General features: G+C 44.7%; 1 protein-coding gene across 1 annotated transcript; it reads right to left on the bottom strand.

Annotated features, from left to right (window-relative positions):
* Nucleotides 1-460,820: 460,820 nt before the first annotated feature.
* LOC147690293 (coiled-coil domain-containing protein 170-like) lies at nucleotides 460,821-1,099,615 on the bottom strand. Its single transcript, XM_086937932.1, has 13 exons — nucleotides 1,099,330-1,099,615; nucleotides 1,028,554-1,028,624; nucleotides 1,026,754-1,026,799; nucleotides 900,054-900,182; nucleotides 844,739-844,995; nucleotides 804,172-804,316; nucleotides 771,959-772,144; nucleotides 656,587-656,904; nucleotides 603,263-603,463; nucleotides 569,610-569,783; nucleotides 546,824-547,063; nucleotides 462,161-462,397; nucleotides 460,821-461,696 (listed from the first exon to the last, which is right to left on the bottom strand). Exons 1-13 carry the CDS (start codon nucleotides 1,099,471-1,099,473, stop codon nucleotides 461,466-461,468), a joined length of 2,379 nt encoding a protein of 792 aa, XP_086794058.1. The 5' UTR covers nucleotides 1,099,474-1,099,615; the 3' UTR covers nucleotides 460,821-461,465.
* Between the last annotated feature and the right edge of the window lie 53,818 nt (nucleotides 1,099,616-1,153,433).

Raw genomic sequence — 1,153,433 nt, 5'->3', positions numbered from 1 at the left:
CCATGACCGTTGAGATGTGGCAATGGGACCTCATTAAATGCCTGACTGAGATGCTTCTTCTTTTTGAGGTCTTCACACGTGCAGTCAGCAGGGAGGACTGTACTATGAGCCAAGCAATCCCATTGTTGTACATGCTTGAGCAAGAGCTGAAGGAGGTGTCTGAAACATATGAAGGTGTGAAAGGAAAACGTGAAGCATGTAATTTTGCGAAGTCCTTAGCCGGCCGCTTATCTGAGAATACAAGGATTCAGAAAAAGATTTTGTCACATCAACATTACATTACTGCCACAATTTTGGATCCACTGTACAAATTATTTGTGAACAGTAATGCAGTAATTCCTTTTTCAGAAGGGGATGTTTCCAAGTACAAAACTGTAATAGCCAAGGAAGCCACTGATTTAGAATGTGAACGGCTCTCAATTAGAGGCCTGCCAGTGCCAGCCCAGGACAGTGCAAGTACTACTGAGCATCCTACAGAGTCAAATTCTTCTTCTCAGCATGCGAGCAGTGCGTTTGCTTCCCAGCAGTCACCAACACAAACATTAACAACAACCGCACCAACAGGATCTGATTCATCAGACACAAGCAAAAAAATAGCTGCTTGGTTTTTACAGAAAGGGATGGGGAAGTCTGTTGCTGTCGCAAAGCAAAAAGAGGACGAGCAAACCAGAGCACAAATGAACATTGAGCGGATGGTCCAGGCCTAACAGGTGTTCATGGAGCAAAGCCCATTGGTGTATTGGTATAGGACAAGAAGCCAATGGCCAGTGCTCAGCAGGCTGGCGATAAAGTATCTAGCTTGCCCTGTTGCAAGTGTCTCTTCTGATCGTGTGTTCGGTGCTGCTGGTGCCATTGTGACTGTGAGAAGGACCAGTCTCTCACCCAAAAGCGTGGAGAGGTTAACCATGATAAAAATGAATCAGCACTTGATACCACCAGACTACAAATTCCGTGAATCTCAGCTGGAAGAGAAGAGCGAGTCGGAAGAAATAAGTAGTGGGTTACAGGACCTACTTCTGTCAGAAGAACCACCAGGGTTTGAGGACGAGCTCCTCTTCCCTGACAACTAGGCTTGGAAATTGTTACATTCTCCCTTCCTTTACTTCTCCCTTCCTTATTTGTGTGTATCTGTCTTTCTGACTCAAACCTGAAAACCAACACCATCTTCCTTTCTCTTTTAATTATCTATTGGTGTTGCACATCTGAGCATTTACTGTGCACTCCACTCATCAGAGTCCTGCTCCATCTTCCTGACTCACCCTAAATACATTTTACATCTTGCCATACTTTGGATGGAGATGGACAATAGTGCAATAATGTCGCCTCTAACAGTCCCTCCATAACAAGTGAAATGTATATGACTACAGCCATCTTCTGTTTTGTTTCCAATCTGAAATGCATCACTGTCTTAAGGCTACACCTCTGTCTGCAGGCATACACAACTCTTCAATGTCAGAACTTGAGCAGGGCTCAAAAATTAAAGTAAACTCGTCATCACTTTCAGAAGGCTCTGCTGCATCTGTGATCTGACAGCCACAAAGAAGAGAAATGAGAATACATGATCTACATCTGACGCTGATGGACATCCAACTTCCCTCTGTATTGGGTCTATTCTTTATTTGAAGTGAATCCCAATATATGGTTTGCTTTGTTTGGCGCTTTTTAAATAAGCTATATGTTTTATAGCCTTAACAACGCCCACTGACTTGGTTAGTAGTGTTCGTTTTGTCCACTGGAGCACACCAGGCCCAGCTACAGACCCCCATAGTGTGTTTTTTGTTTTTTTTACATTTAATGGTAGGGGGACTTCACCCTGGGTAGGTCTTTAAATATTTTCCCTCTGGCCCTCCTTCCCTGTTGTGTTTAACAAAGAAGAGAAAGACAGGTATATGAAATAAATGATGCCATACATTGCATTGGCTGCTTGCTGACTCAGAGCAAATGTGCATGAAGTAGAAGTATACTAGTAGTTTCAAAGTGCTTGTGTCTCAAGTGATGGTCAATGTTTCCATGTTGTTTAATAATATGTATCCAATTGTACTCCTACTACTGCAGGTGCAGTCTGGACTTAATCGTAGTCACTCACTACAGACTTAGTGGCTGTTTTTGGTCTGTTGGAGAACACGTACATGTGCCACACCGGATGATGACCACCATACCATCTTTGCACGCTGTCAGTCAGTTTGATCAGAGATGATTGATGGAATATGTTCAGGAAGTGGAATACAAGGTAAACACACAACCAATCAACAAGAAGCACAGCAGACCTAGGCTACATGTGTGTGCAGTGGTGGAATGGAATAGTGGTATGATTGACTGACATTTGCGCATTGATTTACATTAATCACTTGTTTTGGAAATACTAGGTTGATGTATATGCCTTTTGTCTGAAACTCTGAAAAATGTAGGTAAATGGAGTTTGGGCCACAGACTCACGTCCCGGTGTTGTGGTGTGGCCCTGTAACTGTTCTGTGCTGGCTCCTATCTTGTTGTTCTTTTCGATGATTGCTGTGCAACTAGAAGAGTAGAGTTAATAAATGTATCCAAGCAGCCTCAGTCTGAAAATCTTCTCGCTCACGAGTCTTGTCTTTTTTGCACTACACCGTAATTGATTTTTATGTTTTCATTGTTAACTTATTCTGTAATACCCCATTTCTTCTTTCATCAACACTTACAGGCCGGCCTTTCACCCAGCGCTATTATACATGGAGCAACAACTCACACGTACCTTACCAATCCTCCTCATCATCATCCTGCCAGAGGCGCCCAAGAATGATATAATCAATCAATCAGTCACAACAGTGTCCATGGAAGGGAGGAAAAACGAATGACGAGATACAACTACACATTTGTCCCTGGATAATACATTAACTTTAGTATCATTTTCATATTTTTCTTTGATACCTTTTTCCTCTTCATTTATTTTACGCTTGAGTTTGGTAATTGATTGTTCACTTAAACTATCTCAATTTTGTTTGCTAGCTTTCAGCCCGCTACATCAGGTATTACGGTTTCTCAGAGGGTATACAGCCTAGGCAAAAGTCATATCATATCATAAGAAGTACTTCCTTTGAATTGTGTAGTAGTAGTTAAGTAATTACCACTTATTATTAACCATCAAGTTAATAATAAACCTTCATCGTGCATCCATTTCGTTGTTCTTAATTGACTTTACATTTATTGGGGAATTGTGGATCAGCAATCATCGTCTTCATTGTTTTGCTTTTGTTGTCTCCATGCGTACTGTTTTTCTTTGTCAAACCTTTCCTCAAACCCCCGTTCCCATCCATTCATCAAACCCTAACCCTCTTTCCCCGGCTGTGTGGTTTTATATTGAGGTGTGATGTTACTACATTAATTCTACACCAACAATTGATCACACGCTTGCTGGGGCAGATGTGGTGAAACCAACACAAATGAAATCAAATGTCAACAAGGCAGGGCGAGGATCTTCTTCTGCTTGCCCACCCAAGCTCACTTTATGTAATCGTGTACCAGGCAATTAATTTCCCAAAGTGACCCAACGAATAAATGTAAATCATTGCTGGCATTGTTTGAATTTAATTTTAGAGCATTTACGTTTACGATTTGTATTGTGTTTTAATGACTCCAACGCAACTACCGTTATCTTCTTCTACTTTTTCAGTCCCCGACACCATTGATTTCTTTGAGTTCGTTTAGCAGTTGCAATATTGTTTGTATTTTTTGTCTGTATTATGTACTGTAATTTTCTACTTCTCTCACATTCTTTCTCAGGCAAATGACTGTCTCTTTGTTTTTGTTTTCCAATGTTAGTGCCAGTGTCTAGGAGTCTAGTCTACTACTACTATCACACAAGCACGGCATATTCTCCGTTGTCTTGGGAAACCATGCAGCCCTTGCGGTGCCAAACATAATCATCATCAATCACAGGTAAGAAGAGAAGTTTGCTGGGAGGTATAATGGAGGAGAGGGTGGTAGTACTAATGGGACAAATATAACTGAGTGAGGGGCACAGCATCTATCTGTTTGCATGTTACACATGTGGTCAATTAACAAAGTATTTCAATCAAACACTGGCCGCTGCCCTGCATCTAGAGTAAACTTTGTGACGTACAACAGTAACCCCACCACAAAACAACATCATATCATATGTGTAAGTTGAAAATAAATAACATTTATTCATGTATAAAAATATCCTCCTATCCCACCCCTATCCCCACCCTAACCCCAACCAATGTCCAAGTCCAAAGAATGTCCCACAAAAATAACCCCAACACCCAATTCCCACCCACCAACAAAAGTATTAAAAAAGGGGCAAATCAACAGGGTCCGGGTCCATTACAATTGGCAGGCTTTGTGGTGTTTGTACACAATGAAATTACGTGCTCCTCTAATTGGTCCTCCAGCTTGGCCACCCGGAGGAGAAGTTGTTGCCGAAATGCACGGCACCTACATTTGCATCCATGCTGTGTGAGGGTGACAGATGTTAAATGCCGGCGGTGAGCGGCTGCCTGGCCGCGGCGCCGTACTCCTGCAGGTGGAGCCTTGCTGGGGCCGAATGCATTGGAAGAGGCAGCAGCTGCTGCCGCCGCCTCTTCCTCCTCCTCCTCAGCCTCAGCCTCAGCCACCAGCTTGCGGTACTCCTCCACAATGGTCTGCAGTTTCCTTTGTCGGACCTTGGCTGCCAACTCCTTCCGCGATAGTTTTGAGGAAGGAGTATGAGTATCTATAAAAAAAGAAACAGAATTGTAACTGAAACTCTTCATAATTAATTCAACAGTACATTGTGGCATAGTAGCACTACCAAGCGCAGTACATACAATTAGTGTCAACTTCTAGTATCTATCTAATCTGTCCTCCTGCTTCCCCTGCCTGTAGCATTTGTTGAAGTTTTTTCCGGCATTATACTTGCCAAAGTACTGGGTGGCCTTGAGTACACATAAGAACAAAAGTCTTTTTTGTATCTCCTTTTAATTTTTCAAAGTAAGACTCTGCTTCCAGTGAAAGTCTTCCCCTATGATGAATACAAATACATTTAGGGGGCATCCACCCATTAAAAATAAATGTCTATCATTCTTTATTATCGGCTTAGCTGGTTTCACTTTCACCAGCAACCACCCATGCGTCCACTCCTTCCTTGCCTAGAGTTTCATTGACACAAACTCCGCTCATGATTCTTGCTATCCACTGTATCCATGCACCCATATTCTTTTGCCCAACCAGGCCTGCATTTTCTTTGACCTTCCAGTTCTACCCATCCTTTAACAACCCATGCATCCGATTCATATCAGCCATGCGAATGAACCTTCCAAAGTATCCTTCTATGGTAGTTAGTCTTATTATTACATCTCTTTAGTCCTTCCTCCTTCCACCCTAGTTCACTTCTTTCCCTTTTTGTTCAACACATCCCTCAAGGTCATCTGATCTGACTTTTAGTCTTCTCCATCAGTTTCACAGCTGAGTTGGAGTCTGATGGAAGAGGCCTTGTTTACTCAACTACAAAGGGTGTCTTCTTCAACCATTGTATATTGTCCAGTACAACTTCAAATTCATACTTTCTTAATAAGTCTCATAGCACAGTGAGGAAAAAAATGTCCCCTTCCACCTAGTAATGCAGATAAGTAATGAATATAACTTACCACCGCCCACCACTGAAGTTTCCTCCCCCACTGATGCTCCTGCAGGTGCCGCAGCCTCTGTCCCCTCCTGGATGGCAATCGCATCGCCGCTGGCCCCGTCGGCACTGGTGGTTGGTAGTGATTGTGCACCTATAAAAGCAAGTACACCTTTTTAGATGCCTGCACAGCTGCCCCTATTTTACTAGTTGTACTTTTTTCACCAGGAAGGAAGATTGAAAAAACAGTTACGTACAACATGAATCGTTGTGACAGTGTAATTAGTCCAAATTGCATCCTAATGTACAGCAGTCACATTAGACAGAGTTTAGTTTTAATTTATTAGATGGTCCCTAGGGTCATCTAATCTACTCCTACTCTAGTCTTTGGAAAGTTAGCCTGAGCCATATAACCATTTTTAGATCCGGGTCTACTGCTTTGCCCATGTTACCTCGCAGCTTGTTGCACAGTAAGAAAGACACCATTGAGGCCACATGAGTGTTGCATACAATTGACAAACCAGTATTGTTAGTCCCTTTTGCTTATCCATAATGTTGCATTTTTTGCCATGACTGCTAAAAACTGGCATAGTTGTATTCACTGTCTAACGTGCAACATTTTTCTCATACGCAGATGAGAAGAGAAGATTGCCTTCTACGAAACAAGGGATTTGCAGAGCTTTCGAAAGATGCATGTGTAACCACTAACAGTATACGTTCAACGGTGAGAGGTCTCCCACAATTCACACATTTCTCTATCGTGCACTAGATGTACAAAATGTACAGTATTTAATCTTCTTCATTTTGCATGGTGGAGCAGGATGTTTTTCATGGAAATACTTACAAGTTACAACAATACAAAGCTTGTTATCAAAAAAATAAAGTTTTTGAACTTGCACATAGACTCTGTGGTATATTTTCAGTGTCTGGGGTGTTGTGGACTGAAACAAGTGAGTGAGCGAAAGGGTCTTCTTCTGTTCTGGCCTGGGTTGTGTTATAAAATCATTGGGTATATATATATATATATATATATAACTATCTTCGTGTGGGGGTCGGGAGTGGGACAAATGACTATGACCGAGACACTTAGGTAGGTAGACTAGACGGTCATTGGATTATGGGTTCTTCTGACTGAGTTCTGTGACCAGGGTGTAAGGTCCAACCTCCCTATCACCAACATCAACAACATCCTATTTTCTTGTGCATAGTTCTTTATGTGTATGTGCAGACAATAATAACCACAACAGTAGTAGAAGTATACTAACTGAACAAAAATTAGTAGGCAAACATCTGGTTGTGCATTTTTGTTGGTGGGAATTGACAAAGACTGGAGATTACAGAGGACAACGCAAAAGACAGGAGTGGACCCAGTGGCTACAGGTATTCTATCACAGCTTTATTCACAAGAATACCTTAACTAAAGAGTGGCCAACAGGGAAAGCTTAGCTACACACAGTCTAATAGTAGTAGCACATAGAGTCTTGGGGGGGCAGAGGCACTTTGAAGGAACTGAAAGTCAGGGATGGCATTGGATAGTTACCCAAAATTTGGAAAACAAATTTAAGACCAAAGAAGGTTTTGCTAACATTGAATTAGGAAGGAGGATCAATAGGTTGGAAAAATAAGGTGCGTTAAAAAGTTAGGGAAATATAATTGTTAATAATATAAGCACTGTAGGACTTACTGGGGCCAGCAGCAGGATCCTCGGTAGAGGAGCGCTCCTCTTGTGGTTGTCCCGCCAACTCGGACCCGTCTTCTTGCCCTTGGGTGGTGCTGATCATGTAAGAAACATTAAAGAAAGAGAAACATTAAGTGCTGTGAAACAAAGAACTCATTCAAAAATCCTCTCAAACATTTTAGGGAACAACAATTCCAATAAAATTGACTTTGTAGTATAAATGACTACTGGCTTGCAAGATCCGCAGACCGTCTACTTATAGAACACTAATCAAATGTGCCATAAACATTCTGATTGCAGAATATACTAACGAAGCCAGTACCACCTGACCTACACCACCTATTCAAGAATCCAGACGGGCCAATTGTTCAGTAAGTCGGCATTTCAATTTTATTTTTGCCCGCAAACATGCATAGATGATGAGATGGAGGACACATGCATAAATGTGTACATACACATAATTGCTGGTTGCTTGCGTCAGAACTGCTACTGACTCACCTGACCATGCTATTGCTATGCTAAGCCTACCACTCAGTAAACAAAGTCAAAATGGTTCTATGGAGGGGTGGGGTAAATAAGAACTAACTAAGCATTCCTTGACAGAGGAGGCGTCATGCAGACCGTTAAAAAAATATGAACTAATACTGTCCATCCACCACTATTTCACTAAAGGACAATGTAAGGACTAGACTCTAGCAATAGCATCAACTAACTTCAGTTCTCTAAAAACTCTAACATCAATAATCAGCAGCCCAAGCTAGCGCTAAGTTACAAACCAGTAAGAGAAGTGGCGAGCAGCACTTGTGTCATACAATAACAGAAGAATTTGAGACGGAATTGATCTGCAATGTAACTAAGCGCACCAGTAACCGTGTTACTTATTCGTCCAAGAATTATACACAATGCTTATACCACTATGATATATATTAAATAATCAATATTACTAGCTACTCACCAAGCCCCACGACTTCAACACCTAGCAGGTCCAACAGGTCCTGCTCCCGGTCCAGAATGTCTGCCCACCGGTGGGCCAGCTGCTGGTGGGTGCGCCGGATTTCCGAGCGACGGTAGACTGCCCGGCGTACCTTCGCCCACCAGCGGTGACGCTCCTCTGGGAGGTAACCGGACCCTGGCCTGCTGCCTGCTGCCAAGGTCAAGGGGAGGTGGCACCGGATGAAAAAAACCAGGGCGGCCACCTCCGCCTCCCCGAAAAGATTCCGGGCCTGCACCCCTGCAGGTCACATTCTGCCGCAAGGCAGCCGGCTCTTGGGCGCAGGCGCCTTGCCCTTCGAGCCGGTTCTGCTGCTCCCCTTTGCCATGGTTCTGGGGTGGAGGTGGAGGTGGAAAAGAAAAGTTAGAACAAAAGGAAAAAAGTTAGGGGGAAGAAGTAAGAGCTTAAATAAAGAAGTAAAATAAAACAGTAGAAAAGTTAAAAAAAAGGTGGAAAAGTAGAAATAAAATGCAAAATATAAACTTAGGGACAGAGAGAGATAGATGAGAAGTAAAAAAAAGTAAGAAAAACTGTGAAAATAGGTAAAGATTACACAGATATAAGGTGGATAGAAAACTAGGCCCAGAACCATAGCATAGAGTGTGAAAAACAAGATGGCCGCACCCATCGCGACCACGTGGGTAAGTTCGCGCGAGATTTCACGCGAACACGCACTTTGTCAGTGTGAACAAGTAGTTGTGTTCCCGAACAAGACGTGCACCGCACGAACGCGTTATTCGCGACCCGGAAGAGGAAATAGGGGGCGCGGGCGGGCGGGACAATTGAAAAAAGAAGATGGCCGCACCCATAGCCCACCACATGGGTAAGGTCGCACGCTACAATCCCCCGAACATGCAGACAGCGCCCCGAACACGCACTACGCGCTCCCGAGCAAGAAAAACAAGCTACTACGCAAGCTCGCGTAGTGCGAGAACGGCTTCGCGTAGCTTCGGGTAGCGCGACTACGCGTACTACGCCCACCCTTAGTCATAGGTGGATCTTCTAAGTTCTCCGCCATAAGTAAAAAGGTCAACAACTTAGAAAGATACAGGAAGCATTCTAGAGAAATGCTGCTCAGCATACGCTCTTTACAAAAGCATGAGGCAAAAATCCATAATCTCCGGTTAGATGCTTTCCAGGATCTTCTATTTGTTAAAGAAACGTGGTTGTTCGAGTCTTCTAATCCCACTATCGCCTTTGCCATACCCTCAGGATATAAAGTTCTGAGGAAAGACCCACTGACAGGGAAAGGAGGGGGCATTGCCATCATCTTTAAACAAGAGCTAGACTGCACCTCTATCATGGCAGACCTTATTGAGGGCGCGGAATGCTTTGGTTTTCGTTGTACCCTATCCCCCCGGCAATGTATAGCGGGGATCTTGATTTACAAGCCCCCCGGGGGCCTCCGGCAGTTTTATTAACTCCATCAATGAAGTCATCACTCCTGGTGGCCTTCAATCTACATATGGACAGAACCCTGGAAAGAACCCTGGATCTCTATGAAAATTCTTTGTCCGAAACAATGTCGGCATGCATATTCCCTCTCCCACATATAACATAGGCCATATTCTTGTCCAGAATTTCTGCAATATGGAACTGGAGGCAGATCTTCCGACCTCCATCACCTGGTCTGGCCACCTTCTTATTAATTTAAAGAAACCTAGCTCAGGTTCTGTTATCCCGCCCAAAGAGATAAGGGCGCAACATAATTACAGAGCCTTCCACAAACTACCCTTTCCTGTGCTGGTGTAGGCTCTAGATTATTCCGTCCCTGCACTACTCGGTAACCCCGAAGTAGATGCCCCTGCACTTGAATCCTGGCTCAGGTCCAACATAGAGGTGGTAGCCTCTTTGACCTCCTGCACCTGCAGGAAGACCATTCTCTTCGACCCTTGGTTCAATGAATCCCTCAGAGCCAATAAAAGTGATTGTAAAGGGCTTGAAAGAAAATGGCGCAAACTCTACACACCTGAGGATAAGATGACCTATATGGCTGCCTTAAAATTCTATTACCTACAGGTGAAAGAGGCTAAAAAGAGCTAACTGCAGGCTAAGATTGAGACTGCAAGCAATAAGGGAAAGGACATTTTTAACATTGTAAAATCCTTCACCTCCTTCAGGCGGTTAAGAAGGAATCCCTGCATTTGGCTGATTGGACCGGTCTGGTGGCCCTACCCCATTCATAACAAGATTGTCACAATCCAACAGTCTTTCTCCAGAGATACAGGGGAGGACCCGGCACTATATCAAACTCTGATCAAAACGCCTGGTTCCCTGCATCCCCCAGCATTATTAGGGCTCCCTGCTATACAATTGGACGAATCGCTCACATACCTCAATGGCCTCAAGTCAGGCTCTCCAGTAGATGCCTCCCTATCCAAATTACTAACATCTCTAGTCTCTAGTAATAACTCCACAGTTAACAAGGTGCTAAACTCATCTCTTTCCACCGGCAAGGTGCTGCACATTTGGAAGCAGGCAAAAATCTTACCGCTATTTAAAAAACCTTCTGACGACCCGAAAGATCCTGTAAACTATTAGCCTATTTCCCTCCTCCCGGCAATCTCTAAGGTTCTAGAGAAACATGTCAACATAGCGATTTCAGGTCACGCAGAAAATCACAACCTACTGCGTAATACCCAATCTTGCTTTAGGGCCAATTATAGCACAAAGACTGCTCCTTTGGAAGTGACAAATCACTTAAATAAAAGAATTGACCTGGAGGGCAGAGCCATTCTCATATTGCTTGACCTGTCGTCAGCATTCGACACGGTCCCTAATGAGCGACCTCTTGATAGACTGAGGAACTTTGGCATTGGTGGGACGGCACTGGCCTGGATTACTTCTTTCTTGTAAGACAGATCTCAGGAAATATGGGTGCCCCCTTTTTCACCCGCCATACCTGGCATGAATGCAGGAGTACATCAGGACTCCATCCTTAGCCCTACTCTCTTTAACTTATACATGTCCCCACCTGCACTCTTTGCAGAAGCCAATGGCGCTAAGAACATATAATATGTGGATAATACTGAACTGATCGTCTCCTGCGGCAAGGGAGCGGACTTTGATGGGGACAAAATCAGATCTTGTCTCACAAAGGTGTTTAACTGGCTCAAAGCTAATCAGCTGAAATGTAACCCTGACAAATCTGAGATTGTCTTCTTCGGCCAGCCCTTTGTGAGCAATTGAGTCTCTGATGGCCTGAGGAGTTGTCCCCTCCCATCGCAGCCCAAACCATAGTAAAGAAATCTCAGCATCTTCATAGATAGTGCCATCTCTGTGAGGTCCCAGGTCCCAGGTCCAGGCACTGGTAGGCACTTGTTTTGGCATGCTTTGTATGTTAAAAAAGTTCCTCCCGCTTCTTCCACCTGACATCAGGAAAATAGTGGTACAGACTCTAGTGACTTCTAGACTGGATTAAGCCAATATCTTGTACCAAGGCTTACATGGTTACCTCCTCCAGTGCCTACAAGTGGTGCAAAACACAGCGGCCAGGGCAATTCTCAGGCCTAAGCCCAGGTCTTGTATGGCCCCTCACCTTAAGGCCCTACACTGGCTTCCAGTGAAGGAAAGGATTACGTTTAAGGCCCTGGTGATATTCTTCAAGGCCCTTCTTGGCAAGGGTGACAGCTATCTCCACAAACGCGCTGTATGCTACACACCAGCCAGGCCCTTAAGATCTTCCTCCTCTGACCTCGCCTGCATCCCCAAAGTAGCTTGACCCATATTGGGTGCAGATCTTTCGGGTATCTGGGGGCTCAAGCGTGTAACCAACTACCTGCCTCTCTGAGAGCTACAACTGATCTAACAGTTTCCATGAAACACCTCAATACTTGGCTCGTTAAGAACAAGTCGTGCCTTAGGGTCCTATCACACATGTACCTCTAGCAGCGGGACACTCTTGTATGAGTACCTGTGCGCATTACAAGATCCTTTCATTCAATCATTGTATTTCCACAGTCTCTCTTATCTGTCCAACATGGTTGGTTTATTGCTACTGCCCCCCCCCCTTGCCCTCCTTTGTCTTGATGGAATGGGAATCAGTTTCTCAATTTGAGGAATCTTGGTTTACCATCACATGGGCACATTCCCTCACTTATAGGTCTCTAGTCTTAGGCTGATGGATCTTTGCAGTTGTTTTAGAGAAGATCAAGAACTGAACATCACATAAATTATAGTCACAATTTCTAATCTAATTTTCAGTCAATAAGGAGGGTTAGGTATGAGTTGAAGGGTTTTATTATTCAAATCCTTTGTTAGTCATCTTAGTTAGGATTCAAGTTAAATTCATCAAGTTTAGGCATTGAAATGTTATTAGAAATCAATACCCAATAAGTTAGCAATCATTAAATTGTAATAAAATGCATTAAGCACCTCCTATCAAGGAAATAATCCATATTCTAGGAATCAGGGGAGAGTGGTGTAAGTCAGCACCCTGAAAGGGTTCTTGTTCAAGAGAGTGAGAGTGCAAGCATAAAGCTTTGAAATATAAAGCAATTTAATAAATCAAAAATCCATCAAGCAGAACTTCCCATAAAGAGATGTTCAAGAAACTCAGTATAGTCTCAAAACTGTGTGAACTTTGGACAGAGTAAGTGGCATGGAATAATGGTCTGGAAAGCATTAACCTACTTTAGAAACACGCACTGTTATAGACAGCTCATTCTGAAACTTTTGCCAATTGTTATGTCTTCCGTCTCCAGTCAACCACTCAGCTTTCAATGCTTTCCTGGGAACAGGTTCTCCCCTCTTCTTCTCACTGGACTACAACAGTTCACAGACAGTTGAATCATAGCTAGGTTTATGTGGGTCATTTTTTCATTCAGGTCTGCTTTCTCACATGCAAACCTACATTTCTAACCTTCTAATATATCAAGTGGTTCATTTGTTAACAATGATCTATGTAAAAATGTAAACACCTGTATTAATGAAAAGAAAACGTTAGCACAGTAACCATTCATATTCTTTACAAATGCTGCAACTCGTTAGATGAACTTCTCCATTACCTCTTTAAATGACAAAAACTAAGGATGAGTTAACAGTGATATTTGTTAAAGCAGAAACATTTTGAAGAATTATAAAAAAACATGAATGCAACTATTATTTATTAACAAACAACATGTTCATGGAGAGGATAAGATATAGACATTTATCAGTGTTTAAGCATTTCTAGTCAGGTCAACTTTTCAGTTAATGTTGCTATAGCAATTTGAGGTCGAGTGTGTGTGAAAATGGTTGCCTACTATACTTTTCTCATTTTAAAAGAACTTTATTTTCATTAAAGCTTGCACGTTAATTCCTCACATATATTATAAATAATATTATTTTCACAATATTATTAAAATGGACCCTCGGTCCGTTCTGCTGCCGTTGCCCATCCGGCCTGCCTAGCATGGTCAACTTACTGCCTCTGCCCTGCCGTCTGCCTCCCCACAGTGTTCTAATGAAGAACTAGATTGCTAACATTCTCATACATCCAAATAGACCCTGTTAGAGGCAGGAAACTACCGATTTTTTAAAGCAAAAATGTGCTCTCTTTTGGCTGTCTCCTGCCTAAAATTGCTTCTCTTTCATTAGAAGTCCCACTCCACTGCCACCCAAGTGAGCTTTAACTGTAGGATTAATCAGAAGGATTATCCATTGCAGGCAACTAAATGGAAATAAAAACACTGCATTAGTGGTTTATATCAAAGTTTTATAAAGGATTGAGACCAGACTACAACATGATGGCACAACAAAGAACTCCTGAAAGTAATAAAATAACAAAACATAGCAATAGTGGTAACTTGAGTAATGGGGAGCTGCTATTCAATTAAAACTAACGTTATGAAATTCTTGAGTCATAAAAAATTGATCCACGGAAATAATCTGTCCGCCACTTGCAGTTCCTTCTGATTCAAAGAAATTGTCCGTAGGGAAAACTCACCCCCATAAACCCATTTCAGTTTCACATCCTGCTGTGGCAACACTACATTTATTACTCAGTTATCTCTAGATTGTGAACAAAGAGGACACCAAAAGTTGCCCTGAGGTGTCGATGACGTTTCGATCCTAATTACTGAGGATCATCTTCAAGACCAGGTTACTAATTTGGAGGTGCTGTACAAAAAAAGGGTAAGGAAAATGAGTAACATGGGAAGGGACGGGACGTAAGCGCTGCATGAGAGGAGAGGGTAAGGCAACACCCAGAGGAATGGAAAGTGAATCACCGTGGAGCACTGTGCTTCCAACAGCTAGGGAGGAGTACGCTACATTGATAACATTCTCTTACTATGGAAGGGCTCAACTGACAACCTGGACACCCCTATTATTTGGCTAAACCAGTCCCAACAACATCTAAGGTTTACGTCTGACTGCAGACCCAATAGCCTCCCATCCGTGGACATCACTCTTCATGCCAAAGAGGGCAAGATTGGAACTACCCTTTATAGGAAACCCACGGAACGCAACACCCACTTACATTACTCATGCTACCATCCATGAGAGGTCTCCGTGATGGTCTTCCCTACGGACAATCTTCGAATCAGAAGGAACTGCAAGTGGCAGACAGGCTATTTTTGTGAAGCAGCTATCCTCTCAAACAAACTGGTCCAGAGAGGCTACCCCTCATGCTTGTTATCCAGAGCCTGCAAGAGAGCTTGGTACTGTCATCATGAGCACCTCCTTAACCCAAAGGAAAAACATACCAACACTTGCATTCCATTTGTCCCCACTTTTAGCCCTTGCAGCAATCAGGTTAGCAAGATTATCAGAAAGAACTGGCCCATTCTTTGCTCCCTCAAACCCTTCCAGGAACCACCTTTATTCTCCTACAGACGAGGCGAACATCTTTCAAACCATCTTGTCCATGCCATCGTGTGGCCCACCAAACCATATCCTCAGGAATCACTTACTACCATGTGGGGGCTCCCACCAATTGACAGACATTATAAATGCAAAACTACAGTGTTTGCTGCCTTCCAGTTGAAACGAAAGAGTTCACCACTAACACCATTACCCACAAACCACAAACCTTCACTAACTGTCAGGTGGCGCTCCGCAGAATTTGATTGATGCCAGTAAGGGTCCACCTCCAGACGTTACCAACACCCTGAGTATATATACATACAGGGTGTTCGAACAATCAGGTGAGGGAAAAAAGGAAGGGGAGGGAACCGCTGGGAAGGAGACCTGAAACAACAAAAGGCAAGTATAAGAACGATGCATAGATATAGTCTACTCTCATATAGTCTCGCTAGTAGGGGAATTGTACCTGTCGCAAAAAAGGTCTCAGTGGAAATACAAGAATACATCCAAGACCATCTTTCAGGTTCTATAAGCAATGGAATGGAAAGAAGATTTGTAGAGCGCGGTGGCTACCCTGAGGCGTCCTAGCGCTCACAGAATTATGAGCAGGAGGTGTAGGCAGAGGAGCTATTCCAGATATGAGAAGAGTAAGGTCTTTAGGTGCTTACGGAAGGATAATAAGTTGGGTTCTGCACGTAGGTGGAGGGGGAGGGAGTTCCAGAGCCTTGAGGAGTTGAATGAGAAGGCTCGGCCTCCACATCTGGCCTTTTGGATCTTAGGGACTGCCACTAGGAATGAGGTCGATGATCTAAGCTGTCTTGCGGGGAGGTATGGGATGATCAGGGGATGGTTGATAGAGGGACCCAATTTCCAATAGGCTCGGTGGGTAGTACATAAGGTCTTAAATTCAATTCTCCGTCTAACTGGCAGCCAGTGTAAGCTCCTCAGTCCGGCCTTAGCCAAAGGGTGACAGGGGATTTGGAGTAATGTGCGGGCTGCACAATTCTGTACGATCTGTAGTGTATTCAGGGTAGACTGGGGGCACCTAAATATAGGACATTTCCAAAATTCAATCTAGAAAAAATAAGTCCCTGAATCATTATTTTCCCGGCTTCGAAGGGCAATACAGGGAGAATCTTCTGTAGCAGCCTAAGCAAGCCAAAACAAGTCGCCGATCACTTGGTGGCTTGGGCGTTGAAATTAAGGGCTTTGTCGAACCAGATGCCTAGGCTCTTAATTTGGTCCTTAGGCGAATGGGGAGTGCCAAGTGAGGGGGGCCAGAGTAGCTTAAGAGCTGTAGGAGAAGGGTTGCCTAGAGCATTACCTCGTTTTTTTCGCTGTTCAGTTTGAGGTATGACATGGTCATTCAATTGGAGACCACTTCCAGGCAGGTTCTGAGATTGTCAGGGTTGGATTCCAGTTGGTTGAGGGACACCACTAGCTGGGTGTCGTCCGCGTAAGTTATGATTTTTACTCCGAACGGACGGACAACCTCAGCTAGTGGTTCCATATAAACATTAAACAGCGTCGGGCTCAGGGAAGAGCCCTGGGGGACGCCGCAAACAAGGGTTTTACTCAAAGATGTAGTGTTGCCCTCGAACACTTGGAAGGAGCAATCGGAGAGAAAGGATTCTAGCCAGGACCTGGCCTTGTCTGAACCCCGATGTTCGCAAGCCGCAGAAGTAGTGTGCTATGGTTGACAGTGTCGAATGCGGCACTTAGGTCCAGGAGGATAATGGCTGCTGAGCCCCCCTGGTCCAAGATCGTCCGTTCCTCCTCCGTCACTGCCAATAGCGCGGTTTCAGTCCCATGTTTAGGCCGGAATCCAGTTTGTGAGTCGTCGAGCATATGGCTAGATTCGATGAACTCTACTAGTGCGGTATTGATGTGTTTTTCGAGTATTTTGCTCACCCAAGGGAGAAGGGAGATTGGCCGATAGTTTTTTGGGTCTGCCTGGTCCAAATTAGTTTTTTTAGGAGGGCCCTGACCATGGCCCACTTCCAGGGAAGTGGGACTGAGCCTGAGGTTATGGAGGAGTTGAGTTGGTTCAGTACAGTTGAGAGAATTATTATCATTTACCATTTCCAGGGTGCGTGGCGGGGCCGGGTCATTGGGAGAACCTGATTTTACCTGTAAGACCATGGAGTTAAGTGTAGCGGGAGTGATCATGGGAAAGGATTGCAGGGAAGGGGTGGGGTGAGTCTCAGTGGTAGGGATAATCGCTATCTGGGTAGAGACGAGACTCGTCGGAAAGGAGGAGTAGATAATTTGAATTTTTTCAGAAAAGTAGTCAGCTAACTTGTTACAGCGAGCTTGTGCGTTGTAGGGGTCAGGGGGCTGTTCTCGTCATTTTAAAAGGGTCTTTGCGATCCGATAGATTTCTTTCGGTTTGGAAGCTGCTGAATTGATTTCCTCTGCAAAAAAGACTGACTAAGCAGATTTAATCTCCCTTTTGTAGGTCATAATCATTTCTCTGTAGATGGCTTTACTGGCGGGGGAGAACTCCAGTCTCCATTTCCTTTCGAGACATCTGCACTTACTTTTTAGTTCGCGCAGTTCGGGGGAGTACCAGGGGCAGTCTTAGAGTTCCGCTTCGCCTCCACCTCCTCAAAGGAAGTACAGAGTCTAGGGAATTAGTAATCCACCAATTAAAATCCTTGTTTGAGGAGGTGTGATCCGGGTTAATAGGGGGTCTGGTGTTATCCAGGTTTAATCGCCAGTCATGCACAGGGAGCTTGGACCAATTCCTCTGTAGAGGTAGATTTATTTGTTGCGGCTGGTGGAGGTTGGGAATAGTCCAAGTAAAGGAAATAAGATGGTGATCGGACCATGGGATGGGGGAGGGCGTACGTACTTCCAGCCCCGGGCAGTTACTAAAAAAAGGGTCAAGAAGATGGCCTTTTATATGGGTGTAGCTAGCTACTCGCTGAGTGAGTTGTAAGGCTGCTAAGCTGGTAATAAAATGAAGGGCAGTAAGGTTGGAGGTATCATCCAAATGAATATTGAGGTCCCCGAGGAGGGTGAAATTAGCTGGTGTGGTCACTAGGCTATCGACTAAGGGGGGAAGGATGTCGATAAAATTTGCCACCGTTCCAGGTGGGCGATATAAGAGGATCCCAGATAGCGTATTGATGGGGAAGAGATCTAAAGCAAATATTAAGCTTCCACAGCCCGGAATAGGGGAGTGGGAGATCCGACATTGGAACGAATCTCTAAAAATAATGGCTTCTCTGTTTTGCGGTCCTCATGAACCACTTGGTATCCCTGTGGGATGGCCTGAACCAGATCTGGTTAAGACTCATCAGTCAGCCAAGTTTCGGTCAGGAAAACGGCATCTGGGTTGAGATCCTGAATGAGAAGGTGAATTTCTAGGGAGTGCTTCACGAGGGATCTACAGTTTAAAAGGAACATCTTGTATTTGTCCATGCGGGTGTTGCTAGTGGGAGTAGGCTTAAACTGAAAGCTGCACAATGGACAGATAGTTTGAGGGACGGCCGAGTGCCAAAGGTGATCACATGAAGTGGAGGATTTACCCCTAAGTTCATGGAGATCCCTTGCGCTGCAGATCTTTCTTTCTGGTGCCCGAGATGTAGGAGGTATGGCCCCTTGCCCTGGTTGGCAGGGGACGGGCGTTGACGGGCTTGCCTTTGGCACTCTGGTGGCGCACCCGCTGCGCGCGGCCGCTGCGCGGCCGCACCATTGGAAGAATATGATCCCTAGAGAGGAGGGGTCAGGGGGGCATGTCTCGCTCTCTCACCGGTCCGCCCTCCACTCAAACAGCCCTCAGCTGCGGTGAAGCGGGGTCGGAGCGGGAGGTTTGCTGCATCAAGACTTGGGTCCTTGATTCCAGGAGGTAGTAGGGGTTTTAAAAGAGGGAAAGTGCAAAGTGTAATTTAAAAACAAACACAAGATGCACTCTGGACAATTACAATGATCCTGTGTATTCCACAATCCTTAATGTAAATGAAAGTAAAGTAACAGGAATGACTTCTTCCTCCAATAATAGAAACACTCAACAAGGAGTTTTCTTGTAACCGGTGTTTTTTCATGTAAGGCAAAGAAGCAAGATTCCACAGTCAACAGGTTAACTTCACCAGAGCTGAGAACCCTTTATTGTGTTGCATTCAATAATGAGAACACTGTAACGCTTAGTTGCGACCACCCCAGCGCTCAGTAGGAAATAAACAAAGAACGTATATTTAATCAAATAAACTTGTACACCGGTAACGCGTAGCTGCGACCGCCACGGCGCTCCGGTAAGATAAAACAGAGTGAAAGTGCAATTAGCCCAGTAACGTGTGGCTGCGACCACCACACGCTCTGGTTAAGACAATGAGGTAAAGAATCCAGCAGGCCGGTAACGCGTGGTTGCGAACACTACCGCGCTCCGGTACTGCCAACGGAAACACTAAACAAATAATAGTCTGGAGAACAGCGGGGAGTAGTTATAATCACTACCACGCTCTGCTCTAATTTAGCACGCGAGCACAATGGACCCACTCAGACGAAGAAGGCACAAACAGACAAGATACGGTAACGCTTAGCAACGCTACCACGCTCCGCTCCACAAGGCCTTCTGTTACTCACTACGAACAGCAGACTCATCTCAGGACGATGATCCCCATGATCCCGCAGGGTACAGGGCGAAACAAGACCGGCCGACAGCGAACTCCTCTGTCCGACCGGCAATCAGGAAACAACAGAATTACATGCACCCTCCTATGCGCAGACTCGCCTAAGTACTTCCTTGTCATCAGCATCATGGGAATTGTAGTATTTTGCTGTAACCGGGCAGGCGCAGCTAGGTCCTCCTAGCGCTTCCTTGGGCCAGGCTTAGCAGGGAACCTTAGATGAAAAGAACGCACTGCTGCAGGGGCATGTACATCCTGACACTGCTCCCATGAGTCGTCCTCAGCTGCATACCCCTTCCATGACACAAGATACCACAGAACCCATCTTCTGTACTTGGAATCCTTGATGCTTCGAACTTCGTACTCTAACCTTCCATCACAGAGCACCGGCGGAGGGGCTCGCCTCTGTGCGGACAGGGCCGGTTTAAAAAAATTGCAATGAAACACCGGATGGATTCGAAGCGTACCTGGTAGCTTCAGTTTATACACCACTGCATTGACCTTTTTTAGAACTACATATGGACCGATGAATCTGGGATGGAAAACACTCCTCTGCTTGAAACGAATGTTTCTTGTAGAAAGCCACACTTTATCCCCCACCTGATATTCTGGCCCGTCCTTTCTATGCCTGTCCTCCCACCTCTTGTAGTCTCTTTTTGCTTTAAGGAGATGGATCCTGATTTGTTTATGTACTGAGTGCAGGCGTTTCAAGAGGGCCAGAACAGACGGTTGTTTCTCCACCGCTTCCGGAATGTTTATGGGCGGAATTTTTTAATCAAAACCATATGTTGCACAAAACGGTGAGACTCCCAAAGAACTATGCCAAGCATTGTTGTAAGCCACTTATGCTAGCCACAATAGGGACACCCATGACTCCTGAGCCTTATAAGCATAGCATCGAAGGAACTTCTTTAGGGTTTGATTAAGTCTCTCCGTCTGTCCATCTGTTTGTGGGTGAAAACTAGTGGAAAGCGCAGAAGTGATATGAAGGGCCTGACACCAGCTTTTCCAGAACCTGGCTATGAATTGATCCGAAACTATCACTTCCGGCAACCCATGTAGACGAATTACGTTGCTCAACAATAATTGAGCAGTTTGTCCTGCTGTAGGCAGATTATTACAAGGGATAAAATGCCCCAACTTGGTGAGGCTATCAATGACTACCAGTATGGCTGTATTTCCTTGATCAAGTGGCAAACCTGTTGCAAAATTCAAACTGATATTCTGCCATGGTTTTCGGGGAGTAGGCATTGTCACTAGTTTTCCTTTCTTTTTTCCTGTTTCGCTCTTGGTTCTAGCACATACCTCACAGTGAGCTACCCAAGAAGAAAGATCAATTTTCAATGTATTCCACCAAAAATACCATTGTACTAAATGAACAGTCTTATGTATTCCGGGATGTCCTGCCACTGGGGAATCATGACACCATGAAAACACTTGCTTCTGTAACCCAATGGAGGGTATATATAATTTATCGTTAACAAAAGGAAGCCCCTATTCATCTTGCGTCCTCTTTCCTGTGAGACCCAAGACAACCATTGTACGGGGGTCTTCATTCGCTTGATCTGTTCCAAGAAGACTTCAGCTTGCACCACACATATCACTTTTGCAGGTACTACAATGGCCTCTAATGTTTTATCAGTGGATTCATCAATGCTCAGTTGTCGAGAAAAAGAGTCTGCCTTTCGGTTTTCCGCACCTGGTCTGAAAGTAATGACAAAGTCGTACTCTGCAAAGAAGAGCATCCACCTCATTTGTCGTGGAGTGAGATGACGTGCGGTCTTCATTTATTGCAGATTCCTGTGATCTGAATACACTGTCACCGGAAAAACAGCTCCCCACAAATGCTGTCTCCATTCCTGAAAGGCCTTTTTGATAGCCAACAACTCCTTTTCAGCAATAGTATAGTTTCTTTCAGCTACACTTAATTTTTTCGACAAATAGGCAACTGGTTGGAGTTGGCCGGTGACTTGATCTCTCTGTGATAATATAGCACCAACGGCTTCATCAGACGCCTCCACCACGAAAGGATATTCTGGTTTGGGATGGACCAGTACCAGAGCAGAAAGCCTGCTTGAGATACTCAAAAGCTGATTCTGCTTCAATAGACCATTGGAAGGGAACACCTTTTCTGAGGAGACGTGTAAAAGGAACTGCTATCCGGGAGAATCAAATAATGAATCTGCGATAGTAGTTCGCAAAACCCAGAAATCACTGGACGTCCTTCATGTTTCTAGGGGTAGGCCATGTTTGTACTGCCTGTACCTTTGTCTCAGACATGTGCAAACCTTTTGGGCAGAGCATGACTCCCAAAAACTCTACTTCTGTCACCCCAAACTCACATTTACTCAATTTTCAGTATAAACAGTGATCTTGCAGTTTCTGCAAAACGTTTCTCACTTGGCTAGCATGTTTCTCTACCTCCTCAGAATATATCAAAATGTCTATGTAGACCACCACACATAAATCCACATAGTCTTTCAAGACATCGTTTAAAAAGTACTGAAAGGCGGCTGGGGCGTTACATAGGCCGAATGGCATGACAGTATATTCGTAGAGCCCATAGTGTGTCTTGAAAGCAGTTTTCAACTCATCCCCTGCGCGTACTCTAACCAAGTGATATGCGCCTCTCAAATCCAGCCTGGTGTAAATTCTAGCATTTCTCACTTGATCGAGTAACACCGAGATTAGGGGCAAAGGATACCTGTTACGCTTGTTAAGCATGCGATAGTCCACACATGCTCTCAAGTCCCCATTCGCTTTAGCTATAAAAAAATAAAGGAGAAGCATCTGGTGAACGGGAAGGTCTTATGAATCCTATCTTTACATAGTGATCCAAATACTCCTTTAAATGTTTTGTTTCAGGTACAGACAAGGCATACACTCTGCACGACAGAAGGGTAGCGCCTGCAATCAGGTCTATCCTGCAGTCATACTCCCTATGGGGGGGGCAACTGTTCGGCCTGGGTTTCGCTGAAAACATCTTTGTAAGACTGGTATTCAACAGGCAAGATCACCTCTCGTTCTGCTGTAGTTGCCACTATGTACGGAATCATTAATGGTAAGATATCTCTTGATTCTTGGGGAAGGAAATGTTTTTTGCAGTCCTCAGATAGAAACTGTACTGTTTTGGTCTTTAAGTCAATGGATGGGTTGTGGTGTCTTAACCACGGCATTCCCAAAATGACTTCATATCGTGGGGCTTCAATGATGTTTAGAGACAGTTCGTCTCTATGTCTACCCTGATTAACTGGAACAGTTAAGACCACCACTTCTGTTTGTTCTGTAATAAGCCCAGACTTCTAAGATTTGCCATCGACGGCAACCACCTTCTCAGGTGTCTCCCTTGCTACCCGATTCAAGGCAAGGCTTGTTACAAACCCACTGTCAATAAAGTTGCCTGTAGCCCCTGAGTCTATCATTACCAATACCTGATGGTAACCTTGATTGCTTTCCAAATTCATTGGAAGGACTATATGTGATTCTGTGTCACTGATGGCCATAATGGACAAAGAAGGGATCTTCCAAGTCTTCTCCTTACTTGACTGTTCCCCACCTTCATCAACAGAACTCACCGTTGACAAAGCTATTGTTTTGTTTCTAGACCAACCCACCAAGGACTTTGATTTAGCGAGGCATTCTCTTACGTAATGACCTTTTTTTCCATAGTACATGCAGAACCCCTGCACTCTGTGACTCTCTCTTTCCTCTTTAGACAAAGGGGCTCGAACAGCTCCTATTTTCATAGGTTTGCTACCTGACTCGGAGGATGCTGTGGGTTTTCGAGGGACGGTTTCAGACCTATAAAACCCTCTACCCCATTTACGTCTTTTCCCACCTCTCTCTGATAACCTCCCATCAAGCCTTAAAGTCAGATTTATCATGTCAGCACAGGGTACAGGTTGTGAGTCTATTTGGGCAAAGATGTCCTTTAAACCTTCCCTTAACCCCTGATAAAACAAGGACATACGCTTTTCTTCTGGCCAAGCAATCTCGGCCACCAACCTCTTAAAGGTGGTTAGATTTGTTACAAGATCATTTCTACCCTGTTTGAGTTCGAGCAACTCCTTATCAGCGCTGAACGTTGCAGCTCTCCGGTCAAAGACTCTCTCAAATTCTGTCCTGACAGCTGGCCAGTCGGACAATACTGCATCATTGTTCCTTACTAGAGGGACAGCCCAGTTAGCCCCATCCCCAACCAGGTACGAAATGGCAAACGCTACCCTAGAGTGGTAATTAGGGAATGACGCAGGTTTGCATGAAAAGTGTAACATGATTTGTGTCAGAAATACTTGAGTTTTTGAAGGATCCCCTGCATATCTTTCTGTACTAGCCAAAGGAATTGGGGGCGGAAGTGTACCCTGTATTTGAGGATTTACTGTAGCAACATCAAACAGGTTCCTAGTTAAGTTTTCAACTTTTTCTATTATGGCAGCTGTCTCCGCCTTAGAGGAGGCTAACTCTTGTTGTACCAAGCTTGGAGAACATCCTCCATGGAAGCCATTACTACGATCAACCAAATCGGGCAGAGCGATATTCTTGGGCGTGTAATTCTGTCAGGTGGCACTCCGCAGAATTTGATTGATGCCAGTAAGGGTCCACCTCCAGACGTTACCAACACCCTGAGTATATATACATACAGGGTGTTCAAACCATCAGGTGAGGGAAAACAGGAAGGGGAGGGAACCGCTGGGAAGGAGACCTGAAACAACAAAAAGCAATTATAAGAACGATGCATAGATATACTCTACTCTCATATATTCTCGTTAGTAAGGGAATTGTACCTGTCTCAAAAAAGGTCTCAGTGGAAATACAAGAATACATCCAAGACCATCTTCCAGGTTCTATAAGCAATCACAAGATGCACTCTGGACAATTACAATGATCCTATGTACTCCCCAATCCTTAATGTAAATGAAAGCAAAGTAACAGGAATGACTTCTTACTTCAATATTAGAAACATTCAACAAGGAGTTTCCTTGTAATCAGTGTTTTTTCAGGTAAGGTAAAGAAGCAAGATTTCACAGCCAACAGGTTAACTTCACCAGAGCTGAGAACCCTTTCTTGTGTTGCATTCAATAATGAGAACACTGTAACGCTTAGTTTGGACAACCCCAGAGCTCAGTCTATACTACTATAATAAAGGAAGAACTTTCAGCCTTTGAGGCGGGTAAACTCGGGAACCACAGCGCCAATCCACACACCCGATACATCGTTGGAATTGTCAGGGTGTGTAGATGGTTATAGGCTATATAAATAAAAAAAAAGTTATTTAAAATATTTACAGTAAAAAAAAAGTAGTCCCTCCGAAGTAGCGCCGGCCGCGACGTGCGTGCTCACATCAGGAGCGCGGGGAGGAGCGGCGTCCAGGAGCGCGACGAGAAGCGGCGGACATGGCGCGGGGGCGGAGCGGTGATGTGAGGAGCAGCGGACAGGCCAGCGGCGGTGCGAGCAGCGGACAGGCTGGAGGAGCGACGGCTGAGGTAAGGGAACAGCGGACATAGTGCGGGGAGGAGCGGTGACATGAGGAGCAGTGGACAGGCCAGCGGCGGTGCGAGCAGCGGACAGGCGGGAGGAGCGGCGGCTGAGGTAAGGGGACCCATGTGGGGGCAGGCGGGGGAGGGGCTGGGTGGGGGACGGGCTGGGGCCCGGGCTGCTGGAGAAAAGAGAATGATCCCGTGTTTTTATGGTGAAACAGCAATCATGTGAGGGGACCCATGTCGGGGCAGGCAGGGGTCGGGGCAGGCAGGGGTCGGGGCAGGCGGGGGACGGGCCAGGCGGGGGACGGGTCAGGCGGGGGCCCGGGCTGCTGGAAAATGTTGGGGCGGGCGGGGGTCGGGGAAGCCTGTTGCTCCCGGACAAGGTCGGGACGGGCTCCTAGTAGGAAATAAACAAAGAACGTATATTTAGTCAAATAAACATGTACACCGGTAACGCGTAGCTGCGACCGCCACTGCACTCCGGTAAAATAAAACCGAGTGAAAGTGCAAGTAGCCCAGTAACGTGTGACTGCGACCACCACCACGCTCTGGTTAAGACAATAAGGTAAAGAATCCAGCAGGCCGGTAACGCGTGGTTGCGAACACCACCACGCTCCGGTACTGCCAACGGAAACACTAAACAAATAATAGTCTGGAGAACAGCGGCACGTAGTTATAATCAAATACAACAACTAGAGAGAGAGGGAAGAGACAGGACACTCTCAGTCCTCCAGGTAATTATTATAAACAACAAAAGAGTGTCATCAGAGGAGGTTTGCGCAAAGCACAGTGAATGAGAAGAGATATAGAAATCAACCTCTAAGAGAGTCACTTAGGGATTTCTTAAGAAGCCCTCACTCACCACCCTGGGTGGTGACATGCTTCATCATCGGGCCCACCAGGAGAAGCCAAATGCCTCCCTAGTGTGCTGCACGGGGTCCGGTTGAAGGTATCGCTAGGTGCTGAGCGGGTGTTTGGCATTGCGGGCGGTGTGCCATTGTCGCCACCACCCCCCTCCCGAGACCCATGGGGTGTGGATCTTTTAAATAACAAACCACAAGTTCCTCATATTTCGAAGGAACCCTCACTTTTTCTGGTTTGTTCTTTTTGCACTTAATTTTACACTCAACTTTTTAACTTTCACGTCCTCTGGAATGGGTGGGCCTTAGCGCGCCCACACCACCGAGGTACACAGTTACATGGTCCTGATGAAATCCCAGTAAAATCAATACACATAAGGGTAGAAACATGTCGACCCCACTCTAAGTGGAAAATACCCAACACATTAGGTAAATTTCCCGACACATATATTTTAACCAATGCCTGGCTAGCCACAGAATAAAGTTTTTTGTCTGGTATAGCTTATTAGCATTTTTTAACTCACTTATTTTTTCACACTATTGTCACGAAAAACCAGCTCCGCAGTAATCTGGCATTGCAGCACACTAGGGAGGCATTCGGCTTCTCCTGGTGGGCCCGATGATGAAGCATGTCACCACCCAGGGTGGTGAGTGAGGGCTTCTTAAGAAATTCCTAAGTGACTCTCTTAGAGGTTGATTTCTATATCTCTTCTCATTCCCTGTGCTTTGCGCAAACCTCCTCTGACAACACCCTTTTGTTGCGTAGTTATAATCACTACTGCACCCTGCTCTAATTTAGCTCGCGAGTATAATGGACCCACTCAGACGAAGAAGGCACAAACGGACAAGATACGGTAACGCGTAGCAACTCTACCGCGCTCCGCTCCACAAGGCCTTCTGTTACTCACTGCGAACAGCAGACTCAGGTCAGGACGATCATCCCCACAATCCTGCAGGGTACGGGGCAAAACAGGACCGGCCGACAGCGAACTTCTCTGTCCGACCGGCAATCAGGAAACAACAGAATTGCGCGCACCCTCCTATGCGCAGACTCGCCTAAGTACTTCCTTGTCATCAGCATCATGGGAATTGTAGTCTTTTGCTGTAACCGGGCAGGCGCAGCTAGGTTGGCCCTTACACTAACTGTTGATCATCAATTGTGATCTATGCCATACGCTGTCCCTGCCAACTTGTCAATACAGGCTAAAGTACGCAAATGATCAAACAGAGGATAATTCAACACAAACTCAGCATTCATTGCAGGGTTATGACAGCCCCGTTGGTGTTACACTGACTAGAATAAAAACACACTGAAAATGTTGTGACATGGCAGGTCATAGACCAGCGTAGCTTGACACCTAGGGAGGTCAACCTCTAAGCGCTTTTCGACAGAAGCAAATGCAAATGGATTACAAGATGTTACTCAGTGACCCAAGGGTTAAACACCCTCGACGAATGGAATAACACCATACAAAACTTAGACCAAACCTAATTCCTACTGAGCAATTACATACATACCACCTATGTTTGCCCCACCAGTTGGATTCAGACTTACACATGCATTACCCACCTAACTGACATGTATGACTCCTTCCAATGTACTCATATGGGTAGATGCATCAACGTTGTCATTTGCGATTCCTTATTTGCGAAAAATAAGGAATCGCAAATAAGGAATCGCAAATGGCAATGCATCATTTATTTCGCAATTTTATTGAGAATCGGTAAAAATCGCAATTTTTACCGTATCGCAATAAAATTGCGAGTTTCAAATAGCGAATTCGCAATTCCCATTCATTCCTATGGGCTGAAATGCCCATAGGAATGAATGGGAATTGCGAATTCGCTATTTGAAATCGGAATTCAACAAAGCATTTCAAGGGTGGAGAGGGGGGTCCAAATGACCCCCCCTGCACCCATGAAATGCCCTTTTACCTGTAAGTTACATACACACATGTCCTAAGGACATGTGTGTCTGTAACTTAACAGTTTAAAAAATGCATTTTTGTGCGTTTTTAAACAATTTTTCAAATTACCACGAGGTTCAACTTCGTGGTAATTTGCACTTGCAATTTGTAAAATCACAAATGTTTTGAGAATGATGCATTGCATTTAAGGAATCGCAAATTTGCGATTCCTTAAAAGCAATCGCATTTTTGGAATTCGCAAAAAATAGCGATTTTCCAAAAATGCTCGATGCATCCCAGAAACCAATTTAGGAAGTGCAAACGGCCGATTTTTGCGATTCGCACCGTTTGCACTTCCTAAAAAGGTTGATGCATCTAGGCAATAGTGCCTATATGTCTACCTAACGCATGACAAAGTTTAATGCTATTCAATGTCCCTACCAATATAATACAGTTCACTGTCATGTACCAATACTATGTGTATCCACTGTATGCATGAGCCACATTCTTGTGTTATATATCATCCATACTTCATTTCTGCATACATAAATCGATATGCGCCACATTAGTGTGTTAAATATCAGCCACACTTCATCTCAGCATAAATGAATTCATTGCTGGTCTTGCCAATTTTCCCTGAGCCAATCGGCAACTGTCATTTTTACTGCAAAGCGGCAACTGTCATTTTTACTTCATGGATCATGTTCTAACGCGCACAGATACTCATGAGTGTCCCAGCGCGGAGCCACAGGTGAGAGAGAAGAGAGGGGACTGAAAGGGAGGAGGACAGAAAAGCCAAATTAGACAAACAAGTGGGTCTTCAGTTTCCGTTTAAACAGTGCTGTATCCTGGATAGAGCGAAGTTCAAGGGGGAGTGCGTTCCAGGTCGAGTTGGCCTTCACAGTCAAGGAGCGATCTCCAAGCCGCTGAAGCTTGTAACGAGGAACTCGGGCCAAGCGAAGGGACTGAGAGCGAAGAGCACGTGCAGGAAGATAAAAGGAAAAGCGTCTCTGGAGGTGTATAGGGCCAAGCTTATGGAGGGCACGATGGGCCAAAACCAGAACTTTAAACCTGACTCTGTGCGCCACAGGGAGCCAGTGGAGAGAATTCAAATGATGTTGTACACTGATCCTAGACGAGATGCCTATCAGCAGTCTAGCCTCTGTGTTCTGCATGACATGGAGTCACTTTAACAAATAGGCCGGGATGCCAATGTAAAGAGCGTTCGCATAATCCAAGCGAGACAAAATCAAGGCGCAGACTACCGTCTATATTGCTGCTTGCCGAAGCAGTTGGAAGAAACTCCTCAGGGTTTTAAAGAGACCAAAGCAGCAACCAGTCAGTTTGTTAATGTGTGTTGAAAAAAAAAGGGACTCATCGAACCACACCCCCAAACATTTTAGCAGGCTGACCCGTGGAAGATGGCAGCAATGAGCCTGGAGGTCACAAGAGTTGGCGAAAGTTAGATGGAAATTTGCCAAACAGCAGAATCTCTGATTTTTGTTTGTTGCATTTCAGCTGGGCATCCGCCAGCCAGCTGAAAAGTGCAGCAAGACAGTGCTGAGCCATTGTAACAGAAAGCGAGATCTTATCCCAGGTAAAAAGCAACTGTGTGTCATTGGCGTAGGCCATAACCTTAGCCCCTAACTCCTCAGCTAAATATATCAGAGGTGTGATATAGATATTGAAGAGGAGAGTGCTAAGGACGGAGCCCTGTGGAACCCCGGTCATGGCTGGATGAGGAGGGGAAGAACACGGGGGAAGCCAAATCTGCTCGATACGGTCTTCCAGGAAGGACTTAAGTCATGCCCACACTGTGCTGGAGACTCCAATCCACGCTAACCAAGCCAGGATAAGATCATGCGGCACAGTGTCTAACGCTGCGGAGAGATCTAACAAAACAAGAGCCACTCTTCTGCCAGCGTCCAAACACTCCGAATGGCTTCTGACACCTCTCCTAGTACAGTTTCAGTGCTATGAGTGGATTGAAATCCAGATTGTGCAGGGTGTAATAATGCCTCACTCTCCACAAAGTCTGTTAATTGTTTATTAACAATTTTCTCACAGACTTTGGCGATGGCTGGTAGAAGAGAGATGGGGCGGTAGTTTACAGAGTTTCTATGATCCAGATCCATGCATTTCTTTAATTCTTTAATTTTTTCCTTCACTCCCCTGGGTCCCCCGTCCTGGTTCTCCTTTTCCCCTCTGTCCTCTTCCTTGCATACTCCTTAGCCTTTCCCGCCCCCTCGAGCCCGTTTCTTCCTTGCCAGTTACCTGAATCCGGCGTACCAATTACTGAACCCGCCCCTCATCCCTATCCCATCCTACCAGTGACGTTGTTAAGTCACAGGTACACATCTCGTTCCTTAAACTTCTGCGCGCAAACTGACACTCACACGGATGCTCCGGACCGATCACGATGTGACGGCACTCTGCGGATCCACTCGCCGACCCGGAATACTCACCACAAAGACTCGCGCCCTGTTATGCGCTAGTAAGTAAGTCCTTTCCCCCTCCATTACCACTCTGCCTGAGGTCCTTCCATGGACCCCACTTCCACCTAACGCTGCCCTTCTCTTCAGTTTTTAGCGCCCGCTCCACGTGCTGCCTGACAACCGGCCAGCGCCCAAACTTTTTGTTTTCATTAATTGCCTACTTATGATGGCCTGACTACTTGCCTCTTCACACGGTTGGTTTCCCTTGACCACCAGCCTGCCAACTGACAGGCCGATAAGTTTAGCGTGCCTTCTTTCCCGCTCATGCTCCCATTGTACTGGTTAATCCCTTTACATCTCTTCTGAATTAAATTATGTTTTTCAGCTCCTACCCATCAATACTCCATTCCCCACGGACAGGATCCACATTCGGACCTGCAACTTACTCCATCCTTTGATTAACCTTGGTGAGTCTACTACCCCATCACACCAGCCCATTCACCATTGCTCATGTTGGACCCCCTAACGCGCTCTTTGATCCCACAGACTCCCCCTGGATTTACTGCTCCTTAGCTGTTGGAAGCACAGTGCCCCACGGTGATTCACTTTCCTCATCCCTTCCACATTCCATTCCACTCCTCCAGGTATTGCCTTACCCTCTCCTCTCACGCAGCGCTTTCCTACCTTCCCTCAGCTGGGAACGCCTTCCTGTCTCTCTGCACATTGCGCCTTTCTCCCGTTCCTTCCCATGTTACTCATTTTCCTTACCCTTTTCTTGTACAGCACTTCCAAATTAGTAACCTGGTCCTGAAGATGATCCTCAGTTATTAGAATCGAAATGACGTCGACACCTTAGCGTAACATTCGGCGCCTCCTATTGTGGTCCACCCAAACCATTTATCTGTACAAGCTCCTGTAATTCACTACCTGTGGACCATAAATTCATAGTCTTTGTATATAAACACCACATTCATATTTTGCGCCACCGCTGTGTCACCTGCGCCGTTCACCATTGTGTCACGATCACGTGTCACAAAGTGCCTTCGCGTTACTCACGTTGTTTTAACCACATACAGTGCTGATACAACTGTTCCCCTACCTTGCCTTACCCGCTTTTTTCTTGTTCCACTTATTGTGTGTATTCATCAAAATACAAGATGCCTTCGGTACGTTCCAATAAATTATGAGTCTCTCTTCTTTCTTTTTCCTGCAATGTGTTAATCATGCCTAATTATTTGTCTTTCTAAATAATACATTGTTGTTTATTTATATTAGAGTTCTGTCCATTGGCAAATTTTCCCATGCTAATACATTAATGGGTTTTGATAAACATAAATCTATTTTGGATCATCCAGATACTCCTGGAACATCCTGAGGATGGTCATTGGTACTGCCACTTGTTCAACCTCTTTTTCCATCTCCTCTACACTGGACTGAAGCCTTGCCAATTGAAACCAATGCACTGCAGAGGTTGGGTCCAGTCCTTCTGTGGCTATTGTTGCCAGTGTTCTGGTGGATGCCATTGTTGGCTGCTGTGAGACAAGACTGCCCTTTCTGGAAGTAGAAGGTGGCACCACAGAACTGTGGCTGGCTCTAAGTTCCAGCCATTCTTCTTCCAGGTCTCCGGCTTGCTCAACAATCCGCCTCTTGTATTTTGAAAAATCCTCTTCAGAAAAAGAAATGAAAGTGGGCAGAATTTTTTTGTACGATGGATCAAGTAGTGTGGCACAGATGTACTGTTTGGACAAGATGATTTCATTTTGCAGCCTTCCTTTACAAGTCAAGCGAAAGAGTAAACTCTCAAGGCATGCAATTCTGGGTTTTCATTCTCACGTGTGGGGTGAACCTTTCAGACACCTTCTTTACCTGGTCCTGTAGCAGATGCAACAACTGGATGCCTTGGCCCATCGTAATGTCCTCCTTTCTAGCTTCCCGTGTGAAAACCGCCAAAGGAGTAGCATCTGTTTCAGGCATTTGACTAGGCCCCATTTATCCGCATCCATGGTCATAGCTGCCCCAAAAGCATCCCCTCCTCTTTGAATGACATGGTCATTGATCTATTTCCACTGCTCAAATAGATGTTGCAACATGTAATAGGTCAAGTTCCAAAATGTTGCCACCTCCTGAGCAGGGCTTTAACTGGTGCTCTATTAGCACGCTGAATAATCCGCAACTGCTTTCGGTCATTTAAAGAATAGCTGAAATTAGTTCCGATTCTTCTGCAAGTAGTCACTATGTTGTTGACTATGTCTTGTTTTTTGAGATAGTCTTACACCACCAGGTTGATGCAATGGGCCAAATACAGTACCCTGAAATAGCCACCATCTGACATGGCCTTAACTATGTTACTGCCATTGTCTGTGGCAACAAATCTAAATCTCAGACCTTTCATACACCTTGCTGTTAAATTTGTCCATGACGAACATGGCCACAGTTACATGCCTCAAAATACTCTTAAAAATGTCTTGTGTGCCAAGACCTGCAGATATCTTTTGCATTACCCCTGCAAAAGAGATCCAATATGCAGTGCTGCATATGTAATCAGTCACCTGATAACTAGTCCACATGTCTGTCCTCAGGTGGATAGTGTGGACAACACTTTTCTGGAAAGCTTGTCCAACCAACTGCAGCACATCGTGATGCAATGCTGGCATGGCAACTTCGGCAAAATAGGTCCGACTTAGAACCTTCAATTTCGGGTAGATGGCTGTCATAAATTCTAAGAATCCCACTCCTTCCACAAAAGAGAAAGGGAGGAGATCCAGTGCTAAAATGTTTAGACAGCTCTCCTTTGTACAAACATGCAGTTGAGTGGTTGTGCTCATAGGGCCCCTCCTAAACATGTCTGCAAAATTGTCTTGCAAAAAGAACAACAATTCCAAGGACCAGTTAGAGAAGAAAATTCACTTGAAAAGCCTCTCAGCTGCTTCTCAAACACAAAAGCTGCTCAAGTGGTTTGTTCGCGGTTGGCATTACATTTGCACTGTCATGGCCGGAGGCAGTGCAAACGAGTGTGTAGTTTTGCGCTAGCTCGTTAGCGCCCTGAGATTATTGTGGCGATTGCAAAAGACCGCCACAACAAATCTCAAGTGCAGAAATTGAAAAAAACCTCTGCTTCATGTCTGGGAAGACAGAATTCAAGAATTCAGTGCTCCTCTGCGGAGCGAGAGTGAACAAATTCCATAAACTCCGTGAGCGGAGCAGAGTTCTACGCGAGGGCCTATACATTAATTACATTGCACTTTAACTTCGAAAAAAGGTATTTGAGCTGTACTTTGTTACTCCTGCAAGTGGAACTAACTGCACAAAGTAATTGAGCTGCAATCGACTAAAGCGTACGGTCTCACCCTAGGAAACTAATGGAGGCTACGCTAAATCCCTTAGTCGCAAACGTGTATGTGCAGGTGTATTTGCTGTTTCCCAAGTAGTGCTAGTTATTATAATTTTAGGTTTATGGCATTATATACACAATAAAGAGCTTAAGTATACTCACGCACCCTCAAATGCCAAATCCTACTAGTATGTAGGCAATATGGATGCTAGGGATTGCTATGTATGTATGCAATCAGTTGTCGACGGAATAACCTCTCATAACATTCCATTGACATATGCGATTTCCTGAAGTTTATTGATGAGGTTTTTTTTACGGGAAAGGTAATTTCCAATAGTATTACGCAAACCAAGATTTAGTTTTTTCAGAAGTTCTTGGGCTAAAACACTTGAATACACAGCAAGATGCTAAAAATGCTAAAATAATGAGACAATTCTGTAGACCCATTAATGTAGCTGTATTGTAATTGCATTTATATAGCTCTTACTACCCCTGACAAGACGTCAAATTGCTTTTTGGGCAAGTAGCACACCACTTCTGAACCCATAAAGGATTAATGGTGAACTAGTATTGTGAAATATGAAAGTGATTTGAGTGGTGGATATGTTAGTCAGTTATTTGGAATGAGAAGGGTAGTGAAGGGATAGAAGAGGGAAAAAGGTTTGAATTTATATAGCACCTGCTACCCCTGATGAGATGTTGAAGTTCTTTTTCGGCGAGTAGCAGGCTACTCCGGAACCCATGCGGCACTCAGCGTTTGTAAATTTTAAACAGCTTTTACTTTATTTCTCCAGCTCGGACCGAGCTGGAGAAATAAAGTAAAAGCTGTTTAAAATTATTGATTGGGCCTTGATCAGGCCCCATTGCAGAGCACCCACAGTTGAGCGCATAGAGCCTGAGGATCGCTTTGGTGGAGAATATATATATATATATATATATATATATATATATATATATATATATATATATATATATATATATATATATATATATATATATCCACAACTCACTTCCACCATCTGCCGCTCCTCATTTTCCCGGGTGCTCCTTAACACACTGTGGAGTGCGTACAATATCTCCAAACACGCAGCTCGAATCCCCGAGCTGTTCCACAAGTAAGGACACTCCAGCCAATTTTCTTTGTCTCTGCGCTTGGTTTATTTTCGCGCGCACACTCAGTCAACAAACGCGTTTCGGCGTTGCCGCCTTCGTCAGTAGAAGGAGGCTTGGGATGAGTAAAAGGGGGTAAAAGGGAGGTGGAGGGGGATGAGTCAGAGAGAAGGGTTTAGAAAGGCTTGTTTTGGGGGATCGTAATGGTAAAAGGGGTATGAGATGATGTAAGGAGGGGTAGAGTAGGGAAAAGTCTAGATTATTTTGGGGCTCATAGTAGTGGTATGGGGTTTTGGATGAATGAGAGAGTGGAGGTAGAGGATATATTGATAGCGGTATGGGTGAACAAAATGGGGTAGTACATTAGAAAGAGTTGTAGAAAGAGGTTTGAGATGATTCAGAGTCAAGGTAGAGGCTTTATTGAGAGCGGTATCGGGTGAAAAATAGGTGAGAGCATTGGATATGCTGAATTAGGAGTAAAGTAATAAATATATATATCCATAACTACATGGAAGGTATCTAGTTTCATAAAGGAAGGTAGTATATATAGATTAAAGATGCATTAAATAAACTCTGGCTTTCAAGTGTTACTGTAAGTTAAATTAATGGTATTTATTTATTTATATATATATATTTTGTAAATCAATAGTGAGACAGTTGTAGATAAATAGTTATGATAAAAGATGTACTAATTTATGCAGTCACCTATATACATGTTGAAAACATAGAATAATGTAACTAACAGTGATAGGTACATTTGTTAAGCAGAAATAATTAATATAAATATATTTTTTAACATAATTATTCTACATGTTTATACAAAGCAATACTCATAAATAGGTACATATCTATAGTACAAATAAATGCTTATGTACAGAGAGATATGCTGAATATTTCTTTTTGCGTATGGTGGTTATGTGGGGAAGAGCTAATTCTTTTCTAGTTTTCTGAAGATATTGTGGTTATCCATGGATCTTATGCTGGGAGGTAACGAGTACCATAATTTGGCTGCTTGAAGAGAGAATGATGTGCCATTCATGGGCTTTTCTTATATCTTGGGATTTTTTTACGCGAGGTGAGGTTCCTTTGTTGAATGTGTTTGTTGATTTTGTTCCTTATGAAGAGTGGTCCTGTTCCATGTATCACTTTGTGGGTGATGCAAAGCAGTTTGAACTTGGATGTTCTGGCATCCGGTTACCAATTCTTGGCTTTCAAGGCAGGGGAGATGTGGTCTTGTGGTTTTTGTATGTAAGAGTAGTCTGGCCGCTGAGTTCTGAATCTGTTGTAGTCTTTTCATGGTAATTAAAGGTGCTCCGTGGTAGAGGCTATTGGCGTAATCGAGTTTAGACAGAACAAGGGAGATGGTAGCCTGAACCTTGTGTGGAAACCCCAATGGGGGAATATTTATTGGAGAGTTTTTATAGTAACAGAGCTTGATCTTGCTAGTTTGTCCACTTGAGCATTCATCAATAGAATGGAGTCCATGATCATTCGAAGGTTCCTTACTTCCTTACTTCCTTCGATACTTTAGGCAGTGTTCCCAGATCATCAGGCCGCGTGGCAAGCAGGTCATAATGTTTTCAATCGCCACACGTGATATTTCCATTTTGGTAGCATTCAATTTGAGATGGCGCTGGGCACTGCTTATGCACACCGGAACAACTTAACTTGTTTCTTGACAAGTGTAGAGAAGAAATTCATTGATTCTGAGGAAGACGGAAGAAGAGATCTTTTAGCTAAAGCTGCAAATCATTCAAATATTCCACTCTGGGCAAAGGAAGAAAGTGAACATAGAATAGTGGGAAACATGGCTGCATTGGCTCTAGATTGGCAACATAAAGGGAAATTATGAATCGCTATTAGAAAGTCCACAACTAACACCAATTTTGAAGGAACGAGTGAATGGGACCACACTTCTGAAGTTAGAGGAAATTGAGTTTCATGTTTAGATGGAGGAAGTCCTGTGTTTCCTGGAGTTTATTACATTTATGGGAAGAGTGCTTTTTATGGGTTACCCATGAGATAGCATGGAATGTGTTATCTGGGAGTGGTTTTTCCAAAGATTAACCATGTGGATCAAATTGAGGACTCTACTTGAAAGAAACATGTGAGGACAAAGAGGAGAGCTAATACCAGTGAAATAGTAGGTGCCATTTTTGGCACTTTGATTCCAACTGTAGAAGTAATAGTCAACTCACAAGATTATAAAGCCTTCTACTGTAGTTGACAAATTGGCTGCCAGTACAAGATTCCTAGCCATAGATGCAGAAATGGTTGCCATTAGATCAATGGTTTTGCAGAATAGACTTGCTTTAGATGTCCTTCTTGGGAAGGAGGGTAGAGTCCATTGGATGTTGAAGGTTCAACAATATTGTACCTACATGCAAGACGAAAGTAAAGACCTGAAGAAATATGTTAGCAACATTATTGACTTGAAGAAAGATTTGAAGGGGTTAACCAAAACTGGTGCCTGGAAAGCAATAGGGAAAAGAGTTTCTGCTAAAGGCAGATGGTTTGGAAACTTAGGGAGTGGAATTGTTGGAACCTTCTATAGACCCTAAGTCAGTGTTTCCCAAACTGTGGTCCGCGGACCCCAAGGAGTCCGTGACACATTCCCAGGGAGTCCGCAGGCAGCAGTTTTAAAAGCACTTGAAAGTATCTTGTATAATTAGCAGTTTTCAAACAACAATAAAAGTGTCAAGATAATACCAGTGATTATTGTACCTGCTGGGGAGAGATTCAAGTTGTGTCCAGCTAATTATCTGAAGTAGCACAGAGGGTTAACATGCCTACTGCAAAGAACATGTATAATGCATTTTAAAAAAGAGATTATTTTGGTACTGTGCAGTTCATAAGTGACAATCGTAATCTATCACAGTGAGCTATAAACTGTCATCAAAGAGCTGCTTGCAAACTGCAAGGTACAAGTTAGTGACATGTTTTTCCCATCTTTCGTTATCCTGATACTGCTAAAAAGTTTTATTAGGGTGGAAATGCATTTTTATTGTCAAAGTCCATGCTAACCACTGGGTTATGTTCTGAATCCTAAATGTGCATTTTTCCAGACCAAGCACTTTATAAAAATGCCTACCAGTATGAATGACGTGAATTCTACACCTTGAAGTCCCCTTTGCCTTATGTGACATTTTCTATACACTGATTTACATGTATGATTCACTGTCTCTATTTTGTAACTTCCATTACAAAATGTCATTTTTTAAAAAGATTGTTTATGTGCACGAAGAGTCATCTTCCTGAACATAAACAATCAAAGGCGTTTGGCAAAAAACTAGGAGAATAAAAGCATTTCTCCTTCTTTCGCCAAGTTGAGACCAGGTTTTCCGTGGTCTTAATGTTGTCGCTGCCTCCTATTTACGCTGCCCTTGTTAATAGGGGGCAGTGTCAAAATCAATGGGTGTTGCGGTGGAATGCCCACTGCAACACCCACTGCCTCCCCCTTTCACGCTAAGCATTGGGTAAAAGGAGATGTTATTTACAAGCCAGCGTTAAGCCTGGTTAAGTGGCTTAACGCTGCCTTGTAAATAAAGCGAAGCCCCTGCCGCCATGGGAACATCGCAAAAAGTGACATTCTCATGGTGATAGGGGCTTGTAAATATTCCCCTAAAATACCTACTAATCCGAGTATTTGTTTTGTGTGCACACGTGTTTATTATTTTTTAATTACTATTTTGTTTGAATTTCAAATCCTACAAACTGCGTGGGGGTCCCCGGCTTCCAGTGGTGACTCAATGGGGGTCCGCAGGAGTCAAAAGTTTGGGTACCACTGCCCTAAGTGATAATCGTTCTTTGTACTTTTCAGTTTTTTGTGAATATAAAGGGGTACAGACTTGCACAAGTGATAAGTGGAGCAAAGAGAAGAAGAGCAGATGTAGAAATAGAAGAGACGAAGTCAGCTCTATGATGACATGAAAATGTTGGAGCATTCCAGAAGGAACATGACAAAGACAACAAATGTAAAACATCTGAAAATATATTGATGTCAATCAATCAATCATATGGTACTTATAAAGCGTTGCTTGTCACCTATGAGGGTACTCAGGTGCTGTTCTGCGGAGTCAGTTGAAGAGCCAGGTCTTGATTCCCTTCCTGTAGTGTGTCAGCAAGTGTAAAGTGCAGAGATGGAAGGGAAGGGGGTTCCAGGACTTGGCAGCGAGGAAGGAGAAGGAGGGTCCTCGGGTGCAGCAGCAGTGGATGCATAGTACCTGTGCAAGGGTGAGGTGAGAGGAGCGGAGGTTTCTGGAAAGTAGGCGGAAGATCAACAAGTGGTTCATGTTGGTGGGGTCTTGGTCATGAAAGGTTTTGTAGGGGTGGGTCAGGAGCTTGCATTGCCATCTTTTCTCCATGGGTAGCCAGTGGCGGTCTTTCAGGTGCTGGATGATGTGGGTTCTCTTCGGCAGATTGAGGATCAGTCTGGCTGCTGCATTCTGGATCGTCTGGAGTCTTCTCATAAGTTTGATGGTGGTGCCTGCATAGAGTGCATTGCTATAGTTCAGCCAGCTTGTGATGAGGGCCTGCATCACAATTTTTGTGGTGCTGATGGGGAGCCACTTGAAGACTTTGTGGAGCATAGGCAGAGTGTGGAAGCAGGCTGAGGAGACATCGTTGGCCTACGTTTCATGGATTTTTTGCTGTCCAGGATGATGCCGAGCTTGCAGGCGCAGTCTTTCGGAGTGGGGTTGGGTCCTAGTTCCAATGGTCACCAGGAGTCGTTCCAGTGGGAAGTGTGTCTGCCGAAGATCAGTACTTCAGTTTTGTCCATAAATAACTTCAGGAAGTTGTTCTACATCCAAGCTGAGACGTTCTTCATACAGTTGAGGAAGCTGGTCTTTGTTGTGATGTGGTCCACAGAGAGCGAGAAGACGATTCATCGGCGTAGGAGATGATGCTGATGTTGTTGGTTCTGAAGATGTCCACAAGTGGTGTCATGTAGATGTTAAAGAGAGTTGGACTGAGGGATGAGCCTTGAGAGACACTGCAGATAGTGAGTATGGGTTGAGAGGCGAAGGGAGGGAGACTCATTCTCTGGCTGCACCATGTGAGAAAAGAAGCCACCCATTGGAGCAGGTCGCCTGTGATTCCCATCTGTGTGGTGGGAGATGGTGGCGAAGGCTGCACAGAGGTTGTGAAGGATCAGGGCAGCTGATTCTCTTCTGTTGAGTAGGGTGCAGTTGTCATTTGTGCAGCAATCGGGCTGTCTCTGTGCTGTGGTTTGCTCTAAATCCTGATTAGGAAGGGTCCAGCAGGTTGTTTCTCTGCAGGTGTTTGGTCAGTTGGAGGTTGATGGCCTTCTCCAGAACTTTGGTGGGAAACAGGAGCAGTGAGATGTGGCTGTAGTTCTGGAGCTAACTAGGGTGTGTAGTGTGGTCTGTAGAGGGTTTCTTGAGGAGCTGTCTGACCTCTGCATGTTTCCAGGTATCGGAGAATGTGGCTGTGGCGATGGAGGTGTTGAGTTCTCAGGCATACCTATCAGTGTACCATCTTATTATTTTCCCAATGCAAGTAAAACATGAACTAAAAGTACTAAAGGATATTACAATCAGATATATTGAAATGTGCACACACATGTTAAATGAGCATTACTGAGCTTAATGTCTTAAAGTTAGCTATTGCTCAGAAGGTCTATATTCCTATCTGTTGCATTTTCTTGAACTTCATTGTCTTGCTATTTCTGCTGACTCGTTTCTTTGCACGTGTCCTCAGGATCTGTTAGTTTACAATTGATACTTCTTTGTAATTGTGTTAGATACATTACTTGGGATTGGAATGCTGAAGACGAGCACATGGGAAACCTGTGGATAAAGAAATACCAATTGTGCTCTGGTTTGAGGTCTCTGGTTTGAGGTGTTCCTATAACAAGTAGGGGACTTATCCCCATGTTGCAGAGTGAACAATGTGAATACTTACAGAGAATGAAACAAATACAATTGACCTTTTATTGATGATGCAACTAAAGGGGAGGTGCCAATGGAGTCTATCACTAATAAGTTATTGTTTGCCCTGGACGAAGTGGCAGATGACTTCGGACTTTCTTGCTGACCACATGCTAAACTTATATTGCTAAACCCCTTTTCTGCAGTTTATGCAGGACTTTCCTTGGACTCTGACATGAACCAAACATTTTATGCCATTGCCCCTTAAATGGAGTTCAAAGGACAATTCCTTATGTCTCTTTATTTCCCTGAAGGAGTGTGTAAACTAATGCTTATTTCAACTTATTGAAGACTCTTGACCCAGCTTCTAAAATGCTTATGTAGATATTGTTCCTACTCTTGTGTCTCATTCCTATCGTATTCTGTAGGTTTGCTACCTTCTAAATTCTGAGCATTCTTGTGCCTAGATTTTGCAATTGGACCATTTAGATTACTATTGTATAGAAAGGATGCTACCAAATTATTCTCTGGACAAAATATATTAATGTTACTGTTCTGAATAGTAGCAGCTGGGTTATTTGTTTGTTAAATTTGTGTTCCCCTTAACTTCTTCAGGAGGCTTGGCCTTCCTGATGCCATATTGTACTTGTATAGTATGGTCTTGAGAGTGATTTATGTTGATTTGATTGTTAACTTGTAGAAACAACACCTTTGAAACTGGCGATCGATTCCTGGTCCTCATTGTGTAGCCAGATGGTTGCACTGTTAATATAAATTTAGTTGATTAGACAAGGAGTGCTAACTCTCTTTCCCATCAGTGAGACGAAAAAAGATTTATCGGAGGAACAAGTTAGTAAGTAAATAAGTTTGAGTAAATGATACAGTAGAGGTAAATCCTCAGCATCCAGTGGGCCCAGAATGTGTGATTAAATATGCTGGTTCAAATCCAAGCCAATATAAGCAGTAAAATTAGAACTTTAGTCGATATATAAATTGATATTTTTTAAGGAAATAATCATTGTGTAGTAACATAGTCCACACTTGTAGGATGTAGCTTAAGTAGGTTTATTCAAGTAGATAACATGTAGCTCAGATCCTGTACAGCAGCCTCACCAGGAGCAGCCTGCTTGCTGCTCAGCCCTTCCACCAACTGTCACCACTCATACCAGACACTCAAGCATTCCGCTCTTGGCCCACACACCAACATTCCACACAGAACACTCACACTGGCTGAGCAGCTCGGAACAAGATAACATAGAACATAATAAAACAACATGAACATACAACACTATCTCCTTCCTATAAAATAGAAGAATAATGAAACGAAACTTTAAAAACTATAAACAACAATGTACACAAAAGTAAATGATCCATAACCCAGGGATGAACAGTAGAAACCACATACCTAGAGGGAAAATAACCAAAGCAGGAGGAAAGGTACATAAGAATTACCCATCCTCCTCCTTTATTAAAGAAACAAAAACGAAAGAATAATGTGTATACTTCCCATGTACGGAGAACAAACATATATAAATGTGGAAAAAGGGACTAAAATCCAAATTCCTGCCCCAAATAAGGGACCCAAGGGGCCAAAATCCCATTGAAATGTAGTGAATACCTACAGAGAATGAAACAAATACAATGGACTTTTTATTGATTATGCATCTAAAGGGGAACAGGAATTACAGATGTGGCTGTAGTTCTGGAGCTAACTAGGGTCTGTAGTGGGGTCTGTAGAGGGTTTCTTGAGGAGCGGTCTGACCTCTGAATGTTTCCAGGTATCAGAGAAGGTGGCTGTGGCGAAGGAGGTGGTGAGTTCTCAGGCAGACCTATCAGTGTGCCATTTTATTATTTTCCCAATGCAAGTAAAACATGAACTAAAAGTACTAAAGGATATTACAATCGGATATATTGAAATGTGCAGACACAAGCTAAATGATCATTACTGAGCTTAATGTCTTAAAGTTAGCCATTGCTCTGAAGGTCTATGGGGCATATTATCAAGGGGGTTTATCTTCGCTTTTTTGGCTTCAAAGCCAAGAAAGCGAAGATAAAATTATCTCCTTATTACCTAGCTTTCGCTAACACCAGTTAGCGACAGCTAGTAGGAGATAGCGACCGTCTTGGGCCCCACTTTGCATGTCAGTGATATTTATCACTAATGACATGCAAAGTGGGCGTGCCAAGATGTTAGCGACTGGAAACAGTCGCTAACATCGCTATCTCCTATTACCAACTTTTGGAGATATTTGCGTTAAGCACAAATATCTCCAAAAGCTAACACCTGCCCTGAGCAGTTCTTAGCCATGTTATCCAATGGGAGGTGGATAACATGGCTAAGAGCATTAGCTCGGTAATGCATGAATATCGCAGACTTTTCAGCGATATTCATGCATTGCGGCCGATTTTTATCGCATTTGCGATAAACGTTGGTAATACCAAGGTTTATCTGCGATAAAAATCGCCGCAGCTCAGCGGTAAATTTTTGTCTCTAACCAAGCAATAGCGATAATTATCGCTATTGCTTGGTAATATGCCCCTATATTCCTATCTGTTGCATTTTCTTGAACTTCATTGTCTTGCTATTTCTGCTGACTCCTTTCTTTGCACATGTCCTCAGGATCTGTTAGTTTACAATTGATACTTCTTTGTAATTGTGTTAGATACATTACCTGGGATTGGAATGCAGAAAACAAGCACATTGAAAACCTGTGGATAAAGAAATACCAATTGTGCTCTGGTTTGAGGTGTTCCTATAACAAGTAGGGGACTTATCCCCATGTTGCAGAGTGAACAATGTGAACACCTACAGAGAATGAAACAAATACAGTGGACTTTTTATTGATGCTGCAACTAAAGGGGAGGTGCCAATGGACTCTATCACTAATACGTTATTGTTTGCCCTGGACGAAGTGGCAGATGACTTCCGGCTTTCTTGCTGACCACATGCTAAACTTATATTGCTAAACCCCTTTTCTGCAGTTAATGCAGGGCTTTCCTTGGACTCTGACATGAACCAAACATTTTATGCCATTGCTCCTTAAATGGAGTTCAAAGGACAATTCCTTATGTCTCTTTATTTCCCTGAAGGAGTGTGTAAACTAATGCTTATTTCAACTTATTGAAGACTCTTGACCCAGCTTCTAAAATGCTTATGTAGATATTGTTCTTACTCTTGTGTCTCATTCCTATTGTATTCTGTAGGTTTGCTACCTTCTAAATTCTGAGCATTCTTGTGCCTAGATTTTGTAATTGGACCATTTAGATTACTATTGTAAAGAAAGGATGCAACCAAATTATTCTCTGGACAAAATATATTAATGTTACTATTCTAAATAGTAGCAGCTGGGTTATTGGTGTGTTTAATTTGTGTTCCCCTTAACTTCTTCAGGAGGTTTGGCCTTCCTGATGCCATATTGTACTTGTATAGTATGGTCTTGAGAGTGATTTACCTTGGTTTGATTGTTAACTTGTAGAAACAACACCTTTGAAACTGGCTATCGATTCCTTATCCTCATTGTGTAGCCAGATGGTTGCACTGTTAATATAAATTTAGTTGATCAGACAAGGAGTGCTAACTCTCTTTTCCATCAGTGTGATGAAAAAAGATTCATCGGAGGAACAAGTTAGTAAGTAAATAAGTTTGAGTAAATGATACAGTAGAGGTAAATCCTCAGCATCCAGTGGGACCAGAATGTGTGATTAAATATGCTGTTCAAATCCAAGCCAATATAAGCAGTAAAATTAGAACTTTAATCGATATATAAATTGATATTTTTTAAGGAAACAATCATTGTGTAGTAACATAGTCCACACTTGTAGGATGTAGTTTAAGTAGGTTTATTCAAGTAGATAACATGTAGCTCAGAATCTGTACAGCAGCATCACCAGGAGCAGACTGCTTGCTGCTTAGCCCTTCCACCAACTGTCACCACTCATACCAGACACTCAAGCATTCCACTCATGGCCCACACACCAACATTCCACACAGAACACTCACACTGGCTGAGCAGCTTGGAACAAGATAACATAGTACATAATAACACAACATGAAGATACTATACATTGTCATGGCTGTCTGTATTCAGCTGCCTTCACAACTGTTCAGCTGAGTAACTACTTTCCTAGATGACTGCTGAGTAAACCATTCTTAATTTGTTTTTAAAAAAATCAACAAACATAAGTGCAAAGGTATTTTCTTAGAAGACGCCCACCACCAGTGTTGCTGAGTGCCAAGGTAGCTGAAAGGCAAGGCTGTCTAGTCTTGATTCAACCTCATGCCCCTTTCGTCCTCCACCATCTGGCTCTTGCAGATTCTTTTTTATCCCTGCTTTCTCCATTTGTTCCTGTTTTCATATCTTTCACTTTCTTTTCCTCTTGGTCCTTACTCTCTTTTCTGACCCTTTTTTTTTTTAACCCAAAGGTCATGTTTACTGACGCAAAATAAGTGTTGGACCCTAAAGTAAGAGCTGGTGGCCATCACCTGCACCTACTGGCTCAAATTATGCATTGGGGTGAATATACCCCTCTGTCCTCTTTCATTCCTCCTTTCTGTAAGGAAGCCACTCTAGATACATTTTCAATGAAGCATTACCCTGTCCTTCATTTGTGAAAGAATAAGTGCAGAGGTTTACTTAGAATCCCTCCTTCTTTGCCTCTTTTGTGTTTTTCTCTCTTTTGCTCTGTGTCTAAATCTGATGAGGAAAAATATGGGCTGGTACCCAGAAATTTACTGTTGGTGGGGCCTATCTCAAACTACCGGATCTAATTAAACATTGTAATTGCCCTGCATCTCCACTCTTCCAGGTGTTTCAGTGCTTTTTGATCTGGCTACGTTCAGCTCTCTGTTGCTGCACCTTCTTCCCTTTGCAAAGATGACATTTCTGAGCTGTGCTCCACAGTATGGTGGATGAGCCAGAAAAACTCAGCCTCATCTCTAACTCCGGAGGCATTCTGGCTATAGTCTTCTACATATGAGATACTCTGGGACATATGTATAAGAAATTGGTAGAGCGCGGGTTAGCTCTAAAATTGCTCCGTCACTTTAGAAATGCAGGGCTGTGGCGTATTTACAATATTACGGTGCACCCCTATGTTTCTCCCTTTGCCAAATTCAGCTGCTTAGCGTCAACCCAGGCAACCTTGCACTATAGTGCATGGGTGCCTGCATTGAGGGAATGATTGTTTATGTGCAGGAAGATGTCCCTTCCTGCACATAAACAATCCAAATGGTGATTTGTAACTTCTATGTGTGCTGAATTCTGCAGCACATATAGAAGTTGCAAATCGTCATTTTTTAAAAATGATTGTTTATGTGCAGGAAGGCACACCTTCCTCCCCATAAAGAATCCTTAATCTCTTAAGCGCTGCGCCTATACCAGCGGCCGACGGCACCACTACCTCTGGAGTGCTGCCGTCGGCCGTTGGACGTTCCAACTGCACCAGCGCAATGGAACGTTCAGCACTGGAGCTGGACGTTCCAAAGCAGCTGAGGTATTAATGGCAATGTGTTGTTTATATGTGTGCTAAACAATGCAGCACAACAGAAACAGCAAAAGCGAGAAGAAATAAAGTGTTTCTCCTCATTTCGCCATGTTAAAACCAGGTTTTCCCTCTGCTTAATTTTGGTGCTGCCTCCTATTTACACCACCCTTGTAAATAGGGGGCAGTGTCAAAATGAATGTGTGTTGCGGCGCAACACCCACCTCAACACCCATTGCTCACCCCTTTCACGCTAAGTATGGGGAGAATGGGGGTCTTATTTACAAGGCACTGTTAAGCCTCATTAAGTGGCTTAAAGCCGCCTTTGTAAATAAGGCGAAGGGTGTATCGCTACAGTAACGTCACTAAAAGTGATGTTCCTGTGGCGCTAGGGGGCTGGTAAATATGCTACTCTGTCTCCAATGAACCTATGCTCCAACTACACAATTCAGTCCTATTTATAAATCTATCACAAATGTTTATTTCAGAAGCTATTCTATAAAAATATGACTTTCATTTAGATAACACTTTTTGTCTAAAACTATTTGTAATCTCATAACAAGAACATCATAAAGTAATACATCATGTAGCAAGTAAAGTGCATCTGAGCCTTTAATAAAGACGGATACATGCTGAAAATAATCGAGTAACCCTAAATATAAGGAAAGGATTATTTATGAAAAATGCCCCCTCCCACTAGATTTAAAAGTGTGGTAATCAGAAACTGCAATTTAATATATGAGGAAGGAGGGAGGAATTTGTCTAATGCAAGTCATTAAAGTACTTATAAACAGTAACACATGTCTAAACAGTTGTGCAAAAAATAGATCTTAAGGATGACAGAACTAGAAGTCTGCTCATATAGAAATCTGCTGTTTGCAAGAAGGTGTGAGGATTTTTGAAGTTGATAAAGTGATATTTTTAGCATACGAATAAACTAGCCCAACACATTGTAACTTGCCGTGAAATTGGATTTTTATATTCCATTGTAGAAGTGGCTAATTCATTACAGCAAAATTTCAGGATTGGAATTATGTATTCAGTGTAGGTAGAGCTATTAAACACTGAGTCATTAAACAGAAGATTCACAACGTTCAATCATATGATTTATAGTTCTGTATGTAGGATCAAAATAGCTACTCATTGGTATTATCCAAAATAGGTTATATCATAATTTTTTCATTCAATTATGTGATATATATATATGTATATATATATATATATATATATATATATATATATATATATATATATATATATATATATATACACATAATTCACTGAAAAAAACATTGGTTTCAGGGGCGTTATAGTTAGTTGGACATTTCACTCGTACAAAATCATTGAAATTCCCCCGTTATAGTTAGTTCAGTTAACTATACCTCGCGCGCCCGCAATGCACTTCTGATGACGTCACATATTGCATCACTCATGACATGGTCAGTGACATCCCTGATAATATCACTGATGACATCTCAGGTCGAACACAGAAAAACCAAAGGAAATGATGGACGCAACGTTGACAATACAAGCACTCACCCCCAGTCAACTGATCTGGGTTTAATCCATCACCGTTCTTTAGCCCACTCTGCCACCCCAGGTCAGACATGGCCATATGCAAATCAGTCTGACCCTGTGACACATGGGAACAGTCCAGCCCGAACTGCCAAGCCATGCCTTCCCTGAACCGGAAACAAGCTCCCGAGGACCGGTTTCTGGCATTTCAGCCTTCTTCAGCCTGGCTTGCTTGAATCCAGTGGCAAAGTGAGCAAGGGACTCACGTCTGAGCATACCCTGCCAACTTAGGGAGAACAAAGATGACATCACTGATGACTGTTCCCGTGGGGCACAGGGTCAAGACTGATTTGCATATGGCTGGGTTCAAACTGGAAAGGCATGGTGAGCAAAAAAACGATGGATTTAGGCCCAGATCTCTGTACTGGGGTGGATGTATGACATTGTTCTGCATTCTGTCCATCACCTGTTATTTTTGCATTTGTCACCCTGAGTGGGACGGGTATGCTCAGACGTGAGTCCCGTGCTCTCCATGCCACTGGAATCAAGCTATCCAGGCTGATGAGGGCTGAAAGCTCGAAACCGGTCCTTGGATGCTTGTTTCCAGTCCAGGGAGGACCTGGCTTGGCAGTTTGGGCTGGACTGTTCCCTTGGGACACAGGGTCAAGACTGATTTGCATATGGCTGGGTTCAAACTGGGAAGGCATGGTGAGCAAAAAACGATGGATTTAGGCCCAGATCTCTGTACTGCGGTGAGTGTATGACATTGTTCTGCATTCTGTCCATCACCTGTTATTTTTGCATTTGTCACCCCGAGTGGGACGGGTATGCTCAGATGTGAGTCCCGTGCTCTGTATGCCACTGGAATCAAGTTATCCAGGCTGATGAGGGCGTAAAGCCCGAAACCGGTCCTTGGGACCACGCACACAATTCAGCGAGGATATCCCCGACTTCATCAGCCCGCATGCCCTCCCCTCCGCTGACTACATCCTCCTGGGGGACATCAACTTCCACCTGGAGAACAACAACGACCGCAACACCATCACCCTGCTCGACAACATGCCCAACCTCGGTCTCAAGCAGCTGGTGTCCACCCCCACCCACCTCGCTGGACACACACTCGACGCCGTCTTCTCATCCAGCAAAGACATCGCCTTCAGCCACGCCACCGGACTCCACTGGACGGACCACAGCTGCGTCCACTTCACCTTCAAAAGAACGACGATCCACCACCACCAGCAACAGGTTGCTCGAAGAAGCTGGAACAAGATCACAGCCGACCAGCTCGCCGCTTCCCTGAGCCAGCACCCTCCCGCCAGCTCAGCGAACCCCAGCCAGGCCGCCGACAACCTCACGAAGTGGATCAGCAACTGCACGGACGAACTCGCCCCACTGAGGACCCCGCCCAGCAGACCCGGCAGCAAGAAGGCCCCATGGTTCACTGACGAACTCAAGACCTCCAAGAAGAACTGCCGAGCCCTCGAGAAAGCCTGGAGAAGGGAACCAACACCGGACAACATGACCACCCTCAAGCTTGCCACCCGGAAGCACCACCAACTGATCCGCGCCACCAAGAAAACTGCATTCAAGGACCGGCTGGACAACAACGCACACAACTGCAAGGAACTCTTCAACATCGTGAAAGAGCTCTCCAACCCCAACGCCGGAAACAACGACATCACCCCATCGCAAGACCTCTGCAACTCCCTCGCCTCCTACTTCCACAACAAGATCGCGGACATACACAACAGCTTCAGCACTCAACCGACGAACGCCACAACCGAACCACCGCCCCCCACCACCACCCTCCGCGCCTGGACTCCGATCAGCACCGAAGACACCGTCCGCATGATGAACTCCATCCACTCCGGATCTCCAACCGACCCCTGCCCTCACCACGTCTTCAACAAGGCCGACGCTGTCATCGCACCCCACCTGCGGGACATCATCAACACCTCCTTCGACACTGTCACCTTCCCGGAGAGCTGGAAGCACGCCGAACTCAGCGCCCTACTCAAGAAACCTACAGCGGACCCCACTGAACTCAAGAATTACCGCCCCATCTCACTCCTCCCGTTTCCAGCCAAAGTCATCAAGAAGACCGTCAACAAACAGCTGGCCGCCTTCCTCGAGACGAATGGATCCCTCGACCGCTCACAGTCTGGCTTCCGAGCCAACCATAGCACCGAGAGCGCCCTCATCGCTGCCACCGATGACATCCGAGCCCTGATGGACAACTCAGAAACAGCGGCCCTCATCCTCCTAGACCTCTCCGCGGCTTTCGACACTGTCTGCCACCGCACCCTAATGCAGCCCCTCAGCAACGTCGGAATCCAGGAGAAGGCACTGGAATGGATCATCTCCTTCCTCGACGGAAGAACACAGAGAGTCCGTCTACCACCGTACAAGTCAGAGGCCACCGAAGTTATCTGCGGCGTCCCTCAAGGATCCTCGCTGAGGCCCACCCTCTTCAATGTCTACATGAGCCCCCTCGCGGACATTGCACGCCAACACAACCTCAACATCATCTCCTACACGGACGACACCCAGCTGATCCTCTCCCTGACAAACGACCCCGCCGCCGCCAGAGCCAACCTTCACGAAGGGATGAAAGACGTAGCCGAGTGGATGATGACCAGCCGCCTGAAACTGAACTCAGACAAGACGGAAGTCCTCATCCTGGGCTCCTCGCGCTCCACCTGGGACAACTCCTGGTGGCCCCCCGCCCTGGGCACCGCACCCAAACCGACAAACCACGCACGCAACCTGGGCTTCATCCTGGACTCCTCCCTCTCCATGACCAGACAAGTCAACGCCGTCTCCTCGTCGTGCTTCAACATCCTGAGCATGCTACGGAAGATCTTCCGGTGGATCTCCACCGAGACCAGGAAGACGGTCACCCAGGCCCTCGTCACCAGCTGACTGGACTACGGCAACGCCCTCTACGCCGGAACCACCGTCAAGCTCCAGAAGAGACTCCAGCGGATCCAGAACACCTCAGCCAGACTCATCCTCGACATCCCACGACACAGCCACATCTCCGGACATCTGAGAGACCTGCATTGGCTCCCCGTCAACAAAAGAATCACCTTCCGTCTCCTCACCCACGCACACAAAGCCCTACACGATCAAGGCCTGAGCTATCTCAACAACCGCATCAACTTCTACGCTCCCAAACGCCATCTCCAATCAGCCAGTCACGCCCTCGCCGCCGTCCCCCGCATCCGAAGAACGTCAACAGGAGGAAGGTCCTTCTCCTACCTGGCCGCCAAGACCTGGAACTCCCTCCCGACCGACCTGCGCCTGACCCAAGACCACCTCTCCTTCAGGAAGAAGCTCAAGACCTGGCTGTTCGAGCAGTAGCAGCACCCCGCCCCCCCAAGCGCCTTGAGACCCTCCGGGTAAGTAGTACGCTCTACAAATGTCTTTGATTGATTGATTGATTGATGTTTCCAGTCCAGGGAGGACCTGGCTTGGCAGTTCGGGCTGGACTGTTCCCATGGGGCACAGAGTCAAGACTGATTTGCACATGGCTGAGTTCAAACTGGAAAGGCATGGTGAGCAAAAAAACTATGGATTTAGGCCCAGATCTCTGTACTGGGGTGAATGTATGACATTGTTCTGCATTCTGTCCATCACCTGTTATTTTGTTATTTTTGCATTTGTCACCCCGAGTGGGACGGGTATGCTCAGACGTGAGTCCTGTGCTCTCCATGCCACTGGAATCAAGCTATCCAGGCTGATGAGGGCTGAAAGCCCGAAACCGGTCCTTGGATGCTTGTTTCCAGTCCAGGGAGGACCTGGCTTGGCAGCTCGGGCTGGACTGTTCCCATGGGGCACAGGGTCAAGACTGATTTGCATATGGCTGGGTTCAAACTGGAAAGGCATGGTGAGCAAAAAAACGATGGATTTAGGCCCAGATCTCTGTACTGGGGTGAATGCATGACATTGTTCTGCATTCTGTCCATCACCTGTTATTTTTGCATTTGTCACCCCGAGTGGGACGGGTATGTTCAGACGTGAGTACCGTGCTCTCCTTGGCACTGGAATCAAGCTATCCAGGCTGATGAGAGCTGAAAGCCCAAAACCGGTCCTTGGATGCTTGTTTCCAGTCCAGGGAGGACCTGGCTTGGCAGTTCGGGGTGGACTGTTCCCATGGGGCACAGGGTCAAGACTGATTTGCATAGGGCTGGGTTCAAACTGGAAAGGCGTGGTGAGCAAAAAAAAACGCCGAAGAAAAGCACATCTGATTTATCAGGGTTGCACTTGAGGCTGTTCTGCTGAAACCAGTCGAAAACAGCCCCAAGGCACCCGCGGATGCTCTCTCCGTTGAACTCTGCCCCCTTTCGACAAGTGAAAAGGAGCTGGGTGTCATCGGCGTATGACATGATCCGAGCCCCAAAGGACTCTGCCAGCACCGCCAGAGGGGTCATGAAGATATTAAACAGAGTCGGGCTGAGCACCGACCCCTGTGGGACTCCGACCTCCAAAGGTGGCACTTCGGCAGAGTAAGGGGGGGCCCAGACCATCTGCCGGCGACCAGCTAAATAAGATCTAAACCAGCTCAACACCGTCCCTCTCAGACCGATCTCATGAAGTCTGCTGAGGAGAGCCTCATGAGGGACGGTGTCGAAAGCCGCCGTCAGATCTAACGTTACCAGCATGGCTCTTCCACCTGAATCCAATACTTCCTTAATGGCTTCATTAACCTCCAGAAGTGCCGTCTCGGTGCTTAGATTGGATCGAAAGCCCGACTGAGTGGAGTGCAGCAAGCCATGAGTTTTGAGAAAAGTTGAGAGGTATCCACAGTGAAGCCCAGTATCCACAGTGAAGCCCAGAAACTCCAGGGACCTGGAAAGAGTCAAAACCGATTTTTCTTTGTTGATGATGAAGCCCAGGCTTTCTAGAAGATCCATTACTGTCTTGAGATCTTGAGATATTTGGGAAAGTTCTTGTGACATAATGAGAATGTCGTCTAGATAGATGATCAAACAGATACCCCTTTTTCTTAAGTATGAGGCGATTGGTCTAATAACCTTGGTAAAGCACCAAGGGGCGATTGGAAGGGATTGGAACTGATATAAGTGGTCTTTCCAGAGGAACTGGAGAAAGGGTTGATGGATTTCGGTCATAGGAATGGTGAACTAAGCATCTTTTAGGTCCAATTTTACTAACCAATCTCCCTCCAGAAGATCTCTCAGAAGATGGATCCCCTCCATTTTGAAGTGTCTGTAGGAGAAAAATGTGTTCAGATGTCTTCAGTTTATCACGGGTCTCCAACCCTTGTCTTTTTTCTCTACAAGGGAGAATGTGCTTATGAATCTGAGCAGAGAAACTTCTATAATTGTTTCTTTTTGGAGCATGGAGGAGATTTCTTCATCTATTATTTTCTGTTATTTCTGTTGTTCCGAAGGGAGTGGGAAGACAGCTAAGTCTATTCTAAAAACCCCTGACGATATTTAAGACCCATGGATCCTGAGTGATCAGTTTCTAATTCTAAAAAAGAACTTGAGTCTCCCTCCCACCTTTTTGGGGAAAGAAGGAGTTGTCGGAAGGGGAAGAATACTCACTTGGTGGTTTGTTGTTGATGGACGGTCCACGGGATCTGAATGCTTTGGATCTCATGCTTCTTCCTCTCTGGGGATAGAACTGAGAGCTGTTGAATTGCTAAAAGCCTCTTCCGAAACCCCGTGATCTTGAGGATGGTCTTTGGTTAAATTGGCCGGAAGAGAGGCCCCTTCTTCCGGCCCAGTCAAAAATGTTATTATTAAAGACCTTACGCATGTTCTGTTGGGCCTTATCCAAGGCCGTGAAAGTTGCAACATATTTGCCAAGAGACTTTATAAGATCCTCTCTGAAGACTAAACCCTTAGGGTTCTGAGAAATCTCTTTATCAACCATGTCGGAGAGTTTTGGGTTTATTTTAGTTAGGACAACTCTCAGCATTTAAGCTAGCATTGGCATTTCCAAGAAGAATTAGAGCTCTTTGGCTCCAGCCTCTGATCAAATTAGTATTAAGGGGGGTGTCATTAATATGGCTCTTTTCCCCTGCATCGATAATCCTGGCTAGTGGGCCCAGGATGTAGATGGGTCAGGAGGATTAAAAAGGTCTTGATCATCGTCGTCATCCAAATCAAGAATATATTGGTTGGGTGTACCAGATAAATTATCATCATCATTTTCAAATTCATTGTCTCCCGTAAATTCATGCGCACTCGGATATTTTGTGCCGCCAAGGACACCCAGATATTGTGTGCCGTAAGGGACACCAGAATATGTTGTGCCGCGAGGGACACCCAGGTAGTTTGAGGTGTGAGGACCTCCTTTTGTACTTGAGGTGCTGAGACCTCTCATATACAGTAAGGGGCTGAGACCTCCCATAGTGCTCTTAGGTGTCAAATATTCTATATTTTTACTTTTATTTTATTTTTTACCCCTCACATTAGAAGTGTCATCATTGAGAGTTACATTGAACTCCTCCTCCTCGGAGGGCAGTGACCTTTTTGAGGATATGACCTTTTTGAAGGTATCAAACATACAGCTTTCCATCTCGCTATGTAGGAGCTTCTTGAAAGCTTCATTCTCCAAATTGGCTGTAGGGGCAGAAGCGCAATCCGACTCTGAGTCAGACATGGCGCAGGATAGGAAGTAGGGTATAAGTGAAAGAATAAAAAACATTCAGATTTAAGAGGAGTTATACACTGAAACAAAGTCAGCTGGTAAAGTGACAGAGATTAAAATGAAGCAAACGAGGCAGGAAATGTTAATAGGCAAATGAGGCCCCGTTTTCTTAACTTTTTTATTTTGGTTGTAAAAAACGTAAATCTTGTGGTTGTAATGAGACAGGAAGCAGCTGATCGCGTAGTCCGACGAGTAACTCACACTCGTTTTTGACTCGCGATCAGCTGCTGCTGCAGGTAGCCATGGGAACCGGTATCTTGCACTGGGAAACCATTAAGCAGGAGTGCGTGGGATAAAGAAGAAGAAAGGGCCTTGGCAACGCGAGTACGCAACGTCGCGGTTGCCAAGGTTCATTCCTTGAATCTGTAAGCATTACACGCTTGCTCTCGGGAAGCAGCGTGCAACGCGAAGGGAAATCATAAGAAATGCCTCAATGAGCAGAGAAAATGGGTATTAGGCCCGAAGAGAGGCAGTCGCGTGGAAGGCGAGGTAAGAGCTCTTCTAGAAAGGCAAAAACAAAAAGGCCCGTTCATAAAGGAAAATGGCTAGAAAGCTATATACTTACCAGCGCTGTGGATAAAACGGTCAAAACACTGAATACACATGAATTACATCGTATCTAAGTAAATAAATACAAAACATTATAAGCATTAGCCGGAAAGGTGGGGAAAGAAATAAGGGGGCTTTCCATAAATTGGAAATCGTTGTGGAGGCAGGCAGTGGGAAGGGTAGGGGGGTTAGTCAATCATACAAAAGGGAAATTATATCAAACAAAGTCAATCAAAGGTATAAGGAAATCATAAATGAAGGGTACTTATTTGCTCAGAGCCACATTTAAAAGAGGCAGATAGATGTTGGCTCATGCCCTTTATGTATTTTCAATGTTCTTTTATGGAACCTTCCTATTGTGATGTATATGGCTGCTTAGAGACTGAATTAAAAGATTATGCATAATATAGCCTCCGTTCTTGTAATGAAATTGCCGGTCGGGCACGTAAGACTATGTCTAATTCTTAAGTTTTAATTATGACTGAACATCTTTGTGCAATTGCTGGATGAATTATTATTTTCTACAATAGTAATTTATTCACTACCAATGAACTTCTATTGATTTCATCATTTAATTTGTTATAATGTTATGTTTTATATTATTGCAATTCATTCATTATTATGTTTTTCTACACTCTCCGCCTGCTATCTAATTTATATGATTTGTGCTTTTATGGGTTCCAAGCTACCCGAATAAAGTTTATGAACTGAACTGAGATAAGTACCCAATTATACACAACAGCTGTTGAACAAAAAGGGGATCGCGGGCGGATCGCCACCGCCATGCGTGCGGTGGAGATCCTCCTGCGATCCGACCCAGCCTGCCACCTATTGCCCCCCGCCATATTACTATGGTGGGGGGACCACGGCAGATGGAAAGACTGTCCACCGTTTTTCCGCCCGGTCAACAAGTCGACCGGGCGGAAACACAGGTTAATATGGTGGCGGTGTCTGTTAGACACCGCCAGCCACATTACTATCGAGGCGGAAACATGCCTTTGACGCCATGGAAAGGCATGCAGGAATTGCTTGTGGGGGCCTGTTGAGGGCCCCCAGGGACTCTGAGGGGTGGGGGATGCACACCATGCACAACATGGCAGGCACTGCGCGGTACCTGCCATGTTGTGCATGGAAGTGCACTACATGCCTTCCTGGCATTGTGGTGGGTGATGCTGAGTGCACCGCCCGCCACAATGCCAGGAATGCAGGATGCGCCCACCACTGTGGCGGGCGCATCTTAATGGCCCCAACGGGAACCCGCCATCCTAATTACCCCCAAATTATTTAAAAGCAATTCATAATCAAATACAATGATAAAGTGAAGGTGCATTGAAAAAAGTGTAAACCTCAGGTGCAATCAAGGATCACAAAAAATTTGGGATTATAGCTCCACATATGTACTAATGAATGTTAAAGCCAATAAACTGAAGATATTCAATTATAAAATAAATATTTCTGTCAGGTGGTGCAGTCCATTTTATAATGAGTGGGTTGAAGTTTCAGCCCTTAAGGTTAAATTGACCAGGGCCATCTTCTTGAGGACAGAATGTCAAGAGACATTTAGAAAAAAGCAACCTACGAAAAACAAAAAGGACACTAGTCACCACTACTATATGTAGGGTCTTGGCAAACCGGGTACTCTCCAATAACCCCACCACGCACGGAGAGTAATTTTACACGTCTTTATCCCGCTGCTACTAAGTTATTCCCCTGCGTGGAAGGCAGAACTCAACATTCTAAGCCTGCCTTCAAATCACCTCTCCAATGCTTACGTCACAGGCCTACAGTGTATAGGGGAAATCAAAAGAGTTCCAGCGTTCTTTATTTACAAGACACTACGTTTCCTGGCTTGTTAAATTAAAAGTTACAACTTTTTAAAACAGATAAAAAATAAATAAACAAATAAATAAAATAGCTACATAAATTAATACACAGATAATTATAGATATACTGGCAATTGCAATTCTTCAATTAAGCGCCATGGCGCCTGAATCACACGTCCTGATCGGGTCACTGAAAACCGGGCACTGGCAGTCAAAGTGCACAGGTGAAGTGGAATTATCAGCAGACGCAGAGTCATCAACAGTCTGTCGGGACCCAGTCTCTACAATAACGTCAATGTTTGTTGAGTGATAGGCCACAAGTCAAAAATGAAAGGTATCTATCATGAGGGACTTCCCAGGATCTGAGTAGACATCATGTGTTTTTTGGTGTTAGTGATGGTAAAGGTTTCAGCCTCAAAAGGAGCATCAGACTTTCTTGTTCACTGTTGTCTTACAAGCACTTGATCTCCCCTTGTAAAGGTGACGTCATCTGTCAGCAAATATTTTCATCTGCTATTTGTGACCTAGGGGCCCGATTCACAAAGGCAATCTGAAACAAAAGTCTAACATTATGACTTTTGGTATTCACAGAGGTCATTTATGAGTCGTATCTTTACGTCCGCAGGCGGGCTGTAATCTCCAGATTGGGCCGTACTCTCCGGCTCGGGTTGGATAAAGTGTAATCAATGGTCCGGAATTACATTTTTACCAAAAGGAACATTAGGAAAGTGTTCTAAATGGTTGAAAAAGTCATAAAAATCAGTTTTGGGCAGGGAAAAGGGTTTAGCCCGACACTACATCATATCCCAGAAAAGCCTCTGGGCGATATGCACGGTGTAGTTTTTGCGTGATTTTGAATGCTTCACAGATTTGTCCTATTATTTTGCTTTGAAAATGCCCACATCTGTCTGATTCAATTGTGACTGGAAAACCGTAACTAGGTATCAGTTCCCTCAGTAACAATTTGGCTACAGTGATACTATTGTTTCTACGTGCAGGATAAGCTTCTACCCATTTTGAAAATAGGCAGACAATGACGAGGACGTACTTCATTCCTCGACAGGGGGGTAACTGAATAAAGTCAATTTATAATCTTATTAAAGGACCTTCTGCTTTTCTAATTGTACTGGTAAAACTACTGTTTTCTTTCCGGGATTAAATTGCTGACATATTAAGCACCTCTGGCAGAGTGCCTCTGCTATGTTTCTGAATTTCGAATTGAACCATGTCTGTCTAAAAACACAGATCATTGCATCTCTTCCTAAATTGGTATCTCTATGTATCAATCTAGCCATAGGAGCAAGCATGCAGTCTGGCAACACAGGCATATCATCAAGGTAAACAATGACACCATCCTCATTCCTCCTCAGGCAACCACATTTTCTCCACCTTTCCTTTTCTTTTGGTTCGACTGCATCCTGCAAATCTCTCAGTTCTTCCCATGTTTTTATGTCTTCAAACACCATAAGTTGGCAGTTGTTTCTGCCTACCCCCAAATTTCTGTTGATTGATATTTTGTATTTAACACAATGTTGGGCCAGTTGGTCAGCATATCAATTACCTGCTGTCACTTTGTCATCGCCAGATTTGTGAGCAGCACACTTGACCACTGCCAATGCTTTTGGTAACTGGATTGCTCCCAGTAATTCTTGCACAAAATTTCCATTTCTGATAGGAGTACCTGAAGAAGTCAGGAACTCTCTTTGGAGCCACAATTGGCCAAAGTCATGCTCAACCCCATAACCATACTGACTATCAGTGTATATGGTTATTTTCATGTTTTTCCCAAATTTACAGGCTTTTGCCAATGCAACCAATTCGGCTACTTGCAGACTTTACTCCATATAAATAGGCTGCTACTACTGGACCTCCTAAAGTTCACACCGCATTTAACACAGACCAAACTATCTATAATTAGAATTACAAATATCGTATAGCTATGAATAAGACAGAGAATCATTTAGAAATCGAAAATTAAAGGGAAGGAGAAAAAAAAGGAACACGCTATTTTAGATCAACAGACTTTCACAACTTCACTAAAGGCGGGTAAAGACAGGGAACATGCTAATAAAAGTAGACTTTCGAAATTCACTAACGGTTCAAAGGAAATGAAACCTATGCAATTTGATTTATCCAGATGTGCTTATTAGCTGAGGGAGGGTAAGAATGGAACATAAACTATATAAGAAAATGATTTAGCATTTGACTAAAGGTAGGTAGAAAAGTGGAACATGCTAATAGACAATGCATGAATATCTCATTTATAAAGGACAGGGGAGAAAAGAAACATATGCAATTTTGCTTTATTCGAGACGTTAGGAAGGCAAGTTTAGATAAACAAACACCCACACAGACTTTATATTTACCTAGGATAAAGTGAAGACCAACCCTGGCCACGGGTCGGTTTGGAAAGACGGGAAAGGACCCTCAAGGACTTAGGTGCCAGTAGGCGAGCAGGTACAGCTCTTGGACAATCAGGACAGGATAACCCCAGAATTTGGATCAGGACCGGGTTCCCCAAAGGGTACGACCAACACCCGCAGCTTCGGTTGCAATGCCTGCGCTACCCCCTCTCTGCAAGGAATCTGCCAATAACCCCGATTGAGTTTTCAAAACTCCCAGCAAAGTGCTTCGCGAGCACTTTAAGTCTGCATAAACCCGAATGGGTTTCTCGGACCTCCCAACAGAGTGCTTCGCAGCTCTCTGAGTTCAGTCACCTATAGAGTGCGTTGGGTCAGTGACAGGTCAGTTATTCGGACAAGTCGGCAATTTCTCTAGCTAAACCTAGGATAGTTATACTGTTTTTCGGGTCAGTGTACCACCCCCCAATGTTGCAAGTGTAAGGATCCCCAATTTTGATTGGATAAAGGAGGAGGTTAAGTCATCACACCACCTAAATTTTAGACTTTCTCAGGCTTAATATTCAGTTTTTGTACCCACCCTTTAAATTCTAGTTTTCCATGACATATGTTTTACAGTGAACAATGGGGTATACAGCTGTTATTAAAAATTTTAACAAATTCTAGTACAGTTCAGCTTCTTCGGCTAGGTTGTAGTTCAGGTTCCCAGGAGCATCTTGGTCGTGGCTGCCAGTTGGCTGGGTTCCACTGCTGCATGGCTTTCTTTACCCCCATCACGTGACTGGTACCATACAGTCTTCCAAAATGGGGTAGTAAGCACCTCCAAGGCCCAAAGAATACGATACATGAAAAGCAAGCGAAAACAATTTAGAAACACAGAAATAAAAGATTTCACTGTATACCATGAATGGCTATACTATATCCCTTACTTTATAATAACTATAGCGTTATGAGTAAGTGCAAAACAAACAGATTTGCAAAAGCAGCAATGCAAGCTCAGAGCATGTGAGAACACAAAGCAGCCATTTTCAGCTGTATTGCGCATGAGCAACAAATTCCCACCAGAACTGCGAGAACGTCACGTCACATGGGTATAACCGAAGCATGTGCAGACTAAATTCCCACGTAGCAGCAACCATTTTAATGGCAAGCATATTACAATTAGTAGACACATAAGCAAGCTTTACTGGGACACACTGTGTAGTGTAAAAATGAGCAAAATCAGTAAGACAAACAGGTTGATTTAGTCTATTAACAATTATTTGAGGTTCTTGATACAAGCAAGTCGCTTAATGTGCGAATCCTTGCTCCATCACCCCAAGAAAGGTGACATGAATAACTGTGCAAAGTACAGAGGGATAACTCTTCTATCAACTCCAGGCAAAGTGTTCAACAGAGTAATTCTGAACAGAATGAAGAAACAAGTCGACGCTCTGTTGCAAGACCGTCAAGCTGACTTCCACAAAGATAGATCCTGCACAGATCAGATTGCAACACTGCCTATCGTCATTAAGCATTTGATGGAATAGAACTGCCCCCTCTGCAGAGACCCTTTGAAAACCAAACTCCTCCACCAATATGGTGTGACAGATAAACCCATAAGGAACTCTTACAAGAGAATGACCTGCAAGATAGTCCATGGAGGGAAACTCATAGAAGACTTCCAAGTAAGCACTGCAGTCTCCCAGGGTTGTATGCTCTCGCCTTTTCTCTTCCTGCTGGCCATAGACTAGGTCCATGAAGACATCTACAGCAAGGATGAAAAATGGGACCCAGTGGACACCTTGGACACAGCTTGGTGACCCGAACTTTGCTGACAACCCGTCCCTATTCTCCCATATCATCTACAGATGCAAGAGAAGAATAACTATGTGGCAGCAGCATCAGCACAACTTGGCCTCAACATCCACAGAGGAAACCCAAGATCCTGAAGGCTAACACGGCCAGCACAACTGCTGTTAATTTTTGTAGGTGATTCACTGGAAGAGGTGGAGGCCTTCACCTACCAGTGAAGTGTCTTATGCAAGCAAAGTGACAGAGGCACTGATGTCAAATCAAGAATCTGCAAAGCAAAGGTTGCCTTCATTCGGCTAAAGAAGTTCTGGAGCTTCAAGGACCTAATGCTGCAAACCAAGATCAAGCATTTTAACACTAACTTAAAATGTGCCCTTCTGTATGTAGCAGAAACTTAGAGGACAACAGTGATCACCACCAATGAAGTCCAGACTGTCATCAACACCTGTCTGAGGAAAATCCTCCAAATCCTCTGGCCGAACAGCATCAGCAACAATGATCTATGGCAGCAGACTTTCCAACTCCCTGCTCATGAAGAAATCAAAAAAAGACGATGGGGCTGGAAAGGTCACACCACCTGGCACCGAGGCCTTTAGGCTGACTGCAAGGTGATGGATTACCCCTGGAATCAGATTGAAAGAAAAGCTCTCGAACAGAGATGGCTGGAGAGTCCTGGTTGATGGTCTATACCCCGAAAGGGGTAATAGGCAAGGGTAAGTAAGTAAGCAAGTACTGGCTTATTGGAGATAATTATTGGCATAAGGAAGGGCATCCATGGCAAAATGCCGGCTCATACATGCCAGAAGTAATTCTTGGCATGGGCCCCTGTGGGAAAAGGCCGGTACTTGCATGTGGAGGAAATTCTTGCCACAGGTGCACCTGTAGCAAAATTATGGTGCTGGGTCAATGGGGGCAATTATTTGCATTGAGGAGGGTGCCCAAAGTGGAATGCAGACCCCTAATTAATGCAATAATACTTGACATAAGGTGATACCTATGGCACGATTCTGGTGCTCGCATAGTAGAGGTAATTTCTTGGTAAGAAAGGGCAATTGGGGCTGAAGAGGCGGGATGGGTGAAGCAAACCATGCTATGAAATATGAGGTCATTTTGACACACAGCCACCCATAGTATAGGGGCAGTATCAGTGGCAACATTCTGGTACTGGAATATTAGATATCATTTTTGGCAAAAGGAGGATACCTATAACGAAGAGTTGGCATTGGCACAATAAAGATAATAACATATGGGGGACCTCTGAAGACACATTTTGGAAAGATCACCAACCCCGACTGATGGACAACCCTAAAATGTGCAAAGTTAGTGAGTTTCAACTTAACCAATTTGGAACTCCCCTAATAAAAATCATCAAACAAACCTCAAACGTGCCAATGAGCAACCAAGTGAGGCTATTTATTTATGTTTGCTGTTTGACATCAAGTTCATCTGTTAGCACTTTTGAAAAGTACTGATTAAAAGCGCATGGACAACCTTTTAGCGAAAAGGCTAATTTGCACATTCTACACGTACTTGAACACGTCCGTTTGTAAAACAATTTTCAAGAAATATGTGAATTATTTTTGCCCGTGTTTTCAAAGAAACGTGTAAAATATTGCCTGTCCTGACATTTTAAATGCACACGTGTACCATTGAACGTACAGCTTAGAAGTAAACATATTTACGACGTGTTTTAAACTACCTCCAATGACATTATATTTGACATTTTGTTGGGTCAATGATTCATCTCTTTAATGTTTATTAGTGCATTTGCTGCAGTCTATTCTTCGGATCTCTTTTCGCTGGCATTCTCAACGTCAAGCTTGTTTCCCCAGCACCAGCTCAGTTTCAGACTTCGCTTCTCGCCTCCAGCAGAAAAGGTACTTTTGACTGTCAGCGTTTGCCAGCAGTCTTATCCTTGGTTTCGACACGTGGAAGCATGTAGCGAAAGAGTTTCGAGATATTTCCAGGCGCTGGTGTTAAACTACCTAATGCATCTTCTGAAAACTGTCCAAAACCTAATGTGTTCCTTATTTACAACAAAAGAAAGCTTGCTGCCTGTTTCCCGGGACTTGTATTCTGTGAGCTTGAAACTCAAACAAATTGAAACGTTCTAAATATTCAATGCAATGAATCAATGATGTGACTTTTATGGGCTTGCGTGGGGCGAGCTCTGCATTGCGTGAAAATATTTTAATGTATGCAAGATGGCTGTTCCCACGCAAAATCATTACAAGTCAAACACAATGGTATGATGAGTCAGGCAGTGTTGTGCAATGGTTCAACTGCACCAGAAACCTAAGCATGCTCCTACCAGGTGCACAAACCCACGCAATTCCATCTGTATATGGAGGAATTAGCCTCAACATGTGTTGGGATTCTGATCTGTACATAGTTACCATCGGTGCACCTGTATATTGTCATCTGGCAGCATGAGGTAATAAGGTTCTGCAATGGAATGGAGTGGCTGTAAAAAAGGCCAGTAAGAGAAGATCTGATGGATGCGAAGGGTACACACCTGGCAGGCCACTCCATAGACCTAATCTTTTCTAATATTGACCATTTGACTTGTAACCCTCCGGACCCCCTCACATGGACAGATCACTCCATGATCATGTTTTCCATCCAACAGCTGTGTCCGAAGAGTTTAGATATAAATGTAGGACAAAAACAAGAGGCGCGCAGACCATGAAGAAACCTTTCTGTAGAAGCCTCTAACGAGGCTTTTTACCTGGAATCATCAAAGAAGGACATGGAAGCATCCAAGATGTTGGAAGATTTCAATGCCGCCTTTGTGACAGCTTTGGATTCCGTGATCCCACAAAAAAATGATGGTTCTCTTCAACGGCTGCCTTCAGTCCTATGGTATACCATGGAGCTAAAGACTGAAAAATCCAAATGTAAGAGATTGGTGAGACTCTGGTGAGTTAGTAAGTACCCTCAAATCAGACTATGGTACAAACAGTTTCTATCTAGTTATCATCTGAATTTAAAATCAGGAGGGGGGCGAGGCTTGGCGCTGATGGAGGTGGTCACCTGAGTGCTGGGCTCCGTGTTCAAGACCCTATCAATTCTGTAACACTGGCTCTAGAAACCCCTATTTCCCCCTGAAGGGCGGAGGAAAAATCTCCCCTGCGTTGGAGCCACGGAGCGACGCTCGAGGAACCCTGGGGACCCGAGGAAGATCGCTGGTGCGCTGGCCGGGGCGCCACCGAGATCGCAACCAAAATGGCGGCCGCGAGGAAGCTTTGAGACCCCGAACGGCCGCGATCGCAGGCCGGCTTGTGGGCGCTTGGGCTTCCTGGTTTCTGCACCGTAGCTTGGCGGCGCCCTTTGCGGAGCAGCTGGAGATCAGGAGAGCCGGGCGTGATGACCAGAGGAAAGCACCGGCCCATTTCTGGAGGGCCCCGTCATTGAATCACAGGCTGCTGCCGCGGGGGCTGTGCGGTCGGACCCCCCCCACCAGGTATCAACTAAAGCAGCAGCGCTGTTTTAAAGGGACAATTGGAACACAAATCACCGGCAGTGCTGTCCCCCGAATCGGGATCCGGGAAAACTGAGCCCTGCTGCACACAACAGCGGTGAGGGCCGCGGGCCACCCCCAGGGCTGCCGGCTGACCCCGAGTGTGGAGAGAACCTCGGGATTCCCCCGGGAGGAGTCGGGGACTGATCTCCTGTGCGGCCATGATTGAGGCATACTGCTTAAGGTGAGGGCATCGCGGGGTGCCTGAGGGGCGCGGACCTGGTGGTGCATGAAGCAAAAGGCAGTAGACTGCTCGGCTGGACTTAGGGGCCGCACTGCGTGCGAACTGAAGTACACTTGGTCCAGGGCGAGATCTACGCTGGAACCCAGCCAACTGTTATACCCATAGGGGGAACCGGTGTTCTTGCCACATGACCCCAAAGCTGCTCTGGTCTCTGGAAATCGGATCATTATCAGGAACCGTACTGATCTAATCTGAACTGCTGATGCTATTAACAGCGTGATTGTGGCCCTGACGATTGCCGCCTGAGGCCGCCTTACTGTGCTGGTTCCGGTGGCTCCTGCGCTCGATGTGCCTGGATTGCAACTTGGATGGACGATGTTGTGAAGGCTTGGGAAGCTGGATTGTGCAATGTCCCTTAATCCTGGACTACAACGACCTTTACACTAGAGGCGAAACGAACAGCAAACCCCCACCATGGGGAAGCTTAAAGGAAACAAAAGCGGCGCCCAGCCAGCGTCGGACACTGAGGCACCTGATAAGGGGGAGCAATCTGACCCCGGACAACTGCGAGACCCCCAATTACAGCTTCAATTGGACAAAATACTGACTGCAATAGCAGATTCTCGCACGGCGCTACAGCAAGATATCGCGCAAGTGGCCACAGGACTGGGTCTACTGAGGGCCGATCATGGAAAACTGGCCAACAGAGTTAAAATAATTGAGGGTACAATCCATACCCATGAACCAGCGCAAAAAGACTTCAGAGCCACTATAACCAATGTGCTGGACCGCATAGACGCGCTGGAGAGAAGGGCGGAGGATGTCGAAGGACGCAATCGCCGGAACAACATCCGGTTAGTGGGCCTACCGGAGAGAGTGGAAGGGCAGGACATGGTACACTATCTTGAGAACTGGCTCCAAACGGTGGTAGCGCCGGAGGGTCTGTCCACCTTCTACACTCTGGAACGGGCACATAGAGTTCCGGCTAAGCCACCACAACAAGGACGTCCCCCGCGCCCGGTGGTAGCCCGATTGTTACACTACCGGGATAGAGACTTACTGCTCCAGAAAGCAGGGACCCTATTGGCTTGGCTTGCTAGCCCCACGAAAAGAGGCTCCCCCATAGAGACCATGGGTACAGCGGAAGGAGAAGAGGTTTACACCCAGAATGAGATTTTACAATGCTTTACGAGCTATTATGAAAACCTCTACAAAAGCAAACTAGTGACCGGTAATCCGGCCGTGGACGTCTTCCTGGAAGGGCTTGGCTTCCCTGAACTAGATCATGATCTGAGCTAGGAGAAATACAAAGCGCCATAAAACACATGGCACACAACAAAACGCTGGGTTTGGATGGATTACCCATAGAGTTCTATGGAAAATACACCGACCTGTTGGCGCCAAGACTGTTAGAGGTCTATATGGAGGCAAAACAATTGGGACGGTTACCACAATCTATGCGAGAAGGGTTAGTGATACCCTTATTAAAACCAGGGAGAGAGAGCGGGAACACAGCATCATATAGACCATTATCGATGCTGACCACTGATTACAAAATACTGAGCAGCATCCTGGCATCTCGCCTGTTACAACACATGAGTGCGCTAGTTCATGAGGACCAAGCTGGTTTTATACCAACGCGGAATACGACCACGAACATACGCCGGTTGATGCGATAATTAGAGGGCGACTACTCAGAGGCACGACAACCAATGATATTGTCGGTTGACATAGAGAAAGAGTTTGACAGCCTTGAATGGGAATATCTTTACAAGGTACTGAGACGCTCCGGAGAGGGAGAGGATTATCTGGGATGGGCGAAAGTACTGTACACTTCGGCGGTGGCACGCTGATATCGTCTCAATACCCGGTGGAAAGAGGCATGAGGCAGGGATGCTCACTATCTCCATTGCTGTTCGCTTTAGCAGTGGAACCCCTCGCGATATCGATCAGGACGGGAGGCCACTATGGGGGACTGCAAAGTAGGGTTGGACAACAATATATATCGTTATATGCGGATGACCTTCTGCTCTTCCTTGAAGATGCCGACAAGGCAATGGCGGGAGCCGAAAATTTACTAACAAGCTTCGGAGAAATATCCGGCTTGAAAGTAAACTGATCCAAGACTTGCTTGTTTCCGGCGCGACAGGGGGAGACCCAACCCTCCATGATTGGAGCAGTGAGATGGGAGCCCGACTGCATGAAATACTTAGGTGTGTACATTTACCACACGACAACTGCTTTGTTGGAGGGAAATATTGGCTGCGGAATAAGGGCATTGAAAGGTAGTATGGCCTTTTGGGCTACTCTCCCACTGTCGCTAGCAGGCCGGATAGCACTACTTAAAATGATAGCACTTCCAAGGCTCTTGTATTACTTTAGGACACTACCAGTATGGGTACCTGGCACTACCTTTAAACTTCTAAAGTCCTTGATAGTGACCTTCCTTTGGGGTGAGGGATGGCGAAGGGTAGCACAAGCAACGTTAATAAGACCTAAAACAGAGGGAGGACTGGCGTTCCCAGACTTTGAGCTGTACTACCTGGCAGCCCAACCGCAGATTTACACACAGGAAATAGCACGAGAATTCAGAGGACCGGAGCATAAAAGGGGCTGAGGTATACCTCGCCATGTCCTCTCTTTCATAGCGCTACAGCAGAAACTGGATCTTAGGGATCTAACGCAAGAGGAAAAAAGGATCAGATTGTGCTGGAACCGTTCACAATGTAAGGCAGGTGTACTACACCCGTACGCCCCAGAAATCCCAATAGGGATGCTAACGGTGCTACCGCACGGTGGCGATTGGTCGCAGTTGCAGGCCTTGGAAGAGGCGGGAGTCCAAATGCTTGGAGACCTATATGAAGACGGAGCGCTATTACCGTACCAGACACTCCTAGAAAGATTTGACTTACCAAGAGGGTTTTTTTTCGCTTCATGCAGCATTGACAAGAGCGATACATACACACTGGAGGGAAGGGCTGATAGAACCAAGAACAACAATGGCTTGCCAATATACTATGATGGCAGCAGGATCTTTCAAGGCGGTCACGTGCTTCTACTCCAGAATGCTCAATGAAGGACTGCCGCCTCTAGAGGCGCTGAAAGGAAAATGGGAAACAGATATAGGGAAAGACATCCCGAGACGGCGTGGGCACAGATATTACGGAGGGCCTGGAAGAGCACATGGAACGCAAGATTCCAACTAGTGCATTTCTATATCCTCCACTGTGCGTACCTGACACCAGGGAAGATTAAGAAGATCATATGCTATGGACATGCCCAATGTTAGAGCTCTACTGGAAGGAGGTGAGAGACACTCTGAATGCGGTAACAGAACGGGGTTTAGAATTTGATATGGCCGTAGGTGTCCTGCATTGGTTCCCCCACACCCCCAGGAACAAGATCACAAGTAAATTTATAGATATGGGGCTCATACTGGCAAAACGCGAAATTACAAACCACTGGAAGGCAACAACGGGGCCAAATAGCACTAGATCGAAGAACGAGTTTCTCAAATGGGCCAGTAGCGAAAGTGAATTGAGATTCCAAACTGCGTGTAGACAATGCAATGAAAAAGCACCAGAAACAGCTACGGCGTGGGACGCGTTAGTGCAGACACTGCGTGACTATGGAACACAAGAGGAGGAAGTAGAATAGTAACATGATTGGAGAATATCCCCGGGACATGATGGGCACATCACATAGAACAATACCCGATCATTCCTGTGCACACATATTATTACGGCTAGAGCCAATTGAAAGCATCGGTGGTGGGGATGGGGGGAGGTGGGAGGGAACATAGGGGAGTTCATTTGTAGAATAGGAAAGGGCATATTGGGGCCTAGTCTATAATGGAGTACTGTGTACATTAACTGGATCGCATCCTAGCCTACTATTGTGTATGTAGCTAAGGGGGTTTGCATAGTGAGCTTAGAAAAGCATAGGAAATGTACATGATTTCGTATGATGTGTGGAACAAAACCCAATAAAATACGTTTGGAAAAAAAAAATGAATTTAAAATCAGCCAGACGTTTGTTTATTATAAACCAAATTGAACACGCCAGTAATTCCCCCAAAGCCCTCTTTAATATAGTATGCCCACAAGTCTGTAGACAATCCCCAATGGAATCTCAAGAATTTTGCAATTCGTTAGGAATCTATTTTCAAGAAAAGCTACTTAATATTTATGCAAACTTTTCATCTTCCGTCTTTCAAGACCTTGAATCGTCTATTAGACCAGAGGGCTTAGAAAAGATGTCAGGTAGTACCCTAGACTGCTTCGAATTAACCACGCTTGAGGAGGTTTCCAACGCACTGTCCTACGCTAAATCCGGCTCGCCTCAAGATCTTTGCCCTCCAAAGATAATGGCTCTCTTAGCCACTAGTTGTGCCCCAGCAATTCAAAATATTTATAATCATTCAATACAATCAGGTACTATTCCAATAACATGGAAGGAAGCGTCCGTACACCTAATATTGAAAAAACCTACGGCTGATCCTCGAGAACTCAGCAACTACCGCCCTATATGCCTACTACCCTTACTAGGCAAGTTGTTGGAAAGTATAATAAACATGCAGCTAAGTCTGTTCCTGGAATCCTATAATATTTTGGATCCCTTGCAATCTGGCTTTCGACCAGGTTTCAGTACCAAGACCTCAATCCTGGCCGTGACTGATTCCCTTAGGCAGACAATGGAGGCTTAAGGATCAGGAGAACTGATCCCCTTTGATCTCTCTGCGGCGTTTTATACCATCTCACATTCAAAGCTCGCGGAGAGACTAGTCTCCTGTGGCATCCAAGGGGCAGCCTTGAAATGGCTGCAGCACTTTATGTCAGACAGAACGCAAACCATCATGTTAGGGCCATACCTGTCAGAAAAAATGTGTCTGGATAGGGGTGTTCCTCAGGGCGCCTGCCTAAGCCCGACTTTATTCAACATATATATGGCCCTTCTGGCAAAAATCGTAGAACAGGTAGGCTTTGAGATCATTTCATATGATGATGATACTCAGCTTATGTTTACTATCGGCCCTAATTAAGAAGCAGAGAAAACTCGGTTCTCCGTCGGAATTTTTGCAATCTCTAGTTGGATGACGGAGAACTGCCTCCAGTTGAACCCTGGAAAAACGGAGGTCATGCTAATGGGGACAGCCTCAGCTATCTCGTTGGATGAATGGTGGCCCTCACAATTGGGTGCAGCCCCGTTCCCAAACAATGTGTTAAAAACCTAGGCCTAAAACTGGACCAGACATTAACAATGAAATACCATATTGCTGCCACTACCAGCTCCTGCTATTATAGTTTTCGTCTACTTCGCAAAATCCAATCCTTCCTTACATGTCCACCAATCACCGTAGAACTCTAGTTCAAGCTATGGTGATTAGCCGATTAGACTATGGTAATGACCTGTTGGTGGGAGAGACCCAGCTCACCAAACTAGAAGTGATCCAGAACACTGCGGCCAGAATGATACTGAATCTCCCAGCAGGTTCCCCCTCTGCCCCCTTGTTGAGAGAGTTACATTGGTTACCCGTAAGGAAGAGATCATATTTAAAAATTTGCTGTCTCACTTATAATGCTCTGAAAGGTAGAGGCCCTCATTATATGCAAAAGAAACTCGTAAAACATGTACCGTGCAGAAGTCTTAGATCCAGTACACTAGGCCTTCTACTGGTAGCCCTTATACGTCTGAGTCGCACAGGGGGAAAAGCTTTTTCGTATCTGGCCCCAAGATACTGGAATGAACTACCTTGGGCCCTGCGTAAAATCTAGTATACAGCACCTTCAGGAAGCAACTAAAAGCCTTCCTGTTTAAATTCTTGCGGCTGGTTCGATTTCTAGTTCTCAGGTCATATTTCTAGGCAAGCCCCGGGTGAGTAGAGCGCTATCGAAATAACTATAACATAACATAACTTTCTGTGCTGTTATGAATAAATCTTCATGAAATCAAAATTACTGGTCTTGGACTGAATTTAACAAGTGACGACGAGCTTGAGGAATACTTGTTACCCTTATACAGCACAGGTGCAGTGTTATCTCCTACAGAACTCAGGGTTTCCTAATCGCTTGGATGCAAATATTGCAAACAATAGTGATTGCTAAGTACCTTGGACTTTGGTACCAACGTTGTGGTAATGTACTGACTTTTATCTAACTCTGTGGCTATACCGGACGCTAAGGGTATCATTACGATGTCAAATGGAAAGCCTCCGCCCGACAGTCGGAATCTCCTCAACCGTGTCAGAACCCTTCTGAATGACTCGGTCAGTTTATAATCCGCCCGACCGATTACGATGTTCGCAGTCCGAAAGTAAACCGCGGTCATTGCAAATCATTTATGACTGGCTCTCGGAGTATTCATGTTGGTCGGTACCGTATCATGCACCTCTATCGACAGCGTCTCCGACCGCACGATTATGATGCCGATTTTCAACAGCCTTTATGAGTCGGCCCGTCCGACACGGAAATCCTCTTGGAAAGTGACTTTGGGATGCCCCTGGTTCTGAGTCAGTGTCGGGGGAAGGCTTTCCCTTGACATTGTAATGAGACACTATGTCTCATATCTTATCTTCGAAAAAAAACTGACATCTCTAGAACCACTCTTAGCTAATTATATCAGTGTAATTTCATCTTCTGGGTCAATTCAAATGTTGTTTAAGCCCATTCAAGAATTACGGCCTACCGGATTTGTCAGTGTGAGGGTGTGGCATGAATAAATACCTTGGAGGTAGCCCATGTGGCTGCACAAGCAAGTCAGCAGCACGAGGCTTTGGCGCAGGATTGTTGAGTTCCTTGTAAGTGGCGTGCATGCCAGCACGAGCGCTTGGTCAATGTGCTTGTGACCACTGTACGAGTGTTCCCATCCTTGCCAACCCTCGCAAGTCTTCTGCGTTCAATGCACTTGTGCTGCATTGATTTATGGTGATCTGACAAGCTCTACGAACTACTGAAAATGGTACTAAATATTTTTTCGGCCATTTTTCTTTTTCAATAAGTGCAGTTTATGTCAATTCAGTGATTTGCACACTATTGATTCAGCGAAAGCTGTGTAAAATTATGGGTACAAACGTAATTTACCTACCACACTATAAACTCAAATCCCCATAATATAATTCACAACACAGAGTTTGGGTCCATAGAAACTCTACTTCCACTAACAAATCATAAGGACCTCCGATAGATCTTTGTAAGAGGCTAATAGGGACTCAGATAATTAGAGACGGTAAGCCATTCTGTCATGAGGACCTGTAATGAAGAAATGCCTATTTAACAACAAAAATAAATATCCATAACTTGACAATAATATTCATCAATAAGTAAACAAACTCAGTATATTTATCAAGGCACTTTTATCTAATCATCCAAAAAGAATGGTCAATACACATAAACACATTAGAATTTTAAGTACATGGTTTCTCAATTGAATACAGATAAACTCACAATACAATCCCAGTTTAAAGGAAAATACATCATAAATCAAATAACTGGTGCAAGGAGAGAGAGAGAGAAGAGAAAGAATAATCATGCATTGCAAGTTCAATATGCAATTTCAGAAATAATAAGAACCAAAATTCAGTTGTAGAATCATGACCAAGATGAAAAGATGAACTACGCAGCGGGCAATAGTCTGGAATAATTAACCCTTCTGCCGAAACGTTTAGCCTGCTCAACTTCACCAACTGAGGAAGTGCAGGAAAAATCAGGAGAGTTCAGTTCAGGATAGTTAAAATTTGGACTGACAGCATGTCACACCCAAGAACTGCAAGGAAATAGCTGCACACTTCCTTTTCCCACAAAGTTTTTATACCTCAAAATGTTCACAATTCCAGCCCTCAAATGTGGCTTATTGCACAATTTTACATGATTCTATTAGTTGGGATCCATGGAGTGATTGTGGATTGATCATTCTTCAGCCCAAATCGTCCGGAACCTACACATAATACCTTTATTCTCTGTCCATAGTTTTCTAAGAATGTACAATATTTAATTTCACCTCGGTAATAGGAAACACATTTTCAACTCAACACGTGCTCGCTTCGGAGTTAGCTTGCAACCAAAATGTCACATTTAGTCGCAGAGAGAGAATATTCAGACTGTAAAAAGAAACTTCAGTGATAATACTTGTAACCAGAGTAATCAAGTCAGCATTTTATTTCTATTTCGAAGGAAATAATGAAAGACAAAATACATTTTTCTAAGACCTACAATGGAAGGACATAATACATTTCGAGGCCTACATTGGATACTTAAAAACATGTTAACTTAAAATGCTTGAAGAAAACATAAACACCTAAGAATCTAATATATCTAACATTTCTCTATTTTCCATAATCATAATCTAATCATATTTCATTAATAAACCAACAGTTTCTCTTTACAGTTTCAGATTTACATTTTAAGACAACATAACAAAACACATTTCAATAGAGCAATCCTTTCAAATCATATCTTGCTAGAAATCCATAACTGCCTTATTACTTTTCACATTCTTATCATAACACATTAGTAGTTTTCCCCTCTCTGTCGTAAATCTGTGCAGATAGTTTTATGCTACAGTGATTTGCACACTATATTCAATATCAAAGTGTAGATTCTGGTGAAATGTGTTCAGTGATTTGCACTCTGTTGTCAACAGCAACTACATTCTGGGGTTTCCTCTTCCAGTGATCTGCACACTTGTCTTTAGCAGATCACATTGTATTGTTTTTGTGATTTGCACACTTGAGTTCTCAGTTATCTCCAACTTATTTATGTGTGGCTTAAAAAATAGTATCTTTATCATATGCATCAGTGATTATATATTTAAAATCCCTATTCTTCAATAAATCAATCAATCAAGAGCTTGTAAAGCATGCTACTCACTAACCATGTGCGGAGTTCGCGGATTTGCACTACACACAGCTAGACGAAGTGCAAAAAAAACTCTGCCGCACTACGCGGAGCTCCTCGAGCGACAGAGTACAGTAGAAACAAAATGCTGTTCGCGGTGATTACAAAGTGCCGGATGCTTGTCCGCACTGAGCAATCATTGCGAACAGCAACATGCACAGCGCAAGCCTACCTTTTCTGCCACTCGAGTTGATTTTTACTCGAGCTGCAGCTTTCTCAACACGAACGGGCAGTTTCTCAACGATCATACGCTACCACTCGCAAGGAGAAACCTGACCTCCGCATTGAGAAATCTCACGGGAGGTGGATTTTCCTCGCTCGCACTCACCAACTTGACGTTGGGGAACTCAGCGCGAAACAGAGTTTTTCGGAACTCCGCAAGCTCTGCGTTACGCAGAGTGTGGGAAACTCTGCAAGCTCCATGAACAGAGCAGAGTTACTACACCACCCAGGGTTACTTCTCACCCGTGAGGGTTTCAAGGCACGGGATGTGCAGCTCCGGGTCAGCCGAAGAGCCAGGTCTTGAGGCTCTTCCTGAAGGTGTGCAGGATAGGGGAGCGCCTGATGTTGTCTGGGAGCTCGTTCCAGGCCTTGGCTGTGGCATAGGAAAATGTTCTTACATCTGCTCTCGTTCTGGGGATGCGCGGGGTCTCTGCTATGGTGAGGTCGGGAGAGCGGAGGTTTCTTTTGGGTACATGGAACGAGATTCTTTTGTTGAGGTATTTGGGTCCAATGTTGTGGAGGGATTTGTAGGCTTGGTGAGTAGCTTGAAGGTTACTCTCTCCTCAACAGGGAGTCAGTGGAGGTCACGCAGGTGTTGGATCAAATGCTCATGTCGTGGGGTGCCGAGGACGAGTCTGGCTGCGGTGTTCTGGATGGTCTGGAGTTTGTGTAGCAGGGATTCGTTGATTCCAGCATAGAGGGCGTTTCCGTAATCCAGTCTGCTAGTTATGAGTGCATGGGTGAAGGTCTTTCTGGGTTCTGGGGGATCCACTTTAAGGTGTTGCGGAGGATGCAGAGGGAGTTGAAACAGGTGGAGGTGACGGCGTTGATCAGGCGAGTTATGGTGAGGGTGGAGTCTAGAATGATACAGAGGGTCCGGGCGTGGTCCGTCGGGTGGGTGGGTTTCTAAGGGTGGAGGCCCACCAGGTGTTGTTCCAGGGGAGGGGGAGGGTCCAAGGATGAGGTTCTTCTCCCAGTTAAGCTTTAGACAGCTGTTGCTCATCAATGCTGCAATATCTTTCATTCCTTCCTGAAAGCTGAGTCTGATGTCTTCGGGGTTCTTCATGAGGGAGAGGATGAGCTGGGTGTCGTCAGCATAGGATACTATGCTGAGCCTGTGCTGTCTGACGATGGCGGCGAGGGGGGCCATGTAGATGTTGAAGAGTGTGGGGCTGAGTGATGATCCTTGGGGTACTCCGCAGTTGATCTCTGTGGGTTCGGAGAGGAAGGGTGGGAGTCTGATCTATTGGGTTCTGCCTGTGAGAAAGGAGCAGATCCAGTCGAGGGTGGTTCCTTGTATGCCGGCGTCGTGGAGTATGCCTGCAAGAGTGCAGTGGGAGACGGTGCTGAAGGCTGCAGAGATGTCTAGAAAGATGAGGGCCGCAGTGCTGCCCTGGTCGAGTAGCCTTTGGATGTCGTCGGTGGCAGCAAGGAGGGCGGTCTCAGTGCTGTGGTTGCTGCAGAATCCAGACTGGGAGGAGTCTAGGATGGCGATCTCTTTGATGAAGGTGGTCAGCTGGGCGTTTACAAACTTCTCAGTGACTTTGACTGCAAATGGAAGGACAGAGAGGGGCCGGTAGTTTTTCAGGTCAATCGGGGCACCAAGGGTTTTTTGAGGAGGGGCTTCACTACAGCCCACTTCCATGTCGTCCGGGAAGATGCCAGATCTGAAGGTGGCTTTGATGGTGCGGCGTAGTTTGGGTGCAATGGCGGCAGCGGCTCTGTGGAAGATGTTAGGCAGGCAGAGGCCTGTGGGGGCTCCTAAGTGGGTCCTCTTCATGGTCGTAGTGGTGTCTTCAGTGGTGACCGGTGTCCAGGTGGTGATGGTGGGCTGGTTGTCATTGCTGGAGGGGATGGTGGTTTCTGGAGTCTGTTTGCTGAAGTTGTCGTAGAGGGCCTTAATTTTCAGGTGTAAGTAGGAGCCAAGCTTGTTGCAGAGGTTCTGGGATGGTGTGATGTCCATGGCTACATTGGAGGGCTTGGTGAACTGCTGGATGATGTTGAAGAGGTCCTTTAGGTTGCTGGCGTTGGTGAGGATTTAGTTCCGTATGAAGGTCCTCTTGGTGCCTCTTATGAGTTGGTGGTGTTCTGTCATGGTGTGCTTGTAAGTGGTCTGGTCTTTGGTGGTTTTGCTGTTTCTTCACCGTTTCTCGAGATATCTGCAGGAGCGTTTGGCTTCTTGGAGGTCAGTAGTGAACCAAGCGGCCTTCAGGGTTTGTTGTCTGTCAGTGTGGCACAGGGGTGCAAGTTTATCTGTGCAGCTGGTGATCCGACGGTGTAATTCCGTGGCTGCATAGTTGGCGTTGGTTGTGGCAGAGGGGAGGTCCAGGATGAGGGAGGAGTTGAGGTGTTCCTCTGTGATCTTGCTCCAGTTCCTTTGTGGTGGGCAGGGGCGGGATTGTGTGTGGTGGTGGTTCTAAAAGAAAAGTGTACGCAGTGGTGGTCTGTCCAGAGGGGCTGCGAGGTGTGGCTGAAGTGGAAGTTGGTCCCTCCTTCGAAGATGGGGTCGAGAATGTGTCTGGCCTTGTGGGTGGGGGTGGTGACGAGCTGCTTCAGTCCGAGGTTGGCAAGGTTGTCCAGGAGGGCGGTGGAGTCGGGGTCTCTGCGGTTGTCAAGGTGGAAGCTCAGGTCTCGGATGAGTGTGTCGTCTGGGCAGGTGATGGCGTTGGGTGCAATGAGGTCAGCAATGCCGGTGATGAAAGGAGCATTAGGCCCAGGGGCTCTGTAAGTGAGGATGCCATGTAGCGTGTTTCTGGGGCTGGTCAGGATCTGGAAGTGGAAGTGGAGATGTTCAGTGTTGGAGAGGGAGTTGCTCATGCTGGAGATGGAGAGTCGGAGGGGACTCTTGTGTGCAATGGCGAGTGCTCCTCCTGGGTAGTGGGGGCGGTCCTTTCTCTGGATCTTGTAGCCATCGTGAATGGTAGTGGTGATGTCAGGACCGGAGGCAGCGTTTGTCCATGTTTCCATGAAGAATGCGACATCTGGGGAGAGGGTGTCGAGGAGGTCCCAGATGTCTACGACGCATCTATGCAGGAAGCGCACATTGAGGAGGATGCATTTTAGACCTTTGGTGGATCGGGCTTCCGGCATGGGTGCTGTGTATGGTGAAGGAATATCTGCAGTGTGGGCAGGAGAACTGGCCGTGGCTCGTGTTCGGCATCGACAGCTGGCAGCTGTTGTTCTCTCTGGGATTGAGTGCATGGGGGCAGCTGGGTTGTAGTGGTGGAAGGTCAGAGATCCAGGGTACCTGGTGCTGGTCATGGTTAGCTCACAGACGGGCTTGTCTTTGGCGCGTCCACACAAAGGCCGCCAATAAATAGTGGTAGAGGGAGGTAAGTGCAGCTGGGAGGCTGGATGGGAAAACTCGCAGGGGTCACGAGGCAGCAGCGGCAAAAAAAACGACGGGAACAGGACGGAGGTGGGGGAGATCAGGGGCCAAAAGCGTAGAGGCAGCAGAAGACTATAAACAAGAAATAAGGAACTAGAAATGAAGCAGAATAAGAAATAAGGAAAAAAGGAAGTAGAGAAATAAGGCACAATAAAGAAAGAAAAAGAAATAACAGGGCCACAGCAGACTTGAACCTCTGCCAGGCGCAGAGGTGGAAGGGGCAGCAGCGTGGCGGCTCAGTCAGCGGAGCTGCACGGGCCAAGAGCTCGGTCCTTGACCAGAACCATTACAATGCTGTTTGAGCCTCAAACAAAATTTCTCCAGAACAAAGGAGATTCACCTATTCCTTGGATGTGATGGAAAGAAGAATTTTTAACTTAGATGAAAGCTAAAAATGATGATGATGATATGTCTAATGAACGCAAGAAAAATATTCTCTAACATTGTTTAGGTTCAGACGTACAATTGATTTTTCATGCTTTATCACAGGTTCCTCTTGAGCCAGAGGATGATACAGACTAAATTAATGTTTTTCAAGAGGCGTTATTGAGACTAGAGAATAGATTAAACCCCACCGTGTGTGGCTTTGAACAGATTCAAATTTTATACTAAAGAAGTGAAGACCGTTTTGATGAATTCTTGACTGCTTTGCAAGGTTTAACTCTACATTGCAATTTTGGAGCAATAACTGATGATCAGATAATAGTTCATGCGAAAAGAAGGAAGGTCCAGGAGCAATTGTGGGTCATGGGGGATCCAAAGTTGCAGGATGTAATCACTATGCCTAAGGCACTAGAACAATCTGAGAAATGGATGAGATCTGTACATGAGTCTAAAAAGGTAAATAAGGATGCAGCTGATGTTGTGTGCACCGTAGGTGTGGATAATGGTTCTTGGACTCATGGGGGGATTGTAAAAAATATATATGAGTAATACAATAGAGGTACAACAGACAGGTACAACAAGTTTGAGAGTGAAAGGTATGTGAGAAATGAAAAATTCTCATGTTATCATTGTGGCAGCACGGTTCATATTGCTTTGTCACCTCAGTGTCCTGCTATTGGCAAGACATGTGTGAAATGTGGCAGGATTGGACATTTTGCACTAGTGTGCCAGGATTTAAAAAAATATAATCCAGGAAACAAGAATAAGGTTTCTTACTTGAATAATGGGAGGTTGGTAGATGAAGGAAGAGTTGGACATGGAAGAGAGTATGTAGAGGAACATGATGGTGTAAGAGGTGTTGTTTTGTCTATCTCTGATGGTGTGGGGAAAGATGTGGAAGTTAAGAATTCTCCTAAATGCATAGTAAGGGGTTGATTACTTTGCCGTAGTAAATGGCTGCGACCCTCGGTTGGAGCCATTCCATTCGGAAAGCCACCAGTAATCCCAAGGGTGGCTCTATCTGCCCAAAGGATTACAATGTTGGATTCCAACAGCGTTTCTGTGCTGGACTTTTTCACACAGAAAGGCTGTCAGAAGTCAACTTTGAGGGCCCCCAGCAGGCCCCCTATTGGAGGTCGAGGGGGCACCTTGAGGTGCCTGCCACTGGGTGCAGGGATTAACGGTACCTTTTCTCTTTACAATGAGAGCATGCATTCCAGTTGGAATGCATGCTCCCATTGCAAAGAATAGGAGTTCGACCGGACACTGTTCGGTCGCACCCTAATGGCTGGGTTGGGACCGCCGACAGGTGGTCAGTTGATTCCAATGCCGAATCGATGTTGGACGGACTCAGGTCCGTCCGGCATCAAAATCGGGCCCTTAGTGTTAGAGGCATTGATCACGAGTTGATGGCAGATTCTGGATAACCTTGTACAAAAGTTTGAGCAAGTATGGGTCATGGATAATGTAAAACTGTAGATTACATAGAGACAGATATTTAATTTAAGGGCAGGAAGGCATTTATGAAGTTGTATGTGGCACCTAAGGGAGTGAATGTCCTGGGCTGGAAGGACCAGTGGAAGTTGGGAATAATACTTAATCCTGGATACCATGAACATTTATTGGTAATGGAGAGTGAAGAGGATCCTGAAGGGATTGCATCTAGATTTACTGAAGTATTCAAGGAAAAGCTTGTAAGATTGGAAGGTTATCCCCGGGAAATCAAGCTCAAGACGGTGCGAAGCCATTGTTACAGAAACCATGCAATGTACCTGATGCAGTGTACTTACCAGCTTGGGTTACTCATAAACTATTATACTCACTAAAAATTCACATATAAAGCTGGTAATTACTACTGCGATCAATTTTGATATTCTTGTGTGATTATTTTAACTTTACCAATTTTACCAACCCTATCACCTTAGGATTTAATTTCCTCTGGTCAGTAGATCAGGTTGTTAGTTACATCGGTAAAATGTCATTAAACTTTTTTCTTCGAATGACCACAGACTCAAGAGAGGCTTTAAAATTGTTATCTAATCAATAATTTTGAGAGTCAAATGCCAATACACGTCATACACCGTACACCGTACTAATAATAATCAAAATAGAACAAATAAGTCTCAGTTAAGATCTCATGATCTCATGATGACGGAACCTGGAAAGGGTGGAAACAGAGAGCAGTACTAGGACACACTACACAGAACTATATTTACCTAGAATGGTGTGAGGACCAACCCCTGGCCAAGGAGCTGGATAGTGACCCCTGAGTCAGTCAGGCGCCAAAGGATCAAGACAGGTTCAGGTTAGGATAGGTGACCTCTTCTAGATGCAACGCCAGTGTCGCACCCCTCTATGGCACTACTCCCCTCGATTCTTCCCCTTCTTCAAAAGTGCTTCCTCAATTTTCTTTTGCGTTCCCCTTCTAGATGATCGGATTCTTCTTCAGCAATGTCTCCGTCTCTTTTCTCTCTTTCTCATGTCTTCTATCAAAGTGCTCGGACAGCATCTCTGACCTCTGTGGCATCCGCCGTCATCTGCGTCGGTGATGGGTCTCTGTGTCATCTACCTGACTAATCCTACCTTAGTTATACTATTCTATGTGTATGTACCACCCCCAATGTTTCCATATTCGTGAAAACCCCTACTTCTGATTGGACAAGGAGATGGGTAGAGATCATCACACCATACTAATGAAATGCTTTTTCTTAAGTTCTTTGTTCATTATTCCCGCCCCTTTAATTTACTTTCCCAAGCTTTATTCCCGCCCGCATTTCACATTATGATCAATCCATTGTATACAAATTTTGACTTCTTTCCTTAACTCTTCGGGTCGAGAGGTGAGGTTCCCAAGCGCTTCTTGCTAGAGCAACCTTGGCTGAGTTTCAATTTGTCTCATCATGGTTCCGGACGGACTTTGGGTGCGCTTGCGCGCAAGTTACATAGGATAGGGATTTCATTCACCCTCCAGGCCCAAATACGAACTAATAATAAAGTTAGAAAAAGACATGTTAGAATACAAAAATTAGGGGGGGCGTGGCTTCAGAGCCGTTGGAAATGGCCGCTGATCTTGGGAGCTCCGCCGAGACGTAGGGGCTTGGAGCAGCTCCAGGACTTCTTTCCCGACTTGGACCCACTTCCTTCTGCAATAACGCGTCGGAAGGTGGTCTGCTCCTGATGCGCTGGTCATTTCTTGGTGGGTGAGCCCAGAAACGATCTTTTGACTCTTTTCCTATTTGCCTCAGCATAATGTCATGGCCGCCATTTTGTTTATCGGCGCTGCCTCTATTTTCCGACCACACAACTTGAGGAGTTTATTCTTGGAGGATTCAACGCTATTTTGATCATGGCAGCTTTCTGTTTTCTGTTTTTTGCTATTTTCGACCAGTTTCTGTATCAGCGCTGCTGTTAATTTCTGGTCAATCAGCATGAGGAGGTTACTCTTGTGGGAGTCAGCGCTCTTTTGGTCAGAGCATCTTTCTGTTTCTGTTTTTTGTCATTTTTAGTCTTGTTCTTATACAATTATTCTGGGCTTTGGCAGTTGGAGGTGCTTGTGCTCTTCTACAGTTAATATTTTTGGCGCAGCTATAATTCCAGTGTCATTCTCTACATCTTCTCCACAGCAGGTTTCTTTCTTTTGTGTGGGTTTTATGGCTGCGCTCCACAGCAATCGTAATACGCCCTCTCAGCCTTCTGAAACGAGGATGGAGGATTTTAATCCATTTACTGTTCTTCAAGACTCTGTGGAAGATCAGGTTAAAGAGCCTAATGTCTCTAAAGTGGCTGTTTCCCGTACAGGGGCAAAACAAAACACTAAAGTACCTTCTACAACAGTGTCTACCTCTGGTAAGCGGATCAAAGTAAACCCGCCATCTCCCACTAACCCTTCCTCATCACTCTCTATGGAACTTCTACTTGAGGAAATTTGTGCTCTTAAGCCACATATGGAAGAAACTAACACCCGTCTACAAAATTTGGAATTGACCTGGTCAAGTACGGAGCAGAGAGTTGGAGATTTGGAGAGTTGTGTCGACTTGGTACAAAACCTCACTAACCAACTCCCCACTATGTCCAGCGAGATAGCCCATCTCAAGCAGCAGATTGAGCAGTTGGAAAATCGCAATCGACGTAATAACTTACGTATTTATGGTTTGGCTGGAGGTCTTGAGGGTCCAACTCCGAAATCATTTTTTCAGACTTTTTTGTCAACACTTGTGGGCTCCCTGACACTCCAGTCTTGAATATCCAACGTGCGAATCGTCTTGGCCCACTTCCTCATTCTTCATCATCTTCAAAACCCAGAGGTGTCATTTTGTATTTTCTAGAATACACCGATTTGCTTAAAGTCCTCCAAGCTGCTAAACAATGTGGGAAGATCATTTGGCAGGGTTCTACTCTCTTTTTTGCTCAAGACTACGCTAAGACCACTGCTGATCGTCTGAAAAGATTTTTGGAATTCAGACCAGCACTACGTAGCTTGAATGCTAGATATGGCTTGTTCCATCCGTGCCTCTTCAAAGTCACATATAACAACAAGACAACAGCTTACGAAGATCCTGAATTACTTCAACAATTTCTGAACAATTGCAGAGTGGAGTCCATGGAAATTCCTCCCCCATGATAGACTGCTTAGTCACTGTTTGATAATGTTTTGTTCCTATACAGCCTCATTACCCACCTTCCATTTTTGTGTCATTAATTCCTGGTCCTTCTCCATTTGTGTCAAGTGATCCCTTAGTGATATCATTATCATTATGTTCCTTGCCCTATGTGCCCTTTTGTTGTTTCAGTAAACCATTGCTGTGTTTGTTCCATGATTTTTCTTTCTTCCTCATTTTTTTTTTAGGTACCTGGTTTGTGGTCCCTCATCGTCTTTCACCACCTTTGTCTCTCCTGAAAGCTGTTCTCTTCCTTGCGGCCTTGTTTTGGAGCCTTCTGTTCGGCGTTCCATTTCCCCTATGTGGCACCACCACCCCTGTTCTTCTTGTTTTTCTCCTAGTATGTCTTTTGTTCCAATATCTCTTCCTTTGTTCATTTCTTCTGTTTTGTGTTCTCATGTTTTTGTACTATCTCTCTACTATTTCTATTGCTATACTTTATCCTTTTATCTATCTTTCTTTCTTTTTCTTTTCCTTCTCTTCCTCTGTCCTATTTTCTATTTATTCTCACTTTCACATTTTTTCTTCTACTGTAATTTCATATTTTCTTTTTTCGATGTTTTATTTCCCTACTTTCTTCTCCTTTGTACCTTATCTATTTTGGTTGTATTGCTTCTGCTTGTCTTGGATTTATTTTTTGCTACTGATTATGCTAATTGTTACATTGTTCTAATATTTTTAGATATTTTTCAAATGTTGTAGATGTCAATTAATGTAGTTTCATGGAATGTTAGAGGTTTGGGGTCTCCTATTAAGAGACAACGTGCTCTTTCTCATTTAGCTCATTTGAAAGCAGATATAGTATTACTACAAGAAATTCATATTAAGGATGTTGAAATTTCTAAGTTACGTCGTAATTGGGTAGGTCATGTTTTTGCTTCACCTGGTTCAGGTAAACGTAATGGGGTTGCAGTTCTGTGCCATAAACGCTTGAATATTCACCTTATCACTCAAGATACCGATACAGAAGGACGATGGGTAGTTGTTTTGTTATTGGTTAACAAAATTCCTTTAACTATTTTTAATATTTATGCTCCCACTGTGCAGGATAAATTATTTTGGCCTCAAATCCTTTCCTCATCCATGCAATACACTGATGATTATTTTATTCTTGGTGGGGATTGCAATACGATTATGGATCCGTTTTTAGATAGGAAGTCCAATTCCCGTTTTTCCCCATCTCAGGTTCATACCCAATTTAGAAACACTATATCCCAACGGTCTCTTGTTGATTCCTGGAGACTTTGCAATCCTACCTTACATGAATATACATTTTTCTCCCCCGTTCACTCTTCCCAATCACAAATTTATTATCTTTTTATTTCCAAAGCTTTGACACAACATATCACTCACTCTGACATTGGTTCTATACTAATTTTGGACCATGCTCCTGTATCCTTAGATCTTGACTTACTCCCTCCTATTAAAGGTACACGACGATGGAGATTTAATAAATCCCTCCTTTTGGACTCAACTTTTACTGCTGCTTTCCTTGACTTTGCCCCACGCTTTTGTGCTGAAAATGAAACTTCATACGCATCCCTTCAATTCATTTGGGACACCTTTAAAGCTGCTTCTAGAGATTTCATCATTTCCTATGTTGCCAAGAAACGACGCCTTGAACATCAATCTTTAGCCTCTTTAACTTCTCAAATTAAACAACTTGAACATTCTTATTATTCCACCAGAGCCTCTTCTGTCCTCAATCAACTTATTAATGCAAAACTTTCATTTAATAAATTATCTACCAATTCTGCCAATTTAATCTTACTTAAATCTAGTGCCAAATTCTACTATACACAAAATAAAACTGGTAAGGTTCTCGCCAATTATCTTAAGGTTAAAAAACAACGCACGAAAATTGATTAGATTGTTTCTTCTTCCAATACCATCCTCCACAAAGACGAAGATATTTTGGAGGAATTTACAAATTTTTACCAAAATCTCTACACCCCAGAATCTCCCCCCTTACACTCTGATATTGATGCTTATCTATCCTCTATCCCTCCCCCTCCAGTGTCGGATGTGGATTTTTCACCCCTAGATAATGACATTGTTCCCAAGGACATTTTGGAAGCCATTCATGTTCTGAAAAAGGGCAAAGCCCCTGGTCCAGATGGATTTTTGATTGAATTTTATTCCCATTTTTCTTCATTTCCAGTTCCTAAACTTCACCAATTATTTTCCTTTTTTATATCTTCTCAGAAATCTGAAGGCTCTTTTCAGGAAGCTCTAATTTGTCTTCTTCCCAAAGATAATAAGGATCACACTTTATGTAAAAAGTATAGGCCTATTTCTTTAATCAATATAGTTTATAATTTTTTTGCCAAACTCTTAGCATTACGTTTAGATAAAATTCTTCCCCAACTTATTGGTAGAGAGCAATGTGGTTTCATCAAGGGACGTCATCTTTCAGATAATACTCGCCTTTTCTTTAACGTGCTTAGTAAATCCCCTACCTATTCTCATTCTTTGGCTGCTATCGCATTAGATGCTGAGAAGGCTTTCGATAGAGTCAACTGGTCATTTATGCTTTCTACTTTATCTTGGTTTGGTTTTGGTTCTAAATTCATTTCTTATATATCTTTGTTGTATTCTTTTCCTAGATCTTTTATTTTTGCTAACAGTCTTGTTTCTTCTTCTTTCCCTCTTTTTCGAGGTGTTCGTCAGGGTTGTCCTCTTTCTCCTCTTCTTTTTATTTTAGCTTTAGAACCATTTTTGTCAAGGATTAGACTAAATAATGATATCACTGGTTTTCCTTATGGGGACAATCATCTGCAGCTCTCTGCTTATGCAGATGACATTCTTTTATTTATTTCCCGTCCTCAAACCTCTATTCCAGCTTTCTTATCTGAAGTCTCTTCTTATGCAGCGGTTTCCGGTTATAAACTTAATGTTGATAAATGTGAAATTCTTCCTCTTAATAAGTATTGTTTTCATGTTGATTTTTCAATTTCATCTTTTCATTGGAGTCCCTCTAAAATAAAATATTTGGGTCTCTGGTTTACTCCTTCTATTAAAGATACAGTAGCCTTAAATATTAAAAATCTGCAAACTACATTAACAGACTCCACGGCCAGATGGCACCCTTTATTCTTATCCTGGTGGGGTAGATTAGACTCCATTAAAATGATGTTAGTTCCGATAATTATATTTTTTCTCTCTAATCTTCCTGTTAACCTTCCATAGTCTTGTTATAAGTCCATTTATTCTATCCTTTCAAAATTTCTGTGGCAAAACAGGAAAGCTAGGATGTCTTTTGCCAAACTCAAGCGTCCTAAACATTTAGGTGGAGTTAATTTTCCAGATTTCTCCTCTTATCATACTTCTTTTTTCCTTTCCCATTCAGTTCCTTTTTTAATGGATTCTACCGATGTTATTTCGTCTTCTCCATTATGGGTTGCAATCGAATCTTTCTTTTTTCAACCATTTACATTTAAAGAATTTATTTCTCTACCACTTATTCCACTGAAGATGTCGCTTCCTATCCTTAAGAATTCTAGGAAACTTTTTCTTCCTCTCTTCTTCAATGGTCTTGATGCCCGGACTCGTTTTTTACAATCTCCCATTTGGTACAATCCTCTTGTTAAAATCAAAAATAGAACGCTCTTTTGGAAGGACTGGCATTCTCTTGGTAATTTTTGGATTCATCAACTCTTTCAGGATGGTGTTTGCCTTCCTTTTTTGTCTCTCCATTCTTGTTTTTCTCTTCCTCATTCTTTTCTTACTAAATACAACTTATTGAGCACTGCTTTTCAATCTAGTTATGATTCTTTTTCTGCTTCCTCCGCTTCTGCTAAACCTTTTTCTCTTACTATTCCTTCTCTCTTGTCTTCTTCTTCAGCTTCACAAATCTATAAACAATTGCAAGATGTTCCTCTTATTCGTGATAAATCTATAACAGAACAAGATTGGGAATCCGATCTAGAAATTTCTTTCTCTATCCCATTATGGCACAATATATGGAATAATCTAAGGAAATCATCTAGGGCAGCTAATACCACTCAAACGTTATTTTTCATATATAACAGAATTCTAATCACTCCATCCAAACTACATGCTATGGACCCCTCTATCCCTCCTACTTGTTGGTCCTGTTCCAATACACATGCTGACCTCAAACACATGCTTTTCACTTGTCCTCTAATTCATATTTTTTGGTCCAAAGTATGGCAACAAATTAAAATTATTTTTTCCACTCAATTTCCATTTTCACTTACCCACATTTTTCTGGGCAGTTTATCTGACATATGGTCTTCCCAGACTTCTAATATTTCCAATATTGACGTTCTCTTAGCGGTGGCTTTTCAGCAAATCACTAAGTCTTGGAAGGATACGTCAAATATCTCTTTTCAAGCTTGGTGTTATGGTGTTTGCTATAATCACAGACTAGACAGAGCATATGTATATCCTATTCATCTCGCTATCAAACAGGATTTATTGTGGTTACCAATTACTAATTTTTTAGATATATCTGCTCAATTTTTTCCATTACATACCCCTTCTCGTGAAGAAGTACCTAAACCCCCATGATGTGGTTATTATAACTTTAATTACTTGTAATAATTGATTGCTTTCTTTTTACTCTATGATACGTTTATGGAGAAGCCTTACATGTTTTATGCTTATAATATATTTTATATGCAGTTTGTTCTTTCTTTTTTCCCTTCCTGGTTTCTTCCTCCTTTTCTTTCTTTCTCTTTTTTCTTTGCTTTTTCTTCTCCCTATACCGCATTGTACTACTTTCTTTTTTGACTTTATTGCTTTTCATTTTGTATTGCTGATATTGTAAATTTCTTTATTGCAATCTTTATTTTCAATAAAATTCCTTTCGAAACTTAAAAAAAAGAAGACAAAAATTAATGAATGCACTGTATACCACTTATTCCTACTCTAATCCCATTAAATTATTTAACCTTTTGCATTAACAATTTTAAATAAATGTGCAAGGTTTAGTTTAAACATAGCATGTACATTAACATGTGAGTTTCAGGTGGCCATCTTAGTAGCTATTGCGCAGCTGCAAAGTTTTCCCACCAAAGCAAAGGACGTCATGCCACGTAAAAGCATAAAAAAAAATCCTGTGTTTTCGGCAGCCATTTTAAGTCACTCAGGTTATTTATAAGTAATACACATAGGCAAGCTTCCCCTAGATTCTGTATAAAGAAGGTAATGCAATATTAGTATTATGAACATGTTGATTACAGTATTACACTTTATACAGGAGGATTACATCTGAGCAAGTCTCTTTCATACGAAACCTTGCTCCATCATACCTATCAATGTGATGGAGGAGTTAAAAAGTATGCTATTGGAAATGATGAATGAAGTTGTGATAGAGGTGATAGAGTCATTTGAGTGGGTGTCTCCCATAGCTTTTGCCCATAAGGCAGACAATTCTTTGAGGCTTTGTGTGCACATGAGAGCTGTGAATGCTAATATTGCTGTTTCCAGCTGCAACTGCCTCTCTCTACACTTTCTGTGGTAGCTGCATTGGCGCCCGAGATGCTTCCCTCAATCTAGGCAGCGAAAAAATGTCCCAACTGCTGCCACCCATGTACCTGTGAGTGTTTCCCTGGCGTGGCGTGTCGTTGGCTTCCTCCCCTGATTTCTGGCTGGGTTCTACAGAATTTACAAGCCTCCATTCGATGGTGGAAATCTTGGGGACTGAGACCGGAGCCCTCCATCCCGGCGGTGGTGAGCATGTGGCGGAACACTGCATGCAGCCTTGTTTTTGTCTTGGTCCGCCAACCAAATTTATGCGCCTCAAGGCAGATTTTCCCATCGGGATTCCTCACCGACATCTTATCCGTGGAGATGGTTTTGGTACATGACAGCCATATTGTCCCTTTTCTTCTGGCCCTCTCCACAGCAAGATCACTCCAGCTCAGAGAATGAGGCCAGCCACTGGTGCTGCAATGCAGTGACCCCGACCGGATTAAAAATCTGCCTACATGACTTGAATGGGTCCCATGATATTAACCTTTTTTTTAATAGCAGGTATGCAGGACTTGAATTAATTACTACAACAGGCTCAATGCGCCATCGCCCACCACCCTTTTTGTTCATCCTTTCCTGCATTTGTATTACCCCTTAATTCTATTTTCTTGTATATATTACTAGCAGCCCGTCCAGACGTTGCCCGGTTATGAATTGCTGCCGGCCAGTAGTATATTGTTTTGTAGGATTTCGTTTTGATAGCATTTCTTATCTGTGACAGGCCTGTGAAACGCTCCGATTCACGGTGCACTGCTGATGCACTTAAGAGTGCGCGTTTAGTAGTGTGTGCACTCGAGTTTCTCTACTTTATTTTTCCTTGCAATATTATATAGCACGAACTCGACAACATGGCATGAGCACAATTTACATTACAGAAATACACATTTATTTGTGGTAGGCACGGGGAGACAAAGCGATTTGTCTGGAATCACAGGATGTTGAGCTGATGCCGAGATTCGAACGTAGCTCCCCAGCTCTAAAGTTCGCAATTCTAGAACTTGTGGCGGGAGGTGTGTCTACAAGTGTATGTCGGTGCTGGCCATCAATGAGAGAGACCTGTGCATTTTTCAAATGGGTGGTGAAAAAATATGAGTATGTTGCTGGAGATGAGACCGCACTGCCGATCGGTAAGCCCTGCCATTGTGCAGCCGCCATTACTCACGGGATTGTCCGGAGTTTACCATTCGTATTAAAGAGCCAGCATCGTCTGAGCCCCTTATACTTCGGCCACCTTGTTGGCTTGAAACTTGATTCATCCTTAGCACTATTAAGTGCTCAGAGGTTTTTGAACCGTGGACAAGTTTCATAAATCGAACAAAACATTACGAGTACACCAAATTGAGTCACGACAGGGGTCCCGGCTGGGATCTCTGTAAGTTGCTTTTATTCACCTTTATGACGGTGTCACTGTCCTTGTGTATATACAATTACCAGCAAATCGCAGGTGCCCCATATACAGTCAGTCCTGAAGAGACCTTTTATCCATATAAGGTCGAAACGTCGTCGACAACTTGTAAAGAAGCAGACCGTTTTTTAAGTTGTCATTATTGGTCAACTTGAATATTAATTTTGTAAATGAACCAATAGGTCTCTATCTTTCTTTTCAAAAAACGAATTTACAATAGATTCCCTATGTTATTTTCCTTTCTTGTATGAATTTTTGTAAATAAGTTGTGTTTTTTGTTTAAAATCATTCACTTGGGACACAAATTCACTGTTTTCTATTTGTATAAGTGTATATAATATGTGTATATTGTCTATATGTGTAAAATCAGTAATTAATTTGGCTGGTATTCAAATATATTCTTCCAGTGTATATACCACCTACTTGCCTTTCGTCTGTTTTCAAATCACCTACATTGCCATTGTGCAGTAACATTACCATATTATTTGAGTAATTTTCCACAGGAGCCATTGTTTTTGTAGAAATACTTTACCCAGGCTCCCAGTGAGTAGGGTTCCCCTGTTAAATTCCTAGCTGGAGATGTGGGCCGCCGTGCCACCAATGTACTTACCGGGAGAGGGTAAACACCCATTATTCCGCAACTTTCTTTCCGCATACCATCACTCCGCATACTTTCATTACGAGAGTACCATGACTCCGCAATGCCATTATAATGCATGGCATTACATTTTATATGCTTTTACCACGCATACATTTACAACGAAATTCGTTGTAAATGCATGAATGGTAAAAGAATGTTTTTTTTTAATGTTTGGATAAGGTAAGTATGGGTATAGGGGTATATGTTTTGGGGTACTGAGGTATATGTTTTGGGGTGTTTGGGTATTTTAAGGGTTCAGATATAGTTTTGGGTTATGGGGTACAGGGGTAGTTTTAGGGTTTAGGGATAGGTATGGGTTTTGGGGTACACAGGTATTTTTAGGGTTCAGGGCTAGGTTTGGGTTTTGGGGTATAGGGGTATTTTTAGGGTTCAGGGGTAGGTTTAGGTTTTGGGGTACAGGGGTATTTTAAGGGTTCAGGGCTAGGTTTGGGTTTTGGGGTATTTTTAGGGTTCAGGGCTAGGTTTGGTTTTTGGGGTACAGGGGTATTTTTAGGGTTCAGGGGTAGGTTTGGGTTTAGGGGTACAGGGCTATTTTAAGGGTTCAGGACTAGGTTTGGGTTTTGGGGTATAGGGGTATTTTAGGGTTCATGGGTAGGTTTGGGTTTTGGGGTACAGTGGTATTTTTAGGGTTCAGGGCTAGGTTTGGGTTTTGGGGTACAGGGGTATTTTTAGGGTTCAGGGGTAGGGTTGGGTTTTGAGGTACAGGGGTATTTATAGGGTCCAGGGCTAGGTTTAAGTTTTGGGGTACAGATGTATTTTTAGGGTTTAGGGATATGTTTGGGTTTTGGGGTACAGGGTATATTTATAGGGTTAAGATGGGTTAGTGTTTAAGGGTGTTGGGGTATTTTCAGGAGTAAGGGTGATTTATGATTATGGGGTGCAGGGGTATTTAAAGGGAGCAGGGTGGGATTAGCACACAATATGAGACATGGCATGAAGGGCGGAACGTACCACACACCCCCAGCATTTGTCACGCCCCCAGCACACGCCCACAGCACAACGTAGAGACGCCCACAAGAGACTACTTTGCTGGCATGGTTCTTTTACCTTTTAAATGTATATGGTGGGCGTCTGCATAGCCTATGTCCTTCTGCTGCAACTGCCCTTTCCAACGCTGTATTGGGTGTTGTGATTGGTGCTGTCGTTCCTGAGATTACCCGCCTCAAAGGTTTGGGCTCTCTCTTTATTATATTAGTATGGATTCATAATGTTTGTTGTTGTGTATTCCACCCTATCCTATTTATCTGATATACTCATATGTAACTAATGTAACTATCATGTCCTCATCTATGTAATACGCTCTGATACCTCCGGGTCTAGCTAGTGCTATAAAAAACTCTACAAATTAAAATAAAATAAAAATTGTGGTAAACTGTCACCGGTTTCCCAATATAAATGAAGTCATTTGCATGTTAGAAGGCACAAGATTGTTCTCTACACTAGATTTAAGGTCAGTGTACCATCAGATTGAGCTGACTGAGGGTTCTCATCACCTGACAGCATTTAGTACACCACAGGAGTTGCTCCAATTTAAGTGTTTGTAATTTGGATTAGCCTCTGCGGTTCACTGACAGAATATCGAGAAAAAAATATTGAGGAAAGAATATAGAATACAAACATATCGACTGCCATACGTAAAAAGGTAAACATAAAAATATCAAAAAATATATTGTTTACAATAATATAGCTGTATTAAATATCGATTTTTAAATATATATAATTTAAAATCTTAAAATAAACATATAGTAAATGCTAACATTAGTTTATAAAAATAAAATATATTTAAATGCATTTTTTAACAAATAAACGTACTTTCAAAAATGTAAACACACGTACATATATACATATATAAATAAACGGATATTTTTAATAATAAAATGTAAAAAAATCTAAAATAATATCATATTATCAAAAATATATGCATACATATTTAAATATACCAAAACCATAAAATATTAAAAAAGAAAACCAATTTAAGTTCAAATAAAGAGTAAACACTTAGGGCCTCATTACAATGTCGACAGTCGGAATTTCCTAGACTGAGTCGGAACACTTCTGACCGACTCAGTAGGTTTACAATCCGCCCTACCGATTACGATGTTTGGGGTCGGAAAGTAAAGCGCGCAGTTTTTCGAATTCGGTTTTGACTGGTTTCTCGGAATATATGGGTCACTCGGAACCGCATCGTGCATCGCTACAAACAGCGTTTCTGAATGACCAATTACAAGCCTTTCCGAGTTGGCCTGTCCTCCGGTTGAGGGCCGAGGGGGTACCTAAGGGACTTCCCTGTAAAACCCTCCACTGTGTGGCAGGCATCATGGGATGTCTGCGACAGGGTACATGGTTTTCCACACACCCCCAAAAACCCCAAAGGAGCCTGTGTTGTCAGGCAGAACTCAGGCTCCCACAGGGAACAATGGGACTCCGACCGAACAGTGTTCGGTCGTACCGTAATCAGTCGGGCGGAACCGCTGACAGCGAGTCGGTCGGTTCCCGAATATGAGACGGTATCGGGCAGAAAGTTTCCGCCTGACATCGTAATGAGGCCCATAATTGTTAAAATGTAATTATAATTAATTGACAAACAAAAAATATTGAAATTTTTAAATATTATTATAATAAATAATACACATAATTAAATTAAATTGCAACAACATCAAATAAATGAATAAATATTAAAATAAATACATATAAATTTCCTCCTACATTTAAAAACATTTTATACTATATAAATATATATAAGTATATATTGTATATGTGTATATATATATATATATATATATATATATATATATATATATATGGTGGCGCAAGTTAAGAAACTCAGTACCATAACTGTTATGTTATGTTATGTTATGTTATGGACATTTATAACGCGCACAGCTGCTCCAGCAAAGGAGCGTCCTGGCGCTTGACAAGGTGACAACATAACGCAGCTAAAAGAGGCAACAGACTGAGAAGAGCAACAATTTAAGAAAATAAAAAGGTCTTAATGGCCATACGAAATGAAAGAAGATCATCAAGGGCACGGATCTTCAAAGGAAGGGAGTTCCACAAGGCCGCAGCGCGTACTCGAAATGAGCGGCCACCAGCCCGACTAAGCTTGAACCGGGGGACTACTGCAAGTTCATGGCCCAGCGAACGTAAAGAGCGAGCAAGAACATAAGGAGACAGAAGATTCAAAAGAATCTGGGCAGGAGAGCCCTTAAGGATCTTATGAGAGAAACAGAGCACTTTAAATTGGATTCTCTGCTTAACCGGCAGCCAATGAAGGGAGCGCAGAGTATTGGCAGCGGAACAGAACCTGGGCAGACCCACCGCTGCTCTGGCTGCCGCATTCTGCACACGTTGTAAACGAGTGATTTCAGCCTGGTTTATCCCTACCAAGAGGGAGCTGGCATAATCAAGCCGGGAGATCACCGTCGCCTGCACCACAAGCTGCCTGGTCGGGGCGTCAAAGAATTTTAACACTGGTCTAAGGCCACGCAGGATGCCGAAGCAGCATGCAGCAGTTCTCTTCGTGTGGCAGACAAAGCTAAGGGCAGGATCTAACCACACCCCGAGATTTTTTATCTCCGAAACCGGAGTCGGGTTGGGCCCAAGCTCTGGAGGCCACCACATATCGCCCCAGAGTTCCGCTTGATTGCCGATGATCATGATCTCTGTTTTTTCTGCGTTCAGCTGGAGACAGTTGGAATTCATCCAGCTGGCAACTGCCCGAAGTCCATTCTGGAATCTTGGGGCATCCGAACGAAAGTCCCCGCTGAGCGGGACCGCCAGCTCGGTATCGTCAGCGTACGACACCATAGTCATGCCCCACTGCTTGACGACATCAGCCAGCGGCCTCAGGTATAGATTGAACAACGTGGGGCTCAGCGAGGATCCCTGAGGGACCCCAAGGTCCAGAGGATGAGATTTTGACTGATGGGGCGGAATGGCCACGCAAAAGGATCGATCGGCAAGAAAAGAGTGGAACGACTGAAGGGCAGGACCAACGACGCCAGCTTCCTCCAAGCGCTGAAGAAGAATCCTGTGCGAGACGGTGTCAAAGGCGGCGCTCAGATCTTATAAAACAAGCGTCGCCGTTTGACCCGAATCTAGCACAGTGCACAGGTGTTCCACCATATAAAGGAGGGCTGTCTCCGTGCTGTGACCAGCACGGAAACCGTTCTGCGTGGCGTCCAGGATATTGGCTCGCGAAAGATGGTCTGAGAGAGCCATATTCACATGGCCCACCACCCTTTTTGTTCATCCTTTCCTGCATTTGTATTACCCCTTAATTCTATTTTCTTGTATATATTACTAGCAGCCCGTCCAGACGTTGCCCGGTTATGAATTGCTGCCGGCCAGTAGTATATTGTTTTGTAGGATTTCGTTTTGATAGCATTTCTTATCTGTGACAGGCCTGTGAAACGCTCCGATTCACGGTGCACTGCTGATGCACTTAAGAGTGCGCGTTTAGTAGTGTGTGCACTCGAGTTTCTCTACTTTATTTTTCCTTGCAATATTATATAGCACGAACTCGACAACATGGCATGAGCACAATTTACATTACAGAAATACACATTTATTTGTGGTAGGCACGGGGAGACAAAGCGATTTGTCTGGAATCACAGGATGTTGAGCTGATGCCGAGATTCGAACGTAGCTCCCCAGCTCTAAAGTTCGCAATTCTAGAACTTGTGGCGGGAGGTGTGTCTACAAGTGTATGTCGGTGCTGGCCATCAATGAGAGAGACCTGTGCATTTTTCAAATGGGTGGTGAAAAAATATGAGTATGTTGCTGGAGATGAGACCGCACTGCCGATCGGTAAGCCCTGCCATTGTGCAGCCGCCATTACTCACGGGATTGTCCGGAGTTTACCATTCGTATTAAAGAGCCAGCATCGTCTGAGCCCCTTATACTTCGGCCACCTTGTTGGCTTGAAACTTGATTCATCCTTAGCACTATTAAGTGCTCAGAGGTTTTTGAACCGTGGACAAGTTTCATAAATCGAACAAAACATTACGAGTACACCAAATTGAGTCACGACAGGGGTCCCGGCTGGGATCTCTGTAAGTTGCTTTTATTCACCTTTATGACGGTGTCACTGTCCTTGTGTATATACAATTACCAGCAAATCGCAGGTGCCCCATATACAGTCAGTCCTGAAGAGACCTTTTATCCATATAAGGTCGAAACGTCGTCGACAACTTGTAAAGAAGCAGACCGTTTTTAAGTTGTCATTATTGGTCAACTTGAATATTAATTTTGTAAATGAACCAATAGGTCTTTATCTTTCTTTTCAAAAAACGAATTTACAATAGATTCCCTATGTTATTTTCCTTTCTTGTATGAATTTTTGTAAATAAGTTGTGTTTTTTGTTTAAAATCATTCACTTGGGACACAAATTCACTGTTTTCTATTTGTATAAGTGTATATAATATGTGTATATTGTCTATATGTGTAAAATCAGTAATTAATTTGGCTGGTATTCAAATATATTCTTCCAGTGTATATACCACCTACTTGCCTTTCGTCTGTTTTCAAATCACCTACATTGCCATTGTGCAGTAACATTACCATATTATTTGAGTAATTTTCCACAGGAGCCATTGTTTTTGTAGAAATACTTTACCCAGGCTCCCAGTGAGTAGGGTTCCCCTGTTAAATTCCTAGCTGGAGATGTGGGCCGCCGTGCCACCAATGTACTTACCGGGAGAGGGTAAACACCCATTATTCCGCAACTTTCTTTCCGCATACCATCACTCCGCATACTTTCATTACGAGAGTACCATGACTCCGCAATGCCATTATAATGCATGGCATTACATTTTATATGCTTTTACCACGCATACATTTACAACGAAATTTGTTGTAAATGCATGAATGGTAAAAGAATGTTTTTTTTTAATGTTTGGATAAGGTAAGTATGGGTATAGGGGTATATGTTTTGGGGTACTGAGGTATATGTTTTGGGGTGTTTGGGTATTTTAAGGGTTCAGATATAGTTTTGGGTTATGGGGTACAGGGGTAGTTTTAGGGTTTAGGGATAGGTATGGGTTTTGGGGTACACTGGTATTTTTAGGGTTCAGGGCTAGGTTTGGGTTTTGGGGTATAGGGGTATTTTTAGGGTTCAGGGGTAGGTTTGGGTTTTGGGGTACAGGGGTATTTTAAGGGTTCAGGGCTAGGTTTGGGTTTTGGGGTATTTTTAGGGTTCAGGGCTAGGTTTGGTTTTTGGGGTACAGGGGTATTTTTAGGGTTCAGGGGTAGGTTTGGGTTTAGGGGTACAGGGCTATTTTAAGGGTTCAGGACTAGGTTTGGGTTTTGGGGTATAGGGGTATTTTAGGGTTCATGGGTAGGTTTGGGTTTTGGGGTACAGTGGTATTTTTAGGGTTCAGGGCTAGGTTTGGGTTTGGGGGTACAGGGGTATTTTTAGGGTTCAGGGGTAGGGTTGGGTTTTGAGGTACAGGGGTATTTATAGGGTCCAGGGCTAGGTTTAAGTTTTGGGGTACAGATGTATTTTTAGGGTTTAGGGATATGTTTGGGTTTTGGGGTACAGGGTATATTTATAGGGTTAAGATGGGTTAGTGTTTAAGGGTGTTGGGGTATTTTCAGGAGTAAGGGTGATTTATGATTATGGGGTGCAGGGGTATTTAAAGGGAGCAGGGTGGGATTAGCACACAATATGAGACATGGCATGAAGGGCGGAACGTACCATACACCCCCAGCATTTGTCACGCCCCCAGCACACGCCCACAGCACAACGTAGAGACGCCCACAAGAGACTACTTTGCTGGCATGGTTCTTTTACCTTTTAAATGTATATGGTGGGCGTCTGCATAGCCTATGTCCTTCAGCTGCAACTGCCCTTTCCAACGCTGTATTGGGTGTTGTGATTGGTGCTGTCGTTCCTGAGATTACCCGCCTCAAAGGTTTGGGCTCTCTCTTTATTATATTAGTATGGATTCATAATGTTTGTTGTTGTGTATTCCACCCTATCCTATTTATCTGATATACTCATATGTAACTAATGTAACTATCATGTCCTCATCTATGTAATACGCTCTGATACCTCCGGGTCTAGCTAGTGCTATAAAAAACTCTACAAATTAAAATAAAATAAAAATTGTGGTAAACTGTCACCGGTTTCCCAATATAAATGAAGTAATTTGCATGTTAGAAGGCACAAGATTGTTCTCTACACTAGATTTAAGGTCAGTGTACCATCAGATTGAGCTGACTGAGGGTTCTCATCACCTGACAGCATTTAGTACACCACAGGAGTTGCTCCAATTTAAGTGTTTGTAATTTGGATTAGCCTCTGCGGTTCACTGACAGAATATCGAGAAAAAAATATTGAGGAAAGAATATAGAATACAAACATATCGACTGCCATACGTAAAAAGGTAAACATAAAAATATCAAAAAATATATTGTTTACAATAATATAGCTGTATTAAATATCGATTTTTAAATATATATAATTTAAAATCTTAAAATAAACATATAGTAAATGCTAACATTAGTTTATAAAAATAAAATATATTTAAATGCATTTTTTAACAAATAAACGTACTTTCAAAAATGTAAACACACGTACATATATACATATATAAATAAACGGATATTTTTAATAATAAAATGTAAAAAAATCTAAAATAATATCATATTATCAAAAATATATGCATACATATTTAAATATACCAAAACCATAAAATATTAAAAAAGAAAACCAATTTAAGTTCAAATAAAGAGTAAACACTTAGGGCCTCATTACAATGTCGACAGTCGGAATTTCCTAGACTGAGTCGGAACACTTCTGACCGACTCAGTAGGTTTACAATCCGCCCTACCGATTACGATGTTTGGGGTCGGAAAGTAAAGCGCGCAGTTTTTTGAATTCGGTTTTGACTGGTTTCTCGGAATATATGGGTCACTCGGAACCGCATCGTGCATCGCTACAAACAGCGTTTCTGAATGACCAATTACAAGCCTTTCCGAGTCAGCCTTTCCGAGTTGGCCTGTCCTCCGGTTGAGGGCCGAGGGGGTACCTAAGGGACTTCCCTGTAAAACCCTCCACTGTGTGGCAGGCATCATGGGATGTCTGCGACAGGGTACATGGTTTTCCACACACCCCCAAAATCCCCAAAGGAGCCTGTGTTGTCAGGCAGAACTCAGGCTCCCACAGGGAACAATGGGACTCCGACCGAACAGTGTTCGGTCGTACCGTAATCAGTCGGGCGGAACCGCTGACAGCGAGTCGGTCGGTTCCCGAATCTGAGACGGTATCGGGCAGAAAGTTTCCGCCTGACATCGTAATGAGGCCCATAATTGTTAAAATGTAATTATAATTAATTGACAAACAAAAAATATTGAAATTTTTAAATATTATTATAATAAATAATACACATAATTACCTAAATTGCAACAACATCAAATAAATGAATAAATATTAAAATAAATACATATAAATTTCCTCCTACATTTAAAAACATTTTATACTATATAAATATATATAAGTATATATTGTATATGTGTATATATATATATATATATATATATATATATATATATATATATATATATATATATATGGTGGCGCAAGTTAAGAAACTCAGTACCATAACTGTTATGTTATGTTATGTTATGTTATGGACATTTATAACGCGCACAGCTGCTCCAGCAAAGGAGCGTCCTGGCGCTTGACAAGGTGACAACATAACGCAGCTAAAAGAGGCAACAGACTGAGAAGAGCAACAATTTAAGAAAATAAAAAGGTCTTAATGGCCATACGAAATGAAAGAAGATCATCAAGGGCACGGATCTTCAAAGGAAGGGAGTTCCACAAGGCCGCAGCGCGTACTCGAAATGAGCGGCCACCAGCCCGACTAAGCTTGAACCGGGGGACTACTGCAAGTTCATGGCCCAGCGAACGTAAAGAGCGAGCAAGAACATAAGGAGACAGAAGATTCAAAAGAATCTGGGCAGGAGAGCCCTTAAGGATCTTATGAGAGAAACAGAGCACTTTAAATTGGATTCTCTGCTTAACCGGCAGCCAATGAAGGGAGCGCAGAGTATTGGCAGCGGAACAGAACCTGGGCAGACCCACCGCTGCTCTGGCTGCCGCATTCTGCACACGTTGTAAACGAGTGATTTCAGCCTGGTTTATCCCTACCAAGAGGGAGCTGGCATAATCAAGCCGGGAGATCACCGTCGCCTGCACCACAAGCTGCCTGGTCGGGGCGTCAAAGAATTTTAACACTGGTCTAAGGCCACGCAGGATGCCGAAGCAGCATGCAGCAGTTCTCTTCGTGTGGCAGACAAAGCTAAGGGCAGGATCTAACCACACCCCGAGATTTTTTATCTCCGAAACCGGAGTCGGGTTGGGCCCAAGCTCTGGAGGCCACCACATATCGCCCCAGAGTTCCGCTTGATTGCCGATGATCATGATCTCTGTTTTTTCTGCGTTCAGCTGGAGACAGTTGGAATTCATCCAGCTGGCAACCGCCCGAAGTCCATTCTGGAATCTTGGGGCATCCGAACGAGAGTCCCCGCTGAGCGGGACCGCCAGCTGGGTGTCGTCAGCGTACGACACCATAGTCATGCCCCACTGCTTGACGACATCAGCCAGCGGCCTCAGGTATAGATTGAACAACGTGGGGCTCAGCGAGGATCCCTGAGGGACCCCAAGGTCCAGAGGATGAGATTTTGACTGATGGGGCGGAATGGCCACGCAAAAGGATCGATCGGCAAGAAAAGAGTGGAACGACTGAAGGGCAGGACCAACGACGCCAGCTTCCTCCAAGCGCTGAAGAAGAATCCTGTGCGAGACGGTGTCAAAGGCGGCGCTCAGATCTTATAAAACAAGCGTCGCCGTTTGACCCGAATCTAGCACAGTGCACAGGTGTTCCACCATATAAAGGAGGGCTGTCTCCGTGCTGTGACCAGCACGGAAACCGTTCTGCGTGGCGTCCAGGATATTGGCTCGCGAAAGATGGTCTGAGAGAGCCATATTCACATGGGCCTCCGCTACTTTTGCAGGCCACGGAAGGAGCGATATTGGACGGTAGTTCTCAGGTTTACAAGGGTCCAAAGAAGGCTTCTTCAAGATGGGCATAACCACCGCCTGCTTCCACTTGGCGGGAACCAGACCTGAGGCAAGCGAGAGATTAATCAGAGAACAGACCGGTAAAAGACCGAAAGACGACGGGTCTCTAAACAAAGCCGGTCTTAAAGGGTCTGCCGGTGAGCCAGATTTAATTTGCTGAGCCAATTTCTTGAAGCTTTCAGGTAATAAGCAGGGAAGAGTATGCAGAACATCATGCACTTGAGGGCTAAGAGAGACTCCACAATGCGGCATAGCAGTAGGAAAGGCTCGGTAGATGGCTTGGACTTTTTCAAGAAAAAAGGCCGCCAAGGTCTCACACTGTGAAATGGAGCAGGTTTCATTCACAGAGGGCTTTTTTGCCACCAGATCTTTAAGAGCCGTAAAGATGGTTTTAGATGGATTCGAGCTGTTGCAGAATTCAAGAGCATAGAACGCCGCACGAGCCCTCCAAACAGCGCGGTGGTAGGATTTAATGGTGGCCAGATACAAGGCTTTTTTACTAGTATCATATGTTTTCCGCCCTTCTCTTTCAGCGCGTCTACACGTACTTTTTAATGCACGCAAGGACCCATCATACCAAGGATTAGGGTCCCTTGATCGCATTTGCCCAGAGTCACCGGAATAAGGGAATCAAGGGCCCGAGTGACCCATTCACAGAAGTGGTCATAGCCCATTTCCACAGTGTCTGATGGGCCTAACGGGTCCTCAGACAGAAGGCGATAAAAATCCTCTAGCTTTAGTTTATTCCAGTGTCGTCTAGGGACAACTCGGACCGTAGGTTTAAGAGGGTGCTCATGCAATGGGCACTGAATTGTCACCAAGGAATGATCAGTCCAGGCCAGGGGGGTAGGGGTAGTGACCCTGGCCTCTTCCAGGTTCGTAAAGAAAGGGTCCAGAGTATGTCCTCCTATATGAGTGGGATATGTAACCAGTTGCGACAATTGGAAGGCCTCAAGATCAGCCAGAGTACTACTCACAGCAGGAGCGGTCAAATTATCGAAATGGAGATTCAAATCCCCAAGAATGGAGAAATTGGCACACCCTACAGCCAGTGTACTAATAGCATCTGGAAGAGCCTCCCTGAACGCCACGTCACTGCCTGGAGGACGATAAATCAGCATGCCAGAGAAAGAGAAGTTGGGGGTGATGGAAATCTTAAACGAGGCACTTTCACAGTCAGAAATTTTAAGGCCTCTCCAATCACAGTGGTAACAGGACCTGACGGCAAGCGCTATTCCCCCGCTTCTAGTTGAGCGATTAAGAGTGTACACCGAGTACTCAGAGGGGAAGGCCAAATTAAGAATGGCCGTGTCAGCCTCTTGCAAACAAAACAGGTGATGGACCGAATGTGGATCAATGTCACACATTCAACCCAGTCCAAAGATCTGGGCCCAATTCCATCGTTTTTTTGCACTCCACACCACCCTGGGTTAGACAATGGCGATATGCAAATCAGCTCTGACCCTGTGCCCCATGGGAACAGTCCAGTCCGAACTACAAAAGCTATGTCCTTCCCAGAACGGAATCAAGCATCCGAGGACCGGACCGGTTTCGAGGTAACACCTCTCATCAGCCCGGCTAGCTTGACTCCAGTGGTGTGGAGTGCCTGGGACCCACGTCTGGGCATCCCCAGCGCACTAATGGCGGAATTTGCAAACAAAACAGGTGATGGACCGAATGTGGATCAATGTCACACATTCAACCCAGTCCAAAGATCTGGGCCCAAATCCATCGTTTTTTTGCACTCCACACCACCCTGGGTTAGACAATGGCGATATGCAAATCAGCTCTGACCCTGTGCCCCATGGGAACAGTCCAGTCCGAACTACAAAAGCCATGTCCTTCCCAGAACGGAATCAAGCATCCGAGGACCGGACCGGTTTCGAGGTAACACCTCTCATCAGCCCGGCTAGCTTGACTCCAGTGGTGTGGAGTGCCTGGGACCCACGTCTGGGCATCCCCAGCGCACTAATGGCGGAATTTGCAAACAAAACAGGTGATGGACCGAATGTGGATCAATGTCACACATTCAACCCAGTCCAAAGATCTGGGCCCAATTCCATCGTTTTTTTGCACTCCACACCACCCTGGGTTAGACAATGGCGATATGCAAATCAGCTCTGACCCTGTGCCCCATGGGAACAGTCCAGTCCGAACTACAAAAGCCATGTCCTTCCCAGAACGGAATCAAGCATCCGAGGACCGGACCGGTTTCGAGGTAACCAGTTGCGACAATTGGAAGGCCTCAAGATCAGCCAGAGTACTACTCACAGCAGGAGCGGTCAAATTATCGAAATGGAGATTCAAATCCCCAAGAATGGAGAAATTGGCACACCCTACAGCCAGTGTACTAATAGCATCTGGAAGAGCCTCCCTGAACGCCACGTCACTGCCTGGAGGACGATAAATCAGCATGCCAGAGAAAGAGAAGTTGGGGGTGATGGAAATCTTAAACGAGGCACTTTCACAGTCAGAAATTTTAAGGCCTCTCCAATCACAGGGGTAACAGGACCTGACGGCAAGCGCTATTCCCCCGCTTCTAGTTGAGCGATTAAGAGTGTACACCGAGTACTCAGAGGGGAAGGCCAAATTAAGAATGGCCGTGTCAGCCTCTTGCATCAAGGTCTCAGTGATACAGAAAATATTGGGTGACTTATCATTAATAAGGTCATAGATCGCTTGGTAGTGTTTCACCAGCGACCTAACATTTAAATTCCAAATACTAAGCTCCTGCAGAGGACGTTTGGTTCTAGGAACTGGAACCTTACCCATACAACGGGGAAGGGCGGGGGTACCAAGCGACCACCTACCGCAGGCACACTCGTAGGGGCCACACATAGGGCTCATCAGAGCCACATCACACCCAGAAAGTCGCTGTCTAATGGACACAAGAGCATCCCTCGAATAGCTGAGCATCGCAACCACCAATAGGCCAAAGAGCGGAGTCCTGCCCTGTCCAAAGCGTCCGGACGCGGACAGGCGTAGACGGGCAGGACTCTGGCACCACTCAGGCACAGCGAAGGCGCACCCGCTGCGTGATCCCGCTGCGCTTCGTAGGGAGCATTAAGTAGGCGCCCCTCTCTACATCTGGCGCGCTAGAGCACTCGCAGAATATGCCTCCTACTCAGCCCACACCACTCAAAGATGGCGCCTAAAAAAGATCCCCACCCCAGGAACCGGACCCGCTCTAAAAAGCGGTGAGTATGCCGATTACAATGCAAGTGAGGGGAGAGATAAATCCCTAGTTCAAATCAGGGGAAAGGCAACAAAGTAAAACACAAATAATGAACTATGAATTTAAAGAAGAAAATAACAAATCAAGAGAGACAATATGGGCAGCTGATTAAAAAATTGAAACAAAATGAGCAGATTATCATAAGGAATTCTGATAAGGGAGGAAACTTGGTTCTATGGCCACGCAATGACTATATGGAAGAGGCCTATAGCCAGTTAAACAACACAGAATGTTATCGGAACGTGGCCTACACAAGATTTAAGAATACACAGGAAGCACTGTTTGCACAATTGCTGGCATGGAAGAGCTTGGGACTTTTAAATATGAACGAATTCAAATTTTTAAAGAAAGAACATCCCATGGTCCCGGTTATGTATTTCATACCTAAAATACATAAAAATCCAACGAAGCCTCCGGGACGTCCGATCATAGCAGCATGTGATGGCCTGTTAGAGAACCTATCTAGATATATAGATTCATTTTTACAGAACTTTGTCAAGGGCCTCAAATTCTTTGTGCAGGACACTAGTGATTTCCTTATTAACATTCAACACATTAAATGGCAACCATCCTTTTTAATGTTGGCACTCGATGTTTCGAGTTTATATACATGTATAAAGAACCAAGACGGCCTAAGAGCTGTAGAATATTTCCTGGCCAACAGGCCCATATCCTTTGCTCAGCACTCCAAAATGATTTTCAAAATGCTTCAATTCTGTCTTGATAATAATTTTTTCCTATTTGATGGCAAAATGTATCAGCAGATCCAGGGTGTTGCTATGGGGGCCAGCTTCTCCCCCAGTTACGCCTGTTTGTTTATGGGTTGGTGGGAGGAGCTGGTCCTAGGGCAGCAACATGAGCAAGCATATAACAGGAGTGTTATTACATGGTTGCGGTATATTGTCGATTTGTTTATAATTTGGGACGGAGATCTGACAAGCGCAACAGAGTTCATTGAAAAGTTGAATGATAATACAGTTAACCTCCATTTTACAGCTAAAATTAGCAAGTCTATGGTAACCTTTCTCGATGTACAGATCAAGGTAGAAGGGGATAAACTGACTACTTCCTTGTACCGGAAACCCACGGCAGGCAATACTTTACTGCATGCCTCTAGTGCTCATCCGTCCCACTTAATCAGGAGCATTCCGTACGGCGAGATGCTCCATATAAGACGGATTTGCAGTGAAGAAGAAGATTGTAAAAATAAACAACAAGAATGTAAGAACAGGTTTCTTAATAGAGGGTACAGCTCCAAGGTGATAGAGTCAGCTATTAATAAATCTAAATCACTGTGTAGAAAGGATCTGCTGGAATATAAAAACAAACAAAGAGAAAAAACTGGACTGGAGGAACCAGTTAGGCTTATTCTTAACTTTTCCAGACAAGAAAAGCAAATTAGAGGAATTGTTAGAAAAAAATGGCCCATTATCAAAAGTGACCCTATAATAGGAGGCGCCTTACCTTTGAATCCTTTGGTGTCATTTAGAAAAACAAACAGCATGGGGTCCTCATTGGTAAAAAGTAGCATAGAGGCCAGGCCTAAAAATAGCTGGTTAAGGGCAAGAAAAGGCTTTTTAAATGCTCTGTGTGCAAGGCATGTCAATATGGAGAAAACACCACCAGTTACAAAACAGCCTTTGATCCGGGCATTGACAAAATTAATTTACATTTGACGTGCAAAACAGAATATGCCGTCTATGTGCTCACCTGTAGTTGCAATCTGAAATACATAGGAAGTACAAAATTGCCAGCACACAAAAGGATCTTGCAGCACATCCAAACTATTTGTAATAATGAGGAAAGCTAAATATCTAAAATACTTTGTGATTGATGCCATACTTCCTACTAAGAGAGGTGGTAACAGGGAGGCCAGATTAAGGAGTCTTGAAACATCATACCTATTAAGATTTGACTCCAAGCACCCTAAGGGTTTGAATAACACAGAGGATCTGTATACCTTCCTGCAATGAATTCTTTTTAACTGTTTTTCAACTTGCTTGTACATATAATGATGATCTAGATGTATATTTATCTTTTATTGTTAGATAAGCACATTATGATGTAAGGATATTTTTACACATACTGGTCGGAGTAGAAACTGAGAACAGAGCCTGAGTAGTTGGATATATAACAAAAACAATTGTGTAATATTTGATTAATTTTCTCCACTGTTACTGTTCTTTTAATTAGTGAGGAGGATTTTAGGACATTACTATTTATATATTTTATTGACTTAGGGTTAGATTTTAAGGATTATTGTATAGAAAATATTTGATATTTCTAGTTATTAATAATGGTTTATACTGAATTGATCCTTGATGAAATGATAATGTAGAATTGATGTCCCATTGTCCTTTACACTACACTTTAAAAGAATCAATCACAGGTCACTTTTTATAACAGTCTTGCTCATGCGACAATAGGATTGTTGTATTTATACTATCACAGGTTTGCACATTTACTTATTTATTTTTTCACTTAGAATTTAGGGTGTTTTTAGACATAGTAGAATACCTTGGTGTCTTTTAATGCATTTATGCTGTTATAATTTCATTGAACACAATAATTGTATCATGTAGAGAAAGTTTTCTTAAAATGGATGAAAAATTATGCATTTATGCAGACACTGATGAGATTGAAAGGACATATAAGCAAAAAGTATTTTTTCTATGTCTATTAAGCTATGTCTGCACTAGCACTTTATAAGGGACAAGAAAAAGCAAAGAGATGTCATGTGATCAAGGGAGGGATCTCCCGAAACGCGTCATGGCGGCATTGGCAAAATAAAACATTGCACTGAAGATATTTGTGGTCCACGCTGGTCTTTTCAACGTGAATTGAAGCAGCAAGGCAAGTTTGGATTCATATATATATTTATATATATACATATATATATATATATATAGGACTACAGAAGTATTTAAAGCAGAGGTCCGTGCCGTTTGCAGAATAGCAGTGGAGGAAGGCAATGATGCCTAAATATATTATGCCTGTACCGCTGTCCAATTAAAGGCCAATTCCTGGACACCTGTGTGGCCCCTTCCTTCTGTTCGCGCTGGAGGCTGTCTTATATAATATATATATATATATATATATATATATATATATATATATATATATATATATATATATATATATATATATATATATATATATATATATATATACGCTCCCTGTCCCACTGGGAATCGCGGGCGGGTGCGGTATGCGGTAATGGGCGCCCGCAATAACACAACGCTCAGCTTCAGTACTTGTTTTCCAAAGAACCACACTCGTGGAACCAAAATTGTCGGTGCTCACACCATGAAGATTTTAATCACAGACTTTAACAGACGCGTTTCAGCATCAAGCCTTCATCAGTGTCAGTTACATTGTGCGAATTAGCCTGGGTATTAATGCAAACATTCACAAACATAGTTGACGGACTTAGTTATTGCTTGGGGTCGCGCCATCTTGGAACATGTAAGTACATCGAAATCTCCTTACGCGCTCCCTTAGCCTCAATGGAAACCTCGATTTAAATATCGCCGTGTATCGGCATAGCTCCCCGCATTGCCACATTACGGGGAGATTCAAAAGGGGCGTAAAGCCTTACAGCCCCCAATTTCGAGATTTACAACTGTCCATCAAGCCATGTATTGGCAAGTTTTCACTTTCCCATACCATTCCAGCTTATTTTAAACAGGTGCATTTGTCACTCACAGTCCCATAACCCAATTAATACATTCAACATGTTTCACCATATATTTACAAGTGTTCATATTCGATATTTCATGATTTTCCTAATGTTTACTCCTTTCTCGCCCACCTCTTCCCTGTGCTCTTCCCAAAACCTAAATCACTTGAAATATTTCGTGATAGATGCAATAATCCTCAATAAGAGAGGAGGTGACAATGAAAAACGCCTACGCCAACTGGAGTCAAAATATATAGTCATGCTCAACAGTAAACATCCGGGGGGTTTGAACACAGGGGAAGATCTGTGCAACTTCCTATAGTGGCCATTTCATGCTTAGGTTACCTATGCGCCTGTATCTGACATAGGGCCTCAGTATAAGCGGTGAATGTTAATCTATATGGTCAACTAGAATTCCAATTTGAGTACATAGTCTTATGGATTTGTCCACATATACCTTAATATCTCCTTTCTGTCAGTTGTTTCAGAACTGTCCAGTGTAGCCTGAACTAGATCAGATTTATAAAGCAAATGTTTATGTATAAGCAACTTGGGCATACAGTGTATATTTTGTTGAAATTGTTTAATTGCACTTTTTCACTTTAGCACTTTATTATTCTGAAACGCACACCATTACGGATCTCATGATATTTATATGAGAAGTTCCGTTTTTAAGCCTTCACCTTTTAATTGGAGTGTCCCACTAGTAACACTTGACCATCCTTGTACATTTAATGACGAGTAGAGAAAACTGGGCGTTGACAAACACATTATTGGTTGATCACTGGGGAGCTTAATGGTTGGCTAATTCTCATATTATTGGCCACATTTCTGCATTTATCCCAGGTGACATAATCTAGTTCGAGGTATTTTACACAAATATTCCATACCAGGTACCAAGGGGTACGGTTCAAATATGGAATTATATCTTGAATATGATGTATTATATCGTCTGTTCTAATTCCCAGACAATCATTGTATACAATTGATTTTCTTTTGTAAATATGTGGATATATTCAGTTTTGTGTTTCCAAACGTATTTGTACGGACATTGCCCCCTCGTCTCAAATTAATACATGATAACATCACGTTTTGTATATATAGTGCATCGAGTCGATTGACTAAAACAAGATAATGAGTTCATTTCTATTTTTTTATTCATATCATAAGGAGATATACAACATCAGCGCATTGTACATTCATAATTGTTACATTCTCCAGTTACTTATTAAATTTGTCGAATTTGTATATATCTTGAGTAAGGTTTCACACGGTATGCCTATGTTTACTTGTGAAATGTGCCATAACGTCCTTCTTTTGCAAGTATGTTAAAAACACTTGTTTTGTGATATGTCTTTATCTGATTATACCCGATGCAACTAAATCAATGTAATTTATTTGTTGATTTATGAGATGGTCTATGCACACATTCGTATCTCACCAAACACCATTACAAAATGGCGCCCGCTATTTGGGCTAGGTATGTGACTTTATATGTGAGTCCACCAACTATGTTTAGTTTTTGGTTAAGGCGCGAAATTCAAATGTGCACTAATTTTGTATATATGTGTGACCTCCACTTCACTCGCTCATCAGTGAGCAAGGACGTAAGTCCGAAACGCGTCTGATGACTGGCGCCACCTTCACCATTTGATTGGCAATAAATCTTTTTGCAAAGAAGTCTGGTTTGCGGTGATCATTCAAGGAGTCTGTGAACGTGTGTGCTGGCTGACGGCTGCCGCCGGCAACGGGTTGGATTTCATATATATATATATATATATATATATACGCTCCCTGTCCCACTGGGAATCGCGGGCGGGTGCGGTATGCGGTAATGGGCGCCCGCAATAACACAACGCTCAGCTTCAGTACTTGTTTTCCAAAGAACCGCACTCGTGGAACCAAAATTGTCGGTGCTCACACCATGAAGATTTTAATCACAGAGTTTAACAGACGCGTTTCAGCATCAAGCCTTCATCAGTGTCAGTTACATTGTGCGAGTTAGCCTGGGTATTAATGCAAACATTCACAAACATAGTTGACGGACTTAGTTATTACTTGGGGTCGCGCCATCCTGGAACATGTAAGTACATCGAAATCTCCTTACGCGCTCCCTTAGCCTCAATGGAAACCTCGATTTAAATATCGCCATGTATCGGCATAGCTCCCCGCATTGCCACATTACGGGGAGATTCAAAAGGGGCGTAAAGCCTTACAGCCCCCAATTTCGAGATTTCCAACTGTCCATCAAGCCATGTATTGGCAAGTTTTCACTTTCCCATACCATTCCAGCTTATTTTAAACTGGTGCATTTGTCACTCACAGTCCCATAACCCAATTAATACATTCAACATGTTTCACCATATATTTACAAGTGTTCATATTCGATATTTCATGATTTTCCTAATGTTTACTCCTTTCTCGCCCACCTCTTCCCTGTGCTCTTCCCAGAATTTCTTCCCGTTATAACAGTTGCTGGCTTGTGCCTTATAAGTTATATCTAATTGTGATAAAGAGTAGGGTTGGCGGGTTATTCAGGGGAAAACTAGGAATTACTAAAGGGAAACAAATTATACTATAATGAACGTATCTATTATTTTCAAGTAAATACCTTATTGCAGTTCCAATTGTTCCACCTAAACCAATTCATAGTTGTATAGTTCTCAGATTTAGAATTAAAATTCAAATAGTCAGTAATCATACAATCTGGGGTCAGTCACTTGCTCAGCTCATCTAATTAATTATTTTCCCAGATGAACAGCCAGTTCTTCTCCGCTGTTCAATCCCAGTGGTACCTTGGTCATAAGATCTATAATGTACCTGGATTCCAGGCGTCTCAATTTCTTGAGTCTATCCCCTCCTCTTGCACACTCGGGCACAAAGTCCAGGCCAAAATACTGCAGCTTACTCCTATCGCTCTGATGTAATTGGTCAAAATGTCTTGCGACGGGATATGCTGGGTCTGCTTTGTCAATTGCCCTTAGATGTTCAAGGACCCTAATCTTAAGTTGGTGGATCGTGCTCCCAATATATTTTAGGCCACACGGGCAGACCAGACAGTAAACTGCATAGTTAGTGCTGCATGTCATAAACTTGTCGATGGATTTGGAAATACCCACGCCAGGAATCTCATATTTCCACACCCTTTTACTTCCTATACAGGCTTTGCATTTCCCGCAGGGGTAAAAAAACCCCATCTCTGCAATTCTGCCTGTCTTGGGGATGATTTTTTCGAAATGGCTTTTCACCAATGAATCTTTCAGGGACCTTGCCTTTCGGTAAGAGACTAAAGGTTTAGCTGGGATGTCATCCTTTAGGATTGGGTCAGTTTTCAGAATATGCCAATTTCTTTGCAATATTCTTCTCAAGTTCATAGATTCGCTGGTATATGGTGTTATCAAGCGAAATTTTCCTTCATTACTAGATTGTTCAATTATTGGTTTTGGCTTCAAGAGATCCTCTCTTTTGATTTTTCTGACTTTTTTCAGAGTTTTGGATAGAGAGACAGGGTCATATCCTCTTCTACAAAATCTCTCTATGCAACCCTCTGCTGCCAATTCGAAGTCCTGCTCCCTGCTGCTGTTTCTTTTTAGCCTGAGTAGTTCACCATACGGGATACTTTGTATCAATCTCATAGGATGATTGCTGTCAGCTCTAAGGATGGAATTGCCTGCCGTGGGTTTGCGGTATAGTGAGGTGTGCAACCCATCTTTATCCACACACACTCTCAGGTCTAGGTAGTCAGCTGTAGTTGAACTAACCGTTCCCGAAAAGTGCAGGTTGCAATTGTTGTCATTTAGAACTTCTATATATTGATACGCCCCCTCCATCGTCCCTTGCCACATGATGAAGAGGCCGTGATTATATCTAAACCACCTCACCACCTTCCCTGTCTCCCGATCTGGAGTGCCATGGGCACCCGCTCCTCCCACCAGCCAACGAACAAGTTCGCATAGCTGGGGGCAAAGCAGGTGCCCATCGCAGTCCCAGATACTTGTGTGTACAATTGGTCATCGAACAGGAAAATGTTGCTCGTTAGACAGAACTCTATAAATTCCAGCAACATGCAATTGTGTAGAGCAAACCTGGCAGGCCTCTTGTTTAAGAAGTGCTCTACTGCTACCAGACCCAATTCATGCTTTATATTGCTATAGAGACTTGTTATGTCTAGTACCAGTATCAGGTACGATGGGTCCCATACTATATCTGCGATTTTCATCAAAAAATCTTTAGTGTCTTTTACGTGGGATTTCAGCTGAGTCACCAGGGGAAACAAGAAACTGTCTATAAACTTTGACATGTTCTCTGTTAGTCCGTTGATAGATGATACTATTGGTCGACCCGGAGGTTCTATTGCGTTCTTGTGTAGTTTTGGGCAGGTGGTAGAAAGTGGGAATTGTAGGGTTGTTGCTGCGTAGATACATATTTTCTTCACTTCCCAGCATTAGTTTCCTGTACCATTTATTGACCAATTCATCATATCTCCTTATGCCATCATTGTATTTGCTCTCGTCTGTTTGTTGGCAATATTGTCTATCCGAGAGCTGTCTTAGCGCTTCTTTATGGTAGTATTCCAGGGTGAGTAGCACCACATTGCCGCCCTTATCTGAGGGCTTGATTATAGTATTTTCATCTTTCTGGTGATTTAGCAGCGCATCTCTCTCTTGATGGTCGATGTTATCGTTTCCCCTTAACGTTGTTCGTTTGCCTCTTAAGGTCACCAGATCTTTCAGAACAGTCTCAGAGAAGGCGTCTATCGCATCCCATGGCATTACGGGACAGAATGTTGACATTGGTTTTAGTCCGCTTTCTTCTCTCTCCTGTGTGATGTCATTAATTATTGCTCTGTCGATCATGGTGTTACCTTGTGAGCTTTGTGTGTTCCTTTCCATCCTTAGATTTTCAAAATTTTCTATCCCTCTTAGATTTTCACAGGATAGAATATCAGTAGCAGTTAGTCTTTTGTTGGCAGGTTTCGGTCCTTTGGTTGATGTTCTTAGTTGGTGGTATTTATGTAATTTGAGTTTCCTTACGAAAGCGTGCAGGTGAATCCTCATTTGCGTATATTCACTTTTATTGTTTGGGCAGAAGCTTAGGCCTCGACTGAGTAAGTTTTTTTCTGCCTCCGTCAATGTTCTCTTGGATACATTGACCACCGTAAGATCATCTGTTTGCCCGGCGGTCATTATTTGTTGGTTTTTCTTCTGTTCCTCCATGTCTGGGCCCTTCCTTTTCCTGCCACCGCCTGCCCTCCGTGTTCTCCTCCTGCTCCGTTCTCTGGAGGTTTGTTCTTGCCGCCTCGCAACCATGCTTGGCGGATTACTGTACACTCGTTGTGAAAAGGAGGAGGGGTAGGGGTTTGTCATCCTTTCTGCTTCCCGGCTGTCGTTCTTTTTCTTTGTTCCTCCACCGCCTCACTGTCGGTGACTTCCGATTCGATGTATTTACTGGCGATACCGTGCCCTGGGCTCTTTTACGATCCACCTCTCTCCTGGGTGCGTCGTATTTCTTGGCAAATGTTAGTATTCTGCCACAAAGGTAGTCGTTTTCATCCCTTGTATATTTTTCTTGTTTACGTGTTTCAATACTTCTCTTTGATAGTACTGAGTCATTAGAAGCACTATATTTCCGCCCTTATCGCAAGGTTTGCATACAACGGTCCGATCTTCTTGTAAGCCTTTTCTTGCCTCCCTTCTGTTTTTGAGTGATGTTGCTCTTAATTATTCTCTTGACCTTTCTAGTTCGCACTTTATTAAGATCTTTGGCTACAGTCTCTGTGAACACATCGATTGCATCCATGGGCCTCTGTGGGATAAATTTGGATGATGGTTTAAATGGACTACAAGGGCCCACTTGAGTCATTCCCAGTGGTTCTGCTCTATTCATCTCTGTAGATGTCCTTTCTGTGGGATTATCTTCATTTTGTAAACCTTCCAAAGACAGCCAGTGTCTCCAGATCGTTAACCGTCAAAATGTCCATAATCATGTCTACATTGCTGTCTTGTGTCCCTCTACGCCCATATCTTTGCAATTTAAAGTTTGATTTTCCTAGAAAACTTGAACAACCAATTCTTGTCTGGGTGTATTCAAATCTTTTAGAGGGACAAAAAGTGAGTCCTAACCGCAACACTGTTTCTTCTGTTGCATCCAATGCTCTTGGCGCCAGATTTACAAAGGAGAGATTTTCAGTTGTTAGCGCTTGTTACCCTGTTTGCCCCGAGTAACCCATGGTGAGGCACTGTCGTTGCCTGTTCCAGCTGCCCCTCCTCGTTCTGAAGTTGCTGTTTGCTGTGGAGGTTTTCCCCTCCCTCCTCTGCTCCACGTTTGCCTGATCAACCTGAACTCCTCGTTAAAAGGGGTAGATGGTTCCTTTGCTGCGGCTAGTGGTCCACTTTCCTCACTTGATAATTCTGTGTCCATCACATCTGATTCAGATGTCTCTCTCTGTTCTGCATGAGCGTGGTTTCTGTTGCTTAACAGTTGCCTGCGTGGGGCATCAAATCTTTACGCAAGAGTGAGGACACGCCCCAACTCATAATCTCTTGCGTCCCGTTCAAATTTATCTTATTTCCTTTGCTCGATTTTTTTTTCGTAACTGGATAGGCGTTTCTTCATTCCTGACTTTAATTCCTCCTGTTAGTTTTTATCATCGATCTTGGCAATTTCACTCTCTAAAGTATTAATATCTTGTAAAGCACATTCCCGATCACACTAGCATCCTGTTTGATGAGTTAGCTGTTTGGTCAGCCCATTCCTCTAGCAACAGGGGGTATGGGTTCTCATACGCTGGAACCGTGTAAATGTGCAATCCACGCGGTATGCATTGAACATCAATGTAGTTTTAGAGGGATGTTGCCTCCAACCATTTTCTAATTTCCTTTTAATACAGTTTTTCTAGTCTGTTAAATTGTGCTTTCAGTTCGTCTCCAACGTGCGTTGCTTGACCACCTCCATTTTCTCTTGTTTGAGAATCTCTATTTCTTTTAAATATGTCAATTGCCGCCTCCCGGTGCGCCGCTTCACTAAACATGCCAAAAATGATGTGTCACCAATACACTTAATCTCGTACTCTTGCTCCCTTGACCTGCTGCCTTATTGCAACCAATCCAAGTGTATATATTTATACAGTACTTATTATATATATATATATATATATATATATATATATATATATATATATATATATATATATATTCAATGAAAAAACCATAGGTTATAGGCCATATATAGTTAGGAATTAGCATTTACAAAACCTTATTTTACTCGCATAAAACCATTGAAATTCCATATATAGTTAGCTAACTATAAGCGCTAACTATATATCGCGCACCCGCAATCCACTGCTGATGATGTCACATATTACATCATTCATGACATGGTCAGTGACATCACTGATGACATCACTGATCACAACATCCAATGATTGTATGTGTCTGTAAAGTTTAAATATGTTTCACATATTGAAGAATGAGTGGATGTATAAGTGTCTGGATGAAGAATTTAGTAGGTGCATGACTGACTGTATGAGTGAGTGATTAAATGTGTCTCACTGAGTACATGGGTTAGTGACTAAACTGTCTTAATTCGTGCATCAGTATGTTTGATGTTGTGTAAGCTGCTGCATGTGTTGATCAGTAGCTATAAGAGTGGCCATATGGGTTATTGATTGGTTGCCCAAATATTTGAATGGGAGGCTGAGTGTGTGTGTGGGTGGCTGGGAGGTGCGTGACTCTGTGCATAGATGTGTAAGCAGTTGATTCACTAGGAGTATGAGTTCAAGAGTGCATGTGGAAACAGCTATATGGGCGGTTGACTGTGCATGGGTGTGTTGGTGAGTGAATGGATTTCTCATTGCTACATGTGCAAGTAAGTACGTATGTAAAACACAATACATGTGAGAGTTGAGATATATAAATAACTGAACATAAGAGCCAGTGAATGTGTGAGTGGCTGTATCGATCACTGTGAGCTTGTATCAGGGATTATATAAGAGAGTAAATATGTGTTATTATATGTTTGAATAAGTAAGATGTGTATAACTGTATAGTTGAGGAAATGGAGGTGTGATTGATTCTTTGCATGACTGACTAGGTGTGTGAGTAACTCCATGGATGAGTGACAGTCTGTGAGTGTCTGTTTATACTGAGTGTATGTAAGGTTATATTAGAGTCTGAAGAGGTTCATTGTATTATCACATGAGTGATGTGATCAGTGATGACAAATGAGATGTCATCAGTGATGTCATTTGAGTTGTCATCAGTGATGTCATTTGAGATGTCATCATTGATATCATTTGAGTTGTCATCAGTGATGTCATTTGAGATGTCATCAGTGATGTCATCAGTGATGTCACTGACCATGTCATGAATGATGTAATATGTGACATCATCAGCAGTGGATTGCGGGTGCGCGATATATAGTTAGCGCTTATAGTTAGCTAACTATATATGGAATTTCAATGGTTTTATGCGAGTAAAATAAGGTTTTGTAAATGCTAATTCCTAACTATATATGGCCTATAACCTATGGTTTTTTCATTGAATTTTCAAGGTTTTGTAAATGCAAATTCCTAACTATATATCCACTATAACCTATGGTTTTTTCTGTGAATTTCATTGGTTTTTTAATAGCAAATATGAAAAGCTTTAAAATGTCAAGTACGTGATAGATAAAAACATTTTCGTATTTATGCACGCTGATGTGCTTTGAACGCTGCCCCCCCCCTCCCCTCCGTTGTAATCCGTCGTACCTCCTTGTCTCTCCATTTGATTGATTGTTGTCCAAGCATTTACTGTTTTAGAATTGGTTCTCTTTGGATCATTCTCTATTTACAAACAAGCACAAAGTCGCAATACTCTGTTTAGTCTTTGCAGATAGTGAAAAATCGTGTAAAAAAAATAAAAGTAATCGAGCAAAATCAGTAGGCCACTAATTGGATCTCTTTTTGACCTCGCTAAAATAGAAATATTAGGAACAACCCTTCTTGAGAAATACGAAAATAGTGACATGAACTGAGCTCCACACCATGAGGGCTGCAAGACAGCTCGGCTCCATCACCCATCCCGCACAAAATAATGACAAACCCTATGCAAATATTAAAAATATAGACAACACACCAGCAAAGAAACAGGGTAAAACATTTTATTAAAAAACTATTTACATAACGTTGGTTTATAAGATGATGTCAGTAGTGGACCGATGTGTGAATAGATCGAAAACAGCACAAGGCTCCAAGATCCGGATAGCAAGCTCCTGGATGTTGGGTGCCATAGTTTAGAGTTCTGAATTTCAGCCTTTTTCAATGCCTGTGCTTTGTTGAATCAAAATGGCGGCTTGACACAAAGCTGACTCAAGCGTTGCTACTGATGCTATGCAGACCAAAACTGGTTTTCAGTTTGTACATTTTTCTAGATTTTTCAATCCAAGTTTGGTTGACTTTGTAGAACGATGGCTTCAGATTTTCAACATACGGTGTGGTGGCGCTGACTGGGAGGGGGCGCTTCGCTCCTGCCCCCTCCCCAAGTAAGATTTTCATACGTGAAAGTACGTTAATGGTTTTGGTCCCTGAGATGCTTCGATGTCACTACCATTCTCAAATAGCATAAGTTCTAGATGTTGGGTGCCATAGTTAAGAGTTCTGAGCAGCGCTTGTAACACTGTCTGAAGCTTATTTCCACCTACTGCAGCTTCACTATTCTCAAAGTAAGTGAGTGTCGTTTGTGGACCTGACTGCATTAGAAAACAATGTGATATGTTACCTTCCTAAACAGCTTGACGGAGGCCCCTGAGGGACGCTGTGATGGCCATGGACTCGGAGAAGACGCTTGGCTCCGACACCCTCCCCAAGTCTTATAGCACTGGTGTAGCCTGAGATCGCCCCCGACATAGGCGGCCGGCTCCCGGCGGTACTTTTTGCCTTTTGATGACTCTTCAATTCTGGACCTTGTCCCACAATCCGTTTGACCTGAAGACAAGCTGTAGTGGGGCGCCCCTTTATCGTTTTAGTTGCCATTCCGCCCGCTTTTGCTACACTGTGCCTCTTCCGCCATTCAGCTGTTTTCCGCCCGCTCTTGCGACTACAGCGTCTCGCTCACCATGTAGTTGAGATGCGCCCGCTCTTGCGGTGCAGCGATAGGCGGCTGCCACAGGACTCTCAAAATGGCGGCCGGCTCTTCGGTTTTGGGCCTGGTCCACTAAAATGGCCCTGGGACACCTTGGAACTCGGACGCTTGTCTGCTAGGGCTTGGGTCCCATTCTCGAAAAGCGTCCCCTCAGCCGTGAAGATTCTACAAAAGTCTTGGGGGCCTCCGACTCCCGCAGGCTTCTGGTGGGGAGCGGCTGCCATGATTGCTCGTGGAATGGCCACGACGGAGCTACGAGATGGTAGTGGTCTCATGCTGACGCCAGCTTTAGTGTGAAACATCCAGAAACACTGTAGACTACCAATTCGATCAGTTCCGGTAGCGCCCCAACATGACCCGGAAGAGAAGAACTTGCCCTCCCCTCTTTGACTGATGGTTCTTGTTGCCTGTCCCCTCTGTTGTCATTTAACAGAACTTTTTGGACTGCTGAAAGGGGTTGTGTTCTGAACGCTGGTTGGTGGAGACATTTAGACTATATTCTTGACCTACGTTGTCGCGTAATGCGTTTTATGACACGCCGCGTTAGCGCACCCGGAAGTGATCCGAGGCGCGGCGCGCAGCGCGTAACGTAAGCATAACAGGTCATGTGACTTGTTAATAAAACTTTTCATTGGTTCATTTTACTTTTGTTAATTTAATGATGAAAAGCTTGGTCTTATGACCTAAAAATTACGCTTTTTATTATTTTCGAACAATATTTTTTTTTCAAACATATGTTATAATATTCCAGGCTAATGTACTTTCCCGGAAAATTTACAACTGTCTTGCAAGTAAAATATATTCCTTTTTCGAGAAAAAGGGCGTTTCTTCCTTCCATGACGGAGCCGTTGAGTAAAAGAGATTCGGCCTGCTGTCTTAGTCGCCGATACGCCTGATTATCAGATTCTTATCGATCACTTTATGTTGCAGACATGAAAAACACAACTGCCCTTGACCATTTATCTTTACTGCGTTCCTACATATTATACCTTTTATCCGTCATGTAATTGGACTGCTTTATTTCACTTGCCTTTTACTGATTCGAAAACAGTCACTAAAAGTAAAAACTTTACAAATGAAAATACTACTACCGTGTTTTGTTTTAAAAACCTTTATTGTGAAAATGTCAGTATACAAATACGGGCCTATAACCACGTGGGCCGGCCACGGAGCAAACTCAAATCGTATATGATGAGGAGACATTTACACTGTAGAAGAACGTAACGAGCGGGCCATTAGGTGACAAGAACAAAGGTGTCTAACAGTTGCGGAATCGGTGGACGTACATTTTGTAATTAAAATACGACAGGGCCACTTACAATAACATTTTCTAGATATACATTTGCGGGCAAAGAGTTACGAGTCCCATTTATACCGGCGCCATTTTGGGCGAGGCCGGGCAGGTCCAAGATATAGTCAAAATGTCTCCACCAACCATCGGCCAGACCAGAACCCCTTTCGGCCCTTTATGTTACAAGATGGTGTCTTCTATTCAGAAAATATTGGTGGCAGCATTTTGAAAGGAAACAGAAACAGCCGTTCTCCTAGTGAGTTTCACATTGTTACATTTAGGAAGAATGTTGAAGAGTAGTATGTGGAAAATCTGAAGCCATTTTTCTACAAACTCTCAATCAGACTTAGATGGAAAAAAAAACCTGAAGAATGTACAAACTGAAAACCAATTTTTGTCTGTATAGCACCAACAGTAACGCTTGAGTCAGCTTTGTGTCAAGCCGCCATTTTCATTCAATCAATAGCGTCCCCCTGCACACATTCAGGGACCTGGTCGTGTCTTTAGATGAAACGCATTGTAGGAAAAGAAGCAGAAAGGAAAAGGAAAAAATTTCCGCCGGACCTAGTGAAGCTGCAGCAGGTGCAAATAAGCTTCAGACAGTCTTACAAGCACTGCTCAGAACTCTCAACTGAGGCACTCAACATCCAGGACTTGCCATTCGGATCTTAGCGCCTTGTATTTTTGTTTTGTTCTTGATGGAGGGGAAACAACAAAAAACAGGCATTGAAAACGGCTCAACTGGAGCAAAAAAAAAATTACTTCTTGGGTGCATTAGGGCATTTATGATTTTCGAATGCCGTATTCATCAGGTTGATGCTCATGTTGCCATAGGACAGCATAGCACCACAGTGTATACAAGTTAACTTCATATGTTCAGATGAGGCAGGTGGCATATTTAGCATTCACCTTCTTTGATCCAGGAGGGATGGAGAAAAACTGCCAGATGAAACTTGAAACTTGGCCATCCAGATCTCGGCGCGTTCGACTCACTGTACCGCAACAGTGACCGCAACTCAGCTGGACACGCCGTCTTTCGGCGCAGCATTGTAGGATGGCCACACCAGTGCGGCAATTTGCTAGACACCACCTCGGTGCCATCCGGATCTCGGCGCGTTCGAGTCACTGTACCGCAACAGTGACCGCAATTCAGCTGGACACGCCGTCTTTCGGCGCAGCATTGTAGGATGGCCACACCAGTGCGGCAATTTGCTGGACACCACCTCGGTGCCATCCAGATCTCGGCGCGTTCATTCATTCAATAGCGTCCCCCTGCACACATTCAGGGACCTGGTCGTGTCTTCAGAAGAAATGCATTGTAGGAAAAGAAGCACAAAGGAAAAGGCAACAAGTTCCGCCGGACCTAGTGAAGCTGCAGCAGGTGCAAATAAGCTTCAGACAGTTCTACAAGCACTTCTCAGAAATCTCAACTGAGGCACTCAACATCCAGGACTTGCCATTCGGATCTTGGCGCCTTGTGCTGGTTCCGACCTATTGACACATCAGTCCACTACTGACATCACCTCATAAGCCAACGGGGCACCCCACGCCGACTTCCGGCGCAGCATTGTAGGATGGCCACACCAGTGCAGCCACTTGCTGGACACCACCTCGGTGCCATCCGGATCTCAGCGCGTTCGAGTCACTGTGCCGGAAGAGTAACCGGAACTCAGCTGAACACGCCGTCTTTCGGCGCAGCATTGTAGGATGGCCACACCAGTACGGCAATTTGCTGGACACCACCTCGGCGCCATCCGGATCTCGGCGCGTTCGAGTCACTGTACCGCAACAGTGACCGCAATTCAGCTGGACACGCCGTCTTTCGGCGCAGCATTGTAGGATGGCCACACCAGTGCGGCAATTTGCTGGACACCACCTCGGTGCCATCCGGATCTCGGCGCGTTGTGCTGCCTTCGGCCTATTCGCACATCGGTCCGCTACTGACGCCGCCTCACGTGCCAACGGATTTTCTACGCTTTTTGTAGCCCTATGTCGCATAACAGGTCATGTGACTTGTTTATAAAACTTTTCATTGGTTCATTTTACTTTTGGTTTCCTAAAGATGGAAGGCTTGGTCATATGACCTAAAAATAACACTTTTCATTGGTTTAGAACATTTTTTTTTCCCAAACGATGAAAGCCCCACCTTGTTTCTGGATCATTCAGACTGAAGCTGGCGTCAGCATGAGAGCACCACCATCTCGTGGCTCCGTCGTGGTCATTCCGCGAGCAATCATGGCAGCCGCTCCCCACCGGAAGCCTGCGGGAGTCGGGGGCCCCCAAGACTTTTATACAATCTTCACGGCTGAGGGGACGCTTTTCGAGAATGGAGCCCAAGCCCTAGCAGGCAAGCGTCCGACTTCCAAGGTGTCCCAGGGCCATTTCAGTGGACCAGGCCCAAAACCGAAGAGCCGTCCGCCATTTTGACAGCCATGTGGCAGCCGCCTATCGCTGCACTGCAAGAGTGGGAGCAACTCCACAACATGGTGAGCGAGACGCTGTGGCCGCAAGAGCGAGCGCAACTCAGCTAGATGGCCGCCACCTGGGGAGACCCGTTCACGCCGCCTCCCCCCCCCCCCCCGGGCCGCCGCACGCCAATTTTCGGAGCAGCATTGTAGGATACCAAAACCAGTGCGGCAGTTTACTGGACATCACCTGGGTGCCTGTCGTACATGTTGTGTCAGCCATGTGACACTGGACACAGACCGCTACTGACGAGGCCTCCCCCCGCACCACCCGGGACGCCCCACGCTGTTTTTCTGTGCTGCATTGTAGGATCCCTAAACCAGTGCGGCACCCAGGCGACATCACCTGGGTGCCGTCCAGAACTCTGCACGTTGTGCTGCCTTGGGACTATTCGCACAACAGACCGCTACTGACGAGGCCTCCCCCCGCCCCACCCGGGACGCCCCACGCCAATTTTCGGAGCAGCATTGTAGGATCCCTAAACCAGTGCGGCACCCAGGCGACATCACCTGGGTGCCGTCCAGAACTCTGCACGTTGTGCTGCCTTGGGACTATTCGCACAAAAGACAGCTTCTAACCATTGTTGCTTTTTGTGTTAATAAATGTTTAAATGTTTTTAGTTTTTGTTCTGTTCATTATCGTTAAAAGTTAATAAAGTTTTATAACCTTAATTTGTTGGAGTGTTATCTATTTTTTGAAAAACGGGTGAATGGGGCCTTGAATCGGGTTATTGTCATGTGTGGGCTTTGGAAGTGTGCTGCTGCAGGATCGGACATTTCAAACTCAAATGCACGTTCTTTTTCTTACCTTTCCGAAGCATGGAGCGCAATAGCAAGCAGAGAAAGGGTGATGCACGTGTTGAACACTACCTGACCTGGCAAGTTGCTGGCAGTGCCCCCCCGCCCGCTCCTGAAAGAGGGCACACACACACCGCCGCCCCGAGTACTTCAGAAATCTTTAAAAGACCATGCGCTTGTTCATGAGGCTTAAATGGTTTATCACCTCTTCTAGAACCCCTACATCGACCCTCTGACGTTTCATGGAAAAATTACCATGTAACACAATACCAAGCCCTATCAGCTGAAACCCCCAAGGAATCGTGGGGCATATTAGCAAGGGGGTTTATCTCCCCTTTTTTGGCTTTAAAAACCATGAAAGCGGAGATAAAATTATTTCCCTATTATCAAGCTGTCGCTAACACCAGTTAGTGACACCTAAAAGGAGATAGCGACCATCTTGGGCCCGGCTTTGCATGTCAGTGATACTTATCACTAATGACATGCAAAGTGGCGTGCCAAGATGTTAGCGACTGGAAACAGTCCCTAACATCGCTACCTTCTATTACCAACTTTTGGAGATATTCGCACTAAGCGCGAATATCTCAAAAAGCTAACACCTGCCCTGAGCAGGTTTTAGCCATGTTATCCAATGGGAGGTGGATAACATGGCTAAGAGCATTAGGTCGATAATACATGAATATCGCTGACTTTTCTGCGATAATAGCAAGGTTTATCTGCGATAAAAATCGCCGATGTGCGGCGATAATTTTTGTCTCTAAACAAGTTATAGACAAAAATTATCGCTAGTTGTTAGTAATATGCCCCCGGGTTTTTGCTTGCAGAAATCGGGAGGCGGGAGACTAGCACTGAAATCAGTACTCACACGCCTGAATCAGGAGGATTGGCATGTCTGAATTCTCTACAGCTGGGGCCATAAACTACATCCGCAGGGGTAGGTGATAGCCTGGGACCAGCCTGGCATCTAAAATGGCTGCCGTGCACGACAAAATTGTGGCATTCGAAAAAAGGCAAGATGGCGCAGCCGCTGGAAGAGATGTATCAACATATATCAGCCTCCTCAGCCACCCTCAGGAAACATAGGGGATTAGGATACGTCTCCCGCACCCCCTTATACCTAGTAATTTAATTTACGAAGCACAAAATGGCGAATTCCCGTTTCGCTACCAGTTTGCGGCCCAGTTCGCGGCCCGTGAAGCGCTTCTACCGTGAAAAATCATTTTTTTTTTATTTTCCCCACGGGACCCTTTAATAACCCCAACAACATTCCTAGGGGGTCAAGAGGGGGATACCTTGCCCCCTTTCATTAAATTCCCCCTTAGTTTTTCACCTTTTCTTCTCTCTCGATCCTACCGAGAGACAAGATGGCGGCCGCTCCGGACTGTCACGCAGCAAAAAAAAAAAAAAAGCTCACGCACAGCCGCTGGAAGAGATGTATCAACATATATCAGCCTCCTCACCCACCCTCAGGAAACATAGGGGATTAGGATACGTCTCCCGTACCCACTTATAACTAGTAATTTAATTTACGAAGCACAAAATGGCGAATTCCCGTTTCGCTACCAGTTTGCGGCCCAGTTCGCGGCCCGTGAAGCGCTTCTACCGTGAAAAATCATTTTTTTTTTCTTTTCCCCACGGGTCCCTTTAATAACCCCAACAACATTCCTAGGGGGTCAAGAGGGGGATACCTTGCCCCCTTTCATTAAATTCACCCTTCGTTTTTCACCTCTTCTTCTCTCTCGATCCTACCGAGAGACAAGATGGCGGCCGCTCCGGACTGTCACGCAGCAAAAAAAAAAAAAAAGCTCACGCACAGCCGCTGGAAGAGATGTATCAACATATATCAGCCTCCTCACCCACCCTCAGGAAACATAGGGGATTAGGATACGTCTCCCGTACCCACTTATAACTAGTAATTTAATTTACGAAGCACAAAATGGCGAATTCCCGTTTCGCTACCAGTTTGCGGCCCAGTTCGCGGCCCGTGAAGCGCTTCTACCGTGAAAAATCATTTTTTTTTCTTTTCCCCACGGGTCCCTTTAATAACCCCAACAGCATTCCTAGGGGGTCAAAAGGGGGATACCTTGCCCCCTTTCATTAAATTCACCCTTCGTTTTTCACCTCTTCTTCTCTCTCGATCCTACCGAGAGACAAGATGGCGGCCGCTCCGGACTGTTTAGAATGTTGACAGACACCGGAGAGCCAATCAGCTTTCTGCGCTCAAAGTTCCGATAAGCGAAAAGTAAGCGGACCGGATCGCTGCCCAGAGCGCTGTTACAGATATATATCTTGATTTAAACGTTAATTTCTCAAAAACTACTGGAGCACATATATTGAGACCTAGCAAAGGCACATCGGGCTAACAGTCCCTACAATTTTGCCAAGTTTCGTGCAAATCCATTCAGCCGTTCGAGCTAAAAGTGAGTCCAACCGCCCTATGGAAAACTCAATGCAAAAAACGCGTTTTGGGACCCCCCTTTTTTCTCAGCCCCCCCTTGACGAAACCCCACCAAATTTTCAGGAGCTGCTCAGAAACAAAATGTGCCATTTTCCTGAAAATTTCAGCCGATTCCATCCACAAACGCCAAAGTTATTAGACATAGAATTTTCAAAAGTCCCATAGGGAATTAATCCTAACTATATATACCTACTGGCGATAGCCAGTAGGTAATATATATATATATATATATATATATATATATATATATATATATATATATATATATATATATATATATATATACATATATATATATATATATATATAACAACTAAAAAACAACTTGAGCTACAAAAGGATTGTAAGAAAAGAACATTAGACCAGCATAGCGGAATACCACATGCTCATCAACAAATGGCATCAAAAAGGCATGTTGGAAAAGGAAGAATATGCCTTTCTTGAATGTACACAACCACATTTGCCGACCTTTTACCACCTCCGGAAGATACATAAGAACAAAGTAAGCCCTCCAGGTCGTCCTATAGTTTCATCTTTGGGCAGCCTAACTGAGAACATGTCACCATTTGTAGATTACTTTCTGTTTGATTCTGTCACCCAAATGGTCTCCTATATGTAGGACATAAAGACTTTTTGAGGCGGATTGAAGGTATTGCCTGGGAGACAAACTTTGTGATGATGCCACTCAACATCTCAAGTCTCTATACCAGCATCGAACACAAGAAAGGTCTTCAGGCCGTGAACTACCTTATAAATGGACAATCACTGAAATTCATTGAGCATAACAGGATGCTGATGGAATTTGTTGACTTCTGTCTCAATAATAAAAAAAAAATGTTTCAGGATCAACTGTTTAGACAGATACGCGGTACAGCCATGGGCACCTGCTTCGCCTCCAGCTATGTGAATCTTTTTGTTGGCTGGTGGGAGAAGATGGTGGCTTGGGCCCACACCAGTGATGAGTGAACCTGTAATGTCATCATTTGGAACAGGTACATCGCCCACCTTTTCATCATCTACAGGGGTAGTGAAAAATCAGCAAAGGATTATCCAAGAGTGCTCAATGAGAATGATCTGAATCTCAGATTCACAGGTGAAATAAGTCAAACATCTGTGAATTTTCTAGACTTAACAGTATTCGCAGCAGATGGTAGACTATGCACTTTCTTGCATAGGAAGCCAACTGATGAAAATTCCTTGTTGCATGCAGGCAGCTGTCATTTAGATAAAATAAAAATGAGCATACCCTATGGTGAGCTCTTACAGATTAAGAGAAATTGCACCAGGGATTGCAATTTCCAGACAGCAGCTGAAGAAAGCATGCAGAGATTCAGGACAAAAGGATATCATAGGAATTTTCTAATTCAAGCTAAGAATAAGGTGCCTACAAAATCTAGACTGGAGTTGGTCAATGACAACTCGCAAACTAAGGGGGTCATTAGGATCGCGGACGGACTTGAGTCCGTCCGCGACCCCAGAGCATGAGGGAACGTCCGCATGGGCTGCGGCGTTCCCTCTGTGCAGATTAGGATGTGACCGCCAGGGTGGCGGTCACATCCTCTATTTTTAACATTGCTGCGGGTGGAGCTTCAAGCTGCACCCGCAGCAATGTTAAAAATGCATGCACAGCATTTGCGTGCACAAAGCGGCAGGCACCGCGCGGTGCCTGCTGCATTGTGCACGCAAATGCAGGGGGGTACCATAGGTACCCCCCATGTGCACCCCCCACCCCCCACTACACCTAGGGGGCCCGCAATGGGCCCCTGCAGTGCAGTTACACATGCTTTTCCACGGCGGAAAAGCCGCCGCGGAAAAGCATGTTTCCATGCACATCCTAATCTGGCTGAAGGTGTCTAAGAGACACCTTCACCATTTTAGTGCTTTTTCGCCGCGGTTGTAAGCCAGCCGCGGCGGAAAAGCTGCGGACCTAAACCATGACCCACCAGCCATCCTAATGTGGCGGTGGGTCCTGGTGGGTCCGCAGAGGATTTTCCGCATCCTCCGGGCCGGCGGTGGCTTCCGCCGGCCCGGAGGATGCGGAAAATCCTCCATCCTAATGACCCCCTAAGAGCAGAAGCAAGAGATAGATAGACCGTAAGACTGATCACAGACTACTCAAGCGATGCAAACAACATTAGAAATGTGTTAAGAAGAAACTGGCACATCCTATAATCAGACTCTATGACTCTATGATCCTTGCTCCATCACATGATGGAGCAAGGTGTCGGAGAGAAGAGACTTGCTCCAAGCAATCCGCTTGTTTAACTCACTAACAAGTTATTAATAAAGTTTTGTGAATACTAATACGCATTTACATGAACACGCGGGTTAGCAAAGCTTGCGAATGGGTGTACTAACTCAGATAACATTGAGGAAGGACTGATACCACTTTAAAAGGGAAATCTGTTTGATCATGCGTCAACTACATCTACGTAGTATGATGAAGTAAGGCTTGGAGGGAATTCTGGTGCATGAGCAGAAGCTATTAACATGGCGGCTTGAAGACTCGCATGCATGGCACCTGCTTATTTGAAACTAGAGCAAGCTATTTTACTAATGCTAATGTGGGGATAAGTCTAATAAATAAATTGGGATAGGGTAGAGGTGGGTGGTATACAGTGTAACCACTTATTTTGAGAAATTGACATCTGTCATTCAACTTTTATCATTAGTGCGTATTTGGGCCTTTCTCGCATAACTGAATGAGCTGAATGATGCGAAGTCTGCGCATGCCCACAGAGGGAAGTCATGAAGGTCAATGACACAGCAATTGAAAGGGAGCCAAGATCGAATGCTACAGCCTGGGAACGGATGGAGCAGGGTTCAGCAATGAAATGTTCTATTTATCGTAGTGTCATTAATGTTTCAACATTGAAACATGTAGTGTGTGAGAATATAATTTATGAATAAAAAGTAAGGAGTTGGGTTTATGAACAATGGTTTAACTGAATTTAGTGTCAGGTAAGCATGGTGTGATAAAGACCCCCCTTTGCCAGACCAATAAAATTTTTTATTTTACAATATTGAAACATTAATGGGTGGAACATGCAGAAAGAAAGGTATAATTAAGATAGTTGTAGTTATTTAGTCAGATCGGAGGGCGCTGAATGTCGGGAGAGATGCTGATGATGTAAGATGCTGATGAAGAACTGATTGCAGAACCTGAAGCAGACATTTTCTATCTTAATTTAATTGGGTTAGATCTGAAGATCGCGAGAGAATCTCGAGGAGGAAGAGAGTGTCAGAGAGGGGCATGGAGCAACCGTTGGTATCTTAGAGAGGGTAACTATCATGTCCTGATTCCTGTCCTGAAGTATTTGTCTCCTGAATCTATCTCAGGGGACCCCCACCAGCCCTTTGGCCAAGGGGTTGGTCTTCCACACCATCCTTGGTAAATATATTTTCCTGTTATTTGTTAATGTTTTTGATCTTTTCTCTCTGTCCTCTCCCTTTCCGGCATCAATCATTGCATGTGTCAGAGATAAATGTGTTCTGTCTATTAATTGAATTTTCTCTCCTACGAATGATGGTGACTGCACTGTATTGAGATTGTTCACATGAAACAAACATTCAGATAAAGTTTTGAAAACTTCTTGAGTCTGTAGTGATTTTTTTAAGAAGGTATAGAAACGTTAGTTAGTTAATTATCGCCATCAACTAGTTTCAACCAATTGTCTGCGAAGGGTTAGTTGAAAATTGAACAGAGGTTTTGAATAAATGAATTCTAAGCAGTTTGTACATTTTTATACAACTTGAACCCCCCAGCGGTTTAACCACTGTGTGTTTTATGGGCCCAGGTGAGTATGTGGTAGTGGTGTATCTGTTGTTGGTGGACCGCTGGATCAGTTTTCTGGTAGCAGAGCTATGGTTATTATTGACTAGTTTGGTGATATGTATTAATTATTAATTATCGATTTATGTTTAACAACTTGTTTTATGTTGTCCAGAAGCACAGGTACAGTGGATACTTGGGCATTCTGGGAATGGAATTTTGAATAGCGGGTGGTGACAGAAGCCATACTGCAGAAGGCTACTCGTCTGTTTCCGTAATACTGAGAAGCTATGGAGTGCTGACAGTGTTACATTAGGGACTATATTGTGTAGAAGTAGAGTGCAGTTGATAACAAAGGGTGTTACAAGAGGGACCTAAGCCATATTTCGCAAAAGGGGTATCGCTGAAGTAGAGACGAGTACTCCCCGAGCTTGAATGAAGGGTAAGTGGTGTTACTCGCAGTGAAAAGAGGTACTTATTTACTTCGGAACAAGTCAAATCTATTCTTTATTTAGTGGTGCAGACAGAGTAGCACTGTTTTAATGTCGTTACTAGCAAATTTTGATTAAGAAAAGTTAAAGAAAAACGTTTTTGTATTAACTTTTGAAGGGAGGGTCAGTTGCAGGAGTTATACTGACGTCACAGAGAGCCGCGCTGGGATTAGCCGAAACAGCGGGTGTGAGAAGGGAGCAGATTGTAAAGGGAGGGTCAGTACTGAGAAGCAATGCTGATGTCACAAAAAGGACACGCTAGTATTGGTTAGAAGAGCAGTGCAAGCCTGAGCTTTGATTGGTTGCTTGATAGAAGCTTTGCTAGGATTGGTTAAAAGAAAATTGTATGTTGGATTCTGATTTGATATTTGGTGTGAGTCGCGCTGAAATAGTACGAGACATAGGTAACAGAACTCAAGAATTTACGGAAGACGCTTTCATATATCGATCATCTAGATTGTATGGAGAAAAGAGGAAGATGTCCTTAATAAAGAAAATTAAGAATTTCTTTAAGAAAGATAAGCCTGTGTTGACTAGAGAGGGAATACCTGTTCTGCCACCAAAGACGCCTGCTTCATTTATGATGATGGAAAGAGGATATCATACTTGTGTATGGCTGGAGAATTGGATAGAGTATACCAAATGGTTGGAGAATTGGATAGAGTATATCAAAGGTGATGGTGTTCTAGCTTTCCCCGAACATGGTAAATTTTATGGGAGAATTCATTCTTCAGAATTTGAGAATCAGAATGAACGATTTAGAGCCAAGACCTAGGTTGACTCAGTATGAGGCTTTGGAAGAATGGGAAACTGAGGCATTTGAACGAGAGAAATTCAGAGGTGGAAAGAGATTGAGAGCATTTTTACCTAGATATCCATATGAGACATGTGAGGATCAGATGCAACAATGAAGAAAAGTTTATGAAGGTTTATATCCGGTGTTAATGGCAAAAGAGAAGTCCGGAAGCAAGTGTGAAGAGAAGACAAAACACATAAATATGTCAGGGTATGGAGATGATGAGTTATTGGAGTATATTTTAATTAAAAGCCTCCACCATATCAAGAGGTACCGAGTAGGGTCATCCCGAGTTCTCCAGTGTTGGGTACACCATTGGTTCCACAGATTCTTCATGATACATCAAGTGCTAGAGTATTGCAAGATAGCAGGAGAGAAGCTTTAAACAAAACTAGAGAAGAGTTAGTAAAGAAAATAAGTCAGTTGCATTTAAATACTGAAGCGTTGACAGTACCAGTGACAATTGGTCCCGTGATCCCATTGTATGGTGATAAAAAGAGTAGTCTAAAACCACAAATTGTATTAGTACCCTTAAGTAATTTTAGAAAAGAAATAGTGATGTCTGATGATCAGGTCAGTGAGAGCAATTTGGTTATTTCATTAATGGATCTTCCAATTATGGAACCTTTAACTGAGACCCCAAAGAAAGTTATACCTGAATAGATGAAAGAATAGGTAACAGCAAGCTTTAGTGGAGTGGGAGGTTCAACGATTGTTACTTCAGAGGATTTAGGGCCATATGTATCAACATTCCGTTTTGCGATTTCTAAATAGCGATTTTTAAGGAATCGCTATTTAGAAATCGCAAAATTGGTATGTATGTAGAAATTCGCTTCTTTTTAGCGATTCCTTAAAATTCCTTAATTGCGATTAGCAAATTGCTATTCGCAATTAAGGAATAATTTCCCATTCATTTCTATGGGCCAGGAGGCCCATAGGAATGAAGGGGAAATTTGCGATTCTCAATTTACTTATCGCAAATTGAGAATATTTTCAAGGTTACACCCTGTTGCACCCCTGAAATCTGCATGGGTGCACATGTGGTGCACATACATGCCCTAAGGGCATGTATTTACGTCACATGGCACTTTGAAAAATGGAAAAATATGCATTTTGAAAGGAATTCGCAACTTACCACCAACTAAAAGTTGGTGGTAATTTGCGATTCCTTAAGGCCAATTTGCTATTTTTTTTGGCTTCTTACATTGCATTTAAGGAATCACAAAATTTGAAATTCCTTAAATGCAATCGCAAGATAAGGAATCGCAAATTTTGCGATTCCTTATTTTTCAAGCAGATTCCCTTGATGCATACCATTAGTCCAAATTGCATTCGCAAACGCCAAAATTCTGCGAATTTCGGCGTTTGCGAAGTCAATTTGGCTTGATACATATGTCCCTTAGAGAGATGGGCACAAGGAATAGAAAAACGAAATTCACAACCAAAAGTCATAGATATTAGCAGATTGAAAGTGGATTTGGAAGAAATGATAGCTGGTAATGTAAGCAGAGAAAGATTGAACATTTATAGTGAAGAAGAACTGTTGTTTTTGTGTAAAAGCATAACTAGAAGAGCAAACAATGTTCATGAGAAGTTAACAGAGGTTTTTCAAAGATTGGAATAGATATAGAGAGATCAAAGTTGTTGCAGAAACCATATCGAGTGGAGTTTACTGAAAAGGATTTAGAAAGCATAAATACTTCTGGTAAGAGACTGCAGATAAAAGAATTAATGAATATTTTGAGAAAATGGGAGAACATTGATAAATGGAGAACTAGATGGACAAAAAAGAAAGAGGAAGCACAAGCTAAAGAAGCATTGTCTGCATTTCCAATGAGAGAATCAGAAAAGGTTGAAAGGGTATGTCCAATGAGGGAGGTAACTGGTGGTGGATATGTACATGTTCCTTGGAGCAGACATGATATTTTGTCATTTACAAATGATTTTCCACAGTTGAGAGAGAAACTTGTTGAATGGTAAAAGCAAGTGGAAAGGTTTGTGAAAGTTTCAAAGGTATTGTTGAAAGATTTGGATGGCTTATTTGATATTGTAGTTCCTGCTGATTTATGGACAGAGTGTAAGATTACAGTTGATTGGCCGAATGAAGAGTATGCAAGAGATTCCAAAACAGGAGTCCCATCAGAAGAGGTGATAAAGAAGTATCACCAAGTGATTACTTTCTTGAAAGGGAAAATCCCTCCTAAAGAAACGAATCGGATGAAAATAGACAGAACAACAAAAGAACCTAAGGAGTCTGTGCATGCTTATTATGACAGGTTGTTACAGGTGTTTAAGCAGTATAGTGGCTTTGAAAATATTGGTGATAAGGATATGGGACATTTTGTGTATTGGTTTGTGTATGGTTTGAAACCGGAGATTAGTCAGATGATTCAGCAGCACATGTTGTACTGGCAAAGGAAGACGATTGGCGAGATATTGAAATATGCGAAGTATTGCAGCGACGACATTGATGCAAAATATAGAAAGTTAAAAGAGAAAATTATGTGGGCACAAGTGAAGTTGGCAGATCAGCAAGAAGCAAATTTAGTGGCTCTAACGGAAAATCAGATGAAAGAGCAGAGTCAGAGTGAACAAGTGTTGAATGGTAGTAAAGGAAGAGCATGAATGAGTAAAGAGGAAGCAAGGAAGAAATTTCCTTGTCATGCGGAAAGCAATGACATTGGAAGAACGAGTGTAAGACTTTTCAGAATAATAATGGGGCAAATCAACATTTAAATCCGCAGATGCAGAATGAAGTGGTTGTGAACTAGCAACAGCAGCAACAGGTAGTTACTCCACAGTATCAGGTGCAACAAGCTCCTATGCCAAACCATGTGAACATTCAAAAATAAAGTGTGAACACCAGATTTCAAGGAGAAAATATTAAGAAAAACCCTGTGGTTTCACAATATTTTTGCAGAATGATAAAGATGACTCTGACTATGTGTAATGACGGTGCCTGGGGGGGGAGGAAGAGGCGTGCGTGCTTGGTGCATGCTTGCGGGTAGATCACACAGGTCCATTTATTGATGGGAAAGTTAAAGGTAGTGACATCACTTTTCTATTGGATACTGGTGCTACCAGGTCTACTGTGAGAACAGCAGACATCTCAAACCTACACCTCTTGGGAGAGACTACCAAATTTTAGGAGTATAAAACAAGCAGATTAGAATCCCAGTTATAAGACCAATGGAAATGCTTATTGGAAATTTTAAAGACATGCATTGGTTTGTGGTGTGTGATTCAAGTCCAGTGATAGGTAGAGACCTACTGTGCAAGAGGAACTGCACAATCTATTATACTCCTGATGGTGTTGCTGTTCAAACACCTGATGAGGACATTCTTTACAAAATGTTACTAGCTAAGCAAGGGACAGAAGTGGATGAGATGTTTTCATTAATGACTGAAGATGAATTGCCAGAAGAGTTGAAAACCACAGTAAATCCAGGAGTGTGGGAATTTTCAGGAAAAGAGATAGGGTTAATGACAAATGTTGATCCAGTAAAAATAGTGGTGAAAGAAGGTGCAGTTTATCCAAACACAAAGCCTTACAAAATGAGTTCAGAAGTGAAGGCAGGAGTTGCTCCAGTGATTGAACAAATGACTGAGCAAGGGATTCTAAAAGAAATAGTAGGGACTCCTTGTTATTCGCCAAGAATAGTGCAAGATTTGCAAAAGAATAATAAGATTCTGTTTAAGAGGAGTCAAGTCTGCACAAGTAGCCGTATTGGTGGCCTTAAGAAAGGCATGTAAAATTGGGAAAAATTGGAAAGTAACAATACGTATGGACAGCCAGTACGGGTTTGGGGTTGTACATGGCTTTGGCCAGCTCTGGATGCAGAGCGGACTTCTGACTTCTTCAGGTTCTCCTATGAGAAACAGCAAAAATGTGAAAGAATAGCTGGAAGTATTACAATTGCCAAACGAAATAGCAGTGGTCAAATGTGCTGCACACCAGTCAGGAAAAGACTATGTGACGGCGGGCAATAGATATTATGCCAACCAAATTGCTCAATATGCTCAATATTGTGCCTGAAACGAATCAGCAATCAATAAGAAAAATGGAAAATGTCAAAACCAGCTGCCAACTGATGTTTTTCTCAGCATTAGAAAAATGGGATGAGGTCAGACAACTGCAGGAAGAGGCTGAAGAGAGAGAGAAAGAAATCTGGATAAGATCAGGCTGTACAAAAAGGACAGAAGATCAAGTCTGGGTATACTTAGATGGCAGACCAGTCATGCCAGACTGCCTGCTCTCCCAAATGGCAAGAGTATACCATGGAGCAACACATATAGGCAGTGATTCAATGACCACACTTTTCGGACAGAATTGGTATAATCCGAAGTTTAGGGTAGTCGCAGAGAGCCTTTGCCAATGATGCTTAATCTGTCAGCAGCAAACCCCAGGTAGAAAGACAGTGGTTGGCTTGGGTAAAATTGGAAAGGCAGAAAGACCCTTCACTAGATCACAGTTAGATTTTAACGAGTTACCACCATGCAATGGACTGAAATATGTTTTGGTCATAGTGTGTTTGTGTTTGTTTTCAAGATATCCCACTAGAAGAAATGACAGTTTGACAGTTGCAAAATTATTGCTGAGGGAATTGATACTGAGATTTGGTTTTCCAGTGACTTTGGAATCAGATAGAGGATCTCATTTTGATTATGAGATAATCCGATTAATCTGTGCTGCATTTATTATTGAACAAAAACTACACTGTGCTTACCGTCCAGAGGCTTCTGGAGTAGTTGAACAGCTAAATGGCACAATTAAATCAAGATCAGGGAAGGTGTGTGCATCCAAAATGCTGAAATTGCCAGATTCTCTGCCACTCATACTAATGGGTCTCAGGAGCATCCCTGACAGAAACACAGGATTAAGTCCACACGAAATCCTGATGGGAAGGGCAATGAGACAAGCATTCATTACTGGAAATTAATGAATGAATGTAACTGATGATTTGGTATTAGACTATTGCAAAGGATTGGCTGATCTGGTGCGTTCTGTCTCTCATCAGGTTGGAGAAGACGCAGTTGCAAGGCAGCCAAGTCAAGCGCATGATTTGAATCTTGGAGATTGGGTGTTAGTGAAGAAAGACACCAGAAAATCGTGTCGAGCAACGGGTGGGGGGGTGGGTGAAAATAGAATATTTGAGTAATGACATAGATATCATGTATTGTATTATCTTCTTCTTTATGTTTGACTCTGTTTTTTATGTCATTTCTCTAATAAAAATTAAAAAAAAAAATAATCGTGTCTAGCACCCTGGTGGGATAAACCATGACAAGTCATACTAGTCACTACAACAGCAGTGAAGTGTGCAGGTTTACCCAATTGGATTCATGCTAGTCATACCAGAAGAGTATCAGGTCCACCTGAACAGCAAGAGCAGCAACTGACTGAACAAACTGAAAAGTCAGAAGCTGAAGGTGGTGAAGCTGAAGAATCTAGAGAAATAGATACCAACAGGCAAATAGATTATGAGCAACCCAGTACAGGTCAAGAAGACTGGATACCAGTGATTTAAATACCTGAAGTTGTTATCAAAACAAGAAGAAGAAATAATACAGAGAGACAGGAAAGTAGAAAGCAAAAGACAGAGAAAGAAGTACCTATTTATTTATTTATTTTCTTATATAGCGCAGGATTCGACCCCCAGAAGGGTATCTCCGTGTTTGCGCATAAATACAGATGTTGGACTGATAATCAAATAAATGTACTGCCAGTAGATTATAGGGTGGGGTATAGATGGGTCTTAAGGACCTTCCTGAAGGATTGGAAATTCAAATTAGTCTTTAGGGCAAGTGGAAGTGAGTTCCAAAGAATGGGGCCTTTATAAGAGATTGCACGTCCTCCCTGTCTTGCCCTCTTGATTCTAGGGACCTGGAGCAGTTGCTGATTACTTGAACGCAGGGAGCGTCCAGGACTGTAAGGAATGAACTTGTCCGTTAAGTATTTGGGGCCTGTACCAAAGAGACATTTATGTATAGTACAGCAGATTTTATATTTAACCCGTTGCCGAACAGGCAGCCAATGAAGGTTATCCAAGAGCGGACGGGAGGGAGCCCTGGGCAGAGCATTAAGCACTAGCCTTGCAGCAGTGTTCTGGACCATTTGCAGGCGGTTGAGTTGTTCCTCATTGGCAGAGATGAACAAGCCATTACAATAGTCCAATCTACTGACCACCAACGTCTGGACCAGAGTCTTACGATGATTGTCAGGCAAGAATGGAAAACACGTCGCAAATGTCCGATGGTATGGAAGCATAGACCAGCGACTTGATTGGCATGTTCTTTAAGTACCAGTGCCTGATCCAGACGTACACCAAGATTTTTAAGGGTCTGTTTTGGGCTTGGCACTGGCCCAAGATCTGGAGGCCACCATTCTGGGGACCAGAAGAGCAGGGTGTCTCTGAATAACATCACCACTGTTTTGCCTACATTGCATTGAAGGCAATTCGCAGCCATCCAGTTTGAAACCGCCCTCATACCATCCGCAAAAGATTTCCTTATTGCTGGAGTGAGGGACTGGAAAGGGAACAGGAGTTGGGTGTTGTCAGCATAAGACACCGGGGTGAACCCATATTCTCTCACAATGCCAGCCAAGGGGGCCACATACACGTTAAATAGTGTGGGGCTTAGACATGAGCCTTGTGGCACTCCCTTGGTGAGCTCCCTAAAGATGGAATGAAGGGAGCCCAGTCTGACACCTTGTGAGCGACCTGTGAGAAAGCTCTCTACCCAGGACAGTGCCACACCTCCAATGCCTATCTCCCGCAGGCGGCCGATAAGGATCTCATGTGACACCGTGTCGAAGGCAGCGGACAAATCTAACAGCACCAGAATCAGCGAGCCCCCTCCATCTAGTGTCATCCGGATCATATCGGTCACTGAGAGGAGGGCAGTTTCGGTGCTGTGATTAGGTCTGAACCCTGATTGCGAGGGATCCAGACCTCCCGCTGCCTCGATGTATTTTGACAAACAGGTGTTTACATGCTTCTCGACCATCTTGCTAAAGTATGGCAAGAGGGAGATGGGTCGGAGGTTGGAAAGATCCATCCATGGGTGTGCCGTGTTCTTACGTATTGGGTTCACCACCGCTCTCTTCCACTCCATAGGTACCCGCCTTTCCATGTGTGGTAAATAAATGAATTACCCTGTCATAATTTCTATACATTAACAAGGGTCATGCATATAATGAGAGGCAGAGTCCGTGGTGTCCGATTCAAAAGGGCTTTATTCACTAACTGCAGTTAGAGGAGAATCGGGTTCCATCACCACTAAGGTTCAGGAAGGGTCGTCATCTGACGTTTATTCACAGAGTACATCATTTATAGTTCAAACATACATTAACTTGCATAGAGAAGGTGGAGCAAGTGAAAGAGAGAGAGATAAGAACACATAGGTGTGAAAGAAGGTGTACATGTGGGCGTTCCCTTGATGAGTCATAAGGTGTGTCATAGGTGGGTGGGTACATGGAGGGGGTCTGCATGGCAACTGGAACCTTTACCCTACTTGTGTGCGTAACCTAGTCATGACGTGTAATTGACGTGCAGCTGGGGAAAACAGGAGGGGCTAACTTTTGTGTTAGTAGAGAAGTCATGGATGTCAGGGCGACCTGTACCTCTGGCATTATCTGATATCTTGAGTTCGGAGGATGTATTATCTGACTTAAAGGTCGCTTGAGCAAAGGCTGCTCATCAATAAACGCTAGTGTGGGCCTATATTTCTTCGCGTATAGCATGGGGGCTGTGGGCTTTCTATGGATGCGAGCTCTGTAAATCACTTGAATGGAGACAGAAAGGCTAGGCCCTATCTTCTGCAGGCGGAATATGTTTACCCTTTTCATTAGGCAGGAATGTATTTCTGTGGAGCGAAGCAGATAACTGTAGGCATAACACTGTCTTGGCAGGCCTGGCTGGGCACCTCTCGGCTAAGCAGGAAGTATGCAAGAGGTCAGGGATTCATAGCCAGACTGCAGCTTTCAGAGTGTCAGGAGGCTTGGAGCCTCGGAGCCTGAATTCGGGTCCTGGCTCGGCTGTGCCACAAAACGGGCGCATCTCGATATTTAAACGTGCACCATGTAAAGACATTGGCAACATAGGCTTTAAGGCAGAATTATCATTTCTTTCATGGAGGGCCTGGTAGTTGACATGCTAACGTTGGACGCAAATGCAGATGCGTCTTCATTTCGGCCACAGAGGGAAAATGCATGGATGTCATGCACATACACTGAACGTTGGGGTACACGATAGGGGACATACTTGGCCATATAAAATTTCATTTACCTCATTCCCTCCTTGTCCCCTACGTTCCCTTCAAGTCACATCTATTTGCATAAGACCTTGTATATGGTCATACTGCATCATTTGCTCTTCTTTTCTTTTCTGGATACGTGGATTGGGAATACAGGCAGTGGCGCACAAGCCGCAAATTGCCGGGCCACATTGCAAACAGAGACAACAACTGAATATAACAAACAGTATCATTCCTAGGAACGTTAATACTGTCCAGCCCCATCCTGATAGTATACTCCAGAGCCAACTGGACCATGTCCATGGATCTTGATGCATCTTGTGAGCTATCTTATGGAGTCTTGTTATTGCTGCATACACGGATGGCGCATTATTAGGAATAAACACACAACAACTGGAGCCGATCACTCTACAAGCTCCGCCCCTATCTGCCAGGATGACGTCAAGAACAAGGCGGTTCTGAAGAACAACAAGTCTCATAGCTGACTGCTCCTCTGTTAAGTTCGCTAGAGCAGATGCAGTCTCATTTACTACTGCTTCAAGTGTTCTTGTTAACCTGCGTATAAGTTTACTGTTTTGGACGGGACCTATGAAGCAGAAGTATCCTTTAACGAAATCTGTATATTGCTCCCAAGCTGTCTCAGTCTGATCAACAACTGGGGAATTGATCTCCCTCCTGTGTCTAACATGTACTAGTCGGGAATCTCGATGATAATGGGATGGGGCTAGAAAGACTGGTGGCAACAGGAATGCTATATAACACGTCCCAACCCAGTCTAAAGGCAGATGTACATAGGCTGTCTGACCACAAATGAAATAGGAATGGTGGGAAGCTTTGAAAGTAGACTTTCCTTTATCATTGAACTCGATTACAGTATTACAATCACTGTGTCCTAAATGTACTGATCCTTGCCTTGTAACGCATAGTTCACCTTTTACTGGTAGGACTGATATGAACGGTGGACCTGTGTTTTTCTCGAGCTGGACATTTAAAATCATAAAGTTAAGGGAAGCATTTCCTTGTTCGTACACTTCATTTTCTAGATCTGTTCCTTTCCTCTGGGGAAAACCATCTTTATCGGGAAAACATGCTTTATTCGTAACTGTATTCAGGTTTCCATATATCCATTCATCCTTGTTAACTATGGACTTTCTGTCTAATGATGTCATTAAAGCAAACCATGCTCCACACGAACCATTGTGGGAGAACGGGAAAGGAAAGAGGGGCAGAACTCCCTTCGTTTTCTGGTAAGGTGGGAGTCGGCCACATACCCAGCAATTCGTAACATTGCTGGCCTGATGAGAATGGTGCAACATTCGAATAAAAGTATTGTTGCACAGTGCTAGTCGATATGATAGTTCGTGGGGTGGCAGGTCACTGAATGTGTGCTCTGTAGTGTCATTGAAAGAAGAGTGCATATGTGAAGCAATAGGAGGAAAGAAAACATGTAGCGTTAAACTGATACATATAACTGATATGCTTAGAAGGAACATAATAATCAGAGTTATTATACATCTGCTGCGTAGGGTCTTGCAGTATTTCTCTCTCTTATCTCTCTGTCTAGTACTATTCTGGCCTACGATCTTATACATGTCAGGAACCTGTCTAACCGCTTCACCCGAGGGGGACTTAAACAATTAAACGCTGTCTGACTTACTAGACCGTAACTTGGATTTATACTCCTGTTGCAGAGTTTTTTCTAGCAAAGGGGGCTTTGAGTCACTGGTTTCGAGGCAGTCCTTAGTTTTGATAACAGAGTCTGTTAGTCCATGGAGCTTTTTTATGTGCTGGGCATGGATCCAGCCCTTTCTTCCCTCGACCTTGACGGCAGTCCTCGTTGTAAGCAATACCAGTTTCGGTGTTTTCCAGCGGGGCTCGAGAGGGCTTGAACGGTCAAAATTCCGAATGAGAACAACGTCACCAGGAACGACGGTGTGCTCCTTCACTTGGGTGTTGTCGGGGAAGGCGGCTGCAACCTGTGAACGACAAGAGAGGAGTGCAGACATCAAGGAAGCCAGGTAATCTGTCAGCATATTACTGTCAACATCGATAATTCTCTTGGGCATCGGAGTACCCCACATATTTGGGGGCCTACCAAAAACCACCTCGTAAGGGGACAGTCCTGTTCTGGAATGGGCTATCATACGCATGTAAAAGAGGGCAACCGGCAAGGCTACCATCCAATCCACGCCTTGTTCTGCACAGACCTTCGCTAACTTTGTTTTAAGTGTCTGATTATGTCTCTCGACTAGTCCGGCTGCCTCTGGATGTCGTACACAATGGAACTTCCACTGGTACCCTAACAGAAGAGATACTTGTTTCATTAATTCAGAGAAGAATGGCTTCCCGTTATCTGAGTACACGACACGTGGCAAACCATAGCGTGGAAAATACTCTCGAACCAACTGCCTGGCAGTTGTTACAGCAGTGTAATCTGGGACTGGATATGCTTCTGTCCATCTGGATAGTGCACATACAACTACTCGGACATATTTGTATCCTCGACATCTGTCCATCTGGATATAATTCATCTGGAGGACTTCAAAAGGGTGGTCAGGGGGATGGAATCCACCTTGTTCCACCGGAATGCCTTTGCCTGGATTGAACTGGCAACAAATCATGCAGGTGCGTACTTTCTGCGAAAGATTTAGTACAAATTTGACCTCAGGTCCAATCAAAGTACTCAAGGGGGCGATCTTTTTGGCGGGTAGAAAATCATCCGGAGACCCAGATTTTATATGACTGATAAGGTTGGAAAAATCAGTATCATTAATTAATGGGAAGGTGGTAAATGAATGGTCCCCAGATATGGGTGATTTAGGTGGGTCGAGAGAACTGTTCATGATACTGGAGGCTGCCATGATTTTATCATAGATCGTATTTATTTTGTTCTCAAAAAACAGAGAGATGTCACAGAGAGGCTGGGAAAAATCATCCAAACTTTCACAGGCCATTGGTTTGACAAAGGTCTGTAGTATTTTGTAGAGTTCTTTAGAGGAGTTACCTGCTTCCTCAAGTTGCTGGATAAGACTGTTTTTCCTTGCCAGCCTAATGTTTTTATAGTAATTTGATTGGGCCTCTTGATGTGCCTTTTTATTCTCCTCAGTTTGGATTTTCCTCCATTTCTTCTCTATCTTTCTGCATCCCTGTTTCTCTACTCTAAGTGCTTCAGTATACCATATTTCGCGCTTAGAGGTGGGGTGTTGTTTATGTAGTTTTAGCGGTGCTAGTATGTCTGCTGCTTTTGTAAGGGATTCAATGAGTTTGGAGAGAGCCGAATCCACATTATCTATCTCAGTGAAGATTGGTCTCTTCCATACTCTCTCTAGCTCTTCTACTGTTATCTTTTGCCATTGTCGTCTCCAAATTGGTAGGAGCGGTGGCTTATGGGAGGATTTGGATACACCCAGTAAGGAGAATTCCACTAAGTAGTGGTCAGACCAGCTTATTTGGGTAGCAGGGTAACATCGTATATTGGGGCAATTGGAAAAAAGTATGTCCAATGTGTGACCTCCTATGTGTGTAGGGCCCTTGTTATACATTTCAAGGCCCAGAGTAGAAAGATCGGCTAAAAATGTTAAGATTTCTGGGGGCGAAGGGGTATCGACATGAATATTAAAATCACCCAAGAGAATAAAATTTTCTTTCGCTTTAAAATACGGTGCCAGTACTTCCACGAGAGATAGGGTAAAGTCTGACATAGGTCCTGGAGGGCGGTACACTAGGGCTCCTTTCCAAAAGGTTTTTGCATCAGAGCTTATTTTAAAAATCATAATCTCCATTGATGGACAATGGAATTGCTCCAGTATAGCAACCTTCAATTCTTCCTTATGTAGAATGGCTAATCCGCCCCCAATTTTATTAGGGCGATCACGATGTAAAAACTTATAGCCCAACGGAACCCCTAACGTTATCGCGGGAACAGTATGAGGCTTCATCCAGGATTCAGTTAAAAAGCAAATATCAGGCTGTAGAGAAAACACAAGGTCCCATACTTCCAAATGGTGCTTAGGCAAAGAACGCACATTCAATAAAAAAACTCTTCAGACCGCATTCTAACAAAGGTTTCAGTGGCTTATCTCTAACAATTGGTACAGTGTGGGATGCCTGAAACTGACAATTTATGCAGGAAAAAGGACCCTCTGGACATGGCCAAGAGTCTCTATTGCATCCTTTAAGGGGAGTGGTGCGTAATTGTGTTAAAAAGTTACGAGAATTCTAGGTGTCCTTGTAGTAGAGAAGGACCCTTGAGGAGCAGAGCCCATGGCCCCAGGCCCCGTCCTGTCGCGGACGGGCGCAGACGGGCTACTCTTTGGCTCCTCTTAGGCGATCCCTTAGGCGTTCCCCTGCGTGCGACCGCTGCGCGCTCAGAGTGGTGGGATGGCTATATGTCCCTCGCATTAAGGGAAACTAGAGCGCTAACCGCTCACGGGGCGGAAGTGTGTCTGGCTCTTGCCTGTCCGCCCTCCGCTCTACGGTGCTAATCACTGAGTCGGAACGAGGCGTGCAGGCTAGCAATTGAGCGCAGAGTCCCTGAGAATCTAGTTGCGAGTGAGTAATAAAATTAGATTTACATTATAATGTTGCAAAAAATGATTAGCTTTTAAAAAGCGCCCGTTTAAAATTCGCACAACAATTATATTGATTCAAACAGTCTCAAACAGTCTTCTTTGCAGCAGCGCTAGTTGGTATCATAAGTGGGAGGGGGAGACTCTGCCACCGCCTTTACCTTTACCTACTCAGGAAGAAATAAACAAAGCTAATGAGAATCCTGAGCAGGGACAGAAAGGAGAAGAAGAACACGTTCATGCGGAAGAAGAGCAAATTGAAATAAGACCTGAACAGGATCAGATAGGGGGAGAAGAACAGGTTCAGGAAGAACAAGAACAAACTACAGAAATACCTGAACAGGACCAGTTAGATGTAGAGGAACAAATACAAGAACAAGTGTAAGGAGAACAAAATATAGGAAATACGGAACAAAGACAACCAGAAAGTGAGAGAGAACAAGAGCAAATTGTGCCTAGACAAAGTGAAAATAAAAGAATCTTAGAGAAAGACGGAGAAGGTGAAAGCATAGTTGAGGTCAAAAGAGTTAGAAAAGGTGACAATTGGCCAGCTGAAGTTAAAAGACTAAAATATTATTTAGGAAAATCAAGGAAGAACCCAGAGCAAGTAAATGAGGTTTCAAGTCAAACAGAACCAAAGAAGTCACTAGCAAAGTCCACACGAAGAAGCCCAAGATTGAGAATTTTGAAAAGAAAATATAAGGGTCCTGAGTGAACATACATCATACTCGAAGAGTTTGAAAATGTAGATTTACATGAAGAATCAGAGAGACCCTCTGTCAGTCAGATTGATGAAAGCAAATTGAGACCACCATAAGATAAAGTTCACATTCTTCCTTTAAATTGATTAAGAAAAGAAAAGAGGAAAAGGATATTTCCTTTGATTGAAAATGGCAGAAGCTAAAGTCACTGAACAACCAAAACGAGGTTGTAAGCAAAAATGTTGTAGAGCTTGTTTATGTAGTATTTTATTAGTAACATGGACATGGTTATTTTTACCAGCGGTGGTACCTTTATTAATGGTAGCTAATAATAGAAACAACACAGTCACTGATGAGAGAATAGATACCAAAACAGAAAGCACTAAAACGATGCGCTGTTTAGGCAAGATGGCGTCCACTGGATGGACGTGTGAGTGAGGAGCTCCCAACTGTTTTCCCCCGCCCTCAATATTCTGCAGTTAATAGGTCGAGAAAAACTGTAAAAACGGTACAAATTGAGGAGAATGAATGGAGGCAAAACAAACAAAAGGCAAGAACATAGAATCTAAAAGTAAAAACTGTTAGAAGGCACGGAAAAGCGCCGAAAATAATCAGGAATCGCATGTGAAGGTTACCTCGGCAAGGTGCGCTCACCTGCTGCACACACCTGTAGGAGTTGGAGGAATCGGCAGCAGGAGTAGCATCGGAAGGGCTGCTGGATGGGTGTGTTGGCGTGCGGTAGAGGCAGCGAGGAGTTGGAAATCGGTGAGGCTGGTGGTTTGACTGGGTTTGCATGAAATGGCTGCGTTGGCAGGATGGGTTGATGAGGGGGTTGAAGCGGTAGCGAGGAGATGGAAAGCGCTGTGTATGCCTGTGAACTGTGGACTTGGAGGAAGTTATTGAAACTGGCAGTGAGAGAAGCATCGGCAGAGGAGTTGGAGAGCGGCCGGCTGGTGAAGGTTCAAGTTGCGAGTGCGCCTGAGTGGGGGCACACTCTTGGCATATCTTTGGCTCTAACAAAAAGAATAGTTATTGATTTTGTGGCTGGGGGTCAGTGCTAACAGCTATTGAGTGTTGCTGGGCACTGACATGCCTCCCAAAACGGCCTGTGGAGGGAAAATCAGCTCTGTTACTGAAGCAGTGAATATGGCAGCACTTGTTGGGCACAATGTTAAGTGACGCTGGAGGGCGCAGAAGGGGTTATGGAGAACTCGCTGCAAGGAGGTGAACAAGGGGTAAAAAAGTACCCCAGATATTCCTAGCAGCAAATAGAAAAAAACCAGCTAACCCCTCATGTGTCTAAGGCTGCAACAGAGGAAAAAGAAGATGGTGGAAATGGCAATATCGATAATGATATAGCACAGGGGAAATTGGTGGAAAAGGATGTTTCACAGTGATAAGCAGAGATTAAAGAGAATGTCATAGATACTGGCCTAGTTTTGGGAGAGTTAGCTGCAGTGACTGAATTAAGTATGATGACAATGGGGCTTCAAGAGCAGAGCAGACCATTGGAGTGATTCAGGTGAGCCATTTTTTTCCCTGTCAGACCCTTCGGATTTGTCGGACAATGAGTGTGAATCAGGTATTAAATCAGGTTCTTTGGAGGAATCAGTAATGAGTATTGGCAGCCATTTGAATAGTACAAATCTGGAAGATGAAAATTTCTAGGTAACTATGGTGCGCAAACAAGTTCTAAATAAGGAGCAGGGGGATCGGCCAGAAGTAACTAAGAACTTGTTGTGGGATTTCTCCTCCTCAGTTGAAATGACCCCTGAAACTAATAAAACTGATGAACGAACCTAGGGCGGCCCAGTAGAGAAACCAGACTATGAGCTCTCCCTGGAGTCAATGTATCGATGTATTTCAGATCATAGAGTGGAGACCTGTACAGAGAATGCCAAAACCCACACGGCGTGTCGCAAACTTCAAAATACAGTCAGAAGGATTGCTAAAATGTGCAATTAATTTACTGAGAGGATGAATGAGGATGAGGCAAGAATCTCTACACTGGAGGATTAAATGGCGGCGCAGAAGGTGGTTACAGAAGATATAAGTCTACATAGAGATAACATACAATCTAAGCTAGTGGCCTTAGTGAATAGGCTACGGAGGAATAATCTCAGAATTTTAGGGGTGCATGAGGGGATTGAGGGACAGGACGTTCGCAAGTTTGTGGTGGAGTTATTTGCAGAGGCCATTTTTTAGTTGGCAGGGTGGAATTGGGCTACTGAAGTGCAAAGGGCACAAAGGTTCCCATTTAAACAGCGGGCTGCGAAAGCTGGACAATTTGATCTAAGACCACGGGTGATTTTGATTTGTTTGAACAATTTTTTGGTTCGCCAGGCCATTTATGATCTTGCACGGCCTGATAGAAAGAGGGCGGGGAAGGGCACGCAATTTTTTGTAAGGCCCGATTATTGTCATTAAACGATGGAGAAAAGGTGGCAGTTGCGCCAGTTATTCACTCCCTTTCAGGGAAAGGGGGCACAAGCTTTTTTGTTGAATTCTGCCACACTTAAAGTAATTTCTAAGGGCCAACGCTTCTTTATCTCAGAGATGCAAGCTAAAGAGTATTTGAAGTCTTTTTTTCTAGCTTTGAATTAATGGTACATGGGGACATAGGAAGATGTATTAGGTTGTGGTATCACAGGTTAAGGAAGTAATGTATGTCTCTGTGTAATGTAGCAAATGTTTGGTTTTGATTATAATTTAGGCAGGAACAAGTTGGAAGGGTGGGTGAACACAGGGCCACTAACTCACTTTCCATCATAAGGGCCAATGGCCCCATTGCCTATGTAATAGGGAGAGAGTGGAGGGAGGGAGGGGGTTTGTTGGGGCACGAGGGTGGTATTGAGTGAGGCGTCTGGGTTGGGGACCGGGAAATGGGGAATGGGGGAGGGAATGGAGTGGGGTAAAAATTCAATCCATAATGATAAAAACATGACATTTTTGAGTTGCTTTATTGTTATCAAAACTATGATGTATATACTGGTAAGTTACAGTATAAGACATGGTAGATAAAATGAGGGATTATGGGCTACGTGTTTGTTTGTTCAATGTTTGTAGCCGAATAATAACAGTAAAAGACAATAGGCTGCAGCTGATTTGTGCTAAATGAAACCTGATTTAGTATGTATCCAGGAAACACATATACCCTGGGGTAGGCGTATGATGCTGAAAGAATTGGGATTTAGTCTAGTGGTGACATCCCAGCAGTTTGTCAATGGCAACTAGGCTGGCGAGGGTGATTACCCCTTTGGTTTCTATACATCAGCATGGGTTTATACCCACCAGGAGCACAGTCAACCATATAACTAGAGTAGTTGCCTTGAAAGACTATGCAAACGTACATCAAGCTAAGCTGGGATTGATATTCCTTTGCGCTGAGATGGCGTTTGACTGTGTCTTCTGGCCTTTATTGTGGGCAGATTTATATAAGATGAGGTTTGACCCGTGATATATTCGAGCTTTTCATACCATGTATATATCACCCAAAGCTAGAATATGTGTACTGGGTAAAGAATCGGAGTCAGTGCTTATAACAAGGGGAACAAGGCAGGGATGCCCTGCTCCCCGCTGTTATTTGCATTATATATTAGTCTGTTTTGAAGTATGCTTGAAAGCAGTAATATGATTAGTTCTATGACCTATGGACAATATTCAGTTCAAGTATTAGCTTACTCAGATGATATTGTGGTGGCAACATTGGACCCACTGCAAACGGTTGACGAGATAGAAAGGCTTGGCCAAGGATTTGGGGAAGTGTCTGGATATAAATTAAATCTGGCAAAAACTCAGATTGTGTCTACAATGGGGAGTTGTCCTGGGGAACCTCGGGCGGTGGGGGAGGCTACATATCTGGGTATAAAAATCAGGATGGATTTACAGCAGCTAATAGATGTTAATTGGAAAAATATAGTTGCTGGGGTTCAGCAGCTGTTAAACCGATTGGAGTGCCTTCATCTGACGCTAGTGGGAAGGTGTAATGTCCTCAAGATGTGTATACTACCTAAGTTCATATATTATTTTAGGGCAGTACCATTAGAGCTAACTCGCTTGCAACTTCAAAAAGCACAAGCTATTGGGGATAGGTTTTTGTGGGGGACAAAGAAAAGCTAGGAGGGCTTTAAAGTACATGATGCTACCACGGGATCGTGGGGGGTGGGCTGTTCCCAATTTTGCTTTTTAATATTATGTTTGTCTCTTTCAAATATGAGGGTTATGTTAACAGGGGAGGAAGTTGAAATGGTGGCAGAAACACCATCAATATATCAGCTGTTGTTGGCGTCAGAGGCGAGAAATTGTCTATTTACATTTTTGAAGTTAAGCTTTTATAAAAGAACGCAATTCAAGGTGGTAATTGCAGTATATAAAGCTTGGAAGCTGTTTAGAAAGAGAATTGGGTTAACAGGGAGTTGTTATTATACCCCCATAAATACCACCTCAATGCTCCCGCCTATATTTTGCGACTTAAGAATGGAGAAATGGAGAGCAAATGGGATTAGGCAACTAGGCAACTTTTTTGAGGAGGAAGTATTTGTCTCATTTCAAATGTTATCAAATAGATTTGGGCTGCAAAAAAATAAGTTCTTCAAGTATTTGCAAAATCAAGATAATTTTTTGAAGCAGCAAGAGCAGAGGGGGAGGGAAATTTGCCCTCTCATTGAGGCAGTTAGGCGGGAGCTAAAATAGGTGTACTGTGTTAAATATTGATGGATGTACAGCAAGATGACATGGAGATGCAAGATAGGAATTGGTGTTCCCGGTTACATCAAGATTGATTGGATATGCAGGAATCAATAGATGTTGCGGGAAAATCTATTTCCCCGATAATTTGAAAGCCAAACATTTTAAGACACTATTTAATTTGTAACATACACCTTTGAAAATGATGAAATGGAGAGGCATAAATGATGGGAGATGTTTTTGGTGTGCGACAGAAAGTGCGGATATTACCCATATTTTTTTGGGTGTGTGCAGCTGAATCCATGGAAGAGACATATTGAGGGGTTTCTATCAGAGATTATGGGGGTTAATGTACAGATGACGATGGATATAATGCTTACAGGAATTGGGGAATCCCTCAAACCAGGGAAAGGGTGTTATACATTCAGATACTTGATATTCATAGCAGTGGCAGTAGCTAGGCTATGTGTAGCGGCGCTGTGGCTGCAACAGGAAGCTCCCTCTTTTGAAATGTGGTGGGCCAAATTTTATAATATCTTTAATTTGGACTCTAGTTTATATTCTTTGAAATCAATGAAAAAACAATGTTTGGGTATTCAGATATGGGGCCCGATGATAGAGCATATGAAATAAGAAAGCTATATAAGAGATATAACATGTATTGGTCTGTCTGATTTTTTTATTAATTGTTTTATTTACGTGTATATATGGTAGGGGGACGTGAGAGCTTATGTATTCATGTAATTGATTTGAATTGCTATTTGTCATGGATTGAATAAAAATGATCAAATATAAAAAAAAGTACTAAAATAAAATTAGAACAAGTAGAGTGGAGAAGTGTGACTCACTGGTTAGAGGAGGCAGACCTGGAAGCAGAGGTCAGCCCGGTACCAGGGTTCAATTCCCGGCTCGGCGGGGTCTTGAGTCCTAAAATGTCCATGGGCTCGACAATTCTCGCTCCGGTGCCTACTCGATTCACGGGTTCACACTCTGCAACTCTGGGCAATAGCTTGCTTAATCTCCACAACCGCCCCTCGCGGCGGGATGCCTGGCTTTCACCTTGCGGATACCCTGCCGGGGTTATCTCACAGGGGAATACCAGGACAGGTTCCCTAGGCAAGCGCTTAGAAACCGCTCGGTGATTTGCGCTATATAAATTCCTGTACATTTACATTTACATTTACAGATGAAGCTATGTATTTTCATGATGGGCCTAATAATGATTCAACTTTGAATGTGTTTACTAAATTGTTGTTTCAGTATGTAGATAAAATGGAGATTAGTGATTGTTACGTCTGTATGAAATTACCCACATCAGTATCAGAAGGGGTAATTGATCACCACATTCCTTAAACATATGGTGTGTCATGTAGTGTATTATCAAGTTTATTTTATATAATCAGAAAGTTACAGTATTTCTATTCTAATATAGACTTAGTATTTTCAGAATTACCTATATGAAAGAATATGAATCCAATATTTAGTAGTAAGGATGCACAGTTCATGGGTGAATTTTATTTAACAATGAGCCCCATAGATATATTACAGGCACACATGAATAATCTAACATGTATATTATGTGAAGAAGAAAAGGAGTTTCTTAATTTAGTTGAAGAAATGACACAGGATTTGGCAAATAAAGCTGCTGAACAGAAAACCCATGTACCTCCATGAGTTGGGAAAGAGGGAATTCATGCAAAGAGTGAGGCTCATGTTGCAATGTCCCTAGACTTTGTGAAGAAAGGGAAATGTTGTCTCCATAGATTAAGGACAGAGTATAATAATGTTTTCATTGGTTCCAGTGAATGTGAACACAATTTCCTAATTATAGGGGATGGAGACTAAAAGGGGGAACTGATCCTATATTTTCAGGCATTTATTATGTATTCAGAAATATTGTTTATTATAGATTACCTGCCAGATGGTAAGGTAGCTGTTACTTTGGAATAGTATTTCCAAAAATTGACCATGTGGACAGAATCAATGGAGTCAATGAAATATCTAATGGACTAACACAAATTAAGAAGGCTAGTTTTTCTGAAATATTGGGTGATACATTTGGTGCACTGATACCCTCAGTTGGAGTTGTTCTGAATTCACACAAAATTCGTAAATTGTCAACAGTAGTTGATCGTATTTCGACTGATACTGCTAGAGGATTCTTGATGATCAATACAGAAATGGTTGCAATGAGATCTATGGTTTTACAGAATCTTCTTGCTCTTGCTATTTTATTGGTAAAAGAAGGAGTCTGTGAAATGTTGAAAGTTCAACATTGTTGCACCTACATACCTGATAAAAGTAAGGAAATTAAAGGGTATATTAAGAATATTATAAGAATTCATGAAGACTTGACCCAACTGCAGGTTGACGGTGTTTGGGAAAGACTAACAAAGAGTATTACTGCAATTGGGAAATGCTATTCTGACTTTGGAAACAGTTTCCTAGGACAAATAATATTACCAGTAGTTATAATAGTGACAATAGTAATGATCACATACAAGTGTTGCAAGGGTAAAAGAAAAATGAGAATACATGAGGGAAAGGAAAGAGGGAGAAAGAGAGAATATGAGGAAATTCAGCTAGAAGAGATGAAAGGGAAAATATGTAAAAGAATGAAGGAATTAAAAGGAAAAGAATTAAAGGATGAAAATATGAACAGGAAAGAGAAAAAATTAGAATTGTTGATGTTGGCATCTGGTTGGGATGGGTAATTTTGTGATGGCTCAAAAATGCCATCAGTGAGGGGATTGATGGAGCAAGGTCTCGGAGAGAAGAGACTTGCTTAGAGCAATCTGCTCGTTTACCTCACTACAAGTTATTAATAAAATTTTGTGAATACTAATACGCATTTACATGAACACGCAGGTTAGCGAAGCTTGCGTATGGGTGTACTAACCCAGATAACATTGAAGAAGGATTAATATCGCTTTAAACTGGAAATCTGTTTGCACATGCATCAACTACACCTATGTAGTATGACGAGGTAACGCTTGGAGGGAATACTGAATGAGCTGAATGACGCGAAGTATGCACATGCCCACTGAGGGAAGTCATGAGGGTCAATGACACAGCAATTGAAAGGGAGCCAAGATCGAATGCTACAGCCTGGGAATGGAAGGTGCAATGTTCAGCAATGAAATGTACTATTCACCGTAGTGTCATTAATGTTTCAACATTGATACGTGTAGTGTATGAGAATATAATTTATGAATAAAAAGTAAGGGGTTGGGTTTACGAACAATGGTTTAACTGAATTTAGTGACATGTAAGCATGGTGTGATGAAGACCCCCCATTGCCGGACCAATCAAATTTAGTATTTTATGATATTGAAACATTAATGGGTGGAACATGCAGAACGAAAGGTTTAATTGAGCTAGTTTTAGTTAGTTAGTCAGATCGGACGGTGCTGAATGCCGGGAGAGATGCTGATGCTGATGCTGTGAGATGCTGATGAAGAACTGATTGCAGAACCTAAATCAGAAATTTTCTATCCTAATTTAATTGGGTTGGAACTGAAGATCTCCGAAGAATCTCAAGGAGGAAGAGTGTGTCAGAGAGGGATGTGGCACAACTGTTGGTATCTTAGATAGGGTAACTATCCTGTCCTGTTTCCTGTCCTGAAGTGTTTGTCTCCTGAATCTATCTCAGGGGACCCCTACCAGCCTTTTGGCCAGGGGGTTGGTCTTCCACACCATCCTTGGTAAATATATTTTCCTGTTATTTGTTAATGTTTTTGATCTTTTCTCTCTGTCCTCTCCCTTTCCGGCATCAATCATTGCATGTGTCAGAGATAAATGTGTTATGTTTATTAATTGAATTTCCTCTCCTATGAATGATGGTGACTGCACTGTATTGAGATTGCTCATATGCAACTATAATTTTGATAAAGTTTTGAAAACTTCTTGAGTCTGTGGTGATTTTTTTAAGGTATAGAAAAGTTAGTTTGTTAATTATCGCTATCAACTAGTTTCCACTAATGGTCCATCGACCAGAGGAAAGAACTTGTTGATCTGCGAAGGGTTAGTTGAAAATTGAACAGAGGTTTTGAATAAACTAATTCTAAGCTGTTTGTAAATTTTTTATAAAATGTGAACCCCCCAGCAGTTTAACCACTGTGTGTTTTATGGACCCATGTGAGAATGTGGTAGTGGAGCAGCTGTTGTTGGTGGACTGCTGGATCACACAGACAATTGACCTGCCGCCGTTGGAAAAGTAACAGGCTTCTTTCCCTGCGGTAAATCAATGCATGTAAGAATAGCCATAAAGTCCTGTCATATGATGTACCGGATCTGGCGGTACCTAAGAAAATCAGGAGGTTCATGAATTGTAATACGAGCCACACAGTGTATTGTTTGGTATGCCCGTCTGACTTAGGATACATTGGCAGCACCATACATCCAACCAAGGTGCGCATTGTGGAGCATCTCAGAGCAATTGCCAACAAGGATGTAACATATCAGGTGGCAAGACACTTTGAAACTCATCATAGAAAAAACAGGGATCCGTTGAAATTCTTCTGCATGGACCATGTGCTCCCAAACATAAGGGGAAATGATAGACGACTGCAGCTCCGCATACTACAGTCAAGGTATATCATCTATACCCAAACCAAAATACCATGGGGGTTAAATAGTGGGGAAGAAATGGTGATACACCTATAAATTCAGCAATTTCAAGATTAGAGTATTCACTTCATGAGTAAAAGATATGAGATTGGGAATCGTGTGAGACATCACATGAAAAAGTAAGACTAGATTGTAACACCAGTTACGCATTGTAAATTGTGGGGGGTGAACATTTGGCTATACCCATACAGGGTTGAATAGGATAATAGGGATGCTCGCACCTTTTGCAAAAACGATGCCTTAGTAATTTGAGCCCATTCAGGGCTGTATAATGTCACATCTTTTCTGCAGATTAGCTGCGGTTCGATGTGGAGGTCTTAGAGTGCATATTGACATAGGTTGAAATATGTATAGACTGTTATATAAAGGGCACAGTGATACTTGCACACTTCACATTCAGGGCGACATTGTAAAACACTGGTGTTCCATACACTGCAATGTGATTGTATTTGCATGCTATACAATTGCAGACAGTGATGGACAGATGGATGACTGGTGTCCGTTGTTGATGTAAAAAATAATATGTGTATTTATTGATGCTGTTTTTCGGCGCTTGCCATTATTGACAAAGGCGGTAGCCGAAAAGTGTCTGAGTGTATTCGAACCCCAATAAAAACTGGGCTAAACAAATCCCAATAAAAACTATCTACACAAAACTAAAACATTGGTCCATAAAACTCCTATCATAATTTATAAGATTAGCAGCATAAACAGAGACCATAGGTTTCAGGCATGTTACAGTTAGAAATTAGCAGTTAAAAAAACCTTAGAAATTCACTGAGAAAACCAAAGGTTTCAGGGGCGTTATAGTTAGTTGGACATTTCACTCGTACAAAACCATGGAAATTTCCACGTTATAGCTAGTTCAGCTAACTATAACTTGCGCGCCCGCAATGCACTGCTGGTGACGTCACATATTACATCACTCATGACATGGTCAGTGACATCACTCATGCCTTCACTCATGACATCTTAAATGACATCACTGATGACATCATCTTTGTGATAGAGTGGCAAACATCCTCTCACCCTAATATAACCTTTGATACACACACCCAAAAATACAATCTAAAATTTAAAAACAATGGACATACCAATACCAGTTACAACACACCTATTCAGTAATTCCAAGATCTATACACACATCCACTCATTCACCAACAGGCCTACACAGTCACTCATACATGTACTCACTCATCATATCTACTCATATACCTATACATCCTGTTATACACTGCCACTCCTCCATAGAGTTACTCACACACATAGTCTCACATGTAAAGTATCAAACATCCATTTACTTGCATATACAGTTATACACACACCACCACACTTACTTCTACAGACACCTACACATACTTACTCTCTTAAACCATCACTTATAAAAACACATACTTATTTATACAGGAACTCTTCCAATCTCTCACTCTCACATATACTCCCTTATATATACAAATATTGACATATACTAGTTTAAAACATATGTAGTTACTCATAAAGACACTATTGAGACAGTCATTCACTCACTAACACACCCATACACACACTCATCCACCTATACAGTCCTGCAAACATACTGTCTTCACACATACAAACTGTGACTCACTCATTCACGCATCTACGCACTAAGTAATACCCCCCAGAAAAGTACACAGACACTCACACACTCATACTGATACAAAAAAAAAAAAACTAATAACCCATATAGATAATCATGTAGCTACTCACCAACACATGCAGCCACTTATACACAAAGTGAGAGACTGATACAGATATTTACATATTTAAACATTACTCACTAACCCATGTATTCACTAAGATACACTTAATCAGTCAGTTATACAATCAATTTTACAAAATAAAAGGATCCATTTAGACACTTATATACCCATTTATTCTTCCATTGAACTTAAGATATACATATATGAAACATATTTAATATTCCGAAAAACACACATTCACTGGATGATGTAATCAGTGATGTCATTTGAGATGTCATCAGTGATGTCATGAGTGATGTCACTGACCATGTCATTTTTTTTTTTTTTTTTTTTTTTTTTTAAGACGTTTATTAATGTTCAAAGGTACAGTACACATAGCAAAGCCTACAACCCTGCGGGCCGGCTGCAAATGAACGGTGAATCGTGGGGGTGTGGGCCATCATAAAAAGGGCATGTCATTGCGTCCCTTGTGTCCCCGGTGTGCTAGGACATGGAGAAGATAGTCACATTTTCTTAAGTCAAGAAAGGAAAAGTCCATAAATGACGCCTTATTTTTCATTTTTTTCTAGAACTGAGCCATGAAATCGGCAAACTAAACAAAACAGTTCGTATCGGTATGTCCCAATGTTCCTATCGCGGCTTCCCCACTCGAAGTCCGTCCCACTGGCACGGTGTTAGTAGGTGCCACCTCTGAACGGTGTGTTGTTTACCGATGCTGTTACAGTGCATCCGGAGGTCAGAGGTGTTCGTGCGCAAGTGTGCCTGAACCTGGAGTGGGACAGCCCCTGCGGGCCATGGTGTGTCATCGGTCGCCGGCCTTGTTAGTGGAGCATGTGGCATTCAGGTGGAGGAGCCTCGCTGTCGGTGTGGCTATCAGTGTCTACGCCTGCAGCCGCCATCTGTAGTGCCGTCAGCGGCTTCTGCCCACTTCAACACGAGGGGTCAGAGAGGCCACCGTCCATGAGCAGGGGTCCGATACTGCAAACATGTAAACATATGTGTGATAGTGGGTGGGGGGGGGGTGGAGTGTGCTTGCGGGGGCGACGTCAGCAACTTTGTGCTTGGGGCGCGCTGCTGGGCAATGGCCGCTGATGGGCGCCTGCGTGGGCGTTGGGTCGTATCCGAGGTTTACGCGCTGGCTGTTTCTTGTCTGTGTCAGGGGGGGGGGGGGGGGCACCGCTTGCGATGATTCCTGCGATACAGCATTAGCCTCTGTGACCCACCTCCGGCTTCACCCAGTCTACGTGAGCCCCCTGACAGTGCCCTCCCCCTTCAGGGACCCCAGGATGCCATCCCAGAGCTGAGCTATCGGGAACTGCCGCAGGCCCGCTATTTCTTCCCGGTGGAGCGCCGTGCCTTCCGCCCCGGCCCAGTTTGTAAAGGATGCGAACCAGTGTTTTGGGGTAGGCGGTTCCCGCCGTTTCCAGTGTCGCGTAATCAGCCGTTTGGCCGTAACGAGGCCCAGATCCCAGAACCACGCCTGCGTTTTGTTCAGCTTGGTTCTTTTATAGAGGCCGAGAATGCACGCCTCCCACGTGTCCGGCAGGCCCGGGCCCGTGCTGTGATTCAGGAGTGAGGTCACCTCCCCCCAGTACGTGGTCAGGGTTGGGCAGTGCCAAAGCATGTGCAGGATATCTGCGCCTAACAGGTCACATCTGGGACAAACGGCAGTGTCGACCGCAAAGTATCTGTTTATTCTATCTGGCGTTAGGTATGCCTGGTGCAATATGTACAGTTGGATGACACGGAAGCGGGAATTGCGGGGGATGTTCACGGGGCTAGCTAGTACTAGGTTCCACTCCTTGTCCGTCCAATCCCTCCCACGGTGCGCCGCCCATTTAGCCCTGATCTGCTGCGTGGGTTTTGCGTGTGGATGAGAAGCGCCTGCGCTAACCAATGCGTGATGTGCGAGCCTCTGCCCATTACATGTAGATATTGGACCAGGTGGTGCATCGGCGGTTCATCCTGGATGTCACCCCAGGAGTCAGTGTATGCCCGCAGTACCGACGCATGGAGTAGGAACTGCCCGGCCGGGAGTCCCGTGGTGTCAGATAACTCCGCAAATGAGAGCAGGGCCCCGTCAACATACAGGTCACCCATGGTCTCTACTCCAGCCGTGACCCAGTGGTCCAGATTGCGCTGCGTAACCATCCCGCTCCTCCTGGGGGTGCCCAGCAGGGGGAGGGCAGGAGCATATGGCCTGGTATTTTGCGTCAGCTTCAGGCTGCGGAGAAAACATTTGCGGGCCACGGCCACATGCATGGGCAGGGGACGGGGTCCCTTGGTCAATGGGTGAAACAGGGCGCAGGTCTGGGGATGCGTCCACTGGTAGTCCGCAGTGGCCGTATCGTCCAGATGTGCATCGCTGAGCCAGTACGTCACCCATTGGAGCTGTGCGGCCAGGTAATACAGCTCCATGTTGGGGACAGCCAATCCTCCCTCCGCGGTCGGGGAGTACAGTTTAGCCAGCGCCACTCGAGGTCGCCCCGTGTTCCAGATCAAGCCACGAAGCATTGATTCCAGATCGCGGAATATCCGCGTGGGGACATACGTGGGGATATTCGCGAAGTGATATAGCAGCCTAGGGAGCGCTATCATTTTAGTAAGAGCTATGCGGCTGGGCACGTTCAGCGGAAGTGTTTTCCAGAAGGACATCTGAGCTCGCAGCGAAGAAATGGCGCGCACCAGGTTGCCCTCCAGTAAGTCCTGTGGGTCTCTATAGATGTGCAGTCCTAGGTATTTAAACGTGGTCGGGTACCAAGCGAGCCTGGCCCCTCCAAGATGCACATCGCATTCCTCCTGATCACGGCTAAACGAGTATGCCCCGGACTTGGCCCAGTTGACCCTGAGGCCCGAGACCTCTGCGAAGGTCTGGAAGACGTCCGATAGCTCGGCTGGCACCGCGGTGAGGTCCCGCACATAGAGCAGCAGGTCGTCTGCGTAGAGTGAGACTATGTGTGTTCCGTCAGCCAATGGGATCCCCCATTCCGCTCCTCTGCCCCGTAGCAGAGCTGCTAGTGGTTCAATGGCTAAGGAGAAGAGGAGGGGGGACAGGGGGCAGCCTTGCCTGGTGCCTCTACGCACCCCGATCTTCTCCGACAGCAGCCTTCCCGTCCTCACTCGGACACTGGGTCTCTGGTAGAGCAGACCGACCATGTCAGCAAATGCATCTCCCACCTCAAATCTGTCCAGCACGGCTCCCAGGTATGGCCATTCTACCGAATCGAAGGTCTTCTCCAGGTCCAGGACCAGGCACCCCGATCTAGGCCAATACGTCAGAGCCGCTTCCTGAATCCGGAAGAGGCGGCGTAGATTACGAGACGTGCTCCGCGCCGGCATGAAGCCATTTTGATCGGCGTGTACCAGAGTTGGTGCCTCCAGGGCCAGGCGGCGGGCCAGGAGTGAGGTGAAAATTTTATAATCAGTATTTAGCATGGCCAACGGCCTATAGGACCCCATGAGTGCGCCATCTCTGCCCGGCTTCAGCAGCGAGACCAAGTTTGCCTCGTTAAGCGAGTCTGGGAGTGCTGATTCTTCCATTGCTGTATTATACAGCTTGAGCAACTCCGGAACCAGCGTGTCTGAACACGCCTTAAAAAATTCGGCGGGCAGTCCATCCGGGCCAGGTGATTTGCCGTTGGACAGTGCGAAGATGGCCTCGCGTATTTCGTCCGCGGAGAATGGCGCCCCCAGGGCGTCCTGCTGTGAGCCTATAAGGGAGGGCAGCGGGATGTCCGACAGGTATTCTGCTATGTAGGCCGCAGTTACTCTCAGTTGCGACTTGTATAGGGCCCGGTAGTGTCCCACAAACGCTTGGTGTATCCTATTTTGGGTGTACACTAGTTCTCCCTCAGCCGTGCGGATGACGGAGACCGGCTCCGTGCGTTCCTCCTGCCTGACTAACCAGGCCAATAGCCTACCTGGCTTGTCACCGTGCTGGTGCACTCGCGCCGAATGGGCCGCAAAGTTGACGTGCCGCAGCCGTTCCAGTAGCGTTTCGTGCTCCGCCCGGGCCGCCTGCAGCCGGTCACCTGCACCCCCCACCGCCTCCTGCTCCCCGCCGAGTAGGTCCGCCTCCACCCTGCGCAAGTCCTCCTCCAACTTCCACCGTATGCTCCCCTGAGTGCTCAAGCAATGTCCCCGTACCACCACCTTGAATGCGTCCCACTCTACTCTCGGGGAGGATGCTGTATCTGAATTGTCTTCGAAGTATTGCGCTACGCTGGCCTGCAGGGAATCTCTAAAGGGGGCGTCTAGCAGTAATGCAGGTTGCAGTCGCCACGTGGGGATTGGCGGGCGCGGGGGTTCCCAGGCCATGTGCAGTGTATGGGGGTTGTGGTCGGAGTGTGTCCTACCCAGGTATTGTGAGTCAGTGATATGGGGCAACATGTCCGCTGACACCATGTATCTGTCGAGGCGAACATGTAATGCATGTGCTCCCGAGAAGTATGAGTACACCCTAGTGTTCGGATTGTGCGCACGCCATGCATCTTTCAGACCCCACTGCGTCGCCCACTGTGTGAGTGTCCTCGTGGCCCCCTGGGATGTCGCCTCTGGCCTCGGCGGGACCGAACGGTCCAGCACTGGGTCTAGTACCGCGTTATAGTCGCCCCCCAGGATCCATGGGACGCCGTGCCAGGGCGCTAATTTCCCTGAGATACGCGCCAGGAAGGTGCCCTGATCCGTGTTTGGAGCGTAAATGGACGCCAGGACCACTGGTTGCCCGTCTATGCGACCCTTCACCAGGACATACCTCCCCTCCGCATCTATGTGTACTTCCGACATTACGAAGGGGGTTCCCGGCTTTACCCATAGCAGTGCCCCGCGGGCGTACGAGGAGTATTCGGTGGCATACAGTTGTCCCCTCCATCTCCGCCTCAGCGCTGTCACCTCCGCCCCACTCAGGTGTGTTTCCTGCAATAGCGCGACCTGCACGTTCTGCCTCTTCAAGTAGGAGTAGATTTGGTACCTGCGCGCGGGTGTGTGCATACCTCTAATGTTCCACGTGCATATTTTTATGGCAGACATTTCAGCAATACACATTCCCCCCTGACCCTCCCAATAGCAGCGGCATCACCAAAGGCCCCAGCAGTGGCTCTCCCAGCTCTTCCGTTCCCACCCCCCACATCACACTCAGCAAAGTTTGGGAAAACATAAGGACAGGGAAAACAAACAGTAAAGAACAACAACCAACAGCGGGCTAACCCCACTAAAATACCAAAAGGGCAGTGGCGGAACGGGCCACCGTCCATACTCTCAAGAGAGAGGAACATTCTTACTTTGTTTAAGGGGCAGTGTGTGCTAAGCACAAGTTCGGCAGGATGGATATATAGTCAGTTTAGGGGAAGCAGGCCGCTTCCCTGAGCCATACAATACAGGACAATAGTGGCCGCCCACTGCGGTCCAGTGCTCCAAGTTGCCCATCCTGTGTGCGACCAGGCGCAGATGCGTGCTAAAAGGCCACCCCTTCAGTGCCCTCCCAGCTTACCACTAGTGCCATAAGGGCATTACTCACTGTTCCAGGTGTCCACAGTTCGATCAGCTGGCAGGGGGGGGGGGGGGGGAGGTGGCCCCTGCAGTGGCGGGCGCCGATTGCGCACCATCGTCCAGGCGGCCACTGCCAACCCTTCCCTCGTCATGGCAAGGCCAGTGCAGACATCCCCCGTAGGGTCAGTGGATCAGGTCTGAGGTTTGCGGCGTGACGATGGGCAGTTCCATCGAGATCTGTGAGTTCGGGATCCCGTATATGGCCTCGTCGTCGTCGCTAGGTACCGGCTGTTGGCCGTCCTCCTGGGCCGTCTCATGGGAGGATGAGTTGCTTATTTGGGAGACCTTCTGCAGTGCATCGCGTTGTTCTCGGAGCATCTGGTCCAGTGTGGGGGAGAGTCCCGCCCCCTCCTCCGCGTGTTGGGACTGTTGGGTCCTGTGCCTGCGGCGTCGTCGCGGTGCTCGCGGCCTGGTCCTCGTCTCGCCTCCGCGAGAGTGTTTCGGTGCTGTGTCCGTGCCTCCGTCCAGCCACTCGTCGGCCTCCTCGGGTGTGTTGAAGAAGTAAGTGCTATCTCCCGCCACCACTCTCAGCTTGGCAGGGAATAGTAGGGAGTACTTGAGGCCCGCGGTGCGTAGTCTCCTCTTCACTGCCATGAAGTCGTGCCTCTGGCGCTGCACCTGGATGGTGTAGTCGGGGAAGAACATGATCGACGCGTTGTCTATGCGCACCTCGCCCAATCGCCGTGCCTCTCGCAGCACCGTGTCTCTGTCCCTATAGTTCAGTATTCTGAAGAGCAACGGCCTCGGGTTGGCGCCGGTGGTATAGGGTCTCGTTGGCACCCGATGTGCGCGCTCCACGACGAAGTGCGGTGACAACGAGCCTTCGGGCAAAAGTGTCCGCAGCCAGTCTTCCACATGTTCGGTCGGGCGGGCCCCTTCCCATTTCTCCGGAACCCCCACAAGTCTGATGTTGTTGCGTCTCGCCCTCCCTTCCGCGTCCTCAGCCCTGTCCTCCAGGAACTCCACTCTGTTCAGGAGGTCCTGCACGTGTCTGTCTGTCTGGGTGACCTTGGGCTCGATCTCCTTCACTGCGCCTTCCAGGGTCTTGGTTCGGTCGGACAATTTCCTATGGTCATCACGCAGGAGGGTCAGGTCCACTGCGACCCCATCAATTTTGGACTCCAGGGAGGTTCTAGTTTGCTGGAGGGACTGCTCCATCCGTTCCACCGCTGCCAGCACGCTGTCAAGCCTCGCAGCCAGTTGCTCGGCGGCCATTTTGTGTACCTGTTTGTCCGTCTTCCCCTTCGGCGGGGCCCCTCCAGTCCCAGTGCGGGTCCGCACTCCCCCGGACATGTGCGGGTGGCGCCTGTCCTGCAGGGTCGGCCCCTGGCGTTACTCCAGTGACGGTGTCCCCTGAAGTGCTGCGCTCCTGGGTTGGGGCCCCGCGAGTGCTGGCTGGTCCCTCAGGTTAGGCCGTCGTTGTTGTCCCCTAGGGGGGGGGGGGGGGTCCTCCAGCGGGTGGCCTTGTGTGGGGGCCTCGGCGCAGGCGGGGGGGTCCTGTCCTCTCCTTCGCCCGTGCTCGTCCCTGGCGGTCTGTGGCCGCGCCGGTTGCCCTCCGGAGCGCTAGCGGGTCACGGCCCTGCCACTCCGCCCCAGTTGTAGTGGGGGCCGGGGGGGCCAGCACTGTGTGTGAGTCCGAGGGGTCCAGGCGTCGCGAACGGGTCTGGTCACCAGTTCCGGCCCGGGTCACAGCCTCTCGTGTGCCTCGCTGACCTTCGGGCAGTAATTATCCCCGTGGGGGGGCCCCGCAGGCGGGCCCGGCGTGGAGCACACCGTCGCGAGTCTCCGTCTCAGGGGGGGGCGGTCAGCCTGTCTCCGGCAGTGGTGTGGCGACCAGGCGAGGGGAGGGGCGGTCTGCCGTACTGCGGGTCTTGGGGCCGCAATGCCCGGGCTGTCGCTCCGCGTGGGCTCCTCTATGCTGGTGGGCGCAGGAGGGACTCACCGGGTGGCTCCGATGGCTGCACAGTGTCTCGGAGAGGGGCCCCCGCTGGTCGGGGCCGCCACGTCACCGGCGCCTCTCCGGGGTCGATCTCCACGCCTCGCCTGCCCCAGATGTGCCCCAGGTGTGTCTTCAGGAAATCCAAGGAGCCCGCCAACTCGCAGGGCAGCAGTCGCGCGACGGCCGCGATGTGGGGGCTGGGGGCCCACTTTCCGCTTGGTCCGGGCCCTCCGCTGGAGTCCTGCTGCGAGACAAGGCGATCGCCCGGCCACCGGAGGTTGCTCACAGCGCGGCAGCAGCCGGCCAGGGGGCCGCGGACAGTGTGGTGTGGCCTACCAGTTGGGGCCTGTGAGCTGGGCCCAAGCCTCGGTCTCCCGTAGTTGCCCCGCCGGCCAGGTGTCAGCGGATCCCGCAGGAGGTCCGCAGGATAGGTCGGGGTCAGCCTCGTCGGAGCCCCGAAACAAAAGTCGGCCAGATTGCCGAGGAGAGCTCCGGGAAGGTCCGCCAGCAGTTTCGGGCGGCTAGGGTTAAATGTGGCGGAGAAACGGCTCAGGGAAGGGGAGCTTAGCACGGAGCTCTACCCTAGTGCGTCCTCCGCCATTGCGTGCTTAGCCACGCCCCGTCACTGACCATGTCATGAGTGATGTAATATGTGACGTCATCAGCAGTGCACTGCGGGCGCGCGAGTTATAGTTAGCTGAACTAACTATAACAGGGGGATTTATATGGTTTTGTACGAGTGAAATGTCCAACTAACTATAATGCCCCTGAAACTCATGATTTTTTCAGTGACTTTCTAAGGTTTTTTAAATGCTAATTACTAATTATAACGTGCCTGAAACCTATGGTTTTTTCAGTGTATATACGGTTTGACCAATGGGGAAGATTTGTACAACTTCTTATGAATTATGAGTCTCTGTTCATGCTGCTAATCTTTTAAATTATTGTATGAGTTTTATGGACCAATGTTTTAGTTCGTGTGGATAGTTTTTATTGGGATTTTTTTAGCTGTACTTTTACTGGATTTTAACTGGTTTTACTAGTTTTCTGATGCATCTGTTAATACTTGTTCCATTAGTATTTTACAGTGGACATATTTAAGATCGATTGACAGTGTTTAATTTATTTACAGTCTCAGATCAAACAATTCAATGACACTTTATGATGAGATGCTTTCTGGCTTTGCACAAACTTGCACTCAGCACTTTATATTGTAAGGATTATTGGAAATATTGGTGTCCTTACCACTTGCTGCACTATTTTAAAAGCATTTTTTCAGAAAATTTGCAAACTACTCATGCATTTATTGGTAGAGTTGCATTTATGTTATTTGGTTGGTATGCACCCTTTTTTATAGCAATTTTCTGTAACACATTTATAAGCACTTAGTACTTTTTGCTTGATCAACAGATATCATATTGCAAGATGATGTTTTTTTAAATGCGGGTCTAACATAATGGATATAAATATACTAGGGGCACTTGCCCAGTATTTCTAAGGTGTATTTAAACATGAATTTGCATTTTGGTTATATGATATAACCAGGTTTTAACAAACATGGATCAAATTAGGAACATTTATGTAATAAAATAGATTTCTGAAATGTTGTTTGTTTTAATTGGTTTTTAACCTTACATCATCAAATTGTGACAATAGTCTGTTTTCTAACTCCATGATATTATTGGGAGGAGCATATGTTAAGCACAATAGTATTTAAGCACATGGGTGGTCGGGACACGTCATGCGATCAAGACCGGGGTTCCCGATCGAAACGCATCATGCTGCTGATGGAGAAATAAAGCACCGAAGATAAACATACCTGCTGTGTGGTGTTCCGTTCCTGGTATGCTGTTCTGAAAATAGAGCGCCTAGTTATCAGGACTGCGTTGATGATATATATATATATCTGTATATAAAAAAATTATATAAATATATATATATATCACCAACGCAGTCCTGATACCTAGGCGCTATCTATAACCTACGGCCGCCAGTAGGTAGTTATAGTTACAACCTAGTTTCCATAGGAAAAGCATTTTCTGATTTGCTTATAACTTTGGCACCGTTTATTGAATCTTTATGATATTTTCCAAACAGTTGCACTTTTTAGGTCAGCTCCTATCTTTGAAGTTTGGGATTTATTCATCAAGCGGGGGCTGAGAAAAAGGGGGGTCCCAAAACACGTTTTCCCCATGTTAATTTCATAGGAAATTTTGCAACGAGCTACAGTGCGAACTGCTGAATGGAATTACCCCAAATTTGGCAGAAAGGTATAGCTTGGTTCAGAAAGTGACCTTTTTTTTAAAAATGGTGTAAATTCGTTCAGTGGTTTTTGAGAAATTCAAAAAATAAAAGTAAAAAAATAAATTTCCCTTAGGAAACTTTGTGCAAAGCTACAGCAGAAACTGCTGAACGGAATTACCCCAAATTTGGCACAAAGGTAGTGCGTGATTCAGAAAGCGACTTTCTTTTTAATGGTGTATATCCATTCAGTAGTTGCTGAGAAATCAGAAAAATAAAAGTTTTGATATCTGGGCAGAGCCTAATTCCCGTGCACCAGCTTCACTGTGATTGGCTGCCAACACTCCAAACCAGGATGTGTCGGCAGCCATCTTGTGGCTCTGTAGAAGCGAGTCATTAGAGAAACAAAGGTAGAAAATAAGAGAAGGGGGCAGAGTAGAAACCCCCTGACCTCCTAGGCCTGGCCAGGGGTCCCAGAAGGACCCACAGGGCCCACAAACATTGTTTTTATATTTTTTTAAATCAGCGCACTTCACGATGGGGTCGCAGGTTTCTGTGTTTATTTTAATGAGACCCCGAGGTGGGTAGGTCCCGGGGGCATTTCTTAAAAAATAATAGCGGGGATCACTGGGGCTGCAGGTACCCGGTGGGGTCCCTGTAGTCTAGGGGATTCACTCATGTTGGGAGGGGGGTTGCGCGGCCCCCCTTATGGAGCTCTCCATCTGCTCATAACTTTGGCGTCCTTAAACAATTCTGTACAAAATGTTCTAAAAGATTTCTCATTTTTGATCAATCAATCAATCAATCAATCAAAGACATTTATAGAGTGCACTACATCCCCGTAGGGTCTCAAGGCGCTACTGCTCGAACAGCCAGGTCTTCAGCTTCTTCCAGAAGGAGAGGTGGTCTTGGGTCAGGCGCAGGTCGGTCGGGAGGGAGTTCCAGGTCTTGGCGGCTAGGTAGGAGAAGGACCTTCCTCCTGTCGTCGCTCTTCGGATGCGGGGGGCGGCGGCGAGGGCGTGGTTGGCTGATCGGAGGTGGCGTTTGGGAGCGTAGAAGTTGATTCGGTTGTTGAGGTAGCTCGGGCCTTGGTCGTGTAGGGCTTTGTGTGCGTGGGTGAGGAGGCGGAAGGTGATTCTTTTGTTGACGGGGAGCCAGTGTAGGTCTCTCAGATGTCCGGAGATGTGGCTGGTTCGTGGGATGTCGAGGATGAGTCTGGCAGAGGCGTTCTGGATCCGCTGGAGTCTCTTCTGGAGCTTGGCGGTGGTACCGGCGTAGAGGGCGTTGCCGTAGTCCAGTCGGCTGGTGACGAGGGCCTGGGTGACGGTCTTCCTGGTCTCGGTGGGGATCCACCAGAAGATCTTCCGTAGCATGCGTAGGATGTTGAAGCACGCCGAGGAGACGTTGTTGACTTGCCTGGTCATGGAGAGGGAGGAGTCCAGGATGAAGCCCAGGTTGCGTGCATGGTCTGTCGGTTTGGGTGCGGTGCCCAGGGCGGGAGGCCACCAGGAGTTGTCCCAGGCGGAGGGAGAGGAGCCCAGGATGAGGACCTCCGTCTTGTCTGAGTTCAGTTTCAGGCGGCTGGTCGTCATCCACTCGGCAACCTCTTTCATTCCTTCATGCAGGTTGGCTCTGGCGGCGGCGGGGTCGTTGGTCAGGGAGAGGATCAGCTGGGTGTCGTCGGCGTAGGAGATTATGCTGAGGTTGTGTTGGCGTGCGATGGCCGCGAGGGGGCTCATGTAGATGTTGAAGAGGGTGGGGCTCAGCGAGGATCCTTGAGGGACGCCGCAGATGACTTCGGTGGCCTCTGACTTGTACGGTAGTAGGCGGACTCTCTGTGTTCTTTCGTCCAGGAAGGAGATGATCCATTCCAGAGCCTTCTACTGGATTCCGACGTTGCTGAGGCGCTGTACTAGGGTGCGGTGGCAGACAGTGTCGAATGCCGCGGAGAGGTCTAGGAGGATGAGGGCCGCTGTTTCACCGTTGTCCATCAGGGCTCGGATGTCATCGGTGGCGGCAATGAGGGCGGTCTCGGTGCTGTGGTTCGCTCGGAAGCCAGAATGTGAGGGGTCGAGAGATCCATTCATCTCAAGGAAGGCGGCCAGCTGCTTGTTGACGGTCTTCTCGATGACTTTGGCTGGAAACGGGAGGAGCGAGATGGGGCGGTAATTCTTGAGTTCGGTGGGGTCCGCTGTGGGTTTCTTGAGTAGAGCGCTGAGTTCGGCGTGCTTCCAGCTCTCAGGGAAGGTGGCGGTGTCGAAGGATGTGTTGATGATGTCTCGCAGGTGGGGTGCGATGACAGCGTCGGCCTTGTTGAAGACGTAGTGAGGGCAGGGGTCGGTCGGCGATCCGGAGTGGATGGAGTTCATCGTGCGGATGGTGTCTTCGGTGCTGATCAGAGTCCAGGCGTGGAAGGTGGTGGTGGGGGTGGTTGTTCGGTCGTGGTGTGCGTTGGTTGGTTGTTGAAGCTGTTGTGTATGTCCGCGATCTTGTTGTGGAAGTAGGAGGCGAGGGAGTTGCAGAGGTCTTGCGGTATGGTTTGTTGTGGGCTGTCATCATCAGAGAGTGTATAGGAAAAATTTGGGGCCCCTGCCTTAATGGATGAACCCTGGCAAGGTAAAGTGTTTTTTGAAAAGACTAGAACACACCGGGTTCTGTGTACTAATTGCTTCTGAGTATATTAGACATGAAAGTAATGATTCATTTTCCACCCAAAAAGGTCTTATTTGATGTTATTTATTTTTTACGAATCTTTGATATTCTTTTCTATTTACGTATCTCTTTTTCTATCTCCTTATTTTATCTTTTTTATCTCTTTTAGTTATTTTGTTTACAAAAAGACATTTACATATACAAAAACATTGAATTAGTTTCACATAAAATCCGAATTATATAAAAAACATCATTCCTGTTTGAAATTTCATATAAACGCAGAGTTAATTCCTTCTACGCGTTTCGGCGGTCGCCTTCGTCAGGAATTCTGCTTTGATCTTTAATGTCATGCCCGTGGCTAAAATGATGAGAAAAATGATACTTTAGCATCTTTCTTCTTTACAATTATATTTTCATAATCATGTCTGACATTTTACTTCATTCTGTTGTATATCTTGAAAAAATTCTAAATTCATCTTTAACTATTTACGCAAGTCCCTAAGTGATCAGTAAGCCTGCAATTGGCTAGGTGCTGTCATATCCACAAACTTATACGGTATTGTGTGCAAAGTTATCATGTTCAATTTGATCATTTTTGTTGGATTTCTCTGTACTGTTACATAAAACATACATTTCTGTCTCTTTTGCATTTGAGATTAATTCAACATATAGATTTTAGCCTATTGCTTGCAGATGGGAGCTTATCAGTATGGAATACTGTTTATCTGGTGTCTAAGGAGCCCCTGGAATACTCCAACTTGAGAAAAAAAGGGGGGGGGGGGATTGTTACCTATGTACATAATTACTTTTTTTTCCCGTATGTAGACTCGTAAAAAGTAATACCTTAATTATTTGGACTTCGTGGTTTTCGCAAGTTTCGCTTTTAAGGTTGGTGTCAAAGTACCATGGGACCAGGTTTTGTTTCTGAAAGAAGGTTGAATATTTATAAAACCTATTGCCCTTTTATAACATTTTATACTAGATACATTTCGCTGCCTCGATTACCTGCAACGTGAGTGTTCTTTAACTGTTTATACGTATATATCCATCTCGAATCCGATGTGGCTTTTCCTATATTACTGGCGTCGGCGCTCTGGATATGTATAGGTAGTCCCCTGCATATTGGGACACATGGACAGAAATTCTGTTTATACCTATGGATCTAGCTGCATGTATAGTCCTCTAGTATTTATTAGTTATAGGTTACCTTAATAAGATCAAGTTAGCTGCTTCTGTCTGGTAGGTTAGTTTTCAATTTTCAATTTCCCTTAGCGTCTTCAATGGCCAAGTTCCTTTTAGAGTTTGTATTTTAACCTATAAGTGGAGGTACAGGGAGATTATAATTGACCCAAGTTTCAGCTTGTGAGTTGATATGCTAGATTTATTTTACTGTTATACCACCCTTACCTTTAAAAGTTGTTGGGTACTAATGGCTGAACCAGATAAAATGAGCTCTTCTTGTTAGCAGGAGTTGTATTTATGAAAACCTTATTCTGTCTATAGGAGAGGGAAAGAAAAAAGTTTTTTGTCTTTAGCTTCTTTTGTTTAAGGTCAAAGGTTACCCTAAAGCCTAATTATTATCTACAACTACAGTGGGAGCAAGAACCTACCTGATATTTGGGATGGCTTCGTCTTTACAGGTCCTCCGGTTCAGGATTGGATTCCTAATGTGTCTAAAGGGCTTGCCCCTTTATATAGCAGGCTTTTTGGCGCCAAAATTACGTGTTAATGGCAACCTCTCACGTGATTACGAGCCGAGGTGGTGCCTATTGATTCCATCTATTTTTGTACTAATGGTTCCGCCATCTTGGTCTAGTTTTTTCAAATCTAGGTCTGTGTGAAGGGTGACTCAGATCAACCAATTGCGCCTGTATTTTGTTATCATTTTATCACTTTAGTGCTTTTTCTTATATAGATTGGTTTGCGCACGTAGCAGCGCTCTCGGTCAGCGATTTTAAAACGAATTCCGCTTTTCTATAATGTTGTTTACTATTGGCAGGTGGTGTTCCCAATTATTGCGAAGCGGGCACTAGCTTATTACCGTGGTAGTAAGCGCCTATACTCAGCGCCGATTACTGGTAAGATGACACTGTACATGTTGTCCCACGTGATGATCAAGAGTTCACACGGGACTCATACAAGCTGGGATCTCATTGGTTTCTAATCGCTTGGTCTGTTTCTACTGGAGCTTAGGTAAATGGGTCCGCCATCTTAGTCTAGTCATCCCGGTACTGAGTTTATATGAAGGATTACTGGGACAAACAAACCACTTATGTTTGTCGTGCCTTTCGGCCTTCACCTCCCTTATATTCTTATCCTATAGTCTGAAATGCGGACATAGAGACGCCGCCCAGTTAGCAAATTTTAATATCATTCCGTTTTCATTTGATGAGGTCTATTTACAATTAAACTTAACCAAATTTCTGTTTTAATCGTATGGGAAATTTTTCTTCCAATTGAACTCTGCATATACCAGTCTTTACACCTAAGATGTTTTGGTTATATATCTCATGTTAAAGTTAATATTATTAACGTTATTATTATGTCTGTTAGTGAAACCAGGGTGGTGATGAGATATTATTTTTTGAGAAGGGGTTACTGCCATCTGCAGGCAATGTAAGGCATTTACAGAATTACATCCACAATCCAATATGCATTATATACAGTTATTATTCTACATGTAAACTGAATGTACAATTTCTACAATCTTGTTCTTTTATTTCTCAGTGCTATCCTTTTTCCTAATTGTAAGCTCCACGGTTGTCATAGGATCGCTTGCTCCCACGGAATCTCCGCATTTAATCCGCTAGTGGCCGTCCCCAAAACAAAAATCCAGTATACCTCTCTCATCTTCCGGATTTTATCCTGATCTTGCCCTGTTCTTGGGTGTATTCTTTCTAGAACGAACCATGTTATGTCTTCAGGTGTGTGTTCTTCCTCTAAGAAATGACTGACCATGGGCGCCGTCAGCTTTCTTGTTCTTATTGCTGACCTATGCTCTGTTAATCTCACATTTAAAGCTCTCCCTGTCTGACCTACGTAGCCTTTGCCGCAAGGACAGATGATGAGATATACTACATTTGTGCTCCTGCAGTTGTTAAGGTCAGACGGTTGTATCAGTTGTTTATTAAAGGTTAGGCTTGTGCCCTCTATGGCTGTTCCACAAGATTTGCAAGTCGAACATCTATAGGTACCTACTACTGGTTCTAGATTGGTTAATGATTGTTGTTTAGGGTCAGGTTTGGTGACCATTCTGGATCTCACTATATGGTCCTTGAGTGTTTTATTTCTTTTGTATGCAAAGATAGGTTTAGGCAATCTATCTTGCTTGGGGACATTGACATTAAGAATGTGCCAATTGGCACTCACTGTCTGTCTGATTCTTTCATTAATACTCGAATGCTTTGTGACGAACACTAGTTGGGGAGTGTTTTTCTCTGTTTTCGGTTGTAACAGTGTCTGACGGTCAAAGAACCTAGCTCTTTTGAATGAATCCCTTACTAATTTTCTAGGATAACCTCTGGCTAAAAACTTATCTTTCATTGCTGTTGCTCTGATGTCATAGTCCTGTATGTTGGTACAGTTGCGCCTCAGTCTTAAGAATTCCCCGAATGGTACGCTATTCTTTTGGATGGTGGGATGAAAACTGTCATAGTGGAGTAATGTGTTTTTAGAGGTAGGCTTGACAAACAAGTCCACTATCAGTGACTGATCTTGATGTTTTATCTCTACATCCAAGTACGAAACTTGTTGTCTGCTTGTGTGGTGGGTGAATTTGATGTTATTGTCACAAAGGTTTATCCATTGAAGATATTCTTCCAACGTGTCTTCATTATCAAGCCAAATGAAGAACACGTCGTCGATATATCTAGCCCAATTGCATACTGATTCAAAAAATGGGGTTACCTCATTAAATACAAATTGTGATTCAAAATGGGCCATGTAGATATTTGCAATGGTGGGGGCACAAGAGGCCCCCATGCTGACTCCTTGTGTTTGTTTGTAAAGTTTGCCGTTAAATTCAAACACGTTGTCATTCAGAACAATGTTCAGACATTCAAGTAGGAAGACACTAGGGCACTGTATCTGATATTTCTGTATAAACCAACGTGTAGCTGTTAAAGCTCCCGTTATTGGGATGTTGCTGTATAAGGCAACTATGTCCATAGTGACTAAGATGTTGGCCGTATTACAAAATGGTACATTCTCCACAGTGTTTATGATGTGTTTCGTATCTTTTACATGTCCCGGGATGTACGCTACATGTGGGCACAGGATCGAATCTATGTATTTAGCCAGAGGTTCCGTTACAGAACCTATGGTTGTTACAATAGGCCGTAGAGGCGGGTCTCTTATATCTTTATGCACCTTGGGGATACCATAGATGCTCGCTAGTCTTGGTTTGTCAACATTTAGATAAGTATTTTCTTTGTCGCATATTTCATTGTTTCTTACTGCATTGCTGGTCACTCGTCTAATTTTCTTTTTTATTTCTGTGGTCGGGTCTTTGGTTATTAGGGCATAGAAATGATGATCACTCAACATTTCTTCCATTTTGGCTATGTATCTCGCTGTTTCATATACCACTATACCTCCACCTTTATCACATGCTTTCACTGTGATACTTTGATCTTGTTTAATCATGTTCATTGCCTCATATTGATTTTTAGTGAGGTTAAACTGTGGCCTGGGAGCATAATTGGCAATGTCTGTGAACTTTGCGTTCATGATTTGCTCAAAGATTGCTACTTGAGGAGGCACCTGTTCCAAAGTTGGTGTGAAGATGGATTTGGGTTTTAGACCTGATAGATTGATAGGTTCCTGGTCTGGATCTTTGTTTAGAAAAAAGAACTTTAATCTTATTTTTCTAAGGAACGTCTGAAGATCCCTGAATAAGTCAAATTTGTTGAGTCCCGAGTGAGGGGCAAATGAAAGTCCCTTCGATAGTAAAGTAATGGTATTGTGTGGAAGACTATGTGGTGTCAGATTAAAGATGGGCAATTGATCTAATTCCTCCAATATCTGTTGTTCCTCGTCTCTAGGTATTGGTCGTATCCCATCTCCTGATGTGCCGGGTACTGATATTCTGGAGGTGGAGGGTTCTGAAATGTCTGATGGTATTGTGGTCTCCAATTGGACCGTCTTGGTGGGCGCTGTCCTAAAAAAGGTCGTCTACCTTGATATCTTGTATTTGCTCTACCCCTTTGGTATCCTCCATCATATGAGGCTCCATCGCTGTCAGTACCTGAGGACTCTGAGAATGTATTTACTCGCTTTCCATATCTGTTTTGTCTATACCCCCAGTTATCTGCCCCATTGTCTTTATTGGTGTAGAAGTTGTCCGATAGATAGGGATATACTATTTCTTTCTTAAAGAATTTTATATCTTTCTGCAGTTTTTCTGTTTTTCTTTTTATGAGGTAGTCGGTATATGAGTTTAAATCCTTCTCTATATCATCAAGTGTCTTTTTTACGTCTTCCACTATTCCTGATTTTTTGATTTTGTCTTCAAGTTCCGCAATTTCTTGTGCCAAATCTTGTAGCATTCCTTTAGATGTTTCCACTATCAACATCATGTAGTCCCTGGAGCACCTGTTCGATATCATGGACCAGCGCTCCAGGAACTCTTTGATATGTGTGAATAAACCTGGGATGTTTCGTATTCTGAGTCCCTGTGGTATGACCCCAGCTTTAAGATATTGGAGCATGAAGTGTCCATGCTGTTCTATACGTTTTAACTTTTTTCTAAGCCCCAACAGAGTATTCACATCCTTATTTTTGTCTTGACCTGCAGTGGAGGATTCTCCAAATGAAACTGAACTCCCCACCATGTTGGCATATTGCTCATCTGTAAATCCAAATGCTGGTAATTTGGCCATCACTACACTGTTCTGTTTTTAGTCTATGTTTGATTAAACCGTTAAGTTATAATTCTTATATTGCTCTAGTAGATATGTGTGCACCTTGGCCCGAGGCTCACCTACAACTTAGGAATTCACTGGTTTTAGTTGATTAGATTTGACAATTATTTGTCTTTCTGATTTAAAGCTTATGACCCCTCACGGACCTGCCGCGAGTATATTTGTATAGGAAAAATTTGGGGCCCCTGCCTTAATGGATGAACCCTGGCAAGGTAAAGTGTTTTTTGAAAAGACTAGAACACACCGGGTTCTGTGTACTAATTGCTTCTGAGTATATTAGACATGAAAGTAATGATTCATTTTCCACCCAAAAAGGTCTTATTTGATGTTATTTATTTTTTACGAATCTTTGATATTCTTTTCTATTTACGTATCTCTTTTTCTATCTCCTTATTTTATCTTTTTTATCTCTTTTAGTTATTTTGTTTACAAAAAGACATTTACATATACAAAAACATTGAATTAGTTTCACATAAAATCCGAATTATATAAAAAACATCATTCCTGTTTGAAATTTCATATAAACGCAGAGTTAATTCCTTCTACGCGTTTCGGCGGTCGCCTTCGTCAGGAATTCTGCTTTGATCTTTAATGTCATGCCCGTGGCTAAAATGATGAGAAAAATGATACTTTAGCATCTTTCTTCTTTACAATTATATTTTCATAATCATGTCTGACATTTTACTTCATTCTGTTGTATATCTTGAAAAAATTCTAAATTCATCTTTAACTATTTACGCAAGTCCCTAAGTGATCAGTAAGCCTGCAATTGGCTAGGTGCTGTCATATCCACAAACTTATACGGTATTGTGTGCAAAGTTATCATGTTCAATTTGATCATTTTTGTTGGATTTCTCTGTACTGTTACATAAAACATACATTTCTGTCTCTTTTGCATTTGAGATTAATTCAACATATAGATTTTAGCCTATTGCTTGCAGATGGGAGCTTATCAGTATGGAATACTGTTTATCTGGTGTCTAAGGAGCCCCTGGAATACTCCAACTTGAGAAAAAAAGGGGGGGGGGATTGTTACCTATGTACATAATTACTTTTTTTTCCGTATGTAGACTCGTAAAAAGTAATACCTTAATTATTTGGACTTCGTGGTTTTCGCAAGTTTCGCTTTTAAGGTTGGTGTCAAAGTACCATGGGACCAGGTTTTGTTTCTGAAAGAAGGTTGAATATTTATAAAACCTATTGCCCTTTTATAACATTTTATACTAGATACATTTCGCTGCCTCGATTACCTGCAACGTGAGTGTTCTTTAACTGTTTATACGTATATATCCATCTCGAATCCGATGTGGCTTTTCCTATATTACTGGCGTCGGCGCTCTGGATATGTATAGGTAGTCCCCTGCATATTGGGACACATGGACAGAAATTCTGTTTATACCTATGGATCTAGCTGCATGTATAGTCCTCTAGTATTTATTAGTTATAGGTTACCTTAATAAGATCAAGTTAGCTGCTTCTGTCTGGTAGGTTAGTTTTCAATTTTCAATTTCCCTTAGCGTCTTCAATGGCCAAGTTCCTTTTAGAGTTTGTATTTTAACCTATAAGTGGAGGTACAGGGAGATTATAATTGACCCAAGTTTCAGCTTGTGAGTTGATATGCTAGATTTATTTTACTGTTATACCACCCTTACCTTTAAAAGTTGTTGGGTACTAATGGCTGAACCAGATAAAATGAGCTCTTCTTGTTAGCAGGAGTTGTATTTATGAAAACCTTATTCTGTCTATAGGAGAGGGAAAGAAAAAAGTTTTTTGTCTTTAGCTTCTTTTGTTTAAGGTCAAAGGTTACCCTAAAGCCTAATTATTATCTACAACTACAGTGGGAGCAAGAACCTACCTGATATTTGGGATGGCTTCGTCTTTACAGGTCCTCCGGGTCAGGATTGGATTCCTAATGTGTCTAAAGGGCTTGCCCCTTTATATAGCAGGCTTTTTGGCGCCAAAATTACGTGTTAATGGCAACCTCTCACGTGATTACGAGCCGAGGTGGTGCCTATTGATTCCATCTATTTTTGTACTAATGGTTCCGCCATCTTGGTCTAGTTTTTTCAAATCTAGGTCTGTGTGAAGGGTGACTCAGATCAACCAATTGCGCCTGTATTTTGTTATCATTTTATCACTTTAGTGCTTTTTCTTATATAGATTGGTTTGCGCACGTAGCAGCGCTCTCGGTCAGCGATTTTAAAACGAATTCCGCTTTTCTATAATGTTGTTTACTATTGGCAGGTGGTGTTCCCAATTATTGCGAAGCGGGCACTAGCTTATTACCGTGGTAGTAAGCGCCTATACTCAGCGCCGATTACTGGTAAGATGACACTGTACATGTTGTCCCACGTGATGATCAAGAGTTCACACGGGACTCATACAAGCTGGGATCTCATTGGTTTCTAATCGCTTGGTCTGTTTCTACTGGAGCTTAGGTAAATGGGTCCGCCATCTTAGTCTAGTCATCCCGGTACTGAGTTTATATGAAGGATTACTGGGACAAACAAACCACTTATGTTTGTCGTGCCTTTCGGCCTTCACCTCCCTTATATTCTTATCCTATAGTCTGAAATGCGGACATAGAGACGCCGCCCAGTTATCAAATTTTAATATCATTCCGTTTTCATTTGATGAGGTCTATTTACAATTAAACTTAACCAAATTTCTGTTTTAATCGTATGGGAAATTTTTCTTCCAATTGAACTCTGCATATACCAGTCTTTACACCTAAGATGTTTTGGTTATATATCTCATGTTAAAGTTAATATTATTAACGTTATTATTATGTCTGTTAGTGAAACCAGGGTGGTGATGAGATATTATTTTTTGAGAAGGGGTTACTGCCATCTGCAGGCAATGTAAGGCATTTACAGAATTACATCCACAATCCAATATGCATTATATACAGTTATTATTCTACATGTAAACTGAATGTACAATTTCTACAATCTTGTTCTTTTATTTCTCAGTGCTATCCTTTTTCCTAATTGTAAGCTCCACGGTTGTCATAGGATCGCTTGCTCCCACGGAATCTCCGCATTTAATCCGCTAGTGGCCGTCCCCAAAACAAAAATCCAGTATACCTCTCTCATCTTCCGGATTTTATCCTGATCTTGCCCTGTTCTTGGGTGTATTCTTTCTAGAACGAACCATGTTATGTCTTCAGGTGTGTGTTCTTCCTCTAAGAAATGACTGACCATGGGCGCCGTCAGCTTTCTTGTTCTTATTGCTGACCTATGCTCTGTTAATCTCACATTTAAAGCTCTCCCTGTCTGACCTACGTAGCCTTTGCCGCAAGGACAGATGATGAGATATACTACATTTGTGCTCCTGCAGTTGTTAAGGTCAGACGGTTGTATCAGTTGTTTATTAAAGGTTAGGCTTGTGCCCTCTATGGCTGTTCCACAAGATTTGCAAGTCGAACATCTATAGGTACCTACTACTGGTTCTAGATTGGTTAATGATTGTTGTTTAGGGTCAGGTTTGGTGACCATTCTGGATCTCACTATATGGTCCTTGAGTGTTTTATTTCTTTTGTATGCAAAGATAGGTTTAGGCAATCTATCTTGCTTGGGGACATTGACATTAAGAATGTGCCAATTGGCACTCACTGTCTGTCTGATTCTTTCATTAATACTCGAATGCTTTGTGACGAACACTAGTTGGGGAGTGTTTTTCTCTGTTTTCGGTTGTAACAGTGTCTGACGGTCAAAGAACCTAGCTCTTTTGAATGAATCCCTTACTAATTTTCTAGGATAACCTCTGGCTAAAAACTTATCTTTCATTGCTGTTGCTCTGATGTCATAGTCCTGTATGTTGGTACAGTTGCGCCTCAGTCTTAAGAATTCCCCGAATGGTACGCTATTCTTTTGGATGGTGGGATGAAAACTGTCATAGTGGAGTAATGTGTTTTTAGAGGTAGGCTTGACAAACAAGTCCACTATCAGTGACTGATCTTGATGTTTTATCTCTACATCCAAGTACGAAACTTGTTGTCTGCTTGTGTGGTGGGTGAATTTGATGTTATTGTCACAAAGGTTTATCCATTGAAGATATTCTTCCAACGTGTCTTCATTATCAAGCCAAATGAAGAACACGTCGTCGATATATCTAGCCCAATTGCATACTGATTCAAAAAATGGGGTTACCTCATTAAATACAAATTGTGATTCAAAATGGGCCATGTAGATATTTGCAATGGTGGGGGCACAAGAGGCCCCCATGCTGACTCCTTGTGTTTGTTTGTAAAGTTTGCCGTTAAATTCAAACACGTTGTCATTCAGAACAATGTTCAGACATTCAAGTAGGAAGACACTAGGGCACTGTATCTGATATTTCTGTATAAACCAACGTGTAGCTGTTAAAGCTCCCGTTATTGGGATGTTGCTGTATAAGGCAACTATGTCCATAGTGACTAAGATGTTGGCCGTATTACAAAATGGTACATTCTCCACAGTGTTTATGATGTGTTTCGTATCTTTTACATGTCCCGGGATGTACGCTACATGTGGGCACAGGATCGAATCTATGTATTTAGCCAGAGGTTCCGTTACAGAACCTATGGTTGTTACAATAGGCCGTAGAGGCGGGTCTCTTATATCTTTATGCACCTTGGGGATACCAGCTAGATCCATAGGTATAAACAGAATTTCTGTCCATGTGTCCCAATATGCAGGGGACTACCTATACATATCCAGAGCGCCGACGCCAGTAATATAGGAAAAGCCACATCGGATTCGAGATGGATATATACGTATAAACAGTTAAAGAACACTCACGTTGCAGGTAATCGAGGCAGCGAAATGTATCTAGTATAAAATGTTATAAAAGGGCAATAGGTTTTATAAATATTCAACCTTCTTTCAGAAACAAAACCTGGTCCCATGGTACTTTGACACCAACCTTAAAAGCGAAACTTGCGAAAACCACGAAGTCCAAATAATTAAGGTATTACTTTTTACGAGTCTACATACGGGAAAAAAAGTAATTATGTACATAGGTAACAATCCCCCCCCCCTTTTTTTCTCAAGTTGGAGTATTCCAGGGGCTCCTTAGACACCAGATAAACAGTATTCCATACTGATAAGCTCCCATCTGCAAGCAATAGGCTAAAATCTATATGTTGAATTAATCTCAAATGCAAAAGAGACAGAAATGTATGTTTTATGTAACAGTACAGAGAAATCCAACAAAAATGATCAAATTGAACATGATAACTTTGCACACAATACCGTATAAGTTTGTGGATATGACAGCACCTAGCCAATTGCAGGCTTACTGATCACTTAGGGACTTGCGTAAATAGTTAAAGATGAATTTAGAATTTTTTCAAGATATACAACAGAATGAAGTAAAATGTCAGACATGATTATGAAAATATAATTGTAAAGAAGAAAGATGCTAAAGTATCATTTTTCTCATCATTTTAGCCACGGGCATGACATTAAAGATCAAAGCAGAATTCCTGACGAAGGCGACCGCCGAAACGCGTAGAAGGAATTAACTCTGTGTTTATATGAAATTTCAAACAGGAATGATGTTTTTTATATAATTCGGATTTTATGTGAAACTAATTCAATGTTTTTGTATATGTAAATGTCTTTTTGTAAACAAAATAACTAAAAGAGATAAAAAAGATAAAATAAGGAGATAGAAAAAGAGATACGTAAATAGAAAAGAATATCAAAGATTCGTAAAAAATAAATAACATCAAATAAGACCTTTTTGGGTGGAAAATGAATCATTACTTTCATGTCTAATATACTCAGAAGCAATTAGTACACAGAACCCGGTGTGTTCTAGTCTTTTCAAAAAATCATCAGAGAGTGTTACATACTTAGCTCTCACAGTTACCACTCTATTATAAGTTAATATTCAAAACCCAAGAAGCAGAGCAGGAGACGTTCTCTTTTTTTGTGCTTCTGAAATGGTTAAGGTGTTGTAGTTTATTCGTATTTTGTGTGGTGATGTTGAGCAATGCATCTATTTTGGGTAGTTTTATGAAGGAGCAGAAGGCCTATGACATACTTAAGAAAAAGTATTCTTTATTAATATAGAGAGTGGCATTTTTTAATCCAGCATCTAAACATACAGCTGCCTGTTGAACATTATTGTTTTTTGCATTTGATGATGGTGAAAGCGGTGTGAGGGCACTCAGTACCGCCCGGTGCCACCCCTGATTTCTATGTGGGATTCTACAATGCACAGACATTTACCCACTAATTAGCAAGCTGTTTGACTTCTAAAAACGACAGCATTTGTTTTGCCACTGTTTGTTTTGAGTTGCCTATGACAGGTGTGCGTCTGCTGCTTCCAGCCAACAGCAGACGGAGTACTCTGTTGTGTTACTTGAGGGCGGTCTGCCTGCCAGCTCAGGGGCATATTTATGAGAGGGTGGCATCACGTTTGCAGCATGCAATGTAGTACATGCGTGTCGCACACCTCTTAGTTTGTCAGCGTAGCTTTGAGGGGCTCTAAAAATACTGAGGAATGAAAAATAGAGCAAATCGCTGTGCTGCATTACTCCTCCCTGGATAAGAGTTCCATTGGTGTTGTGTGGGTGTTTCCATACAACGCCTATGGTTGTTGGCGCATTGACAGATTACGGCAAAGAGATACGCCTTTTCAGAGAAGGTGTAACAAGGAGAAATATGTTTATTTCTCCTTGTTACTTCCTTTTTCTAATTGTGCTGCATTTTATTTGTGTCCCATCGTATTTACTTTGCATGTTAATCTCATTGGATGCACAAGCCAATAGTTCGACTACTACGGTGAATAGCAGGGGCGAGGGTTGACAGCCCTGCCTCATCCTCGACCGAACTGGAAGATCTATGATATTGTCCCATTAACCCGATTGCAATGCTAGTGCGGATCTTTCGTAAAAACGGGCGGGGCTGAGTCGGTCGTTGGACGTGCGCAGCACTACGCAACGTCCAACGGCCGACGGCAGCACTTGAGGGGTTAAATCTAAATCTTGTAATGGGGTCTGTGTACAATAATTGGACCAAAGATGTGAATTCCGGTACAAATCACATCTTCCATTTGACCGCCATCAGATATGGCTATTTAAACAAATCAAAAGGCCTTTTCGGCATGCAGCGAATATATCACCATGTGTTCATTTTTGTCTGAGGCTTTATGCAGGACACCATATAGACATTGCGGATTGTGCGGCTTTGATATGTGGGGCCTGAATTCATCCACTACCTTGTAGAGGCAGGTGGAGGATCTTGGCCAATATTTTGGTCTCTATATACGATGAAGGCATGGTCCTATTGGAGGTGTATTCATCCACTGGTTTCTCAGCTTTTTAGATTGGGACGATATTGGCAGTGCCGAGATCTTCTGGGAGGGAGCCTCCCATTGGGACTCATTGAACACCTGTGTGAGAGGCACACATAGATGCTGTCCGATATATAAACATTTCAGGTGATAGGCCATTTGGACCAAGAGGTCTACCACTTTAGAGATGTTTGTTGGCTTCTGCCACCTCAGGCGGTTCAATATTTTTCTCAGGAACTGCCCTACCATCAGGGTGAGATACTTGGTATCGGTAGATCCTACAAAATTGTAACAGTTGAACTGTGGTCATGTCACTGCTGCGTGATATAGATTTCCCAGGTATTTTGGCTAAAGTCTCTGCAATGTCCAAGGCTGTGTAGACTGCATTTCCCTGGGCTATATGCACACCCCTCGCTGTCCTGCCTCTCCTGCACCAGCCAATCCTAGAGCAAACATGCCTTATTACCCTCCTCATACAGCTTGTGTTCTTGGCCACCTAAATGTGAAAGAGGTGGCCGCCACATTCAAATCTTCCAAACATAAGCACTCGTCAGACTCCGGGTTTTGCGAGTTGCCTGGTGTGAGCGCGGGAGCAGGAGAGCAGCAAGTTGCAGCGTACGCAGCTGAGCCAGCCGAGCTGCGGGTCAAAGAACTGGGAAACTTGATTTGGACGCAGTGAAGTTTTAGATTTATTAACAATAAGGGAGAAACAGGTGCCCACCAGCCAGCACGACTTCCACTCCAGGACACTAGTAGGAAGATAGCCCTTTCACGCTCCCTGTACCCAACACCACTTCAGAGGTATGCCTTTAAAAGCTAGTCCATCGGCTTGCAGCTGTCTACCTTTGCGAGCTAGTACGCTTCTGTGATTGTACCTCTGCGAGCTACCACGCTGCTGTTCCTTTGGGAGCGGACAGCTCGTAGTTCTGCCTCTGTGAGTTGAGCAAACGGGCCGCAGTTGTCCCTCTGTAAGCCTGGGTACGAAGCGTTCATAAGTCTTACTATATGAGCATTGAAAAGCCATTTTGTGATTCAGTCCGTTAGCTGGCATCTGTCCGAGGCATTTCTGAAAACATACCGGAGCTCTGCCTGTGAGAGATACCCCTTTCACGCTTCGTCTCCCCACATCAGCAGGTAACGCACCCTCTTCCCTCATCACTAGCATACCGTCAACAACCTTCTTGGGCCCGCAAGTCTCCCTCTGCGAACCACTGGTGGGCTCGCACCTCGTCCGGTGCGACTTCTTGGGCCCACACTTTTATGAGCCAGTCCACCGGTTTGCAGGTCTCCGAGAAGAGATGCAATGGAGGCAACGATGATGCAGGGCGGACACCCAACACTACTGCGACATTCCCCAGCAGTAGCTGCTTGTCCGCCATCCCCGAGCATCCCCCACAAACAAATGTGACAGGAACGGTTTTAAATGTGGATCCTAACAAATCGGCTGGTGTTGTAGTTTTAATAAAAAAAATGCTTGTGAGGTTGGGCAAATAAGAATCAGTCATGTATGGATTTACATATAAAACATTTTATTAAAACTAAACAACAACAAATAAAACTATGTGTGTAAAATATTTTATTAAAAGAAAACAACAACAAATAAAACAATCTATAGCCATGGCGTGTCATCCCTCAACAATTTGTGAATCACAGCCTGCAAGACAAAAAGAAAAATAGGATGGTGCGTATGTGTTCTGCAAAGGAGAGAGAAAGAGAGGAAGAGTGAGATACAAGGAAGATAGAAAGAGAGAAACAGTGTGAGAGAGAGGAAGAGGGAGAAAGAGTGAGAGAGAGGAAGAGAGAAAGCGAAAGAAAAAGAGAGAGAGGAAGACAAAGAAAGAGGAAGAAAGAGAGGATGACAGAGAAAGAGAGAAAGAGTGAGAGCAATAGAGAGATACAAGGAAGGGACAAAGAGAGAAACAGTGTGAGAGAGAAGAGAGAGAGGGAAAGAGAGGAGAGAGAGAAAGAGTGAGAGAGAGGGAGAAAGAGTGAAACAGAGTTAGAGAGAGGTAGAGAGGGAGAAAGAGTGAAAGAGAGGAAGAGAGAGAGAGAGACAAAGAGTGAGAGAGAGAAGGAGAGAAATTTTAAGAAAGAAAGAAAGAGTGAGATACAAGGAAGAGTGAAAGAAACAGTGTGAGAGAGAGAAAAAGAGAGACAAACAGTGTGAGAGAGAGGAAGAGAGAGAGAGAGCGAGGGAGTGAGAGAAAGAAAGGATGAGAGAGAGAGGAAGAGACAGAGAAAGAGAGAAAGTGTGAGAGAGAGAGAAAGGGAAGAGATGGAGAGGGAGTGTTGACACTGGAGAAAATCTTCGCAGCACACCTTTGGGTCACCGTTGTGTCTCCAACCACGTGCCAGGACATACTGCACCCTCAAGTTTAGTTATTTGAAAGATAGTATAGAATTAGTAATTGCAGACTATATACAACTGCACACGAGTAATTCTCTGTTTCGGCTCTGTGCACCCAGGCTGCTGCATCTCATCCACTTCCATTGCCCAGAGGTGTCTAACAGCCGCACCCAGGCCCATATTATCAAGAACGGCGATAACATTATCGCCGCTTTAGCGGAAGGAAACTGCTGCAAAAGCGACAATAAGGGGCTTGATAATATACCCTTGTGCATTCCCATAGAAGCCCAGGTTTGATGTCCTTCACACCAGAACCTGGGCTTCTATGGGAATTCTCAAGGGCATTTTATCACGCCACTTATTGCTGCTTTAGCAACAGTTTCCTGCTGCTAAAGCGGTGATAATGTTATTGCCGTTCTTGATATTATGGTCCCCAGTCTGCTGTGGCCCATACACTTGCAGTGACCAGAGGTGTATAACAGTCACTGCGCACCCAGGCTGCTGCACCCCATGCACTCCCACTATCCGGAGGTGACTGCCTGCGCAAGCAAGCCTCTCTGCTCACCTTCCGCCACTGGCGTGTGCCGAAGAGAGTCGACGACGGGCCAAAGGAACCTCCTTAGCCTCAGTATACGCGGTCAACAGAGCTCACAATTCAATCTGGGTGTTGATTGCCAGGATGGCCACGCATCATCGCAGGTTCTACGCGTGTTCAGCTCTGGTGGTGTTGGGGAGGATGTCAATTTGTGAATCAGAGCCTGTTAGATAAAAAGCAAGATAAGATTGTGCATCATGAGTCCATCAAAGGAGAGAGGAAGAGAGAGAGAGAGAGAGAGAGAGAGAACGAGTGAGAGAGTGATACTGGAAAAATCGTTGCAGCTCACCTTTGTGTCACCAGTCCAACCACGTGCCGGGACATAGTGCACCCTCAAGCTCCTACATCTGAAAAATAGTACAGAATTAGTAATTGTAGGAAAGACCAGTAAGCAGGAATGAAGAGACAGAGAGGGTAATTCTCTTGATCTGGTTTAATCCTCAGAACATCTTTTGTAAGCAGCAAGTATAAAGCAAGAATGGCCGAACCGCTGTTCACTTCCACCTCCCAACCTTCTCAAATTCAAAACGTAACATTCCCAAAGTGACGCAAGACAGCCACAAGCTGTGAGAGGAATGTCACGCTCGTGTCTGCATGCTTTGAAGTTCCCAACACACCATACCTCTTTAAAAAAAATCAGAGAAAGGAAAGTTCATCAAAATTTGATGGTAAATGTAAGGGTACAAAGTATGAAAAAAGAAATACTCAATTACTTTGCTTCAGATGTGGGAACGACGGACATTTGTCCGACTGTAAAAACTGCCCTGCTATTGGAAAACTTGTTCAAAATGCAATAAGAAAGGGTAATGGCAGGGTATATACGACTGCGTACGCCTAAATCGCTACGCAGCCTTTCTGCATCCAGGCTGCTGCACCCCATCCACTCCCACCGGCCAGAGGTATCTGCCTGCCGCTGCGCACCCAGGCCTCACTGCTCACCTTTTCATGGTCATGGCAACCTCCACATCATGCAGCTCCGCTCTGCAAGGTAATAGGTCTCACATTGGGTACTGAGTCTTGATATGGCCATGGCAGAGGACATACTAGTGCACCTATCATCATCACAGGTTGTACACCTGCTCAGTGCTTGCAGTGCTACTAACTCAGTGAGAAGTGAGGCCATGTACTCTAAACTCTAAAATGGCATAGCGTGCGTGCGCCCGGTCTTTTATATTAGCAGGGTCAGGTGTCCTGTGATGCCTGTGGTGGATGGGTGTGGTGTGTGTGTATACCAGCCGTGAGGGAGTGGCTGTGGCATCAGTGTTGCCAGACTCGGCTGGAACACGCACACTTGGGCTATATTTTTCTGGTTGTGTGGTAAAATTTTGGTTTGTGCTAGTTGCCAGATTAGAAATATATATACAACACTCCAGCAAAGTAGTATCTTATATCGCTTTATTAGATAAATATTTACTTGGCATACTTATGCAACATCAATTCCAATGCATTCACTGCCTGCTTGAAGCTGTCCCTGCCCCTCCTTCCCTAAAGTAGCAATATTGGGCTAGTTTTGGCTACCTTTTAGTTGGCTTTGGGCTATAGAAAGCTTAGAAAGTCTGACAAAACTGGATGCGGGTGTCTGTGTTGGAGTGCAAAAGCCAAAGTGTCACTCTGTGAGCCAATTCCCACAATATGGCTAACATGGAAGGTACGGGGAATTACTGACCCTATATTAATCCATAGTTCCACACAAGAAAGATGGTGGACATTAGATATCTGTGTAGATATGAATGTTTATTGCACATTCAGTGGAGTGTTGCAGCTGTAGCAATACAGGGCCATGGTGTGTTGAAGTTTCAGTTTTTGGCACCTGGAGGGCAGACAATTAGACACAAGGTCGTTGTTGGAGTTAGGCTTCGCCAACATATGTACTTATACAATCACTCCACCAATCCCCTCAAACTTATAAATTCACTATACACTCTCCTTGCAGTACTCTAATGATGCAGTCTCTAAGTACCTACTTGTACAATGACAGAGACAAAGTTATATAACTAAAGTTTTCCCCTATTGTCAAAGGTAAGATGGTTGCACTATGTAATGTGGTAGGGCCTAGGGGCAGCATGTTGCATACATAATGAACACACGAACATAGATAGATAGTGCAACTGGGTCCTGGCAAGTGCGCTTGACTCCTTTTTATTAACAGGGTCACATTTGTAGTGACGTCTGTGGTGAATGTGTGTGGGGTGATTGTAAGCCAAACCTCCATGAATGGTTAGTGGTGGCAACAAGTACAACAGTAATCATTGGATCAGACACAGAGATTCAATCATAAAGGGGCAATGATTTGTGCTGCACTAAGATACGGGTACCAGATATGAAATCATACAGAAAAGATTCTATTGTAAAGGGTTCATGACTTGTGATACACTGAGGAAGGACAGCAGATGTGAAATTATACACAAAATATTGTATCAGACAGGGTGCATGAGTTCTGCTGCACTGAGGTAGCGACATCAGAAGCATTCAGCATGTGAGCAGTCAGCGATGATGCGTGGTCCGGGGGGCCGCACTGGGAGCAATCTCTCTTGCCTATTCGACTATAGGTTTAAAGAAGAAAATAATTAGATATTAGCATTTAAAAAACCTTTAAAATTCACTGAAAAAAACATGGGTTTCAGGGACGTTATAGTTACAAATTAGCATCTAAAAAACCTTAGAAATTCACTGAAAAAACCATAGGTTTCTCGGACGTTATAGTCAGCTGGACATTTCATTCATACAAAACCATAGAAATTCCACTGTTATAGTTAGTTGAACTTACTATAACTTGCGCCACCACAATGCACTGCTGATGACGTCACATATTACATCATTCATGACATGGTCAGTGACATCACTGTTGACATCATCCACACGACAATCCGATGCACCTTCTCACACCCTAACACGACCTTTGATACACCCCATGTAAAATACAGAGTTCCATTTTCAAAACTATCGAGACACCAAAACCAGTTACTACAAACACACTCACTATTTCCTAGGTCTACAGACACATGTACTCAATCACGCATACAACCATTCATACATGTAGGTATGATCAATAAAACACTATCATATACACTCATGCAGCTATACAGACACTGACGCACCACAATTCATCCTACTCACTCATGCACTCATCGTAGTCAGTCATGGAAAGAATGAATCATAGTTTCATTTACTCACCTAAACAGTTATACACACACCACGTCATTTATTTATACAGATACTAACGCATACTTACTCTCATATAATCACTAATACAAGTATACACTGGTCCATACAGCCACTCTCACAATCACTGACTCTCACATATAGTCATTTATATACTCCAACTCTCACATACACTGCCTTTTACATATGTTGTTACTTGGACATGGACCACAGAGACATCCAACCTTTCACCAACACATCAATACACACACTCACTTGCCCATAAAGCTGTTTCCGTATGCCCTCTTAAACTCATACAGCCAGTGAATCAACCACTCACATATCTATGCACAGAGTCACACACCTCCCACCCACGCACACACTCAATAACACATGTAGACACTCATGTAGCTTCTGACCAACACATGCAGCAGCTTACACAAAAACAGACATACTGATACAGACATTCAGTCAGTTTAGTCACTAACCCATGCATTCAGTAAGACACATTTAATTACTCACTTATACAGTCAGTCACACACCTACTAAATCCTTCATCCAGACACGTATACATCCAGTTATTCTTTAATAGACCTTAGCATATATATAAAACATATTCAAACTTTATAGAAACACACATTCACTGGATAATGTAATCAGTGATGTCATCAGTGATGTCATTTGAAATGTCAACAGTGATGTCACTGACCATTTCATGAATGATATAATATGTATCGTCATCAGCAGTGCATTGTGGGGGTGTGAGTTACAGTGGTCACTTCATTTGTATGAGTGGACATTTCACTCATACAAATGGTTTTGTATGAGTAAAATATCCAGCTACCTATAACATCCCAGAAACCTATGTTTTTTTCAGTTAATATATATATATATATATATATATATATATTCAACAATAATGACGAAGTTCTGCCTGCGCCTCTTTGACAATGACGGGCCTCGACGGGGTTTCGTCCTACCCCTTAAAATCCAAGAAAACACTGTCTCTTTCCTTCGTACGACAGAAAGTCAAGGCCCAATACTGCTTTTCAAGTGATTTTATTCGGCAACAACACCCAACGCGTTTCGCATCCTTCGCCGCTTGCTCACGAGTGACAGGTTGTGTTCTTACAAATAAAGATATATACAAAAAAGAAAACGGAAACTTAGTCATGTGACTATTCATGTGACTTTTCAACAGTGAAAAAATACTCTCTCATCAGACATTGCCTCATGTCTCAATTTACATTTTTCACTACAATTAATGATTCATATAACATCATTAACGCTTTACATTTGTTTAGTGATTAGAGTTATTATAGCCATTTGCGGGAGAAAAAACGCTTGGTAGCGCGTTTGCAGGACTACATTTCCCATAGTTCATTCTGATTGTAATCCACATTTGCTAAATTTGTTGCACAGTCATATATCATGCATTAAACAATATTGATATTCTGTTGTCATGTGTTTCCTTCAACACGTTCATTTACTGAATTCCGTCATTCAGTAAAATGTCCATTGACACAGATCATTTTAGTTTATATAGATATGCCATAAGGCCCCAGTGGGCAATTATTACCACAATGTTCGCCAATGTTTCATAGCAACAATATAAGTAGCCCATTGTACATCGTATCGTCTCCTGACACATTGAGCCCCAGTGGGCTTAACCATTCAGATTCTTGTTCCATATAGTAATAGTTTATAATTAACTTGTCTCACGCAGTTCTTAATGCACCCTTGATCACTCTTCACTTTTGGCTTTCATTCATGTTCACGCATTCCGGAGTGAATAAAGGTTCATATGTGACCTGAAAATGAGAGAGTATATCTATTAAAATTTGAACTCAACAATTTTTCAAAAGATTAAAAAATTTCCTTTCCGCAATTTCATAGAAGACAGCAAAGTTCATGTATACATCATATTTAACACTAGCACAGTTATTATCCTAGGTGAGATGCCAATCCCTCATCTGCATTGTGTCCTGATGGAAAAAGTGTTTGGAATCCGATTATAAACCTGGATTCCAGTCTTCGCAATTCCCTCACCCTGTCACCACCTCTTTCTCTCTTTGGTATACAATCCAATACCACAAATGATAGTAAATTTGTGTTTTGGTTGTGTTCATTGTAGAAATGGCGGGCAATTGGGTATTGTTTGTCATGGTGATTTATAGCCCTCAGATGCTCAAGTACTCTTTTCTTTGCTTTGTGTACGGTACTCCCTATGTAACTTAAGTTACATGGGCATCTGAGGGCATACACTGCATACTCCGTCTCGCATGACAGATGTTTCCGAATTTTGAATGGCTTACTGTTGGCTGATAACTTCACTGATTTGCAGTTCTTATTGTGTTTACAGGCCTTGCACTTGCCACAAATATAAAATCCCTGTATTGGATTTGTTTTTTTGGTTGGTGAGAATGAAGTCTGTCGTTCTCAGTAAATCATGTACATCCAACAAGGGCAGAGACTGTCAGTTGATTCTTTTGTGTTCTACTGCAGCTTCCCAGAGTGTTCTAAAGAACAACTAGAGCGCTTACAGCCTTACTTATGACAAGAGTATGGCACACCTGAACCCATCTTGATTGGAATAAACTGGTAACACTTAAAACATTTAATTTAAGAAGGAACAAAATGATGGGGTTCATTTTGTCATATAAATTATGGTTAGGGCTGTAGAAAGAAAAATTAAGACATATTCCAAGTGTCATCCCAAATATTTTCCTGTTATATTTCAACAGGAGCTGCCTGTCAGTTGATGCCTTTGTGTTCTACTGCAGCTTCCCAGAGTGTTCTAAAGAACTGTCATATGGATACTTCGTTACATATATTGCGTTAAGTTAGCATGAGTGCATTACATGTTTAAACAGCCTTTTTTCCTTCGGCTTCAGTTTTGCACACGACACATACTTGTTGTTGTCGCCTTCACCCTAGAAGCGGTGAGGTGGTTTATTTGAGAATAATATGTTATTTCTATGCTATCAGCTTTGCCTGGTACACTTGGTACAACTGTCTGCACACTGAGAGCTGCACACTCTGAAATTAACCTAACACAAGGTTGCTGGGAGGCTTGATCCTCGCACCACATTAGACATAACACAAATAATGTTGATGCCAACATTTTGGGCTCTGCGCGGGTTTAAGATAGAGTTACACAGAATGAACGTAGACACTTGGTGCTGCGCATGAAGAGAGCTGGTAGCTGTTGATGTGAACTGCTCCTACTGACATTGAGAGGTATGGGGCCGCCCTGCTAAAGCCCGAATGAGACCTTCTTAGATATAATATAATATGCTAGATAGGGTGCGCGAAATATAGGTGATATAGATTTCTATAGAAATTGCATTAGAATATGCTAGCACCTTTTGCTTACTATGGATTAGTGACTATGCTGCTGACTCTGATTTTTATAATCTGCATTTTGGTATTATACAAGATACTGCGTTTGAGAACTTTGCATTGAATAATAAATATTTCAAACTTGCACTTGTGTTCTTTGACTCTCAGTTTTGGTTTGAAATGATTATCTAACGAAAGAGTGTTCATGTGTTCCACGACTCCTGAGGTATTCTAAAGATCATGTTCTGGTTTGTCTAAGACATGGATCATTCCATAATGATCCATGAGACACTGTAGCTAGCTAGGTAAAGAGATTTCTGACACTGAGATGAGTTTTTGGATCATCCTAACTCACTGAGGTTCTAGATCTCTATGCACAGTTCTGTGGGAGAACGGAAACCCTGCTACATGGCGCCCAACGGATTGGTTGGCCGTATTTCATGACACTCGAGTAGTATATCATTCATACCTTGACGCCTTCATTCCCGTTTCCGGTAAACGGCGGTGTCGGAAAACCTACCTGTTTTTGAAATAGGTCTTTTCAAGCTTGAATTCTTCTAAAAAAGGTTTCTTTGAATCACTACCCAGTTGTGCTACAAAGTGTTCTTTGTCTTTTTTTCTTCTTCCTGTGCTAACATGGCAGTGGAAATAGCGCAGCATAGCCGCGTCGCGGTTCGCGACCACTTGCGGGGTTATAATGTACCCGCGGAAGGCTTAGCTGTGGTTCTAGTAGTGAGTGCGGAACATGCGTACCCGTACGAATTGTTTTATTCCTGGGTGACATTTCCGGAAGTGGACGCTAATTCGGGTGTCTACCATTCATACACTGCCACGGATGTACCGGCGGCTTATGCTCCGTACAGAACACTGGAAGTACCTATAGACGCTTGGCAGCACGGAGTTTGGTTTGGTGGCGCCCTACCCCATTCTTTAACGGCTCCGAGGTTAGGTCCCTTATCCATTCCGGGCACAAATTGGCCCGCTTTGGGTGGATTTACTCCTCATCCTAATCGCACCACTTGTAATGTAGCTGACCTGCGGCGTCTTCATGAGGTCGCGGTTGGAGTGATTAGAGCGCTTGTTCATTACATTGGTCGTAATATTCATGGCGCAGCCCCCGCAGGTGCGCAGCTTCGAGCAGAACAGGCTGGTTTGAAAATCAGTCCTGTCTTGGTGAATTCCGTTATGGGCAGAAAGCCAGACAATAATGGAAAGGGGCGACCACTCGGTCCCCCCGAACGTATGGCAGAGTACCTCGATCCCCCCGGGAAGCCATTTTGGGCGGGAGGCGCGTCTCAGCTGGTATGCCCGAAGCGGCGTAGCCGGGGCGCGCTTTTTCCCGCCCTAGAGTGGGCTGGCCTAGACACTGACGCTGCTGGCCACGCCCTCGGGGCAGGCAGGGGCGGGTTTACGCCCGCCCTGAAGACGGATAAAAAGGGACGCAAGACCTGAAGGCATCCTCTTGTTCCTGTGCTCTGAAGCTGCACCTCCTCGCTGTACGAGAGCTCGAGACGGAACAAAGAGCCAATTTTGAGCGTTTTAATCGTTCTTGTTTGTTTTACAGTTACTCTGTTGGAGAATGCCGAAGAAGGCGGGAAAACGCATGACTACTGAACAGATGCTGCGTATTCTCATGAAGGAGATGTCCGAACTAAAGAAGCGGGTGGATAAGAACGAGGAAGGGGGACCAAAACGTCCTTTGGCGGGAGCAGCCCCGGGAGGGAAAAACAAGAGGCCCAGGAGGGGAGCAGCGGGAGAAGACATCCCGGGTCCCAGTGCCCCGCTCGAGGCACCAACTCCCGTGCCGGAGGAGGGGAATCCGATACCCGTTGTGGTCACCCCCGTGTCCGAGGACGATATGCCGCCCGAGCTGGCAGCACAATTGGCAGCGTGGTTGGGTAAAGGTAACGAGGGCGCCACGGCTGTCGACGCGCAGGCGCTGATGAAGCAACTGCGTGAGTAACGGGAGGCAGCCAAGGTGTCCGTGCCGGCTGCAGTAGTGGACAAGACACCAGGGACGGGTGCGACCGCAGAGGCAGCGTCCGGTGCAGGTAAGCGGCCATTGCCGATTGCGAGGGATGAGTCAGCACCCTCTCGTAGAGAAAGATTGGGTCAACATGTTCCTTTGGCGATTAAGGAAAAAATTTGGGCAGGGGAATATGTGAACATCTTCTTGTTGCTTGTTGATCATTATGAGGTGGAGCATGTTAAGGGTCAGAAGGATCTCATGCACCCGAGTGTTTGGCGCGCGAAAATGGCCGCCTTTAAAGTGAACGAGAATATTGGCAATTGGGGCAAGGCATGGGGAATTTTTACGTCGATCTTAGGGGAACGTAGGCCTGAGTTGCTTTCCGAGTTGCCAACCTATCAGTCGCGAATCATGGGGTACTCGACATCACACCAGGGTAACCATTGGTTCTGCTACGACAATCTGTTTAGAAAGGCGAAGGAGCATAACAAAAGCTTAACCTGGGATTGTTACGATTCTTTGACATGGGATAAAATGAAGGAGACGGGTATGGGGGGGACGCCCTTTCGTTCAGGTACGGGTACCGAAGAGTACTCGAGACCTGCCGGCAATACAGGAAAAAGGGGGTTCTGCTTTAATTTCAACAGAGGTAAATGTACTAGGCCACAGGGATCGTGTAAATTTAAACATGAGTGTAGTGGATGCGGGTCGTCCCATCCTGAGTCCACGTGCAGAGCCAAAACGGGTGATAATGGGGGGAGAGGAGGTGCCAAACAGGTCTAATATAGTCCGAGGGGCGCCTTTACCTACCCCGATTGATACCTTGGCGATGATTCCCTGGCTCAGTGAATACCCGGATCGTACTTCTGCTGGGGTGCTGCGGAACGGTTTTTCGTATGGTTTCCGCATCCCGGTAGGGGACTTTCAGGGTGTGGAAAAGTGTAAAAATCAACTTTCCGTCCTGCAGCATACGACCGTAGTACAGGATAAGATCCGGAAGGAGGTGACTCGTGGTCGGGTCGCCGGCCCGTTTAGTGTACCCCCGGTCCAGAATTTTGTGTGTTCCCCTTTAGGGGTGGTCCCCAAGAAGGATCCAGGCGAGTTCCGACTGATTCATAATTTATCAGCTCCACGTGGTCTTTCTGTAAACGATGCAATAGATCCAGAAGTGTGTTCGGTGCGGTACGCATCCTTCGATGAGGCCGTAGCCATTTTGAATCGCCTGGGGCCCGGGGCGCTGATGGCGAAATCAGATATCGAATCAGCGTTCCGACTGCTCCCGGTACACCCAGACGACCAGCGTCTCCTGGGATTCATGTTTCAGGGTTGTTATTACATGGATAGGTGTATGCCGATGGGGTGCTCTATATCTTGTGCCTATTTCGAGAAATTTAGTAGTTTCCTACAATGGGTCTTCACACAGAAGACGGGTTTCCAACATGTAATGCATTACCTTGATGATTTTTTGTTCCTTGGGGCAGCCGGGGATCTCGAATGTGGCCAGGCCTTGGCCGAATTTTGTGTATTAATGAAACAGTTTGGTGTGCCATTGGCACCAGGTAAGACGGTGGGTCCTGCGACTTGCCTTGAGTTTCTAGGGATCGAGTTAGATTCCAGTGAGGGTTGTTTTCGATTGCCAGCTGACAAAGTGGGGAAGTTCAGGGCAACTCTGCAAGTATGTATAAATGCATCTAAAGTTACGCTGCATCAACTACAGCAGTTGGTGGGACAGTTGAATTTTGCCCTGAGGGTGATACCAATGGCCCGCCCCTTTTCCCGGTCAATTTCCCAAGCTATGGGCGGCCTAAAGGAGGGCCATCATCGCACGAGACTATCGGCTGAAGTCCGCCAGGACATGCGTATTTGGTTAGCATTTCTGGCGGATTTTAATGGTCGAGTGGTCTGGAACAAACCAGCCGTGTCCTCTGACGAGCTGGGGCTATGGACAGATTCAGCAGGAAGCATAGGTTTTGGTGCCATCTTTGGCACAAAATGGTCGGCACAGAGATGGCCGACATGGTGGCATGACAGTGGTCTGACAACTAATATTGCTTTCCTGGAACTTTTTCCCATTTTGGTGGCCCTGAGAACCTGGCCCGAAGGGTTCAAAGATCACTCTGTCATATTTTGGTCTGATAATATGACCGTGGTTGAGTGCATCAATAGTCAGGCAGCACGTTGTAAACTGATTTTAAGGCTGCTCAAAGAAATTGTTTTACTGTGTATGCAACTGAATGTGCTATTCAGAGCAAAACATGTCCCAGGGGTAATGAATCAGGCGGCTGATGCACTGTCTCGTTTTCAAATGCAGGCTTTCTCGGGTTTCCTTCCCTCAGCGGACCCAGAGCCGGCACCCTTTCCCGAAGCTCTCTGGTCTCTCGGTGCCCCGAACTTCGTCACCTCGTGGGAGAGAGTCTAGCACCAAGGACGAGGAAGGCATACGAAGGGGCGTTTCGGTCCTATTTAGCCTTTTTGGGGACTGATAGAGAGCGGCTTTGGGGTCACGAGGAATGGGTAGTGAATTTTCTGATGTCATTACGTAGGGCTGGGAAATCGGTGGCTACGGCCCAGAGGCATCGTGCTGCCATTTCCTTTGTTGCCAGAGCGCACGCTATCCAGGACCCGACAGCGTCTTTCGTTGTACAGAAAGCGCTGCGTGGGTGGCAACGCCTTGAGGGTCGCAGAGTAGATGAAAGGCGCCCGATAGGTTTGGATAGATTGTCCCAGTTGTTGGCCACACTCCCGGCCACATGTTCATCTCAGTTTGAGGCGGTGCTGTTCCGAGCCGCTTTTTCGCTAGCATTTCACGGGGCGATGCGGGTAAGCGAACTAGTTGCAAGGAACAAACTGGATGTGGCAGGGGGTTTGTGCCAGGAACACGTTCAGATCAGGGGTGAAACAATGACTGTCTCCTTTGTAAGGTCCAAGACTGATCAAGATGGGATGGGTGACTGCGTAATCATACGCAGGATTCCCGGGTCCTCCATGTGTCCGGTAAAGTGTTTAGAAGATTACCTAGCACGAAGGGTGGCATCATGGGGGGGGACTTTGTTAAGACACGCAGACGCCACCCCACTGACGAAATTTCAGTTTCAGCGGGTGCTTGCGATGTCAATTGCCGCTGCGGGCTTGAACCCGGGCGAATTTGGGACCCATTCCTTTCGGATAGGGGCTGCTACGGAAGCTACAGCCAGGGGTCTTAATGTTGAACAAGTGAAACGAGTGGGGCGTTGGTCCTCCAATTGTTATAAGAGATACGTGCGGTTGCACATGTTGTGAAGCTGTAATAATGTACTCACGCTTCTTGTTTTTGTTTGGTTTTCAGTTACGCAAGCCTACGAGGCGGGGCGGACTATGCAGTCGACCCAACACCGGGCCAGCGGTCAGACATCACCGGCTGTGAAAAAGGAGGTGTGGGTCGTGGGCCACTCATACGTGAGGCGTGCCGCGGACGTATTCAAAGCAGGTGATATGATTCACGTAGCTGGGGAATACGGGTACAGGGTGTCCTTCCACGGAAGAGGCGGTCTCTGTATTGACCAGTTTCAGTCATTTTTCGAGGGTCTGTTAGGGCGGACGAGGTCACCGCCGGCTATAGTTATAGTGCATTTAGGGGGCAATGATTTGGTCACCACCGGTAGACGACTTCTCCTGGAGGCAATGCTTTCCACTGTAAGTTGGTTGGCGAGGAGAGTTCCGGGGTGCACAATTGCGTGGTCCCATATGATCCCACGAAAGGTGTGGCGGGGGGCTATTTCTATTTCCGCTTTGAATCATTCTGTTAGAAAACTTAATAACAAAGTGAGTAGGTTGTTCCGTTCCAGGACATTGCATTCTATTTCGCATGGCTGTATTAATGATGACAGTATGTATTTGGGGGATGGTGTGCATTTGTCTCGGGTGGGGAATGAGTTACTCGTAGGAGACTTCTTAGCATGGTTAAAAACGTTACAACATGACCTTTAGGTAGGAGCTTTGTGGGGGGGTCCGGATAGCCGGTCAACTATCCGGCCTGTGGCGGTAAGGTCATGATCGGTGAGCACTAATTGGAAGATCCCTATGAGTGGGCGTCACCCAACACGGATGGGAGCGCTCGGGAGAGGTGGCCTTTGGCCCCTCAACGGGGAGGCGGTCCCTTCTAAGGATGGGTCGCCGAAAGAAAAGGAAAGGCGGTCAAGGCCCCTTCCTGTGTAGGAGGGGTTACAGCCCCCTCCTGGGGAATTTCCCGGGGCCAGTAACGTCTGCGACGGCAGATGTGGTAAGTTGTGCGGGGTTTGGGGGGAGGTCTACGATACCTTCTAGATAACCTCACACGAGTCCTCGAACGACCTTTAACTGGCGTCGAGTTTATTGGTGCCCCCGTCAAGTCAAGGGAAATTGGTAGTTTGCACTTGAGGTACGCCTCAGTGCTGTCGCCCCTCCCAAGTGGGGGGGGTATTTCTGGTTAGGGATCTTGACACCGGTTACGACCTTGCCGTTGGCCCTTAAACGTTAGGATGTACAATTTCAATATTTCAAGAAAATGTTTTGTAGGATGTTAGTTCGGCTAGGAGAACCTCTGTATTAGAGAATCTGTTAAGGTTAGCCAAACATCGCAATGTGGTAATGAAATTGTACATTAATATGAACTGTTTAATGTTTTAATATTTTGTTTTAATAAATACGGCCGGGAGGGTCACTCCCTCCCTCTTCCAAAAACTTTAAGAGCTGTTTCCGGTTTCCCTCCTTTGGGGATTGTGTTGAGAGGGGGTGGCGGGTATCTCAGCCATATGGAAAGGGGCGACCACTCGGTCCCCCCGAACGTATGTCAGAGTACCTCGATCCCCCCGGGAAGCCATTTTGGGCGGGAGGCGCGTCTCGGCTGGTATGCCCGAAGCGGCGTAGCCGGGGCGCGCTTTTTCCCGCCCTAGAGTGGGCTGGCCTAGACACTGACGCTGCTGGCCACGCCCTCGGGGCAGGCAGGGGCGGGTTTACGCCCGCCCTGAAGACGGATAAAAAGGGACGCAAGACCTGAAGGCATCCTCTTGTTCCTGTGCTCTGAAGCTGCACCTCCTCGCTGTACGAGAGCTCGAGACGGAACAAAGAGCCAATTTTGACCCACCCACCAGCCCCTGAGGACAGCAGGTTGTTTTGAATAAAGTTTGATGTGGTAACTCTAATTCTTTGTTTACAGGTATGATTAGTATCGTGATAACGTTGAATATGCAATAAAGAATGGTCAATTTGTGGTATGTTTTGCAAATAAAGTAATCCTGCTTTAGTGTTCATCAGTAAGCATGTTTTAATAAAGTGGTTGTTGTTACTGTCTTTCAAGTAATTGAGTCATTTAGTAATTTAGTTAGAATTGTCGTATTTATTTTGGTCGGGCGGTAAGGTCATGATCGGTGAGCACTAATTGGAAGATCCCTATGAGTGGGCGTCACCCAACACGGATGGGAGCGCTCGGGAGAGGTGGCCTTTGGCCCCTCAACGGGGAGGCGGTCCCTTCTAAGGATGGGTCGCCGAAAGAAAAGGAAAGGCGGTCAAGGCCCCTTCCTGTGTAGGAGGGGTTACAGCCCCCTCCTGGGGAATTTCCCGGGGCCAGTAACGTCTGCGACGGCAGATGTGGTAAGTTGTGCGGGGTTTGGGGGGAGGTCTACGATACCTTCTAGATAACCTCACACGAGTCCTCGAACGACCTTTAACTGGCGTCGAGTTTATTGGTGCCCCCGTCAAGTCAAGGGAAATTGGTAGTTTGCACTTGAGGTACGCCTCAGTGCTGTCGCCCCTCCCAAGTGGGGGGGGGTATTTCTGGTTAGGGATCTTGACACCGGTTACGACCTTGCCGTTGGCCCTTAAACGTTAGGATGTACAATTTCAATATTTCAAGAAAATGTTTTGTAGGATGTTAGTTCGGCTAGGAGAACCTCTGTATTAGAGAATCTGTTAAGGTTAGCCAAACATCGCAATGTGGTAATGAAATTGTACATTAATATGAACTGTTTAATGTTTTAATATTTTGTTTTAATAAATACGGCCGGGAGGGTCACTCCCTCCCTCTTCCAAAAACTTTAAGAGCTGTTTCCGGTTTCCCTCCTTTGGGGATTGTGTTGAGAGGGGGTGGCGGGTATCTCAGCCATAGGATGATTTTCCTTACTGGCTTGCCGAGAAATTCGACCAGCTGGAGGCTGTGTTTCCTAATACGACTCCGGGTGAAAAACACCGGATTCTTACGCTTAGTTTGCCAAAAGATTTAGCCCCGGAACTTGTTGACTGTGAGACATGGGGTAAGACTTTTGCAGCGGTTTACTCGCGGTGCTTTGGCACACCGTCAGTGTCGAACCTGTCTGCGATCCTCAAACGTGTTCAGGATGATCACGGACCTGAGTCGGCGGTTGAGTTGGGTATGCGCCTGAACGGTTCATTTGAGACAGTTTGCGGTATTATCCTTGCCAATGTAAAAGGGGATGCAGTGAACTTTCAAGTGGCCAATGGTCTGGCGTTAATTCCCGATGCCGAGAAACCCCGTCAGCTGGCAAGAATAATTGTGGCGGCTTATAAAATGGTTGGCCGCAATTCTAAGGGTGCGAAGGTTTTTCTTGAAAAAGAAAAGAAGCAGCCCCAGGGGTAGTCTTCGGAAACAGGTGGACAGCCCAGGTCCAAAAAACAAAATTGGCCTAAAAAGCAGAATCAGGGTAAGCAACAACAACAACAGACACAGGTCTCGAGTCCGGCGCCTTCACAACCTGCGCAGTCAGAGCGAGTTTATGAATTGCGCGATCGCGCTACAATTAAATCGCCTGACAGATATCAGGCATCTGACCAACGCTCTCCTCGTTCCTTTCAGGACTCATCGGCTCCGTCAACCGGTGGTGGAGGGGGCGGCAGGGGCAGGGGTGGTCAGCAAGGACGTGGCCAGCCCCGCACGCGAAGTGAAGGGGACCAGCGGGACGACTCTACGCCAAAGAGACCGCAGTTTGCCAAGAAGAAAGTCGCAGCCTTAACGGCGCATCGATATGCCCCAGATAGTGAGAACGCGGCTTCGGAATCTGACGTGGGCTCTGACCTTGCTGGACAGCGCGGCGGAGATTACCATAGTGAGAGAGGCCCTCCGTCCACTGTTGAAGGTGACAGCGACTGACACTTATGTTGTAATCGAAACAGCTGATACACATGTTGCTCCCCCTGAAAGACTTTTTGAAATTGTCCTGTTAATTGAAGGTGACATGCAGCGAACTGTAAAAGGGGTATTTTGGGAAAATCTTTCGGATACGTATGACATTTTGCTTTCGGAGGCTGACTGGCCCCCACCTTTTGTTCTCGCAGCTCCGCGAGGGGAGGAGGTGATCCTCCCCAGTTTCGCGCACACTGTATCGAGAGTGGAAGCGCTGCATTTTGCAGAAGAGTGGGCTCTGGCGCTTGCGCCGGCTGTGTACCGGAATCAGTGTGGCTGGGATAAATTGTCCCCTAGCCATGAGATTCCGTTGCGGTCACAGCCGCAGCCACAACCCCAGTATCCCATACGGCGTGAAGCTAAGGCTTCGGTCGCGGCTATCCTTGAACAATTGGAATATCAAGGTGTAATTGAAACGTGTGTGTCACCAATGAATAATCCCCTTTTTACTGTTAACAAGCCGGACGGCTCATATCGTCTGGTTTTGGATTACCGGCATTTGAACTCGCATTGCCGTAACTGTGCAGTACAGAATACTCACGGCTCTGCCCTAGTGAATAGTCTTGAGCGTAAACGGTTTAAAACCACGCTTGACATTTCCAATGGTTTTTATGCACATAGATTAGATGGTCTAAGTTCCCAATGGACCAGTTTTACTTGCGGCGGCGTACAAAAAATGTTTAAACGACTCCCAATGGGATATAAAAATAGTCCTGGAGTGTTTTCCGCCCGCATAGTCTCTCTTTTGGAGAGTTTCGATCCAGTTGCATGTTCGTATGTGGATGACATTTATCTCACAGACGATGAGCTTTGGGTACATCTGTGTCGAGTGAACAGCATAATTTGTAACTTTGCAGACATGGGTTACAAGTTTAACTTTGCGAAATCACACATTGCGGAGTACACAGTGTTGTTTCTAGGTTATGAACTTAACCATGAAGGAAAGGGATTGGCTCCTCATTTCCTGGAGAAGTGCGCGCAGTTGCGCTCTCCGACAACGCTGAAAAAATTACAGTCTTTACTGGGTTTTTTAAATTTCGGGAGGACATACATTCCGGAATATGCCCAGCGTATCAAGCCTTTATATGCCTTGGTACAACCATCTTTTTCCAAATCATGCTGGCTGCCTGAGCATTCAGCCATTCTGCAGTCTTTGCAGGCTGATGTGCTCACTTCTGACTACTTACAGACCCGTGATAACCAGACCAACCTGGTGATAAGAATTATCCCTGGGACGGTGGGTTTCACGTACCTGACTTTTAATGAGGGGGATACTGTACCTATTGCTTACAAGTCACACTTGTACACTTCGGCTGAACTGCGTTTTTCCACTGTGGAGAAAGTTTTAATGGCTGTGCAGATGGCAATTCTTAAAGAACGTGCCCTGTCGCAGGGAAAGCGCATGTTGGTTGTTACCCCGTGTCCTGCATTGGAGGCGGTCACGAAAGCCAGTGTACCTAATTCTAAAGCTTTGCACCCTCGGTGGATTCAGTGGGCTACATCCTTGACATCTCAGGATGTCACGTTTATTTTTGACGCCGCTTTACGGTCGCAGGAGTATTTACAGTATGAATTTGTTCATCCTGCTCCTTTAGCAATGCGGCCGTTGGAGGATTTCCATTGTATCATTTACACGGATGGTTTGGCGCAGGTTGCGCATGGCTCTAAACATGCCTACGTTTCCGCTTGCGCCATTGTGGTCGGTGCCATGGTGAACGATGGGTTCCAATCCAGTGTCGTGCACACGCAGACGCTTGGAGACTGCACCGCACAATTAGCAGAGCTCCGTGCTCTTATGCTCGCATTGGAGTACGCAGATCCTAGTGTGACGACTTTAATCGTAAGTGATTCTTACTACTGTGTCCAGTCTTACAATGAGAACTTGTTCTTTTGGATTCAGAATGATTTTTGTGATTCCAAAGGTAGCACAATAAAACATAAAATGATCTGGGTCCGAGTCGTGGAACTTAAAGAAAAGCTGCCGCTCGTGTTTGTGATTCATACTCTCGGCCACCAGCGCGTGGGAGTCCACGCTGTTGGCAACTCGCTTGCTGATGAAGCAGCGAAGTCAGCGGTATCAAAATACTTAGTTGCAGCAGTCACGAGGTCCAAAAGCAAAATAGATGATGACATCTTGGCGGCTGTTGCTGCCACAGCGAAGGGAGGTAAATATCCTGCGGGGTTCCCTTCGAAGTACACATACCACTTAAGTCCCGATAAGGTTCCTTATGTGAAAATTCCTGAAGTTGGGGAGCGTCTAGTTCCCAACTCGGATCGCAGAGCTTCTCTGATTACAGCGGCTCATGAAGGTGTGGCGTCTGCGCATGCGGGCGTCTCAGCCACTGTATCTCAGCTACAACAGAGGTTCTGGTGGCGGGGACTGTACAAACAGACGCGCGATTATGTCCTTATGTGTGACATTTGTCAGCAGATCAAGCCTTCTACTGCTGCGCGTCCGCCTCAGACACAGTTGTACATCTCTAATAAACCACTTGGATGTGTTTATTTGGATCACTGCGGTCCTTTTTCTTCTGATACTGCGTATAAATACATCTTAGTAGCAGTTGACTCATGCACACGCTTTGTGTGGTTATGGCCGCATCGCAGCGCTGATTCACGGACTGTCATTAAGGATTTGCGTGTCTTTGTGGGAATCTTTGCTTGTGGTGCTTTCCATTCGGACCAGGGTCCGGCTTTCGCCTCTAAGGCGTATAAGGATGCTATGGTTTCGTTGGGAGTACAGGTGAAGTTTTCAAGTCCCTACAGGCCTGAGGGCAATTCTGTGGTAGAAAGAATGAACCGCGACTTAAAGCAATCTTTGACAGCCCGAGTTATAGGCACTGGTAGAAACTGGCTGACCCACCTCTATGGCGTGCAGCGTGCGCTTAATAATCTCCCTAGAAGGTCTCTGGGTGGGCGGACCCCATACGAAATGCTCTTTGGTATCAAGATGTACGTCCCTGACCTTGATGGTGCAGACTGCGAGGCCCAGGCCGCGGCCTTTGACGTAGATGAACATTGCAATGTTTTACAGGATCTACAAAAGACCAGAGACAGTCTGGCAAAGGAACACTTGCCCTCCACGTCGGATGATGCGTTGCAGATCCCGGTAGTTGGCTGGCTACCCCAAGTTGGAGAACTGGTTCGAGAGAAGATCGATAACAAAAAAGAGTTTGGTCCCTCATATCGAGCGCCGGTTCGAGTCCTTGGAGTGAAGGGCACAAGAACAGTCATTTTACCACCACTTCCAGGTCGTAAAGAAAACAGATTTATTTCTATTGACAATGTCAAGACACACAGGGTGGCCGATTCTTCATAGCATGACACCGGCTGTATCCTGTCCTTCCATGGTGAGGAACTCTGTGCTGGCTATTACATCTGGTGCAGATCAGGAGGTGTCCCTCGAGATGCCTGCTATATCAAGTCCTTTATTAAATACTATTCCTATTACTAACATTGATGAGCTGACCTATGCAGAACCTGCTGAGTTATCTATGTCCGATATACAAGCTCGTTTGGCTAACCAGTCCAGATTCTCTTTTGACTCTGATTCGGAACTTTCAAAGAAACCATCGACTATTGCAAAATATGCCACGTTGTTTAAAAAACATTTTTTAGTTCCACCTTGGACATACATTTGGCTGATACTATTTTCATTTTATCTTTTTATGTCAATTGGTTTTGTGTATTATTTTTTCCGTCTGATTGATGGCCATTATGTAAAAGAAAGAACAGGAATTCGGTACCTTAATGGAACATTGGCCCCTCTCTCCTCCTCACATTCCGCACACAGACTAAAGAGAGACTTGAAAACTGTAAAGATTACTGCTTGGCCTGTCCTTGATGGGATTGTGTGGGATGCGGTTAGGTTTCAGATACATGGCCCCACAGAAGTTATTAATGTTCCTAATGTGCTTAGAGTAAACATGGGAGATGTGATTAAGCAAAATATTCGTTCTGATGATTGGGATCTTCAGGCCGTAGAAGCATTGTTCTCTGATTTGAAATATTATGCGGCCTTTGATGATGAGGATTTATATTTAGATTCTGTCAATTATGGTGATTTGTTTTGTTACCAACATTATGGAAATCATTTCTTGCACAAGACAAGTTCCAGGCGGGTTCCTGTGAATTACACTCAGTGGGAACATTGCCCTACTCCTTTACAGGGGAGCTCAAGTACGTTACTGGGGAAATATTCTTACTTTACAGATTTTAATCAATCAAATCCGGAGTCATTTTATTTTAAAGTGAACCAGAAATTCATGCCCAAAGTTAGATTAACTGACACAAAATTGTTGTATTCAAAGTCCTTTCTAGAAAGGTTATCTGTGGATGGCTATGAGTTATGGAAGGATGCTATTGACCTTAAATCGGTTTGGGGTACCAAAGATTGGCAGGTACAAGGCACTGAGGCTTTGCATCGTGCATGTCTCATCCCGAATCACATGTTGTTTTTAAATTCGACTGTTTCCCAAACAACATGTTTTGGATTGGCTACATCTAAAAAATTAAATACCCCTACTATCCCTGATTTGGAAGAATATTCGGGTTGGAGTAATTTCACTACATTATCCATAGGTGAGATACAAGCACTTATGCAGAATTCCTCCTTTAATATTTCCAGTTTTGATCCAGTTGGGTGGCTTTTATGGCAAAGAAGCTCTGATTCTTGCCAACGTCGTTTTTTGGGTTTGTCTGAAGGTTTTACACACATCAGGCCAGATCCCAGGTTTGACACAGATCACACGGTTACAACGTATTCAGTAGGCAAATTGTGTCAGAACTGGTTACAACATTCCACTTTAGCTGCAGTTAAACTGCATCTGTCCCAGTTGAATGAGAATATAGAGCTAAATGATTTTATAAAAGGCCCGACTATGGGTAGGTCTAAACGCTTTATTTATGCTGTTTACAATGAAATTTGAAAATTTTCACAAGTCGAAGCAGCTAAACGCCTGAGGGCTATTGATCAAGCCAATTTGGAAAAAGTGCTTGCAGTGGTCGATAACAGTATTAACACGCTTTCTTCCAGAATTTACACATTGGATAATATTGTTTCTTCTGTTGTTGATATTGTACATGATGAAGTGTCCACGTTATACCATGGTCAAAATCAATTGCGTTCTGTAATGCAGTTTGCCTGGACTCTACAGACAATTAAGGCTGGTCGAGTTCCCTGGACCTCATTGAACGTTTCATCCCTTTTCGCCCCTTTTAATCTTACTGAAAAACAGCGCATGCTTTCAATGCGTGATGCATCATTTTCTATGTTACATATTGAGAAGCTAGAATCCTTACCTTTCTCTGTTGCTGAAACCACTACTGCCACGTGGCTTATTCATGGTTTAATTACATTACCATTTCCTTTATATAAATTTACTAACTGTATGCGGTATATTGCTATAGGACGATATGAGCCACTAGGCAATGCATTCCTACATGAGGCATGGTCATTACCATACACATACAGATGTCTGAAGGATGGGAAAGAAGTGAATCTTAATGGTGAGGAATGCACACAGTCACCTGACCATTCATTAATATGCAGCCACATTCAGTTACACGGTTCTTGTAATCAGGACCGACCAAATTTAGCATGTGTTTTAAAAGGCACGCCAGTTCCAGCAGTGGTTCCCACATTTACATTATTAGCTAATGGTAGTTATTTGCTTTTAAACAACGAATTATGTTGTGGTTTATTAATTGGTGTGGCTTATGTGGTAACTGTATCAGAGCGTGTGGTGTGCTGCAAGAATGTTCTATACCCACCCACGCATGGGTCTTTAGATGTCTCCATCTGGCCACGGATTCCAACCTTGGAAGCAAAATTCAATGGTTTAAGCAGAATAAGGGCCCTTTTGTCTCAAAAACAAGTGACCCTGAGTTCGGCCCGGGAAACTTATGTCCTTCACATAGCCAACACCCGCACAGAGGTGCAGGCGCTTTTAAATACTGATTTGCCGTTTCATTTCTGCGAGCTGGTACACCAGATTTTTAATGCTTCTTCAACGACTGGGCTGGCACATTTTTTCAAGTTAGTGAGCAGTGGCCTCGTGACTACGTTTGAAAAAGCTTTTGGTATCATTCCCACGTTTTTCCACACTATTTTTTCGAGTTTGTTTGGTGGACTACCTGTGTTGCTGGCTGTAGCCGCAGGCATTCTGTTGGTGTTTTTCTTCATAAAACATGGATGCCCAACCTGCGCAAGACGCCGTTCAACGCCTCCTGACACTGTGCCGTAATCGGATGCTCAATTACTATGGAACATTGCCGCTTGCAGCATTAAGCACGGCCTATAGATTGTCATTTCGGTTCACCGACTTCACGTGTGTCCAACCTGTGTTTCACTGCCTGAGCTGCGAGTTCGATTGGGCCATTGATTTGTGCCTATGCTTGAGGACTGCTCCTGACGTCGATTTTGATCAACTAATGCGTCCCGTGGTGCCTCATGAGCTGATCTGTTCTGGCGAAAGAGTTATGGCCTTGGCAGCGATAAATGGAGTTCTGGGCCAATGGGAGATCTCTGCAGCGGCGGATGCCTTTCTGACACACAGCGATCTGGTGAACCCACCGAGTTGTCCTCTGACGTTACAGGAGGATCCGATGCTGGAGGAGCACGTATGTTCTTTCCCATTGCTGAATTGGATTGCTGAACTATTTTCGGATGATGGCAGTGATTTCATACTGGAGGCTGTTGCAACTTTCTTTGCATATACTTTCCAATCATGACATGCCTGAAGGAGTGCTTTGTTGTGAAATATGACTTTCCCCTCGCTGAATTGGAGGGATGGACTGTGTTCAGCTGATGGAGAGTTCAAGCATGTGATGTCGCTGAGGATAACGTCAACATGGCACATGACTTTGGATATCGGATAAGTGCCTTAAAATTTTTTTTTCTCTCTTACAGACATTTGGATTGATGCGGCCTGGTCCTACATTTCATAATTTTGAGACCTGGCGAATAACTTTTGGTTCGAAAGTTTTGTTTTTATTTTTAGACTTGAGGCCACTGTAGGCATTCGTACATATGCATTCATACATAATTTTTTAGCTTATTTTAGCTCAAGATTATTGAACTTTGCTTTCAATCTTTGTATCTGGTTTAGTATTGCCTTTTCCCTTATGTTTGACTGTGCTCGGACCAATGGGGGGGTGTCATATGGATACTTCGTTACATATATTGCGTTAAGTTAGCATGAGTGCATTACATGTTTAAACAGCCTTTTTTCCTTCGGCTTCAGTTTTGCACACGACACATACTTGTTGTTGTCGCCTTCACCCTAGAAGCGGTGAGGTGGTTTATTTGAGAATAATATGTTATTTCTATGCTATCAGCTTTGCCTGGTACACTTGGTACAACTGTCTGCACACTGAGAGCTGCACACTCTGAAATTAACCTAACACAAGGTTGCTGGGAGGCTTGATCCTCGCACCACATTAGACATAACACAAATAATGTTGATGCCAACATTTTGGGCTCTACGCAGGTTTAAGATAGAGTTACACGGAATGAACGTAGACACTTGGTGCTGCGCATGAAGAGAGCTGGTAGCTGTTGATGTGAACTGCTCCTACTGACATTGAGAGGTATGGGGCCGCCCTGCTAAAGCCCGAATGAGACCTTCTTAGATATAATATAATATGCTAGATAGGGTGCGCGAAATATAGGTGATATAGATTTCTATAGAAATTGCATTAGAATATGCTAGCACCTTTTGCTTACTATGGATTAGTGACTATGCTGCTGACTCTGATTTTTATAATCTGCATTTTGGTATTATACAAGATACTGCGTTTGAGAACTTTGCATTGAATAATAAATATTTCAAACTTGCACTTGTGTTCTTTGACTCTCAGTTTTGGTTTGAAATGATTATCTAACGAAAGAGTGTTCATGTGTTCCACGACTCCTGAGGTATTCTAAAGATCATGTTCTGGTTTGTCTAAGACATGGATCATTCCATAATGATCCATGAGACACTGTAGCTAGCTAGGTAAAGAGATTTCTGACACTGAGATGAGTTTTTGGATCATCCTAACTCACTGAGGTTCTAGATCTCTATGCACAGTTCTGTGGGAGAACGGAAACCCTGCTACAGAACAACTAGAGAGCTAACAGTCTTACTTATGACAAAATGATGGCACACCTGAATCCATCTTGATTGGAATAGACTGGTAACACTTAAAACATTTAATTTAAAAAGGAACAAAATGAGGGGGTTCATTTTGCCATATAAATTATGGTTAGTACTGCAGAAAGAAAGTGTAGGGCAGGGGTCTCCAAACCGGTCCTGGAGGGCCGGTTCCATGCCAGATTTTTAAAATTACTACATGTATCTCAATGGGGATATCCAAAAAACTGGCATGGATCCGGCCCTCCAGGACCGGTTTGGAGACCCCTGGTGTAGGGCATGTTTTAAGTGAGATCTCAAATCCTCTTCTATTTCATTAGAAAATTCTGACTCGCAGACTGAAACAATCACTTTCAATTAGGCATGGGCGGAAAATCCGTTCCGCTCGCGGATTTTGCGGATTTTCGGGAAATCCGCAATCCGCGAGATTCGCGAATCTCCCGCAAAATCCGCAAATCCGCGAGCAGCGGATTTTGCTCGCACTGCTCGCACTGTTCGCGTGAGTTCGCGTGAGTTCGCGCCCCGCGAATAAGTGCAAAATTGCAGAAATACGATCTTAGCAAAACTGAAAGTAACTACTTACCAGGTTCAAAAGTTCAGGCTCATCATTAGTAGCCATTTCCTGTAGTGCTTCCTGAGGGGCCCCTCCAGAGTTCAGTTGCCAGTTGAAACTATTATGTGACCCTGCTCTGAACCTCAGAATAGTTACACATATGCCACAAAGGTCCTGAATTACAGCTAAGGGAGACAAGCAGGAGCCAGGCTGGAAGTTAAAATCCATTAATCAGCCCCTAATTCATTATTGTCAGTTGGGGCAGGGCAGGTGTTGTAACTAATTTTGCAACAATGAAAGCACTTAGCAAGTGCAAAAGATCACTAATCAGGGCGCACTAAGGAAGCAGGTGCCAGCTAAAAAAATATTCTGTGACACATTAATCAGCCCCAAATTAATTCAGGTCACTTGAGGCAGGGAAGGTGTGCTTTGCTTTGCCGAAAATAATGTACACTGGACAACCAGAGGGTGTGGTGATGAAACAGAGGGTGGCATGGGTGGGCCAGAGGGTGGCATGAGTAGTCAGAGAGTGGCAGTGGTGACAGAGAGTGGCAGTGATGAAGAAGAGTGTCCCAAACAGGCTGGACACGTAGAAACAACAAGTTCGCAAAACTTGCGACCCGACAGGTAAGTTCGCAAATTGCGAAATTGTGAAAAACCCTCGCGAACTGGCAGAAACACGGGCGAACACAAAAAAAAAAAATCAGCAAATTCGCGGGAATTCGCGGATTTTGCGGATTGCGAATCCGCAAATCCGCAAAATTCGCGAACGCGAGATCCGCAAAATTCGCTCATGCCTACTTTCAATACCAGCAGTAGACTTCAAGTTAACTCCCTGGTGAGCAGTAGCTTTACTACAGTGATCTAATGAACAACTAGAGTGCTAACATTCAGAATTTATGGCAAATGTGTGACACATCTGAATGCCTCCTTGATGGAATCAAAGTAAAAAACTGAAAGCATTTCCTACTGAGGAGGCTGCAGTAAATGAGGAAATTAGGAAATGTCATAACAAATAACTCTCCCATGATGGCCATGTGAGACGACCTCCCGAGGACCCCTACCTGGAGGCCGCCCTCCCCCTCACGTACCTTGCCCGGCACCACCGGGACTGACTCCATGCCGCCAAAACGCCATAACAGAGGCAGGAAGCAGAACACCAGCCATCACCAACGAAACCCCGCCCTTCTCTCTCCCACAGGGACCAACCCGAGTGACAGGTCAGGAGGAACCATATCACGCTGACCCCGGAAGTCCCGCCCCAAAGGCAGAGCCAGCACAGGATAAAACCGGGGATCAAACACAACACGTCGTCGGAGTTTCGTGGCAGGACCCTCTGGCTGGAGACGGAGAAGGAGAACAGACGTGCGAAGAAGACGTGTGGACAGAAGAGTGGTGGAGTCCCAAGGAGGTGGCTGGAGAGCGGCCGTAACTCACTGGAGAGTTACGGCGGACCGCGTGAGTGTCTTTTGCCTTCTTTATCCCTACTCATTAGGAGTCCGTGTTAAAGTCCCTGTAAATAATCCCTCTCTCCATAGTCTCACCGCCCCTGCACTGTACAATACGTATATAGCACCTCACTCAAAGACCCCTTCCGTTACTCTCACGCCCCGCCTCGGCACCCTCTCTATTTTCCCGGCCTGTATTCCGTACTCCCGGTACCCTCCTCCCCGCACTGTCTCTTTCCGCCCCTTCTTGCACTACCCGGGTGACGGTGGGCAGTTGTGCCTTGTTGACTGCTGGATAGGACTAACGGTCCCTTATTTTTTCCCTCTCTTCCGGTCCTCCTTGGATCCTCCCCATCATCGGAGCCATCCTCGGACCGTCGGCGGACGCCGAGAAGCAGAGAAGAACCGTACCAGAGTCCATCGCCTGGAGCCTCACTTTCTGACTGTTGGAACTATCTTTACTGTTCATACGAAATAAAAGTCCAGTATTGCCCACTACATACGGCCTCCTCGCCTGCTTTTCCGGCCCGCTACGCTCACTCCACCACAGGCCACCAGAGAAAAAAGAGCCCAAATGTTGCACAAATATCACCCAGATGTAGCCCACATATAGCCAAATGACAGAAGTGTGCAAACCTTTTTTATTTTTAGTTTTTCTGCAGTTTTATATAGTGCATACTGGTCAGGTATTGGAGCGTTACATCTTACTTGGACCCCTTATTGCATATTTTGCACGAAGTACATGAGATTGATCTTGCGAAACATTGAACTTTACGATTCTCTTAACCTGAAGTTGCTCTGAACCGGGCTTTGTAACACTGGTTTTTACCTACTGGTTTTAATTAATTCTCACTGTATTGTATTAGGAAAGAGGATTTACTGTTTTTATGTACGCTTTTATGATCTATGTTTCTAAATCAGATTGAATAAAGTTTAATGAATTCTATGGCAGGACGGAGGCGAGGATTATGCATATCTTTCCTCACTTTATTTGCATAGCAGTTCAAAGTAAACGTAACACAAGAATCATTAAACAAAAGACTACACAACCCATGAACCATTAGGGGGGTAGTCTCTAAGGCAACTATAGTCCAATCCTATCACAGTCCATTGTATATAATATTGTGACGTCCCTTCCGCTTCCTCTTCCTTCACTGCTCATCAGTTAAGTGCATTCCTTACATTCTTGGCTTAATCTGACGTTGTTGCCGTTTGTATAGCAGATTCTTGTGCACGTTATTAGCATTATTGCCTTGATATTGTTTCATATTCCCTGTGCAGCAGGCACTTGCCCGAGAGCGTTCTCCCCCTCGCAGTTTCTCCCGCTGTGTTCTCTGCGCGCAGTAAGATCCTGTCTGGCGCATCTGGTCCGAGCAAGGCAGCTCCGTCGAGTGCACCGGCTGGTCTTAACGCGCGTTTGGGAATCCGGTCACTCCTTTAGTGTCCGCTCGATTCCCGACCAACCCTCGCCTAATTTTGACACCACTATGCTGTGATTTCCCCACATGGCCACGTTAGTGACCAGCGCCACCTGGTGGTGGTAATTGGTATTGCGCCTCAGTCTATTCTTATAACAGCTTCGAGGAAAGCCCAGCTGTTGGAGCACCGACGAGGAGGCTGACTTAAGGATTTTAAGGGCATTCGTTCTGTGCTCACACCCTCTGCTATCATGTCTTCTCCAGAAGACCATTTTTACTCCTCCTACTAGGATGTGGAGGAGGAATGGCCCCCCAACTTCTCTCTCCAGCAGTGGACCAAGCCCTCTCTCTGGCTATTTCTAGGGCGCTGGCTCCGCTTATGGATCAGGTTGATAAGCTGGCGAAAACCATCCCTGGGGTGTTCAGTGACCCAGATCTGGTGGTGGCAGGTCCTAGTAGCTCCCAGGTGGGGAATAAAAGAGCCGTTAAGCATAAGGTGGGGCACTTGGAAGGATTTGATAAACTTATGGAGACCTTCCTCAAGAGTGCACGAACGCTAAAACATGCACCCTGCCGGGAGGAGGAGGAGTCCGGAGAAAATTGCGCCGCTGTCACCGATAATGTAGACTCCGACGGCGGGTTTCCCTTAGAGGGAGAGGGTGTATCGGAGGATGATTTCTCCTCCAATTAGGATAAGGACTCGGGGTGTCCCTGACATCCAGAGTCCCCTGACATCCAGAGTTCCACTCCTCTCAGTCCCAGGTTGGGAACAGGGTCCACTCGGACATGTTCCAACCTACCCAAATTTACCATCCTAGGTCGGCAGAGTGGACCCCTGACACCAAAGTGGCAGAGTATGTGGTGGGGAAAATTCATCAACCACTTGACAGGGAGGTCAGGAATAGGATGAGGGGAGAATGCCCAAGCCCTCACTCAAGGGGAAGGTGGCACACACGCCTGAAATTGATGAGAAACTTTGTACCTTTATTTCCAAGTATATAAGTGATCCCATGAAAGGAATTGATAGGTCTTGGACGTGGTAGGCCCTGGACCCAAATTATTCAATTGTTGGAGTGAAGATCCCCCTTGTCCACGGATATTGTGGCTGGTTGGGCGCACTACCCTAAACCCTAAAACACTACCCCCTCCACTACCCAAACACCACTGCACTACCCTAAACCCTACAACACTCCCCGCATCACAACACCCTACACTACCCAAACATAACAGACTACCCTAAGCCCTAAAACGCTACCACCGGCACGACTCCCTACACTACCCAAACACCATTGCACTACCCTAAACCCTAAATCTACCCCCAGCACAACCCCATACACTACACAAACACTACTGCACTACCCTAAACCCTACAACACTACCCCCAGCACGACCCTCTTCACTACACAAGCACCAATGCACTGCCTTAAATCCCAAAACAGTACCCCAGCATGACTCCTACACTACACAAACACCATTGCACTACTCAAAACCATAAATCTACCCCCAGCACAACCCCATACACTACACAAACACTACTGCACTAGCCTAACCCCTAAAACACTACCCCCAGCATGACCCCCTACACTACACAAACACCACTGCACTACCCTAAGCACTAAATCTACCCCCAGCATAACCCCCTATACTACACAAACACCACTGCACTACCCTAAACCCTAAAACAGTACCCCAGCATGACCCCCTTCTCTTCCTAAACACAACTGCACTACCCTAAACCCTAAAACACTACCCCAGGATGACCCCCTACACTACACAAACACCACTGCACTACCCTAAACCCTAAAACATGACCCCCTACACTACACAAACACCACTGCACTACCCTAAACCCCACAACACTAGAACCCAGCACGATCCCCTACAGTACACAAACACCATTTCACTACCCTAAACCCTAAAATACTATCCCGTACACTACACAAACACCACTGCACTACCCTAAACCCTAAAACACTACCCCCAGTACTACCCCCTGCACTACACAAACACCATTGCACTACTCTAAACCCTAAAACACTATCCCAGCACTACCCTCTACACTACCCAAACACCACTGCTCTTCCATAAACCCTAAAACGCTACCCCCAGCACAACCCCCTACACTACACAAACACCACTGCACTATCCTAAACCCTAAAACATTACCCAGCACGACTCCCTACACTACCCAAACACCACTGCACTACCCTAAACCCTATATCTACCCCCCCAGCAGGACCCCCAACACTACCCAAACACCACTGCACTACCCTAAACCAAAAACCACTACCCCCATCATGACCCCCTACACTACACAAACACCACTGCACTACCCTAAACCCTAAAACACTACCACCAGCATGACCCCCTACACTACTCAAACACCACTGCACTATCCTAAACCCTAAAACACTACCCTAGCATGACCCCCTACACTACCCATACACCACTGCACTATCCTAAACCCTAACATACTACCCACAGCACGACCCCCTACACGACTGCACTACCCTAAACCCTACAACACTACCCCAGCACGACCCCCTACACTACCCAGACACCACTGCACTACCCTAAACCCTAAAACACGACCCCCTACGCTACCCCAAAAAAACCCACGCCCAATCCCCCTTACCTCTCACTCCTCGTGTTTCCTCTTTCCTCGTGGTTCCTGCTTCACCTCGTCTATGACCGGTGGTGCACGCCATTGTGAGGACACTGGTATAAGGTAAGGTATAAATGTATTTGCATAGTTAATTAAAACCGTTGCAAAATGCCAACATCAATGGAAAAGAACACAATTTATATACATTTACAACGCATTCCTTCATAATTATTAATTTTAAAAGCTTCTAAAAAATAAACAGAATGAGATTTCTAAAATGAAGCCGCTTTAACAGCGAAATGTATAATTTCTGTCCAATTGCTGCCACAGCATTCCAGACCATCCAACCAAGCTTTTTGCCGACCATTGACAAGCCCTTCTGACCTTGACGAACCACCTCTCTTTTCCGTATAACATGCCCTCAGGTACTGTACTGTCCGATCTCCGCGTACTGCAGATGTAAAAATTACTTTCTTTGAGGGGAATTTCTTGACATTTGCCCATGTGTTCCCCACATAAATTCCTTAGGCCTCCATTCCAGGCATTTTACTATCGCACAGTTTCAGATACTTCACCGGGCTGCAATTCAATTGTGGATCGTTCGGTGCAAAGCATGCCAGTAGAGCTTGCCTCCTGGTGCGAATTCCCCACTGATTAAAGTGTCGCCTCAACAGTTGTTTCCGTTCTTTAAGCAGTTTTTTGCAGGAGCACAGTAAATGCAGCAGATCTTCCGATGCTGAACCACATAAGCATCACGCAGTGCCCGCTTTCTCTCTTAACCAGGGAGGAAGATGTTGACTGCAGGTTAACAGCCCCAGTCTGTACTTCATGAAAGCAATTTTTATATTCTTGTCATACCCCAGATTGTAATAGGCTTGGGTGGCCGACCAGCCGCGGTCGGTAGTAGGAGTTCCTGCAGGGCGGTGATTTGGGGAGGGGGAGGGGCAGAGTGGGGGTAGTAATGTATGGATTACAGAGTTTAACAGGTAAGTAAACATATAAATAAATAAAACACATTTTGTTGCGCGCACTGCATCGCATTTGGTGATGCAGTGCACGCAACGAAATTCATTTTATTCATTTATATGTTTACTTACCTGTTATACTCCGTAATCCATTCATTACTATCCTCCACCCTGCCTCTCCCCATCCCTACATCACCGCCCTGCAAGAACTCCTACTACCGACCGCGGCTGCGGCCGACTTCCTATATGTCTTTAATGTCATCCAGCCATGGGCCCTTTTTGTCAATGTGGCCTTGTCCTCCAACAAGGAAAGGTGTTTCACTGTTTACAACACTAGTTTTTTTAAAATAATAGTGGTTGTTGATGTTTCCCAAAGCTGACATAGGCCCAACCCATTTAAACTGCTATAAAGATATTCCGCGGAAGGTGATTTGGAATGTTGTTCTATCTCCTTCCATAGCTGTTCATTTAGTGTACCATGTGGAGCTTTTCGTACTTTGTACTATGCAATGATGAATGCTCCTTGCCGTACAACTGTTTGTTAATGAACACCAAATTCAAGCCTATTTTGTGCTGGGGAGGTGTGTTTGGGCAGCCCAAAGATGATCCTATATACAGTTGTTACTACGGTGTCAAGAATTTTAGCGTCTCGGCCTTTCTGAGCTTCGCTGCCATAGGTGATTGTTGGCAGCAGTTTTGCCCGAACTACCTCAATCAAAGGGAGGATCGATGGCCCCGTTAACTTTGAATTTAGTGTCTTTAAAGTGGAAGCCAGTATTAGGCCTTTGCGCCTAATGCTATTCTGTGATGCGAAGCGACCCCCGCTATCCAACTTCACGCCCAGGTATTTGTTTTTTACTGTATCCTCAATTTTAGTTTCCCCCCAAAACCAGGCTCCAATTTGTCTCCTTTTTTCCTGATTATCATGGTTCTCATTTTAGCCAAGTTGATCGTTAGGTAATTTGCTTTAGAGAAGTCCTGAGTTGCCTTTAGGAGACGTTGTAGCCCTACTTTTGTTTTACTAATCAGGACTATGTCATCCGCATACAAGAGGCATGGTATCAAAATATCTCCTAGTTTTGGGGCATGTGAGTTGCAGTTGATCAGGAGTGGCACTAAGTCAGCTATATATAAGTTGAAGAGAGTCGGTTCTAAGGCGCAACCTTGTTTCAGCCCTTTAACCGGTGGGTTGCGCCTCGACAGGAAAGTTCAGTCACCCAACTTCACCTGCAGCCATGTGTCCGTGTGCAAGGTTATTAGCAAATTTAATAAGGGCTGTGGCAGCCCCCATCTGTGCAGCTTGTACCATAATTTAGTGTGATTGACATGATCAAATGTGGCCTTATAGTCAATAAAACATACGTATAGAGGTGTCCGTGTGTCTTCAGCCTTGTCCATAAGCATTGCCTGCTTAGAATGTTGGCTGTAGTCCCGACTGATTTTACAAACCCAGTTTGTTGTTAAGGTGTTGCAGATTTGTCTGTGGCCCATGTCTGGAGATCCTCTAATAATGTACCAGTAAAATATTTTCCCTCACTGTCTAATAAAGCCACTAGTTGTTAGTTATGTGGGGCCGACTTTTCACCAGATTTGAAAATTGGGGAAATGATTGACCCTTTCCAAGATTTAGGCAGGGTGTTTAGCATCCTAATTTCTCTAAACAGTGGTTCCAGTGCTTCTGCCCAGTAGGTTGCCTCCTGTTTGTATAAAGCTGGTGGTATTCCATTTGGGCCAGAGGCACCTTCCCTCCTCCCCTTGCCTATCTGCCGTTTAATTGCTGTTGCTTGAGTTATTTGCAATTCCTCAGGTGATAAGCCTCCCCTTCTATTCCCAGAGTTGATCGTGTTACTTTCTGCCCCATCCTTGTTGGTTATGTGGCGGTCTAGTTCTTTTTGACTATTTTGATCCTGTTCACTGAGCTCACTGTTTTGTTGGAAGTGGAAACTTAGATATTTGACCCAATCTTCCTCTGCGATGTTTGAAGAGATGCCATCATGATTTTGGTGGATGAATTGATTTATAGTATTCCAGAATCTGGCACTATTATTATGTTTAACCTCCGCAAATATTTTTACCCAGAATTCCTCCTCCATGGCTCTGTTGACATTCGTTTTCAGTTTTTTCAGATCTGCCCTTTATCTCCGTAGTAATTCCAGTTGATATTTGTCATTGGGCTTGTGCCGGAGGTGTCTCCAAGATCGATAGATATGTTTTTTTGCAAGCTTGATTTCTTGCTTTGAAGAAATCGAAATAGGTTTCGTGCTGCTGAACCTTTGCTGGTTAAATGGTTTGATCTTGGACGCGTATACTTCCATCATTGTTAGGAAGTCTAGCCATTTCTGAACTTCCCCTTTTCCAGCTCCAGCACTAAAGTGCTGTTTAGCATTTTCCAGCATCTTGCTGTCAGCAGCTAACGTACATTTTATTCTTTTTAAGTCGATAGTGGTGTATGTCCCCTGTGGCACCGGCAACGTTCAAATGCTGGTGTGATGGTTCTTAGCTCTATTTCCTGCAGCTGATGATCGCTGTCACCTTTTTTGCCTAACCGAAACGATGCAATTCGTTGAAACAAACATAGGGAGATAAAGGTACAGTCCCGTATTGAGTTTGTTCTGTTAGAGCTGAACAAAGTAACTGGAGGGTTATCTTCAGCTGTTTTACCATTTAATGCCCTTATATTTAGATGTTTTTGATGGAAAGGATACGGTTACAGCTAATGATGATTGAGTTTTAGGACCACAAGTGCGGGCAGTGTGAGTAATTGTGTTTGCAACATGTATGACTAAACTTCCTTGCAGGCGGCCAAATTTTGCAGTCTTTGTTGCTCCTTTGTAGAAACGTAAAAAACCTTGGAAATGTGGCAGCTCCAATGCCCAGATTTCTTGCAGAGCTACTATATTGAAGGCCCTGACATAGGTAGCAAATTCCAGATCTGCTATTTTATTAAGGAGCCATTTACATTCCAGGAGCGAAGCCTTACTAACCCATCTGCGTTGGCCCTCTGAGAGGAGCAGAGATCTCGTCAATCCTTTTGATTATTTGTGGTTCTCGAGATCCAGCTTGTATCAATTTCCCATTCCTGAAATGTAAGGGGATTAAGACAAATTCTCGGTCCCACCAGCTGTTGTAATATGTCCATGTTGCAGTGCCCTATTGCTCCTTTTAGTACCAACATGACTTGTTTATTTCCAGTCCCCTCAGTTCCCCTCGTAAGCTGTGGGTTTAACGGATCTTGATAGCCTGGTTTGGTATACGGAGCAAGGATTATCCCCCAAGACTTTAGAATCGCACTTTCCAGGAGAATTTTATGTACAGTTATTGAGGTGGTCCATGTTGCTCTTGTTTTTTCTCCTGCCGAGTGATCCATACCTTTAATGAACTCTATTGATTCCAGGCCTGTCGTCCTTATCTCTGACAGAGATGGTATGTGGGATAGGAGCCACAAAATATTTCCTCAGTCCAAGACGTCGTACCTTCCTTTAGAGCTGTATTCTGAGATGAACCAAATGGCGTTTGTTTCATTCCCTCCTACCCCTTTGAGTACATTGTATTGGCCTGCTGTGGAAGATGGTCCAGCCTCTGTTTGGGGACATTCTTTTCCCACTCGCTCCCAGTCCATGTGGGCGGCTTGCACATGAGGGACCCTATCTGTCCCATGTTCCATACTTTCTTGAAGGTTTATGCCCGGCCCGGTATGGTTGAGCACTTGGGATGACAAGGTGGTTGTGACAGGTAATTTGAAGTTGGTTATGCCTTTCTTCAAGAGTTGCCTTTTCCATGCCTTCTCTTCTTCCTTGTTGATGATGTGTCTACTTTCGGGGTTGATCGAGTTCCCCAAAGTGATGTTTCTTCATTCAGGGATAGAATCAAGGGTGATTGAAGTCTGAGGATTTTCATAGGGCATAAAGTCTTGCTTTGTCTCATTCAATTGAGAGCATTTTGTTGTTTTTGGTTCAATTCTATTTCTGAGTTCACCTTCAGCGGATTTTCCGGGGGTAATTCCATTTGGGTGAATCGACTCTCTCTGTCTCACACACAGACTTGAGCACAATGCTTTCTTGTTTCCCACTTGGAGGATTTTGGAACTTACACAGCCTGTTGGTAATGCACACCGTGTTTGATGTTTCTAAAGTTAGATTATGTTGGTCCATTGGCCCTTTTTGCACTGGCATTTCCCCAAAGGTAGGTAGTTATAGTTAGGACCTATTTTCCATAGGAAATCCACAACATTCTATTTGGAATAACTTTAGTACCAGTTGACGAATCTTCGCAAAATCTTTAAAACTGGTGGGGCACTCCGGTCCGCTTCTATCCTGAAAGTCTTGGGGTGATTCGTCAATCAGGGACCGAGAAAAAAGGGGGTCCCAAAACGTGTTTTCCCCATGCAATTTTTCATAGGAACCTTTCAACGCAGCTGCAGCTCGAATTGCTGAAAGGAATTGTACCAAATTTGGCAAAGAGGTAGTCCTTAGTTCAGAATTGTGCCTTTTGCTTAAATGGTGTAAATCCTATCAGTAGTTCCTGAGAAAATGACATTTAAAAGTACATATATATCTATGGCCGTGCAGGATCCGCGCATCCTGAGCGCACCCTGACGTGCACGAGCTGTATTCTAATTGGCTGTCAACACTCCAAATCAGGAAGTGTTGGCAGCCTTTTGTGCCTCAGTAGAACTGAGGGACAAGAAAACTATTAAAAAAACGCACACAAAAAAAGGGGGCATGGTAGAAATACCCTGACCCCCTAGGCCTGTTCAGGGGATCCCACAAGGACCCCCAAGGCCAAAATTACTTTTTTTTCTTTTTTTTTTAAATCGGCAAAATCCGTGCAGGGTGCGCGGATCTTGCCGAGGGAGGAAAAAAACTGAAGCACGGGCTCCCGCACTATATTAGTTATTAGCCCCCTGGGGGTCAAATCCCGGGGGCATCTTGAATAAAAAAAATTGTGGGGGGCCCAATCCCCCCCACACTGCCCTGGGGACCGCCACCCCGGATCAAAAGTATGTATAACTGCGGGGGGCACACCAGGGGCTTAATACTTTAATATTGAGGGGGCCTCCAAGGCCCCCAAGCCCCGGGGACTGCCACCCCCGGGGCTCGAATTAAATTTTGATTGCGGGGGGCACACTGCAGCCCTGGGGACAACCACCCGGGGGCTTTTTAATTTTTTTTTAAACCCTGTGTGGGGGGGCTCAAGCCCCCCACATGCCCCGGGGAATGCCACCTTCCCAGGGCACTAAATATTTAAATTGGGGGGTCCGTGATGGACCCCGCAGCCCTGGGGACCACCCTGGGGCCTTGCAGATGGTGGGAGGGGGGCCACGATGCCCCCTCCTGGTGCCTTGTGGTGGCCCAGGGGACCGCCACACCCCAGGGCCAGCTCCTGCAGTGTCCCGAGGTGCCCACCCCTGTGACGCTGTGGTTTGCTATTTCATAGCAAACTGCTTTGTTATTTGGAAGAGAGAGCAGGCAAACCTGCTCTCTCTTTCAAATAGCAAAGCAGATTGCTTTTCCACAGGAGCATGTTAGCTGCTCCCCATGTGGAAAACCAATGCCGGCTCCTGCAGGAGGCAGGGAGCCGGCTGGGACCGTGGGGGGATTGGGGACCCCCCACAGCCCCCAACGGAGAGGGCCAGCCCTGGGGGATTGGATCCCTGGGGCTATTAGTGGCCCGGGAGGGGGGCCAATCAATCAATCAATCAATGACACTTATAAAGCGCGCTACATACCCGTAGGGTCTCAAGGCGCTGGGGGGGGGGGGGTGCCGCTACTGCTCGAACAGCCAGGTCTTCAGCTTCTTCCTGAAGGAGAGGTGGTCTTGGGTCAGGCGCAGGTCGGGAGGGAGGGAGTTCCAGGTCTTGGCGGCCAGGTAGGAGAAGGACCTTCCTCCTGTAGTCGCTCTTCGGATGCGGGGGACGGCGGCGAGGGCGTGGTTGGCTGATCGGAGGTGGCGTTTGGGAGCGTAGAAGTTGACTCGGCTGTTGAGGTAGCTCGGGCCTTGGTCGTGTAGGGCTTTGTGTGCGTGGGTGAGGAGGCGGAAGGTGATTCTTTTGTTGACGGGGAGCCAGTGAAGGTCTCTCAGATGTCCGGAGATGTGGCTGGTTCGTGGGATGTCGAGGATGAGTCTGGCTGAGGCGTTCTGGATCCGCTGGAGTCTCTTCTGGAGCTTGGCGGTGGTACCGGCGTAGAGGGCGTTGCCGTAGTCCAGTCGGCTGGTGACGAGGGCCTGGGTGACGGTCTTCCTGGTCTCGGTGGGGATCCACCAGAAGATCTTTCGTAGCATGCGTAGGATGTTGAAGCACGCCGAGGAGACGTTGTTGACTTGCCTGGTCAAGGAGAGGGAGGAGTCCAGGATGAAGCCCAGGTTGCGTGCGTGGTCTGTCGGTTTGGGTGCGGTGCCCAGGGCGGGAGGCCACCAGGAGTCGTCCCAGGCGGAGGGTGAGGGGCCCAGGATGAGGACCTCCGTCTTGTCCGAGTTCAGTTTCAGGCGGCTGGTCGTCATCCACTCGGCTACCTCTTTCATCCCTTCGTGCAGGTTGGCTCTGGCGGCGGTGGGGTCGTTGGTCAGGGAGAGGATCAGCTGGGTGTCGTCGGCGTAGGAGATTATGCTGAGGTTGTGTTTGCGTACGATGGCCGCGAGGGGGCTCATGTAGACGTTGAAGAGGGTGGGGCTCAGAGATGATCCTTGAGGGACGCCGCAGATGATTTCGGAGGCCTCTGACTTGTACGGTGGTAGGCGGACTCTCTGTGTTCTTCCGTCGAGGAAGGAGATGATCCATTCCAGCGCCTTGTCCTGGATTCCGATGTTGCCGAGGCGCCGTACTAGGGTGCGGTGGCAGACCGTGTCGAATGCCGCGGAGAGGTCCAGGAGGATGAGGGCTGCTGTTTCTCCCTTGTCCATCAGGGCTCGGATGTCATCGGTGGCGGCGATGAGGGCGGTCTCGGTGCAGTGGTTGGCTCGGAAGCCAGACTGTGAGGGGTCGAGGGATCCGTTCGTCTCGAGGAAGGCGGCCATCTGCTTGTTGACGGTCTTCTCAATGACCCCCCTCCCCAAAATGTAAATTAACAAAAAAAATAATAATAAAAAAAGGCCAGCCCTGGTGAATGGGGTCCCCGCGGCCATAAGTTGCCACAGGAGGGAGGAAAGGCAGCCCCCTCCCCCAAAAAATATTTTAAAAAAGGCCCATGCCCCGGGGGAAGGGGTCCATGGGGTAGAATATGGCCTCGGGGGGAGCACGTGGCCCCTTCCCAATTTTTTCATATAAAAAATAGAATTGGGGGCAGGCCTTGGGGGATGAGGTCCCCAGGACCAAAAAGTTTGAAAAAGAAGGGGGGCTACACAGCCCCTCTTCTTAAAACTCTTTTTTTTTAAACAGGATCGTGGCCAGAGGCCACGCCCCCTCATTGCACCACTCTGCAAACGCGCCCCCTGGTGCATTTGCAGAGGAGGGAAAAAATTCCCCTTGAATACTTGGGGTCCCTGGGGGCCAACTAGCCCACCAGGAACCTTCAGTATGCGCCAGGGAGCTGCGTTGCAGAGAGGTGTTCTGAGGCCACGCCCCTTTTTACACCTCTCTGAAACGCAGCTCCGTGGCGCTTACTGGAGGTACCTGGTGGGCTAGTTGGCCCCCAGGGACCTCAGGATTCAGTGGGACCTGATCCCCCAACTTAAAACGTGCCACGGAGCTATTTACAAAGGGGCGAAGGGAGGGGACACGGACTGAGGTGACATGTGCAAATACGCCCTGTGGTGTGTTTTAAGCTGGGGAAATAATTCCCCTTCAATCCTGAGGGCCCCTGTGGGCTAACTAGCCCACCAGGTGCTTCCAGTAAGCACCACGGAGCTAGGTTGCAGAGAGGTGGGCCAGGCCGTGCCCCTTTTTACACCTCTCTGCAACACAGCTCTGTGGCGCTTACTGGAGGTACCTAGTGGGCTACTTGGACCCCAGGGACCCTGAGGATTCAAGGGGACTTAATATCCCAAATTAAAATGGACACAGGGTGCGTTTAGACAGTTGTGAAGGGAGGGGATGGTGTAGGAAAGTGGCTCTATATATAGTGGACCAAAGTAAAATCAGCCAAACTACGAATTCCGATTTACTCACCTGTTATCAGGAGAGACCTCAGTGCTCCATCTTTGAGCCCAGTACTGATCCTGAAAAATAATTCTAACCGTACTTACCAGTAACTTGAATTTCCTTCCATAGGCTATCATTGCTTGCTTTTTGCTGAAAAAGTTTCTAAGTGTCGACTTTTGAAACTTACAAATATTCCTCTAAAATCAGCCGAACTACGAATTCCGATTTACCCACCTGTTATCAGGAGAGACTTCAGTGCTGCATCTTTGAGCCCAGTACTGATCCTGAAAAGTAATTCTAAACATACATACCAGTAACTTGAATGTCTTTCCATGGGCTAACATTGACTGGTTTAACTTGGAAATTCATCTGAGTGTGGAGTTTTGGAACTTTCAAATATTCACCTAAAATCAAAGAATTCCGATTACCTCACCTGTTATCAGGAGAGAACCAAGTGCTGCAACTTTTAGCCCAGCACCGAACCTGAATAGGAATTCTAACCATAGTTACCAGTAACTTGTATTTCCTTCCATAGGAATCCATTGTCCTGTTTTCACCAGAAAAGTTTCTAAGTGTCTGTTTTCACAAACTACAAATATACCTTAAAAATCGCCTGTATGACTTAAGTGTATTCTTTCAACTGTTTACAAGAGCTGCACAAGTGCTGGATCTAGGATCCACTACTGAGTAAGAAAAAGTAACGATAACAGTACTTACCTGCTAAGTGAATTTCCTCCCATAGGATAACATTGGTGATTCTATGTGAAAAAGTTTCTAAGTGTAAACTTTTAAAATACAATAAAATTCATTAAAAATCACTACTGTAACCAAAACGCTTTTACTCAACTGTTTACAGGAGATGTCCCTGGTCTGAATCTAGGATCCAGTACTGTGGTTAGAAAGTAATCCATAAAGTAACTAATTGCATTTAACTAGAAATTCCCATTTAGCTCAATGCTGCATTGTGTTTGAAATTGTGTTGCCCATTGCAACAACTGTAACTACTGTACTTAAAATTCTATTGCCTATTTGCAAAGTATTGAAACTAAAGTAATTCATTCTGAGAAAGTATGTTTTGGAATGTAATGTATAATGTAATTATAATGTAATTTAAAAAATAAATATAACTATTAATACATTTAAAAATTGTCATTTACAAAACCTTTGAAATTCACTGCAAAAACATAGGTTTCAGACATGTTATAGTTAGGAATTAGCATTTAAAAAACCTTTAAAATTCACTGAAAAAATCATAGGTTTCAGACATGTTATAGTTAGGAATTGAAATTTGCCTAGCATAGTAACGGTAAGTTTCAATTCCATTAAGGACACAGAGGTGAGGATTATGTTTTTCTCTCTTCGCTGTTTATTTAATAAAAACCACATAGCAGCCAGAAAAGCAAATAATTTGTAAAGAATATATCATGCACCCCAACACTGGGTCAAAACATATTGTCAGGACTAGGGTGGCTTGCAGTCTAGGGCCCGCCCCACGTCATGTCTCATGTCCTAGGCGTTTGTGTGGTAAGGTACATTGCTTTCCTTCAAGGGGGCGTTGGTGGTACAATTGTGCAACACTGTGATATATGGCTTGCATGTACTCTTTATGTCCCTTTATTCTCCCCTGTCCGCCTAATGCGTGAGGTTTGGCACCCTGCACGCGTCCGCGAGATGCGTGAGGTTCGGCAACCTGAACGCGTCCACGAGATGCGTGAGATTTGGCAAGCGGTCGCATCCGCGAGATGCGTAGGCATTTCCAATGATCGCGTGTATGGAGAAAACACAGGGCGTAGTCACGTCAACGTACGCGACCACGCCCAAGCCCTTTTGCTCACTATTCTAGGGATTTTGAAGGTGTGGCAGCTTCCTCCTGGTGCTCTGATTTGAAAACAGAGCTTTGGGAAGCATTTTGGTTCTTGTTGCAGAAGGCGAGTAGTATCCAGCTGAAGGTTCGTTTTGAGAAGGCGTTTCCTGTTGAAAGGCTGCAGTGGAGAAGTTTGCAGTTCCTGGAAGATTGTTCTCCGAGGTTTTGGATTTATGCAGCCACGCCCTTCTAATGTGTAGAGTAGGTAGTACTCTACAGGTAGGACCAGTAAGGTTATTTAAAGGTTTGAATTTGGCGCATTCTGTGAACAAGTGAATAATAAGATAATTTAATGGTTACAAAAAGTGACATTTAGAATGTTTCTTTGGGAAATTAAACATTCATTGTTTCCTTTGGTGTAATTCCGGGGGAGTTTAGACCCAATCTCCTTGAGTCATTCTTCGAATAGTTTAGGTCACTATTCTTAACAGGCGCAATTCAATTTACAGTGTACTAGCAAGAGGATTCATTTTGCTGAAAAGGTTTAAACTCATGTTCAGTTTTTGGGTTTGTGGTTATCAATGTAAAGAGGATATTTACAAGGTAAAGAGACATTTGTGGTTACCAATGTAAAGAGGATATTTACAAGGTATAGAGACATTTGTGGTTACCAATGTAAAGAGGATATTTACAAGGTAAAGAGTCATTGAGTCTTTTATTGGATGGATGAATTGATTTATAGTATTCCAGAATCTGGCGCTATTATTATGTTTAACCTCCGCAAATATTTTTACCCAGAATTCCTCCTCCATGGCTCTGTTGATATTCGTTTTCAGTTTTTTCAGATCTGCCCTTTGTCTCCGTAGTAATTCCAGTTGATATTTGTCGTTGGGCTTGTGCCAGGGGTGTCTCCAAGATCGATAGATATGTTTTTTTGCAAGCTTGATTTCTTGCTTTGAAGAAATCGAAATAGGTTTCGTGCTGCTGAACCTTTGCTGGTTAAATGGTTTGATCTTGGACGCGTATACTTCCATCATTGTTAGGAAGTCTAGCCATTTCTGAACTTCCCCTTTTCCAGCTCCAGCACTAAAGTGCTGTTTAGCATTTTCCAGCATCTTGCTGTCAGCAGCTAACGTACATTTTATTCTTTTTAAGTCGATAGTGGTGTATGTCCCCTGTGGCACCGGCAATGTTCAAATGCTGGTGTGATGGTTCTTAGCTCTATTTCCTGCAGCTGATGATCGCTGTCACCTTTTTTGCCTAACCGAAACGATGCAATTCGTTGAAACAAACATAGGGAGATAAAGGTACAGTCCAGTATTGAGTTTGTTCTGTTAGAGCTGAACAAAGTAACTGGAGGGTTATCTTCAGCTGTTTTACCATTTAATGCCCTTATATTTAGATGTTTTTGATGGAAAGGATACGGTTACAGCTAATGATGATTGAGTTTTAGGACCACAAGTGCGGGCAGTGTGAGTAATTGTGTTTGCAACATGTATGACTAAACTTCCTTGCAGGCGGCCAAATTTTGCAGTCTTTGTTGCTCCTTTGTAGAAACGTAAAAAACCTTGGAAATGTGGCGGCTCCAATGCCCAGATTTCTTGCAGAGCTACTATATTGAAGGCCCTGACATAGGTAGCAAATTCCAGATCTGCTATTTTATTAAGAAGCCATTTACATTCCAGGAGCAAAGCCTTACTAACCCATCTGCGTTGGCCCTCTGAGAGGAGCAGAGATCTCGTCAATCCTTTTTAATATTTATGGTTCTCGAGATCCAGCTTGTATCAATTTCCCGTTCCTGAAATGTAAGGGGATTAAGACAAATTCTCGGTCCCACCAGCTGTTGTACTATGTCCATGTTGCAGTGCCCTATTGCTCCTTTTAGTACCAACATGACTTGTTTATTTCCAGTCCCCTCAGTTCCCCCCGTAAGCTGTGGGTTTAACGGATCTTGATAGCCTGGTTTGGTATACGGAGCAAGGATTATCCCCCAAGACTTTAAAATCGCACTTTCCAGGAGAATTTTATTTACAGTTATTGAGGTGGTCCATGTTGCTCTTCTTTTTTCTCCTGCCGAGTGATCCATACCTTTAATGAACTCTATTGATTCCAGGTCTGTCGTCCTTATCTCTGACAGAGATGGTATGTGGGATAGGAGCCACAAAATATTTCCTCAGTTCAAGACGTCGTACCTTCCTTTAGAGCTGTATTCTGAGATGAACCAAATGGCGTTTGTTTCATTCCCTCCTACCACTTTGAGTACATTGTATTGGCCTGCTGTGGAAGATGGTCCAGCCTCTGTTTGGGGACATTCTTTTCCCACTCGCTCCCAGTCCATGTGGGCGGCTTGCACATGAGGGACCCTATCTGTCCCATGTTCCATACTTTCTTGAAGTTTTATGCCCCGCCCGGTATGGTTGAGCACTTGGGATGACAAGGTGGTTGTGACAGGTAATTTGATGTTGGTTATGCCTTTCTTCAAGAGTTGCCTTTTCCATGCCTTCTCTTCTTCCTTGTTGATGGTGTGTCTACTTTCGGGGTTGATCGAGTTCCCCAAAGTGATGTTTCTTCATTCAGGGATAGAATCAAGGGTGATTGAAGTCTGAGGATTTTCATAGGGCATAAAGTCTTGCTTTGTCTCATTCAATTGAGAGCATTTTGTTGTTTTTGGTTCAATTCTATTTCTGAGTTCACCTTCAGCGGATTTTCCGGGGGTAATTCCATTTGGGTGAATCGACTCTCTCTGTCTCACACACAGACTTGAGCACAATGCTTTCTTGTTTCCCACTTGGAGGATTTTGGAACTTACACGGCCTGTTGGTAATGCACACCTTGTTTGATGTTTCTAAAGTTAGATTATGTTGGTCCATTGGCCCTTTTTGCACTGGCATTTCCCCAAAGGTAGGTAGTTATAGTTAGGACCTATTTTCCATAGGAAATCCACAACATTCTATTTGGAATAACATTAGTACCAGTTGACGAATCTTCGCAAAATCTTTAAAACTGGCGGGGCACTCCAGTCCGCTTCTATCCTGAAAGTCTTGGGGTGATTCGTCAATCAGGGACCGAGAAAAAAGGGGGTCCCAAAACGTGTTTTCCTAATGCAATTTTTCATAGGAACCTTTCAACGCAGCTGCAGCTCGAACTGCTGAAAGGAATTGTACTAAATTTGGCAAAGCGGTAGTCCTTAGTTCATAATTGTGCCTTTTGCTTAAATGGTGTAAATCTGTTCAGTAGTTCCTGAGAAAATGACATTTAAAAGTACATATATATCTATGGCCGTGCAGGATCCGCACATCCTGAGCGCACCCTGACGTGCACGAGCTGTATTCTAATTGGCTGTCAACACTCCAAATCAGGAAGTGTTGGCAGCCTTTTGTGCCTCAGTAGAACTGAGGGACAAGGAAACTATTAAAAAAACGCACACAAAAAAAGGGGGCATGGTAGAAATACCCTGACCCCCTAGGCCTGTTCGGGGGATCCCACAAGGACCCCCAAGGCCAAAATTACTTTTTTTTCTTTTTTTTTAAATCGGCAAAATCCGTGCAGGGTGCGCGGATCTTGCCGAGGGAGGAAAAAAAGTGAAGCACGGGCTCCCGCACTATATTAGTTATTAGCCCCCTGGGGGTCAAATCCCGGGGGCATCTTGAATAAAAAAAATTGTGGGGGGCCCAATCCCCCCACACTGCCCTGGGGACCGCCACCCCGGATCAAAAGTATGTATAACTGCGGGGGGCACACCAGGGGCTTAATACTTTAATATTGAGGGGGCCTCTAAGGCCCCCAAGCCCCGGGGACTGCCACCCCCCGGGGCTCGAATTAAATTTTGATTGCGGGGGGCACACTGCCCCCCTGCAGCCCTGGGGACAACCACCCCAGGGGCTTTTTAATTTTTTTTAAAACCCTGTGTGGGGGGGCTCAAGCCCCCAACATGCCCCGGGGAATGCCACCTTCCCGGGGCACTAAATATTTAAATTGGGGGGTCCGTGATGGACCCCGCAGCCCTGGGGACCACCCTGGGGCTTTGCAGATGGTGGGAGGGGGCCACGAGGCCCCCTCCTGGTGCCTTGTGGTGGCCCAGGGGACCGCCACACCCCAGGGCCAGCTCCTGCAGTGTCCCGAGGTGCCCACCCCGGTGACGCTGTGGTTTGCTATGTCATAGCAAACAGCTTTGTTATTTGGAAGAGAGAGCAGGCAAACCTGCTCTCCCTTCCAAATAGCAAAGAAGATTGCAGGAGGCAGGGAGCCGGCTGGGACCGTGGGGGTATTGGGGACCCCCCACAGCCCCCAACGGAGAGGGCCAGCCCTGGGGGATTGGATCCCTGGGGCTATTAGTGGCCCGGGAGGGGGGCCAGGTGGCCCCCCTCCCCAAAATGTAAATTAACAAAAAAAATAATAATAAAAAAAGGCCAGCCCTGGTGAATGGGGTCCCCGCGGCCATAAGTTGCCACAGGAGGGAGGAAAGGCAGCCCCCTCCCCCAAAAAATATTTTAAAAAAGGCCCATGCCCCGGGGGAAGGATCCCTGGGGTAGAATATGGCGTCGGGGGGAGCACGTGGCCCCTTCCCAATTTTTTCATATAAAAAAATAGAATTGGGGGCAGGCCTTGGGGGATGAGGTCCCCAGGGCCAAAAAGTTTGAAAAAGAAGGGGGGCTACACAGCCCCTCTTCTTAAAACTCTTTTTTTTTAAACAGGATCGTGGCCAGAGGCCACGCCCCCTCATTGCACCACTCTGCAAACGCGCCCCCTGGTGCATTTGCAGAGGAGGGAAAAAATTCCCCTTGAATACTTGGGGTCCCTGGGGGCCAAATAGCCCACCAGGAACCTTCAGTATGCGCCAGGGAGCTGCGTTGCAGAGAGGTGTTCTGAGGCCACGCCCCTTTTTACACCTCTCTGAAACGCAGCTCCGTGGCGCTTACTGGAGGTACCTGGTGGGCTAGTTGGCCCCCAGGGACCTCAGGATTCAGTGGGACCTGATCCCCCAACTTAAAACGTGCCACTGAGCTCATTTACAAAGGGGGGAAGGGAGGGGACACGGACTGAGGTGACATGTGCAAATACGCCCTGTGGTGTGTTTTAAGCTGGGGAAATAATTCCCCTTCAATCCTGCGGGCCCCTGTGGGCTAACTAGCCCACCAGGTGCTTCCAGTAAGCACCACGGAGCTAGGTTGCAGAGAGGTGGGCCAGGCCGTGCCCCTTTTTACACCTCTCTGCAACACAGCTCTGTGGCGCTTACTGGAGGTACCTAGTGGGCTACTTGGACCCCAGGCACCCTGAGGATTCAAGGGGACTTAATATCCCAAATTAAAATGGGCACAGGGTGCGTTTAGACAGTTGTGAAGGGAGGGGATGGTGTAGGAAAGTGGCTCTATATATAGTGGACCAAAGTAAAATCAGCCAAATTACGAATTCCGATTTACTCACCTGTTATCAGGAGAGACCTCAGTGCTCCATCTTTGAGCCCAGTACTGATCCTGAAAAGTAATTCTAACCCTACTTACCAGTAACTTGAATTTCCTTCCATAGGCCATCATTGCCTGCTTTTTGCTGAAAAAGTTTCTAAGTGTCGACTTTTGAAACTTACAAATATTCCTCTAAAATCAGCCGAACTACGAATTCCGATTTACCCACCTGTTATCAGGAGAGACTTCAGTGCTGCATCTTTGAGCCCAGTACTGATCCTGAAAAGTAATTCTAAACATACATACCAGTAACTTGAATGTCTTTCCATGGGCTAACATTGACTGGTTTAACTTGGAAATTCATCTGATTGTGGAGTTTTGGAACTTTCAAATATTCACCTAAAATCAAAGAATTCCGATTACCTCACCTGTTATCAGGAGAGAACCAAGTGCTGCAACTTTTAGCCCAGCACTGAACCTGAATAGGAATTCTAACCAGTAACTTGTATTTCCTTCCATAGGATCCATTGTCCTGTTTTCACCAGAAAAGTTTCTAAGTGTCTGTTTTCACAAACTACAAATATACCTTAAAAATCGCCTGTATGACTTAAGCGTATTCTTTCAACTGTTTACAAGAGCTGCACAAGTGCTGGATCTAGGATCCACTACTGAGTAAGAAAAAGTAACGATAACAGTACTTACCTGCTAAGTGAATTTCCTCCCATAGGATAACATTGGTGATTCTATGTGAAAAAGTTTTTAAGTGTAAACTTTTAAAATACAATAAAATTCATTAAAAATCACTACTGTAACCAAAACGCTTTTACTCAACTGTTTACAGGAGATGTCCCTGGTCTGAATCTAGGATCCAGTACTGTGGTTAGAAAGTAATCCATAAAGTAACTAATTGCATTTAACTAGAAATTCCCTTTTAGCTCAATGCTGCATTGTGTTTGAAATTGTGTTGCCCATTGCAACAACTGTAACTACTGTACTTAAAATTCTATTGCCTATTTGAAAAGTATTGAAACTAAAGTAATTCATTCTGAGAAAGTATGTTTTGTAATGTAATGTATAATGTAATTATAATGTAATTTAAAAAATAAATATAACTATTAATACATTTAAAAGTTGTCATTTACAAAACCTTTGAAATTCACTGCAAAAACATAGGTTTCAGACATGTTATAGTTAGGAATTAGCATTTAAAAAACCTTTAAAATTCACTGAAAAAATCATAGGTTTCAGACATGTTATAGTTAGGAATTGAAATTTGCCTAGCATAGTAATGGTAAGTTTCAATTCCATTAAGGACACGGAGACGAGGATTATGCTTTTCTCTCTTCACTGTTTATTTAATAAAAACCACATAGCAGCCAGAAAAGCAAATAATTTGTAAAGAATATGTCATGTACCCCAACACTGGGTCAAAACATATTGTCAGGACTAGGGTGGCTTGCGGTCTAGGGCCCGCCCCACGTCATGTCTCATGTCCTAGGCGTTTGTGTGGTAAGGTACATTGCTTTCCTTCAAGGGGGCGTTGGTGGTACAATTGTGCAACACTGTGATATATGGCTTGCATGTACTCTTTATGTCCCTTTATTCTCCCCTGTTCGCCTAATGCGTGAGGTTTGGCACCCTGCACGCGTCCGCGAGATGTGTGAGATTCGGCAACCTGAACGCGTCCACGAGATACTTGAGATTTGGCAAGCGGTCGCATCCGCGAGATGCGTAGGCATTTCCAATGATCGCGTGTATGGAGAAAACACAGGGCGTAGTCACGTCAACGTACGCGACCACGCCCAAGCCCTTTTGCTCACTATTCTAGGGATTTTGAAGGTGTGGCAGCTTCCTCCTGATGCTCTGATTTGAAAACAGAGCTTTGGGAAGCATTTTGGTTGTTGTTGCAGAAGGCGAGTAGTATCCAGCTGAAGGTTCGTTTTGAGAAGGCGTTTCCTGTTGAAAGGCTGCAGTGGAGAAGTTTGCAGTTCCTGGAAGATTGTTCTCCAAGGTTTTGGATTTCTGCACCCACGCCCTTCTAATGTGTAGAGTAGGTCGTACTCTACAGGTAGGACCAGTAAGGTTATTTAAAGGTTTGAATTTGGCGCATTCTGTGAACAAGTGAATAATAAGATAATTTAATGGTTACAAAAAGTGATATTTGGAATGTTTCTTTGGGAAATTAAACATTCATTGTTCCCTTTGGTGTAATTCCGGGGGAGTTTAGACCCAATCTCCTTGAGTCATTCTTCGAATAGTTTAGGTCACTATTCTTAAAAGGCGCAATTCAATTTACAGTGTACTAGCAAAAGGATTTATTTTGCTGAAAAGGTTTAAACTCATGTGCAGTTTTTGGGTTTGTGGTTATCAATGTAAAGAGGATATTTACAAGGTAAAGAGGCATTTGTGGTTACCAATGTAAAGAGGATATTTACAAGGTATAGAGACATTTGTGGTTACCAATGTAAAGAGGATATTTACAAGGTAAAGAGTCATTGAGTCCTTTATTTTCTGTGAAGCAAATGTGTTTGTGAATACACAATTCAAGACATTGTTACTTTTGATGACTTTGGAGCAAAGGCCAAATTTAAAGTCAAAAAGTCTTTTAATTTAAGAAGCTATTATTGTTATTTAATTTGTTGCAGAGTTTCTAAAATATTATGAAAACTTGCAGCGTTAACTTTTCCTTTTCAGATCTCCCTCCCTGCAGTTCCCTTCCTAACACCCTTTTCCTCCCGCTTGATCACTTCAATATTCTGTGTATTTACTACAATCAGAATTGGAGGTATCGAGCGGTGGGCCCTTATATCAACTCGACAGATTCTGAGGAAGACCTCGTCTGACAGAATAGTGAGCCCACGAATTCTTTTCCTCCCGATCTGTCTGAGTTGCCATAATGGCCACCATCGATGATTTGATGGCAGTTATTGTAAAGATGCAGGCTGATTTAAATGAAACCATGAATGCAACCACGTTATTGGCTGAAAAGGTGGATAATATACAACTTCAGAGTCCTCCACTTCCTGATGAGGTTCAGGATACTGGTGCTAGAGTGTCTACTAACATTTCAGTCACTGTTCCACCGCAAATTCCTTTAGCTTCTCCTGAACGTTTTTCGGGGGACCCTTTGAAAGTGCAAACATTTTTAACACAAATTGAGTTACTTTATTCCTGTAGACCAACAGCCTTTCCTACCCCTCAATCTAGGATTGCGTTCCTTATTTCCTACCTGTCTGACGATGCTGCTAATTGGGCAGTTCCATTAGTTAGGCAAGATAGCGCTTTATTGTATAATTGGAGACGCTTTGTTGAGGACTTTGAAAAGGTGTTTGATAGGGGAACAGTCACTCTATCTGCAGATCGTGAACTACTACAGTTAAGACAAGGAAGCAGAGACCTCATTACATATCTGTCTCATTTTAATAGACTAGTTGCCGAAACCTCCTGTCCAGAAGAAAAAAGGGCTGCTCTCTTTTATCAAGATCTGAAAGACGAGTTACAGGATGTCCTGGCCCAAATTGACCCACAACCAACAGCTTGTTCAGATTTGATAAATTTTACCTTACGTCGAGATCATCGACTCTCTGAAAGAAGATCAGATAAAGAAAGAGGTGAAAAACCAAGTTGGAAGAATGAACCAAGATCTCGAACTCCATTTGCCCATTCCGAATCAAGTTCAGAACCAATGGAAATCGGAACTCTCCGGCAACCTTTATCAAAAGATGAAAAAGATAACAGACGAAAAAATGGTCAGTGTCTTTACTGTGGTCGTAAAGGGCATTTTGTGAAAGATTGCATGATGAAACCAAAAACTAAATCTCCTAATATCAATAAGGCAGCAGACGTCGGAAAACTAATTTGCCCAAGATGTTTAGAAGGGGATCTCTTGGGTACCTTCGCTTACCCTTCCATAAACTCTTGTGTGTCTAATTACAAAGCTCATTTTAGATTAGCTGTCCAAATACAAATAACTCTAAAAATCTGGCAAATGGAAGTCTTAATCGATTCTGGAGCCACTGGAAATTTTGTCGATCTAGAAACTGCACAAAGACTAAGTATCATCTGTGAAAAAAAAGAAACACCAGAAATTGTGCAAGCAGTGGATGGGAAAATTTTGTCTGGAGGGCCAGTCACGATGCAAACTTCCAGGGTGGTTATGGTTTGTGAAGATTCAAAGAAACAAAGACAAAGAGAAGAAGTGCAATTTGACGTAATTCAAGCTCCCCAATATGGATTTATTTTAGGAATGCCTTGGCTTTGTTTACATAATCCTTTGATTGACTGGCAAAAAAGAGAACTTGTATTTCTCTCTGATTTTTGTCAGTCATCCTGTCTAAAATCTTTGGAGCCAACTGTGAGTCAAATAGCAACTGCGGAAGAAAAGGAGGCGATATTACCCATAGTCTACAAAGAATATCAAGAGGTATTCAGTGAAGAAAAGGCAGCAAAACTCCCACCTCATCATAGTTATGACTGTCAGATTGACCTCATACCAGGATCTTGTGTACCAAATTGTAGAATTTATGCTTTATCGGAAAAGGAAAATCAACATCTGAGAGACTATTTAGATCAATATTTGGAAAATGGTTTTATCCGCCCTTCTAAGTCACCAGCCGCCTCCCCTTTGTTTTTTATTCCAAAAGCCAATGGCGAATTAAGATTTTGCATTGACTATAGGGCGTAGAACAAGATAACGATCAAGAATAAATATCCCTTGCCATTAATCCCTGTCCTTTTAGATCAAGTTAAGACAGCAGTGATTTATACTAAACTTGATCTCAGAGGGGCTTATCACTTGGTACGAATAAGGCAAGGAGACGAGTGGAAGGCTGCTTTCAAAACTCGATATGGCTTATTTGAGTATTTGGTAATGCCATTTGGCCTTTGCAACGCCCCAGCAGCCTTTAAGTTTTTCCTCAATGATGTTCTAAGAGAATTTTTGGACCTGTTTGTAATCGTCTATATAGACGATATTTTAATCTATTCGGACTCAGTGGAAAAACATGAAGGACATGTTAAACAAGTTTTGAAAACCCTGCAAGCACATAATCTGTATTGTAAGTTAACTAAATGTGACTTCCATGTTTTTGAAGTAGAGTTCTTAGGAGTGCTTCTCACACCAACGCGCATGAAAATGACTGATAGAAAGATTCAAGCAGTAGCTGAATGGCCCATTCCAAATTCTGTTCGAGATGTGCAATGCTTTTTGGGATTTGCGAATTTCTATCGTCGTTTTATTGATCACTTTTCAGCAGTGGTTGCTCCTATCACTCGATTACTAAGAAAGAAGGTGAAATTTGAATGGACTCCAGAAGCTAATGATGCATTTCAGAATTTAAAGAAGGCATTTACAGCAGCTCCAATTTTGATGCATCCAGATGTTAATGAACCTTTCATTATTGAAGCAGATGCCTCAGATGTAGCAATAGCAGCCATTCTTTCTCAAACACATCCCAAAACTGGCCAAATGCACCCAGTTGCATACATGTCTCGGAAATTGAACTCAGCAGAGCAAAACTATATTATCGCAGAAAAAGAATTGCTTGCTATTCTAGAAGCGTTCAAAGAATGGAGACATTATATAATGGGAGCAAAATTCACAGTAACAGTATATACAGATCATAGAAATCTGCAATTCATGAGTTCAGCCAGAATGTTGACATGAAGACAGTTAAGATGGATGATGTTTTTTGCAGAATATGATTTTATAGTAACTTATCGTCCAGGACAAGATAATAAAAAAGCAGATGCTCTTTCTAGAAAAGACTCCTCTTTGCATAGATTTGAAGGAGCTCCACAGGCGATCATAGATCCAGATAAAGTACTGTTGTCTGCTGATCAATTCCTAGAAAATATTTATGAAAACTTTCCTCTTTCTCAATGGAAAAAATGGGAAAATAAAGGGGAGAATCAAACAATCAAAGAAGGAATACAATTCCATGGAAAACAGGTTTATCTTCCAACCAAAGAACTACAAAGAGCTGTGTTCAACTGGTTACACTCTCATCCGATGGCAGGACATCCTGGCCCTAAAAACACTATAGAAAAGATACAAAAAATATTCTGGTGGCCAACTCTTCAAAAGGATGTAATTCAAATGGCTCAGAATTGTGAGACTTGTGCAAGGTTTAAAACGGATCACAGTAAACCAAAAGGGCTGTTACAAGTATTACCTACACCAACCAAACCATGGGAACATATTTCTCTAGACTTTATTACAAATCTTCCGCAAGTCAATCAGCATTCAGTTATCTTGGTTGTTGTAGACAGTCTAACAAAGTACGCACATTTCATTGCTTGCAAACGATTGCCTACGGCAGGACAATTAGCACAAATCTTTCTGGAGAATGTAGTGCGACTACATGGTTTGCCGTCAGTATTGTTATCAGATCGAGGCTCTCAGTTTTCATCCACATTTTGGCAACAACGGTGTCAATGTCTACAGATCACTTCAAATATGTCTACCAGTTATCATCCACAAACGGATGGTCAAACCGAACGTTTAAATCAATCATTAAAACACTATTTGAGATGCTATGTAACAGATTCCAAACGGTCTTGGTTAGAATTTTTGTGGATTGCCGAAATAGCCTACAATTCATCACCTCACTCATCTACAGGATCTTCCCCTTTTGAAGCTCTTTATGGATATTTACCAAAAACAATTTCTTTAACATTGCCCAAAGAGGAGAGTAAGGCACCTGCAGTACAAGACACAGTACAACTCATGCAGACTGTTCACCAGAGAATTCACAAACAATTACTACAAAGTAAGGAAGAGTACAAAAGGCAGTATGATAAACATCATCGATCAGGACCAATGTATGGTTCAGGAGACAAAGTGTGGTTGTCCACAAAAAACGTACATTTTAAACATAAGAACATATTTCACCCCAAGTTCATCGGTCCATATCCAGTGATTCGTCAGGTCAATCCAGTGACATATAAACTACAACTTCCCAAGAACTTACGAATTCATCCTGTGTTTCATACGTCTTTGCTAAAACCATGCTAAAAATATAATTCCCAAGCCAGCACCGATCTTAGTTCATGGCAATTGGGAATATGAGGTACAAAAGATACTAGACTCTAAACGCAGGGGTACAAAACTGTGGTATCTGGTATCTGGTATCTTGGAAAGGTTATGGATCTGGGAACGATTCCTGGGAACCGGCTGAGAACATACATGCCTCTCGTTTGTTACGCAGCTTCCACCTCCTCCATCCTACAAAGCCGGGCCCTAGATCGCTCTTGGAAGGGGGGAGTACTGTCAGGACTAGGGTGGCTTGCGGTCTAGGGCCCGCCGCACGTCACGTCTCATGTCCTAGGCATTTGTGTGGTAAGGTACATTGCTTTCCTTCAAGGGGGCGTTGGTGGTACAATTGTGCAACACTGTGATATATGGCGTGCATGTACTCTTTATGTCCCTTTATTCTCCCCTGTCCGCCTAATGCGTGAGGTTTGGCACCCTGCACGCGTCCGCGAGATGCATGAGGTTCGGCAACCTGAACGCATCCGCCAGATGCGTGAGATTTGGAAAGCGGTCGCATCCGCAAGATGCGTAGGCATTTCCAATGATCGCGTGTATGGAGAAAACACAGGGCGTAGTCACGTCAACGTACGCGACCACGCCCAAGCCCTTTTGCTCACTATTCTAGGGATTTTGAAGGTGTGGCAGCTTCCTCCTGATGCTCTGATTTGAAAACAGAGCTTTGGGAAGCATTTTGGTTCTTGTTGCAGAAGGCGAGTAGTATCCAGCTGAAGGTTCGTTTTGAGAAGGCGTTTTCTGTTGAAAGGCTGCAGTGGAGAAGTTTGCAGTTCCTGGAAGATTGTTCTCCGAGGTTTTGGATTTCTGCAGCCACACCCTTCTAATGTGTAGAGTAGGTCGTACTCTACAGGTAGGACCAGTAAGGTTATTTAAAGGTTTGAATTTGGCGCAATCTGTGAACAAGTGAATAATAAGATAATTTAATGGTTACAAAAAGTGATATTTAGAATGTTTCTTTGGGAAATTAAACATTCATTGTTTCCTTTGGTGTAATTCCGGGGGAGTTTAGACCCAATCTCCTTGAGTCATTCTTCGAATAGTTTAGGTCACTATTCTTAACAGGCGCAATTCAATTTACAGTGTACTAGCAAAAGGATTTATTTTTCTGAAAAGGTTTAAACTCATGTGCAGTTTTTGGGTTTGTGGTTATCAATGTAAAGAGGATATTTACAAGGTAAAGAGACATTTATGGTTACCAATGTAAAGAGGATATTTACAAGGTATAGAGACATTTGTGGTTACCACTGTAAAGAGGATATTTACAAGGTAAAGAGTCATTGAGTCTTTTATTTTCTGTGAAGCAAATGTGTTTGTGAATACACAATTCAAGACATTGTTACTTTTGATGACTTTGGAGCAAAGGCCAAATTTAAAGTCAAAAAGTCTTTTAATTTAAGAAGCTATTATTGTTATTTAATTTGTTGCAGAGTTTCGAAAATATTAGGAAAACTTGCAGCGTTAACTTTTCCTTTTCAGATCTCCCTCCCTGCAGTTCCCTTCCTAACACCCTTTTCCCCCCGCTTGATCACTTCAATATTCTGTGTATTTACTACAATCAGAATTGGAGGTATTGAGAGGTGGGCCCTTATATCAACTCGACAGATTCTGAAGAAGACCTCGTCTGACACATATCAAAAAACATCATAACACATGGGATAAACTACAACTCCATTCAGTCCATAAACATAGTCCTTCCACAGTGTCCATAGCGTTAAGGTAGGGCGTCCATCTTGTGAAAAAGAAAAAAAAAATAATGAAGGAGTGAGCATAAGTATGTGTAAGTTTCCTTACAAGTAAGGTGGTAGTGTGTGTATAGCTTTATATGCAAATAAATGGATGTTCAAAAGTTTATTTGCATGTGTGAGTATGTGTGTGAGTAACTTTTGGATGACTGTCGGTGTGTAACAGGATGTATAGGTGTTTCACTACATATGATGAGTGAATATATGTATGAGTGACTATATAGAACTGTTGGTGAATGAGTGGATGTGTATATAGATGGTGGTATTACTGAATTGGTTGTTGTAACTGGTATGGGTATCTCCATTTTTTTGAAAATGTTACTTTCTATTTTTGAATATGTGTTTCAAGGGTTACATTACACTGAAAGGAGGTCTGTCATTCTGTCACAAGGATGGTGTCATCAGTGATGTCATGAGTGATGTCACTGACCTTGTCATGAGTGATGTAATATGTGACGTCATCAGCAGTGCATTGCAGGCGGGCAAGTTATAGTGAGTCCAACTAACTATAACGTGGGAATTTCAATGGTTTTATGTCAGTAAAATTTCCAGCTAACTATGCCTGCTGTGAAACCTATGTTTTTTTCAGTGAATTTAATAGGTTTTTTAAATGCTAATTCCTAACTATAACTGGTGTGAAACCTATGTTTTTTTCAGTGAATTTCAAAAGTTTTTTAAATGCTAATTCCTAACTATAACTGGTGTGAAACCTATGGTTTTTTCAGTGAATTTCATAGGTTTTTTAAATGCTAATTCCTAACTATATATAGGGCCTCAAACCTATGTTTTTTTCAGTGAATTTCATTGGTTTTTTAATAGCAAATGTCTATAGCTATGAAATGTAATATTTTTTAAATTGAATCCTATATTGCATATTTATGTAATACTTCTTTTTTTAATGTATATTCATATATTATTATTTTTTTGCCCTGGAGCGCTCCCGGTGCGCGTACCGGTGAGCGCGCCAGTAAGCGCAGTATTCTGGCGCACCCCGGTGTGCGTACCGGGGCACCTCCCGTTAGCGCACCCAAAAAAAAAAAAATAATGAAGGAGTGAGCATATGGGCAGGGGACAGAGAGAGTGTTGTTAAGAGAAAGTGAGCTAGAGGGATGAACACAGAGGGACTGTGTAATAGATAGTAAGACAGAGAAAAGGTTTAAGAGGAAGTAACTGAGAAAAGGAAAATGAATAAGGGAGCAAAAGAAGAGAAGAAAGAGGAAGAAGACTAAAGCAGAGGTACTGGGAGAATGTGAGTGGGTGATGGAAGTAAAGGGAAGGAGAGTAAAGGATGGGGAATGAGGGTTAGTGACAGAACCAGAGAAAGGGAACAGCGGTGAGGGAGGGTAAGAAAAGACCAGTGAGTGTAAGTAAAAAGGGGTGAAAGAGGATGAATAAAAGTGAGTAAGGGTAAGACATGGGGAGTGACAGGGAGAAAAGACAGAGAGAGTAAAGGAAGGAGTGACAGAAAGGGACTGAGTGAAGCAGAAAAGAAAGGTAAGTGAGGGAGTGTGGGTGAGTTATAGGGAGTGAGCATGACGAAAGAGTAGTGACACAGTGAAAGGACAGAGACAGTGAGGATAACAGAGATGGAGTGAGGGAATGGGAGTGAGGAACTGTGAGGACAGAGGGACTGAGAGAAGAAGTGAGAGGAGTGGAGTAAGTGAGTAAGGGAAAGGGAATGAGTGAGGGAGTGAACGAAGCAAACACAGGGTAAGGGAAGTAAAGCAGGGGGACTGAAAGAAGTTGAATGTGGTAGGAAAGTAAGGAAAAGAGAAGTAAACATGGAGGATAAGAATAAGTGAGGGAAGCAGAGTAAGGAAACAGGGGTGAGGTAGGGTGAGAGAAAAGTAGTGAGGTTAATGCAAAGGGTGATGACAAACTAAATTTTTTTAGTCACACTTACCATATAATTAATGTAAACTTAATTACATGTTTTTACTACACTTTGTATCTGTGAAAGAGAGAAGAAAAAATAAGTTATAATTAGTAAAATATATATTTTAAAATAGAAGAGACAGGTCAAGAGGTTAAAAATCATAAAAGTGTACTTAGAAATAAAGCAACGGTGAAGGTTACAGAAAGGGAAATAAAGTAATGTAGTAGGACAAAAAGAGGGAAAAAGAAATAGAAGGAGAGCAAATTACTAAGAGTAAGGCAGATAAATTCAGTGACAGAGAGGAAGAGAAGAAGAATGAAATGAACTGAAGGTAAGTAAGATACTTAAAGAATGTGAGTTAGCAAAACTAAATCAGGAAAGAGGAGTAAGTAGAAGGGGAATGAGTGAGAGGGAAAGGAGCCTGAATGAGGATCCATTTACAAGAAAGAGGAATGGAAGATGACTGAGAGTGAGTGAAGGGGAGTCACAGAATGAAGGGATGAAGCGAGTGAGGATAATAAGAAGGATTGAGTGAAAAGGAGTGAGGAAGTAAGTAGACAGAGGGACTAAGGGAAGGACTGGGTGAAGTGCAGTACAATGAGTGAGGAAAGGAAAATGAGTAAGGGAGCAGAAGAAGGAAAGAGAGGAGAAGAGGACTAAAGCAGTGGTACTGAGAGAATGTGATTCGGTGATGAAAGTAAACAGAAGGACACTGAAAGATAGAAAATGAGGGGTAGTAATGGAACCGGAGTAAAAGAACTGGGGTGAAGAATGATGAAAGAGGAGCAGTGAAGTTGTTGTAAGAAAAATTATAGAAGGTAGATAAACACAAGTGAGCATAACACAAGGAGAGTGAGGGACTGAGGACATAGAGGTAGTGAACGAAAAAAGAGGACTAAAGAAAGAAGCAAAGAAAGATAAGTGAGGGAGAATGGGTGAGTTATAGTGACAGAGTGCGACAAAAGAGGTGAGTGAGTAAAGAGGAATTAGTAAAAGAGCAAAGGAGGAAAAGACGGAAAAGGGAAGTAAAGCAGAGAGACTGAAAGCTGAAAACTGGTGCAAGGGAGGGAGGGGATGCAGACAGTCGAAATGGGATTGAGGGGTTGTGAAAGAAGTGGAGTAAAGGAACGGGGATGAAACAGAGTGAGAGAAAGGCAGTGTGAGTGAGTAAAGAGAGCTGAAAGAGGGTGGAAAAAGGAAAGTGAGTGTAAGACAATGGGAATACAATATAAATTACACAATACAAACTATAGAATAACTTGTACAACATGTTAGATAGTTTATTTTTGCTGTTCTCAGAATATATTGAATTTCACTAAAAGCAGTGAGTTCAAACTATTCATCATATGACAGCGGGAACAAAAAAAACACAATCTAAAAGATTGTGTTTAAAAAAAAACATATAAACTTACAAATCACATATGTACACTAATCTTTGATTCACTTACTTTTCCTTGAGGCCAAATAGTAGATCGTGAAGGTCCTTTTCGTAGGAAAATACTCTGCTGTTCTCTAAAACTTCCATTTCATCGACTTTCTATAAAAAAAGCTCCAAGAACATCTGAAATATATCTCAATGTTTTCATTTCCTCCTTGTGTTAAGTCATGACTCTTTGCTTATTCCTTCACCTTTCCTTACGGCCAAATAGTGTCAGATATATCAGTATGTTTTCATATTCCCATCTCTGGATCACTCATGTTCAACATTTCCTATAATACTGATATCACTTACTATGAGATCCACTTACAGTACCTATATGAGAACTTGATTTTTTATATTATGTTGATCACTTTTACTCACAATATAATTTTGAACAGTAGACTAACTTTTATTAACTGCTCCCGTCTTCATAGGCCAATTACCTTTACTTAAATTTTGCTTCTAAAAACACTAGGTAAGAATTTTTTAAGCCAAAAGGCAAACGTTGTTTGAAAGTCAAATGAGTATCATTACAGTAAGTCCAACCTTTTCGACATTTTAAATAAGCTGTAGAATGCCCTGATGTTGTCGAAGGACCGTCATGATAAATAATAGCTACAGTTGCAAAGGTTCTTCTTGAAATTGATAACTGAGAAGCCACTAAATTTTTAATAGAAGTTGTCAATATAGTTCCATCAGGTCTACATCGTTGGAACATAAAAATGACATACTGACCATAAGTTTGTATAAATATTGTGGACAGCATTGGACACTTACATTGGGTACACACCATATTATGATCAGCTGCTTGAACTAGAATATTAAAAGACACTGATTTGCAGTCTGGTAAAGTCAAATATATAAATCTTTCAGTGTCTATTCTAGTAGTACTTGATAAAGTACAATTATCGCAGTCATGCTGCCATTGATAAGAAAGGCTAAAATGATTTTCTACATCTACACCTTCATCTTCCAAAACACCAAACATATACATTAAAAATTCCTGACAATCCTGCTGAATGTTCTGTGAATTTTTTTTTTGACCAGAACATATGTCTAAAAGATTTCGAATTTCTGAAACACTTTCTATTTTTGCTCTATAACTGCTACATTTCTCAAACACAGAATTCAATAAACCGCAGAATCTTTGATCCCGATTTTCAACAATCTGTTCTTGTAAAGTTTGAAGAAAAACAACAACATTAACCACTCCATTAGCATAGCAGTTGACACCAGAACTGTTTTCAAACTGAAATCCAACAACATCTTCAACAGAATCCTTTTTCTTTCTGCTTACAATTACACTTTCATCTACTTTTTAGGTCGAGCAGACCTACGCTCAATGCGTGAGCATTGAGGGTGTCTGCTTCAGTCCTATTGTGGCCCGTATTTAGGAATGTGGACAGCTACCAGACGCGTGCTTTGACGAGGTCAGATTTCACCTCGGGAGCGAGCGTCTGGTAGCTGCGCATGCGCGAAGCAAATCCCTTGCTCACACACAGACACAGGCAGCCCCCACCCCTCTGCACGCACGCACACACACACAGGCGCGCGCATGCACACGCAGGCATACGACACACATACAGGCACACATACAGGCACACTATCCCCTACCTCGCATTCTCTCTCAATCACACACAGTCACGCATGCGCACACATGCACACACGTGCGCACACACTTCCCCCACCCCTCCCAGGCATACACACAAGCATGCACGCACTTCACTTCAGCCCTGGGGCCCACTCACCGACTGCGCTCTTCCGGCAGGCTCCTCACGGCGCGGCGCGTCTCGTCTCCTCTTCTCAATCGGGCTCGCGGACCTCGGGAGGTGGGACTTCCGGTCGGCCGCGACCGGATTCGCCGGCCGTCCAAGAGCTTCCGGGTCGCCGCGGGCAGCGCGGCGGCACTCCTTAATATGAACTTGTTTCGATTGAGTTGTTCACGTTTAGCGTTTCAAATGAGAATACCACATGTGAAGGCATCACGGGAATCTATTTTTCCACAAATGGTTCTTTTTGCGGGGGCTGGTCTGGGGGACTTTGATGCGAGGGCTCCTTTGATTAGTGTTTTTATATTTACAATAACGCGGTTATGTAAAAAAAAATAACAGGTATATTTGTAGGATATAAAACAACCTTTCAAGAGACACCATAACACCCCGCACGGCCCTTGGCTGCCCCAGGGTGGGGAGCGGGCGTACAGCGTCCGGAGAAATGTGTGGCCGGAAGTTAGAAGCAGCGCCTCACTCCACTTCCTGCAACAGGTTCCTTTTTACGGTGACTGTGGCCCTTTCTACTGTCTGCCCCGGCGTCCCTACACCTGCTACACGGATACCTATGTCCCTGTGCTCTGGTATTGTCCGGGCAGCGGCTGACGTGCCTCAGTCCCAGCACAGAACACAACTGGTTGTGGTTCGCCCAGAGAGCAGCCCGCCACCTCCCCCACTCAAGTTGTGCGCTCTGATACTGTCTCATGTGCCCGGTCCCAGAGGTAACCCCATCCTGCCGGCTGAGACAGGTGGCCTTCAGGTCCGATGCAGATCCCCGAGGTCGGTGCATGAACACTCCGAGCTGCTCGACCGGCTGGCTTACCACTCCCCGTTGTGACGCCTCCTGGGCGGCTGCACCTTCTCGCTGCGCCTGGCTCGCACTGACTGCTGTGTACCTGCTCAGGGCGTGGCAGCGGCGCAGGTGAGTGTGTGATTCCCAGCTCCGTCATTCCAGCTCTGGAGCCGGCTGCGGCTCGGCGCTGAGGACGCGGGCTGCCAGGACCCTAGCGCCTCCTTCCTGCTGCGGACCAGGCGCTGCCAGAGTACACAGGTGGGTCCCGCGTCCTCTTTCTATAAGACTTCCACAGAGGGGGTGGCGGCGGGCCTACGGTGTGAACGGAGAACCCACAGAGCCCTGGGAGTGAGTGATCGAGCCAGACCCGACTCTACAGAAAGACGCCCTTAGATTGTTGTTTTGTGCCTATTAGTTTCCAACGTAACCATAAAACACACAAAGAACTTGCACTGATCCGTGTGGGCAGCGGTTGGGCTGAATCCAGGTGCCTCATCTTGACCAATCTGTGCCGTTTTGCTAGGAGAACAGTGATGAGTTCTTGTATTCGTTTTGAACGTTGAATTTATTTCTTGGAGCGTGTACTTATTTTTTATTAGTTTAAGAGCATTGGCTCAAGAAAATTTACCCTCCCGGCTATATAGTTCTGCTTGTATACAAGCAGCCCTGTGTTCGAGGTATTTGTGTAGCGCCTAAGACGGGGTTTCCGAGCGCTTGGCGATCAGGGCCTGGATGCTGGTGATAGATGAGTGATGCAGCTGGGTGGCAAAACTGTGTAATGTGTAGCTTTTGTACATGTATAGTGCAGGTGCACGGGAGGCATCAGAAACTGGATGCCAATGGGCGCCCTCACCCTCACACGCCCTCACCCTCACACACCCACACCCTCACTCACCCTCCCTCACCCTCACACACCCTCACCCTCACACCCCCTCACAAACCCTCACCCACCCTCACCACCTCACCCTCACACACATCCGCACACACCCTCTCACCCTCACACACATCCTCACACACCCCTCACCCTCACACCCCCTCACCCTCACAAAATCACTATGTGCTACCACAGCATCACTGAACGCCACAGCATCACTCGTTTGCCATCACAACATCACTCAGCGCCACCACATCATCAATCTCTGCGACCATTCAACACCACCTGGTTCAAATATGCTCTCTCAATGTTTGAAGCTTTATTACAAATGTAACAAAAACATGTTAATATTTCACTTCTGTTCTTGGAATTTCGTCACAATAAAATACACTGAACATAATCTTCACAAAAGTTATTTACAAAACTTTAAGCTATTGCCATTATAAATTACTATAACTTTTATTTAATTATTAACTATTAAAAAAAATTAAAAGCCATTGTTATTTGTAATATCAATACATGTAAGTCTCGTAAATACAACACATATTGCATTACAAATGCTATAGGTGTCACATTTGTGAAAGTTATAACTATTGGCATTGTAAATGACAAAGCTATTAATTTAGTTATTTTCAAAAACAAAATATAAATAAAAAAAATTTCATTTACAATACCAATAGCTCAAACTTTCCTAATGCGAGACCTATTGCATTGCAAATGCTTATTGTCTTTTTGCTACTACCTCACTGCAATTATTCTCATTTCTTCTTTTTCGGCCTACCACACGTTTTTCAAACAGAGGATATTGAGGCAAATGTGGAGCATACTCTCGTCTTAACCTATTGTATTCTTTAACACAATCTAGATCTGCACAAATCTTTGTCTCATCACACTTAATCAAGTACAATCCTGATAAAGTTCTGACTCGTGATAATGCCACATATGCCATACCCTCTTTAAACACAGAACTTCCAATGTTCACCAAAGCACTATCTACACTTAAACCTTGAGATTTATGAATTGTCATTGCATATGCCAAACAAACAGGAAACTGTTTTCGGCGAACATATAAGTCTTTTACAAGCAAAAATCTAGCAGAACAACGACTGATTTGCTGTACTTACTCAATGCCATCAAATTTAATTTTTAAAAATTCAATTCCATCTCTATTTCTATAATTCACAAAATCAACAACATGACCCATTGCTCCATTTACCAGACCTCTTTCAACATTTAAATTCCTTCTCTAAATGATACGACAATTTAAACACACATTCAGAGTCTTTTCAAAACCAGCAGTTTTATATATACGCTTCTCTAATGAATCCAATTTTGATTTCAAATTTTCTGACAAAATAATTGTTGCTCCCATATGCTCTATTTTATCTATAGCTTCCAGTTTCATAATCTCTTCATTTTCTAACTTTAACATTTTGTTGTTGAAGATGGAACATTCTTGCAGAGTTGGCATCAAACATATCCCAGATTTGTTCTCAGTAATTTTCTTAAAAATATTCTCAGGAAGAATGTTTTCATTTGGATACAAATTTGAAATTAATCGTGCATGTAAAGCTTCTTTCCCATGCTCACTTAGTTTTCCGATTCTTACATCTTGTAGAATATTTTTATAATCTTCATCCTTTGCCTGTCGCATATTTTGAAGCAGTTCTGCATATTTGAAATTTAACCATATATTAACGTTTCCAATGCTTCCTAGGGACTTCCTGGTATCTTCATGTGTGAGCATTTTAAACACAGGTTGTCCTTTTACTGGAGTCAACTGCAGTAGATCTCCAAAAACAATAATGTGTTTCCCTCCAAATAACACATCATACTCTGTTCTAAGAATTTCTTGCATTCTCAAATGCACAAAAGCAAGCATTAGATTTGAGACCATGCTTACTTCATCAATGATAAGAAGTTTCATTTTCTTCAGGACTCTGGAAACTTCAGAACACGCATCTCCAGATAGCTTGTTGTATTGCAATTTATTATCATGCTCAACTGGTAGCATCAGTAAACGATGTAGAGTTATCCCTTTAATGTTATGTGCTGCCAGTCCAGTTGGAGCGGTTACAACACAAGACAGCGGTGATTCAGTCCTTTTCTGCAGATAAGTTGCAATTGCTTTAATCAGAAAACTTTTTCCAGTTCCCGCTTCTCCACTTACGTACAGTCGGACAGGCTTAAATGATGTACATGAGCACTCTTTTCTCTCATGACTGAATCCATGTTCAATCTGTTCTGTGACTTCGTCATATATCTGTTTCTGCTCAACGTTTAGTTGTTTCACCAAATCTTCCAAGTTAACTACATCCTCTTGAGCTTGTTCCATAGCTCTTTCCACCTCATCCATGGCAGTGGCAGCTTCATTTTGGATAATTGGTCCTCCAAGTGGATCCTGACTCAATGAAGTAGAACTCTGACTGTCTTGAGAACTGTCTCTAGCAATCTCTGCAGCAATTGTGTCTTCTTGCTCTATTTCTTTGTTCAACATTTGCAGATAATTTGGAAAAACAGGACATTCTATGGTATCCTTGGTTGCATTAAAAGAATCTTCGTAACAGAGAAAATCTCCAAGTAGTTCCTCTTCTGTACGCCATGGCTTAAAGAGTTGCAAAAGAGCTAAATAGTAAAATTCCCTTTTGTCTGGAGATTCGCAACTCAAGTTTTGATGATTAATCAAATGGCCTTTTCTCTGCTTCACTAGACATCCTTCATACCCAATGACAGCATATTTTCCATTATTGATATCGTCTGTGATGTTCCTCTTATAACTATAGTTTTGCAGAACTTCATACAAACAAGTGTTCTCAAGATGACTACTTCTATTTGGATAGTATGTATCCAACATGTTTGTCTTCAAAATATCTGTACTGTTTGGTTCTTTCTCCGCCAAATACTCAATTTCTTGTACAGATTTCAAAACTCGGTTTCGTGTTGCAGCAAGACCTAGACTCACCCAAATGATTGATCTAGATTTGGCATAGAGGCTTGCTGATGATAACCGATCAGAACATTCATATGCTCCAATTTCTCGATGCGACAACATCTTCAGACTGAAACTGTATAATTTTTTACTTATACTCTTTTCATGTGAAATGTCCTCCCACATTTCCTTCAGTTCTGTCTTTTCGTTTTTGTGATGTAAGACGTCACATATCGAGCCACAGAAATAGAGTTGTCAGCAACGAACTGAATATCCATGTTAGCATTCCACATGGACAAAATCACTGGGTTGTAGTCGTTAATGTACTTGGACTCTTCATTTCTTTTTAAATTGTATGTATTTTTGGATGATTTCCTCGTCACAGTATGTCGCAGAGAAGACATAAAATTATTATGGCTGAGATACCCGCCACCCCCTCTCAACACAATCCCCAAGGATGGGAAACCGGAAACAGTTCTGAACTTTTGGAAGATGGGAGGGAGTGACCCTCCCGGCCGTATTTATTAAAATATGAAACAAAATTAAAACATTAAAATAACAGTTTCATATTATGTACAATTTCATTACCACATTGCGATGTTTGGCTAACCTTAACATATTCTCTAATACAAAGGTTCTCCTAGCCGAACTAACATCCTACAAAACATTTAACTTGAAATTTTGAAATTGTACATCCTAACGTTTAAGGGCCAACGGCAAGGTCGTAACCGGTGTCAAGATCCCTAAACCAGAAATATCCCCCTCACTTGTGAGGGGCGACCGCACAGAGGTGTACCTCAAGTGCAACTACCAATTTCCCTTGACTTGACGGGGGCCCCAATAAACTCGACGCCACTTAAAGGTCGTCCGAGGACTCGTGTGAGGTATCTAGAAGGTAGCGTAGACCCCCCCCCAAACCCCACACAACTTACCACATCTGCCGTCGCAGATGTCCTGGCCCCGGGAAATTCCCCAGGAGGGGGCTGTAGCCCCTCCTACCCAGGAAGGGGCCTTGACCGCCTTTCCTTTCCTTTAGGCGGCCCATCCTTAGAAGGGACCGCCTCCCCGTTGAGGGGCCAATGGCCACCTCCCTCGAGCGCTCCCATCCGTAATGGGTGACGCCCACTCATAGGGATCTTCCAATTAGTGCTCACCGATCATGACCTTACCGCCCGACCAAAATAAATACGACAATTCTAAACTAAATGACTAAATTACTTAAAAGACAGTAACAACAACAACTTTATTAAAAGCATGCTTACTGATCAAACACTAGAGCAGGATTACTTTATTTGCAAAACATACCACAAATTGACCATTCTTTATTGCATATTCAAAGTTATCACGATAATAATCCCAACCTGCAAACAAAAATTAGAGTTACCACATCAAACTTTATTCAAAACCACTTGCTGTCCTCAGGGGCTGGTGGGTGGGTCAAAATTGGCTCTTCGTTCCGTCTCGAGCTCACGTGCAGCGAGGAGGTGCAGCTTCAGAGCACAGGAACAAGAGGATGCTTTCTTGGCTTGTTGCTCCTTTTATCCGTCTTCAGGGCGGGCGTAAACCCGCCCCTGCCTGCCCCAAGGGCGTGGCCGGCCGCGTCAGTGTCTAGGCCAGCCCACTCCAGGGCGGGAAAAAGGCGCGCCCCGGCTACGCCGCTTCGGGCATACCAGCCGAGACTCGCCTCCCGCCCAAGATGGCTTCCCGGGGGGATCGTGGTACTCCGCCATACGTTCGGGGGGACCGAATGGTCGCCCCTTTCCATATGGCTGAGATACCCGCCACCCCCTCTCAACACAATCCCCAAGGATGGGAAACCGGAAACAGTTCTGAACTTTTGGAAGACGGGAGGGAGTGACCCTCCCGGCCGTATTTATTAAAATATGAAACAAAATTAAAACATTAAAATAACAGTTTCATATTATGTACAATTTCATTACCACATTGCGATGTTTGGCTAACCTTAACATATTCTCTAATACAAAGGTTCTCCTAGCCGAACTAACATCCTACAAAACATTTAACTTGAAATTTTGAAATTGTACATCCTAACGTTTAAGGGCCAACGGCAAGGTCGTAACCGGTGTCAAGATCCCTAAACCAGAAATATCCCCCTCACTTGTGAGGGGCGACCGCACAGAGGTGTACCTCAAGTGCAACTACCAATTTCCCTTGACTTGACGGGGGCCCCAATAAACTCGACGCCACTTAAAGGTCGTCCGAGGACTCGTGTGAGGTATCTAGAAGGTAGCGTAGACCCCCCCCCAAACCCCACACAACTTACCACATCTGCCGTCGCAGATGTCCTGGCCCCGGGAAATTCCCCAGGAGGGGGCTGTAGCCCCTCCTACCCAGGAAGGGGCCTTGACCGCCTTTCCTTTCCTTTCGGCGGCCCATCCTTAGAAGGGACCGCCTCCCCGTTGAGGGGCCAATGGCCACCTCCCTCGAGCGCTCCCATCCGTAATGGGTGACGCCCACTCATAGGGATCTTCCAATTAGTGCTCACCGATCATGACCTTACCGCCACAGGCCGGATAGTTGACCGGCTATCCGGACCCCCCACAACACTCCTACCTAAAGGTCATGTCTTAAAGTCTTTAGCCAAGCTATCAAGTCTCCTATGAGTAACTCGTTCCCCACCCGGGACAAATGAACACCATCCCCCAAATACATACTGTCACCATTAATACAACCATGCGAAATAGAATGCAGTGTATTGGAACGGAACAATCTACTCACTTTGTTATTAATTTTTCTTACTGAATGATTCAGAGCAGAAACAGAAATAGCCCCCCGCCATACTTTTCGTGGGATCATATGGGACCAAGCAATTGTGCACCCTGGAACTCTCCTCGCTAACCAACTTACAGTGGAAAGCATCGCCTCCAGAAGAAGTCGTCTACCAGTGGTGACCAAATCATTGCCCCCAAGATGTACTATGACTATAGACGGCGGTGACCTCGTCCGCCCTAGCAAACCCTCGAAAAATGATTGAAACTGGTCAATACAGAGTCCGCCCCTTCCGTAGAAGGACACACTGTACCCGTATTCCCCAGCCACGTGAATCATGTCACCTGCTTTGAATACGTCCGCGGCACGCCTCACGTATGAGTGGCCCACGACCCACACCTCCTTTTTCACAGCCGGTGATGTCTGACCGCTGGCCCGGTGTTGGGTCGACTGCATAGTCCGCCCCGCCTCGTAGGCTTGCGCAACTGAAACCAAACAAAAACAAGAAGCGTGAGTACATCATTACAGCTTCACAACATGTGCAACCGCACATACCTTTTATAACAGTTGGAGGACCAACGCCCCACACGTTTAACTTGTTCGACATTCAGACCCCTGGCTGTAGCCTCTGTAGCAGCCCCTATCCGAAAGGAATGGGTCCCAAACTCGCCCGGGTTCAAGCCCGCAGCGGCAATCGACATCGCAAGCACCCGCTGAAACTGAAACCTCGTCAGTGGGGTGGCGTCAGCGTGTCTCAACAAGGTCCCCCCCCATGATGCCACCCTTTGTGCTAAATATTCCTCTACACAACTTACCGGGCACATGGAGGACCCGGGAATCCTTTGTATGATTATGCAGTCGCCCATCGCCCCCTGATCGGTCTTGGACCTGACAAACGAGACGGTCATTGTCTCCCCTCTGACCTGAACGTGCTCTCGGCACAGTCCCCCCATCACATCCTGCTTGTTCCTTGCCACTAGTTCGCTTACCCGCATAGCCCCATGGAATGCCAGCGTAAAAGCGGCTCGGAATAACACTGTTTCATACTGGGATGAACATGTTGCAGGGAGTATGGATAATAACAGGGCCAACCTATCCAAACCTATCGGGCGCCTTTCATCTACTCTGCGACCCTCAAGGCGTTGCCACCCACGTAGCGCTTTTTGTACAACGAAAGACGCTGTCGGGTCCTGGATCCCATGAGCCCTAGCCACAAAGGAAATGGCGGCCCGATGCCTCTGGGCCGTAGCCACTGATTTGCCTGCCTGATGTAAAGACAGCAGGAATTTCACTACTAACTCCTCCTGGCCCCAAAGCTCCCCTCTAGCAGCCCCCAAAAAGGCCCAATAGGAACGGAACGCCCCTTCATATGCCTTCCTCGTCCTGGGTGCTAAACTCTCTCCCACGAGGTTTCGAAGTTCGGGGCACCGAGAGACCAGAGAGCTTCGGGAAAGGGTGCCGCCACCGGGTCCGCTGTGGGCAGAAAACCCCAGAAGGCCTGCATACGAAAACGAGAAAGCACATCAGCCGCCTGGTTCATCACCCCCGGCACATGTCTTGCCTTAAATAGCACATTCAATTGCATACACAGTAATACAATTTCCTTGAGCAATCTCAGAATCCATTTGCATCGTGCTGCCTGGCTATTGATACACTCAACCACGGTCATGTTATCAGACCAGAATACCACAGAGTGATCTCTGAACCCCTCGGGCCAAGTTCTCAGGGCCACCAGAATGGGGAAAAGTTCCAGAAAAGCAATGTTACTTGTCAGTCCACCATCATGCCACCATGACGGCCATTTTTGTGCCGACCACTGAGTGCCGAATATGGCACCAAAACCAATGCTCCCTGCCGAATCTGTCCACAGCCCCAGCTCCTCAGAGGACACCGCCGGTTTGTTCCAGACAATTCGACCATTGAAATCCGCCAGAAATGCCAACCAAATGCGCATGTCCTGGCGAACCTCTGCCGAGAGCCTCGTGCGATGATGACCCTCCTTCAGGCCGACCATGGCTTGAGCGATCGAGCGGGAAAAGGGGCGGGCCATCGGTATTACTCTTAGGGCAAAATTCAACTGTCCCACCAATTGTTGTAATTGATGTAGCTTAACCTTAGACTCACTTATACACGTTTGCAGGCATGCCCTGAATCTCAACACTTTGTCTCCTGGTAAACGAAAACAACCTTCTTCAGAGTCGAGCTCGATCCCCAGAAACTCGAGGCAAGTCGAGGGACCCACAGTCTTACCTGGTGCCAATGGCACGCCAAACTGATTCATCAAGACACAAAATTCAGTCAAAGCCTGTCCACATTCCGGATCCCCGGCTGCCCCCAGAAACAAAAAGTCATCGAGATAATGCATAACATGTTGAAACCCCGTCTTCTTTGTGAAGACCCATTGCAGGAAACAACTGAACTTTTCAAAATAGGCACAAGATATAGAGCACCCCATTGGCATACACCTATCCATGTAATAGTGACCCTGAAACATGAAACCAAGAAGACGCTGGTCGTCTGGATGTACCGGGAGCAACCGGAACGCTGACTCGATATCAGATTTTGCCATCAGCGCACCGGGCCCCAGGCGATTCAATATGGCTACGGCCTCATCGAAGGATGCGTACCGCACCGAACACACTTCCGGGTCTATCGCATCGTTTACGGAAAGACCACGTGGGGCTGATAAATTATGTATCAGCCGCAACTCACCCGGGTCCTTCTTGGGGACCACCCCTAAAGGGGAACAAACAAAGTTAGCAACTGGAGGCACATTAAATGGACCGGCGACTCGACCTCGAGTAACCTCTTTCCCGATCTTTTCCTGTACCACGGTCGTATGTTGCAAGACCGATATTTGGTTTTTACATTTCGCTATACCCTGAAACTCCCCCACTGGGATGCGGAAACCATATGAAAACCCGCTCCGCAACACCCCAGCGGAAGCGTGATCCGGGTATTCGCTGAGCCAGGGAATCATTGCCATGGTATCAATCGGAGTAGGTAAAGGCGCCCCTCAGACTATATCAGACCTGTTTGGCGCCTCCTCTACTCCCGTTATCACCCGTTTTGGCTCTGCACATGGACTCAGGATGGGATGATTGCCCACACCCACCACATTCGTGCCTAAATTTGCATGACCCCTGGGGCCTCGTACATTTACCCCTGTTAAAGTTCCAACAAATCCCCCTTTTACCTGCGTTGCCGATCGGCCTCGAGTGGTAGTCGTTACTCGTACCTGATCGAAAGGGCGTCCCAGCATATTGGCGGGAGGATTCACCCACGCTACTCCCTACCAATGGCAACTTCAACATACCAGTATCTTCCATTTTGGACCAAGACACAGAATCATAACAATCCCAAGTTAAGTTTTTATCATGTTCTTTCGCTTTTCTGAAAATATTATCGTAACAGAACCATTGATTGCCCTCGTGTGATACAGAATACCCCATGATCCGTGACTGATAAATCGGCAATTCGGACAGCAACTCGGGCCTACGTTCACCCATGATGGATGTAAAAATCCCCCACGCTCTGCCCCAAGTGCCAATGTTTTCATTTACCTTAAAGGCGGCCATCTTTGCGCGCCAAACACTCGGATGCATGAGCTCCTTCTGGCTCTTAACATGCTCCATCTCATAATGATCGGTAAGCAACGAGAAGATGTTTATATACTCATCTGCCCATATCTTCTCTTTAATAGCCAGAGGGACATGTTGACCCAACTTTTCCCTTCGTGAGGGTGCAGACTCATCCCTCGCAATCGGCAATGGCCGCTTACCTGAACCGGAAGCTGTATCTGCGACTGGACCTGTCCCAGGTGGTTTCTCTACTGCCGCAGCCGGCGATGGTGCCTTCGCCGCTTCCCTTGTTTCACGCAGTTGCTTCATCAACACCCGCGCGTCGTCAGCCGTGGTGCCCTCGCTACCTTTACCCAACCACGCTGCTAATTGTGCTGCCAGCTCGGGCGGCATATCCTCCCCGGACACGGGGGTGACCACCACGGGAATCGGATTCCCCTCTTCCGGCATCGGAGTTGGCTCTTCGAGTGGGGTACAGGGAACCGGGATGTCTCCCCCAGCTGCTCCCCTTCTGGGCCTCTTGCTTTTTCCTCCCGGAGCTGCTCCTGCCAAAGGACGTTTCGGTCCCCCTTCCTCGTCTTTATCCGCCATTCGCCTCTTTAGGTCGGTCACCTCTTTCATAAGAACACGCAGCATCTGGTCGGTAGTCATTCGCTTTCCCGCTTTCTTGGGCATTCTCCAACAGAGTATCTGTAAAACAAACAAGAAAGATTACAACGCTCAAAATTGGCTCTTCGTTCCGTCTCGAGCTCACGTGCAGCGAGGAGGTGCAGCTTCAGAGCACAGGAACAAGAGGATGCTTTCTTGGCTTGTTGCTCCTTTTATCCGTCTTCAGGGCGGGCGTAAACCCGCCCCTGCCTGCCCCAAGGGCGTGGCCGGCCGCGTCAGTGTCTAGGCCAGCCCACTCCAGGGCGGGAAAAAGGCGCGCCCCGGCTACGCCGCTTCGGGCATACCAGCCGAGACTCGCCTCCCGCCCAAGATGGCTTCCCGGGGGGATTGTGGTACTCCGCCATACGTTCGGGGGGACCGAATGGTCGCCCCTTTCCATTACTCTTCCTTTAGAAATCCCTGGTCGTGGAAACCCGAAACGACATTTTGTGTAGAACTTGTGCTTGTTTCTGAATTTTCGACGACAGTACTTTCCACAACGATGGGATTGAAACCGTAAAACATGTTGCCTTAAACTGTTTTCTTCGGTAGTTTTTGGAACAGCACATGTTGAATAATCTTCAATGAAACTCATCACTGTGTCATCTAAATCAGTTCCAAATTTGGGTGCATCTTTAATCCATAACAACATATGTATGTGAGGAGCACCTCTCGCTTGATACTCCTTTCTCCAAAAGAAATCCAAAACCTCTCCAAGGGGAGGATTTTTTTTGTTGGTAATAAAAGACATCATAGCTTCAAATCTATGATTGAAATATCTGCATACATTCACTGGATCTAAAGAACATAGTTCTCCAGGTGTTTTGAATTCTATATTTTGTATGTTTCCATTTTCCTCTCGTAGAAATTGAAGTAAGTCGTCCCATGCATACTCAGCGCAGCTAAGAGTGAGGAACCATGTAGGAGTTCCTAAGTTTCTTAGCATACATTTCAATTCCCCATGACGACGGAACCAATACTCGTTTGTACTACGCTGACATGCCATGAGATTGATTAGGTGAGATTCCAAAATACTGTCTTGCAGATTGACTTTCTCCATAAAGTCTCTCGCCGAAACATTTTGCAGATGTGCTCCACTTTTCAGTATATGGTTCACTGCATAAGAAAGCCCAGACAAGTCACCTTCATACAGTAGATGAAACAAATACGGAATGCATTGACGAAACCTTGGATCTTCAGCATATAATCTTAAAGTCCGGTATTCACCTGCAGGAATTTGAACTGGTCGATCGTCATATCGTCCACCTCGACCTGTTGGAAATAACTGTGGAAAACAACGAGCTTCCAAACTTTCTTCCCATACACTAATGGGACTTCCTTTAGCTGCTTTCATTTGAAACAAGTCAATTGCATTCTCCATTACTTCTTTGGAATGCAAATAATGAACAGTATAATGTTCATATATTTCTTCACTTCTAAACACATCAACTTTTTCAATTTGGCCGGCTGAACAATCACTGTCTTCTTCTGTAGCTGTTTCCTCTGCTCCAACACATAAAACTTTATAGTACTCATTGTTTTTGACCAAATACAACTTTGCCTTTTTGACTTTCCTAACATCCGCTAAATCTTGCCAGAATTTCTTACTCTTTGTCGGAACCCAGAGGTTCTTCTTCTACTCTTTCTACACCAATTGTATCAATATTTTTCTTGAAATCTAGAGGCAAATAAACAACTCTTCCCTTTAATCCTCTTTGTAAATCTGAAGGAGGCAATTTCCCTATCTTAGGCTCCATGCGAACAATAGCCTGAAAAGGATGGACACATTGAATCAAAATAGATTCATAAGTATTTAAATCCATCAATTCAGAAGGAATGTCTACCAACTCAAGATCATTATGAACAGCTCTAGCAGGCATTCTGTTTTCATTTAATTTTTTAAAACAATAATTACAAATACGCTGATCAGAACTCAAATCAAAAGAATTCTCCACCAACAAATAAGTTACAAAATCCTTCCATTCACTATTATTTTCCATTTCACTTTTTGCATATAAATCAACTAACCTAGTTTGAATCTTATAATGAGTCCGTCGACAACACACACAAGTAAAATTAGGCCTTTCACTTGATTTCACCTTAAACTTGGTAATTTCCTCGACAAACTTTTCTGTACTTGAAATCTGTACATTGTCTTCCACATTACCTTCTATTACTGTATCAATTTCTACACTGTCCTCTTTGCCCCCAAAATAACAAAACTACATTTCTTCACAAATGCTCTTCACATCCAATTCAGATCCATGCAAAAAAACACTGCTTAACTGTTTAAGCTTAAGTGCTGGACTTTTTGCATAATACAACCTTCTCACTAACTTCCTGACTTTATTATGATGCACTGCTAACATCCTAAAATGATGAAAAACACTCTGACATACTTTTCTAGAAAGACAAGCCAGTGAATGCCCATGTAAACCTGTGTTTTCTCTCACTCTGCAAGGATCTAAGTCTTGCAACATCTTCATTTTCTGTTTTAGACTTTTCTTACTATATGTACGTAAGAAATTACGAAGCAAATCGATTGAATCCTGTCGCACACTACAAATACTACTACACTTCCATGTGTACACTGGACCCTTAGTACGTCTCCCTAAAACTTCATCAGCTAACACCTCTTCTGCATCTCTAGACACAAGTTTCTCTTTTTCCATCGGACAACCGTCTTTCACCTCATATGCTCGACCACTGGTGTCAACTGCATGCACCAAAACATTCTCCTGGAAGTAACTCTCTCATTAAAAAATGGCTCAGAACTTGAACTATGCATCCATTCTCCAGAAAAAAATTCACAAGAATGAGTCTGAATAATTATTCTTTTCCATCTACTGTTCGATTTGAAAACATCAATTGCCTTGTTAAGTATCCTAATTCTATTGATTACTAAAATAAATAATTTTTTCTTAACTTCAAAAGCCTGATTAACAATCTTCTCTACACTTTTCTTTTTCTTGTAAAAAGCAGCTCTCTGTTTACCTTTCTTTACATTTTTTAACAAATTTAAAACTACCCTATTGCAAAACATTCGTCTACGAATGTCCCTAAATTGATTTTGCCTTCTATTGCTATACATACTGTTCTCTCCTGCTCCAGTAGTAACATTTTTGGGGGGCCTCTCCTTCCTTTTCAAATTTGCTCTCTCCTTCTGTATATTCACATTCCCATTAACATTTTTTTTTGCTCTACATATGTTCCGAAAAAAAGACTTAGTTGCCTTACCAGGAGCTTTTCTGTGTTTTTTGAAGTACTTGTTGTAGGGGAGTGCTTTAATTCCGTTGCTGTTTTTGATTTTTTCCGTATGGCATCTTTCCTTCTCCTCTGCCTTGAGGGCATATTTCCTTACTTCTGAAATGTGGATTTCAATCTGTGGTAAAGAAAAAAATAACACATCATAGACCACTATTAGCAAACAACAAAGCAATGACAATAAGCAAACGATATAAACACTAGTTTACAACATATCTAAGTTTATACCACAGCAACTATATAACTAGGAGTAAAACAGAGAAAAAACAGCTAGAGGGAGTAACACAAAGAGATAGAGAGAGTCAGACAAAGAAACAGGTAGAGGGAGTAAAACATAGAGAAGGAGTAAGACAGAGAGAGTGTATAATATGTTGTAAGACAGAGAAAGGATGTAATAGGGAGAGGGAGTAAGTCAAAGAAAGGGAGAAAAAGAGTAAGTCAGAAAAAGGGTGTAACAGGGTGTAAAACAGAGATAGGGTGTAAGAGGATGTAAGACAGAGAAAGGTTGTTAGAAGGGAAGAGGATGTAAAAGAGACTAAAACAGAGAGAGCCTGTAAAAGGGAGAGAGAGAAAGTAAGTTTGAGAGAGGGTGTATGAGGAAGTAAATCAGAGAGAGGATATAACAAGAAGTAGGTCAGACAGACGATGTAACAGGAAGAGAGGAAGAGAATAAAAAAGTCAGAAAGAGGGAGAGAGGGTGTAAAACAGACAAAAGGTGTAATAGGGAGTAAGACAGGGAGAGAATGTTACAAAGAGAAATGTTGTAAGACGGAGTAAATCAGGAAGAGGATGTAAGAGAGAGTATGATTCAGAAATTGCTGTTAAAAAGAGACAGAGGGAATAAATCAGAGACAGGGTGTAAGAGAAAGTAAGTCAAAGAGAGAGTGTAAGAGAGTGTAACACAGAGTCAGGATGTAAAAAGGAATAAGTTAGAGAGAGGGTGTTAGAAGGGGGCAGGTGGAAAAATAATAATAATGCTTGATAAAGAAATGTTGATGCATAAAGGAATTGTATTTTGAAAATAAGTGAGGTTTCAGTAGTGTAATAAAATGCTTGTACATATGACCTGTGCTCTGTTTTTTTTAATGTTATTTAAAAAAAGATTTCTGGCACATGAATTGGTTTTACATTATTGACAAGGATTAGATAGTATCTGCATGATTAAAAAAATATATTAGCACATTTCACAATCATGTCACCTGTGTGTCTGTAGTAAACAGATTGTGCAGATGAGGTGAGGCCTGTCCAGGGGTGCAGAGGAGGTGAGGCCTGTGTCCAATAGTGCAATGGACAGGACTCACCTCCTCTGACCCTTGGGCAAGCCTCACCTCCTCTGTGCCCACTGGACAGACCTCAATGTATTGGGTATAATTGATGGTAACAGGGTGAAGATGAGGTGAGGCCTGACCAGGAGTGCAGATGAGGTGATGCCTGTCCAGGGGAACAGAGGAGGTGAGGCCTGTGTCCAAGAGTGCAGTGGACAGGACTTCATAAAGCCTCTCCCCCACTGCACTCTTGGACACAGGCCTCACATCCTCAGCACCTTTCACAATCATGAAAGCCATTTGGGCTTTCCTCACCTCCTCTGCACCTTTCGCAATCGTGTCAGGTGTATTTCCTTAGATTAGGAATCAGATTGTGTTTTTTTATTGTTGCTTTCTGTTATGTTTTTTGTTAATGCTTGCTAAAATATTTTTGCTGCATAGAGGAATTGTATTTTGTAAACAACTGAGGTTTCAATAGTGAAATGGAATGCTTGTACATATTACCTGTGCTCAGTTTTTCTTAATGTTAATTTAAAAACGATTAAGGGGCAAATGAATGACTTTAGCATTTTTCAGAAGGATTAGAAAGTGTCTGCATGATTAAATAAATATATTTGCGATTTTCCCAAACTTGTGAGCTGTGTTTCCTAAGATTAGGAAGGACATTAAGCTTTTTTATTCTTCCTTTGTGTCATATTTCTTGATAATACTTGGTAAAGAAATGTTAGTGCATAGAGGAATTGTATTTTGTAAAAAAGTGAAGTTTCAGTAGTGTAATGAAATGCTTGTACATATGACCTGTGCTCTGTTTTTTTAAATGTTATGTAAACATTGATTTAGAGCACATGAATTGGTTTTACATTATTCACAAGGTTTAGATAGTGCCTCAGGTTAGGAAGCAGATTGTGCAGATGAGGTGAGGCATGTCCAGGGGTGCAGAGGAGGTGAGGCCTGTCCAGCGGTCAGAGGAGATCAGTCCTGTTCAAGGTTGTAGAAGAGGTGATGCCTGTGATCAAGAGTGTAGTGGGGAGAGGCTTGTCCAAGGATGTAGATGAGGTGAGGCCTGTCCAGAAGCGTAGAGGAGGTGAGGCCTGTCCAGGGGAGCAGAGGTGGTGAGGCCTGTGTCTAAGAATGCAGTGGACTGGACTTCATGAAGCCTCTCCCCCACTGCACTCTTAGACACAGGCCTCACCTCCTTTGCACCCCTGGACCGGCCTCTCTCCCACTACACTCTTCAACACAGGCCTCGCCTCCTCTGCACCCCTGTACAAGCCTCTCCTCATCTGCAACCCTGAACAGGCCTCACCTCATCTGCACCCCTGGACAGGCCTCACCTCATCTACACCCCTGGACAGGCCTCACCTCATCTGCACAATCTACTTCCTAATCTGACGAAACACAGGTAACATCATTGTGAAAGATTCAAATATATTTATTTAATCATACAGACACTATTTATTCCTTCTCAAAAATGTAAAAGCCATCCATTTTCCCCAAAATCGTTTTTCGCATCACATTTCAGAAACACAGCACAGGTCCTATGTACAAGCATTCAATTTCACTACTGAAACCTAACTATTTCACAAAAGGCAATTCCTCTATCTTGCATATGTTGATATCAAGCATTTCCAAAAAACATGCCACAAACCAACAAGAAAGAACCTCAATCTGCTTCCTAATCTGAGGTAACGCAGGTGACATCATTCTAAAAGGTTCAAATATATTTATTTAATCTTGTAGACACTATTTATTCTTTCTCAAAAATGTGAAAGCCATTCATTTACCCCAAAATCGTTTTTTAAATAACATTTTAGAAACACAGCGCAGGTCCTATGTACAAGCATTCCATTTCACTACTGAAACCTCACTATTTCACAAAATACAATTCCTCTATCTTGCATATGTTCATATCAAGCATTATCAAAAAACATGACACAAACCAACAAGAAAGAAGCTCAATCTGCTTCCTAATCTGAGGTAACGCAGGTAACATCATAGTGAAAGGTTCAAATATATTTATTTAATGAGGCAGACACTATGCATTCCTTCTCAAAAATATAAAAGCCATTCATTTACCCCAAAATTGTTTTTTAATAACATTTTAGAAACACAGCACAGGTCCTATGTACAAGCATTCCATGTCACTACAGAAACTTCTCAATTTTACATAATACAATTCCTCTATGCAGCAAAATCTTTTTACCAAGCATTATCAAAAAACATGACACAAACCAACAAGAAAGAAGCTCTATCTGCTTCCTAATCTGAGGTAATGCAGGTGACATCATTGTGAAAGGTTCAAATATATTTATTTAATCAGGCAGACACTATGCATTCCTTCTCAAAAACTATATAAGCCATTCATTTACCCTAAAATCGTTTTTTTAATAACATTTTAGAAACACAGCACAGGTCCTATGTACAAGCATTCCATGTCACTACTGAAACTTCTCAATTTTACATAATCATCAAGTCAACTTTATTTCGGTTTGTTAATGAACCATAAAAGTACATAACAGTTAAAAAAAAAAGAATACATTTACAACTCATCCAATGCATTGTAGATCTCAATTAGCATATTTGCAGTAATCGGTTGACGTGCGGTTATAATATAACAATAAGGACATAACAATAAGATACAGAAACTAAGAAATTTCCTTTAAAACAGATAAAAAACTAATTATTACTAAGACAGAGCCATCCACCCACAATAAGCGGGTTACTACACATGGATCAGTCTTCGTCTAGTTAACCACATCGAGAACAAGAATTTAGAAATAGCAGTAACTATCAATGCATTAGTATCAGTTTTTAAAATTCTAAAATAGTCTATATAGTTCCTCAGTCCTAGGTTAACACATAACTGTATAATCCATTTTTTCCTGCTGACAGAATAAGCAGGACAAAACAAGATTACATGGATTAGAGATTCATTCGGATCATTACAACCTGGACAAGGACGAGCTAAACCCAATTTCCATTTATCAGAATAGGAGTAGAGGGGTAATGTACCATATCTGAATTGTAGAAACAATTTTTTTGCTAAGACAGGTTCTATAGCATCTAACTCTTTCTCAAAACTGTAAACATTCTTAAAGTGCAAGAAACTGTCGGTGAGACTAGATGGCCTGGCTGTTCGAAAGACCTCTTCAAGGTTATGATGTTTTATAGACTCAGCCAGGGTTCTCTTTGAGATAGATTTGCATGTGTCCTCCGGATTAGACCAGAGATTCTCCATGCCAATCTTAGACGCATGCCCCCTTATAAAAGATAACCACTTTATCCTCCCCACACCCGGGCGAGCCATAACAATTTTTAATTCTTCTCTATAACACTCAAGCTCCGGGACACTCCACAATCTACGCCAGTAAAGAAGCGGGCGTGAGGCAATTACTTCTGCAATTGGCCTCAGATTTGTATCCAGCCTTAGTGGAACTAGGGGGGTGTTAGTGGGTAAGGAGAGCAGTTGTCTAAGGAATTTGTTCTCTGTTATACTAATCTCGTTCGCTGGACAATGGCCCCAGAGTTCTGCCCCATAAAGGGTAGAAGATCTGGTTTGTACCTTGTATATTTCCAGCGGTACACTGACCAGCTTGTGAACACAAGATTTCTGCACTTTAAGGATACCCCCCATAGACTGAGAGAGGGTCAGATTAGCCTTAGTCATTTGGGTTTCCCAACTCATTCTATCATTTAAGGTCAGACCTAGATAGGTAAAATGGTTTACCCTTTCCAGGGCTCGTCCATCCATAGTTGGACAAGGGCAATTAGTTGTAATGCCATTAAACACCATGTACTTAGTTTTGTCTATATTTATTACCAGATTCCTGTCCCTACAGAATTTGGTAAATTGATCTAACACCCGCTGCATCCCCATAGGTGTTTTTGAGAGTAGCAGGGTGTCATCTGCAAACATGAGTGCAGGAAATTTACCACCAGCTAAGTTAGGAGCATCACTGTTTTGGACACTAGTTAAGTCATCAACAAGGCCATTTAAAAAGAGGGAAAATAGCGTAGGGGCCAGTACACATCCCTGCCTAACTCCCTTCTCAATAGGAAAATCTCTTGTTAGCTGGCCATTTTTGCCATAGCGAACCTTTGCATAGGTGCCGTCATGGAGTCTTTTGAATTGGAGACATAGATAGGGTGGTACCCCCATTGTTGTTAATATGCTCCAAAGTTGATTTCTGTCCACCATATCAAATGCGGATTTTAGGTCCACAAATGTCAGGTAGAGGCTCCCCCCTTCCATCACCACATGCTTCCAGTAAAGGACCTGGAGCCGTAGTAGTTGGTCAATGGTCGAGGTTTTGGCACGGAACCCTGCTTGCAAGTGGGAGAGGATGTTGTTCTCACTAATCCAATCTTGCAAGCGTTGCAAAAGCAGTTTGGCATAGATTTTTTGAGTAACGTCAATTAGACTAATTGGTCTATAATTTGACGGGGCCAGCGGAGAACCCTTTTTGTAAATCGGAATTATTTTGGCCCCCAGCCATGTGCTAGGAGGCTCTTGGCCGTCAAGGATGGCATTAAATATGACGGTCAAGTAGGGGACCCAGATCTTCGGCTCATCTCTAAAAAGATCACCGGGGATCTTGTCCAGCCCAGGGGCCTTATTACTTTTTAACCCTTGGACTGCAAGGGTCACTTCCGACATAATACAATTCCTCTATACAGCAAAATCTTTTTACCAAGCATTATCAAAAAACATGACACAAAGCAACATTAAAAAACCACAATCTGCTTCCAAATCTTCTCCATAGAGCATACAAGTCTCTATCTAAATTAAATGAATCATTACTCACCTTTACAAATGCTTTGGGAGATTGAGAACAGTGTCAGACACACACACCAATTTTTCTTTAGCAGAGCAAAAGGTATGCACTCCAGACACTACAACCAAGACTGGTACAGAAAACCTCTAATTCTACACACATATGCCAACCAATTAAAACTCTTCCCTCACTATTTTCGAACCAACACCCTACCCCCCTCAGCCCTTTCTACCTGTTACCATAGCAACTCCCTCCTCACTGAACTCTCAGGTTCAAAAGTTTACTCTACAATGTTGCAAATCAACTCAGCAAGGATGTTTGACCTCTCAATACACCAGCCTATCCAGTGCAATGTTTCTTTAAATGACTTTTTCTTAACCATTCAAATTGCTTCTTTCACACAACACAACCATGCACCCTAACTTTCAGTTTTCAACTATCTGAATCCACCAATCATTGCTTGTGATTCAAGAGCAGTGAAACTCCACAGTTTTGTTTTGTAAACTCCTACTGTTCCAACTGCCATTTCATTCCCACACTTCATCTGACTGCACCATAACCTTCTCTCACCATGTATTCTGTCTGGATTATTGGACATAGCTGCATCCACTGGGCTCAAAGGTATGCAGCTATCAGAAATTTTCACAACCTTGATTTACCAAATGTGGACATCAAGTGGATTGGCCAGAGAGGATTGAGATGTCACCAATTGATACCATTGGTGAAAACCTTTTTGCATCTGCCACACCCTGACCTCTTAATTGTGCACTGTAGTGGAAATGACTTGGGCACTTTGACTGGGGTAGGTCTGGAAATGCTTTTAAAGGACACCTTTGGTCAATTGATGGCACTTTTTCCACAAACTGCCTTGGTATATTCCAATATATGTCAAAGACAGAAATGGAAGTGGTCCAACCAATTTTGTCCACAATTTGAGAAAGCACGGAAACATGTGAATAAATCTGTTTCTGCTTACATGAGAGACTATGGAATGGGTTCAATATACAACAATAACTTGCGTTACAACATGCAAGATATCTACAGAGGAGATGGTGTGCACTTCTCAGATGAGGGGAATAGAATATTCCTCCTGAACTTAAAACTGTGCATTAGAACCTACTTGTAGGTACCTAAATCAGCCACAGAACCCAAAAGCTCTTTTCAGGGCTACCCTACCTCTGATCACTCAAAATGATTATCTTACTCTAACTTTTTTCACTATTTTTCACCAAAGTACGCTCCCCGGTGCGCGTACCGGGCGCGCCCCCGCAAATTTTTTATTTTTTTTATTTCTTGCATATATGTACCTCATAAACTCCCCTCAGAAAACCTAGAGGGTGAGGGGGTGTCTACCGTGCCCCCTTTTACCCATTCCTCCATCTTGGGTCTCAATTCTACTGAAACACAAAATGGCTCCCGTAGCGCTCCCGGTGCGCGCTCCGGTACATGCACCGGTAAGCGCTCCCAAAAAATGTGGGAAGTTAATTTACATAAAAACCACTGGAGACACTTTCTCCAAATATAGAATAGGCACTACTACATACCAGTCCCTACCATTTTCCCAAATTTGGTGGAATTCCATTGAGCCATTTAGGCTGTAGCCCTGTCTAAATATCCCGAGGTAAATTACATGACAAAAACACATATGAAAGTGTTAGAATTTACAACCAATTAAAATGTTACTTTCATTTTTTACTTTTATGTGCTGACATTTGATTGGTTATGTACATGAATATATAAGAAAAATGAGAGGGAAACACAGCCATTTTGACTAGTACTACCTGAGGTACATTTGGAAAGAAAACTTCAACTGCTTTGACAAAGGTAAGTTGTTAATTTGGAAGGGGAGCTATGTTGTGCACTTTAAGTTAATTTGGGAAAACGTTTTCTGATAGTTATATACTGTCCCTCTGTAATAGTTATAGATTGAGATAGGCTTCTCTGTTATAGTTATGGATTGAGTTAGGCTTCTCTGGTAAAATTATGAATTTACTTAGGCTTCATCACATGCACTTTTTATTAGTTCTACTTCCTGCCTGAAACCATACACTGCCCAAAAATTACTTCACTGTTAAAAACTCAGAAGTACCTGTCTGAACTTAAACCCAACAGTACCCTAACTCTACTGATATAGTTATTTTTTATGCAATTTACAGAAAGAAAATGGAAGGAAAAGAACAATCCAATATTATTTCTTTCGAAGTAAAGGTTGAGACCAATCCAGAAGAAAAAAAAGATGACTTGGATTTTATGGATGACACTCTGACGACCAACAATTAATTGACTGTTTGGAAAAAATTGATTCATGCAATGAAAATTATGAAGAAATACCAGACAATCTAATGTTGGAAGTTTTATTAAATTTTGAAAATCAGAAGAATAAATGTATATTTAATAATCATAAATTGTTTGAGACATTATTCATTTTTATATGTAAATCATGAAGTAGTACCAAAATGATTATAATATAAAGTGAGACTTATAGTATACTGTGCAACTTTTTTGTGTTACACAATAAGTTTGCTCATAGTTACTTCCTTTCTCCCACTATATTATCTCCAATGTGTATTTTACATCTCTTTTTCATCATAAGGGAGCAGGATAGACTACCCATGATCCCCTAGGCCTTCTCAGGGAGTGCTTATAGGATCTGTTTCTGCTTTCCTGACAGACTATGGTATGGATTCCATATACCACAATAAACTTCTGTAACAACATGCAAGATATCTACAGAGGAGACGGTGTACATTAAATTTAAGACTCTGCATTGGTACCTACATGTTGGTACTTAACACCTTGGGTGCTAAGGGTTTTCCCCCCCGGTGCTGGATTCCCACATTTACCATTGTTTGTGACAAGGTCAACTCGTCATAAGCACAGGGCAGGTAAAGCCCATGACGAGTTGACCTTGTCACTAGCATGGAAGTGGTTAAATCACCCACACAACACACCAACTCTATTCAGAGCTACCCTACCTCTAAGCACTTTAAATTATTATTTTACTGTTTCACTGGGTTTTCCCCATGGTACACTCCCCGGTACGCTCGATTTCTTCTTTTTTTTGCCCTCGGGGGGCCCTTTTATGGCCCCCACATCAAACCTAGGGGTCAGGGGGGTCTACCCTGCCCCCTTTTGGTCATTTCCCCCTTTGTTTTTGCCACCTCTTGTGTCTCAATCCTACAGAGACACAAGATGGCGGCTGCTCCGGACTGTTTGGGATGTTGACACACACCCGTGAGCCAATCAGCTTTCCGCTCGCGAACTCGCGTAGTGCGCTGGAGCGCGCCCCGGTGCGCGTACCGGGGCGCGCTTATAGATATATATATTTTTTTGAACCTAAATTACTCAAAATCCACTGGAGCACATATCTTGAGACATAGAAAAGGCACATCGGGCTACCAGTCCCTACAATTTTGCCAAGTTTGGTGGAAATCCATTCAGCCGTTCGGGCTAAAAGTGAGTTTGACAACCCTATGGAAATTAACATGGGGAAAACACGTTTTGGGACCCCCCTTTTATCTCGGGCACCTGCTTGACGAATCCCCCCCAAACTTTCAGGGAAGGAGCGGAGCGCCACCAGGCAAATTTGAGGAAATTTCCAGGCAGACTTATCAACCGACGCCAAAGTTATTCCCAATAGAATGTTGCGAATTCCCTATTCAAAATAATCCTAACTATAACTACCTACTGGCGACCGCCAGTAGGTAATATATATATATATATATATATATATATATATATATTACCTACTGGAACACCTGAAGCCATCTTGATTGGAATACAGTGGTAACAATTAAAACATTTAGGGCATCATTAAGATGGCGGGCAGACGGTAAAAGTGACCACCCGCCATAAGGGCGGGGGTCCCGTGGGGGCAATTGGGATGCGCCCGCCACAGTGGTGGGTGCATCCTGCATTCCTGCCATTGTGGCGGGCGGTGCACTCAGCACAGCCCGACACAATGCCAGAAAGGCATGTTGTGCACTTCCATTCACAACATGGCAGGCACTGCGCGGTGCCTGCCATGTGGTGCATGGAACTGCTGGGCGGTACCATAGGTACCCCCATGTGCATCCCCAGAGTACCTGGGGACCCCCAACAGGCACCTGCGGTCAATTTCCGCATGCCTTTTTGTGGTGGCAATGTTGCCGCTGAAAGGCATCTTTCCGCACCCATGTTAATATGGCTGGCGATGTCTAACAGACACCGCCACCATTCTAAACCCTTTTATGCCCGGTCAACTCGTTGACCTGGAAGAAAATCGTCGGTCCCCCCGCCATAGTAATATGGCGGGGGAAATGGGTGGTGGGCGTCAAAATCTTGCGCCTGCCTCACAGCAGGTGTAAGACTGACGCAACACCTTTCACATGGTGCTTTCCCCATGTGAAAGGACGCATTACTGGAGTTGCGTCACTTTTGTGACGCACTCCAGCAATGCGTCACTTTTGTGTTTACAGATACGTCAGAAATACTGACGTATCTGTAACTCCTTGCGACATGATTCGTCATACATTAAATATGTCACATCTGGAATGTCGTAAGGAGTGCGCACAGAAAAGTGACGCATCGCACCAGCGGTGTAAAAAAATGTGCCTTGTTGCGCTATATTTAAAAAGTGACGCATCTAGGTAGATGGGTCACTTTTTAAAATCCTGCGCCACATTATATCTGCGTCAAGTATAATGTATGCAGAGGGGGCGTTCCCCCGCAAAAAGCTTGGTAATAGCGACGCAGTGAAATCTATGAGATTTCACTGCGTCACTTTTAGGATGCTGTTGCGTCAAAATCTTGCGCCTGCCTCACAGCAGGTGTAAGACTGACGCAAGACCTTTCACATGGTGCTTTCCCCATGTGAAAGGACGCATTACTGGAGTTGCGTCACTTTTGTGACGCACTCCAGCAATGCGTCACTTTTGTGTTTACAGATACGTCAGAAATACTGACGTATCTGTAACTCCTTGCGACATGATTCGTCATACATTAAATATGACACATCTGGAATGTCGTAAGGAGTGCGCACAGAAAAGTGACGCATCGCACCAGCGGTGTAAAAAAATGCGCCTCGTTGCGCTATATTTAAAAAGTGACGCATCTAGGTAGATGGGTCACTTTTTAAAACCCTGCGCCACATTATATCTGCGTCAGGTATAATGTATGCAGAGGGGGCGTTCCCCCGCAAAAAGCTTGGTAATAGCGACGCAGTGAAATCTATGAGATTTCACTGCGTCACTTTTAGGATGCTGTTGCGTCAAAATCTTGCGCCTGCCTCACAGCAGGTGTAAGACTGACGCAAGACCTTTCACATGGTGCTTTCCCCATGTGAAAGGACGCATTACTGGAGTTGCGTCACTTTTGTGACGCACTCCAGCAATGCGTCACTTTTGTGTTTACAGATACGTCAGAAATACTGACGTATCTGTAACTCCTTGCGACATGATTCGTCATACATTAAATATGACACATCTGGAATGTCGTAAGGAGTGCGCACAGAAAAGTGACGCATCGCACCAGCGGTGTAAAAAAATGCGCCTCGTTGCGCTATATTTAAAAAGTGACGCATCTAGGTAGATGGGTCACTTTTTAAAACCCTGCGCCACATTATATCTGCGTCAGGTATAATGTATGCAGAGGGGGCGTTCCCCCGCAAAAAGCTTGGTAATAGCGACGCAGTGAAATATATGAGATTTCACTGCGTCACTTTTAGGATGCTGTTGCGTCAAAATCTTGCGCCTGCCTCACAGCAGGTAAAAGACTGATGCAAGACCTTTCACATGGTGCTTTCCCCATGTGAAAGGATGCATTACTGGAGTTGCGTCACTTTTGTGACGCACTCCAGCAATGCGTCACTTTTGTGTTTACAGATACGTCAGAAATACTGACGTATCTGTAACTCCTTGCGACATGATTCGTCATACATTAAATATGACACATCTGGAATGTCGTAAGGAGTGCGCACAGAAAAGTGACGCATCGCACCAGCGGTGTAAAAAAATGCGCCTCGTTGCGCTATATTTAAAAAGTGACGCATCTAGGTAGATGGGTCACTTTTTAAAACCCTGCGCCACATTATATCTGCGTCAGGTATAATGTATGCAGAGGGGGCGTTCCCCCGCAAAAAGCTTGGTAATAGCGACGCAGTGAAATCTATGAGATTTGCGTCACTTTTAGGATGCTGTTGCGTCAAAATCGTGCGCCTGCCTCACAGCAGGTGTAAGACTGACGCAAGACCTTTCACATGGTGCTCTCCCCATGTGAAAGGACGCATTACTGGAGTTGCGTCACTTTTGTGACGCACTCCAGCAATGCGTCACTTTTGTGTTTACAGATACGTCAGAAATACTGATGTATCTGTAACTCCTTGCGACATGATTCGTCATACATTAAATATGACACATCTGGAATGTCGTAAGGAGTGTGCACAGAAAAGTGACGTATCGCACCAGCGGTGTAAAAAAATGCGCCTCGTTGCGCTATATTTAAAAAGTGACGCATCTAGGTAGATGGGTCACTTTTTAAAACCCTGCGCCACATTATATCTGCGTCAGGTATAATGTATGCAGAGGGGGCGTTCCCCCGCAAAAAGCTTGGTAATAGCGACGCAGTGAAATCTATGAGATTTCACTGCGTCACTTTTAGGATGCTGTTGCGTCAAAATCTTGCGCCTGCCTCACAGCAGGTGAAAGACTGACGCAAGACCTTTCACATGGTGCTTTCCCCATGTGAAAGGACGCATTACTGGAGTTGCGTCACTTTTGTGACGCACTCCAGCAATGCGTCACTTTTGTGTTTATAGATACGTCAGAAATACTGACGTATCTGTAACTCCTTGTGAATTAATTAGTCATAAATTAAATATGACATATCTGCAATGTCATAAGGAGTGCGCCCAGACAAGTGATGCATTGCTGTTTTCACGTAGCGATGCGTCACTTTTCAGAAATGAGGCCTCCAGTTTATTCACTGTGTCACCTCTATGACCCTTTCTTGCGTCAATACTTCCCTTTTGCATACATTACACCTGACGTAGGAATAATGTGGCACAGGGGTTTACAAAGTGATGTATTTACCAAGAAACGCCACTTTGTAAATATGAATAAATAAGGTGCATTTTTTATTGGAATGTTGTGTCACAAAAAGTGATGCTTTGGTGGCGTTGAAGTGACGCATGGCTTCATAAATGCGGCCTTCTACCTTCAACTCCAGCAATGCATCTTTTCTTATCCTTCAACACTCCTGTTCTTTCTCAACATTTTCATTGAATTACAATATTCCCCATATTCACTCTTCTTCTTCTAACTTTCTTTCCTAACACTCACCTTCTTTCAGTCCTCCTACTTCACTTATTTTTTCCTCTCATACCTTTCTGTTCTTTCTTACTCATTCTCCTTTCAATTATCAATGCACTCTATTTCACTTACTCTTTTTCATTTTTTCAAGAATATAGCTCTTTGATGAGAATTGGAGGTAGTTCTGAAAAGAACTTTTGGTTTTCTTCTTTTTTCAAAACAGGAACAAAAACAGGGAATGGAAACTGCTCAACAGGAGCAAAAGAAAACAAAAAAAATTAGGGGTGGGAAGGGCAGCGATGGTTCTCCAATGCTCGAACCATGAGCTGGACACTTTGCTCCCCAAAGGTGAGGAGTTGATTGCAGTATCTGCATCTGAGAACACTATGGTTAAATGCAGGTTTAATGTTTGGCACCTGCTCCTGTGATTGCCCCCTCCCAGAAGAAGTTGCTCCTCCGGTTGATGTAGAGGCCCCATCTCTGGGAACCTCTTGTGCCAGAGCCCTGACACTTTCCCGGGCAAAATTCTGGGGGTGCTTCCTCTCCACATGCAAGATCATTGTGAAGTTCCCAAAAGAGTACTTTTTCAATGGGTTTCCTCGTGACAGCTCTTCTTTGCAGATCTTGCACTGCACTTTTGGAGCATTTACCTTTTTTAGTCCAGGTGGGATTATAAAAAATTTCCAAATGAAATGTTCCTTAACTTTTCGTTGAGGAGGCTCTTCATTGATGAATTCTGGTTCATCCTCACTGCTGGATTGTCTGGCAGCCATTGAAAAACCAAGAAATATCCTGGAGCAAAAAGGCAGGTCTTTCAGTCACAAAAGTGAAAGAAGAAGTGAAGGAAATGGGTGGGGATTTCATTCTTTGTAAAAAAAACTGTTAGCAACCAATGAAAAGTGTTATTTTAAGGTCACATGACCCGACGCGCTTACGCTGCGCGCTCCGGAGCGCTTCCGGGTGCGTTTACGCGGCGCGAAGGTAGGCGCTTCCGGGGCGCAAACGTGGCACGAACGTAGGCGCTTCCGGGTGCGTTTACGCGGCGCGAACGTAGGCGCTTCCGAGGGCACTTACGTTGCGCGCCGAAGTGACGTCATCAAACTTTTACGGAAATGCATAATCATTTTCCTTTTTTAAAAAAACTGATTTTATTTGTATGGTATGTAATGTTTTGCATTATTATTAACTTTTCATTCATATTTTTTTTTCACGAACGAGTAGCGCTCTGGGTGCGCTTTCAGGTGAGCTCACCGGTTAGCTTACCGGAAAGCTTACCGGAGAGCTTACCGGAGCGCGCACCCAGATCGCAAAAGAAAAAAAATATATATAAAAGTAAAAAAATGAATACTTACACAAAACAGCAAATTGTAAAAAAAAAAAAATTACAAACTCGATATAGAAAGGAATTAGCATTTACAAAACCGATGAAATTCACTGAAAAAACCATAGGTTTCACACCAGTTATAGTTAGGAATTAGCATTTAAAAAAGCTATTAAATTCACTGAAAAAACCATAGGTTTCACACCAGTTATAGTTAGCTGGAAATTTTACTGACATAAAACCAATGAAATTCCCACGTTATAGTTAGTTGGACTCACTATAACTTGCGCGTGTAATGCACTGCTGATGACGTCACATATTACATCACTTATGACATGGTCAGTGACATCACTCATATATATATATATATATGCCGATAGTGTCAGCAAACGGCTCATTGATGGAACTAATGGGGAATTTTATTGATTTCTTTCTAAGACCTTATGTGGAGAATCTAAAATCATATTTGAAAGATACTACAGACTTTGTGTGTACAATATCTGATTTGGTCTGGCAGGATAACTATTTGCTAATATCCATGGATGTTATCGGACTGTACACAAATATTGACAATGATTTGGGATTGATGGCTTGCAAATACTTCCTGGAAAAACGCAACATACATTATAAGGAACGTAATGATATGTTGTATGAAATGATCAAATTGTTACTCTCAAACAACATCTTCTTCTTTGGAGAACAACTCTATCGTCAGCGCAATGGCGCGGCAATGGGATTCTCATTCAGTCCAAGCTATGCTTGCATAGCAATGGGTTGGTGGGAGGAAGAGATAGCCTGGAATCAACGAAACGTCAAATACACCCAACACATCGTACAATGGAAGAGATTCATTGACGATTTATTCATAGTGTGGGGGGGAAGTGAGAGTGAATTCGAAGAATACTTTGAACTTTTGAACAATAGTACAAGAGGTCTGAAATTCACCTACACAAAAAGCAGGCAATCGATATCCTTTTTGGATACAGAAGTATATATCCAAAAGAACAAAGTGGAAACCACCTTACACAGGAAGAAAACGGCCACAAATTCAACATTGGAAGCCACAAGCTTTCATCAACCTGCCCAAATATCAAGCATACCATACGGTGAATTCCTCCGTGTCAAACGAATCTGTAGCGAAAAAACAGAATGGGAGAAGCACAGTGCAACAATGGAGAGATTCCGCAAGAGAAAATATGGAAAAAACTTGACGAAAAAATGTTGGGAAAGAGCCAACGAGAAATCGAGGGCAGATTGTTTGAAACCACAAATCAAAGAAAAAGAAATGGAAGAACCTATAAGACTAATACTGGATTACAGCAAAGAAGCAAAAGAAGTTATCCAGATTCTCAGAAAAAACTGGAAATTGTTGAAACTGGATCCTACAATTGGTCAAAAAATGGGTGATCACCCAGTGGTCACATACCGCAGAACAACAAATCTGAAGGACCAATTGATCCATAGTCATTTTATGAACCGCAAAAAAACATCTTGGCTCAAAACAGTTGGATTGAACAAATGCTACAACTGCAAAGTTTGCGAGATAGCGAAACCAACGAAACAAATCGAAATGGCTAATGGAAAAACTTGGAAGATTAAAGAACTAATTACTTGCAAAAGCCAGTATACAGTTTACCTAATTGAATGTCCGTGCAAGCTGCGCTATATAGGAAGCACAATCTGTGAGCTTAAGAAGCGTATCTTGGAACATACCAGGGCCACAACCAACAAAGACAGAGGTAATGCAGTGGCCAAACACATGGAGACAAATCATGATGGCAATTGGCGACTTCTGAAATTTCTAGGATTGGAAACATTGGCCCCAACGGAACGGGGGGGACATCGAGAAAAATTGTTGCGCCAAAAGGAATCACGCCACATCTTGAACTTTCGAACAATGACCCCTTATGGTCTGAACCAGTCCGAAGAACTTTATGTACACATTTAATAACAATGAAAGCCTCTCTGGATGTACTCCATAACTAACTTTTCCCTCCACAAAACCACGGCATAGTATACATGAAAGCCAAACTCTGGGCGAAAATTCAAATGCACTTAATACATAAATTTTGTGACATTATTTAACACCCTGGTAAATGTCAGCCCACCAGAGGGCTCTAAGTAGGTCTAATGGAAAAAGACCTGGACAAAAATACCCTATTGTTTGTTTATTTTTGAAAAATTATATGTTGAAAATTATTGAATTTAAAGTGCTGGAAACACTAACCATCTTTCCATTTGTAAGGTACAAGGAACCTTAAGCAAATTATAAGGAATGATTTTATAAGGTACCATATGACTGAGTCAGCCCACTTGAGGGCCTTTATTCTTACTGAAAAGTCGATTCTAATCTCAATTACCTGGGATTTAGAAAGAAAGAATAATGATTGTGGTTTTCTGGCACACAAGAAATCCTTAATGTAAATATCACGAAAGGAATATATGATTTAAAAACTGTCAATCAGCAGGGAATGGGTGTACAACTTGTTTTTCTGTGATAATAACATGAAATGACATTTTGTAATGTAAAAACTACGAGTCCCAGAAGGCCATAGTGTCAAAAAACATATGGTTGGAATCATGTGACCGATGGGGGGAGGGACTCCCTTTTTAAATTATTCTCAGCAAACAGTGTTTGTAACAACCGTGATCAAGTGAGTGGGGAGCTCACGAAACGCGTTGGTTTTTCGCTGTGAAATATGCTGTAGAGGTTTGAACAATAAATCTACTGGTTTCTGAAAAAACGCATTGACTGCAGTTGCGGCTTCTTTTGGTTTGGACCCGGGAGGCCCTGGGGACAAACACAGTTTGAATACATTGTGGTTTGGTTCTACCGCGTGAAGCGACGCACTTGCCAGCAGCGCCAAAAACAAGAGGAGAGCGGAACCATCCTGGGATTATATATATATATATATATACATATATATATATATATATATATATACATATATATATATATATATATATATATATATATATATATATATATATATATATATATATATATATATATATATATATATATATATATATATATATATATATATATATATATATATTGGAAGATCTTACAGCTGGATGAAACAGTCAAGAATATCATGGGGCATCACCCAACAATTACGTACAGAAGGGCAAAAAACCTGAATGATCACTTAATCCATAGCCACGTCAGGAAAACAGCAAAAAAGAGACATATGGCTAAAAACAACGGGATTTGTAAAATGTTATGCATGTAAGGCGTGCCAAATAGCAAAACCCATAAAGAAAGTGCAAATGGCGAACAAAAAAAACATGGGAGATTAGAGAACTAATCACTTGTAAAACATAATATGTGGTATACGTGGTGGAATGCCCGTGCCCTTTGAGGTATGTGGGCAGTACTGTGTGTGAACTAAAAAAACAAATACTGGAGCACGTTAGAGCTACCATTCATCAGGATAGAACAAACGCGGTAGCTAAGCACATGGAACAACATCACCAAAGTGATTGGAATCAAGTGAAATTCTTTGGAATTGAAAGTGTCCCCAAAAAAGAACGAGGGGGAGACAGAGAGAGACAGAAGGAGTCGCGTCACATCCTGAACCTAAGAACCCTAACCCCGTATGGGTTAAATCAGTCAGAAGAATTATACATACATTTGTAATAACTTCTCTTTGAAAAATGACAATTGTGCTAACAATCATGCTTGACTGCTTAATCAACCCACTAGAGGGTAGGAAAAGAGACAAATACCTTGAACACTCTTGAAATAATGTGTGAGAAACCAGCGTATCCCCACTGTAGGGATTCGTGGTTGGTTATTGGGCTGTATATGAATATTAACATGGGTAAGCCATTAGAGGGTATGAAAAGTGATAATTATTATAGCCAATGTTGTAAATAACATGTGAGAAATGTGAAAAGGCAGCGTAATCCCACTAGAGGGAACCAATTTTTGCGGACCAGACGGCCGCATACACACATTAGATTGTCTTGCTTAAAAAATATAAGTAAGTAGCAGAATAAAGCATAATAATGAGCAATATGTTTTTATTTGAACTGCATATTTAATATATAAAAACTACATCTCCCAGAAAGCATAGAGGCGCTGGTAATCCCCTAAAAGGAAGTGATGTTATGTGTAATTAACTACATTAAGTAGGGGGAGCCAAGTGGTCGGTTGATCGTGAGCAAGGTATCTGGATTAAGCATGAGCGGGAAATCCGTTACGCTCGCGGATTTTGCGGATTTTTGGGAAATCCGCAATCTGCGAATTTTGCGGATTTCCCGCAAAATCCTCAAAAAAAAATCCGCAAACGTAACGGGTTCAAAAGTTGAACCCACACTCATGTAACTATTTTACAATGGCGCCAGCAAGCTGCCAGCGCCGTTGTAAAATAGTTACAAAGTTAGCTTGAACAGGAACCACTAGATAAAACGAAGCAGGTGCTGCTTTATTTTATCTAAGTGCTTCCTGTGCAAGCTAACTTTGTAACTATTTTACAACGGCGCTGGCAGCTTGCTGGCGCCATTGTAAAATAGTTACAGGCACAGCTTTACAGGTCACTCAAGGGACCCCTGCGCCCTTCAGGGCGATTGCATAGTAACACACACATGGTCACTCGAACTAGTTGATGCTCAAATTCAGTGACTCATTCATTAGCCCAAAAACAATCATGAGCGTCTTCGAGGCTGGACAGGTGTGCCTCTTCCCAAATCTACCGTGGAAAATCAGCTGTGATGCTGGGTAGAGGGCGGCCTTTGCATGGACGCTCGAACTAGTTGATGCTCAAAATCAGTGACTCATTCATTAGCCCAAAAACAATCATGAGCGTCTTCGAGGCTGGACAGGTGTGCCTCTTCCCAAATCTACTGTGGATAATCAGCTGTGATGCTGGGTAGAGGCCTTTGCATCCTTGACTTTCATGAGCGCAATCCCCGTGCTGTTCCTGTGACCAGGAACTTCTTTCTCTTCATCTGCTGAACTGATCTTTCTCTGACCTTTTATTCACAATGGAGGCACATAATTGTGTTCGCACGGGTTGCTGCAAGTTCGCACACGTTTTGTACAATTTTGCAATTTGCGAAATTGTACAAAACCCTCGCGAACTTGCAGAAACCCATGCGAACATAAAAAAAAAAATCCGCGTGGATTCGCGGATTTTGCGGATTTTGGCAATCCGCAAATCCGCAAATCCGCGGATTGCCAATCTGCAAAATCCGCTCATGCCTAATCTGGATATACCGAAATGCGTAGATCTTAACATCTGCCCTTTGCCGCAATCTAAGAGAATGTAAGAAAATAAAAGAAAAATTGCAAAAACGACCTGTGGGGTGCGACCCGTTTGTTTCTCCAACTGGAGGAATTGTGTGTGAATTGTTAGTAGCGTGGTTCAGCTGCAGGGTGCCGCACCCGACTTGAGCGCTGCAGTAACGGCGAACGGAACCAGTGTGGAAGCATATATATATACGCATACATATATATATAAATGCATATGCATATTTATGCATATATATATATATATGTGCATATGTGTGCATGTAGAGAGAGGTGGAGAGAGGTAGAGATGTAGAGGTGTAGAGGTAGAGGTGTAGCGGTAGAGAGGCAGAGGTAGAGAGGTAGAGGTAGAGAGGTAGAGAGGTAGAGAGTAGAGAGTGTGTAATAGAGAGTAGAGAGTGAGTAGTAGAGAGTGAGTAGCAGAGAGAGAGTAGTAAAGTGAGTAGTAGAGAGTGAGTAGTAGAGAGTGAGTAGTAGAGTGTAGTAGAGAGTAGAGAGAGAGTAGTAGAGAGTGAGTAGAAGAGAGTAGTAGAGAGTGAGTAGTAGAGCATAGTAGAGAGTGAGTAGTAGAGAGTGAGTGGTAGAGAAAGAGTAGTAGAGAGTGAGTAGTAGAAAGTAGTAGAGAGTGAGAAGTAGAGAGTAGTAGAGAGTGAGTAGTAGAGAGTGAGTAGTAGAGCATAGTAGAGAGTGAGTAGTAGAGAGTGAGTGGTAGAGAAAGAGTAGTAGAGAGTGAGTAGTAGAAAGTAGTACAGTGTGAGTAGTAGAGAGTGGTAGAGAGTGAGTAGTAGAGAGTGAGTAGTAGAGAGAGAGTAGTAGAGAGTGAGTAGTAGAGAGTAGTAGAGAGAGAGAGTTGTAGAGAGTAGTAGAGAGTGAGTAGTAGAAAGTGAGTATTAGAGAGTAGTAGAGCAGTAGAGAGTGAGTGGTAGTGAGTAGTAGAGAGTAAGTAGTAGAGTGAGTAGTAGAGAGCAGTAGAGAGTGTGTAGTAGAGTGAGTAGTAGAGAGCAAGTAGTAGAGAGTGCGTAGTAGAGAGAGTGTAGTGGAGAGTGAGTAGTAGAGAGTAGTAGCATGAGTAGTAGAGAGTGAGTAGTAGAGAGAGAGTAGTAGAGAGTGAGTAGTAGAGTAGTAGAAAGTAAGTGGTAGAAAGTAGTAGAGAGTAGTAGAGAGTGAGTAGTAGAGAGTAGTAGCGAGTGAGTAGGAGAGAGTATTAGCGAGTGAGTAGCAGAGAGTAGTAGAGAGAGTATTAGAGAGTGAATAGTAGGGAGTAGTAGAGAGTGAGTAGTAGAGAGAGAGTATTAGATAGTGGTAGAGAGTGAGTAGTAGAGAGTAGTAGAGAGTGAGTAGTAGAGAGTAGTAAAAAGTGAGTAGTAGAGAGTAGTAGAGTAGTAGAGAGTGAGTAGTAGAGAGTAGTAGAGAGTGAGTAGTAGAGAGTAGTCAGTCAGTGTCAGTCAGTCAGTCAGTGTCAGTCAGTCAGTGTCAGTCAGTCAGTGTCAGTCAGTGTCAGTCAATCAGTGTGAGTCCGTGTCAGTGTCAATCGGTTTCAGTCAGTGTAAATCAGTCAGTGTCAGTCAGTCACTGTCAGTCAGTCAGTGTCAGGGAGGAGCTCTGCTGACCTGGTTCTCGGGCTCTAAAGCAGCTCTGCCGACTTGGTTCTCTGGCTCTAAAGCAGCTCTGCTGACCTGGTGCTCTCCCTTTAAAGCAGCTCTGCTGACCTGGTTCTATGTCTCTACAGCAGGTCTGCTGACCTGGTTCTCTGGCTCTAGAGCAGCTCTGCTGACCTAGTTCTTAGGCTACAGAGCAGCTCTGATGATCTGGTTCTAAAACAGCTCCGCTGACCTGCTTCTCTGGCTCTAAAGCAGCTCTGCTGACCCGCTTCTATGGCACTAAATCAGTTCTTCTGACATGGTTCTCTGGCTCTAGGGCAGCTCTGCTGACCTGGTTCTCACCCTCTAGAGCAGCTCTGCTGACCTGGTTCTCCCTCTAAAGCAGCTCTATTGACCTGGTTTCTCTGGCTCTACAGCAGCTCTGCTGACCTGGTTCTCTGGCTCTAGAGCAGCTCTGCTGACCTGGTTCTCTGGTTCCAAAGCAGCTATGCTGACCTGGTTCTCTGGCTCTAAATCAGCTCTGATGACCTGGTTCTCTCCCTCTAAAGCAGCTCTGCTGACCTGGTTCTCTGGCTCTAGAGCAGCTCTGCTGACCTTGTTCTCTGGCTCTAAAGCAGCTATGCTGACCTGGTTCTCTCCCTCTAAATCAGCTCTGCTGGCCTGGTTCTTAGGCTCTAGAGCAGCTCTGCTGACCTGGTTCTCTGACTCTAAATCAGCTCTGCTGACCTGGTTCTCTACCTCTAAAGCAGCTCAGATGACCTGGCTCTCTGCCTCTAGAGCAGCTCTGCTGACCTGGTTCTATGGCTCTAAAGCAGCTCTGCTGACCTGGTTCTTTGCCTCTAGAGCAGCTCTGCTGACCTGGTTCTCTGGCTCTAAAGCCGCTCTGCTGACCTGGTTCTATGGCTCTAAAGCAGCTCTGCTGACCGGGTTCTCTGGCTCTAAAGCAGCTCTGCTGACTTGGTGCTCTCCCTCTAAAGAGCTCTGCTGACCTGGTTCTCTGGCTCTAAAGCAGTTCTGCTGGCCTGGTTCTCTGCCTCTAGAGCAGCTCTGCTGACCTGGTTCGATGGCTTTAAAGCAGCTCTGATGACCTGGTTCTTTGGCTCTAGAGCAGCTCTGCTGACCTCGTTCTCTCCCTCTAGAGCAGATCTGCTCACCTGGTTTCTATGACTCTACAGCAGCTCTGCTGACCTGGTTCTCAGCCTCTAGAGCAGCTCTGCTGACCTGGGTATCTGGCTCTAGAGCAGCTCTGCTGACCTGGGTCTCTGGTTCTAGAGCAGCTCTGCTGAACTGCTTCTTAGGCTCTAGAGCAGCTCTGCTGACCTGGTTTTCGGGTTCTACAACAGCTCTGCTGACCTGGTTTCCCTGGCTCTACAGCAGCTTCGCTGACCTGGTTCTCTGCGCTCACGATGCACGCACCCAACTTCGCGAAAATATATTTAAAAATAATATACGTTTATCATAAGTACAAATATATTATTTTTATGAATATCTTAGATAATCTCTTGCCCTAATATGTATATTAAAGACACATACATATCATTTTGGAACATAAACTTTTTTTGCGGGAGTCCCGCTCTCCGCATGCCCCAACACGTAAATGACGTCACGTGGGACCCGCCACTGCGCAAGCGTCTCTTACCGGAATGCGCATGTGTCGTGAATGTGCAGGAGCAGGAGTTGCGGACTGGTCGCATACCAATTTGCTCATATCACATAATATGAAATGTATATGATGTAACTGGAAAACACGCAGCTGTCGCACAACGTACGCGGATCCTTCACGACTTTCCTAAAATGGCGGCTAGAATCCGCGCACCCACCGTGATGTGTACGCTTTGAGTGCGCGACTCCGAAAAAAAATTGGGATTTTTAAAAAAAAGAAAATAATATAAATGTATTAAAATGAAAACAAAAAAATTCATCAATATATATATTTTTGCAATTTCCAGAAAGATATATAATGTTATTTATTGAATAAAATATTCATAAATAAACAGTTAAAAAACTGTAGAAAATCACTACAAAAAAATAGGTATAACTACTATCACACTTAAAAATTAGCATTTAAAAAAGCTTTGAAATTCACTGAAAAAAAACATAGGTTTCAGAGACGTTATAGTTAGAAATTAGCATTTAAAAAAACTTTGAAATTCACAGAAAAAATCATAGGTTTCAGAGACGTTATAGTTAGAAATTAGCATTTAAAAAACCTTAGAAATTCACAGAAAAAAACCATAGGTTTCAGGGCTGTTAGTTCTGCTAACTATAACTCGCGCGCCCGCAATGCACTGCTGATGATGTCGCATATTGCATCATTCATGGCATGGTCAGTGACATCACTGATGACATCTTAAATGACATCACTGATGACATCATCCACGTGACAATCTGATACACCTCATCATACACTAGTATAATCTTTCATCACTCACTGCAAAATACAGAGTACCATATTTGAAACCATTGACACACCAATACCAGTTACTACATTCCCACTCACTGATTCCTAAGTCTACATGCACAACTACCCATTCAACAACAGAACCACTTATACATGCAGTCACTAATTAATAGAACACTTTTAAATGCACTTAGACACATATATAGACATTGAGACATCACTAGTCATCTTAGTTGGTTATGCAGTCATGTGACTCACTCATGAAAAAAATTAATCACACTTACACAATTATCCAACAACACCTCATTTATTCAGAAACATAGTAGCTCGTAGTTAATATGTTATAAAATCACCATTACAATTATACACTCATTCATATAGTTACTCTCACAATCACTGACTCTTACATATACTTATTTATATACACCAACTCTCACAAACAATGCCTTTTATTTTTTTCTTTGTTGAAGATGCACAACTAAAACATATATTAGCTCACCAACACACAAATAAATACACTCAGTCACCAGACAGATGTTTCCACATGCACTTTTAAAACCATTCACACTTCTATGCATAGAGTCACACACACCCCATCCAACCACACACCTACTCGGTGCCCCATACAAATACTCACCCAACTAATCAATAACTAATATACACACTTATATAGCTAGTGACCAACTGATGCAGCATGTTATACAACAACAGAGACAGTGATGCACACATTCACATAGTTTAGTTACTAATCCATGTATTAGGTGAGACACTTTTTATTACTCACTTAAACAGACAGCTACTAAATCCTCCATCCAGACAGTTATATATCCACTCAATCTTGAATACAGATTGGTATATATCAGACATATTTAAATTTCAAACTAAACCAGATTCACTGGATGATGTCATCAGTGATGTCATCAGTGATGTCATTTGAGATGTCATCAGTAATGTCATCAGTGATGTCCCTGACCATGTCATGAATGATGCAATATGTGACATCACCAGCAGTGCATTGCGGGCGCACGAGTTATAGTTAGCAGAAATAACTATAACAGAGGAATTTCTATGGTTTTGTACGAGTGAAATGGCCAGCTAATTTTAACACCCCTGAAACCTATGGCTTTTTCTGTGAATATATATATAATAATAATAATAATATATACATATTTAGAGTTTCCGAATCCTGAACCTCTGCCACAATCGCCAACGTTTTCCCAGGTACAGACCACAAATGCGCAGGAAATTTATAATAAGGTGGTTTATTTCTCCATCGTCTCCAGCATGACGCGTTTCGGCTACGTCACCGCAGCCTTGTTCACATATATATATATATATATATATATATATATATATATATATATATATATGTATTACCTACTGACGGTCGCCAGTAGGTATATATAGTTAGGATTTTTTCTCTATGGAACTTTTGAAAATTCTATGCCTAATAACTTTGGCGTTTGTGGACGGAATTGGCTGAAATTTTCAGGAAAATGGCACATTTTGTTTCTGAGCAGCCCCTAAAAATTTGGGGGGGGTCGTCAAGGGGGGGGCCGAGAAAAAAGGGGGGTCCCAAAACGCGTTTTTCCCATTCATTTTTCCATAGGGCGGTTGGCCTCACTTTTAGCTCGAACGGCTGAATGGATTTGCACGAAACTTGGCAAAATTGTAGGGACTGTTAGCCCGATGTGCCTTTGCTAGGTCTCAATATATGTGCTTCAGTGGATTTTGAGAAATTAACGTTTAAAATAAGATATATATCTGTAACAGCGCTCCGGGCAGCGCTCCGGTTCGCGTACTTTTCGCGTAACGGAACTTTGCGATGCGAAGCTGATTGGCTCTCCGGTGTCTGTCAACATTCTAAACAGTCCGGAGCGGCCGCCATCTTGTCTCTCGGTAGGATCGAGAGACAAGAGGAGGCCAAAACAAAGGGGGAAATGAAGGAAAGGGGGCAAGGTAGACCCCTTCTGACCCCCTAGGATTGATGAGGGGGATATTATAGAGCCACGCAGGGCCCAAAAAAAAAAAAAAAAATCCGATTTTTTTCGCCGTAGAGACGCGTCTTGGTACGCGAACCGGGCAGCTAACCGGGCAGCTAACCGGGAAGCTAACCGGCAGTGTAACGGGAGTCTGAGGAGTAGCTGATTGGCTGTCAACATTGTAATCAGTCCGGAGCGGCCGCCATCTTGTCTCTCGGTAGGATCGAGAGACAAGAGGAGGCCAAAACAAAGGGGGAAATGAAGGAAAGAGGGCAAGGTAGACCCCTTCTGACCCCCTAGGATTGATGAGGGGGATATTATAAAGCCACGCGGGGCCAAAAAAAAAAAAAAAAATAAACAAAAGAAAATCCAATTTTTTCGCCGTAGAGACGCGTCTTGGTACGCGAACCGGGCAGCTAACCGGGCAGCTAACGGGGAAGCTAACCGGCAGTGTAACGGGAGTCTGAGGAGAAGCTGATTGGCTGTTATCATTGTAAACAGTCTGGAGCGGCCGCCATCTTGTCTCTCTGTGGGATCGAGAGACAAGAGGTGGAAAAAAAAAGGTGTAAATGAATGAAAGGGGTAAGGCAGACCCCTCCTGAACCCCTAGGATTGATGAGGAGGCTATTAAAGTTCCCTGGGGGGTGAAAAAAAAATTGCGATTTTTCGCGGTAAAGGTGCTTCCTGGTACGTTAACCGGGCAGCTAACCGGCAGCGTAACGGGAGTCCGACATATTGTGTTTTTTGAACGTTTGTGATATGTGCACGTGTGGACTTTGTCTAATTAAGGTTAAAAAACATATATATATATCTTTAAGCGTGTTCTGGCGCGCTTACGTTTTGGGTTTGGTTTGCGCTGCAGGGACGATACGTCACGGTTATGCGATGCATCATGAGGCGTCTCACGGGCTACGTGATACGTCACTTAATAAAGAATATATTTTACAGCTATAGATATTAGCTTTTAAAAAACCAATGAAATTCACAGAAAAAACCATAGGTTATAGACCATATATAGTTAGGAATTTGCATTTACAAAACCTTGAAAATTCACTGAAAAAACCATAGGTTATAGACCATATATAGTTAGGGATTAGCATTTAAAAAACCTTATTTTATTTGCACAAAACCATTGAAATTCCATATATAGTTAGTTGCACTAACTATATATCGCGGACCCGCAATCCACTGCTAATGATGTCACATATTACATCATTCATGACATGGTCAGTGACATCACTGATGACATCACTGATGACATCTCAAATGACATCACTGATGACATCACTGACATCTCATTTGACATTACTGATTACATCACTGATGATATCATTTATGTGATAATACATCTTCAGACTCTAATATAACCTTAGATATACTCAGTGTAAACAGGCACTCACAGACTGTCACACATCCATGGAGTTACTCATACACCTAGTCAGTCATGCAAAGAATCAATCACATCTCCATTTACTCAACTATACAGTTATACACACCTTACTTATTCAAACATATACTAACACATATTTACTCTCTTATACAATCCTTGATACAAGTTCACAATGATTCATACAGCCACTCTCACATTCACTGGCTCTTATGTTCAGTTATTTATATATGTCAACTCTCACATGGAGTGTGTTTTACATATGTACTTACTTTGACATGTAGCACTGAGATATCCATTCACTCACCAATATACTCATGCACACAGTCAACTGTCCATACAGCTGTTTCTACATGCACTTTTGAACCCATACACCTAGGGAATCAACTGCTCACACATCTATGCACAGAGTTATACACCTCCCAGCCACTCACACACATACTCAGTCTCCTATACAAATACTTGGGCAACTATTCAATAACCCATATAGTTACTGATATAGCTACTGATTTAAACATGCAGCAGTTTACAGAACAACATAAATAATGATTGCCAAATTAAGACACTTTAATCACTAACCCATGCACTCAGTGAGACACATTTAATCATTCTCTCATACAGTCAGTCATGCACCTACTAAATCCTTCATCCAGACACTTATACATCCACTCATTCTTCAATATGTAAGACATATTTTAACTTTACAGAAACATACAGTCACTGGGTGTTGTCATCAGTGATGTCATCAGTGATGTCATCAGTGATGTCATTTGAGATGTCATCAGTGATGTCATCAGTGATGTCACTGACCATGTCATGAATGATGTAATATGTGACATCATTAGCAGTGGATTGCGGGTCCGCGATATATAGTTAGTGCAACTAACTATATATGGAATTTCAATGGTTTTGTGCAAATAAAATAAGGTTTTTTAAATGCTAATCCCTAACTATATATGGTCTATAACCTATGGTTTTTTCAGTGAATATATATATATAGATTGTTTTTTTAGGACAGGACAGGCGGAATACCCTGAGATCCTACACAAAAAGCAGTCAAGAAAATGCAGGGCAAACTACAGGCGCCGCCAGAGGTCGAGGATGGCAAAAAAGAGGAACACAAAAGAAAAGAGGTGGGGGATCCGGACGGAGCAATGCCCCACAACTGGAGTAAAACCAGCCTCTAATCGCACTATTGTCAACCTTACTGAATTAAAACTTACAGAAAAGGAGGAGAACATACTCAAACTTGGCTTGTCATATGCACCCCCCTGTGACTTTGATTATACCGATACCAGATGCAATGTCTATAAGGCAGTCAGAAAATTGAAATTGCGTAAATTCTATGCCTTAAAAAATAAAGACGGAACGACATTAGATGTGGAAACTCAACAACCTGAGGCATCACAAGGAACACGCATTGTAAGTGAACTTTGGGAAACAGAAGGAATGGGTTATGAAGCAACCCATAGTACTAATGGAGCCAACAAAGGGATGGATGAGAGCGGAAATAGAATATCCACGATTACAGATTTCAGAGCACCATCTACCTTCTATCCCATCCTTCTACGAGACAACATAGATATTTTCCAAGAAAATGTGGTTATGGATCTGAAAAAGTTGCAGGTTAAAATGGGGAGTAAAAAACACAGATATTCAGCCCAGCAACAACAATACAAAGCATTGACTGAGAAACTTAAGAAGGAAAAAAATGTGGTAATCAGGAGTAGTGACAAAGGGGGTAACGTGGTCCTCATGACTAAAGTCAATTATGATAAAGAGGCCTACAGCCAACTAAATGACTGTGATTGCTATGAAAAAATCAACAACCGTGAGCTCCTGACCATCAAGGAAGAATATCATCGAAGACTATGTAAGTGGCGGTCAGCCAAACTCATTACTGACAATGAATTTGATTATCTGAAGGTTGAGCACCCTGTAACACCGATATTGTATTTTTTACCCAAAATACATAAAGACCCCATCCATCCACCGGGAAGGCCAATAATATCAGCAAGGGGGAGCCTTCTTGAACATACCTCAATATATATAGATCATTTTATACAAGGTTATGTTCAAAAATTGGGGTCCTACATACGTGACACAGGGGACTTCCTAGTTAAAATCAAGGAGGTACAGATTCAGGAAGGGGATTGGCTGATAGCCCTAGATGTAACAGCTTTATATACTAGCATAACGCATAGAGATGGTCTTGAGGCAATATGGTATTACCTAGCAAGAAGAGAACCAGGCAATGAAAAACACAGTAAAATGTTGTTAGACATGTTAGATTTCTGTTTTTCAAACAATGTGTTTTTGTATAATTTCCAGTTGTACCGCCAAAAACAGGGGGTGGCAATGGGGGCCAGTTTCTCCCCAAGTTACGCATGTCTGCACATGGGGGCTTGGGAGGAACTGGTCCTGGGGCTTGGTTTCCAACACATCATTAGGAACAACCTAGTAGCATGGTTCCGCTTCATTGACGACCTGTTCGTCATTTGGAGAGGTAGCCAGGAGGAGGCCCTCAAATTCATTGAGGATATCAATGACAACCCCCTGAACCTCAGGTTTACTGCAACACTCAGTCAGGAAGCAATTACTTTTTTAGATGCTGAGCTCTACGTCAATGGGTGCCATTTGGAATCTAGGGTCTATAGGAAAGAGACAGCGGGCAACAGCATTTTACATGCAGCTAGCGCGCACCCGGTTCACCTCATTTCCAGTATCCCATACGGGGAAATGCTGCGGTTAAGACGCATATGCAGCAACCCCGTGGAACTGAAACAGGCCCAAAAGGAAAGCAGGGAGAGATTCCTTGAAAGAGGATACTCCACGAAAGTGATAGACAGAGCTGTGCAGAAATCCTTATCAATAAGTAGAGAGGAGCTCCTAATCAGAAAAGCGGATAGAGAGCTGTCTAGTCAGGCCGAAACCAAATCAGATACAGTTGAGCCTAAATGCTTCAGATTAATTACAGGATTCACTAGACAACACCAGCAAATAAAGAAAATAGTGAATAAACATTGGCCCATTGTGCTGAGGGATAATGTTATAGGCGAGAGCCTACCAAAGACTATCTCTTTGACCTACAGCAAAGCCCCCTCCCTAAGGGACCATATAGTCCAAACCAACCCGGATCCCTTCACAAGAACTGAGTGGTGGCAAAGGAATAAGGGGTTCTATAACTGTAAAATCTGTAAAGCGTGTACTCATGGTGAAAACACCAAAACCTATAGGGATGGATTCACAGAGAAGGAACATGTAATAACCCAAGTACTAACATGCAAGACAGAATACGCTATATATGTTTTGCGCTGTCCTTGTGGCCTGCAGTATGTGGGCAGCACCAGGAATGCTGTCCATAAACGCATTTTGCAACATTTGCGAGCGATTACAAATATGGACAGCACGTATCCTGTTGCGCGCCATTTCAAGGACCACCACCAAAGCAACAACAGTGGTCTAAAATACTGGGTTATTGATTCTGTCATCAACACAAAAAGAGGTGGAGACAGGGAGACCAGGCTCAGAAAGCTTGAGACAAAATACATCCTCCTGCTTAATACTAAGGTGCCTCATGGGTTGAATGTGACTGAAGATCTCCACACTTGCTTGCTCTAGTAGACTCAAGACATTAGGACTGTGTGCTCTCCCTCACGTGGATAATGTCCATGGTACTCACCCGGCTGGGAGACGACCGGGACAGATCCCGTGGGGGCTGCGAGCAGTCACAGTCCTCATGAACCATCACTGAAAGAATTAATGCTGCTATTTGAACACAATGATTGTCCATTTTTTATTATTATTTCTCACTGTGCACGTTTTTTGCAACCAGGTTAAGAACCATTGAATTATAATGAAATGTATAGGTTCTTTTCCATTAGGTTGTTTGTTTATTTGTACTTTTGGATTAATTTGGGTTTTGGGTTTCAGACCCCTTGTGGGCCTGATTTATTTATTTTAACTCGTTCCAACACTTGAAAAAAATCTTTTTAAACATAGGAACATGTTGCATTCACACAGGAAATTTTTAACATGGAATTGTCTGACTTTTTGTAAATGAAAACTTACCCGCAAAGTATTGGAAGCCTTAACAAAACAGTATGCAAAAAATATTGTAGGAAAAAATGTAATTACTTTTCCCCTCTTGAACAATGGTTTTATTTGCAAACATATATTGTACATAAGTGAACTGGATCAGGAACTTGGTATTTTGTATTATGCGCATTTGCACTATGCTAATTTTGCACATATTGATGCACTTTTTGAAGCACTATTTGCACTTTAAAAAGAAAGCACACAGCACTTTATAGGAATTGAACTATTGTACCGAGGCTCCTGAGGCAGGATGCAAAATCGAAAATTATGTTTACAGATATGTATATACAATGATTAGGGGTTTTACATATTTATATATTTTTATCTTTGTAAATAGGGCTTTTAAAACGGGTTTGATCAAATAGTATGTGTATTTTACAATGATACCCCCCCCCCCTTTTTTCTAGTCATTCAAGCCTATTATGAACCTTGTATATATGATATGGTTATAAATGTATTTTACATTTATTAAGAAACATATAAATGCAATACAATGTTGAATGCGATGCAAAGTATGTTTTCTATGTTTATTATGAAGTTTGCACAGGTGATTTCATTTAACCACTCGCTTTCACTTTAAAAGGTGTACCTAACTAAGCAAACGCTGTCATGTGATCAAGGCTCCGCTGAGCCGAAACGTCGGTGACTCTTTCTGCCAAATAAAACCTTTTTTACACACCTCGAGGTCCGTGTCCGGAGTCTACTTGCTGTGTTGCACGAACGCGCGAGTTTGGAGACAAACGGTGAACAGGATATATATATATATATATATATATATATATATATATATATATATATATATATATATATATATATATATATATAAGTATATTATAAGTACTCCCACAAAACAAAAAGAACAATAAAAAAATTATTTACATCACACGAAATTAATATTTACTACTCTACCTACAATATATATAAAATTAAGAAAAATCTAACAGTGGAAAATACTACATTTTACTAAAAATTATAATAAACAAAAAAAATGTATATCCCCACTTCAATAGGATAAGTGTTGGCTTGCGTAGGGTTAAGTTCACTGTTCCTACTTCAGTCTGTGCAACAGTAGGGAAAGGGTTGTATTGCGGAGGGGTAACATTTACTATTCCCACTCCAGTCAGTGCAAGAGTAGGGAAAATGTTGGAATGTGGAGGGGTAAAATGTACTACTCCCAATCCAGTCAGTGCAACATTCAAAACAAGTAAAATATTGTAAACACAATTAAAATAATTTAAAAACAGTAAATAAATTAAAAAATATGTTGAATACAAAATTTAAAAATATTGAATGTAAAATTAATTTAATTCCCACCCCATACCCTTACAAAACACACAACCCATATCTAAATTAAAAAAAATTACAAGCATAATTAACATAGGTATTTATCAATTAAACAAATGTTATTTATGAAAATGTTAATCTAAATTCATATAATGTATTAACTTCCCACCCTTTACCCATATAAACTCTACAACCCCAACCTAAAATTAAGCTAAAAAACAATTCATAGAACAATTAATTTACAATTAAATAAAAATTAGTATTTCACAAGAAATTAACTAATAAAATAAAATGAATTACTCCCCACCCGTTACCCCTATAAACCCCACAACCCAAGCCTAAGAAACATTTAAATAAACAATTAACAAAATAAATTATCATTTAATTAATAAATAATAATTAACAATTAATTATTAAAACATAAATTACTTCCCACCTTTTACCTCTATAACTCCATAACTAAAAAAATAACTACACAATTAACATAATTAATTATCAATAAATTGATTTACAACTAATGTTTAATGAATTAAAAATAATTTGCTTTCCACCCTTTAACTCATAACACCACCACCAACACCGAGAAAAAAAAACAAGTATACAAATAACATAATTAATTATCAATTTGTTAATTATTATTAATTAGCAACTAATTATTAATAAATAAAAAATACATTACTTCCCACCCTTAACCCCTATAAAGGCCACAACCTGCAAAAAACATTTACATAATTTTTTTTATAACATTATTAACAAAATTAAATAACAATTAAATAAATAATATTAACTAAAAAATGATCATTAAGGGCCTGATTATGATGGCGGGGAGACCATCACCGACAGGCTGTTGGTGGCGGTCTCCCCGCCATCGGATAGATGTTTCCCGCCTGCCATATTACAATCGTGAGCGGGGGAGACCACGCATCCGATGAGCTCCTTGTGCCCACCAGTACATTAAAGGGATTCGTATTCCCTACAATGGTGGCGGTGCCTGCCAGACACCTCTGTAAGGATTACGATATCTCTTTCCGCCTGCCTGTTTATGGCGGGTTTACTGCCATGGCCAGGCAGGTGGAAAGGGACTTTGGGGGCGGCTGGCCCCCCTTCCCCAATGGCCCCTAGAAATAGGACACAGGGGCACCTATGGTGCCTCCCTACACATCCCCGCACCCTGCGGCAGGCACTGCAGGTGCCAGCCACGTAGTGCTGAACTATGTAAACAGTCCAACTTTTGCTTTGTGGCGGGTTCTGCAGAGTGCAGCACCCACCACAAAGCAAAACATAGGTAATGCGACTGCCTCGGTGGCGGTAGCATTGTAATTGGTACTGTAGGACTGCCGCCTTATAGGCGGGCGGACCCAAGTACGAAACAATGGCGGATGGACTAAAGTCCGTCCGCACTCGTAATCAACCCCAAATTTATTTTAATTAATTTACTTTCCACCCTATATTCCTATAAACCCACAACCCGCTACAGAACTATACAAATAAATATTGTCATATACATTAAAAATATATACTAAAACACATACCAATAATTTAAAAACCATATTTTAAACAACTATATTCTTGCAAACAATATTAATGACTTCTATATTTTTTAAAATGATATTACTTACCTTCAAATCGTTATTTTTGACAACGATATTCTTGCACTCGATATTTCCCTTCCACTATATTTGTCACTCAATATTCTTGCAGTTTGCTTTTTTTTAATCAATATTCTGTCTCATTACCGCCTCTGTAGCATCTGTCTTCCAAAGGGCCATGTTTCACCTGTTTAAGGACATGGAAAGGGGACGCTTTGCTTCAACTTTGTTTATTTGCCGAGACCCTGTGCTTCCAGTCTCTTTGTGCTACTCCTCGCGCTGCTTCGAGCAGCGGGTCCGGGACTTCAACTCCCAGGAGCGCCCACCAGCCCAAATCACCAGCACCTGGGCCGCTCTCCCTGCTTGGCCCGCCCCACCAACGAGTTTAAAACCCCCAGCCCCTGGATTTATTTGGGACGCTTTGCTGCAACTTTGTTTATTTGCTGAGACCCTGTGCTTCCAGTCTCTTTGCGCTGCTCCTCGTGGTACCCGCTTCGCGGGTCCCGCTTCGTGGGAGTCCTTTGCCGGCTGTGAGGTCAGTGTATGTGGTGGACATCAACTGTGAGCGTGACAGCGGCAGGCAGGGCGGCATGCAGCGGGTCCGGGACTTCAACTCCCAGGAGCGCCCGCCAGCCCAAATCATCAGCACCTGGGCCGCTCTCCCTGCTTGGCCCGCCCCACCAACGAGTTTAAAAACCCCAGCCCCTGGATTTATTTGGGACGCTTTGCTGCAACTTTGTTTATTTGCCGAGACCCTGTGCTTCCAGTCTCTTTGCGCAACTCCTCGTGGTACCCGCTTCGCGGGTCCCGCTTCGTGGGAGTCCTTTGCCGGCCGTGAGGTCAGTGTACGTGGAGGACATCAACTGTGGATGTGACAGCGGCAGGCAGGGCTGCGAGTAGCGGGTCCGGGACTTCAACTCCCAGGAGCACCCGCCAGCCCAAATCACCAGCATCTGGGCCGCTCTCCCTGCTTGGCCCGCCCCACCAACGAGTTGAAAAACCCCAGCCCCTGGATTTATTTGGGACGCTTTGCTGCAACTTTGTTTATTTGCCGAGACCATGTGCTTCCAGTCTCTTTGCGCTACTCCTCGCGGTACCCGCTTTGCGGGTCCCGCTTCGCGGGAGTCCTTTGCCGGCCGTGAGGTCAGTGTATGTGGTGGACATCAACTGTGGGCGTGACTGCGGCAGGCAGGGCTGCGAGCAGCGGGTCCGGGACTTCAACTCCAAGGAGCGCCAGCCAGCCCAAATCACCAGCACCTGGGCCGCTCTCCTGCTTGGCCCACCCCACCAATGAGTTTAAAAACCCCAGCCCCTGGATTTATTTGGGACGCTTTGCTGGAACTTTGTTTATTTGCCGAGACCCTGTGCTTCCAGTCTCTTTGCGCTACTCCTCGCGGTACCCGCTTCGCGGGTCCCGCTTCGTGGGAGTCCTTTGCCGGCCGTGAGGTCAGTGTACGTGGTGGACATCAACTGTGGGCGTGACAGCGGCAGGCTGGGCTGCGAGCAGCGCGTCCGGGACTTCAACTCCCAGGAGCGCCCGCCAGCCCAAATCACCAGCACCTGGGCCGCTCTCCCTGCTTGGCCCGCCCCACCAATGAGTTTAAAGACCCCAGCCCCTGGATTTATTTGGGACGCTTTGCTGCAACTTTGTTTATTGCCGAGACCCTGTGCTTCCAGTCTCTTTGCGCTACTCCTCGCGTTACCCGCTTCGCGGGTCCTGCTTCGTGGGAGTACTTTGCCGGCCGTGAGGTCAGTGTACGTGGTGGACATCAACTGTGGGCGTGACAGCGGCTGGCAGGGCTGTGAGCAGCGGGTCCGGGACTTCAACTCCCAGGAGCGCCCGCCAGCCCAAATCACCAGCACCTGGGCCGCTCTCCCTGTTTGGCCCGCCACACCAACGAGTTTAAAAACCCCAGCCCCTGGATTTATTTGGGACGCTTTGATGCAACTTTTTTTATTTACCGAGACCCTGTGCTTCCAGTCTCTTTGCGCTACTCCTCGCAGTACCCGCTTCGCGGGTCCCGCTTCGTGGGAGTCCTTTGCCGGCCGTGAGGTCATTGTACGTGGTGGACATCAACTGTGGGCGTGACAGCGGCAGGCAGGGCTGCGAGCAGCGGGTCCGGGACTTCAGCTCCCGGGAGCGCCCGCCAGCCCAAATCACCAGCACCTGGGCCGCTCTCCCTGCTTGGCCCGTCCCACTAACTTAAGTTCCTATATTTGCAACCTACCACTCCTGCAGCGCGGGAGCACCCGGGAGAAGCCCGGGACAAGGGCGGGACCGTCTGTGGCCGTCAGTGGCAGAAGTAGGCTGGGCTGGGACCCGTCCCTTTGGTTTATGTTTTTGACATTTCTTATTGGTTCTATTCTCTCTCTAGTTAGAGTTTTTCATATTACTGCTTTGTATTTTAGTTGCCCATTTCCACAGGATTGTCGTTTGCTTTAAATTTGACGGCAAAAAAACTTCGCTCAGGTCGAGTATTAGTGGGGAGGACAGGTTCTAAAACGAAATCTAATCCCCTGCGGAACAAAATTAACTCTACTCTGCAATTGAAAGGTCAATGTCAACTGTTTAATTTATGGGAAAGGGGAAAGGATACAATATCATCAGATGCTTTAAACCCTGTCGATGTTAGGGGTGTAGACTCAGAGGTAGTTCCTCTCCCTACTAAAGATATTATTAAATTGTCTGATATTCCATTTTCGCTACATCTTGGGAATACTCCCTTTGAAACAGAGGGGGACTCCCCCCCTACACAAAGGCAAATGGAACTTCCTCTCAGGGCTTCTGGTTTTATCAATTTAAAATCCCCTAATGACTTTCTTATAAAATCACCTGAGGTAATAGTAATTGATCCAACTCTTTTGATTAGAGAGGAATTGAAAGTCTCTCCTGTCCCTTTTCACTCTAAATCAATTATGAAGGGTGATTTCACTTTACCTGATATTGACTTACAGGTGCAAAAGAGGTACTCGAAGTCTGTTCAAGCTAATACCACGGTTACGACAATTGATAATGAAGCCCCCATTACCCCTAGGCTCCATCTCTACAGTAGTACCCCTTCCAATAAATCCGATTTCTCTTTAGCCCAACTAACCATCTCTTCCAGCCATGGTACTAATCTGAATAACCCCCCTCCTAGTTCTCTGATTGGCAATGATAATTTCATTTCTAAAACTATGTCCTCTTTAGAACATTTGTTATCTTCCATTCTCAGTTTATTGGAAAAATTTGTTGGAGGTTCAGATTGCGTCCTAGATACGGTTACCCAAATCCTTAGGGTTTTATTACACAAGAAAGGGGGGTCCATTCTTGAGTCACATCTTGAGTCTGACAACTTATTTTTGAATCCAAATAAAGACAAGAGGTTACTCAAGGAGATGGAAAATTTAGACCTATCCCATAAGGATATGAAGTCAGTATCTGATGGGCGGATTGGAAATAAGTTAGCAAGTATTCCGGAGGATCTCAGCGTCCACAATGTAGTGTCTGCCGGAAGTAATTGTATTGCCATTCTTGATGATGTGATAGAACCGAAAGATTTAGTTAATACTCAAAATATAGAAATACCCCCTGTATTTCCAATATTTACTCCACATTTAAAGATGGGAAAAGAGGCACCCATTGAACCCCCAACTAATGATGCCAAGGCAGCCCCTACAATGCAAAAAAAGAATAGAGCAAAAAAAAGGAAACCTCTTCGAAGATTTTATAAAAAAAGACAGAAGAAACTTAATTTTGAAAATAACTTAGAGACCTCTTTAGAAAAGTCTTGCCAGAAAGAGCCATCTCCTAATCCTTTGAATGACCCAACGGGGATTTCCCAAGGGGACGAGGTGAATATTATTATTGCCCCCATAGGTCCTTTGAGAAATTCAGAACCTGTTGAAACAAATTTTCCCGTAAATGTCTCAGCTCTAATTCTTAATCCTTTGGCTATGCCATATCAGGATCGTCCAGTAATTGAGCCTATCCCCTCTTTGTCCACCCAGAAGAAGGAAAGTGTTGATACCGCCTTTTTGGATTTTATTCCTCTTTTTGATTCCGATCTTATTTTAAATAGATCGGCACTCATTAAGTGTTTCCAAGATATTGAAAGTCTAAAACTAATTCAAACCTCCGACTTGGACTTGGTAACACTTATGAACTCCGCTATGGGGAAAACAGCCAGAGTTAAGTTTCACTCTAAATTGGTATCAAATCCCATCCTTCACTGGGCAGAGGAATTACAAATTAGAGGGATAGATGTTGCCCCTTTCTTTAAGGAGGAACAGGGTAACAAATCGTCCACTAATTTGTTATCCATTCATGGAGTTAAGTCGCTCTCTTCTGACTGGTCTTCAGCACATCCCAAAGATTTAAAAATTCATGTAGCAAATAATGAACGTCTTGTCCTGTACAAAAATCCTCCCCCTCTTAAACCAGCTTTGTTGAATGATTTATCCAAATGGAGTTGGTTGCCAGGTGTCCTCTCAAGCAAATCCACTTCTCCCCTCAAACCTCATTTAAACTTTTAACATTAATTTGAAGATTATTTCTTGGAACATTGCGGGTGTGAAGAACAGCCCAGATACAATGTTATTTTTACAATCTTTAGCAGCTGATATTATTTGCCTTCAAGAGACTTGGGTGGATGGTAAACTGTTGATGGAAAAAGATTATTTCGTTCTAGAGGGTAGTGCACTGCCCTCCAGGAGAGGGCATGCGAAGGGCGGAATAGCATGTTTACTCTCCAATAAGATTAATTGGAATTTCTCCCACTTCCTAGACCCGAATAAATTGTTCCAGGCAATAACTCTGAAAAATCTGGTTAAAGACGGTTCAAATAAATCGTTTGTTTTGATAAATACCTATATCCCCCCTGATACCTGCTTCAATGTTGGCTTAATGTCGCTTTTTTCTTTAATCTCTAAACTTATGGATGACCCTTTCCCTCCTTATGTATTGTTATTAGGTGATTTTAACTGTAAAATTTCCAATTGTGGCCTTGATTTATTTAGGAACAAGTACAAGGAAGAATACCTCCATATCCCACAAGCGCAATTCCCGGCGAATATTAGGTCTAACAAAAGAGGGAAATTACTTTTGGACGGTCTTTCTAAGGTGGATTGTATAGTAATAAATGGTAGGCTCCCATCTGACACCCCTGCTGCTTTTACCCATAAATCAAAAAATGGAGAATCGATTATTGATTACGTGGTGGCTGTTAGCTCCTTTTTTCCATTTATGAAAGATCTACTGGTTGCCGACTCTGTATTAAGTGACCATAAGGTATTGTCTCTTACAGTTGATCTCAAACCTCCCCTGTCGGACTTTTGGCATTTTGATTCTAATTTAGTGAGTTTTGGAGCTAAGTCAGGGAAATGCTATTGGAATTGTGGGGTCATTAAGAATTTACTGAGTCTTTTGGGATCTACTGTGGAGAATTTGTCCCAATGGAACGGGAGGGAACTCCTGGGCTTTTCAGATTTCTTGGTCTTAGTAACCTTAACCGCTAGGAAAGTTCCTCCTATCAAAAAACCTTCAGTCTTACCCATACCTCTTCGACAATTAAACATTGAAATAAATAAATTGATAAGGGGGCAATATTTATTATTTAACAAAGATAGATATCATAAATTGGTCCTGTTAAAAAGAAGGAGATCGAGGTTGAGGGCTAGAGTAAAAAGAGACAAGGATGAATCTCTATGGATCAAACTCCGGGAATCCTCACATAAGGGCCATGCCAGCAGGACATTTTGGTCTCTAATTGCCGAAGGTTGTGGCTCTAGATCCCGCCCCATGCCAATCTCCATTGAAGAGCAGATTTGGGTTCAATATATCAAGCAATTGTATAGCAGTAATGGCTTACAACAGGATAATGAGTATTTATATGAGGATCACCTTACTTATGATCCCCCATCCGAAAAGGATATTGAATCAGCTATTAGGGGCATACGCTCTTCGGGCGCTATGGGTCCTGATGAGATTCCGATTTCTGCGCTAAAACAGCATTGCGAACTATGGAGTAAAATTCTCAATCCAGTGTTCAAGTTTTGTTTTATTAGCGGTACTGTTCCTACATCTTGGAAGGGGAGCATACTAGTTCCTCTATTTAAGAAGGGAGCAAGAGATCTCCCTCAGAACTATCGCCAAATTGCACTTTTAGACGCTATTGGTAAAGTTTTTGCTAAATGTCTCCTTAATCTAATTAACGATTGGGTGTCTTTGGCTGAAATCTTACCCTATGAACAAACTGGCTTTAGGAAGAGGCATGGTACCCTTGATAATTTGACCGCTCTTCAAGTTTTAACAGAAAAATATGTTAAGGTTCGTGGAGGACGAGTTTATGGCGCCTTTATCGATTTCTCCACAGCTTTTGATAAAGTGGATAGATCAGTACTGTGGGGAAAGCTATTCGATTTGGGGATGCCATCCTCTCTTTTTAGATTGGTTCGTGCTTTGCATACGGATACCTGGTGTAGAGTCTTGATAGGGGGGGAAAGAGGACTGTCTAAAATTATTGCTACATCTAATGGGTTAAAGCAAGGTTGCTTGCTAGCTCCTTTGCTGTTCTCTTTATATATAGCCGATCTACCCCAGGCTCTGTCTGCGAGTACCGGTATTGCTCCGAATTTGGGGGGCTCCCCAATTATATGTCTTATGTATGCTGACGACATTTTAATTCTTGATTTAACACCTAAGGGATTGAACATCCGACTGCATGCATTACATAAATATGCAGGAAAGCATTATTTGACAATAAACATCGCAAAAAGCAAAGTGAGGTGTCTATCGGGCAGGAAAAATCCCAAATATGTGAACTTTCATTGGACTGTGGGGGGGCAAAAATTGGAAACAGTAAAATCTTATATTTTCCTTGGCAAAATTGCTATGAGCAATCTAAGTGAAAAAGCCCACATAGCCAATAATATCTGGAAAGCTATTGTCCAAGGAAAGAGCTTGGTGTCCCTATATAAGGCCACAGGCAGAAGACATCTTTCGATTCTGTTGGAGGTTTTTAGAGCAAAAATACCCACCTCCTTACTTTATGGAATGGAATTAATTGATATAAAATGTTGGAGTTTTTTAAACTCCTCAGAAGGTAAAATCCTACGCAGCCTTTTTTCTGTCAATACAGCTACTTCAACAGCTGCTCTCAGACAGGAACTTGGTTTACGTAGCAGCTGGGTTCAAGGTTTAGCGGGGAGTGTTCGCTGGGTTTTCAGCCTGGCTAAGGGTGAACCTGGCACGTTACGATATCTCATTAAATCCGAGCTACTGGGGAATCTTAATGAACACTCCTTGATTCTAAAAATTTTTAGATATGCTGTGAACCATTTACAATTAGATGAAGAAGTTTTATTTTCTTTATCGTCATATCAATTAAAATTCCTTCTGAAGTCTGCATCTTGGGAATTAGGGTTCAGATTAGACAGAGAGTCTCGCATTCAGAATAAGGGCACCACTCCAGTCATTGATTCCTGTATGATTAGGAAAGCGCAACCTTATGTTCATTGGAATATTCCTCACGGAGTTAGGCGTCTGGTGCTTTTATTAAGAAAGGAATTAACTCCCTTTGAAATCACTCCTATCAAAATGGTATGGTTCATCAGCCATATGGATTTTTGCAATATGAATAATCAGGATTTGCCGCATGTTATGTTTGTCTGCCCTGCTCTTATGTCGTACAGGCGCAAGTGGTTAAGGCCGATTTGCCTCCAATTGAACATTTTATCTGCTACTGCATTTATTGTGGCCATGATTAATCCCCCAAATGAAATGTTTTGTTTTAAATTGTTTCATTTCTTTAAATGTTTCTTGAATCTGTATTAGGCGAAAGTTTTGATGTCCAGTTTTATTATATACATTTTTATATTTTATATTTCTCGATGTATACTTAATGTTTATTATGAAGTCTTCTTTTTGCAATGTAATATTTTGTTCTTTTATGTGGACCTCATATGAGTTCCGTAATCATAAAATAAAAAACTTGAAACTTGACACGGAAAGCTATGTCAAATGTTTTCAGGATGATATATTTATATTCTCTAAGGATGAGCAGGAGTATAGTGAACATATTAAGAGTGTTTGTGAGATTCTGAAGAGGAATGACCTGACACTCAAAGTGAAGAAAGTTAATTTTTTCCCCAAATCGGTTGAATATTTGGGACACAGAGGGGCCTATTAGGATGACGGGCGGACTTTGTCCGCCCGTCATCCTAGCGGGGCTTGGGACCGCCCGCCATAAGGGTGGGGGTCCTGTGGGGGTATTAGGATGTGCCTGCCACAGTGGCTGGCACATCCTGCATTTTTAGCATTGTGGCGGGCGGTGCTCTCAGCACCGCCCGCCACAATGCTAAAAATGCATTTCAGCATTTGCATAGACAAAGCGGCAGCCACCGCGCGGTGCCTGCCGCTTTGTTTATGCAAATGAAGGGGGGTACCAGCCATGCTAATATGGCTGGCGGTGTCTAATAGACACCGCCACCATATTGAACATTTTCCGCCCCGCCCGCAAGGCGACCGGGGCGAAAAAGCGGCGGATGGTCTTTCCGTCTGCTGCGGTCCCCCCGCCATTCTAATATGGCGGGGTATTCTGGAGAGGATGTTGGTTGGATTGCCCCCGCCAGGCCGGCGGTGGCTACTGCTAGCCTGGCGGGGGCAATCCGCCCGACATCATAATGGGCCCCAGAGTATCAAAGGATGCTGAGATACCTAAAAAATCTCTACTGGATGCTATCATTACGGCTTCCGCTCCGGACAATTAGGAAAAATTGCTATATTTCGCAGGACTTTGCGAATCTCATAGTAAGTTCATTGAGAATTTTGGTACAAAAATGGAGCCCCTCCGAGAGCTTAATAGGAAAAATTTGGAATATCTGTGGACTGAAAAGCAAATGAAGTGATCAAAAATGAGATTGCCAATGCACCCACATTGAAACCTTTCCGGATGGGTGCACAATGTATTGTAACAGAGGATGCTAGCATGTTTGAAATCGTCAAAAAGGTGTGGTTAGCAAACTTGGAACATCACATTTGCATCTCGTACTTTGTCTGATACTGAAAGGAGATATGCAGTCATAGAAAAGGAACTGTTGGCATGTGTATGGGCCATTGAGAATTTCTGCAACTTTATATGGGGTCACATTTCATCTTGAAAACGGACCACAAACCCTTGGTGGGAATCCCGTCTCCTGGTGGAGGTTTGAATGTTACAGACAGTATTATTCTCTAAATTGCAAGAATAGTGTTTGATGATGGAATATGTACCACGACGAAGTAATGGGATAGCTGACTGTCTGTCTCGTCTTCCTATGTGTGATGGGGAAGTTGAGCATACAAGAATTGATAAAGATATTGTAGTTATGGTGTCAGAGTACGTGACTGATACATTCACAGGGATACAGGAGGAGAGATAGATGAGAGATAATGAAGAAGACAAAGTGTTGGGTGAAGTCAGAAAGTACACGAGAGGTTGGCCTGATAAAAGGGTGTTGCCAGAGGAGATTACTCAATTTTTTAGGATAGCTGAAGAATTGCCAAATGTATTCCTCCTAAGGGAGTACACGGGGAGAATCTATGTCTGGCAGATGAAGGACCTCCGGGAATGTCATCTAGGTAGAGGCTTATACGCACCACCTGTTGGTGGCCGGGATTGGATAAGAAGGCAGATAGAGTAGTAAGGGAATGTGGTGTCTTTGTGAATAGTGAAAAGATGTTGCGACCAGTACCTGCAACTCTTCAACTTGTACCTTGTCCAGATTCACCCTGGCAGAAGGTGGGTTTTCAATCTCACAAATAGGTACACGGATGGTATATTGTGAAGAACACAACCGAAGGAGGCGTGAGGGTGGGTTTTGACATATCTGGACTGTTTTATAATTTTCCAGTTGATTCCCGCTATGCTTTGGTGCTCATTGACTATCACTCAAAATGACCGGAAGTAATATTAGTACCTCATGCTGCTTCAGGTGCCATTATTGAATTTCTTAAGGAGGTCTTTGCCAAGGAAGAATACCCTGAAGTGATGATTTCTGATAACGGTACTTAGCTTGTTGCGAGAGAGATGCAAATCTTTTTCACATTCAGTAACATCAAACATGTTACCAATGCCCTACATGGACCCCAAGGGAATGGGCAGGTTGAAAGGTTCAATAGGGTTCTTAAAGAATGTATTTGTTGGGCATGTGAATTCGAGGGCTTATTAAAGGATACGCTGAGGGAAACGTTATGGTGGTATCACAACACTCTACAAACTACCATTGGGGTTAGTCCATTCAGATTGTTGAGAGGTAGACCACCAGTGTCCAAATTGTGTCCTTGGTGGCAAACAGGACGTGGTTCAAGTTGGTATGAATATACAGTAAATAAAAGAAAGAGACGTCAAGAAGACGTATGATGCGAAGTGGAAAGCCAAGAATCATTCTTGAGGGGTTGAAGATTGGGTGAGAGTACGAATAGCTGGATTGGTGAGGAACTGTATGGCAAAATTTGGCAGAGACATGAAAGTGATCTAAGTTTATAATAAGAGGTGGGGACACAAGACGGTAAAGTCTGGAATGTGAGAAGAGTGGCAAAATGCAACCAAGACGATTGCATGAGTAAAAGTGTGATGAATTCTATGTAAGAGTAAGGTTAAGAAATGGTGCATCCCAATTGTTACATGAAACACCAGACTGTTGTGTCAGTGGTCTGAGTTATTGTTCTGAGGGTTTACGTATGGAGGAAGGAGCTGATAGCGAAAGATCAATTGGAGTCGAAATTGGCGCCTCTCCTGTTAGAATGGGAACACATGTGAGACGTCCTACGGCCAGATTTGAAAATTGTGTGTAAATAGGTTTTTGCCTTAGCGGAGTATTTTTTCATTATTTGTTGTGTTTCTAATTTTTGTATACAAGTTTGTTTATTGTTGTTTTGCCACATAAATAGGGTAAGTATGTGTTGGGATTATGATTTGTACATGGTTGCACCTGTATAATGTCATCTGGCAGCATGAGGTAATAAGGGTCTGGAATGGTATGGAGTAGCTTGAAAAAATGTCCAGTGAGAGAAGATCTGATGGAGGCAAAGGGTACTGTGCTGTTATGAAAAAATCTTCTTATTGAGATCATTACTACTGGTCTTGGAGTGAATTTACCATGATGCGTCCAAAACCTTTTTAGCCATGGATATTGTTTTTTGCATCTGAGTGAATGTCACAGTAAATCGCACAACACTCAACTCTCCAAAGTCTTTAAATATCCACACCTGCTCTCCCAGTGGCATTGCTATGTGGAGGGTCGGGGGAGTGGGGTGGGGCAGTGCGACCCAGACCACACTTTTTTGGGGGTGGTGGAGGTGAGCAAGACGTGGCTGTCGACTACTACCATCTCCCTGCCCCCGAGAACAAGTTGTCCGTTAGCCACCACACAAAACCCTCTAGGAACAAGTCATCACCCACCCTTACCTGCACTGGGCAGCAAAGTTGGGGGCTGCCCAGGGTGGCAGTAGGTATAGGTACGCCACTGTGCTCTCCACACCAACAAGACAACTCCACACTCTACAAAACATGAAACCCCCCCAATGAAAAACATGGCCAAGCCCTTTGCTGTGGTTCTGCATAGTGTAATGATGTTTTGCAGCGTGTTGCATGACTTTCTTCATGCAATGGCACTCAAAACATAGAGACCTGACAGTGCGCATTAAACAATTACGTAGTTTTACACAATGGACTAGTAAAGTTAGGCAGAAGAAGAATAAATAGATTACAAATATGTATTTTAATGTAAATGTCATATTAATATTTTTCTGCAGATGTATAATAATGATATTGAAATACATATCTAATTATAAAGTAAAATGTAGATTAACATATTCATTCAATACTATAAAATTGATATTTCAAAATAAGCATTCATGATGTATTTCATGGATAACAAAAGATATCTATAAATACATTATCATTTAATATAATGCATACATACATGTGTAATGCTAAGTACATGCACATGTCACTGGTTTTGCTGTTTTATAAAATCTTTTATCCTGGCTTTTATCCACTGAAGTTGAAAATAATTTTTTTGACAAATGAAATGATAGATGTATCAGAAAAATATAAACAATGCTATATTCATAAAAAGTACAATACTCCTAGGCCGAGAGTTTACACCGCTTTGTGAAGGGTTTGCAATATGTTTCTATTGCAAACACAACACAGAGGGCCTCATTTCAGTGAGCCCGGAAAGCCTCCAAACTGCGAGTCTCATCACAGGTTTAACTTTCAACCGCTGCATTACAATGCAGGCGGTTGAAAGTGAAAGCATCTGGTCAGTTCGGCTAGATTCCAATGCAATCAGGAGAGCCCATCGGCTAGTTGAAGGGCTGCAGGTAATACCTATGGACGGTGTTTCTGCCGTAGGGATTATGATGTTGGTTTTCGACAGGCTTTCCATGTCAGGCTTTCAGACATGGAAAGCCTATCAGAAATCCACATTGGGGCCACTATCAGGGCCCCCTTCACCTTGCAGCCTCCATTTGGAGACTGAAGGGAACCTATGGTGGTGTATTTTTACAATCTTTAGCAGCTGATATTATTTGCCTTCAAGAGACTTGGGTGGATGGTAAACTGTTGATGGAAAAAGATTATTTCGTTCTAGAGGGTAGTGCACTGCCCTCCAGGAGAGGGCATGCGAAGGGCGGAATAGCATGTTTACTCTCCAATAAGATTAATTGGAATTTCTCCCACTTCCTAGACCCGAATAAATTGTTCCAGGCAATAACTCTGAAAAATCTGGTTAAAGACGGTTCAAATAAATCGTTTGTTTTGATAAATACCTATATCCCCCCTGATACCTGCTTCAATGTTGGCTTAATGTCGCTTTTTTCTTTAATCTCTAAACTTATGGATGACCCTTTCCCTCCTTATGTATTGTTATTAGGTGATTTTAACTGTAAAATTTCCAATTGTGGCCTTGATTTATTTAGGAACAAGTACAAGGAAGAATACCTCCATATCCCACAAGCGCAATTCCCGGCGAATATTAGGTCTAACAAAAGAGGGAAATTACTTTTGGACGGTCTTTCTAAGGTGGATTGTATAGTAATAAATGGTAGGCTCCCATCTGACACCCCTGCTGCTTTTACCCATAAATCAAAAAATGGAGAATCGATTATTGATTACGTGGTGGCTGTTAGCTCCTTTTTTCCATTTATGAAAGATCTACTGGTTGCCGACTCTGTATTAAGTGACCATAAGGTATTGTCTCTTACAGTTGATCTCAAACCTCCCCTGTCGGACTTTTGGCATTTTGATTCTAATTTAGTGAGTTTTGGAGCTAAGTCAGGGAAATGCTATTGGAATTGTGGGGTCATTAAGAATTTACTGAGTCTTTTGGGATCTACTGTGGAGAATTTGTCCCAATGGAACGGGAGGGAACTCCTGGGCTTTTCAGATTTCTTGGTCTTAGTAACCTTAACCGCTAGGAAAGTTCCTCCTATCAAAAAACCTTCAGTCTTACCCATACCTCTTCGACAATTAAACATTGAAATAAATAAATTGATAAGGGGGCAATATTTATTATTTAACAAAGATAGATATCATAAATTGGTCCTGTTAAAAAGAAGGAGATCGAGGTTGAGGGCTAGAGTAAAAAGAGACAAGGATGAATCTCTATGGATCAAACTCCGGGAATCCTCACATAAGGGCCATGCCAGCAGGACATTTTGGTCTCTAATTGCCGAAGGTTGTGGCTCTAGATCCCGCCCCATGCCAATCTCCATTGAAGAGCAGATTTGGGTTCAATATATCAAGCAATTGTATAGCAGTAATGGCTTACAACAGGATAATGAGTATTAATATGAGGATCACCTTACTTATGATCCCCCATCCGAAAAGGATATTGAATCAGCTATTAGGGGCATACGCTCTTCGGGCGCTATGGGTCCTGATGAGATTCCGATTTCTGCGCTAAAACAGCATTGCGAACTATGGAGTAAAATTCTCAATCCAGTGTTCAAGTTTTGTTTTATTAGCGGTACTGTTCCTACATCTTGGAAGGGGAGCATACTAGTTCCTCTATTTAAGAAGGGAGCAAGAGATCTCCCTCAGAACTATCGCCAAATTGCACTTTTAGACGCTATTGGTAAAGTTTTTGCTAAATGTCTCCTTAATCTAATTAACGATTGGGTGTCTTTGGCTGAAATCTTACCCTATGAACAAACTGGCTTTAGGAAGAGGCATGGTACCCTTGATAATTTGACCGCTCTTCAAGTTTTAACAGAAAAATATGTTAAGGTTCGTGGAGGACGAGTTTATGGCGCCTTTATCGATTTCTCCACAGCTTTTGATAAAGTGGATAGATCAGTACTGTGGGGAAAGCTATTCGATTTGGGGATGCCATCCTCTCTTTTTAGATTGGTTCGTGCTTTGCATACGGATACCTGGTGTAGAGTCTTGATAGGGGGGGAAAGAGGACTGTCTAAAATTATTGCTACATCTAATGGGTTAAAGCAAGGTTGCTTGCTAGCTCCTTTGCTGTTCTCTTTATATATAGCCGATCTACCCCAGGCTCTGTCTGCGAGTACCGGTATTGCTCCGAATTTGGGGGGCTCCCCAATTATATGTCTTATGTATGCTGACGACATTTTAATTCTTGATTTAACACCTAAGGGATTGAACATCCGACTGCATGCATTACATAAATATGCAGGAAAGCATTATTTGACAATAAACATCGCAAAAAGCAAAGTGAGGTGTCTATCGGGCAGGAAAAATCCCAAATATGTGAACTTTCATTGGACTGTGGGGGGGCAAAAATTGGAAACAGTAAAATCTTATATTTTCCTTGGCAAAATTGCTATGAGCAATCTAAGTGAAAAAGCCCACATAGCCAATAATATCTGGAAAGCTATTGTCCAAGGAAAGAGCTTGGTGTCCCTATATAAGGCCACAGGCAGAAGACATCTTTCGATTCTGTTGGAGGTTTTTAGAGCAAAAATACCCACCTCCTTACTTTATGGAATGGAATTAATTGATATAAAATGTTGGAGTTTTTTAAACTCCTCAGAAGGTAAAATCCTACGCAGCCTTTTTTCTGTCAATACAGCTACTTCAACAGCTGCTCTCAGACAGGAACTTGGTTTACGTAGCAGCTGGGTTCAAGGTTTAGCGGGGAGTGTTCGCTGGGTTTTCAGCCTGGCTAAGGGTGAACCTGGCACGTTACGATATCTCATTAAATCCGAGCTACTGGGGAATCTTAATGAACACTCCTTGATTCTAAAAATTTTTAGATATGCTGTGAACCATTTACAATTAGATGAAGAAGTTTTATTTTCTTTATCGTCATATCAATTAAAATTCCTTCTGAAGTCTGCATCTTGGGAATTAGGGTTCAGATTAGACAGAGAGTCTCGCATTCAGAATAAGGGCACCACTCCAGTCATTGATTCCTGTATGATTAGGAAAGCGCAACCTTATGTTCATTGGAATATTCCTCACGGAGTTAGGCGTCTGGTGCTTTTATTAAGAAAGGAATTAACTCCCTTTGAAATCACTCCTATCAAAATGGTATGGTTCATCAGCCATATGGATTTTTGCAATATGAATAATCAGGATTTGCCGCATGTTATGTTTGTCTGCCCTGCTCTTATGTCGTACAGGCGCAAGTGGTTAAGGCCGATTTGCCTCCAATTGAACATTTTATCTGCTACTGCATTTATTGTGGCCATGATTAATCCCCCAAATGAAATGTTTTGTTTTAAATTGTTTCATTTCTTTAAATGTTTCTTGAATCTGTATTAGGCGAAAGTTTTGATGTCCAGTTTTATTATATACATTTTTATATTTTATATTTCTCGATGTATACTTAATGTTTATTATGAAGTCTTCTTTTTGCAATGTAATATTTTGTTCTTTTATGTGGACCTCATATGAGTTCCGTAATCATAAAATAAAAAACTTGAAACTTGACACGGAAAGCTATGTCAAATGTTTTCAGGATGATATATTTATATTCTCTAAGGATGAGCAGGAGTATAGTGAACATATTAAGAGTGTTTGTGAGATTCTGAAGAGGAATGACCTGACACTCAAAGTGAAGAAAGTTAATTTTTTCCCCAAATCGGTTGAATATTTGGGACACAGAGGGGCCTATTAGGATGACGGGCGGACTTTGTCCGCCCGTCATCCTAGCGGGGCTTGGGACCGCCCGCCATAAGGGTGGGGGTCCTGTGGGGGTATTAGGATGTGCCTGCCACAGTGGCTGGCACATCCTGCATTTTTAGCATTGTGGCGGGCGGTGCTCTCAGCACCGCCCGCCACAATGCTAAAAATGCATTTCAGCATTTGCATAGACAAAGCGGCAGCCACCGCGCGGTGCCTGCCGCTTTGTTTATGCAAATGAAGGGGGGTACCAGCCATGCTAATATGGCTGGCGGTGTCTAATAGACACCGCCACCATATTGAACATTTTCCGCCCCGCCCGCAAGGCGACCGGGGCGAAAAAGCGGCGGATGGTCTTTCCGTCTGCTGCGGTCCCCCCGCCATTCTAATATGGCGGGGTATTCTGGAGAGGATGTTGGTTGGATTGCCCCCGCCAGGCCGGCGGTGGCTACTGCTAGCCTGGCGGGGGCAATCCGCCCGACATCATAATGGGCCCCAGAGTATCAAAGGATGCTGAGATACCTAAAAAATCTCTACTGGATGCTATCATTACGGCTTCCGCTCCGGACAATTAGGAAAAATTGCTATATTTCGCAGGACTTTGCGAATCTCATAGTAAGTTCATTGAGAATTTTGGTACAAAAATGGAGCCCCTCCGAGAGCTTAATAGGAAAAATTTGGAATATCTGTGGACTGAAAAGCAAATGAAGTGATCAAAAATGAGATTGCCAATGCACCCACATTGAAACCTTTCCGGATGGGTGCACAATGTATTGTAACAGAGGATGCTAGCATGTTTGAAATCGTCAAAAAGGTGTGGTTAGCAAACTTGGAACATCACATTTGCATCTCGTACTTTGTCTGATACTGAAAGGAGATATGCAGTCATAGAAAAGGAACTGTTGGCATGTGTATGGGCCATTGAGAATTTCTGCAACTTTATATGGGGTCACATTTCATCTTGAAAACGGACCACAAACCCTTGGTGGGAATCCCGTCTCCTGGTGGAGGTTTGAATGTTACAGACAGTATTATTCTCTAAATTGCAAGAATAGTGTTTGATGATGGAATATGTACCACGACGAAGTAATGGGATAGCTGACTGTCTGTCTCGTCTTCCTATGTGTGATGGGGAAGTTGAGCATACAAGAATTGATAAAGATATTGTAGTTATGGTGTCAGAGTACGTGACTGATACATTCACAGGGATACAGGAGGAGAGATAGATGAGAGATAATGAAGAAGACAAAGTGTTGGGTGAAGTCAGAAAGTACACGAGAGGTTGGCCTGATAAAAGGGTGTTGCCAGAGGAGATTACTCAATTTTTTAGGATAGCTGAAGAATTGCCAAATGTATTCCTCCTAAGGGAGTACACGGGGAGAATCTATGTCTGGCAGATGAAGGACCTCCGGGAATGTCATCTAGGTAGAGGCTTATACGCACCACCTGTTGGTGGCCGGGATTGGATAAGAAGGCAGATAGAGTAGTAAGGGAATGTGGTGTCTTTGTGAATAGTGAAAAGATGTTGCGACCAGTACCTGCAACTCTTCAACTTGTACCTTGTCCAGATTCACCCTGGCAGAAGGTGGGTTTTCAATCTCACAAATAGGTACACGGATGGTATATTGTGAAGAACACAACCGAAGGAGGCGTGAGGGTGGGTTTTGACATATCTGGACTGTTTTATAATTTTCCAGTTGATTCCCGCTATGCTTTGGTGCTCATTGACTATCACTCAAAATGACCGGAAGTAATATTAGTACCTCATGCTGCTTCAGGTGCCATTATTGAATTTCTTAAGGAGGTCTTTGCCAAGGAAGAATACCCTGAAGTGATGATTTCTGATAACGGTACTTAGCTTGTTGCGAGAGAGATGCAAATCTTTTTCACATTCAGTAACATCAAACATGTTACCAATGCCCTACATGGACCCCAAGGGAATGGGCAGGTTGAAAGGTTCAATAGGGTTCTTAAAGAATGTATTTGTTGGGCATGTGAATTCGAGGGCTTATTAAAGGATACGCTGAGGGAAACGTTATGGTGGTATCACAACACTCTACAAACTACCATTGGGGTTAGTCCATTCAGATTGTTGAGAGGTAGACCACCAGTGTCCAAATTGTGTCCTTGGTGGCAAACAGGACGTGGTTCAAGTTGGTATGAATATACAGTAAATAAAAGAAAGAGACGTCAAGAAGACGTATGATGCGAAGTGGAAAGCCAAGAATCATTCTTGAGGGGTTGAAGATTGGGTGAGAGTACGAATAGCTGGATTGGTGAGGAACTGTATGGCAAAATTTGGCAGAGACATGAAAGTGATCTAAGTTTATAATAAGAGGTGGGGACACAAGACGGTAAAGTCTGGAATGTGAGAAGAGTGGCAAAATGCAACCAAGACGATTGCATGAGTAAAAGTGTGATGAATTCTATGTAAGAGTAAGGTTAAGAAATGGTGCATCTCAATTGTTACATGAAACACCAGACTGTTGTGTCAGTGGTCTGAGTTATTGTTCTGAGGGTTTACGTATGGAGGAAGGAGCTGATAGCGAAAGATCAATTGGAGTCGAAATTGGCGCCTCTCCTGTTAGAATGGGAACACATGTGAGACGTCCTACGGCCAGATTTGAAAATTGTGTGTAAATAGGTTTTTGCCTTAGCGGAGTATTTTTTCATTATTTGTTGTGTTTCTAATTTTTGTATACAAGTTTGTTTATTGTTGTTTTGCCACATAAATAGGGTAAGTATGTGTTGGGATTATGATTTGTACATGGTTGCACCTGTATAATGTCATCTGGCAGCATGAGGTAATAAGGGTCTGGAATGGTATGGAGTAGCTTGAAAAAATGTCCAGTGAGAGAAGATCTGATGGAGGCAAAGGGTACTGTGCTGTTATGAAAAAATCTTCTTATTGAGATCATTACTACTGGTCTTGGAGTGAATTTACCATGATGCGTCCAAAACCTTTTTAGCCATGGATATTGTTTTTTGCATCTGAGTGAATGTCACAGTAAATCGCACAACACTCAACTCTCCAAAGTCTTTAAATATCCACACCTGCTCTCCCAGTGGCATTGCTATGTGGAGGGTCGGGGGAGTGGGGTGGGGCAGTGCGACCCAGACCACACTTTTTTGGGGGTGGTGGAGGTGAGCAAGACGTGGCTGTCGACTACTACCATCTCCCTGCCCCCGAGAACAAGTTGTCCGTTAGCCACCACACAAAACCCTCTAGGAACAAGTCATCACCCACCCTTACCTGCACTGGGCAGCAAAGTTGGGGGCTGCCCAGGGTGGCAGTAGGTATAGGTACGCCACTGTGCTCTCCACACCAACAAGACAACTCCACACTCTACAAAACATGAAACCCCCCCAATGAAAAACATGGCCAAGCCCTTTGCTGTGGTTCTGCATAGTGTAATGATGTTTTGCAGCGTGTTGCATGACTTTCTTCATGCAATGGCACTCAAAACATAGAGACCTGACAGTGCGCATTAAACAATTACGTAGTTTTACACAATGGACTAGTAAAGTTAGGCAGAAGAAGAATAAATAGATTACAAATATGTATTTTAATGTAAATGTCATATTAATATTTTTCTGCAGATGTATAATAATGATATTGAAATACATATCTAATTATAAAGTAAAATGTAGATTAACATATTCATTCAATACTATAAAATTGATATTTCAAAATAAGCATTCATGATGTATTTCATGGATAACAAAAGATATCTATAAATACATTATCATTTAATATAATGCATACATACATGTGTAATGCTAAGTACATGCACATGTCACTGGTTTTGCTGTTTTATAAAATCTTTTATCCTGGCTTTTATCCACTGAAGTTGAAAATAATTTTTTTGACAAATGAAATGATAGATGTATCAGAAAAATATAAACAATGCTATATTCATAAAAAGTACAATACTCCTAGGCCGAGAGTTTACACCGCTTTGTGAAGGGTTTGCAATATGTTTCTATTGCAAACACAACACAGAGGGCCTCATTTCAGTGAGCCCGGAAAGCCTCCAAACTGCGAGTCTCATCACAGGTTTAACTTTCAACCGCTGCATTACAATGCAGGCGGTTGAAAGTGAAAGCATCTGGTCAGTTCGGCTAGATTCCAATGCAATCAGGAGAGCCCATCGGCTAGTTGAAGGGCTGCAGGTAATACCTATGGACGGTGTTTCTGCCGTAGGGATTATGATGTTGGTTTTCGACAGGCTTTCCATGTCAGGCTTTCAGACATGGAAAGCCTATCAGAAATCCACATTGGGGCCACTATCAGGGCCCCCTTCACCTTGCAGCCTCCATTTGGAGACTGAAGGGAACCTATGGTGGTGTAGGGATGAACAGATTCTCCCATTTCTCTATGGGAGCTTGTGTTACTGATGATTTATGGCCACAGCACAAGCTCCCATAGAGAAATGGGAGTATCTGACTGCACCATGTGTAGTCGCATTGTAATGCTGCAGTCGGGACCGCCAACTGGAGGTTGGTCAGTCCCGATTTTGCAACAGTGTTGTCCGCCCAACATCTTCATAAGGGCCAAAGTGTGATATTGTGATTTGCTGTCCAACACAAATCAGGATTTGTAGTGGATAGTTCCCCAAAGTAATGGCACACTATTGTAAAAAATGATGGTATTAGTTGAAGGGAGTGAGCATCCGTCTCACATAATAGCCACAAGCTTTGTCAGGGTGAACCCTTAAAGTCTCTAAAATAGCCTGAGCACCTGAGCTGAACCCTCTTGTAGATATGGCACAGAGCGGAAAGGCTTAACACAATGGAAATGTGTAATCTAAATATGCAGTATAAAACAGTAATAAAGTTAAAACATACCACAAGAAAAAATCCAAACCAATTTAGAAAAATAGAGTAAATATTAATAAATAAAATAACATAAATCCAAAAATGAAAACTGGAGCTATCCATGTTTAAAGTAGAGCTATCAATTTTTAGCATGTAATCAAAGAAATATTGCCAAAAAGCGCTGAGTGCCAACCGCTGCATCTGGATGTCCTTGACTGGTACTTAGGTGCAACCGCAATTGGGCGCGCATCAGATACTAAAATCAGGAACCTTTTCATTCACACTTAGGGGCATATATACAAGCCCCTATCACCACCACAACGTCACTTTCAGTGATGTTGTGATGGTAATAGGGGCTTTACCTAATTTACAAGGCAGCATTAAGCCACTTTACGTGTCTTAACGCTGTCCAATAAATGAGTCAAACTTTCACGCTGTACTTAGCGTGAAAGGGGATAGCCCAACACAAGGGGAGAGCCCAACACAGCAGAGCAACAGGGCCAGCAACACACCCAGGTTGTAAACAATGGTCAAGAGTAGCACACCTGTATGAGGCACAGGCGTAGGAGGGGGATGTCAACTCACTCCTGGCTGTCATGTGGACTTGGACCTGGCTGTGTGTCGGGGACAGCAGGCCCACTTGACTGAGGTGACAGAGCCCCAGGTGGTGTGGGGCTAACAGTGGCATGGCAAGCTGGAAGGCGGTGTGGACCAGGTGGCATAGTGGCACGTGGAGGTGGAGTCATGCAGACCTCCAACACAGTATGGGTGGGAGAGGTTGGAGGGGTGTCCTTCCACTTCTTGGGAATATGAAATGGCTTCCCTGTCTTGGGGTTGATGGGAAGTGGTGATGACACAACAGGCACACACACCAACTGTCCCACATCAGGTGCAGACACTGGCACTACCTCTGGTGATGTGCTGGATCCTGCCGAACGCATGGTCTGGCTACGCCTCTGGACCACCATACCCTCTTTGCCAGGTGTACCCCCTACAGTGCCTTCCTTTCCCTTTTTGCCAGGGGTGGTCACTACAGTGCCCTCCTTTCCCTTTTTGCCAGGGGTGGTCTCTACAGAGCCCTCCTTTCCCTTTTGCCAGGGGTGGTCACTACAGTGCCTTCCTTTCCCTTTTTGCCAGGGGTGGTCTCTACAGTGCCCTCCTTTCCCTTTTTGCCAGGGGTGGTCACTACAGTGTCATCCTTTCCCTTTTTGCCAGGGGTGGCCTCTACAGTGCCCTCCTCCACCTGCTTCAATGGACTTGGAATTGGGGTTGATGTGGTGGGTGGATGTGTCCATGTGCTCTTCCTAGGTGTACCCCTGATATGCCACACCTCCTCAGTGGGCACAGACACTGCATGGGTAGGTCTGTGTTTTTTTTCAGTGACAGGAGAGTCTTTTGCTGGTGATGCCTCTGCGGCATCTGAGCCTGATGTCTGCCTCATTGCTCTTTCGGCCTTGCTCTTCCCTGACTGGCTCTTGTCTGTGCATTCTGGGGTGACCCTGCTCTTCAGTGGGGATGGTGTCTGTGGGCGGCTGTGCCTGGGTTGTGTCTGTTGTGTGCTCCTTGTGCTGTATCATTTTGGTGATGCTGGCAAACTTTGGTCACAGTCATCTGATGTGGCCACTGACTGGGGGGTGGACAAAGGCACCTGAGCTGCAATGGGAGCATGTGCCTGTTGAAGGGCAGACGTCACTGTGGATGACAACGCCTAGACTGTACGGTGTAGTCCACCCACGTCAGAGTGTATGCCCTCCATGTATGCAACCACCTGGCCTAATTTCTTGTCATGGTCACTGAAGGCATTGAGCAGGGCGGTTTGGCTCTACACACTCTGCACTGAGGGCAGCAGGGGGGACAGGTGCAGGGGCAGCGGTGCCAGGTGTGAATGTGACTCGTCCTCTCTTAGTGACACGGATACGGGCAGCACCAGAGGAAGTGGATGGGAGGCTGGGCACTGGCCGCTGGGTGGTGGATGATGATGCAGAGTCCCCATCCCCTGTGCCTGCCAACATGGATGCATCCCCGCTGGCATCAGATGATGTGCTACTCTGTGTCTCAGCCACGGATTCATCCTGCATACTTCGGTCCCCCTCAGATGCACTGGTGGGTTCTGTGTCACTGGTCTCCGCTGCAGCTGTTGTGCTACCCTCACCACCACTGGTTTCTGGCTCATGTTCCTCCGTGGTCTCTTGCGAATCTGCATGAGAGAGAGATACAGGGTTGTGTAAGTGTCATCATCTGGTCACACAAATTCAAATCAATGCAGTACAGGAGAGGCCCAAATCTACATGGTAACCACCACACCCTGCAATCACTGTGCAGCAACACACAACATAGACCGCAACAGCGCCTGTAACGCAGAATATATGCCATGAGTGAGCCATGTTGATGCCACACAGCACTACACCATGCCTGTGGATGGAGTGCACCACACACACAACACACAACTTGTCCTGCCCTCACCTAGGGACTTGATGTGGGTACAACACTTATTACCACTGACAGACCTTCAGGGAACAGGAGGGGACAACACACACACCTATAATGACGTTACAGTCCACAATGCCAAGTAGGCCATAGCAAGCACCATGTGGTAATCTGGGGCACATTGTTTTCAGATGTGTGGGCCTCAACGATGATGGTGCATGCAAAGTAGGCATTAATGAAGTCACACTCAGAAAGTGGACACTGCTGTTCACCCCATAGTAGATTCCCCACACTATCCCAATGATGAATGACCATGTGGAGCCTAACACATCTGGCAATGCGAAAGTACAGCAGGGAGGATCAGCTCATTAAGGCCGGGGTGGCCCAATGCCTCATACAAGCACACATCCCAGCAGCCACTCACATGACACAGCACAGCACAGCAACGCACGCACATCACATGGGTCCCTGCTGCCACAGGCCCTGTACACATGCATCCACTCCCAGCAAAAGGCACCCTCCCCAGATACTCACCACCCCTGGCTTGCTGGCGATGCTCCTTCAGACGTGCATCCAGGTCTGGATAAGTCACTGCCAGGATGCGGCCCATCAGTGGAGTCATGCTGCGCCGTGCCAAACGCCCTGTGCGTGGTAGCATCCCCAAGGTCATCTCTGCCACGTTCTTTGCCAGCCGGCTGATGTCGTCCCACCTCTTGTGACAGTTGGTGCGTCGTCTGTTCGATACCCCCAGGGCTCGCACCTTTGCTGCAATGGCCCTCCACACAGCCTTACGCTGGTGTACCTTGAGCTGCAGGTATGAGAGAAAAGAAGAGTAAATGACCAGTTACACAGTGTCAGGTACCAACATCTATCAGTACAGTAGCAAGACATAGACTCAGGAACAATTGTAACCTCCCTCCCTCCAAAACCGGGGCACCCTCACAAGGGCACTCTGCATGGCCCAAACAGATGTGATGGCATGCGCACATTGGGGCGTTGAGGGTCCATGACAATATCACAAATGCAGGATGCATCAGCACAATATGCATCGACAGAAGTGTGTAAGTGCAATTATGCAGGACACAGATGGGCCATATCTACTATTCACTGTGAAGGAACTGGAGCAAGTAGCATGTAAGTCTGATGATGTTTCTCGTTTGGGTGGGCAGGCACTGGACCTACTCCCTGGGTCACACTGAGTCAGACAACAGGGGCACACTGAAATATTCACACAATCAATTACTTACCTGGCTGACAATGTAACACACTCCACTCACACATACAAGTACAGGCATGGAAAAGAGTGATTTTGGGACACACACTCCTTTGCCCTGGAGACAGCTTGTCTGTCAGTGTTTGACACAACCCCACACCCCCAGGCATATACTGCTGCTGCACAACTACACGTCTGACACCCCCCTGGCCTACAGCTACCTTCAGGGTGCCTTACCACTACATTGGAACCACAAACAGCCTTGGGTACTGTGCCAGCACCTCGTCCACAAGGACCTCCAGCTCCTCACTTGTGAATGGACTGGCACGGATCTTCTCTGTCCTTGGCATCCCTGTGGACATAGAACACCTGTGGTGGAAGTGAGTGGTGAGGAGTCCCAGGCAGCAGGCTCTTGAGGCAGCAGCAGGAGAGGGTCCCAGGCAGCAGGCTCTTGAGGCAGCAGCAGGAGAGGGTCCCAGGCAGCAGGCTCTGTGAGCAGTGGAAATGTGAGGCTCACTCCTACATGTTTATAGCTCCCTGGGCTCGTTTGTAAGCTGAAAAGCTGCTACAATTGGTTTTCCAGGTTTGCTTCTTTCAAAAGCATCCAATGACCGGCTCCGAGGTGGCAGTGCACACCTTCCGCGATTTTCAAATCTGCATCATGCCACCGCGATCATCGCTGCCATTGGCTGTAGGCAAGGCTCCATGGCGGTGATGCACCGCGGGGACCAGTCGGTAGCTACCGCGATGGTGCATCATTCAAAAGCATCCAATGACCGGCTCCGCGGTGGCGGTGCACACCTTCTGCGATTTTCAAATCTGCATCATGCCACCGCGATCATCCCTGCCATTGGCTGTAGGCAAGGCTCCATGGCGGTGATGCATCACCGGGGCCAGGTGGTAGCTACCGCCTTTTGGGTGGCGGATCATGCCACACAGCCTTCTACACATGTCTCCATGCCAATGGCTACCGCAACTGTAAAGGGGGTGGTGCTGGTGTCGCACCACCAGGGCCAGGCGGTAGCTAACGCAATTTTGTTAACATTTACTGGCTATGTACATCGTGAACACTGCATCAGTACACAGCAGCAACATGGTGAAGGGCACATCCTTGTACACACAATGCCATTCTTCCATATCATCCACATTTGGACGCACGTTCTGTGTGACGCACTTTGGTCTGTGATCCCTGCCATGTCACTTATGCATTTGATGGTTGATGATGCTTGACACTCTTAAGCTGGTGTCAATGATGTTGAAGTAATCAATGTGTTGTGGGTCAGTGCTGAGCTTGTCAAGGCTTGTCTCACTGTATGGTATCATACCAGACTGGTGCTTTCACATCAGCTCATGCACACAACTGAAATGTTGCCGTCTACTGTGATCATTGTGTTGTGGATGCTTGCAGAGTTTACATGATGCATTGAGGTGTGACAGGTACAGCAGATGGGTATGAAACAGTCATGATCATGTTGGACACATTGGCGGATGGTACAGCACCAGGCGTGCACATGTGAAATGTGTGATTCAGTATGTGTGCATTCACATTGACCTATGTGTTGTTTGCGGCACTTGTGTATTGTTAATGGAGAGGTGGGCCCTCTGTGTGTCTCAGCTGGCCACCCATGTAACCTGGTGTGCCATGCATCTCTCGGGGCAGTCTTTGTTTTGCTGTGACATCGTTGATGGTGTGTGCTGTGGCCATCTCCTGATGGTTGTCACTGACATTTGCACATTTACATCTCAACTAGGAGGAGGCCAAATCTCCTACGTCACCTGACAGTGCTGGAGGACATGGAGAATGTTGCAATCATTCGGAAATTCCGCCTCGACAGGCCAACACTGAAGACCCTGTGTGATTTTATGGAGCCTCACCTGCAGCCTCGCCGCCACTATCCAACAGCATTCACACCCACAAACAAGGTGATGGCAGCCCTCCATTTTTTTGCAACTGGTTCCTTTCAGGAGACCTTGGCCAGCGCTGGAGGGATGTCGCAGCCCATGTTCAGCCAGGTGCTGAGGGATGTTCTTGCAGCCATGATGCTTTAAAAGAATTGCTACATTCATTTCCCTAGGGGAGCAGAATTGGCCGGTGTGAAGGGTGACTTCTATCCCCTTGGGCGCATCCCCCATGTCATTGGTGCCATCGATTGCACCCATGTAGGTCTGTTGCCACCACAGGCAACTGAGCGAATTTTTCGAAATCGTAAACATTATCATTCTATCAATGTGCAGGTAGTGTGCCTTGCGGACATGACCATTTCCCATGTGTGTGCAAGATTTCCTGGCTCTGCACATGATTCGTACGTCATGAGGAACAGCATGGTGCTACGGATGATGGAAAATCTTCATCCTGAGCGTGCTTGGATTGTGGGTGAGTATGCCTACTGATATGGCGTGCTGTGTGTTACCTGCTGCACTCTGGCTGTGCAACATTGCAATGGGTGTTTGTGATTCACAGGTGACTCGGCATATCCCAGTCGGCCATGGCTGTTGAGCCCGCTAAGGAATCCCAGGACCCCGGGTGACGTCCGGTACAATGAGGCCCATGGCAGGACCCAACGTGTAATCGAGTGGACTTTTGGGGTGCTGAAGTCAAGATTCGGCTGCCTTGACAGGACAGGAGGTGTACTGGCATACTCGCCTGGGAAGGTCTGCAAGATCGTTGTGGCATGCTGTATGCTGCACAACTTGGCCATCCACAAGGGGATTCCCCTGATCATGGACGATGGTGAGGAACCAAGGCCAAGGCCTGCTCAAGGACCTGAGTCCAGTGATGAGGACAGTAGAGAGGAGGAAGGAGTTGACCTGCGCCAACAGCTCATCGACCGCTACTTCACTTGAAGGTGGGTGACGAGGTACGACTTGTACATTGTCTGGTGTGGTTGCGGTTGTTGTGAAGGGCTATGCGTGGATGTAACAGACAGGCACATGTGGGGTCACCTGTATGCGAAAATATGTCAGTGACATTTCACACGTCTGCTGCACATTGTGTTGTCTGCCTGTACAGTTATGTTGATGTTTGGTGTTGTTTTATGTCTGTGATAGCACACTGACGCCAGTGACTGTTGTTCTGTTGTGTCTCCCTAGGTGCTACAGAGTCATCCTGGCCTACATGATGTACATCTTTTGTATATATCATGGACATTTTGGAGACAGTCAAATTAGCACTAAAGACAAGACTGCACAAATTGTAGTGTGCAGGGTGTTTTATTTACAAAGTTGACATGTGAGGGGTGCGGGCATTTTCACATGTAGGTGGTGATGGAGCAGTGAGTTGACAGTCATTGTACATGAGATGCAAGAGTAGAGACCACATGGATGTGGTGACCCAGTCCAACAGACTGTGAAATTCACAGGGCAGTGCGGGTAAGGACAGTTGAAAGAGTCAATGCAGTGGGGAAGAGGGTTGCCATCAGGGGTGGCTCCGTGACTGGCGTGTGGCATGTGTTTTCCCTTCAGAGACTCCCAGGCTCTTCTTTGGATACCCCCTTGATCTCTTGGGGGGGGGGGGGCTGCTGCTTGGCAAGCGGCATCTGAGGACTCACCCCTCTCTGTGGCCGCAGGGGAGCATGGTGCACTGTCATCCTGTGGCACAACAGAGGGGGGCGGAGGTGTTGTTTGGGACGTTGGCCTGTCCCTCAGTAACGCCACTTGTTGGCCCATGAGGTCCACCATCTAGCCTAGGCAGTTGTCGATGGACCTCATCAGCAGGATGAGCTCCCGTAATAGTTAATCAGACCGGCCACTTTGTCCCTGGACCTGTTGGTATGCCTCCACCACTCTGGTGAAGTGATCCAGGGATGGTGTCCACTCCTCCTGAGGTCTGGTGGTGACCCTGGCCCTCCCACCTGCCCTGCTGCCACAGACCTGTTGCCTTGCCACTCTGGGTACACGCACACTCTCCCTGCTCTCCACAGTTGTTGGTGTGGCCTGGTCATCCCCTGGGACAGGGAGGGTGCTGCAGGTGGTACTGGTGGTGGTGGTGGTGGTGGCGGTGGTGGCAGCGGTAGAGGCAGAGGCCATGACTGCAGGGGTCTGCTGTGGTGCTGTTTTTGCAGCAGACGTGGTGGTGGAGAGGATGGGGTCTTGGGACCTCTTGGTCTGTGGCACACCAGATGGGCCGGGCTGGAGCTCATCGTCCAAACTGTCCTGGGAGTCAACATCCGAGAGTCCATGTACCCGGGGTGGAGACTGGCTCTGCTGGTCGATGTTCTGGTCCTCAGCAGTGAGTTCTTCATCACCTGTGGATTGGATGGGTAATGGTCAGTGTTGGGCACTGTGCAAGTATTGTGTCAATTGCATGTCATCAACTGTCTGTACACTACACAATTGTGAAGTCAACACTAGTATTATTCATTGCAACACTGTGTAATTTCATGGTGCAGAACAACATCATTTACTCATACATGTCATGTGTCAATGCATTGCATGCAATTGTTGCTGTATGTAGGGATGCAGGTCCCACACACACACATCAGGAAGAGTGAAGATGGCTACCAACTGTTAGCTGAGGGAGAACAGTACAATGGCTGACACATGCTCCTGGGTAGGTGAGGCCTCCATGCTGCTGGAGTGTGGGACAGGGGGAATGCTGGGAGTAGTGATACAGGCCTCCCTCCCCCAAACAGGCCTCCCAAGCAAGTTGGAAAAACATCACAAGCAAGATGGCTACATACCTGTTGGGTGAGGGTGGACTGTGCAATGGCTGACACATGCTCCTGGGTGGGTGAGGCCTCCATGCAACAGGAGTGTGGGACAGGGGGCATGCTGGGAGTAGTGATACAGCCCTCCCACCCCCAAACAGTCCTCCAATACAAGATGGCTACCTACCTGTTAGCTGAGGGAGAACAGTGCAATGGCTGACACATGCTCGAGGGTGGGTGAGGCCTCCATGCTGCTGGAGTGTGGGACAGGGGGCATGCTGGGAGTAGTGATACAGGCCTCCCTCCCCCAAACAAGCCTCATAGTGAAGATGGCTGGCTACCTGTTAGGTGAGGATGTACAGTGCAATGGTGTTTGGGTTGTGAAAGGAAGTACTTATCAGTGTGTTGTTTGGCATTTGTTTGTACTTACCAGCCTCCGTTCCCCCGGCTACTCTTGAGAAACTCTCAGGATGCAGTATGGCAAGCACCTTCTCCTCCCATGGTGTGAATGTTTTCGGTGGGATGGGAGGGCCACTGCCAGTCACATTCGCCAGCTCCCAGTTCTTGCTCCTCTTCTCCTTGACAACCCTCTTGAGATCATGCCACCACTTCATGATCTCCTTCTTGGATCTTGGGGTGGTCCCTACTGCATTGACCCTTTGTACTATTCTTTCCCACATTTGTGTCCTTGTGGCTAATGGGGTCTGTTGGACCAGGCTACCAAACAGTTGTGGCTCTACTCTGACAATCTCATTGACCATGACTGTCAACTCACCCTCTGTGAATTTGGGCATCTTCTGTGATGTCATGGTGTGTGGTGGTTGAAGTGTTTGTGGGTGCAGGTGTGTGGGTGGTGGGTGTGGTTTTGGTGTATGAGGTGTGTTGTGTGCTGGGGGATTGTTTGTGCTGCTGTGATGGTGGTAGTGATGGTGGTGGTGGTTGTGTGTGTGTGCTGTGCTCTTTTGCCTCTCCTGTCAGATGTGGTGTATGGCCTTCTCTTCTGGAGTGTTGCAAAGGATTGTGGTCAGTGAAGGGCCTGGTTTTATAATCAGCTATGTGGGTGTGTCCAAGTGGAATTTGGCTGTCAGGTGTGTTGTGGGAGTTTTCCTGTGTTTTTTTTTTGGTTTTTTAATTTATTTATTTTCTTTGTATCTTTAAAATATATTTGGGGGCAAGGCTACTTTGATTTGTGCAATGTTTGACATCACTGCAGTGTTTTTGCATCGTCCACCATTTGTTTATTGTACCTTCCGCAGCGGTGGCTATGCTGCAGCTCTTCCGCTATCTTTCCCATTCACTCCTGTGTGCGACCGCGGTGGTCGGAAACAGCGGTTCCGACTGCGGGACCCTCAGGGATATCCTAATTTCCCGTGCTGTTTATCCGCTATCCTTGCGGCGGGCTGTTGCTTTTCCGCTGCTTTTCCGACCGCCGCGGTAGCTTTTTTGCCGTCACCGCCCGCATCGGGCGGTCTTTTGTGGTGGTTGATCCTAATTTGGACGCCGCTTTTTCCGCGATCCTGGCGGGCGGTTGTCTCCCGCCTCCATGGCGGTCGGGGTGATTTTCCGCCCGCTATCCTAATGGGGGCCTAAGTGTTCATAAGTGAAATATACAACAAAAGAAATTCAAATCCTTATGCAAGAATTGAGCATTATAAAAGCAATATACAAACAAAATATACACAGTAATTCCAAAATAGGAACTGCAGATTAAATGTGAAAAGATGGCATGATGAAAAGAGAAAGACTAAGGGGAACAGTAGGCCAGGAACCCCTCAGTATTGTTTTCTTAGCTGCCGTGCAATGAACACTAGTGATTCCTTCATCATCTTCCTCTGATGAATGATCATGCTTCTCATAGTGTGTTGGAATAGTAGGCTAAGGAGGATGTGTGTTCATTGATGATGCACCAGAGGTAGAAACTGTACGTTGCATGGTAGGTACAACATCAGTCAGTGCACTGAAAGCTCAGTGAAATCCCTTGCATGGGTCTACAGTAATTGTAAAACATCAGTAGTGGGTCTATTCAGGACACTCATCACAGAGATGACGGAGCCAGTCTGTGCTCCAAACCAAGACTGAATGGAGGAAATGATAATCCCTAACCGCTTCACAGTGTCACCACTATGAGAGGGAAAATGGTGGTATTTGCTCTAATTCTTCATGATTTCTGCAATGCCAGCTGGAGAATCCTTGATTCTCTGGAGCCAAGAATGAGGGCCTGAATACGGTTACCGCACTTGTGGTGGTGGTCCGACCACCACCACACTATGGGTCCGCCCGCAGTATTTTGAGTGTGGCAGTTAGACAGCTACAAGATCACTGGCGTTGCCAGGATCAAGGATCGCGTGTGGTGTAGGTGGTGCTGACAGGGCAGCAATATGTAGGCGTTGCTGCTATGGCACCATATTTCAAGTTGCCTATCCGCTGCCCATTTTGTGGGGGTGAGCCTGCCATAAAAAGGGTGGCAGAGAGACAAATAAAGGGGTCCTAACAGGGCCCCCTGCCACTCCTGGAGGAGATCAGTGGGGCCACATGCAATGCTCCTGGATTTGCACTCCCAGTTTCGCGGAAGCTTTAAATTATTCATTACTTATTACCTTTATGGAAAAATATAGATGAACAATTTTAACATAGATCAAAAATCAAAATTAAAACAAGCAAGATAGCATAAAAAAATTAGTACACGTATGGCATTACATTTGCAAAGAAAATAGATCACAGTCAGTTAGGTTTTGAACTATAATGGTGGCTACATTGGTCTGTCAATGAAAGGTTATTTCAATTCAAAAGATGGCAGTCAAATGTTGCACAAGGAACACGTTTATAATTTATTTTCACATAGCTCTCGCACAATGTATGTATTAATAAAAAAAAAATTTTTTAAAACTCAATCGTAAAACTGCTTACCAGTATTAAATTGAGTGCAGGTACTTGGACAAAATATCACGCTAGAAATGTCAATTTGCACAAATATCAAGTGTAAATATCGCGCCACCGAAATATTGACAGCAAGAATATCGTGGTGAAGAATATCGATTTTAAGGTAAGAAATATAGTTTTAAAAAATATAGAAGTCATTAATATCAATTGCAAAAATGTAGGGGTCTATTACGATGGCACCGTAACGACAAAAGGGACCGCCCGCCATATGTGCAGTCATCCTGTGATGCAAATTAGGATGCACCCGCCACATTGGCGGGCGCATCCAGCATTTTTTGGGATACGGCGGGCGGTGCTTTCAGCAGCACCGCAGCAAAGCAAATAAGGCATGTTGTGCACTTGCATGTCAAATGTCAAATGCAGGGGGGTACCATAGGTATCCCCCATGTGCACCCCCCACCCCCCTACACCCTGGGGGCCCACAACGGGCCCCCACATTCAGGAACCGCATGCCTTTCCATGGCGGCAATGTACTGGAAAGGCACTTCTACGCCTGTATTGGGATATGGATGGTTTTTTACAGTTTAATTTTAGCTGTGGGCTATGAGGATTATAGGGGCAAAGGGTGGGAGGTTAATTCATTTTATGTGTTTTAATTTGTTTTTTAATTAATAATATTTATTTAATTGATAGTTAACTACGTTAACTATGGAAGTACATTTTTGTTTTTAATTTAGATGTGGGTTGTGAATTGTGTGGTGTTATAGGGTTGGCAGAAAATAAACTAAATGTATGTCATAATTAATCTTATTGCTTCTAAATAATTTCTAATAAAAAATGTGTTTAAAAATATTTTTTTATATTATTTATTATAATATTTGTAGGTATTTGTCATATGTATTTAACATTATTATATGTTTAAATTCTGTTATATGTATTTTTGTTTTGTTGTTGTTGATATTTTGTGGTTTTAATTTTGATCTGACTGCAATCCAACATTTTCCCTACTGTTGCACTGACTGGAGTGGGAACAGTACATTTTATCCCTCCACTATTCAACACGTTCCCTACTGTTGCACTGACTGGAGTGGAAAATTTAAGTTTAAAGGTTTATTAAATAGTTTATTGTTTTAATTTATAATAGAATGTCTTTTAAAATAGATTTTATGTAATTTGTATATGTGTATATATATATATATTTATATATATATATATATATATACACATAGATTTATATATTTATTTGTAACATTTTTATATAATTTTAAAATTATAAAATAAATTCAAATAAATAGTTTATTAATTGTTTTGAAGTAAATGTATACATATATTAATTATTATATATGTGTGTTTAACTTCTTTTAATTACATTTATTTGTTCTTTTCGTTAAAATGTATATTAAATCTAATTTCTTTATTTTAAATTATTTTTTTCATTTAATATATGTGATACTTATCATTTTATCTTATATATAAAAAATGATATTTTGTACAACGATATTTTTGACATCGATATTTTTATTCAATAATTTTCTGCTTACCATTATAAATATAAGATGTCAATATTTTTTACATCAATATTTGAAACTCAATATTGTGGTATGGGGATATTTTAGTGTTTATATTCTCTCAGTGAACCCACATACAACCTTGATTGGCTTGGTGCTGGAAAACATGATATGAACAGTCACTTTCAATAGCATTGGCCTTTCCTGGGTGTATTCTTGAAGTATGTGCTAGATTCTTGATATCTTGCACTGTGCTGATAAACGTATTCCAATATGTATTAATTTCAGGGATCTGTGTACACATATTAGTGTTATAAAACATATATAACAGGCAATTTATAATTTTGAAAACTTGTCAGAGCAGTAATATCTATATATATAAAAACGAAAGTATGTCGGTTTGTCCTTTATGCATTACTACACCATTCATCCGATCGCCATGAAACTTTGGTAAGTTGTTGAGTACACTCCCGCGAAGGTTTCTTGCAAAAAATAAATAAATAAATAAATACATTTGTAAAAAGTTGTTGAGTACACTCCCGCGAAGGTTTCTGGCAAAAAATAAAATTGTTAAATATCGCCCCCCCGGCCTCCCAGGGCCCTCATAATCTTTCCAATACTGAAAGTTTACAGTTTGCGGTGTGACTCGCTTTTGCAATGACCATCAACAAAGCACAAGGACAATCACTGCAAGTGTGTGGACTAGATTTGGAGAATCCGTGCTTCTCACATGGACAACTGTATGTGGCCAGCTTACCCGTCAGAAAACCTTCTGATTTATTCGTGTACGCACCAGACGGAAAAACAAAAAATACTGTGTATCCACAAGCACTTGAATAAATAAACAGAATTAAAACAACACTTTAAAATGTTTTCCATATTAAAATGAATAAGTTTCAATAAAAATGACACAATGTAAATTGAATGTTATCATAACAAGTTTCCTTAAATTTCCTTTCTTCTGAGATCGTAGCAACGCGCGACGGGTAAGCTAGTATTTAAATAAAATGTACATTCATTCTGCAGTAACAACGTGCGCATACTTTATAAACGTATTTGCACACTGCGGCCTCAAGTCTACTTCTACAGAAATATATACAAAACAAAAGCAACAGATTTTAGAATGTAGGTTTTCAGATGGGCTCATTGGCCACCAAGGAGTAGGTTTCATGCTGAGGAAATCTTCTAAAACATGTATTTAAATAACAGCAGGGGTGGAGACGGTACATGAGAATTGAAAAATAATAAAAAAGGATAAATATAATTCAAATTTGACCTGGATTATTATTTGGAGAATTTTAACTTAATTTGAGAGTAAGCAAAGATATTTTGCTAGGTAGAATAAACATCTTGTAAACCATGGACTTGACATAATAAGAGCATCACAGAGAACAATGCTTTTGTGTACTTAATGACAACATATAATAAAAAATACATAACTAGTTTAGAGCAACCGTTACTCAAAATACAAACCTTTCAAATATAGTTTGAAAGTTGTAATTTAAAAACAACCTACACATTGGTGACACCCAATGCCTCTAACTACCTGTATGAAGATAATCTGAAAGAAAAAAAAGTATACATTTGCTTTCATTTACACCTACTCTGAGTTGTACGTGAAGGTTTCAAGAATGGCATGGTCTGTGTACTGTACACCAAAAAACATCTCAGGTCCAATGAGTGCAGCCACCTGCTTCTCCATTTGATCAAGGACTCTGGTCTTCCTCCTCTTGTCATTGCAACCTTCATATTCCTTGCCAGTGTCTCCTTAGTCCCATGTTTTTAATCATGCCACCTTTTCTTGCATTCTCCTACAGACCAGTGTGTTTGTGCTTCTTATTCATTTTGCCAACAATTGCTCTCCATAAAGCTTCCTTCTTAGACAATGGTAACTTGAACTTGACAAAGAGTTTCACCTTTTGCTTTGCCACCACAGAAATCATTTTTTATCCTGTTCTGCAAAATGTTGTTTTCTCTTCTTGCTTCCCTCCTAGACAGAGCCTCTTTGGTACAAATACCTGTCAGGGTGGTAGCATCCTCTTGACTTGCCATTTTGAAAGTGAAGAAATGCTATCTGAAATTTGAATTATTTTTTTCTAGTGAAAAGCGACACGAGTACATCTTGCATGCATCATTTCTGACTTCTTGTGCACAATTCCGAAGGATGAGTTGCATTTAATGCGTTGTGCTATGACTTTGACTTTGTGATGCGTTGTGTCATGGTGAGCCTTTTTGTAACTATGCCGCATCCATGAGCTACAACTTTATTGACGCAATGCACAACAGAATCAGTTTTTGTAATACTGGACCTTACTGTCTTTCACTTGACAGAGCACTGCGTGATAATAGGAGGAGGGAAGTTTTTTAATTCTAGGCATGGTACTCCTAATTCCAGCAAATTTGTTTGGAGATTTTGTTTTATATACCCACTATAGGCCACGACTTGTCTCCTCTAGAAGCACATGTGGCTTTTGTTTCCTGTGGATACTTTGAATGGAACCGCTTACCTTGAAGAAGTTTGTCCTGGTTCTTTTAAATGAATGGTGCCTAAAAGTGATAGAAAATGCTAATGGGCATTTAGAAGCAGAATGGATTAGTTATCTTGCCTTGAAAAATCTTGGTGTGTCAGGTGTAAGCGCAATAGAGATTTTAGCTTTTTGCAAACAACTGTGTGTATGATTTGAGAAAAGAGCAGAAACGTGGAGCTGAAATATAGAATGATTTGCTTAGTTTTTTACCTGTTGAGAACTTAGATGACATCCTCTGAGAAGAAGACAGTGAAATGCTGTGAAAACAAATTATATTTTTATAAACAGATCACAAGCTCAGAAAACATAGAATCACACACATTGAAAGCTGACTATGTTTCCCATCTCTTCTGATTTAGTTAAGCCTAAAAAGGTACTTCTTGCTTTGTGGTCAAAACTATTGCAAAACAATGTGAAGTTTTGGGAAAATTACAGCCTGGGCCCAGAAGATATTTGAAGGAACAAAGGCCGGCTTTTTAGCTATTTAAGGCTTTGTTTCTGACATTTGAGAGCTGTTAGATCTGGCATCCTTGCTGTGGTTTTCCCTGACTTTTTGCCTCTTACCTCCTGTATTTTTGACTGTGTGCTGGATTTCTTTTTTGCTGGTTTAGATGCTTTGGGCACTTTGCCCCTGCTGATCAGTGCCAAAGCACACGTGCTCCCTGTATAAATTTACATAATGATTGGCTAACCAGGATTGACATACTTGATTTACTAGTAAGTCCCTAGTAAAGTGCACTGTGTGTGCCCTGGGCCTGTACATCAAATGCTACTATGAGTCTGCATCAATGATTGTGCCATCCACAGAAGTAGGTTTTCAAGTGTGTCTCGGACCTGCCACTGCAGTGTCTGCACATGCAGCTTTAAACTGCCATGTTGATCTGGCAAGTGCCCCCACTTGCCAGTCCTTAATCTTCCCTTTTCTTACTTGTAAGGCACTCTAAGGTAGGCCCAAGGTACCCCAATGGGCAGGGTGCACTGTATGTGAAAGGAAGGACATGTATCGGTGTGTTTTACATGTACTGATAGTGAAATACTGTGTATTTCATTTTTCACTATTTAAAGGAATAGCTCTCCCTAAGGCTTTTATTGGAGCTGCCTTGTAAAATTTAACAAATGTATCTTTCAGTTGGGAACAGCTAGAGATTTGGAGTCAGATGTATGACGCTTTTTACAAATGGGTCTTAGACCCGCTTGCGCATGCTAAAAAGCATGGGCCCATGAACAAACAGTATTTTGCGACATCCGATTAATAGTGCGTACTCTCCACTATTGCAAATAGCGCTGAAGTACTGGAAATACGATTTAAAGTATAAAGTATACACAGCCGTGCCTGTCCTATGCACCCCAGAACCCTCTTTTGGGGTTGCCTAACCCAACAGGTATAGTTAAACAGGGTCAACTGGTCAGATGGGAGGATGGAGGGATAACAACAGTGGGGGCAATGTTTCATGAAGGTGTCCTGATGGCACATGCCGATTTTGTTAGCACAAATGGCTTGCCAGACACTTTATTTCTCTTACATGCAGGATTATCGCACTATGTAAGAGGGATGTGGGTCCCGTACCAGCAAGAGCCACCCGCAAATGAACTAGTCCATTTGATGGGCAATGGTAGGCATTTGGCGAAATGGCTATTGTATAGGCATTAGAGAAGCACAGGTTTCCCCGCTAGGGGATTTGCGGGCTAAATGGGAGGCTGACATGGAAATAGAGCTGACTGATAAAGATTGGACAATGCTTCTTGCTTACTCGAAAGCAGTGTCGCGTAATGCATGATTTACATTTATTCAATACCTGATCATGCAGAGGGAATATCTAACACCACATAGACTGCACAATATGTACCCTGCAGCGACATCGAATCGCCCAGGATGCACGGAGGCAAACGCAGTGTTCGTCCACATGTTATGGGCATGTGGCATGTCCGGTACTCACACACTACTGGGCACAGATAGCGCAAATCCTAACAGATGTGGTTGGAGGGCAGTCCTGGAACGAGGCGAACTGCTGCATACTGGGGATATATCCACAACCAAAGGGATACAAGGTTCAGGCGAGATTTGCCAACTTGGCCCTACTACCAGCAGAGAGACACATAACTAGGAGATGGAAGGCAACTAGGCCACTGTTACATTCTTATATGCTGTTATATACTGCTCCTTTAACTCATGTGGAATGTTGGCACATCTATGGTCTGCACCAGAATGTTGATAGTGCAGTTGGACTCAAGCTGTTCGTGTGGTGACATCTAGAGGTCTTCTTCTTACCAATAAACTTCAAGATAACTTCAAATTTCCACGACTCTTCTTTACAAAAGTGGCGACGAGGGAGAAAACAACCCATCTTGACCCCTGAGATGTTTTCATAAATCATCGTTTTTTTTTTCAAAGAATTAAAAAAATAAGAGGAACAAAAAAATATGAGAAAAGCAACGAAGAAGATCCTTGAAATATCTATCGTTTAACTTGGAACGTCATGTGAGTAAAACATTGCGTGTATCAAGAAGATTGCTTTTTCGACTTTTCTTTCAACAGTTGTTGCCTTTAACTTTTCCGTTTAAACCAAAGGGCTGAACGCCGCGTTATTTTTAAACTAATTTTACCGCTCGAGTAATGAAGAAGTGAGTGCAGTAATACTTATTAACGTTTCTTCAATTTCATACGAATGCCGTGTGTGCTTGTATTACCTGCATTCTTTGAATCTTGATTACCCGTTCCTGCCGGCATTTTTCAAGTCAACGCTCGCGACGCTCGTGAAAGCAGCAAGGTTAACGCAGTGTTCATCAAACGGCCATTGTTTCTCGTAAAAGCATCTGGAAGTACGTCACTCGCGCAATGCATTATGGATGACATGCAACGCATTCTGGGTGTGTGTTTCCTGGCAACCATCGCGTTTCACTGTGGATTATTTACAAATATATCTCTTCTTTTACAAAAAAACTTTATTAAGGATCTTACTGTGAACAACCATTGTGTTTACATTTAACTGTAAAAACTTCATCAAATTACCTTGGAATTCAACGCAGACAACGGTAACTACTTTTCTTTTGTTAATTTATTTTATTTTCTCTATCTCACATACAGTTTATATTGTTAGTTATTTATTCATTATTTTTTTGTATATTTATTTATTTCATTAACTCAATAGTTAGTATGGAAACTAATACTATTTTAGCTTCACCAAAATTTTTACAAGATCCTGGTATTCCTCCTATGAATTGGGAAGATTGGCGTGAATCTTTTGAAACATATTTAGAAGCTATTGGAGGAGAAGTGTTTCTAGCTTCACGCAAATTAGCATTACTTAAACACAGTCTTGGTGTTGAGGGTAGGAAAGTGTTAAAAACCTTACCTATACAATCTAGTAACACTATTTCCAAGGTATGTGAAGGTGGTGATGAAGACCTCAGTGATGAAGAAGTTGTATTTGACTGCTCAAAAGTTGAATCATTTTTGTCTGATGAATATCTTGATGCACTGAAAGCTTTAGAGGAAAACTTTGGAAAAAAAACAAGTATTGTTGTAGAGAGACATAAATTATTTTCAAGAGCACAATTAGCCGGTGAGACAGTAGAACAATATGTTACTGTTTTAAGAAGATTAGCAGTTACTTGTAAGTTTAAGGATTTACATGAGGAAATTATAAGAGATCAGTTCATTAACAGAACTAATAATACCAAGATTCAAGAGAAGTTATTAGATTTAAAGGATCCGTCTCTTCATAAAACTATTTCCATTGCTAGAAGAGTTGAGAATAATTCTCGATATGTTAAAGAATTAAACAGTGTACATAGTAAGGACCGTAAGTTTTTTGGCATCAAAGATACCAGTGATGTATGTGCTGTAGTTAACAAGTCAAAATCTTTTGACAATAGATATAATACTAAACGTGATATCAAGGTTAAACCTCGAACATTTTCTAGCAGTAATAAAAATACTATGTCATACAGCAAACCGTTGTCTAGCAAAACACAAAGTTTTAACAAAAATTTTGTTTTAGATGTGGGAATAATAGACATACTACTGAAAATTCTTGGTGTCCTGCATCAAATGTTACATGTTTCAAGTGTAACAAGACTGGTCATTTTGCAAAAATGTGTAAATCTGACAATCCTAATGCATGGAAAAATTCCGTCAACCTTATTGATCAATCTACTTATTCCAGTAGTGACAGTGACATTGAGGTTATGGCAATTTGGAACAATGAAGTTAACCAAGTTTCTGAAGAAATTCAACCTCCCAAATGTGAAGTTATGATCAACAATCATAAGTTATTTCTCTGGGCAGATTCTTGTTCATTATATACTATTATTGACAAAAACATGTGGGAGGCTTGTGGTAAACCAGATCTTATATGTTCCCAAAAAACTCCTGTGGGTTACTTAGGTATTAAATTACCTGTGATTGGATGCTTTACATCTGAAATCATTTTTAAAGACAGGAATACTCCTGGAACTGTGTATGTTGTGGAAAAAGGCAGAGCCTTATTAGGATGGAAAGAACTATGGAACTTAGGGATGACTCTTGATCCTAATCATCCTAATCAAGTTTTATTATCTCCTAATTGGCATAAAAAACATTCTGACGAAGTTTTAGTAACTCAAGATGATGCAGGTTTGGAATGGCATAAAAAATGTCCTGATTTATTTAGCCCAAAATTGGGATGTCTTAAAAAGTTTGAGCATTGAATTATTCTTAAACCTGATTGTGTACCTATTGTTCATAAAGTGCGCAATGTTCCCTTAGTGTTAAGATCTCAACTTAAGGTAGAACTTGATCGCTTATGTCAACAAAACATCATTGAACCCATCGAAACATCTGATTGGCTTAGTCCAGTTGTTTTGGCACGAAAACCTAACGGCAAATTGCGCATGTGTGTCGATTTAAGAGATTTAAACAAGAACATTTGGGTGGATCGGTACCCTTTACCCAAAATTAATGAAATGGTTGCATCTGTTAAAGATGCTAAATATTTTTCGTCAATTGACTTATCTAATGCTTATCATCAGATAAAATTACATCCGGAGTCTCGCCATTTGACATCTTTCATCACTCCTGAGGGGGCGTTTCAATTTTTAAGAATGCCTTTTGGTTTATCCTCTGCATCAGCTGTTTTTCAGAGTTATGTGCAGGGTTCTGGATGGCATACCCAACATGTTAGTATTTCAGGATGATGTACTTGTATGGGGGGAAGATAAAATTGACCATGACATAATTTTAAATGATGTATTGTGCAAACTCCAAAGTGCTGGTTTAACTGTTGCTGCTGAGAAATGCAAATTTGCTACAAATGAAATTAAATATCTTGGACACACCTTATCAAGTTTTTTGTTTAAGGTTGCTAATGAAAAAAGGTGCTAAATATTTGTGGAGTACTGAGTGTCAATCAGTTTTTGATGATGTAAAAAAGGATATCATAAATGCAGTTGCACTTAAACCTTTTGATCCCAACAAGAAGTCAGTCATTGTGGTGGATGCTAGTGCTTATGGCTTAGGAGCTGTTTTAATGCAAGGCAAAGGCAAATTGGAATGGGTTGTAGCTTTTGCTTCGCGTACATTAAAAGGTGCTGAACCTTCATACTCAGTCATAGAGAAAGAGGCTCTAGCTTGTTTTTGGGGTGTGAATTATTTTAGGAACTATGTCTGGGGCACTAATTTCGAGTTGAGAACTGACCATAAACCCCTTGTGGATATATTTTCGACTAAAGGTGCAGGGAAGGCTACTCCTAGAATTGCTAAATGGATTTACAAATTACAAGAATAAAATTTTTCAATGGAGTATGTACCAGGCATTAAGAATGTTAATGCTGATTGTTTATCTCGTCTTCCGGTCTGTGAAGAAGACAATATGGTGGATCAAGATGAAGACTGGTCAATAGCTACGGTGGAGGAAGCTTGTAATGGTGCTATTAGTTTGGAAGAGTGGAAACAAGCTGGTCAGGATGATGTTGTATTAAAAGAAGTGATTGCACGTTTAACTTCACCGTGCAATAGTTTTTCATGGAGTAATTCTGATCTATCTGAATATAAAACAGTGTGGCCAGAACTTTCTTACAATCTTGCAGTTGGTATAGTTAGAAGAGCTGATAAACTTGTAGTACTATCTAGTCTACACAATAGGTCATTAGATCTTATCCATGAGGGGCATTCAGGCATGTCTGGTATGAAGAGAAGGTGTAGATGTGATTTCTGGTGGCCGGGCATGGATAAGGACGTTGAAAGACGTGTGAGGAATTGTTCGACATGCACTTGTAGTGATAAATCTCATATCTCCCAAGAATCTACTATTAGTTCTGTTCCGTTTCCAGACAAACCGTGGCAGAAGTTGGCTATGGATATCTGTGGTCCGTTTAGCATTGGTAACATTGCTGGGAAGTTTGCCATTGTTTTAATGGATTATTACAGTAAGTGGCCAGAAGTTGCGTTTGTTAGAGAGGTTAAAGCCTCCAATATTGTAAGTTTTTGCGAAGAGCTTTTCCATAGAGAAGGTTTTCCAGAAAGTATTACTACTGATAATGGCCCACAATTTGTTGCTTCTGAGTTTCAAGGTTATTTGCGTTTGTGTGGAATAAAACATGTTACCACCGCTGTTTATTGTCCAAGGGAAAATGGTATGGTAGAAAGATTCAACCGTGTCTTGAAGGAATGCATACAGTTGACCGTGGCTGAAGGAGCAGATTGCAAAGTTGCTGTTAAAGATATGATTTGGAGCTATAGGAATACCCCACATTCTGCAACTTTAGTGTCTCCATTCATCTTCTCAAGGGGCGTTCTGCTGGTAATAAGTTAACTCCTGCATGGATGCTTAAAACTTCTTCTTGTCACATTCATAAAGAGAATCTTAGTGATAGGATGAATACTTACCAGCAGAAGTATGTAGATAGACACAATAATAAAATCAAGAAATGTGTGAGCAATTTTCGTGTTGGTGATTGGATGAGATCTTCACGTTTTGGGTTGTCAAAAGATGGTTCTTCCAAATGGTCCCATCCTAAGAAGGTACTAGAGGTAAAAGGTAATTGTGTATTGTTAGATGACGGATGCAAATGGAATTTTTGCAATATTGTTCTATGCAATGATTTGGAACGTGACCTATGGTTGAATGAGAACCGTGACATTTCTGTACCGAATTCACGTACTGTTACTCCCAAATTATTTGGAGTGTCTCCAAATACGGTCCTTCCCGGCCAGGTTCAACCAATGTCGTCTGTCCTTCTTAAGGAAGATGTCCCTAAGTCAAGAAGATTATCTGGACGTATTATAGTGAAACCTGTTAAGCTTAATGATTACATGTTGTATCCATGAATGTACATAGTTTGATTTTTGTCTGTTTTTTTTAATGATTTATTTTGGGTTTTTTTTAGAAAGGAAGATGTGTTACATTCTTATATGCTGTTATATACTGCTCCTTTAACTCATGTGGAATGTTGGCACATCTATGGTCTGCACCAGAATGTTGATAGTGCAGTTGGACTCAAGCTGTTCGTGTCGTGACATCTAGGGGTCTTTTTCTTACCAATAAACTTCAAGATAACTTCAAATTTCCACGACTCTTCTTTACAAAAGCCACCAAGCCTAGAGACGTGGAAGGAGGAAGTAGTGAAGTGGGGCCTAGCCAAAAGCGCTGCAATACGTAGGGAGGAGCCACAAGGGCAGTAAAAAATACCCATAGAAATGGCATGGGCTATGCTGTAAGAAGCATTTAAAGTATGGGATAGGTCCACCCAGGTGTCAGCTGACTTGATATCTGATGTGTCGTATGTATCAACACTGAGCACTGCTCAGAATATTGCCAGGCAGATCTTGTATGATGCAGGACCAGTGCTGTTTGTGTAATGGACATTATGCATCTGATGACCTAGAATGTGATATGATACACTGTAAAGTGCTGCCTGCTCATGTTTATGTTACAATTAATATAATAGACTATTACTCTGTATGTTTAAGCGGACACCAAGTGTGTTGCCCAGTTAGCTAAATGCGGGGTGGGTGGGGGGAGGGATCCGGGATAGTTAGATTGAGTATGTAAGGGATATGCAATACTCATTTCATTTACTGTAAGTGAAATACACAGGAAATTTGAACCCACCAAGTGGAAAGATCAGGCTATATAATTATATGCACTGTAATAGACAACTGGCAATTGTATGTTAAAATGAAAACTGTAATGTTGGCAAATGTAAACTGCATTGGTATATTCAAGTATCAATACGGGTGCAGTCTGTTTAAATGTACTTTAAAAAAATTAAATAAAGTACATTTTATTTTTAAAAAACACTATTTTGCGACTCGCAAATAAATTGCGACTCACAAAATACTGTTTTGCAACTCCAGGGGACCCCTCTACCTTTGCAAATGCATGCAATAATATTTTTTGAGGGCCCACTGCCGGCCGTCAAAAAATTAAATGAAAACATTTGATATTTTTTTTAATGTAACCCTTTTTTCCTTTAAGGAAAACGGGCTGCATTTTAAAAAAATGCTGCTATATTTAAAAGCTGTCCCAGACATGGTGGTCTGCTGGGCACAGCAGGCCACCATCCCTGGGAGAGCCTGTCATTCCCAATGGGCTAACAAATTGCGAAAGGCTCATTAATATTCATGAGCCTCGCAATTTGCGACCCAATTTGGGAATCGTAAACAGTGTTAAACACACTGTTGTACATGCCAAATAGCGCCTCACAAATTGCGAGTCGCAAATGCGACGCAATTTACGAGGCGCTATTTGGCAGTTCGTGCATCTGGCCCTCGGAGTTGGGACTCTCTGGACTTAGAATTTAATAACAAACCTTTTAGTAAAGGTGTTTTTTAAATTATGTGTTTGAAAATGCCTCCTTTAGAGAGTGGGCATTTTCATGTTTAACCATCCTGTGTGCCTCTGCCCGCTTGTGGAATGACCATCTGGTTTTAGACTGACAGGGGCTGATTGTGCATTCACTCTAGAAACTCGTGGCAAGGGAGCTGAGATTTGCCCTGTATATGCTGATGAGCCATCCTGAGCTAGAATGGTATAAGATGTTGTCGCTAGCACCTGAATAGGCTGTGGGTGCCCTCCACAATGCTGTCTATACCCCCTGTCCTGTGGCTGGACCAGGGAGAACAGAAATGGGTTTACTGAGCGAGAGAGACTTTCTAAACAAAGACTTAAGAGGAAAAATTTGTATAAGTATTGGCGTCTTGATGCCAGGATTTTAGAGCACTTCTGGATCAAGAAGAATCTCTGCTAAGAAGAGGAGCTGAAGAGCTGTGAGGAGGAGTACTTCCCACTTTACTGTGTGTTGCTTTACTGGGTTGGCCTGCAGTTAATGCTTCTGCCTTAAAGAGGACAAAGACTGGACTTTGCTGTGAAACCTTCTTGAGAAGATTCTCCAAGGGCTTGATGTAGAGCGTGCCTCCTTTTAAGAAGTCTCAGGGACACAACAACTTAACCTTCAGCAACCTTGAACTCCTCTGCTGGGATGTCTGGCCTGCCTTGTGGTGCTTAATCCAGTTTCTGGGTCCTTGGAGCTTGTTTAACTGATTTTCCTGGTGAAAACTCATGCATCACCCTTTCAGCACCATTTTTCCTGCCGCAAAGGGCAGTGTGGCCAAAATACACACACATAGCGAGGTGTATACAAAAATATTGACGCAGCACCTGTGTGCGGGCTGAGAAATCGCCACAGCCTGACCCCGATCATCGATTTTCTGAAGTTCAAAACTCTCGCTCCAACTCCACCGCAAGCCTGCATTGCACCTGGAAGATTCAATGCATCACCTGTCTGCAGGTGCAGAAATTGATGCAGCACCTCGATCTCTGCCTCATCAACCTGCAGCGCCTGGAATTCCCACACGTCGCACCGCTGTGCCAAGTTCAACACCATCAGATGCCGGACGTCTAGGAATCGACGCATCTCTTCTCCTTACAATCTGGATTTGATGTAACACTTCTCCTGCATGAAGCAGGACTGGCGCATTGCCTCCCTGTGGACTTAGGAATCGATGCATCACTGTGTTTTCCTGCACCTAGCTTATTTGCGGCCACTTTGTTCCGTGAATTTTGGCGCATCCTCAGGTACTTTGTGGAAAAAACCTGCATCCATAGTTTGCTATAGACATAATTGCTAAAACCTTTTTAAAGTGATATTTTGATAACTGTATGTTGGATTTTTGTTCTTTTGGTCTTGTTTGGTTTAGATAAAGATACTTTCTTTATCTAAACTGGTGTGGTGTCCTTTGGTATTGTTTTCACTGTGTTACTGTGTGCTTGGGTACAACTGCTTTACACATGGCCTCTGAGATACGTCTGTCTGCTCGTGCCAAGATACCAAGGGGGTGAGCAGGGGTTATCTAGGTGTGTTACTCCCTTATCCTGATGAGAAGGACAGGGTGCAAGCCACTGCCAACTAGAGACCCCCCATTGCAAACAACGGTGGATATACACATGCGGGCATGAGTATTGACTTCAGATTCTTCCGATGTACTGCACTGGATGCAATTGGATGTTTTAGGGTTATATAATTAGATTATTTATACACTTGTATTCCTATTACAAATATTCACATAATGCACCTCATTATTTCATATAATTGCTATGTTAATAAATGCTTGTAAAAAATCATTTTTGTTTGGAATTTCTTGTATTTGCCAGAAAACCAAATAGTGTATTCTGTCCAAGAACGTGGTGCCTTTGCTGGTAGAACACTAGCAGGGATGGCATCATTCTTCCTGGCAGATCTAACTAGGTGTATATTGCAGCATCTTTCAGTTGATCTAGCCGCAGCAGACGTAGAAGAGGTGGGTACATGTTCTTAATAGTGATATTGTTATGGATACTGCACTCAATACAGAAACTCAACTCCCACTACTTTATTTGGGTATGAAAAAGAGGAGAGATTAGGTTGGCCAGCTAGTGCATGATGCAGCCTGAAGCCAAATTGTCCTAGACATAAGGCTTCTGTTGCCATTTTCTTTATCTTTCAAACACATACATTCTACTGCACAGTGCACGAAACCGAGTTATTAGTTGAGAGTGGTGAAAAGAAAACTCATCTCACACAAAAATCACAATTCTTGTCAGAGTAAACCACAAGAGTAGCTAAATAAACCGGTGCTCACCCCAAGGTAGCTATGCTACAGAACAGACTAGCCTAAAATGTGTAAAGTATTTATGCAGTACTCAGTAACAAAGTCAAAGCATAACATAAGGAAAACTCCAAGCCCATTTAGAACAATTGAGAATAAAAAGACAAAATGTCGAGAGGGGGACGCGACAAGGGTGCCCCCTGTCCCCCCTATTGTTTGCCTTATCCCTGGAACCTCTTGTGGCCTGGATCAGGCAGGACCTGTCACTGAAGAGTATCCGTTGGACTGATGGGTGGGGGGACAGGATTTCGTTGTATGCTGACGATATCCTGCTACCTCGTCGATCGCTTATTGTAGCTATGTATACTTTTTACGAGTTTCGGAAGGAGCTCGGGATATAGTATTAACTGGGGCAAATCAGTGATGTATGTTCTACACGGAGACCCTCCCGTGGCCCCTCGGAACTGTCCCATTACAACCACCACAGATGGGTTCCGCTATCTGGGAATTTTTATTTCCAAAGATAAGACCGCCAGATACGAACAAAACCTCCTACCCCCACTGCAGTGCTTCCGGCGGGACTCAGCTTCGTGGAGGAAGTTACCGCTCTCCCTCTTTGGACGGGCATCGCTCTTTAAAATGATGGCGCTGTCAAGATTTTTATACGACCTGCAGAACTACCCTGATTTGTCTCACAATCCTATTTTGCGTCTATTGAATGCGTATTACGAGAGCTGCTATGGATGGGGATGCCTTGCATCTCCCTTCAGAAACTCACGCTGGGCTGGTATGACGGGGGTATTGCGCTCCTGGACATTCGAACATATTACTGGGCCGCCCACCTTTCGGCCATTATTCAGGGCACGTACGCAGCCGGCGCCGATCCAGGTTTTGCAATGGACCGCTGGCTACTGCCGGGGGGTAATTTTGAGGCTGCGCTGTATTCAAGGCCCGGCAGATACCCCCTTACAGGGGCCACCAATCACTCGGTCAAAATATGGCATACGGTCCAGCGAAAGCTGGGATGGGCTGACACCTTGACGATGGCTACCCCGTTGTGGGTGTCCGAAAAGTTGGGTACCCTCGGTCGTACAAAAGGATTTCACAATTGGGACCTCATCGGGATTTCCCATGTCCGTGACCTGTGGGGTCCCGGGGAGGTCGTCTCCTTTGACTCACTCCAGCGCACATATGAGCTTACACGCACAGAACACTTTAGATACCTGCAAGTCCGACACTCATTGCAATCTCAAATTCCCCAGTGAACTCTGCCCCCTGCTGCTTCCCCCCTGCAGGACAGACTCCTTGATGGCCACCTGCCTGAACATGCCATATCCCTTACGTACAAGAAGATTATCAATAACTCCCCAGATCTACTCCAGCCACTTAAAGGGAAGTGGGAGGCGGATGGGTTGGAAATCGATGAGGAGGAGTGGAGGTGTGCCTTGGCGTCCCTAAAGGAAGTGGCCATATCGGCCAGACTACGGCTGATTCAGCTTAAGATTCTTCATAGAGTCTACATATCTGGTAATAGGCTGAGGTTGATGGGCCGCAGTGAGGACGGGCTCTGTAAAAGAGGGTGTGGGGCGGAAGGGTCGTTCTTCCACATACTGTGGGAATGTCCGCTGGTCCAAACCTACTGGCGCCGCATTCACCGATTCATGCAAGAGGTGTGGGTGGTGGCATTGAGAGTAGAGGCAAAAAGGTGTTTTTTAAATATCTGGGAGCCTAATGACTTATCTACGCATGGGAGGTTGTGGGCCACGCTAGGATTTGCAATCGCTAAACGGAACATAGCCAGGCTATGGGGGGCAGGTACACATCCAAAATTGGACTCATGGCAAACTGATATGGACTGGTGTATGCCCCAGGAGAAGACAGTATACGTGGCCAGAGGCTGTCCCCGGAAATAGATTGGTGTATGGGCCAACTGGAACGAGTACAGGGGTCATATCTGTGAACCCCCACATGTTGCCCCGGCTGACGACCAAACCGTAAGACCTCATGCTCATTGAATGACTGAAACAGTTGCTTGTAACCACCTAAGTTATGTAACAAAGGGTTTACCAGGAATATTTGTAATCCAGTGTATTGAATGTACGTGACAACCACCACTGTTTATCTATAATTAATAAAAACAATTTAAAAAAAAGACAAAATGTCAAAAATCCAATCAGTAGAACCAGAGTTATGACTTTTTAATGTTTAAAGACACATATAGTGCCAAAAAGTGTTATGCACCAACCACAGTCATCTGGTTTAGCGAGACTGGGATAATGGAAAGTTTTAAGGATGACCGGGATAGAGTGTGGGTTGGATACTAGATCAAGGTTTGTTCTGGTCAAAATGTTACTTTTGCACCCAAAAACTTAGGGGGATATTCTCAAGAACATGTGATAAACATCGCAAATTTAGGTGAACGCAACTTTGCATATCGCATTCTATCGTGAGAAAATAACACCTTCTTAACGTTCAATTCCCAATCCGGCGCCACCATGCGATAGTAGCAGGATAACGCGCCAAATGACCGCGTAAAAGTCAATGCGACGCACAAAAAATGCGAAACACGAATGCCCAAAAAGCTGCAATGCCCCAAATCGTGATACAAAAATCAGCGACAACCAGTGACAGGCCTGCAATTCCCACGCGTAATGCAGGAAAATGCACTATAAAAGCTACAAAAAAATACACCAAAATCAAAGCAAACTGTGTAGCACCATAGATGCACCCGGACCGAGTGCAGAGAAAGGCCCGAACCCCAGAAGCCCCACGGAGCACCAGTCTAGAACCCCATGTTCGGCGAAGGGCAAGGAGAAGAGGAAGACAGGGTTCAGTCCGCAGGAAGACCTGATCATCGTCACAGAGGTGACAAAACACTCCCAACAACTGTTCGTCACCTCCACTGCGTCAATGACAACACAAACGGAAATATGGCAGACCATCGTCAACAACGTCAATGCAGTCTGAGTGTCGAGGAGGTCAATTAGGAGGTCAAGAGGTGCTGGCATGATGTGTAAAGCCAGACCAAACAGAAACGCGCCGCCAACAGGAAGGCAGCAAAGGTGACTGGAGGTGGGAGCTGGATGCGCTGGAGGAATGGTGGTCACAGTCACCAGTGTGGAGACGGTGCAAGGATTTGGAGCTTTGGACACAGCTCAATATGACCTGTCCCAACAGCAACAGGGTGAGTAATGACCAGGGACTGGAGGGACAGGGGGAGATGGGCACAATGGCACACATGCACAATTATGTGCTGCACAGTGCACACCCACAATGATCCTGGATCATGTCCCTGATACCCTTGGCACACTGCAGCACACATAGAAACACCAAGTAGGGCCCCGTCCACAATGTGCACAAATGGGCCCCCTCCACATCACCAATGCCACAACCTACCCATGCACATGTGCAGAATCCAGAAAAGCAGCGGATGTGTGAGCCTCACTGACAACGCAAGTGACACTGCATTACCGATAGCATGGATGCAGTCAAAATAAGTGACATGGTGCACAATTGGAGATTGAGGTGGCCCAGTGTGGATCACGTCTGTAAAGGAGCAGGTCACACTCTGACACATCCACGTGCACCTACAACCAATGACGTCCATAACACATCAGCAAAAACAACAATTGATGGACTGAATGTTGCACAATGGCAAAACATTCACCCCCAGTCACAGATCTGAGTTTAATCCATTGTTATTTTGCTCATCACACCACCCCAGTTCAAACATGGCCATATGCAAATCAGTCTTGACCCTGTGCCTAATGGGAACAGTCCAACCCGAACTGCCAAGCCATGTCTTTCCTGGACCGGAATCAAGCATCCTAAGACCGGTTTCTGGCTATCAGCCGTCATCAGCCAGGATAGCTTGATTCCAGTGGCATGGAAAGCATGGGACTCACGTCTGAGCATACCCATCCCACTCGTGGTGACACAAGCAAAAACAACAATTGATGGACTGAATGTTGCACAATGGCAAAACATTCACCCCCAGTCACAGATCTGGGTTTAATCCATCGTTATTTTGCTCACCACACCACCCCAGTTCAGACATGGCCATGTGCAAATCAGTCTTGACCCTGTGCCTCATGGGAACAGTCCAGCCCGAACTGCCAAGCCATGTCTTTCCTGGACCGGAATCAAGCATCCTAGGACCGATTTCTGGCTATCAGCCGACATCAGCCAGGATAGCTTGATTCCAGTGGCATCCAGAGCATGGAACTCACGTCTGAGCAATCCCATCCCACTCGGGGTGACACAAGCAAAAACAACAATTGATGGACTGAATGTTGCACAATGGCAAAACATTCACCCCCAGTCACAGATCTGGGTTTAATCCATCGTTATTTTGCTCACCACACCACCCCAGTTCAGACATGGCCATATGCAAATCAGTCTTGACCCTGTGCCTCATAGGAACAGTCAAGCCAGAACTGCCAAGCCATGTCTTTCCTGCACCGGAATCAAGTATCCTAGGACCGGTTTCTGGCTATCAGCCGTCATCAGCCAGGATAGCTTGATTCCAGTGGCATGGAGAGCATGGGACTCACGTCTGAGCATACCCATCCCACTCGGGGTGACACAAGCAAAAACAACAATTGATGGACTGAATGTGGCACAATGGCATAACACATCAGCAGACAAACAATGCAAAAGACCACAAAATCTGTCTAAGAGCACAAATGACCCAAGTCGCTAACATCCCAGCCCCCGAAAAGCACACAAGTCAAAGTCACACCACCTCAAACTGATAAGGGTTCGCGAAATCAGAGCTGCATGGGTGACTCTCCCACAATGCAGCAGACACATAGCAAGCACAGCACATCAACATTGACTGCAATGTGGTACACCACAGGACAAAGGACACAACAGGTTCCGCTTGTGTGTAGTAACTGGCCACTCACATCTGGCATTGCATGACACTGTAAAAAGATAATGGAAGAGTACAACCACACATCCGTCAGTAGTCGAAATTTCAACTGTCTGCCATCAAATAGTCAGCTCCACCAAAACAGTCACAATGTACATTGTCATGCAGTCTGTATGTAAACATCTACAAAGCGTCAACATACACTCTGTTAACCTGCATCTCCCCTTTACTTTGCAGAGGGGCAATCAACACCTACTGCAGAGCAGATCACTTATCTCATCAGTGATGAGGAAGCGATCAACGTGCACTTATGCTCAGACACCCTCCAACACCCTCCAACGGCCTCCACACCCCACCCCACCCCTAGGAGCAGGGCAGCCCAGCTGCCTCGAGGTGACCCCACCCCCTGCAAAGACCACATAGCAGGAAACACACCCCACCACAGCTGTCCCCCAGGACTCCCCTGACAAACGCATGCAATTCCAACTCTGTGTGTTGGGTTGCCAGGAGGAGATGGTCGGGTGGGTTTTGAGCTCATAGCAGCCAAACTCGATGCCATGCGTGTGTGTCTGAGTCCCATCAGGGACCACTTACAGTCCCCAACGGACACCCACTGTCCGCACCATGCTCCCCTATGATCCTTGGCTGACATCACTAGAGCCATTACTTGGATACAAGAACTGTCTAGTCAGACAGGCACCAGCGATGACAGCACAGAGTTGGCAAAGATGCGCAGGACAATGGAAACCATGTAGCTGATGCAGGCAGAAAGTATGACTGCCACGGCTGAACACCAGCGAGATGTAGCTGGGATCTTCCATGTCTTGCTGTTCCTCATCTTGCCATTGCTGCCACTGAGCCTGTCCCAGAGAACTGCAGCAGGAACACACATCTCCGCCCCCTGATGTGTCAGTAGCACACAGTGATGCAGCCCTATCACCTTCCCCCCTGATGCTTCAGTAGCACACAGTGATGCAGCCCTATCACCTCGGCCCCCTGATGTGTCAGTGGCACAGAGTGATGCAGCCATAACACCACCACACACCTGACACACCAGACACAAAAGACATATCAGAGGAGTAAGATGTGGATGGTAATGACTTAGTGAGGAAGGAGGTAGTAGCATCCATCCCCACCATATAGCCTGTCCCTGCCTGGTTCAGCCCTATGCACCATGCCCTGGGACAACACCTCTCACTGTCCGCCGGAACACTCTGCCACATTCAGTTACCCTCACATGGACTGCCATATCTTCACTGGTTGCCAATTACACAGCAATATGGCTGCGGACTGCACTCTCCCTCTTCCAATTCACTTTTCATTCCCCAAAGGACTCTTGTTGGCCCACCACTGGGCTACCATGTAATGTGGGCTGGGCATGGCCATGTACCGCTCCAGCTATGGAATTCACCAGAATGTGAATAAAGCATTCGAAATCACACAGATTTGTCATGTCTATGTTTACTCAAGTATGAAAGTATGGATGGATGTAGGGACATTGATTGCACACAAAGGTACACCCTGGTAAATGACATCAATGGGCATGTTTGACCCTGAGCCACATGGCCAATTAGATGACTGTGAAGGTGTGAACTAGCTGTGGCCTCATTGCACATGAACAACAATCTCGCAATCCCCCAACATAGGCACACCTCCATGTATTAAATAGGGCTGTGTGTAGAAATGACAAAATCAGTAGCAGGCCAGATGTTGTGTCCTCCATCACATGTGACAACCGAATGTCACTTCGCATATCTACTCACACACATCTGTGTGGACATAGTCTGTTTTGATGTATTACATAGCTCCACATGGCCAGAGGTTGAACACTATACTCACATTGCTGAAGACACGTAAGTGCACAGGTCTACCTGCAACTATCCAAACCACAATGCCTGGCTCACAGAGGTGGAGATGTCAAAAGGGACCCACCTCCATTGTACATGCATCAGTCAGTCCCTCCGTGTGTACGGACAATGCTCATTGAGGCACACAATTTGTCATTCTAATCAACACTCATCACAGGTGGACACTAGTGAAGTTGTATAGACTTTATTAGCATGTGCGTGTCAGTACAGGCAAGGAAAGGGCCACAACATGCAGGGAAATGCTTAAGACACTTACACGCAGCATAAAAACATGGCGAGGTGCAAGAAATGGGGAGGCTAAAATGTACACAAATCATTACGTTGGCTACGGTCTCAGCCCACCTTGCCTTGCTGGACGAGTCATGTAATGTCCACCTTGCCTTGCTGGATGAGTCATGTAATGTTTGGCGTCTGCTCATTGCCCCTTGTCAGGGGACACGACTCACAGCTCATGGGATCTGCATTGTGCTGTACCAATGGAGTGCGCCAACTGTCTGCTCTGCTGACAGTGAGCAGGTGAAAGGGTCCGACAAGGTCACATGTCATGCAACATTGCCTTAGATTTGGGGTCCACCAATTGCAAAACATACGCAGCCGTTGGCATGTTTGACTAAGCCAAGGGCCCGATTGGCCTTCTGCCCTTGTTCAGTCTTTCTCTTTCTCTCTCTTTCTTTCTCTCTCTTTCTCTCTATACTTTGATGAGTGCCTGACACACCTTCTTATCTTGGATATTGTCTTGCAGGCTGTGACTCACAGATTGTCCAGAGATGCCCCACTATGACTCTTCAAAATAGTTGTTTGGAGACAAATTTGAATCTGATGTTTTGTTTGCTCTTTCAATGGTGAATGAATTAATCAGATTTTCTGTACTCACATGAATGTTATACACTCAACAACAAATAAGCTAATGTGACATTCATTTCTTCTGGTCAGGTAAGCTTCAACCCAATGCGAAAAGATGCACAAATCACTAGGACATATCTCAGCTCATTGCACACAAGCATCTTGAAGTCCAGCTGCATCCTGTTGAAGGAACCTCTTTATCTCCCTATGTGGCTCAGTGTTACTGCTGTTCTTCTGTCAACATTCTGCTGTTGGCATACAACACATCTGTGATACAACCATTCAGTCATCAGACTGTACCTGGGGTTAAACCAAGTATGCCTGAACAGGCACACCATGGTGTCTCTCCCTACATGTGCAGGTCAATGATAATGTCTTGCCATTGGAGGTAACACACTATCTGGCAACACAGGTCTTCCATCTCCTGAAACCCACATGTCATCCTCATCTCTTTTGACACAACCAGCCCCTATCCAGCCTTGCTGTTCTGCTGCTGACACTTCTTCCTGTAACCTCTTAACTTCCTCCCAAGTATCAACTGTGGTTAACAACAAATTGCAATTTACCTCGTCCAAATTTTTATTTTGGTATTCACCATTGAAGGTGCAAACCTTGAGCAGACAATACCTTGCGGTCTATCTGCAAATCTTTTGCCTACTGTCACATAGTCTGTTCCATTGCAGTGTGTAGTGCACTTCACAACTGCAATCTGGGCAGGTAACTGTTATGGCTTTAATACATTTTAGAAACTTTCCCCATTTCTATTTGGGGAGCATAAAGAGGTAATAAATTCCTGTTTTTACCATAACTGTCCAAAGTCATGAACAACACCAAAGCAATACTGACTATCAGTAAAAATGGTCAATCTCAGCTGGTCTGGCAGAATGGCAGGGTAAATTGTAGTACATCTCTTGAGGGCAGCATTCTCTACACCATGTGTAACCTGCTCATACTTAGTGAGGTGACTGTTGGTAAGCTAAAAACAAAGCAAAACATGTATTATAACCATCCATTCCCAGTGCTGAGGGATGACCAAGACATTCTCTCAACCCTAAGAAGGCATGCATGCAGCTTTCATCTCATGGGACCGGATCTGACACATCAATTACTGAGATTCTCTCTTGTGACACATTCCTTGCTCCTTTCGCAATGTGATGCCCTAGGTATAGACGTCTTTCTTACAGTATTGCAATTTGGTTGGGCGTACTTTATGTCCATTCTCAGTTAAGCGGTTCAACATAGAAATTATGTATCGTTTGCAAGTCTCTTGTATATTTGACGCCACCAATAGGTTGTCCATTTATTGGACTAGGACTGAGTGATAGGGCATCCCCAGAGACTACAGGTTCGTTTTAAGTATCTGGTTAAAGGTGGATGGGCTCTCTGTTTACCCTTGTGGGACTCTGCACCACACACAAACTAGGCTGTGGAACCAGAAAGCAAAGAGGAATTGTCTATCCTCATGCAATGATATGGAGAAGATGGCGTGCCACAAGTCAATGACAGAAAAACATTCGGCCTCACATGGAATCTGAAACAAACCCAGAGGGGAATTCGGTACCACAGGACAACAAGGAAAAATGATGGAGATGACCTTCCGCAGATTTTGAAAAATGCAGTACTTGCCATTGGGTTTCTGTAAGAATGACTGACATAATACCGAAAGTCACATGCAAATATTTCAACACAAAAATATCGACATCAAAAATATCGATGTAGTATACTGCAACTATATTGACTACACAAATATCGCACACATTAATATCGCAATACAAATTATCGACGTTTATAAATAAGTATCGGACATGTACAAAAATATAGACAGCAATATTATTGTTTTTTACAATATATCGATAACTCAAATATACATACAAATTATTACTTTTAACACCATAAATACAATAAATTACATAAACATAAATATTACATTAAATTAAAATTAAAATATCTATCAAAATAATAAAATAACAACTACACAAATAATAATATTTCTAAACATATACCTGCAACATATTCAAACTTTTTGATACATATTATACATATTTTTTTTAATATAATTAATTCAACATCTCCTTCCTTACCCCAAAAAAACATTTCTCTTCATTAGCTTTTTCCATATAAGGAAAACAATTACCAAACAGAGAAAAAAAATACAAATTAACCAATAGAAATACAGAAGATCGAAATAAACCAATTAATTTCAACTAACATTTAAAAACACACTATATAAACAATAAAAATAAACCTTCTTTTACACCTTAAACCAAAATAATTAAGGTAGGGAAAACTCTGCCGGATTTTCACCACTACCAATCACAGCTTTAAATGAAGCCTACTATACCTAGGAAAAAGTAAGTGAATTACCATTTCTAAATAAACTCCTAAATTGAAATGTAACACAGATTTAAATTGCTAACTAAAACTACTAACTTATACATTTAATCTCTTTATATTTCCACTACATATATTACTCCAAAAATGAGAAAAAATATTTCCCCTTGCAAAAACACCTAACCAGCAAAGTATAATTTAAAAAACATTTGTAAAATCTCACTAAAAGGCAACTAAACACCTAATATATCCTAAACGCCAAAACCACCCCATTTAGACTTTTGAACTTTTTTAAGAGCCTTTGTAAAATAGAACAACATTTTTAATGAAACTATATTCTATCCTAAACACCAATATCATCCCATGTAAAATTGTAAAACATGAAATAAAATATGCTTTATTTTCTTTTCACAGAGCACTTCAACCAAACAGCATTTATTAAACAAAGAACTTCTCCATTTAACTACAACTAAATAACACTTGGTAAGTATATATTAAAAATGCATTTGTTACTAATCATATAAACATCCAACAATCCTTGTTACAAAGTTAGCGAAAAGAATGAAGTCCAGGCCAGCAATCCTTAGTTCAGCGTGCGTTTATTTTAGCAGCTCACTCAACGCGTTTCAGAGAACAACCTAATCATATAAACATGTATATTATTCTTTTTCATATATCTTCACATACATTTTTTATAGAGTGTTCCACATCAAAATGACTGAAGGTGCCCAATTTATAATACCTCAGAAAGGGAAATTCTTATTGTGTTATATGGGGTACGTCTATACCCAAGAGAAGCAAACAGACCTTAAAGTGAACTGGAAATGTTCAAAATATATGGTCATGCTACCACCAGGGAAACAACTATATTATATACTAGAGAGCATAACCATCCACCAAATATTTCTGACATTGAAGTGAGATCAACCCTTGATAATATAAAATAATTAAGTAATAGCTCAAAACTTCCTATGAGTGTTATACTTAAAGAAATGTTACCTAAAATACCGAGAGAAGCAACAGGTCAATTACCATCAATTGCTTCTATTAAAAGAATAATAGCTAGGACCAAAAAAGCAACAGCACTAACAATACCTACGCGTAAAATTTTTGAAGATGTTATAATTCCCCCAGAACTGAGTATAACACACAGTGATCAACCTTTTATTTTCTTTGACAATAAAAATAAAGATAAACGGATTATTATGTTTGCTACAGCAAACAATATAACTTAACTTCAACAATGCCAAACATAGATAATGGATGGCACCTCTACCATATGCCCTAAACCATTCTACCAACTGTACAGTATCCATGGGCAATATCATAACACGGGCATCCCCTTTATATATGCATTATAACCAAACAAACAGAATGCAACATATACTGAAATGTTACTTAAAATAAAGCAAGAAACAAGCAACTTTTTTCCTCACAGAATAGTAATAGACTTTGAGCAATTTATGATACATTATATCATTAAATTGTACCCCCACACATCTATACAAGGATGTTACTTCCATTGCAACCAATGTTTATGGAGACATTTACAGAAATCGACACTTAGGGGTCTATTATACTGCGGGTGGATCGCCACCGCCCACATGGCGGTGGCGATCCGCCTGCCATTATTCACCACCTGCCGTTTCCCCCGCCATAATAGTATGGCGGGGACACCGGCGGCCGAAAAAAACGTCCGCCGGTTTTCCGCCGGTCAAACAGGTGAAAGGGAGGAAAAGGGGCTTGATATGGTGGCAGTGTCTGCAAGACACCGCAATCCATATCAAGATGCAGGCGGTGATGTGCCTTTACATGGCGGCGTTGTGGTTTTGTGGGACTGCCACACACATAGCAGGCAGTCCCATTTGTTGATACGATGGCGGGCGGTCGTAATAGATGCTTAAGGATGGAATATACAACAAATATTACCTTTGCAAACCAAATAAATCATCTAATAACCCTTGCCTATGTGCCAGTGACAAACTTGGCTGAGCACTATATCCTTTTAAATGAAAGTCCGTTTAACACCAAAATGAACAAAAACTTTCTCCCCTCCTAGATTATTTTGAGGATACCTGGTTGGGGAGATTACACACATCTGGCCATAGACATCAACCTAAATTCCAAATTCCTTGGTGGAATGTGACCCAAACTACACTTAACCAAGAAGCTAAAACAAACAACGCAGTTGAGGGTTGGCATAATGCCTTCCTATCTTCTACAAGATGAAGCACTCCTACCCTACATAAACTAGTACTTACCATACAAAAAGAACAAAGCTTCCAAGAACTGAGAATGCAACAATCTGTCATCCACTTAAATCAAAACTATCTAAACAAACTAGTCAAATGTATCAGTATCTCCAACAACAAGTTAAGCTATACCCTTCCACAAGAGACCTTGAGTACTTAATTATGATAGCTAAAACTCCACTCTAAAACATATAAACAATATAAATTTACCATTCTCAACAAACATTTATTAGAATAAAAACAGTGCAATCTTTTAAATCAAAAATGTATTATTTTGACTAATATATATTATTAATTTATAAAAACATATGTATAGGCACATTAATTAAACAACAAAACAACTAAAGTATTAAAATAATATAATTTACTCCCACAATTAAAAATATTTAAAAACACTTACCTTTCCCGCTGCTACAATACGAAAATGCCACATCTTCCAAAATAATCTAGGTAGTTTACAATCCAATGATATTAAAAATAAACCTCAATACAATGTAAAAATACAACTGTGTCAAAAACGTAATCCTCCAGGTAAAAATCGACAATTCAGTAACCATAAAAAACCCGAAAAATAGTAAAAAATAAAGAACCGCTCCATGAAAACCGAATAATAAAGGAAGTGTAAAATAAATATTAGTTAATATAACTAATACACACTTCCTTTAAAAACAAAAATGCAATGTTCCGTATTTCCAAATTTCTTTGTCATAAAACCTAAAAGAGAAAAACAAACATTCCCACCCACACAAATGTACAAATAATACACTTTAAAACATCACTACAAACATTATTCACACAATATTAACGTAAAAACAACATAAATGGAAAAATACTAACTAGGCCGCAAATACTAAATACAATGTTAACAATTAATACCAAAATAAACCACTAAAAACACCATAACTTCTAAAACATAACTCCATGTACCCTAATTACAACATTACTACCTTCAAAACACACTTAAAATAGTTTAATATAAAAGAAAATTACTCTTACCTTCTCTGACGCGAAGCAGCTCCCAAATGCGAGCTTCTTTCTTCCCAAATGACCCAAAACAACAACGAGCGGTTACTAAATTAAAGGCCCAAACAAAGGGATTTATTAGAATGTCGGTTGGATCGCCACTACCCGCAGGGTGGTGGCGATCCGCCGGACATTTTCCTCCACCCGCATGTCACTTCCCTTGCCATATTAGTATGGCAGTGGACCCCGGCGGACGGAAATACCGTTCGCCGGTTTTCCGCCGGTCACACAGGTGACCAGGCAGAAAAGGGGCCTGATATGGTGGTCGTGTCTGCTAGACACCGCCATCCATATTATGATGGCAGCAGGAAGCAGCCTTTCCGTGGCAGCGTTTCTGCCACAGAAAGGCATGCGTTTTCCTCAATTGGGGGCCAGTTGTGGGCCCCCAGGATGTTGGGGGGTTGGGGGGCACACATGGATTTACATGGACGACGTGGCAGTTACCGAGCCGTGCCTGCCACATTGTGCATGCAAATGCGCACATGCCTTTTTTGTATTGCCGCGGGTGCTGCTGACAGCACCGCCAGCCGCAATGCAAAAAATGTGGGATGCGCCCGCTAGTGTGGCAGGTGCATCCTAATTGCCCATGCGGGACCGCCGCACCGTTAGCGGGCGGTCCCATTTTCCGTGTCGATGGTGCACCATCATAATAGACCCCAAAGATGTCAACTATAAACATATTAAATAAGTCACTAAACTATTTATTTAATATTATATAGTGGTTTAAAAATTACTGTTGCATTCTAATAAAATACTTGAAAATATACCTTGTTATTTTATATTTATGATCTGTTTTTTATATGATGGAAAATTATATTAATAAATATTATGAAATAATAATGTTTATTCTTATAATTATAAAAATGTATATATGTCAAACAACAATTACTAAAACATTGCATTAATGTTCTTATTTGTTTAAAAAAAGATGTGAATTGTAAATAAAATAAAAATCTTTTATTAAGTGCTAAATTATTAATATTAATATTGTATTATTAATATTAATAGTACAAATATATTTAATTTATATAAGGAAATTAAACTATGTTATTGTTATATGAAATTTACTGTACAATGTTTACAGTATACAATGCCAATAAATACTTAACACATTATTTAACAGTTGTAAAAATATCAAAAATTACAACAAATATTTAGTAATTAATAAAAAAGTAAGTACTAATTTACAAAATGTCCGTTACAAAAACTTGATATGCATCATGCTATATTTGTAAAATATATACAATTATTAAATATAATTTTGTTCATTTTAAATCTTTTTTGGAATAACTTACTTGTTAAAATATACATACTGATAACATTTATTTTCTCCTGCAGATATATATAGTTTGTGATTTTTTTCTAATTTTTAATAAAAAATAACATTTTGGATTTAGCTGTCATTTCTATGTTTGTTAATAATAATAAAATGTCTATTTTTTGAACTTTCTTTTTATTGCTATCACTTTTAATGTACATAATACAATGTTTTTTCATAATTTACTTTATTAAAAGTGCATAATTTAAATTAAATAATATATATATGATATATATGTTCTTGTTTAACTTATAAATAAATATGTTTTAACTAATTTTACCTTTATTAATATTATTATAATATATTTAAAAAATACTCACCTAAATTATGCTTACAACTCCACTCAACATAAACACCCAATACTATTTTTTATTTATTTAACACATTTTACTGTTCTGACTACACTCTGTATTTAATTGTGATAGGTGCTGGACACTAAACTTGATTAAGTTACTATTCCCACACCAATCTGTATTTATTTGGGGTAAGTGCTGGACACTGAACGTAATTAATTTACTATTCCCACTCCAGTCTGTATTAAATTGCATCGTCGTCCGTCCCCGTAACCAGGCTGTGATTCTATCGTCGATAGAATCAGAGCCTGGTTACGGGAACGGACGACGACGAATTGCACAAATGCTTGTTACTGGATAATAGGACCACTAGAGGCTGGTCCGCAGGAGGTACTTTCCCTGACACGCACTATTGGATAGAATGGTACTAACCACAAACACCTATTGAGAACATAAGACACTGTCAATATAGACACTGCACGAAGGTTGATGTGATCCTTGTGAAACCTTCAATCAAGACTTTGAAATTGTTTATCTGTGGGAAGTTTCCAAATGAATTTTCAATTAATATTGTGACTTATAGAATTTTGTCAATACAATATTTATATATGTACCTTGGTGCGGGTCATTTTCTGTCAAGTGATAAAGTGATTTTTTAATCACGATTAGGGGGTGTATATGGATCACATCCCTGACTCTGTCGCACAAGGAATCAAACATTAGATAGGCGTTACAAACAGTGGAAATCTGTGCTGGTCTAGCATAGCTCTGACCCTTGTGAGTGCTTTGTGAATATATGTGTGTAATGTAGTGCACGGTGAGCTGTACTGCAAATACAAGAAGAGAGGTTATTCAACACATGAGTAGTCGTGAAATATTCCACTCCTACTTTGACGTGTACTAACAGTCCCTTACATGATAATGAATCTGTTTCTGCATAGACTTACAATAATCAACTGTTACGCTTAGAGCTGCGGCAATCCTGGCAGAAGCTATATAACATGTTTTCACATCACACGCTATGATTGTTCAACACTAGGCACAAGGGGGTCGATTAGGATCGCGGACGGACTTGAGTCCGTCCGCGATCCCCGAGGAGGAGGGAACTCCCGCAGAGGCTGCGGAGTTCCCTCCATTGCAATTAGGATGTGACCGCCAGGGTGGCGGTCACATCCTGTATATTTAACATTGCGGCGGGTGCAGCTTCAAGCTGCACCCGCCGCAATGTTAAAAAAGCATGCACCGCATTTGCGTGCACAAAGCGGCAGGCACCGCGCGGTGCCTGCTGCTTTGTGCACGCAAATGCAGGGGGGTACCAAAGGTACCCCCCCATGTGCACCCCTCACCCCCCCTTCACCCAGGGGGCCCGCAACGGGCCCCCGAAGTGATTGTCCGTATGCTTTTCCACGGCGGAAAAGCCGCCGCGGAAAAGCATTACTTTTACACCATCCTAATATGGCTGGTGGTGTCTGATAGACACCACCAGCCATGTTAGTGCTTTTCCGCCGCGGTCGGAAGCCGACCGCGGCGGAAAAGCTGCGGACGGAATCCAAGACCCACCAGCCATCCTAATTTGGCGGTGGGTCTTTTGAGGCTCCGCAGAGGATTCTCCGCATCCTCCGGGCCGGCGGTGGCTTCCGCCGGCCCGGAGGATGCGGAGAATCCTCCATCCTAATCGGCCCCCAAGTGTGCAAGAGTGTGCTTTTGGATTCACAGACTATAGCACAATAAAGGATGGTACATAAGAATGTCACTTGGCGCTCTTACCAAGGCCATGAAATGCTCACTAAATAATACCTGAAATGTCTCAATGTTCATGAGTTGTTTTATTTTCTGATTTTCAGCATCATAAAAACAAGTCTAAAGGTTGATACACTTTCCATTAGAGCACTAACCTTAAGCATGGTATTTAATCAGGTTTTCTCCTTTTAGGTGCGGCGCTCTAGGGTTGGTGTTTTTTGTGTCATTGGATTTGCAGGGGGGAAGTAATCCACAGCATTGGGTATTCACAGGAGAGCCGTGGGGCATTGCAGGGATGGAATTCTCTGTGTCGCTGGATTTGCAGGGGATAAGATGTCCACAGCGTCCGTGATTCGCAGGAGGACAACAATGCAGAAGACTCTCAATGAGTCATGATACATTCAGGTGAGTGGGTGCGCTGAAGAGGATCCGTCTTCTTCAACCAATGGGTCAGCCAAGCACTGTCTCATGGTTTTACTGCGGTATAAGTCCTGATCCCAAATTCTGATAAATCACCCTAATTATATCTATAGTATGAGCCTATGAGTCAGCCCAAATATCCCCATAGTCATGTGGCAATGATTCAGGCCAAATATCCCCATAGTCATGTACGTATGAGCCAGTACAAATATCACCATAATCAGGATAAGTCGGCCTGAAGGCCCAGGGGGATGTCACTGTTTGGACTTCGGTGTTTCATGACTCTGTGGCCAAGGGACCCGTGGGATATCTAGCATGCAAAGAACACTGTCAAACTTATGAGTCCCATGAATGGCCAGATGTATGCTCAATCGGCAAGCCCCCGCACTCAAGGTACAGGAAGAGTGAGACCACAAGGAAGTCAGGGTCATGACACCCTGCATAGGACCAACATTCCCAACAAACTGCTAATTCTGACCTCGCTGTGTAGCCTTCATTTGTGCTACCATTAATTTTCCCTTCAATGTCTTGTTTTTCATTTCCAGTTCATCACCGCTGTGTTTAGCATATCTATATATTTCATCAATGTACTTGCTTTACCAGCAAATCAATTGCTGCTGAATCATGGAACTAACCTCAGGCTTCAATCCATATACAAATGTGCACACAAAATGTCCCATGTCTTTTTCCTCAATAGTCTCTGTCCAACTAAACTTCTTAAATAGTTGTTCTGTCAATCATGACCCAATCAATCTCTTTAGGAGATATTTTTGATTTAAAAAAATGTAATCACCTGTTTATACTTTTACATTACCACTGGGGACGTAGCGTGTGATATAGGTTGCCTCAACAGCTCCTTCTCGAGCTAATCAAAAGCAACTTTACATTTAACCCACAAGTTGCTGGGAACCACTATTTCAAATAAGGTATTCAAATCCTTCCACAGAACTTTGGAAACATTTACAAATCAATCAACCTGTCTGCACCATTCTAGGGGGTTCTCTCTCAATTTCAGATATTCATTTGTGTATGACGCAAGACCAGTCTTACTCCAAAGTATGTAGCCACACCCTCCACCAGGCACTTCTTACATGGGAAGCATGTGTATAGCCTCCTCCTTCTCCTCTTTTCCGATGGCGGTAGATCCGATCTAACTTTCTTCTGTTCATTTTTCTTTGCCCATCTACCTTTCCATCTATCAAACTGACTCCATTATCAAACATAGGAAATTCTTTCCTTGATCTGTAATTTAAATCCTGAAGGCCTCATGTTACCAAGATCCCTGTCATTAAAACGTAAATGGTAATTACTTTGTACAGCTTCAGATTTCTGCAAGGCAAGTTCATATCTGTGAGATAGTTCAAATAATCTTTCATGAGCCTGTCCTGCACGTCTAGTAACATCTTTACACATGAACAATAGCTCTTAATCACGGTAAACCCTTAATTGGGACAAGTCAGCAATTTCAAGTATCATTTCTTCTAATTCTATTTTCAATTTAGCGACACCTATTGTCTTTTCCTTCTCTGGGACCTGTGTATTCTTTCCACTTGTTGCAGGATTCCCAATACCAGTCGGAGTGTCTATACCCTTGAAGCAGTCCTAAAATTCTTGGGCAGTAAGACCAGGTTGTTCTGCTGGGGTATTAAGTATTATCTCACCGCTAAAGGAGCCACTAGTTGCATTAGGTGGTAATTTCAAAAGAGACATGTAAGAATTTGGAGTTCCAATAGATATTTCTGTCCTAGGGGTACAGTAATTACTATATGGAAGCACATTTTTGTTGAGCATGAACAAGGGTGCTACCTGTGAGAAAGCCTACTAGTTGGGTCAAACTCTATCCCATTCAATGTAGGGCCTGCACTCGCAGCACATGGTATTCTCTCCTGTGTCGGAACCATGGGAATTTGAGAAATTGTTCTCATTGCCGAGCCCACAGGATCACTAGTTGAAGTAAGCACTCCAGTCATAACTGCCCAAGTATGTGTTGTATTTCCTGCTAATCCAAGGTTATACCAAGGAATCACAGGACCAATTATAACAGTTTGAAGGGGCTATCATTCCAGAATTCTCTCCCATTGAGTTAGAATTTATATATATACTAGTGCCATAGGCACATAAAAAGTCTCACCAGTAGGTACATTACTCGCTCTACAGTTTAGGCCACATTGTATGGGAGTGGATGGTTTAACAATAATTAGGTTATAAAACCCTCATTTGAATCGCTATCACTATCTTGAGCTATGTTCTCTGTCTCATCTGTCTCTTTCATCTTTTTCTTATCCTTGCGTTTTCTTTTTCCCTCTTCCTCACTCGTTAAAGCAGGGTATAATCTAGCTCCCTTAATCATGTCACTTCTGCATGTTTTATGTTCTGCATCCCATCTACCATCCGCACAAGTGTGCATGGCTTATCTGACCCTTCCTTGAAATCTCTCTCTCTATGCCTAAGATGAGCAGTATGTTCCCAGGCATTAAGTGCTTTGTATTGTGTAGTTCTAGGAGGTGGCTTCACGTCAAAAAGGGGCCTGCCTAAATGCTCAATAATTCTCAAATTAAATGTGTTATAGTGAGGAAATGTCAAAGGACCATCTTTCTCAGTGATTTTATTCCATTGTGAGAGTCAAATACATGCATGAAGACACACTTCTATCGCCATAGTATGACCTGGTATAACTTCGGGTGGTAGGTCTTCCTTCTTTCTAACAGGAATAGTCATGTTTCCCTTCATTAGGCTTTAAAGAATTTAATTTGTGATAAAAAAAATAAGCCAAATTCACAAATTATTTTTGGTTAAAACCAGGAAAGGATTTTTCACCCACAATTCTCTGTTCTGCGATCACGACCAATACCAGAGTGACTCTCCATGACAAATCCAACTAATATGCAGCACACTGTGACGTGAATCTCACACCTTGCCCTCACCCTTCTTGAGTCCATTCTCAGTAATTTATACACAAAACATATGTAAGCAACTTCATCAACTCACTTTGTCTGCTCCTCTAACGAAATGAAAGATTCAATCATACAAGAAACACCCCAGAGCTACATTTCTGACCTATCCTGACATTCACTTCAAATGAAAATTTCGACCAGTGCTATCACACTCTGATTGATACAGTTCTTCTTTGAGCACTGAGATGAACTATACCAAAGACCCCGCAAATCATGCGAATATAAACTCCCTATCTCAATATTGCTGTTGACACCCTCTCACGACCAGAACCACAACACAGAAAAAAACTACACCCAGTGTCTTCTACACTGATAACTTATCTTTTATCTATCTATCCCAGGATCTTAGGCTATGATGAACCCGATAACCACTTGAACTTCTCTGCACTAAGTGCCACATTCACACATCAACGTAAAACATTTGCACAGAACACCACACAATCACTGCAAAACCACAAGGTAAGCATAAGCAACTGCAACACGCAACCCTATTAACACTCACAACAAGCTGCTACAATTTGTTCCTGAACTCCATCAATTCTTCGAAAGTACCATGGGCTTTAGGGGTTTGGACTGGGCCAATTTCTGAATGAGACACAAGCCCTTTTGTGAAGAGCATGATTAAGGGGGGGCGTGACTTAGGCTCGTAGCGGAATGGCTGCCTTCTAAGGGAGCTCCGCGCGCCAGAATCTATACCGGGCAAATACCATCCTTCACTCCCCCATGCCTGTGGTGTGATTCCCCCAGAGCATGCAGGCTGTTTAGGGGCATAAAGTTTTGAAGTTTGGTGGCTTTTGGCCCTGTGGCTGCCCTGAAAATCACCGCGATTCGAACGACGGCTGTGAACTGAAGATGGCGGCGGCCCGCTAGCTACCTCCCGAGCTGTACGGAGGCGGGTGCAGCAGCAAGTGCGTAACTGTGCCTGGAGGCTGAGAAAGGCTGCGGCAGTGCTGGGGAAGTGCAGGCGAACAAGACAGTGAAGGTGTGCCTGGACAGGCGAGCGCCCGATGCCGAGGGCCTAGAGGGGGCCTCTGATGGGAAGTGCGGCGTGGCCCTTACGGCTGCAGATCGTTTTCGGCGAGGCGGGGGAGAGCGGGCTGAGACAAGCTCTGGCTGGTGGCTGAGAGGCGAGACAGCGGACGTGGGCCTGGAAGTTGGAGGTGAGTGGGGCGCTGGTGTGGGCCGGACCTGGCGGACCTTGCGGGCGCTGGGCAGGCGGGGTACTGAGCCCGGTTGGGGTGCGGTGCCTCGTGTGTCCGTGTGGCTGGGCCGGGGCAGTTGCCGGCTCAGGCTGCGCACCGCGGACTGGCTGACGGGCCCCGGGTGCTGGCCCTCGGTACTGGTGTGGCTCCGGGGGGTTGTCTCTGATCCGCTTTTGCCCCTGTAAGGGACATGGGGGAGCGGAGGACCCTGGTGGGTCAACCGGGCGAGGAGGGTGCGACCTAGGGACCTGCCTGGATGTGGCGTCGCGCTCTGGGCGCCCCCCCCCGCTGAAGTAAAGTTGCCCCCTCTTTGGAAACTATTGGATAGGTGGCAGCGAGGCTCCCTGGGGCAGGCTGAGAGCGGCTTAGTGCATCTGAGGCCCGCCGGTACCAGGGTACAAGTGCAGTGGAGGTCGGCGGACCACGCCAGCAGATCAGACAAGGCCTGTGACATTGTACAGATAAGGGGCATTTGCAGAGTTCTGAGCCACAGAGAGGAGACGTGAGAGGGCACTGCCCACGAGCTTGCAACGATGCGGAAATCTGAACCAAGGCAGGTGAAGCTGCAGTTTGACAATAGGAGGCAGACCCGGACTGCAGATGGTGCAGGAGATCAGGGTGACTCCTCAGATGCTTCAGGGCAAGTGCATGGGACGGAAGATGACACAAGATCGATCCTCCTAGAACTGCGTGCCGGAATGAAAACTATAGATGGCAAGATAGACGCTCTGGCAGTGGGACTTGACCTGGTTAAAAAGAAAGTTGAGAAGCATGAACATAGATTGGACGTTCTTGAGAACAGTGTGTCGGATGAACATGACGCACAGGCGGAGGCCCGCACGCAGTTGCTCCAGATGGAAAAGGTGCTAGAGGTGATTAGCGCCAAGAATGAGGACTTAGAAGCGCGTTCACGCAGGAACAATGTACGTATTCTTGGCCTTTCGGAAACAACGCCCATAAATAAAATGAAGACATTCATTGATGGACTGCTGCCTGAGCTATTTGGGCCGGCCCTGTCGACGGTAATGATTGTAGAGAGGGCACATCGCTCGCTGGGGCCTAGGCCCATAGCAGGCGCACCTCCTAGGCCGATTATTGCAAGGCTCCTAAACTATGCAGACCGGGACGCCATTCTGAGGGAAGCTAGAGCCAAGGAGCCGGTGATGTATAAGGGGGACAAGTTATCGTTTTTCCCTGATTATACACCTGCAGTGCAAACGGCGAGGAGAGAATTTGTGCCAGTGAAAAGCTGCTGAGAGAAGCGGCTGTACCGTATGCTATGCTGTAACCGGCCAAGTTAAAGATCACCCACGAAGAACAGTCACACTTTTTCACGGACGCTAAATCAGCGCTGAAGTTCACGAAACACATTTGTAAGGGGAAACCCAAACAACAGACAGTTGAGGTGGACATGTTAGAATCTGGACTGGATGACACTGAGTGAGACTGTGGGGACCGCACTGACGACCAGTGGAGCTGATTGGGTGTATCGATTTGAAGCAGGACATGTGTATTGGTGGACTTGCATATGAGTGGGGTGATGGAAGGGGGGCTGCGGAGTCATTATTCTCAATACCGCTATATTGCTTGCTGGGTGGAATGCTATATGATTGTTGTACACATTTGTCAGGAGACAGGTAGGGGGTGAATATTGATTCTGGAAACCGCATTTCGGTGCGAGTTCACGTACCGAGCCTCGCCCTGCTGTGGGTGTTCCCCTTATGATGCCTGGGGTAGCTAGGGGTGAGGGTCTGGGGATGGGGGGTACATGTTCCTGACCTGATTGGGAGGTTGGAGTGGGTGGAGGGTGGGGAAAAATGGGATTGTTTGCTTTGTGTTTTTTTTGTAGGCAATCTTTGGTGGTTATTTGCTTGAGCGTTGAGGCGCTGCCGACAAGTCTCACTACGACTGGCCCCCCTCTAGTTTTGGATCTGTCCAGGTGGGTTATGTGCGCTGCACTGCTTAACCGCGGTTAGATGTAGGCTGTTAACTTGGAATGTGCGTGGCCTCAACTCTCCTGAAAAAGCACGGCAGGTGATTGTGTACTTAAACAGACACCTGATACACATCGCTTTATTGCAAGAAACGCACCTGACCCGACACACAGAGCGGGAGGTAGCGGGTCGCTGGGCTGGCTTCCGACTGGCCGATTATATTCAACGTATGTGAGAGGTGTGCTGATCTTGGTCAAAAAAGGGGTGGACTTCACGCCGCTGCACACTTACACGGATGACGAGGGGAGACGTGCGATGGTATGTGGCAGGCTGCATGGTGCACTGATATCTATTGTTAATATGTATGGCCCGATATTGGACGATCCGGCATGTATGGACCGCATATGTGGACAATTGCTCGAATGGCCGGCCTCTCCTGTGGTTTGGGGGGGGACTTGAATACGTACCTGAATGTGGCCCTGGACAAATCCAGCCCAATATCGAATCGTACTCCTAAAGTGGCTATGAGCGAAGTGAGAGCTATGGAGGAACTTGGGCTGTATGATATTTGGAGAGAAAGACCCCCGCAGGTGAGAGAGGGCACGCATGCAACGCCTGTGTATGGAAGTTGGTCGAGGTTGGATTATTGGTTGATTGGAGCAGATGTGATGGATTGGGTTCTGGCGGTGACTCCTATGGCTTGGACGTTATCGGACCACAGCCCGGTGATGCTGGAGGTGGCTGTCCCGGGGGCTGTGAGGCAACCTTTTACTTGGAGACTGTGCTCAGAGGCATTACTTGATCCAATTTATGAGTCAACTGTGAGGGAAGCTATAGTACAGTATTTTGCACTAAATAAAGGGACAGTGGAGGAGGCTTCTACACTGTGGGAGGCCTTTACGGTTACCATTAGGGGAGTTTTCATAGGAACGGCGGCAGGCATTTTAAACGACATACGCACCCAGATCCAGAACACTGAAAGTAGACTGCGCGAGTTGGAGAGGGAATATTCGGTCGCCCCTGAGGCAGAAACATTGGCCCGCATACAGGAATTAATTAGAGATTATGAAGACCTGGCTGACACTGAGATAAAATATATGTCCAGGAGACATACAGCATGGTGCTATGGGGAGGCGGGGAGGCCAGGCCACACACTAGAGTTTAAAATAAACAAACAACGGGACCAGCCTCGAGTGGACAGGATAGTAGATGATCAGGGGGGTGAGCATTACAGGCCAGAGGATATTGTGGAGCAATTTCGTAGCTTCTATGAGGAGCTTTACAGGTCTCGCAGCGCTGCCACAGACCAGGAATTTGAGGCGTACCTAAATGATATAGCATGTGCTTGGCTCTCTGATGTGCAGAGGAAATATTTATGTCTACCTGTAGACGAGCAAGATATAAAGATGGCAATAGCGGCGTTATGCAACGGAAAAGCGCCTGGCCCAGATGGGCTCACAGTTGAATTCTATAAGAAGTATGCAGACTTGCTTGCCCCGTATCTGTTAGAAATGTATGCTGAGGCGTATGAGAGCGGTGTATTGCCTCCTTCCCTGAGAGAGGCCTTGGTCATCACGCTCCTCAAAAAAGATAAGCCGTTGGAGAACTGCGAGTCCTATCATGCGTTGTTGCTTATTAACATCGACGCCAAGATATTGGCAAAAATCTTGGCAACAAAGCTGCAGCCGTTGCTGAAGGGGCTGGTGTTGCCTGATCAGGCAGGCTTCATTCCTGAGAGGTCTACCTCCCACAATCTCCGCACGATTCTCTCTATGTTCCATGTCTTGGACCCCAGTCTGGAGGCGGCGGCGGTGCTGCTGGATGCGGCCAAGGCGTTTGATTCGGTGGAGTGGTCCTATATGTATCGAGTGCTGCGCCGTATGGGCATCTCCCCGCTCTTTGTCCAGTGGATCAAAGTGCTGTATGTGACACCGACTGCGAGGGTACGGGTGGGAGGGCTGACATCTGAGCCTTTTTGTATTGAGAGAGGCACTTGGCAGGGCTGCCCACTGTCGCCGTTGCTGTTCGCAATAGTCCTGGAACCGCTTGCCTGTGTGATACGTCAGAGACATAGGAAAACAGCACTTAATTTTAATTACAGGCCGGTGGCGATCTCGCTATATGCTGATGACATGGTTCTCTTTGTGCGGGAACCGGCTAAATATTTAACACAGCTACTTCGGGAGTATGTCCGGTTTGGTTATATATCGGGACTCCATATTAATTGGGGTAAGTCGTACATCATTCCACTTACAGAGTGCACCACCGAGCCCAGTATGGAGTTTCCACTACTGTGGGAGACAAACCTAGTAAAGTACCTGGGAGTTTGGATCCATCGTGATCCGGTAGTTGTAGTCCGCGAGAATTATGGCAGGGCAATGTTCGAAATTGGAGGAATGTGTAGACATTTGGAACGCGCTGCCGCTCTCGTTAGCGGACCGAATAGCGCTGGTCAAGATGGTCGTACTGCCGCAATTCCTTTATTTGTTTGTGAATATTCCTGTGGCGCTCACGAAAGCTTTTTTCAAGACCCTTCGCAGCCAGTTGATCCGACTGGTGTGGGGGGTGAGGGCAGCGAGAGTGCAGTGGTCGACTCTCACGAGGGGATATGAGAAAGGCGGTTTCGCGGCTCCGGATTTCTATGCGTACTATTTGAGTGCGCAGGCCCAGTATGCCTATTATTGGTACAAACCCCACGCTTTTACCCCGCATGTTGCGGTTGAGGAGGGGGATGCTGCTCCGATTCCGTTCCATAGCATAATTACTCATACCACACGTGGCACTCCCAAGTCGGAAATAAATGCGGTAGGCACCACGATTGCGGCCTGGAATAATATATATAGGGCACTTAGGAGCCGAATAGGATCGCGGGCCGAAACCGGTTCCGTCCGCCAAGGACGCGGCCAAAATACTCCTGACCACTCCGCGGAAAAACCGCTGGTGCGATTAGGATAATAATGTCACGAAACTCCGACCGCGGCGGACGGACCACATCAAACTCCGTCCGCGGTGGACGGAGTACACCAGAGACCGCCGCAAGCGGACGGAACCAAAGAAACATCGTCCGCCGCGGACGAACATGACCGCGGGAACAGGCACAGCCACCGCAATACCTGCGGAGGCTCCGGGCCCGCGATTAGGATAACGCCGCCAGTCCTACGGAACTGACCTCCATCCACGACTGCAGCGGAAACAATGCAACGATAAACGAAGCATGCCAGCGGAAGGACAACATGAACCCCAACCCTACCGTCAAACCAATTACAAAATGGCTGACGGAAGTAAATACAAAACACACTAAACAGGACACCCACCCACCTGAAACACCCACAGCAATTACACGCCACAATGACACCCCCCCAAGCACCTAAAAATCCACACAAGTCAACACACCCACCTAGCACCTGACTGGCAACAACCATTGGGACACAACCACGACACAGAGTATAAAATGGATCCCACCCACTACCACAATCCTTTGCATCACAGCATAGCTGCAAGCAAGAGGCTGAATACCACGAACAGCAGACACACAAAAATTACACATACAACCTGCGCACAAACACACCCACCACACAAACACCCACCACACCATTCCTACACACCACACACCTGCACCTCCCAACCCACTCCACCCACACCTTGCACATCACACACCATGGCACCAAAGAAAAGAAAAATCCAAAATTCACTGACACAGAGTTGAAGGTCATGGTGGATGAAATCATCCGTGTCGAACCACACCTTTTCGGCACACTAGTCCAGCAGACCAGCGTGGCAAACAAAAACAACATGTGGGACAGGATAGTCAACCGAGTGAATGCGTCAGGGACCATGCCACGAACAAAGCACAACATCCAGAGGCGTGGCACGACCTCAAGACAAGGGTCAAAGGCATCCGGGCAAAAAACCACCTGCGTGCATACCACACTGGTGGCGGCACACCCCCGGAGCCCATACCGTATGCAGAATGGGAGGAGAAGGTGCTGGGCATACTGTACCCTGAGAGCCTGGAAGGAATCGAAGAGGGAGAAGAGGCTGGTAGGTACAAACCAAGCACCACTATCACACCGACATGGTCTGCCTTACACAACTGAGATGCAATCCATGCATGTGGGGCACATACACACCAAAATGTGAAGGCCTGTGCCCAAATGCACCCACCATGACCAAACACAAATGTTGCCACATACCTTCCCAGCCATGCATGTTGTCAAATCACCCAGCACTACGACTCCCAACAGGCCCCCATGTCCACAGGGAGGGTGGTGGGGTGTGGTGAGAGGTGGGTGGGGTGTGTGAGAGGTTAGTACTACAACACCCAACAGGCCCCCATGTCCACAGGGAGGGTGGTGGTGGGTGGGGTGTGTCAGAGGTTAGTACTACAACTCCCAACAGACCCCCATGTCCACAGGGAGGGTGGTGGTGGGTGGGGTGTGTGAGAGGTTAGTACTACAACTCCCAACAGGCCCCCATGTCCACAGGGAGGGTGGTGGTGGGTGGGGTGTGTGAGATGTTAGTACTACAACTCCCAACAGGCCCCCATGTCCACAGGGAGGGTGGTGGGGTGTGGTGAGAGGTGGCTGGGGTGTGTGAGATGTTAGTACTACAACTCCCAACAGGACCCCATGTCCACAGGGAGGGTGGTGGTGGGTGGGGTGTGTGAGAGGTTAGTACTACAACTCCCAACAGGCCCCCATGTCCACAGGGAGGGTGGTGGTGGGTGGGGTGTGTGAGAGGTTAGTACTACAACTCCCAACAGGCCCCCATGTCCACAGGGAGGGTGGTGGTGGGTGGGGTGTGTGAGAGGTTAGTACTACAACTCCCAACAGGCCCCATTGTCCACAGGGAGGGTGGTGGTAGGTGGGGTGTGTGAGAGGTTAGTGATATGTAATTTTGCCACAAAAAACATGTCATGTCCACAGCAATGATCATGAAAATCTTGTCCCTCAGGTGATCGCAACTTGACTGGCGAAACCAGCAACCGCCAGCAACAGTCACCCCACTCACAGCACGAACTCTCTGGGGACGATCCCATTGCCAGCTCCGGTGCAGAGGACAAAGCGGGCCCAAGCAGACTCTAAGGGCCATCAGGCTCACAGGACATCCCTGCCTCCACAACCTTGGCCTGTGTCACTCCAGCAACACCTGCCATAGTGAGCTGTGCAGCCACCACCTCCACCACCACCAGCACCACCACTCCTGCCTGTGCCACCCTGCCTGACCCATCGCACGACGCTGGCCCATCTACATCCCAGCCAAGCAGGGAGAGTGGACGGGAAAGGACGGAGGTGAGGGCACATCTCACAACCAGGAGTGCTTCTCACCGGCGAGGTGGGGAAGGACACCCACCCCATCCTGCTGCAGAAACACTGGAAGCCCTAGCCAGAGTCCAGGCCTCCTATGAGCGGGGGCAGGCACAGTCTGATTGTGCCCACCAAGACTCAGTAGAGAACAGTAATCTTTTGCGGTCCATTGACTCCCGCATAGGGCAAATAGTGGACCTCATGGGCCAGCAAACAGCACTGTGGAGGGACTGGTTATCCCGCACCATACCACCCCCCCCCACCCAAGTGCCCAGCGGCCACGGTCACCAACACCACCGCCACCGCCACCTGAGCCCATGGACACGGATGTGGCCCCTGACCAACCTGCCCCCCAGCTGTCTCCACTCCGGCTCCAGGACGGAGGGGCCGTCCGAGGTTGGAACTAGGTGAGAGCAGTGGGGATGCACCATCTACCCGCACCAAGAGGGGCCACCAATGACTTTAACCTTGCCTGAGCCTGCCATTCACCCGCCAACTATCCTGTCCCACAACGCCAAGTATTGGCACACGTCTCTTGGACTAGCTGGACATCACCCAATGTGGTGTCCCCGCGGACTTTACATCTGCCATGACCTTCAAAAACACTCCCCCACCCAACACTTACTTGTAAATATCCACCAACATCAATTCACAACCTGTAAATAAATTTCACGTAAACACTCAATGATGTGTTGTCTCCATGTTTTAATCACATGATTGTCTTAGAATCAGACGTTACCAGGTGCAGGGATCTATGTCGGTGAGAATCATGCCTCTGTGGGAGTGACCTAGGGATAATGAGAGACAACAAACACACGTCAGGAAACTGAATCACACCCATCACAACACACTGTACTGCAACATCCCACAAACCACACTCATCACCAGTTCTGTGGATCAGAGGACACACATCATGGAGCCTTGCATGTACACAATATACCACATACATATGCAAATATAACATACCAGTACAAGCAGCATAGAAACACCACATCCACACTCTAACAGCAAACATGCATCACGCATTGTCAACCTGCACAAGAGGTAGTTACTCACATTCAAGGAAAATAGCAATCAATGAGCTGACGCCTCTGGTCCACACCTTCTTCCTCACCACTATCCTCATCAGTCGACATGGGTGGGATGGGAGGCCGAGCAACTTGTTGGTCTTCAGGGTCCATGATCAGTTCAATGTCATAGCGCAAGGCCAGGTTGTGGAGCATGCAGCAGGCAATCACGATCCTGCATACTTTGCCTGGTGAGTAAGGCAGGGCCCCTCCGGTCATGTCCAGGCAGCGAAACCTAGACTTTAGCAGTCCAAAAGTGCGTTCCACCACTCTACGTGTCCTTCCATGGGCATCATTGTATCGCATTTCACCAGCTGTAGTTGGATTACGTATGGGACTCAGCAGCCACGGCCAGTTTGGGTACGCAGAGTCACCTATGTGGGGGGATGGCAGACACAAATATCACAACTAGGATTGGTGGGTACCCCATGCCACACAGAAAACACAACTGTCCCCAAAGCATACTCACCAACAAGCCCCGCACGTTCTGGATGCAGATTAGCCATCAGTTGGGGGACAATGCTGCTCCGCAGGATGTTGGAGTCATGTGGGGAGCCTGTAAATCTGGCACACACATGGGATATGATGTTGTCAGCCAGGCACACCACCTGCACGTTGATCGAATGAAAGTGCTTCCGATTGCGATATACAGGCTCACGTGCCTGGGGTGGAATGAGACCGATATGGGTGCCATCAATGGAACCCACTACGTGTGGCATCTGTGCCAGTGCATAGAAGTCTGCTTTGACTGCTACCAACTCTGCCGCACGTGGAAAATGGATGTAATCATCCTTGTAAATCATCATGGCTTTCAGAACATCCCGCAGTACCATGCTGAACATGGATTGTGACAGCCCCCCGGCATGTCCAACTGTGTACTGGAAGGTGCCAGTTGCAAAGAAGTGAAGTGCCGCCATCACCTTTGCTGTGGGTGTAATGGAACCAGGATATGTTCTTCGTGCCTGCAGATGAGGAGACAATTGGTCTACAAGCTCCAGCAATCTACGTCGATCATGCCGGAATTTCCTGATCACCTCCTCGTCAACCATGTCCTCCAGCACAGTGTATGGGTGATGCACATTTGGAGCCCTCCTGTGTGGGAGTAGATGGTAGTAGATGTCAATGTAACAACAAGGCATAGCTGTGCAACTCTATCACATGTAGGCCAACACAATTAAAATGAGAAATGTTGTCGACAATTATCATATATGTGACATGTTTGAAATTACATACAATACAGATTAGCATAACAACAATGTGCAGCCACTAACAACATGATGTGTGCAAACATGTACAATGTAACGTACACACATGTCAAAAGAACTGCCAACAAGACATGCCTAAGGACCCAAATGTGGACAAGCGTCATCACAGACACACATGCACCTGCACACACAATACGATAATGGAACACACACTCCTTGTCTTCATGCACCAATGACCACACCTACAATGGTGTGCATCCTCACATGACATGCATGGTCACACAAGAGGCAACACACATACGCATACACAGAATGCATGTGTACCCCCAACATTGTTACTTGCACACACAAACCACACACTGACAACAGATTCTGAATGTGGGCAGACAGCCTTGATGTACTGTGTAGATGTGTATAAGTTGAAACGTGTGTACGGAAAAACAAGAGGTCGACACGTCGACATGCACATGGGTAGCAAATTGGGTGCACATCAATGGCCATAATATGAACACACATGATATAGTGCATGACATATGCTGTTTGGCCATCACGGTCACACCCCTCATAACGCATGTGCGGACTACCGCGACGGTGCAGCATTTGAAAATATACAATCACTGGCGTCGCCATGGCGGTGCACGGCTTCCGCTATTTTCGATTGCGCATACGCGCCCCTCGTTACCTCTTCCCATTGGCTACATGTGCACGGACCGTCGCGGTCACACATCGGCAACCGCATGTGCGCGCTTCCGCGACGGATGCATCTTTTGCAACAATGTTCAATCAATGGCGCCACCATGGAGGTGCACGCATTCCGCAGGGGAGGCGCAGGCCAACACATACTTGTGATTATGAAATTCGAAATGGCAGTTCATGGCCCCCGTTACAGTCACATTGCATCATCTACCGTAGACTGGCCGGCCCAGCCCGGTCACCCACCGCCGGCCCAGCTAGGTCACCCACCACCGTGCCAAGCCAGTCACCCACCGCTGGCCCAGCCCGGTCACCCACCGCCGGCCCAGCCCGGTCACCCACCGCCGTGCCAGGCCAGTCACCCACTGCCGGCCCAGCCCGGTCACCCACTGCCGGCCCAGCCCGGTCACCCACCGCCGTGCCAGGCCAGTCACCCACGGCCAGCCCAGCCCGGTCACCCACCGCCGTGCCAGGCCAGTCACCCACCACCGGCCCAGCCCGGTCACCCACCGCCGGCCCAGCCTGGTCACCCACCGCCGTGCCAGGCCAGTCACCCACCGCCGATCCACCACTCTACGTGTCCTTCCATGGGCATCATTGTACATCACTGACCAACGACTGCTGCCTGTGACCATCACCTCGACCTGCTGCTGCTGAGCTGACCAACGACTGCTGCCTGTGACCATCACCTCGACCTGCTGCTGCTGAGCTGACCAACGACTGCTGCCTGTGACCATCACCTCGACCTGCTGCTGCTGAGCTGACCAACAACTGCTGCTGTAGTGCCACAGTCCAGGACCTTGCCATGCAGAGAGTGCGAGAGATCCGGTCTCATTCCTTCACCGCAGCGGAACTAGATGTTCTTCTGGCCGGTGTGCTCAACCACTACGAACGGCTCTACGGTACACCCGGACAGGTGGTAAGTGCAGTGGTGTACATGTTGTTGGCCATGAGGTGGTCAGTGGCTCCTGTCTTCTGCAAGCCTACCGGTGTGCTGTGGGACCTTCACATGTATTGTGCAGAGCATGGCTGCATGTAGAAATGTGTTTCTATGAAGTTTGTGCATGTCATACTGTCCACTTACGTTACCCTCTTGTCTCCCATCATGGTAGGTAAAGCTGCACCTTCGCAAGGCCGTGTGGAGGACCATAGCACGTGATGTACGGGCAGTGGAGGTGTGCAATAGACGACACACACACTGCCACAAGCGCTGAGACAACATATCCAGGCTTAGCAAGAATGTTGCGGAGATGACACTGGGGATGATTCCAAGATCTTCACGTCTGGCCTGATGCACCACGACCCCTCTTATGCACCGTATCATTGCTGTGACGCATCCTGACTTGTCCGCCCGGCTGAGTGGGGATCAACAGCAAACTATCGGTAAGCAGAATGTATGTGTATGTTACTTGGGACTGCAATGCATGTATTGGTGCTCAGACACAGTAGTGACTTCCGTGGTGCGTATGTTTTGCTGAAATACCATGTTGGTGCTATTAGCGGAGTGAGCGTTGGCATCCATGTCCGCCAGGTGGCCAGAAAACTTGCTTAGTAGTTGAGGGTTCCAGGACATGCCGTTGAGGTCTGTGGTCCCATGGCATGACATGTGTGCAGATCTACAGGCACTTGCCCTGTTCGTATGATGTACATGTTTGACAGCCACCACCGGTTCTTTGATGTGAGGATGACTGGTAGGGGTGGGACGTGTGCAGGATGTGTGCTACATGTACTGTGTATGTAATGGAATTAGAGATTTGTTGTCCTTCAGTACCTGAGTGTGGCACTTACTTACACCTCTTTTCTCTCTATTTCAGCTTTGGCAGAGGGCACTGACCCACAGACGACGGAGATGAGTGGTGGCAATGCATCCGGATCAGAGATCACACACACGCAGACTGACACAGAAGAGGGCAGCCCCAGAGAGGGGGACAGGACCGTCCCTGAGGACTCACATGTGGAAACACCATCGTCCTCATCTTCCTACAGAGTTGGTGAGTCAGCACTGTTGTCACAGACAGGGAGTGGGCAATCAACACCTTCAGTCGGGACACAGCACACAGGTCCCACACTGCCGCCGACTGCACCAAGTACTGCTCGTGCACGCAGAAGTAGGGGGAGCAGAGTGGCCTTCGGTGCAGGCACCGCTGCCCCTGCCCCGGTGACACAAAGTGCACTTTGTGCAGAGGGTGTTGATCTGCTGCGACAGCTGTGTGTAGGGCAGACCAACATGATCAATGCATTCCAAGACCACGATAGGAAGTTGGGGCAGGTGGGATGCATGGCGATGTTGCTGGTCTACAAAGAACAGTTCAGTCATTGGCAAACACTGTGTCTTCTGCCATTGTACAGTCGCATAGACAGGGTGCTACTTCTGTTCCCCCATCTACACCACTTGATGTCTCAGGGGGGAGTGAATCTTCTGACCAGGACTCTTTTACAGGTTATTGCACTAGAAGCAGCCACAGGCAGCACGGCAGGGCACGGAGGGCACAGACACCATCCCCTAGGACAGGAAAATCTGTTACCAAAGACGACGTGAGCTACACTGGAGTTCACACACAGGATCCCCAAGGGGTGTTGGGGGAAATGGCTTCACATGCTACACAGGCATCCCACACAAAAGGTACTCCCAAGGCAAGGGAGCCTCCCAAGTCCTGGGACACTCCCTTGGACAAGGACACTACAAAGGCTAAGCCACCTCAAAAGAGCAGGGACACTCCCAAGGACAAGGACAATACTAAGGAAGGGGCTACTCCCAAGAGCAGGGACAAGGACACTACAAAGGCAAAGCCACCTCAAAAGAGCAGGGACACTCCCAAGGACAAGGACACTACTAAGGAAGGGGCTACTCCCAAGAGCAGGGACAAGGACACTACAAAGGCAAAGCCACCCCAAAAGAGCAGGAACACTCCCAAGGACAAGGACACTACTAAGGAAGGGGCCACTCCCAAGAGCAGGGACACTCTCAGGGACAAGGTCGCTTCTAGAGACAGGTACACTACAAAGGACAAGTCTGCACCCAGGGACAGGGCACCGTCCAGGGAACAGGGAAAGTCCAGAGACAAGACTCCTCCTAAGGCCAAGGCACATCCAAGGGACAAGGCTTCTCCCATAGACACTAGCTCCATCAAGGACAGGCATACATCACCCCTGGCTGCACTGAGACTGATGTTGTCGAAGGAACGAAAAACAGTTGTCTCCGCGGTGGAGTCCCCCCATACCTCCACTCCCATCCACGCCCGTCAGAAGCAGAGGAAGGAGTACCCTGTTGTTGCATCCCCCATTACACATGATGCAGAGGCCAGAAGGCAGGCACACAGCAAACGACAAGCAGGGTCCAGCACGTCCCCAGAGAGCAGACCCCCAGCAGCAGATGCTCCACCTTTGGTGGGTGATATTTCATTTGAGTCCGCACCACTTGCCAGTCCTGTCATGTCCAGGGTGCCCTCACATATCCCTAAGAAACGTAGACACACACCATTGACACCTGACAACCCCGATGTCGCTCCAGTACAGCTATCCCCAGCTCCCAGAGCCACCCTGCCTCCTGGCCCATACAGCCCTGTGGCTCATCATTTCGGAGTTCCCAGTGGCACAGCAGAAGTTCACTCGCAGTTGTCAGATAGTGGCACTGTGTCTGTTGTTTGCTGTCATGCATCATGTAGTGGCACTGTCTCAGTTGTGCCCTCTCCTGTTTCTGGTGCTGGCAGTGTGTCTGGGTCTATGGCTCATGTGTCAGTCACTAGAGCTGTGGCTGTGTCTCACACTCCTGTTTCGGGTGCTGGCAGTGTGTCTGGGTCTATGGCTCATGTGTCAGTCACTAGAGCTGTGGCTGTCTCTCACACTCCTGTTTCTGGTGCTGGCAGTGTGTCTGGGGCTATGGCTCATGTGTCAGTCACTAGAGCTGTGGCTGTGTCTCACACTCCTGTTTCTGGTGCTGGCAGTGTGTCTGGGTTTATGGCTCATGTGTCAGTCACTGGAGCTGTGGCTGTGTCTCACACTCCTATTTCTGGTGCTGGCAGTGTGTCTAGAACGATGGCTCATGTGTCAGTCACTAGAGCTGTGGCTGTGTCTCACACTCCAGTTTCTGGTGCTAGCAGTGTGTCAGAGGCAAGTAGTTCAGGCAGTCCACCAGCTTCCGTGATGTGAGGTGCCATTTCCCTTCACTCACATATCATTTGACTTGGTGTGTAGATTGTCCATTGTAACCAGCCTTGCATTGTTGTTGTTCTTGGGACGGGTACCTTGAAGCACGTACTTGTGCTGCCTCTGATGTACCTGCTCTGTGCAATGGACTGTTGATGCACCTGGCCCCTCTCATATGCTGCCTCTGATGTACCTGCTCTGTTGGCCGCAATGCCCTGTTGCTGTTCTGATACTGCATTCTGCCCTCTCATGTGCTGCCTCTGATGTACCTGTTCTGTGCAATGGACTGTTAATGCTCTTGGCCCCTCTCATGTGCTGCCTCTGATGTACCGCTCTGTTACGAACACTGCCCTGTTGCTGTTCTGATACTGCATTGTGCCCTCTCATGTGCTGCCTCTGATGTACCTGTTCTGTGCAATGGACTGTTGATGCACCTGGCCCCTCTCATATGCTGCCTCTGATGTACCTGCTCTGTTGGCCACAATGCCCTGTTGCTGTTCTGATACTGCATTCTGCCCTCTCATGTGCTGCCTCTGATGTACCTGTTCTGTGCAATGGACTGCTGATGCACTTGGCCCCTCTCATGTGCTGCCTCTGATGTACCTGCTCTGTGCAATGGACTGTTGATGCACTTGGCCCCTCTCATGTGCTGCCTCTGATGTACCTGCTCTGTTGGCCACAATGCCCTGTTGCTGTTCTGATACTGCATTCTGCCCTCTCATGTGCTGCCTCTGATGTACCTGCTCTGTTGTACCCAGTGCCCATGCTCTTGCATACTCAGCGATTGTACCCCGATTAAGTTTAATAAAGCAAGTCAATCATGTGTAGTGGTTTGTCGTTGTCATTCCTGCTTGTGTACTTCAATTGAGGATATCTTTGTGCGATCTGATGTGGTTTCTCGTACATGACACTCCCCCTCCCAACGTCACTGCCCTGGCAGGTACTCCCCTTCCGACAGCAAATGGTGTGTTGCATACCTGCGTCGTCGTAGATGATGGTCCATGACTTGCTGGTGGTGGAGCGCGAAGAGTATCGGAAATGCGTGGGCTAGCTGCTTGTGGTGGGTATCTTTGCAATGTGTGGTTTCTTCGCTGTGGGGAATCCGCCGTGTTCAGGCAGGTTGTTTTTCCGCAGTGGTTTTATGTGTGTTTTCCGCCATAGTGATTTGGGGGACGGTCGGTGACGTCAGTCCGTACGGCGGTGTCTCTGGATTGGTTACCTCCGCCGCGGGGTCGGGTGTAGTTCTGCGGCGGTGCATGCTCTTCCGTTGCACACAGACTTTTGACAGTGTTTACAATCCTAATATGGCGGACGGAGTGACCGCGGCAGGCGGACACGGAAAAGGCATTTTCCGCCTACTCCAGGACGGCGGTCGCACTTCCGTCCGCCATCCTAATGAGCCCCTTAGTACGAAAGCTGCCGCTCTACGCCTCGCTCATGCATTTAGAATACCATGCAGCCTTGTCGGTCACGCACGAGAGCCCCTCTTTAAGTTTGCTAAGCGAAGCCGCGATTCTGCATATGCATGACATTTATGCGCAAGGGTCGATCATAGAGCCTGAGGCGCTGCAATATGTCAGTAACCAATCTCTGCTATTTCAATTTGCGGTACATAGACTGCGTCACGCGGCCCGCTCGCATTATCTCACATATCCGCAGGAACCCCCGAGCTACTGTCATTGCAGTTTGTGATATCCGCTCTCACAAATAAAAAACTGGTGTCCCGACTGTACACTGAGGAAAATTGGAAGAATGTTTGTGGTATGACAGGGAAACTCTCTATGAATGGTAACCTTCGGATAATTCATTTTAAATATATACATCAAGTATATCACACTCCAGCGAGGTTACATAGGTTTGGTTTGCGTGAGACTGCGTGTTGTGATAGTTTTGGAGCACTGTAATAAATAGCAGATGGTGGCGGTGGATGTGCAGTGTACCCCGGTGGTGTGTTTGCTCTGCTGTGTGCCACATGTTCGAGGAGTGGTTGGCACCATTGTGAGATTGGCACTACTGCTGGTGGCTCGTAGAGTGGCCATCACGTGGGTGGTATATCGAGACCTACACTGAAGGCTTGGCTGTCAGACCTAGTTTATTGTAGGGACGCTCTTAATACTTATGCGGAGGAGCTGCCGGTCACATCGCGACCGAGAGACGTCTGGGAACCACTAAGAGTGTATTTGCTCAGTAGAATGGTGTGATGACCTCCATGTATCACTGCTGGGGGAGGGGGGGCCTACACGGCTACAGATAGATCGAAGAGAGGTGCATTTGCACAAATTTGGATTGTCTGGAGGGGAGCCGGTAGTGGAAACAACGCTGTGGTGATTTTTGAGAACTGCCTATTGTTGCTTACGCAATTTTCTTTGTAGTTTCATTGTTTTGTTTTTTATTTATTTTATTTTTCCTTATTTAGACTATCATCAACCTACAATTTCATTGTGTGGGGCAATGGTTCTTAATGTTGTTATTATTGGCTGAAAGGTCGCAGGCCCGGGATACAATTTGCTGTCCATGACAAGTGGTTGGGACGTGGCAGACATATGCGTGATCTCAATCATCCTCTGCGCTTTTCCTTATTTTGATTATTGTTTCATGCAATTGCATTTTGTATGTGATGTCGAAATGGAATGTCATTTTCATTTGTTTCTTTTGTGCTTATGGAAAACAATAATGACAATATTAAAAAAGAAGAGCATGATTAAGATTGTGGCTAAATGCACAATCACTATCAAAGAAATAGAAGGACTTACTTACTATAGAGGAGAGGCATGTACCCCATATGGCACTGAATGGATCAAAAAGGAAGCCATAAATGCCCAAATGGTGCACAATAATATTTTAGACCTAGCAATCAAGGATTAAAAATAAGTACAAAGTTACAAACTTGTCTATAAGTACTTACTCGGGCAGCATGTTGAGTGGGAAGCTGGAGCATTTATATGGAAGTCAAGATTCTAATCAACAAAACCCAAGAATCAGGGTTAAAAGCAGAAAATTGAAAGCAAAAAAAATTCAGGTCAAGGTGATTTGTGAAGAAAGCTATTTTTTTTCTTCAAATGCATTATAACAGAAAGTTCTTAGTCATGAAAGGAAACACCACAGCTGTCAATAACTGGGGTGTGACTAAGGCCTACTGATTGATTTTGCCCTGCAAAAGTATATCATTAATAAATACAAAAGTTGCACCTGTGTGAGGAGATTTCAGCAGACCTATGCTCAGACAAAATAAAATACTATTTAAATATGTATTTAGGAAATTAATTGGAATATAATTCAAATGGATCAAATTTGTGGGGAAGCGATTGCCATGCAAAAAGACTTAGGTCGATTGAGCTGTGGAATTTTTCAGTGGTCTTTCCACCTGCCGGTTAGGGGATCTGCCCGCCCTATTTAGATTTTAGCAGGTCCATAGATGAAAGACTTTTGCAGTCCCACCGTCACCGGCAGGTAATCTCAACCCCGCTGATGGCAGGATAGGCAAAAGCGGATGTCGAAGGGAGGACCGCCAGTTTCACAGCCAGGCCAATCACGATGTGCCATCCTCCTGATGTGGCTTTGGCGGTAAAAACTCCACACCTGAGTTGGCAGAATGGCAGGGATGTAAGGCAGAAACTCACCTTTTCTCACTTTCACACTTCCTGTACCACCATGGATCCGATCTTCTACGTCCTGCCACTGCTGCTTGATGATGAACAAAACCAACATCGTTATGGTCACAATCAACGGTAAACTCCACTTTTACCTGTTACCTATTGACTTGTCTGTTAATATTTGTGCAGGAATCGTGTATTTATAAATCTTTCTTACAAGCAATACCATATCAATGTGCAACTCATAAGTCTGTAATGTTGAGGTTTAAAAAATGTAAAGTAACACACCTGTATGATCAAATTGTATGTATTTATTTAGTGCAAGCTGCCTTAATAAAATGGACACTTGCACAAAAAAAGGACATCTAAATAAAAATCTAAAAGTCACCACACGTGCATTTAAAGAAATGTCTAAAATTCCCACATCAAAAACATATGCAACACAAATCATATGGATAAATACAATGTAACATGATGTAGAAATTGCACTAGAGAAGGTGTAACCTTTACCTCAGAAATTACAGTAAAATCAATGAGAGTCATAAATTAGAAGCAAGTCCTGTACTGTATGCGATTTCAGTAGTCACAAGATTGTTCATACTGAGTTGTAATCAATGTGAAACAAAGACACTTGTACTAACACATCCCCCAAAAATTGTAACACCAACTAGTTGGTGCGAGTGGCTCTTACTACGATGAATGCTTGCACCTAAATACAAATGAACATCACATACTATGCTAACCAGTGTATGCAAAGTAGACATTAAAAAATCAGTTGTATTACCAGGCCTCATCATAAAGAAAAGTAAGTACTTCACATTTTACTCAGAAACATTGCTAGAAATCAAAGAATTGCTAAGGAAAATGAATACAAGGACTACTTTGTATGGGTTTAATTCCACGAAATGAGATAAACCTCTCATAATATTCAAGGCAAATGGCCGTCATTAAAGTCTAAAATTGTGCACTGTTGTGCAGTGGCATAATGCTTGGATCCAATTCACTGCCAAGGGGATCCTCCTCAGGAAGGGGCATCTAGTAGGTGGAGCAGGCACCACAAAGATCTTATATGGGACGGTGCCCTTGGGCTTGGGGGGGTCATTTTGAGAGGGGTGCTCCTGAGTTTGGTAGGAGTGGTTTGATGTGTGAAAGGGGAAGATTTGAGTTTGCTAGGAGTGGTTTGGAATGTGGAAGGCGTGGGTTGCAGTATATAAGAGGTAGATTTGCTTTCGCTAGAAATAGGTTGGGATGTGAAGGGGTGGGATGAATTGAGGAAGGGGTTGATTGGCATTTGCTAGGGGTGGGTTGTGGTTTGGAAGGTGTTAGGGCAAGGGTAAAAAGGACATATTTTATGGGAAAATGGGTAGGGTGTTCGGCAGGGAGTTGGGTTTGGGAGGGTGAGGGAGTGGCATTGTCTTACGTGCATGTGTCTGTTGAGGGTGAAGCTGCCTGTGGATCTGGTATATGTTGTGTACTTTTGGGTGTGTCTTGCTTTCTGGTATCTCTTGTTTACTTGAGTGTGGGTGTTTCAGCTTTTGGGGTGTATATTCTAAGATTTGAAGTGTGTGGATGTGTGTGCTGTGAAGGCCCTGGGTGTGGTGGTTGCTGCAGTGTCAGTGACTGTCCTAATAGTGTGGGTGGTGCATGTGTGTTTGGTAGTGGCTGCAGTGTCTGTGAATGAGCTGGTAGTGGGGGTGGTGCATGTGTTAGTGGTGGTGGATGTGGTGTGGGTACATATGGTGGTGGTGGTATATGCTGAATATGTAGACGTGCTACATGTGGTGATGGTGCATGTGTGTGTGGTGGTGGATGTGGTGTCTGTGGAGGTGCTGGGTGTGGTGCATGTGGGTGTGGTGGCTGATGCAGTGTCTGTGGAGGTGTTAGATGTGGTTGAGATTCTTGTGGGTGTGGTGGTGCCTATGGTATTTGTGGATGTGCTATTGGTGAAGTGGCGCATGTGGGTGTCACAGTAGCTAAGGTGTCTGTATGCTTGGTTGTGCCTGTGTTTTTTGTGTTTGTGTTTCTGTGTGGGTTTGCTGTATGTGTCTGTTTGACTGGGTGCATGCAAAGGTGTGAGTGTGCTTGGGACAGGTCTGGGAATTGGAAATGTGGATGGGGAAGGGAGGTGGGGCACAAGGTTTGGATGGTTGGGCGGCTGCAGTCAGAGGGGAGGCTAGACCTTGTAAACTGCTCTGTAGGCCTGACATAGCTCTGTGAATGCCTTCCAGGTAGGTTGCCATTTGTGCAATTAGCAGCCTAGCCCCTTGATTGCATTCTGTAGTGCAGTCTGGCCTACAGAGATGTTCTGGAGGAGGTCAATAGCCTTCTCACTCAGAGGGGTTGAGGAGTCTGAAGTAAAGGAGATGTTACCCCTTTAGGGGTGGTGGGTTTTACCAACTGGGGAGCAGGAAGGAGGGTGGAGATGGCATTCTGGATGGTGGACAAGGAAGCAGGCGGTTGACTTCCTGTTGAGTCCACCACCACTAGGGCCTGCTCACTAGAGGAGGCCTCTGAAGAAGATGTTGAGGAGCTTTACACCTCCATTTGACCCCCCTCACTGGTTCCCTCAGTGTCAGTGGTGTTAGCACCCAGTGGCCAGCAGCTTCCCTACCTACATTGGCAACTTCTCCTTCACCTGCTCCAGATGATGCTGAAATGACATATACAGTAGTTTTATTAACTCTGTGTAACCAGAACTGATCCTGACCTTTGATCACAAAACAGTTCACAGGTTTTCATATTTCACCTGCTTCAGGCTCTCGTACTTTGGTTCTACATTATCATAAGTTCATGTAGGGAATATTGTCAGAAACATTTGATCACAGTTATGTCATTCCCTGTGATAGCTCCTATATCATGTATGCCCTTGTTTCTCATGCATTAACCACATGGCTGCTGGGCGTTTCCCCCCCCCCCGTGCTGGAAAATGCCATTTTAGTGGCACCATGACGAGCTCAGCTCGTCATCAGCACACGACACCCGTGGGTGATGACGAGCTGAGCTCGTCATCAGCATCGAAAGGGTTAATATGTCTCTCCAGGAACTGTTTCACAACTCTGATTGGCTGGCCTATGTAATTTAGAATTTTTAACAGATGTCACCAAAAAGCATATCAGCCAAAAATTCCTTTGTTCAGTGTTCACAAGGCCCTAAAATCTGCATAATGTTGATTCTCAATAAGTAAAATATGAATATGTGTGTCAACAAATACTGCAATTTTGTTCCAATATTAGCATACACTCAAAACAGGTTACCTTTGTTTGGGCATTTCACAATTGTAACACTTATTTCAAGTCCATAAAGTATTTGTCAAATGTCAAAAATCATAAATGAATTCTGTACTGAAGTAGCTTAGCAAAGTATCACATACTATGGAGATACCTGTGCTGTTCAAGACAGTAAGAAACAAATATTTGGGTGGATTGACAAATGACTTCTACAGCATAAGTAAATACAAAGGCCTTGATACATATCTAATCCACTTCAGTGCAGACCAAAAACATTTTCACATTTGACACCTAAATATCTCTGGTCATTTGAACCTTGTATTACCATTGTGAAATTGCTTCACAAAATATGCTGACTTTCACTTTCGGCAACATTTGGCACATCACAGTAATTATTACATACATTGATTCATATATTCATTTTTACTTCAAAGATTGAAATGTTTATCACAATATGCAACATATTGCACTTTGATGCATTTCTACATTTGACTAATGAGTCATGAGTTGGTCCAGATTCTGAGTTTTCCTGACAGATACTCCTACATATTCTATCTTCCAAAATCCCTTTACGTTTTCTATCTTTCTCCACCATTGATGCATCATCTGGACGTGACATAGGACATTTAGAAAGGGTTTGGGGTCTGTGTTACTGTCACCAATGTGTGCACATTGCTGTCTGTATTTAGCACAACTATGGAAAGGCAAAGCATATCAGTACATATTTGTAGCTTTAAATGCCATACATATAAACAAACATAGATGACAGGAGTAATAGTTTTCCAAACGGTGACGTGATTTTCAGATGCTTTTATTGTATTTCACAAAATCCACAGCCAAAATCCACAGCCTACGCGTTTCGCCCAACAAGGCTTCTTCAGGGCTTAGTTTCGTATCTTGGTACTACAATGGCTCCAAATCTGGGTGTCTCCGTTAATATAGTCCCAAACACTAGCGAATATGTCCCACTTCCTGGGATCACGCTTTCGTTAAGGGATTTAGGTATTGTCCCGTGATCCTTTCTATGTTGTCAAATTCCGTGTTTCTAAGGATGAGGGAAGAACTTTGAAAATAGCCGTGTCGCTATACCATGCCGATTAAGGCACAGTGTACTGTCTTCTATGTCGGAGCCCTTTAAATAAAATTAAATTAATCAGTGTTAAAAGACATACTGAAATTAGAGCATGTCCATAGAATCTCATGGGTGTGGTATGTCCACTCGAATCTAACTTCTTTAGGGTTAGAAAAACTCTTTGATACTCCAAGCTTATGTAGCAAATTTCCGAAATCAAAACTCAAGGAGATTTTTAGGGCAAAAAGCACAAGTGATCGGAGGGAGACCAACAAGGGGAAAAGCACTTTAAAGGCATATCTGGAATTTCCTCCTGTGAGGTAGGGCTCCAGTTCTTATTTGTCATTTGTTAAAAATCCGCAGCATTGTTTTATTTTAACTAGGTTTCATTTAAATTATATCCCTCTCATGTTGGGTTATCCTGCAAAACTGTATTCTATCACTCAGCTCGCCTTATGCCCATGTGATGGAAACTCCACACAGACAACTTTGCACATTCTATTATTTTCCTCTTTCTATATTCAGGAGCGTAAAAGGTTTATCGCCCCACTATTGTGAAAAGTTTGCTTGAAACATCATTGTGTATCCTTATCATTTATTCAACGATTGGAATCCTGTATGTTTGCTATGTAGTTGTATCATTTTTGTGTGCTGCTATAAAAAATCAGCACTCATTCCAACATGTTTTTAAACCATTTTATTATAGTCTTAGAAATATGTGATCAATTGATGAAGATACATTCTATATGAAAGGTATATTGTATTTCAAGTCTAAAGAATCGGTAATTTGGAACCTGTACTAATACTTGGATAATTCTCACTGGACAAAAATATTTTAAACACTGTGATTAAATATGTATTGCTAAGGATGATTTTAACTCCTTTTTATATGTACTTGTATTCATTTTAAGTAATGTGAATAAAGTTTATGATGATGATGATGATGTGATGATGAGAGAAGCATGTGATAGTAATTTGTTAGGAAGGGCAAGTTTAGAGAAATTCAGGCCAATTGTGTTTTAACACATTGTTTACTGTGTTCAGTTACAATTTCTTAACTCTGATTGTTTTTTTAAACTGTGCCCTCCAAAGGTTGACTTTGTAATGTGCCTATTATGTCATGTTTATTTGGTAACTTTTTTGTTTTGATCTACTTAAGGTTCCTTCACAATTTCATAATCATTTGGACAGTTTAGAGTTGTGACATTTGTAGATATATGGTGCTGGTAGTGGAGCCAAATCATGTTAATCTCAAATCACATTGGCAAAAACCTAATTGTGTATAAAATGTATGTAGCTGTTGATGTGTTTCATCAATATAGGACATACATCTTGTGGCACATCACTGAAACTTGCTAGTGACATTCCACCAGATACTGGAACAGTGGATTGGTATGATCCTGTGTCTACACAATGTAGCACTTCCATGCTTTTGCCTACTGGTGTCATTGATGTGGGATTCCTTATGTGAGCCAGAAGATCTGGCTCCAGCTGATGGCATGAAACAATGATAATTCTCCTATTCAATCTGATTGTTTTGGATCTAATCCCTTCATTCCATGTTGGTGAGGTCTGGAACTGGATATGTGAAAACAGCCACTGAGTGTTAATGTCATGTATGGATTGTTATGCTAGTGAAATGTTGACAGACAATTATTGGTCAAATTGAATAAACATAGTAGTAGATGATTTCATGGTATTTTTGTTTGGAAGTCATGGTTGGAAACTTGAGAAAAACATTACCTACTTGCAAATTATCTATGTTTACACAATAATTAAACTTTCTTCATTGTAAAGTTATGATGGTAGGAAACAAATGCATTGATAGTGTTGAGATATACAACATAAGTCCACAAGTTTTTGAGTTGTGAATTTATTGAACTAAACGTGAAGAAATTAAACAGGGTGAAAATAAAAAGGAAACCCAAAAAGTGAAGAAGTCTGTCATGGTGAATAAAACCCCTGTTGAAGAGCAACAATTGTTTGAAGTCCAATTTTCAAAATACGCCTGGAATCAGAAACGCAAATGTGTCCAGAAATAGTCCACAGAGTGAATGTTATTCACACACTAGAGGAAATTAGGGTTGGGATGTCTTGCTGTTGATGGAAGAGGTGTGATATCCTCACCTCCTGATAATCTGGGTAGAGGTCCCTTCCTGCAGGTGAGCGGGGCTTCACAGTTGCAGGGCCCGGGATGGCTGCAAGTGGTTCTTCAGGTGGCAGGGCCTCTCTTCCTGTGGAAAATGTAGATGTGCCAGATGTTGTAGGATCACAGGAAGGGGTAGATGGTGCTGAGAAAGCCCGGCAAATCGGGTTGTACATGTCATGTGGCACCCCAGTCAGGGAGCCCATATTAGAGTTGTGAGCCTCCATTTGATAATTGAGCTCCCTCTGCAACTGCTTCATCTCCCGGATCTTGGTGAGTACCATCACAACTTAGAATAAATTATATTCTCACAAGACTTAGTTGATGGTGTTCTAGGTGAAAGTGACCCCAGTGAACTTACTATGATATCCCACAGAATCCCCCCCACGACCCCTAATCCCATTACCTTGTGCTCTTGGCCCAGTGTATCTCATCCGACTGTGTCCTGAGTGAGCTGAGGATGGTGGTACTGTGGTCTAAACATTACCCAGGACTAGGGGAGCACACAGTCGGTGTTACAATGGTAGGAATACAGGAAGAGGAGTCTTTGGTTAGGTGAGATGTTACAGCTGGGGTGGGAGCTGTCAGTGTGTGCCCAGTGTGACTCACTGGAGCAATCTGCCCAGGCTGAGCAGATGGACCAGGATTCTCATCTTTATCCAGATTACCAGGAGTGTTGTCCTCACTGAAAGTTTGATCCTGGGCTGAAGTGGAGGTCTCTTCAGAGGAAGATTCCTTGGTACGTGCTCTGGCAGTTGGACCTATTGTGAACATTTTGATTAGTAAAGTTATGTATTATACATCAAAATCTTTTCAGACAAACAATGTAGATACCGAGAAGAAAGAAATGGCATAGAATATTATAGCTTTCAGTGGTATTGAACATATTACCGTACCTTTTGGCAATTTCAAACAGCACAGCATCAAAGAAGCAGTTAATAAGATGTCTTGAAATGTTTAGGAAGTGATAAAGAAGTATACCTAACGTCTCCCAACCATTCAACCCAACACAGTGGAGAGGTGAAATGTGTAATTGACAATTCCAAGGCCTAGCTGATTTCAAAACAGACATTTACACAACTTGGATGGATGTTTGGCATTAGTCACAATGTGAACAGTGCAATGCTCACCTGTATGCAGCATAGTAATTTTCACACATTACAATTTTTGTGTCATCTATTTCATTAGTTGAGAAGAACTGGTCAACATTCAGAAAACAACACAAACTATTTTCTGAAGAGAGCATTGAATAGGGATTGATCAGTACATGACACTTTACCATATGTGGAAATATGTTAGACAAGAGAGAAGGAGAAATGTGGCATAGCAATATTCTTTTGACAAAACAGAAACAGGGCGTCATGGTAGTCATGAAAGTTGTGGTCATTTTAATGACATCTTCCCAACATTTGCAAATTGGTTATTGAAACATACCTATGGAAAATATGCAGTTGAACTGGGACTGGCACTTACAATATGAGACACATATGGGTAATGGGTTATTTGGTGTTCCAAGACTTAACAATACTTTGAGGTTTCTATGTTAGGAAAATATGTGCAGAATAGATTGGCAACAGCTGAGTTGAGAACAAACACGACATAGAGGTTTAGTGACACTTTGAAAAGTGTAACTTACCAAACTCCACTCCACCTGCCTCGCCTTCAGGGTGTAGGATCTGCAAGACACTCTCCTCCCAGAGCATGAGTTGTATTGGGGGCCTGGGAGAACCACCACCTGTCCTGTTGGCCTCCAGGTGATGTTTCGAGGCCAAGGAATTCACCATCGCCCGCAGGCTGTTCCACCTCTTCCTAATTTCCTCCTGTGTGCACAGGCTATTTGCTACAGCATTCAGCTATTGTGGTCCACATTTGTCTTTTCAGAGATTGGGGTGGATTTTAGACTTGGCCTCCAAACAATTGTGACTCTACTCTAATGGGTTCATCCACCATGACTGACAAATCTCCCTCAGTAAAACAGAGATTTTTGGGGCCTGGCATTGTGCAAAGAAATATGAAGAAATACGAAAATGTAGCTCAAAGAATCAAATGGAAGAAGATAAAGGGACAAGAAACAGGGAAAAGCAGCAAAATAATCTCACTTAACTGGCAAAAGTTCTCTTAGAATATGTTACGGTGCAGTGGAATGGCAAAGGATCATGGTCCAAAATGGAGTGTGTTTTATAGTGTGATATGCAGCTGTTTACATTTGGCCAATGGACAACATGTCGGTTCCACTAGCATCCATCCAATGGCCACAGTGTTGGTGCATTGTTGAGCGTGTATTACGATGGACTCCTTCCGTTAGTGAACCGCTGCTAGGAGACTGCCAGCACAACTGTGAAATCTAAATCTGCTTGGGAGGAACCTGGCGGGAACAGAGTACTATTCACCAGCATTGAAATCCATTCTTGTCAGCAGTGATGTCCAGCAGGAAACAGTCTGTCAACGGGGACAGCGAGTCAGCCTGCATGCATCTAAATACAGTGGGTGAAAGACAATGGACTTGGCGGAGTGCCTATTACCATCGCTATGGTAGGACAGCGGTAAGACCATCAAGATCTAAATTGGGTCCTTATCCAGTGAATTCCAGTGCAGCCCATCTCATATACATATGGAGGGAAACACAGAGAGGAGACATAATATACTTGTTACACAGTTACTAAAGGTATTCAATTGCGCCAGTGTTTTGAGACAATCATCAATGATATTAAAATGTGAAATCTATTTGTATTCACATTTGTTTAAAAATAATAACAGATATTGTGGTCTTCTGACCCTTAGGATCTCTGACATAATATTGATGCATACAATATGAAAACATAAAAATATCTAAAATTAAATATCGATAAGAAAAATATCAACTTCCAGTACTTACCTAGTAAAAACGCAAATATCGACTACCCAAGTAGCATTGCTAAACATATCGATTTTATCCCATATGGAAAACAGAAATGTCAGGTTAAAAATATTGTTACCTTTAAATAAACATATACTATATCAAAAATATCAATTCACACAATATTATCACCAAAATAATTAATCATTAATAAACATTAAAAAAATCACTTTATACATAAAAAATTAGTAAAAATATACCTAAAACATTTTGTACACATTGAAAAATTTAATATAAATGTATATCAACAAAATTGTACCATTCATCCCAATAAATGATATCCCTTACATCCTACCAATACAATCGAAAGAAAATATTACTGTAACTATAAACATTTAAACAACAACCTAAATATGAATACATATATATATAAATACATTCATATTCAAAATTATCAAACTATTTATCATACATTACAAATAAAAGCTAAATTAGCCTTTACCAAAGGACATAACTAATTAAAACAAATGTAACCAACAAAATCAGACAAACAATTAAATCAACAATATAAAAGGTACACTAATTTAAACAACTTAGGGCCTCATTATGATGGTGGTTAGACTTACGTCTGACCGCCGTCATATTGGAGATGGGACCGCTTGACTTGCTGTTGGTGGTCCCGCCAATGGTATTACAATTCGACCGCCTTAAAGGCGGCCACAAAGTGTAGCGTTTGCATTGCAGCATGTGCTGTGGGCTGCAGCACACGCCGCAGTACAAAAAATACACTTTTAGCATATCCCTGTACCATGTGACAGGCACCCTGCGGTGCCTGCCACATGGTGCAGGGCTATGTAAGATGATGCCCCCCCAAAAACCCAAAACTGAGGGTCAGGGGAGAAAGAAGGGCCTGCTAGGGGCCCCCAATGTATCTTTCCAAAAGCCTTTTCATTGCGGGTAAATCACCATGAAGGGGACGGGGGGGAGGGACATCTTAATCCCTATGCCGGTGCCTGGTAGGCACCGCCACCATTGCAGCGATTCAAGTTCCCTCCAAGCCTTGTCAGTCAGTCTCTTCCACCACCACCCATCTGCCCGCTATTCTAATGTGGTGGGTGGAAAACATGGTTAAGATGGCGAGGGACCGCCACTGACGTGCTGTTGGTGGCAGTCCCACCTTCATTGTAATCTGGCCCTAAGTATTTAAAACATGACAAACCCTGCAAGATGAGGAAACTCTGACAGATTCTCTCACTAAATCATTAAAGAAAAACTATATACATCACAACAACTACCTAACCAAGGGCATCTGTTAACAATGAATATATATGTGAACCTCAATTTTGCTATCTTATGGTGTAGTTTTGAGAGTGCGTTGAAGCAACATTATTTTTATGCCAAGTGCAGAAAATAGGAAGGTACTAATCACTTCTCATGATTTGTATACTAAATATTGCTAACACTGCGGATCAAATGAGTGTCAGTTGACAAAGTTGACAAGAACATATTAATCATGCAGGATGGTCCACCTCTGGACTGTATGCCAAAGAGTCTGTGGTCAGCCCAGAGTCCAATACATCTCCCATCTATGTGGAAATTTGCTTTGGTCAGCTTCACTTTGTAAATGTTCATATTATATATGGAAATGTGCAAGCAGACATTACTAATAATGATGCATCTTAAGACAAATGAGTCTTTGACAACCAGAGACTGGAAAATATGTGTTGACAGTTTCAATATGATCCTATTGAAACAGAATTGTATAAAAAGGTAATGCTGTGATGTGTTCTGAGAGAGCGTCCGGCGAAACAGCTTGTTGTTGTATCTCTCCCACTCAAGTGTATTTCTAAAATGCTTGTTTAACTTAGATGCTGTGCTGAACTCATTTCTCATCAGGCAGTACTCTATGGGAACAAAATTATGCTGAGAGATATGGCTACCACAAAGGTAATCGGACAAAGGTAATCCAGTTTGGGCAAACAGCAGCATGATTGGGAAGGACCAGAGGAAGGCAGACAACTGAGGGGCGCATTGCAATGAAGGAGAAAACAATCCCACAACCCCAGCCCAAGTCCTAATCCATCATACTTCTCAACAAGATGATTGCCTCAGCTAGGGTCCCTGCCTGAACCGCACCTTTTTGCACAGACGTTTCTAGCACAGCACTAGCTACATTTGTTCTGATGAGATTGTTGCTGAATGACAAAGTTATGGTTACAATGATGCATCCTGATGAATGTTTTGGAATGAATCGATACAGAGCTGAGTGCCCCTGATTGAGTAGTGGTTAGGATTAGTGGCTATGCAAGTATCAAATTTAAGTCTTTTTTTTCATGTTTCTGTTGTTTATGTGTACACCACACATATCCAGAGAAAGGTAACTAGTGTAACCACTGCCTTTGTGACATTTATGATTCATAGTTACAGACAGCCGTCTTTAGGAGAGAAAATATGTAGGAGATAGGCTATTGTTAAGTTTCTTATTATATATTGCAATAGAGAAATTAGATAATATGCGGTTGAATACAAGTACAAAGAAGACAGAGAACAGTTTGTTGCACCGCCAATGAAATATGTGTTAACAGTTTCAATATGATCCTATTGAGACAGAAATGCATAAAAAGGTGATGTATTTCTGAGAGTGTCCTGTGAAACACCTTGTTGTCGCATCCCTCCCACTCAGGTGTATTGCTAATAAATGCCTGTTTAGCTTGGATGCTGTGCTCGACTAATTTCTCTTCAGGCAGTACCCTATGGGAACAAAATTATGCTGACACATCATTATGATGTCGGGCGGTCAGACCGCTGACCACTATTGCGTCGTACATAACTGGGTCCGATTTCCTGCATCATAATGTGATGGTCGGCCAGAAGGGATGACGGCGGTCGGATGGCCACTGACGACCTGTCAGTGACCTGACCGCCACACATCCAAATCAGGCCTCAAGTAAGTAAAACCTATATCAAAACAAAAACGTATTTGCTAACCCCTTCACTGCCAGGCCTTTTCTCCCCCCACACGCCACACCCTTTTTTGGCTATTTAGGGTAGTTTGTGCTTATGCCCCCATAACTTTTTATCCACATAAGGTATCCACACCAAATTGGTGTCCTTTTCTTCCAACATGCTGAGGATTCTAAAGCTATCCAGGGTTTGCGGATTCCCCTGGAGGGGATTGAGAAATTAGGCAAAGTACAGCACGCGTTTGGGTTAGTGGAGAAAATGGGAAAAAAGGGCTGCTGAAGAAACCTTCTGTTTTTTCCCTGTAAATGGAATCAACAAAGGGTTCATGGTGCTAAAATCACCATCTTCCCAGCTTCCACGAACAGGCAGACATTTGTCAGAAAACCTACATTTTCTACCAAGTATTGGTATTTTACTGAGACATAGAATAATTGTACTATTTTTGTGCTATCAACCTCCTTCCAGTTAGTGGTAGAAATGGGTGTGAAACCAATAAAGGATTCTGGATAGCTATACATTTCTGAAAAGTAGACAACATTCAGAATTCAACAAGGGGTAACTTTTGTACATCATCCAAGGTTTTCCTATTGAAGGTAACAGTTGAAATAAAATAATTTTGAAATTTAGCTGAAAAACAGCCATTTGTGGCTACCATTTCAACTGTAACTTCTTCTAACTATGGTCGATTTTTAAAATCTAAATACTGTTACGTCTGCTGGACCTTTCTGGTTGCGGAGATATTTGAAGCTTGTAGGTTCACCAAGAACCCGAGGTACTCAGAGACAATAACTGAGTTTCACCTTGCCACGGTTTTTCATTGTGTTCCGGGTAGACAGTAATTCATTTGGTAAAATATAAAGATTGAAAAATAGGTATCAAGGAAACCTATGTATATCTGAAATAGGAACAATATATGGAGTTTAGAGGCAGTGGCTATTTGTGCATCTCTGAATTTGTGGGTACCCAGAGTAACATGTAAATTAGTGGGCATTATTCAAAATTACTTCTTTATACACTGTCTTACATTTGGAAGGCAGAAATGCATAAGAAGACAAAGGGTAATAACACTTATTCAACTATTCTGTATTTCCCTAAGTCCCCCAATAAAAATTATACCGCACTTGTGTGGGTAGGCCTAGTGCCTGTGGCATGAAAAGGCCCAAAGCGCAATTTGTATACATTACAGTTTTCCACTGACAACTAAAACTTTTTTTGTAATGTGGTAGCTGTGGATTTTTAGCCATAACTCAGCCGGCATCATGAGTCACCTAGCAAACCTGTACAGTTTGAAAACTAGACACCCTGGGAAATCCAGGATGGGGTGACTTGTGCGGCTCTCACCAAGTTCTAATACCCAGCATCCCTGGCAAACCTCAAACTTTGTAAAAAAAAAATGAATTTGCCACAAACTTCCACCCACCAAGCATTCCTCCAAGTCTTTCTATAAAAATGGTACCTCACTTGTGTGGGTAGGCTTAATGCCAGTGAAAGTAAATTACCCAAAAAGCAATGTGGACACAACATATTATTATAGTGAAAATGTACCCTTTTTTACAATGTGCCAAGCAGTGGATTTTGGGCCCTAGCTCAGCCGGCACCTATTGAAAACAAGCAAACCTGTAAATTTTTTAAAACTAGACACCCAGGGAAATCCCGGATGGGGTGACTTGCGTGGCTCTCACCAGGTCCTGTTAACCGGAATCCTTTGCAAACCTTAAACTTTGTAAAAAGAAAACACATTTTCCTCATATTACTGTGATGGTAAGTTCTGGAATCTGTGGAGTGCCACAAACTTCCACCTCCCAGCATTCCCCCAAGTCTGCTGATAAAAATGATACCTCACTTGTGTGGGCAGGCTCAGTGCCCACGACAGGAAACGTCCCAAAACGCAAGGAGGATGAATCCCTTGCAATACTCAAACTTTGTACATTTTTCTCACATTTCTATGATGGAAAGTTCTAAAATCTGTGGGGAGCCACAAACGTCCATCCACCCAGTATTTCCCCAAGTCTGTCAATAAAAATAGTACCTCACTTGTGTGGGTAGGTCTAGTGCCTGTGACAGGAAATGGCCAAAAACTAAGGTGGATGCATCACATTTTTCCAGTGAAAATGGACCCTTTTTTTGCAGTGTGCCTAGCTGTGGATTTTGGGCCCTAGCTCAGCCTGTACCTAAGGAAACCTAGCATACCTGTATATTTTTTAAACTAGACAACCAGGGAAATCCAGGATGGGGTGACTTGTGTGGCTCTCACCAGGTTCTGTTACACAGAATCCCTTGCAAACCTCCAACTTTTGAAAAGAAACACATTTTATTCACATTGCAAAGCTCAAACTTTGTCAAACAAAATTCATTTTCCCTCACATTTCTGTGATGGAAAGTTCTGGAATCTGTGGAGAGCCACAAACTTCCAACCACCCAGCATTCCCCCAAGTCTGCCGATAAAAATGGTGCCTCACTTGTGTACGTAGGCTTAGTGCCCGCGACAGGAAACGGCCCAAAACGCAACGTGGACACAGCACATTTTTCCAGTGAAAACGGACCCTTTTTTTGCAATGTGCCTAGCTGTGAATTTTGGGCCCTAGCTCAACCGACCCCAAAGAAATAAAGCTCACCCGCTAATTTTTATACACTCAGGGGAATCCAAAATGGGATGACTTGTGTGGCTCTCACCAGGTTCTGTTACCCAGAATACCTTGCAAACCTCCAACTTTGGAAAAGAAACACATTTTTTTCACATTTCTGTCATGGAAAGTTCTGGAATCTGCGGGGAATCTGCGGGGAGCCACAAACCTCCACCCAGCAAACATTTCCACAAGTCTGTCGATAAAAATGGTACCTCACTTGTTTGGGTAGGCCTCGTGCCTGCAACAGGAAATGGCCCAAAGCTTATTGTGAAGACATCAACATTAATTTTCACAAAAACAACCTGGTTTTGCAAAGGAGTCATCAGCGTTTTTGATCCCGGTGTCAATGGCCATCTAGGGAAACCTACCAAACCCAGACATTTCTAAAAACTAAACACCTGTGGGAGTCCAGGGAGATGTAGCATGCTTGGGTCCTCCAATGTTATCTTACCCAGAATCCCCTGCAAACCTAAAATTTAGCTTAAAAAAGCATATTTTCCACGCATTTCTGTCTGAGAAAGTTGTGGGATCACCAGGCCGATATAAATTACCTACCACCCAGTATTCCCCCATGTCTCCATGCAAGCCATACCTCACTGGACTACTCTGAATGTCTATTTTTCAGAAATGTCTGTATTTGGTAGGTTTTCCTAGATGGCTGCCTAGCCCAGGATGTTGGTGCTCCCCTTGCAAAACCAGGTTGTTTGGTGATACACAACTCTGATGTCTCCACAATATGTTTTGGGCTCTTCCCTGTCCCGAGTACTTGGTCCACCCACACAAGTGAGGTACCATTTTTATCAGGAGACCTGGGGGAACGCTGGGCGGTAGAAATTGATGTCGCCCCATTGATCCCACAGAAATGTGAGGAAAATGTGATTTATTTAGCTAGATTTGAGGTTTGCAGGTGATTCTGGGTAAGAAAACTTTGGGGGATCCACTCAAACCATACCTCCCAGGACTCCTCCCGGTGTCTAGTTTTCAGAAATGTTAGGGCTTGGGAGGTTTCCCTAAATGGCCGCCAAGCCTGGGACCAAAAACCCAGGTGACCCCCTTGCAAAAACAGGTCGCTGTGTGATCAACATTTTCGATGCCTCTGCAATACGTTTTGGACCCTTCCCTGTCGCGGGCCCTTGGCCCACCCACACAAGTGAGGTATCATTTGTGTTGGGAGACCTGTGGGAATGCTCGGTGGTAGGAAATTTGTGTGGGTCCAGTGATTTAACAGCTTTCCAACACATAAACATGGTAAAAATGTGATTTCTTTAGCTAAATTTGAGGTTGGCGGTGATACTGGGTAAAAAAATGTTGGGTAATCCACGTAAACCATACCTCCCTGGACTCCTCTGTCTAGTTTTCAGAAATATTTGGGTTTGGTAGGCTTCTCTAGATGGCAGCTGAGCCCGGGACCACAAATGCAGGTGCCTCCCTTGCAAAAACAGGTGTTTTGTCATAGATAGGGGGCACTTGCATTTTTCATCCAGGGCTCGGCGGCCATCGAGGGAAACCTACCAAACCCAGACATTTCTGAAAACTAGACACCCAGGGGAGTCCAGGGATGTGTGGTTTGTGTAAATCTCCCAATGTTTTTTTACCCAGAATCTCCTGCAACACTCAAATTTAGCTAAAATGTCCAATTTTCCTTACATTTCTGTGTGGGAAGGCTGTGAGATCACAGCACCGGCACAAATTTCCCACCACCCAGCGTTCCTCTTAGTCTCACAATAGAAATGGTACTTCACGTCTGTGGGTAACCAAAGCAGTGTCAGCCAAAAACGTATGAAAAAAACTGCCCTTTAGGACACATTTTGGTTCCCCCTCAGCTTTTCATTTTATCAGTTTTTAGGTTCTCTGCTTTGGGCACCCACACAAGTGAGGTATCATTTTTTTCAGGAGACTGAGGGAAACACTAGTTGCTGGGAAATTTATGCCAGCGCCATGATCTGACAAAACGTTTCCACACAGAAATGTGAGGACAGTGTAAATTGATAGCTACATTTTGGGGTTTGCAGGGGATTCTGTGTAATAAAACGCTGGAGGATCCAAGCAAGCCACACCGCCAGCCAAGCGCCATTCACACACATCACCTGCCAAGCGCTACCCATGCACACCGCCAGCCAAGCACCCTCCAAAAACATCGCTAGCCAAGCGACAGTCCACGCACATTGCCACCAAGTAACAGTCCTCGCACACCACCAGACCTGTGACATCCATGCAGACCACTAGCTAGGCAATATTCCATGCAGACTGCCAGCCAAGCGCTAGTACACACACACACTGCCAGCTAAGCACAAGTCCACATACACCCCCAGCAAAATGCAGGTTCACACACTGCCAGCCAAACACCAGTAAACATAGACCATCAGCCAAACTCCAGTTCTCACACACATAGAAACTTTCCGTAGTGTCTAGTGGTTTTTTGCCCCTCTTGGGAGCAGATGTGCCTAAACATATCGCTGATCCGCCCCCAAGGGGGCAGAAGCAGCCAAAATGTGTTCAGAAAAAAAGTGGAGCAACCTTTGTCCCTGACATGCCCATAAATATATCTCTGGTGCCTAGTGCGCAATCTGTCTCCCAAGAAGGCAAAAAGACTGTGGCACTTTTTGGAAGGGATGGGGTCATTATAATGCCCATTTAGGGCAGCCCCACCCCTAGCTACTAAAAATAAAAAAATTCCTGGTGTCTAGTAGATTTTCTATCCCGGGGGGACAGATCAGAGGTAATAACCCGCATCTGCCTCCTGGGGGTGGACATAAAGACTCTTTTGTGTTGTGGGGTGGGGCATTGGCATGCCCATTGTGGGCAGCCTCCACCCCTCTTTTATTTAAAAAAAAAACAATCGTCCCTGGTGCCTAGTGGGCTTTCTGCCCCCCCCCGGGGGCAGAAAGACTTTGGCAATATTTTAGGAGGGGTGGTGACACAATAGTGCCCATTTAGGGCAGCCACCACCCATGGTATTGTGTCAGTGGTGTCACGGTTCTGTGGCATATGCCCCCACTGTGGCAGCATCACTTGCACGTTGGTGCTCTGTGTACCATGCACCATGTCTTGCATGGTACACGTGCACGCACGACAGTTCAAGCAGAGGTGGGCACAACATGTGCCTCTATGCATACCCCATGGGCTTAAAAACACTGGGGTCTTGTTTGAAGGACCCTTTTCATGACTTTCCTCTGAACTTTTCATGGCAGAGTCCCTGCCTGAAAAGCTCATCAGAAAGGCAGGTTGTAATCTGCGGCAGACCACTGCTTTCCCCACCGCCGCCCTGTCGGGATTCAGGATCTTGTCGTTGGCAATGGTCTTCCGTTGGGCTGGTGGCGGTCCGACCTCCAAAATTAGTAATTGGGCAGTCGGACCTCTGAGGTTACGATGGTCGGATTGCCACCATGGTTATGGCGGACATGGGACCGCCATACTCATAATAAGGCCCTTCACCATAAAAATATAAGTAGCATAATATAATTTAACAGAACATAACAATACATTAATAAGGGCCTGATTATGATGCTGGAACTGCATTCCACGGTCCTATCTGAGGTGGCCAGTCTGTCGAAGGCCTTTTCGGAAGCAGTTGATCCGAAGCCTGATAACGAAGCATGCATCATGTACTCTGACTAACTTCTGAAAGACCACCGACTCTGACAGCTTTTATCCTACCCCCGAGATGCCAGTTGGAGACAAACTGCATCCACAGAGCTCTACAGTGATCTCCGACCGCAGTACGATTACGATGTGGGTTTCCGATGAAGGGACGTTGGCGGTCCAACCATCTGCCTAGCGTCATCAGAAACAAAGGAAAAGGGGTGACTACTCCTCTGATTCCCCTTCTCCGCTGCAGACTCCGTGTTATCTCTTTCTCCAGGCCCCCCATACACCCCAGCAGCTGGATCCCCAAATTGGACGGTCCTATGGGCAGGGGAATCGAGGCAAGTTCTCATGTGGCATGTATCCCTATTGACTGGACTGTGCACATGTCATCACACTCCAGCAATGATGTATATCTTGCACTAGGCATGTCCCCACATTTGTCATGCATGTGTGCACAACTGCACATGTTCGCTGTGCATTTCTACCCACTTACAGCGACATGTCCAGGGAGTTGGACACCGCTGAAGATGAGATCTCTGCAGTAGCAGTGGATGCATCATAATATGGTGGGCATAGATTTCCCGGCCTTAGCAGCCAAATCAGACCGCAGCTGCGGCGGTCGGACAGGAGGTCCAACTGGCATCGTAATCAAGCCCTTTAATAGTGTACGAAAACCCAAAACTACTAACTGGTGAAAACACAATACCATTAATACTTCTACATAAACCAAAAAGCCACAAACGAAACTATAACTAACATGTAGACCAGCCCCCTAACACTCCCCTACTGTCAAAACCCTTAAAAAATCATTAAAAAAGGAAATAATTGTTACGACGAACAGCAGCAGCTTACTGCAACCTGGTTCTGAGAAAATAGACTAAAAATAACACAAATAGATCACAAAATAGAGCTTGCAGTAAACAAAAATGGCTGCTAAATTAAACTAAAGCAATGGACTATCTCCCCATAGAAATGAATAGTAAATAATGTAAAAAATGTTGAATAAATGTATTAAAAATGTAGAACATGTCAAAAAATATAAATAAAATAATAGCATTAAGTATATATAACTATTTAATATATATTGTAAAAATATATGTTTAAGATATGTTGAGAACATGAATGTACAACAATGTAATAAATGATAAAAAACTGTTAACGAATTGAAAATAAAAGTGTAAAATATGCAACATGCAATAGTAATTAAATATACTGTACTTTTGTTTTAGAAACCAATTGAAAAAAAAGGTTTTAATCAACTTTATATAAATGTTTATTTTAAAGTATATATATGTATATCTAAATATTTATATATAAATATTTAATGTAAACGTATACAATACATAAAGCTTGAAAACAAATAAAATAAGAAAAATGTGTTATTTATCTTTATTCTATAAAAACATGTAAAATGATATTATTACCTACACACATACAAAAAGTTAGCTATTGTTTTATTATATTTCTAAACACCAACAATATTAATAAAATATTGACACCTAAAAAAGTGTTGGACACTATAAGGGCGACATTTACTATTCCCACTTCCGCCTAACCATGTTGGGGGAAGGTGTTTGGCAGTAAAGGGGTGACATTTATTATTCCCACTCCAATCTAAGCATTATGACAGAAGGTGTTGAATACTAAAGGGGTGACATTTACTATTTCCACTCCAGTCTAACCACATTTGGGGACGGTGTTGGACACTAAAGAAGTGACATTAACTATTCTCACTCTGACCTATTCTTAGTCTATTTGGAGAGGATGCTAGACACTAAAGAGCAAATATTTACTACATGTACTTCAACAGAGAATCAATCAATACAGTATCCATAACTACAGACCTATATATATATACACACACATTTAAACATCAAAATATGAAAAATACTAATAATATAAACATACAAACTTTACTACCATTCCTAAACTTTATACCATGAGAAATTAAAAAAAATCATAATCCTAAATTAAAAATCATAGTTTACAAATATAATTTTTAGAGTCTTGAGACCCTCACAGGTGATTTGCTGTTCTTTATAAATGTAATATTATGTAACATTAAATTAGAATATATTCCAGAATATTTTTAAATTGGTAAACTTCTCAAATGAATAATTATTCATTATTTTACTTTATTACAATGCATTTTAAAATATTTTTTATTTTGTACATTATTTTAATAAAAGTATTTTTAATCATAAAGTATGTTACACTTAATACCAATAGTATATATTTTAAATATTATTAAATTCAAATGAATGCAAAACATTAATATAACAAAACAAATTGTAACATTTTAAAATATTAATTTGCATATCCTTAAAATCTACCTACCCTTATCCCCTAAAAACCCAATATTTCACTGCAAAATGGTATAAAAACATTATTTATATACATTAACACAACTAAAATTATTCATTTCAACAATTCCATAACTCAGAAATGGTCTTACTAAAAACACAAATAAAAAAAATTTGCAAACCTATACAATTAAACACACCTCAATAAATTCCATAAAAATTAACACTTCCAAACTATATTACATATATTGACATTTTCTACATCAATAATGTTCACAACCATATTAAAAAAGCACTATAAATGATATTTTTACCTTTGAAATTCCTGTTGACGATGTTTCTGTTATCCCAATATTCTTGACATGTATACAATATTTTTTTTCTGATATTTTGCCCAAATACCTACCTTTGCAGGCCACCATCCCTGTGATTGGGACCAATCAGAATGAGGCACAATTTGTGACCTACCTAATAAATATTAATTAAGTAGACTACATTGGAAATCAACCTATAAGTTCATAGGCTGGGTGCCAAAATTGATTTTTCATCGCAAAAAGACTGGTTGCAAATGTACTTAGTTCATCTGGCCCTAAGTAACAGGATCGCTTATGCAGTTGAAAAGGTGAACAGATACTGCAGGCAAGGAGATTAACTGAAACTTCATTCCCATCATGTGTTCGATGTGCTGTGAATTCTGGCTTTTCCCTAAAGGTATTTATGATGATGAGACAGCATGTTATAACTGTCCTAGGACTACTACTGCTTAAAATATATTTTTGTATGTATTGTTTTGTTTTTTTAAACATGACTATCTGTCGCACAAGAATATAGATACTAAATAATGTTAAATCAACATTGCAGTACTGGCTTGCAGCCTTACCAAGAACTAGTATATTCTGAGTAGAGGCCGCTAAGTTTACACTCATGTACAACACATTTAAAAACTTGCACAGATTCACCTGATGGGCAGGAGGAGATATTAATCGCTAATTCTTCAGATGAACTTCTCGGTCTGTCACACAGTGCTCTTCAATCACCGATTTCTTCCATTTGATTATAGTCACTTCTAACTGTGGACGTATGTTCTAACTGTTGACGAAAGCTAGTAGTCATCCTTTTAAGTCCTTTAACAATAGTTTAAAAAACAATCCCTGCTCTTACAGCCAGTGTATTGTAATGCATCTTTTAGCGAGTGATCGGTTCAAGCCCCCAACGTGAAATTTGAAATGTGTTGTGCTTAAAACATTGTTGTCTTCAGAATTTGGTACGCTATTGAGATGAGATTTAAATAAAGAGTTGTTCACCCATAAACAGTTGAGAAAGATCCATCTGTAATATGTTAATTATTGAAATTTGGATAAAAGCATCTAATTCTACACCTACATGAATTGCTGATAGATATCGGGGAAAAATGTCAGGTAAATATCGAGACATGGGACTTTGGTCTGGTAAGCAACAAATTCTGCTTGTCATTCCCTAATTTAGGAAGTAACTTATAATAGGTGCTTTTTAGAACATTTGATAAACAACAAATCCTATATTTATCAGGTTGCACAAGAATCCATGCCACTTGTAAAGAAGGCCTGTGTATTTTTTTGTAATCTGATAGTACCATTGATTCTTAAAAGACATGAGCTATAACAACATAGTCAAGACCATACAGATTAAAGAGCTAGGTTTGCAAACATTTCTGAAAATATTTTTTCAGATTTACACAAATTAACAGGACAGTGATGGTGTTCACCAAAGAGGAAATGTCTCTTAATTTAGCAACATTTTTAATCTGAAGAATGATTTCAGCAAGAATAATATGAAGTCCAAGAACTCTATGGGAACATTCTCCATCTTTGAATAGCCAATCACCTCATGCTTTGGTTCAGAAAGTCAATATTGCCAGTGTTTCGCAAACATTACTAGTAAATATTACTGAAACTGAATATTGGTATGGAGCAATACTTGAACACCCTATGTTTGTAACCATTCTTAGGGCCTAATTATGAGTTTTGATGGTGTGGGAGTGGGCAGCACGCCACCGCCCGCTCCTTCAAACCTCACCTCTGCCTGCCCACCAAATTACGAGTAAAATAGTGATCTGGCGGTTGTGTGGTGTGAAAGTCCCGCAGCTATGCAGTTTAAAGGCTCATATGAGAGCATTAAACTGCCACTTTTGCCGGACTGCCTGTGCACGTTCCTGAATGGCATGGACTGTGCAGTCCATGCCGAGCAGGAATGGGGTGAATTCACACGGGGTCATGACCTGTACTCTCCCTGCCTGCACTCCGGTGCACAGGGGCACTTCCTTTCCTCACTGCCAGCAGTTTCATGGAATAAGAACCTTCATGAGACTGATGGATGTGAGGAACCACCGAGCATATTGCAGCCCTCAGAACGCCGCACCACCGCTAGGGATCTTTGATCCCTGCCGGTTGTGGCGGTGCAATGGCAGTCCGACTGCGCAAGGTGATTGTACCACCCGTGCTGCAGGAGCTAGATTGCCACAGCTGCGCCACCGCGTGTTTAGCGGTCCTCAGACCGCCAAACTCATAATTAGGCCACCATTGTTTTTTGATGAGATTTTCCAGACATAATAATTAACAACATTTCAGGGTAATTTTGGAATATTTAAACTTTCCTTCAAGTATTCAATGGCTGGAGTTAGAATAGTACATACGCCCCAGAGATCTGGATTTTCCCTAGATATTTTTGGACTTGAGTTAGAATGATAAATTAGCAGTCTCAGCATCCACAAAACCTCTTCCAATTTGAGAATGCAACTAAAAGCAGCAGAAAGACATTATCTATCCCACAAGCTAGAATGTGTTGCAGCAGGGATGGGTTTTACAATATGCAGATTGTTGATGCAAATTCAAGTACAAACTGCACAGCACATTAGGCCCCATTAGAATAACAGAAGGTAGTAGATTTGCAAACCATGAAGGTGTATTAGAAGATTAGCAAAATTACAAATTCAAATTATTCTATGAGTCATAAATCGATGATCATCATATAAATGCATTGGTCAGTATAAGTTAAAGTGATTCAAAATAGCAAATACAAAAGACAAACGATTACAATTTAGCATAATCAAACTGAGAGAGTTTCAGCTTTCCCTAAAAGAAAATTCCCTAACATTCTAAGCTAAAAAGAAGCAGGAAAATGTGTGAGAAAGTCAAGCAGAAGATGTCAGCAAGTAAAGCCTTTTAAAGGCAGATTCAAATAAAGATTCAGTCAGGCAAGTGAGAATGGATTTACATAGGAGTCTAACACTATGAGCAGGGGCAAAGTAAGACATCTAGGGCCCGATTCCGATCTCGCTGTGAAAGCCTTACGGCCGACTCACGCCCGTAGAGCTTTCCAAACTACTCGGGCTGCTGGTCTCCGAGCGACTGAGGATGATGCAATTCAGCGCTGATGGACTCGGGTCGCTCGAGCCCCATTGAAGTGATTGGGAGCCTGTTGTACAGAGCGTACATAGGATCCCATTGACGAAAAAGGCACGTCTCGGAAAAGGGCGCCCCCTGTCGCGGGATGGTCTCAGTGCACCCTGCACCATGCATGCATGTGAAGGGGGACCCCTGGGTCACCCCCACTGGCTGAGTCGTAAGGCCCCGGGTGAAGGGAGTATGCTGCGGATCCCCGAAGTCCATTTCCTGGAGCTTTTTCGGGTTAGAGGCTCCGATTTGCTCCAGCTGCTGGAAACGCGCATCGCAATTGCTCAGGTGTAAATCGTACGCATTGCGCTGTACTTATCGGCCATTTTGTAGTCGCTCGGAAGGCATCCCTGACGGGTACAAGTTGGTCGTAGTGCCAGGCTTAAAGCGCATCATACTTGCTCGCTCGTACAGCGGTATGAGTCGGTCGGAAATCAAGGATACAAATCGGACTCGTGCTTGACAGATGAGGTTCGTGGCTCTTCCGAGCGAGATCGGAATCGGGCCCCTAATCTCAGGAGAGTAGAAAGGGGCATCTGAATCTAACTAGCTCAGCACTACACAATGAAATCATACAATATACAACAAGATGCAACACTCCCCATAGTTCTCAGGCTTAGGTGGCCAAATAGAATTGAGCATTCCCCTATAAGACAGCTGCACCATTCATCTCACTAATGGCTTTATGGAGGTTTTCAGCTGCACAACCTTCAAGAAAAATATCATAGTAGGACGGTACATCATGGTCAGCTTGTCCCAGGAACAGAATGGAAATTCACTATTCACTCTCAATGGAACTGATAAGGATTACTAATTTTCACAGAAACCAAAACATTTGTAATATTTTAATGTACTCAAAGTGCGGCAGCTTGACTCCTGAAATGAGAGAAAAAGCCAATGAACGCAGCAACAAAAGGTCCATTTTCATGTTAGTGTAAGTCATTTAAACTGATGTGTATATTACTTAACATGAATGTCACCCTTTATAAACTTATATATACGCTGCAAGGTAATATATATTATGCAAAATGAAGTGTAGGAAAGTAGGACCTGCTTTCATGGTTTCATGGTCACTCCCACTTTTTGCTGGTGTTTGCTGACTAGTCTGACTGGGATCCTGCTTCTTCCCTAAATTGGACATGGTGAGTAATTAGGTACCCTCCGGATTGGCTACTGGTGCGCCCTTGTAAGCACCTAGTATATGGTACTAAGGTACCCAGGGCATAGGGACACCTGGGGTCTCCTATGGGCTGCAGTATGTATTATGCCACCCATGAAAGACCACTAAAATTGTGACTACAGGTCTGCCATTGCAGCCTGTGTAAACTGGTGCTAGCACCACTCACTAAAGATATAGGGATACCTATATCTGAGGTCACTACACTTAAAACCTATAAATCCCCCCTAAATCAGGTCTTTCAATCCTGAAGACAGGGTGCTGTGTCCTAAGTGTGAGCAGGGCACCCCTTCAACCTTCAGAGTCCAGTGTCCAGGATTGTAAGTGCGTCAACCATTATGACATTTAGAGTGGCCATTCGTCATTACGCAATGACCATCTCTAAATTGGCTGTAATAAACCCTGCCATGGTTGGTACAAACATGTTATTTCATACACCCACACCGTAAATGGTGTAGGATGTATAATTCCATGCACTGTAATCTCCCCGGGAGGCCCTCATTGCTCCCAGTACCAGTCTTCCAGAACAGCACGCTAGGGCTGCTGCCGGCCAGAGACACCTTTCTGCCCTCCTGCTACAAAGCCAAGCTCGAGCAGGGGAAGGCAGAACAATAGGTTGCTTGTCACAGGGAGCTATGACCACCTCCCAGACAGGGTTTAGTGTATTGAGGAAGGGTGGGGACCCAATAAACCAGGGAGACAAAGAACTCTGTGACCCACGTTCCAGTTTTGATTCAAAGTGACTGGAGGATAAACAGACAATTAATTCATTATGTTTCTTCTGAAGCTTAAACACAACCAAAAGAAAGGTAAACATAGAGCAGGTTTACTTGTATAACAATAGTCAAGCAGAAAGAAAATCATAAGCACTTATATATATTGATGTAGAATCAAATGCAATGGAGTTTTTTCGAATTCAGTAGCACATTTCATGTTTAGGAGTAGCATTTCATTCAGTGGACTTGTCTTTACAAATGCTGGGAGGCAAGAGAGTGCATGACCTCGCACCATTTACAATTAACGACTGCTCAGGGTTTCGAAACTGCACCTGGCAACCCGAAGTAAATGTCCTCTTCCTCGAAGAATACCTGAAACATATGAGCTGCTTGGTTAGTCATAAAGAAAGCTTAATTGGCTGGTACATATCCCTATGGCGAGCCTGTGCCTTAGATCACAATCTATTCAGAAGAAAATGACCCTGCCTTGATTACTTATTCAGGCAAAAAATGAAGTCTCTGACCTGCAAAATCCGGCATTTTCTATGTAATTGAAAATCATCCTGCGTAATTGAATAGCTTTTATACAGTTTCAATTTTTGATACTATGGTGAAGTTGATGGTATTTACTTAGGTGGTTTTGCCTAATCATTTTTGTCAGAGTAAAATAGCGCTATTACTGACAGAACAATTTCTTGTCAAATAAGCCTATTTAACAAATGAGTTTTTGGATTACAGTATGGAGCGAAACACATGCTAAAGTGTCCATAGCGTAATGGCTCAGAGTCTTGGAGAGCGGCGGCGCTGCACGTTTAAAATGAGCAATCGGACAGCCTGTCAATGCCTGACAGTGACGGTTGACCTGACGTTTTACTCCTGAGGAAAAAAAGGAATAATGTCGGATGCGCGTTGCCTCGAGAGCTGAGCGAAAGAAATACATGTTGCACATAACTCGCAGGCTTCGGAGCATGAAAATGCACATGCAGGGCTGGCCCTAGGACTTCTGGGGCCCCAGGCCACAGGGAAGATGTGAGCCCCCTCAAATTTGCATGTAATATCACAAGAAGTGACGTCACATAAAGTGACATCGCAGGACTATTGATCTTATTTGGTCCCTGAAGAAACCTAGGGGGTCATTAGGATGACGGTCGTCCTACCGGTGAAAGGGACCGCCCGCCATAAGGGTTGGGGTCCCGTGGCTAGCATTAGGATGCATCCTGCATTCCTATCATTGTGGCCAGCGGTGCACTCAGCACCGCCCGCCACAATGGCAGGAAGGCATGCTGTGCACTTCCATGCACAGCATGGCAGGCACCGTGCGGTGCCTGCCATGCACAGCATGGAACTGCTGGGGGTACCATAGGTACCCCCATGTGCACCCCCAACCCCCCCGGAGTCCATGGGGGCCCGCATCGGGCCCCCAAAGCAGACTCCGCATGCCTTTCTGGGGCAGCATTGCCGCCATGGAAAGGCATCTGAAAAAGCCCATTGTAATATGGCTGGCGATGTCTGATAGACAACACCACCATTTAAACCCTTGTCCACCCTGGTCGCAAGGCGACCGGGGTGGAAAAGCGGCGGACGGTCTGTCCGTCCACCGCGGACCCCCCAACCATACTAATATGGCGGGGGTTCATTTCCGGCTAGGATGGCGGGCGGATCGCCCCGCCATCCTAATGGGGGCCCTAATGTGGATACCAGTAACATGAACAAAAAGATAAATATACAAATTAAATACGTTCATATATTTAAAAACTGTATTAAATGGGTTATCTTCCCACAAGAATGGATATTTTTTACTCCAGGTTAACTGACTGTTTCCAGATGAACACATCATAAAAATTCCGGAGCATTGCGGAAAATAAATTGAATTGCATTGGGAAAAATTTTGCAACAGGGAATATAGCAAGATGAATTTGCGTGTACATACAAGTATTTTTCATTTTTATTTGAAAGCTGTGTAACTCACTGACCAGAACAAAAAAAGGGCTGCTGAGATCCAAGAGCCAGTGCTTTTGGATTTAGAATACATAATTTATCAGTTTTTCTCACACGACTTGAGGGGATGAAGGAATGGGAAACAGGTGAGCAAAGACACATTTCTTATACAAAGCAGATAAAAGGGAAGATTTCAATCAAACAATGAGGAGAGAATGAACACATAAAAATACAATTACAGTTAAACATAAATAGAGTAACTCCAACATTCTAAATTATTCTTGTTGAGTGGCTCCCTGGTATGGATTCATTAGGGAAGGTCTAGTATCTAGCTGTATTCAAAGTGAAGGTATGCTGCAGATTCAAGGGGGTTTCAAATCAACGTTTTTGATTTGGTGTTAGAACTGTAGGAGGTGGTACTATCCGGCATTAGCGTGGGTGGAGACTGCGTGACAATGTTTGTTGGTGCCCTCCAATGACTCCCTCTGCTATGGATTCTCTCTCTGCCAGCCTTTAACAGTGCCTCTCAAGTCTCAATACCCACACTCTCAATCAGATGCATTGTGCCATTGTAGAGTGTCAGAGCACTTTATGCCACACACAATACACAGAGACAATCTATCATACTTGTGTACATCACTGTTTAGGTTAGGCAATGTTACATAAGACAAAGGACTATAAGGTGTAGGAGTCACATGACAATCATATTATTAGGAAGTATAATTTATTAGTGATTGATTTGGAGAAACACAAATTCTCAATTTAGAACGTAGCACCATGGTTGGGGGTTCTCTTTAATAACTAGAATTGATTTCTATCCAAATGAACCCTTTTTGCAACATTAGGATAATCAAAGACTGGGGAAACAACCATAACACTCAAATGTATACCTTGCAGTTTGCTTGGAGCTCCAATATGACAGTTAATAGCTCACTGTTCTATGTTAGGATTTTGACTTATAAACTGCAAGTAATGAGAGGATCTCACTGACAAAAGCAGTAACCCACTGACCTATTTACATTATGTGCGCTTTGTGATCTGCATGGTATATGTTCTTTACAGCAGGCACATTAGCCCCCTGCTCTACCTTTCTACGAGTCAAAACTTCCACTTAACAAAACTCCATCTCTCTCTAGGAATAGCATTAATCACCGGAGTTATCATGACATTTTTATTGTTGTCGAAAATTGCGGGAGGCCAGGAAGGAGGCAGTAGGTTCCTTTAAAAACATAATATAGTTGCAAACATGACGCCCTCACCCGAAGTCAGCGCCCGTTGTGATTGCACTGGTCGCACCACCCTAGAGCTTCCCTGCTCAAGGATCCTGTGACCTCGGTGACAAAGTCACTGATGCTCTAGGATTTGCTGCCTTGTAGGCCTGCCCAAACGACTGGAGGTGAGCTTCAGTATGGGTTGTGTTGGACAGACCTTCACGGTTAACCCACACTTGCGACTGCTAGGGCCCACCTGCTGGTGCTAAGACACCAGGGCTTCTAAGGTCTTGCTGGGCCTTCTAAGGTCTAGCATGGGAATGTGCTCCCTCAGGAGAGTGGACTGGTCATGAAGGCTGAACCTAGTTCCCCAGTTCTAAATTTGGCAGCTCCTACCATAGTGCCACATCCTCTACCGCACTGAACACCATACTGCCCAGGTGAGAGAAACTCATGCTGCCTTCAGCCACAACCCAATTGTGCCCAGTACACCTGTTTGTGACTCAATTTAAATTATGCACTAGACAAGATTAATGTGCTTCCTGAAAAAAAAAGTAACAACATCGTGGAAAAAGCAAACACTCAAGGGAATGCAAGATTAGGTAACACATGTGAAATGTTAGAAGGAACAACATGGTTACCTTAATGCTTTTCCAATTATTATTCAGAAATCAGTGAGTGCTTTTGCCTGAAAAGTTAAGTACATGACCACAGGGCCCAGAAGGGACCTGTTTTAATGTCTATTACTTATAGACGTACAAAAAGTAAGCAGAATGGTTTAAAAAGACCACATCCATGGACATAGAGCCTCTGTATACATTTTCTTTTCCAATCCACCCATTAAGCAGGTATTGCAGTACATTCTGGAATGGTGCACTTCCCCACTGGGGAAAACAATGTTGTTCCAAGAAAGACGAGACAACAAAAGTAGCGATTTACTGTCAAACTCTGTAAAGTGGCAATAGAGTGTGTGGGTTTGAATGAAATTAATCTGGCCACTTTGCGACCCATTCTGACTTGCCTTTTGCAGTTATTTTGAACATTTTGAACATTTTATTACTCTCCATCCTGAGACCACACTTTGGAATAGAAAACTTTCCATTTCCAGCACAGTTGTTTTTCTTTATGGGTTCATTTCATGGAGGAACAAATATAGGAAAGAAGAGGAACGCGGGAGTAATACCCGTTTTTTGAAGTCATGGTTTTTAGTAAATGAGGAGGAGCAAGACAGAAAGAGAGGGAAGAAGTGTAAGAAAGAGGGGGCAGCTGCTAGCGGCAGAGCCGGAGAAGTTGACACTTTCCTTGTCTTCTCTGGGCAAGAAGGAAAGTACTTTTGCATCTCTGGCCGCCACTCTCCAACAGCCAAGCCTTATCTATAGGTCTTAGCTATTTCTGCCATTCTGGGACTACATAGTGGCTACAAGGCCCAGGGAAGGAGGCCTCCACACCTGGGCCTTGCAGTTTACCGGTGCTAAAAAGGCCCGGGGAAGGGGGGGCCTTCTCCCCTGAGCCTCGAAGCAGTAACGAAGCAATTCGCGAAACACTACCCTACCACAGCAGTTTTATATACATTTTAAATGCACATTTCCAACAAAAAAAATCTTTGGTATCAGTGATGCAAAGGTTAACAAAAGCCAATTGATCTGGCTGCTCTCACCTTCCCTCACCCACCTCTCTTCTTATCTGTGTCCGAATGGTACAGGAAATAAAGGGGCTTTCTGTCACCTAGAAACAAAATACAGAAAGGGCGCCTACGATGGTCAGTACTTAACAGAGGTGCTGCCCCGCCCCGACACTGTGAGCCAACATTATTGCTGGCCCAGCTGCTGTGCCATTCCCATTATGTTTGTCTCTTCCTCCCACCTCTGCACCAGCTGGAATGCCACCACCTCCTGACCAGCAAGGCCAAGACACCTCGTATTTGTAATGTGATAGTGTGGGGCAGACGGCCCTGGAGGAGCAGGTGAGCTAACTGTGAATGTGTGGCCTTTAACAGTGAAGTGGAGCCTCCTGTTTTAAATCTGGGGCAGCATAAAAAACAATGGGTGTTGATGTGCAACGCCCAGAGCAACACCCATTGTATGCCCCTTTCATGCAGATCCATGCGTGAAAGGGTACCATAGTTACAAAGCACCACAAAATATAGCCTAACACCATTTTGTAAATATGGCGCAGGCCATTGCGCTACGGGAAAGTCAGTAAAGTGATGTTGCAGTGGCCCAATACCCTTGTAAATATGACCCGTAGAAAGAGGGATACTTGCTGATTAATAATCAATCAAGTCTTTTCAAACCATGAGGTGGAGACAAGAAAAACCCTTGATGAGAGAACAGTGGGGCTCATTTTGATAACGGGCGGTCGGACCATCGCCTGCTATCACGCCGGTCAGGAGACCAACCGACGAGCAGGCGGTGGTACCACCACCCAATTAGGATGAGACAACAGTGCTGGCAGTTAGAAAGGTCCTATTTCACATTGTGATTCAGAAAAGGGGGCGGTGATGAACAGAGTGTCTGAATTAAGCAGACCACTCTTACCCAGTCCAAAGATCAGGGCTTGATCCATCACCGTTTTTTAGCTCACTGCACCATCCCAGCTCAGAACTTGGCTATATGCAAATTAGTCTGACCCTGGCCCAGTGCATCATGGGAACAGGCTTAATTCAGACACTCTGTTCATCACCACCCCCTTTTCTGAATCGTTTTTGGCCACTATAGGTGTGGCAGGGTATACTCAGACATGAGTCCCTTGCTCACTGCACCATCAGGATTCAAGCAAGCTGGGCCGACGACGGCTGAAATGCCAGAAACCGGTCCCCGGTAGCTTGTCTCCTTTCTGGTGAAGAATTGGCTTGGTAGTTTAGTCTGCCCTGTTCCCATGATGCACTGGGCCAGGGACAAACTGATTTGCATATAGCCAGGTTCTGAGCTGGGATGGTGCAGTGAGCTAAATAACGGTGATGGATCAAGCCCTGATCTTTGGACTGGGTAAGAGTGGTCTGCTTAATTCAGACACTCTGTTCATCACCACCCCCTTTTCTGAATCGTTTTTGGCCACTATAGGTGTGGCAGGGTATACTCAGACATGAGTCCCTTGCTCACTGCACCATCAGGATTCAAGCAAGCCGGGCCGACGACGGCTGAAATGCCAGAAACCGGTCCCCAGTAGCTTGTCTCCTTTCTGGTGAAGAATTGGCTTGGTAGTTTAGTCTGCCCTGTTCCCATGATGCACTGGGCCAGGGACAAACTGATTTGCATATAGCCAGGTTCTGAGCTGGGATGGTGCAGTGAGCTAAATAACGGTGATGGATCAAGCCCTGATCTTTGGACTGGGTAAGAGTGGTCTGCTTAATTCAGACACTCTGTTCATCACCACCCCCTTTTCTGAATCGTTTTTGGCCACTATAGGTGTGGCAGGGTATACTCAGACATGAGTCCCTTGCTCACTGCACCATCAGGATTCAAGCAAGCCGGGCCGACGACGGCTGAAATGCCAGAAACCGGTCCCCGGTAGCTTGTCTCCTTTCTGGTGAAGAATTGGCTTGGTAGTTTAGTCTGCCCTGTTCTCATGATGCACTGGGCCAGGGACAAACTGATTTGCATATAGCCAGGTTCTGAGCTGGGATGGTGCAGTGAGCTAAATAACGGTGATGGATCAAGCCCTGATCTTTGGACTGGGTAAGAGTGGTCTGCTTAATTCAGACACTCTGTTCATCACCACCCCCTTTTCTGAATCGTTTTTGGCCACTATAGGTGTGGCAGGGTATACTCAGACATGAGTCCCTTGCTCACTGCACCATCAGGATTCAAGCAAGCCGGGCCGACGACGGCTGAAATGCCAGAAACCGGTCCCCGGTAGCTTGTCTCCTTTCTGGTGAAGAATTGGCTTGGTAGTTTAGTCTGCCCTGTTCCCATGATGCACTGGGCCAGGGACAAACTGATTTGCATATAGCCAGGTTCTGAGCTGGGATGGTGCAGTGAGCTAAATAACGGTGATGGATCAAGCCCTGATCTTTGGACTGGGTAAGAGTGGTCTGCTTAATTCAGACACTCTGTTCATCACCACCCCCTTTTCTGAATCGTTTTTGGCCACTATAGGTGTGGCAGGGTATACTCAGACATGAGTCCCTTGCTCACTGCACCATCAGGATTCAAGCAAGCCGGGCCGACGACGGCTGAAATGCCAGAAACCGGTCCCCGGTAGCTTGTCTCCTTTCTGGTGAAGAATTGGCTTGGTAGTTTAGTCTGCCCTGTTCTCATGATGCACTGGGCCAGGGACAAACTGATTTGCATATAGCCAGGTTCTGAGCTGGGATGGTGCAGTGAGCTAAATAACGGTGATGGATCAAGCCCTGATCTTTGGACTGGGTAAGAGTGGTCTGCTTAATTCAGACACTCTGTTCATCACCACCCCCTTTTCTGAATCGTTTTTGGCCACTATAGGTGTGGCAGGGTATACTCAGACATGAGTCCCTTGCTCACTGCACCATCAGGATTCAAGCAAGCCGGGCCGACGACGGCTGAAATGCCAGAAACCGGTCCCCGGTAGCTTGTCTCCTTTCTGGTGAAGAATTGGCTTGGTAGTTTAGTCTGCCCTGTTCCCATGATGCACTGGGCCAGGGACAAACTGATTTGCATATAGCCAGGTTCTGAGCTGGGATGGTGCAGTGAGCTAAATAACGGTGATGGATCAAGCCCTGATCTTTGGACTGGGTAAGAGTGGTCTGCTTAATTCAGACACTCTGTTCATCACCACCCCCTTTTCTGAATCGTTTTTGGCCACTATAGGTGTGGCAGGGTATACTCATACATGAGTCCCTTGCTCACTGCACCATCAGGATTCAAGCAAGCCGGGCCGACGACGGCTGAAATGCCAGAAACCGGTCCCCGGTAGCTTGTCTCCTTTCTGGTGAAGAATTGGCTTGGTAGTTTAGTCTGCCCTGTTCCCATGATGCACTGGGCCAGGGACAAACTGATTTGCATATAGCCAGGTTCTGAGCTGGGATGGTGCAGTGAGCTAAATAACGGTGATGGATCAAGCCCTGATCTTTGGACTGGGTAAGAGTGGTCTGCTTAATTCAGACACTCTGTTCATCACCACCCCCTTTTCTGAATCGTTTTTGGCCACTATAGGTGTGGCAGGGTATACTCAGACATGAGTCCCTTGCTCACTGCACCATCAGGATTCAAGCAAGCCGGGCCGACGACGGCTGAAATGCCAGAAACCGGTCCCCGGTAGCTTGTCTCCTTTCTGGTGAAGAATTGGCTTGGTAGTTTAGTCTGCCCTGTTCCCATGATGCACTGGGCCAGGGACAAACTGATTTGCATATAGCCAGGTTCTGAGCTGGGATGGTGCAGTGAGCTAAATAACGGTGATGGATCCAGCCCTGATCTTTGGACTGGGTAAGAGTGGTCTGCTTAATTCAGACACTCTGTTCATCACCACCCCCTTTTCTGAATCGTTTTTGGCCACTATAGGTGTGGCAGGGTATACTCAGACATGAGTCCCTTGCTCACTGCACCATCAGGATTCAAGCAAGCCGGGCCGACGACGGCTGAAATGCCAGAAACCGGTCCCCGGTAGCTTGTCTCCTTTCTGGTGAAGAATTGGCTTGGTAGTTTAGTCTGCCCTGTTCTCATGATGCACTGGGCCAGGGACAAACTGATTTGCATATAGCCAGGTTCTGAGCTGGGATGGTGCAGTGAGCTAAATAACGGTGATGGATCAAGCCCTGATCTTTGGACTGGGTAAGAGTGGTCTGCTTAATTCAGACACTCTGTTCATCACCACCCCCTTTTCTGAATCGTTTTTGGCCACTATAGGTGTGGCAGGGTATACTCAGACATGAGTCCCTTGCTCACTGCACCATCAGGATTCAAGCAAGCCGGGCCGACGACGGCTGAAATGCCAGAAACCGGTCCCCGGTAGCTTGTCTCCTTTCTGGTGAAGAATTGGCTTGGTAGTTTAGTCTGCCCTGTTCCCATGATGCACTGGGCCAGGGACAAACTGATTTGCATATAGCCAGGTTCTGAGCTGGGATGGTGCAGTGAGCTAAATAACGGTGATGGATCAAGCCCTGATCTTTGGACTGGGTAAGAGTGGTCTGCTTAATTCAGACACTCTGTTCATCACCACCCCCTTTTCTGAATCGTTTTTGGCCACTATAGGTGTGGCAGGGTATACTCAGACATGAGTCCCTTGCTCACTGCACCATCAGGATTCAAGCAAGCCGGGCCGACGACGGCTGAAATGCCAGAAACCGGTCCCCGGTAGCTTGTCTCCTTTCTGGTGAAGAATTGGCTTGGTAGTTTAGTCTGCCCTGTTCTCATGATGCACTGGGCCAGGGACAAACTGATTTGCATATAGCCAGGTTCTGAGCTGGGATGGTGCAGTGAGCTAAATAACGGTGATGGATCAAGCCCTGATCTTTGGACTGGGTAAGAGTGGTCTGCTTAATTCAGACACTCTGTTCATCACCACCCCCTTTTCTGAATCGTTTTTGGCCACTATAGGTGTGGCAGGGTATACTCAGACATGAGTCCCTTGCTCACTGCACCATCAGGATTCAAGCAAGCCGGGCCGACGACGGCTGAAATGCCAGAAACCAGTCCCCGGTAGCTTGTCTCCTTTCTGGTGAAGAATTGGCTTGGTAGTTTAGTCTGCCCTGTTCCCATGATGCACTGGGCCAGGGACAAACTGATTTGCATATAGCCAGGTTCTGAGCTGGGATGGTGCAGTGAGCTAAATAACGGTGATGGATCAAGCCCTGATCTTTGGACTGGGTAAGAGTGGTCTGCTTAATTCAGACACTCTGTTCATCACCACCCCCTTTTCTGAATCGTTTTTGGCCACTATAGGTGTGGCAGGGTATACTCAAACATGAGTCCCTTGCTCACTGCACCATCAGGATTCAAGCAAGCCGGGCCGACGACGGCTGAAATGCCAGAAACCGGTCCCCGGTAGCTTGTCTCCTTTCTGGTGAAGAATTGGCTTGGTAGTTTAGTCTGCCCTGTTCCCATGATGCACTGGGCCAGGGACAAACTGATTTGCATATAGCCAGGTTCTGAGCTGGGATGGTGCAGTGAGCTAAATAACGGTGATGGATCAAGCCCTGATCTTTGGACTGGGTAAGAGTGGTCTGCTTAATTCAGACACTCTGTTCATCACCACCCCCTTTTCTGAATCGTTTTTGGCCACTATAGGTGTGGCAGGGTATACTCAGACATGAGTCCCTTGCTCACTGCACCATCAGGATTCAAGCAAGCCGGGCCGACGACGGCTGAAATGCCAGAAACCGGTCCCCGGTAGCTTGTCTCCTTTCTGGTGAAGAATTGGCTTGGTAGTTTAGTCTGCCCTGTTCCCATGATGCACTGGGCCAGGGACAAACTGATTTGCATATAGCCAGGTTCTGAGCTGGGATGGTGCAGTGAGCTAAATAACGGTGATGGATCAAGCCCTGATCTTTGGACTGGGTAAGAGTGGTCTGCTTAATTCAGACACTCTGTTCATCACCACCCCCTTTTCTGAAGCGTTTTTGGCCACTATAGGTGTGGCAGGGTATACTCAGACATGAGTCCCTTGCTCACTGCACCATCAGGATTCAAGCAAGCCGGGCCGACGACGGCTGAAATGCCAGAAACCGGTCCCCGGTAGCTTGTCTCCTTTCTGGTGAAGAATTGGCTTGGTAGTTTAGTCTGCCCTGTTCTCATGATGCACTGGGCCAGGGACAAACTGATTTGCATATAGCCAGGTTCTGAGCTGGGATGGTGCAGTGAGCTAAATAACGGTGATGGATCAAGCCCTGATCTTTGGACTGGGTAAGAGTGGTCTGCTTAATTCAGACACTCTGTTCATCACCACCCCCTTTTCTGAATCGTTTTTGGCCACTATAGGTGTGGCAGGGTATACTCAGACATGAGTCCCTTGCTCACTGCACCATCAGGATTCAAGCAAGCCGGGCCGACGAGCTTTGTGGAGGCAACAGAACCTGCTTTTTAGTAGTCCAAAGGTGCGCTCCACAACATTGTGCGTGATTTTATGTGCCACATTCTATCTACTCTCACTTGGGGTGGAAGGGTTGTGGTATGGAGTTAGGATAAATGACCAGAAAGGAGACAAGCTACCGGGGACCGGTTTCTGGCATTTCAGCCGTCGTCGGCCCGACTTGGCTTGGTAGTTTAGTCTGCCCTGTTCCCATGATGCACTGGGCCAGGGACAAACTGATTTGCATATAGCCAGGTTCTGAGCTGGGATGGTGCAGTGAGCTAAATAACGGTGATGGATCAAGCCCTGATCTTTGGACTGGGTAAGAATGGTCTGCTTAATTCAGACACTCTGTTCATCACCACCCCCTTTTCTGAATCGTTTTTGGCCACTATAGGTGTGGCAGGGTATACTCAAACATGAGTCCCTTGCTCACTGCACCATCAGGATTCAAGCAAGCCGGGCCGACGACGGCTGAAATGCCAGAAACCGGTCCCCGGTAGCTTGTCTCCTTTCTGGTGAAGAATTGGCTTGGTAGTTTAGTCTGCCCTGTTCCCATGATGCACTGGGCCAGGGACAAACTGATTTGCATATAGCCAGGTTCTGAGCTGGGATGGTGCAGTGAGCTAAATAACGGTGATGGATCAAGCCCTGATCTTTGGACTGGGTAAGAGTGGTCTGCTTAATTCAGACACTCTGTTCATCACCACACCCTTTTCTGAATCGTTTTTGGCCACTATAGGTGTGGCAGGGTATACTCAGACATGAGTCCCTTGCTCACTGCACCATCAGGATTCAAGCAAGCCGGGCCGACGACGGCTGAAATGCCAGAAACCGGTCCCCGGTAGCTTGTCTCCTTTCTGGTGAAGAATTGGCTTGGTAGTTTAGTCTGCCCTGTTCTCATGATGCACTGGGCCAGGGACAAACTGATTTGCATATAGCCAGGTTCTGAGCTGGGATGGTGCAGTGAGCTAAATAACGGTGATGGATCAAGCCCTGATCTTTGGACTGGGTAAGAGTGGTCTGCTTAATTCAGACACTCTGTTCATCACCACCCCCTTTTCTGAATCGTTTTTGGCCACTATAGGTATGGCAGGGTATACTCAGACATGAGTCCCTTGCTCACTGCACCATCAGGATTCAAGCAAGCCGGGCCGACGACGGCTGAAATGCCAGAAACCGGTCCCCGGTAGCTTGTCTCCTTTCTGGTGAAGAATTGGCTTGGTAGTTTAGTCTGCCCTGTTCCCATGATGCACTGGGCCAGGGACAAACTGATTTGCATATAGCCAGGTTCTGAGCTGGGATGGTGCAGTGAGCTAAATAACGGTGATGGATCAAGCCCTGATCTTTGGACTGGGTAAGAGTGGTCTGCTTAATTCAGACACTCTGTTCATCACCACCCCCTTTTCTGAATCGTTTTTGGCCACTATAGGTGTGGCAGGGTATACTCAGACATGAGTCCCTTGCTCACTGCACCATCAGGATTCAAGCAAGCCGGGCCGACGACGGCTGAAATGCCAGAAACCGGTCCCCGGTAGCTTGTCTCCTTTCTGGTGAAGAATTGGCTTGGTAGTTTAGTCTGCCCTGTTCTCATGATGCACTGGGCCAGGGACAAACTGATTTGCATATAGCCAGGTTCTGAGCTGGGATGGTGCAGTGAGCTAAATAACGGTGATGGATCAAGCCCTGATCTTTGGACTGGGTAAGAGTGGTCTGCTTAATTCAGACACTCTGTTCATCACCACCCCCTTTTCTGAATCGTTTTTGGCCACTATAGGTGTGGCAGGGTATACTCAGACATGAGTCCCTTGCTCACTGCACCATCAGGATTCAAGCAAGCCGGGCCGACGACGGCTGAAATGCCAGAAACCGGTCCCCGGCAGCTTGTCTCCTTTCTGGTGAAGAATTGGCTTGGTAGTTTAGTCTGCCCTGTTCCCATGATGCACTGGGCCAGGGACAAACTGATTTGCATATAGCCAGGTTCTGAGCTGGGATGGTGCAGTGAGCTAAATAACGGTGATGGATCAAGCCCTGATCTTTGGACTGGGTAAGAGTGGTCTGCTTAATTCAGACACTCTGTTCATCACCACCCCCTTTTCTGAATCGTTTTTGGCCACTATAGGTGTGGCAGGGTATACTCAGACATGAGTCTCTTGTTCACTGCACCATCAGGATTCAAGCAAGCCGGGCCGACGACGGCTGAAATGCCAGAAACCGGTCCCCGGTAGCTTGTCTCCTTTCTGGTGAAGAATTGGCTTGGTAGTTTAGTCTGCCCTGTTCCCATGATGCACTGGGCCAGGGACAAACTGATTTGCATATAGCCAGGTTCTGAGCTGGGATGGTCCAGTGAGCTAAATAACGGTGATGGATCAAGCCCTGATCTTTGGACTGGGTAAGAGTGGTCTGCTTAATTCAGACACTCTGTTCATCACCACCCCCTTTTCTGAACTATTTCACATTGTGGATTGTGCTACAGCCCAGGAAAAGGGCTGCAAGTGTGAAAGAGCACTTTTTGCACATCCATTCACCGTGTACCAGGCCCCATGTGGATGGGGACACTACATGTGCCCCTAGGGCCACTTTATAGTAGCCCACAGCGGCCCTGCTTGGAGCCCAAAAGTCAGTCTCCGAAAACCTTTTCATGGCAGTCGGTCCCAATGTAAAGACTGTTGGAAAGGGACTTCATAATTCCTGCGGGGGTGCCTGAGCAGGCACTGCCTCCATGCTAGGGATACGATTTTGACCACCACCCCAACGGGATCTTAGATTCTGTCAGAGGCAGCAGTCTTTTACCCCGACCTCTGCGGTCAGACCACCTGCATCCTAATGTGGCGGTCGCACTAAAGGCCTGACTGTCACTGGGACCGCCACCAACGGCCTGTCAGTGGCGGTCCCACCAACATCGTAATCAGGCCCAATGTTTTGGGTATGCTCTAAAGAGAGAATGGAACAGTTTGAATGACCAGAATGTCTGGGACAAATTGATCCTGGCACACCATCTGTTTTTTAATGCTAGAGCTAGCATGTTGGCAAGCCCTTCTGTTGTACTGGTCCCATTAGGCAATTTTTATAGACCCACTTTCCATCTGAGGCAGCTATCATGTAATTTCTCTTTAGATACTGGTTATAGAGCACTGGATATATCTCCAGCTATTCATCATGGGTTCGACAAATCGCACTTAGCCAATTTCAAACAGCCAGACACAGTCAGCATATCGCACACTAACGCACCAGCCATAGCTCAGGTTTCAACGCATGCATCTTGTGTTCTGTGCCCCATATCTATATCCAATAGATTTGATGTACACTCTGATCTGGCTTGACATATTGGCACAAAGGCTGCCTTAACATCTGCTACTCCCTGCAGTACATTTATGACAGATAAATCATCAGTATTATCCATTGTTCCCCGATAAATACACTTCTTACTCTGAACACACTGTACAGAACTCTTTCTATACTTAGTTGGAATGCGGGAGGTCTTAAGGGGAAGATTATTAAATTGGACTGGAGGGTATGTGTCTCTAAGTCCAATATAAATTTGATATAATTGTACTGCAGGAAACTTAGCTTACTATTGCATCATATTTCAAGGGTTATGGCTGTTACTCGAGCCCCGCTATTCCTTCTACTCATGGCCGTGCGGCAGTTGAGCTAGCCATTTGTGTCAGTTTAAGCCTTCATGTAGAGGTTTCACGGGTTAAATCTGGGCCATCTTCCTTTTTAGCACTAATTATTCACGTCCTAAAGACATACATGGTTTTTTATTTGATAAACTTTTACAATAATGATTATACTGATGTTAATTGCACACATTATAAGAGGTTTTTTATATCTCACTTACAAATCAAGGCTGAAAATAGCCACCTTCAAGTTCATTTTTTTCTTTTTGGTGAATTTAATGCAAAGCTAAATGGGGGCTCTTCGATACAAGATAACCACATAGACGGACACCGCACTACTCCGGATGCAAGGAGGTAAAATGTCTTAAGTATCTCACTGCCCATGGCTAGGTCGACCTACTCGAGACACTAGGGGGAGCGAACATGATACCATCTTTTAGAGGGGTGAAGACCCTCTCCTATAGACTATATGTTTGTAATCCCCAATCTTACACCCTGTTTCTCTAAAGGAGAGATTTTGCCTACAGAGTGAAGAGACCACAATGCCCTGTGTAACTCCTCATGCTTCTACCGATTAAGGGACTTGCATGTAACAGTAATTTTGTCTCAATCATACAACACTCTTCTGAAGGTTTAAGATTAATTTGGCTCCTGAAAAAAGCCATAGATACATATTCAGCCTTACTTAAGTCACACTTAGATGTATTTCTCAATTGTCTACTTGAGAAAGAACAAGAGTTGATGGCCTTGCATTACAATAGGTTAATACATACAATCAGGGAGTCTATGCTTAAGCCAATCCACACATCCAACACGGACCTGAGATGGTTTGATGAGGCTTGTTCTCAGGAAAGCCAAAAGCTGAGAAAAGCATTAAATGCACAGCCCAGGGTAAGGAGTGAAATCTCCATGGCACGCAGTCCAGGGAAAGGATAGCAAATTCTTTTGGGACTTAGTAAAACAAATTAGAACAAGAAACTCCCCTACTAACCCTCCCTGCAAATCAACATCTTGGGCACAGACTGAGATATGGGGCCTCCTTATTACTAACACATTTAATTCCTGTCTATCAGTTAATATTCCCCGTTCCTGGATTACCGCAATGATTGTGCCAATATTCAAAAAGGGGGACTGTATGTCCCCTGAGTGTTATTGTCCTATTTCACTTATCGACAGCATAATAAAATCATCGGAAAAGTCATTTATGAAAGTTTGGTAAAATGGGCAGCCAATAAGGACAATCTATCTGCTTTTCAATTTGGTTTTCGCCCGAAATAAGGCACTAATGAACAATGTCAGACCTGGCTTTGGCAATTTCCAAATATAATATTGCTATGTATTCCCCTGTTAACCTAGCTTTTATGGATCTGTCCACTGCCAGAATAGAATGAAACTTTGGCTAATGTTGGTGGATCAAGGCGTGGACCACTCCTTTGGAAAATATTCTGCACTCCCTACATGCAGATCTCTCAGCTAGAGTCCGTTTAAATTCTTATGGCGAGCTCGCTCTAATTTCACCACGAAGAGTGGAGTGCGGCATGGGTGTTTATTGGCACGCTTACTATTTATTTTATATATAAATGGTTTAACAGTCCACTTATCTTGTTCCCATTCAGAGATACCTAGAATAGCAGGCACCCCAATTCCCATATTACTTTGTGCTGATGACGCAGTATTGTAAACCCTCACTCCAAATGGACTGAGACTTCATTGGGCTGTTTTGCTTCTTTTATTCAAAATCTGAATTTAAAAACCAACTATACCATGTCGCACATTAGGTCTTGTGGCCCGAGCAAATTAAGGCTAAATAAAATCAGTATTAATGGGCAAGAATTACTGAGTGTTGACAACTTTTGTCATCTAGGGTTAACCTTCAGCTCATCGGGGTCGTGGAACCACCATCTTTCTCAGGCTTAGTAAAACTGTTAGAACAGACTGTAACCTGATTAGACCAGAACTTAGGGGGACTTTTCTCCCACCATTAAAGGTACATGATTCGCAGTGTATCAGTGATGCTACCTATGGTGCAGGAATTTGGGACTTTAACAAATGTTGTTCCTTTCAGGCAGGGGAAAATTATTTTTTGGGCAGTTGCTAGGTTTACCACCATCCACCTCTAGTCTTATTACCCACTTTGAGTAAAACCAGGGATTGATAGTGAACAAGGAAGATCTGGAGCCACTTTTATTATGGGTTAGCATTTGGCCGAACCCATCAGCCAAGCTATGCAATGATATTATACTTGACTGTCTAACGTTTGATAAGGCCTATACTTTAGCATGGTTAAGCTACATACGGTATACTTTAGGAACCCTGGGTCTATCCTCTTGGTTCATTCAATATAGTTGTATTTTCAAAATAGCTAAGGTGGATGTGAATACATTATTCGAGGAGCCTTGCTCAGACACAAGAATGAAAAATGAGTTATGCAAACCCTCTGTCTCGAATTACTGTAGTCTCCTATTTACAGCAAACCCCTTACGTATTTATCTGTAGAACTGACAAGATGGGAGTGTTCACTTCATTTTCATTTTAGAGCAGGGTCAATTCATTGGTCCCTATTTTTGAGAAAATGATCACCCTTAGAGGGAAACATAGTATCTACTTGTCCCTGTGACAGTCGGTCTGCACAATCACTTTTGCACTTTATGTTTTTTTGCAAATTACACAGCTTAGCACAAAAGCACTTTCAGATGCCTTTGTTTCGTTAAGCTAGAATTCCGATGGTGTAGAATAGCTCTGCTCCAATTACAACTGTTAAGTTCACCTGAAATCTCTTACTGTGTCTGTGCTTTTCTGAAAGCCACCATTAGGGCTAGGAAAACTATGATAGGTTAATCTTCTGAATTATATGTGTGATGTGGGTCAACAGGTGGATTCTTGTCTGAGGTGCTCTGGTCTAATTTGGGGGGATACTAGGAGCACATACCCTATTAGAGGTGTTAGTTCTCCCTCCTTCTCCCTCATTTTCTTCAAACCTGGGCCAACTGCTATATGAGTGTATTGTTGCCTTAAAATTGGATTGTGATGTGCACTTTTTGCTCTTTAAAAGTATAGCTATTTGATGTGATGTGGAGTTTTGAAGAATTTCTATGCAAATATATTTTAACAGTTTTTAATTTAATGTAAGATTATCCTTCAATTTTTTTTGTGAGACTGGGGATATGGGTTATATTGTTATGTACTTTTATGGTCTTTTTTAATTTGTCTGAGTAAAGATATTGAATTCAATTGAATTGAATTGATAGAGTGATCCATATTTGAAATGTGATTTTCTTTGTTCTTTTTTTCATTGAGATAAATCAATAATCTTTTTGAGTGTCTATTAAAATAACAGCCTTTATTCAGTTAGTAAAGAGAGACTTTATCCAAGTCACTAGTGATGTAGAAAACAACAACTAATTTGAAATACATTTTCACTTTAGTACAACGTACGCAGCATACCTTGCAGAACAACTCCTATATCTGTGTTTCAATGTTTTACACATTTTGGGGGATATTCATAGGAACGTGTGATAACTTCCAACATCGCAGTCTATCGCAGGAAAACAACTCTGTGTTAACTCAGTATTCACAACACTGAGGTACAATGCGATAGGAACTCGACAAGGAGTCAAATGTCCGCGATAAAGACAATGCGACGCCGCAAAAATGCAAAACGACAACACAAAAAAAGTTGCAATGGGGCAAACAGCTATACAAAAAGCAACAAAAACCAGCAACAGGCCAGCATATCCCACGAGTCAGGCGGGAAAATGCAATATAAAAGCAATAAAAAGAGCACACCAAAAACAATCCAAACTGCTAGGCACCATGGATGCACCCGGACCCAGTGCAGAGGCCAGCACCAACCCCACAAGCCCCACAGACCACCAGCAAGGAACCCCGAGGAAGGGGAAGGGCAAGGAGAAGAAGAAGAGGAAGATGGGGTGTAGTCAGCGGCAAAACCAGGTCAGCGTCACGGAGGTGAGAGTTCACTGCCATGAACTGGCCCACAATGAGACTAACGTGAATGCAGTTGGAGTGCCGAGGAGGGCAAGATGTGAAAAGCCACACCAAGCACAAACATGCTGCCAACAGGAAGGCAGCAATGGTGACAGGCGGTCGGAGTCCTGCGCCACAGGAGGAGCTGGAGGAAATGGAGGCCACAGTCATCAGGGTGGAGGCGGTGCAAGGAGGTGGGATCACGGACACAGCTCGAGAGGACCTGACACAACATGGTGAGCAATGACCAGGGACGGGGGGGCGGTGAGAGATGGGCACAATGACACACATGCACAATAATGTGTAGCACACTGCACACCCACAAGAACCCTGGATCATGTCCCTGATCCCCCTGGCACACTGCAGCACACACAAATAGCAATCACAGCACACATCTCACGACAATGTTGTACAAAGTGTAACACCGAGACTGCAGCACAGGGGGCACAACTGGGTCCGCTCAAGTGCAGAAAAAGGCCCACATCGAACAGAGCAAGAAACTCTAGATTCATATGCACGTGTACAACCTCACATCCGTCACGTAGTCCAAAAGTCCACTGTCCTGCATCAAATTACCAGCACCGCCCAAACAGTCACAATGTACATTGTCATACAGTCAGCATGTCAACAAGAACAATGCGGCAACACACATGTCAACACAATATCAACATGCATCTCCCCTTCAGATTGCAGAGGGTCAAACAACACCTCCAGCAGACCAGACCAGACAACCCATCTGTGATGCTGAAGAGGACCACTCCACCTTCGACACTGACGCCCTACAACAGCTCATGGACATCCCAGGAAACCCACCACCAGGGCAGCCAAGCTACTTAGAGGAGAACCCAGCTCCTGCACAGACCACACAGCAGGAAGCTCCCGCAAGCACGGCTGGCTCCCAACACGCCACCGAGGCACACATCGCATTTCAATGCCAGGTGTCAGAATGCCAAAAGGAGGTGGCTGAACAGGTGTGGGTGGGGTCAGAGTTCATGGAAGCTGAACTACATTACATACGGGGTGTCTAAGTCCCATCAGGGTAAACCTGCACCCAACAAAGGAGACGCACACTGCAATAGAGACACATGCAGTTGTACATTTCCTGTACTGAACCATGCCCAGAGCATGTACACAGCACAATGTAATGTTGTAGGGTCCAGGCCCTCATGCACACATCATGACCACACGGACACACACAGATAAATGGTGGAACTGGCTACGGGCACGTGTGCCCTGCCCCTTTATTGGCAGGGTCATATGTACACTGATGCCTGTGCTGGATGTGTGTGGGGTGAGTGTAAGCTAGCCCTCACGGAGTGGATGGTGCTGGCAACAAATACAACAGTGAACACTATTAAGACAGAAACAGTAGACAGCAGCATTACAGAGACAACAGCGGTGCATTATGGTGGTAGCCGGAGCAAGTACAGAGGTCACACAATGAGCACACGGAAGTGTATGTGAGTTTCAGTGCACTGAGGTTGGGGCACTAGAGCTGAGCCCCCTCATGTGAACAAAATGTCTAGGATTGGGTCCCCTCAGTATAATCCTGATGCAGCTGCAGTGGGGGGGGTCACACCTGCAACGTCTTACTCATCATCACCCCCGGTCTCTCACACTCTCTGAGGTGACAGTGCTGCTGTCACCTGGAGTGATGAGCAGGGTATCAAGCAGATGATGGCATCCACGACAGGTGTGAGCAACACCGTTAGTCTGCGGTGATGCGACGTCCGGGCCCGTCATGTTTTGATTTGATGTGTGAGCCCTGGTGGACGGCAGTTGAGGCCGGAGGCAGCGGGCAGTGCAGGGCCACAGACACATGGCGTTGATGACCCCAAGGCCATTGTCTCAGAGGCCATCCAATATTCAATCAGACAGGTTCCCAAACTGGAGCTGCACAGAGTTAGTGGCCCTGGATGCACAGCGGCTGGCACAGGCACACCGCCACGGAACGGTGACTCGTAGTCCACTGAGGTATCGCCACCTGGACTGAGCGGGTCCTCGACGATTGCAAAGGGAAATTTGGCGGAGGGTTGCGGGGACAGTGGAAGGTATCCACCAGGGCATGATGCAGATGGTAGTAGCCGTCCGGAAGCAACAAATGGAGGAGTGGAATGCTACAGCCTTGTTTCCACCACCAATTCGGTATCAGCTACATGAGGATGAAGACAACCCCCTAGTCCATAGACTCAAACGCCACCAAAGTTCAGCATGAGAGTGTCCATGAATGCCGGGGAACAGACTTAGTGGCACCGGGGCTGAGAGGGGATGCAGTCTGCGATGATGCCGGTACAATGATATGGACTGAGACATTGCTAAATCAAGACTTAGTCCCAATGTGTGACATATTTGACCGCAGTGTAGGCCGGAGGCAGCGGTCAGCAGTGGCCCACCGTCACATGTTGTTGGCTAGAGATGCACAGAGTCAGTGACACCACAGCAGTTGTTGGTAGTGTTCGATCTCCGTAACGATGATCCTTTTTCATCCTGACAGCAGCGCGTCATCCTTTTACACCTCTCCTTGCGTGCAATGATATGAACTCTGCCATTGAAAAATTGATGCTCAATTCCAATTGTGTGTCCTACCCAAGAGCTGTGTTTCCAGAGGGCAGCAGTCCACGTGGGCCCACACACAGGTGTGGTTGTAATGCTATGCACAGACATGGTGGCACCACATCGAAGGGGGTATAGTGACATAAACTCTGCCTTAAATATTGTTCACTGCCATAGTGTAATCAAGACTCAGTTCCAAATGGGTGACCTACTAATCACCTGTGTCTGCCGGTAGAGTACGTCAACGAGAAAGAAGTACTGCGGACCTTGCACGCGGGAGCAGTGATGGCCGCAGCAGGTTGCTAGGGTTGCGTGCCTCGGGCTAAGAGCTTGCACCGGCACGTTTTAAGCCCTCTCGGACACACGCCGGTGTCGGTAGGTGGGCATTGAGGCCTGAGTGCGCAGGAGCGGGAAAGACTGGTTCTGGACCCAGCATCCCGGGGTGCAGCAGGTGCACAGGGTCGCAGGCAACACCGCTCGCGGCGACGGCGATGTCCTCGTGGCGGGGTGAGAGGTGCCGCCCAGCAGAGGTGTTGGGCATTCCGGAAGAGGACCACGCCCAGAGTAATGTGCCTTTTATTCACACCCCTATGCTGGCCTGGCGTACGCTGGGCCAGCCCACTCCGCTCACGCTTACCGGTGAGAGGTAACAAGCTACATTTCCGGGATCTTCCCCACTGGCTGGGGTGGCATTGTTGCGTCCACTGTCCACTACACTCCAAACACCAGTGGTATATGTCGACATGGGCATGTTTGTGGTCTGCATACTGCAGTCTGTCCAGCACATCCATGCCACACTTGGCATTGTGTACATTCTTATTCATGGGTCACTTGCTTCCTTTACACACACCTGGGCCCCACCTCTTCCCACATTCTGCTATTGTGTGGCTGAGGTGCCATTTCGTTGATTGGCTTCTGTGCATGGTGGGCCCAGGTTCCCACAGTAAGTTGTGCTGTCGTGTCTGGTGGGTGTGCATGTTGTTTGGCATGTTGTATGTGAGCTTGTGACGTCTGCATCCCCAGAGTTGTGAGTTGCATGAATGTGGAGTTGAGGTGTGTGTTGTGTTCATTTGGTATTTGCCAACGAGCAGTGCATTTCTGTGGGTGCCATCCTGGTAGCGCTGGTTGATGATGGACTGTCAGAAGATGTAGGGATCATGCACACTGCCTGATGGGTTGGCATCGATGTTGGTGGAGATTCCCCTGTGGTCTGCAATTGCCTTGACATTGATGGAATGCGTTCGCTTTCTGTTGCGGTTATTGTGTGCAGTGTTGCCAGGCGGCACAAGTAGGACATGTGTGCAGTCAATTGGCCCATGACCCTGCAGGTGTCCAGCTTTGGCGTAGATGCATTGCTTGGTCTCTGGATGTTCCTGCACAGTGTGGGGGAAGTATAGATAGTGTGGTACCAAGCTGATGGTGTCATCCATGACCGTTGTGAGGGACTTGGATTGGGCTGGCTGTGAGATTCCTCCGACTCAGGCGGTTGTTGGTTGGAAGGTACCAGAGGCCAACAGGTGCAGCACAGCCAACAGCTTTGTCTGAGGTGGGATGCTAGTTGTTCACTGTGTTGGTACCGTCAGCCTGGTGGTCAGGATCGGGATGATGGTTGTCCTTTTGAGCCTGTAGTGGGCAATGACATTCTCTGGTGTTGGGTCTGTGGGGTTGCTGCATTTTCTGAAGGTCTGCTGTCTTTGTCTAAGCTGCCTCAGTGGTGGTCCGTGGTTGAGGTGGAGGGGTCCTGGGGGTGGTGGCATGAGTGTTGTGGTCCTCTTGGGTGTCCGGGCTGCATGATCAGTGGCTCCATGGCACCTGTTGTTCTTCAGGTGTGGCTCTGGCCTGGGCTCCCTTTTCTGGTACAGGCTGTCGTCCGGCTTTACACCAGTTCAGAAAAGGTGTTAATTTCCTGCTGCTAACGCGCCATATCGCCTGTTTTGTGATCTTATCACAGATCTGTCTCGTCATTGTGAATGTTGCAGAGTCGTGTTGTCTAACCCTGGGCGTAGTGGGCGTAGTGGGGCTACACAGAGCATCACGAAGTGGGGGGGAATCTAAGCACACCTGCATACTCCGTGTAGCCCCACTACGTGCCGCCCGCCTCCCTCCCGCCCTCTTTTAAATGCCCTTACAATCATTAAAAGCATGGTAAAATTAATTAAAAAGACTTACCTGAGATGCAGCGTCCCAGGGATCCCCCTTCCTAGTTTATTGCCGACTTATTCCTCACAAATGCGCATTCGCGGACGCCCACGCATGTGCATTTGTGAGGAGAAGTCGACGATAAACCAGGAAGAGAGAGCCCCGGGATGCCGCATCTCAGGTAAGTCTTTTTAATTACTTTTACCATGCTTTAAATGATTGTAAGGCAAAACACACAAGATGATGGACGGAATGTTGCACAATGGCAAAACATTCACCCCCAGTCACAGATCTGGGTTGAATCCATCGTTATTTTGCTCACTAAGCCACCCCAGTTCAGACATGGCCATATGCAAATCAGTCTTGACCCTGTGCCTCATGGGAACAGTCCAGCCCGAACTGCCAAGCCATGTCTTCCCGGACTGTAATCAAGAATCCTAGGACTGGTTTCTGGCTATCAGCCATCTTCAACCAGGATAGCTTGACTCCAGTGGCTTAGTGAGCACGGGACCCACGACTGGGCATACCCTTCCCACAGAGGGTGAACAGGAAAACACACAAGATGATGGACGGATGTTGCACAATGGCAAAACATTTACCCCCAGTCACAGATCTGGGTTTAATCCATCGTTATTTTGCTCATCAAGCCACCCCAGTTCAGACATGGCCATATGCAAATCAGTCTTGACCCTGTAGTCATGAGAACAGTCCAGCCCGAACTGCCAAGCCATGTCTTCCCTGACCGGAATCAAGCATCCTAGGACCGGTTTCTGGCTATCAGCCGTCTTCAGCCAGGATAGCTTGACTCCAGTGGCTTGGTGAACACGGGACCCACGTCTGGGCATACCCTTCCCACATAGGGTGAACAGCAAAACACACAAGATGATGGACCGAATGTTGCACAATGGTAAAACATTCACCCCCAGTCACAGATCTGGGTTTAATCCATCGTTATTTTGCTCACCAAGTCACCCCAGTTCAGACTGGGGGTGAATGTTTTGCCATTGTGCAACATTCCGTCCATCAGTTGTTTTTGCATTTGTCCCCCCGAGTGGGACGAGTATGCTCAGACGTGAGTCCCGTGCTCTCCATGCCACTGGAATCAAGCTATCCTGGCTGATGATGGCCTGATGTGATTCCGTATTGGACCGGCTGTCCGCCTCCACTCGCTTTTTGAATCACTGGCCTAAGGGTTGAGACAGAGATACATACATGCATCATATATTTTAGATTTGCGCATTTTGACTTATGTGCTCCTGTATTTAGTGCAGCCTGCACTCTGGTGATGAACTAGCGAAATTAGAGGTTGGTGTGTGTTTTAATGCACTGTACCTCTCTCTCTTTTTTCCACCCCCCTACGTTCGGATGGTGATGGCAGAAAGACCGTGTGAATTCAGCCACGCATGTTTTACACTATCCTTATCCGAGTGGACACATTGTATATATAAGGTATGCATGACGCAGTTTTTCTAGGTAGCTTACTTAAGTGGTTACTGATGTGGGATTTGGGGTTGCGGCTAATTGGCCTTTATATGTGATCACTCCAGGTATAACTTCCAGTACTTGGGCAAAGATAGTCATTCCCACCCCACCCTCGTGGGTGGTTGTGTGGACTAGCCGGCGATATCGGCCCTAGGATCTGCGAGGGCCCTGAAGATTAGGTATTTATTCTGTCTTTCGGGTTTATAGTATTTGGTTTGAAGACACTTGGATTCACTGTGGGTGATAAGGTGTAAATACTTTTGGTTTCTTTGTTCTTCGTTACACATGTGTATTGCTCACTCATACAGGTGTCGTCGAGGGTTCGTCTGATAGCACTGTGTATGATTTATTTCACCTTAAGTATTGTTTGATTTTTAAGTTGGTCTTAGTTGGGCAGTTATCTTCTGCTTTCTTTCCTTTTCTTTGATGGATTCACTAGTAGCACTGCATTTCCACGTGTGGGGGAGACTATGTCATTTTTTGCAGCTGTTATGTTATTTTATTATATGTGCCCATGTTAGGCAAGTAAGAAGGTAATATATATATATATATTTGTTATTATTAGAGTACCCATGTCCTGATGAAGCCTATATCATCTGGCTGAAACGCGACCGCGACTGCGTCAACACCTTTTGCTTTGAATGGAGTCCCCGGTTACAATTTAAGAAAGATTTGATTTTTGTCTGATGTGCACCAATACAAATATAGACTGGGTTGATGTTCTAACCCCCTGGTGCTTTGCTTTTGGGACTACCACTTTGTTGTGCACTCCATTGTAAATTAAGAGGAGGCACTTACTTTAATTGGTGTATATATATTTTTATACATTTCTTGTATTTAGGGTACAGATAAGTGTTTGTTGATATTGTAAATAATTTGTATATTTGTATATGATGTATATGTGATGTTTTGTATATAGATTGTTGGTTGTCGTGCTTCCCTGGATGTCCGCTCATATGTGTGTAGATACATTAACATATATATTTTCTCAATGTTTAATTTGTTATTCACAAGATAATTAATTGTCTCTTGTTTGAAAATTAAAATTGGATTGATCCCTTCGGTACCCTTTGTTGATACTTCCTCATCCTTGGATGTCTCCTGCTCAGGTACGGGAGGGTTAAGTGGGCAGAATCCCTAACCATTTTTGCTAGTTTGATGATGGCTGATAACCAGAAACCGGTCCTAGGATGCTTGATTCCTGTCCAGGGAAGACATGGCTTGGCAGTTTGGGCTGGACTGTTCCTATGAGGCACAGGGTCAAGACTGATTTGCATATGGCCATGTCTGAACTGGGGTGATGTGGTGAGCAAAATAACGATGGATTAAACCCAGATCTGTGACTGGGGGTGAATGTTTTGCCATTGTGCAACATTCCGTCCATCAATTATTGTTTTTCCATTTGTCAAGGTTTATGACTTTTCTTGAGAAACATTTGGATTTGGATTATCATGTCCTATACTTTGGAATTTTTTAAAGACTGACTTTGAGGATGCTATAAATTACTCAAGTCCATGGATGCTGCTGGGAACGCCCCCAGCAACACCCATTGCACACCCCTTTAACGCAGGACACTGCCTTAAAGGGACTGATATTAATCAGGCAGGATTACACCACAAAAAGTGCCTTAGTCCTGCCTGATAAATATCACTCAGTCTTCTGCGCCACCTGCACGTCATAAAAAGTGCATCATTCATGACATGGTCAGTGACACCACTGATGACATCACTGGTGACATCTCAGATGACATCACTGACGACATCACTGATGACATCATCCATGTGACAATCAAATACACCTCATCACACTCTAGTATAATCTTTCATCACTCACTGTAAAATATAAAGTGCCATATTTGAAACCATTGACACACCAATAGAAATTTCCAAACACCCACTCAGTTATTCATAGAACTATACACATATCTAAACTCTTACCTATAGATTCAGTGTTATATGCAGTGAATAATCAACAGAACATTATCAAATATACTTATACGCCTATTTCAACATTACACACCAGCACACATTGTATTCTCTTATAAAGACATCCTTATGACTTATGCAAACAATTGATTATACTTACATTTACTCACCTACACACTTATACAAACACCACTTCATCTATTTATATAGATAGTAACTCACACTTAGTGTGTTATAAAATCACTATTACAAGCATACAGTTATCCATATAGTGACTCATACAATCACTAAGTCTTAGACACACCTAATTAGATATAATTGTCACATACACTGCCTTTTTTTCAAGTTTAATGGAGATGTAACACTGAGAGAAATATTTAATCGCCACCACACCCATAAACATATACACTCACTGAAACAACTGTTATAACATGTAGTCTTAACTTCATATACCTACTGAATGAACTATTCACACATTTTTTTGGCAATCACACACCCCCCACCAAACCGCATAGACATTCATTTACCCATACAAATACTCAGTTAAGAAACCAATAACAAATATAGTCTTTAACATAGCAATTAAGACAAAGCAATAAAGACTTTCACACAGTTTAGTAACTACACATTATATATAGTGAGACTCTACAAATTAGTCAAGGAAACAATCAATGACACTGTAACTAAATCCACCATCCACACATTTATATTTATATATCCACTCATTCTTCAATGCAAAGTAGTGTATTTATAATACATATTTAAATATCAAAGCAAACCACATTCACTGGATGATATCATCAGTGATGTCATCAGTGATGTCATTTGAGATGTCATCAGTGATGTCATCAGTGATGTCACTGACCATGTCATGAATGATGTAATATGTGACATCATCAGCAGTGGATTGCGGGCGCGCGAGTTATAGTGAGTACAACTAACTATAACGGGGGAAGTTCAATGATTTTGTATGAGTAAAAGGTCCAGCTAACTATAATATGTATATATTTTTATATACGTGCGCGAACGAGCGCGGACCTTCGCGTGCATGAGCTGCATGCTGATTGGCTGCCAATGTCTGTCAACACTCCAAAACAGAAATTGTTGGCAGCCATCTTGTGCCTCGGTAGACTGAGGCACAAGAAAGCAGAAAAACAAGCGTGGAGAGCTCAAAAAGGGGGCAGGGTAGAAGCCCCCTGACCCCCTAGACCTTCTCAGGGGGTCCCACTAGGACCCCCCAAGGCAAACAAAAAAGTTTTTTTTCGAAAAATCGCGGGGTGCGCGTACCGTGCGCGCACGGGTCCGCGTACATATGCGGACGGTATGCGGACACTGCGCATACCTTTTCGAGAAAGCTGCATGCTTATTGGCTGTCAACACTCCAAACCAGGAAGTGTTGGCAGCCATCTTGTGCTCATTAGACTGAGGCAAAAGAAAGCAGAAAAACAAATGTGTAGAACACAAAAATGGGGAAGGGTAGAAACACCCTGACCCCCTAGGCCTGCTAAGGTGGTCCCACAAGGACACCCAAGGCCAATTTTTTTTTTTTTTAAACCCGGTATGTTTTTTTTAAAATTACCACCCAGGGGGACCAAATCGCGGGGGCATAGTAATGAAGAAGTGTGGGGGGTGCCCAATCCCCCCCACATTGCCCCGGGAACCGCCGCCCTCCGGGACAAACCAACACAGCCCCCTGGGGCATACTGGAGGCTCCTGGTGGGCTAGTTGGCCCCCAGGGACCCCCAGTATGCAAGGGGAATTAGTTCCCCCTCTGCAAACGCGCCAGTGGGCTGCGTTGCAGAGAGGTGTAAAAAGGGGCATAGCCTCATTACACCTCTGTGCAATGCAGCCCCCTGATGCATACTGGAGGTTCCAGATGGGCTAGTTGGCCCCCAGGGACCCCCAGTATGCAAGGGGAATCAGTTCCCCCTCTTCAAACATGCACGGGGGCTGCATTGCAGAGAGATGTAAAAAAGGGTGTGGCCTCATTACACCTCTATGCAATGCAGCCCCCTGGCACATACTGGAGGATCCTGGTGGGGTAGTTGGCCCCCTGGGACCCCCAGTATGCAAGGGGAATTAGTTCCCCCTCTGCAAACGCGCCAGGGTGCTGCGTTGCAGAGAGGTGTAGCAAGGGGCATAGCCTCATTACACCTCTGTGCAATGCAGCCCCCTGGCGCATACTGGAGGTTCCAGGTGGGCTAGTTGGCCCCCAGGGGCCCCCAGTATGCAAGGGGAATTAGTTCCCCCTCTTCAAACATGCACGGTGGCTGCGTTGTAGAGAGGTGTAAAAAAGGGTGTGGCCTCATTACACCTCTCTGCAATGCAACCCCCTGGCGCATACTGCAGGTTCACAGTGGTCTAGTTGGCCCCCAGGGACTCCCAGTATGCAAGGGGAATTATTTCCCCCTCTGCAAACACGCCCGGGGTGCTGCGTTGCAGAGAGGTGTAGCAAGGGGCATAGCCTCATTACACCTCTGTGCAATGCAGCCCCCTGGCGCATACTGGAGGTTCCAGGTGGGCTAGTTGGCCCCCAGGGGCCCCCAGTATGCAAGGGGAATTAGTTCCCCCTCTTCAAACATGCACGGTGGCTGCGTTGTAGAGAGGTGTAAAAAGGGGCGTGGCTTCATTACACCTCTCTGCAATGCAGTCCCCTGGCGCATACTGGAGATTCCTGGTGGGCTTTCAGGTCTTATATAGTTAGGAATTAGCATTCAAAAAAACTTTGAAATTCACTGAAAAAACCATAGGTTTCAGGCCTTATATAGTTAGGAATTAGCATTTAAAAAACCTTGCAAATTCACTGAAAAAAACATAGGTTTCAGGCCTTATATAGTTAGGAATTAGCATTTTAAAAACCTTTAAAATTCACTGAAAAAACCATAGGTTTCAGGCCTTATATAGTTAGGAATTAGCATTTAAAAAACCTTTACAATTCACTCAAAAAACTATAAGTTTTAGGGGTGTTATAGTTAGCTGGATATTTCACTCATACAACATTGAAATTGCTCCTATATAGTTAGTTGTACTAACTATATTTCGCGCGCCCGCAATCCGCTGCTGATGATGTCACATATTACATCATTCATGACATGGTCAGTGACATCACTGATGACATCTCAAATGACATCACTGATGACATCACTGATGACATCAGCCACGGGACAATCACATACACCCTTTCATACACTAGTAAAATCTTTCATCACTCTTTGTAAAACACAGAGTATCATATTTGAATCTATTGTCACAGCAATACAAGTATCTAAAAACCCACTCAGTGATTCAAAGATTTATACACACATCTAATTACTTACCTGTAGATTCACTCATACATGCTGTCAATGAACAATAATAGAACCCTATCAAAAATACTTATACACTTATATCGACATTACACCCCAGCACACATCCTATTCACATATGAAGTCATCCTACTCACTTAGGCAAACAATGGATTATACTTACATATTTACTTAGCTACACACTTATACAAACACAACTTCATCTATTCATTTAGATAGTAAGTCATACTTAGTGAATTATAAAATCATTATTACAAGTATGCAGTTATCCATACAGTCACTCACACAATCATTGAGTCTTATGTATACTTATTTATATACGACAACTGACACATACACTGCCTTTTATTTTATCTAGTTTGTTGGACATGTATCATTGAGAAATACATTTGCTCATCACCACACCCATAAAGATATTCACTCACCCAAACAACTGTTAGAACATGTAGTTTTAACTTCATATATCTAGTGAATCAACTATTCACACATCTTTGGGAAGTCACACACCCCCCACCGAACCACACACACATTCACTCTCCCATACAAATACTCAGTTAACTAATCTAACTAATATAGACTTTCACATAGCTAGTAACCAACTGGAGAACCAGTTTACACAACAACTGACAAAGTGGTACAGATATTCACACAGTTTAGTCACTAGCCACTATATTTAGTGAGACATTATAAATTGGTCAAGTAAACAGTCAATTACACTGCTACTAAATCCTCCATCCAAATATTTATTTTTATATATCCACTCATTCTTCAATGCAAATTGCTATATATATATATATATATATATAATGCATAATTAAATAACGAAGCAAACCACATTCACTGGATGATGTCATCAGTGATGTCATTTGAGATGTCATCAGTGATGTCACTGACCATGTCATGAATGATGTAATATGTGACATCATACCTATATACCTATATATATATATACACTACTATAATAAAGGAAGAACTTTTCACCTTTGAGGCGGGTAAACTCGGGAACCACAGCGCCAATCCACACACCCGATACATCATTGTAATCGTCAGGGTGTGCAGATGGACATAGGCTATATAAATTTAAAAAATATACGTTATTTAAAAAATTGACGATAAAAAAAAGTAGTCCCTTGCAAGTAGCGCCGGCCGCGACCTGCGTGGTGACATCAGGAGCGCGGGGAGGAGCGGCGTGCAGGAGCGGAAGAGGAGCGGCGGACATGGCACGGGGAAGGAGCAGTGACGGATGGCGGAATGGCAGTGAGGACCGGCGGACAGGCGGGAGGAGCGGTAAGCGACGAGGAGCGGCGGAGCGGTGAAATGAGGAGCGCGGGGGAGAAGCGGCGGCTGAGGTAAGGCTCCGTGCAGGCAGGGGTCGGGCAGCGGGGGACGGGGCGGGCAGGGGCCCGAGCTGCTTGACAATGTCAGGGCGGGCAGGGGGGCCGGGCTGCTTCACAATATCGGGGTGGGTGGGGGTCCGGGAAGCCTGATTGCTCGCGGGGGACGGGGCAGGCAGGGGCCCGAGCTGCTTGACAAGGTCAGGGCGGGCGGGGGGCCGGACTGCTGCACAATGTCGGGGCGGGCGGGGGTCCGGGAAGCCTGATTGCTCCCGGACAAGGTCGGGACGGGCTGCTAGTATATATATATAAAGCAAGAGCTTCTAGGCTGGGCTGTGGGCTGCTACTTGTTGGAGAAGCTTCAGGCAGCATTTCACATATTTTCACACATACATTGTGCATGTACAACATTTGAGAAAAGTCTTATTACATCTATTGGATACTAGCCTAATCATAAAATCTGACAAAAGTGAATTTCCTAAATATAGATGTTTTAGGGAATCACAATATGGATGAAGGAGTGACCATGGGTGAAATCAAAATGCAGTCTGTTTTAGAATGGGCAGACAAGTTTTGTTACGGAGTTTTCCACCATCGTAGAACTTTTAACCGGTCGTTTATGACAGAATGTATTTTCTGCTTGGCAACAAACCCATAATAATTTTCAGACACTTGAAAGTGTTTTACTTCAACATCCTTTTAGCAACGACCTCCTTACAAGAAACCTTTTTTTGCAGAAACTGATGCTTCTGAGTATGCAGCATGATATGAATTGTCTCAAAGACATGTTAAGACTTTGCAGCTCTATCCAGTGGCTAACCATTCAATTTCGATTCCTATGAAGTTAAAGGGTATAATGGGCAAAGAAGATGTTATTAATGATGCCTATAGGATCCGCCTACATTACCTTAAGGGGGCAAGACACACTATTGCTGTCTCCCCTGACCATAAAATTCTGCAATCCAAAAAGCCTATAATCCAAGCAGTTAAGATGGTATTTATTCTTTTCAGACACGCATTGGTGCAGACAGTAGTACGAAGAGCTCAGCTGAGCTGCTTGGGTTCAGAAGAGGATAACATTTTCTATGCATGCCCATCAGCAGGTTGCACAACACCACGTTCATACTAATGCTGGGCGCCTTTATGCTTAGTGTATTTCAGGAGTGGAAAGGCGGGCAGCAGAATTGCAAAAGGCTTTGTACTCGTAGAGAATGCACTTTGCAAAGTTATAACTACTCTTTTTTCACGGCATCCCTACTAGGCAGTTTTGCTAAAGTGTTGCTGTAGATAGGCTTGCAATTTCGACTCATGAAAATAGTTCCTTTATTGGGAGCTGGAAGGATAGTTTCACTAAAGAAAATAATCTGGAATCAGGTCTTGCGGGAAAGCGAACTTTGAAGCATAATTTGGCCATAGTAAACACTTTAGGATTGCTTACAAGTTTGAATTTTGTTTTTCTTCCATGAAGGAACATGAAGATTCCTAGAATCAAGATTATGATTACTCATGACATGGATATATGAATGCATGTAATTATCTTGCCAATAAAGAAGGAAGGTTGTTGATCTGAAAATGAATTGTTTAAAAGGTTATGGGGCTGATTTATAATTCAGCAGACAGAGCACTATAAGAATAACATAGAACATTACGTATGCAACCCTGATGGACTGCCGCCTGCTAAATTTAGAGATCACTGCTTACCCAGTTGACTTGTCAAGTATAACAAAATACATTACATTAACCATACACTGGATCAAACATGGTTTCTGCTTCACCATAAATGAATGAGAAGCCTTTAATTCTTAAGGAAGCTTTTTATAGGGCACAAATACCTGGTGATAGGTATCCTTAACAAGTACACTGTGCTGAAGGAGGGCACAAGCAGTTTGATGCCACAGTAAGGGTCTCAAAAATATTGGACCAGCATGTTGTATGCAAGCCATACGAGAATAGAGAAAATTCTGCAAACATTGCAAAAGACATATTAGGCTCTAGCAGCCGAGGTCAAAGCCATGATGCATGTTTTCAAATATTTTGTAAAGTACCTTTTCTTCAGATCATTACAATGAGATGGAATCCCCCTGCTTCTCATGCACCGTCTATGATATTAGTATATCACTCCTTTCTTAGCTGTGCTTAAATTTGTTTTTAACAAATGTCCACAGACTCTCTGAAACCTCTTTATTAATTTTGCTTAAATATGTTTGTTACAATTGTTCTTAAATTCCAAAAAAAGCATTAGAAGAACATGAAATGTTAGTAGGTGATTTTATTCAAAAAGGAAAAGAAGTTGATTGAGAGTTATGAAAACATGGCTTAGCTTCCTTTGAAAATTCACAACACATTCGTATATATGAGATAGCACCAATCATGTACGTTAAATAAAAAATCACTGTTTGTATTTCTGTTGCACAATAAATATAAAGTTGTTAATGTGCATTCATACTGGACTAATAGGGCTCCGAGATGGTGGAGCCGTATTCTGCTGTTGGACCTGGCCCTTTTTTGTAGATTTATCCCTAAACGTTTTGCCTTTTGCCTCCTAATTGCAAAACCTGTTTTTGTTGGCTTTAGGATTCTGGGCACTTTACCTCTTCTGATCAGTGCTACAGTGAATATTATCTCTGTGTAAATTGTAATTCTGATTGGTTATCCATGATTGGCATATTTGATTTACTGGTAAGGCTTAGTAAAATGCACCGTGTGTGCCCAGGGCCCGTAAATCAAATGCTACATTGGGCCTGCAGCACTGGTTGTGCCACCCACATGAGTAGCCTGTTAAACTTGTCTCAGACCTGCCATTGGAGTGTTTACAAGTGCATTTATTAACTGCCATGTCGACCTGCCAAGTGCACCCTGTGCCCGGCCCAAACCTTCCCTTTTACTACATGTGAGGCATCACTAAGGTAAGCCCAAGGTACCCTCATGGGCAGGGTGCAGTTACGTGAAAGGTAGGACATGTACTCGTGTGTTTTACATGCCCTGACAGTGAAATACTACCAATTTCCTTTTTCACTATTGTAAGGACTAACTCTCCAATAGGTTATCATTCGAGCTGCCTTGTAGCATTTTACAAGTGCAACTTTCAATTGGAAAAAGCTAGAGTTTTGGAGTTTGGGCTCTCTGAGCTCAGAAATTAAAAAACAATCTTTTAGTGAAGGTGGTTTTTAAATTGTGTGTATGAAAATGCCACTTTTAGAAAGAGGGCATTTTTTCGCTTTACCGTCCTTTGCCTCTGCCTGCCTGTGAACTCAACATCTGGTTTAGACTGACAAAGGTCTGTTTGTGCATTCACTCTAGAGGGTCACACAAAGGGAGTTGAGGTGTGCCCTGCATATCCATCACCTGACTAATGGGCCTTCTCGAGCTAGAGTGCTGGGAGGAGTTGTCACTAATACCTGAATAGGGCTGTGCCCGGCCTCTAACAATGCTGTCTCTACCCCTCTGGAAATGTGTCTGGCGCCAAGACCAGAAAAACGTGTGCACTACAAACACAATCATTTGAAGAATGCCTACTTCAAAGGCTAAAAGGAGTATAAGTATTGGACCTAAAACCCCAGACTGTTAGAACACTTCTGGATCAAGAAGAGACTCTGCCAAGCAGAAGAGCTGAAGAGCTGTAAGGAGGAGTATGGTCCCTTTGCTTTGAGTTGCTTTGCTGTATTGGTCTACAGTTTCTGTTTCTGCTTTGGAGAGGAAAAGGACTGGACTTTGCAATGTAACATCATGGGACCGTAGATGAAGAAATCAATGCAGCGTCTGTTTGCCGCCACCACATCAACTTCCAGCGTGTCTGGGTTTCCACGCATCGCACCTGTGTGACGAGTTTTCCACTGCATCACCTGCAGACTACAACCATCTTGGATTTCAGCGCATTGCTTCCCTTTGCAGTCTGGATTTGATGCAACACTATTCCTGAGTGCAGCAGAACTGACGCATCGCCTCCCCTGGGACTCAGGAATCGATGCATCTCAGTGTTTTCCGACGCTTCCCTCCTCTGCGGCTGTTTTTCCTTGAGATATAAGTGCATCTAAGGTGCTTCGTGTAAAATCACGAACCAGTAGAGTTTTATATACAGAATTGCTTGAAACCTTTATAAATATATGCTTTCAGTGATTTTTGTCGTTTTGGTCTTGTTTGGTTTAGATAAAGATTGTTTATTTTTCTAAACTGGTGTGGTGTCCATTTGTAGCATTTTCACTGTTATTGTGTGTGTTATGTACAAATACTTTACACATTGCCACTGAGATAGGCCTTTCTACTAGTACCAAGCTACCAAGGGGGTTAGTAGGGGTTATCTTGGGTGTGTAACTCCCGTACTCTGACTAGAAGGAAGGGTCTCTACTTGGACAGGGTGCATACCACTGCCAACTAGAAAACCCCATTTCTAACACCTGCAACAACTCAGTCAGTCAGAAATAACTTTATTTCACCAACACAATGATGGCATGAAAAGTATTCTACAAATAAATACATTTCCATTATTATGTACGTATGAAGCAACTATCCAGGTTGTGATTGCCACAGTTCTGTCCCATCTGGACTACGCCAATGCCATCTACTTGGGTCTCCCAGGCTATCTTCTTAAGCGTCTCCAGATGGTACAGAACTATGCCGCAAGGCTAATTCTGAAGCAACCTAGGTGGCAAGCAGCGACCCCCCTCCTTACTGAACTGCACTGGCTCCCTGTCATTCAACGCTGTGCCTTTAAGGCTGGCTGTATGATGTTTAAATCGCTGCATGGCAGAAGCCCCGAATTTATCAATCAATTGGTCATTAGATACGTCCCCTCCCGCAGTTTACGTTCTCTCCACTTGGGTCTCCTTCAGATTCCCTCGTTTAAGCTCAAACGTTTTGGCGGACGCAGATTTGCTATACTTGCTCCTCATTTCTGGAACACCCTCCCATTAGAAATTCGGCTCTGTCAGGATCTCCTACCTTTCCGGAAGGCCCTGAAGACGTGGCTCTTCAGACAAGCTTTTTAACCTTTTTTTTTTCCTTTCCACCTTGTTGTGTTTCATCAGATCAGCGCCAAGAAACTAATCAGTGTTAGTGCGCTTTATTAAATAACTTAATAACATAACATAACATAACATTATGAGATACTATTACATATAATATGACAAAATTACTAAAAGAATAAGATCACATTAAAACATTATTTCTATTATAAAAATAATGTTAGCTCACAAATATACACACAATTATTGCACTGTTTGATGGCTTAATTTACAAGTTGAATATCAGATTGGCAATTAAGGGCCAGATGTAGGTACTCCTATTTTACAGATTCTAAAATACTGAATTTTACCAATTCGGTATTTTAGAATCGGTAAAAGCTATGTAGGAAAAAATTCGGTAAGTATTACCGAATCGGTACGATTCGGAATTTAGCGAATCAGTATTTACCAATTCGGTAATTCCCATTTATTCCTATGGGCCTGGATGCCCATAGGAATGAATGGGATTTAACACTATGGCTGCTAAGGCAATTCCCCTCCTGTGCTGGAAATTGCCATTTTGCTGGTGTCATGACGAGCTCAGTTCGTCATGAGCACAGCTCCAGGCTACCTCATGACGAGCTGAGCTCGTCATGAGCATGGAAGGAGTTAAAGAATCAGTAAATACAGCTTCGGTAATGGGGAAACACATTCAAGGGTGGCAGAGTGTCACATTGACACCCTGTTGCACCACTAAATCGTGCATGTGTGCACATGTGGCACACATACATGCCCTAAGGGCACGTATGTCTGCCACATGGCACTTTTGGAGATGCACAAAAATTATTTTCCAAAGTTTTTCAATTTTTACCACCAACTTTTAGTTAGTGATAAATACTGAATCCTTAAATATGCAATTCACTCATTTGAGTGCTCCCTACATTGCAGATTCTGTAATTTTCTGATTTGGTATTTTAAGGAATCGGTAATTTCCCGATTCCTTAAAATACTGATTCGGTAAATTACCGAATCTGTAAATTGGCCACCTACATCTCAAAAGCCTAATACCGGTTGGTAACAGCCGAAATTCGGTAATTTAGGCCACTACTGACCGGTATTAGGCTACCTACATCTGGCCCTTAGTCTTCTTCTTTTTAAGGCAGCCAAGAGGAAAGAGGCCAAAGAAAAATACGTAAAAGAATCAGACAATAACTGTAAATAATATAGAGCCACACAACACTGTTTAAAATTCATTTTGCGGATGAGGGAGACAGTAAATCTTTTCCTTTCTTCACCATAGAATTTACAAAAAAACAAAAAGTGAGATCATTCTGAATGGATCGATTGTCCCAAGCGCAAGGTGGCAGTTTGGAGATCACATAAGTATTAAAAGGCCCAGAGATTTTGGTTATCTAAAAAAAGATCAATTGGGACATAGTCGGGTCCAGGTGCCTTTGCTCTTTTAAACTGGTTAAGGGCATTTTTTGTTTCTTCCAGCGTAAACAAGACATTACCTCCTGTGCCAACTAGACTTGAGAGGGGGAGCAACCCATACGTCCTCATGAGCTGGGTGAGTACATTAGTACGAAAAACAACATTCATAAGGTACTCATTTATCTAGATCAGTACGCAATCTGCGTCCAAAATCCACTTTCATACCGACTAACAGCATGATGCCACCGGAGATTGAGGCCTTTGAAAAAGGCGTATTAGAGGACGTCATGAAACTGAAAGAACAAACATTTTTTTACCCCCATATAACATCACAAAATCTGAACGTAAAGCCCCAATCTCCTTGAAAAACAATGAAAATTTAATTTTGAAACCTGCAGATAAAGGGGGAGGCATTGTTATGCAAGAAAGAACGAAATATGAGTACTTTCTTATGGTCTTTTTAAAAAAAAGAAATATTTATATTTAACTGTTTTTATGTGCTTTCATGACTATTCTGCCGAATAAAGTTTGTTTGACGTTAACGTAAAGAAAGAACAAAATATGAAGCAGAAATAATGAGACAAGTAAACAACGAGGATTATAAAAAAACTGCCTCAAGATCCCCTAACTGACATACAGAAACTGATACAATCAGTCACCAAGAATGGTCTTGATGAAGGATTCCTGACCAACCAGGAGTTTGACTATCTGAACAAAGGATTCCCAAGGACTCCGGCACTGTACATCTTACCTAAGGTACATAAAGACACCCAGAACCCACGGGAAGGCTCATCCTGTCCGGATGTGGAACAGTCATGGAACCATTAGGACATTACATTAACAGTTTTATTAAAGAATATGTCCCTGTCCTACCCACATACATAAGAGACAGCACGTATATGATAAATACGGTTGAAGGTATGGAATACAACCCAATGGAGGAGATCCTAGTCACTATGGACATTGATTAGTTGTATACAAAAATTCCGCAAATGGACAGCATCATTGTTATCAAAAGCATCTTGGACAATCGTCCAGCACCGGTGGAGGTTCCCACTGAGTTCATTACTGATCTCCTGGAAATAGCACTTAACAAGAATTACTTCAGATTTAATTCCAACTACTACCAACAATGTTCAGGCATGTCAATGGGAGCTATTTTTGCACCAAATTTAGCTAATCTCTATGTAGGTGATCTGGAAGAGAAGTACAATAACAACATTAACCATCCTTTCTTGAAGAATATAAAATGCTGGAAACGTTACATCGACAACATTTTCTTCATCTGGGATGAAACTGAAGATAGTTTGGATTCCATCATCACATATCTCCATATGTGTCAATCAGCACTGACGTTCACCTACCACAAAGATAAGCAAATGGTCCCATTTCTGGACCTGCAAATGAGGTGCTGCGACAACCATCTGAATGTAACTCTGTATCGAAAGCCCACGGACAGGAACACGCTTCTACAATATAAAAGTTTCCAACCCAGGGCATTGAAAGATGGCTTGCCATATGGCCAATTTTTAAGACTTCGTCGTAATTGTTCAGAGAAGTAAGGCTTCTTTAAAGAAGCAAACATACTCAGAACAAGGCTGCATGAGCGAGGATATACCAAGAGATTAATAAAAACCTCAATGAAAAGAGCATGGTTCAGCCCTCGCGAGGTACTACTCAACAAAACCACAAAAGAGAGCACGAGACGAAGTGTATGCGTCACAACCTTCTGTCTTCTAAGTACCAAGATACATCTCACTCATTCTACAGTCACTAGAATGTAAATGGATAGACAAATGTGGGTCTATCAGAAGTGGACTGAACAGTTTTGAGGAGTGGCGCAGGTATATCAGCCTACACTGAAACTATGTCAGATCAGGTACCCGTTACTGAGATGGACAGGGCTCTGTCTATGCACCACCAGACGCACACTAAGTTCTGGAAAGGTACGCACTCTGCCCTCTTTGTAGCTACAATTCACTATAGACACATAGTACCCCACCCTGCACATAGTAAAATTCGTATAGTCTGCCATGGCAGTTGAAACATAAATGTGGTAATCAATCAATCAATCAATCAAGAAATTTGTATAGCGCGCTACTCACCCGGAGGGTCTCAAGGCGCTTGGGGGGGGGGGTCCGCTACTGCTCGAACAGCCAGGTCTTGAGTTGCTTCCTGAAGGAGAGGTGGTCTTGGGTAAGACGAAGGTGGATGGGGAGTGAATTCCAGGTCTTGGCTGCCAGGTAGGAGAAGGATCTTCCTCCCATGGTGGCTCTTCGGATGCGTGGAACGGCGGCGAGTGCGTGGCTGGTCGATCGTAGTTGGCGGGTGGAAGTGTAGAAGGTCAGGCGGTCGTTGAGGTACCTGGGTCCTAGGTTGTGGAGGGCTTTGTGTGCGTGGGTAAGGAGGCTGAACGTGATTCTTTTGCTGATGGGGAGCCAGTGCAGGTCTTTCAGGTGTCCAGAGATGTGGCTGTGGCATGGGATGTCCAGGATGAGTCGTGCGGAGGCGTTCTGGATGCGTTGGAGTCTTTTTTTTTTTTTTTTATAAAGACCTTTATTTGCAAAAATCACAGCCTGCGTTACACCACGTATGGGGCCACACATTCAGATGCAATAGATCAGTGGGGTTGTGGAGCTCAGAAATATTGAACACAGCCATTTAGCCGGCATCCTGGGGGCCCGGCGGCAAACAAATTAGCAATCTAGAAAAGCAATCATTGTGCAGTAACAACCCATCTGCAGAGTGTAGTGGTCCATAGGCGCTTGCAAGCCTTTGAAGATCGTGTACATCTAAGGTCTTAGGGAAATGAAGAAAGTCCAGAAACAAGCTAACTAACCCAACTACCTCCCACCCTCCCCCGTGTGCCTGCAATGGAATCCCTGGTATAAAATTCCAAGCAGATATGTCAGTGTACTAGTGCTTACTCAGTCTACCGTCGGCACCCCAAGTGCCCTCTACCCCACGCCCAGATCCCCGGGCAGAACCCTCCTCATACTATAGCTAATCCCCGCCTCCCCTCCCCCGCCGGCCCCCCATGAAGACACCATATCAGCTGTACCACCTAGTCCTCCGTGGAATCCAGGAGGTCTTGTGCCTCAGTACTATCTTGACCCTCCTCCTCCCTCCGCTGCACGTAATCCTGGTAAAGCCCCCAAAAGTTTTTAGGCCTGCTTCTAGGGGGGAGTAGTTCACTGTAAAGTTCTGATTGAGTGCAGAAGTGGAGTAAGTCCCCCGCCCATCTCTTCTTGGTGGGGAGTGGTCCCCTCATCCAGCACTGGGCAACCACCCTCCTGGCTGTCAGTAAGGCCATGTCCACTATTCTGCGCTGGGACGTAGGGAGCGGCTTAGAGTATCCCAGCAGGGCCAGCTCTGGACCAATGTCCAGCTCCGTTCCTAGGATCCCGTTTATCTCTAAGGAAACCTCCGACCAAAATTTCTGGATACCTGGGCAGTACCACGCCATGTGGATAAAATCTGCAATCGGGGTGTGGCAACGCTCACATTCCGCCGACTGTCGTAGCCCGTACCGGTGGAGTCGTTCCCGAGTATAGTATACCCTTTGGAGGAACTTAAAGTGCACCAGTCTGTGCCTACCGTTGAGGGATAGTCTGCGCGTGCTGGAGCAGCAGTACTTCCACATGCCATCGTCAATTGGTGCGCGCAGATCGCTCTGCCAGGCCTCCCTGGCCTTGGATTGCTGGAGTTGTTGGTGCGAAGCGCCCAGCTTATATAAGTTAGAGATTAGTTTACTAGAGGATTTGTTTTTAATGACGTAGGAGAGCTCTGGGACCTCGGGGGGTTCCTCCAGTTCAGGGCCCAGCACTTCTTTACATGCTGACCGGAGTCTATGGAACTGGAACTTCTGCAATAGGGTGGTCCCTGATGGGGTGGGGGGGAGCTGATCCAATGTCTTCAGGACCCCTGCTGCAAACAGGTCCTCCATTTTCAAGAGTCCTAGCGCGCGTAGGGCCTCCGTAACTCCCTTTTCCCTGAGGGGGTCCAGCCACAACAACCAGTCTATCTGCATTTGCGGCAAATACAGAAGTTGGCAGCCCTGCGCGCGGGATAGCATATGCCATGCATGGTTAGTAGACCTAAGGGAGTCCAATTAGCCTACGGTGCGGTCTCCTGGGAGACAGACGGTGGCCGGGAGGGGGAGCGGCTCCGCAAAAAGGCGCTCCAGGGTCACATGCGGTATGCGTGGGTCCCCGTGGATCCAGGCGTGCAAATGCGGCGCCTGCGCGATGCGATAGTATCTCTCCAGGTCGGGGGCCCCCAGTCCCCCCATCTCACATGGGAGCATTAGGGTCGACCACCGGGCTCTGGGTTGCTTGCCACCCCACGCCAACCTGATGAGCACTTGCGTGAGTTGTTTGAAAAAGGCCTTCGAGAGGACCACCGGGATGTTGTTAAAGAGGAAGAGGAACCTCGGCAGCACTATCATTTTCATAATGGCAATTCTGCCCATGAGGGATAGGGGGAGTTTGCACCATGCTTCTATGTCCTCCACCAGTTTAGTGTATGCTACTCCATAGTTGTCCCTGACTAAGACTTCCGGGTCAGTGTGTAATTGTATACCAAGGTATCTGACTGAGTCTGTAGTCCATTTCAGGGGGTATTCCATGTCAAAGGGGTGCGTCACAGGCGTTAGCGGGAAGGCAATTGACTTGTCCCAGTTCACCCTCAGCCCTGAGAGAGCGCCAAAGCGGACTACCTCCCGTAGAACCGCTGAAAGGTTCGACTCCGGGTCGCGGACATAGAGTAGGGTATCGTCAGCATAGGTCGAGATGCCTATTTTGTATGTAGGGAAGCTGATACCCTCCAGGCTGTGGTACTCCCTAATAGCACAAGCTAGTGGCTCCGCAACAAGAGCATACAGCAGTGGAGAGAGAGGGCATCCCTGCCTAGTGCCCCTACTGATGATAAACTGATCCGTCACCCTATTCCCTAACTTCAGTCTCGCCGTTGGCTGGTAGTACAAGGCCCCCAGCATTTGCAGGAACGGTTCTCCCAGGCCCAGTTTCCTGAGGACTCTGATCATGAAAGGCCACTCCACAGAGTCAAAGGCTTTTTCCATATCGAGGAAAACCGCTAGGGGGGTGTTTTCCTGACGTATGTGTTGCATCGCACCCAGTACGGTGCGGATATTGTATGTCAGGTTCCGGTTAGGGACAAAGCCGGACTGCTCAGGGGCAACCAATTCTGGTACCAAAAGCGCCAGACGGTTGGCCAGCACTTTCGCGAAGAGTTTGGCGTCCACATTTAATAGGCTAAGTGGTCTGTACGAGCTACAGGACTCAGGGGGTTTCCCTGGCTTTAGGATGGCGACTAGTAAGGCCTCCCTCATAGTGAGGGGCATATCGCCCTTCTCACAGATATCGTCGAAGAGCGTGATCAGGTGTGGGACCAGCTTGTCTTTAAACGACTTGTAAAAGCCCACTGTCAGACCATCAGAGCCGGTGTACTGCCCGATCTCATGCTCGCCAACGCCTCCAGAATCTCATCCTACTGTATGGGGGACATCAGGAATTCTCTGTCTGAGTTCGGCAAGAATGGCATGGCAATGTGTTCAAGGTAGTCATCAATCTCATCTTCTACGCGCAGCGACCTGGGCTTGTACAGCTCGGCATAGTACTTCCGAAAGGTTATGAGGATCTCCTCCTCGTCTGTGATAACGTCCCCCTCCGGCGTGTGAAGTTCCTCCACCACCAGAGGTCTTCTGGTACCACGCACCATCCTTGCCAGGAGCGCCCCAGGCCTATCACCCTCCCCGTATGACCGCGCCGTCACATATTTGCCCATGTGTAGTATCTCCCTGGCGGCTAGCTCATGGAATTCCGTCAGCAGTTGTTTATGTTGGACGTCGGCAGGAGACCCTGAGGCATCTCGTGGTCGCCTCTCCAAGTCCGACAGCTGGGATTCGAGAGTTGTCAAATCTCGTCTAATGGACCGTAGCACACTCGAGTGTTTGGACATCGCCATGCCTCTTATGTAGGCCTTAAACGTGTCCCAGACAGTCTGGAAGCTGTCAACCATGCCCAGGTTTGTTTCAAAGAAGGAGTCAATGTCCTCCGCCAGTTCGGCCCGGAAGGCATCGTCTAGCAGGGAGTAGGGGGGGAACCTCCAGGTAAAGGGGGGATAGTCCTCCTAGGAGTGACCAGGTGCAACAGTACGGGGGAGTGGTCTGAGAGGGTGCGAGGGAGTACTTCACACCTTCGAATGCTATCTATCATGTTCTGAGATATCAGCCAGTAATCAATTCTAGTATGAATATCGTGGAAGGCGGAATAGTGTGTGAAGCCGCCTTTCGCGGGATGTTTATACCTCCATACGTCTAGAAGGTCTAATTTGATTAATTCCGCCTTCATGTGAGCAGCCGAAGCAACAGGCCTTCGGGCAGGGCCCGAGGATCTATCAAGGGCGGGGTCAAAAACAAAGTTGAAGTCACCTCCCCACAGTGTTCTCGAAGTGTTGTGTGTTCTGCATTGCGCCGACAGCTTTGTGTAGAAGTCAGGGCTGTCATAATTCGGTCCATATACATTCACCACCAAAAGGTCCAGACCTCTACCCACACATCTAGCAATTACAAACCGGCCCTCAGGGTCAGTCACCAGCGGGAGTAGCTTCAATTGAGAGGTAGGGCTAACCCAGATAAGGACCCCCCTGGAGTGCGTTGTGAACCCTGCCGCCACTATATGTCCCGCAAGTCCCCGGGCCTGCAGCATCCTACTATTGAGTGGGAGGTGCGTCTCCTGGAGGAGAGCCAGATCGACGTGGTGTCTGTGTAAGTAGCTTAGGACCTTGCGGAGTTTACGATAGTCATTAAGACCTCGAACATTCCATGTCAACATCTTTAGTTCCAGCCGAGTATGTGCGGCACTTCCTACAGTGGCACTAGTCATTCTAACAGCAAATACCATAAATAGCAAACAGCAGTTCACTCATTGCATGGACTTGTGTTTGTCAATTCTACAGGTAACACATTGCAAGGCAAAAATTTCAATTCTCCACAAACTGAACAGTGAGCACATTTCCCATTACAGAACCCCCCCCTCCCATGGCAGGCCTCCCCCAACCCGGCCTTCCAGTCCCCAACTCACCCACAGCCGACCACCCCCAACCAGGTCAGACAGGACCCCAAACCGCCCCCCTCCATCCCAACAATAACGGACTCAGGACGTCCTTTAACCGGCTCCCTACAGAGCCTCACAGCCAAAAGCACCGGGGCAGAGGTTGCCAGTTAGAATCAGTTCCCCAACTGCACACCACCTCTGAGCTAGCGTGCCCCTGCGCCCAGCCCCAGCCAGTAGTTCAGAGCCTTAAGCATGGCCCAGAATAGCAGGGCTGAGGAGATGGACCTACTCGCCCTCTAAGTCCCGGGGACTCCCCCGGTTTCTCTATCACTCCAGCCACCCTCTCAATAAACGTGAACCTCTACATGAAGAGTCAGCTTAGGGCGTGAGTACCTCTCGTTCAAATCCAACCCAGAAGTTAAGCCTCAGATTCTCACTCACCAACGAATCCGCGGGACTTGTCCAGCATGCAGTCCAAAGGAGGTCACCAGTACGGGCAATGCCGCCCCTCGACACTTCTCATGACACCCTGGACCTTAGAACGAGGGTATCACCGCCCGCACAGAGACCCGCTCGCGGGGCAAAGCGCCTCTCGTTCAGTCCTGCTCGTCCATAGTAGAGGCCCCATTAGTGTCATCGCCGCGGTTCCTCCGTGCGTCCCTGTGCTCTCTAGACCACTCCTTCAGGGATTTCTGGAGCTCCCTAGGGTCCATGAAGAAGTGTGAGTGCCCCTGCTTGTTGATCCGGAGTTTTGCAGGGTACATCATGGCGTAGTCCAAACCCAGATCACGCAATTGCTTTTTGTAGGGTGCAAATTGCCTCCTCTCCTCCTGTACCTTGGCAGTGAAATCCGGGTAAAGAGAGATGTCCATGCCCTCGTACTGCAGCTTGCCCTTATCCCTGGCCAGTCGCAACGCAGTGTCCCTGTCGCGATAATTCAGGAGCTTCGCAATTATGGGGCGGGGGGGGTGCACCCGGCTTTGGCTTAGGACCCAGGGTACGATGGGCCCTCTCAACAATGAACATGGGCGAAAAAACCTCTTCCCCCAGCAGTACCTTCAACAGTTTCTCTACGAAGAGCTCCATTTTACCGGTCTGGGTGGTCTCCGCAACTCCAGTGATACGGATGTTGGATCTGCGTGACCTCGCTTCCAAGTCTTCTGACTTATCTTGGATCACCTGCAGGAGTCTGCCAAACTGTTTTCTGTCTTTGTCCCATTCGGTCTGCGCCTCCTCCGTAAGCCGCCTTTCCACCATGTCGAGGCGTTCTGCATGCTTGTCCACTCGCTCCGACATGCGGTCCATACGGTATGGCAGTGCATCAATTTTGGTTCCAATGGACGCTATGCTATCCTGTATGCCCTTTTCCATGGAAACCAGCAGGTCTCGAAGTTCAGCGCTCGCTGACCCATCCGGGGCTGCCCCCTTCGGGGACGCCTCTGTAGCTGGCACCTCTGGACCCTTGGTTCGTCGTTGTTCAAAGGAGAGTTTCGCCTGCGTCCTGTCGTTCTTCCCCATGGCTGGTCTGCTTGACATCAAAGAGGACCACCGAGTCGGCTTTCAATCTCAGGTGCGGTGTTCCACAGGCTTGCTGTGCGCCCTATTAGTCAGTGCACGACTAGGCTGCCCACGAGGATATCCGTCGAGAATGGCGCCAAGTTCCAGTGTCCTGCCGCACGTCTCACCAGACGCCAAGTTCCAGTGTCCAGACCCACGACTATCAGCAATCAAACGTGGCCCAGCTCTGCCGGCCCTGCGCATCCCGTATTGCACCACCCAGCAATTCTTTTCCGGGCCGCGTGCGGCAGAGGTCCGTCTAGGGTGTAGTTAGTGTAGGCTGCAGGGGCGAGCTGTCGCAAGCCTGGCGTGCGCTCACTGTCACTACTTCAATCGCCACAGCCTGGACCAGTCTGGCTCAATTCCGCTGCGCAGTCGCACTTTGGCCCCACAGCTGTCGCTGTGCGCGGGTACCCACAAGCAAGGCTCGCTGTCGGTGTGTCAGGGCCTCAAAATGGCGGCGGTCGCAAAGGCCCGCGACCCGCCACCAACGCCGCCAAAGATCTCCTCCATGCACCCCTGACAGGTCCTCGGGGAAGTCACAGGGGGAGGGGAGCCGTAGCTAGCTCCGATGTATGTCAGTACCCCTCCAGGCCTCCACACCCCCACTGCGCACTCACTGTCTCAGGGTCGGCCACATGTGTCGCCTTGGTCCATGCTGCGATTTTCCGGCCAGACACCCGCTCGGGACGTAGTGTCCCCCCTCCAGGGGTCACTCCGTATGATGCTAGCCGATCAAAGGGCAAGCCGCCCGTGAAAGACGTCCAGAGGGCACTCTGCCTTTCCTCTCAGCATCGCTGCCGGGGGGGCAGCCAAGCACTGCACCCCCGCTTTCGTGTGGCTCCGGGGGGAGGGAGAGGAGTGCTGAGGTCCATTCGTCAATTAGAGCGGTTGCGCCGAAGGTGAACGGGCCTCCGACCCGCACTGCACTGCTGCTGCCGCACATCAGAGGACGTTGCGCGGCCTGTGTCGCAGGATAGGTCGCAGCTCCGGGCCCGGTCCGCCGCTGCCTGGACTCTCTCCTCTTCTCTCCGCGGACCGTGGTTGCCGCGGTTCCAAGCCCCTCCTCGAGGGGCCGGGTGTCACCGGGGGTGAAAACAGGGCAGTTGGGGCCAGGCTTGGCTCTGTGAAGGATGGGATTTCAGGATTTTAGCGGGGCTTAGACGAGGAGCCGAGCGCTCACGCGTCCGCCATTAACGCCGGCAAGTCCGCCCCCCGCGTTGGAGTCTTTTCTGCAGTTTGGCTGTGGTTCCGGTGTAGAGTGTGTTTCCGTAATCCAGTCGGCTGGTGACAAGTGCCTGGGTGACCGTCTTCCTGGTTTCGGTGGGGATCCATCGGAAGATCTTTCGGAGCATGCGTAGGATGTTGAAGCATGAAGACGAGACAGCGTTGACTTGTCTGGTCATTGACTGGGAGGAGTCCAGGATGAAGCCCAGGTTGCGTGCGTGATCCATTGGTTTGGGTGCACTGCCTAGGGCCGGGGGCCACCAGGAGTCGTCCCAGCCAGACGGTGATGGTCCAAGGATGAGGACTTCCGTCTTGTCTGAGTTCAGTTTTAAGCGGCTGTTCTTCATCCATTCGGATACCTCTTTCATCCCTTCGTGTAGGTTGGATCTGGCGGTGGCGGGGTCGTTGGTGAGGGAGAGGATCAGCTGGGTGTTGTCTGTGTAGGAGATGATGTTGAGGCTGTGTTGGCGTGCGATGGCTGCGAGGGGGCTCATGTACATGTTGAAGAGGGTGGGGCTGAGTGATGATCCTTGTGGCACGCCGCAGATGACTTCGGAGGCCTCAGATCTGAACGGGGGGAGGCGGACTCTCTGGGTTCTTTCGGCGAGGAACGAGATGATCCACTCCAGGGCCTTCCCTTGGATTCTGACGTTGCTGAGGCGTTGTACTAGGGTGCGGTGGCAAACAGTATCGAACGCTGCGGAGAGGTCCAGGAGGATGAGGGCCGCTGTTTCCCCGTTGTCGAGCAGGGTTCGGATGTCGTCAGTGGCTGCGATGAGGGCGGTCTCGGTGCTGTGATTGGCTCGGAAGCCGGACTGTGAGTGGTCGAGGGATCCGTTCGTCTCGAGGAAGGCGGGCAGCTGTCTGTTGACGGTCTTCTCGATGACTTTGGCAGGAAACGGGAGGAGCGAGATGGGGTGGTAGTTCTTGAGGTCGGTGGGGTCTACCGATGGTTTGACTACAAAGGAAGCTTGTATTACTCCCCCACTGTTTACAGGATCAACTGTATGAAGACAACATTCAGTACTAATTATCACCTATGTATATACACTGCATTGTTTATGTATATTTCATTTCACTGTAAATGACGATCGCTGAGTTATAGTATTGTTCCTTACTCACAGTAGGGACAGCAATTCCTTGAGGTTAAATCAGTAGATAACCTAATTGGACGATCAGTCAGGAAGGACGAGTCCATGAGGATACTATTCCAACTATACCCAATAGACCTACTAGCATTGTCAACGTAAATATATATATCATTCATACGGAGAAAGAGGTTCACAGTTCTCCTGATTGCGAACCAGACCTTTCCAAGATGGCCACTGGGCCGGTCTAGAAACCCTAGGGCTAAAACAACGGGTTACGTCCCCTACCCACCAAGCGGGCCACACCCTGGACCCCATATTTTCCAACTTAGAAGGCTTGCAAATAACTAACATCTTACCTATGCCTTGGACAGACCATTATGCAATTTTTGCAACTATAACCACTAACAATCATGGTTGTAACAAACCACATCCCATCCCCAAACAATCCTTCAAAGACTGGAAAAATATTAATCAGGACGACCTGAAACTAATACTGGAACACACCCGCCCAACGCTGTCCACAGAGCCCAATTTAGCTCTTCAGCAATTTTATACCTGGTTGGGCCAGGCTACAAACCAGTCAGCCCCCACCAAAGAACTATCTAGAAATAGATTTAAACCAACTGCCCCCTGGTACAATGAGAAACTAAGGGCACAAAAACAAATCAATCGTGATAAGGAAAGATTATGGAGAAAAGATTATGACACAGCCAGCAAAGCAGCTTATAAGGAAGCCCTGGCACTTTACAAAGCCATGATTGCGAAAGCTAAAAAAGATTATTACAGTGATCAAATCGAGAAAGCCAAAAAATCTAGTAGATTATTGTTCCAAATCACTAAAGTACTATCAGGCAACTCCCCCGACCTCACTCCTCCCCCTTCGCAACTTTTATGTGATTCTTTAGCCTCCTTTTTCTTTACCAAAGTAGACGATATTTACCAGGCTTTTTCCACTAACTCACTTTTGAGGACAGTCAACCCCCCCACCCTACCCCCAGCTAACATGTTCCCCAGCTTCCAACCAGTCACCTCCGACCAAATAAAAACTACACTGTCCACCATCAAATCAGGATCACCCCTGGACCCTTGCCCACTCTCAGTACTCCTGCCGGTAATGGACTCTATCATACCAGTACTCACTCAGGTTTGCAATTCCATTCTCCTATCAGGTAATTACCCAGATCCCCTTAAAAATACTCTACTAAAACCCCTGTTAAAAAAACCGTCCCTAGATAAAAGCGAGCTAAAAAACTACCGTCCCATCGCGAGCCTCCCTTTCATGGCGAAGGTGATTGAAAAAACCATGAATACCCAGATTTCCGAATTCATTGAAAAACATCATCTCCTGGACAACACGCAATTTGGATTCAGGAAATACCATGGGACAGAGACAGCCTTGATTAAGGCTGCTGACGACATCAGGGTAATCAGGGACCAAGGAGGCACAGCCATTCTAGTTATGCTGGACTTATCAGCAGCTTTCGACACGGTCGACCATACCATCTTGGTCGACCGTGTCGAGGGATTTGGCATCTGCCACACTGCCAAAGACTTAATTGCGTCCTTCCTTGCCAAAAGAACGCAGGCTGTTATCTTAGGACCCTTCCAATCGGCCCAACTCTCCTCTCCATGTGGAGTACCTCAAGGCTCATCCCTGAGTCCGACACTTTTTAATATCTACGTGTCGGACCTTGCTAAAACCATCAAAGCACACGGGATGAGCCTAACCTCTTACGCCGATGATACCCAACTAGTGTTGGCAATCAAGGGGGATGGAGATCAAGTGGCTGAGAAATTCAAGAAGGGGCTTTTAGATATAGGAGAATGGATGGCTACCAACTGCCTTAAATTAAATTCTGAAAAAAACGAGGTTCTCATTTTCGGACCCCTCTCGCCAGCCTGGCCATCAAGTTGGTGGCCAGAGACCTTCGGTACCCCTCCCACCCCAACTGCTAAAGTCAGGAACCTTGGTATCATCTTCGACGAGGGTCTAAATTTCATGGACCATGCTAACAAAACGGTGTCCACAGCACACCTGAAACTGAAGATGATCAGGAAAATACGCCCTTTTCTTCCTGACTCAGCCATCAAAACACTGGTCACCTCTCTTGTCCTTTCTGCCCTGGACTATTGTAATGGTCTCTTCCTCAACGCTCAATCTAGAGTAATCACCAAACTGCAGACTATTCAAAACGCGGCAGCACGTCTGCTTTCTGGCAAAACAAAATATGAACCAATTTCCAATAACATAAAGGACTTTCACTGGCTCACCGTGCGAAAAAGAATCCACTTCAAGTCCCTCTGTATTGTGTTTAAAGCACTTAACAATCAAGGACCTCACTTTTTGAAAGAACAACTACAACAACACAAACCTATTAGAGCCTTACGATCGGCTACTCTCAATCAACTGGTCATCCCCCGTACTAAAACTGTCACCTGGGGCGACCGGCGTTTTTTGGTGGCCGCCCCTAAGATCTGGAACACGCTACCTCTAAACATCAGGCAAAGTTCCATTCTTCTCCAATTCCGTAAACTTTTGAAAACTTGGCTGTTCACTCAATGATCACTTCCTTCGCATACAGACTGTCACAAATAACTGGTTTATTAGCGCCAAGACGCCCACGGGTAAATGCTGCGCTTTATAAATATTAAAAATAAATAAATAAATAAATAAATACGGGACTAGGTTGCCTAGCAACGCGCCAGTTGGCGTTTCCAACATCCGGTCGGCATTCCAATATACCGTGCTCCCTTGCCGACTCACTTACTGAAGTTGATTGCCACTGCCGCTGCAGCGAGACTCCAAGTAAGTTGGACCCTATGCATCAGATTGAAAAATTATGTTTGTAGCCTAAGATCCCCCATTTTCCGATGCGGGTCATCAATGTTATCGTGTATTTTTTCCTTGGGGCCAAGAAATGGTAGCAGACCAGCTGACCCACATTCTGATGTCGATCGTGATAGGCGAAAGTAGCTTGAATCTGAGTAAGCGTCGCGATTTGCAGCTACACTCCTTCATCCATTTAGATAATTTTCCTTGAACCTAAGCATTTCGTTTTCCTGGCTCAGGTTGCTAACATTGTGGATTACACATATGGAGCCAAGTAGTGGGTTCCATATATACCAAAAGCATTGATGTGACTAGACTACAGCATAAAGACTCCTAAACCCCCGCTGTGGGTTCAACTCGGGATGCACTCCACCCACACGCGCCAATACATTAAGTAAGTTACCCTACCTATACTTTTGGCATTATCAATAAAGTGTGTCCTAGATAGAGGTCCAGTTCATTACCACTCATGTACTACCTACCTGTACTCCACCCATACGCGCTTACACATTAAGTGAGTACTTAATGGCATTATTAAAGTAATGCCCTAGATACAGGTCCAGATAATTACTATTCCTGTACTACCCAATTCTTTAATTGAGGCTCACACTGCAGTGGTAAGTCTCCTTAAATAAAACTTGATAAACCCATCGTAACGATCTGTAGTCCTTTACATCCACTTAATAATGTTTTCCCTCCCCCACAGTCCCCAGAAACCAAGTCCTGAAGAGACCCCGTATCTAGAGTGGGTCTAAACTCTGTTCACAACAGACAAAAGAGAGAGTCTAAATTAAATGATTGATTACTGTATTAAGCTCATCCTTTTGTACTTTACCAATAACCTGTTCCCCCCTTTTTTCTTGTTCACTATGTCACACAATACTCACTAGGTAGGTTATGGTGACTTCACTGGGGTTCACAACTATACTACAAATGTGTAATGATATGTAAATATTTTATTGACTTGAATATAAAGAATACGTCTGTGATACAGTCTAATATTGCAAAATAAAATCCCCTACTTCGGCTGAAGTCAGGTAGAATTGATAAACGAAGTGTATGGGTTTTTCAATTGATTTGCACTAAGAAAATAGTATGAAAATAATACTCGGACTAGATAGGGGGTCATGAATGTATAAATAAAAAAATCTCTAGCTATTATTTAATCAGAGCAATTACTTAAGTTGCAGATTGCGTACTGATCTAGATAAATGAGTTCCTTGTGAACGTTGTTGTTTGTACTAATGTACTCACCCAGCTCACAAGGACCTATGGGTTGCTCGTGTTTGCTAAAATAGTGATGAAAAGCAGGCCAGCAACAGGACTCATGCAGGTCCTGCTTAAAAAGTATGTTGGATGGAGGAAGCGATGACATTGAAGACTCAATGCCTTTGTTCCAATCCACAAAGACAATGAAGGCTTAGTTGATGAATCCCTTAATGATGCAGGTGCTGTGTAATCATCAAGTCACACTGTCCATCATTGTCGAGCCATGCAGTTCATTGAAGCAATGTTGTCGATCAGCTCCTGTATCGTAGTCGAATGGTAATGCATAGTTACGATCGGCACAAAGTTGCGCATGGTTCGGTTTTGATGGTTTAGAAAGCAGAAACTCATTTTTAAGGGCCCAGGGCTGGATTGGCACCACTTGACAGGGTAGGACTCACAGATGGCAGAGTCCTGGTGCTGTTGTAGGGCTGAAGGAAATCTTTGATGGCCATGAGACAACAAAACAGGGGTCAAGCCCTTGAAGTCACTCTAGGTTCAAGTGCGATGTGTCCAAAATGCAGATGAAAACAGATGGGTTCTGTATCACAAACACCCTTCCTATGGTGGTGGTTGTCTAGAAGTAAGGCACAAAGTGGAGCTGTCACTCACCCCATACGTGTATTGGAGACAAGCTGCAAGACACAAAGAGCAGTAAGGGCAGAGACATGTCCAAAAGTGGCATTTCTAAAACAGAAATGTTAAATTCAACATTACCAGTTAAGAGGATTTATCATTGCCATTCCAAATATATGAAACATGATGCAGCTACTTCTTTCTGATTGGGAATTACAGCGTTTAAGTGGTTTAAGGATTCCCAATGTCAGGCAATGAGAGGATTAGGCCTCATTGTAGTGAAAAACTAATTTAGCTGTTTGTCACTACCAGGATATGTAAAACTTAAAAGTACATGCCCTACCTTTGATTTGCAGAGCACCCAACACTTAGGGCAACCTATGGCTACCCTGGGGGTGATTTATGTGTAATAAAAGGGGGTTTTAAGGCTTGACAAGTGTTTTCAAATGCCACGTCTAAGTGGCAGTAAACCACACACACAGGCCTTGCAATGGCAGGCCTGAGACAGTTTAGAAAGGCTACTTGTGTGGTTGGCAGAATCAGTGCTGCAGGCCCACTAGTAGCATTTACATTGCAGGCCCTGGGCACACGGTATTTCTCTGTACAAGGGATGTACAAGTAAACTACATATGATAATCATGTATACACTAATGTCACCATGTTTAAAGTTGAAGCACATGCACTTTAGCAGTGGTAAAGTGCACAGAGTCCAAAGGTCAATAAAACAATACAGCAAAATGAGGAAGTAAACAGGCAAAGGTTTTGGGGAAGACCACCCTAAGGATGACAAGTTTAACACAAAGCATGACATAAGCTCTAGATCTGTCTGGGAGGAAACAATTATGGTTTATGCACTTACGCCTGCCCTCTTGAAGTTGTATAGCAATGTTGATTTGATGAAAGAAATGAAAACTGTCATAATGCCTGAGACACCACCCCATAGGACTGAATCTCTTGAATAACTAAATAAGAACCTTTGTTGACTGCCATTGCCTTATGCTTCGACACATTTAGATGCACTGTATCACACTGAATTGAGGGGAAAGAGGGAAAACTCCTACTCCGACCTCCACTGCTAATCACAAAACACAAAAAAAGAAGGAGTATGGAAAATAAATGCTATCAGCTTCAGTGGGAAACTTTATTTGTTTAAAACATTGCCCTCACCCACAATTCTGCACATAACTTATTTCTTTATGATCCCTCCTATTATATGTTTGTATTGTTTTCCCCTTCCCTAGTGCTCCACCCCCTGTCTTGGTCTCGGCAGAGGGTGTTGTAGCAAGCCCTATGATGAAGCATGCCACAAAATTGTGGGTGAGGGCAATTTTTCAAATAAATAATGTTTGCCAATGAATCCTATAGCATTTGTTTTCCATACTCCTATTTCTTTTTTGTGTTTTGTACGTTTAGATGCAACCAGGACACTTTTTGTGTAAAAGTTTGTGTTTGCGACTGATTCACTGATTGCACATTGTTCTACATGCACTATGCTGTGAGCAGTAGACACTATTTGTTAGATTCTTCATTTATACCTGTATCTAAATTTACAAATTGTGATACATTCACTAAGCAACATAACTGGTGTGCCACAGTACCAATTTTGATTGGCCTTGTGGGTTTCACATTGAATTAACTGCATCTTTAGATTAGGGCCAGGAGAAATTTACATCAGTATAATATTTCCTAATTTCCTACTACTTCATGTTACGCTTGTTACGCAAAATTCCCGAAATAATTTCACTTTTTCAATTGGTATAACTTCAAGTCCTTTCGAGTAAAATTCCCATAGCCGGAGCACAGAAACAAGGTGAATGAACAGAACACAAGCGGCTGTTGTTAGCAGTACCTTTTTGTGCTATTTGTTTAGCACAAAATGTTCTTGTGTCAATAGTAGATGCAAGAATGCATTTCATGCTAAAATATGGTGCTAACTGAAAGACTTGCATTCCTCATAATTTCATGTCATTTTTAAAACACTTTTGAAAAAAAGGATAATATTTGAATTTCACACACCCTTGTTTCAGGTACTTAATCCACTTAGGAGTGGAAACCAAATATTATATATACCCAAACACCTACCCAGGCCTCAATTTGTGTTATTTAGTTCTACTCTATAAATGGGTTTACCTTGTGAATTTCAATGCTTAATTTGCAAAAAATAAGTGGCTGGGCTCTCGTCAGGAAGCCACTGCAGTTAGCACCCTCCATTGCCAGTGCAAGTGCTGCCAATGACAGTACCTGTACAACCACAAACCATCACACTGCTTCAAGAGTAACAATCCATACTGGTCAAGGCCCCAAAAGGCATCTGAATGGCTTGGTTGGCAGGTATTAGTTGTTTTAATGTATATTGAATTATTAAAAAACTGTTGTTCTGCTCATCTATAAATTACCCAAACAGCGCCACCATGTGGTAACTGTCATAAGTGCCAGTGTTGACAGTTAAGTGCCGGTGCCGAGCCCCGGGAACTACCAGCTCAAATTAAGCACTGGTGAATTTCAGAGCAACCCACCATACCTTTAATTGACACAAAGAAAATAGACGACTTCTCTGTGATGGTGCTCAAGGTAAAACAATGTATTTTATCACCTTAGCCGCGGCTGTTATTTCGCAGCAGTGCAGAGGTTCCGCGGAGTGGGCGGGGCCACGTGGGCCCATGGACATTCGCAGCACCAGCGAGGTAGTGCTCGCGACGGCCAACGCCTGACGGCAGCAGGGAAGGGGTTAAGGGGGCACATACCATGTTTTGATCAGAGTCCAATCATTCTGGTATTTAACCTATAACAAACTAATTGTGCTTTCAGTGTGCTGCCCCGACATAAATTCTAATAGACCAGTTAAAATTGTTTTACTGTATCTATTTTGGCATACAGAAACAGAAAATATTCTACTATGAATTTAAAGTACTAATCCCAATTGAAGTCAAGAAACACAATTGGACACCAGTAACTAGTTCCAAAACAGAAATGGCACGAACTGGAAGTTTGTCTGTACCAGTCGTTCTTAATGTCTCTGTGAAGCCTATTCAGGTGGTCTGTGACTGCTTAGAAATTAAATAATATTAACAAATTAATAAAGTGTATATAAATAAAGAAGGGAAATGTAAAATTTACATTTTTAAACATTCTGTAAATGGGAAGGAATTTGAAATTGGATGCTAAAAATTCAGTTATAGTAGAATTGCCTAAATGTAAAAATTAAGGGCCCGATTTAGATCTCGGCAGACGGGTTACTCCTTCACAACGTTGACAGATATCCTATCCGCCAAAATATAAATCCCATAGGATATATTGAGATTTAGATTTGGCATTGGACATCCGTCACTGTAGTGACGGGGTAGCCCGTCTACGGAGATCTAAATTAGGCCCTTAGTAGTATCCTCAGATTGATTTGTGGGAGTAGGGCAAGTGCATCAAACAGAATATATAGTATGGATGGTGAGTGGTCTTATTTGAATTTAGAAAAGCTCCACCCTTGCCATTAAAATAAAAATGGAATCAGATTTAAAACGTGTGATTGAATTAAATTAAATATTTGATTTGTGTATTTGTTTGTTGAATGCTTGTTTCTGTACTTTTTGCTTATTTTATTGTAGTTTAATTCATCGAAAATGTTTAGGCCAGGGTCCCCTGCCTCCAATAATGACTCATGGGGGGGTCTGTGAATGCCAATCTAGAATTAGTGGGGCTCTCTGGTTCCAGTAAAGATTATGTGGGGGTCCACATAAGTCAAAATGTTGAGCACCCCTGATCCATACTATCCGACAGCATCTACCTCCTGTACAAATAAATTTCAACTGGTCAAAGTGAATTTCGACAAGAGATCAAAGTTAGCCCGGTTTCATAGCCTAAGGATTTGCAAATAGGCCTGAAAAGAGAAGGTGAATTATACCATGTATTTTGTAGCACCTCAAGCAATGACTTTTCACAGCTTCGCCAGATATGTTATGTGCTTAACTAATTCTAAAGTTCCATAAGAAAGTTTGTTGCACAGAAAAATGTGTTTACCTCTTGAGAAAATCCCACATTTGCCATGAGGAGCAGATATCTTCTAAGAGACAAGTTACACCAACACCTCTCCATATTCACTTTATTTTTAAAATGAGGACAGCACTCCAGTCCTGTCTCACGCCAAGTGATATTGGCGCTCGAGGGCTGCTGTATTTGTAGTATCTTCAAGCATCAAAAACATGGAGGATATCAAACATGTTTTGAGTCATAGTAAGAGATTTTACTGCAGTTGGGCAATTAAGGTAAGTCAGGGTCAATACTAAGCATTAGTGATTTCAATTACTGATTAACAATAACAATGACTGCAATCTATCCAGACAGTACAGTAAAAAATGGGTTACATTGCTGGTGACTGTAAAAGTTGCATGACATCTTGCAATTTAAATTTAGTAGTAATACTTAATTTGAAGGGAAAGCCAATAGTGTCATTTCCAACATCAGACTGTATCTAAGGTGGATCACCTTCGGTATTCAAAACTTCCTCCAGAAATCAGAGGATTTCCCATCAGCACATAACTCAAAATCAGGCCCAATGTTATTTACCCATGAAATCCCAACAGTATAGATGTATACATGTGCTAGCGGTGTTCTGATGGAGGAAATGTTACTGCAAATTTGTGTATAAGATCTGCAGCTGGATGTTGGCTGTCAAGCATAGCAACACTGGCGCGTATGTTCTTCAACGCAGAGTGACCCATACTAAAATCTAGGCTTGCTTGACGTCGACACATATGATACATTGTGGTGAGGATTCTCAAAGCCAGTTCTTAAGCCATAGGGTAACTTTGATCTGTCATTGGAAGTAGCGTTAAGCGGTTCATGGGAACGAAGGAGCTTCTTGAGCTGTCCTATGACCTCGTGCTCCGGCACGGCCAGCGTGTTAATGTTGAATCCCATCATCCTAGTAATGGTGTCTTTAAAGTCAACAAGCTGTGGTTTGAAAGGAGAAAGAAATAACAGTTATTCCTCTATCCAGAGTGTTTTAACACCTTAGCAACGTCATAACATCATGTCCTTTTGTTATTAGACCATTCGCATTAGAAAAACCTTTCCACACCAAGCCGCCATTAGATGAAATACGCATGAATGCGCTCATGCCCAGTTTTCACAGGTATTGACAATATCTTATAATTAAATACCAGTTAATAATACAGTCCTGTCATCTTTCTGAAGAGATTTAGGCCTATTCTTCTCAAAGACAGTTCACAACTTCTTTGGGACAAAAAAAAGTATTTTGGGGGATTTTTTTTAATAGTCTCTTAAAACTCCTCAAGGACCCGCCATGTTAGCAAAATTACAACTAATGGGCGCCTCAATCACCAAAACCATTCAATCAGCCTCGCTGGAGTTGCTAAAAGATCCTAATGACTCACTTTAATAGAGAAGTGACTCACCTGCTTTTCTCTCCTCGCCACTTCCTCGAGAGCTCTCTTTGCAGTCTGCAGCTCATTAGTGACAGCTTCCAACATGTGCTGAGCCCTCGCCTTTTCTCCTCTCGTCTCCAGCTCGCTGTAGTCCAACTCGGTTTTCAAGCTGACCACTTTTTTAGCAGCTTTCTCTTTAATTCTTTCAAGTTTCTCCAAAGAAGTATTTAGCCCGTCGATAATTTTGTTCTGTTCGGTAGTTTTGTTCTGAGGGGGGAAAAAGACAGTTTCCAGTGGTGTAAGGGTGGGCAGTTGTGGTTTACATCGAAGCCAAAAACAACACACGAGACAATATCCTAGCCAAGAGCCTAAGTCTTGTATAACAATCATAAATGCACTTTACCTCCTATATAGCTGTAAATGAAAAAGTTTATGAATGGGTTGCATTGTTTGATAGTGCCTTAATTTAAAAACAATTTGACTAATGGAACAATTAACACTGAAACTGCTAAACGGATTTTGCAAATATATTTTTCTGGAAGACAGCTAGAGTTTAAGCCTGCGTGCTTCCAATGCTCTTTCTCTTTACCATAAGATACTGATGCAAAACATGGAGGAGGCCCACGTGGTCCATCTGCTCTTTAAAATCAGGAAAACTTCACATCTGCGTTAGTCTAGTGCTTTGAAAAAGGTAAACATTGTGGTCCTTGCTAGGAAAAGGCAGGCAGGAATACCATCCATGGGAAGTTACCTTTTAACTGCTATGTAAGTGGAGAAAACAGCTTAGCATTAAATTGCTGGTGGTGGCAAATGCATTATTACTGCGTACGTATGGCAATTGCATTATCTTCGCAATTCCCATTACAGAGCAAAATACTAGCCAAAAATATTGAAATTACTACACAAAATAAAATCCGCCCTTAGCTAGTCTAAAATTAAGTAACACCCATAGCCTACAGCCACAGTGTGAAATACGCCTTATATGTGGTCAGTAAATATTTTGCTTAGAATGAACCTGGGGCTCACGGTCAAGGTAGCTGAAAGGAGTACGGCAATGACGGCAGAAGTAAAATAACATTCTTAGGGGAGAACTGTGGGCTTGATGTATCAGGCGATTGTCATGATCGCGAAGGTCAAATTTGGCCCTTTGGGGCCGCAAATTGGCTTTTTTGAATGTGCCAAAACCATATTGCGATTCAGTAAGGTTGCCAAATCGGAATTTGGGTTTTAGAATAAATACAGAGGGGCTTCTTTCCAAGCCCCTTGAAACACTTTTGCGTCATTTTTAACATGGGAAAAGTGATGAACGGGTGGAGCAAGGGGCGTGTAAATCTGCCCCAGAGTGGTCATTTGGAAGGGGTGTATAAAAACGTCCCTTCCAAATAAAGGTTCTTTCATTTATTCATGTTTTGCGATCTGGTCGTGCAACATACATTTCAAAAGTGGTGGAAAGCTCTGGGGGGCATATTACCAAGCAATAGCGATAATTATCGCTATTGCTTGGTTAGCGTGAAAAAAATTATCGCCGAGCTGCGGCGTTTTTTATCGCAGATAAACCTTGGTATTACCAAGGTTTATCGCAAATGCGATAAAAATCGGCCGCAATGCATGAATATCGCTGAAAAGTCCGCGATATTCATGCATTAGCGAGCTAATGCTCTTAGCCATGTTATCCACCTCCCATTGGATAACATGGCTAAGAACTGCTCAGGGCAGGTGTTAGCTTTTGGAGATATTCACGCTTAGCGCGAATATCTCCAAAAGTTGGTAATAGGAGATAGCGATGTTAGCGACTGTTTCCAGTCGCTAACATCTTGTCACACCCACTTTGCATGTCATTAGTGATAAATATCACTGACATGCAAAGTGGGGCCCAAGATGGTCGCTATCTCCTACTAGCTGTCGCTAACTGGTGTTAGCGACAGCTAGGTAATAGGGAGATAATTTTATCTCCGCTTTCGTGGCTTTTAAAGCCAAAAAAGCAGAGATAAACCCCCTTGATAATATGCCCCTGGGTTTCCAAGGGCCTCATTCCTCTTTAGGAATGTCGAAGAAAAAGGTTTTAGGAGCATGCTATTTTTTATAAAAGTATTCATTTTCTTTTTTAAATGTATCCCACTCTTTTAGGACAACAGACTGCATTAAAAAAATTGCTTTAATTAGAAGCAGTCACAGACATGGTGTCCTAACCCCAGGTAGCCTCCATGCCTGTGACTTTAACCAATCGTGGAGGGTCTCAATTTGCTACCCACCTCATTCATACTAATAAGATAGGTGGGATTGCAGTCCATTACAAATCAGTACTTTGTAAACCAACCTATTAAAACAGAGGTTGGTTCACGTGCATTCGCTAGAATTGGGTGTGCAAATTGCACCTGCTTCTACCAGACGCTTTTTAGTAGATTTCTATTTAGAAATGTACAAGATATCTGATACAAATTACGATTTGGGAATCTTAATACATCAGGCCCCATGTAGCAGCCCTAATTATTTCCCAATCCAGTCGCAACTGCTGAGTGAAAATGATGACTCATCCAACTACGTCATTATGATACAGTGGCGTTTCACCACAATGTTGTCATACCGCTTCTTTCCAACCTACTCAATTGTTCCACTCAAATTGTATAACCCCTATCACACCTCTATTAAACCTTTGAGAGGTCCTGTTTCCTTCAGGGCGATACAAAAACGACGAAGTATGTTTCACTCACAGGTGTATTAGACACTCCATCATATGCTTAGAGTTTTGTTGAACACCCACTGTTCCTCAATGGACATTTTGTGACAGCTTTGCTGCTGAAAATTTCCCCAAAAATGTTATTTCACTTCAGGCGCAGCTGGCACAGGTAAGAGCGATGGAGTGGCTGAGCGGTGGTGTGGGGGAGTTGGCAAATGCCAGGTTAGGTAAAATTAAATAAAAAAATAAATAAAACCACTAACCTTGCGCTCACCACATCGCCCACTCGGAAATGTGGCGAGCGCAAGGTAAGTGGTTTTATTTGTTTTTTGTTTAATTTTACCTACATCATCGTCTGTTGTCTTCTACCCCACCGCCCGCCTCACTGCTCTTATATGTGCTGGCCACGCCTGTTTCATTTTCAGTGATAACATCCTTTAGCACAGGCTACGTACTGATTAATTGTTACATTAACTCTATATGCTGAACCTGCCCCACCCTAATCTGGTTTGGCACACCTAATGGCATGGCTGGGGAACGCGTTTTTATTAAATGAGGTCTCAATATTATCCGAGACTTATCTGATGCACATTTCAAATGCTAGTTCACAGCTTTCCTTACTTGCTAAATAAATCCCTAATTCTGCTCAGTTTTACAGGTCACAAACGAGGTGGCATTCAATAATGAAATATATAAATTATATATAAATATATATATATATATATAGGAATCAAGATATATAATCTTACTGAATTCCAAAATTCCCATAGGGCTCAATGCAGATGAAGCCCTAAGTGTACATATCTAGAGCAGCTCCTTATCTTTCCCGAGTACCCTATAACACTGTACAAAAACTTACGCGATAATTTGTAACCAATCACTTATTTTTTCACATAGTTATACTTAACCCTGATCTGATGGTAAACACCCCCAAATGGCAAGTATGGCACGCCCTGATCTCTATACTCAAGAGACTTCATCCATAAGCAGGAGATTCAATGCGCACTAGCGCAACACGGCATTTCTCCTCAGCGATTCAAAATACGAGAGGCTCGCAAGAAACAAACAGGAAGGTACTCACTGATTACACGAGGGCGCTTTGACAACTGCAAACTTGTTCTGCCCCTGCCACTAGGCGAGCAAACCGATGTTTAATAGAGCCGAGCCTATTTGTGAGAACCGAGGTCTAGGCAACCAATCACGATCAGTAGGGGAACACACCTCCCTTCTGATACGCCAGATCCACCATGACACCGAAGACATGCAAGGTGTCACGTAATACAGAGGTTTTCTCCCGCCAATGGTATTAAACACCAATCATTTACATGTAGTAATGACAGGATGTAATAAATGCATTAATCATGATTGTAAATATATAACAAGTGTGTGCCTACTGAAATCAAAGTAAGGGAACAAAGAAATGTATTATAAATTGCCAGAGAAACGAATGAACTGGGATAAACACGTAATTGTTTGGGTGTAACTTACAGTCACCATGGTAACAAATCAATGCCAATCAGGACTGACCATTATGACTCATGTGACATTTTGAAACATGTATAAAAGCGTTATTTTGTTTAGTCAGATGTTAGTGAGCAAGGCGGAGGTTGCCGCCGAAACGCGTCTGAGCAGAAGTTGATATGAAATAAACACCCTTGAACTAAGATACACGGAGTCAGCGCCTTCTTGGATGGTGAAGTTTGGTGTGGTATGAATAGATATATATATATATATATATATATATATATATATATATATATATATATATATATATATATATATATAGATATAGATAGATAGATATATCAATTGAAAATCACTTTGTGTGTGCTCAAATCAGATTAGGTTGGGGAATGTTCAGTATATAGCAGTAATGTTAGATTTAATCAGTACGTAGCCTGTTCTAAAGGATGTTATCACCGAAAGTGAAATACACAATGTTCGTAGTTTAACAGTGGAGGTTCAACAAAACTCTGACCATATGATGGAGTATCTAATATATATATATAGATTACCCAGTGGCGGTCACTCCTGGGTACTTATAGTTGGGATTGTGTTTCCATGAGAAATGCATTTTTAGAGCTTTGAAAAACTTTGGTGCCATTTGAAGAACTTTCTTTTTGCCTAGATTGCACATGGAATGTTTTGGGGTGATCTGTCAAGCAGGGGCCAAGAAAAGAAGGGGTCGTTGCATGACATGGACTGATGCAGTCCATGTCATACAAGTACTGTTGCACATGATATACTCCCCCTGTGCATCCACATGATGTGAGTAACCAGGGGGCCTGTAGGGCCCCCTTGTTTCCTCACCGCCATACTTTTCCTGGTGGTCGCACCACCATGAAAAGTGTGGAAGTGAGGAAACTTGTGCTATGCTTGACGGGCCTCAGCAGCCCCAACAAGCATATTGCGGCCTCAAGACTGTCGTACCACCACCAGCGATTTCTGATCAGTGGCGATTACAGTGGTGTCAGGGTGGCCCAACCACCCTGGTCCTAATTGAGCAGGTCGGAATACTGCCACCACCATGCCCAGGTGAGTTTGGCAGCCCATGCACTGCCAGCCTTGTAATGAGCCCAGAAGTATTTTGGAGGGTCTCACAAGACCCCCACCTGACACTTGCAGGAGATCCAGGAGAGAAAGCACACTCTAAGAAAGAATTCTGATTGGTACATATGGATGTCTTTATTCAGAAGATGAAAATGCCATTCGTTTTGCTTTATTTCACCATTTCACTTTGGTGAGAGTAGACATATTTGTCTTGCTCTCCTATCCTGTTTCACTTTTAGCTGAAAGATGTCTTCATCAGATTCAGATGGCCAGCCAGGGGCTGCAGCACCAGCTGAGCCATCATAGCCACCCAAGGAATCTTGATGTGGCAATTCTTTGAAATTAGGCCAGGTGCCAAGATAGTTTCTGAGAAGTAAACTTTGCAGCAAAGACTTCAGCCAGGGGAGCAGAAATAAACAATATAGCAAAAGTACCCCAGGGATGTGGAGAAACTTGAGGTTGATGCACCAGCAAAGGCTTGCACAGGTAGTTGGCTTGAGCTGCAGAGCTAGACAACAATACAGGGGCTTCAACATCATTTGCTTTAGGACATACTGTGTCCACACAGGTTGTGTGTGCACAGGGGGACAATAATCCAACCGTTTTATTAATAAAGCACTATTTTGCTGCAAGTGTGAGCAGATAATTTTTTCAGGTCTGCCCAGGACACAAGGTTTTTTTTAACAGGTTTTTGAAAGTTTTTCTCATTTTAAGTCCTGTGCAGGTCTATTGTCGTTTTCCCTATGTTAGCAAGAGACATTGCAGACTGTCCTCTGCTTTGCACATGTTACCCTGCAGATATATTTTGCTTTATGCCACAATGCACTTTCACACAAAAACACTGTTGTTTTGCGCTCTGTCCCTTTCCTGGGATTTAGTCTGAACCTGTAGACAAGGTTGAACAACAATGCCCCTTGTTATTCTGTTCTGGTCAGGCCCTAGCACCTAGACAAAACACACAAATGCAGATGTTGTTTGAAAACACATAGATTCTGACATATAGGTATACACAGATAGGTAGCACACACATGCAGAGGGACCTTTCTACTGAAGAGATCGTGACAAAATCTGTGATGTAGAGCTTTCATCTGTGTATACTAACGTACGGGGTCTGCTGCTAACACCTAGAGGTTTTTGTATATGTATGTACATATATATGTATAGTTCCAATCCTGGTTTCAAAGTAGCAAAACAGGCACCGACTCCGTGGGATGAATTTCAAAGAGTGTTTATTATTCCAAACGACCAGACGCGTTTCGGCGGACAAGTCTGCCTTGTTCACTTCATCTGATTTCACCTTGGTGAAAGAACATTTTTATACCATAGTACATGTGACACATGAGGAGACTGAACAGGTGAGTTGCCATAGCAATGGGTAGGGAGGTGATGGACATAGAAAAGTTTGTGACAGTAAAATGTGCAAGTCATCATCATTACATTTCATTCATGTATACAAAAACATGCACATCAAAATGTTTTAAATTATACGTGGGCGCATGTCCAGATGTGCATTTCCTGAACTGTGAATTAATACATTACAGAGGATTATTTTCGACCTTTACTCGCTGTGTTCATCGCATACTAGCATGCGTTTAGAGTGGTGAACAAAGACAAAACACCCCGTTCACTGTGTTATTTAGGCAGTAACATGCGTGTGCATTCTGTAACAGCTGCAAGATAAGTTGAGTCCCGGGCCCGTTTGACTGGTGTGCCGCTTGTATGGAAGGACCTCGCTGGTACAGAATACAAAATAAATCAAGCAAAAACCCTCGTGTGTGGGGTTCAGCATTTTAGCGCGATTTAATATTCTGGTGGCTTGTGCTGTGTGTTCGCGCTGCACGTGTTGTTTGTGTGTCTCGGGAATTGTTGAGTTTGTGAACCTCTTGGCAATGGCCATTTGATTCTTTTAAGCAAGTTTTTGTTTCTGCACTGCTGTTTTCTATTAAAGAGAAGTGCTTTACTGTTTTCCTGGAGGTTCTTCCATAAGGGTATCCTTGTTGTGACTTTATTTAAGTGACTGGCCCAGTCGTGGAAGTAGCCTCTCTGTCGTAGTGGCCCTCCAGTGACTTCGGGTGAGAGGTCACTAGTAAAATATATATATATATAAGCGCTTTATTAAAATCCAATGGCTCTCATCGGTGCCTGTGGTACAAAAGGGGGTGGTGATGGCCGGAGCATCTGAACCAATCAAACACTCACACCCATTCAACATATCTGGGTTTAATCCATCACCGTTCTTTAGCCGACTCTGCCACCCCAGTTCAGACATGGCCATATGCAAGTCTGACCCTGTGCCTCATGGGATCAGTATAACTTGATCAATGTATCACTGCAGTTACACTTCAATGCATCTATTTGTGAGGGCTTAATGACTAGAGGAGATGAATGAATCTGTTGTCTTCAGCCTATGTTAACTTAAAGTGAATGTGCAATTAAATAAAGTGCATAAGTGTGTTGTTTTTAAAAATTATTAATTTTATGTCAAGATCATATCCATGTCTTATCTCATATTTAAATCATTGATTTAACAAAGTATGTGCTAGTAATGTGGCCAGATCTTGTGGTGGCTACTGTCAATGGGTGTGCAACTAGAGACAAATTTCTTATTGAACGTTGTTTACTGAAATAGTTTTTAAGTTGTATTTTTTAGAGATTCCTTTACAGCTCTACTAAACAGACCTTATTTATGGGTGAAAATTGGCAAAATCATGATGTTTTCTAGCACATCCAATAAATATATAAATATACATATTAATAAATACTCTCATAAATGCTATATACATATAAACTACATATATAAAATAGATGTGAAGGCAATTTAAAAATTGTGTCTGCATCATTTAAATAACACAATATTACTCTTGAGCCATATGTGCAAATACATTTAGATTGTTGGGCAATTATAAATGCTGTCTATAATTAATAGCTATTCTATTATTAGTCCATTGGTCATCTGTTGTTCTTGTAGGGTCTCTTTTCACACAACAATTAAAACCATATCAATATAAAAGTCTCCTTTGTCAATTGGCACTCTAATTAAACCCAGACATGTATTCATAGCTTCTGTGGCATATGATATTAACTGGGTAGATGATGCGCCCTTAATGGTCACACAAAGAAATCATTTGGGTGGCCACAACATTTGTAGAACGATGGTTGGGGCACTGAATAAAGTTATCTTATTTTGATACTTTGTGCCCGAAATATTTGGGAAATGTAGTCCTCACAATATGTCCTACTCTTGCTCAAGCAATGTTGGGAAATGTAGTTCACGAGTTGAGTAAGACACCAATAGATAGGGAAGTTTTTCCCGGAAACCTCTAACACACTTGTAACAATTAATTTGTAAAACTCAAAGAACCACATGCATTGCACTGATGTATGATGATTGTTGTTAATAATGTGGCACAATGGCATATAATATATGATTTCCGCTATTATGTTTAAAGGACAAATAATCAAAGAAGTCTTATTTTGCTTGTTATGAAGTAGAATGTCACATAATGTGTTTAAAAGACTTTCAGCTAGATTCATCAAAGTCCCGATTTGCGAGTCCTTAATAGCGATTATTAAGGAATCGCTATTAAGAACTTGCAAAACGGGATTCATGTAGGAATCGCTAAATAAATTGCGATTCCTACACATTCCTTATTTGCGACTAGCAAATTGCTAATCGCAAATAAGGAATAACTCCCCATTCATTCCTATGGGCCTAAAGGCCTAAAGGCCCATAGGAATGAATGGGGAGTTATTCCTTATTTGCGATTACCAATTTGCTAATCGCAAATAAGGATGTGATTTCAAGGGTGCCAGGGGTGTCCAAAGGACACCCTGTAGCACCCCTGAAATGTAATCTACATTGGTGTTGCGCACACACATGTCCAAAGGACATGTGTGTGTGTAACATGCAACATGTAACATGCAACTTAGAAAAATGCATTTAAAAGCATTTTTCTAAGTTTTCGCTATTTACCACGAGGTTTGACTTCGTGGTAAATAGCGCTCCTAAATTGCAAATTCACAATTTTTAAATGTTTCATGAATAGCATTTAAGGAATCTCTAATAGAGATTCCTTAAATGCTAATCCTCGCAAATTTGCAAATTCTTTATTAGAGATTTTTGCATTTGGGATGATGAATCCCAAATGCAAAAAATGCACTCGCAAAGGGCCAGATTCTGAGCATCTGGCCCTTTTGAGAGCGCGTTTCGCTTGATGAATCTAGCTGTTTATTGTTTTGCATTCGCACTACTTGTGAGCAAGGAGCGGACACTCCGAAATGCGTAGGGTGACTTTGCTGGAATAAAATCACGCTTCCGAAATTTTGAGGCCAAGGTGTGTTGTCTTTTAGATTGGTTTGAGACAAAGCTTTTGTTTGATTATCAAGGGTTTGCGACCCTGCCACGGCCCGCCATTGCAAGCGGCAAGGGTTCTGATGCAACTGAACTGTTGGAGGTGATTAAAAGTAACCCCTGCCCGCCCTCGCCAAGGATAAGGACATGATTGCACAAACCCCGATCATACATCGCAAATACGGCCAGGATTGCCAGTTACAGATGCCTGGAACAGGTAGAGAGGGGTAGCGTGCATAAGCAACGTGTGTGAAACCATTGCTGCGTAATTGAAGGGCAAATTAAGTCTAAAGTATGACTGAATGCGTTTATCTTCAGACATTCTTACAGCGTGAGTGCGTTTCTGTCTGAATGCGTTACATCGATAAATATTAAAATGGAAATGTCGAGGAATGGCAAAAGAAGTGAGGCGGCAAGCAAAAGGTTTGAGAAACAAATATTGGACTATAATGAACGAGCTGACTCGTCAAGTACAATGAGCAGAGGCACCACTAAAAATATCAAACTTTGCAAACTGCTTAAGTAGGGGCAGACCGTGTCCCGCGCGGTCTCCGCATTTTTATTACGCCCACCTTCAGCGACCCCAATCCGGACCTGATGGAGGAATGGGCAGCAAACAACCATAGCTGCTCAATTGTAATGCATGAATTATTGGATAAATATGCCAAAAGATTGTGATAAAATCACTAAGGAAAAATCGAAGATATAACTACGAAGCTGAAAGCATGTTGTGAAGACAATGAGTTTCAGTGTGACATGTCCAAAATGGAGTTGAGATTGGATAACATTGAGAAGGAAATCAGAGAAACGAAACAAAGGAAATTTCTGCGGGATTTTCTAGATTATGAGAAAGGGCAGATATTGGCTTTCGCAAAACGATACGAAAATGTACGAAGTGCTTCGCAAACAAAAAGCAAATCACCAGTAATAACTCCAAACGTGGAAAACAGTGATGAGCAGGCATTAACCAATGATGAAACCAGAACCCCGGAACATGCAACCAGCAGCAACTGTGTCGATGGCACAGTGGAGGCTGGAGCAAAAGACCAAATTTTAAAGGAGTTCACAATTATGGCACAAGGCAGAATGGCTGCCCAGAAAAAACAAGGTGCAAGTGGACAGAGAGGTTGTGTCCGAGGAGGAAGAGGCGACGGAAGGCTAACCGCAATGTAGAGAGAATGAACAGAGAGCCCGGTGGGATCCAGAACAAGGGGACAAAAAAAGCAACAAAAACGATGGATATAACAAGAATTGACAAAAAAACTCTAATTAATCTTTCAGAACGAGAACTAAAGATTGCTAAAATGGAAGTATTTTCTTTGGGACTAACACTCTGTCCATCAACGGAATTTGATTACGCCCAGGCACGCAATGATCTATTCCAATTTACAAGGAAATTACGTCTAAAGAAGTAGTTTGCTACACGAGTAACATCACAAGACAATGATGTAAGTGTTATTCCAAGTGATATTTAAATTGGTGATATCGAGCTTTTACATACTCTATATGAACTGGGGGGGCCAACAGGATTTTATTTCAGATCCATATATTAATCTCATTAATGAGAATATTTGGTTGGATCTGAGCCACAACAGTGGCTTCAGACCCAAATCTATTTTCTTACCTCAAATTATGAACGAGGCAATAGATGTTTTTGAGAAAGGGGTGATTAAAGACCTTGATAAAATATCTAAGGTAAGAGGATATAGCAATAATATTCTATCAGAAATCCAGATTCTAGCTATCAAAAGCCTGAAAAATTACAATAGTATTCTAATTAAGAAGTCTGATAAGGGTGGCAATGCTGCGAGGCCTTAGGGTATGTGCGCGCTATATAAATATAATTTTTCAATACATTTCATTTCATTTTCATTTCAATATTGTGATACTATCTAAAGAGAAGTATCTAAAAGAAGGCATCAAGCAGATTAGTGATGTTACTAGGTATGAGAGAAGCTCCAGAAATATCTATAAGAAAGCCAAAAATGAATATCAAGAGCAGTTATGGGAATGGAAGGAAAGAGGTCTAATATAACAAGAGGAATATAACTTTTTACAATGTAAATACCCTAAAATTCCAGTCCTCTACCTTCTTCCAAAACTGCATAAAGACAAGATGAATCCTCCAGGAAGGCCTATTGTGTCCCGTGAGGGAGTTGCCTGGAAAATACCTCCAGGTATGTAGATCACTCTCTGCAACCCTTGGTTCAAAACCTTCCATCATTCGTGAAGGATACGGGTGATTTCCTATGAATGATAGTTGGGGTCAAATGGAATACTAATTGTGTATTGATATGTCTTGATGTCAACAGTCTTTATACCAGTATCCCTCACGCACTTGGCATAAAAGCGTGCAGGCACTTTTTGAAGAACAGATCTGTGTCCTTTTTGTTTCATACCGAAATGCTAATCGATATAACGTATACCTGTCTGACGAGGAACTTTTTAATTTTTAATGGCCAAATTTATTGTCAGACTCTTGGGACAGCGATGGGCACCGGCTTCGCCCCCAACTTTGCATGTCTCTATCTTGGCTGGTGGAAGGAGCAGGTGGTCAATGTTCATGACCAGTGCAAAAAACATGTAAAAGTTTGGGCTCGATATATTGATGATTTTTTTGTGTTTGGGGGGTAGCAAAGAAGAAGCAAATGTTTTTGTGGATATGTTAAACAAAAATACGCTAAATCTCTCATTAATTAATCAATTGAGCAAGGAAACAATCGAATTTCTAGATGTACAAATCAAGGAGAACAATGACAAACTTGATACCTTCCTATACAAAAGAAAACGGCTGCTATCCAGTAAACCTCATCAAAAGTATTCCTCTCTGTGAATTACTAAGAGCTAGCGTAACTGTAGTACTACGGAGGGTTACAATGATGAGAAGGACAAGATGATTGACTGTTTCCTTGTGAGGGGTTACAGTCAAGAATGTATAACTAAAGCCTGCAGTGAAGTAGACAGTAGGGCTAGGGAAGATCTGCTGAAAACAACTAAGGACAAGGATAGGGACCGGACGGGCCCGACCAGTATTAGGTTTATCACGACCTATAAAAAAAAATCAAAGAAGGTACAAAAATCACTTGGAAAGTTCTGGAATGTCCTTAAAACAGATGTAGATCTAGATGGACATCTGGAAGACTATCCACAGATAACCTACGGAAAGCACGATCATTGAATGATATGAAGTGTCCGGCTTTGCTCCCTAGTGATATGCAACGACGTACTGTAAAAGGGTTCCATATATGTGGCAGATGCAAAGCCTGTAAATATAGTATTAATAGCAAGGAAGTCAAGCTCTCTACCGAATACAGACAGTTTAAAATCCAGAAACATGTCTCATGCAATGCTGAATATGTCGTGTATGCCCTCAGATGCCACTGTGATAAATACTGCATTTGAAATACAATACATAAAGCTAAAAAGCGTGTTTTGGAGGATCTGAGGGCAATAACACATAATGATAAGCAATACCCTGTAGCAAGACATTTTGCTACCCACCACAATCTTAATAATAGTCTGGTATCATTCATTGTACTGGACAGTATACCTAGAAAGGAGAGAGGAGGTGATAGGACAAAAGAGTTGAGACGCCTCAAATCCAGGATGATTATAAAATACCATACAATGCAGCCAAAGGGACACAACAGTGATGAGGCACTAGCCATACATTTGGGTTGAGACCAACAACTCATATAGAGTTTCTCTTCATGATAAGCCGGAATTGATCTAAGGAATTTTAACAAATGTTTTTATTTTCACTTTCTCTTGTCTAACAAATTTTATGTGTTAATGTAAATGACTGAAAATATCTAATATATGGCATTCAATTTTTGTTTATTTTAGATTTTGGATTTGTATCATAAGCAAGTGGAAGGCTAAAATGAGCGAAGTATCTGCTTGAATTGCAATCATCTCTGTATCTCTGTATATATGTTTGATTCATTGATAAATCAGCTGAATTGTCTTTGGAATACTCCAACTGTAAGTGACTTTTATAGAGCTTACTTAAATGTATCTTTTTTTTCTAATTGATATTATTTCATATGTGAATTAATCCCTTGTAGGCACACTTACCTGCTTATCTAACTACCCAAGCCTCCAAGGGTGTATTGGGTTACCTATTTTTTTGTACTTGAATTGCAATTAAACATTTCCCAACAGCATATTGAGACTTTAGAGTTGGGGTGCCAACTATTACTGATCTGTGGGAGTTTTTTGGATTCCAATTAAGTTGCAGATATTTACCCACGAGGGTGAAAAGTGGTGTTGGTAGGGCCGTTCTGGTGAATCATATAACGTGTAGTGTATGTGTAATATAGTGTTGACTATTCCATAATATTAGTACAGATGGCAAAGATCAGTACCTGGTATGGGGAATTCTTTACTATTTTGCTCTACATAGAAGTGGCGTCAGTTGTACATATGTAATTCAGTCCACTGGGACAGTACTTTATTTTGAACCTTATATATACACCCGACAATACTTGTGCACAAGGGGGCAGCGATCTCCACGTGCAGTTATCAGCCCACTGGGGCTTTATGGTGTGGAATTTCAGGCTAAGGCACACCGATGGCAGCAGTGATAACTGCTAATGATTTTAATACAACCACTGTGATGATGAACCATATCGTTAATCGTTTCGATATGCAATATGAGAGTAGTCCACTGGGGCCTGACTTTGTTAATTTACGTTATGGCACACCGGTGGCAGCGGTGATGACTGCCAATAGATTGCTATGATATTAACTGGGTAGATGATGCGCCCTTTATGGTCGCACAAACAAATCATTTGGTTGGCAGCAACATTTGTAGAACAATGGTTGGGACACTGAATAAAGTTATCTTATTTTGATACTATGAATAAAGTTTTATACTATGAATAAAGTTATCATATTTTTACACTATGTGCCCGCCCCGTTCCGACTCAGTAATCAGTACCGTTGAGCGGAGGGCAGGACAGGAAGAGCCAGGGACTTCCAACCACACGAGCGGTTAGCGCTCTAGCTCTCAGATAGGAAGGGCTATTTAGCTCTCTCGTCGCAAGGAGCGTGCAGCGGTCGCACGGAGGGGAGCGCCTAAGGACGCTCCTAAGACAAGACAAAGAGAAGCCCGTCTTCGCCCGTCCATGACCGGATGGGGCCAGGGGCCATGGCTCCAACATGTTTATCTAATCATGGAGGGCCCTCACTGGAAAGGGTGAGTTATTCTTCTAAAGAACTGTTAGCCATACAGGTGGCCCCTTTGGCTGGCTGTGTAAGAAATGGGGGTTTTCCTCCTGAGGGACAGTTCTCATGTCGTCACTGCAGGTTTCAAGCCCAATTTAGCCATGATAGCCTAGATCCGTATCAACAAATCCCAATAAGGATAGCACCTCGTAGGCAGTTAGGGTGGAGAAACTGACTCTGTAATATTAGATCATTGTCGAAACATCACACTGTGGTCTGGGACCTCATTTCAACTCATCAGTCGGATCTCTGTTTTTTGACAGAGACATGGCTCAAACCCCACTCGGTCCCTGCGATTACTCTTGGGATTCCGGTGGGATACAAAATTGCAAGATTAGACCGCCCGATCAAGGTAGGAGGTGGTATAGCCATAGTGCACAGGAATGAAATTGCCCTCACCATCTTAGATCAGTATTGTACTACGGATCTGGAGATGATGATTTTTAAGATTGGTACTTCAGAGATAAACAGCTGGAAAGGGGCTCTAGTATATCGCCCCCCGGGTCCCTGTGCAAAGTTTTCAACCTCCCTGATAGAGGCATTGGCCCCTCACGTTAACACAGGTAGAGATTTCCTTTTGCTAGCGGATTTTAATATCCATAGTGAGTTGAAAGATAACGCGGAGACCCAACTCCTCTTGACAAACCTCTCACTGTTAGGTCTCATACAACGTAACATTGGTCCCACCCACCAGGCGGGCCACACTTTAGATCTGGTTATCTCTAACTCCCCTGCAATTGCATGTCATACACCTAAGCAGGTGAATTGGACTGATCATTTTCTTTTAGAATTTACTATGCCCAACTCCTATAAATCCCCTAATAACATGCTATCATTACCAGAAAAGAGGAGACAATGGCACAAGGTAACTCACAAAACCTTTAAGGAAGCTTTTGTTGTACCACACATTATGCCCAGTGAGAATATTGAAGCAGCCTTATGTAAATACGAGCTAGCCGCTCATATAGCTGTGGAACGTATTGCCCCTATGAAATCTTACAAACCCCGTATAGCCAGAAAGCAGGAAGTTTGGTTTTCAGATCACCTAAGAGCCCTTAAAAGAGTAGCTAGGAAACTGGAAAAGGGCTGGAGATCTACACTCCAGGAAACAGATAAAACATGTTACCAAACAGCACTAAGCACCTATCATAAAGCCATTAGAGTAGCCCGAAAAAATCATATTGTGTCTCAACTTTCGGCTGCTGGGGGTGCTCCTAAAGCACTATATCAGATTCTGGAGACTTTTGTTAAACCGACTGCCTGTGAAAGCTTGGATATGGCTTCCCAGCAGTTATGTGATGACATCTCATGCTTTTTCACAGAGAAAATAGATAAGATCTATGAAAAAATCAAATACTCTGATGTATCTAATGTACCCATCTGTCAGCTTAGAATGTCATTTTACGTCATAGAAGAAGCCAGAATTGATACACTCACTAAGTTCCCGGATATCTCCCTGAAGGAGGTGGTGGACATGGTGAGCCAAATAAAAAGTGGATGTCCATCAGATCAGATTCCAGCCAGGATCATGCCGGTGGTCGGTAAGGTGCTCGGTCTTGAGATTCAGGGCCTTATCAACCGCTCGCTTGCGGAAGGTTGCGTTCCACGTGAGTGGAAAAGGGCATTGGTGAGACCAATCCGGAAGAACACCTCGATCCCATGGACAGACCTATCCAATCTTAGACCCATATCTCTGCTCCCATTCCCAAGTAAGATCATGGAGAAGCATGTGAACAAACACCTTTCAAATTATATCAAACAAAACGGACGCCTGGATAATTCTCAATCCGGTTTTAGGCCAAACTTCAGTACTGAATAGGCCCTGCTGTTGGTAATGGACGACCTCCGCATGTATCAGCATAAGGGTTTTTCGGTGATCCTGGTACTGTTGGATTTATCGGCAGCGTTCGATACCATATCACATGACATCATGATGGGACGCCTTGCAGAGATCGGGTTAGAGGATAGGGCACTGGCCTGGCTGAAGAGCTTTCTGTCCGAACGCACTCAATGTATTAACATGGGTGAGTTCCGGTCAGCAGAGGTTAAGATCACTAAGGGGGTGCCACAGGGCTCATGTTTGAGCCCAACCCTTTTTAATATATATGTGGCCACCCTGGCCAGGATCATGAGAGCCTTTGGTTTCATCGCAGTGTCCTACGCTGATGACACCCAGCTCCTCTTCCCGTACAAACTCCTCACCTCGGAGGTTAAACAATCTTTCTCCGAAGGCATGAAGGCGGTTTCCCAATGGATGTCATCTAACTTTCTGCAGTGTAATGTGGGAAAGACGGAAGTCATGTTGTTTGGAGAGGATAAGCTACAATGGGCCCCAGATTGGCGGCCATCTGACCTTGGCCCAGTTCCTGAGCCAAAACAGATGGTGAAGAACCTGGTGGTCCGTCTGGATCATGAGCTATCCCTGAAACAACAGGGAAATAGCCTAGTGGGATAATGTTTCCACTTGATAGGTCTTCTCCGCAAGGTATTTCCACTACTTCCCGACTCCACTCGAAAGACTCTGGTACAGGCCCTGGTGCTTAGTCGATTAGACTATTGCAATGGACTGCTGGCAGCTGCAAATGAAGAAGTATTGGACAAACTTCAAGTGGTCCAAAATACTGCTGCGAGATTGGTCCCTAATGCCCCCCCAGGTCCCCTTCTAAACCTCTTTTTGAAAAGCTACACTGGTTGACAGTTCGTCAGAGAGTAAAATTCAAAACCTGTTGTATAGTCCACAAGAGTCTGCATGGTATTGGACCCTCCTATTTAGCAGAGAAATTTGTCTCATATGTTCCTGCCCGTACCCTTAGATCGAGCGATCGGCTTCTCCTACAAGTCCCTAGGATAAGAAGGGCAAGGCAGGGTGGCAAATCTCTTTCAGTGGTTGGGCCTGTGCTATGGAACACGCTTCCACTCCTGTATAGGCAATGTTCGGACCATCTGATGTTCAGGAAAAAGTTGAAAACCTTCTTGTTTAAAATGTGACAGGGTCTTTGTATTCTTCCATCACACTCTCCCTTCTCATGACTGTCTTTTTCTACCTCTATATGCTATTGTTGATTTTTTTGGGCGCAGAGATACTCCTCCGGGAGTGGATTCAAGCGCGATACAAACCCGCAAATAAATAAATAAATAACTAAATGCAGTCCTCACAATATGTCCTACTCTTGCCCGAGCAATAGCTGGGAAATGTAGTTCACGAGTTGAGTGAGGCACCGATAGATAGGGAAGTTTTTCCTGGAAACCGCTAACACACTTACAACGATTAATTTTAGCCGCGGTCGGTAGGGGAGTGCCTGCCGGGGCGGTGACGTGGGGAGAGGGAGGGTCAGGGTGGGGGTTAGTAATGTATGGATAATGTAGGTTTGCAGGTAAGTAAACATATAAATAAATCAAACGAATTTCGTTGCGCTCACTGCATTGCATTTGGGGATGGAGTGCATGCAACGAAATTCGTTTGATTTATTTAAATGTTTACTTACCTGCAAACCTCCATTATCCATACATTACTAACCCCCACCCTGCCCCTCCCCCTCCTCACGTCACCTCCCGGGCAGGTACTCCCCTACCGACCGCAGCTGATTAATTTGTAAAACTCAAAGAACCAAATGCATTGCACTGATGTATGCTGATGGTATATTGTTGTTAATAATGAGGCAGAGTGGCATTTAATATATGATTTCCGCTATTATGTTTAAAGGACAAAAAATCTGAGAAGTCTGTTTTTACTTGTTATGAAGTAGAATGTCACATGATGTGTTTAAAAGACTTTATTGTTTTGCATTCACAACAACTCGTGAGCAAGGAGCGTATGCTCCGAAACGCGAAGGGTGACTTTGCTGGAATAAAATCACACTTAAGAAATTTTGTGGCCAAGGTGTGTTGTACTTTGTATTGGTTCGAGACGATGCTTTTGTTGAATTTATATGTTATCCATTGGTGGAGGTTTATTGATGACAATTTTTTGATATGGAGAGGAACTAGGGAATCGGCCAGTCAGTTCATTGATGCCATAAATAACAACTATTTAAATGTAAACTTTACAGCTAACATAAATATTGAGAGAGTGCAGTTTATAGATGAGGAGTTGTATATAGAAGGCAATGCTATTCAAACTAATCTACATAGGAAATCAACTGCTGCAAATTCCGTACTCCACGCAAGTAGTACCCACCCCAAACATCTCATTCAGAGTATCCCCTATGTGGAGTTTTTATGAATCCGGTGAATTTGCAGTGCAGATGCTGGCTTAGTCAAGTGCCAGGCAGAAGCCTTCCAAGGTTTTAGCATTAGGGGCTATAAAACCAAAGATCTCAAGGCGGCCTTAGACAGAGCCAACAATCAGAACAGGGAAGAATATCTGGCTACTATTGCCACCAGTGCTTCCTTGATTCAAACTACCACCAACATGCAGAGTAGTGAACAACTGAATGCAGTGAGATTGATCTCGACATATAGTCAACAGGAGAGACAAGTATGTAAGATCATGTATAAGAACTGGCCAATTGTGTTGTCTGACATCACAATGTCACAAATATTGCCGGATCTTCCCAATCTAACCTTTAGACGAGCACCTTCGATGAGAGATATTTTAGATAAATCCAGTCCAGAGGTGAATCGATCTAAAATTTGGTTGCCGGCATGGCCGGGATTTTTCAGTTGTAGCTCGTGCCAAGCTTGTAAATTTGGTAAGAATATCACTGAACATAGCACTGCTTTTGATTCCAAACCCAATCAAATTTAGGGTCATTACACCTGCAGGACTGATTTTGCAGTCTACATTTTGGAATGCACGTCCCATCTGCAATATTTTGGAAGTACTAAACTCCAAGTGTTTAATAAAATACTCCAACATTTACAGGCAGTTGTGAATTCAGATCCTAATTACCCGGTAGCTCGTCACTTGAAACTTGTACACAATAACAGCATCAATGATTTCTGCTACTATGTGGTTGGTTCAATACCCAAATCAATCAGGGGTGGTAACCAAGAAAAAAGACTTAGGCAGCGACAGAGAGGGTGCATGGTATGAAATAAAACCTGGCAGTGTGGCACAAAGCATGTAAAGGGGCCAACACGAATACAGTGGCCAAGCCCATAAAATGGTATGCAGTGAGTTTTCAGAGCCTACAGGGACACGTGAGACAACAAAGCTGCAACGGAGTCACCCCACACAGTGACCGCTCCTGAAATACTGCCTGTACCTGCCTAAAATGACGGCCACAACAAACCCTCCTGCGTCTCTCCTAACCTTATCTCCCTCCTCCCCTACTCCCTAGCCCTCCCCGCTCTACTATTCTCCACTTTTCTGCTACTGACCTTTGCCCTCAACTGTCCTGGCCCTTAGTCCCCACCCTGTTTATCTGTGAACTTTCCCTCGTCAATTGAGATCTAGCTATTTTGTCTGATGCCCGATGGAGCTATCTGGTTTAGCTATAGGGGAGACAGGTCGGGATTCCCGCCTTGGTCGTCACCTACCCAGTCGGTCTTAAGACAGACTTCCTTTTGTCTCTTCCAGCATCCTCCCTCTATTTATGTCTCTCCATCTCTCCTCTCGCAATGTATTGAGACTGAACTATTTTGTCTGATGCCCGATGGAGCTACCTGGTTTAGCTATAGGGGAGATGGGCCGTGGATTCCCTCGTTGGTCGTCACCTACCCAGTCGGTCTTTAGACAGACTTCCTTTCGTTTCTCCTTGTTGTCTCTTCCCTTATCCTCCCTTTCTCACCTTCCCTGCCCCCTCCACTACTTTTCTCTCTCCTTTCTCTCCTCTCCTAATGTATTGCCCAATTTTTTGATGTACTGTGTAATTGTTAATTATCATGTAAAGCACTCTGATACCTTCGGGTCTAGCCAGCGCTATATAAAACTCTTTAAATAAATAAATACATTATGCTGCTAGATACCAAGATGCAAAACGGTTTGAACATTGGAGAAGATCTTCACAATTTTTTATAAGATGTTTTTTTAGGTACAGTCTTTCAGGTTGGAGGCCATATTATGTAGTTTTACATACTGTCTTTTAACTAGTTTTTTAACTCTGTTTTTACTGGGATTTACTGGGTTGTCCCTAGTTTTACTCGGTTTAGGAGTGTTTTAAAACTGGTTTTTAGCCCCACACATTCGCAATGAGAAGGCTTTTTAACATCTTGTGTTACCTGAGTAGATAACAGTTATTGGTCTACCACGCACTTGCACTTTATCCAGAATAATGAGATGGTCGTGCAATATAGCTACTATCAAGTGGTTATGAGATTTAACATTGGTCACCCGGGTTTTTCTATAAGTAATTTTATTGTGCAATTGCACTTTATTCATGGTATGGTAGGACTTTCAGCAAGCTGCTGTGTTATATATTTTAGTTCAACGTACATTAATTAATGTTGACATTTGCACATCTATTTATTTTTTCTTGCACTAGCACTTAATTTTATAGCACTTTACAGATTTTAGTGATAGCATACTTGTACTTTGAGGTGTAATTTTAATGGTTGGTCAGTGAAACATGCATATTAGAACATTACGACATGGTCACTTAGACAAAATGTTCTCAATTCTGTATTTATGTTATTGGACCATTTCATTGCACTGTACAGTTTATTCTTTTTATATTATTAATTAAGAAAAAAAGTTAAGCTCCTATTGCAATATTAGTTGTTGAAACTGTTAACAAAAACAGCGGTTTTCAGAGCTATCCTCTACTTTTATGATCTATGTTGTTTGCACTCTTTTCCCCTTTTTCTCCTTCTTAAAATCTCTCACAAGACTCTTGCGAGAGTCAGAGAAGCCCACCTTAACCAGGGGCTCTCACAGGAGCCATGGAATCAATTGTTCATGTGACGTCTGAGGGTCAGTGCTTTCTGGTTTGCTCTTGTGAGCCTCTCGCAAGATCTTACTTTTTATATTGCACTTTACATTTAGACTACATATATCCTGATGTAGTATGTATAATTTATATACAACACAATACTAACAGTGGGTTTAGTTTAATGAAATACAATCCATTACATAATTGTGGGGGAAAATAAATCATTTAGATTTATGGAAAAAACACTTCTTTTATGTGCATGAGACCAACATTGGTACTTAGCACACATTGATACTCATTTATTTGTTTTGAGTGCATTTATTATTATTATTATTATAAAAACTTCAATCATGATATAGTCGTTATCCTTGATTGGCCACATAACAACAATGAATATGAACATTAATTAAAGGAGAGGCTGCCTCTCTTCTGAGACCTCTGTTTCGGATGACTAGTACCCATAGTACAGTTTATGGTAGGACTGGCCTCTCCAATGACACCTCTCTCTCAGGTAAGGGGTGTGCGTACTAGTTTGTGGGAAGTGACAGGTTTCTCCTGTCAGACAATTCTCAGATAAGGGGTAAGCGTAGTGCAATGTGAACATTGACTGGCCTCACCTTTCAGACCTGTTTTTAAGATGATGGGTATGCATAGTACAGTGTGTAGATGGACTGGCCTCTCCTTCCAGACCTCTCTCTCAGATGACGGGAGTGCATAGTAGGGTGTGTGGATGGACTGGCCTATCCTTTCAGACCTCTGTCTCACGTGACGGGTGTGCATAGTAGTGTGTGGAGAATACCAAGCCTGCCTTTTCACACCTCTCTCAGATGACAGGTATGTGAAGTAATGTGTGTGGAGATTGTGGCCTCTCCTTTCAGACCTGTCTCTCAGATGATGGGTGTGTATGATAGTGTGTGTGATGAGAGGCTTGCCTCTCGACTGAGACCTCTCTCTCAGATGATGGGTGTGCATTGTAGTGTAAGTGGATGGACTGACCTCTAATCACAACTCTTACCAAGCCAATGGGTGTAAATAGTAGACTCTGAGAAACACCATCTCCAGTAATAATCCTTCCTACAGTACCAAGTGTGCATACTACAGTGTATTCAAAGAACACCTACTTCATTCTGCTTTTCATGATTCAGCAAGTCTCCGAGATTGCAAAATGTTTTGAAAATAAGAATTAACTATTTACTCATCCCATACTTATCTCTCACACACTCCATCTAAAAAACAAAGACCAAAGTACATAGTGGTCTTACAGTATCCTACTAACAGAGTATATTGAGAACTCATCCACTACTTTTTACTATTCACGATCCCATTAGAGTCCTGTAAGATTGTAAAAATTAGTTAAAACACTACATTTATTATATTCACAGTTGTTATCCCTTAGACAACTCCTCTCTAAATCTAGAGGGACCCCATACCTTTCCTTTGCCCCTTATACAGCCTTTATACTTCCTTCCCACAACAATTCCAATGTTTCACAGTAATGGTGGCCATTTCATTTCTAAGATTACAGCAGCCAGCCAATCATAGTGCTTGCTCTCCCATGACTCACTGGTGCATCACACTCTAGCAAAAGTGTGAAGGCTCACATGAAAAACAGGCCTCTCAACCAATCACAGGGCTCCATATTTTATTTTGAGCTCTCGCTGGTGGCTGGTAGAACTCTCACGAGTTCAAATAACAAAAGATATGGTAGCCACTCTATAGTTATAGTTAGGATTTCCAGAAATTGGAATTACACATGTTTTGATATATAATAACTTTGCCCTGTTTGACGATTCTTCATCATAGTTTGCAGACCTATTCCTTTTTCTACATTGGCAAATGACACAAAGTTTTAGGGTGATTTGTTAAGGGGTGCAAAGAAAAAAGAGGTGTCCCAAACCTAATTTTCCACCAAAGCATTTTCACTAGACCAGTAGTTCTTAACCTGTAGTCCAGGGATAACTGGGGATGTGAGAAGCCTGCTTAGAAATTAAATAATATTAACAGATTAATAAAGTGTACAGAAATAAAGAAGCAACATGTAAAAGTGACATTTTCAAAACATTCTGTAAATGTCAAGAAGTTTGAAATAGGAGGCTAATAATTAAGTTATAGTACATTTGCACAATGTAAAAATTAAGTTAGTATCCTCAAATTGATTAGGGTGAGCAGTGCAAGTGTATCAATCAGAATATAATATCGACAATGAATGGCCTTAATTGAATTTAGAAAATGTCAACCTTTCCATTAAAATTAAAATGTAGATTTTTGTTTGATTGGTTTTTAGATAAATAAAATATTTCATTTGTGCATTTATTTGATGAATGCTTGTTTCTGTATTTTTGTGTGTATTCTTTAGCGGTTGAATAATTGAAAATTCTTAGGCCAGTGTTTTCAGTAATTACTCAGTGGGGTGTCCTGCAATTCCAATCTTGATTTATTGTGGGTGCCCTGGCTCCAATAATCATTATGTGAGGGTTAACAAAAGTCTAAGGGTAAAGAAAAACTGCCATAGACTTAACAGGCTGTAGCAGCAAAACGGCTGAAGGGATTTCATTACATTTGGCAGGAATGTGAAATATGGTTTGGAAGAGATCATTTTTGCTATTTCATGAAAATCCATTCAGTAGTTTTGTAGTTATGAAGGCACAGAAACTTTGTGATATCTCAGACCATGGTTTCATTTTTTAGGGCAGGTAGTGGTCCCTGGGACCACTGCCTGCTCTTAAAAAATGTTTGCGCACCTATTCACAAAGTGGAAGGAGTCCCCTGGGGACCACTTCCTGTTTGCAAATGGTTTACCACCCTCTTGAAGAGGGTGGTAAACTGCAAGTGTTTTGCGACCACAAATGTGCCTGATTTATATATTGGCAGAAAGGGAACTCTATCGTGATGATCCCTGCCCACCAATATAGTAGTATGCCTGTGGCATTTACATGCAAGTGGACATTAGGGTTTTTCACAGCACTGACTACTCTCTCTGCTATGAATAATCCCCTCCAACAGCCCTAGTGAGTAAGGGCAGTCGGAAGTGTGGTTACATGTCCCCCCCACCCAATTTAGATGGGGTTTACTGTTCTTTATCTCCATGAAAAACTTGGCATTAAGTAACAGGACAACCATTATAATGCTTCCACAGACCATGGAAAAAGTTGCCCATGGCAAGGGGAACATTACTTTTTTTTCTTTTAAAAAAGAAAATCTTTTTTCTTGATCTTCGTTTTGAAAAGAATAAAGAATAATGTTTACTGCAGTGCTGCATCCTTTCGACGCAGGACTGCAGCAGATAGTAAAATCCATTGATAGCCATGAGAGCCAATTCCTTTCTAAATGACGGCCTGCTATGTGGTTACTTATAAATCTGACAAGCGGAGTATTCAAAGTAATCCACCAGGCCAATAGAGAATACTCCACCGGCCAGGATATAAAACAGGCCCTTTGTGCGGTGTAAACTATATTTCACACTTTCAATTTTGAAAGGTCGAAATACAGTGTAGACCACACACAGTCTGAGTTCCAGGTTTTAAGGGAAAATATAGTGCAGTATACTTTACTTAAATTTAAAAAAAGTGCAAATTAAAAACAAAAATTAAATAGACAATATTTTCTATTAGAACAAAGAACACATCCTTACGGTAGTACCATTTTACTCTGCAAACCTTTTGCAAAATATGTACAGTAATAAAACACATTTTACTTACCTTTACACACTTATATAAACAAACTCATCTCCTATACACTTATAAAATAGTAAGATGCTAAATTTACACTTAAAAGCCAGAACACAGCCAAAGGGTGGTCTAAACAAAATGGCTGCCTTTTATTTTTGTACGGGTTGTCATTAGCCAATCATATATTACTGTTGTGAATCAGGCCTTATGGGCCTGATTCACAACAGTAAACTTACTTTTGTGTAATTTTATGATTTTTTCTATTCACAATGGCATTTTATTAGTAGTATCTTTAGGATTGTGGGGTCTCCACACATAAACATATAGGACTATCCTATCTTATTATGTTCAGACACACTGCAATCATAAAGATACTACTTTGTGAATATCAAACAATCACAAATTACATGAAAAAGTATGTTTACCTTTGTGAATTTGGCCCTAAAACTTTAGAACATCTGAAACTATTTGTAACTACTACCAGAAAGGACCCTTTACACCCTCTAATCTATATTTGTGATACACTTCATCTAAATCTGCTCAGCCATTTTGATGGAGCTCTGTTTAAACAATACTCTATGACACAGCATGCCACTTCACTTCATTGTACAAACACCAATACACTCTGTGACACGTCACTCCACTCTACAACACTCCACTCCACTCTATGACAGTGAACTCCACTATAAGACACTCCCCCCCAATCCAGTCCACCACACGCCACTCCACTATACAACATGCCACTCCACTCTAAGCCACACCTCTAAACAACACTCTAAGCCACACCTCTATACAATAGCCCACTTCAGTCTACACCACTCCAATGCATGCCCCTCCACTCTAAGGCAATGTACAACACACCACTTCATCATACTCCACTCCAATCTACTGTATGGCATAACATTACACTCTACATCACTCCACAACACTTTCCTTCATTGTATACTCATCCACCGTACGCTACTGTACTCCACTCTACAACATGCCACTCCACTGTATGATGCCCCACTTCACTCTAGATCACACCACTCCACAACACTCCACTCTATGACACTCCACGCCATTACACTCCACACTATAACACTTTACTGCACTCTACTACATGCCACTCCACTATACAACATGTCACTAGACTGTACACCACCCAACTGTACGCCACTGTATGATGCTCTGTACTCAAATCTATGACACTGTACTCCACTCTATGACACTCTGCCTCATTCTACAACACTCTAAACAACTCCCTCTCCACCACTCCACACCACGTTATGCTATTCTACTCAATGCCATAGTACGGCACTAAAATCCACCTGACTGCACTACTCCAGTCTATGTCACAACACCCTACACCACTCAATGCAATGCCCCTGCATGACACTATATGACATTCTGCTCTATCATATTGTACAACACACCAGTCCGCTCCTAACTCTAACGTCCTTGTATCCTTTAATATTTTTACTGATTTTTCTAGGGCCAACCCCGCATGCACCTAATCCTGTACTACACACAGCTGGAGAGGTTGGCTGCATATTCTGGCCTGCAGCCAGGCCCTGAGGCTTACCCCCACAAGCATCCAACTCCATGCCATGCACACTCTTCTGCCCCCACAGGCATCTACCTCCACCCCGCACAATGTCTGAGTTGGTCTGTGAGTTGGTGCATTATCTAACTGGGTCATTGAGTGGTTGTGTTAGTGTTTCAGTGGGTCTGTAACTGCATGCAAAAGTCTCTGTGAGTGCCTTTATATATGCACTCAATGCCCTGTGGAGCGGACTAAATATATTTATTTTTAAATGGGCAAGGGGGGCCCCCTTCCTATGCCGATTTTAGCCCTGGGGACACCATACCCCATTACCAAGTCCCACTTTAATAGGGGAGGGAGTCTGTGCAGCCCCCTCCAGGGCCGATTTCAGCCCTGGGGACCCCAACACCGGGTTCCCAGCCACATGTGTCTGGGTGCCCTGATCTTACCTAGGGCACACAGTCTGCACTGGGACCTTGGGGGAGCCTCAAGGACCCTGCAGTCCCTGACGGCTCCCCACTTCCTGCAAGAGTTGGCATTGCTTCCACATATAGGGAGCTGCTAAACATGCAGTTCCATGTGTGTGAAAGCAATTTGTCTGTTTCCCTGCTTCTTGACAGAGGGCAAATAAATTGACAAATGCTCCACTTTCGTCAAGTAGGAGCATTTTCACTGCTTTCACTTGCTGACAGTGGAGTGTTTGTTGTGGCTTGATGGGAGCAGTTAAAGATCCAGCCAAGCCACAGCAAACTGCAATATCCTGAGGTGAGCACCCTGGGATATTGCAGGAGCTGCCCTGAGGGATGGAGCTCCCCAGGGCCATGTATGGCTCTAGGAACAAACCCCCGCCTCTCTTGAATTTGGCCCCTCGAAGGTGGTGTTCCCTGGGGTGCGGGTGGGCCAAGCGGGCCCGCCTACATCCGTATCTTTAAGTGGCCCGGTGAGGTGGCAGTCCCCAGGGCTGCAGGAGGGTCCGCACATCCCTCACATTCAATTAAGATATTGTCTCAGGGAAGGGGCAGCCCCTGGGTCTGCAGGGTGGTCCACATGGCCCACTTACATTGATTTCAGCTAAATACCCAGGGAGGTGGCGTTCCCCAGGGCTGCGGGGACTCCCCAGATTCAAACAAATTAAAGCCTCAGGGGGTGGCAGACCCCAAGGCTGTGGAGAGGCATGCGGGCACCCCAGCATTAAGTTACAATTGTTTGTTCTGGGGAGATTGCAGTCCCCTATGTGTGAGGGGTCCTGCTTGGGCATCCCCAAGCATAATACAACTGAAAACCACCTTTTTTAATAGAAACTAGATCCTAACTATAACTAACTACTGGCGGCCACCAGTAAGTAGATATAGATATAGATATAGATATAGATATAGATATAGATATTGAGATAGATACAGATACCCATATAAATACTGATATATATGTAGATATGGATATTGATATAGATATGGATATATATGATCCTGTGGCAGTCCCCACTGAGTAGTTATAGTTAGGATTGTGTTTCCATTGCAAATGCCTTTTTTCTGTTGCTAATAAGTTCGCCTCCATTTGACAAATCTCCATGAAGTGTTCCAAAAAAGTGCTACTTTTTGACTAGTTTGCACATAGAAAGTTTCGGGTTGATCTGTCAAGTGGGGGCTGAGAAAAAGGTGGGTTCCCAAAATGTGTTTCCCCCATTCATTTCTCCATGGGAGCTTTAGACACAGCTACAACCCAAACCGCTAAGTACCAAATGTTACAGAAAGCTAGATCTTGGTCTAGGTTGATTTTTGTGTTTTAGTGAAAATCCGTGTAATAATTTGGAAAAAATACGGTTAATAAAATGGAAAATATCACACAGTGGAGGATCCTGAGATCTGATTGGATGCCATCACCTCAACTAGGAGGCGGTGGCAGTCATCTTAGGACTTGGGACTCGGTCCAGAGTCCTAAGAAAAATGCAAATAAAAAAACATTAAGGGGTCAGGGTACAGATTGACCTGCCCCTCCCCCCCTACCCCGGACCTAGTGGTGGGGTGGGAACCTGCTTGGAGCCAAATAATAAAAATTAAAAAAAGATAGGGCTCCCATGCCTTTAAACCCACCCCCCCCACCCCCGGTTGAGAAGGCCAGGGGGAAGATGCAGCATTTATTTAGTGGTTAGGGGGTGCATGTCCCACAAGCTTTCATGAGGCCCCGGGGACCCCTACAGGGGAGTATCATGGCTCCCCTCACTGAACCATACAATGACACCGGGGAGCCCATCCTGTGGTCGAATCAGTGAGGGTGCCCCAGAGTCCCCAACCGTCGGACACCGTCTATTTCCCTGCCCACTAGAACAGACAGAGAACATGTCAAGTTCTCTCACCAAGCGGGAGCACACAGAAACAAACCAATCCAAAGCTGTAACACTGTCTCTGGTGTGGTAATAGGATTTTATCATTTTACAGCTGGACATGGATGGCACAAGCTAATCCTTTGCTTAAAAGACTTTGCTGTATAAATAATAAAATACTTTGTCCCTTTCTAGCTTAGAGAGGATGTTACTGTGCTAATCCTTTGCTTAAAATCCTTGCTTGAAAATAGGTATTTAAGGTGAGCATATTTAGAGTGTCCCTTGTGTTATAGGCTGCTCTATATAGGAGCTGCCCTCCACTTGAACTTGGGACCTATTCTGAGTTCTCAGTTTTCTTTCTGCATAATTTATGCAACACTCTAAGCCTAAAAGGGTACTGTTTTGATTTATAATGGGTGTTCCCTTATGTCTGGACAAAGCAAAACCTCTCTGAAGAGCTGTAATGACAGTAAAACACATGGCAGTAGATGCTTTTATCAATTCCAATTTAGCTTGGATTGTGTTTTACCAATTCAAAGCTGTACTGTGCCTGGAGTGATAAGAGGCTTTTGTCATTTTACAGCTCAGCATGAATGTCACCAGCTTACCCTATGCTTAAAGACTTTGCTGTATAAATGGCAAAATACGTTGTCCCTTTCTAGCTTGGGGTGGATGGCACTGTGCAATTCATAAGCTTAAAAACCTTGCTAGAAAAATAAACATTTGAGATGAGCAGATTTAGAGTGTCGCTAGTGCTGTAGGGTGCTATATATGGGAGATAGCCAAGTATGGACGGAGGTATCCTTTTGCTGGAAAAGGAATGGGTCACAATATTAAAACAACAAATTTCCTTTTCCAAAGTTTTTTTCGAGGATGGAAAATCCTGGCATTAAAAATAAGAAAATAACTCCATAAAGAACAAATTGCAATAAATTAAGGAAGAAGGTGGACATAATCAGGATTAGACTGAAGCTAGTATGAACCCATTAAAAGATGGCGGCCACATTTACCGCAAAAGATTGAGTCTTTTTCACTATTCAAACTAATGACAGCCAGGTGGGGGCTTAATTGCCAATTAGGTGTGCTATAAAAAGACAGCAACATCCTCCCTATACTCACTTGCAGAAAGGAAGCTGAGAAGGGAGGACAACGAGCTGGAATCACTCATTTTACAAGTAAGTACTCTGGGCAGGAGGATACCAGGTAGGGAAACTTTAACTCTGGGACCCAAACACTAATAGACAACATTTACTCTCCTGCAGTTTGGAACAATTTAAAAATTCCAAATCAGTGGTTCTGCCAAAGCATAAAAAAGAGGACCAATAAGGGCAAATAAAACCTTTTGGGATATAGCCAAGGTAAGAACACCTTCATTTGGTTATATAGAGCAGGATAAGAACACATAATAATGTAGTGACCCTTATGTCCCTATTCCTTTGTAGATTCACAAGTGGTAGTCCAGGATCTTTTAATAGAAAGACGTCCTCCCTACACCCTTGAAAAAACTATCAGTGCTAAGAATAAGAGGGAATTGGGAAAAAAGGAAATGAATAACACAAATTGGGAGAATATGTGATAATAAGACAACCTTTTCCCCTATTAGGAAAGTAGACCGCTTCTTCATAAATAACAGAGAAGAAGTTTTCAAGACCTTCTCTTAAGGTAACTCTCTAAAATGGTACACATGAGGGAATGCATGGAGAAAATGGGGGAGGAAAGAGAAGCAAAGTAAAGCCACGCCCATTGTTATCCTATATTTTTTCTGTAGCAACCAAAGACAGGAAGGTAACGCACTTGGACATCCAAATAACTTGCCAGGAAAGAAATAATCCCTAGGTAAGACAAATTAGAAACAAGGTCAAGCTGTAACATTAACAAAGAAATAGGGTAGAGCTAAGTATTTCTCTTTCTCCCTAAATACAGCTTGATTTATTTGAGATCTGCCGAGTTTTTAATCGCACAGACTATTGGAGGTCCTGTGGAGACCCAATAGGTATGTGAACATTTTTTTTAAATGCCCGATTGGTCATTTTTAACATTAATAAAGGTTCTTTTTAGAACGGCCGCAGAAATATAGGAGCTGTGTGAATTTCTTGTGGGGTTACCAAATAATAGGGTAATAGATAGAGATTTATATATGAAATGAATAAATAATGTATAAGCATAGAACATCAGTGTTAGGAGCATAAACATGAGCAGGTTCATTGATTTAACTGATTGTCATTGTATATATTTTAGATGTGCTTGTAATGAACAATGTCCTGAAGAATGTGCAAGATTGTGTAGATCACCGAAACGCCACGTCGACAATTTGTTTGTTTACTATTAACTGTAGTGTGACCAAGAAAAAAAATGTGGGTTTTTTTTAGCAATAAATTGTGAATTTGAATGTTTTACTAAAGATGTTTTTATAATTGTGACTAATTGTTTTTAAATGTTGCATAATATGATTCCAGTACTGCGCTGATATTTTAACAAGACCTTTAATAAATAATTGAAATTTTAAGCTCATGTGTGATAATGTGCCCCTGTTGAATAATTGTTACAAAGAGTTTTGTAAATTTGGTAACCTGCGCAAAGACTTTCTTCACACTGAAGGGTAGGGCGCTATACAGTTTAGCGATTTGCCAGGATTTTCCATCCTCGAAAAAAACTTTGGAAAATGAAATTTGTTGTTTTAATATATGGGAGATACTCTCCACCTAAACTTGGGAATTACTCTGAGTTGTTAGTTTTTTTTCAGTAAAATGTATGCAGGACTTTAAGCCTAAAATGGTATTGTTTTGCTTTATACTGGATGCTCCTTTGTGTCCGGACAAAGCTAAACCTCTCTGAAGCGTTGTAATGATAGCAAAACAAGTATCAGGGTTTTCTTTTAATCAATCCAGGTTAGCTTGGATGGTAGTTTACTAATCCAAAGATCCAATGTTGTGCCTTGAGTGGTAAAAGGTTTTTGTCATTTTACAGCCCAATGTGCTGAACAGCTTTACTATATAAAGGTCAATAGACTTTGGAGCCTTTTTACCCAAAAAGTCATACAGTGCAGTGCAACAAAGTCACCTTACTGCGTGACAGGAAAAGGGCAGGAATGTGCTGTATGTAAGGCAATATTGCACTTCTCAGTCCTTTCCTATGCGCTGGCACACAGGTACCCTTACACTATGGTGCAAGGGTGCCTGTGTTGCATGCAAGATTGGTTTTGTGCAAGGAGGGGCACCTTCCTGCACAAAAACAATAGTAAAAGGCATATTCCTTTTCGAAAGCAGCTTAAAACCTGGCTTTTTAATCAGTGATCCCCTTCCCCTCTTTGGCTGTACATAGCAGATATTTTAGCGCCGAGATGCCCAAGGGCCTTCGTTCGAGCTCTACAAGTGCTATAAATAAATAAATAATTCCTCTTTCTATATGTGCTGCAGAATGCAGCACACATAGAAAGAGTAAGTAACAAGGAGAAATAGAGATATTTCTTCTTGTTATGCCACCCCTGGGAAGGTGTATATTTTTGCCGTATTCCCATGTTAACCTGTTCTATTACATCTGGGACTGCATAAAAAACCATTGGAGTTGCATGGGAAAACCCACGCAAAGCCCATGGTATGCCTTCCCAGATCAGAGTAATGCAATGCAGCAATTTGCTCTGTGTTGCTTTATTCAAGATTTAAGAAGAGTGGCTTCATAAATCATATTAAATGTATGTATCATGCATTTACCACATTGCATGGTGCAAACACGATGCAAACCTCCTCGTAAACACCAGTCCCCTTTGTCCCCTTCTCGATTGGACTGTGCTAATCCTATGCTTAAAACATTGTGCGAAATCCAGACATTTGAGGTCAGCAAATTTAGTGTTGATGGTGTTTTAGGGAGTTCTGCTTCTTTGCATGTATATACATAAATATATAATATTATATATATATATATAAAACACTACAAATTTTCTAGGGGTTTTATCTATATATTCGATATTTATAGATTATTTATTACAGTAATATGTTATTTTATAAGAATTTTAGATTTACTAGAATTTCATATATAATAATAGTTTTAGCTAATATGACATTCATTTTAGAATTGTAATTTTCTTCCCCCTTTTCTATTGTGTAACAGTTACTATGTGTGTTCGTAAGGATATTTGAGCCCTACACGATTCATGTTTGGCAAACATATGGATATGCTTTTCCTTAAATTAGCCAAATATAATCAATATCTTTGATAAATACCTTGGATTCCCTGTCATGAAATTTCTAGGTATTCAAACCGAAATATCAACTAATAAGCCTGAAGCACTACAGGAAGTCAGCCATCCAAGTGGTGTAGCTCCCGTGTTTTGAGTTGGGGTACCTTATCCTTGATTTGTTATTAATGTTTCTGCTCATGGGGATAAAACAGCGCTGGGGCCCCAGTGCTGTTTTTTCAAGAATATACATAAATTTATTGTATCACCTCGAAACCCCGTAACAAAAACTTGAATGTATTCAAACTAAGATATTCATTACATAATGTATCAGGATGCTGCTATATTTGTTTTGAAACGCTTTTTTGCACTTATACAAATTTTGCACTTTTGCACAAATAATTAACATTGGTTTTAAATGTGAATGTGCAATTCAATACTTCAACTTCAAATTAAGTCGAATGTCTGCAATAAGAGGAAATAAGTATAGCAGACAGCATTGTAGTTTTTTAAGCACAGTATTTTTTCTATTTCAATTACATGAGTATGCAATTCAAACCAATTGCAAATGCGAATGTTCAAAATGTATTCAAACCAATGATAGGCTTTGCTCTATGTCGTATGATCAAGCGCTCGGTGTAGCGCAAAACGCGTCATGGCGACTCTTTGCACAAAAATAAATTGATCTGCACTTATCTGGTGGTCCGTATCCATTTCATTGCCCGCAAAACAGCAAGTTGCAAGCAGTAGTTGATCCCGACCATGATGGCGGCCCCTTGTGTTGTTGATTAGAGGATCCACACGTATAGCTGAGCGACCCTTGGAAAGTTTACAGTTTAGAGAAGAGACCGACTAGGATGCGAATAAAAACGCACCACAGCCAGGTGTTCAAAAGAAGTAGTGGTTGTACCCTAAGTGACTGGCTTCCTGCTGCTGCCGGATTGAGCTTGTTTGTCATCAGTGATGTTGTCAGTGATGTCATTTGAGTTGTCAACAGTGATGTCATCAGTGATGTCACTGACCATGTCATGAATGATGTAATATGTGACATCATCAGCAGTGGATTGCCGGTGCGCGATATATAGTTAGTGCAACTAACTATATATGCGAATTTCAATGGTTTTGTGTGAGTAAAATAAGGTTTTGTAAATGCTAATTCCTAACTATATATGGTCTATAACCTATGTTTTTTTCAGTGAATTTATATATATATATATATATATATATATATATATATATATATATATATATATATATATATATATATATATATATATATATATTACCTACTGGCGCTCGCCAGTAGGTAGTTATAGTTAGGACCTAGTTCCCATAGGAAATCCGCAACATTCTATTTGGAATAACTTTGCCGCCGGTTGACGAATCTTCGTGAATTTCAGCTCCTTGCCTGAAAGTTTGGGGGTGATTCGTGAAGCGGGGGCTGAGAAAAAAGGGGGGTCCCAAAACGTGTTTTCTGCATGTAATTTTTCATAGGACCTTTAGCCAGGGCTACAGGCCGAACGGCTGAACGGAATTACACCAAATTTGGCAGAGTGGTAGAGTTCGGTTTGCAGATCACCCTTTTTGTTAAATGGTGTAAATCTGTTCAGTAGTTCCTGAGAAAGTCAAAAGTAAAATCATAGATATATCTGTAGGCGCTTACCATACGTGTACAGTACACGTTCAGGTCCGCGTACCGTACACGTACGTACGCGTACCTTTCAGAGCACGGGCTGCATGCTGATTGGCTGTCAACTGTCTGTCAACACTCTAAACCAGGAAGTGTTGGCAGCCATCTTATGCCTCGGTAGACCGAGGCACAAGAAATCAGAAAAGCAAACGTGTAGAATGCAAAAAGGGGGCAGGGTAGAAACACCCTGATCCCCTAGGCCTGCTCAGGGGGTCCAACATGTACCCCCAAGGCCCCAAAATTATTATTGTTTTTTTTATTAAATTGCAGCGTACGTACGCCTACCCCGTGGAAAAAACACAGTCTGCTTTTTTTCAAATTACCTCCCGGGGCAAGTGAAAAAGAAGTGTGGGGGGCCCCAATCCCTCCCACACTGTCCCGGGGACCGCCACCCCCGGGACAAAGTAATTATTTTACACCTCTCTGCAACGCAGCCCCCTGGCGCATACTGGAGGCTCCTGGTGGGATTGGTGGCCCCCAGGGACCCCTAGTATGCAAGCGAAATTAGTTACCCCTCTGAAAAAGAACCAGCGGGCTGCATTGCAGAGAGGGGTAAAAAGGGGCATGGCCTCATTACACCTCTCTGCAACACAGCCCCCTGGCGCATACTGGAGGTTCCTGGTGGGCTAGTTGGCCCCCAGGGACACCCAGTATGCAAGGGGAATTAGTTCCCTCTCTGCAAACGCGCCAGGGGGCTGCATTGCAGAGAGGTTAAAAAAGGGGCGTGGCCTCATTACACCTCTCTGCAGTGCAGCCCCCTGGCGAATACTGGAGATTCCTGGTGGGCTAGTTGGCTCCCAGGGACCCCCAGTATGCAAGGGGAATTAGTTCCCCGTCTGCAAACATGACCGGGGGCTGCGTTGCAAAGAGGTGTAAAAAGGGGCATGGCCTCATTACACCTCTCTGCAACGCAGCCTCCTGGCGCATACTGGAGGTTCCTGGTGGGCTAGTTAGCCCCTAGGGACCCCCAGTATGCAAGGGGACTTAATTCCCCAACTTAAAACACTCTACAGGGCGTGTTTGCACAGTGGTGAAGGTGGGGGCGGGGCTTGAGGTGATGTGAGTGCAAACATGACCTGAGGCGCGTTTTAAGTTGGGGAATTAATGCCTGTTCAATCCAGAGGTCCCCTAGGGCGCAACTAGTCCAACAGGTAGCTCCAGTAAGCACCACAGAGCTGTGTTGCAGAGTGTTGTAGAAAGGGGGCGTGCCCTTTGAACACCTCTCCGCAACACAGCTGCCTGGCGCATACTGGAGGTACCTAGTAGGCTAGTTGGCTCACAGGGGACATCAGGATTGAAGAGGAATTAATTCCCCAACCTAAAACGCGCCACAGGGCGTGTTTGCACACATGTTACCTCAGGCCCCGCCCCCTTCCTTCACTATTGAGCTAAATATTCCTGTAAATTCTGTTGAACTTCGAATTCCAATTGACTCACCTGTTATCACAAGAAACGTCAGTGCTGCATCTTTGAGCGCACTACTAATCCTGAAAAGTAATTCTAACCATACTTACAGTAACTTGAATTTCCTTCCATAGGCTAACATTTAATGGTTTCACTTGAAAATTTTTCTAAGTGTGGAGTTTTTGAACTTAAAAAAAATCCTCAAAAATCAGTCGAACTACGAATTCCGATTTACTCACCTGTTATCAGGAGAGACCTCAGTGCTGCGTCTTTCAGCTCACTACTATTCCTGAAAAGTAAATTTAAATGTACTTACCAGTAACTAGAATTTCCTTCCATAGGATATCATTGCCTGATATATAAAATATATATACATTACAAAAATATTACAATTTCAATATTTTTTAAAAAAAATATTTTTCAAATTATATAAAAATTATGTAATGTAATTTAAAAAATAAAATATCTAAAAATAAATAATTTAAAATAATGTAGTAAATCAGTATAAAAAAATATAACAATTAATACATTTAAAAATTATCATTTACAAACCTTTGAAAATCACTGAAAAAAACATAGGTTTCAGCCATGTTATAGTTAGGAATTAGCATTTAAATAACCTTAGAAATTCACTGAAAAAACATAGGTTTCAGCCACGTTATAGTTAGGAATTAGCATTTAAAAAACCTTAGAAATTCACTGAAAAAACATAGGTTTCAGCCACGTTATAGTTAGGAATTAGCATTTAAAAAACTTTAAAAATTCACTAAAAAAGACACTTCGCGTGTCGAAACGAATAGCGGCTTTACAGAAATACATTTCTTGTGTTAAACAAATGGATTCCGAGAGTGCATCATAACTTGCAATGATTTTGGATTTTAAAGAAACCGGCTTGGGGACTCCTGCCGGTAGATGCAACACCTGACTAAGGGACCAGTCCTGGAAGGTCCCGAATCGAGTAGAAACATATATATATATATATATATATATATATATATATATATATATATATATATATATATATATATATATATATTCACTGAAAAAACCATAGGTTATAGACCATATATAGTTAGGAATTAGCATTTACAAAACCTTAATTTACTCGCACAAAACCATAGAAATTCGCATATATAGTTAGTTGCAATAACTATATATCGCGCACCCGCAATCCACTGCTGATGATGTCACATATTACATCATTCATGACATGGTCAGTGACATCACTGATGACATCACTGATGACATCTCAAATGACATCACTGGTTTTTTCAGTGAATATATATATATATATATATATATATATATATATATATATATATATATAATATATATATTCACTGAAAAACACCAAAGGTTAGAGGGACATTATAGTTAGACTGACTTTCACTCATACAAAACTGACAGAGCAGGTGATGGGTATAAAAGAAATCTAAAGCAGATCGTAGACAATGTTGCCAAGCCCACTGAAGCTGAGAATTGTACTAACAGTAGCCCACTGGAGGGAGTCAAAACATTTGAAATAGTCTGTTGAACCACAGATGCCAGCATGCATTGAAGAAGTCAACCAAGGACTGAGTAGATAGAATAAAGTTGGATCGCCAGATGGGAGGATAAAAACCCACAATCTGCTGCACGTTAGTTGCATGGTCAGTGACATCACTGATGACATCACTGATGACATCTCAAATGACATCACTGATGACATCTCAAATGACATCACTGATGACATCACTGATGACATCTCATTTGACATTACTGATCACATCACTGATGATATCATTCATGTGATAATACGATGAACCTCTTCAGACTCTAATATAACCTTAGATACAATCAGTGTAAACAGACACTCACAGACTGTCACTCATCCATGGAGTTACTCACACACCTAGTCAGTCATGCAAAGAATCAATCACACCTCCATTTCCTCAACTATACAGTTATACAAACTTTACTTATTCAAACATATACTAACACATATTTACTCTCTTATACAATCCCTGATACAAGTTCACAATGATCCATACAGCCACTCACACATTCACTGGCTCTTATGCACAGTTATTTATATATGTCAACTCTCACATGTACTGTGTTTTACATATGTACTTACTTTGACATGTAGCACTGAGATATCCATTCACTCACCAATACACTCATGCACACAGTCAACCGCCCATACAGCTGTTTCCACATGCACTTTTGAAACCATACATCTAGTGAATCAACTGCTCACACATCTATGCACAGAGTCATACACCTCCCAGCCACCCACACACACACTCAGTCTCCCATACAAATACTTGGGCAACCAATCAATAACCCATATAGTTACTCGTATAGCTACTTATCAACACATGCAACAGTTTACAGAACAACAGACATAATGATGCACAAATTAAGACAGTTTAGTCACTAACCCATGCACTCAGTGAGACACATTTAATCACTCACTCATACAGTCAGTCATGCACCTACTAAATCCTTCATCCAGACACTTATACATCCACTCATTCTTCAATATGTAAGACATATTTTAACTTTACAGAAACATACAGTCACTGGATGTTGTCATCAGTGATGTCATCAGTGATGTCATTTGAGATGTCATCAGTGATGTCATCAGTGATGTCACTGACCATGTCATGAATGATGTAATATGTGACATCATCAGCAGTGGATTGCGGGTGCGCGATATATAGTTAGTGCAACTAACTATATATGGAATTTCAATGGTTTTGTGTGAGTAAAATAAGGTTTTGTAAATGCGAATTCCTAACTATATATGGTCTATAACCTATGGTTTTTTCAGTGAATTGAGGTAATATAAATTTTTATGCTCAATTGTGTCCCCTACTACGTACCCCAACGGCTCCATGTACGTGCTTAAAGTGCATGTAAGTTCCCTCCACAACCCGCTATGAAGACGCAAATACATTTGCGTCCAACGTTAACATGTCCTCTTTCAGATCCGCCATGAATGGATCAATAATTCAGTTCCTAAGTATGCCGTGCCACCGTCTTTACATGGTGCACTTTCATGTTTTCATGGCTCTGGCGAAGGCCCTGATTTCTGCCATCGAGCCTTTTCCTGACTTCTGCCTCTGAAAGCTGCAGCCTGGACCTGCATCTGCATCCCTGAACTTTGACTTACTCCCTACGCGGCAAGTGGTGCCCGGCTCTGCCTGACTGCCTGCCAAAACTGTATTCAGCCTTCAAGTTATCTGCTCCGCTCCTCGAAAATACATTCTTGTCCAGTAGTTTAGGTAAACATCCCCCCAGCTGCAGAGTAAAGGGCCCGGCCTTTCTGTCTCCATGTAAATAATTCATAGCTCCTGTTACCATGGTAGGCCCATGGCCCCTCGCATTACACGTAGACACATATGCACGCATTAGCAGTCAGTATAGAATAGCCTCTGCCCGAGAGACCTTTCCTTCTAGATAATACAGTTCTCCAAACACAAAATACCAGATATGATTTAGGAACAAGTCGATCTGACCCACCAGACTTCTGTCTCTAATCCTAGCGCTAAATGTCAAGTCCCCTTCACCCTCCAGTTCCACATCAGTCACACGTCATGCTGCTGCGCGCGCATCTCTGCCATATATTTCTGCTGACACTGCAGGATTCTTCTAGGGATCCACCCACTTGCGTCACTTCTATGACTGAAATGCTGAAATGTTTTTTCTTCTATGTGACGTTTCTGGCACCCACCTCCGTGTACACCCTTGTGCACGCCTTCTGATTACATATTGTTACGCACATGTTTCTTATCTTGTTTCTTTCAGCTGTTACGCCTTCTGAACCCATCACCACTGTAATGATACTATATATACTGTGTACTGTTAATAAATCATTGTACATGTCCATGATTCCCTTCCTGAACCCTCGTGGTGATGGATCATGCTACCTGGTTCGAACCAATTCCATTTTATGGAATAAAACCCCTTAAAACTCAGATGCCACGGACTCTGTGTCTCTTATTTTGATTGAGCTATTTTATTGAACTTTACCACATAGAAATTAAGTACCAGGTAATTTTATTTACCACATAAATTGGCACCCCAGATGGGACCCTCCCCCACCTTACGCGCCGGCGGTGCGTTGCAGGCCTAGTCCCCTGCCGCAGCCGGACGGACACTCATGCACATCCGCAGGATTTCCTGTATCTCCCTCAGGCCAACGGAGGTGACTGAGACTGCGATCGACACCCAGACGAGGCGGTGAGGAGTGCGGAGGATCCCGACCCGAGTCCAGCCGAGAGTGCAAGGTCCGAGGTGTCTTGAGGCCCACCAGTTCCGGTCCAGGGTCCAGCCCAGTGTCGAGTTTTCCGAGGCCTTCTGTTCCGTGCTTACCGGTGAGTACCGTTGCTGGGGACGCATCTAGACGGGTGCATTAGTTTGCCCCGGTCGAGACGGGTTTGGGTACACAGACCCGGTCTGCACTGTTTAGCAGTGTATCTGTGCTGTTTAGCAGTACATCAAGTAAATGTTACTAGTTAATATGTGGTTTTCTGTTCGAAATGTTTAAATGTGTTTTAATGTCGTGGTATGAGTGATTGTTTGATCTGCATTACTGTGTATATTGTATTTATGGTGTTCGAGTTAGAGTAAGTATCAAGTATCAAGGTTCAAAAATGCCGCTGTTCAGTAAGTTACGACAGATAGGTACTAGAAAGGGGATTCTAGAAGAAGCAGTGCCTGTTCCACCTAGGGACACTCCAGGGCACTTTATGTACCACAAGCATGGCTTAGATGCCATACTGTACTTAGACTTGTGGGTCGATTATACCAAACACTTAGAAGAGAAATATAGATGGCCTGTTTCAGGAACATGGGATGCCGAGTGCATCATGAGAGTAGAGGAAGCATTATTGAAAAAGAAAGCCCCACAGTCACAGAAAGACGCCATAGAATTATGGCGTAAAGAATCACATAGACGTACAGAAAAAGAATTCAGAAAAGCAGAGAAACATAGAGAAGATTCAGAAAAGACTCGAGAAAACGAATTAGTCAAGGAAGGTATACGAGTTTGAACAGAACAAGTAGACCGACAACTAAGTACGCTTAATAATGGCATGTATCCAGTTCGGGCCGAGGGCCTGCCCAAGGCGACCCCAGAAGTACCAAAGAATCTGCCCCCTCCATTGGTTCCGACTAAAGTGCGTCACAAGACCGCAGCAGAGATTTTTCTTTCTTCCTATTTGGATGATGCAGCTCCAGCTTATACTCATGCACCTGCACATGTACCTGTACCCCATAATCAGCAGCCCCCGGGTCCGCAACAGCAGGTCCCTCCTGTCCCGAATCCTGCACCCCCTATAAATACGCTTAATCCTTTTGGGATTGGCCTAGTTCAGGTCCCAACACAGCCAGGTTATGGTCAAGCCTCCGGCTCAGGAGGCGCATCAGGAGGTTTTCGAACCCTGCCGCAGTTACATCGAGTGACAATGAGAGATTTCGCAATGGCGCGGACACCTAAAGGTGCCACAGCAGAACAGCTCAGACAACAGCTTACAGATTGTAGATACGACACTGTGCCTGGTACGTCAGGACCCATGTTGTTAGCGTCCTTACGCTTAAGATGAGTTACAGATTATCTGATAATGTTACCAGAAATGCCAGAACATCTAGACAAAATGTATCACTTTATTAGAACAGGAGAAGGACCCGAGAGTGTTGGTGACGCCATGTCACGTCAGAAAGTTGAGAACAAAGGTTTAATTATGCGATTTTTGGTTAATTGTTTGATAAGAGAACAAGATCAGGCAGGATTTCCACAAAGTGAGATGGATAGATTGAACAGATGGAGTCAGAACATGGCTGAGGGTAAACATGATAGAGAGAAAAGTATACATACTATGGTTAGAAAGATCCGTAAAGAAATCATAGATATACATGCTCATCGAGAAACAGATGAGCCACTCGAATCAGACGATCTAGCCTCCTCCCAGGAGGAGGATGAATCAGAGAAAACAGTAGAAACATCGCAGCTAATAAGTCAAGACACGATAGCCTATGTAGGTAAGGGTAGATCCTCGGATAAAACGTTACGCCCAGAAAGCAAGCGACTTTTTCACTCTGCTATGTCAAATCCGAAAACGCCTGAACATCTATTTCAGGCTACCGATAAAGTACTTCAACATCGGATGGGGTACCATGTACTCAATTCTATGGATGAACAAGAATTAGCCAGGTCAGCAGTGCAATGGGCTGACAATTCTAGTATGTATAATGATGATACAGTAGCGCGAACCTTTTTGAATCTGTCCCCAGACGAACAGCGACTGGCTGGTATGTACATGATACAACACCTTCTTTTGTTGTATAAATGCCAACGTTCTGATCCAGGTCCCTTATCTGATGTACTAATAGAACTACTCATGAATAAATGGAGAGGTCTAGGTACCGATCTAATTAAAGTAATTCTAGAACAGCAACACAGATATAGTGCTTTCTTGAATCCACAGTTTGTTTCAGCCCCACCCCCGGAAAGGAAAATGTTTTACTTCGACAGACAGAATCCCTTACGAGAAGTACATCCAGTCCAGAATGCCGATGACACCCTTAGACGTGTATTCGTATACACACCGTTATCTAAAATGGAATTATTGGAAATGAAGAAAATAGTACCTAGTCATGATAAAGATCCAGCAGGTTTTCACCGAGAAATAAAAGACATGTTACTTATGGGAGACTATACCTATCCCGACATTATGAAAATATTGAAAGTTTTACTGCCTGCCGGTATTTACGAGAAACTCAAAGAAAAAGACTGGGAGGTGGGAGAGCAAAAGATTGATTGGGCTGCATTAGAGAATGAAGAAACGACTCGAACCCCAGGTCTAGGGCTTGGGGACAAAACTAAAGCATTACCAGGATTGTTAGTACAGGTTTTGCCAAGATTATTGTCAACTAAAAAGGAAGACTGGGGTGCAATCTCAGCCTGCAAACAGAAACCCGATGAAGACACTAGTGATTTTTATTCTAGATTTGAGAAATGTTTTATTATTAATAGTGGCCTGAAACCAAGTAGCGAGTCATACCCACATCTTTTTGTAACGAAACTAGTTGAGAATTCCTTGCCTCAAGTTAAGAATCGTGTATTAAAAGTCGAGAGCACATGGCAAGCAAACACGCCTTCCCAGATGTTACAAATGTTACAGTACCACCAGAACAGAATTAGGGAAGAACATGATCACGAACAAAGACGCATGAAAGACACGAAAATGAAAATGTTAGTTGCTCAGTCAGTTCCAGCTGACAGTCAGAAAAAGGGCATGACACAGTCCAATAATTCAGCAGTTCCCGTTAAAGGGACATGCAACTACTGCAAACAGCCAGGTCATTATATAAATGAATGCACTGTTTTAAAATACAATATAGCAACAGGTAAAACTAAGGAGAGACCGCGTCCTCCTAGACAGGATCAGGTCCAGCAACACGTACCACAGAATGTACAGCCTATGCATGCTCCACAACAGACAGTACAGACCGTAGCGGTACCCCAGCAACAGCCAATTGCCTCAACACAACATGCAACTCAGCAGATGTACCAGTATGCACAAACTGACTATCCCGAGTATCAGCGATACACATGAAACAGCCTAGAGGGGGAAGTTGGCTTGCCTCTCATTGAGATTCCTGTAGATCAAGAGGGTCCTTATGTACATAGTCAGGTATTAGGGAAAGATAGAAAGTTTTTGATTGATACAGGGGCAAGCAGAACAACGATAAGTCACGACGAAGTTCCAGGGGCACCCCTCTCAGGCTCACAGAATGTTTCCCTTGGTTTTTCAGGAAAACCTATTGTTAATGAAGTATCGAAACCAGTTCCTCTAGCAGTTGGTCCGTTATCACGAACTACAGACTTATTGCTTACGAAATCATGTCCAGAAAACTTGTTAGGTATCAAGACACTGAAGGCTCTAGGAGCAGTCATATGTTGTTCTCCGGAAGGAGTTAGATTATTTTTACGTGACTTTAAAGGTCACTATGTGTTGAGAGATATTGATCCCAGGTTACAGAATGTTCCTGCACAGTTATGGGCACAAGGCCCAACTGATGTGGGTTGCATGCACATTACACCATATCGAGTTACACTCAAGCCAGGAGTTGTTTTACCCCGAATTCGACAATACAAGTTACCCCCAGACGCTGTAGTGGCTTTACTGAAAATCATTGACGAGCTCATTGCCCAAGGAGTGGTTGTAGAGACCGACTCCAATATCTGTAATTCCCCTATCATTCCGATTCTTAAACGCACTGATCCGAGTGCACCTCCAGTTTATCGATTAGTTATCGATTTACGCGAATTGAATAAATGTATTGTACCACAGTATCCTGTGGTCCCAGACATATCGTCTTTATTGACTGCAATTGATTCTGAAGCCACGTTCTTTACTGTAATTGATCTGAAGAACGCCTTCTTTAGTGTCCCCATTGATCCGGATAGCCAATACCTTTTCGGATTCTGTTTAAATGGTCGAAGCTTCAAATTTGCACGCGCACCTCAAGGATTCACAGAAAGCCCCAGCATCTATAGCCAAGCATTGAAAAGACAACTTGACAGTATCCACATGCCTGACAACACTGCCCTACTCCAGTACGTCGATGATCTGTTGATCACCGCTCGAAGTGAACACGAATGTGAACATGCATCACTGACAGTCTTACATTTCCTGGCTGATAAGGGACACAAGGTGTCCCCTTCGAAGTTACAATTCTGTGTTCAGCAAGTGGTATACCTTGGGCACTTGCTGTCCAAATGGGGGAGACAGCTAACACCCGACCGTATCCAGTTCATTGTAAATATGTCACAGCCCAGAACACAAAAGGAGGTACGGGCCTTTATAGGCCTCACTTCTTATTGCAGACAATGGATCCCTCAGTATGCATTTCTAGCCAAGCCACTTATACAGTTGACAACACAGGAGGCAGCGTCATCGACTGTCCTCCCTTGGACTCAGGAACATACACAGGCTTTTGACGAATTAAAGAAAGCTTTATGTCAAGCACCTGTTTTAGCGACACCATGTTACAGCAAACCTTTTACACTTTTTGTCACAGAACGTGAAGGTACTGCATTGTCGGTCCTCACTCAAGACCAAGCAGGTTCACACAAACCGTGTGCCTATTTTTCTAGTACATTAGATCCAGTAGCCCAGGCTTTGCCTGCGTGCTTGAAATCAGTAGCAGCAACAGCTCTAGCAATCAGACAAAGTGATTCTATAGTGTTAGGACATCAATTGACAGTACAAGTTCCACATTCCGTGGAAGTTCTTTTAAACCGAACACAAACTCAACATTTGACTATAGCACGACTGACAGGATATGAATTGACATTGTTTCAGCCACACATAGAAATCAGACGCTGTAACACATTGAATCCAGCTACACTTTTGCCATTAAATATGACAGACCCTTTGGCACATGATTGTGTCGAAGTTGTTACCATTACGACGAAACCCAGACAAGACTTGACAGACACCGCATTACCAGATCCAGACCTGACACTTTATGTGGATGGTTCATGTATGAGAACAAGTATAGGAGAGTTAGTGGCTGCATATGCAGTAACAACAGAAACTGATGTCATAGAAACACATCGTATTGACACCCTGTCAGCCCAAGCGGCAGAGCTCATTGCTCTGACCCAAGCCTGTATTCTAGCCAAGAATAAGAAAGTTAACATATACACAGATTCCCGTTATGCATTCGGAGTTGTACACGACTTCGGAGTCCTCTGGCAAGAACGAGGTTTTTTAACTTCACACGGTGCCAAGATCCAGCACGGTCCCCTCATTCAAGCTCTGTTAGAAGCAATACATTTGCCTACAGCAATAGCCATCATGAAGTGTAAAGCACATATTAAAGTCACTGAAACATTTCCCAGGGCAACGACCTGGCAGACCGAACAGCCAAGCTTACAGCACAGACTCACACACCTGACTTGACAAAGACAATAGTCCCGACGCCAACTCATTGCATGACAGTTAAGGATCCCGCCCTAGATGTAATTGACATACAGACACATGCTACACCAGACGAAATCAGGAAATGGACTGAACTAGGAGGGATCCAGACAGAACAGGGATGGATGACGAAGGGAAAAGCCACATGGTTTCTCCCCGACTCTATGGTTCAAGTTATCATTAACACAGCACATAGTCCTGCACACCTAGGAGAAAAAGCCATGTTGGACAGCATTCAAAATCTCTGGTTCAATAAACATTTACGAGCAGCAGCAAAACAGAAAGTGCGTACTTGCATGATCTGTTGTCAGTTCAACCCAGGTAAAGGCATTCCCGTAGAGCAAGGTGGATTTCATCCTCCCGATCACCCTTTTGAAGTCCTCCAGATGGATTATATCCAGATGGAACGTTGTCGAGGATTTAAATATGTCCTCGTAGTTGTCTGTGCACTTTCCCGTTGGACAGAAGCATATCCAGTCCCAGATTACACTGCTCCGACCACTGCCAAGCAGCTGGTACGTGAATTTTTCCCACGGTACGGTTTGCCCCGTGTCGTGTACTCAGATAATGGACAGCCATTCTCGTCCGAGTTAATGAAACAGGTATCACTCCTGCTCGGCTATCAATGGAAGTTTCACTGTGTCCGACATCCCGAGGCAGCAGGTCTCGTGGAACGCCACAATCAGACTCTGAAAATTCGTCTCGCCAAGATTTGTAAAGAAAAGGGCGTAGACTGGATAGTTGCATTACCTGTTGCCCTCTTCTACATGAGGATGGTAGCGCACTCGAGAACAGGGCTATCCCCGTATGAGGTGGTCTTTGGCAGGCCACCGAATATGTGGGGGACGCCTCTGCCTAGAAAAATCACAGATGTTGACTGTAATATGCTGACAGATTACCTTGCCTCCTTGATGTCTGCACTACAATCATGTCGTTCACAGGTTGCTGCAGCCTTTCCCGACAACACCGATGTAAAGCCACATGGGATCATTCCGGGGGACCTTGTTCTCGTCAGGAACTTTGATCGGAGGAGTCCGCTGGAGCCCCGTTGGCAGGAGCCGAAACTTGTCCTGCTAACCACGAGGACTGCAATCAAGGTCGAGGGCCGCAAAGGGTGGCTCCACTCCAGCCACGTCAAGATATTTCATGGACTGCTTCCAGTTACAGACTCTCAGCCCTCCCCCTCTAAGGACTGCCCAGATTTCAGTGACTCTAAACTTCCCCTGATAGAGAAAACTCCGTCCGAGGAGTATAAATCCAAACTAAGGTCTAGCAAGTCAGACAGTTTAATTGTTTAAGTCCTCCCCTAGGTGAATCGGTTAAACCTGATTCTGACATGTACCCGTTAGACCCCGACAGAGAGAGAGATAGACAGAAACAGCTCAAGAAACATGAATATTGTAAAACTCTCCGCAGTCACTGTATAGTGACATTATTGATTATGTTTTTTCTGAGCTTTATGATTATTACTGCAAGTATACTGTTAAACTTATACTACCCTATATTCAAGCGTACACATTCTTCTTCAAATGTCACTGTCGAGCACACTTTCAGTGAACTGCCCCCGCATGAATTGTCATACAGACTTGCGCTGCGCAACAATACATTCATTAGTATGTTACACCATTCCCATCAGACCAGCAATGCTACCAATTGTTGGATATGTGGCCGACTCCCCCCCTATCAGAAATACAAGGGAGTTCTGCCCCTCTTTCTGTACCCGTTCACACACAATGGTTCCTGTGGTGCATGGTTTAGTTTAATAAATTCCTTAGATTCTGATTCCGTAGTTTACCAAGGCAATTGGGTATGGGGAAATCTGAACACTGTTCTGCACAAAGTATGTTTCCCTGACAAGGAGGGTCTTCCCAAAAGGACAGGGACCGATCTAGAAAACGAAGTATATGGATTAGGTAACTTTACACTTAACCTCATGATTCTGAATGTCGAGTCCGAAACCAAGCCAGACTTACCTTCTATGTCAGTATTACCTGTTAAAGGTGAATTATGTGTCAGAAAGAATGGTTCAGTACACCTAGGTCATAGCGAATGTACTACTGTAGTCGAATTTAGTGATAAAGGCAAGTCTACATTCAAAGCTTCCCGTCATTCCTATTTTGTTTGTGGCCATACAGCATACATACGTTTACCTCTAGATTGGGATGGCACTTGTTACATTGCATTCCTTCTGCCACCTGTTTTTCTAGCCCCACCTGACTATCATAGGAACTCCCACCTAGTACATACTAGACACAAGAGAGATCTCCCGATTGTAGACTATACTGAAACAGCATGGGAGCAATATACAGATTTCAATAAAGGTTTCTTTCCCTACTTAGGTACTGTCTCGAATAGTAAACTGATACGTAGATTGACCAGAACCCTTGAAGCAGTAGTGAATGAAGCTACTTCCACCCTAGGCAACTTAACAGAGGAACAGTCTGCTATGAGACTTGTTGTCCTTCAAAATCGTCTTGTTCTTGACGTCATCTTGGCCGATAGGGGCGGAGCTTGTAGAGTCATCGGATCGAGTTGCTGTATTTTCATTCCACAAAACGCACCTTCAGTATATAAAGCCATTACCCGTCTTCACAAAATTGCTAGTCAGATACACCAGAATCCAGGCACCTGGACTTGGTCCGGTTGGTTCTGGAGCGTGTTATCCACCTGGGGATGGAAAGTCCTATCCTTCCTAGGAATAGCCCTTCTCATAGTATTCAGTTGTTGCCTATGTCTACAATGTGGGCCGGCGATATGCGGCTTGTGCGCCACATCATGTATTCCCCATTCAAGTTCAAGTTCAAATTTCTGTCAGAAAAAGGAAGAGCAAATGATGTTATATGAACAAATAGATGGATTAATGAAGATTGATATATCATGAAGGGTCCGTAGGGGACAAGGAGGGAATGAGGTAATATACATTTTTATGCTCAATTGTGTCCCCTACTACGTACCCCAACGGCTCCATGTACGTGCTTAAAGTGCATGTAAGTTCCCTCCACAACCCGCTATGAAGACGCAAATACATTTGCGTCCAACGTTAACATGTCCTCTTTCAGATCCGCCATGAATGGATCAATAATTCAGTTCCTAAGTATGCCGTGCCACCGTCTTTACATGGTGCACTTTCATGTTTTCATGGCTCTGGCAAAGGCCCTGATTTCTGCCATCGAGCCTTTTCCTGACTTCTGCCTCTGAAAGCTGCAGCCTGGACCTGCATCTGCATCCCTGAACTTTGACTTACTCCCTACGCGGCAAGTGGTGCCCGGCTCTGCCTGACTGCCTGCCAAAACTGTATTCAGCCTTCAAGTTATCTGCTCCGCTCCTCGAAAATACATTCTTGTCCAGTAGTTTAGGTAAACATCCCCCCAGCTGCAGAGTAAAAGGCCCGGCCTTTCTGTCTCCATGTAAATAATTCATAGCTCCTGTTACCATGGTAGGCCCATGGCCCCTCGCATTACACGTAGACACATATGCACGCATTAGCAGTCAGTATAGAATAGCCTCTGCCCGAGAGACCTTTCCTTCTAGATAATACAGTTCTCCAAACACAAAATACCAGATATGATTTAGGAACAAGTCGATCGGACCCACCAGACTTCTGTCTCTAATCCTAGCGCTAAATGTCAAGTCCCCTTCACCCTCCAGTTCCACGTCAGTCACACGTCATGCTGCTGCGCGCGCATCTCTGCCATATATTTCTGCTGACACTGCAGGATTCTTCTAGGGATCCACCCACTTGCGTCACTTCTATGACTGAAATGCTGAAATGTTTTTTCTTCTATGTGACGTTTCTGGCACCCACCTCCGTGTACACCCTTGTGCACGCCTTCTGATTACATATTGTTACGCACATGTTTCTTATCTTGTTTCTTTCAGCTGTTATGCCTTCTGAACCCATCACCACTGTAATGATACTATATATACTGTGTACTGTTAATAAATCATTGTACATGTCCATGATTCCCTTCCTGAACCCTCGTGGTGATGGATCATGCTAACTGGTTCGAACCAATTCCATTTTATGGAATAAAACCCCTTAAAACTCAGATGCCACGGACTCTGTGTCTCTTATTTTGATTGAGCTATTTTATTGAACTTTACCACATAGAAATTAAGTACCAGGTAATTTTATTTACCACAGAATTTTCAAGGTTTTGTAAATGCTAATTCCTAACTATATATGGTCTATAACCTATGGTTTTTTCAGTGAATTTTCAAGGTTTTGTAAATGCTAATTCCTAACTATATATGGTCTATAACCTATGATTTTTTCAGTGAATATATATATATACATACATATATAAACATATATCATCTGTATATCTATATAAATACAAACATAAATGCATGCATACATATACATATATGCATACAGATGCATGTTATTTACATGAAAGTTGAAAAAACACTAATAAAAGCAAAGCTAAAAAGCCACCTCATTACAAACAGAATGGCTTTAACTTAAACGAGGGCGAGATCTATTGCATTTTCAATGCTTGTTTACTTTGGTTCCATCAAGAAGGCATTCAGATGTGTCACACATTTGCCATAAATTCTGAATGTTAGCACTCTAGTTGCACATTAGATCACTGTAGTAAAGCTACTGCTCACCAGGGACGTCTGCTGCTGGTATTCAAAGTGCATGTTTCAGTCTGCATGTCAGAATTTTTTTAATGAAATAGAAGAGGATTTGAGAAGTCACTCAAAATGATCCCTAATTTTTCTTTCTGAAGCACTAATTATACTTTCTATGGCAAAATTAACCCCCTCATGTTGTTCCTTTTTAAATTGAGTGTTTTCAGACTTACCACTTCATTCCAATCAAGATGGCTTCTGGTGTGCCATACTTTTGTCATAAGTAAGACTGTTAGCGCTCTAGTTGTTCTTTAGAACACTCTGGGACATTCTGTCATTGGGCTATACTTGGGGTACATCTGGGTGATATTTGGGCTACATTTAGGCTCTTTTGTCTCTGGTGGCCATCTTGGGAGACTGTATGTCAGAATATTTTAATGAAATTGAAGAGGGTTTGAGAAGTCACTCAAAATGTGCCCTAATTTTTCTTTCTGCAGCACTAATCATAATTCATATGGCAAAATATACCCCCTCATTTTGTTCCTTTTTAAATTAAATGTTTTAAGAGTTACCACTTTATTCCAATCAAGATGGCTTCAGGTGTGCCATACCTTTGTAATAAGTAGGACTGTTAGCGCTCTAGTTGTTCTTTAGAACACTCTGGGACATTCTGTCATTGGGCTATACTTGGGCTACATCTGGGTGATATTTGGGCTACATTTGGGCTCTTTTGTCTCTGGTGGCCATTTTGGGAGACTGCATGTCAGAATTTTTTAATGAAATAGAAGAGGATTTGAAAAGTCACTCAAAATGTGCCCTAATTTTTCTTTCTGCAGCACTAATAATACCTTCTATTGCATAATATACCCCCTCATTTTGTTCCTTTTTAAATTAAATGTTTTAAGAGTTACCACTTTATTCCCATCACGATGGCTCCAGGTGTGCTATAACTTTGTAATACGTAGGACTGTTAGCGCTCTAGTTGTTCTTTAGAACACTTTAGGAGGCTGCAGTAGAGCACAAAGGAATCAACTGACAGTCTCTGTCCTGTTGGATGTACATGTTTTACTGAGAATGTCAGACTTCATTTTCACATGACTGAGAAAGATAATGTGAATTTACAGAAAATATGCTTTCAGTTTAGCTTATAGATCCCCTTCCAAACCACTGTGGGAAAATCATGAGATATTAGTTTTCTTTCAAACAATATTCATGATATCACAGCAGAAGGCTTTTTCACATGGTAAAATCACCTTAGAACCCACCACAATTCCTAAAACGAGTATGGTACCATCAACAAATGATTTATAATGTAACTAAAGTCCTAAAACCCTCTATTAACTACAATGCTTTTTAATGAGGTGCTATCATGTATATTGGTCCCAAGATGGCTGCCAACACTTCTTGGATGAAGTGCTGACAGCCAATCAGATCAGATGTGTGGTTAGGCTCCGCCCAGATATATATATTTTTTTGAACCTAAATTACTCAAAATCCACTGGAGCACATATATTGAGACCTAGCAAAGGCACATCGGGCTAACAGTCCCTACAATTTTGCCAAGTTTCGTGCAAATCCATTCAGCCGTTCGAGCTAAAAGTGAGGCCAACCGCCCTATGGAAATTAACATGGGAAAAACGCGTTTTGGGACCCCCCTTTTTTCTCGGCCCCCCTTGATGAAACCCCCCCAAATTGTCAGGGGCTGCTCAGAAACAAAATGTTCCATTTTCCTGAAAATTTCAGCCAATTCCGTCCACAAACGCCAAAGTTATTAGACATAGAATTTTCAAAAATCCCATAGAGAAAAAATCCTAACTATATATACCTACTGGCGACCGCCAGTAGGTAATATATATATATATATATATATATATATATATATATATATATATATTCACTCGTACACCATAGTAGAGATGACAGTGGTAACCAAATTTCATGCTCACACCAGCCTTTACAGAGCGACAAGTGAAATCCATGATAGGATATGTATTGCGAGAGTACGCGCAGGGATGCAGCCAAAGGAATGTTTAAAAGGCAAGAGACTGTAACAGTGGGTGCAAGTGCAGCGCCATCTCAGCCAAAAACGAAACTTAATGAACTATTGGTGAAGCTAGAGAGACTTTACGAGCGTGAGGTGCGCAAGTGGTGGGAGGCTACCAGCCTTCAAAGCTACATAGACGATAAAAGGGTATCAAGAGGTTTACGGGTATATACCATTCCCTCTTACAAGAATCCGGACCCTCAGCTCTTAACGGATTGGGCGGAACATACAGCTCAGTACTGCGAAGGCACACTGCAAATACTGGTTAAATACGCCTGGAGCGACCGCGAAAAAGCGTTAGCAGAAATACAGACAGTGGAAGATGAACTGTCGAAGGAGGAACAGGCTGAAAAGCTAACCGCATTGAAAGATCAAATAAAGACTAGACTGGCAAAATACGAAGAAAAAATCAAGACACGAAAACAGGAGAAATACACAAGGGATGAGAACGACTACCTGTGTGGACGAGTACTGACTTTTGCCAAAAAGTACGACGCACCCAGAAAAGAGGTGGACCGCAAAAGGGCCCAGGGTCTAGTATCGCCAGTAATTACATCCGAATCCGAAGTCACCAACAGTGAGTGGGTAGAAGAGCAGAGTAGGAAAACCACAGCCGGAAGGCTAAAGGGAGGACAAGCCCTGATCCCTCCTCCTTTTCACAACGAATGTACAGTAATCCGCCAGGCATGGCTACGAGGCGGCAAGAACAAACCACCAGAAAGCCAACCAGGAGGAGGACCCAGAGGGCAGGCGGTGGCAGGAGGAGGAAGGGCCAAACCTGGAGGAACAGAAGGAAAACCAAAAAGCAATAACCACGGAGATGATAGACGATCTTACTGTGGTTAACCTGTCTGAGAGGACTCTGACGGAGGCAGAAGAACATTTACTCAGCCGGGCTTAAGCTTTTGCCCAAACAATAAAATCGAGTACACGCAAACGAGAATTGACCTACACCCCTTTGTAAGGAAACTCAAATTACATAAATATCACCAACTAAGAGCGTCAACCAAAGGAACGAAACTCATAAACAAAAGACTAACTGCTACTGATATACTATCCTGTGAGGATCTAAGGGGAGTAGAAAACCTAGAAAATCTCAGGACTGAACGGAATACACAAAGCTCACAGGATAACACAATGATTGATAGAGCAATAATCAATGAAATTGAACAAGACAGAGAAGAAAGTGGATTAAAACCTATTTCCACATTTTGCCCCATGATGCCATGGGATGCCATAGATGCATTCTCCGAGACTGTCCTCAAAGATCTAGTGGCCCTGAGAGGTAAACGGAGAACAATGAAGGGGAAAGATAACATCAACTCACAAGAAAGAAGCGCCCTGCAAAATCTTCAAAAAGACAAAAGTATCATAATTAAGCCCTCAGATAAGGGAGGAAACGTGGTGCTACTTACCGGGGAATACTACCACAAAGAAGCGTTGAGACAACTCTCAGATTCTCAATACTATCAAAAAACAGATGAAAGAAAGTATAAAGATGGCATACTGAGATACGATGATTTGGTCAACAAGTGGTATAAGAAACTAATGCTGGGTAGTGAAGAAAATCTTTATTTGCGCAATAACAATCCGACAACACCCACTTTTTAGCACCTGCCAAAACTACATAAGAATGCAACAGAACCACCGGGCCGGCCAATAGTGTCATCGATCAATGGACTGACGGAGAACATGTCAAAGTTTATAGTTAGCTTTTTGTTTCCCTTGGTAACTCAGCTCAAATCCCATGTGAAAGACACCAAAGATTTTCTAGAGAAAATCGCAGACATTGTATGGGACCCGTCTTACTTGATAATGGTACTGGACATAACAAGCCTCTACACTAACATAAGGCACGGACTGGGCTTAGTAGGGGTAGAGCCCTTCTTGAACAAAAGACCTGCTAGGTTTGCGCTACACAATTGCATGCTGCTTGAATTTATTGAATTTTGTTTAACAAGCAACATCTTCCTGTTCGATGACCAACTGTATACACAGGTATCTGGGACCGCGATGGGCACCTGCTTTGCCCCCAGCTACGCGAACTTGTTCTTAGGCTGGTAGGAGGAGCGGGTGCCCATGGCGCTCCAGTTCGGAGAGCATGAGGCAGGAAGGGTGGTGAGGTGGTACCGATACATTGATGACCTCTTCATCGTGTGGCAGGGGACGATGGAGATGGCTCATCAATACATCGAGGTCCTGAATGACAACAATTGTAACCTGCACTTCTCGGGGACGGTTAGCTCAGCAACAGCTGACTATCTGGACCTGAAGGTGTTTGTGGAACAAGACAGGCTACACACCGCACTATACCGTAAGCCCACAGCAGGCAATTCCATCCTGAGAGCTGATAGCAACCATCCCAAAAAGACTGATACAGAGTATCCCCTATGGGGAATTACTGAGGCTGAAAAGGAACTGTAGCAGGGAGGAGGATTTTGAACTGGCAGCGGAGGGCTGTGTAGAGAGATTCTGTAAAAGAGGATATGATCCTATCTCTCTATCAAAAACATTGAAAAAAGTGAGGAAGATCAAAAGGGAGGATCTACTCATGCCAAGTCCCGTAAACAAACAACTCAGCAACGATGGGAAATTTCGGCGGATAACACCATACACTAGCGAATTCAACAACTTGAAGAGAATATTGCACAAAAACTGCCATATTCTAAAAACTGATCCAGTACTAAAGGATGATATTCCATCTAAACCTCTAGTTGCTTATCGAAAGGCAAGATCGCTGAAAGACTCATTAGTGAGAAGCCATTTCGAAAAAGTTACTCCCAAGACAGGCAAAATAGCAGAAATGTTTTTTTTTTACCCCTGCGGTAAATGCAAAGCCTGCACAGGGAGCAAAATGGTTCGAAGGTTTGAGATTCCAGGTGCAGGTATCTCCAAATCGATTGAAAAATTCATGACATGCAGCACCAACTACGCTGTAAATTGCCTTGTCTGCCCATGCGGCCTAAGATATATAGGGAGCACGATCCACCAACTGAAGGTCAGAGTCCTGGAACACCTTAGGGCGATCGACAAAGCAGACCCATCCTACCCTGTCGCAAGAAACTTTGACCAGACACACAAAAGGGACACAAGTAAACTGCAATATTTCGGCCTTGACTATGTGCCAGAAAATGTGAGAGGAGGAGATAGGCTTAAAAAGCTGAGACGCCTAGAATCCAGGTACATTATAGACCTGATGACAAAGGCACCACTGGGATTGAACAGCGGGGAAGAACTGGCTGTCCATCTAGGAAAATAAGTAGCAGATGGGACAGTGATGTCAACAGAATTGTTTTCAGGCCCCAGAGCTGCTTGATGTCCCTTTAAAATTCTAAAAAAAGTCTAAAATTCTTGATATATATATGATATATATGAGATGAAATAGGAAGATGACTTGGATTGGAAACAAACCGTTCCCTCTGCAATATCTGTTGATTTGATTTGTTTCGTTCTATTAGACTATCTTTCTCTCCTTTTCTTTCTCTGTTCTCCCCTCTCTTTTCCTCTTCCCTCTCACTTATCTACATATATCTAAACTAATTGGTATAGTTATATATAACTAGAAGAAATGTGATAATAGAGGTATGAAGAGATTTGAAGGGTGAGACCCGAAATTGTAATCTATGAATGAAAAGTACAAACACTTCAGATAGAAACATGTGAAATAATGTTTTGAATTGATTAAGCTGGCTGTATAGAAAATTTAAGTGGTACAATGCACAAAAATGCCTCATCTGTATGTGAAGATAGAGTAACTTGCCAATACATGGCTTCATGGACTGTTGGAAATTTGAAATAGAAGTTGCGAGGTTTTGCGCTCCCTTATTCTCCCCGTAACGCTGCAATGCGGGGAGCCATGCCGATACACGGCGATATTTACTGTACTGTATTTCCACTTATGTTGAGCAAGCGCGGGATAAAACAGGGAAATTATCCCAAAAATGCAGATTCTTTGATGTGTTTGCACGCTCAAAGATGGCGCGACGCTCAGTTGTAAAATATTCAGTCCACCAACTATGTTTAGTAAAAGTATGACTGCATTAATACCCAGGCTAACCTGCGAAGTGTAACTAACACTGACGAAGGCTTGATGCTGAAACGCATCTGTTAGCTCTGTAAATAAACGATGATGGTGTGAGCACTAAAACTTCTGGTTCACGAGTGTGGTTCTTCTGAGGGGGATTCTCTGAAGCTGAGCGCCGTGTTGTTGCGGGCACCCACTGCCGCATACGGCACCCACCCGTGAGTGCCTCGACTTCCAGTGGGACAGGGAGCATATATATATATATATACATATATATATATATATATATATATATATATATATATATATATATATATATATATATATATATACGCAAAGTGTAGCTCTCTCCTGTGATAACCGCAACTGCCGCAGCAATGTCGAAAAGAAGCCACGCCACTCCAACGTTCGTAATGGGCCAAAAAACAGTTTATTTGCGCTTAAGCCACCAGATCCTACGCGTTTCGGGCATCCGCCCTTGTTCACAGATCGTTTGTTCATAAAATCTCAACAGCTTAAATACAAAAGTTTTCTCCCGGGCATTTTTTTCATAACCACGTGATGATAGACATTAAAGACACCCTACACATCTTAGGCTGAGCAGTCTTTCTTCTCCAAATTCAGTGCCATATAGAGCCATTACATGAATATTATACCAGCATAAATGCATAATCATGTTAAATTCACAATGATATTACAATTTATTTTATGGATTAAAAAAAGAAATACATTTTAGTTTATAAAAATATATTATTGATTTCTATAAAAACACGCAACAGAGACAATGTGCAAATATCCCAACCAGCAAATTTGTGCAAAAAAAGCAGGGATAGTGCAAAAAGCAATGCATTAAAGTGCCGTGGTCTAAAGTGCAATGTTGTTTCAATAGTCAATGACTAGAATTTGTAAACAAAACACTCTGTGCACAAAGAATTATTTGTACATACTCCACCGGAGCTAAGACCTGTTGTGTGTTGTCTCTAGTCTGTTAGATAAGAAACTCATCTAATATCAGCATAAATGCTCTATAGATTCATCCTGATTTTGTATTCTGTTTAGAAATGCTCATATGGTCACTGGAATAAATCGCATAATACGAAAAAGTGTTACCACTACTCGTCATCATCATGCCCCCTTTGTCTGTGTCAATGCTAAAGTGCTATAATAAACCCAAAATCATGAGTACACCCAAAAAAAAAAAAGAAAATGGAAAAAATCCTAAATGGTATTCTTCCAATATGAATGGAGAGTGAAAGAAGAACTCTTACCCAATTCCAAACATGTGTGCCGAAAAGTAAAGAGATGAAATTTAAACATATATTTTATTCAGAGACTTCAAGAAAGGGAAGGGGGGCGGGTAATGGCAGGAAAGCTTTAAACTAAATACATCTTGGTCAACAAATAATTTACAGGAATACATGGAGGTCTTCAGTCGTATTTAGACTGTCCAGCTCAAGGATAAACTGGGATTCCAGTCTCCTCAGCATTAGATCCCTGTCCCCTCCTCTGATAGGTTTAGGTATAGAGGCTATGACATAGTATGTCAGGCATTCAAGGTTGTTGTGGTGAATAGCCTTAAAATGTCGAGCCACGGGGTATGAGCTGTCGTTGTTAACGATAGCTCGCAGGTGTTGCAGTATTCTGACATGCACCTGTTGGCGTGTGCTGCCAACATATCTTAAGCCACAGGTGCATGTCAGAACATAGACTGCAAACTCGGTTTTGCAGTTATGTTTGCCCTTAATTTCCACTAGATCAGGTCTGAAGGGTGTGGGGTACTTGGTGGTGTTCACCCCAAATTTACAGGCTCTGCAGCTAGAACAACGGATGAAGCCAGGCTTAACCATCCAATTGTCTTTTTTGATGACTTCAGGGAAATCTCTGCTCAGCTGGGTTCTCAGGCTAAGGCCTTTCCTGTATGTAATGTTGGGTCCTGCCGCTATTCTGGGTGCCAATACAAAATCAGTTTTTAAAACCGGCCACCTTTGTTTAATAATAGACCGAATTTTACGTTCCTGTCTATTAAATGTCAATATCAGTCTAGGTGTACTGATGTCTGAATCTGATGCTTTCTCCATAATGGATTCTGAAATGGGTGTGTTGGAGTTTGACAAGAGAGAATCTCTGGATCTACTTTTAGCTTTCTCAATCGATTGCTTCAAGACAGATTCTTTATATCCCCTCTCTAGAAATCTATTAAGGGCTTCTGCCGCACAAAGTTTATAATCTTCATCAGTGCTGCAGATTCGTTTGAGCCTTAATAGCTCACCGAAAGGGATATTGTCAATGGTGTGTCGGGGGTGAGAGCTGCTGGCATGGAGTGTACTATTGCCCGCAGTGCTCTTACGATGTAGTTTAGTGCATAATTTGTCATTTTTAACAAATATCTTGACATCAAGGAAGTCTGCCTCTGCATGATTGATGTGTGATGTAAAGTGTAGATTTTCGTTATTGACATTGAGTGATTTTATAAAGTTTTCTGCACTCGTATGATCCCCCCTCCACACCAAAAAGACATCATCTATGAATCGCATCCAGTGAATTACATTGTTCGCCATGATATCTCTGTAGGTGATGTTGAGTACCTGCTCCTCCCACCAGCCCACATGTAAACACGCGTAGCTGGGGGAGAAGCAGACACCCATCGCCACCCCTCTCTGTTGCAGAAATATTTCCTTACCAAACATAAAGTAATTATGATGCAAACACCAATTTGTTAGTTCTATCAGCATCTTATTATGTTTGTAGCAACTGATGGGTCTAGTTCCTAAGAAGTGTTCAAGCGCTCTAAGTCCAGTTTGATGATTAATGCTGGTATAGAGTGATTCTATGTCTAAGGTGATTAATAGCAGATCATCACTCCAAGAAACATTCCTGATCTTATTAAGAAAGTGGCCAGTATCCTTAATGTAAGTTGGCAATGCTTGTACCAAACTTTGAAGGAAGTAATCAATATATTCCCCAATATGCTCAGCCACACTGGGGATAGCAGAGATGATGGGCCTGCCAGGAGTAGGACTCACCATCTTGTGCACCTTGGGTAAAAGATATAATTTGGGTAGCACTGGATTTTCAACATTTAAAAAATCAAATTCTTGTTTGGACAACATATTTTCCCTTTTCCATTTAAACAATAATTTCTTAAGGGCCTCTTTTGATTCGTTATACAATCTCATGGTAGTTCTCATGTAGCAGGTCCCATTGTTTAATTGCAGCATCGCTTCATCGAAATAGCCTTTTTGTGGCCAAATCACGACGTTGCCGCCTTTATCTGCCATGGTGACTATGATGCTTTGGTCCTTGCTTAACTTATTTACCAGAGTTGTATAAGCCTGTTCTCTATTGCTTCTGTATCTCTTTCTGTGTTTCACTTTGTGGTAAAGTAGTTTCAAATCTTCAATAACCACATCGTGAAATGTGTCAATTGAGTCACGGGGCATAATTGGGATGAAACTTGATTTTGGTTTGAATGGACTTAAATTCATTCCTACCTGTGGTATTTGTGCTGTACAAAGTTCATCCTGTGTTAGCACATCTTCAGCAACCGGCGCATCATTCCTTGCCAATTGATGTACAGTCAAAAAGGTTCTGGTGTCTCCAGCCGGGACGTTGAGCAAGCTTGAGGTTGATGCAATTTCAGGTTGCTTTGAAAGATTGTTTTTTATGCCCTCCTTGATGTTGAAAACTTCATAAGTTTTAACTTGCGAATATAAAGAAAGATGTCTACACGTGTTTTAGTGTAGCTGAAGTCGGAAACAGGGCAATAAGTGAGTCCCAAACTTAGAAGCTGTTTTTCTGCTTCAGTAAGTACAATGGTGGATAAATTAATGATTACGTTGTCCATTACTTCTTTTTTCGCCAGTATTGCCTCTTTGGCTTTTTTGGTGATTTTTTGCTTTTTGCGGCGCTCTCTTCTGCGTTTGTTTGCCCTTGCTCGTTTTTCTTGCTTTGCGGCTGCTGTTTCTGGTTTCTGTGTCTCAGTGTTTGCAGCCGGTCTGAGCATAAAAAATCAATCTCCTCCCCGAGATTCAAGATCGCTGTTTGTGTGTCCATTGACTTATCACCTCTGCTCTCCCAAGACGAACCGCTGGTGAGGGACTCATTATCGCTGTTTTCAGATACCACGCCAGTGCCTGCCAAGGTGGGGGCAGCCACTGGGGTCTCAGTAGAGGAAGCAGGTTTCTTTGATGCCTGTTGTGCCAATCTTGTCCTCTTTGCATTCTCGTACTTTTTGGCAAATGTGAAAATTCGCCCTTGGGCATAATCCTCCTTGTCACGGGCGAATTTATATATTTTGCGATTTTTGATTTTCTCCTCTTGTTGTTTCAGACGGTCGTCAATTTCTTTCCGTAGCTTCCCAATTAAATCATTGGGTTCAAACGTGCAAAGCAGTTCATTTATGCCCTCTATTTCCTTCATTAGGGCTTCCCTGTCAATCACAGCGTATTTGACAAGTACCTGTATCAATTTGCTGGAGGACTCAAGATTGGTTTGCCCCCATTCCCTTAGCCTATCCGGATTAGGATTTTCATACCTCGGAGCTAGGAGAATGCGAAGACCGCGGGGCACCCGCCCCTCCTCCAGGTACTTAGTAAGGGATTTATGTTCCCACTATTTGGTGAGTTCTTGCCGCATGCATTTTTGGAGGCGTTTCATGGCAGCTCTGATTTTATCTTCGTCGGTATTTTCAGCGGTATTGGGCGCAGCTTTATTAGCTCCCTGTTTGTTGACTACATTAGGGAGGTTAGAGTAAAGCACGTCTGCCGCCGCCTCCCTGTCTCTCAAAGTCTCTGCTGACATGTTTATGGTGACTTAATATTGCGCAAAAAGATCGATGCAGTTAAGATACGAACACAGTTAGTTGCCGGTTTCTTACTGCCAAGGCCAAAGAACTCCTCCCCACCGCTTGCTCGATCACTGTCACTCACCGCCGAGGTCAATCATGCGTTGAACGACAACCATGCAGGTCCGTTACCGCAGAAGCTTTACCGAGTGAAATCCAGAGCGAGGTCAGGGGCTGCTGCTTGATTATTTCCTTTGAAGAAAGTAGCACGTTTGGTTGAACAGCTGCAGCCAATCTTCCGGGGAGTGGAGTAGCTTCGGAAGCAACCACCTTCCGAAGTGAAATGCGCAAAGTGTAGCTCTCTCCTGTGATAACCGCAACTGCCGCAGCAATGTCGAAAAGAAGCCACGCCACTCCAACGTTCGTAATGGGCCAAAAAACAGTTTATTTGCGCTTAAGCCACCAGATCCTACGCGTTTCGGGCATCCGCCCTTGTTCACAGATCGTTTGTCCATAAAATCTCAACAGCTTAAATACAAAAGTTTTCTCCCGGGCATTTTTTTCATAACCACGTGATGATAGACATTAAAGACACACTACACATCTTAGGCTGAGCAGTCTTTCTTCTCCAAATTCAGTGCCATATAGAGCCATTACATGACTATTATATATATATATATATATATATATATATATATATATATATATATATATATATATTTCACTCGTACACCATAGTAGAGATGCACACTCAGAAGTAGATTAGCTGAAACACCAAGGTTTATTTCAAAATATCTGAGGGGCATCTCTACTATGGTGTACGAGTGAAATTGATGAACCGGCTTGGGGCTCCTCCCGGCGAATGCACCACCTGCCGATCGGATCGATCCTAGAAGGACCCTTACTTGCTGAATTCTATTCTATTCGATTCTAAGGTTTGGTAAAGCGCAACAGCTGCCCCAGCGATGAGGCGTCCCAGCGCTAAGAAGAGTCACAGAAACCCACCAAGCAGGGGGAAGGGGAGAGCAAAGAGCTAACCAGAGGGGAACAGGAGAGTCTTAATGGCTTTTCGGAAAGTTGGGAGGCTTTCTAGGGAACGGATGTTAGGAGGCAGAGCATTCCAAAGCTTAGGTCCTAAGACCCTAAAGGAGCGGCCGCCGATGCGGCAAAGCTTTGTGCGGGGAATGCTCAAGAGGTACTGGTTGGAGGAGCTCAGATCACGTCCAGGAACGTAGGGAATGAGGAGATTTTGTAGGAGAGTAGGACTTCCCAGTTTAAACATTTTGAAGATCATGATGAGGGCTTTGAATTGAATTCTGGATTCAACGGGTAGCCAGTGAAGTTTGCGGATGGTGGCTCTGGCTGAGCATCTGCGGGGCAGGCCAACCAAAGCTCTTGCCGCCGCATTTTGCACGCGTTGGAGTCTTGCAATTTCTCCTTTGTTCGCGCCTAGGAGGAGGACATTAGTGTAGTCCAAGCGAGAAAGGATAGTCGCTTGGACGATCAGCTGACGGACCTTTGAGTCGAAAAAGCCAAGTATAGAGCTGAGACTTCTCAATAGACCTATACAAGTGGCGGCCACCTTCTTGGTGTGAGTCTGATAGCTGAGTGAAGCGTCCATCCAGACTCCTAGATTTTTTACTAGAGACTTAGGGGGGGAATGGGGCCTAGGGATGACGGCCACCAGTGCTCATTCCAAAGGCTGGTGTTTTTGCCAAGGAGTAGCACTTCAGTTTTTCCCGCGTTAAGTTGTAAGTAGTTATCTGTCATTCATTGGGCCACCGCTGCAAGGCCATCCCTGAAACTGGATGTCGCGATGGAGGGGCTTTCCGTGAGGGTGATGACCAGCTGGGTGTCATCGGCATACGACACCAACGTCAGCCCCCACTCTTTGGCCACTGCAGCGAGAGGCTGCACGTAAAGGTTGAAGAGGGAAGAGCTCAACGCTGAGCCCTGAGGGACTCCCTGTGCAATGGGGCGGGGTTTGGATAAAAATGGGGGAGCTGACACCCGAAAGGATCTGTCCTCAAGGAAGGAGCGGAACCAGGTCAGAGCGAGGCCAGAAACTCCGATCATCTCCAGATGCTTAAGAAGGATTTCGTGGGATACCGTGAATATATATATTATATATATATATTTATAATTGTCAATTACATTAACAACAACAACCGCAATTTGAGATTCACTGCTACCATAACATCAAACTCAGCTGAGTTTTTAGACGTACATGTCTACATTGAACAGGGTCAGATTCACACCAAATTATACAGGTAAAGCACTGCGGGTAATTCTATTCTTCATGCCCTCAGTGCTCACCCTCCACATACCATCAATAGCATTCCGTTTGGCAAATTCATTTGCATTAAAAGAATTTGCAGTGATTCTAACACAACTAACCAATGCTTGGTTGATTCTATGCAAAGGTTTTTGCAGCGCAGCTACAAAAAAGATGTTTTAAATCGCGCACTCTCAAAGGCATCTAGGCGTTTGAGAGACAAACTTTTGATTCCTAGAACTATTGAAACCTCTGAATCAGCTTCCAGGGGGTCTGTCCGCCTTATCACCACCTACTGCTCTCAGGAACGTAAATTAAGACAAATCATCAATGCAGAGTGGCCAATTGTTCTTACTGATGTGATTCTAGGCCCAATCTTACCTAAGTCACCAGCAATCACATTTAGGAGGGCACCCTACATGAAAGATGCATTGGACAAAACCCAGCCTGAGCTTACTGTTAAAAGTCCTTGGTTTGTGAAAACAGGTTTTTTTAGATGCACGTCTTGCCGGGCCTGCACATTTGCTGTTAATGGTACGCACTATACATCAGCGTTCAGTGATAGGCCTATAAAAATAAATGAACATCTAACCTGTCGAAGTGAATATGTCATTTACCAACTGACATGCACATGTGCATTATCATACATTGGGAGTACCAAGTTGCCAGCCAACCAGCGCATTTTACAACACATATGCGCAATAGTAAATTCAGACATAAACTATCCGGTGGCTCGCCACTTCAAGGCAGTGCATGACAACAAACTAAAGGATTTGCAATATACTTTACTGTGCTCAGTCCCTAACCCCGGACGGGGTGGTGACCTAGAAAGATTACTCAGGCAGAGGGAAGCATATTTTATTTTGTTGCTAGATTCGAGATCCTCTAACGGTTTGAATGTTATTGATGAGTTACACCATTATTTGCAATGTTTGATGTTATTTCAACCTTGTTTTTCTTTTTCTTTTTCTTTCTCTTTTTCTTTTTCTTTCTTTTTCCTGTGGTGGACATTGTTTTATTGAATCATTGTTGAAAACTAAATTCAATGATAAATATGTATTAACAAGTAGGATGTGCTCTTGAGAAATATAGTAAATGACATTATTTAAGTTCAAGTAGGGCTATCAGCCGCATGTGTTTTTAATAACTTAGTTCTATTATGAATTTTGTTTCACATTTTAAGCACTTGCACTTTACAAAATCAAGCATTAAGTAGTTGGCATGAGGCATATGAACAAGTATGTGTTGAATTGAATAAGATTTGGGTAATATGACAGCTACCTCTATGCACTAGCACTTTAATCTATTGGATTTATACCTCATGCTATGGAAAGCAATAAATTTGCACTGCTGACACTTTAATCGTGTGATGGCGTTTTGATATTATTCAAAATACACTTTGGAGGAGAGGTGGTCTGCGCCCGCTTGTGACCGCGACTAGAAGCGGTCGGGTTTCTTCTGATATATATATATATATATATATATATATATATATATATATATATATATATATATATATATATATATATATATATATATATTTCAACAATGTTTAACTCCCAATGGGAAAAACTTTGGTCACACCTGAAAACTCTGCTTCTGCTCTTTTATTGATGGAAAATCAGCAGCTTGTGGCATGATTCCAACATGTTTCGTTCCAACATGGAACTTCTTCAAAGGTAAGCCTTGCTCTGAAACCAACCACCGTCCGATGTTTTGGAATCATTTCGTTTGCCTCCAATGGCATTCTTTTATGGAATCACTTCCGTTTTGAAATGGCTTATGGGACTTGTGGTTGCGCATTTGTCCCAGACATTTTGTTTCACAGTCCGATTTGTTTCAAGTCTCTTTTCCTTTTGTTTCGTGTCTCTCCCATAACGTTCTTTTTCATGTTGCCTTTTAATTTTGAGACACCTGCTCGGACCTGTGATTCAAAAGGCTGTTTACTAATTACGACCCTCCAGTGGGTAGAGCATTGTGCTGTTTGTTCTTTCGGCGCTTGTTTGCACTGTGTATTTGTCCCAGTCATTTTGTTTCACAGTCCGATTTGTTTCAACTCTTTTTTCCTTTCTTTCGTGTGTCTACCCATAGCGTTCTTTTTCCATGTTGACTTTTGGTTTTCAGACACCTGCTCGGACCCGTGATTCAAAAGGCTGTTTGCTAGTTACGACCCTCCAGTGGGTGAAGCATTGTGCTGTTATCCTTTCGGCGTTTGTTTGCACATTTATCCATCATTTTGGCAGAGAGTTTTCCCGGGTCAGTCTGCATTTGAAACTGACTCCTAAACCAATACCGAGATCCAGTCCTCGGCGGCACCACTCTCCCTATTTTCGGATTTCCGAGTCCAACAGGTGGTTCAGGGCTGGAAATATATATATATTCACTGAAAAAAACACATGTTTCAGGGACATTATAGTCAGTTGGACATTTCAATCATACAAAACTAGAGAAATTCGCTGGTTATAGTTAGTTCAGCTAACTATAACTCACGCCACCACAATGCACTGCTGATGACATCACATATCACATCATTTTATGACATGGTCAATGACAACACTGATGACATCACTGATGACATCTCAAATGACATCACTGATGACATTATCCAGGGACTGCATGTTTCTGAAAAGTTTGAGTGTGTTTTATATATATATATCCCGCACGGATGATTAACCCAGCACTCCTTTTGGCTTTCAAGATGTTTTATTCAATCATAGATCTCCTACGCGTTTCGAACTCTTTTCTTGTTCACGGTAGTGTTGACATAGGGAGACACTGTCCTTGTATCTGTGTGGTAGTCCGTGATTCAAGGGAAAAGTTTGAAGAGGTCCGTACCTGAGGGTTTTCTGCCGTGCATCAGGCGGTCAGGAAGTTTCTGTATATATATATATATATATATATATATTCAACCTGAGTTGCCCTGAAGTTCGAAGACGCCACTCCACAATGGATGATTCACAGAACCCTTTTATTTCAAAAAACCGGCATTCACTTTTCAAAGCAGTTGGAAAGTCTCTGTCTCTTACGCGTTTCGGAGCTCCTGCTCCTTCATCCGAGAGAAAAACCTGGCAATCACGGGGCTCTGCAGTCTCAACTTGCACTCGTTTGCCTAGTTCTTTTATTGGTTAGTCAAGTGTCTTTAGCCTGCTGGGATTTGTAGTTAAGGGTTCTGTGAATCATCCATTGTGGAGTGGCGTCTTCGAACTTCAGGGCAACTCAGGTTGAATGAATTACACGGCAGCCTTGGCCGTGGAAGATGCACCGCCCAGGAATGTGGGTCTGCAGGGTTCATACCACGTGAACTTTGTTAATCAGCACAAAGGATTTCCGAAAATATAAACTGGGTTCACCTTCCAATGCCCACTGGAGGGCTAAAAATGAAATTAATTGACCAGCGCGCAGTCATGGGAAGCAGCGAACTACAAATGGTTCTTTTTCGTGGCAAAAGGATTTTCAACTATATATATATATATATATACGCCAAGGTGTATTGAAGAGTAAGTGGGTGACTGTCTGTATAAGTGAGTGATTAAATGTGTATCTCTGTAAAGGTCTGTATCATTCTGTCAGTTCGTGTGTATGGGGTTGCATGGGTTGGTGAGTAGCTAAATGAGTTTCTATATGGGTTATTGTTGGTTGTCTGAGTATCTGTATGGATGCCTGAGTGTCTGTGTGGGTGGCTGGGGGTTGTGTAACTCTGTTCTTGGATGTGTGAATGGGTGATTCACTGGGTGTATGGGTTCAAGAGTGCATCTGTGAAGGGATGTATGTGTGGGTGAGTGTGTGTATGGGTGTGTTGGTGAGGGAATGGATGTCTCAGTGGTACATGTGTGAGTAACTACATATATGAAAGGCAGTACATGTGAGTTTGGGAGTATATACATGAACTATTTGTGAGAGTGAGTGATTGTGAGAGTGGCTGTATGGATGAGTGTGCGGTGTATCAGTGATTGTATAAGAGAGTGAGTATGTGTTAGTATCTGTATGAATAAGTGAGATGGTGTTTGTATAACTGTATAGGTGAGCAAATGGAAGTGTGATTGATTTTTTTGCATGACTGACTAGGTGTGTGAGTAGTGCTATGGATGAGTGGCAGTGTGTGAGTGTCTGTATAGGTGTATGAGTGCATATGATAGTGCTGTACTGATGAGTGACCACATGTATGAGTGACTGGGTGAATGAGTGGATGTGTCTGTAGAATCAGTGAGTTGGTATGTAGTAACTAGTATTGGTGTGTCTATGGTTTCAAAAATGGTAGTCTGTATTTTAGGGTAGGTGTTTCAAAGGTTATTTTAGGGTGTGAGGAGGTGCATCAGATTATCACGTGGATGATGTCATCAGTGATGTCATCAGTGATACGCGGTAGTTCGGAGCCCGAGAGTGTGTATTTGCGGGAACTGCCGTACTGAACAATTGTGTTCATGGGCAGGAACCCCCCGGGCGGCCATCAGTTCGAGTTTTTGACTTTTATAAACTCGTGAATGTTTTCCCATGATTCATATGGGGACACTTCCTCCACTGAGTTAGAGATATACCCAGCAGAGTACGGATCCTAGTGACCTACACCTAGCTGGGCTACCCAAGGATCTAATTAAGACACGGGTAACCGGTGGATCCTACTGCGACAGTCCTGAAGAAGACCAGGGTGACCTTTCGGGGCACAAATCTATGGTCGAAACATGTTGACTCGTGCAGTGGTAGGAGGGAAGCCTTGAGAAACCTCATTTTCTCAATAAGGCATTTTCCCATCCTTTCTTTTCTTTTAATCCTGATAAGGGTACCATAATTGGTTCTAATAAAGTAATTCTTTCTTTTTGGCACCCCTAATCAGTTTTAACACACGTCCTTACTGCACTTATTTGTGTCGCACATTTGACCCACGAGGTGTTCCTCTACACACGGTATCACTTATATATGTTACTCGTTGTACGTACTTACGTATTGTGTTGTACGTCTTGTAACGTGGAAATTTATTATTTTTTTCCCCTACCTAATGCTCCGCCCTGGATGTGGATACACCAGGGCGTCTGTAGCAGGCCCTATGATGAAGCATGTCACATACTTCGGTATGTGAGTGAGGGCAGTTTTTTCCAAATTGGGAATTTCCCCTTGTTTGTATTGATGAACTCTTTATACCCACTGTTGTTGTGAACATAGTCCTTTCAGGGGGTCTGGGGTATTGGAGTATAAACAATTTGGCCCTCTCCCCTTGTGTGTCTTTAATATGTCATCAGTGATATCATTTGAGATGTCGTTAGTGATGTCATCAGTGATGTCACTGACCATGTCATGAATGATGTAATATGTGACGTCATCAGCAGGGCATTGCGGGGTTGCGAGTTAAAGTTAGCTGAACCAACTATAACAACCACATTTCTCTGGTTTTGTATGAGTGAAATGTCCAACTAACTGTAACGTCCTTGAAACCTGCGTTTTTTCCAGTGAATTTCAAAGGTTTTTTTAAATGCTAGTTTCTATCTATGCCAAAAGAGATGGAAGAATGGTGCAGAAAGAAGCAAGAGATGTATACAAATAACCAACAGAGGAGCAGAAAAGAGGCCTTGTTGCAAAGTCGTCCTGTGCCCCCAACTTTTTGCTGATGGGTACTGGTGGTAAATGGCTCTGACTAACCAGGCCTAGAACCAGTCTTATCCTAAAAGACACTTAGAATACAGTGAAAACTCCTACATACACTAGAGAACACTATGCGTTGGGGTGCCCCTGTGATTGCCATGACCTCCTCTGTAATGCCCTAGTGCATAATAGGGAAGGGGGATTAAAAGTACCTCTAAGTCAAATGTGCAGAGAGATACTTCTTTAAGTAGCAGTCACATTTGTATAGTGGTGGAGAAAGAGTGCTGGGCCTCCGACCAGTGCTTAAGAATTCTGCTGTATAGGACTTAGAGGAGGTACAAGCAGGGCTTCTTGGCCCCCAAAGTACCTCAGGAGTAAATTGGACTTCATCCCCATCCCGTAGTCTGCTAGGGGGCGTGTTTGCAGAGTGGTGGAGAAAGGGGGGCATGTCCTCCCCACGACGTCCTAGCACTCCCACTGTGTGGGACTTACTGTAGGCAACAAGAGGGGTCCGACCACTTCCTCATCCCTTTTGAAATCGACATTCCCTGTCACGTCAGACCCGCTATCACCCCTAAATCATCAGGCAGAAACTGGAGTCGTATCACCCCTGAATCGCTCCTGGGATATCTAAAAAACACTCTACCCCGTCCGTCGTCCGACCCGGACTCACAAATTGACCACCTGGACGCATGGATCAGCCAGGCCTTAGACTCCCTGGCTCCCATCAAACCCACTAAAACCTACAGGGTGGCACCCTCCGCACCATGGTACTCAGATGAGCTCCGGCAGAAAAAGGCCTCCTGTAAATCCCTCGAACGCCTCTGGAGACAAAACTACTCCTTGGATAGCAAAACCACTTATAAATCGGCCCTTAAAGAATACCGGAGAATGATCGAAAAACACAAACGAGATTTTCTGGCCTCCAGAATCAAACTTGCCAGCAATGGCGCTAGGGAAATTTTTAATATAGTAAGATCCTTCACAAACCCCAGTGCGCTGACTCGTACTCAGCCCGCCTCTCAGACACTTTGCGACAAACTTTCAAAATTTTTTGAGGATAAAATCGAGGCTATCTACTCCTCCTTCCCCACCCCTAACACAGAAGGGCGACAAAAGGAACTCGAGACTTCCTCGCTTCCGCAGCCCATCCTACTCGAATTTGCATCCATATCAGAAGCATATTCTATGGCTGAACTTATCAAATGCAAATCAGGCTCACCCAAAGACCCTTGGCCTGCCAAGCAATATAAAAATCTTGCATCCCTTCTCAACCCCCACCTCAACCATATCTGGAATAACTCCCTTAGAACGGGCTGTTTCCCTGCCAAATGGAAACATGCCTCCTTAGTCCCCATCCTTAAAAAACCCAACTTGGATCCAGACAACCCCACTAACTACAGGCCTATTTCTCTCCTGCCTGCTCCAGCCAAGATCCTGGAAAAACTGGTACACTCGCAGTTATGTTATGTTATGTTATGTTAAAAATTACTTATTAAGCGCACCTACGGCCGTAGGCTTCATGGCGCTATTGGAGAGGAACATAACACTAGCAATTACTCTGACAGTGAGCCTGTTTAAGAAACCAAATATTTTAACAGTAAGCCTGTTTAAAAAGCCAGGTCTTCAAAGAGCGTCTAAAAGTAAGAAGATCAGGGCTCTGTCTAATAGGCAGGGGAAGGGAATTCCAAAAGGTAGCTGCAAGGTGATCAAAGCAGTTACCCCCAACCGTTTTTTCTTAAAAGAGGGGACAGTCAGAAGGCTTTTATGCGCAGAGCGAAGGTTTAAAGATGGGTTATACCTAGAAACAAGATTCCTAATGAATTTTGGTCCAGTGTCCTGCAAGGCTTTGAAAATAATGCATCCAGTTTTGAACTCAGTTCTTTGTTTTACAGGTAGCCAATGTAATCTTTCCAAGCCAGTAGTCGAATTACATTGAAACCAATGGGCTTCTCCACGACTCCCAGCACGGTTTCAGTTCGGGCCACAGCACCGAGTCGGCCCTAATCGAAATGGCTGACTCGGTGAGGTGGACGCTTGACCAAGGGTCGAGGGCGGTGTTGGTGCTGCTGGATCTCTCTGCAGCATTCGACACCGTCTCTCACAAAATCCTGCTGGAAAGACTGGAGGACCTAGGGTTGGGTGGCGCTGTTCTGAAATGGCTCTCAGCCTACCTTTCGGACCGCACACAGCAGGTCTTCACTCCTCCATTTACCTCTCCTGCCAGACCACTCAAATGGGGAGTCCTTCAGGGTTCTTCCCTGAGCCCGCTCCTTTTTAATGTGTATTTCACCCCCCAGGCCAAGCTGATTGCACAGACGGGGATTAAATCTACTTCCTACCCTGACGACATCCAGCTTCTCTTCACTTTTGACTCCCCCTCCGCCTCAGCTTTTGATCCACTTAAATCCTGTCTTAGGGACATTTCGAGCTGGATGGATGCTAATTCCCTCCGACTCAATGCTGGAAAAACAGAGATCCTCTTTTTCAACACACCATCGCCCCTGGACTCTAGTATATGGTGGCCAGAAGACCTGAGCCTAGCTCCCACCCCCAAAGACTCGGTGAGAAATCTCGGAGTTCGCTGGGACAATCAATTTAGCTTTAACAATCAGGTGCAAACAGTTGCATCCTCCTGCTTCGCTAAGATCCGCACCATAAAACGCCTCATTAACTTCCTGCCGGCGGACTGCCGTAAAACTGTGATCCAGGCACTGATCCTATCCCACCTCGATTATGCCAATACCTCTACCTTGGTATCAAAGCAGGCCTCTGCCATAAACTTCAGACGGTCCAAAATGCCGCCGCCCGGCTGGTGGAGAGAATCCCTGCTAGACACCATATCACTCCACACCTCCGCAAACTCCATTGGCTGCCCATAGCTAAAAGATGTGTGTTCAAGGCCATGACACTAGCATTCCGAGCATCAAAAGGCAGTGGATCGGCACACCTGAAAAACACCCTGCGACCCTACGCCAACTCCAGGACTCTACGATCCAATACCCTCCACTTCCTGGAAACTCCCCGATTTAAACGCTCTCGGGCAGGCGGAAAAACTTTTGAGGTCTGTACCTCTCAGCGCTGGAACAAGCTCCCACTAGCCTTACGCACTTGTCAGACAGAATCAGCTTTCCGTAAATCCCTGAAAACACATCTATTCTCCTCTTAACAGTGGAAATCTGACCCCATGACCTCTATTTTTCAGAGTTCTCAGCAACGGGACGCCCCGTTGGGGCCGCTGCACGCTCTACAAAATTCTCAAATAAATAAATATTAGTTGGCCCCCAAGAACAACCTTGGAGGCCAACTACCCCTCCTATTACCTCCAGTAAGTCCCGCACAGCAAGATTGCTAAGTTCTCATAGCAGGCCATTCCCCCTTTGCCCACCACTCTGCAAACGCGCTCCCTGGTGCGCTCTTGGATGGGAATTGAAGTCTCTTTTGCTGCTGGGGGTCATTTAGGGACCAACCAGCCTACCTCTTACCTCCAGTAAGTCCCACACAGTGGGATTGCTGGGAGGTGGTCACAGGCCACGCCTTATTTCCCCACCACTCTGCAAATGCACCTCCAGGAGCTTTCTCACTTGGGGTATTAAGTCCCCTTCATTCCTAAGGGTCACTGGGGGCCAACTATCCCATCAGGTACTTCCAGTAAGCGCCACATACCTGGGAACTCAGGGCACAAGTGGACCTCATCACCCCTACAGCAGTGCACCAATATGCGCATTTGCAGAGTGGTGTAAAAAGGGGTGTGGCCTCCGACCACCTCTCTGCAATCCAGCTGTGTGGTGCTTACTGAAGGTACCTGGAGGGCTAGTTGGCCCCCAGGAACCCTCAGAATTCAAGGGGACTTAAATCCCCAACTTAGAATGCGCCAGGGGGTGCCTTTGCAGAGTCATGCAGTTAGGGGGCGGGGCCTCCGGTGAGTTTCCGGTTACATTTTCTTGTTTTATTTTTTATTTTATGGGAGAGGGGCTCCATGGCCCCCCTTCCCTGGGCCACTTTTGACCCTGGGGGGCTCCATCCCCCGGGGCCTGGTCAGCCTTCTTTTTTTCAAAAAAATATATTTGGAAGGATGCTGCGTGGCCCCCCTCCTTAGGCCAATTATGGCCCCAGGGACCCCATCTCCCAGGCCGGTCTTTCCGTGTTTCATATTTTCTATTGTAATTAAAGGGGAGGGGACCGCATGGCCCTCCTCCCTGGCCACTTCTGGCCCCGGGGACCCATTCCCTGGGGCCTACCCTCACCGTTGGTGACCGTGGGGGGAGCCCCAATGCCCCCCCGGTCCCGATGGCTTCCCACCTCCTGCGGAAGCTGGCATTGCTTTTGCACAAGGGGAGCTGCTGATATGCAGCTCACCTTGTGCAAAAGCAATCCTGCTAAGTTTTTGGAAGTGAGCTTCCAAAAACGAAAGCAGTGTTTCCTATGACTGGGAGGGAGCAGTGCTCCAGCCCTGGCAAATGGCAATGTCCCGGGGGTGGGCACCCCGGGACAGTGATGGAGCTGGCCCTGGGTGGTGGCAGTCCCTCCCAGTTACTGAGTCAAACGATGGCTTCCAACACTTCCTGGTTTGGAGTGTTGGCAGCCAATCAGAAGACAGATCATGCTCTGGAGGAGTTGTGACTCCTCCTCGGTGCTCAGATATTGATATTTTTCTTTTTTTAATTTGTCAGGAACTACTGAACTGATTTACACCATTTAAAAAAAAGGCTGATTTCTGGACCAAGACCTACCTTTTAGCCAAATTTGGTGTAATCCAGTTCAGCAGTTCGGGCTGTAGCTTTGTCTAAAGTTCCCATGGAACTTAACATGGAGAAAACGAGTTTTGGGCCCCCCACATTTTTCTTGGCCCCCGCTTAAAGAATCACCCCGAAACTTTCCAGACAGGAGCTGATTGGAGCACCCCATCAGTTTAGAAAATTTCACGAAGATTCGTCAAACAACGCCAAAGTTATTGGCAAATCAAAAACTGCTTTTCCTATGGAAACTAGGTTCTAACTTTAATTACCTAATGGCGACACTTTCAATAAAGAAGCTTCTACCGCCTCCCCTACTGTGGCCTCTTCTTCTCTTTGTTCATTTTACAGCGCGAGTGCCAGAATCGCGCATCAAGAGGCCCCCGCATTACAAGTTGGCCCCGGTGACGCTGGCTTCTGCTACGGTGGAGTGTGTTGTGTCCAGGTTACTGGGAGGACCGGTGTCCACCCCTGAGCTCGGGAGGAGAAGAGGCAGTGTTGGAGTAACTTGACTCCACGCCGGGCTAGCTGGATTACCAGTACTGCCCCTGCTAATTGATTCACCAGGACTCGAGGGTTGATGCGGTCTGGGGAGCAGAGGAGGCATCAATATTGGAACATTTGGGCGCTCAACTTCCCGCAAATAGTTTTAATCACCCCTGCAGTATAGCCAGCAGGACCTACAGCATTCTGGGACTTGTAGTATCGACGCATCTGGCGTCCTACATGAAGTGATTACACCAATGAGAACTGTTGTATTATGTGGGGGGCGGAGTTAGTTGACACCACCACAGATAACTATAACTAGTGCCCCCAGCACCCTCACAATGCACTGCTTATGACCTCACAAATTATATAACTCTGACATCACTGATGACATCCCAAATCATTATCCAGCGATGTGAGTATTTTTAAAAAGGTGTATGTGTTAAATATATATACTAAGGAGTATTGGTGTTTCAGTGGGTGTATGAGTGCCTGTATGGGTGATTCAGTGAGTGTGTGACTGACTGTTTAAGTGAGTGATTAGATTTCTCAGTGAAAGTATGCATGAGGGACTGGTTGTGTGAATGTCTGTATCAGTCTGTCAGTTGGTGTCTAAGTGGCTGTATGGATGTGTGAGTGGGTACATGAGTGGCTGTATTGGTGAGTGATTGGTTGTCTAAGTACCTGTGTGGTTGTCTTAGTGTCTCTGTGGGTGGGTGAGAGGCTAAGTATGGGCGGAAAATCCGTTCCGCTCGTGGATTTTGCGGATTTTCGGTAAATTCGCAATCCGCGAGATTCGCGAATTTCCCGCAAAATCCGCAAATCCGCGAGCAGCGGATTTTATGGCTTGCTCGCACTGTTCGCGTGAGTTCGCGGCTTCCCAGTTCAACTTCGCGCCCCGCGAATAAGCGCTAAATTGCAGAAATACGATCTTAGCAAAACTGAAACTACTTACCAGGTTCAAAAGTTCAAGCTCATCATTAGTAGCCATTTCCTGTAGTGCTTCCTGAGGGGCCCCTCCAGAGTTCAGTTGCCTACTTGCAACTATTATGTGACCCTGCTCTGACCCTCAGAATAGTTACACATATGCCACAAAGGTCCTGAATTACAGCTAAGGGAGACAAGCAGGAGCCAGGCTGGAAGTTCAAATCCAGTGACACATTAATCAGCCCCTAATTCATTATTGTCAGTTGTGGCAGGGCAGGTGTTGTAACTAATTTTGCAACAATGAAAGCACTTAGCAAGTGCAAAAGATCACTAATCAGGAAGCACTAAGGAAGCAGGTGCCAGCTAAAAAAATATTCTGTGACACATTAATCAGCCCCAAATTAATTCAGGTCACTTGAGGCAGGGAAGGTGTGCTTTGCTTTGCCACAATAATGTACACTGGACAACCAGAGGGTGCTGTGAGGAAACAGAGGGTGGCATGGGTGAGCCAGAGGGTGGCATGTGGTGACAGAGGGTGGCAGTGATGAAGAAGAGTGTCCCAAACAGGCTGGACACGTAGAAACAACAAGTTCGCAAAACTTGCGACCCGACAGGTAAGTTCGCGTTTGCGAAATTGTACAAAAACCCTTGCGACCTGGCAGAAACCCGCGCAAACACAAAAAAAAATCCGCAAATTTGCGAGAATTCGCGGATTTTGCGGATTGCGAGTTCGCAAATCCGCAAAATTCGCGAACGCGAGATTCGCAAAATTCGCCCATGCTTAGAGAGGGTGTATGACGGCCTGTATGGATGAGTGAGTGGGGGATTCAGTGTATGTATGGGTTAGTGAGTGTGTGTATAGGGGCTGTATGGGTGAGTGTGTCTATGGCTATGGGGGTGAGTAGGTGCATGTGTCAGTGTTATATGGCTCGGTAACTGGGTATGTGAAAGGCAGTATAGGTGAGTGATGGGGTATATGAGTGACTGTGAGTGAGTGAATGTGAGAGTGCCTATATGGGTGAATGTGTGTTTGTGTCAGTAACTGAATAGGTGAGTATGGGTTAATATCTGCATGAGGAAGTGATTGTATGTGTGTATCTGTGTGGGTGGGTAAGTGGGTGTGTGATTATATCAGTGAGTTACTAGGTGTGGGTGTAGCTCTATGGATGACTGACTCAGTGTGTGAGTTGCTGCATGGGTGTATGAGTGGATGTACAAGGGGCTGTATTAGTGACTGAGGGGGTGTATGAGTGGTTGTATGGGTGAGTGAATGGATGTGTGTATAGATCTATTATTCATTGAAGGGGTATGTAAGTACTGGTACGGGTCTGTGAATGAGTTTGTGAATGGTTGTGTAGGGGTGGGTGTATGAAAGGTTCTATGGGGTATGAGTGGGTGTTTCAATGAGTCTGTGGATGTTGTAATCAGTGATGTCACTAACCATGTCATGAGTGATGTAATATGTGAGGTCATAAGCAGTACATTGCAGGGGTGTAATTTATAGTTATCTCAGCTAACTATAACTATTGCTGAACTTGACTGGTTTTGTACGCGATGAAATCTGAGCCTAACTATGACGTCCCTGTAACCTTTGTTCTTTTCTGTGAATTTCTAAGGTTTTTTTAATTGCTAATTCCTAATTGTAATGTCCCTGTAACCTTTGGATTTTTCAGTGAATTTCTAGGGTTTTTTAAGTAGTAGCCAGGTTTGCAGAGTGGTGAAGAATGGGGGCAGGCCTCCTACCACCTCTCAGGAACCCTGCTGTGCAGGACTTACAGGAGGTACCAGGAGGGCTTCTTGACCCCAGAGTCCTTCAGGAGGAAAGTGACTTCCTCCCCCAACCAGTAGTACGCCAGGAGCCACATTTGCAGAGTGGCGAAAGAGGGCATGGCCTCTGAGGAGCGTCTTAATCCAGCTGCAAACATGCCTACTGACGCACTGCTGCTTGGGGGAAGAAGTCCACTCAGGAATCAAGAGGACATCATCCCCCTACCGGCAGCAGTGCGCAAGTGGCACGTTTGCAGAGTGGTGGAGAAAGGGGGGCATGGCCTCCGACCATCTCTCAGGGAATCAGCTGTGTGGGGCTTAATGGAGATAACAGGAGCACTTGTTGGCTCCTACGGACCCTCAGCAGCCAAGGGGAACTCATCCCCAAACCAGCAGCGTGCCAGGAGGAGCATTTGCAGAGTGGTGGAGAAAGGGAACGAGGCCTCAGGCAAGTTGCCTGTTTTTTTAAATTACTTTTTTTCAAAATTTGTAGGAAGGGGGCCTATGGCCCCCTTCCCTGAGCCGTTGTGGGCCCTGGGTCCCCTTCCCCTGAGGCCTTCCTTTGCAATTTCGATTTCAAAAAAATAATAAGACTAAGGAGTGGGGGGGTCGCAAGTTGCCAGTGTTTTTTTATGTCTTTTTTTTCTAATTTTTAGGAAGATGGGCCATGCAGCCGCCTTCCTGGGCCGATTTCTGCCCGAGGACTATATCATCCAGGGCCGGACCCCTTTTTAAAAAATATATTAAAAAAGGGAGCAGGGCTGCACAAATTCGGCCTGGGGACCTAATCCTTTGGCCCGGTCTTTTCTTTTTTATTATAAAAGGGAGGGGGCTGAGCGGCTCCCCTCCGGGGCCTCTACCCTGGGTGCATATCTGTTGAGGGCCTGCGTCCTGGGGAAGCCAGCTAACATGCAGCTCCCTCTGTCCAAAAACAATTCTGCTCCAGTTTCAAGAAGCAAGAGCATTTTACATGCTCTCGCTTGCTGAAACTGGAGCAGTGTTTGCTATGTCAAACAGCAATGATCCGGGGGTGGGCACCCCGGGACATTGCAAGAGCTGGCCCTGGGGGACGGTGGTCTACAGGGCCATCTATGGCTCAAGGAGGGGGTTGCGTGGACCCCTCCTTTTTTTATATGTGTCCCGGGGGGGTGGTGGTCCCTGGGGCTGTGGTGGGGGCACACAGCTCCTATTTGTGATTAAAGCCCCTGGAAGGAGCGGTTCCCATCGCTGCTGGGGGGCCATGTGACCCCCACATTATTTGTCGTTAAGGCCCCGGGGAAGTGGTGATCCCAGTGGCTGCGGGTACCTGCAATATTTGTGATTAAAGCCTGGTGAGGTGGCGGTCCCCGGGGCTGCAGGGGGGCATTTATAAAATTATAAGCCCCTAGGCGGGGTGGTCCCTGGGGCAGTGGGGAAGCCATAGAGGCCTCCCCCGCATTTCTTATATAAAGAAGCCCCGGGGAGGTGGTGGTCCCCGGAGTATTAGTAAGCCCCAGGAGGGAGGCCCATGCGTCCCCCTCCTATATTTGCACAATCAATTAATCAATCAATCAATCAATCAAACTTGTAAAGCACGCTACTCACCCGCTAGGTCTCAAGGCACTCGGAGGGGCGGGGGGATGCTACTGCTCGAACAGCCAGGTCTTGAGTTGTTTCCTGAAGGAGAGATGGTCCTGGGTCAACCGTAGGTAGGTGGGGAGGGAGTGCCATGTCTTGGTTGCCAGGTAGGAGAAGGATCTTCCTCCAATGGTGGATTTGCGAATTTGTGGGACGGTGGCGAGGGTGAGGCTGGCGGATTGAAGCTGGCGGGTGGGTGCGTAGAATGAGAGGCGGATGTTGAGGTATTTGGGGCCCATGTCGTGGAGTGCCTCGTGTGCGTGGGTGAGGAGTCTGAACATGATCCTCTTGCTGACGGGGAGCCAGTGCAGGTCTTTCAGATGGGCGGAGATGTGGCTGTGGCAGGGGATGTCCAGGATGAGTTGTGCCAATTGCGTTCTTTATTCGCTGGAGTCTTTTCTGGAGTTTGGCTGTGGTTCCAGTGTAGAGGGTGTTCCCGTAGTCCAGCCGGCTGGTGACTAGGGCCTGGGTGACTGTTTTCCTGGTTTCGGTGGGGATCCACCGGAAGATCTTTCGGAGCATGCGCAGGGTGTTGAAACAGGAAGACGAGATGCCGTTGACTTGCTTGGTCGTAGTGAGGGCGGAGTCCAGGATGAAGCCCAGGTTGCATGCATGGTCTGTTGGCTTGGGGGCGGTGCCCAGGGCAGGGGGCCACCAGGAATCATCCCAGGCCGAGGGGGTTGGTCCCAGGATGAGGACTTCCGTCTTGTCAGAATTCAGTTTCAGATGGCTGAGCTTCATCCATTCTGCGACGTCTTTCATTCCTTCCTGGAGGCTGGCTCTGGCGGTGGCGGGGTTGTTGGTGAGGGAGAGGATCAGCTGGGTGTCGTCAGTGTAGTAGATGATGTTAAGGTTGTGTTGGCATGCGATGGCTGCGAGGGGGGTCATATAGAGGTTGAAGAGGGTGGGGCTGAGTGAGGATCCCTGCGGAACGCCGCAGATGACTTTGGAGGCCACGGATCGGAACGCAATGTCCCCAGGACCGAGCCCACCGGGGGACCAATAATTAATGAAGCACTGTAGACCACGCTTCATTTAAAAAAAAAAAAAAACATTACGAGCTAAATTCATGGATCTAGCGCAACTCCCGGCATAATATTTTACAAAAAATGCTTTTTGGGCCCTGGGCCTAAGGGGTCAGGGTGTTTCTACCATGCCTCTTACCTTTGTGACTCGGTTCAAATGTGTCACTAGATGGCTGCTAACACTTTCTGGTTGGAAGGGTTTGAAGCCAATCAGATCTCAGGAATGAGATCGGCAGGGGTTTCAGATCCTCTGCATCCTAATATATACAACTGGAAATTTCTTTAAATATCTCTAAAACTACTGAATAGACTTACACCATTTAACAAAAGGGGCGCTTTCTGGATTAACAGCTACCTTTCTGGCAAATTTGTTGTAATTCCGTTTTGCAGTTCGGTCTGTAGCTATGTCTAAAGTTTCCTATTAATATTAACATGGGGAAAATCCTTTTGGGACCCCCTTTTTCTCAGCCTTTGCTTGAAGGATCAACCTGAAATTTTCAACATAGCAGAGGAAATGACTGGCAAATTAGATTTTGAAAATTTGGGAAAGATTCGTCAAATGACATAAAAGTTATTGGCAATTGAAAAAACGCTCTTCCAATGGAAACTACATCCTACCTATAACTTCCTAATAGCAACTGCCAGTAGGTAATATATATGTCGGTGTATGCATGAGTGCATGTGTGTGTGTGTTTGTGTGTGCAGTTGTGTGTGTGTGTGTGTATTAATTTAAAAAAACAAAAGTTGAAGTTTGGTAATGGTTCAGCAAGCCCAAAACACCTCCAAAAGTCACAAGTTATGGTATGGAACGCACAACACACATCATAACTTAACCATGCTTAGTGCACTCCTTTATCAAAGTACATCTTACAAAAAGTCTTATGATATAACAGGATCCCTGAATAGATTTATAAGATCCTAACTTAATGCACAAATTAAAGCCTAACATTGGGTATATGTCAAATTTACCTCAGGAAAATTGCAATATGTGGTGTTAGCAACAAAACTCATAATTCCAGTACCTGCAACAACAGGAATTACAGCACCTAACGATGACCTTCGAAGCAAATGGAAGATAATGCAAACTTTCCATTTGCTAGTAAAATCGTGTAAGCATAGAAAACATCTTTTCCTTGACTAAAATGTAACCTTATTTCAGTCAGAAGTAATACATACCTCCATGACAAACCTTGAATTGAATGGAAGAAGCCACATACTAATGGACCGCCAGTGGAATTTCCTATTTGAACCATGTCCCAGAGGCACCATTGAATAATAATGACTCAAGTGAACAACCTGTAACTTTTTCTTAGTCCACACCAACGCTTCCAGCTCTGATGACTCTTAAACACAGCATGGAGTTCCACTGGTTTTACTGCCGATCTGGATCTTGAAGCATTGCTTTACTCCTGAAGCAACAACTGATCTCTTTGTGCTACTCTCCCAGATGAACTTCACTTGCCTACTGGGGTTAGAAAGCTATCTGCCATCACAACAAGAAGTTCTTAAACCCCCCTGATCCCCTAATTGTTTCTAATATCTTCTATATTTTACTGATATTTGATTTTATATGTATTATTTGTATTTCATACATTGTCATTTATAAGTCTGATTCGTATATTCTCAAATATGCTTACTCTGGATATATTGATATGAGGTTACTGCTATGTATTTTTTATAGACACCTTTATATTTGTCAATAACATTTTCTTGAACTTAAAAGAAAGCTAACTGCCCAACATATCATTGGGAACACTGGAGTATTCTGCATGCTGTTCATCTGAAGAACTGGGTTTCAGAACCCAGCGGCGCCAAGGGAAACGCCTGATGTCTTCGGGTTCACCTGTCTTAGAATACAGAGACACGGGATACTTCTCGGTGACGTCAAGGACCAAGTTTATTGGCTGCAACCAGGAACAGAGGTCTACGAAGCACAACACGGGTGGTTCGCTAGAGACTGCACAAATTCATAGAGCAAGACATCGTCTTTTATGCCAAAAATCACATTCCTGGCTAGTATCAATTACATACAAACTGACCAATCACATGGTGACATTTCAAACACATCGTATGACGACAAACCCACTTTCCGTTGTCCAGCCCACCAGAAATGACAAGGCAAAATCCAACATTCCTGCTCCGACAGGCCGGACGAACCCATAATAAAAAGACCTCAACCCAAATCATAAATTAAGCCATAAAAAGGAAGGAACAGAAACAGATGAGAAGCAAGATAGAAGGGTGTGTGCATGTACCATAAACTCAGCAATGTCCTGCTCTTTGATCTCTATCTGACCAGCTGCCTAAAAAGGAACTGGCTCAACAAGGTTAGCCTCGGGCAAGGGAGTCAGTTCGTCCAGGTCACACAAAAGTTAGCTTAAGGTGTACGTGTCCCAAGGACTCGTTCGGCTGTAGTCATCGGCCTATGTGAGGGCAACCACAAAATGGCTGCCGTACACAAAATGGAACCCGAAGTTTCGAACATAATCCATGAATACACAGTGTTTCCAGAGATCGATTATGACGAAAACACTTGTACATGCCGCACTCGTCATTTGCGGTCCGCTGATACCAAAATCGTCTTTATCCGACGACCTTTATTGAATGGGTTCAGAATCACGGAACCTCACATCTGCAGTATTTCCCAGTGGCCCATGTAACCTGTGCTGCGTGATAGAGGCAGGAATGCACTGCATTTACCATTATATGGGGCACTCCTGTCCTTTCCTAATGTGGGCACTTTTTTGGCTACCTAGTGCCAATGCAGGCACCTTTGCATCATGTTGCAAAGGTGCCTGAGCTGCAGGCATGTTTATTTGTGTGCTAGAAGGGACAACTTCCTTCACAAAAGCAATAATTAGGGGCATTTTCCTCTTTCCATGTGTGCTGCACAATGCAGCACACTTAGAAACAGGAAGCAACAAGGAGAAATAAAGATATTTCTCCTTGCTGTGCCTCTGGTGGGGAGGGGTACAATTCTGATACAGTCCCAGGTCTACCAATGTTGGTAAATCTGGAAATGTGGCAGAATTCATGGGTGGATGCGTGGGAACACCCAAGCTTCACCCACGGCATGCCTCTCTGTTGCAGTGTAACACAAGGCAGCAATTTGAGATGCCTTGCATTTCTCTAGAATTATCAAGACCCTCAGGGCCATGTAAGATGGCCTTGCATGGCTTGATAAATTTCGTTTAGGGTTTACGTCACCCTTGCATCCCCTTATGTGGCGCCGGGTGATGCAAAACCTTGATAAATATGGCCCCTAGTACCTTGGGAACTCAAAGAGGAAAGAGCAACCAAAGCAGGGTCTTTTTTGGTCCTAGGTGTTTTGAGTGTGTGTGCTTCACTCCTTTAGCTGTTTACTGAATGTGTGACATTCTTTTAACCATTTACTACTGCAGAGTGAAAACTGTAACAAAAATGTTTAAAAAACAGAGAAGCCAGGCATTCAGAACATCCAACATTTTGGCATCTAGCACATCAAAAAGCACTCGCTATGAGCGAAAACCTTTTTAAGCTTTGGACTTCTGATTCACTGAAATGGCCTGACAACCCTACCTGCAACTGGGCAGCCCATGTTTGGTGAAACCTTTCAAATATTCTACCCAGTGAACTTTTTGCTTGCTTCACAATAAAGACCCAGTTTAAAGATAGTTTTGCTTACGAGCTGATCCCCACCATGCCTATCCCACTGTGTGCACTTTTGAGTCAAATGACTATTGGCTCAGGTCATTTTCCCCATTGGTTTACATCCAGCTCGATATGAGGCCATTCAATGGTTGTTCACATTGACATCCACTGGAAAGGCAAACCCCCATTTTTACGAGATTTCTCGTTATGATTATTTTCAGATTGTTTTCCGGTTATAAGCTAATACAATATTCCACGTTATGAACTTGGTTCAGACCTAACACTGTGTTCTTTCAATTATATTGTACTTCGTCAAGGTCACTTTTAAGCTTGCACCAGGGATAGACTAGACTTTTATGGAATTGTTTGTCTGTCTCTGTCTATTCAAATTTGTTGAAGAGGTTGTTGGAGCTTAGCCATGCAACACATGAACGTATTTTGCCATTCTTCCCGCTTTGCCACCAGGTGCATTTTTAGCATACATTATAACAGAATAGCTAATGCATATTTGTAAGTTGTGGTTCTAAAATTAAACACTGTGGTTCTAATTACTTTCAAAATCTCGCAACCTTGGTTGAATGATTTATCATACTACCAAATTCCATTAGTTGCATTAAAGGAACATAACATATAATTTGCCAGTATGTAACTCAGATACTTACATTTGACTGTGGATGAATAGTATATGAAGCAGAGGTCTTGTTGATTAAATGCAGGGGCAGCAGGGAAGTGTCATTTAACAAAATAACAAATTCTGTGGAACGTAGCACAAATTGATGGCCACAAGTGAAGACAATATATGTTTCATGTTTGTTAAAGTGAGTTACTTTTGCCATTGTCCTATACATACCTTAAGTTGGTTTACTTCTGCAAGTTGTGACATAAGGTTCTGGTTGACCATTTTCAATTCATTTAGCTGTCCTTGAAGTTTCTCCACCCTGTTCTGCAATTTCTGCACACTTAGACTCTGATATCCTTCTTTACTCTGCGAGATCAACTGCTCTTTTTCTTTTTCAAGCAGTTTAACTTTCTTTTCTAATTGTTCTATTTGTGTGTTCTTAAAATCCAATTTTTCCTTCAGAGAATTTACCTGAAATGAAGGGGGCATTTTTAAACAATAGTAAAATAAAGGAGACATATTTAAACAACAGCACAAGAAGAGTGTAGTGTACATATTTGCTTTAGGCTAAATATTTAAAGGATGTGGCTATAACCTATTTTTTTTTGTGCGGGGATCTGAGGAGTTATCATGACAACTAGGTTGTTGGAGTTCACAAGTAAAGTTTAACCCCTTCGAATCTCATGACGAGCTCAGCTCGTCATGAGCCACGGTGCTCGTGTGCTCATGACGAGCTGAGCTCGTCATGACCTTTAGAACGCTCGCACGCTGGGCTAATTCCCCTGCTGTGCGAACGTTCTAAAGAAACGGGTGTGATCATGACGAGCTCAGCTCATCATGAGCACACGACCACCGTGACTCATGACGAGCTGACCTTGTCATGAGCACAGGGGCGCTGTGCGCCCCCCCTCCCCCGCCCCCATCACAGCATGGGAATAAAACCCAATAACAACAATTTGCCCAGCTGCAATGGGGATAAAGACGGTTTATAGCACACTGACTGCGCTGGAACGGAATCAAGTACCTCCTGAAACTTGCCAGTAGGAGAGATTGTAGCTATTTTTATCGGGCAGAAACTCAGATGGACCATGGTTATAGAGAGCTAAAGCCTTTCAATGATGGAGAAATAAATGCCCTAAGCACATAACTATCATTGAGTCGGATCTTATCTTTTAACTAAATCCATGGGCCAATACGTCCAGCATTATTGTGTGTTTTTCTCTTTCCAACCTAAGGTCTTATCTCTATATTTAAGTAGCTGCAGGAGCCATATGTTGTTCATTAGACATTTTTAAAAATACAAGAACTGTGATCTGTCATATTTGCAATGACCACCTCTAGGGGCACATCCACAAAGATCCTGTGGAAACTCAAGCTATTCCATGTTCTTGATGATTATACAAATGTGAAAGCCTTGTTTGTATCTATACAATCCCTTACTGAAAGTGCCTGCATGTTCATAACACATGGTCATTACAATGAACTCCACACACCCAGGTTGTATGTCACATTATCATCCCACAAAATATTGACCTGCACAGAACATAACCATGATATTGGGTACTGAAGTATCCTCAAGGTAAGTGTAGATTTACTTGTATTAACTCTACAATGACACTATTTTAGTACACAAAGCTTATTGTGTTATCTACAGATTTTTTTGTTGCTCTAAATATGATCTGCCTTCTAAATATCAATTGTAGACAGAATATTGTGGAACAAAATATCAAAAGGTAAGTATTTATAGATTTTCTATACTGAACTCCACATATATGTACCTTGACGATATATATATATATATATTACCTACTGGCGGTCGCCAGTAGGTATATATAGTTAGGATTTTTTTCCTATGGGACTTTTGAAAATTCTATGTCTAATAACTTTGGCGTTTGTGGACGGAATCGGCTGAAATTTTCAGGAAAATGGCACATTTTGTTACTGAGCAGCCCCTGAAAATTTGGGGGGGTTTCGTCAAGGGGGGCCGAGAAAAAAGGGGGGTCCCAAAACGCGTTTTTCCCATTCATTTTTCCATAGGGCGTTTGGCCTCACTTTTAGCTCGAACGGCTGAATGGATTTGCACGAAACTTGGCAAAATTGTAGGGACTGTTAGCCCGATGTGCCTTTGCTGGGTCTCAATATATGTGCTCCAGTGGATTTTGAGAAATTAACGTTTTAAAAAACAGATATATCTGTGACAGCGTCCTGGATAGCACTCCAGATCGCGTACTTTTCGCGTAACGGAGCTTTGCGAAGCGAAGCTGATTGGCTCTCCGGTGTCAGTCAACATTCTAAACAGTCCGGTGCGGCCGCCATCTTGTCTCTCGGTAGGATCGAGAGACAAGAGGAGGAGAAAAACGAAGGGGGAATTTAATGAAAGGGGGCAAGGTAGACCCCTCTTGACCCCCTAGGAATGATGTTGGGGTTATTAAAGGGTCCCGTGGGGCAAATAAAAAAAATTTAATTTTTCGCGGTAGAAGCGCTTCCCGGTTCGCGAACCGGGCCGCAAACTGGTAGCGAAACGGGAATTCGCCATTTTGTGTTTCGATTTAATTAAATTACAAGATGGAGGAAAAACAATGTGAGAAATGGGTATAAGGGGGTACGGGAGACGTATCCTGACCCCCTATGTTTTCGAAGGGTGGTTGAGGAGGCTCATATATGTTGATACTTGTCTTCCAGCGGCTGCGCGTGAGCGTTTTTTTTTTTTTTTTGCTGCGTGACGTCTCTTAAGGTTCGATTCGAAGGAAATCAGGAAGTGTTGACCGCCATTTTGACACTGCGAGTAAATATATTGTTAAAAATAATTGTAATAAATTAATCCGTATTGATAAACATTGTCTGCGCCATCTTGCTTTTTTTCCAATGCCACAATTTTGTCGTGCACGGCAGCCATTTTAGATGCCTTGACCAGACCCACTCTCTGCACGTCGCCGATCCTCAGCATGGCTCCCCACCCTCGCAAGCATCTCCCCCACGCACTGGTCACCCCCGCTCTCTCTTTCATGCATGGGCCATAAACCTCCTCCCATCTGCGCTGCTCTTCCCTGAGTATCACACCCTGTGCCTGCCCGACACCTCCCTTTCACCCTATTCACTACCGCACCCTCTGACACTCCTCTTCCTCTGTGTCTGATTGTCCAGGCCGGTCCCAGGCTATCACCTAGCCCTGCGGATGTAGTTTATGGCCCCAACTGTAAAGAATCACCCCTGTTCAAAAGAGTTACAGTAGATCAAGGCCCCCACCTCATGAGATCCGTCACACCACGCGCGTTCCTACTATCTGATAACGATCCTGTATTGTGATTGGGGAGGGGATTCTCACTGTAAGGGTGTGTGGGACCGAGCCTGAAGCGGAAGATTCCAGGGATGCCTTTTTGTACATCAAAGTCTTCACAATTATGTGTCACATTAAAAATATATAGCACTCCAACAAAGTAGTAGGATTATAACACTTTAATAACTTATAAATATATACAACGCTCCAACAAAGTAAACACGTTAAAAAAAAACTTTTTAAACAACTATTTACATGACATTGCTTTAACCAGGATAGACAAAGAAATGACACAGTGATGTAAAAGTTTCTGAAAGAAATGCCAAGAACGTCCCATGTGAAAGTGAATTTTATCTGGCAATTTTTTTCTTTTCCTTCTCATGAAAAGAAAGTTAATGCCAGGTTCGTTACCTGCCTCATCTGCAAAAAAAAAACTCTCGAGAGGGACCGAAAAAAAATATAGCTATGGTAATCATACCATGCATCGGCACATGGAGAGGTGGCACCCTCTTAATTATTCTAAAGCACAACTTCGAGATTTGGTGGATAACCCCCGACCGGCAAAAACATCCACCAATGACTTAGCAATAAGTGAGTCAGAGGCAAGGGAAACGGTCTCAAATCTGCAAAAGAACGTTGGGCAGATGAGATTGACTTGTGTAGCATGTGGAAAATTAATTTCATGCGGAGAGATGAGTATTACTTTAATAAATAGATCATATGAAAATCATCAATGTCCAAAAAGTCCTAGAAAGTAATTTTTGTCATTTTTGAGGAAGAGAGATAACCTACAGTGGTACGGGTCGTTTTCGTTCGTACTAGGGGGGCCAGGTGACATTCCTTCGGGGTGGCTTAGGGGCATTTAAAACAACTTCCCTGATACAGGTAGCATATAAAGTAGAGGCTAAATACCAGGATCTTTATCGATTGCTTTATGCTGTACAAAAATGAAAAACACACAACAAACCTGGACCATTCATATTTTCAATGTTTCTGCGTACTATACTTTTTAACCCTTAACTAATTGAGCTGCTTCATTTCACCTGCTTTTTTAAAAAAAATAAATAAATAAATCGGAAACAGTGGCCTTTTATTCGAAACTTACCAATCTACGCGTTACAACTACGTTTGCTTTTTCAAAAACCGTTAATAAAAATGTTGGTGCCCAAATACGGGCCTACAACCCCGTGGGCCGGCCACGGAGCAGGCTGGAACTGTAAATGGGGGGGGGGGGGTATTTATTTGTGGAAAACATAACAGAGAGTCAGTGGTCGTTGATTTCATAGTAAAAAGTGCGACAAGTGCAACAAAATCATATCGATAATTCATTGTGAGCAAGTACCAAAAGTGTCGACAATTCGAACCTTCAATAATAAATACAGGGGGTCATTTCCAGCGGAGCCTACCTGCTGACACGCCGCACGCCTGCTCCAGCTCCTGGGTCGGGAACGCTGCAAGTCTCGCCGCCACTGCAACATCCTAGCGGCTCGAGACTACAGCTCCCAGCGAGCCTTGCGGGCACTTCCTGCCTCCCGCACCCTTCGCGCCAGGAGGCGCTACAAAGGGCAGACGCTCCCTCCGCGTCGCGGGACGCGCGCGGGCGTCGCCGGGCTGAGCCCGGGCAGAGGGCGGGCCATCTGTGGCCGTCAGTGGTCAGCAGTGGTTGGGCGGACCACCCCTCTAACATTTGCAACTCGTCCGTGGTGAGTCTACCTCCCTTTCCTACTTTCATCTCCCAGTATGGAGTCTGCTAACATTTGTGCTACACAGGATGATTTCCCTTTTCCCCCTGCTACATTTGAGTCCCTACTAGAAAATGCATTGACCTTGGTTTCAAATGAAATAGCAGACACCGAAAGAAGAATGTCTATATGTTGTACCAATAATGTCACACAGCCGATACCACTGTCAAATAGCCCTGGTATCCCTCTTTCACCAGCTGTTGTCATTACCAAACCAGCATTGGCACTAACACCTCCTCTGCCCCTGTTGCCTGGAATTGTTCCCACCATTACAATTGCCTCCCAGGATGAAGCTACTATCTCGGGATCTACGGAAACTGGCAATAAACAGGGAGGGGAAAAACGCAAAAGAGGCATTGCTAAGCCAAGTGCCAATAAAAGGAAGCAACCACTGATTAGTAAAAACCAGCCTACGCCTCAGAGTTTGTGGAACAAACAAAAACCTACTGGGGCACAAACTGTCGCTGTGGATAATGATTTAGTGGATGAAGATGATATCCCTACTGTAATTACCACCAATTCTAATGGAACTTCCAACACGATATGGACTCAAACAACTTTAATGGGAGACAATTATCTCACGAAACAGAATGGGAATTTGATAGAAACCATAGTTGATACTATTTTTAATCGATTAGAGAAACAAATGATCAACCAGTTTAATAATGTTTTTAAAAGACTGGATAGACTAGATAACCTGGTTAAAAATGAAGAAGCAAAAAGAAAGGGGTCTGTTATCTTGGATCAAATAAGAGCTGACCGTCTCCTAAAAGAACTTGAATCTGTCAGCAACACACTGTCACTAAAGAAACAGGAAACTTCCTTACCGGGTGGGAGCATAAGCACTCCTGGAACATCACTTCAGTCTACTGTACCATCTACAACTCAATCCCGACCTGTCAATGAAGGGAAGAATTCGGCAAAATCTAATTCATCGACAAATTCTGTTCCAAAACCTGCACCGCGAAAGACGGCCCCTCCTGCTATTGCTAACAAAAGCACTACCATTCACAACGGTCCGACTCAATCCACCACATCAACAAGATCAACTGCTGCTAGCAATAAAGATACTGGGGAGGCAGGGACAACCAGGCCCTTCAAACATCAAGGGCCTGCATTACATTTGCCACCTGACGCTTGTCCTTTTGTTCTGGTCCTTGCAGGAGTACCATCGTTGAGGGAGGAACAGGGGGAATCATGGGTGCAACTGCAAAACAAATGCATAGACTGGCTAACAAAACATAAAGGTGTCGGATATGACATCTCAAGAGAGATCCTTTCGGCTCGTAGGGTGTCTTGGGTTGGGCCTTTACCCAAAGATAAGGAAGGTGACTGCATAGTTCTCAATTTTAAGAACCCCGGAACTGTTAGACACCTACTCAGTAGAAATGGTAACTGCTCTGCTATCTCCACTGTTGTAACTATGTTACCTTTGAGCTATTTTTACAGACAACCGCTAATGCAACCCCGGCCACCCCTAATGCAGTTTCAACCACCACCTATGCACTTCCAGCCACCTTCTATGCAATACCTACCAGCCCCTTTTCCACTCAACATGTTTAATAGATTTGCCCCCTTGTCAGATTTGGACATGTTAGACTGACCTACAATGTCTAATCCAGTCGAACCATCATTGGCTCCTATCATTGAAACTTTGGAAGTCTCAAAACCCATGCAACGGACAGTAGTTAGAGAAAAACACCTGAATCAAAAACTATCACTCCAGGATTCGGATATATCTTTCGTGAGCTGGAATATAGCGGGCCTCAACTCTAAACTAAAAATCAAAGAATGGTCAGACTGGGTCAACATTAACTGCGACATTCTGATGTTACAAGAGACTTGGTGCACTACTACACCCACAATGGAGGGTTTTTGCTGCTACAATTTACAGGCTTCCCCTTCACCTATGGGACGCCCCAGCGGGGGTCTATCCATCTGGACCAAAATAAAACCTGGTGTACAAACTAAACTGATCCCTACACCGGGTAAATGTTTTATGGCCATGAAGTACACTAAAGGAATGAAACTATGTATAATTAATTTTTATAATAATGATTTCGTTACTCGCCCTAATGACAATTTTATTCTTTTGTTTAATTTCATTGATGAAATTATGGAAGGGCAGAAGTATGGGCCCTTTGATGGCATTTGCATTGGAGGGGATTTTAACGCTCACTTGCATCGAGACAGCCCTCTATGTAGAAACGGTGAAGAGTTGAAAAACCATCTAGCCTCCCGTGACCTAGTAAATGCAATGGAAATTGCTGGTTCCGGTTTAAACAATATACTAACACCTACATATATAGGCCAGGGCAGCTCCTCCACGATAGATTATATTTTTATTTGTTCGTTATTGAGTGATATAATTCTTAAAGCAGAAGTCATCTGTTCCGCATATAGTGACCCCTTCCCACTTAGAATATATATTGACAACCCACATAACCCGAAGGCTGCTGTGCGAGTAGAGACCGGGGCACAAAATCTGTCATTATCAACCGACAGATTAAGATTAATATGGAAAGGGGTGGACAATAAAGACATTCTAGCTAGAGTAATTATAAAATACCCTGAGACGGTAGAGTCTTGTCTGTCGTACGCTAGCCCAAACAATGATGTGGTTGCTGCCTTTGGTAATCTCTGTGGGGCTATTAAAAGAGAATCTTCTAAACCAGCTAAGCCTAATATAGATCATGGCCCACGCTGGTTTGACTCCTCCTGCTCCAAGGCTAACAGGGACCTGAGGGCGGCCTTAAAATATAATCCTAGGGACGCCCAGCTTGTGAGGGAATTAAGATCTAAATATAAATCAGCGCTACGCACTAGATCTGAGGCCCTAGTGATTACCCATTGGGAAACCCTCACACGCACGGCCTCATTAAAAGACACGACAGGTTTCTGGAGAGAAGTCAAGTCCCTCAGATCCTTTGGATCTAACATCCAACCAATCAATTGTAACATAACTGGCGGGGTGTGGGCAGAACACTTTTCTAAAATCTACGCTATATCAGCCACTTCCCTAGATACTGTCTCCCTATTTAGTACAGTAGAACAACAACTGAACTTTTCATTAACTGAGGTCGAGGATGCTATATTTGAGAGTGCTAGCAACAAAGCTCCCGGCCCGGATGGCCTCTCAATTGATCAGATTAAATCTGAAATTAATTTCTGGGCCCCTTTATTATGTAACCTATTTAACAACCTGACTAACAGCTCCATTCCCGGATCTTGGTCGAACAGTGTCATCGTACCGATTTTTTAAAAAGGTGACAGGTCGGACCCTGCATGTTACCGTCCGATCTCACTGATCGACAATACATTAAAGGTCCTTGGAAGAGTAATATTTAAAAGGATAAGGGATTGGGCTGAGGACAACAATGTTTTACACCACAGTCAACTGGGATTCAGAAGCCATGTGGGCACTGTTGAACAATGTCTTAACCTGAATTTGATCATGGCCAAATATACAATTGTTAAAAAGTCCCCGCTTTATTTAGGTTTTATGGATTTGAGTTCCGCTTTTGACTTTGTTAATCGTTCTAGGTTGTGGTCACTTTTGCTTGATTATGGTTTGGATGAATCACTGGTATATTTTCTTTCGTATTTACACAGAGATTTAAAGGCGAGAGTACGTATCAACAATGATGGTGAATTATCTGAGGATATTTTAATTAGCAGAGGAGTTAGACAGGGCTGCGTACTCGCCCCACTGCTTTTTATTCTACATATTAATGGGTTGAGCCGCACCTTGAGCAAGACTACTAAAGACGTACCAATTATAAATGGTTCCCCCCTTACTACCCTACTGTATGCGGATGACGCAGTATTAATGGGGTGCACCCCGAATGCCTTACGCACTTTAATCGCTGGGTTTGTTGATTTTATGTCCGATCAGGGTCTAAATACTAATTTTAAAAAATCTTTTATCATGAACTGTGGACCAAAAAAATATAATATTACCTCAATTAAGTCAGGCGATAACATATTAAAATGCACTAGCACTTTCCCTTACTTAGGGTTACTATTCTCTAATTCAGGCTCATGGCAGCCACATGCTGCCTATGCGAGGAATAAAATTGGTAAATCAATAAATTCAATCTTATCCCTCCGACAACCCAAACTGGCCGACGTCATTATCCCCCTGCTCAATATTTACCGTACCCAATGCCACCCTACAGGGACATATGGAGCAGAAGTGTGGGGATATTGTAATATTACGTCTCTCCAAACGGAAGAAAATAGATTCTGTAGAAAGGTGCTGGGGGGAGTTCCCTGTGCTCCCACATTTATCTGTCATAGCGAACTGAGGTTGCCATATATTGTTGATTTTATCAGATCAAGGCCGCGCTTTTCTGGATAAAAATATGGTCAAATCCAGCAGCATCCTTAACACGCAGCATAATATCTGATTGTTTATTACATGAAAGATCGCATCATATACCATGGTTAAACGCTGTTAAGAATAGTCTGCTGAGTGTGGGTCATGGCTCCTTGTACAGTTCCCCTAATACCATTGTCCCTAATCATAAGAACACTGTTAAACGGGCATTGCTTGAACTATACAAGGAGGAACGAATGAGATCCGAATTTGTAAAACCCGCTGTTATTAAATATCTGCCAGTAATTGAATCAGGCAATGACAACTTAAATAAGCCCTGCAGATATTTGACAACCCCAAAAGGAAGATGGAACCGGAGCCTTTTATTCAGGTTCCGGGATGGCAGCATTGTCAACTTGCTAAGCTTCCCACTTGGCTATAATAAAAACTTAGAAGAGCTGGACTGCCCCTGCTCTGCAGGTGGAAAACAAAGTTTGCAGCATTATTTCTTTTTTTGTGGCCATTATAATTTATATACTCACCATTATTTAATGCCGATTTTCCACAAATACAACCAAAGGGATTTTAATCTGGCATTGAGGCTCCTACAAATGTTGTCAACTGATGAGATTATCTACACTGTAAGTTGTTTTTTAAAAGTCTGTGTAAGATCAAGGGCAAGTATGGAACAAGCATAATGGACAATGGTATTGTACTTGAACGCACATTGCACTTTATCACTTTATCACTTTGATACAACTTGCATTAAGAATCATTTTTATGCGTGTTTGGACCTATATGATTATTTCAGGTGAATGCACATTGCACTTTACCATTCTAATACAATTTGCACAATGAAATAACTATATGTGTGTCTGGATCTGTACGATCATTTTAGGAGTATATAAATGGAAAGTCGTGGTAAAAATTATACAATTGGATTAATGTTTCACATTATATGAATCTTGCTCCTCACGATATTTATGCTGCTTAAAACCCAATTGGAAATTTGGTTTTTAACTTTTATATAGGTTTTTATGTGTTTTAATGTGTTTCATTCTGTATGTACTTTTATGGATGTATCAAAATTCCGAATAAAGATCATTTGAATTGAATTGAATAAATACAGTAATCAATGATGCATTAGAACTTAATATCAATTCATTGTTCGAACGTGTAATCAATACCCGTCCCATGTCAATTCATTGTTCGAACGTATAATCAATACCCATCCCGGATCAATTCATTGTCCGAACATATAATCAGTCTTATCCCATATCAATTCATGTGCTAAAAACTGCATACATATCTCATGATATCAAGGCTGAGCAATCAGGCACAACAAGGAGTTGAGAGTTTCATTTGTACCGGCGCCATTTTGGGTGAGGTTAGGAAGGTCCAAGTATAGTCAAAATGTCTCCACCAACTCGTGGTTGGACCGGGACCTCTTTCGGCAGTCCAAAAGTTTTCGTTGAAGGGTAGCAGAGGGGACTGCCGACATGAACCATCAGTCAAAGTGGGGTGGGAGGCAACAATCTCTCCTACCGGGTCATACTGGTGTCCCACCGGAACTGATCAAGTTGGTAGTCTTGCAGGATTTTGGTCATTTCAAGACTGAGGCCGGCGCCGGCATGAGCGCGCCGACGTCCCGCGGCTACGTCGTGGTCGTTCCGTGGGTGATCATGGCAGTCATTCCCCATCGGGGGTCGGGGCCCCCGTGGCTCTTATAGAATCTTCAAAGTTGAGGAGAACGTTTCTGGACGCAGGACTCATTTTCTAGTTGAACTCAGAAGCGCCGTTGCACCGCAACAGTGGACGAGACCCCCGCTGGGTGAGCGGAGCATCATTGCCTCACAATAGTGGACGAGACCTTTTGTTGGGTGAGTGGAGCGTTGGGGGTGCTGAGGGGCCCCCACCTGTGGGGGTGGGAGAGGCTTGTTCGAGCCGCCTCTCCCTCCCAGCGCACCCCACGCCGACACCTGGCGTTGATATCCGTGATGTCCGGACCAGGCGATAAGAGGGGGGGGGTTGGAGGCAGAGGCAAGACATCCCCCCCGTGGCCTGCAGGGCGCCGCTTCAGGCCCGAACGGGGAGCTCATATCAAGCACACGTGGGAAGCGGTTCAGCGAGCCCGTCTAGAAGAACACCCTCCGGCCTGGCGGACTGAAACTTCATGGAATCACGCCAGGAATTCAAGGCAGCGAGCACGTCGCCAAGTTTAGGAACACCCCTACAGAATTCAGCAAACGCGCCGTGCGGTAGGACAGTGTCCCCGTCAACAATGAGTCCAGGATACAGGGTGCTGGCCGCCATTTTGTCAGCCCGGCGGGGCCACAGCACTCTCCGGTATCGATCCAGCCGCCAGTAGGGTTCAGGGAGAGCCAGCCCGGGATCACCAACGGCACCAACGATGCAGGGAGGCGGGCCACCAAAGCAGTGGAGGTAGTCAGCGCCTCCGGCCCATGGGCACAGACCACCGAGTCCGGGCGGAGGGTTTCAAAATGGCCGGCTGGAAGACAAAGGGGGAGATCCGTCTCCCATGCGATCAACCCCCGTCCGTCGCAGCCATTATTGAAGAAAGAAGAAGGATCCCGTCGGCCCCACGCCGACACCTGGCGTTGATATCCTTGATGTCCGGACCAGGCGATAAGAGGGGGGGGGGGTCGGAGGCAGAGGCAAGACATCCCCCCCGTGGCCTTGAAGGCGGCAGAAGAAGAGAATCGGAAGACCATAACATTTCGGGCCATCCACCCCACGGCTGATGGCGGTTAGCCGGGCCCCGCCCTGCACGTGTCGAGGCCTCATCTTCCGGATGGGCGTAACCGTGGACCTGTTGCACTTCGGGAGTTTCCGGAATGGGGGTAGGTATTTGCTGATTTGTATCTATTTCATGTTACCGTTATTGGGCGTGGCGGGCGGTGGGACAGACATGCTTGGAGCAGTGGGGGGGTGGCGGAGGTTAGCTACCTCGTGGCTGCCGTAACGTCAAGCTTGGCTTCTCTCACCACTTCCATGTTTCTTATTTCTAGCGAAGTCAAAAACTCATCAGTGGCCTACTGATTTTGTTCGATTTCTTTCCCTTCTTTTTCAAGTGTGTTTCATTGTAAAGTTTCTGTTTAACAGGATACAGTGTTTACTTCGTATTTTACATATGTCTTCTTTATTAGGGGTACTCTCCGGTTGAGCCAGATGATGTACCTCTAATAAATGGTCCGGGTGGAACTAGTTTCTCAATCAGTGGGGAGTAGATGGGCATGACAGATTACAACGGGGGACAAAGGGCCGCATTACCCACCCTTCACTACTTGCAAAGACTAGACAGAATATTTCTATTCCACGTTATTTGCAAACAGAGAATACCTCTTTAGAACTATTCCTTGAACAATAAAAGTCCAGCCAATCAATCAATCAGTGGGGAGAAAAACAGGCATGACGGATTACAACGGGGGACAAAAGTCTGCATTACCTATCCTTCACTATCTGCAAAGGGAGACAGAATATTCCTATTCTTCTCTGTTTGTAGACAGGGAATATCTCAAAGAGCAATAATCAATAAAAAATGAACAACTTTAAGGTAAATACTCACAATATGACTACTCAACGAAGTTAAAAAGTAACGGATATAGGTACTTGAGAGGTTTTCGGTGGCAGATAATCTACAATATACACTTGTACATATGAGTCTGATACAGGGCGGATCTCTGTATAACTATGGATAATTAGATATTAGGATGGCATACAAAGCTCCCAAACTTCTTACTTTTTCTCTTAAAGGGTTTCAAATTGGGGACAAATATTAGGCTGTGCTCTAGAGGTTGACGGTGTTGCTCCACTGGTACTCGGGCCTTCTCATGAAGCAGAAGGAGCCGCTCTCAATCTCCTTAACTCTTCCCTTGCAAAGTTGACCGGATTCTTAGTCTGCAACTGCTTCAGCATACTTGCAGTTCCACACAAGTCCTTTTTATTGGGGTCTCCTCTTGAAAGCAGTCTTGCATATGCGGCAAGTAACTTTTCTTGCATTCACCTTTTTTAAGACTTGTGAAAATTAATTTCAAAACATTCAATAAATACGGTGTTACTATGCATTGTGTCAAATGCTTTATTAAAAATATGCAGAAAATGTTCCCTTTATTTGTTGTTAATGTCTTTACAAGAGAATTTGAAAGGAGAAAGTAGGAGATGAATAACACATGTAGGACGTTATATCTCAAACTGCAAAAATTGATAAAGAGGGTGGACCAAAGTCTGCATGTACAATGCCAGTGGAAGCGTTTCAGGCACACTGCGAAGATTTTAAAAAATATAAATATTGTCAAGTTTTACTTTGACTTGTGATGTTTGATCTCATTTAGTCACTTCAATCTAATTTTTAACACTAATTTTCTTTTTGTTTTGCAGATTAACTACAATACTTATTTTGGACTCCATATTATATGTTGTTTATTATATTGTTTTGTTACTTATAGTTCTAGTTATTTATTGTAGTGTTATCTTTTAGTTATAGTTCCAGTTATTGTTTTAATAAAAGTTAATTAAAAAAGGACATACGTCTGTGTTTTTGTGGGGGTAGCAGTCATCAATAGAAATGATATTTATAATTTGAAGTATAATGCTGAAGCTTACTCATTAGCAACATATTGTGGTGAAATTTTAACCTATGTGCTGACGTAAGTGTTCCATAAACTACTACTATGGTAACAGGCAAAATACTGTTTGGGGGTAGGGTATAATACGCAGGAATGCTGTAAAAATAAATGGGCAAGGGCTGTTTTGTTTTCCACTGTTGCAACATAAAGTGATCGATAAAAATCCGATAATCAGGCCTATCAGCGACTAAGACAGCAGGCCGAGTCTCTTTTGCTCAACGGCTCCCTCATGGGACGAAGAAACGCCCTTTTTCACGAAATAGGAATATTTTACTTGCAGGACAGTTGTTAATTTCCCGTGAAAATACCTTAGCCTGGAACATTGTTAGTGATAAACTGTAAATACATCTGGGTCCTTTGCTTAAAAAAAAATATATAAAATATATTTGTGAATTAGAATAAGAATATATGTTACAGCTATAGATATTTGCTATTAAAAACCATTGAAATTCACTGAAAAAACCATAGGTTTTAGGCCATATATAGTTAGGGATTAGCATTTACAAAACCTTAATTTACTCGCACAAAACCATTGAAATTCGCATATATAGTTAGATGCAATAACTATATATCGCGCACCCGCAATCCACTGCTGATGATGTCACATATTACATCATTCATGACATGGTCAGTGACATCACTGATGACATCACTGATGACAACTCAAATGACATCACTGATGACATCAAACATGTGATAATACGATCAACCTCTTCAGACTCTAATATAACCTTAGATACACTCAGAGTAAACAGACACTCACAGACTGTCACTCATCCATGGAGTTACTCACACACCTAGTCAGTCATGCACTGAATCAATCACACCTCCATTTCATCAACTATACAGTTATACACACCTTACTTATTCAAACATATACTAACACATATTTACTCTCTTATACAATTCCTGATACAAGTTTTCAATGATCCATTCAGCCACTCACACATTCACTGGCTCTTATACACAGTAATTTATATATGTGAACTCTCACACGTACTGTGTTTTACATATGTACTTACTTTGACATGTAGCACTGAGATATCCATTCACTCACCAATACACTCGTACACAGTCAACCACCCATACAGCTGTTTCCACATGCAGTTTTGAACCCATAGATCTAGTGAATCAACTGTTCACACATGTATGCACAGAGTCACACACCTCCCAGCCACCCCCACACACACACTTACTCTCCCATACAAATACTTGGGCAACCAATCAATAACCCATATAGTTACTCATATAGCTACTGATCAACACATGCAGCAGTTCATAGAACAACAGATATAATGATGCACAAATTAAGACAGTTTAGTCACTAACCCATGCACTCAGTGAGACACATTTAATCACTCTCTCATACAGTCAGTCATGCACCTACTAAATCCTTCATCCAGACACTTATACATCCACTAATTCTTCAATATGTAAGACATATTTTAACTTTACAGAAACATACAGTCACTGTGATGTGATCAGTGATGTCACTGACCATGTCATGAATGATGTAATATGTGACATCATCAGCAGTGGATTGCGGGTGCGCGATATATAGTTATTGCATCTAACTATATATGCAAATTTCAATGGTTTTGCGCGAGTAAATTAAGGTTTTGTAAATACTAATCCCTAACTATATATGGCCTAAAACCTATGGTTTTTTCAGTGAATATATATATATATATATATATATATATATATATATATATATATATATATATATATATCCAACACGTGACTCCTCTGATCTCTCGGTGTTTCAGCAACCACGCAGCACACCAGCAAACAGGAAGGAGACGGACCACAGCACATCAGCAGAGTTGTTTTATTGAACAACAGAAAGCAGCATATATATATATTCACTGAAAAAACCATAGGTTATAGACCATATATAGTTAGGAATTCGCATTTACAAAACCTTATTTTACTCACACAAAACCATTGAAATTCCATATATAGTTAGTTGCACTAACTATATATCGCGCACCCGCAATCCACTGCTGATGATGTCACATATTACATCATTCATGACATGGTCAGTGACATCACTGATGACATCACTGATGACATCTCAAATGACATCACTGATGACATCTCAAATGACATCACTGATGACATCACTAATGACATCTCATTTGACATTACTGATCACATCACTGATGATATCATTCATGTGATAATACGATGAACCTTTTCAGACTCTAATATAACCTTAGATACAATCAGTGTAAACAGACACTCACAGACTGTCACTCATCCATGGAGTTACTCACACACCTAGTCAGTCATGCAAAGAATCAATCACACCTCCATTTCCTCAACTATACAGTTATACAAACTTTACTTATTCAAACATATACTAACACATATTTACTCTCTTATACAATCCCTGATACAAGTTCACAATGATCCATACAGCCACTCACACATTCACTGGCTCTTATGCACAGTTATTTATATATGTCAACTCTCACATGTACTGTGTTTTACATATGTACTTACTTTGACATGTAGCACTGAGATATCCATTCACTCACCAATACACTCATGCACACAGTCAACCGCCCATACAGCTGTTTCCACATGCACTTTTGAAACCATACATCTAGTGAATCAACTGCTCACACATCTATGCACAGAGTCATACACCTCCCAGCCACCCACACACACACTCAGTCTCCCATACAAATACTTGGGCAACCAATTAATAACCCATATAGTTACTCATATAGCTACTTATCAACACATGCAACAGTTTACAGAACAACAGACATAATGATGCACAAAATAAGACAGTTTAGTCACTAACCCATGCACTCAGTGAGACACATTTAATCACTCACTCATACAGTCAGTCATGCACCTACTAAATCCTTCATCCAGACACTTATACATCCACTCATTCTTCAATATGTAAGACATATTTTAACTTTACAGAAACATACAGTCACTGGATGTTGTCATCAGTGATGTCATTTGAGATGTCATCAGTGATGTCATCAGTGATGTCACTGACCATGTCATGAATGATGTAATATGTGACATCATCAGCAGTGGATTGCGGGTGCGCGATATATAGTTAGTGCAACTAACTATATATGGAATTTCAATGGTTTTGTGTGAGTAAAATAAGGTTTTGTAAATGCGAATTCCTAACTATATATGGTCTATAACCTATGGTTTTTTCAGTGAATTTTCAAGGTTTTGTAAATGCTAATTCCTAACTATATATGGTCTATAACCTATGGTTTTTTCAGTGAATTTTCAAGGTTTTGTAAATGCTAATTCCTAACTATATATGGTCTATAGCCTATGGTTTTTTCAGTGAATATATATATATATACATACATATATAAACATATATCATCTGTATATCTATATAAATACAAACATAAATGCATGCATACATATACTTATATGCATACAGATGCATGTTATTTACATGAAAGTTGAAAAAACACTAATAAAAGCAAAGCTAAAAAGCCACCTCATTACAAACAGAATGGCTTTAACTTAAACGAGGGCGAGATCTATTGCATTTTCAATGCTTGTTTACTTTGGTTCCATCAAGAAGGCATTCAGATGTGTCACACATTTGCCATAAATTCTGAATGTTAGCACTCTAGTTGCACATTAGATCACTGTAGTAAAGCTACTGCTCACCAGGGGCGTCTGCTGCTGGTATTCAAATTGCATGTTTCCGTCTGCATGTCAGAATTTTTTTAATGAAATAGAAGAGGATTTGAGAAGTCACTCAAAATGATCCCTAATTTTTCTTTCTGAAGCACTTTCTGAATACTTTCTATGGCAAAATTAACCCCCTCATGTTGTTCCTTTTTAAATTGAGTGTTTTCAGACTTACCACTTCATTCCAATCAAGATGGCTTCTGGTGTGCCATACTTTTGTCATAAGTAAGACTGTTAGCGCTCTAGTTGTTCTTTAGAACACTCTGGGACATTCTGTCATTGGGCTATACTTGGGGTACATCTGGGTGATATTTGGGCTACATTTAGGCTCTTTTGTCTCTGGTGGCCATCTTGGGAGACTGTATGTCAGAATTTTTTTATGAAATTGAAGAGGGTTTGAGAAGTCACTCAAAATGTGCCCTAATTTTTCTTTCTGCAGCACTAATCATAATTCATATGGCAAAATATACCCCCTCATTTTGTTCCTTTTTAAATTAAATGTTTTAAGAGTTACCACTTTATTCCAATCAAGATGGCTTCAGGTGTGCCATACCTTTGTAATAAGTAGGACTGTTAGCGCTCTAGTTGTTCTTTAGAACACTCTGGGACATTCTGTCATTGGGCTATACTTGGGCTACATCTGGGTGATATTTGGGCTACATTTGGGCTCTTTTGTCTCTGGTGGCCATTTTGGGAGACTGCATGTCAGAATTTTTTAATGAAATAGAAGAGGATTTGAAAAGTCACTCAAAGTGTGCCCTAATTTTTCTTTCTGCAGCACTAATAATACCTTCTATTGCATAATATACCCCCTCATTTTGTTCCTTTTTAAATTAAATGTTTTAAGAGTTACCACTTTATTCCCATCACGATGGCTCCAGGTGTGCTATACCTTTGTAATAAGTAGGACTGTTAGCGCTCTAGTTGTTCTTTAGAACACTCTGGGACATTCTGTCATTGGGCTATACTTGGGCTACATCTGGGTGATATTTGGGCTACATTTGGGCTCTTTTGTCTCTGGTGGCCATTTTGGGAGACTGCATGTCAGAATGTTTTAATGAAATAGAAAAGGATTTGAGAAGTCACTCAAAATGTGCCCTAATTTTTCATTCTGCAGCACTAATCATACTTTCTATGGCAAAATATACCCCCTCATGTTGTTTCTTTTTAAATTAAATGTTTTAAGAGTTACCACTTTATTCCAATCAAGATGGCTTCAGGTGTGCCAAACCTTTGTAATAAGTAGGAATGTTAGCGCTCTAGTTGTTCTTTAGAACACTCTGGGACATTCTGTCATTGGGCTATACTTGGGCTACATCTGGGTGATATTTGGGCTACATTTGGGCTCTTTTGTCTCTGGTGGCCATTTTGGGAGACTGCATGTCAGAATGTTTTAATGAAATAGAAAAGGATTTGAGAAGTCACTCAAAATATGCCCTAATTTTTCATTCTGCAGCACTAATCATACTTTCTATGGCAAAATATACCCCCTCATGTTGTTTCTTTTTAAATTAAATGTTTTAAGAGTTACCCCTTTATTCCAATCAAGATGGCTTCAGGTGTGCCATACCTTTGTAATAAGTAGGACTGTTAGCGCTCTAGTTGTTCTTTAGAACACTCTAGGAGGCTGCAGTAGAACACAAAGGAATCAACTGACAGTCTCTGTCCTTGTTGGATGTACATGTTTTACTGAGAATGTCAGACTTCATTTTCACATGACTGAGAAAGATAATGTGAATTTACAGAAAATATGCTTTCAGTTTGGAAAATCATGAGATATTAGTTTTCTTTCAAACAATATTCATGATATCACAGCAGAAGGTTTTTTCACATGGTAAAATCACCTTAGAACCCACCACAATTCCTAAAACGAGTATGGTACCATCAACAAATGATTTATAATGTAACTAAAGTCCTAAAACCCTCTATTAACTACAATGCTTTTTAATGAGGTGCTATCATGTATATTGGTCCCAAGATGGCTGCCAACACTTCTTGGATGAAGTGCTGACAGCCAATCAGATCAGATGTGTGGTTAGGCTCCGCCCAGATATATATCTTTTTTTGAACCTAAATTACTCAAAATCCACTGGAGCACATATATTGAGACCTAGCAAAGGCACATCGGGCTAACAGTCCCTACAATTTTGCCAAGTTTCGTGCAAATCCATTCAGCCGTTCGAGCTAAAAGTGAGGCCAACCGCCCTATGGAAATTAACATGGGAAAAACGCGTTTTGGGACCCCCCTTTTTTCTCGGCCCCCCCTTGATGAAACCCCCCCAAATTGTCAGGGGCTGCTCAGAAACAAAATGTTCCATTTTCCTGAAAATTTCAGCCAATTCCGTCCACAAACGCCAAAGTTATTAGACATAGAATTTTCAAAAATCCCATAGAGAAAAAATCCTAACTATATATACCTACTGGCGACCGCCAGTAGGTAATATATATATATATATATATATATATATATATATATATATATATATATATATATATATATATATATATATATAATATATATATATATATATATATATATATATATATATATATATATATAATTGTTAACACCATCAATGCTTCCGGCTCCTTTTGTACGATATGGATACAGTGTAGCGATTTCACCGGGGTGCAAGTAATCTTCAACTTCGGCCTCATATTTATCAGAAGCAGCGTGACAAACTTTTTAAATACCTCTGGTAATTCATTCTTAAAATAGCTATAGCACGTTAGCATGCATTTATATCTAAATGTGTGTTGTTTTATTACATGAAGAGCTTAGGATTCTAGAGTGATTGGCGCCACCGTTTTGATTTTGTCTAAAATAAAAATAAAAATAAAAAAAATTCCCCTACAGTCCGATGATATCCTTCTGGACAACTGTTTTCACACGCATTACGCACAGTCAAATGTAACGAAGCCTAGTGATTCAGGATGATGCAATGTGTTTTTTTATGTGATTCAAGAAGCATTAAGGCATTTCATACTATTTAATAGTTGCATTTCTCGGTTTATAGATGTTAGTATTATGCTTGTACGTTTGCAGTAAGTTTTGCATTCATATGTGTTTTGCGTACAACAGTATTTCCATGATGTCTATAAGTACCTTAAGGGGGGAAGGGCTATATGGACTCTCAGGTGCATGGCGCCAATTAGATTGATAAAGGCTTCTGTGAAGCCAAAACGCGTCTCTCTAGCCTTGGGATCGTGTGAGACCTGATTTATTAAAGAAAGCCATACCTTCACATCTTCGAGTACGTGCCTTCTTCTTTGCTGGAGTGGGATGGAGTATGCATCTAATTACAGCGTTTGTGGTTCAACGCTGATCACGTAACACCAGTCGCTTGTGGCTCTACTTTTGACCGCGTGTTGTTGGAGGAGCATGGGAATGCCAATGGTGGAGCCCCCAGAGACTGTGCCAGGAAGAGGACTAAGGATAACAGCAGACGGGACACGACGATCTTGCAGCGGGGCAGTTTTCTCGACTGCCAGCGCGGGGTCAATATTTCCATTGTTCAGAAATGCCTTGCTCGGCAGTCTGGCACCCTCTGGTGACTGGGCACCATGGATGCCAACACGGAAGCCGTGAGGATGTCTCGGCACTAGCAATTTTTATTTATTAGTCTCCCACGACCCCATGTTTTTGTCCTTTTTTTTCAAATTCAGTGCTAAGTGCAATCAAAGACATTGAGGTTTTTTTCTCAATATTTCTTGAGTCACAAGACTTTATATTGCCCGTTTCAATCCGCTGACTTCTCATGGCCCCGGCATAATAAACCATAGATGGAGACCTGTTCTGAGATTATTGCCCAAGACTGTGTATTTTTCGATAGTTCGCCCTGGAGCATTATGGGATTGGAAGTCTTTGTAAGGATGTGAAAGTTCACCGGGAGGCGGACATTGCCTGGAGAAATGACGCACTTCGTGTTTCCTACTAACTCCGTGGTATAATTGTTAACACCACCAATGCTTCCAGCCCCTTGTGTACGATATGGATACAGTGTAGCAATATCACCGGGGTGCAAGTAATATTCAACTTCTGCCTCATATTTATCAGAAGCAGTGTGACAAACTTTTTAAATGCATTATGGCATTTCATACTCTTTAATAGTTGCATTTCTCGGTTTATAGATGTTAGTATTATGCCTTTTTAGGTCAGACATGCCAACCCTCCCGATTCAGGCGTGAGACTACCGATTTGAAGGCTAGTCTCCCGCCTCCCGAATCCTACAAGCAAAACCCCGATTCCTCGGGGGTTTCACCCGACAGGGCTTGGTATTGTGTAAAGTGCTAATTCTTCCAGCAAAGAGTGGCGATGCAGGGGCTCTCGAAGGGGTGAAAAACCAACAAAGCGTCATTAACAAGGGAATCGTCTTTTAAAGACCTGCGAAGTACTGGGGAGGAGAGGGCTGTTTCAGCCAGGGCTGCCACAGGGTGGTGGGGGGGTGCATGCACTGCCAACAACCTGCCAGGCCACTGCCCAACACTTGCATCACCCTCTCTGCCTGTCATTATGCTCCATGCTTCTGAAAGGTAAGAAAAAAACGTGCATTTACGTTTCAAATGTCCGATCCTACAGCAGCACACTTCCAAAGCCCATACATGCCAGTAACCCGATTCAAAGTCCCATTCTCCCGATTTTTTTTTACATCTCCCACTTTGCTTTCCTGAAATGTTGGCATGTATGTTTTAGGTTAATATACATTCCGTAGTGCAATCTAAAAATATTGCATGCCTGGGCATGTCAGCAATGTCTCATGGGATATAGAAATAAAATCTGAGTAAATTAAATCCCCACATAATTTCATATCCTATCCAATTGTGTCACATAAAGAAAGGAAACAGAATGCAGCAGTCAAAAAATCTGATGTTTTGTAATGATAATCTTGGATGGATATTGTCCACCAAAGAGACCTTTTGCCCTCTCAAATTAGCAAATAACAGTTCACTATAAGTGATTTGCCACAGTTAATAAACAACATGTAACTACTTTTAAAAAGAGTATTTTATTGAGTTACAAGGAGAGTTTCTGAGCAGATGCTCCAGCGTAAGTGAACATATTTTTATAACAGTAGCTAGATTGCACCTTTTATCATTTTTATTTCACTGCAATTTGCACTGTGATAGGGCCTCCGCCGCACGTATAAATGTACTTGTAAGTAGGCGTATGGATTGTCACAGGCACAAGATCCTGCAATGCTTCTTCTTAAAATAAAACAACTGACCTCTTTTTTTTAAAGCTTTCCAGATGTAAGCCTGCACTCATGTGACACTGTTTCTTTCCCGTAAGGATCTCACTTTCTGAAGACTGTGAGTTGTCACTTTTGATCTTTTCACTCACCTTTTTCTGCAGGTTGTAGACAAGAACTTTGTTTCCGCCCAGATATTCGGGGTCGAAATTGCTCACTTCCCCTGCTCTCTCCAAAAGCATTTCGTACTGAGATTGAAGATTTTCTGTCAGAATATCTTGATTTATTTTTAGCTTCTCTGCCATTTGCTGCAAAAACCTCATGAGCTGTGTAGAATATTCAGAATACATGTGTTACAGTGCAGCAGTTAAGCACAATTTAAAAGGTCACCTTGGTGTCAGTGAACATGCCTGGCAACCACAAACACCTGAACTTTTAAGGCGCTTAATCTGAACATTGAGTATTCGTACATATTGTTCCATTGCTGGCAGGAAACAGTCTTTGTCCATTCAATTCAAGAAGATTTTGTTCGATCTTAGGTAAAACAGTGTACATAAATATTAACATATTTTTAAAACAGTGATGCCAGTACAGAATGAACAACAGCAATAAGGTACATTTAATTAGCAAAGTACAGCTTTCTTTCCCATGGTCCCTTCAAACCCTTCCTACCTCGTAGCGGTTTCTCAAATGCAGTTTTATCCCAATCACTCTATGAACAGATCCTAAAAAAAAAGTAATACTCCAAAACAAAAAAACTTTAAAAATATGTTAATGCAAGCATTTAATCAATATAAGCTTTATTTCGACAGATTGTGTCATATAAGCAGGAAAACATACAGGGGTAACATGAAGTTCAAAAGTATAGAAGAATAGAAAATAAAAGTATACAGTTCTTAAAACACATGTCACAGGGTGCACACAGTTTCTTCCTAGTGCGGAAACTAGATCTTTGCAGCGTGCAGGCTCTTTGGATGTTTATCAACATACAGTTCCTCTTACAGTGTCAACATCAGTTACCCGGTGACAGTGCTGGAGCTGATGAAGAATAATAATAACCTTACATTTGTAAAGCGCACAGCTACCTCCTAAGTGGTTTCCATGCGCTGGGGGCCCTAGGAAAGACATGCACCCAGTTGCATCAATCCCATATTCTGCGAATTTTAAATTGCGAAAAATACCGAATCGCAATTTAGAATTCGCAGAATGGGATGCATCAACAAAAGCGATTTCAAAAAGCGAATCGCAATCGGCCGCAATTGCCGATAGCGATTACTGCAAAATCGCTGAAAAATCGCAGATTCGCCCGTTGACCATGTTGAAATTGTGAACTCGCAATTACTGAAATCGCAATTTGCGAAAAACGGGAAGTCGCATTTCGAGCCCAATGATGACATTACAACCAGGAAGTAGGCTGTTCCCTCCCTCATTCTGATCACTGAGCCTGAAAGTGGAAGCAGTACTGGCCAGAGCTCCACTACAGACAACTTGCAGCACCACACCAGGACACCAACAACTCTCAAAATGTCCCAGGAAGCAGCAGGGAGCAGTGCCCCAGGAAGAAAGAGGAAGATTAAATTATCTGAGCAGGAACTTGAGTTCCTCATTGAGGGAGTCTGTAAGGACCATGCTCACCTTTTCGGTAAGGACTCCCGGAGGCTGACAAGCGCCGCATCAGGTCAATTCAGTCGGGGTGACCCAGTGCTCGATTGACAAATTAAAAAAAGAGGTTGTACGACCTCAGAGGGCGTGCCAAAGAGCGAATCGTTGAGAGGCTGGGGAAGTGACTTGCCACCGGTGGAGGAGAGCCCACTGTCACACCCAACACTCCACTGGAAGACCTTGTGGAGGACACCCTGAATCCTGAAGCCTGCGTGGGGGTTACCCAGCTGGACTCCTCCCGACCCACCCAACAATCCCAAGGTAAGTGCCATGCGACTGCGACCCCGTCCCCTAACAATGCCCATGACTCCAGAGCTAGCTATTTGATAACCCCAAGAATGCAGGCCATGCACACCTGAAATGCCCTATTGCATTGTGGGACTTGTAGTATGACCAAAATTCCCTAATAGCCCCAAACAGCCAGACCTGTCAATTCAAAGTAATTCTTAAAGCCAGTCAGGGAATGCAAGCCTGCATGCATGTAGCAACATCTCATGTGCAAGATACATATCATTAATCATGCACCCATTTACATCACAGGTGCGTCTGAACAACCCAGCACCGACAGTGAGGCCCTACATATAGAGGAGAACCCGGAGGACACCGAGAGTGAGGGCCAACCTGCACCACGACCAGGACCATCTCAGCCACCAGCAGCAGTACCACCACCTCCCCATTTGGACAGGGCCACCCCAGCAGCCACGGGTGCCCAGCAACCACCCCAAGTGACACCCACAGCAGTGGTACAGCCACACCACCAGCAGCCAGGAGGCAGACAAGGCGCACAGCCACAGTAAGATCACAGTCCAGCGGACTGACGGGCCAGCAGCGTGACGCCTCAACACGTGTGGGTAGGGGTGTACATGTACGGGATCCTGGCCTGGCCATTGAAAGCCGCATGCTCGCAGTACATCAGAAGCAGGCGCGTCACTTGGCAGCCATCCACCTGCAGCTGCATAAGACGGCGCAAAATGTGGGCCAGCTCACAGAATGCATGCAGGGCATGACCGCAGCTGTTCGTGAGAACAGCCAGATCCTGGTATCCCAGCAGGATATCCCCCGCCACCGCCACCACCAGCTGCTTACCCACCTGTCAGCCTACACCAGGTCCAATCACATAATTGAAAATGCCACCTCACAACTTTCCCGCCGCTCCCTTGCAATGCAGGTGCAGATGGTCCAATGTTGCCAGGACGTTGCCCGGGCCCTTGAACAGGTGACAGCAGCTGTGCAGAGTCTGCAGCCGACTGGCCATGGTGAAGCAGGTGGGGGGATGATGCCAGCGAGGGCACTTCCAGCCACAGCAGCATGTCCTTGCCGCTGGTAACGGAACGCCGCACCAGCAGCAGGCCCACTGCAGCATCACGGGCCAACAGTGTTGTGGAGGACACGGAGAGGCGACTGGGTGCGTCCGGCCGGAGGCGCCAGTGACACATTTGACTCTGCCTGCAGGGCCATGCTGATTCAACAAGCAAGCCCTCTACCCCTTCATGTGGCTGTATGACGGAATACAGTTCGCATGTGATATCAAGAAAAACAAAGGCCACATTATTGTGAATAAACAATAAGAATTTATGGTCTCACATAAATCCGACTCATGTCATTATTACATTTGTCATGCATGAGTGTAGTGTTGTGTGAGGGGAATGGGTGCACTAGAAACAGTTCATTGAGATTTGGTTGCGGCGCCTGTGTCCTTCAGCAGGATTCTCCCCGCGTGCATGATGCACGTTTGCAGGTTGGCGGTTGTCCCCTTCCGACTCACTACCAGAGATATCCACAGTTATCCTCCGCTTGGTAGCAATGTTGTGGAGTATTGCACACACGGCCACGATGCGGCAGCAGACCTCAGGCTGGTATTTGAGGGCCCCACTAGTCTTGTGTAGGATGCGGAATCTGCTCTTTAAAAGTCCAAATGTCCGCTCAATGCAAGTCGGAGTGCGAATGTGTGCAGCATTGTAACGCCGTTGCTGTGGTGTGGCAGGTTTGAGGTATGGGGTGAGGAGGTAATCACGGAGGCCATAGGTGCTGTCACCTGAATGAAAGGAGCAGAGGGTGAGTGCCTGTCATACGCAGCTATATGGTCTCGATGTACTGTTTGTTGGCACATGTATTTACCTAGAAGGTGTCCTTCGCCATAGTCTCCCCTGGCCAGTCGTGTGTGCATTTCGCTGTGCCGGAATATGAAGGAGTCATGCGTGCTACCCGGGTATTGTGCCACTATGTCAGTGATGATTTCTTAGCGTTGCACACCATCTGGATGTTCAGTGAGTGGTAGGACTTGCGGTTCCGGTACATGTATTCTGTCTCTGCGAGTGGGCAGATGTGGATGTGGGTACAGTCAATGCATCCAATTACATGGGGGAATTGTGCTAAGTTGTAAAAATCTAGCTTGGTTTGATTCAAGTCCTGTTGGGTGGTTGGGAATTTGATGTAATGGTGTAGGCGGCTCAACATGGCATCCAGGAAACTCCTCAGGCAGTGGGACATGGTGCTCTGGGAGATCCCCCCTGCAACGGAAACTATCCCCTGGAAGCTTCCGGAAGCCAGGAGGTGCAGGCTGCACAGGACCTGGACATGGGTGGGCACGGCATTGGTCCTCCTCGTTGGGTGCTGCATCAGGGGGTCAAGGTCCCGGATGAGCTTTGTAATCATTGCCCCATTCAGCCGGTACTTTGAGTAGATTTCCTCCTCAGTTTGGCCCAGAAGTGTGACCCGCTGGCGGAAAATTTGCTCCTGGATCCTGCGTCCGTTCCTTCCTGCAGCCTGGAGCCTTCGCCGCCTAACCACCATGTAGAGTCCTGGCATTGTGATTGTCCTCATGCTCCTACTGTGTCTCCTTAAGTGTGTTTGGTCAGCCTCGCACCTGTGGCTCATTGGGAAATTTTTTTGATTTTTGTTTTTTACTTCATGGTTACCACCTGGTTTGGGTTCTCCTTAATTTGCGCCTCGCAAATAGCGATTTTGAGGTTTTTCGCTTTTTGCGATATTTCATGCATTTGGTTTGCGATTATTTTGCGAATTCGCAATTTGAATCACAGAATCATAAGGAACTTGCAATTTTCGATTCGCATAGGGGGTTCCACCTCGATTCTGCGATTATCTTTGCGTATTCGTAAAAAATGTTTTGCGATTTTGCATTTGGGTCAGGTTTGGTTTCATGAATTGCGATTCTTGATATTGCGATCGCAATAGCTATTTCGCAGCTATTGCGATCGCAATTTGGGTTGATGAATCTGGCTGTAAGCGAGCTGTTGCCCAAAGTCACATGGTGTTGGGCTGACCTGCCACCAGGTATCGAACCGTGAACCCTGTGGTCTGGAGTCAGGCGCCCTGGCCGCTGCGCCACACCTCTTCAATGAGAATAATGTTAAGACCGGCATTTGTGCCTCGAGAGAGTCCACCTGTCATAAAGGACGTAAAAACAATTCATCTTACTAAAACATTGTTACAGTAGAAAAGTAAAATTCATAAAAAGTGAGGTAGTGCCACTAAGAGAAAAGATAAAGAAAGCAACTATCAAGGTAATACAGTGAATACAATATGTTACAAAGATGAAGTGCCCAACGATCATGTGTCAGGGTATTCGCCCAATGTACCCTTATATTTTGAGGCTGCGTAGTGGGTCAGCTTAACAGCTATAAACAGTAAAGTGCTTGTGCATCATCTCAACTAGTGAAGCTGTTTCTATGGGGAATAGTGCCTGGTGCCAGAGGCATGTTGGGTGGTCTGGGCCGGCCCACTAGATTCTGCGTACTTCTCTCTTGGTCCTTTCTCCTAGTGGCCCAAATGCAACCTAGAAACTTCACTACTGCACAGATAAACAAAGGTCTAGTGTCCGATTTAAGGATACGTAAGGCATCCCGGGAATTCCAGGTGCCCATTCGCTGAGAAATGGTTTTTATCCATTTGGATCTTGGAGGCACGTGGGCTGGACATGCGAACAGCACATCTGCAACAGAATCCATGGGTGCCTTGCATCCTGGGCAGTTACTAGGGCTCGATTTGCTAGTGTACCACTTTGCTGATACCTCGTTGACAGGTAGGATACCGAACCTGAGTTGTATGTAAGGTTTCCTATCCTTGGGTACCTGGATTGGGTCTAGGTAAGTGTGACAGTTCGGCGGATCATTTCGGTGAGGGTGATGTACCTGAGTGCCCCGGGGGCACTCCTCAACGCCACCTGGAGGGGACACTACTCTCCGATGCAGGGCGGGGCTCCACCCCTGATAAGGTAGCAGACTCAGCTGTGAGGTGTGTCGAGGCGGAGTGCGAGGGAAGCAGTGAGCCGGAGACAACGCGTGAGGAAGGAGAGAAACCAGCGAGACAGAAGACAGGAGGAGAACGGAGCGACGCCGAACTGCTGGTGGAAACGGACCGAGTGAAGGAATCATCGCCGGAGGAAACCCCAGGGAAAGACGGGACGTGGTCCAAGGAAGGCGCAACGGACGGTACTGCCGGGACCCCGAGGGCGGTTCCCGGCCTCAGGCAAGTGCTACAATGTGCTGGGAACACGGTGGTGGGCTGGTGGGGAGTCCAGGCTAACTACGTAGGACTGTAAAGGAGAAAATCAGGGTTCCACTGGGTACCGGGACTGGAGAGACGGGAGGGAGGAGCGGAACAAAAGCCGGCCAAACTAGTTGTAAGGCACAAAACCCGTTGAGGGGGTCCTTAGACTAGTGAAGTGTAGCTGGTTGTTCTTAACCCCGCAGACACCCTTTCCTTGAGGACGCCCGTGAAGTGAATGGCCCTAGAGGGAGGACCTGTGTTTTTTTTATGTTACACCACCAGAATGGAGTAGTTATATAGGGAGGACTGAACACCTGAGTAACCGTCCCCTTTGTTTTCTTTCATGTACCGAAGATCCGTCCGGAGCCACAGGAAGAGGAGGCGACAACCGACCGGAGAAGACACAAGGACCCCAGAACCTACAACAAGACCCCAGAAAACCCCAGTTTCCCTTGTACCATCCATTAAACCTCTTTCTAACATCCCATCACGTCTCTTCCGTTCTTGATCCTTCGTGACAGTGGTTTTCAGAAGTGGGATCGCACGACGACCATCACGCCGCACGGAACAAGAAAAGGACGCCATAAGAAAACCCAACCAGAAACAATGACCCAGCCCATGGGGATAGAAGAAATGCTGGCCCAACTGACGGAGGCCCAGCGCCATCTACAATGTGTGGTAGAGTCCCAGTCCTCGGAGGCAAAGACAGATAGTGAACATCTACAAGAAGCCTTACAGGCACAAGCCGGTCTCATGGCCCAAACACAGACCCTCCAGGATTCGGCTATACAACGGCTCACGGATACCATAGCCGCAACCAAAGTTCATCCGAACGTACCTAGTTCAGTGCTACAAAAATGCAAAGCAGGGGAAGACCCGGATTTCTTCTTCACAAATTTCGAACGTTTAGCCAGTACTGCACAGTGGCCAGAGGAAAGATGGGGTCAGTATGTGGCATCCCTGCTGTCAGGAGAACTCCAAACAGCCTACCAGGCTGCTAACCCCGGTGGGACGACCCCCTACGCCACCATAAAGAAAACAATATTGGAGAGACTCGGTTGCGACCAGGAGCAATACCACACACGGTTCCGCAAGGAGAAATGGCAAGCACAGGACAACCCCAGAGCCTATTTCTATCGGATTCAAGATTTAGGGACAAGATGGTTACAACCTCACACCTCTTCCAAAGAGGAGGTGGTAGAAAGGGTATTACTAGAACATTTTATCGAGGGTCTCCCCACTGCCACCCGGGCCTGGGTGAAACAACACCCCAACTTAACTGGGAACAACGCCATGGAACTATCCTGTGCCCATCAGAGAAATCCGGAAATCAGACCCTTCACACCTCGCCTACCCAATACCGCTATACACCGTTGGAGGGCTGTCAACCCAACACCCCAAGCACCTCCACCGAGGCCCCTTATTGATCAACGGTTCCTGCCCCGTCCCCTAGGAAGGGAGGGATCCCAGACCCCCAATGTTTTAACTGTGCCGAATGGGGTCACATAGCACGGAATTGTCCCCAAAAGTCCACCAGTGGGGAACCCATGGAGGTTGGTTATACGAGGGGCAGAGTGCTGTGGGCAGGGGAAGGGAAGGAGGCCTATCATCTGTCCCTCCAAATCAATGGGGTCAGGACTTTAGTTCTGGTTGACTCAGGCTGCCGACATTCAGTGATCGCAGAGGATAGGGTCGAAAAAACCCAATGGCAAAAGGGAGAAAGGGTATCGACCACTTGTGTGCATGGGGACCACAAAGACTATCCAGTGGCTATCATTACCCTAGAGTACATGGGGAAGAGGGATTCTATAAAGGTAGGAGCCATTCCCCGTCTAGTGGAGGAAAAGATCATAGGAACGGATTACAACGACTTCCCAATCCTGCTAGCAAAGGCCATAGAAGAAAGAGAAGCACACCGCTGGTTGAAGGATGCCCCTTTGTATTCTTTGGAAATAACAACGGCTGTGTATAAAGAGAAGAAAACGCGTAGGGAGAAAAGGGAAGGAAAAAGAAAGGCTGTGTTGAATGGTCAGGTTAACACTCCCTCCACTTCCGCCTCTGTAGGTACCGACGGGGAAAACAAGACACCAGCCAGTTTTAGAGCCGAACAGCGAGAAGACCCCGCTTTAGGCCATGCCTGGGCAAGAAGTGTAAGCGATGAAGATGACCAGGTAGGACCTTGGTTTGTTATACGTAAGGGACTGCTATATAGAAAAGTAAAACGAAATGATGAACCAGAATACCAGCTCCTAGTACCCTTAGCGTATCGCACTCAAGTACTATATCTGGCTCATAACCAAGCAGGGGGGGCACTAAGGGAGAGAGAAAACAGAAGAGTACCTGCTCAGACGGTTTTACTGGCCTGGGGTCTACTCCGACCTCCGTAAATACTGTGCTGTATGTGTCAAGTGCCAGTTAGTGAACCCAACTCACGTACCCAAGGCCCCTTTATATCCCCTTCCTATCATCAACGTCCCTTTCACCAGGGTGGGGATGGATTTGGTGGGCCCTTTATTGGCATCAGCCCGGGGATACCAATACATCCTGGTCCTCGTGGATTATGCGACACGTTACCCTGAGGCTATACCTTTAACCAGTATGACCACCTCCAATGTTGCACAGGCCATGATCACTTTCTTTAGCCGCGTGGGGTTCCCAAAGGAACTGCTCACGGACCAAGGGACCCCTTTTATGTCCAAACTCATGGCACAGATATGTACTCTCTTAGGGGTCAAACAGATACGCACCTCGGTCTACCATCCGCAAACGGATGGCTTGGTAGAACGTTACAACCAGACCATTAAAACCATCCTCAAAAAGACAGTGTCAGAAACAGGAAGGGACTGGGACGACAATTACCCCTCACCTTGTTCGCCATTCGAACACACACTCAGTCTTCTACCGGTCATAGCCCCTTTGAGTTGGTATTTGGAAGAAAGCCCAGAACATTAGTAGACATGGCGGCTGAGAGATGGGAGGAGGAGGAAGACGAGGGAAAGACAGTACTCGAGTATGCTGCCAGGCTCAAAGACAGATTAACAACCCTCTGGGATAGCGTACGTACACATCTTGATTCAGCACAAGACAGACAAAAGACCTCCTACGACAAACAGGCCGCCCTCAGACAATTCCTTGTGGGTGATAAGGTCTTACTCCTTTTACCCTCATCAGACAACAAACTGTTAGCCCACTGGCAGGGCCCTTATAGCATCCTAGCACAGGTAACACCCGTAACCTACTGGGTGGACGTCCCCCACACAGGTCGAGTTGGTCAGATATATCACGTCAATCTTTTAAAGAAATGGACAGACGAGCCCGAACCCCCGATCGGTGCACCAACTAGCCTATATATCACTAACAACAAACCCCTCGACATACCATTTTCCTCCAGGTCAAAAGACCCTAGCAGTATAGCAATACCCTGGGGGGCTCACTTAACCGAAGACCAAAACACCAGTCTTAGTGCGCTCCTCCATAAGCACTGGAACACCTTCTCTGTAACCCCAGGAAAGACACAGATAGTACAGCACGACATAGATACGGAGGGAGCCCGGCCTATCAGACAAAGACCAAACAGAATTCCAGAGGCTAGGCGGGTACTTGTAGAGCAGGAGGTGGAGGACATGCTTCATATGGGAATAATAGAACCCTCCTGCAGCCCCTGGTGCTCCCCCATTGTTCTAGTCCCAAACCCCAATGGGTCCATTCATTTTTGTGTGGATTATAGAAAGCTGGATGAGGTGTCCCATTTTGACTCCTATCCTATGCCCCGAGTGGAAGAACTACTGGACAGGCTGGGCAACGCCAAGTACATGTCAACACTAGATCTCACCAAGGGATACTGGCAGATATCCCTCACACCCAGGGCCCAAGAGAAAACTGCCTTTGCTACTCCCTCCGGACTCTATCAGTTCCGAGTCCTACCCTTTGGATTACAAAGGGCCCCTGCCACCTTCCAGTGACTAATGGACGTTATTCTGAGACCCCACCTGGCATATGCTGCAGCCTACCTGGATGACATTATTGTCTACAGTGACACATGGGAGGAACATCTCATTCACCTAGGACATATATTCACCTGTTTACACACGTCTGGACTGACGGCCAACCCCGAGAAGTGCATGCTGGCCACTGACAATGTTCACTACTTAGGGTATCACATACAGGGCGGACAGATCCGACCACAGGTGGATAAAGTAGAAGTCAATTCCTCCCTTAAAAGACCCACTATGAAGAAGGGGATAAGGGCCTTCCTGGGTTTGGTGAGATACTATAGACGGTTTGTCCCCCGGTTCTCTGAGGTTGCGGCTCCTCTCACGGACATGCTGAAGAAAACGCAGCCCAACACCCTCACTAAGCATGGGCAAAATGTGCGAATTCGCGTTCCGCGAATTCGCGGATTTCCCCGCAAAATCGCAAAAAAAATCTGTGAATTCGCAAATTTTCCCGGGAAATCACAGATTTTTTTGCGATTTGCCGTGGAGTACTTTCTACTGGCTAATCCAGTAAGTGCTCCCTCATTGGGTATAGTGCTTTTACTACACTGCAGCTGCGTAAAGGGCCAGAAGATGTGTCTCCAGTGACCATGTGTGCCTGTAACACAGGCACAGGCACACATGGTCACTGGAGACACATCTTCTGGCCCTTTACGCAGCTACAGTGTAGTAAAAGCACTATGGGGCAGATTTACAAGCCGCTGTGCCTCTTTTGCGCCGCAGTTGCGTCACTTTTGTGACGCAGCAGCAGCACAAAAGATGCGCCATGGTGCTGGGTATTAACAACGTGACGCATCTGAGAGATGCGTAACGTTGTAAAGCCCTGCGCCATCAGGAGGCGTTCCGGCGCAGGGGAGGGCGTTCCTGCGCAGGAACGCCTCCTAAAAGTGCCTGAGTGAAATCTACAAGATTTCACTCAGTCACTTTTAGGCCAATGCCTAAGACCCAAGGACCCCGGAACCTACAACAAGACCCCAGACAACCCCAGTTTCCCTTGTACCACCCAATAAACTTCTTTCTAACATCCCATCACGTCTCTTCCGTTCTTGATCCTTCGTGACAGTAAGGTTCCAGAAGTCTGACCTGTTTGTGTATTAGGAAAACTGTATTGAGTTTTCCCTGATCGGACTTGATGGTGTCTTGCTGCGCAATCCATTCCCAGTAGTATTGCTTTACTGTATCTTTTTGAAGCTGGGGTGAGTCTTATTTTCCCCACGCTTCTCACAGCCCTACGTCTGACACAAGCTTTCTTACATTTCTTATCCACCCCACCTTGTTGCAGGTATCCAAGCGAATAACCTCTGTCAGAGCTTCGGCGTAAGACAGTAGCTCCTGGGTCCTCTGGATTCTGGCTCAAAACAACAAAGGACGGAACTTGACGATGTCTTCTATGGGGCGATGTTCCTTATCTAGCATTAGTGGGAAAAGTGGAGTACCTTTAGGCAGCATCACTAATTCTCTGAAATATTTGTGCTATGATCTGCTGAGCTCAGCAGTATTATCAACACCCCACAGCTCTGCCCCATACAGGGAAGAGCTAACTGCTTTAAAGTGACATACCTGTAGAGCATCAGCAAATGGTCTACTGTGGGAGGAGCAGTGTTCTTTTCCTAGTGCCCCTGTCACATGCTTGTGACTCAACGCCCTCTTTGTGAGATGGGGCTTCCAGGACATTTTCTCAGTAAATCTGACTCCTAAGTAATCGAAAGTGCTGACTTTTTCCAAAGTAGCCCCTCCTAGAGTTTGTTTACCTTTATCTGATTATGGTGGTTACAAGCCATATATTTGTTTTTTAAGGTGTTTATTACCAAATCCTGGTGTCATTAAAAATGTTTGAATCTGTTTAATAGTGACCGTAACCCCACTGGAGTTTTGGACACCAACAAGGTGCTGTCTGCACATAAGAGGCTTGCTACCTTTTCCCCACCCATGGATGTAGCATTAGCAGGTTCCTGTGCTAAAAACATACCAGACCATTCATATACAGGGAGAAAAGCTTGAAGGCCAGAACACATCCTTGGCGGACTCCCCTGCTAACTGGCATACCGTCTGTGAGCTGCCCCTGCGAACCCCATCTTATCCGGGCAAAATTGTGTTCGTGCAGACGAACGACCAAGTTATGGATAGGTGGCGGGATACCCATATCTTTGAGTATGTGCCATAGCCTCTGCCTGGGAACTAAGTCGAAGGAGGTCTTTAGATCAATGAAGGCAAGATATAGACTGCCCTGTCCGGTCACTACGACTTTCCAGTAAAGAAGCAAGAGGCAAAATACCTGGTCAATGGTCCCTGTTTCTCCCCTACAACCGATTTCAAATTGCGATAGGATTGCGTTATCTTCTGCCCTGATCCTAGAGAGAAGGGCTCTACAAAAAATCTTCTGTAGCTCGTCTATCAGGCTGATTGGCCTGAAGTTGCAGGGCTCTCCTCTATCCACTTTTTAAAATATATGGGCCACCTCTACAACCTTCAAGGACCCTACAACTGGAGCACCACTTGCTATGGCATTGAAGAGGAGTTGAATATAGCAAGTCCAGTTGGCAATATCAGAAAAGAAAAGATCCCCTGGGATGCTGTCTGGACCTTTGGTTTTGGACTGTACTATTTGTCTAATGGAGCTCTCAATCTCGTTCAGGGTGAAGAAGTTGTCTCCCGAAGACTGAGTAGGGCAAACCGCTTTTTCCATCAGGAGCGGATTAGCAATATCAGAGTAGAGCCATAGCTCAGCTGCAATGTGTTTAGTGGGGTATTTGGCCCCTAATGTGTCACCCCAAGTGAATAGGGACCACAATGATCTAAACATTTTTTTGGCACAAGCTTTCTAGAATTGCTGCCATTGAGACTCATCCCACGCCCATTTCACACGGTGTAAGGTTGCCTTGTAGCGCCTTATGGATGCTCTCATTTGGTCAATATCTTTGGATGTGATAGCCGAGGCTAAGTTTAAACGTTCAGTTCTGCAGTCCCTTGTGTATCAGAAAGCTGGCCCCGCTTTTGATATATTGGCCCTTGAGATGCTTCCAGATGCAAAGAAGTAGGTGCTTATTCTGTCAGGTGGGAGTGGACTGAGTCTACTTCTGCTGTTCCTCCTCTGCTTTGGGCAAGGGACTATAGTTTGAGTGTTCCTACCACCAGGTCTTGCTGTACGCCCTTGATCTTATCTTCTTGTAAGGCTACCTTCTGACATTTCAATCTGCAGCAGTAATTAGATGGGAAGACTTCCTTGGGAATGTTCAGGGAATAGGTTCCGGTGGGGTGGCCACCCCAAAGTGGCTTCATACTTAAACTGAGTGGGTTATGGTCACTGTCAGTTGTGAACACCACAGTCATATCGACCACACTTCTCCAGAGTCTCAGATCTAGAAGAATGTAGTAGATGCGAGATGGGCTACTTATTCTGTTGAACTGTTGAAGGTGTTCGCACCCAGTCTATCTGATGGCAATTTCCTATTCACAGCCCTTAATCCATGCTCTAAATGTAGAGCATTTACCTGGAGCCCCAGCTGCATTCATTTCTAAACTGGGGGAGATGTAGGGGAGGTACAGCCTACTTCAGATTGTCTTCGCATGTACCCACTATGTCTTCTTTATCTAAAGGTTCAAATGTGTTGTTGAAGTTGCCCGCTATTATAATTCCTGAATATGGGGAGCTCATAACCAGTAGCTCCTCCAGTTGTGTCAGTATGGTAGAGGGTCTAGCCTCTCTAATCCCCCTCACTTATATGTTAAATAACTCAATGGGTTTCCCCAGGGGGCCCTCGATATGGATCCCCAAAATATCTGGGCTACCGGCGACAAGGGGGATGATTTGGCATCCCAATGCATTCCTAACCCATATTATCAATCCCCCTGCCAGTCGTCCTAACCACCTGGTAGTTGCAGAGGAACAGTATCAGGTGTACCCTGACTTGTATAAAGGAACTATGTTCCACGTCTCCTGGAAGATGCATGTGTCAAATCCCTCCATAAGTTTATTCCAGTGTGGGAAGGGACAATTTACTGCTTAGCCCTGCTACGTTCCAGGATACTATATTGAGCTGACAATTGGGTTCTGAGCTAGGGTTTAGTACAGAGCTCGGAGTGGTTCGGGGGAGCTAATGGGGCCTGGGTTGTTACTATTGAACTTATGTACATGCCTGAGTCTACCTCCCTACAGTTGTTCACTAAACAACACCCTTTTGTTTCTTACACTCTGCCTGTCTCCCTCTTATAGTTTGAGAGGTGAGTGCACTCTTGACTGGCGCTGGCAATGGGCTTGTTGGAATTAATAGGAGGGCGTCTGTCCTGCTGATGTTCCTTCCCCAGAAGTCATTCAACAGCCTTCAGATGTGAGCTGCAAGTTGCCCCATTTGTGGTGGGGAGGAGTTCGAATTTGGCTGGGCTAGGGGGATCTGCCATTTGAATTGAATGAGGGATGAATCTGGAGGCAGCTTCAAAGTTCCTGGGCAAGCAGGTTTTCGACTAGCTCATCCCCTTTAAGGGTTAGTTCAATGCAGTCAGTGAGCTGGTCAGGGGTTTTGCATCTTCTTGCCCTTACAATATCGTCAAGAATCACAGAACAGAATCCCCTAACATGGTGGATCCAGTGGATCGCTTTGTTAGTCAGTGAGTTTTCTCCCTCGAACCCCATCCTCCCTCCAATTTTGGGAAAAGTGTTCTGGGCAGACACTGGTTAAGGGGTGCGACTGATGTTGGCTGCATCCTGCCTTGGCCTATCGGGGCTACCCCACGGTGCGTGATGTTACTTATTACCCTGGAGTGGTTATATTGACCCCTCCCTGCCATGATGTTTGGAGGAGATTCGTTTTGGGGGCGGTATTTTTAGATAACACATGGGTGTGAGAATTAGCATAGGCCTGAGGTTGAGGGCACCTATGTGAAAGGCAGGTCCTTTTTGTCCTGCAGATTGGATGTAAGTTTGGAGGAGGTAACAGGATTGGTTGGCTGATCTGAAGGTGGGCACAATGAAGGGAAGGTGTCGTGGGCTGCTCTCCAGAAATTGCTTCAGTATACCTGTAAGGATTCCAATCATAGATCTCATTGCCTCCACTTCTGCCCTTAAATCACTTATCAGCTGGTAGGTGCTCTGATCCGAAAAATGGGAATTTGATGCTGGTTTACGCATCGCCTCAAGTGGCCCATTGGTATTATCATCCTTTGGGTCATCTGCTGAGTCTAGAAGGGGGTTGAACATGTTGCTACATAGGACTGCTGATATCGGCTGGCCCGAGGAGTGAGTGTCGATAGGGGGGTGAATGGACTCTCGCATTATGTGTTGCAGCTACCTGATGTCTGAGGGTGGCACTTTTGTTAATACGTTTTTTAAACATATCCAGATCAGCCTGTAAACTTCTAGAGCTAGTGTTACTGGTGGGGGTCTGGCTCGCCACGGTGCTTGGGGAAGCTGCTGGATCAGTGTCTAGAATGCCCTCGCATGCCTCTAACAGGGAGTCAATGCGATCTAAACCGTAGCTGCTACCTGCATGTTTCACCGATTTCTTGACTTTTTTCCCCTTCCCCACTGCCCCGCCTCCCATGCCCTCCACTGCTTTCCTTTCCCCCATCTCATATTGCTACCCAGTTCAGAAATGGTACATTGATGGGGGCTGGTCTGTGTGTGTGCGTTGCTAAGGACGAGCGGTAGCCCACGCTACAAGACAGCCCCGGAATTCTTAACCTACTAGGGGGCCTGTCCCATCCCACTGGGCAACAGTGGGATGCAGCCGATATGAGACCTCCAATGATCAAATATTTTGTCCACAGGAGATGATCCACTTAATCTGCCTGGGATGAGTAACGTTCGCTGCTTGCAGATAAGGAGGTGGACAGGACAAATAAATCAGTAGACCAAAGCTGGAAAAAAGGACCCACCAATCCTTACACACGCAAGGTAAAAAAATTGCAAGGAGGAAAGTTAAAGATTAGTTTTGATAAAATTGGTCATACCCAGACCCAAGAACAGCAAGCGAATGGAATTACAGCATGTCGTGGAGCAGCAGCTTGGGTCCCGGGAATCTCAGACAACCAAAACACAAGTGGGGAGGCCCTGCCCTTCTTCTTCTTGGCTATGTCGGGCCCACCCTTGGCCCAGGCATGGCCCACAAGCGTCCCTCGCAGCGGGCCTCAAAGTGTCTTTTATGCACTTGCTAGTGCCTGCGGTGATGCCTGTGATGCTGTGGAGCCTGAGGCTGTGGTTTCCTGCCCCGGCTCAAGCAGTATCGGGTCCCGTGCAGCAGGCCTCACTGTGTTTTTTATGCACCTCCTTGCACCTGCGGTGATACCTGGGAAGGGGTGGAGCTTGGGGCTGTGGTTTCCTGCCCCCGTTCAAGCGGTATAGGAACCAGCGCAGCTGGGCCTCGCGGTGTCTTTTATGTGCCTCCTGATGCCTGCGGTGATGCCTGGGAAGTGGCGGAGCCTTGGGGCTGTGGTTTCCGGCCCCCGGTCAAGCGGTATCAGCCCTAAAGTGCAAAAGAGCGATAGCACAATGCACATATGCAGTGATATAGCTAGACCTACTGCTGCCACCCGGGGAGGCCCGTGAGTTTGCTGCCCTGTGTGGGAAATAGCGGGGTGCCGGCAGAAGGTAGGCTTGTTTCCAGGGGGTTGGGGAGGGGTTTGGCGGCCGACATCCGACGTGTTTGCAGGGGGACGGTGGTAGTAGACAGAGACAACTTGCTCACCTCTGCCACCCCCAAAAAGGCTGCCACCCTCTCGTACGCCACTGCGCATTTGCTGAGCGATAAGTTTCCTCTAGAAACATAGGGCCCGATGTAGGTAGGCCGTTACCGATCGGTAACGGCCGAAAATACCGATTTTCGGCCCTTACCGACCGGTATACTGCCATCGAGATGTAGGGCAAAGAAAAACGTCCTAATCGGTACAAATACCGAATCGGAATGGCTACCGAATCGAAAATAATCCGATACGTACATACCGAAAATCGGAAATGTAATGAATCGGTAACACACCGATTCGGATAAAAATACCGAATCGGTCCATGTACCGAATCGGTAGTGACACCGAATCGGAAATTATCCGATTCGGACCATGTACCGAATCGGTAGTGACACCGATTCGGTAATCATCCGATTCGGTCCATGTACCGAATCGGTACTGACACCGAATCGGAAAATATCCGATTCGGTCCATGTACCGATTCGGCAGTGACACCGAATCGGACATAAGCCGAATCGGATAACCTACCGATTCGGTAGAATCACCGATTGGGAAAGTTCCCGATTCAGACAGATAGGGAGATGTAGGGAAGCACAGAAATACCGATTTTGGCTCTAAATCGGTATTTCTCACTCGGTATTTACCATGGATTACAATCAGGTGGTAACCAACTCCAACCCATAAAAATAGACCCAAAATGCATTGCAACTTGCAGGATGGCAGCTTTTTATGTCATTGCAAGGCGGCTACGGCTACAGCAGGAAGGACAGAGGGAATGGCAAAGAGAGGAACAGGTCTACAGACAGAGGATCACCCTGTTCATGCTCACAGAGGCAGAGATCCTACAGAGGTACAGGCTGGACTCAGACACCATTCTGGAGCTCATCAGGGACCTCAAACCACTGTTGGACCACCCCACCCCAAGGGCACACGCCATCCCAGCGCACGTCCAGGTGCTATGCAGCTTACACCTGCTTGCGTCTGGCAGCTATCAAAGTGGAGTTGCAGCGGTAGGAGGGGTGACCCAGAGCAGCCTGTCAAGGTTCTTCCACACATTCCTTGACGCCATGATACACAGGATGGACCAATACATCTCTTTCCCTGCAACCCACGCAGAACTGCTACAAACTAAAGCTGACTTCTACCAGATGGCACAATTTCCCCAAATCATTGGCTGCATAGATGGCACGCACATTCCGATTTGCCCCCCAGCTGACACAGAATACATATACCGCAATCGGAAGTCTACGCACACCATCAACGTTCAGGTGATCTGCAATGCGAAGTGCACCATCACAGACCTGGTAGCAAAATTTCCAGGGAGTACCCATGACTCCTACATTTTTCAACAGAGCGGCATCTATGCACGGCTGATGGCTGGCGAATTTGGTGAAGGATACCTCCTAGGTGAGACACATCATCAGACCCCCATAACACAAAGTAGCTAAGTGTAATGCATGTATGCATGTGAGTAATGTTACCCCTTTTCCTTCCAGGCGACAGTGCATATGCCCTCCGCTCTTTCATACTCACCCCCTACCTCAACCCCTCCACACCCAGCCAAAGGAGGTATAACCGGGCCCACAAAAGCACAAGGAATGTAGTTGAACGGACCTTTGGCATCTGGAAAAGTAGATTCAGATGCCTGCACAAGATTGGAGGCGCAAGGCAGTATACCCCCATCACCTGCTGCAAGATCATAGCTGTCTGTGCAATGTTGCACAACCTTGCGGTGAAGAAGGGCACTGAGGTCGAGTTGTCTGACTACGAGGACCATGATGACGACGATGCTGTGCCACTAACACAGCCTGCTGGGGTGTCTACGCCAAGTGATGGCAGATACAGACGTGAGGAGATTACAGAAAACTATTTCTGAGTGAGTACAGATGCACAGACACGTAAATGGTTGTGGGGAAAAGCAAATTTTAATAATGTTGCAACACCGTTACTGCACTGATGTGCAACAAAATAAAATGTGAAAGTAAAGAAAACAAATGTCAAAGGTCCGGGTTGCCTCACCCGCCCTGGCAAGCCTACTTCTTGGAGCGCTTGGCAGCCCCACTGGGGTGTGCCTCACCCCCTTCCGCATGTTCTGCGGAGCGCCTGGTGCTCCGGCGCGGCTCCGACGCAGCGCTGGCCGGGCTGCTGCGGCTGCTGCTGTCCCCAGCATCCCCCAGGTCCAGGGCTGGATTGGCCGCAGTATTGGAAATTATCATTGCCTCCATGGCTGTTGTTATGCGGGCCATTCCCCTGGTGACCTCAGCGGTGTTTTGTGTCAAACTTGCCTCCATATTAGCACCACGTTGACACAGTTGCGCAGTTGCAGCAGCAAGGCGGCTAATAGATCGGTTTTGCACGCGGGCATCCCGCCTGCGCGAGTGCTCGTGCTCGTCAAGTCTTCCGCATAGCTGTGTTATGGCTGTGGTCAGCCTGCCAAGACCTGCAGCAACCTCCTTGTTTGTGTCAACAAAAGCCTTGAACCCTTGCACCATCTCGCCCATCTGCAGGTTGTGCTGGCGGAGCTGGCGCTGGCAGGCCATGATGGACTTTGCCTGCAAGCGTTGGATTTTGACCATGCTGCCTTCAAGCCCCTGGAAGACACTGCCCTCCCGTGCCGGTGCTGCAGTGCTGGAAATGGCACGCCTCCGGGTACTGCTGCTGCCGCCCTGCTGTGTGGGCTGGGGTGCCACTGGTGTTGTTGTGGTGGTGGCCGGGGCCTGACCCGCTGCTCCCTGGATAGGGTTGAGTGTAGCCACAACCAGACTCCTGGCAGGAGGTGTGGTAGGTGCAGGGTGGGCCGTTGTCGGAGAGCTCTCAGGGGAGAACAGCAATGGGGGTGTGCCTGACATTTGTGGGGAGTGAAGGAATGCGTAGTCAATTACCAGGTCTCCCTCATTTCCCTGGCCAATGCTGTTGTTCTCCTCCTCCTCCTCCTCCAGGGCAGCCTGACTTGTGCTAGGCCCTGCCACCGCACTGGTAGTTGGTGCTGGTGCTGGTGCCTCAGTAGCTTGTGGTCCTCCGCCTGATGGTGCCCCTAGGTATAAGGAAGCATTTGTAAATTGAGTGCCGATGTATTACAGTCACTACAATTAAAGCATTGCACATGTCCTTGCATATCCTTTGAATGTGTTCCACTGTTTTCTATTTTGTGGTTCTGCACTGCCATATTTTGGAAACTTCTGCTGACTACATTTACCATGATGCTTTTCTCTTGTATGTTGGTTACAGTACTGGGCTGGGGTTTGGCTGTGCATTGTGTCTAAAGGGGAGGTGTCTGGTAGGGTGTGTCATGATGCGCATGCTTCTTACCTGTAGCTGTAGCTCTGGCTGAGCTGTCCAGGGTCCCGATTCCTGTCACACACTCCCTCTCGATGGTGCTGGACACCAGTTCCTCCAGCTCAGTGAGGGGTGGCGCCGGGTTCCTGCCTCCACCAGTCAATCCAGCTTGCCTCTGCAGCTCAGCCATCTTGCGTTTCGTCAGGCTGCGGATGTCGTAAAATCGTTTTTTAAGGTCATCAAGGGTCCTGGGGGTGACACCTACTGCGTTGACCTTCTCACCTATCTCACTCCAGAGCCTCCTCTTCGTGCTGTCCGGCACAGTGAGGGACAGCCTCCCAAAGAGCTGCCTGTGCACCCTCACCACCTCCTCCACCAACACCTGCAGCTCCGTGCTACTAAACTTGGGCTTTCTCTTCTGGCCACCCTTCTGGCTCTCACTGGTGCTTGCCATCTTGCTATCCACAGTTCTCTGGCTCCTGCTCCCACTGCTGCTCACTGTGAGTGTTCAGCTCAGGCTGGCTCTCCAGAAAGTTCTTAATGAGCTGCACCTGCCTGGGTAGCCACTCCCTGCTTGGGTGGGGGAGGGTGGATCCACCTCATTGGCTGTTTCGGATTTTACCGATTTGGATTTTACCGAATCGGATTTTACCGATTCGGATTTAACCGATTCGGATTGTTCAATGCATTCCTATGGGCATTTTGGCCATGGGGGTGTATTCCGACCTCCGATTCGGTAATTGCCGATTCGGTATTTGGCGAATCGGTACTTTCCGATTCGGTGGTAGCCGATTCGGTACTTTCCGATTCGGTCCGTGCCGATTCGGTACGTATCGAATCACAATACCGATGCCGATCGAATCAGTATTTTTTCGGTGTTTTTTTCCTACATCTCGTTTTCCGATTTCAGAATACCGATTCGGCCCGCCTCGGTATTTTGAAATCGGAAAAACCCATTTACCTACATCGGGCCCATAGCCCCTTCATTGATTTCCTATTGAGTGTTGAAATTTTAAGGAAGCAGCAAACTCTGAAGCAGATGTCAGGACTATCTAACAGCTGAAAATATTCCAGAGCTTCCCTACACTTTGTAAACACAAATGATTTTAAGCTTTTTTTAAGACAGAGAGGAAAAAGCTAAATTTAATTTACAAAGTATCATAAAGTGCAGTAAAGATTGCTTTGCCATCCCATCACAAGAGCATGGTTGTAGCTCACTATCCCATGCGTTTGCCCCTTCAGAGAAAAACATCATGTGCCACATGGTGCTTGTCCTGAATCTAAAGATCAACGAGCTCTCCCACCATGGGAGCTCCAATGTCACATAAAATGTCATATCACCAGAGGCTCGAGTGATGAAGTAATTGCGCACAGAATCCTTGCTAAAAACCTCTTCCAGTCTGCGGGACAGGCTCAACTCTGTATAATGGGACTTTAGCAGCTCCTTATTGCATCTCCTTAGGGTACCAGGGGAAGTAAACATCTCAGGAAGACCAATATCAGTGAGGCACTGCCTGACATATTTCAGCTAAGGTAAGGACAGGATATTATCTGATCTGACGCAATCTAGAATACCTTCTCTACTAAAGCTAGTTTTGGCGTTAGACCAGACACTTATCCAGAGCAAAAGGGGGGCCAATTTAATATTGTCAGAGCTGTCATCAAGATCGAGCTGAGAGTGTAAAACAAAGATCAAGCGAGCTGGTGGAAGATTCAATAACTTCCTTAAGATCCTGTTTTCCTCCACCTGCATGAGGGAAGTATTGTGATACCCCCAAACCCCCACACACTAGGTAGCTGTAGGAACACACCGAATGATGAAAACCTTAGTGTGGGGGCCGATAGTGCCCCTGCCTTCACTCCAAAGTAGATTAAATAAAGACCCTGCCGCCCTGTTCAGTTTCATGCTTCATGAGTACACTTGAGAGGACCAGGTATTGGAAGAATCAAAGGTGACACCCAAGTGGACTTCTCTGGCTTGGCCATATCGTACCCTGCCCCCCAGATTTTTGTGTGGGGAGTACCAGAAGTTTACATGGGGAGCTTCTTCCCCCAGGTTAAGAAGAATCACAAACAGCTTGGCCCTGTTCACACAGTCAAACGCAGAGGAGAGGTCCATAAATGCCAGGTACAATGGGCAGCGCCTGGTGATTGTATATTTGCTCACTATCAAAAGCAGGCTCAAGCACTGCTCCAGTGTACCTAGCCCCGGACAAAAGTCACATTGACAGGGGGACAAAATGTTATTATCCTTAGCCTAGGACTGAAGCTGATTGAAAATAACCATCATGAGGATATTCACTGTGCTATCATTTAGAGATATCGGTCTGTAGCATTTAGGGGATCCTCTATCTCCCTTTTCAAATATTGGAATGATAATAAAAAGGGCCCAGGAATTTGGGGAAATGCTGCAAAGAGAATTATTGAAAAGATTAATGAGCAGGGGCTCCCAGAGATCAGGGTTACATGTAAATAGATCCATGGGGATCCCATCTTGCACTGGAGCTTTTCCACGTGGGCTCATTCTAATCGCCTACTCCACTTCCTGCAGTGAGATCCGGAGGATGGGGGAGTTGACTAACTGCCTTTGCAGCCTTTTTATTGAACCCCTTGGCCATGGGCAGCCGATAGATAGAAGTAAAATGTCTTACCCATTCCTGACCAGAGATGTTGCAAACAAGAAGTTCATTAGGGGAGTAGCCCCCCTGGCGAAACCTGTTAAATATGTCCCAAAACACCTTACTACTATTCTGGGCAGCTGGTAACTCCAGCTCTTTCCAGTCCCTTTTGTTCAGGATACTCTTCCTAACTGCGAGGGACCACTTGCAGCCCTGCCTAGCCGCCTGGACCTCCCCAGGAACTCTTGGTCATTCAGTCAGGGTCTTCCTCAGGCAGCGGTTCGCCGCTGAGCAGTTAGCATTGAACCAGCATGGGAGCTCTGGGAAGAGGACAATAGGGTTGCAGCAATCATTCCTGATACAAGTTGTGAGCTGTTGATAAATGGTGGATAAAATGAACCTAGATTATTCTGCTAAACACCACAGGAATACCGAAAGATGGCTCTTAAGAAGTTGACCTAGCAATGTGCTAGGATCCTTAAGGTGTCAGACTAATCTGAGCTTCTCTATAGAGGGTTGATTAATAGCAACTCCCTACTGTTGGTGGTTTATCTCAGCCCAAAGGAAGTACCCCCTCTATGGACAGGGCCTTATTATCCCCCCTGAAGTTTCCATAATTAAGCCTTTGGCACAGCACTGCAAAAATTGTCAGGTTGAAAAAATATAATAAATAACGGGCCCCTGCCCCCGTCCCGTAGGTTAAGTTACAAGATCCTTGGTCCCAAAGTGAATAATTACATCTGTGAGATCATATGTGGCAACACAATTCCTCAGCTCGTTCCCTGACATCTATTGGGGCCACTTCAGCTTCTTAACTCTACAGGTAAGTCCCCAAGTTTAGCATTAAAGTCACGGCACAACAAGAATTGAGGTTGGAGTGTGGTGCATGTCCATAGTGATTTCGAGCTCCTCACAAAACATTTCCTTGAATAAAAAAAAGAAAGATTTAGTAAAATATTTATATAAAAGTTTATCAAAAAGAAACAAAAAGAACCATGGCTGTCCTTGATAACCAGCACTTGGTAAGTAGAGGTTTTCTTTGATAATAACTGAAACTAGAGCTCTAAGATTTTGTTTGACCCATATAGAGAGTCCACCCCTAGCTCTTCCATGGGTAGAGGCTATGGCAGGACATGACTAACAGGACAATCCTCCTGGAAGTAACTGCCGTAGTAGCCCAGGTTGCCTGTAAAACAACAACATCTATTTGTCAACAAATACCAGCCAATATGTATTTAGGATCTTATCTTTGAGTGCTTCCAGCTAACAAGTGAAAAGCAGAAAACAGACTTTAATTCTCCTGCATCAAGCCCTTCCTCTATATTAGTAGCACCCCTAACCACTACAGTTATCAAACATCTGGAGGGCGATTGGGGTAGTCAATCCAGTTCTAATAGAATATCGAAACGATTCCCTAGTGCACATTGAAACAATTCTTAAATGGAACAGGCGGGGTAGCAGAATGGCTCAACAATGTGATGCTTGTCTCGACTCCATAAAGGCATCACCGCCCCCCCGCCCCCAGCCCTCCCCCTCAGCACTGCCAGGCCTTGTAATTTTTTTGGGCTGTGCACCCACAGGGTGTGGTTTATAGAAATACCGAAGGTGAATAGGAACTATGAAACTTAATGAGGTGGAACAACTAGGGTGCCTGCCCAAAATCACCTGTGCCAGAGACGGGGATTTAAAATTATTAATGACACAATTTCCCTTGGGAAGTAAGCGGGCCAGGACCTATCCAGAAAATCCTTCTTGTGAACAGGATTTAATCGGCAAGGTTGAGGGGAAAATCCAATACTGTATTGTCCAGCTCTCCGTATATCTGCTCACTGTGTTTCCGTAGGGGTGGGCACACCAGTCAGAACCACCACATAATAACATATAGCTTAATAACAGTACAATTGGGTGGCAGATCATGGTTAGCTATGCTTTTTACTGCGTCCCCCACCAATGGAGTGGTAGCTGGAGATCTGCTAATGAGAGGCGGCAAGGGAGCCGGATAAGCATTAGAGGAAATCCTTATTGCCATTAAAGAAATCCTTATTGCCATTAAATTTGATTGCCGGGGTGGAACAGCAGGGTTGGGCAGAGGAGATACAGGAGTGCTTAGCGGTGTGGAGGCTGTTGGGCCAAGATAGTTTTAAGCCGAGTTTCACGAGTTCCCAAATGAGTAGGAGAAAGCTCAGATCATATCAGAACATTACTTTTTATGAGGTAATCATCGACAGACAGCTTCTTCTGAGTGGGGTCTGGAGGAGATTTAATAATGTCTGTCTCGGGGAACCCCAAAGGCTGGGCCACCAAAGACCCTAGTCCCAACCGTGGCACAATATCTGTGGAGAAGCACATCTGAGTGGCAGCATCAGATGTTCCACGCTGCTGAACCTTCCTAAGTATTTTGGCTTTCACGATCACCATGTGCCCTTCAGATTGAGGATTAAGTCTTTTCCAGCTGTGTGGACTTGGCATTGTAGCAAATAGCCAGGGGGTTAGACAAGGGTTCCAGGGGGACTACATCCATGAGCACAGAATTTTTACCGGAGTGTAGAGACAATCTCCTCTCAGTGAGAGCGATTCCAGGGCTTATAACCCTCAATGCCCACTCCAGAATGTGATCATTTGAGTTGTACTTCATTGGGGTAGCAGGGGCAAGCAAGGCATCACATGCTTTCCTTTTCACCCCGATGAGATAAGAAAGACCACCGCCACCGTGCCCCCATGAGTCTGGTGGTCCATGGACCGCCAGACTCGTAACTATCCCTCTAGTCTTTATTAATTTATATAACTCCTATAGGACATTTTTGGGTGACTCTTATTACTTAGAATGAAAAAGCATCCTACTTTAGGACACAAGGAAATGCACCCCAGAGTTGTTGTTCCTTGCGAGAGGGGTTGTTAGAGAGGTTTGCAAATGAGGAGCACCCAGGTTATGGTAGGTTTAGATGCTTGCATTGATGAATGAATAATATACTATAAGTACACAATTAAAAGATTTTAAACCAATCTCATCCATTATAAACCCAGCTGAAAAAGAGGGTTTTCGGTGGGAGACAGATTAGCATATTTGACATGGCTGTGCCCACCATTCCCTTAACAAGACTGGTGGCTGGACAGGAATGTACACAGCACAACTAGCAAAAGGGGTTCTCAAGCAAATATTTAGAGTTTTTTGTGGGGTTTGTATGTAAGCAGTTAGGGCCATATGTATCAAGCTATTTAGCATTCGCAAAGGCCGAAATTCCCAGAATTTCGGCCTTTGCGAATGCTAAATACCTAAATGGTATGTATGAAACATTTTTGCATCAAAATAAGGAATCGCAAAAATTGCTATTCCTTATTTTGCGATTGCACTTAAGGAATCGCAAATTTTGCGATTCCTTAAATGCAATGTATCAAAGAAAAAAAATGCAAAAAATGCCATTAAGAAATCGCAAATTACCACCAACTTCTAAGTTGCGAATTCTTTTAATAATGCTTTTTTCAAACAAACCAAAGGTGCCATATGACGCCCATACATGCCCTTAGGGCATGTATGTGCGCCATATGCCCCCAAATGTCTTTTTCAGGGGTGCAGCAGGGTGTTCTTGAGACACCCCTGCACCCTTGAAAAAATTCCTAATTTGCGATTAGCTAATTGCTAATCGCAAATTGCCCCTTCATTCCTATGGGCCTCCTGGCCCATAGAAATGAATGGGTAATTTGCGATTAGCAATTTGCTAATTGCAAATTAGGAATGGTAAGGAATCGCTATAAAAAAGTGATTTTGTACATACATACCGTTTTGCGAATTCCAAATAGCGATTCCTTAAAATTCGCTATTTGGAATTCGCAAAACGGAACTATGATACATATGGCCCTTAGTCCCAAGGAAAGACAGAGATTCAACAAGGCTAGAAATAGTATTTTGTTGAGCTGCATACTTTGGGGCAATGTCACATCAGCCAACATTATCAGTAGGTAGCTATTTAGGAGGTCAAAGTCAAGTTGGATGGAGCTAGAGAGCCGCAAGCTTAGCCCTTCCTGCATATCTCGAAGCACATGGGTGCTTGCTAACAGCCAGAGCAGGCATTTGTGCTTTAGAGGCACTTCCCCTAATCATAATGCATAATTAAAGAAATCTGTAACACTAATTAATTGCACAATACTCCGTAGCATCACAATTTTTTCCATTGGCCCAATGCACTAAGGGGCAAAGTATGAGTCTGGCGGTCTTTGACTTCCATACTTGTGGTAGCTTAGCGACAGCAGTCCTGAGGTGGCCCTATTCCAATGCAGCAATTCGGACCACCACTGCTACGCCAGTTGCACCAGGAAGCTGCTGTTCCAGGTCGGTGACACAGCGTACAGGGGAATCCAATATGCAAGGTTAGACCTCCGCGGTCCACCGAGCATATTATGAGTTTCCCCACAACATCCTTTTTATGGCAATGACCCTACCATGAAAAAGCTGGAAGTTGGGAAACTCCCTTGCCCCCATCGCCACGGGGTTACATTCATGGGGCACAACATGTGCCCCTTTGTTTGCATGCACCCCAAGTTCCAGCACTGCATGGACTTCACAGTTCATGGCGTGCTGGAGCTGCTTTTGCATTCCCATTGCTGTGCCCTTTTTCATGGCGCCGCTGGGGGAAAGGCAAAATAAAAGACTGCTAGACACGAGTTGAACTCGTAATCTGGTGGGTGGACCATGCATGGCTTTGGTGGTGCTGTACTAATGCAAAGCCGGCACAGCACCGCCAAGTCGTAATCAGGCCCTTAGTCCTGGCCACAAAACAATTAGCGTTTTCTGCACTCTGGCTGGTTGGTGACCTCTGCTTCATTTTATGGTGAGACGGAAATGCAAATCAGTCTCATTGCAATAGAATATTTACAAATCCCTTAAAATGCATGGCTGGAGCCCTGCGAGATCAAAAGATCGCTATCCGGGGGCGTTGCCAACCACCAATCAAGATGGCCGCAGCTGGAGGAGGCTCCGGCTGACCACCGAAAAAATCCCCTAGATATCCATTCAATCCTCCAATTGCTGTTACTGTCGTAACCTGGAGGAGCCAACTATACCCCCGATTTCATGGATGAGCGCCCTACGGTGGAGCCAGTAACTACAGCCTAGATGAGGCTGCGAGGCCCCATACTGCAGTGAGGAAAAGCCAGGAGAGGGGTGTACACAGAGACGTTTTGTGCTAGTCACCGCCCTATTGTGGGGCGCCTAGGTCCTTGCGGGGACCACCTGTGAGCATTGGGCGGATTTAGTTCTGAGACCCTCGAAGAAGGAAGACCGAGTCTCCAACTCATGCAGTGGACCCGATAGCCAGGGGTGCGCTATGGAGGTGACGGGAGGAGAGCGGAGGTGAGTTGCCGGCCCAACGAGGTGAGCAAGGGCCCCCAGATGCGGTCTAATCTTTGCTCGCCGGACCCCCCACATTGGGGTCCTCCTCCGGTGTAGCGACATGCCTGAAGCAGAGCAGTGCAAGTCCTACTTGGTGGTTCATAAAGGTGAGAGGCAGCAGACCTGAAGGAGCCAACTTGGGTCGGTGTGCGAGCCCGTTTGGAGGACAATATGCACCATTACTTACTTCCTGGATTTCACTTTGCATTTTCAGAGAAAGCGCTGTTTGTTCCTGGAGGTCAAAACGGTCTTGCGGGAATGAGAACTGAAATATGCAATGCTATTCCCGTCAAAGTTACTGGTGGTGCCAGAGGACAAGATCTGGTTCTTTGATACACCTGAAGAAGTGTGGAGTTGGTTGGAAGGCTGGTGAACAGTTAAAGACAAAAGAGCCCAAAGGAGGAGAATTAAACGAGGATCTGGCCTAAAGACCAGTGGACAGCATATCGATTCAAATGCAGAGCAAAGAGGCGAGGCAGAACAAAAGGTGTAGACACCCTAGACACCCTTGACTTTAAGACAGAGATCGCTGAACAGCTGAGTGAAGTGCCCATATGATACTCCAGAATACTTCAGGGGCAGACCCTGAGGAGGTCTGGTGATGACAGGCCTGAAAGGCCAGACCTGGGTTGTGGGCACTTTGGATTGACTGTTAAAGATAACTGTTTGATTGAGTGGACACTGAAACTGCAACAAATACAATTGAATAACCTAATGGGGGCTAGTGGTATGGTAGAAGACTAGATACAAACTTCCCACACGTTGAGTTACAAGAATGGTGTCAAAGGAACTCTGCATAGTTGACGGTCGGGCAGTTTGAAGTCTGTCATGCAGGGGGGCAGGGAGTGGGGATGCAACAAGTATTTGTGTGAGTTGTTAGTGTTTGGTAAACATATTCTCAGCAGCGATAACAGTCTTCAAAAGACACACAGTCCTTTTAAGCTTTTCCTCCTCTTCTGGTACCAGCGCGAGGGCGAAACTGATATCCGGAGGTCCCCCGGTAGGCCCGCGCACGAGACGTGACAAGGGCCCCCCGTGGCGGGGATGAGTGTGCCTGTCGGTTTTCACCCTCCAGATCCTTCTGAGGGAGGTGAGCAATCCCCATTCTATCAGACTATCCCATATGGCCAGACGGATGACATCTATAGGGTTGACAAAACTTTTTAAAATCCTCTCCTGGAACGTGAATGGTTTGGGAGATAAAATTAAAAGGGGAGTGGTCCTACAATATTTGAAAAGGCACTCTCTGGATGTGGTCTGGCTTCAGGATATGCAGCTCCCAGGAATAACGTATGTAGCGATGAACAGATGCGGGTACAAAATGGTGGCTCATGCAGGATACACAAGAGGTTCTATAAGGGTGGGCATTCTTATACGCTCCTCCTTCCCATTTATAGCCCAGCAGGTCACACATGCCGCTCACGGGCGCTTCGTGGTGGTCACTGGGAGGGATAGCTATTTAACATTATCTCGCTTTACATACCCCTGAGACGACATGCTCAGGATCTCCTGGATTTAGGGGCCCTGCTCCTTAGCATTCCGGAGGGAAGATTGCTATTGGGGGAGACTGTAATGCAACTCTCTCTCACACTGCCGACCGATGGCCTGCAAACCCTCAGAAACGCTCTGGTATGACTCTGGCAGACTTCCTATCTGCGATGGGACTTGCAGACACATGGAGGACTTTCAACTCCACGATGCGCCAATACACCTTTCACTCAGGAGCACACAGCAGCTTATCACATGTAGACTAAATATGCAGTCTAGCCCATCTGCTCCCCTGTTTACATGTCGCTCATTGTCTTGTTCGGGGCATTTCGGACCACTCCTCCATGTTTGTGACTTATGGACAGGGCTCCCCAGGTCAGAGTCATATTAGGTGATTAACCCCTGGTATCTTAAGGTGCCCCTTATCAGAATGGGACTCCAGGCAGCCACTGACCACTATATTAAAGAGAAAATAGGGGATGGTGGTCTCTGCCAGTGTATAGTGGGAGGCATTCAAGACAGTTATCAGAGGTCAAGGACTCACTCTGGCATCCGTTCACAGAAAAGAAAAGAGATCTAAGTTGGAAACCCTAGAGTTCTTGGACTTAGAAACCCACCTTGTCTCGGATGATAATGAGTCAGTACGACACTGCCTGTCTCTCAAGCGGAGGAAGTTTAGAAATGTGGCCAATGAGGCACCCAGGGCAAGATACTGTGCGACGCAGCACCGCCTCTATGAGGTTTGAGGTAGAGCAGGCAGATTCCTGCCATGGGTAACAAACGAGAAGTGGTATCGAGATGGGTGTTTGAAGTGAGAGAGGAGAATGGTACCCGAGCTCGGGATAGACAGAATAAAGTGGACGGAGTTCGGGATAGACAAGGTATAGCAGACACATTCTCAGAGTATTACGTTGATTGTACAACCGGTCCTTTACCGCTACAATTGAGGAGGTGGGGGAGCTGCTGGCTACTCTCTGGTTGCCAGGTCTTACACCTGATGACAGAGACCTCCTCGAACAAGATCTCACAGAAAATAAAGTCTTCCAGGCCATTCGGGCACTAAACTTGGAAAAGGCTGGAGGTCCAAACAGTCAGCCCATTGAGCTGTCCCAACTTACAGCAGCTAAAATAGCACTCCTTCTCCTAATGATGTTTCAAGAGAGTTGTGAGGTGGGCTTCCTACCGAGAGACTAAAGGATAGCCAACATAGTTGTGTTCCACAAAGGAGGGTAAACCGCCAAAGGAATGTGCCTCTTATAGGCCGATTTCACTGCTAAACAATAGTTAAAATACAAAAAAAAACTGTGAGCGACCCGACTGACCTAAGTTATGCAGTTGTTGATCCAATCCAGTTTTATGCCAGGAAGGAACACCACGCTTAAATTGAGATGTCTGCATCCAGTTTTGGGCAGAGCTGAAGATATTTGTGAGGACGCAGCAGTGGTATCGTTGGACATATGGATGGCATTTGATATGGTGGAGTGGCCATTCAAGTACGCAGTTTCAGAAAAGCAGGGATTTAGGCCTTGTTTCTTAACCTGGATTATACTTTGACCCGCTGGTCCGAGTGACAGTAAATAGAGAGCCATCAAAATATTTTCCCATTGCAACGGGCACGAGGCAGGGCTGTCCCCTTTCCGCTGATCTTTGTGCTGGTACTTGAACCCTTGGCGGTATAGATACAGGCTGACCCGCTCATCAGGGTGCTGCTGTGGTCCATGGAGTGGGAAGACAGGATCTTCCTCATCCTGTTAGATATAGCAAGCCTGAGCACTACACTCCACAGAATACTGCACATATTTCACTTGTATCATAAATACTCTGGATACACTATCAAATTGGAGAAGTCGTTAATCTATGTGCTCTGGGGTGGTCCCCCATGCCTCCCTGGAGACTGTGCAGTACAGATAATAATGGAGGGGTTTTGCATTTTGGGTATTTACATAACCAGAGACCATAAGTTCTTTTTGTGAAGGCAACCTAGAACCCAACTGTTGCATTTACGAAATGATGTTCAATACTGGTGGTCTCTACCATTATCCCCCTTGGTAAGAGCATCACTCTTTAAAATGATGCCCTCTCCCCGCTTTCTTTATGTGCTCCACAACACTCCACACCCAGTGTCGCCTGCATACTTTCTGACTGTAGATGCTGTCGTTTGTACACTCCTTTAGAATGGAGGCTCTCTCAGGATATCTCTCCCAAAATCGACCAGAAGCTGGTATGACGGTGGAACAGTACTCCTCTTGAAATACTACTGGGTGGCCGAGATCATGGTAGTCAATTATTGGCTCCATCTTTCCCAAGATGAGTCGACATATAGAATGGATCACCGCAATATGCAACTGGGAGGTTATATCACTGCAGGTAAGACCATCTCATTCCCTAGCCCGACTTCGGTCACGTTGCAGGTCCAGCAGGAGGCACTAACAGCCTTGGGCAGGTGCAATAAGATCATGTGGGTGACTCCGCTGTGGGACACAGGGGTTTCGAAGAATGGGATCTTATTGGCCTCTTGAGGGGGAGAGGTACTATTCTTTCTGGTCCTGCAGAAGGACCACTAGTTGGCACATTTAGAGCAGTTGGTTACCTCCAGGTCAGACACACATAAGGGGGGCACTGCTGAAAGGAGAGGAGCTTCCTGTGTCCTTCCTGCTGGAGGATAGACTGCTGGACAAATATATGGAGAAGTAAGCGTTCTCCCTAACATATCGTAAAATCCTAAATAACTCCCTGGAACTCTTGTCAAGCCTTCGGGATCACTGGGAGTAAGACGGGGAACACCTGGAGGAGGAAGAATGGCAGGAGGCTATGACCTCACCTAGAGACGTGGCCATATGCTCTCATTTCGGATTAATACAACATAATATTTTACCCAGAACCAACTTCGCCTGCACAACATTATTTAAAATGGGGAGGTCTGTCTCAGCGCTATGAAATAAGGGATGTGGGCAGGAGGGCACCATTTTCCACATGCTATGGGGATGCCCTATGCTTGAGCAATAATGGGAGGCGTTGATGTCCTATATGCAGAATGTATACAAAATCGACATAATTAAATCACCAAAGCAGGTGACTTTGAATATATGGGAAGCTACTGATCTAAATAGCAAAGAGCATGTCTGGGTGAGATATGGGTTTATGGTAGACAAGCGCACCATAGCCAAATTGTGGAGAGCCACGTCACCCCTACACTGGGAGAGTGGAAGGCGGATATGGACAGGAGCATGCTGGCAGAGAGGCCAGTCTATGAGAGTAAGGGCTTTCCCAGTAAATGGATCAAGGTCTGGAATGAATACAAACAGTGGAGCTGTTTGAGGGGGTCAGATTGGTGAAAGAGGAAATACAGGGACGGGGTTGGGAGATTAAGATATATGAAAGATACGCCAGTTGACGCTATTTGCCCTTTGTTGGACTTTGTCTTCATGTACTATGTCATGAAAATGAATATCATCATAATGCAATGTTTAATTTCTGCAATGAAAAAAGATTTATTAATAAAAGAAGATCTCTATCAATTGCGTAGCTTCTCTAGATGTGTTTCTTTATGGAAAAAACGCTACTTAAAAATAATTCACATGCAGACAATGATACTCAGGGAACATGAACCTGGACTTCTGTGTGCTTCTCCCAAGGCCGCCCACAGCCATTCATAAAATGGATGCTGTCCCATATGGGAACCTGGATCAGATATACCCCTAGGTGGGGGGTTGGTATCAGGTCAATGGATCGCAACTACAATTATAGCTGCAAATCACTGATAGGTGTCATTTAAAAAGAATAGAGCAAGGGCAATCTCCCTTCACAACCTTTCTCTTTGCGATTCAGAATAGGGTGCAAAAGGTACACTGTGAATTGAAAAGAGTATGCAGAATCACTAAATACATTTAGTATATAGCGATTCCTGATTTTGTGCTCCAAATTGTGTAATTTTATAAATCTTTGGCTTTGCAACTGTAAAACAAATTCTTAGCTAAGTTTCATAGTTTTTATTAAACTCCTTTTATTATGGGTTTCTTGATTTTTATCCAACTGTGAGATTCTTAGGCCTTGTGAGGCATTCTCTCTGCCCCACCTGCATCTAGTCAAGATGGCATATGTTTATGTCTACTAATTTAAATGATTCATGAAAAATATCACGTGTACTGTCTGATTTATACCTCAACCAACAATCAGCCTTAGTGAATGCTTCTTACCTTCTTCCTTTCAAAATTGAAGCCATCTTTAAGCAAGTCTTCTGAAGCCATTTTTCCTTTCAAGTGCTTGAGGGATTCCTTTTGCTCCTGCAACACCTCCTCAGTTTTGATTGATTTACTTAACGTTTCATGATACAACTCACGCTGCTGTTCCAGCTGCCTACTCAAGTGGAGAACTTTCTTTTGAAGATCCTCATTTGTCTAGGAATCAAAAAGTTCACTGTTAAGACAATCTTTAAAGAAAAAGACAAGAACATATCTGTTTCCTAAAGGTTGCCCCTGACTTCAATATTGTAAAGTCGTCAATGGGGGCGTCTTGTACAATGTGATTATTTTGCACTTAACTCTTCAAATTACTTTGACAGCAGTTGAAAGAGATTGAGGCTTTCTAAGTGCAGAGAGACCTCTCGGAAGGGTATCAGTTTGGAACGCTGATACCCTTACCAGAGGTCCACCTGTCGATGAAGTCCGTTCCAGGATATGTGGCTGACTTGATAACTTTTAACTGACAATATTCAACGTAGGAATATGGTTGCTATCAGAAGAAAGGACATACTTTGATTTTAGGTTTACCAATGATTTATGTTGATGCGACTTTCAATTACCTAATGGTTTCAAATTACTGCTCTTTGCCCTGATGAAGTCCAAGGCGTATAGCCACATGGACGAAACACATGTTGGCATGGCTTGTGCTTTAAAGTCATTTTGTTGAAGAAGATGGATACCATTGAAAGATATCTTGACAACTTGGAATAAACAAGAAGAATACACAAAGGACTGATATTTGGACTGTATTTGCTGCTACCACATGTAGGCTACTTGCTCGGGCTACCAATTGTTTACTTGGTATTTGAAATAGGATCCCCCTTCTGATCTAAACAAAAAAAAGAACTAACCCCATTGAACGAAAGGCATGATGTGGCTACTCTCAATCACCGGGAACGCAAAAATTATAAACTCCCAAATCACTGTTGTCCATCCAAATGAAGGAAAATTCCACTGTACAGGGAGTGAAACTTAATACCTTTAAAATATAGTCAACGGAACTCCAGTGTTGGTCCTCCAAGCCAGGTTCATGGCATAGCACTGACTTTGTAAATGTTTCTCATTTAGCTTCAATGTGAGTAAATGTATCCTAGGTGGATAATATCATGGGTATTTGGTATGATCCAGCTCGAACCAACCGAATTTGGACACTAAGTGCCTTATTGTGAGTTTGGTGGTTCGTGAACAGCTGTAGTAGCGGTCCAAATGCAGAGAGCTCGGCGGTCTGACCGCTATTGGAAAATCCACAGCTGAACCTCCAATACTGCCAGCACAAAGCAGACTCCTGAGGTCGCGGTCAGAGAAAAGCAGCAGCCATAGGATAGTACTGTGGAGTTTCACCTCTATCCATATTACGAGTTGGCTTCCTGACGAGCAAACCGCAGTGATGGGACCGCTAGCTTCAAGTCTGCGGAAACAAAGGAATTGAGGTGGATACTCACCCCTTTGCTGTTCTTTCCATCAGAGCTCAACATAGATCCCTTTTTTCAGGTCCCCCCTTAACAGCAGCATCTTCACCCCAAGGATTACGACCTTGTTTTCAGCGATATACCAGTGAGCCGTTTTTGCAACATTTACCCATTGCCTGGACTGCCCACATGTGGGTCATCTCCAGCAATGGGTTGGTGGTATTTTTCCACATCTATCATGCATATGTGTGCATTTGACACATATGCAGTTGAAATGTTCACACAGGCATCAATACATGTGTAAAACTAATCACCATTGCCGCACGATCTCCAAAGCCACACCGTCGGCACCGTGGTGAACTCATCATTTGGCGTTCTCAAGACTGCCAGTGCAGTGGTCTTCTGGCAACTGCGAAAGTGGCGTTCGGCCGGTCAGACAGCCAAACTCGTTACCAAGCCCTATTGTCCTAGCAGTCGGCTGTGTGCTGATGATGACAGAGGTTCCACCGTGAGCTTTCCAATAGCAATCCGCACATCTTGTAATATGGTGGTCAGACTGCCAAGCTAACGACAGTTGGACCGTGACCACAGGTACGGCGGTACACGGACTGCCAAACTCGTAATAAGGCACTAAGTAGATGAGTGGTAAAAGATTCAAACATTTACCTCTTTATCAGTGCAAGCAATATTATTTTCAGGTTCGGATGATTAATAGAGAAGCGGTGCATGAGATGGTATTCGTGTGTAAGTTCATAATATACTATCTTTGCATATCAAAATACTATCAAATTACGAACAACAATTTTAATATTTTGTCAAACATTTATGTAGAATCAGTATACGAATAACAGCGCCGGAACTAAACTAAAAAAAAACACAGAATGAAAGGACTGTCATTTGTCAGGCTGTGTTGTGAACATCCATTGTAAATTGCCACAGGAAGGAGCAATGCACGCTTAGGCCCTGATTACAAATTTACAGTTAATCGTGTGTGGAGAAGTGTGGCTCAATGGTTAGAGCGGCAGACCCTGATGCAGAGGTCTGACCAGGCCCAAGGTTCAATTCCAGCCTTGGGCTCAATTTCCCCGGACCTGATAATTCTCGCCTCGGTGCCTATTCTAATCATGGGTCCCACTCTGCAACTCTGGGCAATAGCTTGCTTAATCTCCACAACGGCCCCAACAGCGCTAGGATGTCTGGCTTCACCTTGGGGGTGCCCAAGAGTGGGCACTTCACAGGGAAAGGCCAGGAAGGGTTCCACAGCGGTAGGTGCACAGCGCCTGAGAGACCCCTTCGGGGGTGATTCAGGCGCTATATAAAAGCACTACATTTAAATCGGGGGTGGTAAAGTTGTGAGCTGTTAACTGAATCCAGAAGATCACTCCATTATGAGTTTTTTTCAGGTCCCATGGAATTTAAACTAAAGGGTGGCATTTTTTCACACCCAATATTTTTCACATGAAATAGCATCCAAATTTATCAACTGGAAGAATGGACTGAAAAAACGTGGATGCATGGCAACACTGCATCAACAGGAAACTACATAAAATAATAAGAAATGTGTCATTTTCATATGCCAAAACATCATTTGACATTTGGCATTTGACACGGTCGATCACACCATCTTGATCGACCGTGTCCACAACGCCGGCATTCAGGGAGTGGCCCTTGACTGGCTCAGATCTTTCCTTCACCAGCGTTCACAGTCCGTCCACCTCTCCACTTTTTCCGCACCCTACACTTCCCTTCCCTGCGGTGTCCCACAGGGCTCTGCACTATCCCCTCTCCTTTTTAATTTGTATCTCCAACCACTTTTAGCCTCCCTCCGCAACTCCCCGGTCACAATCTTTAATTACGCGGACGACCTTCAGTTAATTTTTCCCATAGACTCCCATGCTGACCATCGCGGAGTGGATGTACCACAGCCACTTAAAGCTGAACCCTACCAAAACTGAGCTCGTCTTGGTAGGCGGCCCCAATCACCCATGGAATGCCACCTTCTGGCCTACATCTCTGGGGACAGCACCCACTCCTGTGAGCTCAGTCAAAAGCCTGGGGGTGATCATTTCCGAAGATCTATCAATGAGACCACATATCAACGCGGTTACCTCTGCCTGCTTCTTCCACCTTAGGCGGATCCGCAAGATCAGCAGGTTTCTTACCAAAGAGGCCCTGACCCAAGTTGTCATCGCGCTCATCACCTCCAGGCTCGATTATGCCAACATTCTGTACGCAGGAATTCCTGCATGCCACCTCCACCGACTTCAGCTGGTGCAGAATCAGGCTGCTCGCCTGATTTTCCGCCAGCCCAAACACCAGCACGTCACTCCCCTCCTCCGCAGTCTGCATTGGCTCCCTGTTTCCAAACGCTGCACTTTCAAACTGGCATGCACTACCTTTAAGGCCCTTTCGGACGCAGCCCCCAGGTTCATCTCTTCGGCCTTGTCCCGTCACATCCCTTCCAGAGCTCTTCGCTCAGCATCACTAAACCTCCTCGAGGTCCCCAGATTCAAAAGAAAAAAGCACGGTGGCCTGAGCTTTTCTGTCCTGGCCCCCTCCACCTGGAACTCCCTACCTCCTTCTCTCCGTCTCTGCCCAAAGTACGACTGTTTCCGTACACTTTTAAAAACCCTGCTCTTTCAAGCTGCTCATGATTAATCCTTCACCCTGGATCAACGCTATATGTCAATGAGCGCCAAGAAACCGATGGTGATAGTGCGCGTTATAAATAATTTTAATAGAATAATAATAGAATCAACCACTGCACAGGACAGCATACTGGCTTCTTGACCTTCATGTCTTAGCAACCACACAGATGAGAAACTATTTTTGAACCATCATCTGTAAAGATCTCCAGGCAGACATTTTGTGTGGGGCTTATTTACAAGCCCCTTGCACCACTGGTGCGTCCCTTTTTGTGATGCACCGGCGGTGCAACCTGTTGCCCAATATTTACAAGGACACATATAACCACCCTGCGTGGCTTTTCGTGTCCTTGTAAATATGGCCCCTTTACCTGCAGCACTTTGCTTGGAAGGGGCGTGCCATTGGTGTTGCTGTGGGTATTCCCATGTGGCGGGCAGTCAAAATATTGAATTTAAAATATCGAAGTCAAGAATATCGTTGACCAGAATATCGACTCCAAGGTAAGTAATATCGATTTTTTAAATATCGAAGTAAGTAATATCATAAGCAAAAATATTGTTGTTAATAATATCGAAATTTTTTTGTGTTATGAATTTTAGTATGTACTTCATATGTATGTTAAACATTTTTTTAATGTAATTTTATTAAAATAATTTTGCGTTTTAGTATCAGAGCGGGTTGTGGGTTTATAGGGGAATAGGGTGGGAAGTAATTTAATTATAATTAATTAGTATGTTTTCATAATTGGTATTGATGATTATTGATTGGTAATTAATTTTTATTAATTAGTTAATTATATTAATTAGGATTAATGTATTCATAATTATTATGTATGTTTATTGTTAATTAATTTATTGTTGATTAATAATGAATTGGTGATTAATTTTAATTAAGTGAATAATTGATAATTCAATTAATTGATAATTCAATTATATATGTGATTTTTAATGTGTTGTGGGTTGTGGGTTTATAGGGGAATAGGGAGGGAAATAATTACATTAAATTCATTAATGTGATTGTTTTTATTTATTGGTATTTATTAATAGTTAATTGTTAATTACTTATTAATTGTTAATTACTTTTTATTAATTAGTTAAATATAATATTTTAGAATTTGTTTATTAATAATGCTTATTTATTGTTATTGGTAATTAACAAATTAAAGGGCCATAAGTACCGACTTGCACATAATGACGCACCCGCCCGTTTGACCACTCTCCATACCCAGTTCTCTACATATATTTTACCCTCTTCCGGGTTGGAATTATCACCGGACCTCCGGTGGGTTATCCCTCCACTTTGTTTTCATTCATCCGCTCACGTAAATGTGTGCTCAACAGCCCTGTTTACCTCGTGTACCATACGCTATCTACATTATGTGCAAGTCGGCACTTATGGCCCTTTTTTCACTCTGTTTTCCCCACAGATACCTATATGACGCTCTAAAAGGTAACTTTCTTTCCCTGTGATTTTGTGTTCCGGTCCGGTCGGTAAATACTTTTTTACGCCGGATTTTAACCTGTTCCCTCTATAATTTTTCTCTCTCCCCTATCCTGGTCTCACTTTCTACTTTGGGTCAGCATGATAAATTTAATTACGCACTACACTTTGCACGCGACTCCGACCTGTATTTATTTATTAATGAGTCACAGTATTAGCTGTCAACAATGTTTTTTGTATTTATTATTCGCAGTATTAGTAGGCCACAATGTCTTTTGTATTTACTACTCACATTTATGTACTATGCTAGGTGACAGGATCGGAAAGATAATGTAAGAACTGTTCGCTCACACTTTGACCTGACCTGTTTATCGTATACCTTATTGACAACATGGTCAATTAATTTTCTTAATTATCTGACTAGGATCGTTTAATTTTGAAACACATATCACGAACTATCCTAATTCTAACGCAAGATTTTAGTTAGTTCATTGTCAAGTGTACACCATTGCGGGCTTTTATCCTTTTGCTAGCTGCGTTGTCACTTATTTCTTTTCACAATACTCCTTCTTTTACACTCATGTTGACTTATCCTTTGTTTGCTAAATGTGTTATTTATGACGCTGTACCACATTAATTCGCTCTTTTTATTCCTTGAGAGATGTTTGTTACAATCGGTCTCCAAGTGAATTTCGGTTTGAGCGGTTCCTTTGCCATTCCCCATTCCTTGAGAATTACTACGTTGTAGAACTTCCAAGTGAATCTCACAGCTTATCCTCATATGTATTTGTGTTATTCCTTAAATGTAAACTTTATTTTTTAAACCTTCGGTTTTCTGTTAAATTGTAATGTGGGTTTTACACTGTGTAGTAGTCATCATTCTGGACACTTCTCTATTGTTTGATTGTCTCTCACACAGAACCCATATACACAATGTTAATTTAGCATATTTTTGTTTTTTTTATGTCACCTTGTTCCCAGCCCTGAAGAGTCATAGGCATTGTTCTTTGACGAAACACGTGTCGGCTGGCGTTTGTCTATTTTAGGATCATCCACACGCATAAAAATCTGCAAGATATACATCCAGTGTCGACTACATTCATTTATTACTTTATGTACTGTCAATAATTATATGTGTGCCCAGGTTTTGTGTCTCAAGTTTTAAAATTATATGTATTAGTTATTATTTTTTAAATGTTTTAATGTTTATATCTATAATTTTGTAAATTATATTACATTTGTACTTATTTTTACATTATTAATAAAACATTAAAAAAAAGATAATTTTAACATCAATATTTTTTACAACAATATTTTTTCTCTCGATATTTTTGTACTTACCTTCATGTAGATAGGACTTTGATATTTTTGACGTAGATATTTCTGTGTCGATATTTTTGTAGGTCGAGTTTCTGTCTTCGATATTTTGTCATGCAATCTTTCCATGCAACACCCATGGTCTCTGCCACATTTCTCGATTTACGAGAAATTATAGACTTGGAAATCGGTCAGAATGCTTCGCCACCCCAGGAGAGGCATAGGAGGAGCAACAAGGAGAATTTTTTCTCCTTGTTTATTTCCTCTTTCTATGCTTGCTGTATTCTGCAGCACACGTAGGAAGAGGAAAACCCTCTCTTGTGATTGTTTTTCGTGCAGAAAGGTGTCCCACAAGGTGCAAGGGTGTCTGCACCAGTACAGGGGAGAGCAAAGGGACCTGTCATATCGTAGTGGATATGACCCAGCCCTTTGCTTTGGAATAAACGCAGCATACCACAGCCAAAAGGTTTCCAGCACCGCACTGCAATAATACCTTGTAAATAAAGCCCTTTGTGCATTTTTAATCCACTTCCGTTTAACTGAACAGAGTGCTATCCATCTTTTCACACCTGTCTAATCAACATCATGGCTCCTTAGTGTCTGATAAAATGTAAATTTATGGAACCTGAAGTGCAAGTACAGGCAGAGGATGTGGGGAAATAAGAGGCTAGACTTATGGGATATTTGGTGACCATGACCAGTAGCGACAACAGATCGAAAATCGGGCAACAAATAACACTGGAGGGTAATGGCGTACCATCATACGTCCAAACAGTTAATGAATGGAAAAAAGGTTCCATGACATGAAACGTCATGTTCAAGTGCTTATATCTAAGCACAGAAGTGAGAACCTTGCAACTTGTGGATGGCCAACACTAGAGTCATAATCCATCCTTTTCCAACTCGCAAAATGGGGTTAGTGTATTGGACCCTTTTGTGATTTTGAAAATTGCAAGGTTTACGACTGAAGAAGAGCTTTCTGCATGTGTCCCTTAAACGTCAAGGGTGGTGGAAAAGGGCATTTCTCTCAACTAATTTAGTTGCGAAGGAGGGTGGCTCCTGCTTTTTGTGGCCAGTCACGATAACGAAATAATGGAAGGGGTTTAACTTGAGGGTGAGGAGTATTAGCCTGGCCAGTGATTCCACAGAAGTTTAATAAAGCATTTTTGGAAGGGTAAAAATGATTACAAAGTGGCTGACACCCTTCAAATAAGTGTGAGTTGAGACATATATCAATGCCATATGCATATTCAACAGAAAATCAAGTAATGTGCCCATGAATCCGGAATGTCTTGTATCCACTCCTGAGAACTGCCATCCAGCAGTCTATAAGGACTTTCCTGAAGCTGGGTCTATTTAAGGAAGCTTCTGGCACCTGCTCAACTTATGTTTGGACTATCCCACCTTGAAGATTAGACCGGTGTTGTCAGACTCCATTATCGGCCAAAAGGCAGACAAAAGCTACTGAGCGACACCAGTGGTCATTGGAGTTATTTGCCTCTAGGGGTCCAGGAGACTATCCTACTGTGGCTCTGGCAAACTGTGCCAAGTACCTCCCTTCCAAGCTTGACTCACAGGGTAGCGAGGCAAAGCATTCAAAGGCCTCTGAGAGAGGTTGTTTGTGAGGACTCAGAGCTCAACAATCAACTAAGGCACACAATAATGCATTATTAATCCCAGTGTCTGTCTTAAAAAATGAGAAGTACGAACCAGTGAAGAGGGGTGCATACTCAAATACACGCATGGCCCTCCGGGGTAGTGGGTGGGAGTGGACGGGGGACTGGAATGGCGCATCTTGGTGATGTAAAGGTAAACAACCGTTTTGATCCTGTCCACGACCACAATGTTATTTCTAACAGTTACTTTAAGTTGTTGTAGTTTACGAAAAATGAAAAATCAAAAACCACTAATGTTTGGGACAATTATGCAAGTGCTGCACCTTTTCATTACAGCAGGTGTATCGCCATATGCCGTATTGGTTACTTTACCTGAGATTATACACTGCTGCACTGTGATTACTAAATTGTTATAGCGGCCAGCCCGTTGGGATGTAGGCGTTCCGCTGTGTAACTTACTGGTGCAATAAAGGTTTTTTGGGGAAAAAAAAAATGAGAAGTACAATAGTGTCAATAGAAACAAAATAATACACACTAATAAGAGTTCAGTACAGGATTAAATATTTCAAACTCATGTTTCCTGCTAGGAGTCCCACCAACTCCAGTACCCTATTCATGGTTCCCATCAGTGTGATGGGATAAGAGGGTATAGACAACAACAGGCACAGGTTCAAGCTCACCGAGCATTTAACAGTATCCCGTAGGTCACTTCATGCGGTCTTTGGAAAAAAGAGTTCTTGATGGCAACTTGATATCTCTTAAGGCATGCTGGTCTTTACCGTTCAAGAATCAATATCAGTCTAATGTTTCCAGGCCCCATGTTACAGGAGATAACGCAGTAACAGTTCCAGCCAGTGTGCTTGACATGTATGTGTCATTTGCATGCTTTGAAGTGGTGCAGGGCAACAGGCAGTGGCCTCACTCCTCGCTGGAGCAGCTGGGATGATCAGCACAGCAGGACTAGTCAAAGAGTGCATGGTGAAGGGCAGGCTTTCTGATAAAGCGATGACGTAGATCTTCTCTGGATACGTTACAGACCGAGCAACAGCACCACCAGTCCATCGAGATACACTTAAAGGGTGCTAGTCAGCAATTGGATAGCTTTGTTGAGACTTACTGGCCTCATGGATAGTCTGTTCTCCTGCAGGGCCAAGCATTAGCAGGCAGGCTTCTAGATGCGAGGCAGACTATGGGCCTGATTCACAAAAGTATACTTACACGTTTGTGTAAGTGTAGGCTTTTTCAGTATTCACAAAACTGCATTTTATTAGTAAGTTCATGAGCGCATAGACTCTGCAATTGAGGTGGAGAACTCCGCACATAAAAATATAGGCCTGTCCTATCATTATATTTGCAGGGTCCCCACCCCAACTGTGGAGTCTTCGCACTCGTACACTCACTTTTAAAATACAGTTTTGTGAATACTGTAAAAGCAAAAACATACAAAAATGTGTATGTTTACCTTTGTGAATCAGGCCCTCAGTTTCTACATCAAACTGAGCAGATTTCAGGTGATGCACCCTCACCTTTACCAGCACTGTCAAGCACATACCAGCTTTGTCCTCATAGCAGCTTTTCGAGAGCTCTGTGGAGCACTCCCTTCCTTGGTCAGTGAAAGCTACTTGAAACTGGAACAAAGTGGACTAGTTTATATACTGGTTCTGGAACCAGTGTGAGTTGGTGCCCTTTCAAATGCCATTTTATTACTACAGCTCTGACACAGGCTATGATTGAGGTGATAACTCTCACAGCAGGTAGTGATATTGCTGTCTCCGAGTAAGAGTTTCCAAATCACTGACACAATGAAATGTGAAAACTCCACACCTGTCTATTGTAAGCCTTTCTGAAGGAGGCTGAGAAGAAATAAAGGAGGCTGGGGAGAAATAAAGCAGTATACATGTCTGAAACTCAGTATACGGATTGCAACGGACTGTGCCGTAGGGTTCCTATGAATCAAGGATTCCCTTTGAAAATGGTGGGGAGCCGGTATGAATTTTGATGGCCTCCACTTGTCACCCGGGTTAAAAATTTGAGATCCAGTGTGGTGAAGTCCGGCCCAAGCCCTGAAGAAATTGCCATAAAGAAGAGTGGCAATGAAACATGTTGGCACATCTTAAAGTGGTCTGAAACACGCAGTCTGGTTTTAAATCTGAGTAGGTTTACACCATGGAATAAAATAAAAACGTGTGAGTCATAACTCTTTAATTGGAGAAAAGTGGTTACTCTTTCTCACAGTACGGGGTCCTTTTTCTTTTGACACAAGACGTTTATGTGCATACTTTATACTACTCATTTATTCACCTCTTACATTTTACACTGGACACCTTTTCTTTCTTTTCACGGATAAGAAAGTTACCGATGATGAGAAACGTGGGCAAACTGGTGAGTACCTAACAACAACTCCCCTGTTGATGCTTACGTGAGGTACTTGCTTTCCTTCACATCCTTGTTTCTCCTTATACACCTTTCAAGGGATAGGGGATGGATGTAACTGGGTCAAACTGGTAATTATATGCTTGGAAAACATAACCTTTTTTATATGGGACATTTTGGACCAGACATGACTGGTAATTGATTGAAACCAGCAGTTGGGGGGAGACATTAGAAGAATACCCTTCGATTTCTGAAGAAATCCTATGTGCCCTAAAATGGTCAGGTTCTTTGTTGGATTGAACCTTTGAGTGGAGGTGTACCTGCATGGTTTATTCCCTTTGACGCTCCTTGTTGTGGAAGCCTTTCTGAAGCAACAATCAGGAAAAAAAAAGAAAGGCCAGGTCTCACCTAGAAACCTCCTCACACTTTACAGAATTTGAAAACTCACTTCTTCTCTCCACCATCCACCATGAGTAATCAGAAACTCCTTTCTAAAAATTCATCATAGAATTTCTAATTGCAGCCCTGTCTACATCTTCCATCACTTCAGTGTCGGGTTCTCCACCCTTCTGCCACAGTAACACAGACAATTCTTTTACACTTTCTGGGAAAACTGTATCCATACTCAATTTTATGAGTTTCCCAATTGGACCAATGGTCCCAGCAATCAGACTCTCGCTATACATGGAATCTTGCCACCAAACATGTGTTGCACATCCCAGTGAATACAAATGCTTGACAGGTGAATTGAATGTCTGTGCAAAGATTTGGAGGTTACATGCATGTTACATTAGTCATGAATGGGGCAGTAGGTATCACTCCATCTCTAGAACAGAAAATAAATGTCTGCTCAGAACTATCATTCCACAAAAATCAGTACACTGCCTCTTCTACTTCATGTCAATAGCCTAGGATATGGACAGCAGTTTCAGGTAAATAAAGTGACCATGTTTGTTGTGCCCCTCCAGATAACAGAACATGTTGTAGATCTTTGCTTTTTCTGGAAACGCATAGGACTCAGCAGACCTAATAGCTGGACTTGCTAGCTAGGCCAAAAATGGGAGGATAACAGTTTCACATGCAGTCAGATTACTCAAGCAAGGGTACTCACCTGTGTACTATGCAGGGAACATTCCTATCCCAACAGGATTGTGTCAATTTGGGTGTACTATACGGTATGGCTCTGTAGCCTTATAGCAAAATAGTCTTGGTTGCAGTCGGGCGTGTTGGAACATATTTAAGGTCAACCCTGGGTAGCTATGGCTTTTGAGCAGCAAGGCTTGAACAAAGGAACTTAGTGTAAATCATTTAACAGTACCAAACATTGAAATAAGAAAGCCACAGAACACAAAAGAAACACAATGCCAATTCATAAAATAGAGTAGATATTTATGAATTTTTATAGTCCTTGATAAGCAAAATTCACCAGATGGTCCCGGTATACAGATTTTTAAAGATTTTATCCGTTTTTAATTCAACCGCAAACAAGCAATGGTCAACAAAAAGATAGTAAACTATTCAAAAGTTTTAAACAGTTAATTCAGCTACTCCCGACTGGTATAGGCAACCAAATTCTACACAGAGAAGGTCTAGGGGGGGCTGTGGGGTAGATCTGGAAAGTTACCTGGCCACTAGAGCATTTTCCAGTCCAGTTCCAGCCATTACAGTACCACTGCCATAGACAATATTGGAATGGTCAACAAAAAGTTAGTAAACGTTCCAAAAGTTTGAAACAGTTAGTTCATCTACTCCTGACCGGTATAGGCAACCAAATTCAACATGGAGAAGGTCTAGTGGGACAGTGGGGTAGATCTGGACAGTTACCTGGCCACTAGAGCATTTTCCAGTCCAGTTCCAGCCATTACTGCCATGAACAAAATTGGAGTAGTCCTGATACTGGGGACACAGGATAAAAAGAGGCTCAAAGATGCTATGGTTGCTATGCCTCGATGGGGGTGCCTTTGTGGTGATTTCTTAGTCCACGGGTGATGTTGGGTGACACAGAGGTCAGGCCCCACAAAGTCCTCTTCAAGACATAAGGCCAGCTGCTGCTGGGCTACCATTCTCTGAGCACAGCGGTTGGAGCTAAATCCTTTAGCGGGGACTAGTGTCCCTTTTAAGCAACCAATTGGGACTTTGATGGCACTATGGGGTCTGGCTGACTTGGGTGCAACTTTTGGCTGTTGTGGATTGGCCTCATGGGGCACCCAGGCAATCAGCTGTGAGTTTGTGGAAGTGGCTCCTAATTTGCCTGTTTGGGCTTCTTCAGCTCTTTTGTCCCTGGAGCTGGTTTCAGGGGCTCAGTCAAATTATCCTTGGAGTCACTACTTTTGCCTGGGCCTGGGGCTTGACTTTTCGCCACACCAGGAGTCACAGGGACAGTCCCAACTACACAAGCCCAAAAGTGCAGAAGGTGCAGCTCAGCTGAGGGCGCAGCCTCACTTTGTGCAGTCCAGGTTAAGCAGGGTAGTCCTTCTTCTGTCCTTGTTCCAGTTCCAATGTGTTCTGAGTTTCAGGGTGCCAGGGGTGCCAAATTCATTCCAGGAAAGTGCCCCTAGGGGGGCCAAGCAGTCATTAGCCAATGGGCTACCAGGCCCCCACCCTTCTGGTGATGGCTTTCTGGCAATGTATAGCATTTCACAATCCCAGAGTGAACTATTCTGCTCATTCCCAAGATGTTGGCACTCTTCCCTGGTTGTTAGAAGCTTGATAGACCACCCTAGAGGTGTGGCTACATGCCCATGAGAAAACCAGTTTGGACACTGGTTTTCCCTCTCTGGCCCTGTCTCTAGTTCAGCCTGTCTACCTAAAGAAAGGGAAGGCCCTCGAGAATTTTATTGCCATGTGCCCACCAAAGGCAGCTTCGCCTTTGAAGCTCGCCTTTTGGACTAACAGCCCGAGGGGCTTCTTGCAAGGGGGAGGTGACACCTCTCCCTGCAGGGGACTACTATTGTTTTCTAGCCTGGGAGTCATTCACCCAACTTCCCAGGTGGGCAGAATGCCGTCTGGGGGCCGGGGCTGATGCAAGGCCAACTGGGGCATAGAGTGGCAGCTTTCTAAATTTTGCTTTACTTTAATAGTGACATTACATTGGAGGTAGGCATCAGGTCAGGTTTAATGGCATAATTAATTTGATACAAATTAACAAAAGAGTCCATGATAGTCTATCTATAAGGAATGTCCAAATTGCATGGACAAGTCCGATCTCCAGGGTTCAAAGTTATAACTCTGGTGATCAATCAAGGAATAATGGTTCCTAAGGACAAAATACACTTATACCGAGAAAAAAGAACAGAACAACCAGCATATAACTATGTAACTGGTTATTGGTGTCCCATTAACCCCTTCGACGCTCATGACGAGCTCAGCTCGTCATGAGGTACACCTCTCGTACACTCATGCCGAGCTGAGCTCGTCATGAACAATGGGATTTACAGATTTTCAGCGCAGGGGGGGGAAATCATAAGAGTTGATGGTGTTAACACACATATAGTGTCCAGTGTCATCATCTGGGCTACCAACAGAATATATTCTGCTTCCCTCTTGGCCAAGAGGGCAAATCACAGCAGATATATAGTTGTACCTTAGTTACAAAGTTCTCCGGCAAGAGAGTAACTAGGAAGAAAAAGGTGCAGTGAAACAAGAAATAAGAGTGATTTAAAATAGAATAGACATCAGAGATAATGACAGTTTATAATTATTGTCTCTATGTGTCTTTCTAAATAAAAACAGTGAAAACGATTGTGGGAGTAGTTAAAGTATTTTTGCTACTCAAATGGTCGACATGTTTCAGCCTTAATGGGGTCCAGCCGGACTCCCTAGGCTTTCTTCAGGACCTCAATGCTCCAATACTAAGGGGCATCTAACACTGTCACCAAGATGATATATCAATACATACAGTTTTGTTGAATTCACAAAGTGAGAATGTATATCGTATTTTCAAATCCTCTGCATTGACCTGATGTTTTCAAGTTCTGAAAAAGAAAAAGGTGTATAACGACCAAAAGAAAAAGAATATAGAGCAATCATGTGACTCGGTAACTGGGTATTTATTTATTTTATTTATTTTTTGCATTTGTATGGCGCTCAGCTACCCAACAAGGGTTTCCCAGCGCCTGTGACAGTGAGTTGATTAAGGAAAATGCTGAGTTGGTTGATTAGCACAATTGTTTCTGAAACAGCCAGGTTTTTACGTGTCTCCGGAATTTGGGGTATCAAAACCATATCATGTAGAGAGAGAACAAAGGTAAACTTACCATTGCTTTAGGAGGATATTAACTCACCTCACCGGACACCAGCGTGTGTCAGAGAGGCCCTGCTCTGTATAGAAATTAAGACTCAGAGCAGGCACACTATCAAATGATATTACAAGATGACCAAGTCAATCAATATTTCTGACTGACTCAAAGTACTTGTGCAAGGAACTCATCCTATTCACACGTACTTAACAATCTTTAATTTGATACCTTATAGAACCCAATTAGATAGTCCCATTCAAAAGTTAGCCAGGCTGGGGTACGTGCCTGTAATGTAACCCTGTTTTAACCATTTGGGCTACTAACGTTTCCACAGCAAAACAACAATTTGTAGGGGTTTGCTGCAAAATAATATATAAACATACATGTCCCACTTAATAATATACAGGTCCCTGACAAAGGCTCTGTCTGCCTTCCTTATGACTTACATATATTGTTAAGGGAAGTGGTGGATATGCCATTGGTTTGAACAGCAAAGTCGAGCAGGCAGTGTAAACTCTGCCCTTCCAGTCTGCAGTGTCAGGGTGGGAGCCATTTTGTACTTTTTACACATAGGGGGGCACAATGAGTTCAACAGCCTTGGCTGGACACTCTGCCTCACATGCCCTTGTTACCCTAGGTACCATAGACTAAGGACTCATACGTCCGTACTTGCCAACTGGGGATAGCCAATTCGGCATACACTTTGTAAGCGGTTAGAACCCTGGCGCTGAGGTCTGGTTATTAGGCCTCAGTGCACTCTCAGAGTGGAAAAACCAGCAGCATCAGTCCAAAAATGTGGGGGTGACTATGCAAAAAGAGGAGTTTCCTTGCAAGGATTCTATCCATTATTTAAAAAGAAAACACAAACTCCTTGTTTTAAATGGGTAGGTACTTTCAGATAAGATTATCTGCACTTGTGCAATACTCATAATGGGATAGTACCGTCACTGCTCAATACCAAAAGGGAAAAGTTACTTACTTAGGGTCTGCAGCAAACCAACTCCCAGCCTATGTGAAATAGCTGGAAGGCGACATGTTGATACATTTCAAAAGAAATATGTAAATGAAATGTGTGCAGTATGTAGCATCTTCCCAGCCTTGGAGCATGCGAATTAAATACTCCCCACGGGAGCTGCAGTCAAACACTTCATGTTCCTCAGCATATGCTCACACACATTCCCCATTACATTGTGCTTCACATTAACCACACCTTAACTCCTCCCATCACATAACATACTTCCTCTTCAAAGTCCACCCAAAATCAGGAAGGTCCTAGTGTGCATGACATCTATATGCTACATCTCCACCTTTGTTAAATAAAAAGTGGCAAACATGACTGGTATACTCACAAAGAAGTACGTCTGGTGTCTTGACAAAAACAGGTACGTAGAAAAGTGAAAATGTGATGAAACTGCTGGGGAAGGGATCCTTCTAGGACAAGAACCCCCACTCAGCCGAGCATGACATGCTTCATCATGGAGTTCCCGCCTCACACCCAGACTGCAAAGTCCATGGTGTGGGCTACGTACGACTCCCCAGGCGGGGAAGAGCTGAGGTATTTTATGAAGAGTGATAGTTTTAGAGTAAGAGAAGGACAGAGTGAAAAAAAAGAAGAAATATACAGTGGTGGTTAAAACGACCTCCAGGGTGCCTAATAAACGTTTCCGTGGCCCATGGGGATAAGGTTAAAAAAGAGGACCAGGGTTAGGAAAAAATATATACCCCTTTCAATGGTCGAAGATCGACATGTTTCTGCCCACTGTGGTCACCAAACAGTGTTCCAGGGCATTCATCAGGACTAAAAAAAATGATATAGTCACTCTGTGCGTAATGTGATAAACAAAAATATACTGGCCAACCGGAGCGGCCAGGCAGGCAATGGCCCATATACATTCGGGGTCCACCGTTGGTCTGAAAATAATAACAGAAAGGTAGAAATAAATCAAATTGCAGAACATATGGTGTCAAATTTCACAATAAGATAATTGTTAGGTTTATATTTCATGCATTGATGCATACTGTGCATGGTACAAAAACAAAAGCCTAATGTATTACATTGTCAGGTTGCTCCATTCTTATGACATCCAATGTCTTACCTAATTTAGTGGAAAGTGTTGTCCACCCTCATGCCATTGGATACATCCAGAAACACCCAACTGTAAGTGAAGTGGAAAAAAACACATAGGACCATAGACGTGTAGCGCAACTTCACTATATGATTAATCTTCTCATGAGTAAGCATATTCATTTTGAAAATAGCCAGTGTGATTGTTCTATACAGGGCAACAGTCATACATTCTGATTATAAATAACTTTCCTGTATGATGACACTTTTGTGTCAAAAAAGCTAATTTTAAAGATGCCCATGAATTACTATTCCAGGGGACCATGGAGCGTTGTGAGTCACTGGAATCACATTGCCTCAATTAGTCGGCAAGGCGTTCACTCTGGTCTGCCAGCTCTGGTGATCCAAAATGATCACGGTCTACCCTGATCGGGTGAGGGTGACTTGAGCCAGAAATACTGGTGGGCTGCCTCACGCATGGTTACAGGGCTCGACAAATGTCGTAGTAGGTGTCGGAAATGGGATGTGTCCTGAGTGATGGATTCTCCAGGAAGACCACCATGTATCCCTTGCATGCCACAACCTGTAAGGCTCAGCGGCAAAAGGAGTGTCCATTTTCCATCTTCATTTATGATTAACCAGTACCCAATCTTCTTTGTCAAATACTGTCTCATGGGCATGGCGATGCTGATTTGCATACGTCTTAATTTTCCTTTCCTGAGTTACGTTGGTGTCTCAAACCTTGTCAGTGTCCATCAACCGGTCTGGGGTCCATGGAGGTAATTTTGTTCTGATAGCTCTTCCGAATATCAAGGTGGCAGGTCTCTCACCAGTTGTGGAGTGAGGAGTTGATCGATAGGCCGCGGGTGCCTGACACCTGGCTTGGTTTAGATTGATTCCCTCTATGAATGCTTGCTAAATAACCCTCTTGAGAGTGTCCATGAATCGTCAATACAGCATTGGCCTGGGACCAGATGGGTGTTCTCCTTTGGTGTTTTACGTTGAGTTAGACAAGAAATTCTTTGATTTCTTTGCTGTTAAAGGGCAGACTGTTGTCAGATTTTAGAATTTCAGGGATGCCCCACGTTGCGAAGATGTAATCAAGCCATTCCATGCTTTGTCATGTTTTGTTAAAAATAAGTCTTCCACCAAAGAAAATGGTGTCCATTTCCTAATAGTCCAAAAAAATCAACTGCAACCCTCTCCCAGGCATGGACAGCAAAGTCAAGCATTATCACAGGTTGGTGCGTCACCTTGGGGGACAAGCAATTCCAAATGTGGCACGCCTTCAGCTCTTTCTCAACTCGCTCATCTAACCAAGGGAACAGCGCACGCCCACTTAGGTCTTTCTTAGTGGCCGCAATACCACAATGTCCTTCATTGGCCTGTTTGATGACCCGCTGTCTTAGGATTTCTGGTATGATGATTTTTGAGGCTCACAATATTACGCCTTCTTGGATGACTGATAACTCACCCTGTACATTTCGGAACTTTTCGAATTCAACATAAGCAGAAAGGGGCTTGGCATTTCTCTCCAAGAGTGCACAGTAATGAGTTCTTTGATGATGGTCATGTCTTTGGCAGAATTGGTTTCAGCAATCATGTGTTACACAGACAGAGCTGCTGTTAGGCCGGATCTCACAATAAAGTTGAGATATGCTTTAACTGTCTTTGAGGTTGAACTGTGGAGAGATAGTGGCACTTGAGAAAAGTAATCTACCGGTTTTGAGCTTTCCCCAGTTTGTGCACAATCTCACAGTCATACTCTTGTTGTCGAATGCCCAACCTCTCGATGCGAGGGGGCATCTTAGCCTTTTGGTTTCCAAAAATTGTAAACAATGCTTGGGTATCAGTAATTATGGTGAAACGGTTTCCACACTCACTGCCTCCTACGTAAGACCTTCAAATGGATCCGCCTCGAACACAGAAAGACCGTCAATCACGCCCTGGTCACCAGCAGGCTCCACTACGGCAACGCACTCTATACCGGAATAAACAGAAACCTCACCCGCAAGCTACAGAACATCCAAAATGCCTCTGCAAGACTGGTCCTCAACCTGCCAAGCCACTGCCACATCTCCTGTAGTGTAGTTCCTATATTCCCAATAGGCTCTGCGCATTGGAATAATATATACTATAGATTTGACGTAGGACTTATGTCTACTAGGTCTCTATCGAATATATTAAACTTAATAGTGAGTGCCAGCTAGCTCAGTGGTCACTCGAAACTTTCTCAAATTCACAAGAAGGGAATATTTTCTGACAACCGCATAAACATGATAACTTTGTTTCCCCAAGAATAAACGTTTCTTCAGAGTCGTGGAAACAATAGATAGATATTTTACTCAGTCAATCGTGCATGCTTCGTTTCTACAGAGTTGCAGAGAAATAGAGAGACAGGAGTTTTCAATAAAAGGATTTATTGAACAGTCTTCTTTCTCATGCAAAAGAAATGAACTGCTACAATCCTACTGCTGGTTGCAAAGTATAAAGCGTAGAGCAAAAATAATATTATAAAATAATACTATAAAAGCATTGTATGGTTTCTAAGCCATAAAAATACATACATAAATAACAATGGCTAAAAGTACTCAACTGGTGCTTCTAAAATACGCCAACCCCAATGTACCGAACCTAAGTCTAGTACGTGGGAGGAAGCAAGTAAGTGTGGTGTAGCATAGGTTTAGTTTTCTTTTCCAAGAATCTATACAAGATTTCTCTTAGGGTCCAATCAGCTCCATACCTTAGTTTAGAATGAAGGTCTGGTATCTCTGTCTCGGGACTCGATTTCCCAACACCCCGCAAGGGGAGCTTGGAAACACTGGAGCTGGATTCTCGGCGTGAGAAAGGACAGCTTCTCGATCAGTGTGTCAGCTGGAGGGTCAGCTTCATTCAGCACTTGCTGTAGCGAGCTGCGTCGGACAAGTAGATAGTCGAGCTGCTCCAAACCACTGTGTGTTTGCTAGAGCAAGTGAACGCATATTTATACCTTGAAGGTGCCTAGTTTGACATAAAGGCGGGTATAATAACGTCAGAAAAGAACCCCAAGGGAATGGCAGTTCTTTGTAAACTCCATGAGTTCTTGCACAAATCAATATTCAAGCAAGGGGATGTCTCTGACTGCTTAAGCCAATTTTCCAAGAAATCGTTGTGACTTTTTTGGTACGGGTGGAAGTAGCCATGCCTGTATTTGGACTGCATGGGCTATATCTAAATATTGGTACGATTTCTATGCCTATAGTAGGGCAATGTGAATTGTACCTATATAAAGGTATGAATCGGAAAAATTTCAATTGAATTCTAAAACGCCATACAACACTCCCAGCTCCTGTGCACACTCCACTGGCTCCCCATCAAAGCTAGCGTCACCTTCAAGATGCTAACCCACGCTCACAAGGCCCTCCACAACACCAGACCAGCATACCTGAACAGCCAACGCAAATTCCACGCACCCCAAAGGACCCTACAATCAGCCCAGCTCTCCTACTCCGTGGCCCCCCGCACCAGAAAGACCAGATCGGGGGGCTGCTTCTTCTCCTTCCGCGTGGCCAGTGCCTGGAACGACCTTCCGCTCCACCTCAGACAGATAATATCGCTCCCCATCTTCGCAAGAAACCTCAAAACCTTGATGGACTGGAACCTGCGAACCCCCCACACCCTCAGCGCCTTGAGACCCTTACGGGTGAGTAGTCATGCTTAACAAACACCTGATTTGATTTGATTTATAAAGGATTACATGGAAACATTTACAGGCCCATACTAGAGCCAGACTTTTTCTGTATAAGATACGCACATTCTGTTTCAGACAGGCTTTAACTGGCATAGGACACAAAGTGTCTCTGAGCATTCGACTGGCCATTTTGTTCAGCAAGGACCGCCCCTAGCTGTGTTCATCTTGCATCATCTGTTATCAATATGTAACTTGGGGTCAAAGTAGGCCACTTCTGTTGCATTCTCAGTTACATATTTAAAATCTATAAAACTCTGGTCGCATTCCAGAGACCACTGAAACAGTACATTTTGCTTTGTCAAGTCTCTCAACGTGGCACTCACTGTAGCAAGGTTGCAAATGTTTCTTGAGCAATAACTGGCCATGCCTAGAAAGGATTGCAGCATGGTAACATCCTGGGGGGGAGACAGGCAAGTAGAGACCAGTTTTTCCACATTGTCGGACCTGGAGTTATTCCCTAAACAGAGAATATGTGCCCAAAAAAACTTGAGTTTCGTTTTGTGAAATTCACACTTTGCAGCATTCAAAGTAAGGCCTGCATCAATGAGTAACTTCCACACTTGTGTGAGGGCTTTGTTGTGTACTTCTTGTGTTCTCCCAAAAACCAGTATGTCATCATTGTAGTTGAATGCGTAACACGCTGGATTACTCAGCCGATCGCATCTTTAAATAATTTTAAATATCTCCACAGCCAAAGATACTCCAAAACTCATTCTCTTATATCTGAACCAAACAACATGGTCAAAAAGTTAGTAATGTACCTGCAGTTGTCTTCCAGCTCGAGTTGATGGTATCCTTTATTCAGAGGTTGTAATTCAAGAATTTCATTACCATATCAGCAGTGGCGGCAAAACTGAGCAAGCAAGCATTCAACGAAGTCCCTTGCGGAACATGAATGGTAGCTTGCACCAATGTCTTTTTATATTGCATTGTCGCTAAGAACGAGCCTTGGCTTTGCAATGGCATAGAACCGAATACACGTTTGTGCCTGAATGAGTGGGGTGAGACACAGGGGATAGACTGGTAAACTTTTCACCGGCATGATGCTAATCGACGCTCCACGATCTATGATGAAAGTTATTGGGTGATTTTCATTTTCAATGTGATTTTAGGACAGTGTCCAAATTAAGTTTGCCACTTTGTGTGGTGAGTTTTCTTTGAACTGTGAACTTCTTTGCAGGCAGCTAACCCCACATCAGTATGCCATTGTTTCGTAGATATCATCAGCAAATACCCATTGTCTTAACGGGTACTAGGTAGAGACGTATAAAAACCTTTGTACGATGAGTTTGAAGACAACTGATCTTGCCTGGTGTCCACTGGTCGTAGCTGTTGTTTTTTGGGCTTCAGGGGTGTGGTGAGAATACTTCTTGAATATTCCTGCATCTGTCTAGTCTTGCAGTCATGACATACTTGATTTTCCTTTAGCTCGGCACACAGTTATGAAATGGTTCTCTTTCCCACAATCTTTGCAGACTTGACCTATGGATGGACATTTGCCTGCAAGGGGAAACGAAAATCCAAATCAGAAGCGTAGCTTTTTTTTCTGTGAAAACGTTGACTTACCTGTATCTTGTTTAAGCTTGTGCTTGCTTTTAAAAAATAGACTAAATAGGCACTATATTCTTTGTCCAGCCGAACAGTTTTTATTTTAATAATAAGCAATTTCACAAAAAATCTACTGTAATGACAGCAGGACACCAGCCGATGTCCGACTAACACACTTAGGAAGAGGACAAACAAAGAGTTTGGAGGCAATATGAACAGTCTGTGTAGTATAATTCACAGTCAGACAATATTAATTGCACACTATTGTTGGCATCAAATAGCACAGTTCATACACATATAGTGTGACACGGTCGACGACGTTTCGAACCTATGACATATTAAAGGTTCATCTTCAGGACATCAAATATATGCCTTCTCTTTATATCAAAAAAGTCACAATTTACTTTTTAGCCCGTACTATGGGCACTATTGCCATGACACATATCAAATACAACAAGGAAAGGATTCAAAGAGGAGAAAAACAAAACAGAATACACAGATTAGGGCATTTCTTCAAAAAACTGTTGATCACACACACAAGGTATACACTTAGTTTACTCCACCACTTATTACCCGTTGCGGACCGAACAAAAACATTCAATTGTAGCCAAATCATTCATTTAAAGTTGAACCATGTACTAAAAACAGTCGTGTCAATTGACCATTAGTGCGACAAGTGACATAGTAACGTGAGTTAACATCGTGAAATTAGGTTGTCATAACGAAGTGCACGAACCGGAGGGTGACAGTGACCAGCAAGAGAGATTTAGGAGGGCCAACCCAGAATTCAACCTTCACCTTAGACGGACACCTAACCCATGAATACCAAGGGACGTGGGTGTACCTGCAGGACTGGTATGAGAATCACTAGCCTGAGTGTTAAGGAATGCTATTCTTTGTCCATGTCCTAAGATCTACATAGGTCAGACCAGCCAAAAAGTACGACTTAGGATGTGTCAACATAGAAGTCGCATACGCTGCAAGACGCCCAACGCACCATTGGTTGACCATTTCGATGCACTGGCCCACACAGAATTGGATTTTAAATGGACTGTCATCACCCAAATTAAAATACCTCCAAGAGGGGCCAATGTACAACAACTTCTGAATAAGGAAGAACTACACTGGATACTTAAAACCAAAAGTATTCAGAACGGGCTCAACCGGGCCGAGGATTGGACGTCCCTAATTTTGAATCATTCGGTGAATTACGATGTGCTCTGTAATCTTGTAGTGCTTGACTTTGTGTAATTTGTAGGTATTTATGTAGATATTCAGTGTTCTTTTGTTCTAAAACTTGTCTCAACTACGATTTCGATGTATTGTAATTATGTAGTCCTCATTTTAAACAATACTGTTGCACGTTGTTTATTATCCAGAAAGAACCGGACAATTTTCGAATTTCACTAAATGAATTTTAAAAATTGTTTGAACCAAATGGTCCTAAGTTTTTTAAAAAATAGGGTGTCACGAAATGTACACCACCTTATTCTCACCCCCTCACGCGACCCCTTGCATGCACCAGGTCCTGTTCCTAGACCACTTAAATATGTCCGCTCCCTTGGAATCCCTGGCTGCCTTTCCTTAACTGGCCACTGTTGTGCTAATCCATGATACACTGATATGATCCCTTCGGTATATTAAGCTTCCGGAGTGGGGTCTGATTTATGTTCTGGATTATGACCCTGTCTGCCGCCAGCCCCCTTATGGGTTTAATAAGGTTGCACGGGTTACGGTGGGTTGACGGTAGTAATACAAGGTTACTTCTATGCCCGGTGACTGTTTCAAAATGGCTGCGCTATACAGTCGCGTGATTGGCCATTCCGATATCACGTGATTCCGCTTCCCTTACTTCCTGGATGCATATTTGGGTGGGCGATTTCACCCGTAGACGAGGATCCCATTGACGGCCCGTCCCCTGCTATTTTTCGGTAAGAGCACGTCCTTGGTTAGGCTGCCGCTCTATTTACTCATGTGTAATTTCTTGATGCTGGTTACAATGGAACATTAATTACGGGATTGCTCTTCTTTCAGTGCTCTTCCTATCAGCGGAGGTTTTTCTTGTTGAAAATCCGGTAAGCTGATAATGGTTTTAAAAAAATCTTGGTAGCTATGTGGCCATTGCCTTATACCATGTTTACCGTACTAATCACTATTTTTTGTGGTTTAGGCATTCCTTAACACTCAGGCTTGTGATTCTCATACCAGTCCTGCAGGTACACCCACGTCCCTTGGTATTCATGGGTTAGGTGTCCGTCTAAGGTGAAGGTTGAATTCTGGGTTGGCCCTCCTAAATCTCTCTTGCTGGTCACTGTCACCCTCCGGTTCGTGCACTTCGTTATGACAACCTAATTTCACGATGTTAACTCACGTTACTATGTCACTTGTCGCACTAATGGTCAATTGACACAACTGTTTTTAGTACATGGTTCAACTTTAAATGAATGATTTGGCTACAATTGAATGTTTTTGTTCGGTCCGCAACGGGTAATAAGTGGTGGAGTAAACTAAGTGTATACCTTGTGTGTGTGATCAACAGTTTTTTGAAGAAATGCCCTAATCTGTGTACTGTGTTTTGTTTTTCTCCCCTTTGAATCCTTTCCTTGTTGTATTTAATATGTGCCATGGCAATAGTGCCCATAGTACGGGCTAAAAAGTTAATTGCGACTTTTTTGATATAAAGAGAAGGCATATATTTGATGTCCTGAAGATGAACCTTTAATACGTCATAGGTTCGAAACGTCGTCGACCGTATCACACTATATGTGTATGAACTGTGCTATAATAGTGTGCAATTAATATTGTCTGACTGTGAATTATACTACACAGACAGTTCATATTGCCTCCAAACTCTTTGTCCTCTTCCTAAGTGTGTTAGTCGGACATCGGCTGGTGTCCTGCTGTCATTACAGTAGATTTTTTGTGAAATTGTTTATTATTTTAAAAAAAATTGTCCGGCTGGACAAAGAATATAGTGCCTATTTAGTCTATATTTATCTTCCAGAATTCCACGTGTCTAGGGATCATTGTCCTGTATAAAGATACAATTCCCTATGGTCCCTAGCATATTGCTTCCTTGGGTTCCCTTGTGTAACAAAAATGCTTTTAAAAAATAGCACCACTTCATTGTGTCCTGTCCCTGCTTCCATGTCAGCAGCTTGTCAGTCTGCTCATTCTTCTGCTCTGGCAGCCATCAGCATTTTTTCTAGACTGTGTTTTTCTCTCAGCGTGCGACTTCTAAACAAATCTGAAAGGCAGCCATTAATGAATCTTAAGGGGCTTGGCTTCTCTGTCGGTAAAGTCATAAAACCTGTAATGTTTAATGAGTGCATCAAGTCTTCCAACAAACTCATCCATTGGTTCACCAACTTGTTGTTGTGCTTGTTTGAAAACATACCTTTCATAGTCAGCATTTGGCATTGGATTGAACATGGCCTCCAACGCTTCTTTTACCTTTTGGTACGATTTTGCATCAGTCTGTGAGATTTTCTTTAACACTTCTTTCACACCATCACCTGCAATGTTTTTCAAATAGTTGATGATATTCATGTCATCTTCTTCTTCTAGTGCATCTCTGAAATTATTAAAGGTTTCAATCAATGCAACCCACCTAGCCCCAATGTTCTGTTTCGTAGAAGTATTGAAAGGCAGATCAGGAACAGCGCTGCTGTGTATTTTGTGCTCCCCTGTTCCGCCTTTGAGAGCATGTGCTGTTTCCCCAGTGCTGACAACTCCTTCAAGAACAGGCCTTGTGCTTAAGCTGGGCTCTCCGGATATTTCAAGGACCCTCGATGGAGAGTACATTTTCTGTCTCTCATACCTTATTGTCACTGTCTTTGGCTTTGTTTGAATAATCATATTGTATTTGGGACATGGTGCAGCATCTCTATCGATCACCCCTTTTAGTGGTTTTGTCAGACGTTTTAAATATGGTCCTCTGCAGGACCTTCAATCTCTTCTGCGGTTGTGGACCAGGCTTTGACTCCACATGTGCCGGTCACAGACCACTTTGCATCTATTTGAGGCACATCTGGCACACACAAGCAGTTTACCATACCATTGCAAACTCTCAGGGAGAGCAGCCTTGTTTTCTACGGGACACGTATCCCCTATTTGTCCACAGATGTAGCGTCTTCCTCAGCCCTGGAGCAAACGTCTGAAATACGCCACACGGGAGCTGCAATCAAACCCTTCTTTATTCCTCAGCATACACTTTCACATTGGCCATTACATCATACTTCACATTAACAACACCGTAATACCTCCCATCGCATTACGTACTTGCTCTTCAAATGCCGTCCAGAACCACAAGGGTCCTAGTATGCGACATCGATAAGATACAGAGTATTGTCTGATACTTTCCAATATTTGCTTTGCTTTGCTTCGTAATACAAATACAGATTTTAATACTTCAACAAACTTTAAAGCGGTGCAGACATATAGACCCCTATTTCATGAAAAATTAGGTTATGTCTGTAAAATAAATTCTTTTCACTAAGGCTATGTAAACTATTATTTTTATGTAGAGCTCACTTCAATTGCCAGGTTTCCAAACGCTATAACATCATATATATACATCAAACCACCTCAATAGTACAGATTTAACAACCCAGAAGTATAAATGGCTAAATCAGCCAAGCAGGATTCGGATCACGACCGACACATTTACAAACAGATCACAGCACTGGACACACTAACCTACTGAATTACGTTATCTTTCGATTTTAAGAATCTTTTTTGAAATACAACATCCTCTGATTAAACATCCAAACACATATTTGGCAGGGAAACCTCCAAGATGCGTCACATATGGAAAAGCTCCCAGAGCCTTGGAACAGGGCAGGGAACTTGACGATTACCCTAATCGGGCCGTAAATATCAATTTGCACATAATGTATTCACTGGTATGAAGCTAATTCACTTCAGCCGGCAGGGACTACAAAAGCCTGGTTTCAAATCCAGATGTTTGCAAGGGCTGTGTTCAAGTGAGGTCCTGGCAGCAGGATCAGCCAGTCAGTTCAGTGTCAGCTATCCATTATGCTCGGCCCATCTGGAACACTGCATGTGACCTCCCCTCTTAATGTCATTGGGTTATTATAGGCAGCGTCATGTGGGATGCTTTACCTTTCCCTGTACATGGAGCTGATAGAGTTTTGTATTTAGCTCTTACAGTTAGGAATAATGTCCTCTGTCAGTAAAACATCAATTATCTATAGATTTAGTTTTGAAGAGATGATTCTACTGATGGTTATTGTATCAGTTTTATATATGAAAAAGTATGTTTATACATCACGTCTCCTGTGCCCTCAAGTTTTGAAAATTCTTTGGAGTGAGGAGTAATTTCCATTTTAAATTTGCCATTAACAACAAGCAATGGCATAGCCAATAGGTCTCGCCTTTGGGACCTTATAAGTTGAACCATTCATCAGATTATCCCCATTAGAATGCCCACACAGTCAACATTTTCGCAATATTTCAGGGGAGAAGCTAAAAGGTGAGAGGGGAAAAGATGTAATTAAGGGCGTGGCTTAAAATTACGCAGGCTAAAAATCTGTACTTGGCATAGTGTGCCGCCCAACTATTATTTTGCTGCTTCTGTCTTTGCATACAGTTATATAATACTGATACAACACGTAACATTACATGTACAACAAGCTATTGGCTTTGCCAATGTTTGTTGTTTGGGCTCTTTTGGGTTCCCAGTCTGGCCCTGCCTATATGGCACAAAAGGAAGGTCTCTCAGTTCTTAATAAGCTGCGAGTGCCCATAGAATTGGAATGAGAGGCCTCAGCAGGCAGAACGTGGCAGCCACATCTCTTATGTAGACCCAGTAGTGGAAAGAATGGGAAGGCCCCCCCTCTTTGAGAGAGCCTGGGAGGTGGAGTGTGACTGAACCGTAAAAGATCCTAAGTGTGCACAAAGTAAGAATGCCACAAGGCTGGCAGAGAAGAGACACAGCTATCTATGGTGCAGCAGGTGCAGTGGCACGAGAGACCAAAGGTTGAATGAGGTCAAAGGCTTGGATTTTTTTTAACACAGTGATTGTCTCGTCCTAGCTCTGTGTGTACTCTTTTGAGTGGGTGGATTGTGTAGGGAGTAGAGGAAAAGCTAGAAATATAGTAGAGGGAGGAATGGAATGAAAGAAAAGCAAAGGAGGGGCTGAAAGGAAGCAAGAAGAGAGCATAAAATAAGAGAACAGGGGAAAGGGCTAACTAGAAAAAGGATATAAAGAGAAGCATTAGGGGCAAGAGATGAGGATGAGAAATATGCCAGAATAGGGATGCCTGGGAGAGAAGGAGATATGGACAAGTGAGAGACCGGAGAAGGGAAGAGATTGGCATAGAAAATGATTAGGAAGGAGAAACCCTGAAAGGGACGAACAAAATGAGAGGGGAAACAGATAGGGAAATTGAAGAGACAAGGAAAGAAGGCCAGAATGAGGAACTTGGAAACCTGTGACAAGAGATGCACCTAATATTAGTGCTTAAGAAAAATAAGGACAAAAACAGCCAATAAACACCCTACACACTGGCTGCTCAGACCAGCCCATGGGGCTTGATGACCCTATAGGGCAGCCCGACCCTGTTATCCATGGTTGTGAGGGACCCTTTGCCCCCAAATTACACTTGTATTTTAACCTCGGCTCAGGGCGCGTAAGGGCGCATTTTCAGTGATTGCATTAGAGCCTGTGAGAGCCTGACGGCACGGGGGCCCGGGGTAAGGCACAGCCCAGAAACGCACAACAGGGTGGTCTGGAGAAGCTAAAGAGAAAACTGGTCACTGGTTATGAGCGGGCAAGTTGTAAGTTTCAGGAAAGGACGCCTCGTGTCTCTTTCCATTCCGCTCCCTGCGCTAGAAATAGAGCCTCGCTGAGCTGTGTTGGTAAATATTATCACCAAGCACGCCAAGCTGCAGTGACTCAGCCCTTCACCTGCAGCATAGTAATTCAACAAACTAACATGTTAGGGCCTTCAAATTAACATTTTGAGTAACTATGCTAGTCATAAGCAAATCTACATCACAGAAATTCGTAAACAGAAAGCTTCAAACGTAAAGTAGGAAATGCTACGTTATGTAGCATAGCACTTACCAGAATGTCCAATCAGCGGTCCCAAATCCTGAATGTAAAACATTGAGTGAAAATTCAGTCATGGGGGAGGGTAACAATCCATGTCGGATGGGTCAGAGACAAAGCGAGTCAGTCGTTAATACAGTGGGGTAATTATACCGCTAAAAGGCTTAGCGAAGTTGCTGTATATTAAGGGGCCACGTGCATCTGGTCATAATACCACAGGTGATAAAAGTGATTGAAGTGATGCCAAAAGAAAATATGAGTCAGTCTATTATACAGGGGAATTGTCGGAGCTGCTGCCGGTTCATTGGCTACGTGCATACCGGTCATAATACACCGTGTGGAAAAAGTGAGCAGAATAATGCCAACAGGAAGAAATACAAGTAATCCATTACACAGGAGTGCTGGGCATAAGTATGGGAAAGGGTTTCTAGTGGCCGACTTACCGGAAAGTAAAGCACGACACAGTCTCTGCGGTCCCAGGAACAAATGAGTTCCATGGCCGGCTACGTTGTGTTAAATGGCCCGGAATCCGACATCAGAACACGTCTAGTGTAATCCGCTACAAGTTAAACAAGCCGGTAATGTTTGTGTAAACAAAACGTGCGGGCGCGAACAGGAGTTGTGTGCGCGCGCGAAAGTGAAAGAGATCAGCAACAGAACATTAAAGAGGCGGAGCGAGGCGCGTGCGCTTGTGCACGTAATAGCAAACTGGTGGCTGCCTGTGGTAGCACTTTAAAAACCTGCTTGCTAAATGTCTCGCCAGACCAGCTCATGCGCTGGCTCTAGCGAGACCTAAAAACACAAAGAACTGATCTCACAGGGCCGATAAAATAAACAAAAAGCACCTAAATCTCACTACATTATTCTCATGGCTTCTATATGTAGTGGAGCAGCACTCAGACGTTTGAAGTGCAGCTTTTTTCACCAGTAGGTGGACTCTCCCTTGAACTTAGCAACTTCCTGAACTCCCGACATTTCCGAAAACGTTGGTCTGCACACCACAGAACAGTGAATGGAGTCAAATTAATGGTTCAGGTTGTAACCCTTCTCAAATGTTGTGAAGTTTATCCTTTTACTAGTGAGAGTTCAACCTGATCTTCAAATGTGTGAGACTCACTTGCAATGAGTGAGATTTGAGAGCTCTGAGTCACGTCAACTCATTTTTACTGTGTGTTAAATTAATTGTCTGATCTATGGAAGTCCATTAGGAGTAGCTGCTCTTATTAATGGCCTATTCTTGGGTACCTCTGGTACTGCCTTCCTACCTCTGGTCATAGGTATCTTGAGGATAGCCCCTTAACAACCATGTGGCATCACTGGCAATCAAAAGGAAGTGCAGTGTAATTTGTTCTATCCATGCCAATCTGATAAATGTACATAATTTGTTAAACATGTTCATGTTAATGAAGCACTTCTATGTAAAGGGTGTCAATGATAAAATTGAGCCGTGTGGGAAGAGCAGGACCTTCTAAATTACTTCAATTTTGAATCAAAGAAAAATCCAACACTTATATGATAATGTATTCCAGAAGCTCCTGAAAACTCATAGACATTTTTCAGATTAATATCTTGTTGTTTTCCAGTAGAGACCTATGCTTAATTGGAAAACCTACAGTTATCTGTCCACAGCATAAGGCATGTGTATAAAGTTGTATCTGACCAAAGAAGCTTCCGACCAATGACATACCAAATATAAATATTTTTTGGGGTTTTTTTTGGTGCATGGCCAGTGATATGGAGGATATGCGAACATGGCTGCGCAGGTGATGCAAGAGTCTGCCGGGGGCCACTTTGGACAATATTCTCAGGGCAATCAAAACAAAAAAGATGCCCTGGAACTTAAATTGGATGTTTCAGTGGCAGACATGGGTATAGTGTCTAACGATCAGTGCAGGTTGGCTGAGAGGGTTACAAATAATGAGTGTAATCTGGTTGGACTCTGCGCTCACCTTCATGGATCATACTAAGAAGGTGGCTGCCACGTGCTATGGCATCCTGCGTGGAATAAGGCCGGTTTTAAAGTATTTTGATCCCCCTACCAGACAGCTTGTGGTCCAGGCCTCAATTCTATCTCGGCTGGACTACGGCAGCTCGCTGATGTTAGGGGTGAATCAAGCGGAGGCCTCTAGGCTTCAAAGGGTGCAAAACGCCGCGGCACGGGCCATTGTGGGCCTCCCCAGACATTGTTCAGTGTCTGGTACCATCATGGCCTTACATTGGCTACCGGTCAGACAGCGAATCAAGTTCAAAGTGCTGTGCCTGGCCTTTAAAATTTTGAAATCTTCTTCGCCGCCGGCACTTGCCAACCTACTCACTCCCTATATTCCTCGGAGATCCTTGAGATCGGAGGGGCTCCACCTGGCTGTCTGTCCACATTTTAAACTGAGCAGAATGGGTGGCCGCTCCTTTAGGGTGCTCGCGGCAGGTTTATGGAACTCGCTCCCGGTACACATCCGAGCTCTTGAAGACTTGCTCGCCTTCAGGCAGGCGATTAAAACTTTCCTTTTTCCCGTGTCTGATTAGTTGCCCTTTTCTTTTATTGTGTGTTATGTTATAGTGTCTGTCAAAGCGCCAGGACGCCCCTTTGCTGGGGCAGCTGTGCGCTATAAAAATATAAATAACATAACATAACATAACATAACATAACATAACAATCTAGGGGACCTCTCCCCTGAAGTAGAGTCCCTAATGGGTCAAATGTCAGCCCTGGAGAGAAGAGTCAAGAGCTTGGGATATCGAGCCGAAGATGCCGAAAACATAGAAAGGAGAAACATCTTCATAATAGGCATGCCTGGAACGAGCTGAGGGAACCGATATGGTAGCTTTCTTGGAGAACTGAATTAGACCCTCTCCTCCGGGAGCGCCCCCCACCCTTTGCGGCCAAACTATTGCAATATAGGGATCCTATGACAGGCAAGGGCAAAGAGGGAATCGTTGCTGGACATCACCAGAGTAGCCTTATTCTCAGACATTACCAAAGAGATGCAAAAACAATGAGAATCATTCATCAAGGCTAATAAAATGCCTGTCACTAATAGGAATCCAACATGCAATACTCTTTCCTGCCAGACTCAGGCTCTCCACAGGAGATGGAGTACAGTTCTTAACTTATCCGCACGAGGTGTGGGAGTGGATTGAACAGATGCAACAAGACAGAGGCTGACACAAAGAAGAACGGTAAAGGTACAATTCAAGACCAGGGCACAGTCCCAACTATGGGGCATATTTACTAGCCCCTATCGTCACCACAACGTCACTTTTAGTGATGTTGTGATGGCGATACGGGCCTCGCCTTATTTACACTTAATGTGGCTTAGTGCTGCCTTGTAAATAAGATGGGTAGAATGGCCTCCAAAGGAGTTTGTTTTGGTAGTTAAATTCAGTTAGTTGTACAAATAAATTCGATTCAGGTAACTTAATTGTCCTGGGTTAAGTTAATTTCAATAAATCAGATCAACTCACATATATCTTAGACTAAAAAGACATGACAATACTTAACATTGAAACAATTGACGTTGAAACAATAACCAATAGACATGTGTAAAAGCAAAAGGAATAGATTTTATCAAATTTTGAATCTTACAGGGAAAAATACAATACAAAAATATATATATGCTACACAGGGATACAGGACAAGTGTCAGAAAATAAATCAAACTCTCTGTAAAGCCTGTGGATCGCCTATCCAAAATACAGATGTACAAAAATTTTCCTTTGGATAAAGCTGAGAGTCGACGTTTCGGTCTTTATGGGCAACTCGCTAAGACCATCATCAGGACAGTGGAAATTAATATTGTAACTCCCCAAAACGAGGATCACTGAGGTATCATTTAGCCTTAAACTCTGTTGGCATCAATGGTAGTGTTAGTGCCGAATCTTAGTTCGATAACCATCTATCGAAGACTTGTGAAGGGACTAGGGCACTACGCAGAGGTTAATCTGTAAACTTGAGAATAGCGATAAGGAAGAGATTTAATGCTCTCCTTGTAGTTATTTATAACTGACACACTCGTTAAAAGGATCGTGGTGTGTTTTCGTGATCGTCAAGAAATGTACGATCTGTCGAAATCCTAAGGGTTCTAGTAGCGGGGAATCTCAGCCGTCACTCTCAGTGACGGCTGAGATTCCCCGCTACTAGAACCCTTAGGATTCTGTGAGTTGATCTGATTTATTGAAATTAACTTAACCCAGGACAATTAAGTTACCTGAATCGAATTTATTTGTACAACTAACTGAATTTAACTACCAAAACAAACTCCTTTGGAGGCCATTCTACCCATCCTATTACTTTTTACCCAAGCCCCCAAAGGTTTACTGGGTCGCTCACTTTATTTACTATAGCCTTGTAAATAAGGCACCCTTTCATGCTATATTTAGCATGAAATGGGAGAGCAATGGGTGTTTGGGTGGATGTTCCACCACAACACCCACTGATTTTGAAGCAGCTTCCTATTTACAAGGGCAGAATAAATAAGAGGCAGTGCCAAAATTAAGACCAGGAAAAACCTAGTCTTAGACAGGCTGAATGGAAAATACCACTTGCTTGAACTTAACATGACCATGGGGAGGTACGCTTTCCACCACAACTCCCATTGGTTTTGACGCAGCTTCCTATTTACAAGGCCAGAATAAATAAGAGGCAGTACCAAAATTAAGACCAGGATAAAACCTAGTCTTAGACAGACTGAATGGAAAATACCACTTGCTTGAACTTAACATGACCATGAGGAGGTACACTTTAATCAACCCATACTATACTATAGCCAGGTGGAGAGTTGTGATGCTGGGGACCCCCTGATTGTGGCATCCACCCCCACTCCTGATAGTCATGTGCCACTACATGTATGCCTTTTGTTTTATTACTAGTTTGGATTGGGGAATACTGGACTTACTGTATTGGGGCGGGGGAGTTAGGAGGGAGAAGGGAGCTTCAGCCGCATATTTGTGCTGTTTTCTGCTCTTGCCATGGGTCAGGGCAAATGGAGGACACGGGGAAGGGCACCTATGCCTGGTTGATGATGTATTTGCCTATATTTATAGTGAATGCCAGGCTCACTGAGATAGAAGATCATGTCCTGGAATGTCAAGGGCTTGCATATCATGTATAAACAGTATAGGGCCAGATGTAGGTAAGTAACATTTACCGAATCTTAATTACCGAAAATTACCGAATTTTACCGATTCGGTAATTAAGATTCGGTAAATGTGAGGGGTTGGTATGTAGGGAATCCAGATGTTCCCTTTTACCGAATCGGTAAAATTCGGTATTTACCGATTCGGTAAATACCGACCGGTAATGCTCCATTCATTCCTATGGGCTTTGAAGCCCATAGGAATGAATGGGGCATTACCGGTCGGTATTTACCGAATCGGTAAATACCGATTTTGACAAGGGTGCAGGGGGTGTCACTTTGACACCCTCTAGCACCCCCAAAAAAGGTTCGGGTGCCATGTGGCAGGCATACCTGCCCTAAGGGCAGGTCTGCCTGTCATATGGCACAGGTGTGCATGCACACATGTGCATGCACACCGGAATCGGTATTTTACCATCAAATAGAATTTGATGGTAAAATACCGATTCTGTAATGCTTGTGGGACTCAGAAGAGTCCCACCTACATATCAATTTTACCGAATCTGATAAAATACCGATTCGGTATTTTACAGAATCGGTAAATTTACCGATCGGTAAATTTACCGATTCTGTAAAATACAGGGCCCTACAGCTCAATTTGCATTTACCGGTCGGTAACGGCCGAAATCGGCCGTTACCGGCCGGTAAATGGCCACCTACATCTGGCCCATAAAGTTCACACTGACCTCAAGAAAAGGGGAGTCCATATTGCCCTACTGCAAGACACACACTTGACTGACACTGAAGAGCTTGTACTGTGCGAAAGATGAAGAGGTCCTACATTTCTGCATTTGCCAGGGCTTTTTTATCTGGGTGAGACCCTGACTTCCATTTCAGGTGAGAAGTAGTGGATATAGCCAGACAATATGTTGTGATTACTGGACTCCTGCGTGGGAGAAACATAACCATATTTAACGTCTTTGCCCTTAATACAGACCATTGCTACGGAAACAAATGATGGATGGAATGCTGAAAAATCATACATTCACCCCCAGTCAAGAGATCTGGGTTAAATCCATCCTTCTTTTGATCATCATGCCACCCCAGTTTAGACCCAGACATATGCAATCAGTCTTGACCCTGTGCCTCATGGGAACATTCCAGACCGAACTGCCAAACCAGGTCCTCCCTGGACCGGAAACAAGCATCCTGGGACCGGTCTCTGGGTATTACCCTTCATCAGCAAGGCTAGCTTGAATCCAGTGGCATAGTGAGCAAGGGATCCACGTCTGGGCATACCCATCCCACTTAGGGGGGAAAGTGCTATGCAAACAAATCATGGACGTAATGCTGAATAAATCATACATCACCCCCAGTCAAGAGATCCAGGTTAAATCCATCATTCTTTTGATCACCATGCCACCCCAGTTTAGACCCAGCCATATGCAAATCAGTCCTGACCTTGTGTCTCATGGGAAAAGTCCAGACTGAACTGCCAAGCCAGGTCTTCCCTGGACCGGAAACAAGCATCCTGGGACCGGTTTCTGGGTATTACCAGTCCTAGGATGCTTGTTTCCAGTCCATGGAGTACTTGGCCTGGCAGTTCAGGATGGACTATTCCCATTGGGTGCAGGGTCAAGACTGATTAGCAATTGACTGGGTCCAAACTGGAATAGCATGGTGAGCAAAAAAAACGATTGAATTAGGCCCAGATCTCTGTACTGGGGTGAATGTATGACACTGTTCTGCATTATTAATAATAATATAATAATCCACATTTGTAAAGCGCACAATCAACCGCAAGGGTCTCTAGGCGCAGGGGGCCGTCGGGAAGATTAAACAATCTATTGCCCAGAGTCACATGGTGCTGGGCTAATCTGCCACCAGTGCCGGCGATCGAACCGTGATTCCCAGATTCCGGAGTGAGTCGCCCTAGCCGCGGCACCACACCTCTTCCCATTCTGTCCATCATTTGGTTTTTTTTCAATTGTTGTATGGATTGTCAAGAGTCATTGCGCCATATGTGCCACAGTCAGTGATATTTGGAGAGGATTTTTAATAGTGTGGCAGACCCAGTGCTCGATAAATCCCACCCGCCTCTGCACAACTCACCAGTATTGAGACTAGTGCAGAAATTCACAGAGTTGCTGTCCCACTGGGGGGTCATAGATTCATGGAGGTGTACTCATTCAAAAGATAGAGACTTATCCTTCTTCTCAGGAATGCACAAGTTGCAGGTTCGCCTAGACACATTTCCTTGCACACCGGATGTTTAAGTAACAGTTCAGAATGTTGAGTATTTGTCTAGAAGACCACAATCTTATCCTATTATCCCTTGCATGGGTAATAGCATGCTCCCACATTCCTAACTGGAGATTGAAAGTCAAAACTTTTGAGGACCAGTTCTTTCAACATGCTATAGGGAAAGGGATATGGAATTATTCAGAGGAAAATGAGAATACTGCCACCAAAATGCAGTTGGATTGGGATGCTTTTAAAACGGTAATGTGGGGCAATGCATAGCTGAAACAGTGGTGCGCCAAACCTGGTGCGAGATGTTGAAGCCCAGGAAGAGACTCTTAGGACTGTGGAGAGGGAGAGACCAGGGAACCCTGCACTACAACAATCACTGCCAGAAGCGAAAGAGAAACTTGCAGAATATATAGAAAAACATTACTGTTTTAACTATCGGGAGTTGGCACACGCTTAGCGGGACAAGGCTGGGACCCTATTTCCACAGTTGGCCAATCCCATCAAACGAGGTTTGCAGATATTAGAGCTTGAATGTGAGATGTGTGGCAGGGTATATAAGCAAGAGGATATTAACAGCAAGTTCCAGCAGTATTATACTTCTCTATATGCGGGTACTCCCTCTCAGGAACATTGGGAAATTCATAATTTTTGGGAGCCCCTGCCCCTCTCTGGTATCACTGTGGAGGAAGCTGAACTGATGGGTAAGGATATCACTGTAGGCGAAATAAAAGCTACAGTGAAGAACATGGCCTGGGGAAAGTGCCGCAATCTGATGGACTCCTGGTATAGTTTGGTGCTACTTATAATGACAAACTAGCCCACAAACTTTCAGACGTTTATAATGCAGAGAAGGAACTTGGCTATCAACCCACATCTACAAGGGAGGCAAAGGTGATTTCACTACTCAAGCTGGGGCATCCACCACATGACGTGAAGGTAACTAGACCATTGTCAATACTAAATGTTGACTATAAAATCCTTTGTCCTATACTTGCTATGTGGCTCTTGCCATACATGCTGAGACTGATACATCAGGATCAGGCAAGTTTTATTCTAGCCAGCAGCCAACAATATACGGTGCCTCTTAAATATTCTGATTGATGATACTTTCGATAGCAGGGAGGCAGTGTTGATGGCAGTCAATATTATCAAAGCCTTTGACAGCCTGAACTGGCATTACCTTTATAGGGTGATGGAGAGAATGAAACTGAGGGGTGGCTTCCTGTGCTGCACTAAATTCCAGAACTCGAGCTTCACTGCCCGAGTCAATACAGGAGGCCTGATCTCAGCGGAGTATACAGTGGAACAAGAAACACAACATGGCTGCCCGCTTTTGCCATTGCTGTTTGCCCTGGTGGTGGAACATTTGGTTTGTAGCGTGCAGTCTGGGGTTCATTATGAAGGTCTTGTAGTGTGGGGGAAGAAGCACCACATTGCCCTGCATGCAGATTATTTGCTACTATTTTTAAAGATTGTGCAGTCAGAGTCAAGCAGGGCTGTTGGATTGCTTAGGAGAATTGTCAGTGATGCGCATTAATTAGCAGAAAACTAGTCTGCTTGCATTGGTGCAATATAGGAACTGGCTCAGGTGCTGCGGGGCAGGTGTGGGAACCCACATGTCTGAAATATTTGGGGGTGAAGATATACCGGGACAACCATGATCTACTTGACGGTAATGTTGGAGAAGTAATGCAGTCTGGCATAGACTTTTGGAAGACTCTGCCGCTGACGGTGACGGGTCACATTGCTATTGCTGAAATGGTGGTCCTACCAAGATTGCTCTATTACTTCTCCGCCCTGCCGCTAATCATTCGTAGGAGTACATTCAGGGAAATTGAAACTCTACTACTTGACTTGATATCGGGTAAGAGCAGGCACTGGATGGCACTGACCAAACTGTCTAAACGGAGGGGGGCTTAGGGACCCCAGACTTCGAGACATATTATCTGGCAGCTCAGCTTCAATGGTTTAACAAATGGGCATACACTAGGAAAAATAATGGGGCGATTAACAATGTATCACTCCCTACATATTGGTGGCTACTTCAACGGCTGTTTAACTCTAAGCATACTAACCTAGAGGGCCATAGAATACTAGTGGTTGCTAAACACTGCTGGCTGCGCAGACACAATCTCCCTACTCCCCTGACATACTGTTACAACACTTGTCAGTGCTGCGGCACAAAGGGAACTGGAGAGGTCTTGAAGGGTGGGAGGCATTTGGCATTGACTTGACAGATTGATGGATCTGCTACTGTTTGAAGAACTGCAGGCGGATTTCTTTCTGCCAGCTGGTCACTTTTAACTTTACGGAGCCATCAGAAAACACTTGGGATCCTGACAGAATGAACCACCCAGACACCAGGGCTGTCATACTATCTGCACCATCACACAGGCACTCATAAGGTAATCACAGACTTGGAACTGATATTATTTTCCCATTGACAGGGAACAAAATAAAATGCCCTCATATACTGGAGGGCCGATTGCTGATGCAGACTGGTCAAAAATATTGGAGCAGCTACCCAAGGTCTCTAGAAATGATAGATTTAAGTTAATCAACTTTACTTTCTCCAAAGAGCATATCTTACGTTTGTTAAAATTAATAAATTCTACAGCACTGCAAGTGTAGCATTTCCCAGGTGCGGGAAGGAGGGGGCAGAATTGTTTCACATAGTATGGGATTGCACCTCCTTCTCAGAGTATTGAACCAAAGTTATAGACTTTGTTAACAATGTTACTCACTAGAAAATTTCACGCTCCCTGATGTCGTGTTTGCTCCGATTATATATCCATACCCGGCCAGATGTGGGTCACAACCAGATTTATTGATCTGGCTCTGATACTAGATAACACTAATTTGGAAGGCCACCAGAGGGCACTGTATGGAAAAATTGAAAAAGGAGTCTGATAGAAGGCCAGAATATAAGAGTGGTGTACTGTTGAATGCAGTAAAATGAGGGAGGGGGTCCATAGACATAGCGCGAACATGGGATAATCTGTTAGACTATATCAGATAGACAGAATCTTCCTCTAGGGCTCGTTCACCCCCCTGATGAATGGTACATGTATAACACAGCGGGCTTGGGATTACCCACTGGACACATCCCACTAGGACCGTGGACCTGATGGAGGGCATGTCACAAAGAGAGGCCAATGGGGGCCTTCTCCATCCTTGAGTTGTTCTTCACTTAACTAATGCTTGAACCACATTCTCCATTGCCCATGGCTTTGTACTAACACATCGATGCACATTAGTCAGCTTGGAAGCGGGGGGAGTGTGTTTGTTGGACTGCTTTGTGGAGTGGCTACCCTGTAATGTCTTAATAGCTGGTTTTGTATATTGCTTCGATATTGCAACAAACTGATGGCTAAACCCTTTATTTGTATGCATATAATGTGTTTGATGTGACAGTTAGGACTGTGATGTGTTGATATTAACTTGTGGAAAACTCAATAAAATGATTTTGCAAAAATGTAACAGCACCAAAACATTTAGGAATGTGGTGACCCAGAAGACGACCACATCCAAAGCATGAACAAAGAACTTAAAATCATGTCATCAATGTCATAGATACCAATTGTAAAAATGTTTGAAGGTTAATCCAGAAGGAATTGCAGAGCTCGATGAAAGAAGTAGAATGTTGAGTCCAGTGCAGGGAGGCTGTGGGAAGGACTTTTCCACTTTGGACCATATGTTTTCTTTCAACCATATAATAGAGAAATAAAGCAACAGCAGAAAACAACTGTAATAATAATTTGTTTCCATTGTGCAATCAAATACCCTAATTCCTGGCAACTGACCATAATCTCATTTTACCCGGATTCTTCAGATATTTTATCACTTTTATCACAATCATGCCTGCAAGAGGTCCAAGAATGGCCTCTGAGTGGGACAATAGAGAGCACAATATATATTTTTTGTATTAAGACACAGGTTGTGGGTTTGCCCAGTTCGATCCGCACATCTATTGATTAACTCAGTCTAAGAAAAGATCTTTAACTTGGAATTGGCTAGGTAGGAGGTGCTGTTTAAGGTGTTAAACACCCACCCACTGGGGTGTCAATCAGTCCGTGGATCTAAAAGATCCTGACCCAATATTATATCCACTACACCGAGCTCACCCAATCATTATTTCTATTCTCCAATCACTGTATATAACACTTAGGCTTTGAACAAAACAACAACAAAAACAAGTCTTTTCACAGTATGGTCCAATTACCCAGAGTTCCACTCAGAAGAAGTATTCCAATCACACCCATCGGATCTTGATAAATCCGTGAGCCTCAAAGTGACAGGCGTTCTCTTCGGTGTGTTCCCTCAGTCCCGATCTCGGTGTCACTTTGAGGCTCACGGATTTATCCGATCCGATGGGTTTCATGTGAAAATGAGACGGACCAAGGTACTCTAAGACTGCCTGGACTTTAATTGTGCCTGAAACTTTTAAAATCAACAGAAAACGGGATTTTCACATTGATATGGGATTGAGAGTGGTTGAATAAACCAAGTTTCCTGGCAGTGACAATTTCAGTAATTTATTAACAAAACAACAATCCTCCGATGCATTTTACATATTTGACCCTTGAAAAAGCCCTGCGGGCGAAACGCGGGTCGGCTGCTGCTGTGTCAACTTATATTTGATTTGAAATAAAGCATACAAGATCTGATTGAAGAGTGTGATTGGAATACTTCTTCTGAGTGGAACTCTGGGAAATTGGACCATACTGTGAAAAGACTTGTTTGTTTGTTTTTTTTTTGTTCAAAGCCTTAGTGTTATATACAGTGATTGGAGTATAGAAATAATGATTGGGTGTGCTCGGGTGTAGTGGATATAATATATTTTTTGTAGCTGCCACACATAACTGAAAAATTTCTGGAAAAGATTTCAACCGAATCTTGCTCTGATCCTTCAGACATGTGCAAAAGCCTGACATTTCTGTGTTGTGACCAGTCCTCAATGTCTCAATTCCTGAGACACAGGCAATTCACAGTTTACATGCCCACCTCAGCCAGCACTGGTAATTAATGGTATCACCATGTTCATGTCAGTATGGAAGTGCAGCGCCATTTTCCATATTTTCCATATTTACAAGGTGGCGCTTAGCCACTTTGCGTGGGTTTACGCCATCTTGTACATATACCACTTTCCGCCTCAGTCCTCTGCTGCTAAGGGGCGTGCAAAGGGTATTTATGTGTGCGTTCCTCTGTGTTAGATTTGGGGGTCTCTAGTTGGCACAGGTAGGTACTTGTGACAAATAGGGACCCTTGCCTCTAATCAGGGTAAGGGGATACACTCCATAAATAACCCCTGCTCACCCCCTTGGTAGCTTGGCACGAGCAGGCAGGCTTATCTCAGAGGCAGTCTGTGAAGCATTTGTGAACATATACAGTAATCAAGTGACAACACTACAGATGGACACCAGACAGGTTTTATATAAAAAAATAAGTATTCTTTATATAGACTAATCACAATCCACAATACTGTACTTAAAATGGTAGAACTAGCTTAGTTCTCTTTAGATCTTAAAATGCGGCACTTTGAGTCAATGTACCTTAAGATGCGGCACGCAGGGCAACAAAAGGGTTGCAAGAAAGGTGTGGGTCCCACAAGGATCCTCACTCAGCCCCACCCTCTTCAACGTCTTCATGAGCCCCCTCGCAGCCATCGCACGCCAACACAACCTCAACATCATCTCCTACGCCGACGACACCCAGCTGATCCTCTCCCTCACCAACGACCCCGCCACCGCCAGAGCCAGCCTTCACGAAGGGATGAAAGACGTCTCCAAGTGGATGAAGAACAGCCGCCTGAAAATGAACTCAGACAAAACGGAAGTCCTCATCCTGGGATCATCGCCCGCCGCCTGGGATGACTCATGGTGGCCCCCTGCCCTGGGCACCACGCCCAAGCCAACGGACCACGCACGAAACCTAGGCTTCATCCTGGACTCCTCCCTCTCGATGACCAGACAAGTCAACGCCGTATCATCATTGTGCTTCAACACCCTGCGCATGCTCCGTAAGATTTTCCGATGGATCCCCACCGAAACCAGGAAGACAGTCGCCCAGGCACTCGTCACCAGCCGACTGGACTACGGGAACACCCTCTATGCGGGAACCACTGCCAAACTACAGAAAAGACTCCAGCACATACAGAACGCCTCCGCATGACTCATCCTGGATATCACTCGCCGCAGCCACATCTCGACCCACCTGAGAGACCTGCACTGGCTCCCCGTCAACAAGAGGATCACGTTCAGACTCCTCACCCACGCACACAAGGCTCTCCACGACATGGGCCTGAAGTACCTCAACAGCCGCCTCACTTTCTACACACCCACCCGCCAGCTACGATCGGCCAGCCTTGCCCTTGCCGTCGTACCACGCATTCGCAGAGCCACCGCAGGAGGAAGATCCTTCTCCTACCTGGCGGCCAAGACATGGAACTCCCTCCCCACCCACCTACGACTGACCCAGGACCACCTCTCCTTCAGGAAGCAACTCAAGACCTGGCTTTTCGAGCAGTAACGGACCCCCCTCCCCAGTGCCTTGAGACCCTACGGGGTGAGTAGCACGCTGTATAAATCACTGATTGATTGATTGATTTATTGATTGATTGATGCGGTAGTCCCTGGTACGCAAGGCGGTGATGTGTTGAAGATCTGGTGCAAAGAAATAAAGATAGCGCTTTCTCCTTGATGCAACATATTTCCTGGTGATGAGGTAGCATCTGCTGCGACGTCGATCCTCTCCCCCGGCGATGCAAGATGCTTGACACAATGCAAGCCACGACAGGCCCTGCGACACGCTTCCCAGTGGTACAGCGGCATCTGCTGTAATGTCGATCCTCTCTCCTGGTGATGCGAGTTGCTTTCACAACGATGTGAGCCGCAACAGGCCCTGCGACACTCTTCCCGGTGATGCGGCGGCAGCCGGTGCGACGTAGATCCTCTTCTCCGGCGATGATCGGTGACAGGCCGTGCGACCTGCTTCACGGAGACTCGCCGGCGTCTGATGCGACGTCGATCCTCTCCTCCGGCGATGCAAGGCGCTTCGTGTTGTGAAGCGGCATTTCTGCAACATGCTTCTTGATCTTGAGTCACACTTCCACTCCTTGCGACACGCAAGTCCCCAAAAAGTCCAACACAACTGCAGGCCCTTCAGGAGAAATTTTGAGGAGCTGGTGGGTGACGTCTGTTGTCCCTGAGACTTCAGCAGGAGGGAAGCTCTATTCTAAGTCCTTGGAGATCGTTACACAAGTTGATGAAAGTACACATAAAGTTCCTCTCTCCTTTCTTTGGCAGTCAGGCAACCACTGCAGGCCAATTCCCCAAGCAGCACTTCAGCTTAGGGATAGTCCCTCCTCAGTTTCTTCAGGTTCCTCTCCTCAGCAAAGGTTTCTTCTTGTTTGTCCAAAAGTGATCTAAATTTTTGGGATCAGGGTCCCAATACTTATACCCCAAAATCCTTTGTTCTTTGAGGGCAGAGGTCCTTTGCCTAGTCCAAACCAATTCTGGTCAGTCATGGAGCACTCTGTTTACATCACTCCTTTTTTCCTTTTACAGTGCAGGGCACAAACATCAGACGCACAAGAGGAGGTGGAGCCAGCATTTTGGAGGGAAAGCAAAGCCCTGGAGCACTCTGTTGACATGACTCCTGCTCTCCTTTCACAGTGTAGGGCAGAGACATCAGACACACCACAGGAGGTGGAGCCAGCATTGTGGAGGGAAGGCAGAGCCCTATTCAGGTCCCAGGTACAACTCCTCCCTTCCCATCTAGATGCAGATCTCTCTATTCACCCCTGGGCTGACTCACTCTGTCTCCTGGAATCCCCCCGCCCTGTCACTCAAACTCCAGACAAGGAATACACAGCCTAGCAGAGGCAGGCTTGGATAGGTAGGCAAGAAAATATCTACTTTCTAAAAGTGGTATTTTCAAACACAGAATGTTAAAATCAACTTCACTAAAAGATGTATTTTATCATTCTAAGTTCAGGCATACTAAACTCGAATTCCTACCACGTTCCCCGAGTCAGTTAGGATTATAAAATGTAATAATCTAACTGCTCATTGTGGCCTATTGAGAACAGGTAGCCTTGTAATAGTGAAAAACGAAAATGGCTTTAGTTCACTATTAGGACATGCCCCACACACCAGGGCAAGTCCTACCTTATACTTCCAATGCACCCTGCCCTTCGGCCTACCATAGGGGTGTCTGATAGGAAGAAAAGGGAAGGTTTAGGGACTGGCACATGCTCAGTCAACATGGCAGTACCAGATTGCACACAGGCTCTGCAATGGCAGAACTTAGACACACTTTTACCGGCTGCTTCTGTGGGTGGCACAACCAGTGCTGCAACCCACCAGCAGTATTTGGTTTACCAGCCCTGGGCACTCCTGGTGCACTGTACTAGGGTCTGACAAGTAAACCAAACCAGCCAATCATGGAATCACGAAATCATACATTAATTTACAATAGGGAGCACTGGCACTGTGACACTGGACAGCAGTGGCACAGTGCCCAAAGCATTTAACACCAGCAAAAACACATGAGGCAACAGCAAAAATGGAAGGGAGACCCAAGCCAATGGTGCCAGGTCTAACACTCCGCAACACTCATTGCTTTTTGACACTGCCCCAGATTTACAATGCTGAGACAGTTCCAAAAACGAACGACATGGAATAGCAGGAGTCAGAATGGAGCAACATGTAGAAATTAATTATTTTCGCCTAATTTTTTATCTTTCCAGGTCTGCTGCATTCAGCACACATAGAAGGTGCAAATAGCTATTAGCGTCCCTTCCTGTACATAAACAATTGTCCCTGCAGCGCAGGAACCCGTGTAACATGGAAGCAGGGGCCTGCGCTGGCGCTAGGCAGACTTTTTTGCGCCAGCACTAGGGGAAACATGGGGTGCACTCTATTCTTATGAACACCGCATATCCCTGCGGTTTGAAATGTCAGATCGCAGCGTTGCCAAATTTGGTGCAGCTCCGTGCTCTGACATTCTCTTGTGAATATGCCCCTAAATTTCCTTGGATCTGTAACTGAACATAATGAATACAAAATATATACATATAAGTCACAGGACCAATGAATGTATATCTAAAAAATACTGCAACTGGACCAAAACAAACAAACATGTTCTTTCAAGCTGCATTTCGACTTGCCCCACATTGCTGTGCTGGGAAGACGGACATTTTCAATCCGAATGAATTAGCTACAAGCAACTCTAGTTCATTTTCAGTTCAGAATTTCACATTTTCTTCTTCTAAGCATGTGAATGTTATAAAGTTTAACAAGATGCTACCTGTAAGGAAATGGAAACGCACACTCACAACGCTTGAACTTCTTACAGCTTAAGAGGCTGCCTCAACAATACATTGGACCACCTTGGCTGTCCAAAAACACTATAACGGTTTTATTATTGATTCCAAAAAAACGCGAAAGTTATGAGAATATCATCACTTAAAAAAATTAATGAATTTAAAAATAGAAGCTTTTGTACACTTATACAGTGGATGAGAAAGAACACCATTGCAAACTGTAGACTGGTGAACTTTGTTTATTGCATTTCAAGTGATAAATGATCCTCAGGGTGCATCATTTATGCATTTGACATTTTGCCTGATAAAAGGGGGATGTTTCTCTATTGGACAAATATATAGTTCAGCAAAGTTTGCTACTGGTCCTGATTCCTTGTTGTTCATTTTCCTGACCTTTTGATGAGCTATTTTGCACATGCCCAGTTGAAAACGTTACCTATTCTCTCTTCACCCCATGCCAAAGGTCAGCTGTTCCAAAGCATTACCCATGAACAACCATAACTGTATTTTTTAGAACATCATTTGTGATCTGCTATTTTACTTATTAAATAATTGGCATTGAAACATTTTCTACAAAGACTTCGACACATCTGAAATAAAATATTAGGTTTAATAGAAATCTGACATCTTACTTTCCCACTAGCTCACACTATCTTCAAAAACAGCTGTATCATTTACAAAGCCATCACGGCTGGCTGACAAGCCCACAATCGCAGGTGGCTCTTGGCACACCGCTGTCACCAGGAGACTGGAGACGAAGAAGTACAACATGCAGTGCTTAATTTGTAAAATAATAGGTGACAGGGCCCTGACCAGGAGGCCACTGCAGCTTGCACCACCCATCGCCCCTGGCATCGCTGCCATACAACTACTAACCATCTCTCTTGCCTGCAAGTGCAACTGTTCAGAATATTCCAGGTCCCCAAAGCAAAAGGAATGGCTGGGAGGCAGGTATTAGTCGTTTTTAATGCATATTGTAGTCATAAATTACCTTTGCTCTGCTCATCTTCAAAATAGATGAGCAGCGCCACCACATGGCAGACTGTCATAAGTGTGGGGTTGACAATTTAGTGCCGGTGTCGAACACCAGAAACAACTGGCTCAAATTAAGTACTGACAACAGGGCCTTCCATCTATGCACTCAGGATCTAGAACGGTAACTATCAGTAACAAGGCAACCCTGCTACAATTTAGGAAAGAGCTGAAAAAATCCTCTTAAAGGCACTTCAGAACAAAGCGGGCACAATACACTCAACTACACGCTACTTGGCACACATTAATCACCGCTAGCGCTTTCATTGTGGTGCACCTCGAGGTGTGTAGCGATTTGGTATTTTACCTTCGTGCATTTGTTTACCCTGCAGCCATTTTGCATTGACCCCTTGGCCCGTCCCAGACCCTCCCTGCACCTAGATCCCGCCTCCCAGCTGACCCTCCCACGCTCCGTCCCCCCACTCTCCATTTGAAGCAGATGAACCAACGCGCAGCGTCCACGCACTGCGGCCGCGCCGAAGGTGCGCCAAAGGTAAGCCCGTCTACGCCCGTCCGCACCTGGACCGCGCCCAGCGCCAGACCCCCTGGCCCCCTTCCCTCCCACCCCCCCGCATTACTTACGATGCCACCACCCTCCTAGCCCTTAACCCCGGCCGACTCCCCAACTGCGCCCAAGCCGCTCCTGGACACACCCATGGACCCTTTTCCTGCAAATCCTGCAAGTTCGACGGCACCAAGAACAACTCCTCATCCACGAACACAAAACAGATATCTGACTCCAACCACCTAAAATGCATCCTGCTCAACACCCGCTCAGTCCACAGACACGCCATCGAACTTTGGAATCTACTAGACACCATCTCTCCCGACGTCGCCTTCCTAACAGAAACATGGATGAACGCCTCATCAGCCCCTGACATCACCATTGCCATCCCGGAAGGATACAAGATCATCCGTAAGGACCGCACCGACCAAACAGGAGGAGGCATCGCTATCGTCCATAAGAACTCCATCCGCATCTCAACCAGCCCAGACGTCAACCTCGCTAGCGCCGAACACCTTCACTTCCAGATCCACACCGACCCCAAGACCACAATCAGAGGCACCCTCCTCTACAGGCCTCCAGGACCCCGTGCACAATTCAGCGACGTTATCACTGACTTTATCACCCCACACGCCCTCCCCTCCGAGGAATACATTCTACTGGGAGACCTCAACTTTCACCTGGAAAAGAGCAATGACAGCAACGCCACCTCCCTTCGGGACAATCTCGCCAACCTCGGACTCAAACAACTTGTCACTACGCCCACCCACATCGCAGGTCACACACTCGACCCTATCTTCACCTCCAGCAAACATGTCTCCTTCAGTCACACCACTACTCTCCATTGGACGGACCACAGCTGCGTACACTTTTTCTACAATAAAACCACCACTCACAACCATCCTCAACCTACTCTGCGAAGAAGCTGGAACAAAATCACCATCGACCAGATCTCCTCATCGCTTCTTCAAAACCCCCCTGCCCACTCCTCAAACCCCGACCAAGCAGCCATTAACCTCACCCAATGGCTATCCAACAGCGCCGACATCCTAGCACCGCTGAAAAAACGTCAAATCAAACTAGGCAGCAAAAACGCCTCCTGGTTCAACGATGATCTTAAGAAATCGAAGAAACTCTGTTGCTCCCTCGAGAAGGCCTGGAAAAAAGACCCAAACACCAGCACCAGGGACGCCTTCAAAAACGCCACCCGCATACACCACCAACTAATCCGGTCTGCCAAGAAAGCCGCTTTCAAAGACCGACTAGACAACAACGCCCACAACAGCAAGGAATTATTCAACATCGTCAAAGAATTCACCAACCCCTCAGCCAACTCCAATGATATCACCCCCTCTCAAGCCCTCTGCGACTCCCTAGCCTCGTTCTTCCACAACAAAATCGCAGACATCCACAACAGCTTCGACAACCAACCCGGAGACCATCCCACCCAACCTTCTGCCGTACCTCCACCCCCTTTGAACATCCTTAATAACTGGAACCCAATCTCCACTGAGGACACCATCCACCTGATGAACTCCATCCACTCAGGATCCCCCACAGACCCATGCCCTCACCACATCTTCAACAAAGCAGACTCCATCATAGCACCACACCTCCGAGACGTCATCAATTGCTCCCTCAATTCCGCCACCTTCCCGGAAAGCTGGAAACACGCCGAACTCAGCGCCCTCTTGAAAAAACCCACAGCGGACCCCACCGAACTAAAAAACTACCGCCCCATCTCGCTCCTTCCATTCCCGGCCAAAGTCATCGAGAAAGCCGTCAACAACCAGCTCACCGCCTTCCTCGAAAGCAACAAATCCCTCGACTCCTCACAGTCCGGCTTCCGAGCCAAACACAGCACGGAGACCGCCCTCATCGCAGCAACAGACGACATTCAAACTCTACTGGACAATGGAGACACAGTCGCCCTCATCCTCCTCGACCTCTCCGCAGCCTTCGACACAGTCTGCCATAGCACCCTTCTACAGCGCCTCAGAAACATCGGAATCCAAGGAAAAGCACTGGAATGGATCACCTCGTTCCTCACCGGAAGAACCCAGAGAGTCCGCCTCCCACCATTCAAGTCTGAGGCCACTGAAGTCATCTGCGGCGTACCCCAAGGTTCCTCACTCAGTCCCACCCTCTTCAACGTATACATGAGCCCCCTCGCGACCATCGCACGCCAACACAACCTCAACATCATCTCCTACGTGGATGACACCCAACTGATCCTATCACTCACCAAAGACCCTAACACCGCTAAAACCAACCTACATGAAGGAATGAAAGAAGTAGCCGAGTGGATGAAGCACAGCCGTCTGAAACTGAACTCAGACAAAACAGAAGTCCTTATCTTAGGTACCTCCCCCTCCGCTTGGGATGACTCTTGGTGACCAGAGACCCTTGGAAAAGCACCCATCCCGACGGACCACGCACGGAACCTGAGCGTCATCCTGGACTCCTCACTCTCTATGAACAGACAAGTCAAGGCCGTTTCATCATCATGCTTCAACATTCTCCGCATGCTCAAAAAAACATTTAGCTGGATCCCCACCGAAACCAGAAAAACAGTCACCCATGCACTGGTTACAAGGCGCCTGGACTACGGAAACACCCTATACGCCGGTATCACCGCAAAACTCCAGAAAAAACTCCAACGCATCCAGAACGCATCAGCCAGACTCATACTAGACATTCCGCGTAAAGACCACATCTCTAGCCACCTGAAAAACCTCCACTGGCTCCCCGTCAATAAGAGGATTACTTTCCGCCTCCTAACCCACGCTCACAAAGCACTCTACGAACTTGGACCCGAATGCCTCAACACACGACTTTCCTTCTACACCCCCTCTCGCCAGCTACGATCTTCCAACCAAGCCCTTGCTACCGTTCCTCGCATCAATAAAACCACCATGGGAGGTAGATCCTTCTCCTACCTCGCAGCTAAAACCTGGAACTCACTCCCCACTCACCTTCGTCTCACTCAGAACCACCTAGCATTCAGAAAGCAACTTAAAACTTGGATATTTGACAAGTAATTCCCCTCCCTTCTTCAAGCGCCTTGAGACCCTCCGGGTATGTAGCGCGCTATACAAATCTCCTGACTTGACTTGACTTGACTCTCATAGCCAGCTACTTCTCCAGTCACTTGATGGCTGGTTCTTTACCGTTGACCTGTACATCTCTCCTTTACTTTTCGGCTAGATTTGTGCTACATGAATACCACATACATATTTTTCTCAGTCTCTTTGTCGCCTGAGCTTTCAGCCATCTAAACTCAAGGATCAAGGGTGGCTGGTAATCTTTGAAAGTGGTAGGGCGAGCAAAGTGCCCCAACACTTCCCAAAGAAGAAAATTAAACAACCGTTTGTTCCAAAAGACCAAACTAAAACAACCCCTACTTCCAAATCCCCGAAATAAAACACAAACTAAACTGCATGCATCACACATTTGACATAAATGAACAAAATTAAATGGTACCCAAGGACTGCAAGTCCTCCTCAGTGGGTTTTTTGAAGTCTGTGGTATGAAGAGCTTCTCTAACCAATCCAGATGCTGCTCTCATGCTGTTAACCAGCATGAGAAAAGTACCAGGGTTCAATGCAGCAGGCTGGCTGGATGATCCTTCAGGGTCTGGAGACCTGTGCTTGTTCTCCAAGCAACTGTCTAAGACAGCAAGTGTTGCGGAGCTGCAAAGTGAGCCGTCATAAGATAGCTGGCCAAATTGGCATGCTCACTTTGCAGTGTCTGGCCAGCCATTGCACCCGTCCTTGATGGTGCCAATATGGCAGCAGAGAACACGACCCACATTTTGTGCAGCTCGGGGGCAGGTTGACGGCAGCAGCACTCCTCGGTGAAAAATAAAATGGCAATTAATAAGTGCCATTTTATTTTTAACACTTAGCGCAGCTCACAGCAGACTGAAAGGGCGAAGCTCCCCCACTCTGATGAAGAAACGGCTGCTGTCAAGGATGGTAAGTAAGCTTCATATCAGTCACTCATATCTAATTAAATTAATTCATTGAGCAATATTGTCCGTGGTGGCGCACCCAGGTAGTTATTCTTGTTGATAGGGTGAAGTCCTGTAACAATGCCAAGGGCCTTACATCACCTCTCTCAATATTGCTGTTGTATATCAGACTCTTGGGCTCAAATTTACACATTTGTTTTGTTTGGTGCTGTGTCTTCACTGGGCTGTTGAGGTGGAATGTTCAAAGAAGATCTGTCCGAGTTTGTTTGTGATAACTTAAGGCTCTGACATTTTTGTACCACTGAAATGCGTTGTAGTGAATACTTGATTTTGGGGGTCAAAATAGTAACAAATATGAAGGGTGAAAACACATTTTAGTTACAATAGAAATCAGTTGCTGGCGGTATCACACGTATTTTAGGAAATAATCTCATTTTGAAGGTGATTCAATCCAGTGAAACGTCTTCAAACGATGATACTTTCAAGTTTACATCACTGCTCTTTCCTCTGTGTTGGTCTACCTAAAGATGATGTTCTCTGCTTTGCTTTAGGTCTTTCATGTCTAGGGGCCAAATTTACCACTTACTCATGCAGCGCCTTGCAGCAGCCACAAATGCTGGGCTGCATGAAAAGGAGCGAAGATGACAGCACCATATTGACAGAAATATGTCACTCTCCTCCCCTTTCCCTAGCACCAGCGCTAATATCAGCTGCCGTGCACCACAGAGACACGTTTGATCATAGTGCAAGGGTGTCTCAGTGAGCCTAGCACAGGTTTTGTAATGGAAGGCTACCCTTCCAGTACAAAATACAATGCATAGACTGAGTTTAACCCTCTTCTCTCTTTGTATGTGTGCTGTAAAGTGCAGTACATGTACAAAGTCGGAAAAAGGAAGAAGATGGGAAAGCATTTCTCCTTTGTTGCAGCTAAATCAAAAGGGCACAGTTTTCTGATGCTATACCTTGTCTACTTCATTTAGTAAATAGGGTTTAGTGTCAGAAACTTGGGTGATTGCATGGGAACGCCCCTGCTCCATCCATAGGGTGCCCCCTTGGCGCTAAGTAATGCAAAGTAGCGCTTTTCCCCGCTTTGAGTTATTTTCAGCATTAAACAAGTTTAGCGCTGGAAAATAAATCGGAAAAAAGGTTTTACGCCAATTTGCATCGCTTTTCTGATGCAAATATGGTGTCAAACCTTAGTAAATCTCCCCCCAAGACGGTTATTTGGTTATCCGTTTTTCTAACATACATCTCCTCATTTTCTTCACGTGTTCCAAGTACATCTTTTTTTTGCTTTCGTTCATACTTTCTATGTTTTGTGTCTCAGTGTAATCACTCTTTTGGGTTCCCCTTGTGCTTTCATTGTTTGTACCCTTCAAGCTGCTAGACTACGATACTAACTGCTGCCGGAAATACATGTTATCTCCCTCTTAAATTATGTTAAAAATGCCTGAATTATTACCTTTGTCAACAGAGACTTCCAATCTAAACAATACCCAATGTTTTTCCATTGTGTTATTTTCTCTGAATATTTTGTACTGCTAATGTTTTACAACCCTTTGGACAAATTTGCTCGAAAGTATTATAAAACAAAAAATAAATACAGAAATACACACATTAATAAATACAAGATTTTACCAGATGAGCCCCAAAGAATACTTACAGCTTTCCAAGATTGTTCACTGGCACATACTTCTTGTATCCTCTCCTTAATTGCCTCCTCTGTGGAAGGGACTGTGATAAGGCCATTGCTCAGCAGAGTAGACAGCTGACTGAGGAAGGCTTGGTGAAGGTTTTGTGCTGCTTTGGCCTCATAGTATGACGTTCGCAGAGTTTTATCTAACTCAGCCATTTTCCTCTCTTTGTCTTGAAGGTTTTGCTGGGAATTGTCCCAGACCATATGGCTCTCCTTTAGCTTTTCTAATAAAATATTATTATCCCTCTCCATGCTTTTCTTGGCCCGTACAGCTTCATCCCGTTCCTATTAAGACAATGAGAAGTGTTAATAACTTAACGCTCCAAGTTGGGCTTCCAATGCATTTTGCTCAGTGCTGTTTCATACAAAAGAGGGACTTTACCAAAAAAGTGAGATATCGTCACTTCTTCTGAAACACATTATATAAATACACATACACACACACACACACACACACACACATATATATTTATATATATTCACTGAAAAAAAAGGTTAAAGCCATGTTATAGTTAGGTTACTATCGTACTTTACATTTAAAAAAAAAACTTAGAATTTCAATTAAAAACCCAAAGGTCAAAGGGACATTAGAATTATATGAAAATATAATTTAAAGCATATTGGACCCGATTCACAAAGGTAAACTGAGAAGAAAGTCAAACTTTACGACGTTCGGAATTCACAAAGGGTGTTTACTAATCATAAATGCCCCCAAAAGTCATAAAGGTTGACTTTCGGTATTCACAAAGGACATTTATGAGTAGTAAATGCCCTTTGTGAATACCGAAAGTCGTAAAGTTCGACTTTCCTCACAGTTTACCTTTGTGAATCGGGGCCAATATTTTAAACTAACAAAACCGCTGAAATTCATCAATGATGTAATTATGGATGTTGCAGTCATGTTATCAATGATGACATAGATCATACAATGAGTGATGTAATATTCGAGGTAATTAGCAGTGCATGGCAAGGGTGCAGTGCATTCCTCGAGGACAGCCAATCTCACGTTGTGCAAGGCCTTCGACCACGCACGGCGTGGAGTAGGCCGCAGGGCCAGTCCTGAGGCCAAGATCTACATCCATTACCCCGTAGGCAGGTAACACCCCACTGCGCACAGCTTTCAGGTATGAACGACAAGGGGCTGGCCGCGGGCCAGACCCTGCACCCCACTCCACATTGGCTTCTGAGCACAGGGGAGGGTTGGTCACAGGGCCTGGTGCCTAAACTCCCACAGGCACACATGGCTAAAAATAAGGGGTGTCACTTTAAATAAAGCAGAGGTACCGAATCTGTCAAAGTGTCAGAACGCTAAAATATAGTTAAATACATCAACATTAAAATTCAGATAAAAAAGACATATAAAATGTTGCATAGCCACCTAAAGGCAATGCATTACATCATAATAACATTTTGCTCCGTAGATACCAAATTGTTTGTAAAAAGTGAACACAAATAAAAACTATTACTCTTCTTGTGTCAGAATTCAACATCCATAAGGCCTCTTTATACTGTACAACCCTTAATAAATGGTATAACGGAACTAAACACCTTTTTCATTGAAACAAATATTCGGGCAAAAAAATGATAGTGTGCCTCCGTTTCCTTCTGTGAGGAACACTGCAGAAAGCAACCTGGAAGCAATGGAGAGCTGGTAGTCAACCAATTACTCGCGAAACCTCTAAGCGGCTGGATACCATAACTAGGTTTTACAGGTAGATGTTTGGCTGAGTGAGAGGTAATTGAATTTAGAAACGGATCAAGCTTTGGAGTGCACTTGATGTCCACAAAGTGGTCAGTATTACTTCTATCTCTTACAGATTGATACCTGGATTCCTTTACATGCAACCAAAATCGAGTCTTTAGAAGACTGCATGCGGCCTTAGTGATCACGGTCGGTGCAACCAACAGCTCTTGGAGTCCCAAGGGTGTCGTAAAATACTGATCAATAGCATTAAACCTTTGTAAGCATGCTCTATATGATGCTAGTTCCTCTGTGCACTAAATTCTACTCCATTGTAAAAGTGGTCTGGACTAGATTCCATAGGCAGTACATTCAATACCCATATCTAAATATAGGGGTAATGGGAGAGGTGCTGTGAGGTAGATTTACCAGAGCTTTTAAAAATGCATTCTCAAAACGAGAAAGACCAACAACATTGCTACAGCCACAACATTCAACACTATAAGTTACTGCCCCTCTAGCCTTGGCTCTGTAAAACTCCAGTGCTGTTGATATTAATCTAGTAGTTGTAGATTTAAAGTGCTTCAGTACAATTGACATGGAATGTTAAAGTGCTAACTGGCTTCTAGTGATTTGTGAGGACCAGGACAAAGATGTCAAGGTTTTCACCCGTAGATAATCAAAAGGTGGCATGCTTTCTATCAATGTCTTGCCCACAGTCAATTAAAGCTGTTGCAATTTGTGCATAGCTTTCTGGGGGTTTAGTTCGAGATCTCGAGCATCACAGAAACCCACAAATTAGTCTAGACGGGTGACTGAAGAGACATTATGGGTTTGGATCTAAGCAAAGTATCATCAGCAAACAAGAGAGCAGTGAACCTAACTCCGGTCATTTTAGGGGAATCATTACAACAGGCATTGAGATAGTCAATAGCTCCATTAATATAAAGTGAGAAAAGAGTTGATACCAAGATGCACACCTGCCTGATCCCTTTATCAGTTGGGATATAATCAGCTAAATATCCATCTGACCTGGGCAAAAGTGTTCTTATGGAGTTTACTTAGAGTGTCCAAGATGTTACCTGGGATGCCCATTTTAGTAATGTCCATACTTTAGCTCTGGGAATTGCATCAAATGCTTCCAGTAGATCAATATAGGCTACATACAGGTGCCTATGCTCTATTTTACATGTTTTCCAGTATATAAGGAGAAAGTGGATAATCTGGTCTATAGTACTCACTTTTGCCCTAAACCCTGATTGTAAATGGGTCGAATATCATTTTCCAACATCTAGTCATGAAGCTTGCTGAGCAGTTGTCTGCAATTATTTTTTGCAGGTTGTCCATTAGACTAATAGGATGGTAGTTTGCGGGGTTCTCCCTGTTCCCCTTCTTGTAAGCATAGCACATGTATTTGTAAAGCGCACATTCACCCCAGAGGGTATCTTGTTGCTGAATAACATGTTTATTGTAAAGGGGAACAATTATTGCATACCTCCAACTATCAGAAAAATCAGCCTCCAATACTATAGCATTTGAGACATCATTTATGTATGGACCCTAAACCTTAGACTCAGAGCGGAAAGGACATGGGGATTTTATCCAGGCCTGGTGCTTTACCATGCTTGATCAAGCCTATTGCCATTAGAGCATCTTGTAAAGTGAACTTAAGCCCTTTACCAAAACTAATAACCTAGAGTGGCTTTCTAAGGAAGCCATAGTTTGCTTTAATGAATATAGAAAGGTCACAAAAATGTTTTAGCCATAACTGGGATTGGTTATAGCAACCAAAGGTAGCTTGTGTTTGGCTGCTTCCCTTGGCGACAATATGCCAAAATGTTCTACTAGATTTTAGGGCTTCCATAAGGTTCAACTAGTTATTTGTTTCCCACTCTCTTCTAGCTTGAGCCAAAGTGATACTATAACATGTCTTCACCTCTTTGATTTCCTCCCTCTTTCCTTCTTTAAATACTGCAATAAGGGCACTTCTTGCCCTTCTGCTAACACTTAAGAGCCATGGAGGCTTCTTAGCAAACACTCCACCTCATTTACATTCCCTAAAAAAGAATGCCTGAAGCGAGACGCATAACTTATTATGGAATGACATTTCTTTACGTTCATATGACTCCTGTCAACATTACAACCCCCTCATGATTGGGAGCTAAAATGCCTTGATAGGTGACTACAAATTCCAAGGATATAACCCCATGTTTCGTTTCACGGTTAACCTACTTTCAGGTATTTGGCTGGGTGATCCCTTTATGCAAATAAACTTTTAAATGACATGTGGAGGACGTATGCTCACTATCCACATAATTCACATATCTTCCACAGCGTGCCACAGATTAGTGGAGACTATGGTGTAATCTATTCTGCTCCTGCAGCCTGTTACATTAAACGTAGGGGCTCCTGTACTATCGGAGCTACTCTAAAAAGTACATGCCTTCAACCCATATGTCAGCATTATTAATAGGCTGTAATGCCATAGCAGACCAGTTTTAAATCAGTTGGAGGTCTAGGCAGGTATGCCTCATGTCTCGTCCTCAGCATCAGTTAAGAGGAATGTAAGACCAACCAAAATACAAAAAGTGGCTGCATGAAGTGTAACGGGTTGTAAAAGTGCCATTGTGACTATATATCCAGCCCCTGCTTTTAACACTGGAGATCTTAATTACTATGCTTGACACACAATAATCTACATTCATTTCCTGTACAAACTGTATGGTGAGCAAGGTTGGAATAAAACAAGCTTAATATATATATATATATACTGATGCTCTTGGAAATGATTGAGTGGTGTCTCACACAAAATATTTTTTGGTTTGGAAAAGACTTGCTCCAGCAGGAACAGGGGACAGCCATGGGCACCTGCTTTGCCCCCAGCTATGCCACTGTTCATCTTGGCTGGTGGGAGGAGCAGGTGCTCAAAGGTCCTGAACTGGAACAATGGACCTATAACGTCCTATTATGGGTTCGATTCATAGATGATGCTATCGTACTGTGGCAGGGTGCGGAAACAGAAATAGCTGATTTAGTCACAGACATCAACTCAAATAATCTGAACCTGAAATTTGTAGAACACCATAGTAAAATCCATATAAATTTCCTGGATATAAGAGTCAGAGTAGAGGGGGACAGATTAGAAGCCACTATCTTCCGTAAACCAACAGCTGGAAATACAATCCTGCGTGCAGGAAGCTTCCATCCTGCACCACTTATTAGAATCATACCTTTTGGGGAGTTTGATAGAGCACAAAGTGTATGCAGTAGTGAAGTGGAATATGAGAAAACAGCACAGGAAATGACCAGCCGCTTCCTACAAAGCGAGTATTCACTAGAAATTGTAAAGGGAGCCACCATGAAGTCAAGGAAATTAGATAGGGAAAAAACACTATTTAAACCATCTAGAACAGAGCTAAAAAAAGACAAAACAAAATTGAAAGCAAACTCAGAGATTTGTCATAGCTTTTAATATGATACACAAGGATTTGAGAGACATTTTAAATAAACATTGGTATCTCTTAAAAGGGAACCTGGTATTAGGCTTAGAAATAGAAAAACATCCAGAAATAACATGTAAGAGATCAAGTCAAAGAAAGCTTTATTCGATTGCTACATCAGACAATCATAAAAGCACATAAGAAAACATTAAAATAACATGATAACGAGTACATAAGTTAAACATATCCTGCAAATGTACAGATAATATCGGTATGTTATTAAGTTAAACAGTATTATATTAAAAGCCTTAAAAAACATATCGAGTAGTACGTGAGTTAAAAAAAGTATCCTACAAATGTACACATAATCTATAGTATGTTACAAAATTAAGAAACAGTATTAAATACAAGACCTTCGTCCGATTCGAATCGATTAAATAAGCATACGTTTCCTTTGACTCAGAACTTCCTTCAGAAAAATTACAATTCTAAAAACACAATGCTCATTATCTAGGTGTTGCAGTGCAAGTAGAGCAGGTCGACATTGGTGGAGCCCAAACAATTTTAAAACTGGTGCTAAATACATTTTCCTTACATGGGTATAGAATCTGCAAAAGAAAATCACATGAATCGTAGATTGGCTGGAGTTATTATCACAGGAGCAAGGTTGAAGGTTATGAGTCCAGTCATTCATTGTGGATAAAGTGGCTAGTCTATGAAATACCCCCAACCTAAATCTGGTTAATAAAAACCTATCATATACTCCGGGTACAAAAGTCAAATAAGGTTGAAGACTAAAAGTGGATAAAATCAACTGGTGGTACAGGACTGTTGGTTTCAGAGAGGTATAAGAGATCAAAATGATTAAAGGATTGTATAGTAAGGAGTGAGTACAAAGAAAAAGAAGGAACTCTTACGTGGCTCCAAAGAAAAATGGGTTTTTAAAAGTGTTTCAAATGCAGGGCGTGTCAGAGTGGAGTAAATCTAACAAGTTTTAGAACACCTTTTAACAAAACCCTTAATATCAGGGGCTTCTTGACATACAGATCAGGTTGTGTGGTATACAAGCTAAGGTGTCCCTGTGAAAAGGTATATATAGGAAACACTACCTTACCTGCCTACAAAAAGATATTACAGCACCTGAGAGCTTTTGAGAGCATTTTGAGAGACTTCATCATAGCAACCCTATTCAGAAGAGAAAAGGAGGAGGGAACAGGGAAAAGGAACTCCGGAGGTTAAAGACATGCTATATCCTGGAGCTAGACAGTAAAGAACCAAATGGTTTAAACTTAGATCAAGACTTATTTAGATGCCTGAACTAAGAAGAGTTATAGAACCACCACACTCAGACGACCAATTTCTTTCCAAAAATTATTTTATTTTAGGCATTTTTTCAGGAATTATGGAAATACAACATAATTGTGAATTGAATTAATTTGAAAATAATCATATGAATTTTATAATATGTTGTTTTTAGATTATGTATTGCATTTGCACAAAGTACAGGAAGGAATGATAGGGTATATAATACTGAGGTACTAGTATTAGCACCTTATAAGGCACTTGCACTTTATAAAAGGAAACAATTCTGCACATGGTATAATATTGTATATATATGAATTTTAATATGTATGCATTTTCTACCATGAACACTTGCACTTTATGAAAGGAAAAATTGTTGTACATGGTATATCATATTATTGTACATATATGAATTTTAATATGTATACATCATTTACCATAAAATATTCTGAAAAGTATTAGAATTGTTTAAAATACCAAAGAGTATAAGCACTTGCACTTTAATAAAAGAAAATAATTTTCACATATGACGAAAATGCCTAGTATAAGTACAATTCGGACAGTTATCTTTGTAGGAGGTGACCATCACACATGAAAGGCGATTTGAAAAGCATACATATGAATATGAACTATCTAGCAGCAAAGTGATGAAGTAGGCTTGCATTGAAAACTACTACGTAAAGGCTAAAATAGTCATGAAGTATGCTATAAAGATGTTAAAACATGCACTTGGGATAGAATGAGTTAATTCTGTGTGACATTAACACAAAAAAAGTGTAAAAATGGCACCCACACAATGTGAGGAATGACCATGATCTAAAAAGGCTGGTTTTCTGTGTCCTATGTTGCTGTTCATGACATATTGTTGTTTTTATTTAATAATGTTGGTAAAATGGTGCCATAAATCATAAAACAAGACAGCAGGTAGATGTCGAAATACGTAGATGTTGCCGTTACTTTGCAAATAAAGAGGTGAGTTAAAATTATTTCACGGAGTGCTGGATCTTTTCTGCGCGGGGGGAGAATCGTATATAGATATACATATATATATATATATATATATATTTACATAAAAAACCATAGGTTTCAGGCCTTATATAGTTAGGAATTAGCATTTAAAAAACCATTGAAATTGCTCCTATATAGTTAGTTGTACTAACTATATTTCGCGCTCCCGCAATCCACTGCTGATGATGTCACATATTACATTATTCATGACATGTCAGTGACATCACTGATGACATCTCAAACGACATTACTGATGACATCACTGATGACATCTCATTTGAAATTGCGGGGTACGCGTACGGTAATTACGCGTACGGTGCGCGTACCCCGCGATTTGTTTTTTTTTAAAAAAAATTGCCCTTGGGGGTCCTTTTGGGACCCCCTGAGAAGGGCTAGAGGGTTGGGGGGTCTCTACCCTGCCCCCTTTTCGTATTTTCCACTCTTGTTTTGGCCTCTCTTGTGCCTCAGTTCTCCTGAAAAACAAGATGGTGGCCAACACTTCCTGGTTTGGACAGTTTGAAATGTTGACCGTCGACTGCCAGCCAATCAGAAACTCGCTCGCGCACGTAAGGGTACGCGCACCTATGCGTATGGTACGCGTACCGCACACGTACGGTGCGCGTACGATGAGCGCATATAGATATATCATTTGAATAAATTCAATTTTCTCAACAACTACTGGAGGGATTTTCACCAAATATAGAAAAGGCACTACTGCATACCTGTCCCTACCATTTTGCCAAGTTTGGTGTAATTCCGTTCAGCCGTTCGGGCTGTAGCCGTGTCTAAAGGTCCCTATGGAAATTAACTTGGGGAAAACACATTTTGGGACCCCCTTTCGGCCCCGCTTGACGATTCCCCCCGAAACCTTCATGGAAGGAGCGAAGCGGAGCTGGCCAAAATTCTGGAAAATTACACACAGATTCCTCAATCGGCGCCAAAGTTATTCCCAATAGAATGTTAAGCGCATATAGATATATAAATTGCTCTAAGCATGGGCGGAAGATCCGTTCCGCTCGCGGATTTTGCGGATTTTCGGTAAATTCGCAATCCGCGAGATTCGCAAATTTCCCGCAAAATCCGCGAGCGGAACGGATTGGGTCAAAAGTTCAAGCTGACTTTTGTAACTCTTTTAGAATGGCGCCAGGAAGCTGCCAGAGCCATTCTAAAATAGTTACAAAAGTCAGCTTCAACAGGAAGCTCTAATAGATAAAGTAAAGCAGGTGCTCGAGTTGAAGGTCAACTTGGGGTGATTAATGATTGTGTAACTTAATTTGACCTCCAACTCGAGCACCTGCTTTACTTTATCTATTAGAGCTTCCTGTTGAAGCTCTTTGTAGCTATTTTAGAATGGCGCTGGCAGCTTGCCGGCGCCATTCTAAGTGGGGCTGAGGGCAGAAGGGCACAAAAGTGGGACAGAGGCAGAAGGGGATAAACAATGAGTGGGGCAGAGGGCAGAAGTGCACAGAAACGAGTGGTACAGAGTGCAGAAGGGCATAAGAAACGAGAGGGTGGCAGTGATTAACCAGGCAAAAAGCGCCCCGCGAACACCCGCGAACGCGCAAAGTGCCCCGCGAACATCCCCAAACTCGCAAAAATAAAAAAATCCGCAAATTCGCATGAATTCGCAAATTTTGCGGATTGCGAATTTGCAAATCCGCAAATTCGCGGATCGCGAATTCGCAAAATTTGCCCATGCTTAATTTGCTCAAATTCATTTTCTCAACAACTACAGGAGGGATTTTCACCAAATATAGAAATGGCACTACTGCATACCTGTCCCTAGCATTTGTTTCAAGGCTTCTGCCATCAACAGCTGTCAATGGCAGAAGCCTTGAAAATACCACAACCTTGCAAAGAACATGCACATAACCTAGCACCTGAAAGACTTCTACTGACTCCCCACCCAGAAAAGATGCATATTGAAGCTTTTGACCTACGCCTACAAAGCCCTCCACAACCAAGGACCCACCTACATGAACAACCAAATGTATTTCCACCTACCTCCCAGGAATCTACGCTATGTTCACCTCGCACTTGCACAGGTACCACGCATCCGCCACCACCGCACAGGAGGACGCCCCTTTTCCCTCCTTGCCGCTAAGTACTGGACCACCCTTCCCCTCCACCTCCACCTCCGCACCTCCCCTTCGCTTACCCAATTCAGGAAGGGACTCAAGACCTGGCTCTTTGACTGACTCCTCAGCACAACTCCTGGATACCCACACTGGTGATAAGAAGCCCTAAAAAATATGGACTGTCCCATTAAGAATAGAGATATGCCCAACTGGCTGCTATTTTGTTGATATATCTTCAATTAATTGTGTGTATATGATGAACGTGTATAGCTGTAGAACATCAGGACACACCTTTTCATCTACTTTCTACATAGTGGCTCCAGATTGTCTGTAGCCATTTCACGATGGTGCCTCATTTTGCTACCAAAGTTTTGTCCTGTTTTTATGTTTACCAATTGTCAATATAAGGATGGATACAATGGATTGATGTGTTTGTGAGCAAGGCATCTGAGCAGCTGAAGCATGCCATGATGGGTAAGCATTCAGAATAAATCACTGGATTACTTGAAGACATCCTCAGTAAATGCTAGTCTTTTGAAGAACACACAGTGGAATATATATATATTATATATATATATTATATATATATATATATATCTATATCTATATATATATATATATATATATATATATATATATATATATATATATATATATATATATATAGATATAGATATATATATATATATATATATTACCTACTGGTGGTCGCCAGTAGGTAGTTATAGTTAGGATTTTTTTCAATGCAAAATCTCAAAATTCTATTGTGAATAACTTTGGCGCCGGTTGACGAATCTGCCTGAAAATTTCCTCAAATTTGCCTCGCGGAGCTCCGGTCCTTCCTTGAAAATTTGGGGGGGATTCGTCAAGCGGGGCCGAGATGAAAGGGGGTCCCAAAACGTGTTTTCCCCATGTTAATTTCCATAGGACGGTCGACCTCACTTTTAGCCCAAACGGCTGAATGGATTTCCACCAAACTTGGCAAAATTGTAGGGACTGGTAGTCCGATGTGCCTTTGCTATGTCTCAAGATATGTGCTCCAGTGGATTTTGAGTAATATAGGTTCAAAAAAATATATATATCTATGGCCGCGCCCCGGGACGCGCACCAGGGTGCGCACCAGGGTGCGCACCGGGCGCGATACGCGACTTGCGCACGGAAAGCTGATTGCTCTCGGGTGTCTGTAAACATTCGAAACAGTCCGGAGCGGCCGCCATCTTGTGTCTCAGTGGGATTGAGACACAAGAGGTGGCAAAAACAAAGGGGGAAATGACCAAAAGGGGGCAGGGTAGACACCCTGACCCCTAGGTTAGATGTGGGGGCCATAAAAGGGCCCTGCGGGGCAATTTATTATTTTTTTATTTTTATTTTCGCGGGGGGTGCGCCCGGTACGCCCACCGGGGAGCGCACCGGGAACGTACCATGGGGAAAAAAAGAAAGACAGTTTTTTTTAAATGTAGCATTTTTATATGAATTGGAGGTAGGTCTGAAAAGAACTGTTTTTTTATTCTTTTTGTTGTTTGATTTTTTTTATTGTTTTTTTTTACATTTTTTTTGGGGGGGGGGATTTTCTGAACAATTTTATATTTTTTTGTAGTTTTTCTGTGGTTAAACAAAACACAGGGAATTGCAAACAGCTCAACTGGAGCAAATAAATAGAAAAAAATTAAAGTTGCTTGCTGCAGGGATGGTTGTCTGCAGCTCGATTGAGTAAAGTGATGCTCTGCTCACCATATGATATGTTTTGTTGCAATATATGCAAACAAATTTAAATTTTGCAAACATGGTTTGGACATTAGGGACCATCTCCCTAGCCTCTGCACCTGATGGAGTGGGTTGATTGGAGGTGCTTGAAGAAGAAGGATGGGGAGGGTTCTTGGTCAGTTCCCTGACCTCTGCTCTCGAATAGTTGTTCGGGTGCTTCCTCTGCATATGCCTAATCATAGTGTGGTTCCCAAAAGAATATTTTTTGTTTGGGTACCCTCTTGACAGTTCTTGGTGACAGATGAGGCAAGTCACCTTAGCTGCATTCACTTTTTTGGCACCCCTTGGCATCTTGAAAAACTCCCAAATAAAATGTTCCTTGGGTCTGTATGGGGATTGTCCTCAGGCAGATATTGCCTCTCCTCCTGCTCCTCTCCGTCCTCCTCTTCTTCATGACCACCAATGTGGTCTTGTGGTGGTCCTTGTGGTGGTGGTGGAGATGGTGGTGGTGCAGATGCACCTGCAGCTGCTACTAGTGAAGCCATTTCTCACAGAATGAATGCAGGTCTTCTTCACTCAAACAACAAAGTGAAAATGAGGAAAAAAGGTGGGGTCTTTCATCATTTGGAAAACAAAACTGTTGTGAACCAATCAAAAGTGTTAATTTCAGGTCTCATGACCTGGGCTTTCTCATTATTTGGAAACTAAAAGTGTTCTGAACCAATCAAAAGTGTTATTTTCAGGTCACATGACCCGACGCGCTTACTCTACGTGCCCCGGTGCGTGCCCCGGGACGCGCCCTGGGGCGCGCCCGGCGGCGCTTACGTTGCGCGATCGTATGCACTCGGGTGCTTCACGCGGCTACGCGATACGTCACGATGTTGTTTTCGTTCGCGGGAATAGTGCTAACGGGACGCTCACCTGTACGCGCCCCGGGGCGTGCCGAAGCACTGCGCTTACCGGTGAGAGCATCAGAACGAGCCCCGGGAGCGCTCTGGGGCAAAAAAAACCCCCAAAAAATATTACATAATTATACAATATAAAATTCGTTATAAAAATTTTTACATTTCATACCTATAGAGATTTGCTATTAAAAAACCTTTGAAATTCACTGAAAAAAACAGAGGTTTCACACCAGTCATAGTTAGGAATTAGCATTTAAAAAACCTATTAAATTCACTGAAAAAACCATAGGTTTCACACCAGTTATAGTTAGCTGGAAATTTTACTGACATAAAACCATTGAAATTCCCACGTTATAGTTAGTTGGACTCACTATAACTTGCGCGCCTGCAATGCACTGCTGATGACGTCACATATTACATCACTCATGACATGGTCAGTGACACTCGTGGCACTCGTGACCAAGGGGAGGAGCCCCGAAACGCGTCGGAGAGACATTGTTTTTGTTTGCCATTGCTGAATAAACGAAACTTTTGAACACGCTATCCTGAGTCCGTACTTCGCACTGTCCTTTCATCTAAAGGACGAGAGTGTGACTTTTGGAATATATACATATATAAATATATATATATATATATATATATATATATATATATATATATATATATATATATATATATATATATATTTATATATTACTATTATAAAGTGAGAACTTGCACCTTTTGGCAAGGTAATCTCGGGAACCACAGCGCCAATCTACACACCCAATACATCTATGAAAATGTCAGGGTGTGTAGATAAAAAAAAAAGTAAATTAAAAAAATTTAATTTGTAAACAAAGTAGTCCCCTGAAAGTAGCGCCGGCCAGGACCTAGCGCTGGCCGTGACGCGACGCGACGACATGCGTGATGACGACGTGTTGGAGCGGCGGACATGGAGCTGAGGAGCGTAATGTAAACATTCAAATCACGGCGGACATGGAGCTGAGGAGCGTGGGCGCGTCATGGCGAAGAGGAGCGGAGCGGCAGCTCAGGTAATGTAAATATTGAGAGAGAACTTGCACCTTGGCGCGTCATGGCGAAGAGGAGCGGAGCGGCAGCTCAGGTAATGTAAACAAACATTGAAATCAGGGCGGGAGGGAGTCAGGGCGGGAGGGAGTCCGGGCGGGAGGGAGTCGGAAATGGGAGGAAGTCGGGACGGGAGCGGGTGTGCACAGAGGGGCAGTCGGGAGGATTCGGGGCGGGAGGGAGTCAGGACAGGAGGGGGTCGGGACGGGAGGGGTTCGCGGCGGGAGCGGGTGTACTGCCCCCAGCCCCTTTCTGCCCCATGCAACGCTGGGACGGGCTGCTAGTATATATATATCTATATATATATATATATATATATATATATATATATATATATATATATATATATGCCTCTAGTCTGGTGGCGCTCCATGCCGGTGGAGCCAAGACCAGCCAGTAGTATCCACACAAAAAGAATTAATTGCGCGCTCTTAGATATGTGGAATAAAATGCTGAGTTTACTCCTTAATTGGGTACGCATTTCTAAAGTAAGACTTTCTTGATCAAGAGGAATAAACTTAGGAATAAACTTTGCATATTATTCCACAACCTCTGAGAGCGCGCAATTATTTCTTTTTGTGTGGTATATATATATATATATATATATATATATATATATATATATATAATATTTTATACATATACATATATATATATATATATATATAAAGAAAAAGTCTCCTCTCGAAGAAAGAAGCGGGAGCCTCAGAGGGGATTAACAAAGCAACACCTTTTATTCTTGAAGAAATGGCGAATGCATTTCGGCCGGATCGGCCTTCGTCAGCGCCTGCAGTGTGTGTAAAAGGAAGTCCCAGAAGTCCTGCAGTGAAAATACACCCAACCGCACACCGATAGGTGCAAATTATCAGCTCCGCCCCTCACAGATGAAGTTTTCAGCCGGTCCGGGAAAGTCCGCGGACTACATGACCCAGGATGCAGTAGTTGTTCCCAGGTAAGTGTGGCTGAGGGACGTTGGTGCAAGTGTCCAAAAATAGCGAGGGTTGGGGTCAATGCATATATATATATATATATATATATATATATATATATATATATATCTTGTGAATACCTCGAACCAGCACCTCCAGTAGTTCTCCCAGAAGAAGAATTCCACTGGAGTCAAGAAACGAGAGCCGACCCAGGCTTAAGGTGAATAAATTATTTACTCGCAAATTTCGCCACCAGCATAACGTTTCGGACTACCCAGAGGCCTTGGTCGCATGACGCTAATGAAGTAGCAGTTTCTATTTAAAGTGCAAGAGTGCAAAAACCTGTTACATGATTGGTTATAATCCTAGCCAGAATTGTTAAACATAGAGAAAATACAGGGTGCGTCATACTTGACATTATAGTTTCGCAATAAAAAGTTTCAACGTTACAAAACTTCATAATGAAGTTAAAACATGACTAACAATATCTAACAGACAATAGAACAAATTAGATAGAGTAAATAGCACCATTGGTACCAATAACCAATATTATTAAACATTGAAGTCTCATAGCGTGCTAAACAAAAATTCATTTGAGTTCCTTTATTTAGAAACAAAGTAAAATCCACCAAGGAATTTAACCAAATACAACCCGAGTGGTTAAGATCAATAGCCCATGCGAAAGGTGTAGCCCCAGAATTTCTCAAGCCTGACTGTTAATTCATAAGTAATGCAGTTTTATGCTGAAAACAATTCACCCCTTTGTACGATTTCAACCTTGATATAAGCCCAGTGGGTACAATCCATCATCAACATGAATATATTTGAAAGTCCCTGGATATACTACAATGATTATACAACTAACTCATGTAACAGAAGTGAATTTCAGAAGTGCAAAGACCTGTGTAATAAAATCTAATTTTATACATTTCCTTTTAAGATAAAAAACATTAAATGTTTGAGAATACAATGGAATGTGCATGATGTTAATTAAGTCACTGAATTACAAGGAGAAAGGAGACCAAGAACTGATGAAAGTCCCTAGGTTGCTCTCTTCGGGGCAGTTTATTAATACATCATTTTACCCTAGGGGAGAGCGGCTAAAGTGGAACTTTGAACTACAATTAGCAGGAAAGTGCAGATAGGGGCCTGAGAAAAGTACTTCTAAACATGTGTAGAAATCGACACTCGTATTGAGGCCCGATGAAGACTTACAATCCAGGTCCAGTATATACCTGATCTCAAGTGCTCTCAAAATTGCCTCCCGATTCCCTCCCCTGCGAAGGGGTGGGACTGAGTCGATCGCAAAATATTGAAGTAGGTGACTTTGGTTATCGTGCTGCTCCTTAAAATGACGTGCAACGGATTATATATATATATATATATTTTTTATGTTTGTTTTTTTTTAACCAGGTTTTGGATCAGTCTGGCTGCTTCGTTCTGGATTGTCTGGTGTATCCTCATGAGTTCGGTGGTGGTGCCTGCATAGAGTGCGTTGCCATCGTCCAGTCTGCTGGTGATGAGGGCCTGCGTCAAAGTTTTCTAGTGCTGATCGGGAGCCACTTAAAGATTTTGCGGAGCATGGGAAGAGTTTTGGAAGCAGGATGAGGAAACAGCATTTACTTGACGTATCTTTAAGAGCTTGCTATTCAGGATGATGCCAAGGTTTTGGACGTGGTCTTTCAGAGTGGGGGCGGGTCTACGTTTCGATGGCCACCAGGGTTCATTCCAGAGGGAGGTGTGTCTGACAAAGTTCAGTAATCAAAAATGAAATGTATACAATTAAATTAGAGAAATTATCCTACAAAAAATCATTTTATTCTTTTGGAAACCCTCATCTTTGGGATGAATACTCTGTAGAATTGAATTCAATAAGATATCTAATAATTCTTACTAGCAACACATTTGATTACTTTAGGGGACTTTTGAATGCTGTGACTTTGGCATTTTCTTCGTACCACTGGTTACATGAACAAGACAATTGATTCATTAACCCTGAAGAAGCACTTGTTGGATGTTGGTTTGTCACAAATGTTATAATCCTGAAGTTGAAATATATATGCCACAAAGAACTGTTGATGTTCACATTGTAGAGACTGTCAAAGTAAGCCTTCTAGCACAATTGGTGAGAAGATCTAACTGATTTGTCTGAAATTAAGTTATATCTTGTTTGTGACATTCTAAGGAGTTGTGAAAACTTAGACACCCATAACAGCAAAGAAAATAAGATATGTCTAATGTTAGGGTTAGGCTAAGTTTGGTGTGTCAATTAAATTCTGTTTTATTTAAGTGTTAGCTTTAGGGCTAGTTTAACACCACTCATTGATTTTTATTTAGTTTAAAGTGGAGGTTAGGATTATGTAAAAGTGGCTTATTTCAATTAATTACTGGTTAATATTAGCGTTGCTTTAGGGTTAGGTTAAGACTTCTTTATATTCAATTAAATACAAACTAATTAAGGACTGACATTAGGATTATTGTTAGTCTTATGTTAATTGTTTTTAAGTTAGGTCTAGTGTTACTATTACCATTATACTAAAGTTATTGATATAATGTCAGTTAGTTCAATATAATTTATTGAATGATTCAGGTTACCATTATTGTTAAATTAGGTTTAATTAACAAATTAATTACATTTAAAGTAATTAAAAATAGTTTAAGGGTTACTCAAATTCAAAATGCTGGCCACTGAGATATACAGTGATCTATTGGTAAAAGGTTTGATTCCTAGTAGGACTGACTTAACCATCATCCTTATATTATCAGTGAATTGAGTACCATTAAAGCCCTCAATGCAGGCATTACAGTAATCCTGACTTTGACATAAACATTGGCTTACAGCTGAATTTGGATTGCAAGCGGTGTGGTAACATTGCAATGTGTGTTGCTTTCCACTCTCAAGTTTTGCCTGGAAACCTGGGGAAGTGTGGGAATGAGGGAAAACATGCAAACTCTTATTCCCACGTTAAGTACTCATTCCAAGTACTGAAACAGTAAAGGAATTGCACCCTGGGTATAATTGATCCCTGCATTATCGGTATGTCACTGGGGAAGAAATAACCACCAGAGGCACTATTATATTCCCTGGTCCCTGTTTGTGCCTGGTGCACCTCAAAACAGGTGCGCCGGGCCCAAACAGGGAAAGTGGACCCTATTACATAGAATGCGCTGCCCCCAAGGCAGCCGCAAACTTGTGCTGCCCCCAGGGCAGCACATTCAAGAGAAATACGGAGCGGCTTGAAAGCAACCGCTCCGTGTTTCTCAGTGCAGGCAGCAACCTGCCTGCACTTGTAAAGGGGATTAGAGATCCCTTTGCAGCCGGGTGCAGAGTGTGACTGCAACCGCCTGCAAGGGGATATCTGTAGGTAGGGGGGTTCAGAGGACCCCCTTTCCCTCCTCCAGGGGGCTGCTCTCAAGGGGCGCCCTGTCACTGTGCCTCCTGAGAGCTTCTTTGCCTGTGCGCCCATGTCTGTAATAAGACAGGGGCACAGAGGAAAAGGGATTCCCTCATTTGCATGGAGCACGTCCACATGAAAATGAGGGAGCGCCCTCTTGACAAAGCACTGATGCTGTATGTGCACTAGCGCTTTCAGTATTACAGAAGGGGCCGCAGATGCGGCCCTTTCTGTAATACCAAAGTGCCCTTAGAGCAAGAAAAGCCGGTGGAAACGCCTGTTGCCCCACCGGGGCACTTAGAGTAATACAGCCAGTGGTTTTACTATTACACTTTAATAAATGCTTAACTAGGGTAATACAAACACTTTGTATCCATCGAACTCAGAAATTGTTAAAATGACAGAAGTGTGATATAAAGACCACAATGTCGCATGGTTCAGATACACCAACCAGGTTTGTCCAAATCAAAGATTTTGCCTTCTGACTGAGGGCCTTGCTGTAGCATTCACTGTGCCCACAAAGCAATATGAAGTGTCTTTCTTTCTCTTATTTCAACAACAACTAAGGAGTGACTAAGTGCAAATGAATAAAGGATAATTCAAAAAAAGGGTTTGTAGTGTCTTTTTCTTTATATATGTTCCTCTTACTACTCCCCTCAAGAACCAAAACCCCTTTAGAGAAAAATATTCACAAGGGGAAACAATGTTCCTTGTATGGTTTCCAGGGGGATGGCAAATCATATCTTTTTGTAAAAGGACCCTCACTCACCACTAGTTGGTGACTTGCTTCATCATTGGGTCCCCGCTGGGGTGGCCGAATGCCTCCCCAGCGTGCTACAACGCCTGATTTACAGCGGAGCGGGATGTGGTGAGTGCAACAGTGCCCAAATTAAGGTGTGAGTGTAACTGTGGGTGCAATATTAAAAATACAAGGTTGAGGCATGTACAAAAATTTTTAATACCGACCAACCTGTATTAAATTAAAAACAAAGTGGCGGACTACAAGGTTCAGTTTCAGGAAACCTGTATCCTTTGAACAAACAACTGGTCAACATGTTTCTGCTGTTACAACTGCAAATTTGCTCAGCATTCGTCAGGACCTAAATTTAGTCCTCCGGTGGTGTACGCGCGTTATGGCGCACCCTCCCGTGAGGCTCTTAAATGTGAAAAATTATTTTTTATGAAGTATTAGTCACGGTTAGTCGCCGTGGTAACTCACTGCGATTTGCAGGAGTAAAAAAACGTTACAAGAATAATAGACTCTGGAAAATGCATTTTGCTTCCGGGGAGACAGCAGCCCAGAGTGTAGGTACAATGCGGGGAGTCGCGAGAGCCGAAATAAACTCCGCGTGAAGGCATCCCGCGCTGTCTCGACCCATGGGGAGAGTCTATTATTCTTGTAACGTTTTTTTACTCCTGCAAATCGCAGTGAGTTACCACGGCGACTAACCGTGACTAATACTTCATAAAAAATAATTTTTCACATTTAAGAGCCTCACGGGAGGGTGCGCCATAACGCGCGTACACCACCGGAGGACTAAATTTAGGTCCTGACGAATGCTGAGCAAATTTGCAGTTGTAACAGCAGAAACATGTTGACCAGTTGTTTGTTCAAAGGATACAGGTTTCCTGAAACTGAACCTTGTAGTCCGCCACTTTGTTTTTAATTTAATACAGGTTGGTCGGTATTAAAAATTTTTGTACATGCCTCAACCTTGTATTTTTAATATTGCACCCACAGTTACACTCACACCTTAATTTGGGCACTGTTGCACTCACCACATCCCGCTCCGCTGTAAATCAGGCGTTGTAGCACGCTGGGGAGGCATTCGGCCACCCCAGCGGGGACCCAATGATGAAGCAAGTCACCAACTAGTGGTGAGTGAGGGTCCTTTTACAAAAAGATATGATTTGCCATCCCCCTGGAAACCATACAAGGAACATTGTTTCCCCTTGTGAATATTTTTCTCTAAAGGGGTTTTGGTTCTTGAGGGGAGTAGTAAGAGGAACATATATAAAGAAAAAGACACTACAAACCCTTTTTTTGAATTATCCTTTATTCATTTGCACTTAGTCACTCCTTAGTTGTTGTTGAAATATTGATTGGGGTACAGGAGTGCCTGCTCATGCCCTTACTCTCTAGTTGTTTATTGATATTTCTTTCTCTTATGTCAGATTTTTATACCACTCTCTTGGTCCTCCGATGAACCTTGTTTTGTGACGCGAGGAGTTGAATATCCAAGCAGTCAGCCAATGAGGATCAGGAATTGGATAACAAAGCTACAAACAAGAAATTAGGCTCATGTAAATTACTTTCAATACAATGCTATAAAGGTAAAGGATTAACACAGCAAGCGCAAATCTACTGAAGAAACAGGGACGAGTCAAAATCATACCCATCAAAAGCTCAGTTAAAGCAATGCAGAATAATAACATTAGTATTTGATGCTCAGTGATCTCTCTAGTATGATCCTTTATGATCTTTGGAAACACGATTAAGAATGCACATTCATTTGAATAGAAACAATTCTGACAGCTGGGTCGTTATGGAAAAGTTTAGCATAGTTTATCAAGTGTGCATCAGTAAAATTGCATCTGGTCATAAGGTATTTTGGCAAATTCTAAATACCAAAGCTCAAGAGATTAGGAAGAGACATGAAATATGCCAGTTCAAGCAGTCTACCAGCAAGGAAGAGTCAACCAGGTCGCATATGGCATATACCTCAGTTTAAAGGGAAAGCTAGGTGAGTCCGCATCAGGCAAGTTCAAGACTGCCCAGAAATTCGGCAAATCTCTGTAATTGGATATTAAGCAACTCCTCCATCAGTATCAGCCTGTGTGCTTGCGCCAACCAGCAAGAAGGGGAGAGAATGCAAGTCCTCCTGTTCATTCCAGGTGATATTATATTCCAATATTTCCAGTGGTGACACCTCCTGGAATCTCCTCATCTGGTCAGACCACTCAGTTCATTGGTCAGTTTGTATAGGATGAGTGTCAGGCAACATAAAGAAGGCACAAAATGTAGAGAATTAGATGGGATAAGTACTCAGTCCTAATAAGTGAAACGTTGAAACAATGCTCCTTTAGCAAAGGCATATGAGCAAGTTTAAGAGGACAATTTCCAAGGTAGCTGTTCAGGATTGTAACGAAAAATTTAGCAAAGTGTCTTGTTCAGCACATGAGAACTCAGGAAAGAAAGCACTGTTTCACATTATTGATTATAGTGAGGAATTTTCTCACGAGGAGTAGACTCAGCAAGACAAGGGACTTTACATTTTCAGTCAGGCCCACATTAAATCAAGCTAATTTAATGTAAAGTATATATGATCATTGGACATATATTCACGGAGAATATAAAGATTTAGAGGCGGATTATGATGTTCATGGATCCGACATCGATGGCACGTCGGTGTCGGGCCAGTCAACATCTGCCCTGTGGCCTGTGAGGTGCCTGCCACATGGTGCAGGGATCATTTTGCTATGGCAGTTTGTGCTGCTGGCCTTCTACTACCACAGCACAAGCTGCCATAGCAAAATTGATTTTTCCGACCGCCCTATGTGCGGTCACATCCTAATTGTGAGGTGGGAACTGCTGACCTATAGTCGGGTGGTTCCAGACCAATACGGTGTCGGATATCGTAATCAGGGCCTTCATGTTTCTAAAATAACTCCTATGCATTTGAAATCCTTTAGAGTGGTTACAAATAACTAGTGTAAGGATGATGTATTACTACATTGAAAGTACTAACATGTACAAATATTTTAAATGAAAGTATGAAAAACTTATTTCAGGTGTATAACATTAGTAGAGTTGTGAAATAGGTTCTCTGAAAGTTTGACAAACACATCATTAATTTGGAATGTGTAGCGCCTTTCTCTCTTTTGTCAATTCGATACACACGTTTACACATAAACGATACACTTTAAAATGAATGTGTTATCATATTCGGGTTAAATCTTGATAATTAACTAAGTTCCATTAGTTATACACACATATAAATGATAATAAGGAATGATTAGAGATAAAACTCTATAACGTGAGAGCTCACCACTTACACATTTTTAGCACAAGTTAATGAAAAGTAAGTTTCAATTAATAAATCACAGTCTCTACTATTTGCACAAATAATATAATCTAGCCTAAACCTTTCTCTGCATGCTTTTACAATGCGGTAACTAAAATTCTCATATCTTGTCATATTTTCTTGAACGTGTAGTTGAAGCACAATTATTACTTTTCCCTTAGAAATGTAATATTCCAGTTTTTCATGTCTTTGAAAGTTTAAATTTAATTTTCTATCTATCAACCTCATTTACTAGAGTTTTATGTGGGGCAGCGTTGCATGTCACTTTGATGCGCTGCCCTGCTTAAAAAAAAAATGGTAGAAATGCGCTGTATTTATCAGATAAGGTGCATTCCTGTCATCTTCTACTTTACTGGTGCACAAATTGGTGCCTAGCGCCAAGACATGCACACTTGCACCATGGTATAAGAGTATCTGCATTGAAATCCAGTTGTTTTTGTGCAGGAAGGGACACCTTCCTGCACAGAAACAATCATTATGCTTGCTCTTGGGTAGGTTCTGATGATGCATTCCCAGATTTGCTCTGTGTTGTAAAACTGTGAATGTGTTAAATACCATGGACATTGAGTGGGAACACCCCCCATAGGGCCCATAGCACACCTTCCCAAGGCACTGCCTTAGACCATATGTACAAAGCCATGAAAGGCCATGCAGGGTAGCTTTCCGTGGCCTAGTAGATATCGATAAGTCCAGCGCTTTGCCGGAACATCAATAAACGTGACGTTCCGGCGGCACACTGGCCTTTTAAATAATCTCCTTAGTCTTTTAAGTAGTCCCAATATACCATAGAAGTACACTTCTAATGCCACCCAGGACATCAGTGGAGGTATTTAGAGACTTATGGGGTATCAGAAAGGGGCCAACAGGGGAGTCCAGTCCAGATCTTATTGCCACTGGTCAGCTGAGTACTGCCAGGAAAAAACTCTTGTAGCTTGTTGGCTCCTTAGCCACCAAGGAGGGAATTCAGCTGACCTTTGGCATCCACTTCTTTGTCCTAGGTACAAGAGGAAGCAAGCCCAGTCCTTAGTGGTTCCTGTCAGGTCACAGACAGCTCCAGTGCTCTTCTGATCTTCCATAGGTCCAGAAAGTGTTCTGAAGTGGATATCTGGAGGTGAATCCTGCGCACTCCCAAAGCAATGGGGTAAAGGTTCCCTGGGGAAACCCCTACCCACCTTTTCAGTAGTTTCTGTTTGCCTTACTGCAAACAGGTCCAGAATACAATGTGTCCAGGCATTTTTCAGAGAGCAAAAGTCTTTGACTACCACCCTAAACTTGGGCTTAGAGTGCTGGGGATGTGTGTGGGGCTGTCATAGGAAAATCACTAGTCTCTTCCCCAGTCTAACACTAAAACACTGTTTGAAACAGGTACTTGTACCCACAACAAACCCAGAGGCAGAGGTCTGGCAGGGCAAAAGCAGGGTCCATCAAAAACCAGAGATGGGATTCACAAGAATCTTCTTGGCATCCTGTTCTCTTCCTTTCAAGTGTACCAAAGGGTGATATGTGACCCAACAGAACTGTCAAGTTAGATACACTGTAGTGTTAGAAACTATGCCTATATCCCACCCTACATATTCTGTTGAGCTTAGAAGAGTCATCTCTGCCCATTCATTTCAGCATATTATTTGTTCCTGTGACGCATTTATTTACTCCTTGTTTCCACCTATTCAAGGCTGAAAGCTAGCAGAGGCTTATGCTCTTAAAGTTAGGTTTCCCTGGGGGGGCATGGCTGGCCGTGCAGCGAAATGGCCACTTTCTAGGCGAGCTCCGCCGGCCGGGACGAAGATCCTAAATTAATCCTGCAGCAGTGTGGCTGACATTGCGCTAAACTGCCCTTCCCTGGTGGAGGAACCATTGGGGCGCACAGCGACACCAGCACCGTGACGATCGGAGGAAATACGGCGGAGTGGTGTGGGGCTGCAATTTGAGACAGCCGCGAGGCGGAGAGAAGTACTGGCGAGACGCCAGGCTGTCCACTAAATCGAGCCCGAGGACTCTGTGGCCTGCGGGGGTAAAAGGAGCGGGTGGGCCGGTGTGGCTGTAGCGAAGGCCCTGTGATGCTGAGACCTGGGCTGGAGGCATCGGAAAGAGACCCAGGACCATCGTGGCGGTAAGGCAGATAGCTGAAATTATACACTGCAAATCCTGCAGTTTTGGAGCTGGCGCGGCCGCCGTTTTGAGCTCTGCACTGATAGATGGTGACTGTGATCTGACTTTATATGAAGTGGAGGTAGTTCTGAAAAGAACTGTTTTTTTATTCTTTTTGTTGTTTGATTTTTTTAATTGTTTTTTTGAACATTTTTTTTTGGGGGGGTTTTCTGAACAATTTTATATTTTTTTGTAGTTTTTCTGTGGTTAAACAAAACACAGGGAATTGCAAACAGCTCAACTGGAGCAAATAAATAGAAAAAAATTAAAGTTGCTTGCTGCAGTGATGGTTGTCTGCAGCTCTATTGAGTAAAGTGATGCTCTGCTCACCATATGATATGTTTTGTTGCAATATATGCAAACAAATTTAAATTTTGCAAACTTGGTTTGGACATTAGGGATCATCTCCCTAGCCTCTGCACCCGATGGAGTGGGTTGATTGGAGGTGCTTGAAGAAGAAGGATGGGGAGGGTTCTTGGTCAGTTCCCTGACCTCTGCTCTCGAATAGTTGTTCGGGTGCTTCCTCTGCATATGCCTAATCATAGTGTGGTTCCCAAAAGAATATTTTTTGTTTGGGTTCCCTCTTGATAGTTCTTGGTGACAGATGAGGCAAGTCACCTTAGCTGCATTCACTTTTTTGGCACCCCTTGGCATCTTGAAAAACTCCCAAATAAAATGTTCCTTGGGTCTGTATGGGGATTGTCCTCAGGCAGATATTGCCTCTCCTCCTGCTCCTCTCCGTCCTCCTCTTCTTCATGACCACCAATGTGGTCTTGTGGTGGTCCTTGTGGTGGTGGTGGAGATGGTGGTGGTGCAGATGCACCTGCAGCTGCTACTAGTGAAGCCATTTCTCACAGAATGAATGCAGGTCTTCTTCACTCAAACAACAAAGTGAAAATGAGGAAAAAAGGTGGGGTCTTTCATCATTTGGAAAACAAAACTGTTGTGAACCAATCAAAAGTGTTAATTTCAGGTCTCATGACCTGGGCTTTCTCATTATTTGGAAACTAAAAGTGTTCTGAACCAATCAAAAGTGTTATTTTCAGGTCACATGACCCGACGCGCTTACGCTACGTGCCCCAGTGCGTGCCCGGCGGCGCTTACGTTGCGCGATCGTATGCGCTCGGGTGCTTCACGCGGCTACGCGATACGTCACGATGTTGTTTTCGTTCGTGGGAATAGTGCTAACGGGACGCTCACCGGTACGCGCCCCGGGGCGTGCCGAAGCACTGCGCTTACCGGTGAGAGCATCGGTACGCGCCCCAAGAGCGCTCTGGGGCAAAAAAAACCAAAAAAATATTACATAATTATGCAATATAAAATTTGTTATACATTTTTTTACATTTCATACCTATAGAGATTTGCTAATAAAAAACTTTTGAAATTCACTGAAAAAACCAGAGGTTTCACACCAGTTATAGTTAGGAATTAGCATTCAAAAAAACCTATTAAATTCACTGAAAAAACCATAGGTTTCACACCAGTTATAGTTAGCTGGAAATTTTACTGACATAAAACCATTGAAATTCCCACGTTATAGTTAGTTGGACTCACTCTAACTCACTATAACTTGCGCGCCTCCAATGCACTGCTGATGACGTCACATATTACATCACTCATGACATGGTCAGTGACACTCGTGGCACTCGTGACCAAGGGGAGGAGCCCCGAAACGCGTTGGAAAAGACATTGTTTTTGTTTGCCATTGCTGAATAAACGAAACTTTTGAACACGCTATCCTGAGTCCGTACTTCGCACTGTCCTTTCATCTAAAGGACGAGAGTGTGACTTTTGGAATATATATATATATATATATATATATATATATATATATATATATATATATATATATATATATATATATATATCAAACCAAAGTTGCCCTCAATAAGAATACCACACACAGAGGGGATTGCTGCACATCACCTCACAAATGGCAGCAAGTTGGCAGGCTGCTTGTCTTCTTTGTGGCCATACGCGTTTCGAGCTCCCTCGAGCTCTTGATCACTGGCGTCATGAAGCAGGACACAGGCAGCGTAAGAACAGCTAAATTTATTTAAATGCAAAGTCCCGCCCTTGTGGGGGCACAGCATGCTGGTAAAGGTAGTCCCATATAATGCTGACTAGACTTAAAAGTTCTTTGACCAAGTGGATGCTGTTCCCACTTCACGTGAATTATTAATCCCTGTAGGGTAGGAGAACAACGCCAGCGCTGCCTTCCAACTGTCAAGTTTCCAAGCGGGTGAGGCTTCCTCTGTCCTGAGCGCACTCGTGGTTACGAGTACACAGGAACCGATAGTTTCAGTCAGGGCATTCTTGCGGCTGGACCAACCGCTGTAACATCAAACCAAAGTTGCCCTCAATAAGAATACCACACACAGAGGGGATTGCTGCACATCACCTCACAAACGGCAGCAAGTTGGCAGGCTGCTTGTCTTCTTTGTGGCCATACGCGTTTCGAGCTCCCTCGAGTTCTTGATCACTGGCGGCATGAAGCAGGACACAGGCAGCGTAAGAACAGCTAAATTTATTTAAATGCAAAGTCCCGCCCTTGTGGGCGCACAGCATGCTGGTAAAGGTAGTCCCATATAATGCTGACTAGACTTAAAAGTTCTTTGACCAAGTGGATGCTGTTCCCACTTCACGTGAATTATTAATCCCTGTAGGGTAGGAGAACAACGCCAGCGCTGCCTTTCAACTGTCAAGTTTCCAAGCGGGTGAGGCTTCCTCTGTCCTGAGCGCACTCGTGGTTACGAGTACACAGGAACCGATAGTTTCAGTCAGGGCATTCTTGCGGCTGGACCAACCGCTGTAACATCAAACCAAAGTTGCCCTCAATAAGAATACCACACACAGAGGGGATTGCTGCACATCACCTCACAAACGGCAGCAAGTTGGCAGGCTGCTTGTCTTCTTTGTGGCCATACGCGTTTCGAGCTCCCTCGAGCTCTTGATCACTGGCAGCATGAAGCAGGACACAGGCAGCGTAAGAACAGCTAAATTTATTTAAATGCAAAGTCCCGCCCTTGTGGGCGCACAGCATGCTGGTAAAGGTAGTCCCATATAATGCTGACTAGACTTAAAAGTTCTTTGACCAAGTGGATGCTGTTCCCACTTCACGTGAATTATTAATCCCTGTAGGGTAGGAGAACAACGCCAGCGCTGCCTTCCAACTGTCAAGTTTCCAAGCGGGTGAGGCTTCCTCTGTCCTGAGCGCACTCGTGGTTACGAGTACACAGGAACCGATAGTTTCAGTCAGGGCATTCTTGCGGCTGGACCAACCGCTGTAACATCAAACCAAAGTTGCCCTCAATAAGAATACTACACACAGAGGGGATTGCTGCACATCACCTCACAAACGGCAGCAAGTTGGCAGGCTGCTTGTCTTCTTTGTGGCCATACGCGTTTCGAGCTCCCTCGAGCTCTTGATCACTGGTGGCATGAAGCAGGACACAGGCAGCGTAAGAACAGCTAAATTTATTTAAATGCAAAGTAATATATATATATATATATATATATATATATATATATATATATATATATATATATATATATATATATATATATATATATATATATATATATATATATATATATTTATATATTACTATTATAAAGTGAGAACTTGCACCTTTTGGCAAGGTAAACTCGGGAACCACAGCGCCAATCTACACACCCGATACATCTATGAAAATGTCAGGGTGTGTAGAAGGACATAGGCTATATAAATTTTTAAAAAAAGTAAATTAAAAAAATTAAATTTGTAAACAAAGTAGTCCCCTGAAAGTAGCGCCGGCCGGGACCTAGAGCTGGCCGTGACGCGACGCGACGACATGCGTGATGACGACGTGTTGGAGCGGCAGACATGGAGCTGAGGAGCGTAATGTAAACATTCAAATCACGGCGGACATGGAGCTGAGGAGCGTGGGCGCGTCATGGCGAAGAGGAGCGGAGCGGCAGCTCAGGTAATGTAAACATTGAGAGAAAACTTGCACCTTGGCGCGTCATGGCGAAGAGGAGCGGAGCGGCAGCTCAGGTAATGTAAACAAACATTGAAATCAGGGCGGGAGGGAGTCAGGGCGGGAGGGAGTCCGGGCGGGAGGGAGTCGGAGCGGGAGGAAGTCGGGACGGGAGGGGAGCGGGTGTGCACAGAGGGGCAGGCAGGAGGATTCGGGGCGCGAGGGAGTCGGGACGGGAGGGGGTCGGGTCGGGACGGGAGGGGGTCGCGGCGGGAGCGGGTGTACTGCCCCCAGCCCCTTTCTGCCCCATGCAACGCTGTGGCGGGCTGCTAGTATATATATATATATATATATATATATATATATATATATATATATATATATATATATATATATATATATATATATATATATATATATATATATATATATATATATATATTCACTGAAAAAACCATAGGTTATAGACCATATATAGTTAGGAATTCGCATTTACAAAACCTTATTTTACTCACACAAAACCATTGAAATTCCATATATAGTTAGTTGCACTAACTATATATCGCGCACCCGCAATCCACTGCTGATGATGTCACATATTACATCATTCATGACATGGTCAGTGACATCACTGATGACATCACTGATGACATCTCAAATGACATCACTGATGACATCTCAAATGACATCACTGATGACATCACTGATGACATCTCATTTGACATTACTGATCACATCACTGATGATATCATTCATGTGATAATACGATGAACCTCTTCAGACTCTAATATAACCTTAGATACAATCAGTGTAAACAGACACTCACAGACTGTCACTCATCCATGGAGTTACTCACACACCTAGTCAGTCAATCAAAGAATCAATCACACCTCCATTTCCTCAACTATACAGTTATACAAACTTTACTTATTCAAACATATACTAACACATATTAACTCTCTTATACAATCCCTGATACAAGTTCACAATGATCCATACAGCCACTCACACATTCACTGGCTCTTATGCACAGTTATTTATATATGTCAACTCTCACATGTACTGTGTTTTACATATGTACTTACTTTGACATGTAGCACTGAGATATCCATTCACTCACCAATACACTCATGCACACAGTCAACCGCCCATACAGCTGTTTCCACATGCACTTTTGAAACCATACATCTAGTGAATCAACTGCTCACACATCTATGCACAGAGTCATACACCTCCCAGCCACCCACACACACACTCAGTCTCCCATACAAATACTTGGGCAACCAATCAATAACCCATATAGTTACTCATATAGCTACTTATCAACACATGCAACAGTTTACAGAACAACAGACATAATGATGCACAAATTAAGACAGTTTAGTCACTAACCCATGCACTCAGTGAGACACATTTAATCACTCACTCATACAGTCAGTCATGCACCTACTAAATCCTTCATCCAGACACTTATACATCCACTCATTCTTCAATATGTAAGACATATTTTAACTTTACAGAAACATACAGTCACTGGATGTTGTCATCAGTGATGTCATCAGTGATGTCATTTGAGATGTCATCAGTGATGTCATCAGTGATGTCACTGACCATGTCATGAATGATGTAATATGTGACATCATCAGCAGTGGATTGCGGGTGCGCGATATATAGTTAGTGCAACTAACTATATATGGAATTTCAATGGTTTTGTGTGAGTAAAATAAGGTTTTGTAAATGCGAATTCCTAACTATATATGGTCTATAACCTATGGTTTTTTCAGTGAATTTTAAAGGTTTTGTAAATGCTAATTCCTAACTATATATGGTCTATAACCTATGGTTTTTTCAGTGAATTTTCAAGGTTTTGTAAATGCTAATTCCTAACTATATATGGTCTATAGCCTATGGTTTTTTCAGTGAATATATATATATACATACATATATAAACATATATCATCTGTATATCTATATAAATACAAACATAAATGCATGCATACATATACTTATATGCATTTTAGGGTTGTTAGGGCGTTTTCGTGTGTATTATGTTGCTTTTTTAGTGCTTTTGGGTCAATTAAGTAGGGTTCCCGGAGCCTAGGGCTGAGGGGCCGGTTCAGTTTCGTGCGTATTGGTGTTGGCAAGGTTTTGAGGGATTTTGGCGGTTTTTGGTCGAGATTTGGCCGTTTTATGGCTTTTTTTGTGTTTGCGGGGGGCGCGTATTCGGGTTGAAATTCGTCCCCGTTCCAGTGGATGGATTGGGCTGATTTTTGGTGAGATGTTAGGGAATCGCTGGAACTAGTTTCCAGCCAAGTTTGAAGCGGATCTGAGCAGTGGAAGTGCTTTAAAGAGCAATTTTTGTGCGGAGTAGCGAATTGTCATGTTATTCAATGGGAGTTTTTGGTGCGCATGGAGAAGGCGAATTTGGGGTGTTCCAGTTGCGCTAGAGGGACGGGGCTTGGGTGAGCTGTAGGGAGAGTGGATCGGCAGGTGTGCCGAATTTTTGGGATTTGTTGGCCGAAGGGAAGGGTGTGATTGGGCAAAGTCGATTTGGTGAAAACAGTGCGTTATTTACATGAAAGTTGAAAAAACACTAATAAAAGCAAAGCTAAAAAGCCACCTCATTACAAACAGAATGGCTTTAACTTAAACGAGGGCGAGATCTATTGCATTTTCAATGCTTGTTTACTTTGGTTCCATCAAGAAGGCATTCAGATGTGTCACACATTTGCCATAAATTCTGAATGTTAGCACTCTAGTTGCACATTAGATCACTGTAGTAAAGCTACTGCTCACCAGGGACGTCTGCTGCTGGTATTCAAAGTGCATGTTTCAGTCTGCATGTCAGAATTTTTTTAATGAAATAGAAGAGGATTTGAGAAGTCACTCAAAATGATCCCTAATTTTTCTTTCTGAAGCACTAATCATACTTTCTATGGCAAAATTAACCCCCTCATGTTGTTCCTTTTTAAATTGAGTGTCTTCAGACTTACCACTTCATTCCAATCAAGATGGCTTCTGGTGTGCCATACTTTTGTCATAAGTAAGACTGTTAGCGCTCTAGTTGTTCTTTAGAACACTCTGGGACATTCTGTCATTGGGCTATACTTGGGGTACATCTGGGTGATATTTGGGCTACATTTAGGCTCTTTTGTCTCTGGTGGCCATCTTGCGAGACTATGTCAGAATTTTTTAATGAAATTGAAGAGGGTTTGAGAAGTCACTCAAAATGTGCCCTAATTTTTCTTTCTGCAGCACTAATCATAATTCATATGGCAAAATATACCCCCTCATTTTGTTCCTTTTTAAATTAAATGTTTTAAGAGTTACCACTTTATTCCAATCAAGATGGCTTCAGGTGTGCCATACCTTTGTAATAAGTAGGACTGTTAGCGCTCTAGTTGTTCTTTAGAACACTCTGGGACATTCTGTCATTGGGCTATACTTGGGCTACATCTGGGTGATATTTGGGCTACATTTGGGCTCTTTTGTCTCTGGTGGCCATTTTGGGAGACTGCATGTCAGAATTTTTTAATGAAATAGAAGAGGATTTGAAAAGTCACTCAAAATGTGCTCTAATTTTTCTTTCTGCAGCACTAATAATACCTTCTATTGCATAATATACCCCCTCATTTTGTTCCTTTTTAAATTAAATGTCTTAAGAGTTACCACTTTATTCCCATCACGATGGCTCCAGGTGTGCTATACCTTTGTAATAAGTAGGACTGTTAGCGCTCTAGTTGTTCTTTAGAACACTCTGGGACATTCTGTCATTGGGCTATACTTGGGCTACATCTGGGTGATATTTGGGCTACATTTGGGCTCTTTTGTCTCTGGTGGCCATTTTGGGAGACTGCATGTCAGAATGTTTTAATGAAATAGAAAAGGATTTGAGAAGTCACTCAAAATGTGCCCTAATTTTTCATTCTGCAGCACTAATCATACTTTCTATGGCAAAATATACCCCCTCATGTTGTTTCTTTTTAAATTAAATGTTTTAAGAGTTACCACTTTATTCCAATCAAGATGGCTTCAGGTGTGCCATACCTTTGTAATAAGTAGGACTGTTAGCGCTCTAGTTGTTCTTTAGAACACTCTGGGACATTCTGTCATTGGGCTATACTTGGGCTACATCTGGGTGATATTTGGGCTACATTTGGGCTCTTTTGTCTCTGGTGGCCATTTTGGGAGACTGCATGTCAGAATGTTTTAATGAAATAGAAAAGGATTTGAGAAGTCACTCAAAATGTGCCCTAATTTTTCATTCTGCAGCACTAATCATACTTTCTATGGCAAAATATACCCCCTCATGTTGTTTCTTTTTAAATAAATGTTTTAAGAGTTACCACTTTATTCCAATCAAGATGGCTTCAGGTGTGCCATACCTTTGTAATAAGTAGGACTGTTAGCGCTCTAGTTGTTCTTTAGAACACTCTAGGAGGCTGCAGTAGAACACAAAGGAATCAACTGACAGTCTCTGTCCTTGTTGGATGTACATGTTTTACTGAGAATGTCAGACTTCATTTTCACATGACTGAGAAAGATAATGTGAATTTACAGAAAATATGCTTTCAGTTTAGCTTATAGATCCCCTTCCAAACCACTGTGGGAAAATCATGAGATATTAGTTTTCTTTCAAACAATATTCATGATATCACAGCAGAAGGTTTTTTCACATGGTAAAATCACCTTAGAACCCACCACAATTCCTAAAACGAGTATGGTACCATCAACAAATGATTTATAATGTAACTAAAGTCCTAAAACCCTCTATTAACTACAATGCTTTTTAATGAGGTGCTATCATGTATATTGGTCCCAAGATGGCTGCCAACACTTCTTGGATGAAGTGCTGACAGCCAATCAGATCAGATGTGTGGTTAGGCTCCGCCCAGATATATATATTTTTTTGAACCTAAATTACTCAAAATCCACTGGAGCACATATATTGAGACCTAGCAAAGGCACATCAGGCTAACAGTCCCTACAATTTTGCCAAGTTTCGTGCAAATCCATTCAGCCGTTCGAGCTAAAAGTGAGGCCAACCGCCCAATGGAAATTAACATGGGAAAAATGCGTTTTGGGACCCCCCTTTTTTCTCGGCCCCCCCTTGATGAAACCCCCCCAAATTGTCAGGGGCTGCTCAGAAACAAAATGTTCCATTTTCCTGAAAATTTCAGCCAATTCCGTCCACAAACGCCAAAGTTATTAGACATAGAATTTTCAAAAATCCCATAGAGAAAAAATCCTAACTATATATACCTACTGGCGACCGCCAGTAGGTAATATATATATATATATATATTATATGCCTCTAGTCTGGTGGCGCTCCATGCCAGTGGAGCCAAGACCGGCCAGTAGTATCCACACAAAAAGAAATAATTGCGCGCTCTTAGATATGTGGAATAAAATGCTGAGTTTACTCCTTAATTGGGTAATTGGGTACGCATTTCTAAAGTAAGACTTTCTTGATCAAGAGGAATAAACTGAGGAATAAACTTTGCATATTATTCCACAACCTCTGAGAGCGCGCAATTATTTATTTTTGTGTGGTATATATATATATATATATATATATATATATATATATATATATATATATATATATATATATATATATATATATATATATATATATATATATATTGCGAATACCTCGAACCAGCACCTCCAGTAGTTCTCCCACAAGAAGAATTCCACTGGAGTCAAGAAACGAGAGCCGACCCAGGCTTAAGGTGAATACATTATTTATTCGCAAATTTCGCCACCAGCATAACGTTTCGGACTACCCAGAGGTCTTGGTCACATGACGCTAATGAAGTAGCAGTTTCTATTTAAAGTGCAAGAGTGCAAAAACCTGTTAAATGATTGGTTATAATCCTAGCCAGAATTGTTAAACATAGAGAAAATACAGGGTGCGTCATATTCGACATTATACTTTCGCAATAAAATGTTTCAACGTTACAAAACTTCATAATGAAGTTAAAACATGACTAACAATATCTAACAGACAATAGAACAAATTAGATAGAGTAAATAGCACCATTGGTACCAATAACCAATATTATTAAACATTGAAGTCTCATAGCATGCTAAGCAAAAATTCATTTGAGTTCCTTTATTTAGAAACAAAGTAAAATCCACCAAGGAATTTAACCAAATACAACCCGAGTGGTTAAGATCAATAGCCCATGCGAAAGGTGTAGCCCCAGAATTTTTCAAGCCTGACTGTTAATTCATAAATAATGCAGTTTTATGCTGAAAACAATTCACCACTTTGAACGATTTCAACCTTGATATAACCCCAGTGGGTACAATCCATCATCAACATGAATATATTTGAAAGTCCCTGGATATACTACAATGATTATACAACTAACTCATGTAACAGAAGTGAATTTCAGAAGTGCAAAGACCTGTTTAATAAAATCTAATTTTATAAATTTCCTTTTAAGATAAAAAACATTAAATGTTTGAGAATAGGGGGGCGTAGCCGGGCCGGTGACCACGATGGCCGCACGGGGTCCCGGCTCCGCCGACCTTCTCCCCTCACCGCCTGCTCTGCTTGCCTGTCCCGTGAGAGTACGGAGCCTCTGCGCGTCGGAAGGGACGCCGAGGTGAGGCGTCCGACTCCGGCGAAATTCCGCGCTCCGGGGACGAAGATATGCTCCTCAGCGCAGGGCGGCCTGCCCGATGCCGGCGACCGGGACCTCGCGTTTCACTGCACCCGGCCGCCAGTACAATAACAGCGGCTACATGGACCTGTGGGGCGCCGGTCTCCCGTCAAGGAGCTCAAAAATACCCTCGACATCGCCGAAGCCCTCTACAGGTGCGATGCACAGTCCTTTTGTGCTGCTTGCTTCTCCCCCCCCTTTATTTCCCCCCCCCCAGCGCACTTTGTTGGCTGCCGGACTTTGGGAACTGCTCCCTGTTTATCTGGAGGTACGTCGCATGCCTGCATATTGAACTGCTATTTCATCTCCAGCTCACTGGCGCCGGCGGGGGCACGATGTTAATGTGTCTTTTTGGGCTGGGGGGCCCGCAAGCAATACCCAGTGGTGGGGGAGAATGGCATCCTGTGCTACTTCATTGCTGGGGCACCGGCGATTCGCAATTTTCACTCTGGAGGGGGCTGAAGACCCTTAAGCCTGCCTGTACTGCGCCGTGGTGCTGCTTGTTGGGACAATGGCGACCTGATGGATTATATCTTGTGGCGGCGGCCGGGTGTACTGGACGCTGGGGGATGGCGACTATATCTCCCCAAGGGGCCGAAGAACCATGTTCTGGTGATGGCGGGAAGATGTTCTGATTGTTCTTGAACCAACGCTTTATTGTGAGCCGCCACCAGCTTTGCCCGTCACTTTCTCTGTGATAAATGTTACTGTTATCAGCGGAGGGACTGCCGCTGGATATGGATGTGGCTTAAGGATGGTGGCATTGCAGACTTGCTCCCTTGCAAGACTTCCTGGTGTCTCACAGCGGATCGACTACAGGATAACAGACCCCGTGGACGACGATTGGTGGTGGCTGGCGGATCGCTTCGTGTGACTTTGAAGAGGTTTTGGTTTCTCCTTGACTGACTTGGGTGCTCCATTTTGTGCTTTCTGACCCTGCCCGGCATTTTGGGGCGGGTGTGACCTGTACCATTGATCCTGTTTGCCCGTGGGAGTTGAGGGCGCTCAGGGCGCCATTTTTGTTACTGGGGGTGAACTATACTTTCCTGTGGGACTTGAAATGCGTAGCGATCGATAACATCCTGTTTAAGTGGGTGCTCCCAATATTATGTTTTTACTCTCTGATCAATTGCAACGGTGTGTGAAGGCGGGGGGAGGTTGGGGTTCCCGTACTGGGAGTCTCCCTCATATTTCCTTCCCTATCGTGGGCTGTTGGTTAATTTCCTTTCCTCTTCCCCTTTACCTTTGGGTGTTACTCCCTTTTTCTTTATTTCTCTTATTCTCTTATCTATATTTCGGGTTCATATTGGGCGACAGGCACGCTGCTAGGGGGGTAGGCCGTAGCCACATGCAGGGGTGCAGGGTGGGGGGATGGGGGAGGGGTGTTGTTGTTTTTCTGTTTCTTCTTTGTCTCTATGGCCTTCCTTATTCTTTTTGCTTTTGGCTGACTCTATTTTTTTTCCTTTCTTTTTCTTATTTGGGATTTCTGTGGAGATAGTCCTCCGCACGCTCGTCTTATTTTGACCAATAAGGGGGATTTTGATTGCCTGTAAGCATGGGCGGAAAATCCGTTTCGCTCGCGGATTTTCGGTAAATTCGCAATCCGCGAGATTCGCGAATCTCCCGCAAAATCCGCAAATCCGCGAGCAGCGGATTTTGCTCGCACTGCTCGCACTGTTCGCGTGAGTTCGCGGCTTCCCAGTACAACTTCGCGCCCCGAGAATAAGTGCAAAATTGCAGAAATACGATCTTAGCAAAACTGAAACTACTTACCAGGTTCAAAAGTTCAGGCTCATCATTAGTAGCCATTTCCTGTAGTGCTTCCTGAGGGGCCCCTCCAGAGTTCAGTTGCCAGTTGCAACTATTATGTGACCCTGCTCTGAACCTCAGAATAGTTACACATATGCCACAAAGGTCCTGAATTACAGCTAAGGGAGACAAGCAGGAGCCAGGCTGGAAGTTCAAATCCATTAATCAGCCCCTAATTCATTATTGTCAGTTGGGGCAGGGCAGGTGTGTAACTTATTTTGCAACAATGAAAGCACTTAGCAAGTGCAAAAGATCACTAATCAGGAAGCACTAAGGAAGCAGGTGCCAGCTAAAAAAATATTCTGTGACACATTAATCAGCCCCAAATTAATTCAGGTCACTTGAGGCAGGGAAGGTGTGCTTGCGTTGCCACAATAATGTACACTGACTGGACAACCAGAGGGTGCTGTGATGAAACAGAGAGTGGCATGGGTGGGCCAGAGGGTGGCATGAGTAGTCAAAGAGTGGCAGTGGTGACAGAGAGTGGCAGTGATGAAGAAGAGTGTCCCAAACAGGCTGGACACGTAGAAACAACAAGTTCGCGAAACTTGCGACCCGACAGGTAAGTTCGCAATTTGCGAAATTGTACAAAACCCTCGCGAACTGGCAGAAACCCGCGCAAACACAAAAAAAAAAAATCCGCAAATTCGCGAGAATTCGCGGATTTTGCGGATTGCGAGTTCGCAAATCCGCAAAATTCGCGAACGCGAGATTCGCAAAATTCGCCCATGCTTATTTGCCTGCTACCGCGGTCGGGAACTGGTTGGTGGGCGAACTGCTTGCATTTTGACTATCCTGGTACCGAGTTGGATCATTACGCCCCACCGACAGTAATCCTGGACTATGATCATCCTGCCTCTTGAATTTCCCTTGATTTGCTTTGTCTTAAGTGTAATGCCACAGATCCTGCCCCTTTTTCTTTATTTTAAAACGAAACCTTCTTTAATCCTGTTATTTCTGACACAATTGCTCTCCTGGGTTGCAACCGAGCATTTGCGGAACGGAGCCCTGCACTGCCACGGCCTAATTGCTTTGTTTTGTCTGAACCTGTTCCGATGGCTGATTATGATGTTCTGCTTTGTTTCGATTGTAACTGATTTCATTTCTAATAAAGGTTTTCCAAAAATTAAAAAAAAAAAAAAAATGTTTGAGAATACATTGGAATGTGCATGATGTTAATTAAGTCACTGAATTACAAGGAGAAAGGAGACCAAGAACTGATGAAACTCCCTAGGTTGCTCTCTTCGGAACAGTTTATTAATACATCATTTTACCCTAGGGGAGAGCGGCTAAAGTGGAACTTCGAACTACAGTTAGCAGGAAAGTGCATATAGGGGCCTGAGAAAAGTACTTCTAAACATGTGTAGAAATCGACACTCGTATTGGGGCCCGATCGAGACTTACAATCCAGGTCCAGTATATACCTGGTCTCAAGTGCTCTCAAAATTGCCTCCCGATCCCCTCCCCTGTGAAGGGGTGGGACTGAGTCGATCACAAAATATTGAAGTAGGTTACTTTGGTTATCGTGCTGATCTTAAAATGACGTGCAATGGATTATATATATATATATTTTTTATGGGTTTTTTTTTAACCAGGTTTTGGATCAGTCTGGCTGCTTCGTTCTGGATTGTCTGGTGTATCCTCATGAGTTCGGTGGTGGTGCCTGCATAGAGTGCGTTGCCATCGTCCGGTCTGCTGGTGATGAGGGCCTGCGTCAAAGTTTTTTAGTGCTGATCGGGAGCCACTTAAAGATTTTGCGGAGCATGGGAAGAGTTTGGAAGCAGGATGAGGAAACAGCATTTACTTGACGTATCTTTAAGAGCTTGCTATTCAGGATGATGCCAAGGTTTTGGACGTGGTCTTTCAGAGTGGGGGCGGGTCCACGTTTCGATGGCCACCAGGGTTCATTCCAGAGGGAGGTGGGTCTGACAAAGTTCAGTAATCAAAAATGAAATGTATACAATTAAATGAGAGAAATTGTCCTACAAAAAATCATTTTATTCTTTTGGAAACCCTCATCTTTGGGATGAATACTCTGTAGAATTGAATTCAATAAGATATCTAATAATTCTTATTAGCAACACATTTGATTACTTTAGGGGACTTTTGAATGCTGTGACTTTGGCATTTTCTTCGTACCACTGGTTACATGAACAAGACAATTGATTCATTAACCGTGAAGAAGCACTTGTTGGATGTTGGTTTGTCACAAATGTTATAATCCTGAAGTTGAAATATATATGCCACAAAGAACTGTTGATGTTCACATTGTAGAGACTGTCAAAGTAAGCCTTCTAGCACAATTGGTCAGAAGATCTAACTGATTTGTCTGAAATTAAGTTATATCTTGTTTGTGACATTCTAAGGAGTTGTGAAAACTTAGACACCCATAACAACAAAGAAAATAAGATATGTTTAATGTTAGGGTTAGGCTAAGTTTGGTGTGTCAATTAAATTCTGTTTCATTTAAGTGTTAGCTTTAGGGCTAGTTTAACATCACTCATTGATTTTTATTTAGTTTAAAGTGGAGGTTAGGATTATGTAAAAGTGGCTTATTTCATTTAATTACAGGTTAATATTAGCGTTGCTTTAGGGTTAGGTTAAGACTTCTTTATATTCAATTAAATACGAACTAATTAAGGACTGACATTAGGATTATTGTTAGTCTTATGTTAATCGTTTTTAAATTAGGTCTAGTGTTACTATTACCATTATACTAAAGTTAGTGATATAATGTCAGTTAGTTCAATATAATTTATTGAATGATTTAGGTTACCATTATTGTTAAATTAGGTTTAATTAACGAATTAATTACATTTAAAGTAATTAAAAATAGTTTAAGGGTTACTCAAATTCAAAATGTTGGCCACTGAGATATACAGTGATCTATTGGTAAAAGGTTTGGTAGGACTGACTTAACCATCATCCTTATATTATCAGTGAATTGAGTACCATTAAAGCCCTCAATGCAGGCATTACAGTAATCCTGACTTTGACATAAACATTGGCTTACAGCTGAATTTGGATTGCAAGCGGTGTGGTAACATTGCAATGTGTGTTGCTTTCCACTCTCAAGTTTTGCCTGGAAACCTGGGGAAGTGTGGGAATGAGGGAAAACATGCAAACTCTTATCCCCACGTTAAGTACTCATTCCAAGTACTGAAACAGTAAAGGAATTGCACCCTGGGTATAATTGATCCCTGCATTATCGGTATGTCACTGGGGAAGAAATAACCACCAGAGGCCCTATTATATTCCCTGGTCCCTGTTTGCGCCTGGTGCACCTCAAAACAGGTGCGCCAGCCCAAACAGGGAAAGTGGACCCTATTACATAGAATGCGCTGCCCCCAAGGCAGCCGCAAACTTGTGCTGCCCCCAGGGCAGCACATTCAAGAGAAATACGGAGCGGCTTGAAAGCAGCCGCTCCGTGTTTCTCAGTGCAGGCAGCAACCTGCCTGCACTTGTAAAGGGGATTAGAGATCCCTTTGCAGCCGGGTGCAGAGTGTGACTGCAACCGCCTGCAAGGGGATATCTGTAGGTAGGGGGGTTCAGAGGACCCCCTTTCCCTCCTCCAGGGGGCTGCTCTCAGGGGGCGCCCTGTCACTTTGCCTCCTGAGAGCTTCTTTGCCTCTGCGCCCATGTCTGTAATAAGACAGGGGCACAGAGGAAAAGGGATTCCCTCATTTGCATGGAGCACGTCCACATGAAAATGAGGGAGCGCCCTCTTGACAAAGCACTGATGCTGTATGTGCACTAGAGCTTTCAGTATTACAGAAGGGGCCGCAGATGCGGCCCTTTCTGTAATACCAAAGTGCCCTTAGAGCAAGCAAAGCCGGTGGAAACGCCTGTCGCCCCACCGGGGCACTTAGAGTAATACAGCCTGTAGTTTTACTATTACACTTTAATAAATGCTTAACTAGGGTAATACAAACACTTTGTATCCATCGAACTCAGAAATTGTTAAAATGACAGAAGTGTGATATAAAGACCACAATGTCGCATGGTTCAGATACACCAACCAGGTTTGTCCAAATCAAAGATTTTGCCTTCTGACTGAGGGCCTTGCTATAGCATTCACTGTGGCCACAAAGCAATATGAAGTGTCTTTCTTTCTCTTATGTCAGATTTTTATACCACTCTCTTGGTCCTCCGATGAACCTTGTTTTGTGACGCGAGGAGTTGAATATCCAAGCAGTCAGCCAATGAGGATCAGGAATTGGATAACAAAGCTACAAATAAGAAATTAGGCTCATGTAAATTACTTTCAATACAATGCTGTAAAGGTAAAGGATTAACACAGCAAGCGCAAATCTACTGAAGAAACATGGACGAATCAAAATCATACCCATCAAAAACTCAGTTAAAGCAATGCAGAATAATAACATTAGTATTTGATGCTCAGTGATCTCTCTAGTATGATCCTTTATGATCTTTGGAAACACGATTAAGAATGCACATTCATTTGAATAGAAACAATTCTGACAGCTGGGTCGTTACGGAAAAGTTTAGCATAGTTTATCAAGTGTGCATCAGTAAAATTGCATCTGGTCATAAGGTATTTTGGCAAATTCTAAATACCAAAGCTCAAGAGATTAGGAAGAGACATGAAATATGCCAGTTCAAGCAGTCTACCAGCAAGGAAGAGTCAACCAGGTCGCATATGGCATATACCTCAGTTTGAAGGGAAAGCTAGGTGAGTCCGCATCAGGCAAGTTCAAGACTGCCCAGAAATTCGGCAAATCTCTGTAATTGGATATTAAGCAACTCCTCCATCAGTATCAGCCTGTGTGCTTGCGCCAACCAGCAAGAAGGGGAGAGAATGCAAGTCCTCCTGTTCATTCCAGGTGATATTATATTCTAAAATTTCCAGTGGTGACACCTCCTGGAATCTCCTCATCTGGTCAGACCACTCAGTTCATTGGTCATTTTGTGTAGGATGAGTGTCAGGCAACATAAAGAAGGCACAAAATGTAGAGAATTAGATGGGATAAGTACTCAGTCCTAATAAGTGAAACGTTGAAACAATGCTCCTTTAGCAAAGGCATATGAGCAAGTTTAAGAGGACAATTTCCAAGGTAGCTGTTCAGGATTGTAACGAAAAATTTAGCAAAGTGTCTTGTTCAGTACATGAGAACTCAGGAAAGAAAGCACTGTTTCACATTATTGATTATAGTGAGGAATTTTCTCACGAGGAGTAGACTCAGCAAGACAAGAGACTTTACATTTTCAGTCAGGCCCACATTAAATCAAGCTAATGTAATGTAAAGTATATATGATCATTGGACATATATTCACGGAGAATATAAAGATTTAGAGGCGGATTATGATGTTCATGGATCCGACATCGATGGCACGTCGGTGTCGGACCAGTCAACATCTGCCCTGTGGCCTGTGAGGTGCCTGCCACATGGTGCAGGGATCATTTTGCTATGGCAGTTTGTGCTGCTGGCCTTCTACTACCACCGCACAAGCTGCCATAGCAAAATTGATTTTTCCGAACGCCCTATGGGCGGTCACATCCTAATTGTGAGGAGGGAACTGCTGACCTATAGTCGGGTGGTTCCAGACCAATACGGTGTCGGATATCGTAATCAGGGCCTTCATGTTTCTAAAATAACTCCTATGCATTTGAAATCATTTAGAGTGGCTACAAATAACTAGTGTCAGGATGATGTATTACTACATTGAAAGTACTAACATGTACAAATATTTTAAATGAAAGTATGAAAAACTTATTTCAGGTGTATAACATTAGTAGAGTTGTGAAATAGGTTCTCTGAAAGTTTGACAAACACATCATTAATTAGGAATGTGTAGCGCCTTTCTCTCTTTTGTCAATTCGATACACACGTTTACACATAAACAATACACTTTAAAATGAATGTGTTATCATATTCGGGTTAAATCTTGATAATTAACTAATTTCCATTAGTTATACACACATATAAATGATAATAAGGAATGATTAGAGATAAAACTCTATAACGTGAGAGCTCACCACTTACACATTTTTAGCACAAGTTAATGAAAAGTAAGTTTCAATTAATAAATCACAGTCTCTACTATTTGCACAAATAATATAATCTAGCCTAAACCTTTCTCTGCATGCTTTTACAATGCGGTAACTAAAATTCTCATATCTTGTCATATTTTCTTGAACGTGTAGTTGATGCACAATTATTAATTTTCTCTCAGAAATGTAATAATCCAGTTTTTCATGTCTTTGAAAGTTTAAATGTAATTTTCTATCTATCAACTTCATTTACTAGAGTTTTATGTGGGGCAGCGTTGCATGTCACTTTGATGCGCTGCCCTGCTTAAAAAAAAAAAGGGTAGAAATGCGCTGTATTTATCAGATAAGGTGCATTCCTGTCATCTTCCACTGTACTGGTGCACAAAGTGGTGCCTAGCGCCAAGACATGCACACTTGCACCATGGTATAAAGGTATCCAGTTGTTTTTGTGCAGGAAGAGACACCTTCCTGCACAGAAACAATCATTATGCTTGCCCTGGGGTAGGTTTTGATGCATTCCCAGATTTGCTCTGTGTTGTAAAACTGTGAATGTGTTAAATACCATGGACATTGAGTGGGAACACCCCCCATAGGGCCCATAGCACACCTTCCCAAGGCACTGCCTTAGACCATATGTACAAAGCCATGAAAGGCCATGCAGGGTGGCTTTCCGTGGCCTTGTAGATATCGATAAGTCCAGCGCTTCGCCGGAACATCAATAAACGTGACGTTCCGGCGGCACACTGGCCTTTTAAATAATCTCCTTAGTCTTTTAAGTCCCAATATACCATAGAAGTACACTTCTAAAGCCACCCAGGACATCGGGGGAGGCATTTAGAGACTTATGGGGTATCAAAAAGGGGCCAACAGGGGGGTCCAGTCCAGATCTTATTGCCACTGGTCAGCTATGTACTGCCAGGAAAAAACTATTGTAGCTTGTTGGCTCCTTAGCCACCAAAGGAGGGAATTCAGCTGACCTTTGGCATCCACTTCTTTGTCCTAGGTACAAGAGGAAGCAAGCCGAGTCCTTAGTAGTTCCTGTCAGGTCACAGACAGCTCCAGTGCTCTTCTGATCTTCCACAGGTCCAGAAAGTGTTCTGAAGTGGATATCTGGAAGTGAATCCTGGGCACTCCCAAAGCAATGGGGTAAAGGTTCCCTGAGGAACCCCCTACCCACCTTTCCAGTAGTTTCTGTTTGCCTTACTGCAAACAGGTCCAGAATACAATGTGTCCAGGCATTTTTAAGACAGCAAAGGTCTTTGACTGCCACACTAAACTTGGGCTTAGAGTGCTGGGGATGTGTGTGGGGCTGTCATAGGAAAATCACTAGTGTCCTCCCCAGTCTAACACTAAAACACTGTTTGAAACAGGTACTTGTACCCACAACAAACCCAGAGGCAGAGGTCTGGCAGGGCAAAAGCAGGGTCCTTCAAAAATCAGAGATGGGATTCACAAGAATCTTCTTGGCATCCTGTTCTCTTCCTTTCAAGTGTACCAAAGGGTGATATGTGACCCAACAGAACTGTCAAGTTAGATACACTGTAGTGTTAAAAACGATGCCTATATCCCACCCTACATATTCTGTTGAGCTTAGAAGAGTCATCTCTGCCCATTCAGTTCAGCATATTGTTTGTTCCTGGGACGCATTTATTTACTCCTTGTTTCCACCTATTCAAGGCTGAAAGCTAGCAGAGGCTTATGCTCTTAAAGTTAGGTTTCCTTGGGGGGGCGTGGCTGGCTGTGCAGCGAAATGGCCGCTTTCTAGGCGAGCTCAGCCGGCCGGGACGAAGATCCTAAATTAATCCTGCAGCACTGTGGCTGACATTGCGCTAAACTGCCCTTCCCTGGTGGAGGAACCATCAGGGCGCACAGCGATACCAGCACCGTGACGATCGGAGGAAATACGCCGGAGTGGTGTGGGGCTGCAATTTGAGACGGCCGCGAGGCGGAGAGAAGTACTGGCGAGATGCCGGGCTGTCCACTAAATCGAGCCCGAGGACTCTGTGGCCTGCGGGGGTAAAAGGAGCGGGCGGACCGGTGCGGCCGTAGCCAACGCCCTGTGATGATGAGACCTGGGTTGGAGGCATCGGAAAGAGACCCAGGACCATTATGGCGGTAAGGCAGATAGCTGAAATTATACACTGCAAATCCTGCAGTTTTGGAGCTGACGCGGCCGCCGTTTTGAGCTCTGCACTGATAGATGGTGACTGCGATCTGACTTCTCATGGTGAGGCATTACACACCCCTGCACAGAGGGCGGAACGGAGAGCGCTGACGGCTCTGTGGAGCTGGACAACTTCGGAAAGGGAAAGAAGAAAATAAAAGGGGGGGGGAAATTAAAAAAGAAATACATTGGGAGCTGGATGTGGCGGGAAGCGACGGAGAGAGCTGCAAATACCGGCCCAGGTGAATCGGATTGATTGGAGGCCAGAGATTAGGAGTACTGCCTGTGATGAGAGTGACTACGGTGCAGGAGTGAAAAAACTACATGTGGTGCTGGGGTCCAGTGAGCAAGCCACGTGGGGAAAACTCTGTCTTGTGCTGGGAACTTTCCCGCCGATAGACGATTTGGTAAATCTGGCACTCACCAGCCACAAGAGGCAGACGGCGGACCTCGGTGAGAGCTGGAGACAGGCGTAATGCTACTATCTGTGTATGTTGTGCATTGCACAGAGGTCTGTGCTCTGGATATGCTATAGGTGCACCGGCCCCTGTGATCTAAAAAAACCCCTGGGGTGGACTCCCAACGAGCTTTGGATCAGGAAGGTGAGGAGGTGCCTTTGTTTGCTCAAGAGGCATTGCGCATTAAACATCCTGGTGGTGCGGTGAGTGCTATGGCCGGCGCGTGGGATATCTGAGGGGTACTGCCACTTGCTCACTGCCAACTCTTATATTCTCCCAGCAGGGCGGGTGAAGAAGTCTTAAGAAGTGCTAACCTGCATAAGTGGGAGGTGCTGAGGAGGAATTATACATATGCGGGGCTGCTTGAAATACAGACCAAGTGAGAAGTGGGAGAAGAACGAGCAGTGGCCGTAGTTGTATGCAGTAATCCTACGCACACATATGGCCCTGTGTGCTATTGATCTTCTGGTGGTGTGTGGTGCCCTGCTGCTAAACGTCCAAATGGGGAAAACTGACACCAAACAACCGAAAATCACGTTTGAAAACAGGCGTGCAGCCAAACAGACAGACACTAATCCTGGGGAATAGGAACTCCTGGAAAAAGACGTAACCTCTGATGCGGGGGGCGAGATCTGAGATCCCTGTTGCTGGAAATGCGCACAAGCTTACGCAACATTGATACCAAACTGGACACTTTGACTACACAACTAGAAACAGTCAAAAAGCAGGTGACGACACATGAAACTCGACTAGATGGCCTGGAGAATAAAGCTACGGAATTTCATGAATTCCAGACTGAAACGAAGGAACAATTTTTACAAATGGATAAGCTCCTGGAAGTAATCAGAGCAAAAACGATGACTTGGAAGCGAGGTCTCGAAGGAACAACGTCCGAATCATAGGTATTCCGGAGACCACAGCGATGTCGAAAATGGAAATATTCGTAACGGACCTCCTACATGAGCTCTTTGACCCCCACCTATCTCCAGTATTTGTTGTAGAAAGGGCACACAGGTCTCTTGGTCCGAAGCCACCAGTGGGGGGCACTCCCCGACCCATACTTGCCAAACTGTTGAATTACCAAGACCGGGACCTAATATTGCGATTGGCAAGGGAAAAAGGCAGGATTATTCACAAAGGGAACACTATTTCATTTTACCTGGACTTCACCCCGACGGTGCAGGCGGCGAGAAAAGAATTCCTACCTGCCAAGCGACTCCTACTACAGGCGCAGATACTGTACTCTTTGATATATTCAGTTAAACTCAAAGTTTCACATGATGGAACTACGCACAAGTTTACTGATGGCAAATCTGCCCTCAAATTTGCAAAGCATATTGGTGGTAAAGCAGCTAAGGGGCGGAAGGGGGCGGTACAATTGTCTGATGATCGGATCAGTGACAATGATTAATGTGTGGATGGTTTGCTCATTGGAAAAGATGGTTTGTTGCGGGGGCTGTGCTGCGATTCTTCAGATCTGCTCACACTGGCTATGAGGGCTGTGTTTGGATGTGCCTGGGGGTTCTCCTGGGGGGAGAGGGTACACGTGATTTGGTTATTGCAGAAACAATGCCCAGCATACACCAGCTAACCCTGGCCGCCCTGTGCGAGCAGGGGAGTCAGCCGGCTTTGCTTCGCCTCCCCGGGAAATTTCCCTATACTTTGTTACATGACATGTTTTGGTGCTGGGGGGAGGGATAATCTACAACCTAATTGGGGGGTTGGAGTGGGTGGTGGGAGGATATGGGGAGTTCAATGGTTAAAGTTATGCCAATTTGCACCTGTCGAGCTACATGTACGGTTCTTGTGGTATATCTATAGAATGTCTGGATCAGGCGTGAGGGATGGTTCTGATATGGTGACATGGACACTCGCGTGACCACATTAACTCCTTCGATGCTGATGACGGAACCGCTCTGTCATCAGCCGCGGTAGCGCTGTGCTGATGACGGAGCGGTTCCTTCATGGCCCACAGCCGCAGGGGACTGAATGATGGGAGAAAGTCCAGACTGGTACATGCATATTTAACAAGACACAATATAGATATTTGTTTCCTGTAGGAAACACATTTAAATGTGACCCCTTCCCCGCGGCTAAAGAGTGGTCGTTGGGGTGAAGTATATTCAGCAATTTACTCTAATTATGCACGTGGGGTGGCCGTATTGTTAAAGTAAGGAATGGATTGGAAGAGTAGATACTCTAATGTAGACCCAGAGGGCCGCTTTGTCATTTTAACTGGGCGACTGGGCGAAGGTGAGGTGACTTTGGCAGCGGTATATGGCCCAAATGTTGATTCCCCTGATTTTTTTTGCACTGTCTGGTCAAAAATTAGAGCGCAAGGCTGTCAAACTGTGATATGGGGAGGAGACTTTAATGCTGTTTTAGATGATACCATTGATAGTCAAGTCAAGTCAAGTCAGAGGATTTATATAGCGCACTACATACCCAGAGGGTCTCAAGGCGCTGAGGAGGGGGAGGAGGATTACTTGTCAAATATCCACGTTTTAAGTTGCTTTCTGAAAGCTAGGTGGTTCTGGGTAAGGCGAAGGTGAGTGGGGAGTGAGTTCCATGTTTTAGCAGCCAGGTAAGAGAAGGATCTACCTCCCATTGTGGTCTTGTTGATGCGAGGTACAGTGGCGAGGGCTTGGCTGGAGGAGCTACACCCCCAAGCTGGTGCTGCCCTGAAAGATATAATATCTGATGGTGACTTATTGGACATTTGGAGATTGCGTCATCCAGCACTTAGGGAAGGGACATGCATATCCAGCCATCATGCAGCTTGGTCCCGATTATACTTTTGGTTATTGTCCCGGGATGTGGCTACTTGGACAATGGAAGTGTCACACCTGGCACGCTCCCTGTCAGACCATGCCCCCTGCCTGCTTAAGGTGTCCTTACCTAGGGTACCTCAACGTGCATTCACCTGGCGACTGCCTCCTCATGCTTTGCTAGATGAGGCATTTAAGGAGGAGATTAGATCTGATATAGTAGAATATTTTGACCTAAACTCAGGATCAGTAGAAGCTGAAGCCACGGTATGGGAGGCGTTCAAGGTCGTACTTAGGGGGAAATGCATAGCAAGACAAGCAGGTGTCCTAAAGGCTGTTAGCGGATCACTGGCGGCAATAGAGACACAGATAAAAGAACTAGAGGGGCAGGTTTTTGACAAGGCAGACAAGGTCACAGCTGGGCTTTTGAAATCAAAACTACTGGAATTTGAGGACGAAGCAAGTAGGGAAGTAAAATTCCTGGGGAAATATGCAGAAGCGAGACGTTATGGAGAGGGAGATAGACCAGGACGTACTTTAGCGGGTATGCTAAGTCAAGCCAAAAGTGCTACCTTTGTGCATGAGATTAAGGGCGCTAATGGAGATATAATCCAGGGCCAGATTATACGGAGCTTGCCCCTAAATAAAGCCCCGGGACCGGATGGTCTCACAACTGCTTTTTATAAGGCATATGTGTAGGAGCTAGCTCCTCGCCTGCTTGCTGTGTTTGAAGAGGCCCTAGAGACAGAAAGTTTGCCCCCATCTATGAGAGAGGCGGTTATTATAACCTTGCTGAAACCTGGAAAGGCAGAGAAGGAGGTGGACTCTTACAGGCCACTGTCCCTCATAAATGCTGACGCAAAAATCTATGTTAAGTTATTGGCGAATCGACTCCAACCACTACTTCCAATGATCGCTCTTCCTGATCAATCTGGGTTCATCCCGGGAAGATTAACTTCCCATAACCTGTGCACACTTTTTTCTGTAATACACTATTTACATCCGAGTGTTCAGGCTGCCACAGTTTTCCTAGACGCAACCAAATCATTTGATTCGCTGGAATGGCCATATATATTTATGATTTTAACACAAATGTGATTAAGCCCCTTGTTTATAAGTAGAATTAAACTTCTTTATACAGCAACACTGGCCAGACTTACAGTAAATGGCTTATTGTCGAACACTTTCCAGATTTCGCGGGGCACATGACAGGGCCGTCCGCTTTCACCATTATTGTTCACTATAGCCAAGAAACCTTTGGCCGCTAGGATAAGACAACATCACACGACCAGAGGTATAGGGTTTAGCACGCGTAGTCTCCTAATTTCCTTATATGCGGACGATGTAACCTTATATATATTAAATCCTGAGGAAAATTTGTGCCCGGTTCTCTGGGAATTCATCAGATTCGGGGGGCTGGTTGGGGTTACCATAAATTGGAGCAAATCGGTGATCTTCCCCTTAACGGATAATACAAGGGAGGTGAAATCCGAATTTCCATTAGGATGGGAGGCTGACGAGGTAAAATATCTAGAGATGTGGCTGAGTCGCAAGCTTCAAGACATTTGGAACCTGAATTTTGGTAGAGCTTATACATGGTTAGAGGGGAAGGTTGCGATCTGGTTTAAACTACCCCTTTCTATTGCAGGGAAGGTGGCACTGACAAAAATGATTATTTTGCCAAAATTCCTTTATCTTTTTGTAAACATACCGATCTCCCTTACTAAACATTTTTTTAAACAATTGCGATCTCAGTTACTTACACTGGTGTGGGCAGGAGGGCTGGATAGGGTATCATGGATCTACTGATGCTTCCCCTGCAGCAGGGTGGCCTGGGGGCCCCTAACCTACAGCTGTATGCTCTATGTGCATAGGCTCAGTTTTTTCATTTTTGGGTTCATCAAACGCCATATCAGCCACATGTAGCGGTTGAACTGGATGCAGTAGCCTCGTTGCCACTGGAGGTTGTATTGTACAAACAGTCACAGCGTCCCAGAGGGGAAGTGGACACAGCTGACACACTGCACTGGGTGTGGCGCACTCTACAGAGGAGGGCGGGAGCTCCTGTGCTATATGCACCATCTATCCCACTAAAACGCAACCCTATGTTACCTTGCATAGAGGGTGGAGTGGGAAAGGTCTTGACGGAGAATATGAAGCTTGGGACATTTGCAGACCTCTATCCCAATGGTGAATTTAGGCCTCCCCCAGCTGCAGCTGACAACACTACTGTGCCCTTTATTGAACAGTTTCTATATCATACACTGCTCACTGCATGTCGTGCCCTCTGGGTTGACTTTCCTAAAGCCCCCCGACACTGATGGCTTTGAAAAACGTTCTGCAATCGGCATTGGCGCGTAAGTTGATCACGTGCTTATATACCACTATGCAGAACACAGCCCCGGTTATGCAGCCCAAAGCTCTGGCCCAGTGGAATCGTGAACTGGACCCGCAACTGACGGAGAAGCAGTGGGAGTTCTGTTGCAGGCAATTAACTAATCTCCCCCCAAATTACAGATTTAGGCTGATTAATCTTAAATTCCTTCATAGATACAATAGAACACCGATTAGCCTTCATAGGATGGGGCTGAGAGACGATGATAGTTGCTGGCGATGTGGTCATGTGGAAGCTAACTTCATACATATGGCCTGGAATTGCCCGAGATTGACTGAATTCTGGCAAAAGGTGTCTGATACGGTAAATCAGATAATAGGTAAGGCTGATATGCCTTCATTGAAACTTGGGCTGCTAGGATATGTACGAGATACCCAAGCGGCGCAAACTACATGCGCTCCTACTGCTTTACACGCGGCTCCAGGTGGCCCTTCGTTGGGGCAGGAAAAGGGTACCCAAATTTAAGGACTGGCTGTCAGATGTCACATATGGCCTCGCCCAACTCCAAATATTTTGGGAACAGATGCCACCGACATCTAGACCAAGAGATATATGGGAGCCCTTTTTGGAATGGGCGCGCGCGCTCTCTGAGTTCCCTGCTACAAATAATGGAGCTGATGTTTAAGTTGGTTATTTGACTATTGTGCAAGATTGAAAACTGTGCAAATGTGATGTACTTTGGGAGGAGTGGAATTGTATTCTTGTATTAATGTATTTCTATCTGTCTGGCATTTAGAACCCCTGAGCTCTGAAAAACCTGTACTTGCTAAGATTTATGGTTTACGCTGAAGTTGCACCATTAGTGCTTGTCTTAGGCCTGATTTCTAGATATTAATCCTGTGATATATTATTGCTTGTATAGAACTGTATAATTATTCTTGAGTTTGTTATTATGACACATAGCGACTGTTGTGCTAACTGGCATGAGTTGGCACACTGTGCCTGTACTTTGTTTGTCTGAATTGAAAAATTAAATAAATAAAAGTTAAAAAAAAAAGTTAGGTTTCCCTAAATTTATTAAAAATCAGACTTTGCGTTTGAATTGGATTTTATTAACTATTCAAAAATAGTGGCTTGATTATTTTTGTAGCTGGTCCCATTCCAAAGATACAGTATTAGTATTTTAATCTGTACTCTGGTTTTCTACCTAGGACAGCTAGGCCTGCCACAGTGAACATAGCTCTTAGGGCCAGCCGCGGTCCGTGCAGGTAACAGCGTTAGGGCGGTGGGGCCAGGTAAGTTTCGATTTTAAGGGAGAATGCCGGGGGGAAATTTATTATTTATTTAATTTTCCCTCTGCATCGTCCCTCGAAATCCCCCCTTACCCGGACCCACCACCCCACAGCTGTTACCTGCCTGGACCGCGGCTGTTTAGGGCCCTGTCCCTGTAGTGTCATGGTAACATCAATTTTCTACATGTCCAACTTTTTCATAACATGCACCCTACCATGTAGACCACAACGCTTACACAGGCATGACCTACTATTATTTAAAAGGGTTATTTTAACAGGTTGCAATACAGGTTTTACACTACACTACAGCAGGTAGGATACACAGGATTCACCTGCCACTACACTGGAAGGTACAATAGGTGCAGTATTTAACAACGGGTGTTTAACTTATGTCCCTGTGGGTGCTTTCTACACCATATACTAGGGACTAACAGGCAAGTTAAATGCGTCAATAAGGAATAAGTCAATTTAACCATATTTAAAGCAGGAGCACTAGCACTCTACTCCTGGTTAGCAGGGGTAAAGTGCATAGAGTTCTAAATCCAGCAAAAATATAGGGTCCAGCAAAAAGTGAACTATCTGGGATGATCACACAGAAAATGTGGATTCCTTATATGTGGAATGAAGCACTACATAAGCAAACACGTTTTTATTATAATTAGTTTTAGAGTTAAGGTACATGTAGGGCTAATGTAGTGGTTTTGAACTAGTGGTACAGTAAAGCTGTCAAAGCAGCAGTAGTTAAGGTAGTACCTCTAACAAAGTGGTAAGTCAAGGCTGTGGACCCACAGTAAGAAACACACAGCAGTCCCACAATACTCCTTCTTTCACTTTACTGCCACCTATGTATTGATAATTAAATAATGTTTCCTTTCCTTCCCTTACCACACATCTCCATCAGCAGTTCACAAATTGGCAGTGGATTCACTGCTAATCTGAGCTCTCCCTAAATTGCATCCACATATTTTCCTTCTTCCATAAGTCATGATCAGCTACTATAGTCAATATAATTTCCCTGACAACTCTTCTTCCTTCTAACCAGCCATAACGATTTGATTCCACTTTCATTTACCAGCATCTACAGCCCTTCAGGCCTCCAAAGCCACATCTGCTCGATTATAACTAATCAACATCTGCACAATCCATTTTAACCTCAGATATCCCAATTCCTTGGTCAACGCACAAGTTCACGCTTTTCTGTTTTTACTCCTGGAAAAACACGAAACTTTGCCACCGGGGCACTGCTCAGCTTCCATAGATCTTTCCTCAACCCCCTTCATATAGCTTTCCTCCATTCTCAGAAGCGAATACCATCTTGCTGACCCACTTGTGCATTCAGGGCCAGAGGTACAAACACTTTTTGTGGTAGCAAATGGTTTAATTAGCAAAATTGGCCTATTTGTGATCGCAAAATGTTCTTTTATTATGTGCCAAACACATATTTGGTAATACGTCGCACAATTTGTGATTTTTGACTACAAACCGAATCTGTATTTGGAAGTGATGGGTTGAAGATGTCTCTTCTAAAAAGCAATTTAAAATTAGATGTATTAATGTGTTGGGACCGAAATCTTGTTGCAAAACAATCCTATTTTACTGACTACACAAAAGTAGTGGTAACCCATTCATAAACAGGAAGGGCTCTCCAAGGCACATCTTCCCCTTTGTGAATGCTGGTAAAAACATTTTTTAAGAGTAGGCAGTGCTCCAATGGACTTAAAAACAGTTTGTAAAACCTTTCATTTTTTTAAATGCATCCTGTTTTCCTTAAAGGAAAATAAACTGTGTTTAAAAAAAAAAAATAGATTACTGTATATAAAAGCAACCACATGCATGGCGTTCTTCTGATTCCAGCATGCCAGACTCCCTGTGATGGCAACGAATCACAGTGGGTCAAAATTAGTCACCTACCTCACTATTATTCATGAGGTAGGTCGAACTGTGGCCCACTATGATTTTGCATTTTGCAAACCGATCAATTAGTACATAGGTAGGTGTGCAAAATATCACTCAGGTCACAAAAGCAGTGGTTGAAAATTTCGACCTAGTATTTAGTGAGTGTTTAGTACATGTTGCGCTCAGTCGTTTAATCTATCTGCGCCATGAAAGTAGATATTTTACACCCTCCCCTGAGGGGTCACCTGTCAGCCTTGAAAATAGCTCTCATAAGCCTCCTGTTACAAAGATTTCCTTTAATCGTTCATGCAGCACTGACACGGGTGGTGCCCAAATTTACAAGGGGCTTATGTGTTGTATTTATTTGTTGCAATTTTATATAGCGTGAACTTTGCCCAATGGAATTAGAAAGCTTTACAAGAGCACCAGATTACATTACACAATGTTAATTTGTTTCCTTCTTTTTTTTTTAGGCTCTGGGATATAAAATTATTTGTTCAGAATGGCAGTTGGTTGAGCGGATGCCAGGATTCAAAAATGGTTTCATAGTTACAAATTCACCAGGTCTGGCAATTAGGCCACATCGCTTCCCTTGTAGTCTGCTTGCTCTGTCTTGTTTTACTCGTACCTTTTTGTTTGCAGTCCCGGGTTCATATTTTTTTATCACCACCATCTGTCCGGGTGCTTAAGCACTAGTTTCTATGTATGAGCAGCTTTCCTGATTAGAGCCTTCAAAAAGGCAGGACATATTTGGCCCACTCTTTGGCACCGTCCTGTTCTCTCTGCTCCTCGCGCATTACTTTGTGCTTCAGTTCTACCTCAAGAAATCCATGTTCTGATTCTCTTAAGTTTCCATGTGGTACAACCTGAACACAGCAATCTACTAAAAGCTAATTTACTGGGAAATATGGAAGTGCCATGAGCTATATTTATTAAACTATGTATGGAAAAGTGGTGCAATTTCACACTCTAAAATGATGGTTGAAAGATTTGCCATCCCACAGAGTTAATCCATTTTGTATTTGCAACTAAAAGCTGTAACCCTTGTGGCCTAAAATGGTAGAGCCATTCCTCTCACATTACCTCCCTAAAAACAGTTTGCTGCGGTGTGTACTCTGCGCTTTATATTCTATTGTGGTTGCTTTTCAAAACTTTGCAACTATGTATTTGCTGGGACTTGAAAAAACCCATTAGGTGAGCTAAAACATAGAAAATTATTATCTATATATTTTGTATTTATATTCATGTATCGCTGAATAATCTTAACAGGAATAGGTCTAGTCATAATAGATTGTAAATTGGTGTGAATTGATAAAGGTGGACATCAAAAGTGATACAAAATCATACAAGTCAATGAGATCCTATAAGTAGCAGCACTATTCACGCTTGCCCTGATTCAATCGATTGCAGAGGAACGAAGTCATTCTTAGGCATGAAGCTTCAAGAATTCAGAGGGTATGTGGAACATGTGGCACACTACAGGTGCAGTGCTTAATTTGAGCCAGTGGTTTTCGGTGTTGAGCACCGGCACCTATTTATCAAAACTGGCCTTTTCATGCGCAAAAGTTGAGAACACATTCATTTACAGGGAGATTAAGGGCCTTATTTATGAGCCCTTGCGACACATTTACGCCGCCTTTGCGTCATTTTTTGTGATGCTGCAGCAGCATGAATAATGCACAACGTTGCGCCATATTTATGAAGTGACACATCGAGGCAGATTCATCACTTCATAAACAGCTGCGCTACATTATACCTACGTCAGGAATAATGTACGCAGGGTGGACGTTCTTCTAAGACGCCAGTGCCTCAAAACCTTACGCCTGCCTCATAGCAGGCTTATGGGTGACACAGGCCCTTTCAAATGGGGCTTGCCCTATGTGACAGGACCCATTGCTGGAGTTGCGTCTGTTTTCAGACACACCCCAGCAATGCATCACTTTTGCACCTACAGATATGTCAGGTATGTAACTCCTTCGGACATGATGTGCAGTACTGTAAATACAGCACATCCATGGTGTTGCAAGGAGGGCGCACTGAAAAGTGCTGCATCACTGTTTTGTTGCAGCGATGCGACACTTCGCATAAATAAGGCCTTCAGTTATTTGCCCAGAATTAAGCAGAGACTTGAACCTGGATCCCCAGCTCTGAAGTCTGCAGCTCAGGCCATTACGACAAATCCTCTCCCCACTCTCATGGTGAGTAATTGGTTCTGTTTTAGGCGGTGGTACTAGGAGACATGGGCTGGTGCGAGCTGCCTCCTGATGAGAGCCCAGCACATTTTTTTACAAATTAACCACTGCGCCATGGTAAATCCCTATCTTGGAGCATCAGATACAGACCAGGAAAGTGCGTCCTATTAAGTTGAATGCATTGCTCAGTGCGCAGGCAGAAACTAGCGACTGCATGCTGAACAGTGTGATAGCAAAAGGCGGATTCGTTGTTGAAACTGCCATCTGCAGAGGAATGCCTAACGGTGGTCCCTTTGACCCCTGTGCCCCCCTTAGTAGAAGTACACTTAAAGGGAGACACTTCCCCACAGCTCGTATGAGTCTGCTTCTGTGTCTTTAAAACAGAAAGGAAGGAACGGCAAAGTGTTCCATCATTTGCTTGGGCCAACCCCATATAAATCAGGGAATGCTGTCCTGTATTCATGCCAGCAAGATCTGTATTATAGAATGGGCCACAGGAGTCCCTGTTGCCCCTTCTATGATACCAAAGTGTCCCCGGGTGCCAGACGCAGGTGCAGATTGCACCCTGGGCTCTTTTGTAATGCAGCCTGCAGGGAGATAAAATATGTTTATTTGACTGAAGAACAAAGGTCTTTATTGTACCAGGGAATACACCAATAGTGCAACAAAATGATGATTTGTAGTGTAGAGAGAGATGAACATAGCACATTAAGGATGGGGATTAATATGTTTGGGAGACGCGTCGCGTGAGATCTGTTTGTGGCCAGCAGCGGGGGCGAGAATCCAGGTCTCCGTGGCCCAGGAAGCAGCGGGGCCGCGGGCACACTGGCAGCCACTCCCCCTCATCACCGGGGGAAACACCTACTCCTTGTGCCTCCCGCTTTGTGGGAGAAGCGTTGCGTGAGAGCAGTTTGTGGCCAGCAGCAGGGGTGAGAATCCAGGACTCCTTGGCCCTGGAAGCAGCGGGCCGCGAGCACACCAGCAGCCCCTCCCCCTCCTCACCGGGGGATACATCTACTCCTTGCGCCTCCAGCTTCTGGGAGACGCGTCGCGTGAGAGCAGTTTGTGGCCTGCAGCGGGGGCAAGAATACAGAACTCCTTGGCCCAGGAAGCAGCGGTGCCGCAAGCACACCGGCAGCTACTCCCCCTCATCATCGGGGGATACATCTACTCCTTGCGCCTCCCGCTTCGCGGGAGACGCGTCGCGTTAGAGCAGTTTGTGGCCAGCAGCGGGGGCGAGAATCCAGGACTCCTTGGCCCAGGAAGCAGCGGGGCTGCGAGCACACAGGCAGCAACTCCCCTCATCACCGGGGGTATTTAATTGCCTGTAAACTCCCGTGATGTGGGACACGCGCGGGCGGTCGCCGGGCTAAGCCCGGGCAAAGGGCGGCCCGTCTGTGGCCGTCATAGGCCGAAGGAGGCCGGGCTGGGCCATCCCTCTAAGCACCAGTTTAAGGTGAGTGACACTAAGCACTATGGGGGAACGTACAGTTATATCTGGCCCAAAAACTTCTACTGCCACAACCATCGAAAGCATGCTCGAAAAAGTTGTTAGTATGGTTTAATCGGAGATCGAACTAACTGAAAGGAGACTTTCTATGGGCCAACCGGCACCTCAATTGCACCTGTCTGAAGGAGCAGAGCAGGGTAATTTAATTGCCCCTCTCCCATTATCACCTAATGTATTAATTACCACCCCCTGCCAGCGTGATATGTTGCCTGAGGGCTTTGAGATTGATGAGGATGATGAGGACAATTCAGAAAGCCAACTACGGCCTCAAGTCAATGTTAATATTGGAAATTTGGCCTCAGTCACTAAAACAGTGGGGGAAAAAAGGAAGAGAGGCACGTCAAAACCCACCAGCAGTAAGAGGAAACAGCCAGCCGGCCTAAAAACTCAACCCACTCCCCTGAGTATGTGGAGACGAGGATCTACTGCTGTGACAGCGAGCCCAATTGAGCAAATAAAAGACAATACCGTAGACGTGACCACATCAGAAGTTGCAGTTAACTCTATTCACACCCAAACTGAGTATATAACTGCCCATGGTACTCGTTAAAGGTCGGGTGATATCCTAATTGACACCATAATGGACTCTGTTTATGATCGTTTAAAAATCTTGGTAGACAAACAATTTAATGCTCTTTTAAAACGTCTGGACAGATTGGAAAACCTGGTTAAGAAACCGGATATGCAGAAAAAAGCTGTTGCTATTGTTGATAAAACCAGGGGGGATCAGCATTCTAAACCAACGGAGGCAGTGGATCAGGGCATATCAAATGAGAGTGGCGATTGTACACTTTCTATTCTTAATACTGCGTGTGACAAGTGTGGCAATCCTAAGAACAGTCCCTTTCCCAAACTCACTCTCAGTTTGACGCACTTGTCGAATGCAGCACTTGGCAATAGGACCATTAGTAATAGTCTGTCACGAAACCTAGTACCAGCCACTCCGGTGCCGCTGGCCCCCGTTCCTACAAGTAAAGCAACTGCTCCGAATGATATTTCTATTTTCGAAAATCAGGTTAAGAGTCCATCTAAAGATGTCCTTCACCTACCTCCAGAAGCTTTCCCCTATGTGGTGATTTTATCTGGTGTTACTCCCCTGGAGAAAGACCAATCAGAATCCTGGGAACAACTCAAGAACAAGAGTACCGATTGGTTAACGAATTATAAGGGCCTAGGGATGGTGAACGCCAATGAAATTTTAATGGTGCGACGAGTAGGATGGGAAGACTCTCAGAAAAGAACATCTCAGGTGATTGTATATTCGTGAATTTTAGACGTCCCCCCTGGTGAAATGGCTACTGTGAGCACAAATTCACCACAATACCGCCCCAACCCTTATACACTCACTACCTTTAGGTTTTTTCTACAAACCTCCTTTGGGCCCTCGTAATCCTTCTATCCTGACATACACCACACATAATCGGTTCACCGCTATGTCCAGTTTGGAGAGTCAGGACTGACTATTGAGTCAATCACCGATTACTACACCAGATTTAGTGGAACCCTTAATAGTATGTCCGATTGTTACCGAACCCAGAAGCCCAGATTCTAACTTAAATGTGTTAAGTTGGAACATCGCAGGATTAAGATCTAAAATGAATTCTTCAGAGTGGGTTGATCTGGTTAGCAATTACGATATTCTGATGTTCCAGGAGACATGGTGCACAAATTATTTGTTTCTTGAAGGATCTGTGTGTTATAACAGCATTGTACCCAGCACCAAAATAGGTCGTCCGTGGGAGGGATTATCAACATGGATAAAGATCTCAGCTGGGGGTAGTATAAAACCTGTGGCGACAAACAATGAGAACTTCCAAGCCACGATCTACACACATAAGGGCCTCGATATGCTTAATTAATTTTTATAATAATGATTTTACATCACTACCAAATAGAAATTGTATTAATTTGTTTGATTTTATTGATGAACTAGAAGACGAGCAGAGGTATGGTAAATTAGACGGATTCTGCCTAGGCGGGGATTTTATTGCACGATTGCATAGTGGCATTGACAACACTACCACTACCCCGGTTAGGGTCAACCTATGCAAAAGGGGGGAAGGAACTTTGCAATCATTTATCCCCCCGTAATTTAATTAACGTAATGGAAAAGGCTGGTGCTGATTCAAATAAGGGTCCATTGCCTACCAACAGAGGACGTGGATGTTCATCTATTACAATTATGTTTTTATATCATCCTCATTGGTAAACTTTTTAGCAAAGGCTGAGGTTTTATGTACTAGTCAAGGTGATCATAATCCAATTTTAACAACTATTAGACTTTCCTCTAAATTTACCATCCAAAGGGAAATAGGGGCTAAACATTTGGTGGCATCCAAAGACAAGCTCAGAGTGATCTGGAAGGGCATAGATAATAAAGCCCTTTTTGCACGCATGATAAAATTGCATCCCTTATTGGTAGATACCTGTTTATCAAGCAGCACCTCGGGTGGTGAGATTATTGAGGCCTGTAGTGGTTTGTGTGTTGGTATCAAACATATAATCTCCAAACCTGTTACCAACTCAAGCAATAATCCCAGATGGTTCGATGGCACATGCGCGCGGGCTAACAGAGAACTGCGTGAAGCATTAGCGGCTACACCCAGGGATATAATCCTAGTTAGATCATTAAGAGCCTGCTATAAGAAAGCATCTAAACTACGCTCAGAAGAGATATTGAAAGAACGCTGGGACAACCTTGCTAGTGCTGCCTCACTTAAGGATGTAACTGGATTTTGGAAAGAAGTTAAAGGTATGAGGTCCATGGACTCGAATATTACTCCCATAAATTGTAATATACCTGGTGAACTATGGGAGGAGCACTTTGCTAGAATTTATATATGCAAATCAGTCTGACCCTCTGCCTCATGGGAACAGTCCAGCCCGAACTGCCAAGCCATGCCTTCCCTGGACCGGAAACAAGCTTCTGAGGACCGGTTTCTGGCATTTCAGCCGTCTTCAGCCCGGCTTGCTTGAATCCAGTGGCAAAGTGAGCAAGGGACTCACGTCTGAGCATACCCTGCCAACTTATGGCGAACAAAGCGGTACAAAAGGGGGTGGTGATGGACGGAGCATCTGAACCAATCAAACACTCACACCCAGTCAACAGATCTGGGTTTAATCGATCACCGTTCTTTAGCTCACTCTGCCACCCCAGTTCAGACATGGCCATATGCAAATCAGTCTGACCCTGTAGTTTTACACTACACTACAGCAGTTAGGATACACAGGATTCACCTGAATCCATGAATGCACTGCCACTACACTGGAAGGTACAATAGGTGCAGCAGTCAACAACAGGTGTTTAACTTATGTCCCTGTGGGTGCTTTCTACACCATATACTAGGGACTTACAGGCATGTTAAATGTGTCAATAAGGAATAAGTCAATATAACCATATTTAAAGCAGGAGCACTAGCACTCTACTCCTGGTTAGCAGGGGTAAAGTGTACAGAGTTATAAATCCAGCAAAAATATAGGGTCCAGCAAAAAGTGAACAATCTGGGATGATCATACAGAAAATGTGGATTTCTTATATGTGAAATGAAGCACTACATAAGCAAACACGTTTTTATTATAATTAGTTTTAGAGTTAAGGTACATGTAGGGCTAATGTAGTGGTTTTGAACTAGTGGTACAGTAAAGCTGTCCAAGCAGCAGTAGTTAAGGTAGTACCTCTAACAAAGTGGTAAGTCAAGGCTGTGGACCCATAGTAAGAAACACACAGCAGTCCCACATACTCCTTCTTTCACTTTACTGCCACCTATGTATTGATAATTAAATAATGTTTCCTTTCCTTCCCTTACCACACATCTCCATCAGCAGTTCACAAATTGGCAGTGGATTCACTGCTAATCTGACCTCTCCCTAAATTGCATCCACATATTTTCCTTCTTCCATAAGTCATGATCAGCTACTATAGTCAATATAATTTCCCTGACAACTCTTCTTCCTTCTAACCAGCCATAAAGATTTGATTCCACTTTCATTTACCAGCATCTACAGCCCTTCAGGCCCCCAAAGCTCGATTATAACTAATCAACATCTGCACAATCCATTTTAACCTCAGATATCCCAATTCCTTGGTCAACTCACAAGTTCACGCTTTTCATTTTTTACTCCTGGAAAAACACTAAACTTTGCCACCAGGGCACTGCTCAGCTTCCATAGATCTTTCCTCAACCCCCTTCAGATAGCTTTCCTCCATTCTCAGAAGCGAATACCATCTTGCTGACCCACTTGTGCATTCAGGGCCAGAGGTACAAACACTTTTTGTGGTTGCAAATGGTTTAATTAGCAAAATTGGTCTATTTGTGATCGCAAAATGGCCTTTTATTATGTGCCAAACACATATTTGGTAATACGTCGCACAATTTGGGTTTTTGACTACAAACCGAATCTGTATTTGGAAGTGATGGGTTGAAGATGTCTCTTCTAAAAAGCAATTTAAAATTAGATGTATTAATGTTTTGGGACCAAAATCTTTTTGCAAAACAATACTATTTTACTGACTACACAAAAGTAGTGGTAACCCATTCATAAGCAGGAAGGGCTCTCCAAGGCACATCTTCCCCTTTGTGAATGCTGGTAAAAACATTTTTTAAGAGTAGGCAGTGGTCCAATGGACTTGAAAACAGTTTGTAAAACCTTTCATCTTTTTTTCAAATGCATCCTGTTTTCCTTAAAGGAAAATAAACTGCATTAAAATAAAACTGTATATAAAAGCAACCACATGCATGGTGTTCTTCTGATTCCAGCATGCCAGACTCCCTGTGATGGCAACGAATCATAGTGGGTCAAAATTAGTGACCTACCTCACTATTATTCATGAGGTAGGTCGAACTGTGGCCCACTATGATTTTGCATTTTGCAAACCGATCAATTAGTACATAGCACTTCCGGATCCCCCCTTGACCCTCTGCCGCCGAAAATATGGAAAACCTGTGGGCACGAACTGTTTCACACTCTCCGGATGATTTGTAATCAATCCCTGAGCTGCGGCGTCGTTCCCCGCTCCTGGAAGCAAGCGCTTATAACCCCGCTGCTAAAGAAATCCACGCTAAACCCAGATTGTCTGTCCAATTTCCGCCCCATATCACTCCTGCCTTTCCCGGTGAAGGTGCTCGAACGCTGGGTCAGTAAATGCCTCTCAACCCATCTCGAGCAGCACCATTTTCTGGACGAATTCCAATTTGGGTTTCGCCCAGCCCATGGCACTGAAACCGCGGTGCTCACGGCCATGGAGGAGCTTCGAATGCGTGCAGACAGGGGCCAAGCCGTGGCCCTGATTTTACTTGACTTGTCTGCCGCATTCGATACTGTCAATCATAGGATCCTGCTCGAGCGGTTGAGAGAGGCAGGGATCGATGGCACGGCCCTGATTTGGTTTCACTCCTACCTTAGTGACAGAAAACAGGCTGTTTCCCTCCCCCCTTTCCAATCGGTCTTTTCCCCGGTCCCTCACGGTGTTCCCCAGGGTTCCTCTATCAGTCCGATTCTTTTTAATGTTTACTTAAAACCTCTGGTCACGTTAATTAAGTCACATAACATGACCACAGTAAACTATGCGGACGATACCCAGCTCCTTCTCTCGTGGGAAGGCGAAGACTCCATCCCCTTACAAGCCTTCCATGACTGTCTACGAGACACGGCAAGCTGGTTGCACCGGAACTCACTTCAGTTCAACTCCTCGAAAACCGAGGTGATGTACTGCCCTGCGAGTCGCATACCCCGCCCTCTGCCCGCTGAGTTCTGGCCCCCGGAAAACTCCAACAACCCCCCACCAGTTACCACCGTTCGCAACCTGGGCGTCATGCTAAACCATCAATTGAGCATGGAAACACAGGTCTCTAGAACAGTCGCTACTTGCTCTGGCCTTATGCGCTCACTGCGCAAAGTCTTGCCTCTACTTCCACCCTCCGCCAGAGCACTAGTAGTCAGGTGTACTATTCTTAGTCGCCTTGACTACTGCAACGCCCTACTGCTTGAATCTCCTGCGACACTACTGGACAGACTCCAACGAGTCCAGTCGGCAGCAGCCAAACTGGCTCTCGGATGGACCAGGAGATCCTCGGCCACTGCCGCACTGGCCGAGTTGCATTGGCTGCCTTTGAGGCAACGCATTGCCTTCAAGGCCCTCTGCCTGGTCTTCAAGGCACTACATGGAATAGGACCCAGACCTCTTCAACGTCTGTTCTCCTGGTACACCCCCACCAGAACACTTAGGTCCACAACTGCCTGCCTTGTGAGAGTGCCCAGATGTAAGAAGGCCAGGATGGGAGGAAGATCGTTCAGAGTAGCTGCAGCCAAGCTATGGAACTGTCTACCTGTCGACATTCGCCATATCCCTCATCTCCTCCCATTCAGGAAATGTATCAAAACATGGCTCTTTCCTCCACCCCTATAACAATCGGCCAGCCTCAGTTCACCCTCGTCAATAAACCACAAGAGTAGCTACCAGCGCCAGGATACCTGCCAGGTGACAGTTGCGCTTTATAAATATTTTAAATAATAAATAAATAAATAAATAAATAGGTAGGTGTGCAAAATATCACTCAGGTCACAAAAGCAGTGGTTGAAAATTTCGACCAGTATTTAGTGAGTGTTTAGTACATGTGGCGCTCAGTCGTTTAATCTATCTGCGCCATGAAAGTAGATATTTTACACCCTCCCCTGAGGGGTCACCTGTCAGCCTTGAAAATAGCTCTCATAAGCCTCCTGTTACAAAGATTTCCTTTAATCGTTCATGCAGCGCTGACACGGGTGGTGCCCAAATTTACAAGGGGCTTATGTGTTGTATTTATTTGTTGCAATTTTATATAGCGTGAACTTTGCCCAATGGAATTAGAAAGCTTTACAAGAGCACCAGATTACATTACACAATGTTAATTTGTTTCCTTCTTTTTTTTGGGGCCCTGGGATATAAAATAATTTATTCAGAATGGCAGTTGGTTGAGCGGATGCCAGGATTCAAAAATGGTTTCATAGTTACAAATTCACCAGGTCTGGCAATTAGGCCACATCACTTCCCTTGTAGTCTGCTTGCTCTGTCTTGTTTTACCCGTACCTTCTTTTTTGCAGTCCCGGGTTCATATTTTTTTATCACCACCATCTGTCCAGGTGCTTAAGCACTAGTTTCTATGTATGAGCAGCTTTCTTGATTAGAGCCTTCAAAAAGGCAGGACATATTTGGCCCACTCTATGGCACCGTCCTGTTCTCGCTGCTCCTTGCGCATTACTTTGTGCTTCAGTTCTACCTCAAGAAACCGATGGTCTGATTCTCTTAAGTTTCCATCTGGTACAACCTGAACACAGCAATCTACTAAAAGCTTTTTTACTGGGTAATATGGAAGTGCCATGAGCTATATTTATTAAACTATGTATGGAAAAGCGGTGCAATTTCACACCCTAAAATGATGGTTGAAAGATTTGCCATCCCACAGAGTTAATCCATTTTGTATTTGCAACTAAAAGCTGTAACCCTTGTGGCCTAAAATGGTAGAGCCATTCCTCTCACATTACCTCCCTAAAAACAGTTTGCTGCGGTGTGTACTCTGCGCTTTATATTCTATTGTGGTTGCTTTTCAAAACTTTGCAACTATGTATTTGCTGGGACTTGAAAAAACCCATTAGGTGAGCTAAAACATAGAAATTATTATCTATATATTTTGTATTTATATTAACGTATCGCTGAATAATCTTAACAGCAATAGGTCTAGTCATAATAGATAGTAAATTGGTGTAAATTGATAAAGGTGGACATCAAAAGTGATACAAAATCATACAAGTCAATGAGATCCTATAAGTAGCAGCACTATTCACGCTTGCCTTGATTCAATCAATTGCAGAGGAACGAAGTCATTCTTAGGCATGAAGCTTCAAGAATTCAGAGGGTATGTGGAACATGTGGCACACTACAGGTGCAGTGCTTAATTTGAGCCAGTGGTTTTCGGTGTTGAGCACCGGCACCTAATTATCAAAACTGGCCTTTTCATGCGCAAAAGTTGAGGACACATTCATTTACAGGGAGATTAAGGGCCTTATTTATGAGCCCTTGCGACACATTTACGCCACCTTTGTGTCATTTTTTGTGATGCTGCAGCAGCATGAATAATGCACAACGTTGCGCCATATTTATGAAGTGACACATCGAGGCAGATTCATCACTTCATAAACAGCTGCGCTACATTATACCTACGTCAGGAATAATGTATGCAGGGTGGACGTTCTTCTAAGACGCCAGGGCCTCAAAACCTTACGCCTGCCTCATAGCAGGCTTAAGGGTGACACAGGCCCTTTCAAATGGGGCTTGCCCTATGTGACAGGACCCATTGCTGGAGTTGCGTCTGTTTTCAGACACACCCCAGCAATGCATCACTTTTGCACCTACAGATATGTCAGGTATGTAACTCCTTCGGACATGATGTGCAGTACTGTAAATACAGCACATCCATGGTGTTGCAAGGAGGGCGCACTGAAAAGTGCTGCATCACTGTTTTGTTGCAGCGATGCGACACTTCGCATAAATAAGGCCCTCAGTTATTTGCCCAGAACTAAGCAGAGACTTGAACCTGGATCCCCAGGTCTGAAGTCTGCAGCTCTGGCCATTACGACAAATCCTCTCCCCACTCTCATGGTGAGTAATTGGTTCTGTTTTAGGCGGTGGTACTAGGAGACATGGGCTGGTGCGAGCTGCCTCCTGATGAGAGCCCAGCACATTTTTTTACAAATTAACCACTGCGCCATGGTAAATCCCTATCTTGGAGCATCAGATACAGACCAGGATAGTGCGTCCTATTAAGTTGAATGCATTGCTCATTGCGCAGGCAGAAACTAGCGACTGCATGCTGAACAGTGTGATAGCAAAAGGCGGATTAGTTGTTGAAACTTCCATCTACAGAGAAATGCCTAACGGTGGTCCCTTGGACCCCTGTGCCCCCCCTTAGTAGCAGTACACTTACAGGGAGACACTTCCCCACAGCTCGTATGAGTCTGCTTCTGTGTCTTTAAAACAGAAAGGAAGGAACGGCAAAGTGTTCCATCATTTGCTTGGGCCAACCCCATGTAAATCAGGGAATGCTGTCCTGTATTCATGCCAGCAAGATCTGTATTATAGAATGGACCACAGGAGTCCCTGTTGCCCCTTCTATGATGCCAAAGTGTCCCCGGGTGCCAGACGCAGGTGCAGATTGCACCCTGGGCTCTTTTGTAATGCAGCCTGCAGGGAGATAAAATATGTTTATTTGACTGAAGAACTTTATTGTACCAGGGAATACACCAATAGTGCAACAAGAGGGTGATTTGTATTGTAGAGAGAGATGAACATAGCACATTAAGGATGGAGATTAATATGTTTGGGAGAAGCGTCGCGTGAGAGCAGTTTGTGGCCAGCAGCGGGGGCGAGAATCCAGGACTCCTTGGCCCAGGAAGCAGCGGGGCTGCGAGCACACCGGCAGCCACTCCCCCTCATCACCGGGGGATACATCTACTCCTTGCGCCTCCCGCTCCGCGTGAGACGCGTCGCGTGAGAGCAGTTTGTGGCCAGCAGCGGGGGCGAGAATCCTGGACTCCTTGGCCCATGAAGCAGCGGGCCGCGAGCACACCGGCAGCCACTCCCCCTCATCACCGGGGGATACATCTACTCCTTGCGCCTCCCGCTTCGCGGGAGACGCATCGCGTGAGAGCAGCTTGTGGCCAGCAGCGGGGGTGAGAATCCAGGACTCCTTGGCCCTGGAAGCAGCGGGGCCGCGAGCACACGGGCAGCCCCTCCCCCTCATCACCGGGGGATACATCTACTCCTTGCGCCTCCCGCTTCGCGGGAGACGCATCGCGTGAGAGCAGCTTGTGGCCAGCAGCGGGGGTGAGAATCCAGGACTCCTTGGCCCTGGAAGCAGCGGGGCCGCGAGCACACGGGCAGCCCCTCCCCCTCATCACCGGGGGATACATCTACTCCTTGCGCCTCCCGCTTCGCGGGAGACGCGTCGCTTTAGATCAGTTTGTGTCCAGCAGCTGGGGCAAGAATACAGGACTCCTTGGCCCAGGAAGCAGCGGGGCCGCGAGCACACCGGCAGCCACTCATCAACGGGGGATACATCTACTCCTTGTGCCTCCCGCTTCGCGGGAGACGCGTCGCGTGAGAGCAGTTTATGGCCAGCAGCGGGGGCCGAGAATCCAGGACTCCTTGGCCCAGGAAGCAGCGGGGCCGCGAGCACACCGGCAGCCCCTCCCCCTCATCACCGGGGGATACATCTACTCCTTGCGCCTCCCGCTTTGCGGGAGGCGCGTCTCCTGAGAGCAGTTTGTGGCCAGCAGCAGGGGCGAGAATCCAGGACTCCTTGGCCCAGGAAGCAGCGCGCCGCGATCACACTGGCAGCCACTCCCCCTCATCACCGGGGGTATTTAATTGCCTGTAGACTCCCGGGACGCGCGCGGGCAGTCGCCGGGCTTAGCCCGGGCAAAGGGCGGGCCGTCTGTGGCCGTCATAGGCCAAAGGATGCCGGGCCGGGCCATCCCTCTAAGCACCAGTTTAGGGTGAGTGACACTAAGCACTATGGGGAAACGTAAAGTTATATCTGGCCCAAAAACTTCTACCGCCACTACCATCAAAAGCATCCTCGAAAAAGCTGTTAGTATGGTTTCATCGGAGATCGAACTAACTGAAAGGAGACTTTCTATGGGCCAACCGGCACCTCAATTGCACCTGTCTGAAGGAGCAGAGCAGGGTAATTTAATTGCCCCTCTCCCATTATCACCTAATGTATTAATCACCACCCCCAGCCAGCGTGATATGTTGCCTGAGGGCTTTGAGATTGATGAGGATGATGAGGACAATTCAGAAAGCCAACTACGGCCTCACGTCAATGCTAGTATTCGAAATTTGGCCTCGGTCACTAAAACAGTGGGGAAAAAAAGGAAGAGAGGCACGTCAAAACCCACCAGCAGTAAGAGGAAACAGCCAGCCCACCTAAAAACTCAACCCACTCCCCTGAGTATGTGGAGACGAGGATCTACTGCTGTGACAGCGAGCCCAATTGAGCAAATAAATGACAATACCGTAGACTTGACCACATCAGAAGTTGCAGTTAACTCTATTCACACCCAAACTGAGTATATAACTGCCCATGGTACTCGTTAAAGGTCGGGTGATATCCTAATTGACACCATAATGGACTCTGTTTATGATTGTTTAAAAATCTTGGTAGACAAACAATTTAATGCTCTTTTTAACCTCTTGGCTGCTAATGACAAGGGTAACTCGTCATGGACTTTCCATTGATTTCAATGGACGTCTGGACAGATTATAAAACCTGGTTAAGAAACCGGATATGCAGAAAAAAGCTGTTGCTATTGTTGATAAAACCAGGGGGGATCAGCATTCTAAACCAACGGAGGCAGTTGATCAGGGCATATCAAATGAGAGCGGCGATTGTACACTTTCTATTCTTAATACTGCATGTGACAAGTGTGGCAATCCTAAGAACAGTCCCTTTCCCAAACTCACTCTCAGTTTGACGCATTTGTTGAATGCAGCACTTGGCAATAGGACCATTAGTAATAGTCTGTCACGAAACCTAGTACCAGCCACTCCTGTGCCGCTGGCCCCCGTTCCTACAAGTAAAGCAACTGCTCCGAATGATATTTCTATTTTCGAAACTCAGGTTAAGAGTCCATCTAAAGATGTCCTTCACCTACCTCCAGAAGCTTGCAGCTATGTTGTGATTTTATCTTGTGTTCCTCCCCTGGAGAAAGACCAATCAGAATCCTGGGAACAACTCAAGAACAAGAGTACCGATTGGTTAACGAATTATAAGGGCCTAGGGATGGTGAACGCCAATGAAATTTTAATGGTGCGACGAGTAGGATGGGTGGGACTCTCAGATAAGAACATCTCATGTGATTGTATAGTCGTGAATTTTAGACGTCCCCCCTGGTGAAATGGCTACTGTGAGCACAAATTCACCACAATACCGCCCCAACCCTTATACACTCACTACCTTTAGGTTTTTTCTACAAACCTCCTTTGGGCCCACGTAATCCTTCTATCCTGACATACACCACACATAATCGGTTTACCGCTCTGTCCAGTTTGGAGAGTCAGGACTGACTATTGAGTCAATCACCGATTACTACACCAGATTTAGTGGAACCCTTAATAGTATGTCTGATTGTTACCGAACCCAGAAGCCCAGATTCTAACTTAAATCAATCAATCAATCAATCAATCAAAGCATTTATATAGCGCACTACTCACCCGGAGGGTCTCAAGGCGCTAGGGGAGGGGGGGGTCCGCTACTGCTTGAACAGCCAGGTCTTGAGCTGCTTCCTGAAGGCGAGGTGGTCCTGGGTCAGGCGGAGGTGGGTCGGGAGGGAGTTCCAAGTCTTGGTGGCCAGGTAGGAGAAGGACCTTCCCCCTCTGGTGGCTCTTCGGAAGTGGGGGACGGCGACGAGGGCGTGGCCGGTCGATCGAAGCTGGCGTGTGGGAGCGTAGAAGTTGAGGCGGCTGTTGAGGTATCCTGGGCCTTGGTTGTGTAGGGCTTTGTGTGCGTGGGTGAGGAGACGGAAGGTAATTCTCTTGTTGACCGGGAGCCAGTGCAGGTCTCTCAGGTGTCCGGAGATGTGGCTGCGACGGGGGATGTCCAGGATGAGTCGTGCTGAGGCGTTCTGGATCCGCTGGAGTCTCTTCTGGAGTTTGGCGGTGGTACCGGCTTAGAGGGAGTTGCCGTAGTCCAGACGGCTGGTGACGAGGGCCTGGGTGACCGTCTTCCTGGTCTCGGTGGGGATCCACCGGAAGATCTTACGTAACATGCGCAGGATGTTGAAGCACGACGAGGAGACGGCGTTGATTTGTCTGGTCATGGAGAGGGAAGAGTCCAGGATGAAGCCCAGGTTGCGTGCGTGGTCTGTCGGTTTGGGTGCGCTGCCCAGGGCGGGGGGCCACAGGAGTCGTCCCAGGCGGAGGGTGAAGATCCCAGGATGAGGACTTCCGTCTTGTCCGAGTTCAGTTTCAGATGGCTGTTCATCATCCACTTGGCTACGTCTGTCATCCCTTCGTGTTGGTTGGCTCTGGCGGTGGCGGGGTCGTTGGTGAGGGAGAGGATCAGCTGGGTGTCATCGGCGTAGGAGATGATGTTGAGGTTGTGTTGGCGTGCGATGGCTGCGAGGGGGCTCATGTAGACGTTGAAGAGGGTTGGGCTGAGCGAGGAGCCTTGAGGAACGCCGCAGATGACTTCGGTGGCTTCTGATCTGAACGGGGGGAGGCGAACTCTCTGTGTCCTTCCGGCGAGGAAGGAGATGATCCACTCCAGTGCCTTCTCCTAGATTCCGACGTTGCTGAGGCGCTGCACTAGGGTACGGTGGCAGACAGTGTCGAAAGCCGCGGAGAGGTCTAGGAGGATGAGGGCCGCTGTTTCTCCGTTGTCGAGCAGGGTTCGGATGTCATCGGTGGCTGCGATCAGGGCGGTCTCAGTGCTGTGGTTGGCCCGGAAGCCAGACTGCGAGAGGTCGAGGGATCCGTTCGTCTCGAGGAAGGCGGCCAGCTGCTTGTTGACGGTCTTCTCGATGACTTTTGCAGGAAACGGGAGCAGCGAGATGGGGCGGTAGTTCTTGAGGTCGGTGGGGTCGGCTGATGGCTTCTTTAGTAAAGCGCTGAGTTCGGCGTGCTTCCAGCTCTCCGGGAAGGTAGCGGTGTCGAAGGAGGTGTTGATGATGTCCCGCAGGTGGGGTGCGATGACAGCGTCGGCCTTGTTGAAGACGTGGTGGGGGCAAGGGTCGGTCGGAGATCCGGAGTGGATGGAGTTCATCGTGCGGACGGTGTCTTCGGTGCTGATCGGGGTCCAGGCGCGGAGGGTGGTGGTGGGGGGCGGTGGTTCGGTTGTGGCGTGCTTCGGTTGAGTGTTGAAGCTATTGTGTATGTCCGCGATCTTGTAGTAGAAGTAGGAGGCGAGGGAGTTGCAGAGGTCTTGTGAGGGGGTGATGTCGTTGTTTCTGGCGTTGGGGTTGGAGAGCTCCTTAAGGATGTTGAAGAGTTCCTTGCTGTTGTGTGCGTTGTTGTCCAGTCGTTCCTTGAATGCAGTTTTCTTGGTGGCGTGAATCAGTTGGTGGTGTTTTCGGGTGGCGAGCTTGAGGGCAGTCATGTTGTCTGGTGTTGGGTCTCTGCTCCAGGCTTTCTCGAGGGCTCGGCAGTTCCTCTTGGAGCTCTTGAGTTCGTCGGTGAACCATGGGGCTTTCTTGCAGCCGGGTCTGCTAGGCGGGGTCCTCAGAGAGGCGAGGTCGTCTGCGCAGTTGCTGATCCACTTTGTGAGGTTGGTGGCCGCCTGGCTGGGGTTCGTTGTGCCGGTGGGAGGGTTCTTGCTCAGGGAAGTCGCGAGCTGGTCGGCTGTGATCTTGTTCCAGCGTCTGCGTGCAACCTGTTGCTGGTGGTGGTGGATCGTGGTCCTTCTGAAGCTGAAGTGGACGCAGCTGTGGTCTGTCCAGTGGAGTCCGGTGGCGTGGCTGAAGGTGATGTCCTTGCTGGATGAGAACACGGGGTCAAGTGTGTGTCCGGCGTAGTGGGTGGGGGTGGTCACCAGCTGCTTGAGTCCGAGGTTTGCGTGGTTGTCCAGCTGGGTGGTGGTGTTGTGGTCGTTGTTGTTCTCCAGGTGGAAGTTGAGGTCCCCGAGGAGGATGTAGTCAGCGGAGGGGAGGGCGTGCGGGCTGATGAAGTCGGCGATGTCTTCGCTGAATTGTGTGCGTGGTCCCGGGGGTCTGTAGATGAGGGTGCCTCTGAGGGTGGTCTTGGGGTTGATGTGGATCTGGAAGTGCAGGTGTTCGGCGGGTGCGAGGGTGTCGTCGGTTTTGGTCGTGATGCGGATGGTGTTCCTGTGGATGATGGCGATGCCTCCTCCTGTCTGGTTGACGCGGTCCCTTCGGATGATCTTGCAGCCGTCCGGGATGGCGATGGCGATGTCAGGCGCTGAGGAGGCGTTCATCCAGGTTTCCGTGAGGAAGGCAACGTCAGGGGCTGTGGTATCGAGAAGGTTTCAGAGCTCGACGGCGTGTCTGTGGACGGAGCGGGTGTTGAGCAGGATGCACTTCAGGTGGCTGCTGCTGGTGCTCGTCTTGGTCGGTGCTGGTGTAAGCAGGTCCGGATGCAGGTGAACTTGTAGGAGTGGCAGCAGAAAGGTCCGTGGGTGCGTCTTGGGGTGGCTCGGTAGCACCCCGGGATCCGGCCGGCATTGAGTGCGTTGAGCTCGGTGGCATCGTAGGTCCGGCGGGTGGGCTGGTGTCTGCGGGGGCCAGGGGTCCTGGCACTGGGCGCGGTCCAGGCGCGGACGGGCGCAGACGGGCTTACCTTTGGCACACCTTCGGCGCTCAATCGGTGCTCCCGCTGCACGCGTCCGCTGCGCGGTCGCTCTGGGGGCGTCATAAGTAGGGGGACGGGAGGGCGGGTCAGCTGGGTGGCGGGAGCGGGGCGGCCAATGGGCTGGTGGAAGGCGGGGCCGCAGGGGTTCAGCGGCGGGAAAAACAGGCAGACGGGCGGCTCAGCTGTGGCTGGGTCGCTCAGGTGCAGGGAGGGCAGCGGCGGCAGGCGGGCGGGTGTCACAGCAGGGCGGGTGACACAGCAGGAACCGGCAGGAACAGGTGGCGGCAGGAGCAAGGGGGGTGACCCGGCCTAGTGAAAGACGCAGTGGTCACTTAATGTGTTAAGTTGGAACATCGCAGGATTAAGATCTAAAATGAATTCTACGGAGTGGGTTGATCTGGTTAGCAATTACGATATTCTGATGTTCCAGGAGACATGGTGCATAAATTAATTGTTTCTTGAAGGATTTGTGTGTTATAGCAGCATTGTACCCAGCACCAAAATAGGTCGTCCGTGTGGGGGATTATCAACATGGATTAAGATCTCAGCTGGGGGTAGTATAAAACCTGTGGCGACAAACAATGATAACTTCCAAGCCACAATCTACACACATGGGGCCTCGATATGCTTATTTAATTTTTATAATAATGATTTTACATCACTACCAAATAGAAATGTTATTAATTTGTTTGATTTTATTGATGAACTAGAAGACGAGCAGAGGCTTAGTAAATTAGACGGAATCTGCCTAGGCGGGGATTTTATCGTACGATTGCATAGTGGCATTGACAACACTACCACTACCCCGGTTAGGGTCAACCTATGCAAAAGGGGGCAGGAACTTCGCAATCATTTATCCCCCCGTAATTTAATTAACGTAATGGAAAAGGCTGGTGCTGATTCAAATAAGGGTCCATTGCCTACCTACAGAGGACGTGGATGTTCATCTATTATAATTATGTTTTTATATCATCCTCATTGGTAAACTTTTTAGCAAAGGCTGAGGTTTTATGTACTAGTCAAGGTGATCATAATCCAAATTTAACAATCATTAGACTTTCCTCTAAATTTACCATCCAAAAGGAAATAGGGGCTAAACATTTGGTGGAATCCAAAGACAAGCTCAGAGTGATCTGGAAGGAAAGGAATATGTGATCCCATTCCGCATACAAAAATCCCGCATACCATCACTCCGCATTTTTTAGGACGCAAATACCATCACTCCGCAAGCCATAATTCCTCAAATTTTGATACCGCATATGACTTCACTCCGCATGCAATTACTTCACAAATGCATGTGTGGTGAAGTCATAGCTTTGTAAAGTACTTTATTTTTAAAAATATATATATATCATTATATATATATATATATATAATATATATATATATATATATATATATGTATATATATATATATATATAAAAATATATACACATATATATTTTTAATTAAAATGAAACATTATTTCTTTTAAATTACATTATATTTAGAACTATTTTAATATTACACATATATATAAATATATATATAAATATATATATATATATATATATATATAAATATAGATATATTTAATTTTTTTAAATTAATAATTATCCTATACACCCTAAAAACTAATCCCACCCTAGTTCCTTTAAATACCCCTGCACCCTTAAACACTAACCCATCCTGACCCTAAAAATACCCCTGTACCCCAAAACCCAAAACAACCCCTGAACCCCCCAAAAAAACCCTGTACCCCAAAACCCAAAACAACCCCTGAACCCTAAAAATACCCCTGTACCCCAAAACCCAAAACAACCCCTGAACCCTAAAAATACCCCTGTACCCCAAAACCCAAAACAACCCCTGAACCCCCAAAAAAAAACCTGTACCCCAAAACCCAAAACAATCCCTGAACCCTAAAAATACCCCTATACCCCAAAACCCAAACCTACCCCTGAACCCTAAAAATACCCCTGTACCCCAAAACCCAAAACAACCCCTGAACCCTAAAAATACCCCTGTACCCCAAAACCCAAAACAACCCCTGAACCCCCCAAAAAAACCTGTACCCCAAAACCCAAAACAATCCCTGAACCCTAAAAATACCCCTGTACCCCAAAACCCAAACCTACCCCTGAACCCTAAAAATACCCCTGTACCCCAAAACCCAAAACAACCCCTGAACTCTAAAAATACCCCTGTACCCCAAAACCCAAACCTACCCCTGAACCCTAAAAATACCCCTGTACCCCAAAATCCAAAACAACCCCTGAACCCTAAAAATACCCCTGTACCCCAACACCCAAAACAACCTCTGAACCCTAAAAATACCCCTGTACCCCAAAACCCAAAACAACCCCTGAACCCTAAAAATACACCTGTACCCCAAAACCCAAAACAACCCCTGAACCCAAAAAATACCCCTGTACCCCAAAACCCAAAACAACCCCTTACCCCCTAAAAATACCCCTGTACCCCAAAACCCAAAACAACCCATGAACCCTAAAAATACCCCTGTACCCCAAAACGCAAACCTACCCCTGAACCCTAAAAACACCCCTGTACCCCAAAACGCAAACCTACCCCTGAACCCTAAAAATACCCCTGTACCCCTTAACCCTTAAATACCCCTGCACCCCATAACCCAAACCCACCCTTAAAATACCCCTGAACCCAAAAAAACCCATATACTTACCTTACAACTTACCTTAAAACATATACTTTTACCAATCATGCTTTTACAATGATTTTCGTCATAAAAGCATGCGAGATAAAAGTATATAATATATAAAGGAATGCGGTATGAAAAAATGCGGAGCAAAGGTACCTGCGTACTAATGGTATGAGGAGTGAAAGTATGTGGAGTAAAAAATGCGGAGTGATGGTATTTTACCGGAAGGGCATAGATAATAAAGCCCTTTTTGCACTCATGAAAAAATTGCATCCCTTATTGGTAGATACGTGTTTATCAAGCAGCACCTCGGGTGGTGAGATTATTGAGGCCTTTAGTGGTTTGTGTGTTGGTATCATACATATAATCTCCAAACCTGTTACCAACTCAAGCAAGAATCCCAGATAGTTTGATGGCACATGCTCGCGGGCTAACAGAGAACTGCGTGAAGCAGTAGCGGCTACACCCAGGGATATAATCCTAGTTAGATGATTAAGAGCCTGCTATAAGAAAGCAACTAAACTACGCTCAGAAGAGATATTGAAAGAACACTGGGACAACCTTGCTAGTGCTGCCTCACTTAAGGATGTAACTGGATTTTGGAAAGAAGTTAAAGGTATGAGGTCCATGGACTCGAGTATTTATCCCACAAGTTGTAATATACCTGGTGAACTATGGGAGGAGCACTTTGCTAGAATCTATATAGCTCTCACAAAGACCTCTAGTAGTCATACCTGCTTCCCAGTCCTACAGGTTGCTATAACTGTATCTGAAGTCGAGGATGCCATACACCAAAGTTTAGGGAACAAAGCCCCAGGTTCGGATGGGCTATCAATTGACCATATAAAACACGAACCGGATTTTTGGGCTCCCCTTTTATGTAATGTTTTTAATAACTTGACTAACACAGCTATCCCGAGCACTTGGTCGACCAGCATCATTGTGCCCATTTATAAAAATGGTGACAGATCCAACCCCAGCTGTTACCACCCAATTTCTCCGATAGACAACACTTTGAAGATCTTGGGCAGGGTTGTCTTTAATAAGATTAGGAACTGGGCTGAAGACAACCGAATTTTAAATTGTTGTCAGCTGGGCTTTAGAAGCAATGTTGGAACTGTGGAACAGTGTTTGAATCTGAATCTCATTTTGGGCAAATACACGCTTGCTAAAAAAGTTCCACTTCATTTGGGTTTTATGGATTTAACCTCAGCTTTTGATTTTGTTCATAGATCGCGTTTATGGGAGATCCTTTTAAATTATGGGTTGGACGAGGCCTTGGTTTATTTTTTTACGTATTTGCACAGGGATTTGAAGGCACGGGTGATGGTAAGCAACGATGGGGAGGTTTCTGGGGACATTGTCATTGGCAGAGGGGTCAGACAAGGTTGTGTTCTGGCCCCTCTACTTTTTATCCTTTATATAAATGAATTACATAACTCTCTGTCTAAACTGACCAGTGACGTACCCAAAATTAATGGTAAACTATTCCCCGCGCTTCTATACGCAGACGATGCGGTCCTTATGGGCCGCACCCCTAATGCACTTCGCACTTTAGTCACGGATTTGTATCTTTTATGGCTGATCTGGACCTCTGCACTAATTTTAAAAAATCTTACATAATGACTTGTGGGCCGAAAAAACACTGCATTAAGTCTATAACATCGGGCAGTGAATCTCTAACATGCACAAGCACTTTTCCTTATTTGGGCCTAGTTTATTCAGAATCAGGCTCTTGGCAAGCCCACGTGGCCCACAGCAGAAGCAAATTCTCCAAAGCGGTTAATTCCATCATTAGCCTTCGGCAACCAAAACAAGCAGAGGTAGTCTCCCGTTGATTCAGATATATAAATCACAATGTTTATCAACGGCAACTTATGGTGCTGAAGTCTGGGGGTATGTGAATTGTAGTGGGATCCAAATTGTAGAGAATAGATTTTGCAGAAAAATTCTCGGGGCTCAAATTTCATCTCCAACTTACATATGTCATAAGGAATTGAATTTACATTATGTGGAGGATTTTATCAGGTCTCGCCCAGCTTTATTTTGGTAAAAATATGGCAGAATCCTGCTGCGTTTTTAATAAGAGAGATAATTACAGACTGTCTTAAGTGCGACAAGGGTGGTAGAATACCCTGGCTTGCCGCAGTAAAAGACAGCCTAGCTAGTGTGAAGTTGGAGCACATTTTCTTATGCCCACTAGCATTAGAAGGCATAAGCATGAAATCAGTTAGGGGGGCGTTGTATGACCTGTACCATAAAGAAAGACAGAACATTGAGCATCAAAAATCATCGATTATTAGATATATGCCCCTTCTGGAGGTACTGAGCATTCAACATCACATGCCACACAATACCTTGGGAGCATATTTACGTGCCCCATTGCGTTGCACTTGCACCACGCAATGTGGTGCAAGTGTGACCACCTTTCATAGCCCTGAGTGGCTTCATAAAACTTTAGTATAGCAACACAGCACAAATCGCTGCGTTGCATTACTCTGCACCATGGAACCATTTCCATGGGCGTTCCCACGCAACATCTATGGATTGTGACGCAACCCCATATTTATCAGAAGTGGTAGACCAGGGAATGCGCCAAAAACCTATGCCTACACAGTTGAGGCACAATGAGTAGAAATATGTTTATTTCGCCTCGTTTTTTTACTCTTTCTATGTGTGATACATTCTGCAGCACACATAGAAAGAGGAAAAAGTCTCAGGAGATTGTTTTTACGCAGGAAGGTGCCACTTCCTGCACAGAAACAATCCTTCTTACAATGCAGGCACCCTTTTAGCATGGTGCAAGGGTGCCCGTCTTGGCGCTAGGCAGCCAATACGACATCAGACCTGGGGAAATGGCTCTGTATTCCCTTAAATACTGCATATTCCTGCCCTTTCCCTGTCACACAGTGCAGTAAAGCAACTTGACTTGCTGTGCCGCACTGCGTGACTTGGCCATTAATATGGCCCTTGATCTCCTAGGATGTATCCCAACTCTTTACATTTTATATGTATTTTTTATGCAATACAGCAAAAAGCATTTTCCCTTTATTACATGACATTATGCGATTTTGTAACGACCTAGACATAGGTTTCCCACCAGAAGTAAATTATCCTCTAATTTGAATGAACCTTGAACTATCAGAGCCTTCAACTTAACTGAGCAATACAATGGAAGCCCAAAAGTGAGTCCCTGAACTTGAGTGAAACACCTGAGACCCATGTTGTTCTGGAACAGAGATTTGACAATTTAGGCCCAATTCACATGACCCATAAATTGAAGTGGCTTTTACATGCACAAAGTACTTCATGAGCCAGTGCAAATTCACAGAAGATGTCCTTGCCGTAATAAGTATTTTAATATATGCACAATGTTACAATGTAATCTTTGTGAGAGTAAACCATGTTCAAGGAGTGGGAAGTAGACATTCCAGAGCAGGGTTTCTATGGTAAATTGGAGACCTTGATTGGTATTGCCAGACTCCTCTTTGATCACTCCCAACCCTAGTTATGGTGAGAGGGTAACTTGTAAGAGTAAATCGTTTTCTACAGTGGAAAAGTGAAGGCACCATTCTACAGCTGGTAGGGGTGTAGAGTACAGGGTTTTTCCATGGGGGGGGGGGATATTTTCCTTTTGGAGAAAAAAAGAAAAGAAGTGGCAATTACACAAACAAAAGGGCATTTTTGCATTTTCATGCGTATAACAATAACTGGTGGGAATTCCACCAGAAAGGCTAGAAAAGGAGTTCATGAAGTTTGCCTGATATAGGTGTGGAAACCTGAGTGTTAAATTCCCAAAAGTCATAAATCTGCAAGGATACAACTTTACAGGCATAGATTTCAAACTTGTTTTAATCTGGCAATTCGATTTCAATACATTTATTTATTCGGAATTGCAATGAATATGTAACACGCACATAGGGTCTGATTACGAGTGACCTGAAAGAACGAAAATTCCTATTCATCATATCTGAAAAATCCGACATCCCGGGTTAGAAATCTCTCGAGTGGAATAATATTAAAGGGCAGTACCTCTTTGAGTCCTTTCTGGATGAAATACAGCCACCCATGGCAAGGAAACTATATATCCATCTTAGATTAGGGACCTTGCCAGTGCATGCTTTCACAAACAAATGGTCAAAAGATAGTTCTCCTGGGTGCCCTGCATGTAGCAGTCAAGACGAGTCTGACATACATGTTCTTTTTTTTTTGCCCTGAATATAAATTACCCAGGCGGCGCTGGCTCGTACCACTTTGTAGAAATCTGGGGTGTGGCCAGTGCTTGGTGGTAAATGGAATATTGAGATTTATGACCCACCCTTTTATATTCTTTGCAGTGTCTCGTTTTCTTAACGCTATGTGGCATAGGCGTAGGGCATTGTTAAAATCCACTTAACCAATTTTAAAAACATTTTTCTACTGCACAATTTTTTTGATCTCAACTGTTTTTAAATCTTTAATCGTTTTAACTCTTTTTCGTATTATTTCACTTTGTGAATTTTTATTGTAATGATTTTTGATTAATCTTAAATGTACATATGCCACCTTTTTATAAATTGTTCAGATGAATATTGGCTATGTATGTACTGTACCACCGCTTTCTATGGTCAATATTGGCCGAAATAAAGCTTGTTTAATGGAATGGAATACATAGCGCCTATCCCAAGTTTTTCCAAACTATTGGGGAATCTCGTACATTTTGGTGCACTCTGCACCAAAATCCTCATGTGCCGTTAATCTGAGCCGTCCAAATACGAAAGCATATTTTATAATAGTGACGTTTAGAAAATCATAGTCTCTTTATTTTTAAATAAACCTCTGGATTGAGCTGAGGTTTTCAATAGTAAAGTTCATGAATGCCAAAGCTATTCAATACAAGGGCGAGGGTATGTTTTCAACAATTTACAGGCTTTGTTTTTTATAAGAGGTTATCGCTTGAAGAGCACATACATCTTTATCCAGTTAAAAATGCACTTAACACTGGGGCTGCTGTTAATGCGAGATTAACCAAATCCAAAACGAAAGCTTCAAAGAAACTACGATGAATAGAAAGATGTCTGTCTTTAAGCCTTTAATTTAAAACAGTAGGGGGGTTCAATTCCCACTAATTGAAGTTAAGTGGATTGAACTTGCATTTCAAAAAACATAATATACCTCATCCTCCAGCGTTCTGCATTGCAAAGAGTAGCTCTCCTTTCCAGTCTAGAATTGCATAAACACACCACATGCAAAGCTTCCCTTTGTGTTTTAAGGAGTGTTGACTCTCCTTGGCCACAATGTGAAGCCTGCCAAGAACATTCGGAGGCATGATTGAGCTCTTCTTTCTGGGTCGCAGTGACCAGTTCCAAGTGCCAGGACTTTCTTTTGCAAATCTATGGTCACTCGCTTGGAACTATTCAGTTCCCGGTCCGCTTTTACGTGGAGCTCCTTGTCCACCAACTCTCCCATTAACTAACTTTGACAGGTGTTTTATGGCCTGCTGAGACCAAGTCAGGTTTCTAGATATGGAAACTTCTGTGTAACTGTGATACTGATGTGAGGTAGAGAGGTACACTGCATCAGCAATACCTCCTATCTGCTACTCAAGGGGAACACTCCATTGTAATTTAACATACTGGGAGAGACCTCCTTGTCTATAGTTTTACATCAAATTCTAAGGCTTCTTCCTTTCTTTTCACATTATCGCCTTAGACTTTATCCATTTCAAAGTGTCTCTCTCAGGTTGGGTATTCTGGTGACCTTACTCCAACGGCATTGAGTTTTTAGCTGTCATCAGAACCCCTCAATGCCAAAATAGGAACATATTATCTACCAGTCCTGTTAGCGGCAGGCCAACTGTTTAGGTATTTGCACGCTCTACACAATCTATAACATTACACAGTTAGCCCATAATCCAAATTAATTAATCAGTTATGGGGAGCCAGGCAACCAAATGTCCCCCAATGCATTGCCCATGATCTCACATATGAAATCCCAGGTGATGCACTGGATATGCCACAAACATAAATGTGTCCCTCTAATTCGTACATACATAATTCTTGCCCAAAGCATGCAAATTTACTCCCTTATGACAATATTAAGTTGGTCGTTAGAGACCAGGATATAGTGTATGGTCTTCTAGCCCTGAAAGCCCGTCATTCCCTCCCCAGGACAACCTTATGCAATTTAAATCGACCCCAGAGTTAGTCGATGGAAATTCATGTGCTGCTAAAGGATGCCCCATACCCAAGGACACAAATAATCAGGCCATTCTGTAAATCCTGGCAGAGGCACTCTGAGCGTTACCTCGAGTAGTGTAACAGCTCCGCACCAAGACTTCAGTAACTGTGTACAATGCCCTTCTGCAGGTCTTCTTTGAGAAGTAAGCCATGACCCCCTTATTCCACCTACTATTACCTATTGACTACCCCTATTTTGGAGATAATAAAACTTAGCCTCTTAGGTAATGCAGTTGTATCAAAGCAGTGCTAACGCAAGCTAAAGCTAGCTGTGAGAAAGAGGTCTGGGCAGTCTTAACACAAACATCTAAATCAGGGGACTCTAAGGTATTCAGGAGCATTATAGAACATGGTAGCTGCTCATCAGCATGGCCAGTTGCTTTCCACGTACAGTCGTAAAGGTAATTAGATCACTTTGAGAAGCTGTACTCCTTGGCTAATGTCGAGGAAGGAAATAGAGGGCATGGTAGTGCCAGCTCTACAAAATCCTCTAAACCAAACAGAATGCCTTGAATTAACTAGCTCGGATTGGTTTCAAGGGCATAAATCAAATATAGACCGATAAACTTAATTAATGGGCTCCAAAACATCTTTTGTAGGCAAAACTTAGGCAAGCTGACTGACTGGATACAAACTAATAATATACTGTCAGATTTGCAACCTAGATTTAGATCAAATACCAGCGCTATTGTTCGAATCTTGAGGTTTAGTATCATATATTAGAAGACAATACTTGGGAAAGGTCATCTCTACTTCGCTTTAGTAGATTTAAAATGTGTTTTCAATATAGTTCCTCAGAGAAACTGTTGAAAGTTCCAGGAAGCATGGGAGTCCCAGTAAATATTCTAGACATTCTTATAAGACTCCAAGAAAACAATCATGCAGCAGGGAGCAGTCTGACCTATTTAAGTTAGAGAAGAAGTGCGAAAGGCTGTGTTTTAGCCCCAACCCTCTTTTCTCTGTTCATTAAATACCTAGGTGAAGTTCTAAAATTCCATAAAAAGGATGCCCCTAAAATTGGCTCCATGAAAGTACGTGCGCTGCTCTTTGCAGACTATACCCTTCTTATCTCAAAAACACCGGAGGGCCTCCAAGCAATTTTAGACCGTTTGTTCCTGTTCTATGTTGACTGTGCGCTAGAGCTGAATGTCAGCAAAACAAAATATATGGTGCTGAACGCCTTGTGGTCTACCCTAACCAAATTACAGGTACAGAATACACCACTCAAGTTAGTAAAAGTTTTTTTTCATTGGGGTGAAATTGTCTCATAATTTCAGCTGAAATCTGAGGTTAACAAGAGTGTGCTCAAGATGCAGCAGAAGACTGGGTCAATCATTAAAATGGCTACACAGCTGAAATCAAACCTCTTAACTCCAGTCCTAGAATTCTACAAAGTAAATGCAAAAATTGCTGCCTTTTATGTTGCAGAACTCTGGGGCCATTCTAGCATTAATGAGCTGGATGTGGTGGAGAATGGATTTCTCAGGCACCTAACTAACCTCCTGTAGAGCACTTCTATTCTCTCATGCTTCAAGATATGGGTTTGAACCTGATTTGTCTTACAATCCAGCTGAGACCTCTAGTATTTTGGCATAGGCTCTGGACAACCCCTGAACTAGAATCCTATAGGCAACCACATAAGAAGCTTTTTTAAATCAACAGGTCACAAAATAATTTATTGGCTGTCCTACTTAAAGAAAATATTTTATGCGTTACCCCTTAGAAATTTCTGAGATACTCCAGAAGAAGCCTCCCGGTTCCCACTACAACCGATTATGGACCGGTGCAAGGACTATCTCTGGGGAGAAAAGATTACAAATAGTAAGTCAGGCAGCCTGTCAGACCAATTTCTAGATCATAAGATTATGCCATTTTATTAATCTTTGCTTGACGCCATACAAGGCCCCCCCCCCCTCCAAGGCAGCTTTAAGTGAAGTTCAGGAATGGGATACTTCCATTATTACAGTTTACCTCCAGATGGGAAAACCTTAAAAGGCTTTCCAAACTTTGCCTAGCATGTAATAATGCTCTTGAAACAACCTCACATATTTTTTATTTTTCTGTGTTGCCTATCGATCACCGCGTAAGAAATTGATTATCTCGCTGTGTCAATGTCTAGGGACCGGATTACGATGCAGTTAGGAAAGCATTTCCACCTAAGGCCCGATTACCATGCGGTTAGGAAGGCCTCCTAATGGCATTTGCTCCTTCTGAGTCAGATCGGTAACGTGTCTTCCTGACCGAGGGCCCGATTACAATGCGATTAGGAACATAGGCTCCCTTTGAAGTCAATAGGAGTCCAACCAAATCATCTAGAAGCATCCGGGTGCATCGTACTCAGTCCGTTGGCTCACCCGATCTAGTGGGTCAGAAACCATTTCCAAAGCAATTCGGTCGGGAAGATTTCCTAACCGAATCGTAATCAGGCCCTAGGCTTTGGAACGCCAGAGATAGCACTTAGAATCATCCTGAAGTCTGACACTAGGGAAGTGATCGTGGTCAGTATGGCTAAATTCCTCCAGACCGCATGACTGATCTGCATGCGGCTAGGAGAATCAACTATGTGCCTCCCTGAGCTGTATGAAGAGGAACAATGGAATAGTAGATTGTGAATGAATGAATGAATGAATGGCGATTTATAATGCGCAAGACAATAACCCGCAGGTATCAAGGCGCCTAACAGAATGATCGGAGAATGATCAAAGAAGGAGACAGGGAGCCTTACATGTATGCTTGCCGAAAGAGAAGAGTTTTTAGGGCAGAGCGGAAATGCTGTAGAGACGGGAGAGATCTCAGGTCCAGGGGGAGGTCATTCCACCACTTAGGAGCAAAGAGTGGAAAAGGCTCTGCCACCCCATTTGGCTCTTCGTACACGGGGGGCTGTCAGACGCAATTTCCCAGAGGAACGCAAGTTCCTTCCGGGAATATAGTGGGAAATGATGGGCCCAATCCCTGTGTCGCTATTTTTGGCAATGGCTCTGTAGGTCATGGATAGAACTTTGAACCGGATACGGTGTTCTACCGGCAGCCAATGCAGCGTTTTCCTGGCTGCAGTGGCCGAAGAGCGTCTGGGGATGTCCAGGACAAACCTAGCTATGGCGTTTTGGACTACCTGTAAGCGCTGCAGCTGGCCTTTGTTAAGCCCAGCATACAGTGCATTACAGTAGTCCAAGCGCGAGCCGATGAGAGCAACAGCTATTTGTTTCCTTGCCTGCAAGGAAAGATATTTCCTGATCCTACGTATGGTGTGAATCAGACCCCAGCAGGTGGAGACAGTTCTGCTCACCTGGCTGCCTAGGTCGAGGGCAGGGTCTATCAGCACCCCGAGGTTCTTGGCAGAAGTTGTAGGGGAAGGACATGTTCCTAGTGAGTCAGGCCACCAGTTGGCTGACCAGATGTGCTATTTTTTTTTCTTTCCTGTCGTATTTTTTTTTCTTTCTTGCCAAATACCAACATTCAATCTTTTGGATATTTGACAGAGATTTTAAGGAAACAGTCCACTATAAAAATAGCTTTGTTGGAAGGCTATCGATCTCTTAAATTCCACTGGGATTTAAGGAGCTGGCCTTGTGTTGTATTGAAAATATCCCAACTAAATTTTAGTAAAATATCTGTTAATCTTGCATGGATCACATGTTTTTTTATTAATTGATGTTATTTGATTGTTTCAAATCCGGGAATGTATATTTCATAATATTAATTTGAGCTAGTAGTTAAATTTCACAATATGTTTTATGGATTTGTAATTCAAAATAAATATGTAAAACAAAGAAATCCTTATTTACATTACTGCTGACTTCACTTCTGTCAGATAGGAATGGCATTCTTTCAAGCAACACACAGTCTATGGTAATAATATGCCACTTGACCAGCATCAGATGCACAAAACAAAGTACAACCCCTGGTTGTTACAGATCACAGCTTCAGTCAGCAATTTTAGGGAAGAAAGGATTAGAATCAGTCAGTTTTCTATCTTTGTTTCTGGTAACAGACAGCAGTCTTACTTCAGTTATTTTGCTAAACTGATGGTGGATCAGTGATGACAGATTACTCTTGCTGCATCAAACTCACTTTAGACCACGGGAGCATGTTCTCACAGTATACTCATAAAGGCGTTTGCTGACAAAAGTTTGGTTACATTTAACCCCATGCATGCGGTGCATTTTCCCGCTGTGTGCTAAGGAATGCAGGATCCCATTGTTCATGACGAGCTCAGCTCATCATGAGCACACGACCAGTGTACTGCATGACGAGCTCAGCTCGTCATGAGCAGCGAAGGGGTTAAAGCAATGTGTATTGCCCATCATGATTTTGTTAAAAAGGGCCACATTATTCCTAAAGCTGGTCTTTTTCGCAACCAGATGCCTTATCCAGCCTCAGATGCTATCTCACTGCGATACTGATAAGGGTGCAGTGCATAACCTGCAGTGTTCAACACAAATTCCATTAACAATGCAGTCTTTATCAAACATATGTTGTATTACCAATCAGGCCTTTACCCCAATTGCCTTTAGCAAGAATAATTGTAAGTATAGATGCCTATATTAATTTGGAATAAACTAATTTAAAATGAATTTTACTGATGTAACAGTCATAAATTCCATTCAGAATTATTTACTAGGTATTATGAGATATACGGGTAAGGTTTGGGGAGGAGTATTAATACTTATTAGTTATAAAACGTGGGTATTATTATTTAAATTATATTTAGATTAATTAAACAGCAATGCATATTAGATTAACATTTGCAAAACAATCTTTTAGGAGCAAGATGTAAGGGTTTACGGGGTAAAGGGTGGGAAGTGTATTAATACTCAGGTATTTATTAAAATATGTAGTAATAATTTACATTACTTTTAATTTATTTAAACATTAATGTATAATAGCTTAACATTAGAAAAGTAATGTTTTAGGAGTGGGATGTAGAGGACATAGGGGTAATGGGTGAGAACGTTTATTAACACTTATCAATTATTAACATGTCTATTTATGAATAATTGAATAAAAACATATACAAAATTATTTCAACAGTAATGTATATTAGTTTAAATTATGCAAAGTAAAGAAATAAGAGCGTGGTGTAAGGGGTAATTGGTGGGGAAGGGTATCAATACTGAGGTATTAATTATAATACTTGAGTAATAATTATTGAAATAAAATAAAATGATTCAAACAGCAATGCATATTAGATTAAACTGTCTACATTAGTCGTTTGGGATGTAAAGGATTTAGGGGTAATGGATAGGGAAGTGTATTATTATTCGAATATTATTTTATAATACTTGTACATTCATATTTTAATTCAAATAAGAATTATTTAAAAACAATACACACTTGTTTAAAATGTGCAAAGCATTGTGATTTAGGATATAGATGTAGGGGGTATTGGGTTGATGGGTGGGGACATTTATTAATACTCAGGTATTAATTATGATATTTGTGCATTGAATATTTAAATTAAATGACATTTATTTAAACAGCAATGTATATTTGATGTACATTTACAAAATAATATTTTAGGACTGAGATGTAAGATGATTTAGGGGTAATAGGTGTGTAAGTGTATCAATGCTCTGGTACTAATTGTAATGATTGTGCATTCATTATTTAATTTAATATAAATTACTTCATTTAAATTAAAAATAGAAACAGGAATAAATATAATTTATAATACTTATGAAAAACAGTAAACAAACCTTAAACGTAAATGAAAGAAATATTATTGCATTTTAAAGATTTATAAGAAAATATAAAAGATTAAATACATGCAATGTCATTTAAAATAATTTTATTAAATAGAATAAAACAATTAGAGTTGCGTTTAAAATATATTTTCATTTTTCAAAAACATTTTTGATTTGTAAAAATTAAATTATTCTAAATTACTCAATTTTAACATTTTTGTTAAACATTTTCCCACAATTTTCCATTCTTTTCTATTCAATGGGAGAAAATGTGTCTTTGTTGTTTTTACATTTCAGGCTTACTTTTTTGTTGTGTGTTGGTTTCTACAGTCAGAGTATTGCAGTCAATATCAGAAGCACGGAAGAGTTGCGGTCAGGTAAGAGCAATCTAATTTGTTTAAAACAACATATTGGTTTGGAACTTGACTGGAACGAGAGATGGAGGGAGGTAATTAGGTGTTATATAAAAACATTACTGTTTAAATTGTGAATGTTTCTAAAGCTTTTTACTGTAGAGTGAAAGAATTTATGACTAAAGTTCTATTTTCAAATAATGTTTCTTTGTTTCATGGTATTTTAACTTTTTCAGTGAGTATGCCTGCCATCTTAGTAGGGGACAAAGTGATAGGTTTATTAAAGCATTTTATACAATTTCACGCAAGGGTGCACACATCGTTCCATGTGTTACATTGCATATATTTTTGCAAGTTTTGTATTGACTTGCGTTGTGCTGCGCAGTGCAATTTCTACGTTGTCCCATTTAAATGTGGTGTTTTATGTGACTCAGAAACATTCCAATGGTTTAGTAATTTTTTATAGATTTTATAATGTTGTTTTCTGTGAGTATTTAATATGTATTCAATCACCATATAGTAGTTTAGGTGTATGTCTGGTATAGGTATGCATGGTATAGGTATGTGTTATAAAAGTATTTATAATGTTATCAAATATAAACGCTTGGTAAAGGCACATGTGTGGAAAAGTTAAGTGTGGTAAAGACTGCAGGGTAAAGGCATGTTTTGTAATGTCACACAACCCTGGCAGGTAAAACTCTTATAGTGAGTCCACATCTAAACACTTTGACCTTATCCAACACAAAATTGAACAGACATCGCTCCATCGGGTAGGCTCTGAGCATCTGATTCATTTGAAGCACAATCTCTCACCAACAGATTTTCCCTGGCTAGTAGCCCCACCAACATGCACTGCATTTACCATGATGCATTGGGGCAAATTGAGTGCTGGGTTGTGAGGCTGTGTGCTCCCACCCTCCTTCCATTTTAATGGTAATTGTCAGTCTAGACAGGCAACATAGCATATCAAATAGAGATCATTGATGATTGAATGCGCAAGGAGAATTATAGGACAGTACACAAGGTATGGGGAGGTGGAGGGTGTGAGACTAGGTCGCCCTCCTTACTTATACAAACAAAGAAAACCCAAGGTATTGGGTTTTGAGACCTAGTCCAAGAATGTGGCTCCTAACCAGTGTGATCAGGAAAAACCTGAGTCCCCTCACTCACCAGGGTTTCCCCACTGTGAAATGCTTCATCATTGGGGCCATCCCAGTTCTCCACAAACTGGGGCGTGCTACGACTTGCGGAATTGAGTAGGAGCACTTTTAGTGGAAGACTATGTGTGGTGCAGTGTGTGGTGGAGTGGTCTAAAAGTGATTAAAAATACCTTGCTAGTGGGCCTAAACAACTTTATTCTTGCTCCTAGGTTGGTATGTCTAAAAAGGGGTGTTTGCACTGGGAGACCTGACTGTGATGAGTAGGAATTCAGTGTAGGAGCAACATGTTTCGAGCTTACCCCTAGCTCTTCATTAGGACCACACAGGGACCAGCCCTGTGTGTCTGCCACTCCTAATAAACCTAAATAGGAAAATAAAGATAGTGAAAAAATAAAGAAAACTGTAACACAGCAGGAGTAGTGTACCTCATTACGTGCACATGCAACCTCCACTATGTGGGTATGACTATGAGAAAAGTGAGTACCTGCATAGTGGAGCACAGGAGAAACATACGGTGTAAGCGTGCCACCACAGGAATGACTGCCCACTTCATTGAGAAACAACACACACCCAATGATTTGAGATGGGTAGTGTTAGAACACATCAGCAACAAGGATAACCTAGAGAAGAGGTTGCACGAGAGAGAACAACGTTGGGTGTTCAAACTCCGCACCGACACCCAGGGTCTCAACAACGATACACCCTGGGGTCTGTTCTGTTGATATTTCCGTCAGTACCAGCATATTTACCACAGGGTAGGTCTATAATAAAGATAAGCTGGAGTACGCAACACCTCATGTGGGGTTTGGTTCTCCCACCACCCCCTTTTTTGACATTCACTGATAACATCAGATGCAAAAAGCTGGCAGTACCAAAACACCTTATGTGTGTTTCCCCACTGACATTCTCTAAAAACATGATGCACAGCAAGATCCCCATCAAAACACACATGCAATGTGTCTTAAGTGGGGTCATATTATGAGCAGCACCATTCATTTTGGCAAAATATGATGTATTGTTCACCTGTTTATAACCAATGCCATTAATTCCACCCTCACCAGAGGATCGGTTTTCAAGTAACTACGTAAGAAGAAGGCACACCGCGCTTATGCACAATTGCATACTCAACTAAAAAGCTTCCACACCAAAGCCACTTATTTAGTTAAGAAACGAGTCCATGCAATATATGTTTCTATGGCCATACATTATCACCTTAAATTAATTTAGTTTATTGATGATCAAATTAGGCTTTAAGACCAATGTTTAACTCCACCAACTTGTCACTAATAATTCTTGAACAAAAGGATACTACGGAGCCCACCTGCGTATCCTACAAGCATAGCCGCCACCCTTTTCAAACAGCGGCGGCCATTTTATTGTCCTGCACGGTCTAGTCTCTACAGACCATTACGCGGGAAACACGGAAGTCTTATAACCAGCTCCTCGCCGGAGACACGCTAAGATGCGGTCCGGTGGGGAGAGGTCTAGGTGCCCAGACACGGCGTCCCCAACATTGAAGTAAGTGATTTTGCTCCCACAGGTCTCGCTAGGAAGGTCGTGAGTCAGCCGTACCTTCAACGTAACGAGAGCCCATTCTGACCTTAATTATTATATCTCCATTAACTGAAACTACTAACCTCTCCCACCTTCTCATTCTGGCAGGATTGTTTCACAGGGAGACACCGCCCCCACCGAGCCCATGAAGCGCAACCTCGCAGATAACAAAGTAAAAATTTGAAAATACGCAAAATACACCTGGTTGTGTGGAGTGTGTGTTGTTTGTGTGTCACTACTAGAGTTGTGTGTATCTGTGTTTATACACATATTTAAAAATTCACGCTGCACGTTTGGCAGGCATGTTTTAAACCTTTTTAGGCACAACCATGCTCACCTTGGAAGCCTGCACGCACCATTATGGAGCAAATCACCCATATGGAGCACTGCAGCATGGAAGAATATAATGTGTACCCCCACTCGTGTGAGGGGGTGTTTTGCTTTCTAACACATTCTCTCCATTTTTACCATTACAGATATACAACGTGACTTAGGGATCATATGTATAAACTACACATGCTTTATTAGTAGCAGCGTTTACTCTATTGTCTTTATTTTTTGACTATCTTCTTTTTCCTATTTAGGTTTATTAGGAGTAGCAAACACAGAGCTGGTCCCTGTGTGGTCCTGATGAAGATAGGGGTAAGCTCGAAACATGTTTATCATACACTGAATTCCTACTCATTACAGTCAGGTCTCCCAATGCAAACCCCCCTTTTTAGACATACCAACCTAGGAGCAAGAATAAAGTTGTTTAGGCCAACTAACAAGGTATTTTTAATCACTTTCTAACCATTCCACCATACACTGCACCACACATGGTCTTCCACTAAAAGTGCTCCTACGTAATTCCGGAAGTCGTAGCACGCCCCAGTTTGTGGAGAACTGAGATGGCCCCAATGAAGAAGCATGTCACCGTGGGGAAACCCTGGTGAGTGAGGGGACTCAAAAAATAATTTTTTCTTTCTTTCAGGTTTTTCCTAATCACACTGGTTAGGAACCACATTCTTGGACTAGGCCTCAAAACCCGAAACCTTGGGAATTATAGGACATACATGTTTTCTTTGGTGCAAGACATAAATATCTATGTTTTTGTTAAATGGAAAACATTAAACTGTTTTGCCTTCAGATATGTAGATGGGTATTCCCAGGGATAGAAATGACTAAGCATGTATTTCGTTTTTTCCCCGATTTTAGGGGATTCTATTTTAAACCTTGGCTCTAAAATGCAAAATTAGACCTGTAATTGCATCACTGACGCTTCTCTTGTTCAGATGCACTAACAGGATTTATTCTCCCTTTGTTTTTTATAGAGCATGTAAAAGCAATAAAAGAAAAAAAAATCTGAATAACTGTGTATTGTCTCGAAGGCATATTCTAAATGTGTGGTTAACTTAGCAAATTAAATGCTTTTTTGTGATTGTTCTAAAATGTATGTGTCTTGTAAATGTTGCGTACAGATGGGGGGGGGGCTTAAAAGCCATTTCGTTGATTGATGTAAAAGCTGTTTGAGTAAACAAATAAGGGATTTGACCTTGACATCATAACATTAAAGTGTAGCATAAGTCACGGCAGAAATGGAAACAGGAACCAAATGATTGCTATAATAAATACCACAGCCCCTCATGCCCAGATCGTACCACTATAGGTCTTTAGCAAAACCTCCAACAGGGTCATCTAGACCCATGTAACGTTACCGGGTGTGATAATGCCCTGGCGGAGAATATAATTGTAGCCCAGCCACTTGCATACTAATAAATGGAAACTAACTTGAACAGAGTGTAATTGCACACGTTTACACGCATTATTATCCTGTGTGCAGTGTTCCAGGTAAAATCTGATTTCAAACATAAGACAATTGCATTGTGCGCTCAACTCCTAATTAGTTGGTTCTAAAACAGGAACAAATGCAACAACCCCCAATAAATGTATTTTATGATGAATAGTTGGGTACAGGTACTTTCATGCCAACAATGAAAAGTACGCTGTTCCCCAAGGTCATTTAAGGGTGATGAACTGAGTAATGGAAACAGGCCCCAAAAAAATTAAATGAAGGGAGGCGAATCCTCCCTTTCGGGACTAAAACCTTCACACACCCAGCAAGCTAGGTGTCATGCTTCATCATCTGGGTTTTGTTCCTTGTCAAACTGGCGGTGCAATGTCTGGCGGGCACCCATCAAGGGGCTCTTTATCGGAGATATTTTGTCCCTTCCAGTTGGTGCTGTGGGTGTGAGGGCCCTAGGGAAAGTGTAGATGTCGGGAAGTAGTGATGGTTAAAAAAGGTTAGGTAGTCCACTATGTGACTTTAATGGTGTGGCTATCTACCTTATTAAAAACAGTGAGGAGAGACTACTACCTGGTGCAAGGATCCAGAAGGGTACGCTCTACTAATTGGTCAGGAGAGACTACTACCTGGCGCAAGGGTCCAGGAGAGTATGCTGTACTTATTGGTCAACATGTTTCATGCTATATGTTCGTGTAGATACAATGCAATTCATCAGGACCTAAACAGTAAATAACTATCTACAGGCAGTGGTAGGTGAAATTACCTACTTCACAGGAAATTGAGGGACAGGCGGAGAGTCCTGCCACTTCTTAGTGGGACCCTATTAAGGAAAGAATTATAGCTTCAACGGTCTTCTCCTGTGTGGAGCACCTCAAGAGTAGGCACCCTATCCGCAGGGCCGAAGCCGCCAGTACACCTACCCGCACGTCATGGTGGTAGCGAGAAGCCGGAGCGGTCTATTGCGTAAATTAATCCGCTTATATACAGGCACTTTAAGTTGGATATGTTGAGGTGTCTGACGGATTTCACCTGGGATTTTTGCATGCACACACTGACAAAAAAAACACGCTCGAGCCAAGCTAATGAATATGCAAATTGACAAGTACATCACAGGAACTTTCGACTAACTTCCTGAGAGCTCCGCAGCAGAAAGAAACCTCACATTTGTTATTGATGGCAGGCTCTGCGAGAGACATGTTGGTGCATATCTATTCAGAGTCGGACTGGGAACCCAAACTGACCCCTGCAAAGTGCTTGGCCGGGCCCCCTGGGGAGTTGTGGGGTGCGGCTGAGCTGTTGGTCTGGGCCTGTTTCTGAAAATATTGTTACAGAGGGCGATATTGCAGCTCTGCTGCAAAAACGGCCCTGTATTATAGATGGCCCCACAGGGGCCCAAAACCAGCCCCCACCCTGGCAGCCCACCAGAGAAATGCCCGGTGCCTGCTATGGCCAGTCCAGCCCTGTATCTATAAGACACTCAAGAAGGACAGGGCCTGGGTTAACCCGGCGGCATAGAGGGCATGCAGGGAAAATCGTGAGATGTCCCTCACAGACCTGGAGTGGAAGCAACCTACACCCTGGTTAAAATAGTCTTGTGCAACACTAGATTTAAATTGACACATTTTAACTTTGTACATCGCACCTACCTGACGCCAGTTAATCTCAGCAGGATGTATGCAGGCAGAGGGGCAGATTGTCCCAGATGTGGAAGGGAGGGAGCCTCCTTCTTACACATGGCATGGGAGTGCCCGAAGGTTCAGGATTATTGGTCCAGGATGATGGTGTGATTGCGGGGATGTGACTGTGTTGACAATTGAGGGACTGCCCGAGAGTTCCTGCTTAACATCATTAAGAAGCCTAGAGGAAGTAAAATGGGCCAGAAGTTTAGGCAGCTGGCATTACTCTTAGCTAAGAGAAGAATTTCTATGTGATGACTAGGTGTCAGGGCCCCTTTCATAACACTATAGTGGGCAATCGCTGAGAAAAGGTGGATCTGGGAACCTGGGCTGCACTACTAGGAACTATGCACCCCGAACAAGAGGCGGAGGATGGGCGGGGTGCACGGTCTCAGGGCACAGTCTCCTCTGGCACGTCGGAACACACCAGAGAGGGGGTCGACTGTGACCACCCTGAGCCCGCCCTTGATGGTCACTGGACAGTCGAGGGGGGGAAAGGGGGGACCACATGTTATGTTATGTTATGTTATGTTATTTGCATTTTAATGCGCACAGCTGCTCCAGCGAAGGAGCGTCCTGGCGCAGGGAAAGGTAAACACAACACAACACTGAATCCAGTAACAAAAAAGCAGAAGCATTAAAAACAGGGAACATTTAAAACAGGAAGGTTTTCAAAGCCCTACGAAAGGATATTAAATCATCCAGGAGGCGGATTTCCAAGGGGAGCGCATTCCAGAGGGTTGCAGCTTTCACGCGGAAGGAGCGACCCCCCATCCGACTAAGTCTAAAACGGGGGACAACCACCAAGGCCTGTCCAAGGGATCGGAGTGAGCGGGTGGGAACGTAGGGAGAGAGCAGTTTATTGAGTATCACGGGTGCCAACTCTCTAAGAATTTTAAAAACCAGGCAAAGAGCCTTGAATTGGATTCGCTTGCTTATCGGGAGCCAGTGCAGGGACCGCAGAGTGTTAGAGGTGGGGCAGGTTCGGGGCAAACCTACCACCGCCCTAGCCGCAGCGTTCTGGACTCGCTGTAAACGAAGAGTCTCGGCTTGGTTCGCTCCTAAAAGGAGTGAACTGGCGTAGTCCAGCCGAGAGATAATCATTGCTTGAATGACCAGCTGTCTTGTAGGAGCATCAAAAAATCTGAGCAGGGGTCTTAGCCCGCGTAATACTCCAAAACAGCAGGCCGCCACTCTCTTTGTGTGAGTCACAAAGCTTAGCGTGTGGTCAAGCCATACTCCCAGATTCCTGAGTTCCAGGACAGGGGCCGGCGCTGATCCCAGCTCCGGAGGCCACCATCCGTCCCCCCAGTGATCCGCTTCCCTTCCAACGATCATCACCTCCGTTTTTGTCGCGTTCAGCTGGAGACAGTTGTTATTCATCCAGCTGGCCACCTCTCTCAGTCCACTTCGGAACCTGAGGGCATCCTGCTTGGCATCCCCGCTGATCGTAACCGCCAACTGAGTGTCGTCAGCATAGGAGACCATGGTTAGGCCCCATTGCCTGGCGACCTCAGCCAGCGGCTGCACGTACAGGTTAAAGAGCGTAGGACTCAGCGAGGAGCCCTGAGGGACCCCCAGGTTCAAAGGATGGTACTTGGACTGAAATGGAGGGGTGGCAACGCAGAAGGAGCGATCACTGAGGAAGGAGCGGAACCACTGCAGAGCTGAACCACAAATGCCAATGTCCTGCAGGCGGTGTAGCAGGATGCGATGGGAAACAGTGTCAAAGGCAGCGCTCAGGTCTAATAAAATAAGCGCTGCCGTTTGACCTGCATCGAGCACACTCCGCAAATGCTCAACCATTGCCAGAAGGGCCGTCTCAGTGCTGTGGCCAGCACGAAACCCATTCTGCGTGGGATCCAGGACATTAACTTGGGTCATATGCTCCGTGAGGGCCAGATTTACATGGGCCTCCATGACCTTGGCCGGCCACGGGAGCAAAGATATAGGGCGGTAGTTTTCTGGTCTCAGCGGATCCAGAGATGGTTTTTTTAGGATCGGGGAAACCACTGCTTGCTTCCACTTGGCAGGGACCAGGCCGGAAGTCAGGGAGAGGTTAATTAGAGAGCATACTACTGTGCGTCCCTGAAAAGCGACATCCCTGAAGAGAGCAGATCTTACCGGGTCTGCAGGCGAGCCAGACTTGACTCGCAGGGCCCACTTAGCAAACTCCTCATTAGAAAGAGTGGGAAGGGAGTGCAGCGATGGACAGCCACTAGAGCCGCTCCAGGGAATCACAGGTGACAGTGTGCTCGGAAACGCCTGGTAGATTTTCTTAACTTTGTCCAGAAAGAAAGTGGCTAGGGCTTCGCAGTGGGAGGTGGAACTGTCCAACTGTGGAGGAACTCTCTTTGCCATCAGGTCTTTTATGGTTTTAAAGATGGTTTTGGTAGGATTGAGGCTATTTCGGAATTCGGCTGCGTAAAACGCCGCCCGGGCCCTACATATAGCTCGATGGTAGAGCTTAACTAAGGCCAGGTAGATGGATTTCTTATCGGCATCATACGACTTACGCCACTCCCTTTCTGCCCGTCTACAAGAGGACTTCATAGCACGCAGCGCGCTGTCATACCAGGGGCTAGCCTGCCGGGGGCTGGTCTTACTGGAGATGATAGGTACCAGGACGTCCAGCGCCCTGGTAATCCAGTTACAGAACTGGTCGTAGCCCGAGGTAACATTCAGCAGCGGACCTAGAGGCTCAGCACCCATAATGCGGTGAAGGTCCTCTAACCTGAGTTTGTTCCAGTGGCGTCGAGGTATCCGCAAAGGAGGTGGAATAGTGGGATTGGCAGGGAGGGGAAGCCAAGCAGACACCAGATAGTGGTCAGACCATATCACAGGATCAACCGCCACAATCTGGGCATCCGAGAGAGTCGTAAAAAACGGATCAAGAGTGTGGCCGGCCACGTGTGTAGGCTGAGAGACAAGCTGGATCAACTGCAAGGCCTCTAGGTCAGCCAAAAAAACACTGATGGCCAGAGACTCTAACCTATCGAAGTGGAGGTTTAGGTCGCCCAAGATCATGGCTGCTGAATGCTCCAAAGCAGGACTGCTCTTTATGTCAAGTGACAAATAGTTTTAGAAATGGGGACAAGGATAGGATTAGCCGAGAAGGGAATGGGCCTGGAGGGATGGGCAGTTGATGCCTTTGTAAGGTATCAGCTCAGCAGAAGAATGAATACAGTTAAAGTGACATTACCTGTTTTTTCTATATTTTATTTTTGTGTTTCCAATGTTTAAATCATTGTTAAATTCTATATTGAAGGAATACAATATACACAAGTATATTGTGAATATGATACGATGAAATGCATGGAATGTGGCTAGATATTCAATAAACAGATATTTTTTTAAATGGTCTGAGGCAGGGATGTGTGTTATTATGGATCTACACGGGGATTTGTCCTCTGTATTAACAGCAATAAAGAGTTTCAGTACCAATAGAGTGGTGTACAGGGTTCAATGGATCTGTTGTTGGGCTTGTTAGCATGGCAGAGGCTATTGTTTTTTTATGCCTCCTATTTGGACAGAAGCATCTTTAATATCTATTATATCCAGGCCAAGTATAATGAAGTGATCTTTTGGTTTGATGACCAATCATGGCTTAAATAAGACTTTTGAGACTTTCAGTTAACTGGCTGTTTTGCACAGTTGCTTGAGGCCCAAAACTGCAAATGATGGGTACCACAATTTGGATGTCTGGCTGCCTAGTTCAATTTGGATGCCTTATTCTCTAGGAAGATCAAATAACAAGATGTCTGATTCCTTTGGAAGATCAGATTTCTAGCTGAGATCTAGGAGCTGATCTTTGGAATCTTGTTCTCAAAGTTCATCTGATTATTGCAAAGTTGGTTTTGGCGGAAAAGGGCATTTTGACACTTCAGAAACTGCTATTTCCTGTACTATTTTAACAAGTACTTTGGAATGATTTGATTTTTGGTTGATTACAGTCAGAAGGTAAGCCTTCTTTACATATTGGTCTAATCCATGGTATGGCCACCTATATGCTTTACTTTTGATTTGTTTTGATGCTTTAAATTGAGCAGTAAAGTTGGTGTGTTGTCAACTGTGGTTTTCATAATTTTGTAATTATTTGCATGTGTATGCTTTAAAAAACCATGTATAAGCTGTTAAAGCTTGTAATGTCCTATCGCAAGCATCACAGCCTTTCTAAAAATAGCTGGTATGCCATTGTTATCACATAACACGTGAAGCACTCTGATTCCTTCGGGTCTAGCTAATGATAGATAAAACCCAGAATCATAATAATTATCTAATAAAATGTATTATGAGTTTACATTTACTTTTTACCATTCACATGTTTTTAAAACAGTACACGCTGAGACTAGAACCCGGTTCCCTAGGGCCAAAGTCAGCAGCTTCGTTTGTTACGCTGCAGGCACAGTTACGCACTGCCCGCCAACCCTTACTCATCAGATGCTTCTGACGGCACACACAGCATTTGAATCTCATCAGACGAGGGTGCAGTGCACTCCCCTCTCCCACTTCTTTCATATAGTTCTTATTATCATTGTATTTTGTCGTGAATCCACAGTTTGAGACCGCTGGCAAGTGGTTCAGCGGTTTTGTTAGATGCAACCAGTTCTGGGCTGGCGGTAAAATGTGCTTGGCTCTAATTAACCAAAACCTTCAAAGCAGTGACATTTAGAGTACAGCCCGGGGGCCGCTTGCTGCCCTCTTGACCTTGACCTTTACATGTGGCCCTCTGCACACCAGTATCACTGGTCTGCCATTTACTCAACTCAGCACTAACATGAAAAAAAAGTTAATTGTACAGCAGACACTTATTTAAAGGTTAATTGCAGTTAGGGAAAGGAAGTAACTAGGCCCTTAACTTTAGAAACACATTCAATTGTAAAGATAGCCACTAGATAAACATGCTTTCCTTCCCCTACACCCACTTTACACCCCCGCTGACATCAGTACGGCCCTCGGTCACACCATAGACCAAACTTTGCGGCCCCCGGCAAAATATTTTTGAGTACCCATGCTTTAAAGTAACCATGTTGTCCCTGCTTACATTACACATGCTTTACTTAATCTTGCATTACCTATAAGTGCTTGCTTATACATGGATTTTGTTACTTGTTTCACGCAGCCCATCACTCTTGTCTCCGCCCCCTTATAACCTATTTTCAGGCTCTCCAGCGCCATAAACTCATACAAATGGCAAGTGCTATGCAAATATAGTGAGTTCTCTGCACATAAAAAGACAAAAGTTAAAAACATTGGCATTTTTAACGCCTAAAGCTCTAACGTTTACAAATTCAAGACCTATTGCATTATATTAGCTGTATTGCACTCTGCTCAGTTTTTTTGAGGATGATGCTTTGAAAATGCTTTTGTTAAGATAAGCGTGCTGAGCCTGCTTCTCTTTCCTTTGATTTATTTTCCAAGGTTCAGGCCATAAAAGCACATTGTTTAGCCTGTGAGGTTGCAAAGCATCTTCATCTTAAGGTCAGGCACTATGTTGTTTGCTCGTTATATCGATCAAGATAAACAAAAAAGTCTTGAAATAATTCATTCAGTTTACTTCTTATTGATGATCTGTTGTTGCTTTATCCAGCCGAATACAAAAACACATTGCTAAACCTTTACATACTTCCCAAACAGGATTCCTAAAACATAGGTTGTCCAGTGACAACACATTCATTTTTTGTCACGCAATCAAAAAAGCGAAATTACTTAACTCCCCTAATGTTGCCATAACGCTTGACACATTAAAAACGTTTGATAAATTTGATTGAACATTCTTAAACGCAACACTTCGGAAATTCAACCTAGGAGATAACTTGATCCAGATGATCATGGCACTATATCATAGCCCAAAAGCTAAAGTGAGAGCAGAGGGAGCACTCTCAGCTTCTTTTCCATTATAACAAGGTACCAGAAAAGACTGCCCCCTAGCCCTTTTCCTCTTGGCTATTGAACCCTTCCTCCAATATCTAAGAGCGAATCAAGATATTGTCGGCATAGGCTTTGGCAAAACCACGTTCAAGGTCACGGCCTATGCAGATGATATATTGGTGGTATCAAAAGAAGCGGCCCTAGCTATCCCAGCCCTTATGAAATCTATTCATTACAATGCAGAAGTATCGGGCTACACCCTCAACAAGGATAAGACAGAAGTAAAATTACTTAACTTATGCAGTACGAGAGAGGTTTTGGGAGACTCTGGACTGGCGTGGCAGTCAGGCACAACTAAATATCTAGGCATAGAATTCTCGAGCTACCTTCTTATCTCAATCCTTGTGGAAAACTAAACTATTATTCATAAAAAAATCTCGGCTCTACTGGACGGTTGGTCACCCAAATTCTTATCTTGGTAGGGTAGAATATAAATGGTCAAGATGATGATATCACCCTCATAAATTATCTTGTTAGTATGCTACCTATGATGCGCTCTGATAACTTTATAAGGAAGATAGATAAAGTCATCAATAAGTTTTTATGGCAAGGGAAAAAAGCAAGGATTTCTTTAAGTAAACTTAGACTAGTCAAGAACAATGGAGGAGCAGGCCTACCAAATTTCAGGAACTACCAAATAACGTACCTATGCAAACAAGGTGCAGCATGGTTTATGTACAGGCTTGAATACAGACCCCAATGGCTAGACATAGAATTAAATCTCATCAAGGAGATCTCCCTGCCGGCAATTATGACAATGCAGGCCTCTATTTAGGAGCTAAGAAAGCTCTGGCATGGCTTGACGCATTATCTAACACAAAAATTAGTGCTTCAAATGCAATGGCGATCTAGCACAATCCATTGATAAAAATAAACAAGAAAACAATATTCTGGAGAGAGTGGTCTCAAAAAGGTAATAATTTTATCAAAGACCTTTATAATAATACCTTGCTCATCCCCTTCTCTGTCCTTAAAAGAGAGAGCGCTTTAACTAAATTAGACTTTTACGACTTCCTGAAACTTAAAGAACAGATCTCCAAACTAAGGGCCTCATTAGGATCGTGGACGGACCTGCGTCCGTCCGCGACCCCAGAGCAGGAGGGAACCTCTGCATGGCATGTGGACTTCCCTCCTGTGCAATTAGGATGTGACCGCCACCCTGGCGGTCCCATCCTCTATTTTAACATTGCGGCGGGTGCGGCTTCAAACTGCACCCGCGGCAATGTTAAAAATGCAGGTGTTGCATTTGTATGCAGAAAGAGGCAGGCACCGCGCGGTGCCTGCCGCTTTCCGCATACAAATGCAGGGGGGTACCATAGGTACCCCCCATGTGCACCCCCCACCCCCCTTCACCTAGGGGGCCCGCAACGGGCCCCCGCAGTGAAGTTACACATGCTTTTCCACCGCGGAAAAGGCACCGCGGAAAAGCATGTTTCACATCCCATCCTAATCTGCCTGACGGTGTCTGAGAGACACCGTCACCAGATTAGAGCTAAGCCAACCGCGGCGGAAAAGCTGCGGACGGAAACCAGGACCCACCAGCCATCCTAATGTGGCGGTGGGTCTTTGGTGGGTCCGCTGCGGATTTTCCGCATCCTCCGGGCCGGCGGTGGCTTCCGCCGGCCCAGAGGATGCGGAAAATCCGCAATCCTAATAACCCCCTAAATACTAATCCATTCACCCCTTTGCTCACCGCCGAACTGTCACAAATGTTTAACGCTGGTCACACAGTCTCAAGGATTTACAATCTATTACTCCCTGAACCATGTAAGAACCATTTGAGTAAAGTAGCAAAATGGGAAGGGGAACCGAATAGTGAAGCAATTAAACTAGATTGGACACAAATCCACATGATGTCCTTCAAACACAAAATTTCGCCAATTCCTTCACAAACAAAGTTTATGATCATTAATAGAAACTACTGGACCCCAGCCAGACATTATAAGCTTAAATGAGTCCAGTCCCCACAATATTGGAACTGCACCTCTCAAACAGGCGAATTATCACACATGCTTCCCTTGTGTCCAATGCTACAAAACGTTTAGAATAAAGTCTTCAAATATATCACTCAGACATTCAATATCTCCCAGTTAAAGAGTTATCATATATTTTAGCAAACTTCCTAGATCCGGATCTAAAGGGAGAAGATGACCGCTTTCTGCCAGATTTAATGCTAACTTTGGCATGTAAAATAGTCCTGTGCAAATCGGAAAGCTTTGGAAAAATGTAATTTAAAAAATGGCAAGAATGGCTAACCTTCATAATTTGAGCGGACAATATTGCCTTACATAAATCCCCTCGGAAACCTAAATATAGGCAAATATGGAAATCGTTGGATTCCGCCTCCATGGTTTTTAAACCCCCTTGAAGCATCTGACCCAAATGTGATTACAACCGGGCTAAATCGCAGACCTTCAGGCAAGACTGCAAACATTCCAACTAGGATTGAACTATGGTTAACCTATAATAACTCTGTTAGAATAAGGAACCCAGCCCACACAAGTTAATAGGAGTGCCCATTGACCCCGAGCTTGTTCTTTTACTTTATTCCATCAGTTACATTTTATTTATTTATTTTTATTGTTTTCGATGCTTAAAGGAGGATAAAGGATATCTACCAGGATTGTTAAATACTATGTTACATGCTTTCACCAATGTTACAACTGGTACATTGGACACCTTGGTCTTCTCGATCACTCCTTAGACCCTCTCAATGGGCCTAGTGGACACTGGACGGCAACAGTTAAGCCAGCATTAGTACTTGTATCTGTTTTTGAAAACAATTGCTGCCATCTCATCTGTGATATTTGTAACCTGGCTAAGACAATCACCTAAACATATGTACCCTTACCTGTTTGGTTGGTTATTTCTTACATCGTCACTGTATCATTTGTAAAACCAGTGCCCAAGCTTATTATCTGATCTACCTCCTCTATCAAATCTGACCTTTGATGTACTACTGTAGTTTTAGTTCCTTTGCCCTGTCTCTTTATTTGTTTTGCGTTTGTAAAACCAATAAAAGGTATTGAAATCAAAAGAAAATCCTTGTGTTATGTTCTGCTTGTATTTTTCCTTCCATTTTTCTAATTTAGAAAATTGTCTTTTCATATTGGTCAGATTTAGACTTAACCATTTTGTCGTAATTTGACGGTGATCGGGTTAGCGTTAAGCTTTGCTACACGAATTTCCCCTTTATCTTGGCCATAGTGTTCGGAGGCTATTTTGAGAACACTGGCGTCCATTTTATATGAACGCGTTGCCTCGTGGTCAGCATGCCCTTTTGTCCTTTCTCTGTACCACTGACCACCTAACTTGCCTAGCAACAGGCTATTTTTAGTACTGGTCAAGCTTGCACATGCGTAGTCTTACCCTCTGTACTAGTGGACAGTCATCACTTAGGAATGTTCTCCAAAACTGACCAGTGGTGTTATAACTCCGCCCATGAGCTGGCTGTGTTCCAAAAATACCCTTATATGTACCTAAACTGAGTAAATGTGTTCCGCCTACTCTTTTTATTACTGTAAAACTGTATAAAAGAGGTCTCGCACCGATGTTCGGTGTGATACTTCTTTCATTACCGAAGGGTGCTGTAGGAATGTACCACCACCCCATGGGGTCTTAATAAACTTGTCTTTTGCATTTTCCAGTTTCCGTGCCAACTTCTGTTGTATGGTGTAAGTGTTTTTGCGGAATATGTAGGCCTGGAGAACCCAATACCACAAATTGGCGACCACGAAGGGACTCATCGGCGACTCAGATGCCCGAAGGAGAGGTCGTGACGAAGGATTTGAAACTCGCCATGGACGCGTACGCTGCCACTGAGTGACCCGAGTCTTGGCACCCACGGTGTTTTCTTCCTTTCCTTCTGATCTGACCTTCCAGGTGGCGCCGGTCCTCGACTGAGATTCTGATCGTTCGAGTTGTCGTACAGTGCCGGTTTGGCTGATTTGATTAAAGAACTTGGCAGTTGGAACCTGGATATTTGAGAATTTGGTAAGCTTGTGATTGGTAAGGTAGTCTACGGACGCTTACTGTGGCTCTTTGAATCTGTTTTGAGTTAGCTAACATTTGGTTATATGATTTGAGTTATATGTACAGTGCACTTCACATAGGCAGGCAATGTAGAGATACTTCTCTAATTTTGTATTTGTTTGAACGGCACACCTTGTGTGAAGTATATTAAGTGCCATTTTTGTAATATTGCGTTTCTGTGATATTTTGACATGCCTGTTTTAAGCACACTCCGAGGACTGTGCTGTCTTGGAAAAGGTACCAATTATCGATTAAATGAATCTCAGCCGGCTCCCCCAGAGTGGACACCTAATCGTGAAATGTATGTTAAATTTGGTATTCCCCCTATTATATATAGTACATTGTGGCATAAGTACACTAAGTCTGATCCCGAATTGCAATGGCCACTACATGGGTCGTTTGATTTACGAAAGGTTCAGTATGTGGAGCAATGTTTGTTTCAGCGCAGGTCTATACAAGATATGTTTGATTGTGTACGCATGTGGGAGAAAGCGGTGCGTGAGCGAATGAAGCTTGAATTAGCCTTGGCGGATAAAGAGCAGCGGAAGGCTGCTCGTGATAAAGCTTTACAGCTGGAGGAAAAAGAGTTGCAGGAAAAGAAAGAGAGGGAGGCACGGGAACGTAACTTGCAAACGAATGGTCAATTCCCTATTCGACATCCTCTTTATCCTGTCCTTACTAATGAATCTGATGATTTTTCATTATTAGATCGTTGCCCGCCTCCGTATGTTCCACCTACGGCCCCAGCTGAGGATTCGGACGGCGACGATCAAGGGGGTAGTCGTATTATGCTAAGTGCTGGTGAAGCTGCGGAATTGCGTAGTTTTGCTTGAAAACTTAATCTTAACGCGATAACTATTTCAGAGATTGATGACCAAATGCGTAAGTGGTCCGAGCGAGAACAGTTGTATTTCTTGAGCCAGTTTGGAGATGAAGTTGTAGAACGATTTAGAAAGTATTCAAATGATTTTGAGCCTAAAGATGTATCAGTTGGTCATGAGAACATGCGTAAAGGTCTTTTTGTTATTACAGATGCGGATCGGTTTTTTCAACGGTTGGTCCAGCTACGGGATGAGGCGTCAAGATTACGGGAGGCGAGAAAAGCATCAGATGCGCCTGTGCCGGGATCGACGGAGAAATCCAAAGAGTGTTCTATCTTTGGAGCAGATAAGAGTTCTACAGTTCATGTTATGCCTATGCGTGAAGCTGCACCTTTATATGTCCCTCCTAAAGGGCAAGGTACAAACGATGACAAAACGTCTGTGGATGCAAAGGGTTATTTCATATATAATTGGGTTTATACACTGTGGAATAGAGCAGATGTTATGGCACTTAAAAACGCTTTGCCTGACCCCCGCAAGAATCCGGCAGCTTTCTATGAGGGAGTGGAAGGGGCTATTTCTTCGTGTGTTATGACGCTTGTTGATATTGATCTTTTCTTTGGGTTAATACTGCCTCCTGTTATGTGGAGGGCAATTCGTAAGTTCGATGATCGAGCGATCCTGGGGGCGGATTGGAAAACTTTAGCCCAAGCTGATTTGGATAGGGAGCCTGCATGTAAGCCATGTCAATTAATTTTAGATCTTCCGGCGGCTATTTTGAATAAGTTAAAAACGCTCGTTCCCCCTAAAAAGATTGCTTGGACCATGTTAGCCTCTTGTAAGCAGAAGGCGGATGAGTCGGTTTCTGATTTCTTCTCACGTTTTGAGGAAGCATTTCATGACTATAGCGGGCAGTTACTAACAGAAGACACGGGTAGGCATTTGTTCGTTGACAAGTATGTAGCAAATCTCCTACTGGAGATTGCAAAACGTTTAAAGACTAGTGAAAGTTCCTGGACCACAGCGACCCCTGCTTCTTTATTGACTATGGCTCAGTATTATGAACAACAGGAATTGGAGGCTAAAGAAAGTACTGATAAGAAAACGAAGGAATTAAAGACGAAAGTGATGTTGGCTCAGGTTTATGCTACACAACAGAGAGGGAATGATAGAGGTAGGCGTGGATCATACGGTGCGTCTTCCGTTCGTACCGACATTTCCGAAGATCAGTGTGCATACTGTAAACAGTTTGGACATTGGGCCTCAGATTGTCCGGTTCTTCGAGAACAACGTAATCAGTGTGGTCGAGGAGGTGGAAGGACACGGAATAGTTATTCAGGAGCGAGGGGAGGAGCGATTGATCGTCGCAGGTTTGAAGCGAGGGGTCGTGGTCAGGCTGATAATAATACTTTTGATCGACGGAATCAGTATCAGATAGCGGAGGGTGAAAATGCAGAGTCTCAGGACTATGTACATGCATAGGATTGCGTAGGATGGGGTGTGGAATCAGTTGAAGTACCAGTAGACCAAAGAGGTCCATATGTATCAGCGGGCGTTTTGGGTTCTACTGATCAGTTCCTGGTTGATACAGGAGCTACTCGTAGTGCTCTGTCTAAAAACTTGGTTCCAAGGGCTCCCCTGTCTGGCGAAATGATTAGATCGATAGGGTTCGATGGAACACCCTCTCTTAGCCCATTGTCACAACCCCTTACATTTCACATTGACAGATTTTTTGGCCCGTGCCCGTTTTTATTGTCACCAAACACTCCAGACAATATTATGGGAATTGACATGCTTAAATATTTTCGAGCAACAATAGGCTGCGCTCCTGAAGGAGTGCGGGTTATTTTGAATGACAATTATCCAGATGTAGAGAGATTGTGCTCCATGCGTTAGCCTCTCTCCCACAAACGTTATGGGCTACTTCGGACACGGATGTGGGACAGATGATTATTCCTCCTATTCGAATAACTGTAAAGGAGGGAGCATCTCTTCCTCGTGTACCACAGTATAAAATATCCAGGGAAGGTCAAATTGCCTTAACGCATATTGTGCACGATTTGATTATTGCATGCATTATAGTAGTTCCCTATAATGTTTGTAACAGCCCTATTCTTCCGATTTTAAAGAACAATACTGATGACAAAATCTATCGGTTTATTATTGATTTGAGAGAAATTAACAAGATAGTAGTGCCCCAATACCCGGTGGTGTCTGATATTATCACCTTACTTACTTTGATTCCGCCCACAGCCACTACGTTCACCGTCATTGACCTGAAAAATGCTTTCTTTTCCATTCCCATCCATCCTGATAGCCGATATCTCTTTGGTTTCACATTAAATAATAAATCGTATAGATTTTGTCGAGTTCCTCAAGGCTATACAGAAAGTCCTAGCATTTATAGCCAGGCTCTGAAAAGACAGCTTGATTCTTTCGATTTACAGTCTGGAGTGGCTCACATTCAATATGTTGACGACATTTTACTTGCAGCAGACACGCAGGAACAATGTGAAGAGAGTAGTCTTCCCGTGCTTTCTTTTCTTTCCCAGAATATTCACAAGGTTTCTAGGAAAAAGCTACAATATTGTAGACCAAAGGTGACCTACCTCGGTCATCTTTTGTCTAAGGAGGGACGTGCATTGACATCTGATCGAATCCAAGCGATCTTAGATACACCAGTCCCTCGCACTCAGAGAGATGTGCGCGCTTTTATAGGTTTAACGTCTTTTTGTAGGCAGTGGATAATGGGGTTTTCACACATTATAAAACCTTTGTTAGCATTGTTGTCCAAAACTACACCGACTCCCCTTGAATGGACAGATGAATGTCAGAATGCTTTTGAACAATTGAGACAAGCCCTTTGTTCTGCACCAGTGCTAGGTACACCAGATTATACGAACATTTTTACATTATATGTACACGAGAAAGATGGGTGTGCATTGTCAGTTTTAGTGCAGACACACGGGGATAAGCAGAGACCTTGCGCGTATTTTTCAGCAGTACTTGACCCCGTAGCACGAGGATTACCTGGGTGTTTTCGTGCAGTCGCAGCCACAGCAGTGGCTATACGACAGAGTGAGGGAATAGTTTTGTCACACAAATTGTTGGTGTTAGTTCCCCATGCAGTAGACGCTCTGCTAAACCAAGCGAAAACCCAGTACTTAACGAGTGCACGTTTAACAGGATATGAGCTAACGCTGTTGGCGCCGCATATCACACTAAAGAGATGTGCTACTCTGAACCCTGCTACTTTATTGCCGTATCCAGTTGCTGAAGGCCAGGAGGAAGAACACCATGATTGTGTTTTCCTGCCTGAAGAACAAACAAAGGGTCGTATTGACTTACAGGATACGCCACTTCTAGATGTGGATGGGGAACTGTGGGTTGATGGATCGTGTTTGAGGTTGCCAGATGGTACGACTTCTGCAGCATATGCCATCACGACACTTAAGACAGTGGTAGAAGCAGCACGAATACCACAGAAATCGGCCCAAGCAGCGGAATTGATAGCCCTAACAAGAGCATGTGAATTAAGCGCTGGTTTATGTGTGAACATCTACACTGATAGCCGGTACGCCTTTGGAGTAGCGCATGATTTTGGCTTACTCTGGAGAGAGCGAGGGTTTTTGACTTCACACGGAGTGCACATTATGCACGGAGAACTAGTGCGTGATCTCCTGAATGCGTTACTATGTCCAAAGAAAGTGGCGATAATTAAATGCAGTGCACACAAGAAAGTGACAGACAAAGTGGGACAAGGAAACGCCTTTGCAGATTGCATAGCGAGGGAGACTGCTATGTTACGAAATGCCTCGCCGATGTATGTGGTGAAATCGCAGGCTGAGCGATGGCATGATGCTAGAGAGGAGATAGTAGACATTCAGAAATCAGCGTCTGAAGCAGAACTCGCAACCTGGGCAATGGAGGGAGTGTTGGACGATGAGGGTTGTTGAAGAAGTAAAGATATGGAGAGATGGAAATTGCCTGCAGCTTACTTGCAAGCAATGGTTCAAATGACACATGGATTGGCACATGTTGGAGCTCTTGCAATTACTAAATTGCTTACGCGAGTCTGGGAGCATCCTGAGATTGCCAATACGGCCAAAAGAGTAGTGCAGACCTGTCTGATATGCTTGCAGTACAATCCTGCTAAAGGGACGTATACTCCGAAAGGAGGGTTTGTTCCACCTACTGCACCATTCGAAGTGCTACAAATGGATTACATCCAGCTTGAGCGTTGCAATAACCTTAAGTATGTCTTAGTGGTGGTGTGTGCTTTCAGTAAATGGATTGAGGCCTTCCCCACGAAGGATAATACAGCGCTGACAACAGCTAAGGTGCTGCTCAAAGAGTACTTCCTGCGCTATGGTGTTTGTAAATTTTTGTGGAGTGATAATGGTCCTCATTTTGTTGGGAAAATTGTGGAATACGTCATGAAGGGATTGGGAATTCAGCAAAAGTTCCATGCTGTATTCCATCCGCAGTCAGCAGGTCTGGTGGAAAGGTACAACGCTACTTTGAAATTGAAGTTAGCAAAGATCGTGGCATCCACGTCTTTGAAATGGCCGGATGCTCTGCCTCTAGCATTGCTATCTATTAGATCAGTACCACATTCCCGAACTGGCCTCACACCTTATGAAGTGGTGTTTGGAAGGCCTATGAATATATGGGGAGTTCCTAAACCTCGATTATTACATGATGTTTCTTGTATAATGATGAACGATTCTTTGGCACGATTAACAAATGATTTACTTTCTATTCATCAACAGGTTCGATAAGCGCTCCCCGACAATTCCATTGGAGAGGCTCACAATCTTCGCCCTGGGGATCATGTAATGATCCGAACTTTTGAGAGAACAAGCAGCTTGGAGCCGAGGTGGCGTGGCCCCGAGCAGGTGCTATTAGCGACACGAACGGCTGTGCGAGTTACGAACAGGAAACGATGGGTGCATTCGACTCATTGTCGTCGTGTCTCTCCGGATCTGGTGAGCCCAACTGTGCTGTCTGATTATCGAGACAACTTGGACGAGGAGAAGAGCCCAGCTGTTACGTCTACTGAATCGGAGGGAGCCTTCCCAGACCACACTGTCTCTGGTAGAGAGCGATACAATCTACGGCCAAGAAAAGCAGTTGTTTTGTGCGAAACTGGTTGAGTTACCGCTCCAGGTTTGTGAAACGGAAGCCGGGAATATCAAAGGGGGGGGGGGGATCAGTTCTGCCAAGTGTAGCGACACCCGTCTTGAATCTCGGAGAAGAAACCAACGGCTACCTCGGAGCTCAGCACTCATATTTTTATTTTTTTAGTTGCTTTCTTTTTTCTGAGACATTTGTACTTTGAACTATGGCATCTTCTACGATGTGGAATAAGAGAATTCTCAGTGCAGTACTTTTCGTTATGACTATTGTGGTGATAGCAGTAATAGCTTGGGTGGTAGAACTATTGGTGCCAGCAAGAGAACATTTATTGCCTACTACCCCAATTCCATCTGAACATTTTCATTTCACTTTGCCCTATCATGAAGAACGACACAGACAGACTTATCTGAATAATAGTTTTATTCAAATTTTGCATCATACCCATAATATGACGAACACTTCGAACTGTTGGGTATGTGGAATGTTGCCTGGGCATCAAAAGAAAGGAGGCACTCCGCTTATTCCTCTCCCATTCTCTCACAATGGTTCTTGTAATGCTTGGTACACTCTTCTGTTCACTTTGAGATGATCGACAAAAGGTGGACTACTTTTCCGACTTAACAAGGTCTGCTTTAATGATCGAGATGGTTACCCGCAAGCTGAAGGAACTAAATTCGAATGGGAAGAATATCGACCAGATAATGTATCTTCGCCTCGAGTTTATACGAATCAACGAAATGTAAACATGTCTAGCCTACATGTGATCACATTTATTGATACCAAAGCTGATTTATGCGTCCGAAATAAAGGTACAATCCCAGTAGAAAGAAGTGAATGTAACACTGCTCTCACCTTTGACACTCCAAATGGTATCACCTTTGTGGCTTCACGAAACACTTACTTTATTTGCGGAAATAAAGGTTATCATCGTCTCCCTATAGGATGGTTAGGAACATGTTATATATCTTTTGTATTACCTCCTGTGTTTATTGCCCCGCCTATGTACCATAATGATTTTGTATTATATCATGATTTTATACTAAATAGGGTGAAGAGAACATTAGCACTTGATGATATTGACCAGACTGATACTTCTCTGCAGCAGTATGTCGATTTCAATTTAGGACTCTTTTCATTCGTTGGTGCTGCTTTAAATAGTAAAAAAATTAGACGACTGACACGTGTTGTGGAAGCCGTTGCTAATGAGACAGTTTTTGCTTTGGGGAATTTGACTGAGGAACTTCAAATTACTAGGATTGTAACGCTCCAGAACTGAATGGTTCTAGACGTAGTGTTAGCTGATCGTGGGGGTGCATGCCGCATTATCGGAAGTAGTGGTTGCGTGTACGTGCCTGATAATTCATCCTCTGTATATGATGCTATTTCTAAATTGCATAAAATAGCTGCTGAGATACATCCTGATAATGGTACTTGGACATTTTCGGGTTGGTTTTGGACATTGCTTAGTACTTGGGGTTGGAAGTTGTTAACAATCCTATGTATCATAATTGGGATACTATTCTTTCTATGTCTCTGCATTCAGCGCGGCCCTATGTTATGTTCCATGTGCCTTTCTGCTTGTATTCCATCCAAACGAGCTATTGTCAAGAATGAGCAAATGAATAATAGAGAAGTAACAAATATTATGTCAATCAATATTGATGATGAGTACCCTGATTATGTCCACTATGAGGTAGCTTCAGCTAAACACTAAAAGGGTCGTCTGTCGTAATTTGACGGTGATCGGGTTAGCGTTAAGCTTTGCTACACGAATTTCCCCTTTATCTTGGCCATAGTGTTCGGAGGCCATTTTGAGAACACTGGCGTCCATTTTATATGAACGCGTTGCCTCGTGGTCAGCATGCCCTTTTGTCCTTTCTCTGTACCACTGACCACCTAACTTGCCTAGCAACAGGCTATTTTTAGTACTGGTCAAGCTTGCACATGCGTAGTCTTGCCCTCTGTACTAGTGGACAGTCATCACTTAGGAATGTTCTCCAAAACTGACCAGTGGTGTTATAACTCCACCCATGAGCTGGCTGTGTTCCAAAAATAACCTTATATGTACCTAAACTGAGTAAATGTGTTCCGCCTACTCTTTTTATTACTGTAAAACTGTATAAAAGAGGTCTCGCGCCGATGTTCGGTGTGATACTTCTTTCATTACCGAAGGGTGCTGTAGGAATGTAACACCACCCCATGGGGTCTTAATAAAATTGTCTTTTGCATTTTCCAGTTTCCGTGCCAACTTCTGTTGTATGGTGTAAGTGGTTTTGCGGAATATGTAGGCCTGGAGAACCCAATACCACAATTTGTTAAAAACCAACTGATTTTGTTTTTTTTAATTGATTTGCAGCAACATTGTCGAGCAGTTCTGATATGTTCTAATGAATGGAATCCAGGAGAACCACTGGCTGAAACCAGTGGACTGGCTGAGGTGGTGGACACTGCATGGAATCTGATTGCTGATGACCTTTTTTGTAGCCTGTGTGTGTCGGTGTGGATGTACTGAAAGATTGCCTTCTATCTGGAAAGTAGTGTGATCAGTCTGGACAGACCCCAGCGCCTTGAGACCCTCTGGGTGAGTAGTGCGCTATATAAATGCGATGATTGATTGATTGATTGACCTGCCCTGCCTTTTTGCTTGCTTTTGAAAAAGCCTGCTGTGAGGTTAATCTGTTCTGCTCAACATTAAGAAGCATCAAAAAGCTTAGGGTCGACCATCCCCAAAGGTTCACATATGACATCCACCATCAATTCCCCTGGTTTCTACCAAGCAGTGCTTAATTTGACCCTGTTGTTGCCAGTGAGATCCATCGGCACTAATTTTTGGGTACCCGCTCTCATATTTCCTCATCAGGCATTCAAAGAGAGCAAGCGAGAGAAAAACACATTCATGGGGAAATAAGAAGGAAGATAAAGACTGGCAATATGTTACAAAGGGAGAAAAATTGAACCTGCAAGAGTGAGAAAAAGGGGCAGGGAGTTTCTGGTTAAAGAGGATTAAAGAGGAACCAAACCTGAAGCCCTCGTATTCAGCTCTTGGACATTTAATAACACCAGCTGATGGTTTCTGAGCAGAGTTTGGGCACTGCAACTCATTCTTGTACTATTTCACCCATCTGTTTAAAATGGTTAATTACTATGACAGTGGTTCAAGAAAATGTTTCTATTTATTAAGGAGGTTGTGAAATGTATTATTAAACCAAATCCAAATTAGTGTGGTTATTTTGCATGTCTTTATTCATGACTACAAGGGTGTGTGACAAAGCCATATTTTATCATCCAAAGTCATGCAGTAGCCTGGATCAGCAGCAACAATGTTTGGTAACCTGATTACCTCACGTCTGGCCTGCTTGTAAATATTTTGAATTCAGTAATAATACCACTGTAGATGCAAATTAACTGCCTTAGTAACATATAAACACTACAATATCACAGCAGAAAGTGTTTGTTGCAGTAACATGACCTCACTAATGCATAAAATGATTTACTTTATTCTACCCATCTCAAAAGTGCTAATTTTATCTCCTTTGCATTGGTGCTGTTCCCATGGCTCTGCTAGAGGAAAGCGTATTCCAACAGCCTGACAGAGTGCTGGCCGTCTGATTATGGACATTAGACCATCTGCTCTATTTATAGCCGATGATCTATTGTCCTTTTTTCTATCTGTTACCACCAGGAAAACCTGTTGGTGACAAATTGAAAAAATTAAAATAATGATCCCAGATATTTGTTTTTTCTGAAACAAACTCTGGCAGTTTGTTTTTGAAAAACAAAAAGCTTGGCGATCGGCTGTCTTAACAGACAGCTTATGGTGATCTCTGAATTTGGCAGGCTGTAGATAGGCTGGCAAACCAGTGCTTAATTTGAGCTAGTGATTTATGGTACTCAGCACTGGCACTTAATTGTCAACACCGACACTTATGACAATCGACCAACTGGTGGCACTGTCTGTCCTATTTTGACATAAACACAACAGTTGTTTAATAATTCAATATACATTAAAGATGACTAATTCTTGATGACCAATCCATTCTTCTACCTTTGGGTGGCCTGCAATAGTCTGCATTGTCACACTTGTAGAAGTGTGATGGTTAGTAGTTGCTTTGGTACTGTCATTGGCAGCATTGGCAGGGGCAATGGGTGGAACCACCAGACAATGGCCCTTGCACATTTTTCAAAAGTTCTTTTGTTTAGACATTAAGCACTGCAAACATAATGTCCTCTGCTACCCTAACTGATAGACTACCGCCTGCGAAACTCTAAATCAGGACTTTGGTCAAGCATGCTGCATGAGTGGCCGAGTGGTAATTAAGGTGGGAAAAGAGTACGCGAGACCAGCGTACCCTGCGGAACCACTCGCATGGCTTACATTCACGGACTAGCTTTCTAAAAAAATCTCTGAACATTCCCGGATTCATAACAAGAATTAAATAGTGTAAGAATACATGTTATCATGCCAGCAGCCCATACCCTGGATTCTATATTGCTTGGTCATTTCGTGACTCAATGCTTTGGCCTGAAGAAGTCTGCTGTGATTGAAACAGCATAAGACAAAACACATTTTGGGAAAGGGGCATGTCTAAGATGACTAAATAGAAAGAAATTCTTCTAAACCCACAACCTCAGTTTGGGATTTCTGTGTGCTTGGAGACATTGAGAGGCTGAAACGATTGGATCAAGTGGGGTGGACTGAACTGGGGTGCAGTGGGTTGGATTAGGATAGAGTGGGGTAAATTGGAGTAGAGTGGGACAGATTGTTTTGGATTGGAGTGGAGCAGATTGTTTTGGATTGGAATGGGGCAGATTGGAGCGCGACAAATTGATTTGGATTGGAGTGGGGCAGATTGTTTTGGATTGGATTGGGGAAGACTGTTTAGGATTGGAGTAGGGCGGACTGGTGTGAGGCAGATTGGAGTGGGTCAACATGCTTTGGATTGGAGTGGGGTGGATTGTAGTAGATTGAATTGAGTGGGGTAGATTGGGGAGAGAGTAGGGTTGATTGGATTGGTGTGAGGTGGATAGGATTAGAGTGGGGTAGATTAGATTGGTCTGGATTAGGATGGATTAAATTGGTGTGGGATTGGAGTGGAGTGGATTGTGGTGGAATGGAGTGGGGTGAATTGGGAAGGAGTGGGTGGATTGGGGAGGTGAATTAGATTGGAGTGGAGCAAATTTTAGTGGGGCAACTGGAGTGGGCAGATTGTTTTGGATTCGAGTGGGGCAGATTGTGTTGGATTGGAGTAAGGCAGATTGGAGTAGGATGGATTGAAGTGGGGCAGATAGATTTGGATTGGAGTGGGGCATATTGGAACGAGGTTGATTGGAATAGGCAGATTGATTTTGATTGGAGTGGGGCAGATTGTTTTGAATTGGTTTGGGGCAGATTGTTTTGGATTGGAGTGGAGTAGGTTGTTTTGAATTGGAGTGGGGCTGGTTCGAGTGGGGTAGATTGTTTTTGATTGAATTGGGGCATATTGCAGTGGGGCAGAGTGGAGTGGGGCTGACTGTTTTGGTTGGAGAGCGAGAAATGAGCATGCGCGGGCGCCCGCGCATGCGCAGTTGTCAAGTAGAAGTCGCAATGGAGGAAGAGGGAATCCCGGGGACACCGCCGATAGGGTAAGTGGTTTTAAATTGTTCTTCTTTAACATTTTAATAGTGCAGGTGGGAGGCCAACTCCGCTCCTCGGCGAGTGTGTGCAGATTTGGAAAATTCCACACATTACGTGGGCGGAACGGAGTTGTCCGCCCACCCCTACAAAATAGTACCTCATTCATATCTGGACCAGCGGTTGGACACTGATTAAACGGAATCAATCAGTGCTTGGTCCCCGCTCCACAGATAGAAACGTAAATGACGACTTACGAGACTGCAAAGAAGAGTGGTGGGAAAACCAAAACATGGAAAGCAGCAGGAGGGCTCCAAGCCCTTTTCTGTATACAATAGCATCTCGCAAGCGAGACGCATGAGCTAGTGCATGCTCTCACAGGCTCGACCCTAAACAGAAATGACATTCGATTCATTCATTCAATTCATAAAAGTAAATGCCTTTCACTATCAATATCCATTCACATTTCCCACCATAGGCACAGGAAGATGTCCTTGAATTAATATCTGTTGTTTTCATTTTCCCACTGGTGTACACTGACGAACGAAGCATAAGTCTTCTTACCCGCTTGAGTGCTTTAATTTCTGCTGCGTAGCCAGCTGCTGCTTTCTGTTCCTTTCCTATTTCTGAAACAAGTTGGACTATTGTTTCTCTGCTGGCTTTCAACTCCATCTGCTGGCTGGCTAATGCTTCCTCGAGGCTTGCAGTTCTTGATGTTTCATTAAAATGGTCTTTCAGTAGCTCTGAAACCTGTATGAAGGATTGGAAAAACCTTTGTACTATTAAAAATAAACTGGGTATAAAACAGCGCATTCAGTACTTGCCTATGAATAACAAAGACATGCCTATATCACGGAAGCAGTCCCTGGCATGGAGAAAAAGCATTACATAAACAAACACAAGACGGTTTTGAATTAAGATCATGTATTGTTAGAAGTACATTTTTCTGAGCAGTAAGGATAAAGCTGCCTTTGTGATGACTATTACTTTGCCATTATCAACTTCCTAGTATTTCTGTTACTAAGCAGCAAGACCCAAACTGTTTCTAGGGATGGTTAATAATGGGCTTTATTCCCTTTAGCGCAGCGCAAAATACGCCCCGCTCTGGGCGTTCTATTGCACGGGCGGGGCCGCGTCGGCCAACTGATGTGCGCAGCACTACCGAGGGAGTGCTCGCGATGACCGACGGCAGCAACAAAGGGGTTAATGTGCTAATACTGCATGCGCATGCACAGCGTACAGCATAACATAGAACTCCACCTTCGTACTCACGTCCTCACCGGTTACAGGAGGCAATCAGTATGAGCTTCAGTTGTGGCCGGCATGACTCGCGGGTTGGGCTCGCGGGGGAGGGGGGTTAATTTAATAATATAAATAAAGGTATTGCGTATAAACAACTCGATCGTTGTAACCTGTAGGCTGCATTGCAGCCTACATAGAGAAGGGCAGAGTGCGAATGAATGGTTTGGTCACCCCAGAGGACTGACCAAACCAGTCATGCGCACTTAGGAGTGACCAGCCCTGCTTGCAGAGCAGCCCTGCCTACCCGCTTGCCCCCAGCCAAACCCTTCTCATACTTCAAGAAAGCAGTGGGGTGAAGCTCCTCTGCCCTAGTGGAGGACCTGCCCCTGATAAGCTTCCTGACTGATGGCAGAGGTGTCGGCAAGAGAGCATTATTAATAGGGAAGAGCCTATGACTAAGGCCCTCATTTTAAGTCATAGTGGGATCTCGTCAAGAGATACAATAAGGAGATTCCTAGGGGTTGAAAGGTCAGTTCTTTAAAACACACTCTGCTGTGCAATGTAAGGGTTGGGTAGAAAACTCTTGCCCCCTCTATGGAGAGGAGATCTCTATAATCTATTGGTAGTTGATGTCCCTCCATGGGAGGTAGTGTAGGTACGTACAACAGACCAGGTGAGGCCAGGCAGACTTTACCATGATCACAGTGTACACTGACTGGGCTACACTTGATAATATGGAGAATTCTCAAAACCAAGGGATAGGAGGGAGCGCATACAGAAATACAAATACCCCTGTTCAGTCCTTCTGTAGGCTGCCCCCAGGCACTTGGGTGCTATACCTCTCAAAGTGTATTTGAGGTTTTAATGAGTTACCAATGTATTTATGGGACAGCCCCAAGTCCTAGAGTAGTGGTCACGGATATGACAAGCTGATAAGCCAACCCAGACTCCTTCAGGACAAAAACATGTGTAGATGTCTTGTAAACCCATTGGATACATTGAATCATTGCTCTGTAGAGCCACCAACATCTAAGATGGCATTTGGAGCTTTAACGTTTGCAAAGCTGGAACAGGTAGAGATCGTAAAGATCCAGGATGTGGGAAAGCCCCTTTTCATTACAGGGAAATTATTCAAGTAATATCCCCACCTCTTTTCTTGGAGCAGGACAGGCTAGTTTTCTGTTATGGATCAGAGCCTCATCACCTTATATAAACGTTAATGGGATGGAGACTGTTATACAGGTGGCCTGGCAAGCAGAGGTGGTGTCAGCTGTAGAGCAAATCCCTTCTACTCCACTGAGAGGACCCATATGACATTAGTTATCTGGGTGAAGTGGAGTTAACAGATGGAAAGGTTTCTCCTCAGTGATGTGGTGGACAGGATGGTGGATCGTCTACAAATAAGTCATTGGGACTTGTTTGCTTGTTTCTGGCTGGGAGAGAAAGATTTTTCTTCCTCCAAAGCATCTCCCCTTTACAGACCTGCTTCTTTAGGACAAGGATGATCCAGCAGATGTCTTCAGTTGAAAAGACTCCTGATTCTTGAAAGTCTGTAAAGCTTTCCCCAGCTGGAAAAAGGAGAAGGTTAGGCCTTGGTGGCCTTAGGCAATTCATTGCTGTATGTCTTGTTTCATTTGGAGGATCTCATTCACTGAGGTACTTACCTAGTTCTTCCCACCAAAGGGTAGGCAAATTACCTTCTTCAGGGACTCTAGCATCATATCCAAAGACATGAGCCTTGGTGACCATTGGATTTGCAGGCCACTGCTCATAGGCTGGCGCCTATGTCAATCAAGACCATGGGCAATATAAATTTCTGTTCTACAGCTTCTTTGCCAGGTTCATGGACAAGTACTCTCCCTTTACATACTGCTGGAGCATGGAGCATAGTTGTCCAATTTGTGCCAGAGATGGCCATGTTTGCACTGGCCAGCTGCAAGGAGTACCACATTTAAGGACCTTATTAATGCATGCCTCCAGACACTCAGCCTCCTTCTATATGTGGGACGGCATTCTTTGTGAGAAGCTGGCATCACTGCCATAGACCGAGGTAAGAAATTCACTGACCCAATGCCTGGAAATATTCTGAGGCCTGTGGCTTAGTGCCAAATGTTTTGAGGAGTAAAGGCTCAGAGGAATGTTTCTTCCACGCCTCCGGGGCTTGCCTGAGAACTTGGAGCTCTATGGCTATGACAGACAAGGGAGGGGATGCAGTTATGGCAACCAATGCTTAAGTGCTCTCTCTTTGCAGTGCAATTGCTGATATTGCAATGGACACAATCTCCTAAGCTATGGCCATAATAGATTTATAGTGTTGGGTCACATCCAGGTCCTTATGATCACTGGTATAGATAATCTGGCTGGAATCAAGCTCCTTTCCCGGCTCTCCTAATTGGGCAATCATCTTGAGAGGGGCCTGGTGTGCATTTTCACAGAGGAATCGTCCATCTCTAAACAAGAAGCAGATGCAACCAGAATCGAAGTCAGAACTGGTCTGTGGATTGGGTAACAGGTAACGGTTGAGTCAGAGGGACTGATTACAAAGGCTGATCTGCAGCGCAGGAAGTGGTATGGGAGCATGTGGAAGATGTACTGGAAGCTTTGGTACCACAGTGGGCAGGAGCTGTAACTGTATTTTGGGCTGAGAAGCTTTTCTGGCTTTCATCTTGACACCCTGCAAGAGGAGAAGTCTGAGGAGAAGATGGGTGCTATTATGATGATGAACCCTGTAGCATGATTGAAAAAAGTGAGGGAGTGGTTTGGCATCTCTTCCAATTACTTTTGATTGGATGAATTGTCATGGAATTCATTACCCCCAGAGGATGGAATTCTGATGGGCACAGTGTTTTTGAGAACTCAACCACTGGCACCATTCTGGAACTCTGAGAGCCAGCTTGGGCTTGAAAACCCTATGCCAAGTCTGCTGCTCAATGAGGTGGAGTGGCAAAGTGGGAAGAAGGGGTTCATACTTCTGGATACCGTACATCTCCAAAAGCCAGGGCAACAGGACTAAGGTGATACTGCCAGAGGAGTTTCAACAGTAGAGACCAGTGTTCTAGTTCTTTTTGTGCCACCTGCGCTCAAGGTTGACTCTGTGTATGCACAAGTAGGTAAGCCTGTCTCTGGTATTTATTTCTGCACCGAAGAGCTTCCCTGGATGAATGGGTGATGCTCTCGGACCGTCCTGTGCGAGATGCCAACTATCCCCCCGTCAAGCCACCACTCAGCCCTTCGCAGCCCTTCCCACCGCAACCGAGGAGCAGCAACCGTAGGTGCTTGTGATGAGGTTCTTCTCCGTACTGTCTAACCCTTTTGTCTTGTGGTCGCTCTTCCTGAATTCTCCCCCGTCTCACCTCGTAGAGTCCGGACGTGTCATCGTTCCATGTGGCCTTCTCCCCGCCCCAACTCTTTTTATGTTCTGGACTCATTCTAGGTTTTGTATCGGAAGTCAGGAAGTGCATCAGGTTCCAATGGAACCCCAGAGACAGCGGATCGATGCAACTTTCATCAGGTAGTCTTCGCAACAGGCCATTAAAGAAGTTCTGTTGACAGTTGAACTACGTACTACCCTTCAGGGCAATTACATATACCCCCTGATTGTGACAGCTTACCATTGGTCTTGATAAAGGTGGTAACTATAAGGAGAACCCACCGAAACGCGTCGACGCACAGAGTGGTATAATTCAAGTCTCCAACACAAGAGTTGATATGCTGATGTCATAGCAATACAATATTGGTGTTATCACAACGGAGCCAGAATATACAAACTGTATTCAACAATTGCATGTTGTACCTGTTCTGTCTTTTCTTCTCAATTGTGCAGGTCGCAATTGTGTGTATTGTTTTAACCGTGTTTTAAGACTAGGGAACAAGACTAGTGAAATTTACTCCTGTGTGGGGAAACCTTTTTTTGAATAGTGACTTGCAACCCGCCTGGCCGACCTAACTGCTTACCGCCAGGTGCCCGCAAATTTCTGCCACAGCCGAACCGCCACAGGAGCAGCCCCGCCTCCCGCCGCACGACTCCCGCTGGTCCAGGGAGACTGCCGCAGAGCGGAGGGCGGGGTCTGGGGAACTACATCCCCAACAGGCACTGCGCCAAGCACCATCAAGAAGCGCCAGGAGGCGCATAAAAGTAGCGCACAGCCTGCACAGCGGGGGAAACCTTTTTTTTGAATAGTGACTTGCAACCCGCCTGGCCGACCTAACTGCTTACCGCCAGGTGCCCGCAAATTTCTGCCACAGCCGAACCGCCACAGGAGCAGCCCCGCCTCCCGCCGCACGACTCCCGCTGGTCCAGGGAGACTGCCGCAGAGCGGAGAGCGGGGTCTGGGGAACTACATCCCCCAACAGGCACTGCGCCAAGCACCATCAAGAAGCGCCAGGAGGCGCATAAAAGTAGCGCACAGCCTGCAGAGCGGGGGAAACCTTTTTTCGAATAGTGACTTGCAACCCGCCTGGCCGACCTAACTGCTTACCGCCAGGTGCCCGCAAATTTCTGCCACAGCCGAACCGCCACAGGAGCAGCCCCGCCTCCCGCCGCACGACTCCCGCTGGTCCAGGGAGACTGCCGCAGAGCGGAGAGCGGGGTCTGGGGAACTACATCCCCCAACAGGCACTGCGCCAAGCACCATCAAGAAGCGCCAGGAGGCGCATAAAAGTAGCGCACAGTCTCCCTCGCGGGACGCCGGGCGAAGCCCGGGCCAAGGGCGGGCCCGTTCCAGCCCGTTCCAGACTGTTCTAGGCTGGGCTGGGCCACCCCCCTTGGTTCTTACGTACCAGACGTTGCCCTCATCTCATAAAGGTATTGACTTTCGACATTTGTGTACTTTGGAACTAGACCTCGAACCTTTACAACAATGACCAGGGGTTCCAGAAGTAAGACTGCTCTTAAAACTGCTTTGTTTACAGGTCCTATTGACCAGTTCATTACAAAAACTACTGAGGCTATCAATCAAAATATTTCTTTATTTGAACGTAGGGTGTCTCAGGACCTTGCGATCGCCCGGAGATCCTCAATGGGCCTCATAGCAGCGGCTTTAACCCCACTGCCATCAGCTTCTCCTATCCCAATTCTAATACAGTCTGGTGCAACAGACCAAGTTCACTCCATCCCAAGTGCTGTTGATCTATCAGCTACCAACCTGTCATTGGAATTGTAATCGACAGGGAGCCTTGAGATTACCCCGGACCTTGAGCAGATTCTGTCTGAAGATCCTGTACAAGTAACCCGGCTCAAGGGGGTTAGAGAAGGTGCCGTTCCAAAACAGCCAGAACCCCAAAAAAAGGGGAACAACACCAAACACAATCATAACACCAATAAAAAGAAAGGGTCTATCGTACCACCATCCAAGAAAGCCCCCTCTAGTAATAACTCTGCACCACCTGCTTCATCTAATCTTCAATGTCCCACATTGGGCAACGATCAAGAGGGTGGCCTCAGTCTGATTGACTGCGATACTCCACAGTTTTTCGCTAGATTCAGGGACTTATTAAAATACCATCTCCAACCTCTGGAACGGAGTATCATGGCAATTGAAAAGCAACTTGCCATACTCCTTGTTAAATTACCCAACCAGACCAGGGCGGGAACTGTTAAACCTGGGGGGGCCTCGGTAGTGGTCAATCCTGGGGCTACACCAGCTAACTCAGATAGACCGCCCGTTACGTCCAAAGCCCAGGCTAAAACAAAAGAGCCATCAACCCCCATACTACCAGCTTCAAAAAATTGTGCAAAATCTAAGTCAAAAGCCAAATCCCCATCTCAGTCACCTTCATCTAGTCAGCAAAATTCTTCTCTTCCCCCCCCTGTAGTCCCACCAACAGCTGCCAACCACACCACGGCCAAGGTGTCCTCGCAGCCATCCCAAACCAAACCCCCGGTGCCCCCTAAATCAAATCCTTCAGAGGGCAAGAGGGGGTCTAGATCCAAACGCCCAGTTCATCTGTCACCTGAGGTCTCCCCATTTACGGTGATTCTAACGGGAGTGCCTGAACTAACTGCAGGAACAGATGAACCATCTTGGTCCCTTTTGAATAAAATCCTTCAATGGCTTAGCATTAATAGGCCATTACAGCCCCCAAACACCAGTAGAATATCATCTGTACGCAGAGTACCATGGGTGGGGGCGAGCCCTAAGAGTATTCAGGGGGACTGCGTCATTGTTACTTGCGAAGATGTAATGTATAGGCATTTATATAGCGCACTACTTACCCGTAGGGTCCCAAGGCGCTTCGACCGCTGCGAAACCCTTCCTGGCTTCCCTGAGAGATGGTCCCTTAATGGGTATCTCCAGGGTGAGACCAGGCATCCCCGGCGGTCTGGTGGGGCCGTTAGTGAAGATGAGGCAAGCAAATGCCCAGAGTTGCCGAGTGTGATCGCTGATCAGAGTGGGCACCGAGGCGAGAGAATTATCGAGTCCGCTGACCCTGGTCCAGAAACCTGCCGCGCCGGGAATCGAACCCTGGTCCCGGGCCGTCCTCTGCTCTCGGGTCTGCCGCCTCTAACCAGTGAGCCACACTACTTCAAGATGCGTCCACCGTGAATCATATCTGTTCGTGGCCAGATCTAGAGAAGAAAAGGGGGAATCGACACTCATCGACTCTCCTTTTTCTATCCCCCCGTATATAACTACCATCCCCCAATACCACCTCCCAACTGGGTTTTACCTCCAGAACAATTCTGGAATTATGGAGGTCCATGGCTGACCCAAAAGAGCAGGAGCAGGGAATTGGTACCTCGTCCCTGGTATCCCAACAAAGGCCACTTTGTGGGCGACGAGTGGCGAGGTATTCACACTAACAACAGATTTCACTGTCTTGAGATGGTTGACTGACTTCATGCTTCACCATCTTTATGCCAGTCCGATAATAGCCAGTTAGGGTTGGATGCACGTACGCAACTTGTCCACGCTAGCGATCAAGCAGTCCCTTCTATGGATTATGTACCCCCCAGCGGACAAGTGGCCATACAGGAGGGCTCTGCACAGGAAGGCAGCCCCACAGAACCTCTCCCTTTTAAACCTTACCCATGTAATAACCAAACTCCCATTTGTAGGCCTGTAGTTGGGTACCCCTGGAGAGGAGTTTCATGTACTAGTAATGAAGCATGTGTGCTCCTTGGTGCCCCTAAGATTGCTCCATGTGAGAGCGCCAAGGAGGATAACCTGATCATAACCCGTGCCCCTCAGTCGGAGCAGGTTGTCTATGGTCCTACCGAGTTTACTGGCCTTACCCTCATTTCCTGGAATATTGCCGGAATTGCAGGGAAACTGGACACCCCCTTCTGGCCTAAGTTTATAGGGAAAGGATTTGATATAATCCTTCTTCAAGAAACTTGGTGCCAAGAGCAAATAAATATAGAAGGTTATTCATCTCACTGTCTCAACGCCACCAAATCCAGTTCAGGCAGGGCTAAGGGGGGCCTTTTGTTACTTCTGTCCAATAAGTTGTGTAACTGTAAAGTCAGAAGTAGCTCGACTGTGGGAACCGACAGCCAGGTAGTGAGGGTTGAATGTAGCAAGGGAAATGATTTGGTCCTTGTTAATTTTTATTACAACATCTTTGATGCCTCCAGAGGGAATATTTTATTTCCTCTGGAAAAGGAAATTGTAAGGGTTCTTGGCATCTCAAACAGAAGGGCAGACGTTCTATGGGCAGGGGGCTTTAATCTGCAGCCATGTCATCTATCAATAGGGAACCCCTGTGGCTTTGGAATAGATACGGTCAACCATAGGGGGGGTGAGTACGAGGATTCCCTTTATTTCCCACATTGCCATTATGGTTCAATGATAAACAAACTGTTAATTAAACTAGACCTACATCTGTTAAGTTGTAACAAAAACAGATTGAATGACATCTGCCCTACCTTCACAGGGAGGGACGCTGGGACATTTATAGACCATATCCTGTTCTCCAGTACAGGAGACTTTTTAAACCTGTGTATCAGAGAGGAAAGTCTAAGTGACCACAACAGCATCTGCGTTACCCTTCCGGGATGAGGTGCAAAACTAGCGACTGGAGAAATCTGTTCTACCGATTTAGTCCCGATCAGACCAAATGGTCTGAGGATTAAATGGTCTGGAACCAGCTCCATGGCTAAACAGAGGGAGGTCATAATTAGTTGCAAAATTGAACTCAGTTATTGTTTAAAAAATGTCATTAACCCTGATATCCTGTTGTCACAATTTATCAAGATTAACACCATCATTGAAGGTATTTTTACCAAGAAATCTCCATCTAACAGAGTTACAAAGCGGGGATGGTTTGATAAATCCTGTACAGCAGCCCTACGGGAACTGAAGAAAGCTTTAGGTATCAAACCCCGAGACAGCAATGGAATAAAACAATTAAGGGTTAACTATAAAATGGCAATTTCCAACAGGAAAAAGGTTTTACAAAGTGAAGCTTGGGATAAGCTAAAGGAAGCAGCTGACACCAAAAACAGTAAACTTTATTGGGAAACAATTAAACAGCCCTTTTCTAAACACTGATGGTATCCCGGAAATAACTTCCTAGGTTGCATGTAATGACTGGATTATCCATTTTACTAATATTTTTAACCCAGAAGGGATACCCCTAACTGTATCAGCTACCGAGGCCTCCTCTTGGATACCTCTACCTCTGGGAGTAACCTTGGAGGAGGGTCACGAAGGGCTCTCCAATAGCAAGGGGGGGAAGGCCCGGGCCCCGACGGGGTACCCATTGATTTACTAAAAGCAGAACCAAATTTGTGGGCTCCTATTCTGGTGAGGACTTTTAACTGTGCAGCAGAAGGTAACATTCCTCCCTCTTGGGGCCAATCAGTTATTATTCCCCTATTCAAAAAAGGCAGCAAATCTGAGGCTTCCAATTATCGTCCGATCTCTTTGTTGGACGCCTCAGTAAAGGTCATGAGCAGAATTTTGCTCAAAAGACTAGAAACCTGGGCTACAGACATGAATATTTTAACAAAAGTGCAATATGGCTTCAGGAAAGGTATGGGCACTTTGGAGCAATGTGTAAATTTGGACCTCATTATTAATAAATACACTGTAGCCAAAAAGGGCAATCTTTTTTTATGTTTTGCTGACCTGAGCAGCGCGTTTGATTTAGTTGATCACGCTATTCTTTGGCAGGTTTTGTTAGAGTCAGGGGCACCGAAGGAAATTGTTCACTTTTTGGCCAGGCTTTACGAGAAACTATCCTGTAAGGTCCGTTATGGCACCCTAGGCGAATGTACGCCGTTTCTCAAAGTTTCACGGGGTATTCGCCAGGGATGCGTACTGGCCCCTCTTTTGTTTTCCCTTTTTATTAACTATATTGATCGCATCTTGGCCGATACCCCAGCAGATGCTCCCCTGATTGAAGGCAAACCTGTCCCAATCCTACTATACGCAGACGATGCTGTTCTATTATCCCGCACTCAGATTGGGTTACAGCGACTTATTGATAGATTCCTGCTGTTTATCCAAAACAGGAGGCTCCGCGTGAACAAATCCAAGACTTATGTAATGTCGTGCGGGCAGTCTGCAAATAAACTGAAGCACAGCTTTTTCTTGGATAGCGACAAGATGACATACGTTAAATCATTCTGTTATTTGGGAATTACCTACACCAACGACGGGTCTTGGACATCTGAGTTCGACAACATCAGGTTGAAAATGATGCGGACTACCAGTAGTATATTCCGATTTGCATCCAAGCTCGTATCGAGAAGTATCCTAGATATGATTAATATATACAATATACGCTGTGTTTCTTCTGCATTGTATGGGGCGGGTGTGTGGGGTCATATTGAAGGCCCTTCGCTCCAAAAAGATGAAAACAAGTTTTTAAAAAGACTGTTATGTGTCCCCCCTTCTGCCTCTGTCCAACTAATTCATGATGAGGTAGGGATCGAGTTTATTTCTGACTTAGCAGCCGTTCGGCCACTCTTATTGTGGCGTTCTATTTGGGTTAAGCCAGAGACTCGATTCACTCAAGAGATCATTCTTGATTGTATAGGATTGGATTACTCATCACGCATCCAGTGGTTGAAATACATTCATTCCTGGTACAAAACTTTATTTGAAATTGATGTTTTCCTTGACCCCGAACTGGCGGTTGCAATCTCCAAAAAAGAAATTAAACAAACATTTTTAAATTTTAAAAAGAAAGAGCGAGATAAGGTGTATGGCAAGCTAGCCACCGTGAAGTTCTATAAGGAACTAAACTTAACCCCGGGGTTTCAAGCCTACCTTTCGAATGTTTCTCGTCCCTCCCATCAATTTGTACTAACCCGAGTCAGGCTGGGTATTGTACACCATCTTGTCGCATTCCCAAACCAGAAAATAAGATCTGAGACTCCCTGCCCGTGTGATAACACCTCACGCCAGAGCTGCTGTCATTTTCTACTTTTCTGTAAATTTTACCACTTTTTAAGGGTAAGGTATCTAAAACCCATCCTTTTAAAATACAATATTCGATCTGCAAAGAGCGCTCTAGAGTTACTATCTTCCCTAGAGAACGTGGATATCTGTTTCTTTGTTGCCACTTTTATATTGAAATGTACAGCTGCCAGGAAGAGCATAGTGCTGCTATAACTTTATATATTCCTGTCTGTACATAAATGTATTTTTTAACTGTTTATTGTATTTTAATCTTGTATTATGCCCCCTGCATGTTAATGCATGGTCTTTTACCTTGTTTACACATGAAATTAACCTCCCCGTGTTTTTCTGAACCATATTGGAACATTGTTTTAAAATTGTACAGCTGCCAGGAAAATCACTATGTGTGATAATTATATTTATTCCTGTCTGTACATGCATGATCTCTTTTTTTAGCTTTTTAGCTCCATTTTATACTCTTAACTATGCATTGTTGTCCAGTGTATGCCAGAGTATGTTCCCTTCTTTTTTAATGTATTATTCCCGAGTTCATTTGAGTCACTTTGTTTAGAATAATTACGTGTGCAATGAATTGTTTCTAGATGTTTTATGCTTGTATGATTTGTATTTCTCTCAAATCGAATAAAAGCTTATGACTTGACTTGGGTGATGCTCTCCTTCTCAACAGTCCTTCACATGCAGGAGACCGGCTCAATCATAGTGGTGGATAGCAACCAAGTCTGAGTTCCCATTAACTCATAACAAAGTATCTGTGTTTTTATTAATATAGAAAGGCTTGTGCCAACCAAGACTATGACACAGTCCATCCATTGGAGAAGGTGGGCTCCAGAGCCAGTCTCAAGAGTCACAAAATCAACAAAAAGAGTCTATGGGGGTGTGACCAAGATGGCGGACTGGTGAATCGCATTTCCCGGGGGCTCCCCATTCCTGGCTGTCTCGCCCGGTCACATTCGTGCTTAGAACCCCATAAGCGCTATCACTGCTGGTGGCAAAGTGAATGCAGATCGCGGGGCATCCTTAGAGGGGTACACTACGGGGCTGGGTGCTCAATCGGCAACCATAACCAGCCCGGAGAGGCGGAGCGGAGAGGAGGCAAAATGATGCCCGACCCAGACGCAGCCTGTGACCCCCATCTAGCCACATCCTGAGACAAGGGGGCCTGACCTGGCAGACGGTAGGCGCATCAGGTGGCAGTGTTGGCGACCGAGCGAGCTGAGACGCACTAGTGACAGACGGGACCGACATTGGAGCCTACGCTTCTGCAGGTCTATGGAGCCGGAGGGGCCTTGTGTGAGGCGGGGCTCCCTGAGGTGGGGTCGCCGGACGGCCCGCAAAAAGCATAACGCTCGGCCAGTGACATCGCCTGGCAGTGTTGGAGACCCTGGAGAGCCTTCGAGGGATGGCGCAGGGGGTGGTGGAGACTGCACCTTGACTCGGCAACAGCAGCCCACCCTCACAAGGGCAGTGAGAATAGCCCAAGTGTTCATAGCACGACAGTGCCTGACCGCGTCGGAGCCCCGGCATAGCGAAGCAGTGAGAGCAGTGCGCGGGAAGCCTTACAATCCTGCGGTCCATGGAGAAGGGGGGACTGCGCGGGTGCTGGAACCTGGAGGTGGAGCAATGGCGCGCTGAGTGATCGCCCGGCAAGCCCCGGAGCCTAGCACTCGGCCAGGGATATCGCCTGACAGGGTACAGCGACGTTTGCAAGCACCACAACGGGGGTGACCCACGTCCGGTGCCCCTGTCATATCCCCTAACACTAGAGACTGGGATCAACAGAGACATCACGAGGGGAGGCCTAGATCTCAGCGGAGCACTAATTGCGGGCCCTCAGATTGGACCCCGCCTGGAGGAGAGGTGTGCTCGTAACTCTGGAGTGACTGCGGCGGAGAGGAGATTGACTGCGGTAGACTGCCTGGGCGGGGTTCCCACCACTCCCACCGCTTGGCCTGCCGGGAGCATTGCACTTAGGACCTGGTAATGATGGAGACCAGGGGTGAGCTGGCTGCGTCCGTACCATTCTACAGTGGTAGTGGGGAACCACGGGACCGGTCTCCACAGCGGCAGCCAGCAGTGGAGCGGCCCGGGAACTCGGGCACTAAAATCTGGGGCCGGAGTGGCCGGTGCAGAGTGAGGGGATCAGCAGAGTCCGGAGCCACTGTTGGAGAAAGGGACACGGTTGTCCACTGGTGGAGAAAGAGACACGGTTGTCCAATGTTGCGCGCCACATCAATGAAGCCCCTGCTCACAAACTCGGCTAGGGTACTTGGCTGGCACACGAGGGCCCGCCGAGATCAGAGGGGGATCCCACCACCTGGCCACGCTTCTCCCACTCGGTGGGACCTAAAAGGAGTGAATATGCCCGGACTTTCCGGGACACTGGACCCGGGTGGTGTCCCTACCAGGGAAGGAGCATACATCAAGGAACAGATAGACCTTCCACTCCCCGGGTGAACTCGGAGGACGCCAATATCCACATCAGAGTCACTACCCTCACACCCAAACGATGGAGGAGAGGGATTGCCCGAGGTGTGGAGAGTAGCGGGGACCAGTGCTAGGGCCAACTCTAGCAGGGAGGAGGATCGGCCCCTCGCTGGGGCCCGGCCAGCTCCCAAGTATGTCCTCGGTGATAGGGAAGAAGGAGCAGACACTGAAGGAGATGCTCTTCAAAGGCTCCCTAACTGTGGAGAATGGGAAACAGTCATCCCCTGCACTGAAATTGAAATCAGACCTGGTGGAGGGGGAAGTCCCGATTACTCGCTCCTTTCTGGAGTCACTCTTTAATACGCTGAGGCCCTCAAAAGCAAGGTTGCAGGGGAAGTGAAAGAGATCCGCTGTGATGTGGACGCCATTGGCGAAAGGGTTGCTGGAGGACCACGAGAAGACCAAAGATGAACAGGTGGAGCTGCTCCAACAGGCTGTGATCCGCCTAAGGGAACAACAGATTGAGTTACAGGCCCACACAGAAGACCTCGAAAACCGCTTGATGCGAAACAACATCCGAGTTCGAGGAGTGCCTTTGGACACAGAGGGGCCCAACATGGCGCAATAACTACAAGAGATGATCCGTGACAACCTGGGAGAGTCGCAAGACTTCGGATTCTGCATCGATCAGGCGCACCAAGTGGTCTTCAGGCGACGGGCTCCTGCCCCCTTGCTGGACATCTTAACCTTCCTTCCAGACTACCCCCTCAAGGACCGCATCTTGTGAGAGGCCAGGGCGAAACAATCGATCAAATATCATAGGGACTCCATCGCTCTCTACCAAGACCTGGCCACCATAACTTTACAAAAAGGAGGGATTTTAAAGGAGTGACTGCGCACCTGCGAGAACAGGGAGTGGCTTACTCATTTGGAAACACCTTTCGATTGATTTTCAAAGGGAATGGTAAGCTGTATCAACTTTGTTCTCTCCAAGAAACATGCAGGATCCTCTGCTTGGAGCACCACGACCCGGAAGAGAGGTCCAGCCGCGAACGGAGGCCTTCAGGAGCACAATGGCAGGGAGTTGGGTGTAAGCGATTGCCTGCCCCGGGGCTCGGGCCCGACCCTAACACTAGGGCGCAGGAACGACGGGCGGCCTTAAAAACTGTCCTCAAGGACACTGCATCCCCAGACAGCTGATGACTTTAACCAGGAGAACAACACGCTTTGTAGTTTAACTGGCCGTGGGGGTGGCTGGGGGCTGGGGGGCTGGGGGAACTTGGTTCACAGATGTTCCCGACTGCTTTTTTCTCCACGTGCCCGCGACATTGGGTGACGGGCAATGGACAATGTTTTGGGATTGGGGTTTCTCAGTTGGGGTTAGGGAGGTGGAGGGGGAACTGGTGTGCTATAGCGATGGGCAGGGCAACAGGATAGGGGGACAGAGTTACTTAGCGTAGCGGTATCAGGAGACACATACGCAGGAGGGGTGAACAGAGCCATGCAGGGGAATCAGGAAGGTCTCACGATAGTACCATGGCACGGTCCACCCTCCAGGTAGTCACCCGTCAATGGGATAGGGCTTAATAACCCTGTCAAACAGAGATCTATATTGTCCTATTTGGAAAACCTTGTGGCAGATCTGTGTCTCCTTCAGGAGACCCATCTCCTCCCCAAGGATTGGCACCGGCTGTATTTCCGGACTTTTCCCCAGCAATTCCTCTCTTCCACATCCAACAAGAAAGCGGGGTGGCCAGATTGGTCGCCAGGAGCTTCGTGGGGACAGTGGGGGACAAAGTGGTGGAAGTAAAGGGTCATCTCTTGACCTACCAGCTGGGGGTGGGGGGGCCCATCCCTCGTGGTGGGATCTATTTATGCGCCCAATTCAGGCCAGGAGAAATTCCTGACCGCATCCCTCTCGAGGTCCTGGGCTATTGATAGGGGGGATATAACCCTGGTCATGTATTCAGTGGTGGATAGGTCCGGTCATCGGGAGCCCTGTCCACTGCAGGAAGAGAATGGCTGCAATCACGGGGGTTGGTGGACCTGTGGCGGGTAGCTCATCCCCATTCCTCCCAATTCACGTGCACCACACCTGACTAGATCACCTTATAGGCTCCACGGAGTTGAATGAGCTAGTGGACGTTGTGAACATCATACCAGCATCGCTTTCAAACCACGACGCAGTGACAGTGACTCTAAACATGCCCCCAGTCCATAGACAGAAAGGGAGGTGGCGACTTCGAGAAAATATTTTGCGCAGGGCTGGAGTGACACAGCAAGTTCACAACTGCATTGTAGAATATTTGGTAGTGAACGATACCCCGGACATCTCTCTAGCCACTTTGTGGGGGGCGCTCTAAGCGGTAGTGAGGGGGGAAACTAATAGCTATCTCTGCAGCAGAAAACAGGGAGCGCAAAGACAAACAGGAACTTCTTACGGCACAAGTAGTGGAACTGGAGAGGGTCCACAGCTGGATAGGGGCGCACAGGGTGTGGCGTCAATTGAAGGCGGCAAGGGTACAATTGACAAGGCTCGATTTAGATAGGGCCGAATATGGGGCCCTTCGGCTCACTCCTACCATATCGGAGGGGATAAGACAGGGCACCTGTTGGCAAGAAAACCTAGGGCCCGCACCCAACAGATGAAACTTTAGGCTCTCCAGAACGCTAAAGGGGAGAGGGTAGAAAGCGACGCGGAGATTGCGGAGCCTTCCAGGAATTCTACGTGGCACTCTATCAAAAGGATCCAAGCCTCAGCCCGAGGTGGACTCCTATTTGCAGGGGATCAATAGGACTGCACTGAATACCACAGGGCCGGAATCCTTAGAGGCACTGATCAGGATTGAAGATCTGATAGGGGCAATTTCTCACCTCAATCTTTTGAAATCGCCGGGGCCATACGGCTTCTCGGCTGGTTTCTACAAGTCCTGTTCGCTTCTCGCCCCGGTCCTAACGTAGCTTTTTAACTCTTTAACAGGGCCCGGAACAATCCCCCCGATATGTTGGTGGCCGACATAGTGGGACTACCTAAAACTTGGAAAGATAAGACTCAGTGTGGCTCCTACCGCCTGTTGTCTCTCCTCAGCATTGACTTGAAGTTGTTCACAGGGGTCTTGGCGGCCAGGTTAGGTCCACAGATGCCAAGCATCATCGAGCAGACCAACACCGGCAATTAGGGTCAATGGGATAGCCTCCAGACCCTTTGAGATTCAGCGGGGTACAAGGCAGGGGTGCACACTCTCACCCCTCCTCTTTGTGCTTTACTTTGAACCAATGGCCCAGAAGATCAGGGATAACCCAGAAATACTGGGCATCCCTTTTGGCGGGGAGAGAAACTCTGTGAGCTGATATGCCGACGATATCCTAGCGACGCTAGAGAAGCCAGAACAATCGGTGCCGGCATTTTTACTGCTGGACTCCTTTGGGCAGATATTTTGGGTGAAAGTGGAAAAGTCCATGATTCTGTGCTTAGGTCAATGGGGGAGTTCTCTGGAGGGTGTTCGGCGTCCTTCGGGGGGCTACAGGTTCGGGATATGGTCCCATATCTGGGGCTGGACCTAGCCCCAATCATAGCACAAACGATCATGCTGCACTACTCCAAGCTACTCTACCAGGTCACAAGGGACCTCCAGCGGTGGAAACACCACCCACTGTCACTGCTCAGGCGCATTGCGGCGATAAAAATTTCCATTCTTCCCAGGGCGCTGTACATATTCCAGACTATACCTGTGAGGCCCCCACCTGGGATGCTCCATAAACTACAACATGCAATACAGCAGTTCGTATGGTCGGGAGCGCGGCCTCGTCTACGCAGGCATCTTGCCCATAGACCTCCAGAGTCGAGAGGCCTGGGGATCCCAAATGCACTAGACTACTTTGGAGTGGCACAGCTTAGATACCTGGTAGAGTGGAGCCGACCAGATTCTGAACAGAGGTGGTTGTTCCAGGATGAAGTGCTGGCAAAACTATCCCTCTGGAAGGTTCCCTTCTTGAGGAAGATGGATGGGCCGTCGAATCTCAGGGGTTCACCCATTATGAATTCCTTGTTGCAAGTGTGGGGTGGGGCGGCCGTCAGACAAGGGTTGACATCCTTCCCCTCACCATTGACCCCTCTATTTGACAGCTAGGAGTATAGTCCGGGGTTGGATGAAAGGGCATTTTTAGAGTGGCGAGGCTCAGACTGCAGGGCGGCAGGGAACTTATTTGATTTAGATGGGATACTCCCATTCTTGGAAGTGCGACAACTATACGCCATTCCTGACTCGGTCGGTTTCAATACTTCCAACTCCGCCACTGGATCCTCCAGTCAGAAGTACGGCCCCAGGTGACCAGGAAAGAGTGGTGGGACATTTATTGCAGGGCCAACCATACAGCTCGTAACACCGCCAGCAGGGAGGCTGCGGTCAAAGTCGCCATATATTGGTATTTGACGCCAGCCCGTTTGCATAAAGGGAATCCGGACCGCAGCCCGACGTGTTGGCGAGGATGCAAGGAAGAGGACACACTAATATACTTATTATGGGACTGTAAGGAACTGATGGAGTATTGGACCAAGATACTAGATAACATTGACAGACAGTTCAAGACTGAAATAGTGCGATTTCCTGCTTACACAGTGCTGGGGCTGTCCAATCCGATAACCTACCCTTTGAATTTCACCCGCGGGAAGCAAATAGGTCTGGCATGGGGGCGGCAGTCCAGCATATCCTATCACATTGGGGGCAAAGACTCGTCCAACATACATGGGATGGCTACACAAACTGAGGTATATTTTAGGAATGGAAAGGATCCAACCTTCTTTTACGAATTCTGAAGAGAGCTTTAAGGTTACCTGGCAGCCCCTGGTGACCCTGCTGGCTACGGAGCTGAACTAAGTGACCTGCCCAAAATATCTTCGACTTCTCCGGATCACAGAGACAGAGGGGACAAGAGAGGCTCACTGAGGGGCTATCCAATGAATGTCTTCCGACTGGGTCTCTGAAGGGACAAGCCTCAAGCACAGCAGTTCAGGAGTGGGGGGAAGGAAGCTCTGGGTTTACTCTTATTTTTTTATTTTATTTTGAGTGTTTTGTATAGTGCAAACAAGACCCTTGCGGGTATCAGAACGCTTTACAAGGCAGATATAGGTGGTAGACATAGACGTAAAATGCTGTGAGTAAGATAAATACAGAAATGGTAGCTAATATAGATAAGCTCATATATACATGAATATAAAAATAGTTCAGGTGAATGTGGCCAAACGGATCGCTTTCACTTCTTTTTTGAAAAATGTCATGGAGGGGTTCGGTCTTGTGTCAGGAGGCAAGGCGTTCCAAATCCTGGGAGCCATTCCTGAGAAGGTACGGTTATATGTTTTCTTCTTGGAAAATCATTGTGGTTTCAATAGAAGGTTATCTGAACTCCTGGTAGTTCTGATACCACCCGATGGTACCAATTTCTCAGCTAGATATCTTGGGGTTTTGTGGTGCAGTGTCTTGTGTGTCATGCAGGCAATTTTCAAATAGATTCTGGCTTCGAAAGGAAGCCAGTTGAGGGCACGAAGGTCAGGGGAGATGTGAGAATTTCTTTTGGAGCCTGTGATGAGTCTAGTGGCTGAGTTGATTAAGGCTCTAAGGGGGGCTGTAGTAATTCTGGGAAGGCCGCAGAGAGCGACACACCCGTAGTCCACTCTCGGAATTACAAGAGTCTGAACTGCCTGTTCAAAGTCATTTGTGGGAATGAAGGGTTTCAATCTTCTCAGCGTATTCATCTGGAATTGTGCTCCTTTTGTTGTTGCGCTGATGTGATTCGCCATATTAAGCTTATTATCCAAAGTTATTCCTAGTGATTTCACAGAGTCTAGAATTCGAGGTTGGCCGTCGAGTGCAGTTAGATGCTTCATTCACTCACGGATGGTGTTTGTTTGGCTTGGGGGGCGATTAGGAGGAATTCTGTTTTGAGGGTGTTAAGTTTTAAGTGTTTTTTTGGTGAGCCAGGTCTGTGTTTTCTGTAGCGTCGAGTTAGGGGATTTGATGTCTTCAAGTGAGTGGACCTTAATGTAGAGTTGTGTGTCGTCTGCATACATATGATATTGTACATTTGATGAGTTGAGAAGCGCGGTGAGTGGTTCCATAAACAGATTGAAGAGTGCCGGAGAGAGGGAAGAACCCTGGGGTACTCTTAGAGTAACAGGGGTGGGCTTGGAATCTAGATTGTTTGATCTAGATTCTTTGTGTTCTGTTTTGGAGGAAGGAAGTGAACTGATTTAGAACTGTTCCAGATAGTCCCATACTATGTTTCAGGAGGTCTAGTAGGTTTTCCTGTTTGACGGTATCAAAGGCTGAGAATAGGTCAAGCAGGATTAGCAAACACGCTTTGTTTTCGTCCAATATTTGTAATGCGTCATCTATATTAAGGGTCATGACTGATTCGGTGCTGTGCCTGGTCCGAAAACCAGATTGGAATTGATCAAGCAGGTTGAAGTGTTCTATGTGTTTGCTAAGCTGATTGTGAACACACTTTTCTAATAGTTTGGCCAGGGTAGGGATGTTGGATATAGGGCGGTAGTTATTCAGGTCAAACGGGTCCTCCGAGGGTTTCTTCAGGATGGGGGACATATGTCTAGCTTTGAGGATATCTGGGATGGCTCCATGGAGAAGGGGAGTGTTTATGATCCTAGTCCATAGGGGCACTAATATTGGAATGAAGTATTTGAGGTGGGTTGTTGGGAGAGGGTCAATAAAGGGATTGGAGGGATTCAGAGACGTGAGTGTTTTTAGGATATTTTCTTTGCTGTAGAGGTTGAAGGTGATCCAGGAGGCATTGTTTTTGAGTTCATGCTTTGCGGGACAAGTAAGCAAGGTCATCATTGAGGTCAATGAAGTGAGCATGTGTGGGTCAGTATGGGATAGTAGATTGATAAGAAGTTCAATCTTTATGTTATCGGTCTTGGTTGTGTAAAAGGAGGCAAATTCTTTGCAATTGGGGAGAGTTTCTGAATCGATTTGGGGGGAGTGGGCGACACCCTTAGATTGAGATTTGATTATTTCGAATAATCCTTTGGGACGTTTATTGGCCTGGTCTAATTGTTTGCTAATAAAGTCAGCTTTAGATCATCTGGTCTTTCTGTAATAGGAGTTACTCGTGCTTCTTAGTAGATTGATGTTGCCAGAGGATGGTGCAGCTCTCCATTGTCATTCAATTGCTCTAAGTAATCTTCTGTCTTCATTTAGCCTACCATCATGCCAGGGGTTTGTTACTTTAGAGGTGACTCTTTTCAATTGTAGGGGAGCTAGATTGTCTAATGCCAAGTTCATAGCGTGGAAGTAGTGATTAGTAAGATCATAAACATCCTCTAATCCATCAGGTGGGGACAAGAGGGTCAGACAGACGGTTAAGAGTTAGACAGGATTTACGTTATTTAGATTTCTCTTCCAGATTTTCGATCTCGTGAGCTGTACAGAGAGTGGTTTAATAGCTTCATTGATATGGCAAGTGATGATGTGATGGCCAGACCAGTCACAGGGGAGGATCGATTCCAGCTGGGTGGAGTCCGTTTTGGAAATTACTAGATCCAAGGTTGAACCATTTTCAAGGGTGGGATTATCACAAATATGGGACAGGTTAAGGTCGGATCAGAATGCTTTGAGGCTATTTAACTCTGGGTCATCAAGGTCATTCCAGTGGAGGTTGAAGTTCTGTTGTCCATCATTAGAAGCTACGATATCCATTATCTGTGTTCAATGAAGGTCAGGTTATTGCCTGGCGGATGGTAAAATGCTTGTAGTGAGCATATTGGTTTGTTATGATTAGGCAAGGCGGGGTGAAATCTGTAGCGGCCATCTTAGTGTGGGGAAGCGTCTCCACGCACCCTGACGGACACTATAAAAGGAAGAGGCATGACTCCGCGCAGCGGACGCGTTTTTGCGGGCGCGACGGATCTGCGCCGGAGTCGTGCCAGAGTCCTGCCCGTCTGCGCCCGTCCGCGACCAGACTGCGGCCGTGGCCACTCTCCATGCTGAGTCTGCCACACATTCCTTACTAAGGTATGATAGGAGTACTTTACTTAATCTAAGGACACACCAATGTGATTTTTTCAATAACATTCCTTCAGCCCTTACTACTAGGTCTTTTCCGTGTATTCCCTGTAAAGCTGATCATGCAGATAGCATTTCGGAGACTTTCGCCCCGCCTCAAACCTCCTTTCAATGTCCTTTAACTTGTCATAAAAATACTTCCATCAAGGCAGGCCTTATTAACTGCCGTTCTCTTGCCAAACACTCGTTGGACATAGCTCAATCCCTTATGGACAACAATTGGGATATTCTCTTCTTAACAGAGACTTGGTTAGGGGAGGAAACAAATCCCGCCTTGTCTCTGGCTATCCCTCCTGAGTATCATATATCTTGTGCTAATAGACAAACTTCTACACGAGGTGGAGGAGTTGCCATTGTTTATAGATCTTCTTGGACTTTTGCTTCTTTTCCTTATACACAGATAGAAGCCATAGAAGCTCTTCCTTTCTCCATTAAATTAGCTGTGAATTCTAATTTTACAGGGTTATTAGTCTATCGCCCCCCCAAATCTAAAACTGCTTTCCCTCCAGACTTCCTGGACTATGTCCTCCAGGCTAGCCTTCGATATGCTAATTTCACCTTACTTGGTGATTTTAATCTTCATGTGGAAGACATACTTGATCCAATAAGCACTAATTTTTTTAATACACTGTCTGCTGGCGGCTTAAATACTCTGATTTCCTGCCCTACGCATAAAGCGGGTCATACCCTTGACCTTATATGTTCCAATCATGTTGGTCTGACGACAGATGTTCCTTATTCGGTGATCTGGTCTGATCATTATTTTGTTCCTTTTTTGATTTTGTTACCTCATCAAGTGAGACCTCAAGTTTTAGCTAAAACTATGGGACGTAACCGGAGCAAAATTTGCCCAGAAAGCTTAAGAGGGCTACTGGCTTCGCAGAACCCCAGCGAGGCTACCGATTTAGACTCCAGGCTGACTAATTTCAATGACTGGATAACCTCGGCTATAGATTCAATCGCCCCAATCAGGCCGATTAAAACATATCGTTCTGTCCCATCCTCACCATGGTATTCAGACTAACTTCGACAATGTAAGTCTGCTTGTAAATCTCTGGAGAGACATTGGAGACTTTCATACTCTATGGAAAGTAAATTGGAATATAAATCTGCCTTGAAAAACTACAGGAAAAGGATTCTAGAACACAAAAGAGCCTATCTAGAGGAGAAAATCAATAATGTCCATGGCTCAACCAGGGAAATTTTTAATACTGTCAGTTCCTTTACAAATCCTTCTGTTCTCACACGTCAGTCACAGGTATCCCAATCTCTTTGTAATCGTCTCTCAGACTTTTTTGAGGAGAAAATTGCCACTATCTATGAATCTTTCCCCTGTAAAAATCTTACCAATACAGCGGATAATCCCATAGCCCTTTCACAACCCCGTCCTGCTCCATCTCAGATCTTCTCAGAGTTCGATAAGATTTCCCTTGACCGATCACTTGCTGAACTCTCTAGTTGTAGATCTGGCTTGCCAATAGACCCCTGGCCTGCCAAACAGTACAAAGCCCTTGCCCCTATACTCAATCCAGCTCTGAATAGTATTTGGAATGATTCCCTGAGCACCGGCGTCTTTCCGGACTCGTGGAAACACGCGCGCATTATCCCTATTCTGAAAAAGGCTGATGCTGATCCTAATGAGCCAGCCAATTATAGGCCCATTTCACTATTACCAGCACCTGCGAAGATATTAGAAAAACTGGTACAACAGCAGTTAGCAAAGTTTCTGGAAACACAAGGCTTACTCCATCATTCACAGCATGGATTTCGACAGGGCCACAGTACAGAATCGGCATTGATCGAGATGGCGGATGCGGTGCGATAGAAATTAGATACAGGAGCGAGGGCGGTGTTGGTGCTGCTGGATTTATCAGCAGCATTCAACACCGTCTCTCACCCTGTCCTCCTCAACCATCTCCACTCGATAGGAATTCAAGGCCAGGCCTTGAAATGGATGTCATCTTTCTTGTCCAATCGCACCCAGGCAGTGTTTACTCCCCCTTTCACCTCAGATAGTCACCCGCTTAAATGGGGAGTCCCTCAGGGCTCTTCCCTGAGTCCCCTTCTTTTTAATGTTTATTTTACCCCTTTGGCCGAACTGATTGCCCAGTTGGGAATCAAAGCGACATCATACGCGGATGACATCCAACTGCTCTTTTCATATGAAAACATCTCAGATACCACATTTGATCCACTAAAAGATTGCCTGCGTGAAGTTGCAGGTTGGATGGATAACAACTGTCTACGATTGAACGCGGGAAAGACAGAGGTTCTTTTTTTCCATCAATCATCCCCGCTGGACTCCAATTTGTGGTGGCCACATGATTTAAGCTCATCCCCTACTCCCAAAGAATCTGTAAAGAATCTCGGAGTCAGATGGGACTCTGCTCTCTCTTTTCACAATCAAGTTCATACAGTCTCTGCCGCCTGCTTCTCCAAAATAAGGATGGTAAAAAAACTGATTAACTTTTTACCCAGCAATACAAGAAGAACAATAGTCCAAGCATTAATTACGTCGCACTTGGATTATTCCAATGGCCTGTATGTTGGACTTGCCGTAGGCCTCTGCCATCGGCTTCAAATTGTACAAAATGCTGCAGTCCGATTAGTATGCGGGATTCCCCTTAGAGAACATATTTCCCCCCATCGCCGCTCTCTCCATTGGCTACCTATACAGAAACGGGCTGAATTCAAGGCACTTTTACTGGCCCATAGGGAAATTAAAGGGAAGGGCTCGGCATATCTTTCCTCCTGCCTCCGCCCATACAAAAATATCAGATCTCTGCGATCAGGCTCCAAAAATCTCTTCACTATCCCGAGATTTAAAAAGACGCCATCAGGAGGTAAAACTTTCCAAATCTGTGCCGCATCCCATTGGAATAAACTCCCGCAGTCAATTCGATCAATTCAGGAGGAACTCCCCTTTCGTAGGGCTTTGAAAACTCACCTCTTTTGCTAAATCCTTATGGAGTAAGAATCATTTCATTCGCTGGAGCGCCAGGACACCCCGTTGGGGTAGCTGTGCGCTATAAAAGTGACACAGATAAAATCTAAGCATAGGTATTCGCAGGACGAGAGGACAGGAGGGTTGGAGCGGGTCACAGTGAGGTAGCTTTGTTGAATGCAGGTGATGCCCCCGCCTAGCCTATCGATTCTATCTAGTCTTGTGATGTGAAAGTTTTGGGGAACTAGAATGTCTAGGATAGGTGTAAATGATTCATTAAGCCAAGTTTCCGTTAAGATTATGCGGTCAGGTTCATTGGTTAGTATGAGGTCAGCTATTTCTGCGCCCAACCTACAGTTTAGTAGGATACATTTTAGACTAGTCTTGGTAGGAGTAGTGTTTTGGTAATCTAAGATGAGTACTTTCTTGAGATTACTTCCCACAATACCTCTGGGAATATGTCTTGTAACTCTAGAGGCATTGGGAGGGATAGGTTGAATTAGGGACGATATCTATGTGTTATCAGTGAGCTCAAATTTAGGGGGGGTTGGGTCGGGGACTTGTAAGAATGTAATAGGGAAGTTAGATCCTTCGTTTAGAGTGGAATATTACTTCTGGGTGGGCGGAATGAGGTATTGAGGAGAGGTAGTGTTTTCCGTCTGTCGAACTTCTGTGATGGGGAGTTAGCTTGAAGCTGATGAGTGAGTTTTGCTTGTGTCTTGGGTTGTTGCCGGATCAGGTCATGGAGTGTTTGAATATCCTGTTTGATTTGCTGTAGGGACAGTACTATTTCGTCTAATCTAGGGTCCGGTGTCAGAGATATTGTGTTCCTATCCTGGGTTGTAGTTAGGTGAGGAGGAGGAGACCCCACACAGGTTATTATTTGTGTGCGGCTCTGTGGCGTGGGGTGAACCGGTTCGTTATGTGTTAGTTTTACCGTGGGGTTATCCGTAGATGGAGGAGTAGAAAAGGGAGTTGAAGGAGAATTGGTGTGTATTGTAGGTGTGCGGACTGCGATATTCAGCGTGAGGGGGGAAGGAGAGGGTGGTACCATTGATTGATCGGATGTAGGGGTGTGGGGGGGCAGGCGCGTAATTTGTGATGGTATTGCTGGGGATGGATCGGAGGGGAGTGTCAGAGGGAGAGTCAGCTATGGACATTTGGGTGCTCCCACATGGACGATTCTGCTTGTACGGGCTGTGTGGAGGGGGGATATGCTGTGATTTGGGTACGGAGGTACCCTGTATATGTGAGGTTTTGGTCTCACAAAAAGTCAATAAAATAAAGTTAACCATAAAAAGAGACTATAGTAAATGACCTTCACCCTGAAAGAGAGATAGTCTCAACCTCTCTGTGCAAAACCCCATCAGTACAGGACCCAGGCTTATATCTTTGATGCAAAGCTGGCTTGGGTCCTCTGTGCCCATATGAGTAGCTGAACATGAATGAATATTGTAACAGAGTTTACAGGGAAGCAGACTTACATCACAGGTCTGGGTCTTCTTCAAGGCACTTTATGTTTTTCCCCTTCACATGACCACGTGGTACAGTTGTGACAAATCATCAGGTACTAGGAGTAGATATTCTTAGGACTTGGTAATTTTATTTTCGTAGGGATTACTTTCACCTCCTGCATAGTGATAACAAGAATAATATGATGGGTGGGAACTACTTCCTTGGGGATACCTCTCAGTTTCACTTGCAGGAAGAATGCTCAGTATCACACTTAGTGCCTGTGACCCATAACTTACCTTCTGACTTTTCTCGTTGGTGACAAAATCCAACATTTCTTTTTGGATTGGTGCACTCTTGCTTTCCATTCATTACAAAAAAAAAAATTAAAATTCCTGGGAGCATAGAGTGATCACTCCTGCACTGAGAGGCTGTTCCTCACACAGAAGCCACATAAATGATATGGGTCAGCTGCTGGAAAAAGATTGATGGCAAGACACAAATTGCCTAAACGGACAATTGAGGCCTAAGCAATCTGATCTGGAGGAAGAAGGCGATGGAAATAAAAAAGAGCAGATAAATTGTACCTAACAATAGCATCCATAATCACCAGAGATGTGGCCCTTTTCAGAATTAATAGGATACAATAAAAAGGTTCAGATTCACACCAATGGGTGAAAAGAAAGGCTGGCGAGTACACCCATATGCTCAGACACAGTGTTTGTACCACATGGGCACATGCATTGTACCTCACCACTTGAGACTGGTCGAACTTTTAAGCATACTGGCTAACAAAATTACGACAAAACATGGTTTTTCTCAACATGTAGGTTTATAGTGTCATGAGCATGATTTAGTGCCTGATATTTACCTTAAATGAACATAAATTTCCATGTAGGACTTACATATAGAATGGCAGCCAGTGGGCTCTGCCCACTCTGGTCTCCATGTAGGTTTATAGCACATTCTATGTGTCTCCATATGGGTGTAAATAATTTTTCATGTGAAAGAGCACCTTATACTTATTTTCATGAACAATATTCCATATAATTGTAAGAAAAGCAAGGTGTGGCCCAAAGCAAAAAAAGGCAAAAATAAGGAGCTACACACTATGGGCCATATTTGTCAGGAAGTGATGGCGGACGGCGCGGCGGAGGGCTCTGGCCTTAGGCTTACTTACTCTGCAGCTGACCTACTATCTTATAACCCTAATACTGCGACTTGTCGGTATGTTTTTCCCGGCCGTTATAAAGGTAAATGCTGCTGTCCTGGCTGTGGATGGTATCCTAACATATACCGGGCTTCAGAGGGACCCCATTCTCTCCCCGTAAACAAGTTTAAGTGCTTATTGCTAAATACCCGTTCACTGCATAGGCACGCATTGGACATTTTTGAGTTACTGACCTCTGAGAAACCACTTTGTCTTATGCTCACAGAAACCTGGCTCAGTGAGTCTTCTAACCCTGACATCGCGGCAGCCATTCCTCCCGACTATATAGTTTACAGACAGGATAGGGCAGTGGGTAAAGGTGGTGGTGTTGCGCTTGCAGTTCAAAGATCTTTTGCCTGCGCAATTATTCCATCCTCGCCTATTTCCGGCTGCAAATCCCTCGCCTTTTCCATTGCACTCTCCCCGCACCAATCTTTTTCAGGGTTCCTTGTCTATAGACCTCCAGGTCTTCGGGGTTCCTTCTTCGATGAGCTTCAATCAGCTATCACTACTCTTTGCCTGAAGGTGGAACACTGCATATTGTTAGGGGATTTCAACATCCATATGGACGTCGAGTTGGACTGTGAAGCTATTAAAATCAAGGACATCACTGTTCCTCTTGGTCTAACTCCCTACATCTCAAGTGCGACTCATGAAAAGGGTCACACTCTTGACCAAGTGTTCTCCACCATTCCCCTTATTATGTCCCATCCCACTCCTGTTCTTTGGTCTGACCACTCTTTGATCAGTTTTCTAATTCAGGGCAGAAGTAAAACATCTTGTATTAACTCGGACCAACTTAGGCACCCCAGTAGACCCTTTCATAAAATTACCCCTGAGAGTCTTGCTCAAGCGTATCAGGAACATCCCTGGCCATCTGGAGAGGGACCTTGACATTTTTCAGAAATGGTTGACTGAAAGGCTTGATGATCTTGCCCCTCTTTCTACCCCCCTTTCATCTATCAAGCGTAGTTCGGCCCCTTGGTTTTCTAAGTCTCTTGCTCTGGCTCGGCGCAACTGTAAGTTAGCCAAAAGATTCTGGCGGAAGCAATATGACCAGGAAGCTAAGTCCGCCTATAAACTATCTATCAAATCTTACCACTCAGACATCCTAGAGGCCAAAAAGAACTACTTTGCTAACAGAATTGAGTCTGCGTCAAACTCCTGCAAAGAAATTTTCACCATCGTTAAAGAGTTTATCTCTCCCAAATCTAGCACAGTCCAGCATAAGTTTTCCGAACCTTGGGTAAAGGAGCTGGCCATTTTCTTTAATACTAAAATCAAACTAATACAAGAATCCTTTCCACCAGCCGCCCCTAATGTATCCCTGATTGATTCCAATCTGACGTCCTTTCCTCTGATTCCTGCCCCATTCTATCGGAGTTTCCACCTTTATTGGAATCTATCTCTCTGGATCTTTTACTTAGGATCAAATCAGGCTCTCCGCTTGACCCGTGCCCGGCGAGCTTTCTAGCCAGGAATGCTAAGATTCTAAATTCCTTAATTTACCCTGTCTTGAACCTATCTTTGTCTAGCGGCATTGTTCCGCCAGCCTGGAAGAAGGCAATGGTCGTTCCCCTTCTAAAAAAACCAGGCCTTGATCCAGAGATACATGCTAACTATGGATGTATGTCACTACCACGCGCGCGGTACAACGAAGTACCATTACAACGCGGTTGTAACAACGCAAGTCGTTACAACGACTTGCGTTGGGGGGGCGCAAATTTAAAAAATATAATTTACTATTCCAACACCAGTCCCCGTGGATAGTAGGGAAGGTGTTGGGATAGTAAATTAAAGGATTTATTATCCTTGAGCGCCACCCAGCGCAATTCGTTGTAACAACTTTCGTTGTTATAACTGCGTGGTAATGGTACTTCGTTGTACCGCGCGCGTTGTAAACGTTGTATACCGCTAACTATAGGCCCATATCTCTCCTGCCCAGTTTAGCTAAGATCGTCGAGAAGCAAGTTCACTCTGTGCTTTCTTCCTTCCTTGAAGATCATGGGTTACTCCACTCTACCCAATCTGGCTTCCGCTCCAACATGAGCACGGAGACCGCTCTATTGGAAGTTAATGAAGCCATTAAGGAAGTTCTCGACGCAGGTGGAAGAGCAATGCTGGTGATGTTGGATTTGTCGGCGGCCTTCGACACCGTCCCTCATGAGGCCCTCTTGAGAAGACTTCACGAGATTGGTCTCAGAGGGACGGTGTTGAGCTGGCTGAGATCTTACCTAGCGGGTCGTCGACAAGTGGTGTGGGCCCCTCCGTACTCCGCCGAGGTGCCGCCTATGGATGTCGGAGTCCCACAAGAGTCGGTGCTGAGCCCGACCCTTTTTAACATCTTCATGACTCCACTGGCGGTACTGGCGGAGTCCATGGGTGCCCAGATCATATCATACGCTGACGACACCCAGCTTCTCTTCACCTGCAAGAAGGGCATGGAGTTCGACGGGGAGAGCATCCGTGGTTGCCTTGGGGCTGTCTTCGACTGGTTTCAGCGAAGCAGCCTCAAGTGCAACCCTGATAAATCTGAGGTGCTCTTCTTCGGCTGTCAGGCAGACCCGCCTTGGCAGGAATGGTGGCCGGTAAGCATGTCACCCCCTTCCTCTTCCTCCGTGGTTGCTAAAAACCTTGGGGTCAAAATCGATAATACTCTCTCGTTGAAAACACAGATCACAGGTCTCACTGGTACCTGTTTTGGTCTGTTAAAAATGCTGCGTAAATTCCTTCCTCTGCTCCCTTTAGTCCACAGGAAGTTGACAGTACAGGCTCTGATTTGTTCCAGGCTTGATTATTCAAATGTCCTCTGCCTGGGTTTGCCGGATTACCTCCTGCATAAACTCCAGGTAGTTCAAAACTCCGCGGCAAGGGCTATTTTTGGCCTACCTCGGCAAGCTAGGTCATCAGAGTTGCTTTCCTCCCTTCACTGGCTTCCTGTCAAGAAGCGAATTACATTCAAAGCTCTCACATTGGCCCATAAGGCACTCCATTTGGTAGGGGCCTCGTACATTCAGAAACGGCTCTCTTTCTACAAACCCACCAGATCTCTCCGATCTGAATGTCTTGGCCTGGCAACGGTGCCTCCTATTAGGAAAGTCAGGACAGGTGGACGTTCCTTTAAACATCTTGCCCCCAAACTATGGAACTCCCTTCCCGTTGACCTTCGCCGTACCTCCAATCTGTTTGCCTTTAGAAAGGCCTTGAAAACTTGGCTCTACAATCAGTAATCTGTTATGTTTCTGTTTTTTCATCTCCTTTTTTCAGCTATGGGTCAGAAAGCGCCGGGACACTCCTTGGAGTAGCCGTGCGCTATATAAGTCACCCATTAACATAACATAACATAACGTAGTGCAGCAAGTCACCTTGCTGTGCTGCATGACCAGTTAACCCCTTCGCTGCGGCGGCAATTCCGCCGCAGCGCTAGGGGGAGCGGGGGGCCGAGCGGCGCTCGCATGCTCGTGACGGAGCCGTCCGTCACGAGCCGCGGTTGAGCTGTGCTCGTGACGGAGCGGTTCCGTCATGGCCCCGCCCGCTGAATAGAACGCGCCGCGCAGGCGCGAAATCAGCGCCGCGCAGGCGCGGCGGCAGGGCCATGACGGAACCGCTCCGTCATGAGCACAGCTCAGCCGATGCTCATGACGGAGCGGCTCCGTCATGAGCATGGGAGGGGTTAAGGTCAGAAATGCACTGTAGTTAACAAAATAAGGCACATTCCTGCCTTTTCCCAGCGTTGGTGAACAATATGCTGCCTAGCACCAACGCGTGCATACTTGCACCATGGTACAAGGGTGCCTGCATTGCATGCAGGATTGTTTTTGCACAGGAAGGTTTCACTTCCTGCACAAAAACAATCCCCTGAGGTATATATTTATTTTTCTATGTGTCGTGCAGAATACCGCACACATAGAAAGAGGAAAAAACAAGGAGAAATGAAGATATTTCTCTTATTACGCCTCCCCTAGGAAGGTGTAGCATTTTGACGCATTCCCAGGTCTACCAGTCATTAAAAAATCTGGGAATGTTTCAAAATCCATGGGTTTCGCGTGGGAACACCCAAGCATCATCATGGGAACCCCCCCCCCCTGTGGCAGAGTAACGCAATCCATCGATTAGCGCTGAGTTGCATTACTTTGGATTCTGTATGGGCAAAAGCAACGCAACCCCTTGATAAATATGATCCTATGTACCTGCAAAATTTGCCGTTCTTACTTTATCATGGGGGAAGATTCCTATGGAGGTTTCAATGTTATTTGAAAATTGCATTGGATGAAACCTCGCGAAAGGAGTAAGCCATTATGAATTAGTTTTATCAGCCAGTCATTACATGGATATATGTTTTCTACGAGGCTGTCTTAGAAAAAATTGAAAATGGTCTTCAGATGTGGACAGGAAGTTGGTGCAAACAGTAACTCATTCGAAGAGATTCAATGCATCATTACCAAGATACACTGTAAAGCATTACAAATACAGAACTATCATTTTTATGTTTAGATCACTAGAGGAAAATTAGAAGAAATTAAGTCATCTGACTTAGGTATGAGTCATAGATGCAATATGAAAGGGACAGACGCAGCACGAAAAGTTTGCGACCTGCCATGCCCTAAGTGGATAGTTGGGTAAAATGTTTATTACATCAAATATAATGAAGGGCAGCAAAATTCAGGTGACCCACGAAGGATTCTTGCTTTTGGTTACGCTTGACACCTATGGTCCTTTTAAGTGTGTTTATGGCTATTAACGTGATAGCAAAAGCATGGGAAGAAAGACCCACATGAATTTGGAATCGATGGAGAGGACTCGGCATGTGCCTAGTATCACCCTTCTGCTTTTTAAAGTGGATCCATATTTATGCGATTGCCACATTACTACTTAAAATGTGTAGGTTTCTAAGGGTTCCTATGCATACGTCGAAAGTCAGGAACCAAAAAGATAACCAGCAAGATTTTTACAACATGGTGCAAAGTTGGCAACATTTTAGACAACAACAACACAATTATTATGATACCGTTTGTTAAAATTAGTGCTGACACTAAATTAGAGTATATTTTCAGTACCTTCGTTACTAAAATGTTGAAGGGGTCTTCGTGTCCCTTTGGATCTATCTTCAGATAAGGGGATAGTTTACCAATACTTTCCGATACTTTTTTCTCCAAGCTGTAAGCTTTTTGCTCTGCCTTTTCTCTTTCAAGCAAATGTATTCTGAAAATAAGGTGTATACATGCGTTGATACATTAATAGACTGTGACAAGTAACAGTGTAGCAATTCTGATCAACCTGTGTAATACAACTGATGAAAGATATTTGATATTCGATTCTACAATCAAAACCCATGATGATATTTTTCCTTCCTGTATAAAAATATTATAAAATGCTCTGCAACAGTTCACTGAGTGAAAGAAACTTGCAGGAAGCCCACATTTCCAACTTGGAAATGTTGTGCACTCTTAGGGCCCGATGTAGGTAGCCCTTTACCGATCCGAATCGGCCGAAAATACCGATTTTCGGCCGTTTCCGATCGGTAAAGGGCTACCGAGATGTAGGGGCACATTTTCGGTAATTTTACCGAATCGGTATCATTACCGAATCGGTATATTTACCGATTCAGTAATATGTACCGAGAGGGTGTCAAAGTGACAACCCCTGCACCCTTGTGAATTCTTTAATTACCGATTCGGTAAATACCGAATCGGTAATGCCTAATCATTCCTATGGGCTTCAAAGCCCATAGGAATGAATGGGCATTACCGATTCGGTATTTACCGAATCAGTAATTAAAGAATTGTTAAGGATTCGGTAACAAATCCAGATGTTGGGACCTACATCCCTTTTACCGATTTTGAAATACCGAATCGGTAAGATTCGGTATTTCTAAATCGGTAAATGGGATTTACCTACATCGGGCCCTTAGTTCCTTAACCATTGACAGTTTCCAATCTATAATATTAAAAAATGTGGCCTCTAGAAATTAACAAAACAAACCACACCACTGTCTCTGCCTGAGCACGTTATAAAACTCACCTGTACACCCAATACTTCTTTGGCTCACTGCACTGCTTGGTGACACATTTTGGGAAAATATAAGTCACTAGATAGGAAAGGCAAGTGTAATGGCTTCTAGTGTCCTGTAACTTGCTTTGTGTTTCTGCACCAATTATCTGTGTCTGCATTGATTCCTTGCCCCCCATTTGTCCATTCTACCATTTTTTCTAAATCCTGCCTCACATTTTATCTCCTTAAGGGGTAATATCTTTTTGGGCAATCTTTTTTATTTGTTATTTATTTCACTTATTTTTAGATTTCCTCACGTTGTCATCTGAAAATCCAATGATTTGCCGAAAGCAATTGCCAAGTAAGGTTTCACTGAAATTCTCATCATCAGTCAGTCAATCCACTTTATTCGATTAGTTAAAATCATAAGAGTACAAAAAAACAAAACACAAAGGTGGACAATATTACAAATCATTTAACATAACATTTAAAATACATAGACAATATTTCAATTCATTAAGATAAAAACACTATCACCGAGTCAAACCCCTTGTCTTAAAAAAATAACAGTAAACTTTAAACTCTTATTTTGGAAGAAATCATCATCAAATTTCTCTTATTCTTAATCCTCACTTCCGCTACCAGAAAAGATGCAATATTAAAAATATTACCAGGATTACACAAAGACTGTAGAAAAACTAATGCTGGTCTAACCTGAGAGAAACCCCTTCCTCTCAGGATAGGTACCAGAAATCTCATGCTAATATTGGAATAAAAGTCACAGAACATCATAAAATGTAAAGTATCCTGGGATGAGAAATTATTGCATTGGCAGGGTTCTGCATCATCAGGATTACACCATCCCTGGTAATCCCCCAATGTTAGATGAATCAAATTAAAACGGAGCCTAGTTAGGAGCCAACGATGATAAGGCTTGTTAACAATTGACAAGTAAGGTTCCATGTTAATAGATGTTTTTAACAAGTAATGGGCCCTAACTAAAGGTTTACATAGCTCCTGTTCTTCTTGCCCCAGCATCAAAGAATTTTTAACATTCAATTTTACCCACAACACATCCTCCTTCTGAATCTTATCAGCGCCCTCATAAAGCTCTGGCCGTCCTATTTTGGATAACATTCTTTTAACATATGACAGCCATTCAATTTTTGAGGACTTATCTAAATTAACACAGTCCCATAAAATCATGTAGTTCAGGGTTAAATCAGGTTTCAGTCAAGTTTTGAGCCAGCGAAGCAACGGAGCTGTACTCAAAATCTCAGTGACATACCCTAGCCCTAACTGCTGATATATAGCATACGATGGGGTAGATTGTGGTACAGACAAAAGACTCTGTAGAAATGTATTTTCAGCTATCTGTATCCCAGCCTGATCTTTATATCCCCATATAGAGGATCCGTAGGCGGCAATAGCCAGGCACTTGGCTTTATAAACCTTTAGAATAGCCTCTATTGGTCTAGCCCCCAGACGCTGTGCAAACCCTGGAAGAGATGAGTAAGCTCGTATGACTGCGTTCTTTTTAACTTTTTGTTGCAGAATCCAGGATGACCTATCATCAAATAGGACTCCCAGGTAAGTGAAGGAGGACATGGAGGAAACTTCCACGCCATTACAGTTCAATGGTTTTCTAGCTCTGTGACCTACTGTCATAGTGTGTGACTTTCCATTATTCACAATAAAGTCCAGTGAGTGCATGTGCGCCCCAAAGGCATCTAAGAGCCGCTGAAGGCCCACCGCAGTATGGGCCAAAAGTACTGTGTCGTCCGCGTATAGGAGAACAGAGATTGGGCAGTCTCCCACACGCGGAATATCCAGAGCTGCCTCCACCAGTGATTTGTCCAGATCATGAAAATAAAGAGTAAAAAGCAGGGGGCGCTAAAATGCATCCCTGCCGGACCCCCCTGCAGGAATTAAAAGATCTGGTGCAGTCACCGGCCTGGGATATCCTAACCGAAGCTGTGCGGTCTTGATGAAGATGAGCTAAAAAATACTAGACAAGGGTCAATTCCCTTTTCCAATAAAATGTTCCAAAGCTTCGACCTGTTAACCAGGTCAAACGCACTGGATAAATCCATAAATGCCATTGTCAGACAACCCTCCTTAGCCATAGTGTATTTGCCTATTAATAGATGCAAATTTAAACACTGGTCCATAGTGCTCCTCCCACATCTAAATCCATGTTGCATATTAGACAAAACCCCCCTCTCACTTACCCAGTCTGTAATTTTAGTTAAGAGAACCTTTCCTAAAATTTTCACATAGGAATCAATGAGGGATACTGGCCTGTAACACCGAGGATCCCCTTGCTGCCCCTTTGTAAAAATAGGAATAATCATTGATTTTAACCAAGAGGCTGGGAACCCTGCTGAACCCACAGCACTAAAAACATTTGCAAGGATTTTAGCCCAGAATTGAGGGTTACTTTTTTAGAGATCTGCAGGAACGCCATCTGGGCCCGGCGCTTTATTGCTGGCAGTATCTCTTATGGCTTTCTCTATTTACCCCTCATTAAACTCAATTGGGGTGCTAGCTTGATGGAGCGAAGGTCAGGGGGTGCAGTCCAAAGCCCCCCTGGACTCATAAATTGCCTAAAAATGAGAGACCCACTGGGCTTCTGTGATATTACAATCCTGAGTTTCATTATCCTCCCGAGAAAAGAAAGGGGTGCTTATAATGGCCCAAAACCTGGAGCTATCCCTTAACACCTCCACGGACAATAATGAATTCCATGCCTCATCCTTGATCTCTTTTTTCCGACTGTGAAGTACTTGCTTATACTCCTTCCTCTGGCTATTAGATCCCTATCCCAATGTTGTTTTTTCAGGGCTAAGATTAAGGAGCAGTGAGCATGTGAGCATTTCTCATCAAACCACTTCGGGCCACATGTGGTTCTCGGTTTGGATTTTATTGTTAGGTCACGGCCTATCTGAGTACAAATGCCCTCAAAAGTTCTAAGTACTGCATCCTTAGTGCTTAGAAGTTCAGTGCAAATAGTGATGCTATCTGTACATTTCTCCCACAGGCCCTAGAGGAATATATCCGGGGTTACATTGGCCCATCTAAGCCTTCTCCTCTGATCACAAGGTAGCACCTTATTCGGGACCCAATTCCTACCTCCTTTGACCAGGATGCCACAGGTAATATCCGAGATTAAAATAACCGGATTATGATCGCTCAAAGGAGATTCCTGAGCATTATAAAAAATGACTTTGTTCAATAACACAGGGCACATAAAAATATAATCAATAATGGTGTTTCTAACCTTGGCATTACACGTGGGGCCCGGATCTTGAGGGTTAGCAAAACTAGCTTTTAAAAGATCGGCATCAGTTAAAAAGAACTCAAGGCCCTCGCCCAGTGTAGTGTGCTCAAAATGTGAGGCCGTGGCGTAATTAACACCTTGGCTGCTATGGGTTTTCCCCTCCTGTGCTTCTTTGTGAGCTTTCCCATTATACATGATGAGCTCAGCTCGTCATAAGCACAGCTCAACCGTGCCTCATGACGAGCTGAGCTCGTCATGAGCATCGATGGGGTTAAAGCCATGCGGATGGTCAAATAAACAATGTGAGTCACACAAGTGCGTATTAAAATCACCCATTAATAAAACATAATAAGAAGTGGATTGCTTTAATTTATATTCATTAAGAAAAAAAGTGCTTAGGCGCTGATTTACATAGTCACACTCACCCGAGTTGTAGATATTCACTAATAAAAGCTTTGAATGGTTTTGCTTACTAAGCTCCAATATCAGACAATGGGGAGAGTCTATCTCTAACCTTTTTGCAGAGCCCCTTAAGTCCAAGGAAAGAAGAAACAAAAGACCACCTTTTGCTCTGCCCGCTAAAGCTAGACATGCAGGTAAGAAGTATGAGCTAAAACCGTCTAACCAGAAATTTTCCCCCCTGTCCCAGGTCTCCTGGAGGGCAATTATAGTGAATGTTTTTATATAAGATAAACAGTTGGGATCATCTCTTTTAGATCTTAAACTCGCAATATTCCAGCTCAGAATTCTGCATTTATGGGTAAAATCACCATCACGTTCAACTCTACCCAAACAGGAGTGCAGTCCACACTGCCAATGTTAGTAACTTCAGGTAAAATGGGACTTACTGTCCATGTACTCACCACTAACTGTGGACTTATCTCAGGCAGGGGAAAATCAGCGGGTTGACTGATAGCGTCCTTTATCTCTGAAGCAGCTACTAGTAGCAGTCAATCGCAGGCATATAGACCTGCCAAAGGGGCAAATCTATTAGCTAATTCAGGGTCAGAAGATCTCCCTATGGGTCTATGGGGTACATCCCGACCTCTCCCTCCTAGCAGAGAAGGATGGCCGGGTCTATAGAAAAACTCTAGTGGTAAGAGGGAGATTTCCCCATGATTACACCCTTGCCTTCTACTCCCTAGGTGCTCCAGTAGAAGTCTAACAACCTGCTCGTTATTAAAGTTGGCAATTACACAATCACCCCCCCCATCCTTCCTAGAGTCTCCAACCCACAGAGCCTGTCTTACCATTATCAATTGATTGCAGATGTCCCAGCCCCAAACCCCGGCTAGCTTTAGTTGCGATGTAAGCCAATGCATAGTTTTGGCCATTAGCTGGTCACTTGATTCCAGCTGCCCAGCTTGCAAGGTCGGTAAATTCCTCAAGACCACTACCAGAGGGGCAGCGGCTGGTGGGAGGTGTATTGCTCTAAAACCATCCTCGACAGAGCTATGTGCCGAACCATTATGCATGGGAAGGGGATTTCGGCCAGACTGTCCATTGGCCAGCATTAATTGAGTGCCTCTGCCACGATTAGAGCAATTGTGTTTGATGTTACTTTCTGAACTAACCCGGGGTCTATTACCCACCTCCCTTGGTGTACTCGGTATTAACTGGGCTAGTTCACTAGAAATATTCCCATCCTCATCCACCTGACCGCCCGGAGCAACCAGCCCCGCAACGGGAGCTGAACCTTCTCTGTCAATTCTACTCGAAACCTAGGATTGGATATTGAGGTAGTCGGCGGAGGGGGTTTTGTGATTACAGGATTGGACAGTACATTCAATGAAATTTCAATGAAATTTCAATCGGCCGACTAGTTGTTATCAGAGAGGCTTCAATAGAATGAAGATTAGGCACAACATGTGATTCAAAATTAGTCAATCTTTCTTCAATACGAGTTAACCTGTCAAGGACGGGAGAGAGAGATGACTCAACCATGGCCTCCATTTTCACCCATAGAACCTCAAGAGCTTCAGGAGGAACACCCAACGGGTCAATGTTCACAGTGCCATTAATAGATGTTGTAGACTGCGGTTCCACGGTCAGAGGAGATGTCATAATCACTGTCCCGCCATTCTTTTTGGTCTTCTGTACTTTTGCACTTTTCTGCCTTTGTGGCCCCCCTCCCCTCTTCCTCTTTATGAATGGCTCCGGCATAGTTACTGCAGGTTCCTTAGTTTGAGGTTTGGATTTAGGCACAGTCCTTGTAGCAGCACGTGTTAGGGTGCCAGCAGATGTACCTTCAGGGGCAGTATTTGGGACCTCCACTATTCCCTATAAATCCAGCGAGGCATGTGAATACTGACTAACACCTTCGACTAAGCCACAAGAGTCAGAGCCTGTGACCAAGCAGCGTTCAGGCGTACGCGCAGATGTCAAGGCGCCCAATGATAAGGCCCAGGCTTTGCTCGCATGCATCCCGCGTCGCGTATGCCCTCGCAGCCTCGCAGGAGCGATGTGGCGTGCCCCCCAGCAGAAAGCAGAGGTCTGTGGCCTCAGCCTGGTGGAGCAGCATGCAAGGTAGGACCCACCCTAAACTTCTCGCACTCCTTGCACTGACTGGATGACCATTATGGAAATTAGATGTCCACGGACAGAATAAAACTACCACAAAGAAACAGACTCGCAATATGAAGTGTCAATCTGCGGACTGCATCGGCAGCAGATGATGATTAGTATAAGGAAAAAACATGCAGATTCACAGTATAAATGAGAGTAATAAATGGAACAGCAAAACTAATTAAACAGGCGTTGGAAATGCAATAGATCTCGCATTTGATTAAGTCAAAGCTGTTGGCGTTGTAAATGACAATGCTTTTTACCCATATGTTATGGAGTGTATGTATGTGGTGTGTAGTAGAATTATGTGGTTTGGATTGTAATTGTTAGTTGTGGAATTGTGAGTTGTAGGGTGGCTTTGTGTGGTGGTATTATGTGGTATGGTATGCAGTGGAATTATGTAAATAGTAAATATGTGGCATTGAGTGTATTGGAATTGTGTGGCGTGGGGTTGTGTGTTATGGAGTGTAATTATGTGGAATGGTATTTTGTGTTGTGGAGCTGTATGTAATGGAGTTTAATTATGTGATGTGCTGTGTATTGTGTAATTGTGTTGTTGAGTTGAATTATGTGGGTTGGTGTTGAATTATGCGGTGTAAATTGACAGCGTGTGGATTTGAATTGTGTGGGATGGAACTGATCGGATAATGAAAACTAATTTGTCAAAAGCAGCACACCATAGAAGCAACCTCGTTCAACAATTATGCAAGATGACCTAAGCAAAAGAGCAAGTATTGAAGATCACACACACAAAAGCACACATATAATGGATACAACTCCACTACTATAACCCTAGAACACTGGTGCTCATTTTATTGGTGTGTGGATATCAGAATCATGCAGCAACCCTCAGTCCAGGCAGCACAGAGCAGTGATGCAAAACACATTGCAGACAGCGCACAGCCATGCTGCACACAGCTCAAAAACCAGAAGTACAAAAGGACCAGTAACATAACATAATGCAATGCATTTCTTTCTGAAGATGAAACCTCATTGTTCTCAGTGCTTCATAGAAGTGCAGGTACTTCCTCCTCTTTCCCCTTCACCCAGGCACAGACAGCTGTGGGGTTTGTATTCAACGGTGGCGCAAGAGAGGGGCACGGCAGCTCAAGAGGGAGGCACAGCATGGGAAGAGGGAGGCACCGCGGCACAAGAGGGAGGCACCACGGCACAAGAGGGAGGCAACGCGGCACAAGAGGGAGGCAACGTGGCACAAGAGGGAGGAACAGCGGCACAAGAGGGAGGCACCGCGGCACAAGAGGGAGGAACAACGGCACAAGAGGGAGGCACGGCGGCACAAGAGGGAGGAACAGCGGCACAAGAGAGAGGAACAACGGCACAAGAGGGAGGCACCGCGGCACAAGAGGGAGGCACCACGGCACAAGAGGGAGGCATCGCGCCACAAGAGGGAGGCAGCGCGGCACAAGAGGGAGGCAACGCGGCACAAGAGGGAGGAACAGCGGCACAAGAGGGAGGCACAGTGGCACAAGAGGGAGGAACAACGGCACAAGAGGGAGGCACCGCGGCACAAGAGGGAGGAACAGCAGCACAAGAGGGAGGCACCGCGGCACAAGAGGGAGGCACAGCATGGGAAGAGGGAGGCACCGCAGCACAAAAGGGAGGCACAGCAGTACAAGAGGGAGGAACAGCGGTTCAAGTAGAAGGCACAGTGCAACACGAGGCAGCACAGTGTCTCAAAGGAAGATGGTGAATTGCATCAATACCTGCCTATCAGTTGACAGATGCGTACGGTTCATATAAGGGTTTCCGTGGGCCAGTGCTCTACTATTTATCGGTCCACCCCCTCCCCAGAGAAAATACACCACATAGCTTTGTCAAATATGACGGGCAAAGTTATAGTACCCATCCTGCAAAGTTTAGGTGAATTGATGTCTTAATGTAAAATGATCCATGTGCTTACAGTCCCAAATGCTAGAGCAGTAAAACGATGTAGTCAAAGTTCAATGTCATTTAAGGCATTTAAAGCACTACATTATTTTAATTGCTTAAAACTGTATACATATTTCCAAAAACACCGCTTCTCCAACTAAATTTGTTCCCGCAAAGCTGACTGGTTTAGGGGAGTGGTGTAAGGGAGAGTTATACAGGGAAAGCAAAACGTTATGATTTTCAAAGTGCACAGGGAATTTTGCAGAAAGCTAGAGAGCAAAAACTGCAGCCAGCACAACTCGCCATCAAATGTCACATGAAATCAGAGGTTTGGTGCATGTCTTTGGTTTAGTTTGGTGTAATTTTTCCCAACAGTTGCGGAAGAATTAAAAATAAAAGGAAAACATTACATAGAGCCTGTTGTCCATTGACTAATTTTTTTTAATTTCATTATGCAATTGCCCAAAACCAGGTAAAATGTTTCGTCCCCACAACATCTTGGGTCTATGGATTCAGTTTTGAGATATGGCAGTGGTCTGGTTGCATATTGAACTTTGAATGACGTTACACAATGTAACAGAGGACATCACAAACAGCATCATCAATGACGTCACTCATGACGTCATACATCACAACCTATAACTACACCTTTCAGGAGAGAACCAGCACTTTATTTACAAATTGATTTAAATGAAAGGCAGAAATTTCTACTGACTAGGTTGCGGTTATTAACAATCCATTGCCTAGTTGCTTTCCCCACTCAAGGCTCATGGTTTGCTTCACTTCCAGTATGCCCTTGCGATAGTCGTTCATGCCAAAGCACTTTGCACTTTATTTTATTTTGCCGTTTTTATACCCCCCAGAGGAAACTGTTTATTCGTCCACAATTTTTACTCGCTGTTGGGATTAAAAACCATAAATTGTCATTTGAATACTTACTCTGTTTAGAAACAACTGAAATGATATACTGTCTTTTAAACTATCTTTTTACTACTTTTAAGATTCGTACCAAATATTAACTACTGATTATAATGTGTAATTAGTGTGTATGTTGTCCTGTTGATTTTATGGTTTAAATCTTTTATTGATTTTCACATGGAGAGAAAAAAAAGAACAGGACCCCCTGCTCCATAAAACAGTGTAATATAGACATCACATGTCGATAATGATAGCATTACTGAGTAATATGCAGGGAGCGGGTCCACAGCAGAAAGAGTAAAGGAACTATAAAAGCAAGTGGCCCCCCACCCATCCCCACTCCCCCGTCCCCGGTCCACAAAACAAAAGGGTAGGGAGAAAAAAAAGGGAAGGGGAGGTGCTGAGTTCACGAAAGATCATTGTGGCCGTGTGGGATTACGCTTTGGTGGGATCTGTGTATCTGCTAGGCAGAGAAGTTTAAGATATCGAGGACATGTCAATTCCCAAAACTCCATTGTCAGCAAGGTTAGGAAGGGACGCCATAGTTCTGGGAATTTATTCTCCTTACCCGCCAGTGTGAGGGACAGTGTCTCCATACCCAGTACCATCCAGAGTCTCTGTAGCCAACCTGAATGTGGCGGAATTTGGGGAGAACGCCAATGCGCTAGTATGTTCTGGGTGGACGCTCCTAGGGCAATAGCGATTAGTCGACCCCTCTGGGATTTCAAGGGATATGTTAGAGCGTTGGGTAGGCCTAGTAGGATATATGCTGGGAAGCGCGGGAGCTGTGTATCAAGATGGGAGTCTATTTCATCGAGGATTGGTGTCCAGAATGGTTGGACGTGTCTACAACTCCACATGAGGTGCTCCAGAGTTCCTACCTCTCCACAACCTCTCCAACACAGAGCACTAATACGGGAGTCAAAGTGATGCAAGCGCTCCGGTGTGTAGTACTAATAGGTGGCGACCTTGGTCAGAGTCTCAGTGAGACCTGTGTGGTATGGGGAATGTCGGGCTCTGTAATATATGTCATCCCATTCTTTGCAAGATAAAGTCCTACCCAGCTCCCGCTGCCAACGCGTTCGCCCAGCATTATATGTGAAGGTGGTGTCCGTTAATAAGTGCTTGTAAAGGTCAGAGATGAGTTTTTTATCAGAGGATCGAGTAATCAGCCATTTCTCGTATGGGGTTAATAGAGATTGAGCACCTGGTTTAACTTGCGGCTGAAGTGCCCAGTGCCTGAGTTGTAGGTAGGATAGACGGTCCATTTCCGGTATGCCATAATCTAATCGAAGCTGTGGGAATGGGATGACGCCCTCCAAGTCAAACAGATGCCCAAGGGAGCGGCATGAGGTAGGGTGCCAGCTTGTGAAAGCTTCAGGGTCAACTACCGGTTGAAAGTCAGGTTTTATTAAACAATGGTGTCAGAGGGGAAGGAAACGATGTCAGCTCGTAGGGGACGGCAGTGCTGTCCCAAGCCTCCATAATGGTGCTGGTGACGTAGAGGTTAGGTGGCCTGCGCTTCTTCCGAAGGAAGGAAACACCCTGTAGGGGCATGGCGGCGACCGTTTGGTCTTGAAAGAGTCAATGTTTCCTAGATTCTTGGCGGCTCCATTCTACTAAGTAGCGGAGCTGTACAGCATAGAAGTAAAGCTGAAGATTAGGTACTCCAACTCCTCCTTGTTCGGGAGGTAGGACCGCGATCGCGTGCTTAAACCTTGGTTTGCTGCCCTGCCATATGAATTGTGCTAGATAGGACTGAGTTTGCTGGATCCAGCCGGCAGGGGGGCGCAGAGAGAGGGTCTGAAATAGGTAGAGGATTTGGGGCAGAATTGTCATTTTAGCGGCAGCTATTCTGCCCAGCCAAGAAAGGGGGTACTGTTTCCATGTGCCCAGTTCTCTTCGGATATGAGTGCGGAGCCTGTCATAGTTAGCAGTGACAGTAGCTTGTATGGTAGGACCTAGCTGCACTTCGAGGTAGGGGACCGTGGCAGTGGACCACTGGATAGGGTGTTCTTCCCGTATGTGGGCTAGAGTGTCCGCAGATAGCGAGATATTGAGAGCGTTCGATTTGTCCATATTCATTTTAAACCCCGAGGCCTGCGCAAAGTTATGCAGCTCGATAAAAAGGGCTCGTAGTGCTTGGACATGGTCGGTGAGAGAAAGTAGAATGTCATCCGTGTAGAGGCTGATTGTGTGTATGTCTCCGCCAAACTTGATCCCAGTGATAAGGGGATGGGATCTGACTCTCAATGCGAGTGGCTCCATATACAGCACGAACAGGAGGGGAGAGAGGGGGCATCCTTGCCGGGTGCCCCTCCTGATGGAGAATCGGGAGGATGTTTGGCCATTACCCGGACTGTAGCTTGGGGCGAACGATAGCAGTTAAGGATGCAGGTGCGCATCTTTTCTCCAAAGCCAAATCTCTGCAGGACCTGCTCTAGATAGGGCCAATGGACCCTATCAAAGGCCTTCTCTGCATCGATGGCAAATAGCATGTATTCCCCTTGCGTACGGGAAGCCTTCTTAATAAGGTGTAGCACTCTCTTCGTGTTGTCACTGGTTTGCCTATGGGGTATAAAGCCCACTTGGTCCGGCTCCACCAGTTGGGGCATATAAGGGCCTAGGCGTGTCACAAGGATGCTCGTGTATAATTTAATGTCCACGTTTAAGAGGGAGATCGGCCTATATGCGCTACAAAGAGTTGAGTCCTTCCCGGGCTTCGGGATAATTACAATTGATGCGTCCAGCATTTCTTCAAGAACGGCTCCGTCCTGGGCAAACATGTTAAAAAGATCCCACAGCAAGGGGGCAACTTGATTGCAAAAAGTTTTAGAAAAGGCCACTGAGTAGCCATCCGGGCCCAGCGATTTATCAAGCCGAAGGCGAGAGATAGCCGCTATAACTTCTGCCGTCCTGATGTCTCTATCTAAGTGGGTGGCTTGTGGGGGTTAAGAGCTGGTATCTGCGCAGATTCTAGATATTCAAAGCTGCATGAGTGTGTCAAGGGAGCCGCCAGAATGAAGTTTGGCATAGAAGTCCCGAAAAGCTTCTGCAATGGCTATATCATTCGAGGTGGGGTCACCCACAGGAGGACAGATGGCTTACACCCCTTGTCGTTGTCTCGCCTCTCGCAGTTTATGGGCCAGGAGACGGCCACATTTATCCCCACCGGTGAAGTAGGAGTGGCGAAGGCGGCGGGCCGCATATTCGGCTTTGTCCTGATCCAACACCACAAGTTGCTTCCGTTCCGTGCACAGCTGGTGCCATGCCGTGGCCGCCCCAGTGCGTTGATGCATCTGCTCTAATTTGGAGACCCTCTGGGTGAGCTCAGCTCTTTTCTGACAACGTTCTTTGTTAATGGCCATGGAAATATCTATGAATTCCCCCCTTAAAACTGCCTTGAGGGCAGTCTATTGCGTGGCCAGTGAGGCATCCGAGTTAGCGTTAAGGGCTAGGTAATTCGAAATGGCTGATTTAATCTGTTTAACTATAGAGGTCTAGTGTAACAAGGAATCGCAAAGGCGCCAGTGTCGCAGGGGCAGCTGCATGTGTGGGAGCAAGAAGGAGGGCATGACTGGAGAGAGGTCAGAGATGGACGCAGTGAGGATGTCAGTGTCAGTGGCTAGCGCCTGCAGTGGAGTGAAGCAGAGGAAGTAGTCTAGTCTGGCATAGGTTTTATGGACGCCTGAGTGATAGGTGTACGCTCGGCAGCGGGGGTGGAAGTGTCGCCATAAACCAACTAGGCCTAATTTGTATATGCGGGCTAGTTCCCACTGTGAAATAGCCCCCACCTGGCTAATGCGCTAACAGGATCGGTCAGCAGGATTATCGAGGACAAGATTCAAGCCCCCCCAGTAGTAAACGTCGTTCTGAGTTAGCTGTCGCCTCAGTGAGTGCACTATGGAGGAATTTATCCTGACCCTCATTGGGGGCATACACTGAACCCATTATAAGGGACACCCCAGCTACTAAGAATTGGTATGTGAGCAAGCGGCCCCTGATCTCGGCGTCTTTCTGAAGTACCTTGCCCCGGAAGGAGCGAGAAACAAGAATTGCCACCCCGCCGTGTAGAGTTGGAGGAGAAGAACTGCATGAAGAAGGCTCAGGATTTCATCCTGTGGTAGTCTTTGTGTAGCAGGTGTTTTTCCTGTAAGAGACAGATATCGGCGTTGGAGTGCTCCAAATAATTAAGACCGGCTCTGCGCTTGATGGGGTTATTAAAGCCCCGGACATTAAGGGTCAGGATCTTAAGCCGTCTATCTGACATCCAGTGCGTGAGAAAAATGTAAGCTGTAGTAAGCGCCATGCGGACAGGCTACGCGCGTGGCATTGAGAAGCAGGATCTTGTCAGGACGTCAGATGATCTGCACTGGTGAGAGGAAGGGAAGTGTGGACAGGGGGAACCCTGGGAAAAAGTGAAGAGGAGGAAAAAGGAAAAAAGAAAAAGAACCCCAGGGCCCTCCAGAGAAGGAGTCCCCGGAACTAGCTCCCAATGGGGAACAGTTCGAACAAGTCTAAGTGGCAAAAATAGTCCGCCGTCCCAGGACGACTGGTCAGTCAACCAAATGGGGGCCATCATGTGACTAAGAGGAAGGACTGCTCCCCCTGCCATCCCCCCGCAACCAACAAGGAGGCAAGCAGAAAGTCAGGTGCTTCAAGGGAGGTCACTTGTTGGTCGAATCTTCTCCGGAAAGGGCTTCGGTGGCCGCAGTGATAGCTGCTTGTTGACCTTTGGCAATCTCCGTTTTGGGCGGCCGCCTAGGGTGCCCTCACCTGCCATGCCTTTGCCATCCCGACAGTGACGCTTCGGGTCTGGAGGCGGTGCTGTGAGTGACATCATCCTCAGTAGTTTCCGTGAGCCCCAGCAGGTGACAGGCCTCCAGGAAGGAGCGGATCTGGTGGAGCTTCCCATCGTGGCGAAAAATTAGGCGAAAGGGATGTCCCCAGGAGTATGAGATCCCTTGTTGCCGAAGGTGTTCAGTCACTGGGCGAAACTGGCGGCGTCTTTGCAGTGTGATCAGAGCCAGGGCCTGGAACAATAGTGGAGAGTAGCCTTGGAATGAGATAGGGTGTAGGGATCTAGCTTTTGCGAGTATGGCCCCTTTAGTCTTAAAGTCCTGAACGCACACCAGAATGTCTGCTGGCGGCGCATTTGTGGCTTGGGGCAGCCCCACTCTATGGGCCCTGTCTAGGACAACCTCGGAATTGTGCTCGTCCCCCAGGGTGTGGCGAATGAGGCCCTGGGTGAAAGCGAAGAGGTCTCGGTGTCATCTGAGGATTTGACCCCGCGGATCTGGATGTTGTGCCTTCAAGATCAGTTCTCTAGGTCCGCCATCTGGGTTTGTATATCAACATTTTGATCATGGAGTCGAATAACCTCTTGTTGGAGTATGGGTAAGTCCGATACAGTGGCATCACTCCTCTCCTCGAGGAGGCAACCCGTTATCTCACACTGTCCACGTTGCGGCGAATCTCCTTGATCTCCGCGGCAAATTCAGTCTTGACGGATTGGATGTCCTCCCTAAGGGTGAGGAACAGTGACTCAAGGAAGGCTCTTGTGATTGGTTCATCCTGATGATGATCCTTCATTTTTAATAGGATTGAAACGCCGTCGACAGGTGATGTAGGTAAAACATTAGTTCCCCACTGCGTGACCCAATTGTGTTTTACTACATGAGTACAGCTAGGCTGATTTTTCTTACTGCACTAGCGTCTCACTAATTGTAAAATTGCCTGAGAAATACCCTACCCTTGTAAATATTGTTTTGTCTTGCCTTGTTGTATGGACTGGATACAGTACTGTGTCCCATTGTATTTATGTTCTCTTAAATTTCCTTCAAACCTTCCATTTATTAAATAACAGGGTCCGGCTGTACACCTTATTCATTATAGCGCAGATTGTGGCCTATAATTATTTAAAGCCTCTACAGTAATTTGTCAAGGACCGCTGTTGACAGATAATACCATGCTCATCTCAGGGCCTACTTAAAGGGGAATCCAGAGTGTCTGGAGCGCTCGTGAAAGGCTGTTAAAAATTGCCTAAAGAGGATCGGGGACTGCCCCAAAGTCATCCGTGCAGGAATCGCCTCAGTGCCACACGCACAGTATAGTAAAATGTCCCTTGTACCATGAGTGTAAATAGCCATTTCCCCAACAAGCAAGGACAGGCAAGGGGGGCATAGGCAAGCAAGAACGGGGTAGGGGGTGGGGCGATAATAAGGCGGGTGTTGCAGAGTGTCCAGAGCCCTCCGGGGCCACAATGGCCACTGTTAAAAAATGCCCAAAGAGCACAGAGCCAGCCACAAACACACCGGTCGGTGTCGGGGGTATGCAGTTTGCCTGCCAAACAAGCTGCAACAAAGACCGAGCAGACTAAAGAAAGAAGCAGAGAAGGGTGGAAATCAAAATGTAAACAAAATAATGCTCCAAAACAATAGATAAAGAATGCAGGAGAAAGGAAACTGTGCTTGGCCGGCGCTCTTCAGCCTTTAAAGGAAGTGAGATATTGGCTGCATGAACGAGTAAGGAGGCAGCAAAGAAGGGTGACAAAGGAGTGAACCTGCAGCAGGCTAGAATAAAGTTGTTTTATTAAATAGAGCAGGTCTTGCAGACAGCGCAGGTGCCGCTTAGGCTCAACCAAAACAAGAGAAAGACAAATTATTAAACATGAAAAGCAAAACCTATAACTTGGTAAATCACTAACAACCCCCTACCTCTGGGAAATATTTAAACCTCTGACCAAGAAATTACTTACTTGAATTTGAATTTGAATTTAAAAGAATTTATAAAGCGCGCGTCTACCAAGCGGTTTCTTGGCGCTGGGGGGGTACTGAGAAACCAATGATGGGGGCGCATAGGACTAGGATGGGAAGGCTTGTAGGAAAAGGAACGTTTTGAGAGCCCTTCGAAACTCAATGTAAGAAGGAGCAGATCTAATAGCGGGGGGAGTGCGTTCCAGAAAGTGGGGGCAAGGACAGAAAATGTCAGGCCTCCCGACCTGCTTTTCTTGAAGCGGGGTACAGAGAGAAGGAGCTTAGTAGAGGAGCGTAGCTCTCTGCAGGGACGGTAGGCCGTGATAGCGGAAGAAATAAAAGCGGGGGCCTGAGTAATGTGATAAGATTTGGGTAGCCCATGAATCAGGCGGGCAGCCTGATTTTGCACTAGTTGGAGGCGTTGAAGGGCGTAAGCGGGAATGCCGTTATACACAATGTTCCCGTAGTCCAGTCGCGATAAGACCATCGCCATTAGAATCAATTTTAGAGCAGAAAAAGAAAAAAATCAGGAGATTTTCCGAATGGTGCGGAGGGTAAAAAAACAGGAGGAAACTACAGAGCTGATCTGGGAATGAAGTGTGAGGTGCTGATCTAAAGTGATCCCAAGTGTTTTAATAGAGGACGACGGTGAAGGAGGGGAACCCAGGGAGGGGGGCCAGAAAGTGGGGGACCAGGGACTGCGACTGCCATCGGTAAGGACTAACTCTGTCTTATCCGGGCTTAATTTCAGATGGTTGAAGTTTATCCAGTCCTTGATAAACAACATGACAGATTGAAAATTATGAACAGTAGCTGAGGAATGAGAGAGATTGAAAATGAGCTGGAAGTCATCGGCATAGTTATACACTGTGACCTCCATCTCCTGAAGTGCAGAAATAAGGGGGAAAATGTACAGATTAAACAATAAAGGGGAAAGGGACGATCCCTGAGGGACACGGCACTGCACCTTGCACGGAGAAGCAGAAAAATCAGCAAGGTGGACGGCCTGGGTGCGATCACTCAAGAAGGAGCTGAGCCAAGCCAACACCGGGCCCCCTATGCCCGCCGCCTTGACACCGAAGAGAGAAGAATGGAATGATCAACCGTGTCAAAGGCGACGGACAGATCTAAAAGAATGAGGGCCTTAGGGGTGTTGGAGTCCACTCCCTCCCTGAGTTCGGCTATGACAGAGACGACCACCTTCTCGGTGGAGTGCCGAGGGCGGAAACCCGCCTGGCACGGTGCGAGGTAGCCGCCGTCTTCCACGAAGGAGCTAAGCACCTTGGTGACGTAGGACTCAAGGACCTTACCCAAGAAGGGAAGGAGGGAGATAGGGCGATAGTTTGAAGGGGAAGAGGGATCGGCACCAGGCTTTTTTAGGATGGGAATAATGGTGGCCGCTTTATAGGGGGCAGGGACAGTGCCCAGTCTAAGGGAGTCGTTAAGAAGGGTAAGGGGTGGCAGATAACAATCTGAGAAGATCTTACGTAAAACGTGAGCCGGGCAAGGGTCAACAGGGAATCCTGAATTGACACGGGCTAACAGGGGGAGGAGGGTTTCTTTGGTCAACGGTGGTATGTAGGTCAGGCTGGACTTGTTAGGTGACGGCTGGGAGTCACAAAAGGTAGGGGAAGGGGGGGTATGTTAGCCTTGATAAGGGTGACTTTCTCAATAAAAAAATCATTGAGAAGTCGCAAAGAAGCTGGGAGGGGGGGTTTTGGAAGATGTCCTGTCAGAGGAAGCCAGCTCATGAACTGTAGCAAATATTTCTTTTGGCTGGCTCTCGGCTGCGAGAATCCTACCCGAGAAGTATTCGGTCTTGGCGAGGAGGATGTCTCTTTTGTATTCGTTAAGGGTGGAAGTATAACGGAGTTTAGGGTAGGACAATAGGCAAGCCTTGATTTAAAAGCTTTAACATGTTGAAAAAGCTCCTATGAAATTAAATTTTCTTGGTCTTTTTGGTGTCACTGTTAGGACCAGAAACCCCTGCACTCGCCCACCTGCACAACACAACAGTCTTAATATAGGCAGAAGCTGAAGATTTCTCAGGACAGCCGGAGGGTCTGGCGGACCAACCAGTGGAGGCCATAGAACCAGACCAGAGAAGAATGTCCCAGGCTAGATCTGCACAATAGATCAGTCTGAGGATGTAAGTGGGTGTTGAGCAGCTTAAGAAACAGCAGCTGTAAGAACATGTGAGATAGGTGTATGGTTTTATGATGCTGCTAAGTTGCCTTAAACCGATCACCACTTGGATCCTACAATGTTTGTTTTGTTCTCCCCTCTTCTTTTTTACTGTTTCTTCCCATTTCTTGTTGCAAATTAGGTGGGTCCACCACGTTCCCTTAGCATGCTATGGACATCCTTGGTTTGAAGTGTATTTTTTGTTAACCCATCAGCTTGGAGTCGTGTGGGGCCATTCTTTATGACACTGAAAAGGATTAGGTGTCCCCGACTGAGTAAGGGCTTTACGAACTTCCATGGATCATAACGTCTCTCATCTGGAAAACCCTGAGAGCACTACCTCCCTTTGTGTACTAAGTGATCACAGTAATTTTGATAATACTTGAGGAGAACTATTTCTACACTGCCATCAATGAGTGATATACACTGCCAATTCCTGTGCTGCCTCTATGCAGCAGCAGCGAGCAATTCCAGGCCGAGCACCACAATGGAACCACTGCACTAACCAGGGCTTACATGCTTGTGTTCACTCCCTAAAACATGGGGAAATTGTCTTACACCTGATTGGCATTTTTAATTTATGTAAAATTCCCTTGTAAACCAGACCATATACCCAAGGCCTGTAAATTGAATTCTACTGGTGATCAAGGAGCACCTATTTTGCCACCCACTTAAGTAGCCCCTTAAACATGTCTCAGGCCTGCCATTGCAGACTGAATGCAATGTTAAACTGCCAATTTGACAATATAACCCCCTTGCCAAGACTTTAACCCCCCTTTTACTGAAAGTACTTCACCCCTATGGTAGGCTCTAGGTAGCCCATAGGGCAGGACGCATTGTAATTAAAAGGTTGGACATGTACTTTTAATTTTAACATGTCCTAGTAGTGATACACTTCTAAATGTGTTTTTCACTACTGTGAAGCCTACCTCTCCCATTAGATAAAAATTGGGTTGCCTTATTACATTTATTAAGTACTAACTTTTGAATGGTAACAGTTGAACACTATCTGAGAATTTGTAATTTAACACCATCCTACATGGTTAAGTCAGATTTAACTTACAGATTAGAAAATGGCACTTTTAAAAAGTATTTTTCTTTCCTAGCTATTTGGTGTATGTGGCCTGTCCTTGGATCTCATGATTGAGTGCAGTTGGCAGTTGGATGTAAGCAAAGGACTTGCTACCCCTGCATTGTTCATGCAGACAAGCAGGAGCCAGGGCAGGGGAAACATGAAACTTAAAACACTTAAAAGGGAATTATCTACAAAAGGCTCCTACTACAAAGAAGGCACCAGGTATAAAAATTGGCCCACTCTTTAGTCACCATCCTGGCCTGTGGAATCCTAACTACTGCTGTGGCCTGCTGTGTACTCGTGAAGACTGCTTTGCTGCACCTAGAAGGAATTCCTTACTGCCTGAAGATTACCTAGAACCCTCAGAGACCTACCCTGCTCTTTGAGCCCTGTTCCACTTCTTCAAATCAGAACTACCGGAGTGACTCCAAGGGCTAATCAGGTGGCCTCCTGATCAGAGGCTCAGGGACAGAAAATGCTTAAACCATCTTGAACTGCACACCGACCAAGCCTGAGGAAAGTGGTACCCCTCCAGTCCTAGACCCTTGATGGTGGCGTTAAAGGTAGCCAGACAGCCACAATCCCTAACCTTTGACTTATGGCTAAAGTCGGAGAGGAGAGTGGGACCAATCTACTCAACTTTCTGCCCAAGGTGCATTACCAGACGGCCTGATTTCGAATCAACTCCCTCTACACTCTTCTCCACAGTTGCAACCCCTGTTCAGCGGTCTTTCCGCCAAATGGGTATACGGCCTCGTGGATCTCTTGTCAGCTACAGTCTGCAGCTTTGTCCTGCTGGATATTTTTGACTTCCAAATAAGAGACTACAGATCTGATTTAGATTTTGGCGGATTTGTTACTCTATCACAATGGTGACGAATATCCCATTTGCCTAAATATAAATCCAATTATAGCCTATGGGATTTATATTCCAGCGGATGGCATATCTGTCACGATTGTGACGTGGGTTACCCATCCACGAAGATCTAAATCAGACCCTAAGTCTGAACATAGAAATCTTCACTATGACTTCGTCCAGCGGCTGCCCGATGATGATACCCCCTCCTTGGACACCGCGTGCAGACTTGCCCTGCTGAAATTTACCTTCTTAGAAAAGTTTTTTATAACATTTCTTCTAAGAGATAAGGTAAGCGCCGACGAGGTCCAATTCACTTTTTGTATCCTACTCGTGCTCCATTGCGGTCAGCCATATTTTTCAGCGTTGACCCGGTACTGCATGGCTAGATGTTCGCAGTTGGTGCTTTGATCTTTTAGGCACAAGTTTTTACCTTAAACTTGGAAAAATCATAACTCCAGTTCTACTTATTGAATTTTTGTCATTTTGGTGTCAAAAATTTCACTAAAATGTACTCTATTGTTCAACATTTGTGTGAGGTTTTTCTCGTGTTGTGCTTTCACTCTATTACTGTTTGTGTGCCACGTACATTCTTTACACCTTGCTTCTAAACTAAGCCTAACTTATTTACTCGAAGCCACCAGAGGGTTAAGCACAGGTTAATTTGGTGAGTTTGTGGTTCACGCTGACAGGGATTGTGGCTGTTGCTTGAGCAGGGTTAACATCCCACTTAACCAACAACACAATGTTTCATATTAGTTATCAGTGGTGGGGTCGAGTACTTGCGTTTGTGTAGTGCCATACAGTGATTTGTGGAACACCAAAATCCCTTATAACTATTTTGACACCAGAGTTGACCTCTTTTTAAATTCCTCTTAATTTTCATTTGTTGTGTTCTCTGTTTTCAAAATGTAAGTGTCCTCCCTTCCTTTTTTATCATTCCAGGAGATGGAGTTGCTCAACTTCAACAACCTCACCAGGTTGAGCAGCAAAAGATAGAGGGCTGAAGGCAAGCAAGAAGGCTACCAACTTGGTTATCCAGGTAGCCCTCAGGGCATTAGAGGAAGTGCAAAGGTGGCAGTCAACCCCAGAGAGGGATTATGAGAAGGAGGGAGAACACTTGGGTGGTGATGAGGAGGTGGACACAAACCTTTATCCTGAGCAGCAGGGGGAGCATGACTCACCCCCAGAGGATATCCAAAATGGGGCAGAACCTAGTGTATCCGCCTGGAGGATAGGAAGGCAGAGAGACGCAGGGGCAGTTGAGCACTGTTGGTGGCAATATTATCCTAGTGTACACTCTAGAAAAGAGGATCCACAACTAAAAGGATCTGGTGCCTAACTTTGTTGTGGAAAATGACATAGACAACTGGTCTGTGGTCTTCAATGTTGCCATAGAGATCCACAGAGTCCTCAGGAAGATTGGGGGTCAGCCTCTGGAAGCACATTCCCAATGAAGGGACAAATGCCCTGTTAGCCCTTGGGAAAGGGAACAGGATGAAGTATCTCCTCATGAAGGAATCCCTGACCAAACAGTGAGGGCGTACACCAGAAAGATGTAGGCATAAGTTCAGGGACTACCAGAAGCTGCCCCGGCACACCTGGGTGGATTGTGTGGATCATTTTTGTGAGGTACTGGATGGTTGGATGAAGTACAGTGAAGTGAGTGATTGAAAGGGATTGCTGCACAATGTAATTGCTGAAGAGCACATGTTCAGTCTTTGTTTTATAGAGCTGCACCAACATCTTGTGTAAAGTAAGCTCTCTGACCCTAGGGATCTTGCTTAGGATGCAAACCTCTGGATTAGTATCAGGATCCACAAGAAGGAATCGGGGGAAGGGGGAGATTAAAATAGAAGGGAGGTCTCTCAAGGACCTAAAAAAAAGGTTCTCAGAGGAAAGGGTCCCAGCCCCAGTCTGAGCAGAAAATGGGATTTGTAAACAAGAACACTGAATGAATGATCGAATGAATGTGCTTATAGAGTGTACTGTCAGTCGAAAATGAACATCCTGGCACTATGCTGGGAGTCAACAGGGGGGATCCTTGCATATGCCTCTAAATTGGTTAGGTAAGGGAAGGACAATGTGCATCGGGGGCAAGAAAAATGCATGGCCTTTAGATATACTTCTTTCATTATGATGAAATGGACAGAGCTCAGTAGTTGGTTTCAGGCTTTGGCGCCCAGCACCATGAAGGACTCCCCCCTCTGGATTTCAGACTAAAAGAGGTAACACTGGTAAGTATGTCCCCAAATGTTATGAATGTTACTAGTTAGGGCACACCAAGGGTGATGCTGAGTGTCTCAAAAGTGCACACTTCCGAGTGATGGGCATACTCAGGGGTTGGTCAGTGTAGGGTTTGTAGAGGAAATAGCCCCAGTTATTGTGGGAGAAATAGTTGAGGTTATCCTAGTGTCCCTGGGTGACAGAGAGATGGTGTCCAAAACCCACATACCTTCAAGTACTTCTAAGTACAAGCATAAAGTCACCATTAATGGACATAGGGTGGATACTCTGAGGAGGAACACAGGATCCAGTATGACTACTGTCAGGGGTCATTTGGTGTCCTCAGAGCAGGTGATACCTAATACATTTCACTATGTCGGGGTAGCAGACAACCATGCTAGCCAATACCCTGTAAACTTTGGCTTCCTTTGAATGGGGGGTATCAGGTTCTCTAAATGTAGCTCCGAGTCTGCCACGCCTGTGAATTGTTTGATTAGGAATGACCCAGTGCACACTGCCTGGAATGAAGTAGAGCTCAGGTCACACATGTAAACGTTGTGGTTACCTAAGTGGGTCTGTGACAAGGTCAATGGCTGCCCAGGAGAGGACTATAGGAAGCCTATAGCCTGGCAGAATAGCCCAGACAGCTTCCAAGAAAGGAAAGGGCAGGGGACATGGGGAACCAGCCCCTGAAGCTCCCACAGTACACGTGGCTGGGATGCCAAAGGAGACCGCCCGGATCCTACCGGGGAGGCATTGTCTTTCTTGGAGACATACCTGAGTTTGTTGGAAGGCATGCTGAGGGTGGGCCCAATGGGGAGGAGTTCTGTAAGCCACAGAAGGAGTGCCCAAGCCTAGAGGGCATGAGGCGTCAGGCTAAAGCCCAGGCAGCTGATGATACCTCTGGAGATCACCTCACTTACTGGGAGAAGGACCTCCTGTATAGTGAGCCCAAGGCACCTGTGCATGGAACAACATGCGTGCTGGTAGTTCCTACTTCTACAGGGCCTTCTACTGGGGCTGGGTCATAAAGTTTCTCTGGCCTGACATCTGGGGCAAGACAAGAATGTTGCCAGACTTGTCTCCCACTTGCATTGGTCCCAGATGATGATAGCCTCAGATACTTTCTACAAGTCCTGTCTCACCTTTCCAGGTCAATGCGAAAAGAAGGAAAAAGTGAAAGCAAGCCTTCATTGACTTCCTTACTTGTCATTGACACCCCCTTTGAAAGGGTGAGTATTGGCATTATTGCACCTTTGGACCCCAAAAGAGCCCTAAGTAACAAGTTTATCCTGGTTTTGGTGGACCATGACACTTGAAACCCAGAGGCAATCCATCTGAATTCTGTGACTGCACCTGCAATGGCTAGGGATTTTCATCCAGGTAGGGTTCCCCCAGGAAGTGGTGTCTGACAGGGGCACCAAACTGGTGTAGAGCGGGAATATCGACGGCAAAATATCGTGTTACATAAATATCCCCGCAGAAATATCGACAAGAAGAAATATCGACAACAAAAATATAGTTTGACCAGAATATCGGCTGACAGGTAAGTAATATCAATAACAATAATATAATTGTAATAAATATCGTTTACAAAAATATAGTTTACGAAAATATCGATTTTTTAATAATTATAACTATTTTAGTGTTTTTAATGAGTATTGTTTGTCAATTTATTATATGTTGTAGAATTGCATTAGTTATTAATGTATTTTATGTTGAATGTTGTGTTATTAGTTCCGTAGCGGGTTGTGGGTTTATAGGGGAATAGGGTGGGAAGTAATTTAAATATACTAAATTAATTGATTAATTAATGTGTTAATTTAATATAATTTGTTTAATAATTATTTGTTAATTAATTTCAATTAGTTAATTATTAATTATGTTAATTAATTATATTAATTGTTTAATTTTAGGTGTGTGTAGTGGACTTTAAAAGTGAAAATGGTGTGAAGTAAATACATTTTTATTGAATAATTTTAAATAATTTATAAATTAATTATAATTAAATAAATAGTAATTGTAAAAGAGTAAATAATTTTAAGTTTGTGTTGTGGTGTTTATAAGTGTATATGGTGTGAAAGCTGTCAATTAATTAATTAAATAATTAATTAAAAATACATTATTAATCATTAATTAATTAGTAAACATTAAATGTGATTGAGTAATTAATTTTAGGTGTGTAGGTGTTTGTTAATAATAATATCTTTAAATGTATATATTAATTATGTATATAATCTAAATTAAATTTTATAATAAATTTGATAGATGTTTTTTTTTGTTGTTTTGAGTTCCAGCGCTTTCCCTACAGATGAACCCTGTGGAGTGGGAATAGTAATTTTTATCCCTACGCTATCCAACGCTTTCCCTACTGTTGCACCCTTTGGAGTTGGAATAGTAATTTTTACCCCTACGCTATCCAATGCTTTCCCTACAGTTGCACCCTTTGGAGTGGGAATAGTAATTTTCACCCCTACGCTATCCAGCGCTTTCCCTACTGTTGCACTCACTTGAGTGGGAATAGTAATTTTTACCCCTACGCTATCCAACGCTTTCCCTACTGTTGCACCCTCTGGAGTGGGAATAGTAATTTTTACCCCTACGCTATCCAGCGCTTTCCCTACTGTTGCACTCACTGGAGTGGGAATAGTAATTTTTACCCCTACGCTATCCAACGCTTTCCCTACTGTTGCACCCTTTGGAGTGGGAATAGTAATTTTTACCCCTACGCTATCCAACACTTTCCCTACTGTTGCACCCTTTGGAGTGGGAATAGTAATTGTTACCCCTACGCTATCCAGCGCTTTCCCTACTGTTGCACTCACTGGAGTGGGAATAGTAATTTTTACCCCTACGCTATCCAACGCTTTCCCTACTGTTGCACCATCTGGAGTGGGAATAGTAATTTTTACCCCTACGCTATCCAGCGCTTTCCCTACTGTTGTACTCACTGGAGTGGGAATAGTAATTTTTACCCCTACGCTATCCAACGCTTTCACTACTGTTGCACCCTTTGGAGTGGGAATAGTAATTTTTACCCCTACGCTATCCAGCGTTTTCCCTACTGTTGCACCCTTTGGAGTGGGAATAGTAATTTTTACCCCTACGCTATCCAGCGCTTTCCCTACTGTTGCACTCACTGGAGTGGGAATAGTAATTTTTACTGCTACGCTATCCAACGCTTTCCCTACAGTTGCACCCTTTGGAGTGGGAATAGTAATTTTTACTCCTACGCTATCCAACGTTTTCCCTACTGTTGCACCCTCTGGAGTGGGAATAGTAATTTTTACCCCTATGCTATCCAGCGCTTTCCCTACTGTTGCACCCTTTGGAGTGGGAATAGTAATTTTTACCCCTACGCTATCCAGCGCTTTCCCTACTGTTGCACTCACTGGAGTGGGAATAGTAATTTTTACCCCTACGCTATCCAACGCTTTCCCTACTGTTGCACCCTTTGGAGTGGGAATAGTAATTTTTACCCCTATGCTATCCAGCGCTTTCCCTACTGTTGCACTCACTTGAGTGGGAATAGTAATTTTTACCCCTACGCTATCCAATGCTTTCCCTACTGTTGCACCCTTTGGAGTGGGAATAGTAATTTTTACCCCTACGCTATCCAACGCTTTCCCTACTGTTGCACCCTCTGGAGGGGGAATAGTAATTTTTACCCCTACGCTATCCAGCGCTTTCCCTACTGTTGCACTCACTGGAGTGGGAATAGTAATTTTCACCCCTACGCTATCCAACGCTTTCCCTACTGTTGCACCCTTTGGAGTGGGAATAGTAATTTTTACCCCTACGCTATCCAATGCTTTCCCTACTGTTGCACCCTTTGGAGTGGGAATAGTAATTGTTACCCCTACGCTATCCAGCGCTTTCCTTACTGTTGCACTCACTGGAGTGGGAATAGTAATTTTTACCCCTACGCTATCCAACGCTTTCACTACTGTTGCACCCTTTGGAGTGGGAATAGTAATTTTTACCCCTACGCTATCCAACGTTTTCCCTACTGTTGCACCCTTTGGAGTAGGAATAGTAATTTTTACCCCTACGCTATCCAGCGCTTTCCCTACTGATGCACTCACTGGAGTGGGAATAGTAATTTTTACCCCTACGCTATCCAAAGCTTTCCCTACAGTTGCACCCTTTGGAGTGAGAATAGTAATTTTTACCCCTACGCTAGCCAACGCTTTCCCTACTGTTGCACCCTTTGGAGTGGGAATAGTAATTGTTACCCCTACGCTATCCAACGTTTTCCCTACTGTTGCACCCTCTGGAGTGGGAATAGTAATTTTTACCCCTACGCTATCCAGCGCTTTCCCTACTGTTGCACTCACTGGAGTGGGAATAGTAATTTTTACCCCTACGCTATCCAACGCTTTCCCTACTGTTGCTCCCTTTGGAGTGGGAATAGTAATTTTTACCCCTACGCTATCCAACGCTTTCCCTACTGTTGCACCCTCTGGAGTGGGAATAGTAATTTTTACCCCTACGCTATCCAGCGCTTTCCCTACTGTTGCACCCTTTGAAGTGGGAATAGTAATTTTTACCCCTACGCTATCCAGCGCTTTCCCTACTGTTGCACTCACTGGAGTGGGAATAGTAATTTTTCCCCCTACGCTATCCAACGCTTTCCCTACTGTTGCACCCTTTGGAGTGGGAATAGTAATTTTTACCCCTACGCTATCCAACGTTTTCCCTACTGTTGCACCCTCTGAAGTGGGAATAGTAATTTTTACCCCTACGCTATCCAGCGCTTTCCGTACTGTTGCACTCACTGGAGTGGGAATAGTAATTTTTACCCCTTCGCTATCAAATGTTTTAACTATTAATGTTTTTATATTTTTATTAAATGTATGTATTATTATTGTTATATACTTTTATGTGTTAAATATATGTATATGTACACATTTATTAAGTTGATGTTGATTAAATTTAGTTCATTTGTTATAAATAGTTAAAATATAAAAGTAATGTAATGAATTTTGTTAATAATATTTATATTTTTTAATTATTTAATTTAAGTTATAATATTTATTAAAGTCGACATTTTTTACATCTATATTTATTACATCAATATTTTTGAGTCGATATTTATGTACTTACCTGTTTAAGTATAGGGAGTCGATATTTTTGTAATCGATATTTATACATCTATATTTTTGTAAACTATATTTTTTTTATCGATATTTAAACATGGAACCCACCAAACTCATGTCTGCCTACATGAAGTTCCCCTTGCTGTGGAAAGATTCAATATTTATACTCTGGAGTCTCAGCGAACCCACTGAGTGAGTCCACTGCGCCAAGGGAGCCACTCACACTTGAGGTATGGTATGGCACCCCTTGCCAAAGCACTCTCTCTCCCCTTTCTGGGGAAGGATCTAGTGTGTAGGCCTTGGAGTCTCAGAGACCTCTCTGAGAGAGTCCACAGCGCAAAGGAGCCTCTCGCAATAGAGATAGGGAAGGGATACCACTTCCCCTGGGATCACAGCTTACTGGACTTTGGACGTTGCCTTGACTCGTCTACCGGTTTGTGTCCCCGTCACCCTACCCCTCTTCTCCCCATGCTGTGACTCTCACCCTCCCCTCCCCTCCTCTTTCCCACCTTCATTATCTGTCTATTTCCCCTACTCCAACCCCCCCTGAATCTCTCACCTTGCCTTCTGTTCCCCTTACGTAATTGTGCTTATTTTTTATCTCGACCTTACAAGTAACTATGTTGCCATGCTCTAAGAACTGTGTAACCTTTGTAACGATGTAACCTGTAACTATGATTTGATGCTCATGTAAAGCGCTCTGATACCTCCGGGTCTAGCCAGCGCTATATAAAACTTTTAAAATAAAAAAATAAAAATAAATAAAAAATGATTATGGGAATGTCTGCCTGAGTCAATGATGTGCACTATCCCCTTGATGGGGGAGCATCTCCTAATCGATTAAATTCAACAAGTTCAATTTCAAACGTTTTTATGCTTCTTTATTTCTTATTTTCCTTTATCTTCTTCATGGTTTATTACTTGCTTCAGTAATATCAACCCTTTGTACAAATACTTTTTTGAGTCTGCCCAATGCATTTCGGGCTGTGCCCTCCATCAGGGGCCTTTCTGAAGCTTAAGAAAGTTTGTTCGGGATCATTTCAAGAACATGGATATGCGCGAGCATTTCACTGCTGTATCTTAAGGCATGTAGTGCATTTCGCTATTCTCCGCAGTGGGAGACTAGCGAAACCCACACTGATTCCAGTAATGGATTTATTAATACATCAGGTGTTTCAATCAGGTGTTTGTTAAGCACGACTACTCACCTGTAAGGGTCTCAAGGCTCTGGGGTGTATGGGGTCGCAGGTCCCAGTCCATCAAGGAGGGGGTCTGTCGAAGAGACAGGTTTTGTGGTTTCGGCGTTGTCTGTCTGAGGTGGAGCAGAAGGTCGTTCCAGGCTCTGGTCGCGTGGAAGGAGAAGGAGCGACCTCCCGATCTGGTGTGGGGGACCACGGCGTAGGAGAGCTGGACTGATCGTAGGGTCCTTTGGGGTGTGTGGAATTTGAGTCGCCTGTTCAGGTATGCTGGTCTGGTGTCGTGGTGGGCCTTGTGAGCATGGGTTAGCATCTTGAAGGTGACTCTAGCTTTGATGGGGAGCCAGTTGAGTGTGCGCAGGTGCTGGGAGATGTGGCAGTGTCTTGGCAAGTTGAGGACCAGTTCTGAGGTTGCGTTTTGGATGTTGAGTAGCTTACGGGTGAGGCTTTTGTTTAATCCGGCATAGAGTGTGTTGCCGTAGTCAAGCCTGCTGGTGACCAGGGCCTGAGTGACAGTCTTTCTGTGTTTGGGGGGCATCCATTTGAAGGTCTTCCGTAGGAGGCGGAAGGTGTGGAAGCAGGAGGAGGAGACAGAGTTGATCTGGCGGTCTATTTTGAGCTCTGAGTCCAGGATGATTCCCAGGTTGTGTGCATGGTCTGTGGGGATGGGCAGGCTTCTGAGGCGGGGGCCACCAGGTGTTGTTCCAGGTGTTGGGGGTTGGGCCCTTGATGAGTACTTTCGTTTTGTTGGTGTTTAGTTGTAGGCAGTTGTTTTTAATCCATTTGGCGACAGCTTCCATGCCTTCTCGAAAGTTGTGTCTGGCGGTGTTGGGTTCGTTGGATAGGGAGAGGATGAGTTGGGTGTCATCTAAGTATGACACAATGTTGAGTCTATAGGTTCTGATGATAGGGCGAGCGGAGCCATGTAGACGTTGAAGAGCATAGGGCTGAGGGAGGACCCCTGGGGGACTCTGCAGGTGGTTGGTTTAGGGTCCGAGAGGAAAGGGGGGTTTCTGACCCGCTTTGTTGTGCTGGAGAGGAAGGAGCAGATCCAGTCGAGGGCCTTGTCTTGGATCCCTGCATCGTGGAGTCTGCGTATTAGGGTGCGGTGAGAGACTGTGTCGAAAGCCGCTGAGAGGTCGAGAAGGATGAGGGCTGCTTTTTCTTCTTTGTCCAGTAAGGTACAGATGACGTCTGTTGCAGTGAGGAGGGCGGTAAGCATGGGCGAATTTTGTGAATCTGGCGTTCGCGAATTTTGCGAATTTGCGAACTCGCAATCCGCAAAATCCGCGAATTCTCGCAAATTTGCGGATTTTTTTTTGTGTTCGCAAGGATTTTTGCCAGTTCGCGAGGGTTTCGTACCAGTTCGCAATTGCGAACTTACATGTCGGCTCGCAACGGTCGCGATTATGTTGTTTCTACGTCTGGTTCATCATCACAGGTTCCCAGCACCCTCTGTTTCACCCCTGCCACCCTCTGTTTCACCCATGCCACCCTCTGGTACATCAATGCCACCCTCTGGTTCATCATCACTGTAGATTATGGGGGGAAAAAGCAAGCACACCTGCCCTGCTTCAACTGACATGAATTAATTTGGGGTTGATTTATTAATGTGTCACTGTTTTAAAATTCCAGTCTGGCACCTGCTTCCTTATCTGTAATTTGCTTTCTGTTGCAGTGCAATTTTTTTTTCCAGGACCTTTGTGGCCTACTTGTAGCTATTCTATGAGCCTGCTGTGAGGGTCAGAGCAGGGTCATACAATTGTTGCAACTAGCAATTGAACTGGGAATTTGCGGATTTTTGTTTGTGTGTTCGCAAGGATTTCTGCCAGTTCGCGAGGGTTTTGTACCAGTTCGCAATTGCGAACTTACATGTCGGCTCGCAGCGGTCGCGATTATGTTGTTTCTACGTCTGGTTCATCATCACAGGTTCCCAGCACCCTCTGTTTCACCCCTGCCACCCTCTGTTTCACCCATGCCACCCTCTGGTACATCAATGCCACCCTCTGGTTTATCATCACTGTAGATTATGGGGGGAAAAAGCAAGCACACCTGCTCTGCTTCAACTGACATGAATTAATTTGGGGTTGATTTATTAATGTGTCACTGTTTTAAAATTCCAGTCTGGCACCTGGTTCCTTATCTGTAATTTGCTTTCTGTTGCAGTGCAATTTTTTTTGCCAGGACCTTTGTGGCCTACTTGTAGCTATTCTATGAGCCTGCTGTGAGGGTCAGAGCAGGGTCATACAATTGTTGCAACTAGCAACTGAACTCTGGAGGGGCCCCAGTCAGGAAGCACTACAGGGAATGGTTACTAATGATGAGTTTGAACTTTTGCACCTGCTGAATGCTTTCACTTTTGCAAAACTCGTTTTTCTGCAGAACAGCATTACAGCAACTGTAATGCCCCAAACAAGCTTACTTGTGAAAGTTGATTTCTAATCCAAAAGTTATCCAAAGAAAGTCAAAAGGCCTCAAATCCAAAAAGGTGCAGGCAAATGTCAACCTGAGGAGTTATTCTGATAAAAATCATCATTTTCAGAAGGTCTATGCTGCTTGCTAGTTGATTTCTTGTGCAGAATTGCAATTTTTGTAATTTTGCGAGTGCGAGATTGTTGCTGCCCGGCGCACCTACATGTTCGCAATTGCGAACTTACACCGCACGCCGCAAAATTGTATCACCAAGAAAAAAAAATCCGCTGCGTGCGAATTTGCGGATTTTCGGTAAATTCGCGAGCGTTCGCGGATTGCGAATTTACCGAAAATCCGCAAAATCCGCGAGCGTAACGGATTTTCCGCCCATGCTTAGAGGGCGGTTTCTGTTGTGTTTTTTTCTGAAGCCGTATTGGGAGGAGTCGAGGATGTTGTGCTCTATGATGAATGTGGCGAGTTGGCTGTTGATGAATTTCTCGATGACTTTTGCTGAGAACGGGAGCAGGGAGATAGGTCTGTAGTTTTTGAGGTCAGTGGAGTCCGACAAGGGTTTCTTCGGAAGGTGGTTGATTTCAGCGAGTTTCCAGTCACCGGGGAATGAGGCGGTTGCCAGGGAGTGGTTGATGGTGTGGCAGAGCATGGGTGCGATGGTGTCGGCGGCTCTGTTGAAAATGTGGTGGGTCAGGGGTCCGTGGGGGCCCCGGAGTGGATTGACTTCATCGTCTTCAGTGTGTCTGCAGTGGTGAGGGCTGTCTAGTTGTCGATCGCTGGCTTCAGGGTGTCGGGTGGTTAGTGAGGGTTCAGTGTGTTGGTTGTCTTTGTCAAAGTTTTCCTAGATGCACTTGATTTTGGGGTGGAAAAAGGTGCTAAGTTTGTCAAAGAGGTCTTGTGAGCGAGGGATGCCGGTGGACTTGATGGTGGGTTGGGCAAACTCCTTGATGATGTTGAAGAGTTCTTTGCTGTTGGGTGCATGAGTGGAGCTGCTGTCTTCAATCGCTTTTTCCTCGTTTTTATGATGAGTTGGTGGTGGACGTTGGTGGCAGCTCTGAAGTTGTTGTGGGCTTCTGTGGATTTGGTGTTCCTCCAGGCCTTTTCAAGGTGGCGGCAAGTGTGTCTGGACTATCGAAGTTCGGTAGTGAACCATCTAGCTTTATTGGCGTGGGTGTTGTAGTTTTTCTTGAGGGAGACTATGGTGTTGGTGCTGTCGGAGATCCATCTGTGCAGGGTTCGGGCTGCGGTGTTGGGGTTGTCGTTTTCCACGATGGTTGGGGTGGAGTTGCTGAGGTTAACTGGTTGTTGGTGATTCTGGTCCGGTTTCTTCGTGAAAACAGGTGCTGGTGTCTATGGATGGTGAGAGTTCTGAAGGAGAAGAGGACGCATTGATGGTCAGTCCATGGGAGTTCGGTGGTGTGGTTGAAGGTGATGGACTTTCCTGTTGTGAAGAGGGCTCGAGTGTGTGTCCTGCTGAGTGCGGGGTTAGGTCACAATCTGGTGGAGTCCAATGTTGTGGAGATTGTCCAGGAGGGATGTGGTGCTGGGGTTCAATTGGTTGTCGAGGTGGAAGTTGAGGTCTCCTAGTAGGGTGTAGTTGGTGGACTTGATGGCATTTGGGGAGATGTCCTTGATGGAGTTGGTGAAAAGTCTGCGGGGTCCAGGGTGTCAGTAGATGAGGGTTCCTCGGAGGGTTGAGGTAGGGCTGGCCAGTATCTTGAAGTGAAGGTGTTCCATCAGGTCTGTGGGCTCGTCGGGGAGTGTGCTCAGGCTTAGGGTGGATTTGTGGACGAAGGCGATTCCTCCTCCCGGGCGAGTGGGGCGGTCCTTGGTAGAGATCTTGTATCCTAGGGGAATGGCGATGGCGATGTCCGGGACACGAGTTGGTGTTGGTCCAGGTTCGGTAAATAATGCTACGTCCGGGGTGGTGCTGTCGATGAGGTCCCAGATTTCGATGGCGTGTATGTGGAGGGTTCGGACGTTGAGGAGGATGCATTGCAGGGTCTTCGGTTCGGTTGTGTTCTTTCGGGCGGGTTGCGCTGGGTCCATGGTCTTGGCGGTGCAGCAGGTGTGCCAGCAGCGGTAACAGCTGAAGGGTTCATGGGTGTTGTAGGAGAGTGGGGTCTGCAATCCTATGGTCACCCCCGATTTTTTTGCTTTTTGCTTCACTGGTTTACTACTTTCCGTGGCTGTGGGCCTGCTAATCAGACCCACAGCCTAGCTGTCTCTCTCTTAATTGACAACCATGTACCTTAGGTGCATATCTAATTGGATACTGAGTCACCTTATCAGTCTCTGTACAGTGTACCCTAGGTACACAGGGCATAGGTGCACTCAGGGCCTACCAGGGGCTACATCATGTATTATGCCACCCCTGGCTGGCCATCCAAATCTGGCACAACTGGCTTATCAATCAGCTGGGGCAAGGTGGTGTAATCACCCTTTGCTGTAGATATAGTATCCCTATATATAACCCTAAAATTTACACATATCCTCCTATCAGTCACTCCTATGGCAGGCCTTATCAATCCTGAAGGCAGAGTGCTTGGAATTATGTGAGATGGTGCTCTAGCATGAGCTGAGCTTGTCTGCAGCTTTCGGAACCAAGTCCTTTAGCTGTTTCCGTGATAACGCTATACCATATACTCTTAAGTGCATTATAATCCTCGCGGTTATTGCCAACTTTGGTATAGCAGTATCAAAACATGTCGAGTAAGGTGTCATACAAATTGGAATACTACCCCCTCGCCAATTCTGGTGACGGGGTAGCATTCCACCCTTCTAGAGGGACACGACACGTATGTAAATGTGAACCCCGGTTAAAGTTAACTCGAGCCCCAGCATCACAAAATGGATGCTGCCACCGCAGACACAAGTCTGACCTCCTGCTGCTGGGAGTCCTTCCAGCGAGGGAGGCTTGAACAAAGGGTTTCCTGCCTTTGGAGGTGCTAGCACCACCCCAGACAGGATTTTGTGTATTAGGTAGGACAGGGCTGAAAGGAATGAGACATGCCTGGGGCACACAAGGTGTCCCTGTGCATACACCGGTCTAAACCAGTTCCTGGGGCACTCCAGGCCCAGCTCTGGCGCAAGACCGGACAAAGGATAGGGGGTGTAACCACCCCCTTCCTGGTCCCACCCAGAGGAGGGACCTAGTCGTAGTACAGCCCCCTTTAGCTGGATAAAGGTAGGAGCTGGTCCCGTTCCAAATTAGATTATCCTGAACAACTTTACAAGAAGAAACTCTGGACTTCGACGTTCTGCTCCACAGAAGACTGAAGAAATCTCCCTTGTGGGCAAGGAGTGTCCACCCTGCACAAGCAGGCACCATCAGCGTCCAGCGGCTTCACTTTGTCGTCTTCCCTCGAGGATCCAGACTTCAGAGCCGGATGAGACCCGGATTCCCAGACCTCTCCGACCTCTACCTACATCTGCAGCACAGCTGAGATCCGTGGGTGCGACGAGACACGTGGGACCGGCCATCTTGAAAGAAGCAGCACTTCGCTCCAGCACGACTTCTGAGGTAACCTCATCCAAGTGCTTTGGGGATTGAGAAGCCCCAACCCCGAGCAGCTCCTACATCGAAGACCAGCCCTCCAGCATCCACGAGATCTGCGTGGGGCCCTTCTGCCTGTTTGCTGCTTGACGCGTTGTCTGGTCACTTGCCGGCTGGCTAGTGACCTCCTAGACAACGAACTCTGAAATCTTCACTGCTGGTCTGGTTGCTCCAGACTGGCCCTTGCTCCCTTCCAAAAGAGGAGCACCTCGGACCCTCCTGGTCCACTCCAGATGCCGTTTCCACTCACCGCGTGGGTTGCCTTTGCCAAGGCCTGTTGACTCCAAATCCGAAGCCGACACCGCCGACAGCGAGAGCCTGCATGGGACAGCTCGTGCCTCCATCCTGGTCATCAAAGACACCACCTGGTCCACGTGGCTGCAGAGACAAGCGTCCACTCTCACCTGATCGCGACGACGACATCTGGTTCCACTCCTGGTTCCACTCCAGTCACTGGCTAGTGACTTTGAACATTGTCCCCTCTGCTTCCAGGTTCTTCTCTTCACTGATCCACCCTTGGATCACACCGGACATCTTCCTCCTGATCGCCTGCAGCATCTTTTCTTCCAGGCTCCATAGACTTCAACGCCGGAACCCGACACGACTTGGCACCTATGCACCCGCAGCCTGTGGGAGAAGTAACACGAGCATTTCGGAGCTCAAGTGTAGCTTGACTCTCCTAGTGTCCAGTTCCACAGTCGTTTTAGTTCTACCTAGTCAGGATTGTCCATACTCACCTTTTTCTTGAACTGTACTGTCCATAGACACTGTTACGCATCTTGCGTGTGAGTTCACACTCTGCACACGCGTTCCGTGGGCCTCCTATTACCTACCTAGAGTTAGTATAGCGTGGTCCCATTGATCCTACAGCCTCTGGACAGCTCCATTCCTTTTATCGACTTTCACATTCCACTTACTTAGTATATGGTTTGTCGTGCCCCTAGGGCACCATTGTAATTTGTGCAACTTAAACGTATTTTTCCTAAGAGATTGTCATGTGCTTAGCCCTCTGACCTCATAAAGAGTTCAGAGGTGTATGTTAGTTAATAAATATCTTGTTTATTTTCATAACAACCTATGTGGTGTCCTTTCACTTGGTATTCAAGGGGTTATTTGTGGTAAAACAGCTGGCTTCACATGCCAAAAGAGTTTAGCCTAAGACTGCTTTGTCCATGCTACCATTAGGATAGCTGGTCTATAAGGTTGACTTACAACCAATCACCATTAGGGTTGTTTGGACTGATACAAGGTGATCACTAGAAATAGTGAGCATCATATATCAGGCCAACTTCTCACAGGTGTCGGCTGGTGATGCTAGCTTGCAGTTGTTGTTGCGACCTGGATTGAGAGCGTGGAGTACTGCTGGATCATAGCGTTGGCGGTGTAGAGATCCAGGATTTTAGGCGCTGATCACAGTCGTGTCTCGGACGGGCTCAGCGACCACCATTAAGTAAGGGTCGGGGAGGGCTGGACAGCTGAGAGGCGGGAGCGGGGAGGGGAGCTGGATTGGGCCGGTCGCACTGGTCATGCTGGGAGGGAGAGGCCGCGGGGCTGCAGCGGCGGGGAAAAACAGGCTGGGAAAGGCAAAAGGAAAAAGGCAAAAAGAGAGAGAAAAGTGCAAACAAGGCAGAAAAAGTGCAAGAAAGAGTGGAGGAAAGACACAGAGGACACAGAAGGAGAGTGAAAGGGTGAGATTGAGATGAGGGTAAAAACAAGTGAAAAATGGAGGAAAGTTACAGAAGGAGAGTGACGGGGTAGCTTGAAATGAGGGAAAAAACGGGTGAAAAAGGAGAGAAAAAGTGGAAGGAGAGAATGGAGACAAAGGTCCACTGGACCACCAGGGATGAGGCGCAGGTGAAACCTGCGGGTGGAGGAGGGCCTCGAACACCAACACTCAAGAGTGCAGGGGCAGGCTTCACTTAATGGTGGAGCTGCGAGGGAGGGAGAGCAATTTCACTGACAATAAGTCTGTGGTCTTGCTCCCAGAGGGTACCTAAGATATTTCCGCTGAAAATCTACCAAACTCTATTTTGCTGACTGACTGGTACAAACCAGCCTGCTACCACAGACAGGTTTCTGTCCCCTGCAGGTGAGAACCCATGCTCTCTGAGGGTGGAAACAATACCTGCTCTGGCCGAAAGTGTTGTCACCTCCTTCAAGCAGGATGGCTAATAATTAGCATATCAAGGCAGAAGGCTTAAAAGGCCTTTGTCGGCTTCCCTAGACTTGAGAGATGCCACCCTCTGCTGTGAGGCCCATTTGGCAGCTTGACAGATGGGAAACTCAGCTAGTCAGGAGGTGTGTTCACCATCAGGCAAGTTCCACCCCTAAAGTTCCACCCCTAAGGTAGACTACTTGATGTGAAAATCAAAAACTGAAATTCCACTATCTTGGTTTTTGGTGGAATTAGGCTCACTGTGTCAGGGTTATGCCCATTTCCCCCAGGAATTGGTCATATAGGGGGTGTAGCCACGCTAAAGGCAAGTAGCCCATTGGCTACAACCTGCCACTCCCTTTTAATGCCCATAAATTGAGTATTTAAGTGGCACCCCTGTTGCTAGGACCTCAGATTTGATAGATCCAGAAAAAGAGGACAAAGAAGAGCCATGAAAACATGAACTGAAGACTTGCTGTGGACTTTTGGAGCAAAACCCTGCCTGCCTGCACCAGTCTCAACAATCGTGAAGAAACCTACTTGTCCTGCAGCTGAACCTACCAAGAACCTCGGTAGACTGCCAGCCTTTTGCAAATTGCCAGCAATCTCCCCTGGAGGTCAGGAGCTACTCCCCTGCAGTCTGTAGGCACCAAAACAGCAGAGTCCAGTTTATTGTGCTGCCAGTCACACCAACGCAGCAGCCATGCAGAAAGAGGTCACAGTGCTCTAGGAGGTCAGATCTGGCTCCCCATCAAGTAAGTAGATGCCAGGACCAACCAGAGCCACACAGCACCAATACCTAGGGTACTGGACCCCCTTGCAGCAACCAAATCCTGTTTAAGTCCAGGCAGGACTCTAACAGCACTGAGTCCGAGCAGCCATCAAGGGACGTCAGCCCTGCAGAGTGGCCCAGCTGTCCTGATTTTTGCACCCTCAACCGACGAGACTGACAACCGCAAGGTCCTACAATGCACCAGCCTAGCCCACCTAAACCCTCTACAACCGAGAGCCCCGGCATGGGTTCCCGAGAACTGGCTGTGCCCCCTTGTTCCTATGACCCTTGTTAACCGAGTACCTATTGGGAGCTACAATAATTGTCCCTCTGCAGCCTGTTTGTAGGTCCTCCCACCTCCTTTGGTGTAGCCTGTAAGGCTACCAACCCATCCAGACCCTACAGGGCAGGTAAACTCTAATTGCTGGTAGTACTTTGGACCTTACACCCTTACAACCTTAAGTTCAGAAGGGGACCCCAGAAACCTACTGCAAGTACCTTTATATTTAAGACAATATTTTACTTACCTGTGAAATGCGATATTTTAAAAAGCGCTTACTTGTTTACGAAGTTCTTGGTATCAAAATTTATATAAACTTTTTTCTAAATTCGTCTCGGATTTATTCTTGAGTCTGTGCCACATTTATTGCCTCTGTGAGTACAACAAATGCTTAGCTCTACCCTCTGATAAGCAGAAACTGCTCACCCACAATACCATAAAAGAGAGCATTTAGTGTAATCATTTTTGCCTCTGTAAGCCAATAAGGGTTGCCTTGACTCTCTGCACACTGGCCCTCATTTTGGCACACTCCATAGAGAGCCAGCTTCCTACACAAATGTATGTATATCTTTGCAAATGTTCTATTATAATATATATTTTGAAGTAATGAAAGTCAAATATGAAGATTAAGGACCTCATTGTGGGTCTTGCAGTCCATGGACCCCTAGACTTGCGGGGGCAGCTGTGGTGGACTTCGACTAACCAATTTCAACCAGGGCGGTCGGGCCACTCTGGGACCCCTGCCAGAGATCCCTGGCGGTGGTGCGTGGTCTTGAGGGCAACATATGATTTGAGGGGTCACTGAGACACCCCCAAAGCATTTTACAAGTTTCCACACCGCCACACTTTTCATGGCAGTGCGACCGCAATGAAAAGGGAGGTGGTGTGGAAACAAAGGGGGCCCTACAGGGCTGATATGTCCCTCTGCGCCACGGGGAGCTTGCAGGGGGAGGGAATATGTTGTGCCCCCCTGTGTGCATGCACTCCAGTACCTGCACAGCATGGACTGCAGCGGTCCATGTCATGCAGGGACTGATTTTGATGTTCCCATTGCGGTGCCTATTTCATAGGAACAGCCGTGGGAAAGCCAAAGAACCGCCCACCAGACAGGAGAAAACTCTTGATCTGGCGGGAGGTTCAACTAGAGGTTTTCTTCGTGCGGGAGGGGGTGGTCCTGCTCCCGCATCGTCAACTCATAATGAGACCCTAAGTATTTACCACCAGTGTTGTCATTGTCTTAGCACCGTTGATGCAAAACTTTCTGGGAAAATCAGAGATAAATCTTTAGGTTGTGGCGGCTCATCAAAGCAGGCCCCAATCATAACTGGGTCACAAATCGAGTCCTTAGTTGAACATTAAATTTTTCTGCCAAACCGGGATTAGAATCCTTGAGCAAAAGGCAGGAATTTACTGGAGAAACCTTGCGCAAATCACGGGTGCGAATAACACATATGAGCTCTTTGAGCATGTCAAAGTGGGGGATAACAAGTGTTATTTGCGTGTTCCCATTCTGCCGTGACTGTGCAAAATTGAGCACTTGCACATTTGCAAACTCTGTGCTGATGCATGCTTGGGGAAGACAGGGCCATATTATCAAGCCCCAGCGATAATTATCGCTAAGCGCACTTAGAGCTAGGATAATTATCGCCGGGTAGCGTGGATTTTTATCACTGAGATAGCGTGCTATTAGCAACGCTTATCTCAGAAGTGATAAAAATCCTCGGGCTAACTGCCAAATGAGAGATTATCGCTGGAAAACCAACGATAATCTCTCGAAGTTTGGCGTTAGCTTGATGATAGGGGCTCACAAACTTAGCCATGATATCCACCTTCCATAGGATATCATGGCTAAGTCAGGAAAATACCAGGTGTAAAAAAAGCAGCGCTAACCGTCGTTAGCGCTGCTTTTTTATCATTAACAGGGTTAGCGATATCCAACAGGGTTAGCGATATCCTTGAGAATAGGAGAAATGTTGCTTAACAACATTTCTCCTATTATTTTTCTCTGGAACGCCCCCTTTGCATAGATGCAAGGGGAAGCGTAGAGAAAAAAGGGTACTAACATGCAAATTTGCGTGTTAGCACCCTGTTGCTGATAGGGAGATAATTGTATCTCCGCTTTCTTGGCTTTTAAAGCCAAAAAAGCAGAGATAAATCCCTTGATAATATGCCCCACAGTTTGTGCCCAATCAAACGGGAATTAGCGCATGCCGTTTCCAAATTCTACATGTGCAAACAGCGCATCTGTAGAATTTGCATTAGTGATTCGCGCCATTTTCTCCCTTAGTGTGCATTCAGTCAGGCATGGCATTCTGAAAGTTAACAATTCTCAAGAGAGACAAGCGAACGATTCACATATAAAAGTGCATGTCCATTAACCGCTAGTCTGCCCGCAGCTTTACCTGACTCGGCTTTCTAATTCTGCCACTCTTTCATTCAGTTCTCGGTTGCCTCTCTTAAAAGGTTCCAGGCCCGGCTGCAAGTGAGACTTGACATTGCTGGCAGACACTGCAATTCCCTCTAATTCTTTCATCCGATCTTTCAGGGACTGAATATGAGAGGCCTGCCTCGCATTATTTTCTTTGTAGGTTTCCAACTGAGATTTCATCTCCAGGAACGAAACATCTTTCGAGGACATCCGGTTTTGAAGATCCTCTACCTAAATAAAAGACAAAATGCACAACCAGCATTAATCTAATTCATCTTCATGCGCGGAAACGTTCTACCCACAGAGGCAAAATAAAAGCATTGAGAAAAGAATACAAAGGCTGGGTTGGATACTTCATTTTTGAACTCATGGTTACTTTTTGTAGAAAAAAATCCGTCGCTGTAAATGGCTAAGATGTTATCAAGCGGCTAACGCTATCAATTGTCCAGTTTCAAAATGTCGCCAGTTTTAGGAGAAACCCTCTCCTCCTGGCTTGCGGGTGGGGATATATTCCTCCTGCTAAAGTGGAAAGTAGTTTTTGCAAAGTGTACTAAACATAGGGGGTGTGAACAGGTGGTGCTGGTGGGTCTCACTGAGCTCTGCCATGTGAGGGACAGGACACCTTGTGTAGGCCCTCACCATCTCCCAGAGAAAAGAACAAACGCTCACACCCCACCCCCCCCACTCCGCCACCTCCCATCATGCAGCGCGATTTCTGCTTGATGCTGAAAAGAGGTAAAACGCATAAATTAGATGGCGGGAAGCAAACGGAATCTTCACCCATTTTCTCACTGACTCATTCAGAGTCAAGCAGAGAGGATTTACTTGTTGAAGCCAGCTTACCTTTTTAGAAGCCATCAATTCTTCAAAGAAGCATTGGCAAGGCCAATAGGAATGGCTTTAACATGCTAATGCATATACACACACACGTTCATAAATGCTGTTTGCATATATTGAATGCACACATTCTGTTTAGGACGGGATAGTAGTGCTTATTTTGTGCCAGTGGGCGTCAGTCACATTTATTTATGAGGACTGGAGCCAGGGGTGGCCTTAGGCATGTGCAAGCTGTGCACCTGCACAGGGCCACCAAACCCTAGGGGCCACAACACCAATATATATCCTTAATATAATAATCCTCTGAGGATGGATACATATTTGCATGGCGCCTCCTTTCAGGGATTTGGTGGCCTCCGGCTCTGTTCCACTTCCAATCACCTTCCTGAGCTCCAGGGGGGCTCCGCCCCACCCGACCCCCTCTTCCGGGGCCCCTAACCTACGCTCCCTGCCCAGGGCCGCCATGAGCCTAGATGCTGGAGCATCTTGTTTGATAGGATGATGGGAGGACATGTTCTGAAACTTCAGAGAACATGAGAGTGGCACAAGAGGACAATGGGGGTTTGGAGGAAAATTGCAGGGAATTAAAGGAGCGAGAGAGGATGTAAAAAGATAGACAGCAGAACAGCAGGTTGCCACCGAGGTCCGACTGATTGGAAAGAGAGACTGTGGGAAGAAGAAATTGGAGAGCGGAAAGTGTCACTGAGGTGAAAGGATGAAGAAGCAAGAAAAAGTATGCAAAGAAGGCAGGGCCGGACTGGGAACCAGAACCGGCCCTGGCAAAGTGCTCGGCCGGCCCCCCTACTCCCCCCCCCCCCCCCAGAGGGGGGGGGGCGCGACCGCGCTCTGTGCCAGGGCCGGTTTTCGACCGTTTTTGTTACAGGGCCGTTTTTGCAGCAAAAACGGCCCTGTAACAAAAACGGCCCCAGGGGCCCAAAACCGGCCCCCAACCATGCGGCCCACCGGGGGATTGCCCGGTGCCCGCCACAGCCAGTCCGGGCCTGAAAGAAGGCTTAGAAAGAGACAGAGGTGAGGGATTAAAGAGGAGATAAACTGCAGAGAGAGGTTGTGATAAAAGAGGGCGAGAATTGACATGGAGATGAGGAGACAGAGAGAGAGAGAAAGCATTGAAAAAGTGAGCTGTTGGAAAAAGGGGCGGAGGAAGTGGCTGGCGGTTGGGCATCAAATCGAGAGGGAAGGAATGTGCCATATCTACAAAGATATGTCACGTCGCTGCTCTCTCTCTGTGCTGGGTCACCAGTGGCTAGCAAGCACCAACACAGGTGCCAGGGCAGGACTGGCCGTAGCTGCCAGGGTTGGGGCCAGTCTTGCGTCATGTGGCATGTGTGCCTACGTTGCAGGTAGGATTGTATTTGTGCAGGAAGGTGTCCTCTGAGGCTTTTCCCTCTTTCTATATGTGCTGCAGAATCCAGTGCACGTAAAAAGTTGAGAAAATTAGGAGAAATGTCGTTACGCCTTCCTTGGGAAGGAGTGGCATTTTGACACATTTCTTGGTTTATTAGTATTAGTAAATCTGAGACTGCTCCAAAACACATGGGTGCATGCGTGGGAACAGTCACACTCCACTCATGGAACGCCTTCCTAGGGCAGAGTAAGGCAAGGCATTGACTGGCGCTGCCTTGCGTTGCTCCAGATTTACAAGGTGGCTCTGCCTGGCATAGTAAATCTCACTTAAGGTCTTGTGTTGCCCTTGCATCGCCTTGCATGACGCAAGGGCAGGGCAAGCTCTTAGTGAATCGGGGCCTAAGTGAAATAGTAAAGGAGAAAAGAAAGTTTTCTGTACTAAAGAAAGAACTCAAAAACTACTACAGCCAACTCTTTCATTGTACTTGGACAAAAATACCCTAAAGCATGCTTGGGTAAATTTACAATTCACCACACATTTCCAGTGCAAATTGTTAGTATCTTGCAGTGTAATTCATAGGGAAGCTAAGGGTGTGAATGGAGTAAATTCTACATACCCAGTTAAAAAGCATGCAAGGTGCATAAGAGGGAGTGAGGTAAACATTTTTTGCTATACATGGCAGTGCATACACTCCCCGACTAGTATGTTATAAGGGCCTTGAAACCTGCACAGCTGTTTAACATGGAAGGGCTTTTCAAAACCTTCTTTTCTGGATACTTAGATGTGCAGCAGGAGGAAAAGGATAACATTGTCTAAAGCAGGCTAGCAGGTCGGTCTGACAATTATGCCACCTGGATATTTCCCCAGTAAGTTGGAGACTAGGCAGCGGCTTACAGACTAGGATGGGCTTTTATTACCCAACCATGCCCCCATGAACACATTCTTATACTCGTCTCCAGGTGAGTGGGGTTCTCTCCACATTTTCGCCAGTGCTGTTTTTGGTTTCCAGTCTGTCATGGTAACTTTGAATAAATATAGAACAGTCAACACATATCTGACAACTGAAAGTTCAATTTCAAATGGAGCTATTTGAAAAATAGGGCAAATAAGTGACAGTACTTTACATATATCACAAATTGTATATTTATGAAATAGTACTGGTCTTGCTGAAAAGCGGGCGAGGTGGGAGCTCCCACATACTTAAACCTGAAGCATTGGGCTTTGTACGTGCATTGAGCAATGAGTATGAAGTTGGCAAAGTTGATCATTTTGTTCCGATTGGAAGAAACACATACTGCAGGAAGTCAATTAAAAGGCTGTATCAAGAATGCAGCTTGCTCAAGACCAATGACTGAGAGTAACTACAGGCTCATCTCCTTGTTGCCAGCTTTCTCCAAAATGCTGCAGAAACTGGTGAACACTCAGCTTATCAATTATTTTGAGCAGGACAAGCTGATTCATCCAGGTCATTCGAGGTTCCACACTTTCCACAATAAAAAGATCGTGCTTTTAGAAATATCTGACGATCTCAAGTGGTCTCTGGATCAAGGTAAAAATGCAGAACTAACTTAAGACAAAATCCTAAACTTACTACTTTTGGAATTCACAGAAGGCATTTAGTAGTAGTAAAGTTAGTATTTTGTCTTAAGTTTGACTGAAGACAAACTTAAGACAGACTTAAGACAGACTTAAGACAGACTTAAGACAAACTTAAGACAAAATCCTAACTTAAGACTGTCTTAAGTCTGCTTTAAGTCTGTGTTAAGTCTGTCTTAAGTTTGTCTTAAGTCAAACTTAAGACAAAATCCTAACTTTCTTACTACTAAATGCCTTCTGTGAATACCAAAAGTAGTAAGTTAGGATGTTGTTTTAAGTTAGTTCTGTGAATCGGGCCCAGAGTGCTGATCCTTCTTGATCTCTCAGCATCATCTGATACTGTCCCACATGCAATTCTTTTACAATGACTGGTGGTTGAAGGTCGTGTGTGGGACTAGGTGAAGTTGTTCCTTGATTCCAGACCGCAGTCAATCTGGGTGGCGCCTTTTTGTTCTGCTGTTAAAGCAGTCAAATAGGGGGTGCGGACGGGTTCGTCTTTTAGCCCTCTTTTATGTAATGTTTTCATGACCCCTCCAGTCGCTTTCATGGAATCATTTAGATGTACATTTATTTTGCACACAAATGGTACCCGGTTGCTCTTCACTTTCAAGGGGGCCTCCTCTTCTGCAGAGAAGGACAGCATACCGGCATACTTTGCTTGGATGCATAATAGTTAGTTGAAACCGAATGCGACAAAACTTGAATTCTTCTTTTTGGGTCCCAATTAGCCTAGTGGTGAAAAGTGACCTGACCTCCCTCTCTGCTGCACCCCAATCCCCTTATTCAGCAGCTAGAAATCTGGGAGTCTAACTGGACAATCAATTCTCTCTGCAACCTCAGATTTTGGCTGTGGTTAACACCTGCTTTGGGTTGCTCTGGACCCTCAAGAATTATTTGTACTTACTCCCCATACACTGTAGGAGGATGCTGGTCTACACCCTGGTCATTGTCAGGTTGGACTATGCCAATTCTTTCTACCAGGGCGTGTCTGAAGATTTGCTGCGATGCCTCCAGGTTGTGCAAAATGTGGCAGCTGCCTGATTCTAAGACTTCCTAAATTAGCTGCAAAATCGGCCCTGTAACTAAATCGGCCGAAAACCGGCCCCGGCAAAGAGATGGCGGCACCAACGACCCCCCGGATGGGGGGAGGGGGGCCTGCCGAGCACTTTGACAGGGCCGGTTTTGGTTCCCAGTCCGGCCCTGAACGCAGCACAGGCTTGCCGGGGCTGCGCTGCTTGACTTTTTGACAAATCTCCCCCTATGTTTGAGTAGCCGTTCGCTTTACAAAACCCCTTCATTTATCCATTCATTAATTCTTGGATCATGCATTGAGTCTGCACTGTAGCAAAATGGCGTCGCTCAAATACCCAAGCACAAAACTGTATTTCCAAGTGCAGATTTACTACTTTTTGCTATTCACAGCAGTTGCAATACTACACCTTGAAAACTGTGCCAGTTGCAGCTTTCAAGCATGCTACTGAGAATGTTAAGTGACAATTCCCACCAGCTTCTAGTCTGCATGCATATGGCAAAACTCCGCACAGAGGAAATGGAACCACTGTGCAAATGCATGCACAGGCTTTTAGTTCTTTTTTTCATGGGCGGGTTACATTTTAGTCTGTGGAGAAAGCTCTTCAGCTACACCGTCAGAAAATCTGGAAATTATTTGTTTCCCTTCCCACCCTGGAAGGGGAGTTACTCCAGGCCTTGGCTGGTGTAAACCTCTGACCATTTCCAGGAGAAAAGGGTCTGGAGAGGAGCTTGGGACTGACTCCAGTCATACATGTTTATGGGCGTTCCCAAGCTTCCAAGGCAAACCACACCTTGGGAATCCCACTTCCTCCTCCTAAATTGCATTTGTAACAGCAGATTTATCCACACTCGTGGTGGACAAATCTGCAGGAATAAATGTATTTACGCCTGGCCAAATTCCCTCTCTGAATTGCTGGTAGATGTTTTCCTCTGCTGACTTAGCCCATATAGGCGTTTATTTGTGTAAAAAAAACAATCAAAATTGACATGGTTAAGAAAAATGTATTTTCAGATGTAAACATACTTGGGGCCAAAAATTCCCTTGCAAACTTGATTTTAAATGCAATTAAAAAAGTGAATGAATCCGGGCCCAAGTACAATCAACATCGAGTCAGAGAAGGATCAAGCGTAGGGCAGATGCTAGGAAGTAAGAGGAGATATAAAAGATTGCCATAAATGTAGTACGCAAAGATTGGTCCAGCTCAACCTATGTGCCACCATACTATAGACAAGCATCGAATACATGAATGACCTTCGTATCTATAAATGACCGATGCATGCACAGCGCGCACTAGTCACACATTTCAACTTTAGCAAAAAAGCCAGCGAAAACTACGCATAAAATATGAATCTTGTAGTAGACCTGAACAAAATTCAGTTCCTCACTACAGAGGGGTAAAAAATGAGACACTATTGTCTAATGTCCAATACTTGAAATGTCTTATTAGGTTAGGTGGAATATAACTGCACCCTTCAAAACCAGTGGGAGAAAAAGACAAATTTGATTTTACTTGACATAGTAAAAGCGCATTTGCTTTGTGACCATAAAAAGGTCAGGAACATTTTGTTATTGCAAGAAATTGCACCTATTACTGGCAGTACTATCCCTAGCCGTAAAAGCGACATGCAGCAGTTACTGTTTTTCAGGACTTGGACTTCTAACCACCGATTTTCTTGGAGCCTCTTTCTAAAACATTTTAAATTGTATAAAGAACATTACGAAGACGATTTCAAGAACGTTATACTCTCGTGAATGCCAAATACTGCTCCCCTGTCCTCAAAAAATTAATAGCCACGGAATTAATGCCCAAGTGCATTGTCAAAAGTTAAGAGAAATGATTTGTTCAAAGCTTTTTACTATTTCTTCTATGGTACTGTATTTCATCTCTACTTTGACAGCTTTTATTCACTTCTTTGTCTTTTTTCACGACTAGGCCTCTTGGCCCAGTTACTCTGTTTCCATTTTCCTTCTCCCCATTGTGTTATCTTTTTTATGCATGTGCTTTTAAAATTTTCTTTTATCTTTCATTCTAAAGCTGGTTTCCCTCTCCAACTTTCAGTCGCCTTTCCGTCATTTTGTTTGCTTTACCCTTTTGCCACTCAAGAGGTTGCAAGGGTGATGCAACTGCTAAGTCAGATTTATCAAGCTATGCAAGGACACCTTGTGTGGCTTGATAAATGTAGAGTAATGCAACGCAGCGAAAATCGCCCCAGGGAAGCGTTCCATTGGTGGACCGTGAGTGTTCCCACGTATCAGCCCAAGGAGTTTGGCGCATTCCCTGATTTTATTGGTAGACCTGGGAATGCATCAGAAATATCTTCGGGGCATATTATCAAGGCAGGCGAAATGAAATTATAGCCGCTTTAGCGGCCGTTTTCGCTTTTAAGCTGCGATCATTTCATTGCCATATTAGTAAGCTGTCGCTAACATTAGTTAGCAACAGCTTTTAGGTGATAGCGAGCGGTTTGGGGCCCGCTTTGCATGTCAGCGATATTTATCGCTAATGACATGCAAAGTGGGCGTACCCAGCCTGTTAGCGGCTAAAAGCAGTCGCTAACATCGCTATCGCCTATTATCAACGCAGGTGTAGCGATGGAAATATTCGCGGTAAGCGCGAATATCTCCAAAAGCTAACGCCTGCTCAGACCAGTGTGGCTCAATGGTTAGAGCAGGCAGACCTCGATGCAGAGCTCTGGCCAGGGACCAGGGTTCGATTCCTGCCCCGGCGGGTCTCGGGCTCATTAATTCCCCTGACCGGATATTCTCACCTCAGTGCCTATTCTGATCATGGGTCCCACGCTGCAACTCTGGGCAATAGCTTGCTTAGTCTCCACAACGGCCCCCACAACGCGAGGGATGCCTGGTTTGCACCATGGGTGTGCCCAGGAGTGGACACTTCACAGGGAAAGCCAGGAAGGGTTCCCTTGCGGTATTCGTACAAGCGCCGGTAAACCCACTGTGGGTAGCTGTGCGCTATACAAGTACAAAAACATTTACATTTACCCATTATATCCAATGGGAGGTAGATATTATGGCTAAGACCCTATTGGCGTTAATGCGTGAATATAGCTGTATTCTCAGCGATATTCATGCATTTCGCCGCTATCGCCGGATATTTTATCGCTTTAGAGATAAACTTTGCTAATAGCAAGTTATCTCTGCGATAATATCCAGCGATGCTTGGCGATAAAAAAAACTTGCTAAGCCCATTTAGCGATAAATATCGCTAGTTGTTGGTAATATGCCCCTTTATTCCTCCTCTTTTTTTCCTCTTTTTGTGTGTACTGGATTCTGCACCACACATACCTCAGAGGATTGTTTTTGTGCAGGAAGGTTCTCCTTGCTGCACAAAAACAATCCTGTCTGCAATGCAGGCACTACAGCGCAAGGGAGCCTGCATTGGCAGTAGGCAGCAAATTATGCACCAGCACGAGGAAAAGACAGGAATGCTCTGTATCACGTTGAATAGGTTACGTTCCTGCCCTTTCATGCATTCACGGCACAGCTAGGTGGCTTGCTGCACTGCATGAAATAGTGAGAAAGCTGCCCCTTTGTCAGTAGCTGTGTATGTTTTCCAATAGAGGGTCGCAGTAAGGGGGGTCATAGTGCAAACATCCCCAGTATCATGACCTCTGAGTTTTCAATGCTCTAATTTTCATTTACATCTTTTTAATTTCCCATGTGGACCACTTTTCTGTTTTCCCCTGTCTACTTTCTTCATGCAGTCTCGGCCTTAGTCTTTGCTAAGAATAATCCTCAAGCTCATTTAGAGAGCTGTGGCTTGCTTACAATGGGTGTAGGTAGGGGTATCTGTGATTTTTCAAGCAAATAACGTCTAAAGCATAAGTGAATAAAGCAATACACATAACTGGGCTTGATGCAGATCGGGGTGTGGAGGAAATCCAGTTTTGTGGCTGTGTTTACCTAAATTGCTTTGCCCTGGACATCTTTTATGATTGACCTTGGCCTTAGCCACAGGAAAGGCAGGAGCTAATGGGCAACAACTGTGGTAGCTGAGATACTTTACCACGGGTGTCCTATGGTTCATCCTACTATGACTGAAAACTTGGCCAAGTACAACACTTTCTGCACTTCACAGTTAAAATAGCTCTTGCGAGCAGTCACAGGCTTCTCTGGGAGCTAGAGTGGGGTACAAGAGCTCAGAACTCAACAATCAACCAAAAGATTCAAAAAAATATTTTCCAGCCAAGTGCTTGTGCTTTAGGTATAAAACTACTGTAATCACACAAAGTTACTAAATATTACAAATTTTTAAATGTGGTTCAGTTACAAGGTTGTATACACCCGACAGTATTTAATGAAATTCAGATATCCTTATGGTACCCGCTTTCTCCCTCCCTCTCTATCCAGTGCCTCAGGCAAAGATATAGGTACCGGAATAGGCTAGACACAGATCCAGATCTCTAGTGAAATACCCCAAAGATTGGCCCATAGGTCAGTTCAATTGCCTTTTGAGTCCACAAGTTCACACCAGCAAAGGTAAGCATTAGCAGCATCAGTTACCACGTGTTCACATTCAAACACAGCCTCTCAGTTCATGCATACAAAGTACCACGTTACCTGCTCAATGATGCTGGTGAGTTCCGGGGGTGGCTCGTGCAACTGTGGTCTTCCCACTCCTGAACTTTAGTCCTAAGTGGAAGACTGGAGACAGGGCAGGGTTTCTTCTTCTAGGATCACTGGCATGGGTCAATGTGCTCAGCAGGCTTGTTGGCAGTCGTGGTCCTCAGTCCAACATCGACAGACATTCAAAATTGTCAGTTACACCCTTTGGGGGCCGTTACAGGCAGATGTTCTCCTTTGGCTGTTGCTGCTTGGGAGGTTGACGCAGGCTAGTGCTTGTCTTTGGCATTTACAGCCTTATTAAGATAGGCAGGCATATGCTCATTTTTAGCAGTTCTGTCCCAGGTATCTTGTGTAGGCAGGCCCTTGTCTCTGTCAGTTCCAGCTTTTGTGAATCATTCCCAAAATGTCTATTTTCATAATTGCAAACACAAGGAGATGATGGACGAGCACTGAAACTTTTCAGATGCTCACCCCCAGGGCCGGGCTGGAAACCAAAACCGGCGCTGGCAAAGTGCACAGCTCCCCCCTCCCCCCCGCCGAGGTCTTTGCCGGGGCCGGTTTTCAGCCGATTTTGTTCGATATTGGCAGATTTTGCTGCAAAAAAAGGCTTTGTAACAAAATCCAGGGACCAGAAACAAGCTTCCTGGAACCGGTTTCAACCCAGAACTGTGACTGGGGGTGAGTGTCTGAAAAGTTTCAGCACTCCAGCCCCATCTCCTCGTGTTTGCTTTGTTCATCCTAAGTTGGCAAGGTATGCCAAGACGTGGGTCCTTTGCTCACTTTACCACTGGATTCAAGCTAGCCTGGCTGATGAGTGGTGTTACCCCGAAACCAGTCCAAGGATGCTTGTTTCCAGTCCAAGGAAGACCTGACTTGGCAGTTCGGGCTGAACTGTTCCCATGAGGAACAGGGTCAAGATTGATTTGCATATGACTAGTTCTGAACTGGGGTGGGGAAGTGAGCTAAAGAACGGAGATAGATTCAACCCAGATCTGTGATTTGGGGTGAGTGTCTTAAAATTTTCAGCGCTCCATCTATCATCTCCTTGTGTTTGCTTTATTATTATAATTGATCAGAAAACAAGCTGTAACTAAATGATACAGAAACATCTCAATGGGAAGTTGTGCCGAAGGAATAACTGATAAAAACCTACCCAGGTTCTTCGAAGAATTATATGGTAAATTGAGGCGGCTCTATGAAGGAGCAATGCAGGCAAATACTTTGCATGCCTTTACATTGCGTTTCTTACCCCGTATTTATATAGAACGCACATGCTTTTACAACCTATGCCTTTACCCCGCATTGTTTATATACATATATTTATATATATAAACAACTCTCAAACTTACCTTAAATGTGTGGTAAAGGCATGAGTTGTAAAGGCATAAATGTTGTAAAAACATGCATGGTAAAAAATGCAAAGTAAAGGCACAACATGGTAAAAACCTCGTTGTAAAGGCTGTTTCCCATTGAAGCTTGGTCTCAATCCTTGAACACCATCATATGCAAACGGAAAGACCGAGTACCATAACAATGGAAGTTTGCTTGCTCTGACACAGTTGATGAGATGCTTTCTCACTCTTTACTGATATGCCCTATTTAGAGGGTTTTTTTGCACTACATATATAATAATTTATAAATCTCATCTTCATCATATGGAGCTCTTGTGGGCTTATAGAAGGGCCTGTAAACCGAGCATCTGAAGAAATGCAAGCCACTAGAGCATTATGTCTTACCATTTCTGTTGCTTGGAAAGAAAATACATTTTGGTGTAATTATTGGAAATGATTGCCCTGCTCTTTGTAATTGAAGTGCCATTTTACCAATATTATGACTGTAAGTTAATTCACAGAATACGAATAGCAACGCACATAACAGCAGGTAACATCTGTCCCAGGGCACAAAAGAGAGGTAGGGAGGGGCTATTCTCTCTCCAGCTATCCTCAATTTCCACACACATAGGAGTTTTCAAACTTTATAAGGGTGAGAACAGTGTTCTGATGAAACCAATATAAAAGCTGGTCATTCTACTCTTGTTTTTTCACCAAAATATAGGCTGAGAAAACAAGTATCCCACTGGGTACTTTCAGGTCAGTTTTCAAAAACTCTGGGAAGAAAATTATTGATATGCATGCATTTATTATAAAGGAAAGTAAATTCATCAAGGATCATATTCCCATCAAAAGGAATACAGGTTTCAGTAAATTAAACTTTAGCTCAGCCCTCGATATGTGTGGCACGCAGCAGAGAAGATTAACTAAAGAAACTCTGCAAAGCATTTAGAAGTACAATAACAGTTAACAAGTCAAAAACACAATACAAATCCAACTGAAATTCATAAAAGTAGACAATGACCGCCTGGACATCGTCCCGAACGGCCGCTCCCTCCCTCGCTCCCTGACTCCTGCCAATTACAACGCCCTGACACAGTTTCAGCTGATACTGATCTAGACCTGCTTGACTACAGATCGGTATCGTTCATAGCGCGCTGAGCAATTTTATTTGAACTCCGCATCTCGCATTGATTGCTGCTTTGTAACTGCGCGCTGAGCATTTTTTATTTAAACTCCGCATCCCGCATTGATTGCTGCTCTGTAACTGCGCGCTGAGCATTGTAACTCCGCACTGAATACAAAGTTTATACTGTGATATCTGAAGCGCTCTGTGGCCAAAGCATTAGTGAAGGGGTAGCGCTCTCACCCGATGCACTAGAGACCGCGCTGCTTGTAGTTGGGCATTTCACGCATTTTAGCATTGTCTGCTGAGTTTCGTTTCCAGTCTTCACCACCATCTTGATTGTTGTGCTTCCCCTGACACGCCTCCCCGAGCCCGCCTCCCAGCGGACACTCCCACGCTCCGCCCCTCCTCTCTCCATTTAAAGCACATGCCCCCACGCGCAGCGTCCACACGCTACAGCCGCGCCGAAGGTGCGCCAAAGGTAAGCCCATCTACGCCCGTCCGCGCCGAGACCGCGCCCAGCGCCAGACCCCCTGGCCCCCGCTCCTCCCATCCCTCCCGCATTACTTACGCCGCTTCCACCCTCCTAGCCCTTAACCCCGGCCGCCTCTCCGACTGCGCTCAAGCCGCCCCCGGACACACCCATGGACCCTTCACTTGCAACTCCTGTAAGTATGACGGCACCAAGAACAACTCCTCATCCAAGAACACCAAACAGAGATCTGACACCAACCACCTAAAATGCATTCTACTCAATACCCGCTCAGTCCACAGGCACGCCATCGACCTCTGGAATCTACTAGACACCATCTCGCCAGATGTCGCCTTCCTAACAGAAACATGGATGAACTCCACATCAGCCCCAGACATCACCATTGCCATCCCGGAAGGTTACAAGATCATCCGTAAGGACCGGATTGACAAAACAGGAGGAGGCATCGCGATTGTCCACAAGAAATCCATCCGCATCTCAACCAGCTCAGACGTCAATCTCGCCAACACTGAACACCTTCACTTCCAGATCCACACGGGCCCCAAGACCACACTCAGAGGCACCCTCCTCTACAGGCCACCAGGACCCCGTGCACAATTCAGTGACGACATCACAGACTTCATCACCCCACACGCCCTCCCCTCAGAGGATTACATTCTTTTGGGAGACCTCAACTTTCATCTCGAAAAGAACAACGATCGCAACGCCACCACCCTTCTGGACAATCTCGCCATCCTCGGACTCAAACAACTTGTTAATACCCCCACTCATTACGCAGGTCACACTCTCGACCCCATCTTCACCTCCAGCAAACATATCTCCTTCAGTCACACCACAGTTCTCCACTGGACGGACCACAGCTGCGTTCACTTTGTCTACAAAAAGACCACAACCCACAACCATCCTCAACCCACACAGCGAAGAAACTGGAACAAAATCACCATCGACCAAATCTCCTCATCGCTTCTGCATAACCCCCCTGCCCACTCCACAAACCCCGACCAAGCAGCCGTTAACCTCACCCAATGGCTATCCAACAGCGCCGACTTCCTAGCACCGTTGAAAAAACGTCAATTCAAACTAGCCAGCAAGAAGGCCTCCTGGTTCAACGATGATCTTAAGAAATCTAAGAAACTATGTCGCTCCCTTGAGAAGGCCTGGAAAAAAGACCCAAACACCTGCACCAAAGACGCCTTCAAAAACGCCACCCGTATACACCACCAACTGATCAGGAACGCCAAGAAAGCCGCTTTCAAGGACCGACTAGATAACAATGCCCACAACAGCAAGGAGCTATTCAACATTGTCAAGGAATTTACCAACCCCTCAGCCAACTCCAACGACATCACCCCCTCTCGAGCCCTCTGCGACTCCCTAGCCTCATTCTTCCACAACAAGATTGCAGACATCCACAACAGCTTCGACAACCGACCCGAAGACCAACCCACCCCACCCTCTGCAGGACCCCCACCCCCCTTGAACATCCTCAACGACTGGAACCCAATCTCCACTGAGGACACCATCCGCCTGATGAACTCCATCCACTCAGGATCCCCCACAGACCCATGCCCTCACCACATTTTTAACAAAGCAGACTCCATTATAGCACCACACCTCCGAGACGTCATCAACTGCTCCCTCAACTCTGCTATCTTCCCGAAAAGCTGGAAACATGCCGAACTCAGCGCCCTTCTGAAGAAACCCACAGCTGACCCCACCGAACTCAAAAACTACCGCCCTATCTCGCTCCTTCCTTTCCCGGCCAAAGTCATCGAGAAAGCTGTCAACAACCAGCTCGCCGCCTTCCTCGAAACCAACAAATCCCTTGACTCATCACAATCCGGCTTCCGTGCCAAACACAGCACTGAGACCGCACTCATCGCAGCAACTGACGACATTCGAACTCTGCTAGACAACGGAGATACAGTCGCCCTCATCCTCCTCGACCTCTCCGCAGCCTTTGACACAGTTTGTCATAGCACCTTAATACAACGCCTCAGAAACATCGGGGTCCAAGGAAAAGCACTGGAATGGATCACCTCATTCCTTGCCGGAAGAACTCAAAGAGTCCGCCTTCGACCATTCAAATCAGAAGCTACCGAAGTCATCTGCGGAGTGCCACAAGGATCTTCACTCAGTCCCATCCTCTTCAACGTATATATGAGCCCCCTCGCGGCCATCGCACACCAACACAACCTCAACATCATCTCCCACGCTGATGACACTCAACTGATACTATCACTCACCAAAGACCCAAACACCGCCAAAACCAACCTACATGAAGGAATGAAAGAAGTAGCCGAGTGGATGAAGTACAGCCGTCTAAAACTGAACTCCGACAAAACTGAAGTCCTCATCCTCGGCACCTCCCCCTCTGCCTGGGATGACTCTTGGTGGCCAGAGGCCCTTGGAAAAGCACCCATCCCGACGGACCACGCACGGAACTTAGGTGTCATCCTGGACTCCTCACTTTCTATGAACAGACAAGTCAATGCCGTCTCATCTTCTTGCTTCAATATTCTTCGCATGCTCAAAAAAACATTCCGCTGGATCCCCACCAAAACTAGAAAAACGGTCACCCACGCACTGGTCACGAGTCGCCTGGACTACGGAAACACCCTATACGCCGGCACCACCGCAAAACTCCAGAAAAAACTCCAACGCATCCAGAACGCGTCAGCCAGACTCATACTAGACATCCCACGTAAAGACCACATCTCTGGACACCTGAAAAACCTCCACTGGCTCCCCGTTAACAAGAGGATTACTCTCCGCCTCCTAACTCACGCACACAAAGCACTCTACGAACTTGGACCCGAATGCCTCAACTCACGACTTTCCTTCTACACCCCTTCCCGCCACCTACGATCCTCCAACCAAGCCCTTGCTACTGTACCTCGCATCAACAAAACCACCATGGGAGGCAGATCCTTCTCCTACCTGGCAGCTAAAACCTGGAATTCACTTCCCACTCACCTTCGCCTCACTCAGAACCACCTTACATTCAGAAAGCAACTTAAAACCTGGATATTCGACAAATAACTCCCCACCCTCCTCAAGCGCCTTGAGACCCTCTGGGTATGTAGCGCGCTATATAAATCTCTTGACTTGACTTGACTGACTGAATATTTAACAAAATCATACCAAAACAACAAAAATCCAATAAAGTGAAGCTTTAGAGTAAAATTGGGGCAAAAAGCATAAACACCAACCACGGGCAATTAGTCGTGCAGAACCAGGACAAGAGTATGGTTTAAGGCTGACCACAATGGAGAGCAGCTGGGATACAGAGATGAGGTTTGCCCTAGTCAGAGGAGATACCTTCTGACTTAGTCTCTGAAACTGAAGTAAAACGTCCTCAGTGGGGCAAGACAGCAGGCTGTGGCCAAGATGGGTTTCACCGGGTGGGATAGCAGCTGATGAAGTCCCAGTGAAGCTGATGTTTTTTGGCAGGAAGGCTCAGAGTGGTCCAAGTCTTCTGTTGACTCTCCACGCACAAATCCATGAAACAGTTTTTAATTCCCAGGTTTTAGGGTGAGGCAGGAGGAGTACACACTGAAAGTTATTTAAGGGTCCCATGACCATGACCTTAGGGACACCACCTAGAGGCCAAGGCTCACTCCAGGAGAAGACGCCAAAAGGGGGCAGGGCAGGTACAGTTGGAATTGATCAACGTTACTCCTCAGGAAAGTGTGTTTCGAGAAGCTTTTATGTTCCTACAGCTTAATGGGAGGTCAGCCAACTGACTCTTGGAGTCCACTTCTTAATACAGAGTACACACATGAGCAGGTCCAGCTCTTGAGGGCCTCCTGACCAGTGACAACTGTAGGTGCAGTCCTGCTTCTGTCTTCCATAGTTCCAGAGGTGTTCTGAAGAGGGGGCTGACAGTGCCACATTTATGTCCAATAACAACGTGTGTGTGGGGAAAACTCTTGTCCACTCAATAGCCCAAGGGGTAAAGATTGCCAGGGGTGGTCCTATCAATGTTTGCAGCATTGTCTATGTGTTTTACTGTAAGATATCCCACAGTGCTGCTCTCTCCCCTAAAACTAACATGGCAGAATCTTTCTTCAAGTATGCAGCGTTCCCTGTGCACCACAGAAGTGAGGCTATGAAAATAGTCAAACCCTCCCCTGTGGTCACCTCAAACCAGTTCTGGGCTAGCTACCTCTCCCACTGAGTTTGGAGCCAGGCTGGGTATGAGGGCAAAAGCGAGGAAGAGTTATATGTCAGCTACATCGGCCTGTACAAGGGTAGATTTCCTTTGAAACTTAGAAAGGGGCTGGGCACTGTCCCCAGGCCATCCTGCTCAGATAGAAAAAGATCTCACTACATCCAGGATCTTTGTCCACTGTCTGCCTAAATGATCCTGGCAAACTCTGGAGTTATGTTGCTGAATAATATGCTTCAATGTCAGGGACTCAGAATCCACCACTGTGAATAGGGAGGTATATGGTGTCTAAAGCCACTCTTCTCCTATTCGCTCCCACCCCAATTCCGAGAGCCGCGAGGAGAGGTCTAGGAAATAGGCATATCGAATTTCACTCAGATGTTGCCAAAGAAGTATAAACATCTAGGCAGCAGCACCATCTTGGCAAGTGGCACATGGCAAATGACTGACAACAGCAGCCTACACAGGAATTCCACAGAGTTCCTGCCAACATCAGCACTCGTCCCAGGTTATCCTGAAGTACATCCTGCTGGACACACTTACTCCCAAGTATTTAACACCTTGGCTGCTAAGGGGTTTTCCCGTTCTGTGCTGATATTCCTTGAATACTATAGAATCATGACAAGGTCAACTCGTCATAAGCACAGGGCAGGTAAAACCCATGACGAGTTGACCTTGTCATGAGCACTGAAGGGGTTAAAAGTGGTGCATTCTACAGAGAAGTGAAGTATCATCAGCAGATCTAATGCATCCACTCTGTTTTCTGTTAGAGAAGAGGTAAGACTGGATACATTCACGTGAATGCTGAATGGACCCAAAGGTGCGGATGTCTTCCAGAATCAGTGGCAGTACAGTGGCGCTGCATGATTAGTATTGTATTGCCTGCATATAGAAAAGTTGTGTGCATTGGCAGGACTACCCAGAGAAAGCCTGGACTAGACCCACCAGTAGGTGACCAGTTTTGTCCCCTTCAGAGTGACAGCAGGCCATGAAGTCCTTATAAAGACACTGCAGATTACGTAACTCTCAGTGGGTCCATTGCTTCTGTGCAAGTTTAAAAGAAAGGTCTTTGTTGGTGGGCACCTCCCGCTCAGTTGTTGCCATGGTGCATACAAATTCTGTTAGCTATGCATTCAAAGCTGCACACTCCTATCTTAGAAGTCAAGCATACTCCCCTAATGTATACCTTGAAGGAGGCCCATGGTATTAAAGGATCGGACACAGACCCTGCGCTTTGCCTCAAAGAACAGAGTAATGTCCTCTTAAAGTGTTTGTCTTAATAATGCAACCTAGAGCATTGATGTATGCAACCTCTATGTAGTTACATTGGTGAAGTAGGTGCACCATTGCCATGTTAGTACAAGTGTCTTTGCTAAGTATTCTACCCCCAATATGCGTGGAAGCAAACTGGGTGTAGCACTGAATAGGTCTATGTGAGTGTGAAGGATATGTATCAAGAAGTCATAGGAATACTCTTGATGTTCTCCTGCAAACTACCATACCCCAATTGTTTACCCAAAGCGCGAGACCCTCAATTAGCCTCCTGATCAGCACACCATGCACCAGCGGTGTGTGATCTGTCTAGCTCAATGTTTAAGATGGTGCAGAGGTCCCCATTCAGGAGGTATGGATCTAACAGATCATGTCCACACGCTCCAGCCATATCGACTGGCCCGAGTTAGAGGCATATAAACAAAGTATGTGCAGGTTTTGGCCATCCAGCCTGCCAATGAAGCAGACATAATGACCTTCATGATTTACACTGTACTCTGTGACACGGTATAGGATCCAAGGACGCACACATATTAGCATGCCCATAACATATGCGGAGAAAGCCATGTTGTTAACTTGTGTTCTCCACCGTTGTTGAAGCTGCGTGCCTTCCCATGCCGTCAGGTGGATCTCCTGTAATAGTGCTATGTGAACCCCACGTCTCTTCAAATATGTGTGTATTGTGTGCCTCTTGGAGGGGTTTCTCAAACCCACCAAGTCTTTGCTATTTCCCTCGCTCATTATTAGTTAACATAAATGAAATTATGATGAAAGGCTAACGTATATTTATGTATAGTATAGTTTATTAAATTAAGTATAAGGTTAACAACACTCCAGCCTCAAGTGTGTAGCTGTCTTCTCAAGCACTTCCAGGCTTAGAGTAACTGTCTACTTTAAGTATCAACATTCCATCACTAAGACAACACAGCAACAGTTCTAACATTCTAATTAACAAGATACCTAAGACTGATTCATGTAACACAGAAGTAATAGCTATACAATATTACAATAAGCCAGCTCGATAGCTGGGAATGTTCATCATGAGTGTGGTTAGCTTCATGTTATGTTATGTTATGTTAATTATGTTTATATAGCACATGGCTACCCCAGCAACAGGGCGTCCCAGCGCTTGCAGACATGCCAGCCAGAGAAGCGCAGCAGGAAAACAGTGGAGTGAGAATATTATCTGGCAGCCGAAGTGCTGATCATCCTAAATGGAGGCGTACAGCCAGGTTTTAATTTGTTTCCAAAAGAACCAGTGGTCTTGTGTGGCATGTGCCTCAAGGGAAATGGAATGCCATAGAGCTAGGGCCATGGACTTAACGGACCGGCCGCCTGCTCTGCTCTTGCGCACCCTAATGGTGCGAGCAAGGTGGAGGTCTGCAGAGCATAAGGGATGTGTGGGGACGTAGAAAGAGCAGAGTCCCTACAGTATTTGGGGGCCTTGGACATGTAGGATTTTGTGGGTTAGACTGAGGGTTTTAAATTGAATTCTTTGTTTCACGGGCAGCCAATGAAGCCGGCGTAGGATGCGTGAGGTGTGACAATGTTTAGGTATGGCAAAAAGTGTGCGGGGAGCTGCGTTTTGAGCCCTTTGAAGTCTTTTCATAAAGATGGTGCTTGTATTGAGCAGCTATCTCCTAGGTGACTAATCACAGTAGAAAGACGAGAAATATTGCAGAGTCACACCTTTATGGTAAAATATTGTTGTAAAATATTGTGAGCTTTTCAGTTTTAAAAGTGCACCCCTGAAGCATGTGGTATGCATATGGTCAAAGGAACATGAAAAGATTGCATCTGCAAATTTGTGAGCCTTTTAGAGACTCTAAATAAGGGTCAAGGTGTCAGTAAAATCCTTTGATTACACTACTGTGTTTGACAGAAAATCCTCCTGCTCTCCAAATAAAACAGAAAACACGTCGTACTAATGCTCCTTATAGCCACACGAAATATGCTGGCTCTCTTTGTATGACAATGCGTGGCATATTATCAGGACAGGCCCTGCTTTGTCCTAGCAAATTTCTGTAAATATAGCACATGTCAAATGTTTTAAGAGATGGTCAAATAAACATAAAAATCTATTTTTAATATGTTCTGGTGCATAATTAGTTAACAGTGCCTACCAGAAAGGAAGTTGGTTAACACCTGGGTCTATATTATGGAGAGTCCCCTAGGGGTGCATCAGACGTGTACACCAGCTTGTGCACCCCCAAGGCACTTTGGTATCACAGAAGGGGCCACAGATGCTCGTGTGTCCCCTTCTGTAATACTGATATAGCTGGTGTACATGAAGCACCAGCACTATCTCGAGAGGGCATTCCCTCATGTGCAGGTGGCATGGCCTCAGGCAAATGAGGGGATCTCTTTGCCTGTGCGCCCGAGCCATATTATGGAAGTGGGTGCAAAGGCAATGAATCTGTCAGGAGGTGCACTGACAGTGCACCACAAAAAGGTGGCCCGAGTGGAAACCCTCTGGAGGGGACAAATGGGGTCCCAACTCCCTAAAAGCTAGTGCAGTCACTCACTAGATCTCTTTAAAGTGCAAGCAGGTGGCAGGCAGGTGGCGCCTACATAGTGAAAAACAGAGCAGCTGATAAAAGCAGACACAAGTATTTCACTGAAGGTGCTGCCCCCAGGGAAGCCCTATATTCAATGCTGCAGTGCATTCATTGTAATCTGGGCACACTGTCATGTCCATGCCCAGCACACCTGTTTAAAGGTGAGCAGGGGTCTAGGCCCAGCCCAACTGGAACAGTCCTCTGGCCAGTTAAGGCCCTTTCAGACCCTACTCACTTGCCTTTGAGGCCCCAGGCTCATTCCTTGCTGCTCTCTTTCTCCCATCTCTCAGATCTTCTCCTTTTGCCCCTCATAAATTTATTTTTCATTCTCCGCTGTTTCACTCCTTCTGGATCTCATTTCTCTTTCAACCGCTTTTTGTGCCTTATTCTCCTAGCACCCTTCTTTTTGGGCCTTTTTCTGCCAACTCCTTTTGCTCTTCACCATGTTTTTGCCTTTGTGCTACCTTCTTTAGCTTTCTCTCCCCGTGTATACCTTGTCTGCCAGCTCTTATCTCCTTTTGTGCCTTTTCTGACAGCTATATCTAATTTCAAATTCGCTCGTTTTGTGCCATGTTGTGTCACCTCCACCAAATCCTCACCTGCTTCTTCCTGCAACTTATTCTTCTCCCTGCCTCTCAGCATAGCCCTACCCACCACTCCCTGCACCACTCCCCACTTCCAGAACCTACTTATTTGTGGCTGATGTGTGTCTGTGCCTCTGGTGTGCCGAAGGCGTGCCAAAGGCAGGTCCGTCTGCCCCTGTCTGTGCCTGTTCAGAACCCGCTGCAACAAACCAGGGTCCGATCACCTCCCAGCAATACTCCTAAGCACTCCTTTGATCACTCGGCCCAGGACGCCTCTGTGCCTGCTGCTGCCACACCCCGCACCATGGTAGGAGACATCACCTGCACCCACTGCTGCTTCATCTGCAGCAGTCTACCCACACATCTCATGCAAGCAATAGCAACACCATTAACACCCACACCTAACACCACACGATACGGCAAATCCGCACCCCAACACCTACTCACATGCATGCTATGCAACATACAATGTCTCATCAAACAGGCAACAGAAATCTGGGACTGGCTGAGCAAGGAGGAACGTACCTCTTCTTACTCATGGAAACCTGGCCCTACAATACATCGGTCAATAACATTGCCACAGAAATCCCAGTGGGCTACAAGATTGCATGACAGGACCACTTTCACAAGCCAGGAGGATGACTCTAAGTCAGCTACAAAAAATCCATAAAGTGCTCAACGTCCACGGAGATTGCCACCACACATCTGCACTTCATGCTGCAAACTTGCAAAGTCTGAAAACGTTACCCTAATTAGAAACCTGGTCCACCAACCACCTGGACAAAGAGTTACCTTGATTGCCCCTCACCATCAACTCCAGAGCCTTCATACTCCTCTGCGATCTCAACATCCACCTAGAAGACAGTACCAGCCACTGCTCCAAAGCACTCCTTGAAAGCCTGAACAATATTGGACTACGCCAGCTCATTACAAAGCCAACATGCATCACAGAACACACACTGGACCCCACCTTCACCACCAGCAACAGAATCAAGTACACCTGCACTTCATCACTCATTTGGACCAGCCACTCCATCATCCACTTTCAAATCAACACACCACAAGCCAATGCACCCACAAGCATCAGCTTACCAAGCCACAGCTGGGGCAAAATCTCAGAACCAAACTAGCTTAATGCTCTCAGCTCAGAATAACCTAAGCACGCGGACAACCTAAGTGAGGACATCACAAACTTCAGCAACTATATCAAGAGTCATGCAGACTCCCTTGCTCTCATGAAACCCAACAAGCAAGGAAGAACCAATAAGCAGGCCACCTGGTACACAGAGGACCTTCGAGACTCCAAACAATACTGCAAAAAGCTAGAAAGAAAATGGAGAGTCAGCCATTTTACCACTGATAGAACCACTTACAAGGCAGGCTGCACTCAGAAGCTACCACCAGTAACTGAGAGCACTAGCTTAATGCATTGAAGGGAGCTACAACAGCTTCAAGGAGATATTCTCAATTGTAAAGGAATTCACCACACTCTCAGTCTCCATCAACAGATTCACCCCATCCCAAGAACTCTGCGATGAACTATCAAACTTCTACCACAACAACATTGCAAAGATCTACAACACCTTCACACACCAGTCAGACCCTAAGGATCTCCTCGCCAACCTGTCTATCACCAACTAAGATGACCACCTGATTGAATGGAAAATCCTTACCAGGGAAGATACAGCCATGATTATACAAACCATGCACTCAGGGGCCTTAACAGATCCTTGCCCTCACCACATCTACAACTTTGGAAAATCACCAGTTAGCAATGTCCTTACCCACATCATCAACAGCTCCAGCACATCCGCTATATTCCCAGAAGACTGGAATCATCTAGCAGTCAATACCCTACTCAAGAAGCAGTCAGATGACCCAAGCCAATTAAGCAAATTCCGACCAATCTCCTTACTCTCCTACCCAGCTAAGTGATAGAGAAAGTTATCAACAAGTAGCTCACAAGCCATATCGAACTACACCACCCACTTGACAACACTTAAGCAAGTTTTAGAAAAAAAGACTGCACCAAACAGTACTCATAAAAGCCACCAACGACATCCAGACCATCTTGGATCAAGGAGAAACAGTGGCCCTCATCCTGCTTGACCTCTTCTTGGCATTCAACACAATCTCTCTCAACACTCTCATCAGAAGACTTCAAAATACCAGCATTCAATGACCCGCAATCAACTGGATCTCCTCCTTTCTCACTGGAAGAACCCAAAGAGTCAGAATGCCACCCTTCACATCGGAGACCAAGAATCTGATTTGCAAAATCCCCCAAGGATCGTCTCTTAGCCCGTCCTCTGTTCAATGTCTACATAATACCACTTGCTAGCATCATCTTCTACACAGATAACACCTAACTCGTCCTCTTCCTGATGCACAAGATAACCACCACCAGAACCCTCTTCACTAAGTGCATGACCTTGGTAGCAGAGTGGATGAGAAGCAACTGGACGACAAGCTCAACATAATGGCACAAGTCAATGTAGTTAGCACTGCCTGCTTCAGCATTCTACATATGCTCCGAAGATCTTCAAGTGCATCCCACAGAGCAGCAGACAAACCTTCACACAAGCACTCATCACAAGCATACTGGATTACGGCAATGCACTCTATGCCAGCATGCAGCTCCCGCACACACTTCAGGCCATCCAGAATGCTGCTGCAGGATTCAAACTCAACCTCGCACACTGCACCCACATCTCACCCCACCTCAAAGAGCTCCACAGGCTCCCCATTCACAAGTACAGCCTATTCAAACTCCTTATGCACACATACAAAACCTTGCACAACATCGGACCACCATACCTTAACAGCTACATACACTTTTACCAGCCTGCCAGACAACTACACTCAGCCTCACTGTCACTCACCCACACCACCCACTTTCACAAAAGAGCAGGTCACTCGTTTTCTACATCGCACCCAAAACATGGAACAACCTCCCACAGTGCATCAGAGCCTCCTCTTCACTTCCTAAGTTCCTCAATAAGCTGAAGATCTGGCTCTTCACATAACTATGCAGGGACCACAATCCTACACACCTGCTCAAGGTCCTATATACGTCCACTGCTGATTAATTCACTATACAAACGACATAACATAAGAGTGTGTCTGATACATAAGATAGGCTCAATGATACTGTGTGTAACAGTTGCATTTAATTTCCCTTGTTGCCTCATTGGATCTGTTTTCTATGGTGGTGAGTGTTATCAATTAGGTCCTTTCTTATGCCTCAGTCAGTGCAAAAGTGTGGTCTAACTACTATTGTTTATAGAATGACCAGTTTACAAGTGTTCTGTTGTGGACTGTCCACCGTAGGCTATAAACAGCGCAAGGAGCTATATCTCTCTTCCTGAATGACCATTGATACCTGCTTCTTCAGACACTATGGTTAACTCACCACATACCTAAATTCATATCACGCCTTTGACTTCCCAGACATATAGTGGCATTTGAGTACCTCATATGTGACTCGTTCCTTGAGTTAATAAGATATGCTCCACTGCTGAGAATAAATGATAAAGCTAGCTCCTCAAGGCCATACCAACAACAGTTGTGCACTTCACAAATGCAGATAGCATAACATAGCATGAAGGTATGACACTTTGAGCACTCTACAGGTATTCGAAAAAGTATAGGCACCAAGATAGCTTTCACCATGCACTTCCCAACCCCAATCTCTGATGCTGTTTGACACAAGGTTCCTTAGATGAGAGACCAGAGGAAGATAAGAAGAGACAAGCATTTACAATGCAATGGTCTCGGCATTATTAAAGGTAGAGCTATTGGCATTGCTCATGACATCTTTTTTATCATAAATAAATAGCATTGTCATTTACATTGCCAATAGCTTAATCGTTAAATAAATGGCAGTCATTTACAATGCCAATAGCTTAATTGCTCGTATATGCATGAGCTATTGCATTTGCACCCACACAGAGCCACCCACACACATATATAGAGCCACCCACACAGAGTCATTCACATAGAGCCACCTACACACACAGAGCCACCTACACAGAGCCACCCTCACACAGAAAGAGCCACCCACACATAGAGCCACCTACAAAAAAAGCTATCCATACAGAGCCACACACATACACAGAGCCACAGACAGAGCCACACACACAGACAGAGCCACACACACAGACAGAGCCACACACACAGACAGAGCCACACACACAGACATGCTGCACACCACTCCTGATGCTGTGTCACACACGCCAACCTAGGTTATTCTGCAGGGATGCATGTATGCCCCAGTGCAACGGAGTCCTCGACCTAAAAAGGGGGCACACACACGAGAATTCATTATTCCAGCCAGTTTAATGAGGTTAGGTCCCACCACACACTGCAGAAAAATCACTGAGACACGTTTCGGCTGTGAACAGCCTTTATCAATCAGCGAGTCATCAGATTAAACACTGCTTTTAAAACCACCCTGATCATGAAAATAAAAACCGTACTAACATTGATTTCACCGAATGAAAATAATGAACAGGAGGTGTAAAAATGTATACACTTTGCCATCATGTGCTTTAAAATTTTGCCCTGCATGTATATTGTAATACTGATTTTGAGCCACAGTGACCTTTCAATGAAATACTGTTGCCTAACGTGTAGCGCAATTGCAATAAACTCAATCCTGCCAATACTACAGTCCAAATGATCTAGATATATACAAACGGAAGATTTGTCATTACAGTCTGTTCGTGTGGCGTGTTCCACCAAAATTTGAAAAGTATTGAACATATATTTGCGCTCTTTCAAATGAATGTTTCTGTTGCGTGAATCGCAAGTTGCAAGTTACACAAACACTTCTTAGTACCTATGCATTGAAGCGCTATGCAGGAATAACTGAGAGTAACATAATGTTGCCACATTGTTGCCAATAGGATGCAAACACCAAATGCTGATCACAGCAAAGGAACAAACAGTAATATGTGGCATATGGTCTAACAGGAAGGGAGCTATTGAAGTCTTATGCCGGGCATGGAAGCACAGTCACCAACAGTATCGAAGCCGACCATGAGCACACGAGGGAGTGAGCAACACGAAGTGTGGTGGTGAAGCAGATAGAGAGCAGCACACGAGGGAGAGAACTACATGAAGTGGGGTGGGGGAGAAGCAGATAGAGAGCAGCACACGAGGGAGAGACCAACATGAAGTGTGGTGGGGAGAAGCAGATAGAGAGCAGCACACGAGGGAGAGAGCATCAAGAAGTGTGGTAGGGAGGAGAAGCAGATAGAGAGCCACACACAAGGGAGGGAGCATCATGAAGTGTGGTGTTGGCGGTGAAGCAGATAGAGAGCAGCACACGAGGGAGAGAGCAACTTGAAGTGTGGTGGTGGAGGAGAAGCAGATAGAGAGCAGCACACGAGGGAGAGAGCAACATGAAGTGTGGTGGTGGAGGAGAAGCAGATAGAGAGCAGCACACGAGGGAGAGAGCAATATGGAATGCAGGTGTATGGAGAGAGCCACATAAGAAAGACCTGCACAAGAGGGAGAGAGCAACACAGAGCTCAAGCGCCGAGGGTGGGGGGGGGGGGGTTGTTTGGATGAGGAAAGCAGCTCACAACCGAGGGAGCTAGAAAGCACATGGACACCCATGGAGCACTGAAAGAAAAAAAAAAGTAGTTGTCCTACTGTGAGCAGTGGAAGGATACAATAAATCAAATCAAGAGGATGAGGAAGGGACTGTGGTCATGGGGAGGTTGAAGCAGAAGAATGAGAATGCAAGCCATGATCAAGGAAGAAGCGAGCAACTGAGAGTGACAATAAAGCCAACCAAGGAAAGAACACAATAGGTCTTTTGCAACCAGGCAGGTGCGCTGTGTGGACGGCGATACCTAAAAAGAGAGTCCTTTAAGTACACAGTGAAAAGATACACGTCATCCAATCACAACACTGGAAGACCAGAATGCTCCTGGCCCAGGCACACACATGTATAGAGAGGAAAACCATGGATCAAGAGCAACAACTCAGACAGGCCCAAGGTCCACTCTAAGTATATATTTTGCGTTGGCAATAATAGGTATGCCTACAGTCAGCTCGAGCCAAAACTCTCTGTAGCAGAGACCTAAAGACAGATAAACAACAAACGGCTCCAACACATACTAACATTAAAGTATCAAAATGAAAACACAAAGGCTTTAAGAAATACAGCAGGCAAACACAGACACCCACAGAAATGATACACCAATGGACAAAAACCGACACAAGCACTTATGCAGATATCGCTACTGTACACACTCACTGTCAGCAGGGCCCTACTTCGAGTATCACCAGCCCCCCCACCCCCCTCTCCCTACACACACAGGTAGACCGACAGAGGCGCCTATAGGCAAAAAACACAGGTATGCCGTGAAAGACACTGTCGAGGACAGAGCCGCACTCTTGTACAGTCACCGTGGGCGCAGCCAGGCTAGGCCGAAGAACCATTACCAGTAAATGAGGGAGAGACCGTCGAAGCGCTCGAGCTGGCGTCCAGGCGCTTTAAGATAGGACATCTCATGCGGGGACCAGCCAGAACGTCCTCTTCATCGCATGCAAAGCTATCGAGGCAGTGTGGTGGTCCGCCTATCTCGCTCTGTCTTCGGGCACAGGGCGACCGCTCCAAAGGGCCTCATTTAGCCACGTCCAGAAACAGGGCACTGCCAACCACAGAGGTCTCTCGCTAGCAGAAAGGCCTACCGCAGAGCGGCTAGCTGGAGCCAAGGACACTTGGGGTTTGCCAAGATGGAGGTCAGAAGAGAAGAAGGAGCTGGGCTTGCAGAGACCCAAATGGAGATAACATTGAGTGGCCTCTTGACTTCATGTTCCGCGAGACTCCCGCAGCCCGCGTCGCTACCGCAGCCCTGTGCGGCTGCCGTAAGCAGCAGATGTTGCCACACCAGACTTAATCCTAAATGGCAGGGCCGGCAAGGGCAGCCTCGGCGGCCAAGGGCTTTCGCGAGCTCTGCATATCTAGACACAAGGGGAGTAGGCGGGTGGGGCGAGGGAGCGAGAGCGCGTCTCTCCACTCCAGGGATCCGTGTGTACCCCGAGGGCTCGAGCTGCTCCAGTCCGAGTTCTGCAGCTCACTATGGATTAGGATACTGTTAGCAGCAGACGTCATGCAAGTTACAAATTCAAAACCCTGACCAGACAACTGTCCGCCGTGCGGTATTAAGGACGCGTTTGCACATATTGTCCCATGTGTTCATTAAACTGCTTTCTGACAATTTATGATAAGGGCTGCTTATTAATCCTACACTGAAGCACATGAACGATTTTCTTCTGCGTTCAGTCTACCCTCTCTGAAAACTGGCCCTTGTGCTATCTTTACCAGAACAGAACTTATAAACCGGGAAAGTCCCAGTAAATCACCTACACAAGTGTCACAGACACACCTACAGACAACATCTCATACACTAACACACGTCATTGACACACAGCTACACAACATAGTGCTACTGAAACCGATACACAATATGCTTCCAGCGTAACACACAATAACAGAACTCGCATGGTATTATACCTGAGCAGTAACACAGGCGCAGCATCCCCGACAAAGACACACAACACAGTACATTACGCAACCACACAGTTACAGAACAGGACAAAACAGAACAGCCTCTTTGATACAAACACACCTGCACACTCACTGTATCGCTAACAGTGCCACAAACTGCACACAGAGCAGAACCGAGGAAAACAAGCACACTAACACATCCTCAAGTGACACAAGGCACAAAACACCAGCTGCATCTCCGACGGTAAGGCAGTCGCCATTCATACCTCTTCCCTGACAGCAACAGACACACCAAAGTATCACAGACTGCAACACTAACAAAACACACGTAGCATTCCTATCATTAACACGCACGCACAGTAACAGACATGCTAGCGCACATACATTGCTACGAAGACACAGACTCACACATAGACAGCAACAAGCCAAATGCTGTACTGCCAGCGCTAGGAACCCGGGCACAGTTTAAAACCCCATTTATGGCATCACTGAATAGCACAGACATTCATCAACACATACGCGGCACCATTGACAGGAACAGCAACACGCTCAGGCACGCTGGTGCACACAAATCAACAGAAGCAGCCACAAAGACCCCACAATACACCTCCTCATACATCACTGCTAATCGCACAGGAGTATTCCCTACACTGACGCACACATACAGTAGCAATGGCAGTAAACACCAATCAGTACAACACCATTAAGATAACTAGTCGCCCTTACATGCATATGTGCATACCAGCACCTGCACAGCATCATTGACAGTTACACACACACGCCAACACCCGAAGCACCTCAAATAGAGACACACTGGCAGCAACGCACGTCCGCCGTAACATAAACTCGCAATAAAATATGTCATGGCAGAAGAAAACATGACTACACGTGCTGACACGCTTGAGTGGATAAGGAGGCAGGCACTGGAAGGCACACGTGTGCATGAGGCTGCGCGTACACGCGTCCCTTGGACTGCACTCACATGGCAACCACACACAGCCTCAGGCAGACATAGTAATACAACCACATAGAAGCGCGCACATTCAGGCGTCCAATATGACAGGTGCACAGTGAGTGAAACTTTAATCCTCATTTCAGTCGCAGTTGAACATAAAAAAAACAAACTATCACTATCCCACTCGAAGCAAAGAGAACTCCCCAGTGACGCTCAATCCGCTTCAACAACACAATCGCATCCTCGAGTCCACCCCACATGCACTGATGCGACCGCAGAAGTAGCTTTACCCACGCGGCACGCCGCGACACTAGTGGGCAAACCTCACTTGGCAGCAGCCAAATAAATCAACATCTATTAGGGACGTTGGGTTATATTTTGGGGGGAGGGGGCGGCAAGGCACGGGGTACTTATTGGATCAGCGAAGGTGTAACCTACTGATTTATTTTTCCGTTCCGACCGCTTACCTCGTTTCCCCGTCGCCAAATGTCTATATCCCACGTCTTCTGCAAGGCACCAGATCCTTCAAGCTCAGGGTATGTCTGGACCCCTCCCACCCCCCTAAACAGCATAGGTGTCTCCCTTTCTCTGCCCGTGGCTCGACTGTAGCGAGACGACTGCAGGGGCGAGGGCTGCACAGGACCAGAAAATTGAAAAGCACGCTGTCAGCAACCACGAGAAAAGTGCCAAATGATTACATGGGGAGATGCAGGAATAAAAAAATTACAGGTTGTGGTTCGTGAGGGTCCTGTTCTACCTGTCATGTCCTCAGGTGCGGGGGGTGTAAACAGCCTCTGCCCACTCCCCGGAGCCCGGGCACCGCTTGGGTGTATTTAGGCTCCCGCTGAGCAGGCCTAAGGCGAAGGCAGGCCTGTGATTGTAAGTCCAGCTGGGCCTGCTGAATGGTAGCGCTGCCGTGACTGCTGGGCCCGGCTGGGAAGAGGGGGGTCCCCGGGGCGGCTGAATGGGTTCCTGGGGGGATAATGGGGCCCGGGACAAAAGGGGATTCCAGGTAATGAGAGGGACCCCACAGGCCTGTAATGATTCAAAAGGGAGCGATGATAGCTGCGGGTGGAGGGGGGGGGGGGAGCGGGACGAAGGAGAGCTGCGGGTGGAGGGAGGGGGGGAGCGGGACACCCGATACTAGCCTAGTTGCCCCCAAGACATGGCGGGAAGTGGATTCTGCCTCCATCATTACACAGCATTAATCACTGCTGCCTGTGGCCGACAGAGCCAAAACTGCTGCCCCCTACGCCAGACCCGGGAACTATGGGCTGCTACAGCGGGCGCCAAGGATCAGGGAAATGGTGAAGGAGGAGCAGCCGAGGCGCTCAAATACACGGAGAGCGGGAAACAGACAGGGGGAAGAAGGCACAAACAGACACGGACAGCGAAAATACACGGAGAGCGGGAGGGGGCTGTAAACAGACGGGGGCGGGAAACAGACAGGGGGAAGAAGGCACGGAGGGAAACAGACACGATCTTACCTTCACTGCGAAGGATCAAAAATGGCGGACACAAGCTCCGAGATTTTTTCGGATTTGGGGGCGTGGTTTTGATGTTCTGAGTGACGGACAACGTCACTGTCTAAAGAACATCAAAAATTACGCCCCCAAATCCGAAAAGGACGGGGCTACATCGGAGTGACTGATCTCTCCTCCAATGGCTGGCCTCCGTTTAGGAAGCCAGCCAATGAAGGAGAGACAGGGCAGGGAGGCGGGACCTTCTGCGCTACTCAGAGTCATTAAATCTCAGACCTAAGTCTGCGCAAGCGCAGCCTTTTAGGCCTTCGACCTAAAAAAGGACAGCAGGCATACATACAGGGGTATAATGAAAATACAAGAATTATCTATGGTTATCTTATGTTTTATGTCCTAATGAGTGAGCATCAAGTTCTGCACTTGGACCCCTCACTGTCAGTTCAGGAACTTGCTGTCCAGTGCAAGTGGCATCGGAAGTGGACAGATGGGAGGGCTGGCACCATTACTACCATGAAATGAGGACATCCCTGTATGAATCGTGTATGCACTCATAGTTGGATAGAAGGTAGGCGGTGGAAGACCAGCAAAGCCTTGTATTCCCTGCTGCTCTAACTATAGTAGGTGACTACCCTAGCAGTGTCAGTGATACTAGGCAAGTATAGGCCACTTGTGGCATGAAGCCCTGTGGAATTGGTCAAGGATTCCATGATAAGGGCTGTAGATATGTGCTGCAGGTCCCAAGAGGAGAAGCAGACTTTGCCAAAGGACTGTAGGCCTTTGAAGGGCATGGGCAGTTTTCTCTGTAGGGCTTTGGTGCATGTGATGGACCAATGCCATTACTTTGCTTTAAAATTGAGAAGAAAATACTACTACTCCTCTTCAAGTCTGTCCAGACCATACTTTTCTAAATAAAACTTCAGGGCCTGAAAAGAGCCAATACCAGTACTTTTCTTCAGGAGTACAGTGCTCTTTAAGGGGGACCGATGTACCTTGATCGTGGGGTGTGTATCACTTACAACGCAACTTTTACGTCGTAATGCTGTTACAACGCAGCTATTACAACGCAGGATCCATTACATCGGATGCCATTACAACGCATGGCATTACATAGCAGATGGTTTTACAACGCATACCATTACATCGTAAGTATTGGTAAGTATATAATTTTTTTTTATTTTATTTAATATTATATAATTGATTTAATTATTATTATTTATAAATAAAAATAAATAAAAATATTTATTTATGTTTTTAAATATTATAAATTAAATTTATTAATTTAAGTAATTTTTTAAATAAGTATGAGTATAGGAGTATATGTTTTGGGGTACTGAGGTATATGTTTTGGGGTGTTTGGGTATTTTTAGGTTTTAGGGCAGGGTTTGGGTTTTGGGGTACAGGGGTGTTTTTAGGTTTTAGGGCAGGGTTTGGGTTTTGGGGTACAGGGGTGTTTTTAGGTTTTAGGGCAGGGTTTGGGTTTTGGGATACAGGGGTGTTTTTAGGTTTTAGGGCAGGGTTTGGGTTTTGGGGTACAGGGGTGTTTTTAGGTTTTAGGGCAGGGTTTGGGTTTTGGGGTACAGGGGTGTTTTTAGGTTTTAGGGCAGGGTTTGGGTTTTGGGGTACAGGGGTGTTTTTAGGTTTTAGGGCAGGGTTTGGGTTTTGGGGTACAGGGGTGTTTTTAGGTTTTAGGGCAGGGTTTGGGTTTTGGGGTACAGGGGTGTTTTTAGGTTTTAGGGCAGGGTTTGGGTTTTGGGGTACAGGGGTGTTTTTAGGTTTTAGGGCAGGGTTTGGGTTTTGGGGTACAGGGGTGTTTTTAGGTTTTAGGGCAGGGTTTGGGTTTTGGGGTACAGGGGTGTTTTTAGGTTTTAGGGCAGGGTTTGGGTTTTGGGGTACAGGGGTGTTTTTAGGTTTTAGGGCAAGGTTTGGGTTTTGGGGTACAGGGGTGTTTTTAGGTTTTAGAGCAGGGTTTGGGTTTTGGGGTACAGGGGTGTTTTTAGGTTTTAGGGCAGGGTTTGGGTTTTGGGGTACAGGGGTGTTTTTAGGTTTTAGGGCAGGGTTTGGGTTTTGGGGTACAGGGGTGTTTTTAGGTTTTAGGGCAGGGTTTGGGTTTTGGGGTACAGGGGTGTTTTTAGGTTTTAGGGCAGGGTTTGGGTTTTGGAGTACAGGGGTTTGTGTTTTGGGTTAATTAAATTATATTTACCATTTTTAAATTAATTAAAATATATTTAATAAATTAAATTAATTTTATTTCATTAATTACATTTTTAAATTAAATTAATTAAATTAAATAAATTATTTCAATTAATTTAATTTAATATTAATTATAAAAATATGTACATTAAGTTAATTTTATTATTTTAATTAAATTAAAGTATTCCCATTTTTTATTAAAATTACATTTATTAAATAGATAATATTTTATTAAATTAAATTAATGGCTATTTTAAAATGTATTTTATTTAAATTAATTAAATTAAATTAATTAAATTAACTTAATAACATTTTTTTAAAAAGGTATACTTACCTATACTTACGATGTAATGCCATGCGTTGTAATACCATCTGCTATGTAATGCCATGCGTTGTAATGGCATCCGATGTAATGGATCCTGCGTTGTAAAAATTCCGTTGTAACGGAATGCGACGTAAAAATCCGCGTTGTACTGACACCAATCCGATCGTGGGTATCCCTGGACAGTACCAAAGGTAGCCAACAATGGATAACAAATTGAAATAGACAGTGATGATAGTACTTTGCAGGGAAAACGTCTTTGACTGGGATAGTATTAGTACATTTCAGGTGGGCTGATGTTTGTGTTTTGAGACAATTAAGAGCTCTCTGAAGACTACAGTGCTTTGGATTGGATAGCATCAACCCCACAATGAAGGACTATGGCTATTTTGAGTAGAACAACACAAGATGCAGGGTCAGCCATTGATAAGATAGTGCACTTGGGCAAAACAGAATACAGGCGTATTTCTAGTGTAATCTTAAGGATTTCGGGATCCCTGGGTGACATATTTTGGGGCCCTTGTATGGAATACATTTGAAAGTTATTACCCATCTCCTGCTAGTTCACGCCTGTGTGATTCCAAACAATACTAAATATTTTACAGGGTCACAAAAAACGGTTGAAATATGTCTTGCTGGTAACACTGGATAGAGAGACAGAGTCAGAAATAGAGGTAGATAGGGGATAGAGAGATTTAGATAGAGAAATGGAATTGACAGAGGTCAAATAGAAAGAAAGTTCACTTTCCCAGAAGGCCCGTTGGAACATGGTCAACTTTGCCCACACCTTAAAACGTCTCTGTGCACTTACAGATGCTCCTCTACTCTGCTCTACTCTAGCTCCCCAGCGTCTTACACTTTAACATTTTCTAAACTTTATATATAAGACAATTTACTTTCAAGTGTCATGATAATAGTGCTGTGCTACACATTTCTGGGTTAATGAGCAAAGCATGGTGTACTGCTTGACACGGTGGGGACCATTATGCCTGCATGAGAAAAATAAGTACTGCTATCATTCTGCCCAGGTGTGCAGGAGAAACTTTCACAGTGCGGATACTGCCATCAATGTGATGTAGTCATAGTGGCTGTGTAAAATCCAAGTGTTAGACAAAGTGTAGCAAGTAAGCCACACCTATTCGACAGAAGAGTGGCCAGTGAATAGCGTATCCAGTGCATTTTGAAGCACATTGTCTTAAACGTGCACAACAGCAAGGCACTTTTCACTGTGGTCAAAGATTTCGCCAAACCCAGCACAGGGACAACAGACATCCCATCCTCCCAAGACCTCTGCAACAACCTCAGTGTCTTCTTCCACCTCAAGGTAAAGGAGATCTATGACAGCTTTAACAACCTCAATACCCAAGACCCTCTCACTTCACTCGCAATCATCACACCCAACGATACCAGACCCTAGCAGACCCTGATCAGTTGGACTCCCCTGACTACAGAAGACACCCTAAAGATCATGAAGAGCATCCATTCAGGCTCACCCTCCGACCCCTGCCCGCACCATTTCTTAAACAGAGCCATTCACACCCTCCTCGGCCGAGGCAAAACTGCAGCCCTCATCCTCCTGGACCTCTTGGGCACCTTCGACACTGTCTCAACAACGCCAGCATCTGCGAAAATGCTCTGGAATGGATCCGTTGCTTCCTCACCGGCCAAACACAGAGAGTCAGGCTACCACCATTCCTCTCAGAACCCACAGAAATCAGCTGCGAAGTGCTTCAGGGCTCCTCCCTGAGCTCCACTCTCTTTGACATCTACATGACACCGCTTGCAACCATTGTCAGAAAGCATGGACATAACATAGTCTCCTTTGTTGATGACACCCAGCTAATCCTCTCTCTCACTAGTGAACCCACAGTCGCCAAGAGACACTTCCATGACAGAATGAAGGCTGTCGCCACCTGGATGAAGAACAGCTGCCTCAATCTAAACTCATGATGAAGTACTCATCTTGGGCTCCACCCCCTCCACTTCGGACAACTCCTGGTGGCCTGCAAATCTTGGACCTCCGCCCACAGACCACACAAGAAATCTCAGCATCATCTTGGACTCCTCGCTCAGCATGAACCGCCAGATCAATGCCGTGTCATCATCTTGCTTCCACATGCTACGCCTGTTCCGAAAGATCTTCAAGTGGATCCCCACCGAGCCCTAAAAGATGGTCACCCACGCACTCATCAGCAGCAGACTCGACTACAGGAACGCACTTAACGCCAGCATCACCCAGAAACTCCATCAGTGCCCTAATCAGGAAGGACCTCAAGAGCTGGCTCTTCCACTGAACCACAGTGCCTTGAGACTGATCTGCAGCCATCCACCCCACCATGCCTGGAGACCCTTACGGGTGAGTAGTCGCACTTTACAAGCCACTTGATTGATTGATTGATTAAAATGAATAAAGCATGTTGTAACGCGTACTGCCTTTTAAATAGGGAATATTTGCCCTCGAAAAGGCCTCTTCAAGTGCCTAAAAAATTTGCATCAGTAATGCCTGGTTTCTGCTAAACCCATGCAGCATAGCAACTATAACATGGTAAAACTGCATTTTTGTGTATATCTATAATTTGTGCAAAAAAAGTTGTCTTGGTTTGTTTTCATGTATTAAGATCTTTGTTTCCATCACCCCTCAGAATTTCAAAAATCTAGGTGCCTCATTTAAAGGTTTCTTGCTGCTGATATAATTTAAAATATATGTTAATTTCATTTCAGTATTTAAATGTTGTTGCGTTGGTAGACATCATTTAACATCCTGCAGCCTTTCAGTTCATACTTCCTGTACCACAGCAAGAGTGTCACTTGGTTCACGTTACAAAACTCCCTCACTTTGCAGTCAAGGGAAAAGTAAACACTAATCCATGGTAAACAAACAGCAGTTTATCAGAAGGAATTGCATGACACTTGACCTCTGTCTTGGAACACACGGCAAATGAAACAGAACTCAAAAGATCCTTCATTGCTCCTTTTCCTTCTGAACTTCAGCTGGGTTATTTTGGGGATACTGCAGCACCTCCCACACCCCTACTTCCAGCACTGCTGATTCTACCAGTAGATAACTTTATCAGAAGATCTTCCCCTTATTTTGCTGTCAAAGTGTGGAATTCAAGCAGCTGTGTGTGTGGGGGAGGGGGGCAAAGGAGGGTAAGGGATATTGTAGTTGGCACATTCACTTCACCACCACCAAACAAGCCAGCACTGCATTTTTACGTTTAACTTTTTTAATTTTATTTTTACCTTGTCATTATTTTGACAACTGCGTACCTCGTTCGAACACATTTGAACAGCAAAATAATTGCAACTGGAATACGTGACTATTACTCTGTGCACTCTGCAGAGAGGCCAATGATGGGATGGTCGTGCATTCTCAGCATTTTTTTGATCCACTAATAGCTGCTGTGAGAAACTCACACTGCTTTCAGCCTGAACTCCAGAGCTCTCAATCGTGGCATGCTATAAGCACCTGAAAGTGACTCAGTTCACTATATGTCCTATACATGAGTAATATGCTGCACATTAAGAAATAGAGAATCTCAACTTACTGGAAATAGCTAACACTCATTAACACTAACAAAATTGCTGACATGAATTACAGGAACGTTTTTACATGCATTGTTGAGAAATAGACCAATGTTTTGAACAGTAAAGTTACGGACATGAACGCAGAGCCCAAGAGGGACAGGGCCGGACTGGGAACTGAAAGCAGCCCTGGCAAATTTTGCCAGACCAGCCCCCGTCCGGCGCGTTGCAAGTGAGCGCAGCGAGCGAGCCCGACCGTTAATAGTTTTATAATTGCTATATGGCAGAGACATGTTGTTGGCGTCCGTTCCAAGTAGATTGTAACCCTGATGTATCAATATTTCACAGCCCTAATCTATTGAAAGGTTACCTGCTCCCAAGTTGGGTTGTAACTGATTCACAAGGAGGAAAAGCCCCCATTTTAATCCCTTTCTCTTTGTGAATTCTGAATAGTTTCAGGGAGAATAGGTAGTGGTCCATGGGACCACTGCCAACTCTCAGTGAAACTTTTTATGAGAAGAAAGGATTTTGCTTAAAGGGTCTGCACTTAAAAAAAAATCTTTATTTAAGCATAATCACAGACATGGTGGTTTGCTTACCCTTGCAGGCCACCATCCCTGTAATTGTGCCCAATCGCATGGTGGTGTACATTGTGACTGCCCTAATGAATATTAACTAGGCAGTTCGTTCTGTGATCAGTTTGTTCTGTGATGCCGCTGCAATTGAGCATTTTGTGAGCTGACCTATTTGTACATAGGTCGGTTTGCAGAATACTATTCCAATTGCAAACAATTGCTGCACAATTTGCTACCACTATTTGGAAAATTTAATAATTGTAGAGAAAGAAGGGGAACTATAGTCTTGGATCTGTCTGCTTGGGGTTCAAGTTCATCTGGTTTCATCTAGCACCCTTCCTTCTACAGGACGTTGGGAATTGCCAAGAGGGAGTTTTAAATTACAGATTTGTGGCATCAGCATTTCATCCAGCTCTGAAGAGGTGGAGGCCGCCTCCAAGCAAGGGGTCCATTTTTACTGAAAGAGATGGAATGCTCTGATGCTGTAGAACAGCATACTCCTTAAGTTGTAGGACGGGCTTCCAGGGAGTAATTTACTTTTACAAAGTATTGACCAACTGTATTTTGCCTGTAGAATATCTGCTAAGGAATCATAAATGTTTCCTATTGTCAGCAGGTGCGGAAAATGATGGGACCCACCTGCATAATATGATGAAGGCCTCCACGTCCCTCATAACTCCCAGACATTCCTTGACATTGGGCTTAATGGGGCCCACTTGAAGGGATGTGGCCCCTTGGAACGTTGAATGCTCCCAGCACTGCAAGGGCCTGTGTTACACCCCTACCTATTGTTGAAAGTGCTCTTAACAACCAGGAAGTAGACGATTTACAACCTGATGCCATCAACACATCACGCAGGCCATTCGCCACATGGAGATGATTTGCAGCAGTATTGCTCTTGGCAGACCAACAAAGACCTGCACATTTTAGTCGTTTTGTATAGCACAGGCATGGTCATGGTCATAGGGCATTAGAGTGCTTGACAAGAAAATTCTAAAGGTACATGTAACTTGTCTCATAATAAAATATGAATGTGCCAAAACAACCGATACATACAGACTGAACTGAAGGCCACAAGGCTAGGAGTTTACATGTGGTGGATCCTACCAATGCTCACCACACATAGGAATAAACAAGAATTTTCAATGCAATGGGTCTTGCATTTGCAAGCGTTTAAGCTATTGGCATTGTAAATGCCCGTGCCTTTTTTTTGTGTTTTTTTAAAAGCAACACATATATAAAAGGCATTATTTTTAATGCCAAGAGCTCAAACTCTCGCAAATGAGAGAGAACTGTAATGGTTGCCGCGTCCCTTTTTTTAGACGCTGCTCGCATATTCAGGTTACAATGAACAGCATATAAACAAAGGATTGCGGCCAACAAAGTAAAAACAACTATGGTGCTTTCACCCAAAGTGAAAAAAAAATTTTTTCAAAAGCTTCTGTAGCGTGGCATCTACAGTGAAAGCGGCCCGCTGGTAATTAAATAATTAAATAAGCGCAGCCACTAATGTGAAAGAGGACCAGGGGATATATTACATAAGAGCAGCCGCTATAGTTAAAGCGGACCACACTGTAATTTCAATAATTACATTACTTTAAAATAAAAAGGGGTGGGTGCTGTGATGTATTGGGTGGAATAGGGGAAGAGCATTAAAGAAAATAGTGCTCACCGACTTATAAAGCAAACCATGTATCAACACCAGTAAAAGGTCCAGTTGTTATGGGAGTTAACAAATGCAGACAAGGCGGTATCAAGGGCGAACTAACAAGCCTAATAACAACTTAGAAGCCAACTTTTAGGAAGGACAATGACACACGCCAATTAAAAATATGTCCGGAGACTGGTTGGGGCTTCAAAGCCATACTCCACTACTGCATGTCTCGCAGCAGCGCATGAGCTGCCCAGGCTCGACCTGGGACGTTGAAACAGGTCCTTACCATGCCCTATATACATGACCTGACCTCCAGCAAAAACATATGGTGCCTAGAGGTAGTAGTGCTGGGACAATTTTTTTGAGTAGGGGATGCTGCCATTAATGTTATGCCACTGAAATTAGAGATTTTGTGAAAACACAAAGCGCTACATAAAGGACAAGTGTAGCAAATGAGCTACGTAGATTCGGCAGGAGTATGGTAGCGTTGTAGTATGTGTCCAGAGTGCATTTTGAAACACATTGTCCCAAATATAGGAGTAAAGCATGAAGTAGCGCGGTAATGCCAAATACAGACAGCACATTTTACATGGAAAAGTCCCCTTGATTAGGCTATTACATTTGCATCTTGCATGCAGTTTTACTGCTATACGTATATGTCACACAAACAACAACTTGTTGAAATTTGTTTTCTGAGCATATTTATCGCACAAGTAAAGTGTTTGTTTTGATTTATTAATCTATTTGTAACCATCACAATTCAGAATTAGATATATTTTGAATTACTGTAAAGTTAATTTACAAGTACTTCAATGTTGTTGTGTGTTGGAAAACTTTTGACATAATGTAAACTTCTCTTTTCAAACTCTCTGTACCCCACGAAGATTGTCTCTTTATTGCAAAATTCACTTACTTTGCAGTAAGAGAAGGGCAAAGTAAATGCCAATTTCTTTATTAAAAAACGTTAAGGAATAATTTGTCAGAAGACAAAGCCTAGCATTTCACCTCTGTCTTGAAACACCACAAGATAATAACAAAATTGAAAGGCCTCATCATTGATAGTAATACTATTAATCCATATGTGCAAAGCGCGAACATGCCACCCTTTAAGTGTTCATGGTCCTGGGGGCCCTTGGGGTGATTAAGTGAGCTATTACCCTGTCTCACATGATGCTGATCTGCCGCCCGCTATCGAACCGTGGTCCCTGTGCTTTGGAGTCAGCCTCTCTGGCTGCTGAGCCATACCCCTCACCCTAGGTGAACATTCTACTTTTGAACTCCTGCAAGCGTGCTTAATGTGCCAGGACCCAAGACATTGCTTAGGATGTAGCTACAGCTTGCCCCGCCCTCTGCCCCTGCAAGTGCTGCAAAGTGCCAGTACCAACGGCCTAGACACAAATAATTTTTTAGTCTATATTGAATTGCTAAATTGACATGTTCTGCTGAAAATAGGCAGACAGTGTCTCCATGTGGGGGCCTGTCATAAGTAAAGTGCTGGTGTTTAGAATTAAATGCTGGTCAGAGTACTGGCAACACAGGCATAAATTAAGCACAGCAGGATTCAAGGTTATTCTGGGAGTACTGCAGCTCCTCCTGCATCCTTAGAATCAGCACCCTTGGCGGGAAGGGTGAACAAAAAAATCCTATAGTGACCGATAGGCAGCGTTAGGTGATGGTTACCTGCCACGCTGCTAAGCTTCCACCAATCAAGCCCCCTGCCCCCCCCCCCCCCCTCCCCCGCCTGCACCAGTACCATCTTCTCTTTTAAAGCCATCATGGGCTGTCATGATCTATTTTCTTCTTGCTGCATTTGTACCCAGTCCTGGACTGTCTTATGGATGGAATGCTTTAACTTCCACTTACCTTTCCATTGGATATTGCACAGGGCCCTGATTCTTTCGTTGTAATGCCTCGAGTACCTCTTCTGCCGTCCCTCGAGGATATTACACTGCTTACAGTGAGTCATGTGCTTGTTTTGATCGTCAGATGGATTTGATTATTCATGTATTTTTAGTTCCAGATGGGTCCCTGCACCCCTTCTTGTCCCTGTGTTTGCTGGAGCATGCACCCTGTCCTATCGAGGCCCGTGTGGGCTGGAGTCTGAATCTTGCCTTTATTAGACACTTTGTGGGCCTGCCCGAGCCTGGCACCACCCTGTGCGCCCGAGAGCATATATACCCTGCCCTTCCTTGAGCCTTGTGTGAGTCAGAACCTACAGCCTGTGCTTTCTCGGGCCCTGTATGAGCTGGAGCATTTGCCCATCCTTTTCGAGGCCTCATCAGAGCCTGAACATGATGCCCCTTTCGGGCTTTTGTGCGCCTTAGTGTGATGCCCACCTTCAGGACCAATCTGGGCCAAAGCTGCTCCCGCCTTGTGTGGGCCGAACCGTATGTCCCCTTCTGTACCCTTAGTCTTCTGAGCCCTATTTCGGCCTGATCCTACTGCCTGTCCCCTTCTGGGTTTGATGTCTTAACATTTGACTAACTGTCGAAACAAGGGAAGCTCCAAGTGTTTAATATGCAGGCCCACTGCCCCAGACACTACAGTGCCACAACGCCACGTCGCCGCCCATAAATCCTCAGATTTTGCCAGGAAGGAACAAATAGCACTCACCTGCGGGTGGCACTGGAAGACAGGGGGAATTAAATTATGGGGTGCCGCTGAGCCGCTCTCTTTCCAGTCTCCCTCTGGCCTCTAAGATGCCTCATCCTGCCTCAGAGTCACAAGCCACGCACTTTTTCCCAATGCGTAAGAGCCCTTCCCCCTGATCATCGGGCGCGCACACACGGAGGGCGGTGACATCCGCGCGCTGCGCACGTGACGCACGTCGTCTACATGACATCATCAATGGTGATCTCATCATGGTCAGGTGGTGGTGTTTAATAAATTAAAATGAGAAGGACGGCGGCCTGCCACCTGATCAAAGAGCCTGCCTGCCTGAAATGAAAATGAGCGGACATACTTCGGAGCATTGTGGTCACTGTGTTCTATTGTTGGGGCCGATTTGGACTGACCGTGACTCACGGTCGGTCCAAATCAGCCCCAACAACAGAACCGGCCCCCGGTCTCAAAACCGGCCCCCACCTGGTCCAGCCTACCGGGGGATTTCCCGGTGCCCGGAGTGACCAGTCCGGGCCTGAAGAGGGACCCGTTTCAATGTCTGTTGTAATACCTACTGGGTCTGAGACCTGGGTGAGCCCGGCCTACTTAAAGCCCTGATTCATGTCCCATTAGTAGCCTGCCACTCCTGGTAATTAGTGCTGGTGCCACCAACTATAACATCCTTGCATAGAAGTGCTAGCCCCCCCCAATATATTCAAAGCATCCAGTGGCAGCTCCTGTAAGAGGTGTTGATTATGTCTCACTAAATTATGGTAACCTCTTAAGACAGGCATCTGCAATGCAATAGGTCTCGCATTTACGCGAGTTTGAGCTATTTGCATTTTAACGTCTTCCGTGCTCGTGACGGAACCACGCCGTCATGAGACACGGGCGGCATGTGCTCATGACGGCGTGGTTCTGTCATGCTGCGGCCGATCCACCCACGCGGCAATTAATTCCCCACCTGTTTGGGCGAATCAATGAGCGGGCGGGGCCGTGAAGGAGCCATGCTGTCATGAGCACAGGGTCCTGATCAGTTATTTGGGATTTCCTCCTTTTTCCTAGAACATACTGACCCCCTGAAGAAGAGCTCTTTAGCTCGAAATGCATTGGGGATAAAGACTCATGTTCTCATTCACAATCAAGATGTATTGAATCTTCGTGTTTATGGAATGATTACACATTGTTTAATCTGAGTCATCTCTATCTAAAAGATTACTTTTGATTCAGAAGGATGAATCACATGCATCAAACTATAAAGTGAATAAAACTTTGAACATTTGAATTTTTTCGTGTAAACTTGCTTTTACTTAGCACATAGGAGTGCTCAGGTTTCTCACCTTACTCCTGTAAGGTCCTTCTTGCCATATTAATTCTCTGCCCCTCCCGGACAGAAGGGGTTCACCCTGAGCACCCTGAATGCTTGAACTCTATTGATTACTATTAAGACTACCTTAATTTCTGCGGAGTGCAGTGGACCCCATCCAATTGTCATGAGCACATGCCACCCGTGTCTCATGATGGTGCGGTTCGGTCACGAGCACGGAAGCGCGGCACTCACCCCCCACATCCCCCAGCACCGCGGCGAAATTCACGCCGCGGCGAAGATGCTAAATGACAATGCCTTTTATTTATGTACAAGACCTGTTGCATTCCAAGTGCTTGAAGGCATCGCGGAGTTGCCCCCTTCTGTTTCCCATGGCCCTTGAAGAGCTCCCCATTTGCAACGAGTTAAATAAACAAGCCAGTGGTTACACTGCGCATGAGAGTCCCTCGTGCCCTTCTGCAGCAAGAGAAACTCATTAAGGAAAATAGTGCTTACAGACTAAAGAAGACGTACCGTGTAACAAAGGAAGTACAAGGGCCAAACCTCATGGGAGGTTACAAATTAAGACAAGGTGGTACTAAGTAGGGACTAACAAGCGTAAAAACAAATCAGACGCCAGCATTTAAGGACAATGAGACTAGCCAATGACAAATATCAGCGGAAAGTGGGCGAGGCTTCAAGTACATACTTCAATAAGCATGGCTCATAGAGCAGCACATGCACTGCCCAGGCTCGACCTAAAAAACTGCTTTCTTCTCATATTTCCCACCAATTATGCCAGGTTAGGGGGGCAATCAGGATTTAAGGGCAAGATGTACAACCGTTCCGTTTTGAGTGTCTCAAATTGCTATTTTTTGCCACTTGCAATTTGCGACTCGCAAAACGAAATGTACTAATGTGTCTGAGACACATTTAGCAATTATCAATGGGGTTGCAAATTACCTGCCTCATTAATATTCATGAGACAGGTCACAATTTGTGACCCATTGGGAATGGGCTACAATCACAGGGATGGGGACTGCTGGAGAAAACAGACCACTATGTCTGTGTTTGCTTTTTAAATAAAGCAATGTTTTTTTGCAAATGCAGCCTGTTTTCCTTAAAGGAAAAAGAGATGCGCTTAAAAGAATAAAAGGAAAAGTTTTCTTTTCATTTTTTAAGGGCAGGCAGTGCCTGCTCTTAAATTTTTTTTGCTGCCAGACACAGAGGGGAAGGGGTCCCCTGGGGACACCTTCCCGTTTGCAAGTGGCTTACCACCAGTTTGAAATTGGTGGTAACTGTGATTGTTTAGTGACCACAAAAAAATTATATATCCACCCGCTACTTGCTATTAGGAAGGGATGCCCTTGGCATACCCCTTCCTAATAGCGACTCGCGGTGGAGAAGAGTGTTGCCGGTGGCAGAGGCAGCCTCCATTCACTTAGCGCTCAAAACCGCATTTCACTGCACTGCTCGCGCTGTTGTTATAGCGAATGTTTTTATGTAGCGTTTAGAGGCTATTCTTTTCAAAAACGTTCAGTGTGGGTTAAACGGGTAAAATTACTGTGAATCTCTGGTATTCACCTTAGCTGCTCAGTTTCTCTCCCACTCCCGCCCCGGTCCGCCGCGTCCAATCATGGGCGTTTGATGCGGAGGGCGAGGAGGAGCCTTGCACATCCGGGCTCAGGGAGCACAGGTCAGCGCTCTAGCGACGCTGCAGGCTAAAGTTTATTTAAGGTCAGCTGAGTCAGGTACGCGCTGTGGAGAAGAGTGTTGCCGGTGGCAGAGGCAGCCTCCATTCACTTAGCGCTCAAAACCGCATTTCACTGCACTGCTCGCGCTGTTGTTATAGCAAATGTTTTTATGTAGCGTTTAGAGGCTATTCTTTTTAAAAACGTTCAGTGTGGGTTAAACGGGTAAAATTACTGTGAATCTCTGGTATTCACCTTAGCTGCTCAGTTTCTCTCCCACTCCCGCCCCGGTCCGCCGCGTCCAATCATGGGCGTTTGATGCGGAGGGCGAGGAGGAGCCTTGCACATCCGGGCTCAGGGAGCACAGGTCAGCGCTCTAGCGACGCTGCAGGCTAAAGTTTATTTAAGGTCAGCTGAGTCAGGTACGCGCTGTGGAGAAGAGTGTTGCCGGTGGCAGAGGCAGCCTCCATTCACTTAGCGCTCAAAACCGCATTTCACTGCACTGCTCGCGCTGTTGTTATAGCGAATGTTTTTATGTAGCGTTTAGAGGCTATTCTTTTTAAAAACGTTCAGTGTGGGTTAAACGGGTAAAATTACTGTGAATCTCTGGTATTCACCTTAGCTGCTCAGTTTCTCTCCCACTCCCGCCCCGGTCCGCCGCGTCCAATCATGGGCGTTTGATGCGGAGGGCGAGGAGGAGCCTTGCACATCCGGGCTCAGGGAGCACAGGTCAGCGCTCTAACGACTCCTCCCTCTAGTATAAATGTGCTTGGGGCAGCGACCGCGCAGCGGACGCGTGCAGCGGGCGCGCCGGAAGCGCGCCGAAGTCGAGCCAAAGTCAAGCCCGTCTGCGCCCGTCCGCGGCCGGACGGGGCGCGGGGCCATAGACCCTGGCTCTTCTACTATAACCACTATAAGGTATGGCAGACAGGACTTGCTTGCCCTCCGACCTGACACGCTTGATGCTTGCAAACACTCCCTGCATGCCCTGTCATTAGATAAATGTCCCCTGTGTACTTTTGTTCCCATCAGACATGCCACTACCACCAGCACAGGTATTACCATCAATGCAGCCTTACTCAACTGTAGATCCCTACGCAAGCACTGTATAGAAATTTATCACTTACTTGAGGACCAGAACCTTAATATCCTATTCCTAACGGAAACCTGGCTAGATGACTATTCTGACCCTGATATTATTCAGGCACTCCCCCCTGGATACTCCCTCTCCAGACTGGATAGGATAGAAGGTAGAGGGGGTGGCATCGCCATCGCCACGAAAGCCCCTCTAGAATGTACCTTATCTCCTGTACAGGTAGACCACAGTGAAGCTGGTTCCTTTACGATTAATACTGGTCCCAATCACTCTATATCGGGTATTTTAATATACCGGCCACCAGGAAGGCTATTTGACTTTACCTCCACTTTGATGGAAGCAATAACTCACTTAGCTCTTAGGAAATCTCGTCTTCTTGTGTTGGGAGACCTTAATGCCCACTTTGAAGACCCTCTAGACGCTGATGCAACTGATATTGTAGCTGAGCTCCTCTCGGTACAGATCGAACTTAAGAATAAAGAGCCCTCTCATCAGTTGGGGCATCTACTAGACCCCGTTTTTGGCAACTGGAAGGGAGTACACACCTCAGACCCCCAACCTATAGCTTGGTCGGATCATTACATCATCCCCATTACATTTCAACTAGACAGAACCGAGCAATATCAACAGCAATCTCTACGCTATAGACGCAGAAAATGGAATAACTTCTCTATTGAATCTTTTAACAAAATTGTTCACGATGAAGGTCCACCCAAGGGGGATGACTGCGAGACAGCTAACAAGCACATACACAACTTTGTTACCAAAGCTCTCGATATCACTGCCCCTATGCGCACTATGAACAATGCCAGGAGAACCAAAAAAACTGCTCCTTGGTTCAGTCAAGAATTACAAACCATGAAGACAGCATGTAAAAAGCTTGAAAGAGCATGGCGCCTGAATTTCTGTCCAGAAATCAAAACACAATATAAAATAGCACAAAAAATATATAACAGAACTATACGACAATCGAAGGCAGCTCACTATCATACCCGCATTATGGAGGCAGAAAATTCCTCCAAGGAACTGTATCAAATATACAAAGAAATCTCCATAGTGGGTGCTACTCCCTCTTCCCAAAAGGACTCTGTGCAAACATGCAATAATATTGCTCAGTACTTCTCAGGAAAGATCAATAAAATATATGCCAGCTTCGCCAAGAATATAAAACCGGCATCTGAGTTTACTGAAAATTATAATCTATCAAATAATACAGAGTGCCTAGGCTCTTTTGTAGTCCCTCCCTGTGAAGTTCTAGCTAAAATGTGCAAGAACATCAAATCTGGATCTCCTCGAGATCCAGCGCCTCCGAAAATTCTAGCAGAAGCCTTCCCTGCACTAGAGCCTCACTTTAGACATCTGATCCAAGTCTCCTTCTCCACTGCGTGTCTTCCAGCAGAATGGAAACAGGCAGTAGTGTTACCAATCAAAAAAAAGCCGAACATAAGCCAAGACATTCTGGAAAACCTTCGTCCAATATCTTTGCTACCTTACTTGGCTAAGCTAGCTGAGAAAATTGTTAACACCCAACTTATGGAACATCTTGAAGCTCACAATGCCTTCCACATATCTCAATCGGGTTTCAGATCCAAATTTTCTACAGAAACTGCGCTCTTGAGAGCCACTGAAACCCTACGGGAAGGAGCGGATCAGGGCGAAACCATGGCGCTCATCATGCTAGATCTCAGTGCTGCGTTTGACACTGTAGCGCATTCCATTCTGCTACAGTGTCTAAACAGAGCGGGAGTCATCCACAAGGCACTGGGATGGCTGAAAGCTTTTCTGATCAACAGAAGCTTTCAAGTCCAAAGAGGAATCTATCTCTCTGACAGCGTGATGCTTGAACAGGGGGTGCCTCAGGGCTCTGCCCTGAGCCCAACCCTGTTCAATTTATACATGGCTCCCCTGGCAGAAGTGGTGCAATCGTTCGGCGTAGAGTTGGTCTCTTACGCCGACGACACACAACTTCTCATATCACTGTCTCAGGCCCCCTCTCTGGAAGCAGATAACTTTAACGCTTGCATGAGTAGGCTGGCCACTTGGATGACAGATCACTGTCTAAAATTAAATGGCACCAAGACGGAGGTCCTCATAATTGGAGGCAATGAAACAAAATGGACTAAAGAATGGTGGCCCAACTGCTTGGGTCCTTTGCCCCCTCCCAATCGGGAAGCAAAAAATCTAGGAGTATGGGTAGACAACAAACTGTCGTTTGATAGCCACATCAGGAAAACGGTAGGCAAATGTTTTGGAGTGATGAAAACGCTCAATCGCACCCTTGATCTGCTGCCTCTAAATTCCAGACGTACCATGACGCAAGCACTAATAACTTCCCGGATGGACTATGGGAATGTGCTGCTCCTAGGAACATCTGCCAAAAATGTTAAGAAACTGCAGGTTCTTCAAAACGCTGCTGCACGTCTAGTGCTGAGGCTCCCCCGTAGAGCCCCCTCGAGACCCTGTTTAGCATCCCTCCATTGGCTACCTATTGGCAAGAGGATTGTTTTTAGAGCCCTGTTATGGTGCCACAGGATAATCCACCAAAGAGCGCCGGCTTATTTGGCGGATCTCGCCTCCCGATATGAACCTAATAGATCCCTCAGATCGAAAGGCATGGGTTTGCTCAGAACTTATTGCCCCAAGAAAGCCAGAATGGGAGGAAGATCCTTCCGTTCATTAGCGGCCAGGCACTGGAATCTCCTGCCCATGGACACCAGGCTTGAGACCAATGAGGCCTCTTTTAGGAAGAGGCTTAAAACGTTTCTATTCACTTCATAATGGCCCCTCTCTCTCTCCTCATAAATGCTCTCTCCACAGCGCGGGGACACGCCGGGAGGCGTCACCAGGCGCTTTATAAACCCCCTTAAACTAAACTTAAACTAAACCCTATTTTACGCGTCGGTAATAGCTTACCGACTCGCAAAATAGGGTTCGTATATGCTACGAGCCTTTTTAGCGTTCGCAAACGGACCAATTTTCCATTTGCGACCTCCAAAAATTGCTGCACTTCTGGCCCGTAGACCATATGACCATTCAAACTGTGCTCTCTCTAATGAGATGCACTTTACTCTTTTGCTAGTGTAAACAATCTCTAATTACTCTGATTGAGCCTGCTACATATTATGCTGTGTTGAAAGCGCCTCAATCAGTGTACCATGCACTTTACTCTTTAGGTTGTAGTTTACTCTGAGTTTGAAGAATCTTTGTTCAAATTGGTTGAATAGTGTACACAAAGAACAGCACAGTTGCACTTTAAGATAATTAAACAAACTGCACCCTTGTTAAATACTGCCTTATGCATTTTACCCATTATCAGTTTAAATGAATTAGTTTAAATATGAAACATTTGCGCAATATAGCGTTGTGTTCAAAGCACTTTAATCAGTTTGACATGCACTTTATTTCTTTAGCTCGCTGTGTTCTTAAGAGTCAGTCAGTCAAAATGTCTTTACTTAGCAATGTTTCCAAAGCATATAAAGTGCATAGAATAAGCAGTAATCACAGTTTATATACAAATATAGTACATAGATAAAACCAGATAAAAACTATTAAAATTCCAAACAGGCCTTTATCATGACGAACAACATTATAAAGTTCCTAGTACCATCGACATTTTGGATAAGTCATGTTTCACCAGACAGCAAGACTCCTAATGATTCCTCATAAATAGATACTGTATCAAGCGCAAAGTGCTGTATAAATATTGAAAAAAATCACATTTCATCAGCCCTCAAGGCTCCCAAACTGAACAAGCTCTCCTGCCTTTCCAAGAAGCCCAAAGAGATGAGGCTGTTACAAAGCATTCCAATGGGTCACTTTGTTAAAAAAAATAATAATAAAGGGCTGGGGGGCATGGTTTAAAATTATATTTTCTTAAGAGAGGGAGACTATACCTCAACCTTTGCATTTTGTAAAAACTGCAGAAAAATAGCATTTGAAGATCAGACTGCTCTGACCTTCCATCACATGAGCAGGCTGATAGGTCTTCCAAAGTGTACCTTTTGCTTGGAAAACTCATCATCAAGGGAATAAAGTTCAATCTAAACCTCACCAAAATGAAGCGATGCTGGGGGTTCATCACAAACTCTAAATACGAATGCTCGCTCTGCGAAATAGGGGGGGGGGGGGATAAAGTATAGCTTAACAGAGAATTTTGATCTATTTTCCTCCTCTCTCTTGTGGAGTGGTGTGGCTCAGTGGTTAGAGGCGGCAGACCCGGAAGCAGAGAACGGCCCGGGACTAGGGTTCAATTCCTGATGGGGCAGGGTTGTGGACCAGGGTCAGCGGACTCGATAACTCTCGCCTTGGTGCCTACTCTAACCAGGGATCACACTCGGCAACTCTGGGCATTAGCTTGCCTCATCTCTACAACGGCCCCCCACATTCGCCGGGATGCCTGGTTTCACCTTGGAGATACCCAGTAGGGACCATCTCACAGGGATAGCCAGGAGGGGTTCCCCAGCGGTCTACAGCGCCACGACGCCTCAGGGCAGCAGTGCGCTTTACAAGACACATACGTACATTTACACCGCCTTCATTAAAAAGATTTTTTTAATTCTTGCTTTTGAGATTGACACACATCTGGTAGGGTTTCCGTATAGTACAGCCAGCCCCAGTGATCTCAGTGTGCACTGTACACTCTGCAACCAGGCAGTCTTATGCGCATTATCCAGGCACATGCAGTACCTGATGATGCTCTGGGTTAATTTAACTGTGTCCCTCCTCCAGATCAAATGCCTCAATAAAATAGGGGCAAACCTGAAAACATCAGAGTGGTATGGGAAACCAAGGTCGGTGTGACAATTGTAATTAGAACAACTGTGAAGAAGGGCCAGTAACCTTTTGAAAAATCTATCCTCTAGCCATTGAAGAAAATCTATTGCCACCATCCCCCCAAACCGCTGCCCCATACGTTGCACAGGTGATGGTCTTTGCACGTTGTACCTTTTTTTATGGACTCAATAGGCCTGGTCCCTTGCTTCTTCATAAAATTAAAAATATCCGTCACACTTCTTTCGATTACGAGAGCTCCGTTAGCCACCATCTTTAGCCAGTAATGCATATTATCAAAGAGGACTCCCTGGTAGAGGAATGTGTCCACCACCTCCAACCTTTGTGACTCTATATGGAATACTGGGAATTTCTTATAACGTGCCCATGCCACCAGTACAAAAGATTTTGCTTCATTAACACGTAGCTCCAAGCTTTTTATAAACTCCGAGTAGGCCTCTATCAATCTCTGTATTGCCACCCCAGTTCTTGCTATTAATACAGCATCATCTGCATATGCTAATTTTGAAAGGGGGGCTGCATTAAAAGAGGGGAGGTATGTAGTGGAACCTGACAATGTGGCCTCCACTTCATTAGTATGGATCAAAAATAAAAAAAGGTCTTGCCTAATTCCTCTATTAATCTATAAAAACCTTGTGCACTCCCCATCCCTACCATAGCGCACACACGCAGTTGCTTGAGAGTACATCTGAAGAATAAATGTAATTATAGCAGTATCTATACTGATATCCTCCATGATTGATTATAGCTTAGACTGGGACACACAGTCGACGGAGGAGGAGAGGTCAATGAAAGCCATGCAAATCTGCCTGCTTTTAGCCATATTTTGCTATAGTCAAGCTCAGGTTAAGACAGTGGTGCACCATCCCCTTGCCATTTTGGAAGCCATACTGTGCTTGGATCAAAAATGTTCTCTCTCGAGTCCAATTCTACAACCTGTTCAACGATAAGCGCCCCATCAGTTTGACAGTACTATCTAGAAAATAGTTCTCAAATTTTGTGGCAAAGATGTATACCCTGTTTTAAAGATGGGGATCATTATAGTACTTTTCTAAGAGATGGGAGGGCCCACCTTGCTTATTTCATAAAAAATGTTAGTCATCAATGGGGCCCATAGTTCTTGATGGTCTAGGAAAGAATCTATGGGGGACCCATCAAGACCTGGGGCCTTGGCGGATCTACATTGAGCCAATCCACGACTCACCACCCCCCGTTCGAACACTAGGTGTTCCTTGGGTGTTACCTGCGTAATGGAGGATGGGGAGACCAGAAAACAATCAGTCACCCCAAACATTTTCCTTGAATAGGCCTCCCAAGCTTCCTCACTGACATGATTATCCAGTGTTGGGTCAGTGTTATCTTTGAGGAAGGGTGCATTTATCACCTACCAGAAATCATGACAGTTTTCAGAAATCGCCGCTTGAGAGAGGTCCTCCCCCAAGCTTCCGCCCTCAAACCTCTTAACCTGGCTCCCGGGCTTCTCTGTATGAATTACGCAACTCCTTGACCAATCTATGGTCTCTTGGGGATGATCTAATCACGCTATGTAGGTCTTTAAGAGTATTTGCGCATGCTGCTTCAAAGCAACCAACTAGTGGGATCTCCTTAAAGGACTTTGTCCTAGCCAAATTGCTTTTGACTTCACCCAGTATCTCATAAAAGGCTATCAATACATTTTTAGGCTGAAGATCAGGGTCGAGACATATCATTACCTCCTGCTATTTTTTAGATAACATCAAAGGAACCACCTTCTCCTTGTTAATTGTATGCCATTTTAGTAAGAAGCCATTCTTTCTTGCAAGAATTGGCATTGAAATGGTATCTGCTACAGAGTTGTTGGCACCCTCCCATTACAACGAGAAAGAGAGCGCTGATTGGTCACCTTATGCAGAGAAGTTTGGATCACCTTGGGTAACTTTCCCACACAGAGTTTAGGAGGCTAAAACAAAGCCAGCTTGTATGTGAATTGTAACGCGCCTCACTTGAGGCATTTTAATCATTATTGCAATTGTTTTAAAGGGAAATTGTTCACTGTTACGACTTTATCTTCTCTATTTTACTCCTCATGTATGATTTTAATTAGCTAAAACTTAAAAAAATGCATTCCGATTACTAAACAAAATCAGAATGAGACAGCTAAGAAGTGTATGTTCCCTCTTCTCACACGAACTGTTTCAACACTTCACCCAGAATACATTTTCCAGCTAAACTTCCGGAACAATGTGTGTTCAAGGAGTTGCACAAACACATTAGGTGGCGCTGTGTGATTGTTTTTAGGAGAAATAGATTTATAGTTTGATGACATTTTTAGCAAACATCTGGACGAACGCACTTAGTGGCCCTGTTTGGTTATTGGGAAAATAAATGACTTCATGGTACAATGCTGTGCAAACATCTGTGTAAACGCTTTCGGTGGCGTTTTACAGTTGGTGTGTGGGAAAAAGGCTTAGTTAAAAAAAATACTTTGGGCTCACCTCTAGCAAGCAGGACACACATTGGTTATTTGAAATTATTTTAGGAATCTGACCAGCACAGCATGCAGGGACATCTTAAGGATTTTGGGTGTACCCTGTGACAACCGCAGTTTGTGGTCCCCTGTTTGGAACTGCTTTGACTTTATGATCCAGTTTCAGCCCTTTTGGTTTTTTTTGGGGGGGGGGGGGGGGGGTGCGTGGGGGGGATGGGGGAGGTTTATAGGGGAACCTGACCCAAAGGTCTCAGAGCGCGGCGCTTTACGTGAGCACCAGTGCCTTCCAGATGGGCACATTCATTTTATTAGACACTGGGAGATTATTTGCCCAGAACCACAGGATGTTGAACGTCCCTGTCACTGGGAGATTATATGCCCAGAACAACAGGATGTTGAACGTCTCTGCCAGACTCCAACCCTGTTCCCTAGCTTCGAGGTCGACCGCTGTAGCCACTGGTCACTGTCTGTGCACAGGCCCACTAGTCCAATTTCTAACAATTTTTACATCTAATATTCAGGGGTATTAACGTGTGTTTTCAGTATTGTAACACCGCAGCAGCGTCAATTCACTAAGATTACTACAAGTATTCTATATTACTCTTTCCCATTTCTCATATGTGAGATCCTGTTTTGATCTACAAGAAACTTTATTTATGGATATTGCATGAAACATAAACATAATTTCTCTGCAAAAGGTGTGTTATAGACTCATAAATCACCCACATAAAAAATAAATTAAAGGAAAACGGTATTTAAAACATAAGTTTAAAAATGACTCAAGGTCAATCGGGCAAGATTGTGCAGAACAGAGCCGTCTCTATTAGAGGGTACCCTGAAAGGCTGGTGCCCTGGGCAAGAGAACAATTTTCCCATGCCTTAAAACGGCTCTGACAGCACAAGCTCCTCTTCTCCTCAAAATAAAGAGTAAACACACTACCAAAACATTCTTCAAAGGATTCAGGGGCAAATTTACAAGCCCCTATCACCAACGGAGCATCACTTTTTTTGATACTCCGGTTGCGTAGCGCCATTTTCAAAATTTACAAGGTGGTGCTAAGCCACCTAAAATGGCTTAACATCACCTTGTAAATATGCCCCTTTCCACCTCAGTCCTCTGCGGCAAAGGGGCGTGAAATAGGTGTTGCTGTGGGCTTGCCAGTGCAACATCCATTGGTTTTTGATGCTGCCTCAGAATTACAAGGAGTTGTAAATCTGTGGCAGCTCCAAAAACGAACACCATGCAAGAGCAGATGTTAGAATGGCGCACGAGGAGAAATGCTTTTATTTCTCCTCGTTTTTGCTTTTTCTGTGTGTCTTGCATTCTGCAGCATTCATAGAAAGAGCAAAACAACATTAATTATTCTCAATGTACAGGAAGGTGACCCTTCCTACATATTAACAATCATTAGGTAATTACGATATGCTAACAAATAGCCATTATGGATTGTTTATGTGCAGGAAGGAACTCCGTCCATCATCCCCTTTGGTTTTGCTTTGTTCACCCTAAGTTGGCAGGGGATGCCCGGACGTGGGTCCCTTGCTCACTTTGCCACTGGATTCAATCTAGCCTGGCTGATGACGGCTGATTAGCCAGAAACCGGTCCCAGGATGCAAGTTTCCGGTCCAGGGAAGACATGGCTTGACAGTTCGGGCTGGATTGTTCCCATGAGGCACAGGGTCAGACTGATTTGCATATGGCCATGTATGAACTGGGGCGGTGGAGTGAGCTAAAAAATGATGATGGATTAAACCCAGATCAATTGACTGGGGTGAGTGTTTGCAATGTTCAACACTCTGTCCATCATCCCCTTTGGTTTTGCTTCAGGAAGGAACACCTCAAAAAACATAAACAACCATTCCCTGTAATGCAGGAACCCTTGCAGTGCAAGGGTGCCTGTGTTGGCGTTAGGCAGCTAATTTTAGCGCCAGCACTAGGGATAATGCATGCGTATGCCAGTTTGTAGTAAATAGGGCTCATCCCTTCGTTTTGATAATGTTGGAGTTGGGGCTGCCATATTTGACACAGCTCCGCGTTGCGACATTTTGTAGTAAATAAGCCTCTCAGTTTCTTCATTTTACAAGGACAGAAGTAGACACTTAGGATTGCATAGTACCCTGGTATTCATTTAATAGTCAGCTGATGCTTACCGTACCTGAGTTTTAAGGCTGTTGTTTTTCACCAACAAGGCCGCATATTCACTGTGGGCTTCTTCAGCTGCCCTTCGATAGTGCGTTACTTGGTCCCTTGATGCTGTAGGGTCTATATGAGCCGCAAAGGAGGGCTGGTAAAGAAACCAAATGCAGCGTTTAATACACACGTTTATACACCTACTACACATAACAAACTACCGCAGTAGTCAAGATATTGAATAAATGCCACTACATGTGGTGGCAGCATTTCAGTGAGCCACAAATCTATAATTTCGAAGTTAGAAATGACAGCTTTTCGGAAATCCCTGTAGTTACTCACACCGAATATGACAATTTTAATGCCTTAGTTATCGCCATAAAAGATCAAGAAATATGCATTTCCTTCATTCTTCCATGAAACGTCTAGCTCTTAGAAGTGAAAGATGTCTACGCCCATGTCCTTCAATAAATATGTCTACAAGGTGGGCTCAATTTTCTGTCACTTCTGGCCACCAGCCAGCACCATGTAACACAATTAAATAAACAAATAATTTAAAATGAACAAACAAATAAATAAACATTCAAGCAAACAAATAAATAAACAAATAATACAAGTAGGCGTGGCCAATAGAATGTGTGTGTGTTCATTCCAGTTGTGGCTCATAAAGAGTCTATATTCGCCACCTCATCCATGTTTGCTCAGTGTGATGTTCCCTAATGAAAATTTTACTTTTTTTCAGTCTATATTTGGTCATGGCACTCCATTTTTTATTTACATTTTGTGTCGGCTACGCTTTGGCTCAGCCAGACTCATAATACCACCCTAAATATGAATCCTTACAGAGATTACTCACAATTTCCACATTTTCACAAAACAATTCTACATAAGGACTACATCTTAGTAGGTACAAGATCGCCAACAAAACCATTGGTACAACAGCAGTCGATGAGGATATCCTGTGCCCAGCCGTATGGAAAATGGTATTAAGTTGGTACATTCCAATTCAAACAAGCATTTGCAATGCAGTAGGCCTCACATTTGCAAGAGTTTGAGCTATTGACGTTGTAATTGACAATGCCTTTAATTTAAGTCTTAGTTTTCAAAACAGATAAATAAAAAGCATTGTCATTTACAATGGCAATAGCTTAAACTCTTGCAAATGCGAAACCTATTGGATTGCATATGCTTGCTTGTAAATGCGCCCCATGCCGCGCTTTCAGTTTAATGGCAGCCGCTTTCTTTGGATGAGCCGCATCTAAAGAAAGGTGCCCGGCCGCCATTAAGGTGGAAGTCCATTATAGGGCGCTTTTGAAAAAAAGAGCATTAGTTTGTCAAGTTGAGAAACATGTTTTTTTTTCGTAAAATCACTCTATGCCGCCTTTCACTTTAATGGTGGTTGCGCCCCTTTCTTTAGACGCAGCTCATCTGAAGAAATCTAATATTTTGGTTGTGGTTCGACATACAGATTGTATAGGGATGGGGTTGGTGTAGATCCCTGTGGTACTCCAATTTGATTCAGGGATGGTAAAGACAGTTTTTGATTCACCAGGAATCTTTGCGATCTGTTCTTTAAGAAGGATTTAAACTGTTCTGGGACTGCTCCCGATAATAGCATCCTTTTCTCAAGTCGGTCTAGTATTTTGACATGGTTTACGGTGTCGAATGCGGATGATAGGTTGAGAAGAACTAGAAGACAAGTTTTGTGCGGTCTAAAGCAAGTAGAGCTTCATCCACTATATGCACAATTGCTGGTTCAAACTGTGATCTGGTTGGAACCCCAAATGGCAGTCATCCAGTAGCTTGAATTCAGTAATGTGCTAGCTCAGCTGTTGTTGAGCAAATTTTTTCCAGTACTTTGGCTAGCATGGGAATACCGACAGAAAGCTGTTTGGGTCTGAAGGGTTCACGGTAGGGTTTTTTTAAATGGGGATGACTTGGCCAGTTTTTGGGCAGTGTGGTAAGGATCCTTGAAATAGGGAAGCATTAATAATCTTATCCAAAAGGGGATGACCATATGGTTGATTGTAGACCAACATTTTGAGGGCAGAGGATCATTGTAGTGGATGTTCAATTTTATGGTGAATAATGTTTTGGCAATATCTTTGTGGTCATATAGCTTGAAGGTTGACCACTGAGCATTATTTTTCGGTGTTGACTGTGTGGGTTGAAATGGATGCTCAGCTAGTGTGCAATTTAGGTTTGAGGGGTTATCAGCAGTCTTCATCAGATCGCTCTCCAGAGAGTTAACTGTAGCTGTAAAGAAGGCTGAGAATTCCTCACAGCTTATTTGCGATTTTGATGTTAATAGAGAGGATTTGGCAATTTTGTTAGATTGTTCTTTTAACAATTCGAAAAGTTTACTCGGTCTGTTTTTTTGTGTTATCAAGTTCCCTTCTAAAAAAGTATTTGCTTTTAGTATACTTTTATTGTAGGTGTTTCTGGTCTTTCTAAGCAGTTTAAAGTTTGGGGGATGTTGGGTGTTGTCTCCATCTCCATTCCGTTAGTCTGAGTTTCCGTCTTTCTTCATTAAGGGACCCGTTAAACCATGGGTTTTTATCTTTATCCAGTATTCTTTTGAGTTTTAAAGGGGCTACGGCTTCAAATATTTTTGTCATTGTGGAGTTGTAGCGATCCGAGAGTTCACTGACATATAGGAGGTTGATGTTCTTTCTCGCAGCGTGCTGCTAGTTTCTCCATGTTCAAGTCTTTAGTGTCACAAACCCAATGTCTGGGTTTGACTGATTGTGAGGCTATTTCTTTTTTATGGATGGGATTTGGGACGTAATAATGTGATGATCTGACCAATCGTAAGGAACGATCGAGATTGTTTCAACAGCATTTTCTTTGGAGATGATCCAACCTAGTGTAGAGCCTTCAGTATGGGTTGGTAGAGTACATGCTTGAGCATTGGAATTGGTCTGCTAGGAAATATTTAATAATATTGACCTAATTATCATTGAGGTCATCCCAATGCAGATTGAGACAAGATGAGACAAGGCAGTACTAAGGTGGGACTACTAAGCCTATTGACCAATGAAAATCCACAGTTCACAAAGGACAAAGACAGGTGCAAATTAGAAAGATGGGAGGAAAGTGGGCGGAGCTTGAAATCCATACCTGAATAGAGCCCTAAAAACAGATCTTGGAAGCTGGGCATGGATTTGCAGGGCAGTAATGAAGAGTGCTCCCCATAAGATTGTAGGTAGAAAGCATTGAATCCTAAATCCCAATGGGACAGAAATCATTACAGCAGATCGAGGGACAATATATCGAAAGGTAAGTACACAGAGGGAGGTAAGGATTCACTATTCCGAACTACACATCTACGTTCCTCAAAGATATATCTCACCAAGGTATGTATGTGTGGAGTTAGGTATAGAAAATGTATGGAAGCTTACATTTTGATATTTTGTATATCGATATTGTGGTAACAGCATTCTGTCCCGTAGACATTTGGTATGCAATATTCCCAGCCTACACCACGCATAAACTCCTTCGTCTTTAAAGTAAGAACAAATGGAAAAGCACATTTTAAAGCCTCACAGGGACAAAAACCCTAGTGATATCTGTGAAAAGACCTCAGGGAAGTCATGGCGCTTCTGCCAGTGTAGCTGCTGAGAACCACGTGGAAGAGAGAGGCCTAAGACTGCATTGCTGTGCAGAAAAGTGGGCGAGCGATTGAAACAATGCATTGCTGAAGTCCCTGTGCCCTACTGCTGAAATCTAAACTGGAGAAGATCAAGACAAGCTGCAGGCTATACTTGCAAAGACGAAACCAGCATGGCTAGGGCTCTGCGGCATGCAGCATAGGATAGTTTTGAGGCATGCTCGGGCCCATAACCCAATTCTGGGACAGCACTAAGACTGGCAGTAAGTAAAAGGGATGCAGAACCTCTGGAGGGGATCTAAGGAGACACTACTTGTGTCACATGCAAATCCATAGTGCAAACTCCAAGTGTCAGTAAACTAAACAAGCTGAAGGGCCAGGAACACTGCCAGAGTGCAGGGGAACCTCCATCTTTCATCCAGCAGCAGTGCAAAGGACTATAGAAGAGCATGCTCCACTGCACATGCTAAGAACTGCTAAGGAGTGCAGTGGCACAAGGTCATGGGAACAAAAATTGAAGAATTGTGACTGAAGAAAGTTGTGGTCCTGGTTCTAATTCGAAACAATGACTGATTGGTCAGCGAAAAGGCCAAAGAATGACATGAAGTATTGTGAGGACGTGTGAGCCCCTAGATGCTTATCTGTAGGCCAACATACACGATAGTGCTATACTGCCAAAAATAAAATTCAATGGACTGAGTGGCAAATTATGAGCCTGCAACTCTGGGGACTTTTCTTAACGTCAGTCAGTCAGTCAATGACTTTATTCGATTCTTCTGAGATAAGTTTATAAAAGTACAAAGTAAAAGATAAAAGAAAACATCCATCATAATAAGAAATACTGTAAGAACAATAAATGTTAAAAATGACAGATAAAACATCAATTAGAAACAGAGATAAAACAGACAATTCATATATGAGTGTAATGTTGTCGCTTAGTCTTCCAATAACCAAGTAAAAAGGACGCCACAGAATAACAAACAAGATTGTTCGGCAGTGATTGTAAGAAGTGCATTCCTGGGCGACATTGCATAAAGTTACATTTGCGCAAAAGTGGACGAATAAATCTCTTACGGTATTCTATATAAAAATTGCAAAAAAAAGACATGTAAATTAGATTGAGTAGAAGCACTGTCACACGGGCAAGGAGGAAGATCAAGTGTAGAGTAGATTTCTGATGGATAATCCAACATCCACGGAATCAGATTCAATCGAAACCTTACTAAGGTAAATCTGTGATGAAATTTGTCACAGTGAGTAAGTATGAGGCAATGCCTTCCTGGTCAATCGGACCTTCCAGGTATGATTTTATAGACACTTTTAGGCACAAGATTTAACTCTCTCATTTGTCCTTTGTTTGAGGAATTGAATCTTAATTGCCATTTTTTAGATAGTGGAGCAATTAGATGGAGAGCTAAATAAATGCTTTAAGCCAAGAGATGAAAGGCTATTTTAATGTATGCTAGCCAAGGAATCCTATGGCCATATAAACCTCTATTAGCAATCATATTGGATCAGGTTAATTGTCTGTCAAAAGTTATTCCCAAATAAGAAAGAGTATCAGAGTGGGCTATTTTCTGACCAGCTATCTAAAAGTTTGGAAACTTCCTAGATTTACGGCCAGCAATTACAATAAATGACTTCACCTGATTTTTAGATCCAAGCTGCTCTTGTAACTCGCATAAACTTCTAATCATTTTTATTAGACTAGGCCCGTGCGGGCGATTAACATCATCTGCATAAAGTAGAATTGGGGTGCGCACATTGTTGATCCTTGGGACATCCCGTACTGAGTTCAGCAGGGGTACTTCCACCCCAATATTATAGATAGAAAAAAGAAATGAGGTGAGTACACAACCCTGGCGAACTCCCCTGTTAATTGAGAATGACCTAGTTCACATGCCCTGCTTCCCGTAGCGAACACAGGCCAAGGCTGAGGAATAAAGCTGCCTGATAAAAAAGATAATAGCATCATCTATGCCCATTTCTTTCATTATCCTCCACAAATGTTGATGGACAATGCACGCGAAAGCTGCAGATAAGTCAATAAATGGCAAGTATAGCTTACCTTGCTTTACTTGAGTATACTTAGTAATTAATAGACTTAAGTTGAGGCATTGATCCTGGATTCCTTTTCTACTATTTAAAACCATATTGTACCAAAATTAAAACATTATTACAGGTTGCCCACTCCTCTAATCTATTTAATAAAACTCGTCCCATAAGTTTGGCAGTACTATCCAGGAGTGAAATTGGCCTATAATTTATGGCCTAAGATTGATCTCCTTTCTTGTAGATAGGGACTAAAAGGGTTGCAGCCATGAATCCAGTGGGCCCACGATTTTATTAACGTAGAAAATGAACAGTACTGGGAACATTGGTCCAAGAAATGAAAACCAGTCACCAGGTTAAGGATGGTGACAGCTAACCGAGACAGACACTGGGATGTGGGTCATCTTGTTGACTGCACACAGAGGCTGTCAGGTACCTCGTGCATATTTCTGTGCCAAGGTGGGATCTAAAGCCTCAGAAGTTTAGGGAATTAGTTGCATAGTCAGAAGAAGTAAAATAAATGTTATGACCAGAAATAATGTAACATAAACAAGACATCAAAAAACTCCAGACGATACCCTGTGGTATCCTTTCTGGAGAGAGGAAAGGAATTCCCTTGTTCTTCAATTGGAAGCTGAGAAAGAGAGTTAAGTTGTGTAGAGATAACAATATGAATTCTAGGAGAGTGAAATAACAGAGCAGAAGAAAGGGCCCACCAACCACAGCGGATATTAGGACATGACTGAGCATGTTGCCTTTAGGAAAGAGCCATTACCATTCACCACAGAAAAAAAACTTGGATGAAGATGATTAACTAGTTATAGTCATTTAAAAAACAATGAATGAATGAATGAGGGGGATCTTGTATCGCGCAAACTTAGCCCAGTGGGCGTCAAGGCGCCTAGATTAAATACAGCAACTTAAGACCTTACCTAGTGATAATTAATCATGAGTAAGCCTTCTTAAAGAGAAAAGTTTTTAGGGCTTTCTTAAAAGAGTCGATGGCAGGGAGAGTTTTAATCTCCATGGGGAGGGAGTTCCACAATTGAGGAGCGACGACGGAAAAGGCTCTGGCTCCCCATCTGACCGATTTGATGCGGGGAACAGCTAGTTGGCAGAGTCCCGCAGAGCGTAAGTTTCTTGTGGGGACATAGCGCGAGAGGAGTGAGCCAATGGCACTAGCAGGACCATCCATCAATGCTCTATAGGTGAAACAGAGAATTTTGAAGGCAATTCTGTGCTGTACCGGAAGCCAATGAAGCTCCTTCCTGGCTAAGGTGGCAGAGGAAGCTTTGGGGAGATTCAGAACAAAGCGTGCTGCAGAATTCTGAAGAGTCTGCAAACGGTGGATCAACCCTTTGTTGACTTCCATATAGAGGGAGTTGCAGTAGTCCAGTCTTGAACCCACCAGGGCGACTGCAACCTGTTTACGCGCCTGGGGGGAAAGATACCCACGGATTTTGTTGAGTACCCGAATCACACCACAGCAGGTAGCAACGGTCCTGTTGACTTGCAGGGACATAGAGAGTGAGGTATCAAGTATAACTCCCAGATTTTTGGCAGAGAGGGAGGGAGTGGGGCAGATGCCAAGAGAAGAAGGCCACCACTCATTCGACCACAGATTCTGGTTCTTCCCAAATATTAACACCTCGGTTTTTTCACCGTTTAGCTTCAGGGAATTTATAGTCATCCAGTCTGCCACATACTGCATGCAGACCCTGAAGCTGGCGGCAGATGTCTTAACCGAGGTGTGAGCAAGAGAGACCATAATCTGCGTGTCGTCTGCATAGGATACCACCTCCATCCCCTGAGATTTGATAAGTCTTGCAAGGGGGGCCACATAGATGTTAAAAAGGGTCGGACTTAAGGCCGACCCTTGTGGCACCCCACATTGCAGAGACTTGGCAGGGGAGAGGTGGTTCCCAAGCATCACTCTCTGTTCCCTTTCGGTCAGGAAGGAAATTAGGAGACTCAGGGCAGATCCAGTGACACCCGCCTCCCTTAGCCGAGATGACAAGATACAATGTATTCAAGGTGCAGAAAGCAATAGTGTTGACCATGAGGGCATCTTTTCTGATACATTATCTTTGATCGTGGGTGGGGTTCATTCTATAATATTTAATAACAGTGAGTAACTGAAGAGAGGAGTGGCAGCTATGTTCAATACCATTTTCTAAACTGAGACAAGGTGGGAGGGCTAGATTAGACAGTGTATTGGTGTATTGTTTATGCTTTCATTGAATTTATTGCAGTTTTCATTTTGAACAGGTCGGTCATCGGTAATGGTCATAATTAGCAACAGGAGATGTCTTAGTCAAAAGAGTAGTTATCACATTTTTCAACCCTGAAAAAAATGGCAGTCAGCTTGCCAACTAGACAACTGCCCTTGAGCAAGCAGTCTCATCATATGATGGCAAAAAGATTCAAGTACACAGTTAAAAGAATGCAGGTTTTTGCTGATTTGCTGAAACAGACAGTCTACCTACAGGAACCTACCTATGTTGACTGGGAGAAGTCCAAGAACCATAAAGCAGAGTCTGAATTCAATCAATCCAAAGTCCAAGAAACATGAACACAAATTGTTCCCAACATATTCCAAGGCTATGCAAACAGGAGTGGGAATTCAGACTTGAGAAACTGTTCCACTGAGATTGTAGAAGAATGCAAAAAAATACAAGGATGGAAAGGGGGAAAATGCAACACTTAAAGTTTAGATATGTGGGATTTTAACAACCATACTAATGGGTAATGTTGTTCACACATGAGAGAAGATGGTTTCTACTCCGAGCTATTTCCTCGTATCCCCAATTCTATAGTGGATAAAATAAAGGGTTGTTTAGAGGTTTGCATTAGGTAACAAGACATCAGTTGACGCAGAAATGTGATAATCCAATGAACCTCAAAAGGAAGAGGGTTGAGAAAATAAAGTCAATCCAATTCATGGGTAAGATTTTGCACACATGACCACCTGGGGAAACAGAGTACCACATGATATTGTTTTTTTCCCTCCTATTCATTGGGGAATAACATTCAGTAACGTCCTTTGCCACCACTAATAGTGCATGGTAATCACACTTGTCAACTGTTTTTCAAGTGAAGATCTCTTCTGGTGTTTCCTGGAGAAATGTACATGTGATGCAGGGATTGCAGCTCACCTCCTCCATAAAAAATGCACCTACCAGACTCAGCCTGGATCTCCCTAGATGAACCCACACCACCTCATACCTCAGGGAACTCCACTGCCTACCTGTTTATACATGATGCCAGTTCAAGTTCCTGACCAATGCATACTAGGCCCTACACAACTGCAGACCTGCCTACTTGAACCATTGCCTGAACTTCCAACAGCCCCATAGACACCTCTGCTCCACATCCCTTTCTCTAACCCTCCCCCTCCTGACATAGCAGATGCGGAGGTCACTCCTTCTCCTACCTAGCAGCGAAGACATGTAACGAGCTACCTTTCCATCTACGGACCTCCTTATCTCTTCCAGAGTTCCAAAAGTCCCCAAAGACCTTGGGCCTAATTTATGAAAAGTGTTGCATCGCTGCGGTAAAACAGCGATGCAACACTGAAAACACTGAAAAACAATGCGCCCTCCTTGAGACATCATGCGGCATATTAATTGTGTGCCTGATGCTTTCTCGCCCTAAGTGCACCAGGCATGCCCTGACGTTGGTCCTGGGCTCACTGTGCCACTGGAATCAAGCTATCCTGGCTGAAGTGGGGTGAAACCCCGAAACCAGTCCTAGGATGCTAGTTTCCGGCTTGGCAGTTCTGGCTGAACTGTTCCCATTAGGCACAGGGTCAAGACTGATTTGCATATGGGCAGGTCTAAACTGAGGTGGCATGGTAAGCAAAAGAATGATGGCTTTAACCCATATTTCTTGACTGGGATTGAATGTTTTGATTTGTTCTGCATTCCGTCCATCAATTGTGTGTCTTTTGTATTCAATGTACAGCACTCCATGTCACAAGGATTTACAGATACATCAGTGTTCCTGACGTATCTGTAGGCTCAGAATTGGCGCATTGCTGGAGTGTCTCTGAAAACAGGCGCAACTCCAGCAATGTGTCTTTTCACATGGGGCAAACCCCATGTGAAAAGCCCTACGTCACTCCTTATGCCTGCTTCAAGCAGGCGTAAGGATTTGACATAGTGACGCCCTAAAAGTGGCTCAGTAAAATCTCATAGATTTCACTGCAACACTTCTATGTGGATTTCCTGCATTAGTACGCCCACTCTGCATACATTATACCTGACGCAGGTATTATGTAGCGCAGGGGTTTACAAAGTGACGCCTAGATGCGTTACTTTGTAAATATGGCACAGTATGCCACATTTTTCATGCCACTCCAACGTCACAAAAAGTGACGCAACTGTGGCGTAAGGGCCTCATAAATAAGGCTCCCAGCTATTTGGCTAATCAACTGGATCCTGACAGCACTTGGATACCTTCAAAGGTGACAAGTAGTGCTCTACAAAGTCTACTGATTGATTTATTTGAAAAATCCTGGCCTAAATTCAGCTTCTGCTGGATCAATGATGTATAATCAGGAGCAGATGCTGTGTGTGCTCAATGTTGCACACGCCGGACACTCGTAATGGATTTTTATTGTTGTATGTGCATTCACGAAATCCACAGTTAAAGCTCATTTCTCATTGAACACAATGGAACCATAATTATAGGGCAGAATTGAGCTTATTTTGCAATTGAATAAATGGTGATTTATTTCTAAGTGCTTTTGAGGGATTAATGTGTACAGTGTCAACACTTAACTTGTTTTATTTCTAAATCTTAGCATTTCCGGATGGCTGCCTTGTGTAATGAAGCCAATTTACAAAATCACAGTTCATGTTAAAACACCCCAAGCTCTATTTAAATTGTCAATTGCAATTTAATAGTCTCGTTAAAATATCAAATTAGGACAAATACCCTTCGCGGTATAATTGCACAAATCCTAGGTGGAGTACACGCTATTACGAAGATGCCTATTTTTGCATTAATTTTGAAAGCAAAGCATGTAATGCATATATAAATATATATTCATAAAAGAAGGTTACAGGGACGTGATAATTAGGAAATACAATTTAAAAAAACTTTAGAAATTTACAAAACAAAAGAAATGTTAAAAGACTTTATAGTTAGGTTCCCAATTTACATACACAAAACCACAGAAATTCTGCAGTTATAGTTAGATTTTTCTCAAGAAACTATGACTCGTGCCCTAAGATAGCTATAACTCGGTCCCCACCTTGCACAGTTTTCTCATCAATAATTTTACAACAAATGTTGCACTGGTATTATCAATGATGTGTTTAGAAGATGTCATGACTCATGAGTGATATAATATGTGGGGTAATTATAAGTGCATGGCGAGGGCACAAGCTATAGTTACCTTAGGACACGAGTTATAGTTTCCTCTAGCTATAACTGCTGCATTTCTATGGTTTTGTGTGTGTAAATTGTGAGCCCAACTAGAACGTTCCTGCAACCGTTGGTTTTTTGATGAATTTCTAATGTTTTCAAATTCTTTTCCCAACTATATTGTCCCTGTAACGTTTGTTTTTTCATTGAATTGCTATGTTTTTTTATTAGCATAAAGTAAAATTGAATTACCATTTGTTAATCCAACTGCCACGCCCCTCCCCGGGGCAATATTGGCCCTATCCCTTGAGACCCATTTCATTATTATTTGGGGATCACCTCCCTGTGCTGATTTTGACCCCAGGGACCCCATCTTCCGGTCCCTAACCACATTATGAACAGGGAGGGGGCATGCAGCTCCCCTCCCGGGGTAAAAATGGGCCCAGAGCCCCCATTACCCGGGGCCTGGTCATTAAAGCGTGGGTGCCCTGGAGCCCACTCAGGGCACCCACTGCATTATTGTTGGGGGGCGCGAGGGAAGGCTGGCTGCCTGCCTCCAGCATGAGCCAGCATTGCTCAGGTCCGCAGAGAGCAGAACAAAATGCTGCTCCCTGCCGATTGGGAGCAATATTTTCATCTGTTTTCCTGCCTGCTTCAGTGCAAACAGGGAAACAGATGAAAAGTCTGCTCTGAGTGGGCAGTAGAATTTTACATGCTCTTGCTTGTTGGGAGCAGACTTAGTGTTTGCTCCCGCTTGGGGGGAGCTTTAAAATAGCTCCCATCAAGTGGGAGCAAACACAGTTTTCCCTGTCCGCAGCAGTGCAAGCAGGGAAACTGCTATGTCCTCGGAGTAGACAACTCAGGAATAGCAGGAGCCCGGCCCCGGAGGATGGGGTTCCCAGGGCCATTATTGGTTTGGGGGAAGGGGGCACTGCCATCCTCCCTTTGCTAAGCATGGCCCTGGGATGGGGTACCTGGGTCCGAGCATGACCCAGTGAGGGGTACTGTGCGACCCCCCATCCCCGTTCCTTGTGAGGCTGAGCCCCAGGAAATGGGGTTCCCATGGACGAGATCAGCCCAGGAGGGGGACTGCATGGCCCCCTCCCATATTATAAGGTGGGTGGGCCCTGGGGGATAGGGTCCCCAGGGTCAAAATCAGCCCAGGGACTGGGGCCGCACCCCCTGCTGTTTTTTAAATCAGCTAAGGGATGTAGTTCCCGGGGCAGTGATCAGCCTGGGGAGGAGGGCCACATGTGCCCCCCTTGTCCTTATAAAAAAATACATATCCCCTGGGAACTGACCCACTCGAGGGGCAAAAAAAGCAAGTGCAGGTTACTACACTTGCTTTTTTTTTTAATTCCTGGTGATCCATGGATCCTCTGCGAATTTGTGATAACATTCTAAAAAAAATGTTTTGCCCCCAATGGGGACCCTGCAGGATCTTACCATCAGGGCTCGGGGGTTAGGGTATGCCTACACTGTCCACCTTATGGGTTTTTTGGTAATTTTTTCCTGGGAATCGGCTCAAGTCCAAGTACCAAGATGGCTGCCACCACTTCCTGGTTCACATGTTGGCAGCCAATCAGATCTCACCAAGATCTGCATCCCAAAATATCTATAAATTCTTTTCTTTTATAACTCCAAAGCAACTGAATGGATTTACACCAAATTATACAAAGGGCTTTTCTGGAGCAAGAGCTACCTTTCTGCCAAATTTGGTGTCATTCTGTTTAGTAGTACAAGCTGTGGTCGTGCTCAAAATCCCTATGGGAAACTGCTTGGGGAAAATGTGTTTTTGGACTTTCTAGACAGTAGATGAAATGAGTTGTACACTATTTTAAACAATTTGTGAATGTATATATATATATATTGTCACAACAAGTTATCTCCAAGTTATCTCCAACAAGGAAAACGCCGCACACCACTTCAATGTTGGTAAGTTCAATTTATTTTCCTGTAGGCTCTCTCCCACCTACGCGTTTCGGACTATACAAGTCCCTGGTCACGGTGTACAAACAATTGTCCTTTCTTTGTTTTGCACATTTATACTGACATCCTCACTTGGCAAGTTATGATGCATTGTGGGAGCAGTAGGCAAATGCAGTTTCATACTATTTTAACAGTTTTGTCGCCGTGTTGCCGGATTGCAAGCATCTCACTATGCATTATATTCGTTGCGGGTTAATATATTTAGTTACCGCGTATATGTAAGGCTTGATTAGCATATTGAGTATGTGTTAAGGAATGATTAGTTTGCTATTCGCATTCAGTGATGGAATAAGCAGTCTGCCTACATATTGATGACTGATAGTCATAGGTTTGGTGATGGCTGAGTGCCATATATCAATTTGATTTCATGCATCCAAAAAAAATATATATATATAGATAGATATATATATAGATAGATATATATGTGTGTACGTGTGCGTGTGTTTGTGTGTGTGTGTGTTCACAGAAAAAATAAAGGTAATTCACTGTTAAAAACAATGGATAAAAATAATGGATAGCTGAAAATATCAGTGAAAACATACAGTTTTAACTAAAAGAATATTGAAAATCACCAGTTATATTTATCTCCAGTAACTATAACTCATACAGTAAGGTAACCATGACTTGCACCTCGAATATGCACTGTTTTGGCATGAATTATGTCATTTCAAATGTTACAGTGATGGTATCAATGACCTCATAGAACATGTCATGAGTGATGTAATATGGGAAGTAATTAGCAGTGCAAGGAGAGGGCGCAAGTTATAGGGCTGTAGCTGGTTTCAACAAAATCAATGGAAAATGCATGGGGACTTTGCTTTTTGTGATCCCCATTTTTCTAGGCCTGTGCTCGATGGATCACCCCGAAACTTTAATGAAGGAGCTGAGGTGGATGAAAGTTTTGTTTAAACATTTTGTGATGATTCGTCCAATTGTGCCAAAGTTGTTACCAAAACAAAAAAAAAAAATTTTCTATGGAAACGCAGACCTAACCATAACTACCCAGTGGTGACCAATACTGGGTAACATATATCTATGATATTGACTGTCATTTGAGATGTTATCACTGATGTCATGACTGATGTCACTGATCATGTCATGAGCTGTGTAATATGTGAGGTCATAAGCAGTGCATTGCAGGGGGCATAAGTTATAGTTAGCTCAGGTAACTATAGCTCCTAAATTTCTATTATTTTTTCGTGTGTAAAATCTGAACTATAACATCTCTGTAACCTTTAGTATTTTTCTGTGAATTTCTAGGTTTTTTTTACTGTTATTTCCTAACTATAACATCCCTGTAACCTTTGGTTCTTTAGTGAATTTCACAGTTTTTTAAATTTAAATTGCACTACGATTTGACCCATAAGTTCAATTTAACAATATACATTTTCACAAGTTTACATTTTATTCACCCATTCAATTTTAATATATATTTAAAAATGAAACAATTTAGGGTAAGTTAAGTTATGTAGTCTTTCTGTAAATGCAATGCACTATGTCTTTCTTTTTGATTCAATTTATGGATCGGCAGATCTCTTGTGAATCCTTGGACAAATACGGGGTCTGCTGGTTATCTTGCACACATGCAATACTAAAACAACAACACATTTAGTGAAAATATATGCTATTGTGTATCACTACCTGTGTCTAGGTGAGAGTGGCTGAGTGAGTGACTGTATGGGTGTGTGAGTGGCAGTGTGAGTGGCTATGTGGGTGGGTAAGTGGGTGTGGGAGTGACTGTGTGGGTGTGTGAGTAGCTATGTGAGTGTCTCTATATGTGCATGAATGGGTGTAGGAGGGGTTGTGTCAGTGTGTAAGTGGGTTCTGTGAGTGGCTCTGTGGGTCTGTGAGTGGGTGTGCGAGTGCTTTTGTGGGTCTGTGAATGGGTGTTTGAGTGATAGTATGAGTGTGTGTGGGTGAATGAGTTGCTGTCTGGGTGCGAAAGTGGGTATGTGAGTGTGTGTGTATGAGAGTGGTTGCGTTGGTCTGTGAGTGAGTGTGTGAGTGTATTGTAATTCTGTTAGTGGGTGTGTGAATGGCTGTATGAATTTGTGAGTGGGTGTCTGAGTGGTTGTGTAAGATGGTGTGTGAGTGAGTGTGTGAGTTGTTAGTGGCTATGTGGGTCTGTGAGTGGGTGTGTGAGTGGCTTGTTTTGCAGGTCTTTGAGTGGGCGTGTGAGTAGCTGTATAGGTGTGTGAGTGGATGTGCAAATTGTTGTGTGGGTGTGTAAGTGGGTATGAGTGTGTGAGTGGATGTGTGTGTGGCTTTGTGGGTCTGTGAGTTGGTGTGTGAGTGGTTTTGTGGGTCTGTGAATGGGCAGCTGTATGGGTGTGTGAGTGGCTGTATGGGTGTCTGAGTGGTTGTGTGGGTTTGTATATGGGTGTGTGAGTAGGTGTGTGGGTCTGTGAGTGGAGTTTTGTGTTTTTTAAATTGGGGTCTGGATCTGCAGATCCGCAATGAAGCACACAGGGGGATGCGCTGAACACCACAATGGATCCATGGATCCTCACAACTAAAAAACTATTGGGGACCTTTTGTTCACCATGAGGGGTCCCTCACAGACCCCTCCATCTTTTCCCATGGGGTCAGGGTACCTTTATCCTGACCCCTTCTGTCACATGTAAATGTTATTTCCACCCCTGGGAACCATGTGCTGATGCACAAAATGGCACAACACTAAGATGCAGCCAGCCAGTCATGGCATTGCTGTTGGCGTGTGAAATCGCCGCAGTGGATTTGTGATGGATCCTCATCTCTACATATATATAAATTGTTTTACTTTAATAACTGGAAAACTGGTGAACAGATTCATACCAAATTACAAAAATTACTACTTCTGGACTAAGATCTAGCTTTCTGACAAATTTGGTGTAATTCAGTTTGTTGGTTCGGTATGCAGTCGTGTCTAAAATCCCTATTGGAAATTGCTGGGGAAAACGCATTTTGGGACCCTCCTTTTTCTCGGCCCCAACTTGACAGATCATCCTAAAACTTTCCAGACAGCAGTTGAAGTGATAGAAAAACTAATTTTGAAAATGTCATGAAGATTCGTTAAATGGGTCCAAAGTTATTAGCAAAACAAAAAATAATTTTCCTGTGGAAACTAGGTCCTAACTACCTACTGGCAAATGGCATATATACAAATAGGGGTGGAGGGCATGCAGTCCCCCTCCCCGAGCCTTAATAGGCCCCAGTGACATCATACCCCATGGCCAAATACAATAAAAAAGGGGATGGACCCACACAACCCTCCTCCACAAACCTTCTTGGGCCCGAGGACCCCATCCCTAATGGCCAAAATGTAAGGGGTCGGCAGCCCCCCTCCCTGAGCCTTATTGGGCCCTGGGTATCCCACTCCCTGGGGCAAAATATAATAAAAAAGGGGAGGGGGCACCAGGCCCGAGCCTTCATAGGTTCTGGAGACCCCATCCTTTCAGCTGAATTTAACACAAAAGGGGAGGAGGCCATGCAGACCCCGTCTCCGAGTCTTCACAGGCTCTGAGGACCTGTCCCAAGGGTAGTTTTGGTTTAAGAGGGGGGGGTCTGCACTGTGGGTGCAATGGTGTCAGCACATACATTGAGGGCCGAGGGGGAGCACCAGGGCCCCAGCCAGCATCCCGCATGGTGAGGGAGCCTGCATTACTCCAGCCTGGAGGAAGCAGGTAGGAGCAATATAGGTTCTCACATCAGTGAGGGCGGGGAAACAGAACACAAGTGTGCTCCCAACCAGTGGAGATTACTCCTGTTTACTACACTAGAGTTAGTGTTTACTCCTGTTTGGTGAGAGATTTAAACATGCTCCTGCCAGACAGAAGCAAACACGTTTCCCAATCCCTGGGATGGGAGCAGGGAAACTACTCTGTCCTGGGGTGGGTTCCCTGGGACACAGTAAGTGAACTGGCCCCAGAGGATAGAGACCCCAAGGCCAAAAAAAGGCTAAGGGATGTGGGCCCTCCCACCCTACCTTTTAATTGAAGTATCGGCCCTGGAGATGGTTGTCCCGAGGGTCTTTTTAAGACATGGGCACTCAAGGGAATGGTGTCCCCATGGCATAAGTAGGTCCCCTTCCTTTATTTTATTACTCAGCCCCTGGAAATGGGGTCCCCAGGGCATATAGAGGCTCGGGCATGGGGGCCGCGGACACCTTCCCCTTCTGTTATGAATTTGGGTGGAGGTCACATGCCCCATCCTCCTTAACACAGGTTCCCTCTACAAACACTCCACAGAAGTCTGGGACATCTTCGATACTAGGTCCCCCAACATCTCCTTCCTCATGGAAACCTGGACTAACCCCAGCTCTGGCCCGGACATCGCCACTGTCATCCCAATAGCTACAAAATCACCTGCAAGGATGTTCCAACTGACCAGGAGGAGGCATCACCATCATCACAAAAACCTCATCCAGCTGACCAGTCACTCGGATGACCCAACAACAACCATTGAATACCTCTACTTCCAGATCCAGGCAAACCCCGCAACACCCTAAGCAGAGCCCTCGTCAACAGGCCTCCCGGACCTTGCCCGCCCTTCACCAATGCCATCCTCAACCTCATAGAACCCCAGATTCTTGCATCCACAAATTACATCCTGCTAAGCAACCTTAACTATCACCTGGAAAACCCCAGTGACCAAAACACTGCCTCCCTTCTGGACAACCTAGCCAACATAGCCCTCAAGCAACTAGTAACCGCACCAGCCCTCGCAGCAGAACTCATCCTTGACCCCTTCTTCTCCACTAGCAGAAACATCTCCTACAGCCCCACCACCGAACTCCCCTGGACTGACCACCACTGCGTGCACTTTGCCTTCACCACATCCACTGTACATCACTGCCTTCACCACCCCTCTATCATAGATGGAACAGGGTCACAGAAGAACATCTCTCCACCTTCCTCAGCACTACCACACTTCCAACATCAGTAGACGCTAACACCTCAGCATGGAACCTCCACCGATGAAACACCAACTGCGCCGACACTCTGGCACCCATCAAGAAGGCCCAGGGAAAGCAACACTCCAAGAAATCAGCTGGTTCACTCCCGCCATCCATAAGTCCAGACGCACCTATGTACAAATCGAGAAGAGATGGAGGAACAACAAATCCCCGGAAACCCACGCAACCTTCAAAACCACCACAACGCCCATGCCTCCTCCTCAAAACCATAAAGAAAAGGACCCTCTAAGACAGAATCAACGCCAACGCACAGAAGAGCAAAGAACTCTTTGTCATCATCAGGGAGTTTGCCAGGCCCAACAGCTAGATCACAGATGTTCCCCCCTCCCAAGACCTCTGATACAAACACAGCACCTTCTTCCGCCTCAAGATCAGGCAGATCTACCACAACTTCGACACCCAAGAACCTCCCACCAAACGACACCACTGCATGCAACCACGCCACACCACAACAGATCATGCTCAACTGAACTCCGCTCACAACAGACGACACATTCAAGACCATGAAGAGCATCCACTCCGAAAACCCCTCGGACCCTTGCCCGTATTACATTTTCCATAGATCAGCCACCTCCATCGACCCCAGAGCTTCGCCACAACTGCTGGGCACATCAATCTACCACTCTTCGCCATTGATTGATCGTCGAAGGTGTGGCAGATTTCCATTGAGCGGCTATGTCCCTTATGGAAACCATGGTGGCTGTACCCAGCAGGGCTCTGTCTGCCCTTGTGCCCCCAGATCCCTCCAGTATCCCCATTAAGAGCAACTTGGGAGAAAGGTCCACCTTTCGACCCAACACTGTTGTGAGTTCCGCCACTACTGTCTCCCAATATCTTTGAATATTGGCACATTCCCAAACCATTTGATAGAAATTTGCTGGCTTATGGGAGTATCTAGCACATTGAGCATGTGACATGAGACCCACTTTGTGTAATCAATCTGGAGTGAGATATGCACAATGTAAGTAATATGTTTGAACCAGACTTAGTCTAGAGGAAATCTTTATGATCCTTGGTGCAATCATTTATTTATTTATTTATTTAATGCCATTTATAGAGCGCGTACAATTACCCTTAGGCGTCTCGGCGCTGAAATTGCATTAAAGTCTCACCCTAGACAGGAAGTGCGGAAATGAAAGTTACTGATTAAAGAGCCATGTCTTCAGTTTTTTTCTGAACTGAAGAAGAGTGGGGCTGGTTCTTATGTGAATAGGTAGGGTGTTCCAGAGTCTAGAGGCCGCAATTGAAAAGCGGCGATCGCCCCAGGAAGCTGTTCGACTGCGTTGAACCACTAATTGGTTAAGAGAAGTAGATCTAAGCATTCTCGGAGGGTTGTAAGGAATCAGCTGCTTTCTGAGGAATCGGGGTCCTAGATCCTGAAGTGATTTAAAGACAGTACACAGAGATTTGATTTTGACCCTGTTGTGAATGGACAGCCAATGATATTGCTTAAGCGTGTCCGAGATGGGTGCAAATCTAGGTTTTTTTGAGAGTACGCGGGCGGCGGCGTTCTGCACGGTCTGTAATTTTTTGATGACTCTGCTCTGGGCATTGAGCAACAGACCATTGCAGTAGTCTAACGAAGACAGCACTAGCGAGGACACTAGTGTTTTTGCTGCTGATTCTGGTAAGTAAGGAGTGATTTTCCTTACCATTCGCAGCTTAAAATGAGCGTTGGCAGCTACCTTGTTCGCATGGGCCATAAAGTTGAGCTGGTTGTCAAAGGTGACACCTAAGTTTCTAACTTTGGCCGTGGGGCAGGGAGGAGTGCCCATGGCCGCTGGCCACCAAGTTGCCGACCAGGCTGGGGAGAGATTAACGAAGATAACCACCTCCGTTTTTTCGGAGTTAAGTTTCAGGCAATTTCTTGCCATCCACTCACTAATAGCAGTCATCCCATCTTGGAATCTCTCCGCCATCTTCTGCCCATCACCCTTTATGGCCAGAACCAACTGGGTGTCGTCGGCGTATGAGGTCAGGCCCATCCCGTAAGCTTTGATGACACTAGCGAGGTCCGACACGTATATATTAAATAGTGTCGGACTCAGGGATGAGCCTTGTGGGACCCCACACGGTAACGACAGGTCGGCCGACTGGAAGGGGCCCAGTGTAACCGCCTGGGTTCTGTTGGCCAGAAAGGAGGCCAGAAGATCTCTAGCAGTGAGCTGAATGCCCATCCTCTCGACACGGTCGACCAAAATCTTGTGGTCGACCGTGTCGAAAGCAGCTGACAGGTCAAGGAGGACTAATACAGCAGTACCTCCTTGGTCACGGATGACTCTTATATCGTTGGCTGCTTTGATGAGAGCGGTTTCCGTGCCATGGTATTTGCGGAAGCCGAACTGGGTATCATCCAGCAGATGATTGTTCTCTATATAGGCTGATAACTGCTGGTTCATGGCCTTTTCTATGACCTTCGCTAGGAAAGGGAGACTTGCAATGGGACGGTAGTTCTTCAGTTCGCTTTTATCTAGCCCAGGTTTTTTAAGCAGAGGTTTGATCAGTGTATTTTTCAGAGAGTCAGGGTAGGATCCAGATGCCAAAATAATGTTACAAAGGGTGGTTATGATGGGAATGACTGTGTCTGGTACTGTGGCTAGTACAGAGGTGGGGCAGGGATCCAAAGCTGATCCAGCTTTAATCGTATTAAAAATGCTCGTAACTTGATCAGTGGTGAGGGCATTGAAGGAGGTCATAGTAGTACTAGTCGGATTAGTCAAAGAAGCGATCAGAGGGGTGGACGCACTACTGTGGACCTGGTCAAGACTGAATGCTTGATAAATATCGTTGACTTTAGTAAAGAAAAAGTCTGACAACGCATCACATAGTGTTTGTGATGGAGGTGGGTTAAGATCTGGGGCATTTCCCGCTAGGGTTTTTGCAACGTCATAAAGCTTTTTGCTAGAGTTTTTTGCAGCTTCTATGTGGCGAGTATAATAATCCTTTTTTGCTGTTATTATCATTGATTTATAAGTAGCCAGGGCTTTCTTATAATTATCCTTGTTTTCAATGTCATAAGTTCTACGCCATTGTCGTTCCTTGTTCCTAGTGAGTTGTTTTTGGTCTTTTAGTTCTTTCGTATACCACTGGGCTTTGGGCGTATTTCTGTTTTTAGAAATTGATTTGGTGGGTGCCAGCTGAGTTGAAGCTTCACCCAACCATTTTTGGAATTGATTAGTGGCAGTCGTTGGGTCGGTGGATAGTTCCGGGGTTGAAGTGTTGAGAAGCGACATTAAGTCATTGGGGTTAATGTCCTTCCAAACTTTAAAAGTGCCCTTTGTCGCAGGGTTCACTTTATTCCTCTGCGGACCTTTGATAGTCAGTTTGCTAAAGATGACTGAATGGTCTGTCCAGGTCATAGGGAGAACAGAAGTAATGGATAGTCCTTCCACATTTGTGAAGATTCCATCCAGCGTGTGGCCTGCCTGGTGGGTAGGGGTAGTGACCAACTGTTTGAGGCCCATCGAGTCAAGATCTGATAGGAGGGTTGTGGTGTCCCTATCACTGTGAAGCTCTAAGTGAAAATTAAAATCACCTAATATCGTGGTAGATTCTTCTGCTGCTATAGATTCGGTGATATTGGTAAGATTTGCAAGGAACGCAGATCTAGTACCAGGGGGTCTATATATCAGTGATCCCTTAAAATTGTACGTGGGGGCCAAATTGATATCAAAATGCATGGCTTCGCATGCTTTGATGGGGATAGGCGAACAACGGGTTTTGTATTGGTCTCTTGCTATGATGGCTATTCCACCTCCTTTTCCTATGGGCCTGTCCTGCCGATAGGCACTATAGCCTGGGGGAACTGCCGTAACATAGTCAGGGGCTGATGCCTCGTCGGACCAAGTCTCTGTAATGTAAAGGATATCTAAGTTAAAATCACTAATCAGGTCGGCTATATCCTGGCAGTGCTTACTCAGGGACCGCGCATTAACAAGTGCCATTGAAATATGCGTGTCAGCCTCAGTAGCTCGGGTTTTGGTATGCAACGTGGGGTTAACAAGCATGGACGGGGAATTACAGTGTAAACACCGTGTGTATGATGCCGATAGTGTGAGCGATACATCGAGTTTGGTACATAGCGGAGCGTAGGAAGGGCGCAACTCCATGAGCTCACTACCGGAGTAAGAGATGCGAGAGGCAGGGGTTGTGGCCCTGGGCCCGGTCCCGGCGCGGACGGGCGCAGACGGGCCCGCCTTTGGCGCGCCTTTGGCGCGCCCGCTGCGCCCGCCCGCTGCGCGGACGGGCGATGGTGTTGTTTTTATACATACTTTGGGCGGGGCGTGAGGAGGGTGGGAGGGGCGCAGAGCTCTCGGCCAGCCTTCCCAAAGTAAGATGGCGGCCAAATTCAGTTCCAAGCTTCCCTGCGCCTGACTACAGCGGCGCTAAGGGAGGGCAGTTCGAGACTAGGCGAGGTAATCTCGTCTCAGAAAGACAATGTGGTAAAAACGAAGCAATTAAAATATTTACAGAGCTTAAAAACAAATCGTTGTCTGAGTCGTTTTTGCCTATGTAGAATTAATGAAGGTGCAAGGGAGCACAAATAGACCTCCGGCTTCCGCCTCAGAGGGAAACAAGTAGCAATTACCAGCGTTTGCTGAAAGACGTGATTTAAATACCCTGGGAGGGCGGGAGGGGCGCAGAGCTCTCGGCCAGCCTTCCCAAAGTAAGATGGCGGCCAAATTCATGGCATCCCACCAATCATCATCTTCCAATGAGCCCACCCACTCCTCCCACCTCGCCCAGAGAGACACAAACAAGTCTGGGGCATTAATGATACGTGTTCCATAGATTCGTGAGATCCCTCCTCTCCCAATTGCACCCAATATGAGCTTCGCCTCAAGGGGGTTGTATTCCGATAGGGAGGCGCCCAGTTTTATATGGGTATTCAGAGTGTGGTGCAATTGGAGGTATTTGTGAAATCGGGTCCTGCATAGCTATATGTTGCCAGAAGGTCTTGGAAGGAGCGCATGTGTGATCCATGCCATACATATCCCAGCAAGGTAATACCTATCATGTACCATCTACAGAATCCCTCCAGTGCAGACACATCACTTTCGGTATGATGATAGGGGATTGCGGCCCCATATAGCATAGCCATCAAGCATGGGAAGCCCATAGCAGCGAGTTCCACCCTATATGTCGGGTCGAACCATCCCCAGAGAACCAGTCATTATGACAATTAGCTGGGTTGCTAAATAATATAAGTATAGGTTTGTCATGCCAAGACCCCCATCAAACGTACTATGCTGACATTGGTATAGACCAATCTGGGTCTTCTGTTTTGCCATAAAATCTGTGTGGCAAGGGAATCGATCTCTTGAGTCCAGAGTTGAGGTATCATGTGTGGAAAATGTAGGAAAAGATATAAAAATACTGAAGGATCATCCTTTCGTAGAGGGCTATCCTGCCCATGACATTCAGGGGGAGGGGTTGCCATTTTTGTAGGTCAGTTTTGACTTACTGTGTCAAAGGTGTCATGTTGACAGTCTATGTGAGGGACGAATGGATTGCCACTTGTATGCCTAAATATAGGAAACTGAGCCTCCATATAGGGATGGCAGCTTGTCAACTCACAGTGCCCAGAGTGGGAGAAAACTGTACAAAGGTGAGCTTGTAAGGGTTAACATTCAAGCCTAAGGTCTCAGCAAAAAGCTAGAGAGTTTGAAGGCAGCGGGGGCAGCGTTGCTTGGGGTCAGAAAGGTTTGGGAGGACATCATCTGCATAAAGCGCTTTTTGATCTTCATGGTCAGTGTCCCATGTCCAACCACGAATCTAAGCATTGCATCTGATGAGGCGAGCTAACAGCTCGATTGCTAGTGCAAAAAGAAGCAGGGACAGGGGGCAGCCCTGTCTGGTCACCCTCCTTAAAAAAGAAAACATTGGACAGCTCCCCATTTACCTGGACCCGCACTGTCGGACTGGAGTAGATTATTTGGACTAGTTTTCGATACTGGGATCCGAACCCTGCTCTTCTCAGAACCTGGGTGATATAACCCCAGTACACAGTACTGAAAGCTTTCTCAAACTCTAGGAAGAAGCAATGCTTGTGGGGTGGGACAGCAAGTGTTGGCGTACTAGGGCCACACAGGAGTACTCCTCCACAGGCAATGGTGAGTACTCCTCTGTAGCATGAAACCACATTGGTCCGCATGGATAAGCGTCTGCAGGATGTGTTTCAATCACGTGGCCAAAAGGGTAGCCAGGATCTTGACTTCTTTGTTGAGAAGCGAGATGGGACAATACTCTGTGCAGGAGACTGATAGGGGTTGGGTCTTAGGGATCACTTGGTTGATTTCCTGCAGAAAAGATCCAGGTTCCAATATCTCCACGTATACTTTTAATAGGTAAGGAGCCACTATATCTATACATTTGCAAATAAAATTGTGTGGGGTAGCCGTCTGGGCCAGGAGTTTTCCCTGATGCCATCTTTGCAATGGCTCATGTTATTTCTTCAAGTGTGAAGGGCTCATCTAGTTCTCTCTGTTCCTCTCTGTTCCTCTGACATAATTCATGGAAGGGGTACTTCTGCCAGAGACGCCGCCTCATCTGAGGGTTGTGGCACTGATGCGTACAATTGCTTATAATAGCTTGCAAATGTCTGGGCTATAGCCTGAAAAGTTTGATGCATTTTACCTTGGCTTTATACGATTTCGGGGATGACCCTACTCGCCAGTGGTCGGAATACAAGCCAGTACAGAATCTTGCTGTTTTTGTCTCCCCAGCCATAAACCCGGGGCATTATCGGTCGCCAGATCTGTTATGCTGCCTCGAGGGACACAGTACGTATTTCTTCTCGGATCAACTGTAAATGGCAGTTAGTATCTTGACGAGGTGTAGGGGGATGCCAATGTCTCCATCTGGAGGGCTTCGACCTCAAGCCATGTGACATGGTGGTGTGTAACCTGTTCCTGCCACCTCACCAATGCTTTGGCATGACCTGTGACTGTGGGCCTTGTAGGCCACCCACAGGGAGCCGACAGATTTTACTAACCCTTTATTAATCTGAAAATATGTTGTGATCTCTGCTCCCACTGCTTGTGTGTATTTGTCATCCTGTAGGTACCACGCGTTAAGGCACCACATCGGACGTGGGTCAGCAACTTTGGCCATTATCACTAGGTTTACCGGGGAGTGATTTGAAATCCCACGTGTTAAGATTTGCACCTGTTAAAAGTACTGACAATCAGCAGCTGGCATGAGGATCATGTCAAGTAGGGCTTGTGTGCAGCCACAGTATGTGTGTATTGCCGTTCTTGGCGGTTCAGCCGCCTCCATGTATCGCAGAGGCCCGCTGCTTCGATCCAACTAGATAAGTGCCGGGCACTGCTGAGTCGATGCTCCGACATCACACCAGTGGAGTCAGAGGCTGGGTCTACAATAGGATTAAAGTCACCACCTACATATGTCAGCCCGCATTGGAAGTTTAGCCAGTATCTGTGTGAGGCTCTCTAGGAAAGAGCCCATTGCTGTAGGTGGACCATAGAGACAACGAAAACTCAGCAGTCTCTCCTCCAGTGTCCCATTGAGTGCCACGTATCTCCCCTGGGGCTCCTGCCAAGTCTGTATGATCACTATGGGCCAAAAAGGGGTAGTAGTTCCCCAGCAAATGGGTTTCCTGCAACATAAGAACTGAGGGGTTAAAGTAGTGGGTGTATCTCAGCACTGAAGAGCACTTAATATGGTCCAACTGACCGTTAATGTTCCATGTCATAACCTGAACAGCTGGCATGGCCGGATGTATGACGGTACGACGGGGCTATTACCACGCGTACCGTTACAACGCGTGTTTTACAACGCAAGTCGTTACCACGACTTGCGCTGTAGGGTGCGGACTTAGGAATAGTTTAATTTACTATTCCAACACCAGTCCCCGTGGATAGTAGGGAAGGTGTTGGAATAGTAAATGAACTATTCTTTGTCCTTGAGAGCCCTCCAGCGCAAGACGTGGTTACGACTTGCGTTGTAAGAGACGCGTCGTAATGGTAGCGCGGGGTAACATCCGTGTCGTAAAGGATGTTCCCCGGCATGGCCCCAGATAATACATTAGTGTAGGGAGGCAATGCCACAAGGCATCCCCAGCACAGAAAGTGCACAGGTTGTGGTCCCTATCTCTTGATCACTTTGGTTGCACATCAGCCAAAGCTCAGATGTCAGTGTGATGGAATGTGTCAGAGGTACACAGTAAGAACAAGCAAATAAAAACTCCCATAATTTCAGAACAAACAACCCCAATCACCCCCACCCCATACTTCCCCCCTAGAGGCAGCCGTGGCCGCTCGTGGGAGTACCTGCCAGGCGGTGACATGGGGAGGGGGAGGGGCAGGGTGGGGGGTAGTAATGTATGGATTATGGAGCTTTACAGGTAAGTAAACATATAAATAAATAAATAAAACACAGTTTTTTGTGTGGACTGCATCTCCAAATGCGATGCAGTGTGCGCAACGAAATTCGTTTTATTTATTTGTATGTTTACTTACCTGTAAAGCTCCATAATCCATACATTACTACCCCCCACCCTGCCCCTCCCCCTCCCCACGTCACCGCCCGGTAGGTACTCCCACTACCGTCCGCGGCTGCCTAGAGGCATCTGTCGCCCCTAGCTTGATAACAAAAACTAAAGGCATAGTGTTCTTGGACATGGAGCGGTGGGCCCTTCCTTACCACAGGATCATTGGTGTAAGTGTGCATGCATCTCTTCCAACCACCTGTGGGGCATTCATTCCCTTTGGCCTCTCATTTCATTGCTGTCCCTTACTCAGGTGTTCCCGTTGGGGGGACACTGGTGTGGGTGACAAATTCCTTTCCTTCTTCCCCTCAGCAGGAAGGTCATCACCTGAACTTCTTTCAAGGGCCCGTCATTGTAATTGTCCCAGTGAGGCCGGTGATGAGCCATATCCCGGAGAGACGGAGGCAGCCCAATTCAGTCTTCTCCTCTGCCCAGAATGAGTAACGAGTCCACTTGCTACGATCACCTATTTCAGTCATTGCCTGCAATTTCCCTTTCCGCTAGGAAGGTACTTACTGATATTGGCTGCCCAGTTGCTTTTCTTCGGTGAGCTATTCCCATGCAGCCTCCGGCGTCTCAAAGAAGTGTGACTTGTTCTAATGAATGACTTTCAGCTGAGTTGGGAACATCAGCATACACGTCAGGTTTAGCGCTCAAAGATTCTGCTTGACAGTCTCTTAAGAACACCATTTTGTCTGCATTTCCCGTGCATAATCCTGGAAAAGGAAGATTTTTACATTTTTACATAGAAGCGCTGCATGCCCCCTTGTCTCTCTTAAACTATTGTCTCTGTCCTCAAAATTAAGAATTCAGGCAATGACCGGCGAGGCTGAAGACCCAGTAGGGTGTCTGGGCACAAGTGCCACGTGTAAGCGTTCCGCAGTGAACCAGGGTGAGAGTTTCTCTGCCGTAATCCAGGATTTGATCCATTGTTTGAGGAATTCAGCTGGTTGGGTGGTCTCGATCCCTTCCGGAAACCTCACACATCTGAGGTTATAGTACCAAGAGCAGGTTTTCTGCGTCCTCTGCACATCGGAGCAGTTCAGCTGTTTGGGTGAGGAGGCATGTAATGTTAGTCTTGAGATCTGAGACGTCGTCCTCATCAGTAGAGATTCTTCCCTCTGTGCCGTGATTCTTGACAATGCATTTCACAAATCCTGGCAAAGGAGTGCCACTTCTACACGTACCTCCCCGATCTTTGACTCAACCGCAGCCTAGGGTGGGTGTATGACTTAGAGAATTGTGGTTAGATCACTTTTGGGAGGTGTCTCCTTTTCAGTCACTCCTGTTCCGCTCGCTCCAGTGCCCGTGGCGAACTGGTCAATCCGAGTCTGAGAGGGGTGAGGCTTTTGCAGCTTGTCTTTCCCCATGCCGCTGCCAGAAAGGGCCTTAAAGAAATTGGGCCCGCAGGAGCTTGAGCAGGTGGCACTGTTGATGAGGAGTCGGTGATCCTGGAGGCAAGCAACGTTCTTGTGGGGGGAGCCCTAAGCGGGAAAAGGGAGGGGGCCCTTGGTAATACCAGCTGCTATTCTATTTCTGTCACTTCACCTCTCTCTTCAGTTTGTTCCAATGAAGGCTCAGAAGAATCTCCCCCTTGGTCCCCCAGATCTCCCCCAGTTTCACAAGCTGGGGAGGCAGCTCCCCCCTGTAACTCAGATAGGACTCTCGGTTCGCAGCAGGGGACAAAAACGCCCCACACGGTCCATGCAGTACCAGCAAGCCGCTCCCCGAGGCTGCTAGAGCAGGGGTACAAAACTCAAGCTCCCAACACTGGGCAAGCAACGAAAGCCTGCCAGGGGGGCGATCTATGCCCAGGTGCAGAGTTCTCTCTTGCCTGCTACTCTATCTCAGGGAAAGAGAGGGGCGAGGCCTCTTCTATGCCAGTTCAAATCCCACCTAGAGTCCAGCATTAGTAATATGCGACGGGTGGGAGGGAGTCCCTCTCAACACCTCCGAGGCCAGCCGCTTAGTCCAAGCAGGAACTCTCACATAGCAGGCCACCCCACCAGAGTCTTTCTGGCCACATCACCTAACATACTTGCGGGCCACCGGCTCCATTTCCCTCTCTCTGGTCATGGTCCCTCTCACCGGTGTGTAGTGGACTACAGGGGTCTGCATCATGCCGTACCCGCCCAGGACGGTTTTGGCACTCTAGGGCGAAGCCTTAGAGAGCCGCCATGTTGAATTACACCCAGGTCCAGCCGTCGAGCTCCGTCCCAAACAACCCTGTCACCAACAGGTTCCGGGCTAGGAAGCGGGCGCAGTTGAGGTGAAGGATTCTCCAGTTTTCTTCAGCGGCCAAGAGTGCAACACACCGTAAGGGGAATGCGGCGGTGGGGGTGGATGATTGAGGTGTCCAGAGCATACTCAAGTGGCACCGCCATCTTGAATCCCCAAGCGATGCCCCTCAGATTTACTATTCTTAACTGCACATCTACTTCGCCTGATGTTACACCAGCAATTAATATTGTGGATGTTATAATGTTGCAGGTTGATATTTTGACCACATTATTGTGAGACCCTAAACCCAGGGGCAACTCCTTCATGTGGGCGGAGGAGCGTCGCCCTACTACTTTCTCGCAGTGCGAGAAGTAGAAACATAAAATGGTATTATAAATACCATTTTATCTTTCTACTTCTCGCACTGCGAGAAAGCAGAAGTGTTTGGTTGGGGGCGGGTGGGTGGGAGATCCTGCTCTAGGCAGAGGAGGAGTGGCTTGCCCACTGCTGAGGGCTGTGACTGTTTGGTCGGCCCCAGAGGGTCGACAAACCTGTAATGCGCACTCTGCCTTTTCTCCATGTAGGTTGCATGCAGTCTATATGGAGAAAATGGCCTCCCCATAAACACCTGGCTGGGTGCCGTCCAAACCAATCACAAAGATGCCATTGCAGTGTTGTGATTGGCTTAGGGGAGGGGGGGGAGGCTGCCTCCTTCCTGTTCCAGAGAAGACGACGTGGGAACGAAGACTCTGGACCGGGCCGGCGAACGTAAGTTAACTTTTAAAAAGTTTTATTTTAAATTAAACCTCCCCCATGCGACCCCGTCACCCCACCCCGCGAGTCATGCCAGCCGCGACTACCTAAACCCTGTGAAAATGCAACAGGAGACAATAGTGCGGGAGTTCATGTCTCTACAGAAGAGAATTTAGACATACCACCAATCAACAATTGAGGTGGTTCCATGCCACCTCACTCGTTTATTGCTGTTTATCCACCAAGGCGATCTGGGGCCACATCATCCTCTGGAACCCCTTTTAATTGGGGTTACGTTGTCCTTTTATGAGTCCTCTGTTCTTTTCCATTCAATTGCAAACCGAATCCGTTAAGGGATTTTTAATGCATTTCTGGGATTTGGTGTTTTTACCTCAAACAGTAATCACTTTACATTTAAAATCACTTGGCATGTCATACTTTTCTTTGGTTTCCCAAACAGGCCGTCCTGACTCTATGGTTTCTTTGGTTTCCCAAACAGACCGTCCTGACTCTATCAGAAGTGGTCGCTCCCCACGCTCCCTGGTCTCCCTTGGGTATCGTTGGGCTTCGCTCGCATTGCTTTGTGCTTCAAAGAACTGCTGCCTGCTTGAATTTCATAGCGCTTTATTGCTCATTTGTGCATTGCTCATTTGTGCAGTCTATATCGTAGTTTGTATTGCTCATTTGTGCATTGCTCGTTTGTGCAGTTTATATCGTAGTTTGTATTGCTCGTTTGTGCAGTTTAAATCGTAGCGCTCACATTGCAGAATTGAAAATAATTATTAGTGCCTGATTGTGCCGGTGCCACTGCCCACAGCGTAATCCCACTTTGTGCCCCAACCTGTTTCGGTTTTGCTTTTGCTGCCATTTTGTTGTTGTGCCTCGGAGCCCGTCCTCTCCACCCTGCTCCCGCCTCCCAGCTGCTCCTCCCTCCCACTGACTGCTAAGGCTCGCCCCGTCTTCAGAAGCGCTGTGACCGTCCTGACTCTATAGAAGCGGTCGCTCCCCACGCTCCCTGGTCTCCCTTGGGTATCGTTGGGATTCGCTCGCATTGCTTTGTGCTTTAAAGAACTGCTGCCTGCTTGAATTTCATAGCGCTTTATTGCTCATTTGTGCATTGCTCGTTTGTGCAGTCTATATCGTAGTTTGTATTGCTCATTTGTGCATTGCTCGTTTGTGCAGTTTATATCGTAGTTTGTATTGCTCATTTGTGCAGTTTATATCGTAGCGCTCGCATTGCAGAATTGAAAATAATTATTAGTCCCTGATTGTGCCGGTGCCACTGCCCACAGCGTAATCCCACTTTGTGCCCCAACCTGTTTCGGTTTTGCTTTTGCTGCCATTTTGTTGTTGTGCCTCGGAGCCCGTCCTCTCCACCCCGCTCCCGCCTCCCAGCTGCTCCTCCCTCGCTCCGCCCCCCTCCACTATCTACATATGTCAGAGCAACACACGCGCAGCGTTCACGCGCTGCGGACGCACCCCATGCGCGCCGAAGGTGCGCCAAGAGTAAGCCCGTCTACGCCCGTCCGCGCCTGGACCGCGCCCAGCGCCAGACCCCCTGGCCCACGCAAAATCCGCTCCACCCGCATAACGTACGACGCCGCCACCCTCTCAGCACTCAACCCCGGCCGTCTCCCAGACTGCTACCAAGCCGTCCCAGGACACACCCATGGACACTTCACCTGCCACTCCTGCAAGTTCGACTGCATCGGGACCCACACCAAATCCACAAACTCCAAACAGAGCTCCGACTCCAACCACCTAAAGTTCATCCTGCTCAACACCTGCTCGGTCCACAGACACGCCATTGAACTTTGGAACCTACTCGACACCACTTCGCCGGACGTCGCCTTTCTTACAGAAACCTGGATGAACGCCTCATCAATGCCCGACATCGCCATAGCCATCCCGGACAGCTACAAGATCATCCGAAAGGACCGCATCAACCAAACAGGAGGAGGCGTCGCCATCGTCCATGAGAACACCATCCGCATCTCGACCAGTTCCGACGATAACCTCGCAGCCGCCGAACACCTCCACTTCCAGATCCACACCGACCCCAAGACCACACTCAGAGCACCCTCATCTACAGGCCACCAGGACCCCGCACACAATTCAGCGAAGACATCACCGACTTCATCAGCCCACACGCCCTCCCCTCAGAGGACTACATTCTACTGGGAGACCTCAACTTCCACCTGGAGAAGAACGACAGCAACACCACCACCCTTCTGGACAACCTCGCCAATCTCGGACTCAAACAACTTGTTGACACCCCCACCCACTATGCCGGGCACACGCTCGACCCAATCTTCACCTCCAGCAAGCACATCTCCTTCAATCACACCACAGCTCTCCATTGGACGGACCACAGCTGTGTTCACTTCAACTACAAAAAGATCACGAGCCACAACCACCCACAACCAATTCCCCGCTGAAACTGGAACAAAATTACCACGACCAGCTCTTCACATCACTTCACCAAAACCCTCCTGCCAAATCATCGGACGGAAACCAAGCAGTCACCAACCTCACACAATGGATCACCCACAGCACTAACGAATTAGCACCCTTGAAAAACCGTCAAATCAAGCAAGGTAGCAAAAAAGCCCCCTGGTTCAATGATGACCTCAAGAAATCCAAGAAGATCTGTAGCACCCTCGAGAAAGCCTGGCGAAAAAACCCAACCACTGACAACCTGGCCACCTTCAAGAACGCCACCCGCAAACACCACCAACTGATCCGATCCACCAAGAAATCAGCATTCAAGGATCGACTCGACAACAACGCCCACAACAGTAAGGATCTATTCAACATCGTCAAAGAGTTTACCAACCCCACCGCCGGCACCAACGACATCACTCCCTCCCAAGACCTCTGCGACTCTCTAGCCTCGTTCTTCCACAACAAAATCGTTGACATACATAGCAGCTTTGAAGACCAGTCCACCCCACCCACCTGCGAACTAAAACCCCCCTCCAACAACCTTTGCGCCTGGAACCCAATCACCACTGAAGACACCATCCGCCTGATGAACTCCATCCACTCAGGATCGCCAACCGGATCTTGTCCCCACCACATTTTCAACAAAGCAGACTCCATTATCGCACCCCATCTCCGAGACGTCATCAACTGCTCCCTCAACTCCGCTACCTTCCCGGAAAGCTGGAAACATGCCGAACTCAGCGCCCTCCTGAAGAAACCCACAGCTGACCCCACTGAACTTAAGAACTACCGCCCCATTTCGCTCCTCCCATTCCCTGCCAAAGTCATTGAGAAAGCCGTCAACAGTCGGCTCGCCGCCTTCCTCGAATCCAATAAGTCCCTCGACCCTTCACAGTCCGGCTTCCCAGCCAAACACAGCACCGAGACCGCCCTCATCGCAGCAACAGACGACATTCGAACTTTACTGGACAACGGAGAAACAGCTGCCCTCATCCTACTGGACCTCTCCGCAGCCTTCGACACAGTTTGTCATAGCACCCTTATACAACGCCTCAACAACGTCGGGATACAAGGAAAAGCATTGGACTGGATCATCTCGTTCCTCGCCGGAAGAACCCAGAGAGTCCGCCTCCCCCCTTTTAGATCAGAAGCCACCGAAGTCATCTGCGGCGTACCACAAGGATCATCACTCAGTCCAACCCTCTTCAACGTATACATGAGTCCCCTCGCATCCATCGCGCACCAACACAACCTCAACATCATCTCCTACGCAGACGACACCCAGCTGATCCTCTCCCTCACCAAAGACCCAAACACCGCCAAAACCAACCTACACGAAGGGATGAAAGAAGTAGCCGAGTGGATGAAGAACAGCCGTTTAAAACTGAACTCGGACAAAACGGAAGTGCTCATCTTAGGATCATCCCCCTCCGCCTGGGACGACTCATGGTGGCCACCGACCCTGGGAAACGCACCCATACCAACGGACCACGCACGTAACCTGGGCTTCATCCTAGACTCCTCCCTCTCGATGACCAAACAAGTCAACGCCGTCTCATCATCATGCTTCAACATCCTACGTATGCTCAAAAAAATCTTCCGTTGGATCCCCACCGAAACAAGAAAGACGGTCACCCATGCACTGGTCACAAGCCGACTGGACTATGGAAACACCCTCTACGCCGGAACCACAGCCAAACTACAGAAAAAACTCCAACGCATCCAGAACGCCTCAGCCAGACTCATCCTAGACACCCCCCGCCATGCTCACATTTCCGGCCACCTGAAAGACCTCCACTGGCTCCCCGTCAACAAGAGAATAACGTTTTGTCTCCTCACCCACGCACACAAAGCCCTCTACGACCTAGGACCCGAATACCTCAACACGCGCCTGTCCTGTTACACCCCCACCCGCCAACTACGATCGTCCAATCAAGCCCTCGCCGCTATTCCACGCATCCAAAGATCCACCATGGGGGGAAGATCATTCTCCTACTTAGCGGCCAAGACCTGGAACTCTCTCCCCACCTACCTCCGCCTTACACAGAACCACCTCTCCTTCAGAAAACAACTAAAAACTTGGATAATCGATAAGTAAAATACCCCACTCCCTCAAGCGCCTTGAGACCCTCTGGGTGAGTAGTGCGCTATACAAATTTTAAACTTGAAACTTGAAACTTGAAGAGAATCTCAAATCGAAATGAAGGAACTGAAACTAAAGATTTTGATTTAATTAAGCACTATCAACCGAGAACATTCATTTTAATATTGCTAAAAAGGGAAGCATGGGATATGTAATATTTTTTCACCATGCATCTGAAATCGCAAACTATAAAGTCGGGCTTACATTTTATGAGCAACCCTGAACACATAGGAAAAACATGACATGCTGCCCGTAATAAGGCCAGGTTGTGAGCTGCTGCTCCGCTCTTGATGTTCCAGGTGAAAAGACTGTTACAGAGAAAGCACAAAGAGACATGGAAGAGAGAAAGAGATCTGGAGATGGGCAGTGAAGAGCGTGAAGTTACTGGAGGAGGGGGCGGGGGGAGAATCAGATCTGACAAGAGGAAGGTGAGAGCATGAAAGTCGAAAAGGGGGAGTGAAGATAAGGTAACATGCGAGCGAATAGGTGTGAAAGTTCCATTAGCGTGTACTATGAAAGATTCTGTAATCACACTATGTCAATCAGGCTTAATAAGGAAGGAGGAAGCAAGCATGAGTTTCCTAATTCTAGCTTATTCAAAAATTATGTTGTTTTTGCTTAAGTTTTCAAGACTGGAGCAAGTAGAAAAGAGCTCTGGTAGATCTAGGATATGGATAATTAGTTAACTGGAGACAGATGCACTAACATATGGGACAAGATTGTCCTTTCACATCAACATATAAGGCATGGTATATTAACATTGATCACTGGGCCATCCGCCATGTTACATAAAACAACGGAAAAGTCATACAAATACAAGCAAATATCCGTGCTCCGCACTATTTTAAAACTAAACAGAATTAGGAGAAGCATGTGTTCAGCTATAATAGCATAGATCATGATGTAATGCTGTAAAAGTGCAGCAGTATACAGTGTCTGACCTCATTCTTTATCTGACGCAAGATGCACCACATACTAGCCAATCAAAGCTCGTATTTGAAGAATTGTTCAACCTATCAAATTAGGGGACTGCATCAGTCCCGGTTTACCCCATGGGAACACCCACTGGGTGCACTTGACACAGAACGCAATTGTGCGCCTTTTTTTAAAATATGTTTCCCTGGCACAGATGCACTAGGACTGCACTGTTATTGTCTGCTCCCGCATTAAGGGGGTCATTAGGATGGTGGGCGGATTGCCCCCGCCAGGCTGGCGGTGGCCACCGCCAGCCCGGCGGAGGCAATCCGCCCGCCATCCTTGCTCGAAATCCCCCCCACCATAATAGTATGGCGGGGGAGGACCACGGCGGAAGGAAAGACCGTTCGCCGCTTATCCACCCCGGTCGCCTTGCGGCCGGGCAGAAAAGGAATAATATGGTGGAAGTGTCTATCAGACACCGCCAGCCATATTATTATGGGCATTTTTCAATGCCTTTCCGTGGCGGCAATGCCGCCACGGAAAGGCAGGCGGATTTCACTCTGGGGGCCCCCTGTGGGCCCCCAGAGTGAAGCACAGTAGGGATGGGCAAACCTGCATTTGCATAATGAAAGTGGCAGGCACTGTGCGGTGCCTGCCGCTTTCATTATGCAAATGCTGCAATGCATTTTCAGCATTGTGGCAGGCGGTGCAGAGAGCACCACCCGCCACAATGCTAAAAATACAGGATGTGCCCGCCACTGTGGCGGGCACATCCTAATGGCACCCCCGGGACCCCAGCCCTTAAGGCGGGCGGTCCCGTTTTCCGATAGGGTGGCGAGCGGGCTTTAATGAGGCCCTAAGTGTTATGCCATCTCGCCTAGGTTGAAAATAGTTAGAGTAAGTATTGGTTACGCATTATTTGGAGTAGTGCTTTCCAAACTTTTTAGGACCATGTTGCTTTAATAGACAAGAAGTGGAGATTTTTTAATGTAACTAAAGCACCATGTGGTACCACATTGTCATTTACAGAAAGTTATTTTTCTATTGAAATGGTCACTAAATTTACACAGACATGTAGTTTTACTAATAAAACTATATTGGGTTTCAGTGAATATGTATTATTTGTGCATCACAAAGTGAATAGAGTTGATTTATTCTGATCCTATGAAAATCTTTGCCTCGATCACACTTTAGAATTACAAAAAACGTGCTTCATGTTTGTTTTCCTAACTGCTGAATGTATACAGTATACAGTACATTTTCAGGTATTTGCATTGTGTTCCGCATAACAAAACATAACAAAAAAATCATATCCTACAGCCTTTTCACACTTCATGTACCCCAGCAAGATTGTCACATTGTTCACTTTACTTTTTTCTCTAACTACAAAGTGAGAGGCGTTTGTAAACACCACTCTTCGTGTGAAAAAACATAAGCACCAAAAGACATAGCCTGACATGTGTTCATTGTCTTTGGCGACCCGCAGTTTGGGAATCACGGATTTAGGGGAGTCCAGTCATAAGAAAAAATCTGTTGTTAGTAGGTGAGATACTATTGACGTCATTCATTAAAGTCACCTGGGTGATGCTTTTACAAATAGATAAGAGTTTCATAAATGTTAAAAACAAAGTGCTAACATTTAATTGAGATTGATAATATGAATCTAAATTAAGTACTACAAACTTATTTAATGGTAATACCGAATTATGTTTGCTAATATTATAGAATGAAATGCAACAATTTATTTTTCTTGTTACTAATTTTGCAGCCTTGGAAAGGCGGTTCCATCCTACAAACCACGTGCTGACTCTTTTTGTTCATTTGACAGGGATTTTCAATTCTTTGCGCAAATATAAGCTTTAAAATGAACTAATTTGAAGAAAAATGTCCGAAGGTCTGAACAGAAGTAATAAATCAATGTGGAAATTGTTGATGTTGTGATATTTTTTCTAGTATATAATATACAATTTGAGGACTATTCTATCTCCAAGAGCAAATTCCGTTCTTGTTAAAATGTGACTGATAGCATCAGTGTGTAGCTGGTGTCTTAGTGGTGGACCCTAGGTGAAGGGCACTTTCCCCAACTACCCAGTATTGTGAATACTTGATTCTTTATTCAAATAAGGTTAACAGAGTGGGAGGGCCAAAATACTCTAAATCAAGGGAACATTTAACAGAGAAGTGTATAGATGTATTGTCGATAAACAAGAACGAAGGCCAAATTCAGAATTTACTAGATGAAGGAAAATAATAATGATGCTTAGCATTAATGTACCCAGTCTTGATTCTAATTAGACACATTTATTTTTCACTGAAGTCGGAATGTTGTGCAGCTACTATGTTTGTGGGAGGTGACTTTAAATTTTGAAATTAGTCCTAAAGTGAACCACATCTTTCACAGCACCAGGATAAGACAGTTTTACTCAACAAGCTAACTTGGTTGAAGGGAGCATCACAAATGCGACTTAACTGTTATTGAGTTCTTAGCTAGACTCAGGAGGCACAGAAGGCTTTGCCATGGAAGGCAAAGCTAAGAGACTTTCCGACGCTGGAATTACAAACCTTATGACAAGTACTACTGAGTGTTATGTAGCAATGCTTGAAATAAGCCTAGCTCAGAAAAAATACCTCTTTGTATTTCACTTATTGTAAACGTCTTCAGAAAAACTCGCCATGTTCCAAAGAATACAGTAGTCACAACTACAATAATCAAAGAAACGTGTGAGATGCCCCAGCCTTATTGCAAATTTCATTCATATATTCATGGAGTGTCAAGAGCTGGTCCAGTACTAGCACATTTTCAAAAATTCAGGGACCATAAAGAGGTAGGATTTGTCAATCTTCAAAGGTTAGTTGCTCATTAGCCTAACTTCATCATAAGAAATTGTCTAAGCCTTTTTTGTAGTGAGTTAGGTTCAATCCAGATGTCAAATTTAGAGAAGAGAGCTATCTCTCAGGTTATTAAAATAATAGCGGCATATTCACGAGGAAGTGGTGGTGAGAGGCGTTAGCCTTCTTGGCTTAACGCCTCTCACCGCCACATTGGAAACGCAAGGCTGAACCCTATTCTCAAGAATGTGGTGCAGCCTGGCGTTTCCCCCTGCGACGGCGCGAAGTCTCATGACTTAACGCCAACGCAGGCACCCTTGCACCAGAGTGCAAGGGTGTCTGCGAGCAGGGAGGTTTGTTTATGTTCAGGAAGGTGTCCCTTCCTACACATAGACAAACCTAAAATGCCGTTTAGTAACTTATGTGTGCTGCTTCATGCAGCACACATGTAAATTATAAAACTGCATTTTTGAAAAGGTTTGTTTATGTACAGGTAGGGACACCTTCCTGTACACAAACAAACCAAGGCAACACAAATGGAAATAGCAAAAACGAGGAGAAATTAAGCATTTGTCCTCATTTCGCCACCTTAAGACCAGGATTTTTCTGGTCTTAAGTTCAGCGCTGCCACCTATTATCGTCACCCTTGATAATAGGTGGCAGTGTCAAATTTAATGGGTGTTGCCGTGGTACGCCTACCGCAACACCCACTTTCACGCTAAATTTAGCATGAAAGGGGCCCTGTTCTCAAGGCAGCTTTAAGCCATGTTAAGTGGATTAACGCTCCCTTGAGAACAGGGCGCTGGCCCTATTGCCACCTTCTTCAGGACAACAGCATACATTATCTCTATACCTGAATATGCAGTATTCGCCGAAATGTATGGTTATTGTTGTAAAGGTGAATGACACTGTTGACCATCACCAGTTTAGTCATAGATATTTGGAACTTTTATCTCTTAGGGTGCACCTAAGGGTGCTGGAGGCCTGTCCTTCTAGCCATCGATAATGGTAACAATTATGTTATTGATTTAGGAATATTTATGGGCATACACCTCTATGTTCCTGTACTCAAAATCCTATTCCTGAAGGTGCATCAATCTCCTATCAGGTATAAATCGAAATACTATGTGGGACCTTTATTAAATTATCAGATCCTTAATCCGGAAGGTTGTACTCGGAACTGAACATCCGGAAATTAGCTACCACACCGGCCATACTCTCTGCCTCCCATGTTCACCTTACAATATAGCAAATACTAATTACTATATTGGAAGGTGAATGTGGGAGGCCGAGAGTGTGGGCATGAAAGATCTACCACAACTGATGGAAGTTTTGCCAGTGTGGTAGCTAATTTTAGGATGTTCTTGGAGGGCTAGTCACAATTGCTGGATTGACATACTGCACTAGTTTTTTAGCACAGCTGTGAAGGGGTGCAAGTGGATACTAGTACTCTTTTTCTATGTACAAGGTTCCAAAATTATAGCAAGAGACAAAAGCATCATGTTTTGAGATGATGCAGTTCAGAAATGAGTTTCGGACAATTTAAAAAGAGAGGGTTCCCACAAAGAGCATGTGCAAAACAAACAGGCTGTTAACCATTCTTTTCTTGGAAGGACATGAAAATGTACATAACTTTAACACGTTTTATGTAGGAAATACAGATGCCAGCTAGAAACTGCCCCTGCAAAAAACAAGATTTTTATGTTTCTCCTGCACAGCGCTTGCGCTGTGCTTGTGAAATGTCTTGTACTTAATATATCTTAAAAAGGGGCTCTTTTCAGTTACTATGGACAAATTACTGTGTTCATTCACTTTTGTGTGGAACATTTTTTGTTAACTTCCCCTGGCTGCAAGCCTTTTTGATTCTTCTACTAAAGCTGTTCACACTGTTTAAGCCCCATTCACTGTCAAAATAAGATCTCTTCCCATGGGAAACACTGACAGCTTCTAACAGTATGCTGGAATGCTTTATTTTTATTTCTTCCTCTTCCTATTCATGCCTCAGGACCTTTCTTTGCACTTTGTAACATTATCGGATAGACTTTTTCAACTTAATCTAGTTGGTCATTATGATCAAAATCTAAATGTTGTAATAAACAGTGCACATTAAAAATGAAGTTAATACACAGGAGCTATGCTATATTTTACTACTAAACAGCCCCCCACAAGTGCAGTTACCTTGCATACAACAGGTTCACAATTTGAATGGTGAGCAGTTGCAGTAGAATTGGGCTCAAAATTTGTCAGAACTCCTCTAGACACATATTATTGCTATATTTGATTACTAAACAGCCTATCACAATTGCAGTTAGCTTGCAGTTAAAAGGGACTTGTTTTAAATTGTGGAGCAGGTGCATGGCAGTGGGGCTAAAAGTTGCCATAACTCCGCTAAACATCAGATATTGCTATATTTTACTATTATACAGGCAGTCAAAATTGCAATTATCTTGCAGTAAAAGGGGCATGATTTGAATGGTGCAGCAGGTGCAGTGGCACTGGGGCCAAAAGCTTTAGGGACCCCCATTAAATGCAGAATATTGCCAAATGTTACCACTAAACAGGCAGTCACAAGTGCAGTTATCAATCTAGCAGGCACTGTGGCCATGATTTCAATGATGCTGTAGGTGCCTTAGCACCAGAGCTAAAAGTTATCGGAACTCCTCTAAATACCAAATATTGCTATATTTAACTACAAAATAAGCAGTCACAAGTGCAGTTACCTTGCAGGCACTAGGGTTATGATTTCAATGGTGCGGCAGGTGCAGTGACACCAGGTGCCTAAAGCTCTATGAACCCCTGTAAACACCAAATAGTACTATATTTGACTACTAAACAGGCAGTTACAAGTACAGTTACCTTATAGGATCATGATTTGAATGGTGCAGCAGGTGCAGTGGCACTAGGCCCTAGGCCCAAAATATTGCTATTAGATCAATTAATTCTATTATTTCCCTCTTTCGTTTCATTTTTTAAACTTTTGCTATATAAATGCCTCTCAGGATTGTTTTTCCGCAAGAAGGGGTTCCTTCCTCCACCATAAAAACAATCCTGCATACAATGCAGGCACACTTGCACCATGGTGCAAAGGTGCCTGCGCTAGCGCCAGGCAGTCAAAATTGTGCTAGCACAAGGAATGGACAGGAATGTGCAGTATGATGTTAAAAGATGAACAATTTCTGCCCTTTCCATTTCACGCAGCATAACAAGATGGCCTGCTGTGTCGTGCTGCGTGAAATCATGATAAATATGCCCCCAGTATATAAGTATGGAACAGAAACTGCTAGCCACAACTCAGTTCAGTTCAGATTGAGTACCCAAATCCTAACATGGCGGCCACAACAATTTTTTCAGGTTGTAACCAGCCTATCACAACATGTGGTCGAGTTCGCAGATGCGTGGATCTAACGCAGTTAATCACAGTCGACCAATAAGAATAGAGGACGACCCACAGAAGTGGATCAGTGGAGGATCTATGCCTCCATAGATGCATTTATTTCTCAAAAACTACTGAATGGGTTTACACTAAGTTATAAAAAACACAATTTCTGGATCCAGAGTTTGCATTCTGGCAAATTAGGTGTAATGCCAGCTATTTCTGTGGTATCGCTGTTATATTTTCCTATTGAACATTGCATGGGGGAAAATCGTTTTGGGACCCCCTCCCCCTTTTTCTTACCCCCAGCTTGATGGGTCATTAAGAACATTTCCAGGAAGGAAATTAGGTGGATGGGACTTTTTTCTGGAATTTTAGTGAAGATTCGTCAAATGTTGCCAAAGTTATTAGAAAGACAAAAAATCCATTTCCTATGGAAGCGAAGTCTTAACTATGACTACCCAGTGGAGGCTGTTAGTGGTGTATCAGGATCTGGCACCATCTGTTCACTCCAGCCTGGAAGTAACAGCTTTTCTTTGCTCCTGCTGGGCAGGAGCAGATTTGTATTTCCTGCCTGCAAGAACGCTACAAATGTAATTTCTTTCTGCCCATGTTCCTGCAGGCAGGGAAATGCAGTGTCCTACGGCTGTGGGTTCCCACGCAATACTGCCATCAGCCACAGGGGGTGGGGTACCCTGGGACAGCGAATGCTAAGGGGGAGAGAGCCTATCGGCCAGTTTCCCCCCCAAAATGCATAGGCCGGGCGATGGGACCCCAGTGGTGCATAGGAGGATCAAGGAGAGGGGCTTCATGCTTTTACACAAAAACCAAAAACAGCCCAATGGAATTGGGGTTCCCAGGGTCTTAATAGGCTTGGGAAGATGAGCTGCATGTCCCCCTCCCGAAAAAGGAAATTGGCCCAGAGGATGGGATCACCTGGGTACTTGAGTGGCTTTAGGAAAGGGGCCCTGAAGCCACTCCCCTTTTTCAAAAAATATAAAAAATTGGCCTGAGGGATTGGGTTCTGAGGGCTCATGAGAAGCTCTGGGGGGGCACACACCTCTCTACCCCCAAAAGTAAATGTAAACTCAGAAGGATGGGGTACAGGGGCATATAGAAGGCTTGAAGAGATGGGTGAATTTTCTTTGTATGTCTCCTTCCCATTTAAAAAAAAACAGGAGAACAAATTGAATGTGAAAAAAGCAGAATAGCCCCTCGTTTCACATTCACTGCTCCAGCTTGGGAGCACCCCATAAGCCATAGGCCTTTTTTAAATAATATGTTTCATTTCTGGCAGTGCCCCTAGAAGGGGCAGGAGTATTGCTAACCTTTGTTTTATGTAGTGGGGGCTGCAGGAAACGCAGCAGCCCCCATGCAACCCCCCCAGCAACATTAACAAACACACAGGAAGTCTCCTGGGTCATTGGAACCTTGATCTCAGGAGAGCTTACCATGTGGATTAAAGCACTCTGAGCTGAAGCCGTATATTTTTCAGCTGGAGTGCAGGGTCCCCTTGTGGTTGGTTTGATGAGGACACTTTGTGGCCTGAAATCTGCTAGAAAAAACTCAAAAGCATGCACTTTTTTTAATACTTTATTGAAAATATTTTATGACAGTCACATTTAATAAACCTTGCTTTGCGTGAATTTATAAAATATTGGATTATAGTTCCTAGTAACTTTTTTGGACAAAGACAATATGTCTGCTCTGGATATGTTGGTGTGCTGACCCTCTGACAAAGCCAGTAAGCCCACTTTTTTGATTTGACAAATCCAGTACGTCTACTTTACTTAATATGAGAACCTTTACATTGTTATATGACATAGTCAGGGGTGCTCAGCAGCGGGTAGTTGGGTGCAGGGTCTGGCCGGCAGCCATGCCCTGCGTCCAATTACACTCTGCGCATAGCCAAAGGCTGGTGAATTTTAGTGGTTTTTTTTCAATTAATCAGGATTTCTAAAGCGTGGCTGTAAGGGTCTGTAGGGTCTCAAGGCGCTGTGGGGTTCATGATGCTGGATAATGCTTCCTGTGCTTAATGGTTGAACATCCAGGTTTTCTGGTACATTCTGAACTGCCGGAGCGATGGTGAGGCTCTGAGGTGCAGGGAAGGGTGTTCCTGGTCTTCACCACCAGGTGGAAGAAGGAGCGGCTTCTGCTGTTTGATCGGCGGATGCGCTGGGTGGTTGCAAGGGAGAGGGATCGGAACGGAGTTTCCTGGTAGGTTGGTGGAAATTCACTCATTTGTTGAGTGGTTGAGCAGCTTGAACTGGCATCTCTTTGTGACTGGTAGCCAATGGAGTTTCCTGAGGTAAGGGGTGATGATGTGTCTGTCTGGGGAGGTTGAGGATGAGTCTGGCTGCTGTGTTCTGGATGGTCTGGTTTTTCCTCATGAGTTAGGTGGTGATTCCAGCATAGAGGGAGTTGCCGTAGACAAGTCTGCTGGTGATGAGAGCTTGTGTAACAGTTTGCCTGGTGTTGGTTGGGAGCTATCTGAAGACTTTCCTGAGCATTCAGAGGGGGAGGAAGAAAGCAGAGGAGACAGCGTTGACTGGCTTCTTCATGGATCGCTGGCTGACGAGGATGATGCTGAGGTTGCAGGAGGATTTGGTGGGTTTGGGGGTAGGGCCCAGCTCAGGTCGCCACCATTCGTTGTTCCATAGGATGTCCTTGCCTTTCCAAAGTTGAGTACTTCTGACTTGTCTGTGTTGAGTTTGAGACAGTTGTTTGTAGTAAAGGAGGATACAGAGTCCAGCTGTATAGTTGAGTAATCCTTTATTGTAGCTTGGTTCCAGGATAGGTAAGTAGGAGAAGATAGAATATATAGATGCAGTTCCACCAGGAGCAGGTCCCCTGCAGCTCAGCCTGAGGTGACCAACGGACACTCTAGACCCACATAGGCACCTAGGCATTCTTAGATGTCATGAGCATTCCATCAGAGCAGTAAAGTGGCGAATAGTAGAAAAGTAGTTTACCACACATCCTCCTTCCTTGGGGAACGACAGCAGAAATAAAGAGAAAGACAAGAAAGATACCTCAGAGGTAACATTAGCATGAAAGGCAAAACATCGAGATGGTGGAGGGGGCGTGGCTACGGCGCGTTGCGTGATGGCTGCCTGCTAAAGGAGCTCCGCAGGCCGGGCTGCGATATCCGATAAATACCATCCTTCATACCCACTCTGAGTTCGAGGTGAAGTTATGCCCCAAATGCCAGACCCCTTCCGATTCAGATGTTGTATTTTGTTGCCGTGGATTCTGCATGGAGCCCCCGGAGCTGAGGAGAGGCGCGGACCGGTGGAGCTGTCGGGAAAATGGCCGCTGCCATTTAATCTGAGGCTGCGGAGACCGTTAGGCTACTGCGGCATCACTGACTGTGAGCGAGGGGCACCACTGTGCGGCGGTGCTGCTGTGAGGCGGATTGCGGTCATTCATTGATCTGCGCATGCTGCGAGGCAGGGGCCGCCGTCTACTGTGGCCCGGAGGAACAGACAGCTGATAACCGAGGAGCGGATGAGGGGCGCGGCTGCTGAGGCCCGCTGGAGCTGTGGAACTGCCATCCCAGAGGTCTGACACGGACAAAGTAGGAGCGGTGGGGCCTTTTTGGCTGACACTGCGCTGGCCTGGGTCTTTTCTCCAGCTAAATAGGCTGTGGGACTTGTGGCCAGCATCACGCTTGCTTGGGCTTGTGTGCGGCTTGCTTGGGCCTAGCTGGCTACCTTTAACGTAGGCGCTCTCCTCCTGCATTGCTGCTGCGGGTTTGGTGAGGCGGGTGAGGGGTCACGGGCACCGCCTGACTCCTCCCTTTGAGTGCATGCAGGGGGCTGTTTAGTGCGGTGTGCGGGCTGCTCAGCTTCGCCTTGCTTTGTGCAGTGAGTGGGTCGAGGCCCGCTCACTTGCTCACACTTCTGGCTGGTGACCACACTGCTCATAAATACCGCCTCCTCTGGGACACACTGCCATCTGACTACAGTTTAGCCTGGTCCCAGTGCTGTGACTGACCTTCCTCATTCTATTAACCGGAGGTGATTCAGGTGTGGCGTGAAACAGTCTGCTTGGGGAGGAAACACCTGCACCCTAAATCTTCATTATAGGAGAGTAACAGATCCTGAGCCAGTCCCCTGCCTGTCTGCTGAGGGTTGCTCGGCTTGCCCAACCATTCACACTACTGGCTGCTATATCACTATCACAGCGTACTGTGGCTGCAGCCTGGCGCAGCAGTGGGGACTTGCGAATATGGGTAAAAAAGACCCCAAGTAGCCCAAATTCCCCTTCGAGAGCAAGAGGCACACACGCACAATGGCAACGCCGATGGAGACGGGGGCCGTTCATAGTGCTCCAGATAATGTAGATGACCCGGAGGAGGACATGCGGTCCATATAGCTTGAAATGCGTACTGGCTTAAAAACAGTAAGATCGATGCTCTTGCAACCAGTCTTGGCGCAGTTAAAAAGAAGGTGGACGTGCACAAGACCGGGCTGGACATCCTGGAAAACAGGATCTCAGACACACACAATGCCACTGCTAAAGTGGGGACGCAGATTCTGAACATGGAACAAGTGCTGGAGGTTATAAAATTGAAGAATGAGGATTTAGAGGAGCGGTCGCGGAGAGAGCGCACCGTTCACTTGGACCCAAGCCGGCCCCTGGCGCTCCGCCGCGCCCGATCATAGCACGCCTTCTCAACTATCCTGGCAGGGTGCTATACTCTGGGAAGCGAGAGCTAAAAGTCCTGTTATCCATCGAGACAACACACTGTCCTTTTTCCCGGATTACACCCCGTCTGTGTAGGCTGCTTGCTGGGAATTTCAGCCGGTAAAGCGAATCTTGCAGTCTGCCGCTGTCCCGTACGCCATGTTGTGTACTGCCAAACTGAAAATCACCCATGAAGATAAAGCACACTTCTTTACAGATTCCAAATCGGCCCTGAAATTTGCGAAATACATCTGTCCACGCAAATCTGTCAAGACTGCCTCCCAGAACTTAACTACCTCACCGTCTCACAGTGACTCTGATTGATGGTCAAATCACGCTGGTGTCCGCAGGGAGAGTTGTGATGATTGACTATTCTGGTTATCTTTTTTTTGGATGGTTGCTTACTGTTGTAATCTGAATAGCAAAGTATGATGTTGGGGTACGGCGAGGCTAGATATGGTGGGGTCTCCACTCAGTTGGATTTGTCTTTATGCAGATTAGGAGGGCGGCTTCACTGTTTAATATCCTATCAGTGATCTCAGAGTGAGTTGACTATGCTATCAATGCAGTCTGGCCACCCTGCTACCCAGCGGGTGTTCGCTGCCGTTCCTCCCCCCAGAGGGTGATCCCCTACCGGGTTGTAATTCTCAATATAGTTGGGGGTGTTTATGGGGATGGGGGAGGGAATGTTTTCTCGACCTAATTTGGAGGTTGTAGTGAGAGGGGGGGCGGGACGGGGGGCACCGGCCATTTGAAACTAGCCAATATACTTATACTGCTCTGGTAGAGAAAATCTTTTCTGATAATATTGACACCACCCTCACACCTTATATTGTTTATTTAATGTATCATAACATTCAGATGGTTATTGTAACTGTATATTATGATACCACAGGGGGCTAAGGGTGAGAACTGCAAATTACTAACATGGAACATCAGAGGACTGAACTCCCTGAAGAAATCCCGTCAGGTGCTTGCATACCTAAATCGCCACAGCACCAAAATCGCATTCCTACAAGAGACGCACTTGACCAGGGCCTCAGCTGCAAACTTTGCACGCAAAAGGGCGGGGTTTGCGTTGGCCTCCCCTCACTCATCTTACACCAGGGGGGTCAGTATTCTAATAAAAAAAGGGGTCCTGTTTACGCCATACCGCATCCACACTGACGAGGAAGGTAGATGCGCAATGGTCCAGGGTAAACTGGGAGACACATTGATTACTCTCATCACTATGTATGGTCCCAAATCTGATGAGCGGTACATATTCCATCGAATGTACAGTGAACTCAGACAGTGGCCGAGAAGGTTATGGTGTGGGGGGGACCTCGATACATACCTAGATCCGGCACTGGACAAGTCCAACCCACAGAGCAATCGCACCCCTAGTGTAGCGCGGAGCGTTCACCAGGCTATGCTGGAATTTGGACTGATAGATGTACGGAGACTGGGCGATACTATGGTTAGGGAGGTCAAACATGCCACGCCTACCCACAATAGCTGGTCCAGATTGGACTACTGTTTACTCAGCGCAAACGCAGCGGAGTGGGTGACGGAGGTCACTAACCATCAGCGAACGCTCTCAGACCACAACCCGGTACAGCTCGCTATATCTACGGACCCGACTCTGCAAGCTGGAAGTCACCCTAAAAGGCCTGGAGAATGACTACACGAATAACCCTTCCCCAGAGACGCTATCAAGCATCCAAACCCTGATTCATGAATATGACTCAGCTGCGGACACTGAAATGAGATATGCGACATGTGGCCAGGCGATTCAGCGAAGGGGGGAGGCCAGGCACGCTAGCTGGGAAAATTAAAGCACGGGAAGACCATTACCACGTTGATAAAATAGTTGACGCGCAGGGCAGGGAGCACTATGCTCCACTGAACATATTAGAGCAGTTTAGAGAATATTATGCTAGTATGTACACATCTCACGGTACGGGACCAGATGCTGCATCGGAGGACTATCTGTAAAATTGGCTTACCCATTCCACCAGGACCAGAAACATAACAGTGTCCTGTGGAGCCCACCCCTTAGGACAATGTGGTTCCCTGCCCTGGAGAGTACGAGCACCCTGCCCACACTCTCCTGGGCACAGAACTTTGCTCCTGCCCGGCAGGAGCAGTAAACAAATGGTACGCAAGAAAAGGAAAGGAAAGTAAAAAGAGCAACCAAAAACGTCCCACAAGCCAAAGGGGATTGTGCTGCAAAGCGGAAAGATAACACGGCAGCTTCCAAATCTATAAAGGAGTTTGTAGGAAAACACTACAAATCTACAGAGATGGTAATAAACCTGGAACGTGAGGAAGATGTGGAGGAGAATGGCGCGGAGGTCATAGAAAATACAGGGGTAGAGGAGGGGATTCAGTTAAGGAAAGAAATAGGAGAATATCCCGAAGAAGAAACAGAGGAAGGAAGGGTTGACCCTATACTGATAAACCTCACCCTCCTGAGTCAAAATCTGCAAATAGCAGTGCCCCGCCTCTCATCATCGCCAAAAATGTGTTCGCTGCAGTCCTCAGAAAATGAAGGGCAAAAATGAAATGAAAGTCAATGCCCAAGTTTTGTCTGGGGGGGGGTGCATCAGATCAGGCTCTGCAGTATCTAAATGACCAAAAAATCCAAACCGAGCAGGACGCTATAAGAACTGGAAGCCAAGTCAACTCAGAAAGGAATAACCCTCAGGACTCGGTCCTCTCTGTAACGCCCTCTTCCTCGCTGATGGAACTAATATTGATGTTACAGAAGACTTTACAAGGGATTCTAGAAGTTACTTTGTCAAAAATTGGAGTGTTGAAAGCTCAGACATTGCATAGCACTGAATCGGCCTTACGGGCCGTTACGGAACAGCTAAGGGAGACACAGGATATGGGTAACACCGCGGCCGTGGTTCTGCTGGATCTGAGTGCGGCGTTTGACACGGTCTCCCATGGGACCCTTCTTAGGAGACTGTGGGAGATCGGTGTTGGGGAGAGAGCCTTGGATTGGTTCGTGTCATTTCTATCAGACCGCTCCTTCCAGGTTCATGCCGCACCGTACTCATCCAGCAGTTTCCCCTTAGGCTGCGGTGTTCCCCAGGGCTCTGCTCTCAGCCCCACGTTGTTTAACGTATACGTCCGCCCCTTGGCCTTGTTGGCCAGGGAACGTAACATCAAAGTAATTTCTTATGCGGACGATACGCAATTAATCTTTACTTTCTCCAATGACACCGTGGGTGACCGAGCCAAATTCCAGGAAGATATCTTGGCTATTTCCAGCTGGCTTACAGAGAATTGCCTCCAGTTGAATTCATCTAAAACTGAGGTTCTCCTGTTTGGAAATGACACTCATAAATGGGATGAGCAGTGGTGGCCCCCTTCACTGGGTCCGCCGCCTACTCCTTAGAAAGAAGTCAAAAATCTAGGTGTGACTGTAGATGATTCACTTACCTTTGAATCCCATGCCAAAAGAGTGTCTGGCACTTGTTATGGCCGCCTTTGGTCTCTTAAACCCATTCTGGGGTTTTTTGAACCTCCCATGCGTCAGACAATTGTCCAAGCTATGGTTTTGTCCCATTTGGACTATTGCAATGTTCTCATGCTTGGTTCCAACTTGACAGTCACCAATAGACTGCAAAGGGCGCAGAATGCCGCTGCCCGCACTCTATTCGGACTGCCAAAACGCTGCCATACTTCCCAGGTTCTGCGTAGGTTGCATTGGTTGCCTGTTAAACAACGCATACAATTCAAAACCCTCTGTCTAATTCACAAAATGCTCTATCGCCTTGGCCCCCAAATCCTACAGGGCCTCTGTTCCTTCTATGTTCCATCGCGGGCTCTCCGCTCTGCGGACCTCTCTCTGGCATGTACTATCAAGATACGGAGGTGCAGAGCAGGTGGCCGGCCATTCAGGTATCTTGCTCCAAAACTCTGGAATTCCATTCCCCTAAGCATACGCACGATCTCTAACCATCTTCTTTTTCGAAAACACATTAAAACCTGGTTGTTTTCTTCTGCTTAGTATTTCCTGGTAATTTGGCACTTACACCTCCATTTGGCCGCACTATAATTAGGTATGTCCGCAAGCGCTGGGACGCCCTGTTGCTGGGGTAGCCATGCGCGATATAAATAAATAAATAAATATAACAAAGGACACCCAGTAGCACCCCTGGAATGAAAATGTAGACTGATGTTACGCACACAGATGTCCAAAGGACATGTGTGTGTGTAACATACAACTGAGAAAAATGCTCAAAGGTGCATTTTTCTCATTTTTCGCTATTTACCACGAAGTCAGACTTCGCGGTAAATAGCGGCCAAAAATAGCGATTTCTCAATTTTTAAATGCTTCTTGAATTGTATTTCAGGAATCTCTAATTGAGATTCCTTAAATGCAATTATTCGCAAATATGCGATTTCTAAAAATGCGATTTTTGCATTTGGGATGATGAATCCCAAATGCAAAAATAGCGCTCGCAAAGGGCCAGATTCTTAGAATCTGGCCCTTTGCGAGCCGTTTTTGGCTTGATGAATCTGGCCGTAAGAGCCAAATGCCAAATATGTTAAGACCAGTAGTTACCCCCCAGTCCATAGAAGAAAGCGTAGAGAAAAAATATGTAGAGGCAAATGTGGTAAAACTAGTAGCTTCCTCTCAACACATAGAACAAAGTATAGTGAATGAATCTGTAGAGGCATTAGATAATACTCGCTCCAAATTCCGTAACTCGGGATTCCCCTGGGCCCAAGCAGCAGCACGCCCCTGGCATTGGATAATGTATATATCTCCAGACGCCCAATGCTGATAAAAAGGCGTGGTGTGTATACAGTGGCCCCCACTAGGAATAGGGTAGGCAAGAAGCGGGTCTTGAACATACCAACAAAGAGAAAAGGGAAGAAACTGGAGGGGGAGGCACAGTCAGGCCTAAATGCATTGGCTTCGACCTTTGTACCGACTGGACCCCCCCAATTGGAGACTAAAATAACTAAGACCCCAATAGTATCAAGGAAAGGGCGGAGCAGTAAGGAGTTGAGGGAGAAACCTCCAATAACCCGCCCCGTAAATCAGAAAGTAAAGATATTTTCAGGACTACCCAAAGGTTGCCAAAGAGCTGATAGCTCACAACATCGAGAACCAACAGGAGGGGAAAGTAAAGGGATGACCCCAGGGAGATCAAAGGGTAAACAGGTAAAACACGAAACCCCCAAGAAATGATTAGAGGTGAATAACAATAAATGGGTATATTGAATTGAAAAAGCTTTATTCGAGTTGTACACTCATAAAAGCACACACATATAAATTACATACATTTCTTAAAAACATCAAACAATCTATAACAGTTAGTTTATAGTTAAAAATACATAATACACAGACATAAAAAATTATTTGTCAATTGGGATTAATATAAGCTTTTTCATACAAAGCAGAAACTACATGCATGTTACAGTATAGAAACCTCCGCGTTACGGACCATTCCCGGATTTATACAATAGAATTCATAGCATACATGTTATCCACATTTTAAATTTAAGATTCATATATATCTCCCAGTTGCTATCTACAAATCAAAACCGTACACAGGAAATTGGGAGGATGTAGAAATCAGAAGGTACTGGTAGCTAGAGCCCTCCTCCTTAGGGACCATGCCCACCCCAAATATTTGGCAGTTCCGACTACAATGAACATTTCAGTGGAAGAACAAATAATTCTTAGCCCCTCAACACCACTTAGTACACCGAGATTCCTACAAACTGGGGCCAGCCAAGATTTCCTTGGATTTATATAAGCCACACATGAGAATAGAAAATGTGCGATGCTTTCATTGGGGGCCCCGCATGACGGGCAACACGCACTACCTCCAGTCTTCCAACTGGACGTCATACACCTCAAGGGGAGAGAGCCTGCCCTTAACTGGAAAAATAATTTCCTGTCTGTTGGGAGAGTTATAGTATCCCAATATTTTTCTAAGGATGGCTGATGTTTAATTTCCAAGAATCTAGCCCCCAAGGATTCCGAGGTTACGCTTCTCCAAAGTTTTTGATCAATGTGGTTCCAATATAGTTCTTTAATACTGGATTTGCTGGGGAATACTTCCCCTAAGGGGTTTTCCCACAGTTTGGAGAGCCCAAGCTCAAAAAGTGCATCTCTTAACGTTTTTAGCCATGCGATTTTGTGGAAAACATCAAGTTTGGCTAATGCTAAGAACCCCTCGGCGTAGTGTCTTATTTCCACGGTTGTCCATAAACGTCTCCAATAAAGGATAGGCCTCAATCGGGCACGGTCAGTAAGCGATCTTCTACCTAAGTCTAAACCAAGCGGTATGAGTGGGGTGCTTTGAGGGAGACTAGTTATCCCTCTCAGGAACCTGTTCTCAGATCTCTGAAGGGTAATAAGACTCTCAAAGCCCCAGACTTCAGCCCCATAAAGGGCTGCGCCCAGGGCCTTTGCGTCATAAACCATGAGAACAGGTTTTATGGGCCTGGTTTTAGATTTTATTTGCTCAACCCTGAGTACACCAGAAATCTGCTGATGTTTCAACACCGCCTTCTCTATGTGTCGTGACCAACCCGGTTTACTTGATATCTCTACCCCGAGATACGTGAAAACATCTACCGACTCAAGCTTAATATTGTTCAAAGAAACATTGGGTCGAGAGTGGCACTTTTGCCCAAAGGCCATCAACTTAGTCTTATTTACATTAACCTCTAGGCCCCGTTCCTTACAAAATGAGTCGAAAATGTTCAAAGCTCTCTGGAGGCCCGACGGGGTTTTAGACACGATCAGGGTGTCGTCAGCGAACATCAGAATGGGGACTCTGATGCCCGCTAACGAAGGTGCATCGACCATTGCGTCCAAAATCCTGTCCACAATGCCATTAATGAACAGGGAGAACAGCAGGGGTGCCATAGCACATCCCTGCCGGACCCCCCGCTCAACTGGGAAGTTAGCAGTGGATTCCCCATTCCTCCCCCACTGGACCTTTGCGTAGTTACTTTCATGCAGACGCATTATCAGCGTGAGCAAGTCAGGTGGGACCCCTAATTTAAACAAAACCTCCCACAGCGTGCGCCTGGGCACCAGATCAAAGGCGGCCCTGAGATCTACAAATGCTACATAGAGCCTTCCTTTGCCCAGGAGTACAGTCCCCCACCGCAACATGGTGAAGCGAAAAATTTGGTCGACCGTACTAGTTGCACGTCTGAATCCTGCCTGAAAGGGGGATAACGCATTATTATCATCTACCCAGGCCATAAGTTTGTCAACCAGCATCTTCCCCACCACTTTTTGCATGGTGGCCAACAAACTTATTGGTCTATAATTTGCTGGTAGTGACCGATCGCCTTTCTTAAAGATCGGTATTATTATTGCCCCCTTCCATATATTTGGGATTTTAGCCCCTTTCGCTAGGCCATTTCCCAACAGGGTCGCGTATTTTGCCCACTGGGCCTTGTCATGTTTAAAGATATCTGAGGGGATTCCATCCAGCCCAGGGGCTTTCCCCCCCTGCAAACTTGCTATTACATGTTCCGCATCCTTGCATGAAAATAAATCACCCTTACAGAATATCATGGGGATTGGTTCTATGGCCATTAGATCCCTGCTCTCAGCATACTGGGGTTTAAAATACTCGACCCACAATGCCTCATCAACATTGTTGTCGGGTTGATTAGAGACACCCCCTCTTCCCCATTTCACGGTTTTCCAGAAAAGCCTGGAATCCTTCTGCCCTGAAGCAGCGAGTAACTCCTCCCAATACTCCTCATCCCACAACTTCTTGGCCAGGCGGATACTATCATTATAATGTTTCCTACTGGCGCTAATCGTAGCCCTAACCCTGCTTTTAAGTGCTCTGCCCAACTCCAGTCTGGCTACCCTGCACTGCTTGTTGAACCAGGACGCCATAGTGATTGGCGCTTTTCTGTTATACTTTGCTGGCTTGGTAAAGTGCGGTTTTATCACAGAAAAGAAGGTGTCATGTATATCAGTTAATTCAACCGAATCTGGTATTACAGGGTCTGCTTTTGTCATGGCAGCAATAGCATTGACTGTCTCCAATTTAATGGACTCCAAAGTGGACAAATTGGCCAGGACATACGGCCATCTCACCCGTCTTAAGTCATTAGTCATGACAGGTACATTCCCATTACCTGAAACTAAATTAGTTCGTGCGGACCTCCACCATGAGTGGGAGACACAAAGGGGGTTATGATCACTTTCAACTCTCCCCACAATTTCCATGTCACCCACACCACACCATAACTCAAAACTACAGATGACGTAGTCGATCCTACTTTTGTTATACCCATTATCGAATGTGCAATTGCCACCTTGGTCGCTTTTTGTCCTGCCATTAAGAGCCCTCAAACCATACTCTAGACATAGCGCGTTCAACAAAAGAATGTCTTTTGACCACCGCTTCACAGGTACGAGGTTTAAATTTGGGACGCCCCAGAGGGCATCCTCCTCCATTCCTATTGGGTGTGCAGTATTTTCTAAAGGCTCAAATGTCCTATTCAAATCGCCAGCCAAAATTACTCTATTTCCAAGTGACTGGGAATCTAGGGAGGCGGATAGGACCTCTAAGGTGGCAGAGTTCCCAAGACTCGTGCCCCTGGCATATATATTATAAATGGGTATACCTCGAACAGATATAGGCTGTACAAAGGGGAAAGATGGTTAGAAAAATGATCCTCCTAAATAGGGAAAAAATAAATACAGGAATTGATGCCTCATGGGATAATTGGAGTCAAAGTAGAAGCTATATGGGAGACCCCAATGACAGATATACGGAGGAAGGGGCTGAAGTGGGAGGCCTAAGTGAGGTAGAATAGGATGGGGGAGTGTCGCAATGTCTAGGTCTCTCAACATGGAATGTAATGGTTTAGGCAATGAGCTAAAGCGAGATTATATAAAGGAAGTAGTAAACAAAGTGGAAATTGCCTGCCTACAAGAGACCTGGACATGCGAAGAAACCCCACTAATCGATGGATATCTACAAATGAGCCGCCCGGCCACGAGAAAAAGATTTGGCCGCCCATCGGGGGGGTTAATGACTCTAGTCTCAACAAAAGTATTGAGAGAAGTAACATCTTTAAAAATGAAATGTAAATGGTTACAGGCTTGTAGACTAGAATTATTGACCTTGGAAACGAAACATAAAATGTTGACTGTGATAAATGTTTATATGCAGTGGGAAAATGCAGTAGAATATGAGAGTGAGATGGGATATTTTAAAGAGGATGTCGACCTTTTATTAGACAAATATGCATCTGATGTACTGAAAATCATGGGAGATTTTAATCACAAGCTAAACCCAAAGAAGGCCGATCTCTGGAATAGAGAATTGTTAGATGTATTTGGAATAAACCACGCTTGCTTTCCAGTAGGTGAGGCCTCAAAACAGGAGACTGAATTAGTAAACTCTTTAGGAGGTAGGGGTCTCCTATGTCTGAATGGCAGAATGAAGACAGATTGCCCAGCAGGAAAGACCTTTAAAATAGGTTCACAGAACTGTCCAATCGATTATATGTTTATGCCAGCCTGGAATTTCCTTCTAGTACGGGAATTCAGGATAGATCAAAAAGAGCTTAGTGACCACAATCCACTGCATTTAATGATATCTGGGGGAAGAAAGATGCCTAGAGATAAAGTGATCCCACAGGATGTCGAGTACCCTAAACGTGTAAAGACACGACTCACTGAGGAATACAAGGAAAAACTGAAGGCTCTGCAAATTAAAGTTGCACTAGAAGATTTAGAGGGAAGGAACTTGGAATGGTTTATAAAGAAGATAGCCCAAGTAGTCCAATGTCTAAGAATAGAATTAAAAAAGGACAAAAAGAACAACACAAAACCCCCGGTTAGTCGTGTTAAATGGTACTCTGTTAAGTGCCAATTAAAAAAAAGGGAGTTACGGGCAGTACAAAGAAGGCAAAAAAAGAAATTCACCCAAGAGAGAAATAAATGTATAAACAAGCTGAAAGCAGAACTTTAAAAAATGGTACATGTTGCAAAAAGGTCATATAAAGAGAAATGCTGGTCGAATCTGTTAGAAGCAATTGAAGATAAAAATCTAAGACAATTCTGGAAAATGGTAAAGGCAGCGTCAGGTCAAACAGACGGAGAAATGAAATGTGTCGTCAGTGAGGCGGCCTGGGAGGAGTACATAAGGGAATTGTATGGGGCACGAGTTCCTCGAGGCCAGGTAGAGTCCCGAAAGTGGCAGGAAATATCTGAAGATGTTAAATCAGAGTTTAACGAAAAGCAAGTAGAGCTTATAATAGGAAAACTGAAGTTAACTCGTGCGGCAGGCCCAGACAACCTCCCCGCAATAATTTTAAAGTCAGAGGTAAATTGGTGGGCAAGATTCTTTGCACGGATGTTCCATACAATACTATCCGAAGGCATAATGCCACCAAATTGGAAGGGCGCAGTAATCAGGCCAATCCATAAGAAAGGGAGTATGGATGCGCCACAAAACTATAGACTGATCAGCCTCCTAGACATAGGTGAGAACGTATTTTCTAAAATCGTACTAAATCGACTTAATGCATGGGTTAAGGAGTTTCAAATTATACCCATAGAACAGGGAGGATTTAGGGAGGGGCACTCCACAATAGATCATGGCTTCGCTTTGTGGGCAATGGCAAAGAAGTCAACAGAACAAAACGGCAAGTTAACCTGCTGTTTCGTGGACTTCCGAGCAGCCTTCGATTCAGTAGACCGGGACTGCCTATGGGAAACTTTAATGAAGGAAAAAATTCCCAAAGACCTACTGACAATAATAAAAGAACTACACCGAGGAAACTGGGCCCAAGTAATCAGGGATACTGGGGGGTCATTGACACAAAAAATTCCCATTGCAAACGGCCTGAGACAGGGTTGTGTTCTTGCCCCCCAGTTATTCTCCATATTCATGTCAGACCTACCGGCCTACTTAGAGGTTGAGGGTAGCGCAAGTCCCAGAATGGACATAAAAAAGGTGCCCTGCCTACTTTACGCAGACGACCTGGTAATAGTAGACCAGACCGAGATAGGCCTCCAAAGAAAGTTGAACTCATTTAAGGTATACTATGCTAGCAAATTCTTAACAGTAAACTTAGATAAAACATAGATCTTATGCTTCGGTAAAAAGGCAAGTAAGTTTAACTGGTATTTAGGGGATCTTAAACTGGAAATGGTCAAAGAATACCGTTACCTAGGGATATGGTTTGATAAGACATTAAACTGGCGTACACATCTGGAAGCCCAAAAAGCAAATGCTCATACTTCAATCTCTGGACTAAAACTTTTTAACCGGGGCTATGGTATCTGTCACACCGTCCAGTATTAAAAGCTTTTAACGCAATGATACCCCCACAATTCCTCTACGGAGCCGAAATCCTTTATTTGAGCGGTAAGGGAGTCTGGGACTTGGAGGAAGGGAAATGCCTGAAAAGCCTGTTATCTCTACCACAATCATCCATGGCCCAAGCAATAAGAACAGAAATAGGAACAAAGTCTTGGGAGGTACACGTACAAACTGCGATAATCAGAGTCTGGAAACTATTGGACGATATAGAAGGTCAAACATTTGCACAATGGTGTAGGAAAGAAATACAAAATAGTGACCTAAAATGGGCAAAAGCTTGTAGGGAAAGAATGGCGCAGGTTTGTGAAAGGCTAAAGGTGGACGTGAACCAGGAACGCAACAAATCGTCTGTACGAGTGAGCTGAAATGTAATGGTAAAGAAGTATCCAGAAAGTCTGATATGGGCTATCTGGTAAAGAAAAAATCAGTAGAATTTATGATGAGCTCCTGGTCAAATGAAAATTGGTTTCCCTACTTAGATATCCTTCCAAATCGCTGTTATAGGCAGGAGATATTAAGATTGCGGATTGGGATCAATCCATGGTTGATAAATAAAGATCTCAAATCAAAAATGTTAGATCACAAAGAGTGCTGTAGGTGCACCCTAGGCACCAAAGGAGATCTTGCGCACATCCTCTTAGACTGCCTAACATTACTAGAACAGAGGAAACTGTGGCTGCGCCCAATATTTTTAAAATATGATATAAGAACAAGGGTACAGGCGGCCAACCTCTTAACAGAAATGCCCACTATTGCCCTAGGAAAATATATAAAGGCGGTCCAGAGACTTCTAAGAAGTCAGGAGTACTTTTAACATTTTATGAATTTTAAACTAATGAATTATACATCCGATCTAAAAGAAAATGAAAAGTGGTTTAATGCGAAAATAAGTCTTAGTATAAGTGCAATTTTATTTGTGCCGGCTTGTAACGTTTAAGTGTATGTAAGATTTTTAATCTATAATGGATTATTTTGGACATGTTTTATCACCTTTAATAAGAATATTTTAAACTTGTGGTATTGCTTCTTGCTCTTGTTTAAAGATTACGATCATAATAAACATATCCTTGACTTGACTTGAATAGATTGGAGAATGGTCTCCATTGCATGGAACAAAGGATTACAGTCTGAAGTATAGAGCTGCTCATAAAGCTCCAGAAAGACCTTTCCTATCTTTCCGGAATTGGAAACTATAGAATTATAAGATCTCTTTAAACGTTCACAAATGCCAATTCTTTTTTAATGACCATGCCAAAGGGCAGCCAAAGTGCTCATTCTCTTCATACTGTTTCTGGAAACAGGTGTGCTGGTTCACTATATCCAGAGAAAGAAAATATTCTGGTAGACTCTGGCTAGCCTTCGCCAATCTATCCTTGGATGCTTTTGAAAAGGCCTTAGCATCCAACCTCCTAGATTGCTGTTTAAATCTTTTTATTATATTTTCTTTTAGTTCAAGAAAACATTAACCTGTACCTTAATTGCATTTATCCTACACATACACTTAATCACATTCAGTATTCTGCATTGAGCAGAACATCCACCATTCCTGGCAAAAAATATATAAATAGTACAAACAATAGGAAAATCAATCACTAATATGCATAGAAAGTATCAAACTGTAGCGCAACCTAAAACAAAACCAGAACCCTTAGCAATTCCTTAGTTAGTGAGAAAACATTAATTAAAAATACAAATTTCTGACATAAAAAACATGTTACAGGGCTGCTATGTAACGTTTTTTACAGACTTAATTTTTGTGTCGTTTTTATATAGCACCAACATAACTGAAAGGTACAGGAGCGCTTTATATTACCACCAGTTACTTGATATACGTCCACATGTACCCAATTGCCACTACATTTAGACCTGCTTTTCACAACTTTATTTTAGTGTTAGTTTTATGTAGAGCTAACACCAACCAAAGGTACAGAAGCACTTTATATTACCACCAGTTGCTAAACAATATATTGCCGTTCTCAACAAACAAGTCAGAACACTTTTACAGAGTTTCTTTAACTTATATTGCACAACTGTTCACCAAGTTAAAACTTGCACACCAAAAAATTATTTATCACATAGGCAAAACCTATTGTATTTGTCAATGCTTGTTTAAGATTGGAGCCCCTTATAGGGAACGTTTGATGTCCCTGGTGCCATTAAAGTCCGCTACGGATCACTGACAAAATATCGACCTACAAAATATCGACCTACAGGAATATCGAGTCAAAAATATCGAGGGCAAGAATATCGACATCCTATCTACAACGTGGTAAGTACAAAAATATCGAAAAAATAATATAGATGTTAAAAATATCGATGTTAAAAATATAGTTTTTTTTTCTTTTTAAATATAAATGTAAAATAAAGTATATAACACTAATAAATAAAATCTACATAGTTAAAAGTATCTAATAATGTTTAAAATTAATAAATAATACATACATAATAATACATTAATTAAATATATACAGTAAATATATAATATATATGTACTGAAAAATAAGTTGTAATAATTATTTTACTAATTTATAAATTAATAAAATATATTCTAAATTACAAATACATTTACAAACATAAAACAATAACATTAATAAAATGTAAAAAATATAAAAAATAAAATATACTTTTAATATTTTTAAAATTAATTATATAAAACGTTGGATAGCGTAAGGGTAAAAATTACTATTCCCACTCCAGAGAGTGCAACAGTAGGGAAAGCGTTGGATAGAGTAGGAGAATACATTACTATTCCCACTCCAGAGAGTGCAACAGTAGGGAAAGCGTTGGATAGCGTAAGTATAAAAATTACTATTCCCACTCCACAGAGTGCAACAGCAGGGACAGAGTTGGATAGCGTAGGGGTAAAAATTACTATTCCCACTCCAGAGAGAGCAACAGTAGGGAAAGCGTTGGATAGCGTAGGGGTAAAAATTACTATTCCCACTCCAGAGAGAGCAACAGTAGGGAAAGCGTTGGATAGCGTAGGAGTAAAAATTACTATTCCCACTCCAGAGAGTGCAACAGTAGGGAAAGCATTGGATAGCGTAAGAGTAAAAATTACTATTCCCACTCCACGGAGTGCAACAGTTGGGAAAGCGTTGGATAGCGCAGGAGTAAAAATTATTATTGCCACTCCAGAGAGTGCAACAGTAGGGAAAGCGTTGGATAGCGTAGGGGTAAAAATTACTATTCCCACTCTAGAGAGTGCAACAGTAGGGAAAGCGTTGGATAGCGCAGGAGTAAACATTACTATTCCCACTCCAGACAGTGCAACAGTAGGGAAAGCGTTGGATAGCGTACGAGTAAAAATTACTATTCCCACTCCAGAGAGTGCAACAGTAGGGAAATCGTTGGATAGCCTAGGGGTAAAAATTACTATTCCCACTCCAGAGAGTGCAACAGTAGGGAAAGCTTTGGATAGCGTAGGGGTAAAAATTACTATTCCCACTCCAGAGAGTGCAACAGTAGGGAAAGCGTTGTATAGTGTAGGGGTAAAAATTACTATTCCCACTCCAGAGAGTGCAACAGTAGGGAAAGTGTTGGATAGCGTAGGGGTAAAAATGACTATTCACACTCCAGAGAGTGCAACAGTAGGGAAAGCGTTGGATAGCGTAGGAGTAAAAATTACTATTCCCACTCCAGAGAGTGCAACAGTAGGGAAAGCGTTGGATAGAGTAGGAGTAAAAGTTACTATTCCAACTCCAGAGAGTGCAACAGTAGGGAAAGCGTTGGATAGCGTAGGGGTAAAAATTACTATTCCCACTCCAGAGAAGGCAACAGTAGGGAAAGCGTTGGATAGCGTAGGGTTAAAAATTACTATCCCCACTCCAGAAAGTGCAACAGTAGGGAAAGCGTTGGATAGCGTAGGGGTAACAATTACTATTCCCACTCCAGAGAGTGCAACAGTAGTGAAAGCGTTGGATAGCGTAGGGGTAAAAATTACTATTCCCACTCCAAAGAGTGCAACAGTAGGGAAAGCGTTGGATAGCGTAGGAGTAACAATTACTATTCCAACTCCAGAGAGTGCAACAGTAGGGAAAGTGTTGGATAGCGTAGGAGTAAAAATTACTATTCCCACTCCAGAGAGTGCAACAGTAGGGAAAGCGTTGGATAGCGTAGGGATAACAATTACTATTCCCACTCCAGAGAGTGCAACAGTAGGGAAAGCGTTGGATAGCGTAGGGGTAAAAATTACTATTCCCACTCCAGAGAGTGCAACAGTAGGGAAAGCGTTGGATAGCGTAGGAGTAAAAATTACTATTCCCACTCCAGAGAGTGCAACAGTAGGGAAAGCGTTGGATAGCGTAGGGGTAACAATTGCTATTCCCACTCCAGAGAGTGCAACAGTAGGGAAAGTGTTGGATAGCGTAGGGGTTAAAATAACATACTTATAAATAAAAACTTTTTTTTAATAATAAAAATATAAACATTTAAATAAATAAAAACCATATACAATACCTATACATAATTATAATAAACATGATTAAAAAATATATATTTAACCAAAAATAAATATTAAAAAATACTATTTTAAAATATTTAATTACCAATTAATAATTAATTAACAATTATATTGACAAAAAAATTATTTTAAAAACATTTTTACTTAATTCAATTTAAATTACTTCCCACCATATTCCCCTATAAACCCACTGCCCGCAACAGAACACATTTATCCATTTATGAATTAATTAAAATTATTTACCAATTAATTAAAATTCATTACCAATTAATTAAAATGAATTACCAATTAATTAAAATTATTTTATAATTCCTACTAATTAATAATTAATTAAACATAATGAAAATACTTCCCACCCTAATCCCCTATAAACCCACAACCCGCTACAGAACATATATATCAATTAATCAATTACTTAAAATGAAATACCAATTAATTAAATTAATTTACCAATTATTTAAAATTATTTAATAATAACTACTAATTAATAATTAATTTAACATAATTAAATTACTTCCCACCCTATTCCCCTATAAACCCACAACCCGCTACGGAACATATTTATCAATTAATCAATTAATTAAAATGAATTACCAATAAAACATGGTCATTTTCCAAAACAATGTGTTTTAAGTACCCCTCACAATCCCAGTCTTACAGACCAAGCAACGCCCCTGGCCCTACCACTGTCAAAGTTCCCCAGCTGCCACGCCATGCTGGCCTTTCCTAATCAGATTGGTGTTAAACCCGTCAAAGTTCCCAAATCCTCAGTGTAGGTGACGTGCAGAACACGCACTGAGGAGCTACATGTTCATTCCGTCTTCAAATACCGCAGACCACAATATTCCTGAAGAGGTTATAGAAAATATCGCGCCAAATTCCGCCCAACTCCAAATGGGGCCGTCAGAGCCCTGCAGTTGTCATCAAACAAAGGAACATTCTAGAATGGCTGTCAAGTTGGCAAATGTAAGAGATGAAGGATTGGGGAGAAGAACTCTTCTATCCTCTTCCTTGGGTGGCCTCTGTTGCTGCTCATAATTTTTAGCCAGCCATCCTTCATCTTCCCTGTCCTTTTTCACCCATTTCTCTAAACTATGGTGGCTCTGTCTCTTTCAGCCTAATCCGCCACCATTTAGCATCTGCCGACCTCCTTTGCAAAAACCCTTATATTCTTCCACCTCTGCCTACCAATCCTTGCCATTATGATGCTTTGACTGATATTTTTGTATCCATTTTTGGCAGCCACTTTTGAAAGTACATTTGCAAAAATATGTTATAATGAATAAAGCGAACAGCTAATTTAAAAGGCTGCATATTTCAGTGGCAATAAGGGACAGAGTGGGCCAGTGACTAGCGACGATTGAACATACCAGCAGACAAAACAGAAAAGAAACTAAAAATGGATCCGAGCTATATCTTCTAAAATAAACAATTTAGCGGCAAGCTCCCCAGATGAGATAGCTTGGCCCACAGAAATGGAATAGAAGGTTGAAGTGAGTACTTCGAACAAGTATCGATTGCATAACATTAGGTGTCAAAGTTGCTGTGAATTGTAGAGGTTTGTAAACAGATTTACTTAAAATGTTTTCTAAATTGGCTGCTACATAGGTGGTCTGAAAAACACTTGGCTTTTCCATTAGAATCTCTCTCAATTCAAAGCTGTTAGTGCCTATTCAGTTCTATTCTTTACTTGGGTCCACTTAATTCGAATCCAACAAAGTACTTAAAAACGGATGAATCTGCTATTTTTGGACGGTTTCTCATACGCTCACATGACGCAAATGTATTACTAAAAATCCTTCTCGGAAGTGTCGGTGGTGAGACGGAACTAAATCAATGTGTTATGCCATGTTTTCTTAGAACCTAATCCTATTATCAGGACAGCAAAACATTTACAATTCGCACTAACTCTCCCAACGAGGCGTCACTTGCCCCTAGACAATGGGGCACACGCCTGTGCAACCGGATAATTGCCTACACCACAAATGTATCCTTCGGGCTAGAGCTGCCGACTTTGGGACTGGGGAACCGGGTTTGAGCCTCTGCGTTGGCTCAACATCCTGTGATTCTGGGCAAATCAGTGTTATATATGGGCTGGTACTGAGTACCGGCATTTGTCAGTTTTCTCCCCTGGAGTACCGAAACTTCTCCTTGTGTCAAGAGAGTACCAGTACTCCTGGAGGCAAGCTGGGGTCCGGCTCTGGGATATGGGATTTCATGCATCGCAGGTGCTGCTGAAACCTTCAGTGGGGGCGTGTCTGCTAGGCGCTCTGACAGTCAACAGTGAGTGTATTCCAGCGCTAGGTTGTTGCTACAGCCTTACACTCTGACTGACAGCTTGAAAAGGGGGGGCTCTTGGCCCCCCCGCCCGCATGGCGGCGCGGCGACCGCCTCCTCCTCCGTGCTTCTCGGTGGTGGGGCGTGCCCTCCTGGGCGTGCCCTACCACCGATTGGTTGGCGCCCTCCCTGATCCGGATGGCAGTATAGGACATCCGGGTCAGGGGGGCGGGCCGCAGAAGGGGCTGGGTTGGGGGCGTAGCACTCCACATCCGGCCCCTCATGGATGGGGAGGCGGGGAGCGCCCGGGAGACCCTCTTGTTCCCTGGACACCCCCCCCCCACATCGCGTCGTGCCCCGCGCTCGGGGCTTTTTGTTTGCCCACCCACCATCCCTGGAACTAAATGGTTGATGCTTTACTAGTCTGGTTTAGGTGTAATTTGCTAGGATATTGTGACCATAATTTTCCATGCGTAAGTGAATTTTATCTGGTTTGTATATTACGCTGATGATGCTTTCTTTAGGAATTTTTTCCCCTTTTAGTGAACTGGGCTGAAACGTGTTTTGATGTTGCAATTGTGTTTAGGCCTTTTCTCCCTTTGTAGCGATACATTTATGCAAACGTGTTTTGATGTTGCAATTGTGTTTAGGCCTTTTCTCCCTTTGTAGCGATACATTGATGCGTGCATAATTTAGCCAGTGTAGTTGTCCTTTAGAATCTTTTTTCCATAGGTCGTCGTATTTATTAGGTATGGGGCATGCGGTAAGGTCATGACCGGTGAGCAGCTATTTTAAGGTCTGAGGGGGCGGGCATCATCCTATGGAGGTTCCCGCCGAGGGGGAGGAGGGCATTGGCCCCTCCTAGAACTTCAGGGGCAAGGTAACTGGTGCTTCAAAGGAGCGCGGGTTGGAGTAGTCACGCTTTCCTTAGGCTGGTAGCCACCCCGCGCGCGCATACTCATGACGTCACCGGATGGCGCAGAGTAAGGGCCCTCCTTTAGTGGGTAAATGGAGTTCACGGCGTGGACCGGGTAATTACCAGGCCCGGCTGCGCATGCGCACATCTCTAGGTGAGGCGCAGCTAGTAGGACGGCGTGGACCGGGTAATTACCAGGCCCGGCTGCGCATGCGCACATCTCTAGGTGAGGCGCAGCTAGTAGGACGGCGTGGACCGGGTAATTACCAGGCCCGGCTGCGCATGCGCACATCTCAAGGTGAGGCGCAGCTAGTAGGACCTGACACCGGTTAGCGACCTTGCCATATGGCCAGAAATGTAGTATACAAAAATCTAGAAGAGGATGTTAGACTCGGTTAGGAAACAATCTGTATTAGAGTTTTTGTTAAGGTTAGTCTCTCAAACTTGTTGACAATATTGTATCTAATGTCCTGTTGATTTTTGTATAAATTGTTTACCATGCAATTAAAAATTTATTAATTTTTATACCTTAATAAATACGGCCGGGGGGTCTTGCGACCCCCCGCCTTCCAAAGATAACCATGTTTCATGTTCATGTGTCCGGGGGTTGGTGTGGCCATATGGGAGGGGGCGGCAGCCAGTCGCTGACCATGTGACAGGAGTAAGGAGATATGGCCTGTCGGACAGAGATACCCACATTGGAACTTTTGCATTGTCAGTTAGAGTGTAAGGCTGCAGCACTGGAATACACTGTCAGAGCACGCAACCCCTATGGCCAAGTTCAGCTCATGTATACATTGCGCAATTAGTACTTTTTTGCTGTTATATATAGCGCACACTTGGCAGGAGTGTATTAAAGCACTTTAAATGAGCGGCGCAAGTTCTACACGAACGTATACTTTATTTTGTTTTTATGGCACAGAGAGCTGAAACCCCAGCTTCTGCTCAACATCCTGTTATTTTTGTTGGTCTTCTCGAACCATAAAAACAAAAAAGATGTTTTCATTTAAAACTTCTGCTTCTCAAGTAAAAAGCTTTAATGCCCTCTGGCTAAGTTCGCACAATATAAAATTGCAAAAAACACCAATTACGACATGCATTTATGAAGAAACTTGGCCGAGGGACACTTGAGCACTTTTGCATTTAATAAGAAAATTTCACTATTGTTAAATACCTGCCTCGAAGCCATGCCCCCATACACGCCCCTTCGAGACCCTCAAGACCCATCCCAATAAATTTGGTGCATACCAGACCTTTTCTTTTTCCATTTAAAGTATTGGGGCATATCACTTAATCTCCCTGTGCCTACCATAAAAAGAAATAATGTGTCCTCGTGTAAGGTAACCGGTGCTCATGTAAAGTGCTCCAATACCATCAGGTCGAGTTTTCGCTATAATAAATCTGCAACAACAAAAAACAAGTATGCTGTTATGTGTGATAGGGTTTTAAAAACGCTAAGGATCAGGTAGAATGAGAGGGGCGCGCCGCTTTTCACAAAGATGTTTTTAGCTGCAGAATAGCTTTTCTACTAAAGGGAAAAAGTAGTCAAAATAAAGATCCTAAAAGGGGAAAATATATTAAGAAATAAGCTACTCTGAGCCCAATAACAACAAAGAGGAAACATTTTGCGGTAATAAGGGTACCAGACATTTTCTGACTTTGCCATCATGAAAACATCTCCGTGTTTTTCATTTTATGTATGGGTCTGTGTAGAGCACTTCAAACCACGAGTAATCATCTCAGAGCCCTGTGGGTTGGAAAGGGGAACAAAGGGTCCCCAAAGGGAGATAGGGGTGAGCAAAAATAAACAGTGACAAAGCGAGTGAGAGAAAGAAGCCTGCATTGGTGGAAAAACCTTGAGGGAAGATCTATCATTTGAACCAGTGTTAGGTGTCTGACTGGTGAAGGGGATGAAGACATTTGGAATTATAGACGGGTAACTGAGTTATTGGGATGCTGTTCACCGAGGAGTTCTGAGTGACCTCAAATAGACAAAGAGGGCGAAACTCCAAAAGGTAACCTTCATTGCCAATCCCTGTCTTTCAAGTCAAGTCAAGTCAAGTCAAAGAATTTATATAGCGCACTACATACCCAGAGGGTCTCAAGGCGCTTAGGGAGGGGAGGAGGATTACTTGTCAAATATCCACGTTTTAAGTTGCTTTCTGAATGCTAGGTGGTTCTGGGTAAGGCGAAGGTAAGTGGGGAGTGAGTTCCATGTTTTAGCAGCCAGGTATGAGAAGGATCTGCCTCCCATGGTGGTCTTGTTGATGCGAGGTACAGTGGCGAGGGCTTGGCTGGAAGAACGTAGTTGGCGGGAGGGGGTGTAGAAGGACAAACGTGAGTTGAGGCATTCTGGTCCGATGTCGTAGAGTGCTTTGTGTGCGTGGGTTAGGAGCCGGAAAGTGATCCTCTTATTGACGGGAAGCCAGTGGAGGTTTTTCAGGTGACCAGAGATGTGTTCTTTACGCGGGATGTCTAATATGAGCCTGGCTGAAGCGTTCTGGATGCGTTGGAGTTTTTTCTGGAGTTTTGCGGTGGTACCGGCGTAGAGGGTGTTTCCGTAGTCCAGTCGGCTCGTGACCAGAGCGTGGGTGACTGTTTTTCTGGTTTCGGTGGGGATCCAGCGAAATGTTTTTTTGAGCATGCGAAGAATGTTGAAGCAGGATGAAGATACGGCGCTGACTTGTCTGTTCATTGAGAGTGAAGAATCCAGGATAACGCCTAGGTTCCGAGCGTGGTCTGTCGGGATGGGTGCTTTTCCAAGGGCTTCCGGCCACCAAGAGTCGTCCCATGCAGAGGGGGATGTACCTAAGATGAGGACTTCTGTTTTATCTGAGTTCAGTTTCAAACGGCTGTGTTTCATCCATTCGGCGACTTCTTTCATTCCTTCGTGTAGGTTAGTTTTGGCGGTGCTGGGGTCATTGGTGAGAGAAAGGATCAGTTGAGTGTCATCCGCGTAAGAGATGATGTTGAGGTTGTGTTGGCGGGCGATGGTCGCGAGGGGGCTCATGTATACGTTGAAGAGGGTGGGACTGAGTGAGGACCCTTGGGGTACGCCACAGATGACTTCAGTGGCCTCGGACTTGAATGGTGGAAGGCGGACTCTCTGAGTTCTTCCGGTGAGGAACGAGGTGATCCATTCAAGTGCTTTTCCTTGGATTCCGATGTTTCTGAGGCGTTGTAAAAGGGTGCTGTGGCAGACTGTGTCGAAGGCTGCAGAGAGGTCGAGGAGGATGAGGGCGACTGTGTCTCCATTGTCCAGTAGAGTTCGAATGTCGTCTGTTGCTGCGATGAGGGCGGTCTCAGTGCTGTGTTTTGCTCGGAAGCCAGATTGTGAGGGGTCGAGGGATTTGTTGGCTTCGAGGAAGGCGGCGAGTTGGTTGTTGACAGCTTTCTCGATGACTTTGGCCGGGAATGGAAGGAGCGAAATGGGGCGGTAATTTTTGAGTTCGGTGGGGTCCGCTGTGGGTTTTTTCAGAAGGGCGGTGAGTTCAGCGTGTTTCCAGCTTTCCGGGCAGGTGGCGGAGTTGAAGGAGCAGTTGATGACGTCTCGGAGGTGCGGTGCTATGACGGAGTCTGCTTTGTTGAAGATGTGGTGAGGACATGGGTCTGTGGGGGATCCTGAGTGGATGGAGTTCATCAGGCGGATGGTGTCCTCAGTGGAGATTGAGTTCCAGTCGTTAAGGGTGTTCAAGGGGGGAGAATGTTCAGCATATGGTTGGGTGGGTTGGTCTCCGGGTTGGTTGTCGAAGCTGCTGTGGATGTCTGCAATTTTGTTGTGGAAGAATGAGGCTAGGGAGTCGCAGAGGACTTGAGAGGGGGTGATGTCGTTGGAGTTGGCCGAGGGATTGGTAAATTCCTTGACGATGTTGAAAAGTTCCTTGCTGTTGTGGGCGTTGTTGTCAAGTCGATCCTTGAATGCTGTTTTCTTGGCCTTTCGGATTAGTTGGTGGTGTGTGCGGGTGGCGTTTTTGAAGGCGTCCTTGGTGCTAGTGGTAGGGTCTTTTTTCCAGGCCTTTTCAAGGGAGCGGCAGAGTTTCTTGGACTTCTTAAGATCATCGTTGAACCATGAGGCCTTCTTGCTGCCGGGTTTGCTTTGACGTTTTTTCAGTGGTGCTAAGGTGTCGGCGGTGTTGGATAACCATAGGGTGAAGTTGGCGGCGGCTTGGTCTGGGTTAGAAGAGTGGGCTGGGGTGTTTAGAAGGAGCGATGAGGAGATCTGGTCGATGGTGATTTTGTTCCAGTTTCTTTGCAGAGTTGGTTGGGGGTGGTTGATGGGTTTTGGTTTGTTGTAGGTGAAGTGAACGCAGCTGTGGTCAGTCCAGAGGAGATCCGTAGTGTGGCTGAAGGAGACATGATTGCTGGAGGTGAAGATGGGGTCGAGTGTGTGACCTGCGATGTGGGTGGGGGAAGTGACCAGTTGTTTAAGTCCGAGGTTGGCGAGGTTGTCCAAGAGGGTGGTGGTGTTGCGGTCGTTGATCTTTTCAAGGTGAAAGTTGAGGTCTCCCAGAAGGATGTAGTCTTTGGAGGGGAGCGCGTGTGGAGTGATGAAGTCCGTGATGTCTTCACTGAATTTTGCGCGGGGTCCTGGTGGTCTGTAGAGGAGGGTGCCTCTGAGTGTGGTCTTGGGGTCAATGTGGATCTGGAAGTGAAGGTGTTCGGAGTTGGCGAGGTTGGCGTCAGAGCTGGTTGAGATGCGGATAGATTTTTTATGGACGATAGCGATTCCTCCTCCTGTGTGGCCGGTACGGTCCTTGCGTGTGATCTTATAATCCTCAGGGATGGCAATGGTGATGTCTGGGGCGGAGGAAGCGTTCATCCATGTTTCTGTTAGGAAGGCGACGTCTGGAGAGATGGTGTCTAGTAGATTCCATAGGTCAATGGCGTGCCTGTGGACCGATCGGGTGTTGAGAAGGATGCATTGTAGGTGATTGGGGTCGGGAATCTGTGGTGTGGTCGTAGCGGAGATGTTAGCGTTGCCGATGAATTTGCAGGAGTAGCAGGAGAAGGGTCCATGGGTGTGTCCGGGAGCGGCTTGGACGCAGTTGGGGGAGCGGCCGGGGTTAAGGGCTAGGAGGGTGGTGGCATCGTAGGAAATGCGGGAGGGCTGGGCAGCGCGAGGGGCAGGGGGTCTGGCACTGGGCGCGGTCCAGGCGCGGACGGGCGTAGACGGGCTTACCTTTGGCGCACCTTCGGCGCGAATTGGGCGCGGTCGCTGCGCGTGAACGCTGCGCGCGGGAACTACTGTCATGTGTGGAGAGTGGAGGGGGAGGGGTGAGGGCGTCTCAGCTGGGAGGCGGGGCGGGCACACGAGGAGGGCAACAACAAACAAAATGGAGGCGGAGGGGGGAGCAAACTGGAGGTGAACGCGCTAGCAGCCTTAAAACAGCACAATAAAATCCACAGAGCGCAAATGAGCAAAGCGGTAAATCGGCACACAGTAGGCAAAATAAATGGCAAAATAGAAAGCAAACGAAGCAATGCAGCGCTATGATACCAGATGTCTGCAGGGACACTGGGAGCGACCACTCAGCCTGTGAGAGGAGCGAGTCACGGCGCTTACCGGGAGAGGAGCGCTATTTCTATTCAGTGGGAGGGCGTCTCATCTGGGAGGCGGGGCGGGCACACGAGGAGGGCAACAACAAACAAAATGGAGGCGGAGGGGGGAGCAAACTGGAGGTGAACGCGCTAGCAGCCTTAAAACAGCACAATAAAATCCACAGAGCGCAAATGAGCAAAGCTGTAAATCGGCACACAGTAGGCAAAATAAATGGCAAAATAGAAAGCAAACGAAGCAATGCAGCGCTATGATACCAGATGTCTGCAGGGACACTGGGAGCGACCACTCAGCCTGTGAGAGACAATGCTTGTTTAAATACAGGAAAGGTAAGATACTGAATTTCTTTTTGGTATTCCCAGAGTTTTATATAGCGCAAACTTGACCCGAAGGTATCAGAGCGCTTTACACGAGCACCAGTTGCATTACACGAGGACACGTCCATTTTTGTTAGGCATGGGGAGATTAAGTGATTTGCCCAGAATCACAGGATGTTGCGTGTCCTTGCGGAGACTCGAAGACGGTTTCCCACATTTTAGGTCGACTGCCCTAGCCGTTAGACCACATCCTCTCCCCATAGATATATATATTCATTATTGATGGAATAGCAGCTGCGTCAAAATTATACACAAACATATTGCTTTCCACATTATCACAAAAACACCAGATTCAACAGAGGAACTGAAATAATCGTGACAATGAGATTCACTGACAGCCATCTCAGCTTCAGAAGACTAGTTAAGTTCTGGCTCTTCCCTACATGATTACAATACTCACAGTGCTGCAATATACTGCAATAGTATAAACAACATATTCAAAATAGAAATGAAAACATTTAAATAAATAAACTCTCTTATCCATATTTACTGTATTTATATATGCACCTTATATAGGTGCACATGTTGATGTATAGGGAAATCGTAATGGATATACACAAATGTGGATGCATATGGTTATGTACTTTGCATATGGATGGCACCACATTCTATATGTATAGGGATACAGGTAATGCAATTGCATGCCCACAAATGTATGTATATGAAGAGGTATGTTTATATGAAATATGTAATACATATATTACATAATATGTAACATTACATAATATGTAAATACATATATAATTTTAAAAATCTGTTATTTCAATGTATGTTTATGAATTACATACATATCCATATCATACTGTATTTATAGATATATATATAACATAGATGTAGATGACTATCTGTATATGAGTTTATGCTTCTTTGTACAATATCAGTATGTAATTATGATTATAGGAAGGGTACCTGTACACAAGGTTATAAAAAACGTTATAACTAAAAATTACAAAAAATGAATAATACATAAATAAATAATTTAATTCATTGTGTATGTGCATTTATGTATATTTATGCAGTTCCCTTAATGTGTCTATCGCATATGTAACTTGTAGTGTGTGTATGCATGTGTACATCAATATGGGGTTAGGCTTTGTAGTATCGAGATGTATCTACATATGTGTGTATGCAATTGCATATACATATCTATATGAAAACAGTCTGTGTGTGTGCACGTGTGTGTGTGGGGTGAACACATATATATTTAACTCAAGTTAAAAAAATATATAACTACATCTATTGAGTATATAGCAATAAGTGTATGTTTATGCATTACATAGACATGTGTGTCATAGAATGTTGATCAGCAGTGTCTGTGCTTCTTTGAATGATAAAACATATATGACAGAGTATGCAAATATTATTGAGAAGGTACATTTTAGGGTATCATAGAACAACAGGGTGAAGAAGGGCTCAAGGGGAGAAAATATTTATAGACCTCTTGGTATCTTGTCCCCCAACTCAACAGTTAAACACACGGAAGATACCACAGGTCTCTATTTGAACCAATAGCAATGCAGAGCCTAAAAAGTGTTCTACAAAGATGGCTAGGGTAAGAAAGGTACTATAATACAGGAGAGACACAAAGGATAGTGAGTGTTGAGACACAGTTCAGAATAAGAACCCATAAAAAGTACCCATCAGCCCACTCAGTAGTGGAACTTCGTCATCTGGGATTTCAAGTTTGAAAAATGGTGTCCAAACTGCCCTTCCTCAAGGAGATCTCGAGGCTAGCTTAGGAACCACTGGTTGAACCTTCAACCAAAGAAGATGACAGAGTCTAAGGCTGGTAGGGCTTAGTTGCAGTGCTAGAAAAAAGTGTAGTAGAATGTGTGAAACAGAAAGGATAATAGTCCAAGTGATTAAAAATACCTATCTTGATGTCAATAAGAAAACTTTATTTGGTCTTCCCATCAAGATGGTATAGTTAAAAGCACAGTGATAATAGCGGAAAAAATAATTTGCTATTTACCATCGATGTTATGTGGTCAACATGTTTCAGCCTTTATAGGCTTTCGTCAGGACCTATGGATCACTACTGCAACACTTACTTTTTGTGCTGTGAAGGACAAACTACAGGCATTCTCAAAAGTGGTGTATCCTCTCCCAAATTTTTGGGATGAGAAACCTCACCTCACCTGGCAACGGCTCAGGGTAAAGGAGGCCACGCACTCTCTGTCGTTGCCTCGTGCTATACTAAGCCGAGGGGGAGGTTTTAGGGTATGACAATATAGTTACATATAAAAAGATAAAAGACAGTTAATGTAGATTTATACACAAATGCATGTGTATGTCTAACTATGTAATTATTATTCCATGTGTGTACATGTAGGTAAATAAATTGGGGTGTATACATTGTACAGAAATATCACAAAATGTAATATGCATATGTATGTATATATGTATATACTAGCAGCCTGTCCCGACGTTGTCCGGGAGCAATTAGGCTTCAGGGCCCCCGCCCTCCCCGACGTTGTCCGTGGGTCCCCCGGAGCCTTCCTCCATATATTGCAGTAATATACCTCTATGTTTACTTTGTATGCTTTTGTAACCTGCACACGTAACTTTTTCCTCCTGTAAGGCACCGTTTGGCTCACTTTTTTAATGCTCCGTTTGCTTCCTCTTGCTACCTGCACACGTCACTTTTTCCTCCTATACCTCTATGTTTACTTTCTACGCTTTTGTAACCTGCACACGTAACTTTTTCCTCCTGTAATGCACCGTTTGGCTCACTTTTGTAATGTTCCGTTTGCTTCCTCTTGCTCACGATGTACGCTTTTGTAACCTGCACACGTAACTTTTTCCTCCTGTAATGCACCGTTTGGCTCCCTTTTGTAATGCTCTGTTTGCTTCCTCTTGCTCACGATTTTCATTTTTGCTTCATTTTTCCGCCGCTCACCGCTCCTAAATAAATAAATAAATAACCTACCTCATCCGCCGCTCACCGCTCCTCCCCGCCTGTCCGCTGCTCCTCACCGCCAGTCCGCCGCTCCTCACCGTCTGTCCGCAGCTCCTCACCGCTCCTCCCCGCGCCATGTCCGCCGGTCCTCCTCGCGCTCCTGGATGCCTCTCCTCACGTCGGGCACGCACGTCGCGGCCGGCGCTTCTTCCAAGGGACTACTTTTTTTTTTTTGGTAAATTTTTTAAATAACGTATATTTATTAAGTTTATATAGCCTATGTCCATCTGCACACCCTGACGATTACAACAATGTATCGGGTGTGTGGATTGGCGCTGTGGTCCCCGAGTTTACCCTCCTCAAAGGTTCAAAGTTCTTCCTTTATAATAGTAGTATAGATTTCCGAATACATGTATATTCATTTTTTAGTTGATAAAAAAACGTCCACCTCTGCAACACTCTTTGACTTATCCAAACTTTTTCTGACTACTATGGTCTCTCAAACATCCGTCCAATTTCTTCCATACTTCGATCTAATTCATCCAACTACTGGCTGCACATGTCCACCACTCCCGATAACATCCCACATCTTCTCTTTACCAATCCACCACAATTAGTCGATCCTAATTCAAAACATTAGAGTAAATGCATGAGATCACAAGAGCACAAACTTAACAAACCTACCAGAAGTAATCATGCAAGACAAATGGAATCACATATTACTAATCTAGTACGTATTTACATTTAACCATTTCAGTAGTAGTGTGCTACATACTGCAACACTCTTTAATGCCTCATCAGTTGTAGTATGTGCTAAATAAATAGAATTTACAGTTATAAGGATCTTGCCCATGCTAGCATTTGATGTCGATACGTGCAGGCAGAACTTGTTTTTCCTTTATCAGTAATACTGCCAACGATTTAATACTTACAGACCTCTGCCATAAATTATACTCTAAAATGTTTAAATGAGAATTTTCTGAATGTTTTCCTTTCATTGTGGAAAGAAAGGATTCAAGAATTCTTTTTGCATGAGCTCCCCCTAATGTTCAATATAAATATGCTTGATAAGGAACATATATTGTAAACCGGATACAGGTACTGAACCGCTCATTGGTCTGACCTGACCATTTCTACTCAGGAGCAAATCGTGTCTCCTTTTCTCAGACAGCATTAAAATGAAGCTTCTTTCACTAACATTCTCTGTATTCATTTTCTTTTTAACTGTTGCTCTCTGATTGTGGGAGTGGATTTAAAATTAACAAATTATGTGCAGTTTATTAACATAGGTGGGTCTCAAATAATGTAAATGTACTGTATTGACATAATGAAGCTTTTAAAGTTGACATTACTAGGTCTGGATGTTTTGTACTATGGACAATTAAAATGTGGTTTCTAGTTTTGAGTTAAAATATGCCCTTCAGCGTGTTGTAAAACATATTCTTAATTCAAACAGTTTTTGTCAGTGGGAAGGATCCTAAAGAACAGTACCCCCATAGGACCATTGGGCATCTGAAATGTGCGTATGTATAATGCTGCAGCTTAAGAAATAGTACTCTCTATATAGTAACTAGGCTTCAACCCATGCATGTCACCTGAGAGCAAGGGGGCAATGAAGAAAGGCAACAATATTTGGTGCCGGTCCATTATGTCCAATACTCGGGAGCCACAAAGTCAGAACGGCCCTTCTGAGTAACACAACAGGAGAGTGCTCAGCACATAACACATGTAGGAATGTGCCCCTTTTGGCATGGTTACTCCCCACTTTTCTGCCTGACACATGATGCGCTTTGACTTGGTGTGCACTGGGTCCCTGCCAACGAGGTTCCCAGGGCCTGTGTTCTCTCCCAACGCTGTATCTTTGTACCCCCAATTGGCATTTCTCTGGCCACGGGTAAACCCCTTGTAAAAGGTAGCATGGGTCCAAAGGAGACTGAGACCAGGGAATTCCTCTGAGGGCTGCAGCACCTTTTGTGCCACCCTTAGGGGCCCAGCATCCTGACACCCACACACTGCCATTGTAGGCTGCCTATTTTGGTGCAGAGAAAAGTGAAGAGTCAACATGGCACACATCCCTGTGTGCCATGACTGCAACCCACTGCTTGGGGCCTAGGTAAGTCACAGGATATACTAGCCCCCAGGTGAGGGTACAGTTGCATGACCATTGTACCCCTACAGAGTCTAAGTCCATTCTTAGACATTGTAAGTGCAGTAAAGCCTTAAAGAGTATATGGTCCGGGAGTCGGTCATTACAAACTCCACTGCTCCATTATGGCTTCATTGAATTCTGGGAAATTTGGTAGCAAACTTCTCAGCACATTAAACCCACAATGATGCCAGTGTGGGGTTTAATGTAAAATGCACACACAGGGCATCCTAGAAATGCCCCCTGTAAAACTATCAGCCCTGGGTGGTTCCTGAATGGCTGCCCACCATTTGCCACCACCAGACAGGTTTCTGGACCCCTGGGCACAAAGCCTCCGCTCTTTGGGTTCATAAACAAAGCCCATCCTGGGCAGAGGTATCATGTCTCCTCCCCCATGATGGGTTGGGTCAACGAAGGGCAACTTCAAAGGCCGGCTGTGTTTGAAAGCTGTCCCTGCCTTTTGCTGACTCCAGCAACTAGCTCCCACCAGTTCTGACCCGCACTTTGGGCAGGAGAATCGGCGGGAAAACCTAATTAGGAGGACAGGTGTGCCCACCTTTGCCAATACTATCCCTCAAGTGGGGGAGGCGAGGTGAAGCACACATCTCAGTCCCCTCCATCTTGAAGATGAGGGGACCCAGTCAATTAGAGAGAGGTTCCTACCCCCCTCCCACTGGAGGGTGGAATAATAGGGGCTGTATCCACCCCAAGGAAGGGACCCATTGGTCCCAACCTGCACACCCTATACCCACCCCTAAATTTAGTATTTAAGGGCAACCCTCAACCTTTCCTCTTCAGATTTGTGGAAGAAAGTAGTCCGATCGAAGAGCTGTGCTGACCCAAGAAGAAGAGGACAACAACTGCTTTGTCCTCAGTCCTACCAGCCTGTCCTACTTCTGACCTAACTACAGTGGAAACCTTGGTGATGTCAGCAGCCATCAGTCCCTCAGAGCCCAGATGACAAGCCCTACACTCAACTTAAAGACTCAGTGTGAGCCACCAGACTTGCTCAAGCAAAGACTTCAAACACAGAACCCGGATCCAGGCAGCGCCGCGGTTCTGCACCACTCTGCACCCAACGCCCACTGCCTGAGTTTGAGTGGCCCAACACCATGAGGAGGTGTTCGTGGCGATCCTGACCTGGGATCTGGTGATCCCTGACCTCCCTTGAGCTTCAAGCTGACGCCTGCAGCATCAACCTGAAGAGTCCCCCCGACTGCCATTGGAGCTGGTAAGAAGACCTGATGCCAAAAGACACCTCTGTACCCGACACGCCATGGCCTTGGATGGCCCAACCAACAGTGTCCAAGCATCCCCCAATAACCCAACCTACCTTTCCAGACAGTGGTCACCTTCAGGAAGGCCTCCATGACCGAGCCTGAAGCATCTTTCCTAATCCGAGATCTCCATTGAAATCCACGGAGTCCCCGACCTCTCCTTGGCACTCTGCATTCACCCGCCCCTGTACCTCTGGTGGTTCAGCTCCAGTGCTGATTGTTGGCCCCTGCAGTGCTGATCCTAGCCCCCGGAGCTTTGCTCCCACAGCCAAATGGCCTGCTCACAAGCAGTCCCTGACCGAAGGCCCTCTTAGCCCCATTGGCTGACATTGGGCCCCTGCACTCTGCACCCAGCTGCCCCAGTGCCTCTGGTGGTGCAACTTGGATGCCTAATTGAACCTTGGGGAACCTTGTTCCTTACCCCCAAAAGTCATACTTGTAAGTTGTTTACTTACCTCTAAATTGTTAACACTCTTTTTCCCATAGGAACCAATGTTACGAGTTTTGTTCCTAAAAAATCTTTGTTGACCTGCTTGCTTCTACAAAATAAACTATATGTATACCTTTTTACACTTACCTAATTAGTCTGGATTCTGTCTCTGAGTGTTTCGCCCAAAGGGACAACGCGAAGAAGCGGAGACAAACCGAAAATCCCAGAATAGAAAACTGGATTCACACGTTCCAAGAAGAACTACAACGAGGCAAAAGAAGAGAAGCCCACTGTTTCACTGAGACGTCCCACACGCCTAGGAGCAAGAGCCTAGTTCCAGCAAAACTGATGACATACTTCAATAGTCCTACACAGAAACAAGCAGCCCTGAGAAAGACCTTCTGAAAATTCTCTTGGTCCCCCACAAGAAGGTCAAAACATGTTGGCACCCCCCACACAGAGTCCTAGAGATCCCCTATGTTGAAGAGTTGAAGACACCAGAATGCCTGGTATAGAGGCTAGATTGAGACAGCTTAGACATTATAGATTTTCCACCGGCTCTCCCTGACCTCTACACCATGGACCCCTAAATCAGTTTGTATAGAGGGCTTAGCAATTCTAGAGACCCCATACCACACGATGATAGTAGGACTGTACAATTGATTACGAATAAGATGATTGAATCCAATGTTTTATATGTCTTGTCCTCGTAACACTGTGTATAGATTTATTTGTACACTGTTTTGTGTAAAAGAAAACACTATTGAGACTGTATACCTTTGTTATATCTGAAAAAAAAAACAAAAGCATGAATAAGTAAAATAATGACATTGCCAAATGCATACTGTGAGTCTTGGTGTTTACAAAGAGATGGGCTCTAACATGTGGTACTGCAAATTTAAATGTCTTAAATGAATTAAGTGAAGTAAATTTACCTGCAGATAAAGAAAATATTCTGTAGTTGTAAATATTTGGTAGAATTTATGGTATAAGAGGCATCTGTTCCTTGCTTAGTATAACTGATTCCAGCCTCTTGGTCCCCAACTGAATCAATCCCTGTTACATGACTGCTCCACCTTGATTGCAGCAGCAGCGGGCACCAATCGGGGTGGAGGGGCGGCAGGGGGTGAGGGTAAATTAAACAAAATTCTTTAACTTACCTGTTTGCAGCATCATCCTTGCCGCTCCTGCTGGTTGCATCTCTCCTCCTCCCGCCGGCAGGAACAGGAAGCAGCCTGGAAGCACCCAGACTCCCCTGAGACAATTACAGCGCTGTAATAGAGCATTGTTGTTGGTCTGAGGGCCGTGACTCGAAACTCAGATGAAGCATGGGGGCCTGGGCATGTTCTCCACCCGGGCTGTAATGCAGCCTGGGTGAAGAAGAGGGAAAGTGTGCATGACTATTATGGTCAGCCCTAGGGGGCCGGCCAAACAGTCTCTGCGCACTTGGGAGTGGGGGCAAACCACTCCTCGGCTGCTCTGTCAGCCCCGCCCCACCTCGCAAAGCTGCCTTACAAAAAGAAAATGATAATAATAATTTTTTTCTTATACTGCTGGAAAAAAAACTGTGGGGCAAGGCTCCTCTGCTTTAGCGGAGGAGCTGCCACTGCTTGATTGAGGGAATACAATAAATGCTTAACACAACCTCTTGATAAGTTTAACTGCTCACCCACACTACCACAAAGAGAGGAGTTAATACTTGTCTAATGTAGCCTCTGATATACCTCTGGGGACTCCCTGTACTCTGTGTACACTATACTTTACTTTAGTATAGTATATACAGAGTCAGCTTCCTACAACGTGCTTTCGAAATACACGAAGGCGAGTGAGAACAGGCACTGCAAGCATGCTATCAAAGGGCCAGACTGCGGGGAGGAAACATCCAAATAACTTCCTTTGGCAGTACTAGATGAAAGAAGGAACACTCCTTCTATATGCCAACCCTGTTGAAGGACCACTGACAGGTCTTAACACCCAACCAGGAAGACGGAGAACAGGAACTGATGGCAAATACCGAGAACCAGGAACCGAATAGTAGGCACCGGCCCTGGTGATTCCCTAAGTAACATACAGTTTGTAAATGACCACCAAACCACTGCGGTCTTGGGAGATTTGGTCATGATGGATTTTCTATTGTCACCATGCATAACCTGGTACCTTCCACCATTTTCACCAATGGCGAGTCCCACGGGCAAGCCGTTTTCCAACATACTCCATGACGTTCTTTTTCAGAGCACAATGGGGGATGGGTACGGTACTTCAAAACCTGACAGTACCCCCCCTTCTAAGCCAGATAGCCAGAAAGCTTTAAAGAGCTTCAGAGGCACGCGCTGAATAGGCTGGTTACCAAGAGTAAATTTATGAGGCCATATCCAGTACTCGCCACTCTGTGACGTGTTAGCCACAGGGTTAGTCCTGTTGTTTTATGCCTGTTTTTATGCTTGTCATCGCTATGTTTCTGATTACGCTATATTTCTGATTACGCCAGTTCAGTAAAACTGAGTCTTATATGCTGCATGAAAATTTTCACTGCTGCTATCTTTCATTTAAATTGTGCCGTTTTTGTAGCCTGTCTGCACTTATAATCACCTGTCTTATAGCAGTAGCTGCAGTCCCCGTTCCGCCACGGCTTGTGCCGATTGAGCGGAGGGACGGCGACGCACCTGTGGTGCACTGTAGGCCCTACAAAGGCAAGCCCATCTGCGCTCATCCGTGCCAGACTGCCGCCAGGACCCGCTTTCATTTTTTCTACACCCCCCGCACTCTGGTGAGTGTCCCAAAATGGCAAGGATACAATACTCTAGCCAGGAGCTTAAACATTTCAATGAACTTAATCTAGAACAACTAGCTTTCCAGGGCAACATAGCTACCAGCATCATTCAAGTGGATTTGTGTCTCAATGAACCAACACCATTGAGCACACCTCAAACACAATGTAATTTGGCTCACACAAAAACTTCCAAATTGCTAAAGGCGATATATTTCTATGCACGCTCCATTCCAAAACATACCATGGAAATATGGAGCCTTACAGATATGGAGTCACAAGATCTCTGTTTTATAACAGAATCCTGGCTACATGAATACTCCTCCACTGATGTGGTAGCTGCCTTTGTAATTGTACATGTATTTATATAGCGCAAATCACCCACAAAGCAGGTATCTAAGCGCTTGCTTAGGGAACCCGTCCTGGTATTCCCCTGTGAGATACCCTGGCAGGGTATCCACAAGGTGAAAGCCAGGCATCCCGCCGCGAGGGGCCGTTGTGGAGATTAAGCAAGCTATTGCCCAGAGTCGCAGAGTGTGAACCCGTGAGTCGAGTAGGCACCGGAGCGAGAATTATCGAGTCTGTGGAATTATTGAGCCCAAGCCCTGTCGAGGCGGGGAATTGAACCCTGGTCCAGGGCCGATCTCAGCTTCCGGGTCTGCCGCCTCTAACCCCTGAGCCACACTTCTTTCCACCCCAATATAACATAACCAGGGTGGATAGGAAGGACAAAAGAGAATGAGGCTTACTTATTGCTACAACTCCTGGTATGACCATTACCACTCTAGAATCTACGAGTACTGATCAATTAGAAATATGTATTTTTAGAATAGATGGGCTATCTCAGGTCACCTGGAGAGGAGCTTTGGTATATAGACCGCACGGCCCGAAAAACGATTTTACATACAAGCTGTTAGAGAACATTGCTCCACATGTGTCAGCCACTGACCTTTTCCTCTTAATAGGAGACTTTAATTACCATGCAGAGATTCTATCTGACCCAGATACTAATAAGCTCATTACCAATATGAGCACTCTGGGGCTTGTCCAAATGGTGGAAAGCCCCACCCATTCTGCGGGCCATATGCTCGATCTAATATTTACAAACTCCCCGGGCATTGCGGTGGAACCTCCATCTTCACTACTATCATCAGACCATTACATCTGAAATTTACCATTCCACCCCATATTACTAAAACCGAGCTCAAAAACTAAATAAAATGGCAAAGGTCATGGTGGGAAGTTACTCCCATCTCCTTTTCAACCCATTTTAACCCTCCGCCTAAACGTCAAGCAGATAACATTGACCTGCAAGCAATCTCCCTTGAGGAAGCTATAACATCTGCACTCATAAAGGTGCCCCCTTACTAAAGTCAAATTTAAACCCAGAACCGCTCCTTGGTTCACAGAGCAACTGAAGACAGTAAGCTCTCCTGCAGGATGGCGGAACGGAAATGGAGAAAAAGCAAAAGTCCGACTGACTGAGAACAATACAGAAGTATCCACTGTAGCTATCTGGAGAACATCAGACAAGCTAAGAAATTGATTCTCCTAAACCAGATTGAAAAGGCAGCAAACTCCAATAAGGAACTTTATAAAATCTTAAAAGAATGTACGTTGCACGAGCCCAGTCATCCATCTCTATTTCAAAGAACTGGGCGGACTCCCTTATCAATTTTTTTTATGACAAAATCAATGTAATTCATAGATCCTTTCCGTTCCAAGAAGATATAAATATCCTGGGAAACCATTCCATTGTTTCCATGGGATCTCCTCCCATTCTAGCAGAATTCTCTTTGTGTAATTTGGAAGATGTGACCAGAGTTAAGCTAAAAATCAAATCCGGATCAACTGTGGATCCTATACCACTGCGTTTCCTCCCAACCATTGCGCCAGTGCTTCTTGATCATCTCACTGACCTATTTAATATCTCACTGTCGCAATCTGTTGTCCCAAAGATATGGAAGGCCGCAAGAGTCAGGACCCTCCTAAAAAAATACACCGCAGACCATAAACTTTTACTTAACTATCGTCCAATCTCGCTTCTCCCTTACTTTGGGAAAATGCTTGAAGCATTGGTCAACCGACAGCTCATCACTCATCTAGAAAGCCATGGCTTATTGGACTCATCACAGTCTGGTTTCAGGGCCGCCCATAGTACTGAAACAGCATTGGTAGAGGTCACAGATAACATCAAGCTAGCATTGGACAGAGGACAACCATCTATTCTCGTCCTGCTAGATCTATATGCTGCCTTCGACACCATCTCCCACAGCATTTTAGATCTAAGGCTCTGGGAGATCAGTGTCCGAGGGAAGGGTCAAAAAGGGCTCAGAAGCTATCTAACGGATCGAGTCACCGCTGTTCAGATTGGTGACATTGTCTCATGCAACAGGCCAGTTAGGATGGGAGTGCCACAGGGCTCTATTTTGAGCCTCACGCTCTATAATCTAAACGTCACTCCATTGGCCAAGGTGTTCAGATCCTATGGCTTTGATGTAGTGTCATATGCCGATGATACTCAGGTTCTGATCACCCTTGGCCCAGACCCAACAGATGCGAAATCACGTTTTAGAGATTGTATGATCCGTATTTTTAGGTGGATGAATTGAAATCACCTACAACTAAACGGAGGAAAAACTGAGATAGTTCTCTTTGGTAAAGCACATGAACACTGGTCAAGTGACTGGTGGCCTCAAACCCTCGGCCCCTGCCCAGTGCCAAAACAATCAGTTCAGAACTTAGGTATTCAAAAAGTCAACAAATTGTCAATGAAAGATCAGGTTAATTACCTAATTGGCTCCTGTTTTGGCATCATGCGAAACTTGTGCAAAGTTTTTAAATGGCTCCCAATGGAAGCCAGGAAGCCATTAGTCCAAGGTCTGATTATCAACCGTATGGACTATGGAAAAGCTTTGCTGTCTTCAATAAATGAAGATCTTCTTACTAGGCTCCAAGTCCTCCAGAATGCTGCTGCCAGGCTAGTGCTGAATCACCCGACGGGATCCCCATCACAAAAGAACATGTACGGCAAAGGTCCCAATTACTGGAAAAAGAAATTCAGTTGGTACCGGCCATGCAGGGCTCTAAGATCCAGCAACAAATCCCTCAAAATCTGTGCCATAAGAAAGGGAGGGAGATCTTTTTTCATTTCTCGCTCCCGCTTTCTGGAATAAACTGCCACTACATCTACGTATTGTTTCTGATCATAATCGTTTTCGCAGGGAGCTAAAAACATGACTATTTGACAATTAACTGACTCTTGTCCAAACCAACTCCTGAGTATTCCGCAAGCACCATGAGACTTCCGGGTGATATGTGTGCTAAATAAATATTCCTGATTTGATTTGATTTGAACACCAAATACCAGTTCTGCTTTTTGCCCTTGCACATTCCTTTAATGTCCTTAACTTTATACACTGGGGTTCCATTAATGTACACAGGGGGAGGGTCAGGGTGGGCCCTATCTGATGCTGGCTTGAGGAGGGAAGTGCAGAACATTGGATGGATCTTCATAGAAGGTGAAATTCGTAATCTGTAGATAACTGGATTTCTTTTCTTCATAATGGTAAAGGGATTTACAAATTTTGGTAGAAACTTCTTCTGTACCATAAATTTCAAATTCCAAGTTGATAGCCATACTTCCAGTCCAAATGTCATCCTCTGTCTCTTGGGGTCCCACAGGGTTCCTCACTGAGCCCCACGTTGTTTAACATCTACGTGAGGCCGCTGGCTGAGGTTGTGAAGCTCTGTGGTATGACCATGGTGTCATACGCAGATGACACCCAGCTAGCGGTCACGATCAGCGGGGACTCTGGGGTGGATGCCCCAAGATTCAGAGAAGGACTCAGGGCGGTGGCTGGTTGGATGACGTCCAACTGTCTCCAACTAAACGCCAAAAAAACGGAGATGATGATCTTTGGGAAGCGGACGGACCTATGGGGAGATACTTGGTGGCCCTCTGAGCTGGGGCCGACCCCCACTCCGGTTGCGGAGATCAAAAACCTTGGTGTTTGGCTGGACCCTTCCCTCAACTTCGTTGGCCACACCAAAAGGACGGCGGCTTGCTGCTTCAGCATCCTGCGCAATCTGCGCCCTGCCCTTAAATACTTCGATGCCGCAACTCGTCAATTGGTGGTGCAAGCAACGGTTTTGGCGCGGTTGGACTATGCCAGCTCCCTTTTTATAGGATTAAACCAGGCTGAGTTAACCCGACTTCAAAGAGTGCAGAACGCTGCGGCCAGAGCGATCGTAGGTCTTCCTAGGTTTTGCTCGGCCGGTCCATCTTTGCGAGCCTTGCATTGGTTACCCGTTAGGCAGCGGATCCACTTTAAAGTTTAGTGCCTTTCCTTCAAAATTCTGAAGGGCCTATCACCTCCCTTACTGCACCAACTCTTGCGCCCTTACATCCCGGGCCGCACTCTGCGCTCGCTAGACCAAGAATTAGCGGTAGCCCCTCGGTTCAAACTCAGTCGGGTGGGGGGTCGCTCTTTTAAGGTGCGGGCAGCCGCACTCTGGAACGCTCTCCCTTTGAAACTCCGGACCTTTGGTGACCTGCTCTCCTTCCTCAAGGCCGCTAAAACTCATTTATTTTCTGAGCTTTGTTAAATCCTTCACTCCCCAATTTCTTAATAATTATTTCTGTTCCCCAGTTGTGTTGTGTTCGCCACCTTGTGGGTGCGCCAGGACGCTCCTTCGCTGGAGCAGCCGTGCGCAATACAAATAGCACTAACATAACATAACATAACTTTATTACCCACTTGGCATTCGGGCCCATGCTGTCTGTGTTAATACAAGCCAACTTTTTAATGTGATCAGTTATAGCAGGAACTGAATCATTCCACAGGTAGGTAATGCGGTGACACCCAAAGGTAGTGTAGAAAGGGGAAAGTCCAGTAGAGGAATGTGGCACTACATTATATGCAAACTCTGCATCATGGAAGCATTTCCTTCCATGATCATAGGGATTCTCGTATAAAACATTGGAAGTACTGTTTATTGTGCTGTTTAACCCTCTCCATTTGCCTGTCACTTAGTGGATGGAAACTGGTAGAGAACCAGGATTGAATTCCTAGGCTAGCACAATCAAACTTTCCAAAATTGAGACGTGAACTTCATCCCATGATCTGACGTGATGGTCCAGCAAAGACCATGAAACCAAACTACATGTTGCTACAAGAGTTGAGCCAGACGAGGAGCAGTAGAAACTCCGACACAAGCTATAAAGTGTGCTAACTTTGACAGACTGTCAATCACCACCATAACCATATCCTAATGCTTGGATGATGGTAATCCCATGTTGAAGTCAATAGAAATATCAACCCACATGCGATCTGGACTGCTTAATGGAAGGAGAAACCCTTTTGGTGAGGAGCAATCTGCCTTTGTCTCCTTCATAATGTAGGAATAGAAAGTCTGCCTTTCTATTTTCAGAGCCAGGATGAAAGGTGACTATGAACTCATATTCTGAGAAACACAGGGACCATCTTAACTGACGAGGAGATAACACACTGGCAGACCATAAAAACTGTATATTGCTGTGATCAGTGTACACTGTTAATGGGTACTCGGCCTCTAATAGTCAATGTCTCCATTCTTTGAAGACTGTATCACCAGTAGTTCTTTCTCCATCACAGTGTAATTTACTTCAGCTGCATTGAACTTCTAGAGAAATAGGCCACTGGATGAAGCTGACCTGTTTGGGAATACCTTTGTGCTAAGATTGCCCCCATAGCTTCATTTGAGGCGTCAGCTTCAACAACTAAGGTTTGTTAAGATCTGGATGGGCCAGAATAAGAAACAAAGGCCTCTTTAAGAGTAACAAAGATGCTCTCACTTTTAGGGGTCCACTGAAAACTGTCATTTTTACGCTGTAACCTGGTAATAGGCGTTACCATCGAGGGAAACAGAGGGCTATACCGGTGGTAAACATTTGCAAACGATCAATCCAACAAGGTATGTAGTTCCTAAGAGCAAAAGGAGGAGACAACAGGACTGGGTGGTCTTCAGTCCTAAGAGATTACAGCAAGAGTGAGGAATTCCTCCTGTTGGAATTAGGGCCCTCACACACCCAGCAGGATGTCATGCTTCTTCATAGGGCATGCTCCTCATCAGGTCGGTGCTGCAATACCTGACGGGCTCCCTATGAGGGGCACTTTGGTGTAGATATTTTATTTCAAAGTGCTGTTTGGTGCCATGGGGGTGAGGAGCCTAGGTGTACAGATGGATGAAGTGCAAGCGAAGGATCAGGGTGAGAACTAAAACATGGTAAGGAAGTTCCAGAGAGAATTATTTTAATCAGCGAGACTTCCATCCTGATTAAAAACAGGAATAATAATAATAATAATAATCCACATTTGTAAAGCGCGAACAATCACCCGTAAGGGTCTTCAGGTGCTAGGGTCCGTCGGGAAGATTAATCAAGCTATTGCCAAGAGTCACATGGCGCTGAGCTAATCTGCCGCTGGCGCGTGGGATCGAACCATGATCCCTAGATTCCAGTGTCAGTCGCCCTGGCCACGGCGCCACACTACTGAAAGAATGTTTCACTTTGGAACTTTGGCACTTCGAAATAAAAGATCTCCACCAAAGAGCCCCTCATAGGGACCCCTTCAGGTATTGCAGAGCCAACCTGACGAGGAGCAACCCCTATGATGGTAGCATGACATCCTGCCGGGTGTGTGAGGGCCCTAATTCAACAGGAGGAATTCCCCACTCCTGCTGTAATCTCCTAGGACTGAATACCACCCAGTCTTACTGTCCCCTCCTTTTGCTCTTAGGAACTGCATACCTTGTTGGAATGATCATTATAGGGGCATGTATGCTGGACCTTAAAAAGCCCCAAGTCCCTCTTCTGTGAGTTAAAAATTTGCAAAAAAGTTTGAATATCTTTAACATTCTGAGGTTGCTGCCAGTTCTTATAAACTTGTACCTTCCTCTCAGACACGGTTAACCCTTGAGGAGTGATGATAAACCCCAGTAATTCCACTACAGTTATGTTACACATCTAGGAAGCTTGACGTATAAACCATGTTGCCTTAAGCAGCTCAAATTAGTTTTGGTGTGGTGGTCATGTACACTTTCTGTTTCAGAGTAAACCATAATATCGTCTATGTAGACGATAACAAACCGATCCAAAAAGACTCTCAGCACATTGATTACAAAATATTGAAATGCCACTGAGCTTACATAGGCCAATGGACAGGACACAATATTCATACAATCCATTTTGTGTACAAAATGGCACCTTCCATTCATCTTCCTCTAAGATCAAGATGAGTATAGATGGTGGCTGTCTTCACCTGATCTAACAGGACAGAAATGAGAGGGAGAGGATATCTGTTCCTGATAGTTATACTGTTTAGGTCTCGATAATCGACACAAAAGCGCAACTCCCCATTTGCTTTGGCATAAGGAATAGAGGAGAAACTGCAGGTAACTTACAAGGACATATGAAACCATTGTCTAAGTATTTATTTTGATATTCCTTCAGGTGCTGGTTTTCTTTTTCTGTGAGTGCATAAATTCAGCTACAAAATATTCCCATGGCCAGCAGCCGATGGAGTAGGAACCTTCCCTTCCTCGAGTGGCTCCCGCTGGCCGATCCCCATTTACTGCTATCCTGAAGACAGCAATACCAGGGGGGGTTTCATTTACCCCCCCCCCCCCCCGGGCTCTCCAGAACATTGGGAACCCGAAACACCTGACTTTTGAGCCGCGGAAAGCAGAGCAATACAAAAAAAGCAGCTGCGAGAGCCTCACAGCCGGGACCCATAATGGGGGCCCCTTCGGAGTGAAGTGCCCCGGAGGAATCCAGTTTGGCAGAAGGAGGAGGATGTGAGGCTCGGTGATCCAGCAGAAGTGGTGCGCTTTAACTGGACCTCCGGATGCGACATCGTTGCTGGTGACTGGCTCCGACAGAGCTCCAGCAGGCGTCCCTCAAGTTGTAATCAGCAGGGGAGGCCATTGGTGTTGAACCCGGTGATGAGATGCCCTGTGGCCTAGGTAGAGAACCAGGACGACCTGCCTCCTCAGTAGCAAATGCAGAATCTGTAAGAAGACACACATCGGACCTGGCAGATAGCCGCGATATCCGAACACCCCAGCAGTGGCAGGGGAGGTAGCGGTTGAGCAGCTTGGAGGATCCAGCAGATTCCGGTAGCCTGTAGACTGAAGAGCGTGGAGAGAGAACACTGGCTGAATCCCCAACTAGGGGATCTTCCAGAAGTGGATGCGGAGGTAGACATGAGCAGCCGGGGGGGTCCGGAGGATCCAGATTGACTACAGGCTAAGGAGCGGGGCCGGGAGCACACTGGCTAAAACCACATCTGGAAGCCATTAGCAGGGAAAGGACACTGCAGAGGAAACTGATGAGAGAGGAAAGACGCCCTGCACAGTAATCCAGGAAGGCAGATGGCCTATAGTGGGAGGAGTCGATATCATAAGTGGCGATGAGGAGGTTGAAGCTGAAATCACAAACTGTTCTAGAGGATCCTTGAAAGAAGCCCCACAGTGCTGAATAACTCAAACCCCGTTGAGAAGTGGGGTGTGCCTTAGGTCCCAGCAACTGAATTGGGAGCAACACATATTTTAAAGCACACCATAGGAGAGCGCCGCCCGACCGAAATCGATGGACGGGGGGGGGCTGGTCTTTCATAAGGCCCAATATGCGGACAGGCATGCTGGTACAGTCAGTAGGCCTTGAATAACCAGGGGCCCCAGATATTCCCATGATCAGAAGGTAGAGGGATGGGATAAGCAGGGAGCATCCTTCCTTGATAGTGCACCTGGTCAAGCTGGGAACATGGTGAGGACATTTGAGACTGGTCGATTTACGTTGGGTGCACCGTGAAATACTGGGGGAGTAGACCTCAGAGAGATAGGCAAGACCCCCCAAATGAGTTTCCTTGAGTACTGGTGGAGAGCGAACCGCCCGGTAGGAGTTCTTGGGCACATTCACTCAATAAGCCCGGAGTAATGATGATGGAGAAAACGAGCAGGAGAAGGGAGGTCTACCCCATCCCAAAGGTCATGGACATGAGGACAATTCAGCAGAGGCCTCCTCTAATTCTGTGCAAGAAGATGCACCAACAACACCAATGCTCCAAGACATTCTACAGGCCATAACTGCCTCAAGGCTGGCTGCGGAGAACAAAATAGATATTGTAAGGGAGGAAATGGACCTTCTACGAGTCGACCATTGCCGGTTGGCCGAGAGAGTGACCACGACAAAAACGCATATTGAGGATCTGAAACTGATCGTAAACACGACTTGAGACAGGCTGAGAGCGGTGGAAGCCCAAGTGAAGGTATTGACAATGAGGGCCAGATACCCTGAGAATAGGTCCTGCTGCAACAATGTGCAACTCACAGGGCTACCAGAGAAAAGCTAGGGAAGTGACATGGTGGCCTTCCTGGAGAAATGGTTCAGGTAGAAGGTGGCGCCAGATGGCCTGTCCAGTGCTTTACACTGGAGAGAATACACAGAGTGCCTCCGAGGCCCCCTCCGGGCAGAGGACCGCAGTAACCAGTGGTTAATGGTTAATTGTGCAAAACCTGGCACATTAAAAATGTGTCCATGTGACAACTTCTCATAGCAGGGCACCCTACATTTTATCTTTTTCTGTGACTACTATGACCCCCTGCATTGAAAGTTTATACTACCGCTGCTCAGAAACTGTCAATTCATCCAAGTATATTATATCTTCAAATGTTATCTTCTCCCATGGTCTGTTTTGGGGTTTCGAGCTTTTTAACAGGGGTCGGTAGACACAGGAAGAAGTTTTCTTTGCAGTAGCTAGTCTGTGTTTGCTGGTTGTGCCCAGGGATAATTATGTGTCATCATGTGTTCTTTATGTTATATCGATCACAGTAACTGGTTTTATGCTTCAGCACTGTAGCACCTTATATATTGTTTCCCTAGCTGTTTACAAACTTAGCCCTGGAAACAATAACGTTGGTCATTTTATAGATTTGTACAGCGGATTTTAGTATATTTATATGTGTGATCTTGGTTTTATTAATTGATTGTATCTTTTATGAAATGTCTTTTTTAAAATGTTTGCTTTTATGGCTTTCAGTGGCCGAATAAAGTACCTGTTTTGACCTGAACAGTCAGCCAGGGCAAACATCTGGATCCCAAAGGATCCAATGAGTCACACAGAAATAAAATATCCACCAAAGAACTGACTCAAATAGGTGAACTCACCAAAGAACAAAAATATATTTCCAATACAGCGGTTCAGCTTCTGCCTTCCTCAGATAGTACAAGATGGTTTGTTAAGTGCCAGCACAGATGACACTGCTGAATTTTCATGAAGGATCATGGGTGAAGATTCCGTTTGGAATGTGGAATCAATGGAGTCCTGATTATATGTACGCATTGTTCTTTTGTGCTTAAAACCCACTGTGGATGCTACTGGTGTGCCGCCCTTATGTTTACGAATTCTGAAAATTTTGTGTATTGATTGCCACCACGACATGCACCGGCTACGAAGGGCAGGCATACGGCGTTTGGGCAAACACACGTGGATATATATATATATATATATATATATATATATATATATATATATATATATATATATATATATATATGTATATATATATATATATGTATGTATATATATATATATATATATATATGTATTTATATATATATATATATATTCCAGCTCAGGTTTGCACCAACAACGACGGGGCACTAGCGGTGGGTGCCGCTAACACGGTGGTGCACCGTGTATAAATGCCGCTCCAGGTCTCCTCCCCAGCCAGGAAAGAAATAGGCAGCACTCGCGGGGTGTTTCATCAGTTTTTTCAAATTTATTCAAGCGCTTCTCACAGACGCGTTTCAGGTCAAGCCCTTTATCAATGTGTCAACACGAGTGTTGCACCGAAGCTCGTTTTAAAGTGCAGGGTGTAATCTCATACAGAAAGCAAGGTAGGACTACTCGTCAATATTACACGAGCGCCATCTTGGAATGTGCAAAATAGGCAAAACCATATGCACACAGTTCATGATTGATAATGAGACATTACATGATATCAAACATATAAAAGCATATTAAAACATATTCAATGATGTTTCATTGAGCCGTCAATCGGCCTAATCAAGTTGTTACTCAACAAGACTTGTTTGACAATCATTACACGTATTCAAGGTTCTATAGAAGCATTCATGATTATTAGCAGTTCAATCTCAAACCTTAAATGATATTGTCCGGTATATTTAACACAATACTGATCTCCAAGTGTTAGTATTAAATAATGGTGTATACTAGTACAGCCTAGTATCAATCACATCCCCATTGGTTAATCTTGCCGTGGATCGGCTATGGCGGTTCCTGTCACTAGGAACCGCTGAAAAAACCTCATGGTAGTGCCTCAATTGGCAATACCGTTTCCATCGAGATTGGTGTGGTGGCCCTGGGAATGTATCTATAAACGTATTTTGCTAGGTGAATGGCCAATTCTTCCCCACTGTTAAGGCCTGTTGGAATTTTAGTTTGCAGGTCAATAATGTATCGGGATTCAAGGCGTCTGAGTTTAGTTAGTCTGTTACCACCCCTTTCATGCTCAGGGACCTGATCGATCCCATAGTATTGCAAATCATCCCTATTGCCGCAATGTTTAATGGCGAAGTGCTTGGCTACAGGTGATGTCATGTCCTTGTTGGCTATAGCACGCATGTGCTCAAGGATTCTTAGTTTGTCACTCTTAATGGTGCTCCCTATATATTTCAACTTACAGGGGCACGTCAAACAATATACCACATATGGTGTTTGGCATGTAATGAATAAGTTGATGGATCTACGGTTTTTAAGACCAGGTATTTCATAGCCCAAGACTCTCCTGCTATGCGCGCAAGCTTTGCATTTCCCGCATGGGAAAAAACCTTTCATTTCTGCCACAGTATTGGTTCTTGTTTTTGGAGTGTCTAAGTGACTGTGTACTAAGGGATCCTTAAGGGATTTTGTTCTCTTAAAAGTCACAAGGTGACCTTTCGGGATGTCCATCCCAATAATCGGGTCAGTTTTCAAGATGTGCCAATTTTTTCGTAAAGTTGATTTTAAAAAATTGGCATCACCAGAAACGGTGGTAATTAGACGGAATTTTCCATCTTCGCTTTTTTTGTCCTTGTTTTGTCTCAGTAGCTCATCCCTCGGTATTCTGGTTACTTTTCTCAGTGTCTGATTTACGTGGGATGGACTGTAGCCTCTTGCTTTGAATATTTCATTGCTATCTTTTGCTGCATCTTGGAAGTCTTCCTCCTGGGAGCAGTTACGCTTGAGGCGCAGTAGCTCCCCATAAGGAATGCTTCTCTTCAGATTTGTGGGGTGTCCGCTTGTCAGCATGTAAAATGCTGTTTCCAGCGGTCGGCTTTCGATACAGAGACGTAATCACCTGATTATTTTTGATGGTTATCTGGAGATCGAGGTAGCTCACTGCCACTGAGCTGACCTCACCAGTGAATTGTAAGTTGACATTATTGTTATTTAGGTGAGAGATGTAATCTTTGGCACTTTCTATCGACCCCTTCCACACCAGAAAGAGGTCGTCTATGTATCTATGCCATTTTACCACATTTTCAATCCACTCACAGTTTCCCGCGGACCAGGCCACCTGCTCCTCCCACCAGCCAACAAATAAATTCGCGTAGCTGGGAGCGAAGCAGGTGCCCATCGCGGTTCCGGAGATCTGTCTAAATAAATCCCCCTGAAAGAGAAAGATGTTATTCAGTAAACAGAATTCTGTTAATTCCATAATCATGGTACTATGTCCTGCAAATTTCAAAGGTCTTTTGTTCATGAAGTATTCGACTGCTTTCAAACCCTGGGAATGCTCAATACAAGTGTAGAGACTAGTGATGTCCATAAGAATTAAGACATAGGTAGAATCCCATTTCAGTTCTTTAAGATGCACGATGAAGTCCTTGGTATCCCTGATGTAGGAAGACAAAGTCAAAACAGATTGAAACAGAAAATGATCAATAAAGGTCGACAGATTCTCAGTTAGGCTGCCCATTGAAGATACTATGGGACGGCCCGGTGGTGTCTTGAGGTCTTTGTGGATCTTTGGTAAATGATAGAAGGTTGGAATGACCGGATGATTAGATCGCAGAAACATGTACTCTTCAGTATTAAGCATATTCTTATTGTGCCATTTCTGGATCAGTCTATCATACTCGTGCACACTATCCTGGTATTTTTTCATAGTGGTGCGTTCATAGTGTCGTTGGTTCAATAATTGTCTTTTGGCTTCCCCCACATAAAGATTCTTTGCCAAAATAACAACGTTGCCGCCTTTATCAGATGGTTTGTAGATTACCGTAGGGTCGGCTTGTAGATTCCTCAATGCCTCTCTTTGTCCTCGTGTTAATGGATCTTTCTTTGGTTTTTTCTTTTTTGTTGTTTGAAAGTTTACCAAATCCTTTAGCATGGCTTCCGAGAAGATGTCGATAGCATCCTGTGCCATTTGGGGGAGGAATTGAGAAGTTGGTTTAAAAGGGCTGCAAGGAGCCTCTTGGTCTAAGCCCACCCGTCTGCTTCTTTGTGTGAGACTTTGTTCATCAGTCTCTCCTGCTGGAGTTTCAGATCTTATTTTTTCCAGAATCTCGAGAGTTTCCAAATCATCTAGTTGGATAATGTCAGTCTCTTTTTAGATCTTGCTTTGTAGGCATCCCGTTTCATGTATAGTAGATTTGGTTTTGAAATATTTGTGTAGTTTCAGCTTTCTTGTAAATTTGAAGAGATCAATTCTCGTTTGGGTGTATTCAAGATTTGTCTGTGGGCAGAAAGAAAAGCCCAATTTTAATACTGATTCCTCATTCTTTGTCACCTTTTTGTGGCTGAAGTGCACTATAGTCAGGGTGTCGGTTGTGTTTACCGCGTTCCCTCTTCTTGGCTTTCACCACTTTTGTTTGGTTGTTTCCTCCGCCTCTGCCTCGTCCTCTTCCGCCCCCCCCTCCTCATTTTCCTGTGTCCTGTTCCGGGGGCTTGACTTTCCCCCCTCTGAGCCATGCTTTTCGTATCACATCGAATTCCTCGTGAAAAGGAGTTTTCTTCATTGGTTTCGAAGGACCTGCTAATTCTTCTCCCTCCGATCCAGTAATCTCCGATTCTGAGGTTTCAAAGGTCTCAGTTGGTTGGCTGGGCTTTTGTTTCTTCCGGATTAATTCTTTTTGTGGGCCATCAAACTTTTTGGCGAAGGTCAAGATCCTGCCCATTGAATAATCACGTTCGTCTCTGTCAAATTTCTCTTCTTTGACGAATTTTGGTTTCATATTTCGTCAGTCTCTTTTTCATTTCTGCCATCAGATCCCGATATTGACTGTTATCCGGAACGTTTTCTAATTCATCCTCGATTTTTTTGATTTCATCCAGGGCCTTCGCCCGGTCGTTCCAGGCGAATTTCACCAGTAGCTGGAAGCTGCCTTTACAGAACTCTGCAGTATGTATGTGCCATTTCTCGAGGAGCCGGGGATCTGGATTTTCATAGGCAGGGATGGTATATACTCGCAAACCGCGTGGGACTCTCTCTACTTTAAGGTAATTCTCTAGAGAGGTAGCTTCCCACCATTTGCGCGTTTCTCTTTCGAAGAGTCTATCCAATTCCGAATACTTTTGTGCCAGTGGGTCCGCGATCTTCATACTACTGTCTGCAGTAGTGCGTGTTGGCCCACCTGTTTTTTTATTAAACATTCCAGCGGCCGCCTCTTCACGTGCTGCATTGCTAAACATGACTTTGTTTAGCTGTGGAGTACCGGTCCCGGTCTCCGTTTGAAAACTATACTGACACACCCCTCACCACGCCCTTGTTACCCAATGAGTTTCATCAAGATACATTTTTTGAAAAGGCAAGCAAGCGGCTTACCCGACTCCTCGCCAGTGTCGGTGACGCCGCTGTGAGTACCTCTCGTATCCTGTTCGTACTCGTGTCTGTTCGTATTTCGGGCAACTCGAGAATTTCGACAAATGCCCAAAATAATCCTCGGGGTCCGGGCGGTGCCTCCGTCGAATTTTAATTCCAGCTCAGGTTTGCACCAACAACGACGGGGCACTAGCGGTGGGTGTTTCGTCAGTTTTTTCAAATTTATTCAAGCGCTTCTCACAGACGCCTTTCGGGTCAAGCCCTTTATCAATGGGTCAACACGAGTGTTGCACCGAAGCTCGTTTTAAAGTGCAGCGTGCAATCTCATACAGAAAGCGAGGTAAGACTACTCGTCAATATTACACGAGCGCCATCTTGGAATGTGAAAAATAGGCAAATATGTTTTAATATGCTTTTATATGTTTGATATCATGTAATGTCTCATTATCAATCATGAACTGTGTGTATATCGTTTTGCCTATTTTGCACATTCTAAGAAAATATATTTGCGCTATTTAAACGGCAACCATAAAAGATCCAAAGGGCAGGACCTTTGAAATAAAGGACAAAATAACTTGTGAATCACAATTTGTGGTCTATCAGATACAATGTTTCTGTGGAAAAAAGTACATAGGCTCAACAGTCTGCCCACTCAAAAAGAGAATACTAGAACACACAAGGGCCATCCAGAACAATGACTTCAGTTATGCGACTGCGAAACATTTAAAAACTCACCCAGGAAAAACTTGGAAAGACATGAAATATGCTGGTATTGCCATGGTGAGCGAGAATGAAAGAAGAGGTGATCGAATTAAAAACTTAAGACGCCTTGAATCCAAGCTTATAATAAGATTCAAAACAAGAAGTCCATGGGGATTGAACGCGGATGAAGAGTTATATGTTCATTTATGAAGTTTCTGTCAAACTTATGAACTCAATACTGCACTTAATGAAAACTCAAAAATGAAATGTACTTTGTAATATCCATGATAAAATAGTGGTTAAATTAGAAAAATGAAATACATGTGATAAGGATATAATTCAGTAACAAAAAATATTTTTTCATGGCACTGTTAAACTGTGAGTGAGGCACTAACGACACAATTGGACTATTTGGCACTCACCCATAACCCTACAGTATGGACACTCAGTCCATCATTGTATATATTTTGCGCTATTTAAACGCCAATCATGAGCAATGTCGACAAATAACTATGAGTCTACATTATGCGCAAATGTCAAATATGACTTAAACATTTAATTAAAGATCCACTTGTGCCGCATACTGCAACAATCCGGTGACACACTCCGCCATGATTGGTTGAATACACAACTTGTAACTACTGAGCCCACAATGCATCTTAACAAGCCACGTGGTGTCATCAGTTATATATAGTAAACAAAAATGAAGGACATTTGTTTGTAACCGTGATCAGGGACAGTTCTTGTCCGAAGCGCGTAGGTGGGGAACCTACAGAAAAGAAACTAAAGATTAATTATTGAAGTGGTGTGCGGCGTCTTCTTCATGAAGGTCTTTGCTAAAGACATTATTTGCTAGTGCGTCCCGAACCTCGCCGTCAGCACCAACCACAAAGTTGCGCCTCTCGCATTGGGACATTTGCTTGAACATTAATTGGTAATGAGAGAGAGCCCAGCTTTACTTCTGTGCTTAACAAGTAAAACATCTTGGAATGTGCTCCGCTTTTTGAGAACCTTTGGAAAGAGAGAGGTGTTAAACGGACCCGAACGAATGCCGCATTGGTTTCTCTGTGGGCGGAATTGAAAGCACGAATAGTAATCAACACGCAAGCAACAACAGCGTGATTTCCACCGGTTGAGCGTCGACTGGAAGTATCGGAGGGCACCTTCAGCGACGGGAGTCACCCGGGTAAGTGAACGCGACCAGAAATCACAGACTTATTTGCAAGCGGTGTTTGTAAAGCTGTAGCGAGTGTTTCATAACTTACGACTTTGACCTACAAAAGCGTATTTTTTCTGGATTCAAACGAGAATCAGATAAACACTCACTTCGATTTAATCTACTTTTCTGGAAAGGCTAGAACCAATTTGTTCTGCATTAAAACTGTCATAGACTCCCACAAGTAAACATCTGTCACACAGTTATTCATGCAGGTTTTTCATCAACTGAAACCACTATATGTAGACACTTGTTAACAACATGACTCCTCAAAAAAATGGAACAACAAGCAGCAAAACGCCTGGAAAAGGCAGAAAGCATGTTTGTAAAAAATGCAACTGGTTCAAATTTATCAACCACAAAAGACGCTACAAACAAAAACGTCAAACTAACAACCAAACAGTTATTCCAACAATTGGAGAAATTACTAAGAAAAGAAATTTCAAAAAGTTGGGAGATCATAACGCTAGAGAAATATACTGAACTAGGGTTAGTTCCAAGGGGGCTACGTATCTTCACTTTGCCAAACCACCTAGACACCAGCTCTGAAATGCTAGAAGAGTGGAGACAGAATAATATGGACTGCTCACGAAGAATGATTCTGTTGATCTTGAAATATGCTAAAAAAGATGTCGATCAGTTGCATATAAAGATAAAAGAACTTGAAGATCAAATACAAGCACAAGGAGAAAGTGAAGATACCATCAAAAACCTGCACCAAAATATGGACAAAAACCTAGACAGACATGATAATGAGATCCAAGAAAGGAAAAAACGTAAATTCTGACGTGACGAAGCAGACTTTGAAAATTGTACCATCTTCACGTTTGCTAAACGTTTTGATTCTCTCAAACAACAACAACATGCAGGGCCATCAAACTGTCAATATGACACAACTGTCAGCGAAACTGAATCAGAAGTAAGTGATGGTGAACAGAGAAGCCTGGGACCCAAAAAGCTGACTTTTTTAGAAGAGATGGAGATCCTCTACAAAGATAAACAAACCCCGAAAACAAGGGGAAGGGGATGAGGAAATTGAAGAATGAGAGGATTTGGAAGGGGACAAGTGGCAAACCCTATCCAAGGAGGAAGACCAGGAGAGGTGGGAAATCAAAGATATCCTCTTCGAAACAGAAAAACCAAAAAATAAGAAAAGTAATTAAATCGGACCCCCAGTTAATCATCAACCTATCAGATTATAAACTAACAACAAAAGAAGAGAATCTACTGAGAAATGGACTGACTTTTTGCCCTGATAAACATCAGGATGAGGTTGAGACAAGAATTGATGTATATAAGTACATTCGAAAACTGAAACTCAAAAAATTCTTTACTCTGAACAAATGTGGTGAAACAACAGAGACAACGATTGAGCCCACCTCAAACAGGGAACCAGGAGACTTTCTGGTGGCAGATGCAACAAGTCTCCAAACTGCTTATGAATTATAGCATCAAGTAGAGCAAACAGAACAAACTATTACTCAGAGAGTGTCTCAGATGGGGCATGCGTCTAATAGGCTCACATCCAAAAACGAACCTAAAAAACAAATCAAAATGTTGTCCTGTATTATATCCGGGCAACCGTATAGATGTTTTTCATGACCTGGTTGTGACAGAACTAGAGACGATGAAAAATACTATCAATGGAAGAGAAAACGTAACTAAAAAGGAACGTATAGCATTAAAGACACTTCAGACCAATGCTATCATAGAAATAAAGCCAGCAGACAAGGGCGGAAATATCGGTATTCAAAATAAAACTGATTATTTGGAAGAAGCCAACCGTCAACTGAATGATGTAACAACTACAAATTGCTACAACAAAATCCAACTCCAGAAATGAATAGGATTCTACACAAGCGCATTGAGGCATGGCAGGAAAATGGGTTACTTAGTAAGGAAGTAAAAAATTACCTGACCGTATTACATCCTATAATGCCAACAATATATTTTCTGCCAAAAATACATAAGACCTTAATCAAACCGCCTGCACGTCCGATAATATCCAGCTGCGGAACTTTGTGTGAAAATGTTGCTTCCTATGTAGACCATTTCTTGGCTCCAATAGTACCGACCCTCAGTTCATTTATCAAAGACACTGGTGATTTTTTAAGAATCATCATGGGAGTTGAATGGCAACCTGAGTATTGGCTGGCTACTATAGATGTTGTATCTTTGTATACTTCAATTCAGCACAACATAGGCTTAACTCCAATATAATACTTCCTGAATCAGAGACCTTTATCAGAACTACGGCATACGAACATGCTATTGGATATGATAACCTTCTGCCTTGAAAACAATGTCTTTACCTTTGATAAGAACATCTATACTCAAATATGTGGTTGCGCCATGGGCATTTCCTTCTCTCCAAGCTATGCTAATCTCACCATGGGATGGTGGGAGAGAAGCGTAGCTTGGAGAGAAGAAAACGAGCCATAAACCACTGATGTGGTGTTATGGCTCAGGTTTATTGTTGACCTGTTTCTCCTATGGAAGGGTTCGAAACAAAAACTTACAGAGTACATTGATATTTTAAATGTAAATGAGGTAGGACTAAAATTCACCTCAAACATTCAGAAAGAAGAGATAGAATTTCTTGATACAAAAATTTACATAAAAAACAAAAAATTGGAAAGTACAGTATTCAGAAAAAAAACATCGACAAACAGTGTACTTCACGGAATGAGCTTTCATCCTGTTTCATTAAAACAAAGCATCCCTTACGGAGAATTTTTACGTATGAAACGCAATTGTTCTGAAAAAAATGAAATGGAAAACAAGTTCAAAGAAACCAAAGATCGCTTTTCCAAACGAGGATACAAACATGCAGACATAATAAGAAGAACAAAAAGCCAGAGCAAAATCAAGAGCAGAAACTTTGGTACCAAGGAACAGACCTGCAACAAAAACTGATGAGGATAAACCACGATTGATTCTGACTTATTCAAAGGAAAGTTATAAAATACGACAAATCCTGATGAAATATTGGAATGTGCTGAAAAAAGACACAGAAATCTGCACGCTCATTGGTGACAGACCACTAATATCGTACCGCAAAGCACCTTCAATTCAGGATACTCTAGTGATCAGTCATTTCAAAAAAGTGAAAACCCTGACATGGCTAGAGAAACGCCAACTAGGATTCAGTAAATGCTCATCATGCAAAGCATGTAAAATCTGCCAAAATATCAAGACCATAAAAGATCCAAAGGGCAGGACCTTTGAAATAAAGGACAAAATAACTTGTGAATCACAATTTGTGGTCTATCAGATACAATGTTTCTGTGGAAAAAAGTACATAGGCTCAACAGTCTGCCCACTCAAAAAGAGAATACTAGAACACACAAGGGCCATCCAGAACAATGACTTCAGTTATGCGACTGCGAAACATTTAAAAACTCACCCAGGAAAAACTTGGAAAGACATGAAATATTCTGGTATCGCCATGGTGAGCGAGAATGAAAGAGGAGGTGATCGAATTAAAAACTTAAGACGCCTTGAATCCAAGCTTATAATAAGATTCAAAACAAGAAGTCCGTGGGGATTGAACGCGGATGAAGAGTTATATGTTCATTTATGAAGTTTCTGTCAAACTTATGAACTCAATACTGCACTTAATGAAAACTCAAAAATGAAATGTACTTTGTAATATCCATGATAAAATAGTGGTTAAATTAGAAAAATGAAATACATGTGATAAGGATATAATTCAGTAACAAAAAATATTTTTTCATGGCACTGTTAAACTGTGAGTGAGGCACTAACGACACAATTGGACTATTTGGCACTCAGCCATAACCCTACAGTATGGACACTCAGTCCATCATTGTATATATTTTGCGCTATTTAAACGCCAATCATGAGCAATGTCGACAAATAACTATGAGTCTACATTATGAGCAAATGTCAAATATGACTTAAACATTTAATTAAAGATCCACTTGTGCCGCATACTGCAACAATCCGGTGACACACTCTGCCATGATTGGTTGAATACACAACTTGTAACTACTGAGCCCACAATGCATCTTAACAAGCCATGTGGTGTCATCAGTTATATATAGTAAACACAAATGAAGGACATTTGTTTGTAACCGTGATCAGGGACAGTTCTTGTCCGAAACGCGTAGGTGGGGAACATACAGAAAATAAACTAAAGATTAATTATCGAAGTGGTGTGCGGCGTCTTCTTCATGAAGGTTTTTGCTAAAGGTATATATATATATATATATATATATATATATATATATATATATATATATATATATATATATATATATATATATATATATATATGCAGCTCCTTCCTGTACCTCCTTTCGGCGTACACGGAAATCAGTTGACCACCAGACAGCTTAGAAATCACAGGTAGGTTTATTGACCTTTTCTCCTCACTCCCCGCATGACGCGTTTCAGGCAACAAGTACCCTTGATCACATAGTGAATCCGCAGTACGCTGTAGTTTTTATATACAAATGTTTTTTTGAAATGCTATACCATGTGACCACAACCAGTGAAGAAATACTTCGTGTAACAAATATTCATGGAACTCTGGTATTGCGAGGCTCATAACTCTAAGCATTTATACATGACAGAGTAGGATAAGACATTATCTCAAGTTAATTTTCTTTCTAATTATTGGATGTTGGTTGCAAATTGCAGCATAAATGCCCAAAAATGTGCGAATGTCGCTAATAATATGCGCAAAGTCCATAATTAAAATACACATCATCTAAAAAACTTTGATTGTGTGCAAAATACGCAAATATGGCTTGTGCAAACATTGCAAACCTGAGTGCAAATCACTGCTTAAATGCAGAAACATTTGTGCAAATTCTGCAAAGATTAATGTGAACACTAGCTGCCTAAATGCATTGATGGTATCAAAAGGATCTTATTAGACCCCTAATGTGTATTTACACACCGTAACCAAAAATAGTATCCATACCTATTTATCTAATTCTAAAATTAACAAGAGAAAAGACATATAGAATCCTGGCAAATTATAATTAGGTCTACGAGAAAATGGCCCCCCATCCATACTAGTCATATTTTATAGTCATAGACAATAGAGTTCCCAACAAGAATACAAAGTGTCAAGTACTAGTCATATGTGCAAACAACAATTATTAAAACCAATAATCTTATTTGAGAACTGAGGCCTATTGGTTGGGTTTAAATGATGTTAATTACCCTAACCTTTTGCGGCGTTTCATTATAATGTGTACATTTGGAGACCCAACCACTCACAAGCCTGTGAGGGTCTAAAATTATTACTCAAGAAGTCTCCTAAATCTTCATAAGGCTTAACTTATTCACAAAAGATTAATCTTCAGCGATTGTTTAAAGGAAAGTGTGCATGTCCTCAGTGTTATTGAGACCATTCGGGTGTTAATTATCCAAATTCAAAATATACCTTGTTTCCAATTGTCTCAATAACTTTTCTCTATTGCCACCTCTCCATGGCATAGAGACGGAATCAATGACATAATAGGATAAACAATTGATATCCTTATTATGGACCGCTTTAACCCCTTCGGTGCTCATGACGAGCTCAGCTCATCATGAGGCACGGTGCTCGTGCGCTCATGACGAGCTGAGCTCGTCATGACCACACCCATTATCATTATGGCCCAGCACAGCAGAGGAATATCCTGAGCAGCCAAGGTGTTAAAGTGTCTTGCGACTGGGTAGGTCGGATCATAATTCATGATGGCTCTAATGTGTTGCAATATTCTCACGTGCACCTGGAGCTTAGTACTTCCCACATATCTAAGCCCACAGGTGCACATGAGGACATATATTGCAAACTCTGTACGGCAATTGTAGTTGCCCTTAATGTCAACTTCATTTTCCCTGAATGGAGTAGTATATTTGGTTGTATTTACTCCAAACTTACATGCGCAGCACGTTATACATTTAAAGAAACCCTTTCTAGGTGTTAACCATGTTTTCATCGGTTCCCCCCTCAGTATAGTTCTTGGATAACTGGGTGGCCAGTGATTGGGAATTTCCTAAATGTAATCAAGGGTTTCTCTGGCAATCCGTCATTTAAAATATTATCTGTTAAGACAATGGGCCAATTTTTATTTAATATAGCTCTGATCTTACGTTCTTGGCAACTGAATGTGGTGAAATTCACTGAAAAAACCATAGGTTTCAGGCCTGATATAGTTAGGAATTAGCATTTAAAAAACCTTAGATATTCACTGAAAAAACGAAGGTGTTAGGGGTGTTATAGTGAGCTAGAATTTTCACTCGTACAAAACCATTGAAATTCCTCCGATATAGTTAGTTGTACTAACTATATCTCGCGCGCCTGCAATCCACTGCTGATGATGTCACATATTACATCATTCATGACATGGTCAGTGACATCACTGATGACATCTCAAATGACATCACTGATGACATCATCCATTGAACGTGATTTGTTCGTTATTTAAATATGTATTATACATATAGCAATATGCATTGAAGAATGAGTGGATATATAAAAATAAATATCTGGATGGAGGATTTAGTAGCAGTGTGATTAACTGTTTACTTGACTAATTTAAAGTGCCTCACTAAATATATTGGATAGTGACTTAACTGTGTGAACATCTGTATCACTTTGTCAGTTGTTGTGTAAACTACTTCTCCAGTTGGTTACTAGCTATTTGAAAGTCTATATTAGTTATTGATTAGTCAACTGAGTATTTGTATGGGAGAGTGAATGTGTGTGTGGTTCGGTGGGAGGTGTGTGACTGCCCAAAGATGTGTGAATAGTTGATTTAGTAGGTATATGATGTTAAGACTACATGTTATAACAGTTGTTTGGGTGAGTGAATATCTTTATGGGTGTGGTGATGAGCAAATATCTCTCTTAATGGTACATGTCCAACAAAGTAGAAAAATAAAAGGCAAAGTATGTGTCAGTTGTTGTTTATAAATATACATAAGACTCAGTGATTGTATGCATGACTGTATGGATAACTGTATACTTGTAATAGTGATTTTATAACATACTAAGTATAAGTTACTATCTATATGAATAGATAAAGTGGCGTTTATATAAGTGTATAGCTAAGTAAATGTAAGTATGATCCATTGCTTGCATAAGTGAATAAGATGACTTCATAAGTGAATAAGATGGGTGTTGGTGTGTAATGTAGATATAGGTGTATAAGTATATTTGATAGTGTTCTATTGATCATTAACTGCATGTATGAGTGAATCTGTAGGTAAGTGATTAGATGTGTGTATAAATCTAGGAATCACTGAGTGGGTTTTTAGAAACTTGTATTGGTGTGTCAATGGATTCAAATTTGGTACTCTGCATTTCACAGTGAGTGATGAAAAGTTATACTAGTGTATGATGAGGTGTATCTGATTGTCACGTGGATGATGTCGTCAGTGATATAATCAGTGACGTCATTTGAGATGTCATCAGTGATGTCACTGACCATGTCATGAATGCTGTAATATGTGACATCATCAGCTGTGGATTGCGGGAGCGTGGTATATAGTTAGTACAATTAACTATATTCGAGGAATTTCAATGGTTTTGTACGAGTGAAATGTCCAGCTAACTATAACATCCCTAAAACCTATGTTTTTTCAGTGAATTTCTAAGGTTTTTTAAATGCTAATTCCTAACAATATCAGGCCTGAAACCTATGTTTTTTTCAGTGAATTTCAAAGGTTTTTTAAATGCTAATTCCTAACTATATCAGGCCTGAAACCTATGGTTTTTTAGTGAATTTCGAAAGTTTTGTAAATGACAATTTTTAAATGTATTAATTGTTATATATTTTTTAATACTGATTTACCACATTTTTTAAACTATTAATTTTTAGATGTTTTTTTTATTACATTGTAATTTCATTATACATTACATTACAAAATATACTTCCTCAGAATTAATTAGTTTAGTTTAAATACTTTGTGAATAGGCAACAGACATTTAAGTACAGTTGTTACAGTTGTTCCAATGGGCAACACAATTTCAAACACAATACAACATTGACCTCAATGTGTTTTTCTAGTTAAGTGCAATTAGTTACTTTATGGATTACTTTTCTAACCACAGGACTGGATCCTAGATTCAGTCCTTGGACATCTCCTGTAAACAGTTGAGTAAAAGTGTTTTAGTTACAGTAGTGATTTTTAAGGAATATTATTGTATTTTAAAAGTTGACACTTAGAATGTTTTTCACATAGAATCACCAATGTTATCTTATGGGAGGAAATTCACTTAGCAGGTAAGTAGTGTTATCATTACTTTTTCTTACTCAGTGGTGGATCCGGGATCCAGCACTGGTGCATCTCCTGTAAACAGTTGAAAGAATGCGTTTAAGTCATACAGGCGATTTTTAAGGAATATTTTTAGTTTGGGAAAATAGACACTTAGAAACTTTTCTGGTGAAAACCAGACAATGGATTCCTATTGAAGGAAATAGTTACTGGTAAGTACAGTTAGAATTACTTTTCAGGGTCAGTGCTGGGCTAAATGATGCAGCATTGGGCTCTCTCCTGATAACAGGTGATTAAATCGGAATTCGTAGTACGGATGATTTTAGGTGAATATTTTAAAGTTCCAAAACTCCACACTTAGAAGAATTTCCAAGTGAAACCAGTCAATGTTAGCCTATGGAAGGAAATTCAAGTCACTGTAAGTATGGTTAGAATTACTTTTCAGGATCAGTAGTGGGCTGAAGGATGCAGCACTGAGGTCTCTCCTGATAGCAGATGAGTAAATTGGAATTCGTAGTTCGGCTGATTTTAGAGGAACATTAGTACGTTTCAAAAATAGACAGAAGCTTTTCTGGTGAAAACCACACAATAGATTCCTATGGAAGGAAATACAAGTTACTGGTAATAACGCTTAGATTTACTTTTCAGGGTCCGTACTGGGCTCAAAGATGCAGCACTTAGGTCTCTCGTGATAACAGGTGAGTAAATCGTAATTCGGCTGATTTTAGAGGAATATTTTGCTCAATAGTGAAGGAAGGGGATGGGGCCTGAGGTAACATTGGTGCAAACACGCCCCGTGGCGCATTTTAAGTTGGGGAATTAATTCCTCTTCAATCCTGAGGTCCGCTGTGGGCCAACTAGCCCTATAAACCCAAAAACCTGCACTTGAAAAATAACATAAAATATAATTACACAATTTACATAATTAATAAAAAATGGAATAATTATTATATTAATAATTAATCAATTAATACTTAATTAACTTCACACACTATACCCCTAACAACCCAACTTTACACACCCAAATTATCACCAAAAACATATATTTAGATAATTTACGTAATTAATTTTCAATTAAATAATCAGTAATAAATCATTAATTATTACTTAATTAACTTCACACCTTATACCCCTACAAATAAAACAACCCACACCTAAAATATCACATATATTGCTAAATGGACTAGTGGAATTACTCACAATGTGAAGAAAAAACATAAAGAAATGTTTTGATAGGACTTGCAAGCAGAATAAGCATTCAATACCCTGAAAATATTATCCACTCAGGCTCAAGTAAATAGTCATTCAAATCTCAACTAAATTCAGAGTGGAGTCCTCAGAAAGGGGAGTTAGAGCTGTCCTTTTGTGTCAAGGAGATGATTGTAAGAAATTAGGTTATTAACAAAGGGGGTGACTACCCACCTTATAAAATTAACACAATCCTTGTCGGGGGGAACCTCTAAAGTCACTAAATTAACATGAGCTCAACTCCCTGCTAGCTTTGGAAGAGACTAGACAAGCCTAACTTTGAAGCAATGTGTAAAGTATTTATGAAGAGCCAAAACAGTAATAAAGTCAAAGACTTGCTGATATCCTGAATCAGTACATTGTACAGTCATATTGAGTGGTGTGAGTCACCCAGTCATTTTTGGTATGGTTAAATGGTCAGCAACAATTATATCCTACCAAATTGAGAGATGTCTTTATTTAGACTTCTCTCACACAGCACAATAATTTGTACTACAAACAAGCCTTATTTATTCATACGATAGAGTTACAATTTGAGATTAAGCATATCTGGTATAATTCAGCTGTTTCTGGTCCTAGGGGATAGAGAATCACCTATATCTGCATTCACATTCATTTTGGTGCCTATTATCTATTCTAATGCCCAAGATTATGGGGCTGATTTCTATGGCATGGGACCGCCACATTCAGCCCGTTGGTGGTGTTCTCACCACCATCGGACCATGTAAGACCGCCCGCCACATTAGGATGGCAGGCGGATGGTCGGGCAGAAAGACCATTCAACACTAATCCAACGGGCTCAAGGAGCCCATCAGGCTGTCGGATGGTCTGTAATGCCTACAATGGTGGTGATGCCTGCTCAGGCACCGCCGTAGTCATTACAATGTCAGTTTCCGCCGGCCGTTTCAAGGTGGTTAACCCGCCATGAGAAGGCTGGCGGAAAGTGACTTTGCGGACCCCTTCCACCTTGGGCCTCCTGTATGTGCCCTGGGGGTCACCTATGGTGCCTCCTACATATCCCTGCACCATGAGGCAGGCACCACATTGTCCCTGCCACATAGTGCAGTGATATGCAGAATGTGTATTTTTGTACTGCGGCGTGTGCTGCAGCCTGCAGCACATGCCACAATACAAAGGATACATATTGCGACGGCCTTCAAGGCGGTCTCATCATGATTCCAAAGGCGAGACAGCCAACAGATAGTCGGCCGGTCCTGTTTCTGAAGGGATGGTGGCCGGACATAAGTCTGACCACCATCCTAATGAGGCTCTATGTTTCAGCTCATCCTATATGTGCCAGGGACTCAAAGCAGGCTCACCTTCAATTATCCCCGGCTGCTATATATCCAATGTTTCTTCCATGACTTGGGGTATCCTGATTATTTTGAAAAGCCTTAATACCTAAAAGCCATTAATAGGAAAGATTTGAAAAATGAATGCATGGAGTACCTTGAGAACCTTAGATTGACCACCGAAATATTAAAGCCTAGTGTACTAAAAAATCAAGTCATTCTAATTACCTATGAAATGCAACCGTATCTCAAATTTGTAATAAACCCTGGCATAGATTCGTTCTTATTCGCTTAAGAATGGATACTTATCATTTAACTAGTTTTCCTGAAATGAATGATTGGTCTGCAAAATTTAAAAAATTGTCCCTGGTATAGCTTGACGAGACAGAGTATTATGCATGTAGTCCTCTTCTGAAAATTATACAGCACTTTGAGAAAACCTCATATTTGGCCCATCTTAAAATCGCTTAATTTTACACAATGTCGCCCAGCTTATCTTTATTTACAGTCTTTGTCCTCTATGGAGATATGCTGTAGTATGTCCATTTTTTTGTGGGCTGTGTTTTATGCTAGATCATTTCTTTTTTAATGTTACTGATAGTATTGGGCACTATTATTTTAAGGAAATTAATAGTCTTATTAACCGTTTTTCATCATATCATGTATATGATTTTATAATGTAATATATAGTACTTTTATTATTTAATCTTGAAATCGAATAAAGTTCCTAAATTAATGAAAAAATATATATATACAATATATATATATATATATATATATATATATATATATATATATATATATATATATACATATATATATATATATATATATATATATATATATATATATATATATCAAAGAGTATTAAAAAATATTTCTCGCAAGAGTTTCACTGTCTGCAGCCAGTGTGGTACAAAGTATACTCTCTCTATAGAGTAAACATTGTTTAAAGTAACCCCTTTTCTCCTCATATCAACTTTCTGGCTCAATGTAAATTCGGTATCTGTAAGACATTTGATATAGATAAAGCGAACTTAGCTATCCCTGACCAATGTGCATTTCTAGTCTTGACATTACACTCCAAGTTGTTTTCTTGTGCCTGCTCGTAGACAACCCTGTATTAATTTATCCTACATGTGTGTCGACTCATGAGCCTAGTTCTCTCCAGCCAGCCCTAAGGATCCTGAGATAGAACACTAAAGAAGTGGTAGTGATCAGTATGGCTAAGTTCCTACACTCAGCTTAAACAATAGTAATTATGTAGGAATGGTGGTTGAAAAAAAAAACATCTGTTGGTGTCTAAATTTCGTAGCGGCCCATTTGATCATCTGAATTGGGTTCCTCGCTTGTTAACGGATAGTAATTGTGTCTGCAACTCCTGCTCCACTTTTTAAATGCTTTTAGAAAGTTTTTATTGTCTTATTGTTTTATTATTTTAATCTGAGAGATTGTATTTATTGAATTTCTGGATTTGATTTATGTGTTTTATGGATTTAAAATCCGAAATAAGCAAATTTGGAGAAAACAAACTACAGTTTCCATCAACTTTATTTTTGATTTTCCACCCTCTGAAGGATCTTGAGAAATCATGCTACAGTCGAGACAGTGAAGACATTCCTGAAGATAGCTCATTTTCCATCCTTACCGCTGTGCCTTCAGCTAAATTGTGAAGAATACAGGAAATTTATATTTCTGAATAGAGGTGTAAACATGGCTGTTTTCATGATAACCTGCAACAAACAGGAGGTGAAAGGAATGCTTGAATTAATCTCAGCCACTTTCGAGGCCATTGTTTTTTGCCCATTGTGCCATTCTAGACAGAGACTCACCTCATGCAAATCAATCTTGGTCTTGTTCCAATACGAACAGTCTGAGGATGACTGTTTTCCATAATAGAGGGGGCCTAACCTGGCAGTTCGGGATAGACTGTACCCATGAGGAGTAGGGTCAGTAGTGATTTGCATAAGGCAGGCGTTTGTCTAGAGTAGCACACTGGCCGTAAAAAGATGGTGTTAATGCTAACTGAAGCGATTGCCAGTAGTTAGATTATTTGAAGGCGCTCCTCCAATCTCCTTTTGTGTGTTTTATTGAAGGCTTTCCATGGCAAAGGGTATGCCCAGAAGTGGGCCCCTTGCTCATTGTGCCATAGGCTCCATACTATGCCTCACTAAAGAGGCCTAACAAGGCAAAAAACATTCTGAAATTGCTACTGTTCTCTTCTGGAGGTAGCCATGCCTGGCAGTTTGGTCAGGACTGTTCGCATGAGGAGCTGTGTTAGTGCTGATTTTAATAGGGCGGGCTTTGTTTAGAGTGGCAAAATGGGTGAAAAACAGTAGGTTCAAATGCTACCCCAAATAACTGCCATTGGTTAGGCTATTTACAAGCATTCATCTTTCACCTTTTGTGCGTTTGTGTCCAAGATAACTACATCAAACCATAACCCTGACATGGAACCCAAAACAATAAACACTCCTCTAAGAGCAGTCTAAAGTCCATAGATTTGGAACAGTCTGGCAAGCACACTCTCCTTATGCTGGCAAACACTCTAACAACTTTCTATGTCCAGGTACGTTTTGAAGGACTTGCCTGAGTCTAGCTTGGATATTATATAGTACTGCAAATTTATACATAGCCCTACCTGGTCCTCAAAATACAGAAGTCCAGATTCATTAAGTGATTGTGTTGCCCTTGCAAGGTGATGCAAGACCAACTCAAGCCCTTATGTGAGATTTACTATGCCATTCTCTGGCTCCGCGTGGCATAGTAAATCTAGAGTAATGCAAGGCAGTGCAATTGTAAACCTCGGAATGTGTCAAAACAATGCGCTTTGCCTGGGGAGCCAAAACGAGGAGAAATATGCGAAATATGGTTATTTCCACTTGCTTTTTCCTCTTTCTATGTGTGCGGCATTCTGCAGCCAACATAGAAAAGGAAAAAGCCTGGGAGGATTGTTTTTGTGCAGGAAGGTGTCCCTTCCAAGACAAAATAATCTTGCCTGCAACGCAGGCACAATTGGATCCAGGTGCAAGATGCATGCGTTGGGGCGTGGCAGCCACTAGAGCACCAGTGCAGAGAGAGAACAGTAATGCGCCATATCATATTAGATATGGCACATTCTTGAACTCTCCATTTGACATAGAGCAAATTGTCTTGCTGGATTGCGTGGCATTAAATATTAGTAAATCTGACACAAATATTATGACACTAAGGGCCTCATCACGATGTGAGTCGGAAAGCCTCAGATGGCTTTCCGACTCACATCATAGGTTTCACTGTTGACCGCCACATTACAATGCCGGCGGTCAAAAGTAAACCTGGACAGTTATTCCGGCTAGATTCAGATGGGCTCATGGAGCCCGTTGGCCAGTCAGAGCCAGCACGTAATCCCTATAGGACGGGGTATCTGCCTTCTGGATTACGATGTCGGTATCTGACAGGCTTTCCATGCCGGGCTTTCCAACATGGAAAGCCTGTTGAAAAGTGACTTTGGAGGCCCCAAGCAGTGTCCTATTCTCCTTTCGGCCTCCAGTTGGGGGACGAGGGGGCACATATGTTGCCTCCCTATAAATACCTGCACTGTGTGGTTGGTACCTGGAGGTGCCTGCCACAAGGTGAAGGGATATGCTCAAACTCCCATTTCTCTATAGGAGCTTCTGCTACGGCCCCAGCACAGGGAAAATGGGAGTATGAGACAGTACCAAGTTCTGTTGCATTGTAATAAGGTATGGGGAACTGCCGACCCATGGTTGGGTGCTTCCCATACCGATACGGTGTTGGGGGGATGCAAGTCCACCAACATCGTAAAAGGCCATAAGTGATCATGCAGCTGACTGTGATTCAAACAGGCTCCATAATAATTCACTTATACTGCTAGGCCCTCCGAAACTCTCCCTCCAACTTATCCTGATCAGGGCCATAAACACCAAATCAAAGCAGTAACCAACTTAGTGGATTGCAAAACTATAAGATACCATAAAGGGACCTGAAGAGCTGATTAAAGCTGACAACTTACTTGAAACCATAAAATACATACCTATCTCTAAAACCTCCTCATCCAACAATCCATCACACTGCAAAGTGCTGTGTTCCATAACATGATAACAGCACATTGGTGAACTTCTTGCACAGTGTGGAAACCTTAAGCACGTAGGATCAAAACAAAGACAACGCCATCCAAGCCACACACCCTATACCGTGTGGCATGTTACTCATGCACAAAGGTGCTTTAGTGCCCTACATAGGGGTCTTAAGCACAATATGTACGTTACAATATAATGCATTGACATTCAGCATCATGCTCTTTATCACACTGCACCTTTTGCCCCTGTACAGTTTGTTCCTCTCACAAAGATGTAACACATGCACTCCTTCTTGCTTGATGGGCACACAGGACGAAAGCATCACTTGCCACTTAGCGTACAATCAACCTTCTAAGGCTATCATGTTTTTGAAGAGGACAAATGGAAGCCTAATTTGCATGGGAAAAATACTCCAGCAGCGCAGACTTCGTTCATTGAGTGATCCTGCTGCTGCTGAGTTTTCGCAAATAACCATTACTGCTCCACGTCACACACGAAATGTTGTTATGTTTCTCTGAAAGACTAAGGGGGTCATTAGGATGACGGGCGGACTTAGTCCGCCCGCCATCCTATCGGGACTAGGAACCGCCCGCCATAAGGGCGGGGGTCCCGATGGTGGAATTAGGATGCGCCCGCCACAGTGGCGGGCGCATCCCTCTGTTTTACCATTGTGGTGGGCGGTGCTCTCTGCACCGCCCGCCACAATGTCAAAAATGAATGTATGTATTTGCATACAAGAAGCGGCAGGCACCGCGCGGCAATGCCACCACGGAAAGGCATCTCCTTTGGCCCATTATAATATGTCTGGCGGTGTCTATTAGACACCGCCACCATATTATTCCTTTTCAGCCCCGGCCGCAAGACGACCGGGCGGAAAAGCGGAGGACGGTCTTTACGTCCGCCGCGGTCCCCCCACCATCCTAATATGGCGGGGGAATTCTGGTGATGATGTCGGGAGGATTGCCCCCGCTAGGCCGGCGGTGGCTACCATCAACCTATCGGAGGCAATCTGCCCGACATCATAATGGGCTCTAAGTTGGTAGTTCTACAGTCTTAATTTGATGATTTGTGTCCTCTAATGGCGGGTTCTTACTTGTTAACCACACATGCATTTGTTTATGGTAGCATTGTTCCCCATTGAATATCCTTTGTTAGTTGTTCTGTAAAGTTCTCTGACTCACAAGCATCCGGTGCTTAGTTTGAGCGGGTGGTTGTAGTTGTGGTTCACCAGCGCTCCTTTAGGGAACATGCACTAATTTTTCCTCATCAGACTTTGAGTTGGTGCAAGAAAGAGTAAAAGACAAAAGGGGGAAGAAAAGGAAGGGACGGATGGAAAAACAGTAACAAAATAAAAAAGTAAAGACAAAAAAGAAACCAGCAAGAGAGAGATACAGGGTCAGGTAGTGTCTGGTGGTTGATGAAAGAGGCATGAGGTAAAATCAGCACTACCCAGCCTTGGTATCCAGCACATCATAGTATCATCCACAAGCTTTTGAGCAAACTTTTGGCCCCAGCACTAAGGCCGTCACTTACAAAGATTGCATTTAAGAAATATTGAATTGCGACAAATAAAAAGTTCCCAATTTGCGATTCCTTAAATGGATTCTATGACAAGGGATTTTTTTGAAGTGGTCACAATTAACACTGACTTCTAAATAACTGATCGGTATTTTGAGAACTGACCTATATATTAAGAGGTTGGTTCTCAAGCTAACAACTTGTAGTGCGCCTCAATTTGACCTACCTCATTAAGATGCATGAGGTAGGTCATAAATTGAGACACAATTCGATTGGCAACAATGACAGGCATGGTAGCCTGCTAGGTCAGTAGACCATCATGTCTGTGATTGCTCTGACATGTTAACAAAGATAAAAAAGTTATACATACCTTTTTTTATGAGCAGGCAATAATCTCATAGACCACTGCTTGCTCATAAAAAACATTTTTGTGACCATTCACATGGGGTCCCATTGGGACCCCTTCCCATTTGCAAATAGCTTACCACCTCCTTTGAGAGTTTTGCAGTTCATGTTTGTGTATCGAAGAATAGAACATTACAGACGTCCTGAATTTCAATTGCCATCAGCAGGCAGTGTATATGAAAATGCAGGGCCCAATTCACAAAGGTAAACTTAGACATTTGGTCTAAACTTAGACCTAAACATATAAGTTTATGACTTTGGGAATTCACAAAGGGCATTTACCAATACCATCTTTGTCCGCACTCAGGGCGAGTGTGGACATAAAGATAGTATGCACACCCATGCAAAGATAGGTCGGGACCAGACCAGTCTGTCTTTGATGTTCGTGCCGGTATTTAAGGATTCCAACATGACACCATAGACGAACGCCACATCACCCTGAACACGCGCTGGAGTACTATCTGGCAGGTACGTTGATTCGAATTAGCAAAGACAGTATCCAGGAGTCTTGTATTGGAAACATGTGTTGCTTGGGGTTTTTGGAATAGAGGTATTGTAGGCCTGTGATATATATTCTACAGAACAGATTGAGGCTGCCAGAGCGAAAAGGTAATGAATCATGGCACATGCACAGGTTTACGATTTTATAGCAAAAAGACATGCACATCATGGGTGGCGCATGTAAACTTGTGGTTCTTTCACTAAGACGCGTCCCAAGTGGTGTATATGCCATAATGTGGCCATTAGCTATGAGTTATCGTGAATTAATAGGAAAATGGTGACTCAATGGCCCCACAAATTGAATATACTAGAGGTTGTCGATATTGTGGGATTTCACCGGCTAAGTGTTCTCCCCAGTGATGACAAATGGCAACAAAGTAACTAATTTACAATTTTGAATAATAGTGATGGCTGGCTAGGTAAAAATGTCAGTCCAAATCCAGTGAGGTTATTAATGAATTTTGATTTAGCATGTTCTTTGTGTACTTGAGCGGCAACCACTGCGATGGAGCTTTAACTATATACCATAGATGGCTGTATCTGGTTAACAGGAATTTCGGACTTAATGAGAGGACAAGCAATACGTTTGGGGATTGGAGAATCTTGTTTAGCCTGCCACTGGCTGAAATAAACGTGTTTATTGTTACAGATCAAACTGATTAAGACCAACTGTGCCCCAAGCCTTACGCGTTACAGTGGGGACACCCAAGGTAAGAGTGTATTCATAATAAGATCTAGATAGTTTCAGACACTGAACGTCCTGTTACAGATATTGATTCGCTTCATGCCTCCATTTGCAAAACAAGCATTACTCACCGTATGATTAGGTGAGTGGTCAAATCTGGTGTCTTGCGCGTCGCATGATTACACATGTGACTGGTGAATGCTATGTGTACAGTGACCATATGACAAAGACACTAAAAGTTGATGTGGTCATGTAGTTCACATTGGGAGAAGTCTGACCATAGAGGCACCCAATGATGGATACTAACAAATTTGATTTATCTTGAGATAAGCATGTGAGACCATGTCTAATTACTAACACAACAATAAGGTTATTTTCTAAATCACCAAAGGCATGATGAGTCCCACCATGATCACATATACAGCATATGTCAGATGCATGATTGCGACTGATGGCAAGATTCACTCTCAGTAAAGGGTGCCCTGTGGATCAATGACATGAGTGACAGGATCTTCATTGCATAGATGCTCCTCCTTAGCATTCAGCTATGTTTATATCTATAGTCCTGATGAAGTCCACTGTTATTGTATCATGCATAGATGAAACATGTGTTTTCATGAGTTTGAAACACATGGGCAGTTTCAATGAGGTGCATAGGCAAGGAATATAGACAGATTGATGAACTTGTCTATCAAAAAATCCATTGTTAAAAGGACATTATTTTATTATTGTTTTTACAAAAATTGTTTGTTTGACAATAATGGTTGTCAGGAGCTAGGATTTGTTGATTTTTTGAGCTGTTATAAGAGGTGTTTAATTATGTGTTGGTTACACACACATGAGGTTGTTTGAACAAAATAAGCTGTGTGAAGTGGTATATTTAATATTAAGATAATACATATCTGGAGGTGTGATGACGCATAAATATTAATGCATTAAATAATATAAAAAAATAACAATAAACACAAGAATAAAGTCTGAGTGTTGATGTATATGTAAAGTGGATCTTAATTGATGATCCAATGAGGGAACTGCCTATTAGCATTTATGTTTGTAAATTGCACCCTCAGAGGCCTTAACAGGAGGCTGTCTGTACTTGGTAGGTGGTTGACAGTGGGCACCACCAGCACTTATTTTAAGGGGCTGAAAATCGTTTTGAATTTCTGCAGGTGAGACTCCCAAAGATAAATTTACAAGACACTGCTGGCAAGCCCAGGCTTTGCATTTATAGAAATATTATCTGTGTAGCCGCATGTCACTCCATCTGGTCTTGCTTCACATTGGTTAATTCGCGACTCAAGTGAGGTGAGATAGGAGGTAGGTGGCCTACCCTTCTCCTCTCACAGTCTGTTGACTATGGAGCCAGAATACTGCTTGCCTACTACCTCTGTTGCTGTCTTCCATGTCCAAGGACTTCATCCTGACACCTTGAAGGCTTGCCGTGACTTCATCTCCACAGCAGACTGTGGATTAGCAGGCTCCTTGCACAATGACTCATTTTTTCCTTCTTTTTTCTGCGTGGTCTGAGTTTGGCAGCTCCGCTTTCAAACAGACCAGTTGCTAACAATATACATAAAGTATGCTTTGAATCTGCCCCTTTTAACCACTGGCTAACTTCGACCTGTCTCTTTCGGCATTGAATTCACACTTTGACAATCACAGCCCAGGGGATTATACACCTCTCACCTAATGCAATCCTCTCAATGGGTGTGAGCTTTGGTTTCCACTCCAGAGCTTGCACTGAATTGTATGAATGACTACTTTACATCTGCAGCTTTCACTGTCCGCTCCTGCCTACCTCCTAATGCTCCCTCCGGAATCCCTTAGACTGCCACCATATAGTATTTCTCACATGTCACCGTCTTCCTCTAAGAAATCCTCATCAAAGCCCCCACCAACCACTCTCATTCGTCCCTAGCACTCTTCCCTCTATCCCATGTGTGTTCCCTGTCACCCGCATGTTATCCTCTTGTGTTACTACCTCCCACTTCATCCATTTATTTTCCTCATATGTTGGTCAGCCCCTGACATCCGCTCACATTACTCCCTTCCCCCTCTTTTAATTAAAGGTAGGAAGGCAAGGGAACCCAAGGAGACTTTTCAATTAATAGTCCTTCCTTTCTTTCTTTGTTGTAGTAAATAAGGAAAAACTATGTGGAAAATGCCTTTTTTACATGACCTGTATTTGAATTAAAAACAAGAAAAGAATGGTATCAAAGGCATAGGAGACTTCTATATAGTCCACCTTCTCAGTTCTCTGTGTGGCTTTAATGTGCTTATGCTGCATGCATTAGCACATAAAGCGAGATCTTATAGCATTGCCAATGCAAGTTTACTTTCTGGAATTTCCGCAATATTCAAATGCACTGACCCCTCGGCAGTAAATAAAAGACTGTTAAATAGCTAAAACTGAAAGAAGTGGTAAACGCTGAGGTGTCATCAGAGTTCAAAGAGTGTGTGATGTCACTTCCGCTACTCTTCAAATTTTTGTGAATGACAACCCATGGAACCAATATCATTTGAGCTTATCAATCTCTCTCTCTATTGACTGGGAAAACAAGATCTGCAGCACCCTCCGCAAGACAAAACAGACACCCCACACATAGCCCTGCACTACGTGGTAGGCACCATGCGATGCCTACCAAATGGCATAGGGATATATTGACCCCCAGGGCCTATGACGCTGGCCCAGGGGGGCCCACTACAGGTCCCCAAATCCGTTTCCTCCTGCCGTTTTGTTGCGGTTTGACCATCACAGAACGACTTACAGAAAGGGATATTGTAATCCCTACGGCGGTACCTGACAGGCACCGCCGCCACACTGGGACTACAAGGAGGTCCGACAGGCGGTCAGAGAAAGCCTGCCTGTCGGGACCGTTGCAGTCGGTGTTTCTGACCGCCATCTGTCCATAAGACATTGTAATATGGTGGACGGAGATCCCTGTTACGATGGCCAAGAGACCGCCACCAACAACCTGTCGGGGGCGGTCCCTCTGCCATCGTAATCAGCCCCTATGTCACAAATCTCAACCAAAAATCTCTTTCCTCTAAAGTCCTAAATCTAGTGAACTGCCTTTAACCTCTGAAACAGGAAGTGACAGTAGAGGTTAAAATATTTGGTCTTTTGTACTGTCAAAACGGTTAAAGTGAAAAGTTAAAGGTCAGACTTGCTGCACCTCAATCAACAAAAAAAATGCAACCTGTAACATGAACTTGTGACTACTTGTGACTACTACAAACTGCATTCCTCATTATTGACTGGTGTCACTTCTGTGAAAAATGCCTACAAAACATTATAAACAGAAGATTTTTTTTAATCAATTATTTTTCCCGGCAAATGTCCAAATGACTTAAACAATTACCACTGACAATTGTTTGAGCCACTAACTCACCAGTTTTAAATTCAAGCAAGGCCAACTCAAACTTCCTCTCTTCCAAGGTTAATAAATTGAGCAACTTTTAATTAGGTAATATGTTACTACAGAGAACAAAGCTGGGATGCCATTTGAATTATTTCACTCTGCCATAGAGAGAGATGGCAGGTATGTTTTAATAGAAGGCAGATTTTATGGTAAATAAATTACCATAGGGAGCATCTACGCCCCCAATCAAGACCAGTTAGGCTTCCTACACTCATTATCTACACATATGGCAAATGCGCCACTGATACATTCCTATTAGGGGGCAACTTTAATTGCGTCTTGGACATACAGTTAGATTGATCCTTTCACTCACTAAAAGGGACAGTAATGAGAAAATTGGCTGGGGGGCTGCAAGAGTGGCTTGGGCATTGGGGACTCATAGATGTCTGGCGGACGCAACATGACACAGACCATGTCTACTCATACTATTTTCGGGTACATAACCTCCACCCTAGAATAGATCACTTTGTAAACTCCCATAGACTGTCCCAGAGTCTAACATACACCGAATATCTGGGGAGGACCATTTCGGATCATAGCCCTGTACTACGGTGACTTACCCCCGCTGAAGAGGGACCACCAGCCTGACGTGGCGGCTTAATCCAACTTCACTAGAAGACACATGCTACCGTAATTCGATAGCTGGGACAATCTTTAATTACTTCTTTAATAATCAGGGATCCGTGTCTACGAAACTGATTGAATGGGAGGCCTTCAAAGTAGTGATGAGAGGGCATGGCAAATAGTCAGACAGTGGGAGCCCTAACAGAACTGCGTAAAGAACTACAGGCTCTGGAACAGAAGATATGCATATTGGATAACACTGTAGATAGACACCAGGGGCCCCATTCACAGAACTAACTTAAGACAAAATCCTAAACGTACTACTTTTTGTATTCACAGAGCGTACTTACTACTTTTGGTATTCACAGAATGCACTTACTACTTTTGGTATTCACAGAATGGATTTACGACTACTAACTTTAAGTGCGCACTCAGGCCGGAGATTCTGGCCCGGTGGCGGAGATTTCGGCCCGGAGGTGGAGATTCCGGTCAGTGGCGGAGACTTAGCCACGGCCGAAATCTCCACAACCGGGCCGGAATCTCCACAACCGGGCCGGAATCTCCACCTCCGGGCCAGAATCTCCACCTCCGGGCCAGAATCTCCACCTCCGGGCCAGAATCTCCACCTCCGGGCCAGAATCTCCACCTCCGGGCCGGAATCTCTACCTCCGGCCCGGAATCTCCACCTCCGGCCCGGAATCTCCACCTCCGGCCTGGAATCTCCACCTCCGGGCCGAAATCTCAGTCACCGTGCCAGAATCTCCGGCCCGAGTGCGGACGTAAAGTTAGTAGCCGTAAATCCATTTTGTGAATACCAAAAGTAGTAAGTGCATTCTGTGAATACCAAAAGCAGTAAGTATGTTCTGTGAATACCAAAAGTAGTAAGTTTAGGATTGTGTCTTAAGTTAGTTCTGTGAACCGGGCCCCAGGAGTCCCTAGCAGAAGACCAAGACACGAGAAAGCAATATAATCCCACATTAGAGAAGTTGAGGACCCTATAAACAATACAAAACAAAGATGCATGAAGAAGAATGTAAAGCAGGGCGAATGTTAGCATGGCTCATCAAACCTGAGTCCAGAGGTGCACCCATTATTAGGATACAGGCCCAAAATGGTCAGTCTATATACTCCCCCACATCTATCTACCAGGAATTCTGCAACTATTACATGAATGTGTAGACAGCACCCCATTATCTCATTGAGGAAACACTAGATTCATACCTGACGCAAGTACCCCTAAAACAATTAACTGGAGAACATCGCAAGGTATTAGGAGCCCCTGTCACCATGTAGGAAATCTGCATTGCAATTATGGGAAGGGTGACGGGTAAAACACCTGTCCCAGATGGCTTCCCATAAGAATTTTATGTGGCATACCTTTGGACATTGGCCCCCGACTTGAACAACTGTGCGCTGAGGCCTGGTGACTGGGCACACTCTCAGAAACCACTAGAAATTCAGTTGTCATACCCTTACCCAAAAGCAGGGAGCAAGAGTCACAGAATTCCGCCCCCTTTCCATGTTGAAACTAGACTTCAAAATAGGGAGTAAGGTGCTAGCCCTCAGACTTCTTCCGCACATGCGTGTACTGGTACATGCAGATCAGAATGGGTTAATCCCCACATGCAACACTTCCCAAAACTTTAGAAGGCTCTACTGTGTAATGTATCACCAGATAACACAGACAGACCGCAAAGCGATGCTGATGTCAGTGGATCTGGAGAAAGCCTTCGACACAGTACGCTGGGATTTCCTGTTTGCAGTAATGAAACGAATTTGCTTGGGGGAAGGCTGGATCAAATTGGTCCGGTTACTATACATGGCCCCAAAAGCGAGAATCAGAACAGGGGCTACGCTCTCGCCGCAATACAAGGTTAACAGAGGGACCAGGCAGGGATGTCACCTTTCTCCGCTCCTGTTCACCTTAGCAATCGAACCTCTTGCTGAACAATTCCAGCAGGTGGTACGTGGCTGGGGGCTGGTAGTAGAAGGTCAGGGCGATATACTCCTTCATATGCTGACGATATACTCCTTTATTTTAGAGATGGAACAGTAGGCATTACTAAAGCCATGAAACAATTACAATATTTTGAATCAGTTTCAGGCCTATGAGTTAACAAAACACATTTATTCCCCCTTTGCCGGGGACTGGAGAAACCTCCAGAACTGCCATCTGATTTGACTTGGTCTCCTATATCTTTCAAGTACTTAGGAATACAAACATTCCATGCGACGGAAGACTTGCAAGACAGTAGCCTGGGAGAAGATTTACGCTCCCTGAGAGCGTGTGTACCCTTTTGGAGGTTGCTGAAATTACCGATCATGGCCCTGATAGCGATCTCCAAGATGGTGATGTTACAGAGGCTACTATACTACTTTGCCAATATGCCTATATACATATTGGCTTCCAGGTTCAAACAACTGGACACCCTGTTGCGAGACTTAATATGGGATGGGAACAGACACAGGGTATCACTGGCAACACTTGACTTTGAATCGAAGAGGGAGGACTTGGGGTTACAAATTTTGAACTTTACTACCTAGCGTCACAGCTCCAGTGCATTACAATGTGGTTAGAGGGGTTCAACCAAGATGAGATAAGACGATCGGGGCAGACGGTACAAATAGACCTTTTGCTGGCTAAACTACTCAATAGTGATCCCCAAACCAGGAATACTGTTGGCAACGGCGTTAAAATGCTGACACAGATGTGTGATAAAACCTGGGGGAGGGGCTCTGTATGCCCCATCACTGCCCATAGCAGAAATGCCGCATGGAGACCCCCTCACATATTTTACCCAGAGGCAGCTATTTGCCTGGACAGACGCGGGAATACTTACAGTAGGTGACTGCCACCAACAGGGAACGCTGATCCAAATGGAGGACCTAATGGACTGCTACCAGCTACCTCCCAGCCAGTTTCCCATGTATGAAGCACTGATACAAGCATTTCAGGAACTATGGGGAGGAGAGGGGGTGGAACCTGTAACGCAAGGTGCGTTTCCGCTGGTAGTTTCTATGGGGGTCACAACGCACTTGGTGAAGGGGTTTTATAGATCCCTTGCCAACAAGACCAGAGGCCCATTGACTCTGTTACGGAGCAGATGGGAAAGAGCAATCCAACGAGAGCTATCAGATCCTGAGTGGTGAAAGCCACACCAAAGAAGATATCTAGAAATACTAGACTAAAATATTCTCAATACAACTATGTGCATATGAGCTACATGATACCCCACAGGCTGCAGGTTACCTATGGCGGGGATCCTCTATCTTGTCTTTGATGTGGGCACATAGACACAGACTTTGTACACATATGGAACTGCATACATTTGCAACCATATTATTCAGAGATTCTGTCTGCCCCAGACCTTACACTGGGGCAAACTCCCCACGAACACTTGAGGCATATATCTTGGGGTTGTACCCGAGACCAAGCTCAAGGAAGTTGACACTAGATTTTTAGACTTGGCATTAGGACTGGCCAAAAGACAAATAGCGATAGAGTGGAAAACAACGACATGTCTTCTGGCCAAGATGTGAAAAACGGATGTAACACAATGGGCAAGAGCTGAGGAGCGGGCATTGTAAGAGAAGAAACTAGGGGGTGAGACTCCGCCCAATTTCAGACCTGTGGTCAGGCATCCTGACAATATGGGAACACCCAGAACAGAGCACTAGTAATGAGCCACAAATAAACACAGACACAACAGATGAAGAAGACAATGAAGCACCACCCACCCCAGTATACGAAACGTTGGGCAGTTAAAAAGATGGGAAAGCCACGCAAGACTAGGAATGTCAGAAACATATTAATGGAAAACAAGCCGGCAAATAAACACAGCCCCACCAGCTATATTATTCCGGACACGCGCCGCGTTGCTGACCGGACGCATGGAGCTGTTAGATACCCCAGATACCTCCCCCAACAGACACTATACTGCCTTCTCGAAGCTCTCCTCCACTTTTCTTTCTTCTCGCTTCCTCTTTTGCTGTTTAAAAATAGTTGGTGTATGTGGATTGAAGGAATAAGGTTAGATGTGAATAGATAGCATCACTGTATCCCCTTAAACAAAGAATGTACTCCTGCTACGTTGTATTTTCATCTATCGAGACAAGCACCTCTTGATTGTAACAAATAGCATGTAAAAGAAAAGAACACACACAAAAACAGATATCGAAAGGTGGTAGAGTGAAAACAAAATGTATCCATTTATATTGCAATGATACCATAAAACGTTAACTGTATGTTATTGTAAAAACATATTACTGTTTGTAATTGACACATAAAACACCAATAAAAAAATAATTTAAAAAAGCATGAGTCTGGCAGTATCCGTCAGCATGGGTGTGCAGGTATTCTACACTAAAGGTGGTGAGTGGTAGCCGTCTACTTGCCACCCCATAATTTTGCCCTGGGTTTAGATACATTTTCTGAACTATGTAAGGAGAGAATAGTTATCTCACTTTAAAAAGGTAGCTCAGTTGAGTGTGTCTGCCTAACTCTGTGCCTGTGTATGACTTCTTAGCTTGATTTCTGCCTTAAGGAGATGAAACCACTGCCCACTGACCTCAGGTGCACACATGAGGTGCAACATCATTCCAACAATGCTCTCCTTAAGGGAAGTCTTTGTTACCCCTTGCATGGTAAAGGAATGCATTACAAAGACGCATTTGTGGTTCAAACCGCGTTGTTAAGGCACAGCATGGTTCGAGCCACGTTGTAAAGGATGTTTCATCTATCCACTGCACATCTTATTAACCCTATGCAGAAATTGTTATAGGGGGATATCGGATTCAGTTGCTGTTTTATATTATATATTATATCAAGTTTTGTATGGCTTTTACAAAATTGTTCGTAAGTAAAGCTCTGAGACCCATTGTCCCTCGTCAGTACTAGATAAAATTACCCATAGGTAAAATAAATAATGTTAACTCTCTCTCCCAGGTGACGTTGGTCAGATGTCATAACTTATTTCAATCAATAACTGTCTTACTCCCTGCTACAGCTAAAACTTGCATGCAGCTATTCTTGCTAATACCTTAGCAGATATGAAAGAAAAAGCTATTTGACAAACTGGGTCCACTGTTAATTCTGCTTCTTCAGTGGTCGAGCGATTAATATATTGACAACAAATTACTATAAACAATGAAGTTCCAGATGTAACCTGTGGATGGAATTGCAGTCTACAATCCTAGTTGTGTCACTATTCATTGAAAATGAAAGGACCTCAAAGGACTGCTATAGTTGTAGGTGTATTTCAGTCGAGGATACACGCTTTTTCAAACACAGAACAAACTAATAGAGGGGAAAAGCAACTTGCAGTTTTTCTCCAAGATTTAGAAAGCTGACGAGAGCCTTTTTTGCAAGGTAGGCGACATTCGAGTGTTGTAAAAGTAAGTTTCTGTTCTGAACTGCCTTAAATAAACCATGATATTTAGCTAATATATTTTGAAAAATGTCATGTAGAATGTTGCTAGGATACGATAGGATTTAGGCTAAGTTATGATATGTTATGAGACTTTTGTTGAGTTCAGTCAGGCCTGTCAACACTATCTTGACGCAAAATAGGTACCTGTCTGCTTTCTTGTGGAATGAATATATCTAAGAATCATATTTGCGATTTGCCTCATAATTTTCATGTGTTTTAAAAATGCAATAGGATTACGTCTCTAAATATATGTATATTGTACATTTCCATTTGCATGCATTTTGCATAAAGTGCACTTTGTTATATTCAATTTTCTCCCTCTCATAAGCATTTTATTCCAGGGGTCTTCAACTTTTTTTTTGAAGTGAATGCAATTTTTCCTGAGCTAGTAGTAAAAGTTATTACTGTCAAATACTGACCACATATGTTTTATTCCATTTTATTCCCCTTAAGTAGAATTATCAGTAGTGATCACCCAAGCATTTCAAGTGAGATTACCAGCAGAAATGGCAAGAAAAAACGTACTAATATTAAATGTTTCCACCTAACTAATGACATAACAGTCACAGCATCATGTGCCCTCTGGCACAGAGGATATGGAAATGCGTCTCTCCATCTCAACTTGAATTATCATTCAATTATCAACTTTAAATGTGCTTTAGAAATACAACCTTTTGTCTGCATCCGCATATCAGAATTAGAAAATACGCAATAATTTCTATCACATACGACTATCTATTTTGGACAAAGAAACCCAAAAGAACAAAAACCGTAGCTGAAAAAATTATTTTGCAATCACAATATCAGTGTTCATTTTTAGGAAATGCAAAGTCCCCAAACATTACCTTGTCATTTTTATCACCTATTCACATGCACAGATGTCTCACAGGGTCAGAGTCGGCAACAAATGCCTAAATATTACTTATATAGGACATTGATATTATCCATACCACTAAGGATGCCCTTACTATGCTAATGATGCCCACCATTAACCCAGGGCCACCATTGTTCAAGGCAGTACATCATAACAACAAGGTGGATAATCATATATCAGTCATGGCCATTTTGATTCAATAGGAGGCCACCATTATGTCAGGGATGGCTAAAAGTAGGCCATTCATTCTCTTAATATGCCTAGATGGCTGCCAGTATGCCACAACTAGTTCAAGAATGGCCAAAATGTCAGGGTTGAACTTTATTATGCCTTTGGAACTATTATACCATGAAAAGACATAAGTATACCAGAGAATGACTCCTTTTGATGAGAAGTAGTGTACACTGTTGGTAGTGCTTGGCATCAGTCATAGCTTCCAGTGAATTACACTATTAGGGAAGGACACAATGTCTCACACACACAGACACACACATAAGTGTGAACATATGTATAGACACATAGATCAACATATATAGAGGCTACTATTATTATCAGCTCTGGATTCACACACTGATCTCCTCAGCTTTTGGACTGATCATGCACCCAAATAACACATTCTAACTCTCGCTCCTGAAGTCCCACAATTCAGAGGGTCAACACTGGTTACTGTTACTTGAGGCACTCTTCTTTCATGGCTCATTGTTCACGCATATGGTGTGACTGCCAGAGCAGAGCCTACACCATGGCCAATCTCCCTGTACCTAAGCTAAATTGAGAGTGGTGAAGGTGGTTTTGAGGCAGACACCATAGACTGACATAGTGTGTGTTTGAGTGTTATGAACCTCTACTATTAGTTTGGCTTGCTGTCACCTAAGAGCCTTAAGATTAGCAGTGCAGCCTTCTTTTTATGCACAGACTCTCTGAATGAGGTACTGGGTTTCTCTTCACATCTGAGAGCTACTTTGAGGGTGTTGGTCAGCTACCAGTAACTACTAGGCAACTCTTTGGAGATCCCTGTTCTAAACAATGTTTTTTTGTTACCTTTTTCCTAGTGTTGGCGGAAATGCAATCAATGGCATAGCATAGTTATTGATCCTAAAAGGACAAGCCAAGGGTGGTGCAACCTCAAAGTGGAGATAAAAGTGACCTATGTTTCCTGAGCAAGGAGAGTAAGAAAGAGAAAGCCAGAGAGAGAGACAGCGAGTCCCACCTACTCAGAGTACATCCACAATGGTCATGGCTTCTCTAACTTTCTGGGTATTATGATGCTTTATTGACGAAAATGTACAAGATCATGAATATCCATCGACATTATTAGAGTAACCAAACTTTTAAAGAAACATTTTATTATATTTCTTTTCCTATGTATAAATAAGGCTGTCTCACCTCAGAGGGATCCACATTATTCAGAAAGCCATGGCCTGGAGGACCTCTGAAACATGCATGAAAAGAATATTGTCAAACGTTGACAAAACTGTTTAAATCCAATATATGTACCAAAACAACAGTATTAACCATTTTAGAAGCAAACAAATGTATTATTCTCCCATACTAGTCATGATACAATAAGAGACATTGATCTTCAATACGGATTTTGCATACATTTTCAGATGAATACCTATCACTGTAGCATTTGCACAATGGGTTCATTCTCAGTCTCTTTATTTCCATCGGTTTAAACTCCATAAGATTATCTCACAATATCCAGAGTTCATATATTTATACTGCTAGCTACCCGGTTTGTCACAAATGTGATTGTTGTTGAAAACCAGCCTTCGCGTTTTGTGTATGGATCATTGGGTCGTCTAGAAATCCTGACTGTGAGGACCAGTGTGAGTGAATATACTGCAGTTCAAAGGAATTATGAGCCATCAAAATAGTGGCACAAATGCAGGATGGTTGGGGTGCAACACCACCAAATAAATGCTTTCTTCGTTTTGAAGTTGGGATTGTGGGCCAGCAGTAAGGTTCACTATGTCTCTCTCAGTTTTTCTCGACATCCTAATTTCACTAAGAGGTTCTGACTTCTTATTTTTTTAATCACAAACTTAAAAATATGTAGTGGCAGATTTAACAAAAAAGTTGGTAAATCTGCACCCACAGAAATACTCCTTGAATGAATGAAAATTGACTCTTTTTTTTAAATTCTCAAACATTGGCAGTAGAAGGCTTGGAAAGCTACGACAGTCTCTAGTTTCCAGGCATAGTACTGGCAATTAAATACCCAAACGTAATGGGACGAATGCTTGCTTATAGTTTAACCACTGCCAATCACTTGGGGAAGCATTGAACCCCAAACTTTTTCTCCCACGGTGACACTCTAGACAGAGGGCCTGATTTAGAGGGAGTAAAGGCAGACGGGTGGCAGAAGACTTTACGTCTGCCACCCTGCCTTCACTCCGGCAACCAAATTTAGAGATGTCCGCCGGTCATGCGGACATCTCTATATATTGGAAGGAACCACCTTCCTGGAGTTTTCTATCAATGTAGGACGTTTTTTATTTTTCAAAAACTGATTTTGAAAAGTATCAAACCTAATGATCCTCACACCATGGGAGTTCTCTCCCATGGTGTGGGGGTAATTTTATTTTTTAAACTGAAGTTTAGTCTTACGTATGGTAATAAAATATTACTTTACGTAACATTAAAAAATCTGAACATTCAATGAAAAAAACCAGGTTAAAGTGACGTTATAGTTAGGTTCAATAATTATATCTTACTTTGCATTAAAAAAAACTCAGAAATTCAATTAAAAAAATTAATGTTAACCCGTTTGCTGCTCTGAACGTTCCACGCCAGTGCAGAAGGATCTATTAAGCGGGGGGTGGCCGCGTCGGCCCACGGACGTGCACAGCACTACCAAGATAGTGCTCGCGATGGCCTTTGGCTGACGACACCAGGAAACGGGTTACTGTGATGTTATAGTTAAGTGAAAATGTCAATTCAAACATAACGTTTTAAATGTAAAAAAACACTGACTTTCAACAGTTATAGTTATTTCACCCTCGCTATGCAGTGGTTATGACCTCACATATTACCACACTCATGGCCTATTCTGTGACATTATTGATAACATTATGATGACAACTGAACTGACATCGTTGACAATACTGTACATGGCGGGAGTGAGTTATTCTAACATACCACAACCAACATACGAAATTGAGAAAAGTAGCAAAACAGTACCTTGCAAGTGGATAAGTACGGTCTTCATTCCCACCATAAGGATTTGTAAAATACGTTGGTTGTTCTTGATGCTGAAAAATGAAATTTTATATTGATCAATAAAAGTGGTAAAAAAGAAGCAAATGCTTCCTAAATATTCACAGCAAATGGTCTTCCAAAACCATTTCACACAAGAATGACCCAGTGAGAGGAGGGGACACTTAAAACACTTGTTGAGAAGCCCTCAAAATCCCCATTTACTTACTGGCTTTTAAGTAGCCCCCTCACCCTCAGAGACCCACCTGACACAGCTGAAGAATGTTCTGCAGGCATTAGACTGTCCCATTAAAGGATTTCACAAATGTGATACAATCACTCTGACACTCAAAGCACTCAACCGGCTCCCGCTGCTAGCAGAAATCACTTTCAAGACCCCAGTTATCTGCAGGGCCATCATTAGCAACATCCCACCATGCCTTAAGACCCTTAGGTCCCACGATTAAACTGGATTGGCCGAATGGAATCAGCTGGAGTTGTTTTTCTTCAAACATCTGCAATGGTGCATTTGGTAATAATGGGTCAGATGGTAAATGGACACCACTTGGGCTGCGATCCATTTTATCTGAAGGTGTATGAGGATCCAAAACAAAAAGTCTTGTGGCCTTGATCAAGACCTCCAGTGGAACATGCTCAAGAAACAGGTGTAGCATCATGAGGAAATACAAAAGGAAAACATAAGATGCTATGCCTTGTCATCCTACACACCAAGAGAATGGAATGCCATCCAAATTCAAATCCAGCAGACCACATCACTGATCCACCCTCAGAAGGATCCAAAGACTCACCTTTGAAGTAGCTCTTCTTGACATATAAAGACCACCCTTGTCCATCAATATTGTGACACTCCCCACCATCTGGTTCGGGACTCTCTCTACCATGCGCCTATTCTTCCTTCATCCTCCTGGGTCTGCAAGTAGTTTGCTACCAACCTGACCCTCCCAGGTCTCATCCTCTCTTTCATATACAACGTATGCCTTCTTGCTTCCCTATTTTGAACATTTATCTCTTGTACTGCACTCCATTTCTTTGCTGCTCGTTCATGCTATATAAATTACAACTATACAAAAAATTTATGTTTTGTCACTTTAGGGCTGGAAATTAGACAAGATTTTCATGGGCACTGATACAAGCTGAGGTGTGAGGGTGAACAGATCCTATTGCACAGCCCATGTGCAGCAAATACTATAAGGATGTAAATGAGCAGGGCATATGTAGAGCATGATCAAACTAAGACAGGTATATCTGATGAGAAGATGATGGCCCATAAAGGGTTGATCCTACTATCTTCAAAAGAGGAAACACACTGTATTGTAATCATGATAGCATGACTGCCATGCTTGCCTCAGAGTATCATGGCCAAGACACCTGATAAAGTGCTTACATTCAGTGTGTTGTTAGACTACCAGGCCCAGGTTAGAATGTGCTGATCACTTAGACCCCCTATATAGTAGATGTCTGTGATCTGTGTGGGATAACCTAAACGTAATATTATGCACATAGCCATTTACGTTCCTAGTAAATACGCATACACACAGATCTGAGACCCTTATCAAATCACATTATGTTAAATGGGCCATGCCCACAAATGTGGCTGTGCACCCCTAGATGCCCTATCCAACAAGTATGTGTGTTAGATCCAATTGACTTCCCACCCCAGTTGCCATTGTTCAACACTATCCCTTGTGTTAACAGTGTTAACAAAGGTGCAATTAGTACTAACTGAAATAGTGGATTTAGCTAACAAGACACGGTCAACATAATAAAGACCATCCCGTTAAATAATGCTTACAAGAAGCCAGGGGATATTTAGCAATTCGTTTTGCTCTGCATGTAAGCGTCCTTAATCAATCATCAGCCAGTATCTAACAATAAAGAAAAGGCCATCAGTTGCAGGTCTACTCGTACAGGAAATGGAGCAAAAAAGTTTACAAACTATCAGCCTGATTCATGAACGGGACGGTTTGCGAGGCTCAAATAGCGATTCATAAGGAATCGCTATTTGAGACTCGCAAAACGGTATTCATGTAGGAATCGCAATATTAATTGCGATTCCCACTGATTCCTTCAAAAGGCCCATAGGAATGCATGGGGAGTCATTCCTCATTTGCGATTAGCAATTAGCTAATCGCAAATGAGATTGCGAGTACAAGGGTGCCAGGGGTGTCCAAAGGACACCCTGTAGCACCCCTGCAATGGAAATTAATACAGGATTTGCACACACACATGTCCAAAGGACATGTGTGTGTGTAACGAGCAACTCAGAAAAATGCATTTAAATGCATTTTTCTGAGTTTTCGCAATTTACCACGAGGTTTGACCTCGCGGTAAATTGCGGCCCGAAATTGCGATTTCGCAATTGTAAAATGGATCATGAATTACATTTAAGGAATCTCAAATAGAGATTCCTTAAATGTAAATCCTCGCAAATATGCAAATTAGCAAATAGCGATTTTTGCATTTGGGATGCTGAATCCCAAATGCAAAAATCGCGCTCGCAAAGGGCCAGATTCTGAGAATCTGGCCCTTTGCGAGCGCTATTTTCTTTCATGAATCGGGCGGCTAGACATTTCCGTATAGCTCCCTCTCATCACCAAGTTCTTTGAATCTTAAGCATCCAACATTGCCCCTCAGAATCCCAAACATGCTAGCATAAATCCCTTCCTAAAAATACTAAAGTAGATCCACAGAAAGTTGAGTTCAACTAATAACAGCTACCTTCTCAAATGAAAACCAGTTGTGCACGTAACCACTGCCAATCAAGCTCCCAACCTCACTACAGGACCAGACAGATTCCCTTAAACTTTAGCTTGCAACACCTTTTACAACCATTTACAAAGCCTTCACTAACTGGCTGACAAGCCTACTAGCTGTTGTTGCTCTGTGCACACCGACAGCCAGAACACCTTCAAACTGGAGGCACATAAGTGCAAAAAGGTCATGAAATGTGGCACGTGAAAGTGGGCAGTTTCACAAGAGTCCAGGGCTCGGGAACCTGTTTGGGTCAAGTAGGTCTTGGGAGGTAAAAATGAGGTCAACCTCTTAAAGAAAAGACATTCAGAGGGGCTCATCTACAAGAAAATGACCCAGAGCGGCACCGCAAGCCATTTAGCTGCACCGCAATGCTTTATTTTCAAAGCACAGGGATGAGTCATATTAACAACAGTATGACACATTCCTGGCGCACAGTTGTCTGCTATGCGCCAGAGTAGGCACAACCCACGTCATTTTGCAAGGGTGCCTGTGTTGCAGGGATTATTGTTTTTGTGCAAGGAGGGACACCTTCCTGCTCAAAAACAATCATAAAAGGCATTTTCCTCTTTCTATGTGTGCAGCAGAATGAAGCACGCATAGAAAGAGGAATAACGAGGAGAACTAAAGTGTGTCTCCTCGTTGCGCCATTCCTATGCCTCCCCTGGGGATATGTAGGATTCTGACGCAAATTCAAGTTTACAAAATGTTGTAAATTTGGGAATGCATCAAGTTCCATGGATGTTGCGTGGGAACACCCACAGTAACACCCATGGAACGCTCTTTTCACGCAGAGTAATGCATTAAAGGGGCCATATTTACAAGGCCATGAAAAGTCATGCAAGATGACTTAACGTGGCCTTGTAAAGGTGGACAAGTCCTTTGCGCCGCCGGTACATCAAATAAAGTGATGCGCCAGCGGTGCAATGAGCTTGTAAATAAGCCTCTGAGACTTTAGAGAAGAACCGAAATTGGGACACTGAACATTAATAGGCAGGGACACATCAGTAGGAGGTGTTGTTTTTTTTAAGTACAGGTAATACCAGGATAGACTTGAAACGCTGAGGGTAGTAACCAGATCTGAGAGACTAATTGAAGAGAGGTTAAGTAAGACAGAACTCTAGAAGAGAAATCAAATGATTTGGCAATCTGTAGACCAATGGTGGCAGACAGTGCACAAGAGGGACTAGCAGATCACAGTGTGGGGATCAGCTCAGCAGGAGATGTGGGCTGTAGTGAACACAGGTCATAGGAAGGAGGCATCATGGGGTTGGTTTGATAGTAATGTGGTAAGGCTATTTCAGGCGATTGCAATTTTAGAAGAGATGTATGAAGCAAAGCGTGAGCCCTTTAGAGGAATATAAGTGAGAGAAGAGTGAGGTGGTGATAGGAGGAAGTTAGCAACAAGCGTTGGAAATGCAATAGGTCTCGCATTAGGAAAGTTTGAACTATTGGCATTGTAAATGACACTTTTTTTATTTATGTGTTGGTTTTGAAAGTAGCAAAATTAATAGCTTTGTCAGTTACAATGTCAATAGTTTTAACTTTTGCAAATGTGACACCTATAGCATTTGTAATGCAATGTGTGTTGTATTTACGTGACTTAGATGTCTTGATATTACAAATAACAATGGCTTTTAATTTTGTAAATAATTAATACTTAAATAAAAGTAATTGCAATTTATAATGGCCATAGCTTAAACGTTTGTAAATAACTTTTGTGAAGATTATGTTCAGTGTATTTTATTGTGACAAAAATCCAAGAACATTGCATTTGCACCTACACACACACAGAGCCACACACATATAGATGTGGTGGTGGTGGTGGATGTGGTGGTGGTGGTGGTGATGGTGGATGTGGTGGTGATGGGGGTGGATGTGGTGGTGGATGTGGTGGTGGATGTGGTGGTGGATGTGGTGGAGGTGGTGGATGTGGTGGTGATGTGGTGGATGTGGTGGTGGTGGTGGATGTGGTGGTGGTGGATGTGATGAAAGTGGTGGTGGATGCGGTGGTGGATGTGGTGGTGGAAGTGATGGTGGTGGATGCGGTGGTGGATGAGGTGGCGGATGAGGTGGTGGATGTGCTGGTGGATGTGGTGGTGGTGGATGCGGTGTTGGATGTGGTGGTGGTGGATGTAGTGGTGGATGTAGTGGTGGTGGATGAGGTGGAAGTGGTGGTGGATGTGGTGGTGGATGTGGTGGTGGATGTGGTGGTGGTGGATGTAGTGGTGGTGGTGGATGTAGTGGTGGTGGTGGATGTGGCGGTGGATTTCATGGTGGATATGGAGGTGATGGTGGATGTGGTGGTGGATGTGGTGGTGGTGGATGTGATGGTGGATGTGATGGTGGATGTGGTTGTGATGGTGGATGCGGTGGTGGAAGTGATGGTGGTGGGTGTGGTGGATGTAGTGGTGGTGGATGCGGTGGTGGATGAGGTGGTGGATGAGGTGGTGGTGGATGTGGTGGTGGATGTGGTGGTGGTGGATGCGGTGGTGGATGTGGTGGTGGTGGTGGATGTGGTGGTGGTGGATGCGGTCGAATTGGTGGATGTGGTAGTGGATGTGGTGGTGGATGCGGTGGATGTGGTGGTGGTGGTGGATGTGATGGTGGATGTGGTTGTGATGGTGGATGCGGTGGTGGTGGTGGAAGTGATGGTGGTGGGTGTGGTGGATGTAGTGGTGGTGGATGCGGTGGTGGATGAGGTGGTGGATGAGGTGGTGGTGGATGTGGTGGTGGATGTGGCGGTGGTGGATGTGGTGGTGGTGGTGGATGTGGTGGTGGTGGATGCGGTGGAAGTGGTGGATGTGGTGGTGGATGTGGTGGTGGATGTGGTGGTGGATGCGGTGGATGTGGTGGTGGTGGTGGATGTGATGTTGGATGTGGTGGTGGATGTGGTGGTGGTGGTGGTGGATGTGGCGGTGGATGTGGCGGTGGATTTCATGGTGGATATTGAGGTGATGGTGGATGTGGTGGTGGATGTGGTGGTGGTGGATGTGATGGTGGATGTGATGGTGGATGTGGTTGTGATGGTGGATGCGGTGGTGGTGGTGGAAGTGATGGTGGTGGGTGTGGTGGATGTAGTGGTGGTGGATGCGGTGGTGGATGAGGTGGTGGATGAGGTGGTGGTGGATGTGGTGGTGGATGTGGTGGTGGTGGTGGTGGATGCGGTGGTGGATGTGGTGGTGGTGGTGGATGTGGTGGTGGTGGATGCGGTGGAAGTGGTGGATGTGGTGGTGGATGTGGTGGTGGATGCGGTGGATGTGGTGGTGGTGGTGGATGTGATGGTGAATGTGATGGTGGATGTGGTGGTGATGGTGGATGTGGTGGTGGATGTGGTGGACGTGGTGGTGGTGGTTGTAGTGGATGTGGTGGTGGATGTAGTGGTGGTGGGTGTGGTGGTGGTGGTGCATGCAGTGGTGGTCGATGCGGTGGTGGTGGATGTGGTGGTGGTGGAAGTGGCGGTGGATGTCATGGTGGATGTGGAGGTGATGGTGGTGGTGGTGGGGGTGGTGGATGTGATGGTGGATGTGGTGGTGATGGTGGATGTGGTGGTGATGTGGTGAAAGTGGTGGTGGATGTGGTGGTGGTGGATGCGGTGGTGGATGAGGTGGTGGATGAGGTGGTGGATGTGGTGGTGGATGTGGTGGTGGATGTGGTGGTGGTGGATGTGGTGGTGGTTGTAGTGGATGTGGTGGTGGGTGTGGTGGTGGATGCGGTGGTGGTGGATGTGGCGGTGGTGAATGTGGTGGTGGTGGATGTGGTGGTGGATGCAGTGGTGGATGTGGCAGTGGATGTGATGGTGGATGTGGTGGTGGTGGATGCGGTGGTGAAGTGGTGGTGGATGTGGTGGTGGTGGATGTGGTGGTGGATGTGGTGGTGATGGTGGATGTGGTGGTGATTGTGGTGGTGATGGTTGATGTGGTGGTGGATATGGTGGTGGATGCGGTGGATGTGGTTGTGGTGGATGCGGTGGTGGTGGTGGATGTGGTGGTGGTGGAGGATGCAGTGGTGGTTGTAGTGGATGTGGTGGTGGGTGTGGTGGTGGATGCGGTGGTGGTGGATGTGGTGGTGGTGGATGCGGTGGTGGATGAGGTGGTGGATGTGGTGGTGGTGGATGTGGTGGTGGTGGATGTGGTGGTGGTGGATGTGGTGGTGGTGGTGGATGTGTTGGTGGTGGATGCGGTGGATGTGGTGGTGGATGTGGTGGTGGATGTGGTGGTGGATGTGGCGGTGGTGGATGTGGCGGTGGTGGTGGATGTGGCGGTGGTGGATGTGGTGGTGGTGGATGTGGTGGTGGATATCACTGCACTGGGCTGATATGATCTTTGACAAAAAGTATTTTTCATTTCTTCTCTCCTAAGCCTGGACTTTAAGGTGGCCCTATGGTGGCATATAATGCTAAGCACATAACCAATTTAGCATACATTCCATAGCACAACATAGTAAAACATACCACAACACTTTAAATATGTATTTGTATGTGGTCGCTGCACATCCTGTTTTTTTTGTTTTATTATTTTAGAGTTTACTAATGTTATTGTATTTAATTATCAAACACAAATTATCTAGAAAAGAGGGCCTGATTTTCCTTTGTTTTAACTTTAAGATAGCTCAACGGGTTAAACACATTAGCTGAGACTGACGTTTTGCTATTAATTAACAGGTTCCCCGACATTATTAATGCAGCCTAAGCCATTCATCCTTCTGAGGTACGTAACTTTCATTGGCAGTGTTCTCTACATGAATACGCAGTTTGACAGAATGGGTCTATCATGTGAACTGTGGAACATTATGGAGAGGTGATTATTACTTGAAGCAAAAATACAGCCAATCACAGCAAAATGACTGCTACTGGCTAAACTGCTGTGACGTTTCTTTAGTTCCAAACAAGGAATCACGAGAGAGATTTGTTAACAAAAAAAAATTTGAAAAGAAATAGAACAGTGGAAGCAAACAAGGCATCCAATTTTTTCAATCCTGAACAGAGACAGTAACGTATTCATTGTGTAATAACGTATTCATTGTGTAAGAGAAAAGACAGTCAGAAAACAAAACGAAATACAAACCTACAGACAGCACAGATAAGACAAGACGGAGGGCATTGCTGTGGGGAGGGAGGAGGAGAAATGCGACACGCGGCATGAGGGTGTGAAGCAGCAGGGGCCTGAGGCGCGGCCGCCTTTGATGTGGTAATGCGAGGCAAGCGGCTGGTGGCATTGTGCACGCGCTTTCACATGCACTGGAAGAAATCGCCTGGGAATCGCCTGATCTCGGTAAGCTCTGGTTAAGTGCCTATATATCGAGCTCCCGCTCTCAATGCGCATGCGCATTGAGATAGGTCGCTCGACCTAAAAAGGGCATGTTTTTAAAAATGTCAGTGAAGAGAGGAAAGAGGACTGGTGCAGAGCAATTCTGTTTACACCTTTACTCATCTCAAATGCATAATATGAATTTGCACTTACCACGTTTCTCGTGTGGTCTAACCATATTAAAATAAGTGTTGCACTTGACATTATTACTAAAGTGCATTTCCTGTAGGATTAGTGAATATATTCATCATGTGTGCTTTAAACTGTATTAAACAAGATATTAATGAATCATTCTTACCTAGTAAACATGTACTCACTATAAATATCAATTCGATTAAAATAAGTGTGCCTCAATATATTAAATGATATTTACAGTTTGGATATTGAGTAGTAACCATCCTCACATTATAAAACTTCATTTATATTAGAAACAAATTCATTTTATTAAATGTGTACACTAATTCTTCATATTTTGCATTAAAATGTAGTCCTAGACATAATTATACATATACATTTAGGATTTACTGTACTGTAAAATTAATCTGATGTACTGACAAAGTATATAATTATTTGTGTTTAAATGTGCACAACCCATATTGTTGGGCGAGATGAAACAAAGGGCTTTAGCCATTCTGTGTCTATCGGAAAATGTGTTCCCACATGAGGTCTTCAAATGTGCACCATTGAAGTAATACTATGATTTATCTTTAGTAGGCCTGCTTACCATGCTGCATAAATACTGCTTCCCATTTTCTGCTAACATGTAATTTCTTGCGGGCACCCCTTGGGCAGCCTGAAAGCCACTGTCAGGGGACATGCCAAAGCCTTGGTAATGCAGCAGGAACATGCCGCACACTAATGTATCACCTGTCTTGGGTCCGAGGACCTCTGACTGGAGAAGTGGTCTCCCTCTACAACCTGTGGAGATGATGACCGCCGTTTAGAGCTGATCCAGGAAGAGATACGTACTGTGTCCCTTGATACAGCAAAACAGATTTGGCGAGCAACTACAGCCTGAGTATACGGCTGGGGTGACAAAAATGGCAAACTCCTATACTGGCTTGCATCCTGACCACTGGCTGGTAGGATCATCCCGGAAATCATAGATAACCAAGGTAGAATGCAAGATACCTCCCCGGCTATAGTTCAGACATTTGCCACCTATTAGACACAATTGTATGCGTCAGTGCCATGATCATCAGATGAGAAGGCACCCCCACTACTGGAGGAAATACCCCTCCCATGACTTAAGCCAGCAGAGCAGGGGGAACTAGACAAGCCTGTCACACTCTAAGAAATAACAGGGGCCATAGCAGCAATGGCAACTGGGAAAACTCCTAGCCCGGACTGCTACCCCACAAAATCTTATGCTAAATACAAGGATATAGTTGCTCTGTACTTATTAAAATTGCATACAGAGGTGATGGAAGTCGGCTCCTTCACAGTGGAAATTTATCAAGCCAATATAGTAGTGATCTCTAAGACCCAGGCCCCATTGGTCTCCAGCACAGAGTACTGTCCTATTTTGCTTCTCAATGTAAAAGTCAAAACCCTGGCTACCCTTCTAGCTACACGATTGAAACGCATCCTGCAAACATTCATCCATGCACACCAATGTGGATTCTTCAGAGGACTACTAGGCACTGCCTGCGGAGCCTACACATGGCCCTTGCATTCCAACACTTACTGTCTCCCCCACTAGCTTTGATTCTCATAGGTTTTGAGAAAGGTTTTGAAATTGTGGAGTGGGGATACAAAGCAAAGACAAAGAGATGATGGACGGAGTGCTGAAACTTTTCAAACACTCACCCCCATTCACAGATCTGGGTTGAATCCTTCATCATTCATTAGCTCACTTCACCACCTCAGTTCAGACCCAGCTATATGCAAATCAGTCTTGACCGCCTCCTCGCTGATGAGATTGCCATTTTTTAACTTCAACTTACTCGGAGCACCTGGACAAGTCACCGCACTCGGGATCTGTGATACAGTTGTCTGATAAGGTTGGACTCATGAATATTACTGACAATTGGAATCATAGCTCAGTTTGGATTTATTGGCCAGCTGGGTCGGAAGTATAACCGGCAGAGAGGACTTGAATTGAGGACTTAAAGAGCCCTACAGCCCTGAAGAAGTCGTGGGGTGTTCCCTAAGCGATGAAACATGTTTTGGCTGGGAGGTGTTGGATTAAAAGAGAAAAAAAGAACAAAAACTACAGCACTTCAATCCTGTTTTTTTTCTTTAATTTTCTGTTAAATTGAAGCTGGGCTTCTACACCCGCAACAACAAACTCCCCTATGATAGGGCAAATGGCTGAGGGAAGTTTCCGCACTGGAGTGGTTTGGTCTGTGGGATGCAATATTATATGCATTACCCTGCTGGGAGATGTATGGAGTGGATCACACATACACTCCTTCCAAGACCTTCAGCCTGAATATAAGCTGTCCTCAACTCAATTTCATAAATACCTCCAACTAAGCCACGCTCTACATATACATATAGCACATGGCACCTCCCTACCGGCATTCAGCCCCCTTGAATAGATGCTCATGCTGGGATCCCTTGGGATAGGAAGGGTTTCACAGATCTATCAAACACTCATCATTAATGCCCCAGACTCTGTTGGCTCCCTCTGGGTGAAATGGGAGGAGTGTGTGAGTCGACTGGAAGACAACAATTGGAGAGATGCCATGATGACACCAAGGATCATAATGATTTCCTCAAGATTACGTCTGGTCCAAACATACTATCTTCACTGTGCTTATCTCATGCCAGACAGTTCACATAAAGCGGGTCTTATGTCACACACTGAATGCGACAGGTGCTCCCACAATCCTGCAAATTTCTACACATGGTTTGGGAATGTCTCAGCATTCAAAGACATTGGGAGGTGGTAGTGGCGGAGCTTACAATTTTGTTGGGTTGGGAGGTAAACCTTTCTCTGACGTTGCTGTTACTGGGGATACTGGAGGGGTCCTGAATAACAATAGCATAGAGAGCCCTGCCGGACACTGCCACCATGGTGGCCAAAAGAGATATAGCTGCACACTGAAAATCTGCAACACCTCCAACAATCAACCAGCGGCGAGGGGCAAAATTGGTGTGCCTAGCAGGAAAACCCGCTTTACGAGGCTAGAGGTTGCCCTGCCAAATATCATAAAATTTGGAGTAAATGGTGGGGGGACACGGGCATGGAGCGGGCGTGCTAAAACTGCTGAAGTTATACCTGTTATCTGATCCAGGGATACTGTAGAGCTACTGTGATGACTGTGCTATATGCTTTTGCATAATGATTGCACACAATGGAGATGTACTGATGGTCTACTGTGCACTTGTTTGTATTATGCAATTGCAAAACTAATACAATTGTTTATCAAAGAAAACAATATTTCTTGCTGGTATTCACATGCATTGTTAGTTTGAGAATAGATACATTACTGTACTAGTGATAGAAGGAAAGAGTCTGAGAAGAAGGCCTTGACCAAAGAAAATGGAGATCCATAACATTAACTGAAAGGCCTATTCAGCAGTGTTACAATCTGGCCTGAGTGTGAGAAGATGTCGTTCCCATGTCAAGTGAGAGATACTTTGCGAATGTTGCAGTCTACAACGTGAGAGTGGAGAAAGACAATGGAACCCCTGATGATGCTTACAGAGGGGTGTTGCCCAAGAGACTCTACTATTTTCACCTAGTGTCCACACTACCGGAGAACAGATCTCTTCAGTATGCTTTCAGAACCTTTCCAGACCATTGCTGCACCTTTCCTTTGGACTTTGAGAAGTTTAGACATCTGTGCTTTTCTTTGATTCTTTCCTAAGTGTGGCTTAGGCTAACACTTTTTTACCTGACCCAAGAAGAGCTTCTGCAACGCTGACACGTTCCTGCTTATTTTTTTCCTTGCCTCGATCCTTTATGGTAACCCCCTGATTTTTTTGATTTTTTAATATTCTAAGAACCATCCTCTTAGCTTGGATCCCGATTTAGGAGATTTAGGTTTACTAATGTATAGGTGAGAAAATCTGAAACTCTTCTCTGAGCATCAGATACTATTGTTAATCTTTTTTATTGCTGTGACTGAACTCCTTCTGTTTGATATTGGTCTGCCAAAACTTGTTTAGGAGGTTAGGCTTCCCTGGCGTTATTCTGTATCTTTATAATATGGTACTAAGAGTCAAGTACCTTAACTTGATTGCTAATTTGTAATAAATATTCTTAACCATAGTTACTGATGGGACGTGGCCAAGCAGCATGGCCGACAGGACGTGAGCTCCTCCGGCTCCCAGCAAACTGGCTGAGAAATCCTGTTAATTTATCCTGTACGGGCTCCTGCGGTGTGGAATCGAGAGCTACACGACTCCCTGGTACCTGGGGACACGTCCTATGGCGATATACGGCAGGCCGCCGAAAGTGGAGCCGAGTTGCTAGCCCGAGCTGTGGGGGTCCGGACCTGTGACTACGCGAGTCCGGGGTCTGAGGCCTGCTTCCGGAGGACGGCGGAGCCCGGTGATCGGAGGCCTGCGGATGTCTGGAGTTTTGGGTCCACGACAAAGCCATTTTATGAACGGGGCCCGCTGCCGGCCGGGGCCCCGACCTGAGGAGGATTGCGGGGGTGCCTGCCTGAGCTAGCGGAGGCCCGCACTGCCGGTTGCGCCGCTGTTGCTGGTGCGGTTGGCAGAGCGGTGGGGCCTTCAGACCAGCCCGCCTACCCTCGTGAGTGAAGCATCGCCATTGGGGACTCTATCCAGCTACAGGGGTCCTCAGGAGCTGGAGAGTGCCTGTAGGTGCTCGACAGGCCCCATCGGGGAGGAGTGGAAGCAGTGCCGTCGCTGGGAGAGGCCCCGATCTGCGGCATGCACCCCCGGAGTGGCGGAGCCCCGTAACCTGGAGAGAGCGGCATTCAGGACCGGCGGCGAGGGCCAATTAACTCCAGCGGGGGGCCCGCTGTCGACTGGGGGCCCGGAACTGCGGAGAACGGCCACGGTGGACGCGCTTGTCTGCAGGTATCTCGCTGAACTTAGTTGCACGCCGATCTAGGGCACTTAGCACTTTTTAATCACTGAGACTTTCTTTTGTTTTTAATTACTCACGCTGTAACTTTTACCTTTGTTTGCGCGTTCGTACCGCCGTCACCGCCTCCACAGTCCCCGGGCCGTGAGGCACCCCTAAGATACTGAACATCTCCTGACAACTGCGGACCCCTGGGGGTGTCGTGGTGACCTATTGGCGAGTGGGTCCGCGGAGCGCCTCTCTGGGGCTTGTGATCAGAGCTTAGCTTGGAGGAGACAGGGCAATAAACATTGGAGACCCCGCTGCCCCTCAGGGAGCCGAAAAGAACACGGGGGCGCCTGCAATGCGTAAGAATAGGATGTCTCGTTCCACGCAGCCGAACACAATAACGCAATATACCACCCAGCGGCTGCCATCCCAGCGGATCACGCGCCAGTCGGGCCAGGACGAGGGAGCGGAAGCTTCAGGGGAGCCCTCCCGGGCAGAGCTGCTAAAGGCGATCCAGGGCTCACACTCAGCACTGGAACGACAAATAGAAACAGTGTCTATTGATGTGAATTTGCTGAGGACAGACCTACGTTAAGTGGCAGATAAAGTCTCCGATGCCGAGGGGAACATAAGACAGTCTCACAACTCACGGCCACGACGGGAGACCTGGAGTGGAGAGCAGAGGATGCGGAAGGGAGGGCGCGCCGCAGTAACATTAGGGTCCTTGGCGTACCGGAACGGGCAGAGGCGGGAAACGCAGAGCATTTCCTAGAGAACTGGATTCGTACAGAGCTGTGCCCGAGAGGTCTGTCGGAGGTCTTTGTGATTGAGAGAGCCCATAGGGCACTGGCTCCACCGCCGCGGCCGGGGGCTCCTCCGCGGGCCCGAATTGCCAAAATCCTTAATTACAGGGACAGAGACTGTATCCTGAGGGCGGCAAGGGAGACGGTGAACCTCACCTTTGAGAACAGCAGGATCTCCATTTATCCAGACTACACCCAGCAAGTCCAGGAGCAGCGGAAGTCCTTTCTGGGAGTCAAACAGAAACTCTGGGAGATGCACCTACAGTACATGCTGCTCTATCCGGCCAAACTAAAGGTAATGTCTCAGGGGAAGGCGCACTTTTTGATTCCCCGGAAGATGTCTGGGAATGGTTGGAGATCAGGGGAGATTACCTCCCACCGGGCGAACGTGGGGGACCCCGCGGGATGTGGGGAACTCGACCACCGAGAAGACTCTCCAACAGACGACGACGCCGCTCCGAGGCAGCTGAGAGTGAGTGTTAGAACTGGCTATTTCCGGTAGGCTAAGGCTGACTCCAAAGCCAGGCAGAAACCACCATTCTAGTCAGGGCAAGGAAGTCACACGCCAAGATAACCCCTGCTCACCCCCTTGGTAGCTTGGCGCAAGCAGTAAGGCTAAACTCGGAGGCAATGTGTAAAGCATTTGCGCCAGCACACAACAGCAACCACATCCTAGGCACACCACAAAAGGAACTCCACACAAGGTTATATGAAAATAACTTTTGTATTGTAGAAACACATCAGATAGTATCACACATGTACATGGTGCCAACTGGCACGGGCAATATTCACAAGGGATTATGTACAGGACAGGGCCACATAGGCCACTGTCAGAATCAGCACTTAGTAGAGATTAGAATAAGTATAGCACAAGATAACAGTTATAAAATACACCCAGTAACTACTGGGTACAGGTACCAGGACCTCACTAGGACCACCTGTACTAAAAAGAACAACCACCTAAGTATCACACAGCACCTAGGGGTATAAACAAGAACACATTACCCATGATGCATGAAACACATTCAGAGGAGTAATAAAGGAAAACACATGATGCCTAAAAACATTCAGAGGTGTAAGACAAGGGAAACACATGATGCATAAACCTACACATTCAGCGGTGTTCAGAACAGAGCACATGATGCAATAAAATACATTCAGAGGTGCAGCGCAAGAAGACACATGATGCCTAAAACATTTAGAGGTGCAGCGCAGGGAAAAGGAAGACACATGATGCATAAAAAAACATTCAGAGGTGCCAGAACAATACAATAGCGCAAAAATCACATGATGCCTAAAAACATTCAGAGGTGCAGGAATAACACATGATGCAAGAAAACACATTCAGAGGTGCAATAACCATACAATTGCGCAAAACTTACATAAGCCACCACCTGTGGCAGTCCCGAGGCCAACTGGCCTTGTTGGGGCTAAGACGCCCTGTGTCCAAATGTCAGGGCGCGCTGCCATGCAGCGCCAGTCCAAGCACAAGCCTAAACGTAGCAGGTGCCCACTACTTGCTGGGCACCTGTGAAATCCCAAGACCTAAACGGTGCAGCTGCCCACTAATTGCTGGGCAGCTGGAGATCAACAAAAACTGCGACAGGGCCCTCACTGACCCTTAGGCGCAACTGCACCCACTGCTGGAGCCACACAGGCTCTGGGCATGTCACGTGCCCCAAACATTGGAGCCACACAGGCTCGGGACATCACACATGTCCTAAACGTTGGAGTCCCTCCCGGGGGACTCAATATGAACCAAATGCCAGGCAAGAGCCTCTCATGGCTCGCTAAACAAATGTGCTGCGTGGGGCTTCTCAGGGCTCCACATGAAGTCATGCCCCTGAGCCTCTCGGGGCTCTCAAAGCAAGTATGCCCCCGTAACCTCGGGGGCTCGGTATCAATAAAAATGCGGGTGGGAGCCTCTCAGGGCTCTACACACGTTGGGGCGACACACTGCCAACCGGGGCCGCCCTTGAAGCCCTCGTGGCTTCCCACTGACAATAAGCGTGAGCTCGCGCTACCGGGGGGGGGCGGCCACCGACAATGTGTCCCGACGCCCCTCCCTTCTTCTGCCCCACTCACCGGTTAGCTGGCGATCGCTCCTCTTCAGGCAGCGCAGGGGCTCTCACCACCGGACAGCTTCCTCTTCTTCCTGGGGCATCAGCAGGGCTCTCCCTAGAACGTGGGAGCCCTCCTCGCATCGGCGCCGCCATGCTCCTTCTTCCTGGGGCAAGCCGTCCCGCCCAACTAATGGCTGCGGAGCCTTGCTATGACGCAAGGGAATCCCGGGGCCAATCACATCGCGGCCCCCGGGCGCCAAGCCTCCACTAATAGCAGCGCGGCCCCTGGAGGGGAGGCGGGTGCAGCGTCTCCTCCACGATCCCCGGGCCGGCAGCGGTGAAACACGGGGCACAGACCGGGTAGGCACCGGCTCTTCTCAGTCATTTAACAATCGAGGTGGCCACTCGATCGGGCCATAAACAAAAGCGCTCCCCAGCGCTAGGACAAAAAATAAAGCGCTCTTTAGCGCTTGGGGGAAATAAAGTGCTCCAAAGCGCTAGAAGACAGGCAGAGCGCTCCCAGGCGCTCAGGGGGAAGCACAGCGCTTCCAGGCGCTAGAAATACAACTCAAGCGCTCTCCACAGGAAAATGCAGCTTCTCCATGCTGCAAAGGTCCCAGAGATTCCCAGGGGGCAAAGCCAAGTCCCCCCCATCAGCCCAAGCAAGGCAGAGGGGTCCCCCAGGAGTCCAGGAAAGTCCATCAGAGGTCCAGGGGCTCGGCAGGGTCCAGGGATTCCCCTGAGCCCAAGCAGCAGCACGCCCCTGGCAGATTCAAGTCCAAAAACAAGAACAAATTGGAAGGGGACACAGCCCCTTCTTATACAGAGAAAAGTCTTTGAAGTCTTTGTGCAGGCAGTGTGAGAACCAGCTAGAACTGGTTATAGGGAACTCTCTTCAGTGTCAGGGACAGAGGTGACAGTCGCCCAGCGGGAGGTGGAAAGCATTGTGGTCAGGCAGGCACAGCCCTGGTCACTCCCAGGTGCCATCTCCTCCCACTTCCCTAGCAGCAGATGCAGCCTTTCATCCATGGGCTGACTTAGACAACCTCCTGGGGCTCCCCAGCCCCTGCCATCCTCAAACAAGACAGTCAATCCACAAGCAGGCCCAGGCACTCCTGGGCCAGGCTCACCAGCCAATCACACGCCAGACACAAATTACACAAATATGCCAACCTCTAAAAACTTCTAGACTAGACACACTCATGCCGCATATACAATTACGCAGCATTCAATCTCACGAGTTCGCACATATCAAACTCGCCCCTGCACTCCCCACACATCAGGAACTACCATGGGCATACATATTCCCCTGTGGGAGGGCAGGTCACTCACCACACATACACAGAGAGCTCAAGCACTTTACACTGTACCACAGTGAAAAAGTGCGCAGAGGCCTAAAATCACCACCACCAGGTTCCAGAAACAGGCTAGGAAAAAGCAAAAAGTCTCGGAGTGAACCTGCCAAAAGGGCCAGGTCCAACAGTGAGGAGAGACGCAGAGTTACGGTGGGAGACGATGGGGCCTTGCATTTGGAACCGTCCGAAGCTAGAGATGGGTTGGCGCTTTCGAAGCCTCATGTGCCCGAAGAAATATTGGTCCCGGATACACTGCAGGTCACGGCGAAGGACATATCACTTACCGCCCCGGTGATCCCTGAGACTGCGGGGGTCGGTACTCCTGAGACGGCGGATCCTTCTTGAAATGATTAATTGATTGGGTGTGTATGTATGACATATGACATGCTTTCAGGCCTCGTTGGGTCGTCCCCAGTGGGGAGTTTGTGTGCTGCATAAAACATAAAGGGGGCTTCTTCTCTCCAGGCAGTGTATGATAGGGGGAGGGAGGGAAGGAGGTTGGGCGGTGGAGGGGGTATAGACTTGGGCAGGTCAGCTTGAGCCCGGTATTAATGCTTTGATGGTGGGTCTTGCTGGAAGTCGGGTGGGGGGGGGGGTTTGTTTCTTGAGTGAATTTGCCTCGTTGGGCGAATGGGGTGGTTGTGCACATCCTGGCACCAGCGGGGAAAGGGAATATTGGCATGTTTGGTTGTTGCTGGTATATTGCTCGTGAGAGGGGGGAGGGGGGACTGTTGGAAGGGGATGTTGAAGGGGAATGTTTCAGGCATCATTTGTATTACATTTCGGGCACTGGAGGGGATCTACACTGTGAGCAGACAGATGTGGCAGGGTAGATTACGTTGGAAATCATGGGGTATAAATTTCTGAGCTGGAACGTGAGGGGGCTAGGCACATGCACTAAGAGGTACAGAGTCCTTTTCTTCCTTCGAAGACATAGAGTCTCCATCGCTTGCCTCCAGGAGACCCACCTGGTAGATGAAGGGGCACAAAAGTTGGGGAAAAATGGCATGGTCAGATATTTCATGCGTCCTTCTCTACATATGCCAGAGGGGTTCTGATCTGGGTGGCGCCTGGGGTACCGTTCGCTATTCAGTATATGGAAGAGGACATTCATGGTAGATACCTGCTTCTCAGGGCTAAGCTGGATGGCAGGGAAATTATCATTTTGAATTCTTATGCACCCAATACCGATGACCCGACCTTCTTTAGGGCCTTGCAAGACGTCTTGATCCACGACCTGGGGACTCCGGTCCTTTGGTTTGGGAACTTTAACTGTATTCTTGACCCAGTACTGGATAGGTCTCCACCTCGGAAGGGCACAAAGCCCCGTATGACTGCACAGCTCAGGGAGGTCATGGAAAACATAGGGGTGGTGGATGTTTGGCTCCTAAAGAATCCGGCAAAGAAGGTGTACACCTGCTTCTTCCCCACACACAACACGCATAGTCGCCTAGATAGAGTCTTAGTGGTGAATGCTGAGCTTAACATGTCCGTGGATGTTACACACCAGGCTCGTTTTTTATCAGACCATTCTCCAGAAGCTTGCGTGGTTCAGTGGGGGTCCCCGGTTGTCCGCCCTTGTACTTGGAGGCTCCCAGTGGATATTCTCCGAGACCAAGTGGGGAAAGTGCACGTAGAAACGGCCATTGGGGCCTATGTGGACCTCAATTGGAGAGAGGGAGGCATATCCTCGGCCACCAAGTGGGAGGCTTGAAGGCGGTAGTAAGGGGTGCTTGTATGGGGCTTACCTACGGCGTCCGGAAACAGCTCCTCCAAGATCTCCAGAAAGCGGAGGACACTCTCCTGCAGGTCCAGCACGTAGTGGACCCTAGTGCTCTACAGAGGCTAGAGGAACAGGCTACCCAAGCTCGGCTACATGATATCCTAGATAGCCTCGACAAATACACCTTGGGCCAATATAGGCAGCGCCTCCACAGGGAGGGCGATAAGTCAGGGTGGCTCCTGGCTTAGATTCTGAGGAGGGAGCAGACCCCTGAGCGTATTGTAGCCCTGCGGGATCTGAACAGGGACGTAGTTTACTCGGAGCAGGCCATCCTTGGGGTTCTACAATCCCATTTACGGCAAGTATACACGGCGAACCCAGGTATTTCCGAGATCTCTTATCTCCCCTACTTACAGTGGTTGCCTATACCGACCCTTTTGGATTCGGACCGGGAGGAATTAGATGTGGGCCTGACGTTGACCGAGGTTCGTATGGCACTAGCCCGCCTGCCGCGTGCAAAGTCGCTGGAGAGCGAAGGGTTTCCACCGGAGTTTTATCATGAATTCCGGGACATATTGGCTCCACTCCTGTTGCAAGTCTTCCTTGAGGCATTCAAGAGTGGAGATCTCCCACAGAGCATGGCTCAGGGGGAAATCTGCATGATCCTTAAACCAGGGGGAGACACAGAACCACCTCTTCTTCAGGAAACAACTAAAAACTTGGATATTTGATAAGTAAACCTCCCCCCCTCCCTCAAGCGCCTTGAGACCCTCTGGGTGAGTAGTGCGCTATACAAATTCAAACTTGATTTGACTTGAAGCATGACCCCTCGTCCTATCGTCCGATTACCATGATAAATACGGACATCAAAATTCTGACTAAATTATTGGCCACCCGGCTAGCTCCCCATATGGAGCATCTAGTGCACCAAGATCAATGCGGATTCATTCCTGGGCGGAACACGGCTATGAATCTGAGACGCTTGAATCACATTCAACATGAGGTACGAGGTAGGGAAGAACAGATGGTCTTGGTCTCCATAGATCTGGCCAAGGCATTTGACACTGTCGACTGGGGCTACTTGCAGGAGGTCCTCCGGACCATGGGCCTGGGGCCCAACTTTGGCCATTGGGTTTGTATCTTATAGAGTTCCCCTCGCGCCAGGGTGCATCTGGGAGCCGCGAGATCGGAGGAGTGGCAGCTGGGATGGGGCACAAGACAAGGGTGCCCCCTTTAGCCACTACTTTTTGCCCTACCCATCGAGCCATTTGCCGTAAAGATTCGAACTGAGATGAGGCAATGGGGCATCCATGTGGGTGACACGTCCAATGTTCTGTCACTATATGCGGATGACGCCTTGTTTTACTTGAAAACCCCAAGGGAGTCGCTCCCGATGTTGCTGCACCACCAGAACCGTTTTGGCGAGGTGTCGGGCTTGCGGCTTAATCGTAGTAAGTCCCTGATTTTCCTACTATCGGGTCTTGAAACGGTGCCCCTTGAGGACTTGGCAGAGCTTGGGCTGCGATGGGAATGGGTCAGTTTTCGATACCTAGGCATCCATGTGGCCTCGACACAGGAGCAGTCACTCGCCCGCAATAAAGACCTGGTGATTACGTCTCTCCAGCAATCCGTGTCTTTTTGGAACACCCTACCACTGTCCCTAATGGGGCGACTGGCCGTCGCTAAGATGGTGATGCTGCAAAGGACACTGTATGTCCTTCAGTACACTTTGTACCCTCGTCTGCCTAGGATTTTTGGACCCTTAACACACTGCTTACATCCCTGCTTTGGGCGGGTCGGCGAAGCAGAGTGGCCCTCCGCACCGTCGTGCGCTCCTTTGAGGAGGGTAGATTAGAAGCCCCGTGCTTCGATCTATACTACTACGCAGCGCAGCTACTTCCGGCTGCCAGATGGTTTGCAGACGCGGATGTATGGGAGACGCAATTACTAGCAGGAAGGGCGACGGTGCAGGAGCTCAAGATGGCATTGATGCGCGGGTCGGGTGCCAAAGCCGAGCTACCCTATGTGGTGAGACATACAGCGGGCGTATGGCAACGTTTTATAGAACGGATCCTACGCTCAGCGCCCTTTCACAGAGATCTAACGATCTGGATATTGGCCCCTATGGTAGAAATAGAACACCATATGTCCTTCCGTGAATCGAGAAAGGGGGGCTGTGAGGTTCTAGCCAATCTGTACCCATCGGAGAGCTTCTTGACGTACGAGCAAGCGGAGGAGTCATTTGGCCTTAGTGGCAGTCAATATTTGCATTACCAAGGATTGCGGTCCATAGTGCGCTCGGTCTGGCCACAGTGTCTGGAGATACCCCCGATGACCCATACCTTACATATCCTACTGTCCTGCGGCAGAGGGCGCAGGTTGATCGCCTAGCTGTATGAAACGTGATTCCGCCCCACCGGTGCCACCGACATGGGCGGCCTGGGAGGCGGACCTGGGAGCGCCTCTGGACCAAGGGCAGCAGAAGCATATAGGGGTCTTGACACGGCGGGTGTCCTGTAATGCGCGCTTTAAGCTCATTCATTTTAACTTCCTTCACCGTACCTACCTCACTCCGAAGTCGGTGAGCTGCTACTCGGAAGACAGAAGGGACAACTGCCCCAGGTGTAGCGCGGAGGAGGCAGGATTCTTACATCTGGCTTGGGAATGTCCATTGGTGGGGAGCTTTTGGGCAGGGGTTGTAGGTCATATAACGGCCACCACTGGACTCAGGATCGAGCTAACACCCTTACATTGTCTGCTGGCATTGGTCCCCAAGCCAAGGAAACGGAAACTTTCATATAAATTATTGCAATTGATGTTAGTGCTGGCTAGGCGCAGGGTCGCTATCACGTGGATGGGACAGAGGGGCCCTGACGTAGGCACATGGCTTAAGGATGTGAGGGAATGGACACTCGCAGAGGAAACACACATGCAGAACACTAGGAGAGATGAGAAATTGCAAGAGGACCTGCTGGCATGGCGTACCATGTGTATGACAGGATTGGCTACGGAAGGGCACTCGTCACACAGTGACTCTGAGGGGTCTAGTGGCAAATTATTTTCAGCGCAAGAATCAGAGTCTGAGGGGGAGAGGGGAGGAGTCCACTGAGGGGTTACTCGCACAGTGCACGGAGTTGGGCCTGGCCTGTTTTCCTCGCGATGTAATTTGTTATCTGCTTGTTATTCTACTGTACCTCATGAACTTACGTATTTCCAGATGTCGTCCTAATCCGAGATGTGCCATAATGAGTCCGTCGATCTGTATACAAATGTTTTTAACAATGCCTTTGGGGGGGGTTTCTTTTTTGTACATTGCAAACTTGAAAAAAGAAAGTTAAAAAAACAAAAAACATAGTAACTGATTCCTGGTCCTTATTGTGTAGCCAAATGGGTTACACTGTTAATGATATTGAATGATGAAATGTTAACTTTCTTCACCTCTCAGTCGAATATGACAGGTTACAACGCGTACTAATACCACACGAGTCGTTACAACGCGGCTATTACTATGCGTAGTCATTCACCGCGACCTACCATTACAACGCATACAATTACCACAAATATTCCTTTACCACCCATGCCATTACAACGCAAAGGCATGCGTGGTGAAGGTATACTCTTGGTAAAAGTATCTATGATAATTTACACTACCCTGCCCTACTCTACCCTGCACAACACCCCAAACCCTACCCTAAACCCTAAAACACTACCCTGCACGACCCTCCCCCGACCCCCAGTCCTCTCCCTACCCTAAAACATTTACCCTGCACGACACACACACCCCACCCCAACCCTCTTTTTCCCTATAAAAGTAACCCCCATCCCAAGTCCAATCCCCCTTACTTCTCTCTCCCCGTGGTTCCTGGCTCCCTCTGGTCGTGTGTGAGGAGCGGTGCACTTTGTTGTGAGGAAAAGGAAGAGCCTCTGTTTCGTCACAACAACGTGGATTGCCTAACTTTTTTTACAAGGTATGTGCTTTAACCACACATACCTTTACAACAAAATTTGTTGTAAAGGCATGCATGGTAAAAGCACATACGTAGTAAAAAAAGCATAGTAATGACTACGTGTTGTTACAACAAATGCGTGGCAACGCTTGCGTTGTAATGGTATGCGGGGAAACAGCCACATTGTAATGGCTGTTTCCCCTCTCATTCAGATAAGAAAGGTCTATCAGAGGACAAATGATAATCAAGTGGGCACAGAGCGCTGCGTCAATTTGGTAGCAAGTTAGATGGTTTTCCACTGGCTTGAAGGAGTTAGGGTGCCCTACTTAAAATTGCCCAAGCCCAGTCCAAATCCCAAAAGCCCATGGTTCTGTCGAAGGATGGACAGAGTTCCAGCGACTCACTAAACTCCTTCTTCTTCGATAAAATCTGTACCATTAAACAAAGTATCCCTACCACTCAGCCTCCTCTTCTTTTCGCAGACACCTTTCATAATTCTGCTACCCTGGACTCCTACCCCCCTATTGAAAGTGCCAACTTATCCAAACTCCTTACAAAGGTCAAATCTGGCTCCCCTGATGACATCTGCCCCCCTCACATTCTGAAAGAAGTGGGTACCAGCATCCCCGGGGGCTTACTTTCCATGCTGAACGGATCGCTTACACAGGGTCAAGTCCCAAACAACTTTAAAAGAGCCCTCCTCATCCCCCTTATAAAAAAGGCAGGAGCCAACCCGCTAGATCCGCTCAATTACAGACCCATATCTCTGCTGCCATACTGTGCCAAACTTTTGGAGTCTCACGTCTGTGACAGCATTTCCACATTTCTGGAAAAATCAGAGTATCTTGCACCTAATCAGGCTGGCTTCCGTCCTTGCCATTCTACTGAAGCGGTCATTCTTTCGGTGCAGAATTATTTGAGGCAGAACGCGGACGAAGGGATCCATCAGGCTCTGGTGCTACTGGACCTCTCTGCTGCGTTCGACACGGTCGACTACACCATCTTAGTCGACCGTGTCGAGCAGGCAGGCCTTAGGGGCCCTGCGCTGAGCTGGATCCGCTTATTCATCACTGGCCAAACTCAATCGGTCAGACTGGGCTCCTTCACGGCTCCTACTATATCCACCATCTGCGGAGTACCTCAAGGCTCCTCGTTATCTCCTCTGCTTTTTAATTTGTACCTACGCCCCCTTTTATACTCCCTCAGGAAAGCAAAGGTAACCATCTTCAACTATGCTGATGATTTGCAGCTCATCTTTCCTTTGAACACCAAGGACTCTGTGGTAGAATTTCAAAACACCATGTCCCACATTCTGAGTTGGATGAGCTGCAATCATTTGAAACTTAACCCAGGCAAGACCGAATTGGTCTTGCCTGGACAGAGTATACTTAGTTGGAATCCCAGCTTCTGGCCCTCCAGCATGGGCGCCCCCCCATCTAAGTCATCCTCGGTCAAGAGCCTAGGTATTTTTATCAGCGAGGATCTCTCCCTAAAAAAACAGGTTGGAGCAGTTGTGTCTTCCAGCTTTTTCCAGTTGAAGAAAATTAAAAAAAATTGCCTGTTTCTTCTCCTCAGCTGCCCTCACACAGATCATCATCTCCCTGGTCCTGTCCAGATTGGACTTTTCCAACAGTCTCTACTTTGGGCTCCAAACTGGAGAGCTTAAACGCCTCCAGCTGGTTCAGAACCAGGCAGCCAGACTTCTTTTGAACATCCCTAGGAGGCAATCAGTCAGACTTGGCCTGAAACAGCTACACTGGTTGCCGGTTGAGCAACGTGTGGCCTTCAAAGCCGGGTGCATCCTATTTAAGTCTTTACATGACATTGGCCCCCTATTCATTAGAGACTTATTTAAAAGATACAGCCCTTCCCGCAACCTCCGGTCCACCCATAAATCCCTCCTGACTGTTCCTCCGTACAAGAGGAAGCGTCTCGGAGGCAGCTGCTTTGACCACCTTGCAGCTGCCTTCTGGAACTCTCTTCCCCTTCACCTAAAGCTGAGCGACAATATCCTCAGCTTTAGACATTCCCTGAAGACCTGGCTCTTCTCTCAGGCACATCACTGAGCTGCTTCATCTCTACTAATTGACTGTCGCGCCTTGTTCCTTCCTATAGCGCCATGAAGCCTCCGGGCGTACGAGCGCTCAATAAATGCTGATTAACATTAACATTAACATTAACATTAACAATTGTAGCAGCGCAGGAATGTGAGTATTAATAGGCTTGCACATTGCAATATCTTATGCTTAGATTGCGGTAATTCGAAGTGGCTGTGTGGTGTTCTGTAGGGATGATATAGTTGAAGTGTGAGTATGGTGCTTAATGCACAGATGTTGTGTTGGTTATTGGGTCCATTGTGGCCTACGATCCTGGGACAGAGTGACAAGTTGTCACTGTGAAAGACAATGGGTGTAGTTGTCTGCTGTGTTGTGGTGTTGGTCGTGAGAGGCCATCGACAGCATTATTGTGATAGGAACTTTATCTTTGTGTGATTGTGAGGTGTGGTTGGTATAGTTGATCTCAGTACACAGGGAAGAACTTTATCAATATGAGTGAGATCACCCTGGTCAAGGTTTCACTTGAAGTGAATGGCAGGATAGGCCAGAAAGTATTGCTCCTGGCTGTCTCTTTGGTGTATGAACAGCCGCGGTGCGTCCATTGGGGCGTAGGGGCGTAGCCCCACCAGCCACATGGACCCACCGTTGCCGCGTCAAATGTATTTACAAATCAATCCCCCAATAATCCATCCTAATTAAATTAGAATCCGCCGGCCGCCGCCGGGAGTCTGGGACACACCCGGCAATTTTGGAGTGCGCAGGGGGGGTGGCCTGCTGCAGCTGCTTGAGTGACAGACAGTCCACACACGCTCAGCAGGCTGCAGCAGACTGTAGTGCGCAAGTGCAATTTGTGGCTTAAACTAGCCCACGCATGCGCATATTGATGTTCCCCTAGAGAGAGGGGCAGGGGGTGCTGGTTTATCCGGCCCGCAGCCCCCGGGTTTTACAAAGGCCTGCCGGGCGAGTACTAAATGTGCCCCCCTAGCCAATCCTGGCGCTGCATGCAGTGCCAGGATTGGCTGTTCCACCACGCAGCAGGGCAGGCAATCCATTATTGGATGCCGCACGTGGGGGTGGTACACTGCCTCCTCAGCCGCACTGTTAGCGGCCAATCACTGTGTGACTTCATGTGAAGCCATGCAGCGACTGGCCATTTGATTTTGCCGGGATGCGCGCGCAGCTGTGACGTCGGTCTGTTCCTGGAGAGCTCCTCACCTCGTGCGCAGGCAGCAGAGACACGAGTCGTCGGTCGACAGCTATTCCCTGCTTCCACCACTTGCCTGGGATTATCAAGTTCAAGTTCTGCCCGAGTGCCCATGGTAAGAGAAGAAGTGGGTCGGTCGGGTCAGGACTAGGAGACATTCAAAGCTTGGCGGGAGGCGGGGAGGCGGGGAGCTCTTCAAGGTGCGCAGGAATCGATAGTCATAGTCACTGGGATTATCTAAGTTCAAGTTCTGCCCGACTGCCCATGATAAGAGAAGTGGGTCGGTCGGGTCAGGACTAGGACTAGAGACAAGCTTGGCGGGAAGGCGGGGAGCTCTTCAAGGTGCGCGCGATAGTCATAGTCAGATGCACTGTGACTGCAGTAAAAAATGCTTAAGCATTTCTTGTTCCCCGGAATGCCGGAATCATGCCCGCCACCAGGCCCGGTGAAGGTCGCGCTAGCAGCATCACGCTGTGCCGAGGGCGGGCCGGCCCCCAGATTTCTGCCAGTTGTTTGTTTGAATTCATACATTTTGCCAATTGCCATCATAGGTGCCCAACAGCTCTCCGCGCTGGGGGAGATCAAAGATTACACCGTGACTGTACTGATTTAATAAATGTGTCCTCCTCCTCCTGGTTAATTAGGAAGCAAATCAAGAAGGGATCGGGGCCACCTTCGAGGAGGGGTCGTGACTCGTGACGCACGCTAATCGTCAGCACCCCCCAATCTTTTGTAAAAATAGTACGAACTACGGCAGTAATGCTCCTGGACTAAACTGGCCGACTTTTCATAACACCTCTTGAGGACTTGTATGTGCTGATTAATCGTTAGCTGATGCTGGCGTAAATTAAGTAGCCACTAGCCAGAGCGTGCAAAGTCCGAAGCTGTTAGTATAAAAGCCATAAAACAAAGACCCGGTATGTATATAACCCCACACGGTAAATGTCAGCTTTTGTTTTCCATTCAGATGCTATTAGGCTGGTCGGTACAGTTACATTATCTCCTGGGTACACGTTTTTCATTTCAAGAGGAGAGTTAGGTTTGACTCAGGGAATGGGCATCGAACCTACGAAAACTGCTCTAAAGTAGACAGGCCTCCTCGGAGCCCGGAGGACTAATCAAACCTTATAAAGAGAGGTAGCAGAGCACCATCTTCGTAAAAACGTGCCAGCGGGAGATGGGGCATCCCCGCCATTGCTCCAGTGTGGACGGATATGAACATCACAACACAGCACCCATTTTACGTTTCCCACTCACATTGCTTTATACATATTGGCAGGAAGGATGGAACAAAGTCTCTTTCACAGATGCACAGGGAGAACAGTCACTCATCCAGCCACCCTCTCAAGCAGTGTGAAGTATCATAAATTCACGCATGACGAAATATAATGATGAATTCTGTATTGAACTCTAAAGATGTATCCATTGTGAAATCGAAATTAGACTAGTGCAAATATTTTCATTATCTGTTTCTCTCTCTCTCTCACTCACACACACACCTGCGCCTACCACTGCGTATTCAACAACACGCACGTGCTTGTACACACTATTCATAAACATGTGCAGATAGGATACCTCTCACTCGTACGTACCCTCATACCGATCTACACATAACTAACAAAAAGGCATAATGCGTACAGGCCAGAGCGGAAGGAAAAACTGGGGGCGAGGTGGCTCTCAAAGGAGTGTGGCTGATGTAATTAGGGCGTGGCTTAAAACAGCCAAGCTAAAAATCTGTGCTTAGCGTAGTGTACCACCCGACTGGTAATTTGCTGCTTCTGTCATTGCATCCAGATAATGCAAGCAGGTAACATTACACCTACAACAAGCCAGGAGTATTGGCTTTGCCAATGGTTGTTAGCTGCATAAGATAAATAAGCAACAACTAGTATGACATAATGTGTTACGTGACACTGTTGACGCAGCATTTGGGCATTGGGACCCACCACCTTATCGGACAACTTGGGAGCACTCCTCTTCTTCCCCCGCCGCCGCAGCTCCTCCAAAAGCGGCCGCCGAGTGGGGAAGGATCGTATGAGCAAAACTACAATCCCCAGCAACCCCTGGACACCGGGGACCGGGACCGCAACCTTGCACTTCCTGCCTGCTCGGCATAAACTCCAGGAGCCTCTCCGGCTGAGCGGGGGACGCAGCATTTGGGCATTGGGACCCACCACCTTACCGGACAACTTGGGAGCACTCCTATTCTTCCCCCGCCGCCGCAGCTCCTCCAAAAGTGGCCGCCGAGTGGGGAAGGATCGTAGGAGCAAAACTACAATCCCCAGCAACCCCTGCACACTGGGGACCGGGACCGCAACCTTGCACTTCCTGCCTGCTCGGCATAAACTCCAGCAGCCTCTCTGGCTGAGCGGGGGACGCAGCATTTGGGCATTGGGACCCACCACCTTACCGGACAACTTGGGAGCACTCCTCTTCTTCCCCCGCCGCCGCAGCTCCTCCAAAAGCGGCAGCCGAGTGGGGAAGGATCGTAGGAGCAAAACTACAATCCCCAGCAACCCCTGGACACCGGGGACCGGGACCGCAACCTTGCACTTCCTGCCTGCTTGGCATAAACTCCAGCAGCCTCTCCCACCTTGCGGGACGCGCACGGGCGTCACCGGGCGGAGCCCGGGCAGAGGGCGGGCCGTCTGAGGCCGTCGGAGACAGAAGGAGGCAGGGCTGGGCCACCCCCCTATCATCTACCACGGTATGGGTAAGCGCAAAAATCTTGCTAGTATGGATGCTGGGGGGAAAAAAGCCAAGGTTGCCAGACAGTCTGACTCTATTATGTCCTACCTGACAACAGCTGTAGGGGCCCTGTCTAAAGAAATAGCAACTGCACAACAAGAACTGGGTCTGATTGCCGACATACCCACTACACCTCAAGCCACTTTGCAGCCACCCATTCCCTTAGAACCTGCCATAATTATCACGAATTCCACTTCAAATACAAATTCAACACAAGGCTGCGCTCCTACAGCCCCGCGCCCCGCACTACCCCTTGATACTGCCACCCAAGGAAAACCAATGAACAAAAAGAGGAAAAAGGGGGAGGGCGACATAACTGCTAAGAAAGTGTCTGTGACTGTGGATCCTTTTAAGGAACTTTTGGAAGCACTTTTTGAGGAACGGATTGAACCCCTGTTAGTGGGCATCGCAAAAGACATCATTGATACTATGAACACGTGCCTTGAAGGGTTACTAAAGAAATGTGTTCTGATTGACAATCTGCTTAAAAAATTTGATAATTTCCACTTACTACAGCAATCTCGTTCTCAGGGGCTTGAGGGAACCATTCAAGCTTTAGACAAACCTCTGTTACCCTTACCCACAAATACGCCGATGGTTGTAAATAGTGTAGGGGCAGGCATGAATGTTAAGTTCAATCAAAGCGCAGATCCCACCCACCACCAACCAGGGGAACTAAAGACCCCTCCAGGTGCCGCCACTACAACTGCGGCTCACACGCTTACACAGTGTAAGGCACACCTAAATCTTCCCCCATCTGCTGCCCCTTTTGTGGCAGTCTTTATAGGGGTACCCACGCTAGCAGAAGGGGAAGCAGAATCAACCATGGCACTTATACAGAAGGCTAGACTATGGTGTGACGATAACAGTAGCGGAGGATTAAAAATTTCATCTAGCATAATTTTTGCTAGAAGAGTGGGTTGGGTGGGTTACCGAGCCAAAACAGTGCAGGGTGACTGCGTAGTGTTGAACTTTGAGAACATACAATGTCCAGACAGACTTTTTGGGGATGCCTCAGATATCCGAGAAACGGACACTCTTAGAGCAGTCCCTCTGGGTTTCTTCTACCCCCCTCAAAGGCGGACCACTCTATCTGGAAGATATTCCAACATACTCCCTAGAAAGGGCACAGTGAGAAATGAGTGGCAAACAGTACCAAACAGCATAAATCAACGTAGAACTACCCTCACCAATACTGACTCCAACTTGGCATTGGTAAATAGATTTTCCCCACTAGCGGACCTTGACACCAATGACTGACAACCAGCTTCAGCACAACTATCCACACGACCATCATTGGGGGTGGGGGCCTCTAAGCCATGTAAATTTATTAGCTGGAACGTTGCAGGCACAAGAGTTAAAAGATCTGACCCTCCTTGGGTCAACTTTATTTCCAGACACCAAGTGTTAGCCTTCCAAGAAACTTGGGACACCTCACAGGATTTTTGGCTAGATGGTTTCTCAAGTTTTATTGTCCCAGCAACACCAAGTAGTGCAGGGAGAGCGAAAGGGGGCCTTATCTCACTGTTTTCTTTAGATCTGGTGGGGTCTTTTAAGCAGTTAGAGTCTGGTTCCCACAACATCCTAATTATCGAATGGACAGTCTCACCTGGTTGTATTGTCTTGGTAATTAATTTTTATAATTCATGGGTAAGGGTATCTGATAAAGATCATGTGGACCTTTTAGAAATTCTTTTACACAATTACAGTCAAAATACACATACTCAGTACGAGCTTATTTTAATGGGTGATTTTAATACTCATCAATGTAAATTACCATGTCACACAGGATTATTCGAGGGACAAAATGGTGCCGATTCCCCGCATTTCGAACATACCAAATCAGGGGAGGCACTCGAGATATTCCTGGCGAGCTTTAACTTGTACGAACCGCCGAATTCGGGGGGTAGTGATATGGTCCCACCTACAAAGGCTCGGCCAACGGGTCGACCAATGATTATATTTTCACCTCCCTTGGTCTTATTCCGAGGGTGGGGAATATAAGGCGGTGGTCTCACCCTTTAGTGACCATAATCCCTTGCTAGCTGAGTTAATCCGGAGTGACTTATGGCGCAAACAAGTGGTACATCACAAGGTTTGTGCCTCAGCGGTGCCCAGCGATCAGGGCAGACGGCTAAAGTGGGGTAAGGTGGTACAAGAAACCTTTATGGCTAACCTACTACCAAAAATTGAGGGGTCAATGGCTATCTATTTGGATCAAACTGCTTCCAATCACCAAATTATAATGGCCTTTGATTCCATTTGCGTACAAATTTCCAGGGATCTCACAGTACCCCAATCACAACTCCCTCCTAAGCCCTACAAATGGTTTGAATACAGCTGTTCACGCACTTACAGATCTTTAAAACATGCACTAAAGGCCATTCCGAGGGACAAGACACAAATTTCCAACCTGAGGCGGGAATATAAATTAGCCATAAAGAGGAGGAAAAATACCATCAAAAATAATGCTTGGCATGATCTCCTCACGATACATGTCCTTAAAGATAGTAAGAGTTTCTGGGACATCATAAAGCATCCGTTCTTTACAGGGGATGACAACACTGCCCTAGACTGTGTCATACCAGATGAAAAGTGGGTACAACATTTTAGTAATGTGTATGGTGGTAAGGGTAGTTCAGCTTTTAACACTATGGTGGAGGGCCAGGTCCTATCAGAGGTGGAGTTTAATGAGGAGGAGGTGCTCAAGGCAATTATTGAGTCCTCTAAAAATAAGGCACCGGGACCAGACGGCGTACCGGTGGACTTCTTTAGACACTCCCCAATAGCTTGGTCTCAGGTGCTTACGAGAGTTTTCAGGGCAGCTAACAATAATATAATTCCGGCGACATGGGCAACATCCATCATAGTACCCATTTACAAAAAGGGAAGCCGTGAGGACCCTGGGTGTTATAGACCTATCTCCCTCATCGACTCATAAGATCTTGCGCAGAGTATTACTAGCTAAATTGAGGGATGGCCTGGAGAGTTGTGGAGGACTTTCAAATATACAGTACGGTTTTAGAGAGAACTGGGGCACCCTGGACCAATGCTCAACCTTGCACCTCTTAGTCTCCAAATATACGGTGGCCGGGGAGGGGTCTGTATATTTGGCTTTCATGGACCTCTCCTCGGCCTTCGATTTGGTGAATAGGTCCAAGCTATGGTCCCTGCTACATGAGCTCGGAATAGAGGCCCCTTTAGTAGCTCTCATTGCAAACTTGCACCAAGGTCTCTCAACCAAAGTGCGGGTCTCCAAGGAGGGTAGGTGTACCAATAGTTTTCGTTCTGAGAAGGGGGTCCACCAGGGTTGTATCTTGGCCCCCCTTCTCTTTACGATCTACATCAATGGTTTGGGGAAATACCTTGAAGCAGGGAATGCTGATGTACCACGTATAGGAGGCAAGCAGATCCCGGCACTCCTATACACGGACGACGCTGTTTTAATTGCGCGTACGGGCAATGGCCTACAGACCCTTCTGGATCTTTTCGGTTCTTTTATGGAGAACCTAGACCTAAAAGTCAATATAACAAAATCCCATACCATGATTGTAGGCAGTCAGAGACATAAGCTGCACGCAAAATCCTTCACTTGTAGAGGAGAGGCACTCTCTATGGTCCCTGACTTCCCATACATGAGGGTCCTATTTGACGAGAGAGGTTCATGGGGCCCCCAGATAAAGGTGAAGAGTATATCTCTTGCCCGCTCTACATCAGCCCTTTTGGCTTTTACAAAAAGACTGGGGTCCAAGCCTATGGAGGCAGTGTTAAAGGTTTATAATAGCAAGTGCATTCCTATTGCTTTGTATGGGTCTGCCTTGTGGGGTTATGTCAACCAGAATAAAATTCAGAGGGTGGAAAATGGGCTTATTAGACAATTTTTATCTGTCCCTAAGTCCACTCCGACCCTCCCCATCCACGAGGAAGTTGGTCTGCCCTATATAGCGGATAGGCTTAAGTTGGGTCCATTAATCTTTTGGGCTAAAACATGGATGAATCCTGAACTGACACTAAACCACAGCATTTTGGAGGATGTGATCTCACGGGACCGGGCTATGAGAATCCCTTGGTTGAAATATATCAAATCCTCTTTCACGTCACTAGGGAGACCGGAGCTTTTTTCAACCCCACTAAATATTAGGAAGGAGGATGTAAAATAGATTAAACAGGAATTTCTGAAGAGGGCCTGTTTACAGAGAGAGGAGGTGGAATTAAGAAAACCTCTTGTAAGAGCCTACTCGATTTTAACTACCACTCCCTCTCTGGAACCTTATTTAAAAATCGTCACTAAACCACTCCACAGATCCCTGCTAACAAAATTTAGAATGAATCTAATCCACTATTCACTTGGCTGTTTTCATTCGTGGGCTAAACCTGAAGATGCCCCACCCTGTGACTGTGATAAGTTTTCAAACCAGGACACTCTCCATTTTATGTTTTTTTGTGGACATTATACTGTTGAGAGGCAAAAATATTTAATCCCAATCCTGAAGGATACCGGTTTTGCCCAAGTCAGACCAGCATTAATGTTTTTGCAAACACTGCCTAACACTCATATTATGTTCAGTGTTGCAAGAGCCCGGGCAGAGGGTGGGCCGTCTGAGGCCGTCGGAGACAGAAGGAGGCAGGGCTGGGCCACCCCCCTATCATCTACCACGGTATGGGTAAGCGCAAATATCTTGCTAGTATGGATGCTGGGGGGAAAATAGCCAAGGTTGCCAGACAGTCTGACTCTATTATGTCCTACCTCACAACAGCTGTAGGGGCCCTGTCTAAGGAAATAGCAAGGTGTAAGAGGGTCCTGCAAACTGTCCTGTCTTAACCTGTTTACAATCGTAATTACATTTTAACACATTTTTAATGCATTGTTAATATTTTATTGATTATGAGATGTAACTATATAAATTGTGGATTTTAAATTTGTTCGTACTGTATTTGCCTTTTATGATTTAAAAAAAAAAAATCGAATAAAGTGTATTTTGACTGACTGACTGACACTGTTGACATTCAAGGAAATGATCTCACCAGATCTGTGGTCAAGATGGTATTGTTGTAAGTGACATCACTCAAATTAAAACTCTACAATAAGTGATAATGAATACTACAGTAGATAAACGTGCATTTTAGATATAGGCCTTATTCTGAGCAGGTTGCTTTGATGATATCCTGCGGTGCAATTATGAAAAGCCAGGAGCACAGCTATCACAGGCCAGCAGACAAATGTTCATAGTCTAGATAGTCATCATATTCCTGAATATAGCTTCAAATACCCAATCACAGCCTGAAATGATGGTTATTGTTAGCAAATGATGGCTGTGCCAGAGTAGTTCAGGGCATGAACTACTCTGGCACAGCCATCATTTGCTAACAATAACCATCATTTTCAAAACACAACCTCAATATCTATCACTAGACATAGCGTCACATGTATAAGTCCAGACAGAAACTCTACATGCAAAAACAAACCCACCATATATGTGCAGGCATGATGCTATATGATCAATGCTGTTCTGTAGCAGCAAGATCATTAAACAGGGACTGGGCTTGGGTGGTACATGTATGCAGGCTCTCCTTATCAGAGCCAGTCCGTACACAGACTACACAGATCCAACTCTGGGCACAAATGTCCCACCAGATAAAAATGCAGATACTTACCTCACATACCATTTGCAATCCTCCGCCCTTCTGATGTCATAACTGTCTGTGTGAAAATTATATGTGATTGCATGGTCTGTAAACAGGGTGTTTAGTTTATTAACTGATCTGAATGAATGCTAATATTTATAATTATTTTGTTTTATATGCATTCAGGGGTGTTCAGCATAGGTTCAAGGTGACTCTATCTATGCCAGATTTTCTGAATTAGCACTGACTTTGTAAATATGTTGCATTTTGATTAGGTTACTCCATGAATATTTATTTTTGTGACTATCATAAACATCTGAAATAGATTAGGCTGCCTGAACATGTATTTTGGACACCCGATATAGTCTTACTGAGTTACTTTATTTATGTAGTGTGGTACTGAAAATTCTGGACCCGTGTTATAAACATCGTCGTATCCCATACTTGGTCTTACCATTTAGTTACAATGGTTCTTTGTGGGCTTTTCAGACGATGTTCATATATGCCATCGAACCATATCCCCCACGTTCCACGAGAAGTAACTCGAGCAACAAGGCATTGGTAGTGGGAATCACAAATATGAGCAGAAACATTGACTCGTATAGAACGATTCCCAGAGATGAGTTACAAGCTTACGCTAGATGGAACGTAACAGGATATGGAGTTACTCTGAGTGAGAACCAGCGAGCAAAGAGACCCCCCCCGATTTGGATTGTACCCCATCAGGGTCACCTATGACTGCAAGGTAATGGCAAAAACCCCAGAGCTCAGTTAGGGAAAAGTGTCTGCACTGAAACTTATGTTTTTGCATCTCGGACTTCCCCTTCGTTCCTAGCAGCTAAGGGTACCTATTTCATCTGCCATGATAGAGCCTATACATGGTTGCCCCCTGACTTCTCGGGCACATGTTTTGTTTCATTCCTGTTGCCTCCCACCTACACGGCCGCGACAGATTACCATAAGACAAGGATAGTTAGAGGTGTCATCAGTAAAGAAGACACTACAGGACAAGAATTTGGAGATTTCGTAAAGGGTTTTCTGCCGTTTTGGGGACCTATGGTGAACAGCAGGAACATAAGGCAATTGACAAGGGTGGTTGAATCCACTGTAGTTGAAACCGCTGGTGCCCTTATTAACTTGACTGCTGAGCTCCAGTCGGATTGCCTTATGACTCTTCAGAACAGGGTCGCATTAGACGTCATACTTGCAGACCGAGGTGGGGTATGTAAAGTGATCCAATCAAGTTTCTGCGTTTTCATCCCAGATAACGCTCCGACAGTCTTCCAGGCCATTTCCAAACTGCATAAGATCTCCGAATCTATTCACGTGGATAAAGGAGATTGGTCATTGATGAGGTGGTTCTGGGAACTGATATCCGCCTGGGAATGGAAGATTCTGATAGTCATTGGGATGATCTTAGCCATTCTTTTCCTGTTCTGTCTGTGTGTACAGTGTGCTCCTGCAATATGTGGCCTCTGTGCTACATCGTGTGTAAGGAAACCTGTATCAAGAAACAAGCTAAGTAATAGGATGATGCTACAGCAACAACTCAATGACTTTATGAATATAGACCAGGACTCAGATTAGCATGAGTATAGGTTATTGCCTATGTAAGTGCAAAAGGAGGGTCTGTGGTACTGAAAATTCTGGACCCGTGTTATAAACATCGTCGTATCATGACGATTTTGGTATCAGCAGACCGAGAATGATCAGAATACTATGCACAAGCATTTTCGTCATATTCGGGTGACGAAATCACCCTGAAATCAGAGTTTCCGTCCTGAACCCTCGGGTTCCATTTTGTAAACGGCAGCCATTTTGTGATTGCCCTCACATAGGCCATATGACTAAGCCAAAAACCAGTCTGAAGGACACGTACACCTTTGCTGACTCCTCTGTGACCTGGGCAAGCTGACTCCACTGCCTGAAGCCAAAACCTGTTCGGCCAGTTCCTTTCCCAGTGGCCGAATGAGATTAGTATCAAGGCACAACATATCATAAACCTTTCATCGCACACAAACCATGCCTAATGTTACACACACCTGTCCCTGTACTTTTCTTTATGACTCACTTTACGAGGAGGAGGTGCCCGTTTTTATTGGGGGTCCGTGGATATCTGATGAAAATACTGGGCCTTGCCGGGTAATTGATTGTGGGCTGGACAAACTGAAATATGGGCTTGTCATCATGGCTCTGATTTTTCTTTGTAGTGAAAATATGTGAATGGTCGAACTGTAAAATAAGGAATGTTTGCCTAAAACATAATATTTTGTATAAAAAGAGAAGGCTGGCTTTGTAAGATTGAGCAGTCTCCTGAGAATATACACCGTGTTGTACTTCTAGGATACCTGTTACTGGCTGCAGCCAATAAATACGATCTTTGACTTCACCAAGAAGACTCTGTGTTTCTGTAGTCTGAAACAGGAAGGACTCGAAGTCTTTGGGTGTGTTCCCTGGCACCGCTGGGTTCTTAAAAACCCAGTACTTCGGTAGTACCTGCCACACATGAAATTGGGACTTGTTACTTTATTAATAAGTGACACTCCACTGATTTTGTTTTCTTTAATTCATGTGCACCTAGCCACATCATGCTTGTTTGAACCATGTGCACACCTATCAACATGTCACATATGTATAACTGTACACATCTCGCCTGTGTGCACCTAGCTCTCTAGCTTCTGCTTTCACTGAGCCGAATGTCACTGGTGTACTTGTACTGCCCTTCTCATGGGTGTGCCCATAGGCCATTCTCACCTGTGTGCCCCTAGCTTGATCTCATTTGTGAGCCTAGCTCCCTTTCACCGGTGCACACTGTGTGCATTTTAACTTGTATAACCAATTTGTATCATCTGTATCCACCTAATAGTACTCACCTGGGTGCATATGTAATTCACTCCCCTATACACATCTAGACCTCATCAGTGCATTTTACTTGCTCGCCTGTGTGCACCTAGCCCCTCTCACCTGTTTGCAGAGAGCCACCCCCAGCTGCTCAAATTTAATTTGGTCATATTGAGTCTTCTGGTTCCACCTCGCCCCTTTCTCGTAGCTCCCTCTAACCTAGAAAAATCAGTTGTTGGCCTATATATGGAGGTGCGTTGGAAGTCTGGCAGAGCTAGTCTAAGTTTGTGGTCCCAGTAGTGAAATAGCAGCAGGCGGCAGCGCAGAAGGTTAATGTGCTTGCTGCAAAGAACATGTACCTGATGCAGATCACAAAATGCATATGATGTAAATAGGTCAGTGAGTCACTGCTTTTGTCAGAGAGATCCTTTTGTTACTTGCAGTTTGTAAGTTAAAATCCTAACATACAACAGCGAGCTATTAACTGTCATCTAAGAGCTGCATGCAAACTGCAAGGAAAGAATTGGAGTGTTATGTTTTTTCCCACAGTCTTTGTTGGATTACCCTAGTGTTTGAAAAATAAATTGTTATCTTTTCAGTTTCAGCACCTGGTAAAACCTGACAACCTGAAACATTACCACATTTAGGGGCAATTTTTTGGAAAACAACAAGAGGACCCCAACCTCCTTTGCTGCTCTTTCACCCCGGCTACTACCCAGCAAACACCAGTGTTAAAGGTAAGGAAACTGATGCTATATTTTTTTACATGGGAGTTAGGGCTATGTATGTGGTCACTCTCAAGGCCCTCAAGCAGTATCTGTTTCAGTGCCTCCAGCAACCACTATGGCACAGTGAGGCAGGAGGCAGTAAGGCTGTATTTTTAGCAGTCTTTTTGTGGAAAGGGGAGCTGTAGGAGATGTATTACGATACTGCACAAGATATATGGAGGAGAAGTGTGGCTTAGGGGTTAGAGGCGGCAGACCCGGAAGCTGAGATCAGCCCTGGACCAGGGTTCAATTCCCCGCCTCGACAGGGGTTGGGCTCAATAATTCCACGGACTCGATAATTCTCGCTCCGGTGCCTACTCGACTCACGGGTTCACACTCTGCGACTCTGGGCAATAGCTTGCTTAATCTCCACAACGGCCCCTCGCGGCGGGATGCCTGGCTTTCACCTTGTGGATACCCTGCCGGGGTTATCTCACAGGGGAATACCAGGACGGGTTCCCTAAGCAAGCGCATAGATGCCTGCGATGTGGGCGATTTGCGCTATATAAATACATGTACATTTACATTTACATATGTATTTATACTGAAATTTGATATTATTGTACTGCACCTTATACGTTGTACTTTGATTATTGACAGGTTTCTTTAATATATATATTGGTAAGGCCAGCAACACCATTATGAATACAGTACAAGAGCTGATTGCAAGGTCATTCCAGGCACGGCCACTTGAACAAAAACTACATTTAAAGCAATTAGGACCTCATCAGCCTGAAATTAACCTACAGCAAACTTCCCAGGACAGAGGAAAAATGTCAAAACGTACATTCTCAAATGCCTGGTACACAAAAGCTGATTGGCTTACAGGATGCCCTATAAGAAATTATCTGCTCTGCTTCCCCTGCTTGCTGTTTGGTGGTGACTTTTCTTGGACACGTCAAGGAGTCACAGACTTGAAGCATTTATCTGAAAAAATTAAGAAGCATGCATTCACAAGAAATCATATGGAAAACCTGACGAGACTGGGAATGTTGGGGGAAGACGCACCAATTGAGCAGCAGATAAAAGATGCATATCGCAAAACCATACAAAAACACAATGAGGCCGTTGATAAGAACAGACAAATTCTATGCAAGATCATTGATTGCATTTGTTTCTGTGGTGCTTTCGAACTGGCATTACGAGGCCATGACGAATCAGAAAGTTCCTCAAAACCAGGGATCTTTAGAGGCCTAGTGGATTTAATAGCAATCATAGACAAGGATTTGGAAACACATTTAGCACGTGCTACAGTCTTTAAGGGCACCTCTAAAACAATACAAAATTAACTCCTTGAGTGTATGCTCGAAATTATAAGAAGCCATATTGTGCAAGAGTTGCAAAACACAGACTTTGTGGCTATTCAGGCTGATGATATCACTGATGTGGCCACTAAAACACAGTCCGTCTTAGTGTTTCGGTACCTTGACAGTGACAGAAACGTTGTGTAGAGGTTCTATGGTTTCTCACATTTAAGAGACTCTAGTGCAGCAACCATTACTGAAGCTATACTGTGTTAACTGAACGTAATTTTTCCGGACCTGCCTCAAAAACAAAAACTTATCACACAAAGTTATGATGGTGCGTCCGTAATGAGTGGAAGCCTTGGTGGAGTACAGAAACGAATTCGAGATGTGTACCCTAATGCTCATTTTGTGCACTGTTACGCCCACCAACTCAATCTTATTATGCAAGAGGCAGTATCAAAGATCAGAGAGACACGAGATTTCTTTCAGGATACAGGAGGCATAGCAGCATTCTTCTCACGTTCCCCCAAAAGAACAGAAGCCCTTCATAAGATTGTGGACAAAAGCGTTCCAAGGGGATCCTCAACTTCGTTGGAACTTTCACATTCGTACAGTCAACTTAATCTTTGAAAATAGGTAGGGCCTTGAGAAATGTTTTCTCGCCATAGAAGCCAGTGAAGACTTTGATCACACAAGTCAGAATGAAGCCCATGGCTTTATTAGAACACTACAAGACAAAGAGTTTCAGTTCTTACTGTTTTTATTTCATGAAACAATGCGTGATGTCGATGTGTTATACGATCAGTTACAACGAAAAGACATAGATACTGTCTTTGTGAAAGACTCTACCACTACATTTGTACAAAGCATAAGAAAAGTGAGAGATGGGGTTGATGATTTAGAGAGCAAACTGCCGGAGCATTCTACTTTTGCAAACCGCAGGCAAAACATCACCTCTCTGGTTCGAATTGCAAAGGAGATATGTGACATTGTAATTGTGCAGGCACAAGAACGTTTTTCATTCACAAAACATTTGGTGAGTGCCACATTATTGCAAAGTCAAGAGTTTGCACAATATGATGAATCCTTCCCGAAGCGTGCTCTGAATCAGGCTGTGGAAGCATATCCTATGCTCAAAAAAGAGCAGCTGAGAACTGAGTTGACTGTACTGTACTGTACGGAACCCCTGTGTACCGGAAGGGCAAAAGTGCCTTGACTTTGCTGACTTTAATACATAAACTGCATATGGAAAAGTCACTTACAGAGACAGTGTGTTTACTAAAAATTGTCATTACCACTCCAATGACAACAGCCAAAGCTGAACAATGTTTTCAGCCTTAAAGCGCATTAAGACATTCCTCAGGAACACTATGCTAGAGGAAAGACTCAATGCTTTGGCGATGCTCTCTGTAGAGAGCAAGCTAGTCCAGAAAATACCGGACTTCAACAAAAAAGTTATTGACGAGTTTGCTACAATGAAAGAGAGACGTGCTGATTTACTTTACAAAAAGTGAATGCTGCTTGTTAAATAAAAAAAGATACTGTGAGTGAGGTACTCAGAAATGCATTGTTATCTCTGTTTTTAAACGTTTTCTAGTGTTTGTTCTACTTGGGGGCTAAACAGATTTTACTGATCAAATGGCATATTATTAAGTACATTCTGTAGCACCTAAACACTATAAACTGTGTGGAAAGACATGCGTGATAAAGTCACATGCTTTGTAATGGAAACGTGGTAAAAGTAATGCGTGGTTCCCAATGCTTTGTAAAGGCTGTTTCCCAACTGCTGTGCAACTTCTGCTACTCTTAGAGCTGAGATTTTCATGAAAGTCTTATAGTCTGAATTCGGCAGAGTAATAGGACGGAATGTATGAAGCTCTGTGGTTATACTGAATAAGCAGCTACCTATGTTATGACATCTATTAATGTAATAACTGCACTTTCACAATTGCTTTATTAACCTTCCTGCTTTCTCAAATTTGCTTGAAAATGCACCATTTGTCCACGCTTTTTTCAAAATTTTCTCAGAGGGAAATTCTCCCCGAACCCTCCTTAGGGGGTTCGGGCTCGCTCGCTGCGCTCGCTCTCTACGGTGCAGTATGATTAGCATTTTACGCCCACCAATTTCAAATGTCACCAGCCGCCCCTGTGTATGAATAATCTTTAATTTCAGTAGAGGAGAATACAGAGTAGTTGTTGAAATTGATTGCATTTGTTTTGCTTAAAAACTGTTTAGAAAAGGCGCTTGCGAAAATTGTAAAGGAGGGTGAGCTTCTGTAGTTTGATGTCACAGCGTGCTGCGCCGGCATAGGTCGGTTGGTCTTGCACCACGCCGGTATTGATTGTATATGTCATAGAGAGGCGTGCTGGTAGGGGTTGTGATCACTGAACAGAGAATTGTAGGTGAAAAGGAATTTCCTGTTGGAAACGAAAAGTCATTTGTGAATATTGCATATTTTCATCGAAAATGAAATTCTTTAAAGCATTATAAAGACTAGTGAAGGAAAATGTGACTGTGCCTGTTAGAAAAGGAAAACAGGCAGCGCCCAAAGATATGCCAGGTCATACTATGGCGATAGACGTGGTTCTTCACACATGTATTTGGCTCGCACAATGGCATAAAATCACTGGTCCTTTGACATTTCTTTGCTATGTAATTTGAGGATTATTGACAATTTAAGGAGGACGTTGTATGAAATGACACCGCCTCCTAGACCTACACAGTACAAAGCATTTAATCCCTGGGAACATACAGCTCATCTTAGACGGAGAGAGAGATTTCAAAGAAGGGTCAAGAAAGCTGTACACACTTGTGCAGATGTTAGATGGGATGTGGAACAGAAACCCTGGAGAATTTACATGATTGAGGGAGGTAGATTATATCCTACACTAACGAGTGAGGAAGAAGGGAAATGTAAACCCAAGGACAAGAAAAAGAAGTAAGAGACAGAGAATATAGTTGAGGACAGTGATAGCGATTCAAATGAGGATTTTATAACCGAATTATTGTCGAACCATCCACCTCCATATAATGTAACTCAGACTGGATGAAAGAGTAATTTACCTATTGGCAAGACTTCTGATGTGTCTATGACACTAGTAAATATAAATTCTAATTTGATTGGAGAGAATTCAGGAATGACAGCCCCTTCAAATTCGCTTGCTCTAAATGCTACAGATGCATAGGTTAATCCTGTCACAATTGGTCCTGTAGTTCCTTTGCATAAGCCTGGACTAGTAGGAAATATTTCACATACTTTGGCTGTTCATACTGGAATGAATGATATACCAACAACTCAGTAGGCTCGACAATGAAACCATGTCCTCAGACTCCTCTGATTCTGACACAAGATAATTCTTCATGTGCTGTGAGTGCAGAGCCTACATAAAATCAGAGAGGGTTAGACCCTACAAGGAGATTTCCCCACAGACCATCGCCCTTTTTCATGCCTAGAATGAATGCGCTTACAAATGTTAAGTACCCATATGACAGAGATACCTAAGGGAATGCCAACTTCTGACATTTTTCTTTTTGAACTCTTCACCTAATGTAACTAGTGGTAACTATAGCAGAAAGATAATTCCTAATGCTCCACCAGAACAACGTCTTACTGCCCCAGAATTTGATGATTAGCTTAGAGGCATAAACACCCCGACTGGAAGTGGAAATCCTGGAACTAGTGAAGGAAATACTCAGGTTCCGTAGAGAGAAAGGGTCATGGATGTGGCTAAATTAAAAGTAGAGTTAGAAGGAATGATAATTAGAACTCTTGACATGTCACAAATAAACACTTACAAGGATGATGAACTATTATTTCTGTGTAATGATATTATCAGCCATGCAGGACTCGCTAATGAAAGATTATCTGAATTGGCTTCTAGAAATGGAATTGATTTGCAAACATCTAAAGACTTACAAAGGAGTTACCGGGTAAGCTTCAGTGACAGAGATCTCATAAACATGAGACCGTCAGGAATGAAGTTACAGATCAGAAAATTAATTGTCTATATTCGAAAATGGAGTGAGTTAGATAGATGGGAAGGTAAATGAGCAAAGGGACAGAAACTGAAGAAAGGGAGGTTACAACTGCCTCCGTCTGGTACAGAGAAGCAGGATGGGGATATACACATGCCTTCCATGAGTGAAGTGCCTGGTGGAGGGTTTGTTCATATACCTTGGAGCAAGGCTGATCATGCGTTATAGAAGAATGATTTTCCGGAATTGAGAGAGAACCCATTGGAGTGGCACAGGCAGTTTAATCGGTGTATAAAAATATCAAATGTTTTGTGGAATGATTTGAATATATTATTTAAAATTGTGGTTCCAGGTGCTTTGTGAGGTGAATGCAAAGTTGCTGTGGATTGGCCCATAGTGGAGCTGACAAGACATCCTGTATCACATGCTCCGTCCCCTCTTGTAATGAAAAAGTATAAGCAAGTTATTTTATTTCTGAAATTGAAAATATCTTCTAAAGAGATTGATTCTGTCAAGATTGACGGAACACCCAAGAGTCCAAAGAGTCAATACATGCGTAATATGAAAGACTGTTGCAGCCATTTAAACAGTTCAGTGGGACAGAGACTATTGAGGCAAAAGACATGGGACATTTTCTTTACAGATTTGTGTATGGATTAAAACCTCAGGTCAGTTCCCTTATTCAGCAGCATTTGCTTTGTTGGCATAGTAAGCCTCTTGACAAAATACTGAGATACCACAGGTACTGCAACGACAAATTGGAGATGAAACACAAAAAATTGAAGGAGAAGCTAATGGTAGCATAAATGAAAGCTGCGCAGTGAGGTCAGAATCAGCAGTTTTTTGTGATGGCTTGTCCAGTGCAGGGAGTGTTTCAGCAGGGAGTTCCTATGATGCAAGGTGGTAATGGATTTCAACCACAAGGTAGTGGATGTGGTGTCCCAATTGATCCGAGTACAGGCATTAATGTGGCAATTTTGAAGAAATCAAATCTGCTTCAGGCGTGAATGTCGGTTTACTAATGGTAACATGGTTAATGGGAATCAGGTACAGAATTGTAGATTTGAGCAATCTCAGGGAAATAATAAGTTTCAGACACAACAAATACAGAGACAGAGGGTTCACATTCCCAATGTATCCCAAGCTCAGGTAATGCAGGTTCCACAAGCCCCAATGCCACAACAAAAGGCAAATGTCCAGAGATACCATGCCAGTCAAATTCCCAATGTAAACTCAATCCTTTCGTGAATCAAGGTACTTCTCAATGGTACTCTAATATACAAACAGATGACGCCTTCATCTCAGACCTGTAACAATGACAGGGCCTGAGAGGGAGGCAGAGGATGGCGTACTTGGCGCAACCTTAGAAGTAGACCTAAGTGGTCCATTCATGGATGGTGAGGTAAATGGGAATCCCGCATAGTTCATCATTGACGCTGTTGCTACCCATTCTACTGTGAGAACATCAGAGGTTCCCAACCTCCCCTTCTCGGGACAAAGAATCAAAGTTGTAGGAGTTGCAAGTAAACAGATGACTAGCCCAGTTTCTGAAGCGCTACCTATCAAATTAGATTATGTGATGTTTGTTGATGGCTCCTGTTTACGAGACTTTGATGGAAACTTGAAAGCTACTAACGCAATCTGTACTGTCTAAAGTGTGGTTGAAGCATCCTGCCTTCATGGAGTATTTTTAGGACAAGTTGGAGAATTGATTGCTTTCACTAGGGCATGCTGTGTTTCAGACTTGGTGAGAGAGACAGCTTTCACCTTATAGTTGGTATGGTTTTAGTGCTGTTCATGACTTTGGACAGTTATGGTCACAACAGGGATTAATTACCTCTTCAGGGTCCCCCATAGAAAATGGTGAGAGTGTCCATAATCTTCTGAAGGCTTTACAGTTACCTGCTCAGATTGCAGTTGTGAAGTGTGCTGCACACCGTAATGGCATAGATTATGTGACAATAGGCAACAGGTATAAAGACGAGACCACAAGGTACTGTGCTTTGAATGTTTGCACCTTTAGTGGGGAGTACCACAATGAAGAACCGGATGCCACAAATTGCAATCTGTTGGTAACTGCAGTTGATACTTGGGAGGAAGTTAAGAGGTTACAGGAAGAAGTGTCAGAAGCAGAACAGCAAGGCAGGATTAGAACTGGTTTCAGGTGATGAAAGACCTGTGTTACCTCCTATGGTAAAACATTATCATGGACCTGTACACATAGGGAGAGATGTCATGGTGCGCTTGTTCAGGCAAACGTGGTTTAACAAACACAACAAGATGATGGACAGAGTGCTGAAACTTTTCAACCACTCACCCCCAGTCAAGTGATCTGGGTTGAATCCATCATTCTTTTGTTCACTATGCCACCGCACTTTGGACCCAGCAATATGCAAATCAGTCTTGATTGTACTCCTCATGGGAACAATCCAGCCCAAACTGCCATGCCAGGTCCTCCTTGGACCGGAAAAGGCGTCCTGGGACCGGTTTTGAGTTAGCTCCCCTCACCAGCCAGGCTAGCTTGAATCCGGAGGTACAGCAAGTAAGGGACCCTCATCTAAGCATACACTTGGCCACTTAGAGTTAACCTAGCAAACACAACAAGCTGATGGACAAGGTGCTGAAACTTTTCAACCACTGTCCCCCAGTCATGTTATCTGTGTTGAATCCATTGTTCTTCTGATCACTATTATTTTATTTATTTATTTATTTAATTTGTATGGCGCGTTATAACCACAGGGGTCTCTAAGCGCTATCTGACCAGATTTCCGTGATAGATGTTGTATTCACTTAAGACCAGCTGTACACCTAAGGTCTGCTCCATGCTTGTTTGAATAGTACGGTTTTTAGTTTTTTTCTGAAGGAAAGTAAATTACTCTCCTTCCTGAGCTCTGGATCCAATTTGTTCCATAAAGCTGGGATCGTGTTGGAGAAAGCACGGCCCCCCACCGTGGTCAATTTAAAGCGGGGCTGAGACAGAAGAGTGGCGTCCGACGAACGCAAAGTCCTACCCGGTATGTAAGGGGATAGTCGGGATTTTAGGTATTTTGGTGCTTTGCCATACAAGGCCTTGTGAGCAATGCACATCCCTTTGAAGACAATTCTCTGGCGAACTGGTAGCCAGTGTAACTCTTGCATCAGGGGAGAGGCATGGGCATTTCTGGGTTTTTTAAATATCAACCTAGCTGCATCGTTCATGACTCCCTGTAGTTTGTCCAGCAGCCGCTGTGGCAAACCTAAATAAATGCCTCCCCAGTCTTGGCCCTGCTCCTCATGGGAAGAAGTCCAGCCCAAACTCCCAGGCCAGGTTCTCCCTGGACTGGAAACAGGTACCCTGGGTCCAGTTTCGCTGTAACACCCCATATCAGTCAGGCTTGCATGAATCTAGTGGCACAGCGAGTAAGGGACCCATATCTGGGCATACCCTTGGCCACTTAGTGTGAACATACAAACACAATAAGATGATGGCCAGAGTGCTGAAACCTTTCAACTACTCACCCCCAGTCGAGTGATTCTGGGTTGAATCCATTGCTCTTTTGCTCACTATGCCACCCCATTTTTGACTCAGCCAGATGTAAATCAGTCTTGATCCTTCTCCTCATGGGAACGGTCCAGCCCGAACAAACATCCTGGAACCCGTTTTGGGTATCACCCCTCATCAGCCCAGCTAGCTTAAATCCAGTGGCAGAGTGAGCAAGGGACCCACATCTCGACATACCCTTGGCCACTTAGGGTGAACATAGCAAACATAACAATATGATGGACAGAGTGCTGAACCTTTTCAACCACTCACCCCAGTCAAGTTATTCTGGGTTGAATCCATCGTTCTTTTGCTCACTATGCCACCCCAGTTTGGGCCCAGCATATGCAAATAAGCCTCAACCCTGCTCCTCATGGGAACAGTTCAGTCCGAACTGCCAGGCCAGATCCTCCCTTGACCGGAAAAAAGCATCCTGGGACCAGTTTCGGGGTATCACCCCTCATCAGCCAGGCTAGCTTAAATTCAGGGGCATTGCGAGTAAGGGACCCAAGTCCGGGCATACCCATCCCACTTTGGGCAAAAAGTACTACAGAAACAAATGAGCTGAATGAATTAAACATTGCCACCCAAGTGAGATGGGTATGCCTAGACGTGGGTCCCATGCTCTCCATGCCTCTGGATTCAAGCTAGCCTGGCTGATATGGGGTGATGCCGGTCTAGGGAGGACATGGCCTGGCAGTACGGGCTGGACTGTTCCCATGAGGAGCAGGGTAAAGACTGATTTGCAAATGGCTGGGTTTAAACTTGAGTGGAATAGGGAGAAAAAAAACTATGGATTTAGGCCGATATCTGCAAATGGAAGGCAAACGAACGAGAAAAGGAGGAGTAATTTTTGGCTGATGTAAAGTTGCACATAGTGCTACTTTTGTATTACTTTAGGGCTACTGTCCAATGCAATTCAGGAATTGCGCTGGAAAATAAGCCCCAAAACAACACTCCACATCAGATGTGCACGACTTTTGTGATGCAAACCAGGCACAAAAATTTGGTAAATCCAACCCATAAATGTAACACAATGATTGGGTGTAGGAAACTAGGCTATTGGTGTAGTAATCCCCCACTTTTTACCTGGTATTTGATGCAACCTTAACTGAAGTGCACTGGGTTCGTGCTAACCAGGTTCCCAGTGCCAGTGTTCTTTCCTCAAAACAAGACACTTGGTCACAGTGACAAAGCCTTAAGCACCTCTCTAAATCCCTAATAAGTGGTGCCTCTGGTACCTAGGGCATAGGTACCAAAGTGGATTCCTAAGAACTGCAGCATATCTTGTGGCACTCTAAAGGACCCAACACCAAACTCATAAAGACTGCCACTGCAGGTTGTGTGAAAATATGCCCTAAAACGTGAAAAACGTATATGTAATATTTGTAAGGCGGCCTTACAGCCCTAAAACAGGGTGCATTATATTACGTGTGTGGACACATTTGCGTGAGCAGATATATCCCTGTGTTGACCAGTTCATTTACTGCCAGCACAAGTGAACAGGAAAGTCATGCTAAACACTGTCAAAAACGAGTTTCCCAGCTACATGATGGCTTCACTGAAACTAGAAATGTTTGTTATCAAATAGTTGTATTAATAAACACACACTGATTCCAGTGAGGGGTTTATTAATAGATGCACCCAGAGGGCACCTTAGAGGAGCCCCCTGAAAGCACAGCAACTACTAGTGTGCTGACTGACTGGTCCTAGCCAGCCTGCCACCACAGATGTGTTTCTGACTCCCAGGGGTGAGGGCCTTTCCTCTCACGATGGCAGGAACAAAGCTTGCTCGGGCAGAGGGAGTTTACACCCCCTCCCACAGTAAGACCTGCGAATTAGCATTCCAAGGCAGGGGGATTCAAAGAGCCTACCGCCTTTGAATGTGAAGCTCAATCAATCAAAACATTTGTATAGCGCGCTACTCACCCGGGGGGGGTCTCAAGGCGCTGGGGGAGAGGGGCCCGTTACTGCTCGAAAAGCCAGGTCTTGAGTTGCTTCCTGAAGGAGAGATGGTCCTGGGTTAGCCGGAGGTGGATGAAGAGGGCGTTCCATGTCTTGGCTGCCAGGTAGGAGAAGGATCTTCCTCCGGTGGTGGCTCTGCGGATGCGTGGAACCGCGGCGAGGACGAGGCTGGTCGATCGTAGCTGGCGGGTGGGAGTGTAGAAGGTCAGGTGGTTGTTGAGGTACTTGGGGCCCAGGTCGTGGAGAGCCTTGTGTGCGTGGGTGAGGAGTCTGAACGCGATCCTCTTGCTGACGGGGAGCCAGTGCAGGTCTCTCAGGTGGCCGGAGAAGTGGCTGTGTCGGGGGATGTCCAGGACTAGTCGTGCAGAGGCGTTCTGGATGCGTTGGAGTCTTTTCTGAAGTTTGGCTGTGGTTCCGGCGTAGAGGGTGTTTCCGTAGTCCAGTCGGCTGGTGACGAGTGCCTGGGCGATCGTCTTCCTGGTTTTGGTGGGGATCCACCGGAAGATCTTTCGGAGCATGTGCAGGGTGTTGAAGCATGATGATGAGACGGCGTTGACTTGTCTGGTCATCGAGAGGGAGGAGTCCAGGATGAAGCCCAGGTTATGTGCGTGGTCCGTTGGCTTGGGAGTGGTGCCCAGGGCAGGGGGCCACCAGGAGTCGTCCCAGGAGGAGGGCGATCATCCCAGGATGAGGACTTCCGTCTTGTCTGAGTTCAGTTTCAGGCGGCTGTTCTTCATCCACTTGGCGACGTCTTTCATCCCTTTGTGTAGGCTGGTTCTGGCGGTGGCGGGGTCGTTGGTGAGGGATAGGATTAGCTGGGTGTCGTCGGCGTAGGAGATGATGTTGAGGTTGTGTTGGCGTGCGATGGCTGCGAGGGGGCTCATGTAGACGTTGAAGAGGGTGGGGCTGAGTGATGATCCTTGTGGTACGCCGCAGATGACTTCGGTGGCCTCGGATCTGAACGGGGGGAGGCGGACTCTCTGGGTTCTTCCGGTGAGGAACGAGATGATCCACTCCAGTGCCTTGTCTTGGATTCCGATGTTGCTGAGGCGCTGCACTAGGGTGCGGTGGCAGACAGTGTCGAACGCTGCGGAGAGGTCCAGGAGGATGAGGGCCGCTGGTTCCCCGTTGTCGAGCAGGGATCTGATGTTGTTAGTGGCTGCGATGAGGGCGGTCTCGGTGCTGTGGTTGGCTCGGAAACCGGACTGCGAGTGGTCGAGGGATCCGTTCGTCTCGAGGAAGGTGGCAGGCTGTCTGTTGACGGTCTTCTTGATGACTTTGGAGGGAAAAGGGAGGAGCGAGATGGGGCGGAAGTTCTTGAGGTCGGTGGGGTCCGCTGTTGGTTTCTTCAGGAGGGTGCTGAGCTCGGCGTGCTTCCAGCTCTCCGGGAAGGTGGCGGTGTTGAAGGAGGTGTTGATGATGTCCCGGAGTTGGGGTGCGATGATGGAGTCGGCCTTGTTGAAGACGTGGTGGGGCAGGGGTCGGTTGGTGATCCAGAGTGGATGGTGTTCATCGTGCGGGTGGTGTCTTCGGTGCTGACCTGGGTCCAGGCGCAGAGGGTGGTGGTGGGGGGCGTTGGTTTGGAGGTTGGGTGCGTGGTCTGTGCGCCGAAGCTGTTGTGTATGTCGGCGATCTTGCTGTGAAAGAAAGAGGCGAGTGAGTCGCAGAGATCTTGCGAGGGAGTGATGTTGTTGTTTCCGGTGCTGGGGTTGGAGAGCTCTTTGACGATGCTGAAGAGTTCCTTGCTGTTGTGGGCGTTGCTGTTTAGTCGTTCTTTGAATGCTGTCTTCTTGGTGGTGCGGATCAGCTGGTGGTGTTTGCGGGTGGCATGCTTGAGGGCAGTCAGGTTGTCTGTGGTTTGGTCGTTGCGCCAGGCTTTCTCGAGGGTGCGGCAGTTCGAGGGTGCGGCAGTTCTTCTTGGAGTTCTTAGGTTCGTCGGTGAACCAAGAGGTTTTCTTGCTGCCGGGTCTGCTGGGAGGGGTCTTCAGTGGTGCGAGGTCATCTGCGCAGTTGGTGATCCACTGTGTGAAGTTGCTGGCTGCTTCATTGGGGTCCGTTGTGCTGGCGGGAGGGTTCTGGCTGGGGGAGGTGGTGAGCTGGTCGGCTGTGATCTTGTTCTAGCTCCTGCGAGGAACCTGTTGCGGGTGGTGGTGGGTCGTGGTTCTTCTGAAGCTGAAGTGGACGCAGCTGTGGTCAGTCCAATGAAGTCCGGTGGAGTGGCTGAAGGAGATGTGTTTGCTGGAGGAGAAGACTGGGTCAAGCGTGTGGCCGGCATAGTGGGTGGGGGTGTTCACCAGTTGCTTGAGTCCGAGGTTGACGAGGTTGTCCAGCAGGGTGGTGGTGTTGCTGTCCTTGTTGTTCTCCAGGTGGAAGTTGAGGTCCCCTAGGAGGATAAAGTCAGCGGAGGGGAAGGCGTGTGGGCTGATGAAGTCTGCGATGTCTTCGCTGAATTGTATGCGTGGTCCCGGGGGTCTGTAGATGAGAGTGCCTCTGAGTGTGGTCTTGGGGTCGGTGTGTACCCGGAAGTGGAGGTGTTCGGCGGCGGTGAGGTGTCGTCGGAGTTGGTCGTGATGCGGATGGTGTTCTTGTGTACGATGGCGATGCCTCCTCCAGTCTGGTTGACGCGGTCCCTCCGGGTGATCTTGTATCCGTCCGGGATGGCGATGGCGATGTCGGGCACTGAGGAGGCATTCATCCAGGTTTCCGTGAGGAAGGCGACGTCTGGTGATGTTGTGTCGAGCAGGTTCCAGAGTTCCACGGCGTGTCTGTGGACGGAGCGGGTGTTGAGCAGGATGCTCTTGAGGTGGTTGCTGCTGGTGAGCTGGATTCCCTCACAGGACAGGATGCCCCACCCGGCCCCACCGCCCAACCGCTCTTACCTGCACAGGCCGCTGCTGTGGAGCTGCTTCCCTACATCCTGGAAGTACCAAAGAAAGAACTGTGAGGACTCTGGAACAAGTAAACCGACATCGGCCAGCACCATTGCACTCGTTGCTCCAAGCCCAAGTTTATGTGGGCCAATGGTGCCAGCATTATCCCCTAGCCCTCCAGAGAAGATGCCCACCCTGGGTTTGCCAGGAGGGTACTCCTCGACACCACCTGCAGCCTCTTTGTGCAGCCTCTCCCCACAAGACTGCGTGTAAATCATCATTGAAATGCCCGAGGCCTCAAGACACCTCTGCACCCGTTGCCCCTGGCCCAAGAGGACGTGGACCAAAGGTGCCCCACCGTCCCCGAGCATCGTGAGACCTGAGCCCTGTTGTTGGTTCAGCCTGACCGTTTTCCCAGTCCAAACTGAACCGATCCCCATTGACTAACATTGGGTACCCAAAGCCGTAACACACCTCTGCACCCATTTCCCCAGAGCCTCCCGAGGTGACCTATTGGTGTGCCCTTGGGTCTTGCCCCATACTCACCCTAAGTCCAGGAGATTAGTCCTTTAAGTCGCCGTGAAGTGCCCGAATGCAGTACATGTTTTTCCCCCATAGGATAACATTGGGCAACCAACGCTAAAACACACCTCTGCACCAAGCCACCCCAGTGCTGCTTGAGGTGACCTGCTGGTGCTGCTTTGGACCTTGCCCCATACTTACCTTAAGTCAAAGAGCTTGGTCCCATAAGTCTCTGTGGAGTATCGTCTTTTGAAACAAAGGTATTTCTACCTCGAAATGTACCTACCTGATTTTGATAATCTTGGTGCCAAAACATATATAAACATCAAAGTTATTTTTATAAATTGGTGTAGATCTCCTTATTAAGTTTAAGTCATGTGCATCATTTATTGACTGTGTGTGTATTGCAGATGTCTAACACGCCTATCTTCTCCAAAAGCCCTCAGCTATGGTGTCCCCCAGGGTTCGGCCCTGAGCCCACTCCTATTTAATGTTTACCTTGCTCCACTCTTCACGCTAATTGCCAACTGGGGGTTCAAGGCAATTTCATCCGCCGATGACACCCAGCTGGTGTTTCCATATTCAGAGGTGTCAGAGACATCCTTTCTGAATCTGAAGGGGTGCCTACAAGACGTAGCCTGCTGGATGAACACCAATAAACTAAAACTCAATGCCAGCAAGACAGAGGTGATCTTTTTCTGAAAAAGCCCCCCTCCACCATCTGAACTATGGTGGCCGGCAGAGATGGGACACGCCCCCTCTCCCAGCCACTCAGCAAGAAACCTTGGAGTCCGGTGGGACGACAAGCTGTCCTTTGCTTCACACATCCAGCAAGTGGCAGGTTGCTGCATGAGCAAATTGAGAAATCTTCGCAAGATTCTCCGACTTTTACCAACTAGCTGCCGAAAAACTGTAATCCATGCCACAGTTACTTCAAGGCTGGATTACGCCAATGGCTTGTATCTGGGCTTACCAAAGTATCTTATACGACAACTCCAAATGGTCCAAAATGCGGCTGCGAGACTTTTAATGAGGATTCCTTACAAACACTCTATCTCTCCGCATCTCCTTTCCCTTCACTGGTTACCAGTGGCAAGCAGAATAAAATTTAAAGCACTCACCCTGGCTTTTAGATCTCTGTTCGGCAACTGCCCAAATTACCTGAAAGCTAGACTACCAAGATACACCCAAGCCCGGTCCCTTAGATCCAACAACAGTGTTCGCATTACAGCCCCTAGAGCAAAAAGAGCCAGGTTAGGTGGACGCACCTTCTCGGCCAATGTGGCGGTACTATGGATTTCGCTACCCCCCTGCTCTCCAACAGGCTCCATCCGAAGCATGTTTTAAGCGATTACTGAAAACCTGGCTGTTTGCCCAACCACGCTAGGCACCACGTTAGACTCCAGCTCTTCTACCTAAACGGGCACAACACTGTTGCTATAGCGCCGGGATACCTCCTCGTGAGGTAGCTGTTCGCGCTTTATAAAACTCTGTATTATTATTATTATTAAGCCTACGGCTGCTCGACCACAATACCCCCTAGAACAGCACGTTGGGATTGCCAGAGCAAGCCCCTGTCCACTTATAAGAGAATAGCTATGCTCTTTGCACAGTATACCTCTTTTGGTATACTATATCAATAACCAGCTACCTGCATTGGGGAAATACACTAATAAAAAGTGGTATTGCTACCCAAAGATACCCTTATTAGCAACCTTAGAATAACTGAAGATTGAGGAAAAAAAATATGTTTATGAACCTATGGCTTTCAATTTGCATGCAGCACTTTGATGTCAGTTCAAAGATCAATGTGCTAATTTAGAAGGATTGTTACTTATGAACTCAAAGTAACAAAAGGATCTCTGTGACAAAAGCAATAACCCACTTGGCTATCAACATAAAATAGTATTTTGTGATATGCATGTCACAGGTGCTTTGCAACAAGAACATTTACCCTCTAAGCTATTATATCATTAGTCAAAACTGTGACTAGACAACTTCCAGATATTTCCTTCAAATGCATTACCACTAGACTTCTTATGCCTTTGTAATATTCTCTGCAAAATACAATGCATACAAAATCTCAGCAGGCTGCTCTTATCTCAGGTCAGCCTTCAATACAGAGGGTGCCTCCCTGACCTTGGCGCCCAGTAAGATGGCACCAGGTGCACCGCCCTAAAGCCAGCACTGATGCAAGCCACTTTTCTACAGAACTCCACGGCCACCATCATGCTTTCCTACATGCTCTAAGCTCCATCACCAGTGGCTCCAAGGTAGAAACTGATGGTGGTAGCTCATTTTTTTAATTATGTTTCGGCTACTACAGAAAGTGGCCTAGCCACCAAGCTTTCCCTTCTATAACAGATAGCTGATCAGGAAGTCCACAAGCTCTTTTTGCCTTCCTGCCACATGGCACATGGATACAACACTGCCTTCGGTGCTATGGACATTCAGTTTCGCTCTCCAGCCCCCCGCTATGAATGATTCACTTTGCAATAAACAAAACAAGCCTTGAAAGAACCCATTGTCACCTTCTATGTCCACCTACATAGACTGCCTGCACATAGGAATTCCGTTATTCTGACAAGGAGATGTGTGCCTTGTATTTCCACAAAGCAATAAAGGTTGATTTTCAGAGAACCACATACGCAGGGGCTTAACTTAGTCAAAAACCATAGGGGGTGTGAGTCTGAGATTTCCCAACTAGCAACATGGTGCACCCAACTGAAAAGAGCAGCGACAGGCGGAGGTCACTGAACGAGAATAATGGACAGGCTTAAGGGCATTAGCTTCAAGTTATTTAGTAAAGAAAGGACAGTCTTGGTCGCAATAATATAGATAAAAGCCACAACACAAGTAAGCATAATACTCAAAGTGTCTACTATGTATTTGCAAACTGCAGTATATATACCTAAAGTTTTCTAGCATACACTTAAAATGCGCAATAGAACACTTATAATTAGAAACAAACACCTTTTACCTTACAAATTAATGTTATTGATTCTTTCCCATGGGTCTTGAACTATTTATTTTTGTAATTTTTATTTGCATAGTTAATAAAAACCATTGCAATACAAAACATCACAATTTAAAAGCAATTCTGCATACAATGGTAAAAACAACATTATTGCATAATATACATCTATGGTCTTTTTAAAATCATTTCTAAAGTTTATATTTTTAGACGTGCTGTTTGTGTTACGATACTATTTTATAACAAATTATGAATCTGGTTTTGGAATTTTCTTTTCCACCACCCTCATGAACTTCACCAGACTATAGTTAAGCTGTGGGTCATTAGGTGCAAAGCAGGCGAGAACTGCTTGTCTTCGTGAGCGTATCCCACGCTGATTGAAATGGCATTTTAACAGACGCTTTCGTTCTTCCAAAAGTACATTAGAGGAACATAACAAATGCAGCAGATCCTCTGGCGCTGAGCCTCATAGTCGGCAGGAGGAGCCTGCCTTATCCTTTGGCCAAAGTGGAAAATGCTGTATACAAGGTAACAAGCCCAATCTGTACTTTAAAAACGTAATTTTAGTCATTTTAGCATAGCCCAAATCAAGGTAATTCTGTGGTGTTGGTATGGAATATGAGTTAAGGGTCATCCAGCCATGTGACCTTTTCGTGAGGGATGCCTTGTCCTCAGCCCATGAGAGATGTTTAATTGTCTTCCTGACCACTTTTTTAAGCGTTGAGTGATTTGTGGGAGTATCCCAGAGTTGATTTAAGCCAGTATTCGCCCGACTGCTTTTGAGGCACTTGGCAGCTGGTGAGGCTGAGTGTTGCTCTAACTCCTTCTATAGATATTCTTTTAAAGTTCCTTGATTGGATTTCCGCACTTTGTCCCAGGTAGTTATGTACGCCCCCTGTCTTGGAACTATCAAAACACTGTTTATTGGTGAATTATATGGCATGTATGCTCCCCATGACCTTCACGGAGGACTTTTTACATAGAATTGAAAAACTGATCTCGGATTTCCTGTGGAAAGGGAAGAAACCGAGAATTGCCATGAAAAAATTGCAACTTCCAAAGCTTAAAGGGGGATTAGGATTGCCAAATTTCAGAAATTACCAGACCGCCTTTCTCTGTAAGCAGGGAGCCTCCTGGTTTATCGAGGACCCTGTCTACACGCCCTTATGGATCAATATTGAAAATTCCATTATAGGCAAAGCCCCGCTCTCTGCAGTCCTAACAATGGACCTCTCACATCTCACGAACTCTAAATACATCATACTCAATACCAAGAGAGCCCTCCTGCGGTTAGATCGCGTTCATGCCACTGGTCAACGAATCCACAATTCCTCCTCTGCGTCCTTATGGCGTAACCCGTCCATTAAAATTAGTGGATCACCTATCGTATGGGACCACTGGTCAGATAAAGGTCTTAATGTGGTCTCTGATCTATACGAAAATAATATGCCATTGCCATTCTCGACTCTACAGGCTAGACACTCCCTGTTGCCGATCGACTTTTTTGCCTTCTTAAAGCTAAAATCAGCCTTATCCACTAAAACATTCAAACTAGTGAAGCCTTGGCTAAAAGCTATGCTACCCCACTTTCAATCCTCTGGACATTTTGTCTCTAAAATATATAAACTACTCGCGCCAACGGCCAGCAAGTCAATGAGGCGCAATGAGTTAAAATGGGAATCAGAAACAAACAACACTGGCATAAGTATAGACTGGGTCAGGATACATGCAACAGCACTCACACACAAGGTATCACCGATACTATCACAGACCAAATATATGATTATTAACAGAGCATTTTGGACCCCACAGAGGCTATTTAAGGTTGGCCTGCGGGATACACCGAATTGCTGGAACTGCTCCTCTGGTATTGGTGACCTTCCGCACATGCTGTTTGATTGCCCCTTGCTTCACGCCTTCTGGGCAAAAATCTTTGACTACATTGGACACACGCTCCACATACATCCTACGAGGGAATTCATCTACATTCTCCTAGGGGCGTTAGATCCATCACTAAAGAGTGACCATGACCGCCAGCTCCTGGACCTCCTACTAACTCTAGCATGTAAGGTGATCCTGTGCAATTGGAAATCAACGGGTGAGGTCTCCTTCAATGCCTGGAGGGAATGGCTGTCCTGCATTAGGGGCACTGACAACCCCGCGTTACACTCATCACCATGGCAGGTCACCAACAAAAAATTATGGTCTTCATTGGACCGAGCCTCCTTCACCTTTGACCCACCTTGAAGTTCCAAACGATGGGGTCTGTACTCAGTGAATTATGGGCTACATGTTGCGTGAACTGTAATGGCTATATCTTGGGCTCACGGGCTTGACAACCTTAGAATCGTGCAGCAGGAATGATGAAACATAAATGGTGTTACATGACTTGATTTAGACGGAGGGCTCTACGGAACTATGTACAAATATGAGAATGCAAGGATGGTACTTTATTTTCCTTTACTGTATACGTATGGTTTTGTGTAAATAACCCATGTCTGGTTGCGGTATTTTTGTAACATGACTGTAATTCTTCTGATGCTTTCTTGCCGCTATCATCTCTGTTATCATTTCTATTATTGTTTAATAAAATTAAATATGATTTGAAATAAAAAAAAACACTGTTTATTGGCATTCAACTAGTCTGTTATCATTCTGTATTAGTTTAACTGTCCTTTGGAAGCATTCTGTGGATTGGTTTATCTTTTCCATGATAAACCTTTAGGTCAGATAAACCCCAATTCACAAAATTGGAACAAAATCATAAAATGTGGAACCTGCATGAAAAATAAAACATTGTTTGGGCACGGCGCAAAATAAAGTGAGACCTTAAACTGAAACATGTTGATTCTTTGAAATGCTCCACTTTAAAGCTATGCTGACCAAGGTCAGTTCATCTGCAATTTCTGCTTCACAAGTGATAGCATCAAAATATTTAAGCACAGATAGGAGCTGTGCTGCTTCATAGAGAGTATTTTTTCCTGATTTAGTAATATCTTATATAAACTGTGCAGAGACAATGAATCACACGTGTAAATCAGTCAATAGGAAATGTTACATAAGACAATGAGGATTACAGGGTGAAGGAATCAAGTCATCCATATTAGTAGGCAGTATATTTTACCAGTGGTCTGAAGAAACAAAAACTTTTGATTTAAAACGTATCATAGTGGTTTGGTTTGGCTTCACTAATAAGAATGTATCACTATCCAAACCAACCCTTTTTTAGGAACACTAAGATAATAATAGACTGGAGAAAAAAAACATAACGTTCTAACTTATAACATGCAGTTTGCATGTAGCTCTTCTTTGATGACACTTCATAGCTCACTGTGCTATAATAGGATTGTAATTTATGAACAGGATCTCTGTGACAAAAACATAACTGTTAGACTTGGGGGTCTCTAGTTGGCACAGGTAGCTACTTGTGACAAATAGGGACCCTCTCCTCTAGTCAGGATAATGGGATTACCCTTCTAAAATAACCCCTGCTCACCCCTTGGTAGCTTGGCATGAGCAGCAAGGCTTTATCTCAGAGGGGTTGTAAGTTAAGCATTTGTGACCACACACAGTAACCCAGTGACAACACTACAAATGGGCACCACACAAGGTTGTATATCAAAAATAAGTATATTTTATATAGAGTTACCACAAGATCATAAACGAGAAAAATAATCCACAATACTATTCAAGATCAAGAGTTCTGCTTAAAAAGGCTGAAATCAAGGTTCTGTGCGAGTCGGTAGCCTTGTCCGGCTACAGCGTTGTTGAAATAACACAGATTCAAACAAATACAGCGGACCGCAGCGGTATGGGCCACTCAAATGTCGACAGACTCAGTCACAATACCTTTTACTTGATGCGGCAGGCACGGATGTGCGAGCCGGTTCTGGTGTTCGTCGCCGTGCAGAAAAGAAAGCGTTGCAGGACGAGTTGTCCCTCGATGCGATGCAGGCAGCGGCCCGTTGAGTCGGTGGATCAAAGGCCTGTGTTGCAGAGCGAGACGGTGCTTTGTTGTGGTGCGGTGACCGAGCGGAGTTCGGGAGCTGGCGTCGATCAGTCCGGACAGCGGTGCGAGTCGGGCGGTGGGTCACGAAGCGTGCGAGGCGGTGCCCAACTCCAGTGCGATCACAGGACCCGAAGTCAGCAGCAGTGACCGCGTCCGTCAGACCAGTACAAGTCGGTGTAGCGAGGCGTTGCACGTCGCGTTGTCCTTCCAGTCACGGTGCAGGCAACGGCTCTAAGCATGGGCGAATTTTGAGAATTGGCAATTCGCGAATTTGCGAATTGGCAATCTGCAAAATTCGCAAAATTCGCGCGAATTTGTGGATTTTTTTATTTTTGCGTGTTCGCGAGGCGCTTTGCGTGTTCGCGGGTGTTCGCGAGGCGCTTTGCAATTTCGCGGGGGGGTTTTGCCTGCTTAATCACTGCCACACTCTTGTTTTTTATGCCCATCTGCCCTCTGTACCATTTGTTTCTGTGCTCTTCTGCCCTCTTCCCCACTCATTTTTTGTCCCCTTCTTCCCTCTGTCCCACTTTTGTGCCCTTCTGCCCTCAGCCCCACTTAGAATGGCGCCGGCAAGCTGCCAGCGCCATTCTAAAATAGCTAGAAATGGCTTCAACAGGAAGCACTAGTAGATAAAGTAAAGCAGGTGCTCCAGTTGAAGGTCAAATTAAGTTACACAATCATTAAGCACCCCAAGTTTGGGGTGATTAATGATTGTGTAACTGAATTTGAGCAGCACCTGCTTTACTTTATCTATAGAGCTTCCTGTTGAAGCTGACTTTTGTAACTATTTTAGAATGGCTCTGGCAGCTTGCTGGCGCCATTCTAAAAGAGTTACAAAAGTCAGCTTGAACTTTTGACCCAATCCGTCTGTTCGCGGATTTTCGTTCGCAGATTTTGCGGGAAATTCGCGAATCTCGCGCATTGCGAATTTACCGAAAATCCGCGAAATCCGCGAGCGGAACGGATTTTCCGCCCATGCTTAACCGGCTCGGTGACGGCATCGAGACGGAGTCGGTGAGCTCCGAGCTTGCGTTGTTCGAGGCAGACGTTGCTCGATGCGGTGCCTACAGGACACTGGGCCGGTCGTGAGAGTCGGTCACTGCTCCCTGACTCTGTAGCCACTGAAACAGCGTTTCCAGCAGCAATTCACAAAGGCTGGTAAAGTCCACTGGTCCTGGGACTTCGGTCAGGGGGCAAGCTCTCTTGCAAGCTATTGGAGATCCTTCACAAGTTGAAAGCAAAGTACCCAAAGTTCTTTCTCCTTTCTTAGGCAGTCAGGCAACCACTGCATGCCAATCCCCCAAGCAGCACTTCAGCTTGGGAATAGTCTCTCCTCAGTTTCTTCAGGTTCCTCTCCTCACCAAAGGTTTCTTCTTGTAGTCCAAAAGTGATCTAATTTCTTGGGATCAGGGTCCCAATATTTATACCCCAAAATCCTTTGTTCTCTGATGGGAGAGGGGCCTGTGCCCAGTCCAAACCAGTTCTGAAGCACTCTGTTTACCAGACTTCTCCTTTCCTTTCACGGAGCAGGGCAGGAACATCAAACACCCCACAGGAGGTGGAGCCAGCATTGTGGAAGGCAAGTACAGTCCTGGAGCACTTTGTTGACAGTCTTCCTTCTCTTCTTTCAGTGTGCAGGGCAGAGACATCAGACACACCACAGTGGGTGGAGCCGGCATTGTAGAGGGAAGGCCCAGCCCTATTCAGGTCTCAGGTGCAACTCCTCCCTCCAATCTAGATGCGGATCTCTCTATTCACCACCGGGCTGCCCCAGCCTGTCTCCTGGAATCCCCCAGCCCTGTCACTCACAAACCCAGACAAAGGAATACACAACCTAGCAGAGGCAGGTTTGAAAGGTTAGGCAAGCAAATACCTACTTTCTAAAAGTGGTATTTGCAAACACAGAATGTTAAAACCAACTTCACTAAAAGATGCATTTTATCATTCTGAGTCCAGGCATACTAAACTCAAATGTCTACCATGTTCTCTGAGTCAGTTAGGATTATAAAATGTAATAATTCTAACAGCCCATTCTGGCCTATGGAGAACAAGTAGCCTTGCAATAGTGAAAAACAAAAATTGGTATTTGCAAACACAGAATATTAAAATAAACTTCACTAAAAGATGTATTTTATTATTCGGAGTCCAGGCATACTAAACTCGAATTTCTACCATGTTAGAATTATAACATGTAACAATTCTAACAGCCCATTCTGGCCTATGTAGAACAGGTAGCCCTGCAATAGTGAAAACGAAAATGGCTGTAATTCACTATTAGGACATGCCACACACACAAGGGCTTGTCCTACCTTATACTTACAATGCACCCTGCCCTTGGGCCTAACATAGGGGTGACTGATTTGAAGAAAAGGGAAGGTTTAGGGGCTGGCAAGTGTGTGCACTTGCCCAGTAGGCATGACAGTACCAGACTGCACGCAGGCTCTGCAATGGCAGACCTTAGACACATTTTACAAGGCTGCTTCTGTGGGTGGCACAACCAGTGCTGCAAGCCCACTAGCAGCATTTGGATTTACAAGCCCTGGGCCCTCCTGGTGCACTGTACTAGGGTCTGACAAGTAAACCAAATATCCAATCATGGAACCACTAATCAATACATCAATTTACAGTAGGGAGCACTTGCACTGTGGCACTGAATAGCAGTGGCACAGCGCCCAAAGCATCTAACACCAGCAAAAACACATGAGGCAACAGCAAAAATGCAAGGGAGACCCACGCCAATGGTGCCAAGTCTAACAGAAACCCACTGAGCCATCCACATAAATACAGTTCTGTCATCCGCATGGAACACGTTCTTTGCAGAAGCCACATTTAACCCTCGGGCTACAGTTAAAACTACCATTAGACAAAACTCCAAACTCTCTCCAGCAGGAACATACCATTTAATCACCAGCGTGCAGCATTATCTATACATCAGTATTGTTGCCTGAATCCTGCTGGAACACACAAGGAACCCTACAGCAGGCGCTTTTAATCCAAGTTATTTCCTAACACAGTGCCCTCGAACTCAGCACCCCCAACCCCAGCACCATGTGCTCAGCTCACCGCCATAAAAGCCAGTCCTGTCCGATGCCCAGCGGTTGGTCAACCAAAATGACATGCTCAAGTTTTAAAATTCAGATGCATGTTCCCAAAATAATGTAAGAATTCACTTTTAATTGCCTGAATTTTCTTACACTGTTGCTAACTAGTGACAGCAGCTTCAACGCATAGGACAATACATATGTACGTGAAACTCATACATCAGAGTTTCCGAACAAGTCAATTACATAAACATGGCAAGTGCACATCCTTGGCCAATCTGGTTGTCCTTAAAGGTAAGAAAGTCACTTGGGGTGGTAGAAGCTTTGTCGTGTCAACTGCCAAACTATGGAATTCTATGGCTTTGAATTTGAAAAAATAACTAACTCACTGACATTCAGAAAGGCCCTAAAGGCTTTTTAATAAATAGGTATGGCTACACTGATATATCATATCCTCTGTCTATTAATCTTTCCTGTTTAGGCCTTCTTTAACTCCTGCGCCAGATATTCTTAGTGCCTAGACACCTTCAGTAGTACAGCGTTCTATAAATTGCAATTTCATTTCATTTATATGTGATCTATTGTAGACAAAAATGTAAAAAGATATACACCTACAGAGCATCAGTCTCTCCTACCTGCCTGGTCCCCCTGCTTCTCACAAGCAATCACAGCACTCCCAGAACACAGGAGTAGAATTCTGATTATAGATCAAATCACTGGAATGCAGAGAAAGTATATGTTACAATGCTGCTCAAGCACTGGGTCCCGAATGCGGCGCCACACCCTGACAAAGGCGTAAAAGGATGAGCGAGGCCCATTGCTCTGACTCAATGGTGCCAATGCTATTCGGATGTGTGCTTTGAGCTCAGGGCCATACCTGTGCTCTCAGCACTTTCCCATCTGGAAATAGCCTTTACAACCTGGTTTTTACCACGTTGAGCCTTTACCACACATTTTTTTACCATGCATGTTTTTACCACATATAAGCCTTTACAATGCATGCCTTTACCACACATTTAAGGTACGTTGGGAGGTGTGGGGGGTCTCCCCCCCCAAAATTCATTGTTTTATATATATAAACAATGCATTGTATTGACATGCACTGTAAAAACATGTGATTCCCCCCAAAAAAATGTGGGATACAAAATGCGTTGTAAAGGCATGCAAAGTATTTCCCTGCATGATTCCATCATACAACCTTCCTCCTCCTGGGCCCAGTAATCTTAATAAAATAAATACATGATTACCGGCAGCAGAACCGACTATGCTGCATGGTCACTGACAGAGCAGATATTTGAAAAGGGGGGGTTCCACTCCATAAGCGCCTCCCCCCAAAAGCATCGCCCCTGCACATATGAGGCTGCCAGCTATGCTCATGTGCCTTGCACATGTCGGCCTCACTGGCACTTGGTCCAGTGAAGACCATACCAGTTGAAGCAGTGAGCTAAGTCAACACTGGCCTGATCAAACTGGCAGTCGGCCTAGGGACTATGAGTTGCTGCTCCTGCCCCTATGAATCCTCCTGCCTCATAAAAAGGAAGACATGCCTTGTCTACAGCATAGCCAGTCATGTGGCCAAAGGCTGCTGCTCATTTGCAACTCACTGATCCTCAAACCTTTGTACCTTGTCCACCCAAGAAGGACATCCGAAAATTACAATGTGCCCCCAATTATGTCCTTGATAAATAGTCAGGAAGATATTGAAGAACATGTCCATATGATATAAGCTCTCAATGAAAAGTGAAAGAAATGAAAGCCTTATTCAAATCACAAGCAAAACATTCACAAGAAGCAAATAACTACACAGATAAATACAGCCACCAAAGTGTGCTTTATTGCATAAATGTTATGTTATGTTATGTTATGTTATGTTATGTTATGTTATGTTATGTTATGTTATGTTATGTTATGTTATGTTATGTTAGCCGGATTTGTAGAGCGCACAGATGCCCCAGCAAAGGGGCGTTACAAGACACACACACACATGATTACAAGCCACACACACCGGGGCCTGAGCTAGAAATGTATGTGAATGTCACCTCTCCCAGTGGCTTGCACCTTCATCACAACCATCTCAAAGGAGCAAAACTCTTCCAAAGCCACATTTTTTGCTACTCGTACCAAATAATGCATCCTCATTGGCTGCAGAGCTGCCGAAGCCCTCTCACTCATCAAATTTGTATTCCACATCCCAATCTGAGAACTACATGGCTTTCTGGATGAATTTTCTGACATTTTTTAGGGCACTGTTTGCCAAAAAGGGCAGATAATCAAGCTCCACATTAATCTATTAATCCAGCCGCGGCATTAAATAATTTCCTTTAAAGTGAAGAACCAAGTGGAGATGAAACTTGGAAAAATTAAAGCCTTCTGGTATCAAAGAAGAGGTGGAAGGCAGAGTTTCATGGTTGCCGCTGACAGTCGCAGCCTGCAACAAACACACAAGAGGTGATGGGAGGAATGCTTGAAAATAGTCTACACCACTGGCAATTGCTCTGGGTAATATTCCAATTCATTGTTTTTCACTCACTGTAGCATTCCAGACAGAGGCCCGCCTTGTACAAATCAATACTGAACGCTGCTCTGATGTATGTAAGTCATAGCCTGCAAGCCAAGCAGGCAGGAGAAGTAAGAACATTTGTTGATGTGCAAATGCCCAGTCGACTGATACAAAAAGAGAGTCACATCACTTAGATATTGGATGATAGCAACTTGCTATCCTAATCAAATCGCAGGGGAGGGAATTCTTTATGTACATTGTCCATTTTAAGTCACCTCAAACAAATCCTCACGTAGAACCCTTAGGACTGCAGTCTAGCCAAGCCAGTGATGGCTCCGTGAAAGCAGGTTCATCAGATGGTGAAAGACAAAAGGGTATAGTAGGTTGCTTCTAAAGATAGAAACTCCAAGTCCCCTCAGTGCAAAGCTTAGGGAAAAAAGGGTGGATTTAAGGGGAGATGCATTAGAATGGATAGAAGACATTTTGGAAACAGGGCTGACTGCATCATCTGGGTAGACAAAAAGCAAAAATTGTGCTTCTGGAAGACTATAGAATAATATTCAAAAATTTGAATATATAGCAGGCCTAGAAGCACAGTTCTGGGACCATGATTGGATCAACTTAAAAAGTAAATGTGATGTGTGATGCTGCCAAAAGTGCCTCCTACTTCATTTCAAACAGGGGTTCTCCACTCTTTAAAACCCAGTAGTTAAAGGACCAAGGGAACAGACCTTGTGGAGTTTAACTGAATAGCTGAATATTGAAATAATAGGCGGTTTTAAACAACAAGACTAACATAATGTATACATCCAGCTAATACACTTTTCAGAGGATTGGAGAGGACCATATTCTTTGCTTAATCTTTACAACCAGAAGGGTCAAGCCATCTGCTATCTGCTTCTAACCATGTAGAAGAATGGAAGTGTATTAAATGTTTTATGGTTATACCTCAGTTAGAAAGTGGTAATAACTCTTTGATGGTAAGGTTTTTTTCGTGTCAGTGAAAGGCAAGGAGTTTGAATTTTGAAACTAAAAGGGAAGTCAGAACTGAACTGATCCCTGCTAAAAATGGAAATTATATAAAATGGAGGAATCAATGTTCTGTCAAGATAGGAATAGGGCAACTTTCTCGAATTTCGTAAAAATCCGCAATATCCACCTGGTTCCCCTTCATAGCAGCCCTGCATTCAGTGGCCAGACTGGTCACTTGATCCAGGAAGTTTGAATATATCTCCCCCATTCTTAAGTCCCTGACAATAAGTCCCAGCAAATATCTTCAAACTTGCGTGCATCACCCATAAAGCCATACACAGGGGGATCACTAAATATTTCACCCATACAATCAATCAATCAGACATTTGTAGAGCGCACTACTCACCCGAGAGGGTCTCAAGGCTCTGAGGGGAGGGCAGCTGTTACTGTTTAAACAACCACGTCTTGAGAAGTCGGCTGAAGGTCTCCAGGTCCTGGGCAGGGCCGGACTGGGAACCAAAACCGGCCCTGGCAAAGTGCTCGGCCACCCCCCCTTGGGCGGGGGGGGGGGTTGGGGGTGCCGCTGAGCTCTTTGCCGGGACGGTTTTCGGACGATTTTGTTACAGGGACGATTTTGCAGCTATGCTGCACAACCGGCCCTGTAACAAAATCGGCCCCCAGGGGCCCAAAACCGGCCCCCAGCCGTGCGGCGCACCAGGGGATTGCCCGGTGCCCGCTATGGACAGTCCGGCCCTGGTCCTTGGTCCATCGCAGGTGGATGGGGAGGGTGTTCCATGTCTTGGCGGTGAGGTGGGGGAAGGATCTACCGCCAGTGGTTGTTCGGTAGATGTGTGGAATGGTGGCAAGAGCGAGATCATCGGAGCGAAGCTGGCGGTTGGGGGTGTAGAAGGTGAGTCGTTTGTTGAGGTATGTTGGTCCGGCATCATGGAGTGCTTTGTGAGTGTGGGTGAGGAGCTTGAAGGTGATCCTCTTGTTGACAAGGAGCCAGTGCAAGTCCCGCAGGTGGGCAGTGATGTGGCTGTGGCCGGAATGTTGAGGACAAGGCATGCGGAGGCGCTCTGTATGTGTTGAAGTCTCTTCTGGAGTTTGGCAGTGATTCCCACATAGAAGGCGTTGCCGTAGAGCAGCCTGCTGGTGACGAGGGCCTGGGTGACCGTCCTTCTGGTTCCGGTGGGGATCCATCTGTAGATCTTGTGGAGTATATGGAGGGTGTTGAAGCAGGAGGAGGAGACGGCGTTGACATGCTGGGTCATTGACAGTGATTAGTCCAGGATGAACCACAGGTTGCGTGCGTGGTTAGTGGGTGTTGGCGCAGCGAGGCTGGTCACCAGGAGTTATCCCAGGCGGAGAGGGTGGAGCCGAGGATTAGGACCTCCGTTTTGTCCGAGTTCAGTTTCAGGTGACTGTTCTTCATCCATTCGGCGACGGCCTTCATTCCTTCATGGAAGTTGGTTTTGGCAGTGGCGTGGTCTCTGGTGAGGAAGAGGATCAGCTGGGTGTCGTTGGCGTATGAGATGATGTTGAGGTTGTGCGATTGGATGATGTTGGTGAGCGGTGTCATGTAGACGTTGAAGAGGGTCGGGCTGAGGGTTGATTCTTGAGGTACGCCTCAGGGTGGCTTCGGATCGGACTGGAGGGAGGTGGACTCTCTGGTTTGTGTCAGTGAGGAAGGAGGTGATCCAGTCCAGGGCTTTGTCGCGGATCCCTGCGTTCTGGAGGCATGTACGTAGGGTGTGGTGGCAGACAGTGTCAAAGGCGGCCGAGAGGTCTAGGAGGATGAGGGCCGCGGTTTTGCCATTGTCCAGCAGGGTCCTGATGTCGTCGGTGGCGGCGATGAGGGCGGTTTTGGTGCTGTGGTTGCTGCGGAATCCGGACTGGGATGAGTACAAGGTGTTGTTCTCTTCGAGGAAGCGGGTCAGGTGTCTGTTGACGATCTTCTCGATGACTTTCGCCAGGAACGGGAGCAGGGAGATGGGCAAGAAGTTCTTGCGGTCCTTTGGGTCTGCCTTGGGTTTCTTGGGTAGGGCGTTGCTCTCTGCGTGTTTCCAGCTTTCCGGGAAGGTGGTGGTCTCGAATGAGCTGTTGAAGACATTTCGGAGTTGGGGTGCAATGATGAAGCTTGCTTTGTTGAAGATGTGGTGAGAGCAGGGGTCTGACGGTGAACTGGAGTGGATGGTGTTCATGGTTTTGATGGTGTCTCCGTCGTTGACGTGGTTCCAGGAGAGCAGGAGGCCGGTGTGACTGGGGGACAGTGAGTCTAAGGTGTCGGCGGCTGTCAGGGGGGTCTGAGTGTTGAAGCTGTTATGGATGTCTATGATCTTGCAGTGGAAGAAGGTGGCTAGAGAGTCACAGAGGTCTTGGGATGGCAGAATGTCGTTGGAGCTGGAGCTGGAATTGGCAAGTTCCTTTACGAAGTTGAAAAGCTCTTTGCTGTTGTGTGCGTTGTTGTCAATGCGTTGCTTAAAGGAAGTCCTTTTGGCTGTTCGGATGAGTTGGTGGTGCCTGCGGCTGTCGTTCTTGATTGCTGTGTGGTTGTCCGGCGTCGGTTCGTGGCGCCATTTATTCTCGAGTCTTCGGCAGGTCTGCTTGGATGCCTGGAGGTCGGGGTGAACCAACTGGCCCTTCTGTTGGTGTGTCTATTTGAGGGTTTTTTGATCGGGCAAGAGTGTTAGCGCAGTCATCGATCCATTGCCTGAGGTTGCGGACGGCTGTGCTGGTGTCGGTGTGGTCGGTTGATGGGTCTCGGGCAAGGGTGGTGATTAGCTGGTCTTCGGTGACCTTGTTCCAGCTGCGGTGGGGGATTCGTTGCAGGTGGTTGTGTGCGGTGTTTTTCTCAAAGGAGAAGTGGATGCAGAGGTGGTCGGTCCAGTGGAGTTTGTGGTGTGCTTGAAGGTGATGTGGCTGCTGGCGGAAAAGATGGGGTCAAGCCTGTGTCCGGCGGAGTGGATGGGTGACGAGCTGTTTGAGGCCGAGGCTGGCGAGGTTGTCCAGCAGTGTGGTGGAGTTACTGTTGTTGGCGTTCTCGAGGTGGAAGTTCAGGTCTCCGAGGAGGATGTAGTCTGTGGAGGGGAAGGCATGCAGCTGACCACGTCTGTGATGGAGTCGCTGAACTGTGTTCGGGGTCCGGGGGGTCTGTAGACGAGGATTCCTCTGAGGGTGGTTTTGGGGTCGATGTGGATCTGGAAGTGCAGGTGTTCAGCAGTGCTGAGGGTGTCGTCGGTGTTGGTCGAAATACTGAGGGTATTTCTGTGGACGATGACGATTCCTCCTCCCGGTCTGTTGGTGTGGTCCCTGCGGGTGATCTTGTAGCCATTCGGGATGGCATTGGCAACGTCGGGTGCCGATGAGGGGTTCATCCAGGTCTCCGTCAGGAAGGCAACGTCCAGGGAGGATGAGTCGAGCAGGTCCCAGAGTTCGATGGCGTGCCTGTGGACGGAGCGGGTGTTGAGCAGTATGCATCTGAGATAGTTCTGGCCTGCCCTGGTGGAAGGGGCAGGACGTGCAGGTATTTGTTGACTGGTGAAGCTGCAGTTTCGACAGGTGAAGGGTCCGTGGGTGCGCTTCGGGCAGCCTGGAAACAGATAGATGTACGGCCGGGGTTGAGTGCGTGGAGGAGGTTGGCGTCATAGCGGCGTCGGGCATCGTGGCTCTCGTGGGTTCCAGGGGATCTGGCGCTGGGCGCAGTCCAGGCGCGGACGGGGCTGGTGGGCTTGCTTTAGGCGTGCCTTTGGCAATGAGTATCTGTGAGGGCCAACGCCACCTGAGAAGCTGCGACATCCTCCGCCAGTAAAAGCCAGCCATGCATAAATCCAAAACACTAAGCAAGTATTCTTCATAAGTGTTCCAAGAGTATGGAACACAATTCCCCTGGAGTTTTGGAACAACCCCCTCATATGAAACCTTCAACAAACAACTGAAAATACTGTTACTTAAGCACCATAGACTTAAAGAGCCAGTAAGGCTTACTAACATATATATATATATACAAATACCCAGATGACAGAATGTAGCAAGTTAGTGTTCCCTTAGACAGGAATATGCAACAGGGGATGGGGGTGTGGGGGGTGGGCGATGTGGCTCAAAACCTGGCATCAGGACACTGGGAGCCTGACAAGACATGCATGGCATGGGAAAGACTATACCATGAGCAAAATACAAAGGGGGTGTAAGGTGTGGTGAGAGAGGGCTAAGGAACATGACATCAGGAATAGAGTGGGGGCTACAAGGGACACAGAGGAGTCTGGATAGAGAAGTAGGTGCAGGCACAGAGACTCCATATATTTTAGTTAAGTTGATTAGCAATCATTTAGGATCGATAAAAATAAGTAACAAGTACCCAGAGTGCATTTGATGTTTCTTGTATGTAACTTGTGTGCATTTAGTTTCCCAGATGTTCTGGGGGTTCCGCTGCCGACTTATCATTGTTCATCCCCAAAGACTTAAGAATATTTTTACAAATGTTTGCAAAGATTTGGATAATCTTTCAAATAAGTGTGTTATTCCTCTATACAGGAAACATCCTTTACAACGCAACTTTTACCACGCAGTGCTTTTACATCGCAAGTTTTACAACACAAACCATTACAGCGCATTGCGCTGGGGGGCGCTCTAGGATAGGGAATAGATTTAATTTACTATCCAACACCTTCCCTACTATCCACGGGGACTGCAGTTGGAATAGTAAATTAAACTATTCACTATCCAGCACCCCTCAACACTATGCGTTGTAAAGGCATGCGTTGTAAATCTTGCGATGTAAAAACATGCGTTGTGATGTCATACATCCCTCTATACCTAGATATCCAGCAGCAAATGTTATTTGCTGCCATTTTAGCAGCATAGCAGGCGATAGGCGGTTAGTTGACATGAATGGAGGGGCTGGGGAGATGAGAGGGGGGCGCCCCCTAGCAGTCAAAGATATGCCTTCTGCTCACCTCTACATTGCTTTGGTAGGGTCCTGCGAAGGCCGGATGGGTCCTGGCGGGGGGGCGCTGCTGCTCCTTTAGGGCTTGGCTTCTGCCGTCATTTGCAAAGCTCCCGGCATCAGAATGGCCAAAAAATCCGAAAGGGTTCGACATGGCTTGAACAGATGGAAATGGTTGGCCTAGCGGAAATGGAGTCTGCCTAAAAAAGTAAAACTTGGGGTCGCTTGCTGGAGGTTGTCAGTGGCCAGCCAGTTCCATGGAGGAGAGATCTCGGCGTCCTATGTTACTGTACAGTGGAAAGAGGGTGTGTCGCGTTCCTAAAGAGACTATGAATGCACTACACACCGCTCATAACTGTTGTAGTTACCGGTCACTAAGCACTTGAAACTCTACGCCCTTTGTCTGCAGAGTTTTTTGTTTTTTTAGAGCAGCAGCTGGTTTATGTTCTTCAAGAAACACAAAATAAAGTTGCGAATTCTCCCCTTGTTACTCATTCGCAATTAGGTTTTTGCAAGAAACGGAAAACCTAATTATTTATTTCTAATAATTATTTACTATCATTGTTGAGCGCGAAGGGGGACCACAACTCACAAGAGGTGGAGTCAAACCAGAGCACAAGGGGTTAAACACCCATGAGTGACATAAAATCGTCGCGGTCTATGTAACGTACTAGAAGTAACAGGTAGGAAGCAGAGATTTCCCAAGTTTTTAGACTGTAATATGTTAATCGCATGGCTTTTGATCTTTGCTTTTTGGGAATGTATGTTTATTGGTGGGATTGTTTCCACCGACAGTTTTCTTTGCGCTCCCTTTATTTACATAAAGAAACGAACATGGAGAAAACACGATTTGAGCGTGGCCTCATAAATCTGGATAAGTGGGGAGTTTGGCATTAGGAAGAAGGGAACATTGCTCTAAAGAGACCAACTACTAGACAGTATTTCCACAGCACGTGGGCGGTGGTGAATAGCTATGTCACCTCTATATAGTTCATTTTTCCGAATAGTTTATGATATATATAACAGACTGTGTGATTATTGGTTCATTCCATATTGGTCAATATTTTTTAACCTATAATTAATAAAAGATTTAATCAATGTCTTTTAGGATCAACTCTGTAAGATGTATGCAAATTCTTTCAACAATCAATCAAATGTCTATTTGTTATTACAAAACGCTGCTGCAGTCCCAGTATAGGGCATGCTTATAGTGCCACCCTGTGGCCATTAGTAGTATCTTCTGTCTCCTGTTGGATTTGTTTAGGTCTAGCTTGACAGCGCAGCTGTGTCTAGGTAATGTGATCAATCTAAGGAAGCAATGGTAAATGCATTCGGTTTCGCATATGGGATTAATATTAAGAGGTGTGGGAACACTGTATGAGTGCAAGGAGAATGGTGCGAGTGCTCTCTGGGCAGGGTGAGGTGTGCGTGAATGAAGGTTGATAAGTGCCTGAGTGCAGGGTGAAAGTGTGTGAATGCATGGTGATTGATGTGAGTTCAGTGCAGAATGAGAATTGTGTGAGTGTACAGGGTGAGAGATGTTACCCCATACAAGTTAAGAGATGTGCGAGTATAGTGTGAGCGGTATGTCAATAGTTTAAGTGCAGGATGAGAGGTTTGAGTTCAGGGTGAGAGGTGTGGGTGGAGGGTGACAGGAAAGCGAGTGTTGGTTGAGAGGTATGTCAATGGTGTGTGAGTGCAGAGTCAGTAATGTGTGAGTGGTGGGTGAGCAGTATCTTACTGCCAGCGCAAGGCCATGGTGATTGTGCAGAGTTAATGGTGGGTGATTTTGCAGAGTGAGCAGTGTCTGAGAATAGGAGAAAGGTATGTAAGAGTGCAACAGAATACATTTTTATAATACTTCATTCTAAATAATTAAGTAAATAAATGAATAAATAAGTAATCTTTGAAATTCTATGTAATAAAAGTAACAAAGTAACTGATAACAAGCACACGAAGAACGACAGTCTATAGCCAATAGAAACAGAGGAAAAGTAAGAGATAAGTATGGGAACCAATGAAAAGCGAGGGCGGGATATAAGCCCCTTTTAAGATTTATATCTATTACTATAGATTTCACAAGCACAGCGGCAGGCGAAACATAATAATAGATTACACAAGCACACTGCCCTAGACCTCTGGTTAGGTCACCACTCCCCCTGAGACCAATAGTGGACAGGCACTGTCCCTCCTCCTTCGCAGACCAGCATCAGTTTGAGCCCGGCTGTCCCTCTTATTTCTTCTTATTCTTTTTACTTCAGCACTTGGCCAGCCTAGCTCAGCCTCGTGTCGTGCTGACCAACTGGCCTGCTCTGGTTCCTCGCGCCGCTCTCCCACCACTCCCACCTCCCTAGGACTACTTAATGGGCCGTGCTGAGGACTACTATGTAGGTACACCATGGAAATGTGGGACACCATAACCACCTTCACTCAGGACGTGATGTTAATCACCAAAACCTGGCTCACCCCTTCATCCGCACCCAACAACACCACCGCTATGCCCCACAGATACAGGATGATGCACGGCAACTGCCCCAACAGACCGGGAGCAGGAGTCACCATCATCTACAAAGACTCCCTCAACTGCATCGCCCTAGACGATAACTTCACACCGATCACGAAACACCTCACCTTCCAGATCAAATCCAATGCCAAAAGCACAATCAGAGGAACCTCGCTTACACACCTCCACGTCCCGCGGAAGCTTCTGAAACACTATCCCGGAACGACAACGCCCCTCAAGCCATAGACTCCGACCACTACATAATCTTGGGAGACCTCAACTTCCACCTTGAAGACTCCGTCGACTCCAACACCACATCTCTTCTTGAAAACTTGAGCATCTTGGACCTTACTCAACTTGTCACCACTCCCACGCACAGTCCATTTTTTTACCAACGACTATGCCAAGTTCTCCCACACCAGCGAGCTAATCTTGACAAACCACTACATTGTTCACGTCTCTATTTATGCCCATGAGAAGCCACTACGAAACACCCAGTTCCTCCCCAATGCAACTGGAGCAAAGTCACCAACCCAATCTGGATCGTCGGCCTGAACGAAATCAGACCACCCTCGCGGACACTCTTGAACTTGACATCCTGAACTTCTCCAACTGAACCGCTTCTACTGCCGACATCGCTCCATGGAAGAACACTCCCAGTAGAAGAACCACCAAGCAAGCCAGGTGGTTCACCCCTGAACTAATGACCCTTAAACCCCACTGCAAGAAGCTGGAAAGACTCTGGCACTCCAACAAGACCCCCGTAAATCGCCACGCCTTCAAGACAGCCCTCAACAGTTACCACCATCGGCACAGGGAAACCAAAAAAGCCCTCACCACCTGCCTAGAAGCTAGCACTAACCACACCAAAGAACTTTCCAACGCCGTTCAAGAGTTCGCCTGTCCCTCCGCCACTGAGAACACTTTCTCCCCTCCCAAGCGACACACTAGCAGACACCTTTCACTGCAAGATTGCTGACATCTACAGCAACTTGAACCCAGAGCCCACCAACCTTTCTCATCCCCATGGCTCTAGCAATGACACCCTCCAGATCATCACTGAATAGAAGCAATTCTTATCGGAAGACACCATCTCCATCATGAACTCCATCCACTCTAAATACCCTTGGGATCCCTGCCCACACCACATCTACAACCGAGGAAGCAAAGTCATTGGACACAGCCTTGCTGGACTCATCAACTCCTCCATCACCACAGACACCCTACACAACACCTGGAAGCACACCAAGGTCAAACCCTTCCTCAAGACACTCTCAGCCAACCCCAATGAACTCAAGAATTACTGACCCATCTCACTCCTCTCCTTCCCCACCAAAGTCTTGGAGAAGGCCGTCAACCACCAGCTCACTAACTTTCTCGAGGAGGGGGGGTGCTAGAGGGCGCACGAGCTAATGGCCGCACTTTAGTGAGGCTCTGGCTGCCTGGTCAGAACTATCCTGCTTTTATCCTGATCGCCTGCAGGTATCCGCCTGAAACTTCCAGCGAGTGTGAGCCTCTCTATCCTGCTGCTCCAGTCCAAGTTTGGGGGCGATCCGACGTTCGGAGCTGGAATTAGCCGCCCGAGAACTCTGGCCGGGATGCACTGCTGCGGAGGGGCGGCTCGGGAGCCTGGGCGCCGTGCCACGCGAGGTCGGGGCTTGCCACGAGGCAGGTAGGCCTCAGGGACGTAGTGACCTGCCCGGGGTGTGCGGGACCTGCCGGAGCTCGGCGGACAGCGGTGGCGGTGAGTCTGCCCCCTCCTCTGACCGCAACAACGTGCAGTGGTGCTGGGCGGCGGACCTGAGTCCTGCTGAGAGTGCGGGCGGGGCCGTGAACTACCGCCTGGGCCGGGAGGTATTTGACCGGGACCCTGGCCTTGGACTGCGGATTGCCGGCGGTGCCCCCCGATCCTTCTGTGAGCTTGCTGCTTCTGGGGGCTGGGGGTCGAGGAGCATCAGGAGGCCATTGGGGGTCACAAGCTGTGATCGAATTGCGAGAGTTGCTGCCCGCTGGTGGCCCGTTGGGCCTTCCCTCCCCCCGCCCCCCACGACCCCCCAGTGTTTCTCGAGAACGGCCTTACTCACTCCTCTCCAGCGCACCGCTGCCCGCCACCCATACAACGTGGCCAGCTGAGGACTCAGCCCCCCTCGTGTGCAATATCGGCTGGCCCTGGTCACTGGAGCTGGGACACATCGAGGTGAGAGGATCACTCGAGCGCTGCTGGCCTGCTCCTCACATGGACGGCGCTACCTCAGGCGCAAACGCTGTATAGGGGGGCGCGAATGCACAAAGGATTGTCGAAGGGCAGTGACCACCACACCAATCGCCTCTCGCCGGGCACCTCGGGCCCCTACAGGCGGTGCACAATGGGAAAGAACGACAATAGACAGCCTAAGCTCTCTTTTGAGCCTGCGGCCCCTAAGAAACAGTTGCGTAACACGACTGGCGCTGGCAGCGCCCACGAACCATCGGGCACTGAGCCCCCCTCCACGCCCATGGCCCCTGAGATGCGAGTAATGATGGAGGAGATGAGGCAGGGCTTCGCCACGATAGTGGACAAGGTGGACCGCCTGTCCTCAAGGATGGATGGGGTCGCACAGAAACTGGAGGTCCATGAGGAACGCCTGACGGAAGCGGAGCGACGTATCTCTGCCTCGGAGGACGCATCGGCATCCCACGATACGCGCCTCTCCAGAATGGACCACATTCTGCGAGTGATAGCGGCAAAGAATGAGGAGTTAGAAGCGAGGAGCAGGCGCAATAACATTCGCGTCACGGGTGTGCCGGAGTCCACCAACACTGGCCGTATGGAGGAATATGTAGAGAAAATCCTCATCACTGCATTGGGCAGGGAGGCCTTCTCCAGTCAATTTATCGTCGAAAGAGCGCACCGCTCTCTGGGTCCAAAGCCCAAGCCAGGGGCGCAGCCGCGGCCTATCATCGCCCGGTTGCTGAACTACCGCGACGCGGCACTACGAGCAGCGCGGATGAATCAAAACCTGTCTTGTGATGGCGTACACTTTTCAGTATACCCGGACTTTACGCCTCTGGTGCAGGAGCAGCGGAAGAAGTTTTTGGATGTAAAGAAAAAGTTAAGGGACATGCAGGTGGATTACGCACTCCTATACCCGGCACGACTCAGGGTGACCCATCAGGGCAAACAATATTTTTTCACAAATCCGCAGTAGGTGGAGGACTATATCAAGAAACTCCACGCTACTAGAAGAGACAGACGAAACGAGGAGAATGGAGATGCGGACGGAGACCCAGTGGAGCATGCTGAAGACTGAGAATGCCTCTTTGTTACTGGTTGGTTGACCTCCTGTTGTTGTACTGACATTCGGTTTGAATCCTGTGGCCTGTCTCAGCCTTGGATGTCCTGAGCTGGTTTGGGGAACTGGATTGCAGTCTCATCGCTGTGTGGACCGGCTGTGGAAGGGCAGACAGGTCGTCCACTGTGATCCAGGGTTGGGATTGTTATTGGACTGAACAGGATGGTGGCGATATTGGAGGAGGTGTGAACAGCAGCTGATACATGGACGGCTCACCTGACTTGACTGGCATCTTCTCCAACTGGGGAGGTTGCCGTGAGAGACTTTGGTATGATGGACAGGCACTGACCTGCAGGGGTAATGTATACCAGGCACCACCCCCCCTTCTCTGACTGTTCCCGTATGACATGTGCGGGGCGGGAGGAGATTGTCGGGGTGTATTGGTGTGTACCTCTGATGCCCCCAGAAGGGGATTCCCCACACAGTTCTTCTATGGTTCTTGAGTACGGGGTTCGGGTTGGGGGGAGGGGATATGGTACTGGCAAGTTTGGGTTGCTTCAGTGGGAGGGGGGAGGACTGGGAGCGAGGGAGTTGGGATGCTGCACATGGGGGGTGGGGGGGGGGGGTGTATGACTGTTGGGGTATGTGTTGTTGAGCCTAGAGGCAGTTTTGCGGGAGATGTTCATGGCATGAATGCAGATGTTGGAGCTAGTGTGACTGTAAGCGTTATTGGATGGGAGTTGCAACTGTTCCGGACAGCGGAGAGACTTGTACTTGGTACGATACGAGCGAGGGCTGGCGACATGGCCATGATCTTTTTTCAGGAGTATGATGACGAGCATGGGTGATGACGCCTTGAATAACGTCTCAATATTGTCCTGAAATGTTCGAGGCCTTAATGACCCCAGAAAATGCAGAAATGTCCTTGCATATTTAGATAGGCATCATGTGAAGATAGCGTTGCTTCAGGAAACCCACCTGAACCCACGGAGCGACCCTAAATTAGCATGTAGATGGGCAATTGTGAGGGAGTTTTCCTCATATTCCTCTTACTCGAGAGGTACAGTCATCCTGATCAATAAAGCACTGCCGTTCCAAAAGTTGGGAGCGAGGGTGGACACTGAGGGGAGGTATGTGATCCTTTGGGGCAGACTGGGTACTGATGTGATCATAATTGTGAATTGTTATGCACCCAATATTGACACACCCGGATTCTTCCTAGCATTGTGGGGTCACGTATCAGAGATTGAAGCCACACACATAATCTGGGGGGGGGACTTCAACCTGTCACTGACTCCTGGGGCAGATAGGTCAGATGGGAGTGGACAGTACAACATGAAAGCTTGTGACACACTTCAAGGTATACTGACTGAGGCAGGGCTAATAGATAGCTGGAGGCACACGCACCCCGCGTCTAGAGAAGGCACGCATTTCACGACACACGCACGCTCATGGGCGAGGATTGACTACTGCTTTATCTCGCGAGGCCTGGCTGGGGGTGTCGTTCAGGTGAAACATCTACCTCATACCTACTCAGACCACTGCCCTGTTTTGGCTGTATTGGAGATGCCTGGATATGCCAGAGTGCGTCCGCCATGGCGGCTTTTCCCCTCTGCCCTGCTTGACCCTATCTTTAAACATGAACTTGGTGAGGAGATAGAAGCTTTCTTCCCTAGAAATAAGGGGTCAGTCGATAAGGTGGAAACGATTTGGGAAGCCTTTAAAGTGACTGTACGAGGCGTCACGATTGCTAAGAGTTGCGGTATACTTAGGGACATAGTGCGCACGTTGACTAAACTTGAATTGGAACTTAAAGCTCTAGAGGCGGAGATGGTCAGAAATCCTTGCCCTTACCTGGCGGAGGAATTTAGGACCAAGCACTCGTCCTTTGAGGAAGAAGCTGCCAGGGAGGTGAAGTTCCGAGGCAAGTACTGGACGGCTAGGCGATATTGCGAGGGGGACCGGTCGGGAAAGGTACTCGCGGCGCTCACGAGGCATCAGCGCTATGCCACCCACATATTGGAAATCACTGATGGCAAGGGTGGGGCCTACCAAGACACTAAAAGGATACAGGACACCTTCCTGCAGCACTATAAACGGTTATATTCCACGCAGCAGGAGGGCGACGTGGAGTTCGGGAACTTTCTAGACGACATAGCGCTGTGTTGGTTGAGTGACAGCGACAGGGCATTCCTGGGATGTCCTTTCGAACTAGATGAGATTAGGGAAGCTATCATGTCCCTCAGCAATGGCAAAGCTGCAGGGCTGGACGGTCTTCCGGCCGAATTCTACAAGTGTTACATCGACATCATGGCACCGGTGCTAAAGGAAGTCTTTGAAGAGTCGCTGGAGGTGGGGATACTACCAGGCTCAATGAGGGAGGTAGCGATCACCTCGCTTCTGAAACCAGGGAAAAACCCGTTAGATACTGACGCCTATAGACCCCTTTCGCTGCTGAATTGCGACGCAAAAATACTTGCTAAAGTATTGGCGACTAGGCTGTCCCTACTCATGACTACCCTGGTACTACCAGACCAATCTGGCTTTGTGCCGGGGCGAGCCACATCGCATAACCTTCGCACACTGTTTTCCCTTATACCCACCATTTCGCCTGAGCTGCCTGTCGCTGCTGTGTTTTTGGACGCCACCAAAGCGTTCGATTCAGTGGAGTGGGGCTATCTCATGGCTATCTTAAATAGAATGGGATTCCCTCGGATATTCATATCATGGGTGAAACTGCTCTACACTTCCCCAGTCGCCAGGGTCATCATAAATGGTGTGCTTTCTACACAGATGCCGATCACAAGAGGGACCAGGCAGGGCTGCCCCCTGTCGCCCCTGCTTTTTGCCTTGGCAATTGAGCCATTGGCATGTAGGATCCGGCAATTGCATAAGGCCAGCGCCTTTAACTGTAACCAAAGGCAGATAGGAATTTCCCTTTATGCGGATGACGTTACACTGTATGTTCGGCACCCACAGCAAAACCTTAACCCACTTCTAAGAGAATTTATAGTATTTGGCGGCATATCCGGAGTGCACATTAATTGGAAGAAGTCGCAATTCTTTCCCCTCACGGCCTCGGTTGACCAATTCCCATTGGACTACCCCCTAGAGTGGTGCAGCTCGGAAATAGATACCTGGGCATTGAGATATCGCTCAATAAAGAGGACACTATCCGGCTGAATTACGGAGTGGCTATTTCACAATTGGCCGACAATGTGACTCGCTGGCTGGCCCTCCCGCTTTCGATGGCAGGCAGAGCCTCCCTGATTAAGATGGTCATCCTTCCGCGTTTCCTGTACCTATTCCAGAACATTCCCTACTACCCGGGGACCTATTTCTTTAAGAGACTGCAAACTGAGCTACTTCGCCTCTTTTGGGGAGGTAAACAACCGCGCCTTAGTTGGGCTGTTCTGACACAGCCGTACGACAGGGGCGGATTCGATGTACCGGATCTTGAAGTGTACTATCTCAGTGCCCAGGCGCAGCACGCCTATCACTGGGTTAGCCCCGCTCCCTTTATGCCACAGGTTGCTGCCGAAGATTGGATAGTGCATCCGCTTCCGTTTAAAGGCATGCTCATGGGAGCGATTAGTGATGTTGAGACGCCTGCCACCACAGTTACTTGTACTATTGACTCCTGGAAGAGAGTGACTAAACTGCTTGAAGCTCCCATGCTTTATTCACCTGCAATGCCCCTTGCGTACCACCCGAGACTATCGCTGTTACTGGAAAATGGATTTCGGTCTATGTGTAAGCGCGTCCACCTTAGTACATGGGGTGATTTGTTCCAGGACGGGTTATTCCGTACCAAAGATCAGATATTTCGGGCTGGTCCCCCGACACCGATGGAGGTGTTTTACTATATTAGACTTTGTCAGGGTATGCGTGACATACTCCCCAGCTTCCCAGAGGAACCGGGGACAGTTTTGCCTTTGCATGTGTTATTGGTGTCGGATGGGAGACACTTGGTGTCGAAACTGTATACTAACATCCGTGCGCAGCGTCCATCGGCAGTGTCCAAGGCGCGGGTTGACTGGAGTTCTGAACTGAATACTGAACTCACTGACGAGCAGTGGAAGTATTGCTGCTCGGTCACGGCTAACATTTCGTCCAGCTGTCGATTGAAAATCATTCACTACAAGTTTATACAGAGATATTATTACACGCCAGTTAGGAAGCTGCGATTTCACCTCTCAGAGGACGATAGGTGCGCGCGCTGCTGCACGGAAGGCGTGGGCTTCCTTCATTTGGCCTGGGAGTGTAGAGCGATACAGGAATATTGGACGCAGGTACATGCTGCGCTCCAAGTCATGATTGCAGGCCCTATTCCACTGGACCCGGTGATGATGTTATTGGGGTATACCAAAGACATTCCCAAGCCGGACCGTCGGTTTGTGGATCTTGCGCTGCTCCTCGCTAAAAGGAGGATCGCTTGCAGGTGGGGGAGAGGCAGGGCACCAAAGTTTAATGAATGGCTGGACGACCTCACATACTGCCAAGACCAACATGGCATTTATGCAGACTTGCTGCCCGTCCGCTGTAGACCCAGAGATTTCTGGTCCCCTTTGCAGCTCTACTGGATGTCCCAGGCGACTCACAGTGATACCTCTGGGGATGAGGGTCAGTTAGCTGGTCCCTGAACGAATGGATATTGTCTGCTACACTTACACTATCACACATCGCCTAATGGGTGGGAACAGAGTCCCCCTGCTTAGACAGGGGCGGGATGCTTAATGCCGGAATGAGGATGTAGGTTTTGGGACACTTGCAGGTCATGGGCTGCTATATACAGAACACACGTTTTTTGGCCCTTCCGATATCCTACTACAGTAGACCGATAGGGGGTATACATACACATTGGGTCCTGCAACTGGGCACAGGTAGGGGTGGCCTTTGCATGGTTGGGCACTGGGCTCCGCCTTATGACAGTCATCATTCAGAGCACCTACACACTGAACGCTTACTCGGGTGACGTGAGAGTCCACCCTATATGCCACACATACAACACACTAATATACACAGGGACACTGATGAAAGCCTGGTAAGGATTGAGACAGCAGTGAGCCGTGGGTAATGTGCCGCCTCCCCTTCATGATATGCACCACCCCTGTCAGTGAGGATACTGTAATCTCCCTACTCCCTACTACCCTGAGCATGCAGGAGATGTGACCTAACACAGATGCCTTCACACTACTGACTACTGGGAGATATGTTGATGTCCAGCCTAAATGTGATGAACCAGCCCACGTGAATGTACGCTTCTCAAATGACTGTACCACAAATATCATGCTTTATTGGATTGTTGATGCTGTAAATGTCATGTATCTCTGTTGACCGCAACAAATAAAGGTTTAAAAAAAAAAACTTTCTCGAGGAGAACAACCCGCTCAACCCCACACAGTCAGGATTATGACCAAACCACAGCACCGAGACTGCCCTGACTGCAGCCACTGATGACATCAGTTGTCTCCTTTACCAGGGCAACTCTGCCGCCCTCATCCTTCTCGGCTTCTCAGCAGCCTTCAACATGGTCTGCCACTACACCCTCATCACCATAACAGAAAGAACACACAAAAGAGAGTGCCTCAAGAGTCCAACAATTGTACTGTAGAGTATGTTCTCTGTGTTTCTTCTCTTCTCCTTTCACGAAGTACCCATAGTACAACGGTGACAATATCAATGTACTCTTCTCAATATCAATAGAACATGAGAGCTGTGGTATGAAGTATCAAAACAATTTTTGTTACAGGGGGATGATATTGCAGCACTGCTGCAAAACCAGCCCCCAGTGACAAAAACTGACCCACTGCCACAAAACCAGCTCCTACTCCTCCAGCCCACCTTTTTAGACAAATCAAAGAGTCTTGATTCTACACAGTTCGGATTTCGTAGTCATCATAGTACCGAGCTGGCGTTGCTCACAGCTACGGAGGAAATCAGGTAGATGATAGACAGTGGAGGAAATGCGGCTTTGATCCTTCTGAGTCTTTCAGCCACATTTGACACGGTTAATTGCACTCTTCTAATTGATCACCTTGAATCAACTGGGATCAAAGATATTGCACTCAAGTTTATCACCTCCTTTCTGGCTGACCGTATCCAGACGGTCCCTCTTGGTGACTTTACCTCACCACCCTTCTCTCAGCCCTGTTGCGTTCCTCAGGGCTCATCCTTGAACCCCACTTTATTCAATCTCTATGATACCCTACTTGCGGCTTTAATTAGATCATTTGGCTTCTCTCTGGTTTCATGCCCGGACGACACACAGATTTTTTTGTATCTGTCACTGATAACCCGGAAGCCATGGCAGCTCAGTTTAACAACTTTATGCTTCACATTGGGAAGTGGATGAGCAGCAACTGCATAAAATTAAAGTCCTCAAAGACTGAGGTCCTGTGGTTTGACAATAATCCCTCTTTTTGGTCGATCAACTGGTGGCCCCAGGTACTGGGGACTCTACCTATCCTTAGCAGTAAAGCAAAAACCTTGGAGTAATTATTGACACAAAGTTATCTTTTGAAGGACAAAAAAAATCACATCACTTCATCATGTTTTTTTTATTTTGAAAACTCCAAGGAAAGTGTTGCCTTTCATTCCACCAAGCCTGCAGAAGTTTTTAGTTACGAATCGCATCTCATCCAAAGTAGACTACTGTAACGCGTTTTTTATTAATATACTTTTTATATAAGTTACAAACAGGCAAAATGCCGCAGGACGGTTGCTGCTAGGTATTCAAAAATATAAATCCACATCTCATGCACTTATCCAATTACATTGGCTACCTATAGGTAAATGTATTCAGTTTAAGGCACTCTGCATTGCCTTCAGGGTACAACATGGTATTGGCCCTGAATATATGATACATCGCTTTCAATGCTACATCCCCGGACGCTCCCTGCAATCATCCACCAGTGGAAATCTTGTAATCCCGCGCTTTAAGAAATCTAACTAGGGTGAGAGAGGATTTATTTCATGTACATCGAGGCTGTGGATACACTCTTGACAGAACTACAATTTAAGACAATTTAAGACAAATCTATTGTAATTCAGAAAGAATCTAAAAACTTGGCTTTTTAGCAAATAAATGTGGCATCTCCTAGATCTTTCTTACCTGTCCGTGTCTGCTTAGTGCCTAGATACCCTCAAGGTGATTGTCACGCTTAAAAAAACAAAAAAGCCCACTATGGACAGCCAGGCCCTGGTTTTGTCCTCCAAGAGGACTTCATCAGGGTTAATGTATTTCTTTACAGCAATGTCACATCAAAGTTTAAGTGTAAAATCGATCAGATCTCAATCAAATTGGAATACTCGCACAGCTCCTATATTGTTGTAGTAAAATATAGGTGACCATATATAAATATCACAGCTTAATATCCACAACCCATTGCATTCTGTAAGCCCAGACTGGATAATACGACACACAATCACGCTGTGGTGATGTGTCGTATTAGCCGGTCTAAGCTTACAGAACTCAATGGGTTGTGATTATTAGGCTGTGATATTTGTATATGGTCACCTGGTATTACCCTACAACATCATAGGAGCAGTACAAGTGTTCCAAGAATTCTGGGGAGAACTGAACCATTTTTCATGTAGACTTCGATGTGACATTGCTGTAAAGAACTACATTAACCCTGATGAAGTCCTCTCGGAGGGCGAAACTCGTTGGTTGGACTGTTTCTTTGAAGTATTGAAGAATTGTTAGATTTGGGGTCTCTAGTTGGCACAAGTAGGTACTTCTGACAAATAGGGACCCTTGCCTCTAGTCAGGATAAGGGGATTACACTTTAAAAATAACCACTGCTCACCCACTTGGTAGCTTGGCACGAGCAGACAGGCTTATCTCAGAGGCAGTGTGTAAAGCATTTGTGACCACATACAGTAACTCAGTGACAACACTACAGATGGACACCACACAAGGTTTTTATATCAAAAATAAGTATACTTTATATAGATTTACCACAAGACCATAAACGACAAAAATACACAATACTGTTACTTTAAGATGGTAGATTTAGCTTTGTTCAGTTCAGTTCTTAAGATGCAACACTTTGTGTCAATGTACCTTATGTTGCGTTGCGCTTCCACGACAAGCAATGTCGCAGCGAGGGAAATGCGGCAAAGTGCAGGTGCAAAGAAATAAAGACGTGAAGATCTGCCACATGCGGCACGCTTCTCCGGGGATGCGAGAAGTTCTCGGTGAGATGCGTGGACTGCAGCAGCGACACCCTTGTTCAGAAGTGCGACGGCAACAGCTCCAACTGCGACACTCTTCTCCCACGATGCGTGAAGCTTCCACACAATGCGACAACTACAGCAGCAACATCCTTGTTTAGAAATATGATGGCAGCAGCTCCGATGGCGGCGCGCTTCTGGGGGATGCGAGGTGCTTTCCTCGATGCGGTGCAATGCGACAGTTCCAGCGGCGACACCCTTGTTCAGAAGTGCGACGGCAGGCACAGCGACGGTGACACGCTTCTACCTCTTTGAGAGACTCTTCTCTCAATGCAGTGCAGTGCGACAACTCCAGCAGCGACACCCTTGTTCAGAAATGCGACGGCAGACAGCAGCGACATGCTTCCTCTTCGTAGCGGCCCGCTTCTCTCGATGCGGTGCAGTGCGACAACTCCAGCTGTGACACCCTTGTTCAGAAGTGGGACACAGCAGCAGCGACGGCGACACGATTCGTTCTCGTTGAGTCGCGCTTCCAGCTCCTTGCGACACGCAGTCCCTCGGAAGGCCCAAAGCAGCAGAAGGCACTTCCAAAAGAACTCTGGGGAGCTGGGGGTTGAAGTATGTTGTCCCTGAGACTTCAGCAGGAGGCAAGCTCTGTTCCAAGCCCTTGGAGATCCTTCACAAGTTGACGCCCATGGGGCAAAGTTTGCGCACAATAAGAATCTCTTCATTCAAAGCAAAGTACAAAAAGTTCATTTCTCCTCCCTTTGGCAGTAAGGCAACCACTGCAGGCCAATCCCCCAAGCAGCATTTCAGCTTGGGAATAGTCTCTCCTCAGTTTCTTCAGGTTCCTCTCCACTGTAAAGGTTTCTTCTTGTAGTCCAAAGTGATCTAATTTAATGGGATCAGGGTCCCAATATTTATACCCCAAAATCAATTGTTCTCTGAGAGGAGAGGGGTCTTTGCCCAGTCCAAACCAGTTCTGAAGCACTCTGTTTACCAGACTTCTCCTTTCCTTTCACAGTGCAGGGCAGAAACATCAGACGCCCCACAGGAGGTGAAGCCAGCATTGTGGAAGGCAAGTACAGTCCTGGAACACTTTGTTGACAGGACTCCTTCTCTTCTTTAAGTGTGCCCGGCAGAGGTATCAGCCGCTCCCCAGGGGGTGGAGCCAGCATTGTGGAAGGCAGGCACAGTCCTATTCAAGGTTCAGGTGCAACTTCTCCCTCCCATCTAGATGCAATCTATCTATTCACCATTGGGCTGACTCATCCTATCTCTTGGAATCCCCCAGCCCTGTCACTCACAAAACCAGACAAAGGAATACACAACCTATCAGAGGCAGGCTTGAAAGGTTAGGCAAACAAATACCTACTTTCTAAAAGCGGTATTTGCCAACACAGAATGTTAAAACCAACTTCACTAAAAGATGCATTTTATCATTCTGAGTCCAGGCATACTAAACTCAAATTTCTACCATGTTCTCTGAGTCAGTTAGGATTATAAAATGTAATATGGAAAACTATGGAAAACACGGAGCCTTGCAATAGTGAAAAACGAAAATTGTTTTAATTCACTATTAGTAGATGCCACACACATCAGGACTTGTCCTACCTTATACTTACAATGCACCCTGCCCTTGGGCCTACCAATGGGGTGACTGATATGAAAAAAAGGGAAGGTTTAGGGACTGGCAAGTGGGTGCACTTGCCCAGTCAGCAAGACAGTACCAGACTGCACACAGGCTCTGTAATGGCAGATTTTAGACACATTTTACAAGGCTGCTTCTGTGGGTGGCACAACCAGTGCTGCAGGCCCACCAGCAGCATTTGAATTTACACTCACTGGGCACACTCAGTGCACTGTACTAGGGTCTGACAAGTAAACCAAATAGCCAAACATGGAACCAATGATTAATACATCAATTTACAATAGGGAGCACTTGCACTGTGGCACTGGACAGCAGTGGCACAGTGCCCAAAGCATCTAACACCAGCAAAAAATACATGAGGCAACAGCAAAAATGGAAGGGAGACCCACACCAATGGTGCCAGGTCTAACAAGAATAATAAAGAGAATTGTTTTGAGACTTCATACCACAGCTTCATGGTATATTGGTTTTTGGAAAAGAGTACATTGATATTGACACCATTGAACTATATGAACTTTATGAAAGGAGGAGAGAAGAAACAAAGAGAACAAATTCTACTGCACAATTGTTGGACTCTTGATGCACTCCCTTTTGTGTGTTTTTTATGTTGTAATGTATTTATAGTTTTGGAGTAGTTTGACCATTATGGGGTGAGTACAGACCACTATTACCTTGTGGAACTAGCACCTGTGCAGCTGTCTTTAGCCAGAACTACTCTTGCTTTGGAATTATTTCCCTCATCCCCAGACTCTACCACATTGGCATCAAAGGCAAGGCTCTCATCTGGATCGCCTCTTTCCCCCCTGGACAAACCCAGAGTCTCCACCTTCCACTCTTCGCCTCGTCACTCAAAAACATCATCTGTGGTGTTCCCTAGTGCTCCTCCCTCAGCCCCACCCTCTTCAACACCTACATGATTCCTCTGGCCAACATCGACCGCACCCATGGAATCAACATAGTGTCCCACACTGACAACACCCAGGTCATCCTATCCTTCCAAGGAGACCCAGACACAGTAAGATTCAACTTCAAAACCACCATGACCAGCATCACCACCTGGTTGAAAACCAATTGCCTTAAACTCAACTCTGATAAGACGGAGGTCATCATCTAAGGAAACAAGCCCTCCTCCTGGGATGGCATGTGGTGGCCCAGCTCCCACCCCATCTCATCACACCTGCATCCTCGGAATCATCCTGGACACCCTCCTAACCATGAAACAACAGATCAACTCCATCTCCGCCGCCTGCTTTCACACCCTCTGCATGCTCCGCAAGATCTTCCGCTGGATCCTCATCTCAACCAGAAAGAAAGTAACCCAGGCCCTAAGCTCCATACGACTCGACTACGGCAACGCTCTCTAAGCTGGAACCACCAAACAACTCTTTAGCCGCCTCCAAACCATCCAGAATTCACTAGCAAGACAGATCCTCTACCTTCCCAGAAGATGCAGCAACACCCCTCAATTCTGGGTCCTCCACTGGCTCCCCGTTCAAAATAGATGCCTCTTCGTGCTCCTCACTAATGCCTACAAATCCTTCCATGAAACCGGACCCACCTACATCAACAAATGCCTGACTTTCTACCGTCAGACCAAAGAGCTCCGTTCCTCCTCCTTTGCCTTAGCCCAGGTCCCACACATACATCAGAGCCAAAGCAGGAGCTGCTCCTTTTCCTTCCTTGACTCCAAGTCCTGGAATGACCTCCCCCTCAACCTACGCACGTCCCCCTCCCTGAGGGAATTCAGGAAGCGCTGAAGACCTGGCTCTTCGACCTTCACCTCTCTCTGACCAAGGATCACTCAAACCCCACAGCGCCTGGAGACCCCCCAGGGTGACAAGGCACGTTATACAAACCTCAATGATTGAGGGTGTGCTGTGCAGGCGAAACTTAACAATAGATTTCACAAGCACAGCGCAAGAGCTGTGCAGGCGAAACCTACAAATGTACGTACCAATTAAGGGTACATTGTATTTTAACTTAGCTCAATGTGTTTGAATAAATTTGCGAAATTGTAATGACTTTAACTGTTTGTTCACATTTGGGAAATTGCAATGATTTTAAGTAATGGCGCAACAAATATTTTTATTCATTAATTTTCATTCTGTTCCAAAGTCAGAAGCTGACGTAACACCACATCCTCTCCCCAGTTCTACTGGTACCGACACGGCTATACTAAAATTGCATTAAACAAGACGCACATCAACGTATGCGCCTCAAATTCCTCAATTTGTATTGTAAACAGAAAGCATCAGATCTGGTGACAGCTTGCCAAAAGGAGACAGAAATTGTGCTCCTTGTGCCCGCAGAGTGCCTATGCAGCATTACTGCTGAGATTTGCTTTGCTCCTCTGGCTGCCCTGTGATGACGTGTCTGTTTATATCATTATTGTATTTGATTTGTTTGCTTGTTTTGCACAGTGCACATCTCGCCCGGCAGACACTCCATGGCAAATAAATGGCAAAAAACACAGTTGATGGACAGAATGTAGAACAATGTCATACATTCACCCCAGTACAAGGATCTGGGCCTAAATCCATCGTTTTTTTGCAGTCCCAGTCCACACCACCCTGGGTTAGACACTGGCTATATGCAAATCAGCTCTGACCCTGTGTCTCATGGGAACAGTCCAGTCCGAACTACCAAGCCATGTCTTTCCCAGACCGGAATCAAGCATCCAAGGACCGGTTTCTGGCTATCAGCCTTCATTCAGCCTGGATAGCTTGACTCCAGTGGTGTGGAGAGCCTGGGGCTCACGTCTGAGCATACCCAGCCCACTCGGGGTGAAAATTGCAGAAAACACAGTTGATGGACAGAATGTAGAACAATGTCATACATTCACCCCAGTACAAGGATCTGGGCCTAAATCCATTGTTTCTTTGCACTCCACACCACCCTGGGTTAGACACTGGCTATATGCAAATCATCTCTGACCCTGTGCCTCATGGGAACAGTCCAGTCCGAACTACCAAGCCATGTCTTTCCCAGACCGGAATCAAGCATCTAAGGACCGGTTTCTGGCTATCAGCCTTCATTTAGCCTGGATAGCTTGACTCCAGTGGTGTGGAGAGCCTGGGGCTCACGTCTGAGCATACCCAGCCCACTCGGGGTGAAAATTGCAAAAAACACAGTTGATGGACAGAATGTAGAACAATGTCATACATTCACCCCAGTACAGGGATCTGGGCCTAAATCCATCGTTTTTTTGCACTCCACACCACCCTGGGTTAGACACTGGCTATATGCAAATTAGCAAATAAATGGCAGCAGGACACAGGCCCGGTGAGGCACCTCTTCTGTTGCGTGAATTTTTCCTGTGTTCGCCTAACAGTGACTCTGGTAGGAGGATGCATTTGGTATGGCCTGTGAGTGCATTCCTTTGGCGGAGGGGCCCAGGAAGCTTAAATCCCAGAAATAAGTCAAATGTAAATGAATCACTCATGTAAAGACATTAATAAATGTAAACTCTACAATTTATGGGACCTTCCTTTCCATGGGCTATAGATGATCCTAAAGATGGTATGCAGTGTAGTGCTGGATAATGGCAATAACAAAAAATGCTAATCTCCGTGTGCTCCTCGGCTGCCACAATGTACTTGCATACATACAACCAGAAAGTAGGTTTATTATAGGGAATACGTGAATGTAGATCCCAAGAGACCACAACTATTGAAAACAAAACTCTACTCACAGATGTATGCATGCATTGGTTCCAGCTTGTACTGTGGCAGACATTCAGCAGTACAAAAGGGGATGATGGACGGAGCGTTTGAGCAAATCAAACACTCACTCCCAGTCAACTCATCTTTGTTTAATCCATCACCATTCTTTAGCTTACTCAGCCACCCCAGTTCAGACATGGCCATATGCAAATCAGTCTGACCCTGTGCCTCATGGGAACAGTCCAGCCCGAACTGCCAAGACATTCAGCAGTGTCTCGGTTGTGGGTGATTAGGGATGCGCTGACTCAAGTCCCTTTTAGGTCTCACCTAGGCAGCGCACATGTGCTGCCTCTCCGAGACATCAAGTACTCTGTATCAGGAGGGAAACTCTGTGTTATTTCTCCTGCCGCTTGCCATTAGTAAACTCTGGCATTTCTTTTCTTAGCAAGCTTTTTATTGGCTGTAGAAGCAATGCGTCACTTCCTTTTATTCTGGAAGTAGCACTGCCTAACTACAGTTTTCGTCTGCTTTCGGGGACTGTCCTTCTTTAGCTCTTGTGTTTAAGAACTCTTTTTTTAAATTCTGACTTTCGCCCTCCCTCATCAGTGCGATCCTTTAAGGTGCATTATTTTTATTTCTTCACTGTCCCGCCCCTCAAACACCCCTCGTGGCAATGGCGGGGATGAGGGGTTGTGGCTCACAACCCCTCATCCCCGTCCCGCCCTCGGGTGCTGCATTTAATGTTTCAGCACAGCACCCGTCGACAACGGGTCACAGACACTATCAGCTCTTTTACTGTGTCTGCCTGAGCCTCAGTTCACTGCTCTCCTCGGGCCACCCTGGTGCAACCATGTTACTTTCCTGACTCGAGCATGGCGCCAATAATAGACGCCACGCTTTCTGTTTCAGAAACACTCTCTCCCCGATTTACGGCCGGCGGGCGGTGCTATGAGCAAATTAGTTGCACACTGTCCTTGAATTGATGAGAAGTCAGCCTCCTCACAGAGGTGGGTTGGTCAGGGATCTATTTACAAACAAGCTGAATATAAGAAACGTCACCTCTCACAATACGGAGCTTCCAGTTCCATTGTAACATTTTTGGTCTATTTCTTTGTACATTGGAGCCGCTCCGGAGCCCTCCGTACCAGGCAGGTCTGCGCACAGACCAGTAGTCACCTTGCCTCTTACAAGGAGGCTGACTTTCGCAGCTCTGCAGAGTTACTGCCGGGGGGCTCCCGAGACAAGGGCTGAAGGCCGGGAGAATGGAGCGGAGATTGACTCAAAGGCACAAGTCATCTTTGCATCAGTTCATGCGCTTGAAATAGAAAGAAGGAATGCCACCTAGCCCACAGATGCCTACTAAATGAATCCTCAATGTTACCCGACTTGGAGTCAATCATGAGGACCTAACCTTTTCCCTCTTTCTGGCACATTCGGAACTCTTCATAAATCACTTTGTCATTTATATCGCTCGCTGTACTGTATTGCCCCCAGGTCTACACATCTTCTATATATATAAAAACGAAAGTATGTCTGTTTGTCCTTTATGCATTTTATTTATTTAAAGGTTTTGTAGAGCGCGTAGTAACCCTAGAGCATCCCAGCGCATTACTACACCATTCATCCGATCGGCATGAAACTTTGGGAAGTTGTTGAGTACACTCCCGCAAAGGTTTCTGGGGAAAAAAAAAGAAACATTTGGTAAATATCGGCCCCTCAGGGCCCTCATTATCTTTCCAATACTGAACGTTTACAGTTTCAGGTGCGACTCGCTTTTGCTATGACCATCAACAAATCACAAGGACAATCGCTGCAAGTGTATGGACTAGATTTGGAGAATCCGTGCTTCTCACATGGACAACTGTATGTGGCCAGCTCACGCGTCGGAAAACCTGTACGCACCAGATGGAAAAACAAAAAATACCGTGTATCCACAAGCACTCGAATAAATAAACAGAATTAAAACACTTTAAAATGTTTCCCATATTAAAATGAATAAGTTTCAATAAAAATGACACAATGTAAATGAAATATTATCATAACAAGTTTCCTTAAATTTCCTGTCTTCTGAGATCGCAGCAACGCGCGACGGGTAAGCTAGTATATTAATGAATACAAATCCTTAGCACTGCTGAATGTAACAGGTGGTCAACAACTTCTGCCACTGCGCCGGTCTGAAGTGAGAAATATGACAAATTAATTTTGCTTTGAACTCACACTTGTACAGCGCACAGTGATTTCAGAGGGCGGGCATCACTGCAGCGCATGATGTGACTGGTTCCAAAGGCCTCCATCACAGACCGGAGCCTGATTAGGTTTTGTGGAGGTTGTGCGGTTGCTAAAATGAGTGCTTAAATCCGTTGTAATTGTCGGTGGGGGTGAGACGGGATTGGTGTACTAAACTGCTTACAGGAGCCCATTAGCCGTCCAATGCACTATGTGGTACTTTGCTGATGGTAGCAATTGCTATTTAATGCCTTAATCACCAGTTCATTGCAAATGCAGACACTCTTGGGTGTACGTTAGCAACTATGTGGCGGTTTCATCTCTGCAGCTTTTTACCATCTCTTTCTGTCAGAAGGGGGAGGCGCGACAACCCCTGGGAGACACTCTGTGATTGCATTGCGTTCTTGCTGCTGGCTTATGTTTTTGGCCATTTCATCCTTTTGGCCATTTCATCCCAGCACCTGCGAACAGAGGGACAGCAGGGTGTGACCGTGAACGGCTTGTTGGACTAGCCGGTGGCCTCCCCCTCCTACAGCAGGAAGTGAGCGAGAAGGGCAAACAAGGCCAGAAGTACCATCATGCAAGTCTGGAATATTACTGAGTAGGGCATTTAAACACTGACCACACAGAAGCAGCAGGGCAGTGATACCCTACACTAATTGTTTATGGACGTGACTGAGCCTAAAGGCAAGACCAAGCCTATTCCAGGCCAGCCAAAAAGTATCGATATAATAAATACTACATCGGCAACACTCAAAGGCACAATACAAGGACGCTTTGCTCTTCTTAACTCGGATCTGGTTATCATGGTAGCTTTCCCATTCCAGTGGAGAAGGTGTCATTGTGAACGCAGCACTTGGCTTCCCACTTAGTGCTGTCACTTTGGGTGTAATACCACCAGGTGTCCCCCTTACAACATAACGGGCTGTCTCTCACCCTAGAGCGGCTACGTCAACATTCAGCCCTGCAGGGATATGCCATTGTGGAGAGTTACACTACTGAATATTGTAGAAGCATGAAATCCCAACCCTGTTCGAAATTGTTTTCACTGCATTGCAGCAGCCAGTCATTCCACTGTGGTTGATGAGGGGACCAGCCAGAAACGATTGCGGACAGTAAGTATTTAATTAAAAAATATATTTTTGGGCACTCTCCAAGAGCATCCCTCTAGACCCTTTCCTTCAATTTAAAATGCAAGATTGACTGTGCTTTCAGCAGCAGACTGTAACATAAAAAGCAACAGAACATCTTCTGAATATGTTCATAATTGTACCACCAAAAGATCTACAGAATCGCAGTGTTTGTCAAGTCCACTTAAAAAATGCTGCCTGACCCCCGTTTCCCCTTCTATCTCAGTGTCAGTATTACTGTTGCTTCTTTCTTTCTTCCTGATGATGCTGTTTTGTCGTTTTTTCCTTCTTTCCACTCACCCTCCCATTGTCTGTATTAATTCTTCACCCCAGCTCTCACTCTGCCATTGTTTGTGTTACCCCCCAACGATAAATAAAACAAGCATTTGCAATGCATTAGGTCTCGCATTTGCGAATGTTGTGCTATTGGCATTGTACACGACAATGCCTTTTATTAGTATATGTTTTTTAAACATATAAATAAAAGGCATTGTCATTTACAATGCCAATAGCACTAAATCTCGCAAATGCGAGACCTACTGCATTGCAAATGCTTGTTTTTGTTGTTGCAGTTTTCATATACTGGTTATCAGTCAAACAGAGGGCCAAGTTCAAAGTATGCTGCACAATACACAAAAGCCTTAACAGGTTGGGTCCAGCATACCTGACTACAAAGTTCGTTCCCTATGTACCTTCCCGGACACTTAGGTCGAGCGAGCAAGGCCTCCTCTGTGTACCTAGAGCAAAAAAAGCCAGACATGGAACCAAAGCGTTATCAGTAGCAGGACCCTCCCTTTGGAATAGTCTCCCAAAGTCTCTCAGGCTATGTGTAGAACACTTCCCATTTAGAAAACTGCTGAAGACCTTCTTATTCCAACACTAGAACGGCTGCTAAACTGGTTCTTCCCCAAACATATGCTGTAGATGCCTAAAGGCGCGGAGATACTCCTCCGGGAGTCGAATCTAGCGCGGTACAAACCTGCAAATAAATAAATAAATATAGCACTAACTCGACCCAAAGGTATTGGAGCGCTTTACCTGAGCACCTGCTACATTACACGAAAACACATTAATTTTTGAAAGGCATGGGGAAATAAAGTAATTTGCCCAGAATCACAGGATGTTGCCATTGGAAACCAAAATCAGCCCTGCCAAAATGTTGAACCCATGGGGAGGGAGGGGGGTCATGGCAGGGTCAGAGCACCTTATCCACATGTGAAAGCAGCCCTCAGCCTGTAGTGCCAGAATGTGAAATGAAAGGCATGGCCTGCTGGCCTCAACACGGCTTGAAACAAGAAGGGGGAGCAACAGTTATTTTCCTCCAAGACACCAAAACTTCGTTTATATGCATACATTTGACTTAAATGACTGTTCCTTCCTATGTTCTTCCCAGCTCATGGTTCCTCATCTTTACTTCCCTCTAACCCAACAGAACTGCATGACCTAACTCTGCATTCAACATAATAAATGCAAGTTGTATTCCTTACTTTATTGCTAAAGCAGAACAAATACCTTTTAACTCCATTAGGTGGCGCTGCATGCATTTGTTTGGATTGCGTTCTAAGGGTTTAGCATCTGTAAATTATTTAGCGTCCTTTTGGCAAAGAGATGGCAAAAGGACGATCTCCAATAACGATACTTTATTTTACAGAAAGTTATTTTAGCATTATATACTGGAATGTGTAGAATAACAAATAGTTGAAAACATTGTTCCCAATACAACTTAAATACAGAAAAACGTACACTTCAAAAACATGTTAGGCTCACAGTTCTGCAAAATATCATATTTACATTTTTTATAAGTAGAAATTTACAGTTTGCTGCGCAAGCGTAAAAATACTAGAACTTAACCGGGAAAGTCTCCCGAAAATGAAATCTTTTTTTTTTCTCATTTTCCCTGTAAATGCTTGTAAACATTTAAGGCAGTACACACTCTAATATTGTTATGCACTCTGCATCAACATGAGGACGATTCCTGGCCAAGTTTGTCACGAACATGCAGTAAATGTTGTGCTATTTTCAGATTACATTAATTTTGGTTGTTTGCATGAACTCCACTCCAGATCACACATGAACACCCGCCATCTTGAAATGCTTTTATAAGTTTTTCTTCAAGGAGTGTTAGGCCAAGGAGTCCTTTCTTTACAAAACAGTCTAATAATTTGAATTAAGGCAACAGATAATGCCAGGGATGCCATGATGTGAAGCTACAGACCACCACCATTCGTTAGAGTGCAACTCTTTCAACCTGACTACGATCTGTCGCCTCTGACCATTGACACACTGCTTTTAAAAGTCTGCAGTAGTTGGCTTTTTATCTTCCTCTAGTTTACAGCAGCCTCATATCACTTGCAGCCGAGACTAATCACCTGAGCCGATCTCCCAGGCTCTCATTCCCCCAGCAGGAAGCACAGCTGCATCATAAGAACACTGTCCACACGAGGGATTTACCAATTGGTCTGAGAAACCAGCAAGACACCGCCGTGTTCTGGAGCACACAGCAAATCATGTTGACTTTACCTCACAGGTACAAATAATGTTTATTTAGAGTGCTCTGATGTAGCATGTTGACATATTTACGTTTGTATGTGTGCAAAGACATTGCACTTTTTCTCAAACGACTGACAAAATATAAACATATACATTTGTGCATATCAGAGTTGCTCAGTGAACAAGTACTGAAGTGGAGGCCTGCTTCTGCACTGGGGGGACGGTGGAGTGCACCCGATCACAAACTCACTCAAGTGGGGGCCTGCTTCTACCTACGGGCCCTAGATAGTGCATGCTTTGTCGGGGGCACGAGAAGGAATAAAAGACAGTAGAAGGATCTCCACAAGATAATAACAGCACGCTGAGCCCACGGCACTCAGGCAGCACTGTAACTTTAAAGCAAGGGTAGGGTGTAGCTCTTGTAGTGACAGCAGGCTGAGATGCCTTAAAGAAGTTCCACAAAAGTGGATGAACACAATACCTAGCCAATGGGAAACTGATAAGAAAAAGACACAGGGGAACTATGCTACAGCCAATAGAAACGGAGGGAAAGCAAGAGGCAAGCACAGGAACCAATGAAAAGCGAGGGCGGTATGCAAGCCTGTTTTAAGATTTATATTGAATAGAGGTGAAACCTAAAAAGAGTTTTCTTGAGCACTACAGTAAGGGAACGGCTTTGGTTCCGCCCACATGTTGGTAGCCAGCAGTACAGTTTTTAATTTTACGGAAGCTGTGAGCTTCCACAGAGAAGTGTTTCCCTTCCACACAGCTGTATTTTGTTTATTTATCCAGCTGCCTGAACTTGAACTTTCAGGGGCCCAAACGTGACATTGTAATGCGTTAATGTGACTGAGAACAATAAATCTCTTATAATGTTTACTTTTCTGTGGCAAAGGCACATATGGCAGGATAGCAGTCACGAGGAAGGTATTGCAGGCCTAGCACCCTTCCATTCCATTGTTAACTTTAGACTTCAGAGTGTAGTTTTGTATTTGAGACTAGTATTAGATGCGGACTGCTACACTAAGCTACCTGGATACTTAGGTCTGGCTTGACAGTGCAACTGTCACGTTACCATATGTGATCAACCAAAAATAGCTTTCAGAATTTCTTCACAGTTGTGCAGCCAACACATGTTTCGTCATGATTATTTTAATCATACAATGACTTCCCAGGGCTATGTCAGCATCATACTCATGTTCCAATATGACTTCCTTAGTGTAATAGGAATCCAAATCCAGCCACTCGTTATTTATCCGTTCTCTGTCGTTTCTTGGTCAATAGATCCAACGTTTCTAAATTCGTATCAGAGTATCAGCTATATCAGCAATGAATCAGGTCTGATTTCCAAGCTCCCCGCGAGTATCTCCGCGTTTTCGGTTTGGCGGCTCCAATGCTGGCTCCACCTCTTGTGGTGCGTTTGATGTCTTTGCCCTGCTCTGTGAAAGGAAAGAAGGAGACAAGTAAACAGAGTGCTCCAGGACTCACCAGAACTGGTTTGGACTGGGCAAAGGCCTCTCTGCCTTCAGAGAACAAAGAGAAACTGTGTATACAAGAGGGGACCCAGTTTCCACAGAATTAGATCACTTTTAGACAACAAGAAGAAACCTTTGCTGAGGAGCGGAACCAGAGAAACTGAGGAGAGACTATCCCTAAGCTGAAGTGCTGCTTCAGGGATTAGCCTGCAGTGGTTGCCTCACTGCCAAAGAAGGTAGTGTGTACTTTCATCAACTTGTAAGGATCTCCAAGGGCTTGAGAGAAGAGCTTGCCTCCTGCTGAAGTCTCAGGGACAACAGACTTCACCCACCAGCTCCCCAAGAGTTCTTTAGAAGTGTCTGCAGTGGTGTTGGACTTTTTGAGGAACTGCGTATCGCAAGGAGCTGGAAGCGCGACTCACGAGCAAGAAGCATGACGCTGAACTGCCGCTGTCGCTTCACAACACGAGAGCGCCTCGCAACTCCGGAGAAGAGGATCGATGTCACAGTAGATGCCGCCGCATCACTGGAAAGTGTGTCGCAGCCCACAAGAACCGCTGAGTCATCGCAGGGCCACCGAAGCGCCTTGCATCGCCGTAGAAGAGGCTCGACGTCGCAGCAGACACCGCCGCATCACCGGGAAGCATGTCGCAGGTCCTGTCGCGGCTCGCTTCATTGTTGAAGCACTGCGCAGTGTCGGAGAAGAGGATTGACGTCGCAGCAGACGCCGCCGCATCACCGGGAGGCGTGTCGAAGGGCCAGTTGCGGTCCGCATTGTATCGCACCGAGAAGAAGATGCCATCTTTGTTTCTTTGAACCAAACCTTCATCGCATCAAGGCGTTGCGTGCTGCATCGCCACGGAAGCGCAGTAAGAAACCGACGCATCACCTCCCCTCGCAGAGAAGAACCGATGTATCACTGTACCCTATGCACCAGTAGGGAACCGACGCATTACCGTTCTTGCGTGTAAGTAACTGACGCATCACCTTCCCTGCAACACTTTTGTTGTATTGCTTTACGCATTTTAAGGTACATTGACTCAAAGTGTCGCATTTTACATCCAAGAGAGAACTAAGCTAATTCTACCATTTTAAGTACAGTGTTGTGGATTTTTGTAGTTTGTGGTCTTGTGTTAAATCTATATAAAAGATATATGTCAATTTGTAGTGTTGTCACTTGATTACTGTATGTGTTCACAAATGCTTAACTCACTGCCTCTGAGATAAGCCTGTCTGCTTGTGCCAAGCTCCCAAGGGGGTGAGCAGGGGTTATTTTAGGAGTGTACCCCCTTACCCTGACTAGACGCAAGGGTCACTATTTGTCACAGGTACCTACCTATGCCAACTAGAGACCCCCAAATATAACAGCTACCTTCTCTGCTGTATTGGCCTGCTGCTTTGTGCTTTGGAGAGAGAGGAACTGGACCTGCTCTCTACATCCTTGAACCCAAGGTTCTCCAAGGGCTTGCTGGCTTGCCTCCTGTTTTCTGAAGTATCAGGGACACAAAAGACGTCTAGCAACTCGGCTGGTGCTTCTGGACTCTGCATTCTGTGAGTCCTACCCTTGCCTGTGGTACCCCCTCCAGTTCTAGGCCTCGGAAGTAGGCTGTGAAGTTGATTTCTTCAAAAATCGACACAGTGGCCCCTTTGCGCCAGTCGAAACCGACGCAGTGCCCTCTGACGCAGTGCCAATTAGACGAATGCGTGAGTCCAACGACGCAGCACCAATCCTTTTACACAGTCTGGGAGTGTTCGACAACGATGCATTGCCGCATCTTCAACAGTCTGCGAGGCTCACCTCCGATGCAGTGACCCAACTGCAGAAAAAATTCAGACGCATCGTGTTCTCGACATCGACGCTTTTCCCCCTACCATGTAATTTTTCAGCAGGCCCTGCGTGGGTTCTGTAGCCGGCCTGCCCTCCATCGCAGTTGGCCTGAACTTTGGATTTGTACCAGTCACTCGCCACCTCAAGTATGTTTTTGACTGCCAGTGACTTCTAAGCACTGTTTTTACATTTAATCTTCAAAAATGTTTAACTCAAGTTTTAATTATTGGATTTTTGTCTTTTTTTTTTTTTTACTCATATAAATATTCTCTTTTTTTCTAAACTGGTGTGAAGGTTTTTGACTTGTTTTCACTGTGTTACTGTAATTAAAGTGTTGAACACATACTTTACACATTGCCTTTTACTTTAAGCTTGACTGCTCTGTGCCAAGTTACCACAGGGTGAGCACAGGTTAATTTAGATTGGTTCACTGGCGTGGGCAGAGCTCCCAGTTCTGGGGGCCAATGTTGTGGTCCCCAAAGGTTGTGTCTTTTGCCTAATGTCATAACTTCAGTCTTGTCCCCGTTTAATTTAAACGGCAGAGTCAATGACCGTCCTACATCTTTTAAAGACATGGTGCTGGGCTAGCAAAATGGCCATAAAAATGTATATTCAAAACTTCTCCAAGCTATCAAAAGTTACAGCCTCCCAGAAGGATGATTAACTTTGCATCATTCACACACAGGACTTCAGCAATACTTTATAACTGCTCTTGGTGGGTTTGGGGGTGGGGGTTGTATGTAACTATAGTGCATTACGCAGTGGCCTGCATGTGTGCTATACAGACCCGTACTAAAAGTGGGTTATCAGGTACACTAAACATCCACTCATGTCCAAGGAGGTGATAAACTGATGACACAATATGTTCAGCCAAGTTTTCTGGAGTGGCTTGCATCCTAGAAGTGATGGCTCAGGCTCAAAGGTTGGGTCTGGATCTTCAGGACTTCGGGGTGACTTTCAGGCAGTGCTACAAAGTGTACATGGCAGAAAGGCTCCAAAAGCTACAGGACTCTCAAACGTGGCCCTACAGGTCACATAGAGTAATGGATGTGTGGTAAAGAATGTTTTTAGTGCTACAACCCGAAATGTGGCCAATGGCTTTCAGGCGTAAGTGCTCTAGGGTGTTTACCAGCTAAAGGTTTGACCCTATGAACAGTAAGGCTGGACCCAATACACAAAAATACCAAAGAAATGCCAATACTGTTAGCGATTTAGTCCATTATTTGTGGAAAGGACACATTAATCAATTCCATGTGACACTAACAATCACTTCTTTTTTGTTTAATTATTTAGGATTGATTATTTTTTTTCCTTTATATCAAAACAATTTTCAATAGTCTTTACAATATTCACAAACCACACCCACTGTTTTTTACAATTTACAATTGACACAAAAGAAAAAAATCACAGAATATGACCTAAACACAACACCTTATGTAACAAAAAACATATAAATGCATTTATATACATCAAAAAACACAAATACCTTTTGACACGTCTTAAATACACTTAACACATAGAACATTTAAACCCAACAGTACATTGTTTTTAATATACCCACTTTGTGTCAAGCATCACAATGCATTCTTTTAAACTATGATTAAACCAAATCTAGTTATAGCTTGAGCGTCACTGGGGGTAATTTTCTTTTCGGTGTACTTGTTGGAAAACTTGTATGGTCGACGCGTTTTGAACACTGTCAAAAGTTCATAGGGTTCTCATCAGGTCCAGTAGCTTTATTTGGGACACGATGTTCCACACGTAAACTTCATATGTTTGAGAAATAGAGAGTGTGTATTCCATGAAAGATCAAAATTGTACTTATTTGGATAAATCTCCGTTCTTTCAAATTGTCATATAGAAGACAGAACTACTTCATGTTGCAGTGTGACATCTTTATTATTTTGTTGTGAGACATGGACAGCCGACACGTGTTTCGCCCCCTATTGGCGAATTGCGCCGGGGCTTTCTCAAGGCTATTTACACATATACAGCATATATTGTAACTCGCGGCTCTCGGTATACGAGTAGGTGTATGGGTTGAATCCCGAAAATCGGGATTCAACCCATACACCTACTCGTATACCGAGAGCCGCGAGCAGGGACCGAACTGCACTCGTCAGCCTTTTGAAAACTTACAGAAGAACTTTGTTCTACGAGTATTGAAACTCTTGTCTTTTGGATTTTGACAATTTGGAAACAGTTACAGTATACGCTGTATATGTGTAAATAGCCTTGAGAAAGCCCTGGCGCAATTCGCCAATAGGGGGCGAAACACGTGTCGGCTGTCCATGTCTCACAACAAAATAATAAAGATGTCACACTGCAACTTGAAGTAGTTCTGTCTTCTATATGACAATTTGAAAGAACGGAGATTTATCCAAATAAGTACAATTTTGATCTTTCATGGAATACACACTCTCTATTTCTCAAACTTGCCTTCCTTTATGAAGCTTAAGAGGTCCAGAGCTTCGAGTGTGTTTCCATCAACTTATAAAAGCAGCTTATTAAGCGTTGTTTAGCCTTGGAATCCTTGGACCTTCCTTGTCTTGTTGGTAAACTTCATATGTCAATATTCTTTGATAGTTTGATAGCTGTCGGAACTACTTTTATGGCCATTCTTGTGGTGGTTCCAATTTCACTTTATTGACTCCTTTCAGGCGGTTTTAGCGCTGTCTCTTGCTCGTAATGTCACTTTATATGAATCACTTTCTCTCTTGTTTCCAACGAATGGCCAGGGTAGGGTGTCTTACAGCAGTTAGGGACCCGTGGACAGGGGGGAAAAATAGTCCACTGAGGCCTGGAAGTAGTATCCAAAACTGCAACAGAGTAACCATGTTAGACATCAAACAGGCAGGTCCCACTGCCACTGCAAGTAGTCATGTAAACCTTGTCAGTTCTTTTTCCTCTTAACTGATGTACCCATGCATAACCAAGGCTATTGGAATTATGTGAAGTGCGACCACAACGTTTTTTGAATGGCTATAAATTTGCAGCATTCGCCACATATTCCATCATCTGCCACATTCAGCAGATTAACAAAAAAATGGTTTCTAGCTCAAACGGTTCTAAACTTACTAAAAATGCATTGAACTGCATTTTCGCACAGTTGAAAGCGCTTTGCAAAGGTCGGTTAGTGACATTTTTGTTGCTTATTGCTATATTTGGGTTTTGAACTGTTAGTAACGAGGTGCAACCAATGCTCAGACAATGTTAACAAGTTTGAAAATGACGAAATAATGTAGTAATACAATTACAAAATGTGTCACATGATGCCGTTTTATTTGTCTTTCTTGTCGCATAATTTACTCACCCCTGCAGCATAATTTTGCCCTCTCCTGCCGCATAATTGCAGTTGCCCTGGCAATAACAAATGTAAATGATACTGGGACCCAGGCCACGTTAGCAGGAGCTTGCTTCGGTGCTGCAGCTACTTCTAGTGTAATTACAATCCACGATTGAGGTCTGCAGCCCTGACACTCAGGGCTGGGGCTGACAGATGGCTCATCAGGGAGTTTGCATGTGTAGATATAGATCAGTGCCTGCGGATGCAACATAAGGAAGCAGCCGCAGGGGAGGAAAGAAATACATTCAGACCACGTTACAGGAGCTGACTCTCGCCAAGGGGCTCTGGCCCCTTGAACTGAGTGCCCCCCCCCTTCCCCCAGCCTAAAGACTCAGTAAAAAATCTAGGGGTTAGATGGGATTCTAACCTCTCATTCCACCAACAAGTCCACACAGTATCTGCAGCATGCTTTTCCAAAATCAGGATGGTGAAAAAATTCATCAATTTCTTACCTAACAACACCAGGAAGACTATAGTCCAAGCACTGATTACCTCCCATTTGAACTACGCCAATGGCCTATACATCGGACTGACTACTGGTCTTTGCCACCGACTCCAGACAGTTCAGAATGCTGCAGTACGGTTGGTGGGTGGCATTCCCCTACGCGAGCATATCTCGCCACATCGTCGTAGACTACATTGGCTGCCCATACAAAAAAGGGCACAATTCAAAGCACTCGTACTGGCCCACCGCGCACTGAGGGGAAAGGGCTCTTCTTATCTTTCCACCTGCCTTTCCCCCTACAGCAATGTCAGGCTTCTTCGCTCTTCCTCAAAAAACCTTCTCACTACCCCCATATTCAAAAAATCACGCTCTGGCGGTAAAACCTTCCAAGTATGTGCCTCTGCCCTTTGGAACAAGTTACCCATTTCCATCCGGATGATCCAGGAAGAACCCCCTTTTCGGAAAGCCTTAAAAACTTTTATTTTCTGCTAAAATATTCCTCTAAAACTTAATTCAGCTTACGAACACACAGGAGCGCCGGGACACCCCGTTGGGGTAGCTGTGCGCTATATAAAACACACTAAATAAATAAATGAACTAGTTGCAAAGAAAAGAGTCTAGAGAAGTTATCTTTTGCTGTACAAGTCACTAAATGTGCCAGCAACTTTATGAATACCCTCAGCACCATCTAGAGCCCAAAAGTGAGAAATGAAAATTGGTAATGGCCGTTCTGATGACAAACTACTGAAGGGGAGGTCAAATCAAAATGCAGTGGGGTTTCCCTGATTGAATCCCCTCCCAACAGATGGTTTTCCAGCCAAAACAAACAGAAGTACATCAACCTGGATTTTTTCAAGCACACTGCCCTAAGTTCTCTGAAGCTGGTGGAGGCGAGATGTGAAGCACGGCAGAGAGAACTCTGCCTGACTCCCTCTCTTAAGAGGACCTCTTTAAACAGCTTCAAGCGACTTACGAAATTGCTGCTGAACCAAACCTGATGAGTGTCCCGAATTTCAGCATCCAAAAACTACATATTATTGCTAATGTGCAATAATCAGTGTTGCTTCAACCTTAAGAGGTACGTCTTGAAAGTGTCTTTCCTCTGTACTCCTCTCCTGAAGATGAAGTAGAAGAACCATAACAATCTGAAAAAATGAAACACGCCATGTGGACCTTTCCTAGGCCATACCCATGGCCTTCTGAGAGCTGAAGGGACCTAGAATGATTACAGTCTGTGCTATCTTTATGAAGGCTTTTGGCTGCAAGACAAGGAAGAAGTTGACATGGCTGATGACAATGAAGATTTCCTTTACCTTTGCAGGGCCTTTCCTCCATGGTGGCCACGTTCTGTATAGGACACTAAAGCAGTTGCACGAGGAGACATTCCCTTGAACTGGTTGCAAAATATAGAAGGTGAGGAATCCATGTAGCCCACAACCTCAATGCACGACTCCTGACCTCACCTTCCTGGGATCTGGTTCTGTCCAAGCGCGTGCAAATCTCCTGTCCGAGATGATCTGGAGCCAACGGAAAAAGGAGTGTAAGTGAAAGCTATGTAGAAAAAGACAGTGTAGCTAAACTCTAAGGGCGTAAATATTCCCCGAATCAAAATCCAAACAAAATAATAGACCCTCTAGAGCAATCAAATAAGTGTGTGCTGAAACGAAAATTTATACAAAAATCCTTTAATTTATTTATATTTTGTTTTTAGTATATTTTGTTTGTTATTTATATCCTTTAAGCAAAATTCATTTACTTTTTTGATTCATTGTTCACATTTAAAAAGAACCTTGATGTGTATTACATGATATCAAAAACATAAGCATACAGTTAATTATTTACAATCAAAGATGTATAGAATTAATAAGTGAGAACAGACAAATTTACATAAACATAAATACATATACATGATCCGCGATCTTCGGAAGCATCATCTTAAACAGAACCCCCGTTAGAACGCTCGAGCACCATTATACAAAGTGGTAAATACCCCCAGCCTGTGCAGCTGACAGCGCTACTAGATCAAGATTAACTACAAAGAAAGTGACTTAAAATCTTGTACCTCTTCGGCGGTTTGCCTTGTGAAAACAATACTTCACAAATATCAGATATCTAAGAACCAGTTTTCAGGATTAAGGATCCCAAAGATTCGCTTTACTCTTCAACCAACCAGATTCACCATAACCAAAATATGATTTGGTGGATAGAAAGCCCTTTGGCAGGAGTAAATAAGAATATCTAACAGTGGACAAATGATATTAAATGTGTCACCATAAGAAGCAAAAGTGTTGATACGTCAACCTGTCCCTTGTTGTGTTATATCACTTTTTTTATTTATGTGTAATATACGAATGACGGTCACCTGACGAAGGCCTCAGGCCGAAACGCGCGTAGTTCCACTCAACCGCATTGCCTTCATCAATTATACCAACAACTGAATATTTCGTATATCACTGGGTTAATGTGTATATGTATTTATGTTTATGTAAATTTGTCTGTTCTCACTTATTAATTCTATACATCTTTGATTGTAAATAATTAACTGTATGCTTATGTTTTTGATATCATGTAATACACATCAAGGTTCTTTTTAAATGTGAACAATGAATCAAAAAAGTAAATGAATTTTGCTTAAAGGATATAAATAACAAACAAAATATACTAAAAACAAAATATAAATAAATTAAAGGATTTTTGTATAAATTTTCGTTTCAGCACACACTTATTTGATTGCTCTAGAGGGTCTATTATTTTGTTTGGATTTTGATTCGGGGAATATTTACGCCCTTAGAGTTTAGCTACACTGTCTTTTTCTACATAGTTTACCTTCCCTACGAGTAGCTAACTGTATACATTGTAGGGGCCCCTTCTTTCTCATAGAGTGTAAGTGAAAGCTGCCATATGTGCGTTGCGCTGAAACGACGCGTACACGTGCACATCGTCAGTCCGGGCGCGTGCACATCTCCTGTCCCCCTTCGGCAGCTAAATCGACAACAATAGATCTCGCCAAAGCGAGCAGTGCATGCGCTGCATTGCTAGGCAAAACCTAAAAAGGGACAATCCGACCTCTTCAGCAATCTCCGCTAATGGCTGGTAAGATCCATGAAAGCAAGTTGGATAGAGCCTTTGTGAGCCACCATGAATTTACTCAGTACCATATATAAGTTCAGACATGGTCAATCTACCATGAATGAATTTGTACTGGAGATCGGAAAATATGTTCTGTTCAACAGCCCAGGACAATTATCTGTTCAGGAGAACATGTCCCACCATCCTTAACAACAGACTCTATCAAGGAGATAGGTCTGTAACACTGGGGGTTTTCCCTATTCCTCTTTTTAAAAACTGGGCCAATGAAGGAAGAAGCTCAAGAGGTGGTGGAGGGGTCCACCCTAACTGCAACATTTAATTTGTGTATCAAAATCGGTGCCCACGTATCAATGTCACTCAAATAGAGATCAGATGGGATCCCATCAGACCCTGGCACCTTATTTTTAGTCAATACCAATATGCCATTCTTCGATTCATCCATCATGAACACAAGATTCAAGGTCCCTACCACGGGCTGTGTGCCATAAAGGGTCATTGCATGAGTCTCACCAAAATAAACCCCTTCAAAATGAGAGAGCCAACTCTCAACAGCAATATGATGTGACAAGGCGGGTGCTTCATCTAGGGCAAAGCACGGATGATTAATAGTATCCCAGAATTTAGTGCTGTTGTTTAGACAGCTTGGGTAAAGTAAGCTGTCCCAGGCTGCATCCCTTATAGCATTCTTCCGCCTGCTAACTTCAAGCTTGTATTTCCTCCAGCAAAACACAACGGTAGGGGTATCTCCAGGATTATCTTTAATAGCCCCTTTAAAGACCCTGGAAGCTTGGGAGCACCCTCTGTCAAACCATTTAGGACCGGCTATAGGTCTGACTCCAATGGGGAGACTATGAAACCATAAGACTGTGCGTGCAATGATGGAAAAGGCACCCAAGACCTTGCTTGGTCTAGATACTTTATCTAAGCAGGTTGAGAGCTCCTTCCCATATGTAGAGAACAGGTTATATCTGCAAAACTTGAAGGTTACTTGAATCCACCTAAGCCTTCTGCTCTGACCGGTTGGCTTCAGAACACCACCAACCCATAGAGTATTCATCTTATCAACCTGCCCCCCAGCAAAAAGATATAAATAGGGGATTATGGTCACTGAAAAGGCTACAATCAAGTCTAACGTCTGAGATCTCAAGAAAGATAGAGGATGAGACAAAAACAAAATCTATAATTGAGGCACACACCTACCTGTGAAAGTTGGATTAACATCCACTGAATCAGAATGAACAAGTTTATCAAGAGAGAAGCTGAGATCATACTCATTTAGGATAGAGTTTAAAAGGTTTTACAACAACAGAAGGAACCGTAAGAGGACAATTTTTAACGGGGTCCAGAGTACGTGTCCGAGAGACCAGTCACAAAGCAATGTACAAAGTTCCCCAGGTGGGGTGGTGGAAAGCCAGTGTGCTGAGTGGAGCGTGAAGGGGAATTTCCCTTGTTGGAACTAAAACCCTCACACACCTAGCAAGCTAGATGTCATGCTTCATCATATGAAGCATGACATCTAGCTTGCTAGGTGTGTGAGGGTTTTAGTTCCAACAAGGGAAATTCCCCTTCTTTGGCTTTTCTTTCCCTCTCTGTTCACGCTCCACTCAGCACACTCTGGCTTTCCACCACTCCACCTGGGGAACTTTGTACATTGCTTTGTGACAAGAGTTTAAAAAGTTCCCTTGCAAGGTGTGTTTCATGGTTAAACCCTCCAATAGCAGACATCTTTGAGACCTATTGGGTGATTTTAGGGGGATCTCACACATATTGCAATTAAAATCTCCTGCCATAATTGCATGCATTGTCGCCCATTTTGTCTCCTCTAACTTACTTGGAAAAAAGTCTGGAAGGTATAAATGAATTGCATCTTGTTGGGATTTTTTGGCATTATAAAAATTCAACAGCAAGATTTTTGGGGCGCCAACATAAGAAAGTGATAATGCTTGTAAAGTAGGGAGCCCTGTGGAGAAATCTCCAAGTTTCCTTATATTGCAAGGGACACAAAAATAACCAAGCCACTCTTGGACCGCCCTGAACTAGATTCACATGCAGGGGTAAAGAACAACTTAAACACCTCCAGAAAGCTATTAGAGGTGGCCCAAGTTTCTTGTAAATAAATCACCCCCAAAAAGTAAGTCACTGATTTTGGCTGCAAGACCCACAATGTTCCAGCTAATAAGATTAAAAATGTTAACATGAGTTACATTTAGATATGAAGAGGACTAAAGGGGGGCTTGGGGGAGGGCAGCCGACCCCCGGGAGGTCTCCTCCCCCGGGCGGTTTGGGAGATCTGGGTGGGGATATTTCTTCTAGCAGGTTCTTTTTGGGCGTTTTTGGGCTGGTTTTAGTTGTATTGTGCGCTCCCCTATAAATGGGCGGGGCTCCTCGCTCCGGGCACCATTTTAGGCTTGGTGACCTGGTGGCCGGTTGAGCTTAGAATATTTTTGTCTTGTTTCCTTGTGCTTTCTGATTCGTGGTCATGTCTGGTGAGGATTACCGAGTGTTGGAGGCTATTCGCCTACTTAGCGAGGCGGGGCGTTTGGACCTGGTCATTGGCGACCGGGGTCAGACGGAGACCCCACGCCCTCAGCGGGAGGCCTCTGCGAGGGTGTCGGCTGTGGTGGCAGCATGTTACTCCCCGAAACGTCGGAGGCAGGATGGGGTAAGTGAGCGGGGTCGTCCCAGGACCCGGCGGGCGGGTTCTAGGGCCCGGCGGGGGAGTGATGCTAGTTCTTCTGATCCGGCCGTTTCTGTGGATTCCTCTTTGTTAGACGTGGTTGGGGAAGGTGGTTTTTCTCCTGTGGAGGGGGTGGTTTCCGAGGTGGGTTTGCGGGAAAGAGCAGCCTCTGCTCCCGTTTTGCGGGGCCGTCGTGCTTCCAGGCAACGTGGTTGCACGCGGCGTTCGGCTTCTGCCTCCGCGGGGGTGGGGACTGACGCCACTCAGGTGGGGCGGGCGGAGGCCATTTTGGATGTGGATTCTGTGGCGCAGCTACCGTTACGGGATGCTTCCGGTCCGGGCAGGCAGGAGGTGGTCGCTCCTTTGAGCGTTATACGCCACCATGTGGTGCAGGTGCCGTTAACGGTTGACGATGGTGCAGTAGGTGTGCCCATCGCGCGTCCTTTGGTTTCGAATCCTGGAGTTGGAGGGCCTGAGGGCCGTGGTGTGCTTGTTCGTTCGGTGGGGAGGGATATACAGAGTCCGTTATTGTTTTCTCCCTCGGGATCCGTTGGGGGGGAAGCTGTGTCCGGGGGTGGCAGTTCGCTGGGGGAGGGGGAATGGGCCCAGATGGGTTTGGGGGAGGGTGTTGGGCGGGCTGACATACTTATGCCGGGTGAGGATTTGGGTGCCGCGTGCGGCTCGGTGGGGGGTTTTCGTCAGTTGGTGGTGGGGGGTGACCTTCCTGTAGGGGGGGTTGTGAGTGGGGAAGATGTTGCTCGGCAAGGGGAGGAGAGAGAAGGGTCTTTTTATAGGCTGGCGGGGGAGTTTCAGTGTCCTGGTAAGAGGGTGGTTTCGGGGCCTGCATCTCGGGGTGCGGTTTCTGTTGGGGGATTTCAGGATTGGGATCCTCAGGGAACTGCTTCACGGATTATTCAGGCTGTGTTGGATGGTAGCTCGGATGAGGAGGTTTGTCCGCCGGCGCCTCGGCTTTGCGATGCTTTAAAAAGGAAGAGTGCTGTTAGTTCTGGAAGTTTTGTGGTGTCTGGCAGGGGTGGTGGTTTTACTGTTGGCGGTTTGTCTTCTGCACATAGAGTTGGTTTTTGTGAGGGACCCGGCACACCAGTCCGGCCTTTTCCTTTACAGGAAGAAGATCGACCTTCGGCAGCAGACTTGGCAGGGCGGCAAGCAGCCCGGGCACGCCGAGGAGAAGTGCGGGTGGAGCCTAGCGCGGCACGTCCCATACCCTCGAGGGATCCCGCCGCGGCCATCACACGCAGGTTTTCTACGACCTCGATGGTCCCGACGAGGGATTTCAACATGGGCGGTGCCTCCGGGTCCAGCACGACCTTCCCGTCTTCAGCGGTGGAATCCAACGTTGTACATGGGAGCGGGTTACGTACGACCTCTCTCGTGCCACGTGGTGGTTATAATACTGGTTTATCTTTTTCTGGAAGTCAACAGGTTGTCAGTGGTGCTGGCGGGGGGATGTATAGACGAGTTCAGTCGTCCTCCCCGCCTAGGTCCAGAGTGAGGGCTGGTAAGGCCCATGGTCGTTCAAGTACGGTGGAGTCAAGGCAGACTTCAGTGGTTGTCCCTGCCCCCCCTCAGTTGGAAGAATCACTCATTTTAGATTATGATGAGGATAGCCCTGAAGAGGGCGAGGTTCGTGAATTGGTGTCGGGGGGGGGGCATGTTAATGTTTCTCGTGATATGTTACAGGACCAAGTGGTTCGGAGTCGTGTGGAATCGTCAAGGCCACGAGTGCTCGGCCCCGCGGTGAGGGCTCCTCGGAGGGCGGACGAAGGTGCACAAACGGAGTGGAGGACGGAAACCAGTCAACCGCCTCTTTTACGTCCAGGTGAGAATGTGGTTCAGGCCGTGCGGCCCAATATGGTATCTATTGGTGTTGGTGTGGATTTAATGTCTACCGAAAAGGATGGTAAATTACATAAAGGTCGTGTTGTACGAGACCAAGGTGTAGGTACAAACGGGGATGATATCAATACAAGTGAAAAGGTGGATAGTGGAACGTCCACGGTTGGTTTGGGCACTACAAAAAATGTACTTCACAGTAAAGAGCTTAAAATCAAAAAGTTGCCGTACATGGGTGTTACGAAGCCTTTGGGGGCTCATTTGATGCTCAGTACGAAAGAAAAGATATGGAATGGTGAGTATGTGGAACTGTTGAAATTGCTCCACAGGGAGGTTCGTGCTAAAGAGGGTTCCAAGGAGGAGGAGTTTGAATTGGCGAAGCGCCCTAAGGTCCCTTTGACTATAGAGAATTGGACGGCGGCCTTTTTAATCTTTGCCAGCGTCTACTGTGAGAAGTTCCCTGAGCGCTGTGTGTCTTTATTTAAGTACATGGATGTTATCCGTAAGGCCCAGCTCACTAGGAATGATTATGCTTGGGCTCAATATGATGAGGAGTTTAGGGCACGTATGGCTTGGGATCCGGAGGCGAAGTGGGGTGAGTTGGATTCTGACCTTTGGCAGCAGACGATGGGGTCGTCTGCCTCTGGTAAAACCATTTTTACAGCCAGCGGTCTTCCTATATTATATCGTCCCCTTCAGTCCCGTCCCACCCGGGGAGGGGTGGGGGCCATCTCTACTTCCCAGTCGCCTACCGGCACATGTTGGGATTTTAATACCGGGACCTGTACTAGACAGTTCTGTAAATTCCGTCACGAATGTTCACAATGTGGGAGGAAGAGTCATCCGTTATCCCGTTGCTGGGGCCCTAGGATTCCGGGACCCCAGGGTTCTCAACAGAGTTCAGGAACTTTCGTGCCACCACAGCAACCCTCAGCTCCCAGGGGAGGGAAGCCTTCATCCGGTGCTGGGCCCAAAGGCTCGTACGCCGGTTAATGTTACTCGACTAGCCGCTGCTTTGCGGGACTACGAGCCTGCCGAGCTGCGGTCGGTCTTGTTGCTGGGTTTTCAGGTGGGTTTTCGTTTGGGGTATGAAGGGCCGCGTTTAAGACGTTGGTCCAAGAATTTGAAGTCAGCGAGTGAACACCCTGACATTGTACAGTCGAAATTGGACAAGGAAGTAAGTGAGGGCCGAATGGCGGGCCCGTTTGAGGATTGGCCTCTGGTGAACTTAATTGTATCACCTATTGGTGTAGTCCCCAAGAAGGAGCCTGGTCAGTTCCGGCTCATTCAACACCTATCGTGGCCTGAAGGTGGGTCGGTGAATGATTTCATTGACACTGAAGCTGCATCGGTATCCTATTCATCGGTGGATGTAGCCATGCAGCTGGTTGTCTCTGCGGGCCCTGATGCTCTGATGGCAAAATGCGACATCAAATCCGCATTTCGGCTCCTTCCAGTCCATCCTGAAGACTGGTGTCTTCTGGGCATCCATTTCCTTGGAAAATGGTACGTGGACAAGGCGTTGCCAATGGGTTGTTCCATGTCTTGTGCGTTGTTCGAAACTTTCAGCACATTTCTTCAGTGGTGGTTTACTACACAGAGTGGCCATGTCCTTGTCACTCACTATTTGGACAACTTCTTTTTTGTAGGTGCTGCCAATTCGCTTGCTTGCCAAGCGGCTCTCACATCGTTTCAATCATTGATGAGTTACTTGGGTGTGCCATTGGCTCCGGAGAAGACCATGGGTCCTTGCGCGACCATGTCTTTCTTGGGGATCGAGCTTGACTCTCATTTGATGCAGGCTCGTCTTCCATTGGACAAGAAACAAAAAATGCTTGAGCTGGTTGGAACTATGTTGGGGAAAGAGAAGGTGTTTGTGAGAGAGATACAGGTTTTGCTGGGACACCTGAATTTTGCCTGCAGAGTGGTTCGGGCGGGTAGGACTTTCTGTAGGCGGTTAGGCAGGGCCTTGTCTGGTCATTCCCTTCCACATCATAGGGTGAGACTGTCAGCGGGTGTGAAAGAGGACTTACGAATGTGGGTCTTCTTCTTACATTCCTTCAATGGTGTGCCTTTGTGTTGGGAGGTGGATTGGTGTTGGGAGGTACAGATCTTCTCTGATGCCGCTGGTAGTGAGGGTTTTGGTCTCTACTGCAAGGACGGTGGTGTGCTCAACAGTGGCCCTTACACTGGAAGAATGGTGGTAGGAGTATTGCCTTTCTGGAACTTTTTCCTGTGGTTGTTGCGGTCACGCTGTGGGGGGCGGAGTTGGCACACAAGAAGGTCCTCTTTCGGATCGATAATATGGCTGTGGTTCAGGTGATTAACAAACAGTCGGCCAGAGATCCCCAGATTTTGAAACTTCTGAGAGTGTTTGTGTTGGGTTGTCTGAAGCATGATATTGGTTTTCGGGCCCTACATGTTCCTGGCGTGGACAATGACATTGCGGATGCTTTGTCTCGTTCACAGTGGGAGAGATTCCGTGGGCTTGCTTTGGAGGCAGACGAGGAGCCGACTCCCATGCCGGATTACCTGTGGACGGTAGGCAACACCGGGTCCTTCACCTGGTTTTAGGTTCCCTGGCCCCTTCCACGAGGACAGCGTATGAGTTAGCCTGGAAGGAATTTTTGGAGTCAGGTGCTTGTTGGAGGGAACTGGATTGGCAACGGTCGGAGGATGTGGTACATTTCATTTTGGTTTTGATGGATAAGCGGTTGTCTAGAATTACTATTTCCGGAAAACTGGCTGGAGTTTCTTTTATGGGTAAGCTTTTGTGGGGTTACTCTCCGTCGGCTGGGGAGTTGGGTAGGAGAATGTTGGAGGGGTGGTCTAGAGAGAGTGGTGCTATTCGCACTTTGAGATCCCCTTTGTCTTGGCAAAGACTGTTTCAGGTTATTTCTGTTCTCCCGGTTGTGTGCACTGACCGAGTGGAAGCGTGTTTGTTTGCCACGTTGATGGTGTGGATGTTTTTTGGAGCTTTTCGTGTGTCTGAATTGCTTGGCAACAGGTACTCTCCTGGTCTTCTGTGGGGGGATGTTCAAATCACGGAGCGGGGGGTCCACATCTGGCTCTCACACTCCAAAACGGATCAGAGGAGTTTCGGCAAGGGTGTCTGGTTGGAGTCGGTTTCAACTCCGGAAACGTGCCCTTTAAAATGGGCTGTTTGTTGGAGGAAACTGTCGGGTGGGCCTTTGGAGCTTCCAGTTTTTCGCCATGCTAATGGTTCTGGTGTGACGAATTATCAACTGCGCATGGTGCTGCGTAAAGCGCTGCGACATATTGGTTTGGATGGGTCTTCATACGGTACTCACTCTTTTCGAATTGGGGCGGCCACGGAAGCTTTCAACAGGGGCTGGTCGAGGGAGGACATCATGGGTCTGGGGCGCTGGACTTCGAATTGTTTTCGGCGCTATGTTCGTAATGAGGCTGCTGGTGCGCTGGCGTCTTCATCTGTTTCGCCTGTCTGATTCTGTTTTCTTTTACAGGTTCTGTGGCTGGTCCTCGGGCTGCTTACGTTACAATTTGGATCGTGGGCCATTCCTTCATTAAGAGAGCTCAAGTTCAAGCTCGCCAGAGTTATTTTGGTTCATCGTTGGGGTTCAATGATCGCTTGTTTAATGTGGTTTGGAAGGGAAAGGGGGGTATGTTATGGAAAGAACTTATCCCTGCCTTGAATTCTTGGTTGGTGGGGGGAGTTTGCCCGGATGTTCTTGTTCTTCATTTGGGTGAGAATGACATGGGTTCTGTTAAAGGGGTTGTCCTGCTTCGGGCGATTAAAAAGGACTTGGCCTTATTACACAGCCAGTGGTCGGGTTGTCATGTCATTTGGACGGAAATGGTGCCGCGGAGGGTTTGGAGGTATGCGGTGAAACCGAAGGCGGTGGACAAATCCCGGAGGAAGGTGAATCTGGAGGTTTCTCGTTTTTGTAGGGACCTGGGTTTCGGTCGCATCGTCCATAGTGACATTAAGTATGATGCGGTGGAATTTTTTCGGGGGGACGGCGTACATCTGTCCCGTATGGGTATGGACCTATATCTTCTGGAGTTGCGGGAGGTTCTATCTCGCTGTTTGACGGTGCAACAGTTGGTGGGTGAGTAAGTGGTAGTCGGTGTTGTAGTTTGGTTTTCCCTTCCTTTTTTCTTCCTTGGTCCCCCTTGTCCCCCCCCCCCCCCTGTTTTAGGTCGGTGGGGGGGCAGAAAGGTGGGGCTCTCTCCGTATCAGTCTTTCACCCCACGGCTTTCTGGATGGCGGTTTTGCTATGTGATCGTCAGTTTTGGGCCAAGTTGGACCCGTTAGTTGTATCGGTTCTTGTTTGGGGATTGTTCAGACTGATTGAGGTGGGGTTCGGAGAATATGGCTCGGGGGATATGTTCAATTGGTTTATAGTCAGAGATGTAAGATTTTATATTTATTAGGTGATGTTATAATGTTATAATGTTATTGGGGTTTGTATGGTTTTGTGTTGGGTATGTACGGGTGGGGGTGGGGTGATGGAGGGTGTGGGGTGGGGGCGGGGTTTGGGGTTTGAAATAAAACGAACAAAAACTTGGGTTGTGGTTTAGATTGTGAGGCGGTTGCCGAGTTTGTGTATTTTGTAAATGTGCACCTGTTCCAATAAAGCGGCCTTTTTCACACTTGAAGGGTTTTTTGAGTCTGCTCACTCTCCCCCCACCCCTCTCTCCCAAGGGGGGCTTGGGGGAGGGCAGCCGACCCCCGGGAGGTCTCCTCCCCCGGGCGGTTTGGGAGATCTGGGTGGGGATATTTCTTCTAGCAGGTTCTTTTTGGGCGTTTTTGGGCTGGTTTTAGTTGTATTGTGCGCTCCCCTATAAATGGGCGGGGCTCCTCGCTCCGGGCACCATTTTAGGCTTGGTGACCTGGTGGCCGGTTGAGCTTAGAATATTTTTGTCCCTCCCTCCCTCTTTTTAAGGGATTTTCTATTATTTATTTATTTTGTTTGGCTGCTGTTTGTAACATGTGTTCATGGGGTTTTTTACGTTGTTCTTTTGTCGCTTTGGACAGGTGCGTGGCGGTTTTGCTATGTGATCGTCAGTTTTGGGCCAAGTTGGACCCGTTAGTTGTATCGGTTCTTGTTTGGGGATTGTTCAGACTGATTGAGGTGGGGTTCGGAGAATATGGCTCGGGGGATATGTTCAATTGGTTTATAGTCAGAGATGTAAGATTTTATATTTATTAGGTGATGTTATAATGTTATAATGTTATTGGGGTTTGTATGGTTTTGTGTTGGGTATGTACGGGTGGGGGTGGGGTGATGGAGGGTGTGGGGTGGGGGCGGGGTTTGGGGTTTGAAATAAAACGAACAAAAACTTGGGTTGTGGTTTAGATTGTGAGGCGGTTGCCGAGTTTGTGTATTTTGTAAATGTGCACCTGTTCCAATAAAGCGGCCTTTTTCACACTTGAAGGGTTTTTTGAGTCTGCTCACTCTCCCCCCACCCCTCTCTCCCAATAGGAGGGGTTGTGGAAGGAAGTTCCATGGAATATACAGAACAATACATAAGGCACCTACAGGTCTCTTCCTTTTGCAAATCGTTACTTATGAGCTACGCCCACACCAGTTGAGGTTCAGGGGGAGGGTGGGGGTGGGGGTGGGGTGGGAGGCTCGGGGAGTCCCATTATTGTTGTAAGGGGAATCTAACCTATGAGGGCTGCGTGAGTTGATGTTTGAGTAATGTACTTGATCTTTTCCCCAAATAGGATGAGGGAAAGTGAATTGAGCTCCCAAAGGGCGATTATTCCAGGGGACGAGATGATTAGTGAGGGGAACTCAAGCAATAACAGAATTTCCTGTTTGAGCCTACAGACAGGTTGTCTGGTGGAATTAGCGGATGGGGCAATAAAGAAAAAAGCAGATGCTAGATCTTCTGGCCGAGCGAAGGTCGTTGCTTCCTTAAGCTATTACCAAGTTTGAGCACTGTCTAACTGGCGCTGCCCGGCCTCCGGAATGTGGGCTCATTGGCTGTGTGGGGATTGCTTAACGATTTATGAGTGGCATTTGGGAATAGCGGGAAAGTCGGAATAAACAACTGTATGTTTTTCTAAATCTGCAATAAAAACACAGTTTTCAAAAAAAAAAAAAAAAGAGTTACATTTAGATTTGCTTTTAAAGGCTCACAGAGTTCCTGGACAGAGCTGCATGTTAGGTCTTGCTGCGTGACTCAATCACAAGAGTTCAAGGGACTGAAGGGTGCAAATCTGTTAAAATATTCAGTACATGCGGGTTCATAACACCCCAGTGTCGCCCAGAAAGATACTGGGCCAGATGTATCAAGGGTTTTGCATTCGTAAACGGGCCGATTCGCAGAATCCTCCCGCTTACGAATGCAAAAAGGCCTTTTGCTATGTATGTGACTTTTTGCATACGCAATATAGGTATTTGCAATTTTTTGCAATTACCTAAAGTGCGAATGCATTTAGGGAATCTCAATTTGCGATTCCCTAAATGCAATGCATTTAGCATTCGCTAAATGCGACTTTGCAGTTGGGAATCGCAAATTACCATCAACTTCAGGTTGATGACAATTTGACAATCCTTTGAAAAATGCACAAAAACGCCATATGTGCACACTTACCTTTTTTGGTGGAGCAACAGGGGGTCCTTAGGCCCCCTGGCACCCTGGATTGTGATTACCAATTTGGTAATCGCAAATTGCGAATGCATTCCCATTTATTCTTATGGGCCCATAGGAATGAATGTGAATGCATTCCCTAATAGCGAATCGCAATTTCCGATTCGCTATTAGAGAATGTTAAGGAATCGCAAAATATTTTGCGATTCCTATATACATTGCATTTTGCAATTCCAAAATAACGAATCAGTAAAATTCACTATTTTAGAATCCCAAAAGCATTGCCTGATACATCTGGCCCACTGAGTCGTAGACTGACTTTGTTTGTGACCTACTGATTCAGGAATATAAAAATATTCCAGCAGCACAAATATGGAGGTGTTTTTGTTCGGGCTAATGGATCATGAACAGGCCCAGCAACGTAAAGTATATTAAAGTTCAAAATCGGACAATCTCCAAAAAGCGTTTTCATGTCCTTACCAATCCATTTGACTCTTCTCACCATGTTAATCCAATCACCTGTATGTTCCAACCAGTTAGTAACCTTATTTTTGAGTTGCGTGCGGCTCTCAGCAGTGTTGTTCTGTAGTGGTGGCACATTATCTAGCACCAACACATAGGGGGTAGCATCAGGGAGTAGATTAATAGTAAACACAGAGAGCGATGTGGGCAAGCAGGCTCCGTTAGCTAAGTTTCCTTTCCGGACAACTCTTGCAAATTTGGCAGCGGGCAGGGGATGTGCTCCATTGTCCTGTGGAAAAGCCCCTCCCCTCTCTTTGATCATGGGTCTAGAAGTCTGAATGCCAGGCTCACTGACCCGATTCGATTTTAGGCCTGATGCCTCCCCCAATTGCCCTTGTGAGTTAGATGGACCAAGGGTATTATCCTTCCTTCTCATTTCATCTCCTTGCCTGGCGGTAGAGGGGCTGGATAACTCTGGGAGATCTTCACGTTGCCTATGGCCTGTTGCTCAGTGGCACCAGGGTGATTGACAATGGGTTCAAGGATATATATATATATTTTTTTCAAAGGTATGTTTATTGATATTTTAAACACCGAGATAAAATGTGATAGTCCCGCACAACGTCCCACGCAGTGGGTAGCATTGAAATCAGCCCAAACGCAGCACGTTAAGCCGGACATAGCTACCTTCAACCAGACCCTTAACATACAGAGTAGCGCTCTAACAGGTGCAGTTCCTGATATAGACAGGGTGTACCAAACGGCCTGTGAGGTAAGTGGGAGATCGGTGAAAGTCAGGGCAGATGCCCCCACAGCAGTTCGGCTGAAACCTACGTGCCCCAGACAGAAACTAACAGCCGCCACCTTACGCTAGGTCAAACGGCAAGCTTCATGTGCAAGGCCCCTGTTAGGCATTGTCATGGAAGGAGCGATATGAGGGAATCACATGAACAACAACAAAATACAAAAGCTCCCCCCTTTCCCCCCCACAACCCTCCCCCCCACCAGTGGTGGTAGCGACTTCAGAGGGCAAAGGTCAAGGCACGTAATATTGGAAGTTCACAGTTGAAACAGGTGAAGGGCTCTAACGCTAGCAGGACACACTGAGGACGGCAAACCGCTGGAGAGAAAAGAGACCAATGGTCCCCAGCGGAATTCCAAGTTCTTAAAATCATCCAGGAAGATGTCAGCCATCCTCTTCAAACTCAATAGCTTCCAGAGGTGCGAGTGCCAAAGGGAGATGGCTGGCGCCTCCCTTCGTTTCCACGCCACAGCGAGGGTGAGCTTGGCCGCCCCGATGCTGGGCCACATAATTTTCTTGTCCACCCTAGTCTGATGTTCGAGACTAGGATCACGGAGACCCAGTAGGGTATAGGGCATCGAGGTAGGAATGGGGTATCCCAGCATCTCCTTAATTTGGGCGAGAATTTCCTCCCAAAATGGACGGATGATAGGGCAATCCCACCAGATATACTGAAAGTCTCCTAGTAGCCCACACCCCCTCCAGCATCTATCCGAAGTGTTAGGGAATATCTGTCGAAGCTTGGCTGGATGTAGGTACCAATCCATCATGGTTTTTAAGATGTGCCTCCCTAAGTTCCACAGAGTGGTTAAACTTGGCTATGTCTGACCATAAGTGTGTCCACTCCATGTCAGAAATGTCCAGTTGAAGGACCCCCTCCCACATGGACATGTAGCGAGGTCTAGGGGAAATTGCAGTGGAAAGTAGGAACCCATATATAAAAGTGATGGCACCCTTCATGGAGGAGGTTTTGGTCAGAAAGGCTTCGAACTTCGTGAGGGGTCGTGTAGCTGCATCTCTCACCCGAGGAGACAGTGCCCAGTGGAGTAATTGGGCATGGTGTTAACGTTCACTCTCCTGAACCCCATAGTCCCTCTTACAGTTGTCGAAGCATCCGAGGGGCCCTCATTCAACGCTGGGCGAAAAGCAGGATTGAAATGTAGTGGCGTAAAGGGGGAGGAAAAATGTAGTCCACCTATCATCCTTGGAGAGGAAGTCCCAAACCTTCAAAGTGGTGCAAGTGGGGGTACTGATGTAGGCATTTTTGGGCCTGTCGCTCTTGGTCTTCTATACAAGGTCCCAGATCGTCCTCTTAGCCACGCTCCGATCCATGTGCAGCCAGTGTTTCTCTGACTCTTGTTGTGACTATTCTACTAGCACTCGAAGTTGCGCCGCTTTATAATACAGATGTCAGGTAGCCCACGATCCCCTCCTTCCTCGGTCTGCGCAGGATGGCGAAGGAGAAGAGTGCTCGACCCCCTTGCCAAATAAAGCGTATCATCATAGATTTCATTCGCCAAAAAAATTCCCTGACGAGTTCAATGGGCAGGGGCTGGAGCAAGTATAATAGCTTGGGAAGAAGGTACATTTTACCTGCATGAATCCTCCCCAGCCATGATATGAACATTGGCTTCCAGCGGTTCAAGTCGGCCTGAATCTTGGCTAAGAGTGGGGGGAAGTTGGCAGGAGTGTGAGGTTAAGGACGTAGGATTTATCATAGTTGACCTTAAACCCCGCAACCGCTTCAAAGCGCTCCAGGTCCGCCTGCACATGGGGAAGAGAGCGGGCTGGGTCGGAGAGGGAGAGAAGGACATCGTCCGCGAAGAGAGTGATCTTATGGGTCTCCTCAGTGAAGGGAAGGCCGCGGATATTGGGGTTGGTCCTCACCGCCAGTGCCAAAGGTTCCTTGCTTAGAGCAAAGAGTAGAGGCAAAAGGGGACACCCTTGCCTAGTGCCCCGTGAGTGTTCAAAGAAGGAGGACATATGCCGATTTACCGCTACTCTGGACCTGGGGGAGAGGTAATTCGCTCAGATCACTGTCAAAAATTTAGAGGAGAAGCCAAAGGCGGCCAATGCCTGAAATAAAAAAAAAACAATCCACCCTGTCAAACGCCTTCTCGGCATCCAGCCCCACTAGAACCGCCGGGATTTTGAACCTATTGGCCTTTTCAATCAGGTGTAGCACCCGCCTCGTGTTGTCGTGGGTCTGTCGACCCTTAATGAACCCCGATTGGTCCGGATGTATGAGTGCCGGCATTAGGTCATTGAGCCGATGGGCAATGATGGAAGAATAGAGTTTCGCATCTAGATTCAGGAGGGCAATCGGCCTATAAGAGGCGCACTTACTGGGGTCTTTCCCGGGTTTGGGTATGATAGATATCAGGGCTTCAGCCATCGTGCCTGACGTCTCGCCTTCTTCCGCCATGCTGTTAAACAGTCGGACTAAGCATGGGCTGAGTTCAGAGGCAAAGGTCTTATAGAAAATGGCTGTGTACCCATCCGCCCCCGGGGCCTTATGGGGTTTCAAGGCCTTAATGGCCGCCATTACGTCTTCTCTGGTGAAGGGAGCAGACAGCGTCTCATTCCACTCCGCTGTTACCTGGGGTAATGGTAATGTCTGCAGATACTCTTTTTGCGCAGCAGCATCAAGAGAATCCCCCGAATAGAGATTCTTGTAGAAGGAACCGAAAAGCTCAGCAGCCTTAGACTCATCTTGGTGTGTCAGTACCCCCTGAGTGTCCTGAATCCCCCCAATGTATTCCCTTTCCCTCTTGTCCCGGAGCTACCTGGGGAGGTGCTTCCCCACCTTGTTGGCCAGGGAGTAGGAAAGACGCCTTAATTTTAGCAGGGTATATTCCACTCTGTTGTTGTAATGTGCCCGAAGCTTACCTCTAACTGCCGTGAGCTGTCGCAATGTGGGCCTGGAGGGGTTCGCCTTGTGTGCTTTCTCTAAAGTGGAGAGATTCTCCTCTAATTGCTCCCTTTCTCGACCTCGCTGTCTATTAAGAGCAGCATTCAGGGCCAGGCATTGCCCACGAATACAAGCTTTAAAGGCGTCCCAGGTGGTCAAAACTGAAGTGTCCCCCATGTCATTAAGTACAAAAAACTCATTTATAGCTCCCCTCAAAGTGTTACAGGAGGTTTTGTCCCAAACCAAGGATGCCGGGAAGTACCATCTAGGGCTAGTCTTGTTCTTCACGCCCCAATAAAGGCACACTGCAAGCAAGTTATGGTCGGACACAGACAATGGGAAAATCTTGGCCTTGCAAAGATCGCCTCAGAGAGATTGACTCAGGAATAGTGATCAAGTCCGGAGTAAGAGGGATGAACGTGTGAGAAAAAGGTGTTGTCTCTGGATTGGGGGTACAGGGACCGCCACGCACCAAAAAGGCCCATATCCAAGATCTTCTGCTGCGAGTCAGGGGAAAACGAGCCCATGTCAGATCTCTCTGAATGAGTACTATACAGGTCTTTCTGCCAGACCAAGTTGAAGTCCCCCATGACAAGCAATGGCCCTTCAGCAAAATCTATGACCTTCCCCAAAAGAGTTTGGAGGAAACCAATCTGGCCAGTGTTAGGTGCATACAATACGACAGAGGTGCATAGTCTAAACCCGCAGGAGGCCCTTCACCCTGATCCAATGCCCCTCTTTATCACTTTGCACTCCCATAGGCTGAAAGTGCAAGGCCGAGCGGAACATAAGGGCCACTCCCCTCTGCTTAGTGGAGGCGGAAGACCTATAAATAAGAGGGAACTGTTTGTGCTTAAGGCGTGAGTCTTCTGACTTAGTCAGGTGGGTCTCCTGAAGGCCCACGATATCCAACTGGTGGTCAATGATATATTTCCAGATCTTTTGGCGCTTCTGGGGAGAATTCAGCCCCTTAACATTCCACGTCCCTAGAGTTAGGGGCATCATCGAAAGGACCTACGATGCTGCTCTGCAGGGGCCATCCATCCCACCCATCTACACTGAGCTATTGAGTGGATGACTTCCCCGTCCTTATCCCACCGCAACTGCCAGTGCTGTCATGGAGCCGTCCACCCAGCCAGATCCATCCCCCTTTGCGTGACCCATCTCCCCTCCAGGCTCCCCCCGCGGCCCCCACCATGTGTGTGAGGACCCCTCAACCAGCTCTGTGCCATAAGTGATCAATCCCCTGCTACCACCACTACCCCCCCAACCCCCATCCCGCCCCACCAAAACCCCAAGAAGAAAAACATAATACAAATACAGTGTGAAAAATTCCCAAAGGAGAAGGTACATGGTACCAGTCAGTAGTTCTCCAGAACGTGATGCAGGAGTTCTTCACGAGCGAGGACATAGAGCACAAGAGTTACCTCGTAGGGGCAGCCCCCTCCGGCGCCTGCAATCCACCCTCTCCGGTCTCACGGGACCGCCTCAAGTTTGTCTGGAGCTGCGTCAGTCACCAGAGCCACGGAAGCAACCGCAGCACCCCTCTCCTGCAAGCTTGCTGACATGTCGGGCCTCCTTGCAGGCATCAGCTTGCCTACTCTTTGCCAATCCTCAGAGCATCGCCGTCGTCTGTTAGGTGCGCTGCTACTGTCGGACGATGAGTCCGGCCGCTCCAAACCCAAGAGGTCCATGGCCACCTCCAAGGATCGTACCTGGACCAACTTATTCTGCCATCTGAAGATGAGCCGGAACGGATGCCCCCAGGAGTAGGGCACACTGTGCTCTCGTAGGTGAGTGGTGACAGGCTTAAATTCCCCCAGTTTCATGAGTGTAGAAGCTGCCAGATCCTGAAATAACAAGGGGCGATGATCCCGGAATTGCAAGGGATTGAAATGCGCGCCTTACGAAGGATCCGCTCCTTCAGCTGAAAGTCATGTACGCACACCAAGATATCCGGGGGAGGGGCCTTGGGACCCCGTGGAAGGCCAACTCGATGCACTCGGTCCATCTTATGGCGTGCAGGTCTTCCTCATTTAGGATACGCTTGAAGAGCGCTTCCACATACTCCCTCAGGTCTGACCCCTCTCCTTTCCTCGGCACTGCACGTATCCTAATGTTATTACGGCAGGACCTATTCTCCAAGTCTTCGGTATGAGCTTGTAGATCTAGGTTCTGCTCCATCAGACGAATCACGTCTTGCTGAAGGCGATGGATGTCCTCTGCCGTCCCTACGTCGTGCTCCTCCAGTGTTGCGACACGCTCCCCTACACCATCCACATCCCTCCGCACCTCGCGCAGGTTAGATGCTAGCTGGGAGCGCAGCTCCGATATGTACTCCTTGATGGCCGCAAAAAGTTCAATCATGAAGGCCTTAGTTGCGGGTTCTTCGTTCTCACCCCGTCCTGGGGACTTATCAGTGACTGGCGATGCAGGCTGCATCACCCCCTTTGACATCCCGTCCTTCCCAGTTTGGTCTTTCTTTAGTCTGGTGGTCGCCATCAATGGGGAGTGTAAAGGTCGCCGTGCTCCCCTTGAACAGAGCCGAGGACAGGCACTCATAGAAAGGGGGGGACGGATCCCTGCCACTAGCGCGTCCCAGGCTCTGATGCAGCCTCTGGCACAGGGCACCGACCAGCAATCACTGGGGAAGGGCCAGACAGCACCCCTCTGTCGTGTGTGGCGAGTCCAGGCTGTACCTATTCTAGGCCACCGCGGGTCCCACAGGCCACCACGCCGGGCACTAAGCTGCTCCCACGCCGTCCACCGAGTCGCGGACCGAGCCACCCAGCTCTTCTGTCGACTGCCTCCACTCTCCTCACCTCAGTGCCTTGCTGGACCGTAGCCCGCCGACATGTGGAACGAAGACCCCCTCTTTCACACCAGCAGCAGCAGGGCAGGCCTCACATGTACCTACGCTCCCCCGTGCTCTTCTTGCCTGCCGATCACCGTGCCGAGGTCTGGAGCCCCCCGAATCAATTCGCGTGAAGCCCTACACCACAGCCAATGCCCAAGGGGAGATCGCGCTCAATGCCGCCACCGGGCCCTGTCAACAGCCATGAGGCCAACACCGCAGTCCGAGCACAGGGCCGGGCTAGGTCACGGATGCTCCACTTGGGGGGGAGGGGCAGAGCCTATCAGCAAACTCCAAGCGTTTCCCGCCGAGCCCGGGACGATGCCGCTTCCCCCGGGTTAGCTGCACAGGGTGGGTCCCACAGCCACTGACCTTCACTTTAGGGGGTCCCCACAGTCACTGTTCCTTGGGTCAAGGCCCAGACGAGGTACCGCCGCGCCTGCCAAACAGCGGGCCGAAACGCAGTCCGGCAGGCCGCAGCCACGCCCCCTCCTCCAACAGCTCCGTCGAATGGCGCCTAGCCCTTGTTATTTTCTCCCCGCCACTGCTGTGGCTCCTCAGCAGCGCCAGTCCCCCCGTCAGCAGTCCTCAGCCTCACGTCTTACCGCCACCGCACTTCAGCTCCGTCACTAGTCATTCGGAGCTCAGGATGCAGCACTCCCTTATGACGAGC

The sequence above is a fragment of the Lissotriton vulgaris genome, chromosome 9 (assembly GCF_964263255.1).
Source record: "Lissotriton vulgaris chromosome 9, aLisVul1.2, whole genome shotgun sequence".
Lineage (NCBI taxonomy): Eukaryota > Metazoa > Chordata > Amphibia > Caudata > Salamandridae > Lissotriton > Lissotriton vulgaris.
Note: the sequence above shows the minus strand (reverse complement) of the source record. Positions and strands in the feature narration are given on the sequence as shown.

What these genes read in the sequence shown, in the direction of transcription:
- LOC147690293 (XM_086937932.1), bottom strand. Translation starts at nt 1,099,473, where the DNA reads ATGTCGAACCCTTTCGGATTTTTTGGCCATTCTGATGCCGGGAGCTTT. An exon ending in ACAACAGCCTTAAAACTCAG is followed by an intron (nt 844,996 to 900,053) that starts GTACGGTAAGCA and finishes TCTTTTATTTAG; the next exon opens with GTAGAGGATCTTCAAAACCG. An exon ending in TCTACAACCTGCAGAAAAAG is followed by an intron (nt 547,064 to 569,609) that starts GTGAGTGAAAAG and finishes CCTTCATTTCAG; the next exon opens with GTAAATTCTCTGAAGGAAAA.